Raw genomic sequence first — 1,072,610 nt, 5'->3', positions numbered from 1 at the left:
AACCACACGGACAGGCCATCCCCGCGGGGCTGGGGCAGAATCACACGGACAGGCCATCCCCGCGGGGCTGGGGCAGAATCACACGGACAGGCCGGCGGGGCTGGGGAAGAATCACACGGACAGGTCAGGGGGGGGGCTGGGGCAGAACCACACGGACAGGCCATCCCCGCGGGGCTGGGGCAGAATCACACGGACAGGCCAGGGGGCGCTGGGGCAGAATCACACGGACAGGACATCCCCGCGGGGCTGGGGCAGAACCACACGGACAGGCCATCCCCGCGGGGCTGGGGCAGAATCACACGGACAGGCCAGGGGGCGGTGGGGCAGAATCACACGGACAGGACAGTGGGGCTGGGGCAGAACCACACGGACAGGCCATCCCCGCGGGGCTGGGGCAGAACCACACGGACAGGCCATCCCCGCGGGGCTGGGGCAGAATCACACGGACAGGCCAGGGGGCGCTGGGGCAGAATCACACGGACAGGACAGTGGGGCTGGGGCAGAACCACACGGACAGGCCATCCCCGCGGGGCTGGGGCAGAATCACACGGACAGGCCATCCCCGCGGGGCTGGGGCAGAATCACACGGACAGGCCGGCGGGGCTGGGGCAGAATCACACGGACAGGTCAGGGGGGGGCTGGGGCAGAACCACACGGACAGGCCATCCTCGCGGGGCTGGGGCACGGGCAGGGCAGTGGGGCTGGGCAGAACCACACGGACAGGCCCGCGGGGCTGGGGCAGAATCACACGGACAGGCCATCCCCGCGGGGCTGGGGCAGAATCACACGGACAGGCCAGGGGGGGCTGGGGCAGAATCACACGGACAGGCAAGGGGGGGCTGTGGCAGAACCACACGGACAGGCTATCCTCGCGGGGCTGGGGCACGGGCAGGGCAGTGGGGCTGGGCAGAACCACACGGACAGGCCCGCGGGGCTGGGGCAGAACCACACGGACAGACCGGTGGGGCTGGGGCAGAACCACACGGACAGGCCATCCCCGCGGGGCTGGGGCAGAATCACACGGACAGGCCGGTGGGGCTGGGGCAGAATCACATGGACAGGCCCGCGGGGCTGGGGAGTCAGTCAGAGGCTAGAGTTCATGAAGGGTGCTGCCAGGAGAGGCGTGCAGCACACTTTGCCGAAAGTGGATGACATAACCCACTACACACGTGTGATTGGTCGCCGCAGCACCTGAAGTGCAGTACAGCACGTGGAATGAATCAGATACATGGGAGGTCCATGAGCGTGGGCTCTACACAGCACTGGCAGCGTAGGGCACCGCACCAGGCATCAGTGCAGCACTCGGACTCTACACAGCACAGGGAGCGTAGGGCACCGCTCCAGGCATCCGTGCAGCACTGGGGTCTACACAGCACGGGGAGCGTAGGGCACCGCACCAGGCATCCGTGCAGCATTGGGGTCTACACAGCACAGGGAGCGTAGGGCACCGCTCCAGGCATCCGTGCAGCACTGGGGTCTACACAGCACGGGGAGCATAGGACAGCACTGGCAGCGTAGGGCACCGCACCAGGCATCAGTGCAGCACTGGGGTCTACACAGCACGGGGAGCGTAGGGCACCGCACCAGGCATCCGTGCAGCACTCGGACTCTACACAGCACGGGGAGCGTAGGGCACCGCACTAGGCATCCGTGCAGCACTGGGGTCTACACAGCACTGGCATCCGTGCAGCACTGGGGTCTACACAGCATGGGGAGCGTAGGGCACCGCACCAGGCATCCGTGCAGCACTGGGAGCGTAGGGCACCGCACCAGGCATCTGTGCAGCACTGGGGTCTACACAGCACGGGGAGCGTAGGGCACCGCACTAGGCATCCGTGCAGCACTGGGGTCTACACAGCACGGGGAGCATAGGGCACCGCACCAGGCATCCGTGCAGCATTGGGGTCTACACAGCACAGGGAGCGTAGGGCACCGCTCCAGGCATCCGTGCAGCACTGGGGTCTACACAGCACGGGGAGCCTAGGACAGCACGGGGAGCGTAGGGCACCGCACTAGGCATCCGTGCAGCACTGGGGTCTGCACAGCATGGGGAGCATAGGGCACCGCACCAGGCATCCGTGCAGCATTGAGGTCTACACAGCATAGGGAGCGTAGGGCACCGCTCCAGGCATCCGTGCAGCATTGGGGTCTACACAGCACAGGGAGCGTAGGGCACCGCACCAGGCATCCGTGCAGCACTCGGACTCTACACAGCACGGGGAGCGTAGGGCACCGCACCAGGCATCCGTGCAGCACTGGGGTCTACACAGCACTGGCATCCGTGCAGCACTGGGGTCTACACAGCACGGGGAGCATAGGGCACCGCACCAGGCATCCGTGCAGCATTGGGGTCTACACAGCACAGGGAGCGTAGGGCACCGCACCAGGCATCCGTGCAGCACTCGGACTCTACACAGCACGGGGAGCGTAGGGCACCGCACCAGGCATCCGTGCAGCACTGGGGTCTACACAGCACTGGCATCCGTGCAGCACTGGGGTCTACACAGCACGGGGAGCGCAGGGCACCGCACCAGGCATCCGTGCAGCACTGGGGTCTACACAGCACTGGCATCCGTGCAGCACTGGGGTCTATACAGCACGGGGAGCGTAGGGCACCGCACCAGGCATCCGTGCAGCACTGGGGTCTACACAGCACGTGGAGCGTAGGGCACCGCACCAGGCATCCGTGCAGCACTGGGGTCTACACAGCACGGGGAGCGTAGGGCACCGCACCAGGCATCCGTGCAGCACTGGGGTCTACACAGCACTGGGAGCGTAGGGCACCGCACCAGGCATCTGTGCAGCACTGGGGTCTACACAGCACGGGGAGCCTAGGACAGCACGGGGAGCCTAGGGCAGCGCACTAGGCATCCGTGCAGCACTAGTGTCTACACAGCACTGGGAGCGTAGGGCACCGCACCAGGCATCCGTGCAGCACTGGGGTCTACACAGCACGGGGAGCATAGGACAGCACTGGCAGCGTAGGGCACCGCACCAGGCATCCGTGCAGCACTGGGGTCTACACAGCACGGGGAGCATAGGGCAGCACTGGCAGCATAGGGCACCGCACCAGGCATCAGTCCAGCACTCGGACTCTACACAGCACGGGGAGCCTAGGACAGCACGGGGAGCGTAGGGCACCGCACTAGGCATCCGTGCAGCACTGGGGTCTACACAGCACGGGGAGCGTAGGGCACCGCACCAGGCATCCGTGCAGCACTGGGGTCTACACAGCACTGGGAGCGTAGGACAGCACTGGGAGCGTAGGGCACCGCACCAGGCATCAGTGCAGCACTGGGGTCTACACAGCACGGGGAGCATAGGACAGCACGGGGAGCGTAGGGCACTGCACTAGGCATCCGTGCAGCACTGGGGTCTACACAGCACTGGGAGCGTAGGGCACTGCACCAGGCATCCGTGCAGCACAGGGGTCTACACAGCACGGGGAGCGTAGGGCACCTCACCAGGCATCCGTGCAGCACTCGGACTCTACACAGCACGGGGAGCCTAGGACAGCACTGGGAGCGTAGGGCACCAGGCATCAGTGCAGCACTGGGGTCTACACAGCACGGGGAGCATAGGACAGCACGGGGAGCATAGGGCACCGCACTAGGCATCCGTGCAGCACTGGGGTCTACATAGCACTGGGAGCGTAGGGCACCGCACCAGGCATCCGTGCAGCACTGGGGTCTACACAGCACTGGCATCCGTGCAGCACTGGGGTCTACACAGCACGGGGAGCGCAGGGCACCGCACCAGGCATCCGTGCAGCACTGGGGTCTACACAGCACTGGCATCCGTGCAGCACTGGGGTCTACACAGCACGTGGAGCGTAGGGCACCGCACCAGGCATCCGTGCAGCACTGGGGTCTACACAGCACGGGGAGCGTAGGGCACCGCACCAGGCATCCGTGCAGCACTGGGGTCTACACAGCACTGGGAGCGTAGGGCACCGCACCAGGCATCTGTGCAGCACTGGGGTCTACACAGCACGGGGAGCCTAGGACAGCACGGGGAGCCTAGGGCAGCGCACTAGGCATCCGTGCAGCACTAGTGTCTACACAGCACTGGGAGCGTAGGGCACCGCACCAGGCATCCGTGCAGCACTGGGGTCTACACAGCACGGGGAGCATAGGACAGCACTGGCAGCGTAGGGCACCGCACCAGGCATCCGTGCAGCACTGGGGTCTACACAGCACGGGGAGCATAGGGCAGCACTGGCAGCATAGGGCACCGCACCAGGCATCAGTCCAGCACTCGGACTCTACACAGCACGGGGAGCCTAGGACAGCACGGGGAGCGTAGGGCACCGCACTAGGCATCCGTGCAGCACTGGGGTCTACACAGCACGGGGAGCGTAGGGCACCGCACCAGGCATCCGTGCAGCACTGGGGTCTACACAGCACTGGGAGCGTAGGGCACCGCACCAGGCATCCGTGCAGCACTGGGGTCTACACAGCACGGGGAGCCTAGGACAGCACTGGGAGCGTAGGGCACCGCACCAGGCATCAGTGCAGCACTGGGGTCTACACAGCACGGGGAGCATAGGACAGCACGGGGAGCGTAGGGCACTGCACTAGGCATCCGTGCAGCACTGGGGTCTACACAGCACTGGGAGCGTAGGGCACTGCACCAGGCATCCTTGCAGCACAGGGGTCTACACAGCACGGGGAGCGTAGGGCACCGCACCAGGCATCCGTGCAGCACTCGGACTCTACACAGCACGGGGAGCCTAGGACAGCACTGGGAGCGTAGGGCACCAGGCATCAGTGCAGCACTGGGGTCTACACAGCACGGGGAGCATAGGACAGCACGGGGAGCATAGGGCACCGCACTAGGCATCCGTGCAGCACTGGGGTCTACATAGCACTGGGAGCGTAGGGCACCGCACCAGGCATCCGTGCAGCACTCGGACTCTACACAGCACGGGGAGCCTAGGACAGCACTGGGAGCGTAGGGCACCACACCAGGCATCAGTGCAGCACTGGGGTCTACACAGCACGGGGAGCATAGGACAGCACGGGGAGCATAGGGCACCGCACTAGGCATCCGTGCAGCACTGGGGTCTACACAGCACGGGGAGCCTAGGACAGCACTGGGAGCGTAGGGCACCGCACCAGGCATCAGTGCAGCACTGGGGTCTACACAGCACGGGGAGCATAGGACAGCACTGGGAGCGTAGGGCACCGCACCAGGCATCAGTGCAGCACTGGGGTCTACACAGCACGGGGAGCCTAGGACAGCACTGGGAGCGTAGGGCACCGCACCAGGCATCAGTGCAGCACTGGGGTCTACACAGCACGGGGAGCCTAGGACAGCACGGGGAGCGTAGGGCACCGCACCAGGCATCCGTGCAGCACTGGGGTCTACACAGCACTGGGAGCGTAGGGCACCGCACCAGGCATCCGTGCAGCACTGGGGTCTACACAGCACGGGGAGCGTAGGGCACCGCACCAGGCATCAGTGCAGCACTGGGGTCTACACAGCACGGGGAGCGTAGGGCACCGCACCAGGCATCCGTGCAGCACTCGGACTCTACACAGCACGGGGAGCATAGGACAGCACTGGGAGCGTAGGGCACCGCACCAGGCATCAGTGCAGCACTGGGGTCTACACAGCACGGGGAGCATAGGACAGCACGGGGAGCATAGGGCACCGCACTAGGCATCCGTGCAGCACTGGGGTCTACATAGCACTGGGAGCGTAGGGCACCGCACCAGGCATCCGTGCAGCACTCAGACTCTACACAGCACGGGGAGCCTAGGACAGCACTGGGAGCGTAGGGCACCACACCAGGCATCAGTGCAGCACTGGGGTCTACACAGCACGGGGAGCATAGGACAGCACGGGGAGCATAGGGCACCGCACTAGGCATCCGTGCAGCACTGGGGTCTACACTGGGAGGATCAGCGCCAGACCTCTGGCCTGTGTACAGCACCGGGGGTATACACAGCACTGGGAGGATCAGCGCCAGACCTCTGGCATGTGTACAGCACTGGGGGGGGGGGGGCTATACAGCACTGGGAGCGTAGGGCACCGCACCAGGCATCCGTGCAGCACTGGGGTCTACACAGCACGGGGAGCGTAGGACAGCACTGGCAGCGTACGGCACCGCACAGGCATCAGTGCAGCACTCGGACTCTACACAGCACGGGGAGCCTAGGACAGCACGGGGAGCGTAGGGCACCGCACTAGGCATCCGTGCAGCACTGGGGTCTACACAGCACTGGGAGCGTAGGGCACCGCACCAGGCATCCGTGCAGCACAGGGTTCTACACAGCACGGGGAGCGTAGGGCACCGCACCAGGCATCAGTGCAGCACTGGGGTCTACACAGCACGGGGAGCGTAGGGCACCGCACCAGGCATCCGTGCAGCACTCGGACTCTACACAGCACGGGGAGCCTAGGACAGCACTGGGAGCGTAGGGCACCACACCAGGCATCAGTGCAGCACTGGGGTCTACACAGCACGGGGAGCATAGGGCACCGCACTAGGCATCCGTGCAGCACTCAGACTCTACACAGCACGGGGAGCCTAGGACAGCACTGGGAGCGTAGGGCACCACACCAGGCATCAGTGCAGCACTGGGGTCTACACAGCACGGGGAGCATAGGACAGCACGGGGAGCATAGGGCACCGCACCAGGCATCCGTGCAGCACTGGGGTCTACACAGCACTGGGAGCGTAGGGCACCGCACCAGGCATCCGTGCAGCACTGGGGTCTACACAGCACGGGGAGCCTAGGACAGCACGGGGAGCATAGGGCACCGCACCAGGCATCAGTGCAGCACTGGGGTCTACACAGCACGGGGAGCATAGGACAGCACGGGGAGCATAGGACAGCACGGGGAGCATAGGGCACCACACCAGGCATCAGTGCAGCACTGGGGTCTACACAGCACGGGGAGCATAGGACAGCACTGGGAGCGTAGGGCACCACACCAGGCATCAGTGCAGCACTGGGGTCTACACAGCACGGGGAGCATAGGACAGCACTGGGAGCGTAGGGCACCGCACCAGGCATCAGTGCAGCACTGGGGTCTACACAGCACGGGGAGCATAGGACAGCACGGGGAGCATAGGGCACCGCACTAGGCATCCGTGCAGCACTGGGGTCTACATAGCACTGGGAGCGTAGGGCACCGCACTAGGCATCCGTGCAGCACTGGGGTCTACACAGCACTGGGAGGATCAGCGCCAGACCCCTGGCCTGTGTACAGCACTGGGGGTATACACAGCACTGGGAGGATCAGCGCCAGACCTCTGGCCTGTGTACAGCACTGGGGGTATACACAGCACTGGGAGCATAGGACAGCACTGGGAGTGTAGGGCACCGCACCAGGCATCAGTGCAGCACTGGGGTCTACACAGCACGGGGAGCATAGGACAGCACGGGGAGCATAGGGCACCGCACTAGGCATCCGTGCAGCACTGGGGTCTACATAGCACTGGGAGCGTAGGGCACCGCACCAGGCATCAGTGCAGCACTCGGACTCTACACAGCACGGGGAGCATAGGACAGCACTGGGAGCGTAGGGCACCGCACCAGGCATCAGTGCAGCACTGGGGTCTACACAGCACGGGGAGCATAGGACAGCACGGGGAGCATAGGGCACCGCACCAGGCATCAGTGCAGCACTGGGGTCTACACAGCACGGGGAGCATAGGACAGCACGGGGAGCATAGGGCACCGCACCAGGCATCCGTGCAGCACTGGGGTCTACACAGCACTGGGAGCGTAGGGCACCGCACCAGGCATCCGTGCAGCACTGGGGTCTACACAGCACGGGGAGCCTAGGACAGCACGGGGAGCATAGGGCACCGCACCAGGCATCAGTGCAGCACTGGGGTCTACACAGCACGGGGAGCATAGGACAGCACGGGGAGCATAGGACAGCACGGGGAGCATAGGGCACCACACCAGGCATCAGTGCAGCACTGGGGTCTACACAGCACGGGGAGCATAGGACAGCACTGGGAGCGTAGGGCACCACACCAGGCATCAGTGCAGCACTGGGGTCTACACAGCACGGGGAGCATAGGACAGCACTGGGAGCGTAGGGCACCGCACCAGGCATCAGTGCAGCACTGGGGTCTACACAGCACGGGGAGCATAGGACAGCACGGGGAGCATAGGGCACCGCACTAGGCATCCGTGCAGCACTGGGGTCTACACAGCACTGGGAGGATCAGCGCCAGACCTCTGGCCTGTGTACAGCACTGGGGGTATACACAGCACTGGGAGGATCAGCGCCAGACCTCTGGCCTGTGTACAGCACTGGGGGTATACACAGCACTGGGAGCATAGGACAGCACTGGGAGCGTAGGGCACCGCACCAGGCATCAGTGCAGCACTGGGGTCTACACAGCACGGGGAGCATAGGACAGCACGGGGAGCATAGGGCACCGCACTAGGCATCCGTGCAGCACTGGGGTCTACATAGCACTGGGAGCGTAGGGCACCGCACCAGGCATCAGTGCAGCACTCGGACTCTACACAGCACGGGGAGCATAGGACAGCACTGGGAGCGTAGGGCACCGCACCAGGCATCAGTGCAGCACTGGGGTCTACACAGCACGGGGAGCATAGGACAGCACGGGGAGCATAGGGCACCGCACTAGGCATCCGTGCAGCACTGGGGTCTACATAGCACTGGGAGCGTAGGGCACCGCACCAGGCATCAGTGCAGCACTCGGACTCTACACAGCACGGGGAGCATAGGACAGCACTGGGAGCGTAGGGCACCGCACCAGGCATCAGTGCAGCACTGGGGTCTACACAGCACGGGGAGCATAGGACAGCACGGGGAGCATAGGGCACCGCACTAGGCATCCGTGCAGCACTGGGGGTATACACAGCACTGGGAGGATCAGCGCCAGACCTCTGGCCTGTGTACAGCACTGAGGGGGGGGGGGGCTATACAGCTCTGGCGGACCTGATGCCGCACTGGGGATGAGAGTGGCCAGGCACCGCACTTGTGGCAGTATGTGAAACAGGTTTGTGTGTCTCTGCAGCCCGGGACAGAGGTCTGTGGCCACCGCTGGTGCCAGCAGGACACAAGGTGGGCAAAGGTGAACGGGAGCTGGATCTGGCCGAGAAACACCCCGCGGGCAGCCAAGCAGAGTGTCCATGTCCCCCCTCAGGGCATCCAGCCGCAGCCGCCTTTTGCCCAGGGGTTTTAACGCCCGTTTTTACTTTTGTTTTGGCACATATGGTGGCGCCTTGGCACCGAAAGAAGCCCCGGGTGGTTTAAGAAAAATGTGCCCCCGCGTCCCCCTGGTCAATGCGGGGGAGGAGTGGGAGGCGGGCAAAAGGGCAAATCCCTCTCCTGCGCGAGCAGGGAGTTAATCACTGGAGTAGGGCGCTCATGCTGTTCTAGTGAAAGCCGCCTCGCTCCGGGCAATTCCCGCTCCTGGGCGAGCAGGGAGTTAATCACTGGAGTAGGGCGCTCATGCTGTTCTAGTGAAAGCCGCCTCGCTCCGGGCAATTCCCGCTCCTGGGCGAGCAGGGAGTTAATCACTGGAGTAGGGCGCTCATGCTGTTCTAGTGAAAGCAGGGAGTTAATCACTGGAGTAGGGTGCTCATGCTGTTCTAGTGAAAGCCGCCTGGCTCCGGGCAATTCCCGCTCCTGCGCGAGCAGGGAGTTAATCACTGGAGTAGGGCGCTCATGCTGTTCTAGTGAAAGCCGCCTGGCTCCGGGCAATTCCCGCTCCTGGGCGAGCAGGGAGTTAATCACTGGAGTAGGGCGCTCATGCTGTTCTAGTGAAAGCAGGGAGTTAATCACTGGAGTAGGGCGCTCATGCTGTTCTAGTGAAAGCAGGGAGTTAATCACTGGAGTAGGGCGCTCATGCTGTTCTAGTGAAAGCTGCCTCGCGCCGGGCAATTCCCGCTCCTGCGCGAGCAGGGAGTTAATCACTGGAGTAGGGCGCTCATGCTGTTCTAGTGAAAGCAGGGAGTTAATCACTGGAGTAGGGCGCTCATGCTGTTCTAATGAAAGCCGCCTGGCTCCGGGCAATTCCCGCTCCTGGGCGAGCAGGGAGTTAATCACTGGAGTAGGGCGCTCATGCTGTTCTAGTGAAAGCAGGGAGTTAATCACTGGAGTAGGGCGCTCATGCTGTTCTAGTAAAAGCCGCCTCGCGCCGGGCAATTCCCGCTCCTGCGCGAGCAGGGAGTTAATCACTGGAGTAGGGCGCTGATGCTGTTCTAATGAAAGCCGCCTGGCTCCGGGCAATTCCCGCTCCTGGGCGAGCAGGGAGTTAATCACTGGAGTAGGGCGCTCATGCTGTTCTAGTGAAAGCAGGGAGTTAATCACTGGAGTAGGGTGCTCATGCTGTTCTAGTGAAAGCCGCCTCGCTCCGGGCAATTCCCGCTCCTGCGCGAGCAGGGAGTTAATCACTGGAGTAGGGCGCTCATGCTGTTCTAGTGAAAGCCGCCTGGCTCCGGGCAATTCCCGCTCCTGCGCGAGCAGGGAGTTAATCACTGGAGTAGGGCGCTCATGCTGTTCTAGTGAAAGCAGGGAGTTAATCACTGGAGTAGGGCGCTCATGCTGTTCTAGTGAAAGCAGGGAGTTAATCACTGGAGTAGGGTGCTCATGCTGTTCTAGTGAAAGCCGCCTCGCTCCGGGCAATTCCCGCTCCTGCGCGAGCAGGGAGTTAATCACTGGAGTAGGGCGCTCATGCTGTTCTAGTGAAAGCCGCCTGGCTCCGGGCAATTCCCGCTCCTGCGCGAGCAGGGAGTTAATCACTGGAGTAGCGCGCTCATGCTGTTCTAGTGAAAGCAGGGAGTTAATCACTGGAGTAGGGCGCTCATGCTGTTCTAGTGAAAGCAGGGAGTTAATCACTGGAGTAGGGCGCTCATGCTGTTCTAGTGAAAGCAGGGAGTTAATCACTGGAGTAGGGCGCTCATGCTGTTCTAGTGAAAGCAGGGAGTTAATCACTGGAGTAGGGCGCTCATGCTGTTCTAGTGAAAGCCGCCTGGCTCCGGGCAATTCCCGCTCCTGCGCGAGCAGGGAGTTAATCACTGGAGTAGGGCGCTCATGCTGTTCTAATGAAAGCCGCCTGGCTCCGGGCAATTCCCGCTCCTGCGCAAGCAGAGAGTTGATCACTGGAGTAGGGCGCTCATGCTGTTCTAGTGAAAGCCGCCTGGCTCCGGGCAATTCCCGCTCCTGGGCGAGCAGGGAGTTAATCACTGGAGTAGGGCGCTCATGCTGTTCTAGTGAAAGCAGGGAGTTAATCACTGGAGTAGGGCGCTCATGCTGTTCTAGTGAAAGCAGGGAGTTAATCACTGGAGTAGGGCGCTCATGCTGTTCTAGTGAAAGCTGCCTCGCGCCGGGCAATTCCCGCTCCTGCGCGAGCAGGGAGTTAATCACTGGAGTAGGGCGCTCATGCTGTTCTAGTGAAAGCAGGGAGTTAATCACTGGAGTAGGGCGCTCATGCTGTTCTAATGAAAGCCGCCTGGCTCCGGGCAATTCCCGCTCCTGCACGAGCAGGGAGATAATCACTGGAGTAGGGCGCTCATGCTGTTCTAATGAAAGCCGCCTGGCTCCGGGCAATTCCCGCTCCTGGGCGAGCAGGGAGTTAATCACTGGAGTAGGGCGCTCATGCTGTTCTAGTGAAAGCAGGGAGTTAATCACTGGAGTAGGGCGCTCATGCTGTTCTAGTAAAAGCCGCCTCGCGCCGGGCAATTCCCGCTCCTGCGCGAGCAGGGAGTTAATCACTGGAGTAGGGCGCTGATGCTGTTCTAATGAAAGCCGCCTGGCTCCGGGCAATTCCCGCTCCTGGGCGAGCAGGGAGTTAATCACTGGAGTAGGGCGCTCATGCTGTTCTAGTGAAAGCAGGGAGTTAATCACTGGAGTAGGGCGCTCATGCTGTTCTAGTGAAAGCAGGGAGTTAATCACTGGAGTAGGGTGCTCATGCTGTTCTAGTGAAAGCCGCCTCGCTCCGGGCAATTCCCGCTCCTGCGCGAGCAGGGAGTTAATCACTGGAGTAGGGCGCTCAAGCTGTTCTAGTGAAAGCCGCCTGGCTCCGGGCAATTCCCGCTCCTGGGCGAGCAGGGAGATAATCACTGGAGTAGGGCGCTGATGCTGTTCTAGTGAAAGCCGCCTGGCTCCGGGCAATTCCCGCTCCTGGGCGAGCAGGGAGTTAATCACTGGAGTAGGGCGCTCATGCTGTTCTAGTGAAAGCAGGGAGTTAATCACTGGAGTAGGGCGCTCATGCTGTTCTAGTGAAAGCCGCCTCGCGCCGGGCAATTCCCGCTCCTGCGCGAGCAGGGAGTTAATCACTGGAGTAGGGCGCTGATGCTGTTCTAGTGAAAGCCGCCTGGCTCCGGGCAATTCCCGCTCCTGTGCAATCAGAGAGTTAATCACTGGAGTAGGGCACTCATGCTGTTCTAATGAAAGCCACCTGGCTCTGGGCAGTTCCCGCTCCTGCGCGAGCAGGGAGTTAATCACTGGAGTAGGGCGCTCATGCTGTTCTAGTGAAAGCAGGGAGTTAATCACTGGAGTAGGGCGCTCATGCTGTTCTAGTGAAAGCAGGGAGTTAATCACTGGAGTAGGGCGCTCATGCTGTTCTAGTGAAAGCTGCCTCGCGCCGGGCAATTCCCGCTCCTGCGCGAGCAGGGAGTTAATCACTGGAGTAGGGCGCTCATGCTGTTCTAGTGAAAGCAGGGAGTTAATCACTGGAGTAGGGCGCTCATGCTGTTCTAATGAAAGCCGCCTGGCTCCGGGCAATTCCCGCTCCTGGGCGAGCAGGGAGTTAATCACTGGAGTAGGGCGCTCATGCTGTTCTAGTGAAAGCAGGGAGTTAATCACTGGAGTAGGGCGCTCATGCTGTTCTAGTAAAAGCCGCCTCGCGCCGGGCAATTCCCGCTCCTGCGCGAGCAGGGAGTTAATCACTGGAGTAGGGCGCTGATGCTGTTCTAATGAAAGCCGCCTGGCTCCGGGCAATTCCCGCTCCTGGGCGAGCAGGGAGTTAATCACTGGAGTAGGGCGCTCATGCTGTTCTAGTGAAAGCAGGGAGTTAATCACTGGAGTAGGGTGCTCATGCTGTTCTAGTGAAAGCCGCCTCGCTCCGGGCAATTCCCGCTCCTGCGCGAGCAGGGAGTTAATCACTGGAGTAGGGCGCTCATGCTGTTCTAGTGAAAGCCGCCTGGCTCCGGGCAATTCCCGCTCCTGCGCGAGCAGGGAGTTAATCACTGGAGTAGGGCGCTCATGCTGTTCTAGTGAAAGCAGGGAGTTAATCACTGGAGTAGGGCGCTCATGCTGTTCTAGTGAAAGCAGGGAGTTAATCACTGGAGTAGGGTGCTCATGCTGTTCTAGTGAAAGCCGCCTCGCTCCGGGCAATTCCCGCTCCTGCGCGAGCAGGGAGTTAATCACTGGAGTAGGGCGCTCATGCTGTTCTAGTGAAAGCCGCCTGGCTCCGGGCAATTCCCGCTCCTGCGCGAGCAGGGAGTTAATCACTGGAGTAGGGCGCTCATGCTGTTCTAGTGAAAGCAGGGAGTTAATCACTGGAGTAGGGCGCTCATGCTGTTCTAGTGAAAGCAGGGAGTTAATCACTGGAGTAGGGCGCTCATGCTGTTCTAGTGAAAGCAGGGAGTTAATCACTGGAGTAGGGCGCTCATGCTGTTCTAGTGAAAGCAGGGAGTTAATCACTGGAGTAGGGCGCTCATGCTGTTCTAGTGAAAGCCGCCTGGCTCCGGGCAATTCCCGCTCCTGCGCGAGCAGGGAGTTAATCACTGGAGTAGGGCGCTCATGCTGTTCTAATGAAAGCCGCCTGGCTCCGGGCAATTCCCGCTCCTGCGCAAGCAGAGAGTTGATCACTGGAGTAGGGCGCTCATGCTGTTCTAGTGAAAGCCGCCTGGCTCCGGGCAATTCCCGCTCCTGGGCGAGCAGGGAGTTAATCACTGGAGTAGGGCGCTCATGCTGTTCTAGTGAAAGCAGGGAGTTAATCACTGGAGTAGGGCGCTCATGCTGTTCTAGTGAAAGCAGGGAGTTAATCACTGGAGTAGGGCGCTCATGCTGTTCTAGTGAAAGCTGCCTCGCGCCGGGCAATTCCCGCTCCTGCGCGAGCAGGGAGTTAATCACTGGAGTAGGGCGCTCATGCTGTTCTAGTGAAAGCAGGGAGTTAATCACTGGAGTAGGGCGCTCATGCTGTTCTAATGAAAGCCGCCTGGCTCCGGGCAATTCCCGCTCCTGCACGAGCAGGGAGATAATCACTGGAGTAGGGCGCTCATGCTGTTCTAATGAAAGCCGCCTGGCTCCGGGCAATTCCCGCTCCTGGGCGAGCAGGGAGTTAATCACTGGAGTAGGGCGCTCATGCTGTTCTAGTGAAAGCAGGGAGTTAATCACTGGAGTAGGGCGCTCATGCTGTTCTAGTAAAAGCCGCCTCGCGCCGGGCAATTCCCGCTCCTGCGCGAGCAGGGAGTTAATCACTGGAGTAGGGCGCTGATGCTGTTCTAATGAAAGCCGCCTGGCTCCGGGCAATTCCCGCTCCTGGGCGAGCAGGGAGTTAATCACTGGAGTAGGGCGCTCATGCTGTTCTAGTGAAAGCAGGGAGTTAATCACTGGAGTAGGGCGCTCATGCTGTTCTAGTAAAAGCCACCTCGCGCCGGCCAATTCCCGCTCCTGCACGAGCAGGGAGTTAATCACTGGAGTAGGGCGCTGATGCTGTTCTAATGAAAGCCGCCTTGCTCCGGGCAATTCCCGCTCCTGGGCGAGCAGGGAGTTAATCACTGGAGTAGGGCGCTCAAGCTGTTCTAGTGAAAGCCGCCTGGCTCCGGGCAATTCCCGCTCCTGGGCGAGCAGGGAGATAATCACTGGAGTAGGGCGCTGATGCTGTTCTAGTGAAAGCCGCCTGGCTCCGGGCAATTCCCGCTCCTGGGCGAGCAGGGAGTTAATCACTGGAGTAGGGCGCTCATGCTGTTCTAGTGAAAGCAGGGAGTTAATCACTGGAGTAGGGCGCTCATGCTGTTCTAGTGAAAGCCGCCTCGCGCCGGGCAATTCCCGCTCCTGCGCGAGCAGGGAGTTAATCACTGGAGTAGGGCGCTGATGCTGTTCTAGTGAAAGCCGCCTGGCTCCGGGCAATTCCCGCTCCTGTGCAATCAGAGAGTTAATCACTGGAGTAGGGCACTCATGCTGTTCTAATGAAAGCCACCTGGCTCTGGGCAGTTCCCGCTCCTGCGCGAGCAGGGAGTTAATCACTGGAGTAGGGCGCTCATGCTGTTCTAGTGAAAGCCGCCTGGCTCCGGGAAGTTCCCGCTCCTGCGCAAGCAGGGAGTTAATCACTGGAGTAGGGCGCTCATGCTGTTCTAATGGAAGCCGCCTGGCTCCGGGCAATTCCCGCTCCTGCGCAAGCAGAGAGTTAATCACTGGAGTAGGGCGCTCATGCTGTTCTAGTGAAAGCCGCCTCGCGCCAGGCAATTCCCGCTCCTGCGCGAGCAGGGAGTTAATCACTGGAGTAGGGCGCTCATGCTGTTCTAATGAAAGCCGCCTGGCTCCGGGCAATTCCCGCTCCTGGGCGAGCAGGGAGTTAATCACTGGAGTAGGGCGCTCATGCTGTTCTAGTAAAAGCCGCCTCGCGCCAGGCAATTCCCGCTCCTGCGCGAGCAGGGAGTTAATCACTGGAGTAGGGCGCTCATGCTGTTCTAATGAAAGCCGCCTGGCTCCGGGCAATTCCCGCTCCTGGGCGAGCAGGGAGTTAATCACTGGAGTAGGGCGCTCATGCTGTTCTAGTGAAAGCTGCCTCGCGCCGGGCAATTCCCGCTCCTGCGCGAGCAGGGAGTTAATCACTGGAGTAGGGCGCTCATGCTGTTCTAGTGAAAGCAGGGAGTTAATCACTGGAGTAGGGCGCTCATGCTGTTCTAGTGAAAGCAGGGAGTTAATCACTGGAGTAGGGCGCTCATGCTGTTCTAGTGAAAGCCGCCTCGCTCCGGGCAATTCCCACTCCTGCGCGAGCAGGGAGTTAACCTCTGGAGTAGGGCGCTCATGCTGTTCTAGTGAAAGCCGCTTCGCTCCGGGCAGTTCCCGCTCCTCCGCCGAGCAGGGAGTTAATCACTGGAGTAGGGCGCTCATGCTGTTCTAGTAAAAGCCGCCTCGCGCTGGGCAATTCCCGCTCCTGCGCGAGCAGGGAGTTAATCACTGGAGTAGGGTGCTCATGCTGTTCTAGTGAAAGCAGGGAGTTAATCACTGGAGTAGGGCGCTCATGCTGTTCTAGTGAAAGCAGGGAGTTAATCACTGGAGTAGGGCGCTCATGCTGTTCTAGTAAAAGCCGCCTCGCGCCGGGCAATTCCCGCTCCTGTGCGAGCAGGGAGTTAATCACTGGAGTAGGGCGCTCATGCTGTTCTAGTGAAAGCAGGGTGTTAATCACTGGAGTAGGGCGCTCATGCTGTTCTAGTGAAAGCCGCCTCGCGCCGGGCAATTCCCGCTCCTGCGCGAGCAGGGAGTTAATCACTGGAGTAGGGTGCTCATGCTGTTCTAATGAAAGCCGCCTGGCTCCGGGCAATTCCCGCTCCTGCGCGAGCAGGGAGTTAATCACTGGAGTAGGGCGCTCATGCTGTTCTAGTGAAAGCAGGGAGTTAATCACTGGAGTAGGGCGCTCATGCTGTTCTAGTAAAAGCCGCCTCGCGCCGGGCAATTCCCGCTCCTGCGCGAGCAGGGAGTTAATCACTGGAGTAGGGCGCTCATGCTGTTCTAATGAAAGCCGCCTGGCTCCGGGCAATTCCCGCTCCTGGGCGAGCAGGGAGTTAATCACTGGAGTAGGCCGCTCATGCTGTTCTAGTGAAAGCAGGGAGTTAATCACTGGAGTAGGGCGCTCATTCTGTTCTAGTAAAAGCCGCCTCGCGCCGGGCAATTCACGCTCCTGCGCGAGCCGGGAGTTAATCACTGGAATAGGGCGCTCATGCTGTTCTAATGAAAGCCGCCTGGCTCCGGGCAATTCCCGCTCCTGCGCAAGCAGAGAGTTAATCACTGGAGTAGGGTGCTCATGCTGTTCTAGTGAAAGCCACCTGGCTCCGGGCAATACCCGCTCCTGGGCGAGCAGGGAGTTAATCACTGGAGTAGGGCGCTCATGCTGTTCTAGTGAAAGCAGGGAGTTAATCACTGGAGTAGGGCGCTCATGCTGTTCTAGTAAAAGCCGCCTCGCGCCGGGCAAATCCCGCTCCTGCGCGAGCAGGGAGTTAATCACTGGAGTAGGGCGCTCATGCTGTTCTAATGAAAGCCGCCTGGCTCCGGGCAATTCCCGCTCCTGCGCAAGCAGAGAGTTAATCACTGGAGTAGGGCGCTCATGCTGTTCTAGTGAAAGCCGCCTGGCTCCGGGCAATTCCCGCTCCTGGGCGAGCAGGGAGTTAATCACTGGAGTAGGGCGCTCATGCTGTTCTAGTGAAAGCTGCCTCGCGCCGGGCAATTCCTGCTCCTGCGCGAGCAGGGAGTTAATCACTGGAGTAGGGCGCTCATGCTGTTCTAGTGAAAGCAGGGAGTTAATCACTGGAGTAGGGCGCTCATGCTGTTCTAGTGAAAGCTGCATCGCGCCGGGCAATTCCCGCTCCTGCGCGAGCAGGGAGTTAATCACTGGAGTAGGGCGCTCATGCTGTTCTAATGAAAGCCGCCTGGCTCCGGGCAATTCCTGCTCCTGGGCGAGCAGGGAGTTAATCACTGGAGTAGGGCGCTCATGCTGTTCTAGTGAAAGCTCCCTCGCGCCAGGCAATTCCCGCTCCTGCGCGAGCAGGGAGTTAATCACTGGAGTAGGGCGCTCATGCTGTTCTAGTGAAAGCCGCCTCGCGCCGGGCAATTCCCGCTCCTGCGCGAGCAGGGAGTTAATCACTGGAGTAGGGCGCTGATGCTGTTCTAGTGAAAGCCGCCTGGCTCCGGGCAATTCCCGCTCCTGTGCAATCAGAGAGTTAATCACTGGAGTAGGGCACTCATGCTGTTCTAATGAAAGCCACCTGGCTCTGGGCAGTTCCCGCTCCTGCGCGAGCAGGGAGTTAATCACTGGAGTAGGGCGCTCATGCTGTTCTAGTGAAAGCCGCCTGGCTCCGGGAAGTTCCCGCTCCTGCGCAAGCAGGGAGTTAATCACTGGAGTAGGGCACTCATGCTGTTCTAGTGAAAACCGCCTCTCTCCGGGCAATTCCCGCTCCTGTGCGAGCAGGGAGATAATCACTGGAGTAGGGCGCTCATGCTGATCTAAGGAAAGCCGCCTCGCACCGGGCAATTCCCACTCCTGTGCGAACAGGGAGATAATCACTGGAGTAGGGCGCTCATGCTGATCTAAGGAAAGCCGCCTCGCACCGGGCAATTCCCGCTCCTGCGCGAGCAGGGAGTTAATCTCTGGAGTAGGGCGCTCATGCTGTTCTAGTGAAAGCCGCTTCGCTCCGGGCAGTTCCCGCTCCTCCGCCGAGCAGGGAGTTTATCACTGGAGTAGGGTGCTCATGCTGTTCTAGTGAAAGCCGCCTCGCGCCGGGCAATTCCCGCTCCTGCGCGAGCAGGGAGTTAATCACTGGAGTAGGGCGCTCATGATGTTCTAGTGAAAGCAGGGAGTTAATCACTGGAGTAGGGCGCTCATGCTGTTCTAGTAAAAGCCGCCTCGCGCCGGGCAATTCCCGCTCCTGCGTGAGCAGGGAGTTAATCACTGGAGTAGGGCGCTCATGCTGTTCTAATGAAAGCCACCTGGCTCCGGGCAATTCCCGCTCCTGCGCAAGCAGAGAGTTAATCACTGGAGTAGGGCACTCATGCTGTTCTAGTGAAAGCCGCCTGGCTCCGGGCAATTCCCGCTCCTGGGCGAGCAGGGAGTTAATCACTGGAGTAGGGCGCTCATGCTGTTCTAGTGAAAGCAGGGAGTTAATCACTGGAGTGGGGCGCTCATGCTGTTCTAGTAAAAGCCACCTCGCGCCGGGCAATTCCCGCTCCTGCGCGAGCAGGGAGTTAATCCCTGGAGTAGGGCGCTCATGCTGTTCTAATGAAAGCCGCCTGGCTCCGGGCAATTCCCGCTCCTGGGCGAGCAGGGAGTTAATCACTGGAGTAGGGCGCTCATGCTGTTCTTGTGAAAGCTGCCTCGCGCCGGGCAATTCCCGCTCCTGCGCGAGCAGGGAGTTAATCACTGGAGTAGGGCGCTCATGCTGTTCTAGTGAAAGCAGGGAGTTAATCACTGGAGTAGGGCGCTCATGCTATGCTAGTGAAAGCCGCCTCGCGCCGGGCAATTCCCGCTCCTGCGCGAGCAGGGAGTTAATCACTGGAGTAGGGCGCTCATGCTGTTCTAATGAAAGCCGCCTGGCTCCGGGCAATTCCTGCTCCTGGGCGAGCAGGGAGTTAATCACTGGAGTAGGGCGCTCATGCTGTTCTAGTGAAAGCCGCCTCGCGCCGGGCAATTCCCGCTCCTGCGCGAGCAGGGAGTTAATCACTGGAGTAGGGCGCTCATGCTGTTCTAGTGAAAGCCGCCTGGCTCCGGGAAGTTCCCGCTCCTGCGCAAGCAGGGAGTTAATCACTGGAGTAGGGCGCTCATGCTGTTCTAGTGAAAACCGCCTCTCTCCGGGCAATTCCCGCTCCTGCGCGAGCAGGGAGTTAATCACTGGAGTAGGGCGCTCATGCTGATCTAAGGAAAGCCGCCCCGCACCGGGCAATTCCCACTCCTGTGCGAGCAGGGAGATAATCACTGGAGTAGGGCGCTCATGCTGATCTAAGGAAAGCCGCCTCGCACCGGGCAATTCCCGCTCCTGCGCGAGCAGGGAGTTAATTTCTGGAGTAGGGCGCTCATGCTGTTCTAGTGAAAGCCGCTTCGCTCCGGGCAGTTCCCGCTCCTCCACCGAGCAGGGAGTTTATCACTGGAGTAGGGTGCTCATGCTGTTCTAGTGAAAGCCGCCTCGCGCCGGGCAATTCCCGCGCGAGCAGGGAGTTAATCACTGGAGTAGGGCGCTCATGCTGTTCCAGTGAAAGCCGCCTGGCTCCAGGAAGTTCCCGCTCCTGCACGAGCAGGGAGTTAATCACTGGAGTAGGGCGCTTATGCTGTTCTAGTAAAAGCCGCCTCGCGCCGGGCAATTCCCGCTCCTGCGCGAGCAGGGAGTTAATCACTGGAGTAGGGCGCTCATGCTGTTCTAATGAAAGCCGCCTGGCTCCGGGCAATTCCCGCTCCTGGGCGAGCAGGGAGTTAATCACTGGAGTAGGGCGCTCATGCTGTTCTAGTGAAAGCTGCCTCGCGCCGGGCAATTCCCGCTCTTGCGTGAGCAGGGAGTTAATCACTGGAGTAGGGAGCTCATGCTGTTCTAGTGAAAGCAGGGAGTTAATCACTGGAGTAGGGCGCTCATGCTGTTCTAGTGAAAGCCGCCTCGCGCCGGGCAATTCCCGCTCCTGCGCGAGCAGGGAGTTAATCACTGGAGTAGGGCACTCATGCTGTTCTAATGAAAGCCGCCTGGCTCCGGGCAATTCCCGCTCCTGGGCGAGCAAGGAGTTAATCACTGGAGTAGGGCGCTCATGCTGTTCTAGTGAAAGCTGCCTCGCGCCGGGCAATTCCCGCTCCTGCGCGAGCAGGGAGTTAATCACTGGAGTAGGGCGCTCATGCTGTTCTAGTGAAAGCAGGGAGTTAATCACTGGAGTAGGGCGCTCATGCTGTTCTAGTGAAAGCCGCCTCGCGCCGGGCAATTCCCGCTCCTGCGCGAGCTGGGAGGTAATCACTGGAGTAGGGCGCTGATGCTGTTCTAGTGAAAGCCGCCTGGCTCCGGGCAATTCCCGTTCCTGTGCAATCAGAGAGTTAATCACTGGAGTAGGGCACTCATGCTGTTCTAATGAAAGCCACCTGGCTCTGGGCAGTTCCCGCTCCTGCGCGAGCAGGGAGTTAATCACTGGAGTAGGGCGCTCATGCTGTTCTAGTGAAAGCCGCCTGGCTCCGGGAAGTTCCCGCTCCTGCGCAAGCAGGGAGTTAATCACTGGAGTAGGGCGCTCATGCTGTTCTAGTGAAAACCGCCTCTCTCCGGGCAATTCCCGCTCCTGTGCGAGCAGGGAGATAATCACTGGAGTAGGGCGCTCATGCTGATCTAAGGAAAGCCGCCTCGCACCGGGCAATTCCCACTCCTGTGCGAGCAGGGAGATAATCACTGGAGTAGGGCGCTCATGCTGATCTAAGGAAAGCCGCCTCGCACCAGGCAATTCCCGCTCCTGCGCGAGCAGGGAATTAATCTCTGGAGTAGGGCGCTCATGCTGTTCTAGTGAAAGCCGCTTCGCTCCGGGCAGTTCCCGCTCCTCCGCCGAGCAGGGAGTTTATCACTGGAGTAGGGTGCTCATGCTGTTCTAGTGAAAGCCGCCTCGCGCCGGGCAATTCCCGCTCCTGCGCGAGCAGGGAGTTAATCACTGGAGTAGGGCGCTCATGCTGTTCTAGTGAAAGCAGGGAGTTAATCACTGGAGTAGGGCGCTCATGCTGTTCTAGTAAAAGCCGCCTCGCGCCGGGCAATTCCCGCTCCTGGGCGAGCAGGGAGTTAATCACTGGAGTAGGGCGCTCATGCTGTTCTAGTGAAAGCAGGGAGTTAATCACTGGAGTAGGGCGCTCATGCTGTTCTAGTGAAAGCAGGGAGTTAATCACTGAAGTAGGGCGCTCATGCTGTTCTAATGATAGCCGCCTGGCTCCGGGCAATTCCCGCTCCTGGGCGAGCAGGGAGTTAATCACTGGAGTAGGGCGCTCATGCTGTTCTAGTGAAAGCAGGGAGTTAATCACTGGAGTAGGGCGCTCATGCTGTTCTAGTAAAAGCCGCCTCGCGCCAGACAATTCCCGCGCGAGCAGGGAGTTAATCCCTGGAGTAGGGCGCTCATGCTGTTCCAGTGAAAGCCGCCTGGCTCCAGGAAGTTCCCGCTCCTGCACGAGCAGGGAGTTAATCACTGGAGTAGGGTGCTCATGCTGTTCTAGTGAAAGCCGCCTCGCTCCGGGCAATTCCCGCTCCTGCGCGAGCAGGGAGTTAATCACTGGAGTAGGGCGCTCATGCTGTTCTAGTGAAAGCAGCCTCGCTGCAGGAAGTTCCCGCTCATGCGCAAGCAGGGAGTTAATCTCTGGAGTAGGGCGCTCATGCTGTTCTAGTGGAAGCCGCCTCACTCCGGGCAATTCCCTCTCCTGCGTGAGCAGGGAGTTAATCTCTGGAGTAGGGCGCTCATGCTATTCTAGTGAAAGCCGCCTCACTCTGGGCAATTCCCTCTCCTGCGCAAGCAGGGAGTTAATCTCTGGAGTAGGGCGCTCATGTTGTTCTAGTGAAAGCCGCCTCCCTCAGGGCAATTCCCTCTCCTGCGCGAGCATGGAGTTAATCTCTGGAGTAGGGCGCTCATGCTGTTCTAGTGAAAGCCGCCTCCCTCCGGGCAATTCCCTCTCCTGCGCGAGCAGGGAGTTAATCACTGGAGTAGGGCGCTCATGCTGTTCTAGTGAAAGCCGCCTGGCTCCGGGCAGTTCCCGCTCCTGCGCGAGCAGTGAGTTAATCACTAGAGTAGGGCGCTCATGCTGATCTAATGAAAGCCGCCTCGCTCCAGGCAATTCCCGCTCCCACGCGAGCAGGGAGTTAATCACTGGAGTAGGGCGCTCATGCTGTTCTATTGAAAGCCGCCTGGCTCCGGACAATTCCCGCTCCTGCGCGAGCAAGGAGTTAATCACTGGAGTAGGGCGCTCATGCTGTTCTAGTGAAAGCCGCCTGGCTCCAGGAAGTTCCCGCTCCAGCGCGAGCAGGGAGTTAATCACTGGAGTAGGGCGCTCATGCTGTTCTAGTGAAAGCCGCACTCCGGCAGTTCCTGCTCCCGCGCAAGCAGGGCGTTAATCACTGGAGTAGGGCGCTCATGCTGTTCTATTGAAAGCCGCCTCGCGCCGGGCAATTCCCACTCCTGCGCGAGCAGGGAGTTAATCTCTGGAGTAGGGCGCTCATGCTGTTCTAGTGAAAGCCGCCTCGTGCCAGGCAATTCCCGCTCCTGGGCGATCAGGGAGTTAATCACTGGAGTAGGGCGCTCATGTTGTTCTAGTGAAAGGCATCTGGCTCCGGGCGATTCACGCTCCTGCGCGAGCAGGGAGTTAATCTCTGTAGTAGGGTGCTCATGGTGATCTAATGAAAGCCGCCTCGCTCCAGGCAATTCCCGCTCCTGCGCAAGCAGGGAGTTAATCACTGGAGTAGGGCGCTCATGCTGTTCTAGTGAAAGCCACCTTGCGCCAGGCAATTCCCGCTCCTGCACAAGCAGGGAGTTCATTACTGGAGTAGGGCGCTCATGCTGTTCTAGTGAAACCCGCCTGGCTCCGGGAAGTTCCTGCGCAAGCAGGGAGTTAATCTCTGGAGTCGGGCACTCATGCTGTTCTAGTAAAAGCCGCCTCGCGCCGGGCAATTCCCGCTCCTGGGCGAGCAGCGAGTTAATCACTGGAGTAGGGCGCTCATGCTGTTCTAGTGAAAGCCGCCTGGCTCCAGGAAGTTCCCTCTCCTGCGCAAGCAGAGAGTTAATCACTGGAGTAGGGCACTCATGCTGTTCTAATGAAAGCCACCTGGCTCTGGGCAGTTCCCGCTCCTGCGCGAGCAGGGAGTTAATCACTGGAGTAGGGCGCTCATGCTCTTCTAGTGAAAGCCGCCTGGCTCCGGGAAGTTTCCGCTCCTGCGCAAGCAGGGAGTTAATCACTGGAGTAGGGCGCTCATGCTGTTCTAGTGAAAACCGCCTCTCTCCGGGCAATTCCCGCTCCTGTGCGAGCAGGGAGATAATCACTGGAGTAGGGCGCTCATGCTGATCTAAGGAAAGCCGCCTCGCACCGGGCAATTCCCACTCCTGTGCGAGCAGGGAGATAATCACTGGAGTAGGGCGCTCATGCTGATCTAAGGAAAGCCGCCTCGCACCGGGCAATTCCCGCTCCTGCGCGAGCAGGGAGTTAATCTCTGGAGTAGGGCGCTCATGCTGTTCTAGTGAAAGCTGCTTCGCTCCGGGCAGTTCCCGCTCCTCCGCCGAGCAGGGAGTTTATCACTGGAGTAGGGTGCTCATGCTGTTCTAGTGAAAGCCGACTGGCTCTGGGCAATTCCCGATCCTCCGCGGAGCAGAGAGTTAATCACTGGAGTAGGGCGCTCATGCTGTTCTAATGAAAGCCGACTCGCTCCTACAGGGAATTTTATTGACATCTCTTTTACACATCACTGACCAGGAAGCCACATGCTGGTCCAAGCTTTCCTCGACATGAACATCACACAACTTGTTACCGCACCTACTCATGCCAAAGGTCGAATACTTAACAGGAATTTTACGGCCAACTGTTCCATAGACATTGCGCGCATCAGCCCAATGCCATGGTCATATCACTACCTGGTGGAATTCGCACTTCTCCACCCAAATCACTCGCCAAGCCTAACTCCAATGCGTAGCCAGATTCTGGCCAGAAGTACCCGAAACACTCAAGCCTACTCTATTACTATCCCTAGCAGACCCCACGGACCCCAAGTGTCCTGCTGCCCTTGCAGCACACTACCACCACAGCCTCCTCCTGATGCAAGACCAGCAAGCACCACTTAAAAAGAAAACCCTGAAACCCTTCAAGCCCACCAACACCTGCTTCACAAACGAGTTGGTCACTCTCCGCAGAAAGAAAAGAGCCATTGAACATCTCCACAAGAAGCATCCCACCCAGACCAACGCCTCCAACCTGGCCAAAGCCACAGAAACCTATAAGGCAGCTATCATTTCCACCAAGAATCGCCAACGCCAGTTCCAATACCAAGGGGCTATTCTCCATTTTAAGAGAACTGGAAAACCCCATTGCACCCATAGTGCAGACGGTTCCTGATAAAGTATGGTGTGGTGTACCACCATTCAAACTGTCCTCTCTGCCAAAATAAATCTGTTACACAGCAAAATCATGACCAAGAAAGCCCTTCTAGCCACAAAATACACAGCTGAGCCGGCCGCTCATTCTGGCCAACCCCATCACTTCGTTCCCTGAGATGCCCCTCGCCGTTTCACCTTCTCATCTGTCAACCAGGAACCGGTCCTAAAAAACGTCCAGGCTCTCAGACCCTCCACTTGCAATGGCGATTCCTGCCCCACCCTCATCATAAAGGCCTGCGTACCTAGCCTTACCCCCATCATCGCAGACTTTATCAATGCCTCCTTTAAGTCCTGCACTGTCCCCACCAGCATAAAAGCAGCTTGGGTTACCCCTCTCCTGAAAAAACCTACTCTGCACCCTACAGTACTCACCAACTATAGACGGCATCAGAGACTCAGGCTACCTAGCCATCCTCCTCTTCTTGGCTGTCGGCTGCATTTAACCTGGTCGACTATGATCTGCTCTGTCGTAACCTCTCTTCCCGCTTCCACTTTTCTACAGACTGTCTCCTGGATTACATCCTTCCTCAACGACTGGACCTCTAGAGTGTTCATAAATAACGACTCAGCTGATCGGGTCCCACAAGCTCCCGTCTATCCCCTAAGCTCTAGAACACCTACACCAAACCACTCTTCAACATCCTCAATACTCTTGGCATCACCTATACCAACTTTGCGAATTCTCTTCCCCATCGTGGCAACCACATCAATGACACTGATACCATCAACCAAGTGTTCAGCACCATCCAAAACTTGACCCATAACTTAGGTCTCAGTGATGAGAAGACAGAGTTACTTATCGTCGGCTCACCAAACCGCCTCAAAACACTTGACTCCGCCTATTCTTCCTTCCTCATCGATGGCTTCTCCATCCCTGTTCTTAAACATGCCACAACAACGCCTGGGGTTTACCTTGATGGGGAGGTATCCATGTCCGGGCATATCAATGCCCTTGCCTCCTCTACGGCCCACGCTGCCAAGCTCATCTCACTAAGCAGACACTTCCTGCCCCTCACCAGAGCTATGATATTGAGTAAACTGGAATACTGTAACGTACTCTTCAAGGACACGTCAGCATCCAATCTGGTCAAGTTACAGTTACTGCAGAATAAAGCCCTGCATGCATCCCTGGGCCCCTGCAGGTCTGACCACATCTCCACTACTCGTCGCGAGGTCCACTGGCTGTTGATAAAAGCCAGAATTGACTTTAAAACATTGACTATTGCACACAGGTGCATCCACACAGAAGCACCCCAGTACTTGGACAATTGCACTATAAGAAGACACCACTGTAGACCTCTCCGCTCCTCCGGATAACTTACCCTAGTGGTCTCTCGCATTAAGGGCGCCACGTCTCGTGGCGTCAGCTTCGGCTCCACAGCTCCCTCCCTCTGGAACCCCCTTACACTGCCTTTAAGAAAGGACTGACAAACGGACAGATATGAGTACTATTTAACTGTGTCAGAGAGACTTCTTCAATATTCCCATCACCCGCGTTGTCTAATGTTCTTATGCTATGTCTCCTATGGTACAAGCGCTGTGATACCCGCGAGTCTGGACGTTACACAAATGTTAACAAAAAATACAAAACTGAAAAAGTACCTCTCAAGCCTAAGGCCAAGATCAATCCAATGGCATATTGATGAAATGTGCTCCCTACCCCCAGGAATACTTCTCTTTTGAGGCCATCACCGCACCCCATTTTCAGGTGATACTGGGCATCCCTTGGTTGAAATTCCATAACCCTTTGATCGACTGGCCAACGCCCTTCCTCATTCTCTCAAGTTTTGAGTCCTTTTGGACCACAGTTTCAGAGCCCACTGGAAATCAAAGACCAGGAAAGACCACCTCAATAGGCTTTAGTCACACAAGAACAGCCCACTCAAGAATATCAAGAGGCTGTCGATGCATTTGTCCCTAAGGAGGGGGTAAACTGCCCCCTCACGGAGATTACGACTGCCCTATTGAACTGCACCTTGACTCCAAGATACCCTACAGTAGAACATATATGCCCTTGAGGAAAAAGAGAATGGAATATTAAAACAAAACCTGGGTGATATTCTAGAAAAGGGTTTTATAAGACATGGAACCTCACCAGCTGCAGCTCCAATATTCTTCCATACCCAAGAAGGATGAGGCAGAACTCACACCTTGTCCCGTAGGAAGGGAAAGTGGCAAGAGGAGTTTACAGGGGCTGATGACCTGGATATTACAACTGACAGATTGGGGGAAAACCACGACCAGGGTGGCATTGATGCGGCTTCCAAACCTGTTTTACCTCCCATTATCACCAACACCATCACATTGGTGAAATCAGGTAATAAACAAAACAGCCAAGCCGGCCCTACAAGGATCCATCATTACAGAGAGCATAGAACCAACACAAGAATCAGAAGATATGCATACAAAGGTTAGTATGCCAAACAGAGAGAAAAGTCTTCGTCGCTCTCTTTACCTTCATCTCCTCTGTCGTTATCCCCTCACCTGATAATCTGTATAGGCGATGTATTGAAACCAGCTAGATTGACGGAGAGGGATCAAACCAACTTACCTGTTCTGGAACTTGTGAACGAAGCAATGCACACATTCCTTTAGCCCCTGGTGGACTGCTGAAGCTGTGCGGAGGAATACATACAAAAAACTTGGGTGTATTTTTGCATTTAGTTGATAGTCAAACTTGGGTGTATTTTTGCATCTAACTTTGGCCACTGATTGTAACCTGCTAGTCCAGTGACAGTTCCATACCGCTGTATTTGCATACCCTTCCCTCTGCCTCCTCTCTTCCCACCCATGGCATTTTGTTTCTCCCATCTATTCCAACTGCTTCTCTATCAACTAGCCTTCCCTTCTCACTAAGTCTGGAAAGAAGAAGTTTAAAAGGATATCTTGGCCTCCAACAATGGTCTCCCGATCGCTGATACCTATACCAGCGCCTCTCCAAACTGACCCTCAGCAACATCCTCTTTGTTGTTCCTTCGCCGGATCTCTGGACCCCCCCATATGATCTCTGTGCTTTGCCCTGTCTCCTCCTCTCCTATTAATGGTGGCAGTCGCTGGGAAGTCCTCATGGCTTCCTTTGACTCCTCCAGAGTCATCCTTAATGTCTACCTTAATGGCACTGTCATGGCCCAAGGTCCTCAGGCCAAAATCCTCCTCTTTTATAGGCGTTGCCCTCACCTCATCAACTTCCTCTCATCTCCAGCTGTCCCCTCCTCTCACTCCATGGCTACCTTGCCCACTTTCTGCTCCTCCTCCTCTGCCCCTCTTCAGGCTACCTCCACACCTCTGCATGGTGTACCTCTGATTTGTACCCCTCCCCGGAAGGTCTTTAAGGCAGGCAACCTTCTTCATCTTGCCACTCTCAATTCTTGCTCTGCTGTTAAACACTCCTCTGACATCTGCCACCTCCTTGAAGAACTTGACCTTGATGTCCTCAGTCTTACTGCGACGTGGTTCACGGCCAGCTCTGTCATGAGCTTTGACACACTACTCCCTGAGGTCTACAAGATCCTCTCCGCACCCAGATCCACTCGACCTGGAGGGGACGTAGCCCTGATCTTCCCTGAGTGGATTCCTGCCACTATCATTCCCATTCAGATTTACTCCTCTTTTGAATGCCTTGTCTGCAGGCTCTCAATCTCTCCCAGTCACTCTCTTACTGTTGCTACTCTCTACCGCCCCCCCCAGGCAAATCACCTCTTTTCTCTCTGAGTGGGCTGAGCTCTCCTCCCTCCAGGCCTCAACCACTCAACTCCTCCTCCCTGCCCCTCATCTCTACTCTTTCGCAAACCTCTGCGATTCCCTCTCCCTCTCCCTCTCCCTCTCTATCTCCCCTCAGGCCCGACGCCCTCTGCAGGACACACTTGATGTCTTGATCTCCCCTGGCCTCCCCCTCTCTATCCCTCTGACCACTCCTCTCTCCTGGAGTGACCACTGCCTTCTCTCCTCTCATCTCTCACATTCTTCCCCCCAAGCCAACCCCACCCCAACACTGCCACATATTTTCTCAGACATCCAAACTATGAAGCGTTTGTCAGCTGAGGCTTTCGCTGCCACCTTCTCTCCTCCTCCACTGGCTGACTCACACCCCGACACAACCCTGTCCCTTCTCTACTCTTCTATCTCTGATACTCTTGATGCTCTTGCCCCTGTCATGAGGATCCGCTTGAAGTCCAAAGCCAAGTGCAATTCCTGGTATGACTCTGACCTAGCTACACTTAAACGTAAGTGAAGGGCGGCGGAGAGGAAATGGAGGGCTTCTTGCTCATCCTCTGACAAACTGGCCTGCCGCCTGCTCCAAAGGCAATACCGACTCTCTGTCCGCACTAAGAAGAGAGCCCACATTCAAGCCTGTGTCGCTGCGGCATCTAACAACTCGGCCAAACTCTTTAAAATCTGCAAGGAGCTGGCCAACCCTGCTGCAGTCTCCACCCCTCCTCTTGCCTACCAGGCTCTCTGCAATGCCTTTGCCTTGCACTTTATCTAAAAAACCCAGGACATCCTGTCCACCCTCTCCTCTACCTCCTATTCCCTCTCAGTCTGTGCTTGCAGACCCCCCCTTTAACCACCCCCCACCGTCCTTCTCTTCCTTTCCTATTTTCTCCCCTGACGAGGTCGCTAGACAAGTCCGATCTATGAAAGCCTCGTCAAAACAGGTTCATCCCTGTTCCTCTAAAACCATCAAGGACCACATTGACACCCTCGCTCCGGCCCTTGCTGAGTTTTGCAACCACTCCTTTGCCTCGGGATCCTTCCCCCCTCCCCTCTGAAGAACTCCCGTGTGCATCCTCTTCTCAAGAAACCCACAGCTGATCCTTCCTGTCCGGCTAACTATCGCCCAATTTCCATTACCCCCTTTCTGGAAAAGCTGGCCATCTCTCAGCTTAACCTTCATTCAGATTCTGTTGGCTGTCTCCATGGCCACCAGTCTGGCTTCAGAGCGGCCAGAAGCACGGAAACTGCTCTCCTGAACATCCGTGAAGATCTGCTCTCCAACCTGGACTCTAATATTCCCTCTGTCCTCATCCTTCTTGATCTCTCTTCTGCCTTCGACACGGCCAACTACACCATCCAGCTCAACCGTCTCTGTGATAACCTGGGTATCACTGATCAGGCTCTGGCTTGGCTGACCTTTTTCTTCTCTGATTGACCCTCCCAGGTCCAACTGGGGTTCTTCCTATCATCTGTCTTCCTCTCTACCTGTGGGGTTTTCCAGGGGTCTAACCTCTCACCCTGGCTCTTTAACCAATTCCTGGCAACTCTCACCCACTGCATTGCCATTTTCTGCTCAAATTTCCAGTGCTACGCTGATGACACAACTCATTTTCCGGCTGCCCTCGGCCACCTTGACCCTCCTCCTACCCCTACCTGTGAGGCTAAGAACCTGTGGGTCATCTTTGACTCCACACTTTCCTTCTCCGCCCATATCAAAGTCAAACTTCCTACTGCACCTCCTCAGAGGTACCCCTCTCTTCCTCTCCTTCCCTCAGAAGCTCACTGTCTCCCAAGCTCTGGTTCTCTCTAGGTTGGACTATTGTTGGACTATTGTAACAGCCTCTTTCTAAATCTACCTGCCTCTATTCTCTGCCCTCTGCAACTCATCCAGAACAGGACTGCGAGACGTGTCCTTGGCCTCAAGCCCTGGGATCGCATCTCTCCAGCTCTGAAATCTCTCCATTGGCTCCCAGTGGACGCAAGGATTAAATTCAAAACCCTCTGCATTGCCCACAAGGCTTTCTGGGGTCTGGGTCCAAAATACCTTCAGCTATCCCTCTGCAAATACCTCCCCTTTCGAGCTCTTCGTTCCTCTACCTCCAACTCCCTCCGGGTCAATCGATTTTCAAAGAAACGAGCTGGGGGTAGATCTCAATCTTTGGCTGGTGCCTCCCTGTGGAACAGCATCCCTGCCACTCTAAAACTTGAGGAGAACCATCTCCGGTTCCGGAAGCACCTCAAGACCTTCCTCTTTGCTTCTGCCTTCGCTCCCCCTCTCCCCTGGTGATCTGCTCTCTTGGCACTGTGCACCAGGCCACCTTCTGTCCCCCGGGCCCTGGGCCTAAGTACCTGCTCACCCTGCCACCCTCCTGCACTGCCTCCTGGCCACCCTTTGCATTGGGGACTGCATCTGTACCCATACAGCCCCCCCCCAATTTTCTTCTTTTTCTGCACTTATCAGATTTACCCAGTCTGCTGCCTTAAACACAGCACTTGCCACTTGCTGGCTGCACTGCCACTGTTTATTGCCTCAATTTTCAATTTTTATTTTTTTATTATTATTTATCTGCTCTCCTCTGCTCCGCACTTTCCCTCTCCCCTTTCCATGCACTTTTTCCCATTCCCATGCACTTGCACGTTCTCGATGTCACTGGGCTTAGTAAGATCGTTGTTGTGTTCTCCCCTGTTCCCATCCCTTGCCTATTCACTGTGAAACACTTGTGTACGAGCGCGATACAAATAAAATATCATATCATATATCATATCATACATAGACCTGGAAGATGTATTTGCTCATCCCGACTCCCCGGATTAAATGCAAAACACTAATGTCAACCAAAAAAAAATGGATAGCTGGGTTAGCCCTTCCATAGACTGTCTTGAAACACAACATGCAGCTATTGCAGCAAGACTATCAAAAGACACTGCAGGAATAAAAACAACTATGGAAAGCTGGAGGCGTCTGAGTGAGGTTTTCAAACCTTGCATATTTCTAGATAAGTCTACTAATCAAGAAAATACCCCACTGAATTAAAACAGGAGAGAAAGCTGGGCTCTCCCCACGGAAATGTCAGCAATACGACCCACAAATCAACTATCAGTGGAACTTCCAAATAGGCCCGTACTTTCTGATGCGATAGTGGTACGTGAACAGAATACCCCGAGCAACCCTTCTGTGTCCTTTATAGAGTCTGAATCACTATTCACTATAGTGCATCAAAGACACAATCCGAAAGGACGACCGAAGCCCAAAATATTCAGGCTATTATTCTGTCCTCACTGACCATCACCCTCAACCCTTTCATCAAGCTATACGAATCCCTAAATGACTCAAAGATCAAGCCACCTTGCCTCATCCCAGTCCAGACGTGCGGTGTTGGAATCTTGAACAGAAACCATAAAAGGCTGATTGGAGAGGCCGAAACATCGCTGACATGGCAGGAAAAATTATCTGATTTGGCTAGAGGGGAGGCCAATGAAAAAACATTCTGATGTCTGCTATCTTTGAGATTTTGAACTGGCCAAGAAAGACCCAGGATCATTCCAGATTGGAAAAGATGGATGTCAAATCATCCCCGGCCTGCACCAGTAAAACTGGATTACAACATCCATCGGATGAACCACAGGAGGGTCCCGGGAAGAGAAGTGAATTACAACCACCAAGTCATGCAGCTCGCGATAAGAGGCCAAAGAATTCGAATGAAGACTATCAAGACAGTACCCAACCAGAAGCCAACATCCTCCTAGGCCCACAGAAAGAATCGCCAATGACACAAACCGATGAAAAGAGCATCCAACAAGAACAGAGAATGACGGCAAGCCATCTTCATGATTGCCCCCATTGAGACAAGTACCCCGAGTCTAGATGCAAAGCGGTTTCTGATTTTTGATAAATCCAAACCCAAGATTCAGGTGGCAGCAGGCCAGTCAATTTTACAGAAAAAAATGAAGAACCTGCCGAATAATAACAAACCTAAATCTAACGGCTCAAGAGCCTTCCTACGAAACTAACAACACCTCCCTCTGAACGCTCTAAACAGGAAATAACATCAAAAAGCAAGACTATTATTCCAGCTCCAAGAACGGTCTCCAACTGTGCACCTGATGATGTATCAGGGAGACTAGCTATAGTGATGGACAAGGAAATGCTAAAGGGGCTTGAAGATTGTGGAACTTGGCGAGAAGGATGAACCTAGGTTGGCCCAGCCTTATGATCCATATGGTATCTTAGTTGGCCTGTTTGGTGAGGTACAGCTCTTCAAACCAAAGCTGTCAGTTGACTCCACTGTACCCGCTGAAGAGGTTTTGATTTTGGAAGAAAAACAAAACAAAATAGCCATCCGTGTAAAGAATCCAAAGCAATGGCCTGGAAATAAATACCAAATTACATCTTGCTGCCCGAACAACCACACAGTGGCGAAAGAGCCTTCCAGTGATCATCCGACCCTCAAGGTCACAGTAGAAAGACTCTTGCCCAGTAGAGACGGTTTAATTTTGAATAGGGTGAACGTTCTAAAACTCCTCGATTTCACACCAAAACGTATAAATATAAAATCAGACGATCTGTAGATCGTGCAATTCATCACTGAGAGGACGACGGATTGGGTTTCTTTACATCTCCACTCAAGCTTGGTGCGTAACCTGCTATTAGAATCAGCAACAGATCTGCTGCCTCTTGGATTCGAGATCACAGAATTGCCCTCTCATGATCCAGGGAGAAGAATAAGTTACTTACCAACTGTAACGTTCTTTCGACTGGATGTTCCTCTCACGTATTCCTCATCTTGTGATAATTAGTTTCGCCAGCTTCGCTGCATCTGAAAAAAGAAATTGCTAGAGGGCGCTGTGCTCGAGGTCGTGGCATTGAATGTCCCTCGACGGGCTCTGTACCGTGTCGATGTCACCGATGGTATAAATGGCTCGAGCCGTGCCCATTGGCTTCAGTTCTGTTTATTCGAGGAAATACTCGTGGAACATCTAGGCGTATGCTGTGACTGATAGACCCATCGTGAGAGGAAATTGTAAGAAAATGTAAACTATACTGCGGGGTAGGCTGGGAGGGTCGATGAGAAATACGTGGGAGGAACATCCAGTCGAAAGAACGTTACAGTTGGTAAGTAACTTGTTCTTCGAATGGATTGTGTCCTCCCACGTATTCCTCATCTTGTGATAGATTCCCATAGCAGTGATCAATTTGGAGGTGGGAGTGCTAGTTTTTGTTTTCATGTACAGAGTGAAGTACTGCTCTGGCAAAAAGTCCCTCATTGGAGGAGGAGGCATCTAAGCAGTAATGTTTGATGAAGGTATGCATTGATGCCCATGTTGCAGCCGAGCAAATATCTTTTGCATGGACTCCCCTCTTCAAAGCCGCAGAAGTAGCCTTCCCCTTGTGGAGTGAGCACGTAACCCATCCGGAGGGTCTTTCCACGCTAGTCTGTAGCATTCCAATATAGCTAGAATAATCCAGCGGGATATGGTTTGTTTTGTCACCGCTAACCCCAATTTACGACCTGTGTATCCCACAAAAAGTTGGTCCTCTTGACGTAATTTTGACATTCTTGCAATGTAAAAACTGAGAGCCCTCTTGGGGTCCAGCCTATGTAACCTCTCCTCTTCTTTTCCCAAATGATAGAATGTTGGTAAAACAATTTTCTGCGACAAATGTAAGTCGGAAACTACTTTTGGTAAGAAAGATGGTTTTACTTTCGGAATCACTTTGTCTTTATAAAAAGTGGTGTATTGAGGTTTACGAGAGAGCCTGTAGTTCACTAACCCTGTGGGCTGATGTTAATGCCACAAGGAGGACAGTTTTTAGCGTTAAAAGCCTCAATGGACATGAGTGCAGAGGCTCAAATGGTATACATGTTAGGAATTTAAGAACTAAATTCAAATCCCAGGTTAGAACATGAAATGGTATTGGTGGATATACATTTGTAAGTCCTTTTAAGAACTGTATTATTAACAGTATTTTAAAGTAAGAGACCTCTTCCAAGGAGCGCTTAAAAATGGACAGCGAAGCAAGGTATCCTTTGATTGTTCCAATCTGGAACTCCAGATTGGCTAGATGTAACAGGAAAGAAAGCACCATTGGTGTGCCACATTGAAAAGGGTCCACATCTCTATCCTTGCACCAGTTACTGAATTTATTCCAACGACACCGGTACAAAGATTTTGTTGCTGGCCTCCTGGCCGTAAGTAAAATCTCCATTACGTCATCCGGAAGATCCCAATCCTTGTACTCAACCTCTCAGAAACCATGCATGAAGGTTGAGTGTGTTGACCTCTGGATGGTGAACACGACCTTCCTCTTGCGAGAGAAGATCCTCTCTTTGTGGAAGACGTATCGGAGGGCAGATGGACATGTCCAGAAGGTCCGGGTACCACGTCCTCCTGGCTCAATTCGGGGCAATTAGGATCATGGTTTTCCTGAACTTTCTCAACCTCCTGATTACTTGAGGAATCACACGGACTGGGGGAAAAGTGTACAGCAGGGGGAAAATCCCAATCCAATACAAATGCGTCTCCTAGAGCTCCTCTCGGAGGAAATTCCTTTGAGCAATACTGATCGCACTTCCGGTTTACTGAGGTTGCGAACAGATCCACTTGAGGGGTTCCCCAAAGGGCGAAAACCTCTAGAAGGACTTCCTGAGCTAACTCCCACTCGTGGGAGACTGCGCTCTCCCTGCTCAGAGCGTCTGCCGCCGTGTTCTGCTCTCTGGCTAGGTGAATTGCCGATAGAGAGATTCCTTCTTGTATTGCCCAGAACCAGAGCTGCATCGACTCTCTGCACAGAGGTAGAGATCCTACGCCTCCTCTTTTGTTGAGGTAGTACATGGCCACTTGTGGGATGTATCAACCCACTCATCCAAGCCCTGCAACATCACTGTGTGTTGCTGGCAGCAGAAATATCATAATGGCCACTGGAAAGCATGCTGCTCGCCAGAAATCACCAGAAAATGCACAGTGAAAACCTGAAAAATAGGCCACCATCCACTTTTGCCTATCTTAGTGAGCACAGGAGATCCCTGCCAAAAACCACCATTGGGCTACCCACAAAGTAGCCTGAAACCACTTGGAAATGGCAATGCTGATTGAAAAAGAAACACAGAGCTGTTTGAAAATACGTTTTCTTGATTGTCAAAAATGTGCTCAAATCATGGCTCACAAAACCACCAAAAAGATCCAACCTTCTTGTTGGGTGTTCCACATTACTCTACTGCAAGAATCCACATGAATACAATATCAGCAAGACTCATATGCTATCAGAGCAAAATCCCCTTTTAAAGATACTGATGGAAAGACAGCTGTCAAAAATGGGTGTAATACCGTTGCTCACCTCTACCAGAAAGCTGGCGTTTTAAAACCATTTGTGTAAATTTGAACAATTGAACCCAAACTATGCCAAAAGAAGAGAATTCCATCAAAATGCCATATAGAGTGCCACACATTGATTTAATGTGGAAAAAGACTGGATTTAAAGATATGTTGCTTATTTTAGGTGTATAAATGTATTTTATTTACAAGGAACTATGTTGCAATTGATCAGAAAGTAACCTGATGCAGTTAAAACTCCAAAAGGCTTGCTTTCCCTGAGAACCCTTCACACCTTGGGCCTTCCCACCAAAAGGGAGGATGTCGCATGGACATGTTAATCAGATGGGGGGGAGATTCCTCTGCTGGCAGGAGAAAGAGACAATAGAGTCTTTCAACTGAATAGGAATGCTAATTTGGGGTGTAACTGACCACAAAGTGTTGGCAGGAAACAAGACATGTGCCCATCTGACTCAGCCCAGCTCTAGGGGCGGACCAGACTGAGATGTGAATTGAAAGCAAATGTATGTTTTATAAAAATGCTTATAACAAATTGTACCAAGCCGACAAAAATATGAAACTTTGGGATTGTTGAAATTAAAAGTTCCCTCAAGATTTAAGACTAAGCTGAAATCTGTGCGAGGTTCTAAGACTAAACCCCGGAATGTATTCATCTTGTAGCTGCTATGTTTATGCTAGGGGTATGAAAAATTGCAGAGATGTGCTCAGATGGAGTGTGTATGCCTGTGTACAATTTGGTGCAGAACCAATATTAGGAAACCCACCAAAAGCGCGAATAGGTGGTCATTTCTGAACCCAAGCTCGTAGGAACATGGGACCTGAACGGAGACCTGCCTTAATTAATCTGTGATGTGTATATGTATTATGAACAACGTGTGTATCTGGGAAATATGTTTTTGGAGAAAAATAGATTTTCTATGTAAAAAAAAGGGGAAGGATTTCAGTTAAGCCATAAAACACAGCATCACTCTGACACATATGACACACTGCTCCTGTCTCAAATCAGGGGACAGGAAATTCCCTGACCTATCAGCATCCTTAGAGGGTTGGGCATAGAGAGTCAGCCTCCCGACCCACTTTGGAAACACATAAATAGGGACTGCTGAGACCCAGAGAGACACACTTTTTTCCACTCATAATCCGATTTCTTGGCGAAGCACCCTGCAGGACTCCAGACTCCAGAACTTAGACTCCAGACTCCAGATAGATCCAGACTCCAGATAGATCCAAAACCAAACTCTAGAACCCAAACTCTAGAACCTTGAGCAGAGAGGCCTAACCCACAAGCTGAACCCTTTTCAGCAGGCTTCAGAATCTTTTGCAAACCTGATTCTAACCCCTAAACTTCCACGGGGCCTAACCAAACCATTCAACAGCCTGGCTGAGCTGTGTTGCTTCTAGCTAAGAACCCTGTGCTAGAACCAAGATCCAGACCCAGAGAGAGCAGACCAGAGGCCGTGCTGTGAGCAGAACCCAGTGCCTGAGACCTGTCCGGTGGCGAGTGAAGCCAAACCCTTGACCAGATCTTTGATGGGGCCCATTCCATTCCAAAACTAGGAGCGAGTATTTAGTATAGAACTGTACATAGTCATCTCTTAGTTTAAAGTAATCTTATTCCATTTCAACCTGTCCAGAACTGCATTATAGAATCTTGTGTCTATCCTAAATTCTTCTCTCCTCCATATAATTCTTGATAATTGTAGCAATAATAATTTTTGTGCTGATATTTTCTGAAGAGGGACAGGTGTTTTGACGGACAGAGATCAGAGCGGTGGCGCCACATTTCTGGTGGTTGCCCGTTGAGTGTCTTGCTTCTTCATAGCTCCTTAGTATAAGTCCATATTGATTCCTACTCTTTAAAGCGCGATCTGTCATTTTTGAAATCTTGACTTTATTTCTAAAAAATCTACCTTCACAAGAACCCCTGTAACTTTTTGTCACAGCCACTGGCGACTGGCCTCTGTGAAGATGGTGGAAACAAGGACGCCATTAGAATGTTCCGTCATGTTTTCTCCCTTCTGCGTGCCACGGTCTAGTTGTCTCCCAAGATGGCCGCTGCCGTTCGTATATCATCATAAGACAGTCGGCGGCTCTGCATGTTGCAACTGAGTTGTTTTCCTGTTCCGTTGCCTGCGCTAGTTTGCCTTCCTATTGTGACTACATTTCGCCCTCCGGCGACTGTTTTCCATTCCTCCCTTCTGCCCGCTTGCTCTCCCGTTTTTTCTCTCTGCTATTTTCCCATTGCCTCCCGTTGCCTCCTCCCCTGTTGCTCCTTCCTTCGCTCTCTTGGTTCTCTCCTGGCTTCCCTGGTATTCTCTCGTCTCTTCCGCCCAGGTGCTGTGTTGTTTCACCTGCTTTCCTGCTGCCATCGACCGCCGGTCAGCACGGGTACGTTGGCCTCACGGTCCCCGTATCCCTGGCAGAGGAGTTACCAGACATCGCTGCGGATCGGGCGTATTTCCATCACACCTGCACCCACTCCGGACCAAGGGGCTTTTTTCCCCTCTGGCTGTCGCGGAGGGGAGTCACGGTTGGTCTCTCTATCTTGGAGTCACAGTGGCTTCCTTCCGAGGCAGACCCTATCTACTAAAAAAGAAAAAACCATACGTCGGACGTTCCCGCAGAAAGAAGTTGGACTATTCTACCTTTTCAGGTGAGGAGGAGGAGGAGGGGAGAACAGGGGAACGCAGTAATACCAGTGAAGAAGATATTGCAGACCCTCTAGCAGACCCCATAGATCATTGTGTTAGTCCTGATAGCTTGCAATGCCAGGAAGAAGATATGGCTACGCCACAACAGCTGCAAGAGCTAGTGGCAGCGGTCCAAACCCTCAACGCAGAAGTCCAAGCACTCAAGGCTGACAACGCTGCCCTCCAGCAAAGGGTAGCTGCCAGGGAACAACAGACACCGGATTTGCCCCCGCTACCCCTGGTTTCTGGGAAATTCGACGGCTCAGAAAGAAAGGTGAAGGAATTTCTGGAAGCCTGTAATATTCACTTCACTTTCCGCAAGAACACTTTTTCCACAGATCATGCCATGGTGGGTTTCATGATCACCCATATGACGGGAAACGCCTTGGCATGGGCCACTCCGTTGGTATCCCTTTCTGACCCGGTTCTGCAGGACTATGCTGCATTCAAGGATCTTCTAAAACAAACCTTTCTGCAATCCGAAAGCGCGCACGTGGCTAGTGAAGACCTGCTGGATGTACGCCAAGGGAGCTCCGACTTACTTTCATACATTTCTACCTTCAAGAAGCTCGCAGCAGAGGCCGGCTGGCAAGAGCAGGCCCAGTAGACCATCTTCCGTAGAGGTTTGCGAGAAGAGCTTAAAGATGAACTTGCCCAGATCCCTCGTCCAGAGACTTTTTCTGATCTTCTGACAGCCGTTCTAAGAATTGATTTCCACCTGACGGAACGGAAGAACGAAAAGAAGAAGACTCGAGGTCCAACTCCTTCCTTGGATACACTCCCGTCAGCCTCCTCACCTGCAACACGACCTGTCCGGGATGAACCCATGCAGGTCGGAACCACCAGAGCTCCATTGACTGCCGAAGAAAAGAAAAGGAGGCGTGAAGGAAACCTTTGTTTGTATTGTGGTGCTGCCAATCATCTGTTGAGAGATTGTCCTGATGTGCCTCCAAGGAGATCGGGAAACAAACGCCCTCGATAGTCGGTAGGACAGACTATCGAGGGGCATTGCCTTGTTCCTACACCACTCTCTGTAACTTCCTCTCAGGCGACTGAAGATTTGCGTCTAATGGTGATAGCCATCAAACTCCGTTTTCGAAAGAGGGAAATAGAGACGCAGGCTCTACTGGATTGTGGGGCTGCGGGAAACTTTCTAGACACCTTATGGGCAGATAAGGTGGGCCTGCTCAGGATTGAAAAAAAAGAGGACCAAAAGGTCTAAGTGGTGGATGGTACACCTTTATGTTCTGGGCTCATTACTCACACCACCGAGGAGATTTAAGTATACATTCACCAGCATTCTGAGACTATAAAGTTCAACATTATCCGTGCAGCCCACTTTCCGGTCATTCTGGGGATCGGCTGGCTCAGGAAGCACAATCCTACAGTGGATTGGACAAAGAATCTACTAAGCTTTCACTCCGATTTCTGCCAACGAGAATGCCTGCCGGAACCCATGTTTGAAACTGTGAAGACCATGTCTGCTGTCGAAAGGAGTTCTATTCATTGCATACCGGAGCCCCTTTCTGAATACTCGGAAGTCTTTCAGGAACAGGTCCCCATCAAACTTCCTCCACACCGACCCGAGGATTGTGGGAACGACCTGGTTCCTCAGGCATTGGTTCCCTTTGGTAGGATGTATCCTCTCTCGGTATCGGAAAAGGCTGTGCTCCGAAGCTACCTTGATGAAAACCTAGCCAACGGACTTATAAGACCCTCCAAAGCACCTGCAGGGGCCTCTCTGTTTTTCATACCCAAATGAGATAGTAAGGAATTGCGGCCCTGTATCGACTACCGAGGGTTAAACAGGGTGACCATAAAGGATCGCTACCCCATGCCCATCATCCCAGAGATTTTGGAGGCGGTTCAGGGCTCCGTGGTGTTTACTAAACTGGATCTACGGAATGCTCATCATCTGCTCCGCATAAGAACTGGGGATGAGTGGAAGATGGCATTTCGCACTCCCTATGGTCTGTTTGAATACCAAGTCATGCCGTTTGGCCTAGTGAATGCATCTTTGATTTTCCAGAGGTTCATGGATCGATTGTTTTCAGACCTTTTGAATCTGAACACAGTGGTTTACCTGGATGAAATTTTAGTCTTCTCACGGAGCCAGGAGGAGCATAATCTGCATGTAAAGGAAGTTTTGCGCAGACTACAGCAACACAGTCTTCTAGTCAAACCAGAAAAGTGCGCATTTGCTCAATGTCCTACCTGGGATTCATCCTGTCTGACAAAGGGGTTACCATGGACCCAAAGAAGGTGGATGCCATCTTGTCATGGCCATCACCATCTTCGGTTAAGGATATCCAACGTTTTCTTGGGCTGGCAAATTTCTATCGGAAGTTCATACCAGGGTTTTCCCTACTCACTCTTCCCATCACTTCGCTTATAAAGAAGTCCTCAGGACCTTTCATCTGGACCGATGAGGCCGAAAAAAGTTTCCTCAGTTTCAAACACAGTTTTTGTACAGCCCCCATTTTGAAACAACCCGATCAACTACGACCCTTCATTCTGGAGACGGACGCACCTGCAGCAGCCGTGGGTGTGGTTCTTCTTCAGAAAGACAAGGACCTCGAGCATCCGGTGGCTTACTTTTCCAAGACCTTGAGTCCAAGCAAATGCAACTATTCTGTCATAGAAAAAAAACTTCTTGCTATGAAGTTGGCTTGTTTAGAGTGGAGGCATTTGCTCCAAGGGAGCCTACACCCGTTCCAGATATGAACGGACCATAAAAATCTTCAAATACTCAAGCAGCAAGAGTGTTATAACACCCGTCAAGCCAGATGGGCTCATTTCTTCGCCCAGTTCCATTTTGTCATCACATTCATTCCAGGCTCCCAAAATTAAGTCGCTGATGCTCTCTCCAGCAGAGACGATGTTAACATTACCTACAGGAAGGAACTTATGTTTCCTCGTACTCGGATCATATCTGCTGTGACCGGCTTTTTGGAAGAGGTAAGAGAAGCCATCCTCCAAGAACCAACACTCAATGTGGGAAACCAACCTGTCACCACTAAGAATGGTCTACACTTCATCCACGGAAGGCTGTTTGTTCCGTCCCAAAGTCTCTGACGAAGGGTCACTCAGTGGTTTCACGACTCCAAGGCAGCTGGTCATCAAGGAGTGCGAGGCACACTGGAACTATTACAAAGATCTTTTTTTTGGCCCAACATGAAGGCTGATACCCAGGCCTTTGTTCAATCTTGTATGGTGTGTTTACAGAGGAAACATTCCACCTTGAAACCATTAGGGTTGTTACAACAGGAACCGGTCCCTCTGGGTCCCTGGAAATGCATCTCTACAGATTTTATTGTAGAGTTACCGGTTTCCCGAGGTTGCACTTGTATAATGGTAACCGTGGACACTTTCTCTAAACTTGCACATTTTTCTCCTTTGGCCAAGATCCCGTCAGCCTCGGTTATGGCCGACGTCATCCTTAAAGACATTTTCAGGCTGCTGGGCTTCCCCAAAAGATTGTTTCCGATAGGGGAAGTCAATATACCTCCAGATTCTGGGCTGCCTTGTGTAACATATTGGGTATCGAGAGAGCTCTTTCGTCAGGATTTCACCCCCAGATAGACCGAAAGGTTAAATGGAACCCTAGAACAATACTTGAGGTGTTTCATTAACCAGCAGCAGGACAACTGGGTAGACCTGCTCCCCACAGCAGAGTTTGCGTACAATAACACAGTTCATGCTGCTACTGGTGTTAGCCCTTTCTACTGTACCTATGGGTTCAACCCACAGTCCATTATACCTGCTTTTTGGGAGGAGTCTAACATCCCTTTGTTGGAGACCACACTCGGGCAGATCAAAGAAGCCCACAACACTGCCAGTCAGAGTCTTCTAAAGGCTAGCAGACGCTACAAGGAGCAATCCGATAAACATCGGAAACAGGTACCAGCCTGGGATAAAGGCTCTAAGGTCATGCTGTCCACCAAGTTCCTGCCTCGTTGGGTCCAACCTTCTAAGCTGTCACCCCGATACATTGGACCATTCGAAATAACGTCAAGGATCAATACAGTGACATACCGTCTCAAGTTGCCAAAAGGACTCAGGCGGATTCACCCTGTGTTTCACTCATCTCTACTACGCCCTTTTTTGTCTGATGTTCGGAAGCAAGCAGCCCCGAAGTTATGGACTTTGCCTGTTCCGGCCTCTGAGGAATACGAAGTTTCTCAGATTCGAGACTCCCGGTATCACCGGGGACGTCTTGAATACCTCGTACACTGGAAGGGTTATCCTTCCTCGGAGGATACATGGGAACCTCATTTTCACATCCATTCTCCCCGATTATTACGCAAGTTTCACCGACTCCATCCTGGAAAGCCGGGAGGAAGAAACCATTTGATTGAAATCATATCAAGTTTATTTCTGTGTTGCCTTTTTCCCATCATTGCATTTCCTTGAATCATATAAAGTATTCTCTGCTACAGTATCCTTCCTATTCCTACTCCTAAGTGATTAAAGAGATTGTTGATTTTGTAATACTACCCATTGTTAATTACCATCCATATTCATAAGTGTGCTATTCAGATATTATTTTGTTCATAAAAGTGTGATATATGTATTGTTTAATTCTTCAATAAACCTTTTAATTTGCAAAACAAACCTACTTCTTGGCTCAGTGAGGTCAGGAGGATTCAAAGAGAGGGGTGTTATATAAGGGTTCATCATCCAGATTTAAAGAACTTTGACATAAAAATATACAAATAAAGGCTTCCATTGGGCAAATCCAGACTAGGCATTGATTTAGTTGGAGTGCTGGATTGAAGTCACTTACAGATTGGGGGCTCGGTAGCCGGGACTTCTGGATTAGATCTATCACTTGTGCAGCTTAATACAGTGTGCTAACTGACAGGATACATAAATCCTGTTGGGCTACTACGCTGTGTTACACTGTAAAAGCACCCCTCAAAAAGGAACACTCTCAGGAAACGGTCTGTTTTGCAAAATAAAATAATAAACTTCTGTAAGTAAGGAAGGAAATCAATTTCCAGAATGGCGACATTGGTAGATATCAAGATAGCTAGAGAGCACCTTTTGCATAAGTTGTTTGTGAGAGGTGAATGGACTGAGCAGGACCAGAATGTGTGGTTGCAGGCGATCACACAACAGGTCACTGCAACTGGGTTAGATATCTGGAGTCCCTTACATGTGGCCCTGAGTGAACTATATATGGCCCCTAAGGGCAAGGATGAGCACAACAAGATTGCCAGGGTAGCAGCATATTTATATTTATCTATGGGAGCCATACAGGACACATGTGCTGAAGGCCAAGATCTGGCAAGTAGGCAACTGATGGCATTAGAGAAGACCCAATCTAAGCTGGACTCTTCTGAGCAGAGGCTGCAGAGGAGCCAGGAGTCAGAAAACGAAAGTAGGCAGTATATCATTAAAATAAAAGAGGATATGGGTATCCTGCAACAGGAAAGGCCAGACCAGGATACCAGAATTCTGGCCTTGCAGAAGGAGTACCAAGAAGGTTTAGACTCCCTACTGCAGAGCCAGAAAAAGCTGGAGCAACAACTGGATTTCAATAGGGCATGCACAGAGCAGGTAGCCACCCTGCAAAGCCACCTCGATAGAGAGAAGGCAGAGTGCAACACATTATTTCTGAAAGACCTGGACAACCAGGCAGAATTTGAGGAAGAGTGCCAGAAAGCTGGTGCCCTTCAAAGGCAGAGGGACGACCTGGCGGCACAGAGACAGGCTCTTACTCAGGAAAGGGACACCTTAGGCCAGGAAGTCTGTCACTTAGAAAGGAAACTGGAAGAAAATCACCTGGCTCTCCAGGGACTGGGTGACCTCCAAAAAGAGCATCAAAACTTGTTAGAGCACACCAGGAGGGTGGAAGATGCTCTGGCAAGAAAGGAGCAGGCCAGTAGGGACGGGACTCAGGAGGTAACCCTCCTGCAGCAAAGACTGGCCCAGTATTCCAGGACAAACCAGGAAGCACAGAGAGAGAATGAGGCTCTCTGCCAGCACAATGATAGGCTCCAGCAACAGGTAGCCATGCAAGAGAGACAGATAGAGTCTAGTAAGGCCTTGATTGAGTAACTGAAAGCTCAGGCTCTTACATGGCAACAGGGAGCAGGGACTGATAGAGATGAGGTTCGCTGGGAAAGGGAAACACCCGAGCATAACCTCAGGAGCCCTAGTACCAGAGGCCTTCATCTCTCCCAGTCCCTGGACTCTGCCACCCCCATGTCCCCTGCCACACATATGCCCAGGGCCACAGGGATGGCAGATTACTATCCAGTCAGAAATATGGGACTCATGGACCAGTACCTCCCAGGCATGGATGGGTGGGCATCTGGGTATGGGCACCCAAGTACAGTGCAATCTAGTGGGGAATCCCAGGAGAGTAGGCCCACTAAGGGCATCCTGAAAACCTCTGCCCAGTTAGGACATTTGGGGGGAGGTACCCATCAAATCCTGTGAGCAAGGAGGAATCAGAAGACTCCTCTGAGCGTCCCAGGACACAGGAGACTTGGTCCCCACATTCTGCCAGCCATTCCCAGGCTTGCAGAATCCGGGAAATCCTGGAAGATCAGACAGGCACCCCTGGGAGCAGTGCCTAGAGGATGAATGGACCAGGGTTACCCGAACCAAGAAGGCCAATAAGGCAAAAAGGGCCTTGCTTAAGGACCCCTTAAAACAGATTAAGGCAATAAGGAGTGTCATCACGCCTTATCACAAGAATGCCAAGTATTCTGTGTGGGAACAATTAGAGCTCTTTGAGCAAATGATGGAGACTTTCCATTTGAAAGACAGCAGTAGCTGCATTCAGTACGTCAAATGGACATTCTCCCCAGAATACTCCAGTTTCTTTGCAGGGCTGGAGGACCAAAACCATTCAAGATGGTCCACATATAGGGTAGCCATCTTAAAGCACTTTTCTGTTCATAGAAATCCCCAAGAGGCTCGCAAGGCAGCCTACAATTTGCAATGTGGGGAGGATCAGGCCCCACAAGAATTTGTGCAGGAGTTGAAGCGTGCCTTTGCAGACTACCAAAAGGGTTGTTCGGGAGAATTCTCTGTATAGGCTAATTTCCCAAACCTAGTGAGTGCCCCAGCAGCTTTGCTGGATTTTTGGGGTTTATTTTTTTCTCCTGCTAAGAGTGATTTGAGAATGTCCTTTGACTTTGTAATTTGTTTTATGGGCTATGGGGTCTTTTACTCCATAGGGCTTCATGTGTTTTTGGGATGTGTGTTACACAGCACCCTCAGTGCAGTAACACAGGGGTGTCATAGTGACCCCCCAAACAGACTCCATACCCTGGGACTGACTACTGTCTCCAAGGGCATGTAAAGTCACCATTAACTTTACTAGTCTTAAATTGTGAACAGAACCAGTACAAACCACCATATTGTGGAAGTACTGGTAGGGGTAATTAGATTGCCCCTGGGTCTGTTTTTCGAGGGGGCACTGTGCAGTCCCCCCTCATCGAGTTTCTGGCTGGTGGCAGTGGTTACCATGCGTAATATTCCACCGGAATATCTCCTATGGGATTTTCCCATTCATTTTAAACGCACCACTTTTCTGGTGCAATGTTAAAGATACTGCCAGGTTATTTATTTAATATTTATTCCCCGGTTGGGTCTTTTTGCCAGGACTCGGTTTTATAATGGCGTTTGTGTTCGCCTCTGTAACTCCAACCCAAGTCGAGCCCTTTGTTCCACTTTTGGTGGGCTTCTGCAAAGAAGCCTCCAAAAGTGGTGCCACTCCGTCTGGGTATACAGGATGTGTGGGACGGGGGTATAGGCACCCTGGACTAAGTTGCCTCGGCAACTCAAGTCGCACTCTTGTGTGATTGGCCTAGTGGTGAGTCACCCGGCTCACCACTTAGCATGTTTGAGTGACAGCTAGGACTAGTGAATGGGAGTTTTCTGCATAAAAGCAGGGCTTTGGGGACTGGAACTTCAGAAGTCGCCACAGGACCTAAAGAATCCGAAGAGGGAGAAGCTGAGCCGACCTGCAACGACGACACCACCGGTGGAGCCCTGCTGAACCGACTCACCACTTCCCGACGACAGAGAAGATCTTCATCTTGGAGAGTCTTCTTCCTTTGAACTGGTGGGGTTAACCAATTCGCCCTCTTTTCGCCTTCCTGGATGGTCTCATGGTCGGTCGAATCGCCTGTGCCAAGCACCCCGGCGGCCGGATAGCCACGCTTCACCACTACCGTGAATAAAAGGGTAGTACCTTTTAACCGGGAAACTCCGCGGCTGGTTTCTTCCCTGGCAGTGCAACGACCTCCTGCTTTCCTCCACGTCGAGATCTTCTCTTCCCCTGGACGAAGCACTGACTTGCACCCCCTGCCAGGAACAACTGCCCCCGCTGGAGCTTTCTCACCATTTCAGGTACTGTGTCCCGCCTGGTCTACCTTGCAACAGACTGTTCAAGGTGTCCCGTAAATCCTTGACTCTCTATCCTGGGGTAACCTGGGACCTGTTAACTTTTCGGAACTGATCCAACTCCTTCTGAACTATCTGCAAAAAAAACTTTTAAAGTGTATTTCCACTGTGTGATCTTGGGAACATTCCGACTTGCTCTCTCCAAGAGTGGGTCTGGCCTATGAACTTTCTTGCTCTACAGTAGACTCTGCCTTTCCTGACTTGCTGTGGGTCTTTTAAAAGTGTTGGTATTATGTGCTTTAGTAATTCTGCCTTTTCCCTCCCTTTTTAAATAATTATTGAAGTGCCATCTTGGTTAAGCGCTCACCCCTGTATTGATAATAAGTGGTGTTCTTTTCCTAAGACTAGTCGAATAATTAATTAGGGAGGTGTATATATTTCTAGTGACTGTGTTTGAACTTGCTTGACATATTAGTGCCAGTGTGTTTTTAAATAAATAATTATATACTTAGATATCCAAGCTCTGGTCAGTGTTTGCTTGTGCTACTGTATTTTTGTACCTAATGTGTATGCTCTCTATACTGTCTAACTCTTCTTGAGAGAAGTCCGACTGCTCAGCCACAGCTACCAGGTAAATCTGGGTGGTACAGACTGCTACCAATTGGGTTTACTGCCAACACCTGTAGTCCTAAGCCTTTTGCAGTGGTCCCTAAGGGAACTACACAGGTTTCTGCCTAACAAGGGTGCGCACGGACAGTAAAGAATTTGTAAATAAGTTTTTCCATGCCTTACCCAAATACATCATGACCCAGCTAGTGAGAGATTTTCATGAGAAAAGGTCACTAGACTGGGTCATTGAACAGGCCACCCGAATCTATGAGGTGCAGAAGCCCATAGAAAATAAAAATAATGCTCAGAAAAGCCTCAAACCGACCAGCACCCCTGCCGCTGCTAAGGTGGCAGAAGTAAAGGTTGCCCCCATTTTAGATTTGGAGATGGGGGGGGGCCTAAAAACCTGCCTGCACAGAATAATTCCAAGCCCAGAAGGCCCTCAGGCCAGTCACAGACAGGGAGTCAAGGAGGTAGTCCCACAAATGGGATCCCTCACTCCCCCGATTATGTAAGTCCCACAAGGGAAACCGACCCATCCTGGGTTATGTGTGGACTCCTCCAGCCCAAGGGGGGGGGATCCAACCAAGCACCTAACCCAGGGAACTTCCCTCCTAGCTTCCCCCAGGAGGGCAGAAATTCCCCAAATCCTGGGTAGAACTTTTTCCCAAGGTACCCACAGAACTTCCAACCCCAAAATCACCCATCCTTCTTTCCCCCCTTTCCTGAGCCCAGTCAGCCTAATCTGGGAGAGGGGAGGTCAAGGGTGGAGGGGTACCCAAATCTTCCCAACCCTGGGTACTACCAGAGAAGGGATAGCTACCCTTCCCGGGATCAGCCCAGGGGAGAAAAATAAACCCTGTTATCAGCCTGAGGAGGTTTCACAGTTAGAGCGCCAGGTCCAAAATATGGCACAGGATCTGGGTCGCATGCTGAGGGCTCAGCAGAACCCTCAGATGGGCATGCCGGCGCAGAATGCCCCAAACTCTGGGCCTGGTGCTCCGAAACAATGACGGGGCAGCACTCCGATAACCCACCGGTTCCCAGGGAGGAGGCACAAGGGGAAGGGGGGTGTAAAGCCTCGGAGGAAGCTTCATTCCCCACTTGTAAACAGCCCTGGAAACCCTGGAAACCCAGGAACCGGAAACAACATCTCCTGCCCCTGAAAGCCTGCCATCCAAAGAGCAGAGGGGGGTAGAAGAAACAAAGGATCCAAACAGACCCATTTTGTGGAGGAGGTACAGGTCTTCCAATTTGAAGGAGAGGGATCCTCCGAGGATCCTGGGAAAAGGATTTTCTCCTTCAGAGATGGGGGAACTCCTCCCAAAGAAAAATGGGTCCCAAGGGATTCACATCCAGACTGGGTAGATGTGGGGACTGAGCTAGCGCCGCCCATCATCCCATCATTGCCACCCACCTTCTCGGTCATCCGACCCATGAAGCGCGTGTCAGTTGCGGCTTTCGCTGCCACCTTCTCGCCCCCCCCGTCCCCCCTTTGGCTGACTCCCACCCTGACACAGCCCTCTCCTTGCTCCACTCTGCTATATCTGATACTCTTGATATCCTTGCCCCTGTCATGAAAATCCGCCTGAAGCCCAAAGCCAAATGTAACTCCTGGTATGATTCGGATCTCGTCACCCTAAAACGCAAGTGCAGGGTGGCAGAGAGGAAATGGCGTGCTTCATGTTCATCCTCTGACAAACTGGCCTGCCGCCTGCTCCAAAGGCAATACCGTCTCTCTGTTCTCACCAAGAAGAGAGCCCTTATCCAAGCCCGCATTTCTGCGGCATCTAACAACTCGGCTGAACTCTTTAAAATCTGCAAGGAGCTTGCCAACCCTGCTGCAGTCTCTACCTCTCCTGTCCCCTCCCAGGCCCTCTGCACTGCACTGGCCTCCCACTTCATCTCTAAAACTCAGGACATCCTGTCTTCACTCTCCTCCTATCACCTCCCCCCCTCTCTTCCCTGCTCTTCCTCTGGCCCTTCTGCAGCCACCCCTCCTCCCTCCTTCTCTGCCTTTCCCCTTTTTTCTGCTGACGAGGTTTCCAGACAAGTCCGATCTATGAAAGTCTCGTCTAAACAGATTCACCCCTGTTCCTCCAAAACTATCAAGGACCACATCGACTCCCTGGCTCCTGCCCTGGCTGACTTTTGCAACCACTCCTTCGCCTCTGGAGTCTTCCCATCCCCCCTCAAGCACTCCCTTGTGCACCCTCTCCTTAAGAAACCCTCTGCCGACCCCTCCTGTCCGGCTAACTATCGCCCAATCTCCATCACTCCCTTCCTGGGCAAGCTCCTGGAGAAACTGGCCATCTCCCAGCTTAACCTCCATGCTGAAGCTGTTGATAGTCTCCATGACCATCAATCTGGCTTCAGAGCGGCCAGAAGCACGGAAACTGCTCTCCTGAACATCCGTGAGGACCTGCTCTTGAACCTCGACTCCAACACTCCGTGTGTTCTCATTCTGCTCGATCTCTCTTCTGCCTTTGACACTGTCAACCATGCCATCCTGCTCAACCGTCTCCATGATAACCTGGGTATCACTGGTCAGGCTCTGGCGTGGCTGACCTCTTTCCTTTCCAATCGACCCTCCCAGGTCCAACTTGGGTCCTTCCTCTCTGACATCTTTTTCTCCACCTGTGGCGTTCCCCAGGGATCTAATCTCTCTCCCTGGCTGTTCAACCAGTATCTGGCACTCCTTGCCCACCGCATCGCCGCCCTCTGCCCCAACTTTCAGTGCTATGCGGACGATACCCAGCTCATTTTCAGGCTACCCTCGGCCTCCTCCTCTCCCTCCCTCATCTCTGACTGTCTGTCTGCTATCCAAGAATGGTGTGCTGCCAATGACCTCTGCCTTAATGCTAGTAAGACTGAGATCCTACTCATCGGCACCCCCACTCCCTCCTTCCCTGCAGCTCTCTGGCCGGCCTCTCTTGGCCCTCTTCCTGCTCCTACCTGCAAGGCAAAAAACCACGGGGTCATCTTCGACTCCACACTCTCCTTCTCTCCTCATATATCTGACGTCTCTAAGAAGTCACATTACCAGCTGCACCTCCTCAGAGGTATTCTTCCCTTCCTCTCCTTCCCCCAGAAGCTCACTGTCTCCCGAGCCCTGGTTCTCTCGAAGCTGGACTACTGGAACAGCCTCTATCTTAATCTGCCTGCCTCCACCCTCCGCCCTCTGCAACTCATCCAGAACAGAACTGCAAGACTTGTCCTTGGCCTCAAGCCCAGGGACCGGATCTCTCCAGGACTGAAATCTCTACACTGGCTCCCAGTGGCTGCGAGGATTAAGTTCAAAACCCTCTGCATTGTCCACAAGGCCTTCTGGGGCCTGGGGCCTAAATACCTTCAACTCTCTCTTCCTAAATATCTTCCTTCCCGAGCCCTACGCTCATCCGTCTCCAACTCCCTCAGGGTCAGCCGCTTCTCGAAGCAACGAGCTGGGGGTAGATCTCTCTCCGCGGCAGGGGCCTCCCTCTGGAACATCCTTCCTGCCTCCCTGAAACTTGAGGAGAACCATCTCCGGTTCCGGAAGCACCTCAAAACCTTCCTCTTCACTTCTGCTTTCTCTCTCCCTCTCCCCTGCTAAATTCTTCACCAATACTGCACTGATTCTGCAACTGGGCCACTCTCACCGACCTCGGTCCTGGGCCCAGTCACTCTTCACTTGCACTGCCTCCCTGGCAACCCCTGCACTGCGGGACTGTCTCTGTATCACTACAGCCCCCCCCACCCCCAGCACTTGTCTGCACTTACCTTGCACTTGCCACCAGCTGGCCCTATTTATTTATTATTTTATTTCTATTCTACTTATTTGTACTGCACTCCCCCCCCTCCCCCTTGCACTTTTTCCCTTCCCCCTACCCCTGCACTTGCGCGGTCTGAATGACACCTGGCCTAGTAGGGTCGTTGTCTGTCTTCCCCTTGTTCCCCCTTCCCTGCCTCGTCGCGCCTTGAAACACTTGTGTATAGACGCATTATAAATGCCATATCATATCATATCCCAGAACCAACAACATCAAAATCCCCTGGTTCAAACCCATCCTGGTGACTGCCTCCAAAAAGAGGGTTCGGGGGGGCGGCCCGGAACCGTAACCAGGGGAACTCAAAACTTCTCCCATCTCTAGTTGCCAACTTTTTCTTTCAGATTCCCAAGACTCTCCACATAATTCTGCCCAAATCTCCTCTCTCCATGTCCAAAACTAAAAGACTAGCCCACCAGTTGTCCAAAAATGTGCATTATCTGTGCCCCCTTGCGGAGAAGGAGGGAAGATACTATGCCTCGGTTCAAGGACAGGGGCAGGGTACAATTTTGGCACTGGTGGACACTAGATCCCAAGCTACCCTTCTGTCCAAAAAGGCCTTTGACAAACTGAATTCTGGGAGGGGGGAGAAATACCAAATTCCTCTCACCGCCCTTCCTGGACAACTTCAGAACTTAGACGGGAAGGAAATTCCTGTCGAGGGGTCTGCGGATTTGGACATTAAAATTGGGCGACACAAAGTGAAACACCTGGTCTTAGTAGTGACTCCAGAGAGCACCCCTTGTTTACTAGGGAATGACCTCCTGAGAAGGTTGTCACCCCTAATAGATTGCGTAAACAAGGTCCTCTGGACCCAGACTAGCCGGCCAATAAAATTAAAACAGAGTGTCAACCATGTTAGTTTAAAAGGCACATGCCACATGGTTGAACAAAAATCTGACCAAGTAGAATTTCACTTCCAGAACAACCAAATTCCAGACGTGATAGTAATAGCAGTAGGACAACAGACTGGTGATGGGGGGGTCCTCTCCATTTCTGAAAATAAACCTTCCTCTGAGATTCTTTACCAATCCACAATCAGACATTCCCACTCCTATAGTCCAGAAAGATGTGAAATCAGCTCAGAGCCTGGCTGATGTTCAGCAAATTGGAGAGCAGTTGTTCATCCCTGTTCAGTTAAATGAAGAGAAGGACTATGTTCTCGCCCGAGTGTGTGTGAACAACGGTAAGAGCTTCATCAGCGAAGCCATGTTCTGCCAACTCCCAAAAGATCCAGCCATTCCCACATTTAGACTGATAGACAAATGGGAAATGGACCTGGAAGCACCCAATTCCAAACATCTCCTGCCAAGCAGGTGTATGCTCAAGAGCATAGTCCATAATTGTTGGGTCGTGCGAGACGTCGCTGACGCCTTTTACTTAGGCAGTGACATTCTCAATCGCTTTGCCATTAGTTTGGACCTAATAAACCTCAAGGCTTGGTCCCGATGAGCGGATAATCCCATGGGCTTTGATGACCAAGAAAAAGCATTTAGGTCAGCTCAATTGCTACCTTATGCAGTTGAAATTCAGATGGAGAGGAAGTCACCATCCCAGAAAGGACCCGACAATTCTCCCTGGAAGTGAAAGTTAAAAGAGGACAGAAATTGAAAAACCCTGATGCCTATATTCATCTGAATGCTTCTCTCCAACAGCAAGGGTTGGGGTTAAACCCAACACCATTAGTCAATATAGAACATGACCCCATTCCAATAGAGGTGCATAACAGTGACTTAAAGAGTATCACTCTAGCCGCAGGCACCATTATTGGAATGGCGGTTGATGACCGACATTTTTCCATTGATGTAGAAAATTAACTGTTAGGACCAATCCCCAAGGACTGTTTTGACAGTGACAGGGATGACAACACAACACCAGACCGGATCTTTACCCGTCATGGGGGGGGGGGGGGGGGGTTGACTTCCTGGTGTACACATCCTGCCCTTATGGTAAGGAAGATGTGACTTCAGGAGGGATGAGGTGATTTTCCAAGTCCATGAGGGCTGCCTTTCCCACCTGAAGCCACCAGTCCAAATCAGCACTTTGACCAGGGACTTCTCCACCCAGCTGGAGGAGGCCGCTGAGATAGCGAAACCAGAAGTCTTTCCAGGCTTCAGGCAGATGGTTGAAGAGAGAGTCAACTTAGCATATGCCTGTGTGACTCTGGAGCAGAAGCAAAAGTTGAAACAACTTTTCTTGGATTTTCAAGATCTCTTTGCGGTGGAATCATATGACTGTGGTCGCACCGACATCCACACAACAATTCCCATGGATCCTGGTATGACTCCAGTGTTTGTGAAGCAATATCGCTTGCCTCTCGCAACAATGGAGTCCCGGACTGAAGTCATTAAGAACCTTGAGTCCCGTGGGATAATCCATCCAGTCCACAGCACTTTCAATAATCCGGTGCTGAGGATATTGAAGCCAAACGGCCAGTGGAGACTCTGCACTGACCTTAGAGAGCTCAACAAACGGGTCCATACTTCCCAATGGCCTCTTCCCTACATTGACCAAGGGCTGGCCCAGATCCAGGGGTCACAGGTATTCACTGCAATAGACCTGACCAATGGATACTGGACTGTACCCGTCAGTAGGGAGGACCAATACAAGCTGGCTTTTACCTTTGGGGGCCCGCAGTACACTTGGACCTGGACTCCCTTCGGATACCTCAACTCCAGCAATGAGTTCAACATTTTTCTGCATAATGCCATGCCCGACATGACAAGGTCAATAAAGTAATCTCCTATGAGAGTAAAACTTTATCCTCTGTGGAGGAAAAATTCAACATTTGTGAGAAGGCACTCCTGGCAACAGTGTGGGCATTGAAGAATTACCGCCCGTTTACCCAGGGGGAACACATCATAGTGGAGACTCCACACCAGCTCTGTAATATCTCCAAAGTGACAGAATCCGGGCCGGAAATGTGAGTAATTCCCGAATTACTTCCTGGATTCTGTCAATGCAAGGCTTTCCTGTGGAGGTCAGATATGGCCAAAACAAGAAGAGTTCCCTCGCGCATGGTCTGGTTGACTTGCATGATTGTGCCAGAGAAAACTGTCTCGAGGACGAAAGTCTAAAAATCAAGGACAACATGAAGGCATACCTCAATTCCGCACAAAAAGTCTTTGCAGAAGACAAGTGTGAGGGAATGCCCACTGTCTATGTGGATGGATGCTCTTACCATGTTGACAACGAGGAAAAATAACTTGTGGCCGGCGTAGGGAATGCATGGGTGAATGAGTCCCCAGAACCCTCCGCTGGGTACAAGATTGGTCCCCGAAGTAGTCGAGTTGATGGCTGTGCATCAAGCCATCCTCACTGGCGTCCAACATCAACTCCACAAACTGGTCATAATCACAGATTCGGATTATGTACGGAACGGGTTCGTGGAGCACCTGGTTAATTGGAAAACCAGAGGCATGTTATGTGCTAATAACAAACCCTTGAAACATGGGAAGTTAATCCAAAATATTGATGATCTGGTCACCTTGAATGGGATGACAATCTACTGGAAGAAGATCAAGGGTCATTCCAAAGTAGAGGGACCAGACAAAACTGGAAATTACTTAGCTGATCACCTGGCCGAAACCGAGGCCATCCAAGGGGATCTAATAGAGATCGAGTCCCTATTGGGGGAAATCCAGGTCACTGCTATCACTAGGTCCCAGACAAATGCTCACAATGATCTTTCAACTGCACAATGGAGTAAGGAGACCCCAGATGCTGATTTGATTACGGCTCAAAAAGGGGATCCAGTAATTGGTAAGTTTTATCAACACATTGAGGACCCTGAGAACTTTCCCCTGGCGGATACCGATTACATTGGGAAAGAGGACCTCAGAGTGTTGATGAAATGTCCAAAAATGTTCCGAATCCAAGACAGTTTGTTGGTAAGGAAATCCCTAGCTGGCCATGATCAGTGGGTGGTTCCTACCTCGTTCCGAAGCCTGATGTTAAGTCACGCCCATGATGCAGCCACAGCCGGTCATAGGGGGTTTCATACAACACTTGAAATCTTAAGAGAGGTCGCATACTGGCCACACATGGGGCAGAACCTCGACCAATACTTGAAGGGGTGTCTTGTGTGTGCACAATTTCAGCCAACATCCCTCACACACCGTGCGCCTCTCCAAAAGAGGGGGATGACACTGCCATGGTCAGATTTGCAAGTAGATTTCATCGGGCCCGTGATTCGCTCCTCTAGGGGGAACAAGTGGACGGTGACATGCTTGTTTACTAAATGGGTGGAATGTCTCCTGGCCCCAAACTGCAAGGCAGAAACAGCAGCTGCCCTGATGATCAACCACATCTTTTCGCGTTTTGGACTACCCCCAAAGGATTGAGTCAGACAGAGGTAGCCATTTCAGCAGCGAAGTAATGACAAAGATATGGGAGATACTTGGGGTTAAAAGGAAGCTACACATTGCTTACCGGCCAGCCTCTAGTGGTGCAGTAGAACATTACAACAAAACCATTGTGAGCATATTAAAAAAGTTTGTGGCAGATTCTGGGCCAAGTTGGGATATCCGATTACCTCTTGTCCTAATGGCCATCTGATCTACCCCTACATCTGCAACTAAAATGTCACCGTTTGAGCTGATGCCTGGATGCAGGATGGTGCTTCCCCAGCATCTGCTCTATAGGACCCAAGAGCAGACATTGATTAATGCCTCCATAACACATGAGTATGTTGAAAATTTACGAAAACACCTTCAACATGCTTTTGCCTATGCTCAGCGAAATCTAGAAAGATCGGCCGACAGCATGAAGACCCACTATGACTTGAAGACTACTAGGAAAGAATACAATGTAGGAGACCGGGTTTATCTACACAATTTCCAAAGGAACTAGGCCAAACAGCGAACATTTCTGCCTACCTGGAAGGGACCTTTTGAAATTGTAGACAAGATCTCACCAGTCGCCTACAAGATCCGCATCCCCAAAGACAGTTTGGCAGAAGGGGAAGACAAGTGGGTCCACATTAATCAGCTCAAGTGTTGCCACCCTAGGCACACTCTACAGCAACTGGAGGAGTCTTGTGGAACCCCAGAGGGGACCACTCTAGATCCATAAAATTCCAACCCTAAAATATTCCACACATAGTCTATAAAATACAATAATGCAAATGTCTCCTGATTTATCAAATGTATATGTCCACCCCACTACATTAATGGTGGTGGGGAAATGTCTACAAATAGGTTTTTGCTTCGTCATCCTAGGAGAGAGAAAGAGAGAGAGGTAAACCATGGAGACTAACCAAGGAGGACGACCCGGAGACGGGGAGCAAAGATCCGAGGGGCCTGGGGTATCGCTCAATACTCCCATCAGGACTGGCGAGGAAAACCGATCGATCCACCCCTGATGGAGGAAAAGACGATGAACTGTGCCATTTGTGGAATCCGGAGAGATGAGGCTTACATCCCAGTCTTGCAAAGTTCCATTGATGGAAGTTCAATGGCCATCGCAAGAGGGGGGCTTGTGGGATGTATCAACCCACTCATCCAAGCCCTGCAACATCACTGTGCATTGCTGGCAGCAGAAATATCATAATGGCCACTGGAAAGCATGCTGCTGGCCAGAAATCACCAGAAAATGCGCAGTGAAAACCTGAAAAATAGGCCACCATCCACTTTAGCCTATCTTAGTGAGCACAGGAGATCACTGCCAAAAACCACCATTGGGCTACCCACAAAGTAGCCTGAAACCACTTGGAAATAGCAATGCTGATTGAAAAAGAAACACAGCTGTTTGAAAATCCGTTTTCTTGATTGTCAAAAATGTGCTAAAATCATGGCTCACAAAACCACCAAAAAGATCCAACCTTCTTGTTGGGTGTTCCACATTACTCTACTGCAAGAATCCACATCAATACAATATCAGCAAGAATCATATGCTATCAGAGCAAAATCCCCTTTTAAAGATACTGATGGAAAGACAGCTGTCAAAAATGGGTGTAATACCGTTGCTCAGCTCTACCAGAAAGCCGGTGTTTTAAAACCATTTGTGTAAAGTTGAACAATTGAACCCAAACTATGCCAAAAGAAGAGAATTCCATCAAAATGCCATATAGAGTGCCACACATTGATTTAATGTGGAAAAAGACTGGATTTAAAGATATGTTGCTTATTTTTAAATGTATGAATGTATTTTTTTTTACAAGGAACTATGTTGCAATTGATCAGAAAGTAACCTGATGCAGTTAAAACTCCAAAAGGCTTGCTTTCCCTGAGAACCCTTCACACCTTGGGCCTTCCCACCAAAAGGGAGGATGTCGCATGGACATGTTAATCAGGGGGGGCGGGGGGGTTGGAGGCGGATTCCTCTGCTGGCAGGAGAAAGACAATACAGTCTTTCAACTGAATAGGAATGCTGATTTGGGGTGTAACCGACCACAAAGTGTTGGCAGGAAACAAGACATGTGACCATCTGACTCAGCCCAGCTCCAGGGGCGGACCAGACTGAGATGTGAATTGAAAGCAAATGTATGTTTTATAAAAATGCTTATAACAAATTGTACCAAGCTGACAAAAATATGAAACTTTGGGATTGTAGAAATGAAAAGTTCACTCACGATTTAAGACTAAGCTGAAATCTGTGCGATGTTCTAAGACTAAACCCCAGAATGTATTCATCTTGTAGCTGCTATGTTATGCTAGGGATATGAAAAATTAGAGAGATGTGCTCAGATGGAGTGTGTATGCCTGCGTAAAATTTGGTGCAAAACCAATATTGGAAACCCACCAAAAGCGCGAATAAGTGGTCATTTCTGAACCCAAGTTCGTAGGAACATGGGACTTGAACAGAGACATGCCTTAATTAATCTGTGATGCGTATATGTATTATGAACAACTTGTGTATCTGGGAAATATGTTTTTGGGGAAAAATAGATTTTCCATGTAAAAGCAAAGGGGAGGGATTTCAGTTAAGCCATAAAACACAGCATCACTGACACATATGACACACTGCTCCTGTCTCAAATCAGAGGACAGGAAATTCTCTGACCTATCAGGATCCTTAGAAGGTTGGGCATAGAGAGTCAGCTTCCCCACCCACTTTGGAAACACATAAATAGGGACTGCTGAGACCCAGAGAGACAAGTTTTTCCACTCATCTGATTTCTTGGCGATGCACCCTGCAGGACTCCAGATAGATCCAGACTCCAGATAGCTCCAGAACCAGAAACTCTAGAACCCAAACTCTAGAACCCTGAGCAGAGAGGCCTAACCCACAAGCTGAACCCTTTTCAGCAGGCTTCAGAATCTTTTGCAAACATGATTCTAACCCCTAAACTTCCACGGGGCCTAACCAAACCATTTAATAGCCTGGCTGAGCTGTGTTGCTTCTAGCTAAGAACCCTGTGCAAAAACCAAGATCCAGACAGAGAGAGAGAGAGAGCAGTGCTGTAACCCAGAACCCGTCCAATCCAGTCAGAGAGACCAAGCAGACCAGAGACCGTGCTGTGAGCAGAACCTAGTGCCTGAGACCTGTCCGGTGGCGAGTGAAGCCAAACCCTTGACCAGATCTTTGACGGGGACCATTCCATAATAGAAGTGAGTATCTAGTATAGAACTGTACATAGTCATCTCTTAGTTTAAAGTAATCTTATTCCATTTTAACCTGTCCAGAACTGCATTATAGAATCTTGTGTCTATCCTAAATTCTTCTCTCCTCAGCATAATTCTTGATAATTGTAGCAATAATCATTTTTGCGCTGATATTTTCTGAAGAGGGACAGGTGTTTTGACGGACAGAGATCAGAGCGGTGGCGCTCCGGTTCTGGTGGCTGCCCGTTGAGTGTCTTGCTTCTTCATAGCTCCTTAGTATAAGTCCATATTGATTCCTACTCTTTAAAAAAGCACGATCTGTCATTTTGGAAATCTTGACTTTATTTCTAAAAAATCCACCTTCACAAGAACCCCTATAACTTTTGAACCGCATGTCCTAGAAACTAAATTCAAATTCCTTATAGTTTTTCCGTAATCGCGATTCACGCACGCAGAAAAATTGCCGAAAATTGCAATTTAGCTCAATTTCAACACGTCAGAATAGCTGTTTCTTGTTTACAACTGCTGAATTTCGTTTTCCATCTGATAATCATTCATGAATCATTACTAGTGTTGACCTAAACCAATCCAAAGTGATTCTTACTTATCCTGAATCTCCTTTAGTGAATTAAAATCATTTTAGCCTATTTTCACCTTCATCGCAATCACATTCAAAAGTATTTTTTGCCTGTTTTAAAATCAGACCTGTTCTCTCTATGCTTGCTGGGGGAACTGGGATTGAACTGCATTATTGATTGTATTCTTGAAACATGTGTCCCCTCATTTCTATCTCTTCATATTGCATAGGGGGGGAGTGACTCGTCACAGGGGAAAAATTGATTATATTATCTTTTGATTGAAATCATATCAAGTTTATCTCTGTGTTGCCTTTTTCCCATCATTGCATTTCCTTGAATCATATAAGGTATTCTCTGCTACAGTATCCTTCCTATTCCTACTCCTAAGTGATTAAAGAGATTGTTGATTTTGTAATATTACCCATTGTTGATTACCGTCCATATTCATAAGTGTGCAATTTAGATATTATTTTGTTCATAAAAGTGTGATATATATTGTTGAATTCTTCAATAAACCTTTTAATTTGCAAAACAAACCTACTTCTTGGCTCAGTGAGGTCATGGGGATTCAAAGAGAGGGGTGTTATATAAGGGTTCATCATCCAGATTTAAAGAAAATATACAAATAAGGGCTTCCATTGGGCATCCCAGACTAGCCATTGACTTAGTTGGAGTGCTGGATTGAAGTCACTTACACACTGTGTTGTCCGTCATTATCAGGACATTCTTTCTCTGTACGGAGGGCAGGAAGGCCTTCAGAGCTAGTCTGATTGCCCTCAGCTCCAAAAGGTTGATGTGTAGTCTGGACTCCAATGGAGACCAACGTCCGCTGATTGTCAGATCATTGGTGTGTGCTCCCCATCCCGTGAGTGAGGTGTCCGTCACTACTGTTATCTCCGGCCATGGTTGCCAAAAAGATTCTCCCTTGAGGATGTTGTCGTTGCAAGTCAACCATGATAGATCCTGAGCAACTGTGCTCGGGACTTGCAGAAGATCGGACATATTCCCCAAGAATTGGGACCACTGAGTTCTGAGGGCCCATTGGAGGGATCTCATTCTCAATCTGGCCTCTGGCACCAGAAAAATGCAGGATGCCATGAGGCCGAGCAACCTCAGGAAATCGAAGGCCGGTAGATGCTGGGCTTTTTGGAATTTTGTTACCATCTGCTGGATGTGGAGAGCTCTCACCTCGGGCGGCGAGGCTTTCCCTGAGGAAATGTCCAAGACTGCTCCGTTAAATTGAAGTTGTTTAATTTTCTCAAGTCCAAGATGGGTCTCAAACCTCCATCCTTTTTGGGGATGAGAAAATAGGGGGAGTACCAGCCTTTGTTCCTCTCCACTACAGGTACCTGTTCTATTGCACCTTTCTCTAGCGGGGTTATAATTTCCTGCCAAAGGAGCGGATCTGGAATTTTGGTAGAGCTGGCTCCTGGTGGATGATCTGGAGGTCTTTTTATGAAGGGGAGGCAGTAACCTTGAGCTACTGTCTCCAGTGCCCATGCATCTGAAGTAATGCCCCGCCATTCTTCCAGATGCTGACAGATTCTGCCTCCCACAGGTGTTTTGTAAAGACCTCAGAGATTTGGAGGCGGCTGCAGGAGCGGCTGAGGGCATAGATGCCGTTCCTGAAGATGGCTTTGTAGTCTTTGCTCGTCCACCACGAGTGACATTTCTTCTGCCCCTTTGAAAAGCCTGTCCTCTTCCTCTACCAACAGAGGAGTAGTATCGAAAAGGACGACCCCTCCAGGAAGATGAGACTGAATAGGGTTTCTGAGGCTGTCGCATGCAGGCACTAAGGGACTTTGCTGCCGCTTTCAAGGTCTGTCGTTTTTTTCGAGGCTCTCATCAGCCTTACTAACAAACAGCCTCGAGCCATCAAAGGGCATGTTGAGAAGCCTGGTCTGTACATCTGATGCAAACACTGACTTTCTCAACCACGCAAATCTGTGAAGCACTGTGCTTGATGCCATGGACTTGCTAATACTATCAGCAGTATACAGACCAGACTGGAGACATTCCCCCATTGCCTCCTTACCGTCATTGACTATATTCAGGAAGCCTTCCCTTTTCTCGCCTTCCAGAATATGCTCAGCCGCCACCAAAATGCATTCCCACAGGGTATGTGTGAACCAGGGTACAGGTGACATTGGTAGATTTCAAGGCCATGCTACCCGACGTAAAAACTTTACGAGCCCAGGCATCAACCTTTTTATCCTCCCTGTCTGGAGGTATGGTTGGGTATGCTGCCTGCCTGGATGTAGTAGCTGCCTGAATAACCAAGCTTTCTGGAGTAGGGTGTCTACTCAGGTATTCTGGGTCAGAAGTGGAAGTTCTGTACTTTTTTGGGAGTTTGCTGTCTACTGCAGAAATGCCATCAGGTTTTTCCCAGTTTTTCACATCTGTTCTTTGTAATGCCCTATGAAAGGGGAGAACTGGATCTTTCCGGGGTCCTTCGGACTATAATATCCATCATATCGTCTTGTTCAAACATAGGGGAGGCTCTTCCCCAACCCATATACTCAATCACCCTATTCATCAAATTCCTATACCCTTAGTCTGCATGTTCTGCAGGATCAGGTGCAGTAAACTCCAATTCGGGTGATGTGTCCACACCACTAGCAGAATGCAGAGTTTCAGATAGATCTCTCATTTTTGTGTCAGGAGTTATCAGTTCCTCTGGAACTTGTCTAGTTCCATATTTTACTCCAAAAGGAGTGACCTCCTCATCATCTGAACCAGATTTCTCAAAAATTGAAGACATGGACTTAAAGAAGTCCGATCTTGGTAAAGGTGTAAACCTCCTCTCTTCTTCCTCATCATTTGTCGAAGGAATCAGTGTTTTCTTCGAGGGAGTCTTCGAGTGAGTCGAAGGAACCTTCGACACTCGACGAAGCCTTCTACAAAGGCGTCAAAGATAAACTAGGCTTTGTCATCGGAGCAGTGTGCGCCGATGGCGTCGAAGTTGCACCCGACTTCGACAATTTTTGTTTCTTATGAGGGATCGGAGAGGCACTCGATCCTCGAGGATCTCTCGACGACTTGTCGACTCGAGATCTATGGGTACTACTAGGCTTAACCGTTGTAGTTCCCGACTTCCCTGCGTCATCCAAAGGAGCAACCAGGGTCTGGCTTTTCTGAGGTTTCTTCGAGGGGGTCAAGGCCGCATTCTCAAAGACCTGCAACATTCTTTTTCTAAAGCTCTCCCACTTTGAAGGGGAATCCGATCTAGTCGGACATCGAACCAATTCTGTCGACGAATCGGACGATAACAGAGATCTATGTCTCCTTTTGAGCTTTTTAGAGGAAGACGAAGAAGATCATCTTGACCTGCTACGAGATAGGGATCTCTTCGAGTGCTTTTTATGGCATTCCGATTCCCTAGAGTCGGACGATTTTTTATGTTTTTTTAGATAAGGCTTTCGAAGAGCCCTTGAATGCCTACCGCCCCACCGCTAACTTACTTTTCCTCTCACAGAGGGCCTTCTCCGTCATAGACTGACAGGAGCCACAGTCGCCGGTTCAATGGTCTGAGCCCAGACACCACAAACAGATACAGTGAGGATTGGTGATGGACATCTTCGATCCACAGTCATTACACTTCTTAAACCCAGTCTTCGGAGTCGAAGCAGTCGATGAAGAAGACATTCTCGGGCTGACCTCCTGTTAGGCAGAAACCTGTGCAGTTCCCTTTGGGAACACTGCAAAAGATTTAGGACTACAGGTGTTAGCAGTAAACCCACTTGGTAGCAGTCTGTACCACCCAGATTTACCTGGTAGCTGTGGCTGAGCAGTCAGACTTCCCTCAAGAAGATTTAGGCAGTATGCAAAGTATACACAATAGGCACTCAGACACAATAGCACAAGCAAACACTGACCAGAGCTTTGGTATCAAAGTATATAATTATTTATTTAAGAACACACTGTTTGAAACACCCCAGTACTCTTATTGTAAAACACTCTAATCACAGTTACTATTATAATATATACAACCCTTATTCCTTATCAGATAAGTCTTAGTTAACACCACTTATTTCCATACAGAGGTGAGCGCTTAACTATAGATGGCACTCCAATAAGTTTATGAAGAAGGGAGAGAAAAAGACAGAATATGAAAAGGTACACAACTCTAAGATTTAGGAACACTATTAGCAAGGCAGAAGAGCAAAAGTCACTTGTGAGCCAAAGTCCATAGGCTGGGCCCACTCTTAGAGCGAGCAGAGCACAAATGCGTCCAAGATCACACAGTTACACTAGGCTTAGAAAGTCTTGCAGAGAGTTCGAAAAGAGTTGAGAGGCTCAGAAAAGTTTAGCCAGGGTGTCCCAGGCTAACCCAGGTTCGAAAGCCAGGGGCTAAATCTACCCCGTACAGTCAGTGGCAAGGGAAGCCAGGCGGGACACGGTACCTTAAGTGGGAAGGATCCTCCAGCGGTGGCAGTTGTTCCTGGCAGCGGGTGCAAGTCTCGTCGTCGTCCAGGGGAAGAGAAGATCTCGACTTGGAGGAAAGATGAAGGTCGTTGCACTGCCAGGGAAGAAACCAGCCGCAGAGTTTTCCAGTTAAAGGTATTACCCTTTATTTCGCGGTCGTGGTAAAACGTGGTATTCCGGTTGTCGGGGTGCTTGGCACAGGCAAGGTGGCCACGAGATGCGTCGGGAAGGCGAAAAGACGGTGAAACTGGTTATCCCCACCAGTCAAAGGAAGAAGACTCTCCGGCGGGAGATCTCCTCTGTCGTTGGGAAAAGTGGTGAGACGGTCCAGCAGGGCTCCACCGGTGGTGTCGTCGTGGCAGGTCGGCTCAGCTTCTCCCTCGTTGGATTCTTAGGTCCTGTGGCGACTTCTGAAGTTCCAGTCCCCAAAGCCCTGCTTTCATGCAGAAAACCCCCATTCACTCAGCCTAGCTGTCACTCAAACATGCTAAGTGGTGAGCCGGCCGGCTCACCACTTGGGCCAATCAGGACGGAGTGCGACTTGAGTTGCTTAGGCAACTCAGTCCAGGGTGCCTAAATCCCCCTCCACCCCTCCTAAGTACCCCAGACAGAGTGGCACCACTTTGGAGGGCTTCTGTGGAGAAGCCCGCCAAAAAGTGGAACAAAGGGCTCGACTTGGGTTGGAGTCACAGAAGAGAACACAAACGCCATTTTAGAACAGAGTTTTGGCAAAAAATACCAACCGGAGAATTAATATTAAATAAACCGGCGGTATGTTCGAGGCTATCGTAATTAAATAAAGCTAGTAGCCTCGAACAATGGAAAAATCCCATAGAGAAATATTCACGGTTGAATATAAAAAGTAGTAGCCACTGCCACCAGCCAAAACTCGATCAGGGGGGACAGAGACGTGCCCCCTCGACTAACAGACCCAAGGGCAATCGAATTGCCCCAGCCAGTACGTCCACAATATGATGGTTTGTACTGGTTTTGTTCAGAATTCAAGACTAGTAAAGTCAAGGGTGACTTTACATGCCCTGGGAGGCAGTAGTCAGTCCCAGGGTATGGAGTCTATACTGGGGGGTCACTATGACACCCCTGTGTTACTGCACTGAGGGTGCTGTGTGACATCACAAAAACACATGACGCCCTATGGAGTAAAAGACCCCATAGCCCATTAAACACATCTAGAGTCAAAGAAACACACTCAAATCATGCCCAAGAGTGAGGGTAAGAGAGTCTCACTCTTGGCAGGAGAATAAAAATAAACTCCAAAAATCCAGCAAAGCTGCTGGGGGACTCACTAGGTTAGGAAATTCAGCCTAAACAGAGAATTCTCCCTAACACCTCCGCCCCGAGGGTTTTCACCATTTATACCATCGGTGACATCGACACGGTACGGAACCCGTCGAGGGACATTCGACGCCATGACCTCGAGCACAGCGCCATCAGAGGAAGTGTTTTTTCCGATGCAGCGAAGCTGGCGAAACAAATTATCACAAGATGAGGAATACGTGGGAGGACACAATCCATTCGAAATAACCCAAATCGGCCCCACCCATAAGGATAATTCTAACCGAAAAGCAGAGCAAACGACAATGAACGATACAGACTTCTGGGTTCGTGCCCTCACCTCCTGGCCATCTGTCCATCTTGATCAGAATCGATCATTAGATAGCAATAACTTACCACACCTTAAGACCACTATGGATTGTACAACACAGGACAGAAGGACCATAAAAGTAGGAAAGGAGGTACCATTGTTGGAAAAAACTAACCAAGACTGGTCTTGGTTGGCCGGGGCCTTAGCTCGATCAACAAAGAATGAACAGCTAGATCTGATAGAAGTGCCATATGAATGGTGCTCTTGGAACACATGGGGTCATGAACACTTATTTAAGGAGGAAGGGTTGATTCTGAAAGTCTTTGATGTCACCAGCCTTTAAGAGACTTGGCTGATCAGTCCCCCTATTTGTGATGGGTTTGAAGCCTGCTGTAAAGTAAAAAAAAAAGAAAAAGAAAATACGTTGGGTCGGCCCGCTTTTGGGCTTCTTACGCTGATAAAATTGGGGCGAGGGCTGAGGCTTTTGGAATTCATAAACCTAAACCCATTTGTGCAATTAATCCATGTGTCCTGGAAAAGTGCCAGGGGGGATTCTAAAGAAATCCTTCTTTATTGTTAATATATATTGGAATCCGCTCGCAGTGAATGAAGTTTCTTTTGTTGATCTGAGGACTTCATGGATAGATAAGATCCTTGTGAAACAATCTAGTACATATTTGATAATTTGTAGTGATTTAAATTTTAACTGTTTGATAATGAGGGAAAAACTACTCTTTGGTATGGTAAAAGTACGCAAAAAGGGCCTCCCTCTGGCGAAAGGAACTGAAGTACAGGGATATGGAGATGCTAAATGGCATAGGTGACAAGAGGTGATATACCTGCAAAGCCCACTTGGTCTAGAGACGGCCAACAGTCTTGTTTAGATAATTTTTTTGTGTCCTCCAATTTAAGTAGTTGGGTAACTACCCTCGAAGTTTGCCAAATGAGCAATAGTGATCATAATTTGCCGAAGCTCACTTGGAAGGTAGGAGGTACATTAGTTCAAACCATGGGAAATGCAAACATTGAGGTGAATCAGGCAGGTAATATGGTCTTTATCCAAACAGGGGATATAGCAAAGTTAAATAATGGCCTGAAACAGCTGTTAATGATTAGGGGTGGACTCATGGCATATGAAAAGCTCCTCGAAGAGTTCAAATCCTTTCCGCCCACTGGGCCATAACTCTAAGCCATCAAGGGCCTACTACTACAATACTGATCTGGTGGAACCGAAAAAAACGTTATCGGGCCGACCTAAGACCATTGAATAAGCGGAATTTGCCAGATAGAAATGAACTGATTATGAAGTGAAAGCAATATTACAGCAACTGGCGGCTGTCTTCAAAGGCCATGTGTATTCAGCACAATGCCGAGATAATGCTTAATATAATGGCGAAGAAGAGCAGCAGAGAACTCTGGGCTGTGCTTCATAATAATGAGATCCAGCAATGGGCCAGGCTTTGTCCAATAGTTCCCAAACGTAAATGGGTCAAGCACTTCCTTTCTCTTTTTGCCATGGGCCTGCCCCATACAATCGCTTCTTCTGAGCTTAAATATTTGGAATGTATCCACCCGTTAGAGGCTGAGAAATGCTTGTTTGATACTAACAGCACTGGCTCAAAAGGGGATATCCAATTTGATAGGGATGACATTATCTACCATATCAAAAAATTAAACTCTTCCAGGGATGATGGCCTCAAAAACAACATCTTAAAACAAAATATGGAATTAGGGGCAGAGTTCTGTTCTATACACTCCAAGCAGGTCCTAGAGCATAAGGAAGTGCTTAATTCCTGGAGGACAGCATTCACTATCCCGGTGTTCAAGAAAGGCTGTAGGGAAACTCCTGCAAATTATCACCCTATTGCCTTGCTCGACACCCTAGGAAAGCTGTTCGTCTCTCTTCTCTCAAGCCATCTACTTGCATGGCCCACCAAGGCAGGGCGGCTCCATTTGAGGCAGAATGGCTTTGTGAGAAGGGTGGGGAAACACATCAACCTATTCCTGCAGAGCATGCTAAAGGCCAGAACCCTGCAGTCTAAAAGGAAACTATGTCGCCTTCATTGACCTCGAGCAGGCCTTTCACAGCGTTAGCAGGGAAAGGTTGTGGGGTAAGCTGTTGTGCTGGGGCTGCCCGAGAGACCTGGTCAAGGCCATCATATCCCTTTACTCTAACACGATTATGAGAGTTAGACTCTACTCAGGGACAGCTCTCCAAAGAAATTCAGACCTTTAGAGGTCTTAAGCAGGGATGTTGTTTTGCCCCCACCCTGTTCAATCTATTTCTGTCTGATATTGAAGATCAGGGCCCCATTCGAGCATTTCCCTCATACTCAACCACCAGCCTATTACCTGGATTCTTTGTGCTATTAGATCAGACTCCAATCACTCTACAGCAGAGAATCAACGAGCTGGCGAAATATTTTGAGCTGTATGATTTAAGAATCAATATAAAAAAAACGAAAATCTTTATCTGGGAATCTAATAGGGGAAGAAGAATTAGGGATTTTAAATGGAGGGTTAACAAGATCCCACTGGATTCCATGGAAACCATGACCTATCTAGGAGTAACCCTCAACCGAAGTCGCATTGAAAGGCAATGGATAGATACATTCGGGTTGAAATGCAAAGTGTTAACAACCCAGGGTCTGGTTCTACACAAAAGGCTACCTGTATGTACCTTCTCTAACTAGAAGGTAGTTCCGATCTTGATGTATGGGGCTGAGGCCTTCCAGAGCTGGCCAAAAACCTTTTGGGAATACAGCAAATGCTATTTCTGGAAAAGAGTACTCTGCTTTCCCCAGTCTACCCCGAATGTGTTTATTAGATTCAAACTAGGGCTTCAATCTATACTATCTAGGATCAAATGGAAGAGACTGGCTTTTCATGGGAAATGTATTGACCCGCAAGTACCTCTCCCGTTTGCAATATTAAAACCCAAGTGCTCCAATGAGAATGAAGGTGCCATGGATGGCAGGAAAGTGGAATGCATGGCTTGGTTGGAGGATCTGGGTTTTTGGAAGAGGTATTGTAAAGAACTCCGGGCAAAATAAAGAAACAGCTCATCTATCAAGACTGCATTGATACAAATATGCAAAGGGAAAAGTACAAACTAGTCCTCCAGTTGAATTTGGAAGGTAGAGTGGTGAACTATCTCCCTCCCTACCTATCCAAATTGCCTTGACCTTAGTATCGGAATCTTTTTCTTAGGTTTAGATTGAACGTCTTGCCCACCAGAGAAGTCTTAAACCAGAGAGGGATGCTAGGTACTGATTCCCGAACCCCAACCCCACCCCCCCACCTGTCGCTTTTGTGGCCAAACCCTGTTGCCTGAACCCTTAATTTATCTGATGAAAAAGTATTTCTATGACATTCTAAGAGGATGCAAGGATTGGGGGAACATCCTACTTATCGGTGATAACAAAACTGTCATCATAAGGGTAATGAAATACCTGGAAGAAATTTTGAAGTTGCCCAATAACAAAAAGAGGGATGAGGTAATGAAAAGAAAGAGGATGTTATTGTGAAATTGCAACTTGGAAATGGTAAATGTTTTTATGGATGACTAAAAGTATGGAATGTATTGATTTTAACATGATTGATTTTGTTATCTGTAAATATGAACTTTTTGAAATAAACCAACCATATCAATAAACGTTTTTAAAACATAGCAGCACGAAGTGTCATAATTTTTGCAGAAAAATAAGAAGCAAAATCAGAAGCAGAAAGAGTCCAGAGCAAAATCAGGTGGAGGAAAAAAAAAAAAAAAAAAGACAAAAAAAAAAGTCTGAAAAAGACGCCTAAGATGAGAAGATTGGGAAGAAAGAAAATCAGAATAGAAGCCACACTTGGGAGTAGCAAGAGCTTTGTCATAAAGTGAATGGAACTCTATCAAAATCAGAATGAGATTTGCAGCAGTGGCTTTCTGAGCGACAAAGAGATCTCTGCATCGCTTGAAGCTGTGGTGTAAGCCAACACTCGGACGGTTTTGTTGGGAAGGAAATGAACCTTTCCCACCCCGCTAGGCCCTTTAGAGCGAGGCAAAACCCATAGATAGACATGCGATGTACCGGGGGGAGAGGGCCGTGCTAAGAATCCCTGCACAAACACAATATTGCATGAACTGCATATGTACAGACTTAGTGCGCGCATATAAAGAGACGCCATTTTGAAGTTATGGTAGACACATTAAGTCCTGAATGGCCACTCGATGGAGAAACCTGTAGAGGCCCAAGCGCTGATGATAGAAGGACCTGCGCTGCTAATTCCCATAGAAGCTTTCCTTTTTTCCTTAACTGTTGCAATTACTTGTTATCCCAAAAAGGAATGCGCCCTGCCAGGCCACGAGACAGCACCAGGCTCCTCGCTTCGCACATTCATCACAGCCAGGCCACCAGCAGGCCTTCAACCCTCCACCAGGAGTAATGACACCCACAACTGACCCAGTCCAAGACCCCTGAATTCCGTGACAGTAGGTGACCTTAGACCACCAACCATAAAACCAGTGGTCATGAAAGATTTAAACAAACACAACCATTTCACCTTATCCCATAACGATACCCTTTGTAGTACGAGGTACAGTGAGGAATAAATTATAGTCCAAACCGAGGGTGGAAGCCTTGGGTGCAGAGAGTGCAATATGAACTGAGCAAAGAATGAGTGGATCAGCATGATCGTGTTCCTCCCCCCTGTGCCAGTCCCCAAGTTTCCCCAGGTGCATTCCATAATGTAATAGCAACTTACGAAGAGCATGACCTTCAGTCCCAGGAGAGATGAGTCCAGCTGACCCCACATAATGGAAGACGGGCGGACGAGGCTGGGACCAATCTCAGCCGGACATCCCCTATGGAGCAGGCCCATGGATAGGGTCTCACTAACCAGGCATGCAAGTTTTTACTGTAAAGTGATGATGATGTGCTGCCTTATAAGCTTCTGCTTGTACTATTTTTTGGCAGAACATTCTCTAGCAGCAGAGTTCTTTACTTGCATCCTTATTTTTGTGCAATTAAAACGGGTTATCGTTGCAAGAAATCTCAGCCTTTTTTCCCTAGCGGTTTGTATTTTTTTCTGGCTTGAGCGTACAGGGGCGTTCCTTCAGTTTCCGTGATGGAACAAAGGGCGAAGTAGGATATAAAGAATCAAGTGAGATAGTGGGATGGGGGGTAGTGAAATATAGGACTTTATTTCGAATGAACTAAGAGAGCAAACTAAATGCTTAAGAGCAATCACTATACTACTAATTAATTTTCAAAGTGTGGGGGGGCGTAAGATCTTGTCCGTGCCTTGGCATTAAGAAAACAAATATAGAGGATGTAGTTGACGATGAAGCAACACGTGAGGGCTCCTTGGAAGTTCGCAGAGCTCTTAATGGAAATATCCTAGCCATAAAAATAAAAAATGGGAAAGCACAATTTGGTAAAAACGGTGTAGAACAGGGAGCGGAACCGGAGGAGACAACGATCTCTTCGGATGTTCAGGCTGCCCAGCCGGATATTCCTGTTTTGTCAAAAAAGGTCAAGAAAAAAGAACAAAACGCAAAAATTGATCCCCAGGAAAGGGTCCAATAGGCCCTCCTGCAAATCATGGTGGACTATGGTAAGGGAGGAGTTAGGGGTTTCACAAGACTAGGAGTCCGGGCTGGCATCAGTTGGAGATGAAGCGGACAGTTTTGTAATTAACAACACTCCATCCCAGGGTGAGAGCGTTGTTGCTACTGATACCTTAAATGAGGCAATGAAACATAAAGGGAAAAAAACTTTTTACAAAAATCAAAAGATAACTGACTTAGCTGATGCAACCTTAAATTCGAAGACGGGAATGGCTATGTATAACCTTTTTACTAAAAAAACAAGATAAGGAGGAGACAATCAGGGTCTCACTGGAATCTAATAACAGTGATCCCAGAGTTCAGGTGCTGAGTTCAGTCTGCAGCAGAGAATCGTGGTGAGAGGAGCTGCAGCTACAGTGTGTAAACTCTGATTCAGTGACTTGCTGGTGTGGCTTTAAGAAAAATAAGCCCAAGTCTCCTTTAAAAACCTCTGGAAAGCACCGAGTGCGCGCGGAGGTCTGGTGCGGAGTTCAGTCCGCAGCAGACAGCAGTAACAAGAGGTAAGAGGGTCTTATGGCAGAAAATTGGCCGCTAAACCGCCTTAAGTATAAACAAGAACAGAATTCCTTGGCATCCGTTTCAAGTCTCATCATTGAAAATGGGCGGCACAGGGGTTGCGACAGCGAAACTGAAACTGACAATAATATTGGCATTGCTGTCGAGAGCGAAAAGGAAACAGAGCTGGGAGGGGAGTCCATTGTTGTGACATGTGAGCTGAGGGGGGCAGTGACTCCGAGAGCGGCGAGCAAAGAAAAAAAGAGCTCCCAGTCGAGCGATATGCAAGAGGCGTCTACCTTCCTAATAGGTAACAACAGCAGTGAATACGGTGCACACGGCATGGACTGGGGAAGCCGTGAATGTTGAAGCCGTTCCAGACAGCATTGATAACGTAGCAGCTGGGGAGCCGGGGTCAGTGGTCCTCACACCCCAGGCTGCCACCGTGGCGCAGAGCCCGGACAATCGTGTAACACTCCCACAAATACACTTGGAATTTGAGCCCATAAGTAACATCCCAGAAAGGGCGACGACCCCTTCACCTAAAGAAAAAGATGTCCTTCATGGCTTGCCAATTTCTCCCTTTGATAGCAATGAAGGCCGTTTGGAAGTTAACGAAGACGTTAGAATGCCCCCAGAAAATCCACATAGTGTGGACAAAACAACAACAGACATACCTGGGAATGGTCCGTGCGAACACATAGACAAGCCGGAGGTGATTGAAATAAATGCTGGAGCATTTCAGTCACCGTTCGACATGACTGATACAGAATTACTTGCAATAGATGTGCCACGCTTCTCCATTGATACAAATATGCCAAGGTTTACCTTTCCACAAGGTCAGAGATTTCCCAAATGGAGGAAATGTGAGCACACCGATACAGAAGTGTGTCCAGCCAGAATGAGAAAGGTGAAAACTCCTGGGACATCAAAGGACAAAGTAGCAGACTAGAACATGAACTAAGATTGCAAAACAGCTTGGAACCACGAATTGGACGAGTCCAGTGAACTTGCTGCTGAATTGCAGTGGAGCCGAGACATGGGCTCCCATACCAAGGGGATTGATCTAGCGGGGCGTGAAGCACACTTGACGATGAGGCTCCAGGCAGACTTTGAGAATATGAAAGCAAGATTGGCGGAAAGCTTTACATCTTCAAAACCGGGAAGGTGTTCACTCCCAGGGTATGGTGTAAGAACTGGTACTGCCTGTAAGTCTGTCACTCCGCTGAATGAACGAGCAGAAGAAGCAATGCAAAATTCCCATTTTACCGCGACAGAGGGGGCTATGTTGGCGGTGCAATCGGAAAGGGTGGGAGCCAAATGTGTTACAGAATCTACTCATGAAAGTGATGAATGGTCAGCCTCCGAGAAAAACAGAAAATCACAACAAAAAACGGCTGAAGCTTGGCAGAAAGCACACAGATCTGCAAATCGTGTGACCGGGACGAATTATGGGGAGACGAGTACGGACCAGCGACAACGGACAAGGCTGAAAAGCCCGGCTGTACAAGGAACGAATGAGCAGAAAAAATGAGCACCGAAAATGCTGGGAGTCCTGCCACCAAGGAAACAAACCTAAAATCAAATCTATCAGCAGCAGCTGCGATACAGATCCATAACAACGTTCTGGCAGCCGCATCATTGGCTCTAATTCCATTCATAAAACTATACGAAAGTTTAAACTAGGCAATACAAAATAATGGTGCAGTATTGTGACACTTAAATGACAAAATAATAAAAATGGAAGTGCAGATTTTGGCCTGGGAACAACGACAAAAAGCCGAAGAGTGCCATGTGGTAGAGAGTCTAAAAAACCACAATGATGTGATTTTGAAAGAAATAAGAGAAAAAACAGCACATTGGACGAAATGTTTGGTGTGTTGAAACTGATGGCTGAGCAGAGATCCCCACAGACAACAGAAACACAAAGCACGATGGAGCTCAGAGTAAATGCGGCTACACAATGCTACTTGGACATACAAACCCCAAACAGTTTGGGAGAGAAAATTACAACGGGATATGAAGTGAATGGATTTGGTTGTACCGGGCTATTGGCTCCTGGTATGGAGGAGAGATTGCAAAGCAAGATACAAATGGCTGTGGCAGGCAACACCGAGGCAAATGGCCATGAGAAGACGACAGCAAGAGGGAATGTGTCCTCCCAGGAGATGTCCACAGAACTTCCATCTTGCTCCTACGCTAAAGCTTCATATGGCATCTTCAGTGGCCCAGCAAAGAACCTCACAATTAATGCGAGTGAACCTAACTCGCAAACAGCGCCAAAAGGACAGACCAAGAAAAAATTGGGAAAAAAACCATATTCAGAAGCCATCGAATCAAACCAGTAACTCAAGGAAATTTATAAGAAATTTGACGACTCCTGTGAAATGATTGGCGTTTGTAAGGGAAAAATCTGAGAAATCAAAGAAAAACAATTTTGAGGATAACGCTGCAAAAGGATTGTGTAAAGATAAAAAAGAAGCCACAAATCCAAAAAAGCGTACGAGTATCAAATCAGCCCAAAGTGGGGATTCATCAGTTGATCTTATCGAGGACTTATGCAACCTATCTACATACTCCAATAACGATGACCAATGCACAGTGATGTCAGAAGCGGCGCCGGAAAATGAAAAAGAATGTATCTCAGAGCCCCCGACACGGTGCAAACAGGAGAAACAGCTGATAACAAATACACGAGCAATCGAAATGGGAAAAAGCGAGAAGCCTATGGGAAAAAGAACTTTGGCAAATCAACTAAGCAAATCGACCAAATGGCTGCCAGAAATTAGTGTAGAGCCTAAAAACAAAACTTCAACGGCGTTGAATCCAAAACAAACACTAGCTCAAAATCATAAAATAGCTAAACCACAGCGGAAAAACACCATCAAGAACACAAAATGCTTTCACGAAAGAAAGATTGAAAATGTACTCTGCGATGACATTGATGCAAACCTGAATAGAGGAAAAACAATGCGCTTGTTGCATTCAGTGCCAGTGTTACGAACCATTAGGTCTGATGACATTCGCATGGTTGAGTACATGTCAGAAGATCATGTCGATTGTGTATTATACACAGATTCTCAAGCAGTGTGCAAAATCTTGATGACTGCAAAAGACGAGCTATTGTGTTTAGGGTTTGAGATTGGTGATAAGAACCATAAACATAATTGGAGTGCATCATTAAAGAAGGAAAAGAAGCGCTTAAAGAAAGACTTATTGGACATAAAATCACGCTTTGGGGCCAGTGCTATAAACGGAGAAAGCAACGATACCGAAATTGGCTGAAAGCCTTTTCGTGTCAGAGGGATCAAGAGCGAGGGGAAGAAATGCTGGCCCTTATAAAAACAAATAACACAAGAGAGATATGGAACATCTTGAATAGAGGTTCTCTTAACCAAGCCGCGTCGATGGCAAATGGCGTGGCAGAAAGCGATTGGATAGCACATTTTCAGAAGGTGTTCTCAACAACTGAAACAACAGCGACGACAGTACATGTAAACGAAGACTCAAGTTGGGATGTAATTGAGTCTAGTGAAGACATCTGTGCTGCCATCAAGAAGCTTAAGAACTCAAGAGCCGCAGGACCTGACGGCATCACGAATGTGATGCTCAAAGAACATAAACACGCATGGTCCATCTTCATCGAAAAACTGTTCGCATTAATAGGCGAAACTCAGAAAATACCATCTTCATGGAATAAAGCAATAATAGGTCCAATTTTCAAAAAGGGCAGTCGGGTTGACCCAGCTAATTATCGCCCGATTGCCCTGTTGGACACAATTGGAAAGGTGTTTGCGACTTTCCTACAAAAAAAGCTCTCGACCTGGGCACATAAAAATGAGTTATGCGACGAAAGGCAAACAGGCTTCACCAAAGGAGTTGGTACAGAGATCAATCTAGTTTTGGTGAATATACTGAAGTTGAAAGCACTGAGAAGGACAATTTATTCCTTGCCTTTATTGACTTTCAGCAGGCATTTGACACAATAGAGAGAAACTATGGCGGAAATTGGAGACCTGGAATTGCACAAAGGCCCTGTTGCGCCCAATAAGGGCATTATACTCCGCAACATCAATCAGAATCAGGTTAAATGAAAGAGGACTTCTGTCTGAGCCCATTGAAATGACTAAAGGGGTGAAACAGGGATGTCCCCTGGCTGCAGCCCTTTTTAAGCAATATATTGCTGATGTGCCAACTGCGCTTGCGAGCGTAAAATGCTTTCCACCAAAAGTCAATGGGCAGCACATAAGTTGTGTAACTTATGCAGATGATTTGGTATTGGTTGATCGAACCCAAATAGGCCTACAGCAACTGTTGTCAAAACTAGAATCTTACATGGACAAAAACGATTTGACAATGAATGTGAAAAAAACGAAAATTATGAAACTTGGTCCTTCTAAAGGCAGAATAAATACAAGTGGCACGTCTATAATGTCAAAATTGAGGTAGTCACCGAAATCCGATATTTGGGGATTCTGATGAACAACTCAATACGAGAGTGGAGTTGGGTGAAAGACAGATCAATGGACAAGAACCCTCACTCTACAAGGAGCAAGAATACACTCATTATTTGGAAAATGTTCACTAATACCGTTACGCACATTTTACGTGCAGAAAGTAGTGCCTGCAATAACATTCGGGGGGGAGGCAGGGTGGAACATTGATCGAAAGTTATGGACGCAATTGGAAGGTATTTTTTGACGGCGTGCACTGAGACTGCCAAAATACATGTCAATGACCATAATACGCCATGAGCTCGCCCTGGAGAGCCTACATGGGACAATCATTTGGAAGTCTATGGCACTACTGAGAAAGATGGTGATCCCTAATCCCGAACCAGCGTACAAAATATTAGCACCTGAAGAAAAACATCCTTGTACAGGCTTATTGATGAGCTGGTCTGAGAAGTTGAAAGAAGCAATGCAAGCTGCTAATATCTCTATGGATATGCTGTTAGATCACCCACAAACGGCAAGAAAGAAACTGAAGGAGTGGTTATGGATAGAAAATCTTGACAAATATGGAAAGCTGCCCACAGCATTAGACCTGGGGTTGACGATGAACAAAGTGGATAACATGCCAAAGTATCTCCTTCAATTTCCATCAAGATATCATCGAGACAGCTTCTTTCGACTACGAACAAACTTATACAAATCGAAACAAATGATGGCGATGCGACACATTGGAACTGTAAAGGACGATGCGTGTAGATATTGTTTAATACATGTGGAGACAACAAAACACTTAATGACTGAATGCTCGTCGCTCAGAGACTTAAGATCTGTCCATTTGAGTAAATTTGCCCCCAAAACTGACATGATGGAAGATTTCTGGGCACGCATTCTAAGTGGAAGTTCGATCCATTTGACTTGTGCGGTTGTCAATTTTCATGATAAAGCCACAAACCGAGGATAGAAAGAAAGTGAAATTTGAGTTAAATTGAATGAAGCAACATGAGAAAATGTAATAAAAGTTTTATATAAACTAGACGTTACAAATAAAATAAATAAATAAAACATTTTTAAAAAAGTGATCCAAGCAACAATGTTGGGATAATGGGGTAGGGGATCAATTTCTACTGTAAGTGATGTTACTGTGTTGGCTGGAATGCCGAACTCTGTCTGCGGCTAGGGCAGGGTCGCTAAATTCACTGTTGCAAACCGAGCCAGCAAAAAGTGAGTTGAATGTTAGTGTGTCTGTACCTAGAGTAGAACCGGCATTGGGAATCATCCGGGAAATAGGGTACCCGGATGGAGAAATAACTCCTAATAATCACCTGCTGGAAACAATGGTGAGAAACACTTTGATAGACCTGGTGGGACTATAGCCTCAGACCTTGTTGTCAGCCATCTCACAGGGGTCCAGTGGGGCACCTGTGAATCAACCAGAGGACGGGGGTTGGTATCGGAACACACCTTATGTCCCTATCACCCCCAGTAACACACTAGCTCTGAAGGAGCTCGGTCCTAAAGGAGCAGAAGGGGCAGGCAGTAGATATAGGAACTCTCCAATGGGAAATGAAGGTGCCTCAGGAAATAATTCATCTTAGTGGGTTGAGGGCACTAAATACAAAGGAGCACGCAATTAAGCCCCCTGGAAGAATGGAGGAAAGACACTCAACTGGAGGGTAGCTGCGCCTCCCAGTGGGAAGCGAAGGCACATAAATCAGTATTTAAACAGTGTGCCTTGGAGACAACCGTGCTTCCACGATGAGCCTAGTGTTATCCTCCATTATATGTTCAGTTATGGTGGTCCTGACTGAACAGATGGAGGGTTTTGGCGCTACTTAACGAAATTCCCTGCTTGAGATAAATTACTTTGGCTATCCACCCTGATCACTATGATCATGTTCACCTGGTTCTCTATTTGCATACAGTGTATGAAGCCTTATTTTTTGGAGGCCAACAAATTCAACAAGTTAGGGTATGATATTCTAAATTTTTGTCCAGGGTTTCTGAACCCTCAATTTGGTAGACATTTTGAAAGATCACAAAGGGTGATACAGGAAGGGGAGTTGAGCAGGAGGAGTGTAAGTCCTAAATCGGGTGATGAGCAAGACCTCAATTGGAGGTGGTTGGCCCTAAGCTTGCGAGATTCCATTTCCCAACTGCAGGCACTAAAGACTAATCTTAACCAGTCTAAAAATGTAGCGTTGCTATCATGTAATTCTAGAGGCTTTTGACACCTCAGAAATTCTTCCGACCTTTGCTCTATCCTTACTAAATATTCTATAATTTGCATACAGGAAACATGGTTGACCTGCGCACACTTGGACAGTTTTGATGTTCGCTTACAATTGGCCACTAAGGGTTTGAGAGGGAGGCTGTCAGTGGGCCTGTTAATAGCCATTAGGAACAGGGACAACATGATAAAAGAATGTATCAACGTGTCGAAGTGTTGTCTGGCTGTCTTGTTTGAGCTAAAAGCGAGCCTTCCCTCACAATTTATCTTACTTTTTAACATCTTGTTGGAAAGGAGCTAGTGCCTTCTTCATTTCCAAGCACTTTAGAATTAGGCAAGACTTCTGTTACTATTTCTAGGCACCACAAAAGACCATGGGGAGGAGAGCATTAATAGAAGGCAGTTATTTCAATATAAAAGGTGTAAATAACCATTAGATGAATGAATTTGTAAATGTTAAAACTTACGGTAGGAGTAAAAAAATGCTCCCCCTCCCTTCCCGGAAAGAATGCAGCCTGTGCTTAAACTACTACAGGCATCACTGTGGTGCTCTGCTAAGCGCTGGCAGGCCAGCACGTAACTTAGCAGCTGTTTCCTGTCCATAAAAAAACCCAAGCATGCTGGGTCTCAGCACACAATGCAAAATTATGTTAAAACAAGGTTTTAAGGGGAATTACTGGATCAGACAAAAATATGAGAATAATGAGTGAAGTGTAGAGAGTATGGTGGGAAGGTGAGTTTATATATAAATGTTCATAATATAGCAAAATGATGAAAAATGAAGCTGCAATGTATTTTTGCATAGGCTAGCATTATGTTAAGTAGTCTGTCCCAAACGGAAACCCGGCCATGCAAGAAGGAAGACTGCAGCACCCCTTGTAAGGGAAGGACAGTTTTGGATGAGCCATGCCAGCATCCAGAATATAAGTTAAACAGTATATAAGGCTCCTGCCTGGACCGGCACTATTCTGCAGGAGCTGGGAGCGGTTGAGGGACAGAATATACCGCTCAGGAGCAGAGTTCTTTGCCCATCCTCACTTCTGTGCAGATTAAATGGGACACGCACAAAATTATGGAGGAAGAAACTCTAATAAAACACATGCATAGGGTCCTGCCATTGTATTGTGACAGAATAAATAAGTACCATAAACAATGGATAGTAGAAACAAAGGAAGGGGGAGGGGTGTCCTGCGCCTGGCCAGAGCAGGGCTCCCATAACAAAAACATGCTAGAATAAATGTCCATCTTTTGAGCAGCAAAATATAAAGGCAGGAAATCTAAAAAAAGAAAAGAGATTCTGGTAATTATTTGAGGATATGGAAGATCAGGAAGGTGAAAAAGAGATCCAATGTAAAGGGATATACCCCATAACGCCTAAATCTGCAGTAGGTTATACAACCCCAATCTATAAGCCTCCAATAGTAGAGTGTGTCAACAACAGGATTAGCAACAGGGGGTGGGGGGACTCAAGAGCTTTTGCACCTCCACCTCCATATAACCCATCTACCAGCACTGACATGCCTGTAGCATCAGTGTACCCAGAGGGTCGACAAGTAGATATATACAACGAGTTAAGAGGATTGCGGGAAAGGTTAGTCAGGTTACAAGAACCTGAAGAAGCATCACTAGAAATAAGGGTACCCGTGCAGAAAATAGGGGAATGGAAGTCAGGAGATTTTTTGGTTAGATTCAACCCTGGGGCAATAAGAAATCTTTGTGTTGAAAAAGATGGTGGGGAAAGCGTATGGACGGTCCTGGGACAACAAGTAGAACAAGCAAGGGAAAATGAAGATCAAGATGGTAGAAAGAATGAAGAGGCAGGGCAAGAAGGAGATCAAGGAGAAGAGTCGGCGAGAAACCGGTCTCCGCCACAGGAGGCAGTGAGGGGGGGTAGACCAAGAAATAGACCAGATTTAATGGTGGTAGTACAAGATCAGAAGAATAACAAAATAGATATGCAGATGGCTCTTATACCTAAAGGAGTAGTGAGAACGCAATATGTGCCATGGCCTCAAATGGACAAACAATTTGATTAAAGCTCTCCCTCAGCTTACAGCCAGTATCAGTAAATGGATTTATGAATTTGAAAAACAAACTTCAGGGGTATCTTTAGCACTAGGCGACATTAAGAGTTTACTGGTCGCCATAGTTGGGGACCAGACTGGGCATATATGGGCAAGGGCTGTGTAGCCTGAGGTAAGTCTTGCAGATAATGAACATGATGGGGCAGCCTTTAATGAGGTAAGGGCAAGAGTATGGGATGCCCTACGAAGGATGTACCCAGATACCCCTGACTTACATTCCTTAATGCAGTGCACAATGGGTGATGATGGGGACCCAGTTAGGTTTAATCTTAAGTTACAGGAAATGTGGAGGGTTGAGACAGGAGGGCAATGGGACCATTCAGTACCATTTTTCCATTTTATTGTAAAAAGGGGACTACCAAAAGAGGTCCAGAAGGCACTAGATAAAATTGTGGGAATTGAAGCCAAAGGGTGGGCACAGATGCAAAGTATAATTGTCCACCATTGTAAGGGAATCAAGGAGCGGTACATGGAAACAGCCCAGATGCAGCAAACGGATGAGGCAAAACTAGTGGAAAAGAAACTAAATAAGGTTGTCATCCAAGCACCAGCGACGGCACCGGTTCAGGGGGAAAGGATAGGAGACACTCAACAAATTGTGTATGCCACAATTGCAGCACTATGGGGTGAAGGAGGACAGGGACAATGGGGTGAGGGGCACAGTACCCCCAACCCACAGTGGCAGTATGAAGGAACACCAGGAGGAAGAGGAGGATTTTGAGGAGCAAGAGCAGGAGGCTCTGGGGCATAGGGCCCCGGGGAGGAGGATTGGGAACATTGCAGGAGATGGGGGCATTTCGCAAGAGAATGCAGTAACAAGCCTGGGATGGGATTCAATTATGGGCCATTACCTTCAGGGCAGGGACTCAAAGGGCCTCAAGGAATGGGACAATAGCAATTTGGGCAAGGGGGTCAAAATCAGTTCCCTTATGGGGCTGACAGGCAAGGGCAACACATACAGCAGGGTGAGGGAACACAGTTTAACAGGATGGCAGGAGGAACAGGTGCCCCATTCCAAGGAGCTGCAATGGCGGGGAGCAGCACTTTTTCATTTCCTGGGACAAATACATATTCTGATTAGGACAGCCCACAGAGAGCAGTCACGTGTCCAATCCTATTGACAACCGCACACCCTGAAGAGGAGCCTGTGGTGGAGACGGAAATCGGAAACAAACAATTTATATTTATGGTAGATTCAGGTGCAACTAAATCATGCATCATGGAGGGTAACTTTCCATTATCAGGTAAAACACTTGACATGCAGGGACTCTCTGGAGCTATTTCTACAGTTTCATACATTGAGGAGCTGGATATAAAAGTGGAAGGAAATGTAGTACGAACCCCCTTGTTGTATTCAGAGAGTTCCCCAGTTAACCTGCTGGGAAGGGATCTGCTCAGTAAACTAAATATAACTATATCATTCACAGATCAAGGGGTAGTGTGTTCCACTCCAGGGATGTGTGTAGCTCCAGCAATGGTAATAAACAATGTAATGGCAATGGAGACACTAGTCCGTAGGGTTCTTGTGATCCCAGACATATTTGTCTACGGTATCAAGGTATTAGCAGAAGCAGTGCCTTAAATTGCGACAAAACGTTGGCGAATGCTCACAGATTTTATTTTCCAACCCATGGTGCCACCCGAGGTGGTGGCAGGAACAATATTGTCATTAGATTTGCAAGGACTAGTAGTGTCAGACAAAAGAGTAGTCCTGATTGAAAGAGACCAGGATGGTTGCGAGTGGCGCACAGTATTATGTATAGACCCGACAGTACAATTGAAGGCAATGACTGATGAGTTATTTGAGGACAGTGAGCAAAATGGAAAGATTTTGGAAATCTGCATCCCCTGTGATATCATGGTGCAATGTAGGAAGGTACAGTGCCCCTGATGGCAGTGGTGACCCTGTCTTTATTTTTTGAGGGCATGCAATATGTGCCACCACAATTGTGGACTGTTAATCCACATGATGTTGGGTTACTGAGAGATGTGACCCCAGTACAGATTGCACTGAAGTCAGGATCAGTACTCCCGAGGGTGTGGCAATACCTGTTGTCAAGGGAAGCAGAGGTAGGGATAAAAGGCACTATTCAGGCTCTATTAGAGCAAGGGATCACTGTGCCATCCACATCCCTCTGTAATGCGGCCATATACCCAGTTAAGGAAGCAACAGGGTAGTTGGAGAATGATGCAGTATCTATTTCCTCTTAAGGACATGGTGCAGAAGGAGTTTCCGGTAGTCCCAAATCCGGCAACAATCCTATGTCGCATTCCCAAGACAGCGACATACTAAACTGTGGCGGATCTAAAGAATGCGTTGTTCTCAATCCCCCTTTACCCTGGTTCATGGCATCTCACTGCATTTACACATGGCCAACAGCACTTTGAGCACACAAGATTACCTCAAGGGTACAAGTATTTTCAATAGAGTGCTGCATGCCGACTTGGGAAATATTCAGGTGCCTAGCACAATCATCCAGTATGTGGATGATCTGCTGGTATATAGAGAAAATGACCAACTGTGCAGGAGGGATTCTGTTGCATTATTGCAATTGCTGGCTCACAAAGGGTACAAGGCAGATAAAAAGAAGCTACAATACTGTCAACAGGATGTACTATACTTGGGTCAACTCATTTCTGCAAATGGGAAAGAAAATATTGCCAGATAGGGTGGCGGCAGTACGCACCACTCCTAGGCCCAGTACAGTCAAAGAAATGCAGCAGTTTTTGGGCTTATGTAATTATTGTAGGGCATGGATCTTAGACAACGCAGCCTACACAAGGCAGCTCTTACAAAGTCTCAGAGCACAGAAGGAAAATAAATGGTAAATTAGAATGGACACAGCCCCTGTTTAGCAACTCCGGATTATACACCAGAGTTTTATTTATTTTCCTACTCTGATGGACGGCTCATGGCAGCAGTATTGACCCAAAGGAGCACAATGGGCCCCAAGCCATTGGCCTGTTATAGTGGGATGCTCGATTCAGTCATGCAGGGACAGTTCACTTGCGAACAAGCACTCGCAGCAGCTACATTTCCGATAGAGAAAAGTTCCACGATTGTCATGGGGTGGTCTGTTACCTTGTTTGTGGAACACTCACTATTCGTCATTTTGGAAAGATCTAAATCAACCTTGAGAAATCAGAGATCCTCTGCATATGAGATCTCAAAACCTCATATTCATATAGTCAGGTGAGGCTGTTCATGAGTGAATTGCCATTTTAAAGCCACTCCGCATTGTGATTTATATTGATTTTAAATTGTCGCAATATTTCAAATGCTGCTAATGTTTATTTTATTACATGTGTTTACATACTGAGATATATTCTGCTACCATCTAGGACGCTGCAGTTGCGGTAAGTCCTCTTTCTTTGGTCGGTGAGGGGGCGATCTCTGCCTCGTTCTCTTCTTATCGGCATTATTTGTGCTTCCTTGCTAGCCGCATAATTTGAGAGGTGAGGCTGTTCATGAATGAATTACCATTTTAAAGTGACTCAGCACTGTGATTTATATTGATTTTAAATTGTTGCAGTATTTCAAATGCTGATGTTTATTTTATTACGTGTGTTTGTGTTTACATACGGTGATATATTCTCCTACCATTTAGGATGCCGCAGGTGCGGTTAGTCCTCTTTCCTTGGTCGGTGAGAGGGCGGTCTCTGCCTCGTTCTCCTCTCCATACCGGCATTATATGTGCTGTATTTCTCACCCGCGCAACGGACGGGCACAGCAGGCATAAGGCAAGCCCGCATGTGCCCGTCCATGCAACGGACGTGGGCGGAGGCCTTCTGCATTACTCTAGGGGGAGACTTCTGTCATTGGCTCCTCCGAGTATGTTATTTCCTTCTGGGTGGATGGACGATCTGCTAAAATGGTATCATCATGCATGCAACAGCAGCCTCAAGTGGATTTCACTATGGCACTGCCACCATTTCTGTTAAATAGCCAGTCATTGCCTCTGCATGTAACAAATTCATTTTCTGTTATCTGATCGTCACGCCGCTATGCTGTTTCTCACTGAGACATGGTTACAGGAAGGCTTGGCTCCATCCCTTGTTCAGGCTATTTCTGACAGATATAAGATCATTCATTTAGATCGGCCTGCACCTCAGCATGGTGGGGGTGTTGCTGTAATTTTTAAATCAGAATTTGTCCTCAGTTGTGTTGCCCTCACTCTTTGCCAGTGGAGGCTATGCTACTGAGATGTATGATGATCTCTGCTTTCACGTGCCATGCTCTAATTATGTATCGCCCCCAGATTCCCACGTTGGTTTGCTTCAACCTCTATTGGATTTTACAGCTGATCTTCAAATTGAACCCACTCACTTCATTGTGTTGGGTGATCTGAATGTGAAATTTAACTTTCTTACGGCTCCTGCCTTTGATTCATTTTTTGATAGTCTGTCTGACCTTGATCTCCAACAGCATTTTGTAGGGCCTACCCATAAGATGGGTAATACACTCAATGTGGTGCTAGCGAATAAAACCGTACTCGCATTTTAATCTGCTGAGACTATTGCTCCAGTGCTAGTACAGCCTAAGATCCTGCCTGGTAGAGTCTGGCAGCGTGGTTGGCATTCGGCCAATTTACAGGGCCTGGTATCCTCTGTTAAAGCAAAGTGTGTGGTTTCTACTGCCCCCTCTCTTTCACTCGTTTTATGCTCTCCAAGCAGCAGCTGAAGAAGAGGCCCCACTTCGGCTCATTCAACCACGCAGACTTCCCTCTGAGCCGTGGTTCTCGGAACAGCTAAAAGTCGCCCACCTGAAACTTAGGCAGGTGGAAGGAAAATGGCGTATCGACTATGATCCCATTTTTAAGGCCCAATATAAGGCCTGTTCAGTTGCTTACTCGGCTGCAATTTAGCGACAAAGAAATCCTATTTCTCTCAGAAAATTGAATCCTCCTTGTGTCAGCCTAAGGCCCTTTTTGCAGCAATCAAATCTTTGTTGTCCTCATTCAAATGCATCCCTAGTGTTAGGCTGACCCAGGAGCTCTGTGACTCTCGGTCTTAGTTTTTTATTGAGAAGATGGAGTCTATCCGTGCCAATATTGCAGCTACCTCCACACCTGTGGCTATAATATCTATTTCTGAAAACTCCCCTTTTAAGTGTGGCGTGCGTGCTGCTCTGCCGGGTTGGTCATCCTTCCCTCATTTTACTGACGAGTCGGTAGTCAAGGCATTCAACAGATTAAGTCTAGTGCTCCTTCTGACGCGGTGCCACTGGGAGTCATGAAGGAGATCTCTGCTGACCTTATAAGGGAAATTACGGTAGCCATAAACACCTCCGTCTGTCTGGGTTTATCCCCTCCCCCCCCAAGAGCTAAAGGCTGCCACGGTGATCCTCCTTTTGAAAAAGCAGTCACTTCATCCCTCTCTGCCATCTAATTTCCGCCCTATTTCTCTTGCCTTTCTTTATGAAACTTGGAATTGTTGGTCTCTCCTCTGCTGTCCTCTTTTCTTGAGTCATCCGATCACCTTGACCCAGCCCAGTCAGGTTTTTTGCCTGGCAGGGGCACAGAGTGTCCTGGTCTCTTGTCCAGGACGACATGGCCAGGCTGGTGGACTCCGAGTGTCGGCTCCCTGATTTTATTGGATCAGTGGACCATCCTACCCTGCTGTCCCACCTGGGCCAGATAGGAATATCTGGTCAAGTGTTAGCCTGGTTTTCCTCTTTCCTGGCTGACCGATCTCAATCTCTTTCTCCTTTCTTATCTGGGTCCCGTCACCTCAGCTGCTGGGTGCCACAGGGCTTCGCCATGTCCCCAATTCTCTTCAATATTTACATCTGGTCATTAATATGTCTCATCCGCTCCTTCGGCATCAGGTGTTATTCTTATGCCGACAACACTCGGATCCTGATCTGTTTAGATCCGGATCATGCTGACGTGTTGTTATGCCTTCATCAGTGCCCGACAGCTGTGGGAGAGTGGATGGGCCATAACTGGTCGAAGCTGAATGGGGGGGGGGAGGGTACTGAGGTGTTGGTGGTGGGATCCGCTCCTGACACCTCACTAGGATCTCTTTCTTTTGGCCGCCTTTTCTTGTTTCTCTTCCTGTTCCCATGGCCAAGGTACAAAATCTTGGGGTGATCATGTCAGCCACGCTTTCCATGGATGCCCAAGTATCGGCAGTTTGTTAGACTGGGTTGTACCATTTGAACATTTAAAAAAAGGTTCTTCTCATGATACCGGTGCCTCTCCGTCTGCCGGTAGTGGCGGTTATGGTGTCAAGTAGGTTGGACTACTGCAACTCTATCTTGTGCAGCCTGAGGGTTTGGTCCAAAGACTTCTACGCCTTCAAAATTTTGCAGCACGTGTGGCAACTGGGTCACCCTATGGAGGCCATATTTCCCCAGTTCTATGCTCCTTGCACTGGCTTCCAGTGCCTCAGTATGTTGCATTTAAGGCGCTCTGTATTGTCCATCGGGCTCTACATGGTCAGGGGGCACAATATCTTTGCTCCAAGTTTGTCCGCCATCTTCCTAAACGCTCTCTGCACTCGACATCGGCGGCTTTGCTATGTATTGCATCCTTCGGTTGCACTCGTATTGGTGGACAAGCTTTTTCTATTGCGACAGCTCCGTTGTGGAATGATCTCCTGTCGGCAATGAAAAAATTGCCTAACCAGCTGGCTTTCAGGAAAGCCCTAAAAACGCATCTATTCTGTTAATCGCTTGTTGATATTCTGTGGCTCTAGCTCTATGGTTCCTGACTCTCCCTCTCCAGTGCCACGATGCCCTCCGGCAACTATGCGCTATATAAGTGTGCATAACAGGCGTAGGCCGGTGAATCCCGCCACATTTTTGACAGAGGCATCTACTGATGATGACCTGAAAATGCATGACTGTGCTACATACGAGGGTGATGATGAGGGTAAATCTGAAGCTAGAGACAGTGCATTAACAGGAGAGAGACTATACGTTGATGGGTCATCAACAATTGACCAGGAGACGGGGCAGAGGCACACAGGGACAACAGTGCTGCGCGGTAAAGGGGGGCCAGGGGGGAGTAAGAAGTTCTGATCATGTGAAAATTACCTATGCATTATTCAGCTCAGCCAGCAGAACTTGTCACTCTCATTGAGAGCCTCTCAAGGACAGTGTTTTACCACCTACTCAGACTCAGCATATGTCACAACAGTGCATGCAGGTCTGTCTTGGTGGAAGAGGAGAGGGTTTCGTAGGGCAGATGGCTCTCCAGGACAGCATGCAAGGCTGTTGGAACAACTGATTGAAGCTTTATCATGTCCCTCTGATGTGGCAGTTGTCAAATGCGCTGTCCATACTAATGCCATGGATGAAATCTCTAAGGGCAACACGGCTGCAGACCAGGCAGCCAAATTAGCAGTCTATCTCCCAGATACAATGTTAACAGAATGTACAGTGACCACCCCTGCAGAGAGCGAGACCACAGTTCCATACACAGCATTGCCTATATCACAGATTATAGAGTTGCAGGGGAAAGGAGCTATGGCTGCAGAGGGGATGCAAACAGTCTCACACTGATCTATTGTGGCGACAGGAGAGCTCTAGGGAGGTGGCGATGCCCCAAGAATTACTCTGTGGCATTTGAGCAACTCCATTTCCCCTCCCACAGCTCCAAACAACATATTGTGGCAGATATTCAGGAAGATTGGTTTGTGTCTAAAACCTCCAGGAGAGCATTTAAAAAGAAAAGCAATACATTGTCTGACATGCCAAGGTTTCAGCACAGGGATGACATTGTGGACATTAAGAGGTACATTCCCTCGCCCCATAGGGCCATTTCGTGAACTGCATATAGATTATGCAAATATGGGGGACAGGTGCAATGGATATAGATACCTTATTGTGGTGGTTTGCCCCTTTTAGGTGGGTGGAGGCAGGACCATGTGCACACCCAGATGCAAAGTGTGCAGCAGGGTTCCTGGTCAGAGAGGTGTTTCCAGGATGGGGCGTGTGCAAAGTATCGAGATCAGATAACGGCACACATCTCTTTAATACACTATTTCAGCATGTCACAGCGCTATTGGGCATAAAACATCAAATGTGCTCAATTTGCCACCCTCGGGCTAATGGCATTGTGGAGAGGATCAATGGGCTTTTGAAGAGTAAACTGTCAAGATTGTGTTCCCTGTTGAAGAAAAACTGGGTGCACTGTTTGCTCTTGGCCCTCTTCGGTTTACGCACACAGCCTAGTAAGGACCACCATTTGACACCACATGAAACAGTCACAGGCAGACGCATGCAGACCCCCATATCCCCTGTGAGGAAAGCGTCTGATGCACATCAAGCAGAGACGGTACTAGAAGACGAATTTAGGGAATATTTAACAGCACTAACACGTGCTATCAAATATATCTCTCGACAGATTGCACAACCCAGGAGCGAAGGACAGTGTTAGGAAACACCCAGTCTCCTGGTGCCTCTGGCAGCACTGGCGCAGCAAGCCTTCACACAAGCTGTCCACCTTCCCAAGATGGCAGCAACTGGGTCCGTATTACATGAAGAGACACTATCCTTCTAGTCTTGCCACTAGAGCGCAGCAAAAGCAGGCGTTTCATTCATAAGGCTGCCTTGCCAGCTGCTCGGTGCGTTGCTTCTCGATTTGCTTTACGAAGCAGAAAGCTAGTCTTCCCTTTGCCGATAAGCCTGCCCGCATTCTGCCTTTATAATTCCCTTTTGTGCTTTCTGTATTGCAGTCGTTATTCTGACTGGCTATTTTTCATTTTGCGGTGGCTCTGTTTCTGTCGGTGAGCTGTGTCGTTTTCTGTGTGCCGATTTGTTTCGGTTAGCATTTACATGTGCCTCCGTGTTCCTGAGCTAATATTTAGCTCCACACGGCAGGGGCGCACACTTCCGCAGTTGGTGTTTGTTTTCTGCAGCAATTAGTAACCGTTGCTCCGGGGGTTCCTTTCATGACACCGGTTGCACACCGCGACATGGCTCTCTCGTTATGCTCTCCTCAGAGCTCACTCATACCTTCTACCTCAAGCCTGTCTTCATAACGGTCCTTTTGTCATTCCCGTGGACTACTACTTTTCAACTCGTTCAAATCAATATGGATTATTACTCAAGCCTTTGCAAGAATCTTTCTGCCTTCATTCAAGCCCGGAGTAACCAGTGTTTCAGAAGCTACTGGAATACAACAGTCACTCTACCTCCCTGGCAGAGGACATAAGGAACTACAAGGTTTTCCTCTTACAGGTTGTTTTTCATCTGGGTTTGGGCTTGGCCCCGGGAGCACCTCCTAAACTCCTATTATATTGGGGTGCAGGAGAGACCTCCAGGGCTTGGTGCCACACACTTTAGGAGGGATTGGCAAGACAAGAAGGACCATCTGGCGGCTTAGCAAGAACAGGCAAGTGCTACTTACATCTTCATTTGCTTCACATCATTGCGCTCAATCTCTAATGGGTGCAGGGTCTTACAACAGACGGGACACACCGGAAAAGACAACAACTGCAAATATATCTGGCACAACTGGACGATTATTACCTGGGGAGCGGATCTACGTGAAAAATGTTGTGCGTAGATGGAACAAACCAAGATTTCAAGGACCCCATGAGGTGGCGTTCTGTACTCCTCTTGCCGCCCATGTGAAGGAGTTCAAATATTGGGTGCATCTCTTGGATGTCCAAAGAGCACCTTAGACAAAGCAAAGTTCAAAAAAGGACCTAGCAACAGAAAAACACAATAAAAGCAATGAAAAGTGATCCATGCCAGGGTGGTGTGCAGTGGCACACACCTGCTTTTTTTTCTCATTTTCTATTCTTTTTATTATTGTTTTATTTTTTAAATGTTTCATTTTTGGAAGGTCCAGAACAAAGTAGGCCCTGGTGGCAAAAGGGTCTTCTCTCCTTCACCTTTGTCTCTCCTTTATTTCTTTCTTTCTCTCTTTGATGACCTTTTTTCTCCTCTCCAGGAATAAGCAAGGATGCCTGACCGACATATTCCAACCTTTTTGTTATGTAGCAATAAAGTTAAGTTAAATTGCATTTATTCTAGAAATTATGCACTGTGTCTTTTTAGCATTATGTTGTTTTTTATGACATTGGTTGTGGTGGTTTGAGGGGATGAAGGCATGTCCGTTATATGGGGTGGCCATATAAAGGGGGCATGGACAGTTGGAAAATAATGCTAGTATAAATATATCTATGAAACAAGAACACAATCACGGAGTCCGCTAGGTGGCGCAGACCAGGATGGATGCGTGAAGCAGTAGCTCCGCCTCGAGCCGTTGGGCCTGCGATACTGATTCTGCCCCCGGTGGAGAGTGAAGCTATCTTGTACGAATTAGGAGCACTGGTGACCCCGGAGGAAGTTGCTGGCCTCAGCCCCTGGTAGTACCGGAGAAACGGGAGGCAGCAGCGACCTGCAGAGTTCCACCCGGGAGAAGTGCCGAGCCCTGTGAGAAAAGGAGCGGGGAGCTCCGGCGCCCCCCCAACAATAGAGAGGGGAGCAAACGCTAAAAGGAGGATTGGAGTGGGCACCTGGGACCCCAAAGACCGGCAGCGGGAATCCACGTGGTCCACGGCGGAGAGGAGGCCATCTGAAGCCCGTCACCCAGAGGACCTCTAAAGTATCAGAGGGGCAAGCCGGTGAGCAACCAACACAGAGTCCCACGTGTGTTGGAGCATGGAGTCGACCGGAAGTGGCAATGTTGACTGAAGAGTTGGGGAGACCAGGCGGCATTGATCCCAGGAGGGGAACGTGAGCTCTGGCGACCCCCTGAAGGGAAGAAGAGGCACGAGGCAGAAGCGGTGAGCAGAGAGCATCTCGGAAGAATGATGAAAGCAGGAAGACAAACCTAGACGACACGGACCGGCAGGGAAGGCGTGGAGCCCCAGAAGGAAGGAGATTCCGGGAGGAGCATTGTGGAAGCCTGCGTAACAGCCGCCAGCACAAGCCTTCGTCGCATTAAGAGGCGAGAGGCCCCAGGGGCGTTGAAACGGCAGGACGAGGCCCTGGGAGGAGATTGGAGGAAAGAAGTTACAAACTCATTACAACCAGGGCCTAAAGGGTGAGCTCCCAGACTAGGAAATTCCATGGCACAGAGGAACTCACACTTCCTGTTAACACTGTTAGTAGAGAGTCCTCAAGTAGAAGGAAATCTCCTCTAAAACTCCCTGGCAGAGCTCCAACACAAGGGAGACCAAGGTCTGTCTACTCAAGACATCCACCGTAATATGCTCTGCGATATTCACTCCCCAGAAAGGATGGGCAGCCGTCGGAGAGACATTCTCTAGAACCCAGAACCAATGCTGCATTGTTTCTCTGCTTGTATTATGGACCCCCAACACCACCCAGTTTGTTGAGGTCACATGGCCACTGTTGTCATTAAGGATCAGCACTCGTTTCACGTTCACAGAGGGGGGTGGGTCACTTGAGGCCAAGCTTGACAGAACACCACATCTTTCAGCAGGTTGTCCCTCAGGGACGGCTATGCAAGGCCTCGAGCCACTTGACATGATACCTGCAGAATATCTGTGTCCTTGAAACTGCGATCACTGGCAACAGAGTAGTAACTGAAGTGACGACATGCGCAGCCAAACCTCCAGATCCATGGGAATGCAGTAAACCATGAGACCCAGCAGACACAGGAAGGCTGGATTGGAGGACATGTACCATTTGAGAGATATTATTTGCTACTCAGTCCTTGGGCGGAAAGGCTGCCCAGGCTAGTGCCCAAGAACACCAAAATAAATCTGAAGGCCTGGGGTGGCAAAACATTGGACATTTTTCAAGTTCAGGGAAAAGCCCAAGCTGTGCAACAGGCTGTAAATACAGAACAAATGTGCGGACGTCTGGTCTGCAGAATCGAGCACTGATGAGCCAGTCATGGTAGGAAAAGAACGTAGGGAAAGACATGCACACCTTCCCTCCTGAGGCAAGCCACTGCAGCTTGGTGAAAAGCCTGGGTACCGAATACAGACAGCATGGCAGGACTTTGAACTGGTAGTGATTTCCAATGAGTGGGCATGTGCACAAAGGCATCCTGAAGGTCAAGCAATAGCAACCAGTCCTACATATCGAGGGCTTGGAGGATCTGTGCTAGAGTTACCATCTTGAATTCATCCTTAAGCAGGCACAAGTTCAGAAGCCTCTAATCAGGTATTGGGCACAAGCCCCAGTCTTTCCTTGGAACCAAAAAATAAGTAGAGTACCACCCCTTGTCTTGTCATGAGCTCTGAACCAGTTTTATTGCACTCTTTGAGAGAAGCCCACCGACCACCTCCAAGAGGGTTCCATGTGATAATTCCGCTGCAAAAAAATCACGATGCACAAATATCACCATATTTTTGCAGCAAAATTCACACATGGACCCTGCGGGGGACACCCCCGCACCCACAAATACCCCCCCCAAAAATATCACCTATGGCGAGACAAACGGCCAGCAATATTTTTGGTGGGGATATTTTGTAGGGATACCCTCCAAGAGCACAGGGTCTGGAGGCAAGGTGGTGGTATGAGGAAAGTGGAATAGATGACGAATGAAAGGGCGACAGTAACCCTGCTAAACGACCTGTAAGGCCCAAGCCCCGGATGAAACTCAAGACCATACCGTGATCAACAGGGAAGTTCTCCCTCCAACAGGAGATTTGTGGCAGAATTCCTCACAGAGGTTTAGCACCATGGGTGGCCGAGGCAGACGGTGGCTGCTGCTGTTCCACCTATAAGCACACCTCTGCCTATCAGGAAGGAGTAGGCCCTGCAGTATCCTAGGGGCCTCCTGACCTCTTCAACGGGGGGGGGGGGGCAGAGGGGCAAATGCCCAGACCTCTTGCAGATGGCACAGCACTACAAAACCCACAGACCGTGCCGTCACCTTGCAGCACTCTGAGCTTTGCAGGGTGTCTTCAGTGTGGGCCCCAAACAAGTTTTTCCATCGAAGGGCACATCTAGCAGATTTGCCTGCACAGATCCCGATGTCCTCATCCATGAGTGCCGTCACACCACCACAGAGCACCCCCACACAGACCTCTCTGTTGATACCAGATTGTAGGATCCAGCTGGAAGCCTCCCCTCCATCCAGTACTTACTCCAGGAATGGGTTCAGCTGCTTTGGCTATCATGGACCAAAGGAGAACGTTTCCACAGCACAGGAGGCATTCACTGCTCAGAGAGCAAGGTTGCCTGAGGAAAACACCTTACCCCCAAATGTCCAGTCACTTACTTTCTCTGTCAGTCAGAAGAGAAGGAAAAGTGGAAGTCTTCAAATTAGCATTCGCCCGCTGAACCACCAAACTCTCAGGAGAGGAATTGGTGGACAAAAAGACTGCATCCGATGGGGCTGGACAATGCTCATTTCCAGCTCCTGGTCGACAGCCAGTGTAGAGGCAGGGCTTTCCCACACCTATAGCACTGGCGCTTCCACAGCCATGTTGAATGGTAGCAAGGTCGCCTTCCTGGGTCCTTCTTCCAGAATGTGTTAATTCGAACTGGACCTTCGGTCTGGATGGAGCAGATAACCCTAGGTGTCAGCAATCTTGGTCTTCAACCACTGGAAGGATGCCAGAGGTCTGCCCAGAGTCAGAGCTGGAAGGATATCCAGCTCAGGCAAGGTGTCAAGAACACTGGCATCCTGAGGTTCAGAGGGGAGGCCTTGGATGTCTTCATCATACCTGTAAAATTCCTCGCGGAAGTCTCTCTTCTCTCTGGAGCCCATGGGTTCCATCCCAAAGGGTAAGATTTTGCACTCCGTAATCTGGCTAATTTTCCTCATAAATGGCCTGGAATAGGGGCCTTCTCCAGAGACGCACAGAGCCCTCAGCACGGGTGACGAAGACAAGAGCAGAACCAACACCAAGGTCTTGAAGCCCATAGCCAGGGTGTGTTTGCGCCAGGACGATGGCCACCCTTGTAGTCCAGGCCTGAGCCCATAAGCGTGTAGGAGTGTTCCCCTGTGGGTACTCTTGGTATGTGGTGATGCATTGGGACCAGTTAAAGCCAGTGGCAACAGGGCCTGGGCAAAAATTGCCAGCATCTTCAAGCAGAAGCGTTCCCATTCCTCCAGGGTGGAGGTATTTTGTACTTGTGGCACTGCTTCCACTGAGTCTCTGGATCGATGATGACTCTCCCTTGAGGATAAAGACAGACGGTGGGCAGAAGCACCCAGTGTGCAAGACCTCTTGCAGTGCTTTTTTCCTTCTTGTCCTCAGAGAGGCTGTGCGTGCCACACAACCTCAACCAACTGCTCGTGGAAGTAGGTGAAGAGTTTAGTAGACATTTCACAGAGGGCCTTGGATTGGCATGATACACAATCATTGATACCACCATACCTTTCCTACAAGGAGTCCAAACATACACAATGGGGATCAGACAACATCTGCCTGCCACAACCCACGCAGGGTTGGGCCTTTTTTTGTTAATAAAGTAGCGTGTCTTCCTGAAGCGTGCAGAGTGAGACGTAAAAAGGAACCAAGGTTATGGGATGCAGCGCCCCAATATATACTGGAGCCAACTTCATGTGTGGCACAGGGCACTTACAGGCATCTGGCGGAGCAGGCATAGGGCTGCGCTGTGCTCGCTGGTGGCAGAAAAGTGTCTATCAGCTGTGCTGCAGATAAGATAGATGAGGAATCTGTGGGAAGAAGGAATCCATTAGAAAGGAAGTTGCAATATAAGACAGATTGACCCTTGGTGGGCTGGGAGGCTAAAGAACTGCCATTTGTAAGGAGTTAGGAAATTGTTTCAGTACCTCTAGTGGCGTTGCAGCTGCTTGTGGGTTCCAGGGTGAATAGGGAGAACCGGCAGTGAGAACAAGAACACCCACACACACTTCAGAGATTCAGCACCCAAATTGTACCTCCCCCACCTTAATCAAGGGTGTCATGCCAACTGTATTGATTTTCCACACCCAGTGTCCTGGCCTTGATGAGGAGGTAGGCTCCTAACCAGCCCAGCCCACCCCTATGGCAGCCTACTGCCAGTGCGGCCCCTTCGGCTAAGGACCGCTTCCAAAGAAGCAGCTCCAGACTGTTTGCCCATGTTCGCCAAAGAAGCCAGTGGTCAACTAGCACCAACTGACAAGATAAGTGTGGTCTGGGTGGGGAGTACAGCAATCGCTGTACCCCAAAAAGCCCAGACTCTCAGAATACCTACACAGTATCGCATACCAAAATTAGTCAAGCTAGTAAAGAGTACCCCTATCACTGCTGCGTACCAACCGCTCAGTGGTGTCATTTACTGTTGTGTCCCATACTTGGCGTTCTCCCTCCATCTAGATACCTCGAATGTTGTCCCTCCAATTTAGGAGTCCACAATTTGTACAGGTGAAGTTAAGCCATGCATCTCACTCAGATAGAAGAATGGAGATTAGTCATTTGCTACATAAAATTGGACTGTCCAGATTAGCCGCATAGAAGAATTTAGCAAATAGCCAAAGCACTAACCACCCGCTTCTACCTGCTCAAACACACCGCTCAAACACTATACACACCCACTGATTTAGCAAATGTATACTCTAACACAAAACCAACACACACAACAAACTAACCCGAACACTGGACCTTACTCATACGGACAACAAGCCAGTGCACACAACCTACCATCTGCAAGCCAACACAGACGCCAGTTTCTCTTGGTTCTGGACCTATCCTATCATTCTTCCCTCACTAAGCAACCACGTCCTCTTTTTTGTAGAGGCATGCGAGCGCCTCGAGACTGCCCTTGGGTGGTTTCAGTGCACGGTATAAATTATAACAGGGGCACAGCTATCTCTGCAACCACAAACTGCCCCACTTCTCCCCCTATCTTATTACGACCATTTACCCACTTCCATTCTGCAACTGTGGCCGCACATAGACACAGAGCTGTGAACTGTGTTGCCCAGCCATTTCTCACATCAAAATAAGGAACAAGTTACTTACCAGTAACTGTTGTTCTCCAGCATGGGGTCTGGCATGTATTCACATGCTTATGAATATTCCCTGTCAGGCTGGGAATCCTCAGTAAAGAAAACAGTCTTTCTCCTAACAACCAATCACTGGTCTCTGGGTCATACTGCCCCCAGCCAATGACTGCCCTCTACCCAAGCCCGTCCTCTGGCAGCCATCTTCAGATTTGGTAGCACGTAAAGTGGCAGTAGGACCAAGAGAAGAGCCGCAGAGGGGTAGGAGAGAGGGTTTGCATGTGAATCCATGCCAGACCCATGATGGAGAACAACAGTTACAGGTAACGGGTTCCTTCTCCAGCATGGATTCACATGCTCATAAATACAAGAATACATAGCAGTACACACATGAACAACCCCGGGAGGTGGCAAGGCTCAACATTAAGCATTTCATCAACTCAACATTAAGCATCTCTTACCTCCTCACCAGGCCCACCTTCAGGCGAACAGGTTGCGCAGCACTGCCTGGCCGACTCTAGCCTCCTCCCTGGAATCCCGGTCGACGCAGTAGAATCTCGTGAAGGTGTGCGTCAACCTCCACGTAGCAGCCCTGCAGATGTCCAGCAGGGGCACACCACACCAGACAGGAACGCCATGGTAGCAGCGATCACTCTGGTAGAATGGGCTCTCGGACGGCCAGGCAAGGGTCGGTTTGGCAACCGGTGACCGTGCATAATGCAGCCAGAGAGCCATCTGGAAATGGAAGCCTTCGAGAGGGCCTTTTGATTCACAGGTCTAAAGTTCACAAACAGCTGTGATGTCTTCCAAAGCCTCTTCGTGCGGTCTACGTAGAACTTCAGCGCTCTAGCCACATCCAGCGAGTGCAAAGTCCTCTCAGTGGGCGACAAAGGCGACGGGAAGAAAACAGGTAACACCAAGGGCTCGTTGAGATGGAAGTCCGACGGCACCCTGGGCATGAAGGAGGGGTGCGTCCTCAGCACCACCCTCATCTCCTGGAATGTCAGGAATGGAGGTTTACAGGAAAGGGCCTGGATCTCTCCCACTCGTCGTGCGGAGGTGATGGCCACAAGGAATGCTGTCTTCCATGACAGGAACTTCAATGGTGCCGAATGAAGCGGCTCGAATGGCGACCCATGAGCCTGGTCAGCACCACGTTGAGCTCCCATGCCGGGGCCAGGGACTTCACTGGCGGGAACAATCGGAACAGTCCTTTCATGAACTCCTTCACTAGGCGATGGGACCACAGAGATGACCGCCCTGGAGTTCTGGTGTAGCGGGAGATAGCCGCCAGATGGATCTTGGAGGCATGAGCAAGCCCCTACCTTGGCCAGCAATAGCAAGTACGGCAGCACTTGAGGGGCGGTAATCCGCACAGGGTTAATCTTCTGTGCACGGCACCAGACAGGGAACCTCTTCCATTTGTGCCCATAGCACTTGTGAGTCGAGGACGCCCTGGCCTTTGCAAGCACCTCCTTGCGGTCCGACGGGATATCGTACCCTCCGAACGCTAGTGCTGCAGGAGCCAGGCCTGCAGGTTCAGCAACCCCAGGTCGTGGTGGAGGATGGCGCCTCCTTCTCTGGCAAGAGGATTCACGTCCGTCGGTAGTTTGACAAAGGGAGGTGTTGGGGGGGGGGGGGGGGGGACGTTGACATGTCCAGAAGGTCCGGGCCCAGATCTGCCTTGGCCACGCCAGTGCGACGAGGATCATCCTGCACCGGGACCGTCTGAGTTGACTGATGAGTCGCAGTAGCAACGGTGGGAACGCATACAGGAACAGGCCCTCCCAGGGGGAATGAAAAGGCGTCGCCCATGCTCCCCGGCTGGGGAAACCTGCTGGCAAAACTCGGGCACTTGGCGTTCGTCGCCATCGCGAATAGGTCAATCTGGGGATTGCCCCATCGTCTGAACAGGAGATCCACTTGATCCTGCCACAGCTCCCATTCGTGGCACAAGCGCAGATCCCTGCTGAGTGAGTCGGCGATGGTGTTCTTTATTCCTGCCAGATGGAAGGGTACCAGAAACATCCCTTGGCCGATGGCTCAGTGCCACAGATCCTGCGCTACCTTGGATAGGGCTGGGGATCTGGTGCCCCCTTGTTTCCGGATGTAGAACATCGCGGTGGTGTTGTCGGTGAAGACCCTCACCACCTTGCTCTTGAGGGACGGAAGGAACGACCCGAGGGCCCAGAACACGGCTCAGAGCTCCAGGACATTGATGTGCAGAGACCTCTCCTCCGGGAGCCAAAGGCCTCTTGCGTGGAGATCTCCAGTGTGCGCTCCCCATCCCTCCAGGGAGGCGTCCGCCATCACCGTTTCCTGTTGTGCCAGGGCCTGAAAATCCATGCCACCGCTAGATGTGCACGGGTGCCCCACCACCGGATCGCCTGGCAGAAAAGTCTCTTTGAGTGAGATCCTGTCTTCGAAACTGCTCGCCGCTTGCATCCAACTGGCGTCGAGGAACTCCTGGAGTGGTTGCATCCGCAGCCTGCATATGCGCACGAGGTAGATGCACGGGGACATCATGCCGAGTAGAGACTTGATGGACCTCACCCTGGCCACTTCCATGGTCAGCCGCCATTGTACCTTGCGCAGGATGGCCTTCGTCCTTTCCTCCGACGGTGAAGCCAATCGCGCCACTGTCGAGGCTGGATCCCAGGAACAGGGCAACTTGCGACGGTACCAAGTGGGATTTCGCAAAGTTGATCGAGAATCCCAGATCTGTGAGCAGTTGGACGGTCTTCGTTGTGTGATCGACGGAAGTTCTCTTGATTTTGCTCGGATGAGCCAATCGTCCAGGTAGGGGTAGACGTGGATCCCCTGCAGGCGCAGCCACTGGCGCCAGGCACTTGGTGAATACCCTGGGCACTAACTTCAATCGAAGGCTGTGCAGGGTGGACAGGAGGAGGTGGATGGATTTGCCTCCGCTTGCTCGGTGGGTTTCCCGACGGGCCAGACTCTGCTGGAGGTAAGTGCAATCTTGTCCTTATGTAAATCCAACTACACAAGGCCTGGATAGCCATCATGATCGCTCCCGAATGATCTTGTGGCACAGGCACCGGTTGCGATGGGAGCAACGGTTGGGGAGTAGGATCCTCCATCTCCTCTATGGTCCGCAGCTCCTCGTCGGCGCCACTGTCGCTTTCTTCGTCCGCCTCGTCAGGATCCCTCCCGTAGGGCCGGACCTCCTCAAACCTCTTGTCCAGGATCTTTGCCACGCCAGCCCGCTCATGTTCAGAGGTGGTATCTGTGTCCGTAAGGGCTACCCCACCCCCCCCTTCTCCGCCCGGGGTTTCACAGGGGTCCCATCAATAGGCTGAAAAGAGGATTCCCTCCGTGGTGGCAGGGAAACTCTAGGCCCCGGAAGTCGTCTCCACAGACTTCGCCAGGGCTGCCACGACGCCCTCGATCGAGGCCTTAGCCGAATGAAGCAGGGCCTTCGCGACTTTAGGTGTGCCTGAGGCCTTCACCTTGGGGGGGGGTCGCTGCCTCGCTCCCCCTCAGCTGCCGCCGTGTTCTCCGACTTCCTTTTCCCTGAGCCAGAGCGTTGGCTCGTGGTTGATGGCATCAGTGACATCGCGCCCTGCCTGGCAGCCAAGGAGCCCGAACCATTGGTGCCTTGCCTTCTGTTGGGCCCCCATCGCCGGAGCGCCCTCAAAGGTCTTAGAAGACCGCTTGGTGAGTCGAGTACGACGATCCTTCATTTTCCGTTCGGACATATTCTTGCAAAACGCACAGTCCTTCTCCACGTGCGTTTTGTCGTCGTGAAGACAGTAGAGGCACCGAGAGTGCTCATCCCCGAAGACATTTTGTAATCTGCATCCAGGGAAGCTCCTAAAAAGCTTGGATCCGGCCGTCGCGTTTCCTTTGTCCTGCGCCATGTCCATGCGGGGTAGGCCTCAAAGATTTTCCGGAGTCCTCCAAGAAGTGAAACTCGACGAAAATTCGCCCTTGAGGGGCGTAGAAAATTCCGAAACGGGTCCCCGTTGATCAGAAGTAGAATCGGTGGAGCTGGAGGCTCGATTGACCGAAAAAATGAGAATTAGCTCTTTGAAAAAAATTGCAAAACGCAGTAAAAGCTCGAGAGCTATAGCACGGACTCCCAACACTTGAACGTATGGTAAAAATCTGAAGATGGCTGCCAGAGGAGGGGCTAAGGTAGAGGGCACTCATTGGCTGGGGGCAGTATGACCCAGAGACCAGTGATTGATTATTAGGAGAAAGACAGTTCAGAAACTAAACAAACTGATTTTTTTCTTTACCGAGGATTCCCAGCCTGACGGGGAATATTCATAAGCATGTGAATCCATGCCAGACCCCATGCTGGAGAACTATTAGTGAGCAATATCTCACAACTAGGTACTCTATACTCTGTGCTAGCTAGTCCAGGAAAAATTGCAGACACGAGCCAACATCACAATTAGACAGAATTGTGAACACTAGCATTGTGTCACATCTAGACGGAATTGTCAATGTCAGCTTGCATTACATCTAGATAGAACTGTAAAGATTAGCATTGCACCACATCTAGACAGGATTGTGAAGATTAGCATGCGTCACCTCTAAATAGCGATGCCACTACCCAACCCCACTAAACGATCTCTCCCCTGAGCATACACATGCAATATGATATGGCATTTATAACACACCTATACACAAGTGTTTTAAGGCGCGACAAGGCAAGTGAGGGAGAACAGAGGGAAGACAGACAACACATCTTACCAAGCCAGGTGACATTGAGATCACGCAAGTGCAGGAGAGAGGGGAAGGGGGGAGGGGCAGTGCAGAAAATGGGATCAACAGTAAAAAATAAATAAAAACCAATAAATAAAAAGTGCAACCAGCTGGTGGCAAGGCTAAGTGCAGATATCAAGTGTCACAAGCTGGTAGGGATACAAAAACAGCCCCTGAGTGCAAGGGTCACCAGGGCGGACAGGGGGGTGTGGGGGACAGTGTGGGTGTGCAACTGGCGGGGAGGGGATCTGGGCCCGAGATCAGAGGGTAACCAGATGACCAGTGCAGTTACGGTTTCAGCCAGGAGTTCAGCAGGGGAGAGGAAGAGAGAAAGCGGAAGCAAAGAGGAAGGTCCGGAACCTGAGATGGATCTCCAAGTTTCAGGGAGGCTGTTCCAGAGGGTGGCCACAGCCTAAGAAAGATCTACCAACAACTCGTTGCTTGGAGAAGCGACTGACCCTGAGGGAGTTGGAAGCGGATGAGCGAAGAGCTCGAGAAGGAAGATATTCACGAAGAGAGAGTTGAAGGTATTGAGGCCCCAGGTGGCCTTGTGGACAATGCAGAGGGTTTTGAACATAATCCTTGCAGCCACAGGGAGCCAATGGAGGGATTTCAGTCTTGGAGAGATATGAACCCTGAGCTTGAGGCCAAGAACAATTTTTAGTCCTGTTTTGGATGAGCTGCAGAGAGTAGAGGCAGGCAGATTTAGAAAGAGGCTGTTGTAGTAGTCCAGCCTAGAGAACCAGAGCTCTGGAGACAGTGAGCTTCTGGGGGAAGGAGAGGAAAGGAAGAATACCTCAGGCGGTGCAACTGGTAGTGTGACTTCTTAGAGACGTTAGAGATGTGAGGAGAGTGTGGATTCAAAGATGACCCAAGGTTTTTAGCCTCACAGGTGGGAGCAGGAAGAGGGCCGAGAGGCCAGCCAGAGAGTGACAGGAAAGGAGGGAGCAGGTGTGTTGATGAGGAGCTCAGTCTTATTGACATTAAGGCAGAGATCACTGGCAGCACACCACTCCTGGATAGCAGACAGTCAGAAATGAGAGGAGAAGAGGTGGAAGAAGGGAGACTGACAATGAGCCGATTGTCATCCGTATAGCACGGAAAGTTGGGGAAGAGAGCAACAATGCAGTGGGCAAGAAATGCCAGGTATTGGTTGAACAGCCAGGGAGAGAGGTTAGACCCCCTGGGGAACACCACAGGTAGAGAGAGAAATAGACCAGAGGAAGGACCTAAGTTGGTCCTGGCAGGGTCGATCGGAGAGGAAAGAAGTCAGCCAAGCCAGGGCCTGATCAGTGATACCCAGGTTATCACGGAGACGGTTGAGCAGGATGGCATGGTCGGCCTTGTCAAAAGCAGAAGAGAGATTAAGTAAGATGAGGACACAGGGGGTATTGGAATAGAGGTTGGAGAGCAAGTCTTCACAGATGTTCATGAGAGCAGTTACCGTGCTTCTGGTAGCTCTGAAGCCAGATTGATGGTCATGGAGACAACCAATAGATTCAGTGTGAAGATTAAGCTGGGAGATGGCCAGCTTTTACAGGAGTTTGCCCAGTAAAGAAGTGATGGAGATCAGGCGATAGTTAGCCGGGCAGGAGGGGTCAGCTGGGGGTTTCTTAAGAAGAGGGTGCACAAGGGAGTGCTTCAGGGGGGAAGGGAAGACACCATTGGCTAAGGAATTGTTGCAGAAGTCAGCCAGAGCAGGAGCCAGGTTGTGAATGTGGTCCTTGATGGTTTTGGAGGAACAGGGGAGAACCTGTTTTGATGAGACTTTCATAGATTAGACTTGTCTAGAAACCTTGTTTGGGGAGAACAGTGGAAAAGCAGAGGGGTGAGGGGGGAGACAAGAGGTGGCCAGAAAAAGAGAGGGGAGTAGAGGGAGATAGGAAGAGAGGACAGGATGTCCTGAGTTTTGGAAATGAAATGAGAAGCCACAGCCGTGCAGAGGGCCTGGGAGGGGACAGGAGAGGTAAAGAATGCAGCAGAATTGGCCAGCTCCTTGCAGATTTTAAAGAGTTCGACCGAGTTGTTGGATGCCGCAGAGACACAGGCTTAGATGTGGGCTCTCTTCTTGGTGCAGATAGAGAGCCGGTATTGCCTTCGAAGGATGTACCGGAAGCACACCATTTCCTCTCAGAACATCCAGAGTGTGCCCTGCAGAGTGAGTCGGGCCAGAGGGGAGGGGAAAGCGAGTCGCAGAGGTCGCTAAAGAGTCCAGAGGAAGGACAGGAAGCATTGTCATGATGCCTACTCCCGGGAAGCCAGTTCATGGCCAGCGTCCCTGAAAGCAGACATGTCCCCAGGGACCCAGCAACCCCTTATAGGGGCTCTTTGGACATTGTCCTGCGCCTTTGGCGCCAGGCTCCTAGAAGGCATCAGTCCTGGCACCATAGGCGCCAGGCTCATTATGGGAGTGCTTGGATGGACTTACCTGATGCAGACCATGCTGCCGGATCCAGACCTCCTTGAGGTCTGAAAGGGACTATTTTACCTACGGGACTATTTTACCACTCGGGCGTGGCTGAGGAAGAATACTTACACCTGGAACTACTTTGAGGGCTATTTAAACCACGCCCAGACAGCAGCTCACGCTTCGCGTTGTTCTGCATCTAGCAGCTGGACGCTCACCGTGTCTGCTCCTGCATCCTGGCTCCAGCCACGCCCGCCTGCAACCTGGAACACCTGAAAAGGAAGGAAAGGAGAGAAAGGTGAATAATTGAACTTTACCTACCTCCATCCGGAGTCCGGAACCATCACTCCGACGATCCTGAGAAAAGACATTTTTTAGAAGCGCATTGCATCGCTCGCTGCAGCGCCGCGTTCCACTCACCTTCACGAGGCGCCCTCGGGCTCTTCAGCCACCATTGGCACCATCCGTCGCCTTTCAGCGCCTAAGGAGAAAAAGAGACAAAACAAAGGTGAGCGAAGGAACAGATCGAGGAAGGCCTGATTCTTCCACCTTAAGACTTACCTGATTATTGTTGGGACAATCTTTCCTCACCTCGGGTCGGCGCCGCTTCTTTGGCACTTCCGTACCCCGGCCCCTAAGGGGGAAAAAGAGACGCATTAGTGGGTGAAAGCAAGATCACTAAGGGAACCATCCATCAAAAAGACTCACCAGAGTTACCTTCGGCGAATCCATTCTTCTACGCGGATTCTTCATCCTACATCTGAAATAGAGAAAAGGACAATGGACAATTAAGGCTTGAACTTTTGCAACTGAATACTTACGGCCTCATATCGGAAAAGTCAAGCGGAGTTGAATACTCACCAAACCCGAGATCCAGTGAAGTAACTGGAAATCAACGCGCCCCTGCATCGGAAGCAGGATGGCGAGCTCGTCCTTTCAGACTCGAAGGTGAGACTCTACGGAGAATCGCGGAGGGGGTTCGAGGAGTGTGAGAGGGGGCAGGGGGGGGGAATCCGACACATTATCCAGCAGACAGTTAATACCCTTTTCCATCTACAGAAGGATTCTTCTACGGGCCAGACAGGCGAGGTTTGGGGGTCCGGTCCAGTCCGTCTTCCGAGTCCTGCGCATCACCTTAGAAGAGGTCATAGCAGTCCAGAACAGATCGGCGCCTCAGTGGGAATCAGGTGAGCGTTACAAGCATCCAGGTGGATGTTTAAGACTCCAAGAAGGAAGAGTTGCGTGGTTGAGACCAGGAGGGAGGAGTGCTCCGCCCACTCAGAGGAAGGAGGAGATCAGACCAGGTGGCCGATAGATGGTGGCCACACTAAGAGAATGACGAGGAGAGAGAGAGAGAGAGCCTGCAGACGAGGCATTCAAAAGAGTAGGCCTGCGTGGGCATGACAGAGGAAGGAATCCACTCCGGGAAGATCAGGGCTACACCCCCTCTGGAACGGTTGGATCTGGGCACAGAGAGGATATTGTAGCCATCAAGGAAGAGAGTGTCAAAGCTTCAGACAAGCTGGCCGTGAACCATGTATCGGTGAGACCGAGGACATTGAGGTAAAGTTCTTCCAGGAGGCGGCAGATGTCAGAGGAGTGTGACAGCTGAGCGAGAGTCGAGAGTGGCAATATGGAGAGGTTGCCATCCCTGAAAGACTTCCGAGGAGGGGTACAAATCAGAGGTACGCCCTGCAGAGGTGTAGAAGAAGCCTGAGGGGTTGGAGGGGCAGAAGAGGAAGCAGGAGAGGGCAAGGTAGCCAAGGGGGGAGACATCGGGGGGAGGCAAAGAAGCCATGGAGGGAAGAGAGGGGACAGCAGTAGAAGAAAGGAAATTGATGAGGCGCAAGAAGAGTCTATCAAAGAGGAGAAGGTTGGCCTGGGGGCCTTGAACCAAGCCGGTACCATTCAGGTAAATATTAATGAGGACCTTAGAGGAGTGGAAGGGGGCAAGGAGGGCCTTCCACCGGGTGCCACCATTAATGGGAGAAGAAAAGAAAGGAGAAAGCACACAGACATATGAGGAGTCCATAGGTCTGGCGAGGGAACGACAAAAAAGGATGTCGGTGAGGGTTTGACTGAAGGAAGCACTGGTATAGGTGTCAGCGATCGGGAGGCCTGGGTTGGAGACCAGGAGAACAAGTTACTCTCTTACCTGGTAACGTTCTTTCGATGGGATGGTCTGAGGACGTATTCCATATCTATGACAGTAATCACCACAGCTGTGCTGCTTCGAAAAATCTTTCAGTGTCTGCGTCCTGCATCGATGACGTCGATACGCCGTCCTCAAGGACCTCCTCCGATGGCCGACGTCACCAGATGTTATAAGTCGAATGCACGATGCCCGTAGCCTCAGTTGTAGTTTTTTCCCCCAGAACGTGTGGCACCAGTCTTCTGCCAGTCTGACACAAAGCCTTGCGGAAACGTAAGCTGCAATGGCATAAGAAATTCTGTAGCGGGGAAGGCAGGGAGGGAGCGATATGGAATACGTTGGACCATCCCATCGAAAGAACGTTACCAGGTAAGAGCTTGTTCTTCGAGGGGATTGGGTCCTCCGACATATTTCATATCTATGACAGACTCCCAAAGCAGTACCAATGCAAGGAGGTGGGAAAATAATTTAGATAACAAATTTATAATGCCCAATCAAATTGCGGAGTAAAGGACTGCCTTGCCAAAGGCCAGATCCTGCCCCCGGATGGAATCGAGGGAGTAGTGACGTACAAAAGTATGTACCGAAAGCCCAGGTGGCTGCATCACAGATGTTACGAATAGGAACACCCCTCTGTAGGGCAGTAGAGGCAGCCATACCCCTGGTAGAATGGCACCGTAAACCGACCCGTGGGTCCTTACCCGCCAAACGGTAACACTCAGATAGCCAAAATAATCCAGCAAGACAAAGTCTGTTTCGTCACAGCTAGTCCCAAACGCTTTCCAGCGTAGCCAATGAAGAGTTGACCGTCCACTCTGACCCTGGACATGCGTGCAATATAAAAGCTTAACGCTCTGTTAGGATCAAGCCTATGGAGCCTCTCCTCTTCCTTACCAGGATATGGAGGAGGATAAAACGCCGGAAGAACAATCTTCTGGCCTAAATGAAATTCTGACACCACCTTCGGAAGAAAGGAAGGACGAACTCTAAGGACAACCCTGTCCTTATGAAACACAGTGAAGTGTGGCTTAACTGAAAGTGCCTGTAACTCACTCACTCTGCGAGCGGACGTGACCGCAACCAAAAATACAGTTTTAAGAGTTAACAGTCTCAAAGAGCATGAATGCAAAGGCTCAAACGGAGCACCCATCAGAAACTTGAGAACAAGGTTCAAATCCCAACCGGGCACCTGGAAAGGTGACGGAGGGAACACAGTGAGCCCTTTCAGAAACTGAGAAATTAAAGAAATTTAAAATAGGAACACTTCAGACGAGCGCTTAAATATGTACAGCGCCGCCAAGTAACCTTTAACGGTACCCACTTGCAAGCTCTTGTGGGCCAAAGAAAGCAAAAAAAAGACAAAACCATGGGAATGTCGCATGCAAAAGCATCCACATTCTTAACCCTGCACCAGTCGCAGAACTTGCGCCAACGGCACTGGTACTTTGTTGCTGGCCGTCTGGCCGAGAGCAACACCTCCATCACGTCTTCAGGGAGGTCCCAATCCTTATACCTCAACCTTTCAGAAACCAAGTGTGAAGGTTGAGGGATCTGACCTCTGGATGGAGAACCTGACCCTCCCTCCCTCCCTCCCCCCCTCCCCACCTCCCGTGAGAGCAGATCGTCTCGGTAGGGAAGACGACGTGGAGGGCAGATGGACAAGTCGAGAAGGTCCGGGTACCACGTCCTCCGGGCCCGCGCCGGAGCAATGAGGATCATCCAGGAACCGAACCTCCGTAACCTCTGCAGTACTTGCGGGATGACGGGGACTGGAGGAAACGCGTACAGCAGTGTGAATGACCACTCCACCACAAACGCGTCTAAATCCTTTTGGAGGAAAACCTCTCGCACTTCCGGTTGACGCTGGAGGCGAGGAGATCCACTTGAGGGGTCCCCCAAAGGGCGAAGATCTCCAGGAGAATCTCCTGAGCCAACTCCCACTCGTGAGAGATCGCGCTCTGCCTGCTCAGAGCGTCCGCCGTCTCGTTTTTGTCTCCGGCCAGATGAACTGCCGAGATCGAAACTTCCTGCTGGATTGCCCAGAACCAGAGCTGCATCACCTCCCTGCCCCCCGCTTTTTGTTGAGGTAGTGCATGGCCACCGTGTTGTCCGTCAGGATCAGGACACCCTTTCCTCGCACAGTCGGCAGAAAAGCCTTCAGTGCTAGCCTGATGGCCCTCAGCTCCAACAGATTGATATGGAGTCTGGACTCCGATGGAGACTAACGACCGCTGTCAACTCGTTGGCATGAGCTCCCCATCCCGTGAGGGATGCATCCGTCACGATCGTCACCTACGGCCAGGGTAGCCAAAATGGAGGCCCCCTCATCAGATTGCCTTCGTCGGCCCACCACAGAAGGTCCTGGGCGACCGAGGACGGCACCTGAACAGGGTCCGACATCCTGCCGGAGGACTGAGACCACTGGAGCTTGAGTGCCCATTACAAAGATCTCATCCGCAACCTGGCCTCTGGCACCAGAAGAATGCAGGATGCCAAGAGGCCGAGCAATCTCAAGAACTCGAACGCTGGGAGACTCTGGGCAAGCTGAAACTTGTGCACCATCTGCTGAATGTGATGAGCCCTCACCTGGGAAAACACTGCCCCAGGGACGTGTCGAGCACTGCTCCGATGTACTGGAGCCTCTGACTCGGTGTCAAATGGGACTTCTTTAAGTTGAGGGAGAAGCCCAGCTTGTGGAAGGAGTGGCAGGTGACGGACAGATGATCCAGGACTTGCTTGGGCGAGCGCGCCCTGATCAACCAATCGTCCAGGTAGGGGTAGATGTGAATCCCCCCTTTCCTGAGGTGCACTGCCACCACTACCATGAGCTTGGTGAAGACCCTTGGGCGGAGGTCAATCCGAACGGCAGGACCCGAAACAAACTGCGAGTCGCCAACCGCAAACCTCTGTCACGCTCACCCGATTCCCACGGAGGCGCAGGTCTGGCTTCGAGTGCTGATGCTTCTTCAATGGTGAAGCGCAGGACTCTGATGATGGACAGGAAGGGCCCCTCTACTCTGGCTTTTCTGGCTCGCAGGAATATTCCCCTGTGCGTGAAAAGGGAGTATTACCTACTGACGGAATAATGCTCAAGCCTCCCACTCCCTTCCAACCCTCCTCGATACCCTTCCACGATTCCCCGTGAAGTCTCACCTTAGGGTCTGGAAGGATGAGTTCTCCATCCTGCTTCTGATGCAGGGGCGCGTTGAAACCCAGTTACTTCACTGGATTGAGGTTTGATGGGAGTTCAAAATAAGCTTGACTATTCAGGTGAGGCGCTGTAAGAGTTCTGTTGCAAGTTCAAAAGTTCAAGCTTAATAATAATGTTCATTGTCTTATTGCAGCAAGCGCTAATGCTTATGTCTTTTTCCCCTTAGGGGCCGGGGTTCGGAATGCCGGAGATATGGCGCCGACCCGAAGTGTAAGTTCTGGATGAGCGTTCAGGTAATGTCTTTGCATTCGCTCATTCAATGTCTTTGTCTTTTTTCCCCATTGGGGCCGGGGTCCGGAATGCCAGGAAGCGGCAGGACCCGAAATGAAATGGGAATGACCCAACAGGTAAGTCTTAGAAGGAAACTGAGCTTTTCCTATTCCCTTCCTTCTCTCACCTTGTGTTCTTGTCTTTTTCTCTCTAAGCTCTGGGAAGTGGCTGCGGATCTGGATGATCGCTGCTGAAGATGGAGGCGCCCAGGAAAGGTGAGTGAAATGCAGCGCTGCAGCGATCGAAGCGAAATGCTTTTAAAATGATGTCTTCCCTTTCAGGATCGTCGGTGTGATGTCCCCGTGATGCAGCTTTAGCAGGTAAGGTCTTCTTTCTCTCCAATTCTCTCTTATCTCCCTTTGCAGGCAACCCAGGATGCTGACAGGCGTGGCTGAAGTCCAGATGCAGGAGCTGACACGGTGAGCGTCCAGCTGCGAGGAGCAGAACAACGCGAAGCGTGAGTTGCTGATCGGGCGTGGTTTAAATAGCTTTGGAAGAAGTTCCAGCAATGTATCCTTCCCCGACCACACCCAGGTGGAAAGTAGTCCCACAGGTAAAGTAGTTCCATTCAGGCCTCAAGAGGGCCTGGATGTAGCAGCATGGTGTGCATCAGGTAAGTGCACATTAAAACACTTGAACACATGTTTAGCTTTATGAGCCTGGCGCCTAAGGGGCCAGGACAGAGGTCCAACATGAGCCTGGCGCCTAAGGCGCCAGGACTGTGTCCAAAGGGCCCCAGCTTGGGCCCGCTGGCACTTCCCTGGGGGGAATGATGCCTGCCTCTGGGGTTGCTGGGTCGGACCTGGCTCCTTTGTAGGTAGGCATCATGACAACCTCAGGTACTTCTTGTGCTTTGGGTGTATCGGCACATGAAAATAAGCGTCCTTGAGGTCGAGAGACACCAACCAGTCCTGAAGTTGAAGGGCCTGGAGGATTTGAGAGAGTAACCATCTTGAACTCGTCCTTCCTGAGGAGTTTGTTCAAACCGCACAAGTCCATGATGGGTCTCAATCCCCCGTCTTTCTTGGAAATCAAAAAATAAGGGGAATACCATCCCTTGTTCCTCTCCGCTACAGGCACCAGTTCTACGGCGCCTTTCTCCAGCAGGGATTGAATTTCCTGCGCAAGGAGCGGATCCGGACTCTTCAAAGAGAGATTCCCCGGTGGAGTGTCTTGAGGCCTCTGCCGGAAAGGAAGACAGTAACCGTGGGTTATGATCTCCAGAACCCACACAACTGAAGTAATGGCACGGCCCTCTGCAAGATGCTGCGCCAGCCTTCCCCCAACCGGAAAACCATGGGACATGGCCTCATGACTGAGCTGAAGCGGCTGCAGCGTTTCCTGATGGCAAAGAGGCAACAGCCCGAGCGGCCTTGGCACCTAGAGTACCTTGTTTTCCACCTCTGGCACTCCTACGGTGGCCCCTTTGACTGGCAGCTCCTCTCGCTTTACCAAAGGATGAGTAATAACAAAAGGAACCTCCCCTCCATTGCTGTCCCCTAGGACGAAAAGGCAGATGTTGGCCAACTGCAGCACCCAACGACTTTGCTGCAGTGTTTGAGGTCTGCAACCTCTCAAGGCTCTCGTCGGCCTTGCTGCCAAAAAGATGTTCCCCGTCAAAGGCCATGTTGAGGAGCCGGGCCTGCACATCAGGAGCAAACCCCGACTTCCGCAACCACGCAAACCTGCGATTCACGGTGCTCGCCGCCATGGACCGGCTGACGCAATCTGCCATGTCCAAACCCGACTGAACAGCCTCACACATGGCATCCTTGCCATCCTGAACCATGGCAAGGAAACCATCCCGTTCGTCCCCTTCGGGAATATGCTTAGCCGCTAAGGAAACAGTTCCAGAGTGTGCGTGTAACGCGACAAGGCACATACGGAGTTGGCCGTCTGAAGCGCCATACCCCCTGAAGAAAACACTTTCTTCGCCCAGCCATCAAAACGCTTGTCGTCCCCCATCAGGAGGGATGGTAGGATACAACGCCCCCTTTGCCGGGGCCGTAGCCGCCTGCACCACCAAACTTTCCGGAGTGGGGTGTTTGAACAAGTAGCAGGGGTCGCTACTGGAGGGCGGTATTTTCACAGCAAAGACTTGCCCACTGCCGGAAGACACTCCGGAGTAGTCCAAGCCGCCGCCAGCCTCCTCTGTAGAGCCATATGAAACAGCAGTACCGGGTCAGTTCATGGACCAAGGTCGAGGATATCCGTAAGGTCATCCTGAAGAAACTCCCCCGGGGGAGCAGACCATCCCAAGTACTCGGTGACCCTAGACATAAGGCGCTGGTAAGAGGAGTCGGCATGAGTGCCAGGCTCAGGCCTACAAAACTCCACCTCCAGAGACGTGTCTAGCCCACTCGCATCGTGCAGGGACTGCCTCAGGTCCTCAAATTGGCTTTGGCAAAAGAGAATCTCGTCTGGCACCGTATCAGGAACCATGCCATCATCAAAGCCCTCATCCACCTCTGAAATAAACTCAAGATGGCGGTAAGAAGGCACAGAATGTGAACCAAAGCCATGCTTGACCTTGGCCAGAGCCTTTCTAGGGGGTTCCACCGAGCCACGGGGTACCCCCGTCGACACAGCCTCGAAAGGCGCCGAGTGAATCAGCGTCGAATGCGGCGCCATCAGCATCGATGCTGTTGACACAGGCTTTGAGGCCGGAGCCCCGAGCGTGTCCCTCGACAGCCTGGGCGCCAATGGCGCCGACGACTTCTTCGGAGGCGGAGCCTCAAAAGAGTCAGTCGACGACCTCGGCGCCAACGTCTTCCTCGAAGACACCACAGGTTCAGACGGTCTCGAGCGCGTCGAGGACCGGGACCTGGACCAGGCATGGCAAGAATGATTCCCCTTGTCCGAGCGGGACCTCTCCCGTGAATCGTGCCGACCACCCGAGCCCGAAGGCGTGCGAGCGGTGTCTCGACCGATCACGACCGACCCCACTCGGAGGCGCGGACGGACCGGTGCCCTGCGATTCGAGAATCGCTAACATTTTCTTCCCGAAGGAAGCCCATTCCTCCGTCGTCGCATGCATGGTGGGATAAGCGACCCGCCGTCGGGCGGAGTCCTCGGATGAGGACGGGGAAGGCGACCGATGACGGCGCTTCTGGGAGTGCCTCGAAGAGGCAGAGGAGTGGCGGGACCGACTCTGGGACAGAGACCCACTGGACTTCCAACGAAGATGCGGAGAGTCGCCCCTCGAATCGTCCGTCGAAAGCCCCGCTGACCTCGACTTCTGTGGCTTGGACACCCTACCTACTGACAACAACTTCTTGCGCTCCCGCAAGGCTTTGGACGTGAGCGACTGGCAGTCGACAGTCATCCGTGTCATGGGCCTCCCCGAGGCACCAGAGGCAGGCGTTGTGCGAGTGTCACCGAAATCTTGGACCCACAGTTGCTGCACTTCTTAAAGCCCCGACGCGGGGTGGAAGACTAGGTAGACATCCATCACAAAGAAGAAACTTCACCGAACTAACAGGTTCGAAGAACCGAGAAACAACAGAAACTCCAAAGAGTCGAGGCGCGCCGAGATCTCCAAAGCGAAAAAGTTCGCGGAAAAAACGGAACTGAGGCTACGGGCGTCGTGCGTCCTACTTATAAAATCTGGTGACGTCAGCCGTCAGAGGTCCTTGAGGACGGCGTATCAACGCAGAAAGATTTTCCGAAGCAGTACAGCTGTGGTGATTACTGTCATAGATATGGAATACGTCGGAGGACCCAATCCCTTCGAATGTCCTTTTTAAACCTCTTCTTACCAGATTTAGTGAGGAGAGCAGGATAGTCTATAGAGAAGCAGTTAGAAAAGATAGGAGAAAGAGCACCAGAGAGTAGGTAGGGGAGAGGAGAGAAGAGGAAAAGTGGGAGGGGGAGGTGGGGAGACACTAGGGAAGAACACAGGGAGGGGTGCAAGCAGACGCTACATCTCAAAATCTAACTGCACACCACCATACCTCTTAACGCACAACAAACTGCATACACTTCACCACACTGCAACAAAATATACTACACATAGCCTCACACAACAGCTCCCAACCAAAAAGCACACCTAAGCTGTGTAAACTGAACAGAGGCTGCCAACAGCATATCACCGCTCTCTTGCCTTTCTCCAGCTCAGTCCTACTAACCTTCCTACCCTATCCCCTTTTCAGATCCGCCAGAGCCCATGGGGACCACTCCGGTGGCGACGGTGCACAGTGCAAATACCTTTAACATGTCCAACATACTCAAACAGGGGACATGACATGGCAAGTGGTGATGTAACCTTTACATAGACTTTAGGGAAGCTTTCAGGAGGAACAAAAAAGTAACACTAAAATGACAAACTTAAGACTGCAACCAACAGAGCAGGTCCCAACCATGGGGTACTACTCAGTGGGGGGGGGGGGGGGGGGGGTCACGGGGGGGGGAGTGGGAGCAGTTAAAGCTGCAATTTGTGTCTGCGTTTCAGAACTTTGGCAAAACCATGAGGCATCCACAACTGTTTACAAGTGCAGGCTCTATCCTGCAGGCTGCCTTTGGCAAGCATGCACAGGAGGGGGTTAGACTACATCTCCTCAATGACTTTAGTAGATCTTTCCATCACATTGGAGTAGGGTTCAACTGACCACCCCCTGGCAAGCCCAAGTACAGATATGAACAGCATGTGGGCCAGGAGGATAGCTCAGGGGGCAACGAGTTTGTCTTGGAAGCAGGACAATGCATAGTAACAGGTTCGAATTCCAGGCTTGAACTTAGAAACCAGCTCCGGTATTAAGCATGTTATAAAAGAACAATTATAATTCATGTGAACCTACAAGAAATGTTTCCAGCAGAAGTGTTTTCCAAAGTGATTGCACAGTTCATCTAATGTTTAAAACAATATGCTTGTTTCAACCCTTCCTGCCCACAGCCCCACCAAAGAGCATTGCTGCCCAAAATGACAGCACGAGGGGTCTTTAATAAAAATTAAAAAAAATAAAATAAAAAAACACAGACAAACCTTTCTTAAGATTGTATATTTTGAAACTCCAGAGTGCTTCCTCAGATCACAGAAGCTCACGAGAGTCCTTCAATTCCACAATTGTAAGAGGAATAAGAAAAACAAGGTAACAGTTTTCTTTTAAGTCCCTGCTGCTCCAGTCCTCTACAGAGTAGCTGCTGAGCAGCATGGCCTCAAGTTTAAAACCTTCCGGTCAGTCATTTGGCAGGTTTGTCCAGGGCCATGTGCAGCACAGAGATGAAGCATACTGACCGTGCAAGGCTCTCCAAGGGCCAGACACTGGAGGTATTGTGCGAGCATACAGAGCAAGAAAGAAGGAGCCTTACACCAGACAGGGCATTGCAAGCAAAGCTCAAGATGCACACGGACCACCGGCACAGGATGAGGCAAACCCACTCGAGGGGAAGATGGCCGTGTGCATACTGAGTATCCAGGCCTCCTATGGAGGAACACAAAGAGCATGGAGACTTTCCGCCAACCCCCACCCCTTTCCCAGCAGCCTAGATGCAGAAGGTAGTGTATATACTGGGGTAAACTCTTAATACTGATAGTTCAGCTGCTACTGTGGCTGTAATTCCCCTCCTGTATGCCAGCCCCAAGAGTGCAGACATCCCAAGGACTCTTAAAAATAAAAAAATAAAGATATTCAGAGACCTTATTTTGTAGAACACGTCCATGTCTGCATCCGAGATGAAGAGATGTACATTAAGACAAACATTGTTTTGTTGCTCTGGGAGTGTGGGACCATAATGTAAAAATATTAGTAATACAATCAGTCTTCAAGATCTTTGATGAGCTAAACTCAATAATAAAAACTGTAAACCTTCAGATAAGCAAAGTGCAGGAGACTTGGGTCTGTGGGGGAGGGAATGGGCAGGACCACTTTCCGAAGACAAGGTGACATAGCTCAGATCAGGGAGGCAGGCAAGAAAGACTGGTTGAACCAGCAGCGAGCCAGAGAAAGGATATTATGGACATTTCCCCTCCATACTCTCCAGAGCCGATTTGGCTTTGCTCTCGTCTTTCCAATTCTTCCTTTGGCACTGCTAGAGGAAGAGTGATGGACACATTAGGTGGAAGAGACCAAGTCAAAAGTAAGAGGGGCAAAATATGGGGAAAGGATTAGTGAGCAGTTGGGAGAGGAAGGCGAACAAGAGAATAAGGCAGAGATGGGTTAAAGGACTGGACAACAAGAATAAAGGGGACAGAGTGCCACAATCAGGGTGGGGGGGGGGGCATGGGCTGCCGTGAGCAGAGCAGCAAAACAAAAGGCCAATGGGGGCATTGCTAAAACAAAAAGGGGGGCAGACCTACAAATTATGGATAGAAAATTGGGGGCGGGTGGGGGGGGAAGAGTGATAAAAGGTACACGACAAGAGTGGGAAGGGGAACAGAGTAAAGAGTACAGTGGTGAGGAAGCAGGAACGGATAGGATAGGATAATGTAGGTTGATGGATTGGAGGGTTTGGGCGCCATCTTAACTCAATTACACAAAGTCCATTATCACTCACCTTTGGCTAGTGGCAAATGCAGATTAAGGCCCGATGAGCCAACGCTATTTTAAGACCCTTCCAGAAGAAGCTTGCACACCCTCTTCCCCGCAAGGCACCCTCATCCTGCTACGCAGTGGGCTCACGTCCTCCCTGGATCTTTGCACCCTTCCCAGGGAAGGTGCCCCATAACCCTCCGATGACAAGTGTGCTTGCACTAACCCACAGCTGGTGTTCATGCTGTCCTCACAGGGGCTACCCCATGACAGGAGTTCTTGCACCCTCCCTGAGCAGGTGTGCCCTTTTCTCCTCCACACTGCGGTCTTGGTGAAAAATCATTAACTAAAATATGTAAGCTTTAACAGTGTTAACATTTTAAAATGGGGCCATTGGATTGGATCAGAACAGAGAACCCAAATAATACCCCAAATGTCTCCCCGCTCAAATCACCATCATCTTACATTAAACGACAATTTAAAAACATTGCTTGGCAATCTGCAGCTGTGATCGGATGCACCACAGAGGGTTCCAGTCATGCACTGGCTATTTCAAGCTGTGGCAGTGCTTGTGGCGCCACCAGGCACCCTGTGGCTCTTAGCATTTGATCATAGATCTGTCAGTTTAAACTCTGAAGTCTGTCACCCCGAAGTGTCTACAGCACTTACGGCCCTGCCTAAACACCATTTACACTTCCCAGGTGCTTTTTGAACTTGCCAAGTAGCCCTGTAGTTGGCACACAGTCAGAAGGTGCAAGCTGCCAGACAACGGCTTGCAAGCGATTTCAGGGAGTCATGCAGCCTGGTCAGCATTTTCAGAGGGGCATGCAGACTGGTGAACACGCCACCATGCGGTCAGTGTGAATGTGCTTCCGCAAAGACTAGGCAAGTCAGGAGTGAGCATGCTGTATGGCAGGTGTGGGGCATTGGGTCCAACAAGGGCTTGCCTGTGCCATGCACCAGCTGATCTGGAGGCGTCCATGGCCCTGTAGTGAATCTGTTAAAAGCGCTTTGTTCTTAGCAGCATGGGGCAGGTGCCTTTATACAGAAGTATCACTTCAGGCCAGTTCCTCTGCTAGCTTCCATAATGACCAGCCCGCTTGCAGCATCATTCCCCGCAGGGCTGAACCCCTTTTCATTTTCAGCCTCAGCAGGGGTCTTGGATTAGTCCAGGGGGCGAGGGTCAGACCTGCTCCTTGTCCGCTCTCCACAGCTTCTCTTTCACCTCCAGGGGCAGGGTGTTGAATAGGTCTTCCTCCACTATCAGCCCGCTGCGCTTCAGCAAGGGGCACTCACCCAGCTCCACAGGCAGGCACTCCAGGCGATTCCCTCGTAGTTCCATCTGAGTCAGGCTCGTCAGCTCTCCTACCCGGGAGGGCAGCGACTGCAGCACGTTGTTACCCAGGTTCAGAGTGCGCAGCTTCTTGCACTGGAACAGCTCCGGTGGAAGAGTCTCAATCTGCAAAACAGGCAAAAAAAAAGTGATTAAGACCTTAGAAAAGAAGCGCAGAAAAGTCATTAAAACATGGGGGGTGGTGATCTGAAAAGGTGTTCAGAAATGGACCAGAACTTTTGCTATGGAGAAGAACATAAGGTACCGGGAGGAAAAGGATGCGACACCAGATCTATAGGAAAGGAACCTGCGAAGAACACTACATGCATTTTAGAAGAGACCTTGCCTTTTCCATGTCCTCTTAGACTCGTAACACCAACACTTCACAGCAAAGCTTTCCATTACTTTCCCAAAGTGGGTTAAATAAATCGATGAGCCTCGTCACCATCCCCAGATACTTGAGGAACTATTGGAAGAGATGAGGCCCTATGTCCTTCTTTCCATTCCATACTAACGATACATTGTCGTTGCCAGGACTGTTGACTTCACTAAGGGAACCAATTATGAACAATGGGTCTATTCCCACCACCCCCAAATCACATATGGAAATCATACTCCAAGAGGAAAACTCTGCTCACTAAGAGCTACAAGTGGGCTAGCTATCGCCCACTTGTCAAGTAGAACTTCCCAGTCCTGTGGATGCAGGAATCGGACATCTCACGAGTACTCTGTTTTACGGGAAATGTGACTCTGCCATATTGGGAGCTCTCTGGCTGCAAAATAATCACATGAACGATGCCAAAATGCATCGCTCACGTGAAGACGGCCATACAAGAACTACACATAAGCAGGGTTCGGAATTGAGGGCAGCTGGGGGCTTTTTAGCTCCTGCTTGTAGTCAAGATAACTTATAACTGGAGGGACAGCCTTAAAGTCGGACAGGATATAGTGGGCTGAGAGATCAAAATGTATGTACATTGGGTGGTCCTGTCCTCCCAAATTCAATGCTGCAAACAATTTTAAGCAGTAAATGATTTAACCTTCCAAGGTGCCCCATGCATTGGTAGAAAATCCATGTCATAGGGTGAAGAAACCACCATCAACTGTGTTTGGGTTTTTTGGTAGCCTTTTTATTACTTTTGTGGCTATTGTTATGAGTTTTACTTAAAAAGCATTCAAATGGAATCAAATGATTGGGTTAAAAGAGAAAACACAGAAAAACACCATGATTTTAACATGACATAACTAGGTCAAGGACTGGTCAGAAACTGTGTGTATAAACGAAAGACGTTAACAGTACTAAGGTTCGATTCTTCACAGGTCTGTATATACAATGCGCAGTGACTCCTTATGTTTATAAGGAATGAACTAGAGGTATACACAATATTGCTTCATAATGATCACATCCTCAGTGTCAATGCTGTAAGGTATTGTATTCAATTACTGTTTTTTTCATACAATCATACAGACCATTAAAATTAACAAAACAGCAAATCCTTTTGATGTAGGGCACTGGTATTTAGCCCTAAAAGGGCTAATATAGACAGTGGTAGTTGTATCTGTCTATATTGAAGTGGTTGGAAATGATGGCCAGCGGAGGCTGATCCACGACCAATAGACACTGGTCCGACGTCTGGTAGAAAATAAAGAGAATTCAATGTGTTCCTTGAGTGTGGTCTTTAATCATTTTGCCACGAGGATCACTGACCTTTCGATTGTTATGATTCACAATCTTCTTCTGGGGCCTTATATATGCAGGTCTCCCTTTCCCGGAAGCTGTGTGGAAACTCCTATGCTTCCAGAGGTTTGTTGGGGTACTGGGCACGGACTGTAATATGAAGTTTTGGTCTGTGCTTGCTCTTGCTAGCATCCATATGGGTGACAGGGTGCCTGGGTCGATTTGGAATCGCAGACCCAGTGTAGGGCTTCCTATGAATGTAGCTCGTTCGGAGTCGCTGTGAGCTGTAGGTCTGGCAAGGTCCCGTAGTCAACTGTGTAGGCGCATCCAGAAAACCGGAGGGTCAGCTCTCCGCCCCTCCCCTCCTCCCCTCCTCCCCATGTGGCCAGAGGACAGCAGCCGCTACCCGATCCTGACCCCGGGCGGTCAGCTATATGAGGGAGGAGACAGCCTTCCGGGAAATGTTATGGCTTCATTGGAGGAGACATGTTATCCCCCATATGCCCATGAGGAAAACACCTTGATACCCAATACCCTAATGGCCTATTGCCTTGCACCTATGCCCTCTTTCAGAAAAATACAGAAACCTTTTCCCAAAAAACTCTAGGCCAAACTTCCATCCCTGGTCTAAATTGTAAGAGGTCTACGACTGCCTTTTCCATTTCGGTCTACCCATCATACAGAACTGGCTCAACATTTAAAACTATTGAAAGTGATTTCCCCAAGTAATCTGTGTCAACCAACATAAATGGACTTGGTTTCCCACAATCACCCAAGTATTGGGACGAGGAGGAATAAAGGAACGATACGGAGTAGAAAGAGCCTCAAGCTCAATGAGCAAGCTAGTTTTCAGAATGCACCTGTGCTTGGGGCATTTAAAGATCGAAGACAAGCTTTATGTGGCTGCTGTTCGGGAGATGTTATGATATTTTATTTGTATCACGCTCATACACAATTGTTTCAGAGTGCGAGGTTCATGGTTTTGAGAAGCACGATCCGGTGTGGCTGAGACGAGCAGCTCGCCAGCCAGAGAGCAGGGGAACGCTACGCGAAGGAACATGCTGCAGACACGCCACAAGCCAGGCAAAGAGTCCTGCGCGTGTGGCAACCGAAGGCAGTGTTTCACCTGCTGGGGCCTGGAGCAAGACCGCAAGATAACGTAGAATGACGTGAGCAGTCCAGAGTGGAGAGCAGGCAGCAAAGCTGTGCCGTGTAAGCGCAAACAGGCCCGAAGACCCAATAAGAGCGGATGAGTAGGCCCATGTCTAGTGGGGACCCGAGGGCGTTTCAGCAACCGTGAGAAAATACAAACTGTAAACATTGAAGCCTCGGAGGCAGAGGGATTAAAAAGACGGATTGAAAATAAGAACCCAAAGCCATATATGAATGTATGGAATATGGCGAGAACCCAAAACGAATATTAAAGCAATATTAAAGCAACCAGATATAAAATACCAAAGAAGATATATGCAATTGTGGAAGAGAGAAGTTGTTACAAGTAAAAATGAGGAACTGTTATCTATGAATATAAGAAGCCCTGGCAGGGGAGTAGACTAGGCAGTTGCAAATCCACAGCAAGTCAAAGGATATAAAACTGAATTTGCAAAAGAAGGAATTTTTGGGAAAGAAGAAACTGCAAGGCTAAGTAGCTTTGTAGCAAACCGTATTTTTGTGGGCCAAGGAAGACACAAAGAACTGTTAGACCAAGAAATCATTGCTGTAAAGGAAGAAAATCCCCCTCTGGAACCAAGGCTTGCTAACCTCGGAGAACTTTTGTTAAAGCATATTTTTTCACTGAGACAAAGTCCAGGGGAAGGGAACACCCTCCACGGCTTTTGACCTTAGAGAACATTGTATTAAAGAATTACAGGTATTGAGACAGAATCCAGGAGAAGGGAATCTCCCCCACCGTTTTTGGAACCAAGACTTTGCGATCGTGGAAAAAAAGTTTGTGTTGGAGAAATAATTGTATTGAGAAAGAAACCAAGGGAAGGGAGCCACCATTTGGACCAAGGGCTCTTACCTTGGAGAACATTTACATTGGAGCCGTTTATTATCTTTTATAAACTCCTTTTGCAAGTACTAGTTTAAAGACATTTCCCTTTATGGTTTGTAGTCTGAAGGTCAGAATAGAACTTTTGGACACAAGGACAGTTTGATTTTGACATCCTGACAGACAGATCTTTAGTTTTTAGGTAGGGGAAATTCCCCTTAGTGCAGGGACAGAGGCCTTTTCCCAACCCCGTTTTCTGTTAGTAAAAGTCTTTAATCAAAAACATGACAACCTTGTGTCGTACTTTCATTTCTGACCTCTCACAATAGGTTGGGTGACCTTGAAAACTCCTGTTATGCCAATAACCAAGAGCAGTTGGAACAAAGGGTTGCAACGCTGGAGATGAATTAGGCCTCCCTGGATGAGAAGATGCAGTGGGAATAGACCACGGAAGAACAATATACGGATACAGAGACTGCCACAGGAACTGGAGGCATATGTCTGGGACCTTTTCAATGGCGATATTAGGAGACGCCACAGAATCGGATCTTATATTGGACCGTACACATAGGGTTTTCTACAAGTTTCAACATTGCCAGAATCTTCCCCCAGACGTCCTTACAAGGGCACATTTTTTCAAGTCTAAAGAACAGATGTTGCAAAAGGCTAGATCGCAGCGTGGTACATCATTCAAAGGCACCACCCTTATGCTGTTTCAGGACTTGGAGCGAGGAACCATGCAGAGACGTCGCCAGATGAAGCCACTGGCAATATGGCAGTCTAATAAAGAGATCCCAGTATAGATGGGGTGACACGTTTCGAAGTATCTTCAAATACGATGGGGTGCAACCCCGTTCATATCTCTCCAGGCAGCCATTGATGTTCTCAAAATCCTGAATGTAGTGCTGCAGTGTCCAGAAGTATTGGAGCAGAATAATCCCAGGTCCGACTGCTCTCGAGCAAGGTCCAGGAAATATAGGGGTAGAGATCGCAGAAGACCTTCCTTGTACATATGTGAGAGACGCAGGGACTGAGGGACCCACCGGAAAGAACTGGTCGGCTGTACTTGCTTTGACTGGCAAAGTAGTTCTTATACACCTTTTACGTGTTGCTATGAAGAGCAGAGTTCCAAAAATATGCAGTTTTGTTGCATTTTGAAATATGAGCGGGGCATCAGGAGCACCCACCCTTACTTAGGTTTCTTTTTGCTAACCTAGTGATGTCCACAACACGGGGCTGTTTTAAGTTTTATCTTTCCAAAACATCCAAACAGTGCCTGTATTACGGACTGGTTGAGTGTTATCAAACACAGTTATTATTGTTACTGTATTTATTGAGCACGGACCTAGCTTCAAGAAGCAACAGAGCGCTTTTCAGAGGGAACAACAGAATAGATATACAGCCGGAGTAGGATTCAAAGGGGCACAGAGGAGGAGTACAGCTGTACTGGGTGGTTTGGGGGGAGTGGGAAGAGTCTAGCGTGTCAGGTGGCACAAGGGGCAACGTGATGGCCTAGGTGTTGAGGAGGAGAGACTCCTTGAAGAGGTGGGGCTTAAGTTCTTTTGTGAATTGTAGCAGCGTGGGGGGCAAGTCTGATGCAGACAAGGAGGAGGTTCCATAGTCTTGGGGTGTGGGCAGAGAAGGTAGTAGTTTCTTACCTGTAACTCCATTTCTCCAGTGTTGGTATCTTTCATGGATTCACATGCTGTGAATATTCCTCATCGTCAGACTGGGAACCTCAGTCACTTTAACCTAGCATTTTCCTATGGAAAACTTTGACACTTCAGTGTCCCATCAACGTCCTTTTTGGGTGCTTTAGTCCCCACCAATAGGATGTAGGGTATAAATAGCCCTGCCCGCTCGGCTTCCCTTCATATTTCAACCGTCTCCAAACTGTTGGGATCACCTGTGCGACTTGTGGGTTGAAGATGTATGAGGGTGACGGCCATATGGATTGCTTCTACTGCCTTTACCCCCATCACTCTGCTGAGTAACGAGATTTGTAGAGGATTTTTGCAAAAGACCCTTAAAGACTGCAATCAGCGGTTGTTTTGTTGGCTTAATGAGGGCACCTATCCGGCCTTGGAGGTAGGGTCGGTCCTGAGCCTGCCCTCTGAGCAGCCTATGCAGTCAGCGGATCATTGCTGGGCGGCATCGGCATCACCTCCTGGGTCGGAGGTGGGGAAGAGCGGTAGATCCTCTTCGAGTAAGCAGCTGTCGAAGGGTGCTTCTTCGTCCAAGCATGGTCGGTCGGACCATTCCCGAGGGTCTGGTGGTAGGCCTGAGAAGTCGGCATCGCAGGAGAAGGCCAAGGAAGACTCGTCGTTGAAGCGCTCTTCTTCAGGGGGCCATCACAGGTCGTCCTCTAGCAGGGTGACCTCTAAGCACCGGTCCAGCGCTGCAATGCAGGCCGGATCTCCTGGAATATCTACGCCCCAGGTGGCGGTTCCGACGACATCCTCGTCGACGGGCGTCCCGTCTACGGTTGCTCTGCCATCTACGGTTCCGTCGTCGACGGTTGTGTCATTGGTTCTGGCGACGGCAGGGTTTGATAAAGGCCTGATGCTTTTCTCGTCGTCGAGGATGGATATGGACCGCTTGTTGCCGAGGAGTGGGGCGTGGCAGTCTTCCGCTTTTGACTCGCTTATGCCGGACACCATTCTACATCAAGAGACGGCAGCTTTTTCGGTGTCCTCGGAGATGGACGACGACCGGGAGTCGGGGCCGTCGGCCTTGGGCTGCAGAGTGTAGGCCCTTCGTCAGTGGGTGTGGGTCCTGCCAGTTACCCACTGGTGAACCCGCAGGCTATGTTGTCGCTCCAGGTTCTGTCCACGCTGCAATCATTCCAAAGCACCCAAAAAGGATGTTGATAGGTCACTGAAGCGTCCAAGTTTGCCATAGGAAAACGCTAGGTTAAAGTGACCGCAGTTCCCAGCCTGACGACAGGGAATATTCACAGCATGTGAATCCATGAACGATCCAATGCTGGAGAAAGCAAGTTTTCTGGTCTGTTCCTTTTTGCAGCGGCGGATTTCAAGTCTGCATGTGTCCTGACTTTTTGTGGTGCGCTGTCCTCCAGAGATGCAGAGTTTCTACGTGAGGTAGCTAAGTGACTTGAGATTGACTGCCTTATAGATGATGCAGCAAGACTTGAAGACGATTTGTGCATGCAGTGGAAGCCAGTAGGGATCAATGAGGACTGGGGTGATTTAGTCGTATCTGCGTAGACCATTGATAAGGTGTGCAGCCGTGGGTAGGACACTTCTCAGGGGCACAAGGGAGGATGACAGGAGGCCTTCTAAGAGATCATTGCCCAAACCAGGTGGGATAGGGGCAGTGCTTGAACGGTGGATCCAAAGCTGCCCAGAGGGAGAAAGGGCTTGACTTTTCACAGGAGGGAGAGAGGATACCCAGCTGTCCGAGTTTTCTTAGCTATGTGTGTCTTGAAGGAGAGGGGTTTGACGATGTGGAGCATGAGGGATAGGAGGAGAGTTCGGGTGTGGAGCCCTCAGAGTTCATGGATGGGGCCAAGTCTGTATGTCTGGGTGTTAGGTGTTGGTGAGGAGTACGAATTCGGTTTTGGAGGTGTTGCGCTTCAAGTATGCACTGGACATCCAAGACTAGATCAGCAAGAGGCGTGTTTTCACCCTATGAATGTCCTTGACGGAATCGATCTTGAAGTGTAGTTGTGGGTCATCAGCGGATTGGTGGATGTGGATGTTGTCTGTGGCTAGGAGGGCTCCAGCGGCTCCATGTATAGATTGAAGATAACTGCTGAACTCCACAGGTGTTAGGCAGAAACCTGTGCAGTTCCCTTAGGGACCACTGCAAAAAGCTTAAGACTACAGGTGTTTGGCAGTAAACCCAATTGGTAGCAGAAGTGGTGTTCTTTTCCGAAGACTTGTCGAATAATTAATCAGGGAGGTGTATATATTTCTAGTGACTGTGTTTGAACTTGCTTGACATATTAGTGCCAGTGTATTTTTACAAGTGTGTTTTTAAATAAATAATTATATACTTTTATACCAAAGCTCTGGTCAGCGTTTGCTTGTGCTATTGTATCCGAGTGCCTATTGTGTATACTCTGCATACTGCCTAACTCTTCTTGAGAGAAGTCTGACTGCTCAGCCACAGCTACCAGGTAAATCTGGGTGGTGCAGACTGCTACCAATTGGGTTTACTGCCAAACACCTGTAGTCTTAAGCTTTTTGCAGTGGTCCCTAAGGGAACTGCACAGGTTTCTGCCTAACAGGTGACGGGTAGCATTGGTGATCTAGGAGTCCATCTGAACAAACGGTTGGCGAGGTAGGACTTGAACCAAAATAGGACAAGTTTGCTGATCCCCATGTACTGATGTAGGGTGTCCGCCTGGTGGTCTACTCTGACAAAAGCATCCAAGAGGTCGAGGAGAATCAGGAGACAGGGGTGGCTGTCAAGTATGTTGAGGGCGTCGACCACCTGTATGGTTGCTTTCCCCGCGCTGCATCTGGTTCAGAACCCGTATTGGTAGGTTTGGAGGAGATTGTTGGTGTCTATGTGGTGCTGCAGTTGTGCAGCTACTGCTTTTTCGATTAACTTGCCTAGGAAAGGAAGATGACTGATGGGGCGATAGTTACCTAGGTTGTCGGGATCCAGAGCGGGTTCTAGTAGAGGGAGGATTTGTCCTGTTTTTAGGATCCCCAGGTAGGGAAGGAGAGCTTCTGTGGGGAGGAGGTCGTCTGTAAACGATGTGGCTTTGAGGGCGGCCAGGGTTTCTACAACGTCGAGTGTCTTGAACGTTGTCCAGGGTGTGGAGATTTCACAAGGAGGGACATGAGGTGGGTCTGTGGATGCAGAGCTTGCGTCTATGGTTCTGGTGAATCTTGCTGATTTTGTCAATGGAGGCGTTGATGGCAGTGGATTACTCGATGGAGTTTGGTATGGCAGGGTTGGGTAGTGGGTTGACGTAGTGCTTGACAAGTCGAGTTCATGTGTGTACCATGGTCCTGAATGTTTCCGTTTGCAAGTGTGTTATTTCAGAGGCACGTGTAGGAGGATGGTGTTGAGGGCTTCCAGTAAAGAGTCGCAGTTCAGTTAAGGGTCTTCCGTCCATGCAAGGTCGAGGTCTTCCACAAGGGCTTCCACCAGATGTTCTTGAAGGACCTGAAGGTTTGTCCGATGGCTTTCTGCTGTGAGTGCTTGACAGGGGTGGTAAAAGGCACAGCTAGGTGGTCAGACCAGTCAAGCGGGAGAGGACATCTGTGGAGGGAAGACTGTGCTTTGATGATTAATAGGATGTTACCTTTCTCATGTGTTGGGTCTTTCGTGAGCTGTGTGAGGCGGAGGGTGCCGAGAAGGCAGAGGAGAGCTTCCTTTATTGGTTTGGTGGCTTTGTTGCCTGGGAGGTTAAGGTTGCCTAGGAAGATGATGGTGTGCATGACGGACATGGTGGTGACCAGGGCAGTGAAGTCTCAAATAAAGGCGGTGTTGGGTTTGGTTGGTCTGTACATTATGGAAACAGACTGTGTCCATTGGGGAGAGCAGGAAGTGATGGGAGAGGACTTCAAAAGAGCCAATGTTGTCGACGTAAAGTATCGCGCAGGGCCACAAGGTCTTGAGGATGACCGGGAGGCCTCCACCTGTCTTGTTCGGCCGGTCTCTGTGTTGGGTGCTCTAGCCGTCGGGGACAAGGACATAGAATGTGGGTGGAGGTGGGTGTCAGTCAGGTCTCGTGATGAGGATGGTATCAAGGTTGTGTGTACTGATGAGGTCAGCATGGGTGATTGCTGAGCGAACATTGGCGAGCATCAATCTGTTACAGACAGTGAGGGGGTGCTGATGGGCTTGGTGCTAATGTGGGTGATGTTGCTGCATTGTGGAGTCCATGCCTTAGAAGAGGGACGATGTTGCCTGGTGATGATGGATGGCCTGTGGGGAAGGAGGAAGAAAACATGCCGGCTCATGCTCACTTGTTGTCTGCGCAGGGGTTCGGGCCCTGGGTCCTCTTGGTCTGAACAGGTCCAAACCTTTTCTTGGTCTGCCCTTCACTTCAGACACCCAGGCGAGAGAGACCCTTGATCCAAGTGTTAAGAGCAGAAAGGTAGAGGTAGGGCTAAGAAGGTGGGCAGGACTTCAGCCACGTGACCTAGAGACTTGCACATGCTCACCAACTGCTGGTTCAAATGTAATTTGATACTCCAGGTTTAAGTAGGGGAACATACTCTGGGGATATGGCTTGCAGGTATATTGGGAGAATGGGATGCAGGGGGACAGAGGAAGACAAGACAGGAATGGGTGACCTTAAGATTCGATTGCTGAAAGTGCAGGGTCTCAACTCCCAGAGAAAACTAAAGAGCATGTTGGCTAACTTGAAAGCGGATATACGATTCCTGCACGAGACTCCTCCCCTGAAAGGGGACTGGTCACGATGACATTCTAAATGGTTCCTGCATCAATACTTTGCATCACCACCGAATAAACGGGCTTGAGTCGCGGTATTACTCAAGATGTCCTTACATTTTCAGAAGATGGGGCAGGTTAAGGATAACCAGGGGAGGTTTTTGGCACTTCACATTCATCTAGGGGAGAAGGTCTTGACTCGGTTTTCAATGTAAGGGCCAAACCAAAACCACGAAGAATTTAATGTGCGGGTGTTCCCCCGCATAGCCCAATTCCAATAAGGTCATTTATGTTTATTGAGTTTATATAGCGCTTTACAGAATAACAGGTACAATAATGAATGAAGCATAATATACAAACATGAAACAAACCAGTGATGTAGTATTTAGAACAATTTACAAAGTGGAGGGGGCAGGGGAAGGGAGCGAGGGAAGGGGGGGGCCTGGTTGACCTCCAACGCATTAAGGTGGTTACAGTATCCAAATTGGGGTCATCAGGGGGTGGGGGGGTGTTGTGGCCAAGGGAAGGGGGCAGGCGTGTGGAGGGGGAGAGAGGTAGGGAAGGAGAGGCAGGGGGGGTGGAGAAGAAGGGCTTTGAGGGAGGAGCGGAAAGACAGGTAGGTAGGGGTGGAGAGAGGTAGGGAGTTCCAGTGGAGGGGTGCCTGTAGTTGGAAGGAGCGGAATCACGAGGAGGCACAAGGGGCTGGGGGTACGGCGAGAAGGTGGAGATTAGCTGAGCGGAGGGGAGAGTAAAATGAGATTGGTGGGAGGTAAGGGGAATTTCAACATAGTACTTAATGGAGGGACAGATAGATCCGAGCTCAATACCAACTCGGATTTAACTAAATTGGTCCCCTTAAGCTGGCAACAGTAGATTTGCAGTTTATAAAATGTCTGGAGACATTAACACCCCCACTTTTCTCATGTTCATTGCAGTTTTACAGGGATAAACTATTTCTTGGTTTCTCATTCACTCTTACGGGCTATCACTGCATCCAATATAGAACTTGTGGTTGTCTCAGACCATGCCCCGATAAGTCACAGACACAGATACTTCACACTCCAGGAAAACCACTATTTGGAAGGTGAATGACTCACCGATGCGGCCTATGCTACCTCAATTCCAGAAAGGATCACCTTATATTTTCAGGGAAACGCTGTAGTGGGCATTCCATTTGCAACCATTTGGGATGCCTTAAAGCCCACATTGAAGGGCAAACATATTAGTCTAACTTTTGCGAGGAAACACTGATTAACGGCCAAAGACTAGATGTGGAAAAGATAGAGCTTGGGTTGGATGTGCAATACAAAAGGGATAGTTCAAGTAGAACATATAGACAGATAGCAAGAGTTGAACTGAAGTCATTGTAGTCAACGGATATGTCGAACAAAATGCTTCAGAGCAAACAGTTCTACTTCAGCGCTTCTAACAAAGCACTGCACATTTTTGTATATAGGCTGAGGCCCCAACGAGCTAGTAACACTATAATAAGGCTTGGATATGTTCAGGGTTGCTTGCATGATGGGAACATGCAAAAATGAACATTCTGACAATATTAAATGGATTTGTTCGAGGCAGATGACCTAGACAGTTCCCGTCCAAGTGACTTTATTCAGGCAGTGCGTCTCCCTCTGATTCCCGAAATAGACAGCGGTTAGAAGGCCTGATAACAGCAGAAGTATGATCCCAGATAATACGCTCCTTTCCCAATAGCAAAGACCCAGGCCCTGACGGTTTCTGTATTTTATAGGATGTTTTCTGGGAATCTCTGGGTTCCCTTCCCCAAGAAAACACTACAGTTCCAAAAAAATGAGTATCAGGATTCTCCTCTCTCAAGACACCAGCTTTCCAACGTGCACTTTAAATAATTCTCTCAATATTCAAAACCAGTTCCAGGTCAACTTTTCACCTTTTGACAGTTCATGCAGATTACTTTCTTCTGCCTTACTTTAGCAATCTCTTTTAGGCACTTTCTGTATATTTCTTTGCCTTTCACAGCTAGGGTATATCCAGTCTAGGTGCAGTTGTCGGACCACACAGTCCAACCCTCACAGGTCACGCAACCGATCATCCTGGGTTTGCTTGCCCTCACAGGCTCTTCTGTAGCAGCATATGTGTCCTGATTCACACTCACTTGGCTCTAGGTCAGCCATTTGGCTTTGCCATAGCATGTTTCACTCTTTGCTAATCTCTGGACTTTGCCACCGTGAGTTCAATTATGCAGCTCCCTTTGTGGGGCTATTTTCCCTTCACCACATTGCTTTCACACTGCTTTGCAATGTTCCATTCTTGCTTTATATTGATTTTCATCAGATTCTCTCAACTTGCAATGATATTTGTTTATTTCACGCCAACTTGTTGCTGGCACATTGGTTTATTCAAAGCTTTCATATGCTTACCAAAAGCTTTTATTCAGTTCGGCATTCATTAGTTTCCAGTACTTATTTGCCCATACTTGTCTTGCACCTTAATTCGTGTTCATTCGGCATTCCCTTTTTGCCACATAACATCCCCAGGAGCGTACCGGTTTGAGTGATCCCATTTTCTCACTCACCAGTCTCCTGCTTCCCCTCTGGGCCACTGTCACTTCCTGCTCAGCTCTGCGCACCCTTCTTCGGTTCTTGGCGAGCCCCACTTGCCGAGAGTGTGCAAGTGTCTCTCTCAGCTTCACTCGTTTCCGATGGACGCTGACTTAAGACTGTCTCTTCTCTGCCCCACAGTTTCTGAAGCAAAGACCGGCCTGCGAGGCTCCCAATACTGTGCACCCTTCACACTGCCCCTCCTGGGCCCAGCACCACAATTTCTTTTGGTTCTTGCCTGCATTCTGGTGTCCCCGAAAGGACCACCGTCTGCTGCCTCGTATTCTGCAGGTTTTCTCTGTGTGCAGGCCTCCCTGCTGCTCTCTGTTTTATCTCCAACTCCACCTTTTATACACATGCAACTGTTTAACAGTTTGCATGTGTGAATCGTAAGGCTCAATTGCCTGACCACAATTAGTGCAGCATTCTGGACATGCCTGAACCTTACAACAGTCTGCAGGCCTCTTCCACGTCTAGGTACTAGAGTTAATGTTTAAAGGTATTTATACCGCGCACAGGTGCCACTTATGTTGTCTCTTGGCACTGCGGCAGTTCTGTGAAAAAAAGGGGGGTAGGTTAGTTGGGAGGAGTGGGAGAAAGCAAGGGAGCTGTGGTGTGCTGTTGGCAGCTTCAGTTCGGATGTACCGTTCACTGAGCTTGGGTGCGAGATTCTGGCGACAGACGTCATGTGGTGTTCTGCAGAGTTGTGTCCTGGGTCTTGTTGCAGTGTTGTGAAGTGTGTGTGGTTTGCTTGGCTGTATGAGGCGTTCTGGTTGTTTTAGTGCAGTATGTGAGGTGTATGCAGTTTGTAACAGTTTGGGTTGTTAGTGGCCATGGCTGATCTTCAGCTTTTCCGGTTTATTAGCTGCATCTTCCCTTATTCCATGTACCTTTTCTAGTGGTATGGGTAAAGTCGCCTCTGGGTGGAGGGTTCTTGCGCCACTTTGCTACTCTGTTGCCTGAATTCTGAGCGCAGTCCCCATTTCTGATCAGATGCCCGTTCCTAGCCCAGAGAGTGATCAGCAGGGTGGGGAGTTCTTTAACTGGATTCCCGTGAGGGTTAAGTTGTAGTAGGGGCGTGGTTAGCTTTTGATCCAGTTCCCTCTTGTTGCCCTTCCTTGTGGCATGCCTGGGGGTGAACCTCCCTTTCCCATCCCCGGATTTTCCTTGGCCTAGCATTTCTAGCTCATCATCCTCTCTTTTCTAGGGCTCTATGTTGGCCGAGGAGGTGGGTGAGCCGTTTCCCTTTACGGTCCTATCCCTTCTCTTTTTTCCCTTGCTTGGTTGATCAGAGGGTGTGCGGACGTCATTCAGTCAGCTTTGTTGTGTTCAGGTTTTCATCAATTTGCTGATTTTGTATGGTCCTCCACAGTTCTAATTTCCCTCGGAATGGAGTTCGATAGATTTGTGGCTGGAGAATTCTGAGCCGCCCAGTTTCTTCTTCCGGTACCATATGGGTTCAAGACGGAAGTCGTAGGATCTCAGGGTTCTAGCTGGTTTGTAGATCGAGAATTTTGTTTGGAAAAAATCTGCTCCCTGGCCACGTATAGCTCTGTGTGTTATGCAAAGTGCTTTGAAGGAAATTCTCTTTGACCGGGAGCCAATGTAGCATCCCGAGCGCTGGTGTGATTTGATCTCTTCTGCTGAGTTTGAGGAGGAATCCGGCTGCCGCGTTTTGTATTAGTTGTAGTTTCCTCATTAGGTATTCTGGCATTCCGAGGTATATGCGGTTAGCATAATCAATCCTGGACATAATAAAAGAAATGATGGGCAGTGTTTTGTGCATGTAGGAGAGGAACGGTAGGTTATTTTTGATTTGTAGGTGGAAGAAGCAATTCCAGATTATTGCATTCACTTGGGGTTCAAGTGTTAACTCGTTGTCCATGAGGATTCCAGGTTTTTTTTTTTTACAGCTTTGGATGGCATCAGATGCTTTCCTAGCTCTCCAATTTTGTGACTCGCGACATTCATTTAAGGCTCTAACTTATACACCCTGTTACTCATTAAATAGGTAAGCAGAATTCCTGCCCTCTTATCCTTCCTTTTTTTACTTTCTATTCCCTTAACAGACACCAGGCCCTTTTCTTCTTCACTTATACCTAAACACTATGCACGTGTTGGTATGCAATACTGGTACTCACAAACTGAGCTTCAATCCTAAGTACTTGTTCTTTGATTTTTATCTCCCCTTTTCTTTCTTAGAAACACAATTGTGCTGGGTATCTTGGGCAACCGGTTATGTCCCTTGGCTACCCTCCCTGGGATTTTTTTACCCCGTTTCACATGGGAATAATCCACATGTTTGTTCAATACATGGTACATGCACTACATTTGTCAACTTGGGTGCTGTAAACAATGGGACCTTGACTGGTCCACATATTTCATTCAGTATCTTATTTTCGTATTCTTTTAGGGGCTGAACAGAGACAGTTCTTCCTGATGAAGGTGGTTGCACACTCCATTCTCCACCGAAACGCCAGTCGTGCCGCTCATGCTTGTGTACTATTTTGTATAGCATCCCTTGTTACGACAACAACAGTTGGTGCATCATGCTAATATTAAACTACTGGTTTAAGGTTAAACAATAGCGGTTGGTGTAGACTACATTAAACATTGGAACATTGGTCCCCTTTATCAGCCGCCAGTTTAACAATTGATGATGTTCTCGTTGACTCTTCCCTTTAATCTTCAGGCATCATGCCCGATATGAATATAAATTTGAACGCCCCTTGGCCACTGGTGTAAATTGACTGGGTTGTGCCTTGGCATTCGTATGCCAATGTGTGTTCAAAGATTTTTACAAAGTTATATCTATGTGTTAAAATTTATTTTACAGCAGATTTTGTTCTTCTGTTATTTATCTCTCTGTTGCTGCTCCTTTGTAGCAGTGTTGATAATAATCAGCACTGTGTTCATATACTTTTCTACATTAGAGTTTGTCAATATTGTCTTTTCATTTGTTCACCTTGAATGGTTTACACATTCATTGCATTTTTCAAATAATAAAGAATTTAAGGTCTTCCTTCTTTTTCAAATTAAACTGTGGTGTATTAATTTTACACATATTAACACTACACATTTACCATGTATTTGATGAATTACGTGATTAAATCACATAGCATTTTCCAATGTACTATTAATTTATACATTTATTTGAACAAATTCCACACAGGAACACCCTTTTGTAGTTTATGTTACAATGCTCCTAGTTCCTGTAGTTTAAGGAGCTCCCCTTAGTCTTTCTCAGCTCTAGTGGCCATGGTATGTGCTGGTTGTTCACTGTCTTCCGGTGTAATCATGATTTCAGTTGTCAGGATTGATTTGAAGTTCATTAATGATCATCCATTCCCAGATCATTGGAGCTCAGATCAGCTGTTCCCTCTCCAGCTTAGAGTGCACGCTTGGAGGCTGTGCCGCTGGCAACGTTCTGTACTTGCAGCAAGGTAAGAAAACATCTTGGCATGATGTAGCAGCATCTTGCCCATCTCGCTGCCCACTTCCTAAGGCCCCCCCCCCCGTCTACTCCCTGACCGCTACCAGAAAGCTCCAAGGTGAGTCGCTATCCTCCTCTGCTGTGAATGTGCCCTTCTAATTGACTTTTGCAACTCTGTCATAGCTGGCCTGCAACAAAGGGTTAGGCTCCATGAATGTGCTCTCGTTGAACTCTTTGTACTTAAGCAATTACTTCTGTATGTTTCTCTATGATGTAATCACTTCCTGTGCTACCCTTCTGAAACCAGAAGCACTGTATCCAATCTCTTAAGCATAAGCGCCTAGCTACCTCAGAGTTTTGTGCGCTATATAAATAAATTGGTAGAGCTCCTTGAGACACTGGTGGTGAAATGACAAGTTAGTGTGCACTGTTCTTAGTCGCCTCTTCCTCGCCCCAGTACTATAATTGTCTGAATGAGGGGAAATGAGAAAAGATGGTTTGCAAAAGCCTATAAAAACGGCAGGGGAGGGTAAAGTTGGTTCTCAAAGAAAAGCCCATGCGTCACCTGTGGATATCCACCAAGTGTTCCTATCAGGAGGTCTTCTGGTGTCCTGGGAAGAGGGTAACAATATCCCATAAATGCACCTGGGACGGAGGGTTCATCATCGAATGGAAATTAGGGAATACTGCGTCTCCTCAAAGTATGTCCCCCAACTATTCCCCAACCCAGGTAATCCTCCCTCGCATCTCCACCCCCAGGGTTGGGATCCAAAAGCGATGGCCCTTCCCTTGCCACCTGAGCAGAGCATGATGGCTAGACAGAAGTGAAGACGCCCTCTGGTTCCTAATAGGTCGTCTAACAGATCTCATCCGCCTCTTATCTGATCTTTTGGGGCACAGCGTTTTTTCCATTTTATTAGTGATGTTTTACTGGAAAAATTTGTAATGAACCGCCGGGAATCACCAATTAGCCCCAAAAAGGTCCTCAGATTTTGTTTTTTGTGTGGGTGTATCGAGAACAGCTCTCACTCTCTTGCTGTGGTTGGCCAGTACCATTACCTACAATATAACCTAAATACATAACCACAGATTGGGCCAGTTTGTGTCAGGGTTCCACAGTGCATGGTTAGGTTCCCTCATTACAGTACTCACCTTAAAGACTCATTTAGGTCTTCACATTGCAGCATTTTACAAAAACATTTTAACTAGAGGTGTAGGAGTTATGGGCAGTAGTTCTTTTGAGTCAGTGTAAGGTAATAGTAGGAATTTCTGATATGTAATCTCAGAAACCAAATCATTATACTCCTTAATGTGGTTTTCAGGAAACCTTTGTTTCCCCAGGGCAAGATGGAGGTCAGACACAACAGCAGTGATTGGCTATGGCTGTTTGTGAGGTAGTTTGGAATTCAAGGAATTCTAAACTGCCTTTCATTCTAGTTTCCAATGGAGCAGGTTGCAGTATCTTTAGTTCTGTATATACATATATACATTTTCCCTTAGAAAACACTCAGTTTCAGAAGATGAGCCAGTGAGCAATCACAGCAAACTACAGAGAAACATAAGCAGCAAAATAAGTCATCTGAAGTAACCTGGGAGTAACCTGAGACCACAGAAGATGAAAGCTAAGTTTATTTGAACTGATAATTCTAAGAAAAGAAAAACAGATGTTTTGAGTAGAAGTCTTCTTGAACTGTTTGAACTGTTTAAAGAATAGTATAAGTTTGTATGCGCGCGTATTTGAAAGAACTGAATTGTTTGCTTTGAACATAAAGATATATCAGTTCGAGTTACATGCGCGAGCACAAGTTTGTTTGCGCGGCCTGTAATATAATTAATAATAGCACGGTGTGAAAAATTATGCGATGTTGCAAGTTAAAATCCAGTTACTAATCCCTTACATAAGTGTAAATAGTTAAGAATTCCGTACGGTACACTTGTACGCGTATCTCGTCGGAACAGCGTTTGAGTAAGGGACCTTCAAACATGCCGTATGTGCCATACAAGCTGCGCGAGTCGCATCGTTTTCCTGAGAGAGAGATTCAAATCCTTGCGCAGCTGAGTTTCAAGTGAAGCGGCAGACCAGCTGAAGGATTTAATTGAATGTAGTCTTGTCAAAAGGGGACTACGGTTTATCGGAAGAGTCAAGAAAGGTGACACGCAAGAAGCAGGAAAGATTGGCACGTGGTTTACATAGATTACAGTGAAGCAAGCAGAAGTGAAGTCTCAATACTACGCCTGTAGTAAATGTCTATAAAGAAGAAGTCATTGAACAAGTAAGATTTAAATTGAAAGACTAAGGCATAATAGCAACCACTGCAGTTATTCTCAAAAAGCAGTATGAACTTTAACTTTAAGTTAGCAGTCTAAGGAGAGTTTAGAAAGTAAACAATACATTTGTGACAGAACAAACTCTGGTGGCAATAGTTCAATTCAAAAGAAGGCTCCTAGAAAAGGAATTCAAGAAAAAGAAAAGGTTCTTAAAACAAAAGGTTTTCAACTCAGCAACAGCAGATAACAAAGGCCTATCAGTTTAAAGACAAAGGCAGCAAGTAAAGTGTGAAGAGGTGGTATATCTTTGGAATTTAGAGGAATTGTGACAGTGCAGATTAGTAATCAGTTATCTTGTAGATTCTCACAGAGTTCGAGGGCGACAAGGGTGCCAAGAAGACCTGCATTTTTTTATTTTCTCTACTTGCCCCTTGGGTTTGCCAGCTAGGTAGTTATTTCAGCTCAGACTGTTTGGTGGGCAGACTTGGAATGTCTGGGGGGCCAGCTTCACTCCTGCAGGAAGATTCTACTGGACCTGACAGTTTGCATTTTCTGGGATTAGCAGTCAGTCCTGCTTACCTTAACACTCATGACTGTGTACAGGTAGTACAAATGATCTTCCCATGTCTTGCTATGCATCACAATGTCTTCTATATAGGCTCCTCAAAAATCAGGGTATGGCTGTAAGATTTTATCGATCAACCTCTGAAATGTTGCAGGAGCACCATGCAGCCCAAAAGGCAGAACTGTAAAGTAAAACAGTATAGGGTAGTGGCAAAGGCAGTTTTCTCTTTGTGAGGTCCGCACAGCGTAACCTGCCAATACCCTTTCGTTAGATCCACTGTTGAAAGGTAGACAGCATTTCCCAGCCGGTCAATACGGGGAATTGGGTAAGCCTCAAAGGCAGAGATGGCATTCACCTTTCTAAAGTCTATACAAAACCTCCAACTACCATCAGGTTTTGCCAACACCAAGATAGGGGAGGACCAGGGACTATTAGAAGGTTTGATGAGGTTATTCTCAAGCATTTGCTGAACTTCCTGAATTATGGTATCTTTTTAGGACTCGGGTAATCAGTAAGATTTTAAATGTACCACTTTTCCTTCGGGAGTGTGGATAGGATGATAAATACCCTTCACTCTTCCGGGCTCCTCCCAAAACAAGTCAGTAAACTGTCTTATAAAGGTTATACAGGTCTTGCTTTTGGTTATTACTAAGATGAGGAGAAATTAAGACATTACTATCCATACAGCCCCCCCTTTTCTTCCTGCACTTTCAGACCTACACGGCATGCTGCCATAAACCCAGCACTTGACACTTGCTGGCTGCACTCCCATTGTTTGTTGCCTTTTTATTTATTTTATTATTATCATTTTTTTTTTCCTTCTCGCTCTGCACTCTCCTTTTATTCCCCCTTCCATGCACTTCTCCCCCTTCTCCCTCTACCCTGCACTTGCACGTTCTCAATGTCACTGGGCCTAGTAAGATTGTTGTTTTTGTTCTCCCCCGTTCCCTTTCCCTGCCTGGTCGCGCTCTGAAACACTCGTGTATGAGCGCGATAGAAATAAAATATTAATCAAAATCCATATCTTCTGGCAACAGACAGGATAATGTCATGGCATGGCATTCCAAAGGATTTTCCATCCATTCCTGTAACAGATTTACATGGACTACTTGGGTTTTAAACAATGGTCTGGTTGTGAGATTTTATAATTACACAGACCCATTTCTCCCAAAACTGCAGCACACATTTGGTGGGAGTGTCCCAAAATGAGGCCGTTCGGGAAGGAAGTTCTCCAGGCACAAGCATTCGGAGAGGCAGCCGGAAGGGACCCTAAACAGATCCTACTGGGACTGAGGGAACGGGGACAGAAGGCGGAAGTAAGGGGAGAGATCAGGCAAGGGTGATGTTAACTTTAGCGGCAATAACCCTCAAAAGAAAAAAATGGAAGGGGCCAACGGTCCCGAAGGAACAGCAGTGGCTCCGAAAGGTATGGTAACTGGTATCCCTAGAATGGGCCACATATGCAATGAATAACAGTCTGGAGAAATTTGCAACGAAATGGGGGGTGGGGGGGACATGACCTTCCTGAAAGCAGACTTCAGAGCCCAATGGTGCCCTCAGACTGAAACACCTGGACCTGAACTAGTGGAACCTAAGGGGGTCAAGCAAATCAAAAACAGACTGCAGGCCGCCAAGCGTTGATGAGGGAATATGGGGGGGTGAGGTGGGGGGAGGAGGCAGCGATTGTTTAACTTGTTGTAATATCAATAAAGAGATGTTTAAAAGTCTGTGTCCAAAACCTATACTTGCCCTCAAAACTAAAGCTAAACAATGTTTAGGGATGTCAGCAATAAAATAAATGGTGTTCCACATTAAGTTCAGAGCTTCTTCCAGTTCCTGGCTTACCTTCCAGCTCCCCTTCCCACAAATTCAAAGCAGTTCCACAAAGTCTTGGGGTTCCCTTCTCCCAAGTAGACAATACAGTTCCAAACAGGGGCCTTAAAGTTCGCTTCCTCAAGACAGCACCAAGTTCATATGGCACATGCCACTTAGATATTTTCAGACGTGGTCAACAGTACTAGCACCTTTTGACCTATGGAAAAGGATCTTCAAGAGACCCTGTTATCATAGGAGGTCTTCTGTTATTCCTGTGCTTTAATCATGTGAGTCTGTACAAAAGATCTAACAGGCATCGTATGTTCTTTAAGCCTAGTTTCAGTTTGGGAGAATGGTATTGGGGCTTCTGGTCTCTCCTCCCAAGTTTCCCACAACATATCCAGGACAACCCAAGGTTCCAGTCCATAAACCAGTTCAAATGGGGAAAATCCTGTGGATGCCCAAGGAGGTTTTCCAACTGCAAACAAAGTCCAAAGAATTATTTGATGCCAGCTCCTACCATCCTGTTCCACTAACTCCCGTAATATGCTCTTTAACGTTTTATTAAATCTTTGCACAAGGCCATCTGTCTGGGGATAATGCACTGGTGTTCGTAGTCCGGTGATATGCAACAGTTGTTTAACTCCCCCCTCCAAACCCCCCGTATAAATTTGCTCATGACAATAGAGCCCTGGTTGGTTAATATTTCCTTCGGAAACCCTACTCTGGAAAAGAAAGTGCAGGTGCTTCAGAATGTGTTGGGTGGTGTAGGCTCTCTGGTAGTCTACATTGACCAGAATGTATTTATTTCCCAGTTTTGTAGTTTCTAGGGGTCCCACAATGTCCATACCAATCCTTGAGAATGGGATTTCAATTATTGGTAGTGGATTTAAGGGAACACGTGGTGGTATATGAGTGCTAGTATTTTGGCAGATTTCTCAAGCCTGAATAAAATTTCTACCGTCAGCATTGATACCAGGCCAGTAAAATGTTGCCATTTAGGCCTGAGTTTTGGCCTGTCCCAGATGACCTCCCGTCAGATATGAATGGGCTATCTCCAGGACCACCTGTTCATGACTTTTAGGGACAACAAACTGTTTCTACTGAGCCCTCTAAAGTGGTGTCTCTATATAGCAGTCCATGTTTCAAAACGAAAAAGGGTGCCGCTTTCTCACGACCCTCTGGCTCAGATAGGACTTAAACCTAGAGTACCTCCAGCTGTTCCCTCTTTACCAACTCTTCCTTAACCATAGGCAAGATTGCACCCATTGAGCAATTCTTTCCCATTGATGGATTTATAATACTCCTTCCTGCGATTTTGCAATGCGCCTTAGCTGTAGTTATAGACCCATAGTATCAAATCCAAACTACAAGGCCAGCCCGGATTTGGTTACTCGTCTGACATTCATCAGGGGGTGGAATTGTGATCAAATCAGTGAGTATCATTCTTCCTTCACTAGGGCGGAATAATTTTGTCCATATGGCTACACATTTCAAACCCAATAGAGGCCTTTTTGGCTACTGATGAGTCAGATGCTCTGGCACTTCGCTTCTAAAATTCAAATTCTAGGGTCCCCCAACTTGTATCGGTTGAGCCTCATTCCGCTCCCGACACCATTTGTGAAGGCATCATGAAGCAAGTGTTGCATTAACATAAGTCATGGTCGTTGAAGGCCTACCTTACCCTATGCTAAGGTGGGATTTCCCCAACCTAAATCAACTAAGCAAAGTCTGAGTCAGTAGGGTCGACTTAAAAGTCAGTCTGTGGATTCCAAAATGGCCGCCGACACTAGGTAGTCATGTCGATGGCTGCTCCCAAGCTCCAGAATGGTCTTAGGCGGTATCCACCACACCAGATGACTACAGGCGAGGGAAAACTGGTGCACATCCTTCCAGAGTGGAGAGACCCCCCACACCCCAGGAATGATGACACACGTCTGAGGTGCAAAGGGGGAAGCGGCGAGGAACGGCGGCTGGCCGCCGGAATGAGGGACTGGCGCCACACCGAGCAAGCAAGGAGAGGCATCAGGCGAAACGAAACAGGCATGAGGGAAGTCCACAGGCGTTTCCCAGCCATAAAGATCGCCGGAGAAGAGGCCCCTCAGCACCCTGCTCCGGGACAAGCATGGAGCAGAGGGGACCCAGCACCGAAGCGGGTGCAGCAGAGGATGGGAGGCACCCTGCCGGAGAAGCAGGGTGGAGACACTCCGGCGAAGGAGCCGTTGGACTTCACCCACAGCAGTTACAGCACCAGCGGGTTCTGTAGGAGGAGGATCCATCCCAGAGGTGCAGCAGTTCGAGCAGTGGACTCCCCAGTGAAGCGTGCTCGAGAGGCAGCAGAGTGCGGCCCCCAGACCCGACAGGTAGGCGGGGGGGGGGGGGGTAAAGGGGAGGGGGGGAGCAGAGGGCCGGAGGAGGAGAGCCACAGACCAGGGCAGCGAAAGGGAGAAAAGCAGGACCCCACTGCCCGGGGGGAGACTGGAGAGGAGGAGCGGAGACCAGCGGCACCCGGCGGCAAACAGCTAATGTAGGAGGGAATCGCTTCCCAGCCTGCCGAGTGTGAGGCGAAGAATTTGTATACTCAAGGAGGTGGACAGCAGAAACAGAAGCGCAGACATCCCTCAAAAGGAGTCCCGCAAAACAGAGGCGGGAGCCCACGCAGCCAACTACCCCCCCAGGCAGAACAAAGGGACTGATGAACTGTGGGCCAGAAAGGCAGCGATTGCTTAAAGATAAAGGGCACACTTGCCCCAATACAATAGTACCCCAGAAAGGGGGGCCTGGAGGAGCTGGGGGCACGCCTGACCAAACAAAGGGTGAGGGCTGCAACCAGAAGGAGCTGCAAAGTAGGCAGGAAAACAGAGCGCAGGCCAGACATTGGAGACTCACCCATGGATGGACCCGGCACACTGGGAGTACAACCCTCCAGCTCTCGGAGGTGGGGGGGCGGCCCCCAAAAGCCCCACAACCACCAAAGGCGAGGAGGCACCAAGGGAGGGAAAGCCATACAGCTTCCCCGCTGCAGCCGATAAAGTTTGAGGGGGTGAGATAGTTCTTAGTGGAGATACCACACAGCGAACCAGGGAGGAAGGAGAGCAGGGGACCAGACACCCCGGAGGGCAAGCTAAGGAGATACAGCCATAGGCGGTCCCAGGAGACTGGGAGAAGCCGAGGGAGGTCAGAGGGCGAGGAAGTCAAGAAGGGCCACACAGGGAAGAGTCAGGGCCAGAGAATTCCAAAGAGCGGAGAGCACGATACCCGCTGAGAGGAGAAGGCCTCAACCTGACCCAAAGACCTACGGCCTAACCCACTAGGAAAATGCACGACAGAGGGGAGAGCAACAACGGCCCTCAATGACTACCAAGGCCGAAGGCCGACCATGTGGCTGGCATAGAAGCTAGAGAACAGGGCAAGAGGAGCTTGGACCGCCTGAAGGACAGGTTGGACTCGGGGGCAGACAATGCCCCGATGACAAAGCAGGACTTCCATGGCAAAATGCTCTCTTCAAGCTACCCTAGCCTAACATTTCAGGATCAGTTCCAATTGATGAGAGCGGACCTCAACTCTGCGCTAGGAGAGCTGAGGCACAAGATAGGACAGCTAAGGGAACAAACAGACCTGCTTGAAAGGGGCTTTTAGGACTAAGAGGCTACAGCAAACAGCGAGGCGATAGAGCGCCTGAACGTGGCTACACAAAGCTTGGAGATACAGCTGGAGGACTTAGGTAATAGGTCACAGAGAGTCAACATAAGAATAAAATGACTGCCGGTATCAATACCGGATAAAGATCTGAATGGGGTAACACAAATTCTACGCAGACCTACTAGGAGGGGAGAACCCAGTAACAGTAGAACTGGATCGGATCCATAGGGTGGGACGGCTGAATAAAGGCCCCAGTGCCAGACCACGGGACGTCCTAGCAGCATTCGCTAGATTTGGGCAAAAAGAGGAGGTTCTCAGGGCAGTAGGAGCCAGTGCAATACAGGGGTCAGGAGATCGCATTCTTCCAGGACCTGGCAAGCAGCACGCTAACCAAGAGAAGACACACAAGTCCAATACTGAGAGCATTGATCAAAAAGATCCAATATAGGTGGACCTTCACGTTTGGACTGTTCGAGTGGGATGGAGTCCAGAAACTGGTAACATCCCTGCAGGAAGTGGCATACAATCCACTTGGACTTGGGCGAGGTCTTGGCGAGAGAGGAACCACCAGCACATGAGAACAAAACCAGACCCAGGCCCTGGGAGTGGTCCTTGGTGGGGGAACACCGCAGAAGAAGGGCGCACTAAGAGGCCTGCATCCAAGGAAGGGGGGGCCGTAGAAGCAGGGAACAATGAGGGATAGCAGAATCCCCACAAGTTCAGCTAAAAGGGGGTGGTGGACATTCCGATTATAAAAAGGGAACAGGGGATATAAAACATGTTGGAACCATTAAGGGTGGTGGCACCCTAGGGGGTTTTGGGGGGGCCTTCAGGAGGGGAGGGGGAAGCTAGGCTCATTCTGATGTTGGGGAAGGGAATGAGGGGGCAGCAAGCAGTCAGGTAAATCGGAGGGAAAGGAGAGGGGGCTTGCGAAGGAAGGGATGGGGTCAACAAAACAGAGGGGAAGGGAACGACAGGGCAGGCAGGAGTGTGAGTCAAAGCATGGCAAAGGGAGAGAGTCTTAAGGGGGGAGAAGGGCAGAGGGCAAGAACAAACTAGTTCAAGTGCATGACACATAATGTGAGAGGTCATGACACACCTCAAGAGGAAAAACCTAGAGGGATTTACATAGGCAACAGGGCCAGAGATTTAGGCCTTGCAGGAGACCCACCTCCTGAAGCAGGACCAAAGGTGACTCAAACTTAGAGGATTTTCCCAGGACTTCTTTGCCTCGGGCCCTACCAAAACGGGAGGGGGTAGCACTGACCTTTAGGAACAACATTGATTTTAGAGTATTAGATACTCTCAGGGATACAGGGCGGAGATACATACTAGTCACAGAGGAACACAGGGGATTAACGTACACCATAGCATCAGCATATACACCCAACACAGGCCAAGAGCGCTTCTTAGGGGATCTCTTGAGGACGGTGGAAGACTTTGCAAAGGGACACAATCCTCATGGGGATCTCAATTTGGCATGGTGTAAGAGGAGAGACAGGACAATGAGGGAGGGTAATGGCAGGGGATCAGTGGCATCCCCACAGTTTAGGGAGAAATTCCAGAATATGGGACTAAAAGGACGTTTGGAGGGGCAAAAGAAAAAGAAAAAAGATACTTTTCTCTCTCAGGGGTACATGGCACGCAATCCAGGATCGATATTTGGGTGTCTGCACGAGACATGGGGAGAGTGGTGGGGGTAGAGTGGACCCTTGGGGGTGTCCATGAACTTGAACATGCCAAATCACAGACCGAGAGTATGGAAATGGAAGCTCCCGGGGGAGTTACTTTTAGACCCAGTGCACAGGGAGGAAATAGGGGACAAGTTCAAGTCGTTTTTTTGAGCTGAACAAAAACGGAGACGAGCGAGAGCATCAGGTGGGATGCTTTCAAAGCTACTATGAGAGGGGAATTCATTGCACAAAAGGCACAGAGAAACAGATGAAGGCTTTAGAAGCCCTGTTTATGGGAGAAGTTGAGGAAGCACGCCAAAAGGTGGCTGATTCACCCACAAGGAAAATGCTCAGGGTATACAGAGGCACGGTAGGGCAGCTGGAGATATTCAGGACTAAGAAAGCAGAGAGTGCAATGTTCATGAGGCAGAAATATTATTCCAAAGCGAACAAAGATGCTGAGAAGGCGTTTGACCGGGTGGGGCGGCCGTTGCTGTTCAGAGTAATGGAGAAAATGGGTCTGGGGAGATTTCCTTGAAATGGTCCAAGCCAACTACAAACATCGGACGATTCCTCTAGCAGTGAACAGGTCAATGTGCACCCAGTCGGTCTGGGTAGAGTAACCAAGAAGGGGATCCGCTCTCCCCCCTCTATGCAATATATCTGGAGTGCCAGCTTCAGGCAATAAGGGAGGCGGAGGAGATCTGGAGACACAACAAAGTTGCAGCTTTTGCCAACAATATGCTACTATCCCTCACTAGGCCCAAAGAATCGATAGCAGCATGTAGTAACTTACTGTCTGGGTTCGGGGAGGCGTCAGGCTTGAAGATCAACCTGGGGAAGTCTGAACTGTTTAAAGCTGGGGAAGGAGAAAGCCAGAGAGTTGAAATGAACATTGCCTTTCCTGTAGATCCCCAGGGGATTAAATAATTGGGTTTAAAATCACACCATCTCTATCAGGGTGGTACGCAGCCAATTACCCATCCACACTAAGTGCAATAAGGAGGACTACCTGAAATGGAGGACCCGTAGAGTTTCATGGACGGGCAGGATGGCGATGGTGAAAATGATCACGCTCCCACGGCCACTCTACCTGTTCCAGATGATCCCACTGATAGTACCTCTGGAGTTCTTCAGGGACTTGAGAAGGCAACTAGAGATTTCCTATGGGAACAGAAGAAGCCACGGATTAGCCGTCGCCTGCTAATGGTGCCAAGGAGGATGGGTGGATTGGCGTGCCCCAACTTCCCGCAATATTACGAGGCAGCACAACTGCAGGGGATACATGAATGGTTCTCGCAGAAGGAAATGAAATAATGGACTCCTGATGGATAGGGCCATGGCACAACACGACCCGAGGGAGGTCTTATGGCTCCCGCGCCACCTTAGACCAAGACACCTATACATGAGCGCCATTACAAAAGGCACTAGCGAACACATGGGATAAAGCGGTGACGAAGCAGGGGATCACAAACTTCTCATAACCGTTCACTCTGATTTTTAACAAGGAATTCACCCAGGGACTGGAGAGGGGGGCCTTTGATAGGTGGATAAAGGGGGGCTGTAAGAAGATCAGGGACAGGTTTCTGGGAAATAGAGTGAAATCCTTCCAGGAACGCAAACAAGACTTCGGAGAGGGTGAGAGACTTAAGTACTTTCAAATAAGACCTTGTGTCATGAACAGGGTTAATAGACAAGCGGACACCCGTCGGTTCACCCCATTCGAGAAATTCTTGCCGACAAAGGACGGATCAAAGGGACTTATCTCTGGGCTATACAGACTACTGGATGAGACTTCCCACAGCAGAAGTGGCCGTACATGGTCCGATGGGAGCGGATGCTGGGTAAAGAGGTTACTAATGAAGAATGGGAGAGACTCTGGAGGAAAATACCGAAGGTGGCGAGGGCAACACAACTCCAGGAAGCGTGGTACAAATACCTTTTCGGGTGGCATTAAACCCCAGAACGGCTACATGGCATATACCCGGAGGTATCAAAGGAATGCTAGAGGGGATCTGGGAGAAGAGGGAACTGCAGCACACATTTGGTGGGAGTGTCCCAAAATGAGGCCGTTCGGGAAGGAAGTTCTCCAGGCACAAGCATTCGGAGAGGCAGCCGGAAGGGACCCTAAACAGATCCTACTGGGACTGAGGGAACGGGGACAGAAGGCGGAAGGGGAGAGATAAGGCAAGGGTGATGTTAACTTTAGCGGCAATAACCCTCAAAAGAAAAAAATGGAAGGGGCCAACGGTCCCGAAGGAACAGCAGTGGCTCCGAAAGGTATGGTAACTGGTATCCCTAGAATGGGCCACATATGCAATGAATAACAGTCTGGAGAAATTTGCAACGGAATGGGGGTGGGGGGACATGACCTTCCTGAAAGCAGACTTCAGAGCCCAATGGTGCCCTCAGACTGAAACACCTGGACCTGAACTAGTGGAACCTAAGGGGGTCAAGCAAATCAAAAACAGACTGCAGGCCGCCAAGCGTTGATGAGGGAATATGGGGGGGTGAGGTGGGGGAGGAGGAAGCGATTGTTTAACTTGTTGTAAAATCAATAAAGAGATGTTTAAAAGTCTGTGTCCAAAACCTATACTTGCCCTCAAAAGTAAAGCTAAACAATGTTTAGGGATGTCAGCAATAAAATAAATGGTGTTCCACATTAAGTTCAGAGCTTCTTCCAGTTCCTGGCTTACCTTCCAGCTCCCCTTCCAACAAATTCAAAGCAGTTCCACAAAGTCTTGGGGTTCCCTTCTCCCAAGTAGACAATACAGTTCCAAACAGGGGCCTTAAAGTTCGCTTCCTCAAGACAGCACCCAAGTTCATACAGTCTCAGGTTCTCTTCCCCAAGACTCCAGCTTGTCAACTTTTAATCACAATTTCTCAATATTTAAAACCAGCTCCATCCAGACCAGCTTTACATTCCTTTTGCTTTCTTAACAGTTGCTACAGATTGCTTACGTATGCTTCACTTCAGCAATCTTTCATCCACTTGTCAAGAGTTCTGGAAGAAGTTAAAGTGACAATTCTGCATGGGCCAAGGCATCCTGATGTCCTGGTGGGAGGAGAGCAATTCTTTGGTTAAGACTTTTTTTGCCGAAAAGACCTCACGTTATTTTAGAAACTGTTCTTTCTCTATTACGTAAGCAGTTTAGGTATTAAGTATAGGGAGTGTGTTATTGCGATTGGTAATGCTAGCGGCAGGCCAAGGAGCTTTTAAAAGTTGGCTCTGTGTGAAGGAACTGTATTAGTAGATAAAGTTTAAAAGAAGCAACTCTTCACATGTGCTCATATGAGAAGCGGTCCTTCCTACGAGCGTGATCTTAGAATCGTAGGTTGAAGTTATCCCAGGGAGATAATTCTCTGATGTGCGCAATCGCGAGAGCAAAACAGCAGCGTTTCCTCTCGTCTCAAGGCCGACCTGGCCTGAAGGGGGCATTCCGCGCTGGACCTACCTACTGTTCTCTATAAAATGACCCAGAGGATTGGGTTTCTGGGCTGTGCGCAAGCGCTAAAGTAAAAGGGCAGCGTCACAAGGTGAGGAAAGAAAGGAACAGGAAGCCGACTGGGAGCGCGCTTTCACTTTAAAGAGGAGCGATCATTTTAAAAACAATGTGTAGCACAGGTTTTCCGACGCGCAGTGAATAGCAAGAATGTGTTTCACTTCCATTCAAGGCGGTTCTGTGCAGCGTTAACAATCCTGCTCCAAAGCAGAGTGAACTATTTATAATCCTAAAGACTTCAACACGCTTCTAAACCACATGAAAAACTGCATTTAGGGAAGACCGACATGAAGTACTCCTCATGCATTTTATGACGAACGTTTAGAAATCTGGTGATAAGTATTTTTGAGCTGCCAGTTCATGAAATCCTTTCTAAGCATTTAGCTGGATACATTTACACAAAAGGAACTAAATGGGTTTTTGATTAATGAGATTAACTAATGCAGTGAAATTTCATAACCTCAATTCAAGTCCTCAGCTTGTCGCAGGCCATAACAAGTACTACGTGTTTCAGGGGAACTGAGAATGTTAGAGTTATTAGTGATGTTCATCGGTTTTCTTGTGTTCTCACATTCTACCGATTGGTGCCTTACTGAAAATCAGAGCGTGTTCTTTTATTTTCTCCACTGCCCCCTTCTTCTGGAGGAGTAGCTATTACATCTGTAAATTAACTCAGTTGTGTACCACACTTTTCTGGGGGACTGTGGTGTTCAGCAGCTTCCACTGACAGGAGATGACAGGACCAGACCGATTCAAACAGTATATTAAAAGCCAAGAACCAATCGTATGTGCATTTCTCACAATTGTATCTGTTCATTGCTGAGTCAAACGCCATTTGGTTTGGTATTCATTGGATCTTTCATTCTGTGGTTCTTAATTCACCTTCTGCAGATTATTCCTCCTAAACAGTTGCTTTCCGTTCACGGTATTGGACACATTCGGGCATCGGTTTCCTCAGTTTCGGAACAGCTGAAACAGTTTCTTCTAATGGCGTGTCCCACTTGCACTTCGCTTTCTCTGTGGGTTGCCAGCAGCTCTGCTTACTTCACGTGGATGCTGTCCGTGACTCGCAGCTTGCGAATCTCTACTGTGCCCGCAACTCCTGTCGCTGACACCCGACCAATAAGGCGCCCGCCTCTGTGGCCCTCTCGCAGCCCCACCCTGGGCTCCAGGGCTTCTTCAGGGTACTTGCCGGTGGCCTGGTCCTCCAGCAGGACCCAAGTCGGCGACCTCCTTTAATGCAGGATTCTTCCCTCTGGCCCACAACGCTCGGCACAGCTTCTCTCCGGCTTGTCTCCCTCACAAACTGTCAGCTCCACCTTTTATGCACATGCAACCATTTGACAGGTTGCAGGTGTAAGTCCACCATCTCAAATGCCTGACCACAATTAGTGGAGCACTCTGGACATGCCTGACTCTTACTACAGTCTGCAGGCCTCTTCCTCGTCTCAGTACTAGAGTCATGAAATGACAAGTTAGTGTGCACTACTCTTACACGCCTCTTCCACGTCCCAGTACTAGAGTCATGAAATGACAAGTTAGTGTGCACTACTCTTACACTTAGTTTGCAACAGCCTATAAAAGGCATGCAAAGGGTGAAGTTGGTTCACACAAAGGAAGGGGCGATACCATGTCTCGCCTACGGATATCCTCTTCCCCAATCCCCAAGGATACTCCACCCAGGTGATCCTGCCTTGCATCTCTACCCCCAGGATCAAGATCTGAAAGCGATGGCCTTTCCCTGGCCACCTGAGAAGAGGATCCAAGGGGAGTATGTGCGAGAATACCCTCGGGTTTCTCACAGGCAGCAATGAGCAAAATCAGGTGGCTCTGAAGTGTGAGATGCTAAAATACCTGGTAGAATGGGGCTTATTAATTTTGTAAGCCAGAATGATTACTCGAGGGTGCATCAAAACTCAGGATTTGGTGTTCCTTACGTTAATATGAAACTTAAAATTGTGTATATTGCTAGGAATGTAAACAAAGTACTTGACTGTTATATTATGCAGCATAAACTGGTTTTGACATTGTTATTGCAATTGGGTAGCAATGTGTCATCATTTCTCAGGACATGATGGGTACAATGGAAGTATGGTTAACTGTATTACCCTGCACAAAACTACACAATTGTCCACTGGACACACTGCCACCAGAAAGAAATAATGGAGATGCTCCAAAAATGGACTACAGAATCCCTAAACTCTGCAGCACCGAAGAAACTCTTCAGCCACCACACCCCCAGAAGAAACTGGATGCAAGATGGGTTAGCCCCCGACTCCAAGCTTTGAAGAAAACAAACCAGAAATTACAAGTATGGAGGAAACATTATGAACAGGGCACAATTGTGTACCAAAAACAGATATGGCTCTATAAAGCAGAAACCCTAATGGCAAAGAAAATGCACTATGCTGAACGATTCTCGAAAGCAAGCAATACACAGAAGCAAGCATTCACAAGAAAATGAACCAGACATCATGCAGAAATGTCCCTACTCGCTCGCAGAAACTTTGACGACCTTGCAAACCACTTTAAAAACAAAGCCATAAACATCCAGCAAGTAATTAGCGCTATGCCCAAGGACATAGGAAGGATATCAACAGCGATGCATCACCAGAAGAAAACAATTAACTGCTTTGCAGCCATCACCACAGAAGACTTTACTAAAGCAATGAAGGAAAGCAACAAAGCCGTGCCCCCAGAAGACCCCCGGCCCACCAGATACTACCTCCCGTATGCTAATGCACCACTCGTTCTTAACCGGAACCATCCCCACAAGCTTCAAATGCACCTACATAAAACCTCTCCTCAAATACCCCACAGGAAGCACAGACAACCCCAACCCCACCAACTAACGGGCAATATCAAACTTGCCAACCTCCTAGAAACGTGCATGTACAGAGAGATCCTAAAACGTGGAACCCAAACATCTACTGGATCAGGCACAAGTTAGGTCATGTTAGCTTGCATTTGTATGACACCTCCTGCCATAGGTTATGGCGCTGAAGGGCTCTGCCAAAGGAGGAGTATGATAGAACATGCAGTAGTGGTAGGAGGAGCAAAGTCGGACAGCTAGTTGGGATGAGCTCGAAAGTTTGAGAAGAGGTTCAGGAAGGCATGGGAAGTAAAAGTCAGAGGAGACGTGTACAATTGGATCACCAGTGGGGACAGGGACATCTCCATCAGGTGCGCAAACCATGGTTGGCGGGCCCACATCGGGGCTATCGGTATCATGGTGATTGGTTCCTGGTGCATCTTGTGCACCATCTTGTTCAGCAGAGGAGTCGGGGGGGGGGGGGGGGGGAAGCGTAAACAAATTTCCCTGACCATGGTATCCAGAGACCGTTCCCCTTGGAGCGGTTCTGTGGGTATCTGGAGGCGTAATCTAGGCATTGTGAGTTCTCCAGAGTTGCGAACAGGTCTATTTCTGGGAAGCCCCATTGTGTGAAGACGTCAAAGACGATGTCTTTGTGTAACCGCCATTCGTATTCTGAGGGCGAGGGAAGTCTCTGCCGAGTTAGTCTGCTAGCAGATTGAGTTCCCCTGGTACATGTTGTGACAATAGGAACATGTGTCTGAGAGCCCACTTCCAGATGTTCTGGGACAGTCCTGGAGAGTGAGTGCCCCCTTGCTTGTTGAGGTAGTACATGGCTGTGGTGCTGTCCGTGAGGATCATCACTGTTTTCCCTTGTAGGTGTTTCTGGAAGGCTTTTAGTGCCTTGAACACCGCAAGTAGCTCCAGTACGTTTATGTGCTTGGAAGCTACGCTCAGAGTCCAAACTCCGTGAGCAGTCTGATGGGATAGGTGAGCACCCCCCCACCCCCCATCCTGTGAGGGATGCGTCTGTGGTTAGAGTGTCTTCCACTGCGGGGGTGGCGAATGATTTCCCTCTTATCAGGTTTTCCTTCGACCACCACCGTAGCGAGAGAACCAAGGCCTGCAAGACCACCACTAGATCGTCCCATTGTCCGCTGGCCTGACACCACTGGCTGTTGAGCCACTCTTGCATTGGGCGCATGCGAAGGCGCGCGTGAGGTACCAAATAAATGCATGACGCCATCATTCCTAGCAAGCGCATTGCTTTGCGTAGCGTCACCTCTCGACCGGCCACATATTGAGGGATCTGAAACAGCATATTTTGGACTGTCTCGTTGGAGGGGAAGACGAGGCCGTCCTTTGTTCGAATTAGAGCCCCTAGGAATTGTTTGATTTGGCTGGGGTCTAAGCTGGACTTCTTCTCGTTGATGGAGAAGCCCAGTTGGAACAAAAGGTCTACTGTCTTTTGGGTGTTTGAGAAGCATGTCTCGTAAGACTCCCCCGTTATGAGCCAATCGTCGAGGTAAGGGTATACCGGTATGGACAACCTGCGCAGGTGGGCCGCTGCCACTGCCAGTACCTTCGTGAATACCCTCGGTGCAGACGCTATGCCCAAGGGTAGCACTCTGAACTGGTAGTGTTTGTCCTCTATCATGAACCTGAGGTATTTTCTGTGCGCTGGCAACATCAAAATATGAAAGTATGCATCTTTCATGTCCAGTGTTGTCATGTAGTCCCCCTGAGATAGCAGGGGAATTACCTCCTGTAATGTTACCATATGAAACTTTTGTGGTTTTACAAATTTGTTCGCTGGGCGCAGATCTAGTACAGGGCGCATGGTTAGGTCCTTTTTGGGTACAAGGAAGTACACTGAATAAATACCTTCCATTACCTGAGATAGGGGCACAACCTCTATTGCTCCTTTCTGTAGCAGCTGTTCTACTTCTTGCAGGAGGATGACAAGGTGTTCTGGTGACAGGCGTCGTCCCCTTGGAGGTCTGTAGGTGGGGGACCGATTGAACTCTATACAGTACCCGTGGGCTATGGTTGACAATATCCACCGGTCTGATGTTATTCCCTCCCATGCTGATAGGAACGATGTAATCCGGCCCCCAACTGGAGACGCATGGGAGGGGACCCGAACCTTCGGGTCATTTGGTGTTATTTGCTGGGGTGCCTCTGGGGCTGGAGCCCCGGCCTCCGCCCTTGCCACGGCGGTGTCCTCTTTGGTTATACTGGTTACTGGTACCCTGATTAGAGGGCCAGTTGCCCGCAGTGTAATGCTGTTGCTGCTGTTGGCGTTGGCCACGAAAAAAGCGCTTGTTGCCAAATCCCCGCCTGTTTGGAGGCTTTGAGATTTGGTCTAAGGTCTTTATGGTGGCGAATTCTTCTTTCTTCGCATTTTCCAGTGCGTCGTCCACTGCCCTTCCAAAGAGATTTGACTCTTCTATTGGCTTATTAATAAGCGAGGCCTACGTTCCTGCCTTGAAACCGGAATTGCAAAGCCAGACGTGACGCTTCAGCAGAATTCCCTGCACCAAAGAACGGCCAGCAGTTTCTGCCACATCAAGAATGTTCTTAATGATGCTCTGGTTGACCAGAGCTCCTTCTGCAACTGTAGCCAAAAAGCGAGTTCTTAGAGGTTCAGGGGCTTCTTCGATGTCCTGCTTAAGTTTTCCCCATTGAGCATTAGCATAGCTTGCCAGCAATGTATTATTATTGGCAATCCTAATTGAAAACGCTGCCGAGGCGGTAATTCTTTGCCCAAGGCATAAAGCTTTTTCCCTTCTTGATCTGGGGGTGCCTCGCTGGTTGACAGTGGAACCCCAGCCCTCTTCCTTGTGTTAGTCACCACTAAGGAGTCTGGCACTGAGTGACCCCTGATATATAATGGGTCTGCCTGAGAGGGTGAGAACAATTTCTCGATTCTTGGATTGACCCCGCTTACCAGCGCGGGGGTGGACAGCGATGGGGTGAGTCGTCTCTTAACCGAGGCGAGGATAGGAATAGTTTGACTAGTGGGAGGTTTTTCTTTAATAATCCTCTCAACTAAATCAGTATCTGGGGTGACCTCCCCAGTTTCAACTTCAAAATGTGCTGCTGCCTTCCTCAGTAGCGCATTGAAGTTGGGCTGATCGTCTACTGGAGATGGGTTCCTGACCGGTGTGGTCTCAGGAGAAGAAATGTCTAGAATGTCGGGGTCTGTAGACCCTGATGGTGACTGCCAGGGCTGTGAGCCACCTTCACCCGGGTCCTTCTCGTAGCCCTCCTCACCTATGTTAGTGTCATCATGAAAACCTTCCTCTTGTTGGTCTTCATTATTCACAAACTAATCTTTTTCCTGGAAGTGAGAGTCCTCTTCAGTGAGGTCGTAAGAGTTCATGTCTTCCTGTAGGGGGTTAAAGAGCTTTGGGTATTTAGCCCTTGGCCCCTCCTGGAGTACCTCCCTTGGCCTCTTGGGTGTCCTATTTTCTGGGATGGCCATGAACCTGCCTAGCTTGTCCATACATGACTGGAACCTCTCTACAGTCCAGTAAGGTAGGCCAGAGCGGTCTGGGAGTGAAAAGGGAGTTTCCTCTCCCTGTAGTTGCTTAGTTCTGTCCCATAGCGTCAAAGATAGGGTGTCTTCGCCTTCTGAGAAACCTTCTCGCTGGCTAGGGTCTTCTGTCGACGGTGGGAGCTGTCCCAGCCTACCCTCTGGCGTCCTCTGCGTTTCTTTGGCCTTGTGAGCGGTTTTCGATGTGTCACCCGCCGTCCGTCTCTGGCCGTCTTTAGAAGCTATACACGCGAGGCTTTCGGCGATCAGCTTCTGCGTAGAGGCATCACTCGCCATCGCGCTAGGCAGTGCCGAGTCTTTACTGGCAACGTACGCACTCTTGCGAGGCGCGAGCGGGAACGCTCCTTCGAGAGGTCTACAACCTCCGTTGCGGAGGCCATGTAATCATCACATTCGGCGGCGGCAGCTGGCGAGGAGTCAGACCTAGACATTGCATAGGCTGCCCACCTTTTGACCCTGCGGTCCTTTAAAGTTTTGGGTTTAAGTAACTTACAGGCCGCACAGCCGTCCTCTGTGATCGAGGGGCAAGCAACGGTTACACAATTTATGCTGGTCTTTCCAAGTAAACTTGCCCTTGCAACGCGGGCAAAACCTAAAGGGCGTCCTCTCCATAGCTGAGGGCATGAAATGTGATTACGACCTCGAAAGAGAGGGAGGGGAAAGAGGCATTCTCAGAGTGAAACAAAGAAATGACCACACAACCCCACTCTGCCTACTGTGTTAGGCCGGCGAGGCCAGGCCACGTGTTCGGCAGCGCCGAAGGATCTCCTCCGCTCGTCCTTCCGTCGAAGATCTTGCTCGGCGGAGAACAGCTTGCAGCTACGTCGAGGGAGGGATCTATGTGATAGTTAATAATAAGCGACCAAGGGTCAAGGAAATGATTTCGTAATGTCTCTCGAGGAGCTCCGCATAAAGGCGACCAATAACTGGGCAGAAAAAAACAATCTGAGGGACCTCGACGCGTGAGGGGTTGTGGGTACACTGCACGTCACTATAGGGATAGTGTTACAGACACGCCTTGTCGACGTCCCCTTTTCGACTACGAAAAACAAAATGCAATACTCTGCAGTGACCACTGGATGTCGGACTATGCACAGCATGCGATTCTAAGCGGATTAACAAACATCAGAAATATATTTTATTTAAACTAGACAACTGCCAAAAAGATCTGAGGTGCTATATGCCCCGCAGCCCCCCTCAAATCCCCTACATTAATTATTCACCTAAACCCACACAAATATATTTCGGGCAAACTTTGCTGTAAAGAAAATGTGAACATGTCTACCTCGATGAAATCTACTGCGGCAAAAATAACCTTTCCCGTATTTATGACCTTGTGTTAAGTCATATGGATTTTTTCAGAAGGGGCTTGGATCAGGCTAAGCAGTTCAAAAGCGCAGTAAGAGGAGGGATGGGCAGCTAACATATTGCCCAATCCAAGCATGTTGCAGAGGGCACTGGTGCCAGTTCTGGCCCAATCCCTGAGGCAAGTTAATAGCAGGGAAAGCATGTTGCAGACGGCACTGGTGCCAGTTCTGGCCCAATACCTGAGGCAAGTTAATAGCAGGGAAAGCATGTTTTAGAGTGCACTGGTGCGGTTGCAGAGGCCATGTATTAATTCTGGCAACCTCTACAGCCCAATCCATGTTCATGAGAACAAAGGACGAAAAGATTTTGCTAGAAGCGTCCAGCAGCGCAATGGGTCTATAGTTTGCTGGGTCCAAAAAAAGGAGAACTATATGGGCCACATGCCATGAAGGAGGAAAAAGGCACTGCTGCATTTGCTTAAGCAGAACGGTCAGGATGCAGGACCACATAGTAGCAGAACCTCCAAGAACATAGCTCGATAAACCTTCAGGGGCACAGCAATTACATTTGTATACAAATAATATTTAATGTTATGTTATGTTACTTTGCATTTATATAGCGCCTTATGTACCATTGGTATAGTCTCAAGGCGCTGGTAGGTTGAACGCCCTTGGGAACCGAAGTTCAAGTCAGTAGAGAGAGCAGAGAGTCAAACGTGCGTGTGAGCACCGGATATGTGTGCAGCTGCTGTGGCATTCGTGTGATAGCTGCTTCTTAGCGGTAGGTGTGGTGGTTGGGAGATCAGGAGTATGTGTTTGGTCTAGCAGGTTGTAGTCCAGACCGATTCTGGCTGCGTTAGGCCTGAGGAGAACGCCTAGGGTGGAGGGTGTGTAACCAGAAATGTTTAGTTAGGGTGATGGGGAGCATGAGGCAGATGTTGGTATGAGAACAGCTATACCGAATGGTTTCATAGTACCGCTGTGTTCTATTTGAGTGGTGTAAAGAAGAGAGTAAGCGTGGAGATGTGAATATGGTGGTTTACTTTAGGTGCTTGAGATAGAGTCCACTCCGATCGTTCCATGCACTCCATCCGTTCCATGCACTCCATCCGTTCCATGCACTCCATCCGTTCCATGAACTCCATCCGTTCCATGCACTCCATCCGTTCCATGAACTCCATCCGTTCCATGAACTCCATCCGTTCCATGCATTACGACTGTTTCAAGCACTAAGACCATTCCTTTCGGATGTTCCATGCCCTCCAAACCATTCCAACTACGTCACATCCAAATACTTCACCCGTTCCATCTACATACATACTTCACCCGTTCCATCCACATACATACTTCACCCGTTCCATCTTCTAAATTCAATTTTGCACAGAGAGGATATTAGGCACATTTCTAAATTCAACCAAGGCACACTACTAGGCACAATTCTAAATTCAACTTTGCACAGCAATGATATTAGGGACGCTTCCGAGTTCAACCAAGGCACACTAATAGACACTTCTAAATTCAACCAAAGCACGCTATTAGTCACACTTCTAAATTAATCCAAGGTTCTCTGTTAGGCACACTTCTAAATTAAACTATGCTACAGGGAACATTTTCTAAATGCAACAGATATGCTACAGGGCAGACTCTCCAAATGCAACCATGACACAGACTTTCTGGACTTTGGCACAGTGACGATATTAGGGGCACTGTCTAAATTCCGCTATGCCAAGGTGATGTTGATATACACACGTCTAAATTCAACTTCGCACAAAGGTCTCTAGACTCTCTAGAGGTCTCCATGAGGTGCCAGTCTTTACAGAGGATATAGTCTGATAAATATATTAAATATGAGGATATTTCTTAGCACTTCTCTTGGATTCCAATAAACACGAGTTCCCTTAATAGCAGGCCTAAAGGCTGTAAGCTGAAACATTGGGCTTCCAGAATCTAGTTGGATATCAAAATAGGTCACAAGCCAAGAATGATTGCTCAGTGCGGTCTTGATTTAGAACTACTACACTGAAGAGACATCCTTCTAGGGCTTCTATACTAGTAGAAGACCCTGGTTGAAGCAGGTAGGGGCCTGTGGGCAATTGCCCCACATGTTACCATTTCATTTGCATAAAAGCGCACGTTAAAATAAATGTGCCCACTTCATAGAATGCGTCCCCAGTACATTCACTTTAGGTCCATCAAGCAATGATGTACATAGATCCCAAGTCCAGGCAAAAAAAGTACATCCTCACATGGGATAATGTAGTCATCCAAAGCGGCTTCCAACCCGTCCACCTATACTAAGCAATCGAAGCAGAACTCTTCAGAGGCGGGATTCCAAAAGGTCCACGAGTATTTCAGGTAAGCAATCTAAGAAGCACTCTGCTGAGGCAGAGGCTGGATTCCAACCCTTCCACAAGTACTTCAGCTAAGCAATCCAAGCAGTACTCTGCTGAGGCAGAGGCTGGATTCCAACCCTTCCACAAGTACTTCAGCTAAGCAATCCAAGCAGTACTCTGCTGAGGCATAGACGGGATTCGATTCAGACAGGCAGAAGTGGGATTCCAAGCGGTCCACAAGTACTTCAGCTAAGCAATCCAAGCAATACTCTGCTGAGGAAGAGGTAGGATTCCATGCGGTCCACAAGTACTTCATCTAAGCAATATACGCAGTACTCTGCTCAAGCAGAAGTGGGGTTCCAAGCGGTCCACAAGTACTTCAGCTAAGCAATCCAAGCAGTACTCTGCTGAGCGGGATTCTAATGCACATATTGGCTAGAAGGCAGCGCCCCCGGAATACATGTTGCCTTGATTTTCACTGCAAATATTCCACATTTATTGTACCACACATCTGCCCCAGAAATCCAGTCAGCGATTCTTAATCTTAATAACAATTAGTCATCCACCTGCAGGACGACACCTATTACCCACTAATGCCGGCTGTAAAAAAAATAAAAAAAATAAAAAGAAGCAGCTGCTAAGACCATCGTACTCCGCTAAACGTGTTCATTATACTTACTCCTTACTTTTGGTAGAGGTTATTAGCTGGCCCAGAAACTCCCATTAACGATTGCAGTGATGAGCATTATTGAGAGCACGTGGCGATTCTAAGGAGTTCAGGGGGAAGAGAAGAGAAGCTAGGAGAGGAGGAGAGCACGTGGCGATTCTAAGGAGTTCAGGGGGAAGAGAAGAGAAGCTAGGAGAGGAGGAGAGCACGTGGCGATTCTAAGGAGTTCAGGGGAAGAGAAGAAGCTAGGAGAGAAGTAGAGCATGTGGCAATTCTAAGGAGTACAGGGGGAAGAGGAGAAGCTAGGAGAGGAGGAGAGCATGTGGCGATTTTAAGGAGTACAGGGGGAAGAGAAGTAGAGCATGTGGCAATTCTAAGGAGTACAGGGGGAAGAGAAGAGAAGCTAGGAGAGGAGGAGAGCATGTGGCGATTCTAAGGAGTACAGGGGGAAGAGAAGCTAGGAGAGAAGTAGAGCATGTGGCAATTCTAAGGAGTACAGGGGGAAGAGAAGAGAAGCTAGGAGAGGAGGAGAGCATGTGGCGATTCTAAGGAGTACAGGGGGAAGAGAAGCTAGGAGAGAAGTAGAGCATGTGGCAATTCTAAGGAGTACAGGGGGAAGAGAAGAGAAGCTAGGAGAGGAGGAGAGCATGTGGCGATTCTAAGGAGTACAGGGGGAAGAGAAGCTAGGAGAGAAGTAGAGCATGTGGCAATTCTAAGGAGTACAGGGGGAAGAGAAGAGAAGCTAGGAGAGGAGGAGAGCATGTGGCGATTCTAAGGAGTACGGTGGAAGAGAAGCTAGGAGAGGAGAAGAGCATGTGGCAATTCTAAGTACAGGGGGAAGAGAAGAGACGCTAGGAGAGGAGGAGTGCACGTGGCAATTCTAAGGAGTACAGGGGGAAGAGAAGAGAAGCTAGGAGAGGAGGAGAGCATGTGGCGATTCTAAGGAGTACAGGAGGAAGAGTAGAGAATCTAGGAAAGGAGGAGAGCATGTGGCGATTCTAAGGAGTACAGGAGGAAGAGTAGAGAATCTAGGAAAGGAGGAGAGCATGTGGCGATTCTAAGGAGTACAGGGGGGAGAGAAGAGAAGCTAGGAGAGGAGGAGAGCATGTGGCGATTCTAAGGAGTACAGGGGGAAGAGGAGAAGCTAGAGAGCAGTAGAGCGCGTGGTGATTCTAAGGAGTACAGGGGGAAGAGAAGCTAGGAGAGGAGGAGAGCATGTGGCGATTCTAAGGAGTACAGGGGGAAGAGAAGAAGCTAGGAGAGCAGTAGAGCGTGTGGCGATTTTAAGGAGTACAGGGGGAAGAGAAGCTAGGAGAGGAGTAGAGCATGTGGCGATTCTAAGGAGTACAGGGGGAAGAGAAGGTAGAATAGGAGTAGAGCATGTGGCGATTCTAAGGAGTACAGGGGGAAGAGAAGCTAGGAGAGGGGGAGAGCATGTGGCGATTCTAAGGAGCACAGGGGGAAGAGAAGCTAGGAGAGCAGTAGAGCGTGTGGCTATTTTAAGGAGTACAGGGGGAAGAGAAGCTAGGAGAGCAGTAGAGCATGTGGTGATTCTAAGGAGTACAGGGGGAAGAGAAGAAGCCAGGATAGGAGGAGAGCATGAAGTATCGAGGAAGAAAGGAGTGCTGTATAAAAGCGAGGGGAGGGGAAGAGACGATGCCCAAGCCAAGGGGCAATAAGCCAACAAGGCGCTGGCATGGTCTGTGCACTGTAATGACGAGGGGAGCCCATTAACCCCAGGGGTCCCGCGGTCTCAGTCAAGCTGCAAAGGATCTGGCCCATGTGCAGATGATGGACCATCAAGGGTGGTGATGCCGGCTCCTGAGGTCAAGAGCAGAAGGACACCCCGACGAGGTGCTGGGGCGACAAACTCGCAAAGGCCACAGGGCTTTTTATCCACCAGTCAGTGGCGAGTAAGGGCGGGTGAAGAGGACTCACCGACTTTCCAAGAAGCCCAAGCCCTTAATATGTCTGGAATTTAGCCGAGTCCCCGGAAGCAGGAGACCTTTGCTTTGGGTGGTCTTCGGATCCCCCGCCTGCACCACTTCGCGAGCAGAAGATGTCCAACTGCGGTTCTGGGATTTCTTTTTATGTATTTTTTTTTAAACCTTGCTGGGTTCACCCCAGCCTCCAAAGTAAATTGTGATACATGGTAAATGGTTGTATACGGTTATGATACTATGTATAATTCAAATTATTTGTACTGGTAAAGAAGAAGTTAAGCCAGCGGCATTACAGCCCGTATGCAAATCCATCAGCGGGACTCCTGCAAAAAGTCAAACTAATGCATGTTGAAGGTTTGCAACAGAAACTGGCAGCCGCTTTGCAATCACGAAGCCGAGAGCGCTGTATTACGAAACTCTCGACCGACAATCCAACTAGCCCACGCCCCACGTTCAGCATTTCTACTGGCAACCAAAAGAGGCCCTGGAAACTATGTTCAAGTGGCCCCAAATGACACATTTCCAGCAAGATCAACCATACATCTATGAGAAAATGTGCACATGAGACAAAAAAAAAGAAAAAGGAAAAAAAGGCCCAGGCTACAGAGGCCTTTCGGGAAATCTCCAGAGTTCCCTACAGGCCAGTGCACCCATGGCAATGTGCACTGCATGCGGGTTCCGAGTCTTGGGAACACTGTGCCAACTGCGGTGGCAGCAGGGGAGATACTGTTTTTAGGAGGGGAAGTGGCAGAAGCGACAGCCATGACTCCGCAAAGACTGGGCAGAGCCAGCTGCAGGCTCAGACCTGTGCACCTCAAGCAGGACAGGAAGGCTGCTCTTTTCCTCACCGGGTGGGACCAGTCCTAAAGCCGAGGCCCCAGCCTCGAGGTCCCGGGTGCCCCCACTTCTAGACTTGCTTGATCACTCGTCTCGGGTGGCAAGATGAGTCGGGGAGGGGTCACTTCCTGAGCTCAGAGGCCTGAACACACAGGCCTGGCGCCAAGCCACTGCGCAGCGGGTCTGTCCTGCAGCCCAGATCGGTTACACAATGGTGGCTCGGGACAGGGGTCTCCCCCCAGAGATGGTCACGGAGGAGCATTTGCTCAGGACGCCATGGTCACATGTGGCCACAGACCCAGCCCGCACGTGTTTAGGCAGAGGTATCACGCCCCCCCCCCCCTGCACCCCTCAACGTGGCGCCAGCCCACAGAGGTCACGGAGGGGGCTTTGCTCGCACACCCTCCTGTGGAGTTTCATCACACAAGGTGCTGCTACACTTAGCCTGCACAGATTCCGTCATGGAAGCGGCCTTGCCCACCCACCCCGAGAGAGTGTACAGCTTCCGCTGACGCTCTCCCCCCTCGCCCCCAATCACTCTACATGTCTGAAGCAGGTACGCATGTGACTGTCACGAGCGGTTGAAGGGGGATCTCTGTCCCCCAGCTTTCCGGTATGCCATTTCATGCTCCTTCCTCCGATACCCATCTGTTTTGGCCACGCCTGTCTCGCACTTCAAGGCGGTCCAAAGAGACTACGGCAACCAGAATGTTACGTTATGCTATGTTACTTATACAGCGCGCCCTCACCAACGGAGTTGGTCCCCAGGCGCTCTGGCGGATATGTAAACGATAAGGTGGGATGGGTTAGTGAAGTGAAGCGGGAGTAGGATAGTGAGAGGAGTGGTGTTCTGTTGGCAGCTTCAACTCGGTATACACCATGCGCTGAGCTTTGGTGCGGGTATTGGATCAGTGTCAGTCCGCGTGTGCTGTTGGTGCAGTATGTGTTGCGGTGTTGTGCAGGGTGTGCAGCTTGTTGTGCGAGAGATGGCTGGGTGAGTTTTTCAGTGATACAAGTATGAGGAGAGTTTGAGCTTATATTGGTTAGTGGGTTATATGAGATTTAACATGCTGACCTACATAGTTCCGTCTAAGTGTGGCACATGTTAACATTCAAGTTCTGTCTAAGTGTGGCAGATGCAGAATGCACAGGACTCGTCATCAGGCACCTGAGATGGGTAACAGTTATGAAGCAGCACCATTCAGAGAAAAACTACAAGTACTGCCATGCACCTAGGCTCAACAGACAAGACCAGTCCTGGAACTGGAGGAACTAACTGTTTGCTTAAAAACAAAATGGACAAGCGTCATACAGGACAACCCAAAGAAGATGGCCGCCAGCCGACGGCCCTCGGTACCCACGCATAAGCTTTGGGGAAACACCGGAACACTGTCTGCAGTATCTTTCTTGGCTTTCAAAAGTTCAGTTACGCCTCTGGGGTTTTCAGTTATATTCTTGTCGCTGGTTACATGCTTTTCACACAGTTTGCTTTAGATTCCTTTATACAGTGTTGCTGCTTGCAACCATGGTTCTAACACAAGCTGGTATGATATCAGTCTCTGACTCAACAGCTGTGCTGCCTTTGCTTGGGCTGCTCTGTTGTAGGAGCCAAAGGCAGTACAACGGTTGCAAACGTTCCTCCCCACCTGGGTTATCAACGCCGGAGAGTCCCAGGTACCTCTGACACACAAAGTAGGTTTCTTCAGCTTTAGTCCATGGTCTCAGGTTCCTTATTTTCCAAGGTTTGCGAAAGTAACGGTATGAAAAGGTCAAAGGCACTTCCCTCCCTACAGCCCTCTCTGGTCTCACCGTCTTTCTGCTTGTATTAAACTGCCATCTTGGAACTGCTGCTTTGTCTGCTTTGCCTTGGTCACAGTGTGCTTTTGTGCTCCGCCTTTTATCCGTGTGGGGGAAGTGTGATCGAAGTCAGGTGTGCGTAATGATCAGTAATTGCCTGACCATTGTATTGGCTATAACAAGGGGGTTGTCCTACCCTCTATGAATCTAGGAGGTGTACAGGGAAAATTCAGTGTACACTGGTTATTTAGACCTTAGTGGGAACATATATCATTCTGAGCAGCCACTAAGAAGAATAACATACTTGCTGATGCTGAACACATGACTCAAAAAATAAATGAAAAATGAATTTTAATTTATCATTTGACTTTCTATTATGAGCTTTTAAATAAACTTTATATTTGCAAGAAATTACAGTTGTTTCATTACATGACAGTCCACGATGTCCATTCATGGAAAAACATACATAAATAAAAAATCACTGTATAAAGGAAAATCTTCCCGGTGACATAAGAAGTAGGTTCATAATTTTTATGTCTAACCAACAACTTGGAAATCAAAATGTCCTATGCCATTGAGAATGGGGAACACACTGTGCAAGTGTAAGATGGGGAGACGATTGGATATATGTCTCCTATGCCCGGCTAAAGTCTGACCTACGTCTGGATATGATGTTAGGAATTTTAAAGGGACAGCACAATCAACAAAAGGGCCCAATAGAGTTTTGGGTGGGTGTGCTGCTGACGTTTCGGCAGGATAGATTAATAGCCTTCTTCTTGGGCCAAGAATAGTCAGGAGAGACTGTGTGAGAGAAATAGGAGAAAGCAAGAAAAAGGTCATGAGTGAAAGAAATCAATGTGTAAAAAAGGGTCGATACATAGTATTAGATACTGGAACACAGGTCCTGGGACAGATTCCAAAAGAGGGAGTCCACTCACCACTGGTCGTGCTTCCAGTGAGTGTAGATGGACGCCATGTCGATCCACAAATGGGGCAGGTGAGGATGCAGGTTGGGGCTGCGTGAGTATAAGGGCTGGCCTGGTTGGTGGGAGGCGACCCTTATGCGTGGTTGGTGCAGGGTCCCTGATGTAATAGGCAGGGACTGAAGAGGGTCCATAGAATGTGGCACCTCATAGAAACTGCGAAAAAATGGAACAAAAGTAAAACAGACCGCAGTTAGTGGCACTGCTGTGCAGTGAGAGATGTGATACTGTCACAAAAGTAGATAGAGTGGGGGGGGGCACTCGTACAGGGGAGGAAATTTACCTGTCTCTGGTTGTAAGAGCGCGTGGTTCGTGTGCGTGGAGAGCCCGACTGGGGGAAACCAAGAGAAAAATCTTCGAGGCTGGGAAGCTCATGGGTAGAAATCGTTTCGTGAGCCCCATTGTATTGGGACATGTCCGGTACACGGCTCTGGTGTCAGTCTGTTTTCGCTCACAGTGAGCAGTCTGAGAAAGTGCTCGTGTCGGGGAAGGGGGTGGGGGGGCCCACATTTCTAAGCATCCTACCTGGTAGGATGGGGAAACAGTGTTATAGGGAAGGGGATACCGCGTCTCCCCATCCGTTGTCCCACTCCCCAAAGACCCCTCATCCAGGTGATCCTCACTTCGGTCCACCTGGACAACAGATTCCCGGGGACTAGCGGGTGAGACACCATGTTTCTCACAGGCACTTCGAGGAAGAATTTGAGGAAGAATTTGAATCCAAACTTTGTAGCTACTACAATTCACAAAAAAGGGAACTCAACCTCGGACACAGGGCTGGTGCTTGCAGACATACCTGGAGGATCATCGGGGTTGCCAGGAGGCACCCTAACAGGGAGAGGGGCGAAGAGCTTGGGGATCACAAGCAATACCACAGTGTGACATTACTGCCATCAGTGTTTACGTTAAGAGGTTATAGGGAGAGAGTTACTAGTGCCTGGTGGGGATTGATGGGACAATGATGGACTTTATGAAAGTGCAACCTGCGGTGCCAATTATGCAGAGCGTGCTAACCGGATCCAAGGGGAGAGAACAAGTGTGGAGTGGAATTTTTGAAAGATACAAGGTGTTGGCTTTGTCTGGATCTTAGGGTACGATAAGCTCCCCTGATGGCCTTGGTAAAAGACAACAAAAAATAAAAAGAAAAAAAAAAAAGAAAAAAAAGTGCCACTGCCTGATGGGCATTTCATTAACACCACGGGGTGCAACAAGCAAGCAAATACTTGGCACACTCCAAGGCTTCCTCAACATCCCAGGAGAACCCTGAGGTCGGTGCTGGGCCGCATTGATGAAACGGTTTCTAGACTCGAAGGCAAATTTGATCGCCTCAATGAGAAGGTTGTGCAGTTGGAAACCAAATCAACCATGGAGCAGAAGACCGCTGAAATGGATAAGAAATGTGTGCAGTTGATCCCAGCAGTGAAGCAACACTGCAACGAAATGGAGGCCCTGCCACGTTGCACCCTGGCACTGCACCGGTGGGTAGAAAAACTAGAAAACGCAGTCCAGCCAAAGCAACTTAGGCTGAAGGTTAAGACCCAAATTGCGTATGTGGCTACCTGGCTCCTGGAGGTGCTTGGCCTCGACACAGAAGAGAATCCCATTAACATTGAGAAGTACTACAGAATTAAGCAGCGAGCACATAAATCAAAGAGCCCCAAAATCGGTCCGATGCTGCTTATTAAACTTTTTGATGCAGAAGATAAGGAGCGAATCCTGACAGCCAGGGAAAAAGAAACTCTAGTACTAGCAAAAACGGATTCTGATCTTCCCAGACCCTGCTCTGGAGACGGAAAAAAGTAGGAAAGTGCTAAACGACTTGAAGACTTTTCTAGAGGTCAAAGCAGGTATTTTGCAGCTGGACACACTTGGCGTGACGTAGAAAAAAAATGGCATATATTTTGGGACGCTGAGAAAGCAAAAGAGCTCCTCGAAACAATACCTGCACCACAAGCAGATGAGGGTTGAGGTGCACAGTGGATCTACCTTAAATGTCCTCTGTTCTAGCAATAGTGGAATTCCTGAGGTGGCCGACATGCACATTTTGTGGCCATCACTAGGGTGGGGGGGTCCACAGGGCAGGTGGCACTAGGTTGTTGAGTTGCAGGTCCTGGAGGGGACAGTCTATACTGGGACAGGACGGACGAGGGTGAGGCGCTATGCTTTCTCTTGTCCATCTGAATCATTCCAATATAGGTTGATGGTTTTCCCCTTGTTTGTAGAGTGGACATTCGGAAGGTCTCCAAGTGTTCTACAAACGATTAGCTCTTCTAACGGCTCATAAGAGGTTATACTTGATGGCTCTCCGGCTTTAGCAGAGGGATCAAGATTCTAGTGTTTTGGCCCGGCTATATTTAGATATTTATAATGTTACAGCAATTTATTTTTTTTACTATAGTCTGTTTGGAAGGGATAATGATTGTATGAATTTGCAGGCCCCTGTTTGAGCAGATTGTGAGAGGTTTTTCATGTTTTTAGATTTTTTTTGTTGATTTGGATGTCTAGTAGTTGCCTTTTTTCTGCGCCTGGGTTAGAGATTCCACTTTCTGCCCGTCGCTGGCAGAAACATCATTTATTGTAATAGAGTTTGTTTGTTCCAATCGTCAAAATAGCAAGACCACTTATTTGCTCTATAATTCGATTGTCCGGCAGGCTACTTCTAGCTTGACTAATTTAGTTTTCTAGTCTCGACGATTCTCTCTACTATTGGGTATGGATTGTTTTGAATTTTATCTAATAAAGATGAAAGCAGCATAGTTTCTTCGTCAAATTTCATAACTAAGGTCTCGTATAATTGTGCAAGAGTTAATAAAGCTGTGTTCATCGCAGATAATGTTATATCAACAGAAGTTCTGTGTTCTAAATTCTTCTGAATGGGGCAACGTGATGTTGGGTTGGTGAATGAGATAGATAGCTCAGATGAGCTCACAGTTGAGTTATGCGGTGAGTTAGGGAACATAATGGGGGATTAGAAGTGACTGGACCGTGCATATGGAGAGGTGGAATCTCACCAGTGGGAAACTGAACATCAGTGTCTTTTTTTTGCCTCAGCAGTTTGAGTCTCTGGTGCCATAATGCGTGTAGCAACCATGTTAGCCGGGTCCACAGTTATGTCGGCCGCAAGGGACTGAAGATGGCTAGTGACCACGGCTGCTGCTGCATTAATTTGCGCTGTTATTTCTCTTGTAAGGGGCAAGCCATTCGATGTTTGATCAGGCTTGTTTGCATGCAATTCTTTGGCGTTCGTTACAGAATGTATACAAGATTGCTGCATAAAACCAATCAACCAATCAGCCAGCAGCTTAAACCCTGCTATTTCTAGGGGATTTGGAATTTCATCAAGATCGATGGGCTGATTGTCTTGTGGCTGCTCAGGATCAGCTCCTAATAGATTTGGCCCTGGAGCAGTCAGAATCGCAAGATCTCTCACGGGGGGCAGGCCAGCTGCAAGGCGGCTTACCATACCCTTGGCTGCGGAATTCAGTGCTTGACTGGGGCTACAAAAGAATCCAATATCCGATGTGATTGACGGTGAGCAACGCAGCAGCAACTTGTTGGTTGTTTTTTCACCATGTTTGGGGGAGTATTTCTTGCAGATTTTAACTTCACATTAGTGATGAGTTTCCCTATTTCGCTAAGGTGCAGCATCACTGTTTTCAAGGACTACATGCCTCAATTCATGTAATGATAGTATTCCAGGATTCAACAAGTGTTCAAATTTACCCGCCTCCTGTCTATCTACACTCAAACACTCCCTGCTGCTGTATTAATAGGTGATTGTGGTTAAAGGGCGGAGCCAATCCGTACAAGGCGTGCACAATAGCAGCAGATTACTGGTTTTCCCTGTTTTAGTTTGGCAATTAAATAGCACAGACACAATCCAGCTCCAGCAACGATCCAGTGTGTATCTGCCCTCAAACACAGCACTCCCACAAAGTGCAAATATCTCTGCCCGTTTGATTCCAAGAGACTTTAACCAGAGTTTGAGAAAACAGGGTTTACATGACACATTACAAAAAGATTTGTTTGTGGTCTAGGTACATGTTTAGAATTTAGTAACCATGTAAGACATTAAAATGCGGGAACAATAAAAAAAAACAACCAGTCTATATGGCTTTTGTAGATTTTAGACTAGCCTTGGACACTCTCTCCCGAGAACTATTGTGGAAAAAGCTGGCAGAGGCAGCATGCCCCTCCCCCTCCTACATCCAAGCCTCGCTCTGGCAGCTATATTCAGATACTACAATTCAGATCCGGCTATGTCTCGATGGCAGACTATCTGAATCAATACCTACATACAGAGGCTTAAATCAGGGCTGCACATTAAACAAGGATGCGGCCAATTTCTTTATAGCGGATATTGGAACTGAGCCAGACTAGTTCTGACTCTCCCAAACACTGTAATACAACTATACCTCTGCGGACGACCTCGTCCTGTTTTCAAAAACTTTGAGAGGCCTCAAAAATCTTCCATCAGCTCTGGTCAAAGAAAGCCAATTACTAATACATAATTAAAAAACTACATACAAAAACATCTATTCAAGTAAGACTATCTCTCTCGACGGATTACTATCTGCGCACATCGAGACTTTGAGAGGCTTGAAACAAGGGTGCATTCTGGCGTCCACTTTGTTTAATCTATTCATTCTAGATATAGGTGTCTCTTTTGAACAAGTAATATCCGATTCACCAAAACTAGGCTCTCAAAAGATCATATGGCTCCTTTACGCCGATGATCTTGTCCTTATTTCTCAAACTCCTAAAGGACTACAAGAATTTTTGAACAAACTAGACACTTATACTTGTATTAACAACCTGATCATTAATGTGGACAAGACACAGATAGTGTATGTCAAAAAAAGAGACACAAAATTGGTGAATTTCCAGTGGTATTTGCAGAAAGCCCCTTTAAAGATTGTACCCTTTTATAAGTATCTAGGGTTACCATTTTCTGGCACTGTGAAAAATCAAATTTATAATGATACCCTGAAAGCAAAATCCATGACTTATATCTCAAGCAAAAATAATCTTGCATAAGTATGGTAAATTTACTTCAGCTCATGTTGTCACTTTCTTCAATCAAAAAGTTGTCCCTATTCTATCTTATGGAGCTGAAACACTGCTTCCACAATCAAGAATTTATTGGGACAGACATGAAGGGAATTTTTGGAAAGCAGTTTTTTGTCTACCTACGTGTACTCCTATGTGTATGTTAAGGTACAAACTGGGCCTCATCTCTTTGTCTGCACTAGTTCTTTGGAAGTTTTGTAACTTTTACCGTAAATATCTGTTGGGAATTAACACCATGAATTTGTTGGGCCCAATTGCAATGTACATCTGCTCATCCAATGATGTGTTTCCCAAAAAATGGGTAAAAGACATTTTGAAAGTATTAGTAAATGCTGACATCTCCATTGACTTGCTACTTACTAACCCTGATCAAGCAAAAAAAAGAATATACTGGCATGACTGGATTGTAACACAAGAACTTTGTTCAAATTATGTGGATTTTGATTTAAATCTCTTTCCACATAAGAAGTTCAAACAAATGGCCAATTATCTTCTAAAGTCTCCATCGCATTATGTACGTGCAGAAATGTTAAGAATGCGCCTGAATCTTCACCCGACAAATCAAATTTTGGCAAGACGTGGTCTAATTTCAAAAAATTAAAGTTTCTGTCGCTTCTGCAAAGACTGTAAACAACTAGAGTTATTAGCTCATATAGTGGTTGATTGCTCGGCTTTGAATGGTTTACGCGAACACTACTTTCGCAATTTGTTGCAATTAAACTGCGATCGCTCTTCAAATGAAATATGAGTTTATTAATGACGCGTAATCGAACTGCCATTCATATCGCTCTTACGCAGTTCATAAAAACAGTCTTGCCTTGAAATCCTTCTCTTATGTTTAATTAACAATTTTATGAATTTTCTTAAGATATAGGTTGTTCCTTTTCTTTAATCTATGCTTCGCTAATATTTGTTAAATCATTTTTTGTGAAAATCGAGAACAATTTAATTTTAATATTGGTTAAACTTGTTAAGTCTATTCATATGTATATTTTTAATGAAAAAGATTATTAATTGATATAAATTATGTAAAAAGTATTTAATCATGTATGTTGTAATGAATAATATTTTGAAAGGTTGAACTTCTTCAGCCAACCAAAATAATAAAAAAAATACATTTAGACAAAACCAACGTTATGGTATGCGCGAACAATTCCCAAATCGAAAAGATCTTCAATCAAATGAGGACTATATGGCTCTCCATTGGAAGTCCATGAAGATCAATATTTGGTATTGGCACCAATAACCATCCTATGATGAACCATATTGTAAAGAGCCATTCTCAAGGCCTGTATTATAAACAGAAAATACAGTAAATTCTCTATAGATCCTGTGCTAAAATTCCACAACCAAAAGGTTGTCCCAACACTAACCTATGCGTCCTTCTGGCTTAAGCATGAAGGCAGCTTTTGGAGGAAATTGTTGTCTGTGCCAGCAAACCAATGTACATTGTAAGGAATGAGTTCGAAATTCTCTCTTGGAGCTCACTATATCTGGAAAATGTGAACTTTTTTACAGGAAATGTCATAACAACCGACCCAGACTCATTGTTACATATACTAGCCTCCTATTTGGAAACTTAAGATCACTATTGTGATGTGGAAAGAGCAACTACCAACTATAATGGAAGCCACAGATATATAGATTCTTCTGCTAAAAACCAATCCTGTAAGAGCAAAGCAGAAACCATTGCTCCATGATTGGATCTCGACATGCCAACATTGCAGGACATACTCCCAGTACAAGAATGTAAGCTTCAAAGACAAAAGCCTTAACACCATGGAGCCCTACCTTGCTAAATTCCCAAGTCCGTCCTACAGAAACTTATTTCTTTGGTTTCGACTTGAACTATTAACAAGATGTCCTAGCAAAACCGAGAATAATCACCAAAACAGCGAACTTTTGTCGCTTTTGCAATGATAAACGAGAATCTGTAACGTTAAAACATCTCCTTACACAATGCTTATCTCTACAAATACAAAGGAAAAACTCCTTTCAACATCTCACAAGATATTCGAAATCAAACACAAGAGACACTATGGCATATCATTTTTAACAGTGAATGTCCACTATTTCTATCGCAACAATGACCTTCTTATTAATGTCATGAAATTATCCGAAAATGATAACTGAACAAAGTTCCAAACCTATCAACAAAAGCTGTAACTATCTTATTAAGAATTAACAATTACAATATTCCCTTTTTCATCATTTCAATAGTTTAGCAATTGAATACAAAAGCTGACTCATGAAGTATAATCGAGAGGGTCAAACCATCTGCACTTTATGCAAAATCCTTTTCTATTTAATGCGAGTTTTAATTGTATTGTTTGATTGCTACTAGCTATTCCTTTTCTTCTTAATGTATGCGTTTCTATTTTTTCTCATGTGATATTTATTGAAAAGTTGTCAAATCAACCATACCAATAAAAAAACACAAGGGGATCCCAACAAGCTAGCTTTCGATGTCTACACCAGAGGTGTAGAAACTAGGTCTCACTCCACATCCATTGGTGGGAACATCTTTTTTAGCAAATATAAAAAGATGATGGGCTCAGGTTTATACAAAACATATATCATTTATTATTCTATGATAGATAAAAAAGACCAAGAGGTCACGTTTGCAAATCAAAACATAAAACAGGTTATTATAGAGACACTTATTCAACAATTTTTGTCCTTGTGTTCATTCATGGAGTACATTATATATTAAGTGATGTTAGTAACACGTGGGTGACTTTAGAATAGCCTATGCACGTTTGCTTTTATACAAAATCCCCCATCTAAATTGTGTCGACAGGAGTAGATCCGTTTCCAGCCTTAATATTACACAGGCACATAGACTGTCGCTTGTTCTTGTACTGATTAGTCGTATGTGTAAGGCTTTCTTCAGGACACATCAAACCCTCATTTCGGGGGGTGCAGAATTTCACAAGTGCTATTGCAGAGATGTCTCACAATATCTATAAGAACAGACATACATATCAAAATTTGACAACCAGAACCCATACTTATTCTAAGCACTTTTTCAGGCAGTGGAGGAGGCCATATTGTCAACCTCATTCTATTTCGGTGCGCATTCATATGTGAAATTAATTGACTTCTCTTGCATTAAGCCAAATGTTAAATGCATCCAACTCCTCTTGAGTGCCTCGCCAGACCAGAAAGATGTCGTCGATATAGCGGTACCAGGCTTGAATATTCACCAGATATGGGTTATTAAGTGCATAGACATTAGTGGTTTCAAAAGTCGGGGGCGAAAGTAGCCCCCATACTTGTTCCATGGAGCTGTTGAGAGAAAACATTGTTGCATATGAAGAAATTCTTTGTCCTGTACGAATGACTTCATGTTGCTGACAAAGGGCCTGAGAAAAAAATGTGACCAACAGTGGTTCGAGCAACGAGCCAATGGCCGAGACAATTGGACAGCTTGGAGGTGTGTTGAGGTCTTTATGCACTTTTGGGAGGCAGTGCAAGAGAAGTCTCGATTAATTTCACATGTGAATCCAATAATGATAATTGCCTTTCTGGATCTATTGATCTGGGGAAAAGAGTCTTTAAAAGAAGTCCCAGAACTCAAGGAATTATGCGAGGCTGATTGGCCAAGGGAAGCAGCTGACTTGGGTAGCCAATGGGAGCAGAGGGAAGATTTTGGGTGAGTTCAGAGAGGGTGTAGCAGGAGGACGACGACTTGGAAGAGATGTTTTGAGTATTTGGAGAGAGTGAAGTTAAGGTGTTGGGACTGAGGGAATGGCCCCAGTTTGTATGCCAGTGAGGGCGATTGAAGGTAGTTTTGGGAGAGGGAGAGAGAGAGAGAGCAGGAAGGAGGGTTGAGAGACGGTGGCTGTGCATGCAAGGGAGAGCGAGAAAAGTCACAGGCAAGAGTGTAGAGGCAGAGGTCATGTGGTTAATCGTGATATTTGGAGGCGAGTGGATAAGATTCGTATTTATTTGAAGAACCGGAATGTGTATTTTGATCAGAATTGACTTACAATAACATTTACAGATGGGGAAGCATTCCCATGAAGGGTGGCTGTACAAAAGCACAAATATACAAACGAGTGGTGAGCCAGTTTATGAGGGTGCAAAGAAATTAGGACATATACCAGCGAAAGAACAAAACGCATATAAGAAGTAGGTGACTTCAAAAGCTAACATTGGCCTAAGGGGGCAACTGCTTCAAGCTAAAGAGGGGTACTGTAAGTCACTGGCGGCAGTGGTGGGGTCAGTTAGGGAGGAAGTGTAAATGAAATTTAAGCCACGCTTTGAAGAAATCCACGTTTGGACTTCCTTCGATCGTTATGGGTAGCGGGTTCCAGTGTAGCGGGACGAGTAGGGAGAAAGAGGAAACTGATCAGGTGGGAAATAAACGATGGTGAAAGGAGAAGGAGGAGCGAGAAAGAGTGGCAAGGCCATGAGAGGGAGAAAGGCAAGAGGAGGAGATTGGATGAATGCTTAATAGATTTAGAGAGACTCATCTAAAGTAGAAAAGTGCCAGTAAAAGCAGACTAACCCGCTAGATCACATAAGAAAGCAGACTAACCCGCTAGATCACCTAAGAAAGCAGACTAACCCGCTAGATCACCCAAGAAAGCAGACTAACCCGCTAGATCACCCAAGAAAGCAGACTAACCCGCTAGATCACCCAAGAAAGCAGACTAACCCGCTAGATCACCCAAGAAAGCAGACTAACCCGCTAGATCACCCAAGAAAGCAGACTAACCCGCTAGAGCACACAAGAAAGCAGACTAACCCGCTAGATCACCCAAGAAAGCAGACTAACCCGCTAGATCACCCAAGAAAGCAGACTAACCCGCTAGATCACCCAAGAAAGCAGACTAACCCGCTAGAGCACACAAGAAAGCAGACTAACCCGCTAAAGCACCCAAGAAAGCAGACTAACCCGCTAAAGCACCCAAGAAAGCAGACTAACCCGCTAAAGCACCTAAGAAAGCAGACTAACCCGCTAAAGCACCTAAGAAAGCAGAGTAACCCGCTAAAGCACCTAAGAAAGCAGAGTAACCCGCTAAAGCACCTAAGAAAGCAGAGTAACCCGCAAAAGCACCTAAGAAAGCAGAGTAACCCGCAAAAGCACCTAAGAAAGCAGAGTAAGAGTAACCCGCTAAAGCACCTAAGAAAGCAGAGTAACCCGCTTAATCACATAAGAAAGCAGTCTTACCTGCTAGGTGACATAAGAAGTTACTGTGGGAGTCAGAAGCCGCGGCCTGTGGGCCCTCTTTAGGTCATGGGCAACCCAGACAGTAGGGGTACCCAGGCTCTTGTGAATTGGCACTGAAATACAACCTGGAGTAGGGAGACTGCGCTAGGCAGGGGATATGATAAGTCATTTATAATGGGCCTGTAGACAAGGGATTCTAGGCGCGACCTAGATGGGGGGGCCCCCCTCAAAGGTTGAGGGTAAGATGTAAAAGGATCCCACAGACTGCAAGCTCCAATTGTCAGTTTCCAAAAAATGTAATAAAAACGAAAGCCTTATTTTAATTTGCATTGCGACTCACTGAGCACCTCGTCACAATATGCATAAAATAAACAATCCGCTTGAGAGGCCCTTTCTAACGTAGCAATCGCTTGACAAACGGAGTGCAGTCCGGGAAGAAGTCGCATACAGACCCCAGGCACCTGTAAAAAGCCAATTCATTCCCACACACCAACCACAGGGTCTTGCTCAGGACTGCTCTGTGCACCTCTTAAAGCCACTTCTCCTAAAATAGACACAATTTAAACAAATCAATGTTTTTATTTCAGTCATTCAGACAGTGAGCAAATGCTTCAACAGGACGCTTGCGGTGACAGCAATCAGACTCCACTAGGATGAGCCACTGCTGTACCCTCACCTTTCCAAACTCCAAAGCCGTAATGCGGGCCTGGCTGATTAGAGCGGCCCCAGGCTTATCAAAAATACTAATGTGGAAAAGCAGGCCTAGCCTGACCAGCTGGTTACGCCTTTCCTAACCCAGACCTGCCCAGAACTAGATGCCTTTACACAGCAACATGATGCAGGAAATAAAATGACCAGGAGGTCTACGAAAAGGAGTCCCACTGGAGAGCCAGTATCATTAGCACAGCAGACCTCCCCTCCATAATCACAATCCAACCGAATACACAAACCCCCGTCAGCTTGGCCTGTCCTGGACATCAGATAGAGCACAAGTCAAGTTTACCCTGTTGGGATGCAAGTTCAATGCCCCAAACATGAGAGGCAGTACAAACTAAGGAAGCTGCTGTAGCATGGAAAAACTGCCATCCCACTGCCAGCATTTTCTGTCATGTGCGACATTCTTGCCACGTGTAAACTGCATTTCGTCCAGACACACTGTAGAATGTACTTTAGGGTGTAAGCCAGAGTGGCATAATGGGGCGCGTGCATGCTCAGGAGAGGCTGTGGCAGGCACCCGTTGTATTGAAGAAAGCTTTATTTAATTACTAGGACTCAGTCAGTGCAAGTATGAAAGAAAAAAATATGATTTATTAGCGGACCCGTGGTTATATCAAGTAAATATGGGCTGAGCGCAGCTTGGGTGGGTCTGAACAGGCTAGCCCACAATCTGCAACTTAAAGGATTTTTATGTTCCACCCAGTTACCATGTGCAGGTCATAGATTTTTTGATGGTTAAATGTCTATTATTCTGGTCATTTAAGGAAATCAGGAGGATGCATGTACTGGGATTTTAATTATCCATATATCACAATCTGCATACAGCTCATTTCCACAAGGCTGCCAACAATGTATTCTTATTAAATGTTTTGCATTTATTTCAGCGCACAAAGCCCTAAGGCAACTAGGCGCTAGTTACAGTAAGTGCTAGCTAGGGACCAAGAAATGCAGTATACAGACTTGTAAAGCCTCTCCTCACGCTACAGGGAGTTACATCAGAAGTGCATACATAGGACAAGGTGCAAATACAGTTTGGAAAGGTGAAAACATATGCAGGGAGTTATAACAGTAATAGAGTCCTTCGTATAGGGTCTGAGGAATGTAATTTGCAGGTGGCTTCTTATGGCGGAGTCGTAGCCAAGTAGCATGCTTGAGTTCCAAGGAACCAGTAGGTAGGATGCGTATGTTGTATGGGGGGGGGGGGGCAAGAGTGTTACGGTTCGGTATGGAATAGGATACATAAGCGAGGCGACTATTTACAGGAGATTCAAGAAGGGAGCACAGTAGAGGTTGGGGTGTAGTAGATCCGGTCGGGGGTGCATAGCCCAATATAATCCGGTGGATAGGGCAGTCGGGGCAGTGCGGGCTGCCAGCGTAAAACATCCGATTTAGCAGTGGGCACACCCCTTACCTTGTGGGTTGAGAATTAGTTCCAAGGGCTTTGTCGGTGCAGGTAGGTCTCGAGTAGAGGTGAAGGGAGTGTTGCGCCGAGCCGCTGTCCAGCCCTGGACAGGCAGAGACAGGCAAGACTCCTTTCCCTGCAGCCTTTCCCGGCGGAACAATTTGTTGTCAAATGCCATTAGCCTGTGCAGAATTCAATTCAGTGATAATTCAGCGATTGTGCCTTATAATACCATAAACTTGTGTATAGTTCAGCTCAATAATTGTGCCACTTATCAAATTGTTGCATTGGAATATCCAAAAACCTACCTGCAGTTTTACATTCAGCTTTGCTTCGTTAGTTTAGCTTGTATGCCAAGTGATTAATTCATTAGCCCTCACGTCAACAGCTGTTCCAAACAAAAAAAGGGCCTTCTCAAGGCTGGGATTTAATAGATTAATGTAATCAAATGTTATGACAGCCTGCCAGCGGTGAATACTGCCAATTCTCTCCTGGGTTAACAAGAGGATTGTGCTATTTTCTCTTTATTTTTAGACTGGTGCAAAGAAGTGCCAACTTCTGAAATAGGGGGAGGGTGTAGAGGGTCCCAATTCACCCCCATGTTCATGCCCTCTAATGCCCAGCTCGCCCCTTCACCACTGCCTACCAGCCACGTGATGCTGGAAAGCACTATTTAACAAAATGTTGGGTAGAATTGAAGGGCTAGTTTCTTTTTTGCTTTGCAGTGTGTTAAAGTGGTGGGTCCTGCACATTTTTCCCAGGGGCCTACCTGCAACATATTTATGGCTGGTGCCCTTGTGTCAGGCTTCGCTCTTCCAGCGCGAAACATCTAATCACAAGCAATGAGGCAGGGATAGTAGTAGCGTGCAGGGATTGGTTATCAGTTAGAAAAGGTAACTATTTCACCACAGTTGTTTCACATGCTGCTGCAGATTCACATCTGGCAATGGTCACAGAAAGGGCAAACAGTACCAGGGCCTGCGCAGAGCGCAACAGTCTGTAGATTTGTCTTTGGATTGAATGCACACGCCACCTTTTTTGTAGGGCCCCTGGCACATACCAGTTGTGCAGATAGCCCACTTTCTACCACACAAGGTAGCCCACTGTACCCTTCTGCTGTCTTTTCTGGGTTTGTGACTTAGGACACCCAAGGCAAGGGTACCACGAAGGTGGCCCGAAGACACCCAGGAAGATTGCCCGCTCTCCGTTAGTCGTGCGGCTAAGCTGGTGGCCATTATTTTACCTGGATGGGTACTTTTTGCCCACCTGCTCCATTGATCAAAACAGATAGTTTACCCCAGGTGGTCAGGTGACCATCTTATCCCTGTGTGTGCAAGGAGGTGGCTATCTTTGGCCACTGGGGGTGTGTGCTCCAGGACTGTGGTGCTGTAGTTATCCTGGAGCCACTTCTGACTGGCAGATGCCTATCTGGGACAGGGAGGGTTCATTCCTTTGTGGGTCACCTTTTGAACAGTTGCACGCATGGTCGGCCATAGGCTGACCACACTTCCGTTTGAAATATGCTTAGTGTGATGTCCACTGGTTATAGAGAGGGACACAAGATGCTCCAATGCCCATCTCACCTCATCTCCAGCTAAACCCCCAAACCTGCACTCTAAGGCCCGCTGCTCGTGGAAGGAACGAAGTTCAGCATCAGCAACCTCTGGCGTCTGGAAGAATCCAACAGTGAAGCTCTGCCTCTCCAAAGACGACCAGAAGGAACCCACAGAGAAGCTCCGTTACCCTGATACAGTGGGGACAAATCACCACATCTCCTGCAACGCCAGCCCCACAAGGGGGTGCCCCTCCTTCTATGCCAGTAAGATTCTGAGCAAATCGACCAGAGAATCTTCATCACAGGACTCCAGGCAAGTGTTCTGGCTCATCTCCCCTTACCCGAGAAGCAACAGAGGCCTGTCCTGCCTCCAGTGCTGCAACCGCACTACCAAACACTCCGATCCGCTTTCCATGGCTGGCTCCATGCAGTGTGGGATCATCTCCCCTAACCTGAGAAGCACCAGAGGCCTGGGCTGCCTGCAGTGCTGCAACCGCACTACCAAACACATTCCGATCCTCTTTCCATGGCTGGCTCCATGCAGTGTGCTCTCCATCTTTTCGTCCATAGCCGCTCTTCACTGGGGTTTCTCTCCTGGGAACTCGAGAAACTTTAAGTTAACTCTTTCCCACCATAGACTGCTCCTATTCCCCCCAACCCCCCCCCCACGATACCTATTCCTCTTATTCGTCTGTGAACTGGTTTGTCTGAACCGAGGAGATTTGCATACCAGTTACTGCGTTTCTTTTTCAGGAGGACTCTAAAAAGAACTTATTTAAAATGTATACTTACCTGCAGCATTATCTCCTTTTTTAAAGTGAGTATTGTTTTTCTCTTAGCCTTTTCTCAATGTACTCTGTTGACCTTCTCTTATTTGATAGTGAAGTGTCTGATGTACTGATGAACCACCCCGACGCCAGCTCCTGGGAGTTATACCTTGGCTGCCACTTGCAGAGCCTGGTGAGCTCCATGGCATCCCTAGTAGTACCCGAGTCAGGTAGTCTAACCGAGGACCCTGGCCACAGTGCTTCAGGGGAACGTCCTAACTAGCAATCTAGTCTGACAGGGTATTTGGGAAGGTCAGTGGCACTCTGGTGGCAGGTTACAGCACTTGCTGCTCCAGGTGACAGTTTCGCCTTCCTCTTTAGACCTCATCTGCCGTACCCTACCGCAATGGTCCAGTAGATATTACACCGGTCATGTCTGCCAAGCGCAAGAGACCTACAGATTATTCTCCTCCTAGTTTTTAGCCATTAACTCAATGCATAACGGGACTTTCAGGCTAAGGCAAACTGCATAAACATGAAAGTAGGCTTTCTAAAATACACGATTTGGAGCCTTCCGTCATACTTAGCACAATGGTACTTGTGGGAGATGCGCCAGAAGTGGCCGCGATGTTGGCAAATCGTAAAGAGCAGAATCTGCCGGTACAATCTATGCACACAGGTATCCATTGTATGCCGGAGCAGACACGCAGGGAAGGCGAAATGAAGATTCTGCCGTAATGACAAAGGCAGTGCTGGAGCTGCCCCCAGTATAATATACCGCTTTGGGGTTCGCTCCGACACATGTTGCTGTGAGAGAGGGGAGTTGCAGATTTTACAAGGGAACCACTGTGCTAAGAGTTACTCCAAATGTCAATACGTCCAATTTGCCGTTTGTGCCCCAACCCTTTCTTATACGATTTGGAGAAGCGAGGTAATGTTTCTGCCATCAGCTGCCATTGGGCGAGTTGTTGCGTTAAATTTGGGGTATGCACTGGTGGCTGGACACCCAGATCACGGCTTAAGCTGCTACGGTCACTTCGTTCTTGTGCCCAGACACTTTATTGTTGTGCAGAGGTGAGTGTAACGCACCTGCACACTTTACAGTAGTACTGTGGCAACAGCTCAGTGGTCCTCAAACGCCAAACGTCAGCGGATGCATGGCGTTTGACATGGGACTGACTCTTCCCCTTTACTGGATTGCGGACTCTCAGCCCTAACAGCCTTGTAGAAGCACTTCACGGCGGGTGACTCACTCTGACCCCACTCACACTAGCCTTCGGTGAATAAAATTATCACGAGGGGGGGGGGGGGGGGGGGGGAACGTGCGCTCTTCTGCTTCCCTCCAGTGGTATGTGCTGAACTCCAAGCCTGCGGACTCAGCTGCTCTCCTAGGATGCAATCAATTGAAGGGGAGAGCCACTCTGCTGGAACCCTCACCCCCTCCCCAGAGCAGCTAGCTGCTGCTCTACTTCGACTCTATGCCACAGTGTAGAATATCGGCATGGCTTTCTGCAGATGCTCTTCAAGGGCCTGTTCCTGCTGCCTGTTAGGGAGAATTCTCATTTATGGATAATTTGCCTCACCTCGTGAGTCCCCCCAGCAGCTTTGCTGAACTTCTAGAGTTTATTTTTTTCCACTTGGTAAGAGTGTGAGCTTTTCCCCCACTCTTACCTGTGTTTTGCCATGTGTATTTCTCAGTTTTTGTGATTGTGGACTCTGGAGTACACCACTTCAGTAGCCCCCTTCTTGTGTGTCACACAGCACCCTCAGTGCCGTGGCACAGGGTTGTCTCAGACTTCCCCCGACTCCATTTCTGAGGCTGACTACAGCCCTCCAGAAAAGGGTAAAGTTGCCATTAACTTTACCTAGTCAAACTACAGATCCAGTACACCCCATCTTACATGGAGTACTGGAAAGGGTTAATTCATAGCCCTTTTTATCTGTACCTCCTAGGGCATTGTTTCGCTCTTTTAACATTTAGACTTGGCTGGTGGCAGTTGGATCTACCCTAACTTTTCTACAGCAATTATACTATATAAACGTGGTATTGTGGCTATTATATTAGCCTCGAACATAAACCCGCTTGACCAAATTGTCTTTCTCTTGGGCTCCGGTTGGGTTTATTCGCCATTTCTTTAACAAAAAGACCTTCTTGTGTTTTACTTTACACGGCAAACTAGGTTCGACTTCTTTGTTCACCGTCTTTTGGCAGGCTTCTGCTCCACCAGAAGCCCTCCACCAGGCGCCTGGGTGTCTAGGTGGGCTGAATGTGAGGGAGGGTTGTAGTCACCCCCTGCACAGGGTATCCTAGGAAACCCAAGTTGCACTTTGCCATGATTGGCTGAGGTGGTTGTCCAGGCTGGACAACCCCCCTGCTTGGTGATTGACAGCCAGGCTGTGTGAATGGGGGTTTTGCGCATAAAAGGCAGGTCTATTGGGCTAGAAGTCAGAGAGTCGCCACTGGAACTACAAGGAACCAAAGAGAAGCGGAGAGAACGATGACTGCTGCAACTAACCCGTCCTGGTGAAGCCCTGCTGCAGTCCTGAGCTATCTAACCTTCAACGACTAAGAGGAGATCCAGTCCAGAGTCTTCTTCCCTTGAGCCTGGTGGGGATAACCAGCTCATCTTCCACTGCCAGAGGTTGCCTTCGTGGTCGAAATCGCTGCACACTGCTGTAGTGGTCCGGATAGCCATCTGAAGGGCCTCTCCTGTTTTTAAGGAGCGCACCTTTTATTCCTTGTCGCTGCTGCCGGCCTCATCCCTGTGTGGTGCAGACCCCTTCAGACGTCGCCCTTCCCGACGAAGCTCCAGGAATCGTGGGTCTGCGGGAAACCAACAGGAACTGCCGCCAAGGCACCAGCTGCATCATCGGAATAAGGTACTGTGTTCTGCTTGAGGAAACTGGGTGAACCCCTTTTCTTCTTCTTCAAGGCTTGCTTGGTCTTCCCTCCTTATAACTTTTGCTTCCAAACATTGACAATATCAAAGTACTCTTGGCTACGTTGAATCGTGAACTGTCTGACTGTGTGATCTTCGGCAACAGAACTCCGGTGTCATTTAACCCTGGCTCCGACCCTTTGACTCTTGACTCCTGTCTCCGAGTGTTTCTCGATTCTGTCTGCCTAACCAAAATATTGCCTGTGATTTTTGCCTCCAACTCCCTCTGGGTATCTCAGGTGCTAAGTGTGTTTTTGCCCCGGTAGCATTTCACGTCAAGGACACACGTTTATTTAGTAGACTGAACTGTCAGTGTTTGCTTGAGTCACAGTAATTGTGGTCCCTTTGTGTAATCTCTGCTACTGCTCATATACTATTGAGATAAGCCTGGCTGCTCCACCACTGCTACCACTCTGACATAGTAGTACAGGCTTGTACCAAAGGTAAAACTTGTATTGCCACCTGTGGTCTTAATTGTGTTTAGTGGTCCCTAAGGGCACTGCACAGGATTCTGCCTAACACTGCCAGAACAATCACAGCCGTTTGTGCTGTTGCGATGCTCTCCTTCATCGGGGGCAATCAGTAAAGGGTCATTGTTTGGTGGACTCCAGGTCCCTAATCTTAATAGCCACAGCACCAAACCAGCGTCTAGCCAGGAGCTATCCCGAACCCAACACTTACTTCTGCACCTGCACCATTAAACTCAAGAGACAATATCTAGAACTCGATCCTCGAGGGGACAAGAATTAGTGATCCGTACACCGCCATTGTCCCTTTGTCCCAGTGGCATCCTGCGTGTTTTAGAGCAATGCCTGCACTCTATGCACACCTGCGATTCTGAAATCTCCACAAGGATTGTATTGTGTTTACCTGCACCTTCCTGCTCCCACTGGATCTAGGGGTGGACTGGTTGCTTTCTAGGGAAAGCACTGTAGGTTCTGCATTTTGAAATACCTTCTGAAATGTTCAAGTCTCATTGTTAAATCCCTGCCAGTCACTCCTAGCGAGCGGACACCATGAACACTGGCACTAGTCCGAACGTCACAGTAGCAGATGAGCATACATTACAGTTAACATAAGGACTATGCTGGATAACCAAGCTTCCTGGCCCGTTTGCTAAGCTACCGGCCAGATTAACCTAAACACACTCCTATTCAAAGACGGAAACCACTGCGTCATCAGTCGGAATAGCCAAAATGGTCATTCCTTCTGTGAAAATACAAACAAGGACTAGAATGAATTTGGCCAGGTCACACAACATTAAACGGTAGCCATGGTGCTCCTTTTTGCGAGTAAGTGGATACCAAAGAAGTAAAATGGTTGTGGAGCAGTGCGCCCAAAATAAATGTACTAAGTCACCAGGCTAGGGCTGCAGTTGCAGAGTATTGACATAATAAATCGGGACACAAAAGCAAAACGTTATTTTCAACAATAAGAACAAAAAAGAAGAAAACAAATAAAATCACCTAAGAGTCAAAAATGGATTTCCAATTGAATGAAGTTAAGTAATAAACGACACTGTCAGAAAATGCTCCTCATCTCAGCTCAGCTCAGCTCAGGACAGGCCAGTTTGTGATGGAGGGCTCACATTACATCGCCACCTGCAACTGCAGCCCAAGAACTATTAACAGGCCAGTGCCTGGCAACTAGTCACTTTCACTTCACCTTCCTCTTTGATACATCATTTCAAAAGCAGGCAATGACATCAAGATGGGTTGCAGTACAGCCAGCTGGCCTCAGATGAACACAGCCCAGTGCAGACCAGCCTTACAAGATCAAATGCAGGCGTCCTGGTGCCAGACAAGTGGGCGCAGTGGACCCCGAAGCCTCGAGTCACCAAGGGATGTAAATGCTCCAAGTGGGTCACTGGCCTGTGAAACATGGAGCACCAGCAGGACCAGGTGCCACCATTTACAGTGCTCTGTTCTGCATAGCCTGCCCTCAAGCTATGCAGGCAAGACCTCTCCTACGTTGATCTTTAATGTAGGGTAGGCCCTACAGACGTCAAAATGGAACACTACATTTGAAGACAACTCCCCAAGACCCCCCCCCATAGTGACTGATGGGAAAGAAATGCACCTTTGCCATTGTGTCTTGTGTAAAGCCCAAGAACAGCCAAGTTACATCGCATTCTTCCCACGCGGGGCGGGGCCTTCATATAGGAGTTGCATGCATAGCTTGACCCCACCTCCAGAATCCACACTGCAGTGCTGAAGCAAGCTCAAGGAGTAAAGACGCACTCGTGGATAGAGCAAAGTATCATGTTAGATGGACCACAAGCCTGCCTCGACTGTACAGCCCCCAGAACCCCCAGGATCAGACCTTCCACACCAGGCTCTAGCAGCCAATATTTACACTCACCCGGTTGGCAGTCACTGCGTAGTACTGCAGGTTCTGTAGCAGCCCAATATCCTGTGGGATGATGGTCAGGTTGTTGTGGCTGAGGTCCAGATAGCGCAGCTTCCGGCACAAGAAGAGCTGGGTGGGTATCTTCTCAATCTTGTTGCGGTTCAGGTAAAGGCGCTCCAGGTTGGTGAGGTTGCCGATCTGGATCGGGATGTAGGCGATGTGGTTGTACCAGAGCTTGAGGCAGGTGAGGCGATGCAAGTGTTGGAAGCTAATGATCTCCTCAATCGTCTTGAGGTTGTTGTCCTTGAGGTCTATCTCCTGGAGGTTGTGGAGGCTGAAGATGGAGTGCGGGATACGCTCCAGGTCGCACCTCAGCAGCTCCAGCTCGGTCAAGTTCACCATCTTCTTCAGGCTGTTGAGGACCATCAGTTTGGTGCCCTCGTTGTTAATGGAGAGTTTCTGCAGGTGGATTCCTACATCCGTCACCACCTGTGGCAGCTTAGTGAGGTTACTTTTCAGCCGCAAGACTTTGAGCCTCTTAAGCTCCCGCAAGCCGTCAATCACAATGAAGCGGTTGTTCTCTGCGCTCAGGTTCCCAGTCAGGTGGAGTTCCTCCAAGTTCTTCAGGCTGTAAATCCACAATGGGATCTCTTTGATGTCGGTGAACTTGATGTGCAAAGACTTCAAATTCTCCCGCAGGAAGGCCAGGGCCGGCGCCTCGATTTTGGCTGCCGTGTGGTAGAGCCAGAGCTCCTTGAGGCTGCTGAGCTGGGCTATGCTAGGAGGGATGGTGACATCTGGGATAAGCTCCAGCTTCAAGACCTCCAGTTCCACAAGGTCAAAGATGGTGTCTGGAATGCCACTCAGCATGAAGAGGTGCAGCTCCAACTTGTCCTGTGAGTTCTTGGTTATCCGTTGCCGCAGCTTGTCAAGCGTCCACTCGTTGTTGAGGTTCAGCTGCCGAAGCTTGTTCTCGCTCACCTCTGAAAGGAAGACAGCAAAGCGCTTGGAGTACAGGGGGTCATACTGGTCAATGAGGTGCAGCATAAAGGCAAAGTCATTCTTAACATCAGGAATGTCGCTGTAGCTGCTCTCCTCCCGGATTGATTCAAAGGAATACTTTTTCAGGGAGCGCCGGAGCATCCACCAGAGGGTGTACATGCAGATCAGACCATAGAAGATAACCAGGCTGATGTAGAAGGAAGCCAGTATCTTGAAGAGAGTGGCCAGAGGGTGTGCACAGCGGAACATGCTGTAGCCAGTCAGGCTCTCAATATCCACCTTGCAGTCCACGTCGAAGGTGATGTTATTGACGTAGTAGATGGTATAGCAGATGATGAGAAGGAACTTGATGACTTTAATGATGGTTTGGCGCATGTAAAGGCGGTAGACAATGTCCCCTTCTTCCACGTGTGTGCGGAACTTCTTCACTTTCTCAAAAAGGGCCTTTGCCTGCTCCCCTTCCTTCTTGTCCAAGACTCCAGTGTCTGTACGATCCACAATGCCCTGCTCAATCCTAGACTTAGTCCTCTGGAGCATGGGGACGGTGGCCTCCACATCCTCGCTCACAGTGGATGCCTTCTTGTCCATGGACCCGTTCATCTTCCCCGTGGCTGGTTTGGAATCACTTTCTTCCACTACAGTCTCAGACAGTGCTCTTGTTGTCCACGGAGAGTCAAAGCACTTTAGCAGGATAGAAACAAAGTGCTCCAGCTTGGAGCTGGTGCGGGGGAACTTGAACCAGAAGTTGCTGCAGGCCAGAAATATGAGCGTATGAAGTAGCACCAGGTACGGGAAGTACTTGGCAAACCAGTGCAGGCGATTCTCATAGCATACAGCGTCCACGTAGTTGTACTGGTGTCGGTCAAGGTCGTACTTGATCCCAGTCGGCCCAGAATCTGCAGAGGAAATGATGCTCGAGTTGTAGTAAGGGCTCTCAAGAGCAGGCGTGGGCCAGCCCCGGTATGAGTCATTACATGAGTCCTTGGTGACCCATTTGCAGGGCAGACAGATCATTTTGTCCTGGGTGACCTGCAGGGTCCCGCCGAAGACCGCAATCATGAGCATGACGATGGAAATGTAGTCTGTGAAGACGTCCCACCATGGCTTCAGGATACGATAAGCTGGCTGGGTGTCAGCAAAATAGCGCAGCTCAGTGATGGGAATCATGGCTTATCTGAAAGTGAAGCAGAAGCAATTACTGAATACGCTTGTGTTCACGGAATTGTGATCAATGCAGGTCTCAAATGGCAGCACAAGGGACCACATTCCCTTCCCCCCACTCTGCCCAACACTACAGTAAACAATACCACAAACTGGGTCTAGAAAATGGTGTGTGTTCATAAAGATAGTGAGATGCAATCAGTGCATTCTATTTTTGAGTAGCAACCTACTGCATGCCGGGATTTGAAACGCATATGCACATCGGAACCAGTCGATAGCCTTTAGGAAGTACAGACACTTTTTAAAAGGGTGTTGCGCTCTGCAACAAGGTGTTTATGGAGGGCGTAACTTTGGTGTGGGGAAGGAAGCGAGTCCACCCTCCAACCCCACTTCTCCCCTTACGATTGTGCCAGCACTCTGACACCCATAGAGGACGGACACTCAAAAGCTTAAATGATTGCCTTGAAAGTATAAACCAAATGATAAAACACTGCCATAGCACCTAAGGCAAAGAAGACACAGGCACTGTGCCAGAGGACCTACTGCATACTCCCATTTTTAAGGCTCTTTAAAGAACTGTCCCCTACCCCCCTGAAGCACTTGTGCACCCTCTCAAGAAACCCTCAGCCAACCCCTCCTGCCCAACTTCTCCATTACACCTTTCCTGGGCAAACTCCTGGAAAAGCTGGCCATCTCCCACCTTAACCTCCACACTGATTCCGTTGGTTGTCTCCATGATCATCAGTCTGGCTTCAGAGCATCCAGAAGCATGGGAACTGCTATCCTGAACATCCATGAAGACCTGCTCTCTAACCTCAATTCTAATCTCCCCTCTGTCCTCATCTTACTTGATCTCTCTTCTGCCTTTGACACGGTCAACCATGCCATCCTGCTCAACCGGCTCCGTGATAACCTGGGTATTAATGATAAGGCTCTGGCCTGGCTGACTTCTTTCCTCTCGGACCGACCCTCCCAGGTTCACATTGGGTCCTTCCTCACCATCTCCTCCTCTATCTGTTGTGTTGCCCAGGGATCCAACCTTTCTCTCGCCCAACGTATTCCTGCTCTCGGCACCAGCTTTGAGTGCTAGGGGGTTGACACTCAGCTCGTTTTCAGGCTCCCCTTTGCCACCTCTTCTTCTCTCATCAATGACTGTCTGATATCCAGGAGTGGTGTGCCGCCAATGATCTCTGCCTTAATGTCAGTAAAACCGAGATCCTCCTGATCGGCACACCTGCACCTTCCTTTCTCATCACTCTGGCCGGCCTCTCTTGGCCCTCTTCCTGCTCCCACTGGTGAGGCTAAAAACTTCGGGTCATCTTTGACGCCACATTCCTCTTCACATCGCTAATGTCTCTAAGAAGTCGCACTATCAGCTGCACCTCTTCCGGGTATTCTTCCTTTCTTCACCTTCCCACAGAAGCTCACTGTCTCCAGAGCTCTGGTTCTCTCCAGGCTGGGCTACTGCAACAGCCTCTTTTTAAATCTGCCTGCTTCTACTCTCCGCCCTCTGCAACTCATCCAGCACAGGACAGGACTGCAAGACTTGTCCTTGGCCTCAAGCCCAGGGATCGTATCTCTCCAGCCCTCCAATCTCTCCATTCGCTCACAGTGGCTGTAAGCATCAAGTTAAAGACCCTCTGCATTGCCCACAACGCCTTCTGGGGCTTGGGACCACAATACCTCCAACTCTCTTCGGAAAGATCTACCTACTCTAGCTCTTCGCTCCTCCAACTCCCTCAGGGTCAGTCGCTTCTCCAAGCAATGAGTTGGGGGTAGATCTCTTTTCTCGGCTTGGGCCTTCCTCTGGAATAGCCTCCCTTCCTCTCTGAAACTTGAGCAGAACCATCTCTGGTTCCGGAATCACCTTAGGACCTTCCTCTTTGCTTCTGCCTCCTCTCCTCCTCTCCTCCTCCTCTCCCCTGCTGATCTCCTGTGCAATACTGCACTGGTCACCTGGCTACTCTCTGAATTCGGGCCCAGGCCCCTGCCTGCCCATTTGCACACCCGCACTGCCTCCTTGCAACCCCTGCACTAGGGTCTGTATCTGCAACCCTACAGTGCCATTACCTGCACTTATTGGACACCTGCTATCTGCACTTAACCATTGCACTTGCCACCTGCTGGCCGCATTACTTATTGTTTTTGATACCTTGTACGGCACTCGCCCTTCCTTCCCTGCCCCTGGCACTTTTCCCCTCCCCTCTCCCCAGCCCTTGCGCGATCTCAATGTCACTACACTAGGGCTTGCACCAATCCGGCTTCAGACCTAGAAATGGCACAGAAACGGCCCTCCTGGATTTAAAAATCCAAATGGACACAGCCAAAGGCAAGCTGGCCATCCTCCTACTGTTGGCACCTATAAGCAGTGTTTGATCTTGTGGACGTTCTCTTCAAAGGCCGCCAGCTGGATCCAATCCTTCCTTCCTAATAGAAAAACAAGGGTCTTTGCACCTACAGCGTCTGCCGAACCAGTTCCCGTTTATTGTGGAGTCCCACAGGGTTCCTGCATCTCGCCAAAGCTCTGTAATATCTTCACCAAGCAACTCGTTGATCACCTTGATAAATTGGGTGTCACCTACACTAATTATGCGATGACTCCCAGGTCCTCATTACGCTCACTGGTTGCTATGACGAAGACGCCAAAAAGGCTAAACGACATGTACCTTGAAATACAGGCATGAATGGCTGCCCATAGCCTGTTCCTCAATGACGATAAGACAGAGCTTTTGATCATTGGTCCTCAAGTCCATCTAAATAGACTTGACACTCGTTACAGAACTTAACATTGATGGAAATATCAAAGTCGCCAAAGAGATCAAAACGCTAGGAGTTAACTTAGACTCTACTCTCTCCCTCAAAAAACAGGTCAACATTACAGCCTCCACTACTGCTTATACCAACAAATTGATCAACGCATGCAGACCTTATCTGTCGAGCAACAGCTGCCTATTGCTGGCCAGGGCATTAATCCTATCCAAGTTGGACTACAGTAACACATTATTCCTAGGCTCTACCAAACAACTTGAATAAGCTTCAAGTCCTTCAGAATAATGCTCTCAGATCAGCAATAAACATCCCACCTTCTAATCACATTTCCACCTTCAGGCTCGATGTACATTTGCTCATAGTACACAACAGAATTTCGTCACGTGCATTAGTTATCACGCACAAATGCCGCCTAAAACAGCCCCGAAATCTCCTGCTGATAAATTCTTTAGGAATTCCTCCTCCAGACCCATAAGATCTACCTACGCAAACTGCCTTGACATCCCGAAATATAAACTAAAAACTGCAGGTGGTTCCAGTTTTCCGGTGCTAGCCGCTAAGCGGTTTAACTCATTCCCTGCAGTCATCAGGGCTGAACCCTCCTTCTAGCCCTTCAGATCTAAAGTGAAGGTCTGGCTACTTAACCAGCAACGCCATTCGTAACATGTGCCTACCGTGCCTAGTGAACTTGTCGCTCCACTTCGCTGCAATCTGCTTCCTTTGCCAATAGCATGTACCTTACTTTTATTCTTCACAACGCCAGCATGACTGACCAACTTGTAACCTGGTCAATATGCCAAGTAGCTTTTGTCATGGTTTTATTTATCTTCTTTGACTATGTCCCTGTAACACTCATCGATTGACCATTCTGTAACCTGGTCAATATCTATTGTGATTGTTATTCTGATTTCCCAGACTATGTTCCTGTAACTGGCAACTATGCGTTAGCACCCAGATACCTCAGGGTTCGGTGCGCTCTACAAGTAATAAACTAGTAAGATTGTGGTCTTTGTCCTCCATCTGTTCCCCTCCCTTGCCTCGTCACTCCTTGAAACATTTGTGTATAGGCACGTTATAAATGCCATATCATACCATAGAAGCTTATAGAGGACACTCCACTCCTTGGTCTGGTCTTACCTCACTGCCTCATCTTCATACCTCAATTGTTATCGCACAACCTACTAACCTCTACCCTCCCCCAGTCCAGCCATCTGTCACGTTACCAAGACCATCCCCCCTACCCACCCAATCAGCATGCTCCCCTTCAAAGTCACTAGTCAAAGACACGCCTGCATCCCAACCTCCTCCTTGTACTTCCCCCCTGATGTTCACCTCATACCTCCTATGCATTCTCCTTCACCCCACTCCCTCAGAAATCACCACCTCGCTCCAAACCCAGCAGAGTGTGGTACTTGAGGTAAGGCAAAAGCAATCTCCCTAGCAGGTTTATAAAGGCCACTACTCCCTCCACCCAGGGTGAGCTCCACTCTAGTATTTTCACCTGGGCACTATTTTGAAGTTTGGCAGCGTGACGAATCAAGAACATTTCCCCCTTCTCCCCATGGGGAGCCACCAACTTTGAGGCTAGAGAGGCAAGTTCCTTCTGCAAGACCCTCCTTAGGGGTCTGGGCAAGTGAGACCTCAATGGGAGCGATTCCCCGCTAAGGAAAAAGCACTCATTCTCACAAGGAACTCCTTTATACCAGCAACACTATCTGCCTACATGGAATCAGTAGCATGCCTTCCTTTTATTTGGCTTTCGTTAATGCCGGATAAAACAATACACAGAGGAAAAGGGAATGTCCCCTAGAGCGTGGACTTGTATGCAACCATGACGCATCGATCAGAGAGAAAGAGCCATACGCAGAGGAAGCCCTCTGACGTAGCTACACCTTGGAGGGGCGGAGCAATGTGGAGCTGGAGAGCCCACGCAATCCGAGAGGGTGAGAATGCAGCGAACAGAGAAGAAGCTGTCAACACAGAGACTGGGCCACAGTCTGACGTGGTGGCCTGACCATGGACGTGCCGCGGTGTGCCTGGGGTCCGATCAACTATGCAGACACCAGAGGAAACGGAGAGAAAACCTCCCGTCAGCTGACCTACGGCAAGTATGCCAACACCGCTGGACACAGAGCAATAAAACCAGGAGAGGAGACAGTTTGAGGAAACCGGCCTATAAAGATGCAAAGACCCGAAAAGCCACCCTAATTGAGAGAACCATATGGGGAGGCACATAACACTGTGTGGTAAGCAAAGCCAGACCTGCAACAACGAACCGACAGGCAATAAGCGTTGCCAACACAGAGCCCACCAGGACAACAAACATAGTTCGACAAGTAATAAACTATCCCAACCTGGTCTACACCATGGACAATACCCCGACCAGAATCAGGGGCAAACTGGAATCCATTACCCTCTACACACCCTACATCACCAAAGACTAAGGACGGGTACCAACACAATTCACCAGCCAGAACCAACCAAAACCAACCCTGTCCCTCTCGCCAAGTCACTACCCCCCTGCACGTCACTACACTCACCACTCCACATCCCTCTTTGCCTCACCACTACCATCCCCACCCTTGCCACGCCACGACTGCCTCCCATAAACCCCCTTTCCGCTCAGCTCACCACTACCCTGTCCCCCTCCTTCACCACCACCCTGCCCCCCCTCTCTACGCCACCACCCTATGCCCCACCCTCCATGCCACCACCCTCTCTTCTCCACACTATCCTAAAGTCCCTCTCTCAGCTGATTCCCCTGAGCCAACCGCTGGCTTCTTTCTCCCCAGGGGCAGCGCAACAGTTAAGAAAAGCAGGAACACTGTCCCATTCCGGGTAGAGTAGAGCATCAGGGTGGCCAGTTTGATGTGCAGTTTGAGCCGCAATCCTGCAGTTCCTCACCTGGTTCGACTGCTTATTCTCTTCCACTGTCAGGCCTCCTGGGAGATGAAGTGCTACAGCACAAGTAGAATCTGGAAAGCATTGTGCAGGTATGGGGCAAGAAAAGATGGCACTCAGTTCGGTCATGCAGACACAGGTAGAAGGGACAAAGAAAGGGACCTTCCAAACTCTGGTAAGAACTCGGCTAGTCTTCCCGCCCGAGGTTGAGAGGGTTCCCCATTCCCTTTTGACAGGGTCCGGTCCCTGACCCAGTGACAGTAGCCATTGGGTAACTAATGTACATTTTAAATTCAGCTCTCAGCACCATTTCGTTTCTTGGCTAGTCCTTTGTATGAGGAAACCACAAGGCAGGCTTAACATTGTGCAAGCTGCCTCATTCTGCACCCAGCCCTGCACTGCTTTAGCTCAGGCAATGGCCACTACTGATCCTTTGGAGGTGGTAATGGTGTTGGGTGGTTTCTGTGGCCAACCCAATTAGGCAGTAGCTAAAAATAATTGTTTCAAGACCTTTTGTAGGATGCTTCCGCTTAGGCCAGTCTGTGTGTATCGCATATCGAGGAGAGACCCTGACCCTATGCAATTCCGTTGGATTTTTTGGGCGAGTACGTGCAGTTTATCACCAGATTGTCCACTGGTATTTTTTTGTTATACATGCATTGGCCCCATCGTGAGCAATGTGTACCTAAAGTACTTATGTTGACCTTCTAAAGGGTGCGTTAATAAGAACATTCCCAAAATAAATTATAAATACATAAAAAATGCTATGTGCTTAATTTCCTTGTTACTGAAGAGCAACCTCAAATTGTTAATAATGATGGACCTGACCCACCTCAGGTACCAATTACCCCAATATGTTGAGAAATGTTAAAATGTCAATAGTTGAGAGTTGCGTTTTCACTTGATAAGCAGATCCAACAATCATCAACATTTGCATCAAAACATTTCCCCCAACAATAAAGTACGTAAATCAGCCAAATTAGGGCAAATTAGGGCATTTGAGCAAAAGAGGTTACAGAGTTCTGCAGCTACAGGGGATCGACATATTCAGAGAGCCACATCCAAGACATTCGGTCTTTTCCGCACACTCAGCATTTCTCCAGTGGGGCGAACATTACAACTAAATCTTAAAAAAGGTCTCTCCAAAAAGCATTCCGAAATTTGGACAGATGATCCCTTGGTAAATATCGCTGTGACCTACCAAGTTTCGGGATAGGACTATCGAGGCTATTGATTACCAATCGGTTTGCACATATTATGTAAAAGGAGTTTCTTCTTTACCCATAAGGGGTTTGTGATAAAATACATCTACAGGGCTCGAAATATTACATAAAAGTACCTCGCTCTTAGCTTTAAAAGCATCTAGAAATCCACCAAATTACAGAACAACATTTTCCACGGGAGCCAAGAACTTCCTGTAAAACGCTAGCTATCTTGAATTTTCCCACACTCATCACTAACCAAACACACCCCCCCCTTCTCAAATCCGGCAGAGCACCCAAGGACCATAAAAACAGCAGTAGAGGTACCATAACATTAACGCGGCAAACGGCAGTCCAAGATCTGAGCCATCAACAAGTCTAGGGTTTCAGTTCATAGGTCAACTAACAACTCCCACATAAACCATGGCTCTAAACCACATCTCAAAAGCTCAGTTAGCCGTCCGTCCATCCATCCATCCATCCATCCATCGGTATTTTATATTTGAAATGACAACCTGTTCTTCAAAGCAATGACTTACAAAGTAGGCAATAACCGAGAGAAGATATCCTAAGTTATGGTGTATTTACATACAAGGATATTTGGATTGAATGACGTGTGCCGGGTGGAACAGATAAGAGTAGGAACTGTGTGCGAAACAGAAGGAGACTTGCGCACATATTTCAAGGGTGTTTATTTACTTCAAAAATAAAAAGAATAATGCCCAACTATCCCTATTGCTAAGAGCACTTCCCTTCCTACAAAACTATGCTAAAGGTACTAGTCTTAAGTCAAATCAAAATATAGCCCTCGGCCCCAATCCTATCATTAAGCGCTACTTCCTCCCCCCATAACTCCAGACTGTAGTCAGAGCCACATGCTCAATGTTCCGACTGCTTCACTTCAAAAGCCACTTGGGATCTCCACACCCAGCCTTAACCAGTGTGGCAATTCCAAAACAGGGTTACAATTCCTGGCAAACGCTGACTACATTGTAATCATCCTGCTAGAATCGCTACACAGGGTCATATCAGATAACGCAAAGGGAAACCAAGGCCAGATGCCGCTACAATGTCCGATACTGAAAGAAGGACGTGATAGAATACCGACTTGAGATATCATCCTACAGAGGACGAAGCAAACATACAGGGCACACATTGGTCAATAACAAATTGCGGAAATAAAACTGTTTTGGCCTCATGAACGTTAAATTGCAGTCAGAGAAGCGAAATTTGTGGAATGAAACGCACTCTCACGTCACATGTCATCAATCCTCCCTGATGAAGGACCACAAAATGGTCCGAAATGCATTGTCTTTGTTTGGCTTCTGCTTCTTCACAATTATGAACTTTGACCTAGGAAAAACTACAAGACAAATTATAAATTTATGATCACAAGGAACTCTGGTCTTTGTTTATTAAGATTGAATGAAGGAGTAACATTCACCAGTAGTGTTTACTACACAATTGGCGACTGCAGGTCTGATGAAAATCTTTCAGACACACTTTCTTCTCATTTTTGTATAACAGTATTGTATATACTGGGTCTCTGAGGTTTACCATCAACTTTACAAGGAATTTCTTGAACTATTACAGCAAACTGAGCGATACCATACCCTTTTTTTATAATTCTTCAAAGTATCTCTCAATCTGCTCCATGTGAAGTTCCGCTATTTTAATAAACCAAATGTCCCAACTCTTCTTTTTGAATATATGTTTTTCTTATTCCATCTCCACAAATGTATAATTTTGCTCATGGTTCTACAAAAATGAGCTCCACAACTTCCCCTTTATTCTGTTCCTGCTTTAACCCTTCAGGACTCTCCCAGTCCCTCTTGACTTTGTCTTTCTTATTCCCAGGGACAGGTTGCCTCATATTTGCCAATCTCTAATACGCAGGATTTCAGGGTTCCCGTAACCCTTCTGAATAGTCTGAGGGGTCAAAAATGAGGCAGACACAAATTGGTAGTATTTTTAACACCAAACATCTTTGTTTATGGAATAGGTGTTGGATTAAGACCAGTCTGCCCATATCCTAAAGAAAGTTTCTGTGCCTAGGAAACTATTCAAAATCCGTCTTGTCTTGTCAAAATGATATCATCTGTCCTTGTGTCCAAAAGATAACTGGCCCTCGCGCTTAAAATTAGCAACCGAGAAGTGCAGGGAGAAAGTGCCCCCGACTTATGTCAAAGGTGAAACAAACGAAACCAAGGATCCAGAGGGTAGTTCCCTTCCCCTGGATTCTTTCAGGAAGGATGGTAAAAAGGATATTTCACAAGTAATGCTTCCTTTAGGAGGGCAAGAATGGCTCTTCCAAGTAACAGTTTTTCAAAGTTAGTAATAAAGTGTTCTTTTACACAATTGTGGTTGGTAAAGTGTCTCTTTCATACAACTGTTTTGAGGATAGCGAAGTGTCCCCTCTACGCAACTCTGTCAAAGATGGCAAAATGTCTCATTCACACCACTGCTTTAAAGCCAACTTCCCGGCATATTCCCTTACAGGAATTCTCCAATAGTCTCCGGAGATCCCCTGGGATACTCTACTGCCAGGTATCTTTGGTACAATTTCTTTCTTTCATCCACTTCGAGTGGACTCCCAGGTATTCCCCTCTTTGTTCTATAGATCTCCTGCCAGGTATCTTTTCCCCAAAAGGCTTGCTGCCTGATGGATCTCATTTACCTTTCAATGTTCTTGCTTTCCTAGTATAGCACAGTTGTCTTGCACGTTCTATAATTTGGTTTTATCTTGTCCCAAGCTTCCTCATATGGACCTCATACGTATGAAGATGTGCTCTGCTTCTGTACATCACTTCTTTGCTTAAGGCAATGCTTGTTAGGTAGGAATTGGTGTAGTAACACTGAGACTAAACACGTATCTGCTTGGTATTAGGTAACCCACCTTTTGGTATAGGTCTGTACTACACACATTGGTAGTGTGACTGAGCAGCCAGGCCTATCTCAAGAGGGGTAAATGTGAACTGTAGAGCTGTAGCAATGAAATTTGCAAATACAAGTATCCAAGTAGCACTTAAACTCAAGGTTTCAGTTATAAATAGTATTTAACATCAATTTTTAAATAAGCGTTCTTTAAAAATGGCAAGATATGTAAATCAAATAAGAATCAGCACAAGTTAGTGGATACTCTTTGGATACGATTCTTACACAATTCCTACACCCGGAGGTGACTTCATTCACAAGGACAGTAATGGCATGTATATATCACTAGTTATTGCAGATTCTGAGGTTGCAGAAAGGAAAGGTTAACGGAAGGAAACAAAGATTAAACAGGTTCTCAGGGCATGTGAGCATACTTAAATCTTCCAATTAAGTCTAGACAAGTCTTTCCCAGTAATAACAGCGTAAAACAAGTTACCACCTATGAGGGACAGAAATATAAAAGTCAATGGACTAGAAGAGTCTGCAGGAAGCCAGGACAGCCAAAGTTAATTGGGGCACAGTCTATGGAGCTGAGGCACTTCTTATATAATAAAGGTCTTGCACAAAGTTAGAAAGTTTTGTAAAAATCACTTTTAGGGTCACAAGCTGTTAAGCCTGTGAGAAGCAGAGTTGAAATCAAGTCTAAAGGTAAGCCACTGCAAGACACTGAGGTAAGTACCCAAGTCTAAACAGTACCTCTGGTTTGAAGAAGAGTGGTCCAGCTGGATTCTGTCCTGTTGCAGCGGTGCAGACCATGGGTTCCTGAGCCTCAGTCATGGGTACAAGAGGGAGGACTTCTGGAGGGCTCCAGCAGCAGCAATTTGGAGGTCGTCGGCAGCTACGCCCTTTTTTTGGATAAGCGGCACTGTGAGGTTTCAGCGCTCCGTGAACAGCACCACTGTTCAGGTACCGGTTGGGCTTCCTTCACTCCTTGGGTCCTGTACTATGGCGAGAGGACTCAAGCTCTGGTCGTCCTGCTTCTGGAGGGTCCTTAGGAGACTCCTGGAGCTTCTGGACACATTTCAGAGGTTGTACTCTACTACGATTTCTTGACCCCTGGCACTCAGTTCTTGCAGCAGCAAAGAAGTACAGCCAATCAGGGAATGTGCTTCAGTGGAGCTAGTCTCAGGGTCAGTTGGTCCCTCTAACATAAGGGAAGAAGTCGTCCCTTCCGGAGCTTTTCTTGCCGATCTGAAAAAAGGAGTTTCAGAACAGCAGCAGGGCTTCACCAGGCAATTCAAAAGGTCCAGGAGGATGTAGCAAGCTTTGTTCATGGTTTCTTCATCAGGTCTTTCACCCAGTGGTTGACTGTCTAGTCCCAAAATCCTCGCCTTTTAAGCAGGATTCTCGCATTCATGCACAGCCTAAGCTGTCAATCACAGCAGGTTGGCTGTCTTAAAAGGACAGCCAGCCAGCCAGCCAATCAGGACTGGCTGCATTGAAGCACTCATGGAGACAAAGGACAGGGGTCGGGAACCTTCCTCACATTCTACCTTTCCAGACACACTGACGCCAGAGGCGGGCTTCAGGGCTGAAGCACATCAAAGGCAATACGAACAAAGGGCTCAAACCTGGCTCAACGCACAGAGCAAAACTCAAGAAAGACCACAGACAGAAAATGGCGAAAAAGGACGACCAGGGGCATTTTTCACAAAATGGTTACCCATGGGTGCTGTACTGCAGCTGAGGATTCAGCCTGCGGTAAAGAAGCATAATGATAGTAAAGTTAAACCACTACCAGCCATTTAAAGTAGGGAGGGCAACATAAAATGTTACATGAAGGATAAGGGGCTACTAGGTAACCCCCCCCCCCCAGTACTCTACATCTGTGAAGGCCTGCTCTCCAACCTCAATTCCAACACCCCCTGTGTCCTCATTTTAATTGATCTCTCTTCTGCCTTTGACACGGTCAACCATGCCATCCTGCTCAACCATCTCCATAATAACCTGGGTATCACCGATCATGCCCTAGCTTGGCTGACCGCTTTCCTCTCTGATCGACTCTGCCAGGTCCAACTTGAGTGCTTCCTCTCTTCTATCTCGATCTCTACCTCTGGTGATCCCCAGGGGTCTAACCTCTCTCCCTGGCTGTTCAACCAATACCAGGCACTTCTTGCCTATCGCATTGCCGCTCTCTGCCCCAACTTTCAGTGCTTTGCGGACGACACTCGGCTCATTTTCAGGCTCCATTCCGCCACTACTTCTCCACTCATCTCGGACTGTCTGCTATCCAGTAGTGGTGTGCCGCCAATGCTCTCTGCCCCAATGCCAGTAAGACTAAGATTCTGCTCATCGGTACACCCGCTCCCTCCTTTCCTGTCACTCTCTGGCTGGCCTCTCTTGGACCTCTTCCTGCTCCCACCTGTGAGGTTAAAAACCTCAGGGTCATCTTTGTCTCCTGACTCTCCTTCTCTCTTCACATCTCTGACATCCAGGTCGTCACACTACCAGCAGCACTTCGTCAGAGTTACTCTTCGTTTCCGCTCCTTCACCCCCCCCCCCCCAGAAGCTCACTGTCTCCAGAGCTCAGGTTCTCTCTAGGCTGGACTATTGCAGCAGCCTCTTTCTAAATCTGCCTGCTTCTACTCTCTGCCCTCTGCAACTCATCCAGAACAGGATTACGAGACTTGTCATTGGCCTCAAGCCCAGGGATCGTATCTCTCCAGGACTGAAATCTCTGCACTGGCTCCCAGTGGCTGAGAGGATTAAGTTCAAAACCCTCTGCATTTCCACAAGGTCTTCTGGGGCCTGGGGCATCAATACCTTCAACTATCTTCCTAAATCTCTTCCTTCTCGAGCTCTTCGCTTATCTGCCTCCAACTCCCTCAGGGTCAGTCGCTTCTCCAAGCAACGAGTTGGTGGTAGATTCTTTCTTCGGCTGGGGCCTCCCATTGAACAGCCTCCCTGAAACCTGAGGAAAACCATCTCAGGTTCCGTAAGCACCTCAAAACGTTCATCTTTGCTTCTGCTTTCTCTCCTGCTCGCCCCTGATGAACTCCTGACTTAAACTGCACTGGTTACCTGGCTACCCTCTGATCTCTGGGCCAGGTCCCCTCCCACGCCAGTTGCCCTCCTGCACTGCCTCCATGGCAACCCCCGCGCTTGAAGACTGTTTTCTGCATCCCTACCGTCCCCTACCAGCACTTCACACCTGATGTCTGCACTTACCCTTACACTTGACACCAGCTTGCTGCATCCTTTACTTATTGCTTATTTATTTTACATTCTATCCCATGTACTGCACCCCTCCCCCTCTGCACTTTTCCCCTTCCCCTGCACAATCCAAATTTCACCTGGCCTAGTAAGATCGCCGTCTGTCTTCTCCCCGTTTCCCCTCTCTTGCTTCGTCATGCCTTGAAACACTTGTGTATAGGCACGTTATAAATGCCATACATCATAAGATGGTGTGTGCTGGACCTACAAAGAGAAAAAGGTTAAGTAAAGCCAATTTCACTTTACTATTCTTGGGAACAGTAGTTCACACAAGAAAAGGTATTTAAACCGTATGAGAAATCTAAAGGATTTCTCTGTGACACCGCACTGAAGGTGCAGTGTGTCACAATACAAAAAGTAGATGCCCGAGTGGAGCGCTGTTGCGCTTGCAGAAAATGGCCGTATGAGTGTGCGCTCGGCATCAGGGGATCTCCTGGATGCCGAAACCTGCTGTGATACAGCGAACTTTCCTGTGCAGAGACGAGTTTTTGTGAGCTGGTGCCTTCCTGCAGCCCCAGCTCAAAAAATAAATAAATTATAATTGCATGGTTGAGGCTTGCTGCGGCAAAGATATCGCAGCTGCAGTTGAGACCGTGAATCTCTGCTGCCCTGACCCAAGTCCCACTTCCAGGGGAGTTGGACCCCCAACGGACGCGGGTGCCCCAGCGGCAGAGGACTGTGTAGGGGACGGGCGTCCCAGTGTCCTGGCGGGCCCAACCCCCTCCGCTCGGCTGGGGACATGGACTTTGGCTCAGCATGGGACTCTGCGTGCAGGCTTTAAAAAGCCGAGCCTGGTGCTCCTTCAGACGGCAGCCGCGAGCTGGAGACAAGCATCGGGGCATCGGGGTACGCGGAATCGCCCTCGCGGCATCTCTCCTGTGACCACTGGGCGCAGCGAGCCCGCCCTGTATATAGACCCGATGCAGTGAGTACGGGGAATCTGCTGCTCACAAAGTGTTAATTGCCCCTCCAACTGTCCTGCCTGACAGCAATGGGGCATGGTGGGTCACCCTCCCGCTCCAAGCTATTGTTCTGGTACACAAGCCTGCATTCCCACGCATGGGGGGCGACTTACCCCTGCTTCTTATCAAGGCCATGGGGTCCACGTCAGACTGACAATACCTTGCCCGCTCCCACGCCCAGAATAAACCCCAAGGAGACACCATTGTGGATATTGCCCCCGCCATACGCCGGCCTTTCCACGCTTAACGGATCTTTGCTGAAGCTCCTTCTCTGGACTCACGACATGTTCTAACTCCATCTCCCACGCTTCTTCATCACTCGGGCCCTTCTCTTCAAGACTTCTCAGCTCCCCGTCCAGTCCCGAGGCTCGGGACACAAATTGGAGCAGGGGACCCCCACGACTGACCTCGCACAAATCAGGCGAGCGGTCAATCACACAGTTTTGTATTTACTTGGGTCTCAATAAGTCAAGGCCAGTCTGCCCTTGCGCATACATCCGCAAAAGGCGCCCTTGATGAACAGCTGGGACTATTACCACACCGATAATAAACATTGCATTCCTGAGCCCCCCCTTATTACCTCCTACTGTACTGCTACCTGACATTTGACCCAAGAATCGCCCATTCATCAACAAGGGACCCCATCTCTAACCTGGGCTTGTCTTCTGCTAGCTCCTGGTATTAGACATCCACACTCCTTGTGGATACCTGCAGAAGGTGAAATCTTGACCCCACCAGATCGCGGCCGCTTAGTGTGCACCGCGCAACTCGCCCCGAGTGACCGCAGCTGGGACCACGACAAAGGAGCTCACAAGAAGCAGAGCTCCATCAATATGTTTGCGAAAGCGCCCCCAAAGTCCTCGGAGCTCGCGCCCGAACCTGAACCTGCCACGTCTCGCCCACTGAGTAGCAGAAATATTGGGACTACATGCGTGAAGAATTCACAACCCTACACTCTAAACTGGACGACATGAATGGGACCATATCATCAATTGAAGCTCACATCGAAAGGACCGACACCAGAGTCGCAGAAGTGGAGTCTAGGTCAGAGTGGCTGACGATGACATTACCGCCCTTCGAGCAGAGCGGACCACGCTCTCCAGACAGGTGCTTGATGTCAGTAAGAAGAATGAAAACCTCGAATCGCGCTCTAGACGCAATAACCTCTGCATCATTTGGGGGGGGGGGGGCGTGGCTACGAGGGCCATGTAGGAGGACGTGATCTGGAGGAGCTCCCGAGATCCTGAAATGATCCTGGCGGAATAGTGCACAACGACGTGCCTACGACTGCTGAAAACACACATGTCGGTGTGTGAATGGTCTGACCGTGCTTGGTGAACTTTTGGGAGGCATGGGAGGAACGGCGGTAGAGTTTTGTGAGAAAAAGATAAGGAGCGCCGGATACGAAAGACGACACAAAATGGCTGACCAACGACCGGAACAAAGGAAGGAGCAGGCCGCACGACGATCGAGCGATAGAGGCGTACTCTGTGCGCATTTGTAACTTGTGCAGAACACAGGTCCTCTGGGTCAGGTCTAGCAGAACGGTGAGGCCGAAGGCGAAGCAGCCCACCTTGGATGACTTTGCTAAGACGTCCTCTGGTCCGGAAAATCCCAAGAGTAAGGACAAGTCGCTTACAGGCGGCATGACGGCGACGTGTACCAACCAAGAGGTCCTAGTGGCGATTGCGGACTTAAAGGCGGCCTGGGAAGCTAAACTTGAACTGGCCGTAACTGAGCTGAAAACGGCATTGGACCTCAAGGTCGGTGAGTTGCAGGAGGAAGTGAATCTACTCCGGCAGGATGGCAGGGCCTTGCCGGAGCGCACGGAGACCCTAGACAAAGAGGTGAGCCCGAACACCGCGGATTTTGCCTCCCATAAAGCCGAATTGCATGCCCTGGTACAGAGAGTGGGCAACTTGGAGAACAGAGTGGAGGAGGCGGAAGGACACGCCCAATGAAACAACATTCGCATCGTGGGCCTGCCGGAGGGATCGGAGGGCCACGATCCTATGGAGTTCATCGAGTCTATGCTGCTGCAGGAGATACCCAGAGGAGCCTTATCTCAAGGTTTTGCGGTGGAACGAGCGCATAGAGCTCTAACAAGGAGGCCGCCGCCAGGAAACCCTCATGGGCCTGTAATAGCCAAAATCCTTAATTACCGGGACCGGGAGAGGATATTGGAACACTTCCGCAAGGGAGGAACGACTAAACGAGGAGCGGCAAACATCACGGCCTACCCGGACTATACCCTGGCTGTGCAGCGTAGCCGGTAAAGCGGAGATTGAGAGCGGCGGGCCACAAATACATGTTGCTGTATCCGGCAAAATTGAAAGTTTTTCATAAACACAAAACTTTGTTTTTTGAGACTCCGGAGGACGCCATGGGATGGCTCAACGCGCAGGGATGTCCCCAGGAGCCTGACTTTCTGACAGGAAGGGGAGATGGAGGAGATAAGTAGTGCACGAGGAGTGTGCCACAAGATGGCGCGGTATAGATCCATGGGACTTGATTATAGTCATTTGCGTTGCCTTCGGGAGAGAAGGTCAGACTGTTGCACAAGATGTTATGAGCACTGTTACTATTATTGTATTTAGGGGAGCCTTGCAGAGCGGATCTCTTTACCCCACTTAGTAACTTTAGTTAAGTGGCCATTAGGGCGACTTCACCCTACTGAGCTCTGGGCATTGTTTGGTGCTTGCAGGGCTAGATGTGGGGGTGCCTGAGTTCCGAGGATGGAGCTGGGCAGCAGTTGGGGTGTGTGGTGTTGGGGAAGGGATGGGTAGAGGGTGGGGAGGGAAACGGGAAATTTGTGGTGTATATAGTTATAGGGGATTTGAGTTTGGACAAGAAGCTACAAGTAAAAGTTAGAGGGCTGTATCTGTATAGCATGGGCAAGTGGGATTCGCCACACGGAAGGGGGAGGACACTCATGAGCTATGGGGGACCTTAAGATTGTAACGTGGAATGTCAGGGGACTCAATAGTTACTTAAAGAGGAACAAAGTCATGATGTATTTGAAAAGACAGAAGATAGATATTGCACTGTTGCAAGAGACGCATCTGACCCGGCAAAAGTTGGAACCGGTGGGGAAGAAGTGGAGAGGTACTGTAGTGGGCTCCCTGTATTCTGCCTACGCTAGGGGAGTGTTGGTCTGGGTGGCACCGCACGTTCCGCTCCAACTTACACAAGAGGTGGTGGATACAGAGGGGAGGTTGGTCCTATTGAAGGCACTGTTGGAGAATAGGGAGGTGTGCATTATAAATACGTATGCCCCCAATCAAAATAAGGCGGCATATTTTAGGACTCTGTACCAATCTGGGTGCGTGTATGGGGGGGAGCGGTTATTTGGGGAGGGGATTTTAACTGCGTGCTCAACCCCAAGGCAGACAGCTTTTGAAGAGTTCAGCATGAGGCAGCGTAGAGCCATTCAGTGGCAGGTGTTTCTGACCCCTCAGAGTGCATGGAGGAAAGGGATTTCCGCTTTTGAAGAGTTTAGAATGAGGCAGCGTAGGGCCATTCAGTGGCAGGTGTTTCTGACCCCTCACAGGGCATGGAGGAAAGGGATTTCCGCTTTTGAAGAGTTTAGAATGAGGCAGCGTAGGGCCATTCAGTGGCAGGTGTTTCTGACCCCTCACAGGGCATGGAGGAAAGGGATTTCCGCTTTTGAAGAGTTCAGCATGAGGCAGCCTAGAGCCATGCAGTGGCAGGTGTTTGACCCCTCACAGGGCATGGAGGAAAGGGATTTCCGCTTTTGAAGAGTTCAGCATGAGGCAGCGTAGAGCCATTCAGTGGCAGGTGTTTCTGACCCCTCACAGGGCATGGAGGAAAGAGATTTCCGCTTTTGAAGAGTTCAGCATGAGGCAGCCTAGAGCCATTCAGTGGCAGGTGTTTCTGACCCCTCACAGGGCATGGAGGAAAGGGATTTCCGCTTTTGAAGAGTTCAGCATGAGGCAGCGTAGAGCCATTCAGAGATTGCAGGTGAAGAATATCTGAGTATTATCGGAGTAAAGAGAAAAGGCGGACGTTCAAGACAAAGGAGGAAAAGAGTATGTATGTATGTATGGTGAGTGGGCCCAGGACTGGCCTTTGAGGAACTCCAACAGAAAGAGGTGCTGGAGTCCCACGAGGCAGAACAGGAGCGGTCAGAGATAATCGGGCACCCCGTTGGGTGCAATGGGCAGGACGCCAAGGGGTGAGGAATAAGCCGCGCTGCATGAAATGCAATGGAAGGCCAGAATGTGGCGCGTGAAGGAATGTGGATGAGCGCATACTCAGTGGAACGCTTGCACTGGAACAGGGATAGCCTTTGAGCGTCTATGAGAATGAGTCGACTATGCCCTTGAAGGCCACATTTGCCAGCATTTTAGTGTGGTAGGGAAAGAGACTGGGGATATTAGGGTCGGCAATTGGTTTATTTCTGAGAGGGGGTCTGTGGCTGTTTTGTGACAGTCTGGGAAGACACCAGTTGAGACAAAAGGTTGAATAAGGAGGAGATGTGAGTGGAGAGGAGGAGTGAAAAGGTCAGTTGGAGCGTAGGATGCACCGGGTCGTGATGGCAGAGCAAAGGATGGGTGCAAGTTCAGGGGCAGAGGTGAGAAAGGAGAGAGCGAGTGGGAGGGAAGGGAGCACAAGGCAGGGGGAGATGCAAGGGTGGAAAGGGTGTTCAGGGTTTGCTTTGGTGATGTTAGTGGAGAAGATGGAGGCAAAGTCATCAACGGAATGAAAGGGGAAATTATTCCGGTTTTTTTGGGGGGGGGGGAATCCCTGGAGGATTATTTGTAGAGTGCAACAGGGTGAAGAGCCTGACCCAATCCGGTGCCGAGGGGGGAAGTTTGCAACCTACCAGGGCGAATGCCAGAGCCTGTCCAGCCCTCGGGTGGGGTAAGATTTGGGGGTGGCAGGAGCTAGTGCCACCTGTCTTGAATAATTTGAACACCCAATGCCATGCACCCTCCAGTCTGGCCCGGGCTCCTTTTGTTTCTTGTCAGACTACACTTAGAATACACTGCCAGGGCAGAGGAGTTCAGTGGGCCGCAGAGGTATGAACAGCCAGAGAGAAAGGGGCGGGGATACGAGGGCCACAGGTTGCGGCCCTCGGGGACTTCAGGAAATGGAGGGTTGCTGGGCCTACGCCTACGGGCGAGGGCACGCCTCTCCTGGTAGGCACAGGCTAGGGGAAACAGGCTGCCTTACTTACTGTCAACACATACTTTAAATAACCGCATTAAATATGAAGGCGGAAGCACAGGGCAGAGACTACCTAGACGCTCGCATCTGTGGCGGGTCTGGAATGTGTGCTGTGGACATCAAGAGGGGGAGGCAGGCAAAAATAGCCCGACAGCAAGATGACCCTACTGCGCTCTTTCGAGACACATCCTGCGGGGGAGGGAGGGCTGTGAATGGGATGGAGGGTGGCGCCTTCAAGAGGCGGAGACCCTTTGCACTGTGGGTGCCAGTGCACGCCAGACGTGGCGCAGGGCGTCCACAAAACAAAGAAAAGACAAGTGCTACCAAAGCGCCCAATGCCTTGCCAACATGGTGTGCAGTGCGGATGCCACCCAGACACACACAGTTATACACTAAAGCTACTTCCAGAGAAGCCCTCATGGCACACGCTGCAAGGGGGGGGGGCACCAGCAACCGCTCACTGGGTGTGCAGTGTGCATGCACCTGGCTGCCCAGTGGGGACAACGCGCAGACACTGTGCCGCGTGCGCAGAGAGACACCACGGAAGCTCTGGCATGCAGGTGGAAGTAATCAGGGCCTCTGCCTGGAGCCGACGCTCGGATCAGGCCCCCTTACACACACCCACCAGCAGCAGCCGCAGCCCTGCCCCGAGCAGCAGCTCCCACTGCAAGGCAAGGCCCCCGCTTCTAGTGACTCACCTGGGCCCGGGAAGGAGTTGCATCACCCCCTGTGCCCTCATCAGCATGCTCGCCCACCTGGCAATGGCAGGGGCGGGAGGACCTGTGCACCGCAGAACACAGTGCTCCTTTGTGTCCGCTGTAGGGAGCGGCTGCGAACTACTGCACACTGAGTGCTGTAGCAGCACTACCCCAGGCCGTGGAGTGAGGGGCAGGGGGCAGGCACGCGCACCCAGCACGCCTCACGCCTACACCGAGGCACAGGGACACGTTACAGGAGGAGCAGCCACGTTCCACCACACCCGCGAGCATGCTCCGCGCACTTGCAGGACAGGCTGACACAGCTCAGTGCAGGCCCCCTCTTCCCGAAACATACAAACCTAGGCAACAAGCACGTACACAGGCAGGCAAGCACTGTGTGCCCCGATGCCCCTCAATGACAGCACCGGCTCATAATAGCCGCCCATTGCCTAGGAAGCCATTGCCAGGCAGCCTGCCCAGGGCCGTGCAGGGGAGATGGCCACGTCCCGCTTCCAGCCCGTGCCAAACGATGACGGAGGGAGATCTATGAACACCCTCACGCGCACTTTTGTACACAAAAAATCTAACATTTGGGAAAAACATTGAATTGCCCAGGATCAAACCACTTTGGTAAGGAAGGGACGCCAAGACTAAAATCCAGATATCGCCCCCATTTCCGATCATCCACACGTTTGTGGGGTAAGGAAGCCGAGCAGATGAAGACATATTTAAAAGGGACTCAGGTGTACAGTAATAAGGGACATGGGAGCAGATGCGCATGGATCTTGCAGCAAGGAAGAAACACAAACCTTGACCCCATTAATGGCATCCTAAGTAGGCACATCAAATAAAAATACCGATTGGAAACTTTAGACTGAGAGCATAAATACGGGACGCGCAAGCGGCGGCGTGACATTGAATGCCCCCGCGTGCAGTATAAATATAAGGCGCGTTCCCGGCCGCGTCAGTGCGACCAGGAAGCCTGAGCAGTAGACGTGTCTGTGTGTGTTGGGGGTTTTACGGGCATCGCGAGTGGGGGTCATGGGACACCCACAACAGTGGCAACGAGGTTGGTGGAATGCCTGGGCCCAGCGGTGAAAGTCACATCAATTTTTCTTCTTGAAGCAGAGATTGTTGGGGTTTTCGTTTCATGTCGTAGGCCGTGCATTTACCACGCGGCAGGCGGCCATTTTGAATTTCGGCCGTGGAAACTCACCGGGCTCCGGTTTGCACGGTGAGAGGCATCCAGACCACATTTTTGGACAAACGGTTAGGCAGTTATACCTGCGCACCCATGCCCGATTTTCAAATGTATATTTTATTTTTGGGCCTCCTACGTCAAGTGAAAGCGAGGTGGAGGGCTACAATGGCTGGGCCCGCTTAGCCCAAAATCTTTTTGGCTCAATTTTTGGAGCATCCGTGCCTACACGCAGTGCTACTGCAGCTGGGGACTTCCATATACTACATCCTTTTCATCATCATGTCCAGCTGCTGTGTCTGTGCATGAGACATTCTGTGGGGGTGGATACTCTGCCATTTTCATCCTCATTACCAGGTTGGACATTTCATTTGCCTGGGTGTGTCAGAACTGTGCTGTGGTGTGGAGGTGGGAGTGAGTTGTGGCCCCCAAGATCCACACTGGGGGTGCCTGTGTGCTCAAGCCCATGAACGGGCCCGGTGATCAAGACGGTGGGCAACCAGCAGCTCAACAGCAGCCTCCTCAGGACGACGGTCAACCAGCAGCTCAACCGCAGCCTCCTCAGGCGCCACCAGCGGCACAACCAGTTGTTCAGCCACTACCTCCCGTCATGGCCCAAGCACGAGCCCCAGCGGCTCTACAGCCTATTCCCAAATTCAATGTCTCGGGTCCACCATCCAGCCTGGGGACCAGATGGAAAAGGTGGGTTGACCGCCTCGACATGTATTTCAGGGCCGCACAGGTGACGGATGACAGCATGCTGGCGAGCATGCTGTATGCGGCAGGTCCTTCGGTATAGGAGATCTTTGAGTCACTGCAAACAGCGGATGGCACCTATGCAGTGGCAAAGACAGCCCTCCAGGCTCATTTTCTGCCCCTTGCCAACGTGGACTACGAAAGATTCGTGATGCCGTCTGCAAGGCAAAAGGAAGATGAGACTTTGGACACTTTTTATGGCCGCCTCAGGCGCCTGTCGCTGGCATGTGCATGGGGCGATGCAGAGGACATGATAGGAACAATGATACAAATATGCCGAGGCATGCAAGAAGATCCAGGACAATGCGCCTTATAGAATTGTGAAACACGTTTGCATTTTATTAACTTCCAATCTTGAAACGTCTAATATTAACATTCGCCCTTTTAGTGATAACACGTGTTTCGGCCCTATGTGGCCTTTCTCAAATCAGGGCTAGTGTGGTCATACCACACCAAGGGTCAGTAGCTACTCTTATGAGTACGAATACAACGCAAGGGATTTCTGGTCTTTTTGGAAGATTATATATAAATGGGATTTGGCCCAACACATTTGCATCATAAGAGGAGATACTGACCCTTGGTGTGGTATAACCACACTAGCCCTGATTTGAGAAAGGCCTCATAGGGCCGAAACATGTGTTATCACTATAAGGGCAAATGTTAATATTGGATGTTTCAAGATTGGAAGTTAATAAAATGCAAACACGTTTCACAATTCTATAAGGCACGTTGTCCTGGATATTCTTGCATGCCACGGCATATTTGGATCACAGTTTCCGACGGGTTTACCTTGGCTTACCGTCAATCCAGTGATTTGCGACTAGATACTGTATTTTTGGAAACAAGGGGTCATTCCTGTCCCCAATCCACATCTGGTTACAAACAGCTACATTAGAACTAATTACGTAAGGAGTGGCCCAACCGACCAGCTGTACCAAGAAGCCTAGTTTTCCCGTTATGATAAGAACAATGCTTATCCAGGCGTGCTCCTCCGGCAAGCTGAGAAGGCAGGTGCTAAGAGGCCCCGCATCCTTGAGCTGGGGCGGTGCCATGAGGTGTCCGAGGCTCGGGCAGCCAGGATTGAGGCCGGGTCCCGTCCAGTCAAGACAGAGGAAGTGTGTGCCATGTGGCGAGGTGGAAGAGGCATCAGATGACCTGGTTCTGGACACAGTGACAGAGCTGGAAGAGCTGGTGAGTCTTGCCAGAAGTGTGGGCTGCCGGATCACTTTTTCCGGGTGTGCAAGGCAGCCCTGCCCGTGATGGTGCGGGTTCCTTTGCCAGAATTGCCTGCCGAACGTTGCCCAGGTGGACCAGGGCGAGGAGGGTGCCCCGGTGGAAGAAGTGGAGGAAGAAGAGGAAGAGAACATTTTCTTCGTCTCCAGTGTGGGGGCCTTCAAAACGAAGAACAGGCGACAACCGAGGTGTGTGGTGGAGGTCAACAAGTCACCAGTCCTAGTGGCCACAGGAGCGTCAGTCAATGTGATGGCCCATGGGTGCTACGATGCCAAAGACATGCCTCCCAAGCTGGTCACACCAAAAGCCTGCATCTTTGCATTCAGAGGTTTAGAACCCATCCCGCTGGACGGTGCCTTCGTGGCGAAGGTGGAGCATGATGGCTCACAGATCACCACACGCTTCTATGTGACGCCGGTAAGCACGAACACTCTTGAGCTGCGCTGCGGCTGAGGCCCTCGGCATAGTCAGTTTTGCTTACTCAGTGTACCTGGAGGACATTAGCGACCTACTGGACAAGTACTCCGCCCTATTCAATGGAATTGGACATATGGCTAGTGACCCGGTGAGGCCGCACATAGACGAGTCCGTGCAGCCCATCGCCCTGAAACATTGCAGGGTAACCTTTCATCTTCGGGAGCAGGTGGACAAAGAGCTGGCCAACCTTGTTAACCTCGACATCATTGAGAAGGTGGAGGGTCCAACTCCCTGGGTGTCCCCGATTGTCGTGGCGAGGAAACCTAAGCAACCTGACTCTGTCCACATCTGTGTCGATATGAGGCTGCCGAACAAAGCCATCAAAAGCGAGACACCTTACCCCAACCATTGACGACATCATTGCGGAAGTGCAGGGTGCTCGTTTCTTTTCCAAGCTGGATCTCCGGGCGGGCTACCATCGGGTGGTACTACACCCTGAATCAAGATACATCACGATGTTCACCACCCACCGGGGACTCTACCGCTACAAGAGACTTAGTTTCGGCGTATCCTCAGCAGCGGAGGTATTCCAGAATATCATCCGGGGCGCCCTCGCAGACCTAGAGGGCGTTATGAACATCAGTGATGATATCCTGGTGCTCGCCAGAACTGAGGTAGACCACCTGCAGAGGCTGGCAAAGACATTCGAGAGACTGCAGTCGCTGGACCTCACCCTACACAGGGAGAAATGTGAATTTCTGCGCCCGTCCATCGAGTTCTTTGGCTTTGTTTTAAAGAGGGAGGTGTGTCGCCGGATCATAAGAAGGTCCAGGACATCAAAAAGGCACAGCCCTCCTGGAGTGTGGGGTTACTCTGGTGTATCGGCCGGGGGCATATAATGCGGCAGACTACCTATCCGGACACCCAGGTGCACATGGGGGGAAAGATTATGACATGTGCCGAAGAAGCCGATGACCATGTCCGCATGGTGGTGGAGGCGGCCACGCCTAATGCAATGCCCCTCGAGGAACTCGAGGCGGCAGCTGCAGGAGGCGAGTGCTTCCAAATCTTGACACTCCATGTAGCAGGGTTCCTGGAAGTCGGTGCTGGAATCCCTGGCCGGACCTACTCAAGAGGACAAGACGGGATTAGAGCAGCTTTGGAAGGTCAGGGAAGAATTATCATTCTCAGCGTCTGGCCTGCTGCTCAGAGGTGATCGGATAGTCATCCGTCAGTCTAAGGTGAAAGAAGTGATCACCCTTGCTCACCGTGGCCACTAGGGCGCTGCGAGACCAAGGCCCATGTAAGGCTAAAGGTGTGGTTCCCTGAGCTAGAGTGGAAGGTGGACGATTTTGTGGCGGCCTGCGTCTGGTGTCAGGCGGCGTCTCCTTTGCAGAGAGAACCGGCCGTAGAGGCGATGCCTCGGGGGACGCGACCCTGGGAGGTGGTACACGCGGACTTTGGATCTACAACGCTGGGGATCCACTTCCTGGTGATCGTGGATGAATACTCGAGATACCCAGAGGTTGAGTTTGTGGACTCTGTGGCCTTTGAGCACGTGGTGGTGGCCGTGGAGAAGGCATGTGCGGCCCATGGGTTCGCCCACACATTGTGCTCCGACAACGGGGTGCCATTCCAGAGCGAGCGGTTCTCGGAACTGATGGAGAGCTGTGGGTTACAGCACAGGAAGATCACCCCCTTTGGCAAAGGGCAAATGGCGAGGCCGAGAGGCTGAGGAGGACACTGAACAAGACCTTCAGGATTGCCCAAGGCCAGGGACAGTGCCTGCAGAGGGCCCTCCATCAGTTCCTGTGGGTGTACCGCACCACTCCGTATGCCTCCACAGAGGTGGCCCTGGCTGAAGCGGTGCCCTCGGGGGTCTGCTGCCCGAAGTGGGGGAGAAGGAGCCGGGGGGATGGATGATCAACAGGTAGAGGTGGACCGGCAATTGAGAATTGAGCAGGAACATACGAGAAGAGGGCTTTGCCCGCAGCGGCTGGAGCCAGGCGACGAAGTCCTCATCAGGAACAGACACCCCCCATGGAAAGCTCTCACTTCCCTACGAATCGGAGCCGTTGGACGTTGTGTCTGTCAAGGTGTCCATTGTGACCGCCTCGGACAGAAGGTCGGCCGTCACCCGCAATGTGAGTTTAAGAAGCTAGGCGATCCGAGAACTGAGCCTGCCCGTGAACCGGACTTAATTGAGGTGCCTGATGACGGAGAAGGCCAACCTTACACACCAGAGTCCCCCGCCCGGGGAGTGCCTGCGGATGGACTATCCATGCCCGAGGTAAGCAGGAGGTACCCCCAGAGGGCTGGGCGAGGGAAACCGGCTTACCTCAGCGATTACGTATTGGGACACATGTCTGATCGGCCTGAGGCCCTGGATTGTTAATTAAGGGGACCCGGGTGGATGCTAATAAAAGGGGTGTGTGGGGAACGGTTTTGAAGTGTTGTGTTATTATGGTTATTTGGTTTATGGTGTGTAGTATTAAAGTATTTCTTGTTTGTCCTCCCGAAAAAGGAGGAGTGTGGCGCTGCCCCTTGAAGGGACGTGCATGCGGCGGCGTGACGTTGCACGCTGCCGCGTGCAGAATAAATAAAAGGGGCGTTCCCGGCCACGTCAGTGCGACTGGGAAGCCCGAGCAGTACAGGCGTGTGTGTGTGTGTCTGTACGTGTTGGGGGGTTTACGGGCATGCGAGTGGCGTTATGGGACACCGACAACACGGGCAACAAAGACCCATTAAAAAACCAACGGACTTGCAGATCACCAACCCGAAGGATCAGCCTAGAACGTGCAGCACTCACTACACCAAAAGGATGACCCCGAGATTATCCTCTGGCATGCAGGGCTCAAAGACAAGTGTTTCCCCAAACCGCTACCCCTCGGCATTGATTGCGGTGACTATTGTTCAGAGAGCTGCCCCAAGGGCGACACAGGATCTCCTGGCTTCAAGTCTTACACTCTGCTGCCAGCTGATACCTGCGCCCTTGCCTCTCCTGACCAATCAAGCACATAAGACTGGCGGTTCCACTGACGCCAATCAAGTCCAAGGTTTGGCAGATGGGGGCCAGGATCGCAATATCCATCAAGAGGGAAACCACGATTAGAATCCAACATCACAAAACCAAATCCATCCTGCCTTTGCCGGTATTTTTTAAATAAAGCACTTGCTCGGGTGTTAGATTCATTCCTAAGAACTCGCGCAACTAGCAGAAAACTAAAAACGAGGACAGAAGGATAGCGATCTGTCCAAGATCACAAGACTGGTCATGTGGGGAAGCCGGGTGTTGTGTACGCCTTATGTCACCGCGTTGTGGGATGTAAGGCGTGTTGAATAAAAGCCCCGCCCCCGCCAGGAGGAGGGCAGTTCCGGGAAAACCACGAGCCACTGTGTGAGTCTCCTTCATTTCTGCTCCGCAGCCAGGCCTCGGCCCGCGGAGCCCTACGTGCTCTCTCCCTCGCTGGTGCACCGGCGGGAGAAGCCATTACACAGGGTTTACAATTCAGATCTTATGGGCCCACATTTGCAATGTATCCACTAGAACGATTCAAATGAACTCGCCTTGCCCATCTGTTCCTCCCCCTCCCCTGGGTCTGCTGACAGTACAAAAGTGTCTGGGGCAGAGGGGCAGACAACTGCCTGTGGGAGAATGAAAGGAAGGCAGTGCTTTGTCTGGGCAGATTAGGGGCTAGATGGTTGGACTTCTGGGTGCATGTGTGGTAGGGTGGGGATGTGCCCGTGGCAGTATGGAGTGGTGCTAGGCTAGTGTAGGGGTTCAGGCTGCGTAGTGTGGGGCAGCACCCGCCCCTGTGCGTCGCCCCAACCCCTAAAGCTGGACAGCACAATTCAGAGGGCGCACTGGCTGGGCCCGGCTCCTTTCCATCTCATCTACTCCACGATTGTGGTATTTGGCTGGGCCCAGGCTCCTTTCCATCCCCTCTACTCGATGGTGGGATTTGGTGGGGCGCAGGTTCCTTTCCATCCCCTCTACTCCTGGCAGGTGGGATCTGGCTCCTTTCCATCCACTCTACTTCTTGCTGGTGTTATTTGGCTGTACCTGGCTCCTTTCGTCCCCTCTACTCCCCGCTAGTGGAATTTGGTGGGGCCCAGTCGCCTTTCCATCTGCTCTACTCCAAGCTAGTGGGATCTGGCTGGGCCCTGGCTCCTTTCCATCCCCTCTACTCCCGGCTACTGGGATTTGGCTGGGCCCTGGCTCCTTTCCATTCCCTCTACTTCCCGGTAGTGGGATTTGGCTGGACCCTGGCTCCTTTCCATCCCCTCTACTCCCCGCTAGTGGGGTTTGCTGGGCCCTGGCTCCTTTCCATCCCCTCTACTCCCAGCTAGAGGGATGTGGCGGGACTCCGGCTCCTTTCCATCCCCTCTACTCCAAGCTAGTGGGATTTGGCTGGGCCCTGGCTCCTTTCCATCCCCTCTACTCCCATCTAGTGGGATTCGACTGGGTCCTGGCTCCTTTCCATCCCCTCTACTCCAAGCTAGTGGGTTTTGATTGAGCCCTGGCTCCTTTCCATCCCCTCTACTCCAAGCTAATGGGATTTGGCTGGGCCCTGGCTCCAGGAACCATTCGGGCAAAAATTACCTACACAATAGCCTCGATTAGGACCCTAGAGGTCGAAACACGCGTCGGCTGACCACACTAGACTATATGTCTTTCTCTTAAATAAAAACCATTGATTCCACTCAAACAATAAGTGAGGTATCCAGGACCCTGTCTATTACATACGTAGTGGGCATTATCCTGTGATGTCACTTCCGGTGATGATGTTATCAAATGCAAATTAAGGAGGGTTCTGCTTAGCTTTCAAATGCTATGCGCTGGCTTAGGATCTGGATTGCTACACAGTGTTAGGTCATAGAATGCACTTTTGTAAGGATCTCTGGGTTTTGTCCCCACATTCAAAAGCCTGAATCTCTGCTTTTAGATTCACACCTTTCTGCTTTTAAGACTACACACACACACAATCTGCATGCTGCCTTCTATTAACAGGACAAGATAAGTGCAACCCAAATCGAGAAGGCTGTATTATGCAAATTAACTCAGAAGTGCCCAGCCTAAGAGGAGCCCTGCCCCACACACTAGCACCATTCCCATAAAGTTCCCAGGAGCCTGCAGCCTGAGTTCAACCCCCACCCTCACTTAAAAATGCTGATAGTACCATCCAGTAGCCCGGCCTTTAGAAACATGCTGATCAGGGCCCAAGGACCGATAATTCCAGATCAGATGAACAGCTGTGTATTAAACCAGGAGCAAGCATCTACCAATTCAACATGGCCAGCGGTCTGCAATCTGTCGGACTACAACTACCATCAGCCTCAGCCAGCCAAGTCAGGGGTCAGATATCATGGAGCCGTAGTCGAAAACATCTGGAGAGCTACAGGCTTTGGAATCGAGGTGGTTCAAGCACTTTAAACCTACGACGCAATCGAACACTGTAAGAATAACATGGGAACAGCCTGTGAAAATGGCACTTGTTCAACACCTGGACCACTGCGATGCACATATACCCCCAGGCGCTCAATGTCTCTTCTACCTGCTGTATTCCCCGCCTGTTCGCCAGCAATTTTCACCCTCTTATCTTGACCACGTTTCCCTTTTCCATCTCCACCCCCGGGCTACAGTTCGATACCCTGGACGAGGGTATAAGCCGCATTTCTCCAGACAAGCCAGTCACTCAGAAAGCCGTATCAAAGTCCCTTCACAGAGCAGAACATCTGGATGAGCCCCCCCGCTCCCTACATACCTGTGCATTGGTGAAATTACCAAGACCAGCTCTTGCTGTAGTGGCTTCCTCAGGTGTCTGAACTAGTCATCCATTGCTAGCACTGGCAGGGGTAAGGGCAGTGTCCCACGGGCCCCCATCCGCTGTAATGCTCACTTCAGCAGGTCTCTGTAGCCGCCCCTGAGGTGTGCGGCCAGAAGCCCAACATACCTTGATGTTCCGGAGCCGCTATCTGCACTTCAGCCCTCCGCGTGGAAGTTGGCAGCAGCGCCAATGAATGCTCTCTTTGGCGAAGTCTGTTGCCCTGCTCACCCCAGGCGCCATCGGAGCAGCAAACCTAGGAGAGACGAAAAGAGGAGAATCATGAGACAGGAGCAGGCAGCTGGAACCCAGAACAAAGGGATACATTATGGGCACAGGAAGCTGGAACGCAGAACCAAGGGATACATTATGGGCACAGGAAGCTGGAACCCAGAACCAAGGGATACATTATGGGCACAGGAAGCTGGAACCCAGAACCAAGGGATACAATATAGACACAGGAAGCTGGAACCCAGAATCAAGGGATACATTATGGCCACAGGAAGCTGGAACCCAGAATCAAGGGATACAATATAGACACAGGAAGCTGGAACCCAGAATCAAGGGATACATTATGGGCACAGGAAGCTGGAACCCAGAATCAAGGGATACATTATGCGCCCATTTTTTTGCTTTACATTGTTATTCTCGTTCAAACTTTATTTTGCTGCGTTGGATTGTGTTGAAATGGTGAGGGCATAAGAAGGCCAGCAGGCAGGAGGGATACGGTAAGAGGACTCAATATAGGCACATGGGAGCAGAATCCAGACACAGGTCAATCTGGGGCAGAGGGGAAACAAACCTAAGCACAAGCCAGGAGGGGGGCAGGCAATAGGCATGAATGCACAGGGAGGATCCAGCCCCCCCCCCTTAAAGAGAGGGTGGGCTTACTATAGGCGGTCCGATACAGGCCCGGCTCCAGCAGGGGGCCAGCCCCCCCCCACCCAAGGCCACCCCCTGACCCCTCTAGAAAGGAGACCTTGAATGTGGAACCCAAGGGGGGGGGGGGGAGTTGGGGAATGGGGGGGGGCATTTCACTCTAAACGTGCAGCAGGAATCTCTGAGAGATTGGCATTCTGAGAAGCTGCACCGCAGGAGGCCCGGCCGGGATTTGTTTGCTTGCCCTGGACAATGATCTATGCCTCACAGACATGAAAGCACAAACGACTGGGAGGTGAAGGGCCATTCACACCTCTAAGTGAGGTAGCACACTTACTCAAGCAGGCTGCCTACAACTAAAAAGTTGGTTTCTGTATTTTGGGTGGGAATATAGCGTTTTTTCACTTCATGCTTAATAAAATGCTTACCTATATCAAACAAATGACAAGATGGTGTTGGCACACAGATTTCTACAAAAAGGTGCATCAAAAGACTGGGGGCCCTTACAAATTGCATTGAAAATATATGTTCTGCTGCATTAACAACTTGTACAAGTGCAAAAATAAGGTTGGTAGTAACAAAAGTGTAATTCTGGAGGGGAGAGGAGTAAAATCAAAAAGTGATAGATTCAAGGATTTAAATTAAACATTACCACTATCATTGCTCTGCACATCATTCCATGCCATCATTCTTTAGTATGTCTGTGCCATTACAGAAGGGGACAAGCCATTAGCAAGTGACTTTGTTCTGGTGCGTTTGGTCATTTACCCACCCAACGAAAAGTAACACTAATTTTTGTGTTGTATAGGACCTGCAAGTTTTATATCTAAGAAGTCTTTTGAGTGTTTAATTACTTCATTGCATCTGTTAATGAGACCCTGGTGTGATTTAAAAAAAAGTAGATTTTATAAGCAATATCTGTGTCAATGCCTCTGTTCTTTGCACGGGAGTCCGGTCTAAAACGAGCAATCACAAAGTCAGCAGTGTTGGCTTGTGTATAGGTATTAGACTTTTGCCAGGCAATGACATCATATGCCCACATACTCGGACAGTTTCCCAGCTGTTCTCATCGAATGGCCAGGTGGTACCTTTATGGCAGTGCCTGACAAAAGCCTATCCATGCCTTATCGAAAGCCGAGGCTGTTGGCTTTGCCAATGCATGTTGATTTCAGTTTGTCCCCTTAAGTGAAAGTGTATATGCGCAGATGTGGCTGCATTGTTTGCTATGCCTAGGGAATACAGCTGCACCTCACCGGTTTGCGCCAACAATGCCCTACATGAAAATGACAAGGCTAGGATGGCAAGTATAGACTAGTTTTCAGGTCTTCTCATAGGTACTTGCCAGTGGAGATCGGACCTTAATAGAATGTATCGTTGTCTGTGTGAAAGCTTAGTCTACTCTGCCAGAACCTTTCATGATTCAAACTGGCAAGTACTGAATTGATAACCTCATACTGTTTCAATAACTTAAGAGTTTGCATGCAAACAGAACACATCAAGTGTTTTGTGAGCCTTGATTGGACAGAAGGATGTAAATCCTTGGTGCTGGGTGTTTAGGCAGTGCCGGAAATGGAAATGATTTGCTGCGGCACCCCACCAGTGATGGGGAGGCCTGTGGGTTGGGAGGATTGTTACTACCACCACCCCCCTCGCCCCAGTGAACATTTGCCTCTCCGACGATTACTCACGAACACCTGAAAAATAACACGAGAAGAGCATTTTCGTTAATGTTGCTGGCAATGTATGAAAGGCGTATATCTTTTAAGACTAAAAAGCAGTATTTAAATATGTCCTACAGCGTGCAATCAGAAGTGGATTGAATATCTGACAAGGGACAAATGTCCATGACCCCATACTCTGTTCTGTCTCTCTCCCCTCAAACACAAACAGCCAGGGATACACACGCCCTCCCAGTGAGGTCTTACCTTTTTAATGCGTCTCAGTGGCAGATTATTTACAACAGGAAGTGATCAGAGATGCGAAATGGTAACTGGCAGCAACCATTGCTGTGGCACTTTTTTCCTTAAAATTATATAATGTGCGACTGTTGAGTGATTATAAATCAAGGGGATGCAGAACAAGTTCTATGAAACAATGACCTTCTCATGCATTTCATTTGTGTTTTAACAGATTTATTTTAAATTATCATTCATTTCTATGCTGTAGTTTGTAGGCTTCCATTCAGGATCGGGAAAATAAAGCTACAATCAGGGGGGTCAGGGAGGGGGTTCATATTCCAAATCAAGCAGAGTGGAAAAAGTGGCACTAAAAGCATTTAACACCACACTTTATGCACTGCAGGATTTTGTATGATGTGGCATGCGAAGTTGAAAAGCAGATCGGAACTAACAAGTTTGCCTGCTCTTACAGGATCCCCTGTCAAATCCAATTGGGTTTCCACCAGCATGTATTTTTATGATGGTGCTATGCTAATGGATTCCTATGGAATCCGCCTGACTTTTACATACTGGTAAAAGCAGGCAGATTCCAAAAGAAACCATTGTGGATGGCTCCCATAATTGTTCATTGTAGGAGGGATTTACACTTTTCCAGACACTTGTTGGAAAAGCGAAGATCAAAGGCGATATTTACCAGTGTTTTATGCTTCACTTTGCCAGTACTTGGTGGAAAGAATTACAATTGCATGGAGGCCTTTTACAAAAAACTGCAAACAGGAGTGGTGCAATTAGGATTCAAAACAAAAGGACTCCCTTGCTCTTTTTCATCAACACGTTTCTACAATGATGACCGTGTCAGGTTGGTTTATCATGTGATTTTGTAAAGTATGTGTATCAAAATGAATATATATATATATATATTTTTTTTGGTATTCAAACAAACTTCAACACATATTTGTACCAACTTGAGCTTGGAAGATGCGTGGTCAAGTATCTAAATTTCAAGCCCGTCTTAAATTCTGGCTTTACTGCTTAAGTAAAGTGTGTGTGATCCTGAGCAAAGCAATCACAATGTCCCTTATCTGCAGATATTAGTTGCTTCCAGAAGTGATTCAGTTCACAGTATAAGCTATTTTTAAAAAGCCTCACTCGTGGTTTAATAGATGGGCAGTGCATGTGTCAGGACCTGCCAAGAACGCACACCTTTCTTTGAAAATATCAGGCCTAATGTATTCAACAAAATTGTGAAATTCAATAGCAAATCAAAGTAAACAAACAAAAAGCCATAACCAGTATGTAAACAGTATTTGCCAGACAATGATGTACAGGGGCATGGCATGGGGAGCAAGGGCATCTTCTCCCTGCAAAATCCCACCAGGATCGATACCAAGAGGCCGGAAACCCCTCAAATTGCACCGTATGCCTCCTGATCCCAATCCCCCCTCAACCCAGGCTCTCTCCTGCATACTAGCACTCCCTCGTGCACTAATCTCAATAAAAATGGTCTTAAAAAATGCAACAAAAAATAAAATGTGCTTTGAAATGTCATTTTGGTAGAAACAAGATACCCTATTCCTTGCTTCAGTATTCTGGAGGGGGGTGGGGGTGTCTTTGGTGCCTGCTGGGAGTAGCCACAGTGTTCAGGGTGGCATCGTTGAGTGCCCACCATCTGAGATGGAACAAAGACTGGGGGCTTCGCTTCTCAGTCCTCACAGAGGAGGAGGAAGCATCGCCCTGTATTCTCCCCAGCCAGGCCAAGAAAAACATGATGGGTGTTTTTGGGGTAGGTGGTAGTGTTGGTAAATGGGAACAGTGGTCAGAGGGAGCTGATGATGGAGAAGTGAATATAATAGAAAGGGGAGAGCAGATGGCAAGGGAAGATCGGTAGATTGATGTTGCAACACTATTTTCCTTGCTTCTCTTTTGCTATGTAGTGTTTTTTATTGAGCGGTGCAAATGTATTTTTGTCCGGCGCTGGGAAGACATTTATTTCTGGATCAAGGTTCTGTGAGATCTGGATTCACGCCAGCACTTTAAGTTACTCATACACCCACCCACAATGGAAATTGCCCCCCCCCCTCCGATCACAAACCTGGCCCACCCAGATGAAACTTCCTGGATCCGGGCCTGGCCGATAGCACAGCAAGTAAAGCGCTCGCTTTGACATCCTTGCAGAGCCTGCCGACGTGGGTTCGAATCCCAGCAGGGCCAAACTCAGCCTTTCATCCTTCAGAGGTCGATAAATGAGCACCACACTGTGGGTAATAATAAGCAACGCTCAGATACCAGAGGGTTCGTAGCGCTATATAAATGCTAAATTATTAAATTATCATTACTACTACTAGCCTCCAAGAAACCTTTATCTGTTTGTGCTTTGTAAGGCACCGAAACAGGGGCTGCGTGACTGGCACCAGATTCCCGATGCCACTGCACACAACATGCATTGGTCAATGTAATCTGCCCTGGAGTCTTCCTCATGACCCACTGGATGCTCCACCCTTCCCTCTCGTTATGGTGCGATTCTCTGCCTTGCGCTAGAGCCGCTTTCAGCATGTGCATAGCCTCTCCGTGCTGTGCGGAGTCAGAGGCGAAGGCATGTTCATAAACAGGGACGGGCAAGAGGGACATCAGTAAGAGTAGAGGAAGGACTCGCCCTCCTGAGAACACAGCCACTCTGGTGGGAAGGAGGCAGGCAGAGGCTCGAGGCACCAGAGAGGGCCAGTCTGGTGCTGAAGCCATCTGCCTGGTACGCCTGCCAGAGGTCCACTTCTGGAAAGGCGCTGAACCAGAGGGACGACAGGGAGGACAAGCTGCCAAGCGCCAGAGCACAGTCCAGGCAGACCAGAAACATGGAGGAGAGGAAGATGAAAAACGAGCACGACGTGCAGAGGCGCAGAGTCAGAAGACATGGAACCTGTGAGCACAGACTGCTGGGGAGCAGAGGGGTGGGTGGATAGGAGCAGAAGAGGAAAACACAAGGTGCGCTCAGCCAAGTCAAATTCCTGGCAAATGGCTAGTTACATGGAGGACACTGGGGGGGGGGGGGCAGTCCAGGAAGTACCATGCAGGACACTGGAGGGGGGGTTGGGGTGGAGGGGAGGCAGGCCAGGAAGTACTGCTGAAGTAGAACGCCACAGTAGGTTGCAAGATGAGAAGAACCAGGATATTGCAGTAACTCTGAAGGGATCAAGACAGCACGCACCAGAGGTAGAGTGAGCCCGGATTGGGATGGCAAAGCAGGGTTCGTAACGGAGGGGATCTGTGGGAGCTATATAGCTCCTGGATAGGCCTAGAAGAGCCTGCTTAGCTTGACACCAACAGCTACCGGGAGCTATTTTTGGCTCCCCAGGTCAACTGATGCTGAACAAACAAGCCTGTGCATTTGGGATAATCTATAAACATTGAAACTCATGATCTGTGCTACATTTAAACCATAAGGGGTCATAGATCATGAACAAAATGATAGCTTTGCATCCTATGTGGAAGTTCGATTGTTAGATTTGCGGAACACTGTGTGCCATCCCCTCGTTGCCCAGTGGCAGCTCCATCATGTAACGATCTTGGAGGGACTTTGGACAACGATGCAGAGAGAAGGTGAGAGGCTTGGAAGAGAGAAAAGCAACAGCTCACAGACCGATAAAGCGCCATGCCAGACTTGTCAGAGTGGCAAGAGACTATCCCATAAGCTGTGAGGGGCTGGAGCCAAAAGCAGGATGCAACACAGGACCTAGCAAGAGCCAGAAACCCCACAGAAGCCTGTGGATGGCGACTCTAGACTGGAGAGGGGTGATCACGTGGACCCTGGCATTGGGAGTGAAGACATCCCTGTAGGCAAGAGGGAATAATGGAGTACTTGCTTGTGGGGTGTGCTGCATCGAGGCCGACCTGGGGTGACCAGATGTGAATCAAGAAGCAACCAAAGAGGTTATCTGGGGACCGTATCCCCAGAACTGGAAGAGGGAGAGACTGCACACAACACTAGGTGCAGCCCTACAGGGAAGCAGCACACCAAAAACATGTATCCCCAAAAATTGCAAACAATGCCCAGACAACACACACTGCCAATAATAGTCCACAGATGATTAGGAGCCTTCTTTCACACTCCACCAATCGGATTGTATCAATGGTACTTACCTCTGGTTACTACCTTCCAATCACACAAACTCATACAAATTACCCTAATTGGGAATGAAAATTACGTTTTTTTACCCAATTAAAGATTTTACTGTCAACTAGAGCCCAGACTAGACCCCATTTAAGATGAGGCAATTGGACTGTGGCACAAAGATCTGGTTCGGATAAAGACCTGTACATATTTTTGTTCTAGCTCCATCCTGACATTATCCCAAGCTGTCCGCCTTGACCAGGGTCTGCAACAAGATATTTTGGACTACAAGCACCATCAGCCCAAGTCAATGGCGAGGGATCATTGCCGTTCTGGAGAGCTGCAGGTTGCAGACTCCTGCCACAGGTGTTCATCTCACCTTGCGCCATTACTAAATGTAGTCCCCAGGCTGGCGGGCTGGGAAAGCCTACTGACGGAGTCGGTACATTGCACTAAAAGGTCCTGGGGAAACTAGAAGAGTAAGTAAACCTTCACTTTTCTGATTCACCATCTAACGACTAGAGACGGTGGCCACAAGGAGCTGGGTAGGCCACCCTTTTGCGGTTCCCGAAAAATGTATATTCTATATCCATTCATACACCGCCCAAATATTGGTGGGAGGTATTAATTAAGCTTTTATAATATGCTTAATACCAAAGACCAGTCTCCAAGCGCGGAACCAGGATTCAAACCAGTGGTCTTGCTTCCAAGACCGACGCATTGCCCCTGGGCCATCCTCCCGATTGCCCGTATTCATCATTAAACTGATCCTCGAGGGTTCAGAGATAACAAAAGTCCTGCGGATAATGAGAACGACCAACAATGTAAGGAGGCAAGATGATGGCATTTCCGAAAAATCCTGCGACTGAACAAGAGAACATTGGCAACAGCATGCTTGAGAGGAAACACGTGCATGCTGGGAAGTGTGGAAGAGAAGCACAAAAGGGTAAAGTGAAGAGCTGCATCTTGGGCCTTCGAGTCCCAAGAAAGCTTGCACATTACGAAAAGAACTGGCGACTGAAAGGAAGCGCAAGCTGCTGAGGTTACGGGTGCAGCCCATTTGTGCTGGGCAGGGAGTGCTTTTTTGTTGCCTGTGCCGTATGCATGCAGTCTTTTGCAGAGCGTGGATTTTCAGCAAGGACAGTCTAGGCCAGGAGTGGCCAGCTTCTCACCAGTCTCACGATAACTTGGGCAGATGATATGCCAATGCATCCGGAGGGTGCCAGGTTCGCAACTTGCATTGGATGCCGAGACACCTTCAGTAAAAATAATGGCAGACCATATATTCCATCAAAGCATTCGCGCCTCCCCCTCTCCCATGACATCCTCTCTACCGCCCCCCGGAGCAGGTGGAGGGCAGCACCACAGTTTGAAGACCATTGTTCTGGGCACTAAGGAGAGGAGGGTGGACGATCTTGCTGGGAAGTTTAGTGCGCCTGATGGTGGGATCCTCATTGTCGGGTGCCATTATGGACTATGGTGGCTATCTGTTAGGGAGCAGGTTGAGTTACTTGCACTCATGCCACAAATATAAACCTTAAGCCTGCACAATCACCAGTTTTGAGTCAAGGCTCGTCTCCCGTGCAGCTCGAGGTGGCCCTTTAAGTGAGCATTGGAGTATGGGACTGCCCCGATCTTCTGCCACTGCACTTGCACCTTCAAGTCCTTGCCCTTAACCCGGCCTCTTTCAACCCTTTCTCCTCTCGTGCCCAAAAGCCCTTTCCCCAGAGTATCCCTGCTTTGTCCTCTTTTACCAATCACCTTGTTGTGAGGAATTCGCACGCGAGTGTGCGCTCGCCTGGGCTTTTTGACTTTAAAAAAAAAAAATTTAAACTGAATGATGGGAGATCAACCATTTTCCCTGCTCACCGCACAACCATTTTCCCTGCTCACCGCACAACATGCATGTCACGTGTACTCCGGGAGGACAGCCTACAGACACCGTCCTGTCATGTTCAGCTGTAAGTGACAGCCACAAGTACATCAAAGCATCTCCTCAAAGGGGAAGGCAACACCTTCCTCCAGCCATGGGCAGCCCAATTAAAATATCAAAGGCCCCATCAATCGTCCTTCCCATTGTCTAGTTCAGCTGGGGGGAGTGGATGCTAATAAGAAATAATAAAGGGCAAGCCTGCAAAAGGGGCTTGGTCACAGGACAGACAACAGGAGGGTGGGGCTAACACCTATTTGGTATGCAATGTGTCCACTTGAAGCTAGTTCCCAACCATCTTTATGACGGACAGTGAATGTCAGGGTCCATTATTTACTGTAGGCAACACCTGCAGAGCAGACCCCTTTCTGAGGGGAGAAGTATGATTGAAGGGAGACAGGAAGTCTGCTCTCGTCACAAACTTCAAGGGAGACCTGCACTTTGATCAAGAGCCACAGAGGGCTAACCAGAGAGACACTTTGATCTACAACAGGACATGAAGATGGGTGGGACTATATTTTGTCACCCCTTACCTTTTCTGTTGCAGAGCCCTCTGGTTCTGACTTCCCGCATATCAGAATATTGTTGGTGGGGACCTAGGATTGGTTCATTAAGGTAGGCTGACACTACACCAATCACTGAGGCCCATTTGGCTTTAAGAGAGGGCGGAACCCCTCACTTAACAGCTCATCCGACGACTTCAAAAGGAGTAAGGAGGGCTCATTTGGACCCTTGCTGAAGATCCAGTCTACCTTACATTTTCTGCCAGTGAAGGAAGGCCAGGATTTCCAAGAGGGAAGCAAGATCCCTCCCCTAAACATCTCCCACGGAACAGAGGGAGATAACAGACTCGGAGGACCCGTCCAGCAGCTCCAGACCAGGTACCCAGCAAGCACACAGCGTGCCCCGCTAGGTTCTGCCAGCAAGCTTCCTAGATGGGAAGTGCCAGAGAGTTTCTGAACGAAGGACAAGGCCGTTGGCTGCAAACACTCTCCTCAGCTTTGGGCCGTCCACCTTGAAAGAATGCCACAAGCCCTGCGAAGAATCTAGGGTGGGGGTGCCACACAAGCATCAACCAGCGCCCATCTTTTAAGGACATTCAAGGCAGTCGAGCCCTCATACCGCGACCGGCTGCTCCACTGACTTTTGCCACGCTGCAGTCACTGAAACCATTCGAGACGCCTCGACCAGCGTTTCAGATCCGCCAACTAGCACAGAGACAGCGATTCTAGACTTGCTTGCCAAACTGCCTGCCGCCTGATACTCGCAGCTGTCTCCCGTCTGGAACTCTGTCGGAGGAGCTGCAAAACATCCTGGAAGCAACTTTACGGCGTTGAGCTTCAAGACCATCTCAAGAACCAGATACACTGTGATTCTGTCCCCCCTGGCCATTCTCTGAAAGGTGACATTTACGTTCCCTTGGTGCTGAAGACGGATTGATTTACCGACTAGCCTACTGTCAGTGTCCAGAGTGCATGCCTTTCCTTCGTGCAACTTCCTGCCCGTGTTCTTTTACAGTGTGGGTTGCATTTTGTAGTGGCCTATAACTGTCTGTTGTAATAATAATAATGTAGATATTTGTATAGAAACGTGACCGAAATGTTCATCAATGGGTAATAATTGTATTTTCGCGGTGTTACAAACAAACTTGCCCAGGTAAGCCTGCCGTTCCATCCACGTTACCAAAATTGGACAAGGAGGTTTATGATTGGCTTGCGTTTCCAATTTGTTCAGATCCCTTCTGGTGGTCTAGAGGTGTGGGGTTGATTGATGGTGTCATCCCTGGACCACTGGTGCCCCGGAAGTCAATTTGTCACACTAGTGCGTTTGAGCCCGTTCTATTGGCTTGCCCACATTGTACCCTTGTTGTGCCATTTCTCTGGACCAGCTTTGCAATGTTGCTGCTTCCCTCGGAGTCCCAGTTCAGCGGGTGACATGGAAACTCAGGATTTTCCACGCTGAATTGTGCATTTCGTTGACATGAAAAATTCAACAGATTTCATGACATTTTGTTTTTTGCCTTTAACGTAGACCTGGCCCTTACATGTCAGGGGAAAGCATGCACACTGGGGACTTGTTCCACTAACCGCCAATACCTTCCAATCAAAAGGAGGCTGCCTGCAGAACGGTGCAGCAAGGTTAACTCCAATCGAATGCTGACTTACTTCTCACCAAGTGCCAGACTGTAGACTCAAAAGAAGCTCCCGCCCCAGTTCGTCCTGGACCGGAGACAGAACCTACACTTCAGTTCCACAAGAACCAACCCACCCATGACAAAACCCACTATAACCAGACATCTGTAGCCATTACCCTGGAGAATGCCGAAACCAGAACCCCACAGATGATCTCTGGAAGTGCAGCACCCAGCAGAACCACACGAACAATCTGCCAGAAGAACCAGACGCTGCAACCTCTACCAGCTGATAAAAGAAACTATTGCATTCCATCGAGGACACTCAATCCGTCCAGAAATATTCGTAGTTTGGGTGCAGTGGTGGTATGGCCACATCTGGCACTTACGGTGCAAGAATAATAAACACTAGCAATGGAAATGGTATCCATAAGAAGAGGCCCTCGTCCCCGCACGCCACAGGAAGATGCCCCCGCACGCCATAAATACTGGGTAAACTGCTCAATAATTAAAGACAACGTGGCAAATATAAATGAAGCGTCTTCAATCGTAATGATATCAGAAGACAATAGTACAACCGCAGTATTCCTTACACACAAATTGTATACGATTGTTGTGCATTATTTCGAATATTTAAGATATAATGCTTTATTTTGAGTTCCGAAGAATCTTTACAAAAACAACGTTATTTAAGATATGGCTTCAGTACTAATCCCAGATCAAGAGACTGCTCCTGAAGAAGGAATTAGATGGCGAAACGGGTAAAGCTTGTATGTCTCTCTAAAGTGAGAAGGAGGGAGCTGTGCCCCTCATCTCCCAGCAGCAAAACGACAGTTTAACCCAACAAGATGAACCAAAAACAGCCCTTTTCAAAGGAATCGAAATATCAGAAAGGCTTTTGTCAAAACGAAAGAAGAGAAAATAAAAAATAAAATCTCACAAGCTATGAAAACTACACAAGAAAAAAAGACGCAGAAGGGGACCGTCACAGCTAGAAGTATCAAACCAAACGCAAAAGCTCATTCAACCTCTCCAAGCCTCATTTGTCACGGGGACAGCCAAGTTACTTCCCCGCAGGTTCCACCAGCATAACCTAATGTGCCGGCACCTGTGCGGCTCACCTCTTGTCTGGGACCCAGGCTCTGCTGCAAATGAGAGCATAGCAGGGACAGCGCATGGCATATGGCTGCTAAAAGCACCGCCGCACCACCTTGTACCTCTGGGCCACCAGCCGCACCGGCTTGGTTAGTGGGGCTACAATCTTTTTATTTTTACGGTTTATTTAAACCTTTAAAATAGGTGATACAGCAATGAAATCAAGAGTTAAAAATAAAATCCATCCAAGTCTTCGGGTCCAGGTTATTCTTCCTCGTTGTTGGTTGCTGCAAGGAGGTTTCTTATATCTTCAATGAGAAAAATGTCAAAGCAAAGATTACTTTGCGGTCAGTTCCACTAAACATCGCTGACCACCAATCTTCAGCATTCAATGTCTGGTATTTCTCAAGCAAGGACAAATGCTTCCATCTTTGGCTACTAATACCATCACAAAATAGTACAAGATGTATTAAGGACTCCTTGTTGCATACAGAATCTACAGGTTAGATCCATCGCTGCATTTTTTGGGCAGAGGCTCAGTCCTGTTTTTGTTTTCAGGGCATTCAGGCGATGTGGGGGCTACAATCTCAGCTACCGGAATAGCTGCACCAGGGTTCACGTGTTCTGCTTAGCAGGGGGTTGCAGCCTCAACACCTGGCTCCTCCGCTGGACAGTAGCTATCGGCTCCTTTTCCCCCTCTGTGCACTCTAATCACACTGAATAACATTGGTACAAGCTGAGTAAAACCATGACTTGTGTGGTCTCTAGCAGCTCCCTTTCAACAGAACCGCAAGCCTGTCGGGTATTAAGCTTCGACCCACTTTTAAAAACCAATTACTTCTGGACTCAGTATTTTTTGAAAATGTATTTCCTCCTGTGTAAGTCACAGTTAAGACTACCCTAAAAAGCTACTTCATGCTTAATGGCTAGCTACTTCCAACATAAGGCATTCTATATAAAGACTAAGCTTAATATATTATCTGGATACGTTTCATTACACAACCTTTCTATCCCCCTGCTCCTCCCGAGAGTGTACAGCCTTGTCGCAAGCTATTAGTCCAGCATACAAACATTCACTTGGCCGTCAATTCCCAATATAGACCAGCTGTGACTAATCAACTTCCGGGGCACCACTGGTCCAGGGATGAATATTGGTTTCTAACCCATCAATCAGCCCCACACATCTAGTAAACCAGAAGGGATCCAAACAGACTGGAACACAAGTAAATTATAAACCTCCTTGTCTAATTTTTGGTAACATGGATGGAACGGCAAGGTCGTGGATCATTGTTTAGTTGCAACCTGTGAAAATACAATTATTACTCAATGATAAAAGGGACTGCCCAGTCAAGGTTGTATAAACAAATCTACTTTATTATTACTACAACAGACAGTTCTAGCACACTACAATTACAACCCACGCTGTAAACGGAACACTGATGCAGACAGTTCACAAAGGAAAGGGATGCACTCTGGATACTGACAGGATGGTAGTCGGGAAAAGTAATCAGTCTAACTGTTCAAGGTTACCTGGTTTCAGCACCCCAGGGGCAACAAGGTCGTTACCGTCTCTAGGGGCCTTCGGAGAAGGACCATGGGACAGAACCACAATGTACGTGGTGCTGAAGTTCTTGGTGCTCTACAGCGTCGAGGCAGTTCTGGGGCGATCTACAGCCAGAGACAGAGTTAGTATTGGGAGACAGCTGCAAATACCAGGCTCTGGTGACTGCGGCATGACAAGATTGTCCTTAAAAGATGGATGCTGAATGATGCTTGTGTGGCACTACTCCCAGCTTCTTCACAGGGCTCGTCTCCTTTCAAGGTGGACCGGGCCAAAGCTCAGGAGGGTGTTAGCAGGCAACTGCCTTGTCCTTTGTCCAGAGACTCTCCCGGCAGATCACACCTAGGAAGCTTGTTGTCGGAACCTAGCAGGGCACGATGTGTGCTGGCTGGGTACCGGTTCTGAAGCTGCTGGTCGGTACCTCCCGAGTTCAGTATCCCCCTCTGTTCCCTAGGAGATGTTTAGGGGAGGGATCTCGTTTCCCTCTTGGAACTCCTGGCCTGCCTTCACCGGCAGAAGATGCCAGGCAGACTGTACCTTCAGCTCAGGTCCAAATGAGTCCTCCTTACTCCTTGCAAAGTCTTCAGGTGATTGCTAAGTGAGGGGTTCAGGCCTCTTTTAAAGCCAAATGGACCCCAGTGATGGTGTAGGCCAAGCCTACCTTAATGAACCAATCCTGGGTCCCCACCAACAATCGTCAGATATACATGAGGTCAGGACCAGAGAGCTCTGCAACAGGACAGACAAGGGGTGACAACATATACCCAAGTCCCACCCATCTTCCTGTCTGTTGTAGATCAAAGTTTCTCTCTGGTTAACTGAGCCCTCTGTAACTCTTGATTAAAGCACAGGTTTCCCCCTTGAAGTATGATCTGGGAGCAGACTTCCGGTGTCCCCCATACCACATACTTCTCTATCTGAAAGGGGTCAGCTCTGCAGGGGTTTGTCTACGTTAAATAGTGGACACAGACATGCATTTCACTGCCTGTCATACAGAGGGGTGGGAGCTAGCTTCAAGTTGACACATTGCACACCAAAGGGGTGTTAGTCCCGCCTTCCTGTTGTCTCTGGCAACCAAGCCCACTTGGCAGACTTGCCTCAATTGTCTCATTAGTATGCACTGCCACCAGCCGGAGAACAAGGGAGTGCAGATCCATAGAGCCTTTGATATTTTAATTAGGATGCTCATGGCTGGAGGAAGGTGTGCCTTCCCCCTTCTTGGAATGCTTTGATGTACCCAGGGTTGTCACATTCCATGTGAATATGACAGGGGAAGACGGCGCCTGTAGGCAGTGTCTTCCCAGAGTACAGGTGAATATATGTTGGAGCATGAAGCAGATGAAATGGGTGCAGAATGGCTGCACTCATTTCTCAGAGGTTGGTGTAAAAGAAGCCATCAGACAAGGGATGTAGAAGACAGTTTATTTGTCTCACATCGAGTAGCATACAATAAGACCCCCCCCCCCCAACACAAGCAACATCCAGGGTATAACTGACTAAACTCAAGTAAAAACATAATGAAGTAATATCATTCCAGAATGGATAGTGGACAGGAATCCATTCTGGAATGACACAGTGGCATGCCTAGTTTAAACATAGCTGCAGCAGTGACCATAGCAACAAACAAAACACTTCTGCATTTAACCTTTATTCAACACACCCTCCTCCCCTATGAAATAAAATTCTTTATTGTAAGAAATATACCAATTAAAAAGATACTAAAACTTCTATCTTTTTACCTTTGCAACTCTGGACAAACTCCAAATTTGACCACTTTCTACACACACAGCATTGAACACTCGCGTAACTAACAGGTTCTGTGTAGAGCGGCTCCCCTTTCTTAGAAATAACTGCTTTCCTTATCCGCACCCAATCTCCAACCTCGACCACAGTTATTTTTCTTGGATGTTTCTCATTAACTGTTTCCACCCATTTGTTTTTTCGAGCATCCATCTTTTTCTTTACAACATCCACAACCACATCTGTTGCTCTCGCCCTGCCCAACCAGGCCTGCGCCACAGAAGTATTTGCTTTTCGCCCTCTCATAAATTCAAACACACTAATCCCCGTCTCTATTCGTGGAGCCATCCTCAATGCATACAACCTGTCTCACAGCGACTCCTGTCAAGACCACATGCATTCGCCCCACGAATAGCTTCCATAATGCATCGATTTACTCTCTCGACCATATCATTTGCTTGGGGATAATACAAAGGGGTCTTTTTGTGTTTAATTCCGCATTTATGAAGATACTCTAAGAATAATTTCCTCATGAATTGTGGACCATTATCAGTGAGTATGCTCCTGGGTAAACCCTCCCTCTCAAACACATCCTCCAGGAATTCAATTATACACCGACACGTGACTTCTCTCAAGATCTTAAATTCAGTCCATCTTGAAAAAGTATCAACCATAACCAAGATGAACCTTCCTCTACCCACACCCATGTCCACTGGACCAAGAACATTGATGGACAAATCTTGCCACACTCCCTCCGGAATGTTTGTTTTTCCCATAGGTTGGCACGCCGCTATCACATTTTTTCCTGATTTGGTACAATCATTGCATGCACCAACCACTTTCTCAATCTCACGATCAATCCCTGGCCACCAGTAATCAGCTTTTATCACTTCTTTTGTTTTACAAACACCAATATGTCCCTGGTGAGCAAATCTTATTAGTTTTCTTCTCAGACAACCTGGGACCACCAACTTGTCCCATCTATACAACAACTCTCCTTTTACTGACAATTCATTCCGCACCTCCCACATTGCCCTCTCCTCACCAGATAAGAGCCTTTTCTCTGGCCATCCATCCACCCACCACAAAAGCCATGATCCGCTTCCACATTTCATTTGACTTCAAGACTTGAATCCATTCTCGTTTCTGTATAATACCTTCCACGGTCGCAAAAACCATTTCATTCTCACCACACACATTATTGCCTCTATCACTAGCATTATCTTCCAACTTCACCCTCGAGGCATGGTCGGCCTGTACATTCTCTTTACCAGCAACAACTTCCATTTCAAATTTATGACATTGTAGCCTGGTTACCCAACCTGCCACTCTCCTTGAAACCTTGTCGAGGCCTTTACTTTCAAAAATCGCCTTAAGTGGCCTGCGGTCTGTTCTCAAGGTAAAATCTTGACCCCAGACAAAATTTTTCATTTTTTCTATGCCCCAATGGCACGCCAAAGATTCTTTTCCAACACGGAATAGTTCAATTCCGCGCCTCTTAACATACGGGATGCATGCATTACAATCATCTCCGTGATCAACATCTGGCCCTCTCCCTCACCTTTTGTTTTTCTCCGGCTCTACCAGAAATGTCGTCAGGCCTAGTCCGGTAGTCGCCTGTCTGTTTCCATTTCCTTCCCACTCTCCTCCTCCCTTCCTTATATAGGTCTTAGCTCTTGCACTATCTGAAATGTCGTCAGGCCAAGCCAAGTATGATAGTTAATTTCACATCCTTACTGTTCATGGCCTGTAAGAATGTCATTGTATTTTCCCTTGTTCCCTCCCTTGCCTTGAAGCGCTTTGAAACACATTGTGTATAGGCGCTCTATAAATAAACGATCATATCAAACAATCATAACATCACCACTCCTATTCCTGTGTCACTCGCATCCACAGCCAGAATGGTTTTCTTTCTCGTATCAACCATCGATAAAGGTTTTGCCATATCGATTTTTCTTTTCATCGCTTCAAATTCTTTTTCACATTCATTGCTCCATTCGAATTCAACACCTTTCCTTAACAACCCCCTCAAACTGGTTATGGAATCAGCATCATTTTCAACAAACCGATGATAAAATTCAATAGTACCTAGAAATTATCTCAATTCGGCCTTGTTCTTTGGTGATTGCATTTTCAAAATGGACTCCACCAAATTCCTTTTTGGTTTGAGTCCTTGCTCAGATATTTCATCACCTAGATAAATCAACCGCTTGAGTCATAAAAACACATTTTTCGCCACGCAAAGTTATCCCTCTTGCCTTAAAGATCTTAAGAACCAGATCAAGTCTTGTTTTCAACTCTCTCTCTATCTCTCTCTCATCTTTCCCACATATCAGAACATCGTCCTGAAAGCACCACACTCCACCGACATCCTTCAATAATTTGTCCATAACCTTTTAGAATACGGAAGATGCTGATACTAATCCAAATGGCATGCGCTTAAATTGATATATTCCCTCATAGGTAATAAAAGCAGTCAATTTGCGCGATTCAGCATCTAAAATCTCATAAGCACTCGCCATGTCAATTTTTGCGAAATATTTTGCACTCCCAATCCTACTTAACAATTCTCCCATATTTGGAAGAGGATGGCGATCCGCCACAACACACCGATTGAGTTCTCGTAAATCGACGCATACCCTCAAATCCCCACTACTTTTCTTCACCACCACCACGGGGGATATCCATTCTACTGCCCTAGCTGGTTCAATAATTCCCTCTTTCTCCAATTTTACCAATTCATCGCGCACAGCCTGCCGCATAGACAGCGGTAACGGTCTGAGTTTTGACACAACTGGACTGCTCCCTTCTTTTATCACAATGTTGTGTACCATCCCCTTGAGACATCCCACTTTGTTACAGAACACTTCGGGGTACCTTGCTACCATTTCACATTTGGTTTTGTTACTATTCGATTCAGAAGAGCTAACCACATTGAGAACCGGTTCTTCACTATTAGGATCCAACTTAATTCCCAACCCCCTTTGCTCTTTCCAACCCAACAATGTTTCACCTCTTTTGGTAATATACATTTTTCCATGTGTCATCCTCCCTTTGAACTTGAACTCCACCTCACAACACCCCAAAATTTCTATCCTGTCTCCATTGTATCCCCCAGGCATTTTATCAGAAGGAACCAAATGTCCAATATCGCCTCCAATTACATTTTCAAAGACAGCTTTGGACATTAACGTGATTTGGGAGCACGAATCGGCAAGCATTTTGACCAAATGACCATTTACTTCTATCCATGCTGAGGGATGCTCACACTCATCGGACCCTGAGCACTTTACCGTATTCTGAAACTACCATTCTCTGAAACTTCAGCCTCTTCAGACGACGCACCATCACACTCTTCAATCAGAAGTGTTCAGAGTCCAGAAGGGCAATTGGGCAGTAGTTTCTAGGCTCCGCCCTATTGCCCTTTTTGAAAATGGTTACAATATTAGCCTCCCTCCATGACGCCAGGATCCCTTTATTTTTCATTATTTGGGAGAACATGATTACCACTAATTTCGCCCATTGTTCTCCCGAGAGGCACTAAGCTTTCCAATCATCATGGAAGCACCGTGCTCATCGTCAAAGGCAAAATCCCATGGTAGTAAACACTGTTCCTTCACTCGGTCCGATTTCCACCCTGGCTCAGCAAATAGACTTGCGTGATGCTGAATCCAGTCACTGTCCGCAACCATCGCTAATGCCTTTGCTTGGCTGAAAACCCCACCATTATTAATCAGCTCCCATGCATTTGTCGAGGTTTTGTAGCAAACCGCTCCGAGTATAGCCTCTGCACCATTCTGAGCACGTATTATTCTCGAGCTTTTACAACAGTTTCTATAAGCCTGACGGCTTTCCCTTATCCGTTCAGTTTTTAGCTCTATTTCGTCTCTACCAATCTTTTTTATCCTCATTCTCATCCATCTCTTTACCACCTCAGGGTCATCTACATGGTTGTCGGTCCAATATGTCCGGGACCCAAAAGCACCTTTCCTAGAGAACTCCTTCAACAGACCCAAATAGTCAATATGGAGGAAATCCGCTCTAAACGGATCCCGATACCGATTATTAACTTTATGAACATCCTGTGGTTTTAATCTCAGTCTGAGTCCACAAGATCCTAAGTCGACCAGCTCCATTCTCGTTGGAGATTCTCCAAGTGCCCATCCCAAAATGTGTATGGCCAACAGGTCATGGTCACAAAATTTTTGAGGCAGGACAGAATTTGTCAATCCTCCTTTTCCAATTGTTCGAAACAAACCAATAATCAATACAGGATTGTGGCTCACCACACTTCCGAGTTGGGCGTCCCGGGATATCTCCCTCCGTTTGTGCTTTTAACATATGCATTTTTCTCATCTTCATATTAGACATCCATAGACCTTTCATTCTATTCACTCTTTTTTAACTACCAGCCAGTTTTATCCAACAGTTTAACATTTAAATCACCACATAACACAACCCTAACCCCTTCTCATCTGGATAATGCTTCATCGAGGCAGTTTGCTATGGAGTCTATAAATGTTACCTCTTTCCCCAAGTTCACTCGCCAGTATACATTTATCAGAATCAACGCTTCATCAGATTTTTGCTTTTACAAAATAAATAAAAGAATCTGCACATAGGGATTGGGGCAGCTGACATCTACTTCTGACCAACCCAAGTCAATCCCAAAAGACCCACACTGTATGATGTGGTATTCTTATTCTGTGCAAAGTAAATAATGCACACCAACCCAAGTCAATCCCAAAAGACCCACACCGTATGATGTGGTATTCTTATTCTGTGCAAAGTAAATACCGCTGACCAACCCGAGTCAATCCAAACCAATGCCAAAAGACCCACACTGTATGATGTGGTATTCTTATTCTGTGCAAAGTAAATACCGCTCACCAACCCGAGTCAATCCAAACCAATCCCAAAAGACCCACAATGTATGATGTGGTATTCTTATTCTGTGCAAAGTAACTACCGCTGACCAACCCGAATCAATCCCAAAAGACCCGCACTGGATGATGTGGTATTCTTATTCTGTGCAAAGTAAATACCGCCAACCAACCTGAGTCAATCCCAACCAATCCCAAAAGACCTGCACTGTATGATGTGGTATTTTTATTCTGTGCAAAGTCAATACTGCTGACCAACCCGAATCAATCCCAACCAATCACAAAAGACCCGCACTGTATGATGTGGTATTCTTATTCTGTGCAGCCCGAGTCAATCCCAAAAGACCCACACTGTATGATGTGGTATTCTCATTCTGTGCAAAGTAAATACCGCTGACCAACCCGAGTCAATCCCAAAAGACCTGCACTGTATGATGTGGTTATTCTTATTCTGTGCAAAGTAAATACCGCTGACCAACCCGAGTCAATCCCAACCAATCACAAAAGACCTGCACTGTATGATGTGGTATTCTTATTCTATGCAGCCCGAGTCAATCCCAAAAGACCCACACCGTATGATGTGGTATTCTTATTCTGTGCAAAGTGAATACCGCCGACCAACCCGAGTCAATCCCAAAAGACCTGCACTGTATGATGTGGTATTCTTATTCTGTGCAAAGTAAATACCGCCGACCAACCCGAGTCAATCCCAAAAGACCCACACTGTATGATGTGGTATTCTTATTCTGTGCAAAGTAAATGCCGCTGACCAACCCGAGTCAATCCCAACCAATCACAAAAGACCCGCACTGTATGATGTGGTATTCTTATTCTGTGCAAAGTAAATGCCGCTGACCAACCCAAGTCAATCCCAACCAATCACAAAAGACCCGCATTGTATGATAAATACCGCCGACCAACCCAAGTCAATCCCAACCAATCACAAAAGACCCGCACTGTATGATGTGGTATTCTTATTCTGCGCAAAGTAAATACCGCCGACCAACCCAAGTCAAACCCAACCAATCACAAAAGACCCGCACTGTATGATGTGGTATTCTTATTCTGCGCAAAGTAAATACCGCTGACCAACCCAAGTCAATCCCAACCAATCACAAAAGACCCGCACTGTATGATAAATACCGCCGACCAACCCAAGTCAATCCCAAAAGACCCACACTGTATGATGTGGTATTCTTATTCTGTGCAAAGTAAATACCGCTGACCAACCCGAGTCAATCCCAAAAGACCCACACTGTATGATGTGGTATTTTTATTCTGTGCAAAGTAAATACTGCTGACCAACCCGAGTCAATCCCAACCAATCACGAAAGACCCGCACTGTATGATGTGGTATTCTTATTCTGCGCAAAGTAAATACCGCCGACCAACCCGAGTCAATCCCAAAAGACCCACACTGTATGATGTGGTATTCTTATTCTGTGCAAAGTAAATACCGCCGACCAACCCGAGTCAATCCCAACCAATCACGAAAGACCCGCACTGTATGATGTGGTATTCTTATACTGCGCAAAGTAACTACCGCTGACCAACCCAAGTCAATCCCAACAAATCCCAAAAGACCCGCACTGTATGATAAATACCGCCGACCAACCCAAGTCAATCCCAACCAATCACAAAAGACCCGCAATGTATGATGTGGTATTCTTATTCTGCGCAAAGTAAATACCGCCGACCAACCCGAGTCAATCCCAAAAGACCCACACTGTATGATGTGGTATTCTTATTCTGTGCAAAGTAAATACCGCCGACCAACCCGAGTCAATCCCAACCAATCACGAAAGACCCGCACTGTATGATGTGGTATTCTTATTCTGCGCAAAGTAAATACCGTCGACCAACCCGAGTCAATCCCAAAAGACCCACACTGTATGATGTGGTATTCTTATTCTGTGCAAAGTAAATACCGCCGACCAACCCAAGTCAATCCCAACCAATCACAAAAGACCCGCAATGTATGATGTGTGATTCTTACTCTGTGCAAAGTAAAGTTTTTTTAAAAAAAGAAAGTGCCACAAAATTACCATATGGTGCTGCAAAATCTAATTTGTATGCCGCAAAAAGTTGAATTTCATGCCGCATTATCCTAGGGGGTACGATAAGAACAGCAAACCTGCCAGGGGATGCACCACCCAAAATGAGGGCTGTGGCAAAGATGGAAACCGGCCCCTCCCCACCTTCACAGCGCACCCCAAGAGGCCAGCAGACCCCCAAAGCAGAGGCCCCCAGCTCCGTGCAATATCATGCATGCCGCGTTCCTAGAGGACCCCCCCCTCACCAGGAAGGCGTGGGGGGGGGCACTGAGCTGGGGGGGCACAGTTAGAGGAGATACTGGAGCGCGGTCCCGTGCTCCTCTGCGCTCCCCACCCGCTGCCACTGGGGCAGCCCGCGGCCCCCAGCGCCTCACCTCAGGGGGGTTGCTGCCGGCCGGGGATCCCGGGGTTCCTCTGCTGCTGAAGGGGCGGGGCCTCGTTGCAGGCTGCAGCACCGGACGCCCACTGCGGAAGTGACGTCACACAGACCCTAGGCCCGGGACTTCCTCGGAGAAAAGGGATGAGGGTGCGAGCGGAGGCCATGTTGGGTGAGGAAGAAAGTATATCAGGCGCACAGTGCCATCTTGCGGGAGGCACAGTTCCGCGAGGATACGTGTTCGCTGTCGCCATCTTGAGGGACGCCCGCATGCGCTCTAGCTGTTCGCACCATGTTGTATAGGGAACAGGGGCTGCGGGGATCGCCATGTCGAATAAGGTGTTTCTGCAAAGAAGCAATGGGGGCCGCCATTTCGGGTGAGGCACAGAGGTGATTGCAGGAAAGCGGCCATGTTTGTTAAGAGTGGAAAGTCACGCAAATATTGAGCGAGGCGGAGTCTTGGGGGGCAGACGGATGTTCATGAACCCCAGCTACAGTGAGTCACCCCATCACCTTCCACTAGTCCATTTTCAGTTCATTGATTTTTATTGAAACTTAAGAATAATTAAGTAGACAGTACAGCAAGTTGCATGAAAAGTGAGATACATCATAGTTACTATGATAACTGATGATGCTGTAGTTAACTACATGCATATTATATATAATAAACGTCATAATAATATTAAGTAAAACCATAGCATGGTTCGGGACAAACAGATGACAGGCACAGTGGTACCAACCCCTGGCCGTGGTCATAACACAGGAACCCCCCCTCTGTCTGGGGGCAGCTGGCCCCTGGCGTATAGCAGCCTAACCTTCGGGTTAACCCGGAGACTCAGGGTTTTTACGCTTTTCACCGGGTCTCTGGAGAAGAGCGTGCAGTCTCCAGGTTTTCCAGCATCCGAGCATCTCCACCACGCCTCCATGGGATTGGCTACAAGAATACTATTAGTGGCCAATTACATGGAGATGTCAGCGGAGACCACTGCTCTCAAGCTTTTAAATCTGACGGCCTGCTGTGGACTGATTGACCCAGCCCTTTTGGTACAAATGGGGAGCCTGCCGCGCAGTGGTGGCTGGTGACTTTGAAAGGTGGTGGGGCGTAAATTTCTCAGCCAAATTTGGGAGCGAGCGAGTCCAACCTAGTTCAAGGAAAAATAGCTTCCACTGTGCACCTGGCCACCCTCTGTCCTCCGGGCCCAGGTACCTGCTCACCCCGCCACCCTCCCGCACTGCCTTCCGGGCCACCCCTTGCACTGGGGTCTGTATCTGTACCCCACTTAAACATAAGTGTAGGGCAGCTGAGAGGAAATGGAGGACTTCCTGCTCATCCTCTGACAAACTGGCCTGTCGCCTGCTACAAAGGCAATACCGACTCTCTGTCCTCACCAAGAAGAGAGTCCATATTTAAGATTGTGTCTCTGCGGCATCTAACAACTCGGCCGAACTCTTTAAAATCTGCAAGGAGCTTGCCAACCCTGCTGCAGTCTCTACCCCTCCTGTTGCCTCCCAGGCTCTTTGCAATGTCCTTGCCTCTCGCTTCATTTAAAAAACCCAGGACATCCTGTCCACCCACCCCACCCACACTCCTCCTCTTCCCTCTCCTTCTGTGCTTGCTGACCCTCCTTTAGCCACCATCCTTCTCGTCCTTTCCTCTTTTCACCCCTGACGAGGTTGCTAGACAAGTCCGATCTATGAAAGCCTCTTCAAAACAGGTTCATCCCTGTTCCTCTAAAACCATCAAGGACCACATTGACACCCTCACTCCAGCCCTTGCTGATTTTTGCAACCACTCCTTTGCCTCTGGATCCTTCCCCTCCCCTCTGAAGCACTCCTTTGTGCCTCCTCTTCTCAAGAAACCCACAGCTGTCCAGCTAACTATCGCCCTGCTGTCCTTCTTGTCCAGCTAACTATCGCCCAATTTCTATTACTCCCTTTCTTAGCAAACTCCTAGAAAAGTTGGCCACCTCTCAGCTTAACCTTCATTCCAATTCTGTTGGCTGTCTCCATGACCACCAGTCTGGCTTCAGAACTTCCAGAAGCACGGAAACTGCTCTCCTAAACGTCCGTGAAGATCTGCTCACCAACCTTGACTCCAACATTCCCTCTGTCCTCATCCTCCTCGATCTCTCTTCTGCCTTCGACACGGTCAACCATACCATCCTGCTCAACAGTCTCTGTGAAAACCTGGGTATCACTGTTCAGGCTCTGGCCTGGCTGACCTCTTTCCTCTCAGATCGACCCTCCCTGGTCCAACTTGGGTCCTTCCTTTCATCTATCTTCCTCTCTACCTGTGTTGTTCCCCAGGGGTCTAACCTCTCGCCCTGGCTTTTCAACCAATACCTGGAAACTCTTGCCCACTGCAATGCCATTTTCTGCTAAAATTTCCAGTGCTACGCTGATGACACTCAACTCATTTTCAGGCTGCCCTCTGCCACCTCCTCTCCCTCTCTCATCTCTGATTGCTTAACTGCCATTCAAGATTGGTGTGCCGCCAATGATCTTTGTCTGAATGCCAGCAAGACGGAGATCCTCCTCATCGGCACACCTTCACCATCCTTTCCCCTCACTCTCTGGCCGGCCTCCCTTGGCCCTCTTCCTACCCCCACCTGCAAGGCTAAGAACCTCAGGGTCATCTTTGACTCCACGCTTTCCTTCTCCGCCCACATCTCTGAGGTCTCTAAAAAGTCAAATTTCCGACTGCACCTCCTCAGAGGTACTCTGCCTTTCCTCTCCTTCCCCCAGAAGCTCATGGTATCTCAAGCTCTGGTTCTCTCTAGCTTGGACTATTGTAACAGCCTCTATCTAAATCTACCTGCTTCTACTCTCCGCCCTCTGCAACTAATCCAGAACAGGACTGCGAGATTTGTCCTTGGCCTCAAGCCCTGGGATCGTATCTCTCCAGCTCTGAAATCTCTCCACTGGCTCCCAGTGGATGCAAGGATTAAATTCAAAACCCTCTGCATTGTCCACAAGCCTTTCTGGGGCCTGGGTCCAAAATACCTTCAGCTATCCCTCCGCAAATACCTCCCCTCTCGAGCTCTTCGCTCCTCTACCTCCAACTCACTCTGGGTCAGTCGTTTTTCTAAGAAACGAGCTGGGGCTAGATCTGTCTTCGGCTGGGGCCTCCCTCTGGAACAGCCTCCCTGCCAGTCTAAAACTTGAGGAGCACCATCTCCGGTTCCGGAAGCACCTCAAGACCTTCCTCTTTTCTTCTGCCTTCGCTCCCCCTCTCCCCAGCTGATCTGTTACTCTCTTGGCACCGTGCACCTGGCCACCCTCTGTCTTTTGGGCCCAGGCACCTGCTCATCCTGCCGCCCTCCTGCACTGCCTCAGGGCCACCCCTTGCACTGGGGTCTGTATCTGTACCCATACAGCCCCCCTTTTTCTTCCTGCACTTATCAGACCTACCCTGTCTGCTGCCTTAAACCTAGCACTTGCAAATTGCTGGCTGCATTACCACTGTGTGTTGCCTTTATTATTTATTTATTGTTATTTATCTGTTTCTCCTCTGCTTCGCCCTTTCCATCTCTCCCCGTTCCATGCGCTTTTCCCCTTCCCCCTCTCCCATGCACTTGCGTGTTCTCAATTTCACTGGACCTAGTAAGATCGCTGTTTTGTTCTCCCCTGTTCCCCTCCCTTGCCTTGTCGCGCTCTGAAACACTGAGCACGATAGAAATAAAATATCAATATCAAAATGGGCAATTTACTGTCGAAACCCACAGACATATGACATAAAAGGCATTAGGTTTTACATACTAATGGTGCTACATTATTCGTACGTGTGCAAGTGTGATGGTGTATTTTCCAGCAGCTTGTGATGAGAATAGCTTGTACTATGGTGTATGCATAACAAAATCACACTATGGTTTGAAGCTTCAATATATTCCAAGGGGAGCAAAGAGGTCAATGCTTAACAAACTAGTACAGCCTTGTTAAAGGCATGGTCTAGTAAAAAATGTTATTGTCCCTACGGGTTGGCCATGTTTTTTTAAGCCTAAGTGGCTCGATTTTAGAAAACTTTCCTATGGACCTTACCCGAGTTTTCGTCCATTAAACGCACGCGAAAACAGGCAGTAGGGCGCCGCCATTTTGTGATAATCCTATCACTTGCTGCATCGCCCTGACTGACCTGCTTCTGCGGCACTAAATCAAATCCCCCGCCCCAGAGCCTGACATTATCAAAACATTCATATTCCCCGCCTCTCTCCGTGACGTTACTGTGCTGCGTAGGCAAACGCGCCCAGTCGTCTTCTACGTGACGCCACACAGAACCCGAAAACCAACGCAGACCATCTCACAACACAGCGCGCCACAATTCGGAATATGAAACTGTACTTTAAAATCAAACAGCAACACGGTACATTTGGTAAAGTACATTTATTTGACATTAAATGTTTAGAGAATATTCAGCAATTGCCATATGAACTCCGAAAGCCATTTATTTTCTTTTATCTGTACCCGCAAATCCGTATAAGTTTATATTGAGTCACGCGCTGTTCCTTTATGGTACACAGGGTGTTGGTTTTCGTTAAAAGAAGCACTTTGGAAGCACGGTGAACCGTAAGGCTGTTCCATCAACTAGGCACTAGTCCATCGTAAAGGTTGATATGTTGCTTCTAGCCACTAGTACAGTGTAAGGGCATGTGGGTCCTTGGCGATCGTCCCATAAAATTGTCAGTGTGCTCCAGTTGTTCACACGAAGCTGCAGGTGTCTGTTGATTAAACCATCTGCCGGTGTCTCAAACCGATGACCGTAGCAGAATGGGATCAAATACCTGTTATGAAAACAAAAAAAATATTTTATTTATTACGGCCGATCAGAAACTATTTGCTTGCAAGGATAGTTCAATGGAGTATGTTCGGCTCTAAAATCAATGCGAAAAGTAACGAAATAAAGCGAGGCCAACACACAATGAGAAACGACAGTTTGTCTACATGCGTGTGGAATGATATGATATATGATATGGCATTTGTAACGCGCCTATACACAAGTGTTTCAAGGCGCGACGAGGCATGGGGGGAACAAGGGCAGACAGACAACGATCCTACTGGGCCAGGTGTCTTTCAGATCGCGCAAGGGGAAGGGGAGAGGGGGGTAAAAGTGCTGTACGTGGTTAGTTGAATACAAGATAAATAATAGGGAGAAGGGGCTGAAGGATACAGAGACAGTCCCGTAGTGCTGGTAGGCAGTGCAGGGAGAAGGGGCTGGGCCAAGGACCGAGATCTGTGAGACCTGTTGACCTGCATGCCCATGTGCCCACTACGAACACGTTTTCTTTGCTTTTCCTAGCTCTTCATTCATTCATTTATTCATGCATCCATTCATTAATTCTTCATTCCGGTATAAAAGCGTCTAAAGATTTACTCACATTATATTTGAAATTTCCATTGTGTCTCTGCGTAATGCAGTCTGTAAATCTGACCGTGCTCTTGACAACGATTTTTCGTATACTGAACTAAAATGAAACTCGGTCTAGTTTCTGAATTTTCTGCCTTATCGTCTCTTACGTTATTGCGCACCCCTTTCAAATGAAGTTCTTTCGGCATGGTCCCTGTCTCAAGGTCAAAAAACAATAGACCCTTATACTTCCAGTGCGACCTGTGGGCCTCTTCTGGGCGCAAGCTGAAAATCAAAGCCGCTGTCCTTCGCATTCTTTATTTGCAGCATTCCGTAGTAAAGGCATCTGTGAGAGCTTGAAGTTTAGAATCCCTCTATGTAGTGCGCCACAATGTGCAAATGCGAACTGGCTTCTCTCCCAAATGCCACGGCCCGCTTGGCGCGTTCTAAGGCCCCCAATGTTGTCCCTGTTGTCTGTGAGCTTTGCAGCCCCAAAGAATCATAACTATGGAGACATTTAATTTTTGGCGGAAGGTCAGGGAAAGTATAAAGTACCACAGGAGTTGAGTTAAAAGTGAGATTTATTGTTTGTTTGTTTTATTATTTGCAATACGCAAGCCTCCCCTCCGTTAACAGTGCGCAGCATTTACATTTACATGAGATGAGACATGAGAAAAATATATACATACACATATATGAGGTGAATAGAGAGAATTCAAAGATGACACCCAGCTTGCTCGCCACCCATGATGGTGAAGGTAGGGGTTAGGGTTACAGGTACACTGTACAATAACATTTACAAAAAGACAATCGTATTGCAATTATCTAAACCGGGATTTGTACTACACAACCAGCTGTGCTTCGGGTGGACATGGCACAGTTGCAATGTTCGGTGGCAATGGATCACTGCTCTGCACAGAAACGTTCAGAATTCCATATCTGTGCTTCTCTAACACAGCAACAATAAGGCCTTTCACAAAGTCGATCTGCATTTCATCATAGACTGGTTTGATCACCCATTACTTACTTCGTTTTGAAAACACCTTAGTGTAGCGAGGCATCCTTACTTTACCCCTAGTCCTAGATTGTTCACGTCCGACATTGCTGTTATGGGCCAAGACCGCTAGTAGAGTGCGATGTTTCATGCCCCGAAAGCTAAAATGCAAGCGCTTTGGCATGTACTTTAGGCACATATTGTGGAACACCTCCAAATCTCCTGTGTGACAGAATTCTGTCAGTCCCCTCAAATCTCTTGATAGAGTTTTGTCGAAAACAATCTTCTCAATGGCTTTGTGTGTCGGTGAAGATGGAATCAACCACTTCTTCTTCCGTGCCTCCTCTGAGGACAAAGGGCCATGTTCACATTGGTGGAAATGTTCATTTGCTGTCCAGCGGTGAACGTTGGTACAGTGGTGCATCAGTGACCGCCATTTTTCAAGGAGTATTTCCACTGACCCTTCACAAGTTTTTGAGCTCCACCAAAGATGGTTGGTGATAGACTGGGACCACTGCAAAATACTTTCAAAACCTTTTTTTTTCCTGCAGCCTAGATTTTCTTACTGATTGATTTAGCAAGATGCCATACGTCAAATTGATGTTTAATATGTGGGAACTGCTCTCTCATTGTCTTGGCAATTGAAACGTGTCTGTGCGTGGCTATGAGGTCGATGTGCATTCCCCTCGATTGTAGATATTCCACTGATTTTATAAATCCTAGTTTCTCCATGGCCACTGAGGATGTACATTGTTACCTGCACGACCACCGAACTCACAATTTTCTTACTATCCATGTCCTGAAAGTGGTAGGTGCAGTACTTGGCAGAAAATCCAGGGCTGTCGCTCTGTCCATCGCCGGCTAGCCTGAATCGTTTGCCTTTGAATGTACTTGCTAGAGACAATTGTTCAATTTTCCAAGCATCACTCATGGCCGGAAACAGATAATCACGTTGGTATATGTAGTACAGCGATTTACAAATTAAATGGAGTGCCACAAACTGAAAGAAAGCCTCTAACTTTCTAAAACTGGAGCCACTAAAAAGTGATGCAGCTGCACACAGTAGATTGCCTGCTGGCATTTTCCCCAGCATCGTTTGTGCAGACCATGAGAAACTATGATTCAATCAACAGGCGGCATTTATTTTGACGTTACTGCCTTTTATTTGACGAGTCACATTAATCAATGGCTTCCCACATACTTTCTCTTTAACTGAATGCCCACATTTCAGCATACTTATAATGTCCATCAAACAACTGTCGAATACAATATATTTGCTCTCTTTCATTAGACTGTCATCCTGCGTCAACGTTGTTTCGGCCTGTGACGTTGCAGAGATTTCAACACATTGGAAAGTAATATCGCTGCTATCAAGTTCTGATGCGTGTATGGATGCTGCAGCTGGTTCATTCTCTGTCATTTCGACATCTGCTACTTCAACATTGATGGGAGAACACAACAATGTCGACATGTTTTTGGGTGGCAATTTTTTGGCGGGTGCAGATTGTGTGAATTGATCTGCAACTACTTCAGAGCTATCTTCAATACATTCAATATCATCTTCTTGTGGTGGTGCGGTCGCACTGTAGCAATGGTCCAATGCAACTTTGCTGTATTCTCCAAACACAGTTAATTCATGTTCTGGCCATTGGACATGAGCATCTCGAGCCTGAACACGCCTCGCCTCAATTAATAGTTCCTCCATAGTGTACATGGTCTGGCAAGCAACATCTCTCATTCGCTTCACTGTCTGTGTATGTATAGTTCTGACACCCACAGGTAACTAGAGGAGAGATTGGAAAAGGGATGTTCAGTTTAAACACAAGATAAAGTGTAGTCCAATTGACTGGAAAAAACATAAAATAGTCCCCAGCACAAACATTTTTTGAAAGTTATGAACTGTTTGTAACTGACCTTTTTTTGTTTTTTTTTTCTTTGCAACTTTTTTGACTTGACCTTCAACATCTGCACGCTGTAGCTCCGATTCGTTTCCCCATGTCCCCCCTTCCTCTTGCGCTGCATCGACTATATTTTCTGTATCCGCATAGACAGCACGGAATGAGGCTCCATCGTCTCCCTGAAAAATAGTACTTTCATTACTATGTATCAAAATATTATTAGCATAAAACACACGTGAGGACGAACACACAGGTACATCTCAATAGCCAAACACGATTTAAACATTGTGTGCAACAATCAAACGACAAGTATTCGACCTGTGATGATCTATTTCGATGGAACTGTCAGTATCCATGCCTCTGGCTCTGCATGGACTGCTGTGAATGGTTGTATTGGAGAGGAGGCATCAGCATCTCCCTGAAACAAAGTACTTGCATTAGTATGGTTTCAATATTGGAAACATAACACACAATTGGGGTCGACGGCACAGGTACATATAAAGAGATAACCACGAATGATGCATTGTCTAAAAACAATCTAGGAAAATCTAAATATGATCACATTTCATCGAGTTATTTCTCTGATTTATTTACATCTGCATCATCTAAATGGGATGTTGTGATTGCAGTGGAAGCTCCGTCGTCTCCCTGAAACACAGCATGTGCGTTAATAGGGAAGAAAGTATAGCAAATGGAATCGCGTTATATTATCACTCATGATGGAGCTGTCAGTATCCATACCTCGTGCTGCTGAAGAATATCTATGGATTTTGCAAATGTAGTGCGCACTTCTGAAAGCTGTTGCGCCGATTCCTATACGCATGGTCCCGCTTCCACTTCCCCTGGAATTACTTGAATGTCAGGCTCCGCATCAAGTGCAGGGGTTGACGCTCCAACTGCCTGAAACATAGTACTTGCATTAGTGAGGATTACAATAGTGAAAACATAACACACACCTGGGGTCGACAGCACAGGTACATATCAACGGCTAACCGCGAATGAAACATTGTGTAGAACAATCAAACGACAAGAATTCCAGCTCTGATGATGACGCTTGATGGAGCTGTAAGTATCCACACCTCCTGCTGGTGAAGAACATCTAGAAATGTTGTAGATGTGGCGGACGCTTCAGCATCTCCCTGAAAGACAGTACTTGCATTAGTATGGATAACACTAATTATAACTGAAAACAAACACCAGTGGACGATAACTAAGGTGTATATCAATTGGAAAGCACTAACCAAACATTTGGTAATATAATTGCACGATAGAATAAAACTATTACTTGACATGCATAAAACAAGTCTGTAGCGGATTAGCCTAGTAAGATTACCTGATACGCGCTAGAAGTGGTTGATAACTGCGACCACGTCAAGGATGTAGAATGTTCTTGCTTCAGATTCAAGGATAGTCAAGAAGTTGTAAAGGTAAATTAATGATTGATAATGAAATGCCAATATTAAAAATAGCCATGTAAGGCGACAGAATACTTGAAAAATGCTCAGTACAGCACAGTTCCCTGTTCCCATATATATACATTTTGTTTGTGGGTTATGAAATCGAAAAAGAATATATTGATAAATGTCATTATTCAAAAAGCTATACACTCATATCAATATCGAAATTATTACAAGGGATGGAACACCTACAATATCAATTAATCCATTCGGCTACCTACACACTACCGCAAGGCCTAAAGCTAAATCCGGACACTTGACTCACCGGTGGCGGAATGTGGACGAATAGAGTGGGAATAGCGTTTTCGAGCAATTTCCGTGTCGTCCGCCATTTATTCTTCTTTGTTACCCAAGATGTTGTGTACATGTCCAAGGAAAAGTTCTGGCTACAGATGTGGTATCGATCACCCCTCTTGTCCTGTAAGACTTGTTGGACTCTACTTTCCAGCTCATCCAGTGGATATCCGCAATGTCTGCCCATTCTCTTATTCGATCAACAGTTTTCGGGAATACATGCATTGTAGTCCCTTCAGATTTCACATGGGTCTTCGAAGGGCAACCGCTAATCGAACAGGCAGGCATTGTTGATAAATCTGAAAAGTAAATATCGACATTATTATACAATCTTCATGAATAAAGATTTGATACAAAAGTAAATTAATCATACAATGATCAATGCAAGGTTTGTTTTGGTCGCAGGAACTATACCAGTTCATTATGTGCGGCTTAGTATTTGCATAAGTTGCAGAAATGTATAAATTATGTGACTAAAATCTGAACATGTGACTCGTCCCTTGGATGTTCTGTTTTGCACGAGAAGGAAACATGCTTACATTATAGACTGGACCCCCGAAGGATGCAATTCGATGACAATAGACAAAGATGAAAATAAATAGATCTATTGATAGCATAGCAATGGAAACTCAAGTCAATAGCAATGAGACCAATGAACATAGCACTATTGTGTACTCTACTCGAAAATAGATAGAAATTTAAAAATCTGTGAAATATGACTAGGATACATGGCCTTACCTTAACCAACAAACAGTTGGATTCAGCAAGCAGAGCAGTATGTTGCAGAAGAAAAGGTGGGTGGCCACAGGTAGCACACTGATGGGTTTGCTCTAAGCGGTCACAGAAGTTCACGGATAGCACGACGACGAGCAGATTAGCGTAGATCTCAGTGGTTGCCAGGTAGCACGTTCAGGAGTTGACTTGCTGTATTGCTCTCCTCTGAAAAGTGCACGGAACTACCATAAATCACCAGTGCAATTATAGAGCAAATACTTCAACCCAAAAACAGACACAATAATTCACAGCCACGCACACTTTAGAAGATAATGAACTCTTTACGGCTATTTCTTCAAAGCTTACAGGTACATAGAAATAACTCGTACAACTCACATGGGCATAGATCACAGAAAACATAAAGAAGTCAAAGAAAGAAATACATCACCGTGGGCGTAGCTTAATGGAACTTCATCTCGCCAGAAGCGGCTGAAAGACCCCGATAACAGCCAGGCCAAAAGCACAACAACCCACAGGAGTGTCGGACCGAAGCGTCCCCCCTCCGACTGAGGTCTTTGTGCTAATCCCCGTCTGACTGCTGAGGGCTTCCGCATATATGCCCTCCTCAACAAGGGGTGGCAACTTCTCGAACCTTCTGGCAATGCGCTTGCGCATTGATGGGTGACCGTTGGTTGCCAGCTGGGTCAACCGACAGTAACCTCAAGGAGCAAAGCACTTCTCTCTCCTAAACGCCCCGGGAAACAATTCCATAACTCATCTCGAAACCTTGGCACAGGCATAGCAAACCAAAACAAACTTCGCTATCAGGTACCAGCCGGCACCTGCAGATCTTAGCTTTCCCAGTGCCGTGTCCTTGGCTGGGAAGGCCTGCATCCCAAGCCCATCAGCGAATAACGTTGAAAACATGTTGTTTCGCAAAGCAAGTGTAGCTTTCCACTGAGGCATGGATAAATATCCATTATGGCTCTGAGTCCCCCCAGAATGCACTGCGCACCAGCGCCATGTTTTAGCTCGACCATCACACTTGCAAAGCACAAAGATGTTCTTGTTAGAAAGCAGGTTCCAAGCTCTTTGTTTACTTCATGTAAGTTTATTCCAGCTTAACAGTTACAGTTCCACATGAAGACATTAAGGACATAGATGGTGGACAGACACCGGCTCCCATCACCCAGGGCCAGCCAGCAGTAACTGTCACTGAATAGAATACTTACTAAGAATATTCTATCATCGACACACAAACATTCCACATGACATCACCAGCTACATCACCAGAGACAGGCACAATACAACAGTTCTCATGAGACATATCAAGTGGTTTATAAAGTATTAGAAACAGGGGTGCGTTTGTGAATGAATGACGTATGTATGTCGTGGTCTAAGGGGGGGCGGCCTGCTTCAAGGGGAGGCCTGGCTGGAGACACAGGGTCTGAGGAGGCCATGTGAGCGATGGCCCCTGGGCGTGGGATACCTTTTGAAGTGTACATGCTGTTTGGCACCTTGGCCGTTTGCGCCCGTGACAGCCCCCCATGCCAGCGCTCATCCCCGGGTGCGAACCGCCTTTGATAGAGGGTGGGTGGGATGGAGGGGCATGGGGCGTGCAGATAAGGCACAGGAAGACTGCTGAATGGAGACACACTTATGTGGATTGCAGGGGGGCGACCTGCTTCAAGGGGAGGCCTGGCTGGAGACACGGGGTCTGAGGAGGCCATGTGACCGATGGCCCCTTGGCGTGGGATACCTTTTGAAGTGTACATGTAGTTTGGCACCTTGGCCTTTCGCGCCCCTGACAGCGCGCATCCACTGGCGCGAACCGCCTTTGATAGTATATTGTTGCTTATCAATAACAAATGCCACATACCGGAGATTCTTGTGAGCACAGACCCACACTTCAACCAGTGTATTCTAGTGGTCAAGACCCTTTAACCTAAGGCTTGTATAATCCAATGCTAATTGTTAGTATAGATCTATGTGTGACTTTTATAGAGACACAACCTACTGAAAGACTTTGAACAAGTGTTATTTAATGCATGCATTATCGAGAATGTTATGTTAGCTTAGGTAGATAGTGACCACCCTGCTTCACAGCGACCAGACCTTCACCCATTCGGAGCACAGATGTCTGACGTCCATCCTTGAATGGAGACACACTTGATTCATTTAAAAAATCGAAACATCCGTTGTTAAAATATATGTGGTGTTTTATTTTGTATCTTATTTTCATGACATAAAAATACAAGACTTTAAAGATTATACAGGTCAGGTTGCAGCACAGCGAGAGAAAATCCCCTGTACTGACCGCTGTCACTCGGGAACGTTTCTCTTATGGCACGAACAGCACAGGCGGGTATCACTCTTCGAACGCGGTGTCCAAGCCTCCCATGGAGCCACCATGTAAAGGAACGATAGGCCACCAGCCTGTACCACCTGTGAAAAGGAATGAAAGAAACTGTTTTTATATGACCAAGATAAGTTTAATAAACATTTGTTGTCAATGACAATTCTTGTAACTAATGGCATTCTGCACGGACAAATGCTATTTAGACAATGCACACTATTGAATGACTTTCATGCGTTACAATGATATGTAGATGTAATTTTGGATATAGTAGAAGAACATGAAATAGGAGTGGCATGACAAATGGGCGGTACGAGTCTGCTGATGACAGGCTCAGGGGCGGGGGATTTGATTTAGTGCCGCAGAAGTGGGTCAGCCAGGGCAATGCGGCAAGTGATAGGATTATCACAAAATGGCGGCTCCCTGGTGCCTGTTTTCGCGTGCGTTTAATGGACGAAAACTCGGGTAAGGTCCATAGGAAAGTTTTCTAAAATCGAGCCACTTAGGCTTAAAAAAACATGACCGACCCGTAGGGACAATAAAAATGTTTACTAGACCATGCCTTTAATCATCAGTGACATGCAGCTGGAATGTGTTAGACGCTTCAGTGAACAATTTGACCAACTCTCTGGTGAAATCAAGTGAGACAGACCCCAGCTGAGCCCAATTTTAAGTTTCATCATGGACCTGTTCAATTTACACAATCACATTTCCCTCTAGGTCACAGGGACTTGAGCAATACATTCTATATGTATTTGCATGTTTCATAACAAATTAATACATTCCCAGAAAGAGAGATCCTTCTGCTCCCGAGTCCTGAGCTAGTTCTAGAATCGGATCAGGCCGGACATTCAATCACTGCCAGTTTCCCAAGTCCCAGCTAAGCAGACAGACACACGGGAAACTGCATTAAAAGGAAGGAAGGAAGAGATTTTAAAAGTAGATTGAAGAGTTCAGGAATCACTTTTGAACAAGCTGGTATGCCATAGGTGCTGAAATGCACCATTCCAACTGACTCTGGGGTGCACTTATTCACATCCCTACCCTGCGTCAATCAGCATTTTGCTTACCAGCACACAGACAAGACATCAAACATTCAAGAGCAGCATTTTACATCAAACGAACACGCTATTGGGGGTTCTAGTGGCATTGTGCCACTGAATAGTGGTGCCATGAATTTGCAGTGAGGATGGTATAGCACTGTGACAAAGCAGTAATCATGATGCTGGGGACTATGTAGAATGGGGACAGTACAAAAAAAAAACACGACCAAGAAATACAAGAGAAAGAGGGACTAAGTAACATTGCAACATGTTAAAGGTCGCACAAAATATTGGGTGGGGTAGGAACACAGAAAATGTGTTGGTTGTACAGGTATCAAAGCAAAAACAATTAACCAAGTTTCAGAGGTCTTAAGCTTAGTGAGGCCTTTAAATGTGCATTGGCGATTCGAGCCACTTCAATAATGGCACTCAATATCTTGCGGCAAAATATTCACCTCCAAAAAGTAAGAGCCATGCATATTTCCTTATCCTAGTTAACCTCTGTACTGCCTACAACACAGCCGAACGCACCATACAAAATCAACTGTGGCCAATTGCAGGAGCAGAGGGGAAATGGTTGTGATCTCACACCCAAGAAGTGAAACTATAGTCTGCGACATCTGAACAATACCCTCAGTTTCGACCTAAAGATACAGTGGCTGTGGCTCTGCAGGTCTTTAATATGCTCAGGTATGAGTAGCAGAGCCTTTCATAATATGCATCGGACATTTCCAACTCATAAAACTTGCAAAGCACCAATTACCGAAAAGTGAGCAACACAAAGGGTCCATATAAACATTTGCACCGTGCGGACCAGAGAAAGAGCACAGCGCCCATTCTTGACCTCACCTGCCAAGCACGGAACGTGAGCGAGCCGGGTCGTAAACCCATTGCTTAACACATGCAGGAGGAACACATCGCCCGTTAAATGGTAAATGCACTGAGACGTCAGAACTGTGGCAAGTTTATGAGGAAAAAAGTATTAAAAAAGTATTAGAAAAGGCACTGCGTCGGATTGCTTGGCAGGCGCTGTGTGGATGCAATACTGGGGAGAAGCAGCACATTAAGGAAATGCAACCAGCAAAGACTCATTGGCACGGCAGCCTACTTCCAGGTGGCAAACGCCGGCTTAGTTTTCTTGGATCCCCTTTTGCCCAACCCCTATCACCACGAAATTAGAATACATAAAATGCGTTTGTCAACACGCTTCATTAAAAAAAAAATGCATCCAAATGTATAAAGGTACATATATAAATGCATTCAATTATATATGATTGACACATGTATGTGTGTGTATGTATATATATATATATGTGTGTGTACAAGTAAGCATACGTATATAAATAGATATGTACATTATATGCATAAGTATATACCTATATACGCATTCATAACCTGGTGTTCGTAAAGACATGCCCACATACAAGTGCACAGTACATGTAGTGTGGGTATGGCAAGTGCATGTTTTGCAGCTTCTTGCAGTGTGCGGGAAGAGGCTTCAGCGCATGAGGGATGAGCAGCTCCTGCACGCTCCTGGGGAAGTGCGCGAGCGGCAGGCACTGCAGCACAGTCTGCATGGCCCTCAGGTAGAGGGTGCCGAGGGTGCGGCGCACGGCCAACAAAATCCCCCAGTTTGGCACCGGCACTGTGGTGGTACCACAGCGCCAAGCTGGGGGATTTTGCTTGGCCCCACAGTGCAGCTCTCTGTTCCTGACTGTCCGTCACCGTGAGTGACCAGATTGGATGGATACTCTGAGTCAGAGAGTATCCATCCCTCCATCCAATCCACCAGACGGACTAATATCTAGTGTTGTAGTAGCGCGGCTCATGCTCTCACCCAGTGCTAGTAGCTAGAAAAACAGGGATTCTGGGAGTTGTAGTTTCTGAATGCAATGGGGTTTGGAATCCTATGGGGATTTGTTATTTACGGAGGGGTACTTGGATTTGGGCAAGAGAGTTGCGATTAGAGGTAAGGAGGCAGACGTAGTACAGCCTACAAAAGCCTCGGGGACTCCGTCCTCCTCACCTTCTTCTTTCACCTGGGGTATTTCCCCGAGGACAACTCCAGGCTCCCCTATCCAGGTGATCCTCCCTCGCTCGTCCACCCCCAGGGTTGGGATCTGAGAGTGCCAGCCCTTCCCCGGCCACCTGAATAAGGGATTCTCGAGGTCACACTCCCCACAGGTACAATTGGTTGTTTTGGGAGGAAGCGAAGATCTGGGGTATCTACTGGATTGGGACCTGCAGATACCAACTAATTGTTTTCTTTTTTGCAGTCTGTTCGGGTGACCTCTTGCTTTTTCGTTTGAGCCTGTGGCCTGGTGCTTTTAACTTAATTCCACCGGCCGTGCTCTCGAGAGAAAAGTCTCTGAATTGTAGGAGACCCATTCATTTATTTGTATTTATTTATTGTGTGTTTCATTTAAAAGACCAACTTTTCACACATTTCATTCATAGACTTACACATTTGATTAGTAATAAAATGATGACGATTGTAAGATAAAATGCTGATCAGAAGCTTACAAGGATATCATAATCAAAATTAAAAATCATGTTTTAACACATGTAAAGCCACTTTGAAACACCATAACTAAGTAGGGGTGATTATAAAATACATATTTAATTTATTTATTTTTACACTTATAAAGCACGCTAAACCCGAGGGCATCAAGGCGCTGTTACAAACCACTTCAACACATATTTGATAGAAAAAAGGGAGAAAGAAAAAAGATCAGCAGGAACAGAAGAGCGAAGAGCAGTTATGCCGTTACCCTGTGTGGTTATGCAAACAACCAAGTCTTTAGGGCTTTCCTGAAGGCCCGGTAAAAGTTCTCAACTCTCAGAGAAGGAGGGAACAAGTACCACTGCTTTGCTGCAAAGGTGGGAAAGCTGAAACAACCAGCTTTAGCTCGTTTGTATTTTGGTTGCAGTAATTTGTTGTTCTGGGCTGCTCAGCGGGATCTGTTGGATTGATCTCTGACAAATGTCTGGGTCAGGTAAGGGGGGGGGGGGAGTGTTAGAAAAGCATCTGTGCATGATGGATAGTGACTTAAAGATGATGCGCTCTCTGATGGGTAGCCAGTGAAAACATTTCCTGGCAGTGTAAATGTGTTTGCGTCTTGCTATGTGGAGTGCCGCTCGCAAGGCATTGTTCTGGATCCACCTGTAGCTTTGAAATGTTCTAACGGGAAGTGCCAGCAAATAATGCATCACAGTAGTCCAATTTCGATCCTGTGATAGCCCGAGCAACCATGAGGCAACTATCCGGGGAGAGAGAGGATCTGGCGGCATTTATCAGTTTTGCAGTGTGTACAAATGATGAGGCAATAGCCTTCAACTGGCGTGTGAGCGAGAGTGTGGCATCCAAGTACACGCCCAAAGTTTTCACTGAAGATGAAACAGGAATTTGGATGCCATTGATGCAGAATGAGGTGTATTGGTGGTTCAGAGTCTTGATTACAGGCGGTAACCCGACTAGGAGTAGTTCTGTCTTATCATCATTAAGACAGAGGCGATGAGTGGCCTTCCAGGCCTGTATTGTGGCATAGAAAATGTTTAATGAGCGGGTATCTTCTAGGTAGTTGCCGGACAGGGGTAAAAGGACTTGTCATCAGCATCATTTGTGTAGGTTATGCCAACGGAATCAAGTAAGTCGAAGAAGGGTCTTGTGAAAATGTTGTAAAGTGTTGGTGACACACAGGATCCTTGTGGAACTCCACAAGGTATGGGGGCAGGTGGGGCATTATGGCTCTCTGAAAACACCCTCATGGATCTTCCTTTGTGGAAGGAGATCACCCAAGCGGTAGCCTCAGGTGAGAAGTGAGCTGCGACGGTGAGGTGTTGGCAGAGGATTTGGTGATCGACAAGATAAAATGCGGCTGACAAATCCAGTAGATGGGGCAGGGCAGATTTCCACAGATCTCTGATCATATCTAGCTGGTTTTTGAGATCGAGCAGATTCCGTACCGTGGCCTGGTCTGACGCCTGACTGTCGTACACCTAAGATGTGATGGACTTGCAGGAATTGTTCGATCTGTGTATATGCGGCTCTATCCAAGATTTTCAAGATGAACGGGACAGTGGTAATGGGACGATAGTTGTTGGGAAGTGCGGGATCAAGTAGTACCCACGCTTCTTTGAGGTTGGCTGGAACTTGGCCAGAAGAGAATGAGGCACTGATGACTTTCGTGTTGAAAGGGGGCAATTAGTTTGAGCATTCCTTGATGATAGATTCAGGGCAGATGGCTCCTTTGCATCTGGAGGGGTTCAGGCTCTTCAGTATGGAGGCTACTTCCAACTCAAAGACAGTGCTAAAGTAAAACAGTGGTTGTAGCTTGGTCTCAGGTGTGTTAACATGGTGGTGGGGGCGCAAAGGTGAAGTAGGGGTTTTGATTGACGATAGCTTATGGTGGATTTTTTTGGTGTAGGGTCTCAATCTTCTCCAGCATAGCAGTTTGGATCTTGGATCCCCAACCCAAGGGTGGGGGGGTGGGGGGGTGGCAGGGGTTTCCAGTTCCCTCAAGATTGTGAAAATCTCTCTGGTATTGGATTTGGCATCAGCGATTCGCTGATTCTAGATAGTTGATTTGGCTGCTAAGATTGCTTGTCTGTACAGTTTAGCTGTTGTAAGACCTTTCATTTTCATGGGATCCGTGGGGGTTTTCTTGCAATTGGTTTTTGGCCAGGTGTTTGGTTTTACGGAGCACAGTCAGTTCAAGGGTGAACCAGGAGTTGGCATTTTTGGCTGTTTTGGATTTTCTAGATGCTGGTGGTGCGACAGCGTCCACCGCAGCAGTGAGGGTGCAGGTGTAGCAGTCAGCAAGTGCAGAGGGATCATTGGAATGTAGGAGTTGAAGAGCATGCAGTAGTGGCGCAATGCTGTCCCTTGTGAGGTTGCGAGAGCTAAGTATCCATACTGGGGGCAAGGAGGGGCGCAGATGAGTAGTAGGCTTCAAGGGTGATATGGTGAAGGAAACTATATGGTATGCAGACCAGGGGCAGGGAGTGTTAGCAAGAATGGTTACCTGTCAGTTGAGATCAGCTACCCATCTAGTATGAGGCACCTTGATTTTGTTAGGATTCTGGACGCAGTGTTGGAAGCCTAAGGCACTGAGAGAACTGGCTAACGGACATGATGGTAGGTCAAATCGATCATTGAGGCCGAGGTTCCTGTCCCCTAGGAGGATTGCTCTTGAGGTTGCCTTGATATTGACACCTACAACTTGCAAGAGGTCCTCTTCAAAGGTTAGTATAGGGACAAGAGGTCGGTAGACCAAAAGGATGGTCATGGTGTCAGTGTGTGAGAGGGACAACTTGGCTATGAATAGGTTGCAGTTACCAGCTATTGGTGTTAAGGTGTGTCTGATAGGGATGGAGTCTTTGGCAATCAGGGCTACCCCTCCACCTCTCTCAGACGGTATATCGGTTCTGAAGATGACATAGCCAAGGGGGACGGTGAGGGATAGAGCTGGGCCAGATGCAGAGTGAAGCCAAGTTTCTGACCACATTGACACCCTCACTCCGGCCCTTGCTGATTTTTGCAACCACTCCTTTGCCTCAGGATCCTTCCCCTTCCCTCTGAAGCATTCCCTTGTGCATCCTCTTCTCAAGAAACCCACAGCTGATCCTTCTTATCCAGCTATCGCCCAATACCTCCTCTCCCTCTCTCATCTCTTATTGCCTAACTGCCATTCAAGATTGGTGTGCCGCCAATGCTCTTTGTCTGAAGGCCAGCAAGACCGAGATCCTCCTCATCGGCACACCTCACCATCATTTCCCCTCACTCTCTGGCGTGCTTCCCATGGTCCTCCTCCTACCCCTACCTGCAAGGCTAAGAACCTCAGGGTCATCTTTGACTCCACCCTTTCCTTCTCTGCCCACATCTCTGAGGTCTCTAAAAAGTCAAACTTCTTACTGCACCTCCTCAGAGGTACTCTGCCTTTCCTCTCCTTCCCCCAGATGCTCATGGTATCTTAAGTTCTGGTTCTCTCTAGGCTGGACTATTGTAACAGCCTCTTTCTAAATCCACCTGCTTCTACTCTCTGCAACTAATCCTCTGCAACTTATCAAGAACAGGACTGCGAGATTTGTCCTTGGCCTCAAGCCCTGGGATTGTATCTCTCCAGCTCTGAAATCTCTCCATTGGCTCCCAGTGGATGCAAGGATTAAATTCAAAACCCTCTGCATTGTCCACAAGGCTTTCTGGGGCCTGGGTCCAAAATACTTTCAGCTATCCCTCTGCAAATACCTCCCCTCTCAAGCTCTTCGCTCCTCTACCTCTAACTCCCTCAGGGTCAGTCATTTTTCAAAGAAACGAGCTGGGGGTAGATCTGTCTTTGGCTGGGCCTCCCTCTGGAACAGCCTCCCTGCCACTCTAACACTTGAGGAGAACCATCTCTGGTTCCGGAAGCACCTCAAGACCTTCCTCTTTTCTTCTGCCTTCGCTCCCCTATCCCCCGCTGATCTGTTCTCTCTTGGCACCGTGCACCTGGCCACCCTCTGTCCTCAGGGCCCAGGTACCTGCTCACTCTGCCATCCTCCCGCACTGCCTCCGGGCCACCCCTTGCACTGGGGTCTGTATCTGTACCCATACAGCCCCCCCTTTTCTTCCTGCACTTAATCTGACCTACCCTGTCTGCTGCCTTAAACCTAGCACTTGCAAATTGCTGGCTGCACTACCACTGTTTGTTGCCTTTATTATTTATGTGTTATTATTTATCTGTTTCTCCTTTGCTTTGCACTTTCCACTTCTCCCCCCTTCCATGCACTTTCCCCTCCCCCTCTCCCATGCACTTGCGCGTTATCAATGTCACTGGGCCTAGTAAAATTACTGTTTTGTTCTCCCCTGTTCCCCTCCCTTGCCTTGTCGCGCTCTGAAACACTTGTGTACAAGCACGATAGAAATGAAATATCAATATGAATACGGCAAGGAAGTCTAGATTGTGAGTGCTGATGAGGTAATTTATGTCAAGGGCATGTGCAGGTATTGACCTTGCATTGATCAGGGCCCCTAAGAAGGGCGTGGGTGGATGGTTAAATGTGATTGGGGCAGGTGGTGTCTTTTGACTTAGGATGTTAAGAGGTGGAAACCGGGATTTTGGGTAAGAGAAGTTCATATTGGGACTAAGGGACATGTGAGTGTGGGAGCGTTCTCCAAGTTGGCCATTCCTAGCCTGGCATGTTAGCGGTTGTGAAAAGGGCTGAGATAGACTGGTTCTGGCTTGGTGCCTGCTGTTCCTTTAGTCAGTGCTAGTAGCCAAGAGGAGATAGCGAGCGCCAAGAGGAGATAGCGAGCACCAGGAGCAGACTGCTGGGCTGCATGTGTTGTGGTTCTCCAATGAGCGTGCAATGCTCATTCTGGTCTGGGTTGATGGTGTGGGTTGGTGGCTGAAGGAGTGCTGCAATTAGGCAGTGCCACTTGGGTAGATTGGATCTGACTGGCTGTGGGAGAATGTCGCAGACAGGGATGACAGGGTGGGCAGACAGAATGTGGTGCCACTTCCTCATATGTGGAGGTAGACTTAGTGAGATGAGATAAGACATGCATGGAATGGGTCAGTGTATAAGGGACTCTGGGTGCTGTAAGGGTTTTCGTACCAGGTGATCTAGGGACTGAAGAAATAAATGGTGCAGGCACTATGGGGCTGTTCGTGCACGGCGCTGTAGGCGGAGAAGTGGGCGGAGGGGAAGAGAAGCTGGTACTCACGTCACTCTAGGCGTCCCGGGGGACGATGGTGCAAGCACTGTGTGCGCATTTGGGAGGGAGTTGTAGGTGGACGGCTGTGACCTAGTTAGACAGGGGGAACGTCCCAAGTCTCACTGATGTTTGGAGCATGTGGCAAGCAATGTAGGACCTAACAGGACGGTGACAAGAGGAGCGGCATGCGCTGCAGGGATATGGGCGGGCGGTAGAAAAAGGGAAGGGGGTGGGAGAGGTATGTTGATGCTACAGCACAAGCGAATAGAGTTATGGGCAACAGTCAGGGCTGCCAACTACATTAGTGAGTAGTCGGCTTACCTCCATGTCTGCAGGCAATGTTCTGCCTAGCTCCAGGGTATGTTTCTCACGGCCCTTGTAGATTGCAACAGAGAGCTGCAGAGAGATCATATGGCCTTGTGCCTCAGCCAATGGAATCTGCCAGCTCCACCATCTGGCTTGGGGGAGGAGGGGTCACTGGCCATTCGAGGATCCGCCGGCCAATCAGCTTGCCTGGTCATTCCTGAAGCAAGGTAGTGGATTTTGCTGTTTCTCACGGCAGACATCTTTTCGGGGGCTATTTCTTCCTTTTGGAGATGAGCTTGTCCATGCTTGGTGAGATGCTGAGGTCCCATGGTGGACTGATGCTGCAGCAGAGCTGTAGAGAGCTCATATGGCCTTGTGCCTCGGCCTTTGGAATCTGCCGGCTCCACCATCTGGCTTTGGGGTGGCACTGGCCATTCGAGGATCCGTCAGCCAATCAGCTTGCCTGGTTGTTCCAGATGCAAGGTAGTGGATGTTCTGTGAAATATATGGAAAATCGCATATATCGCAACCTAATCACATTTCATTTAAAACAATTAATCACTACCACCATTTAGTATACAAATTACAATATTTAAAATTTAGGATACACAAACTATTAATACTCATCTCAGAATACTAAATTTCAAAAAATGCGTTGCTGCTATTGCCAGTGCCACCCCAGGCTTGCATAATAAAAGGGGCCACAGTCTTTCCCATGCTATGTCTCCTGAGGATACCAAATATCTTCCAAAAAGGTCCCCACGCATTACATAGAAATATTTTTTAGTGTTTTTAGTCTTTTGCTTACCCGAATCCTTTGTGATGCTCTTTCTGTGATGAAGGTAGGATCTCTCCTTACCCGATAATGGAAAAGACCGGCCTGGCAAAGCCAGGCACATATTTGTTCCCTTCCTGGCATACCGTTTGCCGTCCAGATATCTACACTCATGATGGATATTACTGCTCATCCATGCAGTGGATAAGCTATTGGTAAGAACCAGGCTACACTCTTGTGGAGCATTTTTCTTTGTTTTAATGAAGCATCCTTCTGGAGCTCAATGAATCATTATTTTAATTTCGAGGTCACACCTTTACTCATCACACTCCATTTGTTATTTGTAGATAGAGACCCCGGGACTACCCCATCACACGTCCTGATTAAGGCCTGCCCACAAAGCTGCACTTTACAGCTCTTTTCTAGGCCGAAACACCATTGTGTTGACAATTATACCATCTGAACAATGCACAGCTTAAGCATTGCTGTTTGTTTTTTCTCCAAATGTCCATGAAACCATGTTTATGTTCATTCTGTAACTGCACAATCGAACCGATTGACTAATCTTTGGCAGTTGTTTCTGTTTATGTTGATTACATTTAAATCCAGCTCTGGTTGACTGGATTATACGCACTTGTACTGTATTTTAAACACTCCTGGGATCTCTATCCCTATTATATCTTTTTGTCAAATGTTATTAAATACATTCAGTCCAGAAATTCATTTACTTGTGACTTTGATATGTGTTGATATGTAGGATTGGTGTGACCGTCTCACCCTGAAATTTTGGTTTTGTTTACTCAAGTACGCCCACCTGGGTTTTTCAGGGTTTTGCCTGGTGTCCTTATATTGAATCTAGTCCTGGCTTGGTTGGCCAAAACAGGTTGGTTGGCCTAAAGCGTGTGGCACCATGTCTTGGTTGGCAAAAGTGTGCGATGTAAGTGGCGCCATGTTGTGGTTGGTGAAACGACCGCCATTGGTCATACAAGGACCACGAGCGGTTTTGCGCTCTGACAAATGTATACTGTCAACAAAAAGGTGATAAAGAGATTCCAGGCCCACATTACAAAATTGACAAATCCTTTCCGCCTTCGAGATTCCATGTCTTGCACCCAGCACCTCTCTTATCCAATATAGCTTTAGTTATAGGCGCAACATTTCAAGTCTGCATTTTCTGGAGGGATGTTTTGGAAATGGACTGAAATAGAGTTGTAGCCTTTCACATTGTAAATAAATGCTGCAACTCTTTCCCCTGCACTTGCGCGATCTCAATGTCACATGGCCTAATAAGATCATTGTCTCTGTTTTTCCTCTGTTCACCTCCCTCGCCTAGTCAAACCTAGAAGCACTTGTGTATAGGCGCTTTATAAATGCCATATCATATCAGGTACTGTGTTGGCTGGGGTATTTACTCACCTTAAGCCTTTTGTGATTCCTGTGTGTAACTTTGGGTTGTTTCTTGTGATAGGGAGTCCTCTCATCCAGTTAACCCAGGCCCACTGCTGGAATCCTTCTAGGGTATCTTCACAGAAGTCCCTGGACCCTTACTAACTCTAAAGTGAAATACTTACTTGTTTGAAGAGACTTCTGACTTTCCCTGCACCTGAACCCTGTCTCACCCTGCTTACAGCTGGCACATAGACCACCAGGGTCACTCTTCTGCCTCTGAGAGAACTCATGCCATGGACTAGGGAAGAACTGGATAAGAAAAGGATTCTGCCTTGAAAAGTATCGTGTTTAAAAGTTACTTACTTGTGAAAGAGTTGGTTGGTACCTGCCCTTCTGAGAGTGAATAAGGAGGTAGGTTGGAAAAACTATCATGCGGTCAACACACGTTCTTGTTTGTTTGTGTATTTCTAATGCGCACCAGACCCGGAGGTAATAGGGCGCAGCAGTAAGAAGATGCAAAGCTTACAAAGGTACATATATGTACACGTTACAGAATATTGCACAGAAACACAAAGTGAATTACAATAAACATTACAAATACAGTGACATTACAGGCAGTGTAGCATTGATAACATACGATTCTAGGTATGCAGTTTATATACAATTGAAGTAGCTTAGACTAGTGGTTTAGAGCAACGTTGGTGCTAGGTGGAAGGGTGACTAGGGATCATTAGAGTTGGTGTAGTTGATGTAGTTCTTTCTAAGGTGTAGGTAGGGTTGGTCTACTCTACTCTAAGCTTATGGGTCAGGGAGTTCGAGAGTTTAGCAGCCTTCACCGGAAAGCTATTGCCTCCAATCTTAGTTAATCTGAATCTTGGTACTACAAGGCAATTGGCGTTAGCGGTTCTAGTCGGTCTGGTGGAAGTTCCTCTAGTTAGTTTATCCATGTGGTAACTAGGGGCAGCATTATTTAAGGCTTTGAGTCAAGGAGATCATTTTTAACTGTATTTTATTTTCAGTAGAGAGCCATTTGTGTTGACATCTAATGGAAGAGATATGTACTCTTTTGTTTATGCCAAGCACGGCTCTTGGGGCATTGTTTTGTAGCGTTTGCATCCTCTGGATGATGTCCTTGTTAGCACTGCTGTAAAGGGTGTTGCAGTAATCGAGTCTGGAGAAAATTAGAGCTCTAGCCAAAATCAAACAACTGTTATTTGAAAGGAAAGGCTTGTCAGCTCTTATCAACTTGCAAGTGTAGGCAGTGGTCGAGGTCCGAGATTTCACTTGTTTATCGATGGACATAGTGGAATCCAGATAAAAACCAAGGGTTTTTACTTCTTTGCATACCTTGATGATGTTTCCGTCGATATTAAGAGGCATATTCATGTCCTTATTTGATAATGTTAGAGTGCGTGCCCAGGATTATCAACTATGTCTTATCATCATTCAGGCATAGACCATGTGTTGCCATCCATGCCTGAATGATGGGATATAACCTGTTCACCAACTCTAGATCCCTACTATGATCCCCAGAAAGCGGGAGGATAATCTGAGTATCATCTGCATAGTTAGTGTAGGTAATACCCAGAAGGTCCAAATCATCGAACAAGGGTTTGGTGAAAATGTTATATAGAGTTGGGGAGACACAAAAGCCCTGGGGAACACCGCACAGGGTAGGTGTGGGGTCCGCTGCTGCCGAGGGGGAGCACACTCTCATGGTTCTCTCGCTCAAGAATGATTCTATCCATCTGATAGCCTCGGTGGAAAAATGAGCTGCTGAGTCCGTGTTTGCAGAGGACTTTATGGTCCATGAGATCAAATGCAGCTGAGAGATCAAGTAAGAGTAGAAGAGCTGTCTTCCCCTTATCTCTCAGATCATCAATTTGGGTTTTTAAATCAATTAAGGCAGTTTCCATCCCATGTAGTGGGCAGAAGCCAGAATGTCCAGCTCCTAGCAGCTTATGCAGTTCAAGGTGTTTTTGAATCTGGGTATATTCTACTTTATCCAGTATTTTGAGTAAAAATGGTACCTTGGTTATAGGGCGGTAATTAGTGGGGATAAGAGGATCTAATGTCTGCTTTTTGAGGAGTGGGGGCACCCAGGATTGTTTTAGATTGGCTGGGATAGTACCAGAAGAGAAAGAGGCGTTGATCGATTTGGAAATGAATGGTGATAGGTCTCTGGCTGTGTCTTTTATTATCTGTGCTGGGCAGATATTACCTTTGCAGTTGGAAGTTTTGAGAGATAGGAGGATTTTCTCTGCCTCTAAGGTAGAAATTTTAGCAAAGTAAAATGTATTAGTCTGGATAGTGGGTGCATCGCTAGTTGGTGAGATGTTGGACAAGTGCTGTGAATTCAGAGTGTCTTTTTTTTTGCTGTATTTTATTTTGGAGTGTATTTCTTTAATTTGCTAACGCATGTTGGATGTCCGCACACCAAGTCTTGTCTTTATTACATATATCAGGTGTGACAATTGGTGTCTCTAGTTCTTTCAGTATGGAGAAGAGTTCTTTCATGCTCGAATTAGAATTGGCAATGCGTTCATTGTAGGAGTTCCGTTTGGCTAGGCAAACTTCATTTTTATAATGCAGGGAGATAGAGGTTAAGTTTGCTTTGTTCTCATTGGATGGGCATAGTCTCCAGGCGGTTACACATTTTCTTTTCTTGAAGCGTAGGTGTTTTAATTCTTGAGTAAACCATTTGTTTAGATGGGCTTTAGGTTTACTTGATCTGAGTTTAAGTGGGGCTATTTTGTCCATTGTGGCTAGCATGATTTTATTGTATTCATGGACTAATGTGCTAGGGTCTAGATGGTCTGGCAGTGCATTTAGAGTTGGGAGGATAGCTGGGATTACTTTGTCCGCTCTAATGTTCTTTTTGTTTCTGGTTAAGCATGGTGGCGCCATTGGTGGGGCCATAGGAGTAGGTCTGGTAGTTGCTAGGTTGAAGGACACAAGTAAGTGGTCTGTCCAGAGTTGTGTTGAGATGGAGGAAATAGCTGCTGTGCAGATGTAATCGGCTCTCTAGTCTAGTATTCTTCCCTTCATATGGGTAGGATTGTTGACTTTTTGAAGCAATCCTAATGCATTAATAGTGTTGGCTATGTCCGAGGCGTGCTTATCCGCTGGCTAGTTAAAACCTAAATTGAAATCGCCTAGTAGCAGTAATTGAGAGTTCGTTTTAACGTTATTAGTTAATATACTGTGCAGGTCCTCCTCAAAGGTCCCAAGAGGACCAGGTGGTCTATATATTAGATGAATGGTAAGTGTTTTGGAATTATTTATCGAGAGTTTGGCGGTGAGGATTTCGCAGGATTGCAAGGTTCGAGAAGGGGCTAATCTTAGAGATAGCCTCATTCTAGATATAATGGCGATTCCACCGCCTCAGGTGCCATCTCGGTCTTGCCTAGATTTACCTTGTATTCATGTATTTACCTTGAATGTGTTCTGCTGTTCTGAAAAGTATATGTACAGTTATTTTACTCCTATTGCATCTTCCCAAAAGTATTGCTGTTGGCTTCACTTAACTATTTCTTTCAGAATATTAGTGTATACGTTTGCCAACTGGGTGTTGCGTCCGCTGACCTGCTGTATAGCCTATCTAGAATACATCTGCCTTGGGTTTTACTTACCTTGAATAGCTGTGTGTTATTGTAAAGTAGTAGGCTGTAGTCAGATGCAGGGTTAACAAGTTAAGATTTATTGCTGTGTTAACCTTTCCACCAGCCCCTCAGTATAAACAACAAAACATGCTTATTTTTGGCTCAGCCGACTTGCGGTGTAAAGGGTTATTCAATTCAGAGTTTGTAGGAATGTCCTCTTAGGCTTCTCGCCTCTTTGAAAGAATAATAAACAGCTCACATAAATTCCCTTTTCTAGGATGCTAGCTTTCCGTTCCTTCGCCAGCCGTCCAAAATGGGATTTCAAAACAAACAAACAGATAAACCCACGGAAGCACCGTCCTTTGAAATGGCTTACGGACATGTTTCCCTTGTCAGTGAATCCGCCTTGGGTGTGTATTTCTGCGCTGCCGCTCTTCGAACCTTTCTTGGCAGAGAGTCTGCCTCTTGATAAGGATCTCTACGATGCCGCTTCTGCAGCCTCCTAGTACGCCCAATGTACAGCACCTTGGGATTCCTCCCACTTCTCTGTGGTCTCCGGCCAGTGCTGCTGCTGTAATGAGAGACACCTGGTGAGTTTCCTGGGGCTTCTTTTAACCCATGCTCTGCTCCTCCCCTCCATTCAGCCTCCACCCGCCTTTCCTGCCCACTTCCCACACCTGCAGCCAGTTTTCCTTCCCCCATCCACCCCGTTCCATGCACTGTTTGTCCATCCCAACCTGTACTTTCATGTGTGTACCGGCCACTATACCGTATGACTGGGCTGTACTGATACTGCTTCCCTTTGTTCATTTTGTCCCTTCCCCCACCTTGTCTCCATTTCTCGTGGTGGGTTATGGGACATGTAGTTTTGCTTTGTCCTGCTGATTTAACTTTTTGGGGGCTGGGTCTGAAAGTTAGAATGGGGTTGTCTTTTATCTCCATTGCCTCTTTGACCTCCTCACAGTCATCCTAAAATAAGTTAGAGAGTTATTGCTTACCTTAGTCTGTGTTCCACTGATATGAAAGCAACTGTAATTGTATATTACACCATAAGGTCTTACTCACCTGGTATAACCGTGTGTTCTCCTAATGTAGTTATAGGTTTATACTGTTCCTTGAATCTTTGTTCCACTATTCAGAAACATATCCTGGTAACAGGGTTGATTTACTAAGTGATTCCTTAACTGAGTATCACTGCATGACTGGCATTGTCTACTACCCTTGACTTACTGTAAAGTAATCTAAAAGTAACGGATGGTTTTACTCCCCATGAATAGGTATGTCCTATACTTAATGTGTTTGATACGGTCTGACTTCCCTAGAAATGCTGTTCGTTTTCTGAACAGGGTCTATGCTTTGGTCTGTGTACTTTAAAGCATTGCGTTGTGTTTTTATAATTTGTGTTTATAAATAGTACTTATTTTCCCAAGATTCCTCTTGGCCTACATGTATTTAAATAAACCTTTTATTTTTGCAATACATAATGTTTCAGTGTTTCTTTGGACCATAGGTATGCTACAGTTTCATTTTACCAAGCTACAGCCCTCTCCCTCCTAAAATGAACATTCTCAGGAGGTGCAGCCTTATAAAAAGAGACGAGTTTTTTACTATCTCAGTTTTTTGGTTTTACTAATCCGTTAGTTGGACTTCAGAAAAACAGTCCTAACACCCTGTGGCAGGGCCAATACCATACGCCATAGGTTTCCCTCACATCTTGCCCAGTTTCCCTCAACCTCCAAAGTTGCAGCCCCATTACTAACTTTTGGGATGATCTTCTGTCGATAATACTGGTGGACCGGTTTCAAGGAAAACTGTCCAAACATTTTGTCTAATTGCCGCATTTGGGCTGCAGAGTTAAGGACAGCGATTTTGCTCATAGATGTCGAAGCATAAGTAGCTTTATTTTTGCACATAAAAACCCCCTAGTATTCAAAAGATTGCACTCAATTTTTTTACCCCTAATTGCCCATTTAAAAAACATATTCCATAAACTTTTTATTTTTGGAAGAGTTTAGAATTGGCATTTTCAATTTATTAATATTGAACTCTAAGTTCAAATCCATAAAGTATTCAATTATCGCCGTCAACGACCTTTGCAAAGCCACAGATGTATAATCAAACAACTCAATGTCATCTTCGTAAAGCAAGTAAGGTATTTTAATGCACGCTAGTTTTGGAAGATTAGACCTAACCTCCTTAAAGCAGCCACCCAGATCGGCGTTGTAAGTATTAAAAGAGAAAAGGGGCCGATAAGTCCCCCTGGCACAGGCCCCGCTCACTCCTTACTGTGAGAAACCAAAAGGTGTCTCACTTGCTAGTCCCCGGGATCTCTCTCTCAGGTGGCCAGGGCACGCCCATCGCCTTTGGATCCAGGCCCTGAGGGTGGACCAATGCAGGAGGATCACCTGGGTGAGGGATCTTCGGGGTGTGGGGGTGGGACAACCGATGTGAGATGCAGTATCCCCCTTTTCCGTGCCCATGTCCCATCCTATTTTATAGGATTCTACAGCGTCCCAACTCCCTCCTCCCCCCCCCCCCCCCACCCCTTTCTACACAAACACTGCTGGGCCGAGGAAGAAGGAGACAGAGTAAAGACCTAAAATGGCGCAACACAGAGCGAAGAGGCACAAGGCCCCCAAGAATACGAATCAGTGCTACCATATATGAAACAGCCATTGGCCACACACCTTACCCATCTGGGCTTTAGGAAACACAACCCTGCCTGGGTCAGTGCCACACAGTTAAGTTCACTCCACAGAGCTATTCGCAAGACCTTCATCACAAGTCCCTTGTAGTTATTCCAACTCCTTCAAATGTCTTTAAGTTCTTTGGGCTTCCCTTCCCCAAGCTTCAGCTTCATCAAGTTTGAAAACGTCATTAAAAAAATAACAGTTCCTTTTACAAGGTTTCCGGGGGTTCCCTTCCCCACCATTCAATCCTATTTACCAGTTCAACAAAACCCAACAAGTCTCTGACTTGGTTAGGCCTCTCAGGGTTCCCTCCCCCCAAGCTCAGACCCCTTTCACCTTTGAAACACAAAACTCAGCTCTTTAACAGAATGTACTTTGATTTCTTAAATAGGCCTCTCTGGGTTTCAAGCCTTCCCCCATGTTCTAGGCCTCTTCCAGTGTCCAAACATAGCATATGATTTATTGCAGTTCTTTCTTGAATTCATAAACCATTCTTTCATGGGTTAGAATCAGAGCAGGGGTCTCCAACCTTTACGTTAGCTAGAGCTACTTGTAGTGGAGGCCAACAGTGGTGAGCTACTAGCGGCCGATATCGGGTGGGGATATTTATAAACCTCTGAATTTTTACCGATATTTTTTGCCCCAATTATTTCCCCTCTATAAACAGATGGAATAACATATGCCTTCAGGATTATATTAAGAACTTCAAAAACCTCTTTGTTGCATTATTATTTATTAGTAGCTGCCTCAAAGAGACAGATATTTGTTGGACTACCACACACACATCCTGTAATTTATGTGCCCTTCCTTTGCCTTTTATGCAGGCTTTCCACATGCTGGGCACACTATTGTTTTCCAAATGTGCATTTCACACTTTCTTAAAAATGTTTAAAAAAAGTAATTTTCAAATTGAAAAATGCTATTTGTGTACACTAGTTTTCTTTGAAATGTTTTTTTGTCAGACACCACACATACTCTGTTATTTGTGGGCCCCTCTGTGTTTTAGCACAGGTTATATTTATAAAGATGTTATATGCTTGTAAAACTGGTTAATCACAACTAAATGCTTCTGTTGTGCTGACAGCAGTTTTTAGGAAATTAAACTGTGGGTTCATGGGTGCCAACTTTTGATTTTCACTACAGGGGCAGAACTATCCCCACCTCCATTCTGAATATAAGGAAGCAACCAGCCCATCCCAACCCTGGACTAACACATTTTATAGCACTTTTTCTATGATTCCAGTGCTATGCGCAAGCCACTCACTCATTTTCAGGCTACCCTCAGCCACCTCTTCTGCCTCCCTCATCTCTGACTGCCTTTCCGCCACCAAGGAGTGGTGTCCCGCCAATGATCTCTGCCTTAATGCCAGATTCTCCTCATTGGAACACCTGCTCCCTCATTTCCTGTCACACTCTGGCCGGCCTCCCTTGGTCCTCCTCATGCTCCCACATGTGAGGCTAAAAACCTCAGGGTCATCTTTGACTCCACACTCTCCTTCTCTCCTCACATCTCTGACATCTCTAAGAAGTCACACTACCAGCTGCACCTCCTCAGAGGCATTCTTCCTTTCCTCTCCTTCCCCCAGGTGCTCAATGTCTCCAGAGCTCTGGTTCTCTCTAGGCTGGACTATTGCAACAGCCTCTTTCTAAATCTGCCGTCTTCTACTCTCCGCCCTTTACAACTCATCCAGAACAGGACTGCAAGACTTGTCCTTGGCCTCAAGCCCAGGGATTGTATCTCTCCAGGACTGAAATCTCTGCACTGGCTCCCAGTGGCTGCGAGGATTAAGTTCAAAACCCTCTGTATGGTCCACAAGGCTGCCTGGGGCCTGAATACCTTCAGCTCTCTCTTCCAAAATATCTTCAGCTCTCTCTTCCAAAATATCTTCCTTCTCGAGCTCTTCGCTCATCCGCCTCCAACTCCCTCAGGGTCAGTCGCTTCTCCAAGCAACGGGTTGGTGGTAGATCTCTTTCCTCGGCTGGGGCCTCCCTCTGGAACAGCCTCCCCGTCTCCCTGAAACTTCAGGAGAATCATCTCCGGTTCCGGAAGCACCTCAAAACCTTTCTCTTTGCTTCTGCCTTTTCTCCTCCTCTCCCCTGCTGACTTCCTGGCCAATACTGAAACTGCACTTGTCACCTGCACTGGTCACCTGACAACCCCCCCTGCTCTCAAGCCCAGCACCCCCCCAGTCGCACACCTGCACTGCCTTCCTGGCAACCCCCGGCACTTGGGGACTGTTCTGTACCCCTACAGTTCCACCACTAGCACTTGACACCTGATGTCCGCACTACCCTTGCACTTGCCACCAGCTGGCCGGACGCTACTGATTGTCATTTATTATCCCATGTACTGCAATGTCCCCTTCCCCTCGCCCCTTCACTTTCCTATCTCCCCCTTCCCATGCACTTGCGCGATCTAAATGACACCTGGCCTCCTAGGATCATTGTCTTCTCTCAGTTCCCCCTCCCTTGCCTTGTTGCGCCTTGAAACACTTATGATATGATACAGCATTTAGTTTTGAATATATAACATCTCAGCATCTGTCTGTCAACCTGCTGAGCTACCCTGGTTGACTTCTACTGTACAGCATGTCTATGTATCGCTTAATGTACTAAAAGTGGGTGTACCTGTGTCACGGAAGTGATTTAAAGTGGAAATGTACAGTGTGGAGTTTGGAAAGAAGCCACATGAAAGAAATTGCACCATTTTTTAAATATTATTTTGATCATTTCCAGGCGAGCAGCAGTGCTACTGTGATATTTTCATTGCGTGGTCACAATGATCCTGATCCTGCCCCAACCCCTCTGACATCTCTGGCAAACCAGAGCAGCTTGCTTAAGCAAGACAGTGTCGGGGGCGCACAAGTCCAACTCTGGTACTACAGGCGGCCTGCAGAAGCAGAACGTGATACTGACATCTGTCAGGGAGTTTGCAAGCAGCTCCATGTGGCACAGTAGCCAAGCTCCCTGATCCTGATCAAGGAAAATAACCGCAAAAACACAGCATTGAATAATTTAACTTTAAAAAAGTGTTTCTTTTTCAGTATTTCCAGCGCGGACGACTGAAGAGGCTCAGGCGAGCTACTAGCCGCCCGCGATCAACCGTTTGGCGACCTCTGAATCAGAGGCTTTTGAAAACACCAGGCTTTTTGCTTTTCCTAAGCGTGACCACTCTGACCCTCTTGCCCCTCTCTTTGCTCTCACGTACCTCTTCATTTCCTTCCGATACCCTTTGCCTCCCTTTTCTTCTGCTTTACTTTTTGTGCACACTTGCACCATTTTTAAAGTGCGCCTAGCACTTTGCTGATCTCTTTTTCCTTACATGCATCCTTGCACCTTCTTTACTTATTTGCTGTCCTTTCCGTGCACCCTTGCACCCTCTTTTGGTTATGTGCACGCTTGCACCTTCCTTTGCGTGACCCACGCACTCTTCTTTACCTTTCTCCTACCCCCCTCTTCTTATGGGCCATTCAGTGTTTCTTTTCCACTTTCTCTCAATCTTATGCTTTGACCGGGCCTTTATTCACCTTGCGCCCTGATCTGCTTTTCTCACTGCTTTGTCTCCTTGCTGCACTTTCAGCCGTTTCACTTTTCTTTAACTTTTAACTTTTACACTTTTCTTTCTTTCTGATTCTATGCAGCTTCCTTTTTTGTGCCCTTCTCCCGCTGCGCTCTCATCTAAATGCACGCTCCCGGGGTTTCCTCTTACATACTATCATGAAACTCACTGGGCAAAGTCGCGTAGAGAGTTGGCTCCTTCAGTCAATGCGGGAAGGAGGTCAGGGTATCACCACCTGCCGCTCAGGCACCCTTGGGGTCTGTACTGGCCCCAAGGAAACGAGCACTTTGCTGGACCTCCCCTGCAGTATGCAGGCAGAGCTTCTCCGGCTCCCTCGCCATGCTGAAACCCACACACACCGGGTCAGCGTCTCGGCACACCGTCTTCCTGCTGCCTGCAGCTCTTGCTTCTCTCTGTTTCGGGGCTTCCCTGGACCGTACTGCATCCCCAGCACGCTCCAATCTTTGTGACTGACCACTGCTTTTATAGCTGAACACACAGTCAATTGGAGTCAGGTGTTACCTACCAATGCCTGACTCTGCCGGACTTAATTACCTGGACAGCCGTTGTTCCTAAAGACGGTTGCCCTTAATTTCCCTTTGTAATCTTCCTTCATCCAAATGGCCTCCTAATCGTCTCAGTATTTCTCAAAAATGGGAGGGGAAGATGAGGTGTGAGTGAAAACACTCCACAAAGGCTGAAGGAGAGTAGGGTAAGGTGTTTTTAGGATTGGGAAAATACCATGTCTCGCCCTAGGCATTCTCCTCCCAATCCCCTGTGACCCTCCACTCAGGTGGTCCTCCCTCACTTTTTCACCCCCAGGGTCAGGATCCAAAAGTGATGGCCCTTCCCATGCCACCTGAATAGAAGATCCTGAGGGAGTGGGTGGGAGAAACCCATCAGGTTTCTCACAAAATCCATCTAAAATTAGAGTATTGGTCAGCCATGTCTCCTGCAAAGAAATAAAATCACACTCTGCTCACAAATCATAATTAGCCACTAGATGCAAGAAGCCCTGCGTATTTCACAAGGCCATTTTAAGGAAGATTTTAAACTCGCATATAGTTGCGGGCCACTGTTAGCATGTAGTGAATTCAAGATATGTGTGAAAAACCTGAAGGTGTTTCACGACTCAGTCCCCGGGGATCCCTTATTCAGGTGGCCAGGGATGGGCCATCGCTATTGGATCCCACCCCTGGGGATGGACAAGCGAGGGAGGATCGCCCAGGTAGTGGATCCTCGGATTGGGAGGAGACACCGGAAGGTGAGACATGGTATCCCCCATTTTCTGACAGTTATTTACCCCATATTCCCTCTACCTTTATGGCATACTACAACTCCCATAACTTCCCTTCTTTCCTTACCAGCCAAACTACTGAGACGAAGAAGAGGAGGACTAAGACCAGGTAGATTACCACTAGTGTGACTACAAAAGTGATGGGCGGAAGGTTTTTTATGAATCTGTACCACTGGCATTGCTCTGGGCAACCTTCCGCACCACCGTTTTTTAGCCCATCTCCGCCATTGCAAAAGGGGTCCAGCCATATGCAAATCAGTCAGGTACTGCCACAATTGGTAGCAGCCCAGCCCGAACTGCTAGGCCAGGTCCCCTCTGCACAAAAACACAAGCAACCCCAGACATGTTTCTGCCTTGTTGGGCCTCCTCAGTGAGGTGCAGCTTGGTTCCCTATGGCGCAGCGAGCAAGGGACCCAGGTCTGGGCATACCCTCTCTCACATAGTGAGACAAACTGTGACCACAAAAGTGATGGGTGGAAGGTTTTGAATGAATCTGTACCACTGACATTGTTCTGGGCAACCTTCCACACCACCGTTTTTTAGCCCGTCTGCGCCATTGAAAAAGGGGTCCAGCCATATGCAAATCAGTCAGGTACTGCCACCAATGGTAGCAGCCCAGCCCGAACTGCTAGGCCATGTCCCCTCTGCACGAAAACACAAGCAACCTCAGACATGTTTCGGCCTTGTTCGGCCTCTTCAGTGAGGTGCAGCTTGGTTCCCTATCTGAGAGATGGTATACCCAGACGTGGGTCCCTTGCTTGCTGTGCCATAGGGAACCAAGCTGCTAGCCTAGCAGTTCGGGGTGGGCTGCTACCATTGGTGATAGTAGCTGACTGATTTGCATATGGCTGGACCCCTTTTGCAATGTCGCAGACGGGCTAAAAAACGGTGGTGTGGAAGGTTGCCCAGAGCAATGCCAGTGGTTCTTATTCATTCAAAACCTTCCGCCCATCACTTTTGTGCTTACAGATTACCACTAGTAACATGCACTTGCCTTATCCCAGTAATAAGTCCAGGTGAGGTCAGGCACTCAGTCCCAATCACACACACCTGAAACTCATGGACCGTTTTCCAAACTAGGAAAGGCAGAGGAGCACAGAAAGACACAGAGAGCGAGACAGGGGCCAAGGGGGAAGGCAAGCTGGAAGGCGAGATGGAGGAGCAGCTGAGAGAGAGCTGCCGGGAACCAGGCCAGGGAGAACGGGATGCTGTCAGGCTGCAAGTTGAAGCAGGAGAAAGCGTGGCGAGGGAGCCGTGTCTCCAAGGAGTGGGAAGAGTTCAGAGAAGGGAGCCAAAGGGATGGCTGATCCCTTTCCTCCATGTGGCAGCAAACTGCTAGTTTCGTCCCTTGGGCCGCAAGTCCGCCCGGGTGTGTCTGAAGGACGTGCAAAAGCAATCACAGCTGGTGAGTTCAAAGAAAGGGAGAGCCCGGTGTGTGATAGGCACGAATGTGGAATGCTACAGTGTTAGACGCAAGGCTACGTGTTGAAGGATAAAGACATTAAACTGAAAGTTTGAATGTATTTAGCCGGCGAGGGAACCAATGAGAAACAAAGTAACGGAGCGATGCTGTGTGAGAAGGCACTTTGTTAAACGCTTCTTGAAAGATAACAGAACGTTGAAAGCCATTGAAGGGAAGGGCAGGAGGGAAAGAGAGCATGCAGAGATCCCGAAAGGCTAATGTGAAAGTGAACTGATATTTCTGTCAAACGAGTAAACAGGGGCCATGGGCCTGTCCTAATGAACTACATGCTTTTGTGAAATAAGGAAGAGAGTGGCTGAGGGCCCGTCTTAATGAACTGTATGCTTTTGTGAAATAAGGAACAGAGTGGCCGTGGGCCCGTCCTAATGAACTGTATGCTTTTGTGAAATAAGGAACAGAGTGGCTGAGGGCCCGTCCTAAAGAACTACATGCTTTTGTGAAATAAGGAAGAGAGTGGCTGAGGGCCCGTCCTAATGAACTATATGCTTTTGTGAAATAAGGAAGAGAGTGGCTGAGGGCCCGTCTTAATGTACTGTATGCTTTTGTGAAATAAGGAACAGAGTGGCCGTGGGCCCGTCCTAATGAACTGTATGCTTTTGTGAAATAAGGAAGAGAGTGGCAGAGGGCCCGTCCTAATGAAGCCCATTCTGCGAAACCAAGTGCAAGAGGCACAGATATTGAGAAGTCCACCCTATTGTCAGAGTGGTCACTCATGGGGGTGAGAATACTGTGCGGCTGCGAAGGTCTCTGGGAAGGCGATAAAGAGGACCCTGCTGTAGGAGTGGTCATGCATGGGTGTGATAATACTATGCGGTTGCGAAGGTCTCTTGACAGGTGAACATTGTGAAAGAGAAGTACAAAAGTTGGGGAAGGGAGTTCTCCCTGCTCTCTGTGAAGCAGAGCTGTTAGCTGGAAAGTGTTTCAGCCACGTTTAAGTGTTTGAAGACAGGCAGCGGCAGCCTGTGGAAGTAACTAAGAAGTAACTTTGTGAATACCTGTTTGTCTGAGAATTGTGAAGTTGGGTGAGGGAAGGCCAGAAGAATCTATTGAAGAGAACTGGGATACATGTTGAAGTGCCATTGAAATAGGCGAGGGAAGCCTAACGGATGTATGGGAAATCTTTGAACTGTGCATACCACCCACTTTGAAGGTACTTTGGAAGACCCTCAGTGAACTGAACTTGGAGAAGGGAGTTATAAATCACTTTCATTGCCATTATGACATTTTTAATACACTCTTTATTTTCATAAATTGTCCCACAATTAGATATTGTGAAGCATGAGGGCAAGCATCGGTTTCTGACACAGACTTTTCCTTTTTTTGACTGACTGACGGACGGACGGACTTGGACTATTTTATTTTATTTTGATGGCTGAGACTACTCCCATTATAGCATTAGGGCCAGCTAGAAAGTCTCCAACCCCAGTTAAACTTAATAAAGGTGTTGAAACATGTACGTCTTGTGACTGTGTCCTTACTTGTGATGCCATGCCTGCCTCACTTATGTGACTAGTCATATTGCACCGATCTTTCCTCCCACAGGGTTACCCAACCCAGCACGGTCCTGCCTCCACCCTGATTTAGTGTTTATAACAAACGGGTTATGCGGGATTGGAACCTGAACACTCACTATTTTTGTCTTCTGTGTGGCTTTGAATCGGTTCAAATCTAGTGATGATAATCCTGTAGCCCAATTCTTCTAACATTAGTGCCCCAGCAAGTATTACATTTCTGATGAGTTGTGAAGAGAAGGCCAGTTTTACCACATCAACTCGCAACTGGTCCAAAAATTCAACCCGAGTCAGAGGACGTAATCGGACTCAGCCTCTGTATTTCTCTAATGTTTGAATATATTGCCTGTTCAGTGGGAATATTCCACACACTTTGAAGTTACTCTCAAGGTATACTTGGTACAAGTCATTACATACCACACCTCCCTCTGTTCTAAGGGTCCCAATGTTTCCTGTCCATAATAATTGCCCAGTTTTGGCAATTTTAACAACAGCTTCACTGTACCCAAGGGCGTCTTAACGCCTTCTTGTGCAAAACCTCAGTTTCAGGCTCCTGGGCCAAAACCTTTTTTCTTCTTTCCTCTAAAGAGAGGAACACCAGGAATATTGTTTCCTCCTCCGAGATGCTGTGTCCCACTGTAATAAACACTTGAGCATTTGGGGCTAAACCTGATGCAGCCCTCCCCAGGTCCCCTAACAAGAGTTTCTGTTCTGGGCCCTAACACCCCTTCGTTCATATCATGTCCTTCTCCAATCAAGACATTTTCAGTAGCCATATCATCTTCTATACAGTTCGAATGGATAGTCAAAATACTTGTCCAACAAGCTTTTCAGAGCACAGTTAGGTTTTGGGAAATTGCTAATTGCGCCTTTCTCCTTTACAGGAGAAATGTGCTTTTTTCTAAAGTCCTTTTTTTCTATTTTTTTTAAAACAAATGTTTCCCACCGGGAGATCCCCCTGCCCTAGAAGCTCTTGATCACCAGGGCCCCTCTGTTGTATAGCCTTACTCGGGCCAGGGTTGTGGCTTCCCCATTTGTCACCATTGTCTCCTCTTGTATTCTCCTGGATTTGCAGGACTGGGACTTTAGTGTACACAAGAATTTACAAGACTCCTTCGACCCTTTTTTTGGGATGGGATATTCTTTTGATTTTTTTCAAGTTTATTTTTTATGCCCAGTGCCTTTTACAGGGTGCCTCTGGTAACTCATTTAAATCAATAGTTGGGCATACAGGCTCCTCCTGGGCTGCTGTTTTGGCTCTGGGGGCACATGCAGACACGTTAACCGGTGGATCATTCACTGCGGCAAACCCTTCTTTGATGGGTTGATGCCTCAGCGAGTCTCTCACTGCAGCCAGCCTTCCCTCACTCAGGATGTCTCCTTCAGCCACTTGAGTTGCCCGTGTGACCAGCGCGGGGTCATTTATGCATGTGTCTGTTCTCATTGGAACCTCACCACTATCTGGAGAAAGAGGTCTCACTGTGTCTGTATTATTTGAAGATCTACCAGAGGCCATAATGTAGCCCTCCAAAAAGTACATTTTGACACTCGTCTCCTTTAGAGCCAATCGAACTTTACGCTGTTCGTACGGGAGTGTTGTGTGTCCTTTGTCCAGGGAGTTTAGGATTTGTGACAACACAGGAAAGGAAAAGGCATCCACAACCTGATCCCCGGAGTTAGAGATAGCATACGTATTCTAACGAATAGAGCCCATACTAACAGAGACCCACACAGCCTGGGTGTGGAGATTTTTTAAAATGACCTTGCTATTTTGTTGAGCCGAGCTGGTCCACCCTTGATGTTATCTTATCAAACAATATTGGGGATGATTCAACCGTGGGATTGACTGGCATTCTGTGAAGGCATACATTCTCCCTACTATCCCATGAAGGCGTACGGCCGCACCCAGATCCAATGAGAGTTGCACCCGTTTTGCCAATTCATGTGAATATGCACCATAATGAAAGTGTCAGAAATGTAAGTCCTTGCGCTTGCAGTTCTCTAGGTCCTTATGATCCAGATGCTCTACTGAACATGAGGACCCAGATATTTTATTTAACTGCACCAGTCGCAAAGTCATCTCCCCCTGATTCTGGCATGAGTGTTGCATTAGCAAGATGTATAAATATGCTGTTTGAGTGGTCCAGCGTTCCGCGCCCATGCTACCACCCGCGCTAGTGTACGCGACTTGGCTGGATTATTCTGAGATTTTATTGTAACGCGCGTTACATCCATGCTCACTAACTCTGCATGTCTAGTTTCTGCAGGAGTAGGCTTACTAGTAGAAGGCACGCATTACAAATCATCTTCTCCTTTTGAATCCGACATTGGAGAATGAATTGTCTGCCACTGCATATTGCTGCGCAAGCCATACTTATTCATGGCAAAGGCAGATGCATAGAGTCACAAATGCACAAAACACACAAGGGTAGTACAGGAGTAATGCAGGAGTCAGAGAGCCACATGTATGAAGAAAATAAGCGCTTGAGTACTTAATTGCTTGAATACGTGGTAAAAGTTGAAGGATTGTGGAATTGCGTCTAAAGCAAAACCCCAGAAGGCGATGTAAGGCGAGTGTATTAGCGAATGCTTCCAAGAGGAAACAAAGGAATCAAAAAGGAGTAACTATACCTCAACTATACCTCAAGCTGACTCTTCCATTATGTCTGCAGCCACACCACCCCACAGATATCCTTTCCAGCGCTTAAGCTCAGAGTTAATTTCAGACAACGTGGAGGAGGTTTAAATACCGCACAGGCCTCAAGGACCTAGGAAAAACAGAGCTGTGACTCTCAGCAGAGCTCAGGCAGGGTATGTCGGCGCAATTTCTGGTGGCTCACCAGCTACAGCATCTCCTGTGGCTGTGGTTCCAGCTCTGCCAGATTGAGTTGAGTTACAAGAAAGGGCCTTCACACGTCCTGATGCTCAGCTCAGCGTGTCAAGCCGCACTGGTCGAACTAAGAGAGCACAGAGAATCTGCTGCTTCTTTCAATGCTATCCCCATTAATCTCATTCACATGGGTATTGGCTTCACGAAAGTGCCTTTGTCTTCCCTATCTCAGGGTTCGAAATTGAGGGCAGCTGGGAGCTATTTAGCTCCTGCTTCTAGCATAGTAGAGCCTGGTCAGCTTGAAACCAACAGCTACCAGGAGCTACTTTTGGCTCCTGGGGCCAACTGGTGCCTTCCAAACATGTAAATGTGACATTAACTTTGAGTATTTGAGAATGTTAATAAAAAAGAATTGGAACACTTCTAATACACATGTAAACACAATGGTTCACACACAATGTTAACCTGGCATCTCTGGTAGCTCCTGGTTCCCCTGCAGTAGCCCCTGCCTGTTGGCTTATGCCCAACACCCAGGAGCTGGTTTTAGCTGCTGCTCATTGAATCTCAATTTCGAACCCTGACATCTACTCTATCTCACCATCCGTTCCATTTGCCTTTTTTTCTCCTAAATGTTCTTCTTGAAAATGCTATCCAGCTCTGCCCTTGTAGTACAGTGATGTAATGTTTTCCATTTGGTCAATCTCTTTCGCCTTCCCTGCCCATTCAACGTACGTCGGTAATCTGGGTCTCTTCCAGCATATCGTAGACATGTTCTTGCTGTAAGTAGTAAAGGCCTAGGCATGTGCGGGAGGGTTTGTATGAACCCCCCCTCTTCTTCCATGCCAAATAGCAACAACTTCGATAATGGGGGTCTGTCTATTCCATTTACTTCTCTTATTCAACCCAGGACGTCTTTCCAATACGTGTGAACCATGGGCATCCCCACCACATATGCCAATTTGTCCCCCTTTCAACACAGTCCCTCCAGCACTGTGGCCTAATTCCTGTGTAAATAGTTGCTAACCGTTGGTGCTCATACTGCCCCCAGTCAGCAGTCTAGAGTTATGTAGTTTATACTGCATTGATATAGATGCTTTCAGGCCCCTCCACGCAGGCACCTCCAACTCTCATCAAGCACTGTTCCCATGTCTGGCCCCAATTGTTCTATCTGATGTACATCATTTGTAAATCTTGCTGTCATCAGGGCCCCATACATACTGGATATCAACCCTTTAGATGACAGGTGTGTGTCCAAGACCTGTTCAAAGCTGGTGAAAGGCCGGTCTAGGAAACCTGCCCAGTTCGACATCACTCCCTTCAACTGCATATACAGAAATTGGGATATGCGATCAACCCCTAATGCTGTCTGGAGGCTCTCTGTTTATACATTTTCCATCCTTCCACAGCTGACCTGCCCTCACCAAGTCCCTCTTGTACCACACCTGAAACTGTAAGGGTTCATGGTGGAGCCCATATACAGCTCAAGGGCAATGGCCAAGTCATCACGCCTTTCATGTCCCCCCCTGCTTCTTCCAGATCACCCATAGATTCTTCCTCATGGGGCCTGTGCAGGCACTCCCCGGGATCCCAGACCCTGGTACCCACAACGATTCTCCTACCGTGACTGCTGCGAACACTGTATTTTCCAAGGTCACCAATTGCTTATCGATATTAACCCTAAGGTGGTTGTTAGAAAAGATTTCTCAAAAAGCAACTTCTCCTCCATAGTCGATGGACCCCCAAACATTTTGCATTTGTATCCTAATCTGACTTTTACAGTGGAGCACAGCCTTCATCTGCACTCCACTGGTCTTTTGCTCATTGATATGAGGAAACTGAGCGTCCTTCAGGCTGTTGGTACTGAGAAACTTTGATTCTTTTAATCTTTTGACTTTGTTGCATCTTGTTGGTAACATGTTATCATTGCGCAAAGTACCTTACGGTATCGCGCAATTGGGCCATTGTGTTTTTTTTGTCCCTAGGCACCCTTTAAGGGATTTTTGGTGGTTGTGCAATGTGCCTCAAAACAAACTGCTGGCAGCAGTAGCTTTTTCTTGTATTTGTGTAACTTTTTACGGAGCCATACCGTATTTGGCACAAGACTGTGGCTAGTGTCCAAGATGGCAGTGCCACAATATATTTTATATGTCCCTGGGCCATTTTATCCTTTGACCTCTACCCTGCCCTACCAGGGCCAGGAGTTCTTTATTTGAGCATGCAGGTGCCTCCAAAAGCTGATTCTTTCGCGGGTCACTGCACGTCACGTGTGTGAGTACCCAGGAACTGGTTTGGGACTACTGGTGCCAGGGTGTCTGGTGTGCACGAGAACATGAGTCTCAATGGTCTATGATTGGACCCCTGCTGGTGTGCATGCATGGAGCAGTTTTCCCATTGGTGGGCCGGGTGCAAGTACTCTCCTAACTGTGGATATGAGGAGTGGTCCTGCATTAATTCCAGCAGATCAGCAACAGATTCAAAATGGATCTGACGAGTTAACCAAGCATCTTGAAGAGCAGAGCAGAAAAAAGGACGACCCTGAGACGCACTAAAGAGGGCCGGCACCCAAACCCTGTTGTCCCAGTCGAGCCCTGCTTTGCGCTTGATCTCAGAAGACCTGTGAAGGTGCTTCAAGCCCATAGAGTAGTGGGAACAATCACAGTCGACGCCTCCCGGTAACCCTGCAAGTAAGCCTGTTCGGAGTGTCCCTGGGCCATCCAGTGGGCTGTCTAGCTGAATCCTTGTTTGCCTTGCAGGAGCGTCGCAGTTTCAACTCAAGACTTTGGGGAATCCCAGCTTATGTAACAAAGCACTCTCCAGCTGATTTTCATCATCCCGGCTGCTTTGGGCCGCGAGAGAGAAGGCTGTGTCAAACTGTGAGAGTTGGGCTCCCCTGCATCACTGTGCGACTACGACGGTCGCTGAGGCAGGTTTCCTGCATTCCTTCCAGTGCCCTGAGGCCTGCTGCATGTGTGTTTTGTATGTTCTTCATTCTAATCAAGAGAAGCAGTTTCTGTCCCATACCGGACCTGTATCCACACCCACAGCGCCTGTGCATCTGGGAACCAAACCAAGGGCAGGACATCGTACCTCTGACAACCACCCCCAAACCTGCCAAGTCTGGGTCACATCCGAGCTAAGGCGGTGAGTAGTGAAGTCACTTAGGGCCTTTGTTCATCCAATTGCTTTCATGCACAGAAGGGTAATTTTGACCTTCCTTTTGCTTGGATAGTATTTGTTCCCTAAATCCCTCCGATAGTCAGGAACAGCTTTGTTCACCATTTCAGAACCTAGCCCGACTCTTGGAATCCTTTTTACCCCTTCAGAGCCCCCCCTAAACTTTTCCTACATCCTAAACAGTACTTTGAGAACCTTAACCACAACCGCAGGCTTTTACCCGTGCATTGAACATTGAGCACAAGGCTCCATACATTTTAGGACTGGACTTAATAAAGTAAGGGTTGCCATCTCTGAAGCCTCTGCTATGCAAATTATTCACCCCTTTTCCCTTACATGTATTGGGGGTTTATTAACTTAAATGCACTGAGGATAGTGACTGTATATATTTTCCAAAGTGTGTTGCTTGTGTGGTGTTTTGCTATAACGTTTCATTATTCATAGGTGTTGTTATTGGGCCTATAATAAATAGTATATTTTCGTATCCTGCAGTCTAGTTGTAATTCTTGGTGTTTCTCTGTGTGTGCTCATTGGAGACGCCTGACTGCTCTCCAAGCTGCCGTGAATGGGTCTGGTTATCTTTCCAGAAGTATCCCCTGTCCATCTGACATGGGTGACCTCCTAAACATCGGTCCACTAGGCCCGAGGTTAGAAATCCATTCCAACAGTGGTCCACCAACACTGAAAGTTGCGCTTCTCTGTTATAATTTTGTAGATATGGAAGGTGCGTTCCTCCTTCTTCCTTACCAGGGGTCAGTGTGTCGTAGGCCACCCTAGCCCTCTTCCTCGTAGATTGTCGTAGCTCTCTTAACATTTTCCCACTGGTAACATGTGAAATAAAAACAGTAATCGTGGCAATAGTAGTAGATGACCTACCTCCCAACAGTGTCATCCGCTCCCACTTGTTCACGTCCGTCTGAATCTGCAACCATGAAGAAGGATAGTTACTATAGCGACTGGGATCTACCTGCATTCACCCTTGTGACTTTGATACCAAACCATGAACATTTTCAAAATCCCACCCATAACTAGAGCTTTTGATTTTAAAACCTGAGCGTCTCCCATAAGTATCAAGTGTCTCTGATAGTTTTGGCAGCAACTTCTGTGGGTCCCTTATGTACAGTAGAATGTCATCTGCAAACCCTACCTCTTTTCAGATAGCTTTGGCCAGCGGTTCCAACCACAAAACAAACAATAGTGGGGAGAGAGGACACCCCTGGTGCGGTCCTCTTTACAAATAGAAAGGTTCAGAAGTTATCCCGCTGACTGAGACCACCGCCTTCAGACCCTTATAAAGAGCCTTCACACCCTCTGTACATTTACGCCTAAAACCCATCCTTTCCACGGTAGCAAACAGGAAGCTCCAACTGACCCTGTCAAATTATTTCTCTGCGTCTAGCAATAGGGAACCCTCCTCATGACCTTTTACAGATGCCACCCGGTCCAATGATTTTCTAATATTATCCGCTCCTTGTCTCGCCTTAATAAAGCCCACTTGTCTGTATGAATTAACTTGGTATCTCCAGCCTTTTCATATACAACATATTTTATTCATATTTTCATATAACAAACATAAAAACACTTAAGATTGCTTGTGTATACATTTACACAAACAAGAATGACATCCAGCTACGAATACGAATACTTCTGGACGTCGTTCTTGCTTTTATTTATTTAATAAGGGTTATATTTGTTTGTGTTGAGGAAATAAGGAGTTTTTGGCATTGACAGACTTAAGAACATCTTCGAAAATAATATACTTACCAATAGAACCACAAGGATCTCGAGCCAGCAGTACCCCCTTGAGGATCACACAATCTCCCCCTTGGGAGCCCCAAACAATCACATTCTCTTGAGAGCCTTAAATCACCAAATAAGGGCTTGCAGTAAACCTCCACCATGGACTGCAAACCATAAGAACTCTGGAGATACCCCTTAATGAATACACCAATCATTGAGTCTCATTCTCATAAGGTCATGAAACTATTATTTGTATCGAATTTAACTAGACTCTTTTACAGCCATTTATTTTTTGCCATCATCATTTTGTTACAACGAACACTTTACGTTATGTATTAAAAGTTGACATATTCTTGAAAAAAGGAATTCAAATCTATTATTATTTTTAAGCAGAGAAGTGCAATTTTGGGGTCTTTCTATAAATGTATATTTGTCTGTATTTGCCGTTGTTCCTTCCACGTTCGTATTCACTTCTGTCCCGATGTAAAATAAACAAGATAAGAAAAAGAAATAATACAACCTTTTGATTACAGGCAAAACTAAGACGCCCTGCACTATACCAAGGAAATTATAACATATGAAATAGAAGCTCAAATCCAAGTGTTTGCAAAGAACAGTGTCTGGGAGACAACGATACCCAAGGGGTTCCTGTGAATTAATCGCAATCATATAAGAAATATCTATGTCCTGAACATGGCCAGAACATTGAAAAAAGACGCTAGAGATAGCGTCTCAAAGACTGAAACATATGTACACAACCTAACTGGCTTGAAACACCTAGCCTCAGACAACAGAGTCCATAGTAAAGTACCTCTGTAGATGAAAAATCTGTGACCTTATGAGAAAAGAATAATACATCAAGAATTGAAGTTATTGATATCTGTTTTCTAATGTTCCTATTTTGTATTTGTATTTATTGGTTTATAAAGCGCTTTACACCAAAGCGCTGTACACGTGAACAACTTAATACATAAAACATAAACGTAAACAATATAACAGTCGAAGCAAAGTTACAATATGAATCAGTCAACAAAAAAGCAAGAGGAGCAATTAACTGAAGGGAATAGGGAAAGTAGTGGAGTGGGATTGGGTAGGGAGGGGACGGGTGAAGGGGTAGGTGGAGGGGAGGGGAAGGTAGAGAGGGGAGGGGAGGGAAATAGTCAAGGGGAAGGATAAGGGAGGGAGGGGAGGCAGGAAGGGGAAGGGGTTTCAAGGAGGAGTGGAGAAGAGAGATTTAAGGGAGGTGCAGAATGAGGAGAAGGTTGGGGTAGAGCGGATTGTAAGAGGTAACGAGTTCCAGTGCAGGGGGCTAGAAGTTGGAAGGAGCCGAAACGGGACGGGGCACAAGGGGACAGAGGTACACTGAGAAGGAAATGGTCAGCAGACCGAAGGGAACGGGAGGGGGAGTAGAAAGAGATGAGGGGGGAGAGATAAGGAGGAGTAAGACCATGGAGTGATTTGAAGACAAGGCAGAGGAAGTGAAATTTGAGTTGAGAGTGAAATGGAAGCCAGCCAAGAGAGGAGAGGGAAGTAGTGATAGAGTCACGGGTTGTAAGGAGACAGAGAGTACGAACAGCAGAGTGGTAGATGGATTTGAGGAGGGAGAAATAAGAAGTAGGTAGACCAAAGAATAAGGAAGAGCAGTAGAAGAGGCAGGAGAAGATAAGGGAGGAAATGAAAAGTTTGGTAGCATGGAAGGTGAGAGAGGGGCGGACTTTGCAAATGTTGAATAGGTGGTAGTGTCATGACCGCAGCCTCCAAGGAGTCAGGTTTAGCCCAACTGCCTCGGAAGCTGGGTCACAACTTCATTTCCAGGCACCCATCGGCTCCCATAGGGGCCTTATGGACCTTGTCCTGGCGCCAGTGGCGCCAGGCTCATAAGGGGACCCAGTCCCGGCTCAGGACGTGCCGGGCTCATGATGTAAGGAATGGTGCTTGGGTGGACCTACCTGATGCAGACCATGCTGCTCACTCACCTGCAGGATGAAATCCTCATCCATCCATGGCTGGAACTACTTTACCTTCTGGGTGTGGCCAGCACCACTCCCTGGGACTGGATACTGGAACTATTCTGGAAGCTGGGACTTCTTACCTGGGCGAGGCTGCTGTGGAAGGAGACACCTAAGCCCTCCAGTAGGCTATTTAAACCACGCCCGATCAGAGCAAGGTGCTTCGCGTTATTCTGCAATAGCAGCAGGACGCTCACCGTGTCAGCTCCAGAGAATCTTCAACTTCTGCATCTAGGGAAGAGAAATCCGTAATCTTACCTTCTGAAATACCATCTTCGTCTTCTGCAGCATCTGAGAAGGGAAAAGAACACCAGGTTAGCACGAGATAAAAACCAGCACAGCACTTACCCATTCCATCGGTGCATCTCAAGCCACGGGCTGCAGCTTTCCATTTTTCGGCACCCTGTGGAAGCAAGGACATTGGTTAGTAAACCTCCGTGAAACTTTCCTTACCTGCGCTGCATTCTTCTCGCCTCCGCCGACGCTGCTACTCCCATCTGCAAAACAAAAGGACATCATTAAGAAATACAAAACTCCATCTATACGCACGTGTTTTGGGCAGCTCTCATCTTTCTCACTCCTCGGCGCATTCCTCGACATCTATTTTTCTACCCAGCTGCTTCTGCAACCTGAAAAAGGAAAAGAGACATTAAGAATTGCTTTTAACTTCGAATTGACATTTTCTACTTACTTGCCTGCAATACCTTCGCCATTCCATCGCTCTCCGGACCTCCATATTCAAGCAACCGCCGTTCGTGCTGCTAACGACAGCCTAGCTCCAAATCTTCATCCTCTGCAACCAAGAGGCTGGACAATTAACCAGTGAAGAAACTGGCTTCGGCGCCCCTGCACAGACGCAGGATGGAGAGCTCCGCTTTCACCTACATAAGGTGAGCACATTTAGCCTATGAACTACTTGGGGAGTACCAGGAAGGGGAGTCAGCTTGCCCAGTCAGGCTTATATATCCTTATTAACCCCTTGCTCTCATAATTGCAGACACCTCACCCTTCAGATCAGGATCTCAGTGAGGAAAGGGCCTTTCCAGGGTGGCATTCGAGGCCTGCGCGTGACCCTAGAAGACTCCGAGAACCCCCAGCCCAGACCTGCGCCTCCGAGGGATTCAGGTGAGCGTTACAGAACGCGAAGCCTACCGCAATATTCCCACCCAGGCGCAATGGAAACCTCGGACACAGATCAACTGGCTCAATTGCTTGGGGAACTAAGGGCAGAAGTACACGCATCTCGCCAAGAAACAAACGCTTTACGAAGGGAGTTGATCATTGCCAAGGAACGGACGGATGATCTGGCCAGACAGTTGCTACAGGCTCAAGCGGGACAGACGCCACTGCCTCCCTATGGAGGGGGCGGCACTCCTACAACCTCAAGTAATCCGGTGCAAATTAATCTGCCAGGGAATGTGCCTTTGGCCCCGCCCGAACGTTTTTTCCGGTGATCCAAAGCGATATGCAGTATTCATCAATCAATGCCGCTTGCACTTTCTGTGTAGACCCGCCGCCTTCCCAACGGACCAAGCCAAGGTAGCGTTTGTACTTTCCTATCTTAGCGGTAGTGCTGCAGATTGGTCCATTCCTCTCGTGACACAGGATGACCCGCTCCTCTATAACTTTCAAGACTTTCAGACCAGTATGGAAAAGTTGTTTGCAAGACATTCACAGGGGCAGGCCTTGGACAATGACCTCCTGTCACTCAGACAAGGTAATCAGGATCTCCTGGCTTACATAGCGTCCTTTAATAGACTGGTGGTTGAGACCAGGTGTCCTGAAGATAAGAGAATCACGCTCTTCTACAGAGGTCTACGTGGGGAACTTAGACGTTTTAGCACAGGTGGTTAATCCGCCGCAAGACTGTTCAGATTATATCGACCTAGTGGTCCAATTAGATCATCGGCTACAGAACAGGAAGACCGATCGATCCAGATTTGAAACCCGGGTACTTTCAAGACCTCAGAGCTCCGCTAAAGGGAATGACTCCGTGGAACCAATGCAAATAGGAGTAGTAAAAGGACCATTAACTCAGAAAGAACGGGAAAGAAGAAGGCAATTACAGCTGTGCCTATACTGTGGGAATTCTGGACATTTCCTTCGTGATTGCTCAGTGAAACCGGTCAAGAAGACCGTAGGAGCTTCTGATAAAAATGCTGAGAAACTGGAATCGGGAAACGACCTCGCCCGACAAGCGTAGAGGTCCGCTTGCCGAGCGTTAAAACCAGTTCTTTGACCTTGCATTTGGTAATGCCTATGGTCCTCATAAGTCCCAATAGACCAGATCGCATGCATGCTATCAAAGTATACATTGATAGCGGAGCAATCGGTAATTATGTGGACCACGACTTGGCTACCAGGATGGATCTTCCCCTACGTCCCAAGATGGTAAAGGACGTAATCACTACAGTGGATGGTACTGAAATAGCTTCCGGACCAGTTTCTCATACCACCATGGAGGTAACGTTGTTATGTCAAGGCGGACATCGGGAGAAGATCGTGTTTGATGTAATCAAGGCCCCGCAGTTTCAGGTGATTCTGGGAATGCCTTGGTTGGAAAAGCACAATCCTCAGATAAACTGGCAAGCCAAGGTAATTCGGTTTCCAGAATGCGCTTCAACCTGTTATCCTCAGCCCGAAATCCATCTAGCAGCCATCACTTCCGAGGACCCCCGATTACCTCTGGAATACCAAGCGACGTCTTTCAGAAAGATCAAGCCAACACCCTGCCTCCGCATCGGTCATACGACTGCCAGATAGACCTGATACCTGGGTCCACCCCTCCGTGCAGTAGAATATATGCCCTCACTGAACCAGAAAACCTCCATCTCAGGCAATACTTGGACCAGTACTTGGCTAACGGATTCATCCGCCCCTCGAAATCCCCAGCTTCCTCAGCTTTGTTCTTCGTCCCGAAAAAGGAAGGTGACCTAAGAACATGTATCGATTATCGCGCCCTGAACCAGATTACAGTCAAAAACCGATACCCGTTGCCCTTGATTCCTGAATTATTGGACCAGGTAAAAGGCGCCTGCATATACACAAAGTTAGACCTCAGAGGAGCTTACCATTTGGTACGCATTAAGGAGGGCGACGAATGGAAGACGGCCTTTCGCACTAAATATGGATTATTTGAGTATCAAGTAATGCCCTTCGGACTATGTAACGCACCGGCCGCTTTCCAGTTTTTCATGAATGATGTCCACAGAGAACTTATTGATGTGTGCGTAGTCGTTTATATTGACGACATCCTGGTATACTCAGCCTCAGAAACTGATCATCGTAGACACGTCACAGCGGTTTTACAGAGACTTCGCCAACACCGCTTGTTTGCTAAACTGGAGAAGTGCACCTTTCACGCAAAGGAAGTGGAATTTTTAGGGTTCATCTTATCAATCAACGGAGTTCACATAGACTCAAGAAAAGTGGATGCTATCACCAAATGGCCTTCCCCAACTTCCGTGAAAGGTGTGCAGAGCATGCTGGGCTTCGCTAATTTTTACCGAAGGTTCATTCCTGAAGTCTCTCGGGTAGTCCAACCTATCACGGCTCTTCTGAAAAAGAATAAAAAATTCGAGTGGACTCCAGAAGCCGAACAAGCCTTCCAAGAATTAAAAGCCAAATTTATCTCTGCTCCAGTCTTAAGGCATCCCCGTCCAGAACTTCCCTACATCGTCGAGACAGACGCTTCCAGTCTTGCAATGGGGGCAGTGCTGTCACAAAGAGACCCCGAAACGCACCAGTTACACCCTGTAGCCTTTTGGTCTCGCAAATTTTCGGCTCCTGAGATCAACTACACAATTACGGACAAAGAACTCTTGGCAATTAAGTCCGCCTTTAAGGCCTGGCGGCAATATCTTTTGGGAGCCCGGCACACAGTAACTGTAATCACGGATCACCGTAACCTCCAGTACCTGAAGTCAGCTAAAGCTCAATCTTCGAGGCAACTACGCTGGGCTTTATTCTTCGCAGAATTCGATTTTGTAATCACATTTCGACCAGGCGTTAGGAACGGAAAAGCAGACGCCCTTTCCCGGATAGGGTAGACGAACTTACAGCTAATCCGGAGCCGGTGCCAATAATTCCTGAACAAAAGATACTAGGAGTAATCAACACATTATCCCTCGAAGAGATTAAAGCAAGGGTCAATCAACTCATAACTCCCGAAGATTCACCGAATTGGCAATTGAAAGGAAAGGATTTTACAATAGATCAGAACCTATTGTATTTCCAAGGAAGACTATTCTTACCCTGCGCTGACTTACAAAGACAGGTCATCACCTGCTACCATGATTCTCTAATGGAAGGACATCCTGGAGTTGCCAAAACCTCAGAGAAAATTAAAAGGCATTTTTGGTGGCCATCTTGGAGGAAAGATGTTAAGGAGTTTGTGGCTTCTTGTGGTATCTGCGCACAAAACAAGAGTCAGAAGGAAAAACCAGCAGGATTATTACGTCCAATAGACATTCCACCAGGCCCTTGGCACACGCTCTCGATGGATTTTATCACGGATTTACCCCCTTGCTCCGGATACAACACAATTCTAGTGATCGTGGACCTTTTTTCAAAAATGGCTCATTTTATCCCACTGAAGGGTTTACCTATAGCTTCCATTCTAGCCCGAGAATTTCTTGAAAACATTGTCCGCTTGCACGGTTTCCCTTCAGTACTAATCTCTGACCGAGGGAGCCAATTCATTTCCCATTTTTGGCGGAATTGTTGTCGTTTAGCACAAATTGATGTACGACTTTCCACCAGCCATCATCCTCAAACCGATGGGCAGACTGAGAGAACTAACCAAACTCTAGAACAATATCTGCGCTGCATGTTGCATCAATCCGAGGGTACTTGGAAGGATGTCCTTTGGATTGCTGAATACGCTTACAATAATTCAATCCATTCTGGGACGGGAAAAACCCCTTTTTTCCTGCTGTATGGAGGTCATCCTCGAACCTCAAATCTGGACCCACCTCAAGCTCTCGGAACACCTGCTTTTGACCATCTGCATTCGACGATAACTCAAGCATTTAAAGAAGCCACAGCTCATCTTCAACGAGCTAAAGAATCATACAAAAAAGGAGCAGACCAACATCGAAAAGAGGCTCCTCAATATCAAAAAGGAGATCAAGTCTGGCTGTCCACTAAACATTTATCTTTAAAAGGGCCACGCACCTTCAACACAAGATATTTAGGACCCTACTTGATCACGGCCGTGATTAACCCAGTGGCTGTTAAACTAGAATTACCTACTCGAATGAAGATACATCCTGTCTTCCATGTTTCTCTCCTGAAACCTGTGCAACCCGGAACCCGTTTGACTAAACCTCCTGAGCCAATCCAAGTTGACGGAGAATCCGAATTTGAAATTAGAGACATCTTGGACTCCAAAATTTCCAAATCAAAACTATACTACCTGATTGATTGGAAGGGATATGGACCCCAGGAGAGATCTTGGGAACCCTCAGAATATGTACATGAACCTCGTCTAGTCCGAAAATTTCATCGGGCTTTTCCCAACAAGCCAAAACCTCCGGAAAAGACAAGCTTGGTAGGGGCCTTGAAGGGGGGTGCTGTCATGACCGCAGCCTCCAAGGAGTCAGGTTTAGCCCAACTGCCTCGGAAGCTGGGTCACAACTTCATTTCCAGGCACCCATCGGCTCCCATAGGGGCCTTATGGACCTTGTCCTGGCGCCAGTGGCGCCAGGCTCATAAGGGGACCCAGTCCGGCTCAGGACGTGCCGGGCTCATGATGTAAGGAATGGTGCTTGGGTGGACCTACCTGATGCAGACCATGCTGCTCACTCACCTGCAGGATGAAATCCTCATCCATCCATGGCTGGAACTACTTTACCTTCTGGGTGTGGCCAGCACCACTCCCTGGGACTGGATACTGGAACTATTCTGGAAGCTGGGACTTCTTACCTGGGCGAGGCTGCTGTGGAAGGAGACACCTAAGCACTCCAGTAGGCTATTTAAACCACGCCCGATCAGAGCAACGTGCTTCGCGTTATTCTGCAATAGCAGCAGGACGCTCACCGTGTCAGCTCCAGAAAATCTTCAACTTCTGCATCTAGGGAAGAGAAATCCGTAATCTTACCTTCTGAAATACCATCTTCGTCTTCTGCAGCATCTGAGAAGGGAAAAGAACACCAGGTTAGCACGAGATAAAAACCAGCGCAGCACTTACCCATTCCATCGGTGCATCTCAAGCCACGGGCTGCAGCTTTCCATTTTTCGGCACCCTGTGGAAGCAAGGACATTGGTTAGTAAACCTCCGTGAAACTTTCCTTACCTGCGCTGCATTCTTCTCGCCTCCGCCGACGCTGCTACTCCCATCTGCAAAACAAAAGGTCATCATTAAGAAATACAAAACTCCATCTATACGCACGTGTTTTGGGCAGCTCTCATCTTTCTCACTCCTCGGCGCATTCCTCGACATCTATTTTTCTACCCAGCTGCTTCTGCAACCTGAAAAAGGAAAAGAGACATTAAGAAGTGCTTTTAACTTCGAATTGACATTTTCTACTTACTTGCCTGCAATACCTTCGCCATTCCATCGCTCTCCGGACCTCCATATTCAAGCAACCGCCGTTCGTGCTGCTAACGACGGCCTAGCTCCAAATCTTCATCCTCTGCAACCAAGAGGCTGGACAATTAACCAGTGAAGAAACTGGCTTCGGCGCCCCTGCACAGACGCAGGATGGAGAGCTCCGCTTTCACCTACATAAGGTGAGCACATTTAGCCTACAAACTACTTGGGGAGTACCAGGAAGGGGAGTCAGCTTGCCCAGTCAGGCTTATATATCCTTATTAACCCCTTGCTCTCATAATTGCAGACACCTCACCCTTCAGATCAAGATCTCAGTGAGGAAAGGGCCTTTCCAGGGTGGCATTCGAGGCCTGCGCGTGACCCTAGAAGACTCAGAGAACCCCCAGCCCAGACCTGCGCCTCCGAGGGATTCAGGTGAGCGTTACAGGTAGCGACAGGTGCGAGAAGTGAGCGAGATATGGTGGGAGAAAGAGAGAGAGGAGTCAAAGTGAATGCCTAAGTTACGGGCATGGAGAGAGATAGGGAGATTGGAGGGTGGAAAGTGAATGAAAGGCAGAAGAGAGGGAGAAGGAAGAGAGTTTGAGGGAAAGCATAAGACTTCGGTCTTGTCAGTGTTAAGGGAGAGAAAGCAGGAAGACATCCAGTTCTTTATGGCATGAAGAAAGTTTTAGGTGGAGGTCAGTTGTGAAAGAGAGGAAGAGTTGAGTGTCGTCAGCATAGAAGTTGTGGGAAATGCCAAACAAGGAGATTACAGGGGCTAAGAGGGAGGTGTAAAGGGAAAAGAGGAAACGTCCAAGCACCGAACCTTGAGGTACGCCGTATTCAAGAGGTTGGGATGGAGAGGACCGGCCCCCCCAAGAAACAGTAAAGGAGCGGGAGGAGAGGTAAGAAGATAGCCAGTTGAGAACAGAGCCTTTGACCCCAAAGGAGGAAAGAGTGTGGAGAAGAAGGGGATTATCGACCGTGTCAAAGGCAGCAGAGAGGTCGAGGAGAATAAGAATAGAGGATAGCTTAGAGTGCCTAGCAGAGAGGAGGGAGTTAAGGATATAGGTGAGAGCAGTTTGAGGAGAGTGTTTAGGGCGGAAGCCAGATTGGGAGGGGGGGTAGGAGAGAGAGATTGGTGACAAAGGATGAGAGCTGAGAGTAGGCGAGGCGCTCGAGAATCTTGGAGAGGAATGGAAGAAGAGAGATAGGTCGGAAGTTAGAGGCGAGAAGGGGATTGGCAGATGGTTTTTTCAGAATAGGGATGATCATGGCATGTTTGAAAGCAGAGGGAAAGGTAGCTGAGGAAAGACATGTTGAAGAAGGAAGTAAGATAGGGGATAAGAAGAGGGTAGATCTTAGGGATGGGAGAGGGTTGGTTGGGGCAGAGGTGGGGTGGGCTTTGGAGAGGAGGGTGGAGGCTTCAGAAGGGGAGATAGGTGAGAAGTTGGACATGCAGGATGAGGGGGGTTGGGGGCAGGAGAAGAGGGGAAGTCCGAGGAGCAGTTGATTTTTTTGCCGAAGGGTAAGAATCGTGGAGGAAAAGAAGTTAGCGAAGTCAGAGGGAGAAAGTGTGGAAGAGGAGGAGGGATCAGGAGTGGGAGGGGAGAGGAGCCGAGAGAGAGTTTGGAAGATACGGCGAGGGTGGGAGGCTTGGAAGTGGAGAAGGTTAGAGTAATAGGAGCGTTTAGCCGAGGCAAAACAAGAGTCGAAGAGAGCGTGGTAAGAGAAATAGGAGGCTTGGTTGGAGAGCGAGGGGGATTTGAGCCAGAGTCTCTCTAGACGTCGGAGAAGGCACTGCATCGAGAGGAGTGGAGGAGTGAGCCATGGGTGAGAGGGTTTCCGGGATGGGCGGAAGAGAGAAAGGGGGTAAAGTTGATCAGGGGAAGTGGAGATAGAATAGGAAAGAGAGGATAGAGCATCATTCGCTGATAATAAAAATATGAAATGGAGAGGAAGAGCAAGTGTCAATAAAGATGGAAAGAATTAAAGTCGTGAAGGTCACGCCGTGAGAAGATGGGGGTGGAAGGCCTAGTAGAGGAGGAGTGTGGGGTAGGAGAAAGAGAGAAGGAGAGTAAGGCATGGTCAGAAAGATAGACAGGAAGAGTAGAGACTGGGGAAGAAGGGTAGGAAGAGTTGAAGATGAGTTTGAGTGTGGAGCCAGAGGAATGAGTGGGGGAAGAAGGAAGGGGGGAAAGGAGGTAGGAGTTGTGGATGGAGAAGAGGCGAGAGGGATGAGGGGGAGAGGGGAGGTGAAGATTAAAGTTGCCAAGTACAGTTAGAGGAGAGGGGGAGGGAGAGGTGAGCAAGAGGAGGTGATCAAGATCTTCATAGAAGGAAGAAAGAGGGCCAGGGGCACGATAGATGACTAGAAAGGAAATGAGGTGAGGAGAGGAGAAGGATTTGTAGAGAAATTCAATGGAAGGGAATGACAGAAGAGATGGTGAGGAGGTGGAGGAAAGGTATTTGGGGTGGTAGAGGAGGCTAATGCCTCCACCACGGCCAGAAGTACGAGAGATATGAGAGAAGGAGGATGAGGAGGTGGTTAGGGAAGCAGGGACGGAAGTGTTATAAGGGGGGATCCAGGTTTCAGTCAGACATAGGAAATGAAGGTTGAGGCGAAAGAATATGTCGAACTGCTGCGGTCTTGTTGCAGATGGATCTGGCCTTCCATAGTGCTATGTTCATGAGGTTGGGGTGATGAGCGGTGGGGGGGTAAAGAAGATTAGGATGGTGAGAATGGGTGGGTGTGTGAGAGGAGGAGTGTGGGCGGGGATAGAAGAGGGGACTGGGCATGAGGAGGGAAAAGGAGAATAGGAGGGAGAGGAGAAGGTGGGGAGAGTGAGAGGGGGGGAAGGGAAGAGAGGGTGGTGAAAAGGCGATTTGGCAGATCGCATAACAGAGAAATTAGAGATACGTGGAGCTATGATGGTCCGATGTTGAGTGATGGCGAGAGCGGGGACCAGTGTAGCAGCTTCTAGTAGAGTCAGCACTCTATGGACACGCTTGGGTGAGGAAGGGGAAGAGGATTAGCAGCAGGGGTTGGGGAGGAACATAAGGTTGGAGGAAGGTAAGTGCAGAGCTTGCTGGGTCTGGGTTGAAGGACTCAGAAGAGGGAGGGGAAGATGTTTGCAATTCTTTAGAAAATTAGCTTGGTCTGCAAAAGGATCTTTGTCACCTGCTAACCCCACTCTTTCTGGAAAACATCTCTATACATACTTTGAAGATTTGTTTTTGGAAATCTGTTTGTGTAAATGTATACATGAACAATCTTAATTGTTTTATGTTTGTTATAGGAAAATATGAATAAAATATGTTTTGTATGAAAAGGCTTGAGATAACCTGTGTGACCCCACTACAACCTTTGTAGTGATAAGGTGAAAAGGTGCTGCATTCACCGAAACAGATTGGATCTAGAGAGGGTTAATTGGCTCCATGTTCTGCTATATTTCACATATACTCTTCCCAGTGCGAGACTAATCCCCCGAAAACAAAATATAGGGAAGCACCCATACATTATTACTGGATTAACTTGGGCAGTATATTACTCGGCCTAGTCGCCAGAACAGTAGGAAATATTTTTGCATCACATTTTAACAGTGAAAATGGCCTATAAGCCCCACAGCATTCTTTGCTCCGGCCTTCTTTATGAAGGACACTCGTCCTTGCCTGTAGAATTTGGGTATTGCCGCCCCCTCCAGTATAGAGTTAAACTGTTTCTGGAGAAAGGCTCCTAAAATATCAGCATTTCTTTTTATAGAAGCCCGCGGTATACCCATCCTTTCGTGGGACCTTTCCAGCGTTTATGCATCGTATTACACTAACCACCTCTGTTAATTCAATTGCAGTTTTCAAGAGTGTTTGGTCTGCTGGTGTCAATTTCAGAATCTCAAATGTGTCTAGAAAATTTCTCTGCATCTAGCAATAGGGAACCCTCCTCATGACCTTTTACAGATGCTACCCGGTCCAATGATTTTCTAATATTATCCGCTCCTTTTCTCCCCTTAATAAAGCCCACTTGTCTGTATGAATTAACTTGGTATCTCCAGCCTTTTCATATCCAACATATTTTATTCATATTTTCATATACAAAACATAAAAACACTTAAGATTGCTCATGTATACATTTACACAAACAAGAACGACGTCCAGCTATGAATACGAATACTTCTGGACGTCGTTCTTGCTTTTCTTTTATTTAATAAGGGTTATATTTGTCTGTGTCGTGGAAATAAGGAGTTCATATATATATATATATATATATATATATATATATATATATATATATATATATATATATATATATACCGCAATATCTCCCAAACCTAAGCACCACATCTCTTGGGTTTGTCCTAATTGTCTCCTCTTCATCCCTGATCTCCGCAACCTTTCTCTTTGCTTGTTTGTTTGTTTTATACACTTTTTATGCGCGCTAGACCCAGGGGTAGCAGGGCGCAGTGGCAAGAAAATGCAAAATTTACATGGTAACAACATAGCAAAGCATACAGTATAAAGTACAATAAAGGTCTTTAGAACACAAATAATTACAAAAAGTACAATGTTCCAGAGAGGTCAATCAGAGTTGCAGATGTAAAGAATTAATGCGAGTAAATACAGTGGGAGGTAGGTGACGCAGGTCAGCTAAGGTCAGTCGAAGTGAGAAGTTGAATGACACTTTGTCTGAAACGGGGGTAGGGCAAGTCCATTCTCAAGTCTTGTGGCAGTGAGTTCCAGGTTTTTGCAGCCTTTACCGGGAAGCTATTTCCACCGATCGTGGTGAGTCTAAAGTTCGGTATTGTCAAGCAATTAGAATTGACAGCTCTAGTCGGTCTGAGAGATGTTCTCCTGTGGAATTTGTCAATCAGGTATCTGGGGGCGGAATTATTGAGGGCCTTGTGGGTCAGGGATAACATTTTGAGTTTTACTTTGTTGTCCGTGGTCAACCAATTGTGATGGCGTCTGGTGGCAGATATATGGGATCGTTTGTTTACGCCTAGTGCTGCTCTCAGGGCATTATTTTGTAATATTTGAAGTCTTTGAGTTATTGTTTTCTTGGCTCCGGAGTATAGTGCGTTGCAATAATCAATTCTGGAGAGTATTAAGGCTCTAGCCAGGATTAAGCAGCTCTTATTGGAGAGGAATGGTTTACCGGCTCTTATCAGTTTGCACGTGTAGGCCATGGCGGATGCAAGGGATTTTAGCTGTTTATCAAGTGATAGGGTGGAATCAGGATAGAATCCCAGGGTTTTTACATCCTTGGACACTTGGATGATATTCCCATCTATGTTGAATGAGGAAAATTCCTGGCCTAGTTTTTTTATATTAGCTTGGGTGCCTAGGATAATCAACGCTGTCTTATCATTCAGACAGAGGCCGTGAGTGGCCATCCATGCCTGGATGATAAGATATACCTTGTTCACCAAATCCGTGTCTTTCACATGATTCCCAGAAAGCGGGAGGAGGATCTGTGTATCATCTGCATAGTTAGTGCAGGTGATACCGAGATGGTCCAGATCATCGAACAAGGGCTTGGTGAAGATATTGTATAGAGTTAGGGAGACACAGGAGCCCTGGGATCTGCCGCTGCTGAGGAGGAGAAGACTCATTGTTTCACTCAGGAATGACTCGATCCATCTAATGGCTTCCGGGGAGAAATGGGCGGCGGAATCCAGGTGGCTGCAGAGGACTTTATGATCCACCAAATCGAAGGCAGCTGAGAGGTCCAGGAGTAGCAAGAGTACTATTCTCCCTTTTGTCTCTCAGCTCGTCAATTTGGGATTTCAAATCAATGAGGGCAGTTTCTGTTCCATGTAGGGGACGGAAGCCCGATTGTCTCTCCTAAGAGGTTGTGTAGTTCTAAATGCTTTTGAATTTGGTTGTATGCGGCTTTGTCCAGAATCTTGAGAAGAAACGGTACCGTAGTAATAGGGCGGTAATTAGTGGGAATGAGGGGGTCTAATGTCTGCTTTTTGAGGAGGGGGAGCACCCAGGACTGTTTAAGGTTGGCAGGGATGGTGCCTGAGGCAAAGGAGGCGTTAATCAATTTAGTAATAAAGGGAGATAATTCTCTGGCAGCGTCTTTTATTGTGCTGGGCAGATGTCACCTTTACAATTAGATGGTTTGAGCGACAAGATAATATACGCCGCAATGTGTGGCGCGCGATCACGTCATCGTGTATGTGTGCCGCAATGACATCACTCGCGTCAAAACGTGCAGCAGCCATTTTGAAATGGCAAATCTTTTACCGGGCTATATATTTACTTCAACGGTGGTAAGAAAATGAAAATAACATTTAGGATGCAATAACAAGATTAACATAAAACTCCTTTTTGGTCAGTGTGTATGATTTTGGTTTAATGCTAGGTTTTTCGGCACCACATAGTTTGTTGCTGTGATGACGTAAGGTGCGTCAAAAACGGATGGTGGCCATTTTGAAGTGGCAGTACTAATTTCCTCAAAAAGAGCTACAATTTAACCCTGAAAAAGTTTGCATGCAAGGTTTAATATTTGTTATACATTCGTTAGTATGGCTATGTTTGCAATTTATGGGCCTGGGCTTAATTAAAGATACTTTGTTTCTTTCCATCAAGAGATTTACTATAACAGAATTATTTCTGTAAAGTGCCAATACTAACTCTTGTATTCACTCAAAATTGACATATAAATTGACTCAGACCTATGTTCAGCTTATAAGAAAAGGTAAATCGAATAGAAAGAGTAGATTACGAAAAGATAGTTCTTTCCATTTAAGAAAATAAGAAGCCGATTCATGGAATTAATGTGCACTGAAAATTCCCGCGCAAGCGTGCGAATCGCAGCGCAAGTGCGAAAATCGCAGCGAAACCCGCGCACAGCGATTCATGGAAGTCGGTGCGCGTGTCAATCCCTGGATGTGCGCTAAAATCCTGCGTGGCGCACACGTCTCCAAACAGTGTGCGCTATGCGCACAGCGAAAGCGCACATAGCGCTGCACACACAACTAAAGTAGGCGGAACAGGGGGCATAACGCGTGGAATGGGGAACAACGCGTGAAAATGTGGGCGTCGCGGTGGAAGTACAGGAGCCAAATGCGCAGAACACCCACACGCGCGTCTACAACACATAGTCATGGAATCGAACAGGGCCAATGCGTGCGCCAAATAAGACGCGCTAATCCGGAAACACGTACGCCAGCAGGAAGCAGGCATACGAGGACCCGCGCAGCATAAAAGTGCGTGCAAACAACAAATAAGCGAGGAGGAGGAGGAGGAGGAGGAGGAGGAGGAGGAGGAGGAGGAGGAGGAGGAGGAGGAGGAGGTTTCCACCTCACATAATACTCGACCTGGTGAGTGAGTGGGAGGATGACCTCACATCACCCACCCTGTGCTCCCAAGCACTGAGCCCCTTGGAAAAGGTGCTCAATGTACTGCACTTCTTGGCCACTGGTTCATTCCAGCGGACAACTGCCATAGTGGGGGGGCCTCACAGGCCACGAAGTCACGCTGCCTGCACCAGGTGTTGGCCATCATGACTGCACGCCCATCAGTCCGCAGGCACATATACCTGCCCAGAACACCTGCAGAAAGGCAGGCTGTCGTCCAGGATTTTTACGGGGTGGTACACTTCCCCCAAAGTGCTAGGTGCCATTGACTGCACCCATGTGGCTCTACGTCCTCCCAGGGCAACTGAGCACATCTACAGAAACCGCAAGCACTGGCATTCCATCAACGTGCAGGTAGTATGTGATGCCAAGGGAATCATCACCTCAGTATATGCCAACTATCCAGGGTCCACCCAGGACAGTTTCATTTACAGAATGTCAACCCTAAACCGGGACCTACAAGCTGGGCGGCATGGCGATACATGGCTGCTTGGTGAGTATAAATGCCCCTGCACATGCATTCATGTCAGATACTGAGTAATGTCACAACCCTACTAATGATACCCATCATCACCTCCCCAGGGGACAGTGCCTACCCTCTGAGCACCCACATGATGACGCCAATTCAGAACCCCACCACACCACCCAAGGTAAGATACAACACAGCCCATATTGCAACCTGGGGCATAGTGGAGCGCACATTCGGAGTGCTCAAGTCACGCTTTCGCTCCCTTGACCACTCTGGTGGGCAGCTGCCAAACGCGCCCCCAGTAGTGTGCAGGATCATAGTGGCAGCATGTGTCCTGCACAACATTGCAACACGCCGGGGCCTGCCCGTGGTCATGGTGGTGCCCCCACATTCCCAACCACAAGCACGGCCGCTGCGCATGGGAGGGGAAAGGGCACGTGGGGAGGCAGCCCGTACGCAGCTGGTGGCTAATTACTTCACCTAAAATCACACCCCTGTGGAGTGCACACAGCCCTGGCACATACCAGCTGACAATCGATGATGACATAAGGGACAGTCAACTGTCGCAACCATACCAGCCTGAGATTGGTCACCTGGAATTGTTACATTGTGTGCATTCCTACCTGCCGAAAGACAACCAATGCTGTGTCACAAAAAAAACACACATTTATGCTGCATGAATGACTACCCCCTTGCAAAATACAACATGAAAATAGCCCCATGTCACCCAACCCCTCCCCAGCTCCGCCACCCAACACACCATGGCATGTCATGCAATGTGAAAGCAAACAAAGCAATGCACAAGACCTGACACAAGTGTCACAAAGTGCACTGTCCCAAATGGAAACTGCCCACAGACAATATGCTCCCAGTAATCAATAACAAACAGCACACATGAACAAATACTTACCACCAACACAATACAGCAACACGCCATGAAACATTGCAAAAACATGACAGTACTAAGTCAAAGTAGTGGTAGTCTTACAACCTGAATAAGCCAGCACATCGACCCCTTCCAACTGTAGAGTGTTGCTGCCACGCAAATGTGTCGGTGTACTGCATACAACATGAACTCCATCTGCAAAGGAGACGGCCTTGTGAAGACATGAGGAAGGAACCTGCAAATTAGGAGAAAGACATGGATGCACAAGCACATATCAATACACCATGCAGTGTACAATACAACAACAATACCCATTAGGGATGTACACACAGTATTGACTACAGACTGCCCACACAGCTCCTGGGAGCCCAATGTCACTGTGTAAGTCACTGTCACTGGGTCACACCCTTTGCAAGCCCATGGAAACGGGAAGCAGGAGGGGTGTGTGTGTGTGTCACGAACCCAAGCATCTAACCCAAACTCAGGACAAGCCTGCATGTGCCCAGCCGGAATACAGTGGATGCCCACGGGAGCCACCCAAGGCAACACACTGTAGCAAAAGAAAATCGAAAATGGCCATGGGGGGGACAGGGGGGAGGCCACCCAGGAGGTTCGAGGACAGGGTGCACACCAACACCCACCTGCATGGATGTTGCGGGAAAAAAAAATACCTCCATGGGCTCATGGCCTGCACGGCTATGCCATTGTGGGAGAACTGCTGTCAGTCTCTTCACCCTCTGCTGCTGCATCAGGAGGTGGTGGCACTATCGGAGGCAGCCCACGCAAAGCCCTGGTATGGTCCTCCATGGCAGCAAGCATGCATGTCTGGAAGGTCTGATTCTGGAGGATTAAAGTGCGGAGATCCTCATGCAGCACGTCACGGGTTGCCTGCACTTCTGCACGCATGGCCTAGCGGGGTGCCTGGATCTCCTCACGTGTTGCCTGCTGCTCAGCTGAGGGTGAACGTGTGAGCTGCTCCAGCTGCTGTTCTGCCCTAACATTTCGGGAAGCCTCAAGTTCAAGCAGACTCTGCCTGAGGTTATGGAGTTCCACCCTCAGCGCTTCCCTGTGGGCCTGTGACTCTATTGATATGGATTTTCGCAGTCTCCAGTGCCGCCCGTCGGTCCCTGTTGGACACCAACATGTCTTCCCTGTGTGATTGGCAAATGGAGTATGTTGCCTGCTGTTATTGCTCCATCTGCCTTTCAGGGGGGATAATGGAAGTGGCCACCCTCTCCATTGCCTGAGCCATCATTTCTACTGATGCTGCCTGTTGGGTTGCCATATCGTACATGGAGTTTTCCCAAACAGTATTGCCTGGTGGCGCACGGCCACAGCGTCGGCGGGCACCACACCTGTTTGGGGCAAGGCGATCTGCACCTTGCTGTGCTGGCACTGCCTGAGGCTGCGGGACTGCATTCCCCTTCTGATCTGCTGGCCCAGGAACAGGATCAGATGCTGTAGAGTGTGACCCTGCATCCGTAACTGCCAAAGGCGGACCTACCAACACTGACATCCCCATAGCTGGTTCTACCCCTGGTCCAGATGGGTTGGACCGAACAGAATCCCTGCCAGAAGCACTGACCTGTGACAGCACCTAAGTCTCATCATCCGACTCAGCACCACTGGTGCCTGGTCGTGGCTGAGAATCCTCCTGGATCTGCACCATCTCCTGAACCTCACCAGCATCAAGTGCGTCGTCACCTGCAAAAACATGAAACACAAGAAATGGAAACATGCATCAGCACCATAGCACACACATAGGCCTGACAAGACAGAGATCCTGTACATGGTTTACACATGTCCCACATGACTATAACCCTGGCATGCATGCACTGTCAATGATTCTGAATGGGAGTCAAAAAGGCAGACAATGAGGACACCAAGATGGAAAAGCAACACATTTGCAGCATGTCGTGTAGCACTGGCGGTGGTCAGTCAAAATCTCAAACAAAATCTCGAATGACAAAAAGCCCGAAACAAAAATCTCGAAAAAAAAAAAACCAGAATTTTTTATTTATTTATTTATATATGTTTTTGGGGTCAGGTAAGTAAAAAAAAAAGGGATAAAATTAAAAAAAATGAAAAAAAGGGGGATTGGGGGGGAACCCCCCCCATTTTGAAAAAAAACGCATTGAAAAAAAAATTCGATATTTTTTTTTTCGGCCTTTTGTTGTCGAGATTTTTTGATTCGGTATTATCACTATGAACCAGCACTGGCATCAGACATCAGCGTGTGAGTGGCATGTCCAATACACATACATGACACATGCCAGCACACAGATGTCATGTAGCATAGCCATGGTAAATTAGACAACTACAGCGATATGTAAGTGAATGAGTACTGTCACACATCCATGTCACATGGACATGATGAGAAGATTAATGCAGAATAGTGTTACAAAATATGCATGTGCCGCACACTGCAACACATCCAGTGTACAATTAGACAGTGATTGTAGGCAGATGTACACATCAATGGTTGGTCACTTCAACATGACAGGAAACAACTATCATGTTCCACATGCAAACAGGCCCTAAAAATAAATTTCAGCAGGCCAATACTCACTCGCCCTGAATGGTCTAATAATTCACATAACCAGGTAACTAAAGTGGCACAATGTGGGGTGTAAACAATGACAGAAGCATGTCACATATGTGGCATTAGGGATGAAAAAAGCATATGAAAAGTGGGATAATCTAAACGGTCAGCCTGAATGAATACAGAAAAAATCAGAATAATGTTGTTGCAAGATGATAGTTCAAGTGCAACAGCATTAATGTGGGGCTAATTGGCTACTGTGGGCAAAAGGGATACTGTCATTACCAAATCAAAGGCAAGTGAATGGATTGGAGGAAGCACATGGGTGACCCATTACACTCAGGAGTACACACCCTCACCTGGCACTCAATCAGAACCCGTCACCCAAACAACATACACATGGATTACACACACATGCATGGGCACTCACCGGACAATGCCTCGTAATCGGGTAGCTCTCCCACGCCTTGGATCTGTTCCTCTGTGACGAACGTCCCAGCAACAGACTCATGATATGTTATGGCATTTGTAGCGCGCCTATACACAAGTGTTTCAAGGCGCGACGAGGCAGGGAGGGGGAACAAGGGGAAGACAGACAACGATCCTACTAGGCCAGGTGTCATTTAGATCGCGCAAGTGCAGGGGTAGGGGGGAAGGGGAAAAAGTGCAAGGGGAAGGGGAGGGGGGAAGTGCAGTACAAGGTAAGTAGAATAAAATAAATAAATAGGGCCAGCTGGTGGAAAGTGCAAGGTAAGTGCAGGCAAGTGCTGGGAAGGGGGGCTGTAGGGATACAGAGACAGTCCCGCAGTGCAGGGGTTGCCAGGGAGGCAGTGTAAGTGGAGAGTGGCTGGGTCCAGGACCGAGGTCGGTGAGAGTGGCCGAGTTGCAGATTCAGTGCAGTTTCAGTGAAGAATTTAGCAGGGGAGAGGGAGAGGGAAAGCAGAAGCAAAGAGGAAGGTTTTGAGGTGCTTCCGGAACCAGAGATGGTTCTCAAGTTTCAGGGAGGCAGGAAGGCTGTTCCAGAGGGAGGACCCTGCCGCGGAGAGAGTTCTACCCCCAGCTAGTTGCTTCAAGAAGCGGCTGACCCTGAGGGAGTTGGAGACGGATGAGCGAAGGGCTCGGGAAGGAAGATATTTAGGAAGAGAGAGTTGAAGGTATTTAGGCCCCAGGCCTCAGAAGGCCTTGTGGACAATGCAGAGGGTTTTGAACTTAATCCTCGCAGCCACTGGGAGCCAGTGTAGAGATTTCAGTCCTGGAGAGATACGGTCCCTGGGCTTGAGGCCAAGGACAAGTCTTGCAGTTCTGTTCTGGATGAGTTGCAGAGGGCGGAGAGTGGAGGCAGGCAGATTAAGATAGAGGCTGTTACAGTAGTCCAGCTTCGAGAGAACCAGGGCTCGGGAGACAGTGAGCTTCTGGGGGAAGGAGAGGAAGGGAAGAATACCTCTGAGGAGGTGCCGACTTCTTAGAGACGTCCGATATATGAGGAGAGAAGGAGAGTGTGGAGTCGAAGATGACCCCGAGGTTTTTTGCCTTGCAGGTAGGAGCAGGAAGAGATCCAAGAGAGACTGGCTAGAGAGCTGCAGGGAAGGAGGGAGTGGGTGAGCCGATGAGTAGAATCTCAGTCTTACTGGCATTAAGGCAGAGGTCATTGGCGGCACACCATTCCTGGATAGCAGACAGACAGTCAGAGATGAGGGAAGGAGAGGAGGAGGCCGAGGGTAGCCTGAAAATGATGTTCAGTGAGTTTGTTGTCCTCTGGTGGAGACCCACTGCCAGTCACCAGAGTAGCGGCATGATTTGAGGCCAGCTTGTTCTTTGCTCTGCGTTTCAGGTCATTCCACCGCTTGTAGCAATCATCAGCTGTGCGCCTCACAAATCCAAGGGCACTTATGCGGTCCGCGATGGTCTGCCAGTGTGCCCTACGTTGACCAGGTGTGGTCTTGCACCCTGCAGTCGCCACCATTTTGCAGCTATGTGCTGGCACATAGGTCACAAGTGCATCAAGTTCGGGGTTATTAAAGCTAGGCTTCCTTGACGTGCCGGACTGTGTAGCCGTGTCTGGGGTCTCAGCCTGTAGTGCCAGAGCACCCTTCTTCCTCTTTTTCAAAGGTGGAGCAGAGCCTGAGTGGCTTGTGCCGGTCTGGTCAGTAGGGGCAGAAGCGCAGGTGGACTGGATACTGGGAGTGTGCGAAGGCACAATGACCATAGGTCTTGGTGCAGGCATTGGCTGAAGTGTGATGTTGACAGGGGCAACGTCAGTTTGATGGACCAGGACCGATACTGTCCCGGCTGGGAGACAGAGCTGGGGTGGATAGAGCTGCAGCTACCCCTGCAGCCTCCCCACCCTGCCTACTTGGGGCAGCAGATGACATCGCTGCCCCAGATCCACGTGGCCTGGTGACACCAACTTGCACCGGCACACGTGGCTTAGACTTGCCGACCTGGAAGTCAGCCTGGGAGTCATCCTGTGCCGGGTCAGGTGCCACATTGGGCTCGTCCAACAAGGGCTGAGCTGGGATGGTGTCAGCCACGTTTCCCTCAACCATGGGGGGGATCATGGGTGTCCCTGATTGGTCCTTCACACATGGGGGGTCTAGGGGCACCCTGCAAATCCTGGCCACGTCCCCTACCGCGCCCACCACACCCACCTCTTGGAGGTCGGCCACCTTTGCCTCCCTTACCGCTTGGTCGCCTCCCAACCATGGCACTGATGTTGTTGTGCGTATGGGAGTTGCAGTAAACAATTGTCCTGGGCAATTGGGGATGAAAGGGGTAGGGTACTAGATGGAATTCGTACCCTAGTGCTCTAGCAAGGCTGTCTGTGACCCCTGGGGGAAGATGACGGGTCACGCAATGCACAGGCACCCCAAAAACAAAAAGTAACGTGCAAGCAACCCCTCGTAGACCACGTGCGTGGAAAAATGAACCTACACTACGCTGTGGCACCCAGAAACACAAAAACAAGTGTACGAGTGTTACACGCAGCCTACAATGACCTCTGAAAGGGTACGCGACACACGGGGCAAGCACAGTTGGTAAATTTGTGCACGACTCACTGTCTGCCTGGAAAAATAACATGAAAGAAACGCGCGTGTGCACGTAGGAAACACCCCCGCCAAAAGAAGAATTGTACGCTGTCTGAGGAGACGGGACAAAAGAAGAAGTGAAAGCTGTTTGAGGAAACCGGCCCAAAAAAAATAAAGAACGCTGTCCTAGGTAACAGGGAGTACGAACTTGAAATGCTGTGAAGTAATCGCGTGTGAATCGACAAGAAGTACAGAATTCACCCACTCGCTCTCCATGAAAAGCACGTACAAGGGAATGGGGTCCTACACATACCTTTTAAAGCAGCCCACATGTACAGCGTCACTTACGCGTGTACGCGCTAAGGCCCTTTCCTCCAATTACACAAGCTGACTCTCGGACGTGCAGTTTTTGGACGTGTACGATGAACATGCACCCGTGTTGATGGAAACGTCTGCGCGCGTCACGTCACTTACGTAGGCCCTTTCCTCGGATTACACGCATTCACACATGGACGTGCAGTTTTTTCACGCGCGCTGAACCACTATGCCCATGTCACAAGGGAAACGCCTGCGCGAGTTACGTCACAGAAGCGCTTACGCACTAAGGGCCTTTGGTCCAATGAAACCGCGTACGTGTGCTGATGCGCTTACGCATGAAGGGCCTTTCCTCGAATTACACGCTGACATGCAAGATTTTCACATGCCAAATCATTCCGTATCAAGCTGGCCACGCAACAACACACAGAAGACCACGCTCCTGCCCAGAAGGCTGAATTACTGCCCCCCAGAGCCCTGAGCACGCTCCCACCTGCCATCTGCTGCTGCCTGACTGCCTGCTGCCCACGTGCCCTGCTATTTGCTGCCTGCACGTCAGCCAGGGGTGCAGTTGCTGTGACCACCCCTGCTGGAACCGAAGACTCCCGACTGGGATACCATCGCTCCACAGCCCAGCCCCAGGACCCAGTTGCCCACCCACTCCTGCCTCTGGGGTTGCCATGTCGGGCACAACACCATCTGGCACCACTGGCAACCCCAGCGAGAGAGGCAGAGGGCCACCATATTCAGAAGTTTGCACGCCGTCATTGAAGGACAGACCAGGATCTGGATGGACATCGTGACTGCCATCAACGCGGAGGGGGTGGAAGTCCGCGACTTACAACATGTCAAGAAGCGCTGGGAGGACTTCAGGTCCAGGACCCTCAACAAGGCCCGGCGCCTCTTGAAGGCAGCGGATGCCAAGGGGCGCCGGGGCCACCTGTCCGACCACCAAATGAGGGTCCTGGAACACATATGCCCAGCGCTCCACGTCCAGGTCCTTGAGAGCCAGACCCGTCTGGAGTCGAGCGGTAAGTGTACATGCATACTGATTGGACGCTGTGCGTGTGGTGGTGTGCCAGTAGTGTGCAGGTTGCACAAGTGTTTTCGTAGGGCCATGTAGGGATGTGTATGAACAGGGGCGTGAGGCTGCCACATATGAGTCCTCTTAGGTGTGAGACACATCGATGGTGTATGTGTTGGTAAGCATGTTGTGCAAATGCAGGTGTGGGAGCACACGTTTGCTTTTCTGTGTATGTACGTTGGCATGGTTGTGGTGTCACACATGGATGGTGGTTCCTGCTGCATGTATCTGCACTGTGTACATGTGCATGTGTGTGTATTTGACAAGTGTGCAACTGTGATGCAACATGGATGCACGTGACACTGATATGTAGAAGGCTGAATGCCAGATGTGACATGTATGGCGATCGCATCACTGCGACAGTTGGAGGAGATGTAGACATACATGTAAGTGTGGTGGCGTGTGTGCATGTCTAGTGCACTCCCTGTGTTTCATGTGATGTCAGGCTCACCTTTGGCTGTTCATGCTGTTGTATGTGTATGGATGGTGCTGCCTGGTGCAATATTGCTGTGGAAATGCTCATGTGTGTGAGTTGAAATGACATGTGTGTCGTGGAGTGTGATGCCATGTCTGAAGTTTGACACTGCCACTCATGTGCAACTGTCATGTGTGTATCAGTCCATTGTACAGTGCCCTCATGTCTGTGTTTTATCTCTCCCTGTCTGCAGCGTCAACTGATGAAGAGGGCGGAGAGGGTGCTGTGGAGCACAGCAGTAGGGATCGCACCACCAGCCAGAGACGCAAGGCCCGGCCCCCCTCCCAGATTGTCATTTCGTCGGGGAGTGAGGAGTCTGGTGCCGCGTCCCAGGCCGCAGCTGCCGAGGGTAGGTCCAAGAGGCAGAGGTCTGAGGTGGACTCCTCGGGAGCAGAAGGGGCAGCTGAGACCCCACAGGGTCCAACGGAGGAAGATGGCACGGAGTCATCCAGGTTGGTGGGGGGGTTTGGTGGAGGAGGAGGCCGCGGAAGGGACACACACGGGGTCTGGAGGTGGGGATTGCACTGGTGCTAGTGGTGCAGTGCAGGGGCAGGGACAGGAAGCAGCACAGGCCGCCGCGGAGGTGCCTGTGTGCAATCCTGTCCCTGATCCTGTCACTGCATCATCTGGCACCAGCAGGGATGCCTACGTCCAGACCCGTTTTCAGGGAGGGGATGAACATACAACAACTGGCCTTCCTCTCCCTGCGGACGTGGCTATCCGGGACCGTGTTGAGCCTGTCCTGGCAGGGATAGCGTTGCGTCAACGGGGCATGCGAGGTGACCTGCGGTCTTTTCGTGAAGAGACTGCACGTCATCTCGGATGCCTCTTTGACCACGTTGACCTACTGGGACGGGTCACCGGTGCTGGATTCCTCCGTGTGCTGGACCTTCTTGTGACCCCTTCCTCACCTGAACCCCCTACGCGCCAGTCGTCCCACATGCCATCTTCCCACCCATGTATCACCTGGGTACCCTGTGGAGCTGCCTCTGACCCAGCGGCCAGGCTGGTGGAGGACACATCCCTGCCACAGTCGGGAGTCGGACGTCCAGCAGGGGTGGCCACCACGACAACTGCACCCCAGCCGGAGGAGGACGTGCAAGCAGCAAGAGCCAGGGCGCAGGCACAGCAGCAGCAGCAGCAACATTGTGGGAGCAATGATGGCTCGGGGCCTTCAACATCGGAGGGGCAGGCATCGGCCAGAGGGCAGGAGGACCCAGGATTTCAAGTGTGTTCCGTGTGGCAGCGGTTGGGCCACGCCATAGATGCGAAGCGGCAGCAGGCGGAAGAGGCACGGCTCACAATGGTCAGGGCGTAGAACTCCATGCGGAGGGCACTGAGGCGGGCCGAGTGCCTCGCAATTCGCAGGGAGTTGGGGGTGAACATGTCGTCATCCCTGAAAACCCTCGGGGCCATGGAAGAGGACCGCCACCAGGACTTTGAGCGGGAGTTCGATGATGCCCTGGCCCGGGACATCAAAAAGTGAGCCGTTGGACTAGCCCGCTGCCATTGTAAATAGTTTTTAGAGTTAGGTTTCCTTTTCCTTTTTCTTTGATTTGTGGTGAATGGACTATGCCACACACATTTGTATATAGTTTTTATTAGGTAGTTTATTAGGTAGGTTTCATTTCTTTCGTTGGGCTCATGGATCCTTGACAATGGATTGTACATAGTTGGACAATGGATTATTTTGACCTTTTTCATTTGATTTCACCATGGATCAATGGACTTTTCTTTTTACGTTTCCTTTGGATTTGTGTTGTTGGAGGGAGAGTTTGGACTATTTTTCTTTCGGGTTTGTTTGGATTGGTTATACTTTTCATTTACTCATCTTTTGCACATGCTTTTCATTTCATGTTGGCTGTTTTTTTATGCTTTCATGTCATTGATTTTTTTTGTACATAATACATTTTCATATTTTAGTTCCATGTGTGGGATTCACTCATTGGGTTGATACATGTGAAAATGTGGGTTTACACAATCAATGCCAACCAGTGTGTGTGTGTGACGGACATGTGTTGATGTACATAGTTGACTATTGGTTTGTGTCTTGAGATAGGCATGTCAGTGTGGGGTGGATTGGGAAATCATTGCGTCTCAAGAATGGGGTGGCGTGCTGTGGTATTTTGGTGTAGAAGTGGGAGATGATTGTGCATCTGTATTTCATGTGGGGGGACATGAGTGGGGGCCTGCTGGCAGGTGCCCCTGACTGATGGGAGGTGGGTGTCCTGGGGGACATGAGTGGGGGCCTGCTGGCAGGTGCCCCTGACTGCTGGGGGGTGGGGGTGCTGGGGGACAGGAGTGGGAGCCTGCTGGCAGGTGCCTCTGACTGGTCGGGGTGTTGGGGGACATGAGTGGGGCCTGCTGGCAGGTGCCCCTGACTGTTGGGGGACATGAGTGGGGCCTGCTGGCAGCTGCACCTGACTGCTGGGGGGTGGGGGTGCTGGGGGACATGAGTGGGGGCCTGCTGACAGGTGCCCCTGACTGCTGGTGGGTGGGGTGCTGGGGGACATGAGTGGGGGCCTGCTGGCAGCTGCACCTGACTGCTGGGGGGTGGGAGTACTGGGGGACATGAGTTGGACATTAGTGGGGGCCTGCTGGCAGGTGCCCCTGACTGCTGGGGGGTGGGGGTGCTGGAGGGCATGAGTGGGGGCCTGCTGGCAGGTGCCTCTGACTGGTGGGGGTGGGGTGCTTGGGGACATGAGTGGGGGCTTGCTGGCAGGTGCCCCTGACTGCTGGGGGTTGGGGGTGCTGGTGGACATGAGAAGGACATGAGTGGGGGCCTGCTGGCAGGTGCCCCTGACTGCTGGGGGGTGGGGGTGCTGGGGGACATGAGTTGGTGATCACTGGTGCAAAGTGACATTTGGCCTGGCTGGGGGGCATGCCCATGGTGGATGGACTGGCTGCGGCACATGACCAGGGGTGCAGGGTAGTCCCCTGTGGTGTGGGCTGCCTGCAGGGGCCGTGGAGGGGGGGTAGAGGTAGAGGGGACACCTGGGAGGACCTACAGTGCTAATTCACGTGTGGGGCTCCATGCGCACCCCACTGGCTACACGTACCCCGCTCTGACAGCGTAATCGCTTGTGAAACTTCCCGCGCACTCCTGAAATACACGTACCCTGCTTGCACTGGGCCAATCGCGTGTGAAACTTCCTGCGCACCCCAGTAATACACGTACCCCACTCGCACAGGGCCTATTGCGTGTGAAACTTCCCGCGAACCCCAGTAATACACGTACCCTGCTCCAATCGCGTGTGAAACTTCCTGCGCACCCCAGTAATACACGTACCCCACTCGCACAGGGCCTATTGCGTGTGAAACTTCCCGCGAACCCCAGTAATACACGTACCCGCTCCAATCGCGTGTGAGACTCCCCGTGCAGCGGGTTACGTGTATTCGGAGGGGTGCGCGGGGAGTTTTACAGGCATTTTTCGTGGTTGGGGGCCTGTGTGCCATGGACGGGATTTGTGCGCTGTGCATGGCGCACGGGGAGGGGTTGGGGTCGTAACTGGCGCTGCTGCAGGGTCGCTGCGCCACTCTACGCCACAGCTGGTTTTGGAAGCTAAAATCCATGAATATGCTGTGTGCGGAAATGGATTTTAGCGCCCGCGGCTGGTGCAGAAAGTCGCACGCGCACACTGTGCGCCAGCCGCGTGCGCTGAATTCTATGAATTACCCTGTAAATTGTATTCCAAAAAATATGGTGGAGTATTTCAAGTTCATTCTCATTTTCCTATAAGCTAAACATAGGTCTGAGTCAATGTATATGTCAATTTTGAGTGAATACAATTGGCACTTTACAGAAATAATTCTGCTATAGTAAATCTCTTGATGGAAAGAAACCAAGTATCTTTAATTAAGCCCATGCCCATAAATTGCAAACATAGCCATACTAACGAATTTATAACATATATTAAACCTTGCATGCAAACTTTTTCAAGGTTAAAATGTAGCTCTTTTTGAGGAAATTAGTACTGCCACTTTAAAATGGCCGCCATCCGTTTTTGACGCACCTTACGTCATCACGGCAACAAACTATGTGGTGCCGAAAAACCTAGCAATTAAACCCAACTCATACACACTGACCAAAAAGGAGTTTTATGTTAATCTTGATATTACATCCTAAACGTTATTTTAATTTCCTTACCACCGTTGAAGTAAATATATAGCCCGGTAAAAGATTTGCCATTTCAAAATGGCTGCTGCACGTTTTGACGCGCGTGATGTCATCGCGGCACACATACACGATGACGTCATCGCGCGCAGCACACCGCGGCGTATAAATAAGAAGAAACAACATGGCCTGATTCATCCTGGATCGCGGATGAATCAAGGCAATCGCACCTCGCTGAGGGAAATGCCCAAAACCCAAACATAAGGTAACATTATACCTATATCTTTACCCTTTCTAATTCTGATTCAGAATCCTCCACTTGTTCTCAATGGTCAATTTAGCCATGCATATGAGCAATATGTTAAACTGTATATTTATCAAAATCAAAAAGTTACCTATACAGGTAGCCTTTTTTTTTTTTCCCAGTCATGCCTATGTGCAGAATGTCAAACTGTATGTGCATTCAATTAAAGTTACCCATACAGGTAGCTTTAAAAATTATCTGCACAGAATAGAATGTACTTTCCCATACATAAAGGGTTCTAAATTTGGAACAGAACCCATTAAATCAATCTCACAAAGCTCTGTGCACCTACTTTTCAGATTCTAGAAGAAAAATTGGAGTATACCTGTAAAGGTGAATGAAAGGAAAAAATAATTATCAATATTAATCAAGATTAATAAAACAAATACAACAACAAGGGTGAGTGTATGTCCTCTTCTATACAGATATGATCACTGTGGTTTTCTTTTTTGTGCTAATGTTAACAAAAATAGAGAATATTCCATAAATATTTGTATGGGCAAAACACCTTTTTATTTTTCTGTTTATTTTAGAATCTCTCCTGAGGAACCATAGCTAAAGCTATGGGGAAACACGTATTGTGAGAAGTTATAAGGATGGAACTAAAGATTTGAATGTATGGACCAAATACATGGAGCAATTGAGAAAAAATATTAAATAAATAAATCTAATTACCATGAAAAACTGACTGTAATTCTTTTCTGGGGATCGCACAACTCAGGAGTACCAACTATACTATCTACTAATTTGATTCACATATTGGCTCAGCCACAATATAGGCACTCCAAGTGCAGACCCTGGAATTATAAAAATCAAGTGGCACAAAAGATTCGCTTTGGAGTGGATTTAAGCTGACACTGACTGAAAAATCTGTTTTTTAAACTACAAATGGCTACAGTGATGAAGTCCCTCACAGAACCCCTGCCTAAAGTCTCCTCCCAGGTGGCCAGGGAAAGGCTGCCGGTTCCTTATCCTAACCTTGGGGGTGGTGTACTGCGGGAGGATCACCTGGGGGGGAGACCAGGCCAAGGGCAGTGAGAAGATCCCATGGGATGAGACACAGTATTTGTCCTTTTAAAGGGAGAACCTTTAAAGTTACCCGAACAGGTAATGCCTATTGTCATTATGATTTATCCTAACCACATATCAGATCTGTGTCTCTGAATGCAAATGCCTTTAAACCTGCACAGGCCTTAATAACAGAAAGACCATAGAAGGTTTTCAGGATACAAATCCTCCCTACTCCCAAAGGCATAATGAAAAGGAATGTGGAAATTGTGTTTTATCTTCCTCTGGAACAATGAATGCTAATGGTTTATCTTTAAATAATTCTAAGGGAAATAAATCTACCCTAAGAACGAAGAAATTAGTTAAAAGAACTGATTTTTGTTGGGAACTACAAGTCCCATAATACCAGAAATACTGGGACGAGGAACACGGCTGAAGAGTCACGCTGTAGTAGCAGTCAGGCAATTAAGCCTAACATTCCACACCTGAAGGAACCCAAAAGGCATAAAAGCCCACCTCAGGTGCAGAAAGTTAGAAGGAGCTGGAACTGTGGTTGAGTGCATACACTAGTAGCAGAAGCAGAAGGGAAAAGACACGTGTTGGTAATCCAAGCAGAAGTGGGAAAACCTGAGGGACACCGGGATTCTGATGCAGATTTCACCTGCTTATCCCATCAGGGCCCTGTTCCCCCAAACTCTGGAAGATCCAGACCCCTTTTTTAGGTACCAAGGTACAACACCTTTGCAGGACAATTTACCAGGGAAGGCAGAAGGCTCGAGAAAGCTCTGGAGTCAAAACCCCCTATATAAAGAAAGTGTGTAGCAGAAAAGATGCATACCCCATTAAAGGATCCAAAAGAACTGTGTTTTGATTCAAGAGAACTGTGTACTTTTGGGGAGGCTCAAGGGAAGAGTTTTTTCCCCCTTGAACAACTTTGAACTGTGAGAAAATATCGTCAAAACCACTGGAAGAAATCTAGGGGAAGGGAGGCCCACTCTCCTAGTGGAACCTTAAGAGAGCAGGAAATCAAGGGATAACCAAGATCCCTTGAATGTGCAAGTCTAGGGGAAGGAAGCCTTGCTGTTACAATGTGAGTTTAGGGTTCTAAATATTACTCGGGAGCCTCAGGTGACACAAGTGGTCTTTACTGGGTCCTGTAGGTCACAGGTAAGTACAACAGGGTAGACACAAGACAAGTTCATGTGAGAGAAACATCCACCGGTCCCCCTGTGCCAAGCATAAGTTCCCAACGGACTTATCTGGAATCAAAGCATAACATTCTCACAGCCAACGCTCCATTCTCAACATTCCAGGCTCAGACACACACATAGGAAAATAACCAGATTAGGTAAGACCCAAAACTTGCCCCCTTGACTGGAAACGCTTGGTTGAGACCTGAAGAGAAGCTGAACACTCAAGGGAAGGGAGAACCTTCCCCCGCCGTTCTGAGAGTTGTGAAACCTTGTGCAACCTTAATCATTTGTTTATTTGTGCATCTTTTGGAACTCTATGTTGAAACCTTGAAGAGCACGACAGATGCCCTCTTGAAAGACTTTACCCCTTTGCACATTTTCTTAGGTTTAGTTTGTGAGGGTCAGGAAAGTATTTTGAACACAGGACAGAAAATTATTTATTTTTTTGGACTTTCTGACGCTGACGTCCTTTAGTTTCATTGAGGCATGGAAACCCCTCATTGTGTTAGGGTGAGATAACCCTTCTTTTTTGTTTAATAAATGTCTATAGCCAACACCTAAGATGCCACTGTGTCCGAGTCGTACTTTTGACCCCTTACACTCCCTGTGCTGGATCTAATCACAATAACAAACTGTATGCAGTCTTCAAATAGACAAAATGTCATGCCAACTGGGTCTTTTCTGGGGAAAATCTCACAACGTTTGTCACAGCCTCGATCCAGCCTCCTCTCCTTTCTCACCTCTGTTTCTGCTCCTCTCCTTTCCCACCTGCAGCAAATGGAGCTGCGCTCCTTTCGGCAGCCCTTTACCTCCTGGGTCTTCAGTCGAGCACTAGGTAGACATAACCCGCTCGCACCAACAGGCGCTCCACCAGAGTTTCTGTCACTTTCCACCTCCTTTATAACATCATCCAGCATGATTAGGAATACATCATTTCATCTGGCCTCTCACTATGGAGCGGCCCTTTCCTCTTGGTCGCACGGCCGCTCACCCAACTCCTACAATGCAAGAGCTGCTGTTCGATTCCAGGAGCGTCGGATACGCTCACAGCGACTTGCACAACCCTTCCGCTTGCTGCGCTTTGCTCCAAGACCGCCACCTCTCACCGCTGCTTGAAGCCCACGTCACCCTTTGCCTCCCTCATTGTGCTCCACCACACGTGGGCATCTGGACGTCTTCTTGGTCTCTGGTGTATGGCCCTCGTCACTCCATAGGAAGGGGCTCAAGGGATCCCTAAGAGCTTGGGCCTTTGGGGGATCACTAATCAAGCCGATTACACTGTGTCATCACCATCAGCAGTTCTCATTTCCATGGGGGATGAGGGAGCTCAATGCTCAGGCCTCCATCTTGTCTGCACCCCCTGGTGGTCTCCACAATCAAACATTTAACATTTCCGTAATGGTCAAAACCCATGTTCATACATACAGTATTCAGTATTATTACAAAAAAAGTCATGTAACTCCAATTTCATTGCAGCTAAAATACAATAGCAATATTGCATTCATACAAATTAATACAATAGTGTTAATGTAAAGGTACAATTGCAGTGTTATTCTATTTTCTCTTTAGATATTAGTGTACATTTTTAATATTTCTTTTCTCCAAATGATAGCAGAAAAGGTCATCCTCAAGGCATAGCATTACAAAGTTCACACAGTTGAAACAGTGTATTACAGGTGTAGTATCAGCCCAGATCTGAACAGTGAGTGCGCTATTCCCGTAGAGACGGTTCTATTGGGTAATGCTCATAAACTGTACAAATGGTAACTGAACTCCCCCTGTGAGACTGAAAAGCATACTAGGATATGGCGTTAAGAGGAAGTAAGAAAGGAAAACTACTAATAAAATAAGAAAAGCAAAGCCAAATGTTTTCTGCCACAAAATGATTGGCGCTATTTAACACTATGGAAGTGCAAGCAACGCCTGAGAAGATGACAGATAAACCCTGTGCTTTAAGTGGAATACAAAATCACGGGTGGAGAGGGCTGGAAATGGACATGGTCAAATTGTGCTAGGTGTGACCTAAAGTAGTGGCTGATTGCTTAGGCAAGCCACTCATGTGACATTATGAGGTCCTGCAAACATGTTCTTTGGGTAACCCAGCAGGTGGCAGGTGATCTTGTTCGCATCGAGTCTATATGCAAACTATAAAGAAAACTCCCTCTTGTTCACTTTGGAAATAAGCTGCTGTCTGTAAATGAATCCCTTCCCGTCTAGGGATATAAGCAATTCAATCAATGGGTCGATCCCCTTTATTCTGAAAATAATAAAGGACCCAGTATGCAAGTCCTCGTGTAGAGTTTTAGCTCCCCTGCTGTTTCCCTCTCCCATGATAATCTAAAGGTATTTTATCATCCCAGCTGAAATCGTGCACCATTTGGCAGGGGACTGAGTTATGTTGGAAACCCAGTTTATCAATCTTCCCCTTTACTCGGAGTGGTCACACCACCTTAAAGTTTGTTTTAGTCTCTCATATCTTGAAAAACGAATACGCGTGATCCTACCCTGATGAGTAATTTTCGCCCGATTGCTCATTCATCCTGGTTGGCTGATGTAATGGAAAATGTTTTTACTATACTGCTTGAACATTTCATAGAGCACAATAGGCATTTGGATCTGCGAGAATCTGGTTTCCGCCCGAAGCATGGCACTGAATCTACATTGATTGCTGTCTGGGGTGATATTCACGCACAGGCTGATGAGGGTCATCTCTTGTGGGACTTGAAAGCAGCCTTTGACGCGTTTGAACATTCTATTCTGCTGGCCCGCCTTGAATATCTTGCCGGACTGTCCTTGCAGACATTAGTCTAGTTTCAGGGTTTCCTGATCAATTGTTTCCCAATGGTGAAAATGATTTGTATTAAAGCCCATGAGAGTAGGTTGCAGATGGCTCACCCCTTCCTCCTATCCTCTTTAACATCTATTTTCAACCACTAATGAACATAATTTAAAACGTCCTGATACGTTATCACTCCTATGCGGATCGTACGCACATTTTCCTTTAAAGTTTCTAGTTCTTCAGATAACTTTCCTTTATTAGTGAAATACCTGGACACGGTTCGCAATGGCCTTCAGCTTAGTCCTGCTAAAAAGTCATTAATATTGATACGCCCCATGCATCTGCTCATCCTCCCCTTGCGGCTGCCTGGTTCCCCCTGTCTTTTTGGCCTTACTACTTCCTTTGCTCCAAAAGTGAGGAATCTGGGAGTAATTTGGGATTCAATCCTGCCCTTGTCTTGCTAGATCAACGTTGTAACAAGAGGTGCCTTCTTCCACCGTCGACCGCTTAGGCAGACTTTAGAATGTATCCTATAGAGCATCCTGCCTCAGTGGTCGGCATGCTTATACATTCTTACTTGGATTATTCCATTGTATATAGGACTACTTGTCTACTCTGTGAATAAACTTCAAGTTGTGCAGAATGCAGCAGTATGTTTAATCTTTCGGCTTCCTAAAGTCTTCTCGGTCTCGATTTACCGCCAGGAAAATCATTGGCTTCCTGTGTGCAGGCAAATTATCTTCAAGATGTTCTGCCTGGTCTTAAAGTGCAAATATGACCTGGCTCCAGCCTGTCCCTTTTATCAGCTGACAGGGTATAAGCCCAGTAGAGGCCTAACCTCTAAATAACAGATACTTTTTAGCCACTCCTTATTCTTGGTGCGTTAAATTAGGGGATAGATGCTTCTCAGTAGCAGGTCCTGGACTTTGGAACCAATTGCCTCTGGAAAATCAGTTTGCACCATTGTTGGATTTGTTTTGGAAAAAAACTCAAACGCCATCTGTTTCAGTAATACAGTACATGGATGGCTCCCTGGGTTGTTTCTCTCTGATCTAGAAACTTTTTGTTCCAACCTGTTACATTGGTGCCTATCATACATGTTTTTCCTGTTTTGTTCGGCTTGGACGTGCGCACCTATAAATAAATACAAATGCAGCTATTAAGCCCTTGCAAGGAAGGGCTTATGGCAGTGCTCCAGTATGTTACTCCCTATTTTTAAACTTTGACGGTAAATGTGATTTTAAGAGAGTAATAATTACTTGTCTCCTTTGCAAGAGAGTAAAATGTATGCGACATCCAGCCGACGTGTGCAAAAACTGTATGGAAATCATTACAGTGCGGCAGCTTTCTGCATTGTGACAGAATACACCTTTCATTATTTCTCCAAGGCCTGCCATTTAATCTCTTGTGTATATATATTTAAATGTTGAAAACACAAAAACCTAGCCAATTACATAGTAAAGCAAGCATGAATTGTATTGTGAGTTTTGAGGTTCGATAGCAGAATTGTCTTTTTGACGTTAAATTCCTCATTTTCTGGAGCCATCACTACCGAATGGTATGCCAATGTTATGATACAAAAGTGCAGGGACGCAAGGACTCCATGCTAAATTCTATATCTAATCTCATGTCTCAGGAGGATAGCTCAGGGGCAACGTGCTCGCCTCTGGGTATTAAGCGTGTTAGAAATAACCTATCATATTAAATAACCTATCATATCATGGTCAAAGGGTTATTTATATAGCGCTGTTGGCAAAGCGTTGTACATAGAACATATTTATCACAATTATCACCAAACCGAAGTCGGTACTCCTTTATCGACCTCGAAAGGATGAAAGGCTGAGTTGGCATTGCCAGGATTAAAACCTTTAACCTACTGATCACGCACAGATTGCAGCGAGTGCTCAACCGGATGAGTTATCTTATTAGGTAACATCCTTCAGAGGTCGGTTAACTGAGTATCGACTGAGGTATAATAATCACAGTGCCTAGATGTTGGACCAACCATGTATGAAGCGCTACATATAGTTAAATACCTATCCGGATTATCACAGGGACAGGTTTTGCTGAGTTTCTATTTCAATTACAAATGTAACTTTCATTTGTTTGGTTTTGAACAGCGCTTGCGATTCGAGGAGAGTCAGGTTTTGGATGTTTTAATTGTAGTCTTGAAGATTTGAGCGGTTAGAAGTCCTGTGATTGGTGTAATGACAATCACTCACCCCTTAGCAAAGATTCTGTTGCCACTGACCATTTAAAGTAATGTAGCCCATTGTCTGCAAGTTTGAATGGATGTAAACTAGACCGTGCATAGTCGCATTTTACACACTGTTGGAGTACACAGCACAGGAACTCTGAAAAGTACAATTGTGCAATAGAAGTGCAATTTGTTAGAAAATGTTAATTCTCAATTGCAACTTAGTTTTCCATCTTATTAATTATACAATCCTAAAATGCTAGGAAAATAAATATGCACAGTGCTTCTGTTTGCTCCATGAGCATTAACACAGCAGAAGCTGAATGGAAATAAACCATTCCTTTAATCATAGTGTGCAGTTTCTTTTTTTGAAAGGCTTCAGAGAAATACATTCTGTTTCAGAGTCTTTTATCCATGGCTTGCATCCATTTAGATGTAGCTAAAAATCAAAACAAGCGTTCTGGTTTATGTCAAGTAACCTGACCTTTGTACTGCCCTCTCCTCTAAACTTGTGTGTAAATGTACACAGGAAAATAATAAAGCTGTCGTATTTACAAGATTTTCATGTGAAAAAGGCCTAGTACACACCTTATCTGGGGGCCTGGCTTATGGTATGACATATTCCCATAGGAGGCACCAGTCTTTTAAACGAAAGAATGTTGGTTTAAGGTTATAATGTGGAAAAATGAATAAAGAAAGTTTCCACCAAAATAAAAAAAAAACGAAAGGCTGTGCCACTTGGAATTTTCTTTGCTGGACAAAGACAAACTTCACCTTAAACGTGACTTCATCAGCTGTCCCTGAAATCGCACAGGAGCGCACCAAAGTGGAGGAAGACAAATAGCACTAATGTAAACTACTTGGTGTTCTGCACAAAATATGAGAGCTTTTTCCAAACTTAAGAACAAGCATGGTTTTTATATGTAAACATATCTGTGACAGTGATTAAAGCCTTCAGCGCTTCTGAGTACATTTAATTTATAACACCCTACCAGTAAAGTGACAGCAAACTAAACACACAACCTAGCACCAATGTGAGGACTCGTTCTCCCCCACCCCCACTAACAACACCTATCTGGGTATACTCCTTCTCTCTCCCAGGTTGCCTTCAGAACACTTATCCCTCCTCCATACCCTCCCCTCCTGGGATCCTTCCACTTCCTCCCCTAGGCACCCTCCAACACTGGAATTGCACCACTCTGATCCACGCTTTACATCTCTAAACACTTTGTACACAGTCCTTGCCACCTCTCCTTTCAGCCGTCCTTCCAACTCTTACCCAGATAGCCCCAATTCCTCCTTAAACAACCAAAGAACAGACACTGTGTCTCTATTGTCATATCTGTCGAACACACCTGGCCCTACCTCACACACAGACGTATGACAACACCCCTCTCCTACACCATTACCGCCTCCCTCCCCCACACCACCAAACCCGTAAAATCACTCCTCAACCTGCTAAATAGCCCTCAAGGTACACATGCCAGACCCCACCCTGTGAGCACCTCCAAAAGACCTTCACCAGACTCGCCTAACACCCCTAGAAGACGGTCTTCCGACCCTTCACTCCCGACTGGGAAAATGACTGGAAAAGCTATCAGAGCCTCTCAAACCCCCTAAACGCCACAGAATCCACCTCCACTATCCCAGCACACTCTCGCACAAACCACCAGCACACACTATTATACCTAATAGCCCCTACACCCGCCTCTACCCAGAGGTCCCCCTTCTTCCCAGCCCCCTTCACACACACCAACACATAAATCCACCTCTCCCCCTCGCCAACCAGAAACCCTCGGGCACCCCCAAAAAACACCACCTACAAATCCTGCCTTCCGATTCTACTACATTGCAATCCATCTGACCACCCCTAGCAAGCCTCCCCCTTCATTACAGCTATCACTGCGTCAGACTTCACTGTCAGGAATTTAGGTTGCGGCAAAGGACGGTGCTTTACGGGCAAGAAATAAGCTGTCCTGGGGAAAAGACTACATTTCCCAGCCTGCTTAGGGGAATTCTGTAGTTCCTTGGTTTTGCGCGAATCAACATCTGTTAATCAGGAAATGGTTAAAGCATCCAACCGCCCGTGCCTCAGTGCAGATAATTAATGATTATGTGCACGGGCGGCAGGAGACGTGAGGAGCCAGGCAATCTTTTCGGACGTCGAAGGACTGGTGGGCGTCAACATTGATTTCTAAAGCAGAGAAGCATGAAATAGACAGCGCCGGGCGGCGGCGGTGATTTACGAGTGGCTTGGGCGTTCGCTGAAAGCTACAGTCCCCTTATCCCTTTTGCAGGCATTGACATTCACCCTGCCTCACACCTATATCCTCCCATCCCCCTCCAACAGGAATCTCCTCGCCCCCTCCCTCAACCCCAGCTTCCCCTTGGAATTTACACCTCCCTAACTGAAACAAACTAATCCGTGGCCCAAAGAGCGCTTTGATCAGTGCCAGATCTGTCGCTAAAAATCATCATGACATTTACGACCATATCTCATCGGAAGACCCCAGTATCCTCTTCATCACTGAAACCTGGTTCTCACAAGACTTCCAGCCCATTGCACCTTACAGTCTTATTGTGCATAGCAGGACCCGAAGGGCATGTGGCTTTGCCATCCCCTACAAACCCTTCCTTGCATCTCGCACTGGGAGGAACAAGCCTGTAACTCAGACTGTGAATCGATCCTGGGATAATTTCACACACTCACAGCTTCCTGCTCATAAATAGACCCTCGGGATACATCATATGCTTTGCAGAATCCCTTAGTGACTCCTTGGCAGCCATCCTGGTTTCCCACCCCCTCCTCACAATACAAGGGGACTTCAATATCTGGTTTGACATCCCACACAATCCTATGACACAATCCCTGCTGGACAACCTGGAAGCCCCACATCTAGCACAACTTGTCTCAGGCCCTACACCAGTGGTAGTCAAACCTTCCTATGCTGAGCCCCCCCTTGAGTAAATATGTTTTTGCTAAACCTCTCCTACTCTCCAGGGCACACCCTGGACACAATCTTTAGTTTACCAGACCTCATCACTGCTATACCACCCCGTTCACTCATTTGGACTGTTCGCGCAGCCATCTTCTTTAGTCTTTCCATGACTGATCCTCCCTCCCGGCAGCCCCAGAGGCACTAACCCACTCTCACCTGTGGAAGAAATGCAAATCAACTCCTGACCTTGCAGATTCCCTACGGGCCTCCTTGATCTCCACACCCCTCCGTTCTGGTCAGATCTCCATCCCCTACTTTGATCTCTGACTCTCTGAAGCACTCAGCCCCCTCAGCCCTCTCAGATCCTTCTCTAGTAAACAAGGCCTCTCCCCCCAAATGGTTCACCACTGCCCTTAAAAGTCTTACTCCTCAGAACCACAACCTAGAACGCAGATGGTGTGCATGCCCTTTGCCATCAAACAGAGTAGCAAACGGCTCCCAGCTCATGGCCTATCATGCAGAAATATGCAAGGCCAAAAAAAACCTTCTGGAATAGAATCACCAACTCCATAAGCTTATCTCGGAATTCTACTCGTCTGCATGCATCGCCGCCACTCCAATTCACACCCTAACCCTCTGCGACTCCCCTTCAGACCACTTCCACAACATAGCCCCAGCGTTAGTACTCACAAAGGTTTTATGAGTGCTCTTCTCCCAGACAACCCCAATAGCTATGGGGTCTCCTCACTGAGGACAACCTTTCTTATGAAGCACCCCTTTACCTGTTTGATCTATCACCGGTCGAGTTGTAATTCAAATGAAAGAGCAAAATTACCACTAGGTAAAGGCCAAGCTGTAAGGAAGAACGATGGGTTTTAGTACCGATAGCAGAAGTAGAATATATTAATTAGGATAACACTGACCTGTGAAACACTGGACGCAAAGCTGAAACCCTTGAAGAGGTCGACTGGTGGCACAGAATCTCTGTGGTCACTCTGTGATGCAAGAAAAGACAAGGATGTTAAACACGTACCAAAGAAGTAAAAGAAAAAAAGCCCGCTGTGTGAAAACCAGCTTACCTAATGTGTTAGAGTAGAGTCTGTGGTAGCTGTAAGAGTCAGAGCAGGAGTCCTGGAGTTGAGGGATTGAGTAGGATACCGGAGGTAAAGGTACTAGATGCAAAAGGAAAGGATGTTAGTATAGTTAAGGGACCTACCCCCGGGCGGAACAAGGATGCACTAACGACAGTTGCAGTGCACAGTAATTTCAGCTGCAAAGCGTCCACAGTCTAGTGCACAAATAAGGTCCACAAAACACAGTAATTCCCACTCTCCAGAAATCCACAGCAGGAAACACAAGACAAAGAATACCAGCAGAAACGAGTTGAGGGATGATCCAAGAGGCAATTCGTATGACAGAAGCAAAGTTTGTTTATCCGAGCAATCACAAAAGAAGGTGTCAAAACGTAATCCAATAGCAGGTCCAGGAGGCAGAACAGGTCAATGGATTCAAAAAAGGTAACCAACTAGTAACTGAACATCGGGGTACTTACTTCGATTAGAAGCTCTGGTGCCATGGTGTTCCCGCTCTTTATGCTTCTGGGGAGTATCGAGTGACATGCCTACGTACCGCCGTACTTAGGTACCCATGGCAACGCCTGAAGCCATCCGGCATGAGAGCACGGTACCCGGCATAGGTTGCGTGCGCCTACAGCGTTCATCTAGTCGCCATGGCAACCTCTGAGAGCTCGGGCAGGGGAAATGAAAGGGCTACGCCATTTGCATAGCGAGCGATCTTTCCAAGGTGAGTCATGACACCTAGAAAGAAATGGCATCATCTCTAAAATGATATCACTCGCCCCTTCCTTCCCTTCGAGCTCTATCGGGACATTACTGCCCACCCGTCCGCTTTTCGCAGCCTTCTCTCCTCTCTTCCACCCTGAATTTCTCAAACCTCTATCAACCAGATGTGCCTCAGGATCCCCAGGAGACCACTGCCCCTTACTCTTCTAAAGGAAATCCTGACATCCGCCTGGGCTGGTAACAGCGACGCCATTTCACCAAAATGCCAGGGGTAGCGGAAGTGACATCACACGACCCTTTACCCCCTGATGACATCCATCACAGGAAGTGATGTCATTTGACCCCACACCGAAGTGATATCGCGGGTAGCGATGGAACACAACCTTTCACCCGTTGACAGAACAGGAAGTGGCTTCACATAGTATTGTACATTACAAAATACATCGTTATGATATAAATTTAAAATGAGAAGTACATTTCATACAGAATGGATCGCCATATGTATCGTTAAGATCAGTGTCAATAAGCCCATATTACCAAATTACTGTGAATGCAAGCAGACGTCCATGACCAAATGATAATGATGTGTTATTACATAGCACTTAGGCTTAAGCTCTTCATATAGAAACAATATACACCCAATATCACTCAACCTGTGCTGGTACCCATTTATCGACCTCAGAAGGATAAAAGGCTGAGTTGAGGCGTTTAAGAACAGACTAAATTAGTGACTCACCCCCTGAAGTGTGCCTGAAATAAACCTTTAATCAGTCTAGCAATTATTGTATAGAATTCCAGAATGCCACATTATTATTGGTATTCCTATTCTTTCATATTTAGGGTCAGTGCTGAAAGTGTTAGACCTGTGACACGCCTGTTCTTATTTTTCTTATTTTTTTTTTTTAAAGGACCTGAACAAGAAAGCCAGCCCCTACAGAAGTAAAGAGCCACATGATGCTGGCCACAGCCCAGGAGCTTACATTACAAAAAAAAAGTGAATGTTTTTTTTTTGCTTTCTTATTTAGAGGTCTCAAGGGAGACCACAGAAGTCTCAGTTGCGACCCCTAAATGACGTCCCTGGCTGGGAATTTTGCAAGATCCATCGTCAACACATCTCTAATTTGCGGCACATTTCCAGTCGTGTTCAAAGCCTCCTGCATCAAACCCCTGCTTAAAAAGCAGTCCCTCAACCTCCTTGTCCCTGCCAGCTACAGAAGCATCTCACACAACCAAGTAATAGCTAAACTAACGGCCCGAGCAGCATACTCGCAACTATGCCAGTTCACAGAATCCAACCGGATCCTCGACCCCCGCTCAATCCGGCTTCAGACCCCTACGAGGAACCAAATCCTGCCTTCTCTATTTGGGAGGATCATAAAAGACACTCAGACTCGCAATGTTAGGCCACCCTATTCCTACTTGACCTCTAAGCAGCCTTCTACACCATTGACAACCCCACCCTCACGTCAGACTTCACTCTCTCAGTATCGGGGACACAGCTCTGAAGTGGATATCCTCCTTCCTCTTCAACAGATCCCAAATAGTACACTTGCCTCCTTTCTCCTCATCTTCTCAACCTCCCCACCCCCGCCCAGGGAGTGCTGGAGGGGTCCTCTCTCCCCACTTCTCTTTAAGCTCTACCTAAGCCCACTTCCCTCACTCATTCGATCCCATGGCCTAACCTGTTATAATTACTCAGACAACGCCTGAATCGTCTTCACATCCCCCGATCTCGCAACATGCGCCTCAGAAATCGTGCACTGGATGACTGTCAAACACTTCATACTCAACCCTGGCAAATCTGAGATCATGCTCGGTGGGAAGACCTGTGGCCTCTGTCCCTCTAGGCCCACCCTCTCCAACACAGTAAAAAACCTTGAATGCATTAGGACGCGGACCTCACCCTCTCACATCAAATCAACTCCATAACAAAAAGCTGCTGCCTACACATTCATATTCGCTGCCACCTATTTCCCTACCTGACCTTCCCTCACAGGTTCTCTGCAATCATGGCTAGCATCCATTCATGCTTAGACTACCCCCACGCCCTATTCTTGGGAGCCACCGCAACACAGGTAAGAACTCCAACGGGCAAAAAACCCAGCCACCCGGCTCGTCCTAGCTCTAGACCCTAGAGTCCTTCCCTGGCTTCCTATTAGGCGACGATCCACCTTCAAGGCAATGTGCATCACCCACCGAGCACTCCACAACACAGGACCGGAATATCTGCAGTATAAACTCGTATGCTACAGGCCCAACAGAAAACTCAGATCAGGCGCAGCACATCTCCTCATCCCAGTGACTGAAATGACAAGAATAGGGGGCTCTGCTTTTTCAGTCCATGCACCTACTATCTGGAACTCGATCCCTTTTAACCACCCATCGCATAGAAGATCACCTCGCTTTTCAGGAAGGCTCTGAAAATCTGGCTTTTCTTTTCAACAGCCTGACAAATCGAGCCAATCTCCTGGATGAATTATCAACCGTGAGGGGAATGTTGGTGCACCTGTAGAGTCGACATTACCACCCTCATTAAATGCATCCCAGTCAAGCTTTATGAGAAGCTCTGCAAGACCCTTTCCAGTCAGGCGGCAGTCTCTCTTTAATGGAACATCAAACATGCCATCACAAAGAAACATAACCATATCTGCATGGGCACAGCCCACTCACCTGCACACCTCACCATAAACACTACTCGATTTCACACACCCAATACACTCATCACCTCATCCAATAGAATACAGCTGAGACCCACACAAAATTCAGACCAGCCGTTCACATAATCTGATCCTTCTGACTATCCCGCTGCCTTGACAATTGATTGCGGCACCCATTTGCTCACCTGATAACTATGGTTTGCTGCGAGGGACCTTGTCACGCCCTACCAAACTTTGTGCTGGCAAAAATGCACAGATGCATTTTAGAAATCCTTTCTTCACCTCTTACATATTGGACTGAGCTTCCGAAGGGCGTGTGACCCCATAGCATATACCATAACATAATTAGGGAGACAAACTAAAACCAAAAAGGATGGCTAGAAGGCTTTGAATTAATAATAACCATTAACGTTGTTCTGGGGAGCCTTCCATTTCATTTTACTCAAATCCAACTTGGTCCTCCCGACCTGATAGACCACAAGACATAAACATGGCAGGGGTGGCTTGTGCTCTCAGGCAGAGAGTACATGGTCAAGCAATTCAGACTGAAGTTCACCTTCGGTGGACGGATGAAGCCTGGCCCCCCTCTATAATGACACAGACATGCTAAAAATGTCATGGAAGACTTCTGAGATTAATGATCTCTCTCGAAAATCTGGAAGGAAGAAATGTAAGAAGGCTCATAACTAATGCATCATCTAGCTACTCTGTGTCGGCGGCCATTTGCTTAAACCTAGTGATATAAGTATGAATGTCTTGCGATCCTTGGTTTAAATCTTTTTTTAATTGTGTTTAGTCAAAATCTTAGACTTTTCACGAAGCAAAATAATCATTACAGTATAAGAACAATATCTCTAAATACATATTATTTATTTAATGTTACAGTTTACAAGTAAACTTTTCACATGATAAATCATACAATTCATATTCATAACCAACTGATTAATACATTTAATTATTCCTCAATAAAACAATAAAACAAACCAAAATAAGTACGAAGTAAGTAAAATTAAAAATACAGTATGCCAGTCATAAATATAGCTTTCTCACCCTCTTAATAACATTCCCAACCAGGATGAAAGAATAACTTTGTCACCCTCTATTTAATCAGATCGTTCGAATCCTTATCTGGATATGATTTTAACCATTTCCTTAGTCACCTTCTGGTGAGAGAAGAATTACTTATTCCCCACATCCATGAGGTTCCATAATTGTACACAAACTAAACTCCAGATGCTAATACTCAAGAGTTTCTCCACTTCCATCCAAACATTATATAATGATATAAGGCGACTCATATTTCTTGAATTTACGCATTACAGCCAAAAGGAGGGCTCACTTATTGAGTCCAAACAGTGAAAATATCTACCATAATGGAGTTGATACGTCTTAACCATAACGGGACACTTGGTCAGAATATGTTTAGCTGTTTCTTGTATTTCAATGTTCTTACATAATCGACAGATACATTCTGTTGCCGCCAACTGTCTCTCACATCCTATAACTGCCATCACAGAGAGATGGTCAATTCTAACCAACAATATAAATCTCAGTCTAACAAAAGGATAGAGGTTCAAATACAAATATTGTTGAGAACTCCTATATGTATATAAGATATACATAATGAATTTATATATTTTGAGATTACTAAAGTGCGCATAATTTTCCAACCAATCCCATATCAACATGTTTGGCTAATGATGTCTTCATTGTGGTCACATCACCCTCCACCCCATCTGGGTGTCCAACAAATCTCTTGATAGAAACATTCCATGCTCTTCCTGAGATCAGAAAACCCTGCTTCTTTAGATATTTCTTGCATATAAATTAATATAAAAGCACTTTAATTAAGAAAAAGGAATACATATTAGCTCAATAGCTATCTCATTAATCATTACAATTGCAAGTAACAAATTGTTTTAGATCAACCACCAGAGAAAGAAAAATAAACATAAAATAAAAAGTAGAAGAGAAAGAAAACTGAGAAAAAAAGAATTCAAATTTCATCAAATCCGATACACTAGTGGACTAGTACAATTAAAGATGACAATCATAAAAATTTCACGAAATGGCACTTAAAACCTTATTCACGGATGAAACCAGAACAGATTTAGATCTTTCAGCAATTTCACTATTTCCATTGTTAAGAGTGTTTCATTGCCTAACACTAACCTCTTCCAGAAACAGTCGGTTGTTAACCACCAATCCTTATTTACAAAACGTGGCATCCTACAACCCCCTCCTTTCTAAAGTCCCTGCACGATTACTCAACAGGTGCCTCAGAGTCTGTGGACTACACCCCTAAGGGGCAGACCTTATCCCCGAAATCTTCTTTCTGTCTAATGTGTAGGATTCTGCGGGTAGGCAGAAGACTGAAGTCGAAATCTCAAAAAATCAGACCTACGGGAGGGGTCCGGAAATTTCTTCAGATATGTGGGCAGCCATGCTTGTGGTTTGTCCATGCTTGACAAAGATGGGGACACGGTGGAGGAGCGCATTGCCGCTATCGTCCTGATCCAGTCAGCCCTTCTTTTTTTGCGCTCTTTCACTTTCTCAGTATTTTGAATCAAATCCACTTCTATGCATTCACATCCTGCGAGTTTCCAGGGCCAGGGACTTCCGATCATTTAGATAGTAGTTCGAGCATCCCTCCAGGGAAAAGGCAACATCCTCGTACACTGACGATTTAGAAGGTGTCACGCTCACCTGAGTCTCCGCAGGAGCGATGGAGTCCACCGATCCCAGTCCTGCTTTTCTACTCCACCCGGGGTAATGGGAAGGCTACCTGTAAGGAGAATAATGGGTTATCCAGTGGCGCCGGAAAAACCTTGGAAGCCCTATTCCCCTTGTTCCCTGTGTGCTGGGGTGCTGTGGTTGAGTGGCTCACCTTTTAGTTCAGAATGGTGGGCTCTCCGTCCTGAATCTGCAGGGGTGCTGTGGTCCAGAACCCAATGGCCGGTAACTTCACTCGACGCAGGGTTTGCTTGCTGTCGCGGCTACACTGTGGTTTGTTTGCAGCGAAATGGCCGCTGTATAGCGAATGCGGCTGGTTTGGAGAAGTTCTGTGGCTCTCCTGATAAGTGTTGCCAGGAGCCGGTTACCTCACTGGCTCCTCTGAGCTGCAGGATAGGCGGGTGAATACAATTGGATCACTGGATTCGAATAAAGGTAAGTGCGGTATCACTGTGGTCCCCCAGTTGCCTCACTGGGTTTGGGCACATGGATAGTTCAGACATCGAATATAAAGTTCTACGGTGTTGCAGCGGTCCAAGTTCTAACCTGTTTGCTCTGTTTTTCTCTTCTGCAGGTCTCCGGGAGTTGCTGTGGAGACGGATGCTTGTAGGTGGCTGAAGTGAAGGCGGAGCCGGAGAGACTCGCCGGTCCGCGAGTCAAAGCAAGATCAGCTGAAGCCTCCGAGAGTCATGTTCCGCGAGCGGCCACTGGAGAGGTAAGTGCGAAATAGCTGAGTTTTAGCAGCGGATCTAACGTCTTCTTTCCTTCTTCTTTGCTTCTTCTTTCAGGTGCAAATAGTTCGCAGAGCAGAGGAATGGCTTGCTGGCCCGCGGGCGCTGCGAAAATGCTGACAGAAGACTCTAGATTCAGGAACAGGTAAGCGTGTGCCTGAAGCTTACAGAATGCACACGAAGCATGGTTTGTTCTCTGGGTGTGGCTTTTATAGACAGCCATGCCTGGAGACTAGAGTGTGCAGCATAGATCTGAACTGGCACATAAGGATCCATGTTGGTGGAAACAGGAAGTCTCATGTTACTCTATGGGCGTGGGGATTCCTATGGGTGAAAAGGATGATAATCTATTTCTGGCTTGCCAGGCTCTCACCCACATTGCTCCTGCCTGTTTTCCCCCTCTGCCATCATGAATTAAGTACGGAAGTGACTTGGATGTGTTAATCAAGCCTGTACCCATGACAGTCCTCCCCCTCAAGGCCCCACCCAATGGTGTGTTCCCTGGAACTGGCTTGGTGGGATTGTTTCAATGGAATTTGTGTAATAACCGAGGGGCATGGATGTTCTCGCTTGGTTCCCATGATCTATCCTGGGGCCCATATCCCGTCCAATCCACTAGGTAATACAGTGTTTCTTACCACTTTGGAGTCTAGTATTTGCTTAACCTCGTACTCCGGTTTGTCACCCTCTATTACTATGGGGGCTGGTGGCGTTAGTGTTCTAATCCCAGGGTGCACATGCTTCAACAAAGAAACATGGAATATCGGGTGTATGCGCATTTGTGGAGGTAAGGTCAACCGCATGGTAACAGGAGTGATCACACTTTCAATTGTGAAAGGACCTAGGAACCTGGGATGGAATTTCCTGGCTCCTTTTAATGCAATATACTTAGATGCTAACCACACCGAATCCCCTACCTGGTAGTCTGGGGCCTTACTCCGGTGACAATCGGCATACCTCTTTTGTGTAGCCTTAGCCGTCTCTAGATGTGCCACTGCATCTTTGGTTGCTTGAGTGATACATTCATGTAAGGTCTTGATGGCTGGCATTTCGATAGCCTCTGGTGGGTCATATGCAGACGTCTGTGGGTTGCATCCATACAGAGTGTAGAAAGGAGTCATGCGCGTAGAGGCGTGTATAGACCATCCACATGATCTCCACCCAAGAGTGTTCTGTTTGGTGCAAAAGGCAACATAGATATTGCTCCAGGGTCTGGTTTGTGCGCTCTGTCTGTCCATCTGTTTGCGGATGATGACTAGTGGACAACCGTATTTCTACTCCAGCCAAGGCGCAACATTGTTTCCAGAACCGTGACACGAACTGACTGCCCCTGTCAGAAATTAGTACGGATGGGAGCCCATGCAATTTCACGTTGTTGTTGAGGAAGACTTGGGCCAAGGCCTGGGCGGACGGGATGCCTTTTAAAGCTATGAAGTGGGCCATCTTGGTGAATAGATCGACCACCACAAGGATGGTGTTAAACCCGGAGCTGGGAGGCAGGTCCGTGACCAAATCCATTGAAACGGTGTGCCAGTGAGTAGGCGGTACCGCCAGTGGTTGTAATAAGCCGGCTGGTCTTTGCCTTGAAGCCTTGTTTTGAGCACATGTCCCGCACATGTCCCACATGAGTTAACAAATTCGGTGGTGTCTTGTCACCAAGTTGGCCACCAGTAGGATCTTTTAACCTTTTCTGGTGTCTTTGCCACTCCAGGGTTCCCTTCGATAGGCGAGTTGTGGTAATTGGCGAGTATTTCTTCCCGAAAAGCTTGTGTTGGGAGGTAAAGACGATCTCAGTGATATGGTAGGCCATCTTTGATTGTAAAGTGGGTACCTTTGTTGCTCCATGTCCGTATTTCCTTTGCGGGCAGGCTGTCTTTTACCTTTTCCTTAAATGTCTCCCATGAAGGAGAATTTTCTCCACAAAGACCTAGGATCTTGTCGCCTGGAATGATGTCTACCGGGTCAGAAATGTTGTAGGCTTGTTCCCCTTTGCCGATACGTGATAATACGTCTGCCTTACCGTTTTTTACTCCGGGTCAGTAAGTGATCACAAAGTCGTACTCTGACAAGAGCAGAGCCCAACGGAGTTGTCGGGATGATTGCGCTTTAGCCAAGCACAAGTACTGGAGGTTTTGATGGCCATTTATGATCGTAATTGTATGCTTAGCTCCGAGCAAGTAGTGCCTCCACTCCTTGAGGGCTTCTTTGATCGTGAGCAGCTCCTTATCCGTAACTGCATGATTCAATTCTGCTGGGGAAAACCTCTTCGACCAGAAAGCCACGGGATGTAGGTGACCAGTATCAGGATTCCGTTGGGACAGGACTGCCCCCAGGGCTACGCTTGAAGCGTCAGTCTCAACGATGTACGGGAGATCCAGTTGTGGATGTTGTAATACAGGGGCTGACTTAAAATTGTCCTTTAGGGCATGAAAAGCATCTTCTGCTGCGGGGGTCCAATCAAATTTTCGGTGCTTGCGTAGAAGGAAAGTAATAGGGTGTACCATGTGCAAAAAAACAGGTATAAAGCGTCAGTAAAAGTTTGCAAAGCTGAGAAAACTCTGCACTCCCTTTAGGGACGAGGGTGATGGCCAGGTGAGAATAGCCTCTACTTTCCTGTTGTCCATTCGGATGCCTTGTGGTGACAATACAAATCCTAAAAACTCCACTTCGGTGACATGGAAGGAGCATTTTTCAAGCTTGGCATACAAATGATTTTCACGTAACTTGCGTAGAACTGCCCACACATGCGACACATGTTCTTGTACGGTGGCCGAGTAGATGACGATGTTGTCAATGTATACTACGGCACATACATCCAGTAGTTCTCACAGGACATCGTTCATGAAGTGTTGGAATGCCGCCAGCGCATTACATAGCCCAAATGGCATTACCTGATATTCATAGAGACCATACCTGGTGCAAAACGCAGTCTTCCATTCATCACCCTCTTTTACGTGCACCAGGTTACAGGCCCCTCGGAGGTCCATTTTGTAAACACTTGCGCCTGTCTCACTTGATCGAGCAATACGCGGATCAGAGGTAACGGGTACCTGTTCTTTACCGTGACTTGGTTTAATGCTCTGTAATCGATGCATGTTCTTAGGTCCCCCTCCTTCTTGGGAACAAAGAAGAGGGGAGAGGCCGCGGGAGACTTAGATGGGCAGATGAAACCATTTGTGAGGTATTGGTCTAAGTAGGTTTTTAGATTAGCGTTCTCCCCTTCCGTCAGGGCGTAGATGCGACTGCAAGGAACTTTTGCCCCTGGTACCAGGTCGATTTGGCAGTCATAGGAACAATGCGGGGGTAGTGTGTTGGCTTGTTCTTTGGCGAATACATCTTGGAACTCCTGGTATTCTGTAGGTAGAACTCCTAGTATCCCCAATACCGGTAGTGTCTTAGGGGATGCGGGTATTGGGTATTCTGATGTCTGACCTGTCCCATAACAGTGGCTGTGTTCTCTGGGAAAAGTTAGCGTTCTGTTATGCCAATCTATGAGCGGGTTGTGCTTCTTGAGCCAAGGTATGCCAAGGATCATCTGGAATTGTGGAGGTGAAATAAGGTCAAATGAGATCTTCCTTTGTCCGTCTTGACAGAGCAGGATAACCTTTGCTGTGCAATAGGTTACAGGGCCCGAAAGTAGCTGAGTTCCGTCAACTGCGGTTACATTGTCTGCGGTATCCTTTGAGCGAACTGGTAACCCAATCCTGTCTGCTGTTTCCAAGTCCATGTAGTTTCCGATGGCTCCACTATCCACAAATGCTTCAAGAGCGTGTAACTTGGAAGGATATTGTTGGTCTACGATGATTAACGCGATGGTGAAATGTGAGGTCAGGTGAATCTTTGTTGTGCTCAACAAACCGAAATCTATGTCCGTCGGGCGTTGGAGTTTTCCGTCACGGTTGCTTCTAACCCCCGTCCATAGCTCCAACAGTTTTTCGAGGGGGCTTAGCCGGGCAGTTATGGAGGAAATGACCCGATTGTCCAAAGTACAAGCACAACTGCTCTTACCGTCTTCTGTCACGTTCTGCCTTGGTGAGTGGACCTCGGACTCCGCCCAATTGCGTGGGTTCGGGATGTGTTTCTATGGACTGACGAACAGACTTCTCCTTGGACCACACATAGGACGTTCTGCCCTCTGAACGTGCGTGGTCAACCCTCCGGGTTTGTAGTCGATGATCGAGCTGGATTGCCAAGTCGATGTATTCCGCACAACCGTCTGGGGGATTGACGACTTGTGCCAGGACGTCCTTGAGCTCTCCTCGTAGGCCTCTGTAGAACAAAGTTGTTTGTTGTTCCTCGGGCCAGTTTGCTTCAGCTACCAGGTGATTAAAAGTTGCTACATAAGCCAGGAGGTCCTGACTCCCTTGCCGCAGGGATTACAACTTGTCATCCAAGGCTTGTCCTTGTGTACTGCGGGCAAAGAGTTTTTCTAACTCACGCCGGAACCCAGCATAATTCCGAAGTAAGGGGTCATCCCTGTTTACTAACGGCACCAACCAGTCCGCGGCATGACCCCCCAAGTATGACAGCACAAAGGCCACTTTTGATTGGTCTGTAGAAAACAACCCCGACTTGCACAGAAAATGTAAACGACATGGGTTCATGAAGGTTCCAAATCGTTTCGGTTCTCCTAAGAACCTCTCTGGTGGGGCCAACGGTACGTTGCCTGGAATAACTACTTGTACAAGTGCAATGGGCAGAGGTGGTAATGATGGTTTTCCCGTGGGCCCCCCTGGCAATGGAGCCAAACCTGCCTGGGTCTGTAATAATTGACAGGCAATCTCGTCAGTTTTGTCCCTGTTCACTACCAGTTCACGCCTCAAGGCGTTAGTCTCTGCACGAGCTGCGTGTACCCCTGCCTGCAATTCTCCCAATAACTGTGACAGCTGATCTACCTCTGAGGTTTCCATCGCTCAGGCGGAGTAGGTTTAAGGTAGGCTTTGCGTTCTGTCACGCTCACCTGAGTCTCCGCAGGAGCGATGGAGTCTGCCGATCCCAGCCCTGCTTTTCTACTCCACCCGGGGTAATGGGAAGGCTGCCTGTAAGGAGAATAATGGGTTAGCCAGTGGCGCCGGAAAAACCCTGGAAGCCCTCTTCCCCTTGTTCCCTGTGTGCTGGGGTGCTGTGGTTGAGTGGCTCACCTGTTAGTTCAGGATGGTGGGCTCTCTGTCCTGCATCTGCAGGGGTGCTGTGGTCCAGAACCCGATAGCCGGTAACTTCACTCGGCGCAGGGTTACTTGCTGTTTTGGCTGCACTGCGGTTTGGTTGCGGCGAAATGGCCTCTATAGAGTGAATGCGGCTGGTTTGGAGAAGTTCTTTGCCTCTCCTGATAAGTGTCCTCAGGAGCCAGTTACCTCACTGGTTCCTCTGAGCTGCAGGATAGGCGGGTGAAATACAATTGTATCACTGGATTCGAATAAAGGTAAGTGCGCTATCACTGTGGTCCCCCAGTTGCCTCACTGGGTTTGGGCACGTGGATAGTTCAGACACCGAATATTAAGTTCTACAGTGTTGTAGCTAACGATGCGTTCCAAGTTCTAACCTGTTTGCTCTGTTTTTCCCTTCTGCAGGTCTCCGGGAGTTGCTGTGGAGACGGATGCTTGTAGGCGGCTGAAGTGAAGGCAGAGCGGGAGAGACTCGCCGGTCTGCGAGTCGGAGCGAGATCAGCTGGAGCCTCCGCGAGTCAAAGCGAGATCAGCTGGAGCCTCCGAGAGTCGTGTTCCACGAGCGACCACTGGGGAGGTAAGTGCGAAACAGTTGAGTTTTAGCAGCGGATCTAACGTCTTCTTTCCTTCTTCTTTCAAGCGCAAAGAGTTCGCAGAGCAGAGGAGTGGCTTGCCGGCCTGCGGGCGCTGCGAAAATGCTGGCAGAAGACTCTGGCGTCAGGAACGGGTAAGTGTGTGCCTGAAGCTTACAGAATGCACACAAAGCATGGTTTGTTCTCTGGGCATGGCTTTTATAGAGAGCCACGCCCGGAGACTATAGCGTAGAGCATAGTTCTGAACTGGCACATAAGGATCCATGTTGGTGGAAATAGGAAGTCTCATGTTACTCTTATGGGTGCGGGGATTCCTATGGGTGAAATTGATGATAACCTATTTCTGACTCGCCAGGCTCTCATCCACATTGCTCCTGCCTGTTTTCCCCCCTCTGCCATCTTGAATTAAGAACAGAAGTGACTTGGATGTGTTAATCAGGCCTGTACCCATGACAGGAGGAACCAGGACCAATCTATACAGGGATCCCCATCTCCATTCCATCCATGATTTCATGGACTGCAGGCCCATTTCATACCTTAGACTGGTGATGGATAGAGTACACTCTCCTTCTTCAATAGGTATTTGTTTTGCTGCCTTCCTAGTGTCAAAGCTTTCTTTGTTGAGAATTAGTTTCTTGAAACCTTTCCTTCCCAAGGTTCATTTCAATCTTTTTCTGACAAGCTCTGCCCAACCAACCTGGGCACACTCTAGTATTGGGCTTTCTCCCACGTAACATCTCGAAAGGAGAAACGCCTGTGGTAACAGGAGGGGTAAATCTATAGGCAACCACTGTATCCGCTGCAGCCTTCTAACAAAGCTACCTTAATACTATGTTTAATAACGCTGTCAAATCTGTCCACTATTCTGTTTGTCTCTGGATGGTAGACAGAACTGCTCTTGTGCTCAATACCATTGGCTTTTAGAAAATAGCATGTCGACTATAACTATGCCATACCGACAAACTCCTTGACATGTGACGGAGCCTACAATATCTAATCCCACTCTCTCCCACGGCATAGAAGGGATGATAATGAGGTATCGGCTCAACTCTAGCAACCCACCCTTTAGCTGTGTTCTCACAAAAGGCACACTCCCTGACCAGCCTCTCCACTTGTAAATCCATTGCTGGCCACCAGTAATCTTGTCTAATTAACTGTTTGGTCTTGGTCATCCCCTGATGACCTTCATGCGCCACTTCTAAAAGTGTCTGTCTTACTCCTGCTGGAGAAAGAATTTTGTCTCCTCTTAAAATCACCCACAACCCTCACGAGGACCTCATCAAATACATTCCTAAATGGGTCAGGTATGGGTCAGGTATGGTTCCTCTCCTGAAGTCATGGTCACAGTACTCATTTTCAGACACACCCTCCTGACTAACATTGAGAACTTTTTCATCTTTATCTCCTTCATCGCCATCATCCTCTACAACATTGGTCAGTCTGAACAAGCAATCTGCTGCCTTATTTTGAATGTCTGGCAAATACTCAACATCCCAGTTATAGTCCTGTAAGTTGGCGACCCATTTCCTAATCCTTGATGAGACTTTGTCTAGACCTTTTGTGTTTAGAATCTCCATCAAAGGGTTGTGATCAGATCTGATGGTGAACCGAACACCCCATAAGAAAGGCTGACATTTTTCTATCGCCCACTTTATTGCCAGCAATTCTTTTTCTATGGTAGAGTAATTCCTTTCAGCCGTTCTTAAAACTCTAGATGCAAACGCTATGGTAACTTCTTTACTACCATCCTTTTGAGAAAAAACAGCTCCTAACACATGGTTACTGGCATTCGTAGTTAGGACACTCTTTGCTGGGATCAACATGACTCAATGTGGGGTCCTTTGTTAAAGCATTTTCGATTTCCTGGAATTCTCTCTCACATTGCTCACTCCAGACAAATCTTACTCCCTTTTTTGTTACCAGACTTCTCATGTGGAATGATCTGTCTGCTAACCTAGGCACAAACCTAGCATAATACTCTGCCATTCCCAAGAAAGCTATTACTTTCTCTTTATCCGACGGACTCGAAAAATTAATAATATTGTTTATCAAATCAGATTTCGATTGAATGCCTGCCACAGATATTGTGTGTCCTAAATACTGGATAATCATTTTTATTGAATTTGCATTTATCTCTGCTCTATGTCAGACCTGCTTTCATAAAAATGTCCAACCCTTTCCTCAATCTATCATCATGCTCTTTGCTGACCTTCCCATACACCAACACATCATCCTGAAAATAAAAAACTCTCTGCATGTCTTGAAACAGTTGATACACAATCCTTTGGAATACAACAGCTGCCGATATCAGTCCCAATGTCATTCTTTTACATTGAAATAGACCTTCTGGAGTGATAAATGCAGTTACATTCCTAGAGGAAGGGTGAAGCACAATTTGATTATATGCAGATTTTAAATCTTATGAACTCCTAATCTTGGCATTCTTAATAGTACCTAACATCTCATTATATTAGGCAATGGGTGTCTATCTGGTATTGCACATCTTTTGACTGATCTAAGATCTATGCATAATCTGAGTTTGTCATTGGGTTTGTAAACTACCACTAATGGAGACACCCACTCAGGAAGCCTCTATCCTCTCAATGACACCTTGTTCTTCCATAGACAGTAGTTAGCAGATCTAATTGCTAAAGCAATATTTCTCAATTTCTGTACTACTGGTTTAGAACCATTTTCTATTCTGATTTTAGGCTTAAAATCTTTAAGGTTTCACACTTCCTCACGAAAAACCTAATGCTGTGATAAATCATTGGCATCTCCTATTTCATACACACTTCTGCATTGGATTCAAGCTTTATTTGAAGCCTTTTTTGGTTTGACTAGCTCAAAAGGAGATTGCTACCCTTTTTTGACACATACTTTCCCTCTAGCTGATCTATCCTTAAACTTTAAATTAGAACAAAACCAACCTTCGATATCAATTTTCTTTCCCCCATCAGCTACTTGTCGGATGTCTACAGGATTGAGAAACACATTATTTACCATTTTGGTCTCAAAAATATGTTTTAGCAACAAGGTATGTTTGGCTCCTGAATCAATTACCATCCCAAATTCTACCCCCTCCATTGCAATAACAGCTGTAGGCTTTTCTGTGTCCGCATCTTCATCTTGAACCGCCAGAATATCGTCTGAATTTATGTCAATGGGATACGTGCAGTCCTCCATTCCTTCATAGTTCCTCGAAACATGCAATGTTTTCAGTTCTTGTTCTACAGCATGATGTAAAATATCCCTTTTCTATTGCATCTTTTGCATGCTGCCTTGAGAGCAGAACACTTATCGCTGCTCGCAAAATGAGTGAGATGGTTACATCGAAGGCATTTTTTGCTTTCACTTTCTTCCTTTTTCTCCGTGTACTTGAAGTTTTTTTCTTCTTTCTCTTCTGAAAGTTTGTTTTTTTCCAACTTTTCTACCTTGTACTGCTGATATTTCCATTATCTGTGTTTCTTCTATCTTCTTTTCATTACGTTCAGCTCTTTTTTCCAATTCCTTGACACACCTTTGTGTGTGTTAAACTTCCTTCGGTACTCTTATTACTTCATCAATTGTGCGATTACCTTTAACCCACAGCGCTTCTCTTACTTTTTCGTTACTGCATTGAAGCATGAATTGGTCTCTTAGCCTTTCATTTAATGTATGTCCAAAGTCACAAGATGATGCTAGGCCTCTTTGTGCTGTAATAAATGGTTCTATAGACTCTTCTTCTTCCTGCGTTCTCTTTCCAAAACAATGCTTATACATTTTTCATAATGTTTATCTAACATTTTTATGCATTGTTCATACTCTGATAGGTGTGTGGACTCCTCATCAGACAATGGAGGTGGATTTACGAATTGTTCTTGGCCATAGTTGCCAAGGCAGTGCATAAGAAGGCATTTTTTCATTTCACCAGAGAAGTTCACACCATGCACTGCTAACACATCTCTTTTTCCATCTTCTTCTGGTTTATTAGGTTTGCCTTGTGTTTCCCAAAAAGTTTTGGGAGGAGTTACTCCTTGTGCAGCCATAGTAATGTTTGGATTTTCTTGTTAACACTTTATTGTTTTAATTGTTTTAATTCCTCAGTCACCAAGACTAACTATTCTTGCCTGTTCGCTTTTCCTTTCTCACAGGATTCTTAGTTATGTTACAGATATATTATAGCAAAATTCTAATTCTTTTTACAGCTTCTTCATCTCATTTGGATTGTTGAGCTGTTCTTTGCACAAGCCTTTGTGACAGAGGCAACATTCTAACTTCCTCTGCAGCCTGTGTCATTAAGATGGACTTGTCATCAGTCCTTCCTTTCATGAAATAGCTTCACATTAGCCTTCGTGATGAAAGCAAATTCTACTTTGACTTGGAACACATTCTATCGCTTTTGTTTGTCTATTTACCAGGTAACAGTTCAAACAAAAACACTTGCTATTACATGAGGCTGTTCTGTTTGTTCTTGACGTATACACGTGCGCACTTGCTGCTAAATAACAGTTCAATTGGACCTCTCACAGTACTTGCAGTACACATGTTATTGCTTAAGAGTGCCTTGTTTGAACATGCACATGCTGTTTGAATTGCTTAAACATGCGTGTGCTACTTGATCAAAGCTGGGCTTTGTTTACTTTTGAGTGCTGCTTCAATGCTAAATGTGCTCTCTGTCCTGATGCGCGTTTAAAATAGCCATGTCTTTAACCTGGTAGTGCCACCCTTATGAAAGTCAATTACTGCCAGCGCTCTCACTTTCTTATAGTTGAGCTCAGCCTGCGGATTTCTCAGCACCTTGTGGTCCGTATTGTACAGTGCTCCTTTCTTTCATTCATACAGTTGCAGAAGATAGGTGCTGGTTACCTTTTTTTTCTGATGAACCCTCTGTGTTCTGCAGTGTTTTTCTTCTTTTTTGAGACACTCCACGAAGCAAAGTGCAAGAACTGAGGGTATGGCTCCACGGCTACTTGGTGGGGCTGCCGTGGTATTTACTGAATTCTTTTATCTTCGTCGCCATTGAAAGATTCTCAAACACGTTGATTGTAGTTGTAATATATTTTATAACATATCTCCAGATCTATTCATGCCCCACTGGTCTGCTACACTCCTCCTTCCAACTGCTCATAATATAACTCTCATCCTTCCAGATTCCACATTCTCCCTTCACATTCTGTATTCCATACCTCACCCTCTGCAATGCTTGCAAATAAGATGCTACACATCCCTTTAGCGCAAGGGCTAGTTAAACATTACGCCAACCCTGAAACTTTAAATTAAGGTTTTGAAATCTTACTTTCTGAGTCTGTGTCTCTCTTGTCACCATGCCTGTCTCACATCCCCCAGCTGACCCACCACACTGAATCGGCTGGCTGCATCCACGACCGCCAGTCCAGCTTCAGAGCATCCAGAGGCAGAGAAACTGCTATTATGAACACCTACACGCTAACCTGGTCTCTAACTCTGCCTCTGTTCTGATCCTTCTCGATCTCTCTTCTGCCTTTGACACAGTCAATCATGCCATCCTCATAAATCGTCTCTGTGATACCCTAGGCATCAGGGACAGGGCACTGGCCTGGTTGACCTTCCTTTCAAACGAACCTCCCAAGTGCAATTAGTCCGTTTCCTCCCCTCCACCTCACACTCTGCCTGTGGCGTCCCTCAAGGCTCTATCCTTTCGCCATGGCTCTTCAACATATACCTTGCCCCTCTGGCCCACTTGATCTGCACCTTCTCTCCTCACTTCCAGTGCTATGCTGATGACACACAGCTCTCCTTTAAGCTTCCATTCTCTACCGCCTCTCCTTCCTCTCTCATACCTTTAAGCTTCCATCCTCTACCGCCTCTCCTTCCTCTCTCATACCGACTGCCGTCCAGGCGTGATGCTCTGCTAACGATCTCTGCCTCAATGCCAGTAAGACAGAGTTCCTTCTCATTGGGACGGCTGGTCCCCATTTCCGCCCCCCCCACCCTCTGGCCACCCTCCTTGGGTCCCCTCCCCCTCTTGTGAGGCTAAAGACCTTGGGGCCATCTTTCACTCCTCACTCTCATTCTCTCCTCACATCACAGACCTTGCTAAGAAGTCCAACTTTTAGCTACACCTCCTCAGAGGTAGTCTCCCTTTTTGTATCTTCCCCCAGTAGCTCAATGCCTCCAGAGATCTGGTTCTCTCTAGGCTGGACTACTGTAACAGCCTCTTCCTCCCTTTCCTTCCTCCTGCTCTCTTCAACTAATCCAGAACAGGACTGCAAGACTTTTCATTGGCCTTAAGCCCAGGGACCGCATATCTCCAACCCTAAAATCTCTCCACTGGCTCCCTGTGACCGCAAGGATCAAATTCAAGACCCTCTGCATCATCCACAAGGCTGTCTGGGGCCTGGGACCTCTCTGCATCCAGCTTTCCCCCCCTAAAATCCTCCCTGCTAGAGTTCTCCGGTCCTCTAGCTCCAACTCTCTGCAGGCCAGACATTTCTCCAAGCAGGGATTGGAAGGTAGATCCCTGTCTGTGGCAGGAGCTGCCCTCTGGCATTGCCTCTCTACTCCCCCCCCCCCCGACTTCAGCCGGATTGCCTTGAATTCTGGAAACTTCTCAAGAATGTCCTTTTCTCCTCCTCCTTCCCTCTCCCCCTCCCTTGCTAATGACCCTCTTCCACTACGACTGGTGCCTGGTCCCTTATGAATGTTACAGGGCTAGGCCCTCCTTGACCAGTCTCCCCCAGTATCCGTAACTAGCACTTGCCGTTGGGAACCTTTCCCGGACTCTGGTCCAACCCCTCCATCGCACTTGCTTCCCATTTCCCCCCTGGCACTTGCCTTCATGGTCCACCCCCTCCTTCGCACTTGCTTCCCGTTCCCCCTCAGCACTTGCATGGCACACTAGGCCCCCCACTCTTTCACTTCACCCCCCCACCCTTCTCGGCCCTGCCCTTCTACCCCCACCCTCCCCTGCACTTTTCTGTCTCTGCACTTGAACGGTAAGAACATCACAAGACCTAGTACGACCGCTACTGTTGTTTTCCCATGCCCCCCCTTTTTTTGCATTGTGGCGCTTGGAAACACTTGTGTATAGGGGCCTTACAAATGTCCAATAAATACATTATAGTTGTAATGATTAATTATGTTTGGCATTTGTCACTTTTTCATTTACTCCCCTCCAGAGTTAAATTAGCCATGTACCAAGTTAATTTTACATTGAATTAAGGGAAGGAGGGAGATGGGTGTTGGAAGGAGAATAGGGAGACGCAGCCCCTAAACATTGTCTGGTTATTTACCCACCCATTGACCCCCACTGGCCATGCCTCTCGAGTCCCATTCTCAGGGACCACCAAACGCACACTCGTACAGGTGTCTAAATCCCCATTATCAAAAGCCTCTTGCTCCCGATCATCGCAAGTGTGTAAAATGAGGCTTTCAAAATGAGTCCTTCCAAGAAAGACTCCAACTTGCTTCTAACTATAAGCATGGTACTTAACAATGCAACAGCATGGTTATTAGAAGTTGGTTAATAACAGTGCCCCAACACACAACATTCCCCAACTATAAGCATGGTGCTTAACAATGCAACAGCATGGTTATTAGAAGTTGGTTAATAGCAGTGCCCCAACACACAACATTCCCCAACTATAAGCATGGTACTTAACAATGCAACAGCATGGTTATTAGAAGTTGGTTAATAACAGGGCCCCAGCACACAACATTCCCCAACTACAAGCATGGTGCTTAACAATGCAACAATCAAAAACCAGGAGTGATGCCTCACGGAACAACAGTTATTTTACCTTATTTATTTATAAAGAAAGGACTATAGGCCACATAAGAGGAAAAGAGGCTATTTAATTCTTAACACTTTATCAGATTCTTTATTAGATTAGTACATATTTTCTTTAAAATATATATAACAAATTTTAAACATTTGATGATTCTAAATTCAATCTTTTCATATATTCCAAATTTCATTACAAATAAATAATACTTATATCAAAATAGTTAAACAGTCTAATAGACAATAGGGGGTCTCCTAATCAAGGGGCAAAACTCGCATGTGCAAAAGTATATGGAATTAGTAAACAATCTAATACATTCACCTTTAAGTAAAATCGGAGAGCAAACCTTTTATCAAACCTGAAAATTCCTTCAAATTCAAGTAAAGGCCATTCAAGTAAATGCCAACTGTAAGTGTTTGTAGAGGACTGTAACTAATAACATATTCCTCCCGTTACATTTTCCAAACTTCCCTTATCTATAGTTTCGACCGTCAGCTATCTAGATGCCCTTAATGGTTACTGATGCTCTTCTTCTTCAGAACTTGGAGGGTGATTGAGTGTTTCCTCTTATTGTTGCACTCGCCATCCCATGGTGTGACTTTAGAGTTACTAAGTATAAATAGAAAACAACTACTATTAAAATCCAAACACTGATACCTTGCTAAAACCACCCATGGTAGCCACTCAGTTCCTATTTTTTTATATTTTGAGGAACAATTTACCCGTTTGCAGTTAAACTCAACGGCCGTACGGATCCACATTACTTCATCCGTTGCCAATGTTGCAGAATTAATCAAAACAACCTTATGCAAAGCAAAGCCAGAAAGTGGAATTCAATCACTCCTTTCTTTAAAAGTGGGTTAGCAGCGGAAACACAATGCAACAACAGTGGGTCCACATCTACCAACCTTTCAAAAAGCAGTGTCCAAAGAGCCCATATAATGCCAGATGCCTGGATTAGTCTTTCGGTTCAACTGACTCTTCACTTCTAATGTTCTAGTAAGCCAGCATCTAGAAAAGCATCAAAGGGCTGCTGTTATTCCCAAACTGAGGTAAACTACAACCGCCGTTTAGAACACAAGCGCAAAGTTGCACACGCAGTAAATTACTGCATCTTTGCACATACCTTAATGTTATTTTGCTATTTCATGAACTCTTCCATTTGCGCCTCATTACAGTTGCTGTTCCTCATTTCCAGCGTTCTTATAGATGCAGCTCTGAAAACAAAGAAGGAACTCGTGTTGTTCTCAAAATGCAAATACATAAAATCACTGCACCACTAAGCTTAGTATTGCACGAGCAATTGCTGTGTATTTAATTTTTACCTGTCTGTTATTCTTCTTTGTTTAATTCTGCGTCCGGCCCATCGTCCTGCCGAACTTCATAGAGCGCAGCATCCACCATGTGATAAAAAACGCGAACTCGACGATTCTCGCAAGGTAATTTACAACTTGCTTTAATATAATCAGGTATGGGCTTCACTCAAGTCTGCGTCACTCATGTGCATTAGATCAATCTTAGTCATGGAAAAAAGACTAATCTCCCTCATGCTCGCAATCATCAACTCCAGAGGCGATGCGTATAGTCATAAAAAGTGGACTATTACTGCTCATTTAGCTTCAGGAACATAGTGCTTGCGTGATACTGATTTAAGCCTTGTATTAGCTCATTAACATTACTGTAAATCAAAGACAGCTTATTCTATAGATATAGTGGACATATTTAAGGAAACGGTTAATCAAATCTAAGCGCCGCGCTAGTAGCAGCTATTATTCAACATATCTAATTTCCCAAAATCTCAGAGATGTTTTAGAGATAGTATTTCATGCAACATTTGTAATAGTTTCTAATAATATGTATGCAAAGTGTATATATATTCATATGGTGCATTGATTCCAATCTTCCTTTAAACCACTTAAATAGCACTGTGTCTGGTAGAGCCACCACTGTTCTCTCTGAGACAGTCTTACAGTAGTACTTGGTCCATGAGTGCCCTTGATTTTATCTATGGCCCACCATTTGAGGTCATCACAACTGTGATTTTCCTCAGTATACTGTGCTGCCAGTGGTGCAATCATGTTTTTATTACGGATTTTGGATTTATGCTCTGTAATTCTTAGTTTAATCGCTCGAGAGGTTTTGCCAATGTACAAGGGCAAGCTATTGCATATATCACATTACTACTATTACATGTAGTATGATTCTTTAAATACCAACTCCTGTTGTTGATATTAACTGTGGTGCATGCTGAAGTAGAGCTGCAGTTGCAGCATCCTCCACAGGGAAGGTGTCCATTTACAGGAGCCATCCCCCAAGTAGTGATAGGTTTCTGTTGTTTTTTACCCATAAGGCCTCTATCGGCTGCTTTAGAAATACATTCTTTTAAGTGTCTTCCTTTTTTAAAAGCATACATTGCATTTTGCAAGGCAGGGATGTTAAGTTGCAACAAATGCCAATGTTTAGATATTGCTTTTTTGATTTTATTGTGATGGGTGTTATGTGTCATAGCGCATGCTAGACGCTCATTGCTGGACTCAATGTTTGTCTTTGTAATCAGTAAATGTTCTCTATGTTGGTATCTAGCTTTCTTTTTAGATTGTTTCAACAGTTTCCAAGGATAACCTTTTTATTGTAGTCTATCCTGTATGATATTGGCCTGAACACCAAAATCTTCTATTGTTGAGCAATTACGTCTGGCCCTCAAGAATTGGCCATATGGTTCCCCAACACAACGTTCCCCAACTATAAGCATGGTGCTTAACTATTTATTTATTTGAATTTATAAAACGCGCAAACGCCCCTGGGGCATTGTGGCGCTGTTGCAGATGATTCACTTGGATACAATGGTACAGAAAAACAGATACAGAACAACAGTTGTGAAGACGTTTACAAGCTATGAGTGGGAATGTTCCAGGGTTACATGGGAACTGCCTGAGATTGTTAATGGAGGGGAGGTCTAGTTGAAGAGCTTGGTTTTCAGAGCTCTTCTGAACACTGTGAAGGAGGTCCCCATCCTGAGAGTGGGGGGCAGAGCGTTCCAGTATTTGGGTGTTAGAACAGGAAAGCTTGTGCCTCCAGCTTTGGCTCTTTTAAAGGTAGGGACAATGAACTTGTGGGAATACTGCACCCGCTTGGGTCTATTTGACATTGCACAATGAATTCTTTCTGATGGTTACAGAGGTGCAGTGAGGGAGAGGCGCCTGTGTGTATCGAGGGTTTTAGAGTATACGCTCTGGAAGATGTGCTCCCTACTAGGAATGCTTAGTGCCGCTCTAGGGGCATTATTTTGGGGGATTTGCAGTTTGTTGAGGTTTTTGGATGAGGTGCCTAGAAACAGAATGTTACAATAGTCCAGCTTGGCCACAATGGTGGCTCTGGCTATGTTAAGGCAATTTTTTGATGAGAGTTAAGGTTTAACTGCGCTTATGATTTTGCTCGTAAGAGCTGCTGACACGGTTGCAACAGCATGGTTAGTAGAAGTTGGTGAAAAGCAGTTCCCCAACACACAACGTTCCCCAACTATAAGCATGTTACTTACCAATGCAACAGCATGGTTAGTAGAAGTTGGTTATTAGCAGTTCCCCCAACACACAACTTTCCCCAACAATGTTTTTTTATTATTAAAAGGTTTTATTGGTTTAAAAAGAAAGCATAGGAAAATGACCACTTAGTGGCCACAGTACATAAACCTTTAACATTATACACCTTCCTACAAACAATTAATAGTTCCCTTCTTCCTATACATCATAAAAAAGAAAGCCATTAGTCCATTTCTCTCAATTCATTCTTCATCTTCAGGACCAATTCAACCATCTTCAATACCGCAATCACTAAGCTTGTTTGTTCTCCAGAGAGCACCCAGGCCCAGCATTCGTTAGGGCTTAATTTCCGATTTCACTTAGGGAATCACAAGCAGTTACCCAATGGAAGAGTGTCTCAACGCTATCCCCCTCCCCCATCACAAAAGCTGCATTGGGAGTTTTTGATGTCCGGCATTTTCTGGGCCCACTGGACTTCTCCTGTGGCAAGAGTGTTTAACCTGCACTGTAGGAGCATGCCACGATAGTGCTGCGATGGAAATTTCTGTAGATATCTGGGGAGTAAATTTAGGCCATTCTTTCCTACCACTATCGTATGTTCTACTGTGTTTATCCAATCAAGTTCTTGCAATTTCCTCTTAACCTTGGATGGATGTACAGCTAAATCATTCAATCTAATATCCTTCTGCTCCAAGGTCTTTTCTACTTTCAACCTCCACTGAATTAAGTGTTTATCCTGTCCTTCTCTGGTCAAATCAAGGATTGCAAAAGGGGCTATGTCTGTTTCATACTTACATTTCCTATATAGGACAATTTACTTCCACAGTACCAGGGATTCCAGCGACTGTAGTTTCAGCTCTTGTCTAATTTTCACCAGTGCCACAGCATTTGGGAGCCTCAGCACTGTCCTCCAGAAGTAGCCTATTAATTTCTCCCATATCCTCCAAGAGAAATGGATGATAACCTCCGCTCCATATGTCAGAACTTGCGCTATCTCCTGCTTATAAAAGGAAAGGATGGGAATCATCTTAAATCTCCCAAACCTTTGTGGAAGGCTCTTCCTTGGTTAGTTAGGGAGATCAATCTAGATCTTAGATGAATATACTGACCCCGATAATTTCTGTTTCGATTTATCACAATCCCCAGATAGACCATGGATTCCACTATTTTAAGCGGCTTTATTCCCACTCTCTATGTAAATCCCCCCCTTTTCTTCTTATGGGCCAATTTCATTTCCAATACCTTGGATTTTGCAACATTGATTGTCATACCGTCCTCACCTAGATATGAGCTAAAAACATTGATCCTCTGCTGGAGGCCAATAGGTGTTAAATCTAAGAAGACTAAATCATCTACAAATATTGTCCAAGGCACTTCCATACCATTGATTTTGGGCGGAAAAGCCGCAACCTTCCTTTGCGAGACCACCAGGTCCGTTATATAGAGACAAAAGATGAGGGCAGCCAGGGCACATCCTTGTTTAAGGCCCGATTTGTTGGTATCTTTTGTGATAATGTCCTTTCCCAAGAGTCTGATCCTAACCGAGGTGTTTGTATAAAGAGCCTCCATGGCCTCTACCAAATCCTCTGGACAATTCCACGGTCTCAACTTAGCCCAAAGCTTCCTGCTAATGACTCAGTCGAACGCCTGTTCGAGGTCCATAAATGCCAAGTATAGGCATGATCCTGCTTTTAAAGCCCTCTTTAAGAAAATTAATAATAAAGGGGTTTAGAGTGGTACCCACACCCTTGACAAAACCCGTTTGTCTCGGGTCAAGGATACAAGGATACCACTCCTCTCAGCCCATGTTCTTAGATCTCTTAACAGGACGGTTGCAAACAATTTCCGTATGGAATCTGAGCGCGATAGGGCAGCAGTTTTTCAGTTCTGCCCTATCGCCTTTTTTTATAAATGGGCACAATGTTGGCCTCTCTCCAAGTGGCTGGAATGTTTTTGTTCTCCATGATCTGGGCAAACAGGATTATCAAAAGTTTGCTCCATTTGCCTTTGTTTTTCTTTCAGTTCCTGGTTGGAAAGACCATTCGGTCCTACTGCTTGAGATGAGTTAAGTTTACCTATCTCAGCATCTACTTCATCGAAAGGCAAACTTTCAGGTTTTTCGGCTTTGCCCCACTAGCCTTACTTACCCTCCCCGCCGGGTCCGCAAACAAGGCTGTATAGTGGGCAACCCAATCGTTTTCTGACACCATGCTGATTACAGTTCCGTATCTGAAGGATCCACCGTTATTGATTAGCTCCAAAAGATTCCTAGTGCTTTTGGCACAAACCGTTTCCACATGTGTTCGGCATCGGTTTGGGCTCTCCCTGTCCTTGAACCGATGCACCAGTTCCTGTATTGTTGTTTAAAAAGCTGGATTTTCTCTTTTTTCTTAAGCCTGTCCCCATCCTTATGAATCTGCCTGATGGACTTTCATATCATTTTTCTCCTTTCTACCATGGCCTGGTCATACCTGTGATTTTGGACCCTATTGCCTATGTTTTTCGAAATACCTTTGTGTCCATACTCTCGGAGTATACCGAGGTATTGAACTCCCAACGGATCTGCTATAGCAGAAGCCATGAATCGACTTACAATCTGCGTCACATCACGCTGCTTTAGTCTCAGGCGATTACCTCCCCATTCTAATTCCACCTCTCCCGTGTTTTTCCTCTCATACACTCCTTCCACTCCTCTGATGGAGATTGCCAGCAAGTCGTGGTCACTAAAATCCTGCTACAAAATGCTGAAATTCTCAACCTGCTCTCAAGTTTCCGGAGACAAAACAGTAGTCGATGCATGATTTCTGCTCACCGCTTTTCCATGTGTATTTCCCTGGGATATCCCCCTGAGTTTGTCCATTAAGCATGTACATGTCCCTTGGTCCCATATTGCTCATCCACTCCCGCTCTCTTACATTCAATTCACTCTCTTTCAATGGATAACCACTCCTGCTCCGTAGTTTGATATTTAAGTCCCCACAAATCACAATCCTCGCATCATCCCTTTCCCACATTGCGTCATCTATTGCTCTCCCAGCCGACTCTATTAGCTTAGTTTCTTTGTTCATTTTGGCTCGCCAATAGATCTTAATGAGCAGCAATGGATTTTGATGGACCTCCTTCATTTGTTCCAGGGACATTATCTGAACACAGGCAATGTTCCAAATCAAATCAATTTTAACAAGAGTGAGGAGATGGCAAAAGGCCTGCCTGTTAAGCCCTTAGGAGCGGGATTTAAATGGGCAACATATCCATTGCAAAGGGGCACAGCCCTCGGCCATGTCTCCTGGATGCATAATACATCAAACCTCTCTAAATCTGGGATCTTTTCTGAGAAGAGTATCTGCAACCCTCTTGTATTTCAAGAGGCTAGCCTCAGAGACTCCCCCTGAGCCCTAACATAGATCTATTCTCCCCGGGTACTACTCAAAGCTCCAGCCAACAAGTCCCATGATTCCACCTCAACAATTGCTGCTTCCTCTCCCACTCTTTTCATATCACCAATTATTTCCTGATTAGCTATTGTAAATTTCAAAGATCTCAAGTTTTCTTTTACAAATTGGGCACCTCTTTCCTCCAGAGTGCTTGCTTTTATTTGAGTCTTTTCTGGGGTATGATCTTTTGTTGTTTCCTTCGGAATCATTGATCCTCTCCAATTGTCTCTAGTCTGTTCCTGGTAGTCGCTAATCTCGTAACCCAATGGGAGGAATGTATCCTTGAGGGATAACATTAGATCTTTCTTGGATTGAGTAACCAAGTGCAATATCACCCAGTCAGTCCTTTTCTCTAAAACAAATTCCACAATACTAATGTCCCTCGTGGATATCTGATGGGCTGGTATAATGCAGTTCAAGAGCCTTAGGGAATTTCTTGTATTAAGCACCGTTGTACTTGAACCCCCATAAATTCTCTCTTAGGTATATTTTGAGGTAGATTTCTGGTTTGTCTTGGCACGTCCCTTCCGGTCATCTTTGTCCAATCTTGCAGGCATGTTCTTTATTTTCTCCTTAGACTTTTGACTTTTCCCATCCACCTCAACCCTTTCCTTGATAGGTTCTTTAAGTGAAACCACCTTTCTCTTTTCCTCCAGTGTTCTAAATGGCCTTAACTCCGGTTGCAATGGTGGGACTTTAGTTTTTGAATTTCTTTTTGGAGGGGCTTTTTCGTTGAATCTAATTGTCTCTCAATTTTCTCCTACTCCGAATTACTGACCTCTTTCCACAATTAATCTTCTTCTACTCTTTCTATTTCTTCTATGAGGTTGCTTAAATCCACATCAGATATCTCCAACACTTCATCCTCCACTACTGACTTTGCCGGCTTTGCAGTCCTATTTTTTTCCCCCCCCACCAAGGACAGTTCTTTCCTAGCTCATTTTGGTTCTGGCCTATTGTCTCTTAGGGGACTGGGGTGTATGTTTCTTAAAAAAGCCCTCTGGACGGCCCTGGCTTCTCATTTCACCTCTAAAACTCGGGACATCCTGTCCTCTCTCTCTTCCTCTCCCCTCTACTCCTTGCTCTTCCTCTGGCCCTTCTTTAGCCACCTCTCCTCCCTCCTTCTCTGCCTTTCCCCTGTTTCCCCCAGATGAGGTTTCTAGACAAGTCCAATCTATTAAAATCTCGCCAAAACAGGTTCACCCCTGTTCCTCCAAAACCATCAAGGACCACATTGACGCCTTGGCCCCTGCTATGGCTGACTTCGGCAACGACTCCTTTGCCACTAGAGTGTTCCCTAACCCCCCCAAAGCACTGTCTTGTGCATCCTCTTCTTAAGAAACCATCTGCCGACCCGTCCTGCCCGTCTAACTATCGCCCAACCTCCATCACTCCTTTCCTGGGCAAACACCTGGGAAAGCTGGCCATCTCCCAGCTTAATCTTCATACTGAATCTGTTGGTTGTCTCCATGACCATCAGTCTGGCTTCAGAGCTGCCAGAAGCACGGAAACTGCTCTCGTGAACATCCGTGAAGACCTGATCGCCAACCTCGATTCCAACATCCCCTGTGTTCTCATCTTACTTGATCTCTCTTCTGCCTATGACACGGTCAACCATGCCATCCTGCTCAACCTTCTCTGTGATAACCTGGGTATCACTGATCAGGCCCTGGCTTGGCTGACCTCTTTCCTCTCGGATCGACTTTCCCAGGTCCCACTTGGGTCCTTCCTCTCCCCTATCTCTACCTGTCGTGTTCCCCAGGGGTTTAACCTCTCTCCCTGGCTGTTCAACCAATACCTGCCACTTCTTGCCCACCACATTGCTGCTCTCTGCCCTAACCTTCGGTGCTATGCGAATGACACTCAACTCATTTTCAGGCTCCCTTCCGCCACTTTTTCTCCTTCTCTCATCTCTGTCTGCTATCCAGGATTGGTGTGCCACCAATGATCTCTGCCTTAATGCCAGTAAGATCGAGATTCTCCTCATCATCACACCTGCTCCCTCCTTTCCTGTCACACTCTCTTGGCCCTCTTCCTGCTCCCACCTGTGAAGCTAAAAACCTTGGGGTCATCTTCGACTCCACACCCTCCTTCTCTCCTCACATCTCTGACGTCTCTAAGAAGTCACACTACCAACTGCACCTCCTCAGAGGTATTCTTCCTTTGCTCTCCTTCCCCCAGAAGCTCACTGTCTCCAGAGCTCTGGTTCTCTCTAGGATGGAATACTGCAACAGCCTCTTCCTAAATCTGCCTGCTTCTACTCTCCGCCCTCTGCAACTCATCCAGAACAGGACTGCGATATTTGTCCTTGTCCTCAAGCCCAGGGATCTTATCTCTCCAGGACTTTTCCCCTTCCCCTCTTCCCCTGCACTTGCTCGATCTCAATGTCACCTGGCCTAGTAAGATCGTTGTCTCTGGGTTCCCCCTCCCTTGCCTCGTTGCGCCTTAAAACACTTGTGTTTAGGCGCATTATAAATATTATATCATATATCATAACTATAAGCATTTTTGCTTAAAAATGCAACAGCATGGTAAGTAGAAGTTAATAGCAGTTCCCCAACACACAACATTCCCCAACTATAAGCACAGTGCTTACCAATGCAACAGCATCGTTAGAAGAAGTTGGTTGATAGCAGTTCCCAACACAGTGTTCAGTGCAGGGGAATGGAGCAACCACGACCCAAGGGATCAGAAGGAGAAACTGAGGACGACTGCAAGTAGTTTTCCCATAGACGTAGAATTCTGCTGACGGGCAGAAACTTACTGGAGGTCTTCCAAGATGGTGACAAAGATGCGTCCTGCGTGTAAGCCGTAGAACAAACAAGTGAGATGAGTGTACTAACTGCAGAGAGGCTCAATTAAATCAATTCAAAGATCCTTTTTAGTATACCCCTAATCTTGAACCATTGCCAAAACTATATTGAACCATACCAAAAGGAAAGGTTGACCCGGAGAAAGAGAACCTTGAAGCACTATAGAAAGGCCAGGGTGAGCCCAGTCATGGGTGGAATGTGTAGTAATGTGTGTAGTAGTAGAGCCCACAGCAGACTGGGAGCAATTATCCTCGCCACTTCATGCTGGAGTAGGACGAATGCTGTTTGGTACAAGGTGGTAACTCTGCTGGAGGACTTGCTGACTACCCTGATACAAAGATGTGATGCCTGCCACAGGTCGTGGTGAGACCTGCCCAAGTGAATACTGGAAAACACAGACCAAGGTGGTAACTTTGCTGGAGGACTTGCTGACTACCCTGATACAAAGATGTGATGCCTGCCACAGGTCGTGGTGAGACCTGCCCAAGTGAATACTGGAAAACACAGGTCGTGACAAGGACCAGGGAAACCCTAAGGTCTGGAGGAAAGACCTAGTTTGGATGTGAAGGTCTGGAAGAGATCAATGAGTTCCAGAGGTTGGAGTGAATCCGTGAGAGAGGCTTACAATCCAAAATGGAAGATAAAGCGGCTATCCTCGCTCAGGGGCAGCATGCTCGCCTTGGAAGCAAGACGACAAGGATCAACTCAGGCTCTATCCTCGGGTCCGCGCTTAGAAACCTCTGGGTATTAAGCTCGTTATAAATAACCCATCATATCATTTATAACTAGAAGAGGGATCTGAGAAGCTAAGGCCCCTGGAGAGGTTTCAAGGATGAGAGTGAAAGCAGGAGGAGCTAGGAGGGTCCAGGTGGCCTAAACCCTGGAGGGCAAGCTTATTTCTTTTGTGTTTAAGATTATAGATGGCCCTTGTAGAACAGGATTTGTGAACTCTTTTGAGGGGTAAGACTTTGAACCTTTGTGGTTTATCTTGGGGATTAGCCTGCAGGCTACTGACTTGCCAAATATAGGTTTTGAACTTTCTGCAGCCACTTTTTGGACATTGTGCTGTAGATTAGCGAGTCCCTGGAGGGACAAGAACTTGTAAAATCTAGTTGAACTTTGATTTGGAGCAAGGCCAATGGAAGTGGAAGATGCCGGAAGTAAACCTTGCTTTATGCTACATTTCTGACACTCTTTAGATCTAGGCTTTCTTTTCTTATTTGTAGACCCTCCCCGGGTTCTTATTGACACTCGTTCCAACCTCTGCCTTAAAACATAGCTTAATAAAACCAGATGTTAGGACAACATTTTGCTGGTGTCGCATGTCATTGCTCAACCTGCCTACATGCCTAACAGATTGATTTCTCAGTGATGGCAATTTTGGTAGCCAAAGAATATGAGGCCTAGTTAGGTAGTGTGATGTGTCCAGTGTAACATAGATTGGTCAAGTGGGGCGGCCTGGCTTTGTGTTCTGGTTTCCGGATTGCAGGATTAGCAGCTTTGGATTACACGTTTTCCCATTGCAGGTTGGTGTATAGCTAAAGATGCAGTGTAGTTTCTATAAACGTCTGGCAAGGAATATTCATTCTCTGTGCAACTTCTAGATGTGTATGTTGGATTGAAGGGGCCGAGTCCTAATGCACAGCCTTTGACTGAGCGGGACGTGATTTCACAGGAATGACTGATCCGTCCCAAACATGTAAAGGTAGATGTGGAGGGGTTCACTTGGGGACGATGTGCCTGGATTTCAAAGTGCCCACTTTTTTAGGCTTCAAATAAAACTGCGTCTGTCCCAAAGATTACAGTACACTATAGGAAAGGAAAGTAAAGCTCACTAACGATACTAATTATTTTCCCTAATTTAATTTTTTTTTAATTAAAAGTTTTATTGGTTTCAAACTAAAAACATAGTAATAGCAAAAGAAACCTTTAACAGTTTAAGAGCATAAAAAAACAATGATCCATCAATTTCAAATACATGTGATTAGCTTCCTAATTGCTGTTATGCTGTAAAACTATCAAGTCAGAAGGAACAAGAAATGGACATTACTCCTACGTCCCGTCCCCTTTCCTCCATACTTATGGGACATCTCTCCGTCCTGTGGGACGGGACCGGAGCACTTTTGTAAAAAGCATCCACATTTTTTTCAAAAATGTGTCCCTCCTCTCTTTCCTGCGCAGGGCCCGGCACGCGGCTGTAACCCCGCCCACCTTGGCTCCGCCCCGTGCATCGCCCATCAGTCCTTTTCTCTGCGCACTTGCATCCTCAGAAGATTTTCTTCCCTTTTTTCCCTCTCTGGCTCTCGCTAGCGTTCGTTTACTAGTCTGTCTATGTCTTTTAAACTAGATTTTCCAGACTGTTCATTGTGTCACCGTCGCTTCGCAAGGGCGGATCCCCATCCTCTTTGTTAAGAGTGTTTGGGTCTGGAACACCGTTGGGACTCCTGTTTTTACTGTGGCTCCCTTTCGGTCCGGGCACTTCAACGTCGGTTGGAGTGGTGGGAGGAGGTGTTCGGACAGACTCCGCCTTCACATTTTCAGGCATTCATCGATGAGAAGAAAAAACGCCCGGTAAGTTCTTTAATTTTCAGAGCACCCTGGCCGGGGGATACCTTCCCGGGTTCCTCTCGAGCCGGGAGGGGCGTTGATAGCTCTGTTACCGGGGTTCGCCCTGAGGTGCCTGTCAGGCCTAATAATTCTACCGGAGTTTTCTCCGAGGGTCTCCGTAAGGGGCCTGTGAACACCGGAGTGCACTCCGAGGCCCCTCCTGTGGGGGCTGTTTGTAGACCCAGTTCTACTGAATCGTGGTACCGGAGCTTGCTCTGAGGCCGCTCTTTCGGCTTCCCTCAAAAACAAAACCGGGGTACGCCCCGAGGTCTTGGCTGGGCTTGAGATTACCGAACGGATGTTCGAGGCCCGTGCCGATGAGGCTTCTACCGGGCCAAGGTCCGAGGTCCCTCGTACAGAGGCTAAAGATACCAACAGTTCTGAGGGGCCGGGTAAGGCCCTGTCGGTGACAGCGCACCGTTCCCGCTCTTGTGGTGACACCAGATCTGTTGAGGGGGCAAAGAAGAAAGTTTCTTCTTTTAACGGCAGTGCTGAGGCTCTTCCTTTGAAAGCTCAGTTGGCGGTTGGTATGTCGCAGAAACATTCCAGGCCTCATACTACCAGCTCTGCCGAGGTTCCTTACGTTAAGGCTAAAATTAAGACCCCTGATCCATCGACGGGGACCCCTGCCTCACTTCCTCACGTGCCGCAGTTCCCCTCAGATGAGAACAAAATGGTGGCTGTTCCCGCCACGATCATGGCAGCCATTTTAGGTACTACCCCTACAACTACGCCATCGGCCCCTGGTGTAGGGTTCGTTCCTTCGGGTGAACCTAAGGTCCCTTGTGCGCATCCTTACCGGCCGGTTTATGATTGGAACGCCCGGATGCCTCTTCCGCACAATGTTTCGTTGCCTGCAGGGCGGCTCCCTTGATTTATGTGGATACGTCGGCGGAGGGGCCGGTGTGGCACCCTTCCCCGTTACGTCCCTGGATTTGTCCACCTCATGAGAGGCCTCCTCAGATTCCGAAACAATCTGCTGAGGACGCCATTTTCGGTAAATTTCAAGCGCTTATGCGCAACGATCCCATGAAGGAATATTTCAAAGGGCTTTTCAAGGAGATATGTTCAACCGCGCCTCTGGCTCCACCCGTTCCGACGGTGGTTCCGCCGACGCCTCCCTTGCCCGTGGTGCCTACCCCTGCGCTTCCACCTGTGCCACCATTGTCGCCAGTGGACAAGGCAATGCCTGACAAGGCTCAGCAGGATCCTGACCTGTCAGATGACCCTCAAGGCGATCAGGACAACGAGGACCTGCCCCGCTCTACCAGAGCTTTCCATGACCGGGTACTGGACATGATGAGCTTCTTAGATGTTCTGGTGCCCGAGGCACCTGCTCCGAAGGAGGGCGTGCTTTCTGGGGTGTCACCTTGTCTCCTTTGGAGCGTACCGGCCTGTTCTTGCAGAAGGACGTTCTGGCCGAGGTCCGAAGAGTTTGGGAAAAGCCACACTCGGGACTTTTTGTCAATAAAAAGATTGACGCGAGGTACAGGCTACATTCCTCGGAAGAAGTGGCCTTGTCGTCTTGTCCGCCTCCCTCCTCCACAGCGGTTGCTGCGGCCACGTTGCAATCCAGACCTGCAGCATCCTCCTCCGCGACGGCGACTCAGGTCTTGGGAAAGGAGGACAAGCTCCTGGACTCCCTAGGGAGGAAAATCTTTGCCAATTCGGCCTTGCAGCTCTGGCAGGCCAATGCAGAATTGACTTTAGCGGGAGCTAACATGCGGATGTGGAGAGGTCTGTCGGAGTTTGAGGAGCACATTCCGGTCGAGAAGCTGGAGAATTTCAGAGGAGGCCTTTCCGATGCCAGGGTCTTGGCCCAGGATCTCCTGGAGGCTGCGGCTCATCACGTAGACACCTCTGCTCGGGGTCTGATGCTTGGGGTTGATACCTCGCGGCAAGCATGCTACATGCCACTAAGTTCTCGAAGGAGGTGCAAGACAAGGTTCTGGACCTTCCATTTGATGGTAAGGAGCTTTTTCACTCTTCTACTGATGTAGAACTCACCAAAACCAAAGACAGCACTCAGACGGCCAAATCATTGTCTGTTCTGGTTAAAGCTCCCTTTAAGGCTCAAAGGCCGTTGTCGCAAGGTCGACCTTCCTCTGGTTTTAGGGGCTTCCGCGACCGCAAAGATCGCAGAGTGGATACTCCTGCAGGGAATAACCGCCGTAGACAACAGCGTACGTGGTATTTCTCCTGCTCCTCAGCCTCCTAATCAGGTTCAGGTGGCACCGCCACCGATAAACCTGCCAAATGAGGGTTTTCCGTGCTTGCACGAGACCCCGGTGGGAGGACGCATTGGGAGGCGTGGCAAGCCATCACAGAAGACAGATGGGTCTTGTCAGTCGCTCGAGCTGGCTTCCACTTACCTTTACCCCCTATCCCACCCCGCAACCCTCCTTTTCAGCTGTCAGGCTCACTCTCCATCAAGGCCGAGGTTCAGAAACTTCTGCTCCTCAGAGCTGTGGAACCCGTTCCCCTTGGGGAGCGAGGGGAGGGCTTCTATTCCCGGCTGTTTACGGTGCCCAAACCCAACCAGGCTGGCCTGCGCACCATCCTAGACCTTTCCCAGTTCAATCTTTCCCTACCCCAAGAGAAATTCAAGATGATCACGCCCGGCCAGATTCGCTCCTCGTTGCAGGCGGGAGATTGGCTCAGCATGGCGGATCTTCAGGATGCGTACATGCATATCCTGATTTGGAATCCACCCAGGGGATACCTCTGTATCTCTTTGGGAGAGGAGCACTTCCAGTTTCGGGTGCTTCCTTTTGGCCTCAGTTCGGCGCCGCGTGTCTTCACGAAGATGATGTCGTTGATTGCGGCCTATCTTCGTCTCCAGGGTATCCATGTGTATCCCTATTTGGATGACTGGCTCCTACGCAGCCCTTGTCCGTTGGCAGCAGCGGGCAACCCCCAGTCTCTCCTTCAGCTCCTGTTGCATCTTGGGCTGTCGGTGAACTGGCGGAAAACCTCTATGACGGTCTCACAGGACCTGACTTTCCTGGGTTTTCGTTGGAACACGATAGACTGCCGAGTGTATCTGACCGGGGCCAGAATGGTGGATCTGTTGGCCACGTGTCAGATGTTTACGCAGTCGGAGAGCATGTCGGCCTGGTGGTTCCAGAGGCTTCTGGGCCTCGTGGCCTCATGTGTATTGGCTCTTCCTCTTGCTCGTCTCAAAATGAGACGGACCCAGATGGCTCTTCAGAGTTCCTGGCGTCAGGCTGTGGACCCGGATTCCGAACAGATAATCATTCCGGATTCCATGAGTGGATCTGGACTGGTGGTCATCTCTCAGCAACCTGTCAGTGGGCGTGGGGGTTCCAGGACCCAGCCCCCATGGTGACGATCACGACAGACTCCTCCCTTTTCGGGTGGGGTGCGACGTTAGATCTTCTTCAGGTCTCGGACCTCTGGTCACCGCAGGACAAGCTCCTGCACATAAATCAATTGGAGCTTCTGGCGATTTTTCTGGCGTTCAAGGTGTTCAGACCTCTCATTGTCAACAAGGTGGTCCACATTAGAACGGACAATGCAGTGTCAATGTACTACATAAACAAGCAAGGGGGAACAAAGTCTCCCCCTCTCGTGGATCTGTCCATCCAGATTTGGGAGTGGGCCGTGCTTCATGGGGTCTGGCGGCTTGCAGTGCACATCCCGGGCCGGCTGAATGTCACCGCGGATGCCCTCAGCTGGCGGACAGTAGTCAGGTACCAGTGGGAGTTGAAGGCGGAGATCCTCTCATAGATTTTCTCGTGTTGGGGCACACCGGAGGTCGACCTCTTCACCACGGCGGTAAACAAGAAGCTTCCTCAGTACACCTCCAGAGGGGGGCTGGGAGCCTCCTCTCTGGGGGACGCACTCGAGATCCCATGGCACAACATGAGAGCTTACGCCTTCCCGCCTGTTCCTCTGGTTCATAGAGCAATTTGGAAGTTGAAGAGCTCTATCAACTGTTCTCTTCTACTGATAGCTCCGTGGTGGCCGGCCAGGTTTTGGTTCTCAGAACTTCAACACCTGTCGGTGTGTCTGCCGATCAGGTTACCAGTAACTCCCGATCTTCTTCACCAAGGGGAACAGCAGATGTGGCACCCCTCTCCACAATCGCTAACTTGGCGGCATGGTGCCTGAGTTCACGGCTCTAGAGCATTTGGGTTTGTCTGCGGATAACATGTGCATTATCAAGGCAGTCAGGAAACCCTCGACCAGATCTCAATACAAGAGTAAATGGCTCAGGTTCTGTCATTGGTGTTTGGAGAAAGAATTGGACCCGAGGGTGGCAACGATTGACACAGTGCTGTTCTTCGTCTCCTCCCTAGCAGAGTCAGGGGTTCATGTCTTGTCCTGCAGGACTTATCTCTCGGCGATTTCCGCCTACCTCTCTACAGACCTGTGTTCTTATTCGTTAACTAACCCGGTGGTGAAGAGACATTTTGCTGGTTTGACACGCATCTACCCTCCGGTTCGTAGTCTGCACCCGCATTGGGACCTAAATGTAGTCCTGACGGTGCTGTGCCATAAACCTTTTGAGCCAATGGCTACGGTTGACCTCAAGTACGTGTCCTGGAAAGTGTCCTTTCTGGTGGCCGTTACGTCAGCGAGGAGAGTGAGTGAGCTCCAGGCATTGTCGATGGAGCATCCTTTCTTGGTCTTTCACAAGGACAAGGTAGTCATTCGGACAAACCCAGCTTTCCTACCAAAGGTAGTGACCGAATTCCATCTGAATCAGTCGATTTCCCTTCCGGTCTTTTTTCCGAACCCTGCCTCAGAGGCGGAAAGGGTTCTGCACTGCCTGGATGTCCGAAGAGCTCTTAAGTTCTACCTGGACAGGACTGCCGAGCTTCGGAGCTCTTCCCAACTGTTTGTGACCTTCGGTAAACCCCAGGGCAGGCCGGTGTCTAAGGCATCCATTTCCAGATGGATTGCTGCCTGTATCACAGAATCTTTCACCGTCCAAAATCTGAAACCTCCTAAAGGTATCCATGCACATCAGGTGCGAGGCAAGGCAGCCGCGGTTGCTTTTCAGAAGTATGTTCACTGGGAGTCCATCGCTAGAGCGGCTACTTGGGCCTCCCCATCTGCTTTCTGTAAGCATTACTGCCTCGATATGAGCACTAGAGCTGACGCTCAGTTCGGCCAGACTGTGCTGAAGAACCTGTTTCAGTAAGGGGTATTTCCATCCACCCATAGTTCCTGTAAGGAGTGCTTGGGAATCTCCCATAAGTATGAAGGAAAGGGGACGGGACGTAGGAGTATTACCAGGTTACTCACCGTAGTGACCACCTTACTCCTAGTCCATAGTCCCCTTTCCTCCATACGGCCGCCCGCCGTCCCCTCTAATAAGGTTCCTCTGTTATTGCTAATGGGTCTTGACCCTGCGAAAGAAAAGTTCTGATGAGCGATGCGCGGGGCGGAGCCAAGGTGGGCGGGGTTACGGCCGCGTGCCGGGCCCCACGCAGGAAAGAGAGGAGGGACACATTTTTGAAAAAAATGTGGATGCTTTTTACAAAAGTGCTCCTGTCCCGTCCCACAGGACGGAGAGATGTCCCATAAGTATGGAGTAAAGGGGACTATGGACTAGGAGTAAGGTGGTCACTAAGGTGAGTAACCTGGTAAATCCAATAGCAAATATCCTTCACCGGACTTTTACTCCAGATCCGTGGTCGCCTCATTTTTTTCCCCATTAACAGCAGATCCCAATGTTCTTCCGGCATCAAAAACCCTCCAGATAATTTCCCATGAAGTGCAATCCTTCCCGACGCAGTACCTCACATTCCATTGCTATATGACAAAATGTTTCAATCTGATCATCCTTCTTGCAGAAACGACAGATGTTATTCTCCAAACCTTCCTGGTCCCGTCTGAGCAACACTTCACGTGTGGGCATAATATCCAGGCGGCAACGCAGGAGGAGATCCCTGCAATACCTTGAAGGGAATTTACAGAAATACGAAGGAGGTTCGTTTGAACCCTTTTGTTCCACCCACCATTTGAATGTGAGGGGGGCGATGGGTCTGGCTTTACAAGTGTTTATCCAGTCACTCCTTACCAAAATTATCTTTATTTTTTGAGGGTTTTGCCTTAACATGTCAATGTCCACCCCACCAATGGAGAGTGTATCGTTCATCACCTCAAACCATTGGCTCAAGAATTTTTCATTTACCTTATCCACAGGTCTCAAGATGAACAATGGAGGAGGGACTTTCTGCATAATGCATTTCCTATAGAAAGAAATGTCCTTCCATGGTACTATGGAGGACATTGAAGGGATGTGTAATTCATGCCGAATTTTTGCTGGATGTTGGGAGTCTTAATACCTTATGCCAAAAGTGGCCTTCCATCCCAGGCCATACTTTTTTACTCAGATTGGGCAGCGATTCCGCAGCATAGGTTAGCACCAGTATCCCCTTTTGTTGGTAAAAGGTGATAATAGGCTTCATAGAGAAGGCCCCATAGTGTCTATGAATAGCAATTCCTTGGTTTGTCAGATTTTGTCATTTTGCTTCATTTGCTTTCAACCAAGCTCATTGAGCATTTTCATTTGAGTTCTTATTAATCTTTACTGCCAAATATATAATGAAGATGCCCCCTGCTAATAGTGCAGGGAGCTCTTGATTCTATTAAAGACAAGGAGGCGAGCATTAAGCTTCCATCTTCTTTATTTTGTACTCTCCAGCAGTTTCAACAAATATAACTTTGTAAACTTTCAATTTAAATCATTTTTTTTCTTTTTTTTTTTCAAACAAACTTCAAATTCCATCAATCCTGTAGTCCCCTAGTCTCTGGCCATGTGACCTAGTTCTTCCTGTTCCTCTGTCCTTCCTCTTCTTTGACTGCGTGAACTGTCATCTCTCTTTAACTGCGCACCCAACTGCTGAACTTGTGCTGAACTTCCTGCTTTGTGCTGGCTTGATTTCTCACATACGAACTTGCGAGTTTGTTCCAGGCGACCTGATCTGATTAGGGCTTTCAGCTGTTCTTTTTCTCATCCCCTAAAGCCAATAAGAAACAAAATTGTGTATCTTAGGGCGGGAATACACACCCTATTCTGGAAGAAATAGCCATGTTAATTATCAACAGTACTTCACATCGTTTATTTCATCATTGCATTCATTGTGTATTCGGGACAGGAATTTATTTCTCGCCTCCTTGTCTTTAATAGAATCAAGAGCTCCCTGCGCTATTAGCAGGGGGAATCTTCATTCTATGTCAAGACGGAGGCGAGCATTAAGCTTGTTCAAAGCTTCTTACTACTACTTCTGCCATTGCATTAATAGGTCGGTAGTAAAACGTTCTGAATGTCGTATCACTAGCCCAGTCTGCGGCTTTCATGATGTCTTGTAACATTGCGCCTAGTCCTAGTGCTTTCGAGGCCATTGCTCCTCTGACTGAGTGTGCCCCGAATCTTGTCATGTCTACGCCTGCTAAGCTCATGATGTTTCTGACCCAACGTGCTGTGGTGGCTGTTGCTACTTCTCTGTGTGGCTTTCTGCGCGCAATTAATAACTGAGTTATCCCTGCCGGTCTTAGTTCGGCTGTTTTATTTTCGTATTGCTTTATACATGCCGCTACGCACCATTTTGGGTGCTCTTGCATGTACGGGTACGTGATGGTACTAGAGTCTGTTTTAGTTCTTCTGGCTAAGATGAACGTCACGCCTTCCGGTCCGTACGTTCTCCTATTCACTTCTAAGACTCTCACATCTGCTACTCTCCTGCATGACACCATGCATAATAGCATGGCCAGTTTTTCGGACAGCTGTCCTAGGGACAAATACTTGTTATCGGGCCAGTCCACAAATAGTTTCAATACTACTACTACATCCTATAAAGATTCATATCTCGGCTGCGGTGGTTTCCTGAATCTTATTCCTGTTAGTAGCCGTATAACTGCTACATTTTCTCCCACTGATACTCCTTCCACGGGTAGGTGACCTGCTGAGATCGCAGATCTGTATACCCCTATTGTTCTTTATGCCTTGCCGTCCTGGAGGAGTTCCGCTAGGAAATTCAAGATCTCAGCTAGAGGGGCAGAAACGGGATGAATATTTCTCCTTCTGCACCACGTCAACCACTTGTTCCAAGCTGCGTCCTATCTGCTTCGAGTTGATGGAGCCCATGACTCGGCGATGAGGCTTGCAGCTTGTGACGAAGTGCCCGGGAGATTCCAGCGTCTCCTGCTATCCTGCACGCCATCAATGGCAGTGTCCCCTTCACTCTCAGAGCGAGAGATGACCCAGCTGGGTCCGTGAGGAGGCATTCTCCTTGGGGCAAGATTCTCGGGTAATCAACCAATAGCTCCATGAGTGCTGGGAACCATACTTGCGATTTCCAGATCGGAGCCACTACTATCAGGTTCGCTGTCTCTCTGCGTACCTTTGCTAGTACTCGGTTCATCATTATGAATGAGGGAAAAGCGTAAAGTGTCTGCTTTACGTCCACTCCGGCTGCCACTGGGTCCAATCTCCAACTGAAGAACCTCTCTTTCTGAGCGTTCAGCTTGGACGCAAACAGATCTGTGTATATTGGGCCCCAGATCTTTTCCAGTTTCTGAAAAATCATCCGGTCCAGCATCCAGTCGCTGGAGTCTGAGAGATGTCTGGAGTTCCAGTCCGCTACTACATTTAACGAACCTGGTAAGTATTCGGCTACTACCGAGATCCCTGATTCTAGGCAGGAATGCCAGAAATCCTTGGCTATTTCCGCCAGTAATTTGGATCTTGTTCCTCCTAAATGGTTGATGTATTTGACTGCCGAAATGTTGTCCATTTTTAGCAGAATACAGGAGTTCACTTTCCCTTTCGTAAATGCCCTGATCGCAAAGGATCCGGCTAGTAACTCCAGGCAGTTTATGTGTAATTGGAGTTCCGATGCTTTCCATCTCCCTCCTGTCTGGAGATCCCCGCAACGGGCTCCCCAGCCTGCTCTGCTGGCATCTGATTCTAGTATCAGGTCTGGGCGGTCGCCGAAGATGGCTCTCCCGTTCCAGGCCTCCATGTTCGCTAACCACCATTCCAACTCTGTTCTGGACTCTTGATCTAAGAGTACCAGTTGGTGGTAGTGTAGGCCTTGTTGAAGATGTCGTATCTTCAGCCTCTGAAGGGCTCGGTAGTGTAATGGCCCTGGGAAAATTGCTTGTATTGATGCCGCTAGTAAGCCTACTACTCTCGCTATGATGCGGAGTGATATGTTCGTTTTGCTGAGACATGCCCTTATTTCTCTCTTTATGTCTCTGATCTTTTTGTTTGGGAGTTCCAATGTCGCCGACTTGGTGTTTATAACAAAACCCAGGAATTCTATCCTCCTCGCCAGAGTCATCTCCGACTTCTCTCGGTTAACTAGGAAACCTAACGAGGTTAAGAGGTATACTACCCAGTCGGTCTGGTAGACTAGGGTCTCTCTGCTGTCGGCCATCAGTAGGATGTCGTCTAGATATATAATCATGCAAATTCCTTTTCCTCTGATCGCTGCGGCTACAGGCTTCATCACTTTCGTGAATGCCCATGGCGCCAAGGAGAGCCGAATGGCATCGTTGCGAACTGCCATAATTACCCGTCCCAGTCGAATGCTAGGAATGGACGGAAATCCCTCTGTACAGGAATCGTAAGATAAGCCTCTTTCAAGTCTATCCTCGCCAGCCAGTCGTTCTGTCTGAGCGTATCTCTGAGCTGGTGGATTCCTTCCATTTTGAAGTGGTTGTAGGCCACCCAGCTGTTCATGTGTCTTAGATTTATCACTGGTCTCACTTTGTCTTTTTGGTGAACCAGGAACATGTTGCTCACAAATCTTGGCGGCGTTATGCATGGTTCGATCGCCCGTTTCTCTGCCAGGCTTCGCAATTCTGTGTCTAGCAGCTCTTTCTCGGTCAGTGTCGTGACTACGGGGCGCAACGCTTGGTCCTGAACGGGAGTCTCTGTGAATTCTATACACATTCCTTTTACTGTTTGAAGGACCCAAGCGTCGCTGGAAAGTGAGCGTAAGTTTTCCCAGACTATAGCTGTCCTCCCCCCTACTGGTGGATATGTAAAATTTCTCACCTGTGGGGACGTTTTGTCCTCTTCCCTGTTCTCTGCCCCGTCTTCCTCTAGGGAAGCGGCCTCTTGGGGGGAAAAAGGTATCAGGCTGTCTGGATTCCCAGTATTGGTTTCTGTTGTTCTGAGGCCTTCTAGATGCTTGATATCGACCGGTCGAGCGACCTCTGTAGTGACCCGTCCCGCCAAAAACTCTCCCTGTGAAAATCTTCTTCATCGAAGCCTGTGCTTTCTCCAGGGAGTTGTAGGTCCCTACGAACCTCCCCATCTCCTTACCAAATGTCTCTCCGAACAACAGGCCCTGAGCTGCCTCGCCGGCTTCGTATGACGACAGATCTCCTAGTTTACGGTCAATTTTCAAAAGGAGGCCTCTCCTGCGCTCCGATGAAATCGCACAGTTTGCGTTTCCTAGTATACATACGGCCCGTTGGGCCCAGTTCCCTAGGACTCCTGGGTCTACCTCCTCACCTGTTTCTGTGGCTCGCTCGGCTAGATCCATTATCTTAGCTAGAGGACCTGCTAGGTCGAGGAGTTTTTCTTGGCAATTTCTCCAGGAGCGGTCTATGCCATTCCTCGGGTCTCTGTTCGATTTGGAGACGAACAACATTATTTTAGGGTCCGATTCCGGGGCTTCCGCGACCTTGCCAGGCAGGTCTGGTCTTGGACATTCAGCCCTCAGTCTTTGTCTGACCTCTTTTTCGAGGGCTTTCCTCAATCTCTGCGTCGTGTATTTCGCCACTCTCGACGATGGTACCCACTCCGAGGATCTCGGATTTCTGATCGCTTCCAGTTGGAACATATCTGCTGTTTCATCTTCTAAGTGGTGGAGTTTTCGTTGCCTTTTCTTAGGCGGAGGCTGGCTCCCCTCATCCCCTTCGTTATCTGCATCCGCTTGAGTGGATGTGGGGGATATCGGCGGTTCCTCGTCTGGGAAGCCTTCTGGGGGTTCCTCCTCTGTATAACCCATATTGTCTTCCCCTGGGTAGGGGGTCTGGAGGCTCGGCACCTGAGAATCTTTCATGAACGCTTCCTTTAGTCTGAGGAACACGTCCGTAGCCTCTGGGGCTCCTGTACCCGCCCCTGTCGTTTGGCCCGGGGGGTCAGAAGAGTCTTTGCTCTTCCGGGCCCTGTTACACCCCTTAGGGTCGTTAAACGTTGCCCTTGTGGACGTGCTTTCTTCCTGCTTGATGCGTTCTTCCTTCTGGCTCAGGAATAGCTCTATGGTATCTAGCCTTTCTTGTAAAGGCCGCACTCCTTGGGCCTCTGCCTCTGTCAGTGAATCTCCCAGCAGTTCTTTGAAGCTATAGGCTAGGTCTTCTTGGTAGACTGCCTCCTGCTCCTCTTCGCTCCACTCGAAGTTTGACATTGTGCTGGCCGGTGCCTGAATCAATACCTGTCTAGGTGTAGTGGCGTGTCCACTGCTTCACTTTACTTGAGGCTGCACCTTTGTTACAGAGCATGTGTGTTTGCAGGATATATCTTTCAGATTCTGACTGGTAATACTCTTTAATCGTGTGGCTCCGCTGTCTAAAGCCCCGCCCCCGCGCAGGAGGGGTTTGTTGTTAAGCGCGCTGTGCCGCCTATTGGCGTATTCGCTGCACGTGGCCGCCTTCGTGAGAGGTGGGGGTTGTTCCTCTGCTCGCCCGCGGGAAGTCTCCCGCCTGCATAGAGCTCCACCCTTCCAAGGGTGGGGGCTGCGTACTCGCGCTCTGCTAGGGAGTTCGACAGGCCCCTGAGGTGTCGTGCATTACGACACAGGGCCTCCGAATCTCTCTACTGCTTTAAATATTAAATCACCAACGCTCGCACACTCTACTATACATGTTTATTCTATCACTGTCTACGGTGTACAATTCCATATACGTTAATGACATAAAACACGTTCTGTTAAGCGAACATTATGGAGCTAAGATAAACTGGTACTTATCTTGTGGAGAGCAGGAAAAGAAGAGGAAGGACAGAGGAACAGGAAGGACTAGGTCACATGGCCAGGGACTAGGGGACTACAGGATTGATGGGATTTGAAGTTTGTTTGGAAACAAAAAAAAGAAAAGATTTAAATGGAAAGTTTACAAAGTTATATTTGTTGAAACTGCTGGAGAGTAGAAAAAAAGAAGATGAAAGCTTAATGCTCGCCTCCGTCTTGACATAGAATGGTTTCCACCACGTCCAACCGCAGTTCTTCAACCCTCCATGAGTAAGAAGTCTTTATCTTCTTCCTTGCACTGGTCATTCGGAGAATTTGAGATTTGTAGACATTCATACTCCTGACATTTTTTCTTAAGTAAGCATTGAATGCTGAGATTCTGCGTTGGATGCCTATTGCCGTCTGATCAAGAAAGGCAATATCATCTGCATAATGCAGCCAAGGCAGGTCATCTCCATTCAGCTTTGGTGGAAATGCACGAATGGTATCCTGCGAGATCCCCAAATCAGACGGATACAGGCTGAATAAGATGGGAGCAAGCGCGCAGCCTTGTTTAAGGCTGCTGTCATAAATCACCCAAGTATCTTATGAAAAAGGATACAGGTAACCATAAAGGATACAATTGGTAGGGCTCTTCCGGATCCTCGATGAATCGCACGGCTTCACAGCAGTGAAGTCAAAAATAGACCTTTCAAATGATACAACTCTCTGACTAGTAAAACAGGCAGAGAGAGGAATCACTGGAAAGGGCGTGGGAACATCATTGGAAGTCAGCCTAGGATACAGTAAAGTATAATGAGAAAGTGTCCCAACTTAAACTCTCACTAATAGCACAGCATTAGCGCCTAGTACAACACTTACCTGTAGACTTAGAACTGGAGTCTCCGCCAACAAGTCTCTGAAGAAATCCAGCAATTGAACAATGACAAAAGGAGGTAAGTTTAGTAAGGGAAACTTATCCCGAACGGCACGAGGCTCATGCTAGATACCGGGTTGGTGCACCACAGGGTAGCGTCCAAAGTACTGTGCACAATCACCTTCAAATAAACAGTTGTCGGCAATACTTCCTTTCCCACTTATTACAGAAATGATGAATTGAAGTCCACCTGTTATCTCATCACAGGTGCCAGGGATCAAATCCAAAGCGAAGCACAACTTGCATGTGGAATTGCACGTTTAAAGAGTTCAGAAAACCGTGTGCAGTTTTACATGCAACCAATTTCCATGCCGCCAGGACAGCCGCACTTGAAGAGTTCAGGAAACCGCGTGAGATTTACACACGACAAACTTACACGCAGCCAGGAAAGCAGCATGCGGATGTCTGAAATCTTTACGTGTGTTTTTACACGCGACAAAATTACACGCAACCAGGACAGCCGCGCTTGAAGAGTTCAGGAAACCATGTGGAGTTTTACATGCGACAAAAGTACACGCAGCCAGAAAGCAGCACGCAAAGATATCAGGAACCCGCGTGTGTTTACACACGTGACTGAAGCACACGTAGACAGGGCTGCCAGAACTCACGTGTGAAGAAAAAGCCATCCGTTGGTCTTCTAATGGACGGTTGCTGAAGGTAGCGTGTAGAAAAATACACGTCAACAGGAAAAGCTGCCGTAACTTCTTGAATGCAGCTCCAGGAGTTCGCATGTGGAAGAAACACGCAGGGGAAAGCCAAAGATGTAACTGAAGAGATGCGAGGACGCAGATCAAGGTTTCAGCTACCAAACGCCATGTTGGTTCAATCAGAAGCAGCGAGCGACGTCTCCACGCTGCTTATGAACGTAATGCAGTAACACACTTGACTACCCCCAATCACATGAATTCAACGATGTGAATAATGCAAGTGTCGTTTTCCGGGCAAGATATCAAACAACCTCCATTTAGAATAGAAAGGTCTAGCAGTTCTATGAGCATAACCCGTTCTGTGTGAAGACGGTGTTCCAGATCCAGAGGTAATATGTCTACCATGCATGACAGCCGCAGAATGTCAAGATCTTTCGAGACATTGAGCCACTCATTCCCAATCTGATCTGTATAGAGGTGCCTGAATAGAAAGCCTGGATTGCCTCTAAGATGTCTACTGCGCACTTCCAGGCTTTCAGTTTGGCCCACAGTAGACTCCTATCTACACCATCAAAGGCTTGATGTAAGTCCAAAAAGGCCATATACAACGTAGTGTTATTTGCAATTGCCCTCCGTTTAAGCAAATTCAGGACAAAAAAGTTTACTGAGGTTCCCAACCCCTTGATGAATCCTGTTTGTCTGGGATCTAGAATACCCTTTTCAGTTGCCCATGATGTGAGATCCCGAAGGATCAGGGAGGCAAAAAGCTTTCCCAGTGAATCCAGAAGGGCAATAGGGCGATAGTTCTTAGGATCAGCCCTATTGCACTTCTTGAACACCGGTACCACCCAGGCCTCCTGCCAAGATCCTGGCACCCGTCTACTTAACATTACCTGTTTGAAAAGGGATACTGCATATTTTGCCCAGGCCTCAGGGCTTTTCTTCAGCATACAGTTGGAGACACCATCAGGTCCTGCTGCTCTGGAAGAGCTCAGCCTCATGATCATTGACCTGGCTTCTACCTCGTCAAAATCAAAACACCATCCATATGGGCCTTGGGTTGATTTATAGAAAGTAGGTTGGAATGAGCCCTCAAAGATTTTCGAATAGTGGCTTACCCATCCTTCTTCAGTGATTTCCCCCCCCCTATCAGATGATTTTTTTTTTCTTTTTTTTCCACCTCCACCATTGTTGAGGAGTTCCCACATGTTGTGCAAATTTTTCCCACATACTGCGAGCAACATTATCTCTGCATCTTTTTGGAGGAGTATTGATCTATGTGATTTCACAAAGTTTCTACGGGTCTGCCTACGTTTTTTAATGAAAGCTAACGAGGAGGTTGTGTTTAGGCGTTTTAGTTTCCTCACCTCTGCCCTATAAATTAGTCGGACTTTTAATAAGTTGATGTTATAGGTATGTTTAGGCGCCAGATGGATTAGGCCGCCTTTTCCAAACCCTTGTATGACCCAGGGTGCAAAAAGAGGAATTTTCCCTGCAGGGATTTTTATGCGATTCAAGCCTTCATTTACCTCGTAATGTTATGCCCCCTATAGTTTATAACAGCCTGCTGGAATCTCATTTGTAATGGATAGGAGGTCATTATCACCCTGTGGCAAATGTACAACCTCAAACCTAGAAACCATGTCCCCCGAAATAGATGATACAAAGCAGAAATCTATAGTGCCTGCCTGCCATTGCTCCAAGTAGGAGCACCGGGGCAATCCCCCATCGTTTGCCCCTTTAGCAGTCACAATTCCCTCATGGTTAACTCCTCCATCCATCTCTGGGCGACACCATTGAGTTTCCCATGTTGTAGGGGCCAACCTTCTTTTGACAGAAGGTGAAAATTAAAGTCTCCACAGATGAGAATCTCAAGACCCCCCCCCACCCTCTCCATGAGAGATTGGTCAACTTTCTCCATAATGAATCTCAGACACTTTTCTGCAGGGGGTCCTTTCATGCCACGGTATACATTTATCAACAAGAACTTAGAAATTCCATTAATGTGAGACCTTTCAAGTTCCAAAATCTGGATATATGGGTTCAGTATCAGATGTTGACAAATCTTGAAGCCACGCTCAACTTTAACAAGGGTGAGCAGTCCAGAAAAAGGTCTACCCTGTTCCCCCTTTAAGAGTCGGGTTTAAGTAGATTACATAGCCATCACAAGCCGGCTTGTCCCGTAGCCAAGTTTCTTGGAGGCATTTGATGTCATAACCCCCAAGAATAATCCCTTCTTCTGTAAATAGGGACTCAAAACCATCTGTATTCCACGCTCCTACTCTCAGCAATTCTCTCGTCTCTTCCACAACAGTCTATTCATCCTTCGATTTTCTCTAATTTAATCAAAAATATGGTGATACAAAGCACAATCTGTAGTTATGGGTACTATTTGTAGTCCCATTTCCCCCACTATGACCACAGGAATATCAGATAGGTAGCATTTGCATGGTTTGCATTGGTACTCGGACTCGCTGTCGAGTATGGGGATGTTTTGAAAGTTTTATTTGACATTTACTGCAAACAAAGTTTGTTTGCAGTAAATGGCAAATACATTTTTTTTCACTGTGCATGGCTGTCCTTTGGGTGACCATATTGCACCAAATATGAAGGGTGCTTATGATGACCTGCACAATATTACAGAAAGCACTGGTAAATATGTTTCTTAGGTCGAGTATGTAAATGAAGGAATTCGCCCTACAGTCTAGTGGGGAATTGGGAAATTTAAGAATTGTACATTTGTGTCAATTTCAGTGAAGAAAAGATGGGACTGGTTTCGTCATCATAAAGTACCAATGGATGCTTTGTGCTGTGGACTCTATTCTGCAGTTGATAAGATGTTTGCGTGTGAAGAACTGAGACAGTCCATCTTGTACATGTTTGGCTATCGGCCTCCCTTATACAGACATGTGAGCGGTGCAGGAACTATGAACTGTGATCATGATTCTCACACTGTAGAAAACTATGACACCCAAGAGGATTTCAGCAAATTGGTGACCTACTAAAGACAGACTATACAATTGTCATCTCAAAGTTGTTCATTTCAACAGGTGAATGCTATGATATCATATTTCACATGATAAAATTTGCCAAGAATTGCTCAAATGTTATATTGATAGGCTGCGTTTCCTGGAGAACATCCAAATAAAAGTGCAAATGCAATTTCGCCACATAAATGTGGATATTTTTGAGATACCAAATGGCTTCAGAGTAAATGTTGCAAATGCCAATTTTCTTTAGGTCTGAAAATATTTTTGAAACGTAACATTGGACATGAAATAATGAAGCTATTGAACAGTTCTGAGGGCGTAGTCCATACTGCAATCCACGCACCGTACTGACATCATAGCAAGGACCTTAGAAATGAAATAATGAAGCTATTGAACAGCTCTGATGGCGTGGTCCATACTGCAATCCATGCACCATACTGACGGCAATCCATGCACCATACTGACGTCATAGCAAGGACCTTGGAAATGAAATAACAAAGCTATTGAACTGTTCTGAGGGCGTAGTCAATACTCCCATCAACGCATCATACTGATATCATAGCAAGGACCTTGGAAATGAAATACCGAAGCTATTGAACAGTTCCGATGGCGTGATTCATACTCCAATCCACGCACCATACTGACGTCATAGCAAGGACTTTGGAAATGAAATAACGAAGCTATTGAATAATGAAGCTATTGAACAGCTCTGATGGCGTGGTCTGTACTGCAATCCACGCACCATACTGACGTCATAGCAAGGACCTTGGAAATGAAATAACAAAGCTATTGAACTGTTCTGAGGGCGTAGTCAATACTCCCATCAACGCATCATACTGATATCATAGCAAGGACCTTAGAAATGAAATAACGGAGCTATTGAACAGTTCTGATGGCGTGGTCCATACTCCAATCCACGCACCATACTGACGTCATAGCAAGGACCTTAGAAACTAAATAATGAAGCTATTGAACAGTTCTGATGGCGTGGTCCATACTTCAATCCACGCACCATACTGACGTCATAGCAAGGACCTTAGAAATGAAATAACGGAGCTATTGAACAGTTCTGATGACGTGGTCCATTCTGCAATCCACGCACCATACTGACGTTATAGAAAGGACCTTGGAAATGAAATAATGAAGCTATTGAACAGCTCTGATGGCGTAGTCCATACTGCAATCCACGCACCATACTGACGTCATAGCAAGGACCTTAGAAATGAAATAACGGAGCTATTGCACAGTTCTGATGGCGTGGTCCATACTCCAATCCACGCACCATACTGACGTCATAGCAAGGACCTTAGAAACTAAATAATGAAGCTATTGAACAGTTCTGATGGCGTGGTCCATACTTCAATCCACGCACCATACTGACGTCATAGCAAGGACCTTAGAAATGAAATAACGGAGCTATTGCACAGTTCTGATGGCGTGGTCCATACTCCAATCCACGCACCATACTGACGTCATAGCAAGGACCTTAGAAACTAAATAATGAAGCTATTGAACAGTTCTGATGGCGTGGTCCATACTTCAATCCACGCACCATACTGACGTCATAGCAAGGACCTTAGAAATGAAATAACGGAGCTATTGAACAGTTCTGATGACGTGGTCCATTCTGCAATCCACGCACCATACTGACGTTATAGAAAGGACCTTGGAAATGAAATAATGAAGCTATTGAACAGCTCTGATGGCGTAGTCCATACTGCAATCCACGCACCATACTGACGTCATAGCAAGGACCTTAGAAATGAAATAACGGAGCTATTGCACAGTTCTGATGGCGTGGTCCATACTCCAATCCACGCACCATACTGACGTCATAGCAAGGACCTTAGAAACTAAATAATGAAGCTATTGAACAGTTCTGATGGCGTGGTCCATACTTCAATCCACGCACCATACTGACGTCATAGCAAGGACCTTAGAAATGAAATAACGGAGCTATTGAACAGTTCTGATGACGTGGTATATACTGCAATCCACGCACCATACTGACGTTATAGAAAGGACCTTGGAAATGAAATAATGAAGCTATTGAACAGCTCTGATGGCGTAGTCCATACTGCAATCCACGCACCATACTGACGTCATAGCAAGGACCTTAGAAATGAAATAACGGAGCTATTGAACAGTTCTGATGGGGTAGTCCAGACTGCAATCCAGGCACCACACTGATGTCATAGCAAGGACCTTGGAAATGAAATAACGAAGCTATTGAGCAGTTTGAGGGCGTAGTCCATACTGCAATCGACGCACCATACTGACATCATAGCAAGGACCTTGGAAATGAAATAATGAAGCTATTGAACAGTTCTGATGGCGTAGTCCATACTACAATCCACGCACCATAATGATGTCATAGCAAAGACCTTGGAAATGAAATAACAAAGCTATTGAGCAGTTCTGAGGGCATAGTCCTTACTGCAATCCACGCACCATACTGACGTCATAGCAAGGACCTTGGAAATGAAATAACAAAGCTATTGAACAGTTCTGATGGCGTAGTCCATACTACAATCCACGCACCATACTGACGTCATAGCAAGGACCTTGGAAACTAAATAATGAAGCTATTGAACAGTTCTGATGGCGTGGTCCATACTTCAATCCACGCACCATACTGACGTCATAGCAAGGACCTTAGAAATGAAATAACGGAGCTATTGAACAGTTCTGATGACGTGGTATATACTGCAATCCACGCACCATACTGACGTTATAGAAAGGACCTTGGAAATGAAATAATGAAGCTATTGAACAGCTCTGATGGCGTAGTCCATACTGCAATCCACGCACCATACTGACGTCATAGCAAGGACCTTAGAAATGAAATAACGGAGCTATTGAACAGTTCTGATGGGGTAGTCCAGACTGCAATCCAGGCACCACACTGATGTCATAGCAAGGACCTTGGAAATGAAATAACGAAGCTATTGAGCAGTTTGAGGGCGTAGTCCATACTGCAATCGACGCACCATACTGACATCATAGCAAGGACCTTGGAAATGAAATAATGAAGCTATTGAACAGTTCTGATGGCGTAGTCCATACTACAATCCACGCACCATAATGATGTCATAGCAAAGACCTTGGAAATGAAATAACAAAGCTATTGAGCAGTTCTGAGGGCATAGTCCTTACTGCAATCCACGCACCATACTGACGTCATAGCAAGGACCTTGGAAATGAAATAACAAAGCTATTGAACAGTTCTGATGGCGTAGTCCATACTACAATCCACGCACCATACTGACGTCATAGCAAGGACCTTGGAAATGAAATAATGAAGCTATTGAACAGTTCTGATGGCGTAGTCCATACTGCAATCCACGCACCATACTGACGTCATAGCAAGGACCTTGGAAATGAAATAACAAAGCTATTGAATAATGAAGCTATTGAACAGCTCTGATGGCGTGGTCCATACTGCAATCCATGCACCATACTGACGTCATAGCAAGGACCTTGGAAATGAAATAATGAAGCTATTGAACAGTTCTGATGGCGTAGTCCATACTGCAATCCACGCACCATACTGACGTCATAGCAAGGACCTTGGAAATGAAATAATGAAGCTATTGAACAGTTCTGATGGCGTAGTCCATACTGCAATCCACGCACCATACTGACGTCATAGCAAGGACCTTGGAAATGAAATAACAAAGCTATTGAATAATGAAGCTATTGAACAGCTCTGATGGCGTGGTCCATACTGCAATCCATGCACCATACTGACGGCAATCCATGCACCATACTGACGTCATAGCAAGGACTTTGGAAATGAAATAACAAAGCTATTGAGCAGTTCTCAGGGCATAGTCCATACTGCAATCCACGCACCATACTGACGTCATAGCAAGGACCTTAGAAATGAAATAATGAAGCTATTGAACAGTTCTGATGGCGTGGTCCATATTGCAATCCACGCACCATACTGACGTCATAGCAAGGACCTTAGAAATGAAATAATGAAGCTATTGAACAGTTCTGATTGCATGGTCCACACCGCAATCCACGCCCCATCCAGACGTCATAGGAAGGACCTTAGAAATTAAATAACAGAGCTATTGTACAGTTCTGATGGCGTTGTCCATACTGCAATCCACGCACCATCCAGACGTCATAGGAAGGACCTTAGCAATGAAACAATGAAGCTATTGAACAGTTCTGATGGTGTGGTCCATACTGCAATCCACGAACCATCCAGACGTCATAGGAAGGACCTTAGAAATGAAATAACAGAGCTATTGAACAGTTCTGATGGCGTAGTCCATACTGCAATCCACGCACCATACTGACGTCATAGAACGGACCTTAGAAAGGAAATAACCGAGCTATTGAACAGTTCTGATGGCGTAGTCCATACTACAATCCACGCACCATACTGACGTCATAGCAAGGACCTTGGAAATGAAATAATGAAGCTATTGATCAGTTCCGATGGCGTGATCCAAACTCCAATCCACGCACCATACTGACGTCATAGCAAGGACCTTGGAAATAAAATAACAGAGCTATTGCACAGTTCTGATGGCGTGGTCCATACTGAAATCCACGCACCATACTGACGTCATAGCAAGGACCTTGGAAATTAAATAACAAAGCTATTGAACAGTTCTGATGGGGTGGTCCATACTGAAATCCACGCACCATACTGACGTCATAGCAAGGACCTTGGAAATTAAATAACTAAGCTATTGAACAGTTCTGATGGCGTGGTCCATACTGCAATCCATGCACCATACTGACGTCATAGCAAGGACCTTGGAAATTAAATAACAAAGCTATTGAACAGTTCTGATAGTGTGGTCCATATTGCAATCCACGCACCATACTGACGTCATAGCAAGGACCTTGGAAATTAAATAACAAAGCTATTGAACAGTTCTGATGGCGTGGTCCATATTGCAATCCACGCACCATACTGACGTCATAGCAAGGAACTTAGAAATTAAATAACAGAGCTTTTGAACAGTCCTGATGGCGTGGTCCATACTGCAATCCACGCACCATACTGACGTCATAGCAAGGACCTTGCATATTAAATAACAAAGCTATTGAACAGTTCTGAGGGCGTAGTCCATACTGCAATCCACGCACCATACTGATGTCGTAGCAAGGACCTTGGAAATGAAATAACGGAGCTATTGAACAGTTCTGATGGCATGGTCCATACTGCAATCCACTCACCATACTCACGTCATAGCAAGGACCTTAGAAATGAAATAACAGAGCTATTGAATAGTTCTGATGGCGTGGTCCATATTGCAATCCAAGCACCATACTGACGTCATAGCAAGGACCTTGGAAATGAAATAATGAAGCTATTGAACAGTTCTGATGGCGTGGTCCATTCTGCAATCCACGCACCATACTGACGTCATAGCAAGGATTTGTCTATAGATGGTTTTGGACGGGGCAAAACCAGCCCCACCCTTTCGTCACTATAATTGCATAGAGCATGTTGTCTGCATGTGCTGATTTATGTACTAAGAATGTGAAGTGATGGGAGTCTAGATGTCGGGACAGACCGTCTGACCTTGCGAGTGAGGATGGGCCGCCTGCAACGTCTTTCATCTCTGTTCTGGGAAAATAGTTTTGACTTTTGACTCGGCTTTTTATATATTTTTCGAGAGGTTGAAGTTGTAAAATGAGCAGTGCAGTTTGTTGATTGAAAAAGAAAATGGCCAAAACGCAGGTGGTTGTTTGGATATTTGTAAGCAGCCTGTGCTTCTTGGCCTACTGGTGTACAAGCCCCCACTCCAGCCCCAATCCCAATGCTAATGTCCTGCTTCAATGAGGCTATGCAGAAAACGCTGCCAGGGCAATCGGCCACACCTGGGCAGACCTCTCAAAGTGATGAACATGGCTCTGTAGTTCATGTTGCCTGGAGGCTCTGCCCTCTGGCTTCGGCGGGCGACCCGCGGCATGGCACCAGGAGGTTTTTCTCCCTGGGTTTTTCTCATGGAGCCCAGGGAGTCAATCTTCCTAAATCTCATGGACTCCAGGGTATGAGCGCAACACCATAAACCAACACAGTTGTATGAATTACAAAACTGATGGACTTGTTTAATTATTTGCAAACCTGTACTTAGCACTATATTTGTGAAAACTAAGCGAACCTGAAATTTGGAACACAGGGTTAATTTGTATACACACTGGATTTAAGTATATACTGAGAAGTCTCTGGTGTATGAACCTAATACCCAGAGTTGTTGTTGTTAATTGTGTTTTCATAAGTTTTAATTTCTCCATTAAAAAATGTTTTTGTTGTAAGGTAATCTGGTTTAGACTTCATTTTTTGAAACCAAGCCCTCCATTTTTAATTATCAAAAATGTTCTCTTTAAAACATTTTTTCCCCTTCTTTCCTTCTGAATTGACTTAATTCAGAATAGTCTGCCTGTGGGTATCTCTTCACTCCATTCCATCTTCCCTCCAGCACTGGGTTTCTGTTCACTTGCTTTACTATCTTTTCTAAATCAGTTCTTCACCACTACTTTCAAGCAACAGAATTGTATAGCGCGAGTTTGTATTACCCCTTTTTACTATATCTTGTGTTTGATATATGGAAAATAATTTCATTTGTGTATATATGTCCTTTTTTATGCAACCTGAAGTGTGCAAATATCACATTAATAATTATTTACCAAAAATGTTAAGGCTGGTGTGACATTTATTTACGTGAATCATGCATGAATATGATGTGGTATGGGGTAGGATTTGATACGTTAAGCCCTGACCAAAGAGGTATCTCACTAATTTAACAATTGTTTGAGCTGAAAAATACCATGTCGTTTGCAGCGACTGTTATCCTTTTGTGTTAACCAGGAGCTGTTGGGGCACGCACAGGATTCGTTTTGCCCCCCGCTCTTAGACATGGATATTGCAGCTGGTCACCTGAGATTTCCTGTTCTATGTGGTGGCTCTGATGGGGTCAGGTCGGGGTGCTGTGACGTGCAATGCTGGTTCCCCTCTGGGCAGCAGGGATAGCAGAAGCTGCACCTGTGGGTGTCGGGGGGGGGGGGGTGGGGGCAGTGCCATGCAGCAGGGATAGCAGAAGCTGCACTTGTGGGGGGCAGTGCCATCTGCACCTGCAGCAGGGATAGCAGAAGCTGCGCCTGTGGGTGTCGGGAGCAGGGCAGTGCCATGCAGCAGGGATAGCAGAAGCTGCGCCTGTGGGGGCAGTGCCATCTGCACCTGCAGCAGGGATAGCAGACGCTGCGCCTGTGGGTATCTGGGGGCGGGGGCAGTGCCATGCAGCAGGGATAGCAGAAGCTGCGCCTGTGGGGGGCAGTGACATGCAGCAGGGATAGCAGAAGCTGCGCCTGTGGGGGGCAGTGCCATGCAGCAGGGATAGCAGAAGCTGCACCTGTGGGGGGCCGTGCCATGCAGCAGGGATAGCTGAAGCTGCGCCTGGGGGGGTCCCGTGCCAAGCAGCAGGGATAGCAGAAGCTGTGCCTGTGGGGTGCAGTGTCATGCAGCAGGGATAGCAGAAGCTGCGCCTGTGGGGGGCCATGCCATGCAGCAGGGATAGCAGAAGCTGCGCCTGTGGGGGGCAGTGCCATCTGCACATGCAGCAGGGATAGCAGAAGGTGTGCCTGTGGGGGGCTGTGCCATGTAGCAGGGATAGCAGAAGCTGCGCCTGTGGGGGGCCGTGACATGCAGCAGGGATAGTAGAAGCTGCGCCTGTGGGGGCATGCCATGCAGCAGGGATAGCAGAAGCTGCGCCTGTGGGGGGCCGTGACATGCAGCAGGGATAGCAGAAGCTGCGCCTGTGGGAGGGGGGCAGTGCCATGCAGCAGGGATAGCAGAAGCTGCGCCTGTGGGGTGTGGTGTCATGCAGCCGGGATAGCAGAAGGTGCGTCTGTGCGGGGGCTGTGCCATGCAGCAGGGATAGCAGAAGTTGCACCTGTGGGGGGCTGTGCCATGCAGCAGGGATAGCAGAAGCTGCGCCATGCAGCAGGGATAGCAGAAGCTGCGCCTGTGGGATGTAGTGTCATGCAGCAGGGATAGCAGAAGCTGCGCCTGTGGGGAGCCGTGCCATGCTGCAGGGATAGCAGAAGCTGCGCCTGTGCGGGGGCTGTGCCATGCAGCAGGGATAGCAGAAGCTGCGCCTTTGGGGTGCAGTATCATGCAGCAGGGATAGCAGAAGCTGCGTCTGTCGGGGGCCGTGCCATGCAGCAGGGATAGCAGAAAGTGTGCCTGTGGGGGGCGCAGGGATAGCAGAAGCTGCGCCTGTGGGGGGCAGTGCCATGCAGCAGGGATAGCAGAAGCTGCGCCTGTGGGGGGCCGTGCCATGCAGTTGGGATAGCAGAAGCTGCGCCTGTCGGGGGCCGTGCCATGCAGCAGGGATAGCAGAGGCTGCGCCTGTGGGCGGGGGGGCGTGCCATGCAGCAGGGATAGCAGAAGCTGCGCCTGTGGTGGGCCGTGCCATGCAGCAGGGATAGCAGAAGCTGCGCCTGTGGGGGGCAGTGCCATGCAGCAGGGATAGCAGAAGCTGCGCCTGTGGGGGGCCGTGCCATGCAGCAGGGATAGCAGAAGCTGCGCCTGTGGGGGGTAGTGCCATGCAGCAGGGATAGCAGAAGCTGCGCCTGTGGGGGGCCGTGCCATGCAGTAGGGATAGCAGAGGCTGTGCCTGTGGGCGGGGGGCGTGCCATGCAGCAGGGATAGCAGAGGCTGCGCCTGTGGGCGGGGGGGGCGTGCCATGCAGCAGGGATAGCAGAAGCTGCGCCTGTGGGGGCAGTGCCATGCAGCAGGGATGGCAGAAGCTGCGCCTGTGGGGGCAGTGCCATGCAGCAGGGATAGCAGAAGCTGCACCTGTGGGGGGCCGTGCCATGCAGCAGGGATAGCAGAAGCTGCGCCTGTGGGGTGCAGTGTCATGCAGCAAGGATAGCAGAAGCTGCACCTGCGGGGGGCCGTGCCATGCAGCAGGGATAGCAGAAGCTGTGCCTGTGGGGTGCAGTGTCATGCAACAGGGATAGCAGAAGCTGTGCCTGTGGGGGCCGTGCCATGCAGCAGGGATAGCAGAAGCTGCGCTTGTGGGTGGGGGGGCGTGCCATGCAGCAGGGATAGCAGAAGCTGCGCCTGTCGGGGGCAGTGCCATGCAGCAGGGATAGCAGAAGCTGCGCCTGTGGGGGGCCGTGCCATGCAGCAGGGATAGCAGAAGCTGCGCCTGTGGGCGGGGGGCGTGCCATGCAGCAGGGATAGCAGAAGCTGCGCCTGTGGGCGGGGGCGTGCCATGCTGCAGGGATAGCAGAAGCTGCGCCTGTGGGGGGCCGTGCCATGCAGCAGGGATAGCAGAAGCTGCGCCTGTGGGCGGGGGGCAGTGCCATGCAGCAGGGATGGCAGAAGCTGCGCCTGTGGGCGGGGGGGCGTGCCATGCAGCAGGGATAGCAGAAGCTGCGCCTGTGGGCGGGGGGGCGTGCCATGCAGCAGGGATAGCAGAAGCTGCGCCTGTCGGGGGCAATGCCATGCAGCAGGGATAGCAGAAGCTGCGCCTGTGGGGGGCCGTGCCATGCAGCAGGGATAGCAGAAGCTGCACCTGTCGGGGGCAGTGCCATGCAGCAGGGATAGCAGAAGCTGCGCCTGTGGGGGGGCGTGCCATGCAGCAGGGATAGCAGAAGCTGCACCTGTGGGGGGCCATGCCATGCAGCAGGGATAGCAGAAGCTGCGCCTGTGGGGTGCAGTGTCATGCAGCAGGGATAGCAGAAGCTGCGCCTGTGGGGGGCAGTGCCATGTAGCAGAGATAGCAGAAGCTGCGCCTGTGGGTGGGGGGGTGTGCCATGCAGCAGGGATAGCAGAAGCTGCGCCTGTGGGCGGGGGGGCGTGCCATGCAGCAAGGATAGCAGAAGCTGCGCCTGTCGGGGGCAGTGCCATGCAGCAGGGATAGCAGAAGCTGCGTGTCACTGCCCAGGGCTCCTTTCCCAGGGATCACCTCACCTGGGTCTTTACTGTGGCTGAGTACCTTCTGCCTCCTTCTCCGGTCCTTTGGAGGTTTCTCTTCTTCTTCTCCTTCCTTCTTACGTTCAAAGAGATAGGGACGGTCTCCTCCCGAGGCCACTTTGACCGTTAATAGAACAAACAGTCAAGTGAACCCTGGGGAGCCCGCTCCTTCAAACGGGGAAAAAGCCTGATTGGCAGAAAAAACCCTGTGTAGCTGCAGATGACGATGGCCGGTTAGATTTCAAGGTCCAGAGGCAGGTAAGGACTTTCTACTATGATCTTGGTTGTAAATCCAAAGGATAGCGGGGCTTTTCTGGAGGAAGGAGCCCGGGGAGGAGAGGTAAGGAAGAGTCGCTGTAGAGGACCTCCGCAATACACACGGAAGCGGGCAAGGAAGAGTAAGCATGGGAAAAGTACTCCCGGAGAAACAGGTAAGATCAGAGAGAACGAGAAGTCAGAACGAGAGAGAGCACAAGAGAGAATGAGTGAGAGAGAGTGAGAGAGCGCGAGTGAGTCTGAGTGAGAGAGAGTGAGAGAGGACGAATGAGTTTGAGTGCGAGAGGGTGAGAGAGGACGAATGAGTTTGAGTGCGAGAAGGTGAGATAGCGAGAGAACGGAAATGTAGTGAAAGTTTCCCCGAGCGGGTGGGAGCCGACAAGTCGGAACCCTGCCGCCAGGGAAGGCAGGTCTGCGGCAGCTCGAAGCAGATAGTTGAAGCAGAACTAGACAAAGCCGGAAAAACACGTAAACAAAGTGATATGCAAGGAAGGCAAAGGAAGAGAACCGCAAACAGGCGAGAAGGAAAGGGCAGCAGCGAAAATATATAGCAGCAAGGGGAAATGCTGAAACGGGAGGAAATCAAGGAAGGCACTGGTACGGATCAAAACGAAAGTCAGCGAAAGCGAGTTGCAACGCGACTCGCGGGGGGTGTGGCTTCCCTATATGCCCGTAGCAAAAAAAGGGCTAGACCGCTAACAGACAAGCCGTAGAGTCCTAATAGCGCCTCCATCTTGCCCATAGCTTCCATGGCCGCATCGGTGTGACACTGCGCCTGTGGGGGGCCATGCCATGCAGCAGGGATAGCAGAAGCTGCGCCTGTCGGGGTCCGTGCCATGCATCAGGGATAGCAGAAGCTGCGCCTGTGGGGGCAGTGCCATGCATCAGGGATAGCAGAAGCTGCGCCTGTGGGGGCAGTGCCATGCAGCAGGGATAGCAGAAGCTGCGCCTGTGGGGTGCAGTGTCATGCAGCAGGGATAGCAGAAGCTGCGCCTGTGGGGGGGCAGTGCCATGCAGCAGGGATAGCAGAAGCTGTGCCTGTGGGGGGAGGGCGTGCCATGCAGCAGGGATAACAGAAGCTGCGCCTGTGGGGGAGGGCGTGCCATGCAGCAGGGATAGCAGAAGCTGCGCCTGTGGGTGGGGGGGCGTGCCATGCAGCAGGGATAGCATAAGCTGCGCCTGTGGGGGGGGCAGTGCCATGCAGCAGGGATAGCAGAAGCTGCGCCTATGGGGGGCAGTGCCATGCAGAAGGGATAGCAGAAGCTGCGCCTGTGGGGGGCCGTGCCATGCAGCAGGGATAGCAGAAGCTGCGCCTGTGGGGTGCAGTGTCATGCAGCAGGGATAGCAGAAGCTGCACCTGTGGCGGGCCGTGCCATGCAGCAGGGATAGCAGAAGCTGCGCCTGTGGAGGGCAGTGCCATGCAGCAGGGATAGCAGAAGCTGCGCCTGTGGGCGGGGGCCGTGCCATGCAGCAGGGATAGCAGAAGCTGCGCCTGTGGGGGGGCAGTGCCAGGCAGCAGGGATAGCAGAAGCTGCGCCTATGGGGGCAGTGCCATGCAGCAGGGATAGCAGAAGCTGCGCCTGTGGGGGGCCGTGCCATGCAGCAGGGATAGCAGAAGCTGCGCCTGTGGGGGGGCAGTGCCATGCAGCAGGGATAGCAGAAGCTGTGCCTGTGGGCAGGGGGCGTGCCATGCAGCAGGGATAGCAGAAGCTGCGCCTGTGGGTGGGGGGGCGTGCCATGCAGCAGGGATAGCAGAAGCTGCGCCTGTGGGTTGGGGGGCGTGCCATGCAGCAGGGATAGCAGAAGCTGCGCCTGTGGGGGGGGCAGTGCCATGCAGCAGGGATAGCAGAAGCTGCGCCTATGGGGGGCAGTGCCATGCAGAAGGGATAGCAGAAGCTGCGCCTGTGGGGGGCCGTGCCATGCAGCAGGGATAGCAGAAGCTGCGCCTGTGGGGTGCAGTGTCATGCAGCAGGGATAGCAGAAGCTGCACCTGTGGCGGGCCGTGCCATGCAGCAGGGATAGCAGAAGCTGCGCCTGTGGAGGGCAGTGCCATGCAGCAGGGATAGCAGAAGCTGCGCCTGTGGGCGGGGGCCGTGCCATGCAGCAGGGATAGCAGAAGCTGCGCCTGTGGGGGGGCAGTGCCAGGCAGCAGGGATAGCAGAAGCTGCGCCTATGGGGGCGGTGCCATGCAGCAGGGATAGCAGAAGCTGTGCCTGTGGGGTGCAGTGTCATGCAGCAGGGATAGCAGAAGCTGTGCCTGTGGGGTGCAGTGTCATGCAGCAGGGATAGCAGAAGCTGCACCTGTGGTGGGCCGTGCCATGCAGCAGGGATAGCAGAAGCTGCGCCTGTGGGGGGCAGTGCCATGCAGCAGGGATAGCAGAAGCTGCGCCTGTGGGCGGGGGGGGCGTGCCATGCAGCAGGGATAGCAGAAGCTGCGCCTGTGGGGGCAGTGCCATGCAGCAGGGATAGCAGAAGCTGCGCCTGTGGGGGGCCGTGCCATGCAGCAGGGATAGCAGAAGCTGCGCCTGTGGGGTGCCGTGCCATGCAGCAGGGATAGCAGAAGCTGTGCCTGTGGGGTGCAGTGTCATGCAGCAGGGATAGCAGAAGCTGCGCCTGTGGCGGGCCGTGCCATGCAGCAGGGATAGCAGAAGCTGCGCCTGTGGGGGGCAGTGCCATGCAGCAGGGATAGCAGAAGCTGCGCCTGTGGGCGGGGGGCGTGCCATGCAGCAGGGATAGCAGAAGCTGCGCCTGTGGGGGGCGTGCCATGCAGCAGGGATAGCAGAAGCTGCGCCTGTGGGGGGCCGTGCCATGCAGCAGGGATAGCAGAAGCTGCGCCTGTGGGGGGCCGTGCCATGCAGCAGGGATAGCAGAAGCTGCGCCTGTGGGGTGCAGTGCCATGCAGCAGGGATAGCAGAAGCTGTGCCTGTGGGGTGCAGTGTCATGCAGCAGGGATAGCAGAAGCTGCACCTGTGGCGGGCCGTGCCATGCAGCAGGGATAGCAGAAGCTGCGCCTGTGGGGGGCAGTGCCATGCAGCAGGGATAGCAGAAGCTGCGCCTGTGGGCGGGGGGCGTGCCATGCAGCAGGGATAGCAGAAGCTGCGCCTGTGGGGGCTGTGCCATGCAGCAGGGATAGCAGAAGCTGCGCCTGTGGGGGGCCGTGCCATGCAGCAGGGATAGCAGAAGCTGCGCCTGTGGGGGGCCGTGCCATACAGCAGGGATAGCAGAAGCTGCGCCTGTGGGGTGCAGTGCCATGCAGCAGGGATAGCAGAAGCTGTGCCTGTGGGGTGCAGTGTCATGCAGCAGGGATAGCAGAAGCTGCACCTGTGGCGGGCCGTGCCATGCAGCAGGGATAGCAGAAGCTGCGCCTGTGGGGGGCAGTGCCATGCAGCAGGGATAGCAGAAGCTGCGCCTGTGGGCGGGGGGCGTGCCATGCAGCAGGGATAGCAGAAGCTGCGCCTGTGGGCAGGGGGCGTGCCATGCAGCAGGGATAGCAGAAGCTGCGCCTGTGGGGGCAGTGCCATGCAGCAGGGATAGCAGAAGCTGCACCTGTGGGGTGAAGTGCCATGCAGCAGGGATAGCAGAAGCTGCACCTGTGGGGGGCAGTGCCATGCAGCAGGGATAGCAGAAGCTGCGCCTGTGGGCGGGGGGCGTGCCATGCAGCAGGGATAGCAGAAGCTGCGCCTGTGGGCGGGGGGCGTGCCATGCAGCAGGGATAGCAGAAGCTACGCCTGTGGGGGGGCGTGCCATGCAGCAGGGATAGCAGAAGCTGCGCCTGTGGGGTGAAGTGCCATGCAGCAGGGATAGCAGAAGCTGCGCCTGTGGCGGGCCGTGCCATGCAGCAGGGATAGCAGAAGCTGCGCCTGTGGGGGGCAGTGCCATGCAGCAGGGATAGCAGAAGCTGCACCTGTGGGGTGAAGTGCCATGCAGCAGGGATAGCAGAAGCTGCACCTGTGGGGGCAGTGCCATGCAGCAGGGATAGCAGAAGCTGCACCTGTGGGGTGAAGTGCCATGCAGCAGGGATAGCAGAAGCTGCACCTGTGGGGGGCAGTGCCATGCAGCAGGGATAGCAGAAGCTGCGCCTGTGGGCGGGGGGCGTGCCATGCAGCAGGGATAGCAGAAGCTGCACCTGTGGGGGGCAGTGCCATGCAGCAGGGATAGCAGAAGCTGCGCCTGTGGGCGGGGGGCGTGCCATGCAGCAGGGATAGCAGAAGCTGCACCTGTGGGGGGCAGTGCCATGCAGCAGGGATAGCAGAAGCTGCGCCTGTGGGCGGGGGGCGTGCCATGCAGCAGGGATAGCAGAAGCTGCGCCTGTGGGCGGGGGGCGTGCCATGCAGTAGGGATAGCAGAAGCTACGCCTGTGGGGGGGGGCGTGCCATGCAGCAGGGATAGCAGAAGCTGCGCCTGTGGGGTGAAGTGCCATGCAGCAGGGATAGCAGAAGCTGCGCCTGTGGGCGGGGGGGGGGCGTGCGATGCAGCAGGGATAGCAGAAGCTGCGCCTGTGGGCGGGGGGGGGGCGTGCGATGCAGCAGGGATAGCAGAAGCTGCACCTGTGGGGGGCATTGGGCTCAGGAAGTGTGCTGGGTCACCCTGGAAGGGCAGCGGCTGGAGAATGAGGCTCCACTATTCCTGTGCCCCTTTTTGCAGCTGGTGTAACGAAGTGTGTAAAAGCGCCGAAACCAAAGGCGCGTGGGTCAGCTGGCTGGTCGTGGATGCTCGTCGCCAGTGTAAAAACGAAGTTCACAGGTAAGTAAGAACACTTTTATTAACCAACCAGCACAGCGTCGTCCCTGCTCCCTCAGAGACCCAACAACTGCTCACTTTCAAAACAGTACAATCGAACTTGGAATGAAACATGGAGTCTGGAATTCCACACCGCAGCAAGCTACTTACAACAAAGTGCTCAGTGCTTCAGTTTATCACATGCATCTTGCAAGTGTGGGTTGCCCTGGGCTGCACGTGCTCATGGAGGCGTTCGCGGTGTCCACATAGCATGAGCTCTGAAGCAAAAAAGAGCTTCCAGCGCCCAGAGGCATGTGCTTGAATCTTTACAACATGTCTTTGTGTAATAGGGTGGGAGGGGTGGGCGGGGGTTTGAGTGCTCTTCTCTGATGCTTCTCTGATGCTACTGCACTGCCGGCTTCAGGGGCAGTCACCTGTGCAGCTCCCCACCCCACCCGACCCACCCGTCTGCTGCAAAGGCTTTGGAGGCATTCTCCTGGAGGATGGAGGCCTGCTTGCCCGCTCGCCCGCTGACTTCTGGGAAACTCGACACGTGCTTGCTGTGCTGTTGGGCTGCCAGCTTCGGCAGCCCGGTGGAATTCGGACCCTGCTGTGCGGCGCGCACTTCCGGCCTGACACTGCAGTCTGTGCTCCCCGGCTCCTGGTCTGCTTCTCACCCACTTCTTTGTTTCTGTCTCTTGGCAGTGCCACGTGAATCCTTGGAGGACAGGGGACAGGACTTGGTGACTGCCATGCTCAGAAGGACTGTCCTGACGTGGAGTCGACATATCCTGGGAGGGAAGAAACTGGACTGCTGGCGCCTGACACAGGTATTGAGCCGTAAAACAATGTATATGCTATTTTACTTGCTCGCCTGAGGCCTTTACGGTCTGGCAGCAGGGTGTGCAGCTCTGCTGAGGGTTTTAGGGCCTGGCAGCAGGGTGTGCATCTTTGCTGAGTGCTTTAGTGCCTGGCAGCAGGGTGTGCAGCTCTGCTGAGTGCTTTAGTGCCTGGCAGCAGGGTGTGCAGCTCTGCTGAGTGCTTTAGGGCCTGGCATCAGGGCGTGCATCTTTGCTGAGTGCTTTGGTGCCTGGCAGCAGGGTGTGCAGCTCTGCTGAGGGCTTTAGTGCCTGGCAGCAGGGCGTGCATCTCTGCTGAGGGCTTTAGTGCCTGGCAGCAGGGTGTGCAGCTCTGCTGAGTGCTTTAGGGCCTGGCATCAGGGCGTGCATCTTTGCTGAGTGCTTTAGTGCCTGGCAGCAGGGTGTGCAGCTTTGCTGAGTGCTTTAGTGCCTGGCATCAGGGTGTGCATCTTTGCTGAGTGCTTTAGTGCCTGGCAGCAGGGTGTGCAGCTTTGGTGAGTGCTTTAGGGCCTGGCATCAGGGCGTGCAGCTTTGCTGAGTGCTTTAGTGCCTGGCAGCAGGGTGTGCAGCTCTGCTGAGGGCTTGAGGGCTTTAGGGCCTGGCATCAGGGTGTGCATCTTTGCTGAGTGCTTTAGTGCCTGGCAGCAGGGCGTGCAGCTTTGCTGAGTGCTGTAGTGCCTGGCAGCAGGGCGTGCATCTTTGCTGAGTGCTTTAGTGCCTGGCAGCAGGGCGTGCAGCTTTTCTGAGTGCTTTAGGGCCTGGCATCAGGGTGTGCAGCTTTGCTGAGTGCTTTAGTGCCTGGCAGCAGGGTGTGCAGCTTTGCTGAGTGCTTTAGTGCCTGGCAGCAGGGCGTGCATCTTTGCTGAGTGCTTTAGGTCCTGGCATCAGGGCGTGCATCTTTGCTGAGTGCTTTAGTGCCTGGCAGCAGGGTGTGCAGCTTTGCTGAGGGCTTTAGTGCCTGGCAGCAGGGTGTGCATCTTTGCTGAGTGCTTTAGTGCCTGGCAGCAGGGTGTGCAGCTCTGCTGAGGGCTTTAGTGCCTGGCAGCAAGGTGTGCATCTTTGCCGAGTGCTTTAGTGCCTGGCAGCAGGGTGTGCAGCTTTGCTGAGGGCTTTAGGGCCTGGCATCAGGGCGTGCATCTTTGCTGAGTGCTTAAGTGCCTGGCAGCAGGGTGTGCAGCTCTGCTGAGTGCTTTAGTGCCTGGCAGCAGGGTGTGCAGCTTTGCTGAGTGCTTTAGGGCCTGGCATCAGGGTGTGCATCTTTGCTGAGTGCTTTAGTGCCTGGCATCAGGGTGTGCAGCTTTGCTGAGTGCTTTAGTGCCTGGCATCAGGGCGTGTAGCTTTGCTGAGTGCTTTAGTGCCTGGCAGCAGGGTGTGCAGCTCTGCTGAGTGCTTTAGTGCCTGGCATCAGGGTGTGCAGCTTTGCTGAGTGCTTTAGGGCCTGGCAGCAGGGTGTGCAGCTCTGCTGAGGGCTTTAGGGCCTGGCATCAGGGCGTGCATCTTTGCTGAGTGCTTTAGTGCCTGGCAGCAGGGTGTGCAGCTCTGCTGAGTGCTTTAGTGCCTGGCATCGGGTTGTGCAGCTCTGCTAAGGGCTTTAGGGCCTGGCATCAGGGCGTGCATCTTTGCTGAGTGCTTTAGTGCCTGGCAGCAGGGTGTGCAGCTTTGGTGAGTGCTTTAGGGCCTGGCATCAGGGCGTGCATCTTTGCTGAGTGCTTTAGTGGCTGGCAGCAGGGTGTGCAGCTTTGCTGAGTGCTTTAGTGCCTGGCAGCAGGGCGTGCAGCTTTGCTGAGTGCTTTAGTGCCTGGCAGCAGGGTGTGCAGCTTTGCTGAGTGCTTTAGTGCCTGGCAGCAGGGTGTGCATCTTTGGTGAGTGCTTTAGTGCCTGGCAGCAGGGTGTGCAGCTCTGCTGAGGGCTTTAGGGCCTGGCATCAGGGCGTGCATCTTTGCTGAGTGCTTTAGTGCCTGGCAGCAGGGTGTGCAGCTTTGCTGAGTGCTTTAGGGCCTGGCATCAGGGCGTGCATCTTTGCTGAGTGCTTTAGGGCCTGGCAGCAGGGTGTGCAGCTTTGCTGAGTGCTTTAGGGCCTGGCATCAGGGCGTGCATCTTTGGTGAGTGCTTTAGGGCCTGGCAGCAGGGTGTGCAGCTTTGCTGAGGGCTTTAGGGCCTGGCATCAGGGTGTGCGGCTCTGCTGAGTGCTTTAGTGCCTGGCATCAGGGCGTGCATCTTTGCTGAGTGCTTTAGTGCCTGGCAGCAGGGCGTGCAGCTTTGCTGAGTGCTTTAGTGCCTGGCATCAGGGTGTGCAGCTTTGCTGAGTACTTTAGTGCCTGGCAGCAGGGTGTGCAGCTTTGCTGAGTGCTTTAGTGCCTGGCAGCAGGGCGTGCATCTTTGCTGAGTGCTTTAGTGCCTGGCATCAGGGCGTGCAGCTTTGCTGAGTGCTTTAGTGCCTGGCAGCAGGGAGTGCAGCTCTGCTGAGTGCTTTAGTGCCTGGCATCAGGGCGTGCATCTTTGCTGAGTGCTTTAGTAACTGGCAGCAGGGTGTGAAGCTCTGCTGAGGGCTTTAGTGCCTGGCAGCAGGGTGTGCAGCTTTGCTGAGTGCTTTAGTAACTGGCAGCAGGGTGTGCAGCTCTGCTGAGGGCTTTAGTGCCTGGCAGCAGGGTGTGCATCTTTGCTGAGTGCTTTAGTGCCTGGCAGCAGGGCGTGCAGCTTTGCTGAGTGCTTTAGTGCCTGGCAGCAGGGTGTGCAGCTCTGCTGAGTGCTTTAGTGCCTGGCAGCAGGGTGTGCAGCTTTGCTGAGTGCTTTAGTGCCTGGCAGCAGGGTGTGCAGCTTTGCTGAGTGTTTTAGTGCCTGGCAGCAGGGTATGCAGCTCTGCCTTAGCCTTTAGGGCCTGGCAGCAGCGTGTGCAGCTCTGTTGAAGCATTTAGGGCCTGGCAGCCGGGTCTGCAGCTCTGATGTGTCTGAGGCCTCTAGGGCCTGGCAGCAGGGTGTGCAGCTCTGCCTTAGCCTTTAGGGCCTGGCAGCAGCATGTACAGCTCTGATGTCTATGCTGAGGTCTTAAGGGCCTGGCAGGAGGGTATTGTGAGGAACCAGATGGCATCCTTGTATCTACTGCCCTTGGATCGTCCTCTAAAGTGGGCAGGGAAGGGCCATCTCCTTTGGATGCCGACCCTGTTGGTGGTTATGCGAGGGAGGATCACCTGGGTGGAGGGGCTTTGGGGAGTGAAGAAAAGGTGCTGTTAGGTGAGACATGGTATCACCCTTTCCCTTGTCAAATACATCCTACCCTCCCTGACCTTCATTGGTTATCACTCTTCCCCACTGTCACACACTCCCACTGTATCCCATTCAGGTCCCTTTAAGACTGGGATGAGGAAGAGGCGACTACGGGTAATGCACACTTCCACGTGAATGCCACTTTTGTACTGGGACGCGGAAGAGGACTGCAGAACACCATTTTGAAGGTCAGGCATGTCCAAGTGAGAGAGGTAATTTTAGTCAGGCAAAGGACTTGCACCTGCAACCCCTTGAGAGGCTACCAGTGCATATTAAAAAGAAGTGACCCACATGCAGGAGAGGGAGACCGCCTGGGAATCCAGGGCATAGTCATGCAGGCTGGAGAGGAGGATCTTTTGAAAAGGATGCCGACAGCTGCAGGATAGCGGGAAGGGCACCGAGGCTGGAGAGAGCCGCAAAAAGAGTCAAGAGCCCTGCAGAGCTCTGAGCCGTGTGTCCCTACCTGGAGCTGGGCGACACAGAAATCTTCACTAGTCTGCAAGAGGCAGCAAGAACATCCGGAAGTGCTGAGCGCGGCAAGCCAGTGCTCCTGATGTGAGAGAGGGGAGCAAGTAAAACCAAAGAGGGTTGCGCAAGCACCCGGAGAAGCTGCCGCATACCGGTGAATGGCAGGGAGAGAACACTCGGATGGGCGCAATCCGGGGGCTTAACAAGGGTCAAGGACGGTGCACAACAAATTAATGCACATAGTGAATGGATCTGGAGACTAGACGGACATTGAGTATTGAGAAAGTTGGCAAGTACTTAAATATTGAATTCGAGGGGATTGGGTCCTCCGACGCATTCCATATCTATGACAGTAATCAACACAGCTGTGCTGCTTCGGAAAATCTTTGGCGTCTGCGTCCTGCGTCGATGACGTTGATACGCCACCCTCGAGGACCTCCTCCGACGGCCGACGTCACTGGATGTTATATGTAGGATGCGGTTCCCAGTCAATTGGTCGAAAACATTTGGTCGACAGGACAACTGGTCGACACCATTTGGTCGAATGCCAAATGGTCGAATTTTTTTTTTTTTTTATACCCCTTTTTTTGTTTTTTTTGGGGGGGGTTCCCCCCCAACCCCCTTTTTTTTTTTTTTTTTTTTTTCCCCACACGAAAACCCACAAAACACATATATATATATATATATAAAAAAAAAAGAAATTCGACCATTTGGCATTCGACCAAATGGTGTCGACCAAATTGCAGTCGACCAGTTTGCTGTTGACCAATTGACTGGACACCGTAGGATGCACGATGCTCGTAGCCTCAGTTCTGTTTTTTCCGCGAACGTGTTCGCTTCAGAGATCCCGGCGCGCCTCGACTCTTTGGAGTTCCTGTTCTTTCCCGGTTCTTCGAACCTGTTTCGTATTGTGAAGTCTTTCTTCGTGAAGAGGTCTACCTTGTCTTCCACACCGCATCCAGGCTTTAAGAAGTGCGGGGACTGTGGGTCCAAGATGTCAGTTACGGACTCGCACAACGCCTGCCTCTGGTGCCTTGGGGAGGCCCATGACACAGATGACTGTGTCGACTGCCAGTCGCTCACGTCAAAAGCCTTGCAGGAGCGCAAGAAGAAGTTATCGGTAGGTAAGGTGTCTAAGCCACGGAAGTCGAGGTCTGTGGGGCTTTCGACGGACGATTCGAGAGGCAACTCTCTGCGTCGTCGTCGGAAGTCCAGAGGGTCTCGGTCCCGGAGTCGGTCCCGCCACTCCTCTGCCTCTTCGAGGCACTCCCGGAAGCGCCATCATCGGTCGCCTTCCCTGTCTTCTTCCGAGGACTCCGCCCGTCGGTGGGTCGCTTTCCCCACCAAGCATGTGATGCCAGAGGAATGGGCTTCCTTCGGGAAGAAAATGTTGGCGATTCTCGAATCGCAGGGCACTGGTCCGTCCGCGCCTCCGAGTGGGGTCGGTCGTGATCGGTCAAGAGAGACCGATCGCACGCCTTCGGGCTCAGGTGGTCGTCGCGATTCGCGGGAGAGGTCCTGCTCGGACAAGGGGAATCGTTCTCGGCATGCCCGTTCCAGGTCCCGGTCCTCGACGCGCTTGAGACCGTGTGAACCTGTGGTGTCTTCAACGAAGACGTCGACGCTGGTGGCGCCGCGGTCGTCGACATACTCTTTTGAGGCCCCGCCTTTGAAGAAGTCGTCGATGCCATCGGCGCCCCGGCTGTTGAGGGATACGCTCGGGGCCCCGGACTCAAGGACTTTGTCGGCGCCATCAATGCTGTTGGCGCCGCGTTCGGCGTCGACGCCGATACCCTCGCCGCCTTTCAAGGCTGTTTTGACAGAGGTTCCCCGGGGCTCGGCAATGGCCAAGCATGGCTTTGTTCTGCTTTTTTTCCGCCAGCTTGAGTTTATTTCGGAGGTGGATGAGGGCTCTGATGATGGCATGGTTTCCGGATACGGTACCGGATGAGATTTTCTCGGGCCATAGCCAAATTGAAGACCTGCGACAATCCCTGCACGATGCCAGTGGGCTGGACACCTCTCCGGAGGTGGAGTTTTGTAGGCCTGAGCCTGGCACGCATGCCGACTCCTCGTACCGGCGCCTTATGTCCAGGGTCACCAAGTACTTGGGAGGGTCTGCTCCCCCAGGGGATTTTCTTCAGGATGACCTTACGATATCCTCGACCAAGGTCCACCAACTGACCCGGTACTGCCGTTCCATATGGCTCTACAGAGGAGGGTGGCGGCGGCTTGGACTGCTCCGGAGAGTCTCCCGGCAGTGGGCAAGTCTTTTCTGGGAAAATACCGCCCAGCCAGTAGCGACCCATGCTACTTGACCAAGCACCCCACTCCGGAGAGTTTGGTGGTGCAGGCGGCTGCAGCCCCGGCAAAGCAGGCGTCGTATCATACCATCCCTCCTGATAGGGACGACAAGCATTTTGACAGCTGGGCGAAGAAAGTGTTTTCTTCAGGAGGTATGGCGCTTCAGGCGGCCAACTCCGTATGTGCCTTGTCACGTTTCACGCACACTCTGTGGAACTATGTTTCCTTAGCGGCTGAACATATTCCCGAAGGGGATGAACGGGATGGTTTCCTTGCCATGGTTCAGAATGGTAAGGACGCCATGTGTCAGGCCGTTCAGTCGGGTTTGGACATGTCAGATTGTGTCATCCAGTCCTTGGTGGTGAGCACCGTGATAGGCAGGTTTGCGTGGTTGCGGAAGTCGGGGTTTGCTCCTGATGTGCAGGCCCGGCTCCTCAACATGCCCTTTGACGGGGAACATCTTTTTGGCAGCAAGGCTGAAGAGAGCCTTGAGAGGTTGCAGACCTGCAAAGCTGCAGCAAAGTCGTTGGGCGCTGCAGTTCACCAACCTCTGCCTTTTCGTCCTAGGAGACAGCAATGGAGGGAGGTTCCTTTCATTATTACTCCTTTGGTAAAGCAAGAGGAGCTGCCAGTCAAAGGGGCCACCGTAGGAGTGCCAGAGGTGGAAAAGAAGGTACTCGAGGTGCCAAGGCCGCTTGGGCTGTTGCCTTCAGGCAACGCCGCAGCCGCTTCAGCTCAGTCATGAGGCCATGCCCCATGGTTCGCCAGTTGGGGGAAGGCTGGCGCAGCATCTTGCAGAGTGGCGCGCCATTACTTCAGATGCGTGGGTTCTGGAGGAGATAACCCACGGTTACTGTCTTCCTTTTCAGCAGAGGCCTCAAGACAATCCACTGGGGAATCTCTCTTTGAAGAGTCCGGGCCCGCTCCTTGCGCAGGAAATTCAATCCCTGCTGGAGAAAGGCGCCATAGAACTGGTGCCTATAGCGGAGAGGAACAAGGGATGGTATTCACCTTATTTTTTGATTTCCAAGAAAGACATGGGATTGAGACCCATCATGGACTTGCGAGGTTTGAACAAACTCCTCAGGAAGGACACGTTCAAGATGGTTACTCTCTCTCAAGTCCTCCAGGCCCTTCAACTTCAGGACTGGTTGGTGTCTCTCGACCTCAAGGACGCTTATTTTCATGTGCCGATACATCCAAAGCACAAGAGGTACCTGAGGTTTGCGGTTGGCGACTCGCAATTTATGTTTCGGGTCCTGCCGTTCGGATTGATCTCCGCCCTGAGGGTTTTCACCAAGCTCATGGTAGTGGTGGCAGCGCACCTCAGGAAGGGGGGATTCACGTCTACCCCTACCTGGACGATTGGTTGATCAGGGCGCGCTCTCCCGAGCAAGTCCTGGATCATCTGTCAGTCACCTGCCATTCCCTCCACAAGCTGGGCTTCTCCCTCAACTTAAAGAAGTCCCATCTGACACCAACTCAGAGGCTCCAGTACATCGGAGCAGTGCTCGACAGGTCCCGGGGGCAGTGTTTTCCTCCCCAGGTGAGGGCTCATCACATTCAGCAGATGGTGCACAGGTTTCAGCTTTCCCAGAGTCTCCCAGCGTTCGAGTTCTTGAGATTGCTCGGCCTCATGGCATCCTGCATTCTCCTGGTGCCAGAAGCCAGGTTGCGGATGAGATCTTTGCAATGGGAACTCAAGCTCCAGTGGTCTCAGTCTTCCGGCAGGATGTCGGACCCTGTTCAGGTGCCGTCCTCGGTCGCCCAGGACCTTCTGTGGTGGGCAGTCGAAGACAATCTGATGAAGGGGGCTCCATTTTGGCTACCCTGGCCGGAGGTGACGATCGTGACGGACGCATCCCTCACGGGATGGGGAGCTCATGCCAACGAGTTGAGTCAGCGGTTGTTGGTCTCCGTCGGAGTCCAGACTCCATATCAATCTGTTGGAGCTGAGGGCCGCCAGGCTAGCCCTGAAGGCTTTTCTGCCGACTGTGCGAGGGAAGAATGTCCTGATCCTGAATGACAACACGGTGGCCATGCACTACCTCAACAAAAAGGGGGGAGCAGGGTCACTTCCTCTGTGCAGGGAGGCGATGCAGCTCTGGTTCTGGGCAATCCAGCAGGAAGTTTCGTTCTCTTGGCAGTTCATCTGGCTGGAGATGAAAACGAGACGGCGGACGCTCTGAGCAGGCAGAGCGCGATATCTCACGAGTGGGAGTTGGCTCAGGAGATTCTCTTGGAGATCTTCGCCATGTGGGCGACCCCTCAAGTGGATCTCTTCGCCTCCAGTGTCAACCGGAAGTGCGAGAGGTTCTGCTTGCGGGAATTTCCTCTAAAAGGAGCCTTAGGAGACGCGTTCGTGGTGGAGTGGTCAGTCCCACTGCTGTACGCGTTTCCTCCAGTCCCCATCATCCCGCAAGTACTACGGAGGTTCGGTTCCCGGATGATCCTTATTGCTCCGGCATGGGCCCGGAGGACGTCGTACCCGGACCTTCTCGACTTGTCCATCTGCCCTCCACGTCCTCTTCCCTACTGAGACGATCTGCTCTCACGGGAGGGGGGTCTGGTTCTCCATCCAGAGGTCAGATCCCTCAACCTTCACGCTTGGTTTCTGAAAGGTTGAGGTATATGGATTGGCACCTCCCTGAAGACGTGATGGAGGTGTTGCTCTCGGCCAGACAGCCAGCAACAAAGTCCCTGTACCGTTGCCGTTGGCGTAAATTCTGCGACTGGTGCAGGGTTAAAAATGTGGATCCTTTTGCATGTGACATTCCCATGGTTCTGTCTTTTTTTCTTTCTTTGGCCCACAGGGGCCTGCAAGTGGGTACCGTTAAAGGTTACCTGGCGGCGCTGTCCATATTTAAGCGCTCGTCTGAAGAGTGTTCCTATTTTAAAATTCCTTTAATTTCTCAGTTTCTGAAAGGGCTCAATAATGTGTTCCCTCCGTCACCTTTCCTGGTGCCCGGTTGGGATTTGAACCTTGTTCTCAAGTTTTTGATGGGTGCTCCGTTTGAGCCTTTGCATTCACATGCCCTTTGAGACTGTTAACTCTTAAAACTGTATTTTTGGTTGCGGTCACTTCCGCTCGCAGGGTGAGTGAGTTACAGGCACTTTCAGTTAAGCCACGCTTCACTGTGTTTCATAAGGACAGGGTTGTCCTTAGAGTTCGTCCTTCTTTTCTTCCGAAGGTGGTGTCGGAATTTCATTTAGGCCAGAAGGTTGTTCTTCTGGCGTTTTATCCTCCTCCACATCCTGGTAAGGAAGAGGAGAGGCTCCATAGGTTTGATCCTAGGAGAGCGTTAAGCTTTTATATTTCACGCATGTCCCTGGTCAGATTGGACGATCAACTCTTCATTGGTTACGCTGGAAAGCGTTTGGGACAAGCTGTGACGAAACAGACTTTGTCTCGTTGGATTATTTTGGCTATCTCTGAGTGTTAGCGCTTGGCGGGTAAGGACCCACCGGTCGGCTTACAGGCCCATTCTACCAGGGGTATGGCTGCCTCTACTGCCCTGCAGAGGGGTGTTCCTATTCGTAACATCTGTGATGCAGCCACCTGGGCTTCGGTACATACTTTTGTACGTCACTACTCCCTCGATTCCATCCGTGGGCAGGATTTGGCCTTTGGCAAGGCGGTCCTTTACTCCGCAATTTGATTGGGCATTCTAAATTTCTGTTTTCTAAATTCTTTTCCCACCTCCTTGCATTGGTACTTCTTTGGGAGTCTCTCATAGATATGGAATACGTCGGAGGACCCAATCCCCTCGAAGAACAAGTTACTCTTACCTGGTAACATTCTTTCGGTGGGATGGTCCGACGTATTCCATATCGCTCCCTCCCTGCCTTTCCCGCTACAGAATTTCTTATGCGATTGCAGCTTACGTTTCCGCAAGGCTTTGTCTGTCGGACTGGCATAAGACTGGTGCCACACGTTCTGGGGAAAAAACTACAACTGAGGCTACGGGCGTCGTGCATCCTACTTATAACATCCAGTGACGTCGGCCATCGGAGGAGGTCCTTGAGGGCAGCGTATCGACGTCATCGAGCAGGACGCAGACGCCGAAGATTTTCCGAAGCAGCACAGCTGTGGTGATTACTGTCATAGATATGGAATACGTCGTCGGACCATCCCATCGAAGGAACGTTACCAGGTAAGAGAGTAACTTGTTTTACTGAACTAAAGAAAAGCTATGAACAATAGATGAAAATACTGCATGAGTGGAGAGAAAGTGATGCATATTTACAGATGGAATGAAAATAAGGAAAAGGCTTTTTTTTTTAAACAATGTGAAAGCGCAAAGCCAAGTGAAAACCAGTAATGAGTGTTGGTGAAGCACGTAAAAGGCAAATGAGAATACCTGTTGGTTAATGTGAAAGTAAGGTGGTGACAAGGAATAAACAACCAAAGAGAACTGTATGAAAGGCACGTGTTGGAAGAATCAAGAGACTGCCATGAAGACACAGGAATACAGATGGACTAATGTCACAGGGGCAGAGAGGAAACATATGGTGGCAAAAAAGACCAATGAGAATCAGAGAACATTATAAAGTGCCAAGGGGTATCCTTTGTGTGACCTGTGATGGGTGGACCGTGTGGTCCAACAACTGTGCCTAGACCGAGTAACCCCTACTTGGAGTGAACTGAGGGAAAAAATGAGATTGAAGTTATTTTGCTTCATCAGTCTGAAAGTGACTAAAAGAGAAGGAAAGCCAAGGCAATGGTTGAAAAGCCTGAAAGATTACCATTCATATAGAAAATTGTCAAAGTTGAAATTAATTGTGAACTGTACTGAATTTGGGGAAGGGAACCCCGAGATTGCTTGGAACCATGTTGAACTTGGGGAAGAGAGCTACAAAACCTTTTTGTGAATTGTTTTGAACCAGAGGAAGAAAAAGCTGAAAATAAGCTAGGAGCTGGAAGAAGCACAGAACTTTACTTTGAACACTTTTTCTTTGGTTACTGACACCCCTACACATTGTATAGATTTAGTTGTGAGGTCAAGCGTAGGATTTGGACACAGACTGACTTTTCAGTTGAACTTTATGATACAGACTATCCTTACTTTATTTAGGTATGGAAATCCCACCTTAGCGTAGGGCATGTTAGCTCTTACTCCATCCTGACATTTGAGAAATAAAAGCTCTATTTTAGAAAAGTGAATCTGTTGTCTGTGTCTTACTCCATGATGCTTTCACAGTGTGCAGCTCTGATGTCTCTGTTGAAGCCCCTAGTGCCTGGCAGCAGTGTATGCAGCTCTGATGTGTCTGAGGCCTTTCGGGCCTGCCAGCAGGGTGTGCAGGTCGGATGTCTCTGCTTAGGTTGTTGTAGTATGGGGCACGTAAATGACAGTAAGGTGTATATGTATACAAGAATGGCACAGTTAGATTACTATAAATTATTTATTAATATTACAATAAAGATATTGGGGAAGTAGTAGGGAGTGTGTGTGAGCGCCGCCAGTTTGAGCTCAACTCTTGTGTGTTCCTTCAACCTGCATTACATGTTCTCCACGCATCTCGCGAGACATCACGCTGGACAATGATGTAGATGCTTGTTCACGAGAAATGGAGTTATCATCTTGGCAGCGGCTTGTAGCATAGATGTGATACTACACATTTTCCCTCCTTCATAACAACCATGAACAAATTTAAACAAAATTGAAATATATGTTTCGTACATCCTCTTGAAGTCCACACTGGAACATATTTACACAAAGTCCTCCATGTGCCGTGGTTTCCGACAGACTCTTCCCCACCTCGACCTGCGAGGTGGATCTGTGATGACTTCTGGGAAGGAAATATCTCTAACTTCCTTTATAAACACACTTGGCAACCGCTCCTCATATTCTCCATTCCTGATATTTTCTTCACACAACTCGTTCTATTTCCAGTATTATCAATATCATCCACTCGCCCACTGGGAATTTCAGCACTATTTCCCTGTGGTTTGACACCATACACCCTTGCTGTATTCCATATTCTCCCATCCAGTGTTTTAATAGCATGTTTAAATACTTCGATAACTCTTACAAGTTTACACCATTTACTTAGACCTTTCCTTAAGACGGGGGAAGTTTAATCCTTACCATATTCCCCATTACGGGTTTTATGTCTCTACTATTCACAGCTAGTCGCTTATCATAGGCACATTTGTTCTTCAACTGAACCTTCTTGATATTCTCACATACAGACTCAAAATCTCTCCGTACTTCATTTCCTTTGCTCATCCATGACATTACCAATTTAGTGTTTGCTTTCCTACCCCTGCTCAACTCAAATGGAGACAAACCTGTGGTGGAGTGTGGAGTGAAACGATGTGCCACAATTTTACCCCTCACTGCTTTCTCCCAGTTCACTCCATTCGACCATGCCCACCTGATGGTCTCCTTGAGTATTTTATTAAAACCTTCCACTACCCCGTTAGTCTGTGGATGATATATAGCACTCTTTTTGTCTTCTATGGAATTCTTCTACAAAACTCCTCCATTTCTTTGGAGCGGAATTGGGTACCATTGTCGGTCATGATGCTTTTCGGAAACCCCTCCCTCTCTCAGATTTCCGAAAGAAAATCAGTGACGGTTCTAGCAGTGATACAAGGTCTAATTAATACCTCCACCCACCTAGTCAGAAGATCAATCACAGCCAGACAATACTATTGTATCCCATTGCTATTCACAGGACCAAGTACATCCATACCCAGTTCATCCCATGCTTTCTCAGGAATTCTTGTCACAACCATTGGGTGTCTTGCACCCACACAATCTTTGTCACTTTAATTACAAAGGATACAATCCCGAATAGACCGCTCTATTTGGAGATCGCAGCCAGGCCACAAGTATTCTCTGCTCGGTTTTCACTATCCCCTGGTGATCTTCATGACCCAAATCGACCAGTCTTTGACGACTCCTGAAGGTGGAATTATTCTGTCACCTCTCATGATCATGTAACTACGCACATATAGTTCATCTGCGACTTTCCAATAGTCTTCAAGACCATGTTCTTCAAATTTCACTTTCATCAATGGATCTTGACTTTTGATGAGATGTTTTAAATGTATTGGTGTACGGTCTTCTGCTCCTGCATCCTCCCATTCATTCTGTGGAATGGATGTCGTCTCTATACTCAAAACAACCTCCATGTCATCCTCACTTTCATCTCCGACTTCAGATACACTGGTGAGACGGGATAAACAATCATCAGCAATATTTCGAATTCCTGGAACATATCGTACAGTACAGTTAAATTCTTGCAAAAGTATTACCCATCTCCTAATGCGATTAGAAACCTTGTTTAATCCCTTAGTCATGATGACATGAACTAGTGGTTTATGATCCGTCTGAAATTCTACTTTGACACCCCAAATGAAACTTCTAAACTTTTCGGCTGCCCATTTTATGGCTAGAGCCTCTTTTTCTATTGCAGCATATGACTTTTCAGCTCCTTTAAGCAATCTTGACGCAAAAGCAATCAGAACTTCCTTGCCATCAGCTTCTTGAGTCACAACAGCTCCTAACCCAACATTGCTTGCGTCGGTGATAATGATGGTTTTTCTCTTACTTCTGAAATGCTTCAACGCCGGGGCTTTAGCCAAAGCAGACTTAAGAATTCAAATTCCACTTCACATTCATAGTTCCATTCAAATGCTTTCTTCTTGAGGAGCTCCCTCATAGGAATAGTATGAACTACAAAATCACGCACAAATTTTGAATAATATTCTGCCATACCAATGAAAGTATGCACTTCATCAGTTCGGCCTTGGCATGTTTCTTATGGTCTCAACCAGCAGCTTCTTTGGTGTTATACCATTAGCTGAGATTCAGTGACCTAGGTATTCAATTTCAGAACAATTGATGTTACATTTGTCTTTACTTAGAGTCATTCCTGCTTCGTGTAGTTTCATGCACACATATGCCAATCTTTCATCATTCGTTCTTTGGTTATCTGCATAGATCAGGATGTCATCCTGAAAACATATGATTCCCGGTTCGCTTTCAAAAAGTCTGTCCATTATTTTTTTGAAATACGGATGCAGCAGACCCCAATCCAAAAGGCACCCTTTTATATTGATATAGCCCATCAGGTGTGATGAAAGCTGTAAGTTGTTTAGAGTTTTTGTGCAATTTTACTTGATGATATGCCGACGTTAAATCTAATGTCGAAAAGAATTTCCACGGACCAATCGTGGAAATTAGTTCATGAATGTTAGGAAGTGGATGTCTATCAGGGACAAAACAAAAACAAAGAGGTGATGGCTGGAAGGTTTAGAATTAATCTTAACCACTGGCAACGCTCTGGGCATCCCTCCAGACCACTGTTCTTCGCCTGCCAAGCCATTACAGAAGGGAAAGACCATATGCAAATCAGGCTTGGCCCCACCCCAAAAGGGGCAGTCCAGCCCGAACTGCTAGGCCACATCCCTTCTGCACGAGACCTCAAGCATCCCCAAACATGTATCAGGGACAACACATTTATTCAGTTCTTGCACGTCTACACATATTCTGAGATTGTCAGACTTCGTTCTAAGCACTACTAAGGGTGAGACCCATTCACTCGCATCAGTACTTTCAATAATGCCCTGATCTTCCAGAATCTTGATTTCCTTTCTTACTTCATCTCTCATGGATAGGGGTATACCTCTCAAATTCTGTGCTACAGGAATATGGCCAAATTTCAATTTGATTTCATGAACATATCCTGGGAGACATCCAATTCCTTCTCGAAACACTGCTTCCATAGCATCACTCATTTACTTAGGTTTGGTATCATCATCTCCTATAGCTAGAAAGGATTCGCTAGCAGTAGAATCCAACTTCACCTGAAGTTTGCTTTGATGTGTCCAACTTAACAGGGGTGTTTTCCCTACACTTGTGATGTATATTTTACCATTGGCTTTCCTGTTTTTGAATTTTAATGTGCCGCAGAACCAACCAATTATGTCAATCCTGACACCTCCATATGCTCCGGGGTTGAGGTCAGCTTTGTGAGGATATTCATTGTGTGGTACCAGGGTATATTTAGCGCCGGAATCTATCATGTGCATATTTATGCCATCTACTCGGGCAGTAGCTTTGGGGCTCTCCATGACTTCCTCATCATCCACAATCATAAATACACATTCTTCTCCTTCTTCTTCTCCTTCTTCTCCTTCTTCTCCTTCTTCTCCTTCTTCTCCTTCTTCTCCTTCTTCTTCTTCTTCGCTGCGACCACTGTCGGTGTTGCCACCTATCCAATTTGTGGATGCACTGCGAAATCTACAACATCTGGAGTAGTGCCCTTTTCCCTTTGCATTTGCTGCATCTTATTTTTAGTGCAGGGCAATCTGGGTCATCTGCCCAATGGTCACTGCTGTCACATCTGTAACATCTGCCTTGTCTCTTTCTCCCAGGGCTGGTTCTCTGTCTATCAGGACTACCTTTCCTTGTATGGTTATTGGTCTGTCCCCTGAAAATTGTTTTATTCTTCCTTTCTTCATGAATGATTTTCTTCCTAACCTGCCAGACATTTGCCGTCTGACAGAGGCACTACTTACGATTAACTCATTGGCATCAGTGTTATTCAGTAGAATACTATTTGGTTTTGTTGTATCAGGCTTGATTTGCATGGATTTCACCCTGTTTTCTAATTCTTTTACACATTCTTCAGTGTGTTCTACTTCTTTAGCCACGCGTAGTACAGTATCTAGAGGCAGATCATCCTCAGACCATAATGTTTCCCTTACGTTGGCGCTTCTGCATTCCAACATAAACTGATCTCTCAATCTTTCATCCAGTTGCTCATTAAAATTGCAAGTTTTGGCTAATTTCCTCAACACAGTAATATATTGTTCAACACTTTCTCTGGCCTCTTGTACTCTTTTCCCAAATTTGTAACGTTCTAATATGGTGCTCAGCTTCTTCTCATAATGTTTTCCGATCTTCTTGACAGAACGTTTATATTCATTCAGATTGACATCCTCATTGGCAGGAAGTTCCGGTAAAGTCTCAAACTTTTCTTGGCCAGCTGGGCCTAGGCAATGTAGGAGTAACAATTTCCTTTTTTCCGCACTGCAATTTGACCATAAACAACCCCTGCATAATGTTCAAATGATCTGATCCACCTCTTCCATGGTATTCCAGGTTCGCCAGCTTCTGGTAGGAAAAACATGGGTGGAGGTACACTGTTGAAAGACATGTTTTTTTTATTTGGTGTGTAACTACAAAACAGTTGTGAATGGATGGGGTCTGTAGTGAGTCTAGTATCCCTGCTTGTCTTTAATTCTCGTTGATTTACATGTCAGAATGCATACTGCTCATTAAAAGTTTATGAATTGTTGCATATAGTGTTACTCTTTAGTTGCTGTCTACTGTCTGTCTGGCAAAGGGTGTGTTACAGTATTTGTAATTATATTTGGTATGTCCGTTACTGTGCAGTAGTATAGGATGGCTTGCTCGTAGAATATATATGGTACCGTGACTCTGCCGCCGGTCTCTTAATTGTACATGTCACTTGAAATGCATTCACATCTTCGTGCAGTGATTTTACTGTCATCAACAGATGTATGAGCATGTCACTTTAAATGGGTTTACTTCCTCATTGAACCCATGCGCATGTGCGGAGACATCTGCAAATTGCTCGTAACGTTATTCAAACGTAGCGTGCATGCACAGCAGGCTGGGCGGCTGTGTGTACGATCGCGGCTATTACCTTGGATGCGTTGCTTCAGGAGGGTGGTCAGATTGCGGGGGCGCTACAAGGCTCGTCGCCACTTGTAGTATGGGGCACGTACATGACAGTAAGGTGTGTGTATGTGTGTGTATATATATATATATATATATATATATATATATATATATATATATATATATACACACACATATATACACACACACGAGAATGGCACAGTTGGATTACTATAAATTATTTATTAATATTACAATAAAGATATTGGGGAAGTAGGAGGGAGCGTGTGTGAGCGCCGCCTGGTTGAGCTCAACTCCCGTGTGTTCCTTCAAGCTGCATTCCATGTTCTGCACGCATCTCACGAGACATCACGCTGGACAATGATGTAGATGCTTGTTCACGAGAAATTGAGTTAACATCTTGGCAGCGGCTTGTAGCATAGATGTGATATTACAGTTGTTAGGGCCTGGCAGCGGGATGTGCAGCTATGCTGAGTGTGCAGCTCTCATGTCTCTGTTGAGGCCTTTAGCGCCTGGTAGCACGGTGTGTAGGTCGGATGTCTGTGTTGAGGCATTTAGGGCCTGGCAGCAGCGTGTGCAGCTCTGCTGAGATCTTTAGGGCCTGGCAGCAGGGTGTGCAGCTCCTGATGTCTCTGTTGAGGCCTGTAGGGCCTGCCAGCAGGGTGTGCAGCTCTGATGTCCCTGTTGAGGTCTTTAGGGCCTGCCAGCAGGGTGTGCAGCTCTGATGTCTCTGTTGAGGCCTGTAGGGCCTGCCAGCAGGGTGTGCAGCTCTGATGTCCCTGTTGAGGTCTTTAGGGCCTGCCAGCAGGGTGTGCAGCTCTGATGTCCCTGTTGAGGTCTTTAGGGCCTGCCAGCAGGGTGTGCAGCTCTGATGTCCCTGTTGAGGCCTTTAGTTACTGGCAGCAGGGTGTGCAGCTCTGATGTCTCTGTTGAGGCATTTAGTGCCTGCCAGCAGGGTGTGCAGCTCTCATGTCTCTGTTGAGGCCTGTAGGGCCTGCCAGCAGGGTGTGCAGCTCTGATGTCTCTGTTGAGGTCTTTAGGGCCTGCCAGCAGGGTGTGCAGCTCTCATGTCTCTGTTGAGGTCTTTAGGGCCTGCCAGCAGGGTGTGCAGCTCTGATGTCCCTGTTGAGGTCTTTAGGGCCTGCCAGCAGGGTGTGCAGCTCTGATGTCCCTGTTGAGGCCTTTAGTTACTGGCAGCAGGGTGTGCAGCTCTCATGTCTCTGTTGAGGCCTGTAGGGCCTGCCAGCAGGGTGTGCAGCTCTGATGTCCCTGTTGAGGCCTTTAGTTACTGGCAGCAGGGTGTGCAGCTCTGGTGTCTCTGTTGAAGACCTTTAGGGCCTGCCAGCAGGGTGTGCAGCTCTGATGTCTCTGTTGAGGCCTTTAGGGCCTTCCAGCAGGGTGTGCAGCTCTCATGTCTCTGTTGAGGTCTTTAGGGCCTGGCTACAGGGTGTGCAGCTCTAATGTCTGTTGAAGCCTGTAGGGCCTGGCAGCAGGGTGTGCAGCTCTGGTGTCTCTGTTGAAGACCTTTAGGGCCTGCCAGCAGGGTGTGCAGCTCTCATGTCTCTGCTGAGGCCTTTAGTTACTGCCAGCAGGGTGTGCAGCTCTGATGTCTCTGTTGAGGCCTGTAGGGCCTGCCAGCAGGGTGTGCAGCTCTCATGTCTCTGCTGAGGCCTTTAGTTACTGCCAGCAGGGTGTGCAGCTCTGATGTCTCTGTTGAGGCCTGTAGGGCCTGCCAGCAGGGTGTGCAGCTCTCATGTCTCTGCTGAGGTCTTTAGTTACTGCCAGCAGGGTGTGCAGCTCTGATGTCTCTGTTGAGGCCTGTAGGGCCTGCCAGCAGGGTGTGCAGCTCTCATGTCTCTGCTGAGGTCTTTAGTTACTGGCAGCATGGTGTGCAGCTCTGATGTCTCTGAGGCCTGTAGGGCCTGGCAGCAGGGTGTGCAGCTCTGATGTCCCTGTTGAGGCCTTTAGTTACTGGCAGCAGGGTGTGCAGCTCTGGTGTCTCTGGTGAAGACCTTTAGGGCCTGCCAGCAGGGTGTGCAGCTCTCATGTCCCTGTTGAGGCCTTTAGTTACTGGCAGCAGGGTGTGCAGCTCTGGTGTCTCTGTTGAAGACCTTTAGGGCCTGCCAGCAGGGTGTGCAGCTCTCATGTCCCTGTTGAGGTCTTTAGGGCCTGCCAGCAGGGTGTGCAGCTCTGATGACTCTGTTGAGGCATGTAGGGCCTGCCAGCAGGGTGTGCAGCTCTGGTGTCTCTGTTGAGGTCTTTAGGGCCTGCCAGCAGGGTGTGCAGCTCTGATGACTCTGTTGAGGCCTGTAGGGCCTGCCAGCAGGGTGTGCAGCTCTGGTGTCTCTGTTGAAGACCTTTAGGGCCTGCCAGCAGGGTGTGCAGCTCTGATGTCTCTGTTGAGGCCTGTAGGGCCTGCCAGCAGGGTGTGCAGCTCTGATGTCCCTGTTGAGGCCTTTAGTTACTGGCAGCAGGGTGTGCAGCTCTGGTGTCTCTGTTGAAGACCTTTAGGGCCTGCCAGCAGGGTGTGCAGCTCTCATGTCCCTGTTGAGGTCTTTAGGGCCTGGCAGCAGGGTGTGCAGCTCTGGTGTCTCTGTTGAAGACCTTTAGGGGCTGCCAGCAGGGTGTGCAGCTCTGATGTCTCTGTTGAAGACCTTTAGGGCCAATCAATCTACTACGTCCCTGTAGCCCTCCTCGGAAGATATTTAAAGGTGGTAACCAGCTTCACTTGGCTACCCTGATTTCTCGTTCTGCTGTTAAACACTCCTCTGACATCTGTCGCCTCCTTGAAGAATTTGTCCTTGTTCTCTCCGAGATGTGGTTCAATGCCAGGTCTGTAACTGCTTTTGACACTCTCCTTCCTGAGGGCTACAATATCCTCTCCAAGCCCAGGTCTAACCGGTTTGGAGGTGGAGTGGCCCTGATCTTCCCTGAGTGGGTCCCTGCTTTCATCATACCCACTCAATACTACTCTTCCTTCGAATGTCTTGTCTGCAAGCTTGGCGTCTCTCCTACCTTCCTGCTCACTCTCACTACCATCTACAGGACCCTTGGGCCGATCTCCCTCTTCCTTTTGGAGTGGGCAGATCTTGCCTCTTCTCTTCTCACCGTGTACTCCTAAGCTCCTCCTCTTCAGAGATGTCAATATCCATCTTGACTCTCTTAATGCAGCTACCTTAGGCCTCTGCAACCTCTGTGACTCTCTCCCTCACTATTCTTCCCTCTGGGCCCACTTACTCTGCCGGGCACACTTTGGATGTGCTTATCTCAGCTGACTTCCCCATCTCTAACCCTCTCACTACTCCTCTCTCCTGGTCTGATCATGTTCCCCTCTCCTCCCATCTGGAGCTCCCTGGGTCCTCGGCTAATCCCCTGCCCGCAATGCCAGTCTGTGTCTCCGTCATTATACCGATGAAGCGGGTGTCAGCTGCTTTTGCTGCCTCCTTCATTCCCCGCCACTCATGCTATTCTCACACTGATTCTAACCTTCACCTATCCATCTCCAACACCACCCTTGCCCCTGCCATGAGGATCCGCATGAAGCCTACTTCCAATGCAATAGTTGGTATGACTCTGACGTAGCCGTGCTGAAACGCAAGTGCAAAGCTGCGGAAAGGAAGTGGCTGGCTTCCAGCTCGTCCTATGATAAACTAGCCTGTCGCCTGCTCCAAAGACAATACAGACTCTCCATCTTCTCCCAAGAAGTATGGCATTATACAAGCCTGCAACTCTGCGACCACAAACAGGGCTGAACCTTTCAAAATTTGCAAGGAACTTGCCAATCCTACTGCAGTCTCAACCTCTTTTCTGCCTTCCCACACCCTCTGCACGGCATTGGCCTCCCATTTCACTACCAAACCTCAGGACATCCGGTCCTCTCTCTCCTCTACTCCCTTCCCCTCCCCTCCCTCCTACCTCTGCTCACAGGCCTACCTTGGCCCCCCCTCTCTCCTTCTTCCCTACTTTCCTCCTTCTCACCTGTATCACCTGATGAGGTCACCAAGACAGTCTGCTCTATGAAAGTCTCCTCCCAAACAGGTGTTTCCCGCTCCTCTAGAACTATCGAGGACAACATTGCCTCTCTCGCTCTCTCCTTGGCTGAGTTCTGTAACCACTCTTTTGCCACTGGCTCCTTCCTATCACCCCTCAAGCACTCTCTTGTGCACATCCTCTTAAAAAAGCCATCTGCGGACCCTTCCTGCCCAGCTAACTAACAACCTATCTCCACTACCTCCTTTTTGGATAAACTCTTGAAGAGGTTGGTCATCTCCCAACTAAACCATCACACTGAATCTGTTGGTTGTCTCTGTCTGGCTTCAGAGCAGTCAGAGGCATGGAAACTGCTCATCTGAACACCCGTGATGACTTGCTCTCAAACCTCGACTCCAACTCTCCTCCGTTCTCATCCTCCTCGATCTGTCCTCTGCCTTTAACATGGTCAATCACCTCACCCTCATAAATCGTCTCCATGATACCCTGGGCATCACGGACCGGGCACTGGACTGGTTGACCTCTTTCCTCTTTAATCGGCCCTCCCAAGTGCAACTGGGCCCTTTTCTCTCCTGTAATTCACTCACTACTTGCAGCGTCCCTCAGGGCTCTATCCTCTCACCATGGCTTTTCAATATTTCCCTTGACCCTCTCGCCCACCTGCTCTCCACCTTCTCTCCTCATTTCCAGTGCTACACTGAAAACACACAGCTTTCCTTCAAACTTCCCTCCTCTTCCTCCTATCCTTCCTCACTCATTCCCAACTGTCTGACTGCTATCCGGGCATGGTGTGCTAATAATGACCTCTGCCTCAATGCCAGTAAGACTGAGATCCTTCTTATTGGGACTCCTGCCTCCTCCTTCCCTCCTACTCTCTGGCCACCCTCCTTGGACCCACTCCCCTCAACCTCTTGTGAGGCAAAAAACCTGGGTATCATCTTTGACTCATCTCTCTCCTTCTCCCCCCCACCATTGCTGACCTTGCCAAGAAGGCCCACTTTCAGCTTTACCTCCTCAGTCATTCTCCCCTTCCTCACCTTCCCCCAGAAACTCAAAGTCTCCAGTGCTCTGGTTTTCTCAGGCTAGATTATTGCAACAGCCTCTTCCTTAACCTTCCTCTTTCCACCCTCTGCCCTCTTCAACTAATCCAGAATAGTACTGCAAGACTTATCCTTGGCCTCAAACCCAGGGTCTGCCTCTCTCAAGCCCTGAAATCTCTCCACTGGCTTCCGGTGGCTGCAAGGATCAAATTCAAGACCCTCTACAACATCCACAAGGCTTTCTGGAGTTGGGGACCTCGCTATATCCAACTCGCTCCCTAAATACCTCCCTGCTAGAGTCCTTCGAGCCACAAGCTCCAGCTCTCTGCAGATCAGACTATTATTCGATCAGAGAGTGGGGGGTAGATCGCTCTCCTCTGTGGGAGCCTCCCTCTGGAATGGCCTCCCGGCTCCTCTACTTCTTGAGCCGGATCTCCTTAGGTTTCTTAAACTTCTCAAGACCTTTCTTTTCTCTTACTCCTTCCATTTCCACCTTCCTTGCTAGCCTCCAACTGCTGCTACGACTGGTTGCCTGTGACCCTTATGAGTCTTCCGCAGCCAGGCCTTCCTTCGACCAGTCTTCCCCCTGCACTCTTTACAAGCACTTACCTTTGGGCTCCTTTCCCTGACTAGCCCACTGAGGTTGGTCTATCCTCGTCCTCACACTTTTCACCCCTACCACTTATTCCCCTGCCACTCGCCCTCTTGGGCTCCCCCTTGTATTTACCTATTCCCTGGGACCCCTCCCACCTGCACCTCTACCTCAACCCCTTCTCTCTCCCTGCCCCTCCCCCTCCAATCCCCCTGCACACTTTGTGTTACTGCACTTGCACAATCTGAATGTCAAAAGGCCTAGTAGGACGGTTATTATTGTTTTTCTCTTTCGTCCCCCTTCCCTTTTTGTCTTGTGGCACCTGGAAACACTTCCAGCTGTGTAGGCACCATACAAATGTTCAATAAATAAATAAAATCTATTAAAAGTGAAATATCCATGAGTGTCACCGATGCAACAGAAGACAGGATTGGCCAGGTAAAGAAGAAAACTACCAAGGGAAAACTATATTAGTAGTGATCACAAAAAAATAATACAGGGAGATGGCGCTTACCATATCACCATAAAGAGTGCAAAATAAAATAAATGAAAAGTGTGACCCACTGTAGCCACCACCATACCACTAATAGTCACCACAATGTTTAAGGGTGATTGTATCAATAAAGAAAAATAAATACCAAATATAGTGAATTTTATGACTAAGATAACAGAACGCGAAAGCAACACCTCCTGTATTAATTCTAATGTGTATATAGTTACTTTTATTAGGATAGTGTTGCCTCAGTACAAAGTGTGTTATTTATTCATGTATATATTTAGCTGAACCTTATTTTATATAAAAGTACTTTGTTAGCCCATAACCTAGTGTGTAGACATTCCTATGTGGGTGCTTGGGGATTCACTGTACCTAAGAACCTGCCCGCATCTCCTTGGCCTTGCTTGCTCGTCCATTCCTGCCATTAGAGAACCTTGGCTGGGGTACTCTGTGCCTCTCCCCCAACTGTGTAGGGGCAGAAATACAGGTACTCCCTCTGGACTTTACAGCAATGTTTTCGAATCCTGCATGGTATTTTCTCTCTAGGGACCCACAACCACTCACCCTCGAATGCTGGTGGCAAAAGATCATTTTGCAAGGAGACCCACTGCCTTCCTGTGTCTTTCCTCAAGTGAGGAATTGGCGCCCTCTACTGTGATGCCTTATAGTACATGTGAAGGTGTGGGAACCCCACACTCCTTGGGCTACACCAAAGTGTTGTAAGCCACATGCGGTTTCTTCCTTTGCCACAAAAAGCAAAGCATGCACCCCTTGGCTTCCTTGGGTAGTGCATCCGGTACCATTATCGGGAGCATCTGAAATGGGTACAAAATCCAAGCGAAGAAGTTAATTTTTAATGAATTGAGACGACCCATACATGACATAGTAAGCTTCCTCAGTTTATCTCCCAATACAATGTTTGGAGCAAAGGTGGGTGGTTGGCCTCACATAGGTCACTCAACATTCTGGTGGTGACTACCCCAAGATGGCAAAACCTCTCTACTATCACCTCCATCCCTCGCTGCTAAAGTTTCCCAGAATCCCTAGCTCCCACCTCATCAAAGCCGAATAGAATGCACTTGGCCCCATTGATCTTAAAGCCAGACAACTCCCCATATTGTCCTATCACTGTCAACGCTGCCTGGACAGAGCCGTGTGTGGATTAAGTATATGCACCAAGACATCATCCGTATACTGCCCCAGTTTAAATTCAGAATCCCCTACCTGAATGCCTTCCACTTGGGGGGTACACCTAAGCCTCTCGGCCAGTGGATCCATCGTTCGTGCAAAAAGTAGGGGCAAGGCCGGACACCCCTGTCTGGTTCCCCTGTGCAACTCAAACGCTCTAGAATACCTCCCATTCACTGCCACCCTTGCTGTTGGGCCTGAGTGCAGTGCTCCAATGCAGTTAAGGACGTGCCCTCTGAACCCATGCTCACCCAAGACTGCATACAAGAAAGCCCAATCGACCCTATCAAAGATGAGAGGTTTGGACTGCCCCCCCCCTCCAACAAGCCATGTCCGAAAGATGCAGCATCTTCCTCAAAGTGTCTGCACACTGTCTTCCCTTAATAAATCCCACCTGGTCGGCGTGAACCAGACAAGGCATCACATTTCTCCAGTCTAGAGACCAACACTCTAGTAAAGATTTTTGCTTCCACATTAAGCAGCACTATGGGGCGATAAGATCCACAAAGTCGAAGCTCCCCCAACCCCCTTGGGGATCACTGATATCAGGACCCTACAGAAGGATCCCAGAGCCCTCCCAGTGTCAAAAATATGGTGGAACCATTTGACCAAGTATGGGGACAGAAGTCCTGCAAAAGACATATAAAACCCGGTTGTATAACCATCATCCCCAGGTGCTTTGCCCACTTGCCTTCTGCGAAGTCCGAGGAGGGCCTCTTTCGTAAAATTTCTGTTTTAGGAATTGTAGTTGACTCTGGAGGATAGCTCAGGGGCAATGTGCTTGCCTTGGAAGCAAGACGACAAGGAGCAACACAGGTTCGATCCCCCGGGTCCGCTTATAACTAGCCTATCATATCATATCATATCATATAGCCTATCATATCACCTTTCCCCTTTCAAGGGATTTCATTTCCTCCGTTTTCCCTCTCACTTCCTTGATCAACCCCCCTCTGCCTACCTCACAGACTGGTATTCTCTGTTCCAAAGAACCAATTTCCCTCCTCAGTCTAATCTCGAACATTTTGTTCTATTTTCTTATTCGCATCTTCCCCAATCAATAATCAGCGCCAGGTCACCATGGCCACTTCCCAAACAGTACAATAGTCCACTTCCCCTTTCTAATTTACTTCAAAATATTCCTTAATCACACCCCTCATCTCCTCCTGAAACATTACATCCTTCCACAGTGAATCATTGCATCTCCACTGCGAGTCCCGACAATGCAACCCCACGAGTGACAATTCTATGTGGACCCCATTGTGATCCGACCAACTGATAGGCACAAGTTCACAGGATCCCACTCTACCCATCCTTTCCTTACCCACACAAATATAATCAATACGCGTATTGGTGCCATGAAGGGTGGGTGGGGGGGAATAAAATGTAAACCCCCTGTTCATCAAGATGGAGCTGTCTCCACACATCCTACAAAGCCATACAAGTCCAAGCATTCTCGTAGCCCACCTCTCACTGCTCCTTTCACCTGGTCCCCATCAACACCCAGGGCCCTTCTGTCCAAACTAGGGTCGGCCCACATGTTAAAATCCCCTGCCAGTATGAGAGGTCTCTTAACTTCCTGAATTAATTGGGACAAAGTCTCCTCGAAGAAAGCCATCTGTCCTTGATTGGGGGCAGTATATCGTTGCCAGTGACAGCCAGACATCTTCTCTCATGCCCAATACCATCAGAGCCCTCCTGCTTTGCTCCTTCCAGGCCACTACGCTTTCCATCCTTAACCGCTTGTACAGCAGGATCCCTACCGCACCCTTCTTGACTTTGCCAGATGCCCAGAATACCCCCCCAATCAGCCCAGAAGAAATACGTCTCTTCTCCCCCACCACCTGAATTTCCTGCAATATCATCACATGCAACCCTGCTCTATGAAATTCCCTTGCAATTAACAAACGCTTTGTTGGGGAATTCAAGCACTTCACGTTCAGAGTCTCAATAAGCAGGCATTCTGCCCGTCCCCCCTTATTACCTCTTATCGTTGCCACCTTTTCCCTGCCTATAGCATACACACCCGCCATATTTCCTTTTCACCCTTCTTTTCAAATGCCACGTACCCCCTCCCAACTTCCCTACCTCAAACCCCATAACACCTCCCCCAACCATAACCCCAAACCCACATGCCTGTGAGACAACCATCGAAAATTGTTTCACCTAAGGAGGACATACCACCACCCCCGTCCCCACCAACAAACTTCAACAAATCACATGAATAAGCACTGTCACATTAGACTGCTTGAGAGTCCATTTCACTCTAGTAACCGAAAATCCGACCCCCCTCACTTCACTTCACCGGCCAGGGAGTGTTTAGCCTCTGAAATTCTCACCCTTTGGGAACCTTTTTACATTGCATCAGTCCCCTCAATACTTCTTGATTCGCAGCGGATCAAGCGGCCTCGACCAGGCCACCATCTCTCTCTTTTTCGCCCTCCGAGAGGTGCTGCAAAACCTGTTCCACCTTGGAACCTTTAGTTGTCCGATAATCGACTTTCTTGATCTCGAACACCAAGGCAAATGGTTATGTCCACCTGCAACGTATTCCCCTGTCTGATAGCCAAGATTTGAGAGGTTGACAGTCCCTGCACCTGGCCAATGTGGAATTCGAAAGGTCCTGGTAAATTTGTACAGTATCCACCTCGTACTGTATAGTGCGTAGACATTTCACCTTTTCCAACACTGCAGCTTTCTCAGTATCTCTCAAGAACTTCACCACCACTGATCTCAGGCCTCTACCTCTAGCCATACCTCCTTGGTGTGCTCTTTCAATTTTCACTTCCTTTCCGCCCATGTCTGACAACATGGTATTAACCAGTTCCTTTCGATCATCTTTAATACATCACTTGCTGACTCTCCCTTTCATTCCTTCAGTCCAAAATTCCAGAAATTGTTTCTGCATTCTAGAATTTTCGAGATCATCATTTCTGTTGGTAATCCTCATCTATGGTCTCCAGATCCGACAGCCTCCCCTAGAACTTAATTTTAAAGAGATCTGCACTGAGGTGATTATTCTCAATGCCTTCAAACTTTTTTTCAAGCCCATCCACTCTGCTTCTTAAGTCTCAAACCGATGCCCTGTAGTTCACCTCGTAGCGCCCAAATGTCTTGCAGTATATACTTGATATCCTCCTTTGTGGATGGGGCCTGAGTGTTAACCCCCCCATTCCGGCTGTGGTGGCCTGCTATTCTCCTACCTCTCCATTGCCACAGTTTTCCGATACTGCTGCACTGAGCTGATGCCTTCACTCAATTTCGCCATCAACCTCTACTGTTCACCCTAGTTACTGTCTCCCTTTCCTAAAGAGATGCTGTCTCCCTTTCCTAAAGAGACCTCCCGATTGCCCCCCAAAAGCCAGATCGACCTTGGTTCCAGATCCGCTCCTCCAACAGGAGATTCTCATCCTGTTGGAGAAAGGTGCATTAGAGATGGTACCTGCAGCAGAGAGAAACCAGGGTTGGTACACTCCCTACTTCCTTATTCCCAAGAAGGACGGAGGAGTGCGATCCATCTTGGACCGTGCCGAAGCAGCAGAGCTGCCGACGTTCTTAGGCCGTTCTGCGGACCCGAGAGGCGGAAGAGAGGAAGCAGATCCACCGGAGAGGAACGCGAGGACCGGTGAGTGTCATGGAAAGTCACTCAGCACTGGGGCGCTCCTAGAGGGCTATGCATAGGCAATCAAGTGCCGTATGAGTTACATTGAATACTAAACTGACTGAATCTTTGAAACAAAGCTGAATTACGTTTATCGAATACCTAACTGAATGAAACTTGACATAATGCTAAAGTAAGCCTATTGAATTCAGAACTCAAGAAAACGTTATGGGTAAAGCTGAAAGCCAAAAGGGAAAGTGCCCATTTGAAAGCAACTTTTCAAAAGAGCGCAAGTGTGAAAGAATGCAACAGAAAGGTGGGGCATGAAAAAGACCACCACAAAGTCAATTTTATAAATGGACACAGTACGGCTAGGCCCAAAGGCTGACAGGAACTGTGTGACACGTTATGGCAAAGCCAAGAGTCTAACCAGGAGAAGCCAGGAGAGTGTGAAACTGCACACAGGGCCAAAAGGCAAGAAAGTAAACTAAGTGAATGTGAATCTGTACACAGAGACTAGTGCAGAAGAACCTGTGTGTGCTGGAGAGCCTGGGGTTCCTGGTTGCACGACCTGTGATGGGTGGACCATGTGGTCTGACAAATGCGCCTAGACCAGCGATCCCAAAATGATGAAAATCAAAGACATTGTGAAACAAACCAAGGTGAAGCACTGTAAGTGAACTGGTGTTACAATCCAAAAGGAGGGTCAGGTTGACCTTGAGTTGCGTTAAACATTTTGAAAAAACTGAAGTAAGTATAAGTGACAGAGTTAATGTCTTGGGCAAGGGAATCCCGAGACGTGTGGAACTGCAAGTGTTGTTTTCAGAGAAAAAAGCCTCAAGACCCTTTTCTTTTGAACTGTGCTGCTTGGAACTTGGGGAAGGGAACCCCGAGGATTGTGTCGAACTGTATTGCCTTGGACCCGAGAAAGATAATCTTGAGACTTTTGTGGAACTTTCTTGAACTTGGGGATGGGGAGCTGAAGTGGAGGCTAAGAGCTGGAAGAAGCTCAGAACTTTGTGTTAATCACAATTGTATTATTGACACCTACACATTGGTTAGCTTTAGTTGTGAGGGCAAGGATGGGTTTTGGACACAGACAGACCTTTAACTTGAACTCTTTGACTCAGACTCTCCTTAGCTTCGTTCAGGTAGGGAAATCCCACCTTAGCATAGGGCAAGTCGGGCCTTTTACCTTCCTGACATTTGATTATTTGATTTAATAAAGTACTTTATTTTGAACTTTGAATCTGTGTCTTGCGTCATGATTCCTTCACACATACCATTCAGCTCTTCCCAGAGTTCTTTGCACTCATTTCACAAAAAGGATCTTGTTCAGATGAGTTATTTCAAATAAGGTTCTCTTTAACCACTTTGGCATCTTGACCAATCACCTAATGCGCGTGTCTATTAGGAATCCTTCATGTCTCCGGGTACACCACTCTGATTGGATTATTTGGTCTCAACATGCAAAGGTCTTTGTTCAACTTGACAACTTCAAGTGTTTGCTTTCCTAGAGTCTCTGGTATACCTTTGCTAAGTAAGTATGTTTGTTTCTTCCTGTGACTTCAGTGTTCCTCCTGGTATACTCCCCTGCTAGGAATCCTTTAGTAGGTTCTTCAGGTCCCCTGGTATACTCTTCTGCCAGATATCGTTTAGGATTGATTAGGGAGAGAGGGAGAAGAGATAACATGTGTTCATTCGATAAAATTGCTCCAAAGAAAGAAATGAAATAAAATCTTTGAGAAAAATTGAAATGCATGATTTTTCGAACATCAAACACCATGAGCTTACCAAATTTGTGGAGTATCATGTTCCATGGGTTAAATCCCTCATTGTCTGAAAAAATATATACAACATACTGCCCGTTAGTGTGATACAACTGGAATATTGTATGGTGTAGTGTCAGAGTGCCTGTGTTAATGGTAAACGCAAAGGCTGAGAGAATGCATTTGTAACGTTATAGATCTAATATTGTGACTCGATCACACATATGCGCATGTGAGTGCATTTGCGTGCGATGGAATATAGTAATTAGTATTCGTTAGTGAAGTGCTGTTACCAGCCCTTATTGTATTAAAAATCTGTGGTTCAAAAGGTGATCGTGAAAGGTAAAGTGTTGACTCCATTGCAAAAATGCACATGTGAGCGCCTTTGCGTGCCGAAGATATATATAGTGAATCACATTCATTGACGGAGTGCCGATACCAGCCCATATTGTATTATAAAAGCTGCGGTTCAAAATGTGATCATCCTTCTTGAAAAATGGGGCCGGCAGTGCGATTCATATGAACGCGGCTTTAGCAGGCCGTTACTACGTAGAACATTAGGTGAAATCTTTAAATTAAAGTCTAGCGTTCTATGTTGTAAGATATGGGGCAAATACCAAATGGATCCAAAAACATCACTTACCTCGCAACTTGCAAGAGACTCGTGAGCGTTGAAAGCAGGCGTCCCCAAACAGCACGATCCTCCCCGCAATGAGAGACAATGAAGGACTCTCCCAAAATGGGAATAAGGCCAGGACAGAGTGCGGGTGAGCGTAAATGGGAGTTTATCAATCAGAATTGGGCATGCAAAGAACTCTGCAAACTCCGAGAGCGCTCTGTCTGACAATAGCAAAGACAGGCGTATATATTTATAAAAAACGTCATCAAAACCTACATACTATAGGGGGCACAAGTTCATTGGGATTGGGTGGCGACGACTAACTATAGGTGCTGCTGCGGTGTGGTTGGTCTTGGCTGGAGGACGTCACTGGTCACCCTCGTGGGTTGGGCTGGGCCTGGCAGGTCGGCTTGAGTTCATCCGGGCGGTGTTGGTGTGCCGAGGCGGCCTGTGGCAGAGATGAATGCCTTTTCTGACTTACTTGCCCTCTGCCATGCACACCGCAGTCATTCAGTCATTTACAGTTCTATCTTCTTTAGTAAATCTTTCAATAGGTTAATGCAACACAGGAGGAATGCCCCTTGTGAGGGGTTTGGAGATAATATATCGCGGCCTGGTTACTCGTGATCTGTTGACCGGGACCGTAGGTCGAGGGGCTAAGCTTCGGGGACTGGGGCGGGTGGTACAGGTCTTTCTGTCTTGTTAGAAGTGGTTATGGATGTTTCGCTGTGTGTTGTCAAAGTGTTGGGTGTCCTGATTGCACCGGGCCATAAGTCTGAGACAGTCCGGTGGGTTGTGGGGTTTACGAGGGGGCGCTTGAGTTTAAACTAAGGTTTACTGCTGTGCTGTAAATAATGCAGGTGGCTGGCCGCGGCCTTGGGTGCTGCAGTGGGGCTACAAGTCTTTGAAGCGGCTCCAGTCGGGTCGGGGGAGGCGTGATAACGCAGAGCGGGGCTCTGTTCTCATGTCTTGGCAGCCTTCTGAGGGAGGGAGGGGGATACATCAAGACCTTGTACGCTTTCACAAAGGTATCTCCCTCGTGTGTTGCCGAATATAGGTAAAGACATCGCAAACATTTGAATACTTTCTATAATACTTATTTAAAATCACTTCAAAACATGCATTTAACCTTTGCTGGGTGCGTTTCGATTATACCCAGTCCGAGCACCATATTTGTACATTATATTCTAGCAGCTACAGTGTTTTAGTTACATGCATATACATTCGCAGTAAATGAGGTAGTGGTTAGATCAGTGGAGTACATAGAAAACGACCCGCCACTGTACGTGACGGTGGTGGCATATGAGGGGCTCAGACATTCACACATGATAAGTGCACTCTCGCGCATTCTTTACATGAGTTCATAGTATAGTTGCATCCGCTTTCTCGTGTACTCTAGCAGCATTAACTTTAGTTATGGCGCGAAACCATGTGAGGTAGGCTGCCCAGTGATACACGCAACGAACAGATCCCTGGAGCGTTCCTTTATCATTAGCATCCACCTGCAATGGTGCGAGCTCGCCATAGCTTATATCATGGGAGCATACTCTCTCATTTTAATACATTCTACAGGCGTTTGTATTTTGTGGAAGAAAGAAATAATGCAAGAGGTCTTGACATTAATATATACATATATATAAAGACTGTCTGCCATCAGAGGACCATTTTACTGTTCTTCTCATTGTTCAGGCCTGCTGGCCGGGTCATGCTGATAGTGATGGTACACTGCGGGAGGTGAACTGTTACAATGTTAGCGTATTGCGCTAGCTCATGTCCGTCTTATTCGTGGGAACGTGCTCGCAGCGGATCTGCCATGGTGCTGCGGCAACAGGGATGTTCTCCAAGGGTGGGGGCCACGCTACAGTGCGCTGAGCTCACACCATCTTTACCGGGCAAAGAATGGTTTCTGGGCCTAGCTAAATTTGTGTTGTAATCAATACGTGTGGGCATTCGATACGTGTGGGCAATGTCTCCAGTGGGTGAGCCCTCCACCACCTGGGCCCGGGTGGCATGAGGGAACGCCCAATGGGCCATAGCCCTCACCTGGGGAAGAAACGCAGGCGAGAGGGGTCTCCTGGACCAGTCCTCCCCTACATTTCCCCCCTTTCGTTACTTAAGTAACGAATTCTTTAACTCCTCTATCCTCCTACACTCTGCTTCGTCCATCACCGCCTCATCCCATGCAGGAGTTCCTTTGATAGGCATCCATGCTCTGCACACCCCCCTTAAACTCTCACCTCTCCTGGCGTATTCATCTGGAGTATACGTAAGATATATGCACCCACCATCTGCTTCCAAATCTACCCATACTTCCTCGTACCATTCTAGTATGTGGGGCTCTTTGATGGTGGTGTGCCAAAGCTTATCTACAATATCCTTGTCGTGGTACATGGGCACCAGTTGGTACCTGGGTGTGTTGTCTACCCCTGTTTGTACTTGTGCTTCTTGCATCGTTTTTATTGTACCGTGTGAGTTGCCCATTGTCACCATCATCATTGCACCATTTGGTACTGCGTTAGCACAGACTCGAAGACCCACCTGGCATAGGCAGAAAATCAAAAGGAGGAACACCACAGCTGGCATTAAAAATTTCATCGTTGTTCCAAGCCATGAGGGGACCCAGGAGAAGAGGTTATCGAACCATGTACTATCTTCTGCTCCGCCTTCCATCTTCATTTTTTCTCCTAGGTTGTGGACTGCTTCGATCACATGGGACAGGGAGCCGTTCTCTGCGTCTTCAGAAGGTACGAAAGTGCAGCAGGCACTTCCTATTTTTCGGCAAACACCGCCGTCCATCGCCGTCAACAGGTCCAGGACATACCTGTTTTGCATGGTCATCAGTCGCAAGGCTCTTAGTTCGACCTTTATTATGTTAAAACCTTCTTCAGTGTCGTTCGCCAGCTGAATTAATTCCCAGCGGGTTATCTGGAGCCATTTTGCGTTAGCCCTTGCCTGGACACTTGATACGAGCGAGGCAAAAAATGTTTCTGCTGAGCTGAATAATCGATATTTGTCTGGGATCTGGGCCAATAGTTCTGATGATGCCTTTGATATATAGTTTGATGCTCGTCTGTTGCGGGTCAGCACCTCTTCCTTGCTTCCAGAAGACAGGACATACATTTGTGGTTCTGCAGTTGGTTGGGCCACACTCTGTTGTGTGCGTTCCTGTGTCCTTTTGCTTCCATTGATGTGGCTTTCTGGTATCACCATCAGAGCTGAGTGCAGAGTGGCCATTGAGCAGCTGCCACTCCACGACGGGGGGAGGTGTAGGTATGCCTGGTTGCCACAAACCCAATACGTGTCCATAAGGGCCGCAGTCCCTTTTCTTAGGTCTGGGATAGTGAGGGTTTTGTTGCACTTCTTGTTCGTCCCCATGGACGTTCTCCCCTCTCCTTTGAAACATAGTTCATAGTCTATTTCATTCTGCAACTTGAAAGGCTTTTCGATGGGCGTAACCCAGGTTAGTTTTGAAATGTGTTCTCTCCATACGGGTGTGCATGTTTCTTCTATCCATTGCAATTTCTCCGGTGCCATACCCCTCAGTGCTTCAGCTTTACACATTACTTCTTCGTTCTTCCACTTGTTATCAGAAAAAAGTGTCCCTTCGATTGCAAAAAATGGTTCTTTCAGACATACAACCCCTGACGGTTTTGGGTAGCACGTTTTCTCGTTCTGCAGCATTTGAAAAGTCACTTCATGTGCCTGGAAGGTGTTCTTAATTCTGCACAACGTGAGATGAAGGAGACATTGGGCATCTATAATCGGCAACTCTTTGGGTAACAGTACTTTGGGTGTACCTGATGCGTGAGGGATGAGGGAGCAAACATAACAACTCTCGTTTGTTGTTTGTTTAGCTGTGGCACTCATGTCTGCATACTACTTATTTGTTTGGTGGGGGTGTCGTGGGTCTTCCATCTTATCTAAACCTAGCCCATAGTACTCATACTTCCTCCTCCCTGCTTCCCTCTTCCGTCTATTGTTCTTATTCCTCATATTCTTCCCGATTCCCTGGGCAAGGGACAAACTAGACCCCCCTTTCTCATTCCCGCCCCCCTTCACCCAGTCATCATATAATATTTCATGTGTTTCTCTCATTCTTTGATTCTCTATGGCCGTGGGGGCAGGTTGGCTGGTGGGGGTATTATACAACCAGGATATGGCAGAGGGATTTCGGTCGTTTAAACTGTGAGCATTGTAATTAGACATCTCAGGTGGGGACAGTGTGTTGTTTTGTCTTTTACCCTTTGGCCCTCCATCGTGTGAGATGACAACATTGGATGACGTAGTATAGTAGCCCCACACAAGTTTAGTTCCGTCCCATATCAAAAAATCACCTTCGCTTGTAGTTGCATTGACACTTGCAGTTGTATTGGTCCCAGTAGTTGTGTTGCTCCCTCCCCCCTCGTTCATCTCGATAGAGATGAACGCTATGAACCAGTATGTAACCAGACCAAATAATAATGTAAAAAACAATATAATGCACGCAGATAGTCCACATTCATACGAATATATGCATTTCACAGTTAACCATTCTCTAATTCTAGTAAATCTATCCGTTGCAGGCCGCCCGTTAGATGCCATGGAAGCTCCTGTTTTAAGATATAAAAGTGCATTGAGTGCATACATGTAAACATTTTGTTGGCACCATCAGTGCCAATATACATGTGACGGGGAATGGAAGCGGGTGGGGATATGGGGAGGGGTATTCACAGACAAGGGTGTATACAAGCTTATAGTTTGGCATTCCATTATATATATATATATATATATATTCACACTCAACAAGATGAAAGTTTAAAACAAAATTTTCCTCTCTTTTTTGCTTTTTTTTTTTTTTTTTTTTGCATCTTTATCAGTTGTGCATTTCTTCAAATTCAGTACCAGCACATACACGCAAGTTCATTTTCAGTCATTCTGCTCAGTTGCAGCGTTTGCTGTTGTCTGTGCCTCCCCATCTACCTCCTCTTGTACGTTGCTATATGCCTTCCGTACATCGGTCAAGTGCACCCAGTACCTCAACCCTTTGACCTTTACCGCCGTAGGCGTGCAAAATATTACTTCATATGGGCCATGGAATCGTGGTGCATTCCACCGACGCACAAAACTTCTGACATATATCCAGTCGCCTGGCATTAGCTGTAGTTGTTGCCCTGGCTCCGTGACAGCGCCTGTTACATTTCCCTCTTCTCTAGTGAAGGGTGGGGACAATTGCTTTGCTATCACGCGCGCTGCCCTTGTCAGTTTCTTTAAATAGTCTGTGAACTCATCTCCCAATATCGCGGCGCTTCTGTGAGCGTCTGAGTGTTCGCGCAGTGGTGAATGTGCTGTGTTCATCCGTCTCCCAGTCACGATCTCGTGCGGGGACAAATGGTGGTCTTTGCTTGGCTGGTTTCGTAACTCAAATAGCGCAAGCGGTAGGCAGTAAATCCAATTCTTTTTCAATGAGAAGCATAGTTTTGATAACCTGCCCTTCAACAGTCCGTTCATCTTTTCCACTACGCCATTACTTTGAGGATGATAAATTGAGCATAATTTATGTTTTATTCCCAACAATGTAGTCACTTCCTTAAAAAGCTCATTCACAAAATGAGTGCCATTGTCTGAGCGGATCACGTCACAAATTCCCCAGCGCGGGAATACCTCCCTTACTAGGAACTTGGCGGCGCTCTTGGCATCGGGTCGCGCGCAGGGTCCTGCTTCCACCCACCTTGAAAATGGGCACACGACCACAATCATGTACCGTGCACCATTACACCTTTCCCCCATGTCTGCGTAATCTATATGTAGTTCCTTGAATGGGCCAATGGGTTTAGGGATTGTTCCCCGGAGAGTGTGTAATGTCATCCCTGAATTGTATATTTGGCATGTTGTACATTCCATTGCCAATCGAGACACACGCTCCTGGAGACAGGGCACGAACCATTCTTCCTGTATTTCTGCTGCGATGTGTTGTTTGGTGTTATGTGCAGGGAAGTGTAGCTGTTGAAATGCAATCTCTAGTAGCTGAATTGGCATTACCACCTTCCCCGAGTTATTTTGCCTCCACAGCAGGTCTGTTCCTGACTTGCTGCACCCTCGCTTTGTCCACAATAGTTTTTCCTCTGCACTGGCTCCTTCCTGCAATTCTATTATTTGTGGTATGGGCATGATATTATATCCCTCTGGGGGCTCTTCGTTTGTTTTGTCCTTAAGCATGTATTCACCTGTGTCATTTTTCTGAAAATAGGAAGCCTCCTTGGCGGCAGCGTCCGCTGCCGCGTTCCCTAAAGACACAACATCTGTGTTGGATGTATGTGCTTGGCACTTTACTATTGCTACTGCAGTGGGGTTTTGCAGGGCCTCAATTAACTCTTTTAACAATTCTGCATGCTGTATAGGTGTTCCATCTGCCCTCCTAAAGCCCCTCCGCCCCCATCTTGCTAGGCCTCCATGTACTGTCGTTGTCATGTAAGCTGAGTCTGTGTATATCGTCACTGCACAACCCTTTGCTGCATGTAGTGCTTCTATGAGTGCAATCAGTTCTGCTGCCTGCGCGGAGTAATGTGATGGGAGACGGTATTGTACCAGTGTTTCATACTCACCGTCTTCTAACCTCACCACTGCCATGCCAACGTGTTTTTCTCCCGTGTCCGCGTCAATTGATGCGGACCCATCCACAAAGTATACTTCCCCTTCGCTTAGAGCGTTCTCACACACCACTGTCTCCTCCCCACTTTCTCCTGTGTAGGTTGCGCAATCGTGGTTCTGCATGTCTTCGAGCGTGCACGCTTCTGTAATGAATGTGGCGGGGTTCACTGTCTTGCATCTCACTATATGGATGTTGGCACTGGACAGTATAATCTCGTAGGCGGTCGCCCGCTGTGTGGTCAGTGTGCTTTTTGATCTCTCGAGTATTGCAAATAATGAATGTTCCACAAACAATGTCACAGGGCATCCCATTACTACTGTGGCACTTTTCTCAATCGCGAACGCGGCTGCAGCGAGTGATTGCTCGCACGCGAAATGGCCCTGCATCACGGCATCTAAAGTGCCACTATAGTAAGCCAATGGCTTGTGTCCTAAGGAAGTTTTTTGTGTCAGGACTGCTGTCATCAGTGTTTCCTTGCAGTGTGAGAATAGGTAAAACTCGCGTCCATAATCAGGGTTTGCGAGTACTGGGGCGCTTGAAATCAACTCTTTTAGTGTTTGGAAGGAGGAACTCATCTCTTCCGTCCATTCCACCTTCCTGTTCTCCTGTTGGGCTACCTTTAATGCTTGTAATAGGGGTCTGGTGTATGCCGCATAATCTAATATCCATGCTCGGCAGTAATTGCACATTCCCAAAAATTTCTGCATGTCTTTTACTGTTGTGGGTTCTTGTACTGATCTTATGGCTTCTACCCTGTCTGGTATTATTCTTTTCCCATCTCTTGAAATCAGCTGTCCTAGGTACAGGACCTCTGTCAGACAGTATTGTAGCTTTCCCTTGTCCACTTTGTACCCCTTGTTGGCCAGCAAAGTCAATAATGTTATGGAATCTGTTCTGCATGTCTCTTCGTTTCGTGCGCAGACTAGTAGATCGTCTACGTACTGAATAATGGTGCTCTCAACTGATAGGTTTCCTAGGTCTTCATGTAATACGCGATTGAAGATGCTCGGGCTCTCGCAGTAACCCTGTGGTAATCTGCAATGCTCATACCTTTTACCCCCCAGTGTGAAGGCGGTAAGGTATCTACTCTCTTCAGCCAGGGGTATAGAGAAAAATGCGTTTTTCAAATCCACTACTGTGAAATGTGATGCCTCTTTCGGGATGCTGCATAGTATTGATGCGGGGTTCGGGACTAGAGGGAACTCCTTCTGAATTACATCATTGAGGGGGCGTAAGTCCTGTATCATCCTCCAAGACCCCCCTTTTGCTTTTTTGATCGGATAAATACAAGTGTTACATGGGGAGTTTGAAGGCACTATTATCCCTTGTGCTAGTAGGGCATTTATTGTCTCTTTTATCCCTTCTTCAGCTTCACGAGACAGAGGATACTGTTTAACTCGTGGTAAAATTGCTCCTTGCTTTAGCTTTATTACCACAGGCTGTACTCCATGCAACAGTCCCACATCATGGGGGCCTGTTGTCCATAAGTTGTTTGGTACGAGCCTCATGTCGTCATCAAAAAACGACGGTGGTGCTCCTACCACTGTCATCAATTGGACGGGAGTCTCCCTTGCTTGTATTAAAATATCACAGGGCATCGCTATTTCCATCACTATTTCACCATCCCCTTCTGAGTCTGAAAAGAGATCCTCATCTGTTACCTCTCGCAGGGCGATGTTGGCGTTTGTGCATAGCACTGTGCGCCACTCACACCCTTCCTCGTCCACTCCGATCACAGCTATTCTTTTTGCTGACACTTGCACAGCGTGCAAATCTAACGATACCACTGATCCTGGTGCTGTGTTGGGGCATACTATGGGGCGGAAGAGGAACTCCGCCGGGATCCTCCAATCCATGCTTCTCAACTCGGGAATTATGAGGGCCAGAGTCTTCAGCCCTTTGATAAACATTTCCTCATTTTGTGGCAGTCCTCGTATTTCCTGCGTGGTTGTGTAGGCTTGCACTACCAACATTGCACGCAAGGGGCATATCCCGGGTGTGGAACACACTATCCCTCTCTCGGTAAGTGATATGGTCATGTTGAGTTTACTCAGGAGATCCCTCCCTAGCAAGTTAATTGGGGAATGTTCGTAATACAATAAGGGTGCCTTCACAGTCTTACCCCCCACTGTTACATCCAAAACTTCTGTGTAAGGAACTTCAACTACAGCCCCAGAGAACCCCTGCGTCTCTAACTTCCTGTTAGATAACGGGAATCGGCCCTCCCTGATACATGATTTCTCCGCTCCCGAATCAACCATGAATATAAACTGCTTGTCTCCTATCTGCGCCCCTACCAATGGTTCCTCTGCTGCATTGTAGGTGGTGGATAGAACTGGACACGCAAGTGTTCTCTGTGGGCTGTCCTATGCGGGGTATCTCGTCGCCCCTCCCTCATTAAAGACATTCCCGGAAACTACCGACATGCCGCTGTAAGGTGCTGGCGCGGGGGCCCCGTTTGCTGTTGTCGCGAAAGGGTTACCTGGCGTGTATTGCATACTGTCATTGTTTTGGGGGTGGTTCTGTGTCCTATACTGGTGTCCTTGTTGCTGGCCCGTGGTACCCTGGCCGGGGTTTCTTAGTTGCTGCTGTCCCATTGGGAGACCATATGGGCTTCCCGGGTGTGGATGACCATAAGTCTCCCCCTCCTGTAACCCATTGTTTTGTCTACTTCTGCACTCCCTGGAGTAATGTCCCCATCGTCCACAGTTCCAGCAACTCCCTTGGGGGCCCCTGGGACCCTGCCATCCATTTCCTCCCATTCCCCCATACCCCTGTACGCCTCCTCTCCGGCCCCTGTACCCACCTCGTCCCCCTCGAGGGGTCCACTCTTGCCACTGCGGGCTTCCACCTTGCTCCTGCTCAGTCCACTGCCGCTGTGCTGGTCCTGCCCAATTAGTTGCCACCCTTCCTTGGAGTGCTATCAGCCCCTCCTCCTCCTCATCTCCCTCTCTACTGTGTGGGAGCGCGGCTACTGCTGCTGCAACCTTCACTAACTTTGACTGTACTAACTTCGCCTCGTCTGCCAATCTTTTCTGCGCCACCTCCTTCTCCCTCTCCTTGATTCTTTTACAATGGTGTACTATTATGCTCTGAATTTCTGGCCATCCCTTTGCTTCAATACCTGCTATCTTGTCAAGCGCCTTCTGCACTTCCTTTGGGAGCCCTCTCTTTATAATAAAATAAAATAAAGATGTCGATTGATACCAGGGCGTGCCCGTTTCTGCTCTCCACATCTCTTGGACCCGAAAAATATAATCCATAGCCTCTTCCCCGTCATTCATTGTACACTGCATCACTGACTGCAAGTCCGGTGTGTCTGGGAATGTTTAGCGTAAGGCATCCCACACCCTGGCACGCACCGTGTTAAAGGATGCCCCATCATGGCGGTCACAGTCTAACGTTACTCCCGGGAAACCGGCCTTAACCCATACCCTTTCAGCCTGGTCACCTACTGCTGATACGAGTAGACTTTTTACATCTCCTATGGCTAGGGGTACCCCGGCAGTATGTTTCTCAAAGGCATATATCCACTTACTTGCCCCTCCTGACAACGGGGGCAATAGCTTTAATAAATTGGCTTTATCCATCTGTGCCCATGGGATATAGTTAGGCCTCCCTCCTCCCCTGTGTATCAACGGGAGCTGTAGCCTTCCTTTTGTCGTTCCGTGCGGACCCGTTTGAGTTGTTGATGTCCCCAGTGATGCCATTTTTCCCACTCTGTTCCTTAGTCGCCCCGTCCACTCATCATCCAGGGTTCTCAGTGAACACGTACCTTCCTCCCCCTCGCTTCCCCCTCCTATCGCCATACTCAACCTGTCGCTTTCTTCTACCTCGTCCCTTATATCACACAGCAACTCCTCTCTAATTCCCCCCCGCCTCTCTTCGCTTGCAACATCTCCCTCTCCGGGCCCTACTTCTATTATTCGCGTTGGTTCTTCCTCAATTCTGAACAAAATCTCACCCTTTTTCCACCCCTCTTCGGGCTTTCTATTTTCACCTAGCGCTCTGGACGTACGCCCTGATCTAGTTGCATCTAGTGCTGTTCGTTGGCATATGTCTTTTATCCTCGAGAGCTCATCCTTTGCTATCGTCAGTCTTGATTCTAAATCATCTGTGAGCTTCTCTATATCTACCCTTTGTGCGCCTGCCTGGGCTCGCTCCCTCGTGCTTTCGTATGGCGGAGGTGCCGTGGGCCGGAGGGGTGTAGTATCTCTCGGGGGAGGTATGTAAGTGGGATCACTGTACCCCTCTGCGGGCACAGGCTTCTTTATTATCGGGTACAAACTTATTACCTCTACTGGTGGCGCTACACTTGAGCCTTCTTTGACATCTCTTTGTATTAGCAGTGGATTGTCTGTGGTGGACGGGAGATCAGGATTTAGTGCTGGTGTTTTAGGCGGTGGTATCTCTTCAAATAACCTCCAAAGATCTAGTATTTCCCTCCTATTTTGCAGCTGCTTTCCTTTGTATTTTAGATAAATGCATGTGGCCACTGTATCCAGGACACTTTTATCAAACGACCCTCCCTCGGGCCAAATCTGAGGTAACCCCTCCCCCTTTAGCTCGGTCACCCATTGGTCGTGATATTTTTTAATCCGCTCCACGTATCCCGGGAGATTCTTACAAATATGTGATAAGGGTGTTTCAGCCCCCATCTCTGTGCCCTCCTAGTGCTGATGTGCCTAGTGTGTTTGCAACTACAATGTAAATGTAGTATCAATATTATTCTTTATATTTTACTTCACATTCAATGTTGGGTCCCTTTGGGCTCTCCCCCTCCCTGACTGCACAATACAAAACTGGCCGTACACAATGTCTATTATGTTCTTTTTGAGGGGCACATACAAGAGCAACCCATCCTTTGGTTTGACAATGTCAGACTGGAAATCAAAAAGGTACTCACTCACTACACTATATTGACGTTGTCTGAAGAGAGAAAAAACTTTTATCCGACCACATTTATCATGACCATTTAACTATTATGCACTTATAATCGTTCACACATTCACAACGTCAAAATCTCTTCTAGCACATACGAGGTGCACACACCTCTTGGCACCATTCACCATTCAAGCTGCCCTCCCTTTCCTCCCTAGCCGGCTGTCCCTAATCGCCTTATTTGAATATCTAGATGCGCATATATATATATAGATATTAACCTGTTTTCCCCTCCTTCTAATAGGACTTTGTTTCTCTTACTGTCTCCCCAAGTCTGTGCTAATCACAGTTCTTTATTCTCCCCCCTACCCTTAAGAAAAGGAAAAAAGTAATAGCGGTCACTAATGTACTCTCAGTGTCCCCTTTTGCTGAACACTTTTATTTTATACTCCACGTCTTCATATATTCCCAGTACTAGTCAAGATAGCACTATGCGGCGCCGCCTTCCACTCCCTTTCGGAGCTAGGTTCCCGTCACTTTTATCTCTTATTCACCTCTTAATCCTAATGGCCATATGCAAAGAAAAAGCAAGGAAAATTTAAGATGATCTTTAGTAGATCTGCGTACCCCTTCTTCGTTTCCTGTCCTACACTTCACTCCCCGCTCCCTTTGAGATCGCTCGCACTCAGTACTCACGTGCCGTCTTGAACCGATACTCTCCGAAACTGGGTCCGTCCAGGCAGTGTCGCCGTCAGCTCAAAAGTCAGCCCCGGCTCCGGCGAGCGGTACTCAAAGGGGATTTTTCAACCGGGATCCCGTACCCCCTCTCTATTGAGTGCGCACTTCTTAGTGTACCGGTCGCCGTTGGCGGGCAGCCTCCCGGAGCCGGCTCACCGTGCGTATCCCTTTTCGACCGGAGATTCTCGTGCCAAACGGGGACGGTTATAAGGAGTTTAGGAAGAAATAAAAATCACGCTATCGGGGTCACCACTGAAAGCAGGCGTCCCCAAACAGCACGATCCTCCCCGCAATGAGAGACAATGAAGGACTCTCCCAAAATGGGAATAAGGCCAGGACAGAGTGCGGGTGAGCGTAAATGGGAGTTTATCAATCAGAATTGGGCATGCAAAGAACTCTGCAAACTCCGAGAGCGCTCTGTCTGACAATAGCAAAGACAGGCGTATATATTTACAAAAAACGTCATCAAAACCTACATACTATAGGGGGCACAAGTTCATTGGGATTGGGTGGCGACGACTAACTATAGGTGCTGCTGCGGTGTGGTTGGTCTTGGCTGGAGGACGTCACTGGTCACCCTCGTGGGTTGGGCTGGGCCTGGCAGGTCGGCTTGAGTTCATCCGGGCGGTGTTGGTGTGCCGAGGCGGCCTGTGGCAGAGATGAATGCCTTTTCTGACTTACTTGCCCTCTGCCATGCACACCGCAGTCATTCAGTCATTTACAGTTCTATCTTCTTTAGTAAATCTTTCAATAGGTTAATGCAACACAGGAGGAATGCACCTTGTGAGGGGTCTGGAGATAATATATCGAGGCCTGGTTACTCGTGATCTGTTGACCGGGACCGTAGGTCGAGGGGCTAAGCTTCGGGGACTGGGGCGGGTGGTACAGGTCTTTCTGTCTTGTTAGAAGTGGTTATGGATGTTTCGCTGTGTGTTTTCAAAGTGTTGGGTGTCCTGATTGCACCGGGCCATAAGTCTGAGACAGTCCGGTGGGTTGTGGGGTTTACGAGGGGGCGCTTGAGTTTAAACTAAGGTTTACTGCTGTGCTGTAAATAATGCAGGTGGCTGGCCGCGGCCTTGGGTGCTGCAGTGGGGCTACAAGTCTTTGAAGCGGCTCCAGTCGGGTCGAGGCAGGCGTGATAACGCAGAGCGGGGCTCTGTTCTCATGTCTTGGCAGCCTTCTGAGGGAGGGAGGGGGATACATCGAGACCTTGTACGCTTTCACAAAGGTATCTCCCTCGTGTGTTGCCGAATATAGGTAAAGACATCGCAAACATTTGAATACTTTCTATAATACTTATTTAAAATCACTTCAAAACATGCATTTAACCTTTGCTGGGTGCGTTTCGATTATACCCAGTCCGAGCACCATATTTGTACATTATATTCTAGCAGCTACAGTGTTTTAGTTACATGCATATACATTCGCAGTAAATGAGGTAGTGGTTAGATCAGTGGAGTACATAGAAAACGACCCGCCACTGTACGTGACGGTGGTGGCATATGAGGGGCTCAGACATTCACACATGATAAGTGCACTCTCGCGCATTCTTTACATGAGTTCATAGTATAGTTGCATCCGCTTTCTCGTGTACTCTAGCAGCATTAACTTTAGTTATGGCGCGAAACCATGTGAGGTAGGCTGCCCAGTGATACACGCAACGAACAGATCCCTGGAGCGTTCCTTTATCATTAGCATCCACCTGCAATGGTGCGAGCTCGCCATAGCTTATATCATGGGAGCATACTCTCTCATTTTAATACATTCTACAGGCGTTTGTATTTTGTGGAAGAAAGAAATAATGCAAGAGGTCTTGACATTAATATATACATATATATAAAGACTGTCTGCCATCAGAGGACCATTTTACTGTTCTTCTCATTGTTCAGGCCTGCTGGCCGGGTCATGCTGATAGTGATGGTACACTGCGGGAGGTGAACTGTTACAATGTTAGCGTATTGCGCTAGCTCATGTCCGTCTTGTTCGTGGGAACGTGCTCGCAGCGGATCTGCCATGGTGCTGCGGCAACAGGGATGTTCTCCAAGGGTGGGGGCCACGCTACAGTGCGCTGAGCTCACACCATCTTTACCGGGCAAAGAATGGTTTCTGGGCCTAGCTAAATTTGTGTTGTAATCAATACGTGTGGGCATTCGATACGTGTGGGCAATGTCTCCAGTGGGTGAGCCCTCCACCACCTGGGCCCGGGTGGCATGAGGGAACGCCCAATGGGCCATAGCCCTCACCTGGGGAAGAAACGCAGGCGAGAGGGGTCTCCTGGACCAGTCCTCCCCTACAGCGTGTCAGCTCAAGCTATCGGTAGCCTGGCGCCATGGCTACAGTTTTGATGTTGCGTTGCCTGGGTAACCGAACAAAGTTTTTGCGTTACCCAGGGAACGCATCGGTGGACCATAGTCCATTTTCTTCTGCTATTACCTCAAATGAATGTGGCGGCCATTTTAGAGTGGAGTAAGGAACAATACTGGGACACTTGATTATATTAGATGTCTGTGTCTACTTAATGTATTTAGAGTAAGAGTTTAAACATGTTAGATTAACTAATGTGTGGCCAAGTAAAAACAATATCTAATATACAGTAATAAATGGCGCGGTTGTGGTTTCGGATCTGCTTACATGTATGGTGTGTTATAGGGTCGGACGTACGTGTCCCCCGTGTTAACTCCAAATTCTGAGATAAACAATTTAAGTAAGAAAATCTTGTATTTCAGGACATAATCTTGAGGTTAATTCAAGTATGCATAATGCATGGTAGAGGATGCATCGCATCAAGTAGTCGGTTGTGTGCTCATGTTTCCCTAATGCACAATTGGCAACTAGTAATGTGGGACATGCTAATATTCAGAAACGGTTATACAATGCAATTATATTACGATCAAGAATCTAAAATCTCGTATTTCACGGCATAACCTTGAGGTTAATTCAAGTATCCATAATACATGGTAGAAAATGCATCACATCAAGTAGTCTGTTATGTGCTCATGTTTCCCAAATGCAGAGTTGCCAACTGGTCATTTGGGACATGTTAATATTCAGAAAACATTATACAATGTAATAGGATTGTGATCAAAAGACATGAATATTGTTATATTCTTTTGCTGTTTTTAAGGTTTTATGTTCTGGGGCAGCTAAGGACTATTGAATTCCAATGGTGTTCATAAAAAGGAGATAATTTCATTGTCTGAATTCATCCCTTTGATGGTTTCTCTGTGCATCTCTCTCTGTTTATTATTTTATTTGGCTGATCTATACATATTGTAAACAACAAATCTGTTTTTGACACCTTTATGAACCAAACTTTTGTAACCACTGTATTACGATTTTTGCTTTACCATTATGATCTTATTTTGACATATATAATGTTTATTCTTGCATATTCATTGGATTCTACCATGATTTACATTAGATTGATCCTAAAACAGCCGAAACACGTGTCGGCACAAGGGCGTTAATTGAAATGAAACCACTTTAACAAACTGTTCTATTGAGGGATCTCCTAATTGACGTAGTCTTGAGAAACCCCAAATTAGCAATCCTTAGAGGTTTCTGGCTATACCCTCTTTCCAGACAAGACGCGGCTAACCAGAGAGTACAGTTAGATAATGAAAGGAAGCGCCCCCAATTTCAGCACGATCCTCCCCGCAATGAGAGACAATAAGGGACTCTCCCGTAGTGGGAATAAGACCAAGACAGAGTGCGGGTGAGCGTAAGTGGGAGTTTATCCACAGAATAGGGCATGCAAAGAACTCTGCAACCTCCGAGAGCGCTCTGTCTGACAATAGCAAAGACAGGCGTATTTCTAATACAAAAAACGTCATCAGAACCTACACACTATAGGGGGCACAAGTTAATTGGGATTGGGTGGCGTCGACTAACTATAGGTGTTGCTGCAGCGCGGTTGGTCTTGGCGTGAGGACGTCACTGGTCAGCCTCGTGGGTTGGGTTGGGCCTGGCAGGCCAGCTTGAGGTCATCCGAGCGGTGTTGGTATGCTGGGGCAGCCTGTGACAAAGATGAATACCTCTCCTGACTCGTTTGCCCTAGGCCATGCACACTGCAGTTATTCAAGACACGACATCTAAGTTCATCAATAAATCGCTCGGCAGTTTGTCTTATACAATAAACGCAACACATGAGGAATGCACCTCTTGAGAGGTCCGGTGACTGTCGGTTGGGGTGAGATTTACCTGTGTCCTATTGACCGGTATTTTAGGTCGAGGGGCTGAGTTCTGGGGCCTGAGCCGACTGGTACATGCCTGTCTGCCGCGTTAGAAGTTATTATATAAATGGGTCTCTGTGTCTTGTCCCAGTGATGGGGGTCGTTCTTGGGGTGGTCTGGGGGGAGGGTTGTGGACTTTACGAGAGGGTGCTGGTAGATCAGAGGATTCAAAACGTGGGTTTATTACCGTGCTGTAAATAACACAGGTGGTGGGCTGTGGCCTTGGGTGCGGTACCGGGGCCTCTGACTCTCTGAAGCGGCTCCAGCTTGGTTGGGGGAGGTGAGGGAGCGCGGCACAGGCCTTAGCTTCCTTATCTGGCAGGCTTGGCAGGGTGGGAGGGAGAATGGCCTTGCATATACTCACAAAGGTTTTTTCCTCGTGCGTTGCTGACTTTTAAATGCAGACCTTTTATAACGTTCCGCCTTATTTTGATGTTATTTAAACACACATATATATTTCCATTTCGTTACACATTTCTTTAATACAGTCGGTCTGAGTACCTTTTCGTTACCTAACATTATATTTACTACATGATGTGATTATTTTATGTACATTAAACGTTACACGAGGTCGTTCTAGGTTATGGCCTACAGAAAATGATGCTCGCTGCTTTAGGTGATTAAGAAAACATATATGAGTAAGTAAAGGCTATACATTTGGTCGACATCTTTTTCTGTGGTTGTAGCAGCACTAGTCCAGACCTGGGGTGGTATCATGTAACGTTACATCTTTATGGTTTATTCACAGTTTACAGGATCTGTTTAAACCGAGGTAGTTTGTTAATACCAATACTCGAATTATTTTCTACTTTCTTCAGATAGTGATGCTTCAGCTTTTTTCCCCGTCCCCCCGGCCTCGCGGACCAGGTCATGCAGGGTGCGATATTACATTGTGGACGAGAATACTGTTACAGTGTTAGCATCTCGGGTTAGCTCATATCCGACTTTCTCATGGGAACGCGCTCGCAGCGGATCTACCAGGGCTACTGCGGCGGCAGAGATGCATGAAAGGTCCTCCAAAGGTGGGGGCCTCGTTACAGTGTGCTGAACTCACGCCATGTTTGCTAAACAAGATGGCTTCTAGGCCTAACTGAATTTGGGTATATTCAGGGAACGGATATGTGTGGGCAATGTCGTCGGCGGGTGACCCCTCCTCCACCTGGGCCCGGGTGGCATGAGGGGACGGCCACCGAGTCATGGTCCTCACCTGGGGAGAAGGCTGCAGGTGAGGAGGGCCTCGCGGCCAGTCCTCCCCTACAATAACCACGTCTAATTGGCAATAATCAACCCATGTCAATAGGTCTAAAGAGGAGTCGCCGCCAGACCAGCTCTTGCCAAAGCCAGCTTTTCTGTTCTAACATGGAGAACTGTGCTCAATGACTCTCGATATTCAGTCCGGGTTGCACAGAGCCTGTGACCAAGTACCCGGGAGTTTCCTTTTGGGCTCAGCAGTCCAACCCCCATTTCCCCTATTCAGTGACAAGACACCAATCAGACCATCATGCATACCATACACCTTATTTGCAGTAGAATGCAGGTAAAAAGGTGGATGGAAAACAAATACATCATAACCTAGATCAAACAAAGCTTCAGCATTCAGAAGGATGCACTCAGTAATCAAAGATGAAACCGTTGTTATTAACACCTAATTCGTAGAACTATCAAAGGCTGGCAGCTCTAGACTAGAAATATCGTCCCAGTTGTGCCCACGCAATTCCGGGATGAGCTGAAATAAATGGAATAACTAGGTACGATTCAGGAAGGGGCTGGTTTGGGAGGATTCAAGTTCTACTATCTTGACACATTTGGAAAATGCACAACTCTCACTAAACTCATAGTGCCACCTCTCATTTATCAAGAACGTGCTTACTGCCTCAACATACGAGTGCCAGGATCAGTGGGTCAGTTTAGACCCAGGAAGGCCCTGACTTCCTTCATGTACAGAGGCAGAAGTTAGTGAGTGTGTCTGTACATGAGTCTGTTTATTATGTTCACTGTCCTGATTCCCCCGCAGGGTGTGCATCCCAAGAACCCATTGGGGATTTACCCTTCGCACTGACATAAGGGCAAGATTTTTCCGTCACAGGGACTCCAAAAGTACCACTTGTCTCTTGACTCATCCAGCAGTGTTTTGGTAATTAGGTTTCTGGTGCTTGTTAATCTGTTTAGAATCACATGCTGTGAATATAGTCGGACATCCATTGGTAACCGCAGAGTATTGCATCTTGTCTTTCGAGAATCGAAAGGGGACGTCGACATGGGCGTGCCTGTAACACTATCCCTAACGTGACGTGTAGTGTACCTAAAATCCCTCACGCATCGAGGTCCCTCAGATAGTTTTTTTCCGCCCAGTTTACTGGTCGCCTTATGTGGAGCTCTTCAAGAGACATTGCTATGTTGTTATATTTATCGACCCCTGGTCGTTTTATCTTATCTTACCGTCCCTTCCCTCGACAGCTGTTTCCTGATCTCCGCCAAAGCCTGCTACTACAGACGTTCAACAGCAGTTGATCCGGTCAGAGCTGCCGAACACGTGGCCCGGCCTTCTGGCCAGCCAACACAGTAGGGAGAGTGGGGTTAGGGCGGACATTTCCTTTTTAAGAATGCCTTTCCCTTTACTCTCTCTTTGTTCCCTTGGTCCTTGTTGCGACTGTGTTATTCCTGCGCTATGGACTCCATTGAGATTTTGTCATGCAAGGCGAAATTCCTGTGGAAAGACAAACACCTTAAGTGTAATAGGTGTCTTCCCCTTAAACACAACGTGCGGCTTGTAAGCTTTGCATTGCAAGACCTTAAAGGAGCGGCATGTTAAGCGGTGGGCGGCCTACGGAATGTAGCAGGCCGGGAGTAGTTCCCCCCGCCGCCACAACCGCCGAGTGTGACAAAGGGCTTAGTGATGACCAGGGCTCCAATTGGAGGCCATTGACCTCACGGCGGAGCGCTCTCGCTCAGCGCTGTCCGTCCCCGGCCCCACTAGGCACGACGTGAGTCCTGCTATGGGGACTGTACATCCTGGCGACAAGGACGCACACTCTTCCCAGACTAAAGACACAACCCGGTCCGTCTTCGACAAAACAGTCGAAGCATTCCATAGCGCCAACGGCCACCCCGGATAGTTCGGCTCATTATCGGCAGCTCTCCCCGCAACCCCAGGTGCGGCGTGCGTCCGGGCAGTCTAAATCAAAGGGCGCTACCACCAATGTTCAAGCGACCATTGAGACGCATCTGAAGAAGGTGCTGATGCCGCACAAAGCCCCAGTTACGCCGAAAACAACCGCGCAACCGCCGGCCCAGTTCAAGCACTTTCCTGTTACACCAAGTATTACCAAAAGCATCGCTAAGATCGTTTCAGCAGCAAATCAAGGACAACGGTTGATGGACTCGTCGAAACCTAAGGATAGGCCTAAGGACACATCCGAAGACACGCTACAACCATCGGAACCTCGAAAATACTTTTCAGAGGGCCGTGTCTCTTTCTTCGATGTTAAGCGTAAAATCTCAACATTCTAGAGAAGATCTGCTAGAAGAACCTTTTCCACTCCTAGGCTCCTCTGGCTCCTCATTATGGGCCAGGGAGAAGTTTGAGGGGTGTATGAATAGGTTAGAGAGATTTGTGGATTTTTCAGAGAAGTTCACACCCAAAATGCCTTGAGAGGAGAGCATTTTTTCTCTTGTGGCAAGATTTCAAAAGACCTTTCATTCCTTTCAGGAGGAAGAGTCTTATGACCTCACTGATGATGAGATCCCTACAGACCAATTCATTCAAAATGAATACCCCTTTGGGGACCCTGTGGGTGATCCCATTGACTCCACAGAGGGTTGGGTTGACGACCCCGGCCAGCCAGTCGACCCTCAGCCTTGGGCATCACCTAACCCAGCACCGGAACCTGATGCCCTGTGCATGGATTCCCCCCCTACCACACCTGCTCGACAGGCCTCCCCAGTTGACGACAAGATGGCGTTTAACGCTATCTTAAGGAGGGCAGCGGAACATTTCCAGATTGCTACTCAGGAAGCTGTAGCAGAGGCTGATTTTGTCGAGGACATCTTAAAAGAAAAGCCACCTGCCAGCCAAGCTGTTGCATTGCTGAATTCAATCAATAAACGCTTGGCTCCTTCATTGTTGACTCCTGCCCTAACAAGGGCTGTCAATCCTTGAGTCAAAAAACAGTTTTGCCCTTCCCCTTCTGATCCCGTCTACATCAGGGGACATGCTACTCCAGATTCCCTGGTGGTAACTACAGCCAGAAAGCGGCCGGGGGTCCCCCTGTCCACAGGGGAAGCGTCCCCTGACAAGGAGTGCAAAAGGTTCTACGCACTGGAGAAAAGATTCACAACTGCTGCAGCATTTTCCACTCGCATAGCTAACAACACCACTTTGTTGGCTAGCTATTCAGACGTACAATGGTACATGCTACGAGAGGGCCTTCAAGAAGTCCCTAAACCGTTGCGGGCTTGCCTGCTTTCCATTGTAGCTGAGGGCAAACAGGTTAATCACAGTATTCTCAAAAATACTTTGGATACGGCAGAAACAGCTCGCAGGACCTTAGCACAAGGTACCCTCTTAAAGAGGCATGACTGGTTACGAAACTCTGGTTTCAAACCAGAAACCCAAGCTTCATTGATAAATAAGCCAGTGGACGAAACCATTCATTTGGAAAAGCTGTTGATGAGGCACTTGAAAAAGCTAAGAAGGAACACAACACCCTCAAGACCCTGGATCAAATCTCCCAGAGGCCTTCCCAAAGAAGAAGGGGCAGTTCGGGATGTTCCGTTCGTGACTAATCTCGCTTCCCTCACAACCATTATGGCTCTGGAAATAACTGGTCCTCGTCTCAGGGTACCAGCTACGCCACCCGTATCCCCCTAGAGGTCAACAATGTGGAAAAGGAAGGGGCCGCAATTCCACCCCTAAAGACTCCCCAGCCTCAGGTTAGAAGTGACCAGCAGATCAGGGGATAACAGACTAGTGGGTACTCAAGACCCTTGCCCACGGGTACTACATATAATTCTGCCGAACCCCCCCAATTCAGACCTCCACAATCAAGACGTCTGACGCTGGAAAACCTGTGCATCCTGTTGCAACAGGTCGAGACGCTGCAGGAAAATGGCGCCATAGAAGTCGTACGTCTTCTACAGGTAAACAAGGGTATTTATTCAGTGTACTTCCTTGTACCCAAAAAAGGATCTAACCATTGTGCCCTATAGTAGATCTGCGCCCAGCAACCAAATTTGTCAAACCTCAAATGTTTTGTATGGTCACTCTGCAGGAAGTAATTCCCCTGATCACACAGGGAGACTACATGGCAACATTGGACATGAAAGATGCATACTTTCATATTTCAATGTTGTCGGCGCGAAAATACCTCAGATTTATGATAGCATGCAAACACTAGCATTTCAAAATACTACCCTTCGGCATTGCCTCAGCACCGAGGGTATTTACAAAGGTAGTGGCAGCGGCACACCTGGGCAGGCTATCCATCCCCTTTTATCCTTACCTCAACGACTGGCTTATAACAAGGAATTCCTACGGAACATGCCTGTCAAACACCCAAAAGACGATCTACCTCTTATTCAGCCTGGGATTCTCCATCAACGAGAAGAAATCCAGCTTAGACCCCAGTCAAGTCAAGCAGTTCTTAGGGGGCTCTAATTTGAACAAAGGACAGCCCTGTCTTCCCCTCTAACGAGAGGGTCCAAAACATGTTTCAAATACCTCATTATGTAGCCAGTCCGGGCGGTGACCGTACGCAAGGCTATGCGACTGTTATGAATGATGGCGTTTATTTGGTTCCTCACGCGTGGTTGTGCATGCGTCCAATGCAAGAGTGGCTCAACAGCCAGTGGTGTCAGGCCAGTGGACAATGGGACGATCTAGTGGTTGTCTCACCAGCCCTCGTTCTCTCTCTGCAGTGGTGGTCGAGGGAAAACCTCTTGAAGGGAAAGTCCTTCACCCCCACAGTAGAAGCCTCTCTCACGACAGACGCATCTCTCACGGGGTGGGGGGCTCACCTTCTTCAGCAGACGGCGCACAGCATTTGGTCCCCAGAAGTAGCATCCAACCACTTAGATCTGTTGGAGCTGTTAGCAATATTCAAAGCTCTGAAAGCCTCTCCGGCACAGCTGCAGGGAAAGACGGTCCTGATCCTCACAGACAGCACCACATCCATGTACTATCTGAACAAACAAGGAGGCACTCACTCTCCAGGGATGTCCAAACTGTCCCAGAACATTTGGAAATGTGCTCTCAAACACATGTTCCTGTTGTCACAACATGTTCCAGGGGAACTCAATCTTCTGGCAGACTTACTCAGCAGAAATGTCCCGCTACCCATGGAGTACGAATGGCGATTACACGAAGAAATTGTCTCCAACGTTTTCGCAGAATGGGGCTTCCCAGAGATCGACCTGTTCGCAACTCTGTAGAACTCTCAATGCCAAGATTACGCCTCCAGGTACCCTCAGAACCGTTCCAAGGGGAACGGTATCTGGATCACATGGTCACGGAAACTTGTTTACGCTCCCCCCGCCCCCGACTCCCCTACTCAACAAGATCGTGAACAAGGTGCACCAGGAACCAGTCACTATGATATTGGTGGCCCCAATGTGGGCTTGCCAACCCTGGTTCGCTCACCTGATGGAGATGTCTCTCTCCCGCCCAGTGAAACTTCCTTGCCCATACAACATTTTATCTCAGGACAGGGGAGAAACACTTCACCTGTGCCTGCAAACTCTGAATTTAGCAGCCTGGCTCCTGAGGTCATAGAGTTTGGGTACCTCCAACTCCCTCAGAGATGCATGGACATACTTAGAGAGGCAAGGAAACCTAACGCCCAATAATGCTACTCTAGTAAGTGGAAGCGCTTTGTCATCTGGTGCAATTCCAGGAGCATCAATCCCATTGACTGCTCTCCTACCCACATTGTGTTGTACCTGACTCATTTACTAGACTCAGGCCTGGTTTTTAACTCACTAAAGGTTCACTTAGCTGCTCTTTCAGCCTACACTACATCATAACAGAAGGTGTCATGGTGGCAGATACCAGTTATTAAGGCTTTCATTGAGGGAGTGAAGAGAATTCCCTCACCCCCATTTCTAACCCAGCTCCTGGATGGGACTGAAATGTGGTATTGACTAGACTTATGGGGTCTCCTTTCGAGCCCATGCATAAAGCTAGTCTTAAGGATCTTACCTACAAGACCGCCTTCTTAATAGCCATTACTTCCATTAGAAGACTCAGTGAACTACAGGCCCTCTCAGTTCTAGACGCCTTTGTTACAGTTCACAGAGATAAGGTGGTTTTGCGCACTCACCCTAGGTTTGCGCCTAAATTCATTTCAAAGTTCCATGTGAACCAGTCCATAGAACTACCAACCTTCATCCAGAACCCCTCCCAACATGGCGTAAAGAGGCCTGCACACACTAGATGTACGCAGGGCAGTCATGTTTTACCTGGAAAGAACTCAACCACTAAGAAAGACAAACCAGTTTTTCTTTTCAGTGGCAGCGGTTAGAGAGGGAGACCCTGTCTACAAATCTACTATCTCAAGGTGGATTGTCAAATGCATCACACTCTTTTACACTCTTGCTAAGAAAGAACTGCCCTTCAAGCCTAGAGCACACTCTATTCGAGGCGCAGGGGCTTCCATAGCATTCATTGCAAATGTTCCCCTAGAGTCCATTTGCAAAGCGGCAACCTGGAGTTCTGTACACACCTTTACAAAACACTATTGCCTAGACACTCATTCTAGGTCTGATTCTCAGGTGGGACAAGCAGTACTAAGACATCTTTTCACTACTGTTCCTTCTCACAACCCACCTCCAACTCCGGGTACTGCTCGCTAGTCTGTGCACAGCATGTGATTCTAAGCAGATTAACATGCATCAGAAGACAATGCATTACTTCCCGTAAAAGCATTTCTGATGGTTGTATCTGCTTAGATTCACATGCGCTCACCCTTCCTCCCCGCTCGGATGGGAGGAACATGGACATCTACTGCTTTTTTCTCTTTTCTGTACTCACTCACAATAGTCATAAGGCTCCCTCACGGCAGAAAAAATACCATCAGAGGGACCTCGATGTGTGGGGGATTTTGGGTACACTACACGTCACTTTAGGGATAGTGATACAGGCACGCCCATGTCGACGTCAAGACAAGATGCAATACTCTGCGGTTACCACTGGATGTCGGACCATATGCACAGCATGTGAATCTAAGCAGATACAATCATCAGAAATGCTTTTACGGTAAGTAATGCATGTCATTTACCCGCTTTAAGTTCATCACTGTGCTGATCAAGTTGTTTTAGGACCACAGGAATAGAAGTAGTAGGGGCCTTTGCCTTACATACAGTGTGCTCCTGCACCGGTTTGATGCAGCATCTCTTTTTCCTCCTCAGAGACCTATTCTGGCTCTTTAGCAGTGATCGTTCAATATCTAAGCCCTCCGTTGCTTGCTCTCTTGACCCTGCCATGACCCTTAAAGAGGGGCCTTGCAAGACCACCGGATGTGCCTTCTTCGTGGACTTTACAATTTGGCCATGCGGGATCCGACCACCATTGGTTAGGGCCTCCCTACAACTCTGATGGTAATTGCCCCATCTGAGTATAAAGGGGAGAAATTCCAGTAGGGTCGCGGGGCAAATGGTCTGGCTTCAAATGGTCCCTGATAGCCTCCGGAATCTCAGGCATAAAATGTTTAATTGCCAGATTATCCTCGGCAAGTTTAGAACATAAAACAATTAGCGCATCCAGTTTAGCAACTATCGTTTCCAAGGAGGCTTCTAAGGAGCCGTGAGCCCGGACCATGGGGCACTTAGAATTTTCTTCCAGGGCAAATTCTGATTCTCCCTCATCACTGTCAGAGTAATAGGAAAACTCAGGTGTGACCAATTGGTCCACGTTGGGTGTGGCAGATAGATTGGTGCTTCTCAGATTAGGGAAGCTGGAGTTTTGTGGGCCAAGTGAATTTTGCTTCAAATTGAAGCAGTGATTTAACAAAGACTCGTCGTCAATCCAGAACGAGCTTTGTAATAGACTAACAGGATGTATGTCACATTTACCCAAGACGGCTTTCCCAGCCGTCTCATTTCCCAGTTTGATTGTAGGAGTTTTATTTTCAAAGTATTCAGTCAATTTCTATTGGGTGGGGACTAAAGTGGCACATGTAGCCTGCTTCGCTTTCTTGGATTGTTGATTTAGCAATTTAATGGTAGCAGCAGGCAGGGGACTGCGCCCACGTTTGGTTGCTCGGGACGCTGTCCTCCTGAGGACTGGTTTAGAGGGTTTGGTTGAATTACGTTTCCCCATGATATTAGCACCCGTGGGTCAGTGCATGAAGGAGATCAGAACTTAGCTTGTACACAAAATTCGTTGTATCAATGATGTAGAAAGTTCCCAATTTCGGCTTACCGAGGGGTTAGGGAGTAACTAACAACCAAGTGCCCCAGGCTCAGAGCGCAGCTCACTGTATTTGTCCGGGAAGAAAATATCTCTTGTCTCACCGCTCTGGGAGTCCTGCAGCATCTGCTGATAACTGCAGTCACTCTGCAGTAACTCCACAGCGCTCTGCGCTGCAAATCAGTATTTGAAAGGATACTCCGCCTTGAAGGTAATGCTCAGGGGAGAAAGACCGCTCACAGTCCAACAACCTTTCCAGCTGATAACGGCAGTCACTCTGCCATCACGTATGCTAGACGGAGCTCTCCCTGTGTTATATACAAATGTATCTTCCATTGTATGAAATATTTGAACTTCCAAATACTTATACGATTCCCCTTCCCATTTAAGACCCCAATCTGGCAGATCGCTCCATTGACTCTTCCACAATGCCGGCAAGGGGAACAGTATTGAACCAGACAACTTCCTAAAGTTGTCCAGGAATCACCAATACCATGGGGTCATTCACCAAAGGGTTATTTAGATACAATAATACATTGTCTGCATAGAGTGATACATTATGCAGCACCCCCCTACTTGTATCCCTGGCTCCCCTTTATATATCATGAAGTATCCAGCTAGCATTTCCAATGCTAATGAGAACAAAATGGGGGACACCGGACAACCCTGGCGGGTGCCTCTTTCTAGCTCCCATGTGGAAGACGCCCAGCCGCCAGTCCTCAGCCATGTCATGGGACCAGTGTATAGGAGTTTCAACCAACTCTGTATTTCCGCCCAAAGGCCTCCAAAACCTTAAATAACCAAGCCCTCTCCACAGATTCAACACCTTTGACCCCATCCATTGATGCAATGGCCAATTCCTGCCCCAACTCTCGTACCTGGTCTATAACATGATGTAATCTGCACGGGTACATGGTCGTATTGCGCCCCTCTATGAAGCCACACTGGTCCGGATGTAACCAACCAGCACCACCTACTTTACCTGGCCTCTTAGTAGGCAAAATAGGAGTATTACACGGGCTGTGGGTTGGGACAATAATACCTTGCTGGAGAAGGGATTCTATCACAGGACAAATACTGCCTCTTCAGCCTTTTGGGACATGGGATACTGCGGTACACAGGGCAAGAGCATGGGTTGACCATCATTTGATTGGGACCCGGTCTAACAGCTCCAGCTGTGCACAGGAGGTGGCAGGCCGGTACTTGGAGTCCAAATGGGTAATCTCCTGTAATACTGCCAGCACCTCGTGCTCCTTGTGAGCCGGAATTTCAAGATACATACCATCTGGGGAATATTAAATAGAGCAGCCTTTTAATTGGGAACTATTGACCCAGCGCTATTGTATGGCCTACACATGGCTTCTGTGACCTTGCGCCTATGTATGGATACCATGCAGGGCTTGCTCTGGAAATATTTGCTGGGGCTCTCTGGTTCTATTCCCAATGCAATCATTCGACATGAGTTGAACTTGATTTCCCTTAATGCCAGATTGCAGTGGAAATAGCTGTCGACTTTCCACAAGTGTTTGTCCCCTCAGCTAAATTCCCTTCATGCTAATTTCCACCTGATTCTGGTAAATTGCTCTGTAAAATCTGTGACTTTATTTAGGGATCAGATGCATACTTTGCTGGAGCGAATTGGGTCATCTGAGTTGGAATTGTTCGGTAATCCCGAGGCGGTAAAATCTAAAATCTTCAGGGATAACTGGAGAATGACTGTGGAAGCCTTGGCTACATATTCATCCTATCAGGAATATGCTAGGTTTCCTCGCATGGTGGGTGATTTGTTGGAACATCTTAAATGCTTCCCATGTCAAAAGGCAAGTACTACGTATTTGTGATTCAGACTTACCCAAATCTTTCTACTAGTAGTACGGAAACTTTAAAACATTGGATTATGGACGGCCATTCTCTAACTTCGAAAAGATTGGTTTCCTTTGATAAGGAATGGGACTTTTTCCTCTGACTGCTCAGATGTTCTGGTCGAGACTCATGTGGGGTGAGACTGTGTCCCTATTTCTTGCACTTGTTTGTTTCTTACATTCTATTGATTCTACTTAAGATGTATGTATTTTAATTGGATAGGAAATGTATAAATTGCACCTTTCTTTTTAATGTTTTGTACCAATTTGTGTAAGGTTTTCTGTAAATGAAATCACAATAAAAAATTAAAAAAGAGCCGCTCAATTTATATAAAAAGTCTAATCCAAACAAATTTACTGGGAAACAAGGGCTCAGCAAAAGAGAATGTTGGTCGTAAATGGGACCCCTCGTTACCTTGAGCAGAGTGGACACCGGATGAGGGATTGGAGTCCCTCCTCTGCCCATCACGTTAACTACCTCAGCAGAATGCTTTGTTCGTGAAATGCAGAAGCTTTGAAAAGTGGAGCGTGATGCCCCAGTGCCAACCTTCTAACTTGCAACAATACGGTTTGTTAAGGATTTCAATCAGGCAACACGCACACCTTGGTCTCGGCCTAGTATGTAGCGCCTAACTGAAGTGCTTTCCTCCTTATTTATGTGGATTCCATTTTGGGATGATACACCACACATATCACACCCCCTTTTCAAATACCCCAGGTCACAATGGACCATGAACCAGGCTGATTGGTAAAATACAATATTTATTTATTTATTTATTTATTTAAAATTCTAAAGAAATCACTCACTTTTAATATAGGGCAGCAATCACCAATGGAATGATAGTTACAAATGAGAATGTGGGCAATGCACTGGGTTTGACTTTTTAGTGGAGTTACATGCACAGCGCAGCAGAATAGGAGCACTTTTGATTTCGGACAGATAGCACCCAAGATAGAAGTTCCCCCTGCATTATTCCCTTAACCCAAAAATAATCAATTCTGGATATAAGGAAGCAGCAGGTGATCATGAATAAGAAGCTAAAAACAGAATTCAAATCCGACCTTCCCATCCCAAATAAGAGTGAAAAACAGATTTTTGAAACCCTTGCAATGTTAAAAAGGACACTCGGAAATGGATGAATAAAATAATGAATGTGTGCAAAAACCTTGAATCAAATACAGTTCTTCACTCAAGCAACAATGTAAAGCTACAAACAATCACAAGCAATGGATTCGCAAGAGCATACAGTTCGAAAAATGAATGGAAGATTTAAAACAGTTTACAATCAAAATAACACGTTGGAAACTTAGCAAATATTTCTGTTTCCCGTGTAAATGTACTAAAACGGTTTCTTTGAAAAACAGGTGAAATATGTGTTTTTTAGGTAGGTAGATAGCTGTATATCACAGGTATAATCTGTAAGTGAAATTAAGTCTCCAGCTGGTAAATTGAATGAGTTATGCAAGATCTAAGAGGGTGCACTTCGAGTAAATGAAGGCGCGAGAAAGGAAAGAACATCAGTTGTGACTAGAATAGTTTTACTCTACACTAGAGTATTCAGGGTAGGCCACCAAAGAGGGACACAGAAAGGTCCAGGGTTGATTTGCGAGTTCAACCCCCTCGCCCCAGCCCCCACCCTGGCGGAACCAGTCCGATCACTCGGAATAGGATTAATGGCTCAGGATTTCACAAGACAAAATTACTACAGAGATGGCGCTGGCACTAGAAATCAAGGGCAGGGTGCAAGAATTATTTTGACAGTTTGAACAAGGTATCAGGATAAGGATAGGGTGACCTAGAGAGTGGGATGAGAACAAAGGCAAGATAGGCAATGGGTTTAGATAGGGTGGCAATTGATACTCACAGTCCACTTTTTAGTTTTTGGATTTTGGACAGTCAACGGTTCTGGTCCCTACACGGCAGGGTGCCTGGCAAACAGCTGGACAGTTCTGGTTACCGGATAGCACTTCTGAACAGCATGCAATGAGTGGCAGCAAGCCAGGCTGGATCAGGATGCCAAAGGTACCACAGTTTTCCCCTGGTTAATGGGACATTTAGTGTGTTTTTTTATATTGTAGGCCTTGCTGGGAATGGGATCAGTACTGTCTGTGTGCTTCAGTGGCCCATGGAGTAGGATCAGCAATGCTTGGCCTTGTAGTTGGAGTCTGGATCTGGAAGATGACGGGTACAGGAACACAGAACAGGAAATCGGGAAGAGTGTGAGAGTCTTGTCAGGGACCCTTATTTATAGTGCATAATGACATCATTAAAGTATAGGCTGGGCAGGGATAACTAAGCACGCCCCTAAACTAAAAACTCCCCCATTTACTTAAACAAGTGCAGGGACCCTTTGGCAATCCTAAACATCGGTCGATAACCCTGGCGGTGGAGGTGGAACCCTTGCCATTTCCCATGGCACGGTTGGCCACCTGCCTCGACCATTGTACTGAGACTGATGGGGAAACTTGGCTTTCCAGTGTCCGTACTCTTTACAATAATTGAATTGTTCGCTATATGTGTTGGTGTAATACCTTCCAGCAGTTTGCCCTGGCCCGACCGACTGCGGTGCTCCTCTACCTCTTCCCCATCCTCGCCCACCCAGATCTGGGGGCAAAGCCCTCCCCTTCCCTCTGGAGGTTGCAAAATCTGTATTTGCAATGCCATTAACTTGGCTTCAGTAGTATCTTTTTGCCTCTCAACCTTCTGATGAAAATGCTGTGTGGCCAACAAAACATCCACTAATGACGGGAAGATGACGCGTACAGGAACGCAGCGCAGGAAATCAGGAAGAGTGTGTGTGTCTAGAGTCTTGTCAGGGACCCTTATTTATAGTGCATAATGACATCATCAAAGTATAGGCTGGGCAGGGTTAACTAAGCACGCCCCTAAACTTTGGATTGGATAGGGGTGCTAATCTCCGCCTTGCTCTCAACTGGTTGGATTTCCAAGGGAATTATGTCAGATTTATGAGGTGAGTTTTACAATGTCCAAAAACTCCCCCATTTACTTAAAATCCGATTTGCCAAAAACATACATTTACACCATTGCAATCTCTTGGCAAATTATATACATAGGTTACATATTTTGTGCAGCACATATCCGTCCAATCCTCCAGTCTGTGGGACCTTGTTTCGCCCTTCTGATACATTTTTGCAATTTTGAACATGAAAGATTCGGCCTAAAATTCCGCACCTTTATGCACAAATGCAAATTATCCTAAGGAATGTATGTACAAAATGTTATGTTTGCAACATTGATACTTTTCGATTTATCTTCAATACTTTGCCCTTTCTATTCCCAAGGTGGCAATGAGTTCTATCATGTCTCAAAAGAAAGCACAAAAAATCACTTTTAAACTGTGACATTCTTACAATTTTTCAAAGTCTTGCTGCAGATATTGGAGTCTTTAAAGTTTATTCCTGAAATAGCCTTTGTGAACAAATGGCAGTTCCTTTTGTCCCTGGGTCATTTCTTTTTCTATAACTTCAACTGCTGCCAACTGTCATTTCCTTCAGAGCATGGTGGGGGTTTCTCCCTTGATTGAAGTTATATTGCCCCTTCACACCTCAGGCTTCCTTCCCTGGGAGCTTCATTGTCAGGGTCCCAGCAGAGACGAAAGTCTGTTCAACCCTGTAATTATCAGGCAGCTTTCAGTATCTGCTGAGAGAGAGCCCTCCTTTCGGTGCCACCCCTCCAAGCAGAAAACCGGTTTTTCAACTTGCAACTCTAGCCATCATTGTTTTAACCTTTCATTTCTGATCTTAGATCCAGAATTAAAGCAAGCCGGTTGCATAAAATAACCCATGTTATCTCACAAGCAACAAACCCCTTCATATTGCCAAAAACTAGCAGCTTTTCATTCACCAATGTACTGTTCCAACACACAGGCATTTGTTTTTCTTTAGTTTGCAAAAGCCAATTTTTTTACATGTGGTGCAGCTGGCCTTCCTTTTCAAATTAAACTTTTCATCTCATGCAGATTCACACACTGTCTGCAGCTATAGTTATTCTCCTGAAGTGCTGAAGTTGGTCTGAAACACGGATACATTGAAACAAGCATGGCTCAGCTAGTTAGAGTCCCGCTCTGAACAGCTGAGTTTTGGATACTTTTGCAAAGAAAATGACAGCGTTTCCCGTGTGAGTAAAAGTAAGGTTCCTGGTTGATTTTTTTTTTTTGGTTTGACTGGGCTTGCCAATTTAGAATCCTGCCTTGTCTTGCTGAGACACAGTGAAACACACAGGGCTTGGTAGGGCTTATTATTCACAGTGGCTTTAAGGAACAGAGAGAATTAGCGTCAAAGACGCATTTTTTTAAAGGTGAGAAAGGGTTTCTTTTCAATTGATATTTTGGCTTCTTCAGCAAACCAACGCTGCTTTTTCCACTTTCTTCCTTTTGTTTATGTGGGAACCCACTGGCAAGCTCCTTCAATGTGCCCCCTGGTTCCATCCTGCTTGATGTGTGCTTGGTAGGACAGTGCAGCCATTTTTATTGTTGTTGCAAAACGCAGTTTTGAGCCATGGCGCTCACAGGAGCCAGCGCAACCCGTTTGCGGTTGTTTCTACACGAATGCAGCTTAGTGATGTGGGTCAATATATCCCACACAGTCCACATACGAGGCAGTAGGATGAATCGAACTAAGCGGTGCAACAAGTGCAGGGACCCTTTGGCAATCCTAAACATTGGTCGATAACACTGGTGGTGGAGGTGGAACTCTTGCCATTTCCCATGGCACGGTTGGCCGCCTGCCTCGACCATTGTACTGAGACTGATGTGGAAACTTGGCTTTCCAGTGTCCGTACTCTTTACAATAGTTGCATTGTTCGCTATATGTGTTGGTGTAATACCTTCCAGCAGTTTGCCTTGGCCCGACCGACTGCGGTGCTTCTCTACCTCTTCCCCATCCTCGCCCACCCAGATCTGGGGGCAAAGCCCTCCCCTTCCCTCTGGAGGTTGCAAAATCTGTATTTGCAATGCCATTAACTTGGCTTCAGTAGTATATTTTTGCTTCTCAACCTTCTGATGAAAACGCTGTGTGGCCAACAAAAATCCACTAATGACTTTCTTTCCCAACCTGTCAACCCTGGCTTATGACACTTTGGGTTGCAATCCCATCACATACTGGGCCACCACAGCTTGCTTTCCTACCAGTACGCAATCTAGAATACTGTTCAAAACTTCTCTTTAAATGTTCTAGATATTCCGCCGGATTTTCTCCCTTAGCTTGCTTACATGCATATATGACCCATCTGTCATTGGAGGATGCATTTGAATAATAGTTTGCACCAGCCCATCAGTAAATGCTTTCAAATCCTTAGCAGTAGCTGGTTCTTCAGCTGGACAATATGCGTGTACTTTAAGCAAAGTGAACGTATCTGTGGGCAATACCGCTCCTAGCAACTGATTCAGATCAACACATGTGGGGTGATAACAGTCAATAATGACCTGCAATTCCTCCTGAAATTTAGCAGGGTCTTCTTGTATCTTTGTAAAGATTTGAACAATGTTAAACAAATCAGTAAGGGACGGAGCTGTTGTGGTGCACGATAGAGGGCAGCTGGGTGACAAATGTGTTTCAGATGGTACGAGCAGTATGGAAAAAGCTTCTCGGGGAGGATGCATGTCGCAGGATTATATAGTCCAGATCGGCCATGGAGTGCGGACCCGAAGCTACGACAGGTAATTGGGAGGGTAGGGGTTGTGTGCTTGAGGGAAAAGGGATGCCGGACAGTGGGGGATCTGTGTGAGGGAGGAAGACTGATGCCGTTTGCAGAGTGGAATGCACCGTACGGGATTTCAAAGGGACATTTTTTAACATAGGGGGTGATGACCAAGCGGCTAGCTGCAATATGGGGCGAAGATACCCAAGGAGCCGAGCACGAGTCCATTGATGCAAGTGATGCTCGATCACGGTGGAGGTGGGGCCAAAATCTCCCGCATTTACCAGGCAGTGAACAGTGAGACCCCCCTGAAGGACCTGTAGGCAAAGAGAAAGTGGCAAAGGGATGGGGACTGTCAGATATCTGAGAGGAGTGGATGAAGATTTGGGAGCAGGTTCGCAAGGTCTCGAGAAACGCTTGGTTTCAACTCATTCAGTTCAACATACTGCATAGTTTGTGACCCCCGACTAAACTTCATGCTATGAATGACACCCTTAGTCAAGATTGCCTGCATTGTGGGTTGGGACCGTCGGGGCATTGGAACATGATCTAGGAATGCACGGCTATTGTACGCTATTGGGGAGCAGTTATGGCTAAGATTGAGTTGTTAGGCTCCAGTTTTGAATGTGGCCCGAAGGTGTGTTTATGGCCTATGACGCCAGGGGGGAAGCAACACAAATCGCGAAATCGGCTGGCCCAGTTTCTGTTGATATTTGCCTGCCAGCGGATAACCCTTGCCTGGAAGAAACCCAGGGACAATCTGTAGTGCAATGGATGGTGGATGTCTGCAGGTGAGCGATGGCAAAGTTAGAGATCTTGCAGACAGTCACGACCCGGAGCAGGAGGAAGGGATCACGGTAGACTGGAGCCCAGGCCTCCGGGTACCAGTACCGGGCCTTTTTACGCATGATAATCTTGTAAATACGACAGCTTTGTTATTTTCCTGTGTACATTTACACACACTTTTAAAGCAGAGGGCAGTGCAAAGGTCAGGCTATTTGACAGAAACCACAAGGCTTCTTTTGATGTAATTGCAAGCCATCGAAACAGAATGTATTTCACTGAATCCTTTAAAAAAAAAAGGAACTGCACACTGTGAATAAAGGAATGGTTTCTTTCCATTCAACTTCTGCTCTGTTGCTGCTCATGGAGCAAACATAAGCACTGTGCATATTTAGTTTCCTAGCATTTTAGGATCGTAAAATTAATAAGATGGAAAACTAAGTTGCAATTGAGAATTCATATTTTGTAACAAATTATGCTTGTATTGCAATGAAAGCAAACCAGTATTGCACAATTGTATTTTAGAGTTGTGCTGTGTGCATAATCTTGCGGAGGCAAATCATGTTTACACTATTAATTTAATTTACACTGTAATTATAAAAACATGGTGTAAAACGATGAGTATGCATGATCTAGTTTACATCCATTCAATCTTGCAGTCAATGGGGTACATGACTATAAATGGTCAGTGGCAGCAGAGTCTTTGCCCAAGGGTCAGTGATTGTCATTACACCAATCACAGGTGCTCTAGCCTCTCAAATCTTCAAGACTACAGCTAAAACATCCAACACCTGACTCTCCTGGAAGTGTAAGCGCTGTTCAAAAACAAACAAATGAAAGTTACATTTGTAATTGAAATAGAAACTCAGCAAAACCTGTCCCTGTGATAATCCAGGTAGGTATTTAACTTAATGTTGCGCTTCATACATGGTTCCTCCAACATGTAGGCACTGTGATTATTGTACCTCAGTCAATACTCAGTTAACCGACCTCTGAAGGATGTTATCCAATAAGATAGCTCAGCTGGTTGAGCACTTGTTGCTGCGATATGTGTGTGATCTGTAGGTTGCAGGTTTGAATCCCAGCAAGGCCAACTCAGCCTTTCATCCTTTCAAGGTTGATAAAGGAGTACCGACTTCGGTTTGGTGATATTTGTGATAAATATGTTCTATGTACAGCGCTTTGCCGAAAGCATTATATAAATGAGCATTTGACCGTGAGATTAGATATAGAATTGAGCATGGATTCCTTGCCTCGCTGCACTGTTGTATCATAACACTGGCATACCATTAGGTAGTAATAACTCCAGGAAAAGAGGACTCCGTAAACATCAAAAGACAATTCTGCTATCGAACCTCAAAATACACAATACCATTCATGCTTGCTTTACTATGTAATTGGCTAGGTTTTTGTGTTCTCAACATTTTAAATATATACAGGAGAGATGAAATGGCCAGACCTTAGAGAAACAAATGAAAGGTGTATTCTTCCACAATGCAGAAAGCTGCTGCATAGTAATGATTTCCATACAGTTTTTGCACACGTCGGCTGGATGTCGCATGTCTCTCTTGCAAAGGAGAAAAGTCATTTTTACTCTCAAAGTTACAAAATAGGAAGTAAAATACTCCCACCTCAAAATCTTATCTGGAGCACTGCTGGAGCCAGATGCTGAATGAGCTGCGTTCCTCTGCATATTTGCAGCCTCCATGAAAGGCGGGAATGGGGAGGTAAATGGTACAGAGGCGGGTGGGCGGGGTTGGAAGAAGTGGGGTTAGGGGAAAAGGGGGTTGCTTGAGGGACTGGGATGTGAGAGGAATGGAAAGCAAAGGGTTGCTATGCTCTGCACCTGGTTGATTGTTATCATTACTTGATTTTGGGGTTTGTGTACCAGTGGGAACCCGAATAAGTAAATGCACCAGAAGAGAAAGAAGGGAGAGGGGGGCGGGAAAAAGGAGGAGGGCGGCTGCGAGGTGCGGGGTTGTTGTCGATCCGTTCACGCAAAATGCCAATAAAAATACTTTTAAAAAAAAGGAATCGGTAGCACTCCATGGAGCATGTACAGTCACCATAGTATCTCCTCCTCGTGTGAGCTGTCTGAGCTGGAATGTACCAGCAATGGTATTAAGTGTTGTGGTCGCAAACCCTTCAAACGTTCCTGCGTTGGCTCGTATTTTGGGTCTAAATGGGCCTTCCATTGGATACATTGGGGTAGACTGATGATACGTTGGCAGTTGAGTAGAGTCTGGACTAACCAATCGCCTATCAAGTGGTACATTAAGATTAGCCTGATTGTATGTGTCCAAAATATCTTTAGGACTTTCCTTTAACAGGGACTCTACTTGGAGTACAGGATATAATCGTTTGTACTTCGTTTTATGGGTCAGTACCTGCAGGTTTGACTGCTCAGTTTTCAAAACGTACCTGCTCCTGGAGCTTCTCTTGAGTGTGCTTCAACACCTGGGTCCTAGATTCAGCCGTCTTTTATTAGCTTTGGTGGTATACCAGTCGAGATAACTATCCCATTGGCGTTGGTGTGCACATGCACATTTCTTCTCTAGCGCCTTACGCACATTCGTTATCCTGTCTAAATCAAATGTGCCTTCCTGGGGAAAGTGTCTGGGTGACTCTATGCATATTCGTGCCATTTATCCAGCTAGTTACATGCTGTTGTCGAATAGTGAGTAAACATAAAGTGTGCTGGGATTCCTTTAGGAGGAAATGGCACTAGTCTAGGCTGCCCTAAACCCATTCTCTCGGGTTACACGAGGTATGTCTTATTTCAGATCCAGGTCCATTCTTAACTCCATCTGCATCTGGATGAGTCCCGTGGCTGGTGGCGTGGGTACGACTCGTCAGTTTAACCGCTCTACCGCGTCTATCCAAAGGCTCAGGTATCACACCCATCCTCTCTTCTTCTCCAGTACTGAAATTTCAGAAACACCCACAGGTGTTTGTCATATTCCGATGACTGCTGGTTCACAGTTTATATCCCCCATTATGCTACCCACAATGCAAAGCGCTATTCAGCTTTTCAGAGACACAAATGGTTAAAAGAGTCACAGACACGACACTTAATCGGTAGAAACACAGCCTATTCCTGCTCCCGTACTAGAGAAGAGTGTGAAAGAAAAACAGGGTTGCGGCTTGTATTGCACATTTAGGGTTTCCAGTCATGGGGTATAGGTGAAAACACAATAATCATGGGGTTCTCATCCAAACTATTCTCTTCGTGCTCATCCAGAACACATTCACCCTAACCGAGCGGTATTCAATCTGTGGGGCGCGCCTCTCTGGTGGGCCGCAGCCTAATGCCCAGGGGGTTGCGCATCCACAGCCTGAAAAGCTCAGCTAAATAGCTCGGGAGGTGGGCACAGTAAGGAGCCCACAGAGAAAACTGCTGGACAACAGATTAAACAACTACTTTGCAGGTGAGCGCTGCTCTGCGATGTACGGCTGGCTGCTCTCTATTGACTTGTAGATGACTGCGATGCGTTTCGGAATATGCAAACAAAGGAATGCATATTCCAAACGCAGCTTGTAAGATGCTCTGGAGTGACACAACCTGTGCCCCTCATTCTTTGTGTTGACAGCCGTTCAAGTGGGGCAATTTAAAAGTGATGGCTCATTTAACAATCCATTGTTTTTATAGAGTATATGCTTAACATTTCAGTGTTAAGAACTGAACATGGGTCATTTTTATTCACCAGGCCAGCACAAGTATCAGTTAGCTGACCAAACCTATGCAAAAGAGAATTAATGTGCCACACAGAAAAGTTTTAAACTATTTTCGTGTCCCTTTGACACACCAAAACCTTTCTTTTTAATATTACTTTTTAGTTACATATGGCGCATCCCTGGAAAAGTTAACTAGTTTTCTTGCTTACGTATTCTAGTGACTGCTTTGGGACATGGACTAAATGCATCCTCTCAGCATCAAAGGTCTTTTAATTGTCTAAACAAGCGACTGCCTAGCGCACGCACCCAATGGCAGGTCAATGTCACTTGGCACCTTGATTAGTTAAGTGGAGCTCATTGTGTGTCACCATGCAGACAGTAGTCCATGGCAAATCAATGCAGTGATGTGTGCAGCAATGATTTGTACACTGCACGGGTCGCCACCCTGTTGGTTAGGGGTGTCTATGTGGTGCTCCCTTATGTAAAAATGCATGTACCTGTTTTTGCCTGAGGTGCCCAATGTCCATACAAGAGCACACTGGACTGTTTTGTGTATGTGACTCTGACGAGCATGCCATACTGTGGCCACACTTAAACACATAAAGCAATCAAAGAAGTTGCCTCAAATTGTAAATCCACTAGGCCAAACACCCTGTCTACACTGCCACACCATGATTTTCACCAGCTGCAGGCCAGCACTAATAAGAGATGCTAATGCCAGCTCTGTTAGATAAAGCATGGGCCTGCTCTTTTTTTGCCAAAATAACCCCTGAGGCCTGTGCAACGGTGAGGAGGCAGTGGCTGAGGAACTCCGGGCCCTATACCATGCATCAGAAGCCGGTTTTGTTTAAAAAGCTTCATCAGCTTATTACTGGTCAGGCTAAATTTTGAAAGAGGTACAATCCTTTCTGTGTAGCCTTTCTGTGCATTGTTTATCGGGTCTCTCTTGTGAGGTATCCTGACCTGTCTGTAGATCTAATTCCCTAAAGATGTTTCTGTATTGGGGTTGGGTGTGCTCACACTGAGACATCCTAAATTCAGCCCTTCCTCCTCTAAGGCATAGTTTATCATAGCTACCAGGTCGAATGCAGCAGACAGATCGAGACGCAGGAAGATACCCATGTTACCAGAATCTCGAATGATGTCCATCTGGATTTTAAGGTTTACTAGAGGTGGATCTGTGCTGTGCTTGGGCTGGGAAGCCTGATTGTCTGGCTCCTAACAGGTGGTTACTTTCTAGATTCCCTTGGACTTGGGTATAGGATATGTTGTCCACTATTTTCAGAAGGAAAGGGATAGTGGTAATTGGTCGGTAGTTAGTGGGTGTGGAGGGGTCCAGTGATGGTTTCTTAAGAAGTGGGGTTACCCAAGCCGCTTTAATGCTGGCAGGGACAGAAGCATTAATAAAGTGGGTAATGATAGGTACTAACGCAGGGGCACAAAGTTTGACTAGTCGTGCATGGAAGCTGTCACCTTTACAATTAGAAGGTTTCAGGGTGGAGATGGTGTCCTGAACCTGGTCTTGGGAAATAGTATTGAATTTGAATTGGGGGCAATTATTTTGGTGATGGCTTCAGGCTCGATTGAGGGCATACTTTTACCAGCCAGTAGTTTCCTTTCTTTTCTTTAGTATTTTCTCTTGTATAGTAAGGATTTTAGATGCTGGGGCATTTTGTGGATAGTAGTGCACCAGGCGTTGCTAGTGTTAGCCAAGGTGGCGGAGGGGATGGGGGATTCTAGTTCTCTAAGTATACAGAATAGTTATCTAGCATTAGAGGAGGCATTGTTTATGCGAGTATTCAGGGAATTGGCTACTTGGCCTATCATTGCTGATTTGTATGTTTTGTTGGCTACCACACACGAGTTTGTTATGACGGTGGTTGGGGTCTTTTTATGTAAGTGTTCCATTTTTGTGACGGCGAAAGGACAGTAAGCTCTTCATTAAACCAAAAGTTGGTTCGTTTTAAGTTGTGGGGTATTTTGGACGTGAGCGGGGCTACAACATCAATGGTAGATTTCAGGCAAATATGATAGAAAGTGGAGATGCTGTCAGGGTTGGTATTTGATGTTGGGTAGGTCTTGAGGGTATGTATCAGCAAGAATCGGTACACAATTTTCTGCTGTAAATTTGCAGGTGTTTCTCACCGAGCTAGGGCATGGTCTGGTTTGAGGCAGATCCTGAGTTTTCGTGGTCAAAATGTCAAAGCATATTAGGTAGTGATCCGACCAAGTGATTTCAGAAATTGATTCTAGAGTTAAGTTTACATTTAGTGTCAAGATCCAGTCGAGATTCTTCCTTTGGAATGAGTGGGGGAGTTTACGATCGGAGAGAAATGCATTTCTTGGGGGGCCGTGGAGAATGAGGGCTTTGTGGTCCAGATTATCATTATATCCAAGGTTGATGTCACCTAGGATAATAAATTTAGTATTGGGCTTAAGGAGGGAAGTGATGAGTAAGGGGATGTCGGATTCGGGTGGTTGGCGTTATTCGGAGGTCTATAAATGATGAGGAAATTGATGTGGGTTTGCGGTCGGTTGTAAGTTTTAGTAGAAGGAGTTCATAACCTAACACAGAGTCTAGAGGGCAGGATCTGAACTGTAATGTGGATTTGGCTATGAGGGCTACTCCACCTCCTATGGTATCCCGGCAGTCGGCCCTGAGGATAGTTTAGTCAGGGGGGATAGCCAAGGCAAGTAGAGGGCCTGAAGCTTGGTGTACCCAAGTTTCTGTGATGTCTAAGAAGTAAAGATCTTGGTCGAGGAGTAAGTCATGTATGTTGATAGCATGTGCTCCTAATGATCGTGCATTTATAAGTGCGCTTTTGAGGTTGGATTTGGGAACTGATGGAGGCGATGAGAGCTCTGTGAGAGGAGTAGAGGGTGTATTGGGGGTGGCTTCCTTAAGCAGTTTGCAGTCCTGGTGAAGCTGAAATGTGGCAAGGGGAGTAAGTGGTAATGGACCAGAGGTACAAAGGGGGGGCTGGTGTAAGTAGGTTTGTGAGGATGGTTTCAGTAGCCTTGTGGTTCATAGGATGGGAAGGGTGGTGGGTAGTGAGGTTGCTGATGTTCTTGAACTGAGGCGCTTGCAGCGTGTCCTTCCTAGGCAAGGGGCAGTAGATCCTGTTAGACTTAAGGGAGCGGTGGATGGGGTGTCCCAAGAAAGGCTCGACGGGAGTTTGAAGGCTGTTGAGCCTCTAGGCAGGGAAGTAATTGTCGTGGTGTTGCGGGGCCAAGTGGGTGGTGGGGGCAAAGGGGATACTTTAGGTAGGAAGGGTGTTGGCCAAGGGTGCACCCTTGATGTTGATCAGGTGATTGTGTTATTGCATAGTTGAATGATCAAACACTGCCTGTTGGAGAGTGCATGCCTTGTTGGGTCTAAACACTGCAGCTCTATTGGTGCTGCTTCATGGTGTGTAAGCTCAGTCATCCTTTTGCTGCTGGCACAAGGGACTTGGTACATAATGGTAAACCTGCTTGGCACTGAACAAGAGAATTCATAACATATACACCAAGGCTACTTGGTGGTTTGCTTGGCTTTGCTTGTAGGCATTTCCTTGCAGCAGGGATGTTAAGAATCATGTATTTATTTGTATATAGTTGAAGCCTGGCTGACACAGCCACTAGGTTTTGTTTTTGCTTTGCTTTGCAGAGTGCTTTTCTGACTTTAACCTACAGATTGCTACCTAATTTGACTTAACCCTATCACTCATGTATCTGCACCCCTTTCACCCTCACCCCCATCCCAAGAGCTCCCCTCATCTGTTATCCATCTGTTTTGCCCCTAGTTTCTTTACCATGTATTCCCCACCACCCTCCGGTAAGGGGTTCACAAATTCTCCTGCTAATGTACGGTATCTGTTTCATGATAGCACCTTCAAACATGAATACTAAATGGCAACTTGGTTGACCCCGGGTTGGGCTGGCTTCCCAGTGGAAGTGTACAAGAATTGCAGCAATGTGCCCTCCTGCCCCAGCTATTGGCACTGTGTAATGAGTCTTTGGAAACAGGACATTTGCCGGACACGATGAGAGCAAAACCTGGCAAGGGGCTACTGGGTTGTGTCTCTGCCCTCTCCATATCTATGTGCAAAGTTGACAATGAGCCGGTGAGCAAGGCCCTTGCATGAGGTTGTCCACTGATGGACCTTCCAATACCGATAATGGACAGCCCTTCCAGGTGTCTAGGAATCCAGGACAATGTGCGGTGGGATGCCCTTCCAGGGGTCTAGGAATCCAGGACCTTGTGCGGTTGGGGGCCCTACCAGGGGTCTAGGAATCCAGCACCATGTGTGGTGGGGTGCCCTTCCAGGGGTCTAGGAATCCAGCACCATGTGTGGTGGGGTGCCCTTCCAGGGGTCTAGGAATCCAGCACCATCTGTGGTGGGGCGCCCTTCCAGGGGTCTAGGAATCCATGATAATGTGTGGTGGGGCACAGAGTCATGTAACGTGATGAAATACGCTGATTTAATATCTCATTTGATATCTAGGACACCGGGAGTCATGTAACGTGATGAACTATGTTGATGTAATATGTGATATCTAGGACACGGGTAGTTATGTAACCTGTAATGAACTATGTTGATGTAATATCTCGTGATATCTAGGACACAGAGTCATGTAACATCTGATGAACTACATTGATGTAATATCTCATACTTTGAGAGCCGTATGGTACTTAGATTTCTGTAAACTGGATTTTGAAGTGTTTGCATTTGATTAATGATGTATACTTGTGCTTAATGACCTAGTGGGTAGTATTCTTGCTGTGTAGTTGAACCTTCCAAGCAATATATTCTCATTCAATGGACATACGTCTTAATTGCCCTCTGTATTGCAATGACACGAGTGCCCGGTCCTCATTTGTCTGCTCATGTGTCATTGTTGACCCTCACATGTTGACTCTTGTTCACCTTTCCTGTCCGGAGCCTCACTGCTGTATTACCATGTCACAGACTCCAAGCCTACCCGGCACCTGTTGTTTTCTCTTTGCTTCGCAGGCTTTTCCTTGGCTCTGCTCTCCTCTATCACTGCTGTAAATGAGTAATCGTGTCGAGCAAGGTTCACGTGCAGCATAGCCCAGTCCTCCAGCCAGGCCGTCTCAGGGATCTGTCCAGTCTTCATTCCTGGAAGGTGAACCCTCCTCTGCTCTTCTTCCTGCAGCTGAAGATGTCCACTGTGGTACCCGCCCGAAGGTTGGAGGGCACAGAGAAAAATGTCTGGTAAGACTGATCCCCCCCCCCCCCCATGGCATGCTAGGGAGTAGTGATGAAGACAGAAACTGCCTTTGGGTTGCATGGAATATTCATTAACCAATAATAGCACCCTCCATTGGTGTCCCTGTGCTCCAGCACACAGACCCTGTCATGTCCCATGCCAACCTGGTGAGGCGCTGAGCTCCTACACATGAGCTCTGTACAGTCATGTGGCAATCAGGTGAGACGTTGAAATCCTGCAATGACCTTGCAGTCAGTCAAGACACTGAGACGCTTTGGGGTATTTAGGGCCCCTGCCATCCTGCACACAGTAAGCAAACTAGACACCGCTCCTACACAAGACTCTGTGCTGTCACATGGCAATCAGGTGAAACGTTGACATCCTGCACACAGGTGTTCTGTATTATCACATGGCAATCAAGCTATACACAGAGCTTCTGCACTGAGGGACTCTCTACACAGTGTTGATAATGGTATTTCACTGATAATGGCACTTTATAGGGTTCTATCAAACCTTTATGAATTACTGTAAATGTTATCTTCGAATTCACTCACTTTTTAAATTTTTAGAATTATTGGAGCTTATTTTTATATGTGGTTTGTATAAGTGTATTGTTATTTTGTGTTTTTAAACCATTTGTAAAATTGGTTATAATGATGTTTGTGTAAGTTTGTATTTGAAAAGAAATCACAAGAAAAAATAAAAAATAAAGTTGGTAATCAGGTGAGACACTGCACTCTTGCATTCAGAGACTGACTTATAATTGGTTATTTATAACACACTTAACACTGAAGAGGTTTCTAAGCGCGGACCCGGGATTCGAACCTGTGTTGCTCTGCGTCTTGCTTCTCCTATACTACCCGTGCACTTGTCACATGAAACTCATTTTGGACCCCCGAGATCCTGCACACAGGGCCTGGCTGCTGTCATATTTATTTATTTAAATGTATTTGTATTAGTTCATACGAACCTTTACAAACCATTGTGTAAACATACATACATACATACATTAAATCATATCCCATCTCATAATACTGATAAAATCTCTGTTGCATCATAAAATAGGAGCATAAAATATTAAAATAAATATTTGTTTTGGATTCATATATCATGACACTTAGCACTTAGAACTTAAGTGTCCTTAATGAATTGGTTCATTCTTCAGTAGCAGGTTGACACGCCACCATACATTATAAAATGCAATGTGCGGGGTGACCAGGTCGGTGTTGATGCAATAGTCCCAAAATTCATCGGATTTAATCGAGTCATATTGGCTGACAAACTGACACAGCAAACACATGTAAACAGGTCCAATCCTCCTGCATTCTGTAAAAACGTGTCTAGCCGTTTCTAGTATGTCCTGTTTTTTACACAAGCTCATTACGGGGTATTTTTAGGTAGCCCCCCTGCACCGCCTGCAAAGTAAGTTGATTAATTCTTAATTGCAGGTTCAGATTGCGGACGGCCAGGCTTTGGGACTGGCGCAGGCAGTGCCTTAAGTGGCACTACAAATCGAGCCGGGGCTCATCGAGGGGGCGTGGCCTAACAGCAGGGGCCTTGATGACCCGTTAGGCCACGCCCCCTTGACGAGCCCCGGCTCAATGGGCTACTGGCACCCCTGCCAGGCAGCCTGTTGTAGAGATTAGCACCCTCTCCCCTATGGGGGAGAGGGTGATGATCTCTGCATTTATATTCTATAGGCTTGCCTGGCAGGGGACAGCGCCTCCCTATTCAGCCTTAATGGTGGCGTCGCCCCATGCCAGCTGGGTAGGGGCAGCATCACCATTAAGGCTGAAAGGGTGAGGCCACTGGAAGCAGAGGCCCTGTTCCTTAAGACTGAAACTCCCGCGAATCCGCGGGAGCTTCAGCATTTAGAAAGCAAGGCCTCTGCTTCCAGCGGCCTCACGTTTTCTCCATAATGGTGGCGCCGGCCCACGTGCATCACTTGATTAAAGGGATGCTTCGTAGGTGAGGCGCCACCATTATGGCTGAAAGGCATTTTTTTTCTGAAGCCTGAAGCTCTCGCACACGAGCGAGAGCTTCAGGTTGTAGAAAAAAATGCCTTTTCGTGGAGTGGCCGGGGCTGCCAGGGGAGATTAGTGGGCCCCGTCAGGGCCCCGCCTCAAAACGAAATTTCAGAGCCTGCCGGGGCCCAGCCCCGGCAGGCCCCGGCCCACTTAAAGCCCTGGGCGCAGGTACACCTTTGGTTTAAGGTAGACATGTATAACTCTAGCAACATACCTGTAACTATTCAGGGAACTTAGGTGGTCGTGATTCTGTATCCAGTGCCATTGCTTGATTTTCTTTTTCAGAATGGGTTTTAGCATTGGGAATCCCGTGCCCTTTAAGAAATCAAGCTGCCAATTTATTAGTGCGAAGCAAGCCTCATTTATGTTATTAAAGTTTCCTTTCCTTCTGCTGCACAATGGTGGCTCCTGAACAGCCCCAGGTATCTTGAGCATGGGGCAGAGAGGTCTGGCTTTGGATTCAACATACAGGGTTCCTCTTTGCATCATAACCTGACTACTAGGGCAGACAAGTCCCAACTCTAGGCGTAAGAATGCCGTAGTGGTGGAAGGCAAAAGATTCAACATCCTTTGCCAGATAAGCCCTTCAAGTATGTCAAGCCATTTCAGATCTTTCATTGCTAGGGCTCTAGGCCGTACAGTATGGCTGGGCAGTAGCTCTGCTTGTGCAGCATAAGCATGCCTTCAATCGACTACCCTGCTGTTCTCTTTGCAAAGTTACTGATAGCACCATTCACTTTTCATTTTTTGGCCTCTTTGATGTTGTCATAATCCCAACAGTTGTCAAATTCTCGGCCCAGGTAGGGAAAGTGTTCCACATGCTCAATGGGTCCCAATTGTGACCCCAATATTGTACGATAACATTTTCGACTGGATACCACCATTCCCTTTGTCTTAGTCATGTTAATTGACAAATCATTTACCACCGCGTATCTTACGAATTAGTCAAATTTAGCTTTAACCCTGCTGATGGCACGATCCATTAATACAAGATCGTCGGCATATAACATGGCAGCCAGTGGAGTATGGCCAATTTTGACGGAGGAAGCCCACCGTCTTCAGCAGACGGACCACAAGGCCATTCAGGTACAAGTTGAACAGCAGGGGGCCAGCACACCACCTTGTTTCACACTCCCTACTGCTTCCCATTGCTCCCGAAAGGGAACCCATTCCGTCCAGCCTCACCTGAATGCTTGTGTTAGTGTGCAGCAATATAATGATTGTCAAGAGCCACTCTGGGCAGCCCAACTCTCTTGCTGCCGATAAATCTACAAAGATCAGATACAGCCCTGGGTTCCCTCGCGTGCTGGCCTCATGGATCAGTTTACCTAACAGATTAATATTGTGGATTGTGGCCGACCCTTGCCTGAAACCATTCTGCATTGGATGCAATACATTGGAAGTGGAGACCCTATTTTCCAGTGCTGCCAGCACAAAGGAGCCAAATAGTTTGCCAGTAACATCAAGTAGTGAGAGAAGTCTACAATGTTTGTGGTGGGTTCTCCGTCTCCCTTTTTATACACGGGCAGCAGTATGCCACGATGCTGGAATTTCCCTATCACTGCAAAAAGAACTTTCAGAATTGGTGCCCACTTACCAGGGTCTTTTTCTAATCCCGCGTTAGATAGCCAATTAGGTCCCGGTGCCCGGGAACTTTTCACCCCACGGATGGCTATGTATACTTTCTAAGGAGTGCCTTAGACCTAGCACCTATGTATTTCCTCACTAATAGGGTTCACAGTGTTTTCTTGGCTATCCTCCTTGGCCATTGGGAGCATTCGCCAGATTGTATGAGTTGCTTAACTTCGTAGTGCCTCAAGCAGTAGCTGCATCTCTTGAGCCAGGACCCATATTCTGACTTGTTTTTTTAAAATCTTTGTAGAAGTCTCGGCAGCAGAGCCCCCAAGCACTTGGCCCATCTAATTTTCCTACGCATTTCCTGTTTGGCATCCCTTATTGCTTTATCAAAGGGGTTTTGGTGGTGTTTGGCCGTGATGGCTAATCCCCTTGGTACCACTTTCCTGGCATTGAAGGCCAATCATTTTAAGCGCTCTTCAAATGTATTTGCATTTACTAGGGCCAGTTCACTAAGTTCCAGAGATATCAAGGGACCCGCTAGGTTACATGCCTTATCTATGTTCTTCTCGGACCATTTGATCCGGTTACCAGCATGATTTACTTCCATCTCACTGACGCCTGTCATTCTTATCTCTTCCTCGGGCATGCTAATGGTCAACTCAATGATAGAATGGTCACTATATTCTGTATCTGTTACCTTTGTTGATTCCACTTTTTCAGCACCTAAGTAATCGAGGGTGGCCGCCTTTTGCCAGCCCTCCGGGTTCTGGCCCTGTGATTTAGCATGATCAGCTCCCATTCTTTCATGAAGCTCAGCCACTGCTTTCTCTTTCTAGTTCCCTTTTTTTTCAACTTTGTTTTTATTATAGATTTTATATTAAAACAACAGCAATAAAATATGAAGATTATACATTTTAAAAAAACTTTGCATTCACCCCCTCCCTCCAAGGACACATCTCAGTCTTAACCTACTTTTCTCCCCCCCATCCCTCCCTCTCCCCCCGTGAACGGTTGCGGTTTGGTAGAGTCTTTGCACCTATTGCTAGCAAGTGTCTTGAGCCGCCTCGTGGGAGGCATACTCCTTACTGTGAAACTGTCCGATCGGGTAGTCACTTCTGAGGGTAGGGTGGTCCCTCCCTCTACCATTGTCTCTACAACGTTCAATTATTATGCCGACTGTTTCTCCGTAAAACATTCCTTTTCTAATCCCCCAGGTATCAGGCCATGAATTCCCCCCATATTGACTGATGTGGTGCCCCCTTCCCATAAGCGCTGCAGTTATCCTTTCCATCGTAAATATGTTTATAGCAAAATTGATCCATTCTTTCTTTGCTGGTGACCTGACACCTTTCCATTTCATAACTATACAGGCCCGTACTGCCAGCAGCAGGGGCACCGCTACCCCCGTCAGCCTTCTGAGTTCCCCCTCGACTTCCTCCAGCAACAGGGTTTTAATACGTTGGATTCCATCTAAATCTTCAATCCACCCCAGCACCTCGTCTCAAAACACCTGAATACAAGAACATCCCCACCACATGTGCCAATAGTCGCCCCTCTCCCCACACAATCGCCAACACACAGGGCTTGCTGACTGGCACATCTTCGATAGCCTGACCGGGTCATATTGACATCTGTGGAGAAGCTTAATGGCGTGTAACTTGTACTGACTAGAGATCAAGGTCACGAGGCCCCCATGCACAGCCTCTGCCAGAGCTCTGAATCTATTTCTCTTCCCATATCTCTTTCCCACTTTAGGTTCAAGCTCTTCTTTGACCGGTTCCCTGCATTCAACAGCACACTATACATAGCTGAGATCAAGCCCTTTGTTTCCTTTCTTTTATCTAGTATTTGTTCAAAGGGGGTGAGGTCCCTCTGTATCCTATCTTTCCATTTTTCGCTCGTGAGGACACCCTTTAGTTAAAGGTACGAAAAGACAGAGAGAGCCCCTATGCCCAATACTCCCTCAAGATCGGTGATTGTGATGAAGGTGCCCGCTTTCCAGAGTTGGCCCACCCTCTCCAGCTCCGCCTCAAACCATGTTTGGAATCTCTCTGGGTTTGGTATTGCCTCCTGGATTCCAGTCACCCAAAGATGACTCGGGGGAGACGGCCAAGTGGTGACCCCTTGCATGTCTACCCTTTCCCTCCAAATCTCCCATATGGTTCCCAGGATCGGGTGATCCCGAATTCTGCGCAGAAGCTTACTTCTCTGTGCCCACAGCCACTCTGCCACGGTGGCGGGGGCTAAGTTGGTATTATCTAGCTCAACCCACTGGAGTTCCTTCTGCATCCTAAGGTGGGGTATGAGGACCCTTAGCTGTACTTCTCCATGATAAATGTTCAGTCCTGGGAGTCCCCCCCCCCCCTTCTTTTTGGGCAATGCGAGGACACTGCGCCACTCTTGCTTTCTTGGCCTTCCTCAAAAACTTCAGCATCGCCCCCTTTGTTTCCCGAAAAAAGGTCTCGGGAATGCAGATCAGGAGCATCAGAAATGCATACAAAAACCTTGGCATGCAAATCATCTTCAGGGCATTTAAGCGCCCTAGCCAAGACATAGTCAGCTTCCCCCATTTATCAAGGTCGGCTCGAAATCCTTTAACTAGAGGGGGGAAATTTGCTTCAAACAAGGCACCGTCCTCCCAGCAAGATTTATCCCCAGATATCGCAGTGTATCCCACTGGACCGTTAATCCCAATGGGGCAAATTCTGTTCACGTCCTCTGGGCCTCCCACCTTCAATGGAAACAGGACTGACTTGGCCCTGTTAGCCTTAAAGCCCGATAGTTTGCTATATTGCTCGATCAACTGTATCGCCCTTGGTACTGATCTTGAGGGGTTCCATAGGTGCAACAGCATGTCGTCCATGTATAGTGCCACTTTGTATTCCACCCCTCCAACCATGAGGCCTCCCACCTGGGGATCCCCCCTAATTTTTTGTGCAAGAGGTTCCCGGGAGAGGGCAAATAAAATCGACGAAAGAGGGCAGCCCTGTCTCGTGCCTCTACTTAAATCAAACCAGCAGGAATAATCTCCATTAACAGCCACTGATGCCCTGGGGGCAGCGTTCACTGCCATCACGCCCTTTCTGAACCTGGACCCCTGGCCTACTTTGCCCAGAACCTCTTCCAGAAAGCCCCATTCCACCCTTTCTCAGCGTCCACCGAGAGAAGGGCCGGGTTACCCCCCCTTCTCCTGCGACTCATGAATCAAGTGCAAACTTTTCTGCATCGTGTCTGCACCCAGTCGTCCCATTGTAAAGTCTACTTGATCAGAGTGTATTAGTTGTGGCATATATGCTTCCAGCCTGGCCACCAATACCTGCATGTAAATCTTGATGTTTATGTTCAAAAGAGAAATGGGGCGGTAAAACCCACACCTTCTGGGGTCTCTATCCTCCTTATTAAATGTAATAACACTGTTATTAAAGCCGGGAGAATGATTCCGGGGCTTCCCCCGTCTCCACAATCTCATTGAAGAGTTCTACCATGAAGGGGAGGAGCAGGGAAATAAATGACCTATAAAAGCCTGCAGTGTACCCGTCTCCCCCCGGGGCCTTCACCAGCGGCAACCTCATCACCACTCTCTTGATTTCTTCAGCCGTTATAGGGGCATCCGGTAATGCAGCCTCCTCCCGGGACAGTCTCGGCATCTACATTTCGGCTAAGTACGATGATATGGCTGCCCTCCCTGGGTTTTCCTCCAATTTGTATAGGATCTCATAAAATGTTGAAAATTCGTCCTGGATCCCAACCTTCTCTGAGTCCCGTACCCCTTCTCTCTCCTCTATTGCCACCACCCATATCTCAGACCACTGTCCCCGTAGTCTGGCCGCCAGCAGTGCGTCCGCCTTGTCTCCTTTCTGATAAAACATTTGTGTGAGGGACTGTAATTTCCTCACTATTTGGCCTTCTTCAAGAATTCTTAATTCTTCCCTTTTCTTCCTCGCCCCCTGAACTGTATCCTCCCTCCCTTGAGTGCATCTCTCGCCTCCCTGTCGAGATGCACAATCTCCTCCCACAGCCTATTCTCAATTAAAGTCTGCTTCCTTTTTTTCCTAGATCTCCCTAATCAGGAGCCCTCTCCATGTCACCTTCCCTGCCTCCCACACCGTCTTCCTTTGGACCTTCGCCCGTATCGTTAATTCTGAAATATTCCCCTATTTCTTCAGACATTTCCACTTGGAACACCGGGTCCTTCCACAGCGACTCATTGCATCTCCAATTTGACCCCTTGTGCGGTAGACCACCCCTACTAAGTTCCACCGTCACCATATCATGGTTTGACCATCTGTCCGGGGAAATCTCTGATCCCTGTGTCACCTCCCACAGCCCTCTAGAGACATATATGTAGTCGATTCTAGTAAAAGTACAGTGTGGGGCAGAGTAGAAGGTATACCCTTTCTCGTTCGGGTGACGGTGCTGCCATTCATCCCTGAGGCCGTAGAGCCCCAGCATCCCCAAGACCTCCATATAGCCCCTTCCAGGTGGGTCCTGCATCTCTGCACCACCCACCTGCTTATCCAGCTTAATATCAGCCCATAAGTTGAAGTCACCGCCCAAAATTCTATGGCCGGAAGCCTCAAGCATCATTTTCGGGAGGGTTTTCGGCATGAACCGCAGCTGGCCCTCGTTGCGGCAGTAAACTGTTGTGAACGTAAAATACACTTTCTGTACATTCCCCATGATCAGGAGGGCCCTACCCTCTACATCTGCCCAGACCTTGGTCACCTCCATCTTCAGCTCCTTCCTGATGAGAATCCCCCCCCCCGACTTCCTCAAGGGTCCGTAGCCCCAGTATGTCTGACCCACTTCCCCCCACACCCCCACCCTCCTGGACCCTCCGTTCCTCCCCTTTGGCATATTTGGTCTCCTGAAGGAACATCACATCTAGGCCCTCTCTACAAAACTCCCTCTCTACTAACAACCTTTTTGTGAGTGAATTTATCCCCTTGATGTTTAACATGTCTTCTCTAAGAGGACCACCCGCCTGGATGCCTGGACTTACTGCAATTCTCGCATCTCCACACCCACATCTCTGCTTCCCTCCCAGGTTTGCCAAGACCAGAACTCTGCCTCCACAACTCTGCATTGACGCACCATTTTTAAGAAGACCCTATTCCCACCCCCTCTAAAGGGCAACCAACACCTCCCGATTAACTTCACTGGGCCGAGATCGGACCACCAGCTGGGACCGTTTCCACCCCAGTCCATCTCATTCTCAATCGCATTACCATTGAGAGTCCCCCTCCCACCCCCCCACTGTTCCGGCCATGTCGTTCGAATCTGCGTCTGGCCCAGTGAGAACCGTAAGTTCCATCTATCCCCTCAATAGACCCCACTCCCCCATAACCTCTCCCTGGGCCCCCTTATACTTCTAAGACCCCATTACGGCCAACTCCCCCTCAATCTTCGCCAGCCCTGTGTACCAGGTTCACTTCAACTATCCACGACAGGTGATGCATTCAGCTTCCTATACTTCCTGGAGCCCGGTATGCGCCTCCTTTTTCGGCCTTTAGATGTACCATTGCCTGTCGTCATCTGACCTTTCACCCTGGTTTTTCTCGTCCTCGGGTCCGCCCAGCAAGTCAGCCACAGCTCTCCGGAAGCCATCTTCTGTCCGCCAACCTGTATTTGTGACCATCCAGCTCAAATGCAAGAAAGGATGGAAACCCCCATCTTGCACTATCTGAAATGTCGTCAGGCCGAGTACGATAGTTAATTTCACATCATTACTATTCATGGCCTGTAAGAATGTCATTGTATGTTCCCTTGTTCCCTCCCTTGCCTTGAAGCGCTTTGAAACACATTGTGTATAGGCGCTATATAAATAAACTATCATATCATATATCATGTCATATCATACTGCACTCCCTTGTCCTGTAGCGACTTCATCATGAACATACACATCCTTCTCCTCTGCAGGGTCAAGGAGGATAAGTCCTGGAAGATTGTCACTCTTGCTGAGCCAAGGGTGATCAGGCCTTTCTGCTTAGCTCTGTCTGGGATTTTCATCTCGTCACTGTAGTTGTGGAATTGAGCTAAAAAGGACCTGGGCCCCCAGAACCGCCACCCACCCTATGTATCCTCTCAATCTTTGCCTCGTAAATGGAGTCGTCTTCAAATACCAATTTTGTGGCCTTGTGAAGCGTCCTTTTCCGGTCTTGTTCCGACTGCCATGCCCTATCCGGAATACCGGAGTGTCTCAGGTTGTTCCGCCTGTCGCGGTTTTCAAGAGCATCCACCTTCAATTGAAATTCTTCATCTCGGCTCTCTAGTTGCATTATCCGTTGGTCCATTTGTGTCTCTAGGGTGTTCAAGGAGGTCTGGTTATTTTCTACCTCCTCCGTGCGCTCATTCATCCTGTCTTTCCTCGAGGTAATCTTGTCCACCCTGCCTCCAATGTCAGCCCTCAGGTTCCTTATTTCTTCCAACAGGGCTGCCACGTCCTTTTTAGTTGCTGCTGAGTCCTCTGATGTTGCTGCCATTTTGGTCTGTGCCAAAGTCTCCACGCTGAGGCGGTTTGGGATGTATTTGTATGTGGCCAGCTTTTGCTTTGTGCCCATGCACCACAGTCCTTTCACACATGCGCGGCACTCCTCAGAACACCCCACCTGTGGTCCCCTTGAGAGGTAACTGCCATCCCTTATTTGTCAATTCCTTCGGCGGCTCGTGTTTTACTGGGCCGTTGTACCACTATTGAAGCCACTGTGGTGGGCACAGGCCCCTAAAATTGGGGGCCCACACCACAAATATTCAGTGTTTGGGGGGAGGCCCGTCCATGTCCCCTTGATCAGTCTTGCTGGCTTGCCCCTTTACCAATGTCAAGCCCCTGTCTCACTCTATTATCTTTCTGCACCTCCAGGCCTTCCAAGGCAAATGCACGCCCCACTATCCCAGTACATCAATTTCAGGTTGCTGGGTGTCCCCTTTATCCCTGGGGCCCGGGAGGAGGGCACACGCCCTAAGTCGAGGGCCCACCCCTCCCTGGGTGTACGGTTCTCCTGTGCACAGTCTTCCTCTGGTGAGTCCCGCGGCCTGGAGCTTGGTGTGGATGGATGACATGCTCCTTTTACTTAGGTCGCTGTAGGATGTCCAAGGCTAATGAAGTAAGCCCCGTGGGAGATCTGCTAAAGATGTTTGTGTCTCTGCCCCAACTCCACCCACAGGCCTGGAGCTGACGGCAGGCCCAGGGGTGTACAGTCTCTATATGCCGCGGGAGAACTGCGCCTGCAAAGAGTTGCTCAGGAGTACAGCAGGACCCAATTGCCCTCACAAGCGATACCCTCCGTTATGTTTACGCTACTGTGTCCCATCCACTGGATTCATCACACCGTCACCATCCTGTGCGTGGGTTCTCCTTCTTCTGGTCAGTGTGTTCTTATGTTGTCCACACTATTGCAGACGATGTGTGAACTTTGCTCTACAATCCCACTGCCTTCGTGTTCCTTGGTGTCCCACTTCAGGGACAGGGGATGGGCGGTACTGCAGCGCCCTCCCTGCACCTTATGCAGTCTCGGCCACTGCCGCTGGTCTCACCGAGTGTAAAGTAATGGGGACAGTACCTGCTCGTGTCCCGCAGCACCCCACACGTTTCGTTACGCTCTGCCAGCTAATGACCTCCTCAGGCCCTCATGGGACTTCCCATGCCACACAATCCTGCTTACCCTCAGGTACGCCTCGCCTCCTCTTCCGCCAGGGGGTTGATTTTCCCCCACGTCGCCGCCCTTCGTACAGCACTCCGCTTGTAAGGGTGCACTGTTCCAGGGGCCGGCGGCGTAGCACTCGCGCCTCTGCTTCTCCAAGGAATTCACTGGCCCGGTGCACGCTGCTTCTCCCAGCACTTGGGGGGGTGCTGCCACACAGTTACAGTTAACGGACTTGAGAGGCTAATTCTGGGCTCCAGAGCCTCTTTCCAGCAGCTTCCACGTCCCTCTAGTCCTCTACAGAGCGCCATTCCCCTCTCATGCGCAGCTCCTCCAAGAGCGGGCTTCTCACTTTCAGGCTCACTGCCAAATGCAGAATCCTGTTCCTTCTGAATCCGGGGCCGATTTCCGCCACTTTTCGGACAGCAAATGCAGGGCTGGTTCCCACACCTCACTGTCCGGTCTGTTTTTGGGGGGGGGATATAAGTGGGGGCTCAAACCACTTTTAAGGACCGCGGGACAGGAGGATTACGATGAGTCTCCCTGCATCCGCGCGCCCCCTGGTGGCCTCTCTATTTCCCTTTTTGAGCATCATTATGCTTTCAGCTTAGAAAAAGCGATAGTTAGCACATTTGTCCATGTCAACACATCCTGCGTTAAGTATACCCCCTCCGCCAAGGAAGATAATCATGACCCATTACTGCTGTCCAATCTGTACATATTACATTCATATTATTTTGGATCTCTTCCAAGCTGGAACTACCCGGGGGGTTATACACATTCAGGGTTAGGATGTCCTGGGCCCCTGTCCCCTTGTTCAATGTTACCTCTTCTGCCAGGACATTACAGCGTTTGGATGGCAATTTAGTAGAGTGTACTGCCAATTTTTGCTTCATTGCTACAATCAAGCCCCCAAAAGGGGCGGCCCCTTGGGCCTTTTCCCGCTAGTTCCTGGTGCACAATGTACACATCAAAGACTATTGGGGAGGTTAACCATGTCTCTTGAAGGAGAAGTATATCGGTGTTGAGCAACAGGGGCAATGACCCCTCGTTGGTCAGAAAATGCTGATGCCGTCTGGTGTTCCAACTTGCAATCTTCCAGGTTGAGTTATTTTGTGATAGTTGCTTTATAAGGAATTTTCTGAACCATTCCCATCCCTGTGCATCCTCAATCAGTGGCTCAGAGGCATGGACAGCCCCCTGGATTCCATTACTTATCCCTGTGAGAAACCTGATGGTATTCTCCCAAGTAGACCTCGAGAATCCCTTATTCAGGTTGCCAGAGAAGGGCTGACGCACTGAGATCCCAATCCTGATCACAATTCCCAGAATCCCTGTTTTCCTGTTTCTACCCAAATACTCCCAATCATTTTTCTCCACGTCCCTCTGAGTATTCTTTCGCAAACTCCCAGTCTACTTTGAAAAAACACTACCGTTCCCACAGTCTCCGCGTTCATTTCACGATAATAATCCTGGTCATTCCTGTTTGTTTCACAAACCCTACCAATCTCACCCTTCTGCGTTTACCAACTGCCCCCGCTCCCCTACGTACGAGGGCTATAATTCCATATAACACTTTTTCCCCATCCTACCCCATAGGATACTTGGAAACTCTACCACCCCATTTTCCAACACAAACACTTTCCCATACCATGAAAAACAATGAACTAACAACATAGCCATTTACCTGACATGTCCCAACACAAGGGTCAGGCAGAGTAAGGCAATCAATAATAACAACACTCACCTGATGGCCCTTTCCTTTCACCACAGGGATAAAAGTTGGAGCACGGGAGCACACAACGAACAAGGCAAACCACACGACGAGACCGCTATCCCAGGGTGGCAGTTCAAGAGGAGGAGAAAGACGTTGAAAACTGAAGGGGACAACAAGAACAGAAGCGACCTTGCCTTTTCCGACCCAGACCTGCAAAGCCTCAGTGGAAGGAATCATAAGACACAAACAAAAATCAGCGTTTTGTTGCAGCAGATGTCAAGGGTATACGAGACCCTACTATACTGTTGAGCAGGACAGGGAGCGACGCTTGCTACTGTGGTGCCGTCCTTGACTCCAGAGACAAGAAAAGTCAAGCGGTTCATCACAACCAGTGAGTCGAGGGGAGAAGCGATGAGAAACCGAAATGTGTAGAATGAAAGTGGCAAATGGCAAATGAAGGGAAGTTCAAAGAACTGTTAACATTTGAGGGGGAAATCAGCTGCAGGGGGGTCCGGCACCACCTGGGTGCTCACTCGAGAGACTCTGGTTGATTGTGAAGTGAACCCGACAGAAGGATGTCCACAGTGGATTGTTTAAAAAGACATTAAAACTTGTGAATGCAACAGTTAAAATCTTTTGGAATAAAATCCATAGTGAACCCGATGGAGGGAGGCTAACAATCGAGAAGGGTCTGAGCACGGTAGAGGGGGATCCAGGGGTGAAAAGCCATCACCCAACGGCACGTGAATGAAGCAGAGGAAGTCTTTAGGATACAGACTGTAGTGAACCCGACGGAGGGAGGCCCGACATTCGAGAGGGATCTGAGCCCAGAAGAGGGGGACCTGACATTCGAGAGGAGTCTTAGTCCGGAAGAGAGGGGGCCCAGGGGTGAAGAATCATCATCATCCTAAAGTGCAATAAGAAAGGAATTGTTGTTTGTTAATTTGAACATACCGGGCCCTCGGAAGCAAGCGATTTACCCACTGAGTGTCCTGATATTACTATGAACTTTTTGTGGTTGCGTATGAAGGAAGCAACTTTCGGGGTAGAGCAATGTACTCAAGCAAAGTTACCATTACCAGATTCCAGCTGTTCCACAAATGTAAAATCATTGGACGTAATAACTCTGAGCACCAATATGTTACTGCAAACTTTCAGCAAGTCTGATCTATTTTTACGGTTTCCAGTGAATACCAGTGGGGCTCAACTTATTGTGAACGTTTTGGAATCTAGCCGGGGGGAGCACTATTAACACTAGGTGCCACACCAGTACCCTCTGACCCCCTCCCCAGTAGGCAGGGGGTACACTGATCGCCACAAACTGGGAAGCCTCCAAGTCCTCATTAACAGTTGCAGTATGATATGATATTATTTATAAGGCGCTTAATACCCAGAGGTTTCTAAGCGCGGACCCGGAGATCGAAGCTGTGTGGCTTGGTGTCGTCTTGCTACCAAGGCGAGCACGTTGCCCCTGAGCTATCCTCCCAAGACAAATCATCTGGCGTGTTTGGCTCTGGTCATTTATGAGCCAACTTGTTAGCACACCAGATGGTTTTATATTTGCCTTCCTCCTTTTGCTTCTTTTCAATGCTTTCTTCATAGTTGTGTTTGATTCTACGTTAGCATGTCGTTTTCTAGCTATCTGACCAGCCTGGAACTGCATGCGCATGTTTACTCTGCAAATATGCTGCTTCTGCAGTCTGCATTGCTCCCTTGTGAGGTTTATAGTGGATGTTTCGCTGTTTACTTCGTCTTCCTTTTTGATAGACGCTTCCCGCGCCTTATCAACTTCCTTTCTTCTCTTGCTGTCCCTTCTTTCCACTCTCTGGCTCCTCTGTCGCCTCCATCCTCTGCCACCTCTACGGCAATCCCTCTGCTGCTTCTCCGGCCACCTTGTTGCGTCCTTCCTCTGCTACCCCTCTGGCATCCACCTCCTCCTTTCTGGCCACCTTGCCTTCTCCTCCTTCCTCCTCTGCCCTTCCTAGGACACCTGCAACACTGAGCTGTACCCCTCCATGGAAGGTCCTTCAAAGGGGGCAATCTGCTCCAGATTGCTACTCGTAACTCTCTCAGCTGTCAAACACTCCTCTGACATCTGCCGTCTCCTGGAAGAACTCGATTTGGATGTACTCGATCTGACCGAGACGTGGTTCACGGCCAGCTCTGTCACAAGCTTTGACTCTCTCCTTCCTGATGGCTACAAGATCCTCTCCGAACCTAGAACCAACGGTCCCGGTGGGGGTGTAGCTTTCATCTTCCCGGAGTGGATCCCTGCTTCTATCATTCCTAGGCAGGACTAATCCTCCTTTGAATGCCTGGTCTGCAGACTCTTTATCTCTCCTTGCCTTTCTCTCACTGTGGCCACTATCCACAGGCCGCTGGGCCAGGTCACCCCCTTCTTCTTAGAGTGGACGGACCTCTCCTCCTTCTTCCTCGCCTCTGCCTCTCAACTTCTCCTCCTTGGAGACCTTAACATCCACCTGGATGCTGCCTGCCCTTCTTCAGGACTCTTTCGCAACCTCTGTGACTCTCTCTCTCTCTCTCTCTAGTCTTCCCTCTGGCCCGACTCACTCTGCAGGGAACACCCTAGATGTTCTGATCTCCTCTGACCTCCCCCTCTCCAACCCTCTCACCACTCCTCTCTCCTGGAGTGATCACTTTCTCCTTTCCTCCCACCTCTCTCTCTATACCCCTCAAGCCAAGCCGACGGCTGCCACCTACCTTCTCGGTCATCCAACCTGTTAGTGAGAATTCTCTTATAAAGGCTAATTTCCCTTACCTATAGAGTCCCCAAGCAGCTTTGCTGGATTTGAGGGCTTTATTTTTTTACTCCTGCTAAGAGTGAGACTCTTTTTCCCACTCTTAGGCATATTGCTATGTGTGTTTTAGGCTATTTTTGTGCTTATGATCTATGGGGTTTTTCTCACCCTAATAGCTATCATCTTTTTACATATGTGTTACACAGCACCCTCAGTGCAGTAACACAGGGGTGTCATAGTGACCCCAAACATAGACTCCATTCCCAGGGACTGTCTCCCAGAGCATGTAAAGTTCCCTTTGACTTTACTAGTCAATAGTTATGAACAAAACCAGTACAACCCATCTTACTATGGAAGTGCTGGAAAGGGTTAATAGTTTTTCCCTGGTGTTCATTTTTGAGAGGGTACTGTCCAGTCCCTCTCTCCAAACTTTCTGGCTGGTGGCAGTGGTTACTACCGTAAATATTCGACCGCAAATATTTTCCTATGGGATTTTCCCATTGTTCGAGGCTACCACTTTTACTGACAGCCTCTAACATACCGCCGGTTTATCTTTGTATTAACTTTACTCCGGTAGGTTTTTATTGCCAGATCTTTGATAATATTTCTTTCTCGTGTCTTTCCCTGAAATCCTAACCCAGGTCGGGGATCCTTTGTTCGTCCTTTTGGCGGGCCTCTGCCCAGAAGCCCTCCTTTTGGCACCACTGAGTCTGGGGTAGACATGATGTGTGGGAGTGGGAATAGGCACCCTGGACAGGGTTGCCTAAGCAGCCCAAGTCGCACTCTGCCCTGATAGGCTGGGGATTATCCCGCCAGGATAACCACCACGCTGTTTGAGTGACAGCTAGGCTGTATGAATGGGGGCTTTTCTGCATAAAAGCAGGGACCTGAGGACTGGAAGAGCAAGATGTCGCCACTGGAACTAAGAAACCCGAAGAGGAGAGAAGCCAAAGACATCTGCAACAACTGAACCACCGGTGAAGCCCTGCTGCAGTGTCTCACCACTTTTACTTCAATGACAAGAGAAGATCTTCACCTTGAGATTGTGGGGTCAACCAGTTCGCCAATCTCCAGACACTCGGAGACCGGATAGCCAGGCACCCATCCACCACGACCGCGATTTAAAGGAGCATACATTTTATTCCGTTTCGGCATCACCGTGGCTGGCTTCTTCTCTGGGCAGTGCAGTGACTCGAACCTTCCTCCACGACGAGAGCATCTCTTCCTCTGCTGGATAACCCGAACTGCAGGAACTGCCAGGAACTGCCGCCACCCCAGGAGCCGCGTCCACTTTCAAGGTACACTGTTCCGCCAGGCCTCCCGTTTCGCAAGGGAACTGCTAAAGGGGTTTTAAATCCTTTACTTACCTCTTGGCCTGGCCGCCCCTATCATCTAACATTATCTTTTACCTTCTGCACCCTCCTTTTGAACCGTTAAACAAAGACTTGACTGCAGCTACTAGAACCGTTTGATCCTGGGCACTTTGCCTTGTACCACTGAATCTGGCACAGGCCTATTGACTTTGGCTATTTCAGTTACAACTGCCATCTCTATTTGCTTTTCCTCAAGAAACTCATAACCACCTTTCCTTCCCTTTTAAATATTGTTGAAGTGCCATTTTGCTCTGTTTTCACCTAAGTAGTGATTGTGCTAAAGGGTTACCTTGCTTAACTAGTTCACAATCCTCTTGGGAAGTGTTGCTGGTGTGTTTGAGTCTAACCCTGTATAACTTGACCTTTCCCTCCATCTGAAGAAATGGTTAGAGTGCCATTTCTGCTTGGTTTACACTGTGACGTTTTGCTCAGTTTTCACTCTTGCTCAAACTTGTCTACAATTTAAATAGGGAGTTGTGTATAGTTTTCTTGACTGTTTTAACTTACTTTAATGATAGTGATTTGTGTGTTGAGTTAAGAGTGTGTAAAATAAATATATATATTCTTTTTGATACAAAGCTTTGGTCAGTGTTTCCTTGTTCCATAGTACGGTAGCCCTATTGTGTAAATCCTGAATACTGCTCATCTCCCTCTTGAGATAAGTCTGACTGCTCAGCCACAGCTACCAACTAAATCTTTGTGGTACAGACTGATACCAAAGGGGATTTATTGCATATACCTATAGTTCTAATCTTCTGTAGTGCTCCCTAAGGGAATTGCATAGGATTCTGCCTAACACAACCCATGAAGCGTGTGTCACTGCTTTCTCTCCTCCTTCTGCACCTTTGGCTGACTCACACGCTGACACAGCCCTTTCTAGCCTTCATCTTTCTATCTCGAACACTCTTGATGTACTTGTCCCTGTCCATGAGGATCCACCTGAAGCCCAAATCCAAGTGCAACTCTTGGTACGACCTCGTCACCTTCAAACGTCACCTGACAAACTGGCCTACCACCGGCTCCAAGGGTAATACAGACTCTCTGTCCTCGCCAAGAAGATAGCCCACATCCAAGCCTGCGTCTCTGCAACATCTAACAACTCGGCCACACTCTTCAAAATCTGCAAGGAGCTGGCAAATCCTGATGCAGTCTCCACCTCTCCTGTTGCCTGTCAGGCCCTCTGTCGGCCTTGGCTTCTCATTTCATCACTAAAACTGTGGACATCGGTAGACAGCTGGGGGAGGGAGGGGTGGAGCAAGATAGCAGCGTAAGACCGGAGCTCCGCACCCCACCAACATTGGTGACACTGCCCGACCCCCAAGGGCCTGTGTCGAGACCCCTTGGCTGGCAGAGAAGTGTTGGAGAGTGGGCTGGCCCCTGTGGTATTGGAAGGAACGGAGCATGCTGTGGCAGCGCATAGCTGATGGGCGACCAGCAGGCCGCAAAAGCCATTATGTGCTGCACTAGCAAGGAGCGGTCAGACCGCAGGGAGGAACTGGCGTCCTACCGCACTGGAGGCACCGCAAGCTGTGAGTCCCTGTAGCCCAAGAGAGGAGGGGCTGGGGACGCAGCGAGAGTGGCAGGCAGCTAGAGATCAGGAGGCGGCAAGCCTGGGTCGGTGAGTGGTGAACAAGCTACACGCCCCGGCAGACGGAGACGACCCTGGCCGCAGAGGCAGTGTTTTTAAAAGCACATCATCAGTGCGTCAGAGGCAGGCGGATGCGCACAGAGATAAGGTCGGGCCTTGAGGCGGTGGTTAAAATGGATTTCTGAACTCTGACCTGGTGGGCAGAGGTTCAGAAGGCCAGCCTAGTTTCTTGGAACAGGGTAACCTTCTGGACAAGCCAGACCAATGAAGGTAGCATTGGTGCCGGTCAAGACTAGCAGCCTCATTCCGAGGTGGATGCAAAGGGATACCGGGCACCATTAAGGACATCGGTGCCGGTAATCCCTTTGCGTCCTATTCCGAGGTCCCTTAGCGGGTCCCGCAACCAGGCGCCCTTAGCGGGAGCCGCTAAAGGACCAGTGAGCTAATAACAGAACCGCAAATTGCAGTACCGTTATTAGCTACTTCCCCATTCCCATTGAGCCCTATGGGGGCTCAAATGGGAATGGGGAATGGATTTTTCAATGGGGACTTACCGGTCCCTCCAGGGTCGGAATGGACCGGTAAGTCCCCATTGATTCCATGACTACCTCCATACTCGGAATGAGGCCCTAGGTCTCAGGAGGGGTGATGATCACTCAAAGCCCACAATGAGCACACACAGCAAAGGACACTTCAAATCACTCCCAGTCAGGTGTATATATTAAAAATACAAATACATTTATTCAAGGCCTTTGAAATCAAAACACAAGGCTAATATCAATAGTAATACATCAAACCAATATAACACTACTATAGCACCTATATACAATACCAAGTGGCCTAAAGGGTTAATGCACAGAATGGGTCCACAACCTAAAAGGAAAGGGAGCAAGCAGTGCAAATAGACTTTAGGCAGTTCTTCATCAGTCAATCCCTAACTAAGAGGCAGTCCAGTCACTACGAAGAGTGGAGCCTAATGCCCAAAAGTACCGGATGCTGGTGCATGCAATTGTGCGGTGGAGCAAAAACAGGGTCTCTTGCAGGGGCTGTAGCAGCTCAGGAAGGTGGGTGAAGTAAAGAAGAATAAGTTACCACTATTCATGGAGGATCTCCCCAAGAGGGCAGGGCAAGTTCCAGGAGTTGGGAATGGGACGGTAGCACAGGATACCTGTGGAAAGGTGAGTGGGCCTCAGAGGACACTTGTGCGTAAAAATGGATGGATGCGCTAGGGGCCACCTGTAAGGGTTGCAAGTACTCACCGACCCCAGGCACACTCCGGACCAAACTTCGGCAGTCGAGTCCACTTTGGTTGCAGGTTTAAATGTGGCAATTGTGCGGATCTGCGGCTTTCAGCTGCTGAGTTACAGCAATGATTCTGTGACAGGACAGTGGCGATTTCTCCACTCCTGGTGAAGGGATCAGGCCAGTTTCATTCCAGCAGGGTTTAGGGCACAGAGGGACACAGCAGCAAGACACCTGCGAAGTTCGTCACCATGGCTGGGAAACACGATGACCATGTGTACTTAGGTTTGGGCGCTCTCTCTTTATTCCAGACCTGGGAATGCCAAGTGTACTAATTTTGGTGTGCTAGTGCTGTGAACACAGAGCTTACGATCCACCAAGTTTCAAGTGTCAACTTGAAACGGCGGCAGTCTCGGAGCCAAAGTCCTGCGCAAGCTGGTCAGTTCGCTGGTTGACCCAGGAACACTTAAGAAGTGGTTCGATTGCAGGTTAAGATGAGGCTGCCGTGAATAGTTGTTACCACTATTCAAATGGGTCGAAGCGCCTTTGCAGACCTAAGTTCGATCAGATGCAGAGGGGACCTGCGGGACAATAGCCGGCTCAGGGTGCAAAACCTTCCAGTGGGTCACCAGCAGTTCCTCGACATGGCTTCTTAGTTTCAGGATGCTTGGATCCTATCCTAGGTTCAGTGAGAACTCAAGAGATTGGCCTGATATGGGTGTTTGGAGCCTTCTTTTATTCAGAATCTCCTTCGCGCCAAAAGGAAGACGACGCAATGGGAGATCTGCTCACATACAGGCACACCAGACGTTGACCAATCACGGACCACAGTGGTCCCAGTCATTCCCAGCACACCAGACTCTCTGGTACCTAGGGTGTGTATTGGAACTAGACAGTCCAGCCCACATCCTGGAGGCACACACACACAAGGCATGCAGAAGCCATGCAAAAGCTTGGCGTTTTACGGGCGAATGCATGGCCAAATAAGGACTGACCCGGGTCTGCTTGACCTGGGGAAGGCAAAGGGACAAGATGGCTACAGGACAGTACAAAGAACACGTGGCATGGCCATTTTGGAGCAAGGCCACCATTCTGTGCCAACCGCGGTAAACGCAGTTTGCATGGCAAGAAAGGGTTAAACTATGCGGGAAGGTAAGCTGCCACCAGCCCTGTCTATGGCACATCTGCACTTCTACCAAAAAATCCTTTCAGGGAGTCTAGGGCCTTTGGAAATGACTATTAGACCCAAGTGCACTGTACTGTAAGGTACATTGTGTACTTGTTACATGTTGCAGGAAAGTTGCAACATAGGAAAGGACTGAGGGAAACAAAGTCTCCCAGTACTGACTGTCTTTAACCCTTCAAATGCCAGCGACGAGCCGGCTCATCGGTAAAAACCGCTCCAGGTTGCCACCGACGAGCCGGCTCGTCGGTGGCACTTAAGGGGTTAATGAGGGGGGAAATGCTGGCGGGTTTGGGCGGTGAATACCGCGATTTTAAAAAAAAAAAAAACATTGGCACTGGGGGGGAACCTCAATGGCACTTAAGAGGTTAAGGGCATTTCAGTTTCCCCATAAAAAGTAAACAAAAGCCCAGAGGAGTGCGACTGAGGGCTGTGCTCCACTGGTAAAAGACAGGCTATGGTGTTTAAACAGCAGCAAAAAGTTGTGAGGTACACAACAGGAGGGAAAATTACACATAAATGGAAACTTTCCTAACAGCGGTGAATGGACAGCATACTGCTGAGCTCAGCAGTGAACCTGGACTGTGAGGTGGCTGCTGCTGTTCGAGGCGACATCTGGAGGGGCAAGATAAGGTTGAGGAAGGTGAGGAGGAGACCCATAGCACTAGTGGCCAGGACAACCCCAGTGGCAAAGGGTGGGGCCTCTGGCAAGACGTCTGGCCCTCCATGGATAGAAGTAAGTCCAACAGTGAGGATCCAGGGGGGAGAGATCACCCCACTGATTGCGGAGGTGCGCCTGGAAGGTGGCTGGAGGAACATACAGTGAAGGGATTGTGCTGCGGGGAGCCAGGAAAGCAAAGACAGAGAGTGGACAGTAGGACCCGACGGGGCACGTGGAGGTGGGGGCACTATGGGCACAGGGGGGCTGGGAACCCTGCAGCATGGTGTGCAGGCGATCCTGACAGAGCTGAAGGCCTTCAGAGCGGAGTTCAGACCTCAATGAGTGATATCACGTAGAGGGTCACTAAGGTAGAAGGGAGAGTGGAGGCCCTGGAACACGCCCAACAGGCTGCAGACTTAGCGGATGTGGGTCTGGAGATCCGGATCAAGGAACTCAAGAGCAGGGAAAATGAGACCTGAAGCAAACCGGACAATGTGGATAACCGGGAGAGGAGGAACAATCTGCAGCTATGGGGGCTGCCGGTAGGGAACGTGAGTCTCCCAAGGACCTGGAGGCCAAACTGTCTGGGGTGTTGAAGAAACTTATGGGCGAGGTCTTCGGCAAGGAGATATGCTTTGACCGGGTCCACCTTGGCGCTGGGGGAGGGAAGGGGCCCTGCTCAGTCATGGCAAAGTGCCATAACTACAGGGACAAGGAGGACATCTCAAGGAGAGCCCGAGAGGTGGGTGACCTTGAATGGGAAGGGGCCACAGTGAAGATTTCCCAGGACCTGTCAAACTACACGCTGGAGCAGAGAAGAAAGTGCAGACCCCTGACACAATGGCTACAGGAAGAGGGGGTGCGCTACCGCTGGCGGTTCCCCTTTGCGCTCTTTTGAACATGGGGGGGGGGGGTACAGTATGAGCTAAAGCACCGGGTGGAAGCGGCCCGGCTACTGGCGGAGCTATGGAAGGATGGGACTTTCCAGGAGGATGGCCAGCGCAGGCTGCAAGAATGGTTCAACATCATCTTTGCAAAACCAAAAAGCCGTAGGACTGAATCTGCTTCCAGGAAATCCAGAAAGCTCAGACGAACAGTCAAAGGCACCCAATTGAAGAAGGGGGCTCACAACAAAGTGACTGAATGGAGGAAAGGGGAGGTTTTTTGTGTGTTTTACAAAGTTGATGTTGGGTGGGGTGGCAGGTTTGTTGTCACCCTAGTGACCTGGGGACTCAAAGGGTTGGAAACCCTGGTTGGGCACCATTGCCCAAACATGTTCAAGGGGGTTTAGGGGTTGAATAGGGGGTGTAAGAAGAGGGGGAATGCATGCATAGCACAGTCGCAACGGCCGATGGAAGGATTTGTAACCACAGGGGTGTTAAGGAGAACTCCATTGCAGCCTGACAATGGTAAACTGGAAGGTGGCCACACTTAAGGTAAACGGACTGAACTCCCTGAACAAGCGGTCATTAACATCTGGACTGTTCCGTAAAACACAGCCACAGGTACATTTCCTGCAGGAAACCCACTACAAACAGGGTGCGGAGTGGGAATTGAAAGGAGCGGCTATTGGTCAGCTGTATTGGGCCTCTCACAGGGCCAGCAAGAAGGAGAGAGTGGGAATTATTTAGCGTGCTCTGTACAGTTGACAGAGGTACAGGTTCGGAGTGGTTTTAGAGGACGATTTGTGGCGGTAAAGGGACGCCTGACCCGGACAATGATTACCCTTGTGTCTCTGTACGCCCCCAATGTGCACAAACTGACCTTCCTTAAGAAAATCTTCTTAGTGTTGGAAGAGTGGGGGGAGGGGCCGACAATGGTGGGTGGTGATTTTAATGCCATAGTGGACCCCGCTATGGATTGGTGGTCAGCACGGGGGACAGGGTCAAACCGCAGTTCCTCCAAGACCACTTCTAGGAGGATGTGTGAAGATCTAGAAATCCCCAGGCGGGTGGTTACACTTTCTTCTTCTTGCCCCCACACCAAACCTTTACAATAATTGACTTCCTGCTGGTCCCCAAGGAGCAGGGGACAATGGTAGAGTCTCTGAACGTGGAATCGGTGACTTGGTAGGACCACAAAGTGGTAGTAGTGGGCTGGGCGATGGAGGTGGGATGGTAGGGAACCCCGAGGTGGAGGTGTAATGACGGTCTCCTCAAAGACAGTCTTTAGGGAACATCTCCGGAAACAGATTTGGCACTTCTTTGAGACATACACTGCAGGGGAGGTGTCTCATCCCACGGGATCTTCTCATCACCTTGGGCCCTATCTCTTCCCAGGTGATCCTCACGCAGTACATGTCTAAGGTCTGGACCAGGAAGCGTCTGCCATTCCCTGGCCACCTGGGAGGAGACCTTAGGCTGGGATTCAGTGAGGGATCCATTGGATTCTTCACAAGGTGTACAGCTGTACCGGGTGGCAGAGAGGAGAGGGCCTTGGCTGCAAAAGTGTTCAGCTTTTTATTGCCTTTATGCTTCTCGCTTTGCATAGTACCATCACGAAGCTCCTCGAGGGCAGTCAGGGAGAGCCTCTGTAGAATGGCTATCATGGACTGGAGCTCAGCCTCGTGTTATCTCTGCGTGACTGAAAGCACTAGTTCTGGCAAGTTTGGGACTACTTTAATGGCATTGCCATGCAGACCTTTCCCTGGGCCATGGTTTTTTTTTTCTCAAATTTGGTTTTATTAAGATTTTCAAAAACATTGTACACAAAGAAGGGAGACACTGTTTGCAGTACATCATGAATATCATCTTTCCCTTTAACATCCCACCCTCCAACAACCCCTTGTTGAGCATTAGACACCAACCCTCCCCTTCAACCTCTCCCCTTCCCCCACAGAACAGAGTCTACTCCATCAGTTAAAATGTATTCTTGTCCTCGCGTCTTGGCATGTGAGCATTTTTTCACATTTGTCAACAGAGATTAGCTTTGGTTGCACGGGTGGAGCACAATCTGGGATGCATCCTGGGCCTCCTCGGATGGGGCACCCTTGTAACGAAGAGTAGTTTCTCTGAATGTGGTCAGGGAGTCACCAAGGCCCTATTCATCATTCCGTAGACAATACAAGCTCTTAATTGTGAGACACATTTATTTACAAATTCTCCCCATAACAGTTCATACTGAGTGGATTTCCCATGGAGGGCTGCAGTTATTCTTTCCATTGTACAGATGTTAGTGGCCACACATTTCCATTCTTTCCATTGTACATATGTTGGTGGCCACACATTTCCATTCTTTCCATTGTACATATGTTAGTGGCCACACATTTCCATTCTTTCCATTGTACAGATGTTAGTGGCCACACATTTCCATTCTTTCTTTGTGGGTGCTCTAGCTGCTTTCCAGCTCATTATTAGGCAAGCTTGGGCAGCCAGTAAGAGTGGGGCTTCCACTCCTGTCATTCTCCTGAGTTTTCCCTGATACCCCTCTATCCCAAACAGTATGAGGAGGGGTTCGGCCACACGGATCCTGTCCAATTCCCTAATCCACCCCAGTACCTCATCCCAGAATATCCCAATGCGGGTGCATCCCCACCACATATGCCAATAATCCCCTTTCTCACCGCATTGGCGCCAGCATAGGGGACTCATTGACTGGAACATTTTGGACAATCTATGTGGATCGTATTGCCATCTGTGCAGTAACCTGATGACGTGAAGTTTGTACTGGTTCGATATCAAGGCCCCTTTGCATATTTTCCCCCATAAATCCAGATCTATTCCTGCACCAAGATCCCTTTCCCACTTGAGCTTCAGGTTCACAGTCAACCCGTTCCCAGCTTCTATTAACACTCTATAGATGGCTGAGATTAGGCCCTTTTGATTCTGTTCTCTTGTCTAGGAGTTCTTCAAAGGGGGTTAGATCTCTTTGGATTTTCTCTCTCCATTTGTCTATCATCAGAACACCTTTAAGTTGAAGGAAGGGAAAGACTGGTAGGGGGCCTGTCCCCAGCACGTCCTCTAACTCTACTATTGTGACAAAGTTGCCCCCCTCCCCCCAAAGTAGACCCACTGTGGCGAGACCCGCTTCAAACCAGGACTGGAATCTATCGTAATTGGGGATGCCTTCTCGGAACCCCGGTGCCCAAATGTGACTCAGTGGAGACGGCCAAGATGTGATTCCCCCGCATGTCCCCCCCTTCCCTCCAGATCGCCCATATGGTGTGCAGTAGTGGGTGATTTTGTATTCTGTGTAGTAGTTTATTTCTAGGGTATCCAGAGCCATTCCGCAACAGTGGCCAGATTGAAATTGTCTAGTTCTAAGCATTGGAGCCCCTTCTGCCCTCTTAGATGGGGGACAAGAATTCTTAGTTGGACTGCTTCATAATATTTCTTAAGGTCTGGTAGGCTCACCCCCGCCCCCCCTTATCCTTGGGTAATGTTAAAACCTTGTATGCTACTCTGGCCTTCTTCCCTTGCCACAGGAACCTCAGAATCACCCTTTTGACCTCACCAAAGAATGAATATGGGAGTCAGATCGGGAGCATTTGAAATGGGTACAAAAAACTGGGTAAACATACCATCTTGACTGCATTTAATCTCCCAAGCCATGATATTGTGAGTTTTTGCCACTTTTGCAGGTCATCATGAAAGTGTGAGTGCAGGGTGGGGAAATTGGTGTCGTACAGGGAGTCCAAGTTCTGTGTTACGTTTATACCCAAATAGCGGAGGGTGTCGCCACCAATCGTGAGTCCCAACGGAACAAATCGTGCAGTGTCGCCCTGAGCAGGCTCTTGTAGCAGAAAAGGAATTGACTTGGATCTATTCATCTTAAAGCCAGATGAATTCACATACTGTTCAATCGGATGTATTGCTCTGGGTATAGATGTTAAGGGGTTCCGTATGTCTAGGAGCAGGTCATCGGCATATAAGGCCACCTTGTATTCTTTCCCACCCACCTTCAGTCCCTCTACCTATTGATCGTCTCTAAGCCTTTGGGCTCGGGGCTCAAGAGAAAGGGCACCCCTGCTGGGTTCCCCTACCTAAGTTAAACCATCTGGAGTAATCGCCAATAACCATTACTGAGGCCTTGGGGGATGTGTATACCAATTTCACCCCTCTTCTAAATCTTGCACCCAATTTTACCTTGCCCAATACCACCTCCAAAAAGCCCCATTCGACCCTTTCGAACACCTTCTCGGCATCCACAGAGAAGAGGACCGGATCAACTTTCATATTCCTTGATTCATGGGTCAGGTGCAGCGTCTTGCGCTTCGTGTCAGTGCCCTGCCTCCCCATTATAAAACCGACCTGATCAGAGTGGATCAGGCGAGGCATGAGTGTGTCTAGTCTCGCTGCAAGGACCCTCGTGTACATTTTTGTGTCTAAGTTTAGCAGCGAAATAGGGTGGAAAAATCCACACTTTTTGGTATCCCTGCCACCTGTGTCTAAGATATCATTAAACAACTCCACCAACAAGGGAAGAAGGTAAGAGAGAAATGACTTGTAGAAGCCTGCCATGTAACCATGTTCCCACAGGGCCTTCCCCATCGGCAACCGCTTCACGTCCCTTTTAATTTCTTCCGCTGTTATTGGGACGTCTAGATCGCTAGCCTCATCCCGAGAGAGTTTTGGCATTTTTACGTTCCCCAGATATGCATCTATCCTCGAGCTCCCATGATCTGACTCAGTTTTGTAGAGGGTCTCATAAAATGTTGCAAATGCCTCCGGGATTCCCCCCCATACCTGTATTCTGGGTGTCTTCCCCCTTTTCTATGGCCACCAGCAATCTCACACCACGTGGTCCCTGTAGTCTGGCGGCCAACAGCTTGTCCGCCTTGTCGCCCTTCTTATGGTACTTTTGTTTGTGAAGCTGCAACTTTCTAACTATTTGCTCTTCTATTAAATGGAGCTCCTCTCTCTTTTTTTTTGGCCTCCAGTATCCTATCCGCCAACCCCTCCAAGGTGGTCCACGCCACTCTGTCCAACTGGATTATCTCCTTCCTCAATCTACTCTCAATTAGTGCCCTCTCTCTTTGCGTGCTACCTCCCTGATCAGAATCCCCCGCCACGTCACCTTCCCCACTTCCCACACCATTGTTTTATTTATCTCCCCTGTGTTGTTTATTTTGAAGTATGCACTTATTTCATTGTCCATCTTTGTCCGAAAGACTGGATATTTCCACAGGGCTTCATTACATATCCACTGTGATCCCTTATGTGGGAGGCCTGCCCAGTCAAGATCAACTGTGACCATGTCATGGTCTGACCAGGTGATCAATGAGATCTCCGAGCCCGTGCCCACCACTTTCAGGCCTTCTGTGATATATAAATAGTCAATCCTTGTGAAGGTGCCATGGGGAGCTGAGTAGGTGTACCCCGTCTCATTTGGGTGGAAGCCTCGCCGCGTGTCACATAAGCCGTACACCTCTAGCATCTCCATGACTGGTCCGACCCCACCCCCCCTCTACCGGGTAGCGTGTCTTGGGGTTACCTGTCTGCCTGTCAAATTTAGTGTCAGCCCAGAGATTAAAATCCCGCCTAAGATAACATGTCGCATGGCCTCCAACATTATTTTCGGCAGTGTCTTCTGCAAGAATCAGGATTGCCCCACATTGGGGGAATACAGTGTTGCCAGTGTAACAGTTACTTTCTGTACGGTGCCTACCATCACAAAGGCCTTGCCCCCCATATAAGCCCATATCTTGGTGAGCTCTAAATTCAGACCATCCTGACCAGGATCCCCACCCCCGCCTTTCTCAGGGGGGCGGAACACCAGTGTTCCACCCCTTGTTTGGGATTGAGAATCCTGCATTCCTCTCCATGTGCATATTTTTTTTTTTGCAGAAACATCACATCAAGCCTCATTCTCCTGAGTTCAACCCCTTAACGTTTAGTGTCCCAACCCTGTGGAGGTTCCCTCTCTGCGAATCTAAATCTACCGCCATTTCTTCCTCTGTACACCCGCAGACCCGTTAAGAAGCCCCGGCGGCCAAGCTATTGATTCAGTGCCTTTGCCACTGCTTGCTTTGCGCTCGAAGAAGATCCGTTCCTGCCCTTTCCCCCACCCCTGCCACATCCCCCTCACCCTCATAACGGCGTCCGATCCAGCTCGGTTAAGAGCACCCAGCTAAGGTCGGACCACCAGCGTAAACCAGACAACTCACTGTCTACTCTCATAACAACCAAGTTAACATTGAGCTCCCTTTGCCCCCCACCTCTTAAACATTGCACAAATTCAAAAATCCCCAACATTTTCCAACCGAACATGCCCCCCAGATTGATACCTCACCCGGATGGCCCAGGTCCGGGATATCCATCGGTCTGTACCCCTTAGTACTTGAGTCTTCCAGAAGTGAGGCCGCAGAGCAATATCGTCAGCATGCGAGGCTCTGGTACAACTTCTCCGTGTTGTAAGCATTTCAACACTTTTTCTCAGGCCCAAAGACCAGACGGGCCGAAGCACAGCCCTTTCCACCCTCTTCCGGAGGGTACTCAAAGCAGCTCCACTGTGGAGTGAACTTCTCAAGAGTATTGGGCGGTCCGTTGCCCCCCACTTCCAGCTATGCACGGGGTACTGCCGTCATTTAGGTCATTATACTGACATTCCCTGAGGGCTTCAAGCATCCGCGTCTGGGGAGGCATTCATCGTTCTGTATTTCCTGGACCCGAGTATGCGCCTCCGTCTTGGTCATTGAATTCACCACTGCCTGTCGTCTTCATTCCTCGTGTCTGGTTTTTGCTCATTGTCCTCGTTGCCCAGAATCTTGGCGATAGAACACTTTGTCATTCTATGTTCTTAGCCTTTCCCTCCGTCCGTCCAGTTCGAATGTGAGAGAGAATGGGTAGCCCCATCTAGAACGGACTCCTTGTTCTTTTAGCCACTTGGTGAGGGGCATGCACATCCGTTTTAGGGCGAGGGTCAATGATGACAGGTCTTGGAAGATCGTTACTCTTGAGGCATCGAGAGAGACAGGCCCACTACGTTTAGCTTTATCCAGGAGCCTGACCTTATCGCCGTAGCTGTGGAATTGGACTAAGACTAATTTTGGTCCCCCAGGAGCTCTACCTGCCCTGTGTATTCTTTCGATCTTCGGTTCATCGATAGTCATCTTCAAATAGGAGCTTCAATATTTCGTGGAGGGTCTTTTTTTAGATCTTGTTCGGACTCGCCTTCTCTTTCCGGGATTCCGAAAAGTCTTAGGTTGTTCCGTTGCTCACGATTTTCCAAATCGTCCATCTTGAGATGGAATTCCTCTTCTCGGGATTCTATGTCATTAATTCTCATCCATTTGTGTCTCGAGAGTGCTAAGTGAGGTCTGATTGTTTTCGACTCCTTCCAGTCTCTCCTCTATTTTGTCCATTCTCTGTGTGATTCTGTCGACCATCCCACCAATATCTGCTCTCATATTTTTGATTTCTTCCAGTAAGGCTGCTACGTCTCCTTTGATGACTGCGGCATCAGCTCTTGAAGTCGTCATAGTGGGCTTAGGAGCGGGTTCCAGGTCAGAGCGGAGTGGAGTATACCTATATGGGGCCAGTTTTTGCCTTATTTCCATACACTTCTCTTCCAACACTCTTGCGCAAGTTCCTGCTCCTTCCCTATGTCTGTCTCTCCCCCCGCGTTAGCTACTACTCATTATAGCTTTTCTCTAGCGGTGTAATCATTGATAACGGAGTGCCCAGTACACCTTTTCTAGGGTGCACCTCTAGTTTCCTCTTCTTTTCCCAGGTCTGCACCCTGGAGGAGGGCACACGTCCCAGGAATGGGGGCCCAAACCTCACAAGGTCAGTGATGTCCTGGCGTCAAAAGGGTCAGCAGTGTACTTTATTGAATTCACCACAGTGGGGATATAATTGGTGGGAGGGGAGTTATAGATTGAGGTAGAGAATCCTCATTTTACAGGGCGTGTGGTTGCGTGCCTTGTGTAGTCTCAACACTCTCCAGGCACTGGTCGCTGTCTAAACCAACTGGTGTTTGCACGGAACAACGAAGGAGGGCATACTCCCCAGGGTTGGGGGCCCAGCCCTTCGTTGTTTCATCGTGAGGCCCAGCTGCAACTGGGAGAGTCTGGGTGGTGGGTAATTTTGACGCCTGTAGCAATGATCCTTAGTCCACCAATGTTCCTCTGTGCCGGGGTGTGCCCCCTCTAATGTCCTCCACACTGATTGCTGAGCAGCAACTGTGTGCAGACCTTTATCCCTTCCGCCCCTAACATGCTGCAGGGCAGGTGACTCCGTGCGTAGTTTTCCTTTGGGAAAGGGCAGGGCCTCTGCCCGGCACAACGGGCCGCCCTGCGCTGTGTGCTGTAGATTTTCGTCCGGAGTGATATGGGCAAGGGGTCCTAAGGTGTTTGGTATTCAGGCCCGTCTGAAGTTGGTTCCTCTGTACAATGGAGGATGTTCTCGATAAGGCAGCCCACGTGGGTACGGTGCCTAGGTCCAGTTTACTCCCTCTGGGGAAGAACATTAACCCTCACCACAGGGCAGGGTCAGGTCCCATTGGCCAGGGTTTGGTCCAAGTCTCTGGGGGGATTGTGGGGACGTCCCTCGGATGATTACGTTGTCATCTTAGCGCTGCTACGGGACCCCCTGATGTCCCCTCTGTGCCGATGCAGCCCTTAATTGTTTGTGACACGAGTAAGGTGGCACCCACGCCACAGTGCTCATCCCAGTGCAAGAACATCTGCTGAGCTGTTAGGCACGTCTCACCATCAAACCTGGCGGGAGGGGAAGTCTGCTAGGCCATTAGTGTCAGGCTCTGCACTCTATTATGTGCCATCGGGTGCGGGCAGTGACTGCGGAGAGTCAGGACGGCCTCGCCTTACCTTGACACACGCCTCGACGTAGACTTGTTTTGCCGTGCCCCCCCCCCACCCAGTGGGGGTCTGTCACCACGCCCTAGTGGAAGCGGGTCCTTCTCTTCGATGTGAGGCATAGCCCCGCGTATGATCGGGCTGCTTCTCTCACCAGGGCCCGACTGACAGCTTCCCCGGGGGTCGCACGGCTCCGAAGATAGGCACCCTCTCAGGTTGAGCTTCCTCGCTATTGTGTGAGCTTGGGATCCGTTTGCAGGGATCTTGCTTTCCTTGGGCCGCGGACACCGTCACCTTCTGCGGATTCTCCACATGGTCAGCTGGCTGATGCCAACGGAGCACCCGATTCACGGGTGGCCCACACTAGCACTGGGGGGGGGGGGGGGATCCCCTGGGTTCATGAGGGCGGAGTGACACTTATCTCAGACAGCCCTCCACCATGCGGTTCCAACTGCTGGCAGGGTGCGCTTTAACTTTCGGACTCTGCTACAATGTACGATTCCTCTGTGTTCCTGGGCTGATTTTCTTCGCTATTTCTCCCCGTAACTGGGGGGGGGGGGGTTTCATACACCTCATGGGTTGACAATCCCTGTGTTGGGGGTTCGAAAGAGGGTGCTCAGACTCTCTTAGAAGACCATAGCTCTGGGAGCTCACGTGGAGGTAGACTTCATCCACGCGCCCCCTGTTTTTATATCACAATGTGCAGGTCCTGAACCTTTTAATCCTCATCTTCCCTACCCACTAATCATCTGGTCAAGTGTCTACTTTCTAGAATAACTTCTTTGACATGTTTCTCAGGATCTGACACAAGTCCTCAATCACGCAGAGCCTCCTCCACTCTGCTTGCACTTTAAGGGAGGGAAGGTAGTAGAGGGCTAGTGTTAAGTACCGAGTAGGAACAGTAGTAGAGAGAGAGTAGGAAGAGTGACAAGAATAGGAGGAGCTAGTAGTAACAGAGCGAGAGAGAATAACAAGAAGAATAGTAAGAGGCAAGGAAGTAGAATTGGAGGAAGGGGGACACAAAGATAACAGCAGAGGCAGATGTAGAGAGGTAGTTGGCAGGAAAGATTGACAGTAAGATCAGGAATGAGAAGAGACAGAAGATGAAAGGATGGAGGTGGAAAGGAGGAGTGCGAGATTGGAGGGATAGTGGATTGGCGGGAGGAGAACCGCTTAGGAACCCAGTGTAGTGAAGGGTCGGGTAAGAACGTGTGTGGAAGAAGGGAGAGCAACACCGGGCAAAAGAAGGCACCTCCCCTAACTTCCTATAGTGGTAAGCGGGACAAGTTAGAGAAAGTATAGAAAATCCCCAGGGAGTTAGTCAGTCGTCGTCTTAGGGAAGTCAACCTTAGCTCCAGGAAGGGAGAAGATAATAGGTGGCACCGATCTATAGCAACTAACACCCCAGTGCTAGGGAGGGGGTAACCCGGCAGGAGACAGATAGAAAGGATGGCTCTAGTGCCCACTTCCCTAAAGAGCCTCGTAGGCCTTAAAGATCGAATTGTAAAACTGACAGTCTTGGCCTGTTGTAAAGTCAATAAACACTCTTGGACTGTCTGACAGCATACGCATGGTTCTTTGGGGCGCCCTCCCCTCCCGTCACACTGCTCACTCTCTGTGGCATCTGAGTCTCCAGGCTTTGTTGTTTACCCACTCATCATTTTTCCTAATGTGCCCAGAATGTAAAGGACTGGTCAATTCAGATGTGTATCCTGGAGACAGTGAAGGCCTTGTGTGTATGTACTCTGGATAAAGTGTGGGGAATTCTACCACCCCCAATAATCCATTAGTGTTTATTATCACGGCACACTGTAGCTGGGATGAGTGACACAGAAGCAGTGAAGGGTTTCAGAGTGCAGGCACAAAGTAACAGTGCACTGCACTCCAGCCTTCTCTTCCTGTAACGCATTTGATATGTGGCATGTGACCAGTGACCGGCTCCTAGCTGTAGGTACAGTATTAAGTGAAATGCAAAGAAAAGACCAATTTAGAAAGAACGCTCGGAGACCAGTCCGAGTGGTCTTTCCAAATCAAACTGTCATAACCCTGCTGCATAAGAGTGCACGCAGGGGCTGGCAGGCAAGGCCAGACGAGGGAAGTCGCAGCAGCGAGGTAAGTGTTGTTCATGTTTGTGTGTGAGTGAGTGTGCGTGTCTGTGGAAAGGAGGGGGCTGGGTAATTGTGTATTTGCATGACTGTGTGGGAGAGAAGGGGAAATGTGTCTGTCTAGGAAGGGGGGGCAGTGTGTGATGAAAGGGAGTTTGGGAGGTGAAACCCTCGATTTTCCTAGAAATCCAGCCAGTGCAGCAGAGGGTGGGGGCAGGATCGCCTTCCCGGAGGGTGGGGGGTTCAAAATGTCATATTTCGGCAATTTAAAGGCCCACAAAAAATGTTTTTTTGTTTTCGCTCTTTAACCTGAAGAAATATTACATTGAACCATATGTGGACAAGAAGTGAAGTCTGCAGTGCACGGCGTCCTCCCTGCCCTCCCAATGCGTTCAAGTTCCTTTGTCTTGCACAGTAGAGCTGAAATGATTGACATGGAAGCAGTGAATGGGCTGTGTATGTGTACATAATAGTAGTAGCTGTCTGCAGAGTGCTGTCCCACCCCTTCAAATGTATTCATATCTCTTTCCCCTGCAGGGTGGAACTGGTCAGTTTAGCCTCCAAGCACCAGGCAGTGAACCTTGGTCAGGGGTTCCCTGACTTCTCCCCTCCGGTCGCCATCAAGGAAGCCTTTGTGCGTGCCATCAGCGAGGAGGGCAGCGTCCTGAACCAGTATACTCGTGCTTTTGTAAGTGTACATGCATTACCTTACCTCCTATGGAACTGACAACCTTTCATTGACCGCACAACTACAATGCACCCATTCTCTACTCTGGCTGTGGACCTTTTATCTTTCAGTGGACCCCACCACCACAGTCCACTCCTCCTCTGCAAAACTTTCATCTTTCAGTAGTATTTATCTTTAGTATCTATTCCCCGACAGCTGCCTGCTTCTCTGCACCTCCAAGGTCACACTTTCAATGGACCACAGGACTTTTCTGTCCTGACTGTTAAACTTTCCATGGGTACACATCACTTGTGCAGACCTCGCCCCTGATGGGTTTTCTCAAGCTGCTTTCCCCCCTCATCTAAATAGGTGGAAGGGTCTCCAATCCGGGTCTACCATAAGGCATGCTTTTCAATGCAGCCCGCTCCACCCCAGGCTTACATCCTCCTCTGAGCTACCTTTTTTGGCTGACTGAAGTGGGGGTTTTCTGTTCCAGCCTTGTGACCCAGGAATAGGAGGGCATTGCTGGCTGCTGTGAGGTGGAATGAATGCATGGTGGCATGGAGGTGGTGGCAGTGCCTCAGATGCCGAAGCTGGAGTGAGTTACTGAAGGCTGGTAGATTCAGCCAGGAGAGGCAGTGGATACCTGGGACCAGGGAGGTGAAGTGGGTCTCTGGCAGCTCAGAAGTGGCCGTGGGGGCCTGGTAGGTAGGATGAATCGCATGCATGGTGATGGGAATGTGGACAGAGTTCCTGGGAGCCGAGAGGCGGAGTCCTGGTGGCTCCTGGGAGGCGGAGTACTGTTGGCTCCTGGGGAGGTAGACTACTGTTGGTTCCTGGGGAGGTGGAGTGCTGGTGGTTCCTGGGGAGGTGGTTTCTGGAAGGTGGAATGTTGTTGGTTTCTTGGAGGTGGAGTGCTGGTGGTTCCGGGGGGTGGGGTAGAGTGCTGTTGGTTCCTGGGGAGGTGGAGTGCTGTTGGTTCCTGGGGAGGTGGAGTGTTGTTGGTTCCTGGGGAGGCGGAGTGCTGTTGGTTCCTGGGGAGGCGGAGTGCTGTTGGTTCCTGGGGAGGCGGAGTGCTGTTGGTTCCTGGGGAGGCGGAGTGCTGTTGGTTCCTGGGGAGGCGGAGTGCTGTTGGTTCCTGGGGAGGCGGAGTGCTGTTGGTTCCTGGGGCGGCGGAGTGCTGTTGGTTCCTGGGGAGGCGGAGTGCTGTTGGTTCCTGGGGAGGCGGAGTGCTGTTGGTTCCTGGGGAGGCGGAGTGCTGTTGGTTCCTGGGGAGGCGGAGTGCTGTTGGTTCCTGGGGAGGCGGAGTGCTGTTGGTTCCTGGGGAGGCGGAGTGCTGTTGGTTCCTGGGGAGGCGGAATGCTGTTAGTTTCTTGGAGGTGGAGTGCTGGTGGTTCCAGGGGGTGAGGTAGAGTGCTTGTGGTTCCTGGGGAGGTGGAGTGCTGTTGGTACCTGGGGAGGTGGAGTGCTGTTGGTACCTGGGGAGGTGGAGTGCTGTTGGTACCTGGGGAGGTGGAGTGCTGTTGGTACCTGGGGAGGTGGAGTGCTGTTGGTACCTGGGGAGGTGGAGCGCTGATGGTTCCTGGGCAGGTGGAGCGCTGTTGGTTCCTGGGGAGGTGGAGCGCTGTTGGTTCCTGGGGAGGTGGAGTGCTGGTGGCTCTAGGGGAGGTGGAGCGCTGTTGGTATCTGGGGAGGTGGAGCGCTGTGGTTCCTGGGGAGGTGGAGTGCTGTGGTTCCTGGGGAGGTGGAGTGCTGGTGGCTTCTGGGGAGGTGGAATGCTGTTGGTTCCTGGGGAGGTGGAGTGCTGTTGGTTCCTGGGGAGGTGGAGTGCTGTTGGTTCCTGGGGAGGTGGAGTGCTGTTGGTTCCTGGGGAGGTGGAGTGCTGTTGGTTCCTGGGGAGGTGGAGTGCTGTTGGTTCCTGGGGAGGTGGAGTGCTGGTGGCTCCTGGGAGGTGGAATGCTGTTAGTTTCTTGGAGGTGGAGTGCTGGTGGTTCCGGGGGCTGAGGTAGAGTGCTTGTGGTTCCTGGGGAGGTGGAGTGCTGTTGGTACCTGGGGAGGTGGAGTGCTGTTGGTACCTGGGGAGGTGGAGTGCTGTTGGTACCTGGGGAGGTGGAGTGCTGTTGGTACCTGGGGAGGTGGAGTGCTGTTGGTACCTGGGGAGGTGGAGTGCTGTTGGTTCCTGGGGAGGTGGAGCGCTGTTGGTATCTGGGGAGGTGGAGCGCTGTTGGTTCCTGGGGAGGTGGAGCGCTGTTGGTTCCTGGGGAGGTGGAGTGCTGGTGGCTCCTGGGGAGGTGGAGTGCTGTTGGCACCTGGGGAGGTGGAGTGCTGCTGGTACCTGGGGGGGTGGAGTGCTGTTGGTACCTGGGGAGGTGGAGTGCTGTTGGTTCCTGGGGAGGTGGAGTGCTGTTGGTTCCTGGGGAGGTGGAGTGCTGTTGGTTCCTGGGGAGGTGGAGTGCTGGTGGTTCCTGGGGAGGTGGAGCGCTGTTGGATCCTGGGGAGGTGGAGCGCTGTTGGTATCTGGGGAGGTGGAGTGCTGGTGGTTCCTGGGGAGGTGGAGTGCTGTTGGTACCTGGGGAGGTGGAGTGCTGGTGGTTCCTGGGGAGGTGGAGCGCTGTTGGTATCTGGGGAGGTGGAGCGCTGATGGTTCCTGGGCAGGTGGAGTGCTGTTGGTTCCTGGGGAGGTGGAGTGCTGTTGGTTCCTGGGGAGGTGGAGTGCTGTTGGTTCCTGGGGAGGTGGAGTGCTGGTGGCTCTAGGGGAGGTGGAGCGCTGTTGGTATCTGGGGAGGTGGAGTGCTGGTGGTTCCTGGGGAGGTGGAGTGCTGTTGGTTCCTGGGGAGGTGGAGTGCTGTTGGTTCCTGGGGAGGTGGAGTGCTGTTGGTTCCTGGGGAGGTGGAGTGCTGTTGGTTCCTGGGGAGGTGGAGCGCTGTTGGTTCCTGGGGAGGTGGAGCGCTGGTGGTTCCTGGGGAGGTGGAGCGCTGTTGGTTCCTGGGGAGGTGGAGCGCTGTTGGTTACTGGGGAGGTGGAGCGCTGTTGGTTCCTGGGGAGGTGGAGCGCTGTTGGTTCCTGGGGAGGTGGAGCGCTGTTGGTTCCTGGGGAGGTGGAGCGCTGTGGTTCCTGGGGAGGTGGAGTGCTGGTGGCTTCTGGGGAGGTGGAATGCTGTTGGTTTCTTGGAGGTGGAGTGCTGTTGGTTCCTGGGGAGGTGGAGTGCTGTTGGTTCCTGGGGAGGTGGAGTGCTGTTGGTTCCTGGGGAGGTGGAGCCCTGTTGGTATCTGGGAGGTGGAGCCCTGTTGGTTCCTGGGGAGGTGGAGCCCTGTTGGTTCCTGGGGAGGTGGAGCGCTGTTGGCTCCTGGGGAGGTGGAGCGCTGTTGGCTCCTGGGGAGGTGGTGCGCTGTTGGGTCCTGGGGAGGTGGAGCGCTGTTGGCTCCTGGGGAGGTGGAGTGCTGTTGGGTTCTGGGAGGTGGAGTCCTGGTGGTTTCTGGGAGGTTAGAGCTCTAGTGGTTATTTACTGGGAGGTGTGGAGCAGGAGGTTTATAGGAGCTGGGAGTTGGAGAAGGTGTCTACATCCTCCTCATTCCTGTGTGAGGTTACCACTGAGTTCATTCTGGAAAATAAATACTTATACTTTCCTCGTGTTTGAATAGGGCTGCTCATTGGCTTGTGCCTTCGAGTTTTGCCCAGGCTAGTCAATTTGGAATTTTACCAGACACCCTACCATGTGCTGTTGGTCTCCCAAAACTGTGTTATTTGCATAGTGTGTGTGAAAAATAATCTCCTGTCTTGTCAACCCAAATATCCCTTGTAGATTAAATAGAATTTCACTGTACCATTGGTCTAGATTCTATCCACTTCTTCCTACTATGCACCACCGATGGTTCAGCACAGATAGTGTGCACTGTACCGTACAGCACACCAGAGTATCCTCGTTCTCCTCCAACCTACCGACTACTCACTTACCGGGCAGCCCATCTAAGCATCCTCTGTCATCTCCAATCTACCACCCAATCTTGTACCAGATGTCTCACCCGAGCATCCTCTTTGTCCAATCTACACCCTACCCACCCAGTACCTGAGCATCCTTGGTCTTCTTCAACCTACCACCCACTCTTATACCAGACAGCACACCCAAGCATCTGTGTTACTCCCCACCAACCTATCACTCTCTTGCACCAGACCGCTCACTTGAGCATCTTGTCTTCTGCAACCTACCACCTATGCCCTCAGTTGGCAGAACTGAGCATCCTTGTTCTTCTCCAACCTACTCACTCAGTAGACAGCACACCCAAGCATCCTTTCTTCATCTCTTTGCACCTGCTGCTCATGTACCAGTCAGCACACCCAAGCATCCTTTCTTCATCTCTTTGCACCTGCTGCTCATGTACCAGTCAGCACACCCAAGCATCCTTTCTTCTCCAACCCACCCACTCACTTACATGACAGCACACCTGAGCATCTTCTCTCTGAGCCGCCCCATCTCACTTACTACGCGCGTCCTCCTTAATCTTGCTAATTCGTTTACTCCCCCATCTCTCCTTGCGATCACTCGTCTCTCCCATTCTGTGCTCATTTACCTCCTTCCTTTGTATATACTTCTCAGTTACGCTGCCTCTCCCTTTCCTTTGCAGGGACACCCTCCGCTGGTGAATATCCTAGCACGTCTTTTCGGGGAGCTGCTGGGTCAGGACCTGGACCCTCTTAGCAATGTGCTGGTGACTGTTGGTGCCTATGAAGCTCTCTTCTGTGCCTTTCAGGCCTTGATTGATGAAGATGATGAGGTAAGTGCTGCAGTCGCTGCTCTTTCTTCACCCTGCTCATGCACAGTCACTTCTCCTCCCAAATACATTCAGAGGTTCAGACGGCAGCCTTCCAAATGGGTACTGAAAGGAGGGGACAAAGGTGGCGTCTCTTGCTAAGGACGGATATATGTTATGTTGCCATTGTTCAAGGTGCCAAATATGCAGCTCTTTTCCTAGCATCTGCCTTTGCTTGATCCCTTTCTCCCAGGCTCATTGCTGCATCTCCTCAGAGGCTTCAGCTGCTCTTGGGACTGTCCTTATCTCAAGGTTCAGAGCCACAATCCACAATTCTGCAGAATCCCAACGAGGCTTGTCCCATACTCCTGTGTTGTGCTGTATGGGCAGCTTGGGTTGGGGATTCCTTTTGCGGAAGCTTCTCCTTGAGTGACCATCACGACTGACTATTTTCTGCTGGAGTGGAATGTCACCCTTGGAGATGTTCAAGGGCACGACCTTTGGTCTTCCAGGAATCGTCACGATCAGATCATGTTGCTGTGACTCAGGGACATTTTTCTAGCTCTCAAGTCCTTCCTTACGACATCAGGGGAAGGGTGGTGCAAACCGTGGTATTGATCTTCAAGTCCTCTGCCTTTTGGCCACCTCGAGGGACAAGGCAAATCTACGGAGCAGCAGGTCCTCCTGAAATCATGAGTGGCAACTCCATCCACAGATTCGGCTCCTTCTTTTACCATCAGCAGTGTTCTCAAGTCCATCTTTTCACTGCACACATCAACCCTCAGTCGCCAATGTTTGTCTAGTGGCATGGCAGGAACCAGGGTCTCTAGGAGACCCCCTAAAGATTTCCTCCTAAGAGGGAATGTTGGCTTATGCCTGCCCCACTGTTAGATAATTTAGTTGTTGTTGCTGCTTTCCTCCCATAGACGTCTATGGTACAATCTTAATTGTTGCTTTGTTTTGACTCCTGACCTGCTTTTTGATGCGAAGAAATCCTTCTGCCTTTCTTCTCTTGCTTTGTGCTCATTTCTATGGGGCGACTGATCAGTCCATAAGACTTTCAGTGCTGAGAGAGTCTCTTTTATGGATTTCTTGTGCCCTAAAGTGAAGTGCGGTTTGGATACTTTGTATCTTTATTTTATTTATTTTATTGAGCATTTGTTAGGCGCTTTGTAAAACAGAAATGTGTTTCAAAGCACCACGAGGCTAAATGGGAAGGGAACAGGGGAAATAATCACAGTGTCAAAAAACAACAGTAATATACAGTGGTGGTCCTACCAGGCCATGTGGCATTCGGCCCCGCAAGCGCATTGAAGAGAAGTGCAGGGGAAGGGAATGGAAGGGGGGATCAGAGGAGTGGACAAGTGCTCGAGGAGGGCCCGGGAGGGAAGTGCGAAGGGGAGCCAGAAGGAGAGCATCAGGCTGAGTGCTAGTACAGGCAACTCTCAAGGGTGGTATATGGAGCCACCAGACAGGAGCCCACAGGGCAGTGCAGTGGGGGAGGGGTGCTGATATTGACTGGGAGGAAAGGCCCGAGATCCTGTGAAGTTCATGAGGACCAGGCCACCGGTCACAGCTGTGGTGAGGTGAATAGCAGGGAAGGGAATTAGGGAATGATGTAGAGAAAAGCAGAGTTTTGAGAAGTTTCTGGAACTTAAGGAGGTCCGGCTCAAGTCTGAGAGGGGCAGGGAGGCTGTTCCAAAGGGAGGCACCAGCCGAGGAGAGAGACCCCCCCCCCACCCTCCTCCTTGGAGAAGTGTTTCACATTCAGAGAATTGAAATTAGAGCAGCATAGGGCTCTAGCAGTGGACTATTTAGGGAGGGAAAGTTGGAGATGGCGTGGTCTCAGGCCCCAGAAGGCCTTGTGGATGATGCAGAGTCTTGAATCTGATCCTGGCAGCCACTTGGAGAGCCAGTGGAGAGATTTTAGGGATGCAGAGATGTGTTCCCTGGGCTTCAGTCCAAGGATAAGTCTTGCAGCCCTATTCTGGATTAGCTGGAGGGGGGGGCGCGAAGGGAGGAGAGAGGGAGATTGAGAAATAGGTTGTTGCAATTGTCCAGCCTGTAGAGGACCACAGCTCTGGTGACATTGAGCTTCTGGTGGAAGGTGAGAAAAGGAAGAATGCCTCTGAGGAGGTGGAGCTGGAAGTGAGACTTTTTGGTAAGGTGCATGATGTGAGGGGAGAAGGAGAGAACGGAGTCAAAGATGACCCCAAGGTTTTTTGCCTCACAAGATGGTGAGGGTAGGGGTTTTACTGGCATTGAGACAGAGATCATTCGCTGCACACCATGCCTGAATGACTGATAGGCAGTCAGGGATGAGAGAGGAGGAAGAGGGGGGAGGCAGAGGGAAGTTTGAAGGAAAGCTGTGTGTCGTCTGCATAGTATTGTAAATTGGGAGAGGAGGAGGATATCGGGTGAGCAAGAGGGGCGAAATAGATATTGAAGAGCCATGGCCATAGGATAGAGCCCTGGGGGATGCCACAGATATAGAGGGTAGTTGTGGAGAAAGGGCCCAGCTGCAGCTTGGAGGGGCAGTTAGTGTTGAAAGAGTCTGGCCAATCCAGTGCCCTGTCAGTGATGCTGAGGGTGTCAAAGAGTTGTTGGATGGAATGTTTGACCATGTCAAAGGCAGAGGAGAGATTGAGGAGAATGAGAACAGCAGGAGAGGTGGAGTCAAGATTTGTGAGAATAGTGTCACAGGTGTCCAGGAGAGCAGTTTCCTTGCCTCTAGATGCCCGGAATCCAGAATGTTGGTCATGAAGGCAACCAACAAGGAAGGGGGTAGTGGAGATAAGGTGATAATTAGCCGGGCAGGAGGGGGTCAGCAGATGACTTTTTTAAGAGAGGGTGCCCAAGGGAGTACTTGAGGGATAGAGGGAAAGAGCCAGAGACAAAGGAGTGGTTACAGAAGTCAGCAAGACCCGGGGCAAGAGAGGAGATGTTGTCCTTAATGGTTCTGGAGGAGCAGGGGAGCACCTGTTTGGAGGAGGCCTTCATAGAGCAGACCACGTTAGAGACCCTATCCGGTGCTATGGGCAGGAGGAAAGCGAGAGAGGGGGGTGGAAGGTTGAGGGCTAAGGGGGCCAGGGAAGCAGGCGTGGGAGAGGACATGGGGGTGGAGGAGAGTGAGGACAGGATGTCCTGAGTTTTAGATGTGAAGTGGGAGGCCAGGCAGTGCAGAGAGCCTGGGAAGGAAAGAGAGAGGTGGAAACTGCAAGTGAATTGGCGAGTTCCTTGCAGATTTTGAAAAGTTTGGCCGTGTTGTTAGTGACTTCAGAGATGCAGGCTTGGATCTGGGCCCGCTTCATGGAGCTGATAGAGACACGATACTGACTTTGGAGCAGACGGCAGTCCAGTTTGTCAAAGGATGAGCCCAAGGTCTGCCACTTCTGTTCAGCAGCTCTGCAATTGTGTTTAAGAGATGCTAGATCAGAGTTGTAGCAACTGTTGTTCATGATGGCAGGTTTTATGCAGATCCTCATGGCAGGGGCAAGGATGAATTCATAGAACGGATGAATGAGGGGAGCGGACGAATGTAAGAAACCGACAAATACGTAGAGCGGTCGAGTAATATATCAAGCAGACGAGTAGTATGTTGTGCCGATAAGTGGATAGACCAGATGAGTGTGTGGATCCGATGAGCATGCGGATTGAACGAGGGTGTGGATGCGAACGAGTGTATGGAGCGGACGACTGTATGTAGCGGACGACTGTATGTAGCGGACGAATGTATGTAGAGCGGACGAGAACATGTGGTGTGGAGCGGATAGCTGTGTGGAGCGGATAGCTGTGTGGAGCGGATAGCTGTGTGGAGCGGATAGCTGTGTGGAGCGGATAGCTGTGTGGAGCGGATAGCTGTGTGGAGCGGATAGCTGTGTGGAGCGGATAGCTGTGTGGAGCGGATAGCTGTGTGGAGCGGATGCCTGTGTAGAGCGGATGCCTGCGTGGAGCGGATGCCTGTGTAGAGCAGACCGGATGAGCTTGCAGACCGGATGAGCGCATAGGCAGACTGGAGTGCATGCGCGGGGAGGACGGGAGTGCATGCATATGGAATACATGAGAGCATGCATGAAGCATACTGAAAATGAGGGATAGACTAGAGCACGCAAGACGAACTATGAATGCGCGAGTGTGTACCTGATCGCATAAATTGCGTGACGTACATAATATGCATTGGTATGCGGGAACATTTGAAAGAACATATATCATACCACACCCCACGCCTACTCTCCTCTTTACACCACCACTCAAATAGAACACAGGGATACTATGACACCATTCGGTATAACTGTTCTCATATCAACATCTCCCGCTCACTCCCCATCACTCTAAGTAACCACCGCTGGTTTAACACCCCCAGCCAGGCGTTTCTCCTCAGGCCTAACGCAGCCACACTCGAGCTGGATAAATTCTGCCAGAGCGAACACATTCTCCTGACCTCTCAACCACCACACCTACCGCTAAGAAGCAGCTACCACATTAACTCCGCACCAGCTGCACACATACCTTGTGCGCACACGCACCTTTTGACTCTCTTCACCCTCTCTACTGACCCGAACTTCGGTTCCCAAGGGCGTTCAACCTACCAGCGCCTTCAGACCATACCAATGGTATATAAGGCGCTATATAAATGAAAAATAACAATAACAATAACAATGTTAAGGGTGTTAGAGATGGCAAGATGCAGATTAGAAAGGACAGAGTCAGAGGGAGAGTCAGGAGCGTGGGTGGAGGCAAAAGCAGCAAATGACACTCGCTTCATCGGTCGAATGACAGCGAAGGAGGCTGGCAGTGCAGGGGGCGGCTTGGATAGGGGGCCAAGGGGCCCTAGGTTGGAGGAAAAGAGAGGGGTCGAACCAGCAGAGGCGGTGGTGACCGGGTTAGAGAGAGTGATTTCACCAGGGATGAGGGCATCAAGAGTGTGACCGGCAGAGTGGGTAGGGCCACAAGGAAGAATAGTGAGAGAGAGGGAGTCACATAGGACCCAGAACAGAGAGGAAGATGATTCAAGAGAGTCGAGGTGGATGTTGAAGTCACCAAGGAAGAGGAGTCTGGAAGAAGAGGTTGAAGGGGATGAGGCAAAGTCAGCCCATTGGGATGGCGAAGAGGGAGATGGGTCCAGGGGGTCCTTTGGCGAGGGTGGGGGAGGGAATAGGGGAGACCCCAAGCCTACACACAAGTCATTCAAAAGAGGAGTAGGAATGATGGAAGCAGGGACCCACTCAGGGAAGATCAGGGCTACTCCACCTCCAGTCCTATTTGGGTCTGGGTTTGGAGAGGATTTTGTAGCCCTCTGGAAGGAGTGCCAAGAGCAGTGACAGAGCTGGCATTCAACCACGTTTCGGTAAGAGCGAGGACGTCCAAGTGAAGGTCTTCAAAAATGAGACAGATGTCAGAGTGTTTGACAGCGGGGGGGCATTCAGAGTAGCTAACTGAAGCTGGTTACCACCTTTTTGAAGGCTTTCCCAAGGGGGGTTTACTGGGCTTAGGTACTCCCATCGGTGGTGGAGGAGAGGTGAGTGGAGACGAAGGAAGGGTGGCCGGAGAAGGGAGGACGTTTATGAGAGAAGGCAGGAACTGGTGGAGAGTGAGAAGAGCAGTTTTTTGTTTAAAATCAAATTTTATTAGCATATTGGTTATAACAACACCGAAAAGTATTAGGGCATTCCTTAATAACCACAGCATTGATACCCACCCCCATGCCATGGATTCCCAATCTGAACTTCATAAAATAAATTGGACATTTAATGATACCTCCTCTCTACATGCAGGTTCTATCCCCGAGTACGCCTGAACACAAGGCATATGAATCTCTCCCCCAGTCACCACCTTGGGTCGCCAATCCACCAATACCACTTCCCCGACGAGAAACCGTCCTCTTCCATCCCGCCCCTGCATATTCCTAAGCCCCTCCGGTCCAATCGCCTATTTTTCTTGAAAAATGGGAGCCAAACACCCGCAATGTTAACCCTAGATTCTGCCAAATGTTTGGTGATGTACTCCATATCATACATGGCACGGATCTTGGAAACCCATTCCTCTCCAGAGGCATGCGCTGGCTCTTCCATAATTGGGCCAGGCAGCATCTTGCTGCAACCAACGTAATATAAAACATATGTCTCTGTTCCGCTTCAGTCCTCCTCCGTGCTTACCCCAAAGAGAACGAGCCATGGGGAGAGGTCCCTTTGAATCCCATCAACCCCTTAACCCAAGCGAGGACTTCCCTTCAGTATGCCCTCACCTTAGAACAGCCCCACCACATGTGTATGTAGTCTCCCCTTTCATGCTGGCATTTCCAGCAGTGTAGGTTGTATCCGTCTCCAATCTGAGCTATCATCACAGGGGGGTAGTGCCACTTATGCAGGAGTTTAAGGGCCTGGTGCCTGTATTGAAGAGTCATGGTGGAACGTTGGGCCCGCCTGTACATTTGGACCCACAACGTGTCCCAATATCCCTGCCCATGTCCCGTCCCCACTTGACTCTTGAAGAGGGGGGTTCCCTCAGGATTGCCAAGAGAAGCAGTTTGTATAATCCAGCTATCAGCCTTTTGGACACTCTCTATGTAATCAAAAATTTCTCAAAATGTGTCATTTCCCTTCTGAGATTTTCCCCCACCTCTCCTCTGACAGGGCCCCCTTTAATTGTAGGACACAAAAGGCTGACAGCTTGCGCAGACCCAAGGCCTCCTCCAGTCCCCCCAGATATATAAAAGCGCTTCCTACCCATAATTGTCCCGCCTTGCTGAGCCCCGCCTCATACCATGATTGAAATGCCAGTGGCTCCTCTATCCTGTCCCGGAGTGGAGGCACCCAGATGCAGCTCAAAGGTGATGGCCACGTCGTGAGCCACCGGTTCTCCCCTCTTCTTTCCAGACACCCTCCAAAACCGGGTGGTGCAGGACTCTATTCGGGATGCATGCTCTGGGAACCCCCAACCACTCGTCCAGCGTGACCGGGGCCAGTACCTCATTGTCCATTGCCACCCATTGTTTCCTGGATCTGGGCTAAAGTGATCTATCAGGACTCGCAACTGGGTCGCTTTGTAGTATGTTGCCAAATCCGGGTATCTCACTCCCTCCTCTTCCTTAGGCTGAGTTAGTGTTTCATAAGCAATCCTATGTTTCTTCCCCGCCCAAAGGAACCGTAACATGGTTCGCTTTACCTCAAGTAGGAAAGAAATTGGTACAGTTATCAGTAACATTTGGAACAAGAATACACATTTTGGGAGAACCACCATCTTTTTACAGTTTAGCTTTGCCATCCAGGACAACCACAAGCCCGCCCATCTCTCCATGTCTCGCTTCACAGCTGCCCAGAAGGGAGGAAGTTACCAGGGAAGAGATCCCCAGGATGTAGTGTCACCTGGACCCCCCAAGTAGCGGAACGTCTCCTTCTGCATCTTGAACGGCAACCCGGCCACATCCCTTTCCTCATCTGATAATCCCCCAATTGCGACTGCCACCGATTCCCCCAGATTGACTTTAAAACCTGACAACTTCCCATAGTCCTCCTGACTTTCCAACACATGGGGGACCAAGTGTGATGGGTCAGTGATGTAGAGTAAAGCATGATCCGCAAAAAGGCTTAACTTAGTGTATTCCGCCCACCTCGACCCCTCTGACCTCCCCATTGTCTCTAACTGATGCAGCCCATGGCTCCATCACTAACGCATAGATCAACGGGGACAAAGGACACCAATGTGGTGTACCCTGCTGCAGAGGGAAAAGCCCTGATTCATTCCCGTTCACCACAACCCTAGCATGGAGTTCTGAATACTTCCATACCCACAATTCAGGTCCAACACCATCCTCTGGCTCAAAGAACATGACACTTAATGTTCTCCCTTACTGCGCTATACTATAAATACTGTAAATTGTGTATATCCACCTATTACCTATGTTTAGTCACATTATATAACCTGTAAATTTTGTATATCTCTTTGTAATTATAAACTGTTGTATTGGTGCTAATTGTTTTTTATGCTTCCAGCTATGTAACCCGAGCTTGATTCCATCTATTGCGCTCTCTGTAACCTAAGCTTTGCAATCCTCTTGTTGCCTCTGCGCCCTGCTACCATTGGGTTAGGTGCGCACTACAAATAAATAAATAAACAGGGCCGATATCCACCCTGTCCACCTTGGGCCCAGTCCCAAAAACGCAAAGACCTCTCCCATAAAAGCCCAGCTCACCCAGCCAAATGCCTTCTCGGCATCAAGGAACAATAGAAGCGCCCCCTTCTTCCATACCGCTTGCAAGCTCATAACATGGAGAGTTTTATGCATACTGTCCACTCCTTGCCTATTTAACACAAAAACCACCTGATCCGGGTAAATCAGTCGGGGGAGGTATGTTTCCAGACGCATCGCCATGATTCTGGCAAAAAACTTGGCGTCCACATTAAGGAGGGAAATAGGCCTGTATGAGGCACAATCAGCCAGGTCTTTCTCTGGTTTTAGTATGACAGCTATCAAAGCCTGGAGGAATGACGGCGGCATCATGTCCCGTCCCCCAATTAGGTTAACAAGCTTGGCCAAAGGTTTCGCCAGCTGGGATTGATATTGCTTATAAAAATCAGCCGTGAAGCTGTCCCCTCCCGGGGCCTTCCCTACCCTCAACCTCTTGATGGCTTCCAGCACCCCCTCCCCAGTCACCTCCCCCTCCAAGGCCTCCTTTTTTGACCCCATAAGCTTGTAAAGGTTGCGCTCGGCCAGGTATTGCCGTATGTCCTCCACAGATTCCTCCACCGGTCTGGCATAAAATGAGTTGTAAAAATGTGTAGCGCATTCCGATATGTCCCCCCCGGCCCCTTCTGGACCTGCCCTCCTCCGTCCCGGACATCCTCGACCCTTCTTTCCACTCTACAACCCCTAACCCTATTTGCCAGGAGGGTCCCTACCATGTCCCCCTCTCCTCTCATAGTATCTCTATCAGGTGTACCTCATTTTCTTAATGACCTCCCCAATTAGGACCGTATGGAGCTCTTGTCCCTCATATCACTCACTAGGGCCTCCCTGTCTACGTCCCTCTGATTTAGCTGTAGGCGCATTACTTTCAGCTCCTCTCGAAGCCTACCTTCGATCAGCGCCCTTTTGTGCTTCCTGCGGGCTCCTTCTGCAATGAGCAAACCCTGGAATATGGCCTTGGCTGCCTCCCAATCCGTCGCCATACCCATCTCCCATTATTGTTAGTTTTGAAGCCTGCATCTCCTTCCCCAAAAATTCCCGGAACACCTGGTCTCTCAACAAGTCATCATTACATCTCCACCTGTAACTCCGCGGGGTCTTCGGTAGCCGCCAGGTCACCATCACCCATTTGTGGTCTGAGCACATAATAGCTTCCACCCTTGGAACACGGACCTCACCCTCCTGCTCCCTCAGAATCGGTAAGAGGTCACTCCTTGGGTATAACTCATGTGGGGGGAGAAGAAGGTATAACCCCCCGCTCCCGGTCATGACCTACGCCACACATCCACCCAAAAGAGGCCCGGCAGAAGATCCCTGAATGCAGGGTTATCACTCGTCACTCCTCCCGGCTCCAGACCCTTTGCTGAACACCAGTCCAGCTGGGGGTTCAGTATCAGGTTAACCCCCCCCGCCAACTCACCCATCGATCACCCTAAACACCTGGCGTAGGAACCCCATCTGACCAACATTGGGCGCATACAGGATGGTAAGCGTGATCTGCGTACCTTCGTACGTACCTTTTACACCCAAAAACCTCCCCCCAAAACCCCCCCTAATCTCAATCTCCTCCAGACTTATCCAATAGTATGCCCACCCCTTCCTTCTTAGAGATTCTATGACAGGCCCAGAAATGTCCACCTATCTCTTTACCTTTTATTTGTGATTCTGCCCCTTGTCGATAATACGTTTCTTGCAGGAAGAGGACCATTAGTTTCTGTTTGTGGAACATAATACTGGTGAGAGTTTGTTTATTTTGAGAATTCAAACCCTTTACGTTCAGCGTACCAACCACTGCTTCAACCATTCCCCCTCTTCACCCTTCGCCCATTACTCCCCCTATGCCCAACGAGGCCCATGGCCTCCCCAATGTATGGAATCTGTAGGATACTCTCCCCCTCCTCCCCGCTTCCCTTCCTCGCCTCAGCCGCCCCCACCCTCCCCTCAGCCGCCCCCACCCTCCCCTCCTTCCCCTAGATCGAGGTGTCTGTCCCCACCTTTCAGTCATGCTGGGGATGATCAACGAACCACCAGGGGCTCCGCCCCTGCCCTGGATATCGTATGAGGCAGCGCTCCCACTCTTATCTCCCTGAGCCAATCGGGGAGGCCCTTAAGCCCTGTTGTTTTCTGAACTGAACCCTGAACCACGCCTTCTACAGCCCCGATACCTCCCCTCAGACCATGCGCCCTCTACCCGCAAGGCACTCTTCATTTCTTAGCAATTCAAAACCTGGACAAAGTGAAAAGCTGGTCACCCTGCTTCCAGCAAAGAACAACTCGACAGTGGTTCCCCCATTTTCTTTTTTTTTAAACTTTTATTTTTGCTGGCAGTGGTAGTTGACATACACACACAACAGATCGAGAGTATGGTCTTTAAACATGACAAGGTACATTACACTGGGATGTTCACACACAGTAGCATACATTTGCAGATAGAGATCAGCTAAGTGCCATATTGGGGAGCACAATGTACAGAAATGGGGTCTAGGGCGAGCTATCCGCCAAAGAGGTAGCATCGAGGGCGTTGAGATAGCTGTTGAAGGCAGTCCAAATGTTTTTGGGCCGGGACCGGCCTGGGAGGGTAATAATGTAGTCCTCCTCGCAATTACGGGACCAGGTCACCAAGTTCAGCCATTTCTGGAAAGTGGGGGGTGCCGAGCAGTTCCAGTTTTGAAGAATACATTTTTTAGCAATTGCACAGCATACATTTAACAGCCTGGCCTCTCCTCTGGCGCCCTCAGCATCCCACTGACCAAACAACGCCCCCATCGGGTCAGGCTCAAGCACCGCATCACAGAGTGCGGACATGGTCTTAAGAATCTCATCCCAGAATGGGGCCAGGTTGGGGCAATCCCAGAACATGTGGAGATGACCGGCATCTTCCGCCCCACAACGGGGGCAGAGTCGCGTGTCGGAGTGGGCGAATTTGGAAAGTCTGCATGGCGTATAGTATAGCCTATTCAGTAGCTTGTACTGCATAGTGCGATGTCGAAAATTAAGGGAGACCCTACTGGTGTGGGAGCACATTTTACCCCACAGCTGCTCTGAAATAACAACCCCCAGTTCAGAGGCCCAGTCCTCTCTCGCCCTGGGGGGCGGTGTTGCTGAAGCAGTGAGCAGGAGTTTGTACAATGATGAGACCACTCCCCGCGCCCCCCGGAGTTGGCAATGTAGGAGATGGCAGGGTGGTCTGGGGGTTCGCTGGGGAAGGTGGGCCAAGCCGCCCGGAACGCTGCGCGGAGTCGGTAATACTGAAGTAGCTCAAGTGGCGAGCCCGAGTGGGCTGGTTTCCACGTCTGTGGCGTTATGAATACCCCATCCGGGTAGAAGTCAGTAAGGGCCAGATAACCCAGGTCCCGCCAGTGCCGTGCCAGGGCTGAGTCATTCGTGGGTTCCAAACTGGGGACCCGCCATGCGGGGAGCCATTTGTAGTAAGGGTGAGTCTCGGGGGCAGCAGCGAATATCCGCCTCCAGGCAAACAAGGTGGTCTGGACGGGGTCTATGGGAGAGTCAGGCTCATATTTCCGGTGTAGAAGTAAGGACATAATGTTAGCACCAGAGGCAGCAATGATTTCAAGCCTGACATGCGGGCGGGAAGGAGGACCAGGATACCAGTATGTGGCAAATTGTGCCTGCGCCGCAGTCCAATAACTCATCAAGTCAGGGGCCGTGAACCCGCCCCTATCATAGGGAAGGGTCATAGCACCCCACTTTTTCCGCACCGCGCCGGAATGCCACAAGAATTGGGCACACAGCTTGTGCAGATCCGTGAAGTAACTATTTCCAGGCCAGGTGGGAACATTTGTAAACGTGTACAGGAACTTAGGGAGCAGTATCATCTTGACCAGCGACAGCCGCCCGGCCAATGATAAGGGAAGAGAGCGCCAGCGCTCTAGTTTGGCTTCGGCCAGTGCAGCCAATGTCACATAGTTGTCAGCCAGAAGGGTCTCCCTAGTCAGGGACACATGAACCCCCAGATATTTGATCCCATTGGGAGACCACCTGAGCGGGTATTCAGTGGCCGGGTGAAGTGTGGAGTGTGTGAGGGGGAAAAGTTCGGACTTTGTGTAATTTATAGTGAAGCCTGAAAAAGTCCCGATGCGGGTGATGTCCCGGAGGAGAGGGTCGAGGTAGAGATCTGGGTCCCTGACGAACAGAAGGACATCGTCCGCGTATAGGGAGACCACCTCGGAGGCGCCCCGGAGAGGTATTCCCCCGCGCATGTGCCGTTCCCTGATAAAGTCCGCCATAGGCTCGATGGCAAGGGCGAACAGAATTGGGGAGAATGGGCATCCCTGGCGGGTACCCCGGAAAAGAGGAAACAGTGTAGAAGTTTGAGAGTTGACGCGGACTCTGGCAACCGGGGAGGTGTATAATAATCTGATGTAGGAGATCATCCCAGGACCGACGCCCATGGTCTCCAGAACCAGCCACATGTATCTCCAGGAAACCATGTCAAAAGCCTTCTGGGCATCCAATGTCACCGCCACCGCACTCACGCTCTGGTCTATGCGGGCCATTACGTTAAGCAGCCGTCGAATATTGTGTGATGTGGACCTGCCAGGGACAAAACCGGACTGGTCCTCATGAACCATATAAGGCATGACCGGGAGAAAGCGATTAGCAATCACCTTGGCGAAGATCTTCGTATCTAGGTTCATGAGTGAGAGGGGGCGATACGAACCACATTCATCGGGCGGCTTGCCAGGCTTAAGGAGAACCGTGATAACAGCTTCAGGTAGGGATGGGGGAAGAGAGCCCAGGCGCAGGGATTCATTCCAGACCTCAAGCAATTCGGGGCCCAATATGGCCACGTGCTCCTGAAAGAATTCGGCCGTAAGCCCGTCGGGGCCCGGTGCTTTACCCTTCGGAAGGCTGGAAATGGCCTCCACTATTTCGTCCAGGGTGAAGGGGGAGTCTAGCTGTTCCCTTGTAACATGGGAGACGACAGTGGTGGGGATCTGGGCAAGGAGCTCGCGCATCTGCGATTCGCTATGTTCGGGAGGCTGCGAGTACAGTTCGGAGTAAAAGTCTGTGAAGGTCTCTAAAATATGTTGGTCCGACCACTGGGTCGACCCATTGCTACCTCTGACGCAGGTGATCAAGGCGGCCAGAGTTTTGCCAGGTCTGTCCCCCTCACCGTATTTCCGCGCCGCCTGAGGTCGGCTAAAGTACTGCACCTCCCTGACGGCCTGCTCGTTGAACAGCTTGAGTTCCTCACTTATCTGGGAAAGGATGACAGGGTCAACAGAGGTGGGGTGGGCCCGCTCAAGATCTCGCAGTTTGGCTTCAGATCGCGACAGGGAGGCCCTAATGGACTTGAGAACCCCGGACTCCCTAGAGATGGCTGCCCCCCGAATGAAAACCTTGAAGGCGTCCCAGCGGACCCCCCGGGTGGTGTCCTGTGGCGAGTTGAATTCAAAGTAGGACCGAATATCCGACAGAATGTCTGCCTTGAAAACGATGTCCTGCAGGGCGGCCGATTTAAAGCGCCAAGTATTCATGGTGGGGGCTAGGATGCCCATGTTAACGATCAGTATGACCGGTGAATGATCAGACAGAGTACGTGCAAGTATACGAATATCTGAAACCCCACCAATCAGTTGGGCCGACAGTAGGATCAGATCAATTCTAGAAGAGCTATCATGTACCGATGAATAATATGTGTATTCCCGCGTTAGCGGATGGAGAGCTCTCCAACTGTCCAGGATATCCAGTGACTTGCAGTGTGTCAAGAGCCTGCGCGCTGCACTCGCTAAGGGTCTGGGGGCAGAGCCAGTCCTGTCCACGGCAGGGTCTAAAATAAAATTCATGTCACCACCCCAGATGATCTGTACACCCACGTATCCCAGGAGTATGGACACCACCTGATCAATAAACTCAGGGGAGTCTACATTGGGGCCATAAGTGTTCACGAGTAGGTAATCTCTGTTGGCGATGGCGCAATGCAGGATGATGTACCTCCCCCCCCGGGTCAATATAGCTTCTGTGAAGAGAGAATTTAAGAGACTTGTGAATTAGTGTCAGCACTCCACGGGCCCTTGTAGAGTAGGTCGTGAAGTACCTGAGGGGACCCCATGTGGGCGCAATGCTTCTGGCCAACGGGCCAGTGGAGTGTGTTTCCTGCAGGAGTAACACCTTGCAGTGGTGCCTATTAGCGTAAGCCATGATCCTGCGACCCTTGGTGTAATTGCTGAGGCCACGAACATTCCATGTCATTATCGTCACAGCCATACTAGTGCCCCAATCGATAAAATCCCATTGCGGAGAAACCAGAGATAGTGATCCAACATCAGAGGACGCCAGGTCCCACCTCCCCCAGTACCGGACCCCAGTGCAATGGTCACCGGATCTCCCAATGACAGAGTGCCCATGACTGAAGCGGACAGATATATCTCAATAAGCTTAGTGAACATCCCACCACAGATGCTGAAATGCAGAAACAGAATTATGTACAATTAGAGCATTGCGATCCGGTGCGCGACCAGCTGTCAGTCCGCCACTGCCATTTTCGAGAACATGTCCCCAATCCCCACCCCAACCGCGCCCCACCCTCACTGCCCACCCCCAACTTGCAGTGTGAAACCCCCACCCCTCCCCGCAGGTATCTCCAGCTAACCCGACACTCCCCATAACATGGAGGTCGGGGGGCGACATCCAACAGGGATGACACCCTTCCCGTGCCCAACAGGGGCACCAAAGCAGCGGGAACCAAAAAACCAAGAACATTGCAAATGCAGCGAGGTGTGCTGTGGCCGTGTGGGCGGCTTTAAGGACAAATATGCATGACAGCAACGCCGTCAGTGACAGGTTCTGCAGTACCCGGATCAGAAGACAGGCCACCATAGCCAGCCGAGCACCTCGCCCGGCTGGGCACACAGGGGGCCTGAGACCATAGGACTGTTGTGAATTGTTACAATGACCACGTTCCGATTGAAGAGTACCATGGACAAGATAGAGAAGGCCAGTTAGTGTGTGGTATCGGCTCAGACATCCTCAGCCTGAGCTCCCGCCGGGTTGGGAAGCGGCAGATGTGCCTCGATGAATTTCACCGCCTCCTCTGGTACAGTGAAAAAGTACAGTTTCCCATTATGTGTGATTTTGAGACGGGCTGGAAACAGGATAGCATAGGGGACATTCCGTTCTCTGAGTAGTTTCTTGACTCCAATGAATTGACGCCTCTCTTGCTGGACCGCTACAGAGAAGTCCGGGAAGATTCTCACTGTGTGTGACTCGAATCGCAGGTCTCCCTTCTCTCGGGCCAGGCGGAGGATAAGATCTCTGTCTCTATAATTGAGAATCCTGGCTATGATGGGTCTGGGAATGTCCCCTGGCTTGGGTCTGGGTGACAGAGCCCGATGAGCGCGCTCGACGGTGAAGTATGGGGACATGGCGGGGTCACCCAGGAGGGAACTCAATAATGATTCGACCGCGTCTTCCATGCGGCCCTTTAAAGCGTTTTCTGGCACTCCGATAATACGCAGATTGTTCCTGCGGGAGCGCGACTCGAGGTCCTCACACTTTGCTTTCACATTCCGCATATCTTGGGACAGTGATGCCACAGTATCTTGTAGCGCATGTATAGCATCCTCATTAGTTGATATACGGTTTTCGGCGTCCGTGATCCTGGTCCCCGCCTGATCCACCCGTGTCTTTAAAGAGGCAACATTGGCATTGATGTCGTCAAGCTTCTCGTGAAAGGAAGCAAAGTTTTTGGCCATAGCTTCCATGATCGTGGTCAGGTCAGGGGCCGCAGGAGAGGGGCAAACGTTGTTCTCCAGCTCCTCAGTAATAGGTAAGTCCCGGTCAGCCTCCTCCCTCTGGACAGCCCTGGCGAATCTATCCATGGCACCCCCCCTGGAGGATCCCTTGATCTTGCTAGGCATCGTGGGTTGGTGCGCGGGGGGGGAGTAGGCGGTGGTCCCAATATCAGAGAGAAGAGTGCGGGGGCAATACCAGGGGGGAGAACCCCAGCTGTGGAGGCCTCTCGGGTGAAGGAGAACAGGGCCCAGCGGGGCTGATTGGGGTGTGCTGGTGTTGGGCAGCACCCAGGGCCCACAGTGTGGAGAGGTCCGGGCCGCAGAGGCAGGCGACCCGGGAAGCGAATCTGGGGGGGGGGGGCGCCACTAAGCCAGTCTCAAGCGGGGACGTGGTGGGGGACGTCAATGCCGATCCGCAGGCCGCGGTGTGCTGACGGGTCCCCCAGCGGGCCGCAGTCCGCCCGGGGGGGCCGGGCGGGGATGTAGGGCCCACCGGCAGCCGCCTCTTACCTTCCGGGGGCGCACCCCCCCGATCCCCCAGCAAGGGACCACAGCCGACGCCCTCTCACGGCCGGCGGAGGGCCGGGACGCGTCCGCGTCGCCACCGGCCACGGGCCCCCAGTCAGGCCGCTCCCGGGGGGTGTCAGACCCAGGACGCCTGGAGGCCGCCGCGATTCCGATCGGGCCGCAGTCCGCCCGATCGAGCGCTCAGGAGAGGTGCCAGGCCCTGAGAAGGGGGAGGGCCTCGGGCCGGCGCCGCGCACACCGCGGAGGAGAGAGCCGGAGTCAGGCCGCCCAGTCCAGGACCCCGATCTGGGTCGCCCGGGGTCGTAGAGGAGCCGGAATTTCGCTCGGCAGAGGCGCTGAAGTGTGGGGCAAAAGTGATGAAGAGATAAGCGTGTAACGCACAGTGTGGCCGCAGATATAGACGGATATCGCCCAGTCCCACACGGAGCTCAGGAGCTAGGCAGCCATCTTGGGCTGCTCCACAGCGCCACCTCTGGTTCCCCCATTTTCAAACGGCTCTTTCAGGGCCCCTCGGCACTCAAGGGTATCACAGAGAGGGTATAAGTAAACAACATAATTCTGCGCCTCGTCCCCTCAAGAGTCCCCGTTCCGCGGAGGGGGAGTGTTCAACTTCTAAAACTTGCAGGTTCCTTTACCCTTACAGTTTCCTTGAGTCCGGGCCTCTGGGTCCATGAGTAGGGTTCGTCCCCTGCCCACCAAGCTCCGATGAAGGACCTCCCCGGGCTACCAACTAGATCCTCTGTGATCCTCTGGATGTCCTCCTCTGCCACCAAATGATACCTCTCCCACTCAATCACCAGTGAGAATGGGCAGCCCCAACAGTATTTAACCCCTTTTTCCTGCAGCCACTTAGTAAGGGCCCCACACTTCTTTCGCCTCAACAACTTGTGGGCAGAGAGGTCCTGGAAAATAGCCACTTTTGAGTCACCATAGTTTATTTCCCTGAGATGTTTTGCTCGTTTTTCAAGGACTCGCACCTTGTCTCCATAGTAGTGCATGCTTGCTAGGACCGACCGTGGACCCCGTGCGCCTCCGCCCACCTGATGCACTCAGTCCATCGTGACCCTGTCACCTTCCTGCGCACCGAGGACCATCCTTATTATGTCCTGCACCTTGTGCTCCAGGCCTGGCCCTCTGCCTCCAGCAGTCCAAAGGTTGTGAGATTATGTCTTTGCTTAAGATTTTTTTTTTTTTTTACTTGTTTTAACTGATTTACAATTTTTACAAGACCTCTTACAAAGAGGGAAAATAATTCTCATATACATTCTTCAATTTCAGTTACAGTCTTAAATGTCTAAGGGTCTTTCCAAATCTGTTTACCCTCACTTTTTCTTTCCTCTGGCCATCTCTTGATGAATGTTTGTTCTTCACAGGTCAAGTTTGCGAATGAAGGATACAACTGCTAGTTTTCTCCCCACTCATCAGGCTAGTCCACCAATCTTCTTCCTTATATGTTTGATATTTAGAAAATATGTGGCCCAGGTAAGTTATCCTTTGGTTGATCACGCCCTCACAGGAAAGAAGCCAATTCCCAGATTGATTCATTTGGTCTGAGGATTTACAATACCAGCATTTTTTCGACAGTGACAACCCTCTAATTTCCTGAACCTCATTAATGGCTAATAGGTTCAGACCGATCCTCAAAAATATATTTCTAAAGGTCTTGTTAGGGAATTTCTCCATATATCCCAAAAACTGGTTTATTCTTTTCGTGGTTGTGGGGAGGTCTATTGTTAGTCTGTTTTTAGATACCCATTCCATTGTTTCAATCCAGTCACATTCTACTAATGTTTATTTTTTATTTTGTTTGGATTCGACCACAGTTCTTCCTCCGAGCTGCCAATTTTCTCTAGTATAGTTTTGTTTCCGTCTCCCCATGTACTCAACGTGCTGTTTTTGCCCGCAGAAAGTTCATTATGAATAATTTCAAATACCTTTAGACGTGAAGGTGATGTCGTTTTTCTATAGAGCATCAAAGCGTTCTGTTCAACCATCGCTTGCAATGACATCAAATTTATTCTCGTCGAATAAGGGCCATTGGTGTATCCCTCCAGTGTCGCCCAGATTTTAGGCAGGATTTCTGACATAGCTTCCACTCAGTAGATCAAAGATGGTACATCTTTAGCCTTATAGAAGTTCACGGTCAGAATTATTGAGAAACGTCCACATTTCCTATCTATTGCTTTTGCTTGTGCCGTTAGGATTTTTATCTTTTCAAACAGGATTTCTTGCATTTGGAATTCGACTGGGCTGTTATTCAGTGTTATCCCCAAATATTTAAATTCCTTCACCTTTTCAATCCTTACTCCATCAAGGTGCCATTGCACATTTTCAGATCTTTTTGAGGATTTTTCCAGTACCATTACTTAGGTTTTATCTTTGTTGATCTCTAAATTGTTCTTTTTGGTTTAGTTGCCGTTGAAGACCAATTGGGGTCTGATCTAACAAGATTATATCGTCAGCATACAAGAGGCAAGTTATCTTCTCACCTCCTAGCGATGGGGTAAAAGAGCGAATATTGCTCTCTGAGTATTGAAAATCGTCTAGGTATGCATTGAACAGGGGTGGAGCTAGTGGGCATCCCAGTTTCACTCCTCTCTATTGCTTCAGATAGCAGACCCTTGGCATTTAACCTCACTCTCATTGATGTTTCACTATAGAGGGCTTGTATCGGTTCGAGTTCTTGGACATTCCCAATCTTCAAGCTTTTTCCAGAGAGTTTCTCGATTGACCTGGTCAAATGCTTGGACCAGGTCTATAAAAGCAATGAATAGTCTGGGGCTTCCGTCTTTAACGTTTCCCTTCAGGGAGCTCAGAACTAGTATATTTGCAGTTGTTCCTATCTCTTTCACAAATCCTGTTTGGAATGGGTCTGCACAGATGGCTGTTTTAGCCCGAGATTGACAATTGTCTAAAGACAGTGAGCTAAACACTTTTCCAATGATGTCCAAAAGCGCTATTGGACGGAAGTTCTTTGGGCTATCTCTTTGCCCCTTTTTTTAAATCGGAACTACCGTTGCACATTTGCATGATTTTGGGATTGATTTGGTCCGCACGCATCTTTTAAAGACCTCAGAGATTAAAGAAGCCCATTCATTTGGATGTTCTTTGAGATCGATGTTTCTGATTCCATCGGGGCCTGGTGCTCATGATCTATTTAATTTAGGGATCTTCCTTAACATCGAGTCTTTGTCGTATGAGATAGTCCAAGGATCAGTCGGATCAAAGTCTATTATGCGACTTTCTTCTCTTGGTTTTTGGAAAAGTATTGTGAAGTGGGACACCGATATGTCTTCACCTATGTTGTTTTTGTAGGGCGTTATAAGTTGTCGATATTGTAGATTTGATTAACTAACAAAAGTCTCTTGATCTGCGTCCACATATTGTCCTTTAGCATGTCTTCAGAGTCTGATTGGTACATTTTCCGTTTATAAAACATGAGCCATTTTTTATAGTCCTTTGTAATTTGTTTTGCTTTTTCAGTGGCTACTAAGGAGCCTACGTTGGCAGCTTGTCTTGCTCGCCTCAACACCTTCCCTTTTGCAACAAGCAGTGCGTCATGTGTGCGAGGACTGTCCAACGTTACTCTTAAAAGTTTTCTTTTTATGGTGGCAAAGGGTGAGTAGGAGTTGATAATCGACCACGGCTCCATCTTTACCTAAATTCTTTTGGCCTAGGTTCTTCCTTGTATCGTTTAATGAGGGAGCTTATGGTTTCAACCGTAAGATTTAGTTGAATGCCACTATTGCCACCTTCAACTTCGGCTGACTTTCTTTCTCTTAACTTACTTGTTGACTTCCATACTGCCATTAAAAGGTTATGGTCACTCTAGTTTGTTCTTACAACTCGAAAGGCTACGATGAGGGGCAAAAATTCTCTTGATGTAAATATATATAGCCTGATTCATGGAATTATTTGTGTGAAAAATGCAGATTTGCGTGCCTTTCTGGCCGAAAATCCCTGTTTGCAGTATGGGGAGTTTCAGGCAGAAAGGCGCGCAAATCTGTGTTTTTCACGCAAATAATTCCATGAATCAGGCGGATAGTCTATTATTGCACTTTTCCCTTCTCGTTCCCATGTCGGGACCTGTGGTTTATCTAAATCAAGCGAGTGTAGGTTATGAAGATCTCTAGAAGTCATCAATTTTAGCCACACGGCTCCTCTACCTTTTGAGGTTGTAGCCTTTAAAGCACTTTTGCCTTTATGGTGTGAGGTAACACAAGTTGCTTTAGGTCCCCACAGACGATTATATATTTGGATTGATGGTCAATGTGCACCTCGTAGATGGCTTTCTCTACAATCCTCCAGAAATCTCGGTTGTTTTGGGCATTAGGCTTCCAATACACATTGATCACAATTATCTTGTTTCTTTTCTCAGTTATTTTTATAGCATCTATAAAGTCTTGATGCTGCCAATTTATCAGCGTCGCTTGGACGAATGTGTGCAAGACAAGAGTTTTGACAATTGTTAGGCTGGAGCCAGATCTGACTGCTGTAATGAGACCAGAGGTGGGTCGTCCTTTTGCGCCTTTTATGGCTGGGCATATGGAGATCTCATACCCTTCTAAATGAGGTTTGTTCATTAACCACAACTCTTGGGGGCACAAGATGTCAAATAGGTCCAAATTGACGTCACTCTGAGTGGTCAGATGGATATATCCATGAGCCTATTATTAGAGTGTCTGTGCCAGTGTGTAATTTGGCGTGACACTCTTATGCTGTTCTGTCTCGGATGGCTATTGTTTTTGCTGTGACGCATGGGCTAGTGGAAGCCAAGCCCAATTGTTGTCGTCCTTCTCTTTTGTTGAATTTGCTCTACTGTTTATTTGGTTCGCCTAGCTGCTCTCAGTCAGGTCTTGCTCAAAAGTCACTTTACATTTTGCCATTGGGCCATTAGGCCTCCACCCCACCCCCAATGGGTCTTTATATGTTTCAACTTTTGAGGTCAAAGATCTAGGAATCTCCTCTGCTGCATTGTGTCCTGAGACTCGTTCTTTGTTTGGCATTCTTTGCTCATAGTTACGTTGATGGAGATTTGGACTGCTATTTGGGTTGGCTTTTTCTGATGCTTCTTTTAACTCGTCTCGCTCCCAAAATACATGGGTGACCCAATGCGAGACTGTCGATTTATTTTCAGTCCAGTGTCGGTTTGGATCCAAATTTGTGAATCTTCAGGTTCTGGAATCATTTTAATAAGATCATATCCTAACATCAGTAAGCTCTCAGTTGCGTCTACTAGCATACCTTTCACCAATGGAGACACGATATGAAGGTATAACCGATCTAAGCGTCCATCTTCCCCAAATTCGATTACTTTCAGTTCCTCTGAACAAATTTGTCTCAGGTTAGGGATGCATCGAAACAAAGACGAACATTTTTTCCTGTTCACAATTACTTTTTCGTCTTTATCAAGTATTTTTTCCAACTTGAACGTACAATTTTTCTTATTCTTATCCCTCTTGGAGTGGCTGTCGTCGGATTGAAAAGTTAACCCTCCTCTATCAGAGTAGTATTTATACTTATACTTTGGGCTATCGTCTCACCCTCTTCTTTTCTCAATACTTCTCGATTTATAATGTATAAACGTTGTCCAACAATGGCCTTGCGCTTTTCCTTGACGGTCGCTCTAATGATGGGCTCATGTTCCTTCTGCAGCCGTTGCAATTATTCGCGAGCCGTTCTGCCTTGTTGTTTATCTCAGCCTTCCGTGCTCCATCTCGAGGGACCTTTTGATATTTTTCTTCTAATTGCTACATTACATTCTGGTTTGTTTTGTCGTCCGATTGGCTCTCTGTTACTGAGATGTCACCCAGAGAGCTTATCTGAGATGGTGCCCCTTTTTGCTTATTTTGAGGCGCGTTTGGCAAGTCAGATTCTGACTCCTCAATAGAGTACTGGCTCATGTCCATCAAGTCAATTCTTTTCTCAGATTTATCCAAATAAATTGGCAAGTTGCTTTGTTCTTTCTGCTTTATCTGGAGAGCAGAGTGTAAAGCTTTATCTATTTGCTTATGGAGTGTCATCCGTGGCGCAGGTATTGGATGCTCAACTGAGTCTTTATCTATGAGTCTCATTTTTATTTGGGTCGAATTTGTCTTAGGGTCTTGTTCAGGCTTATGCCTTGATTCGACAGACTTGTTTCTTAAACTGTCAAAGATTGCACAGTCTTTGTTTAAAGCTTCGCTGATACTGTCAGCTTGTCCTAGTTGTAGTTCTTCATTTCAAGGGTTTTTATTGCTATGTTGGTCTCCAACCTCTAGGATTATACAACAATTCTTCCTCGTTTTCTGTTTGTTTTTGGACAAGTCTATAGTTGGCATCTCTACTTGATCTAGGCTTTTTTGTTTTGAAGCAACCTTTTTCTTTGGGTCTGTGGTGCTGGTAAATTCCACTGTTCTTTTCTTTGTCTAGAGTCTAGGTTCGGTTGTGTATTGGTTCGAGGTCTCTTGTTGAGGGATGTTTTTGGTTGAAGTATTCACTATAGGTGTGCTTATAAGGGCAGTTTGGCTATCTGATATGGATGGAGCTTGATCTTCAGGCCTTGAAATCGGGTCACATTGATCTTGATTTCGGATTTCCGGGCTGTCGGTAGAGGAGCCTTGTTCCCTGGTGATCGGTTTGCTCGCTTCTTTTGCAGTAATGTATCCCTCTAAGTAAATCAATTTAGTGTGCAAAGAGCGATCAAAGTGGTATGATCTTTTAATGTGTCATTGAGAGCCTCATACAGTTTGCTAAACGGGGCTAGCGCTATAGTTACTGTAGACATTATTGTTAAAAGATCAGGTTTTTTGATTGGGGTTTCTTTTCCACTTTGGTACAGAAATCCTCTAGATCTTCTATTTTGGGGTGATAAATTTGAGGTGAGGGGTGCCATCGGTGGGCAGCAGATGTTTTTTTCCGTGAATATGTTGTTGCGCCCTTGTATTTGGGCAGTCGATGTTTTGCCCCCACCCTCCGGGAGACTTTGACCCTTGTTATGATGGTGCGGCATTGATGGAGGAATTTTAATTCGCTCTTGTGTGAGTTGTAAAAAGCTTCATTGAGAGGGGGTGAGTCCGCCTCGTGAGGGTGGTGGCAGCTGGTCGGAGGTCAATGGGCTTGAGATGTCATCTTCTTCTACTAATTCCACTAAGGGCAAGGGGGCGCCCAGCCTCCTTTCTTGGTGCTCCGTACTCTTAGATGAAATATCTGTCGGTGGCAATTCCATAGTAGTTATTTCCCGTGTGTTTCCAAAGTAATGACTGAATACGAGGTAGCTAGCAGATTTCCGTAACTTTTACTGGTCTCCAGGTTGAAATGTGTAATTGGTGGTCGACCAAAGTGCCACTTTCTAGTGGCTGATGATTACATATTTATTCATTGATCCTGTTTGAGGAGTGTGTTTACATCTTCACTCTTTTTCATTTGATCGTCGTTTGCTGTGTGGTCCTGTACGCGTTCTATTATCTCTGTTTCCGATAATTCGCTGGTATTGCTATTTGGCACCCTGATTTGTTTGTGGAAAAAATATTTTGCTAAGGATTCGGGAGGTAGAGATCTTAATGGCATTATTTTCCGGTAAGTCCTTGTTTTTCCTTTCATTAATTTCTGTATTTTTTGGTTTTGTTTCCTCTGCATATTTTTACCACAGTGCATGGGTTTTGGCATTGAGGTTGCTTTTCCCATCATTTTTTAACCGTCTGTTAGTGCCGTTTCCTTGTTTCCAGTGTGGGGGCTTTGAAGTCGGTTACTGTCTCCCTTTGAATATTCATTACTCTCAGTATTGGAGTTTTTTTCCCCGGTTCCCAAACCACCAAGGAGTGGAGATGTCTCTTGAGGCGTTTTCAAATGATAGTCTTTCTTTTTCCACCGCACTTTCTTCACTTGTTTCAAGTGCTGAAATTTTCCAAACTGAGGGACTGCATTAATCCCATCAGGCGCACTTTTTAAGTTTTACACTTGAGTTGAAGGGTGTATTTCAATTTGCGCGAAGAGTGAAGGTAAGGCTCGTTCCTTGTATGACCCTGAGACTCTCCAGGAGCCATCGGCTCCTCTTCCGCTGTAGTTTCCAGTGGGAAGGGCTGGACATGCTCGGAGTCCCACGCTCCCTCCTGGAAGTTGCTCTACTTGCTCAACCCGTCACTTGTATTGCGCGCCTCGCCCCCCGCCCCAACGGCTAGAGCTTTTTCAAATGGAACCTCAAATGTCTGTCGCTCATCGCCTCCAAGGGGCCCGCCCCCACGTCTATCCCCAGCCCGGGCCAGCAATGCCCCCCACGTCACCCAGCAAGCCCGCACCAGAGTCGCGCGGCAATGGCTTGGCTCGACACGGCAAGATGGGCCCTCAAGAGGTAAGGCGCTATGTTCTCGGTCACATTTGTAATTTTGCAACACATCAGTACCTGTACAGTTCGGGTCAGCTGGTGTAGGCGGTAGTAATTTTGATGTAGCAATGGTCACAGAAAAAGACCTCACATGGGGTGAGATTGGTTCTTCCAAACTCGCTGAAATCCGTTGATTGCATTCGTGAACTGCGAAGACAGCGAATCTCTTCCCCAGTGTTATTTTTTTTTTACATTGCTGCCGTCGTTGCCATAGACTGCTATAACTCTGCAGCCCACTCCACGGCCGCTCTACTGTGGAGTGAAGGTTTTATAGTAACGGCTCCTCCTTCAGTCAGAATAGCAAAGGTAATAGAATGACTCCTCAGCAGGTTGAGCACACCAGTTCTCTTTCACGATTTTCAATGTCATCGACCTTGAGGCGCAGCTCCTCTTCCCGTCGCTCCATTTCCATGAAGTGGTCCTCCATTTGCCAGGAGCCCAGTGGACGTTTGGTTAGCCTCAACTCCATCCATTTTGTCTTCAAGCGTGGACACCTTAGCAGACAGGTCGACCAGCCTCGACCCCCATGTCCATTCTCGTCCCCCTAATCTCCCGTCAGGATAGTCTGTATGTCTGACTTTATGGAGCCCAACTCCGCAGGTGCTGGTGGCGCACTCCCGGCTTCCATCGTTGTATCCTCAGTATGAAACAGACATTGGGCCTGGGCCCCCTTCCAACTCATAAGTTGTCCGCTCCCCCCTTCTTTATTCTCCAGGGGTCACAAGTATGGTTCTACCAATGTTCATGTACCCCCCTCACCACTGGATCTTGCTCCCCTGGGCAATGCAGCAATGTATTTGGGTTGGACAGGAGGCACTGATATCGCCAGGTATGTCCCGTGGTCCGGGGGGGGGGGTATCTCCTGGTTTTTCCACAGTAAAAGTGTTCCCCCAGCAGATTCCCTGCCTCCTGGTTAGGTTGCTGTGCCCTTCCAACTGGCCCACATGGGGATGGGTGCTTCTCAGGTGGAGCACATGCTGCAATTCCTACTCCTGGAATTGGGGGGTGCTCCAAAGCAGAGAACCTGGACGCCCACTTCAAGGGCCTGTTCTCTCCCACCTCAACGAGGCCGTCTGTTCCTGCCTAATATCTGGCCCTAACGGCCTGCATCTCGCGTTCCTGTTTGGCTGGTCAATTATGGCAGTTCTCTGTGGCCGTCTCTTTATGGGCCTTGGGCCATTTTCCACTGCTGCTCCCATGAGATGGTGTCCCCATGATCCTTTCTCCTTTCCTGAGTAGACGCGCAGGGGGGTTGCACCACGCAGGGGTTACCTCCTGTGTGGTATCTGTCAGCCTCTTTGCCCAAATAAGAAGCGCCAGCCACCCGGGATCTCCCGAGGCACCAATCCACTCTGTCGCACTTCGCGGGTATCTTGGCTCCACGTTCACCTTCCCCTCGAGGGCTTGAGGCCCCCTCTTCCTCCTCACATGCTGCTTGTCACATGGCGGTCCGGTCCTTGGGCTGCTGCGGTTATCCCCCTATCCCGGAGGCAGCGTCTGGCAAGGCATGTACCCGCGTCGGCCTGCCCAACGGATCTCAGCACTGGGACGGGGCAGGACCTCCTCTCCCCACTCGCCATTGGTCCGACACTCTACGAAGGCTGGCACTCCCCGGTCTCAGCTATGCATAGGGATCCACCCCACTTGCAGTCCAGGCCGTCACACCATCCGGGTCTGGGAGCCCGCCGATTCTGCTCCGTTTCCAGTGTGGAGCACGGCCGGCGGGAGCAACTCCAACACGCACCAAGCTGGTTTCGAGGTACTGGGACTGCAGCAAGACTCCTTTGTCAGCCACCCCCCCCTTCCCCCTGGGTGATTACATGTTCCAACGTGCAAATTACATCTCCATGAGCATGTAAGAGATTACTGAGCACAATAACTCCTTGTTTATTCCAAGGCCGAGGACAGAGCTTTGCAGTCAGGCAGCCATCTTGTCTGTGCCCACTGGTGGCCTCCTCAGAAGAGCAGTTTGAGTGCCTTGGGCCATGATACTGCCATTGTGATAGACATTAATGATGCACCTAGAGGATGAGATGTATGCAAGGTGTACTTCCCACCTAGTACCGTCATTAATGGGTGAGGAGGAGAAAGGAGAGAGAGTGAAGACCAGATGGGGGGAGGGGTCGATAGATCAGGTGGGGGGACAGTGAAGAGGATGTCTGTGAAAGTCTCTCTGAAAGTGGCATTGACGTAGGTGTCAGCAATGGGCAGACCTGGATTAGAGCCCAGGAGAGCTTTTTTCAGCTTTTTTCTTTGAGACTTCGTGAGAAAGGTAGGATACGTGATAGAATAGCAGTTAGAATAAATAGGAGAGAGGGAGAGTGCCATGGGAGGAGAGGGGGAGATAGAGACAAGCAGGGGAAGCTGCATATTGCACAGGAATTCACCAGGTGGCCTAGCAGCCGGGCAGGCACAAAGGTGGGGAAGTGTGCAAAGGAAGACAGTCAGCACACACAAAAAGAGCACAAAAACAATAAGCCCAACACACAATGGAGGGTGCAGTTATTTAAACAGCACACCTAGTTTCGACTTTAACAAAAAGCACCAAGTACAGCACAAAATGGAGGTTGCGGCGATTCAAAGAGCTTATCTAGATTCGACTTTGCCAAAAAGCACTAAGTTCAGCACAATGGAGGGTAAAGATATTAACGGTGCTATGAACTGGGTTTGGCACTAAAAGGGAACAGTAAACAAGCTATATGTGGGTTTTACAGTAAGATTGGTGTTTGTGCAGCGTGGGCCTGGAGATATTTGCAAGAGGGGCAGCATGCAGGGGGCTCCGTCCAGCGCCCGAGAGGTTGCAGACAGGGGGCCTTAGTGGGGACCCTGGTGCAGGGGCCGGTTACCACCTGCTGGCTCTCGATTGGCCCAAATGATTCATGAAGCACCCAATCACTATGCAATAAAACGGCCTTAGGCAGGCACATGGTTGCTGAAAATGGCTGCTCGTGGAAACAACTTCTAGTGTAACAAGTCCAGGGGGTCTTACCTTGCACATGAGGGTGTAGAGATCTGTTTTTCGTCGTCATCGTCTGCAGCAATTTCAAGCGGGATGCAGGTAGAGGAGCCTCCTGTTAACCCAGCTGCGAAGGGGAGATATATCCCTACATCATTTTCTTTTATGACTTTTGGGTTGCAAATCCAATGTATCCAGGATGGACTGGTGGCAGCAGATATTTTCGTACCTTGTTTAGAAAATGTTTACTCGTGAACATTTGCAATTATTCCAAATGGCTAGTACGAGTGGCTAGCACTTTCAAGCCAGCAGTGCCACAGGGTTTTCTCCTCGGGCCGGGATTTGCCTTATATGGATTAATAAACCCTTTCCTCAGGAAAGCTGCTGCTTTCACGGGCTAAGGGGTGTTCTGGATGTGGGGGCTGGGACTTTCTAGTCCCAATCCATATCCTGTTGCCTGAATGTCTGTTGCTGGGCCGATTGTGTAGACTGTGGCTATTGTGACAATTCACTACATGTTATAACTTCTCCCGAGGGGGAGTCCTTTTGCATGAGGTCAGGGAGGTGAGGTACTAACAGATAGTCCCGCTGGGGGTCGTATAATGTGGGAGAATCTCATGGGGAGGGACTCTTCCCCGCCCAACCTACCAACCAAGGACAAGAATGACCTTCTAGGGGGTATCCAGTAATTATAACAAATAAAAAACGGAGAATTAATTTAAAATGAAAACATTTACAACAAAAGAATATTGAATAATAAAAAAAAAATAAATATATATATATATATATGGTTGGGGTAAAGGGTTGAGGTGGGTTTAAAAGCATGGGGAAATGGGGGCTTTGAGGGAGACCCGCCTAAATAAATAAATAGATATTTTTTAGTTAGTCAAGGTAATGTTTTGTTGTAAATTCATTCTCTGTACTTTCATTCGTTAAAATCACCTAGAACCCATCTGGTGTATTACCCTTATAAGAACATCCCACCCCTGCACATTCTAGCCTCTCTTTCCTCTGCTAACCCTTTTGTAGACACTAGGCCTATGGTACTGTTGTAAAGTAGACTACCTCAAGGTCCTGGAAAGTACTGAGATGAAGATCATCAGAAACATAGGTGACCCAAGTACTGGGACGAGGGGGGACACAGGAACAAGGAAGAGCAATAACAAGAAGCAACTGCAGCGGTATAGACTTCTGTTGAGGCGTGGTTCCTTTTACACCGTTAAAAAAACAAAAAAGGACTATTTATTGGGGAGACATAGCCAACCAGGACGAGAGACTGGGAAGCCTGGGAAGCACAAAGGAGACTAGGAGAAGGCCAGGACGGAGCCGAGAGTAGTATGTGCGCAGAGTCAAAAGGACAATGGGCCTCCCTTGCCCAACGGCTTCCAGATGGTAACAGTAGGCTGGCAGATGGTAAGACGAACGCAAGAGGCAACGTCCATACCGTCAGTCCAAGGGCCAGGCATGAGATCTGTGAGAGGTGAAGGCACTAAGACACAGAGATGTGCACACAGCTCACAGAGTAGGAGAAAGATCCCAGGAAGAACCAGCTGCACATTTCAGAAACACAGAGGGTAACAGGAGAGGTGCAGGCACAGGTAGTGGTTGGAAGGTGCAGGAGGCAGAAACCCTGTACAAATATAACGAGCAGGGACTATTGTGACAGTTTAAGTGCCTGGTTTCCCTTTTCTCCCCCTTCTGTCGAGCTCTCCTCACCTGAACTGCCGGAATTGCTGTCAGGGTCCTGCAGACGCTGTCGAAGTAGATAATCCTTCTCCTTTTTCCGATGAGCTTGCTTGTCACGGAGGGAGGCCACCGTGACCGCTGAGGAGAACAGCTGTCCGAGGACCTCCCTTCCGGAACCAAGCCGAAATAGGGGAAAAACCCCAAATGGGGAAAAACCCTTGGACTCCTCTGGTCTGCAGCACGGAAGGCGTAGTTCAGCGGAAAGTAGACTTTCAGATGAGTAGGAGGTAGGTAATAGACTGGATCCGTATGAGTAACTGAAGACAACACTGCAGCGGAACAGGGGAGTCCTGCAGTGGGGAGCCGGAGGACAGGGCTCCACGGAACGCCCACCAGCCACTGCAACAAGCGGGGCGAGGACCGGAGGAGAGGTAGGCAAAGGAGAAAAGCACCAGACAAGTAGCGGAGAGAGAAAAGAAAAAGCGTAGGGAAAGGGGCGGCGCCTGTCCGTGGGGACGGGGCCACAAAAGAAGAGAAACGTTACCGCCGAGGCACGGCAGTAGCAGAGAAAAACTGGAGGGGAGAGAAGGTAAGAGGAACACTCGCTGAGGGCGCGAGTGACAGAAGCTAGGAGCGAAGAAACCCGGAAGAGCAAGAGCTTCCAAAGGATAGATGCAATGCAGGGACCGCTGGGTCGGGAGAGAAGATATATTCCCAACGGCCCCGCGCTAAAAGGAGGAAAAAGTAACGGACACAAAGGAGGGACTAGTACCTCCCGTACCTACGTCCCAAAACCCAGTGCGGAAGAAGCCGCCAGTCGGAACGCCTGCGGGTGACAACTATCTTCCGTGTGTCATTCCTTGGAAAGAAAGGCGTCCAAGGGGACATGAAGAGAAGGGGAGAGAAACAAGGGTCAGGGGCCCAAACCAAAGAGGAAGAGAAACCAGGTTCGATGACCCAAACCAAGAGAGTGGTATGCGTCATCTTCCTTGTGGCAGTACTTGACTGGGACGTGGATCAAGTTGGCCAAACCAAAGAAGAAGAGAGAAGCTAGGGTCATAGACCCTCAAAACATTAAGAGTTGGGTGTTGTAAGTGTGAAACCTAATGAGGAGAAGACCAGGAGAAGGGAGTCTTTCCCCCTATTTGTAAGAGATTGTTTTATAGCTACCAGGAGAAGGGAGTAATTCTCCTGGTAACGTGGACCGGGAGGAAGGTCCAACAGGCCTGGAGAAGGGAGTCATTCCCCTCGGCTAATTTGAGACTGACGCCGAACACCAGTAGAAGGGAGGCATTCTCCTTGCCCATGAAGTAAATATTATTTGAACCTTTGAGACCTGGGGAAGGCAGTCATTCCTCCTGGCCTAATATTTGGAACCTTGTGACCTGGGGAAGGGAGTCATTCCCCCAGGCCTATTATTTGAATCCTTGTGACCTGAGTAAGGAAGTCATTCCCCAGGCTATTTGAGACTGAACGTCAGGAGAAGGAATCCATTCTTCTGGCCCACCAAGGAAACATTTTGTGGAATTTTGACCATAACCCAAGAGAAGGGAGGCATTCTCCTGGGATCAGAACAGTGCTGCTTTATTCCTTAGTTTATAGTGTAAAGGCCAGAAGTAGGGCTTTCTTGACAGAGGACGGTGGACAATTTTACTTTAACAGACATCCTGACAGTCACATTAGATCTTTAGTTGAGGCAGGGAAACCCGTGTTGGGAATAGGAAGAGAGAGGTTTTCTCTTGCTTTATTATTGAATAAAAGTATGTACCCCAAACATGCCGCCTTTGTGTCAGAGTCCTTCGTCTGTACCCTTACAGTATCTATGATTGGATAGCCAGCGCCAGTTTGAATGATGCAGATCCTTACCATTGGTGGACCTTGGTGAGCAACCAGTCCACATTCTGGATAAAAGTAGGACTCCTGCTGCCATTTTACAGATTGTTTGAGCCAAGACCTCTAAGAAAGGTGCATTCTGCTGACGACCCGAGGACAGCTCCTGCAGCGGACCAGCACCAACTCCAGTGAAGCACTTTTCCTCTGCGTGCTCTCAAGTAGACCCTCATTGGTGCTTTGATCCCTGGACCAGTGGGAACAACCAGTCTCTACCCCTGCCTGAGGATCTGTACCTTTGGAAGTGTCCCTGGACCAACTGGTGGAGTGAAAAGAAAACTGAGGGTAGGCTGTGCTTGAGTCAGGATTTGAGATAAGATTCTCTGTCTGTAACAATAAGGAGCAAGGATTGAGTGGTCTGCAACACCTTCCCCCCCTTATACAGGCACCATGTTCCCCTTACAAAATGACACTTAGGTCAAATATGGTAGAGCTGTGAGGACTGGACTGTCGACCTAAGATGTGTCGCATGAAAGTAACTTGATATAGGAAACCAGATTGATGCATGAGGCGGAAGAAACATGAACAGATCATGAGAACCGGGAAGGGCATTAAAGATCAGAATCTCTGGTATCCAGTGATAGTCGCCTGGGAAAAGGTCGCCAAGGGGGTGACAAATTTGCACTTAGAAGAAATTCAAGCACTTTCCCCAAATATTCTAGGATGGGAATAGATCATGGTAAATAATACCCGTCCTAGAAAATGTGGGGGAAGGCTTTTAGGGGTGCAGGAAAAAGTGACCTACCTGGCGACTTTTTCCCAGGCGAGATTAACACATGTCCCGAATCTTCTGAGATCTTGAATCTCCTAAATGTCCCTAACTAAGATTTAACACTTACTGGAAGGCCTTGAGGGCAGAGTGTGGCTATGGCAAAGCAGAAACTACTAATGGTTCTTCGGGTGAAGTGCGGGAGGCATAATCAGATGCCGCTCCCATGATGTGCTTCTCCGTTTAAAGCAGCATCCCGGAAGAACTGTGCATTTACTTCCGGTGCCGCGTAATGTGTCCCAGAGCCTGACGTGCGCTGCGGCATTCAGCGGTTTCTTAACAATCACTTGGGCATTTACATCTGCCGTCTGTGAGAATTAGTGCAAGGATGGCAGTTTGAGGGAGGCTCCATAGTCCCCTTTCCTCCGTATGCCCACCCATCATCTTCCCTTCTAGGTTCTAGCCATCAGTCGGGTCTGGCCTTGGCAGATGGAAAAGGGCTGATGGGCGAAGCTGGAAGCAGTACTTAGGGAGGTACTTCCCTCGGCTTTAAGGAAAGTATATTTTCAAATGGATTGTGCCCTCCCACGTATTCCTTATCTTTTGATATTTCCAATATCCAGCTTTACTGCTTCTGAATTTAACTGCCTTCCAGCTCTCACCAGCCCTACATTCCCCATTCCCATTCTCCAGGGTTCCCTTGCCCACATTCCATATTCTACTCAGCCACGACATCCCCCCCTTACTTATCATATGAGTTCATCATATACATTTGTTCAGTGTGTTCACAGTCTACGTCTGTTCAATAATACACAGGTCTTGCTTTGCAAATAGAATACTCCTTCACGGCATCCCTTCACCTTCTTGTGTCCTTGGGTCTCTTCTCTGTTGTTCTCTTTCTTTCCTTGAATCCTGTGTTGGTCCCAAATCTCTCTGTTCTACTTATCTGGTGATGTCTGCTTGCTTTTATTTTCACTCATGCAGTCCATGCCTGGCTTTACTTTTCCAGTTTGCAAAGAGTTGTATCAGTCTGTGCCTGGCCTTCCATTTCCAGTTTGGAAAGAGTTGCATTGTCTTTGTTGTTAAGTTACGCTTTTATCACGTCTCCACTGCATACTTTCCACTACATCTTCACTACATCTTTCACATGTCATATCTGTCATAACTCCGCTTTCCTTCTTTTTTTAAAAACCTTCGACCTGCGCTGAATGTCCTTTATCCATGAAGGTCTCTCTCTGTTCTTTGACCACCAAAAAGGTTGCAGTTTAATGCAGCTTGTTGTTCATGTTCATTCCCCTCCCTTCGTTATCTCGAGCAAATCCTCTACAATCGATTTAGGGGTGTGTCTCTTCTTTATTTCATCAGTCTTCATTTCGTTTTATTTGCACCTTAATATTCGTCTCTTTCTTTCTTTATTTTTCTTAACTTCGATATTTGCTGTGGACTTAATAGCCCTTTTCCTTTTTGGTCTTTACTTGTCTAAAACATTGCAGATCGTTATTATTTCTTTAGTTTGTGACGTGATGTCAGAAATGTACCAAAGTATCAACTGAAAAGGATACAATACTCAAAAGGATACAGGAGGTAGGGTCTTCCGGATCCCTGTTCACCCGACTTGATAGTCGTGAAGTCAACAAAGACCTTCCAAATGATACAACCCTCTGGCTGATAAAACAGGCAGAGCGATGGATCACTGGAAAGGGCGTGGGTAAGGTATAGTAATCCAGCCTAGGACAAATTAAAGTATCATGAATAACTGCTCCAATCTGAGTATGATGAATTAGATAATGACAGGAATGATCACACTGACCTGTATCTCTGGGTAGAACAATCCAGAAGTCTCTTGATGGATTTGAAATGAAGAACAAAACGACAGGGAAGGGAAAATTAGTAAGGGAGACTTATCCCGAACGGAACGAGGCTCACGCTAGATACGGGTTGAATTCACCACAGGATAGCGTCCAAAGTTCAGTTCAAAGTCACTTCCAATGATCCTTGAAAGGCTTCCTTCCCACTTTAGGGATCAATCCTTCTGTTAATTCCACAGATGCAGGAGTTAGAAGAAAATAGCGTTTGAAGACAACGTGAGCGTGTGGATTTACACGCGGGCAGGATTCGCGCAGCCTGGGCCAGCCGCGTGTGAAGACAACGTGCGCGTGTGGATTTACACGCGGGCAGGATTCGCGCAGCCTTGGCCAGCCGCACTTGAAGACGAAGAGCGCGTGTGGATTCTACACGCGGGCAGGATTCACGCAGCCTTGGCCAGCCGCGTGTGAAGACAACGTGCGCGTGTGGATTTACACGCGGGCAGGATTCGCGCAGCCTTGGCCAGCCGCACTTGAAGACGAAGAGCGCGTGTGGATTCTACACGCGGGCAGGATTCACGCAGCCGTGGCCAGCCGCACTTGAAGACAAAAGAGCGCGTGTGGATTTTACACGCGAGCAGGATTCACGCAGCCTTGGCCAGCCGCGTGTGAAGACAAAGAGCGCGTGTGGATTTTACACGCGGGCCGGATTCACGCAGCCTTGGCCAGCCGCAATTGAAGACAGAGAACGCGTGTGCATTATCACGCGAAGGGATAGCTCCAGGAATCAGCGTGTGGCGGAACACACGCTATCGAAGGCCCAAAAGTAGCTGTAGGATTATGCCAGGATGTAGATCAGAGGTTCAGCTACACAACGCCAATAGAGACGATCAGAAGCAGCGAGTGAAGTTTCTACGCTGCTTAAATACGTAATACCGTAGTTCACATGACGAAGCAAAAGTCACGTGAAGTTAGCGACGTGAAAAGTGTAAACGTCGTTTTCCTGGTAACGTATCGAATAGCCTCCATTTGGAGTAGAACGGTCTCGCTGTCCTACGAGCGTAGCGTCCAGCATGCATGACACGTGAGTCTTAAAATGCTTTGTTGCTATATGGTAACGTGTTATCCTCCTATTGACACGACGTAGCATTTCTTCACTGCTTCTTTATCTTACAACCGTGTTTGCATTTCATATGCTGTGCATTTATGATGTTTGACTTAGTCATCATCTTTGTTTTGCATATTTCCTTAATGTTGCGGATGTTGCGACGCAAAATTGAAATCGTTTCTGTCCATGTACGCCGCTTTGTTTGTTTGTTCACGCTTCTCTGACAACTCTTGTGATTTCTTTCAAGCAAACAAATATGGCGGCACGCTTCCTTAAGCTTTAAGGTCCCTTCCTCTGACCTTTGATGCACATTGCATTGACAATGATTTCTTTCAAGCAAAATAAATATGGCTGCACGCTTCCCTATGCTTTAAGGTCCCTTCCTCTGACCTTTGATATTACGTTGCTACTTTCATCACTCCTGAACTCCTGTGCCTCGCGCTTCAGTGAGTTTCGTTACTTCTTATTCTTATTTCAAGAAATGCCTTCTGGCACAGCAACTCTCATAAATAAACACGCCTGTTGCCACCGATTGTGTTAATTACTAAAATAACAGTCCTAAATGTTCATACCCGATGGCCACCCCTCAGGCTGTTTTTCTTTATCTTATATGTCTCTTTTGCAACCTCCTCCGTAGGTCTCTTCTGGCCACCTCCATATGCCGATCATCAGTTCTTTTTGGCCACCTCCATAGGCTCATTATTGTCCTTTCAGCCACCTCCATAGGCTGATCATTAGTTCCTTTTCTTTTCTGGCCTGGTCCCCTCCTTGGGCAATCTTTTCTTCGGCCCCCTCCTTGGGCAATCTTTTCTTCGGCCCCCTCCTTGGGCAATCTTTTCTTTGTTTCTTTGGCCTCCTCCTTGGGCAATCTTTTCTTTGGCCCCCTCCTTGGGCAATATTTTCTTTGGCCTCCTTCTTGGGCAATCTTTTCTTTGGCCCCCTCCTTGGGCAATCTTTTCTTTGGCCCCCTCCTTGGGCAATATTTTTTCGGCCCCCTCCTTGGGTAATCTTTCCTTCGGCCCCCTCCTTGGGCAGTATTCCTCCTTTAATGTTTGACAGTTCTTGGCCCCCTCCTTGGGCAATTATTTTTTGATCAGATGCGTGGGTCAGTCATCTTCTCGTCGCCAATTGTTGACCCATATTCCACAAGTATAACCCATAACATCAATGATGACTCTGAGACATTAAGTAGGTCTTACTTAAACACTTGTGTACGAGCGCGATACAAATAAAATATCAATATCAATTACTTATTTTAATGTCTAACCTTAACTGCCTTCCAGCTCTCACCTGCCCTACATTCCCCATTCCATTCTCCAGGGTTCCTTTGCCCACATTCCATATTCTACTCCGCCACAATACCTCCCTTCCCCCTCCCCCTTTTATATACAGAGCGACTATTTCTGCCATAGTCCAGGAGGTAGGGACCGAGCCTGACTCTAAGGCTGCGTTAAAGACATGCAATAGCACAGGTCCCCATATGTCAGGTTCTGACATATATAGGTCTGTTGGAATTTTATCCGGGCCTTCTGCCTTTCCCAATGTCTGGGTGGGCTGACGAATTGAGTAAATTCGTCCCTTCTCCCCTAGGGGGGAGTCCTCCGCCACCTGTGACGCTAGGGAGGTAAGCCCGCTCCGCAATACCCTCCCTAGGGGTAGAGGCAAGTGGGACCTCACCGGGAGAGACTTGCCCTTGGGAGACAAGAACACCTGTTCCAAGGAGAACTTCCGCCAGCTAGACATACTATGGCTTACATGGGATGTTTCAAAACTCAAGAAAATATGAACTGTCAAGACTGGGATGAAGAAACTCTTAAGGGATGTAGTTATCTTGTTGGAAAAGCTTGTTTCCCTTTAAATCAAGAAGTCCATTTCACTAGAAAGATAATATAAAAAGCGTGCATCCAAACAGGGAGGAGAGAAAAGCCGGGGTCGAGAGAGAGGATTGTAGAAGCAGGCTGTGGGAGGCCCCAAGCTGCGCAACACTGTACGAGAACAAAAATCAGGAAATCTGCAAGTTTCGAACTCGCTTACAGCTGCTTCATGGGATGCCAAAGCTACGGCAATCCTAAGGTCTGAACCGGACAGGGCAGAGACCCAAGGCCAAGTGGAGGTTGTGGCGAGACCACAGAGACTAATCTGTGGTGGATCGTCAGTCTAAAGAACGTTGCTGAGTGTCCATGAGGTCAGGCGAGCACAGGGACACAGAGGGAAGGAGACCGAAACTGAAGAGTGTGAACGCTGGGGAGAACACAGAGTCTGTGATACAGAGAGAGAAACCCTGAGACTGAAACCCTCTGACAACTTTCTCCTTCAAGAAAGTAAGTAACCGGGAGAACGGGAGGTGCAGAGAGATTCAAGAGGATAAGTATATTGCACAGCTAACTCGTCGAAGTAGAAGATGTGAAGCTGAGTTAGCTTTGAAGGTAAATGGATAAAAAGATTGTGAATCAAGAGAAATTCGTCGCAGTAGAAGATATGAAAAAGAGTTAACTGGGAAAGCAAATAGAATCGAAGATTGCGAACCAAAGAAGCGGTTGATAAGCTGCATGATAAAAGCGAGAACCAGTGGGACAAAATATCCTGGGAAAGGGGTAAAACAAAGCGCCATCCCGGACAAGAACAATATAGTATTAAAGAGCTAAAGACAGGGATATGAGCCTACAGACATAAACCAGATACAAACCACAGCTTCACTCAGGCCTAGAACTATGGGACCCGGGGTATTACCTGAAGTGGTAATGCCCCCCCGCTCGGGGCTTATTGCTTAATTAAAGACTGGTACTAGAAGTACCCCCAGGAGAATGGAGTCATTCTCTTGACCCAAGTTAGTTTTCTCTTAGCGGTCGGGTTAGTTAGGGTCGTTTTGAACAGCAGACTTGTTTCTTTGGACATTCATGACTGATAAACAAGCACCTTAGTTCGTAATGTAGGCAGGGACCACCCATAGTTCTAGAGAAAGTTAGGCCTTCTACCATTACTTTAATAAACAAGAGTATTTCATGTCTTCTGAGAGTCCACGTCCTCCTTCTGACTCGCTAGAATGGTTATTGTGTTTTTTCACTTCTTCCAGACTAAGTTTTAGGGGGGAATGCCTGTCATCAGGGGACATTATTGTGGACACAACCTTTGCAAAGGGAATTAAGGGGGACTGATCATTAGGATTGGCATAGAAATGCCAAAAATGATTATAGCATACTTCCTCTGGGATGCTCGCGGGAATGATGTTCCGATTCCCTGAATTACTTTTTGTCACCAGTCTCCAAAATGGAGTGCTATCCTTGGCGTTAGCCGCATCACATAATTCCTGCCATCTGTCAGAGGCATGCTCTCTTTTCTTTTTCTTTTTATCTATAAACTCCATAAAGAAATGGCTCAAGCAACTTATTTTCTTTCTATCTTGTTCCTTATTTTTTTTTTTTACTTCACTAATTTGTTTTTTCTTGGCAGCTCTGCATTCGTAGTCGAACCACCTACATCTGTGTCTATCGTGGTGGTTTTAATTTTCTTCCGTGGGCATGTAAGCAAATCACAGATTATTTTTTTCAATTTTTCTGTAGGATGCAAATATCTCTGCAGTGTTAGAGTTGTCCTGGCTAAATACATTCTCAAGTAATGGTGAAATGCCTGTATATAATATTGGTAGTAACTAACCCATATCTAGTGAGGGCCATTTTGTTGTTTATTGGGGATACAGTGGGCCTTGGAGTTCCCACTGTTCCTGGCCATGAAAATTCCAAGGAAAGAGGGCGGTGGTCACTTTCCAGGTAATCAAACACTTTAAAGCCTCTGACTAGGAGCCACTCTCTTGGAGCCATCGAGACATAGGGCCTCATTATGAGTGTGGAGGTCTGGAAATAAGGGTGCCGGTGCAACGTAATGGCACCCTTTCCGGACTGCCACACTCCTACAGGCGGGGGCTGTTACGCCCGGTAGGTCTGACCTGCCCGATGCAACGGCCCCGGAACGCAGAGTTTCCGTTAACCCATTCCTGTGGAGTCCTCCGGGACTCCACGGGAATGGGGAATTCCCGAATCCGCTGCCTGATATCCCGGGCCACTGGGACTTGTAATGTCCCGGTGGCACCGGGATATCAGAAGGCAGATTTGGTGTTAAGAGAACGGCGGCAACCCCTTGGTAGCACCAGCGGTTTACCACCGTCCTCGTAATGAGGCCCATAATCAAGGTGTGAACATTTGTCTCCCTCCACATAGGTTGGCTTTGCAGATTAGTGCCCGGTAGTCCTCTTATCGCAAGCCCTTAGTTTGTTGTGGAGAATCCCACGGGCTAATTCCAGGGCTTGCTTCTGGGTCGTGCAGGGGTTTCTTGTGGGTATATCCCGTGCTAGTTATTCATCGTTTGTGACCCTGTCAAACGCTTTCATTGGTTCATATTGAAAGTTACAATCCCGCACACTATGAATTGTGGGGTGCATGTTGCCTTTCCTTTAAGAGAAGAAATGAGGTTCAATACCAAATTGATCGTAGTCATGCCACTGTTACCATTGTTAATGTTAGGACGGTTGTAGATGTTGAATATGATTGTTCGACTATTTGTGCCTCTGCCGAGGTGTAAGACCTGGATATCTTTACTACCCATTGCTTGTAGCACGGTTATTTTTATTTGAAATACAAATGTCTTCATTCATTGCCGTGGAAATAAATCTGGTTTGCAAGTGGCCGTCGTCCTGTTGATTTGCAAACTTGTCAAATACGTTTTACCAATTTCTCACTGCTCTGGTAATCTGATATGAAGTTAATTGTGTTTTCACACAGTAGCTCTGTTTGAATGCCTGCTTGGGGGACGGTTGTGAGCAATAGGCCACACGACTATAAAGTATTCATCACACCCTATCCTGGCATTGCTGAGAGATGGATGTACCAGTCACTTTTACCTTAGCCGTAAGCCCCCAAGCAGGGCATGGCCTCCACTATCCAGTTTAACTTGGGATGTAGGATGCTAATCTGGCTACTCTTTCGTGGGATGTGTCCGAGATATCGGCCACTCATTTGGCGGTAGAATGGCGAGTCTGTGTAGTCTTGCCTCCTGCCGGGGCCACTGTGTCTTCATGCAATCTCTCTGAAATACTATTTGGGTTGGCTTATGCAACACAATTGGCTGTGTGTTTGGGGAAAACGCGTGGTGCGCGGCATGGTTGGCTTTTAACCAGCAACACTGGGAAACCTGCCAGACCGCTTGTTGCTGGATCTGGGCATCCCAGCTGACCGCAGCACCAGCAGCTATGGGGCCACCAGAACCTTCAGGACATTGAAGTTCCTTAGTGCCTGTTCCAGCTGCCTCTGTGGCACTCATAGAAGGAGTGGGGGCTGTGAGGAATCATGAAGCAAGACAAAGACAACAGATTCAAAGTTCAAACAAAATACTTTTATTAACTAAAATGTCAGGATGGTGTAAGGCCTAACCTGTCGTATGCTAAGGTGGGATTTCAATACCTAAGGAAACCAAGTATAGTCTGAGTCAGTAAGGTCAACTTAAAAGTCTGTCTGTGTTCAAAACCTATACTTGCCCTCACAACTAAAGCTAAACAATGTGTAGGGATGTCCACAATAAATTAAGTAGTGTTCCAAAATAAAGGTCTCCGCTTCTTCCAGCTCTTGGCTTACTTTCTAGCTCCCCTTCCCCAAGTTCAAAGCAGTTCCACAAAGTCTTAGGTTCTCCTTCCCCAAGAGGAGAACATAGTTCAAAAAGGGTCTCGAGGTTCCCTACCCCAAGAAGACAACACAGTTCTGAAACGGCCTCAAGGCTCCCTTACCCAAGGTGACAACGCAGGTCTAGAAGTTTCAAGGTTCTCTTCCCCACGTTGAAAGCAATCTCAAAATGGCCTTTGGGTTGTCTTCCCCAAGAGGAAAACCTAGTTCATAGCCCTGAGGTTCCCTTCCCCAAGGTTACAACATACTTCTGTAAAGGTCTCAGGATTCCCTTCTCCTAAGGTGACAACAGAGTTCACAGTGTCTTAGGTCTCTCTTCCCCACGACATTGGAGAAGTCCCTCAAGAAGGGTTTGGATTCAGTCCCTTTGAGCTTCTCTATGGTCATCCGGCTAGAGGTCCATTGGCCCTAATCAAGGACGGGTAACAAAGTGCTCCTTCCCACAAGAGAGTCACTGAGTCACAGTGAGAGTCACTGACTATGTGTTAGGTCTCCGTGGGAGAATGACACACATGATGACAGAAGCTTCAGATAACTTGAAAGCAGGTCAGGCTCTGGTGAAGCATTGGCATGACCAGAAGGCCAACATGTTTGCGTTTACTTAAGACCAGCTAGTTCTAGTTATGGTACCTACAAGGCAGAGGGCCTTACAGGACAAATGGATTGGACCCTTCAAGGTTGTGGACAAACCTGGAGAGGTCAATTATTTGGTGGATTTAGGCAATCCTAAGTAGGCCGTGGTAAGCAGTGCACACCTAATTTCTTAAGGAAAAACTAATCAGATTTTGTTAATCCAGCAGATGCTGATTTCAAAGATTTTGAGGTGCGGGGGAGGAAAAAAGGCTTTGGCACAAAGCCCTACTTTATAAAGAAAGAAGAAGAGGACCCAAAATTGAGATCCTCCCGTCCCCTGTAAACCTTCTACATGCGCCCATCGGGCGGTCAAGCATTTAGATATTCACAAATCATATATATTTTAAATCACTATTTGTTTCAACAAAGAGTTTTGCAGTAGGCAATCTCATTAAAAGCAGTGATTTATTGCATCAGACATGATTAATACGAGGAGAAACACATTATACAAAAATGGTGTCCAATGTATTTTGGCCGACTCGTTTCGAGGAATCCCTCTTCTTCAGATAGGGCCTAATTGGACAATTAAAAATGGGCGCTTCATGGACTATCCAGGTGATGATATTGAGTCGTGTAAACAGAGCTTCTCGATCTGGAACCGAGAGAATGCGTCTCAGTCCGTTGTTCAATCAAACATAGCTCATGTGGGGAGTCGAAGACAACTATTGGAGGTGTCACCATATATGAGGGCGCCGTAGAAGTGCTGTGATCTTACATTACTATTGAATTCCCACGGGGGTCACTACTTCAATGTCCCACACACTCAAACAGCGGAGCTGCTAGCAAATCTGACAGCATACGAGTGCTAGTTTCGAGGAATAATGTTGAACAGTAAAGAGAACAATAATGTGATGAGATGAGAGTACGTCATCCAAAAGGCTCAAGGTATACCAGATTCATGTGAAATTACCTCATCAGAAATAGTGCAGTGAGTGGAGGTAGCTAATATGAAGTCCACAAAAACATTTCGAAAACAACACAAGTAATCCTGGCAGGAAACACGTAGCCACTATGCAGGCTAGTATCTCGTCCAAATAATGATATGAGTGGTAGTAGCTTGTCCAGGAATTCGCTATTCCGCCAGCCGCCGAGTTTGACACTGTTAGCCTCTTAGCAGTTGTGTTCAGGAATAAGCTAGGAGATTTTGCAGTTTACCTAAGGGCTTTCTGGCTAACACTGTGTTTGTGTCTGGGCGCTATACACCTTGTGAAACACTGGAGTAATCACAGCATTTACGGGCTATATGTCAACATAGTGGCTAGTTACCCTACATCCTGTGCACATGTAGCAGTATTATTAGCCGAGCCCAGCGAGTATATTGTTTTTTTCTTTTTAGTGATGTTTACTCCTAACAGCAGGATAGAAGATTTTGGTTATGTCAGTATACGTGGGAACATCTGAAAGTAGGGAGATTCCGTTTTGATCTCTCCATGGTTAGGTGTGGTCAGCGTATCATCTGGTGTAGAGTATGCTTCTATTAGAGAGTACCTGCTGTATTTCCAGCCAGAGTTTAGTTGCAATGCAACCATGGAACACGATGACTACACTCATCTTTTACCGGGAGTTTGCTTTATTTCTGGTTGACATATTTTGACTGGCCATCATTTTAGGACTGGTTGTTCTGTTTTCCTTTCCCTCTGGGAGTAGTTGGTTGCATTGGTGTGGTGTGTTTTCCAGCTGCCTGTTTTTTTTTTGTTGACCAACCCCGACTGGACAATAATGTTTTTCATAGGGGGAAGTGTGTGTGTGATGTTTAGTGTGGAACATTTCTGTTTGTGTGGGTTGTTTGTAGTATGAGTGAATGTGCATCGTCCTTTGTTTCCCAAAGAAGGGGAGGTGTGTCATATTGTGTATTACATCTCATTCCCCTGGTTGCTGGATGCATGGTGTTATATCGTGTATTACATCTCATTCCCCTGGTTGCTGGATGCATGGTGTTATATCGTGTATTACATCTCATTCCCCTGGTTGCTGGATGCACGGTGTTATATCGTGTATTACATCTCATTCCCCTGGTTGCTGGATGCACGGTGTTATATCGTGTATTACATCTCATTCCCCTGGTTGCTGGATGCATGGTGTTATATCGTGTATTACATCTCATTCCCCTGGTTGCTGGATGCACGGCGTTATATCGTGTATTACATCTCATTCCCCTGGTTGCTGGATGCATGGTGTTATATCGTGTATTACATCTCATTCCCCTGGTTGCTGGATGCATGGTGTTATATTGTGTATTACATCTCATTCCCCTGGTTGCTGGATGCATGGTGTTATATCGTGTATTACATCTCATTCCCCTGGTTGCTAGATGCATGGTATGAGTGCGTGTGACTTCATGAGAGAAGGGTGGGTGAATGCTAGAATGGCTGTGTATGAAGAGGCTTCCTTAGCCAGGCAGTTGAAGGGAGAGAGCCTGGGTGGTGGGAGCCAGTGAGTCTGCTACGGGTCTCTATGGAGCTTACATGAGATCTTCCCTATAAAGGAACTTCATACCAGCTTACCTGATCTCCCGAGCATCCGCATTATAACGCTTTCCTTTAGTTTGGTATTCAATAATGCTTAATTCACTTATAGTTCAACTTGCTTGTATTGTTACATACAACCCCGCACTTTGGGTTCACTTTTAATTGCACATCTAGTTCCGTTCATCTGGCAATAACATTTGCCCTGTAGTAGCCCCAGGAGCGCTCCAGTTGGTGTGTTCACTCTGATTCACTCACCTGTCCTTGGTGGCTCCTCCAGGTGTCTTCTCTCCTCACTTTCTGCTCCGCACACACACACCTCTGTAGCATTGTGAGCCCCGCACACACTTTGGAAATCTCTCTGTGGGTTGCGAGCAGCTCCGCTCATCTGGGATCCCTACCGTGCCCCACAGCTCCGGCTGTGGTCACCTGACCAAGGAGGCTCTGACAGCTTGACCCTCTCACAGCCCGCTTGGGTCCCGGTGTCACAGTCCCTCCTGGATAATTGCTGGCATTCTGGCCTCCAAGCAGGCCCCTCCTCAGCAGCCTCCTTGCTGACAGGATTTCCCTCCTCGCAGGCCTGCACCTCCCGGCCCGGCTTCTCTCCTGCTGGTCTCCCTCTCCTGACTGTCGGCTCCATCTTTTATGCACCCGTGACCTATTAACATGTTGCAGGTGCAATCCCTTGAATCCATTTGTATGACCATAATTACCAGTGTTCTCTGGACATGCATGATCCTCACAATAGTCTGCCGGCCTCTTCCTCGTCAGAGTACCAGAGTGATGAGATGCCATTGTAGTGTGTACTACTCCTAGTCGCCTCTTCATCGTCCCTGTACTAGAGTTGTATGACTATGGGGCACTATGCACACATCTTAGTGGTGTTTGTGTTCTTTTGGCCTGAGGGTTTCTTGAAACAGCATTAGGGGGGTGATATGTGTTTACCGTCCCTTAATAAGAAAACGTCTTCCTATTTATCCTCGTTCTGGTGTAAATACATTGAGGGCATTTACCTGTGTACTCTTGAAAGGCGGAGAATGGGAACGGATGACAATACCCCATAAAGGCTGCTGGGACTGAAGGTTCATCATGAAATGGAAATGGGGGTACCGCGTCTCACCCGAGGACATCCCCCTTCGATTCCCCAAGTCTCCTCTTCCCAGGTGATCCTCCCTTGAATATCCACCCCCAGGGTCGGGATCCAAAGGCGATGTCCCTTCCCTGGCCATTTGAGCAGAGGATATTGGGGAAAAGGAAGTGAGATTGCTCTCAGGTTCCTCACCGGGCTTAGGTTTCCCTATCACAGTACACAACTTTTTTGGGGAAGGTGTTGCTCCAATGCAAGATAATTTTAACCTTATTACACATAGAGATTGTCTGCTGGGGGCCACCCGTTTATTGCTAACATCCTATTTCAATACCTCTGTCCAAACACAGGTGATTCTCATCGAGCCCTTCTTTGACTGTTATGAGCCAATGGTGCGGATGGCTGGAGGGAAGGCAGTCTTCATTCCCCTGCGGCTAGTGAGTATTACCAGGACTTACCTTTTGGGGCTCACTACCTAACCCTGCAGCATGACCTGCATGGGCCTTTTTTCACTATCTCTGATGAGCACCTTGTGCTCCGCTCCTGTTGTCGGTCTATTGTTCCTTAGGATTGTTTGGTTGTTCTTCACACTCTTGTTTCTCCCCTTCTTTAGAAACCTGCTGAGGGCAAGGAGGTGGCTACCAGCAGAGACTGGCAGCTGGATCCAGCAGAGCTGTCCTCCAAATTCACCAAACACACCAAAGCTATTGTTGTCAACACACCAAACAACCCCCTGGGGAAGGTAAGTGTCAGGAACCGCAGGCAAGGAAAGAGGATAGAATCCCACAGAAGGTTAGTATTATTCTCAGAGTCCCTCTGCAAACTATGACCAAGGGACCAGAATCCTGTGAAGGTAACACGTGGAGGAGGTAGGTGCCAGAATCCCCAGACAAGGAAAGAGGATAGAATCCCACAGAAGGTTAGCATTCTCAGAGTCCCTAGGCATGCTATGACCAAGGGGCCAGAATCCCGTGAAGGTAACATGTGGAGGAGGTAAGGTCCAGAATCCCCAGTTAAGCATAGCAGTGTCGTATCCCCCAAACAATATGATGGACAACCCCTGCATATGGTGAGGTGCACCAAAAGGCCTACCGTGCTAGAAACCCCTGAGAAATGAGTCACAGAAACCTTCAAGAAATGTGTGATGTGCCAGAATCCCTTGGTATCAGAATTCATGGAGAGGATTAGCAGTGCTAGACACCCTGAAGGAGGGGAAGAGTTTCCAAAACACCTGAGAAGTGTATAGGTGCCAAAAGCCCCAGGAAAATTGAGAGGTGTGTGAGGGGTCAGAAGTGTGAGACGGACAAGTAGATAAAGCTTTCTTACATTTAGCCATTTTATTGAACAGAAGGGTGGGCCAGAAGGTCAACTCTCCCAAATCTAACAAATCCAAAAGCTTAAGAAAACTGTCCTAATGTCCAAACATCTCTATCCCTCACACTCATACATACAACAAACTCAAAAAAGGGTTATCTGATTGTTCAACCTTCACAACATAACATTTAACTGCACATAGTGAAATTGTAAACATAAATCCTTATATCCAGGGTGGACTCCCCCTTCCCCTGGATCTGTTCAAAATATTTCCAACTCAAAATAAAGACGTTTTTTCAATAGCCACATTCCACTTAAAGTATGGCACAAAGTTCTGTTCCTTGTACCACAGGTTCTTCACTTGGCAACACAATCGTCTTTTGCCCCATAGGTTTTCTCACTCTTTTAGACAATGTGTGAAGTGTCCACAAACTGCTTGTTGATAAACTAAAAAGACTTCTTGATATGCAAACACAGTTTTGGCAGGATGGTTTCACAACCGTTCTACTAAGCACACCATCAGATGTACTCTTTGGTTCGGCCACAACCTTCTATCACACTGCAGTACTTTAACCTTTTCCTGGTCTACTCGCATACCAGTACAAAACTCCTACAACTACTATCAGTACCTTGTGGTGGGGCTGGCTTCAAAACTTCCCAGACTTTACTCCTCAAAGTGGGAAGTTACATCCACAATTGTTTCATGCACTGACAGTGTATTTCTCACTGGTTCACTTGTCCCGGCAATGCAGATTATATTTCTCTCCCCCTTCATAACTATCACAATGAGGGCTTTTTTTGCCAATTTTGTTTTCCTTTGCTTGTCTTTCTTTGGCTTAGGCAATACTTGGTACGATCTCCTTCTAACAGTAATCTTCCTTCCTGTACATCCTCTTCAACTCGCTTCAATATTGTTCCCTTTTGTCTTTGGTGTTAGGGAGAATTCTCTGTTTGGGCTGAATTTCCCTACCTAGTGAGTCCCCCAGCAGCTTTGCTGGATTTCTGGGGTTTCTTTTTTTCTCCTGCCAAGAGTGAGACTCTTTTACCCTCACTCTTGGACCTGTTGAAGTGTGTTTTCTTGGTTAAACCTTGTGTTGAATGGGCTATGGGGTCTTTTACTCCATAGGGCCTCAAGTATTTTTGTGATGTGGGTTACACAGCACCCTCTGTGCCGTGACCCAGGGGTGTCCTAGGGACTCCCCAACATAGACTCCATACCCTGGGACTGACTACTGTCTCCCAGGGCATGTAAAGTCACCAAAGACTTTGCTAGTCTTGAATCCTGAACAGAACCAGTACAAACCATCATATTGTGGACGTACTGGCTGGGGCAATTCGATTGCCCCAGGGTCTGTTAGTCGAGGGGGCACGTCTCCGTCCCCCCTGATCGAGTTTTGGCTGGTGGCAGTGGAAACTACTTTTTATATTCGACCGCGAATATTTCCCTATGGGATTTCCCATTGTTTTAGGCTAACACATTTAATTATTTATTTACGGTAGCCTTAAACATACCGCCGGTTTATATATTTATTATTATAACTCCGGTTGGTACTTTTTGCCAAAACTTGATTCTAAAATGGCGTTGGCGTTCGCCTCTGTAACTCTGACCCAAAGTGGAGCCCTTTGTTCCACTTTTGGCGGGCTTCTCCACAGAAGCCCTCCAAAGTGGTGCCACTCTGTCTGGGGTACTTAGGAGGGGTGGAGGGGGATTTAGGCACCCTGGACTGAGTTACCTTGGTAACTCAAGTCGCACTCCGTCCTGAATGGCCCAAGTGGTGAGCCGGCCGGCTCACCACTTAGCATGTTTGAGTGACAGCTAGGCTGGGTGAATGGGGGTTTGCTGCATAAAAGCAGGGCTTTGGGGACTGGAACTTCAGAAGTCGCCACAGGACCAAGAATCCGACGAGGGAAGAGCTGAGCCGACCTGCTTCGATGACACCACCCGGTGGAGCCCTGCTGAACCGTCTCACCACTTTTCCCGACGACCGAGGAGAACTCTTAACGGAGTGGCTCCTTCCCTTGACTGGTGGGGACAACCAGTTTTCACCTTCTTTTCGCTTCTCGAGGTATCTCGTGGCCGTCTTGCCCGTGCCAAGCACCCCGGCAACTGGAATACCACACTTTTACCCCAACCGCGAAAGTCGGTACAACCCTTTAACCGGAGGACTCCGCGGCTGGTTTCTTCCCGGGCAGTGCAACGACCTTCTTCTTCTGCTCTTCAGCGAGATCTTCTTCTCCCCTGACCGACGTCGAGCCTTGCTGCCACTGCCTGGAACAACTGCCACCGCTGGAGGATCCTTTCCGCTTAAGGTACCGTGTTCCGCCTGGCTTCCCTTGCCACCGACTGTACGGGGTAGATTTAGCCCCCGGCTTTCGACCCTGGGAGTGCCTGGGACACCCTGGCTAAACTTTCTAAGCCACTCTAAACTCTTTCTAACTCTTTGCAAGACTTTGAATCCCTAATAACAGTGTGATCTTGGGCACATTTCCGCTCCGGCTACTCTAAGAGTGGGCCCTGCCTAGTGACTTTTGCTCACCTGTGACTTTGTGCTTCTTTGAGCCTATTGCAAGTGTTCTGGACCCTAGAGTGGTGGGGTTAACCCATTTCTGTTTCTTTTTATCCCTTTCTTGAACCTACTAGAGTGTCATCTAACGTTAAGCGCTCACCTCTGTTTTAATTATGTGGTGTTAACTTAGAGTTGTCTAGATAGGAGTAAGGGTTGGAACTGCTTTCATTATAACTGTGTTTGAAGTGTTTGTACTATATTTTGCTAGAGTGATTTCAACTTATGTGTGTTTAATAAATAGATAACTATATACTTTTGAAACCAAGCTCTGGTCAGTGTTTGCTTGTGCTATTGTATTTGAGTACCTATTGTGTATACTTTACATACTGCCTAACTCTTCTTGAGGGAAGTCTGACTGCTCAGCCACAGCTACCAGGTAAATCTGGGTGGTGCAGACTGCTACCAAGTGGGTTTACTGCTATACCTGTAGTCTTAAATCTTTTGCAGTGTTCCCCAAGGGAACTGCACAGGTTTCTGCCTAACATTTGGTCACGGGGGTTACAATATTCTGTTTCATTTTCTTTAAACCAATGTTTCTTTTCACCTTAAATATTTTCTTCTTGCCTTGGACAATGGTGGTTATGAAATATTGCCCCTTTTGGCTCGGACAATGGTGATTAAAATGGTTCTTTTCAGTCTGCCTCTTAAAGCGAGAATTGCGCCCAAATTGATTTAATTGAGTAACTCAGTATTGTGAGTAACCTGAGGGTATTCTCACTCCTAGACCCCTTAGATCCTCTGCACAGGTGGCCAGGGAAAGGCCATCACTCTTGGATCCCGACCCTGGGGGCAGAGAAGCGAAGGAAGATCACCCGGTTCGAGGAACCTTGGGGACGGGTAATGGGGTGCTCTTGGGCCAAACATGGTATCCCCCTTTCCCTCCTGATGACCAAAAGTTATTGGCTATTGTAAGCCAGTTCCCCTCATTTCCCCACCCTTGACATGGGTCGGGGGTCGCCTCCGGACTCACCAATAAAAATTACAAAAGTAGTCAAAGTGTACGCATGTCACGCCCTCATCCACGCTCCTCTCTGACAAACCCCGAAACCTGACCCCCACCACCACGAAAACACGGCAGGAACATAAAGCACACCAGGTCCCCACACGTGTCAGGACACGCTCTCACCTGCAGGCCTGCCTGCAAGAGGTTGACCAGGAACGTCAACGCTGACTTCTGCCTCGTTTCCCGTTTCGGCGTTGGCAGTTGCCGTGGAGACGCGCCACAGGCGTCCTGCAACGTCTCCGTTTCCGACACCTGGGGAGCTCTTCTCAGCACGTTCGATCACGTGACGGGTGACGGCATCACGGTCACGTGATCGCGGTTCAGCGTTCAAAAGCGACGCGCTGACTGCCATTCAGCGCTTCACAGCTGGTTCCTGTTTGGCGTTCTACGGACTACGGACTAACCTTGCTACCTCGACCTCGGATTGAATTTTGGATACTGATTTGGTTCTTCCCCTCATTGTACTTTTGCCTGGAAAATGCTACCTCCTGGATACGACCTCGGCTCCTCTCTCGGATTGGTTTGGATTTCCTTTTTTGTACCTTTGCTGGAACTTGCTTTCTCTGGACACGACCTCGGTTTACCCATCGGACTGCTGTTGGATTTCCCCATTGTTACAGCTTTTGACTTTGTTTGTTGGATCACGTACTGTTCAGGACTCCTCTACCTGAGTGGCTCATAGTTTCAAGTATCCTGCATCAGGTGGTGACTACACCTTCTCAAGTGCCTTGCCAGGCTGCCACTCTGTCGTCAACCTCTTCCAGCTGCCTCAGACAACATTCCCTACACCAAAATTGGGTTCCGACCAACTACTCAGGGTAAGCCCCCTTGTAGATTCATTAAGTATTCGGGTCTGGGTTTGTGTTTATTATCTAACCCACTTGTTTGCCTTACAGTGGTCGGGGGGGGGGGCATCTTCCGGCATTCCTGGTTCCGGCTGACGACATTCACCACCTGTGGCTTCAAGGATTGCTCGGGCAATAACTTATTGTTTGCTCGAGTGGTACTTGGGGACGGAGGTATCATCATCTACACGACCATCAAGTCTTGACAATGCAGGCAAGAAGAACATACGTTTATTCAGGGCCCAGTTGCAGCTGGGACAGCTATATTACAACAGATCACGTATCAGAACTGCATGAAAAGGCGCTGTCAAAGAATCGCCCCTAAATCTAAGACTTTTATAATAATCGATCTAATTAACATTAGTAACTTTGCAACATGAAATATCTCCCCACACCGAGCTGATTGGTGCTCGCACACTATACCCTTATAGAAAAACATACCTTTATGTTCTGTAATTGTGTCCACAAACCTTCCCACACCTCCCACAATTATAATATGTGATGTCACAATCCAACCCCCACTTAACACATTATAATGACAATTCAGTGAAACATTTCTCATCTAAGTTCTCGTGAGAACCGCTTCCTGCCATGACACCATCAGGGCCTTGAACCACAGACATACTTCTATATAAATGTTGCATATTAAGAACTCTTCGACCTTCTTCCAGGCAAAATGTACTAAGGGGCAATTTGAAACCGCTGTAGTTCTTTTGACGCCATCCAAAAATCATGTTTTACAAATCATTTTCTTTTTTAAACTGAATTTTTATTAGCATGTGTTAAGGCACAAAACATGTAAATCGCATTCACGAACTGAGGGATCACATAGAATCTCAAAACCCAAACAGCAATGATGCCAAACTTTAAATGTGTACACCTACCCCCCACTTCTCCATCGCTAGTCACCCCCCAACATAAAGCAAGTTCCATCTATGTACTTTGCCCATGCAATAAAGGCACACTTAATTCAAGGTCTCAGGAGCCTTATCAACGCCTCAATTTTGTTCCGGTAGCTCGGCTCCCTCCAGAGTTAGCCATGTCCCCTCCATGCACTCACACGTCCATGGGGCTCGAGGGATCACCCCCAACATTCTCCCACCTATATAAGAGCGCACTCCATTCCTCTCTAAATTACCCCAATCTATCATTCACCACCGCCGTTAGTTTATGCATTAACATCATGGTGTGCACCTTTCGTTCCCAAGCCTCCTTCGACAGGAGTTTTTCCTCTTTCCACCCCTGAGCAATGGCCAGTCGTCCTACTCTGAGCATTGTTTCCCACATTCTGGGGAGCTTGTGCTCATCTCTATCCATCGCTGGGACCCCCAAAAGCATCTGCAGTGGGTCCAAACTTAACTGAACCACCGTGACTTCCTTCGTCCAACTTAACACTTCATCCCAAAACACCCGTACCTTAAGGCATCGCCAGCACATATGGGAGAGAGAACCCACATGGCCACATCCATTTGGACAAAGGGGCAAGGCACCCGGAAACATCCTGGATATCTTCAGGAAATCTCTGTGCCAACCCATCAACATTTTATAATTGTTCCATCGTGGAGATGAACAGATTGCCATTGAAGGTGACGTTATACTTTTTTGCCCATTCTTCTGAAATATCCTCACCCACCAGGCTTACCCAGTACCCCTGAAACGTTTCACTCCCCACCAAGGACGCTAGGTTCATAGCCCTATACAATTTGGATAAAATGCCCTTCCTTGTGGGCGATGCGTCTAGAACCTTTTCAAAGCTTGTAAGCTCCCTTGCGACCGAACCACCCCACTTTGGGTCTGACATTATACCTTTGACTCGAACGTAATCGAAAACTGAAATCTTATCCCACCCCAACCCCTCCCTAATAGTCTCAAGGTCCAGGAAAGACCCTTCCTTCAACAGCTGACTTACCCTCTCCAGTCCTACATCAGACCATCTCTGCGAATATCTCAATCCCTGAGACGCCAGCTTGAATGGGGGGCCCCATATTGACGACATTGGTGTGGGCCATGATGATAACATTTGATTAATCTCCTGCTGTCATGCCAGACTGACCAGAGAACACCCAGTGTGGGGTGGGTCCTAGGTTTCTCTGGGATGGACTTGAGCGGGGACCAAAGATAGCCCCTCATCTTTAGAGGGTGAGCTGCCAAATCCTCCAGATAGGTCCAGTAGGTCCTCATGTCATCTTTCATATGCTCAAGCAATTGGGTAGCTTTATAATACAACCGGATATTGATAAAAGAAAACCTCCTCTGACTCTCGGAAGTGCCAGTGTTGCCATCTTCACCCACAGTACTTTATTCTGGCAGGTAAATCTACAAAGGTCTCCCAGTAGTTCAATAAAGAATCTCTCGGGAATTGGCTCGGGATGACTGCGAAAAAAAACAGAAGGCGGGGGAAGCACGTTCATTTTTACTGAACTTATCCGCCTTGTCCCCCTTTTTCGTGGTATCGCTGCTTAAAAAATAAGAGCTTCTTCTCTGTATCCTGGACCAAAATGGTATTTAATTTTGTTTTATATTGTCGAAGCTTACTCGCCCCACCAGGGATATAGACCCACCGCGTGTACCCCCTGGCTGTAGATGTACTATCTTCCGGCAAAGCTCACCTTCCAGAACTCCCCTCTCTTTTTTTTCATCTGGGACCCTTCATTTATCATCACTCCCCCGATGGTTGCCTTGAAACCCTCCCAGAGGGATTGATCGGCCACCTCCCCGGTGTCGATAAAACTAAAATACTCCTTAATCACAAATAACAATTCTTGTGTCCCCCCCCTTTATCTTGTAACAAAAAATCTGTACTGACCCAACGAGCACCTTCACCATATCATGGTCCGACCATGGAGATGGGGCGACTTGAGAATCCACCACCTGTGTTTTAGATTGTGTATCCACCAATATCAGATCAATCCGCAAATAGGAATTGTGCACCGCTGAGAAGTGAAAGATCTATCACCCTCTGGAGGTGGGGAAAGAGAGTCCACCAAGCCCAGGGTCGCATTCACACATGCTAAATGGGCTGAGTCTCCCTCCCCCATCCTTGGTGTCTGTACCCTCCCCGTTCGCTTACAGTCTTTCCCAGGGTCTAACGCCATGTTAAAATCCCACCCAACCACTAGTTGGCCTTCCACAAACAAAATCAGTTTATCCTTCATACCCTCCGAAAACTCGCATTGGCCTGAATTAGGAGCATAAACGGAACCCGGGGTAAACTGGGTGCCGTGCAAGTGCCCCTCCACAAACACATACCACCCATTTGGGTCAGTCAAGACCGCCTCCGCGAGGAATCCCATTTTGGCAGAGACCAGGACCCCACCTCTTTTTCCTAGTATTGGAGGCTGTGAAAACCTCTCCCACTTCCGTAGATTTTAAACAGGGTTCCTTGCTCCTCTGCCAATGTGTCAGCTGCACACATAACCAATCCAGTCTTGCCCTCTTGAACTTGCGGAGGACCATAGATCTTTTACATGGCGAATTGAGTCCTCGTACATTGAGGGAGCCGATAGTTCTTTCACCCAATGATGTCATATTGTCGCTGTCAGAATTCTACATAACTCACCACACTCCTGAGACTTTTCTCTGGAAGAACTCATCCCATCCGGGCCCGCCGAACATGGAACAACACCTGAGAAAACTTCCCATGGAACTTATAATAACTTGTCAACATTAACTTTCCCCTCTTCCGGCATTCAACCCTGCCCAGAATCAGCATCTAAGATGGGATCAAATGACCAGCGACCCTCCCAATCCTAGCACCAGCTCCATAAAGCTCTTTTTCTAGAGCCCCCCCCCCAAATGACATATCAGGATTTTTTTTTTCATTCACACACTCCTCAAAATAACCCCTCCTACTCCCAGAGTCTCCCGGCTAAAGCGATAAAACCATACTCGATGGAGTCCCCCGTCACTCTGAGTTTCAATCCCCCCCCCCACCCCTCCGTGTAGTCATTTCCGCATTATCCCCCATAGTCACCAGCTCTTCCCAGTTGGCGAAGTGTAACGTTTCTTGAATTTCTGTGATCTCCCAGATTTGTCTGTTCTTTGGTCGGCCCTGGTTGGATGGCTCTATTGCCTCTCCTATGCCCGTGGCCCGTGTTCTTCTATGAATTCACTGGTAACTCTCTGAATGTCATCCTCTGTGACTAATCTGTATGAGAAAGTCTCATATGCAAACAAAATGGAAAATGGGAAACCCCACCGATACTGAGTTCCCTTGTCGCTTAGCCATTTAGTTAGGGGACAACGTTGCTTCCTTCTGGTCAGGGTGAAGGAAGACAGTTCTTGATAAATTGTTATTTTGGCACATCCATAGTCAATCGGTCCTGCTTTTTTTGCCCTATCCAAAATCTTCATTTCAGAGAAGTAGTGGAACCTTACTAGTATTGTCCTCGGCCCTCTGGCAACCCCTCCTGCCCGGTGCGCCTGATCAATTGTGGGTTCACCAATTACATCCGAGCCAAACAGAGTAGTCAGCACCTCCATTATAGATCTTTTCATGTCTGTCTCGGATTTCCCCTCCTTCTCAGGGAATCTGAAGAAACAGAGGTTATTTCTTCTTTCTCTGTTCTCTAAATTGTCGATTTTTACCTTAAACTCTGACATCCTTCTTTCCAGTTCTGACAATCGCATATCCATTTGCGTCTCTAATATATCCAGCAACGACTGATTGCTCTCTAGGCTCTGCACCTGTTCATCTATTGAGTCCATCCTCTGATCCATTTTATCCAATCCCTGGCCTAGCACATTGCTCATGCCCCTTATTCCCTCCAAAAGCACAGCAATGTCCCTCTTAGTGGAAACTGGGTCATCCGCCATCATGCTTGTTTGTGTGGGGTCTGTCGAAGTGAGGACCACAGCGGGGGCCGGAATTCGAATTTCTGTAAAGCCATTCGCCAATCCATCTATATCTGGCTCTCAACTGATCTCCAAGTGCCCCACTGCCGACACCAGGTCTCCCTCCTCACCCCTGTCCCGTCATCCTGGGGCACACTGAGCTAGGGTCTCTCTTCTTCTGACTGACTAATATATCAACTGTCTAGATTGCCCGTTAGTTCCTGAGTCCTGAGGACAACCTGCTGCTCCAAGAGACGTACATAGGAGCCCAGGATAAAAGAAAGGGTCCCCGGCATCGCCTTCTCCCCAACTCTCCCTCCTGCAATATGCGCAGACCGGTCTATGGCGGGTGGCACTAGGTTCCCGAGCAGTCTCCATCCAACCACAGGTCTTTTGCCTGAGGCCCCTTGCACTTCTTACTGGGTCTCAATTGCCTCGAGTTTACTGCTCAAACATCATTCTTGCCTATTGTGGCACATGAAGTTCCTGTAGAGGAACCCCAGGGTCTTAGCCCCTCACCACCATTGACTCCTCTCTGTAGTCCCGTGGCCCCTAATCCCTCACCAAGGTGCAGACGCAGGGACCAACTCATCTCACCCTACTGGAGTCCAACCAGCTTGCTCGGGCAGTCCCTACCTCAAGTCACCTCCCTGCGTGTTTCCAGGGCCACTGCGCTACATCTCTGCTGTGTTAGGACGAATGTCAGCATGCAGTGCTTCTTGGTTCTTTTCTGCTTGTCAACGCTATTGCACATGTTTTTAGAGGACTCTGATCCCACTGTGCTATGTCTCCTGGGACTCTTGAACTTGTCAGGGCCAATGCAGTGTGCTTTTGGAACTACAACTCACAACATCAAATACCTCTTCGTTCAATTTTGTCTTGATATGGGCTCCATGCTTTTTGCCATAGTGTATCAAATCAAACCAGGATGGAGACCCTCCTCTGCCACTGGAAGCCAGGGCACACCACTTGTCCCTCACTTCTCTCGACCCTGTTCATATCGCCACTCCACCGACATTGCAGCGGGACACCAAGATAGGCCAGTGCTCAGACCTCCACCCAGCCCGCTGCAGCATGGATCGGCCCACACCAGAGCACTCCCCGACTGCTCTCACACCCCCACATTATGGTTCTCTCCTCACTTGGAGATCGGTAACCAGCAGCTCCCACAGTGTCTTCTTCACACAGCGTCTGTGTCTCTTCTGGGATGCATAAGTAGCAGCATCTCCAGCGGCCTCCTCGTTCTTGACTCGCCCCTCCAAGGAAACTCCCCAACTGTCCTCTCAGAGACCCCCTAAGAGCTTCTCTTCCTACAGCAAATGCTGTTTCCTGGGGCATCAGTACTAGAGCTGCTCCTTAGCTCTAGTACTGATGCCCCCGGTACGTCCAGTCCTTTATTTGGGGCCCCTAACTCCCCCATTGTTCCTGTGGTCCACTCCAAGATACAGCAGGCTGCTCGGCTCTACCCCATTGGTGTGCCCATAAGCATCCATGAGCTAGACGGTAGATCAGTTAGGTCTCACCCTGCAACAGTGTCTCTTTTTCCGAGCAGGCAGTTCCTGGGCAGTCACCTTCCCTGGCCTGGCTGACCTGCTTCCTCTCCAACTGACCCTCCCAGGTCCAACTTGGGTCCTTCCTTTCCTCTATCTCACTTTCTACCCGTGGTGTGCCCCGGGGGTCTAACCTCTCTCCCTGGCACTTCAACCAATACCTGGCACCTCTTGCCCACTGCATTGCTGCTCTCTGCTCAAACTTTCAATGCTATGCGGATGACACCCAACTTGGTTTCAGGTACCCCTCTGCCACCTCTCCTCCCTCTCTTATTTCTAACTGTCTGTCTGCAATCCAGGAGTGGTGCGCCACCAACAACCTCTGCCTTAATGCCAGTGAGACAGAGATCCTCCTCATTGGCACACCTGCACCTTCCTTTCCTGTCACTCTCTGGCCGGCCTCCCTTGGCCCTCTTCTTGCTCCCACCTGTGAGGCTAAAAACCTTGGGGCAATCTTTAATTCCACATTTCCTTTTCTCCTCACATCTCAAAACAGTCTAATTACCAACTGCACCTCCTCACAGGTATTCTCCCTTTCTCCAGCATGGGGTCTGGCATGGATTCACATGCTCATGAATATTCCCTGTCGTCAGGCTGGGAATCCTCAATAAAGACAAAAATCAGTTTTAGTTTCGTTTCTGTCTTTCTGTCAGAAATGTACCAAAGTATCAACTGAAAAGGATACAATACTCAAAAGGATACAGGAGGTAGGGTCTTCCGGATCCCTGTTCACCCGACTTGATAGTCGTGAAGTCAACAAAGACCTTCCAAATGATACAACCCTCTGGCTGATAAAACAGGCAGAGCGATGGATCACTGGAAAGGGCGTGGGTAAGGTATAGTAATCCAGCCTAGGACAATTTAAAGTATCATGAATAACTGCTCCAATCTGAGTATGATGAATTAGATAATGACAGGAATGATCACACTGACCTGTATCTCTGGGTAGAACAATCCAGAAGTCTCTTGATGGATTTGAAATGAAGAACAAAACGACAGGGAAGGGAAAATTAGTAAGGGAGACTTATCCCGAACGGAACGAGGCTCACGCTAGATACGGGTTGAATTCACCACAGGATAGCGTCCAAAGTTCAGTTCAAAGTCACTTCCAATGATCCTTGAAAGGCTTCCTTCCCACTTTAGGGATCAATCCTTCTGTTAATTCCACAGATGCAGGAGTTAGAAGAAAATAGCGTTTGAAGACAACGTGAGCGTGTGGATTTACACGCGGGCAGGATTCGCGCAGCCTGGGCCAGCCGCGTGTGAAGACAATGTGCGCGTGTGGATTTACACGCGGGCAGGATTCGCGCAGCCTTGGCCAGCCGCACTTGAAGACGAAGAGCGCGTGTGGATTCTACACGCGGGCAGGATTCACGCAGCCTTGGCCAGCCGCGTGTGAAGACAACGTACGCGTGTGGATTTACACGCGGGCAGGATTCGCGCAGCCTTGGCCAGCCGCGTGTGAAGACAACGTGCGCGTGTGGATTTACACGCGGGCAGGATTCGCGCAGCCTTGGCCAGCCGCACTTGAAGACGAAGAGCGCGTGTGGATTCTACACGCGGGCAGGATTCACGCAGCCGTGGCCAGCCGCACTTGAAGACAAAAGAGCGCGTGTGGATTTTACACGCGAGCAGGATTCACGCAGCCTTGGCCAGCCGCGTGTGAAGACAAAGAGCGCGTGTGGATTTTACACGCGGGCCGGATTCACGCAGCCTTGGCCAGCCGCAATTGAAGACAGAGAACGCGTGTGCATTATCACGCGAAGGGATAGCTCCAGGAATCAGCGTGTGGCGGAACACACGCTATCGAAGGCCCAAAAGTAGCTGTAGGATTATGCCAGGATGTAGATCAGAGGTTCAGCTACACAACGCCAATAGAGACGATCAGAAGCAGCGAGTGAAGTTTCTACGCTGCTTAAATACGTAATACCGTAGTTCACGTGACGAAGCAAAAGTCACGTGAAGTTAGCGACGTGAAAAGTGTAAACGTCGTTTTCCCGGTAACGTATCGAATAGCCTCCATTTGGAGTAGAACGGTCTCGCTGTCCTACGAGCGTAGCGTCCAGCATGCATGACAGTGCCATCCCCCAAAGGGACAACCTCTCCCCTTCTTGTGTGAAAGCGCTTCAATAAAGCAGGAGCATGTATGTTGGAAAGAGGTTCCCAGGACCTATCTTCGGGACCATAGCCCTTCCAGTCCACCAGATAATATGGTCTACCAGAACAGAGTTTCATATCCAGTATGTCCTGTACCTCGTATTCATCAGACCCCCGCACAGAAATAGCAACAGGCCGTACAGGCAGTCTAGTAGTGTCAGAGAACGGCTTAATGAGCGAGACGTGGAATACAGGATGCACCCGCCATCGTTGTGGCAAAGCCAGACGTACAGCAGCAGGATTAAGAACATGGAGCACTTCATACGGACCGATGTATCTAGGCAACAATTTCTTTTTGCCTGGAATCCTTAAGTTCTTAGTGGATAGCCAGACTTTCATCCCAGCCTTATAGACAGGTGCGGATACCCTATGAGCATCGGCATAGAACTTGTCACGTCGTTTAGCCTGCTCCAATTGCTGCTTCACCTTTCTTTGTAATCTCTTCAGATCACGAAGAGTACGGCCTGCGGCAGGCGTGTCCAGGGATAGACCGGAATCCAGAGGTATTGATCGGGGGTGTTGTCCATAGAGAGCATAGAACGGTGAAGTGCCTATGGCACTATGATAAGAGTTGTTATAGGCAAATTCAGCCGCCGGCAGTACAGTGAGCCAATCCGATTGGTATTGCAAACACAGACACCGCAGATATTGTTCCATAGTACAATTGACCCTTTCAGTCTGTCCGTCGGTTTGAGGATGATAAGCGCTGGACATTCTATCATCAATTAGTAATGCAGATGTTAAAGCTCTCCAAAAGCGTGACGCAAACTGCGAGCCCCTGTCAGTAATGATTACTGACGGTAGACCAAAGAAACGAAATATATGTTGGATGAACAGTTCAGCCAGAACAGTAGCAGTTGGTAAACCAATACAAGGAATAAATAGGGCCAATTTAGTGAAATAATCCACTACGACCCATAGGGTATCATATCCCTGATTTGGGGGGAGTTCCACCACAAAGTCCATAGATATCATGTCCCATGGTTTGGTAGGGACAGGCAGGGATTGGAGTAAGCCCACTGGTTTACCAGGTGTATTTTTACATTGGATACATACAGAACAAGAAGATACGTAGTTTATAACGTCTTTTGCCATGGATGGCCACCAGCACCACCTTTTGAGCAGGTCCAGTGTTTTCTTCCGTCCAGGATGGGCTGCAATCAAGGAATCATGATTCCATTTGAGGGCTTTATTCCGCATTGAAGGAGTTGGTAGATAAAGCACTCCTTGTGTGAATGGTAAACCGTTATGCACGTCCAGATTCATATCCTGGACTACTTGTGGATTATTTTTTACCCACTCTTGTATTTCGGTTTTTAAGGATGGTTGAACCGAACAACTACAAATCACATGATCTGCCAACAGCTGGGTCTGTACTTGTTTTTCTTCCTGCGCCTCTTTACTCATACGGGACAAAGCGTCCGACTTAACATGTTCTCGGGCAGGACGATAGGTGACCTGGAAATCGTATTGGGCAAAAAAGACATGCCATCTGGCCTGACGGGCCGTAAGGCATTTCATGGATTTGAATGCTTGGAGATTTCTATGGTCAGAGTACACCAACACCTGTTGTTTGGCCCCAAGAAGATGATGACGCCATTCTCGGAAGGCATCTTTGATAGCCAGTAGTTCCCGCTCAGTAACGGTGTAGTTCCGTTCATATGAGGTGAGTTTACGAGAGAAGAAAGCCACTGGGTGTTCCTCCTTGGTTTCCGTGCAAACCTGTGAGAGCACTGCGCCAATAGCGACACTGGATGCATCCGCTTCAACGACAAACTGGCGATCAGGATCCGGATGTTGAAGCACGGGTGCAGTGGTAAATGCTTCCTTCAGCTTTTCGAATGCTGCTTGGGCATGTTGGTTCCAACAGAAAGGTACTTTGGAACTAGTTAAAGCCGTCAAAGGAGCTACTGTTTTGGAAAAGGAATGGATAAATCTGCGATAGAAATTCGCAAAGCCCAAGAAAGACTGTAGTGACTTGACGTTATGTGGAATTGGCCAGTTCAAGACGGCCTTTACCTTGGAACGACTCATTCGAGCACCTAGATTGGTAATGTCGTAACCCAGGAATTCCACTTCCTGTGAATGAAAGACACATTTTTCGGCTTTCACATAAAGATGGTTCTCCCTAAGTCTTTGTAGGACTGTAGAAACATGTCTGACGTGTTCCGATAAAGATGATGAGTAGATCAAAATGTCGTCCAGATAGACAACCACAAATCGGTCCATTATGTCTCTGAATATGTCATTCATGAAGAATTGAAATGTGGCGGGAGCATTGCACAGACCAAAAGGCATCACCAGATATTCGTAAAGACCATACCGTGTCTTAAAAGCGGTCTTCCATTCGTCGCCTTCACGAATGCGAACCAAATTGTATGCACCTCGCAAGTCCAATTTGGTGAAGTAACTGGAAGTGCCTAACTGATCCAACAGAATGTTTATTAGTGGTAAGGGGTATTGGTTTTTGATGGTGATATCATTAAGTGCCCTGTAATCAATGCATGGTCTGAGGTCTCCCTCTTTCTTAGGAACAAAGAATAGAGGAGATGCAGCAGGAGATTGTGAGGGCCGTATAAAGCCCGTTGCTAGCGCTTTGTCAATGTATTCTTTTAACACGACATCTTCTTTAGGTGTTAAAGAATAAATACGGCCTGTAGGAATTTTGGCACCAGGAATCAATTCGATAGGACAGTCGTACTGTCGATGAGGAGGTAATCGTTCTGCCTGGCCTTTATCAAAGACATCAGCATAATCAGCGTATTCGCATGGTATTATATTGTCGCATCAATGTACAACGCTGATAGTAGAATCCTCCACCATAGAGGCCAATATGTGTTGTTTATTTGACACCTCCTGACTGGTAAAGCAATGTTCATTGCAATGAGTCGAAGGATATTGGAGCGATCCCGAAACCCAGTCAACAGCAGGATTGTGAAGGGTTAACCATGCAAGGCCAAGTATGATCTCGTACTGCGGAGCAGCAATAACATCGAAGATGATTTCTTCTGAATGGTTATTAGATAACGTCATCTGAACCGGTACCGTCTCCTGGGTTACCATACCAGAAACTAAAACAGATCCGTCCACGGTGTTCACCGTTTCAGGTCTTTTTTTGTTTACAAGGGGTAAGGAATGGTTCTTGGCATAGGTGATGTCTATATAATTGCTGGTGGCTCCAGAATCAACCATGGCCTTGGAAGCCACTTCTCGCTCATCACAATGTAACGTCACCTGAACTATTACAGGTGCATGTTTAGGAATGGTACTGGAGTCCGATGAAACACTCGACATAGGGACTCCTGCTAATGTCGAGTTTTGGCGTTTCCCGCACGCTTGACGGGTTTTTTAGGACATGTTGCCAATAAATGCTCGGAAGAACCACAGTACATACATAAGTGGTTTTTTCTTCGGTTCTCCCGTTCTGCATTGGACAATCGGCCTCTCACGGCGCCTATTTGCATGGGTTCAGGGTCGTTAGAGACGACTGCTGGTGTCTCTGACCGCCCCGAGACTGGCATGAAGGGCTTTTTCTCTCCCTTTCGAGCATTCCTTCGGGCGTCGATTTGTAGAACCAAATCGAGCAGCTCTGGGAAACCCGTAGGAACCACAGGAACAGTAGATAAGGCGTCTTTCAGTTCTTCAGAAAGACCCTTGTAAAAAACAGCCGTTTTCTTGCTGTCAGGCCATTGGGTTTCCGCCGTCAGTTGATTGAACCGGGCAACGTAAGACATAAGGGGTTGGCTGCCCTGTTGTAGGTTAAGCAACTCTAGATCTGTGGCTTGAGTAGAGTAACGCATGTCAAAGACTTTACTCATAGCAGTCAAGAGATCGTCACAATCGTACAACAAAGGGCTATTAGTTTCCAACAAAGGGTTAGCCCAAGCAGCGGCTGTGCCCCCTAAATGGGAAAGCACGAAGGCTGCTTTTGTGGTTAGATCAGGAAAAGATGTAGGACGGCAAAGAAAATGGAGTCGGCACTGATTTACAAAGGTTCTGTAGGTTTTGGGATCACCCGTGAACCTTTCCGGAGGGGCCAAGGGAAACTGAGTGGGCATAACCACATTAATAGTTTCCTGTGGGGGTGCCGTAGTCCCAGATCCAGATGCAGTAGCCATCGGCGCCTGTGCTCCCTGAGGACTACCATGTAGGGCGTCTTGCATAACGTCCATACGGTGCCGTAACATGTCCTGTGCAGTAACCATTTCGTTTCTCAAATCGTTGATCAACTGTGTCAAAACAGTTAAAGGATCCGTACCCTCCATGGCTTCTGATTCTGTCAGAAATGTACCAAAGTATCAACTGAAAAGGATACAATACTCAAAAGGATACAGGAGGTAGGGTCTTCCGGATCCCTGTTCACCCGACTTGATAGTCGTGAAGTCAACAAAGACCTTCCAAATGATACAACCCTCTGGCTGATAAAACAGGCAGAGCGATGGATCACTGGAAAGGGCGTGGGTAAGGTATAGTAATCCAGCCTAGGACAATTTAAAGTATCATGAATAACTGCTCCAATCTGAGTATGATGAATTAGATAATGACAGGAATGATCACACTGACCTGTATCTCTGGGTAGAACAATCCAGAAGTCTCTTGATGGATTTGAAATGAAGAACAAAACGACAGGGAAGGGAAAATTAGTAAGGGAGACTTATCCCGAACGGAACGAGGCTCACGCTAGATACGGGTTGAATTCACCACAGGATAGCGTCCAAAGTTCAGTTCAAAGTCACTTCCAATGATCCTTGAAAGGCTTCCTTCCCACTTTAGGGATCAATCCTTCTGTTAATTCCACAGATGCAGGAGTTAGAAGAAAATAGCGTTTGAAGACAACGTGAGCGTGTGGATTTACACGCGGGCAGGATTCGCGCAGCCTGGGCCAGCCGCGTGTGAAGACAACGTGCGCGTGTGGATTTACACGCGGGCAGGATTCGCGCAGCCTTGGCCAGCCGCACTTGAAGACGAAGAGCGCGTGTGGATTCTACACGCGGGCAGGATTCACGCAGCCTTGGCCAGCCGCGTGTGAAGACAACGTACGCGTGTGGATTTACACGCGGGCAGGATTCGCGCAGCCTTGGCCAGCCGCACTTGAAGAGCGCGTGTGGATTTTACACGCGGGCAGGATTCGCGCAGCCTGGGCCAGCCGCGTGTGAAGACCACGTGCGCGTGTGGATTTACACGCGGGCAGGATTCGCGCAGCCTTGGCCAGCCGCACTTGAAGACGAAGAGCGCGTGTGGATTCTACACGCGGGCAGGATTCACGCAGCCGTGGCCAGCCGCACTTGAAGACAAAAGAGCGCGTGTGGATTTTACACGCGAGCAGGATTCACGCAGCCTTGGCCAGCCGCGTGTGAAGACAAAGAGCGCATGTGGATTTTACACGCGGGCCGGATTCACGCAGCCTTGGCCAGCCGCAATTGAAGACAGAGAACGCGTGTGCATTATCACGCGAAGGGATAGCTCCAGGAATCAGCGTGTGGCGGAACACACGCTATCGAAGGCCCAAAAGTAGCTGTAGGATTATGCCAGGATGTAGATCAGAGGTTCAGCTACACAACGCCAATAGAGACGATCAGAAGCAGCGAGTGAAGTTTCTACGCTGCTTAAATACGTAATACCGTAGTTCACGTGACGAAGCAAAAGTCACGTGAAGTTAGCGACGTGAAAAGTGTAAACGTCGTTTTCCCGGTAACGTATCGAATAGCCTCCATTTGGAGTAGAACGGTCTCGCTGTCCTACGAGCGTAGCGTCCAGCATGCATGACACTTTCTACTAATAACCAATCACTGGCCTCTGGGTCATACTGCCCCTAGCTAATGAGTGCCCTCTACCTAAGCCCCTCCTCTGGCAGCCATCTTCCGATTTTTACTGCACGTTCAAGTGTTGGGAGTCCTCGTGCTTAGTTCTCGAGCTTTTACTGCTTGTTGCGTTTTTTTCCAAGAGTTTACTCTCATTTATTGGTCAATTCGAGCCTCAAGCGCCACTGATTCATCTTCCGATTAACGGGGACCCGTTTCAGAATGTTCTATGCCCCTCAAGGTTGATTTTTCATTGAATATCACTTCTTGGAGGATTCCGGAAGATCTTTGAGGCCTACCCCGCGTGGTCATGGCTCAAGACAAAGGAGACTCGACGCCCGTTGGATCCAAGCTGTTCAGAAACTGGCCAGGTTATGGACTACAGAACGTCTTCAAGGAGGATGAGCACTCTCGGTGTCTCTACTGCCTATACTCCGACAAGTCGCACATGGAGGAGGACTGTGCGTTGTGCAAGAACATGTCCGTACGGACCATGAAGGACCGTTGGAAATGACTTGCTTACTGGCTGGATGCGAAGGGCCCGTCAGCAGGTGAGAAGAAGTCTGAGCGGTCTTTTAAGACCTTTGAGGGCGCTTCAGTGACGGGGCCCAACAGAAGACAAAGCACCCTGAGTCCGCGGGCACCGGGAGCGCCGTTGGTTCGGGCTCCTCGGCTGCCAGGCCGGGTGCAATGTCACAGATGCCGTCAATCACGAGTCAACGTTCCGGCTCCGTGAAAAGGAAGTCGGAGCACCCGGGTAAGCTTCGGGAGAAGCCCCGGCCGATCCCGACAGAGAAAGCCAAGAGGGAGCGAGGCGGTGACCCTCCCCCACAGTGAAGGCCTCTGACGCGCCTAAGGTTGTGAAGGCCCAGATTCACCCAGCTAAGGCCTCGATTGAGCAAGTTGTGTAATCCCTGACGAAGCCTGCAGAGGCGACCCCAGTGGAGACGGCCTCCAGGCCTAGAGTTTCCCTGCCATCCCGGAGGGAATCGTCTTTCCAACCGATCGAAAAGACCCCTGTGAAGTCCCGGGCAGAGAAGGAGGGGGGCGAGGTAGTCCTAGCGGACTCAGATACCTCCTCCGAGGACGAGCTGTCTGTCATCAAGGCAGCCCTAGACAAGAGGTTCGAGGAGGTCAGGGCCTGCAGGAAGGATCCCGGCGAGGTGGACGTAGAGAGCGAGGGTGGAGCTGACGAAGAACGACAGGTTGAGGAGGAACCAGAGGAGCCTCTGCCGACGCTTCCGTCTCAACCGATGCCAGCACCGTCGGACAGGTCGGAAGACATTTTGCTGGCGCTGCACACCTTGTGCACAGAGATAAGGACAAGGTCCGCCGATGGATGAGACTGAGACAGAGACGACAGGGACGGACGATGGCGGAGACGACGGAACAGATCTCCCATCGCCCCCTCCCCGGGCTTCCCCTCCCGACGAAATTGGCTCGTTTCACGCCATGATCGCCAGGGCCTCAGAGCTCTTCCAGATATGCCCCAAAGAGCAGAAGGAGGGATTCCTGTATCAATGACGGGAGGCCAAAAGGAAGACCGTACTCTCAGTCCCGCTGTTGTACAACATCTAGGACAAGGGACTGTCCCTTCTGAAGAACCTGTCCATGGCCCCTGCGGAGAGAGACCGGTACGAGAAGAAGTACCGGGTCCCAGATTCCGCTCCTATGTGCCTCAGGGCGCAGCCGACCCCAGACTCCGTAATGTCAACGGCGGCGGCCAAGAAGAAATCGGCAGGGGCGATGGCATCGACTTCCACTTCCCTGCTGGACGGCGAGGGGACGAAGCTGGACGCCATGGGATGTCGGGTCATCTCGTCGGCAGCGACGACCATTAAGGTGGCCAACGCTCTCACTATCGTGGCCCGCTACGATGGGCAGCTGTGGTTTAAAATCGCCCCCCTCCTGGACTTCCTCCCAGATGACAAGAGAGCAAAGGCCATCGAAATCCTGCAGGAGGGTGAGGTGACTTCTGATCATGCCATCACGGTAGCCACGGACATCGCCGACACCGGGTTACGCCAGATGGGCAACAGAGTTTGCCTTCGCCGGCACTGTTGGCTCAGGGCCACTGACTTCAGTCAGGACGTACAGACCAGGGTACTGGACATGCCCTTCAACGGGAACAATCTGTTTGGCAAGGCAGTGGACGAGTCACTGCAGGCCATCAAGGCAGACACCAAGATGGTATGTGCCCTGAGCACACTACATCAGCGACGGCCCTCCTTTCGGACCTCCGGAGGCAAGTCCCAAGGTGCCTCCAAAGGATTCGGCGGCAGCTCTTTGTCACACCGCCATGCGGCCAGTTCTTCGTTGCAAGAAGCCTACAGAGGGCGCAACAAAGCCGATGGACATCGTCGCCATCGCCAAGGGGCCCAAGGGAGCAAGGCCTCGGTGAAGCAGGACAGAAACGGGCGTGACATCGGGCCCCCACCCGAGCACCCCAGTGGGAGGCTGGCTGGCGACATTCGTCAGCGTGTGGGAATCCATCTCCACCGACTGTTGGGTGCTGGATGCCCTGGCCCACGGGCACACTCTAGTTCCAAAGGAAGTGCCCAGACTTTCCACCGGTGGCCAGGAAAGAAAACCACATCCCACAAATACTTCTGGAGGTATGAGCGATGCTGGCAAAAGGCGCTATAGAACTCGTCCCGAAGAGGCTCCAGGACTCTGGCTTATACTCACGGTACTTCCTCGTCCGAAAGAAGATTGGTGGCCTATCCTGGACCTCCGCCGCCTGAAGAGGTACATAAAATCCCCAAAATTCTGGATGGTCACCCTTCAGCACGTGCTGGGATCGCTGGTAGAAGGGGACTTCCTGTCGTCGCTGGACCTGGCGGATGCTTACTTCCACATCACCATACACAAAGGACATCGGAAGTTTCTACGCTTCGTGGTCCAGGGGCAGCACTACCAGTTCAGTTTGAAGTCGGCACCAAGGGTCTTCACCAAGTGCCTGGCACCGGTGGCAGCGGGGCTGCGCCTTCAGGGGATCCACGTCTACCCCTATCTGGATGATTGGCTCATCCGGGCGAAGTCACGGGAACTCGCTGTCGACCACACAACGAGGACCGTCTGCCTGCTCACGGAACTGGGGTTCTCAATCAACTTTGCGAAGTCCTGCTTGGTGCCATTGCAGGATGCCCTATTCCTAGGGGCCAGGCTCAACACGGTGGCGCGGCTAACTTCACCGTCGGAGGAGAGGATAAAGGCCATCCTGGGCAAGGTACAACGGCTGTCGACCATGGAAGTAGCCACAGTGAGTTCCATCAAATCCCTGCTCTGCATGATGCTATCATGCATCTACCTCGTGCGTCTGTGCAGGTTGCGGATGCGGCCATTGCAGGAGTTCCTCAACGCCCGTTGGATACAAGTGGCGGGAATCTTGAAGACAAGATCTCCCTCAACAAGACTTTCCGTCAAGCGATCCGGTGATGGGACAGCCAAGCGCATCTCGCAGCTGGCACGGACTTCCAGACCCCAGCGCATCAGGAAGCGGTGACGACGGACGCCTCCCCGGAGGGATGGGGCACACACACCAGAGATCTCCACAGAAGAGACCTTTGGCTCCCGGAGGAGAGGTCACTGCACATCAACGTCCTGGAACTCCGGGCTGTATTCTGGGCCCTCCGGTGCAAGGTGGACGGGTCTTCACCACCAACAACACCACCACGATGTTCCACATCCGGAAGCAGGGGGGCACCAGATCTCCAGCTCTATCAAAGGAAGCGCAGGATCTGTGGCACTGGCCCGTCGCCCAGCGGATATTCCTAGTACCCTTTCACCTAGCTGGAGTGAAGAACACTGTCGCCAGCTCACTCAGCAGGGAGCTGCGCTCTTGCCACGAGTGGGAGCTTCGGTAGGCTCAAGTTGATCTTCTATTCCGACTATGGGGCAGCCCCCAGATCGACCTGTTCGCGACGGCGACTAACACCAAGTGCCAGAGGTTCGCCAGCAGGTTTCCCCAGCTGGGGAGCATGGGGGATGCATTTGCCTTCCCCTGGGACAGCCTGTTCCTCTATGTATTCCCACTGTTGCCACCGCTACTGCGACTCATCAGTCAACTCAGACAGTCCCAGTGCAGAATGATCCTCGTCGCACCGGCATGGCCGAGGCAGATATGGTTCCCGGACCTTCTGGACATGTCAGCGTCCCCTCCGGTCAAGCTGCCGACAGACGCGGATCTTCTTGCCAGGGAAGGAGGCGCAATCCTGCATCACGACCCAGGATCGCTGAACCTGCAGGCCTGGCTCCTGCAGCGCTACAGTTTGGAGGCTACGATATCCCGGCAGACTGCAAGGAGGTACTTGCCAAGGCCAGGGCGTCCTCGACTCTTAAGTGCTATGGACACAAATGGAAGAGGTTCTCTGTCTGGTGCCGTGCACAGAAGATCAACCGTCTATGGATTACGGCCCCTCAAGTGTTGCCGTACTTGCTGTCGCTGGCCAAGGCAGGGCTGGCACATGCCTTCATCAATATTCATCTGGCGGCTATCTCCCGCTACACCAGAACTCCGGGGCAGTCATCGCTGTGGTATCACCGCCTGGTGAAGGAGTTTGTGAAAGGACTGTTCTGCTCGTTCCCGGCGGTGAAGGCTCTGGCCCCGGCGTGGGAGCTCAACGTGGTGCTGACCAGGCTCATGGGTCCGCTATTCGAGCCTTTGCATTTGGCACCTCTGAAATTCCTATCGTGGAAGACAGCGTTTATTGTGGCCCTCACCTCCTCATGATGAGTGGGAGAGATCCAGGCCCTCTCCTGTAAACCACTGTACCTGACATTCCACCAGACGAGGGTAGTGCTGAGGACGCACCCCTCCTTCATGCCCACGGTTCTGTTGGACTTCCACCTCAACGAGCCCTTGGTGTTGCCTGTTTTCTTCCTGTCACCTTCATCTCCGGCTGAGAGGACTTTGCACTCGCTGGATGTGGCTAGAGCGCTGAAGTTCTACGTGGAACGCACAAAGAGTTTTCGGAAGACATCACATCTGTTTGTGAACTAAGGGAAGGCCCTCTCCAAGGCTTCCATTTCCAGGTGGCTCTCCGGCTGCATCATGCACTGTCACCGGTTGGCAAACCGACCATTGCCCGGCCGCCCGAGAGACCATTCGACCAGAGCGACCCTTGCTACTACAGCATTCCTGTCTGGTGTGCCCCTGTTGGACATCTGCAGGGCAGCTACGTGGAGGTCGACATACACCTTCACGAAATTCTTCTGCGTCGACCGGGATTCCAGGGAGGAGTCCAGAGTTAGCCAAGCAGTGCTGCACAACCTGTTCACTTGAAGGTGAGCCTGGTGAGGAGTTAAGAGATGCTTAATGTTGAGTTGTTGTATTGCTTAATGTTGAGCCTTGCCACCTCCCGTGGTTGTGCATGTGTGTACTGCTATGTATTCTTGTATTCATGAGCATGTGAATCCATGCCAGACCCCATGCTGGAGAAGGAACAGTTACAAGTAAGTAACTTGTTCCTTACTCTCCTTCCCCCAGAAGCTCACTGTCTGCAGAGCTCTGGTTCTCTCTATGCTACAGCCTCTTTCTAAATGTGCCTGCAACCGCTCTCTGTCTCTCTGTCCTCTGCAGCTCATCCAGAACAGGACTGCGAGACTTGTCTTCGGCCTCAAGCCCTGGGATTGTATCTGTCATGGGTATCAGGCAGGTAGTTGGGGCAAGCTGGGTGGAGGCTTGGCAGGCCTGGCATAGGCACACAAATAACCCATAACAAATCCCTCCTTTCATTCCTTCCTACTGTTTGTAGTAAGTTCCTGGTTACCACTTCCTGTTGCCAAACAGGAAGTGCATGATAACTCATGAGCTCTCTAGTGTTTGGGTGTGGCTGGCTACATAAGCCACACCCAAGCTTCTTCCAGTGCTTCGTGTTGCTTACTGTGAGCTGTATCAGCAACACACTTGCCGTGCTCTGGATCAGCCAGCATCTGCTTACCTGCTCCGGATCATCCTGTTTCTGCTTACCTACTCGGATTATCCTGCTTCTGCTTACCTGCTCCGGGTCATCGAACCTCTGCTTACCCGCTCCGGATCATTCAGCTTCAGCTTACCTGGTTCTTACTCGTGCTGGAATCCAGGTTAGTTGCACGAGCGCACAAACCCCTGTAAGAAAGAAGAGACATTATTCATTGCGCTCGCTCCAATAACGCGGACACTTATTTCACTGCACTCTCTCTCTCTATGCGGTGCATACTTACCAAAAGCCTCCGTGCAAACTTACCTAACCACCAAGTCTCCAGTAGCGCTGAACCCGGACTCAAGGCGCTAATACCACATAATTTCTCCTGCAAGGGAAAGCGAGAGACATTACCAGGCACGCTCAAATTGAAGGCGCTACGCAAACCTGCCAGCAGCTAGCTTCTACACGCAGCGCTACTCGCCCACAAAAATGTCGGCAGAAAAGACAATACGGACAATTTTGGACACTCAACATTCTCTGCGCAACATTCACTTGTGGGAAGGACTTTCTAGCCAGTGAAGAAACTGGCGCCTTGAACTCTCAGCCTCGCTGTGAAGGCATAAAACAGCGTTTGGCATCTGAACTCAGCCTACAGACATTGGCACCAATCTCATGAGTGAATCGCGCCCCTGCGAATTCAGGATGGAGTGCACACCCTACTAAAGATCAAGGTAGGCCTATAGGGGGACATTACAGCACACAGTAAAGAGAAGGGAAGGGCCCAGGGGAATCAGGTGAATTCAGGTCTGAGGGTACACCTGGTATTTGACAGGTATTCCTCCGGGTGAAACAGGGAAAGTGAAGACTCAGGGTCAAGGGAGGCTAGTCCATCGCTCCTGCAGACACACAGTTGAGTGTGACAGTATCTCTTCAGCCCTGAAATTTCTTTGCTGGCTCCCAGTGGCCGCTAGGATTAAATGTAAGACACTTTCCATTGTCCACAAGGCTTTCTGGGGCCTGGGTACACAATACCTTCAACTCTCCTTCCATAAATACATTCCTACTAGAGCTTTTCACTCCTTCACCTCCAACTCCCTCAGGGTCAGTCGCTTCTCCAACCATTGAGTTGGGGGTAGATCCTTTTCCTCGGCTGGGGCCTCTCTGGAAAAGCCTCCCTGCCTCACTGAAACTTGAGCAGAACCATCTTCGGTTCCGGAAGCTCCTCAAAACCTTCCTCTTTCCTTCTGCCTTTGCTCTTCCTCTCCCCTGCTAATCCGTCTGCTTTGGCACGGGGCACCTGGTCACCCTCTGATTTCAGGCCCAGATCCCTGCCCTCCGAGCCACACACCTGCACTGCCTCCTGGGAACCCCTGCACTTGGGTCTGTATTTGCAACCCTACAGTCTCCTTCCAGCACTTATCAGACACCCGTTGTCTACACCTTAAACTCGCCCTTACCAACCGGCTGGCCGCACTACCTGTTGTTCTTTCTCGTGTTCAGCACTTTCCACTGCCCCCTCACACTTTCCACCTTCTCTCTCCCCTGCACTTGCATGTTCTCAATGTCACTGAGCCTAGTCAGATCGTTGTTTTGTCGTCCCTTGTTTTCCCTCCCTTGCCTCGTCCCGTTCTGTAACACTTGTGTATGGGCGCGCGATACAAATAAAATATTATATCATATATCAAATATCAAAGACTATTTCACCTAATGGAGATATCACTGAATCCATTTCACCGAAAAATGAAATCTACTTTCTACCCCTGCAGCCACCCTCCCTACCCTACACCCTTAGCCCACCTATTATGCATTACACATGTACCATTTCCCCTACCATTTTCAGTAAAAATAAATTCAGTGAAATCTCATTAGGTGAAATGGTATTCGAAGAAATCTACGGTAACAGCCAGACTCCACCATCGGTTGGGGATCCACACCGCCCCCTGCTATCCGCAGCAGCCAGTCTCAGCCACCCCACAGGCCGACCTAGCAAATCACACTCTCCTTAGTCCAAAAAAAACCCCTCTTCAGAGCCATGCGGCTCCCATGCCTCCCATCGATGGGAATCGCTCAGATCGAATCCTTGCCTGGAGTTTCTCTGAAGCCGGGGGACCCTGCTGTGGCGGGTAATCCTCTAGTGCAGCCTTCACTCTGCGGGTCTCCGTCGCTCCTGCTTGTAGCGCTTCTTTGGAGCGGGGACGTCATCTCTCACCGGGAAAGCTGTTGAGCCTGCTAACTTCAGCTCCACTACATCAATTAAGTCCAAACTTGGACCAACTGTGCTTCATTAATAGTGTGAGCGTATTCTATATTCAGAACCACTCTTTGGGGTCTCTGGGGGGAGCGCATATCCCCTTTAGGCCGGTTAAGTCAGGAGCAGCAGTGACTAGGCTGCCATGCACTGCACGCCCCCTGGTGGTCTCTCACAAATCATTTTCAATTTTATTACAGACACCTGACAGTACTGGGATGAAAAAGAGACAACTAAGAGCCATGAAGACTATGCTCTTTTACCACTCTAGTATTGGGACGAGGAAGATGTGTCATGATTCATGTCCCCTGACACCCTCAAGCATAACAGCCCCCTGGCAACAGTGGGACTACAACTCTTAAAAGTGGCTCCAAGGGGATTCCAAAATGGCCGCCGCCATCAGGAGTCGCGTCTGAATTGCGCTCCTGCCGGGCCATTGAAAATGAGCACTTCTCTACGCAGATTCCGAGAAAGCCTGCATGAGAAAGTCAGCCGATTACTCCCAGAGGCAGCTGGCGCAGATGTAAGGGGCGATTGCCCCCGTGGAGCCACCGGAGGAGACGCAGCAGCAACGAGACGCGAGCGCCCCTCCCCCTCTGAGGACGGCGGTTGAAGCCAGCCGAGCAGTGAGGCGAAGCAGTGAGGGACCGAGGAGGAGATGCGGACGGGGAGCCCAGAAGCAGGGAACTTGCGGACCGCCTCCCGAGGGAGGCGGCCAGAACACACTCGGGCCCGTGGAAACCCCGCGGCCACCACGGAACACCGCTGTTAGGGCTGGGAGGCCGGGCGGGCACTGCCGGGGAAAATGCAGAGGCTGCAAGGCACAGGCGACCCTTTCCCCGCCGGAGGAGTGAATGGCATTGCGCCGTGCGAAGGAGAGACCGGGGGCGGCGGGGAGCCCCAGGCGGGGACACCAACAACGTGGTGCGCGGCACCCGCAAGGCGTGATACTCCGCACATAAAAGCCACAGAGACCCCGCTCACGCCCCGGTGCTGCCAGACTGGGCCGGGAACGCGGAGGAGCACAGCGGGAGGAGGAGGCAGCGCTTCCCAAACGAATACTGTGAGGCACCGGTGACAGGCGCGAGGGTAAGGTGAGCGGCTCCCCACTTGGTCCCCCCTCCCCACATCGCAAAGGGGCTACACTCCGTGGACACAGCACAGTTGCCCCCCATAGGTCTTCAAGAAACACTGCAGGATCACCACAACAAGGGGGCAATGTCCAAGGCAAAGGGGAAAGGGGGCGCAAGCCAATCAATCTCACAATCTGCCAAACAAGACTCGAATTTGCTACAAATGTGGTCATCTGATACCCCGTTAAACACCAAGGGAAGGCCATTGGAAGATCCCACAGCTGACGGCATCCCCCCGAACCTGTGCACTCTTCCCCCGTCAAGGGATGACATGCATGCTTGGTTTGTGGAGCTGCAGGACAAGTTCATGTCAACGGAGCAGGACCAATTCACTACAATGAGGAACGAAATGAAGCAGGTAGTCCAAGAATTGAAGTTAGATGTGGCCAAGTTGGAAGAAAGGACAGATACCCTAGAGAGAATAGTACAAAACTCACAAGATGACGCACGACAGAATAGTGAAACGCAGGAACACCTGGTACGGTTAACCCATACAGCATTGCCAGCATGCTGTATGGGTTAACCTGGCATCGGTGACACTATTAAAAAGGAAAGAGATGGCCCCACTGGTAAGAGAGCTAGTGGCGAAAGAAATAAGGTACAAATGGACGTTTCCATTCGGAATGCTGTTCGAGTGGGAAGGCAAACAAAGAAGAGTGACTACCTGTGAAGAAGGGCTCCACATAATGGACCTGCAAGTAGAGGAGGCAGTAACCAGGGGCACCAAGGCTAAAGGGGAACAACAGAAGAGGCAGAGAGGATGGGAAGAAGTTCGGCAAAAAAAGAAACAAAATGGAAGAGGAAACACTAGGCAGACAGCAGTGGAGTAGAGGAGAAACTCAGACAAAAGGATCGGTTAACAGTCAGTTCCCGAATACAGAAGGCTGGAGTGGTAATCATTGAAGGACACTCGGAGAGCCTGATACCCAGCATCCCAGCTGGGGACCAGGAACGGACAAGTAACAAGGTCTGAGGATGAAACGGGGTTTAGGACTCCCTGCAAAGTTCACCCCGAGCTTTTCGAGGGCAGGGAGCGATAGGCGCAACGCCCTAGCATCCTTAGGTACCCGGGCCCTCCTCGGGACCAAAGTTGGTTTAGTGTTATCATTTGGGGGGGGGAGTTAGGGAGTTTGGGGGGGGAGGATGGGGTGGGGTACTCCGGAAGAGAGATGAGATCACAGCACTCGGGATCTTAAGGCAGCCACGTTGGACTAGACGAGATGGGGAAGCTCAGAATGTTATCATATAATGTAACTGGTCTGAATTCTCCAGTGAAGAGGAAAAAGGTAGAGGCTATGCTTAGGAAGGAGCAGGCGGACAACCTGCTGCTCCAAGAAACGTACATAGGAGCCCAGGATAAAAGAAAGGGTACACTGTCTGGGCGCATGCGAATGCTACGGAAAAAAGAGCGTGAGTATTGATAGCAGTAAAAGGGGAATGGACGTAACCCTCATAGACAAGCAGACAGATAGGGATGGGAGGTTCGTGTTTGCAAACGTTATGCTAGGTGGTCTCCGGCTCACCCTGGCGACAATATATGCACCTAACTCAGGGAAAGATGGTTTCCTGCGGGACACGGTGGGGAAATTAGAGGGGTTTGCGAAAGGAGAGGTAGTACTGGGAGGAGATCTGAATATGGCCCGGCAGCCACGTTTGGATAGGAGTGCGGGGGGAATCCAAAGCCAGGGTGCTCCGTCCAAGCATCTCAAGCAAAAGATGGGTCAGATGGCGCTGTGCGATGCTTGGAGGGAACTGAAGGGTCAAGCTAGTGGTTTCACATACTACTCGCACATGCACAACACGATGTCGAGAATTGATTATTTCTGGGTGTCGGTGGGACTGATGGGCAAAATTCAAGGAATGGAAATAGGCCTTATAGCCTCGGATCATGCCCCACTATGGTTGGATGTTCAGACCCCATGAAAGGGGGGAGGCCTCTGGCGGTGGAGGTTGCCACAAGATCTTCTTTCAGACCTGGTGACGGGAGAAGCAATAAGGGACAAAATCAAAGAATATTTTGAACAAAACGATACAGGGGATGTCCCATTGGGAACAGTATGGGAGGCTTTCAAGGCGGTGATCCGGGGACATATGATAGCTCTGAAGACCACCAAGGACAAGCAAAGGTACCACCGGGGAAGAGCACTGGAAAAGAAAATAACAGACATTCAAGGGAAGCTGGTGACTCACTCCACCAGAGGTCTCAAGAAGGCGTTGAGACATGTGCAAGGGCAGCTGGATATGCTTTGCAATAAAAAGGCAGAGAAATCCCTCCTCTATCTCAAGCAAAGATACTATATTAAAGCCAATAAGGCAGACGGATACCTTGCAAGACAACTCTGCGCAAAGCAAAAATCAATGACCATTCTAAACATCAAAAATGCACAAGGAGAGACACTAACTCGCAACAAAGAAATAGGGGAAGCCTTAAAAGTATTCTATCAAAAGTTATACACGACGGAGCACCCGGATGAGGGTAATCAAGACAGTTTCCTACAATCTTTCCCCATTGCAAAATTTCTGAGGAAGACAAATTGGCGTTGGAAACCCAGATTACTGAAGAAGTGAAGAGGGCAATCACAGGACTCCCAAATTGCAAAGCACCAAGCCCGGATGGCTTCATGGCTACCTTTGACAAAAAATATGCGGACATTCTCACTCCAGTTTTGACAAGATTATTAAACACATTTAAGGATATCGGAAACGTAACCCCCTGTTCTGATCTTGATGGTCGTGCAGATTATCGTACCTCGGTCCCCAAGTACCGCACAGGCAGGACAAATAAACTGCCTGTGCAATCTTTGAGGCCACAGGTGTTGTGGGCCGTTAATCAGGAACCAAGAACACCGGAAGAACCCCAGACCACTGTAAGGCAATGGGTGATTATTTAAACAGGTGCAATACTAGGGAAATACAATGTAAAAACCAATTGGAATAGGGCTTACCCCAGTGTATGACAGCAGTGCCTTGAATGTAGTGGATAGCAGGAGGTCGAGGGCTGGAAGGCCAGGCGTTCCGCACGGCTTGTAGGAGGATAACACCTGGGTCAGATGGCAAAGACCCGAAATCATAGTTCCAAGATACAGAATTCAAAGATCCAAAATTCCAGAGAGATAGATCAGAAGCAATCCAGGGGATGGGCAAAAAATCAGGTCCGTTGAGCAGTCCGATGTCGTAAAGGATAGAAGTTCCAAATTCTGAGGAGTAGACAAAGATAGAGTCAGTAAGGCAATCCGAGGTCGTACAGGATACAGTTCCAAAATCCAAGGAGAAGGCAAAAATCAGGTCCGTTGAACAATCCGAGGTCGAAGTAAACAAGATTTGAAAGGAAAAACAAGAAACGCCAAATATATTCATGAGATCAGCTGTGAAGCACTGCTTCCGTGTTTTCGGATGCTTTTGAACTCGTTTGAGGCAGTCACGTGATGTGAATTATGGAAGCGTGCAGCGTGAGGATTGTCACGTGATCTTGATCACGTGATGCAGGATGGTCGAGGTTGCTGTGGGAGTCTCTCTGTGTCGCCAGGATGATCGTGAAGACCGGGGACGTTTCCAGTTATGGGAAAGTCTCCATGGCAACTGCCAACGAAATGAGGGACCGAAAACACCCGGATTGCATGCTAGTGTTTTCACTTGTTGGGTAGGTTGCTGCCGCCTTGATGTGTGTGCCGTGACTGTCTTTGCAGGTAAGTGTGAGGAGGGAGGAGCAGCTGTACTGGGGGATGTGACAGAGCCCCCCCCTAAAGTCCCACGACCCCGTGGGCTGGAAGGATTATCCCGATGGAACCTGGCAACCAACCGTGGGGCATGGACGTCCCGGGAAGGAACCCAAGAACGCTCCTCAGGACCGTAACCCAGCCAATCTACCAGATATTGGAGACAACCCCTACAGAGGCGAGACCCCAAAATGGCACTGACCTCAAAAACATCCGGAGAAGATACAGAGTCAGGGGCAGGAGATGGAACCAACCGGGTGGGGGCAAGACAAGGCTTGAGTAAGGAGGTGTGAAAAACTGGGTGTATGCGCCATGAGGATGGAATAGAGAGACGTAAAGCCACTGGATTGAGGATCCTGGTCACCCTGTAGGGACCGACAAAACGGGGAAGCAACTTGCGACAACCAGGTAACCGCAAATGGCAGGTCGATAACCACACTCGGTCACCCACCTGATAATCGGGGGCTGTGACCCGTTTTCTGTCGGCTTGTGCTTTCATAGAGGTTTGGGCTTCACGTAAATGGACCATAGTCTGGGTGTGAACCGAGACCAGGTCGCGCGCACAGACATTGGCAGCAGGAGTCGAAGAAGAGGCAAAATCAGGGAGAGGAAGAGAACGAGGATGTTGTCCATAGAGAGAATAAAAAGGAGAGAAACCTGTGGATGAATGCCAGGAGTTGTTGTATGCGAACTCGGCCAAATGGAGTAGGTTTAACCAGGTGTCCTGATATTGGAGAGTCAGGCACCGCAGATATTGCTCAAGGGCCTTGTTAACCCTCTCCGTCTGACCATCGCATCAATACCAAGGATCTTAGTAAGGGCTTGCCAAAAACGAGATGTGAACTGTCGACCTCGGTCGGATACAATGACCTGTGGTAAACCAAAAAGACAGAAGACATACTTGAAAAATAACCGGGCCAGTGTGGGAGCTGAAGGAATGCCTGAACAGGGAATAAAACGGGCCATCTTGGTGTAGGAATCAACGACCACCCAAACGGTGTCATAACCCTCCCTGCGGGGTAGGTCTGTAATTAGGTCCATGGAAACCGTATGCCAAGGCCGGGGAGGAATGGGCAAAGGCTGTAACAGACCCAATGGGCGACCCCTGCGCGTTTTGCACTGCGCACATATGGAACAAGTGTTTACATAGTTCTGCACATCGCGCCTCATCGATGGCCACCAACACCAACGCTTCAGTAATTCCAAAGTGCGATGCTGTCCAAGGTGTCCATTGATGGCTGCATCGTGGGACCAAGCGAGTGCCTGATTGCGAGTGTCACTAGTGGGAAGAAACAGTTTTCCCTGTATGAATAGCAACCCTTCCTGGAGAACCAAATCCCATTCTGTTAGTGTGTGTGGATGAAGTGAAACCCATTGTCGGATGTCCTTTAACATGGAGGGTGAGGGGGTACATAAACATATGACATGACCTTTGCCTAAGAGTGTATCCGGGTATAAAGACAAGGAATCCCCCCCCAGGAGAACGGGAAAGAGCGTCGGCTTTACTGTGAGAAGTTCCTGGCCTGTGTTTCACCACAAAATCGTATGCGGCAAAAAACAGGTGCCAGCATACTTGTCTGCTGTTTGAACATTTAAGGGAGGCCAGGTCTTGCAGGTTCTTATGGTCAGTGTACACCACGGTCTGGTGTTTGGCCCCGATAAGGTGATGTCGCCATGTCTGTAATGCGTCCTTAATAGCCAGCAGCTCTTTTCCGGTTACAGTATAATGACATTCGGATGGTGTGAACTTCCTTGAATGAAATGCCACAGGATGTAATTGACCCGTGGTCGGGCAAGGTTGCGAGAGCACTGCGCCTAATGCGAATGAAGAGGCACCCGCTTCCAAAACAAAAGGGAGTTCGGGGTTAGGATGTTGTAGCACCGGGGCAGTGATAAACCTGGACTTAAGTGTATCGAAGGATTGTTGATGTTCTGTTGTCCAGTAGAATGGGACTCGGGGACTAGTCAGAGCAGTGAGAGGAGAGACAATGGAAGAAAAGCCAGCGTTGAATCGCCCATAGAAATTTGCGAAACCAAGAAACGACTGTAACTGTTTGAGGTTGGTCGGGGCGGGCCATTCTGTGATAGCACAGACTTTTGACTGGTTCAATGATAGGCCTCCGGGTGTGATATGAAAACCCGGAAATTCCACTTCTTTAGCATGGAACACACATTTTTCGGTTTAGCGAACAAGGAATTTTCCTTGAGTCGCTTCAAGACCTCCTTAACATGGACTATATGTTCCTCAAGAGAGGACGAGAAGATCAATATGTCGTCTAGGTAAACTACGACAAAGACATCAAGAATGTCGTAGAAAACCCGTTGACAAAGAGCTGAAATGTGGCTGGGGCGTTGCAGAGACCGAAAGGCATTACGGTAAACTCAAACAGACCTTGGCGAGTACAGAACGCCGTCTTCCATTCGTCTCCACTACCCATACGGACCAAGTTGTAGGCTCCCCGAGGATCCAGTTTGGTAAATATGGTTGCCCGTGTCAATCTGTCCAATAGTGTGGAAATGAGAGGTATGGGGTACCGGTTCTTTATGGTAATGGCATTCAATCGTCTATAATCGATACAAGGACGTAAGTCCCCCCTCTTTCTTGGGCACAAAGAAGATCGGGCTGGCAGCCGGAGAGCAGGAGGGTCGTATGTGGCCTAAACGTAAAGCCTGCTGGATGTACTCTTTGAGTACCTGCTCCTCAGATGGGGATAGTGAATATATTCTACCCTTTGGTATAGGTGCATCACGAACTAGATCAATGGGGCAGTCATAAGATCTATATGGCGGTAAACCTTCTGCTGTGACTTTGTCAAAGACTTCAAGGAATTCGTGATAAACGGTGGGAACCCCTGCTATAACGGCCCCCACGGTGTGTGGGATCGTAGCTGATGAGTCTGTATCTTCTATACTGGAGGAGGCCAGGGCCACCAGAATAGAGGGTGGAGAGAACCGTGTCTCGGATTCCGTCAAACAGAAATGTTGACAAATATCAGATTCGAACGTAACCTGTCCGGTTCCCCAATTAATCAACGGATTGTGTTGTCTCAGCCAAGGGATGCCCAGAATAATGCCAAACTGGGAAGTGGTGATAAGATCGAATGATAAGGTTTCCTTGTGAGTATCCTGGACCACCACTATCATAGGGGCAGTTTGAAATTTTATGGGGCCAGAAGCGAGGCTTGAACCATCGACCGCTTGTACCGGTTCTGGGTAATCTTTCTTGATTAAGGGTAAATTGAGATTTTGTGCCACTGCGATGTCAATAAAACAGCCAGTGGCCCCAGAATCAATCACGATTTGTACGGGGTGTGCCATATCTGTGGTTGGTTTTAGCAGGGCCTGGACCACAATCGGTCTGATAGGACCAAACATAGGTTCGATGGGGGTCAAAGAAGGGCCCGTCCGTGCCCCCGATCTGATGGGTGAGCCTTCTGAAAACCCGATGGTTTTTTAGGGCGACGGGGACATTTTCACGTAGTGCCTGTAAAAACAGGCGTTGTCGGTTCTCCGACCTTCCCGCTCTGCCTGAGTGATGGGGCTCCTAATTCCACCGACCTGCATGGGTTCTGGATTGGGGGTGGACGTGGCTAGAGGTACCTGATTGGAAAACCCTGACTCTGCCCTCCGCTCGGATTTACGTGCTTCTATTTGTAGGGTCAGGTCCACTAGAGCGGAGAAAACCGAGCGAAGAGCAGGAATCACAGAGAGAGCATCTTTCAGATTGTTACAAAGACCGCGATAGAACACAATGGCTTTCTTTTCTTCAGGCCAGGAGGTCTCTGCAGCCAGTTGATTGAAGCGAGTGATATACTCAATAAGTGGTTGCTTGCCTTGTGTAAGATCCAATAACTCCAGGTCTCGAGATTGCGCCTTATACCTGGTGTCAAACACTTTAGACATCTCAGTAACTAACAAGTCAAAGTTTTACAGGGCGGGATGATCATTTTCTAATAGTGGGTTCTCCCAAATGGCCGCTACACCAGATAGGTGGGAAAGAAGAAAAGCCGCCTTAGTCACAGAATCTGGAAAAGCCTGGGGTCTGCATAGAAAATGTAGCTTGCACTGGTTCAAAAACGTGCAGTATTTTCTGGGGTCACCCTGATAGCGTTCGGGGGCAGCAAGAGGAAATGAAGTAGGAAGGACCACTGGGGTGGGGACTGTGGGTGACGTGGACGGAGGTTGGGCTTGAGGGCTAGGGCCGCCGAATTCGGCATCCGCGGGTAAAGGATAACGGGCACTTTGTAAAGCATCAAGTCTGTGGTGAATGGCCGTTGTGGCTGTGGCCATGTCGGTCCTAAGGGCTGCAACCGCCTGCATTAAAGTGGTCACGGGGTCCCCGGGGGAGGCACTCATGATCTGGACGACCAGAAAGGCTTCACAGTATGTTCTGATCTTGATGGTCGTGCAGATTATCGTACCTCCGTCCCCAAGTACCGCACAGGCAGGACTGGGCAATCTTTGAGGCCACAGGTGTTGAGCCGTCAATCAGGAACCAGGAACACCGGAAGAACCCCAGACCACTGTAAGGCAATGGGTGATTATTTAAACAGGTGCAATACTAGGGAAATACAATGTAAAAACGAATTGGAATAGGGCTTACCCCAGTGTATGACAGCAGTGCCTTGAATGTAGTGGATAGCAGGAGGTCGAGGGCTGGAAGACCAGACGTTCCGCACAGCTTGTAGGTGGATAACACCTGGGTCAGATGGCAAAGACCCGAAATCACAGTTCCAAGATACAGAATTCAAAGATCCAAAATTCCAGAGAGATCGATCAGAAGCAATCCAGGGGATGGGCAAAAAATCAGGTCCGTTGAGCAGTCCGAGGTCGTAAAGGATAGAAGTTCCGAATTCCAAGGAGTAGACAAAGATCGAGTCCGTAAGGCAATCCGAGGTCGTACAGGATACAGTTCCAAAATCCAAGGAGAAGGCAAAAATCAGGTCCGTTGAACAATCCGAGGTCGAAGTAAACTAGATTTGAAAGGAAAAACAAGAAACGCCAAATATCCTCACAAGATCAGCTGTGAAGCACTGCTTCTGTGTTTTCGGATGCTTTTGAAGTCGTTTGAGGCAGTCACGTGATGTGAATCACGGAAGCGTGCAGCGTGAGGATTGTCACGTGATCTTGATCACGTGATGCAGGATGGTCGAGGTTGCTGTGGGAGTCTCTCTATGTGTCGCCAGGATGATCGTGAAGACCGGGGACGTTTCCAGTTGTGGGAAAGTCTCCATGGCAACTGCCAACGAAATGAGGGACGGAAAACACCCGGATTGCATGCTAGTGTTTTCACTCGTTGGGTAGGATGCTGCCGCCTTGATGTGTGTGCCGTGACTGTCTTTGCAGATCAGTGTGAGGGGGGAGGAGCAGCTGTACTGGGGGACGTGGCACCCCCTCCATGAACGGGGCAAAGGTGCTGGTGTTTCATAAATCAGGTATAGATCCCTCCCTCCCTGGCTCGTATCGCCCTATAGCCTTGATAAATTTGGACGCTAAGATATATACCAAAATCCTGGCCGCCAGGTTGTCCCTGCTTCTGCCCACTTTAATAAACTCAGATCAATCGGGCTTTATTCCGGGCAGGCAAATGCATGACAATTTAAGAAGACTAATTCATTAGGTCGAAAAAATTGGCATTACTCACACACCAGCAATTTTGCTCTCACTAGACGCGGAAAAGGCTTTTGACCAGGTTGAGTGGTCCATTCTTATTAAAACACTAAAACACATGGGATTTGGAGATCACTACATAAACATGGTCAAAGCCAACTACAACTCCCCATCTATAAGAATAGCAATAAACTGGGAGGTCACGGACAGTGTAGAGATAACCAGGGGAACCAAGAAGGGATGCCCCCTATCCCTCCTCCTGTACGCCATCTTCCTGGAACCACTCCTAATTAAATAAGGGGGATCGAGATGGCAGGCAGACAGCACAAAGTAATAGTTTATGCAGATGATATGCTGTTGGCCCTTGAAGACCCGGGGAGGACCTTACCACAAACCTTAAAAGAACTGGAGGCTTTTGGGGAGATCTCTGGCCTAAAAATAAACAGGAAAAAATCTGAGATATTGCACTTAGCAGGGGACCGAGGGACACTGGAAAAGGAGGCAGGTTCGTTAGGTCTAAAAATAGCAGAGGAGGGTATCAAGTACCTGGGTATAACACTCACACACGAGGTGGACATGCTATATAAGGGTAATTATCCCCCGCTCCTACCTCGAGTGAAGAGGGACCTGGATCGATGGTGCCCGCTACAGGTGTCTTGGTGGGGCAGAATTCAATCGGTGAAAATGAATATACTCCACCGGGTGCTGTACTACTTCCATGCCCTCCCTATAACAGTCCCAAATTCTTTCTTTAAAGCACTGTCAAAGGCAGTCTCGTCCTATATTTGGAACAGGAAACCCCCAAGAGTCACCAGAGCCATCCTCACGTCACATATCGGAGCAGGGGGAATGTCACTCCCACACTTTAGGAAATATTATCAAGCAGCGCAACTATGGCTCCTGAAGGAATGGCTGGGGGAAGACCAACAAAAAACGATATGGGTAACCCAATATGGGGCGGTCGCCAGAACTTCCTTGGAGGACTTACTATGGAAGTACAAGCAACACAGACACCCAAATCTCCGCATCAGCGAGGTCATGAAAACCACTTTGGATGCCTGGGACGAACAAACACGGAAGGGTACCATGACCTCACCGCTAGCCCCTTTCACGCCCATCTGTCAGAACCCTAAATTCCCACCGGGACTAGAAAGTGGGGCCTTCGAGAAATGGGAAGCCGCAGAGTGCAAAAAAATTGGGGAAATGTTCCAAGACAAAGAAATAAGATAATTCACCGAATGTAAAAAGATGTGAAAACTAACAGAGGCGGACAGGTATAAATATGAGCAAATCAGACATTGGCTAGCTACCCCAGAGGTCACTCAAGCGGCCATAAGGGACTTAACTCCATTCGAAAAGTACCTAATAACCAACTCTGGAGCTAAGAAACTGGTCTCTTCACTCTATAACTTTATCAACACACAGGATGAAGAAATCAAATGGGCATACATGAAAAGATGGGAAAGAACGCTTGGGGAAGAGATACCCAAACAGCAATGAACGGAACTCTGGGCTGGTATCCCAAAACTCACCCGAGCAGTGCAGACCAGAGAAATGTGGTTACAAATAATTACCCAATGGCACTACACACCAGAGAGGCTCAACACTGTGTACCCGGAAACGTACGATCGCTGCTGGAGGGGGTGTTCAGAATCTGGCACGTGGAAGCACATTTGGTGGGACTGTCAAGGGGTCAGAGGATTCTAGTTGGAAGTGACAACGGAAATGAAAAAGATGTTCCCAGAGGTGGATCAGCTGGGGGAGAAAGTATGGCTATGCGGATTCAAGGATCAACAGGCCAAGAGCTTTCACAAAGCACACTGGAGGAGTTTTATGGACCTGGTCATTGCGGCATGGGCAACAGTCGCCCAAAACTGGAAAAAGCAAGTCCCACCTATGGTATACACATGGCTGCAGAAGGTCTGGTCGCAAATGACCATGGAAAAGATTACGCACTCCCTACAAGGCTCGAAGGAATCCTTCATGAAGGAATGGGGGAGCTTTGGAATATTTACAGTCAGACTATATGGATCAATGGTGCCGGTACAATACCAAAATAACAGACATATACTGCTCATAGACATTCCCGAGAACTAATGGAACATGGACCATGTCTTCCAGGGGGATTGTGAGGTGGGGGGGCTGTGAGGGAAGTTTTTGTTTAATGCTTATATATGTGAAAAACAATAAAAACATGTTGAAAAGAAAAGTGGCCCCAAGGGCCTTTAAACGGTATCTCTACAAAATATCCCCACCAAAAATATCACCGTACATATGGCTGTTTGTCTCGCCATCAGCGATATTTTTGGGGAGGATATTTTGTGGGAGTGGTGGTTGCGGGTGTGTCCCCCGCACATTTTAAAATAATTCAGGGGTCGCGGGGGTGTCCCCCACAGGGTCCATGGGTCAATATCGCCACAAAAATATGGCAATATATTTGTATCGCAATATTTTTGCGGGGATATTAACACATCATGGAACCCTTTAAACATCTTAAAAAGAACACTTGGAGTCCGTCCTGGCACCTCCGGTGCCAGGCTCATTATCAAGAATAGGACAAGTATCAGTCATGGGTCTAAACCCAACATGGAGGCCTGTAGCACAGTTCTGTTCCTAGAACTGAACTATGCAGACCAGTGTTTTGGGTGTGGTCGGAGCCTTCAGGTGTGGCTGGCTATATAAGCCACACCCAAGCTCGAACACCCGTTTTGCGTTATTCTGCACTCCTGCAGCGTAATGCTCACCATATCCAGCTCCTGCTTACATGCTTACCTCTTTCCCGATCCTGAGGTCCCCGATCTTGACGCCATCACCTATCTGGAGGAAATAAGAACAGCATTACTACCAACACTTACCTGGGTAAGCAGCGGATCTTGAAACCATTCCAGCGCTTCGCTCGCTCACCACTCCGGAACATTACCGCAACCTGCAACGGTGGGAGAAAGAGGGAAGAAAATAAAACAGCAGGTTAGCAACTCTCGCAATAAATCCAAGAACAGCACTGCGCTCTGCGCATCAATGCTTACCTGTAATCTTCGCTGCCCGCCGCTGCATTCTCTTCTTCATCCGGCTTCTCGTCAAGAGCTTTAACTGCAGCCATACCTGCGAAGACAAAAGACATTATTAGAGAAATTGCATAGTCGGTAAAAACATCGAAAGAAGGACAAAACGGAGTGAGGAGAAAGGGACAGATTAGAGACTGGAAAAGACACTAACTCATCTGAACACAGCGAAACACGAGTCAGAGTCACAGCCAGTCTAGACCCGATACAAGGGCCCACGGACCAGTGAAGCAACTAGGTCCAACGGAACACCCGTACTCACAACTGCGCCCCTGCACAGAGAAGCAGGACTGAGAGCTCTACGCTTATCAATCCAAGGTGAGAAATAACCCCAGGGGAAAAAGGATTCGGGATCAGAGGGAGGTGGGAGTTTCACCAAACAAGGACCCAAACCTAATTGCTCCATTCACCTGTCATAGGAGCTGCCCCCACAAGGTGAATAGCGAAGCAGAGAAAGCCTGAGATAGCGCACAGACGTCCCATACAGCATCATGTGGCGCCCCCGTGAATACCAGGTGAGCGTAACAAATGCCTGCTAATAGCAGTGAAGGTCAGGCATGTCCTCTTAACGGTGGCCTTCCTGACCTGAATACTTTGTATCTGAGTGGTCGCGTGTGGCTAGAAACAAGTTTTCAAAGGTCTCTGAAAAATGTTCTATTCAATTAAAGTGAAACGAACAACAATATTTGTCAATTATCAAAGAAAGGGGAATATCTTGTATCGGAGTGGTCGCGTGTGGCAAGAAACACGTTCTCAACGGTCTATGAGCAGTCAACTATTTAATTAAAGCAAGACGAACAACTCTTGAACTATAAATGGAGGGAAAAATGAACCCTAAGCAAGAGATACAATTATTGAATGCTGACCTGAAGTTAAACTTTGCAACCACTGCAGAATTAACATCTTTGAAGCCCAAAGAGGTAAAAGACACTTTAAATACAAGCCAATGTTGAACGTATATTACTAGTCAACCATTATATTAAACAAACAACAATATGCTGAAATCTAATGTGACTTTACAGATTATACAAACAAGAGATACAGTACTTAGAACATTATGGGACTTGAATGTTTTTAGCTAGTTTAAACTAATGTATTTTAGTTTGCTTTAATGTTTTATCAGATGTGTACTAAGGTGAAGGTGTTAAGGAAACGAATAGTTGTTCCTTAACGTCACAATTCAAATATAATATAGAACTATAATTAGAAGTGGTATTAGTTCCTTGGTTTTTGCCTCCATGTTTATCATAAGGGTTTTCACACTTCATGTTCAGAGGACATTAGGGAGGGGAAGTTGCACGATAACAACAAGCCATCAAATATTCAGGCACCAGATAATCCTCACAGTGAAATTATGACTATCGTGGGTTTCTTGACAGTTTCCTCACATTCCCCTGATTGCCTTCTCCTCCCACGTGATCCACCTGGATAATACCACCCCCAGGGTCAGGATCAGGTAGCGGCTGCCTTCCCGTGGCCACATGGGAGGAGACTTTAGGCTGGGAGTCTCTAAGGAGTCCGTAGGATTCATCCCAGGTGGTAGAGCCTCAAGGGAGGTAAGAGCTGCAGGGAAATCCTGGGGAATGGTTTAGGCTCCAGAAGCCATAGAGGCCAAGAGATCTCTGATTCTCCCTACGACCCCAGCCCCGAAGCCCATTTGCTGATGATTTCATCTTGTACAAATTGCATGTTCTTCAGAGAGGAACTGAAAATATAGCACTTCTTACTACATGCTGCTGCTGCTTGTTCACCAAGGAAGCATTTCCCGCCCCCTTTGTCTTTGCCATTGTTTGATGTGGGTGTTCCTGGTAGAAACTCTACAAGAGGGAATACACCGGTTGTGCAGCATTCTCATTCTTGAGTTCCTCATTTTCTCTCGTTGGATCTCAGCATCGGATGTCTGAGCGCCGGCAGCGTAGGGTGCTGGAGGGTTCTCTTTTGTTCGGTTCCAGGCCTCTGATCTTGAAATGCAATATTGCGTGGCGTTGGAGGGCTGTTGTCTTTGCCAGTTGTACCCATGTCCTGAATGTTGACTGTGGGAGAAATTGAGGGAATCTGGCATTCATCTTGTTTTGGAGGTACTGTGTGTGAGACTAAAGGGTATTGCATAAACTGGCAAAAGGGGAGGGAGCACACAGGAATTGGCTCCCTCTCACCTGCCACCGGCGTCCTCGTGGGTAGAACTAGCTCTGGGTTTCTCCCTGGTAGGCCTCCCACCTCTGGCTGCGAGGGGCTCCAGTCACCGAAGGAAAGGATCTTTATGTGGAATGAGCTTAACAAAATCCAGTTTGCTGAGTGGAAAGGAGCAAATGTGCTTCTACGTTGAGAGCTGGAAAAGTACAACTTGTTTGATTAGTTTGGAAATAAAAGGGGGTGGGTAGGTGTATAAGTGAATGGTTTTCAGGAATTTTGATCCAGGGAACTTTTTTAAAGAAGTGATAATGTGATGTCATGTTTGAATGATGGAGGTCAAATTCCCCCTGCTGCATGCTCTGCTTCCAGCAGTACCTGCTCAATTCATCCCCTTTCTCCCATCTAGGTCTTTGACCGGGCGGAGCTGGAAGTGATCGCTGAGCTGTGCACAAAGCACAACGTCCTGTGCTTTAGTGACGAGGTGTACGAGTGGCTGGTCTATGATGGGACAAAGCATACTCGAATCGGTGAGTAAGTATGAGAGTGGATGACATGGAGTGGATGGGGCATATGCGCTGAGATCCCGGGCCAGTGTGCAGGCAAAGGTGCATTGCACTAGACTGGTCAGAGCTCATGGCGGGATGCATTTTGGCACTGGTGGGTGTGTTTTGGCTGTATGGCTTTATTTTGGATGGTTAGCCTTTGACTCTTCTATGATGTAGGCAGTGTCGTGATTGATTGATTGATTGATTGATTGGGCTTTTATAGTGCAACTACCTCTTGTGACTGCTGACCAGGATTCAACCTTCTCTGTGAAAGAAGCGCTTTGAACTAACGCCTAAAGATCATCACACATTAGGTGGCCCAGAAATCAGTGAGTTTGAATTTTGATTGGTGTGTCGAAGATTACGTAGCAGAGAATAACTGGAAACTCTATTCGTGGGTGAGGTTAGTATTGTAGGGAGGTCGAGCAGTGACGCAAACATGTGAGGCCAACAGAATGTGGTTAAAGAAAGGGGTTTTATTAATCTGTTTTTCATGCTTGGGGTTGGACCAGATACCTGTAGGGACCCAAGAGGTCTCTACAAATGAAAAAAGGCTGTCTAAACTAAATAGTGTCAGGAAAGGAGTAACAAAGTGAGGTTTACTTCCAGTAGCTACGACCTCCAGTGGCCTTGTTCCAATTCATACATTTTAACCTATTCATACAAGCCCTTAACCATCCAGGAGATTCGTCCAACAGAAAGTTCCAAAATTCTACTTAAGTAATTAGTCTCTAGGCTAGTGCCTGAACTAAACTCAAAGATTCCAAGTTGTGACAAACAAAAGAGTTCACAAATCCTGCTCTACAAAGGCCATCACTATTCTCAAACACAAAAGCAAGAAGCGTCTCCTGGGAAGGCTCTTCCAGGGTTTATGCCGTCTGGACCCTCCTTCTTCCTGCTTTCAGTTTCATCCTTCAGATCTCTCCCATGTCCTTAGCTGCACGGACCGCCCCCAGGTTCCGGGCTTCTCTGACCTCCTCCAGGTGTCGGGCTTCTGTGAACTCCCCCAGGTGTCCAGGCTTCTCTGACCTCCCCCTGGTGCCGGGCTTCTCTGACCTCCCCCTGGTGCCGGGCTTTTCTGACCTCCCCCAGGTGTCCGGGCTTTTCTGACCTCCCCCAGGTGTCCGGGCTTTTCTGACCTCCCCCAGGTGTCCGGGCTTTTCTGACCTCCCCCTGGTGCTGGGCTTTTCTGACCTCCCCCTGGTGCTGGGCTTCTCTGACCTCCCCCTGGTGCTGGGCTTCTCTGACCTCCCCCAGGTGTCCGGGCTTTTCTGACCTCCCCCAGGTGCCAGGCTTCTCTGACCTCCCCCAGGTGTTGGGTTCTGTGACCTCCCACAGGTGTCGGGCTTCTGTGACCTCCCCCAGGTGTCTGGGCTTCTCTGACCTCCCCCTGGTGCCAGGCTTAGCTGACCTCCCCCAGGTGCCGGGCTTCTCAGTCCTCTCCCAGTTCCTGGACTTCTCTTCTTGCTCTTTGTTAGCCTCTTTAACCTTCAGCTTGGCTTATCAGCCTCTTGCGCTGATTGGTCGGATTCATCTTTGTTAAGGCAATTTTTGTCCGATCCTCTGAGTATGCTACAACCACGGACCTTAATGGAGGCCAACAAACCAGACAAGAAAGGAAAGTGAAACCTCTTAGCGTACGTACGTGGACAGAGCGACAAGGCTTAACTCAGATAGGCGGTGTAGGCCAACGCAAGGGTGCATTTAGTCCATGCATTTATTTCCTGTACAAAACATTGATAAACTGAAAAATGTATACTTTAAGTAACGTGTATAAAACTATAAGATCAATATCGGGGGCGTGGCTAACTGGCCATGGAATAGGACGTGCTGCATGAGGAGCTCCTGACGATCCGACTCTATTTTTGCCAAAGTTACCTGCTGAAACTACAACGAGCGCCTAGAACTTAGAGGATCAGGCGTCGGAAGCCGCACGCCAGGTGAAGCTCGCTGGAGAAGTTCATAGTCCCCGAGAATCGTGAGATATACATGTTTTTGTCGGTGCGACTGTGTGGCCGCTTCGGCACCAAGATGGCGGCTACCAAGGGAGAGGCCTCCGAGAAGAAACAAAACTGATTCCCCGGAACTGCGGGACACGGCTGTGGTAAATTGCCTGGAGGAATAATACAATAGGGAGATATGGCGGAGTGGTCGAACTAGCACCATGAGAGCGCCCGGCCTGGCATACGCTAATAGAGCCTCGACGATCTGACCGCAGGAGGAGATAACATTGGACGCTTGGGTGACGAGGCCTACGGAAGTTGAATGCGGAGTATGAGGCTATAGCCCATCCGCAAGACAATCCGAAGTGCCATCTCGAATGCGAGTTAGGAGACCTGGAAGCTGGACCATGGTCGGACCGAGGTCAGTGCAACAGCAGCACTAAGGCGGAGGCGTACAGGAGTGGAGGAAAGCGCCATGTCGGCGAAAGGGTTGAGAGTCAAGACCAAGCAACCCACAATGGAGACTTTCACGAAAACGCAACGGACCCCCTCAACATCATTGCAGAGCACGGTCGTGACCCCTACAGAGGATGCCACCGAAGGGGACAAGCACCAGATCCTAGAGGCTATAACGGGACTAAGTGCTAAGGCAATGGCGGACCTACGCACAGCTCTAGAGAATAAGATCGATGCCGTAGGTACAGAACTCACCCTGCTACGTCAAGATGTTAGGGCACTTGCAGAAAGGACCAGCGGTCTGGAAAGTGGGGTGAAGATTAACACTGATGTTCGCACGAGCAATGCGAAGGAGATCCATGTCTTAAAACAACAGGTTGCCAACCTGGAAAATCGTGCGGAAGAGGCGGAAGGAAGGGCGAGGAGAAACAACATTCGCGTGGGTGGCCTTCCGGAGGGAGAAGAAGGCCAAGACCCCACAAACTGCAATGAAAACATGATCCTACAAGGGATCGGAGCCGGGAATCTTTCACAGGGATTCACGGTGGAGAGGGCGCACCGCGCCCTAATGAGGAAACCCCAGCCAGGGGCCCCCGCCAAGACCGATCATCGCGAGGATCCTGAATTACAGGGACAGAGAAAAGATCCTCGAATATTTTCGTAAGGGCGGCACGATAGAGAGAGCATCCACCAACATCACAGCATAACCGGACTACACGATACTGGTGCAGAGGCAGAGATACAGTTACGTAGCCGTCAAAAGGAGGCTGAGGGCAGCAGGAATCAAATACATGCTTCTGTATCCGGCACGATTGAAAGTGCTACATAAGAATAAAGCGCTATTTTTTGATACCCCTGAGGATGTTGTCACATGGCTGGACCTGCAGGGCTGCCCGGAACAAGAAGCGGATCGTGACCGGCAGGATCATACCGAATGAAGACTTAGTAAGGAGGAGGACCCTGATGGTATAGAGAAACTGTAACTAACTGAACTTTGTACGCAATCTGAGCCTGGTGCTCGATTTGGACTGGAATATAGTGAGTGTAACTGTAATTGGTAACGGTTTGGCAATTGTATGCGTAATGTTTATTGAAAGGAGCAACAGAGCGCGGACGACCTACCCCAATAGATTATTAGTTTCAACGGCCATTAGGGCGGCTTTACCCTACTGAGCCCTGAGTAGAAGCTTGCGCTAGGCAGGGCTAGATGTGGGGGTGCCTGAGATCCGGGAATGGAGCTGGGCAACGGTTTGGGAGGGTATTGTTGGGGGATGGGTGTGTGGGAAGAAGGCTAGGGGATGGGAAGTTGAGTGTGTGTGTAGTTATGGGGAGTGTAAGTTTTGTTTCAAGCCCATTTGGAGGAATCAGTATGTTGTACTTGCGGCGCATGAAGGGGCGTAATCGACGGAGGATCGGAAGGGTGCTTATTAACGACCTATGGGGGACCTCAGGATAATAACGTGGAACGTCAGGGGTCTTAACAGCTACCTGAAAAGAAACAAAATCATGATTTATCTGAAAAGGCAGAAAATAGACATCGCATTACTACAGGAGACGTACTTGACGCGAGAGAAGTTGGACCTAGTTAAGAGAAAGTGGAGAGGGACCGTAGTGGGTTCGCCATACTCTGCATATGCCCGGGGGGTGTTAATCTGGGTGGCACCGAATGCCCCGTTCAAATCGATACAAGAGGTGGTTGAAATGGATGGAAGGATGGCTATACTGCGGGGGCTGGTGGAGAGCAGGGAGGTATGCATAATAAACACGTATGCCCCCAACCAAAACACTGCAGCATATTTCAGAACCCTGTGTACCAATCTTAGTACGTGTATAGGGAGCGCGGTGATATGGGGTGGGGACTTTAATTGTCTGTTGGATCCTGTGGTGGACAGATCAGACGACAGGGTGAGTAAGCCTAGCCAAGCGGCAAGAGCATTGCGGATGCTGCTAACTGATTTTGGCTTTACAGATGTGTGCAGGGTGAAACATCCCACTGAGAGTCAATACTCGCACTATTCAGCCCCGCACCAACTGCACACTAGGCTCGATTACGTCTTTGCTACAGCAGATGTGATGTCTGAGATTACTCAAATCGAATATAAGGCCAGGGTCCTCTCGGATCATTCGCCCCTGATCCTCGGATGGCAATATTGCCCCTCGAGGGCGAAGATCCCTACATGGCGCCTCCGAGCGGAGGCGCTCAAAGATCCAGTTTTTAGAGAAGATATAAGGGAAGAGATTACTAACTTCTTTGAAGAGAATACTGGGAGTGTTGATTCTGCGGGCACACCATGGGAAGCTTTTAAGGTGGTGATGCGGGGGGCGGCCATTGCTAAGTCAAGAGGGTTACAGGGTGGGGTCTTGGCTGACCTGCAGAGGGCGGAAACTGAGCTAGAAACAGCATTGAAGAGCGATGACATAGACACGGAGCTGGTACTCCAACTACAGCAACAATGTGCAGGGCATTGGGGAAAGACTCTGCAATCTCAATTATAGGAAATATGTTGAGAGACAGCACGCAGGGGGAGACAAGACAGGCCGCCTTTTGGCCTGGTTATACAAAAGCGAGACCCCTAGGCCTCCGATTAGGACCATTATCAGGGAGGACGGAGATGAGGTGGCCACGCAAGAGGGGGTTAACAAAGAATTTGTGGAATATTACAGAGTGCTGTATGGAGATGATGAGATAGGTGACCAGCGCAAGATACTCGAAACGTTAGAAGACATAGGGCTGCCCAAGATAACCGACGAAGAGAGGGAGGAGTTAGATGAGCCAATCACGTTGGAGGAGTTAGAAGAAGTTGTGAAGCAGTTGCCTACCTGTAAGACCCGAGGGGCAGATGGGTTCCCCAGCGAATTCTATAAAGTATACAGAGAGGAAATCCTCCCCCCCCAATGCTGGACATGCTCAATGAAGCGTTTGAGATAGGACGGTTGCCGGAATCACTCAGAGAGGCGATCATAATACCGCTGCCCAAGCCCAATAAACCGGAGCATAGATGTGGTTCCTACAGGCCTCTCTCGATGCTAAATCAGGACAGCAAGATTCTCACGGCTGTCCTAGCAAATCGATTGCAGAAAGTGATTGGTAGACTCATACATCCTGTCAAACGGGTTATGTCCCGAGCAGAAACATAACGCACAACCATAGACGACTTCACCGGGTGGTCGAATGGGGTAGTAAGAACGAGGGTGAGATGGCGATAGTGTCTCTAGATGCAGTTAAAGCTTTTGATTCGTTCAAGTGGTCATGGCTATTGGCTGCTTTGGAAGGGTATGGAATGGGGCCGTGCTATATCAGGTGGGCCAAAATGTTGTATAGTGAGCCGCTTGCCAGGGTCCGAACTGGAGCGGTGATATCCGAAAGATGGCAACTTGGCAGAGGCACCAGACAACAGTGCCCCTGGTCCCCGATGCTTTACATCTTGGCCCTGAAGCCTCTGGCAATCTGCCTTAGGGCACAGTATGAGGCGATTGGCATTGAGGTAGGAGGGGTACGACACTTGATAACCTTGTACGCGGACGATTTGTTGCTGTACTTGCAATACCCAGAAGAAAATCTCTTATACATACTTGAAGTGATGGAAAGGTATGCAGAGTTGTCGGGCATCTCGGTGAACCCCCAAAAGTCTGTCATATTCCCGCTAGGTAGCTATAAAGGGCATCCTTGTAGATGGACTGCCGGTGCTACAGGTACCATGGGCAACTAGCTCTTTTCGGTATTTGGGCGTAGATGCATATCACACGGTGCAAGATGAACACAGATACAATACGGAAGTAGCCGTCGAGAAAATTAGAAACATTATGCAGTTCTGGGCAAGATTGCCCTTGGCGATGATGGGGCGGGGGGCCATGCTCAAGATGGTAGTCCTGCCCAGGCTCCTTCATTACTTTAGTAATATCCCATACATAATACCCAAGAAGTTTTTCAGCAAATTGAACAGCATGTGTAGGGATTTCCTGTGACACGGTACCCGAAATAGAGTGGCTTTTTGGAAACTGCAGAACTTTTATGAAAAAGGAGGTATCAGACTGCCCCATTTTGAGGTTTATTATTTGGCGGGACAGTTACAATATGTGGCTAAGTGGCTTTCTGATGAAGTGACCCCTGAGCACAGGGTGCTTGGACAGGACTGTGCCCCGTTTTATTTGAAAGAAATTATCTGGCTGTCCGAAAATTGAAATGAGGGGGCGTCCTGAGATGTTGAGGCTTGGATGGAAAATTTGGCGTAGGGCTTGTCGCTTGATGGAAGTCCCATACCCTTGCCTCCCGCAGATACCGCTGGTTGCTTTGACAGGAGGGGACGATCAGCTGAGGGCGATTGTTAGGACCTACTGGGAATCGGTGGGGCTGGCAACGCTAGGCGATGTTTGGCAAGAGGGATCCATTAAGGAGTTTATAGAACTCAACGAAGAGGCGGGGCTACACACAGGTCAATATGTCACGTACATTAGATTGGTGCAGATGATTAAGAACACCTGGCCAGAGATAGTTTTGATAGAAGAACCAGATGCAGTTTTGGAAACAATGTATGATATATCCGAAGGGGGTCATGAGATCTCGAGACTGTATGAGATGGTGATGGCTAAGGCGGTGAAAGATTTGACGCATCTGAGACTGGACTGGGAGGCGGAAGTGGGGGCCCCGATAGAGGATGGGGTGTGGAAGCGTGCCCTGGGTTACCACAAAAAAGTGTCTAGAAATGCCAGATTAAAACAAATTCAGCTGTATGTAACGCATAGGGCATACATGACCCCCTTGAGGATATCTAAGTTCCGAAATGCTGGAATACAACTGTGTCCTAAATGTAACCTAGAAAACGCTGACATGACACATATGTTTTGGTCGTGCCCGATTATTAGGTGCTACTGGCTAGAAGTGGCGCAGAAACTGGCTGATAAAGGGGTTACTCTTGTCAGACACAGCTTGGGCCTGCTTACTGGGCGGGTTCCCTAGGCCACGGAAACTCAAACATATTGAGAAACTGAGAAATCTGGCGTATGTGCTTGCGAAACATAGGATCGCCATGGGGTGGAAGAAATGCCACAAACCTAAGGTGGATGTATGGTGGAAGGACTTGCAGAAATGGGCGGAGGCTGAAACGGTGGCATGGCAAGATGCGAGTAGCCGGGCTGATGAGGGGGAGACGGGCACCCTGTTGGCCTGGAAAACGCTAATAACATAATTGTTTGGAGTAATATCAAATCCAACAGACTCCGAAGAGAACGAAACCCGGCCGCATGTGCCAAACATTGAAAGAGATTGACAAATGGGTTCACGGGGGGAGGGAGGGATAATGGGAGCAGTGACTACGATAACTCGATGTGTAATTGAACCATTATGATTATGCTGCTTGTTTGGTTTTCGTTGTTTTGTTTGCATAAAATCAATAAAAGAAATTAAAAAAAAAAAATCAATAACCCCAATATCTATGTTCGAGTCTTGTACCACAGTTGAGCACCCTACATTAAACAACATTGGTGCGGGAAGGACCAAGAAATCATAAAACCTAGCAAGCACGCAAGTCCCCTATGGGACTGCACAATAAGGCCATACACCTGGTGGCCAGCACGCAACACATATGAAGGCTGTTACATCAAACAAAGTATTATACAATTTTACCAGCATGAACAATATGTAGAGAATTCCCTAAGGCCTATAAATCTACTCCAGTCATTTGGATTCCAAGGGCATTATTTAAGTATTAATGGAGAGTCGCATATAATTATTATTATTTTTTTATTTGGCCACAATTGGTTTAGTAAATTGAAAACCTTAAGCCAAAACACAAACATATGAATAAAAAAAAGATATTTTTTAACACAGTCATTTTCACTTTCACATTGTTGGTTACCAAATGCACTCCCAAGACTGCGTGTCTAACCACACTTTCTCAGGTGGAATGTTCCGTGAGGTTTTCTATTTTCTTAAAAATCATGACTATAAATCTGACCAGAGCCAAGTTAGTCGTGATTTTCTCCCTTCCATGAAAACATTCTACCATGTGACTATGTCTCTGTTTGCAGTACTTATTGCTATGTCTCTCAAACATAGTTGTCTTTCGTTTAGCAGACCTTTACATTCTAAGGTTAGATGTTTAAGTGATTCCACTGTGTTAGGTTTAAGACAAATTCTGCATTTTAAGGTAACATTTTCTTTTGATCTTCTTTGGATCACTTCTCCCGAAGGCAGAATATTTAAACAGAACCTCATCAGTTGTGACCTGAAAAACCAGTTTGGGAAGAGTTTTAAATATCCTGGAATAGTCTTCGTAACTCTTGTATCTGGTTAACTCCTCCAATGTCTGAATCCAATCTTTTGTATACAGTTTTTGTTTTTTGTTTTTGAAGGTTAGTTACCAGGTCTTCCTTTGTTTCATTTAGCTCCTTCAGAATGTATTCACATTTGGCTTGCCATTATTGTAGTTGTGTGTCCTTGTTGTTTTTCAAGGTGTTATTCAGTGCCTTGAAACCTCCTGTTAAGGACTTTTCGTGGCATTTTCTGTAAAGTGAGATGGTATTCCAATCTACTATCGCTTTCAGTGATGTCATGCCAAGTTCTCTTCTTATAGCTTGTATTGGCAGCGATTTTGGCAGTTGCAATACCGCTCCCCAGAACGTGCCTCATACTGTGCCCAGATCTTATCGGGTAAGTCGGGTGTGGTTTCTGCTCCATACGCCAAAATTGGCATCACTTTCATTCTGTAGAAGCTTATTAACGGTGCCATTGAAAATCTGCAATTTTTCCTTAGGAGGATTCGACCTTGGGCGCACAAGGTTTTAACCGTTTTGTATAGATGATCTTTCCTGGGCGCCTCAGTGCAACGTTGTTAACACATACTCCCAGGTATATGATCGAGTTTACCTCTAGCAGTCTTTTCCCTTTGAGAAACCAAACAAACTCATTTTTTTATTGGTTTTCATTTTTGACAGAGTCATTATTCAGGTTTTTTCCGGGTTGATTCTTAGTCCATTTGTCTCAATATACCTATCCAAGGCCTCCAGTTGGCGTTGGAGTCCTATTGGCGTCTGATCAATTAAGACGACAACATCCGCTTACAGAAGTCTCCCTACCGATGTTCCTCCAATCTGCGGCGGAAATATCTATATGTCACAAAATGTATCGTCCATGTAAGAAGTGTATAGATTATACAGTTCAGGGGCTAGTGGACAGCCTTGTTTTAATCCCGTATTAGTATCTATTTGGTCCGATGTTAGCCCTGACTTGTCCAGTCGTATTTTTACAGAAGTGTTATTATATAGTTGTTTAATGTTCTCCAAGACTACGGGGGGGCACTGCCATTTTACCCATTTTTTCCATAGATTTTCCCTATTGACCATGTCAAAGGTCTTTGATAGGTCCACAAATGCTATGTATGTTTTTGTTTTTGTTTTCTTTGATTTATTTTTTAGCAGATTAATTAGAAATGTGTTAAGGGAGGTCCCTCTCCCCTTCACAAATCTTGATTGCAACACGTCTCTTCTGCCTGTTTCCATGCTCCAATATGTTAGTGATTTCAGCAATACTGATGCAAAGAGTTTCCCTAGGACTTCAAGGAGGGCTATAGGCCTATAGTTCTCTGGGTTTGTCCTAAGACCCTTCTTGTATATGGGGACAATCACTGCGTTTTTCCAAGAATTCGGTACCTTTCCCCCTTTTATTACATGTTCCAATAAATGGTTCAAGAAGGTCGCCCAATCTCGCGGATGAGTTTTTAACATCACGTTTGTGAGGCCATCTGGTCCAGGTGCCCTCGAATTTGTAAGTATCTTGATCATGTCCTCTGTTGTAGCAGTAGAGTAATCCAATTGGGTGTCTTTTTCATTTAGGGTTAGTTCTGATGTTGTGTATGAGCTTACAGGCTGCTGCATTTGTTCGTAAAATTTGCACCATGTACCTGCTGTTATTGGGTGTAACATCAAGGCGACTTGGGGAGCATTAATTTGGTTTATGATTCTCCAAATTTCGTGGCTATTTTTACTGTGGATTTTTTCTAGCATGAATATGGAATCTTGATTTAGCATTGATTTTTTTTTGTTGTGAATACGTAGCCAATTTTGATATTTCTGTTTGGCTTTCTTTATTTCCTCCTCTGAATTTAGGCTCTTTTTTTAATTAGATTTTTTATTGTTTTCTTCAAAAGCTTTTTCCGATTAATAATGTCTTTATCGTATACATGCTTATGTGTACTTTACCCTTTGTTGTTTCCTAACTTTTGAGTTGTGGTAAACACTTTCAGTAGCAGCAAATAGCCAATTGTGTTATTCTCTTCTGTTTGTCTCTTCTTAATTACATTTCTCAGGTTAAGGTTCAAGTCGGGTAGCTTATCCACCTTAATTCTTAGTCTATTTCCTCCCGTGTTCGCATACAATGAGAGATCTGCACCGTGTTTATTGTCACTCAATTTTTTACATGTCAAATGTAGAATTTTATGGTCACTTGCGACAGTGTCAATTACCTCAAATTCTTCGGTTCTGTGAGACAGGTTTTAGGAAATGTATATGTAGTCAAGGATCGCTGTAGAAAAGATACCTCTCCATGTTGGCTTTGCTGGAACATCCCCTTTCAATGCTCCGTTTAATAAGACACAGTATCCTGAGGTTAGGGCGTTGGTCCATCTTGTGCCACATGTTTGTTTGTTCATACTGTTGGATAGTTCTTCGTTCTTCAGGGCGCCCAAATTTATGCATGAACAGTTTAAGTCACTGACTATTATAAAAGTCGGATCTGGCCATTTTTCCTTGGATTCGTCTATCCACCTCCTTAAATCGTCTGGTAATTTCTTGTTCACCGGTGATGCCATATTCCAGTAAACATTAATAATTATCAGAACTCTCTGTACACCTATTGGCACTTGTTCTGTCTTAATCATTAGTACCTGGATGTAAGGGGTAGGATTTGTCTCATCCAGTATTTCTCAATTCAGATTGTTCTTTATGGCAATCAGGAGGCCTGCATTAGGTCTTCCCTTTTGGCCCTTTATGGCTGGATTTGTTGATACTTGATAGCCCTCTATCATCGGTGTTTGAACCAGCCATGTTTCGTGTAGGCACATCACCTGGGCCCTTACCTTTTGGAGGTCACCTTGCCTGTAAAGATGGGGTCTTTTACTCCATAGGGCTTCATGTGTTTTTGTGATGTGTGTTACACAGCACCCTCAGTGCAGTAACACAGGGGTGTCATAGTGACCCCCCAGTATAGACTCCATACCCTGGGACTGACTACTGTCTCCCAGGGCATGTAAAGTCACCATTGAATTTACTAGTCTCAAATTCTGAACAGAACCAGTACAAACCATCATATTGTGGACATACTGGCCGGGGCAATTCGATTGCCCCGGGGTCTGTTAGTCAAGGGGGCACGTCTCCATCCCCCCTGATCGAGTTTTGGCTGGTGGCAGTGGATACTACTTTTTATATTCGACCGCGAATATATCCCTATGGGATTTCCCATTGTTCGAGGCTACCAACTTTAATTATTTAATTCCTATAGCCTCGAACATACCGCCGGTTTCTTTATTTAATATTAATTATCCGGTTTGTATTTTTTGCCAGAACTCGGTTCTAAAATGGTATTTGTGTTCGCTTCTATGACTCCAACCCAAGTTGAGCCCTTTGTTCCATTTTTTGGCGGGCTTCTCCACAGAAGCCCTCCAAAGTGGTGCCACTCTGTCTGGGGTACTTAGGAGGGGTGGAGGGGGATTTAGGCACCCTGGACTGAGTTGCCTAGGCAACTCAAGTCGCACTCCGTCCTGATTGGCCCAAGTGGTGAGCCGGCTGGCTCACCACTTAGCATGTTTGAGTGACAGCTAGGCTGAGTGAATGGGGGTTTTCTGCATAAAAGCAGGGCTTTGGGGACTGGAACTTCAGAAGTCGCCACAGGACCTAAGAATCCGACGAGGGAGAAGCTGAGCCGACCTGCTACGACGACACCACCGGTGGAGCCCTGCTGAACCGTCTCACCACTTTTCCCAACGACAGAGGAGATCTCCAGCCCGCAGAGTCTCCTTCTTTCGACTGGTGGAGATAACCAGCCTGCTTCCTTTTTCGCTTCCTGGGACATCTCGTGGCCGCCTTGCCTGTGCCAAGCACCCCGGCAACCGGGATACCACGTTTTACCACTACCGTGAATCAAATGGTAGTACCTTTAACCGGAAAACTCTGCGGCTGGTCTCTTCCCTGGCAGTGCAACGACCTTCATCTTTCCTCCACGACGAGATCTTCTCTTCCTCTGGACGACGCCGCGACTTGCACCCGCTGCCAGGAACAACTGCCCCCGCTGAAGGATCCTTTCCACATAAGGTACCGTGTTCCGCCTGGCTTCCCTTGCAACCGACTGTACGGGGTAGATTTAGTCCCCGTCTTTCGACCCTGGGTTAGCCTGGGACACCCTGGCTAAACTTTTCTGAGACTAACTAAAACCGTTCTGAACTCCCTGCAAGACTTTTTAAGCCTATTGTCATTGTGTGATCTTGGGTGCATTTGTGCCCTGCTCTCTCCAAGAGTGGGCCCGGCCTATGGACTTTGGCTCACAAGTAACTTTTGACTTTCCTGCCTTGCTTAAGAGTTCCTAAGTATTAGTGTGGTGTATTTTCCTACATTCTGCCTTTTTCCCTCCGTTTTCGTTAACTTATTGGAGTGCCATCTATAGTTAAGCGCTCACCTCTGTCTAGAAATAAGTGGTGTTAACTAAGACTTGTCTGATAAGGAATAAGGAGTGTATATAATAATAATAGTAATTGTGTTTAGAGTGATTTACAATAATAGTGCTGGAGTGTTTCAATAAGTGTTTTTTTTAAAATAAATAATTATATACTTTGATACCAAAGCTCTGGTCAGTGTTTGCTTGTGCTATTTTATCTGAGTGCCTATTGTGTATACTTTGCATACTGCCTAACTCTTCTTGAGGGAAGTCTGACTGCTCAGCCACAGCTACCAGGTAAATCTGGGTGGTACAGACTGCTACCAAGTGGGTTTACTGCCAACACCTGTAGTCCTAAATCTTTTGCAGTGGTCCCCAAGGGAACTGCACAGGTTTCTGCCTAACACTGGTGTACAGCGGTGGGATTTGTATTAAGTATACATTTTAGAGTGCTTTAAGAGACCTTAGTGCAACTAACCACAAAGTTTAGTACTGAAAAAGTAATCTTTCTAACATGTCAACTATGGAAAATTATAGTCAAGAGTCCCTTGCTACAAAAACTGCTGATTGTTTAAGAGTTCTCTGTAAGCATAAGAATCTCCTGACTAAAAACAAGAAAAAGGAATTGATAGAAAGGTTGTTCGCTAATCAAAGTCTGGATGATGGTTCAGAGGAACCTACCATGCCAGAAACAGTAGATAACAATATAGAGATTGATGTTGATCAAAATGTTGATAATCTTGAGGAAGAGTCAGAAAAGGAGGGTGAGGCTGCTGTGACTGTCCCCCCCAGGCCTCTGTCTGCTCTGCCAGCTGTACCTACTGGACCTTTACCAGGTCCCACACTTAGTCCTCAATATCTTGAGCTAGAGAAAATGAAACTTGAATTAGAATTCAAGAGACTGAATACTCAGGCTGAACAAAGGCACCAGGAACTGAATCAAGAACTCAGGCTAAGGGAAATGGAGCTCAAGCATGAGCTAGAAATGAAGAAATTATCTGTAGACAATGCTTCTCTCTCTGACTCCTCTAGAAGTTCCAGTCCTAAAAGACCCTGGATGCCTAAGGAATTGATTGGTATGTATGAGCCTAAGTTGGATGTGTTGGATTGGTTGTCTCTGTTTGAATATAATCATGGGCTCCAGAACATCACAGGAAATGACTTACTCACCTGGTTGTTCTCTAGGCTTCCCCCTGTTGCAACTGATGTGGTAATAGAAATGGGGGAGGAGGATAAGAAGGATTACAAATGTGTGAAACTATCTTTGATAGCTAGGTTTGGGAAGAGCCCTTCCCAGTATCTTAAGAGGTTTAGAACCCTCAAAAAGCATGATGGTACCCCTTGGGCTACCTGGGTGAGTGAAGGGTTGAAAAAGTTAGAGGGATGGATTAAGGGTTACAAAGTGAACACTTATGAAGGTATGAAGAATCTTTTTATGTTGGAGTCAATTTATAATAACAAAGGGGGGTCTGGGAATCTCTCTACCAGCACGAACACAGCCCAATGACCTGTTCTTGGGTGAATAACCCCTGCGAGAGACTCTACCAAGTCTTTAGCTCACTGTCCTTTTCACAGAGAAGAAATTTCCCCGCATATCAGCCTTTGTCCTGCCCAGAGGCAGTCCAGCGCCGAAATGCTAGGCAATTCTCCTCTGAACAAGAGTACCATCAGTAACCCCATACACGTGTTTCAGCCTTGTTGGGCATCATCAGTGAGGTGAAACTGTTGCCTCTCTAAGAACAGTGAGCAAGGGGTCCACATCTGGATTGCCCTGTTAACTTAGGGTGAAACCCAAAGTTAATGTATGCAAACAAAGGGGGGTCTGGGAATCTCTCTACCAGCACAAACACAGCCCAATGACCTGTTCTTGGGTGAATAACCCCTGGGAGAGACTCTACCAAGTCTTTAGCTCACTGTCCTTTTCACAGAGAAGAAATTTCCCCGCAGATCAGCCTTTGTCCTGCCCAGGGGCAGTCCAGCGCCGAAATGCTAGGCAATTCTCCTCTGAACAAGAGTACCATCAGTAACCCCATACACGTGTTTCAGCCTTGTTGGGCATCATCAGTGAGGTGAAACTGTTGCCTCTCTAAGAACAGTGAGCAAGGGGTCCACGTCTGGATTGCCCTGTTAACTTTCTTCTCTGTGAAAAGGACAGTGAGCTAAAGACTTGGTAGAGTCTCTCCCAGGGGTTATTCACCCAAGAACAGGTCATTGGGCTGTGTTCGTGCTGGTAGAGAGATTCCCAGACCCCCTTTGTTTGCATACATTAACTTTGGGTTTCACCCTAAGTTAACAGGGCAATCCAGACGTGGCAATCCGAATCAGGCTAGTGTACCTTCTGGTCCCAGACCAGAAGGAGGTCAGAACAAGCCTCCATTCCAGAGAGCCTTTGGCTCTTGTTATGTTTGTAAGGCCACTGACCATGTGAAAGGAGATCCCAGATGTAAGGGTAAACCTTCAGGGATCCAACCTGCCTCCTTAGCCTTCGCTCAAGAAGAGGAAGTCCCAATGGCAAGTGGAAACATTCTACTGCTGGCTGATGAACCCATGGGAGTCTCAGCCAGTGTTTCTTTAGTCTCTCTGGGGTTGTGGGAACAACAGAATTTAGATGTATATAATTCTATCCCAGATAATACTAAAGAGTATTATAAGGACAGTGTCCAGGTGAATGGTCAGGAGACTCCTGCCATTAGGTACACTGGGGCCAGCATAACTGTGGTGGATGAATCATTTTTCAAGGAAGAGGATGTTGCTAAGGCACCCAAATGCCTCACCAAGTTAGCTGGAGGGCCTGTGCAGATGTGTCCCCAGTTACCAGTTCTCATCCAGTGCAATGATATGACTGTAAAGATACCTGTCAGTGTACAATGCGAGGTGCCAGGAAGGGTTCTGTTGGGTAATGACCTGAAAGCTCTTGGAGTTGTGTCACATACCCCCAGCCCTCCTAGTAAAAGGTTACAGGAGCGCCTTAAACCTGCAAGAGAGAAAACCTTGAGAGGTTCTTCTCAGGAGATGATGAAGAAAAATATCACTTCTCCTCCACTGGAGCAAACTACTGCAGCCTCAACCAGATCAGGAGCCAAGGGGCAACCAAAGACTCCAAGGAAAAAGCCAGCAGCAAGCACTCCAGTGCTTCCAACAAGGACTTCTCCTAGGTAGTCCAAAGTTACACCAGTAACTCCCCCTACAGCTGAGGCTGAGAGGGTGGTTGAACCCTGTGTGGTTGAACTAGACTCTGAAGAAGAGCTAGTAGGAGGCCAAGACCTTATTGGAGATTTAAATCCAGCTGACCATCCTGAGCTGCAGTCTTTACTGGCAGAAGGTGGACCCAGCAGATCAGCTTTCCCTAAGGGCCAAAGAGAATGTCCAAATCTGGAAGGTCTCCGCCAACAGGCAACTTCTCAGGCTGATGGGCAAGAGCCTGGGAAGTACATGTTACACTGGGAAGATGGCCTCTTCTACAGTGAACCAACTGAGTCTGAACCTGGAGACTACAAGCGCCTTGTGGTACCTCAAGAAACAGACAACAGTTCTTACAACTAGCCCATGAGATACCTTTGGCTGGTCACTTGAGTTTCAAGAAGACCAAGGAAAGGCTCTATCTCTACTTTTATTGGCCAAAGATGGGGGCTGAAGTAGATAAGTATTGTAAGAGCTGCCATACCTGCCAGAATTCTGGTAAGGTTGGTTCCAAGAATGTGGCACCTTTAGTGCCCCTCCCAGTTGTGGGAGTCCCATTTGAGAGGGTAGGGATTGACATTGTTGGTCCCCTTGATCCCCCAACCTCCTCAGGCAACAGGTTTATCCTTGTTGTAGTAGACCATGCTACTAGGTACCCTGAGGCAATACCTATGAGGACTGTTACAGCTCCAGCTGTGGTTAAGGCCCTCCTTGGTATTTTTACCACCGTTGGGTTTCCTAAGGAAGTAATCTCTGACAGGGGGTCAAATTTTATGTCCCACTACATGAACGCCATGTGGAAAACCTGCGGAGTTACTTACAAGTTCTCAACAGCATACCACCCTCAGACAAATGGGTTGGTAGAAAGGTTTAACAGAACCATGAAGAGCATGATAGGTGCTTTAGAGGAACCCCTTAAACGAAAGTGGGACCTTCTACTGCCATGCCTTCTCTTTGCTTATAGAGAAGTCCCTCAGGAGGGAGTAGGTTATTCTCCCTTTGAGCTTCTTTATGGCCATCCGCCCAGAGGTCCATTGGCCCTGATCAAGGAGGGGTTGGAGAGTGCTCCTTCCCCCAAGCCAGTCTGAGTGACTGACTATGTGATAGGTCTCCGACGGAGAATGTCCCACATGATGGCAGAAGCAAGTGACAACTTGAAAGCTGGACAAGCTCTGGTCAAGCATTGGCACAATCAGAAGGCTAACATGGCTGAGTTCACTCAAGACCAGCTAGTTCTCGTTATGCTCCCAACAAGGCAGAGGGCCTTGCAAGACAAATGGATGGGACCCTTCAAGGTTGTGGGAAAACTTGAAGAGGTCAACTATCTGGTGGATCTGGGCAAGCCCAGGGAAGCTCCCAGAGTCTTCCACACCAACCGCCTCAAAGCCTATGTCTCTAGACCTGAAGTAGGAGCCTTGCTTCTAGCTTCATCAGAAGAGGAGGAGGAGAGTGAAGCTCTACCTGACCTCCTTAGAGGTTTACCTTTGGACGAAAAGTTTGAAGGAGTTAATCTCTCTTCAGATCTGACACCTGAGCAACAAGAGGAGTGCAAATCTATGTTAAATCAGTTTGTCTCCCTGTTCTCACTTTCACCAGGCTTGACCCCTTGGGGCCAGCATGATATTCTCACTGGTGACTGTCTGCCAGTCAAAAGCAGAGGGTACAGAATGTCAGAACATGTCAGAACCCACATCAAAGGTGAGGTCAAGAAGATGCTTGATCTCGGGGTAATAGAGCCCTCTACTAGTCCATGGTCTAGCCCAGTTGTGTTAGTACCAAAGGCAGGATCCAAAGAGTTGAGATACTGTGTGGACTATAGAGCTCTTAATGCAGTCACCAAGACTGATGCCCACCCTTTGCCAAGGACAGATGAGTTGGTGGATAGGCTTGGCGCAGCCAAGTACCTCAGCACATTTGACCTTACGTCCGGCTATTGGCAAATAGCCCTGACAGACCATGCCAAGGAGAAAACTGCATTTTCTACCCCAGTTGGCTTATACCAATTCAAGGTTATGCCTTTTGGACTGAAAAATGCACCTGCTACATTTCAAAGGATGGTAAGTTCTAGCTGGGATGGAGGACTTCTGCATGGCATACTTGGATGACATTGCAGTCTTCAGCCACTCCTGGGAGGAACATGTGAACCACCTGGGACATGTTTTGCAAGCTCTTGAGCAGGCCCATCTGACCATAAAGGCAAGTAAATGCCGAATTGGACAGAGTAAAGTGGTCTACCTTGGGAATGAATAGGAGGTGGAGAAATAAGGCCTCTGCTCAGCAGGATTGAAGCTGTGCAGAATTGGACAACACCTACTACTCAACCCAGGTGAGAGCCTTCCTAGGCCTCACTGGGTATTACAGGAATTTCATAGAGCACTATGGGACCATAGCTTCTCCACTGAATGTAATCTCCTCTCCAAAATTCCCTAAAAAGGTAAAATGGAATGAGGAGTGCAATCAGGCATTTGAAAACCTGAAGAAAGCTCTGTGCCAAGCACCGGTACTAAGAGCTCCTGACTACCACCAAACTTTCATTGTACAGACTGATGCTTCCAATGTAGGTATAGGTGCAGTCCTTAGCCAACTGGATGAGAAGGGTAGGGAGCACCCCATTTGCTTCATCAGCTGTAAGCTGAAGGATCCTGAGACAAGGTGGGCAACAATCAAAAGAGAATGCTTTGCTATTGTGTGGGCACTGAAGAAGTTTAGGCCATACTTGTATGGTTCTACTTTTTTCATTCAGACTGACCACCAACCCTTGAGATGGTTGATGCAAATGAAAGGGGAAAATCCAAAACTATTGAGATGGTCAATCTGCCTTCAAGGGTTTGATTTCACCATTGAGCACAGGTCAGGGTGTCACCATCAAAATGCTGATGGACTCTCTAGGATGTATGTCATCGACTAGAGGTATGAGGTTCATCCAGGAGTGGATTAAATCCTCCTGTCCCTTATTCTGGGGTGGGGGCGAGTGTTAGGGAGATTTCTCTGTTTAGGCTGAATTTCCTAACCTAGTGAGCCCCCCCAGCAGCTTTGCTGGATTTTTGGGGTTTATTTTTTTCTCCTGCCAAGAGTGAGACTCTTTTACCCTCACTCTTGGACAAGATTTGAGTGTGTCTCTTTGATTCTAGATGTGTTTAATGGGCTATGGGGTCTTTACTCTATAGGGCTTCATGTGTTTTTGTGATGTGTGTTACACAGCACCCTCAGTGCAGTAACAGAGGGGTGTCATAGTGACCCCCCAGTATAGACTCCATACCCTGGGACTGACTACTGTCTCCCAGGGCATGTAAAGTCACCATTGACTTTACTAGTCTCAAATTCTGAACAGAACCAGTACAAACCATCATATTGTGGACATACTGGCCGGGGCAATTCGATTGCCCTGGGGTCTGTTAGTCGAGGGGGCACATCTCCATCCCCCCTGATCGAGTTTTGGCTGGTGGCAGTGGATACTACTTTTTATATTCGACCGCAAATATATCCCTATGGGATTTCCCATTGTTCGAGGCTACCAACTTTAATTATTTAATTCCTATAGCCTCGAACATACCGCCGGTTTCTTTATTTAATATTAATTATCCGGTTTGTATTTTTTGCCAGAACTCGGTTCTAAAATGGCATTTGTGTTCGCTTCTGTGACTCCAACCCAAGTTGAGCCCTACCGCGAATCAAAGGGTAGTACCTTTTACCGGAAAACTCCGCGGCTGGTCTCTTCCCTGGCAGTGCAACGACCTTCATCTTTCCTCCATGAGGAGATCTTCCCTTCCTCTGGACAACGCCGTGACTTGCACCCGCTGCCAGGAACAACTGCCCCCGCTGGAGGAACCGTGTTCCGCCTGGCTTCCCTTGCAACCGACTGTACGGGGTAGATTTAGTCCCCGGCTTTTGACCCTGGGTTAGCCTAGGACACCCTGGCTAAACATTTCTGAGTCTAACTAAAACCATTCTGAACTCCCTGAAGACTTTTTAAGCCTATTGTCATTGTGTGATCTTGGGTGCGTTTGTGCCCTGCTCTCTCCAAGAGTGGGCCCGGCCTATGGACTTTGGCTCACAAGTAACTTTTGACTTTCTTGCCTTGCTTAAGAGTTCCTAAGTATTAGTGTGGTGTATTTTCCTACATTCTGCCTTTTTCCCTCCCTTTTCGTTAACTTATTGGAGTGCCATCTATAGTTAAGCGCTCGCCTCCGTCTGGAAATAAGTGGTGTTAACTAAGACTTGTCTGATAAGGAATAAGGAGTGTATATAATAATAATAGTAATTGTGTTTAGAGTGATTTACAATAATAGTGCTGGAGTGTTTCAATAAGTGTGTTTTTTTTCAAAATAAATAATTATATACTTTGATACCAAAGCTCTGGTCAGTGTTTGCTTGTGCTATTCTATCTGAGTGCCTATTGTGTATACTTTGCATACTGCCTAACTCTTCTTGAGGGAAGTCTGACTGCTCAGCCACAGCTACCAGGTAAATCTGGGTTGTACAGACTGCTACCAAGTGGGTTTACTGCCAACACCTGTAGTCCTAAATCTTTTGCAGTGGTCCCCAAGGAAACTGCACAGGTTTCTGCCTAACAGTAACCAGGACATACCCAATACCATGGGGTAGTGGGCTGACTTAATGATATCGAATCTAATCAGCTCTTGATGAGGATTTATTGAGAGCCAGATCGCCTTGGTCTGCAGGCTTAAGGGCCCTGAACTGAAGGGTCTTCCATCGATGGCCTCCACCGGCTGAATGGTACTTCGTGCCTCGTAAGGTATTTGGTGACTGGCACCCCACTCTTGATCAATGAAGATCCCCATAGCTCCGCAGTCCACCAGGGCCAAAATAGAATAGGTCTTGTTCTTGGAGGGTGATAGAAATGCCTGGAGAATGACCAGTTTGTTTTGTCCAGGAGAGTTCAAGGATGGAATTGATGTGGAGCAAACATCTCTCTCCCGAAGCTCTGCTCCATCTAGGATCGGGAGCTGGCGTTTCCCGAACGCTGAGGAGGTGCTAGAGGACATTCCCTAACCAAATGTTTGTCCGAAGCACATTACATACACAAGCCCGTATGGATCCTTCTCAACCTTTCTTGCGGTGATATGGGTCCACGGAAGGCTCCAATCTGCATGGGTTCTGGTTCTGTGACTGAGCTTGGGTTAGTATCCGTTCTGACTGTGCTTTCACAGGACATCTTGGATGAATTTTCCCTGGACTTCTTATTTTCAGCCTTCCTTTCCTGGATGCGGAAGTCTATTTACATGGCTAGGTCCATTAATGCCTGGAATGAGTTTGGTCGAGCCACTCTGGCCAGCTCATCCTTTATCTCATCGTTCAGTCCTCTCCTGAACAGGGTGAAACTCGCCTCAGAGGACCAATCGGCTTCCTTGGCCAATTGTTTAAATCGGGTCACATAAGTGAGCATATCCTGGGAGCCCTGTTGAAAGTCTAACAAACGTTCCTGGGCACTATAGACCTGCTCAGGACGGTCAAACATGTTTTTAAGGGCCTGTATGAACCCCTCATAATCATCCAGGAGGGCATCGCCGGAGTTAATGAGGGGTGTAGCCCAGGTTAAAGCATTGCCGGAAAGGTGGGATATAATGAAAACCACCTTAGCCCTGGGAGTCGAAAATAATAGGGCTTGAATGTAAAGTGGACCAGGCAAGAATCCAGGAATCCGCAAAGGGTTTTTGCCGAACCATCATATTTGTCAACAATGCCGCTCAACAGGACCCCTTCTTTAGTGGCAGTATCCCGGGATAGGACCAATTGTTTGAGTGCAGCGTTTTCCGCCTTTAGGTTTTGAACCTCGGTTGAAAGTTCCTGCAGGCCTCGCATCAGGTCCTGAACGGCGGCCCCCATGCCGTTATCAAGTTCGGTCGGGTGGCGTCTCAAACTGTCAAGGAGGTTCCCCCCTTCTCACCTGGGTCCGTTCTTTGATGGAGTCCTTGGTCGCTGCCTTCCTACGGACGGTCCTGGTTTTAACTAAGACTGCTCAAGTCTCTTCCGACTCCAGGGCGCGTTCAGTTCCGGGAACACGGAATCCAGGAATCCAAGGATCTAGGATGAGTGCAACTAGCAAACAAATCCAGGAAACAGGAAGAAAGAAAGGGGCAAGGAGCGGGTAGGTGCACACGGACAGAGAAAGAATACCGCGAGCTACGGATCACACGTCTGATGGCTACTTGCAATAGCATTGAGACGCGCGGAGCCGCGGAAGGCGTGGTCTATAAATAGAGTATGTTACGTCCATCGCATGGAGCGAGAAAGGGTCTTAGCCCTGGGCTACCATGTTGGGAGTATTAGAGAATGCAAGCCTCGTTGAGACAAGGACCAGGAGGTCCAAAAGGGGCGTGTTCTGAAGTTCATGACATGGAGAGCCTTACATCGATTTGAGCTAACTCGCAACATTTCTTCCAGAAGCGTGAGATGAACTGGCTGCCGCGGTCTGAGATCAGGATGGAAGGAAATTCGTGTATTCGGACAATCTGCTCCAGAAATTCTTTAGCCAGGATTGAAGCTGAGGGCATTCCTTTCAATGGGATGAAATGGGCCATTTCGAAAACAAATCCACCACCACTAAAATTGTGTTGAACCCGTTACAAGGAGGAAGGTCCGTTTATAAAATCAAGAGATAGGGTATGCCAAGGTGTAGGTGGAATGTCTAATGGCTGTAGCAGGCCTGGTGATTTTGTTTTTTGGGCCTTGTTTTGAGCACAAACTCCACAGGATAGTACAAACTGCTTGATGTCTTTACGCTATGTCGGCCACCAAAAATGCCGTTTGATCTTGGCCTCAGTTTTTGCAATTCCAGGATGACCTTCTACTAATGATTTGTGGTAATTTGAGATGACTTTTTCCTGAAGTTCCCTGCTGGGCAGGTAGAGACGTCCTCAAAAATAGGGTAATTGTTTTGAGACTGAATGGTGAGGACTTCTGGTCGGCCAATTCTTTAGGGTGTTGGAATCCATGAGATGAGATATTTCTTCTTGAATGTCATCTAACGTTGGAGACGTAGTAATTCCAAGAATCTTTTCACCAGGAATGATGGGCACTGGGTCAGGATTGGCGTATTCCTCGTCTACTCCTATATGGGACAGTGCATCTGCCCTGCCATTTCGACAGCCAGGTCGGTAAGTAATTACAAAGTCAAATTCAGCAAAAAATAATGCCCATCGGAGTTGGCGAGATGATTGAGCTTTCACCACCTTCAGGTACTGTAGATTGCGGTGATCAGTAATTACTGTGATGGTGTGCCTAGCTCCTAAGAGGTAATGCCGCCAAGCTTTGAAGGCTGCCTTGATGGCTAACAGTTCCTTGTCCGTAATAGCATAATTCATCTCGGGAGCCGTAAACGTCCGTGACCAAAAAGCTACCGGGTGCAGTTGACCAGTTTCGGGGTCTCTTTGTGAAAGGACTGCTCCCATTGCCAGACTGGAAGCATCCGTTTCCACCACGTACAGTAGATCTGGACAAGGGTGTTTCTGGATCGGGGCTGATATGAATCTTTGTTTTAGCTCCTGGAAGGCTTTCTCAGCCTCTTCGGACCATTGAAAACGTTTGTTTTTGCGCAGCAGAGAGGTGATGGGATGCACTAGTTGCGAAAATCCTGGAATGAAACAACGATAGAAGTTTGCAAATCCGAGCATACTCTGAACTCCATTAATCGAGGTTGGCGACGGCCAGTTGAAAATGACATCAACCTTCGTGAATCCATGCATACACCATGAGGGGTTAGGACAAATCCGAGGAACTCGACCTCAGTAACATGGAAAAAGCATTTTTCCAGCTTTGCAAATAGTTTGTGTTGTCGAAATTTGTCCAAAACTGCGCGGACATGTTTCACGTGTTCTTGCTCTGAACGGGAGTATACCAGAATGTCGTCGATGTATACTACAACACACACATCAATCAATTCTCGGAAAACATCGTTCATGAAATACTGGAACGCCGCTGGGGCGTTGCAAAGGCCAAAAGGCATCACCTGGTACTCAAATAGCCCGTATTGGGTGCGGAAAGCGTCTTCCATTCGTCCCCTTTCTTGATCCGTATCAGGTGGTATGCTCCACAGAGGTCTAACTTTGTGTAAATCTGGGCATCTTTAACTTGATCCAATAGGTCAGGAATCAGAGGCAACGGGTAATGGTTTTTAACAGTGACCTGATTTAATGCGCGGTAGTCGATGCAAGTCCTAAGGTCACCTTCCTTTTTAGGCACGAAGAATAAGGGTGAAGCTGCCGGGGACTTGGACGGGCGAATGAAACCGTTAGCCAGGTACTGGTCTAAATATTTTCTCAAATGCAGGTTCTCGGGTTCTGTGAGAGCATAGATTCGACTGCACGGAATCTGTGCTCCTGGTACAAGGTTGATCTGGCAGTCATACGACCTATGAGGGGGCAGTGTGTTGGCTTGATCCTTTTGGAATACATCCAGATAGTCTTGGTATAGCGGAGGTAGAGGGCTGGTTGGTCTCATGATCGTTGTCGCTCCAGTGACCAAAGGTCCTTTAGTTGGATAACAAGTTTGAGCGCAGTCGACGTAGAAGGTCAGCCTCTTGGCACACCAGTCTATGCAAGGTTTGTGTGATTCTAACCATGGCATTCCCAGAATTATTTGAAATTGTGGAGCCTTGATTATATCAAACACAATGGTTTCCCGATGTCCGTCTTGGCACAAAAGTGTCATCTCTGTTGTAGAGTGCGTTACCGGACCCGAAGCGATTTCAGTTCCGTCGACTGTAGTAACTAAGTCTGTTGTTGCCTTTTTGCAAAGGGAAAGTTTCATCCTTGAAGCCAATTCTTAATCCATATAATTTTCAATGGCTCCGCTGTCCATCTATGCTCTGACTGCATGCATTCCAGACGGTTGTTGGTGATTTATAAGGACCATAGACAAAACTAGGTGCGAGGTCTGGGAGTCCTTCTTTTCGCTCGGCAAGCGGACCTCTACACTTGCCGGGCGGAGAAGTTTTCCGGCTCAGACTCTGTTTCAACCTTGCCAGCGACTCCTACAGCCTTTTTAGGTGGTTTCACTGGGCACTCTCGGAGGAAATGGCTGGCTGACCGACCCACAATACAAACTTGTCTTCTCCTATCCCTTTCAGCCTCGGATAATGGCCCTCGCACTCCTCCAATTTGCATGGGTTCTGACACGTCGGTGGTCTCGGAGGCTTTTTCCTTGGGGCGTACAAATAACATAGAATCAATTCTAGCACGATCTGCCTTACGGTTCTGCAGCCTGATCTAGCTGGACCACCAAGTCTATGTATTTAGCACAGTCTCTGGGCGGGTTAACCACTTGAGCTAAAACGTCCTTTAACTCCCCTCTCAAACTGCGGTAAAACATCGTTGTTCTCTTGTCATCCGGCCAATCAGTTTCCACAATCAATCTGTTGAAGGTCGCAATGTATGTTAGCAAATCCTGGTTGCCTTGACGCAAAGAAAAAAGCTTGTTGTCCAAAGCCTGACCTTGGCAACGCCGGGCAAACAGCTTCTCCATATCCAATTGGAATCTTTGGAAGTCTCGCAAGATGGGAACATCCCGACTGACCAGCGGTACCGACCAGTCAGCAGCACTGCCACTAAGATATGAAAGTACAAAAGCCACTTTGGACTGGTCGTTTGGGAAAGCTCCTGGCCTGCATAGGAAATGTAGACGGCACTGATTCATAAACAAGGGGGTGCCAAGTGTACAGCTACTGGGAGGACCACCTGAACAGGATTGCTTGATGCAGTGGGTACCGTTGACCCCACCCCCGGTAGCAGCGTTTGCCCTGCCTGTGACTGGAGCAACTGTCTGGCGAGATCGTCGGTGCGATCCTTGGCTACAATCAGTTCTCTTCGTAAGGCATTGGTTTCCTGTCTAGCTGAATGTACCTCGGCCCTGAGTTCCCCCAAAAGCTGGGCCAGCTGATCAGTTTCCAAGGTTTCCATGACGCCCAGGTAGAGAATTTGTGTAAGGCTTCGCGTTCTGTCACGCTCACCTGGTCTCCACGGGGGCGTAACTTGTGTCCGAAGGATGATGTCTGCACTGGTGTGGCGCTGCTTAAATGAGGGTGCTAGCCCGCATCTTCCCTTCGTTCTCACCTCAGGAGACGTTCGCCTGCAAGTCGAAACAAGATGTTAGCCAACTGAATGGAGCTGATTTTGGTTTCAACTCCTTCCGATTTCCCTCTTCCTCTGGCTCACCTTGGTTTTTTTTATAGATGAGCTCCCCGTCCTGCACACTCTGGCAGGGGCGCGGATATACAGTCTTTCCAAGATCAAGTTACTTCACTGATCCGATGGAGGTTGCTGAATTGGAAGAACCGGAATAAGCAGTTAAGTCTCTATCCCAATAACTCCTTGGAATAGCTACCTTAAGTCTTTCTTGCTCAAAAGTAACTAATGTTCGTTCTTCTCTTTCAGGTGCGGAGTTGAGCGGTTTTCGGATGATGGGTTGACTCCCCTGACAATGGTGAGCAGAATTCCTGCCGGTGAGTGTAGTGCTGTGCGAGGCGCGCTAATTGTTTGTTTTAATTAGCTTTCCTTTGCTGTGTGCGACTAACCTGCAGTGTCTTTTCTGTTCGGCAGGTGCGGCACAATTCCAGGAAGAAGATGGAAGAATCGCTCGACAGAGTTACTTGACGGTGTCGAGGTGCGGTGCAATTCCGGATGATGAAGAACTGCTCGATGGAGTTCCTGGAGAAGGCCGACCCCAGGTGAGTAGCTACCCGAGAGGGTACCTTCTGTTCTGCTCTTCTGCAGATGCGGCGGTCTGTGGATAAGCAGATGGCAAGGCCAGGATGTTGACTGCTGGTAAGGCCTTCAACGCTTTAATAACTCCTGTTCTCTTTTCACAGGTGCCAATGGATAGAAGACTCTGGACGGTTGTGGCTGAAGGGAAGCAAGGGCTGAACTGACACAGTGAGCGTTATGCTGCAGGAGTGCAGAATAACGCGAAGCGTGTTCAGTTTGCAGGGTGCAGTTTAAATAGCCTTGCAAGTAGTTCTAGGCAAATAGTCCCCTTAACCGTATCTTGCCTATTCAGGTAAAGTAGTCCCAAGCCACACCCTGCACTGAATGGCTCAGCCTCCCAGAGCCCAGTATATAGACCATGTAGTTAACACCTACCATGAGCCTGGCGCCAGCGGCGCCAGGACTTAGTCCAGGTGAGCCTAGCTGGGGCCTGATAAGCCCCCAAGTATGCCAGAGTCAGGGATGGGCTCACCAGTGTCAGGGGTTTGGAAGCATGCACCATGACATTCACTCCTAGAGCAAAGGTGGGGTTTATGATCTCACACCTCACTGGTAATGCCTTGACCTGGGCAACCCCCCTAGTCAATTCGGGCGATGCCCTTCTGGATGATTATGATGGGTTTGTGGAAGCTCTAAAGGCCATGTTTGATCGCCCAGAGCAGGTTTACAGCGCTCAAGAACGTTTACTTGAATTTCAACAAGGATCCCAGGATATGCTTACCTATGTGACCCGCTTTAAACAACTCGTGAAGGAAGCTGATTGGTCTCAAGAAGCCAGCTTCACCCTCTTCCAAAGAGGTCTGAATGAACAAATAAAGGACGAGTTAGCCAGGGTAGCTCGCCCAAGCTCCTTCCAGGCTCTCATGGACCTTTCCTTACAAATAGACTTTCGAATCCAGGAAAGAAAAGCGGAGAAAAAGAAATCCAAGTCAACTCCCCAAAGGGCCACCTCATACCATCCATCTAGACCAGAGCCCACAGCTTCCCCGACCTCAGACCCAGAACCCATGCAACTGGGGGCCTTCCGTGGACCCATTACCCCACAAGAAAGGATGCGACGGATTCACACTTGTCTGCATGTATTGCGCCTCCGACAAGCACCTCGTGAGAGAGAGCCCTATTGCTCCTCCACGGCGTTCGGAAAATGCCAGCTCCCGATCCTAGATGGGGCACAGTTACGGGAGAAAGGTGTCTGCTCCACATCAATTCCATCCTTGAACTCTCCTGGACAAAATAATCTTGTGATTCTACAGGCCTTTCTATCGCCTTCCAAGAAAGAATCTTACCCCATCCTGGCATTAGTAGATTGCGGAGCCATGGGCATATTCATAGATCATGATTGGGTCACTACTCGCAACATTCCACATGAAACTCGAGAGACTATGCAACCTGTAGAGGCTATTGATGGTAGACCCCTGTCTTCAGGACCCATTACCCTTCAAACTAAAGAGATCTTACTCTCTATAAACCACCATCAAGAGAGGATCAAATTTGACAATATAAGATCTGCCCACTATCCAATGGTTCTAGGCATGCCCTGGTTACAGAAGCATAACCCCTACATCAATTGGGCAGCAGGCTCCTTGTTTCTTGGTTCTGAATACTGTATGTCCCACTGCTTATCCCTAGATACCTTACAAAAGTCCTCTGAAGACTCACAAGTGATTCAGCAAAGTCCAGTCACTGTCTCTAACATCATCCGGATTCCCAGGACCTATCAGGCCTACACAGGTGTATTTTCAACCGCCATAGTTCAAGCTCTCCCTCACAGACCTGAGGATTGTGCCATCGATACTGAACCTTCAGAAGTGATCCCTTTCGGGAGGATGTTCAGAACCTGAAAAAAGGGCCCTCTGGGAATACCTGGATAATAACTTGGAAAATGGCACCATACGACTATCTAAATCCCCGGCGGGTGCTTTATTTTTCGTTCCCAAGAAAGACACCAAGGAGCTCAGACAATGGGCCTCATCACGAGTTGGGCTGTATTCCCGGCTGTAATACAGCCGACTGTAATAGCCCTAGCGCTGACCGGTCCGGCGGTATTACCACCGGATCACGGGTTGGGCCTTAACGGTAAATCCCCATTCCTGAATGGGTCCATTGGATCCAATGGGGAATTTTCAGTGCTAATACTGCGGGCTAATACAGCCGAAAACAGGGATTTTCACCTCCAGAAAAAGGCTGGAGGTAAAACAGCCGATTTAGCGCCCAACTCGTGATAGGGCCAGCCCTTAAATGCGGCGGTAATACTGTTACCACCGCATTTAAGGGCTACAGCCCAACTCGTGATGAGGCCCTATGTCTAGATTACTGTGGCCTTAACCAGTGAACTCTCAAGGACCGCTACCCATTGCCTCTCATCTCGGATATCCTGGAAGCAGTCAGAGGTGCAGTAGTCTACACAAAATTAGATCTAAGGGGTGCCTACCATCCTATTCCTATAAAGGAAGGTGACAAATGGAAAACAGCCTTTAGAACACCCTTTGGCCATTTTGAATACCTGGTTATGCGCTTTGGACTTGCTAATGCCCCAGCGGTCTTCCAACATTTTATGGACCGGGTGTTTTCTGATATGCTGTTCATCTTCATCATTGTATATCTGGACGACATACTGATATACTCTAAGGACCATCAAAAACATGAAGAGCACGGAAAGGCAGTCTTACAATGTCTATGTGAACATAAGCTCCTGGCCAAACCCGAGAAGTGCCTTTTCCATGTATCAACTGTTCACTATCTCAGATTCGTTCTTAGTCCAAAGGGGATTGGAATGGACTTATCGAAGGTAGACTCCATTCTATCCTGGCCGTTCCAACTACTGTAAAACAAATTCAGTCCTTCCTGGGGCTTGCTAACTTCTATCAGAAATTCATACCAGCCTTTTCAGAGAGTGTGCATCCTATTATTACAATCTTGAAGAAGGATAACCCCTTTCAGTGGACCTCAGCCCAAGATACTGCGTTCCAACGGTTGAAGTTCACACAAGCTCCCATCCTAGCTCAACCCGTCATTGATCGCCCTTTTCTTGTTGAAACTGATGCCTCCAACTACGCCATTGGGGCAGTCCTAAAACAAGAATTGGGTGACAAGCTAGAACACCCCATCGCCTATCTTTCTCGCACCTTGACTCCCAGTGAAACTCATTATTCCGTCCTGGAAAAGGAATTACTAGCCATCCGTCAAGCCTTCACTGACTGGCGTCATCTCCTCCTGGGAGCCAAACACCCGGTGCAAGTCCGCACGGACCATCGGAATCTTCAAGTCCTGCAATCCCTAGAATGTAGAAACAGTCGTCGAGCCCGTTGGGCCTTCTTTTTTGCTCAATACCAGTTCCAAATTCACCATATCCCTGGAACACACAACATAATAGCTGATGCCTTATCCAGACTTCCTGATTACGAACCCCTTGAAGATCAGACTTTTCCTAAGATGTTTCCCCACACAATATTTGTTGCCCAAGCAGCCACCCTCCTGGAGGATATTCAAATTCAACTCAGTCCTCTGAAACCTGGAAGGAGTTTAAGAGAAGCATTCGATGGAATCTGAAAACAAAGGACAGATATCTGTTCAAGGACAATCACTTGGTCATTTCCACTCCTGGACTGAGACAAAGGATCACAAGCCTATGTCATGATACTTTTCATTCAGGACACCGTGGCATCACCAATACCCTCCATCTAATACAAAGACAGTTTTGGTGGCCGAAGATGAAGGATGATATCAGGATCCATATCCAGAGATGTGCAGTCTGCAATCAGAACAAACATGATAATAAGGAACCGGCAGGTCTCCTGCTCCAACCAGCAATACCAACAAGACCCTGGGAAATCATCGCCACGGATTTTATCGTGGAACTACCATCTTCCAGGGGCTACACAACTATCATGGTTACCATTGATTTGTGTACTCATATGGCTCATTTTACACCTTTATACAAACTACCATCCTCATCTGAACTTGCCGGAATCTTCCTGGAACACATATTCCGGCTTCATGGGCTACCCTCCAAGATCATTTCTGACCGAGGACCCCAGTACATATCCCAGTTCTGGAGACAGTTATGTTGAATACTGGGAATTCAACTTGCTTTGTCTTCGGGTTATCACCCACAGACCAATGGAGCCACTGAACGAGTAAACCAAACCCTGGAACAATATCTTTGTTGCTTTGCCACCAAAGTCCAGGATGATTGGTCACTCTTAATACCTGTGGCCGAATTCACATACAACAATTGGGATCATTCAGCTATCAAAACCAGTCCTTTCTTCTGTAGTCAAGGATTTCATCATTCAGTCCTACCGTCCATTCTTCCACACCCTACCCCAGTCCCTGCGGTTGATTCCTGGATTGAAACACTAATTAATGTGCACAAAGAAGCCAAGTAACACCTGGAAAAGGCCAGAAAAGACGTTAAACATTATGCTGACTCCAAAAGAAGACCTGGGCCTTCCTATTCAGCAGGCTATAAAGTCTGGTTATCCTCGAAACTCCTTCCCCGTCATCTACGACCAAATAAATTGGCTCCCAGGTATCACGGGCCCATTTCTATAAAAGAAATAGTCAATCCATTGGCCTTTCGACTCCAACTACCAGAATCATGGAAAAGGATCCATCCAGTCTTCCACACCTCTCTGTTAAAACCATATGTTCAGTCCTCTCGAACTGCTCCAAGATCTACCCCAGTGATCGTCAATGACCAACTCGAATATGAGGTCTCCAGAATCTGTGATTCCAGGTACCGACGTGGTCAACTACATTATTTGGTCGAGTGGAAAGGTTATCCTCCCAGTGAGTGCACCTGGGAACCAGTGTCAAACATGAATGCCCCCAGGCTGATTCGAAGATACCATCTTATCCATCCAGGCAAACCCAGAAGAGCTGGGTTTCAGAGGAGTCGTACTGTCATGAACCGTCGCCTACGTCCCTTCTAGACTTCGTGGTCCCTGACCCATAGGGGATTGAATGCAGTAATCCTTCCAACATGGCCGCCTGATACGGAACGCTGCTTGCCAGTCCTTGCGCTCCACGCTCTATGTTCTACAAAACCGACACCCCCCGCGGCTCTGCACGTCTCAACGCTACCGCTTGCTGTAGTTGGACGTGTGTTGCCGGAGGAGTTCGCTCAGAGCTTTCTTCTGATTCTTGGTTCCCGGTTCCTTGAATTCCCCTTTCTTCCGCCCTTTTCCTCTGCCTTACCTCCAATCTTCTTGGATTTTCACCCGCGCTCGGGTCACGGCGTTCCGTGCCTCCGAGTGCAAGCATCATTTCTTCCTGGTCTCCGTCCTGGTCATCTAAACGTATCCTGGAGTTGGATTGTGGACATCACGCTGGAATCCGAGGACCAGCACACGGGTTTATACAAATCCCGGACTGTGAGAAAGAAGACGCCACAGAAGGTCGCAAGCAAACAACAAAAACAGGTGAGAAGGTGAGAGACTTGTGACACTTGCTCTGAAATTGAGCGAGCCACGTATCGTATAAAGTAGAAGTATCCAGGCTGAGGTGCGCTCTAAATAAGAATGTGATGAGAGCCATCAGACACGGAGTCGTAACGTACACACGAAAATGATTATTCTTTTAATGAGCAACTCTCCAAAAGGTCTCACAATGAGCGTTATTCTTCACAATATAATATGTTTATGTATAACAACAGGGTATGAGGCATCTAAGAATTTTAAAACTTACTGGAACCCAAGCGAAATAATTAATTATTGGGATACTATTTCTTTTTGTTATACTCCTGGCAGGCAAGAAGTAGGCATTGAGAGTGTAAATTCGGGAGATTCTAACTTAAACAATGGTTCTGTATATTTTACAGGAGGGATTTAGCCCAGGACCTTAATCAAGTACTGACCACAACTATATACAAGAACACACTAATTAAAAATGACAAAAAAATATTGGTAAGAAACGTATTTTATCGATAATGACACACAAATTTGGAAATTCAACCGACCTTACAACCAAATAATGTAACCGGCAATACTTACTAACTTTGTTTTTTGTTCTTTTTTCATTTTTTTATTACCTACACATCCACCCTTGTCCCCTTTTCCTAATCTCTGTGGTCAAACCATTTTTTCTGAATTTTACATGTTACAAATGTTATTTTTCTTTGAAACACCAATGATCTCTTCAAACAATATGTGGTTTTTCATGTGAAATATTACGCTGGGTGACCATACTTGTTACACATCCTCTTGTCACTTTTGAAATGTATGGTCGTCGTGTTTTTTGTTAAATAATATGTTACTTTTAATTATCATTTTGCAATAGCCCTGATTGAAAAAGGCACAATACGTGCCGAAACACGTGTCTCTTACGAGGGCTACCATTCTAATAAACTAACCACTTAAGTAATTTAAGCAACCCCTGTTTTTGAAGTCTTCTTTTTACTATAGTTGCGCAGCCCATGTGTGGAAGGACCATGTGGTAGAAATATTGTAACGGAGTAGGGGTAACTCCTTACTTCCACCGGCCTGCGACACAATCTTCAGGTTTGGGTGCTGGACAACGTAGAGTTGATGCACACAAAAACCCCAATAGTCAAGTTTTCAAAAATAAAAAGTATTTGGTCAAGCGGGTTTAAGTTCGAGGCTAATACAATAGCCTAAACAGTACCACGTTTATATACTATAATCGCGGTAGAAAAGATAGGGTAGGTTCCACTGACACCAGCCAAGTCTTAGTGTTAAGGGAGCAAAACAAAGCTCAAAGAGGCGCAGAAAAAAGGAGTATGAATTAACCATTTCCAATACTCCATGTAATATGGGGTGTATTGGGTCTGCAGTTTAAATGACTACATAAAGTAAATGGCAACTTTACCTGTTTCTGGGGGACAGTATTCAGCCCGAGAAAAATGGAGTCAGTGGGAAGTCTTAGAGACAACCCTGTGTCACTGCACTGACGGTGTTGTGTAACACACAGAAAATGTTGGGCTCGTGGAGTGGTGTGGCTCCAGAGCCCAAGATCGCACAAACAGTAGAAATGCACATGGCAAAACACATGTAAGAGTGGGAAAAAGGTTCACACTCTTACTAGGTAGAAAAAATAAACCCCAGAAATCCAGCAAAGCTGCGAAGGGACTCACTAGGTAAGGGAAATTAGCCATAAATGAGAATTCTTCCCATAACTGGCCCTTTAATGTCTGCGTTCTTGGCCCAATGACCATGACAAAGGGTCTCCTATTTTAGGGAGGCTTTCCTCCTGAAAAGGCAGTTTGTGGATATAAAAATAGCACACGACCGGCGATTCAGATAAAAAGGCAGGTAGTAACACAACCAGACCCTAGGAAGAAGACAACAAAAAACAGTGTCAGATGGTTGTATCAACACACCAACCCCTTTACATCTCCACCTGTGCCATTTGGTTTTATTGTGATTAGTGTAGAGTTTGTTCGGCAATGGACCTGAAAGGTGACAGTACTCCTGCCAGTTGTCCAAGTCCGGAGACCAGAAAACCGACCGACGCTTGTTGCCAATGTCGCAATAAAGGCCAGGAAGTCCAAAGAATCCCAAGCACCACTAACCCGAACAGTACGAGGGTGCAATCCCTAACCAAAGTCCTGGAAAATGCAAGGGCCCTAATCCCAAACGGCACAAGGACATACTATTTATTTATTTATTTTGTTTGCTTGTTAGGTGCTTATACAGCAAGTAAAATACTGTTTCAAAGCACCCACAGAGCGAGAGGCGGGGGGACAAAGGAGTGAAATACATTACTTAACACAATATTTTATAAGAGCAGAGGAGGGAAAAGGAGGAAGGACGAACCTACTATGCCTTGTAAGTATTCAGAACGTGCAAGTCCAGCAAGGAAGAGGGCAGAGGGAATAATTGCTGGGGAGTCCAGGCTCATGTGTGAGCCACAGATGACGTGCTTGGGTTGTTGAGTGCTACATGGCCAGGGGCAACGTTAGGAGTAAGTGCAAACCTCCAGGGCGGTGAGTGTTCCAAGGCAAGTGCTGAGGGTAGACCAGAGCTGGGCCGATTGGGTGTGGGAGGTCAGGTGCCCCAAAGATGCATAAGGGCCGCAAACACCAGTCACAGCTACTGTGGGATTAGCAGAGAATAGAAGAAGAGAAGGAAGGAGGTAAAGCAGAAAGTGTTGAGCTTCCAGAATTTAAGAAAGTCTTGCTAAAGGCGCAGAGGCAGGGGGAGGCTGTTCCATAGGAGGGAGCCAGCTGAGGAAAGCGATCGACCACCTACCCTCTCTTTAGCGAAATGCTTTACACAGAGTTGGTGCCTGAGGAATGTAGTGCTCTAGAGCGAGAGTATTTAGTGAGATAAAGTTGAAGATAGCGTGGTCCCCGGGCACAGACAGCTTTACGGATGATGCAGAGGGATTTACATTTAATCTGTGCAGCAACCGGGTGCCAATGAAGACTTTTTAGGGCAGGAGAGATGCGGTCCCTGGGCTTAAGGCCAAGGATAATTCTTGCTGCCCTACTCTGGATTAGCTGGAGAGGTCGCAGAGTGGAAGAAGGTAGACTCAGGAGGAGACTATTGCAATAGTCATGCCTGGGAGAACCAGGGCTCGGGTAACATTGAGCCTCTGGGGGAAAGTGAGAACAGGGAGAATTACTTTCAGAAGGAAGAGCTGAAAGTGGGACTTCTTGACAATGTCCAGAGTTTGAGGGCGCAAGGAGAGGAGTTGAAGATGACTCCAAGGTTTCTGGTTTCAGAAGAAGGAGCAGGCGGAAAGCCCAAGGAGGAAGGCCAGAGTGAGGGGAAGAAGGATGGAGCAAGGGGCCCAATGGGGAAGGATCTTAGTTTTACAGGCGTTGAGGCAACAATCGTTGGAGGTGCACCAGGACTGGATGGCCGATAGGCTGTTGGGGATCATGGAGGGCGCAAGAGGGTCAGCAGGAAGTTTGAAAAAGAGCTGTGTGTCGTCTGCGTAACACTGGAAGTTGAAGGGGACGATGAGGCATGCAAGCCAAGCAAGGTAGATGTTAAAGAGCCAAAGGGAGAGAATTGAACCCTGGGGGACATTACAGGTGGAGAAGGAAGGTGGAGAGGAGGAGGTGCCCGGGATGCCTTGGGAAGAGCGGTCAGTAAGGAAGGATGTCAGCCAGTCGAGTGCCCGTTCCGAGATACCAAGTGTATCGTGGAGCCTTTGTATGAGGATGCAATGGTTGACTGTGTTAATGATATGGGAATAAAATGTTGTAGTCCAGCAACTCTAAGGAAACAGTAGCAAAAAACACCAAATCCAAATAAGGTTTATCTAAAGTAATTGTACATAGTTCAAAAGAACATTTACAGTTATTTTATTCAGTACAAAAGAAAAATACACAATTTACTTACACAATTTGCCTTAGTGCTTTACAATTATAAAATCTCTAAATAAAATCGTATTTACACTATAGTACAGTACAATTAGAAAGATTTTTACACAATTTCTTCTTAAGCCTGATTCCTTCATTCCCATGCCACATCATACCCGGTGATCATACAATACACAGTATCAACATTTTGAGGGGATTGTGTCCTCTGACGTATTCCACATCTCTGACTGTAAGGTCCACAGCAGTGCTGCTTCGGAAACATTTTCGGCGTCAGTGTCCTGCGTCGATACGCTGTCCCTCGAGGGCCTCCGTTGAGAGCTGACGTCACCGGATGTTATATGTAGGACGCACGATGCCCGTAGCCTCAGTTCTGTTTTTTCCGCGAACGTGTTCACTTCGGAATCTCGGCGCGCCTCGGTTCTTCTCCTGTTCAATCGGTTCTTCTAACTTGGATATATTGCGAATATGTCTTCGTCTTCTTCTACCCTGCGGTCAGGCTTCAGGAAGTGTCGGGATTGCAGTTTCAAAATGTCCCTGACGGACCCGCACGATGTCTGCCTCTGGTGCCTCGGCGAGAGCCACACCAACGACAATTGCGATGAATGCCAGTCCTTGACGTTGAAGGCCTTGCGGGAGCGGAGTAATAAGTTGTCTGTAGGTAGGGTTTCCAAACCCCGTAAGTTGAAATCCACTGGGCTTTCGACCGACGATTCGAGGGGCGACTCTCTGCGTCGGCGTAAGTCCAGGGGGTCTTGTTCTCGGAGTGGGTGCCGTCATTCCTCTGCCTCTTCCACGCACTCTCAGAAGCGCCGTCACCGGTCGCCTTCCCCGCCCTCGTTAGAAGACTCCGCCAGACGGCGGGTAGCTTGTCCCAACAAGCATTAATCTTCGGCGGAATGGGACGCATTCCGCAAGGAGATGATGGCGATTTTCGAATTGCAGGGCACCGTTCCGTCTGCGCCTTCGAGAGAAGCCAGCAAGGAATGAGCTAAGGCCACCGCTTGCACGCCTTCGGGCTCCGGCGATCGGCGCGATCATCGGGAGCCGTCGAGGTCCCGATCGAACAAGGTTGATCGCCATTGCCATGCCAGGTCCAGGTCCTGGTCCTCGACGCCCTCGAGACCGTCAGAGCTTGTGAGGCCTTCTAAGAAGGCATCGATGCCGTCGGCGCCATGTCCGTTGAGGGACTCTCTCTCGAGGCTCCGGGTCCGAGGAAGTCGCTGGCGCTGAGGCCGTAGACGAACACGCTTGGGGCTCCGGCCTCAAAGCCGTTGTCGAAGTCGTTGGTGCCTCAGTCGACGCCGGCGCCGATACCATTGGCGCCCTCGATGCCTTTTTTGGAGGATTTACCGCAGCTTCCACGGAGGGCCGTGGAACCTCTGAGGAAGGCCCTCAGTAAATCAGTGAGGCCTGTGTTTGTGCCTTTTTCTGTACCCTCGTCCAGGGATTTGTTCCAGCCTTTGGATTACATCTCAGAGGTGGAAGAAGGGTCAGATGAGGAGGGGGTTGTACCTCCTGATGTTCCTGATGACCTGTTGTCTGGTCACAGCCAGATGGAAGACCTGCGTCAGTCCTTACATGACGCCAGTGGTCTGGACACCTCTCCGGAAGTTGAGTTTGTCAGGCCTGAACCTGGTACACATGCTGAGTCCTCGTACAGGCGTCTCATGTCGAGGGTGACTGAGTACTTGGGGTAGTCTGCTCCACCTGTGGATTTTCTGCAGGATGACCTGACAGATATTTTGGACCAAGGTCCACCAACTGACCCGGTGCTGCCATTTCATATGGCCTTACAAAGAAGGGTGGCGGGGACTTGGACTGTTCCGGAGAGTCTCAGTGAACAATTTGCTACCGAAAAAATACCGTCCAGCCAGTGGCGACACCTGCAACTTGTCTACGCAACCCACTCCAGAAAGTTTGGTGGTGCAGGCAGCTACGGCCCCAGCAAAGCGGGCTGCGTACCCTACCATCCCTCCAGATAGGGACGACAAGCGCTTTGACGGTTGGGCGAAGAAAGAGTTTTCATCTGGGGGTATGGCTTTAAAGGCAGCCAACTCTGTTTGTGCCTTGGCAAGATTCACTCACACTCTGTGGAATTGTGTGTCGTTAGCAGCTGAACATATTCCCGAAGGGGAGAAACGCAATGGTTTTCTTGCCCTCGTTTACGATGGCAAGGATGCCATGTGTGAATCCGTTCAGTCGGGTCTGGACGTGACCGACTGTGTCAGCCAGTCCAATGCGGCAAGCACTGTGATGCGCAGGTTTGCGTGGTTGCGGAAGTCAGGGTTTGCTCCTGATGTACAGTCCCGGCTGCTCAACATGCCCTTTGATGTTGTCCATCTTTTTGGCAGCAAGGCTGACGAGAGCCTTGAGAGGTTGCAGACCTCCGAAGCTGCATCAAGAGGGAGATGAGCAGTATTCAGGGTTTACACAATAGGCTTACAGTACTAAGGCACAAGGAAACACTGACCAAAGCTTTGTATTAAAAAGTAGATATTTATTTTATACACTTCTAATAAAACACATGTATCAAAGTCATCAAGCAAGTTAAGCAAGTCAAAGGAAAAATATACACACTCCCTAGTTAAATTATAGACCAAGTGGACCAGAGTGAACACTGAGCAAAACGGCACAGTAAAAACCACACACAAGGGATACTCTATCAATTTCTCACAAGGGAGGGAAAGCACGAGTTATCTAGAAATAGTTTCTTATACACCTTAGCAACACTTCCCATAAGTCTGTGAACCAGATTAAGCAAGACCGTGTATCAGTATAGGCCATACTTAAATGAAAACGGAGCAAAATGGCATTTCACAAGGTTTAGAAAGGGGAAGAAAAGGGTAGTTATAAGAAGTAGGTGCACCAACACAGTTCTAGTTGAGAATCAATCTAAAGAAGGCAGTTCTAACAAATGTTGCCAGAGTCGGTGGTACAGGGCAAGGGCCCAGGAGCAAAATGTTCTTGTAGCTGCAGTCAAGTCTTTGGTTAACGATTTTGAAAAGGTGGATGCAGAAGTTGGAAGACAATGTTAAGAGAGAGGGGGAGCCAATCCAACAGGTAGGAAAAGGATTTAAAACAACTTTAGTGCTACCGCAAAGAAAGGGCAGCCTGGCGGAACAATGTACCTTTAAAACGAACAAGTGGCTCCTGCGGTGGCGGTTGTTCCTGGTAGTTCCTGCAGTTCGGGAGATCCAGCAGAGGAAGAGAGGCTCTCGTCGTGGAGGAAGGTTTGAAAGCAGCCGTGGTGCTGCCCGACGAATAAAAGGTACGCTCCTTTAAATCGCGGTCCGGGTGGACTGGTGCCGGAAGGTGATTGGCAAACTGGTTGGCTCCACCAGCTCAAGGGAAGAAGGCTCTTGCAGATGAAGATCTTCTCTCGTCGTGTGGAGAGAAGTGGTGAGACGCTGCAGCAGGGCTTCACCGGTGGTTCAGTCGTTGCAGATGTCTTTGGCTTCTCTCCTCTTCGGCTTCTTAGTTCCAGTGGCGACGTCTTGCTCTTCCAGTCCTCAGGACCCCGCTTTTATACAAAAAGATCCCCATTCATACAGCCTAGCTGTCACTCACACGGTGGAGTGGTCATCTTGGCGGGAGACCCTCCAGCCTATCAGGATAGAGTGCGACATGGGTTCCTGAGGCAACCCTGTCCAGGGGTCCTACTCCCACTCCCACACAATGGACCAACCGCAGACTCGGTGGCGCCGAAAGGAGGGCTTCTCGCCAGAAGCCCGCCAATAGGACGAACAAAGGATCCCCGACCTGGGTTAGGAGTTTAGAGAAAGACACGAGAAAGAAGTTATATTAAAGTTCTGGCAAATAAAACCTACCAGAGTAAAGTTAATATTAAAATGCACCGGCGGTATTGTTAGAGGCTGTCAGAAAAAGTGGTAGCCTCGAACAATGGCAAAATCCCATAGGAAAATATTTGCAGTGGAATATTTATGGTAGTAACCACTGCCACCAGCCAGAAACTTTTGAGAGAGGAACTGTACGGTACCCTCTTCTCGAAAATGAACATAAGGGGAAAACTATTAACCCTTTCCAGTACCTCCATAGTAAGATGGTTTGTACTGCTTTAGTTCATAAAAATTGACTAGTAAAGTCAATTGGTACTTTACATGCCCTGGGAGACAGTAGTCAGTCCCAGGTTATGGAGTCTATGTTTGGGGGTCGCTACAACACCCCTTCATCACTGCACTGAGGGTGCTGTGTAACACACGTGAATAAAGATGGTTCCTATGGGGTTGAGAAAATCCCATAGACATTAAACACAAAAATAGCCTAGAACACACATAGCAAAAATGCCTAAGAGTGGGAAAAAGAATCTCACTCTTAGCAGGAAAAAAGAAACAGACCCTTCAAATCCAGCTAAGCTGCTGGGGGACTCTATAGGTAAGGGAAATTAGCCATAGAATGAGAATATTCCCTAACAGTATTCCCCAAGTTCAAGATGGTTACTCTCTCTCAAGTCTTCCAGGCCCTTCAACTTCAGGATTGGTTGGTGTCTCTCGACCTCAAGGATGCTTACTTTTTTTGGGGGGGGAAATCGTGTTTTATTGGCTTTTTCTGGTTATCACATCATACATCAAATGTCATCAATATTCGCCTTCAAACATTTTAACAAGAACCCTTGTCCCTTCCTCCCACTCCCTAACCCTCAGCCATGAATTGGGAGCTGGTATCTAGTTCGTCCGGCAAGCTCATGGAGTACAGTCTGTCTGCTCTTTGCGCACTAATGTCTTGGGCTCAGCTTTTTACGGTCGTTATGGGGTGCTTATTAATGTAGTGGCCCATGCACATGGGGCGACATCCCTAGTAGTCATTAGTGTCTGAATCGGGCCGCGGTTATGCTATTGTCACTTCAGGCCATGCGTTCATACGTCTCAAAAAAGACGAGCCAGAGTTCTTCGAATTGGTTCTAGATTCATCCATGAGATGTGTTTGGAACTCCATGTCGTAAATGGCCCGTCTTTGTTGACCCAGTCCTTTTCTCCTGGCATGTGTGGGCTCTTCCACTTTTGGGCCAAGCAGCACCTGGCCGCCACCAACATGACCTGTAGCATGTGACTCATCCCAAGCACAAGAAGTACCTGAGGTTCGCGGTTGACGACTCGCATTTTCAGTTTTGGGTCCTGCCTTTCGGATTCACCTCCACCCCGAGCGTCTTCACCCAGCTAATGGTGGTGGTGGCAGCGTATCTCAGGAAAGGGGGGATTCACATCTACCCCCTACCTGGACAATTGGTTGATCAGGATGCGCTTTCCTGAGCACGTCCTGGATCATCTGTCCGTCACCTGCCACTCTCTTCACAAGCTGGGCTTCTCCCTCAACTTAAAGAAGTCCCACGTGACACCTACCCAGCGGCTCCAGTACATCGGAGCAGTGCTCGACACATCCCTGGGGCAGTGTTCGCCTCCCCAGGTGCGGGCTCATCACATTCTGCAGATGGTGGACAAGTTTCAACACGCCCAGAGTCTCCCGGCGTTCGAGTTCTTGAGGTTGCTCGGCCTCATGGCATCCTGCATTCTATTGGTGCCGGAGGCCAGGCTGCAGATGAGATCTCTGCAGTGGGCTCTCAAGATGCAGGGGTCGCAGTCCTCGGGCAGGATGTCAGATCCCGGTCAGGTGCCGCCCTCGGTTGCCCAGGATCTTCTGTGGTGGGCCGATGAAGGCAATCTGATGAAGGGAGCACCATTTTGGCTACCCTGGCCGGAGGTGACAAACGTGACGGACGCATCCCTCATGGGATGGGGAGCTCATGCCAACGAGTTGACAGTCAGCAGTCATTGGTCTCCGTCGGAGTCCAGACTTCACATCAGTCTGTTAGAGCTGCGGGCTGTCAGGCTAGCCCTGAAGGCTTTTCTGCCGTCTGTGCAGGGGAAAAACTTCCTGATCATGAATACAGTAGCAATGCACTACCTCAACAAAAAGGGGGGGCAGGGTCACTCCCACTGTGCAGCGAGGCTATGCAGCTCTGGTTCTGGGCCATACAGCAGAACATTTTCATCTCAGCAGTTCATCTGGCCAGAGACGAAAACGCGGCGGCGGATGCTCTGAGCAGGCAGAGCACGGTCTCTCACGAGTGGGAGCTGGCTCAGAAAGTTCTTTTGGAGATCTTCGCCCTTTGGGGGACCCCACAAGTGGATCTCTTCGCCACCAGTGTCAACCGGAAGTGCGAAAGATTCTGCTCACGGGAATTTCCTCCAAGAGGAGCCTTAGGGGACGCGTTCGTAGTGGAGTGGTCCTTCCTACTACTGTACGCGTTTCCTCCAGTCCCTGTCATTCTGCAAGTGTTGCGGAGGTTACGGAGGTTTGGTTCCCGAAGGATCCTCATTCCTCTAGCATGGGCCAGGAAAGCGTGGTACCCGGACTTTCTAGACATGTCCATCTGCCCTCCACGCCGTCTTCCCTACCAAGACGATCTGCTCTCACGGGAGGGGGGGGGTCGGGTTCTCCATCCCGAGGTCAAGTCCCTCAGCCTTCATGCTTGGTATCTGAAAGGTTGAGGTATAAGGATTGGGACCTCCCCGAAGACGTGATGGAGGGTGTTGCTTTCGGCCAGAAGGCCTGCAATAAAATCCCTGTACCGTTGCCATTGGTGAAAGTTCTGCGACTGATGCAGGGTACAGAATGTGGATCATTTTCAATGTTCATTTCCTGTGGTTCTGTCTTTTTTTCTTTCTTTTGGCCCACAAGGGCCTGCAAGTGGGTACCATTAAGGGTTACCTAGCGGCGCTGTCCATATTTAAGCGCTCGTCTGAGGATTGTTCTTATTTGAAGATTCCTTTGATTTCTAAGTTTCTAAAGGACTGACTAATGTGTTTCCACCGTCACCTTTTCAGATGCCAGGATGGGATTTGAACTTGGTTCTAAAATTCCTAATGGTAGCTCCGTTTGAGCCCTTACATTCTTGTCCTTTGAGACTGTTCACCTTTAAGACTGTATGTTTAGTTGCAGTTACTTACGCTCGCTGAGTGAGTGAGTGCATGCACAGTCCGCCAAGCCACCTTTCACGGTGTTCCAAAAGGACAGGGTTGTCCTTAGGGTTCATCCTTCTTTTCTTCCTAAGGTTGCGTCGGAATTTCATTTGAACCAGAAGGTAATTGTTCCGGCGTTCTATCCTCCTCCGCATCCTGGTAAGGAAGAGGAAAGGCTCCATAGGTTGGATCCGAGGAGAGCTTTGAGCTTCTGTCTCTCACGGATGTCCCGGGTCAGAGTGGACGATCAGCTATTTGTAGGATACGCTGGAAGGCGTTTAGGTCAAGCTATTACCAAGCAGACCATGTCCAGATGGATCATTTTGTCCAACTCTGAATGTTACCGTTTGGCGGGTAAGGACCCTCCGGTAGGCTTACGGGCTCATTCTACTAGGGGTGCGGCTGCCTCAACTGCTCTGCAGCGGGGTGTTCCCATTCGTAGTATTTGTGAAGCAGCCACATTGGCCTCTGTCCATACCTTTGTAAAGCACTATTCCCTGGACTCTATCCATGGGCAAGATTTGGCCTTTTGGTAATGCGGTCTTCTATTCTGCTATTTGATTGGGCATTCTAAAATTCTAAATTCTTTTCCCACCTCCATACGTTGGTACTGCTTTGGGAGTCTGTCAGAGATGTGGAATACGTCAGAGGACACAATCCCCTCGAAGAACAAGTTACTTTCTTACCTGGTGACGTTCTTTCGATGGGATGTTCCTCCGACATATTCCACATCGAACCCTCCCAGCCTGCCCCTCTACAGAATTTCTTATGCGATTGCATCTTACGTTTCCGCAAGTCTTTCTGTAGTCATTCTGGCAGTAGATTGGTGCCACACGTTCTGGGAAAAAACTACAACTGAGGCTACGGGCATCGTGCGTCCTACATATAACATCCGGTGACGTCCGCTCTCGACGGAGGCCCTCGAGGGACAGCGTATCGATGTCATCGACGTAGGACACTGACGCCAAAAATGTTTCCGAAGCAGCACAGCTGTGGACATTACTGTCAGAGATGTGGAATACGTCGGAGGAATATCCCATCGAAAGAACGTTACCAGGTAAGAAAGTAACTTGTTCTTCTAAAACTCTGCGTTTGCCCATTATAAAGAATCGCCAATGTAGATTTTAACAAGGTTTGCTTACCTTGAGTCACATGTACTGAGATAGGGAGAGACCCTTCTCCAAACCCTATAGAGACCCTTCTCCAAACTCAGCTGATTTTCTGCAATTTTAATCGTGCACAAAATGACCTAGTGATACCATATAGAGAGGGCCCATATTAGGGCACTCCGTTAGGGCATGTTTGGCTGTCTCTTGGTTATGATTTTACAGATTATACAGAATCTCTTTTCTGTCGAACTTTCAACCTTGCACCACACACTGCTAATACAGGTAGATGGTTTGTGCGCAACTTTAAATGAAATTTACGTACATCTGGGTCAGGACAGAGCAATAGATAGCATTTGAGTTTCATGAAACGATGGACTACCTGTGCTAAGTGATCGTAACTCTTTAGTGTGGAAAGGTGCTCATAATTACTCTGCCAATCCCATTTCACCAGCTGACGCACAAATGCTCCTTTTACTGTAGCAAAGACAGAACAAGGTCAAAATCGGGGAACCAGCCAATCGTATTACAAAGTTAACACAAACGCTTAACGTGGGGGGACATAGCATTCCCAATCTGTCTTAGATCGTAACTCAAACCCAATTTGGACAGCAGAGGGCAACTGGGGGCAGTTTTTGACTTCAACATCAGGTTTCTCCTGCGGGCCAAGAGTTGTGTTTTCAATGACGCAAGTCATAGTTGAAGCTGCACATAATCAATGTGGATTCAGGTAACCTCAAGAAGGCTCTCCAAATGCATGCCTCTACCCCATCTAGCCATTTTAGATTTCTTAAGGCTAAGGCCTCCAGCCGATAGAGGATTGTTGGACATATCCACTGTTTATAAAGGGCCAATATATCTTTTAAGGAGAAACCTGAGTTTTCAAATGCAAATCTCCTTGACATGCATGTAATTTGCCTCGCCCTTCACACCTTACCTTCTATTCTGGTCACATACCCTGGGACCACAGACATTTCGAGTCCTAAGCATTTATAGATGTCAGTGTACTCGACTGTTCCCACATTTGTCGTTCGCTTAATTCTATTGATTGTTTTTTTAAAACATCTTTTTATTGAGTTAACAAAATGCATAACTCCCCCACCCCCCAATTTCCGTCCTCACCTACACCCCCCGACCCCCGAGAGGCAATTTCCAGTCTTTCGCTACGTCTCATCAACTTTGACGGGCCCAAAGTGTTCATTGTAGATCCAGGAGATTGAAGCGCTGGGGACACAATACTGCCCTGTAGTCGTCTTTGAGGAATGCCAGAGTCTCTCCCCAGTGTTTCGCGAATGTATGTACGTTGTTATTCATGGCATACGTGGCCCATTCCATGGCTACTATTTCCCACACTTTGCGCAACGAGACCTGAAGTGTTGGTACGTTTGGGCTCTTCCATCTTTGTGCAATTATAGTAATTGCTGCTAGAGTTAATCTCACTCTTGCTTTTTCTCTGGTCCTGGGTTCCCCCGCTGCCTCTCCTCCCCTGAGGCCCAACAAAATCAGTTTCAGAGATCTACTACCCCTGTCCCATAGACCAGCTCTTGTGCTTACTGAACTTCCTTCCAGAAGGGTTCGATTTTGGGGCACCTCCACCAGATATGTTCCTCTGTGCCCTCCTTCCCGCACTTCCTCCAGCACTCCCCTGATGTTCCCAGGTATATTCTGTGTAGCCGAGAAGGCGTGTAGTGCCACCCAAAGATAATTTTGTACCAGGTCTCTTGTGCCTGGGACGCCCTTGCAAGTTTGGGGATCTTCCCCACAATTTCCTCCACTCTTCCTTGTCTATTTCCCTCCCTAGTATCTGCTCCCATCTGAGCATGTACGGCCATTGCTGTCATAAACCGCCGATTGCGTCCATTCTGGACATCGTGGTCCTTGACTCGTAGATGACCGAATTCCGTGATCCTTCCAACATGGCCGTCTGGTGCGGAACGCAGCTTATCAGCCTTTACGCGCTAACTTCAACTTCCTACAAAACAGTCACGCCCCTGCGGCTCTGCGCGTCTCAACGCTACCGCTCAGCGTACCCAGATGTGTGTTGCTGGAGTTTGCTCGGGGTTTTCTTCCGAGTCCTGTTTCCCGAATCCTTGAATCCTTTTCCTTTTCTAATTCCCTTCCTTGAATTTACCCTACCGTGCCTATTTCCTGGATCATCTTCTGTGCTCGGGTCACAGCGTTCCGTGTCCCCGAGTTCAGATACAATTGCTTCCTGGTTCCCGGTCCTGGAAATCTGAACGCTGCTTGCCGTAGGATTGCATCCTCACGCTGGAACCCGAAGACCTGCACAGGGGCCTTTACAAATCCCGGACCGTGTGAAAGAAAGCATCCAAGAAGGTTGCAAGCAAGGAGAAACAGGTGAGAAGGGGAGATACTTGTGACAGATGATTGAGACGCCTTAAAACCAATACAAATACAGAGATGGAAGCCGCGGTTCAAGACCTCATGCGAGGTATACAGGAATTGACCACTGAAGTCCAGAACCTTAAGGCAGAGAACGCTGCATTAAAGCAGCTAGTCTTGTCTCGTGACTCTGCATCTAAAGAAAGTGTCTTGTTGGGAGGAGTAGTAGACAAATACGATGGCTCTTCAAAGACCCTCCGTGCCTTCCTTGATTCATGTTAGGTGCATTTTACCTTTAAGCCATACTATTTTTCCACCCCAAGAGCAAAGGTGGGATTCATGATCTCACATCTCACTGGTAACGCCCTGACCTGGGCAACCCCCCTTGTCAATTCGGGCAACGCCCTCCTGGATGATTATGACAGGTTCGTGGAAGCCTTAAAAGCCATGTTTGATCGCCCAGAGCTAGTTTACAGCGCTCAAGAAAGACTACTTCAATTTCAACAAGGGTCTCAGGATATGCTTACTTATGTGACCCGCTTTAAACAACTAGTAAAAGAGGCTGATTGGTCCCAAGAAGCCAGTTTCACCCTCTTTCGAAGGGGCCTAAATGAAGAAATAAAGGATGAGTTAGCCAGGGTAGCTCGCCCAAGCTCCTTCAAAGCCCTCATGGTCCTCTCCCTACAAATCGATTTTCGGATCCAGGAAGTCAACACCCCAAAAGGCTGCCACAGACCACCCATACAAACCAGAACCTGTTACATCTCCAACCTCAGACTCTGGACCCATGCAACTAGGTGCCTTTCGTGGACCCATTACCCCACAAGAAAGGATGTGTCGGGTTCATACTGGACTGTGCATGTACTGTGCCTCCGATAAACACCTTGTGAGAGAGTGCCCTATCGCTCCACCTCGGCATTCGGGAAACGCCAGCTCCCGATCCTAAGTGGGGCACAGTTTCGGGAGAAAGAAGTCTGCTCCTCATCCATTCCATCCTTGAACTCTCCTGGACAAAACAATCTTGTGATTCTACAGGCATTCCTATCGCCTTCTAAGAAAGCATCCTACCCCATCCTGACGCTAGTGGACTGCGGAGCCATGGGCATATTCATAGATCATGATTGGGTCACTAGTCATAATATTCCCCACGAAACACGAGAGACTATGCAACCAGTGGAAGCCATTGATGGTAGACCCTTATCTTCAGGACCCATAACCCTTCAAACTAAAGAGATTCTTCTTTCAATAAACCACCACCAAGAAAGGATTAAATTTGATATCATAAGATCTGCCCATTACCCTACGGTTCTAGGCATGCCCTGGTTACAGAAGCATAACCCCTATATCCATTGGGCAGCAGGCTCCTTGTTTCTTGGTTCAGAACACTGTATGTCTCATTGTTTGTCACTTACCACCTTACCAAATTCCTTCGATGACTCCCCGGAAACCCAACGTTTACTAGTTACGGTCTGTAACGTCATCCGGATTCCCCAGGCCTACCAGGCATACTCAGATGTGTTTTCGAATGCTATTGTTCAAGCTCTACCACCCTACAGACCTGAGGATTGTGCCATTGACACTGAGCCATCAGCAGTGATACCCTATGGAAGAATGTTTATTCTATCCGAACCTGAAAAAAGGGCCCTCCGGGAATACCTAGACACCAATTTGGAAAATGGAACTATTCGACCATCCAAGTCCCCAGTGGGAGCTTCCCTCTTCTTCGTTCCTAAGAAGGATTCCAAGGAACTTAGGCCATGTTTTTGGATTATCGTGGCCTTAATCAATGCACTCTCAAGGACCGTTATCCATTGCCTCTCATCTCGGACATCCTGGAAGCAGTGAGAGGTGCAGTCATCTTCACAAAACTAGATCTCGGGGGAGCCTACCATCTAATTCGTATAAAAGAAGGTGATGAATGGAAGACAGCCTTTGGAACACCCTTTGGCCATTTCAAATACTTGGTCATGCCCTTCGGACTTGCAAATGCCCCTGCAATTTTCCAACACTTTATGGATAGAGCCTTTTCTGACATGTTGTTCCTCTTCGTCATTGTATATCTAGACGACATACTGATTTACTCCAAGGACCATCGAAAACATGAAGACCACGTCAAGGCGGTTTTACAAAGCTTACGAGAACATAAGCTCCTGGCCAAACCTGAGAAATGTCTTTTCCATGTACCAACTGTTCATTATCTCGGGTTCGTCCTTAGCCTGAAAGCGATTGGAATGGATTCTTCCAAGGTTGACTCCATTTTTATCATGGCCTGTTCCAACCACTGTAAAACAAATTCAATCCTTCCTGGGGCTGGCTAACTTCTACTGGAAATGTACACCCGCATTCTCTGAGATTGTGCACCCCATTGTCACACTATTAAAGAATGATACCCCCTTTCCCTGGACTTCAGCTCAAGACTCAGCGTTTCAACGACTGAAATCGGAGTTTACACAAGCACCCATCCTAGCTCAATCCGACACTAACCGTCCCTTCCTTGTTGAGACTGATGCATCCAATTACGTCATCGGAGCAGTCCTGAAACAGGAACTTGACGACAAGTTAGAACACCCCATTGCCTATCTATCCCATACCTTGACTCCCAGTGAAACCCACTATTCCGTCCTGGAGAAGGAATTGTTAGCCATTCGTCAAGCCTTCACTGATTGGCGTCATCTCCTTCTTGGAGCCAAACACCCGGTACAAGTCTGTACGGACCATCAGAATCTTCAAGTCCTACAATCCCTGGAGTGCAGAAACAGCCGTCAAGCCCGTTGGGCCTTCTTTTTTTCCCAATACCAATTTCAAATCCATCACTTTCCCGGAACACATAACATCATAGCCGATGCCTTATCCAGGCGTCCTGATTATTGAGGTACTCCCTTGAGGACCGAACCTTTCCTAAGATGTTTCCCAACATGATATTTGTTGCTCAAGCAGTTACTCTCCTGGAGGATATTTGCGCCCAAACTCAGTCCTCCGAACTCTGGAAGGAGTTCAAGAGAGACAATCGGTGGAATCTTAAAACAAAGGACGGACACCTATTCAAGGATACTCGGCTGCTTATTCCCACTCCTGGGCTGCGACAAAGAATCACAAACTTATGCCCTGATGCTCTCCATTCAGGACACCGTGGCATCACCAATACCTTCTGTCTCGTACAAAGACAATTCTGGTGGCCAAGGATGAAGGATGACATAAAGACCTATGTCCAGACTTGTGCAGTCTGTAATCAAAATAAACATGACAATAAAAAACCAGCAGGTCTCCTACACCAACCAGCACTACCAACGAGACCCTGGGAAATCATTGCTACGGATTTTATCGTGGAACTACCTTCTTCCAGAGGCTATACAACTATAATGATTACCATTGATTTGTTCACACACATGGCTCATTTTACACCTCTATACAAACTACCATCCACATCTGAACTTGCTGGGGTATTTTTAGAACACATATTTCGGCTTCATGGACTACTTTCCAAAATCATTTCTGACCGAGGACCCCAGTACATATCCCAGGTTTGGAAACAGTTATGTCGGATATCGGGGATTCAACGTGCCTGGTCTTCGTGCTATCATCCACAGACCAATGGAGCTACTGAACGAGTAAACCAAACCCTGGAACAGTATATTCGCTGCTTCACCACCAAGATTCAGGATGATTGGTCACTCTTGATCCCTGTGGCCGTATTCGCTTACAACAATTCGGATCATTCTGCTATGAAGACCAGTCCCTTCTTTTGTAGCCAAGGATTTCATCCTTCAGTCCTACCCTCCGTTCTCCCACATCCTACCCCAATTCCTACAGTTGATTTCTGGATTGAAACACTGATCACTGTACACAAAGAGGCAAAGGAACACCTTGAAAAGGCCCAAAGAAACGTTAAACAATATGCAGACTCCAAAAGAAGGCCTGGTCCTTCCTATTCAATAGGCGATAAGGTCTGGTTATGCTCAAAACTCCTTCCTCGTCACCTACGACCAAATAAATTGGCTCCCAGGTATTTTGGACCTTTTTCTATAAAGGAAATTCTCAATACAGTGGCCTTTTGTCACGCTCACCTGATTCCCACGGAGGCGCAGGTCTGGCTTCCAGTGCTGATGCTTCTTCTATGGTGAAGCGCAGGACTCTGAAGATGGACTCACTGGCTCGCAGGAATATTCCCCTGTGCGTGAAAAGGGAGCATTACCTACTGACGGAATAATGCTCAAGCCTCCCACTCCCTTCCAACCCTCCATGATACCCTTCCTCAATTCCCCGTGAAGTCTCACCTTAGGGTCTGGAAGGATGAGTTCTCCATCCTGCTTCTGATGCAGGGGCGCGTTGAAACCCAGTTACTTCACTGGATTGAGGTTTGATGGGAGTTCAAATAAGCTTGACTATTCAGGTAAGGCGCTGTAAGAGTTCTGTAGCTAGTTCAAAAGTTCAAGCTTAATAATAATGTTCATTGTCTTATTGCAGCAAGCGCTAACGCTTATGTCTTTTTCCCCTTAGGGGCCGGGGTTCGGAATGCCGGAGATATGGCGCCGACCCGAAGTGAAATGTGCAGTTCCAGTAAATGACAGGTAAGTTCTGGATGAGCGTTCGGGTAATGTCTTTGCATTCGCTCATTCAATGTCTTTGTCTTTTTTCCCCATAGGGGCCGGAGTCCGGAATGCCAGGAAGCGGCAGGACCCGAAATGAAATGGGAATGACCCAACAGGTAAGTCTTAGAAGGAAACTGAGCTTTTCCTATTCCCTTCCTTCTCTCACCTTGTGTTCTTGTCTTTTTCTCTCTAGGCTCTGGGAAGTGGCTGCGGATCCGGATGATCGCTGATGAAGATGGCGGTGCCCAGGAAAGGTGAGTGACATGCAGCGCTGCAGCGATCGAAGCGAAATGCTTTTAAAATGATGTCTTCCCTTTCAGGATCGTCGGTGTGAAGTCTCCGTGATGCAGCTTTAGCAGGTAAGGTCTTCTTTCTCTCCAATTCTCTCTTAGCAGGTGACCCAGGATGCTGACAGGCGTGGCTGAAGTCCAGATGCAGGAGCTGACACGGTGAGCGTCCAGCTGCGAGGAGCAGAACAACGCGAAGCGTGAGTTGCTGATCGGGCGTGGTTTAAATAGCTTTGGAAGAAGTTCCAGGTATGTATCCTTCCACCGATCAGGTATGTATCCTTCCCCGACCACACCCAGGGGAAAGTAGTTCCACAGGTAAAGTAGTTCCATTCAGGCCTCAAGAGGGCCTGGATGTAGCAGCATGGTCTGCATCAGGTAAGTGCACCTTAAAACACTTGAACACATGACTAGCTTTATGAGCCTGGCGCCTAAGGCGCCAGGACAGGGGTCCAACATGAGCCTGGCGCCTAAGGCGCCAGGACTGTGTCCAAAGGGCCCTAGCTTGGGCCCGCTGGCACTTCCCTGGGGGAAATGATGCCTGCCTCTGGGGTTGCTGGGTCGGACCTGGCTCCTTGGAGGTAGGCATCATGACACCTTTTCGACTCAAATTACCAGAATCATGGAAAAAGATTCATCCAGTCTTCCACACTTCTTTGTTAAAATCATATGTACAGCCCTCGAACTGCTCCAAGATCTACCCCAGTGACTGTCAATAACCAACTTGAATATGAGGTCTCTAGAATTTGTGACTCTAGGTACCGTTGTGGGCAACTGCAGTATTTGGTTGAGTGGAAAGGATATCCTCCTAGTGAGCGCACTTGGGAACCTGTCTCAAACATGAATGCTCCTCAGCTAATACGAAGATTTCATCTCATCCACCCAGGCAAACCCGGAGGTGCCGGGCTTCAGAGGAGGCATACTGTCAGGAAACCGCCGATTGCGTCCATTCTGGACATCGTGGTCCCTGACTCGTAGAGGACTGAATTCCTTGATCCTTCCAACATGGCCGTCTGGTGCGGAACGCAGCTCACCAGCCTGTACGCACTATGTTCAACTTCCTACAAAACAGTCACACCCCCGTGGCTCTGCGCATCTAAACGCTACCGCTCAGCGTACGCAGACGTGTGTTGCCGGAGTTCGCTCAGCGTTTTCTTCTGAGTCCTGTTTCCCGAATCCTTGAATCCTTTTAATTCCCTTCCTTGAACTTACCCTACCGTGCCTATTTCCTGGATCTTCTTCTGTGCTCGGGTCATGGCGTTCCGTGTCCCCGAGTTCAGATACAATTGCTTCCTGGTTCCCGGTCCTGGAAATCTGAACGCTGCTTGGCATAGAATTGCATCCTCACGCTGGAATCCGAAGACCTGCACACAGGCCTTTACAAATCCTGGACCGTGCGAAAGAAAGCATCCAAGAAAGTCGCAAGCAAGGAGAAACAGATGAGAAGGGGAGAGACTTGTGACAATTGCTGTCTAGGAATGGCGTTGTCTAGTATCTTGTGCAGATTGGAGATCAACCCCTTCGCCCCATCATTCATCAACACATTTTTTTTGAAAGGGGTCATCTCCCTGGTCACTGCCTCCTTATCTGCTGGGTGTAGCAGCCAGTGGCGCAGTTGAGCGTATTGGAGCCTCTCCCACTGTGAATTCCCTTTTGCAATCTGTGAAGGCCAGGATCTCCCATCCTCGGAACATATCTCGCATCATCCTGCAACCTTACTCTCTCCAGCTCCCAAATGCCCCCTTCTCAGTCCCGGGTGTGAAGTCCCCATTGTTAAAGATAGGTGTGAAGGGGGACGGGAAGGTCGTGATTCCCTGTTTTTTTGCCAGCATATCCCAATTGTCCGCTACTAGTTTTGTGATGGCGCTCTCGTACATGTGTTTTGGTCTCTGCTGTTTTGACAACCAGAGTACCTCCCTCAAATTAAGCCTTGTCACTGCCCTATCCATCTTAACCCACTGTTTCGCCTCTCCCTCGTGTAGCCACTCTCTTATTACCCCTATTTGGGTAGCTCCTTAGTACTGTTGGATGTTGGGGAGGGCCAGCCCCCCTCACTCCTGGGTGCCATAAGCAAGTGCCTGCTGATCCGTGCTCTACTGCCTTCCCATATAAATTCATTTGTCATTTTCCATATTTCCCTGAAAAAGCTTGGAACTGTTTGGGGGATTGCTTGGAACAGGTATAGCATGCAGGGAAGGATAACCATTTTCACTGCAGCTATCCTCCCCACCCATGAGATTCTGGGGTTCCGCCACTTGTGGAGGTCCCTCCTCACTCCCTTCAGTAGGGAAAGGTAGTTGGCCGCATACCACCATGTAAGTGCCGGGGTAATCTGTACTCTCAGGTATTTTATCCACCCTGGGCTCCACACAAACAGTGTGGCTGTCTTCAGCCTGTTTCGGTCTTCTGCCCCTAGAGAGACCCACATCAGCTCTGATTTGGGGATGTTAATTCACAGACCTGGCACCACCCTAATCTCCTCTATTAGGACCCTGCTTGCCCTGATGGATTCTAGGGGCTTGGTCAAGGTGAGGAGCATGTCGTCGGCAAATGTGGCCACCTTGTCTTGCTTACCTCAGAATAGGATGCCTTGGATATCGTCTGCCTTCTGTATTGCTTGCAGAAGCAGTTCTAAGTAGATTGCGTAGAGCATCAGGGACAGAGGACATCCTTGTTTGGTTCCCCTGCTCAGCCGAAATGGGCGTGACATCACCCCATTTACTGTTACCCGTGTCAATGGTCCCTGGTAGATGGCCTTCACCATTTTTAAGAAGTTTCCTCCCAGACCCATCTTCTCCATGTTCTTAAACAGGAATGACCACTCCACCCGGTCAAACGCTTTTTCAGCATCAAGTGACAGAAGTACCGCTGGGGTATCAGTTTTCTGCGCTTTTTCCAGCAAATGTGCCACCTTCCTAATGTTGTCTGCCATCTGCCTGCCTGATCCTGATGGATCAGCCCTAGAAGAAGCCCTTCTAGTCTATTTGCAAGGATTTTAGTGTAGATTGCTGCGTCCACATTGATTAATGCGATTGGCCTATAAGATGTGCGTTTTGTAGGGTCCTTATTGGGTTTCAAGATTAGGGTCATTTTGGCCTCTTCCATGGAGGGGCTATACAACCTGTGCTTTTGAAGGTGTTGAAGAGATATGTTAGCTGTGGGGCTAATATTGCTATGAAGGTTTTATAAAATGCCGCTGTATAGGCATCTGGGACCGCGGTCTTGGCCGTGGGCCGGTTCCCTATAGCTCTCCTCACCTCATCCTCTGTAATTTCCTGGTGTATGGCACTTTGGGCTGCCCTACTTACACTAGGTATGTTGACCGTTTCCAGAAACTCCTTCTGCGTGTAGGGCTGGGGGGTTCTGAGATGTGTAGAGTGTCTTAGACTCATGCTAGGCTCTATTGGGTGTCTTCAGTGCATGTGACGCGCCCCTCTGTTTCTGTCTTTATGGCCGTAATCATGTTTTTAGCCCCTGCTCCTCTCAGAAGGGGCGCCAATAGGGCGTCAGCCTTGTTTGCCTTCGCGTAGTATTTTTGTTGGACGAAGAGTAGTGCCACTTCCGCTCTCTTTGTTCACAAGAACCCCAGATGATCTACTGCCTGCCTATATTCCCTCAGGGAGGATCTATTTAGATATCTCTTCCACCTTCTTCCTTGCCGCTTCCACCTCTGCCTCCAGCTGTATCTCTAGCGCTCCCAATTGCCTGTCCCTTTGTGTTTTGGCCGTTATGAGTTCCCCCCTCAGCATGGCTTTGAAAGCGTCCCATCTGGTGCCTTCCCCTGTGTCCCCCTTTTATTGTTCGCAGAGAATTCCCTCATCTTTTCTATTTCTCCTCCTATTACTGGGTCCCTCAGCAAAGTCTTTGGGTATTTCCACCCCCACACTCTCCTTCTTTTGTTCCCCAGTTCGAGTTGCATTGAGACGATTTTATGGTACGCTATCCCAATGGGACCCGTTTTCAGTTCCTTAATCCTTCCCAGCAAGGCTGTTGTTGCCCATATATAATCTATTCTCGATTGTGTTCCGTGCACACTCGACAGTAAGGTATACCCCTCCTCGTTTCTCTTCAATTCTCGCCACACGTGCATCAAACCCATCTGTAACGCTCACCTGATTCCCGTAGAGGCGCCGGTCTTGACTGGGCGTATACCGAATCTTCAAAGGTGATGTGTAACACACGGCTGACTCTTTGGGCTGGACCTCTGTGCACTGTATGTCTGGCTCGAAGGGTAAGATGTCTGCAGATAGAAAATGTGGGATTAATGAACTGGGTTATTGAATGTCTCTCTCTTCTTCCCTTTCTCTTCTCCTGTAGAACCCCAAAGGTTAACGCTCTCACCTTAGGTAAGTGAACGCCGTGCTCTCCATCTGCCTCGAGGCAGGGTGCTGTAACCAGTTTCTTCACTGGATAAGGGGAGCAGGCCTCTTGACTTCAGAGGACTGCTGTCCGTCGTTTACTGCACGAACGGTAAGTTTCGAGTAATTCTAATGTCTTTAAAATCTTTAGTAATGATGTCTCTTGTTTTGCAGGGTTCCGGCGATGGCGGATGGCGGGCTGAAGTGAGTTGAAGATGGAGCCCGTGTGATGAATAGAAGCGCCTGGAAGCACGTAAGTAAGCGCTTGTTGCCTGCTTCACGATGCGCTCTAACTGTCTTTTTATTTTGCAGGTACAAGTTCGGGGCGGCTGCAGGGTGCCGGAATACCCACTGGGTTAGATGTGTAAAGGAGTAATGGCACGTGAGTATTAAAGTTCCCCAATGTCTTTAAATGCACCTTGTTTTGTCTTTCAGATGCGGGATGCAGCGCCGAAGGCCTCCGGAGCGTGCGAAGAGTTGGTAAGCTTTTGTCTTCCAGATGCCGGAATGCAGTGTGAAGACCTCCGGAGCGCACGAAGAGTAGGTAAGCCTTTGTCTTTCAGATGCCGGAATGCAGCGCGAGGCGTTGGTGACAGCCGATGGACCAGGTAAGCGAAGAGCTGTCACTGGAGACCGTAATGCTAACCTGTTCTTTCTTGTCTTTATAGGTGTTGCTGAAGACTGGATTCAGAATGGTAAGCCTTTTTCCTTAGGCCCAGGATCAGATGCAGAAGACACGATGAGCGTTCTGCTGCTGAGAATGCAGAATAACGCAAAGCAAGATTCATCCATCGGGTGTGGTTTAAATAGCCTCCTGTAGTGCTTAGGTGTCTCCTTCCACAGCCACGCCTAGGTAAGAAAAGAGTTCCTGCTTTCCAGAAGAGTTCCAGTGTTCTGAATCTAGGGAGTGGCTCCTGCCCCACCCAACAGGAAAAGTAGTTCCAAACAGAAGAGGATCAGAGACTCAACTGGCAGGCAAGTAAGCAGCATGGTCTGCTGCAGGTAAGTCCACCCAAGCATTATGAGCCCGGCGCTTCCAGCGCTGGGAATGGGCATATTTATGAGCCTGGTGCCACTGGCGCCAGGACTGGGTCCAAAAGGTCCCAATTGGGACTGGTTGGCACTCGGAACCTGGGTTATGGATCTGCTTCCAAGGGAGTTGGGAAAACCCTGACCTTTTGGAAGCAGAGATCATGACACCATCTGTGCCATCCTATCCCTTGGGTCCCTTGAAGCCACCCCCCCTTCATTTCCTTTGCCTCCTGACCTGTCCCGCTCCTTGTCCTAAGCTATGTTGAGGTCCCCCATTATGACCATTTGACCCCTAGTGCCTTCTTCCAGCATATCCAAAAATTGCCTCAGAAATGCTTCTTGGCCTGAATTGGGAGCATAGAAGACCGCTATTGTGTATGTAAAGTCCCGGTGTGTTCCCTTCACCATTATGTATCTGCCTGACTTATCATGCAGGACTTCCTCCACTCTAAAGTCTACTGTGTTTCTGATGGCTAATGCTACCCCCCTGTCTTAGACGGCCCGAAATATTTGGGCAACGCAGCGCAGTCTTAGCCGATCGTGATCTCAGTGCAATAAATGTGTTTCTTGTAACCCTAGGATGTGTGGTTTTTCTTTTTTCGTGAACCTCTCTAGCTTTTTTCAAATCAGAGGGGAGTTAAGTCCCCTGACATTATGGGTCACCCACTTGAACGGGGCATCTCTGCATGCTGTGTTTGTTAATAATCTGGGGGCTCTCCCCCTTCAATCCCCCCCTTTCCCTTTCTCCCTTTTCCTTTTAGTCCCCCTTGGTGCCCTTCCTGCTTACCCCTTTGTCCTCGCCCCCTTGTCCCCTCCGCTCATGTCCGCCTCTCTTCCCCGGATTTCTGTCATGATGCCTACCCCCAGGCATCCGGACCAAGACCATCAGCCCCGAGAGCAGGCATCTAGACATTTAGTAAAACCTCAGCAGCCCCGGCTAGGGGCTATCTGGGTTCAGTCCTGGCGCCTTAGGCGCCAGGCTCATAGTAGAAATCAGTCCTGGCGCCTAAGGCGCCAGGCTCATAGTCATTACTTACCTCAGGCAGACCATGCTGCAAATGACTCCAATCCAACATGAAGCCTGAAAGGGACTATTTTTCTACAGGGACTATTTTCTACTCTGGTGTGGTTCTAGGGACTTCTTACCTGGGACTACTTTTGAGGCTATTTAAACCACGCCCGACCAGCAACACACGCTTCGCGTTATTCTGCATCCAGCAGCGTAATGCTCACCGTGCCTGCAGCCTGCATCCAGTCTTCTGCCACGCCCGCCTCGAATCCGGAGCTCCTAAAACAAAGAGGAATGAAAGGGACAAGGTTAGAAAACGAACGTATTTCTATTCCACACCTGATTCTGGATCCATCTCGTCTCCAGACCTGTAAAGAACATCATTTCTGCACGCGCCGCACCTCCAGCTTCAGCGCCGCGCCATACTCACCAGTCTTCACAGCATCCTTCGGGTCTGCGCTGCCTCCATCATTTCTTCGCCGAACTTCGGCACCTAGGAGACAAAAGAAAACCACAAGGTGAGCCGAGGGAACTAACAAATATAATTCTTACCACCATAGACTTACCTGATTTACCACCGGAGGCATCCTTTTGTGACTCTCCATATTTTCACGTGCCGCATCTGTAAAGAGAGACAAAACACGTTTTCCACGTGCAACATTTACCGGACAGCGCCGGGTAATACAGACTCTTACCTGAGCAGCGCCAGCAGCTGCCACAAGAGCATCTTTTCACAAGCCAGCTGCAAGACAAGAAAGGAAGGGGGGGAACAAGAGTGAACATCGGACATATTGAACTCTATGAACTTAATACTTACTGGTCCTCACCAGGAACCTCAGAGTCAATACTCTCCGGAACTCTCCCGAGCCTTCAAACCAGTGAAGTAACTGGAATCGACGCGCCCCTGCAAATCCACGCAGGATGGAGAGCTCATCTTTCAAGAATATAAGGTGAGATTGCTGTGAGGGCATTTCGGAGGTGATTAGTTGGGGAGGACTGTGGGGGTGCCATCACTTGAATCCACAAGTGGCTAAATCCATCTCTCCACTTGCAGGAGAATATTTCTACGGGTTAAGCAGACAAGATTAGGAGGGCAGATCCAGTCAGTCATCGCTGCACTACGCATCACGTGGGTGGAGACCGCAGCTGTCCGGGTCCGAACGACGCCCCTGTGGGAGCCAGGTGAGCGTAACAATTGCCTCCCTCTCCCCCCACGCCTCCTCCTCCTTCCCTCCCCCCCCACTATTGAGGGTCCCTCCTTTCTCCGTCCCTTCTCGTCCCTCGCCCGGGCCTCCTCGCCCTTAATAACTTTGTGATGACTCCCTTTGTCCCTCTGCCCCCTTAGTTCCCTATCTGTCCACCGACCCCATTGTCGGTTTACCTATTTAGGGCTTCTCCCTGCTGACCTCCTCTCCCTCCTCCGCATTCGCCTCTTCTCCCCTCTCCTTCCAGGGTGGGCCGCTTAGTGTGGGCCTCATCTTCCAGCCGTCTCCCACTGTGGTCGACTCCCACGGCCTGGGTCTCTGTCTGCTTGCTGCCTCAGGCGTTGACTCTGGCCTGTCCCCCTGGTGCTCCTGTTCGAGGTCTAGGTGCAGGGTGTCCTCCCTCTCTTGCAGAGTGGTTATTCGTTTCTGTGAGCCCACCCACCAAAAAGGAGACCGAAGGGGAAAGTCCACTTGTATCTAATCCCTCTTTCTTTGAGTATTTTGTGAGAATCGGGCCCATTTGGCGCCGTTTCACTAAGGTGCTATTTGCTAGGTCATGATACAGTTTGATTCGTTGTCCCTTGTATTGTACGGGTTCTCTTTGTCTGCTGGCTTTCAAGACTGCCTCCTTTTGGCTGTATCTCGTGAATGTCGCTAGTACATCCCTTGGTCTGGCATTGGGGCTCTTGTTGAGTCGTCCTACTCTGTGAACTCTGTCTAATTCTACCATGCTCGGGGTCGATTCCCCTAATAGCTCGGCACAAATCCCCTGTATAGTTCCTTTCAGATCTTTGTCCGTCACTGTTTCTGACAGTAGTTTCAGCCTGATGTTGATTCTTATGGACCTATTTTCCATGTCTTCCATCCTGAGTTCTAGATTCCATGTTGCTGTGTCCAGTCTTTCAATCGCCTCATTATTTGCCATTGTTTCCCTGTCGACCTCCTGTAGACCTTTTTCCAGCAGATCCGTTCTCTCTACTAGCTGCCCCATTTCCTGTTTGATCTCAGTCATAGCCTGGTTGATGTCGGATCTCACCAGCTGGAATTGGTCCTGAAAAGTCCTTGCTAGTTTTGGTCTGCAGGGAGAGCATTTCCCTGTTCAGGTTATTAGTGCCCTCCCTGTCTAACACGTGTAAAATAAATAAGACAGACACTCCCTGGACAGGGAATAAGGCACAAAAGCGCAGGCTGCGAGAGTTCCAAGGAAAGTTTATGTAAATCTCTGAGAGCGCTCTGACCACATACAAGTTATAACACATTTATATAATGTTTCTACAAGTTGACATATGATGCTACGTTGGACCAGGATTGGTCAGCCGTGGTGGTGGCTTAGGTGTGGGCATCATCTCTTCCTCCGGGTTGGTTGTTGGGTTGGTGGGAGGATTGACGTCAGACATTGTGCTCCGGATGGGTGAAGGTCAGGTCGCTGTGAAACACGGTGGTCACTATCTAAGCTAAGAAAATACATTCTGAATAATGCATGCACTAAATAACAGTTGATCAAATAGACTCTTAGTAGTATCTCATGTCGTTATACAAATCATTCGAGGGTTTACACCATCTATACATTTGGGTTACACCGGTCACAGGTTTAAAGGCCTTGACCACTATAATACTGTCATTAAACTATATGGTTAGTCTCACAAGAATCTCAGGTATGTGGCACTTGTTAGTAATGAATCAAAAAATAGGGCTCCTGATGTGGAACCTATTCTACCTAGGAGGGTTAACTAGGAAAACAAAAGATACAAATGAATAGGTCCAAGGATGCTAGGCTCAGAACAACACCTCCACATGTATTATCAAACTCTGCATTGCTAAGGAAGGAATCACTCTTCAATAGTATGTTGTAGAGATAAATCTCATTTTTTTATATTAGAGTTGTGTGCAAAAAGACATAAATCCAACATTTAGAGAAATTAAGACATCAAAATGGTTTGCTAAAACAGAAAAATCAGACAAAAAAACAGAAAGATATTTACAACACACAGTGCCAAAAAAACATTTTTTTGGACAATCTCCAAATTGTGTGTGTGCAACAAACCCGACTCCTATTAGGATTTGCCAAGAAATTCACATACATGTTGACTTGAATATGTACACTGTAATATGTGAATTTCTTGGCAAATCCTAATAGGAGTCGGGTTTGTTGCACACACACAATTTGGAGATTGTCCCAAAAAATGTTTTTTTGGCACTGTGTGTTGTAAATATCTTTCTGTTTTTTTGTCTGATTGTTCTGTTTTAGCAAACCATTTTGATGTCTTAATTTCTCTAAATGTTGGATTTATGTCTTTTTGCACACAACTCTAATATAAAAAAAATGAGATTTATCTCTACAACATACTATTGAAGAGTGATTCCTTCCTTAGCAATTCAGAGTTTGATAATACATGTGCAGGTGTTGTTCTGAGCCTAGCATCCTTGGACCTATTCATTTGTATCTTTTGTTTTACTTGTTAGTAATGGGCACGATACAGTGCACAAGGATCTGTTGAGTGGGCTTTATAGCAAGGTTGGCAGTCTGGTACATGAAAGGGATGCCTTGCAAGGACACAGGGTTAGGACGGCAATAAGTTTCAACTGGTGAGGGTAAGAGGGCAAGGACACTTTTGTGGAGATTGTCGAGCTATGTGCTTAGCTCATGTTGGTTCACATGCAGGACAGTGATCTCAGAGGAAAAGGGATGTGTTACATTTATTATTTGTGGCAAGCAGCTCCGGCCTCAGCGCGAGAATGGAGCCGCAGAGTTTTCCAGTTGGAGTGAGGACGAGGGTGGGGGCCATGTGCTCCGAGCTACAGCGGCAGGCAGAAAGGGAGAGATGCATTTCGTACTATCGCAGTGAGGCCTAGTTACCAAGATGGAGTCGAAAGGGGGTACAGAAAATGGATGCCCTGTGTCCTGCTCGGTGGTCCCATCTACGCGAATATAACCAAAAGTTAGTATTGCATAAGGGCTAGGGGCGTACCCGCCACTAGAGGCACTTGGTGCAAGTTTTGTACTGAGAAGTGATGGTAGAGAGGGGCCCATTGGCCCCTCGCTCCCACACATTCCCCCTTTCGTTACATCTAAAGTAACAAATACTTCTACTTTTTATTCTTTTCGTTCTCCCTTCAGTAATACTCAACCTCTGCCACTGCCTCGTCCCACGCGGGGGTACCTTTTATGGGCATCCATGCTCTGCAAACGCTTCTAAGGCTGTTTCCTCTTCTGGCATATTCATCTGGGGTGCACGTTAAGTAAATACCTCCATCCCCATCTAGATCTACCCATACTTCTTGGTACCATTGCAACTCTCTTGGTTCCTTTATTGTTGTGTAATACAAATTATCCACTATATCCCCATATTGCCTGTAAATTGCTGTCATTCTGTACTGTGGTGTGGTGTACTCCCCTGTTTGCATTTGTGCATCTATCATGGTAGCTACCGTTGTCGGTCGGCCCATTCTCACCATCATCATGGCCGAGGTTGGCATGCTTTTCTCACAACACCGTAGTCCCAGTTGGCGCACACAAAAGAACAAGAGCACAAAAACGATGATGGGGATCGGTATTTTCATTGCCATATTAACCCATGATGGTATCCAGCTGAACAAATTGTCGAACCATGTACTTTCCTGTGCTCCTCCTTCCACTCTCATCCTCTCCCCTAGGGTGTGTACTGCACTTATCACATGGGAGAGTGTTCCGTTATCAGCATCTTCAGTTGGCACGAATGTGCAACATGGGCCCCCAATTTTTCGCCAAACACCACCGTCCATCGCCGTGAGGAGATCAAGGACATATCGATTTTGCATTGTCATTAGGCGCAGCGCCCGGAGTTCTATCTTTATTACGTCAAACCCCTCTTCAGTGTCGTTAGCCAATTGAATGAGCTCCCAGCACACGATCTGTAAGCATTTGTCGTTTGCTCGTGTTTGTAGTCCATGGGCGAGAAGTGAGGCAAAAAATGTCTCTGCTGATGAAAAGAGCTTGTATTTCTGCGGGATCTCAGCAAGTACTTTCGATGATCCGGATGAGATGTAATTGGAGGATCTTTTACTTCGGGTCAATCTTTTCTTTAGTTCATATTCTGACAATAGTTCATATGCTGGACCTTCTGTTAGCGTTAGTTGGGGCGCTGTCGATGGTTCAGCCGATTGCCCTGCTGCCGATATGCCAGCCGATTGCCCTGCTGCCGATATTCCAGCCGATTGCCCTGCTGCCGATATGCCAGCCGTGTGCTCTGCTGCCCCTTGGATGTGGCTCTCCGGTATTACCATCAGGGCTGTGTGGAGGGTCGCTAAAGAACAAGTTCCTTTCCACGATGCGGGGAGGTGCAGGTAAGCTTGTTTGCCTCAAACCCAAGACATGTCCATTAATGCAGCTGTGCCTTTCTTCATGTCGGGGATTTATTACCGTCTTGTTACATTTTCTTGCTTCTATCATGTTTACCTTTCCTTCCCCGCGAAAACACTGTTCATGTGGCACTTCTTTTTGTATTTTGATAGGTTTTTCTAGTGCTGTGACCCATGTCAGCTTTGCGACGTGTTGACCAGATGTGGCTACATGCCCCTTTTATCCATTGGAAAGTGTCATTTGGTAGGCCTCGAAGTGCTTCTGCTTTGCATTGTATTGTTTCTCCGTGCCATTTATTGTCTGCAAATCATGTCCCCTTGATGACAAGAAATGGTTCCTCGAGGCAAACTACTCCTTGGCGTCGGCTTGTGCATGTTTTCTCGTTCTCCAGCTTTTCCAATGTGTCAGCGTTTGCCTGGAATGTGCTCCTTATTCTGCATAGAACCAGATGAATCAGACATTGGGCCTCCGACAAGGGCACTTCCTGCGGTACTAACATTTTAGGTGTTCCTGATGTGTGCGGGATGAGTGAGCAGACGTAACAACTCTCATTTGTTGCTTGCTTCGCCGCGGTGCTCATGTCGGAATACCATTTATTCGATTGATCATGGTGGCGGGGATCTTCTATTTCATCTAACCCCAAATCGTGATAGATGTCGTATCTTTTCCCTCCCGCCCCCCTTTTTCGCCTGCTCCTCCCTTCCCGCTCATTGCTTTTCACCCTTTTGTAATGTATCGGAAACATCCCAGCCCATGTTGTGTCATTATTATTTAATATGGCATATGTATCATCATCAGTAGCAGCAATTTTGTGCGAGGTAGAGTGTATGGTTGTTGGCGCATTAATGCTAGGGTTAATTAAATCATTCGTCCAATAATAATCTCCATCATATTCGTTATATCCATAAGCATTGCTCGTATTTACATTGAAACGTGACATTGACACACTTGTTGATTCCACAGTTATGTATTCCGAAGGGTTCATTCCATCTGTTTGGTTAACATTGAGTCCATGTGATTCCTGCCATATTGTCCTTACCCCAGTCCATATCATTTGTGATCCTTCTTTTATCAAGTTAGCCCCGCTCCCTCCTCTTTGCATGTCATTAACAAGAGACAAAAGGGTGTAGTACCACGCTGCAAAGAACAGCATCACTGACACAAAAATTGCAGCACATTTCAAAATGCATTCAACATCACTGAACCTCTTAGCCTTAGTGGCGACCCTATCGCTATCTAACATTAATTCGCTCTCTCCGATCATGGGTTGTTGGGCCATTGTTCACCTGGAGGGGCGATATACATTTGTTAAGTCATCATAATATATACAATTATTTACAGTCTTGTTCAACTTCACATTTAATCATTATTTTCAGTCAGGCTTGTCCTGTTACTCTGTTGTTCATGTTCTTTTACTGTAGAGACAGCCATTAATAAAATGAAGGTGGGAGATAGAGGGGAGAGATAGGTGAGGTATAAATAATATGCTTGGCCAATTTAAGAAGAGAGTGGGGAAGAGGCAGGAAAGAAGGAAGGAAGAAGCAAGTTGTGCAGGACATAATACATATCATTTTTATCTCTGCATTTCTTTTTTTACTGACTCTTTTGTTATTTTCCTATGACCTCGTTTGTGGTCCCAGTGGCGTTGTCTTGCTCCTCTGGGGGGATTGTACTACTGTGTGCCAACCTCACATCGGATAAGTGCACCCAATATTTCAATCCCTTCACTTTCACCGCAGTGGGGGGTACTGTAAATAACTCTGTAGGGGCCATGAAACCTGGGTGAATTCCACCTTCTCACAAAGCTGCGGACATACACATGTGCCCCCGGCATTAGTGGCCCGCTGGAACTATCTGCGGCGGGGGTGGTAGTATCAGTCGTCACATTTTCAGTAAAGGGTGGTGCTATTTGTCGAGCTATGCTACGTACTGCACGTGTTAACTGAGTTAGGTATTCCTTTAACTCTTCCCCCAGCACTGTGGCAGCCCTGTGCGCATCCGAGGCTATTCTGATCGGGGATACTGGTGTGTGCATTCGCCTCCCAGTCACAATTTCGTGGGGGCTTAGGTGGTGGTCCTTGCATGGCTGCGTCCTGAGTTGGAACAGTGCTAGGGGCAAGCAATAAACCCAGTTTTTCTTCATTGTGTTACACAATTTAGACAACTTACTCTATAGTAACCCGTTGATCTTTTCTACCATTCCATTCGCCATTGGGTGGTAAATCGAGCATAATTTATGCTTCAACCCCAAAAGTGATGTCACTTCCTTAAAAAGGTCATTCACAAAATGCGTGCTATTATCTGATCTGATCAAATCGCATATCACCCATTGTGAAAACACCTCCCGCACAAGGAATTTGGCCGCACATTTCGCATCTGAGTGGGGACAGGGGCCTGCTTCCACCCACCTGGAAAAGGGACACACCACCACAATCAGATATCTCGCTCCGTTACACCGTTCTCCCATATCGGCATAATCTATGTGGAGCTCTCTAAATGGTCCTGTTGGGCGGGGCAAAGTTCCACGCAGTGTTCTTAATGCCATTCCAGAATTATATGTTTGGCATGTTGTACATTCTACAATTAATTTTGACAGGTGCTCTTGTAAGTTGGGAACAAACCAGTGTTCTTGGATTTCTGCAGCAATGTGTTGCTTTGCTATATGGCCGGGGAAATGCAACTGCTGGAATGCTATTTCCAGTAACTCTATGGGCAACACAACCTTCTCTGTCGTCTCTTGTCTCCAAATGAGATCCGTGGCTGATTGTGTGCATCCCTGTTTGTTCCACAACTCTTGCTCCTCTTGGGTGCACGTTTTTGTAACTCTATTATCTGTGCTATTGGGGTATTAGTGTATGCTTCTTCTTGTGGCTCTACTCTAGTTGCTTTTGTGATACACTCAAGTGTTGGGGTCATATTGAAATACGAGGCCTCCTTCGCGGCTGCGTCGGCTGCCGCATTTCCCAAGGAGATTGCGTCTGTGTTGCTGGTATGGGCTTGGCACTTCACCACTGCCACTACTGATGGTAATGCTAATGCATCTATCAGCTCATTTAACAATTTTGCATGCTGCACTGGGGAACCATCTGTACTCCTAAATCACCTTCTACGCCACCGTGACAGCCCTGAGTGCACTGTTGTAGTTGCATAGGCTGAGTCTGAGTATATTGTTACTGCACATCCTTTAGTAGTGCGCAGTGCTTCAATCAGTGCAATTAATTCTGCCGCCTGGGCCGAATAATGGGACGGAAGGCGCTTTTGCACAATCGTCTCATATTCATCTTCCTCCATGCGCACTACCGCCACTCCGACATGTTTTTCTTCTGTCTCGGGGTCTATTGATGCTGACCCATCTATGAAGTATATTTCGAGGGGATTGGGTCCTCCGACGTATTCCATATCTATGACAGTAATCACCACAGCTGTGCTGCTTCGGAAACTTTTTCGGCGTCTGCGTCCTGCGTCGATGACGTCGATGCGCCGCCGTCGAGGACCTCCTCCGACGTCCGACGTCATCCGATGTGATAAGTAGGACGCACGACGCCAGTAGCCTCAGTTCCGTTTTTTCCGCGAACGTGTTGCTTCGTGTTTCTCGGTTCTAGCCTCGACTCTTTGGAGTTCTGTTCTTTCTGGTTCTTCGAGCCTGTTCGTTTGTGAATATTCCTTCGCAGCGATGTCTTCCACTTCGTCTTCAACCCCGCGTCCGGGCTTCAAGAAGTGCGGGGTGTGTGGGTCCAAGATGTCGGTGACTGACTCGCACGACGCCTGCCTCTGGTGCCTCGGGGAGGCCCACGACACGGATGACTGTGTCGACTGCCTGTCGCTCACTTCCAAGGCCTTACGCGAACGTAAGAAGAAATTGTCGGTAGGTCGGGTGTCCAAGCCCCGGAAGTCGAAGTCGGCGGGGCTTTCGACGGATGATTCGAGGGGTGACTCTCCGCGTCATCGTCGGAGGTCTCGTCGGTCTTCTTCTAGGAGTCGGTCTCGCCACTCCTCTGCCTCTTCGAGGCGTTCTCGGAAGCGCCGTCACCGGTCGCCTTCCAGGTCCTCTTCCGAGGACTCTGCCCGGCACGTCGGTTATCCCACCAGCCGTGCGACGCCGGAGGAATGGGCTTCCTTCGGGAAGAAAATGTTGGCGATTCTTGAGTCGCAGGGTACTCAACCGTCCGCGCCCCCGAGTGGGGTCGGCCGTGTGAGGTCGAGAGACGCCGCTCGCAAGAGTGGTCGGCACGAGTCACGGGAGAGGTCCCGTTCGGACAAGGAGGCTCGTTCTCGCCGTACCCGTTCCAGGTCCCGGTCCTCGACGCGATCGAGACCGTGTGCACCTGTGATGTCTTCGAGGAAGACATCGACGTCTGAGGCGTCGAGGGCGTCGACAGGCTTTCTCGAGGCTCCGGCTCCGAGGAAGTCGTCGAAGCCGTCGACGTTCAGGTCGTCGAGGGACACGCTCGGGGCTCTGGCTTCGAGGGCTGTGTCGACGCCGCCGATATTGGAGGCGCTGCATCTGACGTCGACGCCGATTTCCTCGACGTCGACGCCGATCCTCTCGGCGCCGTTGCCGGTTTTCTCGACGGCGGCGCCGATTCGCTCGACGCCATCGACGCCTTTCGTGTCGGAGGTGCCCCGTGTCTCGGGTGTACCCCCTAGGAAGGCTCTGGCTAAGAGCAGGCACTCTCGGGTGCCTTTCCACCACTTGGATTGTATTTCGGAGGCGGATGAGGATTCGGTTGGCCTGGTTCCTGGTCAGGTGCCGGATGACATTGTCTCGGGCCATAGTCAATTTGACGAATTGAGGCAGTCGCTGCATGATGCTAGTGGTCTGGACACCTCTCCGGAGGTGGAATTTGGTCGGCCTGAGCCTGGCTCCCATGCCGATTCCTCATACCGGCGCCTTATGGCTAGGGTGTCTGAGTATCTGGGATGGTCTGCTCCCCCAGGGGAGTTTGTGCAGGATGATCTGACGGACATCCTTGATGTTGGTCCCCCATCTGACCCGGTTCTGCCGTTCCATATGGCTTTACAGCGTAGGGTGGCGGCGGCTTGGACTGCTCCGGAGAGTCTCCCGGCAGTGGGCAGATCCTTGTCGCGGAAATACCGTCCAGCCAGTGGCGACCCCTGCTACTTGACCAGGCACCCCACTCCGGAAAGTTTGGTGGTGCAGGCGGCCACGGCCCCGGCAAAGCAGGCGTCGTACCCTACCATCCCTCCTGATAGGGACGACAAACGTTTTGATGGCTGGGCGAAGAAGGTGTTTTCTTCTGGTGGTATGGCGCTTCAGGCGGCCAACTCCATTTGTGCCTTGTCACGTTTCACGCACACTCTGTGGAACTGTGTTGCGTTAGCGGCTGAACATATTCCCGAAGGGGACGAACGGGATGGTTTCCTTGCTTTGGTCCAGGATGGTAAGGATGCCATGTGTGAGTCCGTTCAGTCGGGTTTGGACTTAGCTGAATGCGTCAGTAGGTCCATGGCGGCGAGCACCGTGATACGCAGGTTTGCGTGGTTGCGGAAGTCGGGGTTTGCTCCTGATGTGCAGTCCCGGCTCCTCAACATGCCCTTTGATGGTGAACATCTTTTTGGCAGCAAGGCTGACGAGAGCCTTGAGAGGTTGCAGACCTCAAAAGCTGCAGCGAAGTCGTTGGGCGCTGCAGTTCGCCAACCTCCGCCTTTTCGTCCTAGGGGACAGCAGTGGAGGGGTGGCTCCTTTCGCTATTGCTCGTCCTTTGGTAGAGCGAGAGGAGCTGGCAGTCAAAGGGGCCAACGCAGGGGTACCAGAGGTGGACGACAGGGTACCCGTGGTGCCAAGGCCGCTCGGGAAGTTGCCTCTTTGCCCTCAGGTAACGCCGCAGCCGCTCCTACTCAGTCATGAGGCCTTGTCCCATGGTTCGCCGGTTGGGGGAAGGCTGGCGCAGCATCTTGTAGAGTGGCGTGCCATTACTTCGGATGTGTGGGTTCTGGAGATCATAACCCACGGCTACTGTCTTCCCTTTCGGCACAGGCCTCGCGACAATCCACCGGGGAACCTCTCTTTGAAGTGTCCGGATCCGCTCCTTGCGCAGGAAATTCAAGCCCTGCTGGAGAAAGGCGCCATAGAACTGGTGCCTGTAGCGGAGAGGAACAAGGGATGGTATTCCCCTTATTTTTTGATTTCCAAGAAAGACGGGGGATTGAGACCCATCATGGACTTGCGCGGTTTGAACAAACTCCTCAGGAAGGACAAGTTCAAGATGGTTACTCTCTCTCAAGTCCTCCAGGCCCTTCAGCTTCAGGACTGGTTGGTGTCACTCGACCTCAAGGATGCTTACTTCCATGTGCCGATCCATCCCAAGCACAAGAAGTACCTGAGGTTCGCGGTTGGCGACTCGCACTTTCAGTTTCGGGTCCTGCCGTTCGGTTTGACCTCCGCCCCGAGGGTTTTCACCAAGCTCATGGTGGTGGTGGCAGCGCATCTCAGGCAAGGGGGGATTCACGTCTACCCCTACCTGGACGATTGGTTGATCAGGGGGAGCTCTCCCGAGCAGGTCCTGGATCATCTGTCCGTCGCCTGCCACTCCCTTCACAGGCTGGGCTTCTCCCTCAATTTAAAGAAGTCCCATTTGACGCCAACGCAGAGGCTCCAGTACATCGGAGCAGTGCTCGACACTTCCCTGGGGAAGTGTTTTCCTCCCCAGGTGAGGGCTCTTCACATTCAGCAGATGGTGCGCAAGTTTCAGCATGCCCAGACGCTCCCAGCGTTCGAATTCTTGAGGTTGCTCGGCCTCATGGCGTCCTGCATTCTTCTGGTGCCAGAGGCTCGCCTGCGAATGAGATCTTTGCAGTGGGCACTCAAGATGCAATGGTCGCAGTCCTCCGGCAGGATGTCGGACCCGATTCAGGTGCCGCCCTCGGTCGCCCGGGACCTTCTGTGGTGGGCCGTCGAAGGCAACTTGATGAAGGGGGCTCCGTTTTGGCTTCCCTGGCCGGAGGTGACGATCGTGTCGGATGCATCCCTCACGGGATGGGGAGCTCATGCCAACGGGCTGACAGTCAGCGGTCGTTGGTCTCCGTCGGAGTCCAGACTCCATATCAATCTGTTGGAGCTGAGGGCCGTCAGGCTAGCCCTGAGGGCTTTTCTGCCGACTGTGCGAGGGAAGAATGTCCTGATCCTGACGGACAACACAGTGGCCATGCACTACCTCAACAAAAAGGGGGGGGCAGGGTCACTTCCTCTGTGCAGGGAGGCGATGCAGCTCGAGTTCTGGGCCATCCAGCAGGAAGTTTCGATCTCGGCAGTTCATCTGGCCGGAGTCGAGAACGTGACGGCGGACGCTCTGAGCAGGCAGTGCACGATCTCTCACGAGTGGGAGTTGGCTCAGGAGATTCTCCTGGAGATCTTCGCCCTTTGGGGGACCCCTCAAGTGGATCTCTTTGCCTCCAGTGTCAACCGGAAGTGCGAAAGGTTTTGCTCGCGGGAATTTCCTCCAAAAGGAGCCTTAGGAGACGCGTTCGTGGTGGAGTGGTCGTTCCCGCTGCTGTACGCGTTTCCTCCGGTCCCCGTCATCCCGCAAGTGCTGCGGAGGTTACGGAAGTTCGGTTCCCGGATGATCCTCATTGCTCCGGCGTGGGCTCGGAGGACGTGGTACCCGGACCTTCTCGACTTGTCCATCTGCCCTCCACGTCGTCTTCCCTACCGAGACGATCTGCTCTCACAGGAGGGGGGTCAGGTTCTCCATCCAGAGGTCGGATCCCTCAACCTTCACGCTTGGCTTCTGAAAGGTTGAGGTATAAGGATTGGGACCTCCCTGAAGACGTGATGGAGGTGTTGCTTTCGGCCCGAAGGCCCGCAACTAAGTCTCTGTACCGTTGCCGTTGGCGTAAGTTCTGCGACTGGTGCAGAGTTCAGAATGTGGATCCTTTTGCATGTGACATCCCCATGGTTCTGTCCTTTTTGCTTTCTTTGGCCCACAGGGGCTTGCAAGTGGGTACCGTTAAGGGTTACCTGGCGGCGCTGTCCATCTTTAAGCGCTCATCTGAAGAATGTTCTTACTTTAAAATCCCTTTAATTTCACAGTTTCTGAAAGGGCTCACTAATGTGTTCCCTCCGTCGCCTTTCCTGGTGCCCGGTTGGGATTTGAACCTTGTTCTTAGGTTTCTTATGGGTGCTCCGTTTGAGCCGTTACATTCTTGCCCTTTGAGGCTGTTGACTTTGAAAACTGTGTTTTTAGTTGCGGTTACTTCCGCTCGCAGAGTGAGTGAGTTACAGGCACTTTCTGTTAAGCCACCCTTCACTGTATTTCACAAGGACAGGGTTGTCCTTCGAGTTCGTCCTTCTTTTCTTCCGAAGGTAGTGACGGAATTTCATTTGGCCCAGAAGATTGTTCTTCCGGCATTCTATCCTCCTCCGCATCCTGGTAAGGAAGAGGAGAGGCTCCATAGGCTTGATCCTAGGAGAGCTTTGAGCTTTTATGTTTCTCGCATGTCCCGGGTCAGAGTGGACGATCAACTCTTTATTGGTTACGCTGGTAAGCGCTTGGGGCAAGCTGTGACGAAACAGACTTTGTCCCGCTGGATTATTTTGGCCATCTCGGAGTGTTACCGCTTGGCGGGCAAGGACCCTCCGGCTGGCTTGCGGGCCCATTCTACCAGGGGCTTGGCTGCATCTACTGCCCTGCAGAGGGGTGTTCCTATTCGCAACATCTGTGATGCTGCCACCTGGGCTTCAGTGCATACATTTGTGCGGCATTATTCCCTCGATTCCATCAGAGGGCAGGATCTGGCCTTTGGCAAGGCGGTCCTTTGCTCTGCTATTTGATTGGCTATTCTAAATTTTGTTTCTAAATTCTTTCCCTCCTCCTTGATTTGGTACTGCTTTGGGAGTCTGTCATAGATATGGAATACGTCGGAGGACCCAATCCCCTCGAAGAACAAGTTACTTTCTTACCTGGTAACGTTCTTTCGATGGGATGGTCCGACGACGTATTCCATATCGCTCCCGCCCTGCCTCCCCCGCTGCAGAATTTCTGTTGCGTTTGCAGCTTACATTCCGCAAGGCTTTGTGTCGGACTGGCAGTTGACTATTGTCACACGTTCTGGGGGAAAAAACTACAACTGAGGCTACTGGCGTCGTGCGTCCTACTTATCACATCGGATGACGTCGGACGTCGGAGGAGGTCCTCGACGGCGGCGCATCGACGTCATCGACGCAGGACGCAGACGCCGAAAAAGTTTCCGAAGCAGCACAGCTGTGGTGATTACTGTCATAGATATGGAATACGTCGTCGGACCATCCCATCGAAAGAACGTTACCAGGTAAGAAAGTAACTTGTTCTTCTCCTTCCTGTGGGGCATTCTCACTTGCTTTAGGGATATCGTCACCTTCCCCCTCGTACGTGGCACAATCGTGTTCTTGTATATCCTCTGTCGTGCATGGCTCTGTAATGAATATTGCAGGGTTTACTGTCTTGTACCTCACTACGTGTACGTTGGGGCTTGATATTATTATTTCATACGCTGTGGCTCGTTGGGTCGTTAGTGTTGATTTTGTTCGTTCAAGGATGGCAAACAAGGAATGCTCCGCATATAGTGTTACCGAACATCCCATGACAATGGTGGCACTTTTCTCAATCGCGAAGGCCGCAGCTGCGAGGGCCTGTTCGCACGCGAAATGACTTCTATTACTGGGTCTAGTGTTCCACTGTAGTATGCCAATGGTTTGTGACCCAGTGATGTCTTCTGTGTTAGTACTGCTGTCATCAGTGTCCCATTTCAGTGTGAGAATAAGAAAAACTCCCGCTCGTAATCTGGGTTCGCGAGGACTGGGGCATCTGCGATAAGGTCTTTTAATCTCAAATACTGGGTTATCATTTCCTGCGTCCATTTTATTGCAGCCCTATTTTTCTGTGCCTCTTTTAATGCATGCAGTAAGGGGCGTGTGTATGCCGCATAATCAAGGATCCACGCTCAGCAATAATTACAAATGCCAAGACATTTTTGCATGTCTTTCACAGTTTTGGGCCTGATTATGTTGCGTATGGCAGCTGCTCTATCTGGGAGTATTCGCTTCCCATCTTTTGATATTAGCTGTCCGAGGTATACAACCTTGGCAAGGCAGTATTGCAATTTCCCTTTGTCTACCTTGTATCCTTTGGCAGCCAACACATTCAGTAATGTTATCGAGTCTTCTCGACACTTTTCTTCTGTATGGCTACAGACGAGCAAATCGTCTACATATTGAATGATGGTGCTCTCTACATCTATGTTTCCAATGTCTTCCCGCAATACCCTGTTAAAAATGTTGGGGCTTTCGCAGTATCCCTGTGGGAGTCTGCAATGTTCATACCTGTTGCTCCCTAATGTAAATGCTGTCAGATATTGTGATCCTGGGTCAAGGGTTATTGAGAAGAAGGTATTTTTCAAATCAATTACAGTGAAACATGTTGATTCTTTTGGCACACTACACAGCATTGATGCCGGGTTGGGGACTAAAGGGAACTCTTTTTGAATGACGTCATTGAGTGGGCGGAGATCCTGGATCATCATCCACGCCCCACCCTTTGCTTTCTTGATCGGAAAAATCGCTGTATTACACGGGGAGGTTGATGGCACTATAATGACTTGTTTCAGGAGTGCATTTATCGTTTCTTTAATTCCCTCCTCCGCTTCCTTTGATATGGGATATTGTTTTACTCTCGGCAGTATTGCACCTGGTTTGAGTTTTATTTTTATTGGTGTCACCTCATGCAGCAGCCCTACATCGTGGGACCCAGTAGTCCAAATCTCAGGTGCTACTTTTGTCATGTCTTCCTCAAATATGGTCGGTGGCGCTTTAACACTAGCCATTAATGGGTTGTATACCTCTCTGTATTGGACCATAATATCACATGGTATGCTTAGTTCCATTATTATTTCTCCATCACCCTCACCATCAGTGAACAATTCCTCATCTGTTATGTCTCGTAGCATTACATTTGGGTCTATGCATAACACAGTCCTCCACTCGCACCCCTGTGCTTCCAGTCCTATGACCACAATGCGTTTACTGGATACTTGGACTGCCTCAATGTCTATGGACATTATCGTGCCTGGTACAATTACTGTGTGTGCAATTAGGTGGAATATGAAATCTGATGGTGTTCTCCATTCTTTTCTCGTTATTTCTTGCACCACCCGTGCCAACACCTTGATACCATAAATGAACATGCCTATATCAATGGGTACCCCTCGCACCACAACTTCGTTCATCACTGTGCTGATCATCAACATTGCTTGTACTGGGCCCACTCCCGCTGTTGAGCACACTATCCCTCGTTCTGTAAAAGAGATCGTCATATTCAACTTGCTTAACATATCTCTACCCAACAGATTTATTGGCGCGTCTTCGTGGTACAGTAAGGGTGCGCGCACGGTTTTACCCCCGACTGTTATATCAAGATCTTTAGTGTAAGGAACTTTTAAAATAGCCCCAGAGAACTCCTGCGTCTCTAAATTCCTGCCTGAGAGTGGAGACCGGCCTTCCATAAGGCATTTTGTCTCTGCTCCAGATTCTACCTAGAAGATAAACTGCGTATTTCCTATCTCTGCCCCCACTAGTGGTTCCTCTTCTGCACATAGTGTGGTAGATAGGACTGGACACGCAAGTGTTCCCTGTGGGCTGTCCTAGTCTGAATGTCTTTCTTGCCCTGGCACGGAGAAAACATTATCTCCGATCACTGTTACGCCGCGGTATGGTGCAGGTGCACCGTTTGCAGACGTTGCATAACAATTACTGGTCGCGCTTCCCACAGCATTTTGCCTTACCATTTGTTGTGGTGGTGGTGGTTGCTGTCCTTGCTGTACCTGAGGTTCGTTATAGCAGTAGTCTTGTTGTCTCCCGTTCCCCATTGGTAGCCAGTAGGGGCTACCTGGGTGCGGACATCCCCAACCTTGTTCATGCTCCATGGGCTGCTGCCCCTGGAAATACCCAGAAGGCCTTATTCTACAATCTCTAGAGTAGTGTCCCCATCTCCCACAGTTCCAGCATGGCCCTTGTGTTCCGCCCCTCATTCCTTGGCCACCAAATCCCCTATTCCCCATACCTCCAAACCCCCCTCTCTGGCCGCGATACCCACCTCTTCCTCTTGCCGGTCGGTCTTGCCACTGTTGTCCACCGGATTGCTCTTCTCTGTCCCACTGTCCTGGTCCTTCTGTAGCCCGTAGTGCTGCTATCGTTTCTGGTCTGTTCCCTGCTCCTTCGTCCCCCTCGTTTTCTCAGTCTGTGGTTGCGCTGGCGTTGACGGCGGCGACCTTCACTAATTTGTTCTGTATCAGCTTCGCCTCGTCTGCCAACCTTTTTTGAGCTATCTCCTTTTCTCTTTCTTTGATCCTCCTGCAGTGGTGCTCAATTATACTCTGTATTTCCGGCCAGCCCTTGGCTTCTATCCCAGCTATTTTGTCCAAGGCCTTCTGCACCTCCTTCGGGAGCCCCTTCTTGATGATAAAGTAAAACAAGGCGGTGGACTGGTTCCAGGCCGTGCCAGTTTCACTTCTCCATAAATCCTGCACCCGTAATATGAATTGCGTAGGATCCTCGTTCTCCTCCATTGTACACTGCATCACTAAATGTAAATCCGGAATATCGGGAAACGTGCGCCTCAATGCATCCCATACCTGTGCTCGAACGTTATTGAACGCTGATCCATCGTGGCGATCACAACTCATCGTTACTCCAGGGAATCCGGCTCTTTCCCACACTGTGTCTGCTTGGTCACCGATTGCTGACACTAATAAGCTCTTCACATCCCCTATTGCTAGCGGTACTCCCGCTGTGTTTTTCTCAAAGGCATGTATCCATTTTCCAGCCCCTCCCGACAGTGGGGGGAGGGCCTTTAGCAAATTGTTTTTGTCCATTTGTGCCCACGGAATGTAATGTGGCCTACCTGCTCCCTTATGTATCAATGGCATTTGCAACTTATGTTTCTTCCCTATCTTACTTACCGCTCCTTTCTTTGTCTTACTTACCATCATATTTCCCTCTCACTGCCTTAACCTACCCTGCCGTAGTGGTGGTGATGGTGTGTCTGGGTACCTGCGGTTTGGCAGTGAGGGCCCTGTCTCGGCAGCTGCCTCCTCATACTAGTCTAAGTCACTCCACACTTCTTCTATTTCTGACACCTGTTCATTGTTCCCTTCACAGCCCTCTCCTCTCACTTTCTGGGGTAGGTGGGTGTATATTTCTCACGGGCTTGTCATTCAGATGGAATAGAAATACCCCCGACCGCCACTCCTTCTCTTGCCCTTGTGGTGTACGTGTTTCTTGTGATGATACTGACCGTGCTGGCTCTGAGATTGCTTGCGCCACTTCTCCTGTTGTGTTTAATGTTGGTGTTAAATCCGCTATAGATAATGGTGGCACCTCTCCTCCTCCTGGCAGCATCTGGCTCCTATCGCATAATGCTCGTAGCCGCGTTATCTCGATCTGTGCATGCGCTAGCTGGCGGTCTAATTCTCCAGTGATATGTGCTAAATTCACGGGGGGTGTGCTTGTTGGACCATACAAACCTCCTTTATCATAAGGGGGTGGTGCTGTAGCAACTGCTCCTGTTGTAGGTGTAGGAGTTGGACAGGTTGGTACGTGCAGGGGCTCACTATAACCTACTGCTGGTCTGGACAATAGAGGGTATATTTTAGTTGTATCACCTTCTGCTGTAGTAGTTGTGCACTCGCCCTTTGGCGTTCCGCCAACCTCCTCCTGGGTTTTCTGCGTTTCGTTCACTCTTTCTTTACTTACCTCTGCTGTCAGTGCAACTTCTTCAAACATTCGCCATAAGTCTAGTACTTCCCGTCTATTTTGAAGTTGCTTCCCCTTATACCTTGCTAACAGGTGGGTCGATACCAAATCTAATACTCTTTTGTCGAACGACCCACCCTCTGGCCAGATTGGTGTCACACTGTCCCCTTTTATCTCCGTCAACCATTGATCATGATATTTTTGTATTTTCTCACTGTATAACGGAAGGTGCTGGCAAATACGTGCTAGTGGTGTTATTCCTTCCATGTTAATATGTCTCCTTCCCTCCTCTGTCTGTACTTATCTTTTGATCTCCCTTTCCACTCAATCACTTCTTGACCCGCTGAATAATATATCATGAACTTTGTCACTTACTGGTAATCTGTATATATATATATATATATATATGTATCAAGATATATATATCATCCCCCCTTTCAACGTTAACTCTTTAATTATTGCATGTTCAAATTCAACAGTTCATAGTTGCATATTTTGCCACTTTAACAACACATCAACCACAGTACTTGGATATCCTTGAGAAAGAATGGACAGAACACGAAAGCACATATAACACTTACCATGCACATGCATTGCCTGCGCGCGTTTTTCTCCCCCGTCGCTCCCCTTTTTCCCACTCCCATTTCCTTTTCACCTACTCTTCTCATTTGCTCCCCACCTCTTCCCCTCTCTTACTCTTCTCCAAGAATCTTTTCGTACCCAGAAAAAGAATGTTCTAAATAACTACTCCGAGTCTACTCAATATGCGAGACTCCTACTATTTTCTCTGTAAATTCACTTATTTATTCTGCACTGGACGAGACAATGCTACGCAGCGCCGCCTTCTACCCCGTTCGGGCTAGGATACCACTTCTCTTTTTTCTCTTCACTTCTTACCAGAACCTAATGGCCATATAAAGGATAGATCAGAAAAGCCTCATCATCACTCACACAAGCCCTACTCTTTCCCTGCTACCCGTTACCACCTTTCCCCCTTTTTCCCCCCTTACCTTTCCTTCGTAACCGGCACTCACGTGTTAAGTCAGGTGACCCGAGGATCGCCGCTCGCAGTCCGACCCCAGTTAGGCTTGCACCCCAACCAAGCCGTTGCCCGCATCGGCGAGCAGTTTTTCAGTTGGGTATTCGTCAACTGGGAACCCTTGACCCTTCTTCGTAGTGCGCACAGGCTGGTCGACCGTGGAGGTGATGGTTTTGCTGGGGGCGTCCCGGATCTCGCCGCTCGGCGCCGGCCTTGAGGCACCTCTCCAATCACGTCGCAGTGGGTCACCAAATGTTAGTGCTCTCCCTGTCTAACACGTGTAAAATAAATAAGACAGACACTCCCTAGACAGGGAATAAGGCACAAAAGCGCAGGCTGCGAGAGTTCCAAGGAAAGTTTATGTAAATCTTTGAGAGCGTTCTGACCACATACAAGTTATAACACATTTATATAATGTTTCTACAAGTTGACATATGATGCTACGTTGGACCAGGATTGGTCAGCCGTGGTGGTGGCTTAGGTGTGGGCATCATCTCTTCCTCCGGGTTGGTTGCTGGGTTGGTGGGAGGATTGACGTCAGACATTGTGCTCCGGATGGGTGAAGGTCAGGTCGCTGTGAAACACGGTGGTCACTATCTAAGCTAAGAAAATACATTCTGAATAATGCATGCACTAAATAACAGTTGATCAAAAAGACTCTTAGTAGTATCTCATGTCGTTCTACAAATCACTCAAGGGTTTATACCATCTCTACATTTGGGTTACACAGGTCACAGGTTTAAAGGCCTTGACCACTATAATACTGTCATGAAACTATAGGGTTAGTCTCACAAGAATCTCAGGTATGTGGCACTTGTTAGTATTGGGCATGATATACTGCACAAGGGTCTGTTGGGTGGGCTTTATAGCGAGGTTGGCAGTCTGGCACATGAAAGGGATGCCTTGCAAGGACACAGGGTTAGGACGGCAATAAGTTTCAACTGGCGAGGGTAAGAGGGCATGGACACTTTTGTGGAGATGGACGAGCTATGTGCTTAGCTCATGTTGGTTCACATGCAGGACAGTGATCTCAGAGGAAAAGGGATGTGTTACATTTATTATTTGTGGCAAGCAGCTCCGGCCTCAGCGTGAGAATGGAGCCGCAGAGTTTTCCAGTTGGAGTGAGGACGAGGGTGGGGGCCATGTGCTCCGAGCTAAAGCGGCAGGCAGAAAGGGAGGGATGCATTTCGTACTATCGCAGTGAGGCCTAGTTACCAAGATGGAGTCGAAAGGGGGTACAGAAAATGGATGCCCTGTGTCATGCTCGGTGGTCCCATCTACGCGAATATAACCAAAAGTTAGTATCGCATAAGAGCTAGGGGCGTACCCGCCACTAGAGGCACTTGGTCCAAGTTTTGTACTGAGAAGTGATGGTAGAGAGGGGCCCATTGGCCCCTCGCTCCCACACAAGGTTGTGATGAGTTATTGGAATCGTTAGGTCTGCGTCCTCCAGAGTGCTGCGTCCTTTGCTCTTTCTTGAGAACTCTTATGTGCTTCATTAGCCTCTCTAGGCGGCCATAACGTCGGGAGTGTTCCAGGGGTGTCCCCTTGTGACAGGCCTCCTTTGATTGTTCTGCCTTTGTTTTTGGTTGACATGGCTGGGTGGCCTGGGGGGGCGTGTGTAGATAACTTGCCCTGGCTCTGATGACTGACTCCTGTCTCCTTAACTCTTGAGAGGCCGCCTTTTGTGATCTGGGGCCTTGCTTCAGTCTGCCTCTTCCAACCCGGGCTTGACCCCTTACTGTTGGTGTGATTCTTGTGGCCCTCTGCTCATGTGCTGGAGAGTTCCCCCTATGATGTACCTTTTGTGTCTCTCCTTTTTCCTTTCTCTCAATGGGGTGTCGCCTCCTGAACCATGGTCCGGGTTCTCCTGGGCTTTTCAAGATGTCCACTCTCTCTCGTTCCTTTGTACGTTTCCTCTGCTTTTGGAGGTGTCCCTCTATGTTGCGGCTGGTGCTTGGTAGATTGTCGTGCCCCCTTCTGCGCCTGCTATGTATCGGGTGTTTTCCTCTTGGGGCTCTATCTGAGCCACGTTTGGGGTGCTGTTCGGTGTGCGGCTTTCTCACTTCTTGGTGTGTCCCCCTCTTATCCAAATGGCAGGCCTTAGCTCCTCCAGCCTGTGTCCTGGTCTTGGCTGATATCTCGGTCCTTGGGGTCCTTACTCCCTCTTGGGGGAGTTCCATGTCAGCCCGACCGTGGGCCATATTTTCCGGTCTGCATGCCTTTTTCTCTGTGCCTCTGTTGTTTTGTTTTTTCCCCCCTCCTATTCGCTGTCCCTTCCCGCCCCTGCATATGTTAGACTGGGGTGGAGATGTCGGCAGTCTTTCGCCCTATCTCAGGTATTTTTCTCCCTTATGCAGTCTTGTGCCCCTCCTCCGCTCCATGGGGTGGCCTTGTCTGGCCTAGGCCGAGTGGTTTATCGCACAAAGGTCTAGGTCTAGGGGGAGGGGTAGCCACCCCCATGCCCGTGCTTGTGGCTCTTATGGGGTGCCTCGCTTCTCCGTTGCCCTACATGGGTGCCCCTCCACCTTTCTACTCTCCCCCCTTTAGATGGTGACCGGGGGTGCGTTTGGGGGCCGGGGGTTGGGGCTGACCTGCGTTGCTGTTCTCTTATGATGACCTCTTCTCCGTTGCTGCTCGTGCTTCTTCTAAGCCCCGGAGCTCTTACTTAATTTCCTGGGTCTGCTCTCCCCAATCGGGCTAGCGTGCCTCCTTTTCTGCCGGCTACTCAGCCTGGCCTCTTCTGCTGACCGCCCCCACCCTGAGCTCTCTCCTCTTCCTCTGGTGAACCTTCCCTTCCAGTCGCCGGCACCTTCTGCCCCCCTTTGGGCTCTCTCCTTTTTAATTCTGTATTTAGGGTCATTTCGGAGCTTCCCACGTAAGTCTGAGGCATCCTCTGCACCTGCGTTGCAGGGGTTTTTCCACTGGCTGCAGCCTTTTCTTAGGGTTCACAGTCTCCCCCTTTGTGCTGTTCCTCCTTCCCGGTCTAAGGGTCCGTGGTCCGCTTTCCTAACCAGGCCGGGCCGCCTGAGTTCTATGCCCACGTTCGAGGGCTGCCGCCTCGCAGGTAGTTCTGCCGCTACATGTCTCCTGCTCTTCTCCACTCTCCACCTAGGGTGCCCACGGTTCTTGGGTTGCCTTCCCTCCCATTGCACCGCTCCTATTATCACTCTTGGAGGCTGGTGGCGGTTTCTTTTCTCGGGTCGGGACGCCCCCGATTTTGAGGTCCCGTTATGGTTCTGCTTCCTTGTTGCCGACTGGATCACTTCCTTTCTTCTACAGACCGCCACCTTTCTCTGCTGGGTCCTCGGTCTGCGTTGCAGCTCCCTGCCTTCCTGGGCTTCGGGTCTGCTTCTCTCCTCCCCTCGCTTCATTCCGTAGGTTTTCTGCACTTATTTCTTCTTACTCCGATCTCTGCCCAATGTGTCCTTGACTATTTTTCCTCTGCTACGGAGCTTACACAGCCTTAACGGGGTGGTGGGTCTGTGTTGTTAAGCTGCAGGGCTCAGGAGCGCCGTCAACACGTCTATCTTGTGTCGGCAGCCTTCTTGAAGTATTGATTGTTTTGCGGCGACCAGCATTATCTTGGTTTTACTCAGGTTTATTGTTAATTGGTTTTCTCTTGCATATACTCCAAACTCATTCAGCATTGCCTTTAACCCTGATAGCATATGGTCGAACATTGCTAAGTCATCCGCATATAGCATCCCTCTGATAGGTGTGGTCCCAATCTTTTGCAGGCAGCCCCTTTAATCATCAGCCTACCCAACAAGTCTGCCACATAGATATTAATCTGTAAAGGGGCTAACATGCAGCCCTGTTGCACCCCCCTCCTCAGACAGGCTACCATTGTTGCCAAGCCGAATCTGGCCAATAGTATCTAGCTGGAGGGCCACAATGACTTCAAGAAGCCAACTCGGGCATCCGCACTTGCTCATTTTCCTCCAGAGGATTTTACGATCTACCTGACCAAAAGCTGATCTAAAATCAATAAAAGTGATGTATACAGAACTACTGAGGGAAGCCCTTGCCTGAGATATTATTGTGTCTAACTTTGTAATATTATGTGCCTGACCCAGGGCCAAAGCCCGTCTTGAATGGGTGCAGGATATTGCCTTCCTTAACCCAAGTTTGTAAGTGCCCCAGAATGTACGAGGCAAACACCTTGCCAGTAACATCCAGCATTGACAGCAGACGATAATTTCCCAGAACCAACCGGTCACCAGTTTTATGAACTGGCACTAGGATCGACTTCTTCTAGGAGTCTGTAATGGTCCTAGTCCCACATACTTTTACCAACAAATGGCCTAGAACGTCTGCCCATAATCCGACATCCCCCTTCAGTATAGCTGCTGAACACCGGCGCCCTGGAGTTTTTGAGTTTCATCAGATGGCCACAGATATTTCTGAAATTGAACTTGATGGGCCAGTCCAGTGCCAAGGGACTACTTAACTCAGGATTGTCCCCTCGGTCAAACATTTTGTCTTCAATAAACTTTATCCAGGAACCTTCCAAAATCGAGTTCAAGATCTGTAAGTCAGTGGGTCTCTTTACAGAGGACAATATCCTCCACTTGCTTCTTGTATTACCACTGCATAGCAACTCAAGCTGCCTCTGCCAATTACCAATCTTCCCTTCCTTTTTTCACCTACTCCTTTTAATCTAGAAGTTTCACGCTTCATAGAAAGTGCAGTGGAATCAGATTTTATTAGGGATCGCAATTCTTTCCTGAGCGCTCTTTTGGCTATTTTAATTTCCGGGTCCTAACAGTGAATGGGTAATTTACCAGACCCTATTATTACCATGCCCTTCTTTGTCCCAGTGTTACGTGCAACCACCGACAAACAGTGCTAGCCAGTACATTCATCATGTGCCGCAACATTTCCTTCTCACCAAAACAATCTGTTGCCCGCTTGTGAAGGCACCAGATCAGCCGGACCTCTCGGGGTTGATGTCAGAATTCTTCCTCACAAACTTGACCCCATAGTGTAGAGGAAGAATTCTTTCTATCAATATATCTCTCTGAATGGATAAAGGAACATCCAGAAAGATCGATTAATCGAAAGACTGGAATCCTTGGAGACCTCGTGGCTGTGAAGAAAGATACATTAATTAATAAGGAATATTCTATAGCAACATTTAATGATATAACCCATGGGTATGGACAGGTAAGAATAACCCTTGGACAGCCAACGTGAGGGAAAGGTCCTATCACCCGTATGGATTGGTGTAACCCACTTTCCTGAACAAAAGGGAAAAAATAAGAATGAAGCAAGAGTTACCATACGTGAAGTCAGAAAAATTCCTTTAGATCTCTCCCACGGTGCAGCTGAGGCTGAGTCCGGGTCTAGGTCGTCAACGAGTCCCACAAGGTGGTTAGGATGGAAACACAACACTCCCACGTAGCAGCGGAGGCTGGCAGGATCCCTCGGTGCAGCTGAGGCTGAGTTCGGGTCTAGGTCGTCAACGAGTCCCACGAGGTGGTTAGGATGGAAACACAACACTCCCACGTAGCAGCGGAGGCTGGCAGGATCCCTCGGTGCAGCTGAGGCTGAGTTTGGGTCTAGGTCGTCAACGAGTCCCGCGAGGTGGTTAGGATGGAAACACAACACTCCCACGTAGCAGCGGAGGCTGGCAGGATCCCGCGGTGCAGCTGAGGCTGAGAACTCCTAATCCCACAATGCAGTGGAGGCTGGTACTATTCCGCGGTGCAACAGCGGGTGAACCTCTCCAAAACCCGCAAGGAGGCGAGTTTTAGAGAAAGAAAAAGAAGTCAAAACACGGAAAATCCGAATCCAAAAGGCGTCAAAAACAAGGGGGTCAAGAACAGCAAGCCAAAGTCCAGTCCGAATCAAAAACACAAGCTTGCGGTGACAGAACCAGGGAGCAGGCAAGTAGCGAGTCCAGGGACGAGTGCCGTAAGTTGAAAAAAAACAGAAGTTCCAGGTACCAAGACAGACTAGGGAAATCCAAAAAGCAGGTCCGAGAAAGCGTAAGCAGAATCACAACAATGCACGAATCGAAGCAGTAAACCAAAAAGAGCTCAATCAGAAGCACTGAACTTAGAACAGGGCGGAGTTTAAAAAGAGGAAGTCATGTGACTAGTGCTTTCTTCCTAAATACCGACTCCCTCCCCTTGACAACGGCTTCCACCGTTGCCAAGGTAACTTCCAAGCCCTTCTGCGTGAATCAGGTCGGAAATGCAGGATTCTTTTGCTGCCTTTCCGTTTTACAATAGTTTTAGCGAGACACTTGGTGAATCGCGGGTTTCTTGGAAACCGTTTCGAGTCCCATGGCGTGAAAGTTGAGCCTTGGAGTTCTTAAGACCATTCAACACTCAATCTGGCATGACCACTCGCCGCTAAGCTCTCAACAGTGTGAGAAACCTGAAGGTGTCTCCCTAGCTAGTCCCTGGGGATCTGTCATCCAGGAGGCCTGGACACGGCCACCGCTATTGGATCCAGTTCCTGGGGGTGGACCAGTGAGGGATGATCATTTGGATGGGAGGTCCTCGGGCAGTGGGAGCGGGACCCGACAGGTGAGACGCAGGATCCCCCTTCCTTCAATACCTCTTCCACATCCTACCACCTAGGACATTCGAAAGCACTGCCCGCCCCCCTTCCTAACACACACTTTCGCACAACGGACTAACCCCAGAGGCGTTTACCTGCCATGTCCCAATACAAAGGAAAAGTCGGGCAATTGACAAGAATCAAACACAGCTGATGGCCCTTTCCCTTCCCCACAGGGATAAAAGGTGGAGCAAGGGAGCACAGTACGAGCAAGGCACGCCGCACAACGAGACAGATATCCAGCTCTGGCAAGAGGAGGAGAAAGACAGCAAATATCGACGAGAGGCTGACCAGGAGGGACACGACCTTCCCCTTTTTGACGCAGACCCTGTGAAATCTCTGCAGAGTGCATCGTAAGACTGAGTACAATATCCCAAGTGTGTTGCAGAAGATGTAAAAGGTACATGGAGCGTATCAACGCTGATAAGCCGGAGCAAGGGAGACTCCTGCTTCCATGGTACCAGCCTTGACTCCAGTTAGGAGTAAAGCCAAACGGTTCATCACAGCCGTTGAGTCGAGAGGAGAACCGATAAGAACCGGTCTGTGGTGAATGAAAGTCTCAAAGTGGCAAAGTGAGAGAAGCTCAAAGAACTATAAAATTGTAAAGGGGAGACCGGCTGCAGACGGGGACCAGCACCACGTGGGTGCTGCTCTGAAAAACTGTGGTCGATCCCCGTCTGCGTAAAACTACAGATACCAGAAGGCCATAGGAGAGCCGCCAAGATATGTCAAACTGGTAATACATGAGGTCAAGCAAAATCCCAGTACAGTCGAAAGCCTTTGACCTAAGAACTATAACGAAAGCAAGGGAAGTGAATCCCGCCACATGAGAAAGCAAGGGAAGTAAATCCTGTGAACATTGAAGGTAGATGTGAATGTGAAGTTGGCAAGAGTGAACCCGGACGAGGGATGCTGACGAGAGGGGGGGCAAGTCCCAAGAAACAGTGTGTTGTAAGAGTGAACCCGGCCGAGTGATGTCCACTGGAACTGTTTATAAATACATTAAGATTTGTGAAGGAGGGAAAAGCCACAGTGAACCTGGTGGAGGGAGGCTGAAAGTAAAGAGGGGTCAGCGCCCGTAAGAGGGGATCCAGTGGTGAAGAATTTCACCCTAAGGAAAACCAAAAAACAAACTTTCATTTTGTTGAAGGAACTTTTGTTTTGTTACTTGAAGACGTCAGACCCTCGAAGGCAAGAGACTTTGAAAATGAAAGAGGCTTGGCCAACGAGGCTCCTGATAAACTGGAACGGAACTGTCGACTCATGTCGGAAAAGCTTGATTGTGTGCTGCGCGCCAAGATCCTACATTATCCCGTGCTCAAAACATGGGAAATGGAGACTCAAGCTACTGCATCCTGACATATATTTATTGTGAACACTTCTTTCTTTTCTTGAAAACCATCCCACACCCCTTTTTGTATTAGTTGTAAGACTTGGCAGTAGGTTTCTTAGTATAGGTCCTTTTTATTTGACATGGCGCCACTAGGACTGTCTTAATTTTTATTTGATGGCCAACGCTTGCACCATCTTAGATTTAGGTTTAGATTAAGTATTTTTCCAACCTGCATACAGTTTAATAAACACCCTTGAAATGTGATCACTTGTGTCCGTCTGTCTTTACTATTGCCACCATGAGCTCCTTAACAACAGACAGTGATTTTATCCTATCAGCCAGGACACTGTTGCAACAAACATAATCCAGGGTTGCCCTGTGGGACCAGCCTGACCAGGTTGGCTTCCCAGGGATCTCACCTTGTGTCCTCCCATTTAGAGTCACCAGTTCTCATTCAGACAAGACAAGAACTGGAGCAGAGATCTTTGTGTAAGTAGGCCTGGCAGGTGAGTGGCCCAGGTGGAAGCCATTGAAGGACTGTGGTATGGTTAAAAATCTTGAAGTTGAACAATTAGTGTTTTTGTGGACTAATACAGAATCATCCTGATAAATTAATATCATTGAAGCAAGTGTGGTGTGAACTGCTGCAGAGGTTTTTAATCTTGTCAAACAAGTGGTTTTGTGAACTGGTGTAGAAATCTTTAACCACTTATGAAGAGTTGGTTAAAGACAAGTAGAAACTGTGTTATCAAGTTGGAACCAAAAAAGAGAACTGAAGTGGAACTTTGATATGAGACAGGATTAAACCTTTTCGGAACTGTTTAAAAAAATCCTGCTTGAATTTGAGGAAGGGGAATTCGCCCGTTTTTGTGATGTGAATATAAATGTTATATTTGTTGCTGTTGAATTGCCATATATTGCCTTGTTAAGTTGGTGTATGTTAAAGTGCGATGGACAGAAGCCTTTTGTTAGTTTATTTTAGCGAGGGAAATCCTCATCGGGGTAGGAATAGTGAGGCGTTTATCCCACCTTTTGAGTTCATAAAATGGCATCTTTTGAAAAACCAAAAAAAAGTCTGCCTCACATTTCTCACCCCTCACAATTGGTACCAAAACCCGACTGATCCACGCCATTTTGCATGGACTTCAGACAACTTAACACCATTTCAGTATACAAGGCCTTTGCCATGCCCCTGTATAGAGAACTGCCGGAGAAGTTAGGATCCGCCAGGTATCTGAGTACCATTGACCTAACACAGGGGTACTGGCAGATTACCCTTAGAGAACAGGACAAGGAAAAAGCAGCCTTTGCCAACCCACTAGGACTTTATCAGTTCACTTTGCTCCCCTTTGCACTACATGGGGCTCCAGCGACTTATCAGAATCTCATGGATTGGCTACTACGCTGCCACAGATCTTACGCTTTCGCGTATTTGGACGGTATTGTCAGCGATCCCTTGGAAGACCATTTGAAACACCTAAACAAAGTCGTGCACACCTTGGGTAATGCAGGATTACACATCAATCCTAAAAAAACAGTGTTGGGGGCAACAAGGAAAATCCGGCCACAAGTCAACAATGTAGAAGCCATGTGGAACATTCCGCTACCCAGCTCAAAGAAGGGCATACAGGCTTTCCTACGGTTTGTTGGCTATTACTGATGTTTCATCCCCTTCTTCTCAACCATTACAGCACCATTTAACAAAGCTTTGAAGGCCAACCACCAGGTCGATCTAATAGCTGACCCCTCCTCTGTGAAGGCTTTTAACACCCCAAAAGACCTAATTTCCTCACAGCCAGTACTTCATTGCCCCAACTTCTCCAGGCTTTTCAATTTACAAATGGATGCTTCTGGATCCTGACTAGGGGCCATGTTATCACAAGATTCAGGTGACGACTTACGCCTGATCGCCTTCATCAGCAGGAAACTGCACCCTCATGAAATGGCATACTCTACGATTGAGAAGGAAAGCCTAGCCATTAAATGGGCTGTGGAAGCTTTCTGGTAGTAACTCTTGGGACGCACATTGACTCTCTTTTCTGATCATGAACCTCTCCAATGGTTGGCAGTTCAAAAGGACTCTTAATGAACTGGTACTGCAATGGTTTCTAACCCTCCAGCCCTTTACCTTTCGGACCATTCATAAGCCTGCTGCATTCGAGGCAGTAGCGGACGATCTGTCGCGAACATCTAATCTGCCCAGACGCCTTTATCCCAGGTGGGGGTTTGTGAGCCGACATCAGGCTCATGGACTAGACTGGGTTTGGGGGAGGAAGAGGCACCAAACTGGAGGTTGGCATCTCCTGTTGACGGGGAGTCAGCGCATTGGTCTCATGGAGAGAGAATGGGACACCCAGCCCGGTACACAAAGGTTGCTTCTCAGCCACGCAGAGACGCAGGAGCAGTACAGGATGGGGAATCTGTGTCGCTGCCGCCGCCTTACACCAAGATGAGGAAAGCCCAGCAAGCAGCAAAGAGACAGCAACTCCAATACATGGGGACCTGAGAACCGACTTAACACTGACCAGAGTGATCCATGAGCAGGGCAGTGCTTCCGGTACCATAGAAGAGAGACCAACAAGCATACAACCAGGGTTGATGTAGGCATCATGGCAGCTGCCAGGCAAGGGGTCCGAAGTAGGGGTGGGGTTTACCAGCTAGACAACGAGATTGGCCCAGGGAAAGAGAACAGTGGTGATTGGTTGTCTGTCCCAACAAATGACATAAAAGATGGGCAGACTGATACATTGTGTCATTGGACATTTATCCACTCTAGGAAGAAGACAGTGATGGCTGAACCCTCCAATTTCTGCTGCGCTTACTGAATACTCAATAAAACTCGCAAGGAGTGTTGGAAGACTGCAGGGATATTCCTATCCTATTACCAGCCGAGAGAGGCTGTTTTGAATACCTTATTTACTGTTTTTGTTCCATTGGGTTTTGAATTTGGATTTAAAGGAATACTTGATACAAAAGAATGAACCAGTAGTTACAAGAAACTACACCTTTGTCCGACTCTCTATAGCCCACAGTATGTATTTGAAATGTGTGTTTATTTGTATGTATGTGTCTGAATGCAATGCATTGTGTGTGTGTATGTATGTGTACATGTGTGCTGGACTAGTTGAGTGAGTAGCTCTGCTGTGCTAACTGGGTTCCTTTCATGTTCCTACTTTTATGTATGTATGCATGTGCCTACGATCTGACATCTAGCAGTATTCGCAGAGTATTGCATCTTTTTTTTTTCGAAGATCGAAAAGGGACGTCGACATGGCCGTGACTGTAACACAATCCCTGATGTGACATGTAGTGTACCCAAAATCCTTCACGCATCGAGGTCCGCCAGATTGTTTTTTTCTGCCTTTCTTGTTGGTCGCTTAACGCAGAGCTTGTCTTCGAGTTTATATTGCTAGCTACTGTGTATGTGGCGCACCCTTCGTCGGACATCCTCAACTGTTCGACAGTCCGGCAACTTCTCGACGGCTGATCCAGTTTTGCTATTTCTACACCTCTGGCGACTCAACGGCTGTTTTCTCGGTTTTGGCCCTCCGGCCCATCTTTACAGTAGGGAGAGTGGGGACATGTTTTCTACTGACTATTCTCTTTGAGAATGCCTTTTCCTTGCCCCTCCTCCTCTTTCTCTTTCTGCCTGGCTGCTTTTTCCCTTCATTATGGACCGTACTCCCTTTCAATTTTGCCTGTTGTTTAACAGCAAATTCCCTTGTAAGGACACTCATAAGGAGTGTAACCAGTGCCTTCCTCGTGACCACGCTGAATGGCATTTCAAGGCATGTAAGCTCTTTCGGCCTAAAACCCTTAAGGACGAGCATACATGCGGTCTCGTGTTTTGGGTGTGGTAGCCTAGGGACTACTTTTCCTGGACTATTTTATTGGGGCTATTTAAACCACACCCGAGCAAGACAACACGCTTCGCGTTATTTTGCAGCTTGCAACGTGACGCTCACCGTGTCCAGCTATTCCCTCGAACCTCGGAGAAGCAGAACCTGCAAGGAGACAAAAGGAACATCATTAGCAGCAGCATCTCACCTGCAGTCTTCATCTTTAAACCCTCGCAGCTACTGAGAACAGCTTCCTCGAATCTGCACGCCTCCCGGACAGAACGACCTGAAAGAGGCAACATTAAAGAAAGCAGTAGAGACATTTACAAATTACGAACTGCTGAAAAGGCTTACCTGGCTGGTCGCCTCTCGGCTGGCACCACTCCGGACATTCCACTCGCGCTGAAGAACACTGCGACCTACAAGGAAGGAAAACACAGGTTAGCAAAGGCAAGACTTTGCAGCGCTGCGGGTAGCTCTTACTTACCGCATCATAGCGCTCTTAATGCGCCAACATTTACCAGCGGGGCTCAACCAAGCCAGTTCGCCGTGCTGAAGCTCTGCATACCTAAGGGAGAAAAAAGAGACATTTTAAACAAAGGCATGCAGGATAGCAACAAAACTAAAGAACAGCAATAAGACCTTTTCTCACTTTCCACGCTACAAAACTCCTCATCTTCTCACTGGTCTTCTCCCGACTTTACTTTTGTTCTGTTCTTTGATCTTCCCCACTCACGCCTTGCTCCTCTTAAATCTATCAATCATTCTTCAATTCGCTCACTCTGTCTTCTCTCCTACCATGACCCAATTTCTCCTTCCGTGGCCTCTCTTGGCTGGTTGCCCTTCTATTCTCAACTTAAATACAACTTTCTCTGTCTTGTGTTCTAATTTCTCTATGGTCTTGCTCCTTACTACTTTAAGGGGGGCATCTCTCCTTTCTTTTTACTTTCCATCTCGCTCCCTCCGCTCTACTAATCTTTTTAGACTCAATGTCCCACAGCCCCCTTGTGCCCAATCCTGTTTTCTCTCGTTCCAGCTCCTAGCCCCTCTTCACTGGAACATGCTTCCCCTGTCTCTTCGCTCCATTACTTCCTATCCTCTGTTCCGTTCCTCTCTAAAAACCCACCTGCTACAGTCCTCTAATTGATTTAATCTGCTTATGAACACTGATTCACTTACTCTTATGAACGCTAATTGATTGCTACAGTTTATGAACACCGATTGACTGATTTCTCCCAAGAATGCTAATTGATTGGTACTATTTATGAACACACTTTGAATGTTACTGTTTATGAACACTGTTTTGCATTCTGATTCATTATATTGTTGACTGTCCTATGTAAAAACGCTTTTGGGCAAAGGCGCTATATAAAACACAATAAAAACAAATAACACGTGAGAAGTGTTGTTTGGAACATTACTAGCGAGGGTGGAGCTATTCCCCCTGATAACACGTGAGTAGTATTGTTTGGAACATTACTAGTGCGGGTGGGGAGCTATTCCCCCTGGTAATATGTGAGAAGTATTATTTGGAACATTACTAGTGCGGGTGGGAGCTATTCCCCCTGATAACACTTCAGAAGTATTGTTTGAAACATTACTAGCAGGGATTTGGAGCCATTCCCCCTGATAACACTTGAGAAGTACTGTTTGGAACATGACTAGCAGGGAATGGGAGCTATTCCCCCTGGTAACACGTGAGAAGTATTATTTGGAACATTACTAGCGAGGGTGAAGCTATTTCCCTTGATAACACGTGAGAAGTGTTGTTTGCAACATTACTAGCAGGGGATGGGAGATATTACCCCCTAGTCACACGTGAGAAGTATTGTTTCGAACATCACTAGCAAGGTTGGATTTATTCCCCTTGATAACACGTGAGAAGTATTGTTTGGAACATTACTAACGAGGGTGGGAGATATTCCCCCTGGTAATACTTGAGAAGTATTGTTTGGAACAGTACTAGTGGGGAAGGGAGCCATTCCCCCTGGTAACACGTGAGAAGTATTGTTTGATTGTTTGGAGCAGTACTAGTGGGGAAGGGAGCCATTCCCCCTGGTTACACGTGAGAGTATTGTGTGGAACATTACTAGCAGGGGAAGCGAATCATTCCTCCTGAAGGTGGCCAACTCAGCCATCTCTGCCATTGGGCCTCAGGTCTGGAACTCTCTTCCCCTCTGAGTTGAGAGGTATTAAATCGCTCAAGATTTTTAAGAAGGAGCTAAAGACTCACCTTTTTAATTAATCTCTTTTTAATCCATCGACTGGTTTTTAATTGATTCTCTGATCAAGAATCACAAAATCCCCATGCCAGATGAGTGCTGCGCTGCCCCCCCACCCCCTTCAGGCCAAAAGAAACGAAATTGGTGCTTTAAAAATCACGTGGCAGGAGGCTGTAGCGGGCTCTCTCCCACAGCCGTACCGCTTCCTGGGGCTTCAATCCCCACCTTCGAGCCCTCCCACCAGCTCTGATTGGTGCTATGAGAAAAAAAAAAAGAATCACTGGCATACTGACCCGCAGTGCACGCCTCACCAGCGCCATTTCTACAAAATCCCCATGCCAGGTGAGTGCTGCGCTGACCCCCCCACCCCCTTCAGGCAAAAAAAAAAAGAAATTGGTGCTTTAAAATGCACGTGGTGGGAGGCCGTAGCGGGCTCTCCCCCACAGCCGTACCACTTCCTGGGGCTTTAATCCCCACCTTAGAGCCCTCCCACCGGCCCTGATTGGTGCTCTGAGGAAAAAAAACAAAAAAAAAGAAACATTGGTCTACTGACCCGGTGTGCGCGCCTCACCAGCACCATTCTACAAAATCACCCATGCCAGGTGAGTGCTGCGCTGCCCTCCCCACCCCCTTCAGGCCAAAAGAAACGAAATTGGTGCTTTAAAAAGCATGTGGCGGGAGGCTGTAGCGGGCTCTCCCCCAAAGCCGTACCGCTTCCTGGGGCTTCAATCCCCGCCTTAGAGCCCTCCCACCGGCCCTGAATGGTACTCCGCTCCCTCATCAAGGACAACCCTGGGCAGCCTCTGCCTGGCAGCCCCTGCAGCTAATGGCCCCAAAGCTAAGGGCGGCTCCTACATTGGCGGCTCCAAGATGTGTCTGCAGGTGTCCGCACGGTAAGCCAGTGAATCCAGCAGTCAACAGACACCAACAAAAACTGTGAGTGTGGCACGGGTGGGGAGTGGAGCAATTACTCTACTCCAGAAAACCCCTGCCACTCTATCTTACCTCCCAATAATGTGGACTGCCATAGACTCACACCAGGTACACTCAAAGATTTGTGACCACCAGACTAAACTTATTCATGACAGGATTGTAGAAGTTGCCTTGCATTACATACTAACATACTTGTCAAGGTCAACAAGCGCCGCACTTAGACAGAATTGTGAATATTAGCATGTCCACACTTAGACAGAATTGTGAATATTAGCATGTCCACACTTATATAGAATTGTGAATATTGGCCTGCGTTGCATCTAGATACGATTTTGAATGTTAACATGCCCCGCACTTGGGTGAAACCTGAATATTAGCATGCCCGCACTTAGAGAGAATTGTGAATGTCAGCATGTCCACACTTAGATGGAATTGTGAATATTGGCCTGCGTTGCATCTAGACAGGACTTTGAATGTTAGCATGCCGGCACCTATGTGAAACTTGAATGTTAGCATATGCCACACTTAGAGCTGTGGATATTGGCCTGCACCGCATCTAGATAGAATTGTGAGGGTCAACAGGTGCCCACAAAGCTGTGAATGCTAGCATGCTGAAGGTCAGGTAACCCACTAACCAATATAAGCTCAAACTCTGCATACTTATCTCATTAAAAAAACTCACACAACCATCTCTCGCACTACAAGTCGCACACACTTCACAACACTGCATCAACACATAAGCCGGAGCAACAGCACACGCGGACTGACACCGATCCAATATCCGCACCAAAGCTCAGCATCTGGTGTATACCGAGTTGAAGCTGCCAACAGAACACCACTCCTCTCACTATCCTACTCCCTCTTCACCTTACTAACCCATCCCACCTTATCGTTTACAGATCCGCCAGAGTGCCTGGGGACCAATTCCGTTGGTGACGGTGCGCGGTACAAATACCTTTAACATTTAACAAGCCTGACTTTTTATCTGTTTTTCATGTTGTTCTCGTCTTGTAGCGCCCTCACGCCCTTGGGTCCATCGCCGCGCTATATAAATGTTATAAAGTAAAGTAAATAACATATGGGAAGTATTGTTTGGAGCATTACTAGCATGGGAAGGGAGCCATTCCCCCTGATAACACGTGAGAAGTGTTTGGAACATTACTAGCAGGGCATGGGAGCTAATCCCCCTGATAACACGTGAGAAGTGTTTGGAACATTACTAGCAGGGCATGGGAGCTAGTCCCCCTGGTAACACGTGAGAAGTATTGTTTGGAACATTACTAGCAGGGCATGGGAGCTAGTCCCCCTGGTAACATGTGAGAAGTTGGAACATTACTTGCAGGGAATAGGAGCTATTCCCCCTGACAACGTGTGAGACATAAGACTGTTTTGAACTGAATAGCACTGTTACAACAAACCAGGAACTTGAACCCAGGAGAAGGGAGTCATTCTCCTGGGATCGGCCAGAACGATACTACTTTAGTTAAAGTTTCTAGTGTGAGGGTCAGATCAAGGTTTTCATGACACAGGGCGGTGGATATTTTGAGTTAACAGACATCCTGACAGTCACCTTAGATCTTTTAGTTGAGGCAGAGTAACACCCCTCCTAGAGATATGGATAGATAGGTTTTCTTTTATGCCACCTTTTTGTCAGCCTCCTCCTTCCGCACCCTTATTCTGCGCCTCTATGATAAAGTAAGCATGGTAAGTGTTTTTACTTGTTTAGGGTACACTACATTGGCAGCCAATCTGGACATGTTTACTTATTGTGGATTGGCATTTTTAAAGGCACAGGTGTATGTTCTTATGTGGGGATACTGCCATGTATTGACACGGTCAGTGTGGGCATGTTTTCATATAGTACGATTACTGCCATTATCTGGAAAGCAAACAGTAGTATGTTATTAAATAGGGAATCTGGCATATATTGGTGCAACCAGTATGTATACTAGCCTGTGCCACATCAGGGTAGAACTGTAAATATTAGCCTGTGCCACATTAGGTTAGAACTGTGAATACTAGCTGTTGCCACACTAAGAGAGAATTGTGAATGTTGCCTTGAGTCAAATCTAAAGAGGAACCCTACCTTTAGCCGATGCCACACTGAAATAGAACTGTAAATACTATCCTGTGCTACACTAACATAAAACTGTGAATATTAGCCTTTGTCGCACTTGGAGAGAATTGTAAGTGTTGCCTTGGGTCACATCTGGAGAGGACAGTGACCATTAGCCGGTGCCACACTAAGATCAAACTGTGATCATTACCTTGCGTCGCACTGAGGCAGAGTTGTTAATGCTACCTTAAATCACATCTAGAAAAGACTGGGAGCACTAATTAACCGGCCTCGCACCTGGAGAGGAGACTGACTTTCAGCCTAAATCCCTCCTACAGAGGATTATACATTTTTGTTCAAAAACAGCTAGGGAGTCTGCCCTAGCTGAACTCCTCCCCGACTAGATCATCCCGACACCCTTTCATTACACACAGCTGTGTTCCACTTACCCTACATAGAACCAGACACATGGTACCTATCCAGCCCACCTCCAGACAGCCCGCAAGCCTTTAGCGGACAAACCGGCCTCACCCAGTTCTAACCCTGCGAGACAGCAAGACTAAGCACGAAACACTGACTGTGCGTGACGACAGCACCACGCCCATAATCATACACGCAAAGAACCAAACAAAACCAATCAGGGAAAGAACTGTTAGGCAGAAACCTTTGCAATTCCCTCTGGGACCACTGCAAAAGATTTAGGACTACAGGTGTTTGGCAGTAAACCCACTTGGTAGCAGTCTGTACCACACAGATTCACTTGGTAGCTGTGGCTGAGCAGTCAGACTTCCCTCAAGAAGAGTTAGGCAGTATACAGAGTATTCACAATAGGTCAAGAGAACACAATAGAACAAGTAAACACTGACCAGGGCTTGGTGTAAAAGAGATATAATTATTTATTTAAAACCACATCTAGAAAAACAGACACTAATAGTAATTAATTCAAAAACACGGTCACTAAAAGATATACACTCCCTTAAAAGAATATTAGACAAGTCTTAAGTAAAGCCCCACTTATTTTCAGACAGCGGTGAGCGCTTAACGTAGATGGCACTCTAATAGTTCGTTTTAAAAAGGGAGAGAAAAGCAGAGAACAAATTGAAACAGATCCCAACACTTTTACACGAACATAACAAGAGAGGAAGGCAAAGTAAAACCGTGAATTCAGAGTCAGTAGGCCGGATCCGCTTTAAGAGGATCGAAACGAAATGTGTCCAAGGTCACACGGTTTCAGTGCACAAAAGTCTTGTAATGGTTCAAAAAGGAGTTGGACCAAAGAAAGGGACCAGTTAGAGTGTCAAGGCAGCTAGCCCAGTCCAGAAGGTTAAGGAGTTATTATTACCTTATAGCAATCTTTAGAAAGGGAGGCCTGGCGGACACGGTACCTTAAAGTGGTGAGAACACTCCAGCAGGGGCAGTTGTTCCTGGCAGCGGATGCAAGTCGGTGCTTCGTCCGGGGGAGGAGAGGATCTCGTCGTGAAGGAAGACAGGAGTCCGTTGCACTGCCAGGGAAGAAACCAGCCGCAGAGTTTCTCAGGTACAAGGAGCGGTCCGTTGATTCGCGGTTCAGTGGTGAGTGGCTATCCGGCCGCTGGGGTGCATGGCACGGGCAGTTCGACCACAAACCGGTCTGGGGTGTGAAGAAAGAAAGGTAAACTGGTTGTGCCCACCAGTCAGGGGAAGAAGCCTCTCCAGCCGGGAGATCTTCTCTGTTGTCGGGAAGTGGTGAGTCGGTTCCGCAGGGCTCCACCGGTGGTGTCGTCGTGGAATGTCGGCTCCGCTTCTCCCTCGTCGGATTCTCAGGTCCTGTGGCGACTTCTGAAGTTCCAGGCCCAAAAGCGCTGCTTTTATGCAGCATACCCCCATTCGCTTAGCCTAGCTGTCAATCAAACATGCTAAGTGGTGAGCCGGCCGGCTCACCACTTGGGCCAATCACACAAGAGTGCGACTTGAGTTACCAAAGTAACTCAGTCCAGGGTGCCTAAACCCCCTCCCACACCCCCTGTGGTACCCAGACTCGATCAGGGGGGACGGAGACGTGCCCCCTCGACTAACAGACCCCGGGGCAATCGAATTGCCTCGACCAGTACGTCCACAATATGATGGTTTGTACTGGTTTCTGTTAATAATTTGGGACTAGTAAAGCCAATGATGACTTTACATGCCCTGGGAGACAGTAGTCAGTCCCAGGGTATGGAGTCTATGGTGGGGTGTCACTATGACACCCCTGTGTTACTGCACGGAGGGTGCTGTGTATCACACATAGGAAAAACACATGAGACCCTATTGAGTAAAGGACCCCATAGCCTATAAAACACATTACCAATCAAAGGAATACCATAAATCATGTCCAAGAGTGGGAAAAAAAGAGTCTCACTCTAGGCAGGAGGAAAAAAACAAACTCCAGAAATCCAGCAAAGCTGCTGGGGGACTCACTTGGTTAGGAAATTCAGCCTAAAGAGAGAATTCTCCCTAACAAGAACCTACAATCGTACAATCATAATAAAAAACCGGGATAAGCACTGCACGTGGACTACTCACCTTGCAACCACAAAAGAAACTCAAAGGAAACATAAACCCACTAATTTACAAGGAACACGACTGTGGCAGTCCAAAAGAAATGGAAAAATACAGCAACCCGACAATCTGCCACCAATTAGCACATACATGCCATGAATAGGATCAAGAGAAAGATAAATGGGAAAGAGAACAAACCGATCGAAGTGCCACTACAGTTCCACAACTGCGGAACACACCCCAACTAATTTGGAAAACAGTTCCACCGTCAGCAGAAGAGAAAACGCTCCATATCTAACACAATATATACCGAACACTATACCTCGCAAACCACTCACCGGAAACAAACCAACCTAATGACCGAATCAAGAAAGTCTGACAACAGAAAACAACCACGCTGCCACAAAATATAGAAGAGGAACTTGACGACAACAAAAGCCTAAGAATTAACCTGGAAGAGCTATTTGACGACAACACAAACACAACAGTACCACCAACACAACTGGAGACCTATGTAGAAGAAAACCAAAACACCAATCTGAAGACGACACCAATAATACAGCACAAACCAAATCATAACACAAAAGTCCACTGCAACCTAATCAACTTTAGATCTATGTCAAAGCATTGACAACTACAAAATCACACTCCAAAGCTGTCTCTCCATCAATTCAAATGCCTACAACTAAGCAGAAAGGAAAAAAAAGGAGGAGGCCTTGCAATAGCATTAAAAGAACACATGAAAATAAGAACAGACAAACCTCTAAACATCGAGAACTGCGATTCTATGGTCATACACCCATCAGCAAACCCAAAAACAAACCTCAAATTCATACTAGTTTACAGACCACTGACATACGATGTAACCCTCGTTGACAACTTCATAGAAGCCATAACCAACATAGCCATCCAACATGAACACCTGGTAATCCTAGGGGACTTCAACATATGGTTTTAAGAAAAACTCCCCAATTCACAAAGTTCATGAATCAGGCAACTATGAACCATGAAACTACAACAACTGGTCAAAGGAGCAACACATACGGCAGGAGACACACTCAACACAATTTCCACCAACAAAAAACATATCACCACTGCACCTCCAATACAGATACTCCGGAGCGACCACCTCATCATCTCATTCATGATCAAAATACCAACTGAAGCTACGAAACAGCCTTTCAATCTGCCAACCACCGAAAAAAGCAACTGGAAAACCATCAAAGCAAGTAACCTAATAGAACAACATGAGCTGACAAAACCATCCGCAACGGAAATGGACAAGGAGGACCTAGACAAAAAAACAAACCTATTACACAAATTGATAGCTGATACAATCAATGGCATCTCCCCGGAAAAACCATTTAGCATTGGCAAAATGGTTCACCCCACTACTGAGTGCCATGAAAAAGACCAACAAGAAAAAGAACTAGAATGGAGGAAAGAATATGACCATGGTAAGAAAACTCAGTTCCAAAGGCAAATCCGATCATACAAAAAAGAAATTCAAAAGGCAAAAAAAATGCACTATGACGACAGGATCACCAAAGCCACCAACATACAAAAAGAAATGTTCAACATCATAAACGAAATGAGAAACCCACCGGGTTGTGACAACACTCGCTTACCTTCACAGAAATTATGCAACAACCTAGCAGACCATTACATTTTCTTTTATCAACAACATCTGACAAATCATACGAAACAGACTGACAAATCCTAACACACAACCAATCAGATCCAACAAGGAGCCAGAGCACAAGCTCCAAAACTCCCTGCAAATATCAGTGGAGACATTCGTCAAGCTGGTAAAAGATAGCAAGAAAGCAGGCTCGCCCATGGACCCTTGCCCACCAGACATCTATAAATCAATCCTAACGAAAGGAACACGATTAGAATACTACAGAATACTACAGAAATCGGGGACTGTACCACGATTCTTCAAATCAGCATATTCGAGGGGATTGGGTCCTCCGACATATTCCATATCTATGACAGTAATCACCACAGCTGTGCTGCTTCGGGAAATTTTCGACGTCTGCGTCCTGCGTCGATGACGTCGATGCGCCATCCTCGAGAACCTCCTCCGACGGCCGACGTCATCCGATGTGATAAGTAGGACGCACGACGCCCGTAGCCTCAGTTCTGTTTTTTCCACGAACGTGTTCGCTTCGTGAATCTCGGTACGCCTCGACTCTTTGGAGTTTCTGTTGTTCATCTCGGTTCTTAGGACCTGTTCGTTTGTGAAGTTATTCTTCATGAAGATGTCTACCTCATCTTCCACACCGTGTCCGGGCTTTAAGAAGTGCGGGGACTGTGGGTCCAAGATGTCGGTCACAGACTCTGACGACGCCTGCCTCTGGTGCCTCGGGGAGGCCCGTGACACGCATGACTGTGTCGACTGCCAGTCGCTCACGTCGAAAGCCTTGCGGGAGTACAAGCAGAAGTTATCAGTAGGTAAGGTGTCCATGCCCCGGAAGTCGAGGTCTGCAGGGCTTTCGACGGACGACTCGAGGGGCGACTCTCTGCGTCGTCGTCGGAAGTGCAGTGGGACTCGGTCCCGGAGTCGGTCTTGCCACTCCTCTGCCTCTTCGAGGCACTCCCGGAAGCGCCGTCATCGGTCCCCTTCCCCGTCCTCATCCGAGGACTACGCCCGTCGGCGGGTCGCTTACCCCACCAAGCATGTGACACCGGAGGAATGGGCTTCCTTCGGGAAGAAAATGTTGGCGATTCTCGAATCGCAGAGTACTGGTCCGTCGGCGCCTCCGAGTGGGGTCAGTTGTGATCAGCCGAGAGATGCCGCTCGCACGCCTTCAGGCTCGGGTGGTCGTCACGATTCGCGGGAAAGGTCCCGCTCGGACAAGGGGAATCGTTCTCGGCATGCCCGGTCCAGGTCCCGGTGCTCGACGCGCTCGAGACCGCGTGAACCTGTGAAGTCTTCGAGGAAGACATCGACGCCTGTGGCGCCGAGGTCGTCGACGGACTCTCTCGAGGCTCCGCCTCCGCGGAAGTCGTTGACGCCGTCGGCACCCAGGTTGTCGAGGGACACGCTCGGGGCTCCTCCATCGAGGCCTGTGTCGACGCCGTTGATGCTGTCGGGGCCGCATCTGTCGTCGACGCCGATTCTCTCGGTGTCGCGCCGACGCCCTCGACGCCTTTCGGGGCTGTATCGACGGGGTACCCCGTGGCTCAGGGGAACCACCTAGGAAGGCTCTGGCCAAGGTCAAGCATGGCTTTGGTTCCAGTTCTGTGCCTTTTTACCGCCATCTGGAATTCATTTCAGAGGTGGAAGAGGGCTCTGATGATGGCATGGTGCCTGACACGGTGCCTGACGAGATTCTAATGGGCCATAGCCAGTTTGAGGACCTGAGGCAGTCCCTGCATGATCCTAGTAGGCTGGACACCTTTCCGGAGGTGGAGTTTTGTAGGCCTGAGCCTGGCACTCATGCCAATTCTTCGTACCGGCATCTTATGTCATGGGTCACCGAGTACTTAGGATGGTCTGCTCCCCCAGGGGAGTTTGTTCAGGATGACCTTACGGATATCCTCGACATTGGTCCACCAACTGACCCGGTACTGCCATTCCATATGGCTCTGCAAAAAGGGTGGCGACGGCTTGGACTGCTCCGGATAGTCTCCCGGTAGTGAGCAAGGCTTTGCCGCGAAAATACCGCCCAGCCAGTAGTGACCCCTGCTACTTGTCCAAGCACCCTACTCCGGAGAGTTTGGTGGTGCAGGCGGCTAGGGCCCCAGCAAAGCAGGCGTCGTACCCTACCATCCCTCCTGATAGGGACGACAAGTGTTTTGACGGCTGGGCAAAGAAAGTGTTTTCTGCAGGGGGTATGGCGCTTCAGGCGGCCAACTCCATTTGTGCCTTGTCTCGTTTCACGCACACTCTGTGGAACTGTGTTTCTTTGGCGGCTGAACATATTCCCGAAGGGGATGAACGGGATGGTTTCCTTGCCATGGGTCAGGATGGCAAGGATGCTATGTGTGAGGCCGTTCAGTCGGGTTTGGACATGGCAGATTGCGTCAGCCGGTCCATGGCGGCGAGCACCGTGATTCGCAGGTTTGCGTGGTTGCGGAAATCTGGGTTTGCTCCTGATGTGCAGGCCCGGCTCCTCAACATGCCCTTTGACGGGGGACATCTTTTTGCCAGCAAGGCTGACGAGAGCCTTGAGAGGTTGCAGACCTCCAAAGCTGCAGCAAAGTCGTTGGGCGCTGCAGTTCGACAACCTCTGCCTTTTCATCCTAGGGGACAGCAACGGAGGGGAGGTTCCTTTCGTTATTACTCATCCTTTGGTAAAGCGAGAGGAACTGCCAGTGAAAGGGGACACCGTAGGAGTGCCAGAGGTGGAAAACAGGGTACTCGAGGTGCCAAGGCCGCTCGGGCTGTTGCCTCTTTGCCCTCAGGCAACGCCGCAGCCGCTTCATGGTTCGCCGGTTGGGGGAAGGCTGGCGCAGCATCTTGCAGAGTGGCGCGCCATTACTTCAGATGTGTGGGTTCTGGAGAGGCAGCAAGACAATCCACCGGGGAATCTCTTTGAAGAGTCCGGATCCGTTCCTTGCGCAGGAAATTCAATCCCTGCTGGAGAAAGGCGCCATAGAACTGGTGCCTGTAGAGGAGAGGAACAAGGGATGGTATTCCCCTTATTTTTTCCAAGAAAGATGGGAGATTGAGACCCATCATGGACTTGCGCGGTTTGAACAAACTCCTCAGTAATGACAAGTTCAAGATGGTTACTCTTTCTCAAGTCCTCCAGTCCCTTCAACTTCAGGACTGGTTGGTGTCTCTTGACCTCAAGGACTCTTATTTTCATGTGCCGATCCATCCGAAGCACTAGAAGTACCTGAGGTTTGCGGTTGGCGACTCGCACTTTCAGTTTCGGGTCCTGTCGTTCGAATTGACCTCCGCCCCGAGGGTCTTCGCCAAGCTCATGGTAGTGGTGGCAACGCACCTCAGGAAAGAGGGGATTCTCGTCTATCCCTACCTGGACGATTGGTTGATCAGGGTGCGCTCTCCCGAGTAAAGTCCTGAATCATCTGTCAGTCACCTGCCACTCCCTCCACAAGCTGGGCTTCTCCCTCAACTTAAAGAAGTCCCATTTGACACCAACTCAGAGGCTCCAGTACATCGGAGCAGTGCTCGACACGTCCCTGGGGCAGTGTTTTCCTCCCCAGGTGAGGGCTCATCACATTCAGCAGATGGTGCACAAGTTTCAACTTGCCCAGACTCTCCCAGCGTTTGAGTTCTTGAGACTGCTCGACCTCATGGCATCCTGCATTCTTCTGGTGCCAGAGGCCAGGTTGCGGATGAGATCTTTGCATTGGGCACTCAAGCTCCAGTGGTCTCAGTCCTCCGGCAGAATGTCGGACCCTGTTCAGGTGCCATCTTCGGTCACCCGGGACCTTCTGTGGTGGGCCGACGAAGGCAATCTGATGAGGGGGGCTCCATTTTGGCTGCCTTGGCCGGAGGTGACGATCGTGTCGGACGCATCCCTCACGGGATGGGGAGCTCATGCCAATGAGTTGACAGTCAGCGGTCGTTGGTCTCCGTCGGAGTCCAGACGCCATATCAATCTGTTGGAGCTGAGGGCCGTCAGGCTAGCCCTGAAGGCTTTTCTGTCGACTGTGCGAGGAAAGAATGTCCTGATCCTGACGGACAAGACGGTGGCCATGCACTACCTCAACAAAAAGGGGGGGGCAGGGTCACTTCCTCTGTGCAGGAAGGCGATGCAGCTCTGGTTCTGGGCAATCCAGCAGGAAGTTTCGATCTCGGCAGTTCATCTGGCAGGAGACGAAAACGAGACGGCGGACGCTCTGAGCAGGCAGAGCGCGATCTCTCATGAGTAGGAGTTGGCTCAGGAGATTCTCCTGGAGATCTTCGCCCTTTGGGGGACCCCTCAAGTGGATCTCTTCGCCTCCAGTGTCAACCGGAAGTGCGAGCCGTTCTGCTCGCGGGAATTTCCTCCAAATGGAGCCTTAGGAGACGCGTTCATGGTGGAGTGGTCATTCCCACTGCTGTACACGTTTCCTCCAGTCCCCGTCATCCCGCAAGTACTGCAGAGGTTACGGAGGTTCGTTTCCCGGATGATCCTCATTGCTCCGGCGTGGGCTCGGAGGACGTGATACCCGGACCTTCTCGACTTGTCCATCTGCCCTCCACGTCGTCTTCCCTACCGAGACGATCTGCTCTCACGGGAGGGGGGGGTCAGGTTCTCCATCCAGAGATCAGGTGCCTCAACCTTCACGCTTGGTTTCTGAAAGGTTGAGGTATAAGGTTTGGGACCTCCCTGAAGACGTGATGGAGATGTTGCTTTCGGCCAGAAGGCCCGCAACAAAGTCCCTGTACCGTTGCCGTTGGAGGAAGTTCTGTGACTGGTGTAGGGTTAAGAATGTGGATCCTTTTGCATGTGAAATTCCCATGGTTCTGTCTTTACTGCTTTCTTTGGCCCACAGGGGCCTTCAAGTGGGTACCATTAAAGGTTACCTGGCGGCGCTGTCCATATTTAAGCGCTCGTCTGAAGAGTGTTCCTATTTTAAAATTCCTTTAATTTCTCAGTTTCTGAAAGGGCTCACTAATGTGTTCCCTCTGTCACCTTTCCTGGTGCCCGGTTGGGATTTGAACCTTGTTCTCAAGTTTCTGATGGGTGCTCCGTTTTGAGCCTTTGCATTCATGCCCTATGAGACTGTTAACTCTGAAAACGGTAATTTAAGTTGCGGTCACTTCCGCTCGCAGAGTGAGTGAGTTACAGGCACTTTCAGTTAAGCCACCCTTCACTGTGTTTCATAAGGACAGGGTTGTCCTTAGAGTTCGTCCTTCTTTTCTTACGAAGGTGGTGTCGGAATTTCATTTAGGCCAGAAGGTTGTTCTTCCGGCATTTTATCATTCTCCACATCCTGGTAAGGAAGAGGAGAGACTCCATAGGCTTGATCCTAGGAGCGTTAAGCTTTTATATTTCACACATGTCCCGGGTCTGAGTGGACGATCAGCTCTTTATTGGTTACGCTGGAAAGCGTTTGGGACAGGCTGTGATGAAACAGACTTTGTCTCTCTGGATTATTTTGGCTATCTCTGAGTGTTACCACTTTGCGGGTAAGGACCCACCGGTTGGCTTACGGGCCCATTCTACCAGGGGTATGGCTGCCTCTACTGCGCTGCAGAGGGGTGTTCCTATTCGCAACATCTTTGATGCAGCCACCTGGGCTTCGGTACATTTGTACATTTGTACGTGACTATTCCCTCGATTCCATCCGGGGGCAGGATCTGGCCTTTGGCAAGGCGGTCCTTTACTCCGCAATTTGATTGGGCATGCTAAATTTCTGTTTTCTAAATTTTTTTCCCACCTCCTTGCATTGGTACTGCTTTGGGAGTCTGTCATAGATATGGAATACGTCGGAGGACCCAATGTCCTCGAAGAACAAGTTACTCTCTTACTTGGTAACGTTCTTTCGATGGGATGGTCTGATGACGTATTCCATATCGCTCCCTCCCTACCTTCCCCGCTCCAGATTTTCTTATGCGATTGCAGCTTACATTTCCGCAAGGCTTTGTGTGTCAGACTGGCAGAAGACTGGTGGTGCATGTTCTGGGAAAAAACTACAACTGAGGCTACGGGCGTCGTGCGTCCTACTTATCACATCGGATGACGTCGGCCGTCGGAGGAGGTCCTCGAGGACAGCGCATCGACGTCATTGACGCAGGACGCCGAAAAAGTTCTGAAGCAGCACAGCTGTGGTGATTACTGTCATAGATATGGAATACGTCGTCGGACCATCCCATCGAAAGAATGTTACCAGGTAAGAGAGTAACTTGTTCTATTAAACCACTCCTTAAGAACACAAGTGGCGGCGTGAAGGACCTCTCCAACTACAGACCTATATCAAACATTCCCTTCCTGGCAAAACTCCTAGAAACCTACGTATACAAACTAACTCAAGAGTACGTAGAAAAACACCAGATGCTCGACCAAGCACAAGTCGGCTTCATACCGGCGAGAGGAACAGAATCGGCACTCGTATCCATCTGGGATGACCTAAAGACTAATGCTGATTTTACTTGACCTCGCTGCAGCATTTGATACAGTGAGCCATGACACCCTCATCAAGAGATTAGAAGAAATAGGTATAACTGCCTTAGCACTACTCTGGATAAAATCATTTCTAGCTAACAGAACAGAGACAGTCTGGTTAAAGCCCTTCAAATCTGCTCTGCAAATTAACAACTGCGGCGTACCACAAGGATCCTCAATATCGCCACTGTACTTCAACATCTACCAGACTATGCTAATCAAGATGTTTAAAAAATCCAATCTTACGTGCTACAACTACGCAGATGACACTGAAATCATCTACAAAATCGAAGATGCACAAGAAGAAAACACAAGTCTTGGAGAAGTTCTCAAAGAAATCTACAATTGGATGAACGCTAACAACCTAGAAATCAACCCAGGAAAGACAGAAATCATGATTATATCCAAAAACCAAGAGAACACCACCTACATCCGAGGCCAATTTGTTTGTTTATTCATTTGGTAATGCTCACCAAGCCCTTGGGTAGCTAGGCACAGCAGTACACGTAGTCTTAAAGCTTAGTTTAAAAAAAAAAACACTTTTCATCATTTTATAAACACAACAAACATTACAAACATTTAAGACATTCACGTACATGCTTCAGGTCATTATATTCACATATTATGCGTCACAGTCCCTCCCCCTCCCGCCCTCTTAACTCGAGCCCCTACTTCAATACCATAGTTGTCGTTCCTCAGGGATTGTCTCCCTCATTGTTCCCACTCGTATCGTCTTCACTGAGTTCGGCCTGGGAGGGTCCCACCATCGTGGCCACCAGTTGTCTCCACGCTATCAGGGGTCCCGCTTCCTCCTCCCCTCCCCTACTGATTGCTTCATACCAGGCTGCCGTCTCCGCTTCTGCCCATTTCAGGAGGTCAGCCCAACACATCTCTATTCTGGGTCTTTGGTCTGCTTTCCAGCCCATTGCAATTCTCTGTTTGGCCAGGATGTAGGCCAGGTCTTTCATCTTGCTAATATGCTTCAGGTTGCATGGTCTGACAAAACCCCCCAGCATGCATGCCCAAACTGACTCCACCTCTAGCTTAATCCCTTTTTGGGACAGGCGTAGTTTAACCTCCGTCCAGAATCTGCCCACCTCCGGACATGCCCAGAACATGTGTATCATCCCAGCATCCACCTCCCCGCACCTGGGGCATTTCTTTGTCTCTGGACTTCCAAACCTGGCAATCTTGCTAGGGGTCATATATGCCCTGTGTGTAACGTATAACTGGATCTGCTGTAGCTTCGCATTTCGGGACACCTTCTTATAATACCTTTGAGCCCTATCCCATTTCCCATCTTGCATATGTTCTCCTACCTCCTCCTCCCAGTCCCGCCTCAGTTGGAGCAACTCCTTGCCCACCCTGGTCATCAATAGTTCATAAATGCGGAATATTTCATGCCCACCCTCCGAAATATCGTACATCGTCTCCATGACTGTATCGGGTTGTTCCGCTAGCTCTGCCTCAGACCACCTTTCTCGCACTCGTTTGATAATTCTCTTATATGTAGTGTATTAGCCTTAGTGTACCCCGGTGTACTCCATTAGTCTCTGGAAATCAAATACCTCCCCCTCTTGCCATATGTCTCCAAGGTTCAGGAGACCCATTGGTTCCCAGAATTTACGGATCCCTTTCATCATTTGCGAGTCCTCTCCGCATAGCGCCACTAGCGGCACCTGCGGGGAGCATGGGGTCGGGTTTCCCACTATTTGGCATGCTTTGCTCCATATTTTCCAGCAATCTCGCTCTTCCATGCATCTCTGATTTAGGCAACCACACTACTTCTCTTAGAAAGAAGGGGGCAGAATCCTTGCGCAATAGCCTGGCTTCAGCCGTCTCTTCTTCGGTCAGCCATCTAGCCACATACTGGAGCTGTCCCGCCAGGTAGCATATCTCGAAGTTCGGTAGGTTTATGTTCCCCGTCACACGAGTTTTGCAACTTCCAAAGGGCTACCCTGTTCCTGGAGTTGTGCCATATAAAGCCCCTGCGTAAGCTGTGGCGTTTCATGAAGAAGCGTCTGGGGAACATGTATGGGATGTTCGTGAAAAAGTGTAACAACCTCGGTAGAACCACCATCTTAATCAAAGCCACCCTTCCCACCATGGCCAGGGGGGCTGGACCAAAACCCCATACTATTCTTGATGCCCTACACTGCCCTTTCCATGTTGTATTTGCATTCCTCCGCAGCCGTGCAGTATATATTAATTGCCAGGTATCGAAATGTCCTGGTCTGCCAGGGTATCGGCAAAACCGGTAGGTTCCCATACGGGGCCCCCTTATATCTCCCCAGAGGGAACATGCTTGACTTCTTAGGGTTTACCGCTATGCCCGTAGTGGTGGCGTAGCGTTCCATCACCTCCAGGACATATTATAGGTTTTCTTCTGGGAAGCGCAAGTATAGCAGCATGTCATCGGCGTACAATGATATCAGGTGCGGTCCCCCCTTCGTGGGGATCCCTATCTCCATGTACTGTTGTCTGAGGCAGATTGCCAATGGTTCTAATGCGAGAATGTACAGCATGGGCGACCAGGGGCAGCCCTGTCTAGTGCTCCTGCTAAGTACCCATTTGTCTGAGATTATCGCACCCGTTTTGACCCTGGCGATTGGGGAGCTGTATACCATCCTGACCCACCTCAGGTAGCCCGGATCACGGCCACCTCACAGAGTCGAAGGCCTTTATGGCATCCAACGAGACTATTACCATTTTGCCGGGGTCCTTCTCTGTTCTATGATGTGGTGGAGTCACCTGTGGTTGTCAGTTCTATTTCTGCCTGGAACGTAGTCTGTTTGATCAGGGTCTATAAGTTTGCCAATTACTCGTTTGAGTCTGTTTGCCAAGTTTCCGTGCAAATTGTGCTATCTTGGTTCAACATAGATAGGGGTCTATATGACCCACAATCTGTGCTTGGCTTTTCCGGGTTTTAGGAGCTGAAAAATCACCGCCTCCCTCAGAGACTCTGGCAACCTTCCCCGTTCAAGCGTTTCATTTAGCATGGCGAGCAGCGGGGGGAGTACTTCCTGCTTATATGTTTTATAAAATTTGCTAGGGAGCCTTACACGTGGGTAGGTGCTGAATCACCGGTCTCTAGTTTCTCTACTGTGATTGGGGTGTCCAGGTCCTCCTGTTCTTCCTCATTTAATTTGGGTAATCCTATGTCTTCCAGTGTTTCCTGAATCTCCCGACCCATCTCCCCCCCCCGTGTCCTCATAGAGGCGTTTGTAGAATCTGAGGAACCCCTCATTAACTTCCTCTTGGATGTCCCAGGTCTGACCTTCTTCCCCTTTATCTCTCTGATCACTGGTCTTGGTGTCTCATTTTTATATAACCATACCAGCAGCCTTCCCGGTTTGTCACCCCCTGCATGTTGCCTTTCGATATATTTTTTATAGTTCAGTTTACATAGTCTGTCCCAGTGCTCCCTGATAGTCTGTTGTAATAAATTCACCCATTCGGCGTCCTCCTGTGAGGTGGCCACCCTCTGCATCATGTCTTCCAGTTCCTTCTCTATCTCCAGTAGCTCTTGCTCTATGCCCCCTTGGAGCCCTCTGGATTTGGATATGGCTGCACCACTTACCACCACTTTGAACACCTCCCAAATAGTTCTGTCTGACTGCACGCTCCCTGTGTTGGTATCAAAGTACTCGGTAATCGCCTCCCTAAATCCTCGTGGAATACCGAGTCCTGCAGGGCCTCGGCTCTGAGCCTCCATGTCGGGATTCTCGCTCTAGGGGGCTGGTGTCTCCACTCCAAGACCAAGGGGGAGTGGTCCGATAGTATTCTTGCCTTGTATTCTGAGCCTATCATTTCCCCTACAAGTTCTGAGGCAACAAACATATAATCCAATCTCGTATACAGGTTGTGTGGGATAGCGTAGTGTGAATAATGCCTTTCTGTCGGGTGTTGCTGTCTCCAGATATCCTCTAGTCCGAAATCTCTCATCAGGGCCTGTAATGCTTTCGCAGCAGGGGTGGGTCTATCTAGTTTACTGTCTGACTTATCCATTTTGGGGTGTAACGTACACTTAAAACCCCCTCCCCATAACATTGTGCCTCCAAGTAGGGGGCTAATTTTACCGTATAGGGTCCTGAAATAGGCCGCCGTGTCTTGGTTAGGAGCATATACATTTATGATGCTCAATTCTCTGTTTTCCAGCATCCCTCGCACCACTACCATCCTTCTATCTGGGTCTGTTGTGGCCTGAAGCAACTGAAACGGTACTTGAGGTGCAACCCCATGTGACCACTCCCCTTGCATAAGCAGAATATGTAGCTCCCGTGGTGGTCCCTCTCAAATTCTTTTTAACCACCTCTAGTTTCTCTTTAGTAAGGTGGGTTTCCTGTAGTAATGCTATGTCCACTTTCAGCCTTCTCAAGTACATCATTACTTTATTCCTCTTCAGGTAGCTGTTGAGGCCTCTCACGTTCCAGGTTACTATTCTAAGACTTCCCATTGCCTTGAGTGGTTTATCCCTCCTCCCTCCTTCCCGGTTGTACTATCCAGTCTACTTTGGCATGAATATGGGCTCGTATCCCTCCCAATTTCAACATAAACTCCTCAACTAACCCTCCCCTGTCCTCCTTCCCCAACTATGTTCACTGCACACATTCCTTTCCCTCCCTCCTCCCTTCCCATCCCCAACTGGTGCCCAGCTCCATCCCTGGATCTCATGCTCCCCCGCATTTGGTCCTGCCTCAGAATGCTGAAATCAGGAACCCAGCAGGGTGTCACCGATCTACCAGTGACCGAACTGGTCTATTCGTGGGGGTGTGAGGACTGGTTCAGTTAGGCTCCTACACCTTGCAATACATTTCCGTGCTCAGAGGATCATATATACACAGCCCTGCTACACCCTAGGTACCGCAGTCGCCATGTTACTTATCTGCACCATCTTTCTTCTGGGTGCCCGATTCCGGGGGACAGCTCTGTGTGTCAAGCCATTCTGACGCATCCTCCGGAGTATCGAAGAAGAATGCTCTGTTCTTGTGGAACACCTTCAATTTCGCAGCGTATATTAACATGTATTTATAGCCTGCTTCTCGCAATCTTCTTTTCACTGCCCCGCAGTTCATGCGTCGTCTTTGTACCAGCAAAGTATAATCCGGATATGCCGTTATGTTCGCCGATGCCCTTTGTATCGTTCCTCCCTTCCGGAAGTGCTCTAGGATTTTTTCCCGGTCTCGATAGTTAAGGATCTTGGCTATTATCGGCCTCAGGGGGGCTCCTGGTGATGGCCTCCTCGTCAAGGGCCTGTGTGCCCGTTCCACTGCAAATCCTTGGATCAGCACCCCTCCGGTTATCTCTTGCAGCAGCATTGTTTCAATATACTCCGTGGGGTTAGGTCCCTCTGCTCCTTCCGGCAATCCCACAATGCGTAAATTTTTCCTCCGGGCACGTCCCTCCGCCTCCTCTGCCCTGTTTTCTAAATTGCTCACGCGTTGTTCTAGGATATGGATCTCGGATTTGTGGGACGCACATGCAGCTGTGTTTGGGACCACTTCCTTCTCCAGGTCGCCTGTACGTTCTGCTAGCGCTCTGACATCTTGCCGGAGGAGATTCACCTCCTCCTGTACTGCCTCTACTTTTAGCTCCAGTGCCGCCTTCAGTTCGACCATAGCCGATTCCAGTTTGGTTTCCCATGCTACTTTCAGGTCCGCAATTGCTTCAAGGATCTGCTGATCTTTGCTCGTGGCGTCAGTGCCCCCAGTGGGGGTCCTCTCCTTGAACCTGGCCCCTTCTGCCACAGGCGGTGTTCTGGCGTATTCTTCAAGCATGAATTGTTTGCCCTTTGTTTTAGCCAGTTTGTTGGCCATCTTGGTGTCACCGTACGTTTGTATATGGGCGCCCTGAGATATGGTCTTTGGCTCCTCCGGGTTGTTCCACGGTCGGCGATGGAGCCTGGGTGGGTTAGAGTGGGGGTCTCCGTGTGCTGCTAGTTATATGCCTGGAGTGGATTGTGACCTCCCACGTAATTGCGCACAATCATTTCATGTCATCAATGTACCCAGACTACTGCTGGTTCATGTCTATGTCTGCTCCCCCAAGTGCCCGTGGACCCTTCTGGGTGTTGCTATGGGCTTGGCTCTCTCCAGCGGTAAGTGTCGTCTGGTCGCAGGTGCTGCTTGCTTATTTATATGGTGTTCAACGGTACTTTTCGCTGGGTGCGCCTCACGCCTCCTCTTCTTCCCCCCTTGTCCTGGGCTAGAGGAGGCCGTTTTCATCCGGCACCTATTCCCTCACCACAAGTCCACTTGTTATAAGAAACAGGCTCCAGCCGGTGTTCCCAGTTGCGCGTTGCCTCCTCTCGACACCTCTCACCTGTACTGCACACCTGGGCTTAGTTTGTTCTTCAGGCACTCGCCGGTGCCAAGCAGTGAGGTTTCACTTGTCGTTCCCCAGTGCGCCACGAGCGCCCTCGCCTACATCTGAGGGGAGACACTATGCGCCATTGTTCCCAGGGCAGTGCGGTCTCCAGTTCCTCACTGGTTATGCTTTACCATGTTACATTCAGTGTCTTTGTCCAGGCAAGGTGTCTGGTGTGTCTGCTCAGTCGTGTTCGGCTTTCCTGTGCCCCTCAGCAGTTTTTTGGGTGCCTTTGTTCCTGTGCGTGGAGCGTGGCTGCGGGCTAGCGACCGCCTGCTATCTTGTTTACAGCAGGTGTCGCGTTTGTTCTCATCCTTTCTTTGTTAGCTTGAGCGTCTCCGCTCGTTTTATCCTCCGGTCTGCGTCTACCGCCGGAGTTCTCCTTACATGTCCGTTACATCAGCCTGCTCAGGTCTGATGCGCTGTGGGGCTGTTCGCTCCGTTTCCGTTATTACTTGGGTATTTACATTTTATTTTTAATGTTTATTTTTTGTTTTATATTTCCATGCCTGGCGCTTCGATTCTGCTCCATGCAGTGTCTGCTCCGCCCCCTCGTGTGGGGGGTCAGAGCCGCGCTGGGGTCCCGCGCTACGGTACTGTTCTGTGTGCCGGCGAGCGGCCCCAGCGGGACCGGAGTTTAGCTGCGAGCGGCTGTAGGTGCCGGGTCGACGTCCCGGCGGTGTGCTGCTCCTGGTTTGCAGCACAGGCCATCTTCGCCCCCACGCCGGTTTCACTGCACCGCCTTCTCACCGCTCACGGTCCCCCTACAGCGCATGTATCTGCACCGAAGCCGCCAGCTGTATGGCCGATCGCCATCTTGGGTCCTTACTCGGCGAGCCGTCCAAATCTTTCAAGGCACCGTTCTTCAAAAGTTTGTTGATCGGTGGAGTGCAAACTCGCTGCAGGCCAGCCTTGCTGCTTCACACGTGTACGCTGGCGTTTTCGCATATTTCTGGCAATTTTTTATGTACTTTTGTGCCGAATCAGTGGAGGATCAACAGGAGCTCCTCCGGGTACACGTCCTCCTACGTGGCCATGTAGCCGCGCCCCCCCCCCCCTTAAAGCTTAGTTACAGTGCATATCACATATGCATACATATACATACATACTTAATACAGTGCATATCATTTGCATATGCTTTCATGTGCATACAGGCAACCAGGCAAAATATAGTACTAACGCCAGCGGTTACAGCATGGTGGCGGCAGGTGCTTACATATTAAGTGATGCCTGGACAGATGCAATAGGTGCGGTAGTCGTGTCAGGTAGGGGAGAGTAGCAATTAGGGATGAGGAGGATCTGGTTATGAGTCATTAGATGATTGAATTAGGAACAATGCCAACACCATCAAAAGTAGTCAAAAACCTGGGAGTCCTAATGGACAATACACTAACTTTAGAACCACAAGTAAACGTAATAATTAAGAATTGTTTCTTCCTCCTTCACTCAACAAAAATCCTACCATTCCTGTTCTTCACATACAAAACACTGACAATCGTCGCCCTCATCATGTCAAGATTCGACTATGCCAACACCCTCTACCTTGGACTGCTGGAATGCCTGCTGAAGAAACTGCAAAGCATCCAAAGCGCAGCGGCTAGACTTCAACTCAAACTTTCTAGAAGAGACAACATCGCACCAGAGCTATAATAGCTACACTGGCTTCCAATCAGACAACATATCCCTTTCAAAATAATGTGCATAACACAGAGGGCAATCGGCGGCCCGGGAGCAGAATTCCTATAAAATAAAATAACCATCTATAAGCCAACGAGACTCCTTTGAGATCCAGCAACGAAATCCGCCTGGAACCAAAGCCATATGCTAGGAAGAAACTTGGGGATCCTCTTTCTCCCACTTGGCAGCAAAAACCTGGAACAACCTCCCGAAAGAAATAAGAAACACAAAAGACCACCTAAAATTCAGAAAACGACTCAAAACATGGCTGTTCAAGACTTCAGAACCAGACGGAGAGAACTGAAACAATAAAACCGAAAATACTAAAAGAGCTAGTTGACAAGAACCCATGACGGTACAGACTGTTAGGCAGAAACCTGTGCAGTTCCCTTAGGGACCACTGCAAAAGATTTAAGACTACAGGTGTTGGCAATAAACCCACTTGGTGCAGTCTGTACCACCCAGATTTACCTGGTAGCTGTGGCTGAGCAGTCAGACTTCCCTCAAGAAGAGTTAGGCAGTATGCAAAGTATACTCAATAGGCACTTAGATACAATAATACAAGCAAACACTGACCAGAGCTTTGGTATCAAAGTATATAATTATTTATTTATAAACACACAGTGAACCACTCCAGCACTCTTATTGTAAAATATTCTAAACACAGTTACTATTATGATATATACACCCCTTTTCCCCTTATTAGAAAATCACAGGAAGACACCACTTATTTTCAAACAGAGGTGAGCGCTTATCTAGATTGCACTCTACTAAGGTTGTGAAAACGGGAGGGAAAAAGACAGAATATGCAGGATTACACCACTCTACGATTCAGGAACACTATTAGCAAGGCATAGAGCAAAAAGTCACTGGTGAGCCAAAGTCCAAAGGCTGGGCCCACTCTTAGAGAGAGCAGAGCACAAATGCGCCCAAGATCACACAGTTACACTAGGCTTAGAAAGTCTTGCAGAGGGTTCAGAAAAGAGTTTAGAGAGGCTTTAGAAAAGTTTAGCCAGGGTGTCCCAGACTAACCCAGGTTCGAAAGCCGGGGGCTAAATCTACCCCGTACAGTCAGTTGCAAGGGAAGCCAGGCGGGACACGGTACCTTAAGTGGGAAGGATCCTCCAGCGGTGGCAGTTGTTCCTGGTAGTGGTTGCAAGTTGCGGCGTCGTCCAGGGGAAGAGAAGATCTCGACGTGGAGGAAAGATGCAGGTCGTTGCACTACCAGGGCAGAAACCAGCCGCGGAGTTTTCCGGTAAAAGGTGGTACCTTTATCTCGCGGTTGTGGTAAAACATGGTATCCCGGTTGCCGGGGTGCTTAGCATGGGCAAGACGGCCACGAGATATGTCGGGAAAGCGGAAAGACGGTGAAACTGGTTATCCCCACCAGTCAAAGGAAGAAGACTCTCCGGCGGGAGATCTCCTCTGTCGTTGGGAAAAGTGGTGAGACGGTCCAGCAGGGCTCCACCGGTCGTGGTGTTGTGGCAGGTCGGCTCAGCTTCTCCCTCGTCGGATTCTTTGGTCCTGTGGCGACTTCTGAAGTTCCAGTCCCCAAAGCCCTGCTTTTATGCAGCAAGCCCCCATTCACTCAGCCTAGCTGTCACTCAAACATGCTAAGTGGTGAGCCGGCCGGCTCACCACTTGGGCCAATCAGGACGGAGTGCAACTTGAGTTGCCTAGGCAACTCAGTCCAGGGTGCCTAAATTCCCCTCCACCCCGCCTAAGTACCCCAGACATAGTGGCACCACTTTGGAGGGCTTCTGTGGAGAAGCCCGCCAAAAAGTGGAACAAAGGGCTCGACTTGGGTTGGAGTCACAGAAGAGAACACAAACACCATTTTAGAATCAAGTTTTGGCAAAAAATACCAACCGGAGAATTAATATTAATTAAATAAACCAGCGGTATGTTCGAGGCTACCTTAAATAATTAAATAAAGATAGTAGCCTAAAACAATGGGAAATCCCATAGAAAAATATTCGCGGTTGAATATAAAAAGTAGTATCCACTGCCACCAGCCAAAACTCGATCAGGGGGGACGGAGACCTGCCCCCTCGACTAACAGACCCTGGGGCAATCGAATTGCCCCAGCCAGTACGTCCACAATATGATGGTTTGTACTGGTTCTGTTCAGAATTTGAGACTAGTAAAGTCAATGGTGACTTTACATGCCCTGGGAGACAGTAGTCCATCCCAGGGTATGGAGTCTATACTGGGGGGTCACTATGACACCCCTGTGTTACTGCACGGAGGGTGCTGTGTAACACACATCACAAAAACACATGAAACCCTATGGAGTAAAAGACCCCATAGCCCATTAGACACATCTAGATTCAAAGAAACACACTCAAATCATGTCCAAGAGTGAGGGTAAAAGAGTCTCACTCTTGGCAGGAGAAAAAAATAAACCCCAAAAATCCAGCAAAGCTGCTGGGGGACTCACTAGATTAGGAAATTCAGCCTAAACAGAGAATTCTCCCTAACACAGACAACACCAAGAACCAACAGAAAAGGAGACCACTGGCAATAAGAGAAGAGAAAAGAAAAGACAAAGAAGAGACAAGACAAGACTGAACCGACCAAGAGCGACTATCCAATCATGACAGAACAATACCCAACAAGACTGACACGAACAACAGGCGTAATTATCAACCATACCCTTTACCAAGAATCCCCTGACAGACATGACAACTTTAACCCCAAGTGTAAAACTCTGCACAACTTGGCATCCAAACTATCCAACTACTGCCCCACACCCACAAGACAACCATCTGCAAATCTACCCCTTTGTATAAGCAAACCCAACAGCCTAAACGAGACCAATAGCGCTACACTAAGAAACCCCACCCAAGCCAGTAGTAAGAAGATGATATGAACTAGACTGACGCACATGAAACCCTAGCAGACCTCATGAAAGAAATGGACTGACATCCAAAACGACTTACTCGACACACAAAACAAAAATCAACAGAGACTTGAATATGGTGAACCCCATCCGCCAATCCTGACATGGTGGCAAGGACTGAACTGCGTCCGACACAGACAGAGCTATGGGTATGGGCGCATATCACAACTAGATAGATCTGCAGGGAATAGTTTGCAAATGGCACGGATTGCGATACAAGGGCTTGCCTGAGAAACAACAAAGACAGAATTGTGGATACTGAATAGGGCAATGTATGGACAGAGAGGTGAGAGACAGCCTTGTGTTGTGCGGAAACAAGATCACTTTAAGGAAGAAATTCGTCTAAACCTTGAAAGACACACAAATGAATGTACATCTTTCAGACAACAATGCTAATAACCCTATTAAAACCTCACTGTGATGCTGGAAATGCATCAGAGGGACGGGGCCTCCGTATCCCTGTCCTTTTTGCCTTTATCATGTATGTTCTGTCTTGTTTTCTGCGCAGGAGTTCATGTTGGACTCCTGGCGGTGCAGCTCTTCCTCTTTTTGGTCATGGTGAAAAGATCCTTGGGATACCCTTACGGCACCCATGGGTCGGGCTACAACCCTGTAACCTAGTGTATGTTTTTGGGCACCTGTGTGTGGCCCCCAGAGCAGGACATGGGCTGGTGGCAGCCCCATGCAGAATTTGACAGGTGCTCGGAGTATCCTCCATTTTGGAATACCCAGGCCCTGCCATTGGAATCAGTTGATTCCTGATAGAAGACAAGATGGCCCCTGTGGCTTCTTGCTTTCTATTGCCTGTTACCTTGTTTTCCCAGAGTCCTGGGAAGCCCTCACTCTGTCCCTTCCCCTGTCTGGCTGTTGGGTGGAAGTTCCATATATGGTATTGTGGGGAAGTCCAGGCTAGATGGCTGGAGCCTTCATCTAGACTCCCAATTCAGTCACTTCACCATCGACACCATCAACATATACCTGTCTCAGACTCAGTAAAAACCCTTGGAGTCTATTTGGATTCCAACCTATCCATGGACAGACAAGTCAATACAATAGCCTCCTCAGCTGCATATCACGCTAAACTAATCAACGCAGTCAGGCCCTTTCTCTCCAAAGAGAACTGCACAAACATAGCCAGAGCCATCACTGGCTCCAGGCTAGACTACTGCAATGTACTCTTTCTAGGAACCTCCAACAAAAATCTGGAAAGGCTACAAGTCATACAGAATAGTGCTCTCCGTGCAGCCCAAGGCATTGCTAAAAGAGAACACATCTCGGAGGCTAGAAAACTAGCCCACTGGCTCCCAATTAAGGAAAGAATCGTCTTCAAAGCTCTTACACTGACCCACAAGTGCATTCACCTCACTGCTCCCGTTTACCTCTCGGAAAGGATCCACCCTGTCTCCTCCACAAGGCCAACCCGATCACCCTATACCAACTTGCTCTATGTGCCACTAGTAAAAAGAGCCAGAGCGGGTGGTTCCAGCTTCCCATATCTTGCACCCACACACTGGAATGCCCTACCTCCCACTATCCGAGGTGAGGCCTCCCTCATCGCCTTCCGTAAAGCTATGAAAAACATCCTCTTCACATAAGGTCCCTCGCATCAGCATGAATACTATACTTCTCCAGCATGGGGTCTGGCATGGATTCACATGCTCATGAATATTCCCCGTCGTCAGGCTGGGAATCCTCGGTAAAGAAAAAATCAGTATCAGTTTCGTTTCTGATCTGTCTTTCGTAGTAGTAACCAATCACTGATCTCTGCGTCATACTGACCACAGCCAATGACTGCCCTCTACCTAAGCCCCGCCTCTGGCAGCCATCTTCAGATTTTTACTGCACGTTCAAGTGTTGGGATCCTCGTGCTATTGCTCTCGAGCGTTAGTGCTTTTTTCACGTTTTTTCTCATCCGATCAACGGGGACCCGTGTCGGATTCGTCTACGCCCCTCATGGGCGAAAATTTCATCGAGCCACGCTTTTGGAGGACTCCAGAAGTTTCTCAGGCCCATCTCGGACATGGCCCAGGAGAAGGGAAGCGCGACGCCCGGAAAGCTGTTCAGGGTCTGCCCTGGATGCCAGCTTCAGAATGTCTTTAAGGAGGACGAACACTCCCTTTGCCTTTACTGCCTACATGAGGACAAGACGCACGCGGAGAAGGACTGTGCGTTTTGCGGCAATATGTCGGAGCGGACCATGAAGGACCGCCATCAACGTCTCGCCAACTGGCTGGAAGGAAAGAGCCTATCAGGCGAGAAGAAGAAGAAGTCCGAGCGGTCTTCTAAGACCTTTGAGGGCGCCCCGGCGACGGGGGTCCAACAGAAGGCCAAGCACCGCGAGTCTGCTGGCACCGGGAGCGCCGAACGGTCGGGCTCTACGGGCGCCAGGCAGGGCGCATCCTCCCCGGCGCCATCAACTACGAGCCAACACTCTGGCTCGGGTAAGAGGAAGGCCGAGCACCCGGCGAAGCTCCTGGAGAGACCCCGGTCGAGCTCGAAGGCCCCATCAGAGGGGGAGCGAGGTGGTGACCCTCCCCCCAAGGAGAAGGCGGTGAGCGCACCTAAGGTGGTGAAAGCCTTAATCCACCCGGCCAAGGCCTCTATCGAGACAGTCGCGGCGGCCCTGGCTCAGCCTGTGGAGGCTACACCAGTGGTGGCGACCTCGGGGCCCAGAGTCCCCCTGCTACCGCGGAGGGAGTCCTCTTTCATGCCCATCGACAGGACCCCCGTGAAACCTCCGACGGAGAAGAAAAAGGGGGGGGCAGGAGGTCGTCGTGGATTCGGCCTCAACCCCTGAGGAGGAGCTGATCGAAGTCTTAAGCCACGGCGTTGGCGTGGAAGAAGACAGCCTGTCGGGAGGGACCCCGACGTAGGAGACGACGAGAACGTCGAGGGTGCCGACGGGGCTCCTGACCGCCCGTCGGACTCCCCTCAACCAGTGCCGCAAGACAACTCGGCGGCCATTTTGTTGGCTATACAGTCCTTATGCTCGGAGATAAGGACGAGACTGCCGTTACCACCAACGGAGGAACCGTTCCCAACGGGGGACCAGGAGCCAGGCCCTTCTGGGAGCCCTCCCCCTAAGAGAAGAAGGATTCATCCTCCACCTCCTTTTCAGCCATCGCGCCCTGTTCAGCCCTCCTCCCTGTCCACGACACGTGGGGATGATACGGGGACTGACACGGCCGCGACGGGTACAGACGACGAGGTTTACGACGAGGATCTCGCGTCGTCACCTCCCACCCGGGCTTCCCCGCCCGACGAGATTGGATCGTTTCACTCCATGATCGCCAGGGCATCCGAGCTTTTCCAGCTCTGCCCGGAAGAGAAGAAGAAGGAAGGTTTCCTTTATCAACGGCGCGAGACCAAGAGGAAGACGGTCCTCGCTGTACCTCTACTAGACAATATTTGGGATGAGCTCGCCCTCCTCAAGAACCCATCCACGACGCCGGCTAGAAGGGATCGGTATGAGAAGAAGTACCGGGTCCCGGACGCGGCCCCCTTGTGCCTTCGGGCACAGCCGACCCCGGACTCGGTCGTCCCTGCGGCGGCCAGGAAGAAAGCGGGGGGGGGCGCGGCCTCTACGTCGACCTCCCCGCCGGACGGCGAGGGAAAGAAATTAGACACGATGGGACGGAGAGTCATTTCGTCGGCAGTGACGCCGATTAAGGCGGCCAACGCCTTGGCTATCGTAGCCCGCTACGACAGGGAGTTGTGGTACAAACTGGCCCCCCTGCTGGACTTCCTACCAGACGACAAGAGGGCGGAAGCCCTAGAGATCTTGCAGGAAGGAGAGGTGGCGTCGGACCACGCCATTACGATTGCGACGGACATCGCTGACACTGGATTTCGCCAGTTGGGCAACGGCGTGTGCCTTAGGCGGCGTGGATGGCTCAAGGCTACTGACTTCCGTCAGGACGTGCAGACCAGTGTCTTGGACATGCCGTTCGACGGAAACAACCTGTTTGGGAAAACAGTGGACGATTCCCTTCAAGCCATCAAGGCGGACACAGAGACGGCCCGGGCTCTTGGGGTTCTCCAGCAACGGCGGCTGCCCTTTCGGAGCAGCGGAGGCAAACAGGGTTCCTCCAAAGGTTCCAGCGGCGGATTTTCCACCTACCGTCAAGCGGCCCGTTCGTCGTCACAGGAAGCTTACAGGGGACGAGGCAAGTCAGGCGGACCCCGCTGTCGTCGCCAAGGAGGACAAGGCGGCAAAGCCTCGTCGGAGCAGGACTGAACCGGCCGTGGGGTCGGGCCCCCACCGAAGCACCCCGGTGGGAGGCCGGCTGGCGAGCTTCGTCAGCGTGTGGGAGTCCATCTCCACCGACCGTTGGGTGCTGGACGCCCTAGCTCAGGGTCACGCGCTCGAGTTTCTAAAGAGGTGCCCGCGCGTCCCCCCTGTGGCCAGGAAAGAACATCACGTCCCTCAACTTCTCTTGGAGGTAAAGGCGATGCTCAAGAAGGGCGCCATCGAGCTCGTCCCAAAGAGGCTTCGGGGCTCTGGAGTTTACTCAAGATACTTCCTCGTGAAGAAGAAGACGGGAGGATGGCGTCCCATCCTGGACCTACGACGACTGAACAAATTCATCAAGGCACAGAAGTTCCGGATGGTCACCCTCCAACACGTCCTGGGTCAACTGGAGGAGGGCAATTTCCTGTCGTCGTTGGATTTGGAGGATGCCTACTTCCATATTCCCATCCTAAAGGGACACCGAAAGTTTCTCAGGTTCGTGGTCCAAGGGCGTCACTACCAGTTCAAAGCCCTTCCCTTCGGATTGAGGTCGGCACCCAGGGTGTTCACCAAGTGCCTCGCACCGGTGGCGGCGCAGCTGCGCCGAGAGGGGATCCACATCTACCCCTACCTGGACGACTGGCTCATCCGAGCAAAGACGAAGGAGCTCACTGTGGAGCACACGGCAAGGACCGTCCAACTACTCACAGACCTGGGATTCTCCATAAACTACGCCAAGTCCCACCTGGTGCCCGCGCAAGACGCACTGTTTCTGGGAGCGAAGCTCGACACAGTGTCGCTTCTGGCCTCTCCGTCGGAGGAAAGGACGAGGGCCATCTTGGGCAAGGTCCAGCGGATGCTGGTAGCGGACGCGGCCAGGGTGAGGTCCATCAAAACCCTCCTCGGAATGATGTCTTCTTGCATTTATCTCATCCGCCTGTGCAGGCTCCGGATGCGCCCGTTGCAGGAGTTCCTGGACACGCGCTGGATCCAGACAACGGGCAGCTTCGAGGAGAGGATCACACTTGACTAGAGTTTCCGACGAGCGATCCGGTGGTGGGGCACCCGCGCGCATCTGACGGCGGGCTTGGACTTCCAGACCCCCAGCCACCAGGAGACAGTGACCACGGATGCCTCCCTGGAAGGGTGGGGAGCGCACACCGAAAATCTGCACGCGAGAGGCCTTTGGCTTCCGACGGAGAAGTCCCTCCATATCAACGTCCTGGAGCTCCGTGCAGTGTTTTGGGCCCTCAGGTCCTTTCTTCCGTCCCTCAAGGGCAAGGTGGTGAGGATCTTCACCGACAACACCACCACCATGTTCTACATCAGGAAGCAGGGCGGTACCAGATCCCCAGCCTTGTCCAAGGAGGCGCAGGATCTGTGGCATTGGGCCGTCGCCCAAGGGATGTTTCTGGTGCCGTTTCATCTGGCAGGGATAAAAAACACCATTACAGACTCGCTCAGCAGAGAGCTGCGCTCGTGCCACGAGTGGGAACTACGACAGGATCTAGTGGACCGCCTCTTCCGACGGTGGGGCACACCCCAGATGGATCTGTTTGCGACGGCGACAAACTCCAAGTGCCGGAGGTTCGCCAGCAGGTTTCCCCAGTTGAGGAGCATGGGCGATGCTTTCTCGTTCCCCTGGGAGGGCCTGTTTCTATACGCGTTCCCTCCATTGCCATTGCTGATCCGGTTTATCAACTAGCTCAAGAGGTCACGGTGTAGGATGATCCTCGTCGCACCTGCGTGGCCGAGGCAGATATGGTTTCCGGACCTTCTGGACTTGTCAGCGTCCCCGTCAGTCACGCTGCCAGTGGACGCAGATCTTCTCTCCAGGGAAGGAGGCGCCATCCTCCATCACGACCCGAAGTCGCTGAACTTGCAGGCCTGGCTCCTGCAGCGTTAGAGTTTGGAGGATACGACATACCGGCCGACTGCAGAGAAGTTCTTGCAAAGGCCAGGGCGTCCTCAACTCTTAAATGCTATGGACACAAATGGAAGAGGTTCTCTGTCTGGTGCCACGCACAGAAGATTAACCCTCTACGGATTACGGCTCCCGAGGTACTGCCGTACCTTCTGACGCTGGCCAAGGCTGGACTGGCGCACGCGTCCATCAAGATTCATCTTGCTGCGATCTCCCGATACACCAGAACCACGGGGCGGACGTCTTTGTGGTCTCATCGTCTGGTGAAAGAATTCATGAAGGGACTGTTCAGATCGTTCCCGCCGGTGAAGGCTCCGGCCCCGGCGTGGGAGCTCAACGTGGTGCTGACAAAGCTCATGGGACCTCAGTTTGAGTCTCTGCACTCGGCTCCGTTGAAGTTCTTGTCGTGGAAAACAGCGTTTCTTGTGGCCATCACCTCCGCACGAAGAGTGGGAGAGATCCAGGCCCTTTCCTGCAAGCCCCCGTACTTGACTTTTCATGACACGAGGGTAGTGCTCAGGACACACCCCTCCTTCATGCCCAAGTTGCCGTCGGACTTCCACCTCAACGAACCCTTGGTGTTGCCGGTTTTCTTCCCGTCGCCTTTGTCGCCGGCCGAAAGGACTTTGCACTCGCTGGATGTGGCTAGAGCGCTGAAGTTTTACGTGGACCGCACGAAGTGTTTTCGGAAGACGTCACAACTTTTTGTGAACTTTGGACCTGTCAATCAGGGGAAGGCTCTCTCAAAGGCCTCCATTTCCAGATGGCTCTCCGGCTGTATCATGTACTGTCATCGGTTGGCAAACCGACCGCTGCCTGGCCGTCCGAGAGCCCATTCCACCAGAGCGATGGCAGCTACCACGGCGTTCCTATCTGGTGTGCCCTTGCTGGACATCTGCAGGGCTGCTACGTGGAGGTCGACGCACACCTTCACGAAATTCTACTGCGTCGATCGGGATTCCAGGGAGGAGTCCAGGGTCGGCCAAGCAGTGCTGCGCAATCTGTTCGCCTAAGGTGAGCTTGGTGAGGAGGTAAGATTGCTTAATGTTGAGTTTGATGTAATGCTTAATGTTGAGCCTTTGCCACCTCCCGTGGTCGTGCATGTGTGTACTGCTATGTATTCTTTATTCATGAGCATGTGAATCCATGCCAGACCCCATGCTGGAGAAGGAACAAGTTAATTACCTGTACTGTTGTTCTTCAGCATGGGTCTGGCATGGATTCACATGCGAACCCTCCCGCCTACCCCTCTGCGGCTCTTCACTTGGTCATACTGCCACTTCACGTGCTACCAAATCTGAAGATGGCTGCCAGAGGCGGGGCTTAGGTAGAGGGAAGTCATTGGCTGCGGTAAATATGACGCAGAGATCAGTGATTGGTTACTACTACGAAAGACAGATCAGAAACGAAACTGATACTGATTTTTTCTTTACTGAGGATTCCCAGCCTGACGACGGGGAATATTCATGAGCATGTGAATCCATGCCAGACCCATGCTGGAGAACAACAGTTACAGGTAAGTAACTTGTTCCATATGACCCACTGCATAAGCTGGAATGTAATGACCAATCGCAGAAGCTGTAAGTATTTTATTATGTCTGTAATACCTATAATGTACCAACGACTGCTACCATTCCTGTACCTCTGTAACTAAGCTCTCACAAGTAACAGCGCCTCAATGCCTGTGGGCTGCTTGCGCGCTATATAAATCTAAATAAATAAATAAATAGTGACTGTATGTTCCGGGTTCACTCTTGGGGTGGGACCTGGGTGAATGGAGTCTGTGACCAATATGCACTTCATGTTATGGGTGTCTGGTTTCTGGTATGTAACACAATGAATGAGACAGCCCTGCCCGAAACTGGTGTAAATGCACTGTGGAGTGCTGTATGGCTGGGTACTTGTCCCAATACACATTCCTTGTTGTGTGTGTCTGAAGGGAAGTGAATTGCCTGAATGCACTATGAGCCTGATTGGCTTCCTGCCTTTATGAATGCCATTCTGAATGAATGGTTGCCTGAGTGTGACCCAGCAGAGTGAATGAGAGACCAAACAGTATATCCGGGGACCTTTCACTGATGGAAATCGTTCAGAAGCTGAAGTTGAAACTCGATGCTTACCGTGAAGCCCAGCTGGAAGAAGGCTTTGCTGTTGCTTTCCTTTGACACAATCCGAAAGCTGTTGTGTCTCCAAGAACTGATCCAAGAGAGGACCTGGCTAGGAGACCACTTCCCAAGCTACGAGGGAACATCGTGCACCAGCTAACCTTCACCAAGTCTCCCTGGAAGTCAGTCATCGAAAGGCTGCCAACCGGAGACAGGGACCGCCAAGGAAACTGAAGAGAAGCGCCCGGACATTCCATCCACCGTCGTCGACCAGGGTTCAGAGGATCGCTGTAACTGCTGGAGGCCCTTCGAAGCCGTGTTGCCCAGAAGCAGGGACAGCTTGACGCCGTGCTGCCGACGACCAGAGCTGCAACGCTCCACCTTTGCCTAAGAACACATAGAATCAAGGACTCCCTATCTGGTCACTGTCAACCGCTTTGTCCCGCCAGAGAAAGTCAAGGTCGCAGACGAACCGAGGAGAATCCGTTAGTGGGTTTCCCACCACCAGAAGACCACAAAGACGTTGACGATCCGACGCCCTTGCTGGGCCAAAGTTCTTCATTGACTTTTTGCAGCAAAAAAAACTTTGTCGTCGAGGTGCACCGCACGCCTCATCTTTGCAGGGCGTCCACGACCAATCATCGACGAGCACCGCCAGGACCGAGCTGCTGCCTCGACGCCTTTGTTCACATTTTCTTCAAGGGATCTCGACGATCCGTGGCTCCTGCCTTAAAGGGAGTTCATTCATGAAGGATACGTCTACGACCCGACGTCGAACTCTCATAAACCAGGTACATTGGGATGGAAGAACCTTATAGAAGAAAAGAAGACTCTTATAAGCAATATATGGACTGGGCGTGTTTTATATCTTTATTTACAGGTTGGCCAGGTGGGGGGATTCTCACACAGAACTGTGTCTAGTTGGTAGGGACCCAGTATTCTGCCAATTGTTTAACTACTTGTTTTCCTCCTATATCTATTGTTGATACACTTTTTTAATTGATTCTTATGCCATTTGAACTGTCAACCATTGATGCATTTTAATGGAATCTAAGAAGTAATTGTGGTACCACATAGAGACTGTATATATTTATCATTTTAGAATTGCCTGAGCACCTAGTGTGTTATTGTATGTGTACATAATTGAAGCCTTATTTATATAAAGAACTGTGTTTCCGATGCTTGTTAATCTGCTTAGAATCACATGCTGTGCATATGGTCCGACATTCAATGGTAAGACATCCAGTGGTAACCGCGGAGTATTGCATCTTGTCTTTCGGGGGACGTTGGCATAGACATGTCTGTAACACTATCCCTATTGTGACGTGTAGTGTACCCAAAATCCCTCACGCACCAAGATCCCTCAGATTGTTTTTTTCCGCCCAGATAACTGGTCGCCCTATAGCAGAGCTCTTCATAAGAGACATTGTTTATCTTTATACCAGCTTTGTTGGTTATTTCCCCATAAGTCACTTCAACAGCGATTCAAGAACTTCGAATGAAGACTGCGGGAAGTTTCTACTGCAGTGGATTTCGGCACCTAAGATCCGGCGGCTGAGCCATCCACATGGCCGGGCCCTCTGGCCGGCCTACACAGCAGGGAGGGTGAGGTCGGGGTGGCCATATCTTTTGTTATGTCTTTCCTCTTTCCCCCTCTTTGCCCTCTAGGTCTGGCCATCTTTGTCTATACCTTTTGCTATGGAAAGGACACCTTTTAGCTTCTGCCCTAAGTGTAGGGTCAGGTACCCGTGGAAAGACGAGCACAGTACGTGTAATTCTCGTTTACCCCTAGATCACAACGAGAAGCGGTGTGTGGCCCGTAGACTCTTTCGGCCTAAGACCCTTAAGGAGCGCTGTGTAAAGCGGTGGGCCGCGTACAGCATGTCACGGGCTCAACCCTCTTCCCCCACCGCCACACCCGCCGTAAGTGACGGGGGCACTGATGATGACCAGACATGTGTCGGGTGTCATCGACCTTGAGGTGGACACTTCTAGGACTGCCATGCCCGTCCCCGACCCCTCTAGGCCTGACGTAAGTCTCGCTTTGGGGACAACACCCGGTGACAGGGGCGTACAGAAACCACACACTAAGCACACAACCCCATCACCGATTTCAATGGTTCTGTCGAAAAAGGTGACCGCCGATAATTTCGACAGAATCCTCTGATCTGGTAGATCAACAGCCTTCCCCGCATCCGCAGCAGCGTCTTGGGACTGGGCACTCCAAAGTTAAGGGTGCTACCTCTAAATTGGGTTTGCACTCCGAAGCGCGATCTTCCGACGCTCCGGCGCCCCCTAATGCCCCATAGGCCCGAAACCTACTCCTACGCCTCCAAGCCTTTCCGCAGGTGAACAATCTACCGCTAGGCCCTCTGCCGCCACGGTGGGCAGTAAATCTACTACTGACCCATTGACTCACATCGAATCGGTGGAGATTGAGGACAGTCTCACGAGGATTAGTTTGGCGGTTGGGCTGACGCCCTAAGAAACCGTCGAATCAAATGGAGCGTCCCGCAGACAGGTCTAAATACATGCCATTGCACCCCAGTACTCGCAAAACCTACGAGGACAGTCAGGAGCCTCAGTCCAACACCCTTGGGGACAAATCTTGACGCCAACAAGCGAAAGACAAAGTTTTTCCACCATTTGCCCCTGCTGGTCCGTCTTAGTGGACGAGGGAAAAGTTCGAGAAGGTGCATGGACCGCCTGGAAAGGATTGTCTCATGTTCAGAGCATCCTTCCACTAAGAGAGCTTGTGAAGACCCTCTTTTCGTGTTGACTTCACGTTTCCCTGAAAATCTTGACTCTCAAGACCCTTTGGCTTCTGTCCACCATGAAGATGTGGTCCAGATGGACACTTACCAAGACATCTATGATGAAGAATACCCTTCCTTCCTACAAGACTACCCTGATGACCAGGCGAATGCCATGGGCAACTGGAAGGAGACCCAGCAAGTGGAGACAGAGCCATGTGCGCTCCCTACGCAAGATCAGGACACTGATGTCCTATGCCTGGACTCCCCTCCTACCACCCCGGCCTGCCAGGCCACGCCTGTGGATGATCAAATGGCTTTCAATGCCATCTTAATGAAGGCAGCAGAGCACTTTAAGATCACCACCCAGGAGGCGGTACCCGACCAAGATTTTGTGGAGGACATTGTCAAAGAGAAACCCCCCTCAAGCCAAGCCATTCCTCTCCTGAACTCTGTTAAAAGAAGGTTGGCCCCCTCGCTGGTCACACTAGCACAGACCCGGGAAGTGAATCCAAGAGTGGAGAAACTATTTCGGCCATCTCCTATTCACCCTCAATATATTAACGGCCACGCCACCCCCGACTCCTTGGTACTGACTACCACCCGGAAACGGGCAGGGGAACCCCTTGCTATGGGTGAGGCACCTCGGGATAAGGAATCTATAAGGTTGTACACCTTAGGCAAACATGTTACCTCGGCAGCTGCGTTCACCACACGTATAGCAAATAACACTACGTTACTTGCCAGTTATGCAGACACACAATGGAACCTTGTACAAAAAGGTCTCCAGGAGGTTCCTGAGCCCACTAGGTCCAGACTACTCACCATTGTGGCCGAGGTCAGGCAAGTAAATCAAAATATAATGAAAAACACTCTGGACACTGCGGAGACGGCAGGCAGGTCCCTGGCCCAGGGCACGCTTGGCCCCGTAACTTGGGGTTCAAGCCTGAAACATAGGCTGCTCTTATTAACAAACCCATAGAAGAGACCAATCTCTTCGGTTAAAGCGGTCGACGATGCTGTGGTGATGGCCAAAAAAGAGCACGAGACTCTTAAGTCCTTACAACAAATAACAGAGAAGCCTTCCCGCCAGAGGGGAGGCGGTTCTCGTTGGTCCTTTCGAGGCCAATCCTGTTCAAGTCAAAATAACTACAATACAGGAAACTGGAACCCTGGACAAGCATCCGGAAGCCCCACCAACTACCCACCTAGGGGTCAACGACGCGGCAAAGACAGAGGCCCCAACTCCAGAAGAGCCGCAGCCTCTGGTCAGATTTGACCAACGGATCCAGGCCCCCCCCCCCATGTCACCCTGTAACCTAGTGTATGTTTTTGGGCACCTGTGTGTGGCCCCCAGAGCAGGACATGGGCTGGTGGCAGCCCCATGCAGAATTTGACAGGTGCTCGGAGTATCCTCCATTTTGGAATACCCAGGCCCTGCCATTGGAATCAGTTGATTCCTGATAGAAGACAAGATGGCCCCTGTGGCTTCTTGCTTTCTATTGCCTGTTACCTTGTTTTCCCAGAGTCCTGGGAAGCCCTCACTCTGTCCCTTCCCCTGTCTGGCTGTTGGGTGGAAGTTCCATATATGGTATTGTGGGGAAGTCCAGGCTAGATGGCTGGAGCCTTCATCTAGACTCCCAATTCAGTCACTTCACCATCGACACCATCAACATATACCTGTCTCAGACTCAGTAAAAACCCTTGGAGTCTATTTGGATTCCAACCTATCCATGGACAGACAAGTCAATACAATAGCCTCCTCAGCTGCATATCACGCTAAACTAATCAACGCAGTCAGGCCCTTTCTCTCCAAAGAGAACTGCACAAACATAGCCAGAGCCATCACTGGCTCCAGGCTAGACTACTGCAATGTACTCTTTCTAGGAACCTCCAACAAAAATCTGGAAAGGCTACAAGTCATACAGAATAGTGCTCTCCGTGCAGCCCAAGGCATTGCTAAAAGAGAACACATCTCGGAGGCTAGAAAACTAGCCCACTGGCTCCCAATTAAGGAAAGAATCGTCTTCAAAGCTCTTACACTGACCCACAAGTGCATTCACCTCACTGCTCCCGTTTACCTCTCGGAAAGGATCCACCCTGTCTCCTCCACAAGGCCAACCCGATCACCCTATACCAACTTGCTCTATGTGCCACTAGTAAAAAGAGCCAGAGCGGGTGGTTCCAGCTTCCCATATCTTGCACCCACACACTGGAATGCCCTACCTCCCACTATCCGAGGTGAGGCCTCCCTCATCGCCTTCCGTAAAGCTATGAAAAACATCCTCTTCACATAAGGTCCCTCGCATCAGCATGAATACTATACTTCTCCAGCATGGGGTCTGGCATGGATTCACATGCTCATGAATATTCCCCGTCGTCAGGCTGGGAATCCTCGGTAAAGAAAAAATCAGTATCAGTTTCGTTTCTGATCTGTCTTTCGTAGTAGTAACCAATCACTGATCTCTGCGTCATACTGACCACAGCCAATGACTGCCCTCTACCTAAGCCCCGCCTCTGGCAGCCATCTTCAGATTTTTACTGCACGTTCAAGTGTTGGGATCCTCGTGCTATTGCTCTCGAGCGTTAGTGCTTTTTTCACGTTTTTTCTCATCCGATCAACGGGGACCCGTGTCGGATTCGTCTACGCCCCTCATGGGCGAAAATTTCATCGAGCCACGCTTTTGGAGGACTCCAGAAGTTTCTCAGGCCCATCTCGGACATGGCCCAGGAGAAGGGAAGCGCGACGCCCGGAAAGCTGTTCAGGGTCTGCCCTGGATGCCAGCTTCAGAATGTCTTTAAGGAGGACGAACACTCCCTTTGCCTTTACTGCCTACATGAGGACAAGACGCACGCGGAGAAGGACTGTGCGTTTTGCGGCAATATGTCGGAGCGGACCATGAAGGACCGCCATCAACGTCTCGCCAACTGGCTGGAAGGAAAGAGCCTATCAGGCGAGAAGAAGAAGAAGTCCGAGCGGTCTTCTAAGACCTTTGAGGGCGCCCCGGCGACGGGGGTCCAACAGAAGGCCAAGCACCGCGAGTCTGCTGGCACCGGGAGCGCCGAACGGTCCGGCTCTACGGGCGCCAGGCAGGGCGCATCCTCCCCGGCGCCATCAACTACGAGCCAACACTCTGGCTCGGGTAAGAGGAAGGCCGAGCACCCGGCGAAGCTCCTGGAGAGACCCCGGTCGAGCTCGAAGGCCCCATCAGAGGGGGAGCGAGGTGGTGACCCTCCCCCCAAGGAGAAGGCGGTGAGCGCACCTAAGGTGGTGAAAGCCTTAATCCACCCGGCCAAGGCCTCTATCGAGACAGTCGCGGCGGCCCTGGCTCAGCCTGTGGAGGCTACACCAGTGGTGGCGACCTCGGGGCCCAGAGTCCCCCTGCTACCGCGGAGGGAGTCCTCTTTCATGCCCATCGACAGGACCCCCGTGAAACCTCCGACGGAGAAGAAAAAGGGGGGGGCAGGAGGTCGTCGTGGATTCGGCCTCAACCCCTGAGGAGGAGCTGATCGAAGTCTTAAGCCACGGCGTTGGCGTGGAAGAAGACAGCCTGTCGGGAGGGACCCCGACGTAGGAGACGACGAGAACGTCGAGGGTGCCGACGGGGCTCCTGACCGCCCGTCGGACTCCCCTCAACCAGTGCCGCAAGACAACTCGGCGGCCATTTTGTTGGCTATACAGTCCTTATGCTCGGAGATAAGGACGAGACTGCCGTTACCACCAACGGAGGAACCGTTCCCAACGGGGGACCAGGAGCCAGGCCCTTCTGGGAGCCCTCCCCCTAAGAGAAGAAGGATTCATCCTCCACCTCCTTTTCAGCCATCGCGCCCTGTTCAGCCCTCCTCCCTGTCCACGACACGTGGGGATGATACGGGGACTGACACGGCCGCGACGGGTACAGACGACGAGGTTTACGACGAGGATCTCGCGTCGTCACCTCCCACCCGGGCTTCCCCGCCCGACGAGATTGGATCGTTTCACTCCATGATCGCCAGGGCATCCGAGCTTTTCCAGCTCTGCCCGGAAGAGAAGAAGAAGGAAGGTTTCCTTTATCAACGGCGCGAGACCAAGAGGAAGACGGTCCTCGCTGTACCTCTACTAGACAATATTTGGGATGAGCTCGCCCTCCTCAAGAACCCATCCACGACGCCGGCTAGAAGGGATCGGTATGAGAAGAAGTACCGGGTCCCGGACGCGGCCCCCTTGTGCCTTCGGGCACAGCCGACCCCGGACTCGGTCGTCCCTGCGGCGGCCAGGAAGAAAGCGGGGGGGGGCGCGGCCTCTACGTCGACCTCCCCGCCGGACGGCGAGGGAAAGAAATTAGACACGATGGGACGGAGAGTCATTTCGTCGGCAGTGACGCCGATTAAGGCGGCCAACGCCTTGGCTATCGTAGCCCGCTACGACAGGGAGTTGTGGTACAAACTGGCCCCCCTGCTGGACTTCCTACCAGACGACAAGAGGGCGGAAGCCCTAGAGATCTTGCAGGAAGGAGAGGTGGCGTCGGACCACGCCATTACGATTGCGACGGACATCGCTGACACTGGATTTCGCCAGTTGGGCAACGGCGTGTGCCTTAGGCGGCGTGGATGGCTCAAGGCTACTGACTTCCGTCAGGACGTGCAGACCAGTGTCTTGGACATGCCGTTCGACGGAAACAACCTGTTTGGGAAAACAGTGGACGATTCCCTTCAAGCCATCAAGGCGGACACAGAGACGGCCCGGGCTCTTGGGGTTCTCCAGCAACGGCGGCTGCCCTTTCGGAGCAGCGGAGGCAAACAGGGTTCCTCCAAAGGTTCCAGCGGCGGATTTTCCACCTACCGTCAAGCGGCCCGTTCGTCGTCACAGGAAGCTTACAGGGGACGAGGCAAGTCAGGCGGACCCCGCTGTCGTCGCCAAGGAGGACAAGGCGGCAAAGCCTCGTCGGAGCAGGACTGAACCGGCCGTGGGGTCGGGCCCCCACCGAAGCACCCCGGTGGGAGGCCGGCTGGCGAGCTTCGTCAGCGTGTGGGAGTCCATCTCCACCGACCGTTGGGTGCTGGACGCCCTAGCTCAGGGTCACGCGCTCGAGTTTCTAAAGAGGTGCCCGCGCGTCCCCCCTGTGGCCAGGAAAGAACATCACGTCCCTCAACTTCTCTTGGAGGTAAAGGCGATGCTCAAGAAGGGCGCCATCGAGCTCGTCCCAAAGAGGCTTCGGGGCTCTGGAGTTTACTCAAGATACTTCCTCGTGAAGAAGAAGACGGGAGGATGGCGTCCCATCCTGGACCTACGACGACTGAACAAATTCATCAAGGCACAGAAGTTCCGGATGGTCACCCTCCAACACGTCCTGGGTCAACTGGAGGAGGGCAATTTCCTGTCGTCGTTGGATTTGGAGGATGCCTACTTCCATATTCCCATCCTAAAGGGACACCGAAAGTTTCTCAGGTTCGTGGTCCAAGGGCGTCACTACCAGTTCAAAGCCCTTCCCTTCGGATTGAGGTCGGCACCCAGGGTGTTCACCAAGTGCCTCGCACCGGTGGCGGCGCAGCTGCGCCGAGAGGGGATCCACATCTACCCCTACCTGGACGACTGGCTCATCCGAGCAAAGACGAAGGAGCTCACTGTGGAGCACACGGCAAGGACCGTCCAACTACTCACAGACCTGGGATTCTCCATAAACTACGCCAAGTCCCACCTGGTGCCCGCGCAAGACGCACTGTTTCTGGGAGCGAAGCTCGACACAGTGTCGCTTCTGGCCTCTCCGTCGGAGGAAAGGACGAGGGCCATCTTGGGCAAGGTCCAGCGGATGCTGGTAGCGGACGCGGCCAGGGTGAGGTCCATCAAAACCCTCCTCGGAATGATGTCTTCTTGCATTTATCTCATCCGCCTGTGCAGGCTCCGGATGCGCCCGTTGCAGGAGTTCCTGGACACGCGCTGGATCCAGACAACGGGCAGCTTCGAGGAGAGGATCACACTTGACTAGAGTTTCCGACGAGCGATCCGGTGGTGGGGCACCCGCGCGCATCTGACGGCGGGCTTGGACTTCCAGACCCCCAGCCACCAGGAGACAGTGACCACGGATGCCTCCCTGGAAGGGTGGGGAGCGCACACCGAAAATCTGCACGCGAGAGGCCTTTGGCTTCCGACGGAGAAGTCCCTCCATATCAACGTCCTGGAGCTCCGTGCAGTGTTTTGGGCCCTCAGGTCCTTTCTTCCGTCCCTCAAGGGCAAGGTGGTGAGGATCTTCACCGACAACACCACCACCATGTTCTACATCAGGAAGCAGGGCGGTACCAGATCCCCAGCCTTGTCCAAGGAGGCGCAGGATCTGTGGCATTGGGCCGTCGCCCAAGGGATGTTTCTGGTGCCGTTTCATCTGGCAGGGATAAAAAACACCATTACAGACTCGCTCAGCAGAGAGCTGCGCTCGTGCCACGAGTGGGAACTACGACAGGATCTAGTGGACCGCCTCTTCCGACGGTGGGGCACACCCCAGATGGATCTGTTTGCGACGGCGACAAACTCCAAGTGCCGGAGGTTCGCCAGCAGGTTTCCCCAGTTGAGGAGCATGGGCGATGCTTTCTCGTTCCCCTGGGAGGGCCTGTTTCTATACGCGTTCCCTCCATTGCCATTGCTGATCCGGTTTATCAACTAGCTCAAGAGGTCACGGTGTAGGATGATCCTCGTCGCACCTGCGTGGCCGAGGCAGATATGGTTTCCGGACCTTCTGGACTTGTCAGCGTCCCCGTCAGTCACGCTGCCAGTGGACGCAGATCTTCTCTCCAGGGAAGGAGGCGCCATCCTCCATCACGACCCGAAGTCGCTGAACTTGCAGGCCTGGCTCCTGCAGCGTTAGAGTTTGGAGGATACGACATACCGGCCGACTGCAGAGAAGTTCTTGCAAAGGCCAGGGCGTCCTCAACTCTTAAATGCTATGGACACAAATGGAAGAGGTTCTCTGTCTGGTGCCACGCACAGAAGATTAACCCTCTACGGATTACGGCTCCCGAGGTACTGCCGTACCTTCTGACGCTGGCCAAGGCTGGACTGGCGCACGCGTCCATCAAGATTCATCTTGCTGCGATCTCCCGATACACCAGAACCACGGGGCGGACGTCTTTGTGGTCTCATCGTCTGGTGAAAGAATTCATGAAGGGACTGTTCAGATCGTTCCCGCCGGTGAAGGCTCCGGCCCCGGCGTGGGAGCTCAACGTGGTGCTGACAAAGCTCATTGGACCTCAGTTTGAGTCTCTGCACTCGGCTCCGTTGAAGTTCTTGTCGTGGAAAACAGCGTTTCTTGTGGCCATCACCTCCGCACGAAGAGTGGGAGAGATCCAGGCCCTTTCCTGCAAGCCCCCGTACTTGACTTTTCATGACACGAGGGTAGTGCTCAGGACACACCCCTCCTTCATGCCCAAGTTGCCGTCGGACTTCCACCTCAACGAACCCTTGGTGTTGCCGGTTTTCTTCCCGTCGCCTTTGTCGCCGGCCGAAAGGACTTTGCACTCGCTGGATGTGGCTAGAGCGCTGAAGTTTTACGTGGACCGCACGAAGTGTTTTCGGAAGACGTCACAACTTTTTGTGAACTTTGGACCTGTCAATCAGGGGAAGGCTCTCTCAAAGGCCTCCATTTCCAGATGGCTCTCCGGCTGTATCATGTACTGTCATCGGTTGGCAAACCGACCGCTGCCTGGCCGTCCGAGAGCCCATTCCACCAGAGCGATGGCAGCTACCACGGCGTTCCTATCTGGTGTGCCCTTGCTGGACATCTGCAGGGCTGCTACGTGGAGGTCGACGCACACCTTCACGAAATTCTACTGCGTCGATCGGGATTCCAGGGAGGAGTCCAGGGTCGGCCAAGCAGTGCTGCGCAATCTGTTCGCCTAAGGTGAGCTTGGTGAGGAGGTAAGATTGCTTAATGTTGAGTTTGATGTAATGCTTAATGTTGAGCCTTTGCCACCTCCCGTGGTCGTGCATGTGTGTACTGCTATGTATTCTTTATTCATGAGCATGTGAATCCATGCCAGACCCCATGCTGGAGAAGGAACAAGTTAATTACCTGTACTGTTGTTCTTCAGCATGGGTCTGGCATGGATTCACATGCGAACCCTCCCGCCTACCCCTCTGCGGCTCTTCACTTGGTCATACTGCCACTTCACGTGCTACCAAATCTGAAGATGGCTGCCAGAGGCGGGGCTTAGGTAGAGGGAAGTCATTGGCTGCGGTAAATATGACGCAGAGATCAGTGATTGGTTACTACTACGAAAGACAGATCAGAAACGAAACTGATACTGATTTTTTCTTTACTGAGGATTCCCAGCCTGACGACGGGGAATATTCATGAGCATGTGAATCCATGCCAGACCCATGCTGGAGAACAACAGTTACAGGTAAGTAACTTGTTCCATATGACCCACTGCATAAGCTGGAATGTAATGACCAATCGCAGAAGCTGTAAGTATTTTATTATGTCTGTAATACCTATAATGTACCAACGACTGCTACCATTCCTGTACCTCTGTAACTAAGCTCTCACAAGTAACAGCGCCTCAATGCCTGTGGGCTGCTTGCGCGCTATATAAATCTAAATAAATAAATAAATAGTGACTGTATGTTCCGGGTTCACTCTTGGGGTGGGACCTGGGTGAATGGAGTCTGTGACCAATATGCACTTCATGTTATGGGTGTCTGGTTTCTGGTATGTAACACAATGAATGAGACAGCCCTGCCCGAAACTGGTGTAAATGCACTGTGGAGTGCTGTATGGCTGGGTACTTGTCCCAATACACATTCCTTGTTGTGTGTGTCTGAAGGGAAGTGAATTGCCTGAATGCACTATGAGCCTGATTGGCTTCCTGCCTTTATGAATGCCATTCTGAATGAATGGTTGCCTGAGTGTGACCCAGCAGAGTGAATGAGAGACCAAACAGTATATCCGGGGACCTTTCACTGATGGAAATCGTTCAGAAGCTGAAGTTGAAACTCGATGCTTACCGTGAAGCCCAGCTGGAAGAAGGCTTTGCTGTTGCTTTCCTTTGACACAATCCGAAAGCTGTTGTGTCTCCAAGAACTGATCCAAGAGAGGACCTGGCTAGGAGACCACTTCCCAAGCTACGAGGGAACATCGTGCACCAGCTAACCTTCACCAAGTCTCCCTGGAAGTCAGTCATCGAAAGGCTGCCAACCGGAGACAGGGACCGCCAAGGAAACTGAAGAGAAGCGCCCGGACATTCCATCCACCGTCGTCGACCAGGGTTCAGAGGATCGCTGTAACTGCTGGAGGCCCTTCGAAGCCGTGTTGCCCAGAAGCAGGGACAGCTTGACGCCGTGCTGCCGACGACCAGAGCTGCAACGCTCCACCTTTGCCTAAGAACACATAGAATCAAGGACTCCCTATCTGGTCACTGTCAACCGCTTTGTCCCGCCAGAGAAAGTCAAGGTCGCAGACGAACCGAGGAGAATCCGTTAGTGGGTTTCCCACCACCAGAAGACCACAAAGACGTTGACGATCCGACGCCCTTGCTGGGCCAAAGTTCTTCATTGACTTTTTGCAGCAAAAAAAACTTTGTCGTCGAGGTGCACCGCACGCCTCATCTTTGCAGGGCGTCCACGACCAATCATCGACGAGCACCGCCAGGACCGAGCTGCTGCCTCGACGCCTTTGTTCACATTTTCTTCAAGGGATCTCGACGATCCGTGGCTCCTGCCTTAAAGGGAGTTCATTCATGAAGGATACGTCTACGACCCGACGTCGAACTCTCATAAACCAGGTACATTGGGATGGAAGAACCTTATAGAAGAAAAGAAGACTCTTATAAGCAATATATGGACTGGGCGTGTTTTATATCTTTATTTACAGGTTGGCCAGGTGGGGGGATTCTCACACAGAACTGTGTCTAGTTGGTAGGGACCCAGTATTCTGCCAATTGTTTAACTACTTGTTTTCCTCCTATATCTATTGTTGATACACTTTTTTAATTGATTCTTATGCCATTTGAACTGTCAACCATTGATGCATTTTAATGGAATCTAAGAAGTAATTGTGGTACCACATAGAGACTGTATATATTTATCATTTTAGAATTGCCTGAGCACCTAGTGTGTTATTGTATGTGTACATAATTGAAGCCTTATTTATATAAAGAACTGTGTTTCCGATGCTTGTTAATCTGCTTAGAATCACATGCTGTGCATATGGTCCGACATTCAATGGTAAGACATCCAGTGGTAACCGCGGAGTATTGCATCTTGTCTTTCGGGGGACGTTGGCATAGACATGTCTGTAACACTATCCCTATTGTGACGTGTAGTGTACCCAAAATCCCTCACGCACCAAGATCCCTCAGATTGTTTTTTTCCGCCCAGATAACTGGTCGCCCTATAGCAGAGCTCTTCATAAGAGACATTGTTTATCTTTATACCAGCTTTGTTGGTTATTTCCCCATAAGTCACTTCAACAGCGATTCAAGAACTTCGAATGAAGACTGCGGGAAGTTTCTACTGCAGTGGATTTCGGCACCTAAGATCCGGCGGCTGAGCCATCCACATGGCCGGGCCCTCTGGCCGGCCTACACAGCAGGGAGGGTGAGGTCGGGGTGGCCATATCTTTTGTTATGTCTTTCCTCTTTCCCCCTCTTTGCCCTCTAGGTCTGGCCATCTTTGTCTATACCTTTTGCTATGGAAAGGACACCTTTTAGCTTCTGCCCTAAGTGTAGGGTCAGGTACCCGTGGAAAGACGAGCACAGTACGTGTAATTCTCGTTTACCCCTAGATCACAACGAGAAGCGGTGTGTGGCCCGTAGACTCTTTCGGCCTAAGACCCTTAAGGAGCGCTGTGTAAAGCGGTGGGCCGCGTACAGCATGTCACGGGCTCAACCCTCTTCCCCCACCGCCACACCCGCCGTAAGTGACGGGGGCACTGATGATGACCAGACATGTGTCGGGTGTCATCGACCTTGAGGTGGACACTTCTAGGACTGCCATGCCCGTCCCCGACCCCTCTAGGCCTGACGTAAGTCTCGCTTTGGGGACAACACCCGGTGACAGGGGCGTACAGAAACCACACACTAAGCACACAACCCCATCACCGATTTCAATGGTTCTGTCGAAAAAGGTGACCGCCGATAATTTCGACAGAATCCTCTGATCTGGTAGATCAACAGCCTTCCCCGCATCCGCAGCAGCGTCTTGGGACTGGGCACTCCAAAGTTAAGGGTGCTACCTCTAAATTGGGTTTGCACTCCGAAGCGCGATCTTCCGACGCTCCGGCGCCCCCTAATGCCCCATAGGCCCGAAACCTACTCCTACGCCTCCAAGCCTTTCCGCAGGTGAACAATCTACCGCTAGGCCCTCTGCCGCCACGGTGGGCAGTAAATCTACTACTGACCCATTGACTCACATCGAATCGGTGGAGATTGAGGACAGTCTCACGAGGATTAGTTTGGCGGTTGGGCTGACGCCCTAAGAAACCGTCGAATCAAATGGAGCGTCCCGCAGACAGGTCTAAATACATGCCATTGCACCCCAGTACTCGCAAAACCTACGAGGACAGTCAGGAGCCTCAGTCCAACACCCTTGGGGACAAATCTTGACGCCAACAAGCGAAAGACAAAGTTTTTCCACCATTTGCCCCTGCTGGTCCGTCTTAGTGGACGAGGGAAAAGTTCGAGAAGGTGCATGGACCGCCTGGAAAGGATTGTCTCATGTTCAGAGCATCCTTCCACTAAGAGAGCTTGTGAAGACCCTCTTTTCGTGTTGACTTCACGTTTCCCTGAAAATCTTGACTCTCAAGACCCTTTGGCTTCTGTCCACCATGAAGATGTGGTCCAGATGGACACTTACCAAGACATCTATGATGAAGAATACCCTTCCTTCCTACAAGACTACCCTGATGACCAGGCGAATGCCATGGGCAACTGGAAGGAGACCCAGCAAGTGGAGACAGAGCCATGTGCGCTCCCTACGCAAGATCAGGACACTGATGTCCTATGCCTGGACTCCCCTCCTACCACCCCGGCCTGCCAGGCCACGCCTGTGGATGATCAAATGGCTTTCAATGCCATCTTAATGAAGGCAGCAGAGCACTTTAAGATCACCACCCAGGAGGCGGTACCCGACCAAGATTTTGTGGAGGACATTGTCAAAGAGAAACCCCCCTCAAGCCAAGCCATTCCTCTCCTGAACTCTGTTAAAAGAAGGTTGGCCCCCTCGCTGGTCACACTAGCACAGACCCGGGAAGTGAATCCAAGAGTGGAGAAACTATTTCGGCCATCTCCTATTCACCCTCAATATATTAACGGCCACGCCACCCCCGACTCCTTGGTACTGACTACCACCCGGAAACGGGCAGGGGAACCCCTTGCTATGGGTGAGGCACCTCGGGATAAGGAATCTATAAGGTTGTACACCTTAGGCAAACATGTTACCTCGGCAGCTGCGTTCACCACACGTATAGCAAATAACACTACGTTACTTGCCAGTTATGCAGACACACAATGGAACCTTGTACAAAAAGGTCTCCAGGAGGTTCCTGAGCCCACTAGGTCCAGACTACTCACCATTGTGGCCGAGGTCAGGCAAGTAAATCAAAATATAATGAAAAACACTCTGGACACTGCGGAGACGGCAGGCAGGTCCCTGGCCCAGGGCACGCTTGGCCCCGTAACTTGGGGTTCAAGCCTGAAACATAGGCTGCTCTTATTAACAAACCCATAGAAGAGACCAATCTCTTCGGTTAAAGCGGTCGACGATGCTGTGGTGATGGCCAAAAAAGAGCACGAGACTCTTAAGTCCTTACAACAAATAACAGAGAAGCCTTCCCGCCAGAGGGGAGGCGGTTCTCGTTGGTCCTTTCGAGGCCAATCCTGTTCAAGTCAAAATAACTACAATACAGGAAACTGGAACCCTGGACAAGCATCCGGAAGCCCCACCAACTACCCACCTAGGGGTCAACGACGCGGCAAAGACAGAGGCCCCAACTCCAGAAGAGCCGCAGCCTCTGGTCAGATTTGACCAACGGATCCAGGCCCCCCCCCCCATGTCACCCCGGTCGGGGGGCGCTTAACATCTTTCCTTGCGGCATGGGAGGGGATAACGTGAGACGAGTGGGTCATAAAGACGGTCGCCCACGGGTACTGCATGGAATTCGCCCAACCACCACAGTTCAGAACGCCACATTCACAACGCCTCACGCCGGACCAGCTGCAGGTCCTAATTCAAGAGATGGAAGCACTTCTGGGAAAGGACGCCATAGAGGCCGTCCCTATTCTTCAGGTTAACAAGGGTATGTATTCAGTGTACTTCCTTGTACCCAAAAAGGACCTCACCACGTGCCCTGTTCTAGACCTGTGCCCAGCTAACACATTTCTAAAACCTCAAATGTTTTGTATGGTAACACTACAGGAACTGATCCCACCTTTGAAACAGGGGGACCACATAGCAACACTGGACATGAAAGATGCATACTTTCATATATCAATATTGCCAGCACACAGGAAATATCTAAGGTTCATGATAGAGGACAGGTACAACCAATTCAAGGTGCTCCCCTTTGGCATTGCCTTGCCGCCATGGGTGTTTACAAAGGTCCTGGCAGTAGTGGCAGCACACCTGCGCAGATTATCCGTCCCGGTTTACCCTTACCTCGATGACTGGCTCGTAACAGGGGACTCTTATGACACATGCTTTTTTAACACCCAGAAGACCCTAGACCTTCTGTTCAGTCTGGGATTCTCTATCAACGAGAAGAAGTCCAGTCTAGTCCCCAGTCAAGTAAAACAATTTCTGGGGGCTCTAATCCAGACGAAGGATGGCCTCGTCTTCCCCTCCAACGAGAGGGTTCAGAACATGCTTTTTCAGATTCCTCAATATGTAGCCAGTCGGGAGGTGATGGTACGCAAGGCCATGCGGCTGTTGGGTATGATGGCATCAAGCATATACTCGGTTTCCTGCGCGTGGCTGCGCATGTGTCCCATGCAAGAGTGGCTCAACAGCCAGTGGTGTCAGGCCAGCGGACAATTGGAAGATCTGGTAGTTGTCTCGCCAGCCCTCGTTCTCTCTCTGCAGTGGTGGTCGAGGGAAAACCTCTTGAAGGGGAAGTCCTTCACCACCCCCGCTGTGGAAGCCACTCTCACGACAGACGCATCTCTCACGGGGTGGGGGGATACCTGCTTCAGCAGATAGTGCATGGAGTGTGGTCCTCACAAGTAGCATCCAACCATATAAATCTGCTAGAGCTATTAGCAGTGTTCAAAGCACTGAAGGCCTTTCAGACACAGCTACAGGGGAAGACTTTCAGATCTTGACAGACAGCACCACAGCCATTTATTACCTAAACAAGCAAGGGGGCACACACTCTCCAGGGTTATCCAAGCTGTCCCAAAACATTTGGATGTGGGCTCTCAAACACAAGATGTTTCTGTTGGAACTCAATCTTCTGGCAGATGTGCTCAGCAGAGATTTCCCACTGCCCATAGAATACAAATGGCGTCTGCACAAAGACATTGTCTCCAACGTCTTCGCAGAATGGGGCTTCCAGAGATCGACCTGTTCGCAACTCAGGAGAACGCCCAATGCCAAGACTACGCCTCCAGGTACCCCCAGAACCACTCCAAGGGGAACAGACTCTGGATAACATGGTCAGGGACATTTGTCTATGCTTTTCCCCCTGACTCCCCTACTCAACAAAATAGTGCACAAGATGCACCAGGAACCAGTCACCATGATATTGGTGACCCCCATGTGGGTTCGCCAACCCTGGTTCGCTCATCTAATGGAAATGTCCCCCTCCCCCCAGTAAAACTACCCGGCCCATACAACACATTGTCTCAGGACAGGGGGGAGGCCCTACACCCATGCCCACAAACTCTGAACTTAGCAGCATGGCTCCTGAGGTCATAGAGTTTGGACACCTACAGCTCCCTCAGAGATGCATGGACATACTCAGGGAAGCTAGGAAACCTAACACCCGCTATTGCTATTCCAGTAAATGGAAACACTTTGTCATCTGGTGTAATACCAAGGGTATCAATCCCATCGATTGCTCACCCAACTCACATTGTGCTGTACCTAACCCATTTGTTAGACGCAGGACTGGTATTCAATTCCCTAAAGGTTCATCTTACTGCTCTCTCAGCCTACACCACCTCACAACAGAAAGTGTCACAGTGGAAAATACCAGTTATTAAGGCCTTTATGGAAGGGGTTAAGAGAATCCATCCTCCCCATTTCTCACCCAGCCCCTGGATGGGATCTAAATGTGGTTTTAACCAGACTCATGGGATCTCCCTTTAAGCCAATGCATAAAGCAAGTCTAAAAGACCTTACTTACAAGACAGCCTTTCTAGTGGATATTACTTCTATTAGTAGGGTTAGCGAACTACAGGCCCTTTCTGTTCTAGACCCTTTTATTACAGTCCACAGGGATAAGGTAGTTCTTCGCACTCATCCCAGATTTGCGCCTAAATTCATCTTGAAGTTCCATGTGAACCAATCGATTGAACTACCCACTTTCTTCCAGAATCCCTCTAGCATGGCCAAAAGAAGCCTACACACACTAGATGTGCGCAGGACAGTCATGTTCTACCTCGAAAGAACGAAACCACTGAGGAAAACAAACCAATGTTTTGTTTCAGTGGCAGCTGGCAGAGAAGGGGATCCTGTCTCTAAATCGGCTATCTAAAGGTGGATTGTCAAATGCATCATACCGTGTTATACTCTTGCTAACAGAGAATTGCCCTTCAAGCCTAGAGCACACTCTACTTGGGGCACTGGGGCTTCCAGAGCATTCATTGCAAATATTCCCCTAGAGTCCATTTGCAAAGCGGCTACCTGGAGTTCTGTACACACCTTTACAAAACACTGTTGCCTAGACACTCATTCTAGATCTGACTCTCAGGTGGGACAAGCAGTATTAAGACCTCTTTTCTCTACTGTTCCTTCTCATAACCCACCTCCAACTCCGCTAGTCTATGCACAGCATGTGATTCTAAGTAGATTAACAAGCATCAGAAGACATGCATTACTCACCGTAATAGCATTTCTGATGGTTGTATCTGCTTAGATTCACATGCGCCCTCCCTGCCTCCCCGCTCAGGTTGGAAGAAACATAGATGTCTTACTACTTTCTCTCCATGTACTCACTTACAATAGCCTTGGGCTCCCTCATGGCAGAAAAAATACAATCGGAGGGACTTTGGCGCGTGAGCGAATTTGGGTACACTACACTACACTACACATCACGATAGGGATAGTATTACAGACACGTCTATGCCGACGTCCCCTTTCGGTCCCGAAAGACAAGATGCAATACTCTGCGGTTACCACTGGATGTCGGACCATATGCACAGCATGTGAATCTAAGCAGATACAACCATCAGAAATGCTATTACGGTGAGTCATGCATGTCTTTCACTAACATAGTGTGTGGACATTCCTTTGTGGGTGCTTGGGGACTACACAGTACTTAAGAACCAGCCTGCATCACCTCCTGAAAGCTTAAGGCTTGATTGCTCGTCCTTCGCTACCGCATAGAGAATGTTGGCTGTGGTGTTCTGTGCTTCTACTCTGCCATATAGAGAGCAGGAGTACAGATACCCCCTCCAGTGTTTACACTCACCCCTCTTCATAAACCTCTCAAACCCTAATCAAACACAACCATACCTCTTAAACCACAGCAACCCGCATGCACTTCACTACACTGCAACTACAAACACACCACACAGAGTCTTGCACAACAGCACACGATGGACACCGACCGCATACCACACCAAAAAACTCAGCGACCGGTGTTAACCGAACTGAAGCTGCCAACAGCACATCACAACTCCCTTGCTCTTTATCCAAACTTTGCCGTACTAACGTACCCTAACCTAATATTTAAAAATGAATTCTCCAGGCGGGAGAGAAGCACCCCCAACCCCTAGGTTGGTTCGAGCTTCTTCGCGACTCTTGTTAGGTCTGGTATATTTGGAGGGAAATATTTACACCCCTCCAATTAAAAAATCACCAGCTGCCACTGGATTTAAATTGACCTTTGCTGGCATAGATGGGTCTATGCCTGAAATTGTCACTTTAAATCACATGCGGGAAGCTGCTGCCACAACCTATCCATGCCAGTAATAGTCACTATAATTAACAATCAATGAAGCTGCTGCCACAACCTATCTATGCCAGTAATGGTCACTTTAAATCATATGCATGAAGTCTGAAATGCTTCATGCATGACATTTAAAGTGACTGCTACTGGCATAGATAGATTGTGACGGAGGACTCATGCATGATGTTGGGTAGATTTTTCTTCTTGAGGGAAATTCTACCCACCTTGCGAGTCCCCCAGCATTTTTGCTGGACTATTGGATTTTTGGACTGATTCTCCTGAGTGAGCGTAAACATTTTTCAACACTCACCCGTTTTGTAACCATGGGAACCCTTTGCACACCGTGTGGTACTTTTTAATGGAGTTCTGCTTTCCTGCATCTTTTCTGGCATCTACCTTTTACTATTGCAGCCCACAGCACTTTCTGTTCAGTGTTGGTGGGAGCTCCGTGGGCTTCCCTTTGTATTTTAACTGTGTTAACACATGTTACCAGGGCGGGGCGACACTTTTTGTCCCATCTTAAGTGGAGTGCTAAAGGGAAACATAGTCTCCCTTTTCTCGCTTTTCCAGTAACTTTTAGTTACTGTTTCAAGTTCATTTGACAGGTTGGTGGCAGTGAACTTTTTTGCACAATGTTTTGTGGACTTCCACCGTGGGCTGCCTTTGTAGCTGCAGTAAGGGACGCACAGGTCACCATTTGTCTAAAATGGTGGCTTCACTTTTCCCAGCCCTGTTCTTAATGATTTGGTCCGTCTTGAGCCTTCTTCTACCTGCCTGGTGGGGGAGGTCTTGATGGATCTTTTGCCTTTGGCGGGCTTCCCTTGGATAGCTTGCGTAGACTCTTAAGTGCCTGGAAGGACAGGAAGTGGAGGAGGTGACCGAACCTCCCATGGTCTTTGTCCCGCCGTGTTTCTAACAGTTTGAAGTCTTAAATAGATGGCACATTGAGACTCCACACTTGTTGGTTTTAGGGTAGTTGTCATGCAAAAATAGTATATCCCGCTAATGAGGCTGCTTCACTACAAAGTTTCAATATTTATAGAGAGGGGATAGTTGTATTTTGCACCAACTGCATTCATCAAAATAAGCTATGCCAGTTAATGCTGAAATAATTTACCAGTTCTGGTCTTGATTCAAAAATAAGGTATATTTATTTTCAGGCTTTCTGTTAAGTCACTCTCAACACGTGTTTCACCATTCAAATTCCTAAATGGATCATCAGGAGAGGTTTACGAATTATGTCTAAACAGTAGTCCTAAGAAAAAACAAAAGAACAAAGAAAAAAAGAAAAATAGGGAAGGTTTTGTAGCATTTGTCATTTTTCATGCTCTACTAGTCAAAAATAAAGGATGAACTTCAAATATCATACACAAGTCTTATCACTCACCCATTTGTAAGGATTTTCAATTGCGATATTTCTTAGTTGTAGTGATAAGTGAGACAACCATTTCTTGTAGCTCACTATTAATATCAGTCTTCAGTAACTAGCAGGTTTCATTATGTGCCCCAGAAAGGAAACAGAGAAAAAAAACCAGAAAAAAGTGGACAGATTTTAGATTCACTAATAAGAGGGAGAAGAGGATTATTGTTGGAAATACAAAGTTAATGTGACATAGTTAAAGCTTACCTTAGATCATTAGTTCCAGGATGAAGGTATGAGGCTCATTCGCCTTCCTGTTCCCTGATGCTTCCTGTTGGAGGCATAGTGAAGGAATGAAGTTTCGCACTTATATAGCGTAATTGTTATTGAGGGTGATGGCGTTATCTGCCGCCGCAGGTCACCGCGCGGCAGCTGCGTCAGGACGTCATCAGGTCACGCTTTTGCATGCCATTTTTGTTATTCAATTTGCAATGCGCTCTAGGGACGAATATTAAGCCTGTGTGGATTTACCCAGTTTGAATACTTTTTTATCTTTTATTGATTATATTTTTAGATGGTGCAGACTATATAATATTAAGAGTTTTTTGGTTTGTTTTTGGGACAACTCCCACTTTTATGGGAGAAATGAATGTATATATTTTTTTTTCTTTTTGAGAAAAAGTACTTTTCTAGCCTCTTTTTATGTCTGGGCAAGTTTTGTAAAGGTTTTGAATAAAAATGTAGACAAGATGTGGAAAGGAAATATTGAAAGAAAGAATAAATGATATAATAATAAGTATACACATTAAGAGTTAGTTAGAGAATGTGACATATGAAGGGCTTAATTCAACATTTGCATATGAAAGCCAATTGTACATCTCTGTATCACTGTTCAGGCCACTGTCACACGACAGTCCATTACACAAATACACAAATGTAATGAAGTCCATTACACAAATACATTTGGCTTCTTTTTGGCGTAGGAGGGTCTCTCTATTTCCTTACTTTCTAATTTGAACACTTTCACATGTTCTATTTCAAACTCCTCATGGTCTGTTAGTGCATGTAGTGGTAAAGGATATTTTAGGTCCTTATTCCTTATTGCCCTAAGGGGCTAATAAATTCTAATGTTTAATGCTCTTATCGTGCTGCCTATGTATGTACATTTGATACCATAAATGACATATGTCGTGTTGCAATTTATATATTGCCTAATATTTTTCAAATGTCCATGCGGGAGTGTTATGTCTTTCATTCCATGGTTCATCAGAGGGCATCATTTACAATTTCTGTATTTGTAGTTTCTATTTGTAGTTTCCCATGATCTGCTTCTGTGTAAATATTTCTGATGGTAACTATGGTGTTGTGGAGCACCGGAAACTTGGGCTGATTTTATTCTTAATTGTTGTTGCCCGGCGTTAGCAAATACTTGGCCATCCAGGTGTTTCCTTACATTAGGATCTGTCTGGAGAATGTTCCAATGTCTTTTTAGTATTATGATGATTGTTTCTGCTTCCGTGTTGGTTGTGATGAACTTTGGTTTAGTATTTCCAGTGGCCACCTTTGGTTTGTCAGTCAGTAGATAGTTCCTAGAAACATTTTCTGCTTTGCGCACTGCTTTATTTATAACTCTCTGGTGATATCCACATTGCTTGAATTTCAACATAGTATTGGCTAGGTTTTCTTGATATGTTGTATTCTTGCTGCGATTTCTTTTGATTCTAAAGATCTCTCCATACAGAATATTGTTTGACATGTTTTGGGTGATTGGAGGTTGCAAATAGGCTATTCCCGGCAGTGGACTTTGAATAAAGTTTTGTTTGAATTTCAGAGTTTTCCACGTAGAGCTCTAAATCTAGGAATTCTATGTTTCTGTACTCTCCTTTTTCGTAAAAGAAAGGTTGTATTCATTGGTGGTGTTTAAGTAGTCTACATATACATCTAGAGTGTCTTTATCTCCGTCCCAGATAATCAGAATATTGTCTTTAAACCTGCCCCAAAACTTTATGTTGTTGATGAAAGATGCATGATTCCAGGCATGTTTGATTTAAAAGAACCGCATAAATAGGTTGGCATAGGTGGGGCAAACTTAGACCCCATCGCAGTGACTTGGAGTTGCCTAAATATTTCTTTGTCAAAACAAAATGTTATTTCCAAGTGAAAATGTCAACATTTCGAGAATCATTTCATTTTGCTCTCTGTAGGATACAGATCGTGTTTTTAGAAAATACCTTGCACTTGTTATACCCTTCTCATGCTGTATGCTTGTGTAAAAGGATACTACATCTAGGGTTGTGAAGCGGAAGTTTAATTCCCAGGGTATGGATTGTAACTGCTGTATGATGTGTTTAGTATCTTTGGCAAAAGAAGCTAGTCCAGATGCAAGTGGCTGGAGATGGATGTCGATATATTGGGCGTTTTTTTGGGGTTTTTTTGTTAAAGATTCTATTCCATTTATTATCGGGTGAAATGATGGATAGTTGGCATATTGCTTGTGGATTTTTGGAAGGAAGTAAATGGTGGCCATAACAGAGTCTTTACTTGGCATGTAGAGATATTCCAGAAGGTTCTGCTCATGGAGTTCCATTGCTGTTCAAGATCTAAAAGGGGGTCATTTAATAATAATATCTGCTAACAATTCCTGTCATTAGATGTGATTTTGCTTCTTTTATGTAATCCTTCCTGTTCATTAGGATGATTTTGCCGCCCTTATCTGCAGGTTTAGTTATTATGGTGTCATCTTTGGCTAATGTTTCCAGGGCAAGTTTTTCATTTTTTGTTAAATTGTCTAGTGTCCTAGTTTTTTCATTTTTGAGGTAGTTGTTGCGTAAATCTTTGCTAACTGCCCTATGAAATAGGTCAATAACATTTTCTCACGATAGACCTGGTATGAATTTAGATGTAGGTTTTAAAGTCGTTTCCTGTGTTAGGCTTGTTCATATTCCTTGTTCTTCTAAAAAGCCTGTTAGTGGTGTATTCCATTTCCCCTGTAATGTTCAGCAGGGAAATTGTATCATCAACTAGCGTCTCTGATAATTCTGACACCTTAAGTGGAGTGCTAAAGGGAAACATAGTCTTCCTTTTCTCTCTAGTTCCGAAACTCCCATGGTATTTGTCCTGCAGTGTGCCTGCCTGGAAACATTTTGTGCCAGAAGGTTGGCTGCTCCCATTGGACAGCTACTCCCCCCCACCCCCAGGTTTAAATGAATGCTTGTCTGGTGATTGGTGGGCTCAGCCAGTTTTCCTGCATAAAGGTAGAGGGTCTTGGAGCAGAAACTCAGTCGACTACTGGAACCGAAGATCCGACGATGAAGGACGTCCGCAGTGTAAGGGTGCATAAGGAGGAGGCTGACGCACAGATCGCATGCTTGTTGGCATACAATTTCATTTAGTAAAATAGAGCGGAAACATATCTCTCGCTAACTTTAGGAGGGGTATCCCTGCTTCAACTAAGGAACTAAGGATGCTTTGTCTCTTGGACCCTTCCAAAGCCATACCAAGCGCCCTGGCAACCCTGGTATCTGTGAGGGCCTTGCCTATGCCAGATGAGTGGTATGCGGCTTTGTCGTGTCCCCGCTCAGGCTTCTGTGGTCTTCATTCACCTTTCCGTGTGCTGTGGCAGCTCTGCAGCACTCTGCCCCTTGCTGGCAGCGTCTCTACCTCTGACAGTGACGTCCAGCGGTCTTCGTCATCTGGAGGTGGGCTGTCGCAGCCTTTCGGGCCATCCAACCCCAGCGAACGGTGAGTAATCTTCCCAGCAGGTCTGTAAGCGTCCCAGACATCGTCTTAGAGTTACTCCGCTTTCCCGCTCTCACGATCCTGGCTCCTCCAGGGATGACTTCTCTCTGGATTCCTCCAGGGAGGGTCGATCAACATTTTGAGTCTCTCCTAACTTTTTATGCTCCTACAGTGTCCACATTGGCTGGAATGTTTACTTTGGTTCCATTGAGTTCCTCATTGCTCTGCACCTCTTCTTCATCCCAGTATGGCATGGTCAATCTCGACTGGGTTAGTTGGACTCTCCCTCGTACCAGTCTTCCAGTGTACTTCAGGTAGGTAGTCCCTACTCTTCCTTGCCTCAGTGTTTCTCATGAGGGTTGTATTATCTACCCTACACAAATACAAAGAAGTGTGGGCAACTAGTGTCCCCTGTATAAGGTAAGAGGATGAGGGAGGTTGTGGTGCAGTGTGGGCATACCACGTTCTCCCTGCATAGTCGTCTGTAGTCCCATAGGGAGGATCCCTCCCAATGAGATCAACCCGCTGAGTACCACCCCCTGGGGGAGCATGGGTAGCAACCTCACCTCCCTGGCCTCATGAGAAGAGTCTCCCCCTAGGGGAGAAGGGCCGACATCAAGGATTCGTCACAGCAGCCACTTCAAACGACCGCCAGAGCTGCTGCAGTCCAAACCTCACCTTCTGTGTGACAGGGAAGCCCCGAAGTGGATGACGTCCTCCTGGACTGGTGGGCCTAACCAGTCCCAAGACGATCTGCATTTTGCACCATCCGTGTACGAACCGCGCTCTCCACACCCTGCCATTTCTCATTGCCCTGGGTCCTGTGCCATTATGCAGTGCAATGTCTTTCAAAACCCGGTTTCGTCTGAAACTTGGTAGGCATCCAGCTGGACCCCTGGTAACTGGATCTCGCTCCTGAAAGTCCCCTTAGCCAAGATAAGGACTGAGGAAGGGCGTACACTCCACCGCACAACAACCGTTCTTCAACCGAGCCTTGAAAGAAACACCAAGCCAATACTGCAAAGATCATCTGCTGGGCGTCCAACTACTCGAGAGCAATCTCCAGAACCATTGCCAGTTCTTTTCTTCAGTTGCAAGGCCACGAATCCGAATCCACCAGCTTCTTCGCTTAACATGTACTGTTCAGCCGCTAATACTTACCTGGGGCCTGCTTTATTGTTCCTATGCTTTGGAGGGTTGCACTTATGCTGTTACTTGCATCCCCTTCCAGGCCTACATTGAGCTACATTGGGGTGGACAAAGCATTGTGCTCCTTACCAAAAAAACGAACTGAAACTCACCTATAACTTAAAGAACTCTTCGTAGACTCTGCTTGCTCCACAGCTTATTTTGTTTGTTTATTTGTTTATTTATTTGGTAATGCGCACCAAACCCTTGGGTAGCCAGGCGCAACAGTGTACAGGAAAACGTAAGCTTGTTACAGTATTTGGCATGAGTAAGTACAACACATAGGCAAGACAGAGCAAATGTATACAGGAATATATACACATATGTACGAGATTAGGGCATATCTTAGGATGTCCGAGTCACTCTAGCGAGGCTGTCTAAGCAGATGGCTGTATGCTCAGGTTTATAGGTCAGGCTATAAGCCTAGAGTCATATATAAGCTAGGTAGGTGGGGGGGATGTGTACTCGGCTAATTTAGGAGTGGGGAGGTCAAGGTGAGCAGAAGAAGAGGTATGGGCAACGGTGGGAGTATGCTGGGTGTAAGTCAGGTTATGTGTCATTGGCACGCTGCCATTTGACTATCTTGAGTCTGAATTTAGGGTACGGTTGTTCCGTTCTGAGCTCGAGTGGTAACTCGTTCCAACAGTGAGCAGCTTTGACCGGAAAACTAGTTCCTCCCGCAGTGGCACGTTTAAACCTAGGTGTCTCTAATTTAAAGGTGTTGGCAGATCTTGTGGATCGCGTGGAGGTTTTCCTATTGATTTTTTCCATAAGGTACGGGGGGGCTAGGTTGTTTAGACATTTAGAGGTGAGGGAGGCTGTTTCGAGTCGTATTCTTTCAGTTGTTTTTAGCCAGTTAGCCTCTTTCCTGTATTTAGGGACATGCTCTTTGTAGGGGATGTTTAGTGTTGCTCTCAGGGCATTATAGTTGCTTATTTGCCTTTTCACCCTCAGCCCTTGGTCACTGGGCCCCCAGTGTCCCCTTTGACTCTGTGAGACTCTCCTAGGATAGGGTTGGACTATGCAAATATTCCTGTGAGATTTTCTGCTGCAGACCCCAGAGGTGCCTACCTCACTTTCTGCCGAGCTCTGCCCACTGGTATTGGAGGCCAGCCACAGGAGTTCCTGGGAGTAGGGGGCACAGGAGCACATTCCTTGGGGTGAAGGAGTGTTAGGCAGAATCCTGTGCGGTTCCCTTGGGGAACACTGCAAGGAGATTAAGACTACATGAGTAAGCAGTAAACCCAATTGGTAGCAGTCTGCACCACCCAGATTTACCTGGTAGCTGTGGCTGAGCAGTCAGACCTCTCTCAAGAAGAGTAGGACAGTATACAGAGTATACACAATAGGGCTAAAGACACAGTAGAGCAAACAAACACTGACTAGAGCTTGGTATCAAAAGTATATAATTATTTATTTAACACACTTTAGGAAATACACTAAGCACTATAGATCAAAGCAAGTTCAAACACAATCAGAAAAGTATACACACCTCCCTTAATAATTATCAGACAAGTATAGGTCAAAACACCACTATTTGTAAAAACAGATGTGAGCGCGTAACTTAGATGGCACCCCAATAATTATGTTAAAGGGAGAGAAAAAGGCAGGTGATGAAAATAAAACAGTTCCCAACACTTGTCTAAGACCAGAGCAAGTTAGTGAAGGCAGAGTCTACTGTAGAGCCAAAGTTCATAGGCCAGGCCCACTTTAAATGGAGCACGGCAAAATGTGCCCAAGATCATACAGTTTAGAAATGCACTCAAGTCTTTGCAAAAATGTTCAAAAGGGGTTGGTTCGGTGTGAAAGATAAAGTTAGAGGGTCTGGGGGCCAGCCCAGTTGGAAAGCCAAGGATTTAAGGTTCACCTTTAGCAAACCGTAGAAAGTGAGGCCAGGTGGAACACAGTACCTTTAAAAGTGAGGAAGCTCCTGCGGTGGCAGTTGTTCCTGGCAGTGGGTGCCATTCGTGGTTTCGACCAGGGAAGGAGAAGATCTCGTCAAGGAGGAAACATGGAGTCGTTGCACTGCCCAGGGATGAAACCAAAGCGGAGTTTGTTCGTTTAAAAGATGCGTTCCTTTTATTCGTGGTCCGGCTGGACTGAAGCTTGGCTATCCGGCCGCCGGGTGCTTGGCACTGGCGATTCGACCAAGGGGCGTCCTGGAAGGCGAATGTCTAACTGGTTGTCCCCACCAGCTCAAAGGGAGAAGATCTTCTCTTGTCGTCGGGAAAGTGGTGAGGTCGTCATTGCAGATGGCTCAGCTTCTCCCCTCTTCGTATTTCTTAGGTCCTCTGGCGACTTCTGAAGTTCCAGTCCCAAAAGCCCTGCTTTTATGCAGAAAAACCCCCATTCAACAGCCTAGCTGTCACTCATACATGCTAAGTGGTGAGCCGGGCGGCTCACCACTGGGCCAATCAGAACAGAGTGCGACTTGAGTTGCTAAGGCAACGCAGTCCAGGGTGCCAATTCCCCCACCCACACATCCTGTGGAACCCAGACAGAGTGGCACCATTTGGAGGGCTTCTGTGGAGAAGCCCGCCTAAAAGTGGAACAAAGGGCCCGACCTTGGTTGGAGTTACAGAGACGGACACAAACGCCATTTTGGAAAAGAGTTCTGGCGAAAAGACCCGACCGGAGGAGCTAGCTTCCCTGTTAGAGCGGCCTGTGGTTGGAACTCACTCCCTATGGCATTGAGAGCTAATCTACCCTACTCTAGTTTCGGGAGTAAGGTGAAAAGTTGGCTCTGGAGTAGCGACAACTAACCCACTGAACCTGGCCCTATCATTGCGCATAACTACCTTTGACTCCCCCGATACCAGACCTATGAGAGGGATTCACATTCCTGTATTTCTTGTATATTTGTATATTGGTTTTGTATATATGTTAATAACTCATATAATGCATATTCTGTATGTATCCTTTTGTATGTACGCAACCTTAAGCCTAAGTATTCTTGTAACTGCTGCGCCCGGCTACCCCTGGGTTTTGGAGCGCATCATCAAATAATAAACTAAACTAAACTTTATATTAAATAAATAAACCGGCAGTTTCTTTAACATTGCACCAAAAAGTGGTGCGCTTAAAACCAATGGGAAAATCCCATAGGAAATATTCCGGTGGAATATTTTGCGTGGTACCCACTGCCACCAGGCAGAAACTCGACAAGGGGGGACTGGGCAGTGCCCCCTTGGAAACAGACCCTGGGGCAATCTGATTAACCCCTTCCAGTACTTCCACAATATGATGGTTTGTACTGGTTCTGTTCACAATTTTGGACTAGTAAAGCCAATGGTGACTTTACATGCCCTGGGAGACAGTAGTCAGTCCCAGGGTATGGAGTCTATGTGTGGGGGTCACTATGACACCCCTGTGTTACTGCACTCAGGGCGCTGTGTAACACATACACTAAAACAGATGATACCCTATGGAATAAAACACCCCATAGCCCATAAGCATACAATAAGTCAAAGACATACCTCAAATCATGCCTAAGAGTGGGAGGAAAACAGCCTCACTCTTAGCAGGAGAAAAAAACAAACCCCAAAAATCCAGCAAAGCTGCTGGGGGACTCACTAGGTTTGGGAAATTAGCCTTATAAGAGAATTCTCCCTAACAAGGACAAATGAGCAATGCAGGCCGTACAGTATAGTTAAGGAAACCTGCATTTGCATTGAAGGAGACTGGCCTCTTGTACCTTCTGTTTCTTTTCTGGTGATCAGCTGCTGCAGGCCTTTCTGCAGAGTAACCTGTTCTGTGCTGAGAGACTCTGCCCATCTTATCAGTGAATTGCAGAAGGACCCCGGGCTACAGGGGAAGGCGCCTCGTCCCTTATAGATGCTGCAGGCCTTTCTGCAGAGTAACCTGTTCTGTGTTGAGAGACTGTACCCATCTTATCAGTGAATTGCAGAAGGACCCTGGGATACAGGAGAAGGCCCTCCATCCCTTACAGCTGCTGCAGGCCTTTCTGCAGAGTAACCTGTTCTGTGCTGAGAGACTCTGCCCATCTTATCAGTGAATTGCAGAAGGACCCCGGGATACAGGAGAAGGCACCCCATCCCTTACAGCTGCTGCAGGCCTTTCTGCAGAGTAACCTGTTCTGTGCTGAGAGACTCTGCCCATCTTATCAGTGAATTGCAGAAGGACCCCGGGATACAGGAGAAGGCACCCCATCCCTTACAGCTGCTGCAGGCCTTTCTGCAGAGTAACCTGTTCTGTTCTGAGAGACTCTGCCCATCTTACCAGTGAATTGCAGAAGGACCCCGGGCTACAGGGGAAGGCGCCTCGTCCCTTATAGATGCTGCAGGCCTTTCTGCAGAGTAACCTGTTCTGTGTTGAGAGACTGTACCCATCTTATCAGTGAATTGCAGAAGGACCCCGGGATACAGGAGAAGGCACCCCATCCCTTACAGCTGCTGCAGGCCTTTCTGCAGAGTAACCTGTTCTGTGCTGAGAGACTCTACCCATCTTATCAGTGAATTGCAGAAGGACCCCGGGATACAGGAGAAGGCACCCCATCCCTTACAGCTGCTGCAGGCCTTTCTGCAGAGTAACCTGTTCTGTGCTGAGAGACTCTGCCCATCTTATCAGTGAATTGCAGAAGGACCCCGGGATACAGGGGAAGGCGTCTCGTCCCTTATAGATGCTGCAGGCCTTTCTGCAGAGTAACCTGTTCTGTGTTGAGAGACTGTACCCATCTTATCAGTGAATTGCAGAAGGACCCCGGGATACAGGAGAAGGCACCCCATCCCTTACAGCTGCTGCAGGCCTTTCTGCAGAGTAACCTGTTCTGTGCTGAGAGACTCTACCCATCTTATCAGTGAATTGCAGAAGGACCCCGGGATACAGGAGAAGGCATCCCATCCCTTACAGCTGCTGCAGAGTAACCTGTTCTGTGCTGAGAGACTCTGCCCATCTTATCGGTGAATTGCAGAAGGACCCCGGGATACAGGAGAAGGCCCTCCATCCCTTACAGCTGCTGCAGGCCTTTCTGCAGAGTAACCTGTTCCGTGCTGAGAGACTCTACCCATCTTATCAGTGAATTGCAGAAGGACCACGGGGTCAGGAAAACGCATGCCATCCCTTATACCTCTGAACAGTGCTGATTTTAACCTCTGAGGAAATCATATGTACATATTAAATGATGTTTTAAGGGGCACCCTGTGCGACCTCAGTGAGGCTGTTCATTTGAGGAAGGCTGGGCAAAGCGATAAACCAGATTGTGTGTGCCCCGTCGTTTCACTTTCTATAGCAGGGTTACAAGCAGTGGGAATGTATTACTTCCTGTTTTTCCAACTTCGACGTAAAATGGTTTTTCAGGGAGTTAACTCTAGAACAGGTATCTTGTTATGTTCCATTATTTCCAGCTGCTACTGCACAACTATTGAAAGATTGGCCTTTCGCTGCCAGCAGGCCAGCCTATCAGTGGACCTGTGTGACTGGGTTCTGTGCGGCCTTGTGTTTCCCCTGCCCATTCTTTTGCTGGGCGTGTTAAAGTGGCTGGTTATGACTATCAATGGCGCAGGAATTGCCATTCTCATCCTTGCATCAGTTGCCCTGCGCCATGCACCACAGGCCCCTGAACTCATTGCCATCTTTTATTCCACGCTCTCTTCCATGAATCTTTTCAAAGCCAGAACAGTCCTAGGAATTGTCTGCAGTGAACTTCATGAATTGCGTTTTCAATTTGTTGCTCAATTTCTTTTTAATGAGCTTTTTTTGACTACAGAATCATTTTGGTCTAAGATTTTAAACAGCAATGACATTTCTTTGGATGTATCGATTTTAAAATGTGTGGAATTGATTTTAAAATAATTAAATGGGAATACTGTTCCTGGAATTATATATATTTTACTGATGGCTTGAATTGTGTGTTTTAACAATCATTGTATGTAATTGCAATGGCATCTTGTAAAGCATATCATAAACATACAGTTGGAAGTGATATTTGCTCTTTCTAGTGGCATAGAACATGTTCTGCGCTGCCTGTGAGCAGTGCCCGCCACTCAACAGGGAATAACCACAGCTTCACTCCTTCTGCACAGGAGTTATTTGCTTAGGTACTGTTGCAGATCTTTAAGTCTTGCATTGGTTTATAAACCCTTACACATTTTTTAGGTACTTATTTCTGAGGAGGGGTAGGAGGGAGGGGATAATCTCACTTCCACAATCCCCACAGAGATGAAAGCTCACCAACTACCTACACATGATCACAAAGTGGTTATTTCATCAGTTCCACACAGGGAAGAGCTGTGCACAAATGCAAACTATTTCTGCGCTTCTAGAAAAAGAATGAGAAGGAGCATTGTTGTAGAAGCGCTTGGCTGAGGATGCCTTGCCACTGGGTGATGACCTCATCACCCTGCATTGTGCAGACAGTCAGGAAAGCCTCCTGCGCCCCCTGTGATGGTGTTGAAGGTAGTCCTCCCCCTCCTCTTGAGGGGGCTCACAAGGTCAGGCAGTCTCCAACCTCCACATGATCCGATGAAGTGGCAGGTAGTATGAGCAGGGCTCGGAAGTTGAGGGTGGCTGTGGGCGTGTGTGTGTGGGAATTGTGTGGGTGTGTGTCTGGTAAGAGTCTGGGGTGAGAGGTACATGTGTGACCTTGTCCCATTCTGCTGTTCTCCGTCCTTGCTCCATCATGTTATCACTTCTCTTCTCCATGCAGCATCCCTGCCCGGAATGTGGGAGCGGACGGTGTCCATTGGGAGCGCAGGAAAGACCTTCAGTGCTACTGGATGGAAGGTGACAAAAGCCTCTAACACTTTGTCTTTTTGTGCCTGCTACCACCTCAGTATTGCTCTCTGAACGGTATCAAGTTGTGCTTTGTATCTTATTATACACAGTCCTAGCTTGAATGGTTGTTCTAAGGATTATTTTCACTCAGTTCAGAGCTTATCCGAACGATCCGTTAGAAGCGTAATGCTCACTGCTGTTGATGCAGATAGTCGGGAGTGTTTCAGGCTGATGGGAACTTGCACTGAAGAAGAGATACCAGCATTGCCATAACCAATGGAGTTGGCTTTTACTTTGACATTATTTAGGGGTTTCCACCTGCAGTCCTTTGGCTTCACTGTACTTTGTTGGAAGTTAATGCTCACATTTTGAGACACCAATCCTTTTGTAGCTAACCCGATAACAACTAGACAAGACCGGAGACGCTTTGCCCCTCTTCTACTGCTTTCAGCGGGTGATCAGCATGGCATCGTCTTCTGTATCCCCTTCTTCAGATGGTCACGCTTTCTTGCTTTGACTTCCCTCGCATCTTCACAGTCTCAAGCTTGATTTTACTGCTAGAGAGGAGCTTAGGGCTAGAATTAGGGTAAGAGTTTAGATTTAAAGGTAAGAACAAGGTTAGCCGGGGTATGGTAAAGGGTGAGAATAACGCTAAAAAATAAGGATGGCTACAGGTGATCTCCCCCTGTGATGACAAACTGGATTTTTGAAGAGGGGTGGTCACGTAAGGATCTGGGTTAGAGTTAGTATCAGGTTTAGTTTAGGGTAAGATTTAAAGGTGGAGATCTGGTCAGGGATAGGATCAAAGTTACAGTTCATATCAGGTTGGGGTTAGATTTTAATGGTAGGGACAAGGAAAGGACTGAGGATAGGAGAGATGGAGTAGAATGGAGTAGGGTAGGTGTAAGCTTAAGGCGCATGGGATATGGTTGTGGTTAGCTGTAAAAATAGGGTTGTTGTTAAGTGTGGGGTAGGAGAGCTGGGCTAGAAGGAGTAGGGTAGGGCTGGTGTAAGCTTAATGCGCATGGGATATGCTTGTGGTTAGCTGTAAGGTTAGGGTTGTGGTTAAGTGTGGGGGTAGGAGAGTTGGGCTAGAGGGAGTAGGGTGGGACTGGTGTAAGCTTAATGCGTATGGGATATGCTTGTGGTTGGCTGTAAGGTTAGGGTTGTGGTTAAGTGTGGGGAAGAGGCAAGACTTTGGGTTTGAAAGGAAGTGAGGCTGCAGGAGTTCTCCTCCTGTAATGATAAAAAGTGAAAGATCGAAGAAGTAAGTAAAAATGGCAAAGTGAATATATGACGGTGTGAATGCAAAGAAGACAAGACCTGCATTTGCTCTGCTTTGCCTCCTGGAGTGGATGCATTTGCAGTATTGCATGCTCTGTGAGTCCCTTTCCATAGAGCTTCCAGTCTGGCCCCTCTGCCGAGTACATGACAGTAGGTGGCAAACGGAGGCCCTACCGCCCTCCTGGAAAATCTGAAAATGGGGAACACATCTGCACATTCCATCGTCATGCCCTTTCTATGCCAGAGCATGGCTGCATTTTATGTTCTATGGATTTTCTCATAAAATCATGAAAAAGGATTTATCATTGTTTAAAAATGTGCATGACCACCCTACATTTGTGCCTTTCCTATTCTGCTTTGTTAACCTCCCCCCCCCCTTATGAGTCCAATCCCAAGCCCTGTTTTGTACCTCCTTAGAGACCTTAAACATCTGAGGGTGGTGTTTCCCAAAAGATTCCTTGTGTTTTTATCATGCAAGTAACCTTGCTTGTTGGTCTTATCTACTTTACCCTGTAAAGAACTCATGGTGGCAACAGTAAAGGCAGATAAAAGTGATCACAGTTCAAGGGTGTTTATTAACTGTATGCAGGGTGGAAAAACGTCTAACCTAAACCTAAATCTAAGATGGCAGCAAGCGTCGACCATCAAATGAAAATAAGGCAGTCCTAGTGGCGTTGTGTCAAAATAAAGGGCCTATACTAAGAAACCTATTGCCAACCTTACAACTAATACAAAAAGGGTGTGAGATGGTTTTCAAGAAAAGAAAGAAGTGTTCTCAAATAATATGTCAGGATGCGGTAGCTTGGATCTCCCTTCCCCACGTTTTGAGCACGAGATAAGATTGGATCTTGGAGCATAGCACACAGTCAAGCTTTCCCAGCATGAGTGGACAGTTCTATCAGGACCGTCGCTGGCCAAGTCTTGTTTCTCTTGAAAGTCTCTTGCCTTTGAGGGTCTGATGTATTCAATAACAAAACAAAAGTTCCTTCAACAAAATGAAAGTTCATCTCCTGGTTTTACTTAGGGTGAGGATTTTCCAACCCTGGTTCCCCCTCTTCTGGGCACTGACCCCTATTCCTCATGGTGTTGGGCAATCGGGTTTCACCACTCGGATCTCACTCTTCCGGGCTTGGATCCTAAAACAGTTCCTATTGATATCAAGACATTTGGGGTTGGGGTTTCCTGGTCCCGCTGGCCTCATAGGGTTATCAAGAAAAAGAACAAACACACACTAAGTTCTGTTCTATGTATTTCTCAGGTGATAGATTCACCCCGGGGTCCCTCTCTTCCAGGCGCTGACCCTTCACACATTGTACTCCACAAATCAAATAACAGTTCCTTCTCTTAATGGACTTTGAGTGATGGCTTCACCACTGGATCTCCCTCGTTCTGGACCCCTCTCAACTGTTAGCCTCCCTCCACCGGGTTCACTCTGGCTTTTCCTTCCTTCACAACTCTTAATGTCTTATTAAACAGTTTCCGTGGACATCCCTCAGCCAGGTTCACGCTTGTCAACACACTGTTTCTTGGGACTTTAGACTTTGCCCCTTCTCGTCGGCATCCCTCTTCTGGGTTCACACTTGCCAACTCCACATTCACATTCACTTTCATTGTTTTCGGGATTTACTTCCCTTGCTTTCTCATGTGGCAGGTTTCACTTCCCTTGCTTTCTCATGTGGCGGGATTCACTTCCCTTGCTTTCTCATGTGGTGGGTTTCACTTCCCTTGCTTTCTCATGTGGCGGGATTCACTTCCCTTGCTTTCTCATGTTTGTAGATCAAAGGCTTTCAACTGTGCAGGGATTTTGCTTGAACTCCTGTATGACCACTTTGACCAAATTTGGCGGCTCTCCTATGTTCTTCTCGTTTCTGTAATTTTACTCAGATGGGGATCGACCAGGGTTTCTCAGGGCAGCACCCACAAGGTGCTGGTCCCCTTCTGCAGTTGGTCTCCCCTTTACAATTTTACAGTTTTTTTAACTTTCTCACTTTGCAACTTTCATTCCCCACAGCCTGGTTCTTATCGGTTCTCGCCTCGACTCACCGACTGTGATGAACTGCTTGGCTTTCCTCATTACTGGAGTCAAGGCCAGTACCACGGAAGCAGTTCCCTCGTCGATACGCTCTGTGCACCGTTGACATCTGCTGCAGCACATCTGTGGTTATTATCTTCGGTCTCACGTTTCTTTCAGCGCAGGGTTTGCAGGGTTTTGTCAAAAAGAGCAAGGTTGTGTCTCTCCTCGTCAGCCTCTCGATATTTGCCGCCTTTCTCCTCCTCTTGAACCTCCGGGTCTGGAAAGCTGTGTTGTCATGCGTTCTGCCTTGCTTGTACTGTGCACTTTTTCTCCACCTTTTATCCCTCTGGGGAAAGGAAAGGACCGTCAGGTGTGTGTGATTCAGGTTAACTGCCTGTCTTTGCCTGACGCTGGGGTTGGGACATGTTAGGTAAGCAGCTCTGGGGTTAGTCCTTTGGTTTTTATGTCTGGGAAAAGTGCTCTAGTCTGGAAAAGGGAGAGGTAAAGGTTTTGAGTATTCTGCGTGGTAGGACGGGGAAAAGGTGTTATTGGGAATTACAACCCTCATATTGGAAGGAGTTTTGGTAAACTCGTAAGGGTGGGTTTTGGAGCTTTTGAAATGAGTAGGAGGGTTTGTGAGGCAAAATGGAATGACCAGAATTATTAGTATGAAGTGAACAGGGCACTGGCATAACGGGGGGCCCCCAACAGACAACACGGTGCGGGGGGGGTCTCACCAGCACATGTCCTGGGAGAGGGCCCAGTAGTGAAAGAGTGATTACATAAATCAGCTAAGGCTGGAGCAAGGGTGTCAGTATGGTCCTTGATTGTTCTAGAGAAGCAAGGGAGCACCTGCTTGGACAACACTTTCATAGATCGGGCTTGTCTAGCAACCTTGTCAGCTATTTTCAGAGAGAAAGAGGAGAAAGGAAGAAGAGAAGTAGAGATGGCCAAAGGGGGGCCAAGAGACGAAGAGGGAGACGAAGAGGAGATGGAGACAGGATGTCCTGAGTTTTAGCGGAGAAGTGAGACAATGGAGCCATACAGAGGGCCAGGGAGGTAACAGGAGAGGTAAAGACCGCAACAGGATTGACCAGTTACTTGCAGATTTTAAAGAGTTTGGCCGTGTTGTTAGGGGCCACAGAGACGCAGGCTTGAATGTGTGTTCTCTTCTTGATGAGTGTTATTGCTTTGACTGGCATTTTGGTGCAACCATTCTAGCTATGTCTAAATGTGGCCTGACATGCTTTACTGCAATGTTATTAGTGTCTACACTGGTCTACATTGTGCAGACAGTTGGACATGTTTTCATTGTAGCATGGCATTTTTTATAGCAAAGCATTAATATTCCTGTGCACTGTTGGTGACTTGCATGTATTGGATTGGTGTTACCCTACAAAACCATTGCAAACACTCTGGCTTTTTAGACAATTTTTATCAGAAAGTGTGCTGTATATTGCATTAAAACACATATTTATAAATTTCTCCTATTGCAGTGTGCGGCATACCTCTTCAACAGCACATTTTTGTGTATTGCGCAAACTTGATAATCTAGGCTGGCACAGAGTGTGGCACGACCCGTGATTTGTTGCTGAGTTGGGTGGGGGGCGCCTTCAGCACGGCTCGCAGGGGTCCCCCACATTTTGTATTACGCCACTAGAACAGGGGGAATTGTGGGACTGGTAGTGTTTTGTTGGAGCAGATGGGGAGTGTGGGAAATAGTGACTATAGAGGGGCGTGGAAAAGAATGATCGGGAGTATGTGGGTAGGGAACAGAAAAACAGGGATTCTGAGAAGTGCGGTTTTGAAGTGCAACAGGGTTTGGGCTCCTAGGGTATTTACTGAATATGGAGGGGACGTCGGGTTTGGACAGGAGAGATCAAATGGGAGGAAGGGAGGCAGATGTAATACAGCCTACGAAGGTTTCAAGGATCTCGGCCTCTTTTCCTTCTCTGGTACGATACTGCATCTCCCTTGGGTTATTCCCTTAAGTACAACCCCGGGCTTCCCCATCTCAGTGAACCTTACTCGCTCTTTCACCCCTAGAGTTGGGATCTTAGCAGATCAGCCCTTCGTTGGCCACCTGAATAAGGGTTTTTCGAGGTTCGCTATTTATTTTATTTTATTCATTAGCATTTTTTTTTTTACAAACATTATTTTCTATTTTCTTCTCAAGAGCATAGGTTACAAGCATGCATAAGAAAACCAGTGTAGTATTTTAAGCATTCTTTATACAGTCAGTGTTCATTTCTTTCTTAAGTAAGTTCTTGAGTAAAACAGTTAAACAATTAATCCCTCCCCCCCATTTCTTTTCCATTATTCTCTTTTTAAACAGATTTATTTTTCCTTCGGCAATACCGTATTCCAAACCTAGTAAGTGCAACATGTACATTTTACTATGTTGAAAGAAATGTTTCTTGTTGCTATATCGTATATCGTCCTGTATCCCCAGGGTTTTCCCCTTTTTTTGTTTCATTTTGCCCCCCTACGTCTTCCCTCCCCCCAAATCCCCACCTCCCGTGGCCATTCTTACTGGGTTCAAGAGTCCTTTCCTGACTCCTTCTGGTTTTCTCGTTGTGCTGTCTCTGTCTGTTCTGGATTGTCAGGTGATCAATATATTTCTGAGGATCCGTGATTTATAGAAATGAGCTTCCCTATCTCCGACAAAATCTCTAAAAGGGGACCATATGAACAGGTATCTCTGGTATTTCCCTGTTCTTATGGCAGTTACCTTCTCCATTGACATTACTCCCCATATTTCCACCCACCACCATGGTGTCGTCGGGCCCTCTAGTGTTTTCCACCGTTGTGCCAATGTCATTCGTGCTGCTGATAAGAAGTGTGTTATTAGGGTGGCCATGTGTCCCGATGCTGCGTATAATCCCTCTGCCTCCGCTCCCAACAGGATCACCTTAGGTGAGAGCGGCAAGTCTCTGCCAGTAATGTCTTTGATGTGTCCCAGTATCTCCTTCCAATAGGAAATTGCCCTGGGGCATGTCCACCACGTGTGGAATAGATCTCCTCTCCCTCCACATTGTCTCCAGCAGTTTGGGGGATACTCTGAGTTTATTTTATGTAATCTGTGGGGGGACATGTACCATCTGTAGCATAATTTATATGCAGCTTCTTTAATTGCTGTACATTTGGAGGATCTATGGGCTCTTGTCCATATCTGGTCCCACTCTCTTTCTGTTATCGACTCTCCTACATCTTTTTCCCAGTTCTCTTTATATATTAGGTTGTCTGTTGGTTGTGCCCCATCAAGCAGTCTGTAGATTCTTGATATCCCCCTCTTCGGTTCCCCCTCTTGCATTGTTAGTTCCAAGCCTGTTGGAGTTCTTGTTCCCGCCCTTTTCACTGACGGGTGGGAGATCCAATGTCGTACTTGCATGTATCTGAACCTTTCGCTTTCCCCCAGATCGAATTTCTTTTTGCATTCTAAGAAGGGTATTGGGTTACCGTTTTGGTACATGTCCTGCAGTGTCAGGGTGTCTGCGCCCTTCCATCCCTCCCAAAATGTCTTCTTCAAGCCTGGGGTGAAGTCGATGTTATGTGCTATTGGGGATAATGGGCCTAGCCCTCGTTTGATCTTTTTCATTTGTATGGCTCTGTCCCAGTTACTCAGGGCTGTTTTAGTGGCTCCTAGTAATTTTCCTTCGGCTTCGCGGGTCTTGGGGTTCAGTGCCAGGAGCGCTGTTATCGGGATCTGTGTGAATGCTTGTTCTTGTCATGCCTGCGCCACGGGCGCATCCATTTACGCTCAATATGGACTATTTGTTTATCATTTATTTACAACAGACTCTTGGATCCATCTATATTTACTTTGGGAACTTTATTTCCCATTTGCGAGACTTTGGTGCTTTATTATTTTTTCCAACAAACTATGCATACCATAATGCACCTGGCTACAAGCATCAATTCCTGGCTGTTCCTATTGGTTATCAAAGGAACTACACCCCCCAGAAGCCCTAGGGACTTGCCCTGCTTCCACCAGCCCAGGAACAGAAAGGGAGGTGGCCGATTGCCTGCAGGTGTGCTTCGCCAGGTGCAACCAATTAGCCTGCCCCTGTGCTGGGCTAGGCAGTATAAAAGCTGCTGTTCCCAGTGGCTCAGCCTCTTGCATCTGAGAGTCCTTCCTCCACCTTTTGCATCTTCCTACGGATCTTGTATGCTGCTTACCTTCACTCCTGCTTGGACCCTGCCTTGTTGCTTGCTCCACCCTGCTGCCTCCAGCCATAGCCTTCTGGGCTCCCTGCCTCAGTCCAGCTCCTCTGGGCTTCCTGCCTTGCAGCCTGTTACACTTCGCTGCCTCCTGCCATTGCCTTCCAGGCTCCCTGCCTCACAGCCCTGCTCCTTTGGGCTCTCCACATTGCAGCTGATCACGCTCTGCTGCCTTCCAGCTTCCGCCCTTGCCCTGCCGGGCTCTCCACATTGCAGCCGATCACGCTCTGCTGCCTTCCAGCCTCCGCCCTTGCCCTGCGGGCTCTCTACATTTCAGCTGATCACGCTCTGCTGCTTTCCAGCCTCAGCCCTTGTCCTCTGGGCTCCCTGCTCTGCAGCCTGCCTCACTCCGGCTGCCTTCAGCCTTTGTCCTTTGGGCTCCCTGCTCTGCAGCCTACCTCACTCCGGTTGCCTACAGCCCTTGTCCTCTGGCCTTCCTACTTTGCAGCTTATCACGCTCCGCTGCCTACAACCTATCTTTTTCCGCTGGGTTCTCGGCCTAGCAGCCCGCTACAGTCCTCTGCTACCTTCTACGGTCAACGGCCCTGCCCCTCAGGGCCCACTCCTTGCCGCCCGGCCCTTCTGGGTTCCTTACCGTGCAGCCTGCTTTACCCTGCTGCCCTAAGCCCTTTTCATCTGGGCTCTCTAACTTACAGCCCTGCTCCTGTGGGCTTGCTCATTGCTTTCCTGCTCCACTGAGCTCTCAACCTTGTTCCTTACTGTCCTCTGCTATCCTATCCTGTTACACGACTTTCCCTTCATTTCCTTCTGCTAGTTTGCTATCACTTCCTTTCCTGGATTTGTCTGTAGTATCTTCTCTTGTACTGTATGTAGACCCTTTTGTACAGAGCTTGTCTGTTGGTTCCCATCAGTCAACCTCTGCCCCTTCCCTTGTTTCGTTTCTACATTACAGACACCCATAGCTGCTGTTCCAAGCCATGAGCAAACAGCGTGGGCCTCTGTTATAGCAAACTGTGTAGAAGGCTAGAGTATTTCCTAAGGTTCGTGGAATACTCTTTTCCTAGATCTGCATACACCCCAAGAGGGAATTCATTCTGTACCTTTTTCCCTTGCTACTCTGGCCTACTCTTTGTTCTCTTTCCTCTCTGCTGTGTGTGTACTTATCTGTACACTTTATTTTGGCACAACCACCCAAACCCTTTCTGGGTGTCTTGTGCTACTCTTAATATAGTGCCATCCCTGACAGTTCTATGCCTCTCCATCCTTCGGTGTTTGCTGGTTTAGCCCACTGGACTATGGGGGCCAAGTGTGCTGCCATGATGTATCTGCCTAGATCTGGGACCCCCAGGCCTCCCTGGAGAGGGGGACGGGTCAGTATGCGTCTTTGTATTCTGGGTCTCTTTTTCGCCCATATGAAGCTATATACTGTGTTTTGAAGTTCTCTGATTAACTGTGGCGGGATCTCGGCGGGTATTGAACTGGTCACTTATAGTAGGCGGGGGAGAAGGGTCATTTTTACTGCTGCTATTCTGGCAAACCACGATAGTTCCTGGTTATCCCATCTCAGCAGGTCCGCTTTTAGTTGTTTCCAAAGAGGGGGGATGTTTACCCTGTATAGGTCCTCGAATTCCTTTGCCAGGTTTACTCCCAGGTATTCTAGAGTGTTTTTCTCCCATTTCAGGGGCAATCTCTGCTTCATGCTGTTTATTGTATTTGTGTCCTCCGTTATGTTCAGGGCGGATATGGTGGCAAATTCTTCCAGTGTTGCTACGGCTCTTGGTAATGTATTTGTAGTGTCTCCCATATAGAGCATTACATCATCGGCATATAATGCTATTTTCTGCGAGGTCTCCTTGATTTCCACTCCTTTTATATCGGGGTCTTCCCTGTATCGCGCTGCTAGTGGTTCCATAGCCATTGCAAATATTAGTGGGGTTAGGGGGCAGCCCTGGCGCGTACCTCTCTGTATATCCACTTGTTTTGAGTTGCGGCCGTTTATCCGAAATGATGTAGATGGGCGCTGAAAGTTTGCCAGGATCATCTTGCTGGATTGTGTCCCGCACCCGTATTTCTCCAGGACCATCTGCAGGTATTCCCAGTCCAAGCTGTCGAAAGCGCGTGTAGCGTCTAGGGCCGCTATCGCGAATTTCTGATTTGTGTGTCTCCCCCATTCGATTAAGTCTATGGCTCTTCTGACGTTATCTTGGGTGTGTCTTCCCCTGACAAACCCTGCTTGATCCTCGTGAATGATGTCTGGGAGGACCTGCGATAGCCTATTCGCTAGTATCTTTGCATATAGTTTTGCCTCTGTGTTTAGGAGTGCTATCGGGCGGTAACTTGAGCATTCGGTGGGATCCTTGTTTGGTTTCAGAGTCAGGATTGTTAAGGATCTTGCCATATCTGGGGAGATCAATCTGGTGTCTCTGATTGTGTTGAAGAGTTGGGTGAGGGGGCCCAGTAGTTGCATTCGAAATATTTTGTAATACCCATTTCCGAAGCTGTCCGGGCCCTGAGGCTTGTTCCTTGGTAATGAAGAGATAGCTTCATTGAGTTCTTGGGCTGTGATTTGTCTCGCCAGGATTTCTGTGTCCTTGTCCGAGATTTGGGGTAGATGAGTAGCATGTAGATAGGATTTCTGGTCTGTTGCATTAAGGTTTGCTCCCTGTAGGAGTTCTTCGTGAAATCGCACCATTATCTCCAGTTTTTCTTCCTCATTTTTGATCACATCCCCTTTTTCATTTCTTAGGCCAACTATATAATTGCGGGTTTTCCATTTGTTTAATTTGGCCGCTAAGAATTTATTTGCCTTTCCTCCATGGACATAATATGATTGCTTTGTGTTAAGCAACGTCTGCGCTACCGTGTCAGTGGTGTGACCTTCCGGTTGGGCATGGACTTTCTTTACCTCTCGCCACGATTTCTGTGTTTTTCGGATTTGTGGTTCTTCTCTGCATCTTTTAGCACTAGTTCCATCTTCCGGGTTAGTATAGCTCACTCCCTACAGTGTACCGCTGCCTGGGCCATGAATTCTCCCCTTATTACGGTCTTCCCCGCATCCCAGACTGTTTTCCAATCAACCTCGCCGTTGTCGTTCTCTCTGAAATAAGCGTTTATAGTTTCTTCCATTTGTGTTCTAAGCGCCAAGTTGCACAGGATCAGGTCGTTGAGTCTCCACGGCGGGCGTTGTTTGCTTTTTTCTCTGTCTATTTCCAGGCTTACTAGTACTGGGGCATGATCTGTAATGTATTGTGCCCCGATTTCCACCTTTGTCACTTGGGGGGATTAAAGTTGCTGAGACCAGGATCATGTCTATCCTGGAGTACCCTCTGTGTACTGCAGAATAGTGAGTGTATTCTCTCGTGTCTCCTTGGAAGAAGCGCCAGGTCTCGATTATGTCTAGGTCTCTGAGGAACTTTCCCAACGCCTGTATGTTTCTCTGGTGGGCTGCCATAGGGGGCAGAGTTTTGTCGAGGCTAGGGTCCATTACACAGTTGAAATCCCCTCCTATGATTGTCTGGCCTTCACACCAGCTCCCTAATTTCAGTAGATCATCTGTGATGTATCGATCTTGTCTGTCGTTAGGTGCATATATCGCCAGGATTGTGTATGTCTTCCCCTAAATCTTTCCCCTGATTCCCAGGTATCTCCCTTCTGTATCGCTAATCATTATTTGCTTTCGGAAGTTCAATTCTTTAGCCAGCAGTATTGCGAACCCTTTTGATTTCGAGCAGCTGGAGGCGAAGTATTGTTGTGGAAAGGCCTTGTTGCACATTCTTTTTTCATCCGCTTTCAAGAGGTGGGTTTCTTGCAGGATCACTACCGTTGCAAGCATCTTCTCGAGCCTGTTGAGAATCGCCTGCCGTTTCCCGGGGGAGTTCAGCCCTTGTACATGACGATCAGTGTATCTGCCATTGTTGCATGGGATATGCTTGTTGCTTCTGTCTTTTAGTGTGTCTTTGGGGAATTATCTCACCCTTCCGCTTTGTTGATGTTTCCACCATTTTTGTGCGTTGGGCCTTTTCTTCCGGACCCGGATCCCCTCTTTATGCATCTCAGTTTCTGTTTGGCCAAATTTCCCTCCTCCCACCTCCCTCTCCCCTCCACTGTGTGGTTCCGTGCAGGGGATTTGAGTTTCCCCTCCCAACCCACACCAATTGTGGGTTGCCTCCTCGCCCCCATTCTTCTCTACGTCGGGAATGTTCCAATAAACGCCTTTTTCCCCTTCCTCCATCCTGGTTTGGGCTATGTTGAAGTGGCCCACCTGCTGTGGTCAGGTGTTTCCTCAGTTTCTCTTACAGTCGCTTCTTTATTTAGTGTTTTCTTTAGGGTGTCTTGCTCGTGATATTTGAAGGGGCCTGCCAGTTTCTTTTCTCTGTTAGTCCTTCTTTTCTTTTCGGATGACCATTCCCATTAGTTGTTTTGGCTGCTAGGTGCGCTATTTTGTGGGCTAGTTTCTGTTTGGCTTTGTTCTCCCTCAATTTGTAGTAATGAGAGGTCTTCCTCACATGTACTGATCCTCCTTTGTTTCTCTTTCCAGGAGAAGGTTAGTCCAAAGGGGAATGTCCCTCTATATGCGATTTGTTGGGCTTATAGCGCTTTTGTGATTGGTTGCATAAGCTTCCTCTTATGTAAGGTGACTAACGCTAGGTCTTGGTACAGTTGGATCCGCCCTCCATTGATTGTTAGTTCTTTGTGGACACGTGCAGCTCTCAAGATGTCTTCCTTCAGACTATAGGAGGTCATGGCGATGAGAACATCTCTAGGTCTCGCTCCTGGCTCGTTCCTTTTGGGGCCTACTTGGCAAATTCTGTCAAATTCGAATCTCTCTGGGGGAGTCGTTCAGGATGCTACTGAAGCAGTGCTGCATGGTGTCTCGTAGGTCTTTATCCTGGATCATTTCCAGGAGGCCCTTGACCCGGATGTTGGATCTTCGTGAGCGATTTTCCAAATCTTCGGTTTTGATCTGGCAACTTGGTCTAGTAAGCCATTGTATTGCTTTGCCTCCTCTGCCATATGTGAGAGACCATTTTCAAATGCGTCTACTCTGCCTTCGAACCTCTTTCAGGGATGTCTTCAGCTTTTCTTTCATTGTTTCTAGTTGGGTCTGGAGCGTGTTTGTTATCCTGGTTTCCATGCCCTTTAGACAGTCAAATAGCTCTTCCTTATTTATGGCCATGTCGTCCTGGGGCGTGGTGTTGTTGGGCGTCGGTAGTTCTCCTTGATTCAAAGGGTCCGGGGGGGCACTCTGTTGTGTTGTGTTCCAGCTGCTTTCTAGCAGACGACTTTGATTTTTCACCGGTGTTTTGGTTCTCGGGTGGGTGTTTTTCTCTTTGTTCACGAGCATCAGGTTCTCTCACCGTTGGGACTCCGTGTGGGCCTCCTGACACTTGTTCTCGTGGGTTTCTGCTGAGGGTGGTTCCGTCCGATTGGGTTTCCCAGCGGTATTCTGTATGGTTGGGTATTAGTGGATTTATATTGCCCAGTGTTGTTGGTCTGTTCGGGTGCCTCCTGGTGTCACAGTGGTCGGCTGGTCTGGGATTAAATCTGGAGCAAATTCCCTTGTGTGACCACTCAGGACACCACTTGGCTTTTACTGACCCCTTCTTCCCTGCTTTAGGTTGTTTTCGTGTTTCTGCTCCGGGGCAAGTCTGGGCCTAGTCTTATTCTATTCCCGGGGCTCTCCCGGTTTTTGTTGAGCTCCCAGTTATGTAGTTGTGAGGCGGTCATGCTCCAATATATTGGGGAGAGTTCCCTTTTTGGGTCGTTTGCCCCCTACTCTCTGAATAGGGTGGGCAGCGAGGGAACCGTCTCCTACTCCCTTTGCTTCATTTTAAGGGGGGTTAAGAGTCGCCTCGCAATGCACACTGCCCTGGGGTACTTAAGTCCTGTAGGTGCTGATGCCTGATTAAAAACTCCCAGTTGCCAGATGCCACCTATCAGTCAAATGTCTCTGCAATTAGGTGGGGGGAGGGAGGCGCGAAGGTATGTCCCACCAGATTTGGAGGATATAGATAGGTTGGCCCCCGCAGTGCGTGGTGTGGCTTGAGTTTGCTGCCTCTAGGTCCTGTAAAACAATGGGTGTGTTCCAACAGGGAGTGGAGAGCAGTTATGCTGTGCAAGTCTTTATGGAGGTAAAGTTATGGGTTCCCTTTCGGTACACATCGCTGTAGATGTGAGCAGCTGTAATGAGGCCAAGGGGTATGGTCTGTTGTCAGGTAGGTTGTCTGGTTTCTCTTAGGCGGGTTGTGGCCTCAAACGTAGACCTAGTAATCAAATCATATAATAATATTGGCTCCGCTATTAGGGTCTATCACGTGATTTCATGCCTACCCCCCACATGTCACTTTATCAGCTGGTTGGAGCTTTTATGGTCCGTGTGCAGGTGCTGACCATATAGTTCACATATTAAGTAGAGTGTGCAGAGGGAATGAAACCAGATGTGTAATTATATCTAGGCGAGCAGCCCCTGGGTATCAACGGCAGGTCACATTGACCTCTCTTCCACGGGGAAACCTCAGGCCTCACATGAAGAAACTGTCAATGTCCTGCAGTTTGTTGCTTCTGGGCGTGAGGCTGGAGAACAGAGTCTGCCAGTTGGATGTGCCTACACATTGTAATGGTATGGCGCTTATTCACTTCTCCTGCACCCAGTATCCAAGCGCATGCAAGTGGGGGTCGCAGTTCTTCCCTGTGCCTTTCCTGCAACCTTCTTCAGATCCAACTGTGTTGTTCCACGCTCATATGTTGGGGGAAGGGGGCTGGGCACGTATCTCGCTTTGTGTGTGGGCACCTACCCTTCTCAATCCATTCACGTCTCCACTCTTAGAATGGCTTTTACCTTCAAGTGTCTCTGTGCCTGAGCAGCCTTTGATCCTTCAAGCAGCGCATCCCTGCCGGTTGGGGTTGTGGTGGGCTCTGCGGGTTCCTCCATGGACCTGTCGTCTGCTCAGCTATAGCTGGATGAAGTTTGCTGCTCAGCCTTGGAGTCCTCGGGACTTGATGTACGGTCTCCCGTGTGGGATTCCTCCACTCCCGCACCGTGCCTCGCTTCCTCCCGAGGCCGACTACGCGTGGGGGGGGATTCTTGGTGCTCATCAACCTCCCGCTCTCCTTCAGGCCTCTCTCACCTCTCTCTCTGTTCTTTACTGCAGGCTTCCCCAGTGCTGGGCAGGGGGAAGAGCGTCTCTTTTCGTTGTGGCTGGGGGTCCCTCTCTCACTCCACCTCTGCTGCGGGGGTTCCCTTTAGGTCGTTCGGCTGGGTAGCTGTCGCCCTGCTGGGCCTTCACTGCTCTGTTCGGCAGATGGGTGCCGCACGTGGTGCTCTACATGCTCCCCCGGGGCCTCCGGCGGGAGCTCTGCTGTCCGCAGCTCCGGCTGGGCTTTTTTTTCCTGCACCTTTGCTGGGTGCGCTGCGGCGGATGCATGGTCTGGGCGGGGATGGGGCTCAGTAGCCCTGCGTCCGCTGCTGGGAGCCTCACCTCAGGTCATCTCCGCGTGGGATGGGTGTATTACTCAGAGCTGTCTTCACTGCCGAATATTGTTCCGGTGCTGCTGGCACAGTCGGAGGCGGCCCCCTGCGTGTTATTGCTCTTCACACAGGCGTCTGATGTTTTCTTATACTCCTTCAGTTGCACTGGTCGTTCCCGCTGCGAGCGGTTGTATTTTCTGGAGGTTTTGCATGCACGGATGCTCAATCTCTTCTCAGAAGTGCTGGAGGAAGCGGGAGCCGCGTATTCAGGCGACCATCTTGTCTTGCGCCCGCTAGTGTCCCATTTATTTCCATTTTTAAAGCGCTCACACAGCCCTGGGCCATTAAGGCGCTGTTACAGAATTTCTTTTGTTGTTGTCTTAGTTGCATATTTATAACGTGCTTAAATACCCAGAGGTATCTAAGCGCGGACCCGGGGATCAAACCTGTATTGCTTCGTGTCGTCTTGTCTCCAAGGCGAGCACGTTGCCACTGAGCTATCCTCCCGGGACGATCATGATGTGTAGTACCTTCTCATGCTTGTTCAGATTCAACAACTGCCATCGCCATCTGTATGCGAGATACCCTAGAGTATTTCACAACCCTCTGATGGAATCCCCCCGATTGGTTCTGAGGGCCATCAATGCAGTGGGCCTGGGGGTGGGAACCCTTATTCAAATCAAATTTACAGGGATCACCTGAGGCACTGCACTGTGGCCTCATTGCACATCTGGGGTCAATCTCTGTCTCCCCCAGTATCCCCCTATTCTCTGACCAGGTTGTTCAGATCAAACCTGTCCGCAACAATACTCACTGCAAGCGACCACACTTTTTGGACTACCCCCAACGTTAAGACCCACACTTGCATAACCTTTAACCATGCTGAGTATCAGGAAAGGATACATGCCACTGCCGCCAGTCGTTTTCAGAGTCCAAGGATCTACAGACCCAGTACTGGATTTGCAGAGGCCTGAAGCTCGAGATTGCTACGCGACTTGGCATGCAGATCCTGGAAAATGCCAAAATATGGGAAAACGCACAATAAACATCCCTATGTACCCGTCCAGAGGGAGGTTTGATGGCCAGAGATCCCAAAGAAGGGACTAGAGGGATCAGAATTCATCACATCACCACCGGAGTGAGAGCAATAGGCAGGAAGGGAGAGGTAGGGCAGTAGAGCGAAATCCCAAAGGACAGAGTCACAGAAAGGAAGCAACCTCATCAAATCCCTCTGGAGCACTCCTCTTGTGCAGCAACATGTGAGAGCCAGCCCAGAAAAGGAGGAGGGCAGAGACCGTATACAAGGAGCCCCCGTTACTACATGGGTTATTGGAGTGAAGGGACAGTCACTGTTTGGAGAGCATTTTCAATGGAGAGGAATGAACAGAGTATGGCCAGCAGGGGGAGACTGGAGGAACAGTGTATGGCAGATAGCTGGTAAATTCTTGGGTAGAAAGGAGCAGTTAGGAGGAGATTGGTTGCATGTTAGAGGAAGAGTGCGATTGGAGGAGGAAATACCATCAAGACAGTTGCTGAAGGATGTTGGTATAGTGCCAGTGTAAGAGAAGGTGGTTGCCTAAGGAGAATGGTTGGAAGAGCCTGGAGTCCACATCAAGAGAGTTGCTTGAGGAGATGGATGTAGAAGTTTCAGAAGAGGACATTGCATAGTTGGAGGGGGTGGAAGAGAATTGTTGGAGGCGCTAGGGAGTTTGACAGAGGAGGTTGGTGAATTAAAGGAGGAGGTGGTGAACCTCTTGAGGAGGTTGGTGAATTAAAGGAGTAGGTGGTGAACCTTAAGAGGAAGTTGGAGAATTAAGGTAGCATAACAGGGTGTTTTTGAAGGCGGTTGATGGAATGAATGAGGAGGGCAAGAAGTAGGAGGATGAAGTTGGAGAACTTCTGCAAGAATGTAGTCAAGTCAAAGAGAAGGGAAAGCAATATTCGATGGTGAAAGGGGTGGTAAAACATCAGGTGGTGGAAGGCGGTAGAGACAGGGCAGAGGAGGCATTCCAGAGGAGGTATTCTAATATCAAGAGGTGGAGGGATGTAGTGAAACATCAGTAGGTGGTTCAAGTACTCAAATGTAAGAGGAGGCAGCTAAACGTCTTTGTTGAAGCACATTTGGGAGTTAGGGAAAGAAAAGCAGGTAGAGGCAGACATATCACAATTGAAGTCAAAAGCAGTACAGCCCATGTGAGGATTGAGTTTGGGGTGAGTACCCCAATCTGAAGGGAAGTAGACCATGGTGGGAGGAGGTCTGAGCATGTATTGGGCAGGACTAACTCGTGCTAGAGTACCCAGGAAGTTGAGAGGGGATCCCAGAATTAGCCTGTTAGCCCACTGTGCTATACCAGAGCCGCACTCCCGGAATAGCACAATCACAATAAGTGAACTAACTTCTGGAACTGGACCTACAAATAACCTCGGCCTTCCACCTATGCCTGGAAAGACCTATCATGGAACTGGGTAGTCCCCAACGTCTCCTCTGGATTAGTGGACACCATAGGGAAGAACTGGGAATTCAGGGCCTCTCCAAAGAAACCCACATCTAGAAACGTTAGTGGGGAACGGATAGTAATCATCTCACCCTGGAGCCTAGTGGTGTGAGTTTGGGAGAATGTGGGCCCTCAATTCCATACCCCACAGGAACCCTTTACCCTAACCTTGAGTGTCGTGTGGTCTGTTGATCCCGGGGGCATCCTGACACCTCGCAAATGGTGGCAGCAATACCACGTTGCAATAACTTTGGACATGCCAGTTCTGCTACAGTAGTTTGTTCCATGTCCCCAACTCCACAGACCACAGGTGCCACTCTTGTACATCTAAACTTGGTTCCTGTAAATGATAGAATACGGATATGACCATATATGTTTTCTTTGTGCCCAGGATGGCTGAGATTGGGGAAGCCAGGGCCAGATCTAGCCAGCGTGTAAATAGGATGTCTGGACTGAAGCCTGAATCCACAACCTCTGGTTGCCCTCAACGAGCCTGGAAACATTTTAAGGTGGAGACCCACCCCTTTGTTGATTGGGTGGCTGCAAACTATTTGAAACGATGCAAGATTGTGAATTTAGGCCGAGTGCACATTCTATAGTTGTCAGTGACTCAGAAAGTCTCGAATGAACCTGACACTGAAGAGGACCCAATGGAATTTCCACTGTGTCAATCTGCCTGGATCAAACTGTGATGTCAAAGATCTGCATCTGGGTACAACCAGAAGCCTACCATTACAAAAGGTGACTTACATAGATGGAACGTTGAACTAAGACGCCTAATGACTCTGAATAGCCACAGGCTTACCTGACCCTCTGTCTGCACTGGCTGTGTTTGGGATCTGTGTTTGTTACCTGACCGCTTCACAATGCAACTGTGTTAGGACAGATTTGTTTGCATAACCATTTGTTGGATTCCATGTTTTTTTTTACTTCTTTTTATGTGATCTAGAGCGACTTCTATGGAAGTCCCCCTGACCCTGCAATCCTTTTTCTGATGCGCTTCCCTTCTTTTTATGAAAGCTGCCTTGGGCGGTATAAAGTTCTGTCACTCATTAGTATAGGCTATATAAAAGAAGATATTCTACACATTGCTCATGTATGGAAAATTGACGGGGATCAAAAGGGCACATTATCAGTGCCACAAACATATTGAGACTATCATTGTCTGGTGTTTTGTCGATGTTGCACACATTCTAGGGTGGTTCGACGTATTTGGTGCGGAAATCGGTCCAGGCCATGTCTACTGAGGTACAGTCTCCGTGAAGGGCAGCAGTCAGGATATATATGTTTTTGCTACTGCGATCCATTCAGTCTTTGTTGGGAGAAATTCTCTTTTCCAGGAGATGGCGAGACAGGCTCTCGCAGCCAGGAGTAAGCCATTAATCATCTTTGGAAGCTTGATGATTGTGTCGTCTTGTTCCTCAAGTCCAAATAGAATCAGTAGAGGGGTCCCTCCATTGCACCTGCTAGGTTGGGGAGTATTCGGTTGGAGTGGATGACCTATGCGGGCGATTTTATACTGTTCGATAGAACCCTGCGAGGACTCCGAGCCAAGATGCTACTCTTCTATGAATATGCAGTGAAAAATAATTTGTTCCCTAATTCTTCGAAATCTAAATTCCTGGTTCAATCAAGAAAAATCAAGGACATTCAATATTCTTGGAACATGGGAACTGATACTGTGGAGCAGGTAAAGTCTGTAATTTACCTGGGATATATCATTCGGCCAACAGGGTCAATATAGATCAATGGAAATTCATCTTGAATGATAAAGTTAAGATAAGAAACTTACTGCTCATATGAAGTTCCTAAAGCAGAAAGTATGTACGTTTTCTTTACTTCCCCTGAGACAATATTATTTGGCCAAATTTGAGGCAACTATCCTTTACGGACTTGACCTTTGCCCCCAGAATATGGGTGACCTCTTGAATACTATTCAGGGAACACTATGGAAGAATGTAGTTGGTCTTTCTATGGCTACCCCTAATGCCATCCTTAGACACGAGTTGTGTCTGGTGTCATTGAAGGCAAGGTATGTCTCAAGGCAGCTTTCTCTCTTCAGAAGAATAATTGCTCCGCTCAAAAATTCTCTTTACGAGAATCTTAAGGTTGCTATGACAGCAGGATCTGTACCATCGTTGAATAAGCTTAATGAACGGATGTGCTCAGTGTTGGTGTATATTTGTGCATCCGAAGAGGATTTGATTCTTAGATAGGGGCGTGTTAAAAAGATTCTGTTCAGGTCGGATTGGGCTGAGACTGCTGATTGTATTTATTTGTACACAAGCTTTGTGGAATATTCTAGATTTACCCATGCTAGGGAATGTCTGCATCGATATATTCAAATGTTTCCCTGCTCTGTTATACGTATGAACTTCATGCGTTTCAGGTTACATCAACTACCCGTCTATGAGAAAGTTAAGAGTTGGCGGAGCATGAATATGCCGGATGTGTCAAATGGACTAAATAATGAATGTAGGTTTTGTGGGGTAAGCAACACCCGTGAAACCCTGAAACATCTGGTAGTTCAGTGTACGTTCTTTGATAAAGAACGATCTGGGTTTTTCAAGGACAACACATTTGAATGTTCTGAGGTATCGAGAAACTTGTTTTAGTGTTGTATGTGGGGCACTGCCATTTCCTTTGTTTTATCTCTGAAACGCTTTCTTTTTTAACATTTTGTTCCACTTTATTTGTTGTTTTGAATAAGACACAAAAGACAGAAAAGCAACGTCATCTTAAAATCTTAACAATGCAACCAGATTGCAAAATTCAAACATTTTCAAGAAATATACAGTACTATACTCAATTTCATGAACACAAAGAAATTAATAGCATTCACTAAGTACCATTTTACAACCGGCTTATCAACATTTGACGCTTCACAAACAAGACAAGACAACATCGACGTGCACATCAGACAACTCCAAATAACCATTAAACCAACCCCCTAAATAATGTAACCAGACGAATATATATATGGTATTGGACTTTCAACTGTACAATTCATCAAAAGACCCCCAAAGTCGAGACTAAGAACCCTCCCTACCCTGTTTCAAAAACATGACTTTTTCATAGTGTGACGGGGTTTGTACATCCAATAACCATTCTTTCACTTTTGGTTTCTTTCTTGACTTACAGACATGTAATATTTGTTTTGCCGCTACTGCCAAAACTCTATTGATCCAGTCTGTTCGTTCCCTGGTCCTAGCCCCCTTCCTCTGTTTGATAACAAAATTGTCGAAGAGAAATTATTTGGAAGTTGCTCCCCCACTACAATGTCCAGCCTATCTAACACATCAGACCAAAAGTCAGACACTCTTGAGCATACCCACATCATATGCAAAAAAGTACCACCGCCACATCCACAACCCCAACAAGAATCAGTTTCCAAAAGACCCAATCTCGCCATCCTAGACGGTGTCCAATATAACCTGTAAAGAATCCTCTGCCTAATGTATCGTAGTCCCAGATCCATTTTCGCTCGAACCACCACGTGAATCAGATATTCCCACTCCTTCACAGGGATAACTACGTCAATATCCTCCATCCAAGCCTGGCGGAGCTTGTCCCAGGCCTCCACTACCGACCCATCCATCGGCATCAATTTAGTATACATGGATACAGTATACGGGGTAGAGCGACAACCTCACACATCGGGGGTCTTTCAGTCATAGCTTCCTCCAACATCCCCGTTCTTTCAATCAAAAGAGTTTTTACAGTCCTATAACGTTCGCGCTCTCTACCCCCAATCCCAAAGGTCACTCTCAACTGGTCAAACGGAATCATACGACCATTCTGCCACACATCCCGAATCTTAAGCATACCCTTACTGATCCAACTTTTCCAGCATAAAGATTTATTCATCCTTTGCAGCCCCACATTATGCCACAAAGACATGTCATAATGCATCCAGATATTGTCCCCGTTGTTTTTCATAAAACTTTGTAATGCCTCTCTGGTAGCGCATATAGTAGGCAATTTCACCTTCAAATTTGGCATTTTAGACATGGAGTATACCTCGCTCAGTGCATAAGGTGAAAATTGAATATGCTCAATAATATGCCAATTTGGAACATAATTAGTCATTTCAGAGAAATAAGAAGTTGATTTTTTCAAGACAAATCCAGTGCAGTAATTCCTCGGGTTCGGATATCCAAATCCTCCCTCTTTCACAGGACGCATCAAAATGTATTTGGGCACTTTTGGTCTATTACCTTCCCCCCAAAGGAATCCCTGGAAAACCTTATCAATAGAGAACATCACCTTTTTTGTAAATTTCAAACGGATGGACTGTATAATGTAGAGTATCTTTGGCAAAAGTACCATTTTAATAGCGTTAACTTTAGTCGATAATCCTATCTTCAGATGGCCCCATTTTAATATGTCCCTTTTAATAATCTCCAGTACTTTCGATATATTGAATTCAGCCATTCTTCTCAAATCACAAATCATGTAAACACCCAAATATTTCACTGCACCCACTTCCCAATGACAATCCCAGGAACCCAAAACATTTCGTGGTAGTCTAACATCCAGAGGGAAAACCACTGTTTTTCCCCAATTTATCTTGTGGCCCGATAACTGACCCACCTCATCAAACATACATTTAAGTCGATCGCAACCCTCCGCTGGATTAGACAAAACCATAGTCATGTCATCAGCATAACACAAAACCTTTACCTCACTCTTATCAAATCGAAGGCCATGGACACTCTGTTCTTGTTTCAGGTATACGAGTGGCTCCAATGCTAAATTAAACAATTATGGTGACAATGGGCATCCCTGTCTGGTCCCCCTAGATAGTAAAAATGAAGAAGACATTACTCCATTTACCCAAACTTTTGCGTTAATGTCAGAGTGTAATGATCTAATGGTGTTTATGAACGTGTCTCCAAAACCCATTCTTCTAAGGGTATGATATAAAAAAGGCCAATTAACCCTATCGAAGGCCTTTTCCGCATCCATAAAAATCAACAAGTATCTCGGGTTTTCTCCTTCGGCAGTCCCATTATATCAATCAACATTCTAATGTGGTCATATCCATACCTACCCCTCATAAATCCAACCTGAGAGCTACTAATTAGTTTACCAATACATGCATCCAGTCTGTTAGTCAATATTCTTGTAAAAAGTTTAAGGTCTACATTCAAGAGTGAAACCGGCCTGTAATTTTCACACTTTTTACAATCTTTCCCTGGTTTCGGAAGTACCACAATACATGCCTCTCTCATTGTGGGACAAATTACGCCATCTCTCATGAAACCATTATAAAAAGTGCACAAGAATGACACCAACACCCCACTCAAAGCCTGTTGAAATTCAACAGGGAGGCCATCCAGGCATGGTGATTTACCTTTATTGAGTTGTTTTATTGCTATCAATAATTCCTCTTCCGTAATGGGACTATCCATCATTCCTGATTGATCCTCATTTAACTTTGGCAGAGTAATTTTATCAAAAAAGGAATTCATGGTATCTAATGATGGAAATTGTTCTTCCTGGTATAAAGAATTATAGAACCCCTAAAGCCTTCGCATATTTTGCCTTTTCTGGTCTTATATTCACTGTTTACACCTTCCAACCTTTGGACAAAGGAACTTTCTCAAAGGCCACGCAATCTATTTGCTAATAGCTTACCATTCTTATCCCCATGTTCCCATAACTTTTGCCTCATAAAAAACACACCTTTTTCATGTTGAATATCCATTTCCTGTTTGTCTTTCTCTGTCTTCCTACCACTATCTTGTCCCCATTATTTTTTGATAATGCATATTTTTTCTGAGCTGCATCCAACTCATCTTCCATCTTATTAAGGTCAACCATTCATTTTTTCCTTACACAGGATGTAATATTCATTAGTTCCCCCCTTATAGCCGCCTTATAACTATCCCATACCATAACCTCAGAAGCTGAACCTACATTATTTTCAAAGAACTCTTTCGTGAATCCCTCCAGAGAATCAATCACTCCCTGTTCTTGTAATAAATAGGTTTTCAATCTCCACTTGGAAAACCCCAAACTTTCCTGACCCAAACACATCTGCATTGTCATCACTGAATGATCTGATATTACTCTTTCCTTAATGGTCACACTATGGATCTTGTCAGCCAACCTATCGGAAAGCAGGAAGTAATCAATCCTCGAGTGGGAGTCATGAACCGGTGAATAAAAGGTGAACTTCCTTCTCCTTTGGGTGGTAAAACCTCCAAGCATCCACTAAATCTAAGCTATCTAAGAACTCACTAAATGCCCGACTGGCGTTCACAGCAGTAAATCTGCACTGTGCTGAATGGTCCATTTTTCCATCAATCACACAATTAAAGTCACCCCCTAAAATGTTGTGTTCCCCATTAATTTCCTGTAAGAGTGATGACAGTTTCCTAAAGAAAGTGCTACCACCAGCACACGGTCCATAAACGGAACCTATTGTAATTAGTTTCTCCTCATATTTAACATCAATTAAAATTATCCTCCCTTCCTCGTCCGTCACTACTTTGTCCATCTGCAAAAGTAGCCCTTTGCGTAATAATATACCTACTCCCCTTGATTTGGTACCATAACAGTTCAAGATGGTCTTAGTAAATACTTTATTCTTAAGAAAATGTTTTGAATCATCCAGCAAATGAGTTTCTTGAAAAAGGGCGATATCTATCTTTTCCCTCCTCAGCCTGCTCAGTACCTCCTTCCTCTTCCTAGGAATGTTAAGACCTTTAACATTCCACGAGCATACCCTCACTTCATCCATCGACAGTCACACCCGGTATGCAGGTAACCACTCAGTCCATAATCCATTCTTTACACCAGGGGGCGCAGCTAGCATGAGTTGTACAGGAGCCACAAGACAACATATAACAAAGACAAGTACACATAAACCACAACAAATACATAACATTACACCTTGCATCATATCAAGGTGATATTGAGTGCCAATATTTACAAAAACTCCAAAGTCTCGAACCATAATTACCTGTCATGATGCCTACTCCCGGGAAGCCAGTTCAGGGCAAGCCTCCCCGAAAGCAGACATCATGTCCCCAGGGAGGGACCCAGCAACCCCTTATAGGGGCTCTTTGGACATTATCCTGGCGCCTTTTGCGCCAGGCTCATAGAAGGCATCAGTCCTGGCATCATGGGCGCCAGGCTCATTATGGGAGTGCTTGGATGGACTTACCTGATGCAGACCATGCTGCCGGATCCAGACCTCCTTGAGGTCTGAAAGGGACTATTTTACCTATGGGACTATTTTACCACTCGGGCGTGGCTGAGGAAGAATACTTACCTGGAACTACTTTGGGGGCTATTTAAACCACGCCCAGACAGCAGCTCACGCTTCGCGTTGTTCTGCATCTAGCAGCTGGACGCTCACCGTGTCTGCTCCTGCATCCTGGCTCCAGCCACGCCCGCCTGCAACCTGGAACACCTGAAAAGGAAGGAAAGGAGAGAAAGGTGAATAATTGAACTTTACCTACCTCCATCCGGAGTCCGGAACCATCACTCCGACGATCCTGAGAAAAGACATTTTTAGAAGCGCATCGCATCGCTCGCTGCAGCGCCGCGTTCCACTCACCTTCACGAGGCGCCCTCGGGCTCTTCAGCCATCATTGGCACCATCCGTCACCTTTCAGCGCCTAAGGAGAAAAAGAGATAAAACAAAGGTGAGCAAAGAAACAGATTGAGGAAGGCCTGATTCTTCCACCTTAAGACTTACCTGATTTTTGTTGGGACAATCTTTCCACACCTTGGGTCGGCGCCGCTTCTTTGGCACTGCCGTACCCCGGCCCCTAAGGGGGAAAACGAGACAAAACAAAGGTGAGCGAAGGAACAGATCGAGGAAGGCCTGATTCTTCCACCTTAAGACTTACCTGATTATTGTTGGGACAATCTTTCCTCACCTCGGGTCGGCGCCGCTTCTTTGGCACTTCCGTACCCCGGCCCCTAAGGGGAAAAAGACACACACATTAGTGGGTGAAAGCAAGATTACTAAGGGAACCATCCATCAAATAGACTCACCAGAGTTACCTTCGGCGAATCCATTCCTCTACGCGGATTCTTCATCCTACATCTGAAATAGAGAAAAGGACAACGGACAATTAAGGCTTGAACTTTTGCAACTGAATACTTACGGCCTCATATCGGAAAAGTCAAGCGGAGTAGAATACTCACCAAATCCGAGATCCAGTGAAGTAACTGGTAATCAACGCGCCCCTGCATCGGAAGCAGGATGGAGAGCTCGTCCTTTCAGACTCTAAGGTGAGACTCTACAGGGAATCGCGGAGGGGGTTCGAGGAGTGTGAGAGGGGGAAGGGGGGGAATCTGACACATTATCCAGCAGACAATTAATCCCCTTTTCCATCTACAGAAGGATTCTTCTACGGGCCAGACAGGCGAGGTTTGGGGGTCCGGTCCAGTCCGTCTTCCGAGCCCTGCGCATCACTTTAGAAGAGGTCATAGCAGTCCAGAACAGATCGGCGCCTCCGTGGGAATCAGATGAGCGTTACATTACCCCTAAGCCCACACCCAATTTCTAATTCCAGTAAATATGATGTAGTAATCATCCCTACTCCAACCCTTATATCATTCTATAGAGGACCATTAAACATTTCAATAAAACTCAACGAACTTCACCCCCCGCCTTTCCCCTAACTGTAACCTATCTAACCGTAAGGTAACAACAACAACATTACCCTATAAACAGTAATAGAAACCTAAAATAAATATTGTAGCCACATTTTTTTACTCCAATAACAACCAAAATACCACATCATCATCAGTTAAACTGACGAGTTGAATACCCAATGTCCACATCACGCATTCCAACCACAGTCAGTGGTTTGTAAATAAATAAATATACAACATATTTTAGTTTTGTCTGTGTTGTCCATAGATCCTGCAACTTCTCAGATCATATACAGTCCATCTAGTGATACCACCACCACATGTGACTAAAGCAAACACTGAGAGATAGTGGCCCCTATAAATATGGTGATGAGGCCCCAGATACTTTCTTTCCAATAAACATGCCTTGTATACAGATTGTCAGTGCATAAAAATAGTTGCAACAAATGACAAAATAACCCAACCGCCTCCCGCTCAATAGTATCAATTAAGTAGAAATAGCATTCCACTATATCAGGCAGTCCGGAAACAAATCTGATACTCAAGAAAATGATTTGCGGTCCACTCCAGTGCGTTCCAACCCAGTAGGTGGAGCTCATCATACATACATGCAAAAATCCCCCATCAAGTGAATCCAACCCATATGCCCCCATATCCCCTATTACCACGAACAAAGAAATCCCAAAAGGAACCAAACAGTAACAGCCTTTGACCATCCAGTGTTGGACTCTTTCAGCATTTCCCGGGGTCCTCGTGTCTACACACTACGTGCTGTGTTTAAATTGAGAAGGAGCACAACATTAGAGCAGTGCATTCTTAAAGGTGGCTCAAATCAGGCCCATGGTGTTACATTTCCTCACTGTACTTACAATCTAGTTACAGATACCGCCTGTAACATCACAACGTTAGCAAAGACAGAATCAATAAAAGGAGACCACCCAGAGCACAATACAAGAATGCAAGGATTGACATAACATAACATGGGACTAGTGCAACCATAAAATATCTCCTTCAATCCTGCCACCAGTAGAAAGGCACCAGGGAGCATAGTGTTGACTTTAAAAAAACAAAAAACAAATCCGGACTCATTTTAAAAGAAACCAAATGGCATGTCCCACTGGTAATTTCAATACCTTCACCAGCCGTGTGTTGCACAATATGCAACAGAACACCCCCCGTGTAAAAGTACAATAATAAAACGGGCCCCAAAAGATACATCTTGATTCAACTATAAATCCAAACAAAGAACAGTCCATAAGGCATGAATAAATGTCTCCAAAATCCAATGACGAGACCCTGAGCTGTAAAAAAGGAACACTGTCAATTCAAAGCCTTGTACAGACCATTTCACAGTAGATCGCGTTTATCTATAAATGAAATGTGTAGAAATTGTGATTCAGAAGGATATGATCCCAAAGTCCAAGGATGTCGGACACACGCGTATACGTTTTCCAAGTAGTCAAAATGTTAAGTCACCTTCCAATAAGGTCCATAGCTGCAGTCCTCCCTGAGCCCATGCGTGCAACTCTGGACCGGGGAGGGAAACAAAAGATATGGTGGTGCCGCGGCGGTTTCAATTGTGGCTGCAGTATTAAACACACAAAAAAGAAATAATATGTGGCCGACACATCCAGTCACCTCGGCTGTGCACACTCCCAGCATCACCGATCCCACTGCACCTCTCACCTTACAGCACACGCGTATCAGGATTTCGATCGCGCATTCCATGCCAGTCCAGGAATGAGCAGGAAAGGGAAACCCCATTCACAGGAACTCTGCAATCCCCTGTGCATTCAGAAATCACGGAAACTCGGCTACTGCATCCGGCATTACACGCTCATCCTCCATGACGGTATCCGGCATTATACGTTCATCCTCTATGACGTGATGAACACTGCTAGGGCCTCTCCTCTAATGGCTCGTGGCTGCTATTCCAATACAAACAGCAAAATAACGGCTATTTATGATCCGTTACTGTTAGTAGTAGTAATATTAAAAATAAACAGGTTTTCAATTAAAAATGAACTTAGTAACTTAGTAAGTAAAACTGTTGAAGATAAAAAAAACAGAAGACCACAAATGTACCTTTGCATATTTGATAATAGATATGCTTATCTTTTCTTCTTAGATGGTAGTAGCCTCTGAGAAACAGATGCGGCAGCTTCCATAGGTTGTTCAAAATCACCCTCCTGACCAGTACCTTCCAAGTCACTCAAGAAAGCCTCAGCCCCCTTATTGTCATTGAAGGAAAATAACTTGCCATCCTTAATAAAACGGAAGATGGCTGGGTAGACCATATAGAATTTGAGGTTTTTTGCTCTTGCTTTGTTCTTTGCAGCATTATACTCTCTTCTCTTGTCAAGGACATCCCGGCTGAGATCCCCAAAAATCATCACCTTGTGGCCACTCCAAGATAACTCACGAGCCCTTTTAAGTACCATTTCCGTTATTGGAAATCTCAAGAACTTGACCACAAAGTGTCTGGGTCTTTGGCCCTGAGCTGGTTTTGGTCCCAAACTCCGATGTGCTCTTTCCAGATCCAAATTTACTTTAGGATCCAGTTTGAGTATGGAAATTAGTAGTTTCTCTATGACGTCCATGGGTTTGCCTCTCTCCATTTCTTCTGGAATCCCAGCCACTCTTACATTATTCCTCCTTGAAAAATGTTCTTGCTCAGAGAGCTTCAAGGACAACCTTTCATTCTTTAATTGTAGGTCTTTAATTTGATTTTCCATTTTTCCCACTGTATCATCCACTCCAGTCAAGTGAGTCTCAACTCTGTTAAAGTTGGTGGTGAGTTCAAAGTATCTTTCCTCTGCCCTGGACATCTTATCCTTGATTTCATTAACATCTTGAGTCAGCTTAGTAAGCAGGTCTAATATCTTGTCTTCTCTCTCAGCAGAAGCCTTTTCTCCATCATCTTTCTGCCTTTTTGCAGGTTGTTTTGGATCAGATGTGATTTGGTCAGCCATGGTAGAGCAGGAATTCAGTTCAGGTGCAGGAGCTCAGCCTTCAGGCAGCCATCCCTAGAGCTGGCAGTTCTAGAATAACTTTCTTATATTTTAAATTTCTGAATTGAATAAGAATTGAATAAGAAAAATGTATCTTTGGAAGTATAACAATTTGTAAATTGAAAACATTCTTGTATCCTATTGCTCTTGTGTTTTTGATATTAATATTATAAGATGTTTTCTGTTGAATGGTATTTTATTCTTTTATTATCTCTTATCAAAAAAAATAGAGGGGTCTCGTTCCTGGATATGCCATCTAGCACTCTGATCCAGCAGAGTACTTCATTCCAGTACACTTGTGTGGCCAGGCTGCTCCATCACATGTGCCGTTTGTTGGCTTTGGTTCCACATCCACGCCAACTGCATGGGTCTGCACCCTGGTACATTTTTGCCAGTCTGACGGAGTCATACTGCCATCTGTGGAGTAGTTTAATTCTGTGTAGTATGTACTGGCATGCAATGGATGTTTCTGGCAGTAAAACCGGCGGGTTGCCACCGGCGGCGCCTGACTTCCCGGTAACACCAGAGTATTACAACCCCGGTGGCCTATCGGACTCAATGGGAATGGGGACGACGAAAGCATGGCACCATTAATTATGGTGCCGCTGCCCCACCAGGTCTGACCCTTGCGGGCAGGACAGCACCCACCCGCAGAGTCGTACTGTGCGGGTCCAGTAACAGCGGTGCAGGTAGGTTTACCGCCACCGTTGTTACCGGACCGGAACAGTCAGAATGAGGCCCATTGTTTCGATTTTGTCTTATCTGTTTGTGTAACCTTTTCATATTGCACAATCCATCTTGCAATGCAGTGCAATTAAGGATACTTTTGTATCACCCTAGACCTACACTCAAGGGATTTTGGTTACCTTTAAATGTGCCTTAAGACAAGCTGTTACTTGTTAAACATTTTTGCTATATTTTTAGTGTGCACATTCATGTTTACCACGTTTGGATACTAACTGTGGTTAGTGTCCTAAAATGGCCGTGCCACAAGATTTGTCGCTTGTTCTTTGGCCATTTTGTTCTTTGGCCTTCTTCCTGCCTTCTCAAGTCATGAAATCCCTTTTATGGTCATGCATTTGCCCGGGAAAGCTGCTGTTTTCACAGGTTAGTGCATGCCATGTGTGTATGGACTCAGGAAGTGGGCTGGGACTATCTCGTCCCAATCCATAGACGGGTGCCAGTGTATCTGGTGTGCATGCATGAGTCAGCCCCACAGTGGTTCCGGATTGGGCAACTGCTGGTGTGCATGAGTGGTGCAGATCCTTGCTATTGGAGGGTTGAGTTTGATCACTCGCCTGAATTTGGATAAGAGGAGTCCTGCAGCCATTCCAGCCGATAGAAGAGGAGCCAAGTATCATGTATAGCTGTGCAGACAACAAAAAACCCAAGAACGAATCCTGAAGAGGCCGGATGACCATTCTTGCTGCTGTCCCAGTGAAGCCCTGCTGGACTACCTGATTTCAAAAGGTCCTTGTTGGTGCTTTCACCCTTTTGGACTGGTGGCACCAACCAGTCTCAAAACCCTCTCACGATCCTGCAGCAAATAGAAAGTGTTCAAGAAATAATATGGCAGGATAGTTGAGCAGTTGGCTTCTCTTCCCCACGTTTTCAGCATGGGGGCAAGGCGACATGTTCGAGCATCGCACACATTCTGGCTTCTCTGCCATGAGGATACAGTTCAAAGCATAGGTATCAGGGCCTTCTGCCAAAACCTCTTTCCCAATAACAGTCTCTTACTGCAGAGGGCCTGTCGTAACAGGATTCTCATATTCACAAGTTCTCGCTTCCTGTGTTCATCTCCCTCCTTCAGGTTCGGACCCCTCTTTATCACAATGTTCACATTTGGTCTTCCTCGTTCGGGCTTGGACCATGGATCTCCCTAGTTCGGGCTTGGACCCCTTTAGCACAATGTTCACAATTGGTCTCCCTCATTTGGGCTTGGACCATGTACTCTCACTTTCTACTTTTTCCTCTTTATATAAAAAATTGAAGACTTTCGAATATGCAATGGGTTTTGTTAAACCGTTGCAGGACCACTTCGATTCACTTCACACAATGTTCTTGCCAATCTTCTACTTTCATTTCTGCCACTCTGTCACTGGTATTGTATTTTTCTCCTTTAATGTTCAAACATTCATCAGCAACTAAGCTTTTTTTGCGTCTTTCATCACACGCCTTTCAGTCTTCGTTCTTGCGCTCTTTATACAATGTTGCCGCTTGCATCCTTGACTTCCACACAGTCTTGCATCAGTCTCACCAACTCATCGGCTGTGTTTTTCTCACAGGTGCTACTTTGATCTTGAAGCCAAGGATGGTACCACAGCGGTTGCTGTTCCTCCCCGACTTGGTCAGCCGTGCAGGAGGGCCCGAGTACACAATACAGGATTCTTCAGTCTGGCTTGATGGCCTTGCGCTTTCTAATCTGAAGAGTTCTGGGAAGTAACGGTTTCTCGCCGAAAAGGTCAAGGGTATTTCCCTCCTTGCGTACCCTTCTTGGTTCCCATCTTCCTTCCTTTGTTTAGCTGCCGTCACATTCCTTTGCCACTCACACTTTTTTTAACTCTCAGCTGGATACCTTACAGAGACCTTCGATTGAGCACCCACGCAGTGCCTGAACACTATGTCAAAGGTATTGTATCTTGGTTTCAAAGTTCAATCAATCACTCATTTGCCGTTCAACTTCACTCGCTTTGGTTATCAACGCTTTTCAAACAATGTTTGATTCAGCGCTCGCCATACAATTTTTATGTTTGCAACCTTGGCTTCAACACAGACCTGTCCTGTATCGGTCTCCCTAACTCACCGGCTCTGTTGATTTCGCTGACGCTGCTTTGTTGTTGGAGCCACGGACAGTACCATGTCAGCTGGCAATTCTCCCCGCCTTGATTATCGACACGGGAGACCTCTCAGTACCGCTGAGACACAATACAGGATTCTTCAGATGGTTTTCCTGGTCTTACGTTTTCTTTTCTCATGGTTTCATGAAAGTAACGTTTCCTTGTCGGAAAGGTCAAGGGAACTTCCCTCCTTGTAATCTCCTTCTGTTTCGCCGTCTTTCTCCTCTTGTTAAACTGCCATCTTGAAACTGCTGTTTCCTCGTATGTTTTGCCTCACTCAAAGTGTGCTCCCGTGCACCGCCTTTTATCTGTGTGGGGAAGTTTAATGGAAGTCAGGTGTGAGTGATTACCAGTAATTGCCTGACCTTGTCTGACCATAGTAGTGTGACATGTCAGCTACAATGCTCTGTAATGCATCTGTTTTCTCCCAGAGGGGGCTGCCCGTGTGAAAGTGTTCGTGAAGGGAAAGGTGGGAGGGGTAGTTTCTAAATATCCTATCGGGTAGGATGTGGTAAATATGTTACAGGGAGGGTGGTACTGCGTCTCACCATCTGGTGTCCCACTCCCCAAAGACCCCTCACCCATGTGATCCTCCCGCACTGGTCCACTCCCAGGAACTGGATCTAAAAGCTATCGCTGTGTCCTGGCCACCTGGATGGCAGATTCCTGAGGACAAGCGGGTGAGGCACCTTCTGGTTTCTCACACTACCCTCTGCGCAAGTAATTAATTCTTCTTTCTCTTGCCCTGATGCCGCTAATGCTTCTCCCACAGCAATGTTTAATGTCCTACAATCATTGGTCAGACTCTACAATGTTATTTCTAGTGAAACAAAAGCTCATTCAAGGCTCTGGACATTTGTGTGGAACTGAGTCAGCTTAAACAACTCTTGCCTACATTGTGCCACATACCATCTAATCCTGTCTGCCACAGGGGTTTGTCCGAAATCTTTTCACGTCTAAAATCCATTTCCATTGAACCTGCGAGTAACATGGAGTCTGTGTCAAAGCATCAGAGTGTTTCAGCCATTCATTCACCAATCCTAGTTCCATCTCAAACTTCTCACAAGTTCTCGGCCAAGCAATGGGGCCTGTGCCAAATCTACTAAAATGAAGAAATCTAAAAAGAAGGCTGGCTGAGGCATTTGAGGAACTTTTTGTGCTCTGTTAGGCAGAATCCAGTGCAGTTCCCTTAGGGAGCACTACACGAGATTAGGACTACAGGTGAGAGCAATAAATCCCCTTTGGTATCAGTCTGTACCACAAAGATTTTGTTGGTAGCTGTGGCTGAGCAGTCAGACTTATCTCAAGAGGGAGATGAGCAGTATTCAGGGTTTACACAATAGGCCTACAGTACTATGGCACAAGGAAACACTGAACAAAGCTTTATATCATAAAGTAGATATATATTTATTTTATACACTTCTAGATAAACACATCGATCACAGTTCTTAAAGCAAATTAAATAAGTCAGAGAAAAAATATACACACTCCCTAGTTAAATTGTAGACCAAGTGAACCAGAGTGAAAACTGAACAAAACGGCACAGTGAAAACCACACACAAGGGATACTCTATCGATTTCTCACAAGGGAGAGAAAGCACATGTTATATATAATAGCTTCTTACACACCCTAGCAACACTTCCCATAAGTTTGTGAACCAGATTAAGCAAGACAGCGCATTAGTATAGACAATACTTAAATGAAAACTGAGCAAAATGGCATTTCACAAGGTTTAGAAAGGGGAAAAAAGGGTAGTTATAAGAAGTAGGTGCATCAACACAGTTCTAGTTGAGAATCAATCTAAAGAAGGAAGTTCTAACAAATGTAGCCAGAGTCAGTTGGCCTGTGCCAGAGTCAGTGGTACAGGGCAAGGGCCCAGGAGCGAAATGTTCTTGTAGCTGCAGTCAAGTATTTGGTTAACTATTTTGAAGAGGTGGATGCAGAAGTTGAAAGACAAGGTTAAGAGAGAGGGGCGGCCAACCCAACAGGTAGGTAAAGGATTTAAAACACCTTTAGTGCTACCACGAAGAAAGGGTGGCCTGGCGGAACAATGTACCTTTAAATGAAGAAGTGGCTCCTGCGGTGGCCGTTGTTCCTGGTAGTTCCTGCAGTTCGGGTGATCCAGCAGAGGAAGAGAGGCTCTCGTCGTGGAGGAAGGTTCGAGTTACTGTACTACCAAGGGATAAAACCAGCCGCAGTGCTGCCCGACGAATAAACGGTACGCTCCTTTAAATCGCGGTCCGGGTGGATTGGTGCTTGGCTATCCTGCCTCCAAGTACAGGGTACGGGAGATTCGACCAAGGCAGGTCCGGGAAGGCGATTGGCAAACTAGTTGGCCCCACCAGCTCAAGGGAAGAAGGCTCTTGCAGGTGGAGATCTTCTCTCGTCGTGTGGAGAAAAGTGGTGAGACGCTGCAGCAGGGCTTCACCTTGCAGCAGGGTTCAGTCGTTGCAGATGTCTTTGGCTTCTCTCCTCTTCGGCTTCTTAGTTCCAGCGGCGACGTCTTGCTCTTCCAGTCCTCAGGAACCTGCTTTTATGCAAAAAGATCCCCATTCATACAGCTTAGCTGTCACTCACACAGTGGAGTGGTCATCTTGGCGGGAGACCCTCCAGCCTATCAGGATAGAGTGCGGCATGGGTTGCTGAGGCAACCCTGTCCAAGGGTCCTACTCCCCCTCCCACACAATGGACCCATCCCAGACTTAGTGGTGCCGAAAGGAGGGCTTCGCGGCAGAAGCCCACCAAACGGACGAACAAAGGATCCCCGACCTGGGTTAGGAGTTAGGAAAAAGACACGAGAAAGAAGTTATATTAAAGTTCTGCCATATAATACCTACCAAAGGTTAGCAAAGGTTAGTAAAGTTAATATAAAAATACACCGGCGGTATGTTAGAGGCTGTCAGAAAAAGTGGTAGCCTCGAACAATGGGAAAATCCCATAGGGAAATATTTGCGGTTGAATATTTTCGGTAGTAACCACTGCCACCAGCCAGAAACTTTTGAGAGAGGGACTGTACGGTACCCTCTCGAAAATGAACATAAGGGAAAAACTATTAACCCTTCCCAGTACTTCCATAGTAAGATGGGTTGTACTGGTTTAGTTCACAAAAATTGACTAGTAAAGTCAATGGGGACTTTACATGCCCTGGGAGACAGTAGTCAGTCCCATGGTATGGAGTCTATGTTTGGGGGTCGCTACGACACCCCTGTGTCGCTGCATGGAGGGTGCTGTGTAACACATGTGCATACAGATGGTTCCTATGGAGGGGAGAGAAACTCCATAGGCATTAAACACAAAAATAGCCTAGAACACACATAGCAAAAATGCCTAAGAGTGGGAAAAAGAGTCTCACTCTTAGCAGGAGAAAAAAACAAACCCTTCAATTCCAGCAAAGCTGCTGGGGGACTCTATAGGTAAGGGAAATTAGCCATAAAATGAGAATTCTCCCTAACACTCTATATCCTGATTTATCTGGGGTGATAGTTTTATCGAGCAAACATAGTTTTGCTCCTCCAAGCTCTTGTTTTGTTGATCAGGAAGTAGCCCCGAAATCAAAGTGAAAAGAACTCGAACAATCTGCTTCTAAAAAGGAAATGTGGCTCCCCAGAGTAAGGATGGTTTGCATGGCCACACATGGACATTGCTCCCTGTTTGAAACCACAAAGGAATGGGTGCTCCTCTCACGTAATGTCCATGCTGCTGGAGGATTCTTCAGAGGGGGCTTGTGGATATACTGGAGGTGCTGTCATGCCTAACAACACTGACATCCAGCTCCATTTGCGCTTCAAATCACATAAAATGAGCCCTGCTGTTCAGCCATATTTTTACAAAGCCATCGACCAAGTTTGCACCGCAAAAAGCTCCTCGTTCTCTGCAAGTTTTGGAGACTAGTGGTCCTGCAAAAACTCAGCACTGAACTTCGGGTTCACAGTCGATTGGGTTTGAGCCTATCATTAAGGATCCAAGGAATCTGATTTGCTGGTGACAAGCATGCTCCTTGCAGATCCCTGCAAGTGGTCAGTTCTGATTCAGAAGATGCATTTTGCCAAATTATTTTTGATTTCCTATTGCTTAGGAACAATCAAAACCATTTGGCAGAGTTAGGGGACAAATTCCCACTTTCCTGTATGCATTTTAACAGTTTAGAGTAGTCGACAAGGTCGAATGCCGCTGAAAGGTCCAAAAGCATCAACAAGCCGGCTTTGCCATCATCTATTATATGTAACATTTCTGTCTGGAGATCTAACATTGCAGTTTCAGTCCCATGGGCGGATCTAAAACCGGATTGAGGTTGATGAAGGATGTTACATCACTCTGTGTATTGCTGAAATTGGATAGCCGCAATCTTGTCGAGCATCTTTAATAAAAATAACGCAGTACTGGTGGTGTCTGGTCAAAATAAAAGGGCCTATACTCAAAGAAATATTGCCAATCCTTACTACTAATTTACCAAGTGTGTGGGATAGTGTTCAAGAAAAATAAAGAAGTGTTCACAAAGAATAAGTCAGGATGAACAGATTGTGGGTTTCCCTTCCCCATCTTTTCAGCACAGGACAAGGCGGGTCACTCAAGCATAGCACACTCTTGGCGTCAATGGCACAAGGACACAGTTCCATACTAATATCGGGGCCTTCTATGTCCAAGTCTTTTGGTCACTAAAAGTCTCTTGACTCAGAGGGCCTGATGTGTCGAACAACTGAAAAGTTCATTCACAAGTATTCAAAACCAAAGTTCCTTCAAAAGTATTCAAAGTAGGGCAATTCCCTCTTCGCCTTGGATCCCTCTCAGCTGGGGTTGGATCCACTTTGGCGATTAGTCTCCCTCAACCGGGCTCAGACCAATCTCAACTTTACTTTTCTTGTTGAAGGTTTTTGAATATGCACAGGAATTGGCTTGACCCGTTACAGGACCAATTTGACTTTAAGCTTTACTATTTTGGCATCTGTTGAGTTCACACTTGCCTTTATATTCACAGTTTATAACTTGCTTTACATTCTTCAGGTGATTACCTAGCAGAGACTTTCGAATGAGCTCCTACGTGGCACTGGACCGCTCTGTTCAGTCTTATTCAAAAGTTAATTCATTCCTTGGATATTCAGACATCTGTGTCTTCCATCCCAGACGCCTTCTGCTTGGCTCTTTACAGATTACTTGCATACAACTTTGTCGCCTGCGAACTTGGGTCTAGCAGAGTCCGGTCTGCTATCGGCCTACCCCGACTCACCGGCTGCGCTGACTTCACTGAAGTGGCTTTGTTGCAGGAGCCAAGGACAGTACCACAGCAGCAATCTCTCTTGCTCACCTCGGCTATCGATGCAGGAGAGCCCTGTTTACCCTCTACACACAATGCACCTCTCTTTAGCGTTAGTTGCAGGCCTTTGGTTTTGTATCCTTGAGAATTCTTGAAACTAACTCTTTCCCTCTCTTGATGAAAAGGCCAAGGGTAATTCCCTCCTTGCAACTATTTCTGGTCTCGCCGTCGTTCTCCTTGTGCTGAACCGCCACTTCCGAACTGCTGCTTCCTCAGTGTTTGCCTTGCTCAGAGTCTGCTTTTGTGCTCTGCCTTTATCCATGTGGGGATGTGTGATGGAAGTCAGGTGTGTGTAATTGTCAGTAATTTCCTGACTCTGACTGACCCTTGTGTTGGGACATGTCAGGTATACGGCTCGAGTCTGCTGCTAGTAGGTGAAAAATTCAGGGGGCCAGGACATTTCAGAAATTGAACACCCAGTCACCGTGGAGGGATAGCACATGAAGGGAGTCAGAGGGCTCCGTAGGTTGTTTACCTGATCATTCCATACAATGTTTATAGTAAACTGGCTTGTTGCCACCATGTTGAGGGGAGTGCGTGGGAGTTTGGAGAAAGGACAGGGGGTAGAGCGAGGGGGTTGGTAGAAGGGTCAGGGCAGGGGCCGTAAGCCTAGTGGTTCGACTTGTGTGTCCATGAAAGGTCGGCATGCAGTTGGACGCCTCAGGTGGGATGGGGGCGGAAAGTGGGTTTGGGGGAGTGATCATTGGTAGCAGTCAACACAGAGGAGGATTCGGGATACCTTTTACAGAAACAAGGGGGCAGATGGCGAAGGGTAACAAAGAGCTATCCCTGAGATGAGGTTGGCTATGCTGAATGTGAAGGGGCTCAATTTGCGGAATAAGAGGTCGCATACCGGCAATATGTTTCGCAAACTGTGACTGGTGATTCTCTTCCTGCAAGAGGCTCACTATAAGCAGGGTCGGAATCTGGAATAAAGGGAAAGGACATTGGCAAGCCCTACTGGGCTTCTCATAAGGACCGTAAGAAGGAGGGAGTGAGTATCATAGTTGGGAAGGCATTCCCAATGACTGGGGTCCAGGTGAAGGTGAAGAGGGGATATGGGCGGCAGTTTCTCGGGATCAAGGGGTACCACAAGGGCATGTGGATTATGATGGCTACACTGTATGGGCCCAACAAGGGTCAGGTGAAATTCCTGCGCCAGATATTTGGGATGTTGGACATTTGGGCGGAGGGGGCCACACTTTTGGGGGGAGACTTTAACCTAATGTCCAACCCGGCGATAGATTGGTGGTCAGCAAAAGGCGGAACCCCCTGGGGCGCTGATTTAGGAAATGTGGATTTCAGTAACCTACTGTAAGATTATGAATGGGTGGGTGTTTGGTGTAGCTATTTCCCGGGGCCGCGGGATATCCATTACCCCCCCTCCCCCATCGGTCACATACCAGAGAAGACCTGCTCCTGGTCCCGCGGGAGTAGTCGGGAGAGATGAGGAACCGCAAGGTTGAGACGATAACCTGGACTGATCACGATTTGGTGGTGGTGGGGTCGAGGGCAGCAGTATTTCTGGAGGTGTAACGATACACTGACGAGAGACTGGGTATTCTGGGATTTCTTGGGGAAGGTGATAGGGGTGAACTTCGAGGCCAACGACAATGGGGAGGTCCGCATGGTCATGGTGTGGGAAGCTGCTAAGGCTACATTTAGGGGACTGCTCATTGAGGAAGGAGCTTGGAGGAAATGGGAGAGGAGCCTGGCCAAGGCCAGACTAGGGGAGGATCTGAGGGCTCTATGGGCCCAGCTTGTGAGGGAAGATGCGGACAGGTGGAGTTGAGGGACAAAAGGCAGGAGCTCCACTTGGTGTCTATAGGTGAGGTGGTAAAGAAAATTAGGTTTATGCTGCAAAAGCACTGTGAAAGGGGCGATGCAGCCAGATCATTTCTGGCAAGCGGGGTAAAAGGGCATAGAGCAGAGCAGAGCAGAGGGTTGATGAGATGCGAGGGGCCAATGGGGAAATGGTGATGGGGGATGACCTCCCGGCCCAGTTAGCTGCTTACTACTAGCAGCTCTGTGCCAGGCCGATGGGGGCAATGGCAGAGCATATGCACACCGATTTTGATGGTTTGTTGCTCCCTAAACGTACATAGGAGGAGGGGGAGATGCTAGAGGCAGATATAACGAAGGAGGAAGTGATGGGAGCGATCCAGATGTTGAAGGCAGGGAAGGTCCTGGGCGACGACGAATTCACTACAGATTTCTATAAGCAGTATTTACAACTGCTTGAGGTGCCTCTGGCCAAGGTGGGTGCAGGGGGGGGTATGGCATGGGTCCATGCCGCAAACGATTCTTCAAGCTTTGGTAGTGGTAATCCCTAAAGTGGAAAAGGACCACGCAAACTGTGACTTGTATAGGCTCATCTCAATGATAAATGTGGACATAAAAGTGATTGCTAGGGTGGTAGCGTCGCGTTTAGAGATCTGTCTTCCCCGGTTGATCCAAGGAGACCAGACAGGCTTCATTATGCACAGACAGGGGCCTGACAATATGCCGAAGACACTGCCAGGGGCCCGACAATATGCCGAAGACAATGCACATTATCAACTCACCGAGGGTGGATAGTGATGGCCCCTGCGATTGGCCGTAGATGCTGAGAAAGCCTTTGATCGGGTGAGTTGGGCCTTCAAGGGGGAGGTCCTCTCGAATGTAGGGATGGGCCCGAGATGGAGGGGCTGGGTTGTTATCCTATATTCAAGCCCATCCGCCAGGGTTGTGGTGAATGGGAAATTGTCACAGGCTTTTGCACTGCAACGGGGTACGAGACCGGGGTAACTGCTGTCCCCGTTGCTCTATGCATTGGTCGGCAGAGATCAGGGCGGATGAGGGGATAATAGGGGTCGTGATGGGGGGTTCAGTTTCCAAGTTAGTCTCTTTGTAGATTATGCTTTGCTGTACATCACCAGGCTGATGGAATCAGTGCTACGCCTGCTTGATTGTCTGGAGCAATATGGGAAGTTGTCAGGCTTTAAAGTTAACCTTGAAAAAATCAATAGCATATGTGGTGGGTGGGCTGAAGGTGGCAGAAAGGAATATATTAGAGGGCTGCCGTTTAGGGAGGAGCGGGACACTTTCTGCTACTTGGGGATACAGGTGTCAAGAAACTATGTGGATCTCTTTGCGAAGAGTGACCTCCCGTTGTGGTCCGGGGTGTGGAGGGACTTGGAGAGGTGGGCGGGACAGCCGCTCTCATGGATGGTCCGTCTCTACTAGGGGTGTACCAAACTTCGGCTTCGAGTAAGTATTCGGCTGAATTCCAGCTGAAAAAAAGCTATTCGGCTCTTGCCGAATACTTTGACATCCTCATTTGATTACAATACAACATGAACTCAAAGGCAAATATAGACTTCAGTTTGTAAAACTGAATAGAATTAGACCAGACAAATTGCTATCACACAGCTGAAAAATATTTTATATTGTAATCTGCTCTTTAGGGCATGCTTTGTTACAGATTCTTAGACAAAAAAGGTGCTCATCTTTGATACTTAGCCTGTAACAATACAGGAACATCTTTACTTTTGCCAAGTGTTTTTATATGCAATGTGCACTTTTTTTTCAGTTGGAAAAAATAAACTGAAAGAAATGTGCATAGATATTTTCAGGTCCTGTCATGTCACTTCCCATTGCGTACGTCATAGTCCCCCCTTTTCTTTGTTTTAAGGACTTGAGTACTGAGTTTAACATTATCTGATATTTTATCAGTAAAATATGCGTTGCATATGTTTGTGCATTGGCGAGAAAGAGTGGCTATGATAAGTGAAAAGTGAGCAGCATTTGTTTGGGTGGGTGAATAGTTGTGAGATGGAGGTCACACATTTCAGATTTCCTCTTGACTTGTGTCCCACATGAGCCGACATGAACCATTTTATACATTTCTATGTGAGCTGCAAAGAAATTTCGAAACTCGACCACATTGAGTTAGCAACTGGATAGAGAATGCAATGCATCTGATTAACAAAGGCAGTCCTTTTGTATTTGTGAAGCCTCCTACTTTAACTGGCACGGATTATGCAACAATCTTCTGTACATTTGTTCCCTTCATTTTGGTTAAATCTGCTTCATTTTTGGCTTTTATGCTTTAAATAAAGATGCTACATTAATTACAATGAAGAGAAATAAAAGTATAGAAGGCATTTAAAATGGTGCTTTATTTGTTTTTTTACTAAGTGTGTTTTTTGAAGTTTGGAATATGATTTATTAAATAAAGCAACTATTCGGCTTCGCCCGAATAGTTAACAAACTATTCGGTATTCGGCCGAATACTAAATATGCTATTCGGTATTCGGCCGAATACTAAATATGCTATTCGGTGCAGCCCTAGTCTCTACTGTATCGAAATGATGGTGCTAACCACATTCTTGTTCCAGCTGCTCCTGGCTGTAGTCCAGAGGGCATTTTTGGAGGAAATTTAAGGTGACGCTGTTGAAATTTCTTTGGGGCGGGAACTAAACATAGGGTCGCCTATATGGTCCTAATTCTGCCAAAGGAGGAGGGGGGTGTGGGGCTCCCGGATCTCTGAACATACAATAAAGCATCTCAGCTCTGGGTTATGGTGGATCACCTGGATCCACTCACCGCTAAGTAGTGACAATTTATTTTTATTTATTAGAATTTGTAAAGCGCGCTACTGCCCATAGGCATTGAGGCGCTGTTGCGTGATATTGTCTTGTTGACAATAAAGAATACTAGGTTCATGTTGGTTGCTCAAGGGTTACATAGAGCATTAACTTGATTGTCATTACATTTCATCAGATGAGGAGTACAGTCAAGTAAAGAATACAATACAAAGTTCAAGTTAAACATTGGCACAAGCCAGAGATGTGTTGCTATGTTATACAAATTGCATTGTCTTAATTTCTTTGCGAAAGGCTGAGTGTGAGTAAATCCTCCTAATGTGAGGTGGAAGGGTGTTCCAATGGGTTGCGGCCATGGTAAGGGAAGCTTGTGCTTCCAGCTCGCACTCTCTGGGTCTTGGGAATGACAGTGGCTTAGCAATTCTTTGGACCAGGTAGAGAGGAGCTGGATTATGGACACTTGAGATGCAACTGTTAAATAATGTATTTATTTTTAAAATATTTCTTTATTGGCTTTCATTTCAAAGCAATATCAACTACTCCTGCCTCCCGCCCCCTGGAGTCCACAGGATAACTGAGAGAAATAAAGTCAACTGAACCACTGAGGGTGGGAGGTGCCCAACTAAGCCATCAGCCCATCACTTGTATGTCCAAAACCCATATATTCTGTGGGCACCATTGCTGCACATAGTCATTTTTCAAAAAGGAGAGCACTTCTCCCCAGTCTTTCTGGAATTTCTCTGAGTCGCCTTGTATCTTATATGTAATCCATTCCATAGCTAAAGTGTCCCATATTTTACGGAGCCAGCAGATCATCGTGGGGGGGTCCTTTTGCTTCCAATTTTTTACCATAACCTGCCAAGCCGATATAAGTAAGGTTATCATAGCTCTCTTCTGTGGTTTCGGGATTACTTGTTGTTCCGGGTCAACCAGACCACAAAATTTCTCGCCTAATTTGAGGGAATGGATTTACTGGATCATTTCCTGCAAATGCCTGGTGACTTCTTTCCAGAAACCCCTAATCTTGGGACATCCCCACCAGATATGTCTCCAGTCCCCGAATCTTCCGCATCCCCTCCAGCAATCGCCAGATGCAGAGTCGAACATTGTATTGAGTTTGCTTGGGCTATAGTGCCATTGAAGCATCATTTTATACCATGCCTCTCAGGTTTGCAATGACCTGGTCATTTCTGGCCTGTTCCTCCAGAGCCCCTCCCAAAACCCTTCTGAGACTGCTTCTCTCAACGTGCCTTCCCAGGCTGTCTTATATGGCCACTTCTTTTTATCTGAGCACTCTTGGAGAATCGTATATATATCGTATATATATCTGATACCAGATGTTTGTCCCCTGTTTGGGTTGTGACGCAAGACTCACATTTTGTTAATTTCCTGGTTGCTGCCTGTCGAACCTCCCTCTGGCACAACCAATGCCTCAGCTGAATGTATTGGTATCGATCTGTCTCTAAAAGCCCTACCTGTGTTTTACAATCTTAAAAGTTTGCTATTTCTCCTTCCCACGCCATGTTTCGAATTTTCACACACCGACTTTCCTTCGACCAACCAAATGTACCTTTTCCCATACCAGGGGTGAAGTTGGGATTGTCGAACATAATATGATATGATAGTTTATTTATAAAGCGCCTATACACAGTGTGTTTCAAAGCGCTTAGGATTAATGGGGGGATAGTTGACAAATCTACCCTTTTGATCCACCTGTCCCATATATCGCAGGTGACCCGGAGTACCCTACTTTGCCTCGCGCTGGGGGTCCCATCTGTCCCCTGTAGCCAAAATAGGCCAGCTAAAGGACACCACGCCACTGCTCTGTCCATCCGAGCCCATATTTTGTCCTTCCTATCGGAGGACCATTTGAGTACTACTCTCAATTGAGTGGCTTCATAGTAGCGAAATAAGTTAGGCAGACTCATACTACCACTCTGTCTTGGAGTCATCAGCAGATCTAAGGCTACCCTTGGGCGTTTACCTTGCCAGATGAATCTGGAGATTATTGTATTCTTTGTATGAAAGAACGCCTTTGGGGCCGCAATGGGAAGAGATTGAAACTTATGTAAAAGCCTAGGGATGCTCACTTTTTGATTAGGTCTGGCAAATTTGCCCTGTACAGCGATGAAAGTCTGCTGGTTAATTTTGTCCCTAGATATGTTAGCCTACCTCCTGCAGGGCGAAAGGGTGAGCAACTCTGTAGGGTGGAAATCTTCTCCTTCGGAGGCCTACATCTAGCATTTCTGATTTTGCGATATTTATTTTTAGTCCTGACAACCCTTCTTGTTCCCTCAGTATTCTGACCAGAGTTGGGAGGGAGGAGGCTGGTTCCGTCAGCGTTAGTAGCATGTCATCCGCATATGCGGCTGTTTTGTGCATCTCCCCTCCGAATGGGACCCCTTTGATTTATTGGTTCTGTCTGATTGCAGCCAGCAGAGGTTCAAGGTAAATGGCATATAAATAGGGGGGAACCCTGTCTGGTTCCTTGTTCTACTCTTACGGTATTGGAGACATGTGCATTAACTGCTAGCCTAATTGAGGGTTTTTTATAGTTTGCCTTTACCATTTGTATGTAATCTGGGACAAACCCCATGCGTTCCATCACCTGGAACAGATAGTGCCACTCCACTCTGTCAAAAGCTTTCTCAGCATTGAGGGAAATCACAGTGGCCGGGAGTCGATTTCTTTCTAGCTTCTCTAGCAAGTGAATAACCCTTCTTGTATTATCCCACATTTGTCTCCTAGAGATAAATCCCGATTTATCCTGCCCAATGAACCCGGGTAGAATCCCCTTATCTCTTTCTGCTAAAATTCCTGTGTAAATTTTAACTTCCGTGTTTAGTAGTGCAATGGGACTCTATGATCCACAATTTGTGGGATGCTTGTTTGGTTTTTCAAACAGCACCACCTTTGCTTCGGTCATCGTCCAGGTCACTCCTTCCCCTTTCCAAAATGAGTTGTATAGTCTGGTAAGGAAATACTTTAATTTGTTGTAACACGTTTTGTAGAAAATCCCAAAGTAGCCATCGGGCCAGGTGCTATATTGTGTGGGAGGCTCTTTATCATCCTCTCCACCTCGTCCTCAGTGATTTCCCTATTTAACTTTCCCCAGCTTTGTCCTGTTATCTTGGTAATCGTCACCCCATTCAAGAAAGCCTTTATCCTAGGCTCGGGCACTCTGACGAGTAAAGCTGCTTATAGTATGTTACAAAGGCTTTTATTATCTCATCTGAATCTGTGGTTATGGACCCGTCTGGCTGCTTAATTCCCCCTAAGTGGTGCTGCCCCCTCTGTTGTTTTAGCAGCCTTGCAAGCATCTTATCTGCCTTATTGGCCCTGATGTAATAACGCTGCTTAAGATTCAAAAGGGCGCCCTCGGCTCTGGTGATTCTGAGCATGCCAAGTTGTCTTTGAGCTTCTTTCGCTTTAACATTCTCACTGTTCCTAAACTTTGCTAATTGTTTCTGAGCCTTCCCCAAATCGGCCTCCAGGTCTTTTCCTAATTTGTCTTTCTCCTTCCGTTTTACTGCTTTAAGGTAGATTAGCTCCCCCATCAACCCAGCTTTGAAGGCATCCCATACGGTGGCTAGGGGTACCCCTTATGAATTTTTTTTTATCCCTCACAGATTCTCACAATACATTGTTCCTGAGCACTTCATAAGGCATTCTCCAGGACCATAGTGGACTGTTCGGTTTGAGTCCCCCAAGATGGATCTTTATAGGTGCATGTTCGGATAGGGCAATCGGGTCTACCTTAAATTCTATTAGTGCCCCTAATATTCCAGGGGTACCCCAAGCATAATCTATCCTGAAGAATGATCGGTGGACATGGGAGAAGCATGTGTATCCTGATTCTCGCCCCATTTCTTCGCGCCAAAGATCTCTCGTAACCATACCTGCCAACCTTTCCCGTACCGCCTTAGATGGAGGTTGACCTTTATTTATACCCCGGCCGCTCCTATCCCCCTCCGGGTTCCATGCTATGTTGAAATCCCCTGTGAGGAGGATCTCACCTTCAGCAAAGCTTTCTAATTTGCCCAGGGTCTGATGTAGAAAAGAGTCTTGTCCCGTGTTAGGGGCACCTATGGTGCTATGGTGCCCATTGTCATCACCTTCTGTTCCATCAGGACTTGCAGGAAGATAAATCTCCCATTTGGGTCTGCTAATGTTTTCAATACCTTCGCCCCCAAGAAATCCATGGTTGTATACTAATTGACCTTTTCACAATTGACCTCGGGAGGATTTACCTAATTTAGAAGGTCAATTAGGACATATATGCGGTGGGAAACCCCCTGCAACCCCCATCCAATCCAAAACCCCCTGCATCCCCCATCCAATCCCCTTATATTATTTATAATCCAAAACCAACCCAATACATATATAAAATAATATAAAGGTCAATTGTGCAGAAGGTCAATTAGGACCACGATAACTAGGTCAATTGTGCAAAAGGTCAATTGTAAAAGGTCAATTTAGGTAATACCAAATCCTTTATGCCCACTAGTACCCCTGCCGTTTTATTCCAGGCATTCGCCTGATGTATTTGTGAGAACTGGTGTATATGTAGTTTGACCATTGCCTTTTTTCATGTGCGTTTCCTGTAATGTTGTTATATCCGCCTGCCCCTTTTTATTTGCAATGCCACCTTCTTCCTCTTTACCGGGGTGTTCAAGCCCCGAACATTATGTGACGAGATTAGTAGCGGTCTAATCAATACAATTTCCTCTCCTACAACTTGTATCCATTGCCGGCTCCATCCCATCAGTTACTCTTATACACTTCCTTTGTGGTCTCCTAGGCCCCCGCCCTGCCCTTCCCTCCCCTATCCCCCCTATGAAGGCTCAGTATCCAGGAACGCCACCCTGACCGGTGGGGACCGGCCCACATTTCTACCAGGACTCCTAAGGCTGCACTAACCATCTAAGAAAATCCAAGCAGTGCCTCACTCCTTCCTTGTTCAGACCCGCATAATTCTACTAGCCAGCTTTTTTGAACCCCCTCTCTCCAGTAATATGCCCCGCTTTCTTCTCTGTTTACCAAGAGCTTCTTGTAAGTTTTAGGATGTTAAATCGATAATATTTACCGTTCCTCTTCTTCCTCCATGGATCCCTTTCAGTTTGGCCCATTTCTTTCCGTGTGCGGTAGACCATTCCCATGGCATGTTTCTCTGTTGTTACGCCCTGCGTCTTTGATCACTGGAGTCATCTTCTCCATCTTCCATTCCCAGTATCGTCAGACCCTCAGCGCTGGTGGTGGCTCTCTGTTGCCTCCCTTCCATGAGAAAGTCCGAAGGGGAAGGTCCATTTGTAAGGGATATTTATCCCCACTAAGATTCTTGTCACAGGCCCCATAGCCCTTCTTTTCTGGAGTGTGGAGGCAGCTAAGTCTTGAAACAGGCTCACCTGTGAGCGGTTAATAGATATCGTGGACTGACCACTGGCCGCCCTGCGTATTTTCTGTTTTTCTTCGTAGGAGGCCAAAGCAGCTAGCACGTCCCTAGGTCCGATACCCTCACTGCTCCTCTTAGGGCCTAGTCTATGTATCCTGTTGTTCCAGATTTGCTCGGGAGCGATGTCTGCTACCAGCGCTGCAAAGCACTGCTGCGATGTTGTTTTCAGGTCTGTGTGGGAGTTAGATTTTGTTAGGCCTTTTATTCTGATGTTGGACTGTCTAGAGTGTTTCTCTAGATCCTTGGCCTGAATTTCCAGATTATGCGTTGCGGCCGCAATTTGCTCTAATAATTCTGAATTTTGCTGCACCTCCTTGTACCGTTCAGGTAGGCCTTGATCAGTCAGATCTACCGTTTCCCAGGGAGTTGATTTCTTCCCCGACTTACTTCAGTGAGCTCTTTAACGCCTCTTTAAAATTGTCCCACTGTTCCTGAAAAGATGCTGTCAGTCTCTCTTCCATACCTTTCAAGCAGGTTAGTACATCGTCCTTACTGAGAGCCATTTCTTCAGATGAGGTATGAGGGGCCTCACTTCCTTCTGCTTGTTGACCCTGAGCGAAAGGCACTGTCTCCGCTGAGAGCCTTTGCCAGCACTTCTCTAACTGGCCCCCTCTCAAGCTTGCCTGCATCAACATTAGGTATGCCCCACCACTGCAGAACCCCTCCTGTAATGGCCTCATTGTTGCTCTAACTTTCGCTGGGAGCCCCACCTTCACCCTTAGACTCACACTTTTTTTGCTGGCGCTATATGAAAGCACATTAGTCAGGGGGAGCATCATAGGAGTTGGTCCCTCCTCGAGCCTGCAGTTGCTTGCTTGACTTTCTGCTAAGTCCCCCGGGGAGTTGGAGGGGGTGGGGGGGGGCAGGGGTGCGTAGTAACTATATTTATCCTTCCCTGAGAGGGAAGGAGACGCTTGATGTGAGATGATACAAGCGTTCTATGCCGGGGCTGGGCCTTTTACGGGGTTGTTCCACCTCTCCGGTCAAAGAGGCTGCACGTGGAATGCTTCTGACACCTTTGCCATCTCACTGACGTGCGGCTCTCACCTTACTCTGTCTGCCCGCTATCCTGTGCGGCTGGGAGCCGGTGTTCCATCTCTCCCTATGCCAGGGCAGCGTATGCTATCTCGTTTGGGCCAAGTCTCCGCCTATGATCCCATGCTCTTTCGCCCAGCCCAGGGAGGGGGTCTAGGAGCGCCTCCTGCTGTCTATCTTGCCCCAGAGTCTTTACTGCGCCGGCTCCATCCCTCCGGCCTATCACTCCTTTCTGCGCCTTTCCTCTCTCCACCCACAGCTTGGTCCTCTATTACCAGGGCTGCTGGAAGGCTGTTCCTCTTCCCAGAGTGTTGTCCATCAGCTTCAGTAATGCCTCGGGTTTAGGACTCTCTTCACCAGTATCCCTGCTGTTGCGGTCTATGCTCGATTTTTACCTCCTTTCATGGGCCCGGCCGGGTGCTCATGAAAGTGCGACTTCACTCTCCGTCGGCCATCTTGGATCTCTCAAATAATGTATTTTTAATTAATGTTTGCAAAGTAATGTCACTAGATTGGCCTTAACATTTCTATCTTGCTTTATTTGTGCATTTGTAGAGCACGTCGAACCCGCAAGTATCTCGGCGCTGGAAACAGTAAATACAAGAGGAAAAAAACAGGTAGCAAAGGTAATGGGACCACAGGTAGGGTGCACAGTGCTCTATAGGCTTTAGGAGTTTTTTTTGCACAAGGACCAGGAGGAAGGGTCATATCTGAGCGATAAAGGGAGGGCATTCCACTGTTTGGCAGCTACGACTGAGAAGCTGCGTCCCCCTGCCTTAGCTCTCTTGAATTTAGGCGCAGTGAAGAGGTGCAAGGTCGATGCCTGGGTAGGTCTGTTGGAGTGAGGTGTGGCAAGTTTGTTGGAGAGGTACTTCGTGGACCGTGTTGGGTAGGCGCTTGTGTTTGATGGACAAGGTCTTGAATCTGATGCAGTCCTGGACCAGAAGCCAGGGGATGTTGCGTCTGGCTGCAGATGTGTGTTCTTTTTTTTAAATCTTCAGTGCTGCTCGTAGGGCATTATTCTGTGTGACTTGAAGTTTTTTGATATTACGTGCAGAGGAGCCTTTAAAGAAGGCATTGCGGTAATCTAGTCTGGAAAGTATGAGGGCTCTGGCTAGCGTAATGCCACTGTCTGTGGTTAGGTAAGGTCTGCAGGCATTCATATGTTTAGCAGTATACACTGCTGAAGAGGCTGTAGCATTGACATGTTTGGTTAGGGGAGAGTGAGGAGTCTAGATAGACCCCCAAGGTTTTCACTTCCTTCAGGACGGTGGTGGAATTCCCATCTATAGTGAAGGATTTGTAATAGTCATCCAATGTGTTGAGTCAGGATTGTGTTCCCACCAGGAGGAGTTCTGTTTTGTCATCTTTGAAACGTAGTTCATGTTGTGCCATCCAGGTTTGGATGATTTGATCAGTTTTATTGAGGGCGTTGGTGTCAGTCTTGTGGTTCTAGGAGATAGGCAGGCTGATCTGCTTATGGTCCGCATAGTTGGTTTTGGAGATGCCTTGTTCGTCCATGCAGTCAGAGGCTTTGTGAAGATGTTGTCGAGTGTAGGTGAAAGACGCGAGCCTTGAGGCACGCCACAGAGGACTAGGGTCGGTGTGGCGGCTGCTAGATTGAAGAAGACTCTCATTGCGTGATTGGATAGGAATGATTCAATCCAGGCTATAGCTTTGGTAGAGAAGTGGGCTGCTGAGGAGAGGTGTTGGCATAGGATTTTGTGGTTCACTAGATTGAATGCTGCAGAAGAAGTAAAATAGCTAAGTTCCCATTGTCAATAATCTCGTCCATCTGGATTTTTATATCAAGGAGTGTTAGGGAGAATTCTCTGTAAAGGCTAATTTCCCAAACCTAGTGAGTCCCCCAGCAGCTTTGCTGGATTTTTGGGGTTTATTTTTTTCTCCTGCTAAGAGTGCGACTCTTTTACTCCCACTCTTAGACATGATTTGAGGTGTTCCTTTGTCTTTCCATGTGTTTTATGGGCTATGGGGTCTTTTACTCCATAGGGTCTCATGTGTTCTTGATGTGGGTTGCACAGCACCCTCTGTGCCGTAACCCAGGGGGTGTCGTAGCGACCCCCCAAACATAACTCCATACCCTGGGACTGACTACTGTCTCCCAGGGCATGTAAAGTCACCATTGGCTTTACTAGTCCCAAATTATGAACAGAAACCAGTACAAACCATCATATTGTGGACATACTGGTTGGGGCAATTCGATTGCCCTGGGGTCTGTTGTTTGAGGGGGCACGTCTCCGTCCCCTCTGAACGAGTTTTGGCTGGTGGCAGTGGATACTACTTTTTATATTCGACCGCGAATATATCTCTATGGGATTTTCCCATTGCTCGAGGCTACGAACTTTAATTATTTAATTCCTATAGCCTCAAACATACCGCCGGTTTATTTATTTAATATTAATTCACCGGTTGGTATTTTTTGCCAGAACTCGATTCTAAAATGGCGTTTGTGTTCTCTTCTGTGACTCCAACCCAAGTCGAGCCCTTTGTTCCACTTTTTGGCAGGCTTCTCCACAGAAGCCTCCAAAAGTGGTGCCACTCTGTCTGGGTACCACAGAGGGTGTGGGAGGGGATTTAGGCACCCTGGACTGAGTTGCCTTGGCAGCTCAAGTCGGCCGGCTCACCACTTAGCATGTTTGATTGACAGCTAGGCTGAATGAATGGGGGTTTGCTGCATAAAAGCAGGGCTTTGGGGACTGGAACTTCAGAAGTCGCCACAGGACCTAAGAATCCGAGCAGGGAGAAGCTGAGCCGACCTGCAACGACGACGCCACCGGTGGAGCCCTGCTGAACCGTCTCACCACTTTTCCCGACGACAGAGGAGATCTCCAGTCCGGAGAGTCTTCTTCCGGTGGGGATAACCAGTTTTGCCTTCTTTTCACCTTCCTGGAGCATCTCGTGGCTGCCTTGCCCGTGCCAAGCACCCCGGCAACTGGAATACCACGGTTTACCACTACCTCGAATAGAAGGGTAGTACCTTTTAACTGAAGAACTCCGCGGCTGGTTTCTTCCCTGGCAGTGCAACGGCCTTCATCTTTCCTCCACGGCGAGACCGCCTCTTCCTCTGGACGAAACACCGACTTGCACCCGCTGCCAGGAACAACTGCCCCCGCTGGAGCCTCCTTCCCACTTAAGGTACTGTGTCCTGCCTGGCTTTCCTTGCGACAAATCTTTCGGGGTGACAGTAAAGCCTCGACTTTCTAACCTGGGCTGGCCTGGGACAACCTAGCTAACTTTTCCTGACTTTTATTTCATTCTTTGTGTGCAAACTATCTACAAGACTCTTTGGGCATAACCCCACTGTGTGAACCTGGACCTCTTCTGCTTGCTCTCTCCAAGAATGGGCCTTGCAATTGACTTCCTTGCTCTCCAGTAGAACCCTGCCTATCCTGCCTTACGGTGGTTCTTTAAAAAGTATTGAAATTTGTGTGCTTCAATAACTCTGCCTTTTTCCCTCCCTTTTTAATAACTTATTAGAGTGCCATCTTATGTTAAGTGCTCACCTCTGTCTGAAAATAAGTGGTGTTTCTCATTAAGACTTGTCTAATAAGTAATCAGGGTTGTATGTATATAATAGTGACTGTGTGCTGAATTTACTTAGCTCTTTGTGCTAGTGTAATTTACAAGTGTGTCTTTAAAGAAATAATTATATACTTTTACACCAAAGCTCTGGTCAGTGTTTGCTTGTGCTACTGTATCTCTGTACCTATTGTGTATACTCTATATACTGCCTAACTCTTCTTGAGGGAAGTCTGACTGCTCAGCCACAGCTACCAAGTGAATCTGTGTGGTACAGACTGCTACCAAGTGGGTTTACTGCCAAACACCTGTAGTCTTAAATCTTTTGCAGTGGTCCCTAAGGGAACTGTACAGGTTTCCACCTAATACTGTTGTACAGCGGTGGGATTTGTATTGAGTATACATTTTAGTGCGCTTATAGATACCTTAGTGCAACTAACCACAAAGCTTAGCACTAAAGAAGTTATTTTCTAAAACATGTCAACTATGGAAAGCTATAGTCAAGAGTCCCCTGTTACAAAAACTGCTGATTGTTTAACAGTTCTCTGTAAGCATAAGAATCTCCTGACTAAAGGCAAGAAAATGGAGCTAATAGAAAGGTTGTTAGCAAACCAAAGTCTGGATGGCGGTTCAGAGGAACCTACCACTCCAGCAACTGTAGATAACAGCAATGATATTGATATGAATGTTAGTATTGATAACTTTGAGTCAGAAGCAGAAGAGGAGGGGGAAGATCTTAGAGTTGTCTCCCCTGGGCCTCTACCTGCCCTGCCAGCTGTGCCTACTGGACCTTTACCAGGTCCCACACTTAATCCGCAATATATGGAACTAGAAAAAATGAAGCTTGAATTAGAATTCAAACGAATTAATGCTCAAACAGAACAACGGCACCAAGAACTAAGGCTCAGAGAAATGGAGCTCAACCATGAGCTAGAAATGAAAAAAATGTCTGTAGAAAGTGCTTCTCTCTCCAAATCCTCTAGGAGTTCCAGTCCCAAAAGACCCCGGATGCCTAAGGAGTTGGTGGGTATGTATGAACCTAAATTGGATGTGTTGGATTGGTTGAGTTTGTTTGAATATAATCATGGGCTCCAGAACATTACAGGAAAGGAGTTACTTTCCTGGTTGTTCTCTAGGCTCCCCCCTGTTGCAACTGATGTGGTAATGGAGTTGGGGGAGGAGGATAAGAAGGATTATGAATGTGTGAAACTAGCTTTGATAGCTAGATTTGGAAGACCCCTTCCCAGTACCTTAAGAGGTTTAGGACCCTCAAAAAGAATGAAGGTACCCCTTAGGCTACCTGGGTGAGTGAGTGTTTGAAAAACTTAGAGGGATGGATTAAGGGTTACAAGGTGAACACTTATGAAGGAATGAAGAATCTTGTAATGTTGGAGTCAATTTATGATGCCTGCTCTCCTGAGCTCAGACAGCACTTGGCTGATTCAAAGGAATTAGATCCTAGAAGACTAGCTAAGGCTGCTGACTTGTGGGTTGCCAACAGGGCTACTCACAAGGATTCAAGGGTCACTCAGAAAAAGGATGAGGGAAAGCAGCCACCAAAAGGGAACCAAGAGATTTCTAATACCTCCCAACCCAAAGAGGGCCCCAAACAACAAAATAACCAGGGTAAGCCCCAGGGTAAACCACAACAGGCTAGTGTACCTTCTGGCCACAAACCAGAAGGAGGTCAGGCCAAGCCACCCTTCCAGAGAGCATTTGGAACATGCTATCTCTGTGGGGCAACTGACCACATCAAAGGAGATCCCAGATGTAAGGGTAAACCTACAGGGATCAGCACAGTCTCCTTAGCCTTCACTCCTGAGGAGGAAGTCCAAATGGCTAGTGCTCACCTTGAAGTCTGTGCTGAAGGACCTCTGGGTCTTCAAGCAAGTGTAACCGTAGAGTCCATGGGTCTGGTTAGTGATCAGAATAGGAGTGTGTACAACTCCATACCAGAAAACTCTAAAGTTTATTATATGGACAGTGTGGACTTTTATTTCATTCTTTGTGTGCAAACTATCTACAAGACTCTTTGGGCATAACCCCACTGTGTGAACCTGGACCCCTTCTGCTTGCTCTCTCCAAGAGTGGGCCTTGCAATTGACTGCCTTGCTCTCCAGTAGAACTCAATAACTCTGCCTTTTTCCCTCCCTTTTTAATAACTTATTAGAGTACCATTTTATGTTAAGCGCTCACCTCTGTCTGAGACTAAGTGGTGTTTCTTATTAAGACTTGTCTAATAGGTAACTAGGGTTGTATGTATATAATAGTGACTGTGTGCTGAATTTACTTACCTCTTTGTGCTAGTGTAATTTACAAGTGTCTTTAAATAAATAATTATGTACTTTTACACCAAAGCTCTGGTCAGTGTTTGCTTGTGCTACTGTATCTCTGTACCTATTGTGTATACTCTATATACTGCCTAACTCTTCTTGATGGAAGTCTGACTGCTGAGCCACAGCTACCAAGTGAATCTGTGTGGTACAGACTGCTACCAAGTGGGTTTACCGCCAAACACCTGTAGTCTTAAATCTTTTGCAGTGGTCCCTAAGGGAACTGTGCAGGTTTCTGCCTAACAAGGAGCTCTGTCTCTATGACATGGTTAGGGTGGGAGCCGGATTGACGCGAGTCAAGGAGGTTGTTCACCTCAAGGTATTCTTTTAGCTGTAGGTATGCTGCTCTGCCTAATATTTTGAAGAGGAAAAGGACGGTGGTGATGGGAAGTGGGATAGAGGCATATTTTAGATTGTTTGGGACGATGCCTTGAGTGAAGGAGTTGTTGATGAGAGAGGTGACGAGAGGGGCGAGGTTGCACAGTCTCTGATAAAGGGAGCAAGGCATATGCCACCTTGACACCTCGAAGGTTTCGGGCCTGATTTTTGTATTTATTACCATCAAAATAATTGATTATATTAAAACAATCTGATTATTTCAAGTATGTGACTCAAATCAAATGTAGAAGAGATTGGTGAGCTTAACACCACAGTTACCAGGAGCTACTTTTGGCTCCCGAGGCCAACCAATGTAACGTTATAAACTAGTTCATTGATAGCCAGGCACTGCTTGTAATGCCTGTTTACCCAATCCTAATTCTAAGCCCTATTTGTAATGAACTCACAATAGTTGAAGAATCTAAGAATACATTTGGAGCAGCAGACATACAAAAATCTTTCAAGGCTGGACTACTACAACAGCCTCTTCCTCAATCTACCTAAATCCTCTCTTTACCCCTTCAAATAATCCAGAATAGGACTGCAAGACTTAACCTTGACCTCAAGCCCAGGGACTGCATCTCTCAAGCCCAAACATATCTCCACTGCTCCCAGTAGCTTTGAGGATAAAGTTCAAGAACCTCTGCATCATCCATAAGGATTTCTGGGCCCAGGGACCCCACTAGATCCAACTCTTTCCCTAAATAACTCCCTCTTAGAGACCTTCAGTCATCGAGCTGCAATCTTCTGCAGATCAGATACTATGCCAAGCACAGAGTGTGGGGTAGATCTCTTTCCTCGGCCGGAGCATCCCTCTGTAATGGAATCCTTCCCCCTCTCAGGCTTCTGCCTGATCTCCTTAAGTTCCGGAAGATTCTCAAGACCCATCTTTTCTCTTATTAATTTCCTTCCCCACTCACTAATGCCCCCCTCTGTTACATGGGCTGGCTGCCTGGTCCCTTCTGAGCTCCACATGGCACCAGGCCCCCTCTGCCCAGTACACCCCAGCACCCTGTCATCCTGCCCCCCACCACACCCTTCCGGGCACCTTTCCCCTGACAAGCCTGGCAGGATGTGCATCCCTACCGAGCCTGGTCCACCCCCGTCCTCATGCTTCACATGTGGTCCTCACTCCCTGCATCCTCTGGCACTTGCCCACCTGGCCTCCCCTTAGCACTTGCCTAGCCCCATTGGCCCTCTTCTTGTCCTCCTCCCTCCCTGCACTTGTATACCTCTCTTGCCCCGCTCCTCCCTTCCACCCTAGCATTTTCCCTTCTGCCCCAACCTACACCTCCTCCCCTCCCTACACTTCTTTTTACTGTTCGTGCATGATCCGAATGACACATGCCTAGTAGGACAGTTATAGTTGTTTTCTTCCCTGCCCCCCTCCTTTTTATCTTGTGGCACATTGAAACACCAGTTTTTGTATAGGTGCTTTACAAATAACCAATTAACAAAATAAATGAAGTTTAACCTCGTCGGAAAGTAGGAGTCATAAGTGGCTGCAGAGAGCAATAGACCAAAGGTTTATGTGCCACAGTGTTAGCCAACATTGAAATAACGAGTGAAGGAATATGTCTTGCCAATGTGCACTATGAACATGCACCTGTGGCCTTTGTACATTTACATCTTACTATGGAGGCCCACATGTGGAGGACAACCAGGTGCGCATGCATCAATGCAGAAATCAATATGATTGCTGGAATAGATATACACCGAAGCCAGTAAGCCTTTCAAAACTGCACTCATTCGAGGCATGCTGGAATTTTAGTGATGCAAACGTTTTTTTGTTTATTGTTGCTCATTACACATGTTGCTCTGGCTGCAACAGTCCACCCAGCATGGTGCGAAATCACCCCTTCTCGGTCCGTCTGTGCTCACTATATATTAACCCACTGCTTTTGTATTTGAATTCTGCTCATTTCCGAAAAGAAGTGGCCCACTTTGTCACCAAAAACCGCCCTACACTATTCATTTTATTTTTGGGGCATTGCCCTATTGAAGTATAGGGAAATTTGAGTCTGTCTGCACCTCGTTTAGGGTCATCTTTTAAAGAATATGTAAATGTTGTGGGACCAGGCGCATTGGTACCGTTCAAATGGAAGTAAATATTTTCATATGTGGGATACTTGAAATATTTCGTTGTTTTTCACTGTTCAATTTTGTAGCACGTGTTCCCAAAACAAAAGTCCCTCTGACACGCTGTGAACGCTGGATGAAGGGTCGCATTATGTGTCCTTGAATCCACCGCACTAACAATTTGAAGGCCAAAATGTGTCGAATATCCACAAAGAAGTGATAAGATTTACTATATTGAAAACGTACCTAGGAATGTTAAGATTCTATTACTGGGATACTGGGATCTGTCTTTCGAAGCGGTTGGTCATCCCTCACATAGGGAGAATGGAAACACAAGACACAATGTAAGTAAAGTTTTAAATAATATTCATGCAAGTGAGGATGGCAAGTGTGCAGTATGCTACATGATTAACTTTGTGACGGATGAATGTTCAATTTCACGCAAATAATAGACATCATATGTGTTAATAGCACCTTAAATAGATAACATAAATATGTACTGTGATATATAAAATTATACATTGGGTACTGAAATATATTTTTGCATTCTCGATTTTGCATAGTTATATTATAATGTGCGCCTGTCATGGGTACAGTTTACTGGTCAACAGCTTTTTCATCCGCAATTGGACAATAATCATCAATAATGTATCTGTGAAAACCATTATCTGGGATGATCACCAGACACAAATTTCTCCTTCTGTGGTTGCAGTTATAAGGAGCAACATGGCAACCTATAGGTTCTGAAAACGTGCAGATGTGAAAGTGTTGCATTTGAAATTTAAACCACTAATTTCTTCTCTGTAATGGAACGCCACGTGCCTCGATCAGAAATTGGCGATGGAAGATAATAACTTTCTGTGAAGAATGCAAAGACTAGGATCGATGGACGGAATCAGCATGATAAGATCAGCGTTCACACTTAAACAAAAAATGAGAACCATGCGATGTTCGCTAGCTATAACCTCAATTGGAATAAGTTAGCAATGTTTTCGTGTACTTAATTACCTCTTTTCAGCATTATGTCAAAATTAAAAGTACTTGTCACGCTCCCGGCTATTGCTGTTTTATTAAAAATAAACAGTTATCATTTTTGTGAAAAGTAACAAAAGTTTTGCATCCGTTGTGGATGTGTGTGTTTATGTTCCTGATCTGCGTTAGATAACGTTATTGTAATGCTTACCTTAACTCTGCGGGGACACCCACTTGGAACTGCTTCACACTGACTCTTCTCAGTTAGCTATGTTTCTACACTCTCTTCAACTTCCTCTAAACAAGGACTCTCTATATAAAGTACAGAAGATTTCTTAGTGTGTGGAAGTGGACTATAACCTTGGATACCGCAAAAATATTCTTATTACAGTTGGCATGCACAACACTCTCTCTTTATTTAATTGTTTTTACCTTAGTTTCTTTTTGGGTGAGCTCTCCATCCTGCATCTGCGCAGAGGCTCTAGTTCTGTAGTGTGGACTTCCTGGCAAGGTCTTCCTATGGCAGTGTATGTGGTGTGCTACTCTTGGTGGATCTAATGAGTTGCAGGGCAAGATGTTTTGCAGGGTATCCAGTGACAATAGCGCTAAAACAGGGAATACCACAAAACAAACGTGAGAAAAATGCCTGCAAGGAAGAAGAACCCCTGCCCCAATACAAAGTGAGTGGAAGACTGAATAGAAATTCCAAATCTGATGGTTTGGGTAGATGACACCAATGGTAAAAGTGACCAAGGAGGTGTGTGCTAAATGACAGTAGGATTTATATAGTGGGACCAGGAAGAGCTACTGAAGACCACGGAAGGCTGCGCAATGAAAATTGGGGAATGGCAACACCATAACCAGAAAACCAGTGGAGCCCCACTAGTAACTTGGACAGAATGTCTAGTATTGCAATTGGAAGTATGCCCGTAGCATGAGGAGCATGAACGTGACTCCAGGCACAATGCGCACACTCACCGCGCTTCGCATAACGCGTGACAACCGATGCATTTAAACATAACATCAATTTTGAGCAATTGTGAGAGAAACTGATACTTGCGGTAGGGCGCCTCTGACAGGAATCATGCGTATTGAATGAGGCAATACTAACTGTGACTGAAAACGGAAAACTTCGGTGACTAACACATGTGACAGAAAAAGGCTGTAAATTGGCAAGGAATGCGATTTAAAGCTGAAATGGGAATACAATGGAACGAATGGCACTAAAACACAGGGGTGACTGGAACTGTAGACTGGACTGCGGTAAGCGTTAACTGCAAGCAGAAAGACGCAAAGCGCGGAACACTCGAGGGGAGGGGCTTAAATAGGAACAGAATGATAACATCTAGACCTACACTGCATACAACCCGGAATAAACTAGGCGGCCATGTTTGGAGTCAGGAAGTAACTACCTATGCCTTCCCAGAACCCTGAGCTGCTTTCCCATTATCCAAGAATGGTAAACAGAAGACCAATTCCTTTTGGAGGCAATTAGAGGAACCTTTTCAGTGATCATGACAGTTATCACGTTGGTTGTGAAAGGTTACGTTAGGCTACGCTACCCACTGACATCATTAAAATAGCGGGAGCTCATCGTGAGCATCTAGTGATGTCAGCGTTGGGGGCGGGTGATCTGAATTAGTGCCGTGAGTGCACTTGAACTGATGGATCAACAGATAAGATAAGCTCAAGATGGCGGTACCCGACCCATCATTTTCGCAAGTGTTAAAGTGAGAAAACCTTGGGTAAGTTGCCTTGGAATTTTTTTTAAGAACAATCAATGTATGACCAATAACATTTCTGACCGAACTACCCCTTTAAGTGGTTGGGCATTTGCTGGAAGTCCATAGCACTGGAATAGTAACTTGACTTTCGTGGCTATTTTTTGGGAACCCCTCCCAATGTTGTTATTACCCAGAACATTGATTGGAATTCTTGACCGTGCTGTGAGCATCCGTGCACTTGATAAATATCTGGCAGTTGATGTGGGTACCCGGGCACTCGAGGGCAAAGCCTTGCATATGATGTGAGTATATGATCTTTCAAGTCAATGCTCAGAACATTTAGTGAGTACAAGAAAATACCATACATGATTCGACTACCTGGCTACTTATTTGGAATTAGTATAGGGGCGGCGGTAGGGCCTTTCAACCAGTTCAGTTGAATGGGGCCTTGGGCCTCTAGAGGGCTCCTAGCAACTGCCCCCATGTTGGCAGTCAGCAGTCTTATGATACAGAAATCTTTGCATTTCATTCAGACTTTAAATGTCAGTGAGCACATCACAAGCAGAATTTCTTGGAGCCCTTCAGGGCGATGCCTTGGGCCTATGTGGTACCATTTTCTCTACATTGGCCCCTTTCTGACAAAGGAGGACTAATCAGGAGATGGTCAGCAAACATTAGGATTTATTTCTTGTTAAGTTCAAATAAGGATCACAACCACCACATCTGTAAATAACAGTTAAGAACATCTGTTTGATCTATTGTATGTTGTGTGTTCAGTTGCTGCACTTGTCTTAGTTTGTATGTGCCCTATTCAGTGTTCTCGTCATACCCTTTGTCATAGATTATTTTGTTGTTATTTTCACTTGATTTGATTGTGATTACTAGCCCACCACAGGTTATTTTTTAACACACAGGCATAATAAAAATAACAATTAAAATCACAAAAAAGAGAGAAAATAACACGGGTTCTTTCAGTGAAAAGTATCTTTATTATTTGTTTTTGGTCCCTTGTATAAATGTTTAGGAACCAACATTAATACGTTGAAATCATGCTTTTAAACTATGTGGGCACATGTTGGGAACCCACCCATGTATTTTGAAATGGGCCTCCAGATCTCCTTTAGCCGGCCCAGAATAGCTGTATTTCATATCATTAGGAAGCGAAGGATGTGAATACCCACTTTATGCTGAGAGTCCATGGGTATTTGATGGCAATGTCTTTTGAGAGCCTAAGCAGTTTCAACATGCTTACACCAAACATAGTAGGTGTTCCAGTGCTTCTTTACAAAGCACTTGCTGACACAGTTTTGCAGCTGAACATCGATTTATCACAGTTTTCTTCAGCAGGCACCTTAACCCCCTGAGCTATGCCAGCCAGGTAGCTGGCTGAGATTAGCACTCGCTGCTGTGAATTCTGAATACCGGCCAGGCCAACTTCATCCTTATCCTTCTGAGTTCGCTAGATTGGGTACCATTATTTCAGTTTAAAATGACCTCTTTTTACGTGCAACACAGCTACTGCTGTAACAGGCACTATATAAGATAACCGTTATTATTCGTAGATGACATATATTGTGCATTGGGCATCAGTGATAGACATGACCTTGTCGTGTGTAGAGATATCTTTCGCCCTTTAGGGCTGTCTTGCTCCCCTGTATCATACACGTGTACAGTTTGGTTTGTGTGTATTATGAAGACTCAGTGTTATTTTTGACAGTCTGCTATTTTGGGAAGGCTGGGGCTGGTTGACATACATGTAGCATATGACTGAACGTGTCCCAGCCCAAGGGTCCTGTGAGGGGCACTGGCTTTCGGGAATCCACATATTATCATCATAGCAGAGCTGCACTGCTAAGCAGCCACTCCTGAGTTCAGTGTGTTGTTTCTCCCGCTTGTTAAGGGGCCATAGCAAGTCTTTCTTCCTCCCAATGTCTCGAGGCACCCTGCTAAGTCTTAAGCCTTTGGAAGGAAGGGGTGTGATTGCACCCAAAGGTGCCCTTGATGATGTTGCTCCTCCCCAGCTAGGACAGAGTAACTTCATAATATGATTCCTTATAGGAGTGCATATACAGTAGGACTGGACACCAAACGAGCAGTCAAGTTGGAGACTCAAATGGGAAAAGGAGAGCTGTTTGCACTAGCTAGATTGGGTCTCACAGACAAATACAATTACTGTGAGTATCCTAGCCTCACCAGGCCAGCTATATAGAGCCGTATAAAGAGGGGGTGGGGGGGTGGCAGCCTGGATGCTGGTGACTCCCTGTTCTGCCCACAGCCAATCCTGTTGTGTTGTTGGTGGGAGAGGGAGTCTGTGGTTCACTGGTGTGTTGGTTGGCCAGCATGCAGCATAGGCTGCATTTGTTTTTACTTTATTGGCGGGCAGGCATGGTGGGGCCTGTTGCAGGCCCAGGGCGTCTGTGGTGGGGGTACCAGCCCTAAATGAGGGTTGAGCTGGAGCCCCCGTTTCTTTCCGGACCTTGCTAGGCTTGCCCACCTCTACCTGAGACTAAGCCATGACCACTCTCTCCATTGTTACCTTGATTGGGTTTTGGCTAAACTCTGAGTCTTCCTGTTCACCATAGCTAGGGTGGTCTCCTAAAATCTGTCCACCAGGGTTCATTTTAGAAATCCATCTTAACAACGAGAACGGAAGAGGATGAAAAACAAGGAGGGGGTTGTAAGAAGAGAGAACCAAGATGTGCCCATGGGGCATGAAGAGGGCGGAGCAGCGAGCGTGTGGTGAAGCATTGAGGAAGTGCATAAGGAAAGACAGATTGCAGAAGAGGGGATAGCAGATGCAGGAGAGGGTCTCCTATGTATGGAAATGTTGCTGTCCATTCCTATGGAGAGCAAGCAATGGACTTCTGACAATGAGGTGAGGGCCATGAGAGAGGGAGCTGATGAGAAAGTAGTAGTCTAGCATCTTAAGTAAACAAATCCTGACTGCCTCTTGCTGAAAACTTTGGTGTTTTGCCCCACCACAGGCCCCAGCTGCTGGCCTCATGCAAGCCTCATGAATGAGCGCTCTTGGGCCTGAGATCAGAAACCAAGTGCTTGTAGACGCCCAAGATGAGAGGAAGATGAACTGAGTGCACCATCTAAGGAGACAAAGTGGTGCAGGGACACTCAAACCCCAGCAATGTGAGTGACTGTAAATTTGCAAGCAAGAGCTGTTGGGACATAACTGTCCATATGTTTGGCTCAAATGTGTAGCTAACCCAAATAAACGTTGTTTGAACATTTCAGTCTGTATTGATCCTCCTCGGCTTTGTGACTGCTCCCACTGTCCCTGTGTAACTGTGAACAGATTTACCATTGAAACCTGTGTAACTGTGAACAGATTTACCATTGAAACAGTTTGCAGCCATGACTGATCACCTGCTGCCCTGTCTGTGATTGAGGGCTGATCATCCCCTCAGGGCACTTTCTGTGACGGAGGCCTCCTCATCGTTTTAAGCTAATTTCTGTGTCCCTGGGCTGATGTCCGGTTGTCGGTGTCTGTGGCTCTGGCCTGGTCTCTTTGTCTATGACGGAGGGCTGACCTCCCATTGTCTGAGCTCCCAGTGTCATGTTTTTTTGTAACTGGTGTTAGAGGGGAGGAGGGAGAGGTTCTGCCCTTGGAGCGTACATGCTTTTTTCACATCACACTCTCCCTCTTTTCTTCCTCAGGTCGGCTGGGCTTTGGGTCCTGATCACATTCTGAGACACCTACGGACCGTGCATCAGAATTCTATATATCACTGTCCCACTGCTGCACAGGTAAGGGACAGAGGTATTCCTGAAACATTTTTGTGTGTGTAATTTGAGGAGCGTGGTCCTAAAAGGAGACCCTTTAGAAAACCTGCTGCTTGGGTCCAGAGGGCAAAGAATCAAAGGTCTGGGGCACTTTCAGACTATCTTGATGGGGAGAGAGCTGGTTGTAGAGGCTTCACCTGTGGAGGGTTAGGTGCTATGTAAGGTACCGAAGGTCCGGGTTCTTTCAGACTAACTTGATGGGGAGAGAGATGGTGGTAGAGGCTTCACCTGTGGAGGGATAGGGGCTATGTAGGGTATCGGAGGACAGGGCTCTTTCAGACTAACTTGATTGGGAGAGAGGTGGTGGTAAAGGCTTCACCTGTGGAGAGGAAGGTGCTATATAGGGTATCAAAGGTCCAGGTTCTTTCAGACTATCTTGATGGGGAGAGAGCTGGTGGTAGAGGCTTCACCTGTGGAGGGTTAGTTGCTATATAGGGTATCAGAGGTCAGGCCTCTTTTAGACTAACTTGATGAGGAGAGAGGTGGTGGTCGAGGCTTCACCTGTGGAGGGGAAGGTGCTATGTAGGGTATCAAAGCTCTGTTCTCTTTCAGACTAACTTGATGGGGCGGGAGATGTTGGTAGAGGCTTCACCTGTGGAGGGATAGGGGCTATGTAGGGTATCGGAGGTCCAGGCTCTTTCAGAGTAACTTGATGGGGAGAGAGATGGTGGTAGAGGCTTCACCTGTGGAGGGGTAGGTGCTATGTAGGGTATGAAATGTGAGGGCTCTTTCAGACTAACTTGATGGGGAGAGAGATATCATTATTATAATTATATAGTGGTAAAGGCTCACCTGTGGATGGGTAGGTGCTCTGGGTAGACTATTTCGGAGAGCCTTGGGGAGAGAAGGAAAGTACTAAAGAGAGGGAATGTCTGCCTGGAAGCGGTTATGGCTGGTAATGCTATGTCATGTTTGTTGCATTTAAGCCAGAATTCTTATTTTGGGGATTCTAGGACCACTTTATAGGGCCCCTCAGCATTGGGCTTTCCTTCCTGTCTTTTCTTGCTTCCTGGATCTTTCTGGTGGCCAGGGGGGCTTCTCCTGAAGTCCCCCAGCCATTAGGGCCCATTTTACTTATAGGGCATATAGTATTGCATCGCCCCTAAGGAGCCCAGTCCCACCCATTTCTGCCCTAGAATGACTGGGTCACTGTAATTTGGTTTTAGGGACTATGTTGGTGGTGCTTTAATTTTGACTTCACCAAGAGTGTAAGCCATTTTACAGCATTGGTGGCACACTGCACCTTTTTGGCAGCCATTGGGGTACCAATGGGTTTTTAAAATCCTGCCCCTAGCCATTTTGTTTTCTAGAGCTTCCATTTATCTATATGACCACAAGGTGACCTAAAATGGCCATATTGACCATATGGGCTCTTTGAGAGCCCATCATGGCACCCTCCATACTGGTCCTAACTGGATTATGCTACCAGAGGTCCCTGGACTAGCCCTCTGCCCTCTTGTATGTGGGGATGGCTTTGGCTGTGTGGCATTCCCAGTGAGCAAACAATATGGTTAGTCATCTGAGCATCTGCCCCCACATTCATTTTGTGATTAGGTAGTTGGCATTTGGCCAAGCCTCTTTAACAGAGGTATGTAAGTTCTGCCTACCCAAACTCACACTCTTGTTGCTGTGTTCCTGGAGCTTGGAGGTGGCAAGTCTGCCGACCTGCTGTAGGATTTTTCCCAACAATTCCTGCCATTTTACCCATTTTTAAAGTGCTCACTTGGCAATACTGGTTAAGTGATGTGGTCCTCGGCTTATCCCAGATGTGGGGTTTTTGCTGCCAAAAGTCAAGTGCAGGCTTCTTGGGTACTCCAGGTGATTGCCACATGTGGTGGTTCCAGCCCCTCCCTTTAGGGAGTGCTTCTAGGCCGTTTTCCTGCTGCATCCTGCTGTTTAGTGCCACAATCCTTCGTTGGTTTTGTGGGTTGCTGCAGGAGTCATAGCAGTTTGGGACTGTTTGCTGTCATGCTTATTCCATTTTTTGTTTGTTTTTTCTGCTGCTGAGAGGGTGCCAAGCCCTGGGAACGGGATCCTGAAAATCTGTGGACAAGAGTGGTTTACTGACCAGGTTTTTTCCACTGACGTATCATCTTTGCGGTCCTAGAAAAGGTGATTGTTCACAATATTCCCCCATGAGCGTCTCCCTGGTCCATGGTAGAGATTCCTGGGAGGCGAGTCCTAACTGCAATTCTCCATAGACTTGCATCGGCCGTTCCTCCTGTCCTGCACTACCTTCTTCTGGGGTCCTTGTTCCGACCTCACAACTCTTCCTTCGGGGTCTCCTTTGACTCCCTGGGATTGATTGTCGCAGTATCTGCACCTGTGGGCTAGATCTGTGCTCTTTTACTTTTTCCCCCTGTAAGGAATTCATGGTGGCAACAGTAAAGACAGACACAAGTGATCACAGTTTAAGGGTGTTTATTTAACTGTATGCAGGTTGGAAAAATGCCTAAAATAAACCTAAAGCTAAGATGGGAGCAAGCTACGACCATCAAATAATAATAAGGCAGTCCCAGTAATGTCTTGTCAAATAAAAAGGGCCTATACTGAAAAAACTATTGCCAATCCTTACCACTAAGTTACAAAAAGAGTGTGGGATAATGTTCACCAGAAAAGAAAGAAGTGTTCACAAAATGATAACGGTATGGCGGGGTCTCCATTCCCCATGTATTTTTAGTACGGGACAAGGTGGGACTCCTGAGCAAAGCACACTCCTAGGCCTCTCCATAACAAGGTTCACAAGTCTATGGGCCTCATTATAAGTTTGGCGGTACGGTGCCGACGGTGCCGGTAAGGTACTGTTGGCACCGTTCCGCCAAACTACAAGTTTTGCTCACGGGTGCCTGACAGCTCGACGGGTCTGACCTGGCGGGCTGTGCAGCACCCGCGAGCAAAACTCACGGATGCACTGACACCGTTATCAATGATGCCGGTGCATCCATGCTTTACATTCCCATTCTGACCTATGGGGCAGAATGGGGATGGAGGATGGAGAGCGCGGCATTACCAGCACGGGCGAGCGGGTAATTACCAGGCCGCAATGCTCGTAATGGCCCGGTAATTACCCATTCGTGGATGCCGGTGCCGGAGGTGAGTTTGGTGGTAGCCGTGCCTGTAATACAGGCACGGCTACCGACAAACTCATAATGAGGCCCTATGTCACGATAGTAGAACCTTCAAGGGTCAAGTCTCTTTCCTCAAAGTCTCTTGCCTTAGAAGGTCTGCTGGATCAAAACAACAAACAAACAAACAAACAAAAGATCCTTCGGTGGACTTGCACTGTGGGCGATTGCTCTTCGCCCCTAGGATCTCCCTCTGCCGGGCTCGGATCCTCTTTGCAAAATGGGCCTCCCTCCGTCGGGTTCACCACGGCTTTCTTTAACACAGTTCATGATTTGCTAATTTTCATCAGAAAGTGTGGGTTCCCTTCTCCTAGCTTTCTTTCGGCATCACACTTGCCTTATTCCACAGTTCACAATCTTATCAGAAAGCGGGGTTCCCTTCCCCTAGCTTTCTTTCGGCATCCTTCTGTCGGGTTCACACTTGCCTTATTCCACAGTTCACAATCTTATCAGAAAGCGGGGTTCCCTTCCCCTAGCTTTCTTTTCGGCAATGGGTCAGAGACTTTCTATTGTACAAGGGATTTGACGTGACCCTTGTCAGACCACTCTGACATCTCACACCGCCCTTTCCTCGTCGTGTGCTCTTGTGCACTGCCTTTTATCCCTGTAGTGAAGATAAAGGGTTGTCAGGTTTATTTACATTATTGCTTTTCTACATAATTTTTTTCGACATTTTCACTGTCGACATTATTGCATTCGACATTATCACTGACCACCGTGCGTAGTTATTGTCAATTGCTTGACTCTGCCTGGCCTGTGTGTAGGGACATGTCAGGTAAACGGCTCTGGTGTTAGTCCGTTGTCTGTTACAGTGTAAGAAAGTGTTTGTGTCGGAAAGGGTGGGGGTAGAGCTTCTAAATGTCTTACAGGGTAGGATGGGGAAAAGGTGTTACAAGGAAGGGGGTACCGCGTCCCACCCGTCGGTATACCATTTCAACTCCCTGAAAACCACCCATCCAGGTAATTCTCCCCCACTGGTCCACCCACAGGAACTGGATCCAACCGCGATGGCTGTGTCCTGGCCACCTGGATGACAGATCTTCGGGGACTAGCGGGTGAGACACCTTCAGGGTTCTCACACACCCCTTTATTTTTGGGGTTACTGATTTACTTTGGTGGTCAGAGGGGCTTTTGCTGATGGCCTATAAGGTGCTCAGTCTCAAGGGTTCCTCTATGGCACCCTAGTTGTGCCCTACTGTTGGGGGAGTTTTCCTAAAGTCCACCTGGAAGTCCACTGTGACCAAAAAGTCACAGGAGCAAAGAGAAGGGGGGTACCTGCAGGTAAGACTCTATAAAACTATCCCTTGGTATACAGGTCCCCAACTCTTAGAATAGGTCTGTACTACCCAAAGGATTGGTAGAATGACAGAGCAGCCAAGCTTATCTTATGAGGGGAATGTGAGCTGTGGGTAAGTACAATTAACCCAGTCAATACAATAGCCCAAAGAATCTTTTACACACTGAGGTTATAGTAAAATATACATAAAAAAGAGGTATTTATTGTGTTTTTGGTTACACATCACATCACTCGATATAAAAGAGGGAGAGTGTACAATCTAGCCTTGTTTTGTTTCAAAAAATGCAGTCTAAAACGCAAATGAGTTGGCAGCAGGAGTTGTAACAGGGCGAGTGAGGCAGCTCCTAGCTTGGGTAACGCAATACTGAAAGTTGCTCCTTTAACTGTGTGAGCTCCCTCGATGAAGAAGGGCAGAGCGCGCAGTGTCGGAGCGTGAGTTGGCAGCAGGAGTTGTAACAGAGTTTGGACGGAGTTTGGTAATGCAATGGGCCTCATTACGACCCAGGCGGTAAGTTACCACCTGGGTCGTACCCTTACCACCATGGTGTAAACTATGTTTACACCATGGTGGATGGAGGATTTACCACCCCATTCCAAGGTGAGTGGGGCGGTAAATCCCCATTTCCCATTTACCCTTCCCCATTCCCATTTTTGCCCCATAGGGCATAATGGGAGTGGGGAAGGCGCTAATTACGCCACCGTAAATTACGGTGGCGTAATTAGCACCATGGTCCCTTAGCGCCATGGATTTTAACGCCTGCAAAAAGCAGGCGTTAAACTCACCATGGCGCAAAGGGACCTCGGAATCAGGCGTTAAGGGTCGGCGCCGTTTACGGCGCCGTTAATCCTTTAACGCCTGACTCGTAAAGAGGCCCAATGTTGCAGACTTTATGGTACTGAGCGGTCCCCATACCCGTCGACAGCTGAAACTCTTGGATGAAATAGCTTCAGCGCCCATTCCTACAAGTTTATCTGAGGTGAGTGTGCTCTCTCCCCCCGCCCCCTGACCACCTGGACTGCGAACCAGATATTGATAGGGCCCTTCCTCTTAGAAACACGACTCCGAAGGAAATAGTTGATTTATGTGTTTGGGAGGTTGGAGCGGGTGAGCAGACCTATATGCCAGCAATCACGATGATTATGGGAAAAGCAGCACAGTCAACCTGCCCGTGTCTCGATAATGAGGGTAAGAGGAAAGCAGTTGTTTCAGTGAACACTGAATGGCAAAAAACAATTATTGGGGGAAACCCAACTGGAAGACAAAGGTCAATAGAGGCCCCTGAAACCAACATTGTGAAGTTCGCTGAGACCCTGCAGGTGCCTTCGGGGAATCACCTAAGAATACTTAAAGAGAAGAAGAATACGATACAAAACGAGAATCTGCATTTGGAGGAGGATTGTGCTTTTAATGAAGGCATCTTCTCCCCGGCAGATTCTCCCGGTGTTGAACGGACATACAAGCCTGTACATATCCCAAATCAATCGGGATCTTTTTTTAACATGATTCAGATATCAAAGATTTAGAGGGGCAACATTCTATGTTGGCAGCGCAGCTATCCCGCAATATAGCCAAAATAAAAACAACAATAAAATGGCAAAGGAGTTTAAGCAATAGCAATTGTTAGACTCCGAACCAGCTGGGGAATGAGGAATTTCCCTCAAAGCTTGGACCAAAGCCCATGCCAGGAAACCGACTAAGAGGGGGGTCTATGATCGATTCAACAGGCCGAGAAGTGAGGAGTTCACAGAAAATTTCTCATAATGACCCCGTACTGGAAGTTTCTCTGCAATTGGAGGGAGCTTTACAAGTCACTCAAAGTTCTTCTTCCTTATCCTCTGAAGCTTCACAAGAAGGATTGGGGTTCCAACCAAATAGAAACCCTTGTGAGTCTTGCCTTTCACTTGCTGCTACTGCCCAGCTGCAGAATAACATGATGTCAACTGTAACGATCACCTAAGCTCCATTTACAAAGTTATATGAAATAATGAATGATATGACTATAGATCAGGCAACTTTATTGGCTATGATTCATTCAAAGCTAATATTTTTAGAATCTTTTGTGACATCAATACAAACAAGACTGGACAGAGAAGCAGAATTATCCTCTCAATGTCAAGGGGAGACTATATGATCTGGTGAGAGGAGATGAGGCGCACAAAAATATCATGATGGATACTATTCTGGAAGCTATGAAGTGGATGGGATCTCTACATGATGAAGGCAAACTAACACCGCCCTTAAGAGAACTATCGAGCTTCCAGATCAATCACAAGTAACTCTGTTAAAAGCCCTGGAGCCCCAAAATGTCAATGCCCCAGAGGGGGCTCCCACTCTTACTCCACGGAACAGCAACGCTCAAATAAATGAGGGGGTTGAATCTTTCACCTCTTAATTTCTGGGGGGTATTCAGATTGATCCAGTGGTTGGAAAGCCTGGCGTAATACAAGGGCAATGGCTGCTGAATGATTGCATAGTGCCAACCGCTAACTACATAGAGCTCTTAGAGCATGAGAGGGTTGGGCCTTCGGCGCCAAAGCAGAAAGAACCGATTAACAACGGCCCAGTAAAGAAGATATTTTCTATATTCGTAAACCCAAATAAGTTGAAGCAAACAAACTGGAATCAACAAAAAAAGAAAAAGAATATGCAGCTGTTGAAAATTGATCAAGAGCATTCGTGCGGAAATCTGCAGGACTAGGCCATCGCTATTGGATCCAGTTCCTGATGGTGGACCAGTGCGAGAGGATCACCTGGATGAGGGGTCCGCAGGGAGTGGGAGTGGGACACCGACGGGTGAGACGCGGTACCCCCTTCCTTCTAACACCATTTCCCCATCCTACCCTGTAGGATATTTTGAAGCTCTACCCCCCCTTCAACACAAACACTTTCTTACACCGCAACAGACAACAAACTAACACCAGAGCCGTTTACCTGACATGTCCCAACACAAGTGTCAGGCAGAGTCAGGCAATTGACAATAATCACTGTAAGGAAATCATGGTGACAACAGTAAAGACAGACACAAGTGATCACAGTTCAAGAGTGTTTATTGAACAATGATTGCAGGGTGGAAAAACCCCTAAACTAAACCTACATCTAAGATGGGAGCAAGCGTCGACCATCAAATGAAAATAAGGCAGTCCTAGTGGCATTGTCAAATAAAAAGGCCTATAAGAAGAAACCTTTTTGCCAAACCTTACTACTAATACAAAAAGGGGTGTGGGATAGTTTTCAAGAAAAGAAAGAAGTGTTCACAAATAATAAATAGGTCAGGATGCGCTAGCTTGGGTCTTACTTCCCCACGTTTTGAGCACGGGGTAAGGTGGGATCGTGGAGCACAGCACACACTCAAGCTTCCTCAGCACGAGTCGACAGTTCTGTTCCAGTTTATAAGGAGCCTTGGTGGTCGAGTCTTGTTTCCCTTGAAAGTGTCTTGACTTTAAGGGCCTGACATGTTCAAATAACAAAACAAAAGTTCCTAAAACGAAAGTTTGTTTTTTGTTTTCACTCGGGGTGAGGGTTCTTCACCCCTGGGTCCCCCTTATCCGGGCACAAACCCCTTTTAACTTCCAGCCTCCCTCCACCGGGTTCACTATGGCGTTTCCTTCCTTCACAAATCTTAATGTCTTTTTAAACAGTTCCCGTGGACATCCCTCGGCCGGGTTCACTTTTGTCAACACACTTTTTCTTGGGACTTTAGACTTGCCCCTTTCTCATCAGCATCCCTCTTCCGGGTTCACTCTTGCCAACTTCACATTCACATTCCCTTTCCCTTTTTGCGGGATTCACTTCCCTTGCTTTCTTTATAGTTCTTAGGTCAAAGGCTTTCGACTGTACAGGGATTTTGCTCAACCTCCTTTATGACCACTTTGACCTATCTTGGCAGCTCTCCTATGGCCTTCTAGTATTTGCAATTTCACTCAGACAGGGATCGACCGGAGTCTCTCGAGATAAGCACCCAGGTGGTGCCGGTTCACCTCTACAGCTGGTCTCCCCTCAACCCTTTTACAGTTTCTTGAACTTGGTTCAACTTGGCACTTTGCGTTTTTCATTCACCACAGCCTGGTTCTTATCGACTCTCCCCTCGACTCACCGGCTGTGATGAACCCCTTGGCTTTCCTCGTAACTTGAGTCAAGGCTGGTACCACAGAAGCAGGAGTCTCTCTCGTTCTGGCTTATCAGTGTCGATACGCTCCGTGTACCATTGACATCTGCTGTAGCACACTTGGGCTAATGTCCTCGGCCTTACAATACTTTCAGAGGAGGGTTTGCAGGGTTTCGTTGAAAAGGGTATGGTTGTGTCTCTCCTCGTCAGAATCTCGATATTCGCTGCCTTTCTCCTTCTCTTGAACTGCCGGGTCTGAATAGCTGTCTCATTGTGCGGTCTGCCTTGCTCCTACTTTGCTCTCTTGCTCCACCTTTTATCCCTGTGGGGAAGGGAAAGGACCGTCAGGCGTGCGTAACTCTTGTCAGTTGCCTGACTTTGCCTGACCCTTGTATTGGGACATGTCAGGTAAACGGCTCGGGTGTTAGTCTGTTGTGCGAAAGTGTTCGTGTTAGGAAAGGGGGGGCATTGTTTTTGAATTTCCTACATGGTAGGATGGGGAAAAGGTATTGAAGGAATGGGGATACAGCGTCTCACCCGTCAGTGTCCCACTCCCCGAGGCCCCCCCTTCCAGGTGATACTCTCTCACTGGTCCACACTCAGGAACTGGATCCAATAGCAATGGTCGTGCCCTGGCCACCTAGATGACAGATCCCCAGGGACTAGTTAGGGAGACACTATCAGGGTTCTCACAACACACACACCTGACAGCCCTTTACCTTCTCCACAGGGATAAAACGCAGAGCATGAGAGCACACTACGAGCAAGGCCGGATGCACAAGGAGACAGCTACACCAAACCGGCAGTTCAAATGGAGGAGAAAGGCGGCGAGACCTCGAAGGACAATGAAGGGGGAGCTGCCCTTACCCTTTTCAACTCAGAACCCGCAAAGCCTCCGAAAAGGGAATTACAAGACCGGGAAGTACAGCTGACGTGGAGAGTGACTGATGTCAATGGTTAACCGGGGCCTCCCGCATTGATAACACAGGTGGGGAGGCATGCTGGCTACTGTGGTACCGTCCTTGACTCCAGAAGCAAGCCAACCCAGCGTACCCGACACAATCAATAAGTCGGAGGAAGCTGATGGTGAACCGAATAATATTGAGCCCAAGGTTGCAAGCAGCAACATTATTTATTTATAAAAGCACAGAAGCCCGAAGGCATTGTGGCGCTGTTACAAGACAGCATACTTAATTAAATAATACATTCTTGGTTACATGCAGAATGCAGGAATTAACGGGAGAGGTAGGGGGCAAAAGGGGGAAGGAAGGCAGTGTTAGTTGAACAGTGTGGTTTTTAGCACTTTCCTGAAGGCTGGAAGGGAAGTCTCAGCTCTGAGTGTGTTGGGTAGGGAATTCCAAAGTTTGGGTGCTATATGTGGAAAGCCGATCCCACCTGCTTTGGCCCTTTTGATGGGAGGGATGCGCAGTCGGTTAGTTTGGCGGGATCTTTTTGGACGTGAGGAGGTATCTCTGACAATGGTCTCTGATAGGTAGGGCGGGGCTGTAAGTGTTAAGCACTTGTGTGTAAGGGTTAGGGTCTTGAAGGTGATCCGATCATTCACACGGAGCCAGTGAGCAGCCCGCCTTGCTTGCGAGATGTGGTCTCTTTTTGGTATGTTTAGAGCTGCTCTGAGGGCATTATTTTGTATGACTTGGGGTCTGTTTAGATTTTTTGCAGAGGTGCGTGCCAGGAAGACATTGCACTAGTCTAATTTAGCCCCAATGGTAGCTCTAGCTATTGACAGTCGCTTCTGTTTAGAGAGAAAAGGTTTTCCTGCATTTATGAGCTTGGTGGCGTGGGCAGAGGCAGGGGCAATGGTGCTTACTTGTCTGGACATGGACAGAGTGGAGTCTAGGTAGACACCTAGTGTCTTAACTGAGGAGGAGACAGGGATGATAGAATTATCGATGGTGAAGTTGCAGTGTTTATTTCCTAATTTTACTAATGTTTCTTTGAGGCCAATAATGATAATCTTGGTTTTATCTCCATTGAGACGAAGGCCATTTTCCGCCATCCAAGCTTCGATGGTGGGTAGATCAGATGGAGGGCTGCAGCGTCTTGGTCATAAGAGCCTGAGAGTGGCAGGAGTACCTGCGTATCATCGACATAATTAGAGTAGGCTATGCCGAGGGAGTCCAGTTTGTCGAAGAGCGGCTAAGTGAACAAGTTGTAGAGGGTAGGAGCTGTGCATGTGCCCTGAGCGACTCCACAGTGAATGTCAGTAGGAGGAGCACTCGCCTGGTTAGAGAAGACCTTCATGGCTCTTCCCTTTAGGAAGGAGGTGATCCACGAGGAGGCCTCATTGGAGAATTGTGCTGCGTGAGTGAGGTGAGAAGTGAGAATCTTGTGATCCACAAGATCAAAGGCAGCCAAGAGGTCAAGAAGTAAGAGGAGAGCTGGCTAACTCTTTGTCCATAATGTCTGTTATTTGATTTTTAAGCTCTAAATGGGCGTTTTCTGTAGCATGGCCTTTGCAAAAAATCCTGATCGTCTTTTACCTAGGATTGTGTTTGATTCAAGGAAGTGTTGAATTTGGTTATGAGCTGCTTTATACATAATTTTTAGGAGGAACGGGACAGTGGTGATAAATCGGTAGTTATTAGGGGAGCTAGGGTCTAGGGACGTTTTTTTTTAGCAGAAGGCGTACCCAAGCTTCTTTGAGGCTGGGAGAGACAGTACCTGTAGTAAATGAGGCATTAATGAACGCTGTTAGGAGAGGAGCAAGGGAGTCAGCACATTCCTTAACCATGTTGGGAGGACAAATGTCTCCTTTGCACATGGATGGTTTAAGATTTTGGAGGAGGTCGAGGACTTCCGATTCAGAGACTTTGCTGAATCAGAAGAGCAGGTCATGGTGTTGTGGGATGGGAAGCTAGGCAAGGGAGGCTGGTCGTGGTTTGGTAGGGCTTTGAATTGCACCTGAATTTTTTCTTGGAGTAGTTCTATTTTGCTGAGCAGTGCTGCTTGTATGCTTGAGTACCATGCCTCATCTTTATTAATCTCGTCAGGGCTGGTGGATGGGGTGATAAGATCTCGGAAAATGGTGAACATTTTCTTGGGTTGAGAATTAGCTTAGAGATCCTTGAGTAGAATGAGATAGACTTAGCTTTAATGATCTCTTCTTTATACTGCGCGGATAGCCTTTTGAATTCTTCCTTGGAGAGTCACTCGGTTTAGATTGCCAGTTGGTTAATTCGTGATGTTTACTGGAGCGTAGCGCCTGTAGTTCATCTGTGAACCATGCGTTAAAGTGCATAGATTTTTTCTCTTTTTTGCATTTGGTCGGTGCTAGGGCGTGAATTGCTTTGGTGAGGGTGTTAACGTAGATATCAGCAAGTGTGCCAGGGTCCCTAGAGAAAAGAGACTTGAGTTCTGGGACTTTCAGAAAGGGACGAAGTTTGTCCTTGGTTAATTTCTTAGAGCTTCTAGCCTGAGCTGGTGGGGCATATGTGAGCGCTTTAGTGGTAGCGGCTGTGGGGACGGTGAATTGAATACAGTCGTGATCCATCCAGGGGTAGGCAGAGTTGGAGCTGAGAGAAGTGGAGCAGTTGTGGTCAGCCACCCAGTCGAAGGTGCAACCTTTACAGTGAGTCGGGCTGGTGATTTGATGTAGGAACCCCATAACTTTGAGTTTTTTGGCTAGGGCTGCAGCAACATTAGATGAACGCAAGAACCTGAGAACAAAGAACTTGTGTGTGTTTGAATATTTGGGGAAAGCCCTGAGAAGGGCCAGCGGCAGAGTTGTTAGACGCCACAGAGGTGCTCATTCAAAGGACTCTCGCTAGTCCCCTTTGCGTTGAAACTGCAAGTACCAGAAGGCCCTAGGAAAGGGCGGCTTAAGGTCTCGGAGTGGTCCTACAAGGGTCATGTCAAATCCCTTGTACATTCGAAAGTCTCTGACCCATGGTAAGAGAAAGCTAAGGGAAGTGAATCCTGCAACGTGAGAATGTAAAGTGAACTCTATATTTGGCAAATGTGTAACCCGGTTTGAGGGATGCCTGTTGGGGTGAAGAGTAATACACCTGTGAAAACTCTGAAGACAAGAGTGAACCCGGCCAAGGGTTGTCCGCAGTGGAAAGTTGCAAGCTGCATTTGAAAGGCCGTAGTGAAACCGACGGAGGGAGGCCCAAGTTGCAAGAAGGATCCGTGCCCAGCAGAGGGAGATCCAAGGGGTGGAGCGCAATCGCCCAAGGTACAAGATTATCGAAGGAACTTTTGTTTGCTTATTGTTTTGGGGCATCATTCCTCCTAAGGCAATAGACTTTGCAGCGAAGAGAGTTGGCCCTTGAAGGTTCTGATATCGTTGAACTGGAATTGTGAGCCTCATGATGGAGAGGCCTAGGAGTGTGCTGTGCTCGGAAGCCCCACCTTGTCCCGTGCTAAAAATGTGGGGAAGGGAGACCCAGCCATACCATCCCGACTTATCATTTTGTGAACACTTCTTTCTTTTCTGGTGAACATCATCTCACACTCTTTTTTTGTAATTTAGCAATAAGGATTGGCAATAGTTTTTTTCAGTATAGGTGCTTTTTATTCGACAAGACGGCACTAGGACTGCCTTATTATTATTTGATGTTCGTAGTTTGCTCCCTTCATAGATTTAGGTTTAGATTAGGCGTTTATCTCACCCATTATAAAGTTCAATAAACCCCCTTGAACTGTGACCACTTGTATCCGTCTTTACCGTTGCGATCATGAGTTAATTACAGCTCCAAATGGCAGAGCAAGTGAGAATAAATAATGCTAATAAAGATAAAGAATGCCAGGCTATCAAATTTAAAATGCAAGCAAATAAGGGATGTGTTGACCTCTCTCTCTAACAACTCTAAGCACGAAAACAACATGAAGGTTCTGTTATGTCCCGACAAAGTCCTGGATCTCTCCCTCGGGCCATTTAGCAGGTTGTGACCACGAAACCACTTGGTCCAAGGAATGACAACTTCCAAACTTTACAAGAAAAGCAACAGGCTACTATAGGGAAATTAAAACCAGCTACAAATTTAACAAACTTCTCTGGCCGGTTGGTAGTCACAGGGAAAGAAACGTTGCCTAACAATCAAGAAGCAAAACCCCAAAGAACTACAGTAGTAGTAGAGAGATTATTATGCTCAAAAGATAGTCTGATCTTGAATCGAGCTAATGTTCTAAAACTGCTGCATCACGTTCCCAAATTAAGATACATTGATTTGGACGATATACATATAGTCCAATTTGTTGATGAGAGACGCTTAGACTGGGTTATTCTACATCTACATTCTGTGCTTGTGAGATCAGCTCTGTTAGAAGCAGCTGCGGATCTGCTTCCATTAGGTTTTGAGCAAAGAGAGATTGACGATTTCAAAAAAATGTGTTCCTGGATCAAAACAAACTCTACAAAAGGTTGGAATAGCCCAGTTCTTGGAAGAAAACAAAATCATGCCAAGACGAGACCAAACATAAGTCCCACGGGAAGTATGACGGGAAACTGCCAGACAATTACCCCTGAAAGAATGTCGGCTCTGATAAAAGTGACATTTGTTTGTTCAATCAGACAAGAGAGGAACGTTTTGGAGGTACAAGGCAGAGGCAAACAAAAGAACAGAATCCAAGACTAGTCTTTGGTGGCACCCAGTCACATTTAACATCAAGTGAAAGAAGATTGCAATACCTTCGAAATTGGCTCATGGAACACACAAGGATTTGCTCACGTTGGATATATTGGAGAAGATCTTTGCAGCAGTGCTATTGCGCCACTTCATGATGTGGGCAAATGAAACTGGTCATCTGGACGCCAGACATGCTGGTTTTGCCACAACTCTTAACCTTTTCCTGCTGAACCTGTCAAAAATCTGAGAGCGATTAAGACAAGAACTAAAATCAACTTGTCATTCATTGATTTAGAGCAAGCTTTTGACAGTGTCAGCAGGGAAAGGCTTTGGGAGAAACTGTTAATTTGGAAGTGTCCTTTGGGTCCAGTCGAGGCAATAAAGGCATTGTATACATTGACTTCTATACAAGTGAGACTATCTAAGGATGGTTCATTTTCCAGAAAGATCAACACATTTAGGGGGTTTGAAATAGGGCTGCCCCCTGGCAACCACATTATTCAACTTATATTGTCAAACATAAGGGATAGCCGGATGGGGGTGAAGGCCTTTCCTCCACAAATATATGCATCTCCCCTACCGTGGATCCTATATGCAGATGACTTGGTCATGATTGACCAAACACCTATAGGATTGCAGCTGAGGCTTAACCAACTTGAAGTGTATATTTAAAAAAAAACGATCTTAGAATCAGTGTAAACAAAACTAGAGTAATGATTCTAAGTATGCTACAGAGGCAGCACAAAGATAAGTTTAAATGGTATGCAGGCAAAGAGATGTTACATGAGGTAGACTCAATTACCTACTTGGGAGTCTCCATCAACTGCAGTATAGATGAGAAAAAATGGGTTGTGATACTTCTATCCAAATTTAAGAACTTGGTGACACAATGTTTGGTACTGCATAAGAAGTATTGTAAATTCACTATGGGTCCAGTGGTAACATTTTATAAACAAAAGGTTGTCTGATCTTGACCCATGGAGATGAAGTGGCCCTGAACATGCCTTGGCAAATTTGGGAGCATATTGAGGGGGATCTTTGGAGAAGAGTACTCTGTCTTCCTAATAGTTTACCAATGGCATCTGTTATGTGGGAATTTGGTTTACAATCACTCCTTTCGATCATTCTATGGAAATGCTTGGCCATATTCCGTAAGTGTGTCGTGAGAGATAATCTTCCTCCATTTGAAATTCTAAGAAAATGGAATAACTGTAAAAGTGAAGGGTTCATAGATACTTGGAAACTCACATGTACACACTCGTTAATGAGTTTCGAATCATCTGAGGAGTTACTAATAACTAATCCAGAGAAGATAAAGAAAAAGATTTTGAGACAAGACTGGATAAACACGCAAGACAAAAGAAGTGGGTATAGGTTATCATTAAATCTCATACAGGAAAGGCGATTTGTCTATGCTTTCATGTCCCCATTTTCAAGATCTATTTATGCGACTACGGCTAAACCTACTGCCTACCAATTTAGGGTCATGCCTTTTGGGTTAAAGAATGCCCCTGTCACCTTCCAGAGATTGGTCAATCATGCTCTCAGTGGGCTGGAAGCCTTTTGTGTGGCTTATTTAGACGACATTGCCGTCTACAGTGCCACTTGGGAAGAGCACTTGACACATCTGGGTAGAGTGTTGCAGGCCTTAAAAAGGGCTAACCTCACTATCAAGGCCACCAAGTGCCAGATAGCTCAGGGGAAAGTCACGTATCTTGGTCATGAGGTAGGAGGGGGTCAAATCCAACCTCTCCCCACTAAGGTACAGGATGTACAGGACTGGGAGACTCCCACTACTCAAACCCAAGTGAGAGCCTTTTTGGGCCTCATCGGGTACTATCGCAATTTCATGGCGGACTATGGAACCATAGCTGCACCACTGACAGCTCTGACTTCACCCAAGCAGCCTAGGAAGGTCAATTGGACTGAAGACTGTCAGAGGGCCTTGAAAGAAAGTCTGTGTCGGGCACCCGTGTTGTGTGCGCCCGATTACAGCCGACCCTTTATCGTCCAGATGGATGCCTGTGACACCGGAATTGGAGCTGTCTTGTCCCAGTTAGATGACAAAGGGAGGGAACATCCTATTATATTCATCAGTAGACAACAAGGGTAGAGAACCTAGGTGGGCTACTGTTGAAAAGGAATGTTTAAGTATAGTTTGGAGCCTTAGGTGTTTTAGGCCCTACCTTACGGGGTCTACCTTCAAGGTCCAAACAGATCATAAGCCCCTAAAGTGGCTTATGCAGATGAAGGGTGAGAACCCGAAACTGCTCAGGTGGTCCATTAGCCTGCAAGGGCTAGACTTCACCATAGAGCACAGACCAGGGAAGAGTCACGATAATGCAGATGGCCTTCCCAGAAGGTATGTTGACCGTCTGGATGAGGGTGTCTATCCAGTGGGAGATTAGGCACCGTCCACCCTTAGTCTGGGGGGGGAGGGCGGCTGTGATGCTGGAAATGCATCGGCGGGACAGGGCCTCCGTATCCTTGTCCTTTACTGCTTTTCATCGTGTGTTCTGCAGTGTTTTCCATGCAGGAGTTCATGTGGGACTCCTGGCGGTGCAGCTCTCTTTCTTTTGGTTTGGTGAACGGACCTGTGGGATACCCTTATGGCACCCATGGGTGGGGGTACAACCCTGTGCCCCTAGTGTATGTTTCTGGGCACCTGTGGGTGGCCCACAGAGCAGGGTATGGGCTGGTGGCAGCTCCATGCTGAATTTGACAGGTGCGCAGAGTATCCTCCATTTTGGGATACCCCGGCCCTGCCAATGGGATCGGTTGATTCCTGATGGAAAACAAGATGGCACCGGTGGCCTCCTGCTTTCTATTACCCATTACCTTGTTTTCCCAAAGTCCTTGGAAGCCCTGACTCTGTCCCTTCTCCCTGACTGGCTGTTGGGTGGAAGTGCCATATATGGTGTTGTTGTGAAGGCCCAGTCAGACTAGCTGGAGCCTTCCTGGTGATGTATGTTGTGGGTACCTCCTGTGGGTGGGACCTGGGTGAATAGAGTGTGTGACGAATATGCATTCTGTGTTGTGGGTGTCTATTATCTGGTGGTTGACACAATTACTGAGACAACCCTGCCCGAAACCGGTATGAATACAGCTTGGAGTGTTGAATGGCTCGGTACTTGTCCCAATACACATAACTTGTTGTGAGTGTCTGGAGAGAAGTGAATGGCCTGAATACCTTGTGTGCCTGATTGGCTGCCTGTCTGCATGAATGCCCGTAGTCGTGATTGGATGCTCGAGTGTGACCCAGCGGAATGAATGGGAGATCAACAGTATATCTGGGGACCTCTCACTGCTAGGAATCGTGTTCAGAAGCTGAAGTCCACTACGACGAGTAACTGGATTAACTGACGCTTGACCTTGAAGCCCTGCTGGACGAGAAGAATTGCTGTTGCTCTCCTTCACAATCTGAAAGCTGCTGTGCCTCCAAGGACTGACCCAGAGAGGACCTGGTAAGGCGCCCTCTTCCCGAGCTACGAGTGACCATCGTGCACAGCTGATCTTTGCCAACGCTCCCTTGTAGACAGACATTCGACAGGCTGCGATACGGGGACTGCTGCGGAACTCCAAGGAGAAGCACCCGGACTGTTGTCCGCCACAGTCGACGACAGCCGTCGCGCTCCCGTTTGCCTAAGAACTTCCATTGATCATCGGACGCTCTCGTCTGCATCGGCATCCGCTTGTCTCCCGCTGCAGAAGGCCCGACCGTCGATGCGCCGAGGAGCATCCACCGGTGGGTTTCCCGCCACCTACAGACCGCAGAGACGCCGACGACTCAACGCCCTTGCTGGGCCACAGTTCTTCATCATCTCTTTGCGGTCCAGAACTATCGTCACCGAAGTTCCCCGCACGCCTCTTCCTTGCAGGACGCCAACGCTCTGTCGTCGACGAGCACCGCTAGGAACGAAGCTGCCACTTCCTTGCCGTAGTTCACCCTGTTCACCGTCGGACGTTCGACGACCCGTGACTCCCACCTTAAAGGGAGGGCACTCAAGAAGGGCCGTCGATTCCCCGACACCGAACGCCAAGTACCCCGACACCTCTCGACGATCCGTGGCTCCCGCCTGAAAGGGAGGCACTGAAGAAGGATCGGTCGGCGCATCGTCGGAGAACTCTACTCCACCAGGTACATTGGGGGGGTAAAACCTTAATAGGAAGAAGTAAGACTATCGAACATTATATGGACTGGGCTTGTGCTATATATCTTTTATCTACAGGTTGCCCAGGTGGGGGGATCTCCACACAGAACTGTGCCCAGTGGTAGGGGTCAGTATTCTGCCTACTGTTTCAACCATCTTGCGTTCCTTCCTATCTCTATTGCTGGTTTCCTCGTTATTAATCTGTGTGACATTTTAACCGTACAGTTGATGCACTTCAATGAGATTTGATAACATTGGTGGTACCACTTTAGAATTGTATATATTTATCATTATTGACTTCCGAGTACAAAGTGCGTTATTGTTATCGTGTACATACCTTTGAATATTATTTATATAAAGACTGTGTTTTCAGTAATACAGTGTGTGGACATTCCTTTGTGGGGGTTCGGGGACTACACTGTACTTAAGAACCAGTCCGCATCACCTCCTGAGAAGCTAGGCCTTGATTGCTCATCCATTGCTACCTTATAGAGAATCTTGGCTGGGGTCTTCTGTGCCTCTCCTCTACCATATAGAGAGCGGAAGTACAGGCACCCCCTACCAGTCTTTACAGTGGTCAACTTGCCTTCTGCCTCAGGAACCTCACCTTGTATTCGGATTTACCATTCACTCTTTTACAAACTCTTCCTTACAAAAGGGGGGGGTGGCTGTCCAATCAGCACAGTGTGGGGAATCCTGCGGATACATACCAAAACCCTGCCTAGAGTCTCCTCCCAGCTGGACAGACGCTTCCTGATCCCAATCCTGGGCTTGGTGTACTGCAGGAGGATCATCTGGGTGGAGACAAGGCCCCGGGTAGAAAGGAGAGTCCGTGGGATGAGGCATGGTATTTTTCTCTGAGAGGGATACTCTTGCCATTAGGTCAGAGGAAGTTTTGGCAACATTTGAACATAAACAAAATGATCAGTGTCTTTCTACTTACGCCTCCCCCGCACCCTGTCCCCACCTCCCTAAAGTCGATTCCCACCCCCTCCCGCTCACATGACAACATCTGTATGGCACTCACGTGTTGATTCTCACTTGTGTACTTTTTTGAGGGTTCATTGCTCTCTGAGACCAGTTACGCTTTAGTTTCAGTATCGTTTCACAACATATAAGGTATAAAGGACTCATTGCGCCGTGGCTCTCACCCTCTGCAGAAAATCAGATTGGGCTCTCTTCATCCCTATTGGATGTACTTACCACAAATATTCGACCATTCCAATTGTACAGATCCGGGGTCACTGTGCATTGACGCTGTTAAGCGTTCCATTAAATATACATTTCGGGCTGTGTTGTTCCATTCCTTCTTACCGGCAGCAACTCTCTCTTCCAATGTGCCACCAGGCATGCCCTTCCCGCAAGGAGTAAGCCATGGACCATTTTCGGTAGTCTGATATATTCTCCCTCAAGTTTTTGTAAACCAAACAAAACCAGCATCAGTGTTTTCCCTCTCGTGATCCCTTCCAGTTCCCTAATCCAGCTTAGGACCACGTCCCAGTAGGATTGCACCACAGCGCATCCCCACCACATATGCTAATAGTCAGCCCTTGATCCACACTCATGCCAGCACATTGGACTCACACTTTGGTACAGTCTGGAGAGCCTAACCGGGCCATATTGCCATCTGTGTAAAGGTTTAATGGCATGTAGTTTGTACTGGCAGGAAATGGACATCTGGAAGGCACCCCGACACATCCTCCACCACGTTTGGAGGTCAAGCTCCATTCCCAGGTCTCCCTCCCATCTCTGCCTCAGCCTATTAGAGGAGCCTGTTCTTGTCTGAGCTAGGGCCCTGTATAAAGTGCCAATCAGTCCCTTGGAATCTGATGCAGTATCTAAGATCCTCTCGAAGGGTGTGAGCTCCCTCTGAATCTTTTCACTCCATGCCTCACTCGTTAGGACCCACTTCAACTGTAAGTACGAGAAAACTGAGAGCGTACCTATTCCCAGGGCCTCTTCAAGCTCTGTTATTGTGACAAACCTACCTTTTCTCCACATTTGCCCAACCCCTACTAGTCCTGCTTCAAAACAGGTTTGGAACCTTTCTGGATTTGGAATAGCATCCCTAACCCCCGGTGCCCAGAGATGACCCAATGGTGAAGGCCACAACATAACACCCCCAACCCAGCCCCCTGTCGCCAGATACTCCAAATGGTTCCCAGAATGGGATGTTCCTGTATCCTACGTAGTAACTTGACTCTAGGGAAGCACAACCATTCTCCTACTCTAGCCGCTCATAGATGGTGATTGTCCAGTCATACCTATTGTAGGTCTCCCTGTAGTCTAAGTTGTGGAATCGGAATCCTAAACTGAGCGTCTTTATAATACAAATGTATGTCTGGCAATCCCCGCAGCCCCTCACTTTCCTTGGTAAGAGGTAGGACCTCACTGGAAACCCTAGGTTTCTTCCCCTGCCACAGAAATCATAGAAGAGTTCCCTTAGTTATTTTGAAGTAGGGGTCAGGGATCTGAATGGGCAGCATCTGGAATAGGTATAAAATCTTAGGAAGAACCACCATTTTAAGCGCTTTGAAACGGCCCAACCAAGAGATTGTCAGCTTGTTCCATTTCTCTAGATCTTTCTTCAAGTCCTTCATCAGGGGGTATTTGCATCCCTTAAGTTCTCTTGTGACGTTAATACCCAAGAAACGTAGTGTTCCCACATTAACTTTCATGCCTAGAGTTGAGACACGCCCCAAATCCTCATCCCTATTTCTGTCCAAGGGTAAAAGGACTGATTTGCAAGTGTTGATTTTAAACTCTACAATGTGACCGTATTGTTCAATCCAACTGACCGCAGCCGGCATGGAGGACAGTGGGTTTACCACATGCAGGAGCATGTCCTCGTACAGTGCAATTTTTTATGTCATCCCTCCCACCCCAAATCCTTGTATTATACGGTCCTCACTCAACCTGTGGGCTAGGGGTTCGAATGAGAGCACAAAGAGGGCCAAAGAAAGCGGGCAACCTTACCTCACCCCTCTACCCAGGTCAAACCAACGTGAGTACCTCCCGTTAACTGCCACACATGCCCTCGGGGAGTTAAAAGATTGCCATTATTCCACTCGGAAGTCTCTTGCTATCCCAAATTTTCTAAGCACTGCCTCTAAAAAGTCCCACTCTACCCTATCAAAGGCCTTCTTGGCATCAACGGGGAGGAGAGTGGGATCACCCGGCATACCCTGAGCCTCATTTATTAACTGCAGTGTCTTCCTCATAGTATATGCTTTCTGGCACCCTTTGACAAATCCCACCTGGTCAGAGAGAGCCAGCCTCAGTAATTGTCCCTCCAGCCTGGCAGCTAGGACCCTAGCATATATCTTAGCATTTATATTTAGGAGAGAAATTGGGCAGTAGGAACCACAAGACCTAGGACCCCTGCCCTCCTTTGGTATTACTGTAATGAGGGCTTGGACAAATGAATATGGGGCTCGACCTGATTCCATAATGTCGTTGAACAATATTGTGAGGAAGGGGAGCAGGACTGGCAAGAAAGATTTATAAAATCCTGAGGTGAAACCATTTTTATGAGGTGCTTTTACCAGCCGGAGGCGCCCTTTAGCATTCTTAATGTCTTTTCTCCAGTAATTGGAGCAACCAAGGAACCTGATTCCTCTAGAGTTAGCAATGTGAGGTGAGACTCTTCTACGTAATTCTTAATCTCTTTCGTGTCTACGATCCCTTCGCTCCTGTATAAAACCTCATAAAACGAGGCAAATGCCACCTGGATCCCTTCTACTGAAACCTCTGTTCTCTCCTCCCTTCCCTCTACCTCTGAGACCGATCTTTCTGCATGTTGTCCCCTTAACCTCATGGAAAGAACAGCGTTAGCCTTGTCTCCCTTTTCATAATATTTCTGTTTCAGGAACTTATCTTTCCTTCTTCCAACAGTCTCAGCTGTTCTCTCACACCCCTAGCCTCCATAATGTTGTCCTCCCTGCCAAGAGTGGGCGACTGTGCAAGTCTTTCCAAAGCTCCTATTTTATTCTGTACTGCTTTCTCAATAAGGGTGTGTTCTCTCTTTTTACCGGCCCCCTCTCTAATTAACACGCCTCTCCATGTGGCCTGCTTGGCATCCCATACAATTCCCTTTCGCACCTCCCCTGTGCCATTATTAACGAAGAATTATTTAATTCCATTCCCCATTTCCTCTCTAAAGAGTATTTCCACAGGGACTCATTGCACCTCCACTTATAGGGCAGAAATCACTACATCCAATGTCCACTGTCACAGTGTCATGGTCCGACCAACTAACTGGGTGAATCCCCGATTCAATGCCAAATCCCATAGTCCCATGAAATATTTAGATAGTCTATTCTCGTTGATGTCCCATGTGGGGCGGAATAGAACGTAAACCCCTTTTCTTGTGGTTGGAAGTGCCGCCATATATCCCGCAATCCGTATAGCTCTAAAGCTGTGCTGAACTCCATGCTCCCTTGTTTCTGGGATTCCAGTTCCCCTGGGTTCTTGGTCTGCCTGTCCAGACTGACATCCATCCACACATTAAAATCCCCACCAACTATAAGATGTCCCAGTCCCTCATTCATTATTTTCTCTAGGGTACTCTGTAGGAATCTCCCTTGACCCTGATTCAGGGCATAAATTGTGGCAATTGAGAACCTTTTTGATTCATCCCGAGATCAACAGAGCCCTTCCCTCTGAGTCTGACCACACCTTGGTAACTTCCATCCTGGGTCCTTTCCGGACCAAAACCCTGACTCTTGCCTTTCTCCCTAATCCTGATCCCCAATATTCACGTCCAATCAAACCACAGAGAATCGTACGTTCCTCGCCCCTCAGTTACTTGGTCTCCTGAAGGAATAAGACTGCAATCCCGGACCTTCTAAATTCCCTAGCGACCAAAGACCTCTTGGTAGGGGAATTGAGCCCCTTCCCATTCAATGTACACACCCGCAGACTGTCTCCCCTGGTTCCTTCCCCTGAGTCAGCCATAAGAAAATCTTTCACCCAAACCGAATCTTTGAGTCAGAGTCAATCCGCCACAATGTATTGAAAAAGTCCTTGAGTGAACGTTGCAAGAGCCATATCATAAGTTCAGAGACCCCTTTTTCCCCCTCCACCCCCCCTCAGTCACCTGCCTTCCCTCCAAGGCGTCCGGTCCTTCCCACTTACCATCACTAGACAAGTTCCGAAACACCAAACAGAGCCGAGAACCAGGCCCCAGCTCCTTTCACCTCGATCTCCGATACCCCCACTCCATCCCCTGCTAATTCAACCAACCAAATAACCACAAACCGCTATCGGACCTCTTAGTCCTACGTGCCTCAACAATCGTAGTCAATTTCAATGTATCAGTCACATTCACATTTAACCCCTCTCATTTAAGTCATGAGAGTAAACTCAAGCATGTTGAAAACCACCAGTGTCGCACTCACAGCCTCATCAGAAAGGTTGTTCAGGATGTGCTGGCCGAGAAGTGTTCAGCATCCCAAATTTCCTCAAGCCGGGGATTCTTCTCCCTTTAGGCCACTTGATACGCCATTGCCTATCCTCTGTCATGGCCCCCTTGTGGATGTCATGGTCATGAAGTCAGGAGCACAGGCATGCAGGGGTCGCATGCACAGGAGTCCTGGGTGGACACTGTCCTGGCGCCTTTGGCACCAGGCTCATGAACAAAAATAAACAAGAACATCCGTTTAACACCAAAAAACTTTTATTATGGACATAGCACTTCAGATGCATTAACCTTGAACATTCCATCCGTTAAGCAGGATGCATTAACCTTGAACATTCCATCCATTAAGCAGCCCCAAGTGTATTCTTGTGTGTGGCTGCTGATGGATTGCCTTTGCACGTGCTCACTCTCTAGGAGTGGCAGGGTGTGGCTGGTAAGCCGGCACTAATGGGCGTGCCCACGATCTCAGCTATATAAGCTGCCCCAATCCTCAAGACAGACGCTTCGGTTTATTCTGCACTTGTAAGCAGCGTAACGCTCACCGTTGCTTGAGGTCAGACTTAACTTTGAAGATCCTGCTTCCTGGACATCCTGCTTCATGCCAGCATACTTACCAACTGGGGGAAGCTGTTCTTACCTGTACATCTCTTTGGTGAACCAAGTTTTCATCTTTACACTTTCCGGAACGCCAATATCTTCATCTTGGCACTGCAGCACGACATGCCCCATCGTCGACAGCAGCGCCTGCAAGGAAAAACAGAAGACAAGGTTAGAATTGAAAAAACAGTCAGTTTAAGGTTGCGCTTTGCAATGCTTCACGCTTTCCTTAAACCATCACTTACCTGCTGTTGAACATTGTGATAGCACCCATCTTCCATCCGGCCGCGTCTCGCGTCTCACAGCTGCATTGAGGCCGCATTTCCATCTAAGTGAAGAAAAACAGAAGAGATGCGGGCATAAATAGGAGCAACATATAAAGAAGTTAAACAGAATGAACAACATCACAAGAGCTCAAGAAAGACTTACCAATCATAAGGAGAAGCATAGTCGCAGCTGAACTGGACTAATCCTTATCAGGGATCAGTGAAGGAACTAGATCCCATTCGACACGCCCCTGCCAGAAGTAGCAGGACGGAAAGCTTATCTTCCATAATTCACTTTATGGGCCGGTGTATGCTCACAGAAACTGTACTTCGAGGGGATTGGTTCCTCCGACGTATTCCACATCTATGACAGGTAATCACCACAGCTGTGCTGCTTTGGAAAATTTTTGGCGTCTGCGTCCTGCGTCGATGACATCGATACGCTGTCCTCGAGGGCCTCCGTCGAGCTGATGTCACCGGATGTTATAAGTAGGACGTAATACGCCCGTAGGCTCAATTCTGTTTTTTCCGCAAACGTGTTCGCTTTGTAATCTTGGTGCGCCTCGGTTCTTCTGATTTCTATTGGTTCTTCGAACTTGGTGTTTGTGAAGTATCACGTCTTCGTCTACCCCGCGGTCGGGCTTCAAGAAGTGTTGGGACTGTGGTTCCAAAATGTCGCTTACGGACCCGCACGACGTCTGCCTCTGGTGCCTCGGCGAGCACCACGCCATCGATGACTGTGATGATTGCCAGTCTTTGACGTCGAAGGCCTTGCGGGAGCAGAAGAAGAAGCTATCTGTAGGTAGGGTTTCCAAACTCCGAAAGTCGAAATCCATTGGGCTTTCGACCGACGATTCGATGGGGGACTCTCCACGTCGGTGTAAGTCCAGGGGGTCTCGGTCCCGGAGTGGTTCCTGCCATTCCTCTGCCTCTTCTAGGCACTCGCAAAAGCGCCGTCACCAGTCGCCTTCCTCGTCCGAGGACTCCACCAGACCGCAGGTAGCTTGTCCTACCAAGCATTTCTCTCCTGCGAATGGGATGCAGTTTGTACGGAAATGATGGCGATTTTTGAGTCGCAGGGCTCCGTTCCGTCTGCGCCTTCGAGAGAAGCCGACAAGTAACGCGCTAGGGCCACCGCTCGCATGCCTTCGGGCTCGGCCGGTCGGCGCGATCATCGGGAGGGCCCGATCGGACAAGGTAGATCGCTCTAGCCATGCACACTCCAGGTCGCGGTCCTCGACGCCCTTGAGACCGGCTTTACTGGAGGTACCCCGTGCATCGGTGGAAATTCCAAGGAAGGCCCTGAGGAAGTCAGTGAGGCCTGTATTTGATCCTTTTTCTGTGCCCTCATCCAGGGATTTATTCCAGCCTCTGGATTACATCTCTGAGGTGGATAAAGGGTCTGATGAAAATTTGGTTCCTGATGAGGTTCCTGACAAACTATTGTCTGGTCATAGCCAGTTGGAAGACCTGCGTCAGTCTTTGCACGACGCCAGTGGTCTGGACACCTCTCCGGAGGTTGAGTTCGGTAGGCCTGAGCCTGGCAGGCACGCCGAGTCTTCATACCGGCGTCTCATGTCGAGGGTGACGGAGTACTTGGTGTGGTCTGTGCCACCAGTGGATTTTCTGCAGGATGACCTGACAGATATCCTTGACCAAGCTCCACCCACTGACCCGGTGCTGCCATTTTATATGGCCTTACAGAGAAGGGTGGTGGCATCTTGGACTGCCCCGGAGAGTTTCCCGGCAGTGAGCAAGTCCTTGCCGAAAAAATACCGTCCAGCCAGTGGCGACCCCTGCTACTTGACTACGCACCCCACTCCGGAGAGTTTGGTGGTACAGGCGGCTACGGCCCCAGCGAAGCAGGCAGTGTACCCTACAATCCCTCCTGATAGGGACGACAAACGCTTTGACGGTTGGGCAAAGAAGGAATTGTCTTCTGGGGGTATGGCTCTACAAGCAGCCAACTCCGTTTGTGCCCTTGCAAGATTCACACACACTCTGTGGAATTGTGTCTTTGGCGGCTGAACATATTCCCGAAGGGGAGGAACGGGATGGTTTTCTTGCCTTCGTTCAGGATGGCAAGGATGCCATGTGTGAATCTGTTCAGTCGGGTCTGGACATGGCAGACTGTGTCAGCCGGTCCATTACGGCGAGCACCGTGATGCGCAGATTTGCGTGGTTGCGGAAGTCGGGGTTTGCTCCTGACGTACAAGCCCGGCTTCTCAGCATGCCCTTTGATGGTGTACATCTTTTTGGCAACGAGGCTGACGAGAGCCTTGACAGGTTGCAGACCTCCAAAGCTGCAGAAACCAGTACAAACCATCATATTGCGGACGTACTGGTCGGGGCAATTCGATTGCCCCGGGGTCTGTTGTTCGAGGGGGCACGTCTCTGTCCCCCCTGATCCAGTTTTGGCTGGTGGCAGTGGATACTACTTTTTATATTCGACCACAAATATTTTCCTATGGGATTTTCCCATTGTTCGAGGCTACCACTTTTTAATATAGCCTCGAACATACCGCCGGTTTATTAAATTAATATAAAATCACCGGTTGGTATTTTTTGCCGAAACTCGGTTCCAAAATGGCGTTTGTGTTCGCTTATGTGACTCCAACCCAAGTCGAGCCCTTTGTTCCACTTTTTGGCGGCCTTCTCCACAGAAGCCTCTAAAAGTGGTGCCACTGTGTCTGGGTACCACAGGGGGTGTGGGAGGGGGTTTAGGTACCTGGGACTGAGTTGCCTTGGCAACTCAAGTCCCACTTTTGTGTGATTGGCCCAAGTGGTGAGCCGCCCGGCTCACCACTTAGCATGTTTGATTGACAGCTAGGCTGAATGAATGGGGGTTTGCTGCATAAAAGCCGGGCTTTGGGGACTGGAACTTCAGAAGTCGCAACAGGACCTAAAGAATCCGAAGAGGGAGAAGCTGAGCCGACCTGCAACGACGACACCACCGGTGGAGCCCTGCTGAACCGTCTCACCACTTTTCCCGACGACAGAGGAGATCTTCAGTCCGGAGAGTCTTCTTCCTTTGACTGGTGGGGATAACCAGTTTGCCCGTCTTTTCGCCTTCCAGGATCATCTCGTGGCCGCCTTGCCTGTGCCAAGCACCCCGGCAACCGGGATACCACAGTTTTTCCACCACCGCGAATAAAAGGGCCTTACCTTTTAACCGGAGAACTCCGCGGCTGGTTTCTTCCCTGGCAGTGCAAGGACCTTCAGTTTTCCTCCACGTCGAGACCATCTCTTCCTCTGGACAACGCCATGACTTGCACCTGCTTCCAGGAACAACTGCCCCCGCTGGAGGATCCTCTCCACTTTGAAGGTACTGTGTCCGCCTGGCCTCCCTCGCAGCGGTCTGTGTGGGGTGACTCTTAAAGCTTCCACTTACCACTTGGGTTGGCGCTAGGCTGGCTAACTGAAATTTTCTGAGCTGACTTAATTCTTTTCTGAACTCCCTGCAAGACTTTTCAAGACTTTTAAAACTGTGTGATCTTGGGCGCATTGGTGCTCTGTTCTCTCAAAGAGGGAGCCTGGCCTCTGAACTTTTTGCTCACAAGTAGACTTGACTTTCCCGCCTTGCTGGGTGCTTCTAAAGTATTGTGTTGTGTGCTTTTCCTAATTTCTGCCTTTTTCCCTCCCTTGTTCTTAACTTATTGGAGTGCCATCTTTAGTTAAGCGCTCACCTCTGTCTGGAAATAAGTGGTGTTAACTAAGACTTGTCTGATAAGGAATAAGGGATGTACATCTAGTAATAGTGACAGTGTGTTGAATTTACATACCTCTTTTTGTGCTAGTGTAAATTACAAGTGTGTCTTTAAATAATTATATACTTTTACACCAAAGCTCTGGTCAGTGTTTGCTTGTACTACTGTGTGTCTGTACCTATTGTGTATACTCTGCATACTGCCTAACTCATCTTGAGAGGAGTCTGACTGCTCAGCCACAGCTACCAGGTAAATCTGGGTGGTACAGACTGCTACCAATTGGGTTTACTGCCAACTACCTGTAGTCCTAAATCTTTTGCAGTGGTCCCTAAGGGAACTGCACAGGTTTCTGCCTAACACCTACCCGGACGATTGGTTGATCAGGGTGCACTCTCCTGAGCAAGTCCTGGATCATCTGTCAGTCACCTGCCACTCCCTTCACAGGCTGGGCTTCTCCCTCAACTTAAAGAAGTCCCACTTGACACCTACCCAGCGGCTCCAGTACATCAGAGCAGTGCTCGACACATCTCAGGGGTAGTGTTCGCCTCCACAGGTGAGGGCTCATCACATTCTGCAGATGGTGGACAAGTTTCAACATGCCCAAAGTCTCCTGGAATTCGAGTTCTTGAGGTTGCTCGGCCTCATGGCATCCTGCATTCTTCTGGTGCCAGAGGCCAGGCTGCGGCTGTGATCTTTGCAGTGGGCTCTCAAGATGCAGTGGTCACAGTCCTCTGGCAGGATGTCGGATCCCGTTCAGATGCCGCCCTCGGTCACACAGGATCTTCTGTGGTGGGCCGTCGAAGGCAATCTGATGAAGGGGGCTCCATTTTGGCTACCCTGGCCAGAGGTGACGATTGTGATGGACGCATTCCTCACGGGATGGGGAGCTCAAGCCAGTGAGCTGACAGTCAGTCGTTGGTCTCCGTCAGAGTCCAGACTCTATATCAATCTGTTGGAGCTGCGGGCCGTCAGGCTAGCCCTGAAGGCTTTTCTGCCGTCTTTACGGAGGAAGAATGTCCTGATTCCGATGGACAATACAGTGGCCCTGCACTACCTCAACAAAAAGGGGGGTGCATGGTCTCTCCCTCTGTGCAGAGAGGCAATGCAGCACTGGTTCTGGGCCATCCAGCAGGAAATTTCTATCTCGCCAGTTCGTATGGCCGGAGACGAAAATGTGGTGGCGGACGCTCTGAGCAGGCAGAGCACGGTCTCTCACGAGTGGGAGCTGGCTCAGGAGATCCTCCTGGAGATCTTCGCCCTTGGGGGGACCCCACAAGTGGATCTCTTCGCCACCAGTGTCAACCGGAAGTGCAAAAGATTCTGCTCGCGGGAATTTCCTCCAAGAGGAGCTTTAGGGGACGCGTTCGAAGTGGAATGGTCCTTCCCACTGCTGTACGTGTTTCCTCCAGTCCCCGTCATTCCCCAAGTGCTGCGGAGGTTACAGAGGTTTGGTTCCCAAATGATCCTCATTGCTCCGGCATGGGCCAGGAGAACGTGGTACCCAGACCTTCTCGATATGTCCATCTGCCCTCCATGCCGTCTTCCCTACCAAGACAATCTGCTCTCACGGGAGGGGGGTCAGGTTCTCCATCCAGTGGTCAAGTCCCTCAACCTTCATGCTTGGCTTCTGAAAGGTTGAGGTATAAGGATTGGGACCTCCCTGAAGACGTGATGGAAGTGTCACTTTCGGCCAGAAGGCCTGCAATGAAGTCCCTGTTCCGTTGGAGGAAGTTCTGCGACTGGTGCAGGGTTAAGAATGTGGATCCTTTTTCATGTGCCATTCCTGTGGTTCTGTCTTTTTTGCTTTCGTTAGCCCACAAGGGCCTGCAAGTGGGTACCATTAAGGGTTACCTGGCGGCGCTGTCCATATTTAATTGCTCGTCTGAGGAGTGGTCTTATTTTAAGATTCCTTTGATTTCTCAGTTTCTGAAAGGGCTCACTAATGTGTTCCCACTGTCACCTTCCAGGTGCCCGGTTGGGATTTGAACCTGGTTCTAAAATTCCTAATGGGAGCTCCGTTTGAGCCGTTACATTCTTGTCCTTTGAGACTGTTGACCTTAAAAACTGTATTTTTAGTTGCGGTCACTTCCGCTCGCAGAGTGAGTGAGTTGCAGGCACTTTCCGTTAAGCCACCCTTCACAGTGTTCCATAAGGACAGGGTTGTCCTTGGGGTTCGTCCTTCTTTTCTTCCGAAAGTTGTGTCGGAATTTCATTTAAGCCAGAAGGTCATTCTTCCAGCTTTCTATCCTCCTCCGCATCCTGGTAAGGTGAGGAGGGGCTCCATAGGTTGGTTCCTAGGAGGGCTTTAAGTTTCTACATCTCACGCATGTCCCGGGTCAGAGTGGACGACCAGCTCTTTGTAGGATACGCTGGAAGGCATTTGGGAGAAGCTGTTACTAAACAGACTTTGTCTAGATGGATTATCTTGACAATTTCTGAATGTTACCGCTTGGCGGGTAAGAACCCTCCGGTAGGCTTACGGGCCCATTCGACTAGGGGTGTGGCTGCTCCTACTGCCCTGCAGAGGGGTGTTCCTATTCGTAACATTTGTGAAGCAGCCACATGGGCCTCTGTCCATACTTTTGTAAAACACTACTCCCTGGATTCTATCCATGGGCAAGATTTCGCCTTTGGCAAGGCGGTCCTCTATTCTGCAATTTAATTGGGCATTCTAAAATTCTAAATTCTTTTCCCACCTCCTTACGTTGGTACTACTTTGGGAGTCTGTCATAGATGTGGAATACGTCGGAGGAACCAATCCCTTCCAAGAACAAGTTACTTTCTTACCTGGTAACGTTCTTTTGATGGGATGTTCCGACGACGTATTCCACATCGCTCCCTCCCTACCTGCCCCTCTACAGAATTTCCTATGCAATTGCAGCTTTCGTTTCCGCAAGGCTTTCTGTAGTCATACTGGCAGAAGATTGGTGCCACACGTTCTGGGAAAAAAACTACAACTGAGGCTACGGGCATCATGCGTCCTACTTATAACATCCGGTGACGCCGGCTCGACGGAGGCACTTGAGGGCAACGTATCGACATCATTGACGCAGACGCCGAAAATTTTCCGAAGTAGCGCAGCTGTGGTGATTACCTTTCATAGATGTGGAATATGTCATCGGAACATCCCATCGAAAGAACGTTACCAGGTAAGAAAGTAACTTGTTCATCTAATCCTAAATCTAAAGATGGGAGAAAGCTTTACTTTGGACATTCCTGGGAAAGGATTCTACCCAGGGCAAGTGGAAGTTAACCAAGTCAAGGGCTAAGAAAGGACAACCACACAAGAAATGGCGAGACAAAGAAAGGAGTCACCATGTTATAACCTATGTGACCCTTTGTGCATAACCGAGGCTGTGAATCAGGGTTCAAGTCGAGGGTTCATGTGGGTGGATGGAGACCCCCACTTTTTTCAGAGCGCCCCTTTGCTAATTTCTGGTGACCCCACATTCAATCGGTATGTTAATGAGTCCCCCACTTTATTTTTGTAGGACTTGACTCCTGCTGTGAATATAGTCTGCAGTCAAAAATAGCACCAAAGTTGGTAGAACACGTCCACTGCCACCAGCCATAACTTTATGGTTGTTGCTGTTACCAAAAAGTCACAGAAGCAAAGAGCAGGGGGATACTAGGTATCCCCTTAGCACTCCACGTAAGGTGGTCTGTGCTAATCTCTTACACGTTTAAGTTTTGGGAAGGATACAAAGTATCCCTCTTTACTTAAGAACAGTAGTTCTTAGGGGAAATGAAAGAATATAAAAAGGAGAACCCAAAGGGTTCCCAGCAACACTGCACAGAGGGTGCTGTGTGCTGCAAATGTGTAACACAGAAGCGTTTAAGAGATTTGGAGGAAAGCAGACTCCATAAGGTAAAACAAAAGAACAGAGTTGTTAGGGAGAATTCTCATAAATGTGCTAATTTCCCTTACCCTAGAGACCCCCAGCAACTTTGCTGGATTTTGGGGACTTGATTTTTTTTTACCTGGAAAGAGTGTGAGCCTTTTTTTCCCACTCTTTCATGTATTTTGATGTGTGTTTTACTTTTGTGTTCTTTGGATATGGAGTTTTAGACGAACTCCATAGGCATCATCATTTTCTCGTGTGTCACACAGCACCCTCAGTGCAGTGGCACAGACTCCCCAAGGTTTAAATACCTTCTCTGGGACTGACTACTGCCTCCCAGTGAATGTAAAGTTAAATTGACTTTGCTAGTCGTTTTAAATTGCTAGAACCAGCAGCACACACTGCCTTACAGCAGAGTGCTGCAGGGAATACCTAGTGTTCCCTATGCCTAGAAAACTCATGTAGCACTCAAATGCTACCCTTTCCTCTCAGAATGGCTGGTGGCAGTTGTATTACCATGATTTTCCTGACCGCGGTCCGTTTTAACGCTCCGGTAGCTAAAATCCACCGTAGCCATGTTTTTCAAGATGGCGTCTGAGCCCCCTCTGTAAAAACAGATTCCGATCGACTTTTTTCGCCATTTCTTTTTGGAAAGGTACTTCTAGGGTTTGTCTCTGCGCGCCAAACCAGGTTTAGTCCCTTTGTTAATTTTCCTTTGTCAGGCTTCAGTACTGAAGCCCCCCTCTGGCGCCTGAGTGTCTGTGGTGGACAGGATGTGATGGAGGTGCCCGAAACTCCCTGTGCTTAGTCTCCTAGGAGACCTGAATGCACTCTGGCGTGATTGGCGGGCTGACTGTCCGGCAAGGACTGCCACTCTGCTGGGTGAGTGGCAGCCGATGCCGGAATGAATGGGAGCAAACTGTTTAAAGGCAGGTCTCTGGGACTTGGAATGAAGAGTCGACCACTGAAACGAAAGAACCGAAGACGAGCTGAAAGAAGGCGACTGCTGCAACTCCTGGACAGTTGGTTTGCCCGGTGAAGCCCGGCTGCAGGTCCAAACAGCCTGAAACTCCCTCGACAAAGAAGCCCCTTCAAGGACGACTTCTTCCCTTGAGCTGGTGGGAACAACCAACTCGCAAGCCACCTGGAAACCATCTCCATACTGGTCGAATTTTCTTCAGAGTGCTGTTAAAAACCAGATAGGCAGTGAGAAGGATACCAGCTTGTGGACTTTAAGGCACTCGCACCTTAAACTGACGTTTTGCCAAGCTTGTGGATACGTCCCTGTGCAGTGCAGGAACCTCCCGACGTCCTCCCTCCTGTCCCCGCGACTGAGGCCCAGGAACAGCGAGATCTGCAGGAACTGCCAGGAACAATTGTCTCAGCTACAGCTTTCCTTCATTGACAAGGTACTGTGCAAACGCGGTTGAGAAATCCTCTCTGCCGCAGTGAAAGTTTGTGAAACTTTCCCAACTTTGGAGTCTTGTTTGATCCTAATCCCACATATAACTCTTTTTCATGCAAACCACTTCTAAAAACATTGGAAAAGACTTAACAGTTTACTACCAAAACGGTGCTATCCTATTCAAGACACTGATCCCTTGACTTTGGGCCATGCCTATTGAATTGAACTGCCTCTTGTATTTATTTATTTTTTTATTTTTGGATTTGTAGAGCGCACTGCAGCCCACGGGCATAGAGGCGCTATCAAGGATACTTAAGAAGGCTTGCTTGAGGGTTACAATATGCGGCCCAAGAAACAACATATCACATTTGCTCTAGTTGGTAGTTAAGAGAAGCAGACATTTACATTGCACAGGTGTGACAAATTCAGTGGGGAAGCATATGTTCGGAATCGCACGAGGGGTAAGCCTTTGTAGTGAACTGAAACTATTTGCCCTTCCTAAAAAAAATATTTGTGTTTAGTTCATATAACCTGTGTCTTTTTACTCCCATTTAAAGTTACTGAAGTGCCATTTTGCTCCCATTCTGGGGAGCCTAACTTGTTCAGAAAATTATTGGTTTTGTACTGGAGTGTATTATAGTGTGATATTGAGCTGCTTATTGCTAGTGGAATGTTTTCTAAATGACTGTGTAAATAAATTAATATTGCTTTACCAAGAAACCATGAGTAAGTGTTTGTTTGAACCACTGTGATTGCAAGTCCTTTATGTAATACCTTGCACTGCTCACATCCCTCTTGAGATAAATCTGGCTGCTCAGCCACTGCTAACACATAAATATGTAGTACAGGCTTGTACCAAAGGTGAGATTGTGCTTACACCTGTAGTCTTAATTGTGTGTAGTGTTCCCAAAGGGTACAGCGTGTAATTATGCCTAACAAGAGTTCCCAAAGGTCTGAGCAAATAAGAATGAATGAGGGGGAAAAAGGCTCCCCTCATTCAGGAGAAAAAGAAAAAAGTCCAGCAAAAAGGGGGGTCTCACTTGAAGAGGGGATTAAGCACAACACTGATAAATCACCTTAGCACCTACTGTGATCTATCACCCTATATTGGTTTTAGGGGGTAGGCTGGTGGCAGCTAATATTTATTTTTGGCTTGATAAGGGAGGCAAGGCAATTGTCTACATCAGTAGCCCAATGTATCTTTATGGTAGCCATTGGGCTACTAATGTTTTTTTTAAGTCCTCTCAGCTGTTTTGCTTTGTGGGCATCGTTTGTTCAGGGAAACCATGAGACAAGCCGGTCTACACGCCACCGTTGGCTCTTTGTGATTCTCCACAGGGGTTTGGACTGGTTTAGATCAGTTACTTGCCCTAGACAGGCCACTACACTTCCCAATTGACTGGCTGCCAAAACCTTTGTTTTAAAACCCCTAATAGTATTAGTGGGCTGTGTAAAGGTGTGGAAGTTGGAGACCGACAAACAGGTAGCATAATTGTTGGTAGAGACTTTTATTAAATAAATGAGGGTTTGGAAAATACCTTCATGTCGCTAATACTAAGAGGGGTTTTCCTGCCTCGAAACAATATTCTAAGGAGTTTGTCAGGATAGTCCAAAGAAATAAGTCCACTGTTGTGTCAAAAACCTATTTCCAGCCCTCACACTAAGAGCTAAAACTAATGTGAAAAAAGGGGCTCTTCTTTAGCCTCAAAGTTCTTTTGCAAGTCGCAAAATAAAGTTCCAAAATGGTGCAACAATTAAACTTCAAAAAGCAAGGACATTCTTACTCTACAGGTTATTGCACTGTCGGAATGTCCAACAAGGGTCTTCCTTCTTTTAGTGTTCCATAAATGTCCACAAAACATCAACAGGGGGCTTTGCTTCCTTTTCCCCTGGTTTTCTTCCCAGTATAGTTCAGTCAACCTGGCTCTCGTTTCTCCCAGGTACTGGGACTATAAAGATTATGTTCTGTACCATGTTTCCAAGGGTAACGTCCTGTTTCCTCTTGCCTTCTCCTTGGTTTCACAGCCAACCTGGTACACTATCCTGCCAGGTACAGCGATTATGAAGAGTGCTTTGGCTCTTTCTTCATATGTGAGTGAATCTCAAGCTTTGCCTTTTTCTGTGCTTTCAGTTGTGGTTTTCTCACTTTGCTACTGCTTTGTTGGTCACAGCCAACCTGGTACACTATGCTGCTAGGTACTGTGACTATGAAGGTCTTGTTGGAGGCCTTGATTAGGTTTGTCCCAGACTCTCACTTGGTTTCCCTCCAGTTATGTCCACCTGGTACACTAGCCTGCCACGTACTGTGATGATGAGGATCTCGTTGGAAGCCTTGATTAGGTTTGTCAGTGTAGGCCCCAGAATCGCCTTTGTAATCCCCCCTTCTCTTAGTCATCCTGCCAACCATTGCATTCCCTGACTTCTCTGGAGAGTTTACTGTGGTATTCTCGGCTTCCCTACAGGGCTTCCAGGGATTGCGTGTCTCGGCTTCTCCACGTGCTCCAGGCTTCCCGTCTGGCTGGGGGCTTAGCCTTCTGCTTCTCTCGGATCTGCAACAGATGTTTTAGGGATGCCTTTACCAGGGGGTAAGCGTCCCGCTCCGGGTACTGTCAGCGTCTCGTCTCCTCTACTGCTGCCGGAATTCGAATCTCCAGCTACCTCCTGGGAGGAGCTCTCTCCTCACCAAGTCCTTCTTCCCTTTGTATGTTCTGTTCGATTTGTTTGACACAAATTGACTAGTGCGTTTGTACTGGTTCAGTGGAGTATTCCACATTACTTCTCTGTTCTTCCTCACCCCAGTATTATAGTCCTCCCTGTACTCCACGTTCTTCCTCGTCTCTGTTTTTCTTGGGGAAGTGATATTGTCTATTCTGCAGACATACATGGAAGTGTGGGGCTGTAGTATGTATTGTGTAGGATAACCGGGTGAGAGAGGTTGGGGTGTAGGGGAATTATACTGTGTTTCTTCCATCATCCCTCGTCCCATAGGGTTTTCCCTCCTAATGAGATCCACCGTGAGTACCACCCCCAAGGGCTCTATCGGGTAGGAGCCTCACCTCCTTGGCCCCATGGAAAGGGACTTCCACCAGGGAGGCATTGACGACATCCTGAGATTCGTCACAGCTGACAGAAGCCAGGCACTGTGAGCAAAGGGATGTGAAGGGGGAAACCCTGTTCATGAGCTCAGTGCTGCTGGATTTTTGGAAGGTGAGCAGGTTTGTTTACCTGCTTGACGTTTTACTGCTATTTCCTGTAGTTGCTGCGTTTTCAGTCTCTTTTCTGGCCATGCTGGCTGGCTGGATACAGTGGTCTGCGTATAGCTCCAGTTTGAGTTTTTGGCTGCTGGCTGTCCTTCCAGAGTTTTCCTCATCCTGCTACGGGGTCTCATCATGTGTTGCTGCTAGGCATTCCATCTTGGAACCGTTTTCTAGGCCACTTTACCACATTTTAACGTTGTTTTCCACCAGGGTCTGCCACCTTGGTTTTGCAGGTTGCTGTCACCTGGAAAAGTGTTGGGATTCTAAACACCCCACCAAATCTGCTTGCCTGTGCTATCTCTGGTCGCAACCACCGTTGTCCTGCTGCAGGGGCTGTTTTTGTTGCTGTGCCATCCATGATTGCCTACTGAGCCGTCAGGATCTGCCCTGTGCAGGTTACTCTGTCCTCCTAGAGCCATCTTTTTGGCTGATTCCACTTCTGGATGGTTGGTCCCACTCCTCTGAAGGACAATTGTTTTTCTTTTCGGCCGTTGGGATCGTCGTTGGCACAGGGATTAGATTTCCTGGTTGACCAAACATGTACCCACTGGGTTTTTCTGCTTCCCTGGAACAGTGTTTTCAGGAACCAACATTTTAAGTACTGTAAGGCTGCAGGAGTAAGGCTTGGACACAATGGTGGCATGTTTTTGGATATAGAACTTTTACGTTTTAGAGCAAAGAGTGAGTCAGGCCTTTACTTGCCATTTGCTCTTCTTGACTTACACTATGCTCTGCTATGTGTTCGATGTCACCTGACTACTTATTTTTCTTCATTCTCGATCATAAATATTCGGTGTGATGTGAGGAGCCAGGAATTAGATGCAGACACAGAGGACTCATGGTTTTTGGTTAGAAACCTTTATTAAAATCTAAAGGGGTTAGAAAAGGCCACACTATCCATAATCTAGGACGTATTTCCCTACCTCAACCAAAAACTAAGGGGTATATGTCCTTTGTCAAGATGTCCAAAATAAAATACGTCCTGTGTCCGAAATCCTATTCTGGCCCTCACACTCCCAACTAACTCTAAGGTGCAAAGGATATTGTTTCTATCTCTCAAAGTGCTGAAATGTCCAAATCCAATATACAAGTATAGATCCTACCAAAAGGTTCCAAATACAGTGTTCACAGTTCCAGGGAATGGCTCCCTTGCCCATCCATACTACTTTCACTAATATTTAAAAGTTCAAACAAAGAATAACGAAGTTCCATGTAACCAAACAGGGTAACTCCCTCCTCTTGGTGTGTTCACAATTCCACGGAATGGCTCTCTTGCCCGGGTTTCTCTTTTATCTCAAAATTCGTCTGTCCTCCTTGTATTTATCTTTGCACTGTATTTCCAATTTTGGGTGCGGGTTCCGGACTCGCAGGTCACCTGGTATACACCCTGTCATGTTTCCTTCCAACTTGAGGACCATTCACAATCTCAAGGGCATGGGTCTTCCTTGAGATTCTCTTTCAGTTTACTTCAACACTTAGCTTTGCCTGGTATACTCTGCTGCCAGGACGTTTATACAGTCTCTCAAACAATTGACTTGCAGTCTTTCCTAAACACTTGGTTGTGCCTGGTATACTCTCCTGTCAGGACTTGCATGCAATTATATTTCCTTTTGCTGACTGTGAGATACCAGAAGGTGTCCAACCCACTAGACCCTGGGGATCTGTCATCCAGGTGGCCAGAAGACACAGCCATCGCTTTGGATTCTAGTTCCTGGGGGTGGACCAGTGCGGGAGGATCACCTGAATGAGGGGTCTTGTGGGAGTGGGACACGAGATGGCGAGACACGGTATCCCTCCCCCTGTAACACCTTTACCCCATCCTACCAGGTAGGATACGTGGGAACTTTACCTCCCCCTTTCCCTTTACAAACACTTCCACATGGACAGCCCGCTTTGGGAGAAAACAGACTCACACCCGAGCAGTGTACCTGACATGTCCCGCTACTATGGTCAGGCGAAGTCAAGCAATTACTGACAATCACTCACACCTAACTTGCATTAAACCTCCCCGCATGGATAAAAGGCAGAGCATGAGAGTACACTCTGAGCGAGGCAAAGCACATGAAGGAGTAGCAGTTTCGAGAAGGCAGCTGAGCGAGGGGAGAAAGACAGCAAACCAAGAAGGGTTTGCAAGGAGTGTAGTACCCTTGACATTTCTGACAGGAAACCATTACTTTCAAAAACCTTGTAGATCAGAAAACGTAATGCCAGGGAACCAGGCCAAAGTATCCTGCATTGTTTGTTTGTTTTATTCACTTATAATGCGCACGAGATCCGAGGGTAAGAGGGCGCAGCAGTAAAGGATATGCGAAGCTTAGGTTACAAAGTTACAAGTTACATTGTACATGTTACAAGGTTACAAAGTTACAAACTGCATAGTGTTAATAATATAAAAAAGCAGTAATACAGTAAATTATATACCGGATATTAAATAGTAATTACCGGTAGTATGACATGAAGTCGTAGTATAGGCAATAAGAAACACAACAATCTGCAGTATACAGGCTGTATCTGTAGTAAAGGCGGGTGGGTGGCAAGGTAGCAGCACTGGCTAGCTGATCGATTGCTTCAAATGGTTGATGTAATTAGATCTGAATTTAAGGTAGGATTTCTCGGCACGTATAGTGTGGGGCAGTGAGTTCCATACTTGGGCCGCTCGGACGGGGAAGCTGGCGCCTCCGGCCTTGGTCAATTTGAATCTTGGAATGATAAGTGTATTAGCATTGGAGATTCTTGAGGGTCTGGAGGATCTTCTTTCTACTAATCTATCAGAGAGATAGGGAGGAGGCGCATTATTCAGGGCTTTGTGTGTGAGGGAGGCAACTTTCAGTAAGATTTTGTCTTGGGTCGAAAGCCAGTTGTTATTCCGCCTTATTTTAGAGGTATGTGATCGTTTAGAGATACCAAGAGCTGCTCTCAGGGCATATTCATTGTGTGCCTGAGATACCAGAGGACGTCCAGCATAGCTGACCAATTTGAAGAGTAGCAGCAGCCGGTTCTGTATCGTCCTTGGCTCCAAGAACAAAGTAGCGCTAGAGAGATCAACACAGCCGGTGAGCTGGGGAAGCTGATTCAAGACTGGTCTGTGTTAGAGTCAAGGTTGCAAGTGGCAACATTGTATAACGAGCGCAGGAACGAACATTATTAAACGTGTGTGATGAAAGACACGAGTAAAGCTGAATTGCTGATGAATGTTTGAACTTTGAGAAGGAAAGATACAATACCAGTGACAGAGTGGCCCGCGCCGCATAGGTGCTTAATCAAAGGTCTCTGTAATGGTATCCAGCTATAAAGTGTCCAAAACAAAAGTAAGAACGTTTTGTGAGGTGAATCGAAGTGGTCCTGCGATGGTTAAGCAAACCCCATCGTACATTCAAAAGTCTTCGATTTTTGATATCAAGAGGAAAACATAGAAAGTGAGATTGCATGTTCCGAGCCCGTATGAGGGAGAGCAAATGTAAATATTGTGCTAAAGGGATCCAAGCCCGAATGAGGTAGATCCATGGTCCAAGCCCGAACGAGGGAGACCAGTTGTGAACATTGTGGTAAAAAGGGGTCCAAGCCTGAAGGAGAGAGGCCCATGATGAATATTCAAACCGAGAACTTGTACATGTGAAAGCCCTGATAAGAAAGGAACTTGAGCGACAGGCCCTCTGCAGTAAGAGACTGTTATTAGAGAAGAAGCTATGACAAAAGAGAAGCCAGAGTGTGTGCGAAGCTCGAGTGTGCTGCCTTGACAAATGCTGAAAACGTGGGGAATGGAAGCCAACTGCTCAACCGGCCTGACATATGGTTTCTTACACACTTTCCTTTTTGCATACATCATTGTCCCAACCCTTTTGTATTTATAAGTAAGGATTGGCAATAGGTTTATTAGTATAGGCCCTTTTAGTTTGACAGAGACTTGACTAGGACTGCGTTATTATTATTTGATGGCTGTAGCTTGCTCTGATCCTTAGATTTAGGTTCAGATAGGCATTCAACCAACCCATTGAAGTTCAATAAACACCCTTGAACTGTGATCACTTGTTCCTGTCTTCACTGTTTGATAACATGCCTTCCTTACACCACCAATTGATATTGGCCCAGTATTGGTTTATACGCTCTTGTTTAGCAAAGCTTGTTTCAATATTCGCTGTTGTATTTACTTTACGTTCCCTTCTTAAACATGGGTCCGGAAACCCGTTAGTCTCACGGTTCAAAAATACGTTAAAACCTTTACAGGTTTCACCTTGCATTTCTATCTTTATTTCCACGGAGCGTCACAAATTTGTAGACAACCTGATAACCCGTTGGTGGTCCCTGTGCTTACTGGGTGCTTTAAATGTCCCTTGCGTTTCTTCACTTCTTCTCCATTCAGTTTGTTGGCTCAGCGTGTGTCTCGTTAGCCACTGTCTCTTTGCCGCGTTCTCTTCCACTGTACGATTCCCACTGTCTCTTACTCTCAGGCTGTGAGCCCTCTGCCACTCGGTTACTCCTTACGACGTCAGGACTCGCCTTTCCCAGAATGCTGTCTCACAGCGTTTTGACCAGAGTCTGCCCATCTTGCAGCTTCACCCGGTTTTTGCACTTCTCTCTCTCCTTGGCGTCTGTCAGCTGCAACGGATTTAAACTTGCTGGCTGGTTTGAGCAGTCCCCAAAGTTAGATCGCTGCATTGATTTGCCGGTCATAGTCATCTTCATTGCTCCACTCCACTTTCTCGTCTCAGTTGCTGACATACTATTCCCTGTGTGATGTTGCAGAATATTTGAAGTGGAACTGGCAAGGCACTGAGGGGAGAGGGTTACAATATACCTTGAGGGGATGAGGACGAGAGGGAACATCCCTGGCAGGGAATCGGGGGTATGTGATCTTACCTAATGATGTTGTGTCATCATCCCCTTGAGCGGTCACCTCCCTCCATGTGGTCCTCCCTCATAAAGCCGCCCCCAGGATCCGGTAACGGCTGCCGTCCCCTGGCCACATGGGTAGAGACTATACCAGAGAAAGGAGTGATGACATCATCAGATTCATCACACTGACCTTACAAAAAAGGTGCATGGCTTTCAGTATACCAGTGTGGTGTATTCTTTTATGGTGTCTGTTGGGATTAGTTGTAGCTCCTAACTAGCCTTCTTCGCTCCGGAAGTTCAGTCTGTCAGCCCTGCTACAGCTCCCATTGGAGAGTTTGGTCTTACCTTCTGTGACACCTTGTTCCATCATTAGGATACTAAGCAGCCCTCGCCAGACGCTTGTGAAGAAATCCTCATAACTCTGTGTCTGGGTGAAATCTGGAAGGACAAAAATACAAACGTGCGCAAATAGTTAAATATGGATTTCATGCCCCGGCGCAAGGGGCAGACATGGCTGGTAATGGCCCGCCAGCCTGAGCCATGGAGAGCGAGGGCTGTGGGCTGTTAACGGCCATCCCCGCCCCTGCTGGGGCGTGATAGTCACTCGCACCCTGGGGTGTATCCAGGGTGCAAATGCTTTCTTTTTTCCCTTGGAAGATTCGCACTGTAGGTGCAGACAATCTTCTGAGGGGGGAAAGATATGAAAATAAAATATGGCCCTTTTCCATTTCTCTGGCGGCAGCCAAGGTCGGCAGGAGTGTGGGGACTGGAGCTCAAAGCTCCCATCTTGCAGGTAAGTTGGGAGGGGGAAAGTGGTAGGGAAGGGGTGTTTGGTTTTGGGGGTGGGAGAGGTGGGGACTGAACAGGGAGAGCTTCCCTGTTGCCGCCCCACATAAAACAGGCACCACGTGGGGAAGGGACTCGGTGGCTGGAACAGCGGGTGGAGAATGCATGTTCTTGCCTGCTGTTCCAGCCACCTGACTGGCGTATGGCCTTTCTTAGGGTGCGAATATCAGTCTATGAATTACAAGAGTGATGGCACCAATGAAAACCTAGTATGGGATATTGGAACATGCCAGAATCACAGAACACGTAATAACTGGTGTCACTAAGAGTTCAAGTCCATACATTGTTTTCTAGATCAATAAAAACCTCTTATGAATGTGTAGTTTGAATAGAATCTTTTGAAGCGATGAAGACTAATTGAAAGAGCTACAGTAGCAGCACGCCCATCTCCCAATGCCAGGCTGGGCATATTACGGCTGTATTGCAGGCATTGCTGTTTGATGCACTGTTTGTGCCAGCAAACCTTTAGATGGAAAGAGTAATTTTTACCTTGTTTGCCTTTGGAAAAGGGGGTGGGACAATGGTAATGATGGGTGCAAGGCAGCTGTGACAGAGGATGTTGTGGTGAGTTTTAACAAAGTTAAGATTGCATTCAAAGAAGTATAGAGCTGTGGGTCTGAGAAGACTTGTGATGGAAAGGTTAAAAGTTAACTCAAGGCGGGACATGTAAGGGATAAGTGCAGACGCTGAATTTAAGCTGTACTGTAATGCGGCAGTAGAGGTTAGCACTCTGGGGCGGGGTGAAAGGTTTACTCGCCCACCGATCCTATGTGGAAGGTTGAGGAGTCGCTTTTGGTGTGGTCGTGCATCATGAGAAGGAAGCTTGACTTAAGAAGCAAATGATGTGTTCTTAAATTGAGTAAACATGCAGCAACATTAACTCCAATTAAACCAGTGGGGTCGCACTAGTTAACCATATCTTCTAATTGCTTTTTGTCTTTGTGTGGCACTAGGTGTGCTGTTACACAGCGGCAATAGTTTTTATTTCCCTAACTGCTTCATCCTGCCCTCTCCTACCTCACCTTGCTCCTCTACTGCCATTTCCTATCCTGTGCCCTGTTTCTCTTGGAATGCCTGGCTTTATCCTGCCCTGGTTATTTCATGCCTTGTTTTACCCCACTTCTGCTCCATTCCTGCCTCATCCTACCTCCTACCTTATCCTGTCTTCCTCTTTTGCGGCCTATGTTCTTCTCCTGTCTTGTTCAACCCCTGTTGTAAATTGCTCTCCCCTTGCTCTGCTGCCCTCCTCCTACATTACTCCCTCCTCTACATGCTTCTGTCTCCTGTAACTCCTGCTTTATGCCCCATCCCCATCATTCTGCTACTTCTTACTCCCTGCAGGAAGCTGTAGCCCACGGGTTCCGGATGGAGCTTGATCGCCTTGGACAACCAGACTGTTACTTTATGCAGTTGCCACGGGAGCTGCACGCAAAGCGGGACCGCCTGTTTCGATGTTTGACTGATGTGGGCATGCGGCCCATCATGCCTGAAGGCTCCTACTTCATGCTGGCTGACATCTCCGACTTCAGTAAGTCTCTGAGTCTCTAGGAACACCCGGGGGTTGTGGTCTTGGGATCAAGGGCCCCCTGATGACAGCAACATCTCTGGATATGTTTGAACTGGGTTTGGGGATACATTAGTAAAATACAGCTCCATGATGTTTTTATTCGGACTCTATATCAGGATGATTGAAGGATATCCTTGAGAGACTCTGCCCCCATCTTATTTTTAAATATGATCCAGGCTTTGGGAGTGAGGGTGCCATGTGGATGCCCCACTCCTCGAGGAAAACCACGTTCTTCTCTGTGCTCGGAATGTGATCCGAGCATTGAGTTTGAGGGTCATCTGGAGAATGTGTGTGTCTGATCACCGTAGATGTCCCTGTGATGTAATTTTTCCTCTCATTGTTTGTCCCTGTTGCAATCTCATGTGTGCGCTCATGGATGAGCAGCGAGTGGAGGTTTCAGAGTTAAGATTGTTGTCACTTCCTGCACCCGCCAAATGTCCTTGTTTTTGTTGCTAGTGCTCCAGATAAGATTTTGAGGTGAGAGTATTTTACTCCCTATTTTTAAACTTTGAGAGTGGTTGTGATTTCAAGACAGTAAAAATGACTTTTCTCCTTTGCAAGAGAATAAAATGTAAGTGGCATCCAGCCGGCGTGTGCAAAAACTGTATGGAAATCATTACCATGTGACAGAATAGACCTTTCATTATTTATCTACGGTCTGGCCATTGGATCTCTCCTGCATATATTTAAATGCTGAAAACACAAAAATCTAGTCAATTACATAGTAAAGCAAACATGAATTGTATTGTGTGTTTTGAGGTTCGATAGCAGAATTGTCTTTTGATGTTTAATGAAAGTCCTAATTTCCTGGAACTATTACTACCTAATGGTATGCCAATGTCATGATACAACAGTGCAGACAGGCAAGGACTCCATGTTAAATTCTATACCATATCTCATGGTCAAATGGTTATTCATATAGCGCTTTTGGCAAAGCGCTGTACATAGAACCTATTTATCACAATTATCACCAAACCGCAGTTTAGTACTCCTTTATCGACCTCGAAACAATGAAAGGCTGAGTTGGGCTTGCTGGGATTCGAACCTGCAACCTACAGATCACGCACAGATGGCAGCAACAAGCGCTCAACCGGCTGAGCTATCTTATTGGCTTACATTTTTCAGAGGTCGGTAAACTGAGTATTGACTGAGGTTTAATAATCATGGTGCCTAGATATTGGACCAACCATGTATGAAGCGCTACATAAAGTTACATTTCGAGGGGATTGTGTCCTCCGACGTATTCCACATCTATGACAGGTAATGTCCACAGCTGTGCTGCTTCGGAAACTTTTCGGCAGAGGGCACCTGCGTCGATGCGTTGTCCATCGAGGGCCTCCGTCGATGGTCGACATCACCGGATGTTATATATAGGATGCACGGCGGCCGTAGCCTCAGTTCCGTTTTTTCCGCAACGTGATTGCTTCTGAATCTCGGCGCGCTCGATTCTGCTCTTCGAAAGCGATGTCTTCGTCTTCTTCTACTACCCCGAAGTCGGGCTTTAAAAAATGTCGGGACTGCGGTTCGAAGATGTCCATCACGGACCTGCACGACATCTGCCTTTGGTGCCTCGGCGAAAGCCATGCCACCGACGACTGTGAGGAGTGCCAGTCCCTAACGTCTAAGGCCTTGTGGGAACGTAAGAAGAAATTGAAGGTAGGTAGGGTGTCTAAGCCCCATAAATCGAAATCCGCTGGGCTTTCGACTGATGATTCGAGGGGCGACTCTCCACATAGGCAAATCCAGGGGGTTTCGGTCTAAGAGTGGTTCCCGCCATTCCTCTGCCTCCTCGAGGCATTCTAGGTAGCGCCGTCACCGGTCGCCTTCCCCGTCCTCGTCAGAGGAGGAGGACTCCGCCTGACGGTTGACTTGTCCAACCAAGTCTTTGTTGCCGGCCGAATGGGAATCATTCCGCCGGCAGATGTTAGCGATTTTCAAATCGCAAGGCATGGTTCCATCCGCGCCTTCGAAAAAAGCCGGCAAGGAACGGGCTTGGTCCACCACTCGCACGCCTTTGGGATCGGACGGTCGGCGCGTTCATCGGGAGCCATCGAGGTCCCGTTCGGACAAGGGAGATCGCCGTAGCCGTGCCAGATCCAGGTCCTCAACGCCATCAACACCGTCGGAACCTGTGAAGCCTTCGAAGAAGGCGTCGACGCCATCGGCGCGTGTCCTTCGAGGGGCTCTCTCGAGGCTCCGCCCTCAAAGAAGTCGTCAACGCCATCGGCGCCATATCGGTCGAGGGACACTCTCGGGGCTCTGTTCTCGAAGAAGATGCCGATTCCCTCGACGCTGTTTGTGGAGGATTTGCCGGAGGTGCCCCGGAGGGATGTGGAAACTCCGAGGAAGGCTTTCAGTAAGTCTGTGAGGCCTGTGTTTGAGCCCTATTCTGTTCCTACTTTTAGATTGGACTTTTTTCAGCCTTTGCAAGACATTTCAGAGGTTGAGGAACTGTCTGATGAGGAGATGGTTGTGCCTCCTGAGGTCCCTGATGATCTTTTGTCAGGGCATAGTCAGATGGAGGAACTTCGTCAGTCACTGCATGATGCTAGTGGCCTGGACACCTCTCCGGAGGTGGAGTTTGGCCGACCTGAGCCTGGGGCACATGCGGATTCCTCCTATCGGCATCTCATGTCAAGGGTGACCGAATACTTGGGGTGGTCGGCTCCATCTGTTGGTTTTACTCAGGATGATTTGATGGACATCTTGGATCATGGTCCACCAACTGACCTGGTGTTGCCGTTTCACATGGCTTTGCAAAGGAGGGGGGCGGCGGGTTGGACTGCTCTGGAGAGTCAACCAGCAGTTAATAAGACGCTTCCGAAAAAATACTGCCCATCCATTGGTGACCCCTGCTACTTATCGACGCACCCTACTCCGGATAGTTTGGTGGTGCAGGCGGTTACGGCCTCCTCAAAGCAGGCTGCGTACCTTACCATCCCTCCTTATAGGGACGATAAGCGATTTGATGGTTGGGCAAGGAAGGTATTTTCGGCTGGGTGTATGGCATTGAAGTCTGTCAACTCCACCTGTGCCTTGGGGAGATTCACTCACACTCTGTGGAACTGTGCGTCTTTGGCGGCTGAGCATATTCCCGAAGGGGTGGAACGGGATGGTTTCCTAGCCCTCGTGCAAGACGGCAAGGATGCCATGCGTGAGGCCGTTCAGTCGGGTTTGGACACGGCAGACTGTGTCAGCCGGTCCATGGCTGCGAGCACCGTGATACGCAGGTTTGCGTGGTTGTGGAAGTCGGGGTTTGCTCCTGATGTGCAATCCCGTCTTCTGAACATGCCCTTTGATTGTGTTCATCTGTTTGGCAGCAAGGCTGACGAGAGCCTTGAGAGGTTGTAGACCTCCAAAGCTGCAGCAAAGTCTTTCAGCGCTGCAGTTCGTCAACCTCTTCCTTTTCATCCTAGGGGACAGCAATGGAGGGGAGGTTCCTTTTGGTACTACTCTTCCTTTGGTAGATCGAGAGGAGCTGCCAGTCAAAGGGGCCACCGTAGGAGTACCAGAGGTGGAAAGCAAGGTACTCGGGGTGCCAAAGCCGCTCGGGCAGTTGCCTCTTTGCCCTCAGGCACTGCCGCGTCCGCTCAGTCATGAGGCCATGCCCCATGGTTCGCCAGTTGGGGGCAGACCTGCGCAGCATCTTGGAGAATGGCGGCCCATTACTTCAGATGTGTGGTTTCTGGAGATCATAACTCACGGCTACTGTCTTCCCTTGCGGCAAAGGCCTCACGACAATCCACTGGCAAAGCTCTCTTTGAAGTGTCTGGATCTGCTCCTTGCGCAGGAAATCCTATCCCTGCTGGAGAAAGGCACCATAGAACTGGTGCCTGTAGCGGAGAGGAACAAGGGATGGTATTCCCCTTATTTTTTGATCCCGAAAAAAGATGGGGGATTGAGACCCATCATGGACTTGTGTTGGTTGAACAAGCTCTTCAGGAAGGACAAGTTCAAGATGGTAACTCTTTCTCAAGTCCTCCAGGCCCTTCAACTTCAGGATTGGTTGGTGTCTCTAGACTTCAAGGATGCTTACTTTCATGTGCAGATTCATGCCAAGCACAGGAAGTACCTGAGCTTCGAGGTTGGCAACTCGCACTTTCAGTTTCGGGTCCTGCCGTTCGGATTGACCTCCATCCAGAGAGTCTTCACCAAGCTGATGGTGGTGGTGACAGCGTATCTCAACAAAGGGGGGATTCACGTCTACCCCTACCTGGACGATTGGTTGATCAGGGTGTGCTCTCGCGAGCAAGCCCTGGATCATCTGTCCGTCACCTGCCACTCCCTTCACAAGCTGGGCTTCTCCCTCCATTTAAAGAAGTCCCATTTGACACCTACCCAGCGGCTCCAGTACATCGGAGCGGTGCTTGACACATCCCTGGGGCAGTGTTCGCCTCCCCAGGTGAGGGCTCATCACATTCTGCAGATGGTGGACAAGTTTCAACGTGCCCAGAGTCTCCCGGCGTTCGAGTTCTTGAGGTTGCTCGGCCTCATGGCATCCTGCATTCTCCTGGTGCCAGAGGCCAGGCTGCGGATGAGATCTCTGCAGTGGGCTCTCAAGATGCAGTGGTTGAAGTTCTCCGGCAGGATGGTGGATCCCGTTCAGATTCTGACCTCGGTCGCCCAGGATCTTCTATGGTGGGTCGACTAAGACAATCTGATGAAGGGAGCACCATTTTGGCAGCCATGGCCGGAGGTGAGGATTGTGACGGACGCATCCCTCACAGGTTGGGCAGCTCATGCCAACAAGTTGAAAGCCAGCAGACGTTGGTCTCCGTCGAAGTCCAGACTCCACATCAATCTGTTAGAGCTGCGTGCTTTCAGGCTAGCCCTGAAGGCTTTTCTGCCGTCTGTGCGGGGGAAGAATGTCCTGATTATGACGGACAATACAGTGGCCCTGCACTCCCTCAACAAGAAAAGGGAGGGCAGGATCACTCCCACTGTGCAGGGAGGCGATGCAGCTCTGGTTCTGGCCCATCCAGCAGGAAATTTCGATCTCGGCAGTTCATCTGGCCGGAGACGAAAACGCGGCGGCGGACGCTCTGAGCAGGCAGAGCATGGTCTCTCACGAGTGGGAGATGGCTCAGGAAGTTCTTTTGGAGATATTTGCCCTTTGGGGAACCCCACAAGTGGATCTCTTCACCACCAGTGTCAACCGGACGTGCGAAAGATTCTGCTCGTGGGAATTTCCTCCAAGAGGAGCCTTAGGGGACGGGTTTGTGGTGGAGTGGTTCTTCCCACTGCTGTACCCATTTCCTCCAGTGCCCGTCATTCCGCAAGTGTTGCAGAGGTTACGGAGGTTCGGTTCCCGAATGATCCTCATTGCTCCGGCATGGGCCAGGAGAGCGTGGTACCCAGACCTTCTAGACATGTCCATCTGCCCTCCACGTCGTCTTCCCTACCAAGACGATCTGCTCTCACGGGAGGGGGGTCGGGTTCTCCATCCAGAAGTCAAGTCTCTCAGCCTTCATGCTTGGTATCTGAAAGGTTGAGGTATAAGGATTGGGACCTCCCCGAAGACGTGATGGAAGTGTTGCTTTCGGCCAGAAGGCCCGCACCAAAATCCCTGTACCGTTGCCGTTGGAGAAACTTCTGTGACTGGTGTAGGGGACAGAATGTGGATCCTTTCCATTGTTCCATTCCTTTGGTTTTGTCTTTTTTGCTTTCTTTAGCCCACAAGGGCCTGCAAGTGGGTACCATTAAGGGTTACCTGGCGGCGCTGTCCATATTTAAGTGCTCTTCTGAGGAAGGTTCTTATTTTAAGATCCCTTTGATTTCCCAGTTTCTAAAAGGGCTAACTAATTTGTTTCCACCGTCGCCTTTCCAGGTGCCCAGATGGAATTTGAATTTAGTTTTAAAGTTCCTAATGGGAGCTCCGTTTGAGCCCTTACAGTCTTGTCCGTTGAGACTGTTGCAGGCACTTTCCGCCAAGCCACCCTTTACTGTGTTCCATAGCGACAGGGTTGTCCTGAGGGTACGGCCTTCTTTTCTTCCGAAGGTTTTGTCGGAATTCCATTTGGGCCAGAAGGTGATTCTTCTGGTGTTTTATCCTCCTCCACATCCTGGTAAGGAAGAGGAGAGGCTCCATAGGTTGGATCCTAAAAGAGCTTTAAGTTTCTATCTCTCACAGATGTCCCGGGCCAGAGTGGACGATCAGCTCTTTGTTGGTTATGCTGCAAGGCGCTTGGGCCAGGCTGTTTCGAAACAGACCTTGTCCTGATGGATCATTTTGACGATCTCTGAGTGTTACCGTTTGGCGGGAAAGGACCCTCCAGTAGGCTTACGGGCTCACTCTACTAGGGGTGTGGCTGCCTCCACTGCTCTACAGATGGGTGTTCTGATTCACAATATTTGCGAAGCAGCCACATGGGCCTCTGTCCATACTTTTGTGAGACACTATTCCTTGGACTCCATCCATGGGTAGGATTTGGCCTTTAGTAAGGCAGTCTTTTATTCAGCAATTTGATTGGGCATTCTAAAATTCTAAATTGTAAATTCTTTTCCCACCTACATAAGTTGGTACTGCTTCGGGAGTCAATCATAGATGTAGAATATGTCGAGGACACAATCCCCTCGAAGAACAAGTTACTTACCATATCTGGTAACGTTCTTTTGATGGGATATTCCTCCGACGTATTCCACATAGCCCTCCCAGCCTGCCCCTCTACTGAATTTCTTATGTGATTGCAGCTTACGCTTCCGCAAGGCTTTCTGCAGTCATACTGGCAGGAAATTGGTGCCACACGTTCTGGAGAAAAAACAATAACTGAGGCTACGGGCGCTGTGCGTCCTATATATAACATACGGTGACGTTGACCCTCGACGGAGGCCCTCGAGGGACAACAGATCGACGCCATCGACGCAGGCGCCTTCTGCCGAAAATTTTCCGAAGCAGCACAGCTGTGGACATTACCTGTCATGGATGTGGAATACGTCAGCGGAACATCCCATCTAAAAAACATTATCAGATATGGTAAGTAACTTGTTCATCTATCACATGTGTCACAGAGACAGGTTTTGCTGAGCTTCTATTTCAATTACAAACATAACTTTTGTTTGTTTTTGAACAACACTTGCACTTCCTTGACAGTCAGGTTTTGGATGTTGTCACTGTAGTCTTGAAGATTTTAGAGGCTATAACACCTTTGATTGGTGTAATGCCAATCACACACCCTTGAGCAAAGACTCTGCTGCCACTGACCATTTATAGTAATGTACTCCATTGACTGCCAGGTTGAATGGATGTAATCTAGACCATGCATACTCATCATTTTACACACTGTTTTTTTATTAGTGTAAATTAAATTATAAGTGTAAAAATGATCTGCTTCCTCATGGTTATGCACCCAGCACAGGAACTCTGAAAAATACAATTGTGCAATACTGGTTTGCTTTCACTGGAAAAAAACATAATTTGATACAAAAGATTAATTCTCAATTGCAACTTAGTTTTCCATCTTATTAATTATACAATCCTAAAATGCTAGGAAAATAATTATGCACAGTGCTTCTATTTGCTCCATGAGCACAACCCACCAGAGGTCCGGAGGTGTGTTTCGTGACTGCTGGAAGCCGTTGCTGTCTACCGCCCAGAAGAGGGGGTACACTGCAATAATGCTGCTGGACACCCAGAGCTGCAAAAGTTCCAAACTGTCTAAGAACATTTAAAGGGACAACCTTACCATCATCACTGACCACTTTTTCCCGCCTGAGAGAGTCCAGAGTCGCTAAGTGCAGAGGAAGGTCTGTCGGTGCATTTCCTGCCACCAGAAGCTAATGAAGGCGTCCCGAGGGTTCATACTTGGTGAAGGTCTGTGGTCCACTCCAGTGGTCGAGTCCAGGGGTCCAGAAACCGTTCAGAGGTCCGTGCTGCAGTTGCAGCACTGAAGAACCGAAAGGTGGAAACCGCAATATTCCATAACCAGACACCAAAAGTGACCTATGCACCCGTCACCGCAAGAAATCATCGGAGTGTGCCAGGGGTCTTGCTCTCATCTGCCAAGCCTTTAAGGCGCCGACAGGAAGTTTCATCTTCACAGAACTTCTACAGTCAGAGAGATCGTCAACCAAAGGAGAGCACAGCAAAAACGTAATCTGTTGCACTTCAGGAAGACTTTGGTTCCATTTTTCTCATGGACCCAGCATCCTAGTGGCTCCTTCTCCAAGGGGGATCCATCCTCGGAGGGAACCATCGAGTGAAACCTGAGAAACTGTGCCACTTTGCCTGCCAAGGCACCAAAGGTACTGTGACGAGGAAGAGCATCTTGTAGCCCCAGGAGTCATCCAGGGGTCACAGATATGTCTTGGATCCTGTTCTCGTGTGGCCTCTCAGGTACTTTGGGGTGGTAAAACCTTTTAAAGAAAGCAGAAGTTTATTGAACATTATTGGACTGGGCTGAAATATTTGTAAGGGACTTGGGGTTTGTCACCCAGAGTTACCTGGGGGAAACCAGACATGGACTCTCTGCTCACTGTGCTCAGAGAGGCACAGCTCCACCTCACTTATGAAGCCCAACAAGGCTGAAACACGTGTATGGGGTTGCTGTTGGTACTCTTGTTCAGAAGGGAATTGCCATAGCATTTCAGGGCTGGACTGCCCATGTGGGCGGGACAAAGACTGATATGCAAATGTATATTTCCGTTCTGGAGGGGAGTGCCTGCTTTCTTTTATGAAATATTCGCTGTAAAAGACAAGATAAATTACTCCCTAACTTTTCCATTAGGTCCTAGGTGGGGGGGATCTTCACACAGAATTGTATATCTAGTCTAAAGAAAGCCTTCTGCCACTGTTCACCACTAACCTGCATTTCTTCCCTATTCTATGCTGATAACACTTCACTTAAGAATTCACATGCCTATTTAAAACTGTCTGCAGTTAGTCCATCTATTACTGAATGGAAGTAATGTGTGGTACCACATAGTGTATATGTTTACCATTCTTTGAATAAGTATTTCCAAGTACAAAGTGTTATTATTTAAATGTATACATAGCCCTGAATCTCATTTTATATCAAGAAGCCGTGTTCTCACCTAACATAGTGTGTGGAAATTCCTTTGTGGGGTCTTGGGGACTCACTGTACTTAAGAACATTCCTGCATCACCTCCTGAAAGCCTAAACCTGGCTGCTTGTCCATTACTACCGAATTGAGAGCGTTGGCTGGGGTGTTCTGTGCCTTTACCCTACCATATAGAGGGCAGAAGCACAGATACCCCTCTCCAGTCTTTACAGTTGCTCTCTTACAGCTGTGGACCCCCCTTTCGTCATGCCCATTAACGTCCTTGCTAATGCTGGGCCAGGGAAAAGCCACCTTGGCCTCTGTGTCAGCCCCTGGGTCCCCTCTGGTTTTCATGTACCTCCTCTTACATCTTACAGGGCTTTGGTACGTTGCCGGGCCTTCCTGGGACTGGTGCACATTTTCCTGGCTCTATGGGCTTCTCTCCTCTGCAGTCTGGCTTTGCAGTGTCTTCCTGGCTTCGGAATGCAGTACGCCTCCCCTCTGAGGAAAGTTGCATTTAGAAGTTGTGCCCAATAGCCTCTCTGAGGAAAGTTGTATTTAGAAGTGTGCCCAATTGCATTTTAAAGTGTACCCAATTGCATTTAGAAGTTGTGCCCAATAGCCTCTCAGAGAAAGTTGCATTTAGAAGTGTACCCAATTGCATTTAGAAGTTGTGACCAATAGTCTCTCTGAGAAAGTTGCATTTAGAAGTGTGCCCAATAGTCCCTCTGAGAAAGTTGTATTTAGAAGTGTGCCCAATTGCATTTTAAAGTGTACCCAATTGCATTTAGAAGTTGTGCCCAATCGCCTCTCAGAGAAAGTTGCATTTAGAAGTGTACCCAATTGCATTTAGAAGTTGTGACCAATAGTCTCTCTGAGAAAAGTTGCATTTAGAAGTGTGCCCAATAGTCTCTCTGAGAAAGTTGCATTTAGAAGTGTACCCAATTGCATTTAGAAGTATACCCAATTGCATTTAGAAGTGTGCCCAATAGTCTCTCTGAGAAAGTTGTATTTAGAAGTGTACCCAATTGCTTTCGAAGTCGTGCCCAATAGTCCCTCTGAGAAAAGTTGCATTTAAAAGTGTACCCAATTGCATTTAGAAGTTGTGACCAATAGTCTCTCTGAGAAAAGTTGCATTTAAAAGTGTGCCCAATAGTCTCTCTGAGGAAAGTTGCATTTAGAAGTCGTGCCCAATTGCATTTAGAAGTGTGCCCAATTCATTTACAAGTTGTGCCCAATAGTCCCTCTGAGAAAGTTGCATTTAAAAGTGTACCCAATTGCATTTAGAAGTTATGCTCAATAGCCTCTCTGAGGAAAGTTGCATTTAGAAGTTGTGCCCAATAGCCTCTCTGAGGAAAGTTGCATTTAGAAGTTGTGCCCAATTGCATTTAGAAGTATGCCCAATTGCATTTAGAAGTGTACCCAATCGCATTTAGATGTTGTGCCCAATCGCATTTAGAAGTTGTGCCCATTAGCCCCTCTGAGAAAAGCTGCATTTAGAAGTGTGCCCAATTGTATTTAGAAGTGTACCCAATCGCATTTAGAAGTGTACCCAATCACATTTAGAAGTTGCGCCCAATAGCCTCTCTGAGGAAACTGCTTTTAGAAGTGTGCCCAATTGTCTCCCTGAGAAAAGTTGCATTTAGAAGTTGTGACCATTAGCCTCTCCGAGAAAAGCTGCATTTAGAAGTTGTGCCCAATTGCATTTAGAAGTATGCCCAATTACATTTAGAAGTGTACCCAATCGCATTTAGAAGCTGTGCCCAATCGCATTTAGAAGTTGTGCCCAATAGCCTCTCTGAGAAAAGTTGCATTTAGAAGTGTGCCCAATTGCATTTAGAAGTGTGCCCAATTGCATTTAGAAGTGCACCCAATCGCATTTAGAAGTTATACCCAATAGTCTCTCTGAGAAAAGCTGCATTTAGAAGTGTCCCCAATTGCATTTAAAAGTTATGACAAATAGTCCCTCTGAGAAAAGTTGCATTTAAAGTGTACCCAATTGCGTTAGAAGTTGTGACCAATAGCCTCTCTATGAACTTAGCCAATCTGTGGAAAGTCACAATTTGAAGTGACCACAATAGCCTCTCTGTGAAATTGCAATAGTGTCCCAATACCATGCCGGACCGAACCGATCAATCTCCCTAATAACCTCTCGGTACAAAGTCCCTAAATACCCTCCCTGTATAAAGTCGAATTGAAAGAAGTGCACCTACTAGCGTGCCCTAAATATTCATATTAATATAACTAACAGTATAGCTGTGTAATGAAGAATCTGAAACAGTGACTAATAATCTAATACAAAGTTGATTTAGATTCATGCCTCATACCCTCCCTGTATAAAGATGAATTGAAAGAAGTCCACCCACTAGCGTGCCCTATTGAATCCTATTAGTATAACTAACAGTATAGCTGTGTAATGTAGAATCTATAACAGTGACTAATAATCTAATACCCCCTCTAAGCAAATTGAATCTAGAGACTGACCGAATATCTTCTCTGTGTACAGGTGAATTTAGAAGTGTACCTAATAAACTAATATCATCTCTCTCCACAATTGTATCTAGAAAGCACCAAATAGTCTAGTATAGTATCGACTTTGAGCAGTGAACCTGGAAATCTGCCTAAAAGCGTGCCACCTCCGATCTTAAAACTACAATCAGAAAGCCCTCCTAAATCAATCTAAAAGCTCACACCAATCATGAGCGCTCCCACTCCACCAGAGCCTGTCAGAAACGACCCCCGTGGACCACCCCCACTCTCCGATCTGCCTTCCCTCCCATCCCCCCTTCCAGATCACCCCACCCTCCTTCGCACTCCCTGCCTTTCCCCTCTCCAATCACCAAGCCAGGGGGGCACGATGGCGAGCGACTCACCCTAAAACCACTCATCCCCTGGACACCATACCCGCTCCCCTCACTATCATACCTGGCACACCCCACCCTGCAATCACCCACCCCCCGCCTTGCCCTCATACCCCTGCCACCGTCCCCCACCGACCGCACCCTTTCCCCTCCCTAAAAACTGCAAGCCTAGCCCTAGCAAGAACCGAAGCTGCTTCCCTCTCCCCCTCTGGCCCTCTTACCCTCTCTCACACACCAATCGCAGCAAAGAAACTAAAGAGGAAACGTCCCTGGTCCCCCTCAATCTCTCAGCACTCCTCGCCTCCCCTGTTTCGACCTACCACCTCTCTCCCGCAATCTCCTCCTTCCCCCGTAGCTTCCCCCTTCCTGAAACCCATCTGCCTCGATTTCTCATCAACTACAACGGAAACTCCTAACCGCCCACACCCCACCATCAAATCCCCCAACCTAAACCCGATCATCCTATCACACGCAGCCACCCAACCCCGCCCGGAGCCTGCCAAATTTTCTGCTCGCCCACTATTCCCTTCCAGCATCAACCACCCTACCCCTCTCCCTCCACTCTATCTGCCACCGCCCCGTCCCGCTCCAGCACCGAGACCAACCTGCCTGCCGATGTGAACTGTATCCTATTTAACGCCCGTTCTGTAGCAAAAAACAGACATTGCATCTTTGACCTCCTCGTCTCTGTCAAACCAGACCTAGTTTTCATCACTGAAACCTGGTTCTCAGACGACTTTGGGCCAATCGCCAATGAAGCCTTTCCCCCTGATTACTCCCTCATCCCACTGAACCGTCCGTCCAGAGGAGGGGGAGTAGCAGTCGTCTTCAAATCTCTCCTCCGCGCCTCAATCATCGACAACCAACCCTCCATTCTATCCTGCGAATCTCTCCTCGTTAAACTATCCCTCTCCCCGTCGCGCTCACACAGCTTCCTAATAATCTACAGGCCCCCTGGCTACGATGGACAATTCGCAAACAACCTTTGCGATTCTATCGCCACCCTCCAACTAAACCATCCCAACCTCACCCTTCTTGGAGACTTCAACATATGGCTCGACATCCCCACCAACCCTATGACACACGCCCTGGTTAACGGCTTAGAAGCAATTAATCTCCAACCCCACATAAACGGCCCGACTCACTATAAAGGACACACTCTTGATGCCATCTTTAGCTCCAACACCCTGATTCATCTAAAGCCCCCCACCCCTATCATCTGGTCCGATCACTTCATCCTCTCGTTCGCCATCCACTCACCTGACCCCCTTCCCGTACTCGTATCTGAACCTCCGAATCTACGCAAATGCTGGAAAAAACTAATAATAACCCGGACCTTAGCCGAGGCACTCCTCCAGTCTCCACCACCTACCTGCCGTCTCAACAACCAACTAACCCCTGAGGCCTTTGATTCATGGCTCAACGCATTTCTGATGCGGCTCACCCCCCCTTGCAAACTATCAACCCGCCGTGGCCTTTTCCCCAAATGGTTCACTCCTGAGTTGAAGACCACTAAACGACAATGCAAATGCCTAGAACGCAAATGGCAGAAAGAGAAAACCCACAAGAGCAGGACCACCTTAGCCCGACACCTGTACCGGTACAAGGCCGAAATCCAGAAAGCAAAAAAAGCCCACTACAACACCCGAATCCTAAACTGCAAAAACCCAAGCAAAGAACTCCACAAACTCACTCCGAATTCACCAATCCGGCTTGTAACACAACTGTCCCGACTCAGTCACAATCACTGTGCGACTCACTCTCCCTCAACTTTTACACCACGGCTATCGAAAGGAAAAAAACTCTAACCACCAAACTGGCTCTCTTACAGCCACCACGCAATCCTCCGCCCGTTCCGACCATCCCATCAGCTGCGACCTCTACGCAACCAACGTTCGAATCCTTTAGTCCAATATCATCAGAACAATTTCTCAAACTTCTATCTGCCCGCAAACCTTCTGGATCACCACTGGACCCTTGCCCAGCCACAACCCTTAAAGAAATGTTTGCTTCAACCTGCGCAGGAGAACACGCAAGATCTATCATAAATGCCTCCCTTTCTTCCGGTATCTTCCCCGACGCATTCAAAATGGTGCACGTCAAACCTCTAATTAAAAAACCTTCACTCGACCCTCTCAAGCCCAAAAACTACCGCCCCATCTCAAACACCAGGTTCCTTGCCAAACTCATTGACCGAACCGCCTACTCTCAACTAAATGCCTTTGTCGAAGCCAACAATCTCCTAGACGTCGCCCAGTCAGGTTTCAGATCACGTCACGGAACCGAAACCACCCTAACCGCAATCTGGGATGACCTTAAAATGACCGCAGACTCCGCGGGATGCGCCGCACTAATACTTCTCGACCTATCAGCCGCCTTTGACACGATCAATCACTCAATCCTCCTAGACCGCCTCCACTCCCTAGGAATTTGTGGAACCGCTCTTAAATGGATAGCTTCATTCCTCAAAGACAGGCACCAAATAACAACACTCTCCAGCTTTACCTCCCAACCCCGACCAGTCGACACGGGAGTCCCACAAGGAGCATGTCTATCCGCCCTCCTGTTCAATCTCTACCTGATCTCCCTCCCACCAATAATTCGTTCACACAACATCCTGTGTTACAACTACGCCGATGACACTCAACTAATTATTAAATTCCTGAAATCGAAACCCAACTCCCGACCTGACCTGGCATCCTGCCTCCTTAACATAGAACTCTGGATGACCCAAAGCCACCTCTTGTTAAACCCCTCCAAAACAGAAATCATGGTTTGCGGCAACTCCGATCTTCCGCACCCACTTCCCTGGCCACCCGCCATGGGCAACTCACCGACACCCTCCAACACAGTGAAAAATCTTGGATGCACCCTGGACTCTGACCTAACACTCTCGCGCCAAGTCAACAATGTCTCAAAGTCCTGCCACCACCACCTTAAAACCCTTAGTCGCATCTTTCCATATCTCTCATTTCCCAACAGACTCTCTGCAGTCCAATCAATCGTTATATCAAGACTGGACTACGCAAACCCCCTATACCTCGGAATCCATGCCTACCAACTGAATAAACTCCAAAGGGCACAAAACGCGGCGGCCAAATTGCTACTTGCGCTCGGTCCAAGAGACCACGTATCCCCAGCTCTTAAGACACTGCACTGGCTTCCATTAGCCCGTAGGGTGGCTTTCAAAACCTTATGCCTCTCCCATCGAGCACTGCATAAAACTGGACCTCAATATCTTCAAGACAAGCTAATACCTTATCATCCCACTCGCACCCTAAGATCAAGCTCAGCCGGCCTCCTAGTAATTCCTAAGACAAACTCAGTCAGGTTAGACGGATCATCATTCTCAGCCCTGGTCCCAACCCTGTGGAACTCGATCCCACCCCACATCCGCCTAACCGAGGATTTAACGTCCTTCCGCAAACTACTGAAAACCTGGCTCTTCCCCTAAAACCAATCGGTTTTCCAAACTAACATCATCACAATAACACCGTCCCAACAAACTACCTGAAGCGAAAAATTGACAGCTAATAAACTTGAATGTAAACTAAGAAAGACAAACAGAACTAAACAAGTAATGTAGATCAAAACAGTGAAGTGGATAATAGGAATAAACCATTGGGAAAGTAAGGAGATTTAAACTGATGAAATGGACATAATGAATGAGGAGGGAACGTAGTGAATGACATAGATGAAATAGCTAGAATGGATGAAGCGTATAGAACAGATGAATGCACTAAGTGGAAGAACAGACGACTAAAAAGATCAAATGAGTATGGAGATCGGATGGAATAGATGAACATACTAAAGCCAATGAGTGTGTAGAGTGGTTGGGTGTGTAGTGTGGACGAGCGTGTAGAGTTGATGAGTTTGTGTAGAGTTGATGAGCACGTAAATGCAGAGTAGCGATAAAATCGCAGGAGGGCGTAGAACTGATGACTATACTGAACGGACGAACGGATAGACTGGATGAACGCTTAGACCAGATGAACGTGTAAGAGCGAACGAGCATGTAGAGAGGATGAGCGTGGAGAGCAGATGAGCGTGGAGAGCAGATGAGCGTGGCGAGAGGATGACCGTGGAGAGCGGACGGGTGTGGAGAGCGGACGGGTGTGGAGAGCGGACGGGTGTGGAGAGCGGACGGGTGTGGAGAGCGGACGGGTGTGGGGAGCGGACGGGTGTGGGGAGCGGACGGGTGTGGGGAGCGGACGGGTGTGGGGAGCGGACGGGTGTGGGGAGCGGACGGGTGCGGGGAGCGACTGAGTATGAAGAGTGGGTGAGTATGGGGAGCGGCTGAGTGTGGAGAGCGGCTGCTGAGTGTGGGGAGCGGCTGAGTGTGGGGAGCGGCTGAGTGTGGGGAGCGGCTGAGTGTAGAGTGTGGAGAGTGGGTGAGTGTAGGGAGCAGCTGAGTGTGGGGGGCAGCTGAGTGTGGAGAACGACTGAGTGTGGAGAGCGGCTGAATGGAGGGAACGCATGAATGGGGGAGCGGATGAGTGTAGAGAGTGGATGAGCGTAGGGAGCGTATAAGTGTGGAGAGCAGATGGCTATGGGGAGCGAATTACTTTGGGGAGCGTATGAGTGTTAGGGAGCGGATAAGTGTGGAGTGTGGAAAGTGGGTGAGTGTGGGGAGCGACTGAGTGGTGGGGAGCGACTGAGTGGTGGGGAGCGACGGAGTGGTGGGGAGCGACGGAGTGGTGGGGAGCGACGGAGTTGTGGGGAGCGACGGAGTTGTGGGGAGCGACGGAGTTGTGGAGAGCGACTGAGTTGTGGAGAGCGGCTGAGTTGTGGAGAGCGGCTGAGTTGTGGAGAGCGGCTGAGTTGTGGAGAGCGGCTGAGTTGTGGGGAGCGGATAAATACGTAGAGCGGATGAGTGTGTAGAACGTACGAGTATGTAGAGCGGACGAGTGTGTGGTGCGGATGAATATGTGGAGCGGATAAATACGTGGAGCGGATGAGTGTGTGGAACGGATGAGTGTGTGGAACGGATGAGTACATAGAGAAGACAAGTACGTAGAGCGGACAAATGTGTGGAGCGGATGAATGTATGGAAAGGATGAGTGTGTGGAGCGGATGAATGTGTGGACCGGATGAGTGTGTTGAACGGATGAGTATGTAGAGCGGATGAGTAGTACGTAGAGCGGTTGAGTACTACGTAGAGCGGACGAGCAGTATGTCGAGCAGATGAGTATGTGGACAGGATGAATGTGTAGTACGGATGAGCATACAGTGCAGATGAGCGTACAGAACGGATGAGTATACAGAGCGGATGAGTGCGTAGGCAGACAGGAGTACATACGCGGGGTAGACTGGAGTGCATGCGCGGAGAAGACAGGAGTGCATGCGTATGGAATACATGAGAGCATGCGTAGGGCACACTGGAGAATGAGGGATAGACCAGAGCACGCAAGGCAGACAGGAGTGTGTAGGGCAATCCTGAACGCCTGAAGTGAATAAAAATGCATAGAACAGACCTGATTCCATAGAATTGCGTGACGTACATAATATGCTTAGGAATGCAGGGAACTCTTGAAAGGGCATATATCATACCACACCCCACGCTTACTCTCTTCTTTACACCACCACTCAACTAGAACACAGATACCATGACACCATTCGGTACACCTGTTCTCATATCAACATCTACCACTCACTCCCCATCACTCTAAGTAAACACTGCTGGTTTCACACCCCCCCAGCCAGGCGTTCTCCTCAGGCCTAACGCAGCCACACTCGGTCTGGATAAATCCTGCCAGAGCGAACACATACTCCTGATCTCTCAACCACCACACCTACCGCTAAGAAGCAGCTACCACATGAATTCCGCACCAGCTGCACACATACCTGGTGCGCACACGCACCTTTGAACTCTCTCTACTGACCTGAACTTCGGTTCCCAAGGGCGTTCAACCTACGAGCGCCTTCAGACCATACCAATGGTATATAATGCGCTATATAAATGCAAAATAACATAACATAACATTTGGTGGGCAGAGAACTTCCTTGGTGTTCTCTTGCCTCTATCCGCTTTTCCACAGCTGTCGGTCGGTGTTCGAATCACCCGCACTAGGGACTTTGGATGCCGGCTGGATACTGTTGCTCTTGCCACCACTGTGCTTCCCGTTATGGCTGTGTTCAGCTCAGCAGTCAGGCTTCTCTGATCTAACAATCCTTTGTTAATTTACATACTTTGTATCTAGTTCCTCCCATGTGGATTGCACAAGTCCTTCTTCTTTATCAAGTTAATCCTTGTGTCTTCTTGGGGCCACCTTGTACCAGTGTTTTCACAGTTCAGGGTCTTTATGGCTCCTGTGTTCTTCCTCGTCCTAATACTTTTGGTCTTATGCCCCATGTTAAAATAATACATAGGCTTGCTCTCAATGTAGTGGCTCTGGACATTAGGGAGGGCTAAGGAATGTCGGGGGCTGTACCCCAAGTAATCATCCTCCTCGCCAGAGGGGGAGTCCTCCCCATGAGCTCTTCTTGCAATAAACCACCCTTGGGGAGTCGATTGGGTAGCGGCAGCACTTCCCTAGCCTCATGGAAAAGGGTTTCCCCCTGAGGACAAGTGACAACACCTTGTGAATCGTATGAATCATAACCATTCCACTACTAACTATAATTAAAAAGAGGATCACCCCCTCCTTAACTAAACCGGTCACAACAAAGGTTGTAAGCCTGAAGGTAGAGAAAAAATAGAAGCCTTCCACATTGGACCCTATAAATATAAGGCGTCATTTAGCACCTCCCTCTCGAGTAAAACTACCCATGACAGTCACAGAATACCCACCAGATACAGAGCGCATATGGCCGGAAGACAGCAACTTCGGGTGCATATAGCATCAGGATATGTCTCGATGCAGAAGGTCGCAGTAGGAAGATGTTCAGATGGGTTTTCAGAATCATCCCTGTGTACAGATTCTGAGAGGTCACCCTATTCTACTGAACAGGGACAGACACTAAGATCTAGCCAAACTCTATCTGGGTAGTGTGACTGAACAGCCAGGCTAGAACTTCGAAGGGCATGAGAGAAGTGAAGGGCTCAGTTAAGCACACACAGGACACTCTTTATACAAGTTAGGCAGAATGTATAAAAAATAGTTATTTAGTAATTGGACAAACTCCTAGCTATGAAAAACCACAGATAGTTAACACTACTGTTATCTATACATTCACATTGGTGTACTGTACTAAGAGCACTAACACGTCACTTTTTAGAAGACAGAAGTCCAGAGGCCTCAGGTTTATAGGTCACTTCAGGCATTGGGTCCGTGTTCCAATCGATCGGTTCTCGACACTGGATTCCCAGGACACATTACCTACTGGGCCACCACTGTGGCGGCGACTTCAAGAGAACTCCCAGGACATGATGCAAATGGCGAGCATCGATGGCCACTTGAACAAAATGGCGGAATACTAAACATTGTGTCGGAAACAAAGAAACTGGTCCTGCAACGCCCCTCTTTGTGGTTGGAGAGCTGAAACGTAGGGAAATTCTTCTTGTTCCATAGGCTGAGGATCTGCTGAGTCCCAAGGCTCATTTTAGCAAAGCAAGGGGTGCAGTGAAGTAGCCCAGGAGAACATGTGATTAGCCCACAGGATGGTTCCGGCACTCATCTGAGTACTTTCAACATTGGGCTTTTAGAGCACAGTTTGGGACTGGTTCTTCCCAATAGTTCAGGGGTTTGAAACATTGATGACGGTCTTCAGAAGATCTGCAGAGGTATGGCTTTGCCGGGCATGTGAAGAAAGTGCTGCTGGCTAGCTTCCAACGATGAGGTCGGGGTCTCCAGTGGGCTGCTCTCTTTCGTTGGGCTCATGGCTCCAACAATGTGATGTTGAATGGCTGTAGGCGTCCCCCTTTTATCCAGAATCCAGCCTTGAGTTGCTCTCAGCCCACCAGTGGCAAGGATCTGCTCCATTCAAACTGGCAGGGGCTACATCTTTCCAGCAACAGACATACTCAGGTGTGAATGTGGAGCGGGTCAGACAGACCTAGCCCCCACATCTGACCAGACCCCCACAGCTGCCACTTTTCCTGTGAAAGCTGGAGCTTTTCCCGGTAAAGGGCCTAACCTATATGGAAAGTCTGGTCACCACTCCAGAGTAGGAATAAGGTCAAAAGACAAGATGGCCAAAGGACAGGCAGAAATCTTGTGGCACAGCCATTGTAAAGTATTTGGTACTCTAAATTGCATTATGTGGAAAAATGTAAAAGTGCACAAGACTATAAAAAAGAAAACGTTAAATTATCCACTGCCACTCGCCTATCCTGAATGTCAAGAGCTTTCCAGGAGAGCACAAGGCAATATATATATGTTGGCCTACACAGTGTGGTTTAGGGGTGATTTGGGAGGTAACAGCATGTAACAGAAACTGGGTACATACCAGGCTGATCTTTGCAGAAACCCGTAGTCACAGGAATTGTAGAGGCAGGATCTGGCTGAAAGCAAAGTGACACAGAGAGAAAGAGAAGGCAGGCAAATGTACTGGAAAAAACATGACCTGTTGTATGCCATGAATAGATCAGAATAAAGGCTGTACTGGAATATGATAAGGGGTCTCCAGGGAGATTAGGAAAAGCCCTTGGGATCGGTACCACCAGATTACTCTTAACAAACATTCAGCAACGCCATGGGTAGGACTTGCTGATGAGATCGTTGCACTGTATGTAAGAGTAAAGCTGGAGACCATATATTAAGACATGTACGACTCCAACAGAGAAGACTAAAGCAGCAGAAGTCTTTCCCTTATCTGATCTTCAGGGAGAGACCAACCCAGAGGTCACACTGTATACGGATACAGAGCTGAGACACCACAGTGGACAATTTGTAATCAAGACGGAAAAGCAAAGTGGATAGAAATAACTAAGTACAGGATAGGCAGAGAAAAGAAGCCAAGAGCAGAAACTGTAGACAGAGGCTGCAGACGGAAGCAACGCAGGCACTAAATTATAAAGCACATGTGAATACTGATATAGAGGAAGTCGGGGGGCTAAAAATCAGAACGGGTAACCGGGACTAGCAGGCAAGGAAAGCTGCCACACAAAAACGTGGAAACCTAGCGTTCTATGAATATCATTGTTAGGAAAGATTTCATATGTGTATGTAATTTTCCCTCTATGTGCACACCCCCAAACATTTTGCTGCTGTTTAGACACCACTGACTGACTTTGCCAGAGAAGCACAGCCTTCAGCTGCACTCCTCTGGGCTTTCGCTCACTTTTTATGGGAAAACTGACTTGCTCTTAAGACAGTCAGTACTGGGAGACGGTTTCCCGTTGTCCTTTCCTCATGTTGCAACTTTTGTGCAACATGTAACAAGTGTGCAATGTATCTTTCCATACAGTACACGTGGGTCTCTAGTCATTTCCAAAGGCCCTAGAAACTCTCGCTGGACTTTTTATGAACTGTGCAAATGTGTCATGGACAGGACTGGTGGCAGCTATCATTTCGCATTCTTTTTAACCCTTTCCTGCCATGTTAACCGTGTTAAACACATTTGGCACGAATAAGTGGCCTGGCTCCATAATGGCCATGCTACAAGGTTCTTTGTCCTGTCCTTTGGCCATCTTGCCCCTTCACCTTCCCCAGGTCGAGTCGACCCAGGCCAGTCCTTATTTGGTCATGCATTTTCCCGCGAATCCCAATGCTTTCTCAGGCTTCTGCATGCCTTGTGTGTGTGCCTCCAGGATGTGGGCTGGGATGTCTGGTCCCAATACACATCCTGGGTGCCAGAGAGTCTGGAGTGTCCTGAATGCCTGAGACCACCGTGGTCTGTGATTGGTCCACATATGGAGTGTGTGTTTGTGAGCAGATCTCCCATTGGGTCCTCTCTGTTTTGGTGCGAAGGGAACTTTGGATAAGAGGAGGCTGGAAACACCACTACCATGTCAATCTCCTGAGTTCTCACTGAACAAAGGATAGGATCCAAGTATCCTGCAACTACGAAGCTGAGTCGAGGAACCGCTGGTGACCCGCTGGAAGGTTTGGCACTCTGAGCCCGCTGTCTTCCCGTGGGACCCCTCTGCATCTGGTCGTCCTACAAGGTCTGCGAAGACGCTTCGACCCATTGGAATAGTGGGACCAACTATGCTCGGCACCTTCACCAAAACCTGCAAGTAAGCTTTCTCGGAAGTGCCCCTGGGCCAACCAGTGGGCTGACCAGTTTACGCAGGACCTTTGCTCTGTCTCCACCATCGTTTCGAGGAGGTCCTCGAAACTTGGTATACTGCTAGCCGTGTGTCCACGGCACCCTCACACCGAATTCCGTACACTTGGCATTCCCAGGTCTGAAGTGAGACGAGTGCACCAGGACGAGAGTAAACGCGGTTACCGTGTTGCCCTGCTGCAGCAACGTCCTTTGCAAGTCCGCTGCATTTGTGACCCTCATGCCCCTGAATCCTTCTGCAGTGAAACTGGGGCAATTCATCCACCCGGAGCGGAGAAATCGCCACTGTCCCGTTTGGGAATCCTCGCTGGAACTCAGGAACTAAAAGGTGCCGAGACGTCCTTTTTGCCGCCGTCGAACCTGCAACCGAATTGGACTAACCTGCCAAAGTTTGGGTCCCCTTGCCTCAGGGACCGGTGAGTAATCCTTACCCCCAACCGGTGGCCCCTAGCGCCAGAGCCCAACTTTATGCACAAGTGGCCCCTGAGGGCCCCTCTCCTGTCCACTGCTATTGCGAAATAGCGACTCCATCCCGAACTGCCTCTGCCTTCAAGTGGAGGTCCTTCTTGAATAGTGGGAACTTATTCTTCATCACCTTATCCACCTTGCCGAGCTGCTAGAGACCCCTGAAGAGACCCTGTTTTGCCCATTGGACCAACTGAGTGCATTAGAATACATGTACTATGAGCACAAGGCTCCCCTCTTCTTAGGGCTTGGACTGCCTCTTAGTTAGGGCACTAACTGATGTTGAATTGGGTCTAAAGATTAAGTGCACTACCTCTTTCCTTCCCCTCTAGGTTGTTAACCTATTTCGTGTAGCCATCCCTTTAGACCCCCTGCTCTTGTATATATATTATATTGAGTGTGATGTATTGGTTTACTTAGTGTTACTGTGATTCTTTGCTATGTTCTATGTTACAAAGGCCTTATAATAAATGTGTCTATATTTTTAATATAACACCTGTAATTTGTAAGTGTCCTTGTTCTGTGTGCTCATTGAGATCCTTCAGTCACCCTCACCCCTCCTGAGGCTTAGTCTTGACCGCCTGCCGTAGCTACCCTGATTGGTCTGGCTTGTCCAGAGGTTATCCTGTTCCAAGAAACTAGGTTGGCCTTCTGATCCTCTGCCCCTCCTGGACAGAGTTCAGAAATCCTTCTTAACAATCATGAAAACAAAACATTAGTCGCAGATAAGCAGTAGGTTGCTGCCTACTCAACATATATGTGGTTCTGAAGATGAAGTACACAAGAAAGCAGGTAATTAAACTATGGATGGAAGTCTAGTGATCTAGCAAGTAAAAAAGAAAGAAACAGGAAGTTGACAAACACCAGGTTGCTGATAACTTAGTAATTATGTGCAACTAGCTGATGTACCCGGTGTTGCCCGGGATTTTATTTTCTTACAGGTACTATTTGTTAGAAATACCTCTACGCTTTAGGCTTTTCGTAAAAGGCTTCATAATAAAGGTGACAAGAAAGATTCACTACATTTTTCGATTATTTCTCATTTAAAAAATGTTATGTATTGTTGTTTTTCTTAAAACTAATTCTAAAACGTTTAACTGTACGAAAAGCATGGCGAATTCTGAGCAGCATGATAGGTGACATGATGCGACAGTGCTAACGACTATGGGCCTAAAGTTCAATATTACTAAAGTACATGTTCATTGTAAGGCTTGTTTATAACCAACATTTTTTGTTTCCCTTCCCGGTGGGCACTGTTGCTTCAATTACGTTGGGCAGCAGTTTTTTAATGCATAGCCTTGTGCCCTTACACAGCCTAGGTGGGTTGTGATTGCGAAGCAGCACCATGGGTGACCCAACTTTTAGTCAAAGGTGATGTGGTGGCATTCAGGGGGGGTCGAGTGAGTTGAGGAATTCCGTTGGATGGTTTACAGCTTCATCAGCATCCACCATTGTATCGATTGAGTTGTACTCAGTAACTGTGCCCAGAACGATGTCCTAAATCGGGCCCTAGGGCCTTGCCCTCGAGTGTTGTTCCTTGTGTCGGGACCGGTCCTTCTACGATCACATTGATGTTTCACCAATTTCAGGCTACCTTCTCATGTGTGAAGGTGCTGAAACCAGGAAAAGGGGTGGGGATGTCCAAATGTTATGTAGCTAGTAATGTCCAGAGGGCCCTAACAGGTAACTAGGTAAAATGTGGTGCAGACTGGTGAAACGGTGTGGGATTGTATAAGGAACAACACTTCAGCAAGCCACAAACCCATAAACAAATTTTGACATGTGCTGAAATTCGGGGAACGGGGTGGGGTGTCCAAATGTCATGTAGCCAGTCATGTCTGGAGGGTCCTAACAGGTGACTGTGCAGTATTTGGTGCAGATTGGAGAAACAGTGTGGAATTGTAGAGGGAAACATATATATATATACATATATATATATATATATATATATTACACGGCCACAGTAGTGGCCGTGTAGTTATGGTTAAGTTGCTGTTTCCATAGGAAGAGCACTTTTTGGGTGGCTTATAACTTTGCTCCCCCTGGACGAATCCTTACCAAACATAGCAAAAAATAGTATATGGGCCACTCTGAATTCCTTTGCAAAGTTTGGAGAAGTTTGGTCCAGGGGGGCAAAAGTTATAGGGGGGTACCAAAACGTCTTTTTTCCCATAGAGTGAATGGGGAAAAAACTTTGCGCACGGCTACAGGTCGAACCGCTGGATGGATTTTCACGAAATCTGTGCCAGGTACAGGGGCTAGGTCCAGAAAGTGTGCTTTTGTAAATTTGGTGACCTTCCGTGCAGTACTTTTCTTTAAAATTATCAAAAAGTAGGTCTGAAGAAATTAGTGATATCTATGTCCGCTTCACTTCCCTGTTCGGTCCACGGACAAGATACCAATTGGCTAAAGGGCTGGCGTCATGACAGCGGACACACGACGTCTCTGCCCATTGGCTGCTGCGAGACGTGTTCTGCGTCAGATTGTTTGGATGCGGCCAACATCTTGGATCCGCTGAAAGCGGAGCAAGAACCAGCGTACATATGCTTTATTTATAAAACTGTTTTGCTGTGTCACAGACCGTTGGGTAAGATTCAGACAGTAAGAGATGGGTGATCAATGCATTTGTTCTGGGGGTCGGTCTTCATGATGTGCTTTCAATGGACAGCTTGTACGCACAGAAAATGAGGGGTGTGTAATAACGATAGCACTTTAGACAATGCAGTGGACAGGAAACGTCTAACTGTTTAAAGTAAACGCGTAGTGGTAGCCAACATTGAAATTGAAAACATGGCGTGATTGCATTACTTTTCCCGATGCCTATTATTATATTCATTAGTGTGCCTCCATGGGTGTCACATGCTACAGTGCTTGTGGCCAGGGCCTAGAGTCTTGGATGTATGGCCGTCGGCCGAAGGCCGAAGGCCTTACTTCCAAGACTGTAGGCCCTGGCCACAACCACCGCAGCATGTCACACCCATGGATACATCTGTAGTATTGCGTTTCGATTGGCAAGTTGTCGGGAGTGCGTGCAGTCTTCGGTGCATGGCCAAAGGCCATGCACCAAGAACAAAGTTGTAAGTACTAGATGTGGAAGCCACTGCACACCCATCCCGTGTAAGATCTATGGACATACAGCTAGGAGTGAAGCCACTGGCCAGAAGCACTGAAGGATACCACACCTATAGAAAAACCCCCACTACCACACATCACTGAGGTGGTTGTGGAGAGACCCTGCACTCTTAACACAGCTATAATCTCTTCATGATGTATTTCCCCCATCCCATGTAAGATCTATGGACATACAGCTAGGAGGGAAGCCTCTGGGCAGAAGCACTGAAGGATACCACATCTATAGAAAACCCCACTACCACACATCACTGAGGTGGTTGTGGGGAGACTCTGTAGTCTTGGGTGCATGGCCAAAGGCCATGCCCCCAAAAGTACATTTGTTCGTAGTGTACTTATATGCCACAATGGATGTCATATGGTGTGATAGTAGTGGCCAGGATGCAGAGTATTTGAACAAAGTAATAAGCACTGCAGTTGTAAGTAACTATGCATTTTAAATACTGTATACCCATACATTCATAATGCTATGGCCTCACACACACCTCTGTAGCCTGTGGCTACAAACTACTGCACCATATCACAGCTATTGGTACACTTGTTTGTTTATTTATTTATTGTGCGCACCGGACCCTGGGGTAGCAGGGCGGAAGAGACAAGGAGGTTTACAGCTTAGTTACAGATGTTACAAGTTACAGAGCAGGCAGAGTGGACATTTCTTGACTAGGCAAGGTAAGACAAGTGCAAGTGCAGATAAAGCGCAGCCAAACAATGAAATCTATGGCGAACGAACAATATAGCACGTCCGTGGCGAACGAACAATATAGCAGGTCATAGCGTGTCAGGTGAAGTACAAGTGGAGGTGCGAGGGGTAGAGTGCCATTTATATCGCATTCTCAGTGAGCCATTTTATGGTATTCTTTGTGAAGTTGTTGAACCATGGTCAGATCTAAGTGCATGAGGTAGGGCGTTCCATAATTGCGCTGCCTTGACTGGGAAGCTGGATCCTCCAATAGTGGCTAGTTTAAATCTGGGCACTAGGAGGCAGTTAGGGCTGACTGTCCTTGTAAGTCTAGTGGGATTTTTTCTGTTGAAGCGTTCTGAAAGGTAGCGGGGGGCTTTGTTGTTTAAGCATTTGTGGATAAGGGAGGCAGATTTGAGGTTGATTTTTTCTTGAGTGGAGAGCCATTTGTGTTTACGTCTTATTTCTGAGATATGTGCTCTTCTAGGGATACTTAGGGCCGCTCTAAGTGCATTATTTTGGAGCACTTGGATTCTATTGATGATTTGTTTGGTTGACCCTATGTAAAGGGCGTTAAATTAGTCTAATTTTGATAAGATGAGGGCTCTAGCTAGGATAAGACAGCTGTCATCTTATAGTAATTGTTTCCCAGCTCGTATTAATTTACATGTATAAGCCGTGGATGAGGCCAGTGAGTTCACCTGTTTGGTTAAGGATAGTTTCGCATCAAGGTAAAAACCTAGGGTTTTTACTTCTCTGGCGACCTTGATAGTGTTGCCATCGATGATGAAGGCTGAGTAGTTTTGGTTGAGTTTGGAGATGCGTGCTGCAGTGCCCAGGATGATGAGCTCTGTTTTGTCATCGTTCAAGCATAGGCCATGGTTGGCCATCCATGCTTGAACGATGCTATAGACTCTGTTCACCAAAGCCAGATCTTCAACGTAATCCCCAGTAAGTGGTAGGAGAATCTGGGCATCGTCTGCGTAGTTGGTGTAGGTGATACCCAGATTATCGAGATCGTCGAAGAGTGGCTTGGTGAAGATATTATAGAGTGTTGGCGAGACACATGATCCCTGGGGCACTCCGCAGGTGATGGGAATCGGGTCTGCTGCAGCTGCGGGGGAGAACACCCTCATGGTCCTGTCACTAAGGAATGACTGTATCCAGACTATAGCCTCTCCTGAGAAGTGGGCCGCCGAGTCCAAGTGATTGCATAAGACTCTGTGGTCCACCAAATCAAAGGCGGCTGATAGGTCTAGAAGGAGGAGGAGAGCTAATTTGCCCTCGTCTCTGAGTGAGTCTATTTGGGCCTTTAAGTCGATAAGGGCAGTCACTGTGCCGTGCTGCGGACGGAAACCGGATTGGCGAGTGCCAAGGAGATGGTTCATCTCAAGGAAGTTCTGGATTTGGGTGTACGCTACCTTGTCTAATATTTTTAGTAAGAAAGGCACCGTGGTGATGGGTCTATAATTTGTGGGAATGTTGGGGTCCAATGTTTGCTTTTTCAGACGGGGGAGTAACCAAAATTCCTTTAGATTGCGAGGGATGGTGCCCGTAGTGAAGGAGGCATTAATAAGTTTTGTGATGAAGGGGGCTAGATCTCTAGTCTCGTCCTTGATCAGTTGTGCGGGGCATTGGTCATCTTTGCAATTAGAGGGTTTAAGAGTCAGAATGGTCTTCTCTACCTCAATTACTGAGACCTTGGAGAAACGGAATCAGATAGATTCTTTGGGTTTGGGTGTGGTAGTTTTGTCCAACGGAGGTTGAGTTGGTAATGAGGCTTTCTTTAGGGCAATTTTAGTTTGGAGGTTGGCCACTTTGTTGGTTAGTGCCATTTGTATGTCTGTACACCAGGTTTTATCTTTAATGGAGTCATCCTGTGCTGCAATAGGAGTTTCCAATTCTTTTAGGATAGAGAATAACTCCTTCATACTGGAGTTGGCTTGGGTGATCCTGTTATTATAGGTTTCTTGTTTGGCCAGGATAATATCTTTTTTGTATTGCGAAGAGATGTTTATTAGGTTGGTTTTATTTTCAGCGTTAGGATGCCGGTTCCATGCTGTTTCGCATTTTCTCTTCTGTAGTCTTAGGTTTTTTAAGTGGGGTGTAAACCAGGAGTTCAGATGCTTTTTTGGTTTACTGTTCCTAAGTTTAAGTGGAGCAACTCTGTCAAGAGCGAAGGACATGGCATTATTGAATTCCTCCACTAGGATGCCTGGGTCGGTAGGGTCAGTTAGAGCATTAAGTTTGGGTAGGATGTGGGGCAGAATATTATCAGCTGTGATATTTTTCTTATTTCTGGTTAAGGTGGGTATGGCGGGAGTGGGTGTTAAAACTGTGGGTCTTTTAGTGTTGAGGGTAAAGGAGATAAGGTGATGGTCTGACCAGATTTGGGGGGCAATGGCTGTTATAGAAGGGTTACAGTTGTGACTGGCAATCCAGTCAAGAGTTCTCCCTTTTTGTATGTGTGGGGGTATTCATGGTCTGCGTGAAACCTAGTTCTGACAAGGTATTGGCTACGGCAGTGGCCTGGTGGTCGTTGATATCGTTGAACCCTAGGTTGAAGTCTCCTAACACTAAGGTTTGAGAGGAATTTAAGATGGTTGTGGGGAGGGCGTAGCGTTTTGGGAGCATGGCCAAAGGCCATGCTCCCAAAACCAAGTTTGTACATAGTACAATGACAAGACAGAATGGTTCCGATATGCTGTGGTGTTTCTAGCCAGGACCCAGACTCTTGATTGCATGCCCAAAGGCCATGCACCCAAGACTGAAGTCATAAGTAGTGGAGTTACAAGTGAATATGGGTGTGGTGTAATGCGCTAGTTGTGTGGACGCCCTAGTGTCTTGCCTGCATGGCTGCATACGATGGTCCGAAAAGTACATTTAGAAGTAGCTAATTTACAAGGACCATGGTTTCGATATGCAGTGATGGTTGTGGCTAGGACCTATACTCCTTGTAGCTTGGTCGTAAGGCGTAGATGCTAGGTTACACACCGAAGATGCAAGGGCCAGCTTACAGGCACTGCAGCATACTAGTACCATAGATTAGGCGTGTAGATAATGACTGCCAATATACTTACTCCTTACTTTGTTCAGAATCCACATACAATTTTTAAATGGTTATAGTACTTGGCGGAAGTATCCCTTTTTCCATTTTTGTGATAAAAGAAACAGGTATGTTAGTCAAATTTACTACATTGCTTAATAGACAGTTTACCTTTTTTTTTTACCCTCCTATTTAGTTTACAAACCAGTGTACTGTGCATTGCGCTCAGTTTCTGTGTTTGCTTTTCTAATCCTTGGGTCTGGGGAAAAAAAATCCTTGTCGGATTAAAAAAAACCTTAATTTACTATGGTACTAACTACTTCCTTGTTTCCTTTAAGTGTTTCCTTCATCTTTCCAATTAATGTTATGTTTGTTGCCTTCCTGACGATTTTTAACAACAGTTAGATACCCGTAGGCGTATTCTACCTGTGCATTTGTTCCCAACGATCTGTGATATTCATTTCTTTGTGTCATTCTTACATCCTCTTGGGTACTTAGATACCTGTTGGCGTATTCTAACCGTTTGTAGTCTTTCACATAATTTTTTTTTAAAATCTTGAAGTACACATTATTTCTTAAATTTTGGCTTTAAGAACATTAAATACGCATTTGTTAGGTTAGCTGGCAATCTCTGCTTTAGAGTAATGGTGCTATCATTACATTCAAACCATCCACAATTCTTTTTAATGTATGCAGTGTAGTGACCTGCATTGGTTGTAGCTCCTGCATGGTAGATTATACCTACTGTTGTAAAGGTTTTCTTTCCAAGTGACACTTGACCGTGTGTGAATCCAGTCAGTTTACAGTCGTTTTTGGTCCCATCTGCATTATAACGTAGAAGCATAAGTATTATGTAGGCACTATGTGATTGTATCAGTAAGGTGGAGCGATTGTCTGAATTGCAAATAGTACATAATCTGCCATGGTTTGCATTTTGTACAAGTTGCTGAAATGGAATGCTCTCACAATTTGGTATGGAAACATACATAAATCGCTCATTTGGGATTTCTTCCTGTATCACTTTGCTACAGAGAGTGCATGTATGTTTCCACATGTACGAAATCTGGAAGATTTCATTTACAGGTATACTTTTGTTTTCCAATACTAATAGTATGTACATTAGAAATTCTTGCGGATCTTCTTGTGGGTTGATAGTGAATCTCACCATTCCAGCACAGTCGTCCAATTGTTGCCATACTCCATGAACACTGTATGTGTTGTCAGGATTGCTTGTTGCATTTGTATGCAGCACTTACATTTGCAAACACATTTGGTCTGTACTGTGGAGGTAAATATTGTTAACTATTGGTGGCAATTGAAATAGAATATTCATTGCTACATTTGCATAGCAATTTACCCCACTTTCATTTGCAAATTTGAATGGTCCAGCAAGTTCTGTATCTGAGTGCATTTTTTGGAATTTCTGTTGCTTTTTTGCCGGCGTCCCTGGTTTACATTCCCTAATAGGTTCTTCTATGTTAGCTGTAATTGATGAAACATTAGTGTCTTTTCTTTTCTTTCTGGGATTTGCTATTGAATTCTGTTGCATTTCTGTTTCATTTAGTTTTCTTTTACAACGTTTTACTTTATCTGGAACAGGCTATTGTTTCAGATGAGGGGTGTACAGTGAACGCAATCTATTGTATTCTAGAATGCAAGGAATATCAGCTTTGACTTTACTTGCATCAAAGTTCATTAGCAATAGACCGTCAAGTGTACGTAAGCGTGATAATGCTACGTAGCTCCTGCCTTCCTTAAAGACTGTGTTTCCTATATCTATCAATGCTTTGTCTAGGGTAAGACCTTGGGATTTATGAATGGTAACTGCATATGCAAGAGTTAGAGAAAATTGCTCTCTACGTACATACATGTCTTTGAAGAGAAGGAATCGAGCAATTGAGTGCCCTATCCTTTTCACTTCTGAAACTTTATCAAAGCTAATATTGACAAACTGAATGTTGCTATTACATGGGTATGATTAAAAGCCAACAACTGTGCCCACTGCTCCATTAACTAGCCCTTGCTCTATGTCAAGGTTACGTTTAAGCATTACTCTACAATTTACGGATAATTTCAATATTTTTTCCAACCCAGCTGTGTTGGAGATTGAATTTTCTAAACTATTTAGTCTTGTTGTGGCTTGCTCACACATGGGTACTGTCATACCATGTACGTCTAGTTTGTCTGTGGCGCTAATTTCCAGTATTGGTTGCATTTCTTTATTTAACATTGTTTCATTGAATTTGAAACAGCTTTCAAGAGTTGGCATTAAGGCCATACAATTGACATTTGTGTGTGCTATTTGTTCCATAACATCAGTTGCACATGCATTGTCGCCATAAAGTTCATGTATGTGCCAGTTTTTCAATACAACTTGTGCTTCTTGCGATAATACACCAACTCTAATACTTTTTAAGATGTTGGCACAAGTGAGATCTGCAGATTGCCGCATGTTCTCAGTTAATTCTCTATAATGGAAATGTTGCCAAAGGTTAACATTACCTATGCTACCAACAGTTTTCCCGCAGAGTTTGTGGCCTAAGGTTTTAAAAATCGGTTCACCTTTCACTGGTGTCAATTGTAGAAGATCTCCGAAAACGATAGTGTTTCCCTGCAAAGAGTTCTTCGTTGTTACTTTTAAGTACTTCTTGCAATCAGAGTTGAATCAAAGTCAACATTAGTTTGGAGACCATGCTCACTTCATCTATTAGTAGCATTTTTATTTGTTTCAATACTCTGCGTAATTGCATTGCAGATTCTGCAGAAAGTTTGTAGTAGTCTAATTTATTTTGATGCTCTACTGGAAGCAGTAGTAATTGGTGTAAAGTGACACCGCCTATGTTGTAGGCAGCTAGACCTGTGGGGGCTGTTACAACAGCTGACAGTTTGTTGTTTGTCAATTGTTGAAGGAACTTGCTGATGATTTTGATTAAGAACTGTTTTCCCTGATCCAGCTTCACCACTGACGTACAGCAGTATAGGTTTGTAATTTTGGCAGGTACAATCTTTATTTTCTTGTTCTACACCATGCACAATTTGTTTTGTTACATCTTCAAAAATGGTGCGCTGATCGTTGTTAAGTTTTGCTTGTTGTACAGGTAAGTCTTCTGTATCTTCTTGATACTGATACATGGTGTTTTCTACTTCTGCCATAGCTACTTCAGCCTCATTTGCTATTAGTGGTTGTCCTAGTGGTTCTTGACTTCCTGTTACAGAAGGTTGACTACTGTCGGAAGAGTCTTTATCTAGTTGGGCCTGAAGTTCTTCTTCCTGTTGCTGCTCATTGTGTAACATTGTTTTGTACTGCGTAAAGTTCACATCGGTGATAGCGCTTTCATTTGCTTTGAAAGCATCTTCATAGCAGTCATAGTTATCTAGTATGTCTTCCTCTTTTCTCCATGGTTTGAAAAGTTGTAACAGAGACATGTAATATAGTTCTTTCTGTTAAGGACAGTCATGATGCCTACCTCCAAGGAGCCAGGTCCGACCCAGCAACCCCAGAGGCAGGCATCATTTCCCCCAGGGAAGTGCCAGCGGGCCCAAGCTGGGGCCCTTTGGACACAGTCCTGGCGCCTTAGCCGCCAGGCTCATGTTGGACCCCTGTCCTGGCGCCTTAGGCGCCAGGCTCATAAAGCTAGACATGTGTTCAAGTGTTTTAATGTGCACCTACCTGTTGCAGACCATGCTGCTACATCCAGGCCCTCTTGAGGCCTGAATGGAACTACTTTACCTGTGGGACTACTTTCCCTGGGTGTGGTCGGGATAGGATACATACCTGATCGGTGGAAGGATACATTCCTGGAACTTCTACCAAAGCTATTTAAACCACACCCGATCAGCAACTCACGCTTCGCGTTGTTCTGCTCCTCGCAGCTGGACGCTCACCGTGTCAGCTCCTGCTTCTGGACTTCAGCCACGCCTGTCAGCATCCTGGGTCACCTGCTAAGAGAGAATTGGAGAGAATGAAGACCTTACCTGCTAAAGCAGCATCACAGAGACATCACACCGACAATCCTGAAAGGGAAGACATCATTTTAAAAGCATTTCGCTTCGATCGCTGCAGCGCTGCATTTCACTCACTTTTCCTGGGCACCTCCATCTTCAGCAGCGATCATCCAGATCCGCAGCCACTTCCCAGAGCCTAGAGAGAAAAAGACAAGAACACAAGGTGAGAGAAGGAAGGGAATAGGAAAAGCTCAGTTTCCTTCTAAGACTTACCTGTTGGGTAATTCCCATTTCATTTCGGGTCCTGCCGCTTCCTGGCATTCCGGACCCCGGCCCCTATGGGGAAAAAAGACAAAGACATTGAATGAGCGAATGCAAAGACATTACCCGAACGCTCATCCAGAACTTACCTGTCATTTACAGGAACTGCACGTTTCACTTCGGGTCGGCGCCATATCTCCGGCATTCCGAACCACGGCCCCTAAGGGGGAAAAGACACAAGCGTTAGCGCTTGCTGCAATAAGACAATGAACATTATTATTAAGCTTGAACTTTTGAACTTGCTACAGAACTCTTACAGCGCCTTACCTGAATAGTCAAGCTTATTTGAACTCCCATCAAACCTCAATCCAGTGAAGTAACTGGGTTTCAACGCGCCCCTGCATCAGAAGCAGGATGGAGAGCTCATCCTTCCTGACCCTATGGTGAGACTTCACGGTGAATCGAGGAAGGGTATCGTGGAGGGTTGGAAGGGAGTGGGAGGCTTGAGCGTTATTCCGTCAGTAGGTAATACTCCCTTTTCACGCACAGGGGACTATTCCTGCGAGCCAGTGAGTCCATCTTCAGAGTCCTGCGCTTCACCATTGAAGAAGCATCAGCACTCGAAGCCAGACCTGCGCCTCCGTGGGAATCAGGTGAGCGTGGCAAGGACTTTTCAATGAAAATTTTAAATGATTAATTAAGCTTTGTTTGGTTAGTTTCACTAAACTCCCTTCACAATCGGTCACTCTATATCTACGTTTACTTTCATCGGGTTTTACATTATTTTTGTATGCAAAGTTTTGAGCTATGTGGTATAGACACATGCTTTCCAGAGTGCTACTCCTGTTCGGATAGTATGTGTTCAGTAAATTGTTTTTCAGAATGTCTTGGCTGTTGGGATCATTTCTGGCAATTGTTTCTATGTCCTCATATGATTTTAGCACTCTTTTTCTAGATTTTGCAGGACCAAGACTGAGCCATACTATGTTGTCTGATTTTCCATACACAGCAGTACCGGTTAAACGATCTGCTGCTTCATAGGCGCCACATTCTCTGAGAGAGCATTTTTATGCCTAGGCTGTATAATTTCTGTGATAATGTTTTGTCTGATGCTAGGTCATCCCAGATGTCTTGAAGCTCTGTTTTTTCTGCTTTTGTTAAGTAGGCTGTAACATATCGTGCAACAGCAGTGGAATTGTCTGCAATGTACTGCACATCTATGTTTGCATTCCATAAGAGGGCAATGATTGCATTGTAATCATTGATATATTTTGATTCTTCGCTTCTTTTTATGTAATACGTGTTCTTAGGTGATTTACCTTTAACACTATGTCGAACTGAAGACATGAAGTTGTTTACTTCACCTGTTTCTGTAACTGGTCTAGGGAAACCAAAGCGGAATTTGGTGTAGTATTTACCTTTGTTTTTGTATTTGCGGCGACAATATTTGCCACATTTGTGTCTTTGAAATTGTAAAATCTGCCCATGCAGCTCACTATGTGTCTGTTGAGAAGGGATTTCACAAGTGACATATTTTTGGATAAACTGCAAAACAGTGCTGTCACTGTCGTGACCAAATTTCGGTGCACCTTTGATCCATAACAGCATGTGAATATGTGGTGGTACTCTCGCTTGATATTCTTTTCTCCAAAAGAAGTGCTGCACTTCTCCAAGGAGAGGAACAGTTTTATTGCAAATAAAGTGTAGCATGGCAATGAAACGATGATGGAAATATCTTGACATATTAACTGGATCTAGAGAGCAACGTTCTCCAGGTGTTAATATATCTGTTGTTTTTGTTGCTGTTTGCTATGCGTAGGAACTCATGTAAATCTTCCCATGCATATTCGGCACAACTTAGCGTAACAAACCAAGTCGGTGGTCCTAGGTTTCTGATCATACAACGCACGTCTCCGTGCCGTCGGAACCAGTATTCCTTTGTACCACGCATGTTTGCAAACAAATTTGTTATACTTGATTGTAAAACCTCATCTTTTTCCTGTACTTTTTGTATTAACTGTGTAGCTGACATATTTTGAAAGTGGGTACCAGATTTAAGAACCGTAACATAGTGTTGCTAATTCACTTTCATAGAGTAGGTGGAATATGTAGACCACATTTTGTCTAAATCTGGGATCTTGCGCATACATTCGTAATGAACGGTATTCTGATGCCCCAATCTGAGTGGGTCTATCATCATACCTTCCACCTTTGCCAGTACGAAATAGCAGTGGAAAAGCATGTGCTTCTATACTTTTTTCCCATATGCTCATTGGTGACCCTTTGGTTTGTCGCATTCCGTAAGTTTCTAGTGCATCATCCATGCTTTCATTGGAATGCAATTGATGAATTGTATAATGGTCCAAAAGAGTGGATACTGTAGCAGGATCCAGAAGTTCGAATTGTCCAGTTTCTGATGGCTCTTGAATTATTTCAGTTGTTTCCCTTAAGCTTTCATAAATATTTATTTCCTTGTAGTACTCATTATTATCTTTTAGATATTGCAATGCTTGTCTAACTTTGTGTAAGTCCACTAATTGTTGCCAATTCTTTTTGTCCTTTGTTGGTACACCATTTACCAAGACTATTAAAGAATGCTCTATTGATCATTCCACTCCTAGAGTGTGTACATTTTCCAATAGATCTAATGGCAAATAAACTACTTTGCCACAAATGCCTTTCACCAATTCAGAGGAAGGTGATTTTGCTGTTTTTGGATGAAGGTGTATAATTGCTTGAAATCGGTGAACTGTTTGAATTATTAGGCTCTCATACAAATTGAGCTGCTGCAGGATGTTTGGTAATGGAAACAATTCCAAATTATTTGTAATAGCACGTGAAGGAGTGTGGTTGTTGTCTAATTTTGTAGTACAGTAACTGCAACATATTAGGCATTCAGTTAGTTCATATTAGTTTTCTGCTAAAAGGTAGAGCTAATTCAAACCATTTAGAATCTTCATTGTCTTCTATTTTGTATGCTATGTCCACATTTCTTGTGTTCCTTTTGTAAAACGTTCAGCGGCAACACACACACACATGGTTTGGTACTTCAGCCGATGACCTTTTAAATGTTACTATTTCCTTTCTGTATGTTTGTAATAGAAGGTTTCTATGTGCAGAATTGTTGCTACTATGTTCTAAAACTGTTGCATTTTGTAAGTGGCTCTGAATACGGTCAATTTCATCTTGTAAGTATTTGGGTGTACCATGCAGAAGAGTGGTATTTAAGTTGGCTTATTCTGAAGCTGGACTTTTTGCATAGTATATTTTATACACTAGGTTTCTTACATTGGAATGATGTATTGATATCCTTTTGATATCATGGTAGGTGCTTTTTCAAATAGGCCCAGAAATGCAGGCTAATGAATGTCCTTTTAGTCCTGTGTATTTCCGCACTGGACAAATATATCCATATTTTGCAGCACTTTCATTTTACTTTTCTCTTTACCTTTTACATATTGATTAAGGAACTGACGTAAAGATTTGAACGCTTTGTTTGGAATGGTACAGATTGATGTGCACGGCCATTTGTATACTGCACGGTGTGATTCTGCTGAATCAAGAGGTAATTCTGAGTTTTCAGGGAATACATTTGTAAGCAGTGTTTCTTGTTCCATGATTGTAGTATTGATTTTCTCATTCCCTCGTCCACTGCTATGGGTGGCAATTGTGTTTGTTTGATTTTGTTTGTATGCTTCTTCATTAAAATATGGTTCTGTGGTTGTTGTGCGACTCCATTCACCACCACAAAAATGTAAGGAATTATTTTTGTTCACATTCCGTTTATTGCTCAGTTTCTTTTGTAGTTTAGTACTGAGTTTTGTTAGTGCTTTCATCCTATTTAACACTAATATAAACAACTTCCTTTTGAGAAGGATTGCACTGTCCACGAGAGCTTGTAGGATTAACTTTCTACGGTAGGTTTTAAGGGGTGAGGATGATTTTGGTCCTCTTCTTAGTAGTTTCTGAAGGATTCTGTGACGAAACATTTTTGATAAAATACTTTTTTTACTATGTGTTCTTGTTACACTATCAGGATTATTAGGAGCATTGTTAGCTATACTGGCAGTCATTTTTTTACAACATTTTTGTGTTTTGTGACACATTTTGATGGAAGAGGTAAGGTTTCGGTACTTGAGACGTCCTGTTTTGCTAACCAACTGCATTAGCTGGTTTGTTCCAACATTCTCTACAAACTCTACAACAGGTGGATGCTTACATTGGGCACTTTTATTTTTATTTGCTTGTTTATTTGTTCCTTTCTACAGAGTTGCTTTTTGGTACGCATTCTTTGGTGTCTGTTCAAAAAAAAGGTATACTTTGGTCTGTTGTCCAATGTCTCTGTGCTGTGTGCATGAGTCTGATGGGGAAGGTCTTTGTCATGGTGTGTCAGTGTGCATTGGACTCTTGCAATGATTTGGTAAGGCTACTTTATTGTTTCTATACTACTACAATGTGCTTCAGATGAGAGTACAAAGTGGCCTACTTGTGACGAGAACCATTATTAATGAACAAAATGACATAAACTTACAACACCAACTTATTTTCTAAATCTAACCTTCTAAGGATTACGTATGTTATTTGAGTTTCAAACACACAGGGATTTGTGAGCCATTCTGCCTGTTATTCTTTGTTCAATAAATGGATATTTGTAGGTAGAATGATTTAGAAATCAATGTTTGCTTTGGCGCCCAAAATGAACAAATAACCCACACAGCCTCTTTGAGGAGTACTTATAATATAAAAGTAGTACTGTACTTACTTTTTTCGCAAAATAACCAGGTTTCTTCAGGTATGCCGTCTGCAGTGTAGATGCTGTTGATTCTCAGGAGAGTAGTCGTCACTGCGGTGCAAAAAAACAAAATCACTTACTTAGTGCATTTACAGCAGTGATGATACTACACACATTAATTGTGCTTCTTTTGTCACAGCATTCTACTTTCATATTTCAACCCGGTGCATGTGTGCATTTCACTTCACTCTGTGCAGTCTTTCCATGGTATTTGCAATATGGTATTTGAAAGTCCTTCAAATTTGGTAACAATTTTAACGTTACGGAAATGCCTTGTTTTTTACACGGTGTACTATGTATAGGAGAGATGTTTGTAAGCGATAGGGCACAGTAGTAGATGGGGAAAAATGTTCTACTTGCAAATTAAAAGCACAATGCCGGACAATCGGGAGACCCTCAGAGGGAGATGTCACCACAGCAATCGGGAGCGCTTACTTTTCTCATACAATTACATTGCAAATAGCATTACTGTAGCCCGTACACAGTACACAACGCTGACATTTTCACATACAAAATTGGGTTCCGCCCTAATTTGGCATGTTTGCAACGTATGTATAGGTTATGTGGAAGACAGTAAGCAGTCGTGCGGTTTGTCAATGATAAATCGGACATCTTGCACTTAAAAGGGGGAACGGAACGTTGGTATGTATTGCCTATGCACATTTAGCGCCATTCATTTGTCTAAATTAAATCATAAGGTTTGCACATGTTCTCTGATTACAATATACATACCTGTATTCTATACTCATGCATGTGCGCATACATGGAGCTGTACGTAGAAATTCGCAATACTTGCACAGTAGCTTATGAAGTAGGTGCTTTGCAATGATATGCGACTTCCATTCACAATCATCGACAGTAATTTTGAAGTGCGCAATGTTGATGACGGAGTTAGAATTAGCGATGTTCAATGTGATTGGTGGATGGTTGTGTGACTGCTTAGTTGTGTCCAATGAGGGACTCGACTTGCTACCGCTGCGGAAAGGGTGGAAGGACTGGGTAAGTGTTACGTGCCGCACGTAAGCAATGCTTGTCCGCGGGTAGGGCGTGTCGCATACGGGTTTCTACAGCAAATCCTGCATGGAAAGGGGGACTGTAGGCATCAGCCAATCAGATGTTCACATTACTCTTTTGTGTGGAAAGACGGTGCGTACAGTGAAGATGGCAGAGGCGCAGAGAGTCAGGGTTTTGGTGATTGGAGACATTTTTGTGCATGGATTACAACAGTATGCCGAGAGTAGGCATGTGGCAGACCATTTCGATGTGAGAGGAGTGGAGGTGGTGTGGAGCGCTGACACTGATGCCAATGCTGCAGCAATTCTGCAAGTTTGCAGAGACATGTGTACAATGACCACTAATGTGGTAATTTTGCACTATGGTGCTTCCCTTTTGGGATACGTTTGTTCACTTACTTTGTTGGCTGATTTGGCACAGTTGGTTGAAGCACTCATGACCATCTTCCCAACAACGAAAGTCATTTTTTCTGCTTTGCTGCCTAGAATAAAATGAGACAACAATTCTGTTTTCTATCCAGACCAAAGTATTGGCATGTGTATTATCAATCGTGGCATGCTTGCATTCGTGATACGAGCTGGCATGTTTTTCTGCAGCCACAATAACATTGCTTCAAGCAATGCAGATTATTTCGAAGCAGATGGTGTTGCGCTATCTTCTTTGGGAAATGCAATGTTCTTTTGGAACGTAAGGCTTGCCTTAGGGAAGGTTCTGTAATGGTTGTAGGAGTAAAGAAAGGACAAAAAATACAAAAAAATAAATAAAATAACAGATGTCTGTATGGTATCTGGCCAATTTCTTTTTAAAAAGTCTCTTTTCAGAGCCCATCTTAAAGGGGAAAAAGGGGAATGACACTTTAATGTACTGTCATCACGCTCTGATCCTATACATGTCCCCGAACATGGCGGTACTTCGCAGCCAGCGTGTATCACCAACGGGGATTCAGGGGTGGAGACGCATGCAAATGAGAATGAGCGGAGCTAGGGATTGGTCCATAAAGTTCAGTAGGTGTGTTCTGAACGGCACACTTTTGTAAAACCGTCTCTCCCTGACAGGACACCACACAGCCATGGCTTTCCATGCTCAAAAACAGATTATCTGGATTTTGGGAGACTCATGGATACATTGGTTGAAGGTGCATGCAGAAAGCTGCAGTTTATCTGCAGATCTCGGATTTCCTCATGTGAAGGTGCACTGGCATGGCGTGCGTGGCATGAGGCGGCTGGACTTGCTACCTCTCTGTGTTACTTTACTGACGGAGCGTCCTCCAGATATACTTATCATTCACTGCAGAGAAAACAGTTTGGGCCATGTCACTGGAATTTCTTTGCAATTTGCAATGAAGGAAGGACTTGCGAAGCTCATGGACATGATTCCAAATTGTCACATACTTTTTTCCCGTATTGCACAAAACCAAATATGGCTGCGTTCTTCTGCTTTTGGTCCACAAATGGAGAAAGCGAGATGCAATGTTAATAAGGCTGTTTGTGCCTTTTTAAGAGATGTTGGCATGTCCTCCTTCCACAATGAAAACATTTTGTTTCGCAGCTCTTTCATTTTCCGCACAGATGGAGTCCACCTCACATATGCTGGCAATCTGATTTTTCTTTGCAATGTACAAAATGCATTGCAATCTCTTTTGAATTCACACTAACCTATCTGACAATCCCTTTTCTGCAATCCACAGTTTGTGACCCACACTACTTACCACCAGAGCCACCACTTACTCCCAGGGTACACTTCATTGTGTTTGCTCTGCTTGCACCCTCCCTTTTTTCCCCCTACGACTGTCTGCAAACTTTACCACCACTCCACGGGGGTCTACGACCGTCACTTCATAGTTCTATCTTTAAACTAAGAAAGGCTGCTCTGAAAAGAGCCTTTGCGGTAATTTTTGTTGTTTTCACGTTTATTGCTTCACAGCACACGACACACTAGGAGAAGAGGCCAAAGGAGGGTAAGGAAGGGACACCAGCCACGGGGATAAGAAAGGGCAATTGTACAGAGAAAGATATAGGGTGAGCTAGGTTTATTTAGGTAAGGAGCAGATCTTCTGGTGCTCTGTGACCGTAGCCTCAAAAGCACTTTGTTAACTCTCCCCCATGCAGAGTACTGTGTCACAATAATTACACACTATTGTCACCTTTGAAAGGTAAGGGTCAACAGCATTACGAATGGCTTGTGAGCTAGCTGGAGGAAGGCGCTCCCCCACAGGAGTGTCTCTTGTGGTGGGAGGATCGAACACGGAGGATGCTGTGGAGGAACTCAAGCGACTACGCTCTTCACATGGCACCACCTTGCGAATGTCCGCAGTGTGGAACGAAGTGAGGTGTCGCTTCATGGTTGTCGTACCAAAGCTGTACGAACCAACTCTCCCGCGACTCAGCACCACCTCGCACTGGTTACACTTCACCAGGTTTGCATGTGCTTTTGGTACGTTCCCATAAACGGAAAACAACCGCCACACCCACGACTCCCTCGCCGAGTGCTTCTACTACTGAGTTCCTCCACTTTATTCTGTTCCTCTTATTCTTCCTCGCTCTCTACATCCTCACCCATATATCTCTCTGCAGGCTCTTGGGGAGGAGGTGGTGGTGGTGGCGGCTAATGAACCAACAGCAGCCATGGAAGCCATACCGATTAGTTTCTGTTAGGGAGAATTCTCTGTTTAGGCTGAATTTCCTAACCTAGTGAGTGCCCCAGCAGCTTTGCTGGATTTCTGGAGTTTTTTTTTCTCCTGCTAAGAGTGAGACTCTTTTTCCCCCACTCTTGGACATGATTTGTGGTGTTCCTTTGAATGTTAATGTGTTTCATGGGCTATGGGGTCTTTTACTCCATAGGGTCTCATATGTTTTTTCTATGTGTGTTACACCGCACCCTCCGTGCAGTAACACTGGGGTGTCAGTGACCCCCACCATAGACTCCATACCCTGGGACTGACTACTGTCTCCCAAGGCATGTAAAGTCACCATTGGCTTTACTAGTCCCAAATTACTAACAGAACCAGTACAAACCATCATATTGTGGACGTACTGGGAGGGGCAATTCGATTGCCCCTGGGTCTGTTACTCAAGGGGGCACTGTCCCGTCCCCCCTTGTCGAGTTTTGGCTGGTGGCAGTGGATACTACTTTTTATATTCAACCGCGAATATATCTCTATGGGATTTTCCCATTGTTTGAGGCTGATACTTTTTAACATAGCCTCTAACATACCGCCGGTTTATTTATTTAATATTAATTCACCGGTTGGTATTTTCTGCCAGAACTCGGTTTTAAAATGGCGTTTGTGTTCGCCTCTGTAACTCCAAACCAAAGGTCGAGCCCTTTGTTCCACTTTTTGGCGGGCTTCTCCACAGAAGCCTCCAAAAGTGGTGCCACTCTGTCTGGGTACCACAGGGGGCGTGGGAGGGGGTTTAGGCACCCTGGACTGAGTTACCTTGGTAACTCAAGTCGCACTCTTGTGTGATTGGCCCAAGTGGTGAGCCGGCCGGCTCACCACTTAGCATGTTTGATTGACAGCTAGGCTGAGTGAATGGCGGTGTGCTGCATAAAAGCAGGGCTTTTGGGACTGGAACTTCAGAAGTCGCCACAGGACCTGAAAATCCGACGAGGGAGAAGCTGAGCCGACCTGCTACGACAACACCACCGGTGTGGACCCCTGCTGAACCGACTCACCACTTCCCAATGACAGAGGAGATCTCCCGGCTGGAGAGTCTTCTTCCCCTGACTGGTGGGCACAACCAGTTTACCTTCCTTTCTCGCATCCCAGGACGTCTTGTGGTCGAATTGCCCGTGCCAAGCACCTCGCGACCAGATAGCCACTTACCACTGGACCGCGACTAAAAGGACCGCTCCTTTTAATTGAGAACTCTGCGGCTGGTTTCTTCCCTGGCAGTGCAACAGACCCCTGCTTTCCTCCCCGACAAGATCCTCTCTTCCTCTGGACGAAGCACCGACTTGCACCCGCTGCCAGGAACAACTGCCCCCGCTGGAGCGTTCTCACCATTTTAAGGTAATGTCCCCGCCAGGCCTCCCTTTCTAAAGATTGCTACAAGGTAACAATAATCCCTTAACCTTCTGGACTGGGCTGGCCGCCTTGACCATCTAACTGGTCCCTTTCTTTTTGGTCCAACTCTTTCTGAACTTTTTGCTAGACTTTTGGGCACTTTCAACCGTGTGACCTTGGACACATTTCGTCCGGAGCCTCTTAGAGTGGGTCCGGCCTTTTTGACTTTACAGTTTTAACCTGCCTTCTTCTCCCACTGTGTTCTTCCGAAAGTGTTGGGATCTGTTTCTATCTTTGCTCTGCCTTTCTCTCCCTTTTAAACCGATTGATTAGAGTGCCATCTTCGTTAAGCGCTCACCGCTGTCTGAAAATAAGTGTTGCTTTACTTAAGACTTGTCTAATAATCGTTGAAGGGAGTGTATATCTTTTAGTGACCGTGTTTTTGAACTGCTTGATATTAGTGCCAGTGTGTTTAACTAGATGTGTTTTTAAATAAATAATTATATCTCTTTTACACCAAGCTCTGGTCAGTGTTTGCTTGTTCTACTGTCTTCTTTTGACCTATCGTGAATACTCTGTATACTGCCTAATTCTTCTTGAGAGAAGTCTGACTGCTCAGCCACAGCTACCAGGTAAATCTGGGTGGTACAGACTGCTACCAATTGGGTTTACTGCCAACCACTTGTAGTCTTAAATCTTTTGTAGTGGTCCCAGAGGGAACTGCACAGGTTTCTGCCTAACAGTTTCCTTTTGGTCACTACAGCAGTAAAGGCAGTACACCTCAATCTGCTATAGCTAGAAGGACAATGAAGATGCGCTCGGGGGTGTGGCCATTTGTAGGGTTGGAGGGGTGTGCCTCGTGACCGTCTTCATCACTGCAAAGCGGTACAAAACGTTTACACATCAAGTCCTCAGGTCAGCTATTGTCTGGGATATGTGAAATTATATTTTTACACTCTACAATACTTTGCCTTATGTCTACAATTTCTTTTGGACTGTTGCGGAAGCACACAAACTGCGCAAATTAGTCCACACGCTCAGTGTGGGTGCGGTCACATGATGACGTCCTGAACACATCCGCGCCAGAATTAGGAGTCTGCTGGACAGCAAATGCAGAGTACCAAACGTGCGCATGCGTGCAAGTGTCCTACGGACAGTGTTCGGGTTCTCAAACAATTTCAAAGTGCGACACAAGTGAGACGGTCAGTTAGGGACAGGCGCGATGTTCCCTATACTTACGGTTGTACTGCGCATGTGCATACATGATATGTTCACTGTACGGACAGTTCCAGTGTCCTGAGGACAACTCCATTTTGTTTGCCTACGAACTTGCCGGCCACCGTGCCTGTTCTACGGACGGCACCATTTTGGCTGTGCCTGATACGTACAGGTATACTGTCCACAGACTCCCATTTTGCTTATTTACAGCCATCCCGGACATCTGGTGTGTTCTACGAACATGTTTCATCTCATTTACAAGTGGTACGGCGACGTATAATGTCCTTAGGACGCCCCTTTCTGTTTATGTACGCACAACTTCAACAGATGGTGCGGTCAAGCATCAAGTCCTTCTTACTTGACATTAGTAAGGGTAGGTGTACTGCCTTTACAGCACCCGCATTCCATTCCTTACGTATAGGTCAAACAGGCGCTCTGTTTGCGAACATTTAACGTCTTTGCTTTTTTAAAAAAAACATTTTTTACTCACTCTTTCACTACAACTACTGTACACAAACATTCCGAACACACACACGCACTTCAGTCCAAAGAAATAGCGGGGGAAGAGGACACTGACACAAATATGGGGGAATTAGGAATCAGCACGGGCTGAAGATTTGTGAGGGGAAGAAGGGATGGATATTTCGTCAAAACGTCTATTTTCCTCTTCAAAGTTTAGGGATGGTTCACCAGGGAATGGAGAAGCGGGGCAGGTACAGGTGGGGCAATGGTAACAAAACTTTCCTCACACAGTCCTCCACAAACTCTCGTAAACTTTTAAAATTCTCGTTCAAAATGTCCATTTTCTGCTCAATCCTTTTTATCCTATCTTCTCCTATTTCGTTTGTTGTCCTTTCTTCTTTTCTTTCCTGGTCTGTTAAAAAAATATATACATATGTTAAATGCCTATAAAATACTGGTCATTATTTTACATTTGCAGAGCAATGCATACCATTATTCTCGCTGTCTTCAGACATTTCCCCATGCGGAAAATACTCCTCTAGCCACTCCAAAGTACTAGCCATTTCTGAGTTAAAAGAACAGAAAGAAATTATTTCTGCACCACATACAAAGAAAAAACACACACATACAAAAAAATGGCTTCCACTCACTATTTTGATGTAATGTCCATTCTTCCTACTGCGACTGTCCACTGTCGTTCCAGGCTGCCGACTTTCTGTGAATTGATTACGATGGAGGCATCCTTTTTTTTTTATGGTACCATCCATTTCATTCTACATGCTTATTAAATGTGTCCTTTTCTTTTCACATCTTCAGGTTTCCATATTTACTTATTACTACTCATAATATCTTTATGTCCTTCTTCTACGTTGTACACTTTTTGTGTAAGACAATAATACATTTTCAAATACCCCTCGCCTCTTTGGATAATGTTGATCCTCTCCGCGCCCGTCCGCAAACAGGCGCTCAGTCCGTCCCTTTCTATTATCAATAGGGAGGTGGTTATGTATGTTCTATGTTAAATGTATATCAAGTACGTAGATTGTACTACATATCTCCCAAAATCACATCATCACAGTGTACATTCCACACAACACCTTCTTTGACACACTGTCATGATTAAGTTGCCCCCCCAAAAACCTGTAAAATTCACTACAAAAAAAACTTTGTTGAGGGGACGTTATGGTTAAGTTGCCCTACCAAAAACCTGTGCAGTTCACTAAAAAAATATTTTCAACCTCCCCTTTATGGTTCAAATTAAAACCGAAAATTCGACAGTTGTGGTAACTGAAAGGATGAAGACGCACTGGTTCAGGTGAGCTCAAGTGTGTTTATTGAAGAGCCCCCAGAGAGCCAACACCTGCCTCTCACTCTGTCTCCAACTGTCTCACTGTGGTCCCGCGGCAGCTACCCTCTCGAACATACACAAGGCTCGCGTGACCGCAGCGAGGCACAGAGCATGAGCAAACACGCAATTCTCTACACATCTTCCCCTTCACAGAGAATAAAGTAACAAAGTAACCAGAACATTCCTAACCCTAAATAATACACTATCAATACTATAAGAATCACTATAAAAACATAAAACATGTGGTCTAATTTTGCAAACCCAAAATTACAAAGTGATAAATGAAGAAGCTGCTAATGGAAAAATCTAGCACTGGTTCTAGCAGTGCCTTAACACTCATAGTCTTTCATCCACGCTGGCTTTGATCTTGTCCTATGGGAACCTTCCCCATTTAAGTCTTCCCCCACCACCCCGCCGGCATTTTTATTATCAACCCGCAAAGCCGCTGCACCGTTACACTCCTCTTTCGAATCCACCGCTATTGTACTGTTACACTCCTCTTTCGAATCCACAGCTCTTGCCAATCTTCCTTTGGACCACACTTCTCCCCCTTCTAGGATGACCACACTCCCTTTTATTGTGCATATCTTTTTCTGACCCAGGAATCTACTTTCCACACATTTATTCACCAGCCTGGGGTTTTTGACATAAACCCACTCCCCAACCTTCCATTCACGATCTTTCACCCTCATCTTATCATCAAACAACTCCTTGTTTCTTTCCTGATTCGAGCTAATAAGTTTCATAATGCGGTCCCTGTCAACTTGAACAACTCTGGCCATTCCTAGCCATCCAGGACAGAGTCTTGTCCCCGGCTCTCTTCCCTTAATGGACACAAACGGAGAAACTCCCGCCACCGAATGTGGAGTGGTTACATAATTCCAAGTTAACATACTCAACACTTCCCTACAGGGTTGTCTCAACCTCATGGCCATTTGCAAACCCTCTTTCAGATATCTATTGACTCTCTCTACGAGTACATTAGCCTTGGGATTATACAGCCCTGTCCTAGTGTGTTTTATTCCATAACTAGTTAGAAACTTCCTCATGGCCTCAGACACAAATTGTACTCCATTATCTGACACAATTTCGGCGGGAACTCCTTCTTTGGGGAAAACTTTTTCTAGGAACGCAATCAGTTCCTTAGCCGTGACTTCTTTGACCGCTTCCCACTCAATCCATTTAGAGTGAAAGTCCACCACAACAAACAAAAATCTCAGGCCTTCACCTAATCCTGCTACCGGACCCATAATGTCCACCGCCAACTTGGTCCAAGGCTGATCAGGTATGACGTTGGGGACTAATGGAGTTTCTCTTACAACTCTGCACTTGTCACTAGTTTGGCAAGCCATACAATGCTTGACATACCTCTCCGCCCTCCTGTCAATCCCTGGCCACCAATAGCTCAGTCTTAATTTCCTTTTCATGGCTCCTTCCCCTGGGTGTCCCTGATGCGCAAGTTCTACCAACACAGATCTAAGAGATTCTGGGGGAACTATACACCGTCCCCTCCTTAACCTGTCTTTGTACAAATTCAACTCTTCCTTCATCTCCCACCACACATTGAATTTACTATTAAGTTCTTTCCTGTCCGGCCATCCCATCACTGTCCACCTTTTGATCAATTTGAGGTCCTCATCTAAATCCTCTTCCTGTACCCACCTTTCCTGACTAACGGCACTTTGTATCTCCGCTACTACCGACTCCTTCTCAACCTCCTTCTCGGCCTTGTCTACTAGTACATTTCCCACCGGCAGCCTGTACAGGCAATCTGCCACAACATTCTTCTTCCCAGGCTGATAACTTAACTCAAAATTATAATTTTGAAGTCCCAAGCCCCACCTACCTATCCTGGGGGAACCCATAGCCTACCTACTGCTCTCAAAAAGCTGCACCATGGGTTTGTGGTCCGACCTGACTATGAATCTGCCCCCCCACAAGAAATATTTAAAGTGACTCACGGCCCAAACCATTGCCAACGTTTCTCTTTCGATAACGGAGTACTTGCATTCCGCACCCTTAAGCGCCCTAGAGGCAAATGCAATGACTCTTTCTATGTTGTCCCTGTCATATTGTACCAAAGTCGTACCTAACCCCAACATGCTTTCATCAACTACTAAGACAATTCTATCTTTTGGATCAAACCTTCCAGTTGATGGTGCTTCACTCACCGCCTGCTTAATACAATCAAAAGCTGCATCACATTCTGAAGTCCATTCAAACTTTGCACCCTTCTTGAGTATCATTCTGGGAGGTGTGGACACTATAGCAAAATCCTTCACAAATCTATGATAATATTCGGCTAAACCTAAAAAGGATCTCACTTGCTCCTTATCTACTGGCATAGGAGGAGCACATTTCGCAGCCTCTACCAAGTTCCTCTTAGGTTTCACTCCATGCTTATTGATCTCATGCCCCAGATACTCCACCCTGTCAACGGCAATTTTACATTTGCTTCTTTTCATAGTCAACCCAGCCTCACTCAATCTACTTAACACTTGTTTTAAAACCTCATCATGTTCTCTGATGGAGTTTTCATATATTAACACATCATCTTGAAACACAATAATGTTGTTTACTCCATTCATCACAGTTTCCATGGCCCTTTGGAACACGGCCGCCGCTGAGGCAAGCCCGAACGGCATTCTGCAATATCTAAATGTTCCAAAAACTGTTAGGAACGCTGTTAAGTGTTGACAGTCTTCCTTCAGGGGAATCTGATGATATGCCTGAGAAAGATTGATCAATGAAAATACTTTGGCATCATTTAGCACTGACAATTTGTCACCAATAATCGGCAAAGGGTGTCTATCTAATAAAATGTTCCCATTGAGGTCCCGAGATCTACACAGAGTCTAATGTCTCCATTTGACTTAGCAGCGACCACCACCGGTGACAACCACTCTGAACTTTCGCTCTTCTCTATAATTCCTTTCTGCAACAATGACTCAACTTCCAATTTGAGTTTCTCGCTCAGATCGTGAGGCACTGGCCTCACCTTGTGCACCTTAGGACTGGCGCCAGCCTTTAACCTTATCTCATGCTCAAACCCCTTCAGCATCCCCAATTCCTCTTTAAATACAGTTGGATATTCCTTCTCCCATTTGTCTCTCAGCTCAGCCACAGCAATAGGTTCCTCATTACTTGCTTGTATTCCAATTCCCAATTTACGCTGTTCATCCCACCCCAGGAGAGATGAACCTTCTTGAGTAACATACACCTCAGAATCACAGCTTCTCCCTTTGTATTTAATGGAAGCTTGGAACTTTCCCAAAACTCCAATTCTCACATTGCCATACGCATAAGGTTCTATCCTGTGCTCCTTTAATAGTTTCACATCACCCTGCATGCAACCTTCAAAAGTTGCCTTCGACATCAGGGTCCAAGGTGAACCACTGTCCACCTTCATTGTTACCACTCTACCGTTGACTATAAACACGTCCGTCGGTGCACCTCCCTTGTGTGAAACCTCCGATACCTCCAGCACGTGTTTTGCCTGGCTGTTTTGCAATGTTGCTGAATTCTCCTCCTGTTCAGGTACTCTTCCACCAGACTCAATGTTCTGCACCAGTCCAGATTCCCGACAGACTCTCGCGAAGTGTCCCTTCTTTTTGCACTTCAAACATGAAATTTTTCTCGCAGGACAGAACAGACTTGTAGATATATGGCGATTGCTCCCGCATTTGTAGCATTTAATTTCCCTGCTCGCGACTCCTCTGTGAAATCCTCTCACAGCAGCCACTTCACCTTCCTATTTGTCGCCTTTCATAGATGACATGTACTTGTGGGTCTGTTCCATACTTCTTGCTGTTTCCACAGCTGACTCCAGTGACACATCTTTTGACAACAGTCTCTCCTGAATTTTCATGTTATTGGTGCATCGGACCAATTGGTCCCTGATAAGTGAGTCTGTTAGCGGCCCAAACTCACTGTGGCTGAGAGACCTCAATGCAGCAATAAAGTTTTCCACGGGTTCCTGTGGATCTTGTACCCTCTGGAAAAGTGTGTGTCTCTCAAACGTAATGTTTTTTCTAGCTTCAAAATGGATTTCCACCTTCCTCTCTGCCACAGAATACTGACCTAAATCCCCTTGTCGTTCTTGTGGGGGATCAGGCAGCCCATCATAAACACTTCGACCTTCCGTACCCAAATTGTGGAGCAATATGGCCTCCTTTCTTGCTAGAGCAAACTTTTCCCCCCCTATGGCAATGAGGTAAGTGTCAAACAGTCTTTTCCACCTATCCCACCTTATTGCCGGAGTGCCCGGTTCAGATAGAAAAAGCAGCGTTGGGGCCATGCTTGCTGCCGCCATGTTAGTGGGGTTACTACTCTGTTTTTTTCTGTGGTGAATAACACATTCTCCAGCCCTTTTATTTGAGTACCTTGCTGTATTAAATGTTCCTTTTCCTTATTCTTATTCAGTACATATGTTTGTGCCAATTCTGTTTGTAAACAGGCCAAGTGTGCCCAAAGAATCTGTTAACTTTTGAATCCTTTACTTCATTTTTTTCTGTTTTTTCTTACAGTGAAATTTGCAGGTGCTCCCTTGCCTGACCAACTACTGCTGAGGTCGTTTTCTATGGCAATTTGGCTTGTTTCCTTAAAACCTGGACCTCCCCCCCCTCTGGGCGTGCCCCCCCTCTGTCTGCTCCTCACCTCAGTATCCAATGGGAGCTGGTTGGGCGGGTCCCAAACAGTATCGCTTCCGCCTCTGCCTCAGCACGGCCTCGAGGCCTGAAGCAGCACCAGGGAGACTGTCTCCCTGCAGCACCGCAGCGCCGCCTTGCACTCCCGGCAGCGCGGCCCCAATTTGCCGCAGTACGATCAGGCTGTACTGCAGGGGCGGCCTACAGCTGCTCCGCCCTTCGCTTCCGCTTCGCTCCGGAAAGCAGCGGCCCCTGCTGCCCTTGCTCTGTGGGGGCTCCCCGCCATCCTCGTCGCCAGTGAAAGGATGAAGATGCACTGGTTCAGGTGAGCTCAAGTGTGTTTATTGAAGAGCCCCCACAGAGCCAACACCTGCCTCTCACTCTGTCTCCAACTTCCTCACTGCGGTCCCGCGGCAGCTACCCTCTCGAACATAAACAAGGCACGCGTGACCGCAGCGAGGCACAGAGCGTGAGCAAACACGCAATTCTCTACAGTAACCTAAGCCCCCAGGCCTGTTTGTGTTTGTGATGTCATCTTTGATGTCCTGGGAGTTAGTTTTAGCAATGCGCGTAGATGGTGCGAGTTATGGTTGCTTAGCTTACTATAATGGGGGAATGTGCAGTGTTTTTTGGTTTCGCTGTGAAGTATAACATTCCTTTAACAACGTTTTTTTACTGAATGTACATATATATATATATATATGGCAGGGAAAGAAAACAAAGAGACTAAACATGTGACGTTGTCAGTGATGTCATCAGTGACATTTGAGATGACATCTTTCATGGTCTGGGTGTTAGTGGTAGCAGTGCACAGGGGCGGTGGCAGGCTTGGGGGCTTAGGTTACCATAACTGTCGAATTTCAGGGGGTTTTCAGTTTTAATTTGAACCATAAAGGGGAGGTTGAAATTAATGTTATTGTGTGAATATATATATGTGAATATATATATATCTATATATAGATATATATATATTATATTAGATTGGAAAACAGTAGAAAATGACAGTAAAGCATGAAACTTTGATTGCAGAGAGAAAGAGAGGGGAGCAGCCATGGCAGAAACAGTCTGTGAGCGGGGGAGAGAGGGTGCTCACAGCAAAACAGGGTGTTACAAGAAAGTTGGAAAAGCAGCACAAATACTGTCAGTCAAATCATTAACTTTAACAGCAAACAGGACAGTCGCTAAAAAGCAGCTACAGCAGGTAGGATTCAGTAGCCAAAAGCAAAATAGCATGGAAAGGTTAAAAACACACACAGGAACTCCCACTGTGGGCAGTTGATATAACAACTGCTACTCCTCAAAGGGAGTTTATGAAGTCCTCCCAGCCCACAGCCCAACAGGGGGGAGCCGATTACAGTCTGAGGCAGCTGTGTCCAATTAAGCCCAGTCCAGGCATCAGTAGCTTGCTTCATTGGATTGCAATTAAGGTTTCTAAGGCTCTCAGCAGCGTAGCCTGCATGCGCTTGCAACAGGTGAATGCAATCAGGGTCTCTCCAGCTGGTGGCAGCTTGTTGCAAATGGAGGTATTAGTATACCTCCCCAGCCTTCTGCTTTTGGACAGCATACATCTACCAGAATGCATCAACTGGTTTAACCCAGACCGGAACATGAAATTTGTTTGGTTCAAAATTTCAGCAGTAAAACAGCTAAATGAATGCCATGGCAGTTTGTGGGTTTAACATGGTAGTTAGGCAATGAACAACGTTTATTAATGGGTGCATATAGCCGTGCTGGGTAACAGGCGGGTAGGATCCGAACACTGGACACATCATGCAAGTAATCTCAAAGGTGCCAAAGACAAAACAGGGACACAAAGTGTCTCTACCACACTTCACAGAAGGGAAAAACAAAAGGAATTTTACGATGGAGTGTTTTCCTGCACTGATAGCCATAGGGACTAATTAGTCCCCCCCTAAAACAGATGTGCTCAGCAAGGTAAGTGAAGCAAAAGAGGCCTTGCCTCCAAATTTCAGGAAAGGTTCAACACAATAGCAAAATGCAGTGTCCCATTTATGTCTATGGAGGGAAAGCAGGAGAAGGAGAAATCTTTCCTAACAGATAATATGGAAGAGTTGGGGAAATACATTCCTACTTAGCCTGCAGGGGCTTTCCAAAAGATAATACAGGAAGGAAAACAGACAGCCAATGCCATAACTAAAAATTGTCTTAATTCTGCAGGAACAGCATGGTGACAGATAGCGGGGGCAGCCATCATCAAGCAACCTGCCAGATTAAGGGGGACACAAGCTACCCTGTTAGATACACTGGTGGAGGGGTCTCAGCTATTTGGAAAGGCAGTGGATGAGGCGATAAGAGACCATGATACTCCTGAAAACACTGGGTCATATATCAGGTATAATCAATCTGATCTCAGGTATAATCAATCGGGCAAGTGGTTGCCCCTGCAAACCAGCAGTTCTTTCCAGCCCCACCATATATCCAACCAACTACGCAACGTACCCAAACAGGGTCCAATAGGTGCTCTGGTTCACACCCTCAGCAATACTACTCCTATGTTGCACCCTAAAGACACAAATGCAGAGGAAAGCCAAGAGCAAGAGGACAAACCTCACAAGGAGTTTCCTCCTCCTCTAAGCAATGACTCAAAGATACAGGTCCCCTGGCCATGCTTCTCCAATAGGTCACATAACATCTTTCAGCTACACTGCGGCAGGGGGGAATAACATCCAATCAGTGGGTGTTAGACATAATAACCCAGGGCTATTGCATAGAGTTGATTCAGAAAACGCATGAGAGAAAAGATGCCATGAGAATATGGAGAGGTTCTGGAAAAGGAATGCCATCAACCAGTTGCACAGTTCCAGGTAGATAGGGGTATGTAAGATAGCAAATCTTTCTTTATTTGCAGATCTCATGAACGCCCACCGGCTCCTCAACACTGTTAACTCCAAATGCCCCAACAGCTTTCCTTTGTGCGTCATTCTTATCACTTTCCACACTCCGCATTCCACACTCCGCATTCCACACTCTACACTCCATGTCTACCAGAAATGGAATGCTGCATGTAGAGTACAGAATGCTATGTGTCCTTTTTTTTTTTTTACACCATAAAATTGGCAACCTATTTACACTGTAATGATGATGAAATAACATTAACATGTGAATAAATACGTAGATCACACAGGTTTCATAACAGGTTAACACGATATTCATTTAAAAATGACCCAACAACATATAATGCTAATACACGCAAGACAGCCCATGTACTTTCTGGGTTGCTGTCGGATCTTTTCTGCCACTCTCGGCTCTTCTGACGTCTCTGAGGGCCTTCCTAATTTTTCTCCTCCTTTCACAGAGCTTGCAGCGGCTCCGCAGCATTTTTTCTTGGGTGGGCTGCATGTCTCACAGCCACTGCATGGTTCGGCGGCTTTCCAGGGCGGACCGGAAGGGACACCTGGATTCTCCCTCTCGCGTCCCGGTCAGCAGCTTCATCTCCTTCCCAAGTGGGCTGTCCTTGCTTGCGCTACCTCAGGGAGGGTCTGACTCCCAAGTCCATCTTAACTTTTTTTATCTTTAATGGATGTTGAAATCTAGGCTGCGATTTCAAATTCCCTGGAGGGCTTGGCATGCCTCCTCGTCTGTGTCTCCACTGGTGGTGTTAGTCCAGTCAGCCCGGCTCTTCATCGTCTCAGTACCTGCTGCTTCATCAACCTTGCAGACATACATGGAAGAGTGTAACATGGAGGTGTGTGGCATGAGACAAGGGGGTGTGAAGGAGGTGGGCCTGACAGACTCAGGCAAGGTAAAGGAAGTGGGTGAAATTTGAGGGTGTTGTACCGCGTTCTCCAGAAATGTCCTCCCTGATCCCCAAGAGGGAGTCTCTGCCCATGAGATCCTCCTGCTGAATACCACCCACAGGGGGAGTATCGAATAGCAGCCTCACCTCTCTGGCCATATGGGTTGGCGGTCCCCCTGGGGAGAAGTGCCGACATCTCAGGCTTAATCGCAGCGTGCATGCTCTGCTCAAATAACTGAATGAACATTTGGGGGAATTTTGTAAAAAGTGCAACTTCCATGCAGGGGACTGTCATGCTCTTGGGCCATGTGCATGCTATTTTCATCATTTTATAAAGCAGCGTGAAGAGTAAAGGCGATTTTGCCTTGATCTATTCTTCACAAGGAGACTCTTCACTTTTACTCACCATTTTCTAAAGTATAAAGCAATGCCTGCAAATAACGGTTTGCAGGCAATGTTTTATAATGGAATCTGCATGCTGTTTACCAGGTGCAAATGCAAGACGTAGTCTATAGGCATCCACTGGTTTTACGTCTGCATGGAAATCTCATGCAGGAGTAACACCAGTGCTCTTCCACGGTCAAGGGGTGAAGGAAAGCAGCGATGCTCCTTCTACGCCTGGGAAATGCATGCAAATGGGGCACAGTGTTCAAACGCAGGTGCACACGTATTATGACAGCGTGTGACTGGTGTTGTGCGGGAGAGAAGTTTACAATTTTCTCTAATCGCAGCAGTAATTTCCTGAACCAAATTATGGACATTCTGTTTCTGAAGAGGAGCCTGTCTTCTTGTAAACTAGACAGACATGACTTGTTCTAAGTGAAAACGGGAAAGCTAACAAGCCCATAGTTTAACCTTAGTCGGTAAGAACATGGTGCTAATGCAGAGATGAATGCCTGTGGTCATTTGTTTAGCTTCGATCATGGACCAAACTGTTTCTCACTTCTGGCGTTAGTAAAGGTTATTGAAATGTCCACAATATCCGCAATGTCACACCCGTAATGCTTAGAATGGTAGGAAGTGGTTGGATGTAGTCCGTCCCCATTGGGCCTTCCTCATGAAACTCTGCTCTGCACTGATTCCATGTGTTCTCTTCCAGGAGCCGAGGTGCCGCCTCCCGAAGACAGCGACGAGCCGTATGACTATTTCTTTGTGAAGTGGATGATGGAGAACAAGGTAGCTATTGCTATATTCAGTTCATGCTCACAGGGAAAATGGACCCACGAAGTTCTTTTCTGCTTCTAGCTATTGACTACTGACTTCAACCAAGCCTTGCCTCCACTGGCTTAGCTTACTCGCTTTCCCACTCCTCAACTCTGGTTGACCTTGGCTTATTGGTTCAACTCCCTCCCCCATTTCTACAGCCGGTGGCTGGGCCTTCCTGCAAATGTGGTGCGGACCAGCCCATGCACCAGCTCCCATGGCCCGAGGTTACAAATAAGGTTTCCGCCATGTTGGAATCAGGTGGTGTAAACCTGGTGGCCTGCAGACTCCCTATGTCCGCCATGTTGATATCGGGTGGTGTAAACATAGTGGCCTGCAGACCTTAAGATGCAGCTTCATGTGCGTCTGTGAGTTTTTCAGCTCTGATGATACTATGTGGAATGAGTGTTCACATTGTGATTTCAGAGTCTATTCTAAGATTTCCTCTGGGCTGGGATCCATGATGGAGGTTGCATATCCTGCATGTGCTGAATTTTTTTGCTCCTGTCTACATGCATGCATGCATGGACAAGGATCCGGGTGCCAGGGAACTTGGAAAACATTTGCTATTGTTTCATATGTAAAACATGGAATCTGCACCAATTTTTCTCTGGATTTTCTCCCTGGGGTTCAAGAGTTGTCTCAGGACTAAAGATGCAGCCTTGTTCTCCACACCCATAAAACATATTTCCCCAGACAAATCTGAAGTCCATTCAGTACTCTAGGAACGAGCTGTATCTCTGACTCAACCAAGGAAGGACTGGGTAGCTGTAGGGGATACTTGACCAAGCGTGTTCAGGGGACTTGTTATAGAGCAGGTGGGCCATTTCCTGTCCCATAGAGGTCCCCAGACATCTTATACAGGCAATTAACAGGTGACCTGGTCACACAAAATAAACTTTATATTTCATAAAAGGCAAACATGGTATTTCTGGAAGTTAAAAGTCAGTAATTAGGGCTGAGCAAGTCTTCAGGCGTTTTTTCCAGACACAGTTGATTCGGGTCAGCCATGTTTGAGACTACGTTTGACAGTCTGTATCTCAGGAATGCTCAGCAAACAGTCTCTCATAGGAAATGGTGTAACAGACATGCAGTCCTATGATTTGTTGAGCAGGCTAGTGGTCCTGATGTTGCCTGGTCGGATGCCTTTCTGAAGGCAAGCTGAGTGTAGGGAACCTCACTGACTATTCCTATATTCCGATGGTCCAGCGGCGGTTCACATGCCGCAGAAGAGCATCTTCAAGCATGGACTGCTATGTCGCCACATGAGAAAGACTGCTGCTGGAGATGAGATTTGGGGTAGGCCCCAGTGCAGGCAGGTTCAGATGATGGAATCGACTGCTCTGAGTCCCAGTGTTGCTCTTGGTTCTCTTCGTGTTGTAGTTTGTTTTGTACTTTGGGTAACAACCACAGACCTCTGACTGCCCGTTGCCATTGCTCTCAGTCTCTGGTAGTTCTTTTATGTTAGCCTTGTGCAGGGCCTGGGAGCAGATTATCCTCCAGGGGTCGTGAATCCATTGCATCTGCCCGGTCGGGGGATCTGAACACCGGAACCAAGTTCCCTTTCCTCAGTTGAAGTCTGATGTCTGCAGACATGGCCAAAACGTCCCCTCGAGGACAGTGTCTCTTAAGATCGGCATCTGGTCTGTGCTTAGGGACCTATCACTAGGTTAGGGTACCTATGGGAGATTATGGGGTTGGGGGAGGAGGAGGGTGACTATGTCCCCCTTAACAAGGATACGTTATTTTAAACCTTTGGTGGCCACGCAATCTCCTGGGCGACTGCCACATTTAAATTCCACAGGTTATCTCTCTGCTCTGGGTTCAGGCATGAATGGCTGACAACATTCATAAACCAGTCATATCTGGCTCTGGCAACCCCACTAGAATTGCATATTTATTTTATTTTTTATTTTATTCAGATTTATAGAGCGCACGTCAGCCCGGAGGCATCGTGGCGCTTGTTACAGACAATATCTTAGTTACATAGGATACAGTAATTACATAAAATACAGAATTTACAGTGGATATGTATACATTAGCAATGCAGTATATTTACATGGATTCCTGAGAGTTTCACGGATATTTCGCAAGGAATGAGGTTTTCAGTTTTCTGCGAAAAGTGGGGAGTGCGTTTTCCGCCGTTTTCTGCTACCAGCCAGTGGACCACACACATCCAGCTTCAAGACAACACAGGGCTCCCAGACCAAGGAGGATTTGGGGGTGTCTCAGGGGGCATACTGAGTGTTTGTGTGACCAGTGAGACCTCAGATTAAGATTCATCCAGCAGAATTCAGGTAAACCACTTGGGGAAAAATACATGGGTGCTAGGCCACAGGTGTAGGTTGGAACGTGCGGTCTAACAAGAGGGCTTCGTGTGAATTAGAAATTAAAGGGAGCAAGATTTGGTATATACTGTAAGGAAGGCATGGTATCAACAGTAAGACAGACACAAGTGACCACAGATCAAGGGTGTTTATTGAACCTCCAAAAGGGCTTGAAAAACACCTATCTAATCCTAAATCCAAAGATGGGAGCAAGCTACGACCAGTAAATAATAATAACGCAGTCCTAGTGGTATCTTGTCAAAACATACAGGCCTATACTAAAAAACGTATTGCCAGTCTTTGACTCTAAATACAAATAGTTTGTGAAACAATGTCATGTAAAAGAAAGAAGTGTTCAAGAAATGATATGTCAGGATATTCAGGCTGTTGTCCTCCCTTCCCCACGTTTTCAGCATGGGACAGGGCGGCACACTCAAGCTTAGCACAGTCTCTGGCTTTGCTGCAGTTCAGACATTAGCATCAGGACCTTCTGTGCCCAAGTCTCTTTGCTTTTCATAGTTTCTTCTTTCAGAGGGTCTGATACGACAAACTATCAATACGTTATTTTCCTCTCAAGATTTAACACGTACTCAATTTCTCATGTGATTCACTATTCACCTCAGATCCCCCTCAGCCGGGCTCATATCCCCTTTAACACAATGCATGTAGGATTTTCATGCATCCAATTTCTCGGGTGATTCACAGTTCACCCCGGATCCCCCTTAGACGGGCTCAGATCCGTTTTAACCCAATGTTCAATCAGTCTCCCTCATTCGGGCTTGGACCAACTTTATCTACTTTGTCATCAACTTGCTTGGCAATATCAACATGGAAGACTTTCGATTGAGCACAGGATTTTGCTTGACCCATCGCAGGACTACTTCGATGCACAGTTCTTTGCCACTCTTTCACCTTTGTCAACTCTCAGTTGGATACCTTACAGAGACCTTTGAATGAGCATGCACGCGGTGCCCGGACCACTCTGTCAAGGTATCGTATCTTGGTTTCAAAGTTCAATCACCCATCTGTTGTTCAATTTTACTCGCGTTGGTTATCACATGCGTTTCATACACTGTTCGCTTCAGCGCTCACCATACAATGTTGCCGCTTGCAACCTTGGCCTCAACACAGACCGGTCACCCCAACTCACCGGCTGTGTTGATTTCACTGGCGCTGCTTTGTTGTAGGAACCAAGGACAGCATCACGGCAGCAGGTAATTCTCCCAGTCTTGATTATCGATGCCGGAGGGCCCAGGGTACCTCCGCCACACAATGCAGGATTCTTCAGCCTTGTTTCCTGGTCTTACGCTTTCTATTCTCGAGGTTTCGTGAAAGTAACGGTTCCTCATTGAAAAGGTCATGGGCACCTCCCTCCTTGCAATCTCCTTCTGTGTTGCCGTCTTTCTTCTTGTGTTAAACTGCCATCTTGGAACTGCTGCTTCCTTGTGTGCTTTGCCTCGCCCAGAGTGTCCTCTCGTGCTCCGCCTTTTATCTGCGTGGGGAAGTGTAATGGAAGTGAGGTGTGTGTGATGGTCTGTAATTGCCTGACCCTGCCTGACTATTTTATTGGGACATGGCTCAGGTGTTTTCTCTCATAGCGAGCTGTCCGTGAGAAAGTGTTTGTGTTGTGAAGGGGGCGGGGGGCTGAGTTCCTAAGTGTCCTACTTGGTAGGATAGGGTAAAAGTGTAACAAGGAAGGGGATACTGCGTCTCGCCATTCGGTATCCCATTCCCACTCCCCGAAAACCCCTCACCCAGGTAATCCTCCCGCAATGGTCCAACTCCAGGAACTGGATCCAAAAGCGAAGTCTGTGTCCTGGCCACCTGGATGACAGATCCCAGGGACTAGCGGATGAGACACCTTCAGATTCCTCACAACACAGAAAACTCAGTATAGGGAGAAGTCTGTGATGATGCGATATGGCATTTATAACGCGTCTGTACACAAGTGTTTCAGGGGACCAAGATGGCCACTTGGTCCCCTGCCTTAGCACTTGACTTTGAACAGATGCTTGTTTGTGAGGACCCTTTGTTTTCCCCGGGTGAGTCAGGATGGCGTGATCTTCACCCTCATTGGCACGTTGCTGCAGTTGTGCTGTATTTGGGAGAATCCGCAGTCAGCAGGCATTGTGAGAGATCAGAAGCTACATAGTTGCCTGGTTCGGTGTTGAAAACGCCAACTCCAGGGGACGTGGCTTGTGGCCAACATGTGTACAAGCAGATCCCCTGTGCTCCCAGTGTTACACCTCATAATCCAACACAAATCTGTTTTTTTGATTTGGTGAACTGATCTCCAAGGGCGCATGGAGCAGTCCTGAAGGAAAGGCTGAGGCCAAAGCAGAAGAAACTCAACGTGATTGTGAATTTAGGTGAAAAGGGATGTTGGCAGTCTGTCCCTGCTGAGGTCAATCCCAAGATGGCCACTGGTGCTGCATTATTGGGAGAGCCTCTGAAGGCCCCTATTTGGGTCTGATAGCAGGACCCGGATGCAGCTAAGGTGGTTAAAGACATGCTGCCCGGTGTGATAAGTCAGATATTGGAGATGGACAAGGGACATGTTTGCAAGAAAGAATGCCTCTTCTTAGCCCTAGCTCTAAGATGAGTTCCCTATTCTAAAAAATAACATGTTCTTGTCAGGGCGTCTTGTAAAGAAACTCTGTCCAAACATACACTAACATCTCTCCTACCACTATGAAAAAAAAGATATCATAAACTTTAGCTTAGGATAGGGTTACTTTACCCTTAAGTGTATTACTGGTAGGTAGTATTCTGACCCCCACCATGAGTTCTCAAAAGCCTTTTCCATCCCTATGCCTATTATTGTAATTCAAACAAAAAAAGGCTCTCCGTTTAGACAGTTCCAGACCTGTCCCGTCTCCCGGGGTGTATTTTCCTCCTTCGAAACAACAGGTTCTCCTAACCTGGGATGGTCGGTATTCACAAAACCGAAAATGTCTCTAACCCCAGCTTTGGTTAATTTGTGCCTTTTAGCATTTTGGGCAATTGCTTTGCTCCCTCTTGCTTGAGCTGTGGGACTAATTGAAATCAGTACTACACAATTGCTAATTGCAGGACCAGAGATTAAATACATGTTTCACTTCCTCACAGAACTCGAAATAATGTATATAGGTCTGCCTTGGAACTCTATGAAACTACAAGATGCCTAGGGCTGGTTGGAAGAAAAAGGCATTAGCCAGGTGGTGGCAGATGGAGCAAGGCATACGAACACAGCTCGGTCACAAGAAAGGAGAACCAAGAGCCCCTGACATTTTAGGATGTAGAGTATAAAGATGGAATACTAACCAGATTGGATCAGCAAGAGTAGAATACTGCAACAGTGCCAGAGGGAATTGGACATTTTCACTAATAATCTAGCTATAATAGGCCTAGCGGGAGGAACGGCTGATGAGCTTCAGGTATCTGGGATCAGGGTGGGAACAGTTTCTATTACAGTATATAGTTAAGTGTCAAGAATGTAGATCCCTACAACTAAGGGGACCATGTCTGTAAACTAATAAAACCTCCAAGTAGGGAGTATTGACCTTCATAACGGGCTGCTGCGTTAAAATGCTTCACTCTCCATGAGGCATCATTCCAGGTAAAGGGTTAAGATTAGGAAGATTGGGGGGTAAGTGGTTTACAGTAGGGAGTCAGAGAGGGCGAGCCTTTGAAAGTGCAGAAGGAGGAACATATAGTTGAAAAGCTCACAAGGATGAGCTTCCAAGGTCTGAGTGATGGTCAGCGAGGGACTGCTAAGGCAGGGATCCTGCTTAGTGCAGTGATTGGGGGAGTAAAGCCAGAGCAATTCCTAAGTAGAATGCAAGGGGCGGAAAAAGGCTGCAAATTTGAGTTCACAGCTTCTTCTATGGGTAAATGAGTGACAGGTGCTTTCCCTTTGCAAGGGTGGGGACAGGGGTGGAGTGGCCTATAGGGAACACTGACATGTTCCCAGTAGGGCTCTGCAACGTGGGCCTCTTTTGTGTGGTTACCCATGTTATTTCCAAATGTTTGCATAGGAAAAGGGTTGAGCCTGCTCAAAATGTCTAATATGGGGTCACTTTGAACATTATTTGCAGGGCCTCTTTTGGTTCCCAGTCCCCTGCTGGGTGGGGTGGGAGGAGGGAGGGGTTTGGAGAGTTCTGTTATGTTCATATTGTTCAGTTTATTCTGACCATACAGTGGTTTGTACCTCCTCAGCTCTCACATGGCTTAGTTGCTTCAGCAACACGGCTGTACACCAATTACTTTTCTCACATCCTGGAAATGTGATTTGTTGCATGTCTTGGTGTAACAACTGTCGGCTCGGCACCAAGACACTAACCTGTAGTTAGATGAAACTCGATCTGAGGTTATAAAGATCACCTGGCTGTTCTTTGTCCTCTGGCCGGATCGAATCCACAAAGGAACAAAGAACTGCAGTGAAACCCTCTGGGGAAGAAAACCCTGGCCTGTTGCTGGGTCAGGGTCTTTACTGTGGAAGGCCCCGGTGGAATTCTAGGTCAGCAGGACTTGCAGAATATGTTTACCAGAGGTGAATTTCATAGAACCGGATCAGGGATTCGAAGTGATGCAGAGCGGGCGCGCATTACTCGTGGCACTAGAAAAGGGGATAGTTCACAGGGAGATGGTAAGAAATGGAAAAGATAACCACAAGCACAAGATCTTGCACACAAGAACTCTAGGATCGAATACTCACGAAGCGCTGAGCTACAACAGTAGTGACGTGCCGCTCCTCAGATCTGCTGCTCATTCTTAGGATTCGCTGTCTCCTACTTCCAGGTTCGAGCGTGCAACGTCCCATGGCGTAAAGAAAATGCTAGTCCATTTGATCCACTAACGGGCGCCATGTTGAGAGTCACAAGGTGCGTGCATAAGGCAGCACTGGGCCATTGCCTCCAACCTTGCCATAATGACCATCGCATGCGGGGCATTGTGACACTTGGAATGTTATGTCAACGGTTTGAATGACGGTCAGGAGGGGGATTCCTCCAGTTTGCTACGCGATACAAAGCAGACTTATTTCTCTTTAAGGAGACACATCTGATGGGAACTTCCTGCAGTCTATTAGGCAGAGCACATTACACTTGTGTGGGACACTCAGCCTTTACAAAGGGATCCGGGGGGGGATCAGTGACCATACTGATAAAGAGATCAGTCCCATTGCTGATTTCGAAGTTAAAATCTTATCCCAGAGACAAATTTGCTCTTTTATCTGAGAGATTAAGAGATGTTTCCTACACCTTTATCAATGTATGTCCCCACCCCCCAAACCCACTACACACTCTTTATTAGGATATTATTTTTCGGGATGCCATGGATCTGAGGGATGCATGCAGGGTTCTCCGTCCTGTCCAGCAGGAATTCTAATTCTTTTCGGAAGCCTGTTTTGCATTGTCTAGGATGGATTATGTATTTCTCCCCGGAATGGCTCTAAAAAGAATTTCAGGGTGAATTAACTTTCATGGGGTATTTTGGATCATTCCACTATAATATTTTCCATATCACATGGGGATCCCATAAAGGGTGGCATATGGCGGTTAAATGCTTTCCAACTATTGGATGAAAGAGTGATAGAAATCTAAATGAAGAATCAGAAGAATAATCTCAGCTTAATGGGCACATATTGTGGGGTGCCTATAACGTCGTCCTAAGAGGTGAAGTAATGGGAATGATGAACTGATGGGACAAAAAAAAGAGGGAGGCAGGACTGGTAGAAAAGGCACTCAAGGATCCCGAAGCAGCCACGAGGGAGAACGGGTGAGTGTGTGTTGAGTGTACATGTGTGTGTTTGTGTATGTAATGGGTGGTTCTTGGGTGGAGAGGGAGCGGGGTATGGGGGAGGGAGGTTTGGGGGTGAAACGTAATTGTATCTATTTGTGTAGGCCGCCTAAAATAGGCAGAAAAGAATCTGCTTTTTGGTTAGACGACCTACAAAAATTGAAAAAATGACATAGAACCAGTTATAGTTAAGGTTTTTGCCTCGTTCTACAAGGAGCTGCACAGGTAACAGAGAGAAAGATCTGAGGGGGGATTCAAGTGGTTCATGTTAGACCTCCCAGTGACACAACTGACATCAAGGCAGTGGGGGGGGGCCTTGTGAATTCTGAATCCAAAGCAGCTTTATGGCAAATTGGTGGGGAAGAAAATCCTGGGCGAAATTTCCGCCAGTGAACCAATTGAAAAAGCAAAAGGAGGAGTTATGAAAGCGATGAGACATGTTTCAGGAGAGTAACGAGTGAGGCATTCTCCCGGCAGATCTTCTAGAAAGAGAGTAAGCCACTAGATCAACTCAAGTGTTACAGGCTGATCTCCCTTCTAAACAGCGATATTGAAATCTTAGACCAGGCGTTGGCGTAAACACTTCTAAAAATGATGGCTTCATACCAAATAGATCAACTAGACTTAATTTGAGAAGGTTACAGATTGATTTGGAGGTGGCGAAAACCAGGGAGGGCCACCCATTATCTAGACTCCCATAAAGCTTTTGACTCCATGGAGCGGAGCTATCTGTTTCGGAATAATGGACAAGATGGGCTTTGGACCAGTAATCACTTAGTTGATGAAACTCCTCTACAATAAACAAAAGTCCAGAATAGAGGTTAATAGAGCAACCTCATCCAGAGTTGATTTCATCAGGCAGGGATGCCCCCTGTCTCCGTTGGGCCTTGCTTTTGTGAAAGAACCAGTAGTGGAGTGGATCCACCTATTCTCTCCGAGAAGTGAATCGTGCTCCATGCAGATGACATCTTACTTTACCAAAGAGTTTACAGAGGCTCATACCGAGAGTAATGGATATGATGAGAGAATTTGGCAGGGATGTGGGATCAAAAATACCTTTTGATAAAGCGATTTCCAATCCATGAAGGATGGGCTCCCTGTTGAGGGTAGCAGTCAAGAGCTTCAGATATTTGGGAATCTACATACACCAGCCTTTAGACGGTTTGCTTCATGCAGGGCGGGGAGCATTGTACAAAATTATCGTGTTTCCCAAATCACTTATAGAACTCCCATTCAGTCATTAGGAATGGAGATTATAAAATCGTAGAGAGAACCCTCTGTATTTTCCTATGGCAGGGCAAAATCTGATGTTCTTTAACTCTAGCTGGGATGGAGGATTGGGACTTCTCAATTTATGAGTATTACTGGCCACTTTGGAATTATGAAGATTACCAAGCACAACACTTAAAAGGAATTGAGAATGTTAGCATATCCCACACTTAGAATTGTTAACCTTAGCCTGCGCCGCATCTAGATAGGATTGTGAATGTTAGAATGTGCCACACTTAGAATTGAGAACATTAGCCTGCGCCGTATCTAGATAGGATTGTGAATGTTAGCATCTGCCATACCTAGATGGAACTTGAATGTTTGCATATACCACACTTAGAATTGAGAACATTAGCCTGTGCCGTATCTCGATAATATTGTGAAGGTTAGCAAGTGCCACAATTAAACAGAATTATGTAGGTCAGCAAATGCTACACTTAGACAGAACTCTGAATGTTATGTTAAATGTCCTATAACCCACTAACCAATATAAGCTCAACCTCTCTGCATACTTCTCTCACTCAAACAACTCACACAACCATCTCTCGCACAAGCTGCACGCACTCCACCACACCGCAACAACACATAAGCTGCACCAACAGCACACACGAACTGACACCGATTCAATACTCGCACCAAAGCTCAGCACCCGGTGTCTACCGAGTTGAAGCTGCCAACAGTAATACACTCCTCTCACTCTCCTACTCCCTCTTCACCCTACTAACTCATCCCACCTTCTCGTTTACAGATCTCCCAGAGAGCCTGGGGACCAATTCCGTTGGTGATGGTGCGCGGTACAAATACCTTTAACATAACATAACATTTGTGGAGCACATCATTAAGGAAGGGGTTATTTAAATATCTGTCTTTGCGCAGTGTATATAGCTTGGACACAGCACATTGCAACTGAGCCATGCAACAAGGAACCATGTTGCCCCAAGCCTCTCTCCTAGAGTTGAATGTGTCTATCGGGGGTCGCCTCGTACAACTCACAGAAAAATTACAAAAGTTGTCAAAAAGTAGTGAATGCCGGTGCAAGTAGAAACGTAATTGTATTCAGGGCCCTAGACGCAGCTGGGACAGCAAATTCAAACAGATCGCGGAACCGAACTGCATGAAAAGGCGCTGTCAAAGAAACGCCCCTAAACTAAAAATAATTATAGAAAACACAATAATTAGCATTTGCAATCGTGCTACATGAAACGATCTCCCAACACAAGTTAAATAGGACCTTGCGCTTTGAACCCATATAGAAAAGCATACATTGCAAGCAATGATTGGGTTCAAGGTCCTTCCCACACCGCTCTCAATTATACCTTGTGATGTCACAATCCACCCCAAATTCCCACAGCACAAAACTAAGTAATTGAAACATTTGAGACGCCAGCGGAACTTTAATAATCTGTCCTGGTCGCCTCATCCTGATTCTCATGAGAACGTCTGCCCACCATGTCACCATCAGAGCCTTGAACCACGGATATACTGCTGCACAAAGCTGCATATGGGTGACACTAACCCTTTTCCCAGGGAAAACGTTCAATGAGGTGATTTGAAACTGCCGTGGTTCTTGCCAGCTCCATTCGAAAATCGCATTTCATAAATGATTTTGAATAATAAAATGGTCATGTATTCATTGCTTGTTGGCACAACCTTTCAGCTCTAATCTAAAAGTAAAAACCAATGTGTTCTTCCCGCAGTGCTGGCCTGGGATCGCGAACTCTGTACTAATTCACCAACTGAAGTAGCCTTTGCCGCGAACAAAATGCTTTCACACGTTTAAAGCAGAAGCAAGCTTTTAGGGCCTATTTACTGTGTTTCATTCTACCACTACGCATGATATGATATGATAGGTTATTTATAACGTGCTTAATACCCAGAGGTTTCTAAGCGCGGACCCGGGGACCGAACCTGTGGTTCTCTGTGACGTTTTGCTTCCAAGGCCAGCACATTGCCCCTGAGCTATCCTCCCGAGACATGATTATACTTACGTGTGCCCCAGCATTTATGGATTAGTTTTATTAAGCCTTTTATTTCACATATATCAGAAAGAGCCCGCTGCACTTTTACAGTGCTACTCTCGCAGCTGATAAGTGTGTTCAATCGTACTGCGCTGAACTTGCATTTATATTACATTATTCCCCCCTTTTATTAATTCATGAATAACAAAATAATCTTTGAGCCTTCTGTTCCTTTTTAGCAACTTCATCTTTATGTATCCATATTTTTTCCAACCGGGTCATGTCTCCCCCAGCCTCTTCCCACCCATTCAGACCTTCCCCCAACCCATACAAACTATGTCCCATCATTCCGACATTGTATCCAGAATTCCTTGTTATTCTCGGTATCAGCAGGCTGTGTAAAAAGCCATCCATCAGGATCCTCCCCCTCAATTTCCCCCATTATTTTCTTCCTGCTCTTCATTTCAAAATTACTTTTGTTAACTCTCAGGGATAACATCAAATGTCCTTTTTGTTTGTTAAAATATACTTTAAAAATGTTCGCAGAAGGTGATGAAAATCTGCACTAACACTAGGACAGTCACTCGATACAATCCGGAATGCCAGGTCGGGACCCATGCAAATACTTTCTCCAGCTGGTTTTTTGCTTGCACTCCATTAACCTTGCTTGTCATTTTCCCTGGAGTGTCCGTATCTCTTGTATAGCTGCACTGTTAGGAGGTTCAGAACAAATCTGTTTTGAAGGGCCACCAAGCGCAAAGCCCTCTTCCTTGATTGCATTCAACCCTTTTGCTGTTGAATTAGCCAGTTCCAATAGCTCGTAAGGGGTTAGCTGCAAACATTTAGAATTAGCTGCAGCCTGTTTGCCTGGAAACAACAGAGAAGTAAAAAAGGTGGCAGCCATGGAAAATAGTCTGAACTCATCTGGGATAGCCTACCGGTTCTTTGCGCTTTTCCTTGAGAAATAAGGAACAAGTTACTTACCTGTAACTGTTGTTCTCAAGCATGGGTCTGGCATGGATTCACATGCTCATAAATATTCCCCGTCGTCAGGCTGGGAATCCTTGGTAAAGAAAAAATCAGTTTTCTTTCTGAACTGTCTTTCTGCTAATAACCAATCACTGGTCTCTGGGTCATACTGCCCCAGCCAATAACTGCCCTCTACCTAAGCCCCTCCTCTGGCAGCCATCTTCAGATTTGGTAGCACGTAAAGTGGTAGTAGGACCAAGAGAAGAGCCGCAGAGGGGTTGGAGGAAATCCATGCCAGACCCATGATCGAGAACAACAGTTACAGGTAAGTAACTTTTTCCTTCTCCAGCATGGGGTCTGGCATGGATTCACATGCTCATGAATACAAGAATACATAGCAGTTACACACATGTACAACCACGGGAGGTGGCAAGGCTCAACATTAAGCATTTCAACAACTCAACATTAAGCATCTCTTACCTCCTCACCAGGCTCACCTTCAAGCGAACAGATTACGCAGCACTGCCTGGCCGACTCTGGACTTCTCCCTGGAATCCCGGTCGACGCAGTAGAATCTCATGAAGGTGTGTGTCGACCTCCACGTCGCAGCCCTGCAGATGTCCAGCAGGGGCACACCAGACAGGAACGCCATAGTAGCAGCGATCGCTCTGGTTAAATGGGCGACAGCCGGACAAGGGTCGGTTTGCCAACCGGTGACAGTGCATGATGCAACCGTAGAGCCATCTGGAAATGGAAGCCTTCGAGAGGGCCTTCCCTTGGTTCACAGGGCCAAAGTTCACAAACAGCTGTGATGTCTTCCGGAAACGGTTTGTGCGGTCCACGTAGAACTTCAGCGCTCTAGCCACATCCAGCGAGTGCAAAGTCCTCTCAGCCGGCGACGGGAAGAAAACGGGTAACACCAAGGGCTCATTGAGATGGAAGTCCGATGGCACCTTGGGCATGAAGGAGGGGTGTGTCCTCAGCACTACCTTCATTTTGTGGAATGTCAGATATGGAGGTTTACAGGAGAGGGCCTGGATCTCTCCCACTCGTCGTGCGGAGGTGCACAAGAAACGCTGTCTTCCACGATAGGAACTTCAACGGTGCTGAATGCAGAGGCTCGAATGGTGGGCCCATGAGACTGGTCAGCACCACGTAGAGGTCCCACACCGGGGCCAGAGCCTTCACCGGCGGGAACAAGCGGAACACTCCTTTCATGAACTCCTTCACCAGGCGATGAGACTACAGAGATGACCGCCCCAGAGTTCTGGTGTAGCGGGAGATCGCCGCCAGATGGATTTTGGTGAAGGCGTGTGCCAGCCCCGCCTTGGCCAGCGACCGCAAGTACGGCAGCACTTGAGGGGCCGTAATCCGCAGAGGGTTGATCTTCTGTGCACGGCACCAGACAGAGAACCTCTTCCATTTGTGTCCATAGCACTTAAGAGTCGAGGACGCCCTGGCCTTTGCAAGCACCTCCTTGCAGTCCGCCGGGATATCGTACCCTCCGAACTCTAGTGCTGCAGGAGCCAGGCCTGCAGGTTCAGCGATCCCGGGTCGTGGTGGAGGATGGCGCCTCCTTCCTTGGTGAGGAGATCCGCGTCCGTCAGCAGTTTGACTGGGGGGGGACGCTGACATGTCCAGAAGGTCCGGGAACCAGATATGCCTCGGCCATGCCCGTGCGACGAGGCTCATCCTGCACTGGGACCGTCTGAGTTGACTGATGAGTCGCAGCAGCAACAGCGGGAACGCATACAGGAACAGACCGTCCCTGGGGAATGAGATTGCGTTTCCCATGCTCCCCGGCTGGGGAAACCTGCTGGCGAAACTCTGGCACTTGGTGTTCATCGCCGTCGCGAATAGATTGATCTGGGGATTGCCCCATCGTCAGAACAGGAGATCCACTTGATCCTGCCGAAGCTCCCGCTCGTGGCAAGTGCGCAGCTCCCTGCTGAGTGAGTCGGCGATGGTGTTTTTATTCCTGCCAGATGGAAGGGTACCAGGAACATCCCGTGGGCAATGGCCCAGTGCCACAGATCCTGCGCTTCCTTGGTTAGGGCTGGGGATCTGGTGCCCCCCTGCTTCCGGATGTAGAACATTGTGGTGGTGTTGTCGGTGAAGACCCTCCCCACCTTGCCCTTGAAGGACGGGAGGAACGACCTAAGGGCCAGGAACACAGCTCGGAACTCCAGGACATTGATGTGTTGTGACCTCTCCTCCGGGAGCCAAAGGCCTCTTGCGTGGAGATCTCTGGTGTATGCTCCCTATCCTTCCAGGGAGGTGTCCGTTATCACCATTACCTGATGTGTCGGGGTCTGGAAGTCCATGCCCCCCGTTTCCCCACCACTGGATTGCTTGGCGGAAAGTCTCATTGAGGGAGAGCTTGTCTTCGAAGTTGCCCGCCGCTTGCATTCAACGGGCATCGAGGAACTCCTGCAATGGCCGCTGCCTGCACAGACTCACGAGGTAGATTCACAATGACATCATGCTGAGCAGGGACTTGATGGACCTCTCCCTAGTCACTTCCATGGCCAACAGCCGTTTTACCTTGCCCAGGATGGCTTTCGTCCTCTCCTCTGACGGTGATGCCAACCGTGCCACTGTGTCGAGTTTGGCTCCCAGGAACAGGGCGTCCTGCGACGGTACCAAGTGGGACTTTGCGAAGTTGATCGAGAATCTCAGTTCCTTGAGCAGGTGGACGGTCTTCGCTGTGTGATTGACGGCGAGTTCTCTTGACTTTGCTCGGATGAGCCAATCACCCAGATAGGGGTATATGTGGATCCCCTGCAGGCGCAGCCGCGCCGCCACCGGTGCCAGGCACTTGGTAAAGACCCTTGGCGCTGACTTCAACCCGAAGGGCAGGGCCTTGGACTGGTAGTGCCGCCCTTGGACCACGAACCGTAGGAACTTTCGATGTCCATTTCGTATGGGGATATGGAAGTAAGCGTCCTTCAAGTCCAGCTACGACAGGGCGTCGCCTTCCTCCAATTGTCCCAGTACGTGCTGAAAGGTGACCACCCAAAACTTCTGGGACTTGATGTATTTGTTGAGACGGCGAAGGTCTAGGATGGGCCGCCAGCCGCCGGTCTTCTTTCGGACAAGGAAGTACCGCAAGTATACTCTGGAGCCCCAGAGCTTCTTTGGGACGAGTTCTATCGCATCCTTTCTCAGCATTGCTCATACCTCCAGAAGCAGCTGTGGCATGTGGTTTTCCTTCCTGGCCACAGGTGGGAAACGGGGACACTTTCTTTGGAACTCCAGGGAGTGCCCGTTGGTCAGGGCGTCCAGCACCCAACGGTCAGTGGAGATGGACCACACGCTGACAAATTTCGCCAGCCGGCCTCCCACCGGGGTGCTCGGGTGGGGGCCCAACGTCACGGCCGGCTCAGTCTTTTTTCGCCAAGGCCTTCCCACCTTGGCCTCCTTGGCGACGACGACGATGTCCTCCTGTCTTGTTGCGGCCTCTGTAGGCTTCCTGCGATGAGGAGCGGGCTGCCTGGCGTTAAGATGAGGCACTGCCGCCGAATCCTTTGGAGGCACCTTGTGACTTGCCTTCGGAGGTCCGAAAGGATGGCCGTCGCTGATGGAGAGAACGCAGGGCCCGGGCTGTCTCCGAGTCCACCTTGATGGCCTGCAGTGACTCGTCCACTGCCTTGCCGAACAGGTTGTTCCCGTCAAAGGGCATGTCCAGTACCCTGGTCTGCACGTCCTGATGGAAATCAGTGGCCCTGAGCCAACCGCGCCGGCGAAGGCAAACGCCGGTGTCGGCGATGTCCGTGGCCACCGTGATGGCGTGGCCCGAAGCCACTTCGCCTTACTGTAGGATTTCAAGGGCTTCCGCCCTCTTGTCGTCTGGTAGGAAATCCCAGAGGGGAGCGATCTTGAACCACAGCTTCCTGTCGTAGTGTGCCACGATCGCGAGGGCGTTGGCCGCTTTGATGGTCGTCGCCGCCGACGAGATGACTTGTCGTTCCATGGCGTCCAGCTTCTTCCCCTCGTCGTCCGGTGGGGAAGTGGAAGTTGATGCCGTCGCCACTGCCGATTTCTTCTTGGCCGCCGCGTAGACCACTGAATCTGGGGATGGCTGAGTTCTGAGGCACATAGGGGCGGATTCTGGGACCTGGTACTTCTTCTCGTTCCGGTCCCTCTTCGCAGGAGCCGTGGACAGGTTCTTCAGTAGCGAAAGTCCTTTGTCCCAGATGTCGACCAGTAACGGGACTGATAGGACGGTCTTCCTCTTGGCCTCCCGTCAGTGGTAGAGGAAACCTTCCTTCCTTCTGCTCCTCTGGAAAAGCTCTGATGCCCTGGCGATCATGGCATGAAAGGAGCCAATTTCGTCACGGGAGAGGCCCGGGCCGGGGGTGATGGGAGATCCATCCTGTCGTCACCAATTCCATCGTCCGTCCCTGTCTCGGTGGAGGGGATGGAGGTGAAGGCTGGAAAGGACGGGGCGGATGGATTCGCCTCCGCTTGTTCACTGGGCTCCCCGACGGTCCAGGTGCTGCTGGATCGTCCGCTGGGGGTAAGGGCAACCTTGTCCTTATCTCCATGCACAGGGTCTGGATAGCCATCAAGATTGCTTCTGAGTTGTCCTGTGGTATAGGCATCGGTTGCGAGGGGAGCAGCGGCTGGGGTGCGGGGACATCTGTTTCCTCCGCGGCCCGCTGCTCCTCGTCGGCCCCACCGTTGCTCTCTTTGTCCGCCTAGTCGGGATCCCTCCCGTAGGACCTAACTTCCTCGAACTTCTTGTCCAGGATCTTTTTGACGCCAGCAAGCTCATCTTCGGAGGTGGTATCTGTGTCAGCTATGGCTACCGTGCCCCGCCCTTTCTCGTCCCGCGGTTTCACAGGGGTCTTCTCGATAGGTTGAAAAGACGATTCCCTCCGGGGTGGCAGAGAAACTCTAGGCCTGGAAGTAGTCTCCACTGGGGTAGCCTCCACAGGCTTCGCCAGGGTCGCCATGACTCCTTCAATCGAGGCCTTCGCCGGGTGAATCGGGGCCTTCACGACCTTGGGCACGTCTGGGCCCTTCACCTTAGGGGCAGGGTCACCGCCTCATCCCCCTTGGCTTTCTCCGTCTGAATCGACCGGGGCTTCTCCCGAAGCTTAACCGGGTTCTCCAACTTCCTTTTCCCCGAGCCAGAGCGTTTGCTCGTGGTTGATGGCGTTGGGGACATTGCGCCCTGCCTGGCAGCCGAGAAGTCCGAACCAACGGCGCTCCCGGTGCCCACGGACTCACGGTGCTTTGCCTTTTGTTGGACCCCCATCGCCGGAGCGCCCTCAAAGGTCTTAGAAGACCGCTCAGACGACTTCTTCTCACCTGCTGCTGGGCTCCTCCCCTCTAGCCTGTTAGTGAGTCAAGTCTGACGGTCCTTCAATGTCCAGACGGACATGTTCTTACAGAACGCGCGGTCCTCCTCCACGTGCGGCTTGTCGTCATGAAGGAAGTAGAGGCACTGGGAGTGTCCATCCTCCTTAAAGACATTCTGTAATCCATATCCAGGGCAGATCCTAAACAGCTTGGATCCCACCGGCGTCGTGTCTCCTTTGTCCTGGGCCATGTCCATGCGGGGTAGGCCTCAAGATCTTCCGGAATCCTCCAAGAAGAGAAACTCAACGAAAATTCCCCCCCTTGAGGGGTGTGGAAAATTTCCAAAACGGGTCCCCATTGATTGGAACAAGAATCGGTGGAGCTTGAGGCTCGAATTGACCGAAAAATAAGAGTAAACTCTTAGGAAAAAGGTAAAACGCAGTTAAAGCTCGAGAGCTATAGCACGAGGACTCCCAACACTTGGACGTGCGGTAAAAATCTGAAGATGGCTGCCGGAGGAGAGGCTTAGGTAGAGGGCAGTCATTGGTTGGAGGCAGTATGACCCAGAGACCAGTGATTGGTTATTAGTAGAAAGACAGTTCAGAAACAAAACTGAAACAGATTTTTTCTTGACCGAGGATTCCGAGCCTGACGACTAGGAATATTCATGAGCATGTGAATCCATGCCGACCCCATGCTGGAGAATTGTTTTCCTCATTATCTGTTGCTGCTAATTTTGCTGTGCCATTTTGTCCTGCAGTGCAATCTTCATGGCAGTGCTATTTTGCAGCACCACAAGTGCAGGGCTGTGCAAAGTGACCAGTGCGCAGATTCCACTCAAGTTAGGCGAAAGTTGGGCATATGGTTTGGATCCGCAAGCCCACCAAAACTCCATTACCATTGTTGTTCCATGCGTCAGCGCTGCATTCTGCATCACCTTGGTGCATCCCGAATAAGTCCCCAGGAAAATTGACCCATTCGACCTGAAACACAAAGGGAATCGTGTAAAGCTCCTTATGGTAACTGGTTGATGTTTTTCATGTAACCACATTAAGGCATGAACATACTTTCCCCAAGTTGCTAGACAGTTGTCATTAACCTTGGCTACCATGTTTTGCTCAAAACCCACTAGTCCTTCAGCATGATACTGCATTATTTCCCCCTCCCATTTGTGCCCATATCAAACTGCTCCCTCTATTTTCATCAGTGGCCTTGTATGACACAAGGGTACAATCTGCCCTTCTTTAGTTGTGCATTGCAATCTATTATGGTCTCTTACTTGTAATTCCCCCTCTTTAGGGCCTTCAGTGACAGACTCCATTACCTTATGCCTTGTTTCCTGACTTTGTAGCATTCATCTTAATTTTACATAGTTTGTCGTCATAAACATTTTCACCTTCATCCACCCAGTGAACTGCTCCTTTTTTCACCTTGAATAAACTTCGAGTTCTACAGAAATAAATGTCCATTAGGCATCCCGCCTCCACATAGTACACAGCCTGGGGCAGGAATACTTTGGAGATTCCAACTACGTGTGGAATGAGAGAGCACACGTAGCATGTGCCATTTACGCACTCTCTTCCCACACGCATCATTTCATCTTACCAGCTATTACCGGCCAATGAATTATGCTCTTCCTCAGTGCCATGGTGGAAGCCCTTCCCATTCATCACATTTCTCTTTCCCATTTTTCTTTTTGCATTCAATTGTGTTTCACTTTTCACTTTTTTCTTTAAAAAACATGGAAAATGAAAGCAGTAAAACTACACTAAAACATGTTAACATCTTTACACTCCAGAAACCTGAAAATGTCTTTTTCTTTGTCACCCATTTTGCATTGTAACCTTCTTCCGCTCCCAGGGTGGCTGTCCTTGCCAGACAGCCAGCCGGCCAATCACCTTTGGGTGCATTCCTGTAACCAAGGGGATTAAGGACAGGGAGTTCCAGGGACCTACCTCACTTCCTGACCCTCCCTGACACTCTGGAGCCAGAGGCGGACTTCACTCGTGAATCCCTCCAAAGACAAAATTAACAAAGGGACCAAACCTGGTTTGACACGCAGAGTTAATCCCAAGAAGGACCTTTCCAACAAGAAATGGTGAAAAAAGAAGACCGGGCCATTTTGGGCACCCATGGGTGCTTTAACAAGGCTGCAAACGCAGCCCGCGGTTAAAACTCCCAATGGTATGAAAAAGAAAACCACTGCCACCAGCCATTAGTTGTAGAAAGGGTAACATAAAATTGTTACATGAGAAACTAGACAAAGGGGATACTAAGTAACCCCTCCAGCACCCTATGGTAAGAGAGTGTGTGCTGAGTCTAGAAAGTTACAATGCTAAGTAAAGTCAATTTCACTTCACTGCTCTTGAAAACAGTAGTTTATCCAAGAGAAGGTATTTAAACCTTTGGGAAATCTGAAAGACTTTCCTGTGCCACTGCACTGAAAGTGCTGTGACAGTGTAGAAGATGATGCCTATAGAGTTTGTCAGACGCCATAACCAAAACGAAACACAGAGTTCAAATCACAGAAAATACATGAGAGAGTGGGGAAAAAGGTCTCACTCTCTCCGGGTAAGAAATTAAAAAGTCCTGTGGTCCAGCAAAAGTACTGGGGGTCTCCAAGGTAGAGAGGAATTAGCACATTTCTGAGAATTCTCCCTAACATCGCCCCTGCCACTTTGCGTATTTCTACATCATGGGGTCCTGTTGTCCACAGATTCTTTGGCATGTTTTCCAAATCTTCCCGCAGATATTGTGCTTTCTGTTTCGTTATCTGGGTCATCTGGAGCACTGCACTTTCTGTTATGTGTACTGAACAAGGTAGGCTCAGTTCAAACACTACCTCTCCTTCTTCATTGTCTTTTGTTGCAAACAACTTTGTGTCACTTACTCCTGTTAATGTCAGTGTGGGGTCAATACATAATATTGAGCACCACTCCATGTTGTTCTCATCAGTGGTAACTAGTATAATCTTGTCTTTTCGTACCACTACTTCCTCCAGGTACAATAAGAGAGTGTGTGCTTGAACTAACTGAGGAGGAACACTGAGGCCTGAACAAAAACTCATTGGACAGCTGGAACACCTTCCCCTCAATCCCTGGCAACCATCCCAACAGCACGTGTACCCCATACACAAATACCTCTGTGTGTGGGTATCTCTCTTATTGTGCTGTGTGCATTGTATGCCTGAATCAGTAATGCCACCCGAGCTGGATACATCCCGAGTGTGGTGCACACCATCTCCTTCTCCGAGAATGAAATTGTGGCATTCAATTTGCAGAGTAGGTCCCTCCCCAGAATATTGATGGTAGTTTCTTTTGTATCCAGCAAAGGTGCTACAATATTTATTTTATTTAGCATTTATATGCTGTGTTCCTATTGTCAAAGGTAAATCTTTTGTCGGAGTAACTTTCAAAATTGTCCCCGAAAAGCCTTGTGTGTCCAAACGTTTGTTAGATAATGGAAATTCTTCTTCTTTGATGCACAATCTGGTTGCCCAAGTATTTATAAAAAGGAAAGCCCCCTCTGTCCTATCTGAACTGCTACCTCTGGTTCCTGCTCTAGCGGCCTTCAGCTACTTCTAGAACAGGACACACTCGCACTCCCCGTGGGCACCTAGTGGGAAAAGGTGTTCGCGGATGTTGCAAATGGGTTACCGTCCACCATTGTCACTCCAGTGTATTGGGTTATGGTATTCTGTCCCAGTATTGTTACCCTTTTGGGTATTTGTGTCTGCGCTGGTGCCTGAAGTACGCTCACTGTATCTTGAGTTCCTGTCATTTACACATTTTGTACCTGCACTTGTCCCTAGGTAGTAATACCCTGAGCGGGCTGTATCTTTAATTGCTGTTGCTGCTGCATTACTTGCTCCTGCTGTGGAGTCTGCTGCTGTGGAGTCTGCTGCATGTATGTCTGTTGTTGCTGTGGCATGACCTGCACCTGTTGAGGAGTCTGCTACATGTATGTATGTTGTGGCAGTCCTGCCTGTACAACGAGCAGGCATGTTCGTGCAAAATGTCAAAAATTCCCACATGCGAAGCACTGTACTCCGGAACGTGGAGTCATTCTACTATATCCCATTCCCCTTCCACGTGCGTATTGCCCTTTCCCTGTCTGATACTGTTCCATGTACCCATTCCCTCTGCCAGCCTGCATAACACCTGACTGTTGCTGCTGCTGCAAGTGTATGAATGTGGGTTGCTGCTGCATCTGTACGATTCTCCACTGGTGGTTCCGTGGCACTTGAGTGTAACCTCCTGGCTGCATTACCGTGGCCACTGGAAGCCTCCCTTGCCGAGCCCTGTGAGTACTGCTCCCTCCATGTGTATTTTTGACAGTTTTTTTCTGCACTAATTTGTTTTGGTAGCATTATCGACTGTCTCCTTTTCCTCCTCCTGCCTTCTTTTGCTATACTGTACAATTGTCGCTTGTATCTCAGTCCACCGCTTTGCCTCAATTCTCACTATCTTTTCTAAAGTGACCTGCACATCCGTGGGGGGCCCCCTTTCTAGGATGTGGTAAAACGAAGTTATTTTATTCATCTCTTGACTGTTTATTTCCCTGCGTCCACATTTCCTGTATGTATTCTGCAGGATCCTCGTCAGGCTTCATTTTGCGAGCCAAGATAGACCCGATAACTGACGTGTCTGGTTACAGCTACCTTAGAGCCTTCTAAACATGTGCTCAATAATTGTTAAATGGTGCTCCATCATGTATATTATAGCTTCATTTTACCCTGGAATGTCTGGCATGTTGCCATATTTTGTCACTTCTCTCCCCGACCAAGACTGCCAACAAACTTTTTATATCTCGCCATATTTCTCAAAAACATTTATCCACTTGCTTGCCCCCACCATTGAGGGTAAACTGTAAACTAAATTGCCCCTGTCCATTGTCTGCCGTGTTATGTAGTGGGCCTTGCCCCTCGCTTTCTATAAAAGGGGCATTTGCGTGCATGCTCTGCATTTAATGCCACGTTGTGGTCTTCTCGCTATCGCTATTCTGGTTTTCTTGCTTCTGAGCCTATTTTCCCAGTCCCCCGGTGATTCTTCTCTTTCCTCCTCCTTCTCTCTCATTTCTTCTTTCACGTCTCCTGTCTGTCAGATTGTGTCTCTGGTCGTTCTCAGATTGTGTCTCTGGTCGTTCTCATGATCACTGTCACTTCTGTCTTCTAGTCTGATTTGGCGTGCCCCTTGTCTGCCGTGTCGGTTCCACTATGGTCAGAGTCCTTTTCCCACTTGTCTATTTTAGACGTTATGCATCCTGCTGTCCACCCCTGTTCATTGACTCCCTTCTCGTGTTCCTTTCTTTCTCCGCTATTTCCCTTCTCATAGCTTTTTCTGCCTCCTTGAACACACATACCACTAGACTTTCTGGGGCCTGGGACCGCTCTTCCTCCAACTTTCTCTTTCAAAACATCTTACTTCTCAAGCTCTCCGCTCATCCACATCCAACTCTCTGAGGGTCAGACGCTTCTCCAAGCAGAGACTTGGAGGCAGATCTATCTCCTCGGCTGGGGCCTCCCTCTAGAACAGCCTCCCTGCCTCTCTAAAACTTGAGCAGAACCACCTCTGGTTCTGGAAGCAACTCAAGACCCAAAACGCTTTAACTTTCTCTCTTCTTCGCCCCCGCTGATGCACCTGACTGCTCCATGCACTGGTCACCCTCTGAACTCCGACCCATGCTCCTGAATTTCCAGTTGCCCTCGCACTGCCTCCGGGCTCCCCAGCACTTAAGGGTCTGTATCTGCAACCCTACAACCCTACAGTCCCTTCTCTCTGCACTTATGAGCCACCCGCTGGCTGCACTTGTGAGTTAACTGCACTCCCCCTTACCCTCCCCCCTGGCACTTCTCCCCTTTCCTCTTCCCTGCACTTGCGTGATCTGAATGACACAAGGCATAGTAAGATCGTTATTTTGTCGTCCCTTGTTTCCCCCTTCTTGCCTTGTCGCACCTACAAACACTTGTGTACAGGCGCGTTGTAAATGCCACATCAGATCATATCATATCATATCATATCACACTGTCAAGTTGTTGCTGCATGCTCTTTTTTATGTCATTTAAATACTTCCTCTTCCCTTTCTCGTCCTTGCCGATAATGCTTGTGTCGCTCTCTTCTTTCTTTTTATGTGTTCCTTCCTTGTCTTGAGACACTCATTTAGGATTTGTATACCCTGGAGCTGGTTTTAATAGCGGGTATATTGTATAGGGTGGTGGCATTGCATTTCCCTGCTCCTCCTCCTCTTCTTTCCCTTTCTCTGCTTCTTTCTTTGTACAATTTCCAAAGCACCAGAACGTCCTGTCTCTTTTAAAGTTTTGCTCCTTTGTATGTAACTGCTAAATATGAATACATACTCTCTATAATGTCTTTATCGAATGTCCCCTCTCCGGTCCGTTTTTTATAACACTTCCCCACAGTCTTGTGCACCCACTCGAAATGGCACTTTGCTATTTTATCGCGGTATTGGGGCAACTTCTTACACATGTTATTGAACAGGGCGTCCAACAAACAGGATGACATTGTCTCTGTCTTATTCCTTTCTATTTAAAATATTCTCATCTTTGCTTCCCCTTATTATTTGAATCTATTAAGCTCTCACTCTCTTGTCAAACAGTCTCACTCATTCAATGTTTATACTTACCACTTCGCTCGATCGCCCTAGTTTCACTCGCTCTGGCCTTTTCTGCAGGCCCCGCCCGTTGACACCATGCACTCAATACTTGCACACAATGGCCTTCTCCACAGACCTGCCTTGTTATATCGTATTAGTATAGACATGGCTGTTAGGCAGAAACCTGTGCAGTTCCCTTAGGGACCACTGCAAAAGGCTTAGGACTATAGGTGTTGGCAGTAAACCCAATTGGTAGCAGTCTGTACCACCCAGATTTACCTGGTAGCTGTGGCTGAGCAGTCAGACTTCTCTGAAGAAGAGTTAGACAGTATATAGAGTATACAAAATAGGTGCAAAGATACAGTAGCACAAGCAAACACTGACCAGAGCTTTAGTATAAAAGTATATAATTATTTATTTAAAAACACACTTGTAAAATACACTAACACTAATATGGCAAGCAAGTTCAAACACAGTCACTATCAATATATATACATCCCTGATTACTTATTGTACAAGTCTTAGTTAAAATACCATTTGTTTGCAGACAGAGGTGAGCGCTTAACCTAAGATGGCACTCCAATAAGTTAGTTAAAAAGGGAGGGAAAGGGCAGAATTAGAAAAGCACACAATACCAAAACTTTTAAAAGAGCCACAGCAAGTCAGGAAAGGCAGAGTCTACTGTAGAGCAAGAAAGTTCATAGGCCAGGCCCACTCTGGGAGAGAGCAAGGCGGAATGTGTCCAAGATCACACAGTTGAATTATACTTTAAAAGTCTTTGCAGATAGTTCAAAAAGAGTTGGATCAGTTCAGAGAAAGTTAGTTAACAGGTCCCAGGTCACCCCAGGATGGAGAGTCAAGGATTTACAGGACACCTTCAACAGTCTGTTGCAAGGGAGACCAGGCGGGACACAGTACCTGAAATGGTGAGAAAGCTCCAGCAGGGGCAGTTGTTCCTGGCAGCGGGTGCAAGTCGGTGCTTCGTCCTGGAGGAAAGCTGGAGGTTGTTGCACTGCCAGGGAAGAAACCAGCCGCGGAGTTTCCCGGTTAAAAGGTACTACCCTTTTATTCGCGGTAGTGGTGAAGCGTGCCGGGGTGCTTGGCACGGGCGATTCGACCACGAAACGATCCAGGAAGGCGAAAAAGAGGGCGAACTGGTTATCCCCACCAGTTCAAAGGAAGAAGACTCTCCGGGATGAAGATCTTCTCTGTCGTCGGGAAGTGGTGAGGCGGTTCAGCAGGGCTCCACCGGTGGTGTCATCGTTGCAGGTTGGCTCAGCTTCTCCCTATTCGGATTCTTTGGTCCTGTGGCGACTTCTGAAGTTCCAGTCCCCAAAGCCCTGCTTTTATGCAGAAAACCCCCATTCATCAGTCCTAGCTGTCACTCAAACATGCTAAGTGGTGAGCCGGGCGGCTTACCACTGGGCCAATCACACAAGAGTGCGACTTGAGTTGCCGAGGCAACTCAGTCCAGGGTGCCTAAACCCCACTCCCACACATCCTGTAGACCCAGACAGAGTGGCACCACTTTTGGAGGCTTCTGTGCAGAAGCCCGCCAAAAGTGGAACAAAGGGCTTGACTTGGGTTGGAGTTACAGAGGCGAACACAAACGCCATTTTAAAACCGAGTCCTGGCAAAAAGACCCAACCGGGGAATAAATATTAAATAAACAACTCGGCGGTATCTTTAACATTGCACCAAAAAAGTGGTGCGTTTAAAATGAATGGGAAAATCCCAGAGGAAATATTCCGGTGGAATATTTTGCGTGGTAACCACTTCCACCAGCCAGAAACTCGACGAGGGGGTACTGCACAGTGCCCCCTCGAAAAACAGACCCAAGGGCAATCTAATTACCCCTACCAGTACTTCCACAATATGATGGTTTGTACTGGTTCTGTCACAATTTAAGACTAGTAAAGTCAATGGTGACTTTATATGCCCCGGGAGACAGTAGTCAGTCCCAGGGTATGGAGTCTATGTTTGGGGGTCACTATGACACCCCTGTGTTACTGCACTGAGGGTGCTGTGTAACACACTTACCAAAAACACATGAAACCCTATGGAGTAAAAGACCCCATAGCCCATTAAACACATTACAAAGTCAAAGGATATCTCAAATCATGTCTAAAAGTGGGAGAAAAAGAGTCTCACTCTTAGCAGGAGAAAAAAATAAACCCCAAAAATCCAGCAAAGCTGCTGGGGGACTCACTAGGTTTGGGAAATTAGCCTTAACAGAGAATTCTCCCTAACAATGGCCTTCTCCTCTGGCCCACCACCTTAACATCGAAACCTGATATTAGTATGTTAGAAAAAGCAATTATTCCTCTTCTCGCTCAACTATACCAGTACCTTATATCTCGCGTCTTGAAACACTTGTGTATAGGCACGTTATAAATGCCATATCATATCATATAGCAACTCGCGCTACGCGACTTTGTGCTATTTACAAGTTAATTTGAATCTGGCTCTTCCTTCCTTTCCACAGCCACATAAAAGAAACACTGCAACCACTCTCCAAGATGCTAAAGCAAAACTGCTGCTACTCACAAACATGTGCGCGCATATACCCCAAATAAATTATTTCCCAAGAAAATAATGAGGAAACTATACCAATTGCCGGCACTACGAGCAACTCTTGTCTAACAAGGTCCACCACTTACTACGCAACCCTCTGCTCTAGCAGAGATGAGCCACCGTCTATCGGTTCCCTATCGGAATGGCAGTCCTAATATCCAATACTACTACGGCCAATCGCCCTCTTCACTACTAATGAGGGTGTGTCTTATACACCATAAAGAGTCCCTCATGCCCCCGGCGCTTCCATGTACGGGTACACTCATGTGTCCCTTTAGGAGATTATTCACTTATTTTGACCTCTGAGTCTCCCTTTAAAGACATGCACTTTTGGTCAGAGTAAAGGCAGCGCCGGACCATGCAGACCTTTGGGAAGTGGCGTCCATGGACCTCTCTTGGCTTGTACTGGCCAACGGACGCTGTCCCGCACTCCTCCGGGAGCACAGCTGGAATTCTCGTGCCTCGGTCAAACGGCAGAGATTTCTGACTGGGGCCTCCAAAAATGTATTGGGGGTCGCCTTGTAAAACTCAGCAAAAAATTTTAAAAGTAGTCAAAAAAGAGTGTGTGCCGGTACAAGAATGAACGCAGTTTTAGTCAGGGCCCCAGGCGCAGCTGGGACAGCAAATTCAAACATATAACGGAACAGAACTGCATGAAAAGCCGCTGTCAAAGAAACGCCCTTACACTAAAAAACTTTATAGAAAACATAATAATTAGCATGTGCAATCATGTGACATGAAACCATCTCCCCACACAAGTTTGATTGGACCTTGCACTTTGAACCCATATAGAAAAGCATACATTGCAAGCAATGATTGTGTTGGCTCACTTTCCCACACCGCTCTATGTTATACCTTGTGATGTCACAATCCACCCCCAATTCCCACAGCACAAAAAGTAGTCACTGAAACATTTGAGACGCCAGCGGAACTTTAATAATCTGCCCTGGTCGCCTCATCCTGATACTCATGAGAACGTCTGCCCACCATGTAACCATCAGAGCCTTGAACCACGGGCATACTGCTGCACAAATGCTGCATATCGGGGACGTGGTAACCCTTTCTCAGGGAAAACGTTCTATAGGGCGATTTAAAACTGCTGTGGTTCTTGCCGGCTCCATTAGAAAATTGCATTTCATAAATGATTTTGAATGATAAAATGGTCATATATTCATTACTTGCTGGAGGAACCTGTTGACCTCGAAAAGTAACAACCACTGTGTTCTTCCCGCAGTGCTGGCCTGGGATCGCAAACTCTGTACTTATTCACCAGCTGCAGCAGCCTTTGCCGCAAACAAAATTCCTGCACACGTTTAAAGTAGAAGCAAGCTTTTAGGGCCTATTTACTGTGTTTCATTCTACCACTAGGCATGATATGATATGATATGCTATTTATAACGCGCTTAATACCCAGAGGTTTCTAAAGCGCGGACCCGGGGATCGAACCTGTGGTGCTCCGTGACGTCTTGCTTCCAAGGCAAGTACGTTGCCCCTGAGCTATCCTCCCAAGCCATGATTATACTTACCTGTGCCCCAGCATTTATGGATTAGTTTTGTTAAGCCTTTTATTTCACATGTATCAGAAGGAGCCCCCTGCGCTTTTCCAGTGCTACCTTCGCAGCAGATAAGTGCGTTCAATCATACCGCGCTGAACTTGCATTATCATTACATGTGCTTAACGGGGAGATACCTTCTACAAGGCATGTTCATGTCATATGGCCACATCACTGCTGAGACTGACACAGCGGTGGGAGAGAGCTATAGAGACCTGGGGGTGAGAGAACAAGAGACCTAGCAGTGAGAGCGAGGATGACTGGTTGAAGCTGCGCACTATCCGAAAGAGGTGGCAATTTGCTTGCAAGGCTGCCTGATCTAGTTCATTGATCTACACTTTTGAACACTGTATTTATTCTAGCCATCGACTGGATTAAGGCTGAACCTCCAACAGTCGCTAAATAGAGATCAGGAATGGACGCAGTCATGGAGTTTGACAGATTAGTTTGCAAATTCAGGGGTTGTCCCCAAAACGTTGGGAAAATATGGGATGGGTGGAGACTGCATCGGGACCTCAGTTGAGTAGTTCTAGAAGATAACAATGGAAAATGTTTAAATTGTGCACCTTTCAGTCAGATCAGGAATTTGATGAGCCAAGCTGCCAGTATTCTAGTGCATGGTTCATAATACTGACTGGGGGTGGGGCAAAGGGGGGGGCAGTGTCCACGCTACATGTTTTTTTTAAAATTGTTTTATTAGTTTTATCTGGTACATTAACAGCAACATTTCACAGCACTGTCCTGCGCAGTGCCTACAGCCATCATTTTATAACATATCGTAATCTCTTCCCCAACATCCCTTCCCCCCTTCCCTCCCTTTCCAGGTTGAATCCTGCAGTAAGTCCCCTGTAGTGGCCACCCCGCAGGTCTCCCAATTAGTGTGAATACCTATTCTCCCCTGCGTTGAAGGCGCTATCACTGAAACCAAAGGAATCTGCGCTGAAATTGGGTCTGTGAGCCCCATCGCTGCCAGAGCTCTGTCCCACATTTTCACCCCTAGAGACACTAGGTGTGACCGTCGAAGCCCCCCCCCCCCCCCGGGGCTTCCTGATCCACACTAGTTCTTTCAGGTAATAGCGTGACCTGGTAGGTTGCAACATCAATGAGTCAGGGTGTGAGGAAGGTGTAGGTGCGGGTGTGGGCGCTGACGTAGCGTGTGTAAAAGGTATAGGTAATGCTATGTGTAATTCAAACTTGGGGACCCTAATGCCACCCTTCGCATACGGCCTGTGCAGCAATGATAATGCTATTCTATTCTGCCCATTTTGCCACAGAAATCCTCTACAAATGCTATCCAAAGTTTTCAAGAAAGATCTCCGTATGTAAAACGGGACATTTACGAAGAAGTGTAACAGTCTAGGCATCACCACCATTTTCAGCAGGGCTGCCCTTCCCATCAGCGAAAGACGCAATGTGGCCCAGAACCTCATGGAGCTCTTAATGCCCTCTAGGGCCCTCAGTGTGTTGTGTTCCTCCCTCGGAGGTCATGATATATGTTTAGCCCTAAATATCTAAATGTGGGCATTTACTATTGTAAGGCTAGGACGGGCAGCACTCTTAGTTCTACCTTACATAATCCTGCTAAAGGAAACAGGGCTGATTTGTCCGTACTGATTGTAATCTCTGACAATTTCGCAAAGAGTGCCATGGCTTCTAATACCAGCTCCAAATTGTCTTTAGGGTTTTGAAAATATAGCAGCAGTGTGTCGTCAGCGTACAAGGATATCAGATGCCTAGTCCCGTCTATTTCAATGCCTGCCTTGAAGTATTCCGCTCTGAGATATTGAGCAATAGGTTCCATGGCTTGGACATAGAGCAGTGGTGATAATGGGCATCCTGTCTCGTCCCTTTCCCTAATTCCCATGCCTCCGAAATGTATCTCCCTGTTTTTGCCCTCGCAATCGGTTTAGTGTATACTAACTGAACCCACTTGATATATGTCTGCCCATATCCAAACCCGCATAGCGTTGCATAGAGCCAGTCCCATCTTACTGTATCAAATGCCTTGACTGCGTCTAGTGTGTCTATGGCACACAGAGTATCCCAGGATGCTGTGCTATCTAAACCATGGTTTAATTGTCTCAGATTCCAGGTCATGCTGCGGCCTGGAACATAGCCCGTTTGGTCTGGCTTCACCAGGTTATGTATAACATTTTTCATCCCATTAGCTAGTATGGATGTGAGTATCTTGTTATCCTGGTTAAACACTCCGTTGGGGGTTTGTGGGGCTTGAGAAGAGGTATGATGATAGATTCTCTCATGCTAAGTGGGAGGACCCCGGCCTCGTATGAATCATTGGTGGTACAAAGCAAATAAGGGGCCAATTAGTGAGCGTATTCCTCATAGAATTCGCTGGGTAGCCCATGTGATCCTGGTGTCTTCCCTGTTGGCAAGGCTACCATTGTGCTTTGTATATCCTCCAAGGAGAGAGGCGATTTGAGGCTCTCTCGCCTCCTGACTCAACAGTGGAAGTACTATCTCATCCAGCACCTCCTTTAGGTGAGCCCTTGATGTCGGGAGTCCCTCCTGGTAAAGATTTTGGTAATATTCCTGAAACACCATATTGACGCCCCTATTGGTATAACATAAGTCCCTGCGTTCCGTATACATGGAGTGTATGGGACCCTGTTTCAGATGGTTGGGTTTATCCCCTTCCATGTGCTGCCTCTCGGTATATTTGGCAAAGCTATGTTTGCCCAGCCTCTCCCAACATTCCATAAGTTTCTATTTTTGTTCCATGACCCTAGCTTTCCTGTCCAGTAATTGCCCCTGAGACTGCTCCAGTTTTCTCAAACATTCCTCTGCGGAGGACAAGTCCCTATTCATGTTTGCCTGGGCACTGCTTGACCCTGCTATGGCAGCTCCCCTGATCACTACCTTTAGCGCCTCCCAGAAGGTTCCTCCACTAGTTACACTGCCCAGCCCATATTATGCAAGACGCAATCAGTGATGTTGTCATTAATGCTGTCTCGAAATGGGTGGGCTCTCAACGACTCGCTTCTAAGCGGCCGCATAGGTATCGGAGCCCTAGGGGGCATATATTACCATTGTAGACTGAGCATGGCGTGGTCCGATAAGACCCTAACTTTATACTGAGCGTGCGTAATGAGATGTGCTAATTCACGCTCCATAAGGCGATAATCTATTCTCGTATGCACTGCGTGTGGAGCCAAGTAGTGCGAATAGTGTCTGGGCGTCCCCAGGGCAAAGGAGTCTAGGAGCTTCTGTAATGTCTTGGCTGGGAGTGCAGGTTTCATATATTTGGTGTCTGACCTGTCCAGAAGTGGGTTTAGCGTACAATTAAAGTCCCCATATCATGTTACTATTCCTGTAAGGGCCCAACAGGGGATATAGGGATTGAAAGATCGTGGTGGCACAATGGTTGGGGGACTATGTGTTGACCAAACACGTATCTACCTATTCATGGAGACTCTGTACTAACACCATTCTGCCCTCATTGTTTGTCTTAATATGAGTGACCCTAAAGGGTACCGAGGGCGCTATCCATATCAGGACTCCTCGAGCATAGGCGGAATATGTGGCACCAAATACCTGCCCCCTCCATTTACTTGCCAACAATACTTGTTTTTCAGCCGTAAGGTGTGTTTCCTGCAACATGGCTATGTCTGCTTTGCATCTTGTGAGGTACAAATAAACCCTATTTCGAATGGATTGTGTCCTCCAACATATTCCACATCTTTGACACGTAATGTCCACAGCTGTGTACTTCGATAACTTTTTCGGCAGAGGGCGTCCTGCGTCGATGGCGTCGGGTCGATGTCCCTCGAAGGCCTCCGTCGAGGGCGACATCAACAGATGTTATAAATAGGACACACAGTGCCCGTAGCCTCAGTTCCATTTTTTCCGCAAACGTATTTGCTTTGAGAACTCGGCACACCTCGTGTATTCTGCATGAGAATGTCTTCCTCTTCGACACCTCCAACTCAGCGGCCTGGCTTCAAGACCTGCCGGGACTGCAAGTCTAAAATGTCGATCACCGACCTGCATCACATTTGTTTGTGGTGTTTGGGCGAGAGTCAGAACACTGATCACTGTTCCAAATACCAGTTGCTGACTGCTAAGGCCTTGCAGGAACGTAAGGGGAAGCTTCAGGTAGGTGAGGGTTCAAAACCCAGTAAGTCTCGTAAATCCAAGCAAGTATCGGGGATTAGTGACTGGCCTGCTGTAGTGCCCGCTGGGTCTGTAATGTCCTCCTCCTCACTTGATAAGAAAGGTTCCCCCTGAGTACCGTCCTCCTCCTCACCTGATGCTGAAGAGTAGGGGGTTCTCCTTCGATGTGGTTTCTCCCTTTGAAACTTCTTCTTTGAGAGCAGATACGGTCTGCCTCGAAAAGAAGCCACCGTGAATCTTAACAGAGAAAACTCACGATGACCCCCTCCCGCGGCAGCCAGTTGTTATTGGGGGAAAAAGCCTCCGAGGCCCAAAAAACCCCCACCAGATGAAGGAAGACTCCTGAAGCTTCGTAGAAGCGTGGAGTACTTGAAGCAGGATCCAGGGAAATCGGCTCCAGGAATAAGCGATAGATCACAAGAAGGAAAAACCGCAGCGTGAATGAGCGCCACAGAGGAGAGAACACACGGGAAACTTACAAGAGAAACGGCCAGCGGGGGGGAACCCCAATGGAGGTTGGAAGCGAGGGAAAAGGGGGGTGAGCAAGCGAGAGAGAGAGAGCAGGAATGGGGGTGGAAGAACGCTAAGAGGAAATAACGCTACTGAGCGCTCGCAACGAACGGGAAAGCAAGTTGCAACGCGCCGACCCGCCGAGATTCGAATGGTGAAATACTCGGCGGGCGGCCATGTTGGAGAAACTAGACCGCGCCGTACGTTGAAACAAAAAACGTGACGGAACCGTCTAATGGCGACAGAACTTCCACTTTCGCCACACCCTCCAAGCGCCAATGGTCGTGACAGTATGCCCCCTTCTAAGACCCCTTCCTCCAGGCTTACCCAGGTGGAGACTGTGGAATCGTAGGAGCAATCGGGGGGCAAAAACCTGTGCCGCCGGCTCCCAAGTATCCTCGGAAGAGGGGTAGCCTTTCCAATGTATGAGGTACTCTAGGCGTCCTTGATGGTACCGAGAGTCTCGAATACGGGAGACCTCATATTCCTCCGAGGTAGAAGTAGGTTGAATCACTAACTTGGGAGCAGCTTGTTTCCTGACATCAGGGACAAAGGGTCGAAGGAGGGAGGAATGGAACACCGGATGTATCCGTCGGAGAGTGTTTGGCAATTTTAAACGGTAGGCAACAGGGTTGATTATTGACTCTATCTTGAAAGGTCCAATGAAACGAGGGGACAACTTAGAAGGGCGGACCCAACGGGGTAGGAACTTGGTGGACAACATGACCTCTGTACCCTTGTCCCACGAAGGCACTTGTCGTCGGTGTTTATCGGATAGTTCCTTATACCGTCGGCTGGTCTCTCTTAAACTTTGTTCCGCGGTGTCATGAGCTTCATTCAGACGATTGAGAGTGGTCTCTAAAGACGGGATGTTTGTCTCATTCCAGGCGGTTGGTATAATGGATTGTGGATGGAACCCATACGTACAAAAAAAAGGGCTGATGCCCGTAGCGGAATGCACAGCATTATTATACGCGAACTCAGCTGTGGGAAGCAGAGTGACCCAGTTGTCTTGTTGTTGATTTGTGAAACACCTTAAATACTGTTCCAGTGAACCATTGAGTCTTTCGGTCTGGCCATTTGTTTGAGGGTGATAACCAGAAGAGAGAGCCCTCTCCATGCCCAAGAGATTACACAAGGCCGTCCAGAATTTGGAGGTGTATTGGGTACCACGATCAGATACGATCTTCTGGGGTAAGCCGTGTAACCTAAAGATATCCCTGAGGAATACTTCAGCCATGAATGAGGCTGCAGGCAGCTTGGACAGGGGAGAGAAATGAGCGAGTTTGGAGTAGGTGTCGACAGTAACCATAATGCAAGTACAACCCTGGGAACTAGGTAGTTCCACGATGAAGTCGGTAGAGATGGACTTCCAAGGACCCGAAGGAACAGAGTCTTGTTGTAACAATCCCAGTGGTTTTTGGGTAGAATATTTGTTCTGTTGACACACTAAACAAGACCGTACATAGGTAATGGTATCTGTCCTCATGTTAGGCCAATGAAAAGAACGTCTTAACAGTTCCAAAGTACCTCTGATTCCTCGATGTCCGGCGGTCTTGGCGTCGTGACACCACTGAAGAGCCTGTTGGCGATGTTTCTGCGCGAGCAAGAACAGTTTTCCCTGGATGAAGTACAGACCATCCTTCCTACTGACAGGCAGTTTATTGGCGTCTAGGGCAGGGACATCAGAAGAGGTTTCCCTTACCTCCTGCATAAAAGAGGACACCGTGGAGATGATCTGGGTATGTGGGAACATTAACTCTTTTCTGTAGGTAGGGTTCAAGTCGTCTTTGCGGGACAAGGCATCGGCAATCTGATTTTTGAGTACCCGGGATGTAGGAAACGGTAAAATGAAATTGAGCAAAGAAATGAGCCCACCTGGCTTGTCTGGTGTTGTAACATTCTTGTTGTCTGAGGACCTGTAAGTTTTTATGATCGGTGCGTATTTGGAAAGGATGAAAGCTTCCTTGGAGTAGATGTCTCCACTCGAGGCAAGCCAGCTTCATGGCCAAAAGCTCCCGCTCGATGACTGAATAGTTCCGTTGGCTCGCAGTCAGTGTCTTTGAGAAGTAGGCCACAGGGTGTTCTTGGCCCTGGTCCGATTGCAGAAGAACTGCTCCTACGGCTGCCGCTGAAGCGTCGGTCTCCAGAATGAAGGGACTCAGCTGATCGGGCTGTCTAAGTATAGGTGCTGAACAGAAACTTCGTTTCAAGCGGAGAAAACTATCCTCAGCGGCTGTTGACCAGACAAAAGGTTCAGAAGACTTCTTTAACAGCGAGGTTATGGGTAGAGTGAGCTGTGAGAAGTTGGGTATAAACTTTCTGTAAAAGTTTGCTAGTCACAAAAACCGTTGTATCTCTTTGACGGAGGTGGGAGACGGCCAACCAAGAATGGATTCAACCTTTTTGGGGTCCATAGTAATCCCTTGCTCGGATAAGATGAATCCTAGGTAGGATAAGGAAGACTGGGCAAAGGTACATTTCTCCGGCTTTACTAGAAGGTGGTGTTGTTTCAGCCTACTTAGGACCTCTTCAACATGAAGAACGTGATCTTTTTGATTGCGAGAGTACACCAGAATGTCATCCAAGTAGACCACGGTATTCTGACCCAGAAGATCTGAAAATAAACGGTCCATGAACCTCTGAAATATAGAGGGTGCATTTACTAGGCCAAACGGCATTACTTGATATTCGTAAAGGCCGTAGGGAGTGCGAAAAGCCGTTTTCCATTCATCTCCCGCTCTTATCCGAAGTAGATGGTAGGCGTTTCGTAGGTCGAGCTTGGTGAAAACTACAGAGCCCTGAATGGCCTCCAGGATCTCAGTGATGATAGGCATCGGGTAACGGTCTTTGATGGTCACTTTGTTGAGACCCCTGTAGCCTATACAAGGTCTCAACTCTTTGCTTTCGCGTTTGGGAATGAAAAACAAAGAGGCGCCTGCGGGGGATTTAGAAGAACGAATCGGTCCATTGGCGAGATTGTCATCAAGGTAACGCCTGAGGACTGCCTTTTCTGACAATGAGAGGGGATACATCCTGCCGAAAGGAACCAACGCCTGAGGAACCAGATCAATACCACAGTCTTCGGGTCTATGCGGTGGCAGTTCAATGGGTACCTGCTCTTGAAACACTTCGGTAAATTTGGAAAAGCAACTGGGTATACAATTTACGGTATTCCGTTCTGTGGCACATACCGTCTTTACCAATTCATGTTGGGGTTCCGGTAAACACTCCTTCTGACAATACTTGGAATGAAAGCTTAACAGGTTGTTTGTCCAATCCACCGTTGGGTTGTGCTTCCGGAGCCAACCGATACCCAAGATGACCGGGAAGTGAGCAGCTCGGATTATGTCAAACGATATCTGCTCCTTGTGTTGCTGTATGGATACTTGTATTGCTTCAGTGGTATGAGTTATGAGTCCGGAACATAGGGGTGTTCCGTCCACTCCTTCCACCTTTTGATCCTCCTTTTTTGCAATTCTAAGTATACCCACCTTATCCGCCCACAAGGTGTCCAAAAAGTTTCCAGCGGCTCCGCAATCCAACAACGCTTGCGTATCAATTTCCTTGTCTCTAAAGCGGAGCGTGATGCCTATCACCATCAGGCGGAGGTCTTCTGGCGTTCTGGCAGAGGTAACGGTAAGTGTGGTGTAAGAACAGGGAAGCACCCCTCGGTAGTCCGTCCTACCAACTATCGAGGGCGCTCGTTTCCCGACCTTCGGGGGTGCGCATCTGGGCAATCCCTCAACAGATGGGCAGCAGAACCGCAATACAGACAAAGATTCTCTTCTCGTCTCTTCCTCTTCTCTTCGGCGGTTAAGGGAGGTCTAGTGGTTCCGACTTGCATGGGTTCGTCTCGGACCTTTCGGGTTGCAGGTGAGGAGGCGGGGGTGTGAGAGTCCAAAAATGGGTTAGAGCCACGGCTCTTCTTTCTTTCGTTTTTCCGTTCGGTTAGGCGGAAGTCGATTCTTAGTACTGCCGCTAATAGATCCGAGAAGGAGTCAGGACGAGGTATTCTGGCTAGTTCGTCCTTTAATTCTTCCCGTAAACCTCTATGGAAAATCGTGTACTGAGCCTGTTCTTGCCACCCAGCTTCCGCAGCCAATGTCTTGAATGTTGCTATGTAGGACAGTAGATCGGAGTTCCCTTGCCGCACATCTAGTAAATCCTCACTAGCGATGTGGGCACATTCCGTCCGCAAAAAGGTCTGTTTAAGGAGATCCTTAAAGGCAGTATAATCCTGTAACACCGGATCAGACTGGGACACCAATGGGGTTGCCCATGCCAAGGCGTTCCCAGTTAAGTGTGTGATCATGAAACCCACCTTTGCATGATCCGTAGAAAATGCATAGGGTCTAAAGGTGAAATGAATATTGCAGGCTTCAAGGAATTCCTTCACCCTTCTCTCAGTGCCATCAAACTTCCCTGACACTAAAGGCAAAGGGGGTAGATCAGTAGCCTGTTGTTCTCTAGCAGCTACTCTCTGTTGGAGTGCTGCGTTGTCGGTCTTGAGTGTTTGGACCTCAATATTAAGGTTCTGAACTGCGGCCACCAGCTCCTGTAACTGCTGTGGCGTGGCCATGTCTTCTTCTTTTTGGCGTTGCAAGCTATCAGGGATTAGTGACTGGCCTGCTGTAGTGCCCGCTGGGTCTGTAATGTCCTCCTCCTCACTTGATAAGAAAGGTTCCCCCTGAGTACCGTCCTCCTCCTCACCTGATGCTGAAGAGTAGTGGGTTCTCCTTCTACGTGGCTTCTCCCTTTGAAACTTCTTCTTTGAGAGCAGATACGGTCTGCCTCGAAAAGAAGCCACCGTGAATCTTAACAGAGAAAACTCACGATGACCCCCTCCCGCGGCAGCCAGTTGTTATTGGGGGAAAAAGCCTCCGAGGCCCAAAAAACCCCCACCAGATGAAGGAAGACTCCTGAAGGTTCGTAGAAGCGTGGAGTACTTGAAGCAGGATCCAGGGAAATCGGCTCCAGGCATAAGCGATAGATCACAAGAAGGAAATGCTGAAGCGTGAATGAGCGCCACAGAGGAGAGAACACACGGGAAACTTACAGGAGAAACGGCCAGCGGGGGGGAACCCCAATGGAGGTTGGAAGCGAGGGAAAAGGGGGGTGAGCAAGCGAGAGAGAGAGAGCAGGAATGGGGGTGGAAGAACGCTAAGAGGAAATAACGCTATTGAGCGCTCGCAACGAACGGGAAAGCAAGTTGCAACGCGCCGACCCGCCGAGATTCGAATGGTGAAATACTCGGCGGGCGGCCATGTTGGAGAAACACTAGACCGCGCCGTACGTTGAAACAAAAAACGTGACGGAACCGTCTAATGGCGACGGAACTTCCACTTTCGCCACACCCTCCAAGCGCCAATGGTCGTGACAGCAAGTCCAAGGATATGTCCACCGACGACTCGAGGGGTGACTCTCTGCGTCAGAAGGAGTCCCGGGGGTCTCGGTCCCAGAGTGGTTCCCGCCATTCGTCCTCCTCGTCTCGGCGTTCTAGGAAGCGGCATCACTGGTCGCCTTCCCCATCCTCCGCGGAGGATGGCGCCGCAAGGAAAGTGGCTTGCCCGACTAAGTGTTGGTGATTTTCCAATCGCAGGGCACAGTTACGTCTGCGCCTTCTGATGAAGCCGGTAAGGAACGGTCTCGATCCGTGGCTCGCACGCCTTTGGGCTCGGGTCCTCTGCGCGATCCTCATTGGGAACCTTCGAGGTCCTGTTCAGACAAGGCTCAGGATGGTCGCAAGAGACGTGCTTCAAGGTCTCGGTCCTCGTCCCCAGCGAGACCCCAGAAACCTGCTAAGGGCTTGAGGTCGCGTCGACTCTGTCGGTGCCGTGACTGTCGGATACCGACGTCGAAGCTTTGCCTTTCGATCAGCCCACAGCGCCGCCAGTGCCGGTGTTGAAGCCTTCAACGCCGAAGCCATCGGTGCTCTCGACGACTTCGAGGCCTTTTGGCCGAAATTTACCACCGGAGATCCATACTGCTGTGGGTCCTCCTAGGGAGGCTACTTCCAAGTCTGTGAGGCCTGTTATGGACTCCAGGCCCTCGGCTGTCCTGAGACAGGACTTGGCAGTCACCGGAATCTCTTCCGGCTGTTAACAAATCGTTAACCAAGAAATACCGCCCTTCCGGTAGCTACCCCAGCTACTTATCCACTCACCGCACTCCCGAGAGTTTGGTGGTTCAGGCAGCTATGGCCACCTCGAGGCAGGCGCAAGGTGTTTTCTGTGATGAGCATTGTGCTGAAATCAGCCAACTCCACCTATGCTTTGGCAAGATTTTCACACACTCTGTGGAACTGTATTTCTCTTGCGGCTGAGCATATTCCCGAGGGAGAAGAAAGGGATGGGTTCCTTGCTCTCGTGCCAGATGGCAAGGATGCCATGTGTGAATCCCTTCAGTCGGGTTCGGACACGGCTGACAGTGTTAGCTGGTCGATGGCTGTGAGCACCGTTATACGCAGATTTGCGTGGTTGCGGTAATCGGGTTTTGCTCCGGATGTGCAAGCCTGCCTTTTGAACATGCCCTTTGATGGCGCAGATTTGTTTGGCAGCAAGGCTGACGAGGGCCTTGAGAGGTTGCAAACCTCAAAAGCTGCAGCGAAATCTTTAAGCGCAGTCGTGCGTCAACCTTTGCCTTTTCGTCCTAGGGGACAGCAGTGGAAGGGAGGTTCTTTTCGTTACTACTCCTCCTTTGGTAGAACAAGAGGAGCCGCCAGTCAAAGGGGTCAGCGTAAAAGTACCCATGGCACTGCCGCAGCCGCTCCAAAACAGTCATGAGGCCATGCCCCATGGTTTGCCGGTTGGGGGCAGACTGTCTCAGCATCTCGAAGAGTGGCGAGCCATTACTTCGGATGCGTGGGTTCTGGATACAATCGCCCACGGCTACTGCCATCCCTTCCTGAAGTGGCCTCATGACAATCCACCAAGGAATCTCTCTTTGAAGCTTCCGGATCCGCTCCTTGTGCAGGAGACCTTGACCCTGCTAGAGAAAGGCGCTATAGAACTGGTGCCTGTAGCGGAGAGGAACAAAGGTTGGTATTGCCCTTATTTTTTTATCCCAAAGAAAGACTGGGAATTGGCTCGGGAAGTCCTTCTGCAGATCTTCGCTCCTTTGGGGAACCCCGCAAGTAGATCTCTTCGCCACCAGTGCCAACCGGAAGTGCGAGAGATTCTGCTCAAGGGAATTTCCTCCGAGAGGAGCCTTAGGAGACGCATTTGTAGTGAATTGGTCATTCCCACTGCTGTACGCGTTACCTCCAGACCCCTCATTCCTCAAGTGTTACGGAGGTTACCAGGGTTCAGATCACGCATGATCCTCATTGTTCCGGATTGGGCCAGGAGAGCCTGGTATCCGGTCCTTCTAGAAATGTCCATTTGCCCTCCACGCCGTCTTCCCTACCGAGAGGATCTGCTCTCGCGAGAGGGGGGTCAGGTTCTCCATCCAGAGGTCAGGACTCTCAGCCTTCACGCTTGGAACCTGAAAGGTTGAGATATAAGGATTGGGACCTCCCTGATGATGTGATGAAGGTGTTGCTTTCGGCCAGAAGGCCTGCAACAAAATCCCTGTACCATTGCCGTTGGCGTACGTTTTGCGACTGGTGCACAGGACAGAATGTTGACCCTTTTCAGTGTTCCATTCCTATAGTTTTGTCCTTCTTGCTTTCTTTGGCCCACAGGGGCCTTCAAGTTGGTACCATTAAGGGTTACCTGGCGGCGCTGTCTATATTTAAGCGCTCGTCTGGAGAATGTTCTTACTTTGATTCCTTTGATTTCTCAATTTCTTAAAGGACTGACTAATGTATTCCCGCCGTCCCCTTTCCAGGGGCTGGTTTGGGATTTGAATTTGGTTTTTAAATTTCTAATGGGTGCTCCGTTTGAACCTTTGCACTCTTGTCCTTTGAGATTATTGTCCTTCAAGACAGTGTTCTTGGTTGCGGTTACTTCCGCTCGCACAGAGAGTGAATTGCAGGCACTTTCATCTAAGCCGCCCTTTACTGTATTCCACATGGATGGGGACGTACTAAGGGTACGTCCTTCCTTTCTACCTAAGGTGGTGTCTGAATTTCATTTGAGCCAGAATGTGGTTCTTCCTTCTTTCTATCCTTCTACTCCTCCTGGTCTCCATAGGTTGGATCTTAGGAGAGCTCTGATCTTTTATATTTCTAGGATGTCCAGGGTCAGAGTGGATGATCAACTCTTTGTAGGATATGCTGGACACCGATTGGGCCAGCCTGTTACCAAGCAGACCTTGTCCAGGTGGATTATCCTCAACATTACTGAATGCTACCGATTGGCGGGTAAGGACCCTACTGAAGGGTTGTCGGCTCATTCCACTAGGGGCATGGCTGCTTCCACCGCTCTCCAGCGGGGGGGGTTCCTATTAGGAACATTTGTGATGCAGCCACATGGTCTTCTATCCACACCTTTGTTAAACATTACTCCCTGGATACGATCCATGGCCAAGATATGGCCTTTGGTAAGGAGGTTCTTTATTCTGCCATCTGATTGGATATTCTAAATTCTTTTCCCTCCTCCATTTTTCTGGTACTGCTTTGGGAGTCTGTCAAAGATGTGGAGTGCGTTCGAGGACACAATCCATTCGAACAACAAGTAATTTACCAACTGGTAATGTTCTTTCGATTGGATGTTCCGCCAACATATTCCACATCGCCCTCCCAGCCTGCCCCTCTGGAGAATTTCCTACGTGATTGCAGCTTACGTTTCTACAAGGCTATGTGCAGTGCTGCAGGCATTGGAATGGTGCCACACGTTCTAAGGGAAAAAAACATAAACTGAGGCTACGGGCGCCGTGCATCCTATTTCTAACATCCGGTGACGTCGCCCTCGACGGAGGTCTTCGAGGGACATCGACTCGACGCCATTGACACAGGACGCCCTCTGCCTGAAAAGTTTACGAAGTGCACAGCTGTTGACATTACATGTCAAAGATGTGGAATACGTTGGAGGAACATCTAATCGAAAGAAAGTTACCAGTTGGTAAGTAACTTGTTCTTCCATTACAGTTGCAGCCGTTGGCTTTTATCCCTTTCAGGTGGGACGGTCCACCCTGACTCAGCCCTTGGTGCTACGTTCTCCCCATTAGGTGATCTAATCAAAGAAGTTGTGCTCCTAGAACTCTCTAACACACGTGCAGGGAAGGCCATCCCCAACTGAAGATCGGCACCATCCCCAACTCTGAACAACTGCCCAGCAGCGTTACCCCTGGTCATGCATGTCCGCTTCTCGCATTCGCCCCAAGCGACTTCCTTGAGGCTACTGCACAGTGGTTGGACACAGAAACAAGTGCCATTTAAAAAATTTAACTTGGAGGGTGTGGCGGCCGCAGCCGCAAATACGTTCTCCTCAGTCATGATGCAAGACGCTGACCAGTAGTAAGCCCCGTCTCGTGAAAAGAAATTAAATTGAGCAACTCTCAAAGGCCCAATCCGGGAAGAACTGTTCTCCCAGCAAAGGTCTATTCATCTTAAGGTCACTGCACGGCCGCAGTTTCGCCAAAGCTCTACACCTCACTGCATGTACCGTGTGAAGTTCCCTAGATGCTCCTGGCCGGTGGTTGTGTTGAGCCTCCCTTGCTTCTCCCTCTGCTGTCGTCTCCGTCTAATTCGCAAGGCTGTATTTTCTCCCTATCCATCCATGCCTGCGCTTCTTCTGGGAGGTTAAAGAACCAGGTCCTGTTTTTATGTATGATTTTAAGTCAATGCGGGTAGATAAACATGTATTTCAAACCAGCAGCCGGAAACTTAGATTTGGCCGCTGTGAATTGTGCCTGGCTCTTCTGCACGTGTAATCGGGGTAGACCCGCCAGATCTGCCGATGCTGTTTTCAGTTCTCCCCCTGCCTGGAGTAGGCCAGTATTTTCTCCCTGTCCTTATAGTTCAGGACCTTAACTATGATTGGTCTCGAGGGCACTCCTGGGGATGGGGGCGGTGGGGCGTCTGGTTAGTGCTCTATGTGCCCTCTCGATCGTGAAGCCCTGTGTTAGGTTTCCGGACCCAATTTCCTGGAGTAGCATGTCCTCTATGCATGTGGTATTGCCCGCTCCCTCTACTCCCTCCAGCAGGCCTATTATGCAGATATTATTCCTCCTGGCCCGACCCTCAGCTTCTTCCACTCTGCTTTCCAGCAGGCTGACCTTCTGCTGCAGGACATGGACATCTGCATGCGTCTCCCGGAGCGCTCCTGTATTCTCCCTCACTTGGGTTTCTAGAGTGGCAGTGCGCTCAGCCAAGCTTCGCACAACCTGACGTAGCAGTACAACATCGATTTGCACTGCTTCAATCTGTGTTCCCAATGAGGCATTCAAGTCCGTTATTGCTAGCATCACCCGCTTATGCAGCTTCGTGGCCTCAGTCCCTTTCCCCTGTGCTGGTTCCATGTCCTCTCCAGGAACCTGTTGCTTGGTTCTGGCGAAGCTGTCCAATGTGGGTTGATTTGGTTTCATTTTGGCCGATTTGGGCGGCATTCAGCCTGCTTGTTTCACTGGCAGGTAGCCACAACTGTTTTCTGCCCCAAGCCCCTCCCGTGGGATTTTTGCCGTACTTGTATGTGATCTGCTTGTGGCTTATTCAAGAACGTAGGCTTTGTGAATGTGCTTGAAAGCAGGAGCTGTCATAGCCCTCCGGGTTCCATCATTGTGACACGAGCCCTAGTAAACCTCCAGCCAAACGCTGCTGCTGTATGCTTGGTAGTATCCCTCTCTAGGCCTGTAGCCGGGATCTGTCCCTTTTGTGGTACGCAAGGGGTGAAAGCCAGCTACGAGTTGTCTGCCGCAATGTAGAGCTGGCCACTTATTGCCCTGGGGTAGCAAGGGCTGCTATTTTAATTTCACCACTTGGCCCGGGTCAGCCTTGTCCAGCCTTTGATTCCCTCTTCTTTGGGTTTATGGTGCTCTGGGAGGGCTATGGTTGCAGAGCCTGAACTGCCCCTTTGTTTGCCCCAGGAGCTGCTGCCTACAGTTCCACCTTTCCGTCGCGCTACCCAAATGAGCCGGGATATGGCCTTGCTTCCTGTGTTCTGCCCCCAGTAGTCTGGGACCATTAAGGGGCTTTGCGCTGCACTTGCCTTATATTGGATTCACTGTTCATATTACCGCAGGGAGTCCGTTGCTTCTCTCCTCTGCGTGTCTTCTTCAGTCTGGGCGCACTGGTACCTAGCCGTCCATCCTCTGCAGTAAGTGCCCCTTAGCGGTCATCCTCTGCTGCCTCGCTGCCACTCCACTTGGAAGCTTCGGGCTCCTCTCGACCTCTGACGCACCTCCTCAGTCACCGTCGCCTCATGATCACCGTTTTTGTTTGAGGCGCCGCCAGCAGTCCTTGTCCGCCTTCTCGCCGCCGACCAAGGTTCTGCAGCCCTCCTTACAACTGGGAACAACAATGAGGTTCTCCCACGTTCACACCGATTTTCAGCAATATCAGTATAGTGGAACATGCTCAGTTTCGCAGATCATTCAGGATCAGACGGGATCGGTCCTGAGAGACGACCTAACTCCATGGCTGCAAGCCACGCCCCTCCATCCACACTACATGCTTATTGCTTTTAATATGTTATTTTGATTGTACTTCTTAATAAAATGTGTAAGAGAAAATAAGTGCCAACGCCAGCTGATAGGCACAAGAGGCAAAAGCACATTATTCTATGGAAAGTCAAAGCAGAAGCGATTCTCCAATGGTGATACTCAAGGTTGGAAGTGCTGGGGACCATTCACCCGTATGAGTGCGCCGCGGCCCAGTGCAGAGGACTGGAATATCTTTGACCCCACAAAGCAAATGACATAAACGTTTGAAGTGATCTGGGATTTAAGTCTGTTACTGCTTTTGTGACGTCTCAAACATAATCCCCTTTCCATCACTGCTCCTCTGCCTACAGCCAAAAGTACTTAATAATGTAAAGAAGGGGCTTTCATCTGATCATCACAAGATCACATATTAGGCGTCTCCGGAGAAGGGGACGGTGATGGGGGCTGCGTACCCATCTTGCTTTGGCCACGCATCCTGTGTGCTCTACCTACTGTTTCATTGGCTTGTTATTGTTATTGCCCTGTTTTCAGGTCTAAACCAGGCAAGCACTTCTAGATCGCTAGAAGATTCTGGAGCGACCCATCTATGCTCAGAGACCTAGAGACATTAGATGTTATATTATATGATTTTATTCTAGAGCCTACTGCCATTATTATGGCCTTGGGGTGCTGTGTGGTGGAAGGCGCTTTGGAAGACCGTAGTCTGCAAACATGAAAATTCAAGTGCCTTACATTGCATACCATTAGTAGTTAGAAATTAGGTGACTGTTTAAATAATAGCAGAGATGACTAGTTTATGGCATTATAAAAACTGTCAATGACTATGCGATAGCTGGACTGAGTTTTTTCTTTCATGAGACTCTGTTGTATTTTATGAGTTGCAGCGCAAAAGGCGGGAATGGGTATTTTAAAATAGTCTTATCAACCCCAAGGGCAACTGTCTACAGTTCAGGGTTCTGCTGTACTTTTATATGCAAAACATATGCATACAGAATAGCATGCACATTACATGCATGCTCATGAGATATGTCTGATACATTCAATGCATGTCTTCTTGTCTGGACCATTGGGTTATTGCAGTACAAATGTTTTATATTGGATATAACCCGAGTTGCAATGAAGTGAGAAAAGCCAACTTTATTAATGGTGATAATACATAGCCATCAATAGCGAAAATGCAGCCTGAACTACCCCTGCATGCTGAGTTTAAAGAATGTGCATGAGACAGAGGTGTCTCCTAAAATGTCAGAGAAGGCATCCAAACTACCCTGCACTCACTCCTAAATTGGCCAGCTGCAGTGCGTGCCCTCTGACCCTCGCCTCGTTCTCATGCTAAACCAGCTGAGAAATGTAAACAAGGATGTGCAACACAAAGAGGAATCTTGCAGCTCCCTGAAAATTGAGCAAACGGCATCTGGGTGGATAGGATCAGCCATTTTGTGAATGCCTCGGCAACTTTCTAAACTGGGTCTAGGGCTGTAGCATGCTGCCTGTAAGAGCCACTGTACTACGCAGCTTGTTTAGTCTACCCTAACCTGTGTATAGTCCTATAGATGCACACAGTCACATATACACACATATACACACAGACACACACATACATGTAACACACATACACAGTTAGGGATTTGTGAGACACTGACACCAGAAGATTGCATACTTGCACCATTTACCAGCTGTTGCCATGTTATGGCTTGGTCCATTATGGCAGCGCTTGGGAAATGTCCATTGCGTGATTTGTAGTTACGTCTGTCGTGTAGTAACATCAAGGTTTGTGTTATGTAAGACCTGCCAGTGTTATGTTCATCCGTGTTCTGGGATCTAATTGCTTAATTGTGCAGGTAAATGAGTTCCTGTTCTAATTCTTGCATCTGTTCCTGCTGAAAACAAGCACTAACAAAGACTATAGGTTAGGCTTTTGTATAGGTAATAGACAGGCCTTTGTGAGACACTTCCTCCTTTCCCCGCCAAGTAGTTCCTTTTGCGCATGATTCCCTCCTGCCACCCCAACACCAGAAGGCGTGTCTCACTTAAGAAGGAAATGCTTTTGTTCTCAGTAAGGCTGGAGTCTTCAGAGATCTGTTCATCCTTCCACATAACAAGACAGAGAGTGATATGAAGTGTGACGATTTTCCAGGTGTCGTCACTTCTCTCCAGGGGCAGTCCCTTTCCATGAGGCTAGGGAGGTGCGGCTGCTCCCCAATAGTCCCCTTAGGGGTGATTTAATGTGCGAGGACCTTATGGGGAGGGACTCCCCTCCTGGGGACAATGAGGACCACATGGGGTATAGCCCACTACATCACATCATACCCCAACATCCTTTAGCCCCCCTCTCTACCTGCAACCTTTATCTTAAACCTAAACCCCTGTACTGCTGCAAGCTTGAAACCCTTATGGGAAGCAAAAGTACTGAGACAAGGAAGAACAACAGAGTGTACTAATCCTATCAGTACTGGCACGAGGTGGCCCCTGGAGGCCTAGGATTGAAACAGTAAAAGAAACAAACGATTCAGACGCTGGGCTACAACAGCACTGGCAACAATGTATAAAGATCGACCATGGACTAAGATCTTGTTTGAGGCTAGCCACGATAGGCTGCATGTGTAGAGCGCGCCCGAAGCAGAAATTTTAAACTAGTCTCAGAGACCCGAGAGGACAGCGAACCAAAAACGCCAGCAGTCGGCCAAGTGTGTTCATCTGCAGGCCTGCAGCAGCGTACCCATGCACTGAAGGATGGCGAGCTGAAGCAAGCTGATGGTAGGAACGACGTCCCACGACCGCAGAGAGAGTGAGATGCCAGAGAAGCTGCGCAGACTACCCGCTGGACGGGAGACCCATAGGGGACACAGCGACATACAGTGTGCCAGTGAAGGCAATTGACCGTCGGCCCCTTAGCCAGCTTATAGCTAGAGAGGCACCCCAACTCAGAAGTGGAGCGGACCTCTTCCCCTTCATCACAGTGGCAGAGATAAGACCACTGATCACCAGGGATGGGTCGAGGAATATACCCCACGACATTTATGTGCAACAATACTTACAAAGGGAGTCATTCCCCCTGGTGCTGTGGTGAACTATATTGGAACGTGCCTACAGACACCAGGGGAAGCGAGTCATTCACCCTGGCTACCTTTTGCAAGCAGACTACTTGAGACCATACCCATACACCAGGAGGAGGGAGTCGTACTCCTGGTGAAGGAACTTTATGTTGAACTGCATTATCTCTTTAGTTATCCTGTGAGGGATTGAGTAGGTTGCGACATAAGACAATGGACATTATTTTTGACGGATATTCAGACAACCCCATTATTATTAGTTTTGAGGCAGGGAAACCCCCCATAGAGGTAGGGCTAGTGAGGTCTTTCTTTCCTTTCATCACTTTCATAAAAGTCTATAAACCATGCCAGCTTTGTGTCAGCCTCCTCCTTCGACACCCTTACAGAAACTTGTGTTATATCAAAAGTTGTATATGCTAGACAAAAGGAACCATTGAAGCATCAAAATGCGATAGATGAAGCTAGGGTATAAATTTGATATCGGGACGATGTGCCTTCAGGGAGAAGGAGATTGAGAAGACTTGTGTAAATGTGTAGGGAGAGGGGATTGGCAATAAGAGTGGGAGGCGTGGAGATTAGGAGATCAGACCATTACAGAAGGCAAAACACTCAATCTGTGCAGCGATTCCTGCAAAATCAATTTCGTTTAAAGTCAAATGATTCACAATGGTTTAGTTGTCAGACTTTTCAATATTATGTGATCTTATTTCAAGGAGATTCCTAGAGTGGCAAATGTTGTGTGCCTCTCAAGGTGGGGATTGGCGTACAGGACCCAGGGTCCGGAGGAAGTTCCATTGTACATTGAAATATTCTCTTCTCTTCACAGCGTCTCGCTGCCATCCCAGCCTCTGCCTTCTATGGAACTGAACACAAGAAACACTTTGACCACTTCATCAGGTTCTGCTTCGTGAAGGTGAGCTGCGTGACCATGTACCCGCCCCTTGCATCTATGTGTTGAACATCTGCTTGGAGGGTGAAAGGGGGAAAACATGGGTATATGGCACAATAATTATAAAGATTGAAGCAGAGATAAATTGATTCACTGGTTACCTGTGATAGCTGACAATCTTGTGCCAAGGGAAAGGCTCTGTTTCTATCTCTTACCTCCTTTCTCCTCGTTTCTTATCCTTGTCTTTCTGTCTCTGTCGTTCTTTGTATGTTTTCTTTCTTATCAATTTTATTCTGAATTTGTTACTCCATTGGGGTACAATGTACATAAAAATCATCACTATCAGGTTAAAAAATCCATATAAATATTTAAATTACAATTCTACTTCATTAACAAATTTTACAAAGATGCATTGTTATCGTGGTCCATTTGCCAGGAAACACTTTCTCTGGCAAAATGCTTTTTCGAGAAAGTGCTTAAGTGCCCAGGTGCTAAATATCTTTTTTTACACTTAATAATATAAAATGGCAGTTCTACATTGGGTAAACCCCAATGATATGATATGATATGATATGATCTGATGTAGCATTTATAATGCGCCTGTACACAAGTGCTTCTAGGCGCAACAAGACAAGGAGGGGGAAACAAAGGGAGAACAAAATAACGGTCTTACCAGGCCTTTTGTCATTCAGATGGTGCAAGTACGAGGGAACAGGAAAGGGTGAGAAGTGCCTGCGGAGAGGTAAAGGGGGAAGTGCAGTTAACTCACAAGTGCAGCCAGCGGGTGGCTCATAAGTACAGAGAGAAGGGACTGTAGGGTTGTAGATACATACCCTTAAGTGCTGGGGAACTCTGAGGCAGTGCAAGGGCAACTGGACATGCAGGACCCTGGGCCCGAGTTCAGAGGGTGGCCAAGTGACCAGTGCGCAGTGCAGTCAGGTCCATCAGCAGGGGAGAGGAAGAGAGAAAGCGTAAGCGAAAAGGAAGGTCTTGAGTTGCTTCCGGAACCGGAGGTGGTCCTGATCAAGTTTGAGAGAGGCAAGGAGGCTGTTCCAGAGGGAGGCCCCAGCCGAGGAGATAGGTCTGCCCCCAACTCTCTGCTTGGAGAAGCATCTGACCCTCAGAGAGTTGGATGTGGATGAGCGGGGAGCTTGAGAAGGAAGATGTTTTGGAAGAGAAAGTTGGAGGTAGAGCGTTGCCAGTCCCCAGAAAGCCTTGTGGATGATTCAGAGGATTTTGAACTTGATCCTTGCAGCGACAGGGAGCAAGTGTAGAAATTTCAGAGCTAGAGAGATATGATCCCTGGGCTTTAGGCAAGGACAAGTCTCGCAGTACTGCCCTGTTCTGGATAAGTTGTAAAGCTTGAAGAGTAGAGGCAGGAAGATTTATAAAGAGGCTGTTGCAATTGTCCAGGCTAGAGAGGACCAGAGCTCTGGATACAGTGAGCTTCTGGGGGAAAGTGAGAAAAGGAAGAATACTTCTGAGGAAGTGCAGCTGATAGTTTGACTTCTTAGAGACATCCGAGATGTGAGGAGAGAAGGAGAGAGGTGGAGTTGAAGATGACACCAAGGTTCTTAGCCTCACATGAAGGAGCAGAAAGAGGGCCCAGAGTCGGCGGCCAGAGAGAGAGAGAGGAAAGGAGGGAGTGGGTGTCCCAATGAGGAGGATCTCAGTCTTATTGGCATTAAGGCAGAGATCATTGGCGGCACACCATTCCTGAATTGCGGCCAGACACTATGGTATGAGAGAAGAAGCAGAGGTGGCTGAGGGGAGCCTGAAAGAGAGCTGAGTGTCATCCGCATAACATTGAAGATTGGAGCAGAAAGTAGTGATGCAGTGGGCAAGAGGTGCCAGGTAGTGGTTGAAGAGTCAGGGAAAGAGGTTAGACCCCTGGGGAACACCACAAGTAGAGAGAGAGAGAGATAGAAGAGAGGAAAGACACCAGTTGGACCTAAGAGAGTCAGTCAAGTGAGAAAGGAGGAAAACCAGGACAAGGCTGCCTGATCAGTAATACAAAGTTTGTCGCAGAGGCGATTGAGCAGGATGGCATGGTTGACCATGTCAAAAGCAGAGGATAGATTGAGGAGAATAAGGACAGAAGGGAGATTGGAGAGCAAGTCTTCACGGGTGTTCAAGAGAGCAGTTTCTGTGCTTCTGGCAGCTCTGAAGCCAGACTGGTGGTCATGGAGGCAACAAACACGTTCAGTATGTAGCTTAAGCTGGGAGATGGCCAGCTTTTCCAAGAGTTTGCCCAGGAAAGGAGTGATGGAGAGCGGGCGATAGTTAGCCGGAGAAGAACGATCGGCAGAGGGCTTCTTTAGGAGGGGGTGCACAAGAGAATGCTTAAGGGGAGGGTAAAGTTCCAGTGGCAAAGGTGTGGTTGCAGAAATAGGCCAAGGCTGGAGCAAGGGTGTCAATGTGGTCCTTGATGGTTCTGGATGAGCAGGGGAGAACCTGCTTTGCAAGACTTTCATAGATCGGACTTGTCTCGACAGGGTTGAACAGGGGAAAGGAGGAGAAAGGAGGAGGAGAGACAGCCTCAGACGGCCCAGGAGTGGTAGAGGAGGAAGAGGAGGTAGATGAAGGGAAGGTGGACAGGATGTCCAGAGTTTTAACAGTGAAACGAGAGTGCCTGGAAGGGTACAGGAGAGGTAGAGACTACAGCAGGATTGGCCAGCTCCTTGGAGATTTTGAAAAGTTCGGCCGAGTTGTTAGATGCCGCAGAGATGTCAACACTGGTATATTTGTTTTTTCCAAATATTTGTATACAACATATATGGAAAGAAACTCTTACAAACTTGATTCTAAATCCTTTGGACGAAGCGTCTCAGTAGCTGACTGGTCGAGCAGTGGCCAGTCACTTCATTAACACTAAAGCTATTGAAGCACGCTGGCGTAATTAATACATGATGCTTAAGATATATAATCCCTTCTACATATGGCTGCAGGCAATTAGGAACTGAAATAAAATCTAGTGCCTTATCAGTTGGCAACCCTGCTGCTCCATTTCCCTGGCTCATCACAGCATGCTTAAGCTTCCTCACTGAATTACTGTGTACAGTTTTCATGTCATACGCTGAGTGAAGAGCTGAGAACTTCGATAGTTCCCTTTCCACATGCTAAATCCAGGCAATGTCCCGATTTCTCTGGTGGTGGCCGCACATCAGCCACTACTACCCGCACAGATTCACAGCGATCATGGCTATCGCCCTCTCCCACCTACACATGTCACTCCCTTTACCTGGGCGCCTCTGCATATCAACTCAGAAAGCTCCAACGGGTCCAAAACACCACAGCTAGGCTGCTCCTGGCCCTTGGCCCTAGAGACCACATCACACCCACCCTCTGTGTCCTCCATTGGCTCCGTGTCTGCCGACGGGCCACTTTCAAAGCCATGTGCATCACACACTGTGCCCCCACAAGACAGGCACATATTACTTTCAAAACAAACACACCCACTACCAACCCAATACAAACCTACTATCAGGCACCGCTCTCTTCCTTCTGATCCCTCCCTTCAAATCGACTATAATATGGGGATCCTTCTTGTACGTCCAAGCCCCCACAATATGGAATGCAATTCCCCTTAGCATCTGCCCCTTAGAGGCTCACCTTGCCTTCCGCAAGGCCCTCAAGTCCTGACTCCTCCTCCCCTCCTCACATCCTGACAAACCCATGCTGCACTTCGGGTTATTTAACCACCTGTCAGATAGGCCGGGGCAGCAATGTACCCCCCATGAAATGCAGTGAGCGGCAGAGAGAATAAACTTCAGCAACCAAGAAACAAGCTAGGACACACAGGTACATATCACACTCCATGTTGATGGAAGATAGCCGAGAGTACGGCTATCCACCTGCACGCATCTGCTATCATTGACTACTTTAAGACACAGCACACAACACCACTGCCATAAGAATGCAGTTAAGTAGAAATTCGGTCTAGCTCGACACTCAGTGAGTCTCTTGCACTCGCATACCCTGACTACCTCAAAGCATTCATCCACATGCCAGCTCGTCATGGGTAGCTAACGGGGACCTGGCCAACCCTACTTACCTTTGTATTGGCTAAAATGCACACACGCATTCTAAACTCCTGTGACGAATTTCCCATACCATGGTCTTCGATCCCCCAAGGGCGTTCACCTAGAGCGCTTTGAGGCCATACTAATGGAAAAAGGTGCTATACAAATGACAAATTACATTACATTACTATTTATTGTTATAGTTGTGTATAGTTGGAAGAATTTTTACAACTGTACAAATACATAAAATAACCTTAAAAGTAAATACATATATACTTTACCATCATCTTTAGCCATTTCATAGACCTTAATTATTTAACATTTCACATATTCAAACATTATTCAATATGTACAAAGATTATCAAATAATCATACAAATACTAAAACCATCACACTGAAATCATCATTCTCAAATACATTACTAAATCTCGAATGAGATTTTTCATAAGTTTGTTATAAACAGTAGATTTAGTTTAAAATCAATCACATTTCTATAAGTGAACCCATTATTCTGCAAATCTCTATTCTAGAGAAATAAATAGTTAACTGAGATAGTAGAATAAAGTGCATAAGTGCCTATTTATGTAGCTGAACCTAGTTCACATATGGGTGCGCCAAATGGATTCTGTCACAAACCATGCGCCATATATGGCAATATGCAGTGACTCAGAAGGTGAGTTGAAACAGTAGTGCCAAAGATGTATAGTAGTTATGGTAATGTGTTGGTATACAAATCTACCATACATATATCTATATAGCGATTCAAACTTGGGCACTCAGTTAGTATATGACAGATTGTCTCTAAATTCTCTTCTATTTTACATATCTGACAATACCGTTGATTTGCAGCAAGTAACCACTGGGTGCCGTATGTTTCTCTTACTGGTAGTTGATTCGTCCTCATCAATAGTCGAAATCTGCATACTGCAGGACTGGGACAACGTATTAAATACATTTGAGGATTAAAAGTAAGTGTAAACAATGCCTTCAAGCTGATGATAGTTATGCAGGCTGCTCATGTAATTAAAATGATTTTCCCAGTCTATTCTCTGGAGCTTCTTTTTGAAGGCTATTTTAACAGTTTGGAATCGACCACAGAGTGACCGATCAATCGACCAGTTAAGCTTAGCGTATAAGTCAGCACACAGAGCATCATATATGTTAAAGGTTTTAACATTATGTATCTGGATGATATTAGCCCCCATAATGTTTAGCATCTGGCTCGCAGGATGGCACAATGCTTTCAGCGGGAGAAGGCCTCTGTTGCAAAATGATCGCTTTAAGCGATACCAATCCAAGTTCTACGCGAATATATTGTATAGGGCAGGTAGGTGATAAACCTAGAGTAGTTCGCCAAATATAGCCTTCTATTTTGTCTAACCAAGAGAGGTTTTTGATTGTTACAGCTTCTAGTCCGTAGGGTACCACTGGCACAAGCCACTGTGTATAGAGCCTCATTATGCCCTTCAGTGAGTAACCAGCATAATGGAATACGAAACTACAAACAAGCATAGATATTTGTCTCGTGTCTTGGTTTTTCTAGCGATGAGAGGTCGGTATCCCTCTTCACTATCCATTCCTATTCCCAGATATTTGTAGGTGGAAGTATATTCAATAGTGCCCCAACTAAGTGCCATTACATGTCTATTCACGTTTTTAGCCGAAAACAGTATGGTCTTATTTTTAAAGTTGATATTCATGCTGTGCTCACTAGTAAAGCATCCTAGCTCTTCTAATATGGTTTTCATGCCCTTGTAGGTGTGTGTGATCTACTATGACTAGATTATCGGCATATAAGAGCGCTGTGATCTTTGTCTTTTTAAATTTTACAGAGCAATTGGCATGATTTTCCAAGCGTTTTATCAGTTGGGCTATATAGAGGTTCAAAAGTAAGGCTGCTAATCGGGCTAGATAAACGCCCTTTGTTATCAAGGTATATTCGGGCAGTGGTGTTAGTGTGTAACTTAACCACAATCTCTAATAGCCATGAAGGACACTTCAGCTCAGACAGGATTTCCCATCATTTCTTACGATCGACCCTATCGAATGCAAAGCTGAAGTCAACGAATGTAACATAAACAGAAGGGTTAGAGTGCTGTTTTGCTCGGGTTATAAATGCATATTGTAGTAGTACTGGAGCCCATGTAATGGATCATTAGCAGTAGAGCAGCTTTGCAGGTGATCTAACACAATTGCAGTAAAAACTTTACTAGTTGTATCTAACAGCAATAATATCCGATCATTACCAGGCATAGTTCTGGAGCCAGCTTTATGTACAGGATGGATCTGGTCCAAGAGGAAGGGATATGCCTTTCCATACATACTCCTTTACACAGGATGTTCAATATTTCCGACTACCTAGCGGGGTCATGTTTGATTACATTGAAGCTAGTCCATTAGGGCCGGGGGCCCTCAGGCTTTTGAGTTTACTAATGATTCTTGTGATATCTCTCTTGGTAAACTGCAAAGGCCATACATCCGCTTTGGCTATCAAATGGATATTAGAGAATACATCGTACATATTATCCGTGAGGTATGATGCCCAAGTTTCTTCATTAATTGCATTCATGGGCTGTGGATGGGAACTATCTCTAACTTTGTTTAACATATTCCACACCGATCTTGAGTCTCCATCTTTCAGGATACACATCGTCTTCTGCCATTTTGTATTAACTATCTCGAGCTGTTTATGTTTGGACCAACCTCTATACTTATTGTTCAGTTTTTTCCTTAACTGAGAATATGTGTCTATTGGAAGAAGCAATTTTCTCAGCCTACCACCATCTCATAGTCATACTTCTTATTACTTTTATTCCCAGTGGTAACGTTAGGGGAGCCACAAACAGAGGCAACCTTTATAGTGGTCTTCTTGATCACATTTTCAATGTTCTCACACTTCAAATCATCAATTACTGAACCAAGATTTTCATTTAAATGGCAGATTCCTTTTGTCATTTTCTTCATTTTTGGAACATTCCATTTAACTTTAGTCCCACTATTTGTTAAACCAATGTTTGTGGGACCCCTTTCGCACAAATCCTGGGTAAATATGCATAATGATGCATGAATAAGAGAATGATCGCTATATGGCATTTAACTACTTCAAAGTCACACGTTAGTTCCAGAGCTGGCATATTTCTGCATATGTAATCTATCGTACCAGATTTATTGCCGCTGTTCCATGTACATTTGTCAGGTTTCCACATTATGTTCTTCACACTTTCAGGGGCTCATGGAAATGTGGGCGTTTCAGGCATTCGTTCTGGAGGAGTAGAAGGAGAGGTCTGTTAAAGTACTAGGTTGGTTGTAGGAGAGAGTTTGGTTCTGGGTGGCAGTTTTGGGTCAAGGGTTTGTTGTCCTTAACGTCTCATTATCAGGAAGTCTTAGCTTTCCCAGGCCTAGATGGTGGATCAACATTACAGCAATGATTGGTTCAGACATTGTGTTGTCACTTGGAACCCTCAGTGGAATTCTAAACTGCCTTTCATTTTAGTTTCCATCTGAGTAGGTCATAGTTTTGTTAGCTCCAATAAATAAACCGTTTTAAAGTTCCTAGAAAGTATTTAGACCTTTTGTTTTGTGTTAAGTTTAAGCCCAATTCAAGTTTAGGAGAAAGAAGAAGTCCGCAGCAGAGGTTTTCTGAAGAAACTTGAGCAGCAGAGAAAGCAGATCAGCAGTGACCTCTGAAGACCAGACTAAGCTAAGTGTGCTACAATTTTTATGAAGATTTACGAAGTCTTGAAATTAACTGTTCAGGTCTGCTGAATCATTCCCCAAGAGAGAGACTGGGTAAAGGTTAATTGAGAGGAGCTACAGTGTTCGAACGTAGAAGTAACAGTATTCAGTGGAGGGATAAGTAAGAAGTAATAGTGTGTTTTCTTGCAACTTTGTAGCGGTTGTAACTAATGTAATATTCACAGGTACTAACAGGGCGATTGGACGAGAATCGTCGCATTCTAAATTTTATTAACTATAAAAATATAGAGTTACTAACATAGCTTCTTGGGTTTCGTATCGGAGGCTGGCGCGAGACTAAGGCTTCCTGTCTACGCGCGAGCTAGAGAAAAGGACCCAGCGATGTAGTGCATGCGTCGCAGCCATTTTGAGGAAAAGATAATTGATTTTTCGTTGCGCTTCGTGAAGAGAGTGTGAAAGCTTTCAGACTGAATAATTTTAAAGGCGAACAGTAATTTTGGACTTTGGAAAGAAGCAGATGATTATTCATTTCGGAATTCTGCAGTAAGTGTAAATAAGACAAAGATTTGGCACGCTACCGGGTGATGTATTCAAGTATAGTCTTGCAGAATAAGCAACAGAGAAAACATGCAGTGTCATTTTGAGTAGCAAAAGTAATTCACTTTGGGCCAATTCGATTGAAGGACATCAGTGAGGAAGAGAGAAAGTCGAGGAAGACACTAGAGGATGTTTCAGCATAGAGCAAGCTGAGTGTGACAATAAAAGGACACTCACAACAGTTTCACAGTCAGCCCAAGAATTCCATCAAGAGCCTAAAGGCAATAGAGTTTAGGCTACAGGTAAAGAGGTATTGAGTAGGGGGTGGAAGTAGTTTTTTCTTGGGTGAGATCAGCAGAGTTAACATATATTGCAATTCCCTTCTTGGATATCTACTGACCAGGCCAAATCTTGTGAAGACAGGCGGAAGACACAAGCAGTAGAAGATCCAGAGTTTATTATTTTCTCCATTCCCCTTTCCCCTTAGGTTTGCCTGTCCAATAGTTTTATAGTATCAGGATTGTTGGGTCGGCAGGCCTAGGGGGTTCTGGTGGGCCAGCTTCACACCTACGGGATTCTTCAGGCAGACATGACATATTTCCCTGGTGTGTCACTTTCAGTTCTCCCATTCAGCAGCCATATGTCCCAATCTCTCAAAAAACTTGACCATATTTTCCCCCTAGTGTTCCTCTGTGGTTTATCCATTACACTGGATGCTGCTTTCATGGTAGTAGCTCCACATTGAGCATTAAAAGCTCCTCTAAAGATGACCACATCGTTACCCTCCTGTATGAGCCATTCAGTTCATATTAAATCAATGGACTCATGTATCTCTATGGTACAATCTCTATTGGGGGGGTCTTCTATATTAACAATTAGTATATTTGGGGCAGCTGGTAAATTATAAGCTTTAATTTGGGTAGCTAATACATTATCGTGAGTGTTGGGGAGAATTCTCAGAAATGTGCTTATTCCCTTCACCTTAGAGACCCCCAGCAACTTTTCTGGATTTTGAGGACTTGTTTTTTTTCCCTGGAGAGAGTGTGAGCCTTTTTCCCCACTCATGTATTTTGATGTGTGTTTTGCTGTTGTGTTCTTTGATTGTGGAGTTTTAGATAACTCCAGTGGCATCATCTTTTTTATGGTTGTCACACAGCACCCTCAGTGCAGTGGCACAGGGGTGTCCTTGGGACTTCCCAAGGTTTAAATACCTTCTCTGGGATGAACTACTTTTCCCCAGAGAATGTAAAGTTAAATTGACTTTACTAGTCTTTTTAAATTCATAGACCCAGCACAAACTATCTTCCTATAGAGTGCTGGAGGGGTTACTTAGCATCCCCTATGTCTAAACAATCTTGTAGCTGCCAAATGCTACCCTTTCCTATTGAAATGGCTGGTGGCAGTGGTTTTATAATGAACTACCATGATTTTTCCCGATCGTGAACACTGATAGCTAAAAATTGAGGCCTCCATGTTTTTCAATATGGCGCCCAAGACCCCTCTGTAAAAACAGACTCCGGTCATCTTTTTTCGCCGTTTTTTTGTGGAAAGGTCCTTCTGGTGTTTAACTCTGCATGCCAAACCAGGTTTGGTCCCTTTGTTCGTGAGCCTTTGGCGGCTTCAGGACTGAAGTCCGCCCATGGCATGTGTGTGTCTGGGGTGGGAAGGAAGTGAGGGAGGTGCCCGAAACGCCCTGTGCTTGGTCTCCTAGGAGACCCAAATGCACTCTGGCGTGATTGGCTGGCTGACTGTCCAGCAAGAACAACCACCCTGCTGGGTGAGTGACAGCTAGGCTGGAATGAATGGGAGAAAACTGTTTAAAAGGCGAGTTTCCAGGACTGGAAGGCAGAGTCGACTACTGGAACGAAAGAACCAAAGACGAGCTGGAAGAGGACGGCTGCTGCAACCTCTGGACCGTTGGTTTGCCCGGTGAAGCCTTGCAGCAGGTCCGAAATGCCAGATCTCCAGTCAACAGAGAAGCTCCTTCAAGGACGGCTTCTTCCTTTGAGTTGGTGGGACCAATCAACTCAGCAAACGCCTGGATACCATTCTTGGAGCTGGTTAAGGTTAACCAGGGGGAAGGACACCAGTTTGTGTTTGGAAGCCACAGCTACTTGAGCTGAAGTGACGCCATTTTGTTTGCTCCGATGACCATCCTGTGCAGTGCAGGAGTCCCCCGATGTCCTCCCTCTTGTCCCCACGACTGAGGCTCAGGAACAGCGAGATCTGCAGGACCTGCCAGGAACCAACGTCTTCAGCTGCATCTTTTTTGCTCCACTTTAAGGTACTGTGCCATCCAGTTGAGAGATCATAACTCTTGCGGTGAAAGATTGTGAAACTTTCCCAACTCGCAGGCCTAATCAGCTTGTGACACAGCATATCATTCTTTATCATCTGAACTACTTCTAAAAACTTTTACAAAGACTTCTCCATTTGTACCAGAACTGTGCTGTCCTATGCAAGAACACTGGACTATTAACTTTGGCCTGGCCTATTGAATTGAACTGACCCTCTTGGTACACTGAACCTTTGCATTATCTAAGAGAAGTGTTTTCTAACCCTTTGTACAAACATATGCTTTTTATTCCTATTTGAAATAAGTGAAGTGTCATTTGGCTCCTTTTTCAGGGGAGCGCAAACTGTCTTTTTAGCTTAGAGTTTTGTACTGTAGTATATTGGTGTTTAATATTGAGTTCATTTCTACTAGTGAATGTTTTCTAAACGACTGTGTAAATAAATGTTTAAGTACTTTTTACCAAGAAACCTTGAGTATAAGTGTCTACTTGAACCACTGTGATTGTAATACATCTGTGTAACTTCTTGTACTGCTCACATTCCCTCTTGAGATAAGCCTGGCTGCTCAGCTCGCTACCAAAAGTGTGTGGTACAGACTTATACCAAAGGTTGGTTTATGCTTACACCTGTAGTCCTAATTCCTAATTATGTGTGGTGTTCCCAGAGGGTACTGCATGCAATTCTGCCTAACACTGATGTACAGCGGTGAGGATAAAGTATAGTTGTTACATTGAGTGTGCTACTCTTACCTTTGTTCAAAAAACCTTCACAAGGCTAAGCTCCACTAGAGAATCAATTGTTTTATAATGCCTTGTATGGATAACTGCAAACAGGAGGCCCTAGTCATTCATACAGTAGATCAACTGAAAGAAATGTGTAAAGTTAAGAACCTGGCTGTTAAAGGAAAGAAAAATGAATTGATTGAAAGATTGTTGGAACACCAAAGATTGAAAAATTGGGCTGTAACCCCCAATGTCTCACCACATGTGGATAATGTTGATGAGGAAAATGATGATGTAGAGTCTAACGCTAATATTATTGAAGAGGCAGAAGAGTCAGAGGAGTCTCAGGATGTGAGCCCCACTAACCCTTTACCTGCTCTTGGGCCTCAGCCTTTAGCCACAGGAACCCTACCAAGTCCAATACTGAGTCCAGAATGTGTGTCTCTTGAGAAGATGAGACTAGAGTTAGAATTCAAAAGGCTCCAAATGCAAACTGATAACAAATATCAAGAAATCAGGCTCAGAGAAATGGAATTGAATCATGAACTAGAAATGAAGAAACTGTCTCTTGAAAATGGTTCTCTCCCAGAGTCGTCTAGGTCTTCCAGTCCTAAGAGGCCTTGCATACCCAAAGAAGCTGTGAGTATGTATGAAGTGAGACTTGATATTTTGGATTGGTTGACTGCTTTTGAGTATAACTATGGGATTCAGGGTTTCACAGGAATCAGTTGATTCCTTGGCTTTTTTCTAGGCTCCCCCAGGTTGCAACTGGTGCTATAATGCAGGTGGGGGAACTTGAAAGAATGGAGTATGAAAATGTTAAGCTAGCTTTGATAGCTAGATTTGGGAAAACTCCTTCCCAGTACCTTAAGAGGTTTAGGACCCTTAAAAAGCATGATGGTACCCCTTGAGCTACCTGGATGTGTGAATGTTTGAAAAACATAGATGGTTGGCTAAAGGGTTACAAGGTTAACACCTCTGAGGGAATGCAAAATCTATTTTTGTTAGAAACTATTTTTGATGCCTGCTCTCCTGAGCTGAGACAGCATTTGGCTGACTCTAAGGAACTTGATCCAAAGAAGTTAGCAAAAGCTGCTGACTTGTAGGTTGCCAACAGGACTACTCACAAGGATTCTGGGGCAACTCAGAAGAAGGATGAGGAGAAGCAGCGCAAGAAAGATACAAGAGAGAATTCTAAGACCTCCAATCCAAAAGAGGGCCCCAAACATAAGAAGGGTAAGCCACAAGGGAAACCGAATCAGGCTAGTGAAACCTTTGGTGCTAAACCAGAGGGAGGTCAGCAAAAACCCTCATTTGTCAAGACATTTGGAAAATGTTATGGTTGTGGGTCTACTGACCATGTGAAAAATGGATCCCAGATGCAGATGTCAGGGATCCAAACTGTCTTCTTAGCCGTCTCCCCAGAGGAAGAAGTACAAATGGCAAGTGGAAACTTTCACCTACTGGCTGAGGAACCCATGAAAATCTCAGCCAGTGTTTCTTTAGTGTCCATGGGTCTGTGGGAACAACAGAACTTAGATGTCTATAATTCCATCCCAGACAATACTAAAGAGTATTATAAAGACAGTGTTCTTGTCAATGGTCCAGAGACCCCTGCCATTAGAGACACTTTGGCCAGCATTACTGTAGTGGATGAATCTTTTTTCAAGGTAGAGAATGTTGCTAAGGCACCCAAATACCTCATTAAGTTTGCCGGAGGCCCTGTTCAAATGCTTCCACGGTTACCAGCTTTCATCCAGTGCAATGACATGACTCTCAAGATACCTGTTAGTGTGCAGAGTGAAGTACCCGGGAGAGTCCTGTTGGGGAATGACTTAAAGACTCTTGGAGTTGTATCAAGCACCCACAGCCCCCCAGCAAAAGGAAACAGGAGCAAACTAGGAAGGCCAGAGAGAGTACCTTAAGGGGCTCTCAAGGGGAGGAGATTATAGAGGAAACCATAACCCCCAGTCCACAGGACTTACTGACTGCAATCTCTAAGAGAAAGGAGGAAAAGGGGAAACCTAAAACCTCCAGGAAGAAATCAGCCAGCACTCCTGTGCTACCAACAAGGACATCCCCGAGAGGACTGTCCAAAGTCACACCTGTGACTCCTCCACCAGAAGAGACTGAGTGTGTGGAACAACCTAGTGTGGTTGAATCAGCTGCTGAGGAATCAGAGCTGGAAGAGGACCTTGCTCCTGTTGGAGATCTGGATCCTGCAGACCATCCAGGGCTTGCAGGCTCATTCTACCAGGGGCATAGCTACTTCGACAGCCCTGCAAAGGGGTGTGCCGGTAAAAAACATCTGTGACGCTGCAACGTGGTCTTCCATACACGTTTGTTAAGCATTACTCCCTGGATACTTCCCATGCTGAGGACATTGCCTTTGGTAAGGCAGTGCTTTACTCTGCCATTTAATTGGGTATCTCTAAATTCTTTTCCCTCCTCCAATCATGGTTACTGCTTTGGGAGTCTGTCATAGATGAGGAATACGTTGGAGGACACAATCCATTTGAAGAACAAGTTATTTACCAAACTGGTAACGTTCTTTCAACTGGATGTTTCTCCAACATTTTCTTCATCGCCCTCCCAGTCTACCACTTTCAAGAATTTCCCATGCCATTTGGGCTTTCGTTCCCACAAGGCTAAGTGCAGTCAATGCTATATTATGGGCTTGTGTGCCACACATTGTGAGAGGGAAAAAACATGAACTGAGGCTACGGGCGCCATGCGTACTACTTATAACATTCGATGACATCATCCTCGTACGGAGGCCTTCGAGGGACATCAACCCGCTGCAAGGGAAGCCCTCTGATGAAAAAAATTCCGAAGCAGCACAGATGTGGACATTACATGTCATAGATGAGGAATACGTTGGAGGAACATCCAGTCGAAAGAACGTTACCAGTTTGGTAACTTGTTAGTCTAAACCATATAAAAGGACTGACTCGACCTTCCGATTATAAAGTCAATCAAGGGGAGCAGTGAGAACTTACAATATTTTCTATATATAAACCGCATCTGATTCAATAAAGGTCTGATTTTTAGATTCAGTGTGTTCTTCCACATCGCTAAGGATGCAGTGTCAAATGGGTCATAACCTAGGTAATGCATTTAAAGTTAACGTTCAAGTTGTACACCCCCATTGACCATTTGAATCTTACTATCTTTTTCTTATTAGAAAAGATCACTATTTGTGATTTGGCGGGATCTGCCTGTAGCTAAACATTTTTGGCATATGTCGCAAAGAGATTTAACTTATTTTGTAGGCCATAGATCGTCCTATCAAAAAAAATCAAGTTGTCCGCGAAAGCCATCCAGTTAAGTTGCAGTCTGCCCAATCTTACTGGATAGATGTTATCCTGGTTCCACAGTTCATTTAGATTTCATAGATAGAGGTTGAATAGGACAGCTGCCAAATTGCACCCCTGCTTTACCCCCGTAAATGTTGAAATCTGATCCGTTAGTGCTCCTTCTCGATTTATCCTAATCCTGTCGGTGGTTTTGATATGCAGCATAGCTATTATCGAAATTAAGTGTGTTGGTATGCACAACATCTTCATTTTCTTCCACAAGAGGTTACGAATGACTATTTCAGAAACTGCAGTCATGTCCAGAGAGGCGATATAAACTGGCCCACAATCTGATCTTTTTGTTTTTTACAAAATGTGTGCCAATATAGTTGCATTCAGGGCGCAACACAACTGTGGGCAGAAGCCCACCTGGAACCGCGATAAAACATTGTGATCCTGAATGTATCTCTGGAGTTCATTTAGTATAAGGATTGAAAGGACTTTGGAAGATGCATCTGTAAGAGCAATGGGTCTGAAGTTCAACGGATCCGTTGGGTTTCCCTTTTTGTAAATGGGGATGATGATTGCAGACCTCCATGACTCTGGGATGGTTTCTGATTTAAACATTCGATTGTATTTAGCTTCTAATATAGTACCCCAAAAGTCAGGATCAGTTGTAAAAACACATGAGGGAATCCCATCTGGTTCTGACACTTTGGAGTAATTGAGCTTTGAAATAGCCCACTTTATATCTGTCAGAGTCCAGGGACACTTCCACGAGATCGAGATGTTAGACAAAAGTCACACAACGTGTTCAGGCGCAATTTGGTATTTTGCTGTTAAAAAAAAAACTATGCCACATCTCGATGGAAATGGAAGACTACAAGCAAACATTTCTAGACACTTTGGGGTTTCTCAAAAGAGCCCACACCGTTTTAATGTCATGCTTGCACAGGTTCCTAATCATATGCTGATTATCAGCAGTGTAAAGTTCGGTTTTGATCACTATAATTTTATTTTTGTACGTTTGACAAATCTGGGTTTTCATACTTTTGAATTGCACGACATTCAGACCCATCTTTTTAAGTTCTCTTAGCTTCTTGTTTTTCAGTATTTTCAAGTTTACTACCTCCGAATTAAAATTATGGTGATGAGTTTGCACTTGTGTGGACATAGTTCTTGACAATTCGCCCAGAGGGAATTTAATGAAGGAGGCATTCCATTCTCAATACGATGACTGTTCAACCCACTCAGAGGTCCATCCATTTCCAGCCTGATTTCCTGACCTAACCTACGAGTTAAGTCATGACACAGTTTAGGATTCCATCTAATTGAGATAGGATGACGGTCAACTTCTATCAGATTAAGTTCAGGGACCGTATCATATATACAATGTTCCAAATTGATCTCTAAATGAATGAGCATGTAGTCCCCCAGTTTTGGATTTGTAACTTTCACCTGACCACAGGCGCTAAATAGAGAGGTGGAGACAAAGAAATAGTCCCTATATGAACTATTCACACCTCTTAGCCAAGTAAAATCACTTCCACCACTTTCTATTTCAACCATCCCACTCTTGGAAAAAATGTACCCATTTACATCCTCTTAACTGGGCTGTATTCTCACGTTGATTGTTCCTGTTAAAGATACCGCTCTTCCTCGTTTCGATGCATGTGGAATAAAAATGTCCACTTATTATTCTATAGGGGTACTGATTTTGCATGATTCCCTCTTCCATTATCTCATCAACGCGATTAAATATGTCTATTTGCGAGCATTTCATAGGATTCCAATAAATTGCAATTAACAGGAGTGAAATAGGTATCACGCCTTGGAGTTGCAATTCAACTGCCAGAAAGTCATCCTCTCCCATGATAATATTATAAGAAGCCTTCAATTGGTTATTTATCAAAATGGCAAGCCCCCCCGGACGCTCGTCCTGCTAAACCTATGGTAACTGGTTGGGTATATCAGTGATAACTATCTATACTAATATGATAGCGCTTCATGGTCTCCTGTAACAACATAACCGAGGGCTTATCTACTAGGGACATACCATTGAACCGCGAGAGTTAATTCCTGAACCCACATGATTTCAATGATTGAAGGTTTATCAGTGTTTGGCTACGCTTGTAAAGGAGATTTCTTATGTGATATGAAACTATTCATAAGCAGTTCAAAACATGTCCATTCCTTCACAGTACTAGCAAAAGCCGAAAATTGATTGGACAATTCTTCATTCACCGGATACAGTTTTATCAAATTCATAGGTGAGCTCTTATCATTTTCTTCTTCTACCTCGGCTTCTACAAATTTAATCGCATCTTCTTTTGATATGAACAAATACGGAATCATTCTGATTTGAGCCACGTCATTATGATATGTGCTTGGAAGTGGCAGATCATTTGATTGTTGTTATGTAGTGCCAGGTTATCCAATCCATATCAGCCGATATGAGTGTTCTAAGGGACAGGATTTGTTTGAATGCATTTAACTTGTAAATCCGATTTAATCTGGATCTAGCATTCATTTCTTTGTTGCTCATCCATCCCATAATATTTGGTAAGTCTACTGCAAGTTCATTGATAGCTGGGTCCTTGGTACTCTCATTATAATTTACAGCCTGTGCAACAGAGGCAAGTCCCTCTTTATTATCCTCTAATTCACTTATGGGTTTATCTTTGTGATCATCAATGGGTATGTTAGATGATGCAGCATTGATTTGCAGATGTTTCATCAGCAGAATCAAAGCTAGCCTTGGGATCTTCCACTACCTCACTGCCCTTTGCTGTATAAGGTGTTTTATGACCCTCTGCTTCATTTGAAATAGGATTCTGCTTATCTGAGCCTTTATGGATAAGATCAGGACCACAATATATCCTTTTGCCTATAGTAGGGTAAACATTGGCTAGTTGTGATTGTTTAGTACATTAATTACTGCTCAACTTCATAGCCATCCCCTTGTTTTTTCCACTAAATCCGAGTTTCCACTCTCTGCAATTAGAGGAAGGCATTGGATTTATTATAGATATATCCTGATTATGATTTTTCTTGTCCTTAGCCTTACATGATTGAGCAGCTTTCGGATGAATTTGCGGCTCAACGTCCTCTATTTCTAATAATTATCTACATTCATCATTCAACTGGTTAAGATCTAATAGTCATCATTAGAAATATTACATACATTCTTTATATTAGAGTTGTGCCCTCCAATTCTTTTCAAAGGTTGGTTTTTAGTTTTTCTATCAAGGGCCTCTTGGTTTTTCTTTCTATTTAGCCTTCTCTTCTGCGCTCTTAACGTCAAGCGCGTCATTCTACGTGAAGAAAAGACTTCGGATGCATCCTGAATTTCATTGCCTAATGATGCTTCCAATGTTTCACGCAATGAAACATCAGAATTGCTATGCATTTCAATAAGAACCATCAGCGCAGAAGGGCTGTCTAGATTAACAGCTATAGAGTCTGCACCCCTCTCATTCAATTGGGAGGAAGTCGAGCAATTATTATGTTTTTCAACTTTAGCTTCCAATAAAAAATGTAATTGGGCCTCAATGTCATACTTCTGCATTTCTACCTCTGGGTGGCGCTGTCTTCAGACCAGCGGGGTGTTTTCTACTATCTTCAGAGAAACCCCAATATCATTATTTGACATTTCCTTTCCGAAATCTGTATTTCCGAAAACATGGACTTAAATTCCCATAATGCACCTTGTGGCAGTACTCATTTCCTGGTTATTCTTATGCATCAGTGTTGGAACCACAATCCCCAGAAGCCCTAGAGATCAGTGCTACTTTCAACTTCCCCGGACCAGAGAGGGAGGAGGCAGCTTACCTTCAGGTGTGCTGCTTCAGTGGCTGCTAATTAGCCTGCTTCAGCACAGGGCAGGGCAGTATTTAAGCAGCTGCCTGCAGGAGTACAGGTTTCTTACATTGTGTTAGCTCCCAGCCCTTTTTGCCTTGAGCCACAATATTCTGCTGTTTCCTGTTGCTGTCAGATCCTGCTCCTGTTCCAGTGCTCTGTGCTCCTTGCCTTGCAGCCTGCTACTCTTCTCTGCCTTCTGCTCTGCTCCGCTCCCTGCGTTGCAGCCTATTACTCTCCTCTGCCTTCCGCCCTGCTCCTCTGTGTTCCCTGCCTTTCAGCCTGCTACTCTCCTCTTCCTACTGCCCTGCTCCTCTGTGCTCCCTGCCTTGCAACCTGCTACTCTCCTTTGCTTTCTGCCCTAGTCCTCTGGGCCCCCTGCCTTGCAGCCTGCTACTCTCCTCTGCCTTCTGCCCTGCTCCTCTGTGCTCCCTACCTTGCAACCTGCTACTCTCCTCTGCCTTCTGCCCTGCTCCTCTGTGTTCCCTGCCTTTCAGTCTGCTGCTCTCCTCTGCCTACTGCCCTGCTCTTCTGTGCTCCCTGCCTTGCAACCTGCTACTCTCCTTTGCTTTCTGCCCTGCTTCTCTGGGCCCCCTGCCTTGCAGCCTGCTACTCTTCTCTGCCTACTGCCCTGCTCCTTTGTGCTCCCTGCATTGCAACCTGCTACTCTCCTCTGCTTTCTGCCCTGCTCTGCTGAGCTTTCTGCATTGCAGCCCTGCTCATGTTGCATTGTTCCATGTCTGCAGCCCCTTGCTCTCTACCTCATATTATCTTGCTCCAAGCCTGCTGTTCCTTTTTCCTTTCCTTCAGTATGTGTTTCCTGGTTTTAGCTTTCGAGTTCCAGCCTTAGGTTTCCTTGTTATCTGTCTTCTGTCCTGCCCTAGTTATCCCACTTCAGAGCTACAGTTCCCTTTTTTTTTTAAAATTGAATTTTTATTGTTTTTTTTCTTTTTTTTTTCAACAAGTGCCATACAGTACATGTTAACTTCACATTTCCAAGTATTCGCGAATATTTGCAATAACTATTGGGTAACGTGAAATAATAATGAGAAGGTAACCAAAACATAAGAATAATGACCAACACTTGTCCCCTAGCGGCTCCCCCCTCCGTTTGCACCCCCTCCCTCCCATAATACAACTTCCAGAAGAAGAAAAACAGTAAGCAGTCGAACAGAGCAATAGGTGCTTCACTTTGCACCTTTCAGATTGAATGATGTGCCATGCTTGAATCACTCTACAGATTTTCTACCCACTAATGTGGGCCTGTGGACTGCCAGGGGAAATTTTCTAAACAATCCTTATCATTCGCTTTGGAGTGCTTAATCACTTGGTCTTACAGAATCCCAGTATGGCGAGTAGAATTCTAGGAAGGGAAACCATATCATGTTTATGTTCTTTCTAGATTCTTGGACAGGCGCTGTGAGGCTTTCCATCTCTGCTTTAGTTAACCATTCTCTCGTTGTAGGGAGGGTGGGAGATTTCCACTTTACTGTCAGACAAACCCTTGAAGCTAGTGGTAAGTTACGGGGCATGTGTGTGAGAGTCACGCTGGAATCTTCATCTGATTCGGCTACAGTTCCCTTTTAATCTGTCTTCTTTCCTGCCCTTGTTACCCCACGCCAGAGCTACAGTTCCCTTTTAATCTTTCTTCTATCCTGCCCTTGTTATCCCACTTCAGAGCTAGTTTTCTTGTTATCCGTCTTCTGTCCTGCCCTTGTTACCCCACGTCAGAGCTACAGTTTCCTTTTAATCTGTCTTCTATCCTGCCCTTGTTATCCCACTTCAGAGCTACAGTTTCCTTGTTATCCGTCTTCTGTACTGCCCTTGTTACCCCACTTCAGAGCTACAGATTTCTGGTAATCTGTCTTCTATCCTGCCCTTGTTATCCCACTTCAGAGCTACAGTGTTCTTGTTATCCGTCTTCTGTCCTGCCCTTGTTACCCCCACGTCAGAGCTACAGTTTCCCTGTTATCTTTCTTCAGTCCTGCCCTTGTTATTCCAGTCCAGATTTACAGTTCCTGGTTACCGGTCTGCAGTTCCAGTCTCCGGTTCTATTGCAAATAGATTCTTTTCTACTTGCTTTTCCCCTTCTGAACCTTGCTTACTTGACTGCATAGTTTTCCCAAGTTATTTATATTACTGTTGTCCTCACTTGTGCTTCTGTTATTCCTTTTTTCAGAGTTTGGCTGCATGGGTTCCCAGCAGACAATCTGTGCCCCTTCCCTTTTTTTGTTTTATTTGTAGTCTATAGTGAAATTAATGTAACAGTGCGTTACGTTCTGTTCCCTCAGAGGGCATCCGCTGTAGGTTCCGGCTGGACCCATACCGGCTTGTCTCGTGTAAGTACACTCCTTGTTTGTGCCCTAGGGTCCAGACACAGAAGCCACTTCTGCTACACCCTTCCATGGGCCTGCAAGGAGTGGTGCCTGTAAAAGTAACTTACACAGAGGCATTGAGCTTCCCTTACATCTGTGGGCAGTCTCTAGTCCAACCTGTATATACACCCCTACTGGGATTCCTCATTGTTTGTCCAGTGCATGGTTCCCATCCCTTCTTGTTTACTATTAAGATCCGTCTTTTCTTCCTGTTCCGTCGTTCTGAATTACCTTGCCTATTCTTCATTCTTGTTTAGCTTCATGCAGTATGCGCTTACCTGCTCCCTTACATCAGCACAGCCACCCAAAACCTCCCTGGGTGCCCTGCGCAACTCTTGACACCTGATTCCATTATTTATTTCAATATTTGCAGTAACAGCCAATGCTAGAGATTTAGCAGTATTCTCCTGAGTGTGGTCACGATCAGGGCCAACATTAGCCATAACAGCAGCGTATGACTTACTGTTACCCTCTACTCTGGGGTCATCAACTGTTTGGCAGTATTTTGAGTTTAATTCCACAGGCACAGTTTGTAATGATTTGCCTGAGTGTTTTGGTGTATTTATCACAGACATAAATGTGTCTTGCGCAAAAATAAATCCCTCCAACTTATTGAGTTTACCGAATATATCTGATAGGGTCGATTTTATGTCCCGTAATTCTTAATGGCTTGTTTCATGTTCCTTGTTCAATAGATTTAAAATGCGAGTAAGGACTGGAAAAAGAGTAATTGTCCAGTGCACTTAAGTCATGACGGAAGTCACGGGAAACTGATGTACTAACAGGGGAGACTCCAGTTACATTATCTGTGCAGGGTTTGTTCGTACTCATACCATTCACGTGATAGCCTTGACTTTTATAGGGGTGCTATACAGTATCTGCTAATAAATCATTTTGGTCATGTGTAGGGGAGCTAACTTTAAGTACGTGTTATTTTTTTAAGGCGTATTTACCGGAAAACTGTGGCTGATGCCTTAAATTGTCATGACGTTTGTTATATAGAAACACATCTGCTATTGCTGATGTTGAATTTGAACCTGGTATAGAAGGTCCCGAGGATAGTCAAATACGTTTCCCCAGCTCTGCTTGTACAGTTTAGGCCGGAAAGAAAAATCTTCTAGCTGATTCTTAAAAGGCACTCCACCATTAGTCAGCCTCTCATTGTGATTGCGCTTGTTTTGGGTTACAGGTGCAAATGTATCCGGAATGTCAGTTTCATGTAATTCATGCAAGGCAACATTGAACGCCATGTTTTGCTCATAACCATGTTGATTAGTGTCTGCACAAGTCGATTTTTCTCTGGGAGTTACCACTTCATGTGGATTCATAGCATCTGTCGTGTAATCATTGTGCGGTTTGCTAACCTCCCCAGACGTAGCACACAGTGCCTCTTCTAGAGAACACCGATATTGGATATATTATCACTATCCGAGGGAGCAATGTCTGAAGTCATGTGAAGCTTTCTACCACTTCGAAGCCCCTGTACCATGATACGTTTATATTATTGCAGCTATAGTGCTACGACGATGAAGCTAACAATACAGAACACAATTCAATTCAAAGCTTCAGGTCGAGCAAGAATGCTACACTGTTTCGTGGTGGAACTTAAACTGATGGTTAAAGTAAGCAGGGGTATACTTTCACTCGTAACTCCTAGAGTTATTCCTCTTTACTCACACTATACTTAATGGTCCGAGTAGGAAAAAAAAGAAAAGGCAACGCTCAGTAAGCTTAATCATGCCACTACTGTATTCAAATCCCTAACCAGTGCATGTTCTGTACACACAACTAGGGATTGGATACAGCAGGCGCCGGAGTAAGTCAGTAAGTTTACACCCTCAATTAAGGGTTTTCAACACACGTAACTAACACTGAGAGTGAAGGGGCGTGTGAAAGAACCACAATGCAATCTTCAATGACTATCACAATCTTTGCACAGCAGAGCATTAGTCACAACTGACACGTGTATTGAGAGCACTCGACTATGGACAACAATGCTACTGATACACAATAAAGGCATACCTTTGTGCAGGATTTGTTGATTTTACACAAGGAGTTTTTCCTCACCGTGAGACACTTACAACATCATTGTGGGGTGCAGGCCTGCGCAGCGTGAGAATTTTGGCGATGCACACAGGCCATGCTTATCCAAGACCAGGAATAAATTAAGAAACAGCCTTCACCCCGCCACCTAGGTCAAACAGGCAAAACAGGTGCTTCCAGGGACACTTCCTTGGGGTGCATGCGTGCGCCTTGAGTAGGCGGGTGGACCACAGGGCGCGGGGCTTCAAAAGAAGATTGCAGTGAAGCAATTGAGAGCGTTGATGTACGTGGTATAACTCCTCCAGGCAAAACAGGCACTTGCAGGGGCACTTCCTTGGGGTGCATGCATCTGCCTTAAGTAGGCGGGTGGACCACAGGGCGCGGGGCTTCAAAAGAAGATTGCAGTGAAGCAATTGAGAGCGTTGATGTACGTGGTATAACTCCTCCAGGCAAAACAGGCACTTGCAGGGGCACTTCGTATCGGGTTGTTTGCACCCTCACGTTACCATTTTTCGCTTTGTGGCCCTTGCTTTCTTTTCCTTTTCTGCTTACCACTTTGCTTTCTGCTTTCAAGCTGCTGCTTCAGCCATCCTCACGCACCTGGGTTCTTTTCATTCACCTAGCAAGACTCACCCAGACAGCGTGTGGCTTGAGGTCAGGGCCTCACCATCTGCCCCTCAGACGCCTCTAGGACCGACACATGTCCCAGGGGAAAGAGCACAGGCCTGGACACAGCCAATAATCAGCACCTCGCCTTCCCCCAGCTTCACAGAGACACGGCTCCTTCGCCACACTGCAACCCTCTGGTACACCAAGCCAGTGTCTCGGCATCCGGTTCTGCACCAATCCTCCCAGGCTTCTTGTGTTGCTGCCTTCACGTTCCAACCAGCAATCCCAGCTTGCTCGTACTTCTTGGTAGAATCACACCTTTTATACCTGAAGTAATTGTCAAGTGAAGTCAGGTCTGAATGGTTTGGGTTGATTGCCTGACCATGCTTGACTCTATAAGTGAGACAATCTACTGGTGTGACATGGTAGGCCTCACTTTGTATTCCTATATTTTTTATGGGTAATCCTCATTGCTCCCTTCTTCTTCCTAGTACTTTTGAAATGAAATTAAATGAAATAATATATATTTTTTTAACGTGTTTATTTTAAAAAGGCAGGTTATCACAATACATAACTTAAACATTTGCGACATGATGCACAATACAATACGATACGATATCTCTCCCATTCCCTCCCCCAGTCTCAAGTGTCTTCCCCACGCTCCCGCAGGGGCTCCCCAGCTTGTATTGTTCTCCTGGCCAATTAGGGCTTAAATGTCAAAGCTGGGAAATTTTGGTCATAGTCGAGGACCGGACCCCAGATGTTATGAAATCGGTGTAGAAGGCCTGCCCTGGCGGCCGTCACCCTCTCACCTATCAAGATGTCCCAGACCTTCACCCACCAGAACGGCATGAGGGGACCTTCCGCCGTCTTCCAGGTGTGGGCTATCACGTTCTGCCTGCCAATAAGCATTGGGATAATAGTTTGGCCTTGGGCCCTGACCTTGGGTAGATTCCAGGAATTGGGCTCCAAGGAGAATAGGTTCAGGCTCTAGGGGCAGTTGCACCTGAGTAATGTCCGCAATCGTCGCCAGGCAATGTTTCCAGAAGGCTTGGGCCTTGGGGCAGGACCACCACATATGGAACAAGGAGCCTACTTGGCCACATTGTCTCCAGCAGTGTGGGTCGAGAGTGGGATGCATGTGATGGAGTCTTAAGGGTAGGAAATACCACCGGAGGAGGATCTTATACTCGCATTCCCTATTTGTGATACGTGATGAAGAGGTGTGGGCCCGGGACCAGATATCAACCCAGAGTTGGTCCTCAATAGGGTGGCCCAGGTCCGCTTCCCATTGGACCATGTATCGGGGCTTGGAAATTAGGAAGTCTGGTTGGAGGCGTTTGTACAGAGTAGAGATTCTCCCTCTGGGTGGCAGCTCGGTACGGGTCAGTTCAATGGCCGTTGGGGGGCGGGTGGCTGCCTGGCGAGTCTGTGGATGAGTGCACCAGTGGCGTAGCTGGATGTACGTGAACCTATCCTGTTCCTGAATCTTGAAGAGTTGTTTGCATCGCTCGAAGGTGCAGGGTTGACCCCCCTCGAAGAGTTGTCCCAGGGTCTCCAGGCCTCCTGCGATCCAGGGCCCAAAGTTTCGAATTGACAGGCCAGGTGAGAAAGTCGGGTTCATGAACACTGGGGCGAGGGGGCTAGGTCCCACTGGAATCTTCTATAGTCACAGCGCTTTGTCCCAGACCAAGATGGTATGTTTAGTAGACGCCAAGAGTTCCCGCCATCGCCACCGCTCCGGAGGAGGGACGTGTGGGAGAAAGCGTAGAGGCAGGGGTAGCTGCGCCTGTTCGAGGTCCACCCATCTAGGGCGGTTAGTAAGTATTTGCCATGATTGAATACAGGCCAGCTGGGCCGCCATGTGGTACTTTTGTAGATCTGGAACCCCGAGATCGCCGAGCCTTGCGTTGCCCAACATCGTGGATTTAGGGATCCTGGCTTTTTTCTCCCTCCAAATGAACTGCAACATTTTCTTCTGTAGGTTTTCCGAGGGCTGGGGCCGGAATCGGGACCGGGAGTGAGGAGCAAGCATAAAGGAACCTCGGTAGCAAGTTAATTTTACACGCCGTGATACGGCCCATCAGCGAGATCTCCTGTGCTGCCCACCGCTTGAGGTCTGCCTCCAAGGCCGTAAATAATGGAGGGAAATTAGCCCGGTAAACCTCGCTTGGGTTAGCTGGAATCTGGACCCCCAGGTAACCGATTTCGCTGGTCGTCCATTGTACTGGGCACAGCGAGATTAGGGCTTCTTGATCTGTTGAGGATAGGCCCACCGCCAGGGCCGCTGACTTCCGAAAATTGATGGCAAAGCCTGTGACCCTTCCATAGCTTGCTATCTCTGCCAGGGCTTGAGGGAGGGAAGAGCGGGGCTCCGTAATGGTCAGAAGGACATCATCCGCGTAGAGGGCCAGTTTATGATGCGCTGAGCCCGATTGGAATCCTTTGATTGCAGGGTTCAGTCTGATCCGCTGGGAGAACGTCTCCATAATTAATGCAAAAAGGAGCTGCGTCAACGGACATCCCTGTCTGGTTCCACAGGTTAAGACGATAGGGGAGGAGAGGGTGCCATTGACTCTGAGAAGGGTTTTGGGCGCTTTATAGTTAGCCAGTGTCATAGTGCAGAATTCTGGGCCGAAACCAAACGCTTTGAGGGTGAGCCTCATGAAGGTCCAGTCTACTTTATCAAATGCCTTAATTGCGTCCAGGGCCAGCAGCACCAACTCCCGGGAGTCTCGGGAGGCCAGCTCCACCAGGTCTAAGGTCCTGCGGATGTTGTCGGCGGTGGAACGATGTTTGAGGAAGCCAGTTTGGTCAGCGCTGATTATCTCCGGCAAGACCTGGGAGAGGCGTGTTGCTCGAATTTTGGAATATATGTTAGCGTCAATATTAAGTAGAGCGATAGGTCTATATGACGCGGGATTCCTCGGATCGCCTCCCGGTTTTGGCAGTAAGACAGTGATTGACTCCTGCATGGATGGAGTTATCATACCTGTGGTTCTGAATGAGTTAAACAGCTGCACCAGAGGCGCTAACAATTGAGGTTTGAAAATCTTGTAGAACCTAGCCGTAAATCCATCTGGGCCGGGGCCCGGGATTTAAGGGCTTTTATCGCCACGTCCACTTCCTCGTTGGTGATTGGCGCCTCCAAAGAGTCATAGGCTGTCTTCTTTAGTCGGGGCAGCGCTGCTTCCCGGAGGTATTCCTTTTGTTCTCCCACGTTTCGCACAGGAGTGGTCATCACCTGGGTCAGGTGCGCCGTTGCAAGCTGAAGTTTGTCCTGGTCGGCGTATTGAATTTTGCCATGTTGATCGCGTAGACCCACAATTGTGTTGTTCCTTCTTGTCTTGGCTAGTTTGGCCACCAGTAGTCTATTTGCCTTGTTGTTCTTGGCATAGTAAAACTGCTTAGCCTTCGCCATTTGGTGGGCGATATGTTCAGCACAGTGGGCCTCAATCTTCTTCTGCGCTATCCGGATAGACCGCTGTGTTTTAGGGGTCCAGCCCTTCTCCTTATGGAGCCTTTCAGCTTTATCCAGTTCTTCCTCGAGGCTCTGACGAGTTTGTCGTCGATGTCTGTGGTAGGCCACTCCTTGCGCAATCAGTTCCCCCCTCACCACTGCCTTCATTGCATCCCAGTTGTTGGCGGGGGAGGTGTCTTTGCTGGGGTTCTCCTTGAAGAAATTGGTGATCGTGGTTGCGATTGTGTCTCTGAGAGGCATTTCGTTCAGAATCGGGTCATATAATGTCCATCTACGCTGTTGGGGATTAAGTGGTTCCTGCACTCGGATCTCCAGGGCCACCGGGGCGTGATCAGACAGGATTCTAGAGCCTATTGTCACTTCGTCGGTGAATGTAAAGATTTGCGGGGATACCAAGAGAAGGTCTATCCTGGAGAACGTTCTGTGGACATACGAGTAAAAAGAGAAGTCTGTTTCAGACGGATGGAGTACACTCCACGAGTCCACCACCCCTAAAGTTCTGAACAATTGCAGTCGAGCCAAAGCTGTAGCGAAGTCCCCGGAAGAGGGCGGGTGCGACTTGTCCTTGATGGGGTCCAGGACCCCATTGAAATCACCCCCAATCACAATCTGGCCTTCCAGGAAGGGAGAGAGAGCTGTACTAAGTGACTCGTAGAAAAGCGCCTGGCCTGAGTTGGGCGCATACACTGAAACTATGGAGTACAATTGTCCCTGCATCAGACATTTTACCCCTATGTATCGCCCCTCCGGGCAGCTCATGGAATCTAGAATCTGAGGGTTCAGCCCCTTCCCAAACAGGATTGCTGTGCTGCTTCTCTTAGAATTCCCAGATGCGAAGAGTTGCTTTGGAAAGTTCCGGGAGCGTAAGCGACCGTGATCTGCCGGCAGTAGGCGAGTCTCCTGTAGCTTCGCCACTGCCGCGTTGTCATTCTGGAGTTTCTGCAGGATGGACTTGCTTTTTGGGGGGTGAGTTCAATCCCCTAACATTCAGGGAGACAAAGCGCAGAGTCTGGTGTTCCGGGACCAGCTCTGGGGGCTCCGACAAGCACTTAGGGGGGAGGGAGATGTAGAGGAATTAGCCATCACGTCGCGGAGTGTGCAGCCATAGGTACCCTTGCCTATGGGGTATTTTGCTCGGACTGCCAACAGGAGGACCGAGATTTAACTAGGGGAGGCAGACCGGTTGTGGGTCAGAAGCCCCCCCTGGCCAACAGGGCCAACGAATACTGAAAGGCCAACGTGGCCAAGATCATCAATAGTCTTAGTGGATCGTTCCAAAGACTCATTGGTGGAAAGTACCTTGGAGCTGGGCATGAGCCGTGGAGTGGTGCCCGCTGCGTTAGGAATTGCGCTCATCTGTGTTCCTGTGGGTGCTGCTCGGGTCCAGAATGCGGGACCGGCGAACCGGGATTGTAAGGGCCGGCGTCCTCATCACGGGACCCCACTAGTCTATTTCCTCTTCCGGAATCTCGGGACCTTCGACCAGGAGTTTTGTGTGGGAATAGGAGCCGCCACAGGGTCCCAGCCGGCTGACGCCTCTATGGGCGGTGAAGGTAAGGGGCTGGAAGCGTCCGGGTTCAAGATGTTTTTAGCATCTTCCAAGTGGCTAATTCTCCTTACAGAGCCTTTGTAGGAGAATTGCAAAGCAGTGGGATGAAGCCATCTGTAGTGTACTTTTTGGGCTTGAAGAAAGGTAGTTAATGGGCGGATGGCTCGCCTCCTCTGGAGCGTGAGAGGGGATAAATCTTGAAAAATCTGGAGGGGGGTCCCCTGGAAGGTGATGTCATCCTCGGAACGGCTGATCGCCGAGATGGCTTCCTTCGTGGTGAAGAAGTGCACCCTGGTGATAACGTCAGGTGGGCCATCCGATTCCACTCCACGACGAGGGCTCAGCCTGTGAGTGCGGTCTAGGAGCAGCTGCGAGTCATCAAGGTCCGGGAGGAGGGTTTGAAAGAAGAGGCCCACGTATTCCGCCAGCCCCTTGTCAGGAATCGAGGCAGGAACCCCTCGGATACGGAGTTTGTTGCGCCGGGCCCTATTTTCCAGGTCCTCCTGTTTGTATTCCAGAATGTCGCATTTGTCCTGCAGGAATCTGATTGAACTCTGGACCTCGGCTAAGGTGGAGGAATGATCCCGGGAGCTATCCTCAACCTCCCCCAATCTCTGTTCTGCCTCCGAGAACCTTTTGTCTGTACTCTTGAGGTTGGCAGAAAGTTCCGTCATGCAGGACCTGAATTCTGCTTTGATATCAGCCACAAATTCCCGGATATCTTCTCTGGTTGCCAGTGGTCGCTTGTTATCCAGAGATTCCCGCGAGGCAGAGGGGCAGGTGACAAGTTTCTACGTTTTTTCAGATTACATCAATATAGCTGCTATGTCTGAGGACTTGGAGGATTTCTGTGGTCTAGACATTGTGTTGCTTGTCGGCGGTGACTTAATGGCCGCCAAGAGCTCCGCAGCCTCGCAAGAAGCCAAGATGTGTCACTTCACTCGTGCAGATTATAGCCTTGACCGCAGGGAACAAGACTGTGGGCAGTGGCGCCCCAGGAAGAGTTCAGGAGGTTGGAGGGGGAGAAGAAGAGTCAAGGGACCCGCACGTGGGTCAAGTCTACCACCAGCGTTGGTCGGGATCACTTCAGGGGGTGCAGAGCGTCCAGGTGGGCGCCGGGCTGCCCACCCACAGAGGCCGTGGGGCACAATGAGGAATCCACCAGTGGCGGGTCGCCGCAAAAGCTCTCTGGCATCTCCCCGGATCCCTTACCAGGGAGTTGAGGCCCCTACCGCTTTCTGGGTGCAGGAGGGCTACCAAGCTTAACTCCGGTGCGCGATCCTCCCGTGGTTGACGCAGAGGCAGGCGGCAGAGGGACCTCTCTGCACGCCGACCTCCTCAATCGCCTCCGCCGCGGCCTCCGGTGCCAGGGATCCCCCACTCAGATTCAGGCTCCGGCGTTTCGGGGGGGGGGAGGGACGGGCCTCTCCCCGCAGATAGATGGTGCCAGTTCGCTCACCACGCCCGGGCGCTCAACTCCCCCAGCTTGTATGCTGCGACCGGGTTCGCCTCCATATCCCCGTGCCATGTGCGCACAGCCTTGCCTCTGCCATCTTGGTTTTCTCAGGCGGGGGAGGGAGCCGGGATCTGGACTGCGATTTGGAGCGTAAAGCTCCGATATTAGCCCCTCATCTCAGGGCAGCTTGTTCTCCAGCGGCTCCTACGTCTGCGGCCGAAGTCGCTGGATCGATTAGGGCCCAGGAACCGCATAAATTCAGGCACGGCAGCGGGCAATCCACGGGCGGCTTCAGAGGAGCGAACTCATCGAGTCGGCTCCAAACCACGCCCTCCCATGAAATAATATTTTATTTATATTGCGCTCGCACACAAGTGTTTCAGAGCGTGACAAATGGGGCGGCGGAGATGGATTTTGCTTCGAAATACCCCATTAAGGTGGAGGGGGAGTGGGTTGGTGTATAATTGGGAAAGGGGGAATACCATGTCTCGCCCTTAGGTATCCTCCTTCGAATCCGCCGTGACCCTTCACTCGGGTGATCCTCCCTCGCGTGTCCACCCCCAGGGTCGGGATCGCACAATGATGGCCCTTCCCTGGCCACCTGAATGATAGATCCCGGGGGAGTAGGTGGGAGAATATTTTCAGGCTTCTCACAGCAGACATTTCACAATCCTCTTGGAATGGTCTGGGGTGATAAGTGGTTTTAGGGGCCAAACAAATTGTCCGGCTTCCTAATCCTTTATTGTTATCCCGTTAATGTGATTGGTGGGCTGGCTTATGCCAGCCCCTGTGGATTACCGAGGGGAAATGCTTGGTATGTACTCTATTCTGACCAGAGTTTCCTGGAAGGCAGGTATCTTACTTACCTTCTGGAATATTTCTGCCCTTTATGAACTGTTGCTGCATTTTAAAGCCCAGATTTGGCCATGCTGGCTGGTCCCGGTGTCTTCGGCTGCTGGATGTCCTGAGTGTGCCTCCCCATCCTCCTGCTTGACCCCTCCTTGGCTGGACCAGGCCTTCTGTGCTGGCGCAGTCTCTGGGCTGTTTTATCACCAACTACACGTTTTTTGGTGTTGGAAGCTGCCATCGCCTGCAAGGCAATTGAGATACTATCACCCGACTTCATCTGCTCATATGGTCCCTCCTGGGTCACCCCCACTGTAGTAGTTTTCGTGGGATCGCCTTCTCTTGGTTGGCTGCCTTTCTGTGTTCGGAACGTCACAGAACTTGTTTTGCTGGGTTCTCCCACCTTTATGTAATCAATATCACCATTGCTTTTGCTTCTAGTTTGAGGAAGTGTGATTGCTCTTTGTTTCTGTTATCTGGGTCATGATTAGCCTGACTCTTTCTCCCCTGAATAGATGGCTTGGAGCTTCCTGAAATGACTTCCATTAGTAGGGTGTAGTGGGGATAGGAAAGTGAGAGTTGTGGTTTCACATTGGCAGCTTCAGTTCGGCTTGCACCATTCGCTGAGCTTAAGTGCGGTTTTCGGGGTTGGTGCGACTTCCTATGTGCTGTTGTGAGGGGTTATGTGTTGTTAGTCTGTTGTAGTGTGGTGAAGTGCATGCGTATTGCTATACAGAGATGTGGTTGTGTTAGTTTCTGTATGGGAAGCATATGCAGAAAATTGAGGTTTTAGAGTTAGGTTAGCAGGTTTTCCTTAGCGCTTTGTCTTTGCATTTCTGTGCTTAACAGCTATGATTATCCTGTGTGTTTGGTGTGGTAGTTTGTCACTTAGTTGGCGGGCATTTTGAGGAGTGGCAGTTTTCCTCTGTGTTACTCTAGTCATATTTCTATCTGGCTGATACAGGCGTGTTCTCCGGCCTGGGTTGGCGATGGTTGTGATAGAGGGTTGTGGTCACTGCCTGCTCTTCCCTGGGGGGAGGATCTGGGGGGTAATTACCTATCTAAGTTTCCTATGTGGACATGGGTTATTGTGGTGTACCCCCCATCCTCTGGTTAGGGAAGATTAAGTGGGCCATGGGTTACTCTGAAGGTTCTTGTTTCCCGTTGGGTACATGCTTCCTGGTTGTTTCCTTCTAGTTCTGGCGCAGAGACCGGTTTTGAGTAGTGTCCTGAATTCCGAATGATCCCTTGTGTTGCGTATGTTTTTTGGTAGGTGATTCCAGGTTATTGCTGCCAGGTCAGAGAAAGATGATCCTCTGAATGTTCTTTTATTGTATAGTTTTGGTTCTAAGCAAATGTTGTTGCTTGATCTGAGCGGTCTTGTCGGAAGGTAGACGGTTATTGTCTCATTTAGGAACTCTGCTCTTTGGCCGTGGATTGCTATGTGCGTTATGCACATTGATTTGAACTTTATTCACTGTTTTATTGGTAGCCAGTGTAGCATTTTCAGTGCTGGAGTTATGTGTTCTCTTCGTGGTAGTTTGAACAGGAGTCTGGCCGCAGCGTTTTGTATGCGCTGGAGTTTCTTTAGTAGTCGTTCTGGCATTCTTAGGTATAGGCTGTTGGCGTAGTCTTCTCTGGGCATGAGTGCAGTGATGGTGAGTGTTTTGTGGGTGAAAGGAATGGTAGGATCTTTTTTACCACGTGTAGGAGGCAGAAATATTTCTTGATTATCGTTTTTACTTTTGGCTCAAATGTTAGTTGGATGTCCATCAAGACTCCCAGGACCCCCCTTGTTAATTTGCATATTTAAGTAACTTTGGGGCTCACCCTAAGTTACTAGGGGAATCCAGACGTGGACCCCTTGCTCACTATTCTTAGAGAGGCACAGATCCACCCTACTGATGAGGTCCAACCAGACCGAAACAGGTGTCTGGGGTTTCTGTTGGTACTCTTGTTCAGAGGAGAATTGCCTAGCATTTCGGTGCTGGACTGCCCCAGGGCAGGACAAAGACTGATATGTTTGGGATATTTCTTCTCTGTGAAAGATAGTGAACTAAAGACTCTGGGTAAGTCTCTTGTAACCAGGACTAATGTCTGGCAGAGGGACTCCCAGGACCCCCCTTGTTAATTTGTCCATCAAGACTCCCAGGTTTTTTACTATTGTTGATGGAGTCAGTGCTGTTCCTAGATCCGTCTGCCATGGGATGTAGTGATTGTTTTCCCTGCTTTTGGATATGATCATTATTTCTGTTTTGAGGTTGAGTTTGGGGTTGTTGGTGTTCATCCAGCTGTAGAGTTCTTGTAGGGAGTCTTCCAGCTTTGTCTTCCCTTCCTGTGTATCTTGTAGACAGTCTGTGTGTCATCTGTGTAGTTGTAGCATGTGAGGCTGTATCTTTTAATGAGCTTGATAAGTGGAGCCAGGTATATGTTGAAAAGCAATGGGGATAAGGAGGATCCTTGTGGTACTTGACAGGGGGATTCTCTTGAGGTTGATTTGAAAGGTTTGATCCATATGGTTTCTGTTCTGTTTGTTAGGAAGGATTTAATCCAAAGTAGGACTAGGTCAGTGATTCCTAATCCTTCCAATCTGCTGATAAGGATGTCATGGTTGACTGTGTTAAATTATGCGGAGAAATCCAGAAGTATCAGTCTGCATTAGTCTTTAGATCGTCCCAGATTGAGAGCAGTGCCATTTCCGTTCCTCTCATTGGTCTGAAGTCAACTTGTGCTTGGTCCAACAGTTGGTGCTTTTTTATGAATTTTTGTGTTATTCTATAGATGTATGTCTCCAATAGTTTTGCTGTGTAGGGGGTGTTGGATATGGGCCTGTAGTTGGAGAGGTCCTCCACATTTCCTGCTGTTTCCTTGAGGAGCGGCTTGATGTATGCCGTTTTGAATGATTGCAGTCATTTCCCTGTTGAAAGTGATTGGTTGAAAGGGTTTCTGTAGTGTTCCATGGGTGCTCCTTGTGTCAGGATTGATTTGTGTTTGTCTGGGGGACAGGGATCCATGGGGGAGCCAGCTTGTTTGCTATTGCTTACCATCTTGACTAATGTCTCTGCTGATATTTGGGGGAAGCTTCAGAGTTTCTTCTGGCGATCCTTGGGTGACTGGGTGGGGTTGCATGTTGTAGTTGCTTGGTCTGCTTTGTATGATTTGTTGGATGGTGGCAATTTTGTTTTTGAAGTGGTCTGCAGGGTCGTTGCATAATTTCAGTGAAGGTGTTTGTGTGTTGCTGCAGCAGGGGGGGTTTCTCATTTCGATTATGATTTTAAACAGTACTTTTTGGGTGTTGGCGGCTTTGGTGATTCTGTTGTAGTATTTCTTTTTGACTTATGGATTTCCTTTTTGTATGAGTGGATATGTCGTTGGAATTGTAATTTCTTCACCAGGCCATTATTTTTCCTCAATTCTAGTTCAAGCTTTTTGTTTTTCCTTTTCATGGTGCTGAGTAGCAGCGTGAACCATTTTGCTTTTGCCCTTTTGCGCTATGTGCTGAAAGGTTTTGCTTTGGAAACTTCGGCTTTTTTTCTGGTGATCCATTTGCACAGTAGTTCCGTTTTTCTGTCAAGGTCGGCTTCATCCAGAGACATTGCCAGTGGTTTGTTTGTTTCCAGTAGTTCAACTAGGTTGCTATTTTATTTTTTTTTTTGTTTATTTAATAATCAGCTTACAGGAGAACATATACATGAACAATTGCTTGTTGACCCCAGAATGCATACAGATTGACCAGTCCCCTATTTCGCCCTCATTTTCCCCAGGTGGCGCTTGTTACCCAATTTTATTGGGCTGAGTCCGGCGGCGGGAGTTTACGTGAAGGGCTCTTGCAATCAAGCATGGCTTATAGGTCACCCACCAAAGGGTCGTCAGAGAGCCATCTATGGACTTCCAGGTGTGCACCACAGTGATTTTGGCTGCCAGTAAGAGTTGGGTGATCAACGCTGCCTTCCTTCCTGTTCTCGGGTAGGAGCCTGGGATCGGGATCCCTAGGAGGACATGTTCAGGGACCAATGGTATTGTAATTTGAGTGATATCCTTTATTGTAGCGAGGCATTGGGACCAGAACTCCTTTACCTTGGAGCATGTCCACCACATGTGGAGATAGGATCCTGTGAGGCCGCAGAGGTGCCAGCAATGTGGATCCAGTGCCTGCTTGAAGTGATGCAGGCGAAGGGGGGGGGGTGTCACCGGAGAAGCAGTTTTGGGCACATTCCCAGTTGTTGATGCAGGGGGAGGCCGTGTGCGTTCTCGACCAGATGTTTATCCAAGTTTGGTCCTCTATGGCGTGTCCCAAGTCTGCCTCCCATTGAGCCATGTAAGAGGGTTTACTGCGAAAAGGTTCCTCTTGCAATAGTTTATAAAGGGCCGAGATCTTCCCTCGGGCCGGCAGGTCTTGCACTGTGAGCTCTAGGGGGGTAGGGGCCCGTGTCGCTGCAGCCCGGGTCTGGGGGTGGGAGCACCAAAGTCTCATTTGGGCGTAGGTGAACCTATCTGTTTCCGTGAGTTGGAAAGCTACTTTGCATTGCTTGAAGGTGCAGGGGGCATTTCCCTCAAGGAGCTGCCCCAGTGATTAGAGGCCTCCCCCCACCCAATTCCTAATGTTCGCCGGACGGGAGCCTGGGGAGAAAGCTGGGTTGAGGAGGATGGGGGAGAAAGTACTCGGGGGCCCCTGGGATTCCTTTGTGTCTGCGTGCCCAGTCCCAGGCCCTGATTGATTGCTTGGTAGAGGTCAGCAAGCTTGGCCATGAGCGGTGCAGGGTGGAGGGAATGAAAGGAAGAAAGCGGAGGGTAAGGGGGAGCCAGGATTGCTCGATCTCCACCCATTTCAGGCACCCCGAGACGATACCCCATGCTTGGAAGTGAGCCAGCTGTGCTGCAATCTGGTATTTGCGGAGGTCCGGGATCCCCAATCCTCCCAGTCTCACGTTGCCCATCATGGTTTTTCGGGGGATGCATGCTTGACTGCCCCTCCAGACAAAGTCAATCATTGACAGGCGGAGTAGGCAGCAGAGTAGCAGTCTTGGCAGTCCCTGCTGCCTGTATCCTGATTTTGGAACCGACAGTCTGTTCACTCTCTCTACTGCAAGTGCTGGGGGAGGAGCACTAATAAAAACCCCTTTCAGCCACAGAGCGGCCGCGGAGTAGGCGGCAGAGTAGCAGTCCTGGCAGTCTATGGCCGACATGGACGCCATAGACGCTACTCCGCTGAGCCCGGCAGCCGAAGGCCGCAGACTCCGAAGTTTCAAACTTAAAGGCGATGAAAGAAAAGTAACAACGGCTGTTAAGGTGAATTCAGTGCCAGGAGACAGCAAAGCGTCCTCACCCTCACGGAGACTCGAGAGAGAGGATACGTCGATTGTGACACACAACGCCACAATTAGAAAGGCGAGAGAGCCTTCAAAGGTTCCACAAACTGCCAACAAGTTCAGTCCGAGTACTGTACTTTTACCTTTTACTGTTCCTCTAAACCACCAGGGCAAACGGGATGATCCTCGCCCACTACTACTGCTGGACCAGGGCGAGGGACACCCGCCCGCCGAGTCAAGTCCTCCAGAGGAACCTGTGACCTTATCAGGACAACAGAAGCCGGCAACAGAGCCCACGGAAAACAGCGCCTTATCTTCTCTTCCTTCGCATCCGCCCCGCGGCGGGATCCCGCCGATGGGTGCCCTTCCCATGGCCAAAGACTCCGCTCAGCCTGTCGGAGGACAGAGGGCGTCGACAGCGCTCTCACGGTGAGTTCAGAGGCAGAGGGGGAGCAGGGAGAGACGCGAGTCTGCAGCGAGGAACGACAGGCTCCCAGCAACCCTCAGAATTCCAGGGGGGGGCAGCAGTTGGTGGACCCAGCAAACGCAAGGGGAGGGGCAATGACTGATGAGGTCAGCGCAGAGGCTCCGTCCGGGAGTGTCGAGGACGATGTTGAATCTTCGGGGGCAGCGATCAGTGATCCTTTTGACAAGTGGGAAGCACCTGAAACAAACATGCGCCCCCATCGGGTGATTCATTATGTGATCATCCAAGTCCACGCCCCTCCCCGGGACTGGGTGCCGATAGCACCACACTTCCAGGACCTTGAATTTCGTAAAAGGAAAACTTCTGGCCAGGCAAACGCCTGGAGGGACCTCGAACAACAAAGCAGCTGTTCAGATGTTTCACTTTCCCCGAACATGAAAACAAACAAAACATCAAGGGAGGAGGGCCCTAGCAAGAAAAAATGGAAAAGAGCACAGCGCTCAAAAAAACCCTGAGTTGCGGGAAAATCCGAGAAACTGTGTGAGGGAACAAAAAAGCGACAAACTCAGGGGCAGAACAGAAAATACTTAAATGCATCGACCCCTCGCACTAAAAAGAAAACTACTCAAAAACAAAAGCTACTTATCCCGGATACTAGGAAAACAAGCTCCCTACACACGTTAAAAGATTTCTTTGGAAAATAGCACAAACGCAAATTTGACAGAATTAACGAAATCACTGATAGCAAAATGCTAGAGGTAGTCTACACTACCGAAGCCATAGAAACACATGAAGGCACAGATCCAGAGACCGTCGACATACAAACGGCCTCCGACATGGTCCAACCTGAACACATAGGTTCGACAAGTTCCCAATCGCCTTATTGGAGGAGCGACAAAGACCGCAAACGTCACCCATTAACAATCTGCCAATAACTGAAAATGATCTGTTGCAGAAGGTGCCGTAAAAACAACTAATTCCAAAGAATCCAGACATAGAGCAAGGTGAAACAACCACCAGTACAGACTTTCTACTGGAAACAGAACTTATGAGTGAACCTTCGAGCGAGAAACTAGATCTAAACACCTCAGATACCACGCACCCACTAGGTGCGAGACCTGGGACACTAGTGAAAAACAAAAATGGAAGAAATGAAGAGCTTATTGACCTGGATATTTCACAAGCTGACCATCAAAGCAAATCCAATCATAAAACTCCAACGCCCTCAAAGGGGCAAACACCTTCTCATACGCGACCAACAAGAAAAGATTTGCATCTGTTAACACCAGCCACTCCTTTTCGATCTCAAAGGCAGAGTGAACTCTTGTCCACAGACTCTCCGAAAAAGAAACTCGACATTTTTACAATTATGTTGGCAGTCACTATAGCACTCGCACTCGCACCGTTTACGAAACTATACGAAACTATACGAGTCAATAAATGACACGCTAAAGGACCATAGCACGTTAACAGCCATGATGCACACTAAACTTCTATACCTCGAGGGGTATATCACAGCGATGGAATTAAAGACAGGATCACAAACCGAAGTCGCACCACCGGAAATAAGAATTTGCCGGCAAGAAGATCTTCCCTACAACTAAACGGCAACGTCCACAACATTTCAGTCAGTAGCCTGTCAAACTCCAAAGGCTTTTGAAGCAAAACTCCAAGCCTTGGCACTCGAGACTTCAGTGCAAATTGAGACGGTTACTGACTGCAGCGTAAATATCCAGCTAAAAGATCCCATGAAGAGCACAGTCTCTGCAAGCTGCATGACCTCTAAAAGGAGGCCAGAAATGCAGACAAACCGGCCAACATTGAACAACTGTGTCAGTGAAGAAGAATTGACCCCATTCACAGTGGTTCAGGAAAAAAAAACTACTGGATCTGGGATAGAGACTACGAGCAACAGAGACTTTGTAATTTTCGACCAGACAAAGAAAAAAACTAAAGACCAATTGACAAGAAAAAAGCAGCTGGTCTTTTGTCTGCTTCCTACAGAGAAGAAAACTCAGAACAAACTGGCTTCCTTAACCACCGTAAGTCCACCAACTGCAGAAAGAGAAATGCGGAAAAACAACCAACACAATAAGACCAAGGATCCAACTTGCCGTACCATCGTGGATTTAACAACGACAGATAATTCCCCCGGATCTCCTAAACCGACAGAGGATTTCCTGGAGGAAGAAGGCTTAATGAACCTAAGTCAACATCTTGATGATCCGCCTTACGACAAAACGAAGATAGCCTCCACGCCCGCACTAATTCCGCTTTAGCGACGACAAACTTGCCAAACACAAGCTTGACGGAAGAGGAAAACGAGGATCAATCTTTCCTCACGTTGGAGGACAGATGCAAGAAGACTACCAATAGAGTGGGGACAAATACCACACCCACCCAAACTTCAGACTAAACTTTCTTAAGATCCTCCCCGGCACTATCAATCTGGGGCGGCCACACCAACGTCTTATAAGTCTCCAGGTAGAACTGCCTCTACGGCAACTAGACGTACCATCTCTTCATGGAGGCATGGTAACTACCCATACTCGGAACAGTGGCCCGTATCAAGAAACAGGCGGACCCAAGATGGAGAAACCCCGAAATAGAGGCAACGATGCCACACAACGCCTTGTGGGTAAAACTACACCAACATTCAAACTAGAACAACTGAGGGACAGCCGTGAATACGTCATTTTAAACAGAAGAACAGTCCTAAAACTCTTCAACAGCGTATCTACGCTCACTTCAATAAGAACAGAAGATTTAATCTGGGTTGAACGAACCCATGAAGGGAAGCAAGCGACAACCCTCCTCCATATAACGTCTAGAAAAGTTACACAAAAGCTCCGAGATGCATCAGAAAAAATACTCAAACTGGGCTACGACTTAACGGAAATCACGAGCTCCATGCGAGAGTGTTCATCTCAATCTACCGCGAAGTCCCCACACCATCACATGAGGTTAGCAAAAAGAGAAGACACTCCCCCCGGACGCCTTGCCCAGAGTAGTACCCACAGATCGAAACTGCACTCCAATGACCATCCAGAAATGTTATCCTCCCATCTGAAGCAAACAGAAAGGGCAAAGAGAGACAGAAGATCTAGTCCCCAAGCTAGTACATCGACCATAGCTCAAACAAGTGGGAAACATGAAGATGTTCTCCTGTCGCCAGCTCAGGACAAATCTGGAAGATGGCCCCCAAGGATCTCTAACCGCAATTAGAAGAACATTGGTCCCGGTCCCTGCTACAACATCAAGACATCAAGTATCGAACAAGAACAAACCAATTCAAACTTGTTAAAACAACTGTGGGCATGGATCCCAAAGGCACTGTCAAACGAATCGAAAATAGCAATCCTTGATACCACAGACTTCAGACCAACCAACACCACAAAAGCTAGAAGTAGCAATTATGAGATTGGGCTCATGGAACACCCAAGGCTTCTCCCACCTGATGGCTCCTGGCGATGTAAACCTGGCCACTTTTGACATCTTGTGCCTCCAGGAAACATGGCTAATGGAGAAACCAACTTTAGACGGCTATGTACTTGCACACGCACCAGCTAGTAAAGGAAAGAGAGGACACCCTTTTTTTTTCCTCCCCACCATCCCTCCAGCACTATCTGAAATGTCATCAGGCCTAGTAAGATAGTCGCTTGTTTTGTTCCTCCCCTCCCTTTCTGCACCCCTCTCCCTCACCTTTTGTTTTTCTCCGGCTCTACCAGAAATGTCATCAGGCCTAGTATGGTAGTCGCCTGTCTGTTTCCATTTCCTCCCCACTCTCCCCCTCCCTTCCTTATCTATGTCTTAGCTCTTGCACTATCTGAAATGTCGTCAGGCCGAGTACGATAGCTAATTTCACATCCTTACTGTTCATGGCCTGTAAGAATATGGTTGTATTTTCCCTTGTTCCCTCCCTTAGCTTGAAGGGCTTTGAAACACATTGTGTATAGGCGCTATATAAATAAACAATCATATCATATCAATCATATTACCCGTTTTCCGGCCTTATAACAGCAATCCGGCTGGGAAAAGGAATCATCATGAAAGAAATTCTTACAACGTCGCTGTCACGGAGTTCCCCCTTCTCACCTGAGACCGATCCTTGCTGGACTCCGTTGGCGGTGTCTTCTTGCGGACAGACCTGGACTTGAATAAGGCTGAGCGAGTCTCTTCCGACTCCAGCGTGCGTTTAAGATTCCGGGATGCAGCAATCTGGGGATCCGGGAAACGAAGAAGACGTGCTGATGGCGCACGAGTCCAGGAAGCAAGAGGAAAGAGAAAGGGGCAAGGAATGGAAGTAGAAAAGCTAGGAACCAGGAAAGCAATACAGCGAACTACGGAGCACACGTCTGATCGCTACTTGGCAATAGCATTGAGACGCGCAGAGCCGCGGGGTGCGGTCTATTAGTAGAATACGTTACGTCCAACGTATAGACTGCGGAAGGCATGTCACGCTGGACGGCCATGTTGGGAGTGTCAGGGAATGCAAGGCCCGTTGCGATAAGGACCAGGAAGACCAAAAGGGGGGCGTCCTGTGGGTCATGACAGCATGCCTCCTCCGAAAACCTGTTCCTCCAGGTTTGCCTGGGTGTATGAGGTGGTATCTTCTGAGCAGCCGAGGGGTATTCAGATTAGAAAGTGGTTCCCAAGTTCTTTCACCGGGGGGATATCCTTTCCATTCAACCAGGTATTGAAGCTGACCCCGTTTATACCTGGAGTCGCATATCCGGGACACTTCATATTCCAGTTGATTGTCCACCAACACAGGAGTGGGTCTGCAGGATTTCCGGGAGGATTGAATGTAAGGTTTTAATAAGGAGGTGTGAAAAACTGGGTGAATCTTTTTCCAGGATTCTGGTAGCTTGAGCCGGTATGAGAATGGGTTTATAATTTCCTTGATGGAAAACAGACCATAATACCGGGGGGCCAATTTGTTTGGCCGTAGATGTCGGGGTAGTAATTTCGAGGACAACCAGACTTGATCTCCAACTGAATAAGAAGGCCCGGGTCTTCTTTTGGAATCCGCATATCTCTTGGTCTGTGTTCTGGCCTTCTCTAAGTGCTCTTTGGTCTCCTTATGTATGTTGATGAGTGTTTCAATCCAGGTGTCGACAGTAGGTACCGGTGTGGGTTGTGAAAGAACTGAGGGCAGAACTGATGGATGGAATCCTTGGCTGCAATAAAAGGGACTGGGGTTAACTGCTGAATGATCGGAATTGTTATAGGCGAATTCAGCCACGGGTATCAGGAGCGACCAGTCATCCTGAAACTTAGTGGCAAAACATCAAAGATATTGTTCCAGAGTCTGATTAGCACGTTCTGTGGCCCCGTTGGTTTAAGGGTGATAACCTGATGAAAGAGCGCATTGGATTCCTAATATTTGACAGAGGTGTTTCCAGAATTGTGAGACGTATTGAGGTCCTCGATCGGAAATTATCTTGGAAGGAAGTCCATGAAGGCGGAATATGTGCTCCAGGAAGATTCCAGCCAGTTCAGATGAGGATGGTAGCTTATTGAGGGGTGTGAAATGAGCCATATGAGTGAACAAGTCAATGGTGACCATGATGGTGGTGGGGGGGGGGGGTCCGGGTTGTGAGCTCGCAGGATCAGAGAGACAGGTGCATGGTCTGAAAGAATCCGAGGGCCTATGGTGATGTCGTCCGTGAAGGCAAGGATCTGTGGGGAGGCTAGCAGTAAGTCAATTCTGGAGAAGGTGCGGTGAACATACGAGTATAAAGTGAAGTCCTTCTTCTCTAGGAATAATACCCTCCAAGAGTCAACGGCATTCAATGTCCGGAATAGATGGAGCAGCTCTTTTGCCAGTCTTAGGTCCTTGGATGAAGGGAGGGGTGATTTGTCTTTGAGTGGAGCTGGGGCCCCGTTAAAGTCTCCCCCAATGATGACCTGCCCCTCAATGAATGGCAGGAGCGACTCCTCTAAGTCCCGATAGAACCCCTCCTGATGCTTGTTCGGTGCATAGGCTTAGATGAGGGTGTAGAGTTGGTCAAAGATGATGCATTTGATAGCGATGAAGCGGCCCTCCTGGCATCGTAGTGTGTCTAGGAACTGCGGTTTCAGCTCCTTTGCGAAAAGGATGGCGGTGCCTCCTTTCTTGGTGCCATTGGAAGCGAAGAACTGCAGCAGAAAGGGACCGCTGCGCAGACGGGAGAAGTCAGCCGGGATCAAATGAGTCTCTTGCAGAAAGGCAACAGCAGTTCTCTCATCCTGCAGCCTCTGCAGGACCGATTTCCTCTTCGGCAGGGAATTTAGGCCCCTAACATTTAGGGTGGTGAACTTGAGTTTTAGGTGCAGGGTTTGGTTCTCTAGGTCCTCTGGCTGCGGGAGGGGGGACTTATAGGGGGTCAGGTCAGCCATAGTCGTGGGGGGCAATCTGCTTTGTGTTCTCCTGAGGCTGAGAATTTTCAAATAATCTCCAACGAGAGATATGAACTTCAAACAAAGGCCTCCAATGGGGGGCCAAAAGCGTGGCCAGGGGGCCCGATTTTAACTTATCGGTGTCTCCCCCTGCCACCCAGGTTGTCGGCAGCCTGAAAGGTTGAGTTTCACCCCAGGGGTAAAACAGTGACATCCACCCAGGAGGAGGGTATGGACCGCACGGGGTCCGCAGCAAACTCAAGGAAGCTGGGTTCCAATGCTGCGCTATTAGGATTCTATGGATACTTCATTTGAGTTTGCAGTTTCTCCGCACTCTTGTCCAGGGAGCGCGCCTAGGTTTGGGGGAGGCCGCGCCCGGCTCAGAAGACTTTCGGCCAGGGGAGGAGGATCCCGCGCCCCCCGGGGAGCTGGGACGTACAATTGATGCCGCATCCTCGAGGTGGCTGATGGTTCGCGGGGTGCCATTGTGTGAGATTTGTAGGGCCGTCGGGAATAACCATCGATAGCGAATCTGCTGGTGTCGGAGGAAGGTCGTGTGAGGGCGCAACACTCTGCGCTTCTGCAGGGTCAAGGAAGAGAGATCCTGAAAAATTTGGAGAGGGGAGCCCTGGAATGTTAGTTCATTGCAGGTGAGACCGATCGCTGATCTTGCCTCTTTAGTGGTATAGAAGTGGAGTCTTGTAATTACATTCGGGGGAGGGGGATCTGAGTCGGTTCCCCGGCGTGGGTGTAGTCTATGGGTACGATCGAGTAACAGCTATGTGTCATCCAAGTTCAGTAGCAGCGACTGGAAAAAGTCGCCCACGTACTCAGGTAGGGCCTTGTCAGAGATGGAGGAGGGAACCCCCCGGATGCGCAGGTTATTGTGGCGTGCACGATTCTCCAGATCTTCCTGCTTGTATTCGAGGATCTCTGTCCTGTCCATCAGGGTCTGAATCGTGTGTTGCACTTTCACTAATGAGTTGGAGTGTTCTTGGGCTAGGTCTTCAGACTCTCCCATCCTGTGCTCGATGTCGCTGACCCTCTGTTCCGTTTGTTCGAGCTTAGTCAGTCAGTTTAGCAGGCAGGATCTAAACTCTGCTTTAATGTCGGACATAAAAGCTTGGAGGTCGTCCTTGGTTGCAAGGGTCCCCCTCTCGTCTGACTTTTTTTGCGGAGTGAATTTGACTGGGTCCGCTTTCTTCCCCTTGTCTGTTGTCAGGAGCATGGTGGAAATGTCTGCTGATTTAGGGGCTTTCAGAGCTTTAGCCATGGCACCGGCGTGGGAGGCGAGCCTCAGAAAGGTTTCTGTGGAGGCACTGCTGTTAGCCAGGGGACAGGGTGGTAGTTAAGACGTGGGGGGAGCCCTAGAGTACTAGTTGGTGGGACCACACAGTCTCGTTTTGATGGCAGCAGAGGGGGTTGAGTGGGCAGGTGCGCCCCAGGAGGAAAGCAGGGGGGACAGGTCTGTTGGGACCTTTCCTATGGTGGAGGTGACTAGCATGCAGGAGGTGGAGTAAGGGTACTCCAACACTTATGGCTGGCGTAGGAGCTTAAGTCACCAGGTGCCAGGTAGGAAGCGTGGAGGCTAGGCCACTCCGTACCATTGATGATGGGGAGTGGGCAGGGGGGCCCCAGGAAGTTGAGAGGAGTTGTATCCGGGACTCCTAGGAGGTAGCAAGTTGGGCTCCGGGGGGAGAGGGGACCACCTCAATGGTCCACGGTGGATTAGTTCTCTATCCCTGCATCCACAAAGGAGAGCGGGCACCCTTTTGTGGGGTGTGGGGTACAGTATCCTGCCCGGTGCTCTGGTTTTGTGGGGGGCTCAAGAGGCGCTGCCGCGGTGGCGTGGGGGCCCACCACAGGGCGGAGAACACAACCGAAGGCCCCTGGGGCCGGGGACCACAGCAGCAGGGCACGGCCTCTGCCCGCTGAAGCCTCACGCCCCGGGCACCAGCGTCGCAGCCGAGGATTAGAGGAATGGAGTCGGGGGGGGGGGGGTGCCACCTTCAGAGGCAACGCAGAGAGCCCTCCTCAGCCCCCGCTCCCCGGAGGAGGAGACCCACCGCTCCAAGGATTCCGAAAGTGTATGCGCCACCCTCCGCGGGCCCGGCCCCTGAGACGAGGAGGCAGGAAGGTAGGAAGGTGCGTGGTGAGGGAGGGCTCCAGCGGGTCCCGGCGAGTTGAAGGCGCCGGGCCGGGGGGCCCCCTCAGCGAGTGCGGCGACGTGGCTGGGTCCGGGTCTGGGACTTTGCCGGCATCAAGGCTGGTATGCACCACGGTGCAGGTGCAGTCTGGCGAGTAGGCACTGTCAGGCGCAGCGCCACAGGTGAGCCCTGCAGGAGGCCGCGCCGCAGGAGAGCCCAGCAGGAGGCCGGCTCTCCCTAGAGAACGCCGTAGGGCATACGCTCACAGAGACGGGGGCGGAGCGGCGAGTCCGCCATTTCAGGCCACACGGCAGTTGCATTTGGGAGACGTCCTTGGAGCGTTTTCGGGGCTCCAGTCTCCGTTAGCATCCAAAAATGTAGCTGAAGGAGCAGCAAGCATTCTACAACCAGGATCAAGGGCGCAGATCATTGGGGGATAGCGGGAACATATTTATTTTTACAAATGCTGCGGTCCCCATGCAGAGGCCATTAAAGCAGCAGCCACATCGCTGGCAGGCCAGGGCACACCCCCTAGGTTGCTATTTTTAATGGTCCTCCAGTTTCTTTTCATGATAGTCAGCAGTTTTTCTGGTTATTAGGTTGTTGCTGTGGCAAGCGTGATCACGAAGGGGATGATGAGGTGGTCGCTCCATAGTATCTGTGTTGGTTGCGCTATGGTGATGAGGTTTTTGTTGGCGAATATTGCGTGTAGTGCATGTCCCGCTGCGTGAGTTGCTCCTTTGACTAGCTGATGTAGTGTCGTTGTCCTCCATTGTTTGGCTAGGGATTTTTGTGTGATAGCGGTTTCTTCGTCATACCATATGTTGAAGTCTCCAAGGATTATCAGGTGTTCCTGGTCTATGGCTTCAGTGAAGGCATCTGTGAATGTTGCATCGTATGTCGGTGGTCTGTATACCAGGATGAATTTGAGGTTTGTCTTTGGGTTTGCTGTTAGGCAAAGGATTAGGGAGTCAGTTTTCCATGGTTAGCGGTTCTTCCGTTTCAATTTTGAGCTGTTCCTTGTATGCTATCGCCAGTCCTCCTCCTCTTTTGTTTTTCCTGTTTGCTTGTGAACACTTGAAGTTGTCAAGGAGGCAGTTATGGAGTGTAATTTTGTAATTGTCGTCTGGCCAGGTTTCGGTTATGAATAAGATGTCGATACCTCCGTCGCACATGAGGTCGTAAATCTCTGTTGCATGCTTGGACATTGAGCTGGTGTTGATTTATGACAATTTACCATTATTATGCATATACTGGGTATTTTTATTGGGTGTCGTGTTTACTTAAAATACTTATTGAACTAATAGCTATAAATGCAACTTAATAAAGATGTATAATTTTCTATATATCAATGTTTTCTTTGGATAAGCATGTGTATAACTACCTTTGTGCCTGCCTACTTCCCATCTCTGCAGTTAAGCCTGACTGCTCTACCACACTGCCTGCAATAAGAGAGGATTGGCTTCTCTTTTTGGGGATGGGGTACTGCCTGACATTAAGGTTAGTGTTTGTACAGCCCACACCAGAGGGTTGTACATAAATTCCTTAACATGTACCAGTCTCCTCCTCTTGCGGCTCCTTCTCCCCATCCTTCTCCAAATCCTCACCAGTAGCTTGTTCTCCAAACACCTGCATCTTCTGACTGGGGTTTTGGGCAATTATAGCACTGTAACCTCTCTTCCTGGGCCAGAATCTCCAGGAATGGTGGGAAATTTAGATTGGCTTGTGTGAACAGGCTACCTGTGTTCGCAAATTAAGTAGGAGGGCAGACCAAAACTTTAAATGGCTGGTTTTCCATCTTCGATTTCATATGCATCATTTCGGTGACCTGCAGTAGCCTGTAATGTGGTTTTCTAATTAGACCAGTATTGGAAATTACCAATCAGCATGAGGCAAGCATCGCCCGCTTTGCTTGTACTCGTAAAGTGAATGCTGGAATGACCCAAAATGTGGAGAAGTGAATGCCGGAATGGTACACATGTTTTGGGGGTGCCCTGAAATAGGCAGGTTCTGGCGGGAGGTGGCGAACTGCTTAGATCCAAAAGGAGTCAAACTGGAAATAGAATCCTTATGCGCATGCATGATAGGTGGGTTTCCCAGGCCTCGCAAGATGAAACATATACAAAAACTTAAGGACCTGGCGTATATAATGGCCAAGCGCAGGATAGCCATGGGCTGGAAGGCTAACAGACCGAGGGTGGGAATGTGGTGGCGGGACCTACAGAAGTGGGTAGATGCTGAGACGGTGGTGTGGGGGGAGGTAGCTAACAGAGGAAGATGACGCCCGAGATACTCTGATAGCTTGGAGACAGCTAGTCCAACTCTGTTTGAGTCAGCGCAGACTGACGATGAAGGAAATGACACTCCGACAGGTGAATAAGAACAAACTCGCAGCAGAGCTAATGTGGATGGAGGGTATGGCGTAAGCTCGGTGGGGGAGGGATGGGTATGGGAATGTTAAGAAATGATTTGGTTTGGTTATATGTTTGTTTGCAGTGCAAAAATCAATAAAAATGGTTTTAAAAAAGAAATGCTTGGTGTCAAATGCAGTGTGCGACACTGGGTGGCAATGCAGTATTTTCACAGTGGTGGTCTTTATTGCAATTACATATTGTATGTCAGGGTGGCGACAATGACGGGTTCGACCCAGACTAAGCTATTGAGCTGGAATGTTCGAGGGCTCGTTAATTGTGTGAAGACCCATAACATTGTTACCCAGGCCAACCGGATGGGTGCTAATATATTTTTCTTACAGGAGACCCATATAGTAGAGTCAGTGGCTCAACGGTTTGCCCGGTCTTGGGGTGAACAGCGATATTTTACGTCGTACTCTACCAGGATGCAAGGGTTGATGATATTGATTCACAGAACACTTCTGTGCTCTTGTATGGAATTAATTTACATGAGAGAGGGCGATTCATACTTGTACATGGACTACTATGCAAGAGAGAAGTTGTTTTATTAAATTGCTACGGCCCACCCACCGCCCAATATAGGGGACCATGAGTTTTACATGGAATTGGCGAATCTTCTGTGGAGGTTTCCGGAGGGTGGCCCTTCTGTGAGGGAGGGGCTTTCAACACGATCATGAACATGTCCTGGATAGGTCGTCTACTGGTCCCCGCAAGTTAACAAGAGCGGCACGCATGATCTAGTCGGGAGTAAGGGACTTGAATATGGTTGATGTATGGCGAATGCGACACGGAACTGAGCAAGAGTTCTCCTATTACCCCACAGTACAAACCATGTACTATCTTATCAACAGTGATAATCTTATGTGCAGATGATATCCTGCTTTATATCAGGGACCTGGCTATAGATGCAGGAGTGGTCCTTCAGACAGTGGAGGAATTTGGTAGATATTCAGGGCTTCATCTCAACAGGGACGGATGTTGCACTGGGACCAGTGGAAGGGCATGGGTTGGGGGTGGTGCATGACTCATTCCGGTATTTGGGTATCATTGTTCATAGGTCTGCGAAAGAGACAATAGCACTGAATTACACTGCGTACATGAGATAGTTGGTCCCCAAGCTGACACTCGAGGGGAAGGTCCCGATGTCATTGATGGGACGCCTGTCAATAGTGAAAATGTTGATACTTCCGAAACTATTGTAGTTGTTTAATAATAACCCGGTTTTGGCCGGGTAGGGCATTGTTTAATGAACTACAATGACTGTGTACATCTTTTGTATGGGACAATAGAGGGGTCTGTATGGGTTGGATGGCTATGACCCGGCCATGGGAGGAGGGAAGCCTTAGAGCTCCCCACTTTGAATTCTTTTACTTTGCAGCACAGGGGCTTTATGCCTCCTGCTGGGAATATCTGCAAACCCCCTCCCCCTCGCCACATGTTGAGCTGGAGAAAGCTGTGGCGGGTGCGGTGGCACTCTGCAGTTTGATGTATAGCACTGCATATGTGTCACGACAACCCTTGGACCCACTAGTTGCTACTCAAGTGGCACAGGGGGCGACTCGGGGGGCTGGAACACCCTTATGACGGGACTAGTGGACTGATGCTGACGATGTACCGCTCTATATCAAAGAGTTGGAAGGCAATTGGCACCACTTGGGTGGGAGGAATTCAAAAATGATGTTAGAAAGTCTCTAGTGCAGAAGTTAAATTATTGTCGAATGGCATTTAGGCTGTGGTGGCCTGGATACACATGTGAGCCCGAAGTTAGTGTGGGCGAATCATATGTACACGAGACGGTGGTGGGGGGCTATACATAAAGGGTATCAGTACTCTATAATCACCTGTTGTGTACAGTAGTGCATAAGGGCCCTAATGTCAGAAAGAAGTGGGAGCGAGATTTGCACATAGTATTCACGGATAAGCAATGGGCTGCGATATGTTGACTATCACCGAAAATGTCCTAAAATTGTACGTTTCGATCGATTCATTTCATGATATTGAACAGACTACACTACACTCGAGCAAGGATTCCTCAGTTTGGAAATGACTGCTCGGGTGGATGCCCCAGATGTGCCAGCGAGGAAGCCAAACTGCCCCTGCCTGCTTTCTTCTTGGGAAGGGGTGTGTGTCACCTTGATGACTGTGACAGGACATTCAAGGCCGTCTCCTCCCATGGTCATACTGTTGGGCATCACAGAGTTAATGGTTGAGGAGAAACGTAGCTTTTTCAATCTGGGATTTTGTTTGGCTGGAAACAGCAAGGTGCCTCGGCAGTAAAAGACTGGCTGGGTGATCTTACGTGGGCGAATCCCATGGAGGAGTTATATGGGACGTTGGTACATGCTAAGAGCAGACCCAAAGATATTTGGTTGGACTTTCAACGCTGTCTTAATGAAAAGGAAGAGACTGTGTGTGGGTCACCTCTGGACGCTGGGGTTGTTTCTAACCAGTATACCTGTATATTATGTGTTTCGATATTGTTATCAATGTGATCGCTGTACTGCATTTGTTTATATGTTGTCACCAAGCTAAGAAAAGAAAAGTAAAAAAAAAAAAAGAGCCAGGGATGATGATCTGGTCCCTGACCGTATGAAGGAAGCTAATTGAGAGGGTGACCCTTGCTTGGGTTAGTAACAGGCCTCACTCCACTATATATCACCATAAATATGCAGGAGACTTGGTCACGCCTGCCAGAGTCCAGGCTGTGATTTAATATGATATTATTGCACCTGGATTATACCAAAGGCATTCATCTCGGGTTAACAGCATTTCTTGTGTTCTAATGCATAGGCAAAAATGTATCTAATTTCTTTTGACCTCTGCATTCTACATCTAGCTGGTAAGATAGCTCAGTGGGTTGAGTGCTCACTGCTGTCATCTATATGTGATCTGCAGGGGGCAGTTTTCAAAATTCCAGCAAGGCCAACTCAGCCTTTTATACTTTCGAGGTCAATAAATAAGTGCCAACTTTGGTGGGGTGATAATTGTATGTAAATGTTCTATGTACAGCTCTTTGGCGAAAGCGATATATAAAAGAATCGTATTAGAATGCTTCACAGTTAAGGCACATGTTGATTTCAAGTCTATGTGCTTTTTACGGCCATGCACATGGTTTAGTAGGAGTAGGCTTCGGCTTTATAGACCCATCTGAGGCTCATCTTCATCTCACAGCTGCCTTTTGTTGATCCCTTTCAGGAGGCAAGCAGTACAGTCTGGTGCCAGGAGCCTGCCGCTCACCAGTGCGAGGGGATGGGAAGAGTTCCCATAAGCAGCCCAGATATACTTCTGATGAAGAGTCAGACAAATCAGGGGGGTTTGGGTACCGTGACCCATCCCCTGCAGTGATTTACACCCTGGAACAAAACATGGCACATCATATAACTTCTATATGATGTGAAGAAAACCAGAACGGACCTGGTTAGCATAGCCCAGAGGATCAAACAGGCTGAAGCTTGCATTTCTGACCTGGAGGACTACATCCATGAGCTGGAGAAAAGCTTCCCCACAAATAATGAAAGGTGTGCAGAACTTCAAAGGGTGGAAGGAACAACATTAAGAATCTAGACGTACCTGAGGGTTTGTAGGCAGGGAATTTAAAACTATTCATTATGCGCATCCTGGACGAGTCCCTTGAATGGCGAAATTGACCGAACATATAGAAACCTGACACCAAACCTTCCAGACCGATTTTGGTTTGTTTCTTGCAATTCTCGGTGCGGCAGAAGACACCCCAGTTGGTAAGAGCAAAATCCGATGTTTTGTTTTGTCATGATCTGGCTCTGGAGGAGGAAATGTAGAGGAGCTGAAGTGAAATTGCAGGAGAATGGCATCTATTCATATTCAGGCTTCTCCCCGGTATCAGCCCAATTCCTAATCAATGACCAACTGCATGCTATAGCAGAGCTGAAGGATATCTTTATCATTCTTGAGTCGATGGAAGGACTTTGTGCCTGCCCTACAGCCAACAGGCATGGTCCCATCTACCTCCCGTTCTGAGGAGCCTGTGAGCATCAACATTGATGTTGAAATCTTCACACTGCTGAGGGTAGGATCACACGAAATCACCAGATCAACAAACAAAAAAATTTGAAAAATAAATGTACTGACCTTTCTTCCCAGGTGGATTGTTTGAGTCGACCCCTGCCTGCAATTAGTACTTCTCCGGAGGCGGCAAGGGGTGGAGTCAAGCAGATTGATGTGAGTGTTGACCAGCGCAAGCTTCTGAACCTGGATTGTTGGAATATTAACCGGGGCACCAACCCCATCAAGCGGATGGCAGTACTGCCATATTCACGGGAATCGAGCAGAAATATCCTTACTCTAAGAAACAAGAATGACTGATGATTGGCATTTCAAATTACGGCAAACGATGTAAAAGGCAGATCTTCGACAGCTGTACCCCATCAATTATTTTCAAGCTTTTGAGGAGTGTGTTTAAAAGTGAAATTTGGAGGGAGAAGCAGCCATTGGTGTGATCCTTACACTGTTTTGGAATCTGGGTAATATGTACCTACTTCTTAGTGCATGGTAGGGTGTCTGAGGAAGACTGAGATTAAATTGGCTAAGGTTTAAGGTGTGTGATCAGAGTACTTTGGTTCAGTTTGTAGTGCTCTGGAGGGAAACCATCTGGACCAGATATCTTGTTTGTTTTCAAATTCTGTGATGCCAGACTTCACCTAATATTAGTCAAGGGTACTTTTAACATTTTTGATCAACCTTGATCAAAACTTGATATGCTGTGTGGACAATGATCCCCACCTGTGTTCTGAAATCGAGGACACTACCTAACTTGCATTGTCTGCTGCAGCTTTAGGCAGTTCAAGATCTTGAAAGAAGCATTCCCTATTTTGCCTTGCTTTCATCGTATTCAGAGATTTTACGCCCAATGCCGTGTCAAGCAGTCGGCCCCCTGTGTCTATTAGCCGTGACCCTCTGCCCTTACAAAACCTGAAACTACATTTTGCATTGTAACAGAATTTCTGAGGCTTGTGGATCTGCTTAGAATCACATACTTTGCATAGGCCGACATCTAGTGGAAGTTGCAGAGTATTGCACATGAGGTTTTCGAAGTTCAAAAAGTGATGTCTACATGGTGTGACTGTAATACTATCCCTAGTGTGACGTACCCTGGACCCATGATCCGTCACGCGTCAAGGTCCCTCCGATTATTTTTTCCGCCATCGTGGCAAGTTGTTCTTTCGCGTAGTCCGTAGCTTGAGCTACTTAGTGAGTTAAAACTCACACAAACCTCTACTGTCGTCTGCGTTTCGAGGCACTAATTCGAACGACTGTTTCCTCTGAACATCTCGACGGCTGATCCCGGTTTCAGAAAGAGCGGTTCGAAGGGATTGGTTCCTCCGATGTATTCCACATCTATGACAGGTAATCACCACAGCTGTGCTGCTTCGGAAAAAAAATGCCTGCGACAATGACGTCGATATGCTGTCCTCGAGGGCCTCCGTCGAGCCGACGTCACTGGATTTTATAAGTAGGACGCACAAAGCCCGTAGCCTCAGTTCTGTTTTTTCCGCGAACGTGTTTGCTTCGGAGATCTCGGCGCGCCTCGGTTCTTCTGTTACTTCTATCGGTTCTTCGAACTTGGTGTTTGTGAAGATATCATGTCTTTGTCTTCTTCTACCCCGCGTTTCAGGATTCAAGAAGTGTCTGGACTGCGATTCCAAGATGTCACTTACGGACCCGCACAACATCTGCCTCTGGTGCCTCGGCGAGGACCACGCCACCGATGACTGTGACGATTGCCAGTCGTTAACGTCAAAGGCCTCGCAGGAGCGGAAGAAGAAGCTTACTGTAGGTAGGGTTTCCAAACTCCGAAAGTCGAAATCCGCTGGACTTTCGACCGAAGATTCGAGGGGCGACTCTCCGCGCCGTCGGCGTAAGTCCAGGGGGTCTCAGTCCCGGAGTGGTTCCCGCCATTCCTCTGCCTCCTCGAGGCACTCGCGGAAGCGCCTTCACCGGTCGCCTTCCCCGTCCTCGTCCGAGGACTCCGCCAGACGGCAGGTTGCTTGTCCCAACAAGCATTCCTCTCCTGCGGAATGGGATGCATTTCATACGGAGATGATGGTGGTTTTCCAATCGCAGGGCTCCGTTCCGTCAGCACCTTCGAAAGAAGCTTGCAGGGAACATGCTAGGGCCACCGCTCACACGCCTTTGGGCTCGGGCGGTTGGAGCGATCATAGGGAGCCTTCGAGGTCCCGATCGGACAAGGTGGATCGCTCTAGCCATGCCCGCTCCAGGTCCCGGTCCTCGATGCCCTCGAGACCGGCGGAACCTGTGAGATCTTCGAAGAAGACGTCCATGCCATCGGCGCCATGTCGGTCGAGGGACTCTCTCGAGGCTCCGCCTGCAAGAAAGTCATCGGCGCCGAGGCCGTCGAAAGACACGCTCGGGGCACCGCACTCGAGGCCTGTGTTGAAGCCATCGGCGCCACGCACGACACAGATTCCGTCGAAGCCCTTGACGCCTTTTGTGGAGGCTTTACAGGAGGTACCCCGTGCATCGGTGGAAACTCTAAGGAAGGCCCTGAAGAAGTCAGTGAGGCCTGTATTTGAACCTTTTTCTGTGCCCTCATCCAGGTATTTATTCCAGCCTCTGGATTATATCTCTGAGATGGATGAAGGGCCTGAGGAAGGTTTGGTACCTGATGAGGTTCCTGACGACCTATTATCTGGCCAAAGCCAGCGTCAGTCTTTGCACGAAGCCAGTGGTCTTGATACGTCTCCGGAGGTCGAGTTTTGCAGGCCTGAGCCTGGTACGCATGCTGAATCTTCATACAGGCGCCTCATGTCGAGGGTGACGGAGTACTTGGGGTGGTCTGCGCCACCAGTGGATTTTCTGCAGGATGACCTGACAGATATCCTTGACCAGGGTCCACCCACTGACCCAGTGCTGATATTTCATATGGCGTTACAGAGAAGGGTGGCGGCGGCTTGGACTGCTCCAGAGAGTCTCCCGGCAGTGAGCAAGTCATTGCAGAAAAAATACTGTACAGCCAGTAGCGACCCCTGCTACTTGACGACGCACCCCACTCCGGAGAGTTTGGTGGTGCAGGCGGCTTTGGCCCCGGCAAAGCAGGCGTCATACCCCACCATTCCTACTGATAGGGACGACAAACGTTTTGATGGCTGGGCAAAGAAAGTGTTTTCTTCAGGGGGTATGGCTTTACAGGCAGCCAACTCTGTGTGTGCCTTAGCACGTTTCACTCACACTCTGTGGAATTGTGTGTCTTTGGCGGCTGAACATATTCCCGAAGGGGAGGAACGGGATGGTTTGTTTTCTTGCCCTCGTTCAGGATGGCAAGGATGCCGTGTGTGAATCCGTTCAGTCGGGTCTGGACATGGCAGACTGTCAGCCAGTCCATGGCGGCGAGCACCGTGATGCGCATATTTCCGTGGTTGCGGAAGTCGGGGTTTGCTCCTGACGTACAAGCCCGGCTTCTCAACATGCCCTTTGATGGTGCCCATCTTTTTGGCAGCAAGGCTGACGAGATCCTTAAGAGGTTGCAGACCTCAAAGGCTGCAGCGAAGTCGTTGTGCGCTGCAGTTCTCCAACCTCTGCCTTTTCGTCCTAGGGGATAGCAATGGAGGGGAGGTTACTTTCGATACTACTTGTCTTTTGGTAGATCGCGGGAAGCGGCCAGTCAAAGGGGCCAACCTAGGAGTACCAGAGGTGGAAAACAGGGTACAGTTGCCTCTTTGCCCTCAGGCACTGCCGCAGCCGCTTCAGCTCAGTCATGAGGCCATGTCCTATGGTTCGCTGGTTGGGGGAAGGCTGGCGCAGCATCTTGTAGAATGTCGTGCCATTACTTCAGATGTGAGGGTTCTGGAGATCTTAGTCCACGGCTACTGACTTCCTTTCCGGCACAGGCCTCACGACAATCCACCAGGGAATCTCTTTGAAGAGTCCGGATCCGCTCCTTGCGCAGGAAATCAAATCCCTGCTGGAGAAAGGCGCCATAGAACTGGTGCCTGTAGCAGAGTGGAACAAGGGATGGTATTCCCCATATTTTTTTACCCCGAAAAAAGACTGGGGATTGAGACCCATCATGGACTTGCTTGGTTTGAACAAGCTCCTCAGGAAGGACATGTTCAAGATGGTTACTCTCTCTCAAGTCTTCCCGGCCCTTCAACTTCAGGACTGGTTGGTGTATCTCAACCTCAAGGACGCTTACTTTCATGTGCCGATTCATCCCAAGCACAAGAAGCACCAGAGGTTCGTGGTTGGCGACTCGCACTTTCAGTTTCGGGTCCTGCCGTTCGGATTGACCTCCGCCCCGAGGGTCACCAAGCTCATGGTGGTGGTGGCAGCGTATCTCAGGAAAGGGGGATTCACGTCTACCCCTACCTGGACGATTGGTTGATAATGGGTGCACTCTCCCGAGCAAGTCCTGGATCATCCGACAGTCACCTGCCACTCCCTTCACAGGCTGGGCTTCTCCCTCAACTTAAAGAAGTCCCACTTGACACCTACCCAGCTGCTCCAGTACATCGGAGCAGTGCTCCACACATCCCTGGGGCTGTTTCCCTCCCCAGGTGAGGGCTCATCACATTCTGCAGATGGTGAACAAGTTTCAACATGCCCAGTGTCTCCCGGCGTTCGAGTTCTTGAGGTCGCTCGGCCTCATGGCATCCTGCATTCTCGTGGTGCCAGAGGCCAGGCTGTGGATGAGATCTCTGCAGTGGGCTCTCAAGATACAGTGGTCACAGTCCTCCGGCAGGATGTCGGATCCTGTTCAGGTGCCGCCCTTGGTCGCCCAGGTTCTTCTGTGGTGGGCCGTCGAAGGCAATCTGATGAAGGGGCTCCATTTTGGCTACCCTGGCCGGAGGTGACGATCGTGACGGACGCATCCCTCACGGGATGGGGAGCTCATGCCAACGAGTTTACAGTCAACAGTCATTGGTCTCCGTCGGAGTCCAGACTCCATATTAGTCTGTTGGAGCTGAGGGCCATCAGGCTAGCCCTGAAGGCTTTTCTGCCGTCTGTGCGGGGGAATAATGTCCTGATTCTGATGGACAATACAGTGGCAGTGGCAGTATCTGTGCAGAGAGGGGATGCAGCTCTGGTTCTGGGCCATCCAGCAGGAAATTTCGATCTCGGCAGTTCATCTGGCCGGAGACCAAAATGCAGCGGCGGATGCTCTGAGCAGGCAGTGCTGTGAGCTGGCTCATGAGATTCTCCTGGAGATCTTCGCCCTTTGGCGGACCCCACAAGTGGATCTCTTTGCCACCAGTGTCAACCGGAAGTGCGAAAGATTCTGCTCGCAGGAATTTCCTCCCAAGAGGAGCCTTAGGGGACGCGTTCGTAGTGGAGTGGTCCTTCCCACTGCTGTACGCGTTTCCTTCAGTCCCCGTCATTCCGCAAGTGCTGCGGAGGTTACGGAGGTTTGGTTCCCGAATGATCCTCATTGCTCTGGCATGGGCCCGGAGGACGTGGTACCCGGACCTTCTCGTCATGTCCAGCTGCCCTCCACACCATCTTCCCTACCGAGATGATGTGCTCTCACAGGACGGGGATCAGGTTCTCCATCCAGAGGTCAAGTCCTTCATGCTTGGCTTCTAAAAGGTTGAGGTATAAGGATTGGGACCTCCCTGAAGATGTGATGGAGGTGTTGCTTTCGGCCAGAAGGCCTGCAACGAAGTCCCTGTACAGTTGCCGTTGGAGGAAGTTCTGCGACTGGTGCAGGGTTAAAAATGTGGATCCTTTTTCATGTGCCATTCCTGTGGTTCTGTCTTTTTTGCTTTCGTTAGCCCACAAGGGCCTGCAAGTGGGTACCATTAAAGGTTACCTGGTGTCGCTGTCAATATTTAAGCGCTCGTCTGAGGAGTGTTCTTATTTTAAAATTACTTTGATTTCTCAGTTTCTGAAAGGGCTCACTAATGTGTTCCCACCGTCACCTTTCCAGGTGTCCGGTTGGGATTTGAACCTGGTTCTAAAATTACTAATGGGAGCTCCGTTTGAGCCTTTACATTCATGTCCTTTGAAACTGTTGACCTTGAAAACTGTATTTTTAGTTGCGGTCACTTCCGCTTGCAGAGTGAGTGAGTTGCAGGCACTTTCCGTTAAGCCACCCTTCACAGTGTTCCATAAGGACAGGGTTGTCCTTAGGGTTCGTCCTTCTTTTCTTCCGAAAGTTGTCGGAATTTCATTTAAACTAGAAGGTCAGTCTTCCAACGTTCTGTCCTCCGCATCCTGGTAAGGAAGAGGAGAGGCTCCATAGGTTGGATCCTAGGAGAGCTTTAAGTTTCTACATCTCATGCATGTCCCGGGACTTTGTCTAGATGGATTATCTTGACAATTTCTGAATGTTACCGCTTGGCGGGTAAGGACCCTCCGGTAGGCTTACGGGCTCAATCTACTAGGGGTGTGGCTGCCTCTACTGCCCTGCAGAGGGGTGTTCCCCTTCGTAACATTTGTGAAGCAGCCACATGGGCCTCTGTCCATACTTTTGTAAAACACTTCTCCCTGGATTCTATCCATGGGCAAGATTTGGCCTTTGGCAAGGCGGTCCTCTATTCTGCAATTTCATTGGGCATTCTAAAATTCTAAATTCTTTTCCCACCTCCTTATGTTGGTACTGCTTTGGGAGTCTGTCATAGATGTGGAATACGTCGGAGGAACCAATCCCTTTGAAGAACAAGTTACTTTCTTACCTGGTAACGTTCTTTCGATGAGATGTTCCGACGACGTATTCCACATCATACTCTCCCAGCCTGCCCCTCTACAGAATTTCTTATGCGATGGCAGCTTCCGTTTCCGCAAGGCTTTCTGTAGTCGTACTGGCAGAAGATTGGTGCCACACGTTCTGGGAAAAAATGACAACTGAGGCTACGGGTGCCGTGCGTCCTACTTATAACATCCGGTGTCATCGGCTCGACGGAGGCCCTCGAGGACAGCGTTTCAACGTCATCGACGCAGGACGCAGATGCCGAAAATTTTCCAAAGCAGCACAGCTGTGGTGATTACCTGTCATAGATGTGGAATACGTTGTTGGAACATCCCATCGAAAGAAGGTTACCAGTTAAGAAAGTAACTTGTTCTTCTGTTCCGACAATGGGCTTCGGTTTACACAGGGGCTTCGGCCTAACCAGTAAGGAGAGACTGTATACCCCCATTTTCTGCCCTTACTACATTTGTCCTGCTGCCTTTGTGTCTGCCTTCCACTATGGTGCGCACCCTTTTAAATTCTGTCCCAAGTGCAACAGAAAATTCCAGTGTGTCGACAAACACAGAGTTTGCTACCACTGCCTTCTACGTGATCATCTTGAATCCTGTTGCGTGGTGTGCAAGCTCTTTAGGCCCAAGACGCTAAAGGAGCGCCAGACCAACCGGTGGGCAGCATTCGCAATGTCGGTGGATTCAGAAACAGCCACCAGGAGTTTTTAATTGGACCACTAAGGCCAAGGCAGCCGAGACTCTGATTCGGAGCTCGAGGACACCACTGTGGAACAATCTAGTTCCTGCTCGCCTGTCCCAGACTCAAAGGTTAGTTGTAGCGACCTGCTATGAGGAAGGACTTTGGTGACGCCGGCGTACACACACACACTTCCCATAAGCACATACCCCAGAGCACTCCCTCGACGGGTACGTCCAGGGAAGGCTGCACGCCTTCGATTGATGCCTACTGACTTAATGCCGACTGCGCCCATTGTGGTTTCGCCTACACGCCTACCACAAGGTGATCACACAGACACTCCAGCAAAAGGCGTGCACAAACTCCGCTCAACGGCTGAGCCGCTGATAAAGCAAAACACACATTTTTGTGAAAAACATCACAAAGAGCATTCTGATCATGACCAACAGGCCTCTCAGCCCTCTGGGCGTTATGAGGAGGAATCTGCATCTTTGTCTTCCGGGCCTCCACAAGAAGCGCCTTTGGGAGCCTGAGGTCACCCCATGAGTGGATTGTCCGTTAGAAGCATCTCTTGTGGCACCTAAGGTCACTCCTGAGCCACCAAGATCTATCTTGTCTTCTGCCCCCTGTACTCAATCACAGTTTTAGGACACTATGGTCGCCTGTCTTCAGTCCCAAAACCCTTACCTTTTGAGCAGGTTTCTCCCATTTATGCACAGCCTAGCTGTCACTCAAACAGCAGGGTGGCTGTCCTAAAAGGACAGCCTGCCAGCGAGCCAATCAAGACTTAGTGCATTCAGGCATTCCTAAAGACAAAGGACAGGGGAGTTTCGGAAACCTCCCTCACTTCCTGCCCTTCCAGACGAAATAGCCTTCTTTCATCGATGGGTGAAATTTAAGTGGGTTTTTTCCCTGAGTACGTTACCGAAAAAACTCATCGAAATATAAAGGGGGGGGGGGAGAAGTATATATAAGGGGTCGGGGTGGTCGGGAATAGGTAAAAAAACAATAGGGGATGGGCGGCTTGGGGGGGGGGGAACACCCCAAAAAATAAAAATGTCGATTAATTTTTTCAGTAAAAAATACTTGGAAAAAAATGACATAGACACACTGGAGCCAGAGGCGGATTTCAGTACTAAAGCCCGCCAAATACAAAATGAACAAAGGGCTCAAACCTAGCTTGGCACGCAGAGTAAAACCCAAGAAAGACCTCACAAACAGAAAATGGCAAAAAAAGACGACCGGGCCATTTTGACAAAATGGTCACCCATGGGTGCTATACTGCAGCTGAGGATTCAGCCTGCGGTAGAAAAGCACAATGGTAGGCAAATTAAACCACCGTCACCAGCCATTTAAAGTAGTGAGGGTAACATAAAAAATGTTACATGAGTAGGTAGGAAAAGGGGCTACTAAGTAACCCCCCAGCACTCCACATAAAATGGGGTGTGCTGGTCCTACAAAGAGAAAAGGTAAGTAAAGTCAATTTCACTTTACTATTCTTGGGAACTGTAGTACACACAAGAAAAGGTATTTAAAATGTATGAGAAATATAAAGGATTTCTATGTGACACTGCACTGAAGGTGCTGCGTGTCACCATACAACAAGTAAATGCCTATGGAGTTTGCCAGACTCCAAAAACAGAGGAAACGCATCATCCAAATCAGGTCAAAACACATGAGAGAGTGAGAAAAAGGTCTCACTCACTCCAGGGTAAAAATTAAAAGTCCTAAATTCCAGCAAAAGAGCTGGGGGTCTCTAAGGTTGAAGGGAATTAGCACAGAAATTAGAATTCTCCCTAATAATCCATTCCAGTGTACCCTTACATGGACGACAGGCTAATTACCAGGGACTCTCCCCAGAGGTGCCTTCAAAACATGCAGCACACTATCAATCTTCTGTTCCAATTGGGAGTCTCCATAAAAAAAAAAGTCAAGTCTAGTGCCCAGCCAAGTAAAGCAATTTCTGGGGGTACTTATCGAAACAGACGTCGGACAAGTCTACCCCTCCGAAGAGAGGGTCCAAAACATGCAGTATCAAACACCTATGTATGTAGCCGTCGTCAAGTGATGGTACGAAAGGCAATGCGCCTGCTTGGAATGATGGCTTCCTGCAGCTACTTAGTGCTTCACGCCAGGCTGCGCATTCGGTGTATGCAGAGTGGCTAGCGAAACAATGGTTGCAAGCAAGCAGGTTCGTGGGACAATCTAGTGGTTCAATTGCTACTGTGGTGGAACAGAGATAATCTGCTATGGGGGCAGCCTTTCCACACACCAGCGATCGAGGCCATTCTCAAGAAAGAGGCATCAATGACCTGGTTGGGCGCTCACTTCCTTCATAACATTGCTCATGGCCTATGAACACAGGTGCTAACCAGGAAGCACATGAACCTTCTCGAACTGGTAGCGATTCTCAAAGCACTTCAAGCATGCAAGACTCAGCTAGCTCACAAAATAGTCCTGGTCCTTACAGACAGTACGATGGCTATGTTTTATGTAAACAAACGGGGTACTCATTCTCAAGGGCTGTCCAAACTAGTCCAGAACATTTGGCGGTGGGCACTACATCACATGTTTCTCGTGGCACAACATGTTCCAGGGGAACTCAATTCTCTGGCAGTCATACTAAGCAGGAGCACAATGCTACCCTCAGAGCATGAATGGCAACTAAACACAGACATACTAAAGGACATCTTCGCAAACTGCGGATTCATACAAATAGACCTATTTGCAACCCTGGAAAACCTGCAATGCCAAGATCACGTGTCCAGGTTTCCCCAGAAAACAACAGTTAATACTGATCCTAATAGCTACAATGTGGGCCCGTCAAACCTGGTTCTCGCACTTACAAATGATGTCCCTGTGTCCTCCCATGAAACTAACCTGCCAGGACAACCTGCTGACCCAGGATCAGGGAACAACGCTGCACCCATGCCCTCAGAGGCTGAACTTAACAACCTGGCTCCTGAAGTCATAGAATTTGGTCACCTTAAACTAGGCCAAACGTCCATGGAAATACTCAGAGGCACTCAAGCCTAACGCACGGTACTGCTATTTTGACAAATGGAACCCGTTGTGTTATGGTGCACAACACGGTCTCTCAATCCAACCAACTGTTCACCCACATAGTCAACTACCTGCTCTACCACCTTGAATTGGGATTAGTCTTTAACTCACTCAAAGTTCACCTAGCGGCTCTCTCCACTTACACCACATCTCGGAACTCAATTTTGTGATGGAAGGTGCCCGTGGCTAAAGCTTTCATGGAGGGCTTCAAAAAACTGTACCCTCCCATCTCTAATCCTACTCCCGGCTGGGACCACAATGCCTTACTCACAAGGCTCATGGGGGCCCCCTTCGAGGCTATGAAAGACTTGTGTACAGGCGCTTTATAAATGCCAAATCATATCATATATGCACAAAGCCAGCCTGAAACAGCTTACGTTCAAAGCAGCCTTCCTGATAGCCGTTACTTCTATCAGAAGGGTCAGTGAACTACAAGCTGTGTCTGTACAAGACCCCTTCGCAGTTATACACAAGGACAAGCTGGTGCTACGCACACATCCTCGCTTCTCACCCAAATTCTTATCAAATTTCCATGTCAATCAAAGTATAGAGCTTCCTGCGTTTTTTCCAAAACCCAACAAATGCAGCAGAAAGAAGTCCACATACACTGGATGTATGCAGAGCTTCAAAAGACAAAGCCAATCAGAAAGACCAATTGTTTCTTTGTATCTGTAGCCGCTGGAAGAGAAGGGGACCTTATCTCTAAAGCAGCGATTTCCAAATGGATTGTAAACTGCATCCAACTCTGTTACTCTCTTGTCAAGAGAACATTGCCCTTTAATCCCAGCGCACACACAAACCGAGGCACGGGGGCAACTTTAGCCTTCATTGGAAACGTGCCTTTAGACGCCATTTGCAAGGCTTCCACTTGGAGTTCAGTACACACCTTCACTCAGCATTACTATCTGGACACACATTCTAGGGGGTGATACACAGGTGGGACAAGCAGTGCTGAAACATCTCGCTGCGCTACCTTTTAATAATCCACCTCCTTCTACTAGTACTGCTCGCTGATCTATGCAAACCATGTGATTCTAAGCAGATCCACAAGCCTCAGAAGGGATACATTACTCACTGTAATCGTATTTCTGATGCTTGTATCTGCTTAGATTCACATGCACCCGCCCTTCCTCCCCTCTTGCAGTAAGACGTTGCCTGGGAAAAAGAAAAAAACAGATCTTTCACCCCTCATGGTCTCCACTTACACATCACGCTTCCAATTTATACTCCCTCTTGTCAGAAGCAAATAATCTGAGGGACCTCGACACGTGAGCAATCATGGGTACAGGGTATGTGTCACTACGGATAGTATTAGTCACGACCTGTGGAATTAGTCACGTCCCTTTTCGAACTTCGAAAACTTCATGTGCAATACTCTGCAGCTTTCACTACCTGTCGGTCTATGCAAAGCATGTGAATCTAAGCAGATAGAAGCATCAGAAATACGATTACAGTGAGCAATGTGTCCCATGCAGCATGCAGGTGTGTTTGTAGAACCCACATTTAACCCACAGGCCTTTTAAAAAACAATGTTTAGTAGGCACATAACCGATGTACGACGGTATGGCGTTCGCCAAATCAGTGGTACTTTTAAAACATTTTTATCAACCTTGGAAGCCTGATATGCTGAGTTGAACACCTGTGACCATGAAGGCAAACACAGAGTACATGGGGACGGGTGCATATTTCCCATGAACCCCTTCACCTTCTCTCCTGTTATATTATGTTGATTTATACTGTGCACCGCTATCATTTTTATGGTCTACAGGTGCTCTTGTGGCTCTGAAAGGCAAAGTGGGGTGGTTTGGTTACGGTAGAAAGAGGGATAAAACGGGTATTGTGCTCAGCTGTGTTGTTGTGTGTAGAACGAGGAGTAACTGTCATCTGTGCGTGTGTGCTTTGTTTTGTACACTGGAGGCGTATTGTTTCCAGATAGAACATCCAGTGTCTGAATTGTCGGGTGTTTGAGGCTAGTAGGGCAGAGGGTGTTTATGAGTTGGTTTGAGAGTAATGTGCTGTTTTGCGGTGTTTAGCAGGCAGGGGTTCTCTAGCCATCTGGGGTGTGTATGGTAGATGTGTGGCAAGGGCGGTCGAGAAAGGAGATGGTTTGTGGGTTTTGGGTATCGAGTTGTGGATAGTCTCTGGGTATTGTGCAGCTCTGCAACTCCTTTTTCATTTTGTTGGGGCACTCACCTTCACATTGGTGTGTGGTTATGTTGCTTCAGAAGTTGATGTGACAATGTTGTGCTTGTCTGGCGAACAAACTCAAGGAGAGTTGGTATTGTGTCGATTGTTGCTTTGGAGTCTGTAGTTGTTTCAGATGGGAGCATTTTTCTTGGGTCGACTGTTATAGGGCTTATTGGGTCCTCCTGATCCACTAGACTTGTGCACTTGGGTTGGAAGTCCATAGTGGAGTGGCTAGGGTATTGTCTTAAAAAAGTTTGACGTGTATTTCTTGATATACCAAAATAATCAGACCAAAAAGACACAGCAAGGGCCGCACGCCACATGGAGAACTCCCAAGGACTCCGCTTGGGGCTTGATTTTATGTATTTTTCTGCAGCGCTCCAAGTGCCTCATCACTTGCCCAGGACCCTTCCAGACCGAGGCCCATCCACTTCTCACCCCTCCCACTGCTGGCCATTGCTTCCTCTGATTGGTGTTCCAGGTCATGAGACCCCCAACACCTATTTTAGCCCTCCTCCCAGGGCCGCCGGCTAAGGGCTCAAAGGGCAACTCCCTAGGCACCTCCATCACCTTTTTGCCTGTCTGCCCCGGGAGCCCCAGCCCTGCCAGGCTGCGACCCCTGTCTCCTGCAACAATCAACTAAGAGACAACATATTTGTCTACCCTATAGTACTGTTGTAGACCTGTATTTTGAACCTAGCTACTGTTGCATTTTGAACCTAGCTACTGTTTAGTGCTGACAGGCCTGTATTTTGAACTGAGCTACTGCTTTGTGCCACTTCTCTGCATCTTTTTCCACAGGGATAGTGCCATCAACCTGTATTTTGGGTCTGGCTGCATTTTGAATCTGGCTACTAATTCCGTTGCTACCTTGCATCTTTTTTCGCGGGGATGGTGTTGTGGGCTTGCGCTTTGAATCTCGCTGCTGTTTTGTGCCACTGCCGTGTCCTCCTCTGCACGGATGGTGCTGTAGGCTTGCAATTCGAAGCCTACAGGGACTCTATGGTACGTATAGCATTCCATCTCAGTGGAACACAGCCTTATCTTGCCCGGGGCATGGCCACTCACCCACATATATCTGCAGCAATTCACTACTTGACTTCATAACGCACATCACCTCTGCCATTAGAATGCAACTGAGTCCCACGATAAAGGAATTTAGTCCAGCTGGGCACATTATCAGTCTCCTTGACTCACATACTCTCCTTACAGTCTATCACAGCACCCAAACCCATCCACTAGCCAGCTCCCCATGGGTTGCTATCAGGGACTTGGCCACCCCTCCCTACCTTCATGCTGGCTAAAATGCACACACTCATTCAAAGAAATCCTCCTACAATTCTCATACCTCAGTTTCTCACTTTCCCCCAGAAGCTCATTGTCTCCAGAGCTCTGGTCCTCTCTAGGCTGGACTATTGCAACAGCCTCTTTCTAAATCTGCCGGCCTGTACTATTCGACTTTTACAACTTATCCAGAACAGGGATCTTATCTCTCCAGCTCTGAAATCCCTCCACTGGCTCCCGGTGGCTGCAAGGATCAAGTTCAAGATCCTCTGCATCGGCCACAAGGCTTTCTGGGGCCTGCGACTGCTCTTACTCCAACTTTCTCTTACAAAACATCATCTTTCTCGAGTTCCCTGCTCATCCACCTCCAACTCTGAGGGTCCGACGCTTCTCCAAGCACAGAGCCGGGGGCAGATCTCTCTGTTCGACTGGTGCCTCCCTCTGGAACAGCCTCCCTGCCTCTCTCAAACTTGATCAGAACCACCTCTGGTTCCGGAAGCAACTCAAGACCTTCCTTTTCGCTTCTACATTCTCTCTTCCTCTCCCCTGCTGATTACCTGACTCTGCGCACTGCTTACCTGATCACCCTCTGAACTAGGGCCCAGGGTCCTGCATGTCCAGTTGCCCTCACACTGCCTCCTGGCTCCACAGCACTTGGGGGTCTGTATCTGCAACCCCACCGTCCCTTCTCTCTGCACTTATGAGCCACCGGCTGGCTGCACTTATTGAGTTAACTGCACTTCTCCCTTCCCCGCCCTCCTGGCACTTCTCCCCTTTCCTCTTCCCCGCACTTGCACGATCTGAATGACACAAGGCCTAGTAAGATCGTTGTTCTGTCCTCCCTTTGTTTCCCCCTCCTTGTCTTGTCGTGCCTAGAAACACCTGTGCACAGGTGCGTTATAAATACCACATCATATCAATTGTATAGTATGGCTATAAGAATTAAGAAAGCAGTTCCTCCAAATTTAGTTTTCTCATATGTCTTGTTTCTATGCGGAGGTCAATACTTGACCTTAGAGTTCTGCTTGGTTGATATTTTGTGATTTCTTTTAGTGAAGGAATTCAGCTCCCTGTCTTTTTAGTGCTCTTTTGGAGTTGCAGAAGGCTTTGATATTGATTGTTTTTTTAACCAGTAACCAGTGTAGACTTCTCAGGGCTGTGGTGATGTGTTCTCTTTATTTAAGTCTGATAAGGAGTCTTGCTGCTGTGTTTTGGATGCGTTGTAATTTCCTGGTAAGATAGTCAGCATTATTAGGTACAGGCTGTTTGCGTAGACGTTTCTTTAAATATGAGGGTTTGGTGTGGGAAGTTAAGGTGTAGAAGAATGCCTCTTATTAAGCGTAGATGGTAGAAACACAGTTTACTTTTGCATTAACCTGTGGTTCTAGTGAGGCCACTGTCCGTGAGCATTCCCAGGTTTTCTATTACGCTTTTAGTTACTGGTCAGGTTCCCATTTCTTGAGGCCAGGTGAGTGATGTCCGTCTTTCGTTGTGGTTTCGTGGGGTCATCATTATTTCCGTTTTGGTTGGGTTTAGTTTTAGGTTATTATTCATCCTGATGTTTACAACGATGCGTAAACTCATTTGGAAACACTTAGTACGCTAAACAGAACAAGCCTTCAAAGCACGATCATTGGAACAAAGGCACATCATGCACCTTTGCACTAAAACTGTGACACTGCATGCACACATGCACTGCACGCTAAGCACACCTGATAATCTGGCCGAGGGTACCCAGTAGTATAGATCCCTGCACTTGTTTTTGTTTACCCTCCACTTGGTTTTGTTCACCCTCCAATTAGCATGTAAGTTATGCAGGGTTCTAAATTGAGGGGAACTCAGAGCTATTTAGCTTCTGCTTGTACCCTACAAGAACCTGGTTAGCTTGAAGCCAGTAGCTATCAGGAGCTACCTTTGGCTCTCAATTTCTGATATCCTGCCACGCCTGGTTGCCACATTTAGCCTGGCTGATACTGCATGCTATCCTGAAAGCCATATCTAGTCTACCCTGATATTGTGTACCAGTCCTAAATGCCATATTTAGCCTGGTTTGATTGTGTGTGCTATCTCTGGCTGCTACACCCAGCCTGCCCTGTTACTGCAGGTCAGTCCTGAATACCATATTTAGCCTACACCACTACTGCATGTTGCATATGTATATCACTGTTAGCTTGCCTTGCTTCTGTGAATTATATTCAACTAGCCTCAACATGGTGTATAACCTTGGTATTGTATGCGCCACACTACCTTATATTCATTAAGTCAGCACCTCATCAAGAACCTAGTGCTCCTCCATCCCTATGGCGACCTTGTGGAGTGCCCTCTATATGTACTGGAGTAGCTTCCATTTTGGGCCCCTGATCTTTTTATATTCTATTACTACCATAGATATCTTAAGGCATTGTAGGTACACTCCAGTTATAGCACAACAGGACCTAGGAGCCTTGCACCATAATTTGTTTTCTCACCTCTCCCCGATCCACAGCCCCTCCATACATGCCGCTTTCAACGCCCTGATCGCACCATGCTCCACTGCCTACAGAAACAAAAGACTTGGTTCTCATTTTACAACTGCAACCACGCTCTGTGCCCAATACAAGACCCTTAGGGTCAATGGCTCCAGCAATGCCACTAAATATCCTCTCATTCCTCTACTACCCTCTCCACCTACTCTCACGCCTAATGCCCTGTACTACTTCCTAAACCCGAAGCAGCCACCACTAAGGGGGCCCGTATTAATCTCATCACGCCCAGCAACCTAGATTTCCTAGCGCTCACTGAAACATGGCCACACCCCGCTGCAGGACCAGCTCTCATACTAGCAGTCCCTGACGAATATAACATTATCAGATCCGATAGAACTACTAAGAGGGGTGCTGGGGTAGGCATCATTGCCACAAACACTCTGGCCATCAGAGAAGCGGACAGCACCCGTTTCCCCTCTGGAGAACTCCTCTCAGTGAAACTTCCTCTTTTATCAGAGTGGACATTCCATATTCACACCCTATACAGACTTCTGGGCCCACTATCCTCCTTTGAGGAAGACATAACTGGCCTCCTCTCCCTAAACACAAAGCCAAGCTCTCAAATCCTGCTCTTAGGCGATCTAAACCTCGGACTATATGACAACTCAGACACCAATGCCTTAGTCATCCAAAATACTGTCTCAGAATTAGGTTTCTCTCTGCGGATTGCTGACCCTACACACTGCAAAGGCAGAATTCTAGATTGGGTAGCAGACTTTAATTGCAATACTAAAATCCTTGCCAACTCACCATGCGCTTGGTCAGACCACAATGTCATCTCCTTTGAAATCAATGACCCCAAACAAGTGTCACCCAAGGACTTCCAAGCCTCGCCCGCTCTAACTAGAAATAATCGACTAATCTTATTAGAACGCATACTCCCCCCTACTTCATCCTATCACCCACCAACAGCTACAACCTGACTCAGACCCCTCCACTATGGTAGAACTATATAACCAAAATCTACTGAAGGCCCTTGACCAGCTAGCCCCACTCAAATTAAGGACAGCTAAACCCCTAACACACCTTAATAAATGGTTCACCTCAGAATTAAAAACACTACGCAAAGCCAAAAGAGGCGCAGAGGCGTCCTGGGAAAAGAAAACCTTCTACGCAGAATAAGGATAAAGTCATAACTGCCTCTACTACCTATAAAACGGCCATTTTAGAAACTAAAAGGAAAAACTACAACACTCGAATCTCCAATGCCAAATCTAGCTCAAAGGAGCTCTTTACCATCCTTAAAGAACTTGAATCTCCCTGCACCCTGCCTGACTCTTGCAAAAAAAGATGCCCTCTGGTGTACCAGCATCCAAAAGGCCCTACTCAATAAAATCACATTACTGCAATCAAAAATGAAAGCTAAAAGATTTAGCCTATCAACTACTTCCAAAACTTGTAACAAAAACCCTAATCGACCGATCCGATCTCTCCACCTGCTTCACCTTCCAAACTAATCAAAGCCTTGGAATTCTCCCCCCTCACCACATCAGAGGTTCAGTCTTTCATTAGAAGTTTGAAACCCAGGGTAGGACAAAGACTGATATGTTTGGGATATTTCTTCTCTGTGAAAGATGGTGAGCTAAAGACTCTAGGTAAGGCTCTTGTACCCAGGACTAATGTCTGGCAGAGTCTCTCCCAGGACCCCCCTTGTTATTTGCAAAATCTTTAGAAGAAAAGGCACAGTGGAGTTTGGCCTGAAATTGGTGGGGATATTTGGATCAAGGTTAGGTTTTTTGATGAGGTGCTTGACCCAGGCATCTTTGAGATTTTTAGGAACAGTGCAGTAGGCAAAGGACGCATTTATAAAGGAGGTGATAAAAGGGGCAAATTCTTTCGCTCCTTCTTTTATGATGGAGGCTGGTCATATGTCGGCTTGGCACCTAGATGGTTAATGTTAAAGGATATTTGTACCGTGCACTATCACCACCAGAGTGGTCCCCTGGCACTCTGGCGGCTCTGAAAAAGGGAGAGGGGGTGGGGGGGTGAGTTAGTGGGAATGAGCTGGAAAACTGCAAGATAGTAGTGATGTGCTGTTGGCAGCCTCAGCCCAGTGGGTCCGTTGGCTGGGCCTGGGTTGTTTTTTGGTTGGTGGTCATCGTGTGCTGTTGTGCAAGTCTGTGTGTGGTTTGTTTTGTTCTTGCAGTGTAGTGAAGTTTGTGCGGTTTGCTGCGTTTAAGGCTTGTGGTTTTTTGGTTTTAGTTTGAGAGATGTATGCAGAGGAGTAAAATTGTTAGTGGGTTGGTTATTGATTCATGATTGCACGCTTGGTCTAGGCTTGGCAAGAGAATCGTATATCAATCATTGAATAACATCTCTATCCAGATGCGACGCAAGCTACGTTGAAGATTCCAACTAAGTGCAGCATATCCTGACATTTACAATTCTATCTAGATGTGGCGCATGCTAAGCTTAGCAGTTCCCTCTCTGTGTGCACATGCTAACATTCACAATTCTATCTTGATGCGACGCAGACTACTGTCATGATTCGTCCTCACTGGAAGTTGTGGGAACAATGGAGGAAGAGTTGAGCCATCTCGGTTTCCCCTGAAGCCAGTGCAGCATACTAGTGTTTTGGTCTGGCTTTGATGACGTGTTTAAATACGCGTCGGAACTTTCACTCGGCGCGTTGCAACCCTGTTCATTCTTTTGGGTTAACATGCTGCTCGAGTGTTCCATACTCTGCACTTTTTCACTTTTTTCTTCCGTTCTTCCCTGGCTTTTCCCTCTTCCCTTCCTCCTTTGCATTCAGCCTCCGAGCCGCTTCTCTTGCGTGTCCCTTCATGCTTTCCCCGGGCTCAGCGGTAGCTGTGATTACCTTAGTTCGGTGCCTCCTATTTTTGTTTTCTTACTCGCCCTTCATGCCCCTCCACTTACCTTCGGAATTCCCTTCCTGTCAGCCACAGCTAGTCCAGTTCCTTCCAGTTGGATCTTCCGCTCCTGGTCATCCTCGTTATCAGTTCCAATGCTTTCTGGGAATTGTAGTCCCTACAATCAGTAAGGAAACCAACAGAGAAAGAAGAACTCATTTACCTGGGGATTCGAAATACCACCATCAGAAGGTCATCATCAGCGTTTTTCAGCAAGGCTTTTCCCTGAAGTGGGGTGGACTCACTGGGACCCCCAACTGCTGGCTTATTGCTTATAGGCAGTGTGGCTTCCAGAGGAGCTTATCCTAAAACCTGCAAAGAAAACCCTAACAACTCCTGGCGAGAACAAAGACGCGTACCTTCCGAGAGCTCATCTGACGAAGTGTCCACAGGTGAGGAGGCGGAGGAGGTGGGAGACTTTAAGGGTGAATTTCTAACTGCAGTCAAGTCTGAGAGTTTGCAACGCCTGAAGATGGCTAGCCTGGAACAATATCAGGAATTAGTGAACGCTATACAAGGGATCAATGTTGAAGTACAGAATCTAAAGACTGACAATGGTGCACTCAGGGCAGATAAAACCACCCTGAGACAACAGTTACTTCAGAGAGAGGAGGTCAGAGGAGACCTTCCCTCGTTACCACTGTCATGTGGCAAATACAATGGCAACCCAAAGAAGATCAAAGAGTTCCTGGATGCATGTTTGATATATTTTATGTTCCGTCCTAAAGCATATGAGCTTGATAAAGCTAAGGTCGGTTTTCTTATATCGAACCTGGTGGGTAACGCCCTAGCATGGGCTACTCCACGGTGACAGGCTCAGATCCTGTGCTGAATGATTACGGACAGTTTATCCAGCTGTTCCGTACTCGGTTTGAAAGGCCCGAAGTGCAATATTCCTCTTATGAGAATTTGTTGGACACTAGACAAGGGACTTCTGATGTACAAACATATGTGTCTACCTTCCAAAGACTGGCGCAGGAAACCGGATGGCTGGATTCTGCTAAACAAACATTATTCCGGAGAGGATTATAAAAGGAAATCAAAGACGAGTTGGGCAGAATCGCCAGACCCTCCACATTCCAGGACTTGGTTACACTGGCTCTGCAGATTGAGTATCGTCTTTCTGAAAGGCGAGCAGAGAAGAAGAGACCCAAGTCTTACCCTCCGTTGCCTCCTAAACTGCCGGTCTCTTCGGAAAAGGCACCTTTAACGTCCGGATCTGAAGAACCTATGCAGATCGGATTAACTAGAGGACCTTTGACAGCGGCAGAAAGAAAGCAAAGGAAGGACCTAAGTCTCTGTTTGTATTATGGCTCAGAGAGACACCTGCTCCGTGACTGCCCTGAAGTTCCACACCGGAAAGCGGGAAACGACAGATCCCGACCCTGAACAGGGACAAGGAAGGGGTTCAAGCTGCTAATCCCTGTCTACCTAACCCTTCGGTCGCCTTGGACGCCTCCCATCATTTGATGGTGTTTAAAGTAGTTCTCAAGTGGGTGAACCACTCGGAGTGGAATGCCTTGCTATGTTAGACTGTGGGGCTGCCGGTAACTTCATGGACGACCAGTAGGCAAGAACTCAATCTATACCAAGGAAAGTAAAACCGCAGCCTATTCCAGTTGAATGTGTAGACGCCACACCCTTAACTTCAGGACCCATCAGCGAAGAAACTCAGGAATTATCAGTACATATACATTTTTACCAAGAACAACTGGGGTTTGATCTTATAAAGGCTGCACATTTTCCAGTCATACTGGGAATACCTTGGCTTAGAAAGCACAATCCATTTATAGACTGGAAGGATAATACAGTGGAATTCCGGTCAAAATACTGTTCTGGCTCATGTTTCAACCAAATAGAAAGACCCTTGACTCAAGAAAAACTGGTACCAATACATAGTGTGAACATCGTTCCCCTGCAATGCAGAGAATACACAGATATTTTCCTGGACATACAACCTCGACCTTTGCCCCCTCACCGACCGAAAGACTGTAAAATAGATTTGCTGCCAGGGGCAGTGGTTCCATTTGGGCGTATGTTCCCCTTGTCTCTCCCAGAAAAAGAGGCCTTAAGGGATTACTTGAACACAAACCTCCAAAATGGTTCGATTCAAGAATCAACCTCCTCAGCGGGAGCATTGCTGTTCTTCATTTCCAAGAAGGGGACCACAGAACTCAGACCCTGTATTGATTATAGAGTCCTTAACAGCTCCACCATCAGAGATAGATATCCAATGCCTCTCATTAAGGATATCATGGAAGCAGTACAGGGAGCCAAATGGTTCACCAAACTGGATCTGTGAGGTGCGTATCACCTGCTCAGAATACAAGAAGGGGACGAGTGGAAGACAGCGTTCAGGACACCCCTAGATCCTTATGAGTATCGTGTTATGCCCTTCGGGTTGGTCAACGCTCCTGCTCAGTTCTAACGATTCATGGACAAAGTCTTTGCAGATCTACTATTCACGTCTGTTATTGTCTGTTTAGATGATATCCTGGTTTATTCAAAGACACTGGAAACACATCGCCAACATGTCAGGGAGGTGCTACAAAGACTCTGTTAAAACAATCTCCTAGCCAAATCGGAAAAATGCATATTTGAAAGCACTACTGTTCCATATTTAGGCTTCATCCATTTAGGCGTCAATCAGATTGAGATGGACCCACACAAAACCGAAGCTATAACCAAATGGCCCGTACCTAGTTCTGTCAAAGATGTACAACGTTTTTGAGGTTTAGCGAATTTCTACGGAAAATTATTAGCGGGTTCTCAGAAATGGTCTTACCCATCACTGCGTTATTGAAAAAAGGAGTAAAGTTTGAATGGAACCCGGAAGCTGATCGAGCATTCAACCAATTGAAAGAAGCTTTTACCACAGCACCAGTATTTAGACAACCAGGCCAGACATTACCTTTCATACTAGAGATTGACGCGTCCCATAGAGCTATAGGTGCTGCTCTGTTACAGAAGAAGGAAGACCACCTAGAACACCCCATTGCATATTTTTTAAAGACTCTAAATCCTAGCGACAGAAACTATTCGGTACTCGAAAAGGAGCTTCTTGCTATCAAAAGAGCCTGTGAGGAATGGAGGCATTTGTTACAAAGGGCACAACATTCCTTTTGTGTACGAACTGATCACAGAAATCTGAGTATATTACAACAAATGGAATGTCGAAATTCACGTCATGCAAGGTGGGCCTATTTCTTTTCTCAGTTCGACTTCGAGCTTATCTATGTACCCGGGAGGGACAATCAACTAGCAGATGCTCTTTCCAGAAGCCATGGAGAAGAATCAGGAAAATACACTGGACAAGAGCTTCTGTTATCTGGGAAGAGATTTATAGGCACTGTTAACTTGTTTCTCCAACAGGTGTATGACGCTCAACAGGACGCTTCTATTCCACAGGAAAAATCAATAAATAAGAAAGGGAAATACTGGTTTAAAGAGAACAGCTGTACTTACCTACACAAGAACTCCAGTCCAGGGCCCTATCATGGTGTCATGATTCACCCACGGCAGGACACAAAGGTCGAGCAGCCTCCTTAGAGTTAATCAGACTACACTTCTGGTGGCCTACTGTAGTCCGAGATACCAAGGATTACTTGTCTTCCTGTCCCACGTGTGCCCAGAACAAATACAGTACAGCCAAGCCTTTGGGCCTCTTACAACAAGAGGAACCTCCAACAAGGCCCTGGCAACATATTTCAACGGACTTTATTGTGGAGCTACCCAATTCCATGGATCATACGGCCATCATGGTTGTAGTGGATTCATTCAGTAAGCTGGCTCATTTCACCGCCTTAAGAGGAACACCTTCTGCCTCGGTTACTGCAGAAGTGTTCCTTCGAGAAGTGGTCCGACTACATTGGATACCCTTAACTATCGTGTCTGATAGAGGAACTCGATTTACTTGCAAATTCTGGACTTCTCTTTGTAAACAGAAAGCAACGGCCAAACAGAGCGCCTCAACGCTACTCTTAAACAGTACCTGAGATGCTTCTGCAATCAAGTGCAAGACAACTGGTACCAACTGACTGACTGACAGCTGTTCAGTAGCAGTAGATGCCTTCAGGAGCAGGAGCTCCTCAGCGCTGTGGTGCTGTGGTGTACTGCTGGAGCAGCACCCCAACAAGCCCCACAGGTTGTGAGGCAAGCTTAGGACTCACGTTCAGCTGTCCTAAAGCCACTCTGCGCCCGCCTCATTGTGCTTCTGTATTTTCTGCATGGATTGCATTTACCGCACCATTCTCTGCCTGCCCACCTTTACGCTCCGTTTTTGAGCAAGGGCTCTCCATCCATTTATCACAATTTGCCACCTTGGTGCACTCGAGGTGCTACCATATTCCAAGATAGTCGCCGCCCCTGCAGTGCCGTGTCTCCATTCATGCCTGCCCTCACCAGGCCTCTAGCCGGCATCTGATTGGTGGATACAGTGTTCTAAGCAGCTTTGTGATTCGCCGACAGGCAGAGCTGGCAGCCGGAAGTAAGGCTGCGGAAAGGAGGCTTGGCTCTGACTGAGCTGTTCAGTAGCAGTAGATGCCTTCAGGAGCAGGAGCTCCCCAGCGCCGTGGTGTACTGCTGGAGCAGCACCCCAACAAGCCCCACAGGATGTGAGGTAAGCTTAGGACTCACGTTCAGCTGTCCTAAAGCCCCTCTGCACTCGCCTCATTGTCCTTCTGTGTTTTCTGCATGGATTGCATTTACCGCACCATTCTCTGTCTGCCCACCTTTACGCTCCGTTTTTGAGCAAGGGCTCTCCGTCCATTTATCACAATTTGCCACCTTGGTGCACTCGAGGTGCTACCATATTCCAAGATAGCTGCCGCCCCTGCATTGCAGTGTCTCCATTCATGCCTGCCCTAACCAGGCCTCTAGCCGGCATCTGATTGGTGGATACAGTGTTCTAAACAGCTTCGTGATTCGCCGGCAGCCGGAAGGAAGGCTGCGGAAAGAAGGCTTGACTCTGACTGAGCTGTTCAGTAGCAGTAGAAGCCTTCAGGAGCAGGAGCTCCCCAGCGCCGTGGTGTACTGCTGGAGCAGCACCCCAACAAGCCCCACAGGATGTGAGGTAAGCTTAGGACTCAAGTTCAGCTGTCCTAAAGCCCCTCTGCGCCCGCCTCATTGTGCTTCTGTATTTTCTGCATGGATTGCATTTACCGCACCATTCTCTGTCTGCCCACCTTTAAGCTCCGTTTTTGAGCAAGGGCTCTCCATCCATTTATCACAATTTTCCACCTTGGTGCACTCGAGGTGCTACTATATTCCAAGATAGCCACCGCCCCTGCATTGCCGTGTCTCCATTCATGCCTGCCCTCACCAGGCCTCTAGCCGGCATCTGGTTGGTGGATACAGTGTTCTAAACAGCTTCCTGATTCGCTGACAGGCGGAGCCGGCATCCGGAAGTAAGGCTGCGGAAAGAAGGCTTGGCTCTGACTGAGCTGACCGAGCGCAGCCGGTGCCAAGCGACGTCCCTATGCCGAAATAGCCGCAAAATGCTGAGTTACCAGTGTTCCTTCCCGCAACCATCCTGCGCTAGATAACTACCTCCCCACCTACTTTACAATAACCTCATTAATCCTCTGTGATCCCATGATCTGCAAATCACACCTAAGCAGTCCTTTACGTTACAGAGTCTGCTACCGCCTCCCCTCGCCACCCACCAAGCCGCAAGTCTGCACCTACCCGGCCAGATCATACTCCACTACTATGTACCTGGCTTGCTGCGCCTTGCATTGACTACCTTTGATGCACCCGTACAACTGACATTTACTCTGGCTGTACTCCGTATGGCTTAGCCCATCGAACTTACATTTGAATTTAGTTTCACTGCACCTTGCACTGTTTTACCATGTTGCGCCCTCATCAGTATCTTGTCATGCTGCATTGCATTGTGTGACCTCGTTGTGCCTACTTTTCGAATTTAGCCTGCTGCACCTTGCACTGTTTTACCCTGTCGCGCTCTCATTAGTATCTCGTTGTGCCTTCTTTCGAATTTAGCCTGCTGCATCTTGCACTGTTTTACCCTGTTGCGCTCTCATTAGTATCTAGCCTGCTGCATTGCACTGTATGATCTTGTTGTGCCCACATTCCAATCTAGCCATGCTGTACTCTGCACTGCTTCTTAGCCTGCCGAGTGTGCTCTTGTTTTAGCCCTATCACTGTGCACCGTTTTTGGTTCTCGGCACTGCTGAGCCTTTCAATTAACATCAACCTTGGTGCAACCTGCATTGCTTCCTAGGCATGCCCATAACCGATCCTAGCACCGGTGTATTCTATTCTGCCCATCCTGACGTGCCTGCCATTCGTCTTTAGTGCTAGTGCACTTTTCACTGTGTAGCTTATAGAGCCCGTCAACTTTAGCCTTATTGTACCTGCATTGCCCATTTAGTGATCGCTACATTGGTCTGGTGCCTTACCCACACCGTATTCCAGTATCATGTTGTCACGCTTACCTGCCCAAAACCTTCTGCACCCACTATTAAGAGTAGTCTTCGCAATGTGGGCATCCACCTGCACGCACTCTTTACCATCCCCTAACATAGTGACGCCTACCACGCTGCACACGGCAACTATGGCACCTACCTGCAAACCCATTGACACCTGCCCTAGCATTGTTCCCCAGTATCCTAACATCTACCTTAATGTGCTGGCCTTATGGCTCGACCACTTCACTAAAAAACCTACACCCAATCAACCTTGCATTACCGCCCTAAGAAACCTAAGGTTAGGTTCTAGACTTACAGGTAAGAAGGATCACCCCATGTACCCTTGCGTACCTCCGAAAACCTTGAAGCCTAGCTTGTCTCCCCAAACCTTGTCCTCACAAATGCCCCAAAGCCTCCAGACCAATCTTTCCGCCCCAGACAACACCAGTCCGACTATGGCAAGACCAAGCAACGCTGGCCTGATCAAGGCCGCCATGATTAATGCACGGTCCCTAGTAGCTCACGCCTTGGACATTGCTGATCTCATCAAGACTCAGGAGCTTGACTTCATCGCCATCTCTGAGACCTGGTTGCACCCTGCCTCCGGCCTGGCTCTCTCATTGGCTATCCCACCGAAGTACTCCATCACCAGATGTGATTGTACCTCCAGAGCAGGTGCAATCACACTTATCTACAAAAACTCACTAGGACTTAGAACTCTACCGAGCACTAAGATGGAATCCGCAGAGCTACTCTCTGCCAAACTCACCCTATTGGCCAACCAAACGGCCACTCTCCACCTAATATACAGACCACCAGGTCCCCCCACTTCCTTTGTGGATGACATCACCGCTCTAGTACTAGACAAAGCGAAAACGAACTCGCAAACTATTATCCTCTGTGACCTCAACTTAGGCTACCAAGATCCCAATGATCCCGCGGCCCTTGATCTTGCTAATACCTTAACAGATCTAGGTTTCTCTCACCACATAGAAGCACCTACCCACATCAAAGGGCGAGCCTTAGACTGGCTCAGCGACACCAACTGCAACATTCGCCTACTCTCGAATGCCCCTTGCGTTTGATCGGATCACCACATTATCACCTTCAGCATTGAAGCAGCAGTGCTACCTACGCCTCTTTTCGCCCCAGCTACCCTCACCAGAAATAAAAAGAACATAACTGCTGAAAAGCTACTCTCCCTTATCCTCCCCACCCTTAATAGTGCCACTGACTCCTGCTCGGACCCCACTATCCTAGCCAACCTCTATAACCAGACAGTTCTTACTGCCATAAATTCCATCGCCCCACTCAAACTTAGAAGACCTAAACAACATGCAGACCTGAACTCGTGGTTCACACCACAGCTCAGAGTGCTACGCAAAGAGAAACCCAGTGCAGAGGCACGCTGGAAAAGTCACCATTCTGACACCCACAAGGATAGCCTTCTATTAGCCACCCTAAACTATAAAGAAGCTCTATTCCAGGCCAAAAAAGATTCATACAATAGCCGCATCATGTCAGCACAATCGAATACGAAGGAATTATTCAAAATTCTCAAGGAACTTGATACAGCTGCAGCCCCCCTGACTCCTGCCCTAAAGACAGCAACTGGTGCACTACTATCCAGACAGCACTCCTAGGTAAAATTGCCACCCTCCAAACTAAAATCAGAGACAAACAAAAGTCTTTACAGGCTAACCAACCATTGTTCACGTCTACACTTAGCAACCAACACCTAGCTAATCCAGCCGTTAAACCATTCACCTTCTCCCCTCTTACCATCCTTGAAGTAGAAGGAATCATAAACACCCTCAAACCATCTAACTGCCAAGGTGACCCTTGCCCGGCTCCTATAATTAAGGAAGCCTCACACCACCTTGCCCCTTTTATCACATCCTTCATAAATGCCTCCTTCAAAACGGGTACAGTCCCTGATAACCTCAAGGATGCGTGGGTTATCCCACTACTTAAAAAACCGTCCCTCGACCCCAACATCCCGACTAACTTCAGACCAATCACTACGGTCCCATTCCTGCTTAAGATTCTTGATCGCGCAGCTTATCTGCAGATCCAAGACTACCTTGAGTCCAACAAACTCCTGGGGCTAAGACAATCAGGTTTCCGCCCCAAACAAGGCACCGAAACAGCCCTGATTGACTTGAAAACCCAGATGGAAACACTAAAGGACAATGGGAAGCTAGCGTTACTCCTTCTCCTCGACCTCTCTGCGGCATTCGATTTGGTTAACTACCAAATACTTTGCCAACATCTCAAATCCGCCACCTACTTTTCTGACTCTGCTAATGCCTGGATCCACTCGTTCCTCAGTAACAGATCTATGCAGGTCTTCTCACCCTCAGCATCGGCAGACCCCTCTCCCATTCTTTGCGGCGTCCCTCAAGGCTCCTGTGTGTCACCTACATTGTACAATGTATTCACCAAGCCACTTTTCGACGTGCTTGACTATCTGGGTGTATCCTATATTAACTACGCGGATGACACCCAAATACTCATTCCCATTACTGGTGACTACACAGCCGATACCAAAGCCTTGAATGATGTCTACTTGGTCATCCAGGCCTGGGTGGCGCAGCATGAACTATGCCTCAACGACGATAAAACGGAGCTCCTACTACTAGGATCCACCCTTCGTCTCAACAAACTTGACCAAGCCTATAAGGCATTCACTATTGAGGCAACGTCATCAAGATCTCCAAAGACACTAAAACCTTAGGCGTCTATCTGGACTCCTCCCTCTCCCTGAACAGACAAACAAATGCTGTTAGGTCGGCCTCGGCCTACACATGTAAACTTATCACTGCTTGCAGACCATTCCTTAACCCCCACAACTGCACCACTTTGGCTAGAACACTTATCATGTCCAAAATCGACTACTGTAGCACCCTCTACCTAGGGACTAATCAGTCCAACCTCAATAAACTTCAAACTATTCAAAATAATGCCATAAGGGCAGCTCTCAATATCCCTAGACGGTCCCATATCTCCAGCATCAGATCTGACTTATGCTGGCTCCCGGTAAAACAAAGAATTGACCTGAAAACATTAACTCTGACTCACAAATGCCTGAACTAAAATGCCCCGCCTTACCTCTCTTCTCGGCTCGCTCCTCACTCCTCTTCCCGCCCCACCAGATCAGCCCAATCTTGCAGCTTAACCTGGCCCAGATTTAAACTCCAAAAGCGGGTGGTGTGAGCTTCCCCGTCCTAGCCTCCAAACTGTGGAACACTCTGCCAACACACATAAGAATTGAACCTTCGTTCCCAACGTTCAAGAACAACGACAAAGCTTGGCTGTTCACCCAGTAAGCATAAGGTCCCCCATGCTAGCCTGGCTCCCTACCTGCAATATACATATGGCACACTGTAACGACCATAACCTGTACATTTGTATTTGTGTATAACCTGTAACTTGATACTTGTGTATAGTTTGTAAATTTGGTATTTTTTTGTATACTTTTGTAACCTGTAAGATTATGCGCCCGGTTGCCCTTGGGCCTGGTGCGCTTTACAAATAAACTAAACTTCAAACTTCAAACTCCTGCCGGTTGCAGAACTTTCTGACAACAACACCTTTCACTCAGCCATTGGCATGAGCCCGTTCAACTGTACCTATGGGTATCACCCCAGACACTTACGCTTCTCCGATATACAACCTACTAAGGTACCCACGCTTGATCAGATATTGACTATCCTAAAGGACACTCATAAAAAGGCACAAGAGACTCTGTGGAACAGTCGGCAAGGATACAAGAGATGGGCCGATCCTGGAAGAAGACCTAACCCGGAATGGCAGATCGGAACCAAGGTTTGGCTTTCTACTAGATTCCTGCCTAGGTGGGTTCCTTCAGGAACATTTTCTCCAAGATATATTGGTCCATTTACCATAACAGAACGAATCAATCCAGTGGCATTCAGGCTATCATTGCCACAGTCCTTAAGAAGAATCCATCCAGTGTTTCATTCATCACTACTCAAGAAATATATTCCTGACTCCTATCAGAGGAAGAACAAGAAGGAAGTTACAAAGACGATTCTTCCACAAGAATATGAAGTGTCCCGTATTCTGGATTCCAGATACAAGCAAGGAACGCTACAATACCTTGTCCTCTGGAAGGGGTATCCATGGTCAGAAAGAACCTGGGAACCAGCAGGGAATCTCAAAGCCCCTCGACTCCTACGTCTTTTTCATAGGTTGCACCCCGGGAAACCAGGAGGAGTGCCATCGAAAAGGGGTCCAACTGTCATGATTCGTCCTCACTGGAAGTTGTGGGAACAATGGAGGAAGAGTTGAGCCCTCTCGGTTTCCCCTGAAGCCAGTGCAGCATACTAGTGTTTTGGTCTGGCTTTGATGAGGTGTTTAAAAACGCGTCGGCACTTTCACTCGGCGTGTTGCAACCCTGTTCATTCCTTCGGGTTAACACGCTGCTCGAGTGTTCCGTATTCTGCCACTTTCCCTTTTTTCTTCCGTTCTTCCCCGGCTTTTCCCTCTTCCCTTCCTCCTTTGCATTCAGCCTCCGAGCCGCTTCTCTCACGTGTCCCTTCACGCTTTCCCCGGGCTCAGCGGTAGCTGTGATTACCGTAGTTCGGTGCCTCCTATTTTTGTTTTCTTACTCGCCCTTCATGCCCCTCCACTCACCTTTGGAATTCCCTTCCTGTCAGCCACAGCTACTCTAGTTCCTTCCAGTTGGATCTTCCGCTCCTGGTCATCCACGTTATTAGTTCTGTTTCTTTCTGGGAATTTTAATCCCTACAATCAATAAGGAAACCAACAGAGAAAGAAGAACTCATTTACCTGGGGATTCGAAATACCACCATCAGAAGGTCATCATCAGGGTTTTTCAGCAAGGCTTTTCCCTGAAGTGGGGTGGACTCACTGGGAGCCCCTACTGCTGGCTTATTGCCTGTAGGCAGTGTGGCTTCCAGAGGAGCTTATCCTAAAACCTGCAAAGAAAAGCCTAACAACTCCTGGCGAGAAAGAAGACGTGTACCTTCCGAGAGCTCATCCGACGAAGTGTCCACAGGTGAGGAGGCGGAGCAGGTGGGAGACTTTAAGGGTGAATTTCTAACTGCAGTCAAGTCTGAGAACTACGTTGAGGATTCCAACTAAGTGCGGCATATGGTGACATTTACAATTCTATCTAGCTGTGGCGAATGCCCATGCTAAGCTTAGGAGTTCCCTCTGTGTGCACATGCTACCATTCACAATTATATCTAGATGCGAGGCAGGCTACGTTGAGGATTCCAACTAAGTGCGGCATATGCTGACATTTACAATTCTATCTAGATGTGACGTATGCTAACGATTATTACACCTGTCAAAGGTGACATAGGCTGATCTTTACCGTTCTCTATAGGTTAGTAAACATTGGCACTAGTTAACATTGGCTGTGCGGACCTATCAATGATATACAAAGCGCTATACAAATGCCAAGCAGCATAACATACCAGTATGTTAGTGCATAGTGTAGTGCAACATTTATGATAGTCAACGTTATGGATGGGTAGGTAGAGTGGCAAGGGCTTTCTGGAGTAGAGAGATTGTTCTACCCCCCCACCCATGCCACACTTACAGTTTTTGTTGATGTCTGTTAGCTGCTGGCTTCCTTTGCTTCCCCTGCGGACACCGGCAGACATCTTGGAGCCGCCAGTGCAGGAGCCGCCCTTTGCCTGAGGGCCCTTAGCCGCAGGGCTGCCAGGCAGAGGGCTGCCTTGGTTGGGTCAATTAAGACCAGACAATCAGTCAATCAAAGGGGAGGGGAAGGGGAAGCCACGGGGAACGGAGCAGGTCAGGGGAGTGGGGGGGTGTCCGAGGCCGCATGGTGCAGGGAATGGGGTAGTGGGTCCCTGCAGCTCACCTGGGGTCACTGTGCTGGTAATGGCGTTCCCCCAGGTGAAGCTGCAGGCCCATGCACACAGCATGGCCCGAATGGCCAATCACTGAAATGCTAGGCAATTTTCCTCTGAGCAAGAATACTCTTGTTCAGAGAAGAGTTGCCTAGCAATTCGGTGCTGGACTGCCCCAGGGCAGGACAAAGACTGATATATTTGGGATATTTCTTCTCTGTGAAAGATAGTGAGCTAAAGACTCTGGGTAAGTCTCTCGTAACCAGGACTAATGTCTGGCAGAGGGACTCCCAGGACACCCCTTGTTCATTTCTTAAAGATTTTGGACAAGGCTGCATATATCCAGATCCAAAATCATCTGGAGACAAACAATCTCCTAGGCCTCAGATAATCGGGGTTCAGACCAAAGCTTGGGACAGAAACAGCCCGCTTGGATCTGAAAATCCAAATGGACGAGGCTAGGGACAATGGAAAACCTGCCCTACTCCTATCACTGGATTTATCGGTAGCGTACGATTTAGTCCACCATAACATTCTAACCAACCACCTCACCACAGCTGCCTCCTTCTCCAGTAAAACTGGAGCCTGGGTTAATTGCTTCTTGACAGACAGATCCATGAGTGTTTTGTCTCCTACCGCTTCAGCCGTCCCCTCCCCTATCACATGTGGAGTCCCACAGGGCTCTTGTGTATCCCCCACCCTCTACAATATCTTCACGAAGCTCTTATTTGACCATCTAGATGAGCTAGGCATATCATATACAAAATATGCAGATGATACGCAAATACTTATCACTCTGTCGGGCGACTACCAACCGGACTCCACTTACCTAAATAACATTTTCAGCAAAATACAGGCCTGGATGGCCAATCACAGCCTTTGTCTTAACGACGACAAAACTGAGCTCCTACTCATTGGCTCCAAGTTAAGACTTAACAAGCTAGGCCCAAAATACTCCTCCTTCCACATTGATGGCAACCTCATTAAAGTTGACAAAGAAGCAAAAACCTTAGGTTTCCATCTAGACTCTGCCTTAACCCTTCAAAGGCAAATCAATGCCACCTCATCCTCAACAGCCTAGACAGCAAAACTCATAAATGCCTGCAGATCTTTCTTGACTGCCAGCAGCCACATCACCCTCGCAAGAGCTCTCATACTGTCCAAATTGGACTATTGTAATACTCTCTATTTGGGCACCAGTCAGAAGAATCTCCACAAGCTACAGGTTTTGCAAAGTAATGCGCTCAGATGTGCCCTCAATATCCCTCGAGCCAACCACATCTCAGAAACCAGACAAAACACTAACTGGCTCCCTATCCAAGATAAGATCACCTTTAGAACTCTCATGAGCACCCACAAGTGCTTTAACAACTCAGCCCTTAAGTATTTGATGAACAATTTCTACAGAAAAGAATTTACTAGACCCAAAAGAACCAACTATGCCCACTGTCTCAACATCCCGAAATATAAACTCAGCAAAACCTACTGCATTAAGATCTGAACCCATGTTCCTTTCCTTCAGAAACAAAGTAAAAACATGGCTGTTCTCGCAATCAAACTAAGGACCTCTGATCAATAATGTGTCATTGACCCAGCCTCCCGAGCGACCACGCCCATAGTCCAGGTACAATCTGTCCACAGGCCGCCTGGGCCTGCTGCTAGCTTCTACCTCAACTATGTCTTGAACTTGTACATTTTGTATATTATCTGCACCCTGTATATTCCTGTATAGTTTTGCATACACTCTGTTTTTTATTGTATTACGCACTGTATTTTTTTCTGTTTCTGTATATCACTGTATCTTTGTACCCAACTAAAGCGCCCAGATACCTTTGGGTTTGGCGCGCTATGTAAGCAAATAAAACAAACAGCCAATTTGGGGATACATTACTATTGTACACCCCTTTTCAATGGATTGCCTTTCTCGCGCAGATTCCGCATGAGATAGATATCCATTCCAGCGTCAGCTGCTCGGGTAACGGTTCTATGTCATGCCAGCACCTGTTTTTTGTCACAGATTTATTTTGCTCCAAAGACTCAGTTTTTTGGGGGTTGGAGGGGAGATTACCCCCTCGAGGCCCTCCCATCCCAGATATTTACAAGCTATTCCCCACACCCTATTATATCCCTTTACCCACTCTCCCATATTTTTAGATGGGTTTTGCAGAGAAAATCAGCAGCAAAAACTCAGCAAAAAAAAAAAACATGCAATGAATGAACGTCATACCCGGAAAACGTCTTGACAGGGGGCGTAGTGAACCTCGACTCGCCTCAATGCCTCGGTCGTCTGCTCCGGACGTGACATCGGTCGTAGTACATATACTGCGTCACTACGCCCCTGTACCTCAGTAACTTTTTTCTGTGTGCTCAGGAACACTGCTAATCCTTTTTCATTCAATTAATTTGTCAGCATTTTTTGATGCAAGTTCAAGTCATGTCCACGCCCAAGGTATTCAGGTTCAAGCGCTGCAGGGACTGCAGTTCTGAAATGTCCATTACGGACCCACACAACATCTGTGTGTGGTGCCTAGGTGCCGATCACGAAGTCCCTCAGGGAATGGGAGGTGAAACACAGGAAAAAGATCAAGAAAAGGTTGCACTCCGATAGTCACTCCTGTTCCTCTTCTTCCCACGAGAAAAGATGACACTATTGTCACCGGCACAGGTCCGACTCTTCACACGACCCCGGTAAGTCGTCAGTGGGGCCGACATCCACTGCCGAGTGGGAGGCGTTCAAGGAACAGCTGTTAGATATGTTCCGAAAGACAGCTGCGGGTATGGGAGAACCCTCGATGCAGCAGGCCCCATTGGCTCCAGGGGCGCCCGGTAACCTAAAGAAACCACCGTTACGATGCCATCGTTGGAGGAGGAGCCATCAAACTCTGCATGAGCAAGGTCGGCCCACCTTTGGCACCAACACTTGCTAGTGCACCTCTGGCACCAATATCTTCCAGTGTGCCACCAGCACTGAAGCATCTTTCGGCGCTGATAGCAAAACCATTGAAGTCGTCAACTGTTGTCGAGTGGTCTTATGTGCCTAAGTCAAGGACTGAGTTTTTTGGCTCCATTGTCAATATTTTTGCGCTGATGACGACGACCAAAGTGGTTTTGCTCCTGCTTATGCAGGTGCTAAATGAGCATATTTCTTTGTCGACCAGGCAAATTTGGTCGCAATAGCTGAGGGCCTTCATGACACCAGTGGGTTGGACACGTCCATGGATGTGGAGACACAGCAGGCCCATCCTTACGGCCATGTTAATGCCAAATATCGGGTTTTAGTGGACAGGGGGGGGTAGATACCCTGGTATGGTTCTCCAGCCAAGCCTTTGTCAGGTTATGACCTTACTGATATCTTAGTTGAAGGGCCATCTACGGAAAGGGCCATACCCTTCAATACAGCGATTGCTGACCCCATCACCACCTTTTGGCAGAGGCTTTGCACCGCGCCCTGACTTTACCAAAAAGTACAGGCCAGTAAGGGGAGACCCTTCATATCTCTCCACCCACCTGTCACCGGAGGGGTTAGTGGTGCAGGCAGCTACAGTCTCTGTCAGACTGGCCACGTCCATGTCAATTCTCATGGTTGATGTGGAAGGGAAGAAAGTTGACGCTTTGGCCAAGAAGATACGCCTCTTGTGGGTTAGCCAAGTACTCATTTGGTATGTGGACGGCTATTGGTGAGGCTGCCCAGTATATTCCCAAAGGGGAGATGCGAGAGGGCTTTCAAAGGCTCATAGATGACGGCAAGGAGGTGGCCCGGCAGTCATTGCAGACGGGCCTGAACGTCGTGGACTGCGTCAGCAGATCCGTGGGGTCAGCCACAGTGTTAAGGAGGCAGGCTTGTCTGCATACATCTGGGTTCTTGTCAAATGTTCAGAAAAAGCTGCTGGACATTGCTTTTGACCACAAGAATCTCTTCGGCCCCAAACACTAAAGCCTGGATGTGGCCTGTGGAGCTGACGGTCAATTTCGGAGAGTGGTTTTTCAAAATGTCCTGCTCTAAGGGACTTCTAGCCCCCTTATTCCCAAATACTTCTTGGGGAGTGTTAGGGAGAATTTTCAATTTCTGTACCAATTCCCCTCATCCTGACAGACCCCCAGCACTTTTGCTGGACATCTTGGATTTTTGTATCTGTTTTCCTGGGTGAGTGGGGCTTCGCCCCCACTCACTCATTCTTTTTGCTCTGACATGGGAACCCTGTTTTAGTGCGACTGTAATTCGTTTTTACTTTAATGGCATCATTCTTTACTCCATGTATTTTACTGCAGGCATCTGTAAGTGATTGTTGTAGCACACAACACCATATGTGCAGTGTTGCTGGGGTGTGTGATGAATCCTGCAGAGCCCTCACAAAGACCCAACCTAAAGTCTCCTCCCAGGTGGCCAGAGGAAGGCCGCCAGTACCTGATGCTGACCCTGGGGGTGGTATTAGCCAGGAGGATCACCTCGGAGGACAAGGGGGACAGGGGGACTTAGTTGGGAGGGACAGGGTATTTGTCTTCCTCAAAGGAAGAAATGTCAGTGATGCCAGAATATGTATATGCTGTCGGGGGAAGGTTTTCTTTCCCAAAACGAATTATTCTGAAGGTGGTAAAAGCTGTTATAATCAATAATGTATTGTGAGTAAACACCCCAACCCCTAACAAAGTCACCCACATTTATGATGGTAAAGACTCCATTCATTCACAGGGGAATGTTAAATGCAAATCTCCAAACATTAACATCTTAGATTCTGAAAATTCTAAATTTTGTGTAAAGCAGAACCATTCATTAACTCCTTATAATCCTCCTTTAGAAGATATAATTAAGGATAGAAATTAATTTGGTAAATTTAAAAATAACATTTCCATTGAAAGGAGTACTTTGGGCATTGGGGACTTCAAGTGCCACAATGCCCAAAGTACTAGGGTGAAGAAGATGGATGCAGAGGCACTAACCTGCAAGTGGCAGCCTAATAGTGCTAATGACCCACACCTGAGGGAGACTGGGAAGTATACAAAGCCCCTCTGGTGCAGGCCATAAAGAGCAATAGTGGGAGGTGGAGTGATTGCAGTAACTCCACGTTGTAGTTGCAGCAGCAGTTGAAGGAGAGCAGAGACACCAGAGTCACCATTGTTTGTCAAGCACATGCAGGTTCTGAGAGGATCTCTACCTTGAAATTCTTTGAATGTAGAGGCTGTCCAGTGGGAAGCATGTTTAAAAGTATTCTCCCTGAAGACCGTGAATGCAGAGGTCGCTTGGCGGGAAGCGTTAAGGTACAAGGTTTCACCCATTTGAAATTGAGCTCCGGTGGAAGGCGATCACGGTCGTGTCCTGGGAGCAAAGAGTGCTCCTTTACCGACCAGCATAGGCAGCGGAAAGCAGAACTGAGCAGTTTACCTGACTGAGCAAAGCAGAGGAAGCAGAAGACCAAGAGGCAGCGGAGCAGGCGGATGCGTATGTGGTACCTGGTGAGTTCACTCGTGTCGTGTGACCCTGGAGCACGCAGTGATCGCCCACCGAGCTGATTTACTCCTTTTGAATACCAAACTGATGTAAAACAAGTGAAGTGGCAGAATGATGATCACTTTGACTACCGAGCTGATATAACGAAAGTGAAGTGGCAGAATTATAATCACTTTGAATGTCGAACTGATACTAAGAAGCTAAGGTGGCAGAATAATAAGAACTTTGGGGACAGACAAGAAAGATATCATTGTACTTACCAATGTCAGAAAAATTGCCAAAGTCAAGAGAGGACAATATTAAAGCAAGTCAATAAGAACCCACATTGCCAAAGCCAAGAGAGGGTAAGTTGTGTGTAAACTCTATTGCCATAGTGTTAAAGAAGCAATAACTGACCAAAACCAGCATTACCTAAACCAAGGAAGAGCAAACGTGAGAAGCAGCCATTATCAACACTTGGTTAAAACAAAAGGGGAAGCCAAAGGTTGCGGGAAACCTGCGCTTCTGATAGAAAGTATTCAGGAGGAGAGGAGCATAATCTGCATTGCATGAGGCAATCACTAGAGCGGAACAAACAGCCCAATGTGTTTCATGTCTTTCCAGAAGAAGTCATCAATACTGATGTGGAAAGTCAAGCGACTTGGCTAAGTTATTTGAAATAAAACATTACCACAGTAGTACTTGGGGGGGGGGGGGGGGGGGCTGCACTGTAACTCCTTTCCCGCTGCTTCTGTAACTTTTATAGTTGCAGTGACAGACAACCCCAAATGGCTGGTGTCAGTGGATACATTGTTCAACCATTGTTGTGTTGGTTACTCGCAGGCTGTTTACACAGCTGCAGTACAGCACCCATGAGTAACAATTTTCCCCAAATGGCCCCAGTCGTCTTTTATCGGCATTTTTCATGTGTGTGCTCCTTCTTGGCCCTTCTACCATTTCAGGTGGGGGTGGGTCCTCTTTGAGTTTTGCCTTTGGCGATATTCCTTTGTAAATCTTCCAAGGCTCCAGTGTGTCGGCTGAGGCAGGAAGTGAGGGAGGAGCGGAAACTTCTCTGACCTGTGTCTTAGGGTTTGCCTGGTTTTAACTGGGAGCCACACTGAATTGATTGACATGTCCATAGGCCTGCATAAAAGACAAGGTTTTGGGGATAGAAGGCTAAGTCAACCGCTGGAACTGAAGCTCTGAAGAAGACAACCTGAGACACCTGCAGCACCTCCAGTAACTGCAGAAGCACAGCAGAAATATCGCTGATGTCCTGACCCTGTTTTTGAATCGACTGGGAAGCTCCGCCAAAGACAACATCCTCCTTTGGGCTGATGGGAATTACCACCCTCAGGACCACCTTCAATTTGAGCTTTCCCCCCGACGTCCCATGACCTTCCTGGGCTGCAGTACCCCAATACCCGGGGTACCTGGACCAATTTGAAGTGCATCATCTTTCTGTAATCGAATCTCGCTGGAACATTGGTGGCATCTGTGTGGACCTCCAGAAGCAAGAATCCACCTCTCAGAGTTCCCTCACCAGAGTGCAGGACTGAGTAAACAGGAAGATTCCAACCGACAAAGATTGTTCACTTGTGGTGCTGAAAAAAAGGCACCAAAACCACTAACCGACATGTGATTAAGAATAATTTCTTGCTGGCAAGCCCCTCACTCGACTACTGCTGCAGAAGCCCATGCAGGGTCCCTCCTCTCGTCACCATGACCAAGAAACAAGAGACTACATCCGTGCATTGTGAAGGTGTCCAGCTGCATCATCCTCATCACTCTCCAGGTACTGTGGGGCTCTTGGTAAACTTACCTTGAGCCATTTGTGTCGCTCCTTTGTTCTTGGAGTGCTGTTTCTGCTGTTTGGGTGTTCACCCAAATTCATTCACCCAGGCCTAAAAGCTTATGCACCTACAGGGAGGCTTCTTTGAATTCCCGGTGCTCATTTTGAGTCTAACTGACTTGGTACTGACCTGGACAAATAAGGTTTTCATCAGAACTGCTGCATACCCATTGACTTTGGCATTGCTTGTTCCCCAAAAGTAAATCTTCTTTCTGATGCTCATTAATCTGCTTACAATCACATGCTGTGCATATGGTCCGACATCCAGTGGTAACCGCAGAGTATTGCATCTTGTTTTTCCGGGACCGATAGGCGATGTCGGCATAGGCATGTCTGTACCTCTGTAACACTATCCCTATCGTGACGTGTGGTATACCCAAAATCCCTCACGCGCCGAGGTCACTCAGATTGTTTTTTTCCGCCCAGATAACTGGTCGCCCTATAGTGGAACTCTTACTAGAGACATTTTTTATCTTTACCGAATTGTCGGTTCATTCCCCGTTAAGTCACTTCGCCCAATAAGAACATCTTCGACGAAGACTACGAGGGAATCGTCTACGGCTGTGGATTTCGGCGGCCGGATTTTCCACGTGGTCGGGCCCTCTGGCCGACCAATACAGAGGGGAGAGTGGGGTCGGGTGGCCATATTGTTATTATGTCTTTCCTCCTTTCCCCTCTTTTCCCTGTTGGTGTGGTCACCCTTCCCTTTGGCTATGGAAAGGACTCCTTTTAGATTCTGCCCTAAGTGTAGGGTTAGATATCCTTGGAGGACGAACACAGGATGTGTAACGCCTGTCTCCCCCTAGAGCACCAAGAGAAGAGGTGTGCGGCGTGTAAACTCCTTCGGCCTAAGACCCTTAAGGAGCGCCGTGTAAAGCGGTGGGCCGGGTACGGTATGTCACACGTGGAGCCCCCTTCACCCACCGCCACGCCTGCTGAAAGTGACGGGGGTACTTTGGATGACCAAACGTCCGTTTCGGATGTTATAGACCTTGAGGCGGACGCCTCTAGGTCCGCCACGCCCCTCCCCGATCCTTCAAGGCTTGACTCTGGTCTTGCTAGAGGGACTACACCCGGCGACAGGTGCGTAGAAGCGCATCGCACTAAGCACACAACCCCTATGCCAATTTCGACGCCTTCGTCGAAAAAGGCGAAAGCAACAACGGGGCCGCCGAAAACTTTGCTGGTTCCCTCGGATCGTTCAGATCCAAAGCCTTCCCCGCATCCGCAGCAGCGTTTTGCGACTGGGCAATCTAAAAAAAATAAGGGTGCTACTCCGAAACCTACACGCGTTGAAGTGCGAAAGCTCGATGCTTTGACTTCTAAGGCCTCAGTAGGCCCGAGAACTACGGCTAGGCCTCTACCCAGAAAACCGACTGCTATGCCCCCTAGTGCCGCGGACGGTATTACAACGGCCGATAAATTATCGGAGCCTTTGTCTCACGACGGTTCAGCGACTATCGAAAGTAGCATCGGAAGAATTACGGCGGCAGTGGGCTTTACTCCGGTTCCGCCTAAGGTTATGGGACAAGCCGCGGAAAAAATTTCAGCGGATTGGGTTCCCGATTCCGATGAGGCTTACGAAGATAGCTGAGAGCCTCTTTCCGAAACCCTGAGAGGTTCCTTTTTACGCCGCGGTGCGGAGAATGTCGTTTCTCCTCACGTAGGCCCGTTTGGGTCCTCTAAATGGACTACAGAAAAATTTGAAGAGTGTATGGATCGGCTCGAGCGGATTATCAGTTCTTCTGATCATCATCCCCCGAAAAAGGCTCGGGTAGACCCTAACCTCCAAATTCAGGAAGATCAGTCTCATGTTTTCCAACAGGAAGATGTGGTTCACATGGACACATATGGAGACATCTATAATGAAGAAGAAGAAGCTTCTTTTCTCGAAAATTATGAGGAAGATCAACAGGATACTACGGACAACTGGGAAGAAACCCAGCAGGAAGGTCAAGACCCATGGACACAGCAAGATCAGGACTCTGATGTTTTGTGCCTAGACTCTCCTCCATCCAACCCGGCTCACCAGGCCTCTCCTGTAGATGACCAAATGGCATTCAACTCCATGTTGAAAAAAGCAGCTGAATACTTCAAGATTGCCACTCAGGAGGTACCTGAGCAGGATTTTGTGGAGGATATCATTAAAGAAAAACCTCCGGCAAGTCATTCCATCCCCCTCCTTAGCTCTGTTAAGAGACGGGTAGCTCCCTCATTGGTGTCACCTGCTCAAACACGGCAGTGAACCCGAGAGTCGAAAAATGATTTCAACCTTCTCCTTCCGACCCTGTATACATCAAAGGGCACGCCATCCCAGATTCACTGGTAGTGAACACCACTCGAAAGAGGACAGGGGTACCCCTTGCCATGGGAGAATCACCACCGGACAAGGAGTTTAAGAGGCTGTATTCCCTGGGCAAACGTGTCACGTTTGCAGCTGCGTACACCATACGGGTTGCTAATAATACTACTCTATTAGCAAGCTATGCTGATGCCCAATGGAATTTGCTCCAGGAAGGCCTCCAAGAGGTTCCTGAACCCACCAAATCAAAGCTTCTCTCCATGGTTACGGAGGTAAGACTGGTTAACCAGAATGTGGTGAAGAACACCCTGGACACTGCAGAAACTGCAGGCAGGTCTCTTGCTCAAGGGACTCTACTGAAATGACACGCTTGGCTGCGTACGTCAGGATTTAGACCTGAGACTCAGGCCTCCCTCATTAATAAACCCATTGAGGAGACTAAACTCTTTGGGAAAGCAGTGGATGAGGCGTTGGAGACAGCCAAGAAGGAGCATTCGACTATAAGGTCTCTGCATAAAATTACACAGAAACCCTCCTCCCAGAGGGGTAATAACTCTCGGCAGTCCTTTCGAGAGCAAGCCCGTGCTGGTCAAAACAACTTTGGCATGGGAAACTTCAACACAAATCAAACATCTGGAAGCCCCACTTACTACCCCTCAAGGGGTCAGAAACGCGGCAAAGGTAGAGGCAGAGGCCCCAATCCCAGAGGAGCCACAGCCTCTGGTCAGAAATGACCACCAAGTCCAGGTCCCCTCCCATGCCACCCCGGTCGGGGCGCGATTAACATCTTTCCTCAAAGCATGGGAGGGGATAACTTCCGACCAGTGGGTCTTAAAGACGGTCGCCCACGGTTACTGCGTGGAATTCGCCCGACTTCCACAGTTCAGACCGCCGCGCTAACGGTGCCTTTCACCGCACCATCTGGAGATCCTGATCCAAGAGGTGGAAGCACTGCTGGGAAAGGACGCCATAGAAGCCGTCCCTATTCCTCAGGTAAACAAGGGTATTTATTCAGTGTACTTCCTTGTACCCAAATAGGATCTCACCATGCGTCCTGTTCTAGACCTGCGCCCAGCGAACAAGTTTATAAAACCCCAGACATTTTGCATGGTAACACTGCAGGAGCTGATCCCATTGCTGAAACAAGGGGACTTCATGGCAACATTGGACATGAAAGATGCATACTTTCATATTTCAATGTTGCCAGCGCACAGGAAATATCGAAGGTTTATGATCCAGGACAGGCATTACCAGTTCAAAGTACTCCCCTTCGGCATCACCTCGGCGCCAAGGGTGTTTACCAAAGTCCTGGCAGTGGCAGCAGCACACCTGCGAATACTATCAGTCCCAGTTTACCCTTACCTCGACGACTAGCTCATCACGGGGGACTCGTTTGACGCTTGTTTTACAAACACCCAAAAAACAGTAGATCTCCTCTTCAGCCTGGGTTTCTCAATCAACGAAAAGAAATCCAGTTTAGTCCCCAGCCAAGTAAAACAAATTCTAGGAGCTCTAATTCGGACGGAAGACGGCCTTGTCTTCCCCTCCAACGAGAGGGTTCAGAACATGCTTTCTCAGATCCCTCAATATGTAGCCAGTCGGGAGGTGACGGTACGCAAAGCCATGCGTTTGCTAGGGGTGATGGCGTCATGCATATACTTGGTTCCCCACGTGCGACTGCGCATGCGTCCCATGCAAGAGTGGCTCAACAGCCTGTGGTGTCAGGCCAGCGGACAATGGGAAGATCTGATAGTTGTCTCGTCAGCCCTCATTCTCTCTCTGCATTGGTGTTCAAGAGAAAACCTCTTGAAGGGGAAGACCTTCACCACCCCTGCAGTGGAAACCACTCTCACAACAGATGCATCTCTCACGGGGTGGGGTGCTCACCTGCTTCAGCAGACAGCGCATGGAGTGTGGTCCCCTCAAGTAGCGTCCAACCATATAAACTTACTGGAGCCATTAGCAGTGTTCAGTGCATTGAAGGCCTTTCAGATGCAACTGCAAGGGAAGACGGTGCTGATCCCAACGGACAGCACTACAGCAATGTATTACCTGAACAAACAGGTGAGCACTCCCTCTCCAGGGCTATCGAAGCTGTCCCAAAACATTTGGATATGGCTCTCAAACACAAGATGTTTTTGTTGTCCCAACATGTTCCAAGGGAATTCAGTCTTCTGGCAGATGTACTCGCAGAGATTTTCCTCTGCCAGAAGAATACGAATGGCGACTGCACAAAGACATTGGGCCTCATTACAAGTGCTCCGGTCCGGAATTAACGCTGCCGGTATAACCATACCGGCACTGTTTCCGCGTCCGCCCAATCATGACCCGCGGACCCGGAAATAGCACCTCCCCCAACCACCACCGCGGAGTTAAGGGTCCCGTAAAGTCCACCTGCACGGAAACCCCTCAGTTACCGGCAATACGAAACACTGCGAGCATCACAACTAGCGCAGACACGGAAACACCGCCAGAAAAATGGCGTTAAAACCGTGATCAAGTGGCGGTACCGCCGCCAACGCGAACATGACGTTAAACAGTGCCTGCTGAACTGAATCAGGGCACAGGTGCACCAAATCAGCCCAGCTGGACCCAGCAGCACACTGGGAGCCTACAAAAGGGCCACACCCAGCCCAACACAACACAAAACCATGCAGGCAGCAGCTCTAGTTGCACTTGGACTGGGCCTACTCAACCAACAGACAGCACTGCACATGATGGTAGCAATGGTGCAGAGGAGGAGCTGGCGGAGGAGGCTCAGGCGCCAACCAGCCAACCCTGCACCTGTGGCAAACCCCATTGTCCAGCCGGCACAACCCCGCAGGCAGCCTGCAATACCATGCATCAGGGCCTCACCCTGGAACCTTACCCCAGGACAGATCCACACACTATACCGGCTGGACCTTTCAACAATCCTGTACATCACTGCCATGATCGAGGACAACATCAGCAGCCACATAGAGACCCCCACCGCCACACCCCCCCTCCTGAAGGTTGTGTCTGTGCTGCATTTCCTTGGCACTGGCACCTATCAACACACGGTCGGTGAGCTGCACGGCATATCACAACCCTGTTTTTCAAAAATCCTGGTACAGGTACTGGATGCCCTTTTGTGCCATGTGTCGGAACACATAGCTCTACCCCTTACCCTCCCCGAGGTCATTGCCACCAAGTTGGCCTTCCATGCCATAAAAGGCATGCCAAATTGCATAGGTGCAGTTGACTGCACCCACATTGAGCTGACAGTACCACGTGCAATTGAGATGGTGTTCCGCAATAGGAAACAGTATCACTCGTTGAATGTACAGATGGTATGTGATGCCACGCTACAGATAACACACTGCTGCACAAGTTTCCCAGGCTCATCACATGACTCAATGGTACTGCGGAATTCCACGTTGCCACGGTACCTGGAACGCTATGCTGGACAAAACACATGGCTATTTAGTGAGTACAGCTGACAATGCTCCAACCCTGTTGAAGCGTTATGTATGTGTCCAGGCCAATCAGCAATGTGAGTGTGCCGCTGTGACCGCACATGCATCACCCCCATCCCCCCCTGCCATCAACCAAATAGACAGCGGATCCCAAACATCACAAAGGAAGACATGACAGGTCAACACAGTGTGCCCGTACATACCTTGCCACATGACACACACAGCCGATACTGTCACTGTCCCATACGCCTTGTGCCACTGCAAACACCCACCCACAAATGGAACACTGCCCTCCCAATGCACATGATGCCTGTACATGAGACGTCCTGCATCGACTACTTCATTATAGTGGAGTGACTCTGCCATGTGTGCACATCACTGCACAATGCCATACTCGCAATCAAATGTCACCCGCAGGGCAGAGTACACATGCACGTAAATGTGTAGGTCAATATCCATTTGGCTACATCCACTATGATGGCCGATAAACACTTCCAACCACTCCATGGCACACATGCATGAATGAACAATGATACAAAATAGCACAGCATCAGTTGAAGACATGATACAACAAACACTGACATGTCCCCCCATCTACATCCCATGTAGGTGATGCTGGATATGCACTCACGCCATGGATGATGACACCTGTACGGAGACCAAGGAACAGGCATGAAGAGACGTACAATAGGGCACATGTCCGCACACGTGGAATGATTGAGAGGACATTCGGACTGCTGAAGGCCCGGTTCCGCTGTTTGAGCAGATCTGGCGGATCACTGCATTACAGCCCAGTGAAGACGGGTAACATCACGCTCGTATGTGCCATGCTGCACAATCTCTGCCTGCGCAGGAACATCCCAATGCCCCCAGACGCAGATGAAGACGATGGGGATGGGGATGGAGATGGGGATGGGGATGGAGATGGGATGGCACCACCTCCCCCTGGGGGTCCACTTGATGGCCAAAGAGCATGAGATGAACTGATTCGCATTTACTTTTGAGACACAGCACATTCACAGCAATGCATGGGCATGGTGATGACAATAAATGATTTGTTGCACTGCAAATGAAATGATAGATGTCCACACATGTATGTTTTGATTTCAAATGATGATATATTGATGAATTAACAACAGGGAAGGAGGTGCAATGGTTAGGGAAGCTGTACACCCGTGCCCACCCACCACCCAAAGGTACCCACCTCCACCCAGGCCCCAATGTTCAAACACCCAAAACAACCTCCCTCACCACCCAAACGTACCCACCCCCACCCAGGCCCCAATGTTCAAACACCCAAAACAACCTCCCCCACCACCCAAACATACCCACCCCTCACACCCTTCAAGTCCACGTGTGTCCTGCAGTGCCCCACACACATTCCATCACTTCCGTGTGCGCTTCTGTGCCTGTGCATCCTTGCCCGAGAGCCCCGTTAGCCGACTTGAGCGCCTCCTTGGACTGGCAGTAGTGGAGCTGGATGGGGTGGTGGTATTGGATGCCACAGAATCAGGTATAGATGGCATACATGCAATATTTGCCTGTTGCCCAATCAACATGGACTCTATGAGCCTGGAGGTGTTGTCATTACCCTCCCGCACATGGCGTGCCAGGGTGACAATAGTGCTGGAAAAGCGTCCAATGGACCTTGATAGGCGACGCACTGACGTGCTGTAGCACTCCCTCTGCAGCCTAGATTCCTCGAGCTGCCTCTCCACCCGCTGGGTGAGGGTAGCCTGCTGCTCCTCCATCCGCTGCATGCGGGAATTAAGCTCTGCCATAGATGGGGTGGGTGACCTCATGGGACTTCTGAGTGATGTGGGACTAAACTCCAGCTGATCGAAGGATCCCAGGTCATCAAATGTGGGTATCTCCCCCTGTGGCCCAGTATCAGAGTGCTCTGCCGGGGCACTGTTGTCACTACAGGCCGCCTCCTCTGCAGTGCAGCTGCCTTCTGTGTTGGTTTGGGTGGGAACGATGGGTTCCCGTGGCACCTGTGTTAACTCAGGCAGCGTGGAGACGCTGGGGATGTTGGTGGTGGTGGCCGGCACATTTGTTGCAGTTGGCACTGGGGGCAGAGATGCTGAACTGCTGGCAGCATCCTCTTGTGCAGGGGCGGTGGCTTGGACATGTGCCGGTGCAGATTGCCTGGCCTGTTGTGCAGTATCACTGTCACTTGACACGGCTGTGGGGACACAGAGGACATGCAATTAGTGATGTGGTGGTGGCTGATGTGTGCATCACATGCATCAGGACAGGTTGATCATTCAATAGTGTTAGTTCCATGCATCTGATTGTTGGGGGTATACATTGTTGTGATATTGGTTGCCATACGGATCATGATGGGTCCTTTGGCCCAGTCATGCACTGCTTGGGGGGTGGGGGGGAGTTGTTAATGGGTCCTTTGGCCCAGTCATGCACTGCTTGGGGGGGTTGTTAATGGGTCCTTTGGCCCAGTCATGCACTGCTTGGGAGGGGGGGGGGTGTTAATGGGTACTTTGGCCCAGCCATGCACTGCTTGGGGGGGGTGTTAATGGGTCCTTTTGCCCAGTCATGCACTGCTTGGGGTGGGGGGGGGGGGGTTAATGGGTCCTTTAGCCCAGTCATGCCATCAACATGTTCTCATGTAGCATTCATGTTTCACCACTTACTAGCATCTGCAGGTGGGCTCACTCCTGCCTCAGCCTCCCCGATCCCATGGATGCCCTCAAGGTGGAGGACACTGCTGCAACGCTCCTCCCATGCTTGCAGCCTCAGTGGGGAAGGGGGTCCTCCACCTGTCCCACTGCTGCGTTGGCGGTGTGTGGAGATCAGGTTCCGAACCCTCAGCCTGAGGTCGTCCCACCGCTTGTGGCAGTCCTTGACACTCCTCACAGTCACGGCCACAGCAGTGCACTTGCGTGCTGCTTCCGCCCACACTTCCTTCCTCCGCTGCTGTGTGGCACGCCATTGATCGGCACTGAACAGCATCTCTGCATGCTCCACTATATGCTCCACCAGAACAGTTAGCTCCGCCTCACTAAAGCGCTGCCTCTGAGCTGGAATCCTGGCAGACATGCTGGTGGTCCCTTTTGCCTTCTCACAGTGTGGATTCCGCTTGTGCTGACTCTGGATGGCAATGGATTGTGCTTTATATGATGGCCGCTTCTCTGTTTCCTGTTTTGGCGATCATGGTATTTCCGGTTCCGTGTCCGTGGCGACAGAGGCGGACACGGTTTTTGCGCTACTTGTGGCAGCGCTATGTCCATTTCCGTGGCTTTTTCCGTGATGGTGGTAACAACGCTTCCGCATCCGTGTGGTGCGCGTGACCGACAGCACGTAAGCGGACGGTCTTTCCGCAATCTTGCGGACACGGAAACTTTGTTACCGCCGTCGCGGAATCACCGCGATCCTAACCTGACAGGTTGTAATGAGGCCCATTGTGTCCAACGTCTTCGCAGAATGGGGTTTCCCAGAGATCGACCTGTTCGCTACTCAGGAGAACGCCCAATACCAAGACTACGCCTCCAGGTACCCCCAGAACCGATCCAAGGGGAACGGTCTCTGGATAACTTGGTCGGGGAAATTTGTCTATGCTTCCTACCCCGACCCCCCCACCCGACGCCCCTTCTCAACAAGATAGTGCACAAGATGCACCAGGAATCAGTTACCATGATACTGGTGGCGCCCATGTGGGCCCACCAACCCTGGTTCGCTCACCTGATGGAAATGTCCCTCTCCCCACCAGTCAAGCTGCTCTGCCCGTACAACATGTTGTCTCAGGACAAGGGGAAGACCCTACACCCATGCCCACAAACTCTGAACTAAGCAGCAGGGCTCCTGAGATCATAGAGTTTGGACACCTGGAACTCCCTCAGAGGTGCATGGACATACTCAGGGAAGCAAATGGAAACGTTTTGTCATCTGGTGCAATTCCAAGGGCGTCAATCCCATCGATTAATCACCCACACACATTGTGCTATATCTAACCCAACTGTTGGACTCTGAGTTAGTATTTAATTCCCTAAATGTTCATCTGGCTGCTCTGTCAGCATACACCACATCACAACAAAAGGCATTGTGGTGGAAAATACCGGTGATTAAAGCCTTTATGGAAGGGGTTAAGAGGATTTATCCTCCCATTTCTCACCTGGACCCTGGGTGGATCTAAATGTGGTTTTAACCAGGCTCATGGGAGCTCCCTTTGAGCCTATGCATAAAGCAAGTCTGAAAGACCTGACTTATAAGACAGCCTTCCTAGTGGTTATCACTTCTATTAGAAGGGTTCGCGAACTACAGGCTCTTTCTGTTCTAGACCGCTTTGTTACAGTCCACAAAGATAAGGTAGTTCTGCGCACACATCCCAGGTTTGCGCCTAAGTTCATCTCAAAGTTCCATGTGAACCAATCAATCGAACTACCCACTTTCTTCCAGAACCCTACTAACATGGCCGAAAGAAGCCTTCACACACTAGACATGCGCAGGGCAGTCATGTTTACCTGGAAAGAACTAAACCACTAAGGAAGACTAAACAATTCTTCGTTTCAGTGGCAGCTGGTAGAGAAGGGGATCCTGTTTCTAAATCGGCTATCTCAAGGTGGATTGTCAAATGCATCACACTATGTTACACTCTTGCTAAGAGAGAACTGCCCTTCAAGCCTAGAGCACATTCTACTCGAGGCACTGGGGCATCCATAGCATTCATTGCAAATGTTCCTCTTGAGTCCATTTGCAAAGCGGCAACCTGGAGTTCTGTACACACCTTTACAAAACACTATTGCCTAAACACTCATTCTAGGTCTGATTCTCAGGTGGGACAAGCAGTACTAATTTCTCTACTGTTCCTTCTCACAACCCACCTCCAACTCCGGGTACTGCTCGCTGGTCGATGTACAGCATGTGATTCTAAGCAGATTAACAAGCATCAGAAGACATGCATTACTTACCGTAATAGCATTCCTGATGACTGTATCTGCTTAGATTCAGATGCGCCCTCCCTACCTCCCCGCTCAGGGTGGAAGGAACATAGGCGTCTTACTGCTTTCTCTTTATGTACTCACTCACTTAGCCTTGGGCTCCCTCATGGCAGACAAAATACAATCGGAGGGACCTCGGTGCGTGAGGGATTTTGGGTACACCACACGTCACGACAGCGATAGTGTTCGACACGTCTATGCTGACGTCCCCTTTTGGTCCCCGAAAGACAAGATGCAATACTGCACGGTTACCACTGGATGTCGGACCACATGCATAGCATGTGAATCTAAGCAGATACAATCATAAGAAATGCTATTACGGTAAGTAATGCATGTCATTCCTCTTGACTTTGGCATTACTGGTTTTCTTTCCAAACCTGTACTGAAGAACTCTTTTCTAGTTAAGTAAAGACTCCCTAAGCCTTACTTCGATTCTGTACAGTGTTGCTAACCGGCTAATGTTGGACCTTTGCATTCTTGATTTACCTAGAACAAAGGTCTTGCTGAAATACTACAAGAAGTGCTTTTACCCACCTATGTGGATGCAAGATCATTTTGTGATTTATACTTTATCTTATCCTGATGTACGTTTGATGTTATTAGTTGATAGTGCATTTCTTTAATACCTATTGCCTCGTGTGTACACAAATTAAATAACTATTTTTGATACAACTTAGTGTTTCTTTGGGTCCATGTATGTTTTGATTTCCTTGTACTGATTTACAGCTCACATTCCTACTCCTCAGTGAGATTGGGGTATTCAGGGAGAATCGCTCTGCGACTGGGTTTTAAAACTTTCTGTATTGTGAACTGTGTGGCATTTGAAGTGTCATAGGAGTGAGCCCCCTACTCCATAAATAGGTAATGATTCAAATGACACTTCTCAAAATGCGCCATTCATATTTTTATGGCTGATTATGCCCATAAGGGCATGGTGCATATTGAGAAGCGTCACTTGAAGCAGTAACAAATAGAGTGGTCTCCTGCCAGCATACCAGTATGGGACTTTTGGTTTCTCAGATTTACCTACAAAAAAACTCAGACTATTGCCTTTGTCAATGTTTCGCTTATGCTTTTATGCAGCCAATGTATGAAGCCAATAACTTTCAGTTAAGAAAAACACCTTGCTTTGTTTCTTTAGGAGGAGGCAACATTGGATGCAGCTGAAGAAATCCTGCGGCGATGGAGAGGCACCAGGACTGCATCATGACCCTCCGCTCCTCTGCATCTCCAGAAATGGAGCAGCTCCTGTCCTGCACTTTAGTAATCCTGCTATTCGGTCTGGTGGCAGCATTTAGGCTGACTCCAGGCAGTGCATGGAGCATGGAAACTGATCCCTCTCCCGCGCCTACACTGGACGCCCTCTGATTACCTGCTCTACATGGTGTCAACCCTGCCTCTCCTGTTCCACCCAGGAGGCCCTTTGCCAGCCCAGCATGGAATTAAAAAGTTTCCTTCTGGTTTTACATGGGGTGATCCCACTCCCAATCATGCACAGAATCTAGCAGACCCATTGAAAATCATATATGGCATCCCACCACTCACCCAGATCTACAAAGGTTCTCTGATTTTGTTTCCAATTCCTGCACAGGGTTAGATGCTTTCATTCGGCTACACTCTATGCCCCAAACGTCCCTCTTCTAATCAGACAAGATAAGTTGCCTCCTGGACACCACTACCCTGGATCCATACGATTGTTTGAACCCTTTACGAGGTCTGCATTTGCTCAGGACCTTCTCTCCTCACCAAGACCCCCACATGTAACTACAGTACACCTTTCTCAGTTCTTGACACCCCTTCCTTTTCTGTCCTACACAGGATCTATTGTGGTCCCCCTGAACTCCATAGTATGGCCATCCACCCTCCAATCTGAATTATGATCTGCTTTGGTCCTCCTTTCAGGATTTACTGTTTTCCCCTTAACCCATGTTTTTTAAAGCCCCCAGTCTCCCAACTACACATGCTGTGCTGTGGGCTTCCTTCCCTGATCCACTGTGGTCCACCCATGTCCCTGCATGTGGACAGTACCCTTCTCCTTCCTCATGATCCGTTGTTTTTTCTTTCCACATGATTTAATGTGCGCATCTCCTTATCCTATCATTGACGGGATCTGGTAGGGCCCTCCATCCTTTTGCCATTGGATGCATGCCAGCGTTGTGTCCTAGATTACCTGTAGCTGGCGCTCTCTGACGGTATTTACGTCCCATGAACGTGATGCTGCCATTATCTACACGCTGTTTGTCCTGCTGAGCAACCCTTTTATGCTGTATCTATGAAACGTGTGGATGTGGGTTCCCAGCTGTTGGGTTTGCACCATCTACTCCATGAACAGTCTGCCCAGACCTGACACCGCTTCACTCTGGAACCACGTGGCCTCTGCCCCCACTGCTGAATCCTTCAGACATTACTTTAGTGGAAAAAGAGCCAGAAGTCTCTTATCTTCCATGTGTGTAAACCAAAAAACAATTGCAACACCAAATCTCATCTCTCCCTTGTAAGGTGTCGACCCAGGGAAGAACAGCAATTTGATGCATCTGTTGAGTTAACCTTAGATTTTTTTCATCTTGATGTGTTCAATTTTTGAGGGGTCACTCCTTCTTCTGCATGGACCCCTCTTAAGGAAGGTACTCTTTGTAATGGGCAGTCCAGTTCTCTACCTCTTTCGCTGCTGGAGCTAGCACTCAGCTTTTTAATCCACAAATGCTATGAATGTTCTGATGATTTTCTCAATGACTTTCAGAAATGGGAATCGCTCTTTTCTGTCTGGTTTTCTCCTCTTCCCCATTTCTCTTCTTGTCATTTACCAAACACTCTGTAAAGTGCCCTGAAACACTCTCTAACAACATGGGCGATACTTAAATAAACGGATTGTGTCTATTGTCTGCAGGTGGGATCTTATTTCTTCCACTAAAACCTGTGCTAATTCTTTGTGTTGTTCGCCCCTGTGACTCGGGTAATGGGTGTCAAATTACCCCTCTAGTACATAAAAACCAGTCTATATGTAGGTCTGACAACCCTAATGGTTTATATGTACTCATGTGAAGGGCACAAAACCACAGGCATAAAAGAAGGACTTCTGCCAGAGCAACCTCATCCTATACCCCACCCACCCGCAGGAGACTTACACAATGTGTAATACTTTCAATTCCAGACCCAGTGCTGCACTTGAGAGACATGCATTTAATTCTAGATCAAAGCCTCCAGAGTCCCATGGTCGGTACCACGTGTGGGGCTCAAAGTTCTAACCACACCAGGTTTTCAGCACAACCCCTCACTTAGTAAATACACCCGATCTAGAGTTACTGAATTCAAATGTAATGTGTGGGTGCTTGGAAAATGTGGACCGGATTTGGATCTTCAGGGGCCAGACAGTGAGGCCACGGTTCCACAGAAACCTGCTGGCACCAGTGCAGCCCACAGAGTACTGTTGGCCACATGCAGAGTCTCTTCTGTTTTTCTTCTTTTGACATATTCTTTATTTAGAAGAAGCATAAGATGGCCAAATTCTTGTCCATACATCCCTAAGGCTGTGCGAGGTTACACCGTACATGATCCGTGCCCATGTCCAACGACATACTGTTAATTCTGCACATACATCAGTTACCACACAAGTAGACCATTAGATGTATAGTTTGGAGTTTAAAGTAAACCTTAATTTGACAACGTATATAAATGAAGGATAATTAACCGATTAATTTCTACTCTACTCCTGTTCATTACCATATTTCAGTGTTGCTTTGTGATTGCCAATTATCCTACTCTCTGCACTCCCATGTAGTGCCGTTTGTTAAGTGCTGCCTCCCACTCACGGATTGTGGCATTCATTAATTGATAGCTGCATTCCATAAGCCCTTCTTAGTTACATCACTAACTGCTATACATCACCTCGTCATCTGCATCCCTTAGTGTCTCATTGTGTTTGACTTGTTTTCCCGTAAACTCTGCTTTCTGCTCAATGTCTTATCCACAGCGCTCTGACACGTGGTTACTTTATTGGACTGGGGAATGTTCTTCAGCGTGCCTCCAGTCTCTCTTGTCTCTAACCGTTGTCATCAGAAAAAAGAACTCTAGAGGCAGAGGAACCTGAATAGCAGAGCGGCCTAGCAAATCCAGCTCCCGTCAAGGAACGGAGAGGACCAGGGATCTTACAGGATGCCTCGAGCAGCCAATCTATGAGAATCATCCACTCTCTATTGATTTGGTTGGGTGGCTACACACTTCTACCAGGAGTACCCTACATCGAGCAACAACACACACCATGGAGGAAGCTCATTTTTGGAATGCCTTTGCATCTTTCCATGATTATATTGGTGAGGACGAGCAGAGTGGTGCAGGACTAATGTGTTGGTATGTATAAAGGTGACATTTTAATGACCAGGAGACATACATAACATGGTGTAGATTTAGGAAATAGGCCAATATTTACCTAAATACATTTTACCTCTGCATATAGTGATTTACCATCTGGGTAGGGCAGTCTGGCTCGTTGGGTGACGGGAGGGCTGCATTGGGTATGTAGAGGATGCCTCTTTACCCGTAAGCAGCTAGAGCTCACGCCTGGTCTTAATTAGTTCCCGAAAGTGAATTATTTTGATGCTGGGGTGGGCGTGGTCGAGCAGTATAGTGCTGAGAGCCCAGTAGGGGGATGTAAAGGAAGCGCAATGCACTGCAAGCTGGCCGGGGGCAGAGAGATGCTTGAGTTGTACAGCAGTTAGCTGAGTCGCAGATATGATATGATGTGGCATTTATACACATTTATATGCCTGTACACAAATATTTCTAGGTGCGACAAATATTTCTAGGTGACACAAGACAAAAAAACGATTGTACTAAGCCCTGTGTCATTCAGATCATGCAAGTGTGGTGGACGAGGGAAGTGCAGTTAGCTCACAAGTGCAGCCAGCGGGTGGCTCAAAAGTGCAGAAAGAAGGGACTGTAGGGTTGCAGATACACACCCTTAAATGCTGGGGAGCCCGGAGGCAGTGCAAGGGCACTGGACATGCAGGAGCCTGGGCCTATGTTCAGTCAGGTGCACCAGCAGGGGAGAGGAAGATAGAAAGCGGAAGCAAAATGGAAGGTCTTGAGTTGCTTCCGGAACTGGAGGTGGTTCTGCTCTAGTTTGAGAGGGGGAGGGAGGCTGTTCCAGAGGGAGGTCCCAGCCAATGAGATAGATCTGCCTCCAACTCTCTGCTTGGAGAAGTGTCTGTTCCTCAGAGAGTTGGAGGTGGATGAGCGGAGAGCTTGAGAAGGAAGATGTTTTGGAAGAGAAAGTTAGAGGTAGAGTGGTCCCAGGCCCCAGAATGCCTTGTGTATGATGCAGAGGGCCTTGAACTTGATCCTTGCAGCCACGGGGAGCCAGTGGAGAGATTTCAGAGCTGGAGAGATATGATCCCTGGGCTTGAGGCAAGAACAAGTCTCGCAGTCCTGTTCTGGATAAGTTTTAAAGCTTGAAGAGTAGAGGCAGGAATATTTAGAAAGAGGCTGTTGCAATAGTCCAGTCTAGGGGGGACCAGAGCTCTGGAGATAGTGAGCTTCTGGGGGAAAGTGAGAAAAGGAAGACTACTTCTGAGGAAGTGCAGCTGATAGTTTGATTTCTTAGAGACGTCAGAGATGTGAGGAGAGAAGGAGAGGGTGGAGTCGAAGATGACACCAATGTTCTTGCCCTCACAGGAAGGAGCAGGAAGAGGGCTGTAAGAACTCATGGTGGCAACAGTAATGACAGACACAGGTGATCACAGGTCAAAGGTGTTTATTAAACTGTAAATGCAGGGTGGAAAAACGCCTAACCTAAATCTAAGATGGGAGCAAGCATCGACCATCAACTGAAAAATAAGGCAGTCCAAGTGGCGTCTTGTCAAAATAAAAGGGCTAAATACAAAGGAAGTGGGGGATAATGTTCTTAAGAAAGAAGGAAGTGAAGTGTTCACAAATAATAAGTCAGGATGCGGTACTTGAGGTGTCTCTTCTCCACGTTTTCAGCACGGGACAAGGTGAGCCTTTGGAGCACAGCACTCGCTCGAACTTTCCCAGCACGAGCCGACAGTTCTGAATCAGCTATCATGTTCTTCAATGGTTAAGACTCTTTTAACAAAAGTCTCTTGCCTTCGAGGGCCTGACGTTTTCAACAAACAAACACAAAGTTCTATTCCACGTATACTTTGAGTGATGGCTTCACCCCTGGGTCCCCCTCTTCCGGGCGCGGCCCCCTTACACATCATATTCAACAAATCAACTAAACAGTTCCTTTCTCAATGAACTTTGGGTGATGACTTTTCACCCCTGGATCTCCCTTAGCTGGGCTCGGACCCCAAATGACAAGCTGGACAGCTCACTTCTCCTTGTCTTGCAATACTTCTTGTTTTCACAAATCTTAATGGGCCTCATTACGAGTTTGCGGCTCTTTCTTGATCAGTCACCCTTGCACTGCCTCCGGGCCTATCACACACTTAGGGGATGTAACTTTAAGCCTACAGTACCTTGATCTCCTTGCACTACCCAGAGCTGGGCTGCCCTGGCTGCACTTACTCAGAGCATTACTGCCTTGTTTTCCCCTCCCCTCTTCCTTGCACTTCGCCCCTCCCTTTCCTCTTGCATTTATCATTCTCGCACATCATGATCCGAATGACAAAACCAAGTAAGACTGTTTGTCTTGTCCTCCCCCTATCTTCCCTGCCTTGTCTTTTCGTGCCTGGAAACTCTTGTGTACAGGTGTGTTATAAATGACTTATATCATATCATATCATATCAGTTTATCAAAGATGCCCAAAAAAATATACAATGCCTCAGTAAGAAATGGCTAGACTGGCAGCACCCAAATGCCAGTCTAGCCAGGTAATTACACTTAGCAGGACTGCTTTATCAGAAACGCACAGTTAAAAAAAAGTCATACCAAACTGAGGAATGACTAGACTGGCTGCACCAAAATGCCTCTCTAGCCACTAATACCACACATCATGCCTGCTTAGCCTGGACATGGACAACCTTTATATCCCAGAACCTACGTATGAGGCTCCTTGCCTCATAGGTAAGTAATGGGATGAGGAAGAGTGGGACTAGGAGTAATGAATGGTACAGGTAGCTAAGTCAGGCATTACCTACATGTACCTCTACCTCATCCCAGTACTTGTGTATGAGGCAAAGTGCCTCATATACAAGCACTGTCTCATACACAAGTACAGGGACGAGGAAGAATAGGGCTAGGAGTAAGGACGATTACCAATAAGTAATCAAGGCATTAAACACAAGTAGTGGCGTAACACCACTGAGTTGACTGGGCTTCAGCACACCCCCTCTGAAATGTTGGGCTATATTGACGCAATCTGGCTGACCTTCAGAGCAGTTGCTGGACAGAACAGGACACAGATGTTAAACAGCACCTGGGTTTCTCTGTTAACAAGGGCCCAACAATTACTAACGTAAAGCATTTCACTGTTAGTACCTGCATTCAAATGCCAAATCTTTTAGGCAATTTAAATCGTGATGTGGGTTTAGTACTTGCATGCCAGGGGAGTGATTGGAAGGGTAGAGAGGGAACATGAGACCTCTCATTCTCACAGCAGTCCATGAGTGGGTGCTTTCAGACTTAAAGGAGAGAGTTAACTGCTTGTAACATTGAAGCTGCTCTAGAATAGTCTCATCAAATGCATAAAGACATGAGATGCCCCCACATGAATACGTTTGCCACTCCCCCACCGTCCATGAAGTTAGCACCTCTCCCAACATTTGAAGGATTAGCCCCTCAAAATGTAGGTTTTGTTGCCCCCCTGAACACAGGCACACACCATTCACCATATACACACACACACGCACACCCAGCAATCCATACATTTAAGTGTGCACCCTTTCACCATACGGACACACCCAGGCAGCCACCCATACATTTAAGTGTGCACCGGTTCACTGTACACACAAACACACACATCCAGCCATCCATACATTTAAGTGTGCACCCTTTCACCATACGGACACACCCAGGCAGCCACCCATACATTTAAGTGTGCACCGGTTCACCATACACACAAACACACACATCCAGCCATCCATACATTTAAGCGTGCACCCTTTCACCATACGGACACACCCAGGCAGCCACCCATACATTTAAGTGTGCACCGGTTCACCGTACACACAAACACACACATCCAGCCACCCATACATTTGTGTGCACCCTTTCACCATACACTCACATAGGCAGCCACCTACACATTTAAGAGTACACCCTTTCACCATACACTCACACACACACGTAATGGGGTTGAGGGGAGCCCTATTACTTAAAAAAGAAATGGTTTCTTTTTGAAGTCACTGACTTTCTTAAAGAAATTATTTCAGTTAAGGACCAAACCATAATGGAAATAATTTCTTTATGAAGGCAGAGTGACTTCAACAATAAATTATTTCTTTTTGAAGTCATAGGGCTCCCCCAAACCCATGACATGGAGGCCTCCAGCCTGGGGTCTTCCATGTCATGGGGCGGGGAGCCCTCAGACTTCAAAAAGAAAGTTTCTTTTTGTAGTCACTCAGCCTTCCTGAAGAAATTAGTTCTGTTAAGAAATGATTTCTTTATGAATGCAGAGTGCATTCAAAAAGAAACATTTGAAAAAAAAAATATTTGAAAAAATGTATATTTTTCATTTTTTTGTGGGGCCCCCTCCCAGGACATGTACTAGCGGGCCCCCCGCACCGCAGGGACTGCGGGGGGCCCTGTTACGCCAGTGTGTCCTTATCCTCATATGGCATCACTCCCCAGGCAGCGGATGGTGTACCGCCTATCTAACCGGGATAGGAAGAAAAATATCCCTATCCAACCTTCATTCATACATCACTGTAGTACAACAACAAAATAATCGGGCTAAGGTCACTAAAGTTATTGATATAAGGAGACACATTATCTTAAGCTTGTGTCTCTATCGAAGCGACAGGGTCCTATCCTCGTCTGGAATTTTAATCTGAATTTTAATCACCAGTTAACGGGGATGGCACTGTTCACTAAAGACCTTATTCTGATAGAGGCTTAAAAGACTGGCTCTATCGAAAGCGTGTGACTTGCTAGAGGCAACCAAGGCTTTCTAGCAATAAAACATCTCTTTGTAAACGTGTCCAGATAACGTACTGGTAAACATCGTCTTCAGCATGAGTTCACTCATGCCGGGTCGGGTCGACCGGTTTCGATGATAGTGGCTGCTTAAATCATCTTCTTCAGGATCATTCGTATTTGATAGAGTATAATTCTTGTCGAATTCTGTGAAGTAATTCGATGGGTACCTCTGCTTCCCCCGGATCGTGAAAAGACCTTGCTAGCACGATTCTGGCAGTAGATGCGTCCAGGCTGCCCGGCTATATGTTCCTCTTTTTGTTCGATCTTATGTTGTCAAATAAATGCATGGAAGTGCCGAGCTAGTGTGTGATACTTCGTCTGGGCTAAAACCTGCCGGGCTCAGCGGAAACAACCAGAGCGCTGTCTCGGTGCGCATTCTCTTGTTTTTCCTAAAAGGCCGGATTTTTCTTATCCGCGTATATCCTTGCTCATAGGCATCTCTCATGGCCAGCTCTTACCATCTTGGCTGCCCTCGAACTATGCGCCCCCACTGAGGCACGGTAAGCAGCTACCGGCATAGCAGCGAAATGGAAAAAGAAAAATCTGATTGCGCATCTTTTCATGCAATCTGTTTCCCTTTGTCTGCAATTGCTGCGCAGATGTTAGACCATGCTCACCCCTCCACCCCCGGTTTCCCCCGGAACCCGGGCATATTGTTTGTGCCTTAATTCCTGTGGCCTTGCAAAGACAGCCATTCCTTTCTACATCCCCCTCCACTGCTGCCTGCTGAGGACTCCTCTGCCTCCCATTGGCTGGGTTGGTTCTCTATAGCCAATCCCAGCGACTGGGAGGCGGGAGCCGGCCCGTACAAACTAAGGCCCACAACGAAGGCCCCTGTCTGCTCCCTGTCCACTACCAGGCCGAGTCAGGGGGTCAGTTCCCAGGACCTACCTCTTCCCCCTTCACCTGAACTCCCACTTATCCTTATCTAGTTGTCCCCCGTGTATGTATGTCTGACTCTTGTACTTTGCTGCCCCCCCTGTGTATGCATGTGCTTGTACCAAAGGTGAATTCGTACTGTCACTTTTAGTCTAGTGTTAGGCAGAATCATATGCAGTACCCTTTGGGAACACCACACACAATTAAGACTACAAGTGACAGTACAAATTCACCTTTGGTACAAGCCTGTACTACACATTAAAGTGGTAGCAATGGCTGAGCAGCAAGACTTATCTTTAAAGTAAAGGAGCGGAAAATCACAATCTTAATACACTACACACCACCCAATGAATTCTGGACAGGTTAAGCTCAAAATGAAGTGTGAGCAAAATGGAACTCCAGTAATTTAAAAAGGGAGGGAAAGACAAGGTTATTCAAAATCAAGCAGCACCAACAAGTAAATAGGCAGGGCAATCTAGAAAAGGCTTGCTATAATAAGGATTCTAATCAATAGGCTTGGGCCAATGTTAATGGCAGAGTCTTTGCAGAGGATCACACAGTTCAGAGTAGTTTGTGGTTAAGTCTTTTCTAAGAGTTCGAAACGAAGTTGATCGGAAGAAAAGTTACTTAAAAGAGTAGAGAAGGACAAGCCCTCGGATTGGCGAAAGATTTCAAACACTTTCACTGCGGTCGGACAGAACGAACGACCGGGTTTGAACAGTACCTTAGTAGAAGAAGAATGCTGTAGCTGAGGCAGAAGTTCCTGGCAGTTCCTGGCAGATCCTGCAGTCTCACGGTTCCTGAAGCGACTGTTGGACTGACACGAAGGAGGAAGACTGGAGGGTTCTGAACTGCCCAGGGAAGAAACCAGCAGCAGAGCAAAGCGACGAATAAAAGGTGCGCTCCTTAAAATTGGCTATTCGGTTCACTGCAGCAATGCACAGAAAATTTGACCAGGGGAGGGAGGCCTTGCTTGGTGTTTGACGAACTGGTTGGTCCCACCAGCTCAGGGGAAGAAGATTCCTTGCAGATCTTCTCTGCCGTCGAAGTGCAGGAGATTCGGACCCGCAGTAGGGCTTCACTGAGAGGTTCAGTCGTGGCAGTAGTCCTCTTCCTTCAGCTTCTCTTCGGTTCTCTCGATCCAGTGGCGACTCTGCCTTCCAAGTCCCAGAGACCTGCTTTTTATGCAGTTTTCCCCTATTCACACAGTCTGGCTGTCAATCATACAGCAGGGTGGCTGTCCTGTCGGGACAGTCACCTAGCCAATCAAACAGGAGTGCGACTTGGGTCTCCAAGGAAACCCTGTGCATGGGGCCTAAAACCCCTCCCTCACGTTCAGTCCACCTAGACTCTCAGGCGCCTAAGGAGGGCTTCTGAGCAGAAGCCCGCCAAAGGACGGTGAACAAAGGAACCAAACCTGGTTTGGCGCGCAAAGTAAAACACGAGAAAGACCTTTACAAAAAGAAATGGCGAATAAACCCAGCCGGAACCAAATTAAATTAAATGGGGTCCAGCGGATTAAAGTTTGAGGCTACTAACTTAGCCTAAAACAGTACCAAGGCTTGGCAAGGCTATTTTCATAGCTTGCAGTAAAATAAAAATGGTAGATACCAGTGCCACGAGCCAAATCTTAAAGAAAGGGGAACTAAATAATGTTCCATGAGAAACAGACAAAAAGAAATAACTATTAACCCTTTCCAGTACTCTATGGAAGATCGTTTATACTGGGTCTGTAAATTTAAAAAGACTAGTAAAAGTCAATGGCAACTTTACATGCTCTAGGAGACAGTAGTCAGTCCCGGAAAATTGAGTTTTAAAGTGGGAAGCCTAAAAGACAGCCCTGTGTCACTGCACTAAGGGTGCTGTGTGACACACAATAAAAAGATGATGCCTATGGAGTAGGTGAGACTCCATAGTCCATGAACACAAAATGTACAACACATAGCCAAAAACAAATATAAGAGTGGAAAAAAGGCTCACACTCTTACCAGGTGAAAAAAAGAAATCCTAGAAATCCAGCAAAACTGCTGAGGTACTCATTAGGTAAGGGAAATTAGCCATTCTGGTGAATTTTCCCTAACACCCTGCACAGCTCTTCCTTGCAGGACGTCTTCGACGAGCACCGCCAGGGCCGAAGCTTCTACCTCGAGGATCAACGCCAAGTTCACTTTCTTCAAGGCCCATCGACGATCCGTGGCTCCTGCTTTAAAGGGAGTCACTCAAAAAGGATCCACCGACGCCTCCTCGAGGAACTCTGCTATTCCAGGTACATTGGGGTGGTAGCAACATTATAGAAGGAAATAAGACTCATTGAACAATATGCGGACTGGGCTTGTAGCATATCCTTATTTTACAGGTTGCCCAGGTGGGGTGATCTCCACACAGAACTTTGTCTAGTGGTAGGGGCCAGTATTCTGCCAATTGTTCTAACCAACTGCTTTCCTCCTATATCTATTGTTGGTTACCTTTATCAAGTGATTTGTGTGACATTTAACCAGAGTACAGTTGATGCACTTTCATGAAATCTGATAATAATTGTGGTACCACTTAGAACTGTATATATCTGCCATTGTAGATTAACTGAGCGCAAAGTGAGTTATTGTGATTGTGTATATAACCTTGAACCTTAAGTATATAA

General features: G+C 48.3%; 2 protein-coding genes across 9 annotated transcripts; one reads left to right on the top strand and one right to left on the bottom strand.

Moving 5' to 3' along the window:
- Positions 1 to 113,910: 113,910 nt before the first annotated feature.
- LRRC8A (leucine rich repeat containing 8 VRAC subunit A) lies at positions 113,911 to 236,761 on the bottom strand. Of its 4 annotated transcripts, none has more exons than XM_069609192.1 (4): positions 236,587 to 236,736; positions 213,877 to 214,192; positions 182,488 to 184,651; positions 113,911 to 116,858 (listed from the first exon to the last, which is right to left on the bottom strand). In XM_069609192.1, exons 3-4 carry the CDS (start codon positions 184,642 to 184,644, stop codon positions 116,583 to 116,585), a joined length of 2,433 nt encoding a protein of 810 aa, XP_069465293.1. In that variant the 5' UTR covers positions 184,645 to 184,651; positions 213,877 to 214,192; positions 236,587 to 236,736; the 3' UTR covers positions 113,911 to 116,582. The 4 variants fall into 4 exon arrangements, 3 of the variants coding, with proteins under 3 accessions (XP_069465293.1, XP_069465292.1, XP_069465294.1); XM_069609191.1 differs by having other exon boundaries at positions 214,066 to 214,192; XM_069609193.1 differs by lacking the exons at positions 213,877 to 214,192; positions 236,587 to 236,736 and adding an exon at positions 204,508 to 204,602.
- Positions 236,762 to 236,904: 143 nt separating this feature from the next.
- KYAT1 (kynurenine aminotransferase 1) lies at positions 236,905 to 1,062,878 on the top strand. 5 transcript variants are annotated; one of them, XM_069609196.1, is made up of 15 exons: positions 236,905 to 237,084; positions 344,787 to 344,838; positions 387,964 to 388,088; positions 460,987 to 461,208; positions 495,368 to 495,518; positions 500,120 to 500,269; positions 545,436 to 545,522; positions 545,699 to 545,827; positions 589,370 to 589,490; positions 747,302 to 747,378; positions 810,363 to 810,452; positions 854,269 to 854,455; positions 910,393 to 910,469; positions 958,908 to 958,994; positions 1,061,138 to 1,062,878. In XM_069609196.1, exons 4-15 carry the CDS (start codon positions 461,156 to 461,158, stop codon positions 1,061,204 to 1,061,206), a joined length of 1,278 nt encoding a protein of 425 aa, XP_069465297.1. In that variant the 5' UTR covers positions 236,905 to 237,084; positions 344,787 to 344,838; positions 387,964 to 388,088; positions 460,987 to 461,155; the 3' UTR covers positions 1,061,207 to 1,062,878. The 5 variants fall into 5 exon arrangements, with proteins under 5 accessions (XP_069465297.1, XP_069465296.1, XP_069465299.1 ...); XM_069609195.1 differs by lacking the exon at positions 344,787 to 344,838; XM_069609198.1 differs by lacking the exon at positions 387,964 to 388,088.
- The last annotated feature ends 9,732 nt before the right edge of the window (positions 1,062,879 to 1,072,610 follow it).

The sequence above is a fragment of the Ambystoma mexicanum genome, chromosome 8 (genome assembly GCF_040938575.1).
Source record: "Ambystoma mexicanum isolate Mex_15411 chromosome 8, UKY_AmexF1_1, whole genome shotgun sequence".
Taxonomy (NCBI): Eukaryota; Metazoa; Chordata; class Amphibia; order Caudata; family Ambystomatidae; genus Ambystoma; species Ambystoma mexicanum.
Note: the sequence above shows the minus strand (reverse complement) of the source record. Positions and strands in the feature narration are given on the sequence as shown.

What these genes read in the sequence shown, in the direction of transcription:
- KYAT1 (XM_069609194.1), top strand. Translation starts at nt 387,249, where the DNA reads ATGCTCGTCGCCAGTGTAAAAACGAAGTTCACAG. An exon ending in GGCACAGAGAAAAATGTCTG is followed by an intron (nt 461,209 to 495,367) that starts GTAAGACTGATC and finishes TTTCCCCTGCAG; the next exon opens with GGTGGAACTGGTCAGTTTAG. An exon ending in GGCTGACATCTCCGACTTCA is followed by an intron (nt 854,456 to 910,392) that starts GTAAGTCTCTGA and finishes GTTCTCTTCCAG; the next exon opens with GAGCCGAGGTGCCGCCTCCC.
- LRRC8A (XM_069609192.1), bottom strand. Translation starts at nt 184,644, where the DNA reads ATGATTCCCATCACTGAGCTGCGCTATTTTGCTGACACCCAGCCAGCT. An exon ending in ACGCAGTGACTGCCAACCGG is followed by an intron (nt 116,859 to 182,487) that starts GTGAGTGTAAAT and finishes CCTGTTTTGCAG; the next exon opens with ATTGAGACTCTTCCACCGGA.